General features: G+C 37.2%; 5 protein-coding genes across 8 annotated transcripts in view; 3 read left to right on the top strand and 2 right to left on the bottom strand.

Moving 5' to 3' along the window:
• Nucleotides 1-266,905: 266,905 nt before the first annotated feature.
• Nucleotides 266,906-272,659, bottom strand: RPS24 (ribosomal protein S24). 2 transcript variants are annotated; one of them, XM_082765355.1, is made up of 7 exons: nucleotides 272,581-272,659; nucleotides 271,832-271,897; nucleotides 271,270-271,479; nucleotides 270,670-270,780; nucleotides 269,781-269,798; nucleotides 267,866-267,901; nucleotides 266,906-266,996 (listed from the first exon to the last, which is right to left on the bottom strand). In XM_082765355.1, the coding sequence occupies exons 1-5, from the start codon at nucleotides 272,581-272,583 to the stop codon at nucleotides 269,793-269,795; spliced, it is 396 nt and encodes a 131-aa protein (XP_082621481.1). In that variant the 5' UTR covers nucleotides 272,584-272,659; the 3' UTR covers nucleotides 266,906-266,996; nucleotides 267,866-267,901; nucleotides 269,781-269,792. The 2 variants fall into 2 exon arrangements, with proteins under 2 accessions (XP_082621481.1, XP_082621482.1); XM_082765356.1 differs by lacking the exon at nucleotides 269,781-269,798.
• Nucleotides 272,660-272,798: 139 nt separating this feature from the next.
• On the top strand, nucleotides 272,799-310,020 carry POLR3A (RNA polymerase III subunit A). 2 transcript variants are annotated; one of them, XM_082765168.1, is made up of 32 exons: nucleotides 272,799-273,037; nucleotides 273,167-273,302; nucleotides 273,851-273,988; nucleotides 274,809-274,980; nucleotides 275,532-275,686; nucleotides 276,584-276,823; nucleotides 277,744-277,906; nucleotides 278,090-278,226; nucleotides 278,784-278,887; nucleotides 279,930-280,071; nucleotides 280,568-280,708; nucleotides 281,658-281,727; nucleotides 282,401-282,528; nucleotides 283,974-284,112; nucleotides 286,128-286,292; nucleotides 286,610-286,782; nucleotides 287,951-288,062; nucleotides 289,217-289,335; nucleotides 290,498-290,635; nucleotides 292,119-292,289; nucleotides 292,999-293,112; nucleotides 294,427-294,462; nucleotides 297,875-297,961; nucleotides 298,047-298,129; nucleotides 299,722-299,892; nucleotides 300,581-300,674; nucleotides 300,776-300,868; nucleotides 301,369-301,533; nucleotides 302,204-302,368; nucleotides 302,709-302,840; nucleotides 304,274-304,406; nucleotides 307,321-310,020. In XM_082765168.1, the coding sequence occupies exons 1-32, from the start codon at nucleotides 272,994-272,996 to the stop codon at nucleotides 307,467-307,469; spliced, it is 4,209 nt and encodes a 1,402-aa protein (XP_082621294.1). In that variant the 5' UTR covers nucleotides 272,799-272,993; the 3' UTR covers nucleotides 307,470-310,020. The 2 variants fall into 2 exon arrangements, with proteins under 2 accessions (XP_082621294.1, XP_082621295.1); XM_082765169.1 differs by lacking the exon at nucleotides 294,427-294,462.
• Nucleotides 310,021-322,020: 12,000 nt separating this feature from the next.
• On the top strand, nucleotides 322,021-430,827 carry DLG5 (discs large MAGUK scaffold protein 5). 2 transcript variants are annotated; one of them, XM_082765353.1, is made up of 33 exons: nucleotides 322,021-322,461; nucleotides 363,102-363,170; nucleotides 377,423-377,588; nucleotides 381,960-382,103; nucleotides 383,475-383,658; nucleotides 387,457-387,716; nucleotides 391,174-391,486; nucleotides 395,321-395,551; nucleotides 396,881-397,065; nucleotides 397,656-397,781; nucleotides 398,521-398,653; nucleotides 401,322-401,449; nucleotides 402,124-402,299; nucleotides 402,734-402,837; nucleotides 403,809-403,901; nucleotides 405,472-406,491; nucleotides 408,183-408,321; nucleotides 410,304-410,448; nucleotides 410,947-411,068; nucleotides 412,166-412,255; nucleotides 413,578-413,746; nucleotides 417,460-417,622; nucleotides 418,546-418,679; nucleotides 419,235-419,399; nucleotides 419,751-419,934; nucleotides 420,864-421,012; nucleotides 421,326-421,496; nucleotides 422,590-422,786; nucleotides 423,503-423,646; nucleotides 423,825-423,952; nucleotides 424,746-424,855; nucleotides 426,316-426,425; nucleotides 428,814-430,827. In XM_082765353.1, exons 1-33 carry the CDS (start codon nucleotides 322,158-322,160, stop codon nucleotides 428,915-428,917), a joined length of 6,060 nt encoding a protein of 2,019 aa, XP_082621479.1. In that variant the 5' UTR covers nucleotides 322,021-322,157; the 3' UTR covers nucleotides 428,918-430,827. The 2 variants fall into 2 exon arrangements, with proteins under 2 accessions (XP_082621479.1, XP_082621480.1); XM_082765354.1 differs by lacking the exons at nucleotides 420,864-421,012; nucleotides 422,590-422,786; nucleotides 423,503-423,646; ... (2 more) ...; nucleotides 426,316-426,425; nucleotides 428,814-430,827 and having other exon boundaries at nucleotides 421,326-421,478.
• Nucleotides 430,828-500,009: 69,182 nt separating this feature from the next.
• KCNMA1 (potassium calcium-activated channel subfamily M alpha 1) lies at nucleotides 500,010-964,330 on the top strand. The gene is made up of 27 exons (XM_082764953.1): nucleotides 500,010-500,359; nucleotides 627,536-627,700; nucleotides 715,262-715,323; nucleotides 781,511-781,604; nucleotides 784,308-784,419; nucleotides 807,378-807,453; nucleotides 811,795-811,870; nucleotides 818,164-818,334; nucleotides 820,012-820,103; nucleotides 832,728-832,838; nucleotides 834,868-834,973; nucleotides 836,415-836,497; nucleotides 839,261-839,330; nucleotides 840,191-840,346; nucleotides 853,934-854,043; nucleotides 856,219-856,287; nucleotides 868,704-868,790; nucleotides 872,308-872,384; nucleotides 908,732-908,825; nucleotides 920,181-920,304; nucleotides 923,270-923,494; nucleotides 926,699-926,891; nucleotides 948,369-948,482; nucleotides 951,775-951,905; nucleotides 959,636-959,830; nucleotides 960,932-961,050; nucleotides 961,925-964,330. Exons 1-27 carry the CDS (start codon nucleotides 500,045-500,047, stop codon nucleotides 962,172-962,174), a joined length of 3,477 nt encoding a protein of 1,158 aa, XP_082621079.1. The 5' UTR covers nucleotides 500,010-500,044; the 3' UTR covers nucleotides 962,175-964,330.
• Nucleotides 964,331-1,096,076: 131,746 nt separating this feature from the next.
• Nucleotides 1,096,077-1,153,433, bottom strand: part of LRMDA (leucine rich melanocyte differentiation associated) — a 684,247-nt gene continuing 626,890 nt past the window's right edge. Inside the window, 1 exon segment of the mRNA XM_082765457.1 lies at nucleotides 1,096,077-1,098,840. Coding sequence (XP_082621583.1) covers nucleotides 1,098,761-1,098,840 — 80 coding nt within the window. The 3' untranslated portion in view covers nucleotides 1,096,077-1,098,760.

Below are 1,153,433 nucleotides of genomic sequence, written 5' to 3'. Positions count from 1 at the left end.
TTATTGTCACTAGCAGAAAAACTATGCGTGAATTCAACAATTATCTCTGTTCCTTTTGGTCTGCAGACATGTGGGTGGCTGATGCCCAGCAAGTGGAGGACTGGGAGGACTTGAGGATATTGGTGAAGGTGGCTCTCTAGATGGAGTAAGATGAGAGGGGAGCCAAGCAGCCAAGGTGGGAGAAAGATAAAAAGCAAATACATTGGAAAGCATGCTTCAACAATGCCATTAAACTTCACCCAAACATCATTTTCATCATATGACTTCAGATTTTCGCGATAAACTATTTCTTGTCTCACTGATGTGCTTTTAGTTGGTGACAATTCTCTGTTTAGTCAGAGACAATACTCTCTCTCTCTTTTTAAACTTCATTTTCCATCAAAAATACCTTCAAACATTTGTAACACCCAAGAGACTATCTGTGATTTTTTTTTTCAAACTGTTGTTTCACCTTTTTGAAAAAAAAAAAAGTGTTTTGTTTTGTTTTGTTTTCTCTCCGGTACACAGTGCTTTTCATTAGAGAGAACGAAATGAAAGAATTGGCTGCCTCTGATGATTCATAATTGTACATTTTGTGGCTTCAATGACAGGATTTTTTTCTTTTGTAACAGGCATTAATTTATCAAGGCAACACAAGTCTGAAGCTGTCTTTCTATGCATGTATGGTACAGTTTATCTCAAGGTACAAATTTAATCATTTTCCATCTTATGTTTACATAAAGAGAACAGCAAGGCCCAAATGTAAGATGTTACATATTGTAAAATAATAATCACTCTAATAGGTGGGTGCTGAAGTTGATTACTGACTTGGAGCTTGTAGAATAAATGTACTAGGAGAAGGCTAGAAGCAAGGAAAGATACATAGAATACATCAAATTTAATCAGGCAAATGTATCCCTCCAGGCTACTTTGCCTGACCTAAGCTTTCCACTGGGAAACCTGAGTTCAGAATAGTATTTCTGCAATGTAATTTCAGGTGCAATGAAGTTACATTATAAAAGAAGCATGGAAGCTATTTCTCATGCTGTGATTTGCATGGCTAGGAAAGCAAAAAGCAGGCAAGCTGTCCACACTGAACCTGTAGTAAAATAACTTATCTTACAGTGCTCTAAAGCCTCTAATTCCATTTGCCCACAGCTGTACAGCATGCTCTCAAGAACCATCTTTAATTGAGTCATATCTCTGTCAGGGACAGGATCAGTCTGAAAAACTATGTTTTCTAGGATTCCCCCAAAAGCGTTTGACATACTTGAGGCAAACAACCACTTGACTTAAAGACAAATTTCTGTATTTCTAAAGCTGCTGATTTAAGCTAAAATGAAATAATCCCTCATCCTAAAAGGGAGGGATTCTGCAAGGCGACTACCTATGATTGCTACAAAGAAATAATGGGCCATTGCTACATACCTTGAATTGATTTTGCAACTAGCAATTACAGGTATAAAAAAAAGAGCATTAGAGTGTTGCTGCTTACCGATCAAGAAACGTTGCGGTCCCTCATACCCAAACATCGCTCAAACATACAACTTTAACTCTAAACTCACATTTCTGTAAGATCTCTTAAAACTCCTTCTATGTGGATAAAGTAATCATAGTAATCAGTGCCACAGCACCCTCCCAGCAGCCCTCCATTTAGCAAACCATATGTAAAACAGGCTTTTTGAGACTCTTTTTAATCTGCTTTGTTTTATCCCTCCCCTTGGCTCCCCTCCTCACAGTCAATTTGCAATAGAGCACACACAAAAAATCCTATTTGACTGGTCAAGGTTCTTCTCCCCCACCCCATATCTAGTTTTTATTACAGTGAACACATTGCTCATGCAACCTTGCATTCAGCTCTTGGCATAAATAATTTAACCACAAGATGACTTGGTTGGCTATGCTTACAGAATTGAAAACTGTTCCACATAGTTTATTAAGAATGGGACTCCAGAGAGGGGAGAGACAGAGCAGATTCAGTTTGCAGTGTGACTGCCCAGGAAGCTCCATCCTTAGCTTTCCTTACAGAGTCTCTGTGGGCTTAAAGCAGGAGTGGCAGCACCTCATCACTGCAATTTCCACTGCTTTCTGTTGGCACTCTGAGTGCAGCCGTCTCTGAGTTTCTGCCATCAAAGATCATTTCTTTCCCAGAGGATCAAAGCTCGAGAGGTTCTTCAAGACAAGTCTGAAATTCTTTGTTTGGACCTAATTTAGCATTCACATCAACATTAACTTCTTGCTGTGCGGTACCCTTAACAGTGCAATTGCTTCTGTTGCATTCCACCACCTTACTGTAGAGTTAGACATTTCTATAACAACTGTAACTGAGCCAGAACAGCTTCATGACAGACTAACTACTATTTTGTCTATAGAATCCTTGTACTAGGGAGGACAGAACTGAATGTTTTCCTTCTAAATATAAGTGTTGCACAGAACTGAATGGTTCTTTTTGCTGTTCAGCACATGTATTTGCTCCAATAACTAGATGATGTTTTTTATATTTCTGTATGGATACCCTGAGAAAGTAGTTGACTTCCATTCATACCAAATTTTTCCAGGATAAACCCATTTCACAGGGATCCCACTTCTCTAAGAAAACAACTAGGCAAAGGAACAAACTCTGAGCAATGTATCAAATTCAGTTAGTTATACAACATACACAACATGTATATATCACAGAATCACAGAATTTTCTAGGTTGGAAGAGACCTCAAGATCATCGAGTCCAATCTCTGACCTAACACTAACAAGTCCTCCACTAAACCATATCCCTAAGCTCTACATCTAAACATCTTTTAAAGACCTCCAGAGATGGTGACTCCACCACTTCCCTGGGCAGCCCGTTCCAATGTCTAACAACCCTCTCAGTAAAGAAGTTCTTCCTAATATCCAACCTAAAACACCCCTGGCTCAACTTTAGCCCATTCCCCCTCGTCCTGTCACCAGGCACGTAGGAGAAAAGACCAACCCCCACCTCTCTACAGCCTCCTTTAATGTAATTATAAAGAGCGATAAGGTCGCCCCTGAGCCTCCTCTTCTCCAGGCTGAACAAGCCCAGCTCCCTCAGCCGCTCCTCGTAGGACTTGTTCTCCAGGCCCCTCACCAGCTTCGTCGCCCTTCTCTGCACCCGCTCAAGCACCTCGATGTCCTTCTTGTAGCGAGGGGCCCAAAACTGAACACAGTACTCGAGGTGCGGCCTCACCAGAGCTGAGTACAGGGGGACGATCACCTCCCTAGCCCTGCTGGTCACACTGTTCCTGATACAAGCCAGGATGCCGTTGGCCTTCTTGGCCACCTGAGCACACTGCTGGCTCATATTCAGCTGACTATCCACCATCACTCCCAGGTCCCTCTCCGCCTGGCAGCTTTCCAACCATTCCTCTCCCAGCCTGTAGCTCTGCTTGGGGTTATTGTGTCCCAGGTGCAGGACCCGGCACTTGGCCTTGTTGAACTTCATGCAGTTGACCTCAGCCCATCGGTCCAGCCTATCCAGATCCTCCTGCAGAGCTTTCCTACCCTCAAGCAGATCAACACACGCACCTAACTTGGTGTCATCTGCGAATTTACTGAGGGTGCACTCAATGCCCTCATCCAGATCATCGATGAAGATATTAAAGAGGACCGGCCCCAGCACCGAGCCCTGGGGAACGCCACTAGTGACCGGCCTCCAACTGGATTTGACTCCATTCACCACGACTCTTTGGGCCCGGCTATCCAGCCAGTTTCTAACCCAACGAAGCGCACGCCAGTCCAAGCCAAGATCAGCCAGTTTCTTGAGGAGAATGCTGTGGGAGACGGTGTCAAAAGCCTTGCTGAAGTCAAGGTAGACCTTGACTAGGTAAACCTTGGCTTCAGCAAGGTCTGAATATGTTAATCTACAGATATTCATGTACACACACACCCCTCAATATACACATAGAATCACAGAATCATCTAGGTTGGAAAAGACCTTCAAGATCATCAAGTCCAATCATCAGCCTGACGATATATGTATACATATATATACACATATATATGGTGTATATATGTACATACATATACACAAAAAGATGTCCCAAAACATGTCTGAATAAACCCCTGCAAAAATCACTATGAATAATGGAGAGGCCAAATAACAAAAGACATCGAGAATCTGCAAACAGGATTTGGGAAAGGATGCCCACTGCAACAAAATGTTGGTACTCTAAGTTGGCACCTGTCATGAAATGCTTTCTACAGATGAAAACCACTGTGATATCATGCATGTCTATCAGACACAAACACTTTCCCAGTGCATATGACAAGTGTGGGTTCCTCCAATTAAAAGTGCTAAGCCCAACTCTTCTGAAGAAGTCCATCAATATTAGGCAATGTTAGGCTGTCAATTCTGGAGCCCACAGCAGTATGTTTTCTAGACTTGTCAAACTTCTAGCTTTGAATGAGAAGTGCATATTTCTGCTCTTGAAAACTTTGGACTGCAAAATATCAGGTCAAACTCTCCCTGCACTCAAGTTCTATTCCTACAAAACACACTCATAACACAGATGTTGACAAGATCAATTAACCTCGATGTTTGAGGCACCAGGTATTACAATGAAAGACTAAAACAAAACAAAACAAAACAAAACAACAGAACACACACCCCCCAAATCCCAAAGAAACAAAAAGACACAGTGGGTGAGTGGCAGGAACAACAGCTGCATGATGAGAAGATTCTGACAGTTCTTTTTCAGTGATGAAGATTTATCCAGAAGTCCAGGAATCTGTAAGTTCAGATGCTTGTCTTAATATCCTCATTTGTGAATAAATACAGGATTTCTATGGTCATGTCAAAGACAACAAAAAAGCTAGTAAGGGAACTTTGCTGAAGAGGAGAATCTAAGAGTATTTTGATATTCCACTATTTACTGAGTGAACCCAGCAAACAAAGAGGCTGACAGCCTGTAAAGCAAGCAGAATTTACCAAAGAAAAATAGCATTCCCTGTTAAGATCAGTGAAGACTAAATTCACTAGGATGTTTTGGTGAAAAATTAATTTAGCACATAGTTACTACCATCCATTCCAGATATTCCAAGTGGAATTAACTGTGGTACTAACAACCTACCACTAGCATGTCAAGGATTTGAAGCTGTAGAATTAGCCAGTATGGAAGATGACTTGTTTCCAAAAAAGGTGATTCATCCCAAAACACACTGTACTGTACCCAACAATTCTGCCCTTCAGAAAAACTTCAGCCAGGAACCAATTTAATACAGGATATGTTGATTAAATACAACAGTTTCAAAATTTCAGCTGAAAGTCTAATGCTATTGTTTTCCATTCTGCATTATAACAGTAAAATATTTTTTAAAGCAATGGACTAGAAGGAGAAGAAACAAGAAAAGTGTGTAAGAAACATACTCGACACAGTAAAGAAAAAAAAATATCTCAATTCTGAGCCCATTTTACTGTCATGTTCAAAGTTGTAATTTTTATTGAGGTTAATAAAAATTCAGTAAAGCAAAGTGCAGAATTTATCCCAGTGCTGCCTTCTTCAAAAAATGACTCAACACCTTGAACCACCATAAAAGCAGAAACTAACAGCATGTTAAGCATGCAGGCAGCCAGCAGCCCCTCAGCAGCACCGTGTTTCTAAGTAGACAAGTGCGGAGCATTGCTGACACATTTCGACAGCAGCGCAGTGTTCTCAACATGAGTCTTACATCTGGCCTGGTATCGCCTGAAGTGAGAAGATCTGGCCCAGGCCAGCCCTACCCAGCACAGCATGTACAGCATCTTCACTCCAGCAAGGGCTGGGTGTGACTGCTAGGGCTCTTCTCTGTCCCCCAGCACTTCGCAATGGTGTAATTCCCCATGCCACCCCCACTCATCTTCCCAGAAAAATAACAAATTGCTGTTACTTGTTCTGGATTCACACAGGGCCCAGCTCCTGGGGAGGTAACTTGAGGGAAAGCACTTTGGGTGCTGACTACTGCTGCCATGTGCACAGACAGCTGGCTGATTTGGAATAGGAAGGGCAATGAGGCTAGACCCTGAGAAAGAGCCCATGTGAGCATCCTTTCTCCCGGGGATTTCACTGCTCTCGCTCTAAAATGTGAAACAGCATTACAAGTGCCTCTATCATGCCTCTATCATGAAAGATTTAATGGGCGAAGCCTTATCGCCACCCTTACTGTCATCAACTTGCATCTAAGTTAGAGACATTCAACCTGCTTAAATATATAAAAGTCATCCAATTTAAAAAGAAGGACTTTTATAATTTCAGAAGACAAATTCGAGATTGCATCTGAGACTACTCTTTGGAGAAGGATATGGATTGGCTTAAGGCTTTGCAGATGACTGAGTTTTCAAAGAGTGGGTTGATTCAGTGCCTAGAAAAATAAAATGAACTCTAACCACTGAATTTGTGGACAGATTTCACACCCATGGTTGGGACTGCTTGTCAAGAAAAGTCTGATTTGAACCAGGCACACAAGTTAAACAGCTAGTTATTTTAAAGAGCTCTCTGCTCTATGAGAGATAACGGTATAATCCGTTTTTTGTTTATTTTATGGTAGCACTCAGTATTAAACTTCCTAGTTTCTGAAACACTCCATGGACTTACAGAGGAATACAATTACTCTGCCAACAAACAGTAGGTTAACTTCTCACCACCTACTTAATAACAATCTGAAGTTAACCTAACATGCCATAAACCTGACAGAAATAGTCACAGGACCATGTTGTAAGGGTGGTTTATAGATCACAAACATGAATAAAAACACTTCTGACTTCATTAAAAATGGGGGGAGGGGGAAGTGGAAATATTAAGGTGACAATACAGGGGAGGCAGTTCAAGAAATGCATTTACATTTTATCTTCCTACTAACTTTCTAATCCTACTAACTTTCAGGCATCTTCAGTTCTTTATTCATCTTCTTAGTACTTGACCCATTTCTGTATACAACACTTCTCCAGGGAGAAAGAATCATTTAATGTGTCACCACTAGCTAAAGTTTTTAGTACAAGACCTTTAAAAGTACATAACCAATGATAGGAATTTTAAGTCCAAGAAAATTTGTCTGCTGTATCTCATGTAATTTGAATCATGCCATGCACAGAATGTTGATTGACGTACTGGGTGTTTTTATTCTTCCAACTTAAGTGTGTCTTGACTGTCACAGGACTACTTTTGTCCTTTAATTTTTCTAAAAGGTCAAAATAGAGTTTGTAGATCAAATTCAGTAATTTGTTCAGTCATTTAGGACTTGGCTAATTTGCACTGCAAACATGCTGTCTCAATGGGAAGGTTACATAGCTGAGATTTATCGTAGAAGTTGAAGTTCCATTGTCATGTTTTTCTTCTTCATATACAAGCAGTTCTGTTTATTCCCAACTCAGCAGCCAAGGTATCGATTAAGTTGGCTTAGGTCAGACCAGCCAGCAATTCCAGACTCAATCTTTACATTGTTTTCCAATAGCTTTCTTTATTGACTTCAAGCTCTTGTTTCTGACTTTAGGATCTTGCTTTTAGCTTTAACTCTGTCCTGTGGTGGTTTTTTGTTTTTGTTTTTTTTTCTGAAGGTTTATTTTACTGCTGCCTCAAACTGTCCAAAGAAATTTCAGCTGAATGTGAAGATGTGTCTGCTAGGCTAAAAGGGAAGAAAATAAATGAAACCTCAGTAAAGAGGCACACAAGGTCTCTCACATGCTGGTCTCAGAATATATATTATTTTAGTCTAGGTATATATTACGCCATATCAAAAGCCATCTTCAGAACAACTTGCACCATATTCTCTACTGCTCTAAAACTCTGTAGAGAATAACTGATGATCTCTTCATATCTCATTTGGTGTCCTTTGCTATCTGTAATCCTGAAATGTTGTCTATTTATATGGGTGAATTAAGGTCTGTGTATCTTACTTTCTACCATCTCACGCTTAGTTTGTTGAATTACATTTGTGCTAACAATCTGTTAAATTTCATTATTCCTATAGGGTAACATTTTTACTCAGTTCTGTGGAGAATCAGGTACACAAATCACAATTGAGCTGATCCTGGGAGACCTCTGTCTTTGAACCTGAGGACAAAATTTGACTTCTACAGTAGGAACGGTTCCAATATATAAATTTGCATTTCCCCAAAACACAGTCGTGGTTACATTTGCAGTTCTATACTAGACTTAAGCAGCTGAATTTATTATTCTGTCAACGTACTTTGTTTACTCTATTTCTTTTACTGAAAAAGCATGAGAGATTTGTGTGTGAATAGTTCTAAATACATATATTTTCACTGAACTAAAATATTGTTTGGGTTGGTCAGTAAAAGCTTTCAAGAAAAGTATCCTTCTGGATGTGTTAATTTCAGCAAAAATAAATATTCTATTATCTGTGTAGTTGACAGTCAGCTTTGTTGTAGTTCCAGATAAAAAGGAGAGTATGTTGATTAGAGAAAATACAGCTACATTCCATCTTCCTCCCTTGCTTCAATAAGAGAAGAACATTTACATATTAATTCCAGGACTGAACAGCTGCATTCCCTAGAAAGCACCATTCATTGCAGCAGAGAGCCCATGAAAGCAGGCAAGAAAAAAAAAAAAAGGCTGGCATAAAACTTAAGGTGGTTAGGGACACTGATTTCACAATGATTCTGTATTCCAAAAGGAGTGTTCTTCATTATAAGGAGTGCATGTAGACACTTCCATACAGCCTACCAGAATGCTGCTTTACCTATCTGATGAGCAAAAGAAATAGTATTGTTTCCATTTCACAGTGAGGTAAATGCAGGCATAAAGGGATTATTTACTAGACTTAGGAAATTACTACCCTATAAATTTAAGTGTGTCCTCTGTTCAGAGTTAGGCAATTTGCCCAGGATTGCACAAAAGATCCATGGCACAGACAGAATAGTTGCCATCTCCAAGTTCCCATTTCCATGTTTTATCTTTTCTGATAAATATTCAGGTCTCATTCCTTTATGCTTTTGTCTTCTCTACTGTTTTGTTATATAACTTTAAAATACATCAAAAGCGGAGATATTGAGTTCTTTTGACAAGAACTGAAACAAAAGCTTAGGACTGTTTTATGCATCGATAGAAGTCTGCAAAGTCTACTTCTGTGAGGCACTAAGCATCAACAGTATGAAAACTTAGTATTTTTCAAGCACAGAATAGTATTAAGGATAAGACAAAAAATGATAAATTCTTGTCTTAGCTGGATTTGTCACTCATATTTCCAAAATACGTGAACAATCTCTGGCACTGATGATTTCCCCTGTGATCAAGAGATGTGAATTAAAATAGGTAACCTCCTACCACAGACTCAGAGGAAAAAACTGTACTCAGTGGAAAGCAGGATTCTTGTCATTCTCAGGACATTTCATACTTAACCTTGGCATCATAAAAGAACAAGATAAAGTGGGAAAGTTAGAATCAACCAGCAGAACATTTTCTGATGAGAACCTATCAAACAGTAGCACTTAACATAGGTACAGAAGGACACAACTGAAGGTTCAGTCCTGGAAAAACATCATTTTGCCCAACAAGTTTACTGGCATCAGTAGGACTAAGCAGATGAACAGGGACTACTTTTGCAACCAATGAGGTTGTAGAGATTCACAGTGTACTAATTTAATTTAAAAAGCTCTCCTTTCCGAAGTCACACCAGCACTTTGGTCACTGACTCCTGTTCCTACAGGTACAACTGTTTTGGGGCCATGTGGCAAATTCAATCAGTGCAATTACCCTGGTTAAAAATAACTCTCCAAAAGAGTGTTGTTTTTAATTCAGCCTGCCTGAATTCAATCATTGGTGTTCTGCTTAATATTCACTAGCACTGCAAGCAACAATAGCAAAACACTTCATGACAATGTTTTAAGTGAATGCCATTTATCAATGTTTTAGGGAGAAAAATCAGCATTACTGGTCTTATTAAACATAATTAGTACCTACTGACCTTGAAGTACAGGACTAGGGAGCCAGCTGTTGTCCACAACAAGTAACTGACAGTTTCTAGAAGGTTATACTGCCTCCTCCTCAGCAGGTTCAGAACCACCAAGCATATTTGCCTAGTTTCCCAGCCATGAAGAACTTTGCATGCCCCACTGCCTGCAATGCATGGTAGAATACCGTCTTTTCTACAACCCACAGAATCCTTTGCACAATACATGGTTATTTATGTTTGCTGCAAAAATGAACACTACATGCTAGCAGTACAAATTAGGAGCTTGCTCGGCTGCTTTCTGGAACTTCCAACAGTGTTTTTATATAGACTTCTGCTTATTCCACCTCCCCCGTATGTTTTTCTTCTTCTAAATTAGAACTTAATGGAACTTTTGAAAGATATGATCAGAAGTTAAATGCAAGGTAACATTTTAAAAGCTTATTCAGCTGTAGCTGTGAGATCACACAGTAAACTACCAGGAACTGAAGTCATGCAGAGGAGAAATGTCAACTCAACAGAAAATATGTTTGAAAAAATATCAGTAAAAAAGAAAAACAGGAAAAAGGGAACATAAAAAGGATTTTAGTATTTCCAGAAATGTTATCACCTTTACGTGAGCCTCCTGAAGGACTTGGATGAGATTCTGTCCCACAACACATTACATGAATTTAAAAGAAAAAATACCTTGTCTTTGCTTTTTTATTCTCCCTCTCCTTTTAAAAAAATAGGTCCTTCAAGGACCGCAATTAGCAACAATATTAACAGTATATCATACAGGTGGATGATGTGTTCAGGAAAACAAAAAGGAGAGAACACAGAGGAAAAAAAAAAAAAAACATACCTTCTGCTGAGTTCTTGTAAGAATGACTTTCATAATTGCTGTTCTTCATGATCCATCATCTGGAGCATTTTAAGTGAGGGAAGTTGTTGCATTTCTTCTACCCATGTTAGCCACTGTTAGGTCAGTGTGCTTAGAATTGATACAGTCAGTAGTCAGTCGTTCTGCCATTTCTACAGTAGTGTTCATCTTCGGTATTATGCCTGTAGGCTTAAAGAGGAATAATGATTGGAACAATCATATTTAAAAATCATGCTCTACATTTCTAAAAAAGTTCTTGCATGAAATTTCTGCATGAGATTCATTCAAATAACTTCAACAAGCAGAGCAACTATCACCAAAATGCCTTGAATTAGTAGTATATACCTAGCTTGGAGAACTTCAGCATCAATTATACACTTGATGCTACAGAATTTTCGTGTCTAGAGGAAGCTTGCATTTTCAACAAACATGGGGCTCAAGTGATGTTGGTCTGAGTGGTTCAAGTGTGTTTTTAACTGGAATACTGAAAACATGCTGCCAGAAATTTGGCTACAAATAGCCATGTACTACATTTAAATGAAAGATTCTTCTTGGCCGAAGTACCCTTTGTCATAGACATGACACTAGCCTGGGTTTAATTAATAGCATTATTTTACTAGTTAAAGAATATACTGTTTAGCTCTTTGAAAGCATTGGTTTCATTTTCTAAGAAAAATAGGTTGATTACTATTTTATATCTATTAGAATGACATAATCACTTTATCTTTTAAGTTTCTATGAAAATATCAACAAATTTCTCAAAAAGCCTGCATTTTAAAATCACAAAATATTTGTCATCAATCTCAATTTCTAAAAGTATTAATTTTACTTAGGAATTTAATATATTATGTACAATATTTCATGCATTTCTTCGATTATCTTTTTTTGTTGTTGTTGTTATTGTTATTAGGAAAAGAGTATGCCAACTGTATTATATCATAGGTTCCCCACAGTTTGCAGTTATATTCTATTCCTACAATGTAAGATCGAGATATTATGCTTTTGAACTTTTCATACAGTTGTACATTTATATATTTGTTTTCTTTTCTGGGTCATCCACATTTAGCCTGTCCTCCAAGAGGTCAAATAGTTACTGTATAGGTTGGCATGGACCTTCCGGACTTCTTTGACTTGCTCAAGACAAGTTCAAGCAAGTTATGTGCTATAAATGTTACTTGTACTGGTATATTGCCCCATTACAGACCAGAGCCTAGTGTGCTATATCAGGTTCTTTTGAAAAACAAACAAACAAACAAACAAACAACAACAACAAAAAAAAACTATTAAAAGACAGACACTTCCAGAAATTTACCAAATAGGAGATCAAAAAAAAACCGCAAAGAATGGGGAATGCATAAAGAAAGAGTGAGATAACACTACTTACAGAGGAAACCACTAGTTGTTATGCTTACTAACCAGTTACTCATGATTTTCTTGTTGGAGTTATATTAGAAGAGAATAAGTAATGTGTCTATATAAGGGTTTACCCTCAGAAAGTTTGCAGATGACACAAAATTGGAAAGAGGGGCTCAGAGGCTAGAGGGTCATGCTGTCATCCAGAGGGACCTCAACAGGCTGGAGAGAGGGGTGGACAAGAGCATCATGAAGCTCAAGAAAGGAACGCAAAGTCCTGCACTTGGAGAGGAACAACGCTAGGCACCAGTATGTGTTGTGGGCTCCCAGCTGGAAAGCAGCTTGGCAGAAAGGACTGGGGGGTCTTGGTGGACAAACTGAACATGAGCCAATGGTGTGCCCTTGCCGCTAAAGAGCCTCACAGTGTTGTTGGCTGCATTAGGCAAGGCGTTGCCAGCAGTCAAGAGAGGTTACCTCCACTCTATTCAAAAGCTGTTTGGACCTGGGAAGCCTGGGAAACTGGCTCTAGATGGCCCTATGTGAGCAGAAAAGGTGGACATCATGACATCCAGAGGTCTCTCCCAAGCTCAACCATTCTGTGCATTTGAAGAAAGACAAAGCAGCTTATGAATGTGTGTAGTGTAGACTGTTAACACATCTGGGAAAAGCACACAGCACAGCACACATCATATTTTTTTGAAGCAAGCCATAGTTCAGAACTCAACCTTCACATTCTCCCTCACAGACCTGCACTGATTTAATGGGGTTTCATTGCCTGAAAGTCTAAAACTTTTACCTCACAATGGGTGATTTAATGATCCTGAAGACCATCAGGCTGTTCTCCATATTACAGTAAGGGCTTATGCCTCTCTCTACATCATTCCACTTTCACAGTTTGCTGTAGTTTGAAGAGGCAAGGAGGACTAGTATATATCAGTATAAGAAGCATTTGGTAATGTCTTGCTTCTTTAATTAATGTAGAAGTTTAGGCAATGATAGTGACATAACGTAATGTCACATAGGACAGTTCTGATGGTGAAAGTGATCAAAATAAGTTGCCTCCAGAAACCAAATACTGACATGAAATGACAGAGCATACTGTGTTTTATTTTTTAGCTTGGCTGGCAGGTAGATTTAGATTGATTTCAGAAAAAGAGTATTTATCAGAGAATTGTCCTTATCAGCAAACTTATCTGAAAAATATCAGAGAAGAGCAACCATGTAAAGCAGGGCTAAATTCCTACCAGACTTTTGAATTGAGTCCATCGAGTTAATTGGCTTTATGCATGGAGAACTAACTGCAAATTAAACACCACTTTGGTTTTTGGAAAGCAGTAATTTACTGCTTTCCCTTGACTAATCCACATGTTGTATGTTTACCTGGACACCTGTTTTGGCAGAGTGAGGGAAGTGCTTGAAATATCATCTTTTTCTGTGCCCCCAGTTGCCTACTTTCATATATGGAACAGTGTCACAAAACAGTCCTCAAGCTAAGGGTATTTCTGGACAAATGAGTAAAACCACACATTCACAGCTTCCACATTAAGATAGCTGGCCATAAAACAACTTGGATCTGGAAACTGTACAACTGCTGGGAGGCAGACTGCATTAGCTCAATCTCAGTGCTGCTCTAATTCAGTTACCTGGCAGGGTAAACATCTATTTGCCTTTCAAAAAACTGCACAGACATACACTTTTTTTTTTTTTTTTAATTTATTTATTTATTTTTTTTCTATTTTGCAGGCCTGAATGTGAAAGGTTGTCTTCCTGGAACTCTGAGAGAAGGTATTAGAAAACAAACAAAAATAAACCAAAGAGCCAGGAGAATATCACATATAAAAACCAGACATACAAGGAGACATTAAGGCATGTAAAACCACAGTATGGTTTTAAATGTGATGAAAGTCAGAGTCAATACACTTTAGTTAAGTGTAAGGAGTTAAAAGGGCAGAGAGATGCAGAATCCCCAGCTTCCACAGAAGGATGCCAAATCTTTTCAAAACCAGTGGGTCAAAAATCTGCATAATTTCTCGATTTCCAGCATCAGACACAAAGGTATGGGCTTTACTAGTATTCAGAAAATCTTTTAAAATCAACTAAACAACAAAATGAAGGTATATTTATCATCTCTCTGCAAATAAATTTTTCTGGTCATCAACACCATTTTATTGATAAACACTGTATCCAAAACACAATAACCACACGTACAAGACCACAGGAATAAAGAACAGAATTACTTTCCCTCAGGTCCGTAACTTTTCTTATCAAGTGACTGTGCAATGGTATACAGGCAATGGAGTAAAAGAACAGTGGTGTTTGTCTGCATGTTCACCCATGTTCAATAGTGACAAAGATGAATGCACTTTGCATGAAGGTCAGCTGTAAATCTTAGAAGAAGATAGAATTAATTCTGATTCTGTCTTGGAGAAGGAGAGGAGAAAGACTTATCCTTGCATTTAATAGGACTGACTTGACCATTTTGCAGGCTCTTGTCCCACAGTTAGATAAAAATGCATAAGAAAGAGAAGAGAAGAGAAGAGAAGAGAAGAGAAGAGAAGAGAAGAGAAGAGAAGAGAAGAGAAGAGAAGAGAAGAGAAGAGAAGAGAAGAGAAGAGAAGAGAAGAGAAGAGAAGAGAAGAGAAGAGAAGAGAAGAGAAGAGAAGAGAAGAGAAGAGAAGAGAAGAGAAGAGAAGAGAAGAGAAGAGAAGAGAAGAGAAGAGAAGAACTCAGAACCATTCACAACATCAGGAACTAGGGAACCAAACAAAAGGGTTGTGTGACATACTGGAAGAATTGAGATAAACTATGCAAAACCATCACATGAAAAGGGAATTTTCTAGTGAATGCCCAGTTGATGCAAAATGACATTATTTTTCCTTTACTAAATTATCAGGGAATTAATATAGTCTCATGAAAAGGAAGATGGACAGTAAGTTAGCTGTTCAAAATCTGTAATTTTATTTCCTACCTCTTCAGACAGAACTTCATCTCCACAAAGGAATGGTGAATGGCCACCTCTAGCATACATTCTCATCACATGATTGCCACTTTATCCTCATTCTCTTTCCACTCACCATCCATATATTTTTCATCTTTCTTTTCTCCTCTCTCTCTAATCATGCTTCTTTGCATTCGCACCATCTGTAGTTTCCTTTCTCTTTACATTTTACTTATTTAATAGTTGTACATTTCACTGACTTTCCACCTTATTTTTTTCTGCCATCACAAGATATACTACCTTCAGTGAAGAGCTGAAACAATTGAGATATTTCGACAAGCTAAGCTGGTTGAAATAAAAGTTACTTTCAAAAATAAACCAATCAAATTTAAACATATTGCTTTTGTTTAAAATTTCAGTATTATTATGACTTCACTGAATCTGGAGGTTTTCAAGCAGCTGTTTTTACAAGTTGTTTATATGAACACAAGAACATGAGAAAATGTTTTGCATAGTTAGTTGGAAGTTTTTTCAAATTCCCTAAACCAGAAGATTGAATGCATAAAATAACTCCTTTTAAATATTTCCCCCTGTAGCAATCTCCCAGCTGCCAAATTCTCTTCCAGGTACAATTCCCCAATTTAGGGACTTGTTCCTACCTTATCTTAACTGCACTGTACTCTTTACTGAACCCTAATATTACTCAGCTTCATGACATCAAGGTACCTTCCCGGCACGCTTCAGTATGAAAAACCACAACTGCATCAAAGTGCACAGATTTATACCTGTTAGCACTAAAGCAAACATGAGTCTGACTTTCCTCCAGATGGCAAGCGGGCAGTCCTGTGTACTTGATCAAAGAATCCTTTCTTTCATCTTGAAGTATATGCATGTTATAGGTATTCACCAAATAAGTCGTGTATTTGCTTAAGCCACTTCTCTGAACAGTCAGGATTTACAGGGGTTAGTTTATCAGGTGCCTCAATTGTGTTTGCTTAAATAAGCTTCATGATACCCGATCTGTACCGTTTGGTAAGTGCCTGAGAAATAAGTGCCTGGGTTTGGGGGCAGACTGAACATGCCCCAGACTGACTTTACCCATCTCACATCTGAACTATTTGGTATGAGTTACCGTAGAGCAGAACTGATTTACTTGATACAAAATTAACAGCAAATAATGACATCTTGTCACAGTTTCCAGACCACGCAGAAATAACTACACTATTCAAACACATTGAATTTATTAGGAATAGTTGACAGTTCAGGTTTCCAGTAGGCTTGGATATTGTCTGGGACTGTTTGCCTGCAATTGTTACCACTACAACGGAAACAATTGCTCTTGCAAAATGTGACATGTCAATTACAGTGTGGCATTAGATTAACCACTCTTTTATTTTCTTTTCTTCTTTTCTGTTAAAAGTAATAGGTGGCATATACTCTTAAGCACTTAAACTCTTTAAGATCCCATACAATTTTAAAAGTAATTGAAAAAATATCACCATGAATCAGTACTATAATGAAATAATATTTTCCAGATAAATCAATTACCTGGCGGTATTTCTAATACACAGTAATGTTTCAATGTCTGAATAAACTATGTAAATGGAAATCATTGACATACAGAAAGCTGAGGGAAGACATGTATAAAGCAGACTATAGACAGTCAGATAAAGATTATTGTCATAGTAAGTCATATAAAGTTCATAAAATCATGATGCTAATAGATACATTTGTACCACCATCAGCAAATCCAGATTATGAAACCCAGAGAAGCTCAAACTCAGATGAAACATTAACTCAATGTGAAAATATACTGTAAACTCACACAGGTCTTGAGTCTCAATCCTGGTATGATGAACATGCCACATCTGAAGTGCCACAGAGATATAAAAGACATTATAATATAGACATATAAGAACTATATGCCCTGAGCAGAGAAGAGCACTCTGGATTGCCTGGATTAGAAGAAAGGTTAGATTACCCTTTATGTGAATAAGGTAATTAAGCTTTCTTAGTGCTTTAGAAGTAATCAGGTGCAGCAATAGAATTCTGACTTAAAGAAGTGACTTACCTTCTGACTAAGCAACAATGTGCAAGCCAGTTTGTACTCAGGGGCACTGTAGATAGATGTTTCTCAGTGATACTGAAATTGTAAACACTCTGCATGTTTGTTGGAAAACTGATGTATTTTGATCCCTTCCAACTGATTCATTAGCTCCTCAGGTCACTAAGGGTTAACACAAAAAAATCTATACCCCCTATCCTTGCAATTTGTTTTGTAGAAGTTTTCACAGGCCAACCCTACATGCCTATTTCAGAAAACCTCAAAAGCAACATGCTGTGTCTTCCTCACCACTACCATCACTCTCAAATTATCCCCATGTTATTATTTATTACAAATTGGTATTTACTGGAAATATCAAGTCTACTCAAACTTCAAATTAAGTCAATTGCCTGGCTTCTGTGTACAAGCAATAAAATTTCAAAATTACATCTACAGGTGAGTGAACATTCTTTCTTGTTATTCCATGAAAATGCATGTCACATGGATTTAACTTTATTTGAAACTTGCCATGTAATGAACATTTTGTTACTCAGTGAGTAGTAACCCTACTGCCCTGGCCAAAGCATGGTGAGACTTTTTAGATGTTATGTACGCTTTGCATCACTGGAAATTCCCAAAGATTTCTTAAACATATGAGAATATTTTCACTTTAAATTATAGTCTCATTTCAAATGAAAGGATGATAATACAAAACAAGGTGCACATACCCTATAAATTCATTATGATGTATCTTGTGACTCTCTCTTTCAGAAAAGTACAAAAAGTTCTCAGCCAGCTTCTTTGGAACTAGATGCTTCAAGAATGCATAACCTGTCTCTGTACTCAGACCCAGCTATTGAAATAAATTAAACCTTCCTACTGCTATTCTCTATCAGCCCCGTGCTGCTGCCCCTCCTCATTTCTCCTGACACATTTTTACCATTTCAGACAGGGAAAATCTAAAGGTAATCACTTCTTTTCACTGAAGTGAATCCTGAATGCTTTGCATCTGGAACACAAGAAAAGGATCAAGGAGAGAAGAAAAGGTGATAGCACAACAGCTTCCCAAGAAGAAAGAGGTAGGCAAACTTTGGGAGCCTAATAAAGGAAATGAAATAGAAATCAGATGTGGCAGTTTTTCAGGTATAGCACACTGTTCCTTCCTACTTCTGCCATGTAGTGCTGGCCTTAACACTTCACTCAAAGGTTAAAATCAGCATCTCTTTTTGTAAGAGACGAGCACAATATGTTTCGCTTTTATGGTTTTTTTTTAAAGACAATCAATATATGATAAACATTTTTATAACCATTTGATCCACTTTGACCCAGGATTGGTTGTTTTCCCATACAATAGGAGAATAAGACCCACAATATAAGAAACCTAAAAAAAAGAGTGATATATAGAAGACCCTAAAACATTTGAATGTCATTGCAAGTATACATCTGTATTCCTACACTAGGCAAGATTTAATTCTAAAATTATTCATCAGTTACATACAGTATAGAAAGTTTAATATATTAAACTGAAGGAATATTAGTACATTCTGAGAACTCAAATCCAGCCTGAAAGACAAGACAGATCTCTTCAAATTCGCTTAATTGTATCCATCCATATAAAGCAAGTAACTGTGATACAAAAAGTGGTAAACATGACTCCCTGTCTCTGAATTAACTTGCAGGAAGCAAATCTGAGGGTATCATAGTTGGCAGCAACAAGGCAGAGAGAAAGTGTGTAGGCCTGGTTGTACTTCTGCTGCTAACTAAAAAATATCAGCAGTTTTAAATGTGTGAAAAGCACTATGTATTTTAGTATTGTACATACTACTACCCTACAACAATTTTAAAATAGTCTTTCATCTTTATTTACTCTGCATATTCATTGTCACATGAAACTGTGTTGCTTAGGGTGTATATATAGTACACAGCGACCAACAGATGAACTTCCAGAGTAATCTACCCAGAAGTGTTTGATTTCACATTCCAGGGTACTTCTGAGAGTTGATTCAACGACAATAAAAAGCAATTTCGTTGTACTCAGTTCAAAGAATTCTGTAAAATAATTTAGAGATCCTCATGCGTTGGTAATATATTGAGCCAGATTCAGGTCAAATCTGCATCAACATAACTTATACCTTTTCCTTTGGTTCCCTTTAAAGTCCCTTAGACCCACCTGCAATGCCTCTCAACATATCTAGTCTAAATACTAGTACTTTTTCTGTCAGTGATCTTCTAGCCAACTCAGCTGACAGGATGATCTTTTAACAGCAACATGAAGCAACTGACTGTTTAAGAGATTCTATTCACTTTCTGTTAAAAAATAAACTAACAGATGCCTGACAGAGAGGTCATTGTGGTTTAAAGCTGCTTGTAGTGAGCATTTGTGTTTACATTCTGTAAGCTATGATGAAGAAAACAAACTAAATCACAAAGTGGAACATTTCTTTCTACAGGCCTAGGTATAATTTTTAAAGGCTAGCAGAGGTGTAAAATGTGCTACGCCACAACCACATACCCGAGCAACGCTTCCATGTAGACATTTTCCTTTTGCTCATCCCATTAGGAGTTATTTCGAAAGTGATATCTTGTGCATTGCCATCATGTGGCAAATAAAGACAACCTTCAGTGTTGCTGAAGGATTTAGATTCAAACTTAAGACACAGATGTTGCAGACAAGTCTTGGTGAGCTTCCTCATCATTTGCAATGCCTGCCGTTAGGCCTTTCCCCACCTCAGAGCACTTACCACAACTGGCGCATCAGGCTCTATGGCCTACCGCTCCCATCCCAGCATGCAGCAGGATTAATGACTCTTCCTGGATTCAGCTGAGATTTAGTTAGCAGATTTTAAATACAACATATTCAGGATGAAGTAATTCAGATTTCTGCTACAGGCTACATTAACCCTTTGCAGTCTGTTTTTAGTTTTCTGAATGAATGTGTGGGGCTAGCTAGGACTGTATGATCATCATCATCATCTGCCACTTTCCAGGAAAAGTTTTTCTTTTTCATTAATCCTTTATGTTCAAGGTTTTTGTGTACCTTATTCTTTTTTTGACAGTTCTGGTGAAAAGCAGAACTTGGAGTCATTTCTAACATTGCCCTGCATACCTGCTATGTGGTATGAGTTACCACTGATGGGACACAGATGATATGCAGGCCTGCCTGCATTTTTGTTGTTGTTGTTGTTTGGTTGCTTTTTAAAAAGCTACAAATTAAGTTAAAACAAACATCAAACAAACAAAAACCACATACCTACTGTTTATTGAAAATCCTTTACAAGAATATACAAACAATAAAAATCTGGAATACCCAAAGATGAAAAGGAAAGCCGTGCTACCACTGCCTCATAAGAAGAGATGAAGACAGATCTTTGGCAGTGGAGATCCACACAGGACTCCAGTGCTTTAAAAATGTTAAAATCATGTAGATTAGAAACTACAGTGAAAAAAACATATCAAGTGATTATCCTTTTGCCTTAAAACAGCAGAAAATATAGAGATGGGTCTCTTTCAGGGTTTAAAGAGAACAGTGCTTAAAAAAAATGTAGTTAACATCCAGCACACTCTACAGTTACAGGGAAGAAGAAACCTCCACTGATGGTGCTCCATTTATTTATGCATTATTGTTAATCCTTTCACCCACACATATTTTTTCACAGGTTTATTTATTTATTTATTTTCCCTCTATGTTTGTAAATAGCTGAAAAAAATTAGGCACCTGCTCCCTGGCTAGTAAACAGAATAAAATTCTGTCTTCTTTTCAAAAATGCTGAAGTAAACAGCCTAACTTAGGTATCTGGGACAATAATTCATTATTGTAAATTCAATGTTAGTCGTAACATGCGTATAATTAGTTTATTTTCTTAGGTGTATTTGTCCAATCGTCATAATATTACAGATTAGTCACCTGCAAAACCATGAGGAAAAAAATACGGAGAACTTCTGTACACTTCTCTTCAGGAAAAAGCAGTGCCTCTAAGAAACTGGTCCTTGCTCTTCCAAACCAGGAAGATAATTTCAGCTCACTAATGAGTGCATTATCTTAATTTGTTGCTCTGTGTTCAGGCGTCAGTAAAACTAGCTTTTCCATTTGACACCAGGTGAGAAACTAATTTTATGTACATTGCAACTGCAATATCTGTGATTTTCAACATGCATCATGCCAATAATTGAATAATAGCAAGGCCAGAGGCACATATAACCTCAATCCCACGAGATAAAATAGGTAAACATCAACTAGAAGCCAAAGTTTCTCCTTTGCCTTTCACTCATCTCTTATTTAGGCAATGGCAAATGACTATAAAATAGGATCATCCAACCAGAACAATAATTTATTATTTCTTTGTTAAATACAGATAAAAGCTCCTATAAATTTCATGGGACAACATGGAACATGTCAAACTCAAAATACAGCAGGACTGAATTAATCCTCTATTTTCATAATTTTGGTTTAACATGAAAGCAGATGTCCATGTCTTTGAGAGATTATTTCTTTTAATTTCTAATCTTTTTCAAAATTTTTCTTTACATTTATTTTTAAGTAAGTTTTTATTAGATATTATTATTTGAACCAAATAGGAACTCTGCTTCAAAAGGCCAGGTTCCTACCTAAAGGATAATCAGGAACTGTCAGAGGTAGTGACAGAAATCTGACGCTACATGTTTATCAAAGATTAATAATGGGAAAAAAAATAGAAGAGAAGAGAAGAGAAGAGAAGAGAAGAGAAGAGAAGAGAAGAGAAGAGAAGAGAAGAGAAGAGAAGAGAAGAGAAGAGAAGAGAAGAGAAGAGAAGAGAAGAGAAGAGAAGAGAAGAGAAGAGAAGAGAAGAGAAGAGAAGAGAAGAGAAGAGAAGAGAAGAGAAGAGAAGAGAAGAGAAGAAACAGTGATGCTGCAGTCAAACTGGATCTCTATTGTCTTAGTCAACAGAGATCTGAAACAGAGAATGGTCTCAGCAGGCTGTAAAATTCCATTGGTAAGATTAAAACAAACAAACAGTTAATTTCTACTTACCATCTGTTTTAAAATTTGCTGCAGTGTTTTCTCTCTCATATTATTTTAAGTGACCCACATATCTAATTGCTCACTGCTATAAAGGAAGGCTTCTATTCAAAGAACTACACATATAATCCACACTCAGATTATTTGGGACTGAGAACGTGAAGCAAGCATTTAGCTGACATGCAAGATACTGGCCTGGTATTACTTTATTTCTCCATAACATCCCTCCCTTTCCAGTTCCACTACCATTTTTATAACACTCACTGCTCTTTTCTACTATCCCTTGTAAAAGTGAGCAGTGAGTGTGAAGACTCCAAAACTGGACAGAAAGGGATAAAGGAAGGATTCTGCAGCAGAACAGCAGATGAGCAAGGAGAAGATCTTTGAATGGAAATCACCAGATGCAAAAAAGGAGGAAAGGTACAGCTCCAGAGAGCAGTGTGGAGGGAAACTTGCTCCAAAATTCTTTTTTTCCTTTTGAGCTGTTGATAGATCTGGCAGAGGCACCTACAAAACTAACTTCCCTTCTACCTGCACTTGCCTGAAACTTGCAGTGCAGCTCAGTAGCACCAACTTGAACATAAAACCCGTAAGTTATAGAAAAGAAAGATAACATTTTAGCACTTAATTAAAGGTTTTGTCATGGTGGTGGTAGAGGATGACAAAGCACTCCTGATTCTGACTACCTTTACTCTTCTTTTTCTAATGCTAACTAGAAAGTCATAAAATTCAAGAAATGCTTTGAAGTTGACCTCCTCCATCACATTAAACTTCAAATCCAAATGCCAGGGAGATGCTATAGACTAAATCAGAGGTTTAGATTTCCTCATTCAAGTGAATACAAAAATAATAACATTGCTGATTCTAAGCAATAACCAAGGTGAAAATTTAAACAATACCTGTCAATACCTGACAGAAATATAAAGCAGCTATAGGATCTCTGCAATGAGCAAAGAAAATAGAAAAAACAGATGTTACAGCAGACAGAATATCCCCATTTTAGGAAATGAGACACAGCAGGGATCACAACATTTAAATCAGTAACTACTGCTTTCCTAGTTATTTTGTTTAAATAATGCATTCTGATATTTGCAATCCCCTTCCCCTTGCCTTGCTGCACACACAGCCACATAAATTTTTTCCTTTTCTTAATTAGTAGCTGTAAATGAATTTATAGGGGAAGCTATACCTGCAACAACCCAGTTGCTAACACCAGAGTCCTCAAGAGCATTCAGGAGCCCAGCTCAGACTTGCTTATTTATTTTAGCCAGCAGGAGTCTTACACCAGAAGTTCACTTTATTCAAAAGTTTTCTTTTTCTCAAGTGAAAAAGCACATGTAGAGCAAAGAGACTGGAGAGAAGCACAGTCTGAGTGGATGACATGGAAGAAATGAGTTAGTAGAGACTAACCAAATGGTACAACTGTACATATTTCAGTGACTCTTTCTGAGTCAGTGTAGTCTTCTCTTCCCTTCTGATACAGCATTAAAGCAGATTCCTTATATTACTTTATTCTTTGCACACAGTGGGTACCTCCTGTAACAAGTTTAATAAAATATGACCTCTGAGTAACTATATCAATTTATTTTATGTCTGCTAATAGACATACATCATCTTATAGTGGTAGATATACAGCTATTATCAGTACACAGAAGCTGGAAACAAGCAGTAGACTGATGGAAAAAAGACCGCAGGGGAAAAAAAGCAAAACATCTTCAGAAAAAGAGCACAATTAGTGTTTTTGTTTTGTTTTGTTTTGTTTTGTTTTTTACCTCTTCTGATTAACCTAAGAAAAGGTACTCAAGAATAAGAAAAATAAACAAACTTACCATAGCACTTTTGTACAAAAGAAACATTTACGTCTGTCAACAACAACAACAACAACAAAAAAAAAAAAAAAAAAAAAAGAGAGACCAATTAGATTTGCACAAATAAATTTGAATTTCAATCCCTTTCAGAACAGCTGATTGTATGTGTTGGAGGCTCTTGTGACATATGAGAACTTTGCAACAAACTATCTTTCTTGACATGTAATTAAACTAATTGAAATGAATTAAAGGTTTTATATCTCAATAAAATAAAATAAATCCAAAACAAAACTATTTTTTGTGTTCCACTCTTTTTTTTTTTTTTTTTCCTATCATCATCTAAAGATTTTTCTCTTGTGAGCATCTGGGAGCCATCATGTCAAGCTCCGGATATTAAATGTACATGAAGTTCTCTGCAGGCCTAATGAGTTACAATGGAGGTCACATTCTCTACCACCCAAATGCAATTTAAACAATTTCTTGCAAGACAAATTGTGACCCACCTGTGTATAAACACTTCTAACAGTAAAAATTACCATAATTTCTGCAATTTCTCTTCTTTTATACAACAGAAAGATCCAGAAGGGTAATGTGGTGAGGTTTCCCTTATCATGGCCATTATTGGCCATGACATTTTCATATTTACTACTCTGATTAAATTTTTCTCGCCGAGTTTCATATAACTAGTAAAAACATATGATGCGATATGTGAAATATGTTCTGAGAGCTTGGAAAGAATCCAAATTGCTTCCAAGTTGCGCTCTTAAGACCTGAGATAACAATAGATTTCACAAAATCAACTATAAACAACACACTGCTTTTAAACTAACCTTTCTCTACTACAACAGTGAATTTAGGATCATTCGTCAGATTTCAGAGAAAAAGAAGAAAACATGCAAATATTGTTAGGGGAAATAAAACATTTCACATATGGATAAATGCTAGCTTGCTAGTATGGCAGGAAGACAAGCTGAACAGGATCATTTCTGCCAAAACCATTAGCAAATTGCCTTACAGTGATTGGCTTGGCTGCAAGTCTTAGGTTTTATGGTTTGGGTGGTTTTTTTTTTTTTTTTTTTTTTTTTTTTTTTTCCCCTTCCCCCTTCCTCTGCTGTCTGCTGTGTTTTGATCTGGGGTTTTTCTGAGAGGAGAACAGAGATATTAGACAGGGGGAGGAACAGGGAGTTGCATTAATCCACACATAGCTTGTATGTTAAGTCATTTCTTCTGGATATTTTGCTACTTAAGTACATCTGGCTTTGTTTAATGTCAGTATTTTAACTGAATTACATTTTTGTTGCAGTAATCTACAATACTCTAATGAAAAGCTTGAAGGAAGCAGAGGCTAAACACATTTCATCCATTTCTGCCTGCTCCATACAGTTGCCACAGTCACTGATTGTATAAACATATTATTGCCCCTTGCCACCTTCCTGGAAACTGGGAAGCCAGAAACATATATTATTAACCTGTGTGCACATGCATACACACACACATATCGTATTTTCACAACACCTCTGTCTCTGTTTTTCAGTAACCCCCTATTTTTTGCCGCTGAAGAATGTTTTTGCATTCTCCACTCCATGACATCATTTGCTATTATGTATATCCCCTGCTGGAAAGCAGCCAACACAGATTGTTCTGAACCCCCTTTCACCATCTCATGACCAACTCACAGTTTCAATCCCTTCCTTGAAACACTTAATCCTTCTGCTATTGTGAGATGAACATTAGGGAGGACTTGAAGCCATGACAACAGCTTACTTCCTGAAGCCTCTGCTCCTGGCTGCTCCAGAGACGTCCCCATTGCCCAGGCCCAACAGTTCAATGCGCTCAATAACTCAGCTTCGCATCTCTATGGGGCACTGGCTTTAATGTCATTCATTTAGCAAGGGAATCGCAAAGTATCTGAAATTTGGGTTTCACCTCAGCTAAATGCTTGGAAGTTTCTCTGAAGTTTGCCAAAGCGTCTAAAAGATTTGTCTGTTTTTCAGGTTTGGGCAAGAGAAATTGATACTCCTAGTGTTTTTAAATCCTGGGATATGAATATAGTGCACAAGTGTCTGTTCAGCAGCATTTCAATTCTTCTATTTTGTCAATTTGCAGACAGTTCAAATTCCAGTCAGATTTAAACATAATGCAGGTAAACAACAGCTTAAAAGCAAACCTGAAAAAATGACAAAAGCTTCAAAGTATGCAGTGTAACTAACAGCAGGTGCCAACTTCAGGTGAAACCCATTGTATTCTGACAGTAATACACCATACCACACGTTAACAGAAAACAGAAGATTTCTGAATACACAACAAAAATTCAGCCTCAGAATTTACCAACACATGGATTTACCAAGTCACTTGGTCTTTGTGAAATGATCATCTAAGTACAAAATCCAGGGTAGTGAGCAGGGGTGAAAAGACGCCAGAATACATGCATCATCATGAACAGAGTAGATTTATTTCTTATAAAAGCAGCTTTTGTTAAACCCACTGAATATTTAGGCTCGTAGTTGTTTGACTTCCCTTTATTTTCCCACTGGCTAAAGTGAAGTATTAGGTTGACAAGAGGTTGTTTTCTTGAGAACTTTCATGTTTTCAGACCAGTTTAACTCAGAATGTGGGCTTTCATTTAGAAACCGGTGGGCAACAACTAGAAGATCATGCACCTAAAGAAGGTAGTTGAGCTACAGAGCTAACAAGACAACATATAGAGCCCCTATGACTCAAACTAAACATTCCCTTTCAAAGCCATAGAAAACTAAACACTTTCAGCAGCAGAGACAGGAGAATGGCTTTGTATCCCAGGATGAGTGACTTGCCATTTAAAAACAAACACAAGTGGGAAAGCAGTTCACTTTTTCAGGACCTGACTGCTGGCATCAGGAGCATTAGGCGTGCACAGTCTGTTCTGCAAACTCCACAGCCTGATTGAATTGTTTGTTCTCTCTGCGTGAGCAGCACTGAAACGAACACACAGGAAACATAAGGTACAGGGAGTTGGTCAGGGAGAGAGTAAGATCAGGATATGTAAACAAACTAATGAGATCAGTGCAAATAGCAATAGCACACTGTGTTACAAGAAGCTGGTAACCCACTTGCTACATTCAGGCTGCCCTTATGACATCCCTGGCCTCCTCCACCTCACTGTGACTTCTGGCTCCCAAGCAGGAGGAGTAGATGAAATACTTGGGTTACTGAAAACTTCTCCATAAATCCCATATGCACAATTACAAAAAGTTCTCTGTCATACAATTGCAAGAGCATATTGCAAATTACTCAATGCTTAGAGCAAACAAATATTATGACATATTTTGGATGTGTGCATGCAAAAAAAAAATAAAAGCTGATGTTTCTTCACTTTCCTGCTCCTTTTCATCAAACTCAGAGGCATATGATCATGATTTTGGTTGATATCCCAGATCATATGAAAATTTCTGTTCATCCAAGTTGCCTCCTATGGAAGGCCACTGACAGGAAAGCAAGCCAGTGTTTCATCACATTCTCTATTGTCACCGCCCACAAAGATTTCATAGAATACTTCACAAAGGCCAGAAGACTGGAAAAAACTTGCTAATATTCAGCCTGACTATAGAAGGAATAGCATATCCCTCAGCAAAAAGTCATTTTTCTTATGAAAACAAAACAAAACAAAACCAAATAGTACAAAACAAAATGGTAGTTTTTCCATACAAAGTTCCCTTAACTATAAACTTGACTGGTGCCATTTTCATAGGGTTGCCCATCCAGAAGTAGCAAGATAGGCAACCCTAGTGTTTTACTTACTGTAAAACCGAGTAAATCTTTTTCTGTATATCTTGTCAGTGGGCCATATGACACAATGAAGTAATTGGTACAGCCTTTGAGACTAACAGCAGCCAGCTAAGGACTTCTGTTTTCCTTCCCTGAGTAAGGGACATGGCTGAGCACATCTCACTTTTCACGTCAACTTTTGTGGGGGTGACCAGGGCACAGAAATGAAAGGTGCAATGATGTACCACTTCCAGTTAAAAATTATTTTGTTTTCCTGAGAACAGGCACATCTACAGAGGCATAGGCTGGTAAAATTTCCATTATCTACGGAGAAACTGAGGTTTACTTAAATCCATTCCATGTGCTTAGTTATTAAAAGAAAAATATTTTCAAATTGCACATATGATATGCAATCATGCTTGCTCACGGAAAACTGTTTCCATTCAATGTCTTCTGCTAATTTTGAAGTTTAAACTAAATAAATCCCCACACACTTTTGCTCTTAAAACAACCTAACAAAAACAAAAACAAACAAACAAACAACAACAAAAAAAACCCACTACACAATCAGGTGTATCTACCTGTCAGAGTTTTACTAGAATACATGAATTAACTTTAAAACATAGCTGATGATTTACTGCCCATCCTCTCAGTTCTGGATGAAGTCATTTCTGCACAGGAAGATCTGTGCCTGCATTTCTGTCCTTTTTTTATTCCTAAAACACGTGGCTAAGTTGTCACATTTAAGCAATCTGAACTTATTTACATGCACACATCACAGAAGAGGGTGTTTATAATAGCTCAATACAGGCAGCCCCATGAAGCAAGCCAAGCATTCCTGCTGGTCTTACATATAATCAATGAGCCTGCAGTGCATTCACTGATGAATTGGACAATGAGACTGAGGGTCTGAGTCATATTCAATCAACTCCATTTCCAGCAGACTGTCAGGGATGAAGGGATGATGGCAGATCTGTTTTGCACTGCTGTACACATCAGCCCATTTGGGAGAGTGTATTTTATTTATTTATTTATTTATTTATATACACATAGGTGTGTGTTTGTAAATATGTCTCCCTATATAAATATATATATATATATTTTTTTTGAAGGGGTTTTCCAGGAGTACATTTTAATGCAGATCCTTGTTTGCCTTTTCTTAGCAACTGCAGTAATGACAGTACTGGCTATCCAGCTTCTTTTCCTAACCAGAGAATTAAAGTACAAAGAAGCATATTCATAAAGCTGTGGTCATTCAGACTGAAGAGAAAACATTACAAGGTGGTGGTAGATGCTCAGCTAAAGAGATCTGTCTCAGGGGCAGAGCTCTAAATGGTCTATTAGATAGGATGAGATAGTAAATCTAATTTGCCAAAATGCAGACATGCTCCTCAAGGTTTCATGCTGTCAATATTCTGTGCTAGCTTGCAGTCCTGATTGAGTTCACATAGTAATGAGCATGAAAACTTGGAAAGGATTTGGCTACTCAGTAGCTGGCTGCCCTTTGTCTCATTTGTGAATTAGTACTTGAGAAGATGCTACAAGCACTGTCTGAATAAATGGCCCTTCAGGTGACAGAGCTGCAGGCTGCAGTTACTGACCACTGATGGCAAAATGCAGGAACTGTTCCAAGAAATACATGTTTTCTCTATTCACTGTGCTGTGCTTAAAATAAATAAATAAATAAGGATGAGGCCAATCAAATGTAAGCCACTTTTTGTCTTTCTGAATTTCCAAGTAAGGTTTCATTGGGAATATGGACAGTGCCTTGGGAGCAGGTGGGCTGCTTGTAAGAAATAAGTATTCAAAGAAGTAATGCTGAGGTTTTCATTGCTTAAAATTAAACCTTCAAGTCCAGGCCTCTGATCATCCCTCAGTTCTGATTATCAGACTACTTTATCCTCATTTTGCACTGTTTTAAGGCAGCACCCATCTCAATGGAACAATTGGAGAAATATTTAGGATATTTAGAAATATTTAGAATGTTTAGTCACTTATAGCAGAACAAAAATACAAACATAATTGGATAAATAAACATACATGTAGAGAGTACACAGGATACAGGAGCAAGATATGCTAAACTCACTAGCATTACCTCTTATTTCTGAAGGACTCCTGAAGGACATTTGCTACCATCCCTTCAGGGAATGTGTGTAGTTTCATGGGACAAGATGAGTCAGCTTAACAAGACACCAATGCCAGAAGTGGGAGAAAAACTCTCCCAGGCACACATTCTCAGTGCTTTTATTTTACCTGCTCCAATGCACACGAGATTCATCTACAGATTTATATAATTTACTAATCTGGCAGTTAGCTAACCCGAGGGAAAAAAAAAAAAAAAAAGGGAAAAAAAAAAGGAAAAAAAAAAAAAAAAGTAGGTACCAAAGCTGATGGAGGAGCATAGCCAGGAAGAACATAGCCATAAACTCATAGTAACTCAGGTGTTGTTACAGCCTGCTGCCCATAAACCTGCTTCAACCTATTCCCTGACACATCTCTGAAGAAAGAGTGAGAATCTGGACAACATGAATGTAGCCTGCTACTTATCAGAAGAGGATTTATTTTATTTATTATTTGGCCCAGATACAAGTGATGGACATGGTCCTAAGTGAGTGATTTCTCTCTTTTCCCACAGGGAATATGGACCTTGACAAAAATCCCTTTAGACGACAAGAAGAAAAAAAGAAAAGCACATCAGCCTAGACAAATCCAAATACTGGCCGTTCTGATGGCAGAAAATCAGGGATGGAGCAATATTCAGGGTTCTGCACTCATCAAGGACAGGTCACACTATAGGTGATATGCAGCCGTCAGCATTTGCAGTGGCCAAATCAGGGTATTTCCAAAAGAAGCGCCATTCATCAAGGTTGGACGGAGAGTGGTGATTTTTTTTTTTTTCCCACCTTCTTCTTAACAGCAGGCTGTAACCTGCAGGCCCATTGCAGAAAAATGACTTGTAAATTTGTTGCCACTCAACAGAAATGAGGCTTGTAGCAGGGGTGGTCCAATAACTTCTGACAGCAAATGTCCAGTCCTCAATGGTAAAAGAGAGGGAAGCAGGGTAAGGGGCCCTAAGGCAAAACTAAGGACCAGAATGCTACAACATTATACAGTAATTGTCCAAACTTCTTCCAGAAGCTATCTGCAAATGACTGATATCAGAATACCATTTCAGGAAACTATAATATCATTTAAAATGCATAGCCCAGGGCAAATCTACATGTCATACTAGCCATTCTGAATGTGCTGAGTACCTGACATTACTTGACAATTATAAAATAAAATAAAATAAAATAAAATAAAATAAAATAAAATAAAATAAAATAAAATAAAATAAAAGGAGTCTGGTGTAGACAAACTCCTTGAGGCTTTGTACTCTTTATATTAAAGCATGACTTTTTTTAATAAAGATAGCAATCAGCTTTATCTAAAATCTAAGACAAAGAAAACAGAGGCAAATTTGCCAACCTGAGGTAGTTGTGGTGTGAAATGAAAATCACCTGTGCTTCACTGAAAGGAAGAATATTTTTTTTCCAGATACATCTGACACTTGTGCAGGATGGAGTCTGCAAAGAGACTGCACTAAACACGTAGGTCTGGAGAGTGCCTGGTATGCCTCAGCATCGTGCTGTGCTGAAAGACCAGAAAGTGACTGTTTCAGCTGTGACCTGCTTAACTCACTTTGAAACAAGCAGCTCCCTTATCTGTACTCTCCTAATTATATCTCATTCATCTAAATTTCACTTGAAATTATTTCTGAAGCTAACACAGATTTTTCAGATTCCACTGGAGTAGATTTACAGCTTATTACTGTTGCAGAAAAGCCAGGTTCTGCATGCTGAAGAGCAAGAGCAAGGTAGTATGTTATGAACAAAACAGGAGTTTTAAGCACTAATTCATAACCTTAAATACAAGAAAGTTTTTACTCACTTCTGTCTTACACTGAAATCAGCAGAAGTTTTAATGATCTTGAATTTCACTGGTATTACCAAAGGCAAAAGTATTTTATAAAAATAGCATATTTCTTAATGCCTACTTATATCCAAATATAGTACAGCATATTCTTCTGAGAGAGCTACAAAGGGGTCCTTGAACATAGAAACAATTACCACTCTTGCAGTTAGGGACAGCTCATCAACAAAGTGGACACAGAATTTCCTGAGACAGCAGAACCATGGGGAGAGCATGGACTGGACTGTTGATATTTCAAAGTAGCTAAACAACAAGCATGAGCCACAGAGATCAATTAAATAAGTAGGTAGCTAACAGACATTTCTGGCTGAGCCTCAAAAAGAGGAGAGTTGGGTCAGAAAAACTGTATAAAGGTGACAGCAAGGATCTGTTTAGAAATTACTCAATGCAGTGAATAAGGTTATGGATTTGAGCTTGAAAGGTTTATCTACAATCAAAACTTTAGGATATGTGCAATACGCATGAGATTCTAACATGGAAATCTATTCAAAGAGTGTTTGAAAACCTCTGATGTTCATATGTCAGTTGTCAGGAAGTCTCCGAAGCTTTGATCCTGCGCTTTCATCTTTACCTGTTCTTCATGGAGTTCCTAAGAGTGCTCATTTTGCTAGTACATACTTCCCTGCCTTCCTGCCTTCACTGGGTAGCTAACGCGTGCCTGTAGATTGAACCACTTTCTATTGTTGGCTGAACAGGTTGTGTTTTGTTTTGTTTTGTTTTGTTTTTGTTTTGTTTTGTTTTTGTCTCTTGTGCATGTTCACTGGTTTGCAGACTACCCAAGCCTCATATAGTTTTTTTGTTTGTTTGTTTTCCTCATTTTGGATTCTGTCACAGTTCAGCTAACACAGGTATTGCAGATTTGTTTCATAATTGTTAACAAATGCACAAAACCAAATTATCCCTGATGTATCAACACCAAAACCAATGTACAAATAAATGAAATTGTATATTGAATTCCCAGTGGTCCTAAATACTTGGGGCATTGTATATTCATTTCTTAATGCACATGTCTAATTATGTAATGTAGCCCCTATACCCACAGCTTGCTGGGTAATCACTAGTTGTATACCTAAACCAAAATTCTGCAACCATTTCCATTATATTTTGAATATTATATTCCATTTTTTACACTAAGTAACATGTCAGAACTAAACTCTGCTTTATGAATTTTCATTTCAAGGCATTTCCCTCTTCACCCTTTTCCACTCCCTCAGTACAGCTAAGAAAACAGGTATGTTGGACTAAAAGTTTTTAGAACTATTAGAAAATCAGAGCCAACTGAATGATTCAGTTTGGGATATGGAAGGGAGGGAGAAGTACTTAGAATTCTTTTGTATTCTTTATCATTTTATACATTTTTTGTTTGTATTTAAGCATTGAAATTTTTGTGATACTTAACATATCTGTAGTACTGCATGGCATCAAAATATGATTTTAAATAAAGAACAGAAGTTCTTGTTTCATGTTCCACCTATTTTCTAGTCATCTTCGGTTACCATTTTCATTGCCCAATCAGCAAAAGCAACCACAATGTCATAATACTATACAGCAGTAATTCACGATTTCCAAAGATTAAAATTTCTTCAGACCATTCAATCAATTACTATTAGCAGACCACGTGTGGCTTATTTAAGTCTAAAAACTGAAACTACCACCATTGCAAGACAAGCCTGGACTAATTTTAACAAGTCTGCTACAGACTTGATGCTAAGATGTTTGGATTGTTCAGTGCAAACTTTTCCAAAAGCACCGAAAGGGTTTACATCCATCTTTCTCAGTTCTTTCACCCAAGTGCAAGTAGTCATGCAGAAATCTTTACTTTTCACACATTCTTGGAGGCATCACAGTTTCTACTCTCCCTCCCATTTATGGCCTCATTTTATATACGTATATGTGTACATATATATATATTTAATGCCATATGATTCTGTTGGACGGATACAGGAAACACTCCATATTTACAAGCAGAGAAAGAAAAATAATTGCTATCATGATATGGTGGTAGAATGAGTTTGAATTTTTCAGAATCTACATGTATTAACATAACTAGGATTATAGGGCATCTTATGCTACCTCTGAAGACAGGAAAAACAGGAATGTTCATTTTGTTTTCTACTATAGGAGGCAAGACATGGGGACATTTTGTCTCTGTGAGAAGAATTATGGATGAAGTAACTAAAAAGCTGTGAGTAACTAAAAAGCTGTGGCATCATGATGACAAGCTGCAGGAAGAGAAAACCTGGGTGCTATAAAAGTTACTGCCCCAGAGCTGAGAGTCAGAGAAGTCAAGAGAAATAACATGGGTTTCACAGTTGTGTACCGGTAATACGTGGGCAGTCCCAGCTTCAGTAAGGGCAAACTTCCTGCCCATATCCTCCAATGGTTCTGTTGTTTATTTGTTTGTTTGTTTTAAAGAACTCGCCTATGGATATCGCATGGTACTGTGAAAGAACAGAGTCATCATGTGTTTCCTAATGACAAGGTAAAAATCTGTATAAAACCTACAATACCGTCCTGCCTTGATTAGCAGTCTGATGTTAGTGTCATGAATAGTTTAGTTCTACATTTTCTCAGTAGATGTTAACAAAAAATCCACCAGGCAGTGTGATATCCAAGCAGGAAAAAAATAAAAGGGGTTTGTTGACAGATATGTAGCTAATCATGTTTGCCACTACAGTGAATGCAGAAAGTCTTCACCAGTAACAGAATGACTTCACAATCATACTAGAAAGCATTCGAGGGTTTAATGGTGTCAAGAAGCTATGGAGACTGTCATACGAGAAACTGATCTGATAGTGAATCATAGACATTTGATTTAACTACTCCATCTACTGGCAAATAATTATGTCTAGTGTATACAGATTTGGTTGTTCCTAATATGAAGCTTTTTTTCTACAGAAAAGAGTCAAAAAGGCTTTTTATTTCATTTATCTATTTGAAAAAGTAGCAATCTCTTGTTCATTAGCTCCTCTCCTTTCCACAGTTTCCATACATTGTGGTTTATTGGTGGCATCACATCCATTTAAGCGGCACCGTTCCAAGCTGGGTTTTACATTAAAGGAGCAGAGGTGTTTTTGTTTTGTTTTGTGTTTTTGTTTGTTTTTTTTGTTGTTGTTTGTTTGTTTTTGTTTTTTTTTTTGTTTTTTGTTTTTTTGTTTGTTTGTTTTGTTTTGTTTTGTTTTTGTTTTTTTGTTTTTTGTTTTTTCTCCTGTATGACTTATAAACATGTGATCTTTATTTGACCTATATCATTATCTACTTCACTTTTATTCCTAGTCTATCCTATTGATTCTTACTTTGATCGCTTGGGAACACGTCAAGACTTATGGTTGATTACACAAGGCTCCACCTAAACATTTCATCATAGCCATGTAGTATCATGTTTAGCCACAATGGCTTTCAAAACACAAATTTTCTTTTAATCCCCTTTCTTAAAGGCAGTACAGGGTAGCAGAGCTCAGAGAATAGCAAAGACTTGATATCTACAAGATAGTCTGAATAAAATAAATGGAAACACAACTGCCTGCTTTCCTTCAAACCAGAGTCTCCTGATATTTCTCTCTCCAGAGGATGTGACTTAATCTTTGGCAATTTCATCTTTCCCACTCTGAACATCAGTGCATTTGTAATTTTGCATGTGTTACTTGCAAGCTGATAATCTTTCTGCTGCACTTCAGCATTTAAACACAGTGCCTACTATAATGCCAGTCTAAAACATCATATGAAAGTAATAAGATAACCTACTTAATCCTTTCTGCTCTAAATTTCTAAGAGTCCTCCATGATACTTTTTAAGTTTCCTAACATGCATTTAACACAATAAAAGGGGGCATCTCGTTCCCCCGTGACATGAAGGGGTAAAACTCAAGAACTGGACCAGTCTTTCATACCTCAGGCTAGATTCTCAGAACAATGGTCCCTTGCTGCATAAACTGCAAAAGATGCTACTGTGCTCTTCTCAGGATGTCAATAAAGGCATTTGTAGAGCTAAGGCAGATGGGGAAAGTGGCAGATGAACACTGTGGGCTATCTAGGTCACTGGTTGTGAAGTTATCCATAGCCAGACCTAAGAAGACTACTGAAAATGTGCAACAGCTGGTATAATGGGTTTCTTCCACTTCTGGGAGCATTTCAACCTTTGCAGAAGCATGGAATCCAAGTATGAACAAGAGCTATACAATTACTTTTTATCTGTTGTATCATCTCTGGAGACCTGGAGATGCAGTTTTGAATCAGTCCTTAAAATAGCGAAATATCCTTGTACATCCACACACCATCATCTACACCTTTTCTTGTAGGAATCAAAGTCCCTAGCCAAAACATTATTTTAAATACTGTAACCGTATCTAGTGTTGATTTTAAAAAAAAAAAAAAAAAAAAAAACTCATTCACTTTACATCATGAATTGCAATTTACCCTATTTCTACTTACTATGCATAAATACATCCTTGATAAGACTCACATTTTAGAACATGCTCTTGCCTCAAAAAAGTCAATGGTGAGAGATTAGAGCAAGAAACAGTAAGTCATTTATGTATTTTATTTCACACCCATCCTTCTCAAGACAGCTAAAAGACATTAGAATACAAGTTCCAGCCTGTACTATGGGCGGGATCTATCCAGCTGTTTCCCTAAATCTTTATAATTTAAGTAAAGCTAACTGTTTTCATGAGTGCTATTGGATAAAGAATAACTTTAAGAACAACCTCCTCCCATACTTCAGATAATCTTGTTACTCGTTCTGTAGTAATTGCCTGAGGTTCCAGGTTAACATCTTTTGCACAATCATTCTGGAGGACTTGAGTATGCAAGTACTCAAATACTTGAGTATGCACTTGCATACCTGAGTATGAAAGTGAAATCTCTCATCTTAGTTTACATGTGAAAGGTATAAAAGAAACTGAGATATATTTGGGTTGGATGGAAAGTACTGGTGAAAGTTTTCATCATAACAATCAGGATTTTTTTCAGGCAAAAATTTTACCCCAAAATTCCAAAGGTTCTCTGAAACTCAGCTGGGTATTGCTATAGGCTGTAGCAGCAGATTGTGTGTGTGAGAAAACTTTTCATTTTGACTTTTCTGTGTGGTTTTGAGATACAGACAGGGAAGTTTGTGAAGCTGCCCTCTCCTTCCTCCCCATGCAGGGCACTCCGCAAATTGCACGTTAGGTGGAAGCCTCAGCCCTGCACCTGGACTCAGCTTAAAGCATCACTCTCATGTGCTAAGCTCCATGTTTAAACAAAACGCTGATTTGTTCATTTAGCAAAACCTCTTCAACAGTATTTAAAAAAAAAAAAAAAAAAAAGATGTTGATGTTAAGTGAAGGTGGAAATTGTAGCATATGTTCTCACTGTTGACACTTTTGGACATTTTCACACTGGAATTTAGGCAGCCCAGATCCTGATTTCAGGAGCACTGGATCATCTGAGTCAGATAGGTACAGAGAAGAAAGACATCTGTCCATTTGCCATTTCAAAAAATATCATCAGTTCTTTTCATACTAGCATACATTGCAGATAACTGTTCCCTCTGACTTTTTGTTTGTCCTGGTGTTTTGTTTTCTTTTTTTTTCTTTTTTTTTTTTTTTTTTTCCTTCTAAAACCACTGGCAATATATCAACTTTCAAAGTGAAATTACAGAAATTGCTCTCTCAGAACATTGGCACTGAGAATTCATGGGTCTACATTTTTCCTAGATGTGTTCAAGAAAAATCTATAAACCCTGACTTCAAAGCCACATTTGCTTGACCATGATGTGGGTTCACCTGAATGAGCAATGCTTACTACCAAAACAGTTTCTCTGCAAGGTGCCAAGGGATGCTCCTGGTCTCTAGCTCTGGACATAAAGACACAAGTAACTCCTTCTGCAGCTCTCTATGAGATTTGAGATTTTTGGACTGATTCTTCTCTCAGATTCAACACCTTTTCAGTAGTCTTATTTTCCTGTGATGGCCTCTAAGAATAATACTGTTTAAAGCTATATCATTTAAGTTCACCAAATGCCTCCAGCCACTGGAAGCAATTTGTGACAAATATTGTTGTTAATTAGTTGGTAGAGGTAAGGGGAAGAGAAGAGGAAGAAGGGACTTGTTAAGATTTCTGTCAGACACAGGAGTCCATCTCCTTTTCAACTTCTGTTTTGTCATTGTATCAGCATTTAAAATGTACAACTATATAGCTTCCAGCTAGGAAAAAAACTCTTAAGGAGTAATGTTTCAATACAGCACCTTTAGCATTTTTTTTTTAAAAAAGTTTATCAGGAAATCCTGACAGATACCTGACAATCTATTTTTAATTAGCCTGTTGAATAGCACACAAAACTGTTTGGCCCAAGAAAGGACCTTTATAAAAGTCAATGCCAACTGTTAAATAAAAATTGTTTCATCCACATTGTGCATACCTATTCCATGATTATAAAATGAATTATTATTAACTGTTAACGCACAATTGTCAGCTGTTATCCTAATTACACTGCAAGAATAGCATACATGGGAGAAAGAAATTAATCTTCTTAAATGACTTCACAGAATACCGGATTGGTTTTACTGTGCCCTTATTCTTTTGCCATAGCACACTATATCCTCTACACCTTTCGTCCAATCTGCCTTTAAGTCAGTCAGGCCTGGGTTCCTGTCTGTGGCTGTGACAAAAAGACGAACAAAGACTGCAAGAAGGGGGAAGGAAAAAGCAGGTCTGCGTACATACACAGAGCATTACCTGCAGTTACATTGTCTGATGTGCAACTTCTTGTTAATAAGAGCCCATTTAATTGTTCAGAACAATGTAAAAATGCTTACTCATTTTCTCCTGAAATGCTTCATGCTATTTTACACATATTTAACTCCCACAAATTAGGTATAGATCAGCGGACAGAAAGCTGAGCTAGAATTTGGAAGACCTGGCTTCGAGCCCTTGTGCCAGTGCTGGCCTGCAGAAGGAGCTGAGATCCATCTCATCATTGCCATGCTGTGTTTCCCCATCCATGACAACAATGCTTTGCAAAGCACAGGCCATTTGAGCCATGTTCAAATGAAAAAAAAAAAAAAACAAAAAGGGAGTAGTTGGGGAGGAGGAACCCCTACAGATGTCATTTTTTCTTCCTACTACTCGGAAACAGACACTAAACACACCTTCCCCTTCTCTCAGATGATGGCTTTATCTATGCATTGCTTCACTCAAACATTGGGTTCTTTTTTATTTTCCTTTACTTTGGTATGTTCCAGCTTTCAAAGGGAATGTTTTTGTTTTAAGCTCAGCTGTATGCTACACTCTTTTTAGGTCAGATCACTTAGAACAGGGTGTGTGTGGAGAGAACAACAAACATTTTTTAACTGTCAGTTGAAACTGAAAGAAACAGTATGAAAAGAGGCAGCTTAGTTATTGGTTTTGAAGTGATGGCATTTGTCTATGAGTGCATAGCCTACGAAAGGCGACAGGTTCTAAAATAATGGTACCATAGCAGGCACTGAAATGTAAAACATATGTCACACTGTTCCCTGCTCACAGTAAGATTTAAAATATTTATAATGCTGCACCTTTCCCTGAAAGCTTTCTGCAGCTTTCCTGGGTTCACGCATAGGTGAATCCTCTCAGTAGAGCTGCAGTGCAATGCTTATGTGGATTCATGGCTCTGCATACAAGGAGGGTTGCAAACCTTGGGGTATAAAGGCATGGCTATGCAGCAGCCCCCAACAAGCTATTTTGTCCATATGCATTCATCCTGACACAGCGTTTACTTCCACTACTTCGTTTGCAACACAAGCTGAGGAATGGATGTTATTGCTTCCTTAAATGAGAAGAACAAGAAATCCTATGATCTGATGCTCCTATTTACACTGTTTAACTGATAGTAAATGAGACTGAGCTGGAAAACTGAATTTTCATTCCAAACAACTTTGGTCATGTGTTTGAACTCACAATGAGAAAACTTCTTGGCATCTTTACGTAAAGACTATGAAAAATAAAAAAGAAAAAAGGATTATCATACTCTGTACCATTTTGATTCATTTTCATCTGAATCATTAAACAGTCAGCCCTATCTAATCATATTATCTAATAAGATATAAATATATTTTTTCATATTAGAGAATTAAAAAAACACTTATTTTCCCTGTTTAGAAAAAGAATTATTACAGTTCACAGCCTGAGCTAGATTTCCAAGTTTCAGTAGAACTAAATCCACACAGGGAAAGTTTTGCATGAGTGTTACAACTAACTGTGTGTTAAGGTGTCAGTCCAATTCCAGTTTCATCATTTCCATTTTCATACACAATATTAATTGTAGATAAGGATCAATGCCTTCTCTGTACGAAAACAGGAGATTAATTTTAATAAACCTGAACTCAACTTCAAAAAACAAATCAGACTTCTTTCTATCTATAACTTGTGTAAGAAACCAACGCACAAGTTCAATCTGTACTAAGTGTATGCACTTACTAATGAGACATGTATTACAGATAGCTACAGGCATACAAGTTCTGCATTGACCAAATAATACTTTCTGAAAACTAAATCTTATTTTAATTGGCCATCTCAGTAGAATTCACCTATTCATTCCTTACTCCCTTGTCTGTCCATTTGCATTACTCAAACATGCAGAGTTGACTTTCAGCTAACTCATAGAAACTAAACTTTAGTGAGATACAAACTTTTGATTTGCACCTGTGATTTACACACATGCATCTCACAGAATGAAGCCTGAGACAATGTTTCAGTGCTTCCTAGTTTTGCTTTACTTCTTTAAGTAGCAGAGGAATCAGCGAAGACTGCACAGGCTGTTTTGCAGTGGCACTAAGCACCTGTAGATCCTAGTACATTTAGTTGGAATGGCAGTATTAAAAGTGCTATCAGATTTATGACTAATATTAAATGCCCAGTTAATTTAAAGGAAATCTTACAGGAGTAATTTGCATGACAACTTATGTGATTTTTCTGTCCTGTGAATGGCACAGTACTTTCCCACCAGCCTAGAGGACAATGCTGAGGTAGAGCTTTCTGCCACTGTAGTCCTCCAGGAGTAGACCTGGCCACATCACCCATTCTCACAAAGCAAGGTTCATTTCCTAGGCAGCAAGCCTGTGTCATGGGCAAGTTCATGGAATGGGTTGGGTTGGAAGGGACCTTGCCATGAGGGCAAGGGACACTGTCATGAGGGTTACTTCATCAGATTTCACGAGTAAATGTAGGATTTCATACATGTAAGGAAAACTGCACATAAAAATGTAATCATGTCCAAAAGCTAAAGCACAACAAAGCAGAAATTCATGACCTCAGTGTCTTGGTGTAGGCTTCCACGTATAACAAACAGGAAAAATTTAAGAATCTCCCTTTGGCAGAGCAAATTATATGCAGCAGGTAATTAGGTAAGTTTTAATTTCTTACCTGTTTGCAGGTTTCTGTAGTCTATAAGAAAAACTAATAGTTTTCCTTTAATTATTTTTTTTTTTTTTTTAATAAAAAAGGAAACAGTTATTGCTCCAGAACACAACAGGAAAGGGAAGGAAAAAGAAAGCTGCGTATTGCAAGTTTACAATACACTTTAAGCTTTTTCATTTTATCAACGTAATTTAATATTATTCTTGTCTTTAAATTTCCAGTGCTTAGAAGTTTGGGGCAATAAATTGAACTTGATGTATGGTTCCATGCAAAATTCTAACAGGTATGGAAACTTGAACATCAAGGATATATGAAAACACTTGACAGAATTTTAAAAAAGAAATAATCACTGAATTTTCTACTACTTCTCACATTGCAGTTCTACCTAAATTCTACCAGATTGGAATTCAGAAAAAGCATTCTAGTACAATTCTTAAGTCCTACTGAATCCAGTGTTAAGACTATTCCCAGCTTCTGTAAAAACCAATTCCCCATAATAATTCTGATTATTGAATTATAACACATTTTTATGCACCACTCTTTCTTGGACTTTGACATTAATGAATTTATTGAAATAAAACCAAAAAAAAAAAAAAAAAAAAAAAGAGTGTATTCAAAGATGACTTGGAATAAACTCAGTTGAGTATGCCTCACACTCAAGATTTTACTTGATTTTTAGCCCAGGTCAACTCACTCAAGTTTTTTATCAAACTTAGCCAGCTATCTTAAATTTTATGTATTAAAACCAAGCTCATGGAAATTTGCTCTCTTAAGCAAATTGCCTTCAGATTGTAATAGCTAACTCCATATTAAGACACCCAAACACTTTTTCCTATTTTCTCATCTCAACATGCTCTTTGCTTTTTTTTTTTATTTAAAAAAAAAAAAAAAAAAAAAAAAAAAAAGATGTTGCTGGTATGGATACAGATTTCCTCGTTTGCTTGTCATATTTTCCTTCAGATAAGGATCAAGTACCTGAAGATCTTTTTAAGTGTCTGATTCTCTAATAATGTTTACTAAACCATTTCCTTCTTCCTACAGCAAATTACTTCTGGTGCATGGCAGCAATTTGGACAGCAGGCTATGCAGACAAATTTTTGTAGATAATTAGTAGAGTGGATATTCAGCAGAAGTGGGTCATACTGCATACTGTACTTGTTCACAGATGGTTCAATATAATGGATTTCAGCACATGCACTTCTCTAAATGCATAATATTTTGAGAGTAAAGTAAAAAGATGACAAATATTTTTTAAGGTTTAGGAAAAGTTACAGAATATACATGCTGTTTTCATAGGTATGTAGTAGGCAGACAAAGCATTTCACACACACAGTGAATACACCACACTGTTTATCAGTAGACAAAAAGGCGTGTTTTTAGAGGGAATATACTCATCCAGCAGGAGACAGACTGCTGTTCACAGCAGTGTAACTGCTGCAGATATAGACTTAACACTGGTCTACAGTTGTCAATGAAGTATGGCCATAATTTTGCATCCACACACATGTAGAGTGTAGCTACAAGTGCTACATATTTCATGATGGCACCATGTTTTAGCATGCACCCGTGGGGCACAGGCTTGGCTCTGCAGCTTGGAAGGCAGCTCGTGCATACACCCAATGCCGTATTTGACTGCAGCAGGACTGCGTCGCCAACATGCCCACCACCAGCCCTACCCTCCCTCAAAACAGAGTCTCAACGGATTCATCGCTAACTCTGAAACAGCTCCTTGCAGTTTCCTAGGACAGCTCCATGGGTGCATAAAGCATGCTGCAGAGCCCAGCAACAAACAGCAGAAAGACTTTGGGAGACAAGATACAAATAACCAAGCTAATAAATCCTTCAAGAATTATAGCCAGTCTTCAGAAGAACCAATGGGAAGTCAAGGACTCTGCAACACTTTGGAGTCCAATCTCATTAGTAACTTGTTAAATTTCTTCACAGTTGTGATTAAGTCACTGGAATTAAAAGAATGGAGAAATCTTTCTGTAGCATTTGTTGTGGAAACACAGTAAACCTATTAGTTTTCTCCTGGGAACAAGCAGCTGACATAAATTTATCATACTCTGAACAAGATTTACTTCGAGACCATGACAGAGGCCCATAAACTTTAGCCTGGCTGTGCCCTCAGAGTAATACAATGGTCAGTGACCATTGTTCATTCAGCAGTTTTCCCATTTCAAAGCTCAGACAGTTTTGAAAACTGTTTGCACGGCAGATGCTATAGATAGAAATTAAGGACACTGAATTTTTCTATTAGTAATGCAAACCAAATCACACAACTGAACAAATTAGAAGTCACTATCATGAAGGGAATGCAATAAACAAGATGTTAATGTTTCAGACACACCTATAGCAAAAGGTTGTTAAGGGAAGGTTGGGACACTTCCTTACAGGATGGTTCTGTACACACTCCAATGCAACAGCATTCTCTTGCCTGGTGGCAGCTATTAAGGTTTTAATGTAATTATCACAAAAGTACTATAAATTAATAGCAATAATAATAATAAAAAAGCGTGGAGATGCAAAATTTTGAATAAAATTTCTTATACCATCACTTATCACACAAGTAGTGAACATGCTAATAGAGATTTGATTTTGTCCAATATGAATGAAAAAGGGGGTCCAACTATTGAAATCATTAAGCAAAAAATAATTTAATCAGAATCCATACTAAATGACAATGTCCTTTCTCATTATGTTCAGTTACTTGTTCACCACACCTTTCCTGGTTAAAGGGTGCTGTTACATGATAGCTATCCTTGCATCCTAGACAGAGTTTTAGCCCAGATTAACTCTTACCAGATGAACTTGCTGTTGTAAAACACTGCCTTGTTCTTAGGTACACACACAGAGTCAAAAATTATCATGTAAGCTGGAACTGAGCACCCCCCAGTCAGAACATATGAAGTTGCATCCTCATTGTTTAATGTTTCACTGTTCTTGGACATTGAAACCCAATCATAATTTTACTCTTTCTGACATAACTTTTAAAAGACAGAAGGTGGAAACACATAGGAGGGGAGAGGGGGAGAAATATGCCTTCCAGGTCATCAATTTCAATTCCAGGACAATAAGCCCGAGCCTTAGAGCTGCACAGAGACAGAGTGAAACATTTAAAAATCTATAAACCAGTGATTTAACAAACCACTAACTAAAAGGAGGCATCTGATTATATAAAATTGCCAAGCAGATGCCAAGAATGCTATTATGGTTTCCAATCATTTACTGCCTACACTTCACTCCAAAAGCCATTCTTTTCTGTTTTTATATTCTCCTAGAAGCTTCAAGGTCTAGCCAGCATGGAGCCTGGGAAAAAATGTAGAGAAGGAAAAGGAGGAGGGGGAGAAAAACAAAATAAAACAAAAAACACCCCACACCCAAACCACCATCCCATTCCAGTGTTCTCCATTTTTATAGTTCAAGACACAAGATATTTTAGCAGCTTAACGAGCCAGCACCTAAATGAAAAAGAATTGGTTCAAGAAAGCAGGAATCAATCAAACTTCATTTGTCAGTGAAGTTTAAAAGGGAAGACAGGGAATTAAAAGTAACAAGCTTACAATCCCTTTAAGGTTTTGACTATTGAACTTATTAATAATGTTTAAAATTCACCAGTCACTCATTCATACAAATGTTAGCAGAACATGAATGAGAATTTAAGGTTTAAATAAAACCAGCTTTTAGTGAAACGTCAATCCATAATCATATATAATTGTTTTAAATATTACTCTCTCTTTTTTTTTTTTTAGACATGGCTAAGATGCTATAAGGCTGACAGCTTGCAAAATGAATTATCAGCATAAAATATGCATGAAAGCAAGAGAAGTTCAAACATGCACTGTTGCATAATTCACCACATTTTTCTTCATCTTGTGTCCCAAAGTATATCCTGTAAGGAACTTTGCATAACGATACACATACTACAACATCATAAAGTTGCTATTGTGAATTTATATTGGTACACTGTTTATACGTACTTGATTAACAGATACACACATAGTAAGCCACAGTCACTACAGAGAAAAAAATCCTACACACTGTACTACACAAGCACTTGTGCATTATGTGTGAACATCCAGGCAACCCTCTGAAACTCAAGGGAAAATCCCAAACTCTGAGGTTCAGCCATGTTCAATGTGGAAGTGGGGAGCACAGCTCTTTATTTGCTGTCCTCCTCTTCTGAGCCTTCTGCTCTACAGTCCTTCTCCAGCTATTCGTCATTTTGTGCCATGAAGCAGTATCCTATTTCTGTAATTACAGTTCATTTGCATTTCAGGAACTTCTCAGCAGAGCAACAGTGGCATAATTTGCTCATGGTACATTTATTCAAAAATAGTACTTTCCTTCCCCAATTTCATCAAACCGTATTTCAAACAACCTGCTATCTGCAGTGGAACACAGTATGTTACACCTCATGGAGAAGCAACTGTCTGCAGTCATATTTTCATTCTCTCAGGAAAAATAAGTCCTTCATGGACTGTTCTTTCTTAAGTGGTCATTTGAGCTTAATTTTCAAAGGGTATTTACTGAAATTCTACATGAATTGGGCTATTCAACTCAGTGCGCATAAAACAAAATCGTAGGATGTTGCATATCTTGTTTTAGGAAACTTCTAGCTGATTCGTTCAACAATGTCCCCAGACAGTCATTCAGGCTTTAGTGAATGTATTTCATCCTACATCAAGTACATTAGAAATAAAGGAACATGCTATTTTCAGTTTAATCCTGACTCATCTCACTTCAAGTTCTATCTATTGCAGCCCTTCACACTTGATCTTGGCAGTTAAATAACAGGAAACAGATACAACCAGATGCAATGTGCCAACCACTATTCGTAAACACTATCTTATTTCCCAAAGATGAGGGCAGAGGAGCATCCTTCTTTCAGTTCTATTCCTTTATGCTCAAATGGAACATCTTATAAAGTTGAAAAGAACAAATAAAAAACCTCATGAAATGACTTCTGACTTGTATGATACACAAACTCACTATTTCTTACAAGTCATCAAGTCAAGCAGTAGAAACAAATTTTACATAAAAGTATGATATGGTCTTATAGACAGTAATGTCTGTTAGACATTGAAAAAAATCAGTCCAAGACAGCCAGACTCGATCTCTGCAGGTCCCTTCCAAGTGAACTATTCTACATTCTCTTCAGATCTCAGACACACAGGTCAAAAAGAATTTTCCTCTGTGTTCGTCAATGTTTTAAACTAGTGCAAGAATTATATGAGGGGAAGGAAAAGGAAGGAAGGGAGATTATCTCAGACAAGTAGGAGGGAACTGAAAATGTTCCAAAGGGTTTCTGTGAAAATATGCAAAAATATTCTACTTTTTCCTGGATAGCCTTCACTCCCCTGAGTCCATCTGCACAGAGCATGCAGGTTATAGGAAGCAGTTACACTCAGGGCACACAGGCTGCATGCTACTGTGGCTCTGTGATGATGCTATTCAGTGTGCACAATTGCATACGTACTCTCTTATTTAATGCTCACCTGTTCTTTCAATTCTGCTCCTGTGGTCCGTTGCTGAGTGATGTTGATCTTTGTATCTTGACTACCTGGTGTGAATTCCATTGCAAATAACCTATTCTCCTGTTGCTTAATGCAAAGCTGACAAAAACGCCAGCACTTGATTTCCCACTGTTCTCAGCTGCTGTTCTAGGGAGCAATATGAGTAAAGCAGCTCGCTTCCCAAAGGATAAGCACACCACTCACCAGATTTTTCTGAGGCTTTATAGATCCACTGAAGTAAAGAGAGATGGGGAAGGAGGGGGAGCAAAGGAAAAGGATGATAATGGAATAATATATGTTTTATAGTTTTATATCTTTTAAAAGCAGAACAAAGTATCATGTCTTGAACTGACCCACTGTATGACAGGGCATTATATTTCATCCAGTTATCCCAGTACTTGTTCAGCTCCGTTTTGTTAAAGTTTATCTTCCAATTTTGATACAAGAATCCATCAGTTCTCATGGCATTTTGTTCAAATGGCTAGTCACATTATCTGAATGATAGATAAGGCACGGATGCATCTCTATAGTCAACGCACACAAACCAGCTCTAACACAGCCCAGGTAGCACAGAACTCTGTCTGTATCAGCCACTATTTCTGCAGTGCCCTGAATAGGTTGCACAACCTGCAGAGAACAAGAGGCTGCCTCTGTGTTCTGCTTTGAACTGCCAGCTGCAGCACAGCCATGGCCACACACCTACCCAGAGACACAGAGGAAAAATCGCTAACTGCTGAACTACAGGAAATGACTACAGAAAGTTACCTGCCACCCACCACCTCTACTGAACTGCTGTGCAGTGATGGCAATCCATTTAGGGAATTTATTTTGGAAATGTCTCTCCCTAACACACATATATTAGCTACTTCAGGAATCATCTGTTACACAACACAAATTTGCTACACAAAGATGCTGAACACAAGTTTGTTTAAACTTAAGTAATTTATGGCTGCAATTCATTTTCAAGGTCTCAATTTACATACACAAAGTTACATACAAACTATTACAGTTAGATGACTTGGAAAGAAAAACCCACAACTTTAAGTCAATGAATACACCTACCTAAAGCTTGCCTTCACATGTAAAGATGACTCACACAAGATAGATCTACATTAATCCATTTATATAGATGTACAGTTACAGAACAAATTACATCATCTTGTTTGCCCAAGTCTGCAAACAGGATGCTTTTACTTCCAAGTAGCAGGGTTTCTGCAGCATTTACAAACTACACTGCTTCCACAGCCCATTTTCATACTGGAAGTAGACACTGGTGCTGCACAGCAGACACACTGCTTCGCATCTCCAGGCAGCCTTAAACCTGCTGGAGGTCTTGCTCTGCCCTCCCCGCCAGCCTTCCTGGTGTGCAGTCTAAGTATTTCAAGTTCAGTGCCTAACCCAGCACCTGTTGATTGCTTTGTTACATGGCACGGTAAGATACATGTACATGGCACATGTACCGGTTCATTAGAGCAAGGTCTTGGAAAGACAAAGGCTGCTGAGGATTATGCATTAATGGTTAAAAAACTAGAAACACTGCATATTATACTTCAATCCTACTCTAAGTCCCCAGCTGACTGATAGACTGAATTTATCTCAGCATAATATCAGGACATTACTTTATAACAGTGTAACTGAATTTAGGTTTCAAAAGAAAAAACAAACAAACAAACAACAACAACAAGAATGCAAAATGATTTTTTTTCACTGTTAAAAAAAAAACAGAAACAGGAAGTCCAAGAGACAGATTTGATTATAGCCAGTGAAAATGAAGAAAGGTTCCCTGAGTATTACATAAACAACTTTACAGGCTTTTGATGATTCTGAATTAACAACAGAAGTTTATATGGCTACAAACCTGAAGACACTGGTACATTAAAATGCATTAATATTAATCTGATTTTAGCTAAGTATGCAAGATATATTTTTGCTTCAAGAAAATATTTTGTGTGCAAAGAATGAACTTAATGAATATATACAAAATTAAATTTACCAGTGATTTTTTCCTTAAACAGTTTATATTGATGGTTTAAAACTCAAGCACAATCATTACACATTACGCACCTTTCATGAGCACTGTTTTTAAGAAATACAGAGTTCAAGCAGAAGAGTGAAGAGATTAAGGAAATTTCAATTTCCTTCAAAAACACTGGAAATGAATGAGAAAAACCTGGATACTGGCAAACTCCAGGAATTAAAGATGAAGTGATTAGGAATTATTACTCTACTGTGTAGGTGTGGAGGAGCTGCACAGAGCTACGGTGAAGCAATAAAGACCTTTGTTTAGAAAGCAATCTATGCCCAAAACAAGTTTGCGAACAGATTGCAACATCTGTTAGAACATCTCTTAGATTTATTCAAAGTAACTGCTCAAGTCTTTCCCCCATTATTCTTCCCGTATCCTCTGGATTACAAACATCCAGAGAAAAATGCACACATGCTCCCCTTTCATGCTCCACAGCAGGAGCATGAAAGGGGAGGAAATTCAGAGCTGTTTAGATTCACCTGCCAGGTAGCTGAACTTTGAAATACCAGGCAAAGTGTCTCTTGTTTCCTAAGCAGCTTCATGGTCTTTGAAGAGAAGTGGTTATTGCAACAGGGAGCTTAGTTTCACACATACTCAGGGTCCTAGAATGCATTTCTTGCCAACAGGGCGATGTGACTGTCTTCAGTAACACCACATGCTGCTGCCTCTATTGGCCAGACTCAAGAACCTGCAGTCCTGCATCTGATCTCTAAGTTTTCTGCCCTTCTAATCACATGTGGTGTGTATTCTGGATTTTTTATGTCCCACTCGCAAGTGGAAATTGGAAAATTGGCAAGAGGAATTTCAACTCTTCTGTTCACTGGAAAGTCAAACTTGTAGGAAAAAGCCAAAGCAGTTTTCAAATTCAAATGGGAAATATCTTGCCATCCTTCCTCCCCCCTGTATGCTCCTTTCCCCTCTAACCTTCAGCACATGGAAAAGTAATATGAGAATTTCATCTCCACTTGAATTTCAGACATTAGCAGGCTCCCATACACACTTTTTAAACATTAATAGAGGTAGAAATGCTGCAACATGTTGTGGGAAAAACAACATCAACAACAACAAACACAAATGCCTGCAAATATCTGTAAATGTGTATAAACATCTAGATAACTTATGCAGCTTTTCTTCTTTCCTTTACCTCTTCCAGTTTTCATCATCTCCATATAATTTGACTCATTTCAAGCCTGCTCACTGAGCCACAGCAGAAGCGTGGGTGACTAACAAGTTCACTAAATGCACATGCTCCTTAGGGCTTAGGGCAGGAGGTGTGGAAACACCAGTGGCAAGTCAGTCAGCATGCAAAACCCTCACACCTGCATTACGAGTTGTTTTCATAAAGGAGGAAATACACTGCCTGTTAGACAGCAAAAACAGCTTTAAATTGGTACTCACATTCAAAATGCTGTTCAGAAATTCAGAACAATGCTGAAGAGGCAGAGCTAAGAAGGTAAGCAGATATTCTCGTCACCTGGCGCTGCTTGTTAGCTACCATTTGCAGTGCACAGTACAATGTAAGTGCAGCCTGCAGGCTGGATGGCATCAAATGTGCATCTGCAACTGTGTCTCCCTTTTGCTGTTTGTGATGGTAAGGAATTCAGGATAACATTGCATGATACTACCTCAAATCTCCTTAGAACAGCCTGCAAATGCTTTGCCACAATTTCTTCTAAAGAACTGTTGTTAAATCTCAAGCACAGGAACAGCTACAGATGAACAGTGATTTGTTTCAATCATCTATTCTCTCATACACAGGCAGAGAACACAGATACAATCCTATACAAGAATCAAACCCAACCATCGCTAAACCCAGTCAGCAACTGCTCAAAAAGCACAGATGAAGTTTACCTTGGGCAAATTGCCCTATATGTCTTACACATCCTTAGGCTACAGCTGGAGCCAACTGAGGCTTGTATATAGAAATTAGTGAGAGTTTCTGTCAGATTCAGCCAGATGGCAGAAGATGGAAGGCCAGGATAATTTGGCTAGAAATGAAACCTCTGACATTCATTTTGGAATCACTTGTTTTTTTCTGTCTGACCTGACAAACTGAACAGCTAGCCCTGCAGCAGAGTGCAATGCACCCTGCAGATTTCCACTGCCTTCACAAGGAGCACACCTGCACTCACACAGCTGAAAGCTCAGGGTTGAAGGACATACAACCACCCCTAGAATACAAGAGAAGAAAGCACTGCTACTTTAAAGGATCATCACACCAAAGTTAAGAGGCGAACAACACGGCTTCCCAAGGGAAATCCAGGGATTCATTTTCTCAGAATTCATGTAATACACAGCATGCTGCCAGCCTCCAAGTGTTCAAAGACAACTCCAAAAAAACTACACAAGAGTTTGGTAGCACAGCATACTATATATCAAGAAGTTGGTCTTCAAAATCCCAGGAGAAAGAACATACATGAAAGGAGTCCAAGCGTTACAAATCAAAACCTTATTTTGATCTGTTACATCCATGCAGTAAGGTTTCCTTGAAATCTGTTACATGGTGCAACATGTATGAAATGTGTATTGCCCAAGATGCTTTCCCAAATATTTTAAGTTTTGCCTGAAAAGCTCTGTTCCTGCTGTAGTAACTAAGGTCTGTACATTCAAACAACCTACTTTTGGCATCACCTGAGTACAAACAAAGAGCCTACAAGACTTAGGACAATGGGTATTCCACAATGAGGGGCCTATTCAAATTGGTCAGTGACCACAGATGGTTTTAAGCATAAAGCATGAGCCCTGGAAAGCAATAAAACTGATCTGTGTGCAATACCAAGCAGAACCTATCCAGTGTCCTCCTAAGTCTGCACTGGCTAAGCTACAAGCTTTGGCTATGGATCCCAAGACAGGCAGGATAGATATTAACTATGAGTCTGAGCCACAAAACATCCTTATTCCCTGCTAATTCACTACACAGATGTGTTAGAACAAGGATAAATCCAATTTATTTACATGTAAACCAAATCATAATCAAAGCACTGTAAATTGTTCTTCCCACCTGACCCCTTTTTTTTGCACCATATGAACAGTTATAAATCTTCCTCTTCTGAGATTAGGAATTAAATCTTGTCCATGTTACTATGCAGCCTTTGATTTGCTTTGGTGGCTTATTTTTGTGAGAAAATTGTACAATTAGTTATAGACATATATTATTAAAATGATAAGTGAAGACAGGTGGTTATCCTCATTACAATGAACCTATGCTGATGCAGATGAACTGAGACTGACTCTATATATGTACACATACACATCAAACACACAATTTTGCTCAATCTACAATTTAATTCCCATTTTATTTCTTCTTTATGATTCTCTTTTTGGAAGTGCAATGTTGGCCAACACTTACAGTATTAAAAATCTACAGTGCTAAAGTGGTTTAGTATACTGAATGAAAAACAGCATTACTGTAAATCCATTTTGTAATTTAAACTTCACTATAAAAGTTACAAGACCACACACTCCTTTTCTTTGTCTTTTGGGAAATCACTCAAATAAAAAATATTACCTTACCTCATACTTGTGATCTTGGTTAAAAAAAGAGACAGACACCGCAAAGCATTAAATACAACAGCACACATTATTTTTTAATTCTCTTTGTAGGGATAACAGCTCAATCTTTCTTGACTGTTACTGTGCTTCTTGTGCCAAGCAACATTCCTGAGCTGAGAGAGACTTTCCAAATTGAAGAAAACAAAATATCCCTTACATGCCTGGAAGAATACGTAGTCCAGGGACAAGGAAGGGGAAGGGAAACCATCTACAATTTAGAACAAATTTATTTACCAGAGGGAAAAGAAAAGATAAAAGATCTGAGACTTTCTTCTCTAATCCACTTTGTATATCCAAAACCTATTTGAGGAGCGGCTGAGGGAGCTGGGCTTGTTCAGCCTGGAGAAGAGGAGGCTCAGGGGCGACCTTATCGCTCTTTTTAGGTACCTCAAGGGAGGCTGTAGCGAGGTGGGGGTTGGCCTGTTCTCCCACGTGCCTGGTGACAGGACGAGGGGGAATGGGCTTAAGTTGAGCCAGGGGAGTTTTAGGTTAGATGTTAGGAAGAACTTCTTCACCGAAAGGGTTGTGAGGCACTGGAACAGGCTGCCCAGGGAAGTGGTGGAGTCACCGTCCCTGGAAGTCTTGAAAAGACGTTTAGATGTAGAGCTTAGGGATATGGTTTAGTGGGGACTGTTAGCGTTAGGTCAGAGGTTGGACTCGATGACCTTGAGGTCTCTTCCAACCTAGAAAATTCTGTGATTCTGTGATTCTGTGAAACTAATACGGTATTAGCCCTAACGTGTTATTAGCCCACCCATTTTCCCCTCTGCCCTGCAGCCCATAGACCACTTGTGGCTCATTTCATGCAGCAATGGGTGGCATACTGCACGCTGTGCCAGCCTCCCCAGTCATTCGGTCCTGCCTGCAAACTGCTTCTGCTCGCAGACCGTACCCACAGCCCTCCCTCCGCTGCTTCTCACAAAATATACCTGGCCACTGTGCTGGATCAGCAAAATCAAGTCTTTTTCAGCAGGAAGTGATACTTCCTTTTATTTGTGGAAAATATTTTTCAACAGCATACTTTGCAAATGCAGCTCTGTTTTCCAATGACATGGCAACTTTTCCTGCAAGTTTAGGGATGAGGGGTGGGAGCACTCAGGATGCCTGGCTGGGAAAGGTGAAAAGAAACAACCACTATGTATGTAGAGTGCAAGCATGTGCACACACGCCCAGACACATGCACACGAAAGAATATTTTCTTTGGATACTTGCAACAACAGCCCTGCATGATCCTGCCTCATGTTGTTAATACCAAGCCTGGGAGAAGGCTCATGCTGGACTGCATTTCCATCATTTGCTTGTTTAGATGAGTTTTTTTGTGCCTTTCTGGAGATCACTAACATCTAAAAGAATTATAATCATGATGCAAAGTATCATGCACTTTACCTAAACAATGTGCACGTGTAGCTTTATTTATCTTCACCCTCCTGTTGTACATGCCCAATTAGTTACACCAGGCACTCCACTTCAACAGGAATGTTTCCTATGCAGTTTCGTTTGCTAAATACCTTTGTGACAGTTTCTTGGCAAGAACTGCAGCAGAGAGGTTAACATATGTTAAGAATACATACAGCAGGCATTCCTAGTTAGAGTGCAAGTAAATAGGAAACATCACAGCAGTAGCATTTCCTGTGCTCGCAAGCCAAGCAAGTTTGCCTCAGGAGTTTGAGTCAGCTTTCAGTAGCAGAGCTTACCACAATAGGCAAGGGGCTTTGTCCACAGCCTGGTACTCACAAGTTTGCTCCTTAGCCATTCCAATCCATAATCTAACACTTCCACCTCCTGTTTTGGAGGCACTGTTCTGAAAGGTAAAACTACAGATTTGAAGTGGTAAAAATAGAGTAGAGGACTAAAATTAAAAATCCTTTCTAATGTAAGATAGAGAACTGCACAAATGTCAACAACAAGCCATAAACGTTTTCAGTTCAAGATGAATAAAATCACATGCGGTTTCATTTAAAAAATTGCTTCTTTCTACCACCAGCAACAACAAGATCGAGGTTTTTGTCTTGTTCTTCCCATGCCCATGTCTTTTCCCTTTCCAGATCAGAAAATGTTGCTTGCCACAGGAGCAGCAGCTCACAGGTGTTGGAGATGGAAAAAGTCTACAAAAGGAAGAGTTGGAAGCTTCTGGACAGAAGAGTTTCTCCTAGGCAGCTGGCCAGAAGAAAGCAAACTAGGTGAAGGAGGTGAGGAAGGGAGCTCTCAGCCACATTGCAGTCTTCAAAACCATCAGCTAATAATTGATGACAACAGGGACATCCTCAGCCTCCTGAAGCTGCTGTAACCTTTGCCAATCTCATATAGGCAGACCCTGATGGCCCCTTCATAACCAGCATTGTGCAAACATCCTTAACTCCTCCTGTCACTGTGACTCCCTACCTGTCTCCCAGCAGCCTATTGACTTAATTCCTAACCCATGCATGCCTCTAACCCCAGTCAATGCTTTCTCTCTCCATCTATTACCCCTATAACAGAAAAGGGAATTTCACCAGACTTGGGGTCCCAGTGCCAGTCTCTTGAGACAGGGCTCTGCACATGAGGCCTATTACTGACAAAGATGACATCTCTAAGTGGGCATACTTAAGCCAAGATGAAAATAAAAATTAGAAATTATACATATTTTAAGTCTTCTCATCTGCATTCTTGGAATACCTGCAACAGATAATTTGTGACCCAAGTGAGCTAAATACTGTGTCTCAGAGAGTATCACTCATAAAAAGAATATTAAGTTGGCAATGAAGAAGAAAAAATTAATAGTGCCAGCATAACAGAGAGGTCTTCATGAGAATTTTATACACATAAGATAAAAAAAAAAAAAAAAAAAAAAAAAAAAAAAAAAAGCACATTTAAAGAAGTAATAAGAAGGTGGAATAAAAAAGTTGATGGTAGCCGTAAGCAAGTAACTGTACATACATGCTGTCACAGATGCAGAGTTTTCCTGGTGTGGAGGAATGGTTAAGTGAAATAGGACACGAGGATGTTGGGCAGTTAGGAGGCAATGGGCTAGTGAAGTACCGTACTCAACTCACATGAGTCTGGCACGTACGCAGCTGGCTGAGAGCCAATCAGGCTCAAGGACACGATGCCCTTGAGCAGTGGGGAAAGTCCCTAAGGCGGGATGGTGGCTAAAAGAAGGAGGAACTACCTGAAAAGAGCGGGAAGTGTTAGCCAATCCTGAGCTTAGTTTTTGCAATATGTATGAGTTGATTATGTTCAAACTAGATAAAAGGCGACTGAGCTATCCATTAAAGTTGAAGTTCATTGTTCACTCATATTGAGCGTCTGTGTCTTCCTTCCGTCGACAACATCCTGGACCAATAAAACATCTTGTGGCATGGGGCAAATGGATTTTTCTATGCACCTCCTTGTTTAAGTTGGAGCTTACATCCAGTTAACATATGCTTACTTGCTAATATCAATGACCACATAGACCTTTGAAGGCTGAAATGGAATTTGCATCTGAAAATATTCTGATTAGCATGCTACAACTTAATAATGATAAGTGCCATGTGTACAAAATATACACAGGATGTTACACACACACACACACACAAAAAAAAAAAAAAAAAAAAAGAGGGAGATAAAAATGTGAACAGTAAGACTATTTAAATGAATGTTCTTCCAACTTGACAGACTTCTCACTTATTCTAGATTTCATACTGAAAGTATAGTCTAGACAGGTCAATTTGATTTCTTGTTATTACCCATGAAAGAAAAAAAAAAAAAAAAAAAAAAAAAAGACCTCTTGAGAAACTTCTGGGCTTGCATTTTCCTGGACCATTCTCAAAAAAGTAGTGTCCTTTGCAAAAACATCAGGAAATGAGCAGAAAATGAATTACAACACAGACCTGCTCTTAATGTTTTCCAGAATTTTCAGATTTGTGATGGCATAACATTGGCATTCTGAGTGGAAATCAGCTATTTCTACAGCCTTTTTCCATGACTCTACTTCAGTCTAACTTCTTACACCAGAAAACAAATCCCTGACTAGATCTTCCAACAAATCCCATCAAGACAATCTTTCCTTCCAAATGGCTGTTTGTGGCCATAGACACAGTTATATTTTATGCTAGCATAAACTTGAACCCATTGCTATTAGGAACACGGTTACTCACCCCATCGCTCATCCCCATCCTTATGCTGCTGCAAGCATTTGTGCAGCCAACCAGTGCCCTGGGCTGAGCTAAATCTACATACACCTTGGGATGGGGGAGGGAAAGGACGTGGTTTCTCCACTGCTGTGACTCCCTGCGTAGCCTCACACCTAAATGTTTCAGTACAAGTTGGGTTTGGGGAAAGCATAGGGTGGGTAGGGGGTGGAAAGAAAGAGCGGAGCAAAGGAGCTTTCTACTCATTTACTATTTACTCATTTACTCAATGCATTTAGTCCAATTTTAGAGTTTTTTTGGGGATGTGGGTAGTAGAGCAGGGGCTGCATAAACCTCAGCACCAGCACAAGATCACAAGAATGAATACTAATGCTATTTCAGTAGAAACGTGACTAAGAGCTAGCTTAGTTACAGCTACAGATAACTTCTTGAGCCCCACTGTACCAGCATTACACACCAGGCCACCAGTTAATAGCTCCCAGACAGACCTTTCTCTATTTATTCAGTTTTGCTGAACCTCTCCTTGACCAGTTTTCTTCCATCCGTTTTTCTTATTACTGGTTTCCAGTCTTTCCCTCCAATTCTCTAGCAGAATTAGTCATTTCAGTTTTCCTCCTCTTTCTGAACCCTATATGTTTGTTGTTGTTCTTTCCCTGATACCTACTAATTTGCTTCACTGTCTATATAAGTCTTTCTGTTCTTATTTTACCTCCTTATTCCTGCATACTCCCCCATTCCTCTGCTCTAGCTCCTCTCTACAACCCTTTTTCTTGTTGCTTTTTTCACTAACAGCCACACAAACAAATAATCTGTGAACAGAATGTTCCTGTATTTTCCTGGAAGAATTATATCATCTATTCTCAATACTGAGGGCTGGTGCCAAAAATGAATAGTTCTACCAGACTGGACAAAATACATTTACTGATAAATACAGGCTTAGATCAGACCCACTGTTTGATGAGAAATATTCATTTGATATGCAGTATAGTCTCCTTGGGAGACACTTGATAGACATTATATTTCTTCTCCCTTCAATAATGACAAGATATGAAATACATCAGGACAAACAGAAGAACAACATCTTAATTTCAGGTCACTGAATGGTCTATTCACTGATAACCGTTTTCCTCTGGTAATAAATGGTATAAGCTCTTTAATTCTTAATTGATTCCGCTAACTGATGTTACAGTAAAATGTGTAAAAATATCATTAACTATGTTTCTTTGAAAGGTAATTAATAAATGTAGCGAGGGTGTTTTTGTACTTTAAAGTACACTAAGCAGACTGCTAACAGAATCACAGAATTTCTAGGTTGGAAGAGACCTCAAGATCATCGAGTCCAACCTCTGACCTAACGCTAGCAGTCCTCCACTAAACCATATCCCTAAGCTCTACATCTAAACGTCTTTTCAAGACTTCCAGGGATGGTGACTCCACCACTTCCCTGGGCAGCCTGTTCCAGTGCCTCACAACCCTTTCAGTGAAGAAGTTCTTCCTAACATCTAACCTAAAACTCCCCTGGCTCAACTTAAGCCCATTCCCCCTCGTCCTGTTACCAGGCACGTGGGAGAACAGGCCAACCCCCACCTTGCTACAGCCTCCTTTAAGGTATCTGTAAAGAGCGATAAGGTCACCCCTGAGCCTCCTTTTCTCCAGGAAAGGAGGCATGCACAACCAATGCACAACCATGCACAACCAATGCCACAGCAGAGCCCAGCAAGTTCTGTCTGCTTCCTAGCCTTCTATGCTGTCTTGAAGCTGTGTTAGTTAATGTGAGAGATCCATTAAGAAACACAAAAGTAGCAACAATCACCACAAGGTATGGGTGAACAAAGCACAACTACGCTGTTCCAGGTCCAGGTCTTCAGAAATATTCTGTAGTACAAAACAGGCAGAGGATGCTTTTCATCTACATGTAAGCTAAACAGCTTACCCACAAAGCTTTGTTTCAGGAATGCAGATTCCCATATGGCACTGGAACCTAGACAATTTAGAACAGAGTTCTTTTCTCAGGATATACAGAGCCACATTCCATGCAGTGAGATGTTTAAGTACTCCTCTAGAGCATCTGCAGTGCTACACCTATTATCCCATTTTCTAGCAATCAGCTCCCATCAGGGTGACTGAAGCTCAGATGACGAGGTTGGACAAACGTAGCATCACTGCAGTTCACATCATATACCTGATTTCCTTCCTTCACATTTGGGAATATGGAGGGATAATATTAGTATTCAAAAGCCAGTGTTTTCAAAGAATACAGAAGGATGGTTCATTACCAGAATATTTGTTGGAGTCCTGCACCTTAGTAATTAACTACTACAGCAATCTATATAAAACGTTTCTACTAAGCATAATAAATTACTTACGAGGTGAAACAACATTTATGTGTATAGCATTTGCTCAGTCGAAGTCTATTTCTGAAGGAATACATATTTTTATAATCAGTTATGAAACTATGCTTTCCCTTTGGGGTCACATGAAAAAGTGCTTTGGGGCTTGAACAGTCAGATCCCTTCAATCTACCTATGTAAATAAATGCAAGTTACACAGAGAACTGTTCTAGTTAGTAGCATGATGTGTGGATTTATCCTAAATTTTGACCCAAATACTGTCTGTTTTTTCTGACTTTCAAGAAACAGAAATCCTGATGAGTACCAAAAGCTTCCTCTCCCTGGAGTTTAACTGAAGAAAAAGAGCTGAACCTGTTCATTCAGACAGGGCAGCTGGCCTCATTACTTTAAACAAACTCAGAAGGAAGATGCAGCAGAGACAGAAGGGCCTCTCATGAGAGCCTCTGACTGCCTGCAAGCCAGCAATACTGAGCTTTGGGAAGCAAGAACTTGTACTGGGACAAAGTTTGATGTGGAGATTGTTAATACCATTAAATTTATCAGCAGATATACATGCACTGAGGATCTGGACTCCATTAAATTTGTTTTGAAATAGCATGTAAATAAAACTAGAATTCCAGAGGTTCTTTCAGTTGGACTCCTGGTGAATACTTCCATCAAGTTGCACTGACCTCAAGGTCTTTCACAGTCCTTTCTTAAAAAAGAAAATAAATTAAATTATTCTCCCAGATGGTGAGCCCAGCAACTCAGACACTAATCCCCCAAGCTCACATCAGCCTATTCACGACACATCAAAGCACAGATCTTTTTTCACTCCCTAGAAAACATTGAAGCAAGTGGAAGAGCTAATACACTTTTTTTCTTTTCTTTTGTCAATCAAAATGTAAAACATATTAAGAGAGACATTTGAAAAACAGTCTGCTCTTTACACAGCTAACAACTGAGGAGACAAAGATCCTGAAGCAACTGCAAACTACTGCTGTTGTTACAATATTGCTGAAATGTATACCACAAGTACGGGGATTCATGTGGAACTTCTCTACAGGCAGAGCTGTAAAACTCCAAAGAGCAAATATTTAACAAGCCATTTTCCCCCGTAACTTTCCTCAAGTGTCTGATGAGCAGTGACTAAAGGTTAACCAGGCCTGCAAGGAGGCTCAGGGCAGAAAGTACATTTGGCAGCTGACATGAGGACTAATAGTCAAACCATCAAGAAGATTGTTACAGCTAACTGGGTTTCATTTGAAGTGTGCCTTTTGCTTCCTTTCCTCCGCGTGCCCTTTAGCAAGTTTGAAGCCAGGCTGCTCTTTTTGCTGCTATGTATTAAAAAGAACACTTTTTAATACAAAAAGAGTTCACGTGAGCATACACAAGGTGAGGCTGCTGAATACTGTTATTGAGAAAGGAGATTTTTATCACACCGCAGATCTCTAAGTGGCTGTTAGAAAGAGACACGAAGGGTTTTATACGTAAGCAAATGCAACTCTTCAAGAACGAGTAACAGACTGCAGTTCTCAATGGCTTCAATCCAATATCGAGTTTCACTGCTCTTCTACTACAGAGCAATTCTCAGACAAAGAATTAAAAGCCACCTTACCAAATACCTTATTTCTCTACAGCAATTTGTCTTCATTTCGTAAGAAATGCACTAAGCACTGAAGTCAAAGTCATATTAAAAGAGAAGCATGCACCATGTATTTTCTGAGTACAACAAAGAAAAAGTGTTAAGGACAGTTAAATCCTGTTTGGGGCATTTTTTTTTTTCTTGTGCATAGAAAAATGATGACTATTAGACATTACTAATATAGAAAAACAAACAGATAAATGAAAAATAATGCAATATAAATTAACTACAACCATCACCTTGCAAAATTTCAAAGTTTAGCTGTTGACTGTATGTACCAGTTACATGCTAGACTTTAAAATAAAAATAAAATAAAATAAAATAAAATAAAATAAAATAAAATAAAATAAAATAAAATAAAATAAAAAAGTAAAATAAAATAAAATAAAATAAAATAAAATTAAATTAAATTAAAAAATCAAGGACTTCATGAGTAAACAGAATTTCAGCTTATGGACCATTTGGTCCTGTCTTGACAATACACCCCCGTTTGGAAATGTGAAATGGTTATAGACACATGTAAAAAGCCTTTATCGGTCACAGAACTGAAAAATAGCAGTTTCAGTAAGATATTCTCTTCCTGCTTTTGTTTTGAGAGTTAATACATAGACAAATCCTTTCCAAATATAAGAATGAAGATTTCAGAAGATATTTTAATGGGAATCAGAAGGAGGCGCTTTGCCAACACAGACAGCAAGTCTACAGGGCTTTTGAGTCTGCACAGTAGAAAGCAAAACTTGCTCATCTGGGACATTTTGTATTTTACAAACATTTAGCTACCAGCACAGAGGAATACAAACGGGGATGATGTACGGTGTGTGCAGAGCTTATGCTTTTGCTTCCCTCTTATTTAAATTGATACCTTTGGGTTTGTATCCATCAGTGAATAAATTTTACAATACTAATCTTTTGCTACTTCTTTTTCTATAAGCCTGTCTTTTTTTTTTTTTTTAACCAGAGCTTTGCTAAAGAGATGTGCTTTTTGTTTTGTTTTGTTTTTGAGTTAAAGTCAAGACAACAGTGAAGTCACTGCAGAAAAAGAAGAATTCAGTCAAGTTAACAATGACTAATAAACAAAGGCTTACAGATGAAGGATTTCACCTGCATAAAAACAAACATTCTGGTGTTGGGTAGTAATTTAACACCTACACTCTGAAACATCTACCAAAGTGAAAAACACAACAATAACATCAACAAAAGGAAAAATCAAAGTAGCGTAAAACCCCCAATATATTCTATGTTATTATTCTATCAGTGCTTAAGAAGATACCCATTCCAGCTGACACTGAGCATCTACAAGGAAATCCCACGTGTGGTAACAAGCTGGCAAGGACCTGACATGCACTCAGGACCCTTGATAGCAGAAGTTGGCTGTGGCATCCTGCAATTAAGTTTATGGACACAGGTACTTCTGTGCCAGAGCCACTTTAACCAGTTGGGTCACTCCCACCCATGCTGTTTGTTCATTTCTACCCAGAACAGTAGTTGCTCTGTCTATAAAACCACTAGTAGAGCCACCTTGTAAATGTGATAGACAGAATAACAGGCTAAAGAAACCATTGTCACTAAACCAAAAAAGCCTACAGCTGGATTGCTAGCTTATCCTTGCCTGCTCAGCTCTACCCCACTGAACAGGAGGGAACTCCTGCACTCAGAAAGAGATCCAGAAACCAGCAACTGAGAAGAACCATAATTCAGAAAACAACACTATTTCCACTAAAGGGGAAAAAAAAAAAAAAAAAAAAAAAAAAAAAAAAAAAAAAAAGAGAAATAGAAATCCAAAACACCTCAAAAAAAAAAAATCTATCTCAACAGACTTTCACCACTGCTGTTCATAGAAGAGGACTTTTCACACTTTTCACATGTTGTTTGGAAGACAGATAAAATAGGGAAAACAACAAAACAAACAAAAAAACACATCATGATGGAATTAGAGGGGGAAACACAACAGAGGAAATACAAAAGCATGGATTTAAGGAAGACAGGAAACTGGTTATATTTGGAGCAAAATATATAGTGGATTGTGTGGTTGAGTGTATAAGTTTTTTGAGGGATGGAAGGGGAAAGAACAGAAGTATATTTTACATTTTTTATCTTGTCCTTATTCCCTTAGTACAATTCAAAGAATAGCAAAATTTTAGCAGTGTGCATTGCTTGAAGGACAAACCAAGTTTGACCCATTCTGTCTGAATCGTTTCAGTTCACCTTAGTCCCATCAAGTGGTGACATACTCTGAATTTTTTATTTCATTCTCTTTTACTTTCTATTGTCTGTTAATGAATTTTTAAAGTTCTATTCAAAATAAAGAAAGAAGAAGGCAAACAAAAATGTACAGGGTAAGCCTGGAAAAGCATAACACATGCATGGCTTCTCAGAAAAAAAAAATAAAATCAACTGTTAAAAATACAAAAATCCACAATCTTTAAAACAAGAAAATAAAAAGTTCATACTCATACAGTTAACCAGTAACGTACAAAGTACTTGGAAGACTTAACTGATAGCATAACTGCTCATTCTGAGTACCGGTTAGATTCTGGTGGAGGTCAGCAAGCAGTACAAAGTATCACCAATGATAGTGGTTTGTACAATACACTACTGACATGTTGGTCTTAAGGGAGAAATGAAGAACAAAATAGAATGTGTACAGGAAGGAATTTCTTCTAATCCTCAGAACTGAGTCCTCCAGTGAATGGAGTGGGGTTGGCATTGATGGGACACTTTGACCAAGAATAATAGTAGTGGGATAAGGAAAGCTATAGGAAAAGGGGTAGTCTGATTATCTAAATTATCTAAAATAACAGGTAAAAGAGCAGAAAGACTCATCCCCACTTAGTGCAAGAGGATCTGCACAACTAAAGGGAATGCTTTACCTGCTTTATGCTTTACCTGCTCACTAACAAGGCATCGCAATAGTGAAATCATTCTGCAGTTATCCCCCAGAAGAGGAATATTTTCTCTCTGCCTGGGTTTTTTGAGTCATTATTGATTGTTTTAGTGTTGCCAAAGTTGGAGGTGAAAGTAAAAAGTGCCACAGGGGTGAAGCCTCGCAAATGGAAGAGCTCAGTTATTTAATAATCTCTTCATTGATCTGGCTCAAATTAGGCTGTGGCTCTGAAGCCATAGGGATTCTGTCAAGCCAGACTTAGGGGCAGGGCACAGCACATTATTGTTATAACTTAAAAAGATAAAAATTTCCATTTGCTATTTTTGCACATAGAGGGGAAAAATAAAAATAAAACTCAGCCAATGTGTCCCAGATAGCAGAAGTCAAACACAGAGCCAGGGCTGCTGAGGATTCCAGCTTCACAGGATCATTCCAGACAAAGGAAAAAAAACACAAGGGTTAGAAACAAAAACAAATCCATATGCTGCCTAAGGGAGGAGTACTAAGCAAACACACAGCAATACTTTTCCTCTCCTCACAGCCCAAAAATCACCTAACCAGGAAACGCTGTTGTGTTAACAAAGATCTAAACCATACTCCCGATTATTTTAAAATATAAAGGTTCTACAAAGCCTCTAAAAATTAAAAACTATTGCTTCAAAATTATTTTCTAAGACTTTAATGCTTTTGCTGTTTGCAAAAGAAAAAATCATTTTGTATCTCAGGGCTGCTGAGACAGCCCACAGTCTCAGGAGCACTAGGAGAGAGAAGCAGCCTTTCTCTCAAATGGCTTCTGAAGTTTGCATGCTCATACCAGACCAAAAGCCTGTATAAATGCTGCTCCCATGCAGGGTGCATTTCACCATTTGCTTACAGACAAAGCATAGTCCACAGATTATGTTTTGACTCTGCCATTCACTGCTATCTATAGAGAAGGGGGAACCTGCCCTCTAATATCAGTAAACAAATACATCTATCCTTTCCCAGCCTTGACTTATGTGGGCTGGTGCCTCCTGACCCCATTCCAGTACTCAGTATTTTTGCCTACCTTCATCCCCAGCTGACTCCTTTGCACCCCAGTGCAGTCACTCTAACGGAAATCCCTTGGGGCTGCCCAGTTACCACCAGTTCAGCTCCACCACACCTCGATTTATGTCAAAAATTGAGTTACTGTGGTGTGAGACTATGAATCCACTATGAAGATCAAATCAAAAAGGGTGTTCACAGATGCAAGGGTTCATTTATGTTGTCATTTCCTTGTTCTTTAGACTACTCCAGAGTACCAACAAACAGAAATACAGCTCTGATATACCTGAAGAGTAGCCAGTAGACTCTCACTAAGAAATAGGTCATTTAAATTCATAGGAAAGAAGCAGTAAAGAAGCCAGGAGCGTTAAGTCTCTGAAGAGAGACAAGACCACGGCACATCTGAGGCAGCAGAGCCAAGGGTCTGAGCTCAGCACAGCTCCCTGGGTCCACATGGATAGACCTGCAGCTCCACCTCAAGACTTAACAAACCCTTCTCTGAGGTATTGCATTGTATGTGCATTGACATTTGATGATTATCAAACCATGATTCAAGGCTGCATATATTCATTGTCTATGACTTGAGGCCCACAGCCATCATCCCCTAATCAGTCAGTACGTTAACTGCCCTTAGGTGTCATAAGAAATCAAATAAACGACTTGGCAAGACGTTTTCTGTACATATTCACCTCACCTTTAATGGGTGTCTTTACTGAGTGCATTTCTGTGAGTACCACTCAGCTGAGCACTGCTTCCACATGGAGCAGGACAGCGTGCTGAAGTCTGCTAGCATGTCTGTTCATCCTCCTCACTTCGAAAAAGGTATCAGAAATACTGGTTTCATGATTTTGCTCTTCAAGTAATTTGGGTTTGAAGGGAATTGTCTCCTGAATTACAGGGGGCAGGAAGCATGCAGCTAAACCTGCAGTCCACAACTGAGCAGTGCAATCGGTTTCTGCACTACTGATCTTTTACAGAAATCGCAGTTCCTTCATTTTTGTAGCTCTCCATCATTCAATGGAATAATTTTGATATGCACATGATTATGATTTCATAAAGCACAAAAGCTGATTAGGAGCCATGGTGTTTTGTAAACTACAGCATCCCACAAAAAGCAGTTGTAATATCCCGCTTACAAACTGAATTCTCTAACTTGTCTCTGAATTTCCTGAAGATATGCATAATTTACTATACTTACTATGCTGATTTCCCACATATATAACAAAATCCTGTAATGTATTGTACTGTACTTTCAGCATTGTTGGAATGAAATTTCATTTTCCTTTTAAAGAATAAGTCTACTCAAAAGAGAAATCATAATAGCAGCTTTCTACTCCAAAGGTATGCTCAAGTGCAATTTTAAGTGCAAAATGCTTATTTAATAGACAACAAGACATTTCCACCATGCTTTCCTACTTCGCATAGTGCAGAATAAGCATTCACAGGAACACAACCTGAATTAAACACATTGTTCTTGTGTTCCAGACATTTGCAAATGCCGGAGCATGGAAGGAACAGCTTTTCCAGGGCATTACTAGCATCACATCTGCCAAGGAAGTCTTGGTAGTTCCTCTACTCCCAGCACATCCATAGCTTAATAGAGAGGGAAATGACAAGGATTAACCAGAGTTTTCAGATTTTACATTCATGTCAGAGGATGGGCAATAAAATAAATATTGCTATTTTTTTAAAGCATATTTGTTAAACTAGTAGGGGACAGAAGTGAAAATCCAGCGTGTTATGTCACTCTTCTGAAGGAAAACTTTTAAAGATACTTCTAACACATTAAAACCTGTAGTTGTTTTTTAGGTTGGCTTCAATAAGTTAGTATCCAAAATCAGCAACTGGAGAAGAGAACACACCCGCTCCTAAAAAAATCCTTAGAGAGTTCAAGTTCTTTGAGTGTTCTTTAACAAGGAAAAAGGCCCCAAAACAGCAGGAATGGACAAGATGCAGCTAATAACCTTTCAATATTTTGCAAGTCTAGCCTTTATATAGCATTTTTTTCATAGCAGCCAGCAACCGTTTTCATTTCTTAAGATGCAAAGAAAGCTCTTCTTAGTGTTATGTAAACACCCATTCTCTTGCCCTGTGGCAACAGCTTCAAAACCAAAAATTTTAAAAGTGCCCCAAAGGTCATAAAAACTGGAACAGTACAAGCCAGTTTCTCTCAAGTTTCATTGCTTTGAACAAATATGCAGTATCAGATGTTATTTCAGAATGATCACATACCACGTCTAAGAGGAAAGATCTTAATGTGCTTTTTCTGCAAAAGAAATTACCCTGTTTAAGATGGTCTGACTGCCTTAACAGAAACATCAAATATGTGCCAAGTACATGAACAGATACACACAGGCACTTTCCACAGATGTATGCCACAGGAGGGAAGTGGCAGAACCAGACGACTTCAGGATCACTCAGCACACTGCACAGAATACTCCTCCAGAAGGATATGATTTTTTGACCAGAATTTAGGGCATGCCAGGCTAGAAATCTTTTATATACAAACATTTTTCCCAACTTCAAATACAATGTCCAGGTAAAAAGACCTATCTTATAAAACCCCAGATAGCATTTCTATGCCTGCTGTTATTTATGGCAATTCTTCCAAATCCTATGTCTTCGCCTCTGAAAAGAAAAACAAATAGAACCACTAATACAGGCAAGAATCAGACAGTTTTATGTCTCAGCTCCAAGCTAACTGTCCAATGAGAGGTATCTAATCTCTACTTAATACTGTACAGGTCAAAATTATAACATGATTTCCCCATAACAAAATATTTATTATAGATCAGTGATACAACACTGTAAGACGTTGCTTTCAAGTCTACTGGTGAATATGATGATATATCTTTCAATGTATTGTTTCTGAACAAAATGCAAATATTTGTGATTGCAGAACTAAATTCTAAACATAGTAGAAATAACTGAGCAGAAGGAAATATAAGGGAATTAGTCTAGCCACTAATTTCATGGTTATTTAATTAAGACTGGTTTGATTATTTTGGACAGGAAATACTCATCAGGAACTTTGGCCACTCATAACTAATAATACCTAGAACCCTGACCCTCTTACTATGTAGTAAATTTTACAAGATCATCCATAACCACACACCACATGTTTAAATTAAGTGATGTGTATAGAGTTTGAAGAACTGTGACCCTATTACAGAAGTGCAAAGGCTAGGGCATTTGAAGGGAAATATACCGAACAAAAGCACAGCTGGAAGAGGTCTGCTTTGTAGACAAAAGGATTGTATAACTACGTAAGGTGTTGAAGTGAATCTCTATACAGTTAATTTCTGCATGTGTTTTGTTTTAGTAGCTTTGGAAAACTAAAATAAAAATATCCCTCAGTTCCACTCCCAACTGATTGGCAATATATTAGTCTTATATGTGCTGCTGCTGAGTTTTTATATTAAGGTACAGTTGAGTGATTCTGTAGAGGTCTAATGATTTTTATGACAACATAAAAGTGCAATAACAATGCACAACGAGTTCTAATTAGTACTAATGAACTAAAAAGCACAACAAGTAAATGTTTTCATTCATAGTAAATTGAAGCTTAAAAGCTATTCAGACTTTTACACTCTTAAAGGACATTCTAAGCGGTATTGAAAAAAGCTGTATACAGGGGTCAACTCTGCAAAGCAATTAGTCTAAAGAGAAATGCATTTATAGAAGTGACTGTGTCTGAACATTTCAGAACATGGTTAACACTTGCCAGATCACCATGTTTATTAGAAAATGTTGACACAATTTCCAAGTTCATTTACAAGAAAGAAACTCTCTAGGGTCAGGATATGGCAAATCATAAATCCTGCACTACAGGAACAAAGAATAAAATGTCTTACCATTTTCCCATCTCTGAATAGGTACCAGATTCAAGCCAAACACTTTTCCTCTCTGAAAAAACAGTGAGAGTATTTTTTCTGGAGCTAGTGAGCCAATCAGCTGACACCCATATACTGCAGTGTTCGGATTGAAGGGGAAGCTGACATCTATATCTTATTAACAGAGAAGGAAGAAGCTATCTACTCAGATGACATGTGGGTATTTTGGCAGAAGCTGTACCTCAGTTCAAGCTTGTTTAGCCTCTGAACCTGAGCTCACATCTCCAGCCTGCAGCCATACTGCACATCTCAGGAGTATAAGAGCTAGAGGTGAGCAAGCCTCTCCAGAACATGTTACAGGTTGTCTACATAATTTTCCAGCCTCAGGAGGCACGTGGATAGCAGAAGACGGGGGGACTACCAGCGTAAATATACGGTATGGTTTGTCACTTAAAGAATCCCAAACAGTTGTTTATCAAATTTAATGTACTGGGCAACTTTGATATTTGTGCAGCTACTTTCCACTGACACTTTATTTCTGAGCATTTTTATTGATCTCACTGCTTTGCCATAAGGGTTCACACAGAAACTGTAGTAGAAAACTGAACGGCTATACCTTTATTTTTAAGCCATCAAGAACTCAAGCCACGGCGGCATTTCCAGCATGCACACAAATACACACCAGCATAACTAATTTAACAATATCAACAACAGAAATTAATTTTCTGTTCAATTCACATACACAAAAAATCCAAATAACCTGCAGACCAATCAGCAAGGTGAAAGCCTGCTTCATTCCTTCAACATTAATACATTTGCATAAAAATCTTGAAGTAGAGACCTGAGTACCCATTTAAAACAAGTTTATACTCAATTCGGGCAAAGATATTTGCCACCACCTTCCCAACAGGGTAAGACACTGAACTGCAAGTTGTTTCCCTTCACGGGCATGAATCAACCTTTAGGGAAACTTCCTAAAGTTTCTTTTCTTAGTTTCTTAGTTTTCTAAAGTTTCTTCCTTAAAGTTTCTTTTGGGAAACTTCCTAAAGCAGCATCCCTAGTAAAACTCCTGTTCAAGTAGCATCTACCATCAGAAACTAGGGCTTGTCCCCAATATATTCCACTCCATAATTTCCCCTCAAGAATATTCCTTCTCTTCATCCTTAGCACAAATATTTTCTCACCAACCAAAGCAGTGAGAAGACCTCTCTCCATTTCCCTTTATTTTCACATTGTTTTTTAGCCCAACTGCCTCATTCTTCTGCCTACAAGATCTCTTGCCTTCCTAGGGTCATGGATATACAACACATGAAAATTCATACATCTAATTCTATTGGAGATGTGTATTGTGTACTCTGAAAGTAAAAAGCAACAAGTACATTTTAGATACTGAAGTTGATGCATTTTTGAACTGTCATTCTTTTACACTTTTGTTGCTTAATGCATAGAAAATGGTACTAGAAAAAAAAAAGGTGACCTGTAATAATCTGACATTCTAACCCAGGAAAACAGTCTTTAAACAGATCCTGACTATGGTAAAAAGTGACTAAACCCTGCAAGTCTGGGAAAAGATGCAATGTATATAACCATTGCAATGTATATAAATTGCTATGGTTCATTAGGAAAATGCATCTCACTTTCACTCCACATCACAACCTGCACAAACCTGGCATCAACAGTAATCTATTGCAAGGACTTTCAAGAGAGGATAGGCAGTGCATGAAGAACTATTTCCTTTCTGCAGTGTGCTCTGGGCTTCCTCCCTATTTCAGCATTTTGTAAGAGGTCACAGTCTTTAATACTTTTCCTAAGTCCCCTAGAAAGTAGACCAGTACTATTACGCTTGTTACACCGATATTATATCAAAATACAGAAATACTTCAGCCACTTCTAAACAGTCAGACCCAGATGCACTTCCCAGCTGTGGAGCCAGCACCAGAATATACATTATCACCTCTTCTTTCTCATTGAAAGGAAATATAATTCACATGGGTCAGAGGGAAGACAATAGGTGCTCTGGCTAGTTCCCCTCCCTGGGCCATCAGTAGATCAGCTTTGTTCTGGAGCTCACCTGCTACGCAGTCCAAGTGAAATGCATAAAGTGTCTGCAACATACAAAAAATAATCAAATTTTGTGGAGCATCCTAATTATAGGACCCAATTTCTTACTTAATATTTAAAAAATCAGAATTAAGCATGTTGCAGAACTCAAGTGCCATAGAATCAGTGCTTTAAAACCAAGGGTTTAAGTAACAAAAGCACGTCACTGGTAATTCCTGAAAGGAAGGGGAACATTATTATTGTTAAAAATGGTGTCACGTGTCATGGAGCCAGCAACCAGAAAAATTTGAATTTAAATTTAGTTTAATTAAACTTAGTTTAATAATAAAATCAAATTTCCCAAGTTTCCCATTGAAAGCTTTATTCTTCATTGCTGCCTTGGGCCACTTGTGTATGGTCTTAGAAAATTGACACCCTTCCCTGAAGGGATGGTGCAAAGATGACAATGTCAGACTCTTTTCAGTGGTGTCCAGTGCCAGGACAAGAGGCAACGGGCACAAACTGGAACACAGGATGTTCCTTCTGACCATGAGGAAGCACGTCTGTTCTGTGTGGTTGACAGAGCACTGGCGCAGGTTGCCCACAGAGGATGTGGACTCTCCATCCTTGGAGATCTTTTTTAGCCAACAGGACATGGTCCTGGGCAAATGGCTCTACGTGTCCCTGCCTGAGCAGGGGGTGGGACTAGATGGCCTCCAGAGGTCTCTTCCAACCTCAGTCATTCTGTGGTTCTCTGACATAGGACATAAATTCAAGTCCCAATGTCACACAAATAACTTTCACAGCCCTTCTGCAACATCACTGTTCCCTGTTCTTGTAGAGTCCCCTGGTGCAGGGGGACAGTCTGTGCCCCCTGAACACTGGGGAAGTCCATTCAAGGAGACAGGATGCAATCTCTGAGCAACACTGTCCTGAGGCAACATGTTTGGCATTTGCAGATTAAATCAGGGGACACTGAGATGCCACAAATACTCTGCTTACATGTTAAAGACTCTCCTCTCCAACTCACAGAATTAAGACCCCTGAGTAGCCATTTAAGACATCTCTCTGTTTCTATCAGCACAGCATACATCTTCATTTAGTGCAGGAACTGACGTACAGCTCATCAGAATTTCTCTGTCTTCACCAGGGTACACTCCACCAGTAAAGTCATTTTCTTATTTAACTATGATATTTTCTCAACGATTTTGACATCTACACAAGAAGAGCATAGAAGAAGTTGAAAGCAATTTTCAATGGTCTTTCAAAAGCAGACTTTTAAAAGCCTGAACAATCATTAGATTTCATCCCCAAGTAGAAAAACAGGCATCTGGATGACAGGCATGTAGGCAGGAAAGGAGTGGTTATAAAATGCCATCTCTGAGCAGAGTTAGGAAAGTTTCTTGTATACCCAATGTGTAAAAGACCAATTGGTCCAAAACAATTACTCATCAAACCCTGAGTAAGGAACAAATCCCCCATTCCCTTTTAGTCATTTCTGCTAGTCATATTTCTCCATTTTGCTCAGTTACTGTTACTCATTGCTCCCCCTTCCCATACTAGTCATCTTTTGATGGACTTTTAAGAATGCTTTTCTATTTCTCTAACATTCACTCCCTGTCCCTCCTTGTATATATTTTCTAGAAATAACTCTTTGCCTCACGATGCTTTTACTTGTTAACTATTTTCTTTTTCAGCATTCTATCTTCTTTAATTGTATTTTAATTGTCTGTATAACATGGGAACTAACTCTCTAAAGTGCAGTCTTTGAAGAACACAATAGGAATCTGCGTAAACAGCACCACACAAAAACATACATTATCACCATTTACCTTTCAGTGAAGTCACCTCACATATACCCACCATCACCACACACGTCATCATCTTAGTGCTGATTCAGTTGACTAATGGCCCCACAGAATGCACTCCTGGGAAAGAGCATAGCGCAGGGCTGTATGACTAATACCCCCGACCACTTCAATCTCCTTGTCTTTGTCCCTGCTCCATCCTTGTTGCAGCCTGGTGGCATAACAGGTTGTTGACAGAAGAATCTGCTAACTAGGTTTGGCTGATACTGAGAGAGAAGAGTAGGCTGCAAAATACCTTGACTGTATGAATTTTCTTCCTTAAAAGTTAGAGTGCTCCTTTCCCAGAAAATGGCTGTGTGGAATTAAGTGATATTAAAGCCAATATTGGTTTGAGACTGTATATACACAAGTAAAGGGGATTAAAATGAAATAACTTCATTAACTACGTATACTTAGCAAAGGTAAAATCTTACATTATTTACAGGGAAAATGACAGCTTCTTTTACCTTTTTATCTTACTATTACTCAGTTTATAATAATTATCTACTGACTTTATACAATACAGGTGCCTTTCCAGACCATCCTGGCAGCTATCCAAGGGGGTCAGATTTCTTGCTCAAGCTCCCTAAGTTATGGAAAAAACCTTGAGTTATGGGAAGAAGTTCAGGCTTTCTGCCCCTTAAACATTTACTCAGTATCGTTCAGGTGCAAACAGAAACCATTAACACACAAGGAATTACATCCCTTGCATACATTTTCAGACTGTCAAAGTATTGAAGTAGTGCAAGAACAGCTATAAAGGTCAATACAAGAGGGCAAGAGATTGAAAGATTTTTTTGTTTGTTTTTCTTTAAGATATTTAGGATTTCAACAATCTTTCAGTCACACATAACGTAGACATTTTGATTATTCCTTTTTTTTTTTTTTTTTTTAAGTGATAGGATCATGAATCACATGTTAAGATGTACAAGTAGTAGAAAGCCTACAGGTCAGCTGACAAAGATCTCAGCAATTAATAATAATTTAATTTCAGAGATCAGACAAACTGTACAGACTTTTCTAGCTCAAGCAGTTTTACATTAAGAGGAACATGAAGAACATCTGGAAGAAACATAAGATAGTTAGTCTTTTACATCGTGAAGCACTACAAAACAGTATTTTTCTCCCAGTGACTGGCAAATGACTGATGTACCGAGAGGTTGCATCTCACACAGTGATGCCTTCATCTTCTTCCTAGCTGCTTTTACAGACATCGTCATGCTTTTACAGATATCCCCAAGCTAATCTCTTCATTGAAAAGCCAGGATAATTTTATAGTTAGCTGGAGATAAGGAGAAGCAGTCCCGAAACTGCTAATACAAGCAGAGCTGCCAATTGCCAACTATTTTACCAGAAAACAGCAGTGACAGAAAAGCACTTGCAGAGGAGAAAGTGGAAGCAATGAGTTTAGGAGACAACATAACATGAAAGTGTTAATGAATGAGCAGACAAAATATAAATGGAAAAGTTTTTCTGAGAAAGAAATCCCACCCTCCCTCCCTCCCCACCCCAATATTTAGTTTGCAAAACACAGTGCAACTGGAAGAACGACAGTGAGAATCTCTCTGCTCTGTTGCAATCTATGTTCCCAGGAGGCTGTGATTTCCATCTGGAAAGGCTGTGACACCTTTGTTTCTTTGGGTAAAACAGCTCAGAAAGAATATTCCAACATACACTCAAGACTGTTCTGGCTTGCTGCTTGAGGATGGCTGTTTTCCCACAGCTCTGAAGACTCCAGTATATATGTTTAAAATAAATGAAAACACAAAAACAAACAAACACAAATGGTTTGTTTTCTTTTCAGAGTTTTCTCTATTTCTACACCTGAATGCTCTCCTCCTGGAAGTGTAATGATGGAGCCAGGACAAAGTACCCTCATTTTCCTTCTGAAGTGTTCCTTTGCTACACTTTTAGGGCAAAACCATTTTAAAACAAATGTCAGCTATATTGATAATTTCTTGTTCTCCCCCTCTTTCACACACAAAAAACCTTTAAGGGTATTTAATCTATGAGAGATGACTGTTTTTAAAAACATCTGTATTTAAAATACTAAGCAGTAATAAGTATCATCCTTCTAATGCTTAGATTATTATGCATTTGTAGTGCATAAATCTTTTACTCAAATATTTCAAAATTTTTCTGGTTACTGACATAGTAAAGCCAAATGACAGAGCTGTTGGTAAAACTGAGGTACATGGATGACTCAGTTAACAGTCCATCAAAAATCACTGCAAAAACAAAGGGCAAAATCCAGGCATGTCAGTCCACTCCATAACACACTGTAGCAATTTGTATGAATAACATATAATACTATTTGATGTGTTTCAACAGAACAAATTAGCTCAGGGGATCAGAGATGTTAACTTCATCTTACCACTGTAGTACAGTTCATCTCAATTCTGTGCAGCAAGTACTGTGAGCTTGGACTGTTTCAATAACCTTTGTTAAAGGAATGTTGGGGAAAAATGTTTGAAGTGTTTGAAATATTAGCACATTTTAAAACATATTTCATTACCTATTGTTGAAGAGAATCTGCACAGGGCAAGATACTCCTCCTGTCTTCAAAAGGTGTCATTTGACTATCATTTGATAGAGTGGTACTGAAGATGATGAAAACTGCTTTCTTAGGAAACAGTAAGATGAAGTGGAACTGTTACAATTTAAGCTTACCTCATTTTAATCAGTTACACAAAGAAAAGAAAAAAAAAAAAAGATAAAATCATCAGATCTAGAATGCAGCTTTTGTCTCTGGTGCTGATGCCTGTTGCCCTATGCCAAAACACAGACATAGCCTGAAACTGCTTCTCAGATAGGACATTCGTAGTGGTGCAAAAAGCAAAGCTATGTATGCCAGATGAAAAAAAGAGGGGAGAAGAGGAGAAATAAGAGAGAGAAAAATAAGACAGAGTAGCATACTGGCATAAGGGAGAGGAGGCTCTATCTTTCTTTAGCTAAATTAATCCTCATTTCTGATATTCCCTTTTTGTTCCACTGCTTAAGGATTTTATTATTTTCCCATTTACCACTCACAAAACCAACATACCCTTGCACAATATCAATACACCTTTCAGTCTGGACTGAGGCAGCCAGTCTTTCATCCATCTATAATTTTTTCTGCTACCATTTACCATCGTATACAGCTATGATATTTTATGAAGTTTTGTGGTTTTCCAGCAGCTGAGTTTCTGACTGGGACAAGTCCCTACGAGACCCCATTTCATTGCAACACATATGGAAATGCCACATGAGAAAGTATTTTAAACACAGCATTCCTTCTTCTCTCTCTGCTCTGAACATCATTCTTAAGGCTGATTAACAAGAGATAGATTCATTGATTAATGTTCTGAGAACACTCAGGAGAAATTGAAGATTTGGATGGTATTCACACAAATAAAGATACCTTTGCAAGAGCTATTTTCTCTGTCCTAGACTTTTTTTCCAGAAGGACAAGGATTAGTTTATAAACTGTTTTTAAGCCACCATTAAGAGTAATAAATTTTTTTTTCAATATTGAGTTCCTAGTGTTAAGATGCATCTTAATTCTAAACACTGGATTATCTCAAAGGAGTTGCTGTTCTCCAAAGGACAGACCTCTGGACAAAGATGCAGGACATTATGACAGTAACTGTAACCACAGACAAGAAGTCTGTCTTGAGAGCTAAAAATAACTAAAACTAGAAATACTAATGTAAATAGTATTCCCAATAAACAAATATATAGAGAGATATTTATATATACATATGTATGTTCCAAGCTGGCTAGACTTCTGCATCAAGCAAAAGTAATCTTTATCAAAATATATCAGCTGGGGTTGTTTACATGTATATCCTGGATCTGGTACAACTTACACTGTCACAAAAGAAAAGTGATGGTATAGAGATGACTATGTAGACAAGTAATATCTGGTTATAAACATACTGGACGTTAGTGGTGAAATTCAAAATCATTGCGGACATCAAACACAGCATTCAAAAAGATAATAGTTCAGTGGCAGCAAGTACAAGCAGCACTGGTACCTCTCAGCTGATGAAACTCTTCTTATTTGACAGACACATTTTAGGAAATATGCGGACCATTTGGTAAAAGTATTGAGGAATCCAATGAAGAAAGGATAGCCTATATAAAAAGAATAAAATAAAAAATAAGGGGCATGAGGAGAGGAGATGTCTATTCACTGAAAAGAAGTCAAGGAGAAGCATATAAACATAGTCCAGGTAAAATCCTACCACAAAAATACATGATCTTTTTTCAACAATCATGTTGGCCAGGATAACAAGGAACAAGTCTGGGTTGCAAAAAGTAATAATCAATTTATAATATACTGGGCAAAATCTTCCTGATGGTAAGGAGTGTGAAGCACTGAAAGTGATTGCCAGGGAAGCATGGAGCCTCTAAGAACAGGGCTGAAGAGTATGGCTGCAGTTCATGCTGCCTGAAGCAGCTGGGAGTATAAGAAAGCTTCAGAGATCCTATTTTACATTGCTATGGTGTGAAAAGAGTGCACTGAAAAAGTGAAGTCGTTTTACTAGGTCTTCCTTCTTCCTTCCCCATTCTCTGATCCCTCTCCTACTTGTCCTTCCTATGTCTTGAGCATTAAGAGCATTACCAATCCACACGCTCAGAAATAAGTGGCCATAAAACAGTAAAAATACCTCAAAGTGGCAGAAAGAAGAGGAACCAGGTGCTGATGGCTTCACATACATCATATCCAGAGATCTGAGAAGAGGAAGGTGAGTGGGTGTCTGATTCCTGCTCCTAGCCTTTTGCAAAAGCTGGGAAATGCCAGCAGAAGGGGATGCTTACCTTCAGAGGCCTTTTCTGGATCACAGCCACCTTGGATGCTGTCTGCAGCTGTGAGGATTGCTTGGAAGTAAATTTAGACTCATATTCCTTACTTACACTAGTTATATATTCAAATATACAATTTATAGTCCAATAACCATTGACAAATCTTGAGCATTGTTCCAGGTATCACTGTCCCTCTCAGCAGCCGTGTTGGTCAGGGAAAAAGGATTGAAGTAGCAGATCTGTTGCACTTTCTATAATCTGTGAAGCTGTTTTTTGTTTAAAGTTATTCCTTTGTTTCCCTTCTTTGTCACACCAAAATCTCACCATGGACAAATGAATGTTACCCTCTCCCCCTGCTAATGTCACCATTCGTATATTGCTTTTACCACGAGAAAAGTTAGGCTGGTAGCAGGTGCTTTCCAAAAGCCTAGCTATAGAAAAGCCGAAAACTATCAACTACTAACAGATGTGGTATGGGGCATGTATCCAATATCTTACACCCATGAACTTAAACACTTTTTTCATTAATTTTCTGATTCAATAATTCATCTTCACAACTGCACACATATGTAAGTGGTTTGTGGTTGGCTTGGTGGCCCTTTGGAGTGGCCCAAGGACATCTGTAGGTCCTAACCTACCTCAATCTCAATGTGCTTGGGCTACACATTATACAGTATACTGGCTAATAGGGAAAGTTACCCTTCCCAGAGTCACTACGCTTCACAATTGGTCTCGCAGATGCTCCTTGGATCAAAATACTTCAGTTGCATGGCTGGACAGCAAGAACAGACACAGAGGCCATGCAGGACTTTGGAACAACAGGCCACCTTTTCAGGCTGTCAGGCTATTGCCCAGCCTGCTGTAACCAACTGCATGAAAAGGAGGAAGAGCAAAGAGGAGCCTCTTTGGTAGCTGGGAAGAGAATGGAAAAAGGTAGGTGAATCAGTGCTCCAGACTTTCACCTGAGTTCTGCCCGCTGGCATTGAGCCACAAGTTGAACTGTCTCACAGGGAAGTTTGGGGGCTCTTCTCCTTCTTCAGCCTTTAGGATCATTAAAGTTATAACAAAACTGCCACACATTAACCTCACAGACATACATTTATGAAGCCCTGCCTGGCTGAAAGACAGATCTACTGGACAATGCTGTGTACACTTAGAAGCCTATAGTGTTCACTCATATTTTATTGTCTGACTTGACTTTTGACCAAAATAATACTTTGCTTCCCAAACTCTTGTGTTGCACTGCAGAATCCATGTCCAGTTTATGAAGCAAAAACTAAGTTTTTTGTCCATTTGGCATATTTTGTTTTTATGGAGGTGTTTTCAAACAAAAAGGTCTGGCTCAATTTCTCTCTTCCCTTGTGCCTTGTCTCCAGGAGCAGTTTCCTCTAGGAAAGGAGGATCTGCAAACCTGCAGCCACAGTTGAGCTGTAAGATGACTGACAAACCTGAGACCTGCACATGCAGGCCCAAAATGACAAGCAAGTAGGACAAAACCCTATTTTTTCTAAGGGTTCTTTATGAAGTACTACTGAAAAGAGAACTAAATAATAATCATTCATGGAAAAAAAAATTTGCTCATAGCAAGCCAACAATAATCAGCTAACAATGTCAGGAGGCAGCTGTGAGATAAATAAATCAAGCTGCATCATAGTTACGGTTACAACTACATAATTCCTGCATGTAACCTGCAAAGTTACAATTTCAAGTACATAATTCCTGGATATATCCTGGAAAGTCATGGAGAGGCCTCAGCTTGGAGTGCTTATAAAGGGATCGGGGAAATTCAGATTGCTGGGTTCAGTGATGCATGCAGCTGAGGTTAAAATATTCAAAGTAGTTGCTAGTAGTATGAAGATGGCTAGAGTTTTGGATTCAGTTTTGTTTTGTTTTATTTTTTTTCTCTCACATAGAACTCATCTAAGAACTCAAAACTTACATACCCAGCACACAGAAGAGGTCATTTCTAAAAAATACAGCTTTGCACTGGTTTACCTCTTTTCCTAGAAAGCGTGTATGTTCATTCTTGGGTAAGGAGGACCCATTGACAACAGGGGAAAATGGATGTTCCCTTCTCATAACTTGGCGGAAAAAAATACAAGCAGAGTTTGTGGTACTGGTATTGGCACATAGCTGGGAGCTAAGAAGTCATTCAAACTGCCTATTCCTGGCTTCAGAGTACAAGACAGCAGGAGAGGGATATTGTTTTCACAGAGACATGCTGTTGTTGGCTGGTTGGTTTGCTGGGAATAGCATCCAATCAGCTGCTGCTGTCACTTCTGATATCCCTAAACAAGGAGATTTTTAGTACAAAATGGGTAACAACAGAAAAGCATACAGGAACCGAGAAACTCAATCTATTCCCATGAAATTTATTTTCTAGGCTAGTCCCTAGAGAACTGACAGAAAATCACATTTAGAAAACCTAACTGTACTTTGCTCCAATACATTTCAGACCCCACCAGCCATGCAGAAATATGGCAGTCACTGGGAGATGTGCGCCTTTATTTGCCCTAAGGCAGTTGCAGCTACTTTTCTTCAAACTCAAAGCTCTTCGTTACATGCCTCTGCCTTACTTGTCTTTCATTCAGCAAGGAAATGTCACTTCCCAACCTCTGTCCAGACAGTAGTGGCAGTGTATCTACTTATTTAATTTTCCAAAAGTCACCATCCCTCCCGTAATAGCCTGCACACATTTGTTTATAGCTTTCAACTCATCTCTTTCAAACATATCATCTAAAATTACCCATACGTAAAGTAAAAGCTAGGATGTAGGTCAGGTAAGAGAACTGCCAAAGAGGCTAGAAAATACTTTTTGTTGTATTGTCTTGCTTTCAAGTTACCTATTGTCTCTGGTCCCCAGGTTGGACTGTATGCTGTTTGGATAATTGAAGGGAAGTCCACTTTCAAAACTATATACCTTTTAAATGATTTTCCAGATATGACAGAAGTATTTTAGACTTCTTCGTGAAATTAGGAATTTTCTGAGCTGATGACAATGGGTCCCAGTTCAAACCCCACAGTTAGTTTTCTTAAAGGCCAGTTAATTTTACTTTGAAGAAGGAAAACTAATTGGTGAATATAATGGGAAAACACTGTAGAGCAACAGAAGATATCACTACACAGATATTCCCCACTTTACAAATGTAGCCAACTGTGAAGGAGGGATGGTAACAGCACAGAGGGGTTAGAGGAGTTTTAGTTTTACTGCTCATTTTCTCCAGCTCTACACTGCAATGGTTGTACTTGTTGTAGAAAAATGCTTGAGGATAATGGAAGTATTAGAACCCAGTTCTGGTCTAACTTTTCTTTACACATCTCTTCCTAGTGCAGTTTCTCTGTGATCCCTTACTTAAGAATTGCAGCGTAGGGTACAAGGAATGGTCATGTTAAGCCTTCGCCAAAGCTGCTGCAAGTAAGGAAATTCTTTTCTACAACTACTCTATCTGCAATAAGAAAGTAGTCTTAGACTTAATATTTGCTAAGCAGCAATCAAAAAGGAAAGAATTCTATGATTCTATGAATACTGGGTATGCTGAATTTTAGAGTAGCTCACAACTGCAGAAAAAGTACTGAGTGAACTAGTACAAATGAAAGGATGTAACCTGAGGTGCAAGTGAAACGATTATAACAGTAAACTGACAAACACCGCACCGCTACTACCTACTGAAGAAGTGTAACCATTTATCCTTCAATGCTTCCACACACACTAAAATCTCTAGTGACAAGACATAAAATGCAATCCAGACATACCTACAACTACAAACTAAGAGAAGATTTCACTTAAGTGTTCCTCATAACTGCAGTGAAGTTTAAATCCCATATTGATTTTCAAATTTAGAAGTTTTGTTAGTATAAAAATATAACTCTGAAGAGAATTTCAATGCTATCAGTGCTGCAAAAAGAATAATACATAATAAAGAAATTGCAATAACATTTGATTGTCACGGATTGAGTTATTTTATGGACATAATATTAAACTAGAAAAAGGAGCGACTTCTCTGCAGTAAACACAGCACTACTGCATACAAGCCTCTGAACACACTGTGACAATTGACACCAGCTTGTTTTCCTGACAGCAGCATGACATTACATTCATGACTGTGCATTATCTTTACCTAACTGCATCCTAAAAGCAATGGTTGAACAGTCAAACATAGGCTGTGCGGTACAGAGATACATAATTATATTCTGTAGTTGTAATACTTTCAGTGTTTTACCTGAGATGGCAACAGTCCCATTGGCTGTACCAGGATCTGTGTAGCTAAAATTCTTTGGCTGCCGCTTTGAAAAATGAAGTAATTTTTTCCAATATAAGTATTTTATAAATACCTACAGAAACGCAGCAGGGCTACATCCTTGGTAGATGCAAATAGGACCACCAAATTATGTTTGAGTAGTTAATTGCATCTTTTGGCAGAGGCTCTGATCTGCTGTTTTTTGTTTGTTTGTTTTTGTTGGTCATGGTGTTTTTTGCATGGCAAGCACTACTTAACAGATAAAATGTCTCATGGAAGACTTGACCTCCTGTTCACAAACGTGTAGGTCATTTTCCAATGGAGAGTAATACTATTCCTGATACAGCTATAGGAGCTGGTTTCACAGAAAGCAAGTATTTTTAGTATAGCTTGTGGAAATAAGGAGAAGGAGTGAAATATGGAGCAGAAGCCCCCAGTAAGCCAAGAGCCATCTAGCTCAAGCCACCAAAGAATCATCAATCAGAACTGCTGAAGAGTGGTCACACATGGTCTTACTGATTATTAGATGGGCGGACAATAGCTCTGCTTATGAGAGCTGGTTCTACCAGCCCAATGACGATGGAGATTTTGGATAAACGCATCTCCAAGAACTAACCACAGAAACACCACTTACTGTCTGAAACTCTTCACTGCCCCCCAGCTGCATACAGCTTCCTTATTTACACGGTGCATTAAAAACATTCCAGTAGCTGTGCAGAATGAACAAAGGTTCATCACTACAGGAAGGAAACACACCAGGTAGATGGCTGTCAGTTTGAAGGGTTTCTTCAGAACCCTAACATGGGGTACATGGGGTGGGATTTTGTTTCCTTTTTTATTATTTTTTTATTATTATTTTTTCTAATAAGATTAAGAACAGTATCAGCCATGTGCCACTTCCTTTATTTGTAAATCTAAAGCTGGAAGAAAACTAGCTAAGTAGAATCATAGAACACATTCTTCCTGTTAATGCACTAAGTTTCTACCTATGATAGTAACTGAGAAGACAGGTGCAGACAATGCACGCTACTATAGATTGCAGAGACTCTGATCATTACTGTGTTTCACATCACTGATTACTATCATTTCATTTATCTGCAGCTGCCATTAAAAGCTAGTGACTTTAGGATCGTTGCCTTAAAGAACATTTACTCTATGAATCTGGGCCAACAAGGGGCAGGACGGAAGCCAGTAATCCAGGTGCTGTTCTAAGGATGAAATTGTTCATTTGTTGATAAATACAGTTAGGGACCTGCAATACTAATTCCATTAGAAGCATCCATTGTGCAAAGGGATATTTTAGAAAATAAGACCGCATTAAGCCTCTTGCAGTGCAGTGCACTATGGTCTAGTGCTGATGGCACCAGAATCAGTTTTGCTCCTACTACTGTCTGCCTAAGGACCACTGGTGTACTGCTTCATCTTCCTGTGCTTTAATTTCCATAACTATGAAATGAAAAATACCAAAGGTTTGTTTCTTTATAGTGTAACAAGTCTGTAGGTGTTGATAATAGTGCTGCTGACACACAGAATCAGCAAACAAGAAAATCTTTAAAACCCTCATACAAGGCTCCTAAAACTCAACATTTTTTTCTATCAACTTCAATTGGCTTTGGAACAGATTATAAATTATCCAGCAGTTTAGCATAAGTTGCAGACATACAGCTGGGATGACACTCAGGAACATATGCCAAAATTTTTTGGAAACACAGAAACTTCAGAGTTACCGTATGAAGTAAGAATAATGTGTCACTGAAGGAATATAGTTCTTCAGCTGCAATGTAATTTCAAACGCATCTCCATTTCACAAAAAAATAGCATATTGTTTTCATCAGAGGAAAATAAGCATTCAATATTTGCCTTATGTTTTCTTCAAAATATTTGCATTACAAAGGCTTTCAGAGTTTTATATTGGGAATCATACAAATTATGGCACCTGTTTTTTCCCTGCAGATGAACAAACACACAGTAGGGATTTAAGTTGCACTGAGGCTCTAAGAGAAAAGGAAGCAATTCTTTTAAGCACTTCAGACTTCAACCAACTTTTTTTGCCTGTGTGAAGGAGAACTGGTGAAATGCAGGAAAGGCCACCAAATGCTTCCTTCATTTCTGTTTGCTTGGCCTCTGTTAGTTTTACCTGTCCTTACTTTTCTGACTTTCTTGAGACAAAGCATGACCATGTGTTAACATTGCAGCAACCCTGCTGGAAGCAAAAAGGACTCTAAGCATCATCATGCAGATGAATGGAGACTACAAGTGCAAGGAATTCATGTGGCTAGAAAAAGTGATCAATGAGGTACTGACCTATATAATTTGCTCCCCTTTTCCTCCCCTCATGCACCCATATTAACCTGTAGGGTTGTCACAGGGACTGGTTATTGCTCCCTTTCTGATTACAGATCCTGAGAAATGGCACGATGCTACTTACGGGCAACATAATAGCAGTGGTTTATACCAGAAATAGACCCGATCCTTTTATTTGGCATTTGCAGCACCATCTTCATCATGTGTGGGCAGTCTAGGGAAGCCATATTCACACTGTACGTAATTTTGTGCTTTTACTATCTTATTTGGAGTCTTTAAAGTCTCACATGGAAATGAAGACAAAAATAGGTGACAGATGTTACTTCAGGCATGGGCTCAAATTAATAATTAAAAATAAATATTGAAGACTAATTTCCATGTAAAAGCATTAAGGGAAAACAACAGTCATATAACTAAGTAGTGATAAAATTTGCTGTAAAATAAATGCAAGGGTTGTACAAGAGATAGTCTTAAAGTCCTAGGTATAAATCAGCACAGACTTTTGACTGCAGTGGAGTTACAATAAGCTAACTGGTTGTGAAAAACTAAGTTGTGTTTTTGCAGTAGAGAACTAATTTTCCATATTCCAAGGTAGTTGTGTAGTCATAATAAGGAGAAATGCTAAGTAGGTAAGTGGACGGTAGAAGGCCTCAAGGTTCCAAAATAAGGTAGAAGCTTGTCAGCACTATGGTGCTGCAAACCAAGGATCCATCAGCTCTACCACTCATTACTGAATCCCCATACAGAGTCCCAAAACCAGAATTTGACTTCCCCTGCATATTCTACTACCTTGTAGAAGCCAGTAACTCAGGGATTTTGTCATCTGGGTAATCATAGAATATCCTGAGTTGGAAGGGACCCTTAAGGATCACCAAGTCCAACTCTTGACACCGCACAGGTCTACCCAAAAGTTCAGACCATGTGACTAAGTGCACAGTCCAATCTCTTCTTAAATTCAGACAGGCTCGGTGCAGTGACCACTTCCCTGGGGAGCCTGTTCCAGTGTGCAACCACCCTCTCTGTGAAGAACCCCCTCCATGCAGACTTTCATATTTGAAGAACCTTGCTAAATTATTTAAGCGCCTGCATCATCATACATGCATTATTGAGTTACACAGTGTAATTCTTGGGCATAACATGGACAAAACACAACAGAATTTCAGTTTGGTCATGTTAAACCCAGGTCCCTTTAATTTTTATATTGAAAGAATTAGTGCATAATTGTTCTCTAATCATCTTCTCTATTCCTTCAAGGTTTTGCTAAACTCTTAAGTAGTCTCCATTCTGTCATTTCTTTTCACGCTAAAAGATCTCAGTCTCTTCTTACAGGAAACCTGTTCTGTAATTTTACATTGCTCTTTTTATCCTTCTCTAAGGTGTACTGTTCCTTCCTTTACTGTATTCATTCTCAGATGAAATGATCAAAACTGAATGAAGTACTCAGAAAGTGCACGCACCCTATGGTGACATAATGTGTTTGTTTGATTTTCCTCTAACAGTTAACTGTAAATGCCCTCAACTTTGTAATCATTCTATTGGCCCTTTGACAACTTCCAAGCAGTGACAGCTGATATTTTCACAAAACCCTCCATAAGAGGTGAATCTAAACCATGGCACCAAAAGGAACCCTTCCTAGTTTCCAGGTGCAAATCCTCACATCTCAACTGCACACACAGACAAGATCTGCTTTTTAAAGCAAGCACATGCTTGAGCAGGAAAGCAGAGACCCTGTGCTCCAGTAAGTCCTTTAGCCTGCACACTTGAAGAACCAGAGCTTTAGGCATACTTGGGCTCACAGTTACCAAATCCTGAAAATGAAGGTGGAGTTCTGCCATCACCTCCCTGGGCATGAATAACTAATTTAGAACCATGTTTTTTTATACATATAAATACAAACTGAAGGTTATTTCACCCCAATATATTTATTTGAACTTGTTAAAATTAATTTTATCCTTCATTTTATGACTTACTCACAGTATTATGACCTTTCCGATAATGATCCGGCCCCATACACATTGTCATCCTAACATACAATGTTATTCCAGCAAATGGATCTGCAGAATTAAAGGCAACAAACTCTGGACACAAAGATATACCTATGCTGATCTAATTTTAAGATCTGATATTAAAAATAGCCTCTTCGATTAACACAGTATATTGGTTTTTAGTATTATATATTCATTTGGTACATTTACCTATTTTCATCTAGATACTTTCAGATACTTTTATCTGAGAGTGGTGACATTGAGCGTAATTAAAATACATGTTAATTAGGAAACGTGAAGCAATTAGCCAAGAGAAGTGAGAGTTAGAGATCCTTCTCCCAAAACACTCACAACCTTTCACCTGGTGGGATGGCCATACACGGGCCATAGTTTCTGATCCAGTAAACTCTGCACTAAGCTCCCTGTTAAGTATAAAAACACATCCGATCTTGATCTAAAGATTCCAAACAACAGACAACCCACAACCTACACCAGCTGTAGGTACATTGTTCTGCTGATTAAATGCTCTCTCTTTTAGAAGCTCCCATCTATTCTTAGTCTTATTTATCTTGCTTCAACTTAAGGCCACTTGCATGCTTTTTTGTCCAGGATTAAATAACAAGTTAGGAGGAAAAGACAATACACAGATTCCAAGAACGCTGGCAGGATAAGTAAATAAATAGGCAGGTTATTTAGTTCACTTGCAGCTCTTACTTCAAGGCTTTCCTCAAATTATCATCTGCCACAAAATGCACTACCCACACTCAACTACCTCCACACAGGTTTCCTGTCTCAGGCCCAAAACCTACTTCTACATTTACGTTACTGTTTACGCCCAATATACTGCTTCCCAGCTCTTAAATGAGGAATTCAATGAAAAAGAAAAGTAGTTAAATTCTTTTAATAAAATCAAATACAAGGAAGTAATACAGAGGTACTATTCTGACCAACACCTGGCCCTCTGAGGTGGCTCCTGTCTGCTGTTGTCTTTTACTTGTTTGCCCAAGAAGTCCTTACTCAAGGCACAGCAAAGGACATGTCCTACGCAGCACACAGCTCATGCTATTTCATGTCCATCTGTATCTTCACTCCTGTGTTCTGACAACCCCGCATGGCTAACTTGCCACTATGCACAGTCTGATCAATAACACCAGAGTTGCAGTTAGAGAGATTTCAAAATCCCAAGCTAAAAAACAACCACAAATCTGCTAGCTTGTCAAAATAAAGTGTTACAGAGATAGTATAACATAGCCTGTGCCCACCTACAAATATGTCTTTTGCTATCTTTACTGCTTCAGAGATTCATGAATTATGGGAAGCTTGCTTGCATTACAGAGTTTGATTTGTTTTCTGCCTGCCACGTTTGGGGTGGCAGCTCCCATTTCCGAACCAAGCACTTCAGATCTGCACTAGCAAGGAAAATGACACAGCACTAGCTATTTTCACACAAGGAGGAGACTGAAGGAGACCACCTCAGTGACAGTTCAAAGCAGCAACCATGAAAGCACCACGGTGGAGGCTGCAGGAGATGGTGGGTCTCTCCTCCCTCCTGAACTAAGCAACATGTCCTTCCTAACTCCACCTGTGTTCTCTACAGGAAACAAGAAGAGGTACGGTGCCCAAGGCTCAGCAGGGCTTTCCAGGCAGACTTCTGTCCTTCCAGACACAAGAAGAAACATGCATCTGGATGAATTCGGTAAATGGTGCACAACTTAAATTTACATGATACAACATAATCTTAGTGATATAGCTTAGTGGTTTAGTGGAGGATTTTTTAGTGTTAGGTCAGAGGCTGGACTAGGTGATCTTGGAGGTGATCCAGGTTGGAGGTGATCTTCCAACCTGGATGATTCTGTGACAATATTGCAGCCTGTCTATAGCAATGAGATTTCAGGTGTCAGGATCTGTCTCTGTGCAGTGGCTCAGCCAGGTCAACTACACTGAATAGTGACGGAGCAAAACACCAAAAAAGCCATACCAGCACTCAAGGGCTCACTCAGGTATACTGACATAGCGTTACTTTGCAACAGAGCAATGTACCCATAGAGCCCACAGTAAAAACAAACAAACAGAAAAATAAATAAATAAATAATAATAATAAGACATAGAAAATAAACCATAATTCTGAAATACTAAAATACCAAAAGAAAATTCTTCACAGTGTCAGACCAAGGACCACAGAAGTAATTCTGTATGCACTGAACAGCACTGGCCTCATAAATACGTGCCTCAGTACATTTTCTGCAGGGAATGAATCACAATACAGCATTCCACTGCAGTAACCAAGCACACATCCTTTAAAAAAAAAATCATTAAGAAATATCTGAGGTATTAATAGTTTCCATAGCAGCTTCTGAATAAGCTACAAAAATTGCACGACCTGACTGCTTACCACTTCTGATTCTCCTTGGACTAGTGGCATTGGTGAGACCCAGAGTTCTCTCTTCATTCTCCAATTATTACAGTATCTATACCTGATCTCTTCCTCCTCTGACACAAAAAGAATAGTAGTGTTATACCTGTCATTCTCCAGACCACCACTGGAATATACTTTTTAAATGCATACCTCTATTCAGTGTGTGTGTGGATGTCTATATGTACATACTTACTAAATATATATATAGAAAGAGATAGGCATTTGGAGCATGTGATTAACATCCCTCACAAGTATCAAAAAGTAAGGAAATGACAGCACAGATACTAAGGATTGCCAACTTTTATAACTTGGTGAAAATTCAGATTTCGGTGGGTATATCAAAGGTATATCAAAACACCCTATACTAGGACAGAAATCTAAATGATCCATTGAATAATTAACCTACAAAAAATAATAGATACAGTCATTCTCAGAAAAGATAGTATGGTTTTGACTGAGATGTTCCAAAAGGATTATGTATAAGGCAGAGATCCTGAGTAGAAACATGGGTACAAACAGTTAATATTTGGTAAAAGCTGTATAGTGCTGAAGACAAAGGCCTATAATGGGAAGTGTCAGACACCTTAATAGGCAGCAATATAAGCACCATCTGTAATAAATGAGTGAGGGATTGAAAAAGAAAGAAAAAACAAATTAACCATAGCCTAGAAACCTCAAACAAGGTGTCTCACTTTGCTGAAAATAAGATTTTTCTTACTAACAAGTACAGGAGTTTTACATGACATACTGAGAGGTATATTTCTTTGAGATGCTGGTCTATCTCAGAGGTATCATAAGTATAGAACCATGTAATGTGGCTGTTACTATGGAAACAACTGCTTTTCTAAGGAAAATCAGAAGGTATAAGTCAAGTAAAATCCCAAATAATTTCTCATGACATAGGTTGGACATGTTGTTAAACTGCACCCTTAACTTATTGCATACCATTTCTGTCAGTTCTTCCTTAGTCTTACAAGTGTTTCATGTAAGAACAAGCAATGCTAATTTTTCCCACATTAATTGAAGCAATACATCCTGGGTATGGCAGCACAGATTTCTTCATCTCAGCAGTAAATGCAGAGCAGACTAAGATGGGATCTGAGGATCTCTCTGCTAGAAGACATACCTTCTTAACACAGGAATCCATCTAACCGGCTAAGACCTGGTAAGGTGGTGCACAGGTTGTGGAGGGCATAACTTCACAGCTTACATGCTAAGCAACAAAAGAAAACAGCATGCCAAGCACAAGGCAGTTTGTTTGTTTTCTATAAATAAAAACAATTCTGTGAAGACTGACAACTCACAATAATGTGTAAGAACACTCAAAAAACAGAGAAGAGATTTAGAGGAAGAATTGCTAAGGTTTGCTGTTACAAATTCCTCTCTTGCAAACGTTAAAGGATGTTACCTGCCAAATGACCCCTCAGCTCTTACTTTGCATCTCTAGGTCTCCAATGTCCACAAAGTATCTCCAAAGAAACCCCAATAATTAACTGTTTGCAAAAGATATAGTGTTTAACTTCTGTTTCAGCACTATTCCCTGAGCCTGGGCTACAGACTAGCAAATTATACTTCCCTTGAACAAGGGAAGCTGAGTGCAGGTCTGCTTCTTAATTTATGTGTTCAACTGAACAACAGGCTCAGGGGAGCTTGCCATCACGCTCCCTGCAAAGAATTTCAGTTTTACAAATTCCAATAATCTTCCTCTTTCTCACCAGCACAAACACATAAAGCCTTTGCACTACAAGAGATGAAGATTTTGTGTGAGATGACATATTGCTTGACACAACAACACAAAATACATTAAAAATAAAAATAATAATAATAAAAAAAAACCACTTTCCACTGTCCCAATATGGAAGTAATTAAAAGCAGCAGATAGGGGTCTGGTTGTACCATTTTCTAGTAGGTCTGTAAAGGCACAGGCAATTACTCTGTATGAATGTGACAGGAGAAATTTAAATCTGAACTCTACCCACAGCCAATAAATCTTGCATTAGCCTTTTACCTAACAAGAATGACACCTCATACAATGCCTCTGTGACCCAGAAAGGAAAAAAGATTAAAGAATTAGAGGGAATTTCAAACCAATTGCTGCTTCTCTCTATGAAAATCAAAGAGCGTTGCCTTCTTTTCCAAGTACTTCTCCTCAGTGTAAAGGTTATGTTCAGCCAGCTGGGAAACAAACTCTGCCACGTGGCTTTGGGGACCACAACTGCTGTGTCAAAAGTCTGGTACTGCTCAATACCAGGGAAGCTGCTTGCAGTAAATCAGCATGCTAATAAATAAATAAATAAATAAATGGTTGAGTAAATTTGAATAATACGTAAGTTGAAAGAAATTGTCATCTGCTAGAAAATTTTCACATAAACAGAGAAAGGGGCTTCAGTAATTCATCCAATAAGCTATTCACCATGAATTATTCACTTAGTTTTACTACTAAGGCTTCCATGTGCTTCAAGTCATGCAAATCTGAGAAGGAGATGTAAACCTGGGAATCAGGATTGTGAAGGCCCTGCCTGCTCTTATATTTTCTAAGAGAGGAAATGAAGTTAGAATAATTATATTTTTCTATTTTTATCTTGCCTATTAATCTCTTGGCTGGATTACTGAGGGATACTGTATCTCTGCTTTGCCCTTTCAATGGCCCGTTTCCTCTGGAAGTCACTAAGGTGAATTTTTCCTTTCAGCTGTACTCTTCCCCTTTGCAAATAGAGTCTCTAACGATCAGAGGAGAGTAGAAGTGAGTTAAGTGCCAGTGGATATGAAGACTTGTTTTCAGGACTTTATCCATATTCATGAAAGAAAGTAGTCCAAAGAGAAACAGCTTCAAGAGAAGTTTGATGATAATATAATAAGGAAGGGAGAAAAGAAGTAAGAAAAACAGTGAAAGCCACATAAGGAATAGAATAAAATAGTGATTAAGATGCAAGGAGCTTCAACGTAGATTCCCTGTCCTTGAGTTATCATTTCAAAAAGAAAGGGGCAGGAGTGTTTTTTTTGTTTGTTTGTTTGTTTGTTTGTTTGTTTAAAAAAAGACATCTTGATCATAGAGAAAACCTAAAAGCATGTTACCTAAGGGTATGAGACACTGGTATACCTCCCCAGGTTCACAGCAGCATCTCTGACAAAACCTGTCCCTACAGGTTTTCCTCCTGCAGGAGGAAGCAGAAGGCCTCCTTTTTCCATGCATTGACCTGCAGGTATCTTCAGTAACTGACAGCGGCACAGATGTTTAGCAAAGTATCATCTGCATTTGTTCGAACTCTGCAAAGAAAGTTGTGACACTGTGGGTGTTTCTGTAAGAGAGACAGGTGTAAAGACTGGGCCTGGTATCTGTGCCAGACTGTATCTGTACCTACTCCCTGGTGAGAATGAAGGGACCCCAGGCAAGAGGGGGGTTGACAACCTGTTTTACTGAATCTGTGCATATAGATGTACCAGTCACTCCTCTGGGAGAAGATAAACTGATCACTAAAACATTTTAGATGACATCTAACTCTCAGGACAGATGCTTTGGAGAAAAGACATGAACAATACTATCATTTTTCTATATCCTTTAACTTGTAGAATCACTGCTAGTGAACTGGAGGAGTGCTAGTTGGTCACATAATATGGACTGGATATAGATAACACATTGGTTTGAAAAGACTGATAAAGTGTCAGCTGAGTCTGTGACAATATAAAAGAGAAAGAGCCACATTACAGAAAGAAAAGTGTGTTTGTCTTCCAAAACAAAGCAAAACAGTCAAAGACTGAAAACATGGTATTTATGTTCTAGTGGTTTGATCACAGGTTTGGCAGCCTGAAGTAATCATGTAACATGTTTACATCTGCTGTTCCCAGCTACTTAAAAAAGGAAAAAAAAAAAAAAAAAAGAAAAGAAATTCTTAAAGCACTTAAAGCATGTGTCCTTCCTGAGACATGCTGTCCACTGCAGTCCCTGCAGTATGTTCCTTCTGCATGGGGAAGCATCCAGGGAACAATCAAGCTGTAGGTCTGCATACTCAGGATGGAAGTTCTGCCTGCTTTGGTGATTCAGGATGGAAGTTCTCCCTGCTTTGGTGAAACTTTTAGCAGGTGAAGCAATTTGGTAGAGTATGTCAGCAAAGTCGATGGATATTTGTACAAATTAATCTAATTTTCCATGCTGCATTCTATCTTGTTTTGTACTACTGCATGTTACAATATAATACTGAACTTATAAATATGCACAGAGGATTTTTGTTTCTTAATATTATAAGGTTAATAGTCATGGTTAATGACGATATTTAATATGTCAATGAGGCTGTGAAATACCAAGTTGAATAGCTTTAACATATAAGTTCTATTTGTGAAGCTACAAAAAGAACCTTGCCAGAAATGTATTCAAACCAAGATCAGTATTGATTTTGGTCCCTGGAACATGCACTGGACTGTGACAGTTTTAAATGATAAATGTCTAGAGAATTGTTTGCCAGGACAGAGGGAAAGAGAAAGAGATAAATCTGGTATCACATAATGCACCAACTGAACTAAGAGCAAATATAACAGCATCAGTATCTACAGATAACCTCTCCTTTGATACCCATACACTAATGAGCAAATGTATATACTAATGTATTAAAAGACCTCTGAATTCCATGTACTGTACTTACAACTCATAGAAGAAAGAGTGCTTCAATTAATTGCAGATGCACCAGGAGACCAGACTAGCAATTACTTAGTCCCATTTGTTTTTCCACCTGTTCTATTGACAGTATTATTTAGATTCATGGTTTGCAGACTATGCTTTTTTTTTTTTTTTTTTTTTTTTAATACAAGTTTTTTCCACTGATACCAAAACTTCAGATGTAATAGTGGAAGTACCATCACATCATTTTGTCCTGAGGTATCTATTTACATGTATACTGGAAGCAGGCAAGGACGGAGGAAGGAAAGAGCATAGCACAATCACCCATGTTGGACTGATTTAATACAATCACAGAACTGGACCATAACTGAAAAGAAAATAGCAGTGAACAAATATAAGTAAATGATACCAAATTTATTTTCAATTTGTACTTCAGCTATTTTTCTAAAACCTTTTTCTTGGTGATTAGCCCAAGCCCTGAAGCATGCTATTTTGTAACACCTTCCCACCAGCTGTGGAGTACTCTTTTCTAACAGGGACAATGCCCTTTGTTTCTCAGAAAGGCATACACAGACACTTAAGTAGATACTGTAAGTATGCACATGTACATTTAAGTCCTAATTAGAGAAAGGTATATAAATACATTAGCAAGTGATGTGTCTTCATTTATGAATAACAATTTTTATTTCTTCCATTTTAATTCTTCAAGAGAATGATAAGTGATGCCTACTTTGCTTATTAGACAATCTATAAAAGAAAGTCATTAAAACATGTAAGAACATTTACCTTGGGAGCATTAAATAAATTGTAAAGGCTTAATCAAAAGGCATGTGTTGTTTTTTTTTTTCTTTTTTACATTTAGAAATATTGACCAAGGTTTAAAGTGAACGGACTCTTTTAGACAACCAAGACTAAAAGTTTTGGCAGAATCCTAACGTGCTCAAAGGTGCATACCAAAGTCAATGTTCAACCCCCCTTAATTTGGCAGTTGACTAAGGACTGTTGATATTAATGGCTGTTACACCCTTCTTTGCCTCAATATATTTAGAAATCTCTCTCATGGCCTTCCTCGTTTTTAGTGTGCTTTATTCTTTCTCAGTCTGTACTCACTTATCTTCCAGAAGATTTGGCAGCTCTCAGTGACTGGGTGAAAATATAGAAAATATTTTCCTTTACCTGCTGGCCAAGTTGAAAAAAAAAAAAAAGTCCTAGGAAACATACACCATGGTATTTACTTTTTTTTTTTTTTTTTTCTCCCCCAGATAATATCAGTATTAGAAGGAATAGAAAATATTTTTGTTATCAGGCTTATAAAGACAATTTTGGCATTGCTTGACTGACAAGGGAAGGCTGTACAACATTGTCTGAAAGGATATTTAGAACTGGCCCAGGCAGCCAGATGCCATCCAAAATGAAGGTCACGAACTACAGCTTTTAATGGGATCTTTTCTAAGCTCTGCAATTCTTAGTGCCAGAGCCTGGCATACTTCCATGACCTTTTTCACCAGGAGTGTCCCAAGTCATAGGAGGTCTCACTGTTCTTAACAGTTTAGGTCACTGTGAAAATTATCAATCTAGAGCAAAGCTGCTTTGGAGTATTCAAAGGAATATTTTCCACCACTGCCTCTGTTACTTAGAGAAGTTAGAATGAAAATGTACCCCAGAGAAAAACCTAAAATAGCATTTGCATGCATACAACAAGAGGCTAACAGCTATGTGGTCTTGAGTGTGGTGGTGTGTGAAGGAGCGCAGTTTTGCTTTATGTCATGGAAAGACACGCAGTAATGTCCCTCCCATTTCTCCTCATAGCCACCATAAGTAAACCACAGCCTCCCTCAAGTGCCACAGCCCACCAGGAGAGAAACACTATGCCGCTTTTAGAAACAACTGCTGCCCACCAGATGGTGGGGACGGCGCTTCTGCTGCAGCCACCCTGTGGTGCTCGGGTCTGCTACTCAGTCCTGCCCGTGGCAGAAGATGCTGTCACCACTGTGACAGTCGGCATTTTGGCCACAGTTTTCATCATCAATCAACACTGTTAGAAAGTGGCAGGCATCTATCTAACAGGAACATAAGCGTTCCTTATATCCTTGCTATAATCCCTTTCATAAGGATTACATTTTACATACACATATATATACACATTTCTATACTTGTATTGAAAAACTTATACGTCCACAGAATTTAAAAACAAATGCTAGAGGGAGGGTAGCAAGCTGCCACTCACTCTCCAACTTCCTGCCATGCTGCCATGTCTGGCGTGTGGGGTTTGGGAAGGTTTGGCAGCGGATGCACTGACGGTCCATCTGCTCACAGCAATATCAACAATGCACCAGGTTTCTAACTGTATTCCTTAGCCATGCCACAGCATTTATCATTCAAGTAGATTGTTTTCCTACTACTTAATGCTGATTTGTAAGCTCTGTTTCTACTTAGCCCCCTTTTCCTGAAAATGAAAGGAAATACTATAAATGACTCTTACAGCACAGCCTTTCCTTCACCATACCACAGCCGGGGGGAGCACGGGGGAAGCCCATTGTGCTGGCTACATCTAGCCCTCTGAATAAGAGAGGGATCTACATCTAGATTTGAATATGTGAATAATCCAGTCAGCAATAGAAACGCATATCTCCCCGCAGTGTATTTAATTTCCACTTGCTACGCTCTCCCCCATGCTGCTTTGCATCTCTGTAAGTCTTCAATTATTATCGCTGAATCAGTCACACAGTGTACACCCTGCCTGTCACATGGATCTGCATCAAATTCACCACAATACACTCATGCCTATAGTTTAACTAGACTGTTTCTATGGTTATGACAGATATATTATTGCTTTTGCTTAATTATATACCTTGCTCTTGAAAACTCTTTGTGATCCAGTCCCTGGATAAGACTCTGCAACAGGGTCTGCTGACGTTAACGTGAAAAACTAAAATAGTCATTTTCTTCTGAGCTGAGGAACACTGGAGGCTTAAAAGAAATCATACAATACATGTCAATAGCCACTGATGGCTAACAAACACTGATTTAAAGAACAGCAGAACGGTATGAGCCCTAAACTATTCTGTACACAGTATCTGGGGAGATAAAAATGTTTTGATGAGTATGGTTCTGTTTTTAAGCCAGTTAATCACCATCCCAATCTCTCCATTGATTTTACTGCATTTCATATCTCACTGTACCATAATCACACCTAGCAGTAACCTTCTTCTCGGACACCTTGCTTTTCAAGGAAACTCTATTTGCTTATGGAAAATAAATAGATAAATAAATAAATAAATAAATAAATAAATATGTGCATATATATATTTGGTGGGCAGGGAGCAGAGGGGTGGATAAAAGCAGATTCTTTCTGATGTCCCAGAGGGTTATATTGCTCCAAACTTAACTAGCCTCATTATCTCATTGGCTCTGTCATGAATCATACAGATTATGTCAAATAATCAGCCAAACTCTTCTACAATAGGAAAGCTCTTCAGATTTCTCAGTATGTTCATCCCAGCACACAACATCAGCATTGAATTCATTCTGCATGTCATTTCAACACAATTATTTTACACTAGGAGCTATCAGCACCTATTCATTGTGGCACAGTACATTCTAGAAGACAGCTTCCCTTTAAGAAAAAAATTCAAAACTCAGGACAAGAGGTTTGCTTCCACACTATTTCATCTGCAATGACTTTCACTCAGCAGCAGCGCAGTCATCTTCCTTTCTGGGAGGCCAACACAGCAACAGAAGTGAGGATCCTGTTTCTGATCATCAGTGTACTTCTGCCACAGCCTCCAAAGCATTTGGGGAGCAGCTGGTTAATAACAACTTTTAATTGTTATCAAGAGATGCAGACCATTGCAGCATCCATTCCTACATCAAGACATATAATTCAGAACAGAATTGGAAAGAATGGGACTGTAAGTGACATGGATCCCTTTCTCTTTATTATGCACCACAGATGCTGCAGAGATCCAAGACATTTCAATTTCTCATACATCTTTTTGGGCTGTAGACACAGATCAGAAAACCAGATGGACCTATCTCAAGCCTACTGGAGGCTGATACAACTCTGCTAACAGCCCTGAGAGTCTGGTATGGCTGCTGAGGCATGTGCAGTAGGGCAAGGCATTACGCACATTGTTGTGAAATGAACGGTGCACGTATTTATATATGCAACACTCACCATGAGAACATGAACAAAAAGAACTTCACTAGAAATTGAAGATTTTAAAGCACAGAAGAGGGGCTAGAACAAGGGGGAAGTAAGGGAGAGAGAAGAAAAGGAAAATAAGGAAAAAAAGAGGGCTCAATACCTATGACATGAGAAGTGAGAGAAACACACTTTGGACAAAAGACCCAAAGTACTGCAAAAGGGTTCTGCAGGACAAATAGGTCATTAAACATGTGTAACAGTGAGAAGGAGTGAATAAGAACCCATACATCACTAAGAGTAAAGCATAAAGGATGGATGGCTGACATGGTAAAATAATGATAAACAGGATCTTAAATTTCCCTTTTGTCCCAAAACACATCAGAAATGAAAATGTGGCAGGAAAGCTTGAGGCTGAAGCACAGGAACTGCTTACCAATGCACACAATAGTGAAGGACAGGAAGAGAGGGACCATCATGATCAATTGAAAGGGTAAGAAGAATTTAGAAAGACAGAATGTAATTACTTAAACTGGAATCTGGCCAGGCTACTAGAGATATCAACCTTGCTATAAAGACCTTTAAGAGGTAAAATAGCAAGTACAAAATGAGATTGGCAAGATTATACGTTAAAGATCCAAGAGCACAAAAAGAGAAAATGCACTGCAGAGGAAGAAAGCAAAGCTACACAAGAGGTTAAGCTAAATAACAAGAAATTTTCAAGTGAATTAAGAACATGAGGTCAGCAAAGGAGACAGTATGACAGTCCTCTAAGAGGTAGGAACTATAATTTATTCATGAGAGGGGGAGAAAGGCAGTAATTCTAAGTGTGCTGGAGCCAAGAATCCAAGTGTAAAGTTCAAAAATGACACATTCTGTCAAAGGAGTTTGAAAGAAACATACTACGCCAGGTCAAAACATAAAAACGTAGGAAACGACTTGGAAAAATCCATCAGATCATAATTGTTTTTAACCAAAGCCTTAGCAGTACTGGGCAGATGTGAAGCCAGTGATGATAAGGATGAGACTGTAAATAAAGTCGTAAGTACCTAACATTGGAAAAAGGAAGAAGTCCAAAATAAACAATGTACAAATTAAGCATTACAATTGGAGGATAGAGGTCAACAGAAAGCATTTTCTTAGTAATGTAATGAAGTAGACTGAAAGAAGATAACATAAAAGAAGGTAACAAAGTACCAAATCTCCCTTCTTACAGACACGAGGCAAAATGATTTCTTCCACCTCCTACTACTGTGTTATACTAATACTGAGGAGATATATGCAATAGCATATTTAAAATAATAATTATCAGTGAAATGAGTGGAAACGACCAGAAAATCCCATCATGTTATCTTTCCAATATGCAGAAACTTAATATATTGACAAGCCCAGATTTTGTGCAGAAAAAGGAAAAAGATATGGAGATAAGAGTTCTGAACTAAGGTACCCATGGCTCAATCCCCACGGTATTAAAGCAAAGAAGAAAAATGGGAAAAAAAAAAAAAAAAAAAAAAAAAAAAAGGATAAAGGGCATAGGAAGTTTCAGACAATCTGGACAATCTAACTAAAGAAAAAGCCCGTTGGTGGGGAGAGGGGCCCAGAGCAGGAACCAGCTGTGATCATACTGGTGAAGGGAACTGTTCCAACTGCCAAAACAAATCGACAAACAAACAAACAAAAACACTTTTCCACCTACGTTATTACTTATGTTCGTGAGAAATAAAGACTATAAATAAAATGTGCATTTGTGCCTACAAATAGGACATAATTCTGGCTCTGGGATAAGCTAATTGCCATAACACCGTGAGCACTTGATCACTGAAGAATCCTTTTGCTTTTCTTCTCAGGACAACTCAAGTGTCTTTCAAGCAATAGAAAACAGATTTAAAAATAAAAAATAAAAAATCTAATTTTCCAGATAGCTGTATATTCACAGCTCAAAATTCCTGTTATTGAAAACCTTAACATATACATGCAGAATGACCCACCCATAAAGGAAGGCATCATCTTCCTGAATTAGAAGCCAACTGATTTTGCATAGGATATAATAAATAAGGACTTAGAAATAAAGATGGTGCATCATTCAATTAGTTTTAGCTTTGCACTGCAGCAGCTAAGGGAAATTCTAATCAATACAGTGAACATGCAGCTTGCTAAACATAAAGCACATTTCATACAAAGCTGAACATTTTTCTCCTTGTCACACAGAATTATCTTAATTATTGTTTCAAGGAACAGCTTTACATAGAATCATCTACTAGTCCAAAATGCTGCTCAGAAACTCATCACTGGAATAATTTATGATTTTTTCTTCCTAACATCTTGGGCTTGTTTGATATGCTTGCCATTTCTCGCTGACAGGGAGGTCGATTAAATCACATTTATATTGTAAACGTATGCATTGCTTTTTACCCTAGGCGGTGGATGAAGAGATACAGAGCCCCATGGGAAAAGCAAGCCAATCCACTTTCATATTGCAAATTTCTGCTGTTCGGAAGAAATGAATGGTTGCCAGGGAGAGCTGGGAATTACTCGAGGATGCAAAATGTTATTTTAGAATCCTTTTGAGAGAGGTTTTCTCTCCCCCACCTCACCATTTTCACATCTTCTGCTAATGCAGCTCACATCAGTTTCTATGAAAACACTGAAGGAATGCACTTCACCAGCATTCTTCAGAGGATCTGTATAAATCAGGCTTTTACTCTGCCTGCATAAAGCAGGCCATTTCTTTACTTTCAAAGGAAGAGGGGAGAAGGGATTTGTAATGTTTTCCAAAGCATTATGTCTCCCTAAGATCATTCAAGATGAGGAAGGTCACCACATGTTTTTGAACTAAAAGAAAGTGTTAAAAATGAGGAGGGTAAAGGTCATTGCTCAGGGCCATGGAAAAATGAGGCTGTGGTATCATTAACCCAACAGAACTAATTAAGAAACATTCAGCTTTTATAAATTATGCAAAGCACTCAATTTGCACTTTTTCAGATTTCTACCATAACAGAGACAATTAGGAAACATTTAGAGCAACAGCATAACCTAATAAAGCAACCCTTTCATACCAGGATGCCTTCCCACTAATGCTCTCATACTGACAATAGCGAGAAACGAGTATTAATACCTGAAAAAGCTTTATGGAAACTGATTCATCTGCGACCTAATGCAAACAAGACCATGGTGGTATTTCCCCTTCACTTAATGCAACAGCAAAAAGCCAGTCAGTCAACCAACAAGGTAAATGACTGTACGACTCTAAGAGCTTTTTGTTATTTTGTGGCAGATTCAGTTTATCTGATTTAACCTTAAGACTATGCAGCCTGTCACTCAAGGATTATGTAAACTGAGGTCGAACCTTACAACAGAGCCAAATCCCAACTAGAACCCCTGAAAAACTGGGGAGCTTGGTCTTTCAGTGTTTATTATATCAGCATAAAGTGAGGTATCAGCTTGGTTCTCTGCTTAATTTTAGCAGGCTTACATTGGCCAGATATATTAAAAAAAAAAAAAAAAAAAAAGTGCTCTAAACCAAAAAATCCCTAACTCAGGAAAATTCAGAGAATGGTATCTTTGCAGCATACAAAATATCCAAATTATTTAGCTCTGCACATTGTGCCTGCTTTTGAAATGGTCTGTAGAGCTAACCAGAACCTGTTCCTCCTCCCCGCGAAAGAAAGACTATATACAAGGTAAAGAAAAAAGAATGAGTGTTCAAATCAAGCCTGGGGGGAAGATGGCATGAAAGAGAAAAGTGTGAGGGGGAGGACAGAAGTTTCATAAAAAGCATAAAAATCCAACCACCTCTAGTATTTCAGGGGGTAAAGGAGATTTGCAAAAGCACTCCTGCCCTCAGATCTTCTATTTGTACTGCTTTAAGGAGTGAGTTACAGTGAGACTCAAACCCACTGAAGTCAGTGGAAAGATTTCCTCCACTGATCTTTAGATGTTCTGAAGGAACTAGATCCTGATCTGGCTGCAAGGCTTTTGATGGCAGTGCAAAGGACCTTACATGTAATTGTGAAGATTCAGCTTGTGAACTGCAGGTGATAGAGACAAAGAAGAAATTCCGGTTTAGTAAAGCTTTAGTAAAAACTGTGGAGTATAACTCAGCAAAGGTTTCTGGTATATCATCCATTATTTTTCCTCACATAAACTCTACAGCCAAAAATATGCACTGCTTGCTTGACAACAATCAAAGTCGATCTGTGTAAATTCCTGACGTTTTTCCTCTTCACCAAAAGTAAAACGTTCACAAAATATTTGCAAAACTCCTATATATTTCTGCTATTGCCATAACTCCTATACTTCTGCAACTCTAATGAAAATTCACTCACTGAACTTTTTCATGTTACCACCGTGTAAAGCTTCTACCATGAATCAGAATAAAATACATGCAGCTATTCTCCATCTCCCATATGTCTCTAGTTATTGACAGAGAAGGTCTAGCACTCCATGGTGCAGTTTCGAAGCACAGAATTAGCCCCACAACCACGCATACCAGATTCCCTGATGCATGAGGTGCTTTGCTTAAGTGGCATGTATAAAAACCAGCCAGCATTGAATGATGTGTGAAAAGTTTGCAAAATGAATAAACACTAGCATTTTCTTTACTAGGATTATTAGCTTCCTAGTATTCATTTTCCATATATTGGCTTATGCCTCCATGCAAAGTGCTCATTGTGTATGAATCTCTCGTGGTTCACATTACAGTTGAATGCATACTTTTACATGCACTACTACTTTTCCATAAATGATGAGAAAGCAAGAAAACACACCATGTTTTAAAAATTATTCAAGACAGAAACACTGAGGAAAAAACGTCTCCAAATGTAACTGTGTAGTCAGATACTTTTAGTGTAAATTCGCACAGATAGCGGAGATGACCAGGAAATCACAGAACACGTTATATTGCTGGTTCTGCCACTGACCAGCTACATGACCAGAGGAAATTATGATGGTTGTCTAATTCTATTTCTGCTTTCCTCATTGCTTTTTAGGTGTCTTTGGCCTAGGAACTGCTCACATGTAGCATTAGGTACTACTATGATCCAGGTAATGACACTAACAACAGTACAGGGCCTTCAAAAATATAAGTTTCATGCCATTGTTTCTACTTTTCTGTTTACCTGATTGAAAGTTGCTTACTAGAATGTCAGGTATGACCATCAGTCACTGCCTGGTAAATCATGAGATTATTACACAGAGCAGCAGATCTACTGGATGTCAGTTTTTGCAGTGATAGAGCTCTGATACATCACCCAAACTTACATTAACTATGGCTCAAAAGACATTCAAAAAATTGAAACAAAATAGAGAACACAGAAACAGATTAGAACATATTCCATTACTTCCATTCTCCATTCCCACCAAAGAAAAGACACCTTGCCTTGTAGTGAAATAACTTCCACTACATTCTACATGAAATTGTTGGACAGAACCTGGGTCTCCTGAACCTAAGTCCAGTATACTGATCAAAAACATGCCCATCAATTTTTTTTTTTGAAAACACTTCTAGTTTCCCAAGCTTTTTTCCACCTTAAAAAGTTTAAGACTCAAAACAGTCTTGGAGTGACCTGCAATCCCTTCTTTCTTGAATAATTGCCAGTTTGAGTATGAGCATATAATGAGAAACATTTGCTCATGTAAATAAAAGCTGCCTTGCCCTGTCCCTCATTAGTACAAATTCACCTGTCCTTTGTTTTCAGCTGCTGGCTGAGAGGAACAGATATAAGTTGTATTCATTACAGTCCTTATTATGACTCTTGCTACAAGAACAAGACATCCTAATTGTAAGACAGATGAGAAAGACAGTGGCATCCTGTAGTACTGTGACCTTTCCAACATTTCATATTTTGACTTGCTGACCGTTCCATCTGCTTGTTGCACGCTGCAGGGAAGAGAAATAGTCATGCATGACGGTAACTAGGAGGGAGGGTGGTACAAAATTAACCCATTAAAGCAAGCCTATGTGATCTCATTAAAAGTGTCAGTTCGGCCCTCTCTTGACTCCTGCTAAACTACTGGGGCTTAACCTGCTTTGATATTATTAGAACACTGTTAATAGTGGCAACAGGCATTTTTATGAAGAGAGTAATATCTTTGAGATCTCACTCAGTGATAAAAATTCTTTCATGAAAAAGCAATGATGGATTGCTATTCTGGGCAAAACTTTGCAACAAGTGACAAATCGTGTTTAATTCCTTGGATATTCATTATCATAACACTAATCCATCTGGCATTAAAGAAGGAATAATATGCAAGCCTGTATTCTTTCTCTTGCAATTTAGAACAAATCTTGAATAGCTTTTGAGATCTTTTAATCAGAGATCCACAGATACTTTCATATCACACAAAATACTATAATATTACAGTTTTGCTAATGTCTCAGAGCTTTTATAAATTATCTTGAAGTCTGAAGCATAAAGACGTGGCCTTTCTCTATCTTCCTACAGTATTTGTAACTTATAACATCATTACTTCATATTGGCTCTAGGTACTGGGCCAAAATTCCTTGGAGAACATAAATATTTGCAAAACTAGGGAAAAGAAAATAAAAACTGAAGTCACTGACAATCCAAGTCAGCAAGGATTTGAAAGACAGACTGATGTAGGAAGTTGCAATTTTAGATTACAACTTGTGACAAACCTACCACAGGCCTTTTATTTATTTAGCATTGACAAAAGCTGGGTTTGGAAGGTTTGCAGTTCTTATCCCATTAAAACATTTCACTGAAGCAATATAGTCCACATCTTGTAACACAGTGAAATTTCGCCCAATGGTTTAATTGTTCACCTTAGTCATCAGGTGCCAAGTTTCTATCTGCCCTGGGATAATATTTAACAGCCAGCACAGCCCTGCTTACAGACATGTTTATCACCTCACCTAATTTCACCTGTGTCCAGGAGTCTTCAGTTTCCCCCGAAAGTTTCTTTAACCTGTGGTATACACTGAATATATTTCTTTAAAATCAAAAACTGCAGTTTTCTATAGCTGCAGAAACAAAGAACGATGACAAAAAGGATTTTAGAACAATGTTATATGCTTCTCTGCTTCCCCTAAAGACTGACCAAGCCTTGGAAGCAAACTGAGAAGGGTAAGGCTCTGCGGACAGCCATGTCCAAGGGCTAAGAATAGAAAGGAGGTGGGTAAAGGAACAGTAGGAACAGTTGCATGGCAAAAGTTCAGAACAGAGTAAGAAAAAATTTGTATCAGGAAATCAGCTAGGAGTCAAATGTTTGAGAATCTAAAAGGAACAAATGGAGCTGAATCCTACAGAAAAATAAACAGGCAGTCAATGAAAGGCTGAAAGAATGAGCAGGAGAGGGTTACAGCAGCACAAAATTCTGAGCAACAGAAAGGGAAGCGGAGCTACAGGAAAGCAATTGAGTTTGAGATGTTGAATTTGAGATGATGGTGACCAAAAAGGAAATATTCAATATGTAGTTGAAACACAAAATTGCTAAAGTGCGACAAGGAGGTCAAGAGGTAGATATAAAAGGGGAGCATATGGAAGCTACAATACTAGCTTTGCAAGAATACATGTCACAGCGTACACATCCACAAGGGAAAACTGATGGAAATGTGACTGTCAAACAAAATAAAATTAAATTAAATTAAAAAGGCAGCAAGAGCACATTATTTTGGCTTCTTAAAGTTTTAGAAAACTAGACCTTTGTAATTGCTCTTTGCCTAACTATTCAGTATGTAAATAACTCCAGTCATAAGGAATTAATAATTCAGAAGCAATGAAGTTAAAATTAATTCTCCCGTGTCTAATTTTCTTCTTTAAAAAAAAATACATAATACACAGTGGAAATGAAAATGGCTCAAGCTGTTTTTACACTGGTTAAACGTATTCATGTTTTCTATAGCGTTCTCTCTTTCTTTGTATGAAAACTGTTAAGTCTTATTAATATTATTATTTAATAAGATTAGTAAAAATTAAATTCCACCATAAAAAAAAAGAAACATGTTTCCTTTTGTTTACAGGTAATTAGGTAATTTTAAAACAGAACAGAGAAAGAGATTAATTAACTGGGGGAGGGGGGAACAAATGCTAGAGAGGAACTGATTGGTATTGCATGAATAACTATTAAAAGGCACACTGCTTCTTCATACATCCCTGTTAAATACTAGTAGGTAAAGTACAGAGAATTTTAAATGTTCACAGTTTTGCAAGGCAGTAACTAACAAGCTTTGCTGTGAAGTATATCCTACAGGTCTTGATTCAAATGGGGAAATTTGTAAGAATTGATTGAGAAATTGTAAGAGATTTTATGATCTCTCTTGTAAGAGGTTGTAAGACATTCCCAAAGACATTTCAGGTGTGCTTATAAAAACACAATGCAATGAGTTTGATAAATCCAGGGCTGGGCAGGAATGCAGAAGCTCTCAGTACTGGTGCAACATGCATCTGCAATTATCTAAAGGACTAGCTCTTACGTGGCGCACTTTGTTTCTCTAAAAAGCTTTCGGTACGTCACCAGTGTTGGAGTATGTGACTTACTGATGCTTATCCTGTAAGAAATTAGGAGCGTATACAGCTGCTGAAGGCTTGTTCCTAGCTTCAGCTGAATCACAGAAGCAGAATTTAACACCAGACTTTTTATTCTTACCTTCTTTTTCTAAGACATTTAATTTTTACCTAAAGCTTACAAAAGGGGCATTCAAATTAAATAAATCAGCTACTCTGATACATGCTATGGAATAAAAACACTGACAACAGCAGGATGAACTGAAAGAACCAACTGCAAGCAAAATGCACTTACTCGGTAAGGATTACTGCAAACACAAAAAAATAAGTGCACAAATGACTGAGCTGAAAAAACTGAGTGAACAAAAACCTTTTATGCCATTCTGAGACTACCATTATTCATTAGTAAGAGAGCAGTCTGTTTACACTGAACCTGAGAAGACGGGATCAATTTCTGCAGGTCCTATACAGATTGCATATGGATTGCAGATGGACTAGGCTCCCTCAGCTCTTTCAACTCCACTTCTGCAAAGCACTTAACTACACATTTAACTGTAAGTGCACAATCGTGCCATTCTTATTCCTGACAAACTTAAACTTGATTTAGGCTTGAATACTCTGGTTTGCAGACTCTACAGCAAGCATAAGGGCGACCAGGTGTGTCCCTGCTCTCCATTGCCACTTCTTGTGACATTGTGGCTGGGGCAGGGAGAGCCTAACCTTCACTGGGGTGGCAGTGCAATTGGGTCTAGACCCTTCCCACTTCTCAGCTTATGTTTAATCTTGTTGAACTGTGCCTGAGTACTATCTGTCATTAACATGCTCTGTACCGAGAAATACATGTATTCTTGCTGTCCATCACTGAAGCCCTTTAAGGGAAATCCCCTTCCTTCACTGCAAGCTGCCTCAGGCTCTGAGGTAGAGCACATGCTTCATCCACAAGAACATGGGACAACTCTGAAAATCCTAGTAACTCTGCAGTGTAATGCAACCACTCCTGATCAGTTGAAACAAGGCAAATCCCAGCTCCTGATGTTTCAATCATCACACACTGTTTGGGTTAATTTTCTTTTGTTTTCTTGGTTGGTTTTATGTTGTTGGGTGGGTACAGCAAGAAAACCATAAGAAAAGAAAAAATATGCCAACACTCAAGTTTGACACTACTCTCTCTTAATATATAAAGTAATATATATAAATATATGTATGTATTATACATTATATATATAATTATATAACATATAAAATTAATATAAGATATAAATATTTTTTGTCAATGAACAAAAGCTGGTACCAACATATTTGAACATTGCCAGATACCAATATTTCCACTGAAAAATGTACTTAAAAATACATTGTGAGAAGGTGATAAGTTATGTGAAAGCGCTATGTCAAAGAGTGTTCAAGAACTTGCACATTATTAATTTCACATCCCTACTGAACACCCAGATGTGGTCAAATTAAAGATAAAACTAATGACAGTAACTCATTAGGTTGTCAGAGGAAGTCTGTGATAGTAATAGATTAGAATACAAAGCCATCTGAGTGCCCAAATGATAGGAAGACATCAGGGTGCAGAATATAAGCCATCTAACTTAATAATATTCATCATTGTTTCAGCCTCAGCTTAGTGAACTATATAGCTAGATGAAGCAAAAAAAAATCTGAATAAAATGGACCCACCTTATATCTTCATATGGCCTGTCATATAGAGCCTTTCATCTAACATTTTGCTATTTGCCATTATTAACATGCCATTTGTGCTGGATCTGTCTCAGCCAAGACAGTAAATGTCAGGTTTTGCCCAGAAGACCTACACATTCTTGCTATGAAATACCAGTCCATTGGTCACAGTGATTTCAAGAAATACAGGAATAATCACATTATCTTGAAAACTCATTTTTAATGTTACTGAATATTTGTCTATATATGCATTAATTACAGTTGTTGTTGTTGTTAATAACTTTGCTTTACAGAATTAGAAATGCTATTTTCAAAAACTAGTCAACACAAAATTGCACATCCACTTTCAGGTATTAGAGCAACACAGCAGATTTGCAGCATTTTCTCAAAACCATTTTGCTCTACCAGAAATATTTAGTTAGTCCTACTCAGTAGCTCCTCTAAGTAAAAATTCAAATCAGAAGCATCTACAATGCTGTATATAATTTTAAGATAGTGCTTGGTAGCTCCCTAATCTAGAAGACAGCTTTTGAAACTGTGATAAGAGATTTTAGCTTAGGCGTGACCACCCTTTTCTCTAAGGCAGCCAAGATAGTGCTTTCTTGCCTTTAACACCTTCGCTGCTGATAGACTGCTCACATATCTCCTGACACTGTAGTTCCCCAAAAGAGACTACCTGCAAATGAATCCGTGTCTGAGGGTTTTTACCGTGGCTGTATTTCCTAGGTGTACCTGGTGGAAGTCTATCAGCATTAGAGAACCTAATTAGTCAACTGAGAGCTGGAATCTCACCAGGCTAATTTTTGCTGTCAGGGATAATGATAGATTTTTCAAGCCTTCAACCAACAATTGGTGCAAAAGATCAACTCACTAATGATTGTCAATTAGTCGTGTGACTATTGACTTCATTTTTCTGCCTTTGAAAAACATGTCATACTCATTCAACAACAGCCCACGCCACCTGTATTTTGCAGCTGTGAAAATACAGATATTCCAAATAAATCCCCAGAGACAGCAGAGCTAAATGTTTTTTGGTAAATAGTAAATGCTTTATCATTTTAATGTTATTAACTGTGTTCATTTGCCTAGAAAAACAGAGTGGAACATTCATAACTGCAGAATAATCTAAACATTTTTGACAGTAAGCTCAAGTATTCATTGCAACAGCTTAGCTATCTTGAAACAAGAATTAAAAACAAGACTTCAGTTAGGAAACTGAAGGGTACCTTTGTATTAAATACACTTTATAAGTCATCTCCAATAAACATAACGATAGAGTTTGTATGTTCACAGGGGCACTCAAATCCAGGTCTCCTTCACATTGTTTTGTGCATATGCCGACATTGTTTGTGCTATGTCACTGTACAACCATTAGGATGTTGTTTTTTTGTGGTTTATTTCCTCAACATATTAGCACTGGAAGAAATCATTACTTTTTGTGTTGTGTGCGCGAAAAAGAGCTAATGCCAAAGCATAAGCCTGTTTACCAACAAGGATGACATAAAAACGTATAAATTCTTGGAAGTTTGTAAGGCAACAATGAAGAAAATAAAGACCCACATTTAATTCCTGAAAGGATTTCAGTGTGGCTAGCATTTCCATAGTTGTAACTCAAGACAAAATCGTTCTTGTACACTGCATATAGATGACGTTACCTGCATGACAGGGTTTGATAGTGCTTGGTAAATGCTGACAGATCAGGGACCCACCTTATACAGTACACATTATTGAGTATTTCCACTTCTCTTCAGTTTTTCTATAAATGAATACAGTTATTAGGGAGATTGGATATTCAGGTTCTCATTCAGCCTTAGAGCTGCTGTAATGTAGTAGAGGTATTGGAGAGCCTCCATAAAGGAGGACAATGCCCTTCAGAAAGCAAGAAACTAAAATCAAATACAGGAAATGGACCTTCATCTCAATTCAAAACAGCCTTTAGCTTAGCAAATGTTTTCTTTCAAAAGGAAGAACGCATTTCAGTGGAACACTTCAGATCATCACCAGACTACCTAGATAATCTCAGCAACACAACCCAGGAATGATACGAACTTTTCAAAGCGTTCTCAGTAAAAAAGCATATGCTCATCTAAATAAATATAAACTTCCATCCCCACAACCAATCCTCAAGATGGTACAAAGTTTCCCCTCACACTAAAACAGCAGGCCTCGAAATGAGCTGGAGAGGAAGAGCAGCGCTGCTTCTTCTCTGCCTTTGCCTCTCCCACCCTACCGGCAAAGAAACCAGTTAGTGCTAGCAACAGCAATGCCTTCAGCTACCAGAAATCTAATAAGAATCAAATTGTATTTTCACCCTTCCTTCAAGTTTAGTAGTGTAGGTCATTAGCAATATAGGTATGGAAGCAATACTGCAGCATATGACTGAAAATGCTGACCACCAAAAAGTGTTCTTTCCACTTGTGCCAGCACACACTATGGACCTAGGTTCATGTTGGGAACGACCCAAATACTTCTTGATTCCTAATACTTTGAGCCCATTTTCTGGTCATCCAACCAGACACCTTCAACAAAAACACTGAACTCAGAGTAGCTCAGCCCTCTTTAACAGCTTCTTAGCCTGTGATTTGTCCGTGATGGAGTTAATTTTCCATGTAGAACCTTGTATGGTGCCGTGTTTTGGATTTTTGACATAGGCAGTGGTGATAGCACACTGATGGTTGAGCTGTTCCAGTGCAGTGCCTACACAGAGCCCAGGGCTTTTCTGCTCCTCGTGCTGCCTGGCCAGTGAAGGGTAACACCAGGAACTAGTGCATCACGACCTGGGAGGGAACATGGCCCTGAGACATGACCTGGGCTGACCAAAGGGATACCCCCTGCTGTGTGGCGTCATGCTCAGCTGTAACAGCTGGGGAAGGAAGAGGAAGGGGGCCATTCAGGGTGATGGCATTTGTCTTCTCAGGGAATCCTTCCACAAGACGAGCCCCACGCTCCTGGCAGCGGCTGAACAACCACCGCTGATGGGAAGTAGTGAATGGATGCCTTGGTTTGGTTTGGTTTGCTTTGCTTGCATGTGCGGCTTGAGCTTTCCCCGGTGAACTGTCCTTATCCCAGCCTGTGGGTTCTGGCACTTGGACCTTGGCAATTCTCTCCCCCACCCCACCTGGGGAGGGTGGGAAAATGGCTGTGTGCTGCTCAGCTGCCTGCTGGGGTCAACCACAACAGGCTGGCATAGGAAGGGCTAGAATTTTGGGAAGAACCCAGTTTTTATATGTTCCTTTAAGTAAGTTCCTTGCAATTTCATTTAGAGAACAAAAATTCACAAAGCTTCTCACCATATTACAGATGAAAAAATACAGGCCTTGCTATGCTGAGCAACTGGGTTAAGTTCCCCAGATATATCCCTGATATAGAAAGTTACTCAGCTGTAATACTACTTCATCTTTTCTGTCATTAAAACCCTAGCAGCAGCTGACACACATGGAAAAGAGTTTCAGGGCCTAGTTTATTAGTTTTAATAAGAAAATGTTCATCACCGTTATTCCAGCCAACAACAACAATAAAACACCTTTGGAAGTCTGTAGGAAAGGGTACTTTCAGCTCATTTGAAAATCTTCAGATTTGTCATCTAACTCTGAGACGCTTATGATCACTACCTAAACAAATATCACACCATTAAAACCCAACAGTTTTCTGATGTCATCGTAAGTAAAAACTGAAATTCAGAAATAAAGAAAGAGGTAAGCAACACAGATAACCCGGCATGAGAAAAATTGCTCTGAAACACTGAATCCTATAGACACTACAGGCAGTGTGAAATAGCATCTAGGAAAAGGATGAGAATTTTAACTAAAAGTCTAACTCTTGGCTCTACCTACAAGCATGTGTTCATCATCCAACCTATATCAGAACCTAACCAGACAAAATTCCTAAGAATCTATCCATTCTCGATAAGATGTTCTGGAGCCCTGGACTGATGGCTCCTGAGCCTCACCAAATCACAAGCTGCACGTCTGAAAAAGTTGGGCATATTTACTTATTTAGCAACAGCAGCTGAATAGATGGTATAATTTCCTGATTCTGGCAGCTGGCACGTAAAGGAAACCACCAAAGACCATGACAGCTCTAATAAAAATCTCAAGAACTGATACAGCCTCTCTTACAAAATGCCTGAGAAAGCCAACCTTGCAAAGATGTTGGAAAGATACTGCTCAGTCAGAACTGGGGCTGGACCCCTCTGGTAATTCCCGAAGAGAGGAGGGGGAAAACAACAACCACCGCCATGATGACAATAACCATCCAACTCATTACAAATCATTACATGACAGTAATGACAGTATAGCAATTAATGCACTGTATTTCTATATGAAATCCCTCACAAGTGAAGTTAATCTTATATGTAATTTTTCATTAACATTTTCCTAATTTCCTATCTGAAAAATAAATAAATAAATAAAGGGATCTTAAAATTAATAGTACTAACATACAGGCAAGATTGTAGCTATTCCTTATTTCAGTTCCTGGCCTGAGAGCAGAGAATAATGGAGAATCTTTTACATGGTACTTTGTTCTCTTTGCCAGAGATCCCTCGTTGATTCCTTTCACCAACCTTTTTACTTAGAAAACACACTCCTTAGTATAGACATGGCCTTTTGTTCTATGTCTGCAGGCAAAAAAAAAACAAACTTCCATCCTAACCAGGGACTACAAACAAAAGAAATAAAACAACAAGATTAGGTAACCTTTGTTTTATACACATTTTTCAAGGCAGAAAAATACAGTAATCTGAGCATTAAATATAGTGTTGCTGGTGGCATCCTTTGATTGCTAATTTCCAGAAAACCATGTGTGTTTCAGTAACTGGACATGCTGTAATGGGGCCTTCCCCCCCCCCCCCCCCCCAAAGAATTCACATTAAACCCTGAGCTAGGCTAGATGGCACATCACATCTGAAGGGGGAAAAGAAAACTTCATGTCACTGGAATTCTGTCTCAGTGGAGGCTGAGAGCTTGGATGTGCTTTGGTTATTGCTATGCTGAGTGCTAAGATGGCTGTTAAATATTTTATCAGTGAAGACTTAAACCAGGAAATATGCTGAAAACAAGGCTTGAATGATCCCTGTTTTGAATCTCATGTGCAGATCCATAGAAGCAGCTTTTTATCGCCCCCCCCCCCCCTTATTTTTTCTTTTTTTCTAATATTTCCTCTTCTTTTATTTATGTTTCTCTCAAATATCTCCCCAAAAGCAGCTACGCTGAGGGTTTTTTTCCGCAGCAGTGGCTGTGGTACAGTGCACTTTATAAGGGCTGACAGTTAACTGAAGTAAACATAAGGACACAGCAGCATTAGGGACGTCAGTCTGCAAATAGAATTTCGTTGTAATTCTCTGCATGAGGTCTGGGAGCAGCCGATGGCTGAATTGAGAGCAGGGCTTCTGCAGATTTTATGAGGCTGATGCATGTGACTGTTCTCCCTCCCTCTGTCACACTAGAGGCTTGGCTGATGGAAAATCATGCGATTATCTCTGCATGCATGTGTGCACGCACAGCAGAATGCACTTCTCAGCTCCTCGCTTTGCCTTTCTGCCATCAGCTCTTCACAGCGGCTCGTTACCACCAGATGCCCTGCGTTACCCCTTGGGAAGGCCACGGGGGCCAAGCAGCTCCCTCCGAGCCCCTCCGCACCCCGCAGGACTCCCCCGGAATGCCCCCGGCCACGCTGGGCCACCGGGTGGTGCTGGGGCAGGCTCAGCCTGCCCGGGGCGGCCCCTCGAGGTGGCTGCACCCAGCACCGAGCGCTCAGGCACTGTCAGGGCCTCATCTGACAAGGAAAGTGGAGCGGAGCTTTTCCAAAGCTGGATAGGGGCTGTCTTTGTGCCCTATGGCGGGGCCGCTTTGCCCGCCGCCAGCCAGCCCAGCCAACAGCCCGCTGGGCAGAGGGGAGCGAAGGGGGGAAGGCCGGGCCCGCACATGCTGCTGGTGAAAGCTGTCCCCCGGCTGTGTGTGAGGATCAATCTCAGGGACACAAGCCATGCAGTCGACACAGCTGTAACCTGGGGGCTCAGCCGCTGCCGCCCTGCCTTCAAGCCCATTTTCTCCCTGCATTAAGGCGCCTTTACGGCCTGTCCAGCGCTGCACCACGACAGAGCACACAGTTACAAGATCATAGAATCACTAAGGCTGGAAAAGTCCTCCAAGACCATCTGGTCCAAACATCCACCTACCACCACCATCACCCGCTAAACCATGTCCCTAAGCACCAGGTCCAACCTTTCCTTACACGCCCCCCAGGGGCACTGACACCACCACTTCCCTGGGCAGTTCCCTGGGCACTTCCCTGGGCAACCTGTTACACTGCCTGACAACTCTTTCTGAGAAGAAATATCTCCCAATTTCCAACCTAAACCTCCCCTGGCGCAACTTGAGGCCATTCTCTCTATGCCTAACTTTAGTTAACTGCGAGAGGAGGTCAACCCCCAGCTCCCCACAACTTCCTCCTAGGTAGCTGTAGAGAGCAGTGAGGACTGTCCTGAGCCTTTCTCCAGACTAAACACCCCCAGTTCCCTCACCTGCTCCTCACAGGACTTGTGTTTGAGCTCCTTCACCAGCTTCGTATCCCTTCTCTGGACACGTTCCAGGGCCTCCATGTCCTTCTTGTAGTGAGGGGCCCAAAGCTGAACACAGCACTCAAGGTGCGGCCTCACCAGAGCAGAGTACAGGGGAACCATCACCTCCCTGATCCTGCTGGCTACGCTATTCCTGATACAAGCCAAGATGCCGTTGGCCTTCCTGGCCACCTGGGCACACTGCCAGCTCATATTCAGGCAGGGGTCAACCCAACAGCCCCAGATCCTTTTCCCTTGCACAGCTTTTGAGTCACTCTCTCCCAAGCCTGTAGTGCGGCAGGGGGTTGTTTTGGCCGAAGTGTGGGACCCAGCACTTAGCCATGTTGAACCTCATCCCACTGGCCTCTGTCCATCGACCCAACCTGTCCAGGTCCCTCTGGAGGGCCCTCCCACCCTCCAGCAGATCAACACTTCCCTCCAACTTGGTGTCAACTGCAAGCTTAACTGAAGGTGCACGCAATTCCCTCATCCAAGTCATCAATAAAGATATTAAAGAGGGTAGGCCTTAACACCGATCCTCTGGGGAATACCCCTGGTGACCAGTCGCCATCTGGATTTCACTCTGTTCACCACCACTCTGGGCCTGCCATGCAGCCAGTTTTTAACCAGCAAAGAGTGTACCTATCCAAGCCCTATCCAATTAAGCTTCTGCAGAAGAATACTGTGGGAGGCCATGTCAAAGGCCTTGCTCAAGTCTTGGTAGACTACGTCAACAGCCTTTCCCTCATCCACCCGATAGGTCACCTGGTCATAGACAGAGATGAGGTTGGTCAGGCAGAACTTGCCTCTCATGAACCTATGCTGACTGGACCTGATCCCCAGGTTGTTCAGCACACGCAGTGTGACTGCATTCAAGATGACCTGTTCCATCATTTTTCCTGGCACCAAGGTCAGGCTGACAGGCCTGAGGTTCACCAGGTCCTGCTTACAATCCTTCTAATAGATGGGTGTCACATTAGCAAGTCTCCAGTCATCTGGGACCTCTCCAGATGACCATGACTGCTGATGGATGATGGAAAGCAGCCCAGCAGGCATGTCTGCCAACTCCCTCAGCACCTGAATTCAGGTGGATAACGTTATTAGAACAAGTTGTTACTTGGTAAGTTAAGCCGGAATGAAAAGCCTATGGAGAAACATGCATGGAAACCAATTGTCCTATGAAAAATAACCTTAATAAAGCCCTGGTAAAAGCGGGGATGCATCCCTGTTGTTGCGAGAGGTAGTAGGTGCTACCATCAAAAACTTCACACATTTATTCACAGTACAACAGACAGTAGTGTAACACTTGAGTAACTATTCAACTATTTCTCATCTAAAAGTAAGTAGGAAAAAAAAAGACTTTGTAATTGTAGGTGTTTCTGGTTAAAATAAGCAGAAACAGAGCTGTATTATCAACTAAGATTCATACATGAGAAAATTCAGAGGAAAGGTATGAAAGTTAATGATTTTTCAAGCAAACTGACCATTTAAGTCAGGCTCTACAACATTATGTAAGGAACACTTTCAGAAACATCAAAGCATTTTGAGTTTCTATAAAGTATGCCTTGACACTCAAATAAGCCAAGTGGTTTTTATTTTTGTTTTAATAAATTTTCAAGCAAATTCTTTTATTCTGGTCTCCTTTCTTTTTATGCAATAAGTTTTTTTGTTTTGTTTTGTTTTGTTTTGTTTTCACGTTTAGTTCTAATTCTACAGAAGAGATATTTTGTCACTATCTTCAATGGGCTAGGACTCCACTGTCAGTCTTTTAATAAATATAAATATGTATATAGGGAGTTAAATCAAAGTCTGTTCTGTAGTAAAAGAAAATAGTTGTTTTTGTCTTGTTTTCAATAAATGTGTTTTAGTAATGCTATTTTTTGCAAGATATTCTTTCTTCAGAATGCTTTCTTGCTGTTTGATTGTCTGTGTGTATCTATATTAATAAATAGCTTAGCATCAATATCATAGAAATGGAGTGCTATGTTTAAGTTAATACATAAACTTAAACTCCCTCCTAACATGGAAAGGAGAGCATCCAGTCCATGCAGTTCAGAAGGTTAGTGATGTGCATGTTACCCCATACGAAAACAGCATTGTGGCATCAGTTTTGTCTGCTTAGTCTCAGGCTGTATTTTATAACATGTGAACAAGTATTATATTTTACTACTGTGTACACTATATTTTTTATTTTTTTTTTGTATACAGCTGAAAAAAAGCCTATATGCAGTATGTTAGAAAAATTAGGCTACTGTGGTCTTCAGTGGAATAACTGAAGTTACTGAAATATTCCTGAAAATTCACTTAGTATTTCTGAATTCAGGATTTGCATCTAAAACAGACACAAGTGTGTGTCAACACAACTCCTTAACCACCATGTACTTACCTACAGGGGTATGGCATGCAAAAAAGCAACGTGATTAATAGTATGTTAAATTCAAACATTATTAAATTCAAATGTGAAGTCCAAAGTGTTCAGAAAATACTTCAAAAAATGTTAACAACTGCCATTTACAAGACTCTTGAACCTGCAAGTGCTCCATGTAAAAAAGCAGTTATGCTTCTATTATCAACACACCTCAAGATTTAAACTAGGCATTTCAAAACACAGCATGCTGAAATATGACATTTTCATTTTATGCTTAAACATTATTGAACTGTGGGTAAATGTGGGGAAGGAACAAAAAATCTAGCAGGAAGGTCATTTTCAAAATTAAGAATCTGCATTGTTGATATCGCTGGTCAAAAGGTGCCCTAAACCATGTAAAATTGATTTTGTTTTTCAACACTTATGATCAAAGTCTGGGGCATTGGCTCATAATTAATGATTGGTTGGGTGGAGCTGAGTCCATTAACCTCAGGTGTTCATAAATCCCTAGGACTACCTTCTATCAAGGTCATTAGTGCTATTAAAAGCCAAATGTTTTACATACAGTTGTATTTTTTGTGCCTGATGGAAGACTTTCAGCAGAAATGCTTCAATTTCAGTTGTCTAGGTGCACTTGCCTAGGTTGCAGTGATGTTCTCTACAATGTGAAAGAACTCATCCCTGAAGAATCAACACATCTCCTTACATTGTTGTGATTAAAATTAATTTTAGGGATGGGGTTCCAAAATGCCCAAACATAGACAAAACACATATTTCCTACGCTCTGTATTACCTGCCATTGATGACCCCTCCCAGCTGAGACTGGAGCACAACTGCACAGAAGTTTTGTTTCCTTGACTTCTTTCAAAGAGGTGGCAAGCAGTGGTCTCCACTTGTAAGGAGCACCTTCAGGTCCCATCTCCCAGTAATAGATGTGGGCACTCATGGGGCTCATTTGAAAAGCAGTAAATAGGTGGTGATCAGAAGTAGTTTTCTTAACTCCTCGGTTGTGATGCATAACTCTGCTCCCACTGCCTGTTGTGGCTTTGTGCTAATATTAGAAGGGTCTGAAGACAGACTGAGCACCTCTGTAGCCTACCTGCAGAGGAGATCTATGTTTGAGCTTGAACCAGGCTGACCTTACAGTAAGCCCTGAAGAACAATATAAACATTTATTTATATGTTACAAACCCACCTACCCTGAACACTTATCCTGTCTCTATTACTAGACCAAGTGGCACATTTTTTATATCAGGTAAACTGAATCAATGTTAAAATAGAAGCATGAACTAGCTTTGATGGCATCTTATAAATTCACACAACTTGTATGTTTTTTTTGTTTCAGCTTTCTTGTTAGGTCTCATACACCAAAGCCTAACTGAATTATCCATTTGGGATAGCATAGCATTGATTTAGATATAAAAAGACACAGGCTAATGAGATAATTTTTAAGTATTACTTTCATGCCTAAAACCAGTCTGCTCTCTACCATACACCTCAAATCATTTACATTTTGCTCTATCTCCTATGAAAGGAACATTAGAAAAGGTTGGAGAAAACAGAATGGCAAGGTATCATTGTGCCTTTTAATTTTAATGTAACCCCTGCAAGATTACTAAATAATCTAAGTCATCTTTTCTTTCCCTCCACTCCATCCTTTGGTTTCCTACAGCTTGGATATACTCATTACTAAATTATCTTATTTGTGTTTTGGCCAAATTAAAATATATGGGCTTTGTCTTTACAGTTTCTCAATGAACAATCTGTTTAGTCCAAAGCAAAAGTTTTCTTCTTCTATGTCAAATTCTCTTCTATGTATTGAGCTTAGCAGTACTGAGATGTCAACAGTGTAATAGTGATACACATGATTGGTCATATCTAAATAGCTCTTGCAGTAACTATGTATGAAAGTACTGTAGAATGAATAATGTCATAATTTTCATATGGAGACCAGCTTATATTTATCTTCCCAGGAAAGAATATAGGGCACGTAAGAGGTGAACCCAAAATGGACCTTCTTATCCACTCATTCCAATCCCCTGCTATCAGCAATCCACTATCTAATATAACCTGCTTGGTCATTTCTTGCCCCTGCTACTCTAATTAAGGCTATGCCAAAGTCTGACTCTTCTAATGGCAAGGAACCTTCTTCTAATTTCCAACCTAAAATTTATTGATAACCAGTTTGTACCCATTTGTTCTTGTGCGTGTCCTTCAGAGATTAAGTAGCTCATCTCTTTCCACTGCATTTTGCCTACCACCGTATTCTGTGATGTATTCATAGACAGCACTCAGATCCCACTCAGATTCATTTTCCTAAGTTAAATGAGCAATCTCTTTTCTGTCTCTTTTCAGAAGACAGGCTTTTCATTAACCTCACAGCAGTTCTGTGTACCTGTTCCAGTTAAAGTCGATCATTCTTAAACATGGGTGAACAAACTTATACCCAGCATTTGTGATAAAGTCTGAACATTTTGTTGCACTACTGAATTTTCACTATTCCATGTCAAGTGGATATACTTCATTTGGCAAACTCTAGCACCGTTTGCTTAATTTTCCTTACAGCCCCCTTACTCCAAGCCAGCTGTGTTATGTGAATGACTTAACATACAAGTCTCTCTCTTCCTCAGCTATTTCCAGCTATTGGCCCCAGCTACAGAAAATAAAATCTCAATATTCTTTTTATTTTCTATTTGAAAAGAATAAAACCCATACAGAATCCCTCCCTTACTAGTCCTTCACTGTGTTCTCTCACAGAAACCACTAAGTCTTTAAAAAAAAAAGGCAAATTTAGTATAAACAGTGAAATCTTAGTGCATTCACTGCCCAAGCTTCACTGTTCCAGACAAACAATCGTGTATTAGTCCATACCCTTCATGTTTCCAGTATCATACTGCAAAGAGTCTAATACTTAGAACTTTTTTACTTTACAACCAACTCAGGTGCTTCAGTGTCACAGCCATAAAAAAAAAAAAAAAAAAAAAAAAAAAAAAAAAAAAAGTAAGCTGAAACTTCCTAATATAACCATCAACTAAATAATAAAAAGGACTTGCCCATATTGCTGCCTACAATGACACATAAGTCCCTCAGCTAATTTGGTCAGCTTCATACAGCACCTGATTTTCTGAAGGTTTGTCTCTGAAAGTTTTACAGGCTCTGAAAGAGAAAAACTAAGTTCCATGTGTATTTTACATCATTTCTGTAACCCATCTGCCTAAATGCAGCTAATAGGTTAGCAGCACCGACACACACTTTACATCGCAAGATAACCAACTGGTATTCATGCACCTCCCAGAGCATTTTTGTTTCTTGAACACATTGGGATACATCTGTTATCATTTGTAGTCCTGAGCCTGGCTACATGACCTGCAATCAGCTCAAGTGCCCCCCTAATTTCTGCACAGAGACTGTCTGCACCCCTTAAACTACCATCAGGAAAAGAAACCACCACTGAATTTTCACTCTTCTCCCTCTGAAAGTGCAGAGGGCACGGGCAGTTACAGGAAGGAAATAGCAGTTTGTTGGGTCCCTTGCAAGCTAAATCAAGCACCAGAACTGACACATAGAGAGAAGCAATTTTATCCGAGCAAAAGAACCAATGCAGGTTTCTTTCCTCACAGAGCAATGAATGAGACAAGCAGCAAATTGTGCCCACAACTAGAATCTGTCAGTCACCATTGATTTCCTGTACTCCTAGGGTAGCACTGCTGTGGCTAGTGTGAGATTGCATGGTAACAACCTGACCCCTTTCTGTCAAACAGGAAATTTAGCTGGTGGACTGCTCTAAAATCTCACCAACTGCTCAGTGCCTCTATACAGTCATACTGTTCATTTCTGGCTTACTCAGACATCTGTTTGTACACCCAAAGGAGATGGCTACGAGACAGCTATATAAGCCGCAATATGCAGTTGTAGAGACTCAGTAAAGATAAAGCAGTTATAATAAAGAATATTAAAGCTGTCTACATGTAAAAGGTGATTTAGTTAAAAATGAAATTTTAAAAAACTTTTCCTTTTGTTGGTGATTCACAGATCTATCCACAAGAAAACTGGTACGTTATTTAGTAATGATGTAATGGGGAAGTAATTGTTAATATTTCACAGATGCTGCAGAACATTCGGTCCTGCTTCTTCATAAACAAATTAAGGATGAGCAAACTGACTATAACAGGAATACAAACATTCGTTCTCATTAGGAATAGTAAATATGATCTGAGTATGAGGGTGATGTCTTTGCTATGAGAACTACTGTCTGGAATAAGTTAGCAAAAAAATCCTCTGACAGCTCTTCAAGAATAGATTATTTTCCTTTTTATAGTAACAGGGGTATCAGACAAAACACAGAAGTCAGCTAATAGAGTGCTGTCTTGGAAAAAAAATCTTCTAGTATCAACTTTATGTCACTGAAATATCAAAATATTCCCATCATTATTTCACAACTAAACTCATGTAAAGAAGGGGGAAAAATCACATTGCATTAGAACAAATGATTCTATCCACACAGAAACACCTAGCAATGGATATGTTTGTAGTCATCTCCCTTACAGGTGAACATCTACAAAATCCATTCATCATTACTGAAACAAGTATAGCCTGATTTTTTATATATTTATTTTTAATCCCGTGAAAAAGCCGCCTTCTGCCTTCAGTATATTTCTGGCTAGAGAGCATGCAAGCTACTTAGTGCGTAAGTTCAAGACAAGATGAAGAAACGTACACCAGTTTATTTAGCAAAGTCTAGTTCTGCAGTCAGTAATCTCACCAGTGAGCTGGTTTGATGCCATTCCATAGCATTTCACTCAATCACGTACCACACAAGCGTTATCTGATATTCATCAGCTATGAAGTATTACTGAAGTCTTCATGTTATTTCTTCATTCTCTTATAACAGCATATAGAGCTTAGAACTAGTCGTGTAGGATCTCACATACATGCATAAAAAACCATGCATCTTTAACTTACAATTTAACTGAGCTAGACACAGGGACGTCAGAAATCTCTTCAACAACAATAGGGCTATAGAAAAGACATTTCTTGCATATTTGCACCAGAACAAGTGAAGTTTTGAAACAAACTTATATTTTGCCAACATGAAGGTGAAGGCAAGGCAGTGCGAACAGAATATCTGGCAGAGAGCACAAGGTAACTGTATTCTTTCAAGTAACTCACCAGAAATAAGTGAATATAGGAATTTGAATCAACCTTCTTTCTTTGCCATGATAGCGTCTGTTATCTGTAGGGTTTCCACTGCAATTTTAGCAGCTGCCCCTGAAGGATCAACAAAGCCCAGCAGCTTTCAGGGGGAGCAACAACAGAGGGCAAGCAGGAAACAGATTTTTTACTCTAAATGCCCTGCTCCCCGAGGCACTCCTGAGAAGACAACATCTATATTTATGATACTATAGCCCTCCCTGAGCTCACCAGTTACATCCTATCCCCAGTGGAAATTTAATCACTGATTTTTATGAAATACAGGATCAGCCACAGAACATCACATCTCTACGTAATCTAAAAAGAAGCCCTGTAGACAGGTTTTCAACCGAAGAGCTTGTATGTTCTTGTCAGCAAGAGCCTTATCCTTCTAGTAACTGCTTAGTTCTATGCATCCCTCAAATGGAGTACAGAATTCAGGTAGCAGTGTGGTACAAGCAGTTTCATTCACTTATTGGAAAAGCTCTATTTCACAGAATAACAAACTGGTTGAGATTGGAGGGAACCTTTGAATATTGTCTGGTCCAACCACTCCCTGCTCAAGGCAGCAATACTTCCTTCCATTCAGTTCTCAGGAACCTCCCCAATTGCCACAACCTTTCAAAGATAATTGAATGGCTTTGCAGTGACATTGGCCACCTTCCTCAGCACATGTGGGTGTATCCTGTTAAGTCCCTTGAGCTGTGCAAGTCCTGTTGATTCTCAAGTTCCCTAACCTAACTGTCCTCCAATCAAGAAAGAGTATTCCTTGCTCTGAACTTTACCACAGCTTTCATGGACCTGGGTTTCCTGAATATTGCTCTTACCAGCAAAGACTGAGGCAGCCACTGAGTTCCTGTATTTTGTATTTCTTCCGTTATACCAAACATGCTGTGACCATAGGCTGTTTCTGGGGTCTTTCTCCTTAGAAATTTTCTTCAAAAGGAGTGTTTACTCTAGAAAATGCCATGAAGCCATTCAGTAAGGCCCGGAGGAATTTGTGCAGGACAATGGAGGCTGCATCCTTACTGTCACATGAAACTCACAACAGACTGCTTAGATGCTGCATTTCTTTCCTTTGTGACCTCTCTGCACAGTAAGTGCTCAGGTCTTTTCAGCTGCTTTATCCTGTCCCCTCTCAGTGGAGCAGTCTGTTGCACTTATCCTTGACCTGGCCTCTCACTAGTCCTACTGGCTCGCAGGATACTGTCAGTGACTAATGACTGTAGCAGTGCACCCAGAAAGCAACAGGGAGGCAAAATGTGATGAAACTACAAGTCCTATACCAGACAAAAGAAAGCAGTATTTAAAAATGGTGTAATTCTTCTGGTCCTTTTCCCTACAAAAAGCTGCACCTCTTCAGCATTAGGGACTCTACAATTTCCATTGCTCTGTATCTATCCAGGCAATTTCCCCACATTAATGTTTTATGTGTTTTTTATTTATTTATTAGTATTATTTTTCCTTTTGTGCATCTAAAGCAATGATCTGTGCCTGACTGACGGACCAAGAGTCTATGCTGTTACACCAAGGGGCATGGTTCAACAATAAGACTCGGTAGGTCAGGTTGATGGTTGGACTTGTTATCTTGAAGATCTTTTTCAACCTAAATAATTCTACACCATTCTGCATGGGCTCCTGTTTTTTTTTTCAGTATGCTTACCAGTAGCACCAGAAGAACTTGTGCTGGCATGGGGCAGCTTAGATTTACTTTTCCTCACTGAACTTATGATTTGCCAGCTGAACTTTGTCAAAAATAATAGCAAAAGCCTAACTGCATTCTAGAGGTTTTATTAAAGGGGACCTTGTCAAATTTAAGTCATACAGTGACCTTTTCACAAACAGAGCCTCCATTTGTAAAAACAAACATTATGAAGTAACAGACCTTTGCTTCCACCTATCTACAACATTCTTCCCAGAAATAAAGAAGAAAAATCAAATGGAAGGAGAAACAGGCTATTCACACTCCTTGAGTCAATTATACAGTTGGGTGAACAGAGTTTTCTGGTTTTTCAGTCAAATTAAATCAGCTGGTACTGTAAAAGAGTTAGGTCAGTTGAAGCCTTCAAATGTGTTATGGATTGATTGGAAATATTTTATTCATAAGTAGATGTTCTTTTTTTATCTGAAGTTCTGTCCTTTTATTTAACCCCTTATTCTTTTCATCTAAGTCTATTTTTAAGGAAAAAGAAAAACCCACAAAGTTGAGCAAAATAACAAGTTCAAATCATACTGACCAATACTCAGAAAACAGCTGCACAGTCATTCGCCTTAGCAGTCCAAGCAGCTTGGGCAAGCCCCAATGCGTTCCCACTTAAAGCTATTTCTTCCACTTCTCATGGCTTATTTGTCCTTTTGCTGAATATTTTGGCAGCATTTCTCAAAGATCAATCCATGCAACCAAGGCTTCAGCTCTGCCACAACACACCTTCTGTAAAAATGCACTGTTCTCTATAAAGATGTCCCGTCCTTTGCCTTTAATTTGCATTAATAGTATGTTATTGTAAGCAAAACTGCAATAACAGCTTTTATATCATCTCTTACCTTATTGTTCTTTACTCTCTGTCATTATCTACAGGATATGTTATATACAAAATAATTTCTGCATAACTTATCTGCACAGTACCTTTCATAAGTCCACATTCCTTGAGAAGGATTCCCTAGAGCATCTTTTTCAGAAATAGCAAAATACTAAACTCCTTCCAAACATCAAACAAAAGAACAGGGAAAAAATGCAAACAGTCCTTGGTCCCACAGATTTCACTTTTTCCAGATCATGCCAGACTTCTCTACCTCTTCTTCATGTGAAGCCTTTTGATACCCTGACACTCTGCTAAGTCAGCTTCCCCTAAGTCTTTCCTCCTGTCATTTATTTTCCACAAGGTTGTCCATGGATTAGCACAGGATACAGAAGACTATCAATTTTAGCCCCTTTTCTTACCAGCATTAATCTCAACAAGACCTCCGTGGTAATTAATCCTCCTTAATTACAGTGTCACAAGTGCAGGGGGAGAGAGCTGCAGATCACAACAGGCACAGAATCATCTACACTTTGAGGGTTGATCTTCATTTGTGTATTTATTCATTTTTGTACTTTCTAACAAAACAGTTCTAATCACAATTTTGAAGCTAAGCTTTTGTTTTCACTCCAAGCCAAGTCTGCTAGGCCTGTGATGTATTTTACATGACACAGTCCCATTCTTAACAATTTTCAGCTACTTCCATTTTAAAAATTTCAATAAGAATTTTACCAATTAAAAAAAAGGCAGTACAGATGAGCTTACTCATTGTCTGAGCTCCTATAAATCACTTCCAATAAATAATATTCCCTTATGGTTTAGAAATTTGCCTAATTTAATCAATTTCACAAATCAGACTGATTCACTTAATTAATCTTTTTCACTTCTAATACTTTGTGTCATCATCCTCTACTTTTCTTCTGTCCTTTCCTGCCATCTCATCTTACAACAAACCAGAAACATTTTTCCTTTACAAGCATAAAAAAGAAAGAAATAATAATTTTATTCTCTCTGCATTTAAAATTATCTCAAAAAATATATATATATATAGAAGAGCCAACCTTGAATAAAGCACATATTGACAGTGAAGTGCGGCTAAGCCATGTATTGCATGCTGCTAGCTTTCTATAAGGCATCAAACATTGAAGTTGAACTTTTGCCTGGATCCTGTCATTTGAGCTAATCTATTTCTGCTAGGAAACATGTTGGCAGTGGCAGGTGAGGGTCTTTATGGTCTAACTGAAATAACAATATCCCCAGCAAGGCTTTAGAGAAAAGCCAAGTATTGACCACAAGAAAAAGGAGAGAAATAGCAGATTGTAAGAGCTGACAGGAAACCCAATTTCCCCTACCACTTAGTTCGGTAGATGAAAAGGTCAGAACTGCACTGCAGGGTTGTTCCAAGCATTTTATACAAAAAAAAATAAATAAACAAACCAAAGCGCTCTTGGGTTTGGTTGTCACACACACACGCGCGCTTTGGAAACATTTGTACTCATTGTTGTGGGTAGATGAAAAATTTACTTCCATTTTTACTAGGAGACTGCTTCTGTTATACCTAAATGGTCTTTGACAGGGCCACCCATTATGGGGTAGCCTTCTGCAGCTGGCAACAAAAGGGGACACATACGAAGTAACTGGACCAAATCCTAATGTAACTTCTTTCCAAATAGTTTCTTTGTTCTGGCTCATTTAAGCATCACCCAAGCCTATAACAAAACAAGATGCACCTATGTTTTCCCCTGTGGTAGGGGGTTCTTTGCTCATTTTCAAGTAATGTTAGACTAGATAATGTTTGTTCCTGACTCTAAAAATACATAGAATTATTCATTTACATACTATGAATAAAATTCCATGTATTAACTAGATATTACTCTCTGCAGAAGAGCAATTTCCTCTGTTCACTCTAAGTTAGCTGTGGAACACCCAGCTCGAATATAATCAATTAAGATGAAATTCTGCTCATAAAAAGGGGGCAGATACTGCTCAACAGCCTGCAGTCTGTAAGCCAAGAAATTGTGCTCTTCTCAATAGGAGTTTAGAAAGGAGTCAAGAACTATCCAGAAGTGTCTTAGAAAACCCCAAACCATTTCTTTGGTCTATGTATCCCCTCTTTTTTGTTGTCATGGGATTGGGGGGCAGTTGTTTTGCTTTAAATGCAGTCTACCTCCCTTCTCATTTTTCCACATCTGATAAATTTTTGTTTTAATTTGTAAATAACAATCTACTCCAACAAATTAGATATGTATAAAATACATATAAAAAGCATATAAAAAATACATGTAAAAAGCATACAAAATACATATATTAAAGCAAACTTGGAGGTATTCGATTTGTAGCATAATTTCTTAGTTTCACGAAACAGAGGTAGCGAGATACCACTAATCACTATCCAGATTAAGAATAGCATATTCCAATGCCAGCCCATTAGCTATCGTTTCCTAATTTGGGGTCATGCTTATCAGAGCCTCTATGGTCCTCATATTTCTCCAGGCTTTTCAGAACCATGCTAGCTAAAAAGATATGTACTAGAAAAGCTGGCCTTCCTATATCACTGCTCCAGATCTCTCAGAGCTTGTTGAAATGAAGTGTAGCAGCTAAACCATTTCCTGACAGTACAGATTATTCATTCCACAAGTTACCCATACCTGTGCAAGAGATTCTTTAAGGACTCTACTCCATGCCTTTTTAAGAAACAACTTAATTACAACAACCTAGTGCAAATTGTTACCAACAGGATGAAAGAGTTTACTGCAACACATATACTAGTTTACTTAGTGGATTTCATTTGATGGCTACAAGCTCAGATTTTCACAAAAGCTTGTTTGAAGGTAGGGTGGCACATAGAAGACTGGAGGAAAAACTTGTCTTATATTAGTACCATTGAATTAAGCATCTTTTGTAGACAGAGACGTCATTTAATTTAAGCTTCAGCCACTATCCCTAGTCTGTGGTCAACTATGTAGTAAAGAATTAATAAAATAAAGCCTAACATCCCAAAGGAATTTAGGAAACCCGTATCACGCGTATTTTACACACAGTCTCTTTTTTTCAGCCTGATAATATTTTTTTTTCTATTTCAATTAAATTCATAAAACATTTCAAGAAACATTTCAGGTCCTGAAATGACATTATACATAGATATCTGTCTACATACTCTGTATATCTGTCTATACACTAAAGGTTTTGAGCTACTTGGAATTTATAAAGCTTCGTTAATTTAACCCACGTGTTAAAACTGGTGGAGTACAATCTAAATTTCAAAATCAATTTGTACTTCTCATCTGTTAAATTTCACACATGAAGCAGGTTTTCTACTGTGGGCACTGGGAATAAAACTCAAATTTACATAATTCATATCCAATAAGGAATAGTGTTCTAAAAAAACACGCACTGCAAAAATGAAGTCTACAGTCAGAGTATAGATTTTTAAATGTGGATCTTCCCCACAGCTGTGGTTTATATTTAGATTTTTTTTTTCTCTTTTTACAAAACTTCTCTTCAGACTTTCCCCTAGACAATTTCTTATTATGGCAGCTCAGTTTCAGCTGATCAAGCACATACATGTTTGGATAATTGAAGACTAAGCATACACTCTAATAACATCTTCAGTTTTTGGGAGCCAAATTCATACCTAAAAGACAAGACGCTCCTCCTATTATTCAGTGAAGGCTACCAGCACATACAAAAGGAAGCCATATTAAACAGAGCCATTTTTATTTTCCTTAACCTGCCAAGCAAGCAGTTGGACATAAATATTACATACCTGTTTCCCTGAGAAACCTTTTTCACCTACAAGCTTGCTTCAAAACTCTTACCATACTACCCAAATGTTGATCACATTTTTGCTTCCTTCTCTTATTTTGACCTACTTAGATGTGAAGTAGCTAACTAGAGGTTTCTTTCTCTACTCATTTTGTTGATTATGCTCTACATATCCCAAACTGCTTAAGCAAACATTAATTCATCGTTCTCTTGCTCTTTATAGAGGACAAAAAATGGCATTAATTTCCTCTGGAATCTCTCAATTACAATGTATTTGGGAATCCATCCTCTCCACACAGTATTTTGTGAAAATGTGTAATGTGTATGCCATCAAAAAGTTACTTAATCATAAATATTTGACTATTGGAAGTACTGCCCATTTTGCTGGCTTCGTGTATGCACTGACATGGTATTTGAAACTGTATCCCAGGGCTGCGTTAATTATGCATTGCAACAGCTGCCATAGATCCAGTAGTGCCAGCTCTTCTGAATAGGTTTTGCTATCTGAATCATGAATACAGGAACAACATCCTGACAGCACTGTGCCTACAGTCCAAGCTAAGTACAACCATTATTTTTTATTCCAGTGCTGCTGCAAAACACTCTTAAATCTGGACTGAATCATGTCTGCATTTCCTTCATGACAAGAGCTTTGCATTATGTTTCATCCCTGTTTTTACCAGAAAATTGTGACCTTCCTACTTCTAATTCTGAGAGTTTTCAGGTTTGCTACTCAAACAGAAAACACTACAAATTACCAACTCCCTGCTCCTGGAGCAGGGTAATGTGTCATGAGGAAATTTGAGAGCAAAGTAGTAAAGAGCTTCATGATGAAGGCACTTGCATGTAAGGCAGAAAAACAAAAGTGGATGGGAACAGTGAGAGCTAGCAGACCAACGGAACTGCCTAACAGAATACTACATCAGTGGAAGGCATTTTTGTTTTTTAACTCAAGTGATAAGTCCAAATAAGATAGAAGTAGAAAATGAACAATATATACACAGATTTGTAGGCATCCAAGTAGCTGTATTTAATTATTACATGTAGAATGTTTGACAGTCAGGTATATAAGGGAAGCAGAAAGAATATTTCCATCTTCCTGCAAGGTGCTGCGATCTACAACAAGGATTCTAGGTAGAAACCCTTGTATGTAGCAACCAGAAGATTTTGGAGTACAGAACTCTTGCAATCATTTTCCGGAGTTCCCAAGCACTTTCTTTTTGTATCCACGTTAAATTCTTAAGTCCTAAATACATTCCTAAAAAATGAAAGGTTTAAGAAGAAAAATATCAAATCATCACAAGAATAATAATTCTAAGAACAAAAACATGAATCTCAGGTTTGTCAGGCATCTAATCTCTGTAATCCACACAACAATGACAGCATCCTGTGCTCAACTACCACCTACCCCTTCTCAGCTTTCTTATTCAAGGGTCTCTTTCCAGAGTAGGACTCTTATCTTTCTCTCTGATAGCCCCACTCCCACAGTATTGATGTTAAGAGGATATTTTTTTTTCTTACATTTTACATTTCCAGGGTATAGTTTCCTAGAGGAGTTACTTCTCAGTAAATTCAAAGACCTTTCCTTGGGGAAATTTAAGAGAAAGGCTTGCTGTCTTAACTGTGGCAAGACATCAGAAAAATGAATTACTTTACAATGGTCAATCTACAATAATCTGTATTTACTTAAAATTTGTGTTCACATAGTTCATCCATGCTCCTCTGTCTGTGAAGTTACATAGCCTGTTCTCCCATAAGCATCATCTCATGGAGCTCATTTCTCCTCAGCCTCTCAGCTCTTTAGCATCGTGTATTTCTTGACTCAAGTCAGATGCGCTTAGGCAAGTGCAGAATGGCAAGACTGAGCTTCACAAATAGCTGGGTGCAGTGACCACCTCATTACTCAGATATTCAGGTTGCAACATTTGTTTTTATTAGTGTGTCTAAGAGCCAGGAGCTGAAAAACATTTTCTTGGAAAAGAACAAATATTTAGGCCCTAATCCAAAAAAGCACTTAAGGACATACATAATTTCTATTATATTGACTTTAATGGGATTACATGCAAATGTTTTGTTGGATTTGGGTGTCCATGAACTAAATTAATATAAGTCAGTATTTCAGAATTTATCTAATTACTGTGTTTATTAAAAATCTACTACCACAGGCATTTCAGCATTTAAGCACTCAGGTTTGGACTTGTCAGTATGATAATTTTTGCTGAACTGTTTAAAACAGACAATAATACAGCAACAGATTTTCTGATACTGCAGCTGAGCAGGCAACTGTTTACCATGCATTTAGAGTCCAAAATTTCCAACATTTTCTTGATTTTCTTATATTTAAGTGTAAAAATAAAATGAAATAAAATAAAAATAGATAAACTGAAGTTTCCAAACAAAAGCAATTATTTCATTTTGATGTACTGGACAGGATTCCTTTTTACAGCTTTCAATGATTTATAAATCCTATGTTCCTATGCTTAGGGAGAAGAGACCAGCGTTTAGCAATGAATTGATACACTTATGTGAAAATGTTTTGTCAGATGAACTGCTGTCTTCCTTCAGCCAATACCTTGAAATGAAGGATATACTTTTACATTACATCTAATGGTGAGCAGAAACAGAGTATGTATAGAAAGAATCTCCATTGTTTTCTTTTTGACTGCAACATGGAAATCAAGTGCTAGAGCTACAGTGCTAAAGCAGATGTCCTGGGAAGCAGTGGGTAGGTCCAGACAGCCCTAAATTGTGTACATGTTGTCATAGCCACTCACATCACTCCCTTATGGGGCTTGCTGGCTGTGCCTTCACTTTGCAACAGCAGGAGCAGACAGATGTCCTTCAGAACCCCTGTGGCATCCCCTCCTCCAATTCAATGTACCCTAAGTAGTGGGAGCTGTAGCATGGCCTGCCAGATCCCTTCCTTTATGGCATTGTTGTGAGATTGCATGTTGCACACCCCAAGGATCTCTGAAGGTCTATACATCATGGGACAGTGGTGAAGAACTGAAAGACTGACAGATCGAGCACTACTATATCAATACTGCTTAGAGTGATAGGCCCCTGGAGCCAACTATTCTGCAAGCCATCCAGGTTTCATACAACAGGTAGTAGCTGCCTTGTTCTGAGAGCAGGCCAAGGAATAAGGCACCTATGCACACAGCATGGATAAAGAAGGTTTAAGGACTTCATACTAAAGCAAGGAGATAAGTTATTTAGTAGCATAGGTATTTATGCTCTGAGGACAGCCAGAGATTTGAATGGAGACTATCTTCCTTTTTAATAAATGGGGTTACTTGCTGCTTCTGAACAGATCCTTTGATTAACACAAATAACTACCCAGTTCCTTTCAAATCAAAAGCTGTTCCCCCAGCAACAGATAAGGATCTCAGTAACACACCACTGATTGCATTTTCTCATCAGCTCTATGTAGACCTAGACCTTTTCCTGATACTCTTAACAAAAATGACACAGGTTTTGAAAGAATTTATACTTCCCCAACAAAGCACACATATGCACCAGTAGTTTAGAACAGGCTTTCAGTAATTTTACATACACAAGTTTTGAATGAGCTAATAATTAAAATTTCTAAAAAATAATACTGTGAGTACAAATTTAGAAACCAAAGGAAGCACCTAGGAAAAAAAAGGAAAAAAAAAAAGTCTTAAGTGCTTGTAACTTTTGCTTCTTGGAAGAGATTTTTGTGAAACAAGGCAGACTAATTAAAACTGTGAATCAATTCCTACAGACAAATGGATGTAAAGGAGAACAAAAATGTAGTCTCATTCTTTGTCTTTATTAGGTGGCTGAATATTTACAGCAGATATAATTTTACACTTCCAATTATAAGACCACACACGCAGCAGAAAAATCCCTGAAACCTTCAGCAGAACCACCCCAAAACTCGAAGCATTATATTGTGACAGTGCAGTGTTCTTCACAGCCTTCTGCCTTAGATGATCTGAGCAAACACCAACTGAAAATCCAGATTTATCTAGAGAAAAGAAATCGCTGCAAATATTCATGTATTCATGTATACTCTGAGAATTACTTCATTCAGATTGACTGTTTCTCATGCCTCGCTCACTAATCCTCTCAGTTTTTTGCTTGAAAACTGGTTATACTCTGCTCATTAATTTAAGGTCTGAATGAAATTTCCAAAGAGACATTGAAGAATTTTTTCCTTCTGTGTAGAGTCAGACAAGCTAGTTTCAAAAAGCCTGGTAGAGCTGTCTTTAGGGAAATCTGGTTAAGTAGCTACTGCGTACTCCACTTTTTTGCAGCAGTAATTCACTGAACTGTTCAGCAAAAACTAGACTGTATTTCAGTTCAGGCAAGTACACATTAATTAGGATTTAAAACCAACTGAAAATATTAGCAAAAGTTTTTTCCTCTGTATCCACATGTTTCTACAGTAGAGCCGTGTAATAACTCACCGTTCTTCTTGCCTGTGCAATTCAGTCAGTGCAAAAGGAAGATTTTTTCTACTGCTACCAAAAATATTTATGCGTAATGTAACCTCAGTTACTGTCACTGAAAGACATTTTCATTTGTTTCTATCTGTAAACTGAAGTTATTCTAAAATTTTGATTAAGAAGCTTAAGACTGAAAATTAGAAGTGATATAAGGTCCTCTCACATACCAGTTGGGAAGTAATTCAAGCTTAATGAAATACATAAATATATACATGCACACACACATTTAAGACAATGAATGTATCAACCACATCAGTAGAAGCAATTGTCTTAGTTAATATAACTTCTTTTTTTTTTTTTTTTCCAATCTGTTAGTTCTGACCAAAACTCCAATAATTGCATACAGTGAAAGTTAAAATCTTTTGTACTTACATCTCTGACCACAGCATGACAGATGCATTAACTGACACACGTGAAGGCTGACCCATTCCAATTTTTGGATTCTGAGGGTGGTTTCATCATCATTTTCCATGTGAATAAAATAAGCCAACACGTAATAATTCTTAAAAGCAAGTCTAGATTTACTCCTAGTAACAAATCATATATTTCTAAAAGCATAAATGCACATACCATGGTTTTTATTATTTACATATCAAAACCAGCCATGTGAGAAAGTGACTTGGCCTAGCCATTTTAGAACACTTAAACCACCACTGCACTTTGATTGCTGTTATAGACGCACACAAAATGACCTATTTTAATTGTGATTTTTTAGTACAGCTATTCAAAGAGCTGTGCAAGAACACTATTGCAGTTCCATCCTGGGACAGGCTCTGCCTCCCAAGCTGGGTGCCCACTTCATCGCATGCTGCTCTCTTCTGCCACTTCTACTGAATAGCAATGATTTCTGGCTCCGCCACCATGGGACACTCCATATTTCACAGGTCACTCTTTTTAGATTTATTATGGATATTTTGCTGTGCCTGTTTGCATGCATCACTTTAATAATAGAACACTTAAAATGCTCCCACTTACAACTCTTTCAAGTGTAATTATGTTGGAAGCGCTGTGCGCACTGTTCTGATGGCAAGGCAGGCAGAACAGACTAGTCAGGCTCACTTGATACAAGCTCATCTGAGGACTGCAGCTTTTCAGAAGTCCCAGTGTACTGACACCACTATGGACATATCAAGTCATGTAATTTTTCACACCTACTTTCAGAAGAGGCATTTGCACTACAAAGCTAATGTCCTGCAGGTACAAGGTTTAACTTCGGAAAGCTATTCAGGCACTAGAACTACCTTAAAAAACAAAACAAAACAAAACAAAAAAACTGCAGTACTTCCTTTAAGCTTCCTCAGTATTTTTAAAACAGACCCCGGTAATAAACCCAAACAGTAGCTTCCATGCCAACCTAAAGTGATACACAAGGTTCTCAGTTTCAAGCACAACTGAAAAAACACCGCACAGATCCCACTAAAATTAACACTAAATTCAACTATTTTGCAAGCCTTAGCTCTAATGTACATTTCACTTTTCTGAAAGCACAAGTGCTACAATGCCTCTGTTACGACGCTTGACTCATTTTAACCATTACAATTTCTTGAGAGCATCTTGGTAATTGCTTAAAGCTGTCCCTTTGCTGAAAAAGCAGGACCCCCCATTTAACCACAATGATCTATGCACTCAGCTTCTGTTTCAGAATTTCATCTCTTCCATAAGTAAAAGAAATAAATTATGTACACAGGGAAAGCCACACACACTCAGCATTTCCTTCTGTTACGCAGGGAGAGACTCCAAGCCTGGACTAGATATGTTATATCTGCAGTTTTCATACTGCTGACACCATTACAAAGTTATACAGACACAAGGAACATTCCATTTGTTGATTCTCCATTGCCAGGAGGCAGTATTATCTCACTTGAATATTCCAGCTTCCCTTTATTTTTAGATGTTTTTCAAGACATCGCAAAGCACAAACGCAGCACATGTAGGCAAACAAGTGAGCAGCACTGCTAAAATCAGCTGTTGGCAGCAGGGACTGGTTCATATCATCTGAATTGTCATCCCTTGTACAGTCACAGTGGAGTTCCTGCAGGGAAACTGTGAATAACCACTGCCAAATCTTGTATTTTTGGGATGTGAAGCATAGCAACAAGGGAGGGTGGTTCTTCTTCCCCTTACCCAAAGTCTCTGCAATTGCTTACTCCCTTTATACTCATAAGATGATCTCTCTTAAGGGCATAATTTATGAGCTACTAGCAGCATAAGGATTTTGGAACAACAGCCATTTGGTGGAGACTGGGTCAAAAGCTGTGCAGAGGAAAAGGATTGGGGGGTGCTGATTGATGCTCACCTGAACATGAGCTGACAAGTTGCCCAGGTGTCCAAGAAGGCCAATGGCATCCTGGCTTTTATCAGGAATAGTGTGGCTAGCAGGACCAGGGAGGTGATCATTCACCTGTACTCAGGTCTGGTGAGGCCACAGTGTGGCCTCAAGTACTGTGTTCAGTTTTGGGCCCTCACTTCAAGGAAGATATCGAGGCCCTGGAACATGTTCAGAGGGGCTACAAAGCTGCCGAAGGGCCTGGAACACAAGGCCTGTGAAGAGCAGCTGAGGGAACTGGGATGGTTTAGTTTGGAGAAGAGAAGGCTCAATGAGAAGGCAGGCCTCACTGCTCTCTACAGTTACCTGAGAGGAAGTGGTGGGGAGCTGGGTGTTGACTTCCTCTCACAGATAACTAGTGATAGGCCTAGAGGGAATGGCCTCAAGTTGCTCCAGGGGAGGTTTAAGTTGGAAATTGGGAGACATTTCTTCTCAGAAAGAGAGGTCATGCACTGGGAGGAGGTTGTGCAGGGAAGTGGTGGTATCACTGCCCCTGAGGGTGTTCAAACAAAGGTTGGAGCTGGTGCTTAAGGGCATGGTTTATGGTTTAGTGGGTGATATTTGTGGCAGGGGGATGTTTGGACCAGATGATCTTAGCTGTCTTTTCCAATCCTAATTATTCTATGATTCAATAACTGTGTGCCTTCGTTGTTGCGCAGTGCTGCATAGGCCATAAAGGCGCTATTAACGTGCACCTGCACAGCTTCTGTCCCTGCGGCCGATCCGCAAACACAGCCCACAGGCAACCCTCGTCCAGGGGGCATCGGGTGCAGGCCCAGCCTTCCCACTCCCTGCCTCAGGACATGGTTTAGTGGTGATATTGGTAGTAGGGTGATGGTTGGACCAGATGATCATGCAGGTCTTTTCCAACCTTCAAAATTCTATGACTAACTACCATTCAAAACCTTCGTTGATGTAATATTAAACTCACAGAATTACCATTCTCCAAGTGTTTAGTCATGAAACTCTATGTTCTTGCACCAACGTCAATTCAGCTTTAAGTTATCTAGTGTTTTTAATAAGTTTTTAGTGATATGAATAGTAGTATATTATATTAAATCAGATTTTAAAAGTAAATAAGATACTACATATTTTCTGAAAACCTCAGCCTTATTTTTATCTTTCATTAGGCTGTATGAAGTACTTACTTTCCCCTTAGTAATACCAAGGTGACTGCTTGGGCACTTATTTATATTAGACTTCCATAATTTATGAAAAAACTAGCATGATACCACCACTTTAAAAGATGAGAATGTAGCCATAGTTGTTGGCCATGGGTCTAAGACTACTGGTTTGACCTAACGAGTTCTTTCATATGGCTCTTGTAGCCTATGGAGCAAATACCACTCCATTCACCCATCTGCAGAGTTTCACTTGGCCTCTGTCTCTCCACATGTACCAGAAAGACGAACTTACGCTCAATGCAGAATCCCAGCCCTGGAGGAATGTGGGCATACGGTTGATACACTTCATATTCTCTGCTGGCAACACATTGCTTGCTACAGGTTGTATTAACATATATAATCTGGCTTTACACTAATTAGGTCATTTAAGTCTAACAGCAGTCAAAACAGCATAAAGCTGGAATATACAACATGAAAAGATAAGAAAATGGAAGTTAAATTTTATTTACAAGACACTTATAACAATACAAGCCTTCCTGTACACTGTATATCAACATTATTACAAATTCATTTTAGCCTATTTCAATAGAAAAATGGAATCAAAATATTTTATTTCTAATTATGAGCTTTCTAAACCATCAATGCCACACATGTCTTTTTATATTGTATCTCATAGAGATTAGCCTGCACCATGATGAAATGGTCTTGATCTCAGTTAAATGCATTCTTAAGGTACTTAAAATGTACTGCTTCATCACTGATATTTTTACAACACTGTCAAGAAGAAATAACATTTTTCATCCTGCTTTACTTCACGATAGTAATTAACAAGAGTCTTTAGATGCTGGCAAAACTGTCCCTTTTGAAGTTCCTACATAGCTGTCACCCTGGAGATAAAGGCAGATTATTCAATCTTGACATTATAATTGTGAATACAAGATAAAAGACTGGATTAGCAACTTCATAAGTTCATGCCTAAAAAAAAATGAGATCACCATGAAGTAATTCTACTTCTAGTTTTGAGGGTTTAAGGAGTTCCTTAAGGATGAAGAGGGAGAATATCACCTCTTGAAAGGGTATGAAATGAGTTATATATCTTTTTGAGCAGTCTTGCAGCTACACCTCTTCTCTTGCATACATTATTTTTATCTTCATTTCTCTGTATAAAAGTAAAAGGAAACATATACAGAAGACTGGTTGTTGCAACCTTTTGCCTCTAAGGCACTGCAGGTAATAAACTGAAGACCAAAAGTTGAATCCTAGTGGTATTAGGTGATTTGGTGAAGGACTTGATCTACCAAATGCATTGTGTCTTTCTCATAGCGAGCACACTTAATGAAAACTTTGTGGCTGAGAATCTGAGCCAAGGACTTAGCTTCTCATACTGTCCTGCCAGTGAGCAGGCTGGGGTTGCAGCAGGAGCTGGGACAGAACTAGGACATCTGACCTGAACTAGCCAAAAGGATATTCCGTATCATATGATGTTATGCTGAGCCATTAATGATCATGAGACTAATCTGGTATTTGGACTCAGCATTGCTGTCAACTCCATACTTCGGGAACTATATCTCAGAAACTACTAATAATTGCACCTTCTACCTTTTTTGTTCAGGTAGACCACCTATAGAAGGGACAGAGAGATGTTTTTCCCCCCTTTTCATTCTCCCTTTCTCCTTCTCCCCCCTGTTCTCTTGCAGGCTAGTTACGACAGCTCTTCAAAACTTCAAATATCCTTGGGATGTTCAAACCAGCGTGTTCTTATTATTACGTCTCCTGAATGCACTTCAAATTTTGTTTAAAGTTAACAAACTACTTCAGAATGCCATCTAGAGACCTGGCCTGAGGCAGGATAGTTATGAGTGGCAGGAGTGTGGGAGGATATGAGCAGGCATCTACAGCAGTCAGCACCGACAGCGCTTCGGAAATTCACCTCTGAACAAATGTAAAATCCAAAAAACTGTCAAAAAGCTTCAAAAAGGTGTGTCATCACCCTGACGATTCCAAAGAGACACGAAAGACAGCAACATGCTGGGGCTTGGCCTATGCTTACAGAGCCATTCAATCAATGCCATTGTAACCCCTGTGGCCTGGCCAAGCAAACAGGCTGTGCCCCTGTATCATGTACCATGTATATGTCAGTTGCCCCTGTATCCAAGGTGAAGAACTGGATGAGCAAGTCAGGTCATTTAGAAAGCAGAGGAAATCCTACTCAGACTGGGAAGGAAGAATAAGATGAGGCAGACTACTCTGAAGTGGCTGGGCCATCACAGGAACACAGAAGATGAAGAGGAAAATATAAGAGCATCAATAACTACTTTGGCAAAATATTTTTCTAATTGTTTTGTGCACACTAATTAAACAGCACAGGGTCAGATTTCTCTGCCCTTAGAATGCTATTGATCCATTTTGTGGAACACAGGAGAAACGTGGTCTTCAGACCTGTCACTGTACATAAGTAATTATCAACCTGTGGGCAAATGAATAAAGTAATATTCAACTAAACATACAGTTTTTTAACAAGTCAATATTAATGTTATATGTTATAAATTTAAAGCAATGACATTCATTGCCTTCAAAAGCTACATGATCATTTTATTGTACCCAGAGATGTAGGTGGAAAGAAAAAAAATATCACATTCTTTCCTGATAGCATTCATAGCCTGAGGAATCCCAAGTGGTTCTGATTATGTATAGACAAGGCAGCTGTTTGAGTTTTATTTTTATTTTTTTTTTAATTCTTGAAGCCAATGGGTATTTATCCTTGAATTTCAGCTGCTGAACCCCATTTCCAAGCTTTCAAGTATCGTTTAGAATCATTAGAGCTCAAGTTTTTCCTTAAGAATTATTTTGTTGTTGTTGTTTGCTTTCCCCTCCCCCCCCCCCCCCCCCCCCCCGGAAAGGAGTAAACCAATCACACCCACAATACTTAGCTAGATGATTTTCCTGTATATTCCACATACAAATAATGAAGACGTGGAAGTACAACTTATACAAAGATATTCTCTTTCTACAGAAAAAATAAAAGTAAAAAGAAAGAGTAAAAATATTGCACGTCAAATTTTGCTGGGCTGCAGACAGGAAGAGCTTATGATATCCTTTGTCAAAATCAGTGTACAGCAAAAGATGCCATGAAAAGATACCAAAAAACTCACAGAACAAAGCACTGTTTTTAAAAAAAAAAAAATACCCACGTTCTCAACTAATCTCTCTGTAAGCCACTGACATGGAAACGCTTTTTAACTTCATTATTTAGAATACAGGTGTTTGCATTATTTCGAAACGTCCTCTAATTTCATTATGTTACTGTTTTTAAATCACCTGTGATTTGATAGGAACACCAGAAACTTCATTCTGAACTGCTTATTTTCAGAACACAGATCAAAAACCTACTAAAATATTATCAAATGTTTTCAAGTATAAAGAAATTCCTCAATCAAGTATGATATGGCCCAGGTCTCAGTGCTTCATATGATCAGTGAAATATTTCCCATTTCCTATTATTTCTCATTTTATATTAATGAAATTTGTGTAATTCTAATGAGGAGCAGATTCATACTATTCTAATTGTACTGACATACACTGTTTTCCCTTAAGTTATGACTAAGTTACTGGAAAATTGGCACCTTTTTATTGATTGCAATTCCTTTTAAAATATTCCTTTAAAAACAATTCATTTAAAAAGCAATATGCAGGGGTTTTTTGTTTGTTTTTGTCTTGCTTTGTTTTTAGGGTACCTGTGAATGTTAATGACAACCTATTTATCATAAGATTAACTTACTTTTATAAATAACCTATGAAGACTTTTTCCTCCTTTTTTCAATATTTTCTTCCATTATATTTAATGGAAGAAAACATATATTTAATATAACATATCCAATTTTATCACATTGTTGAATATTGGCTCTGGATTTTTCCAAAATTGTTCAATGTGAACGAAGATTCCAGCTGTTTCTTAGTTTGTAGCCAAGTGTCTAATACTTCAAACTTCACATTTCTAATTATATATATATATATTATTATTTTTTATTACTATTATGGATGAGAGAATTTCACATATAAATCATTCTCACTTGGTTCATTCTCTCCCTGACAGAAACTCCTCTCTAACACACACAGCTGAGCAGTGCTTGAACTCTCTAGCTCTTGGTACATTTCTTCAAATGAAGTTTGATCATAGTCATAAAAAAACAAAAATTGCATATACACGCATTTCCAGAAAAACAATAAAATTGGTACACACTACTTATATACATGTGTTTTATGTATATATTTTAATATAGAGATAGAGAAGCTATCAAAAAGACTCCAAACTGCCTATAAATCTTTCTTCAAACACCTCATGTACATGAATACTGTTGGATCATCCATAGGAACACAAATCCTATCAGATAATCTGCAGGCCAGATGACAATCAGAACAGAAAGTTCTCAAAGATAAAGCAGGAAACTCAGGTTATTTATGGCAGTTCTGACCACTGAAAAGACCATCATGTATTAGAAATGTGATGTTTGAACTATTAGACACTTGGCCCATACTTTAGCCCTTACTTTTGCAGAAACCTGAAAGATCTCTCCAAAATTCAAGTGATTTTAAGGAGAACAGGGCAAACAAACCAATTCCCAGGACCAGCTGGTGCTCGCCCAAGAATTCTAACCTCTGGGAGAAAAGTGTGCAAGGTATGCTCAAAGCTTATGATGCTTCAAGACTATGCAGTAGTAACTAAGACTCCTAGACAAAAATATAGCCAATGAGATACAGTTCAGGGTAAAAATGTACAACGTAAGAGAAAGAAAACCAAAAATCTATTGAGGATTACTAAACATGCAGTGAATGGCCATAAAGCATATGGGAGGTACCACGTACACATGCCCAATTCTCATTCATACTAGGGCACCCACTTTGGCCCACTGTCAAAGGCAAGACACATTGGCTGAATACGCCATTAGTCAATACTCATAGGAGGCTCTAGAGTTTTAATGTAAATGTATCTGAGCAAAATGAAGTCCTCTTATCCAGGAATTTAACAAAGTACATAATAGATACCAGTCGGTGTGGACAGATAGGGATGCTGCTGTATTATTGACTAGATTCAATGAATGAGACACAGAGAATTTGATAAGCTTTTATATAGTTAAACTCCTGAACAACTACACAAAAATTTATGCTGGAGGAGAGAGACTGGTTGTGAAAAGTGATCATCTCCCCTATGTTTGTAAAATAAATAAATAAATAAATAAATAATGAAAAAACATTAATGCATCTTCAACATCTGATGTGGTCTCACAAACATACCATATATGCTATATCATTCTTAGCTTATTTCAGTAAATGCCTCAGAAATGAAAACCCAGATAGAGAGCACAGAGAAATCATCTCCTGGGAGTCTTTAACCATTTGTGTTAGAAGAAGCATTATACAGCCTCTGCTCACTTCATGCTTGGCACTGCTGGACACCAGAGTGTTTATTTCCAAGGATATGAGCAACATTCCCAGCACCCTGTTGCTATAACCTACTTATGGTTAAAGAATTTAGACAGGACTAAAAATAAAGGGAGGACCAGACTGGGACCTGACTGGTGTCATGTGGTAAACTGATTTAGTATCTCCTGTTGTCTGTCTTGAAGGGATCTTTGCATCACTATAACATGATTTAAAAGCCTCCATAACAAAGAAGTATTTACCAAAATGTATTTGAAAATATTCCACAAGAGTGATCTCATTCAACACAGGCAAGCAATTTATCCTTAAAAATTGATTAACCTTCTGGTGCAACACTGCACTTCTGGTTCATTACATAATCAAAACATTAGTCCTAACTCTGGATTATCTCACTGATTTTCAATAGATTGATTTGAATATGATCACTGTTTAGCTAAATCCGCATTTCATTTGATTTTTTATTAGGAAACATCCAAGTGATCTTCAAAATTACAAAACTCTGTGAAGTTGTATGCCATGTAAAACATATCTTAGACCAAGTGCTATAAAATGAAAGTCAGAAATCTGAAATTTACTCAAATAAGTGGGTATTTACCAACCTCTGATTATAAAGGACACTTCTGCCATAATAAGAAGAATAAACAATGTTTTGAAGATAAATATTTGGCAAGAAATTTGACCACATCTGTTATTGTCTTCTTCTCCTCCCAGTGAAGATCAAGAGTTTATACCAGTGACTTATACTCACTTAGAGAGATCTTTAGGATATTGCACGATTTAAGTTCATCGTCCCCCTTTAAAAAAGGAGTCTATTTTTTAAAGCAAGTCTTCATCTGAATAATAGAAATGTACTGTGCTCACCATTGTTTTTTTACTCTTGGCTTTTCCCACATACTGATTGCTGTGACAGTCAACAATGCAGATGTGCTTTCCACAGCAGTATTGGTGTATGCATGTCTAAGATGACCTGATTTTTATTTTTTTTATTAATATTTTAAATTTTATTTTAGCCTTGTATCCAGTCTGAGACAGTCTTACAGGTGTAGAATACATGTATTTGTATTTCATAAGTCTTACTTAGTTTTCTTTGAGTAAAAGACAGCATGAAATGTGGGGCTTGAGCAACTAGCAACTCAAACCCCTCATTTGGAGAACTGTGCTCGTTTCAAAGTTAAAAACAGCCACATCAGCTCTCAGCTTATTCAAATCAGCGCAGCCTCTAGGACCTCAGATACTAGCTTCTAGGTAAAAGAAAAAAAAAATATATATATATATATATCAAGGTGAATACCAATGTCATTGCTTTTGAAACTTCACCAAGGCAGAAGTATTTTCAAAACATTACCAAAAACAGGTACTTCCTCGAATTTTAGTTGAGGAATGTAAAAACAGTAAGAAAGTAAAACCACCATAATCAGATATCCCCTCACATTTCCATGCAGCTAATATATTGAATACAAAAGGATCTTATTTAAATATTAAGCAACACATCGTGGGGTTGGCAATTAGCTATGAGCAGTTTTGCCCAACTAATAAATAGCATCTAGTCTTGTGTATGTAACAATAATAAGATAAGAGTAAAATGGCAGTAAGACAAGCCACAGGGACTAGATACAGGTAAGGGGACTGAAAGGAATAATTACCAGATTGTACCAGAACTTGGTGTTAAAGTTGGAGCTTTGTGGCTCTGTCCATCCCCCTTTACAGTGAGCCTGGATCTGGCCCTTCCATTTAACAGCACTGTTCCTCTAAAACTAACTCTGCTTATTAAATTAAAGTTGCAAATGTCAAAATCAGGTCATTGAAACTGTAGTTCGGCTGGCTGGGGATTGAACAGTTTGAGAGTCTACCAAGTTCACAATACAGACTGAGAAATGTGGAAACGTTATGTTCCACAAGCTCCCTGATTTTTACACAGAATTTCAAACCAGACGTCATATTTAGCCTTTAGAAATGTGCCTATTTTTGGAGAGAAATAACCATGAAGGACTGGCACCATGTACCCAATTCTTGGTACTGTAGCAAAAATCACACTCACTCTGATCACCTGCCATTCATTGCCCTTTATTAGGAGTTCTATGGGTAACATGGGTAACTGCAGATTTGAAAGCACTCATACCTACATTACCACATGTGATGCATTGGAGCTGACAGCAAAACTCGGTTCATTTCAGAACACAGTTGTGCAGGTCTTATATTTGAATATATATTCCTTCTGCTGAAGTGTATTGTCACTGATTAACCATGATTTCTCACTAAGTTCAGTATTACATACCTCATAGTTCTTAAATCTCAGCAAGCAAAAGCCTGTCATACATGTAACTCACTACATACCATTACTTAGCTACAAAGGAACAGCAGTTAGATTCATGAGGAAATATGACAGATCTCAGACTAGTTTGTAGGCCTCTGCAGACTGCTGGTGTAGGATTTTGACTAAAGCAAGCATAATGCCCAAATGCCCTCCTGTCAACTCCTGTGAAAGCATGTTTTGGCCTTTACCTTCAACAAGGAGCCAAGAGCCTGAATGCTAGTGGAGGCTCAGTGAGCCTCTCCACCCACCAGGTCAGACCAGGGCATCTTTGCCAGGGGGTGAAATGAAAGTCCATAGCTCTGAGGTCTGTTTCATCTCTTCTATTATTCAGTGCTATTTTTTATTTCACATTGCTGTAAATTGTACACATTTCATCAACAGTAATTTCCTGTCTAAAACCCTGAAAAGGAAGTTCACCCTCATGGCAGGAAGATTAGCCACATTATAGCTTATGAGTTATTTTTACAGTGCCCTTAAAAGGAACAGGAAGGAAGGAATACTAGAGATCATGCACTGTTATGAAGTACGCATCCTCATTCTCTAGTATTCATTGATATAAAATGGTAATGGAATTACTGCAAGACAGCAGTTATCTGTTACTGTCACGTGATAGCATCCAACAGAAACGGATGCGATGGCTTAACACTGTTTTGAAATATCTTAAAAAGCAGGTGTTAAATTACAAAATCCATCAGAAAAAAAAAAAAAAAAAAAAAAAAAAAGTGTTTTCCCTGAAGATTTATTAATATAAAAGCAAACACTTGCAAGAATCTAATATGATTTTTTTTTTTTTTTTAAATTAAGATATTGTAGAAATGAAAAGATAAGTACTGCCATATTTGGAAGTACTTAGCATTTTAAAGTGCTGTACAGCATGTGAAGAACCTCTCATCTCTCTGAAGTGCACCATTCTTATCCACTAGGCTAACACAAGCTGCTGCTGCTACATTGGCAGTGGGTCTACAAATACCAAGGGAAGTACCACTTCTGTTCAGGATTCAAGCCTGGGTTTTTGCTGATAGCTCTATCAAAACTGGGATTGTTTTCTGCTTGCTTGTTCTTTAGGTATATGGGCAGTGTACATTGCAGCCTAGGATAACCATGCAGAGCCACAGTCTGAGTACTACACAGATGATTTGACAAGCAATTCTTCCTGGTGCAGTTTGCCCCTAAAGGCAAAAGTTTCCAATTATTTCAATGAGGTTCAACATTTAATTCTTACTCTTAACCTTAGCCTTGAAATGCATCTGAAAAGCAAATCCAATATGCTGGAAAGCACGACAGTTTATCTGACTTTCCCTCAAAATCAGATGAAAGACATGGGAGCCAAAAAAAAAGGTAAAGAGGACTCAGCACTATGACAATGGTATACATGTAGCTTTAATTCAGTTTGGTATTCCATTTCTAAAACAAGCAGGCAGGCAGGTTCATCAGCCAGTGAAACCCATTCAGTCCTTGTCCAATATTCAGAGTAGTCTGAAGCCTAAGAAAAAGGCTCATGTCAAGGCACCATCATCAAAACAGTCAACACAGTCTCCAAGAAATCTGCATAATTTCTCTGAGACATACAGACTAACCCATCAGGAAACAGAAAACACCTGTGGAAGGTGAAGGCACAAGTCAGAATCCCAGCTGAAAAAAGGACATATGCAAAGGAATGACCTATCAATCCTATACCCAACACAAGCTATGGCTGCGTAGCTGGAGACAAGAGGTTAGGGAACTAATGAAGACAGCCACATTTTATCTGTACCACTGGTAAATCTTACTTTCCAGTGGCTTTGGCTACGCTGCCACAACTTACTTCCCAAAAGAGCTGATTTCAGAAGTTATAACAACCCCTGTGGCTCCCCATAAAAACAACAGAAATAATTGGCAAAGCTAATTCCCTTTGGCCAGAAGAGGGTCTTTTTAAACACATTTTGGTGAGGAGGTATAGAGGTTTCCCATACTGTCAAAATTTTTTTACAATGCTTTTCCAAAATGAAATAACTCAATTTTACAGTTACCAACTGCTTATTCTGAGATGCAGAATTTGTCTTTTATGTTTCCAATGCTTCTTGAGCCACAAGTCTTGTCCACTGCCCGGTTTTGTCCTTCTGCAGCTTACAGGTTGACACTGGACTAATCCTGTTTGTTATGCCTTCCAGCAGCCCCTGTACCAGCCAGAAAACAGAAGCAAGCTCTGGCACTTCCACAACACTCACACATGCCCCCACACTGGAAAGAATTATCCAGAAAGATTGCCCTACAGATTATATGAGGGAGGTTTCTGTCAGGGGCATTGCGACCAGCAAAGAAACAAGAGCTTTTTAGATCCTTCAGGCTTGTAAAGGGACTGGAGCAAGGAGAGAAGTCTGGTCCCATGTCTTGTTACTGCTCTCTAAAATAATCTGTGTTTGACCCACGAATAACGACTCCAGCTGAAGTACCTGGTAAAGCCAAAAATGAATTAAATGCCTGTGTGGGCCTGATAATATACAGCTATAAATGCACTATGCCCAAATCTTTTGTGAAACAAATGGCAAATGTAAAATAAAATGGATAGTTTGGGATAGTTTGAACAATGATTTATACAGTGGACACGTTCCATAAAGATATTTTTTTCCTAGTTCCCAGTTTCACTTACACTGCTCCTTCTTTTCATCTGTTCCATCACACCAATGTACATTTTAATGAGCTATCCCAACACAGTTCCAGACTGTCACCAACAATATGCTCAAAAGGCCTCATGGACTCCCGGGAGTCATTTGTTAAGAGTTCTGCCACCAAACTTAAGGGGAGCACAGGTTTGTTAATTAGTATTGGCTAGGTCCTGACAATGTATTGGAAATGTTTTCCCTTCCTCCAGTGCAGCTCCAACATCTTATCAATAGTGCTAAGAAGCATCCCTGCCCAACATCTTTTCTGAGGCTTGTTATATTTTATCCAAGAAATAATTTCAGGGAGGTAGTGGACTGCCTTTCAACAACTGCTACCATCAAACAGAGGCTGTGCTGAAGATATTTCCCAAAGGGACTCCATCCTTCAGCTGGTAACTACATAAATTCAAGACCATGATACACTATCACTATAGTAAGTATGGATCTCAACAAGAAAAATCATTCAGTTTAAGTCCTTTGGATGAAACATGCTCAGGTTGTTCTTGTTTAATTGCACATGCTAAAGAAATGGAAAACTCACTTAAGTTCACCACTGATAATCATAGCAGTATAGTATAGCATTTATAGAAATACATGTCTAGATACTTTTTATCTCACCCATCTGATTTGTGGGTATATCTTTTCAATTTGTTCAAGCTCAAGACAGAAGTGTGTGATCATCCATTGTTCATGCTGGTGGCATATCCTTGATATGCTAATTCTTCAATGTTCAACTGCTTTTTGTTACTGGATAAGCTCAGTCATATCACCACTGGTTATTTTAATTTTCATGTATGTGTACTGTTTAAAGCATTACCAAGTGGACTGGATCCATTAGTACTGCCTCTATTCCTCCATCAACATGAACAATCTGCAGACATTTTTTTAATTTTATTTTTTAATCTTACGGGGCTTTAATACTTTATATACTTTATATTTTGAAGTACATGCAGTTTCTAATATGTTCAACTTACTTCATTTGTTATGTGCATACCATCAGCAAAAACTGCACAACCGCACATATTTCGGATGTGTCTCAAGTTCAAGTCCAACACAGACACTTGGATCTGGCAAGACTGTGAGCAACACAACCTTCTGAGGACTGTCCCAATGATGTGATTTATCTAGTACATGACAGTAAGATGCCATTAACAACAGTATCCCTGTAAAAGGCAAACATTCATCTTGGAGTCAGACAAGCAGTGTGTGACTTGTCCTACACAGCTGCTCAAGGGGAAGATTGAGCAGGAAGGCTTCCTCTTTCATCTCTCCCCAGCAGAGAAAGTCATCAGAACTGCCATCTTCACATTTCCCAGGGTAACTCACCATCAGATCTTGTACAAGAGCATGACAGAGAAAAACATTAATAAACTCCTTGCTTCTGGAATTAATACTGGAATTCATCAGTGCAACATGCTCTGGAAAGAGAGTCAAACTGTACTGCTATCTATGGACAGCTGGCAGCTAGATTAAGAAAAGTGAGAAAGCAGTTCCACTCCACAGAACAAAAATAATGAATTAGGGAAACCTGCCTGAACCCTCCATGTGCATGCACTGCCTCATGTGCCCTGAACGGCACATAAAGAAGCAATGCATAAATAAAGAAGCAAAACATCCCATAAAGAAGCAATTCTCCTCCCCCATAGTCTTAGAAGGCACCATGTTGCCCATATACTGGGGCTTAATTTGTTGTCCAAAGACTGCTTTAGGCTAGAACTTGCAAGGATGCAACTTCCCGCAGACACAAGGACTGGGACGCACACCACTACCTACTGCAGGCACAGCTTCAGCCCCAAAAAGCTGCTCTGAATCACCCCTCCTGGAGCACCTGGATCTCCATTGAGCCTCTGGAATGGGGCTACGTGACTACAGCTACAGCATAGCCCACAAGAGAGGTGTGAACTTAGCTACATCTCGGTGTTCCCAACTGAAACTCTTCCACACACAAGATTGGCTTAAATGCCATGAAAAACAAACAAACAAACAAACAAACAAACAAACAAAACCTGTTCTCCTTAAACCCCTGCAGGTTCTTTAATGTGTAAGCTCAAGTAATTAGTAACATCTGCTAATGAAGTGAGCAGGTACAAACATAACCTCTTCAACTAATGCAAGAGATTCTTAGACTGAACTAATATCTAAGGATAAGCTGTTCAGAAAAATAAGAAAAACACATTCAAAGGTCATTATTTTTGTTGCTGAGACCACATTATTTTCTCCAGCAGAAAGATCTATCTCTACCAAATGTAAAACATATGTATTGAAACCTTACAATTTTTGTTCAGTTTATGCAAGCTGAAAGCTTGCCATTACTTTCACAAAACTAATGCATCTTTTCTTAACAAATGAATGAGGCAAAATACAGAACATATACTGTAATCCAATGCTGAAACACTTAATTGTTGGTTGACTGTATAATTAAATATTCAGAAAAATTACAGCTTTTAGTATAAGTGGTTTGTAATACTTGATTTGAAAGAGAAAAACTCCTGTGTAACACCAGGACATAGTAAAAACAGAGCACAGTAGCCACTTCCATTGCATTCCACTCAGCCTCTTGGCTGAGAAGTTTTACTTGGATTTGCTTTAACACTGTTGCCATCTGAGTTTGTCATTAGAGAAAGTTTTTCCTCACATCTTGCATGTGCTGGCTGACAATTTTAAGTCCAAAGCCAATAAAAGAGTGAAGTTAGAATCACTTCTTACGTCATCCTAAAAATTGCATACATTTCTTTTTACTCAAATCTGGTCTGAAAGCATTGCTAACACAGCAGTTGTCTCAACACAATTGTTGAGACATTGTTATATTTTCTGTTTTGGTGAAAACCTGGAGTTTCTTGAGTATTTACTTTACAGATAATCACTGCACAAGTATGTTTATTGCTATCTTGAAATGCCCTTCCCCAGGGTTGAAGTTACATGATTCTTCTACTTGTTACACACTGCTACTTGTCTCCTAATTCCCAGGTTTCCAGTGGTAAATGAAAACTAAGTCAGATATTACCATTAATGTCATCAATAGATTTTCCAAACAAAAAGCTAAATTCTCCATTAAAAGATAAATATTCAAATGAATACTCAATACAAACTGTTTGCCTTCTAACTATATGCCATAACTGATACACTGAAGTACAGAACAAAACGTTCTTAAATATAAAATGATATGGGAAACTGCCTTTTATTGAAGATGTCATAAAAGAATGGATAGAGTAAATGAGAGAAGGCTAACGCATTCTCTCAAATGAAAGAATGTAATGCAGTTTCCTCCAAAATGTTTGTGTAACCCTATTTATCACCTGCTTTCTTCACACTATAGGTAGAGCTGTGAAAATGCCCTAGTTATACCTTAGAGACTCTTTTTAAACTCCAGTGGCGTGGTGGCAGGAAGGGAGAGGTGGCTCAAGACTAGAAGTTGTATATTTACACGTTGGACTGAAAATCCCCTTTTACTCTATCCCACATAATATTAGTTTTATGTTAGTAATCACTTATTATTTTTAGTTTTATGTTAGTAATCACTTATTATTTTAGGTAGTTCCAATTATAAAATCGTTACTGAGTTACTTAGGTAATTATGTCATAACTGAAGTCTAGGATTTCCCAGTGGAGGGAGTTTTTCTCTCACAGAGTATGTCTTTGGAATCCTGAAATACAGAAGGAAAACAAGCCAAAGAACTAAATCATCCACACTTAAAGATTGGCTGTGTTGAGGTGGCTTTAGGAAAAATGTGCAACTACAAAGAGCTTCACACTTGTAAAAAAAAAATAAATAAATAAATAAATAAATAAATTATAATAAAAAGCAGATGGCCTTTTTCATCTTGCTTTGGAAATAAGCTTTTATGTTTGGTCTCTGCACTGTGTTTATTTGTGTGCCTAGACGTTACACAAGTCCTTAAACTAAAACCTATAGAAGCCAACTGAAAAAAGACATTCATACGGCTGATTTTTAGATCATTACATTAATGCACATATTCATAACAGCAGTCTGGACATTAAAACAACAATATTTGCACATGTAGCCGAAGTATGCCAATATCGTCTTGCTTTATGCCAGCATATCTTATTCTTCTTCCATTACAGAACACAGTCCTTTCCGCCAAGCATTTTTTGTTTCTTTCTTAATCAAAGAATCTGTAGGCAGTGTGCATGTGTGTGTCCTCTTATCTATGAGGAAGCTTGTACGCATAAATAAACCTCAGACTAACTACTCAAGACTGCAGGCAGAATTATGTCCAATATGGTCATGTGAGATTGCACAGAACTCCTCGGAGTTTGGAGGACATGCTGTGCAGGAGCTGGCTGGTGGCAGGATAAGAGAATTGCTGGAATTTCTGGATGCCGTCAATGCAAACCAAGTGCACTGCCCCCATTCATTGCAAATTTCATTCCAGCTGATGTCTTCAGTGTTCAAAGACAGTTCTGATAGCAGGAATTCCAAATATAAAAAAGATGGTTGAAGTAAATTCACAAGTAACATTTGCAGAAAAGAATTATTTTTCAGCATGATGTTGGTCAGCAGGAAGTTCTGAATAGAACAGGAATTATTGTTCTAAAGCTCAGCTTTGTGCTGAAAACAGCGAATAATTTAGCTCATATAGCTCATACAACTTCTTGCAGTTTGCCAGGAGCTGAGCTCCTGCTCACTACAAAATATTTTGTAACTGATATAGTTTACATTCTTTGATTGTACTGAGACCTGAAATCCTATGTTTCTTCTGGCCTTTAGGATCAATCAGAGGAGTTTCAATAAGCCTGATCCCAGAAACTGACAGACATCTTCCAGCAAGCTTACCTGGCGTGATTTGGTGCTTTCACCCTCATCTGTCCACCCTCTCTCTCTGCAGGAGGGTACTGACCCCAGAGCAGAGCAGCACTTCTGAGTTCCCATGTTCTGCATCCAGTGGAATCCTTGCCAACACTGAAAGCCATTTTGTATTCATGGAAGGATCCAAAGCAAACAAGATCTTACCACACCCCAATGGACTTGGGGTTTCCTCACCTGCGAGCAAGGTCTCATCTGCATGTATATGCCTGACTGAAAATTGAAGTAGCTTAACACAGCTCATTTTGACAACTTTGCCTCTGGGCAGTAACTCTGGAAAGCAAGCAGATAGCTGAAACTGTAATGTCTGAAAGCACTCTGACTTAGGGGCTATAGTTCAGTTGGTATCTTTAGTCCACAAGCCAAGAGATGCAATAAAACCGTAAGTCAAGTGCCCACCTTCATTTCAGTGGTACAGTTTGGTGGTTCTTTACTCAAAAATCTGATACACCAGATTATGAGGAGAAGACATTTCATGTAAAGATACAAGTTCTTCTGTTAGCTTTTACACTAGTGTTTTCAGCAATATAAATTTTCACACAGCATCCTTTTTTTCTAGGTTATTACACTCAGGACAAGAAAAGCCACAGGCCATACTAGATACTAGGCAGACAGGATGAATATCTGGACTTGGGTTTACCTTTCCAAACTTAACAAAATGTGTAACTAGTATGAAGCACCACGACTGCTCATTAACACAGTTGGGAAGTAGGAATGCTTGAGAGATCATGTTTTTACAGATAACAAGAAAACAAAACAAACAACAGAAAAGCTCAGTTTATCCCCTGCAAGTCATACCTGAAAGCAACAACAGAAAAAATCTAAGTGGAATTTAGAAATAAAAAATTGTCAGTGCTCAGGAACAACACAAAGAAAAAAAAAAAATCATATTCCTTTTCACTGTGTTGCAGCCAAAATAACAAAACCGACTTCTGTTGTTAAGTAAAAAAGTACTAGTATGTATACATTTAACCTGAGTGGAATTGGAAAATAAGGACACAAAAAAAACCTTCTAGGGACTAATTGCTTCACTACAGGAAACTGATGCTTGTTAGTTTGCTCAGCAACTGGACTTGAAGTCAGCCCCTACTCACTAGTAATTAACACCGGTACACAGCAGCAATTGGTAACGCAACTGCCAGCTGGAAGGGAACATCTTCCAGTACAGATACCACGCTGCAATAGTGACTTCACTTAGGGAGGATTTGCTCAACACTAATTACCAACTTCAAAAAGCAAATAGCTAAAAGCAGAAGGCTAGATCACTGCACTGGAAGTCAAGAAAGAATCTGAATGCAACAACACAGCTCTAGAGACACTATCAAAATATTCTTTGTACACCTGCCCACACAGTTTTGCTTTCACCATGTGTGGTAAATTCTCTAGACTCGTCCAGTGTATTGACCAAGTGACTCTTCTTTCATAGGTATCACAGGTTCACTTCTGACCTAACTTTGCGTGTATACTGTACAGTAGAAAAAATCACAGAATCACAGAATTTCTAGGTTGGAAGAGACCTCAAGATCATCGAGTCCAACCTCTGACCTAACGCTAGCAGTCCCTACTAAATCATATCCCTAAGCTCTACATCTAAACGTCTTTTCAAGACTTCCAGGGATGGTGACTCCACCACTTCCCTGGGCAGCCTGTTCCAATGCCTCACAACCCTTTCGGTAAAGAAGTTCTTCCTAACATCTAACCTAAAACTCCCCTGGCTCAATTTAAGACCATTCCCCCTCGTCCTGTCACCAGGCACATGGGAGAATAGACCAACCCCCACCTCGCTACAGCCTCCCTTGAGGTACCTATAGAGAGCGATAAGGTCGCCCCTGAGCCTCCTCTTCTCCAGGCTGAACAAGCCCAGCTCCCTCAGCCGCTCCTTGTAGGACTTGTTCTCCAGGCCCCTCACCAGCTTTGTCGCCCTTCTCTGCACCCACTCAAGCACCTCGATGTCCTTCTTGTAGCGAGGGGCCCAAAACTGAACACAGTACTCGAGGTGCGGCCTCACCAGAGCTGAGTACAGGGGGACGATCACCTCCCTAGCCCTGCTGGTCACACTGTTTCTGATACAAGCCAGGATGCCGTTGTCCTTCTTGGCCACCTGAGCATACTGCTGGCTCATATTCAGCTGACTATCCACCATCACTCCCAGGTCCTTCTCTGCCTGGCAGCTCTCCAACCATTTCTCTCCCAGCCTGTAGCTCTGCTTGGGGTTATTGCGCCCCAGGTGCAGGACCCGGCACTTGGCCTTGTTGAACTTCATGCAGTTGACCTCAGCCCATCGGTCCAGCCTATCCAGATCCTCCTGCAGAGCCTTCCTACCCTCGAGCAGATCGACACACGCACCTAACTTGGTGTCATCTGCAAACTTACTGAGGGTGCACTCGATGCCCTCGTCCAGATCATCGATGAAGATATTAAAGAGGACCGGCCCCAGCACCGAGCCCTGGGGGACGCCACTAGTGACTGGCCTCCAACTGGACTTGGCTCCATTCACCACGACTCTTTGGGCCCGGCTATCCAGCCAGTTTCTAACCCAACGAAGCGTGCGCCAGTCCAAGCCAAGAGCAGAGAGTTTCTTGAGGAGAATGCTGTGGGAAACGGTGTCAAAAGCCTTGCTGAAGTCAAGGTAGACCACATCCACAGCCTTTCCCTCGTCCACCCAGCGCGTCACTTTGTCATAGAAGGAGATCAGGTTCGTCAAGCAGGATCTGCCTTTCATAAACCCATGCTGACTAGGCCTGATCACCTGCTTGCCCTGCAAGTGCTGCGTGATAACTCTCAGGAGGATCTGCTCCATGAGCTTCCCTGGCACTGAGGTCAAACTGACAGGCCTGTAGTTTCCCGGGTCTGCCCTCCGGCCCTTCTTGTAGATGGGCGTCACATTTGCTAGCCGCCAGTCAACTGGGACCTCCCCCGATCGCCAGGACTGCTGATAAATGATGGACAGTGGCTTGGCCAGCTCCTCTGCCAGTTCTCTCAGTACCCTTGGGTGGATCCCATCCGGCCCCATCGACTTGTGCACATCTAAGTGCCGTAGCAGGTCACCAACCAGTTCTTCATGGATAGTGAGGGCCACATCCTGCTCCCCATCCCCTTCCACCAGCTCAGGGCACTGAGTATCCAGAGAACAACCGGTATTGCCGCTAAAGACTGAGGCAAAGAAGGCATTGAGCACCTCCGCCTTTTCCTCATCTCTTGTAACTAAGTTTCCCCCCGCATCCAGTAAAGGATGGAGATTCTCCTTAGTCCTCCTTTTTGTGTTGATGTATTTATAGAAACGTTTTTTGTTATCTTTAACGGTAGTAGCCAGATTGAGCTCCAGATGAGCTTTGGCCTTCCTAATTTTGTCCCTGCACAGCCTCGCTACATCCTTAAAGTCCTCCCTAGTGGCCTGCCCACTTTTCCAAAGCTTATAAACCCTCTTTTTTCTCCTAAGATCAAGCCACAATTCTCTGTTGAGCCAGGCTGGACTTCTTCCCCGCCAGCTCGTCTTTGGGCACGTGGGGACAGACCGTTCCTGCGCCATTAAGATTTCCCTCTTGAAGAGCGCCCAGCCTTCCTGGACCCCTCTGCCCTTCAGAACCGCCTCCCAAGGGACTCCACCAACTAGTGTCCTGAGCAGCTCAAAGTCAGCCCTCCGAAAGTCCAATACAGCGGTTTTACTGGTCCCCTTCCTGGCCTCGCCAAGAATAGTGAACTCCACCATTTCGTGGTCACTCTGCCCAAGACAGCTCCCGACAATCACATCCTCCACCAGTCCTTCTCTGTTTGTGAAGAGAAGGTCTAGTGGGGCACCACCCCTGGTAGGTTCACTAACCAGCTGCGTCAGGAAGCTATCTTCCACGCTCTCCAGAAACCTCCTAGACTGCTTTCTCAGGGCTGTGTTGTGCTTCCAGGATATGTCAGGGAAGTTGAAGTCCCCACGAGTACAAGAGCTGACGATTTTGCAACTTCTGTCAGCTGCCTGTAGAACTCCTCATCCGTCTCCTCATCCTGGTTCGGCGGTCTATAGCAGACCCCGACCAGGACACTAGCCTTGTTGTCCCTGCCGATCCTAACCCAAAGGGACTCGACCTTGTCATTCCCAGCCTCGAGTTCTACAACCTCGAAAGGCTCTCTAATATAGAGAGCCACACCACCACCCCTTCTGTGCTGCCTGTCCCTTCTAAAGAGCTTATAGCCAGGCATTGCGGTACTCTAGTCATGATACTGGTCCCACCACGTCTCCGTGATGGCAACCAAGTCATAGCCTGCCTGCTGCACGATGGGTTCCAGCTCCTCCTGTTTGTTACTCATGCTGCGTGCATTGGTGTAGATGCACTTCAGCTGGGCCATTGCCTTATCCTCCGGCCTTGCCATTGTTCCCCCTGGCACAGCCCCAACAATCCTAGCTTCAGCCCCATCCCCCTTCCTACCTAGTTTAAAGCCCTCTCAATGAGCCCTGCCAGCTCCTGGCCCAGGATCCTTTTTCCCCTAAAAGATAGGGACCCGTCTGCGGCCATCAGGCCAGGTGCTGAGTAAAGTGCCCCATGATCAAAAAACCCAAGATTTCTGCGTTGGCACCATCCTCGGAGCCACATGTTTATCAGGTGGGCAAGACACAAGTCCTTTAATCAATTCCTGTTGTTCAGGTTTAGTCACAATGCCAAATATGCTGATAATTAATCAGTGTAAAGTTGAGTTACAATCAGAAGATGATCCTTTCCAATACAGTTTCTCTCCTGAGTTTGAGAAAATTCTCTGAACACTGACCCAGCTCCTGAACTTTTAGATCAACGAAGTTGAGCATGGAGTTTTATACTTCAACTAAGGACAAGCTTAATTGTTTTACACTCATGCCATACTCAAATGATCTGATCTAATGACTGCTAAATCAATTTATTTTCCTCTCCAACTCACAAGACCAGCCCTAATTTATTTTAGGCTCTAAGGTAAAATTCAGACATACAAATAAGAAACACACAAATAGTGCAAAAACTATTCAGGTAAGAAATGCCCATAGGATTCCTAGTTTTAGATGCACCCCCCCCCCCCTGCCCCCCGCCTTCACAAGGCTAAAAAAGATTTCTAAGTGCAAACTCCAAAAGCTGCATGGTGATGGCCCTTCTACATCTATAGAAACCGCAGTTACTCAACTTCACTAAAAATCATTTTGTTAGTGTTTCAAGTGAGGTATTTCAGTATACTCGTCTATGCCATAATTTTTTGGCCCTTTTCTACCTGTACATGGACTCCCTTGACAAGCACATTGGAAACAATCAAAAAATACTGAAAACTACTCATTTGTTGCTAGTCACTGTGTAAGCTGCACAGGAACATATCTGAAATGATGTGTTTTTCTCAAGCCACTGCAGTACCAGAGCACTCCTTCTGTGAGTATTCCTGCTTGATACCAACAGCTCATGTGACCCAGTCTCAAGTTAACTGGACAGTTAATAGAATTTGGCACCAAAATATATCAACCATAGAAAAGGTAAAGGTGGCAAAATCCCTTTAGGTTTCTCTTTATCAATGCATGCTGCATACATACATAAGCACAATCCATCTATTTATATATGTCTGTATGTATAATCCATAAATCAGTATATATATGCATTTGAAATAAATTATTGACACTGGCTTGTTTACTTTTAAATTTACTTCTGCACTGAGTTTGATGAGATAAGACGCAGGCACATTCAGAGCTTTAGCATAGAAGAACCCCAAAAGAATAATTTAAGCCTCTCTTGAGCAAGATCATTTAATGAATCTTCTAGATGTTAAAAGGTTTTATACGCTTTTAAAAAAAACATTTCCCAATTGCAATGCCATGATATTGCCTCTGAGAGCTAAGAGATAAAGTGATATACACATGCTGAACACATGGATATGAACGAAGTGGTTACCTTGGCAACAACAGCTATGCAAAAGCTTCCCTCTACTAAATTAGAAGAGCGAATATTGGGAAAAAAAAATATGTTGTTTCCACTTGGATCCTGAAAATAAGTTGTTATATTTAATTTGTAGATTTTTCAGAGCCTTTGACTTTCCACACTTAAACTACACTTACTTTAATCGCACGTGTGTCAAACTTCTAATACATAACACTTTTATAGTACTTCATTTCTATTTATGCCTTAATTCAGATACATTTTTTCTTACTCAACTAAAGGTGTAGACATATCCGAGTAGAGTAAGTTCGCCACCCTGGTCCGCAGTCACTGTATATACTGCAAACATAAGTAAAAAGAAACAATCTTTTACATGTCTTGACAAATACATCTCAGTGAAGGATTTCCAGGTTACCAAACCACTTAGCTCTTGCTTAAAGTCCTACATAGGACAGCATTAGAGAATATGCATCAGCTTTAGAGAACATACCCAGTCAAGTCTTCCCTCTGTTGCAAACAAGCATGCATCGTCCTGCCTAGAAGAGCCCCAGAAACTTTCTTTTTGCATGTGCCATGCACTGCAAGCCCCTCAGAGTACTTCCAAAAGCTAGAAAGTCAATGCTCTGCAGCAAAAGACTGAAAGCCACAGCCTGTGAGAGGAAGAGAGCAGGTGACCTCAAGACCAAGAGCAAATGAAGTCTCTGCCTATTCCATTTCCAATTCCATATGCAGCTGCTGTGTAGGAGTACCAGACAGGACTAGAAATCTCCTTAGCTTACAGAGGTACCGAGTGATTAGACCTAAAAATATAGGTGTCTGTAACTGTGTAAATAACATCCTTGAGTAATGCTCCATTCCCTTCCATGGGAGAGCAGCTCACTGCAGATAGCAGCGTAGGGTAAAGCCCACACTGCAAAACACACAGAGGCAGCACAGTCATAACACATCTTATTACAGAGAGGCACAAGGCAACTGGGTGAGGAACCTCCCTCCGGAAAAACTCATAGCAACTGTACTAACAGTATGACTGCATCACTACAGACATCATCCACCGCTGTCACTCCTGATTTCTCATTGGTACAATTAGGGACATTTAAGTAGGAATTAAGTGCCTAAATTCTTGAGAGAATCTGGCCTCAGAGCTCTACTAAAAGTTTCTTCATCCTCAGTGAAACTCTGCTGCCTGTGGTAAGAGAATTCCATTTTAAGGAGAGCACTTGAAAGAGGAGATCTGTGAGGACCTTCAGTGTAAGTACTTAGAAAAAAAAAAAAATCAGTTTAGAGTTGTTGTATCACTTGTTTTCAGTAAGCTTAGAACTTGCTTCCCCTCAAGTCATCTGTACTGCCCACTGATAGAGATGGATTGTTGTTAACAGAACGTATGTGTTAATTTAGGACTTGTTACTTGCATTTCCTGGTCATTTGTCAACTACTTATATATCTTGTTATGCTGGTACCATTTATTTGAACCAAAATGCCATTATAATATCATTTAGCCCTAACACCTCTCCCACAGAACTAACTGTGACCACACTAGTCAATGGCTGTAATTCCTTTCCAGCAGTAATCTGCTGCTTACAGACCACACAAAATGCAGCAACTTCTCTCCAGGTACACATCAACGTAGGAAAGATGTGCTAAGAAGGACAAGGTACAATAAGGTACAGAGACCATATGCTAGCAAATGAGATATACTAGGTATCCAAATGAGGAACAGACAGCTCCAATTATGATTTCAACTGCCTCAATGGGTGAAAATAAAATAAAATAAAATAAATTCTGCATGGTGCTAGAGGTTTCTTTAAATCATTAATGCGACCAGACTAGAACAAGGAGGGTTTCAGGGTTTCATACCACAGTACCATAAGCTCTGGCCTCCTGGTACAGTTATAAAAGCAAAGCTGCTGACCTATCCTCTGAGCCCTTCAGTGAACTGCTTCAGTTCCTCTTCTACCTAGTAACACTGAGACTTGTCTGCCCCCATTGCCATTAGACTGCAAAACTCAATTTTGCAAACTAAGCATTCAGTCTCACATAGAGCATGTGTATGGCTGATATTTAAACAAATTCTTCTCAATCTATATTATTCTGATAAGGAAATAGTCACAAAATATTAGAGTTAAATAAATAAATAATATTAAATACCTATATTCTGATCCAGAGTCAAATACTGGAGTCTGGTTCCAGACTCGAAATGCTTTTCTCACTGTTAATTAGTGGACTAAGTTCTATTCCCTTTTATATGCCATGAAAATGCCAGGGAAATGTGCCTTCACAAACACTGTTTATATAAGCTGAACCAAAATATTTCTACATTTTGCATTTCTGGAAAGTCCCATCATTTTTTTTTCTTTTTTCCATCCAAGCATGGTTTGAGTGCACAAATATAGAATTTCTTGCAAAATTACTTTCAGTTTCTGACCACATCACGTTGACTACATGTTTAACTTCATGGATGCAGAGACTACAACAGCAGCTGGTTATCTAAATACTCGGCATCATGAGTACATTAATTAGCAATTAAGTATTTAACCATAATAACCTATCCATGCCTCTTATCTTTAAGAATAGGCAGCAGTAGAATGAAAACATACAAGTAGGAAATAAAGGACTTTATCTGTAGTACGTTATCTTTAATAGTTATTACATCAGGCATTTACAGATTATTTAAGAGAATTTAAGGTAATTTAAATACTCAGACTTCTCACTGGAAGGATGGAAGAGAACAGGGGAAAAATACAGGAGTCAACTCTGCAAAGAACTCCATCAAGGAACGTTCAGGTCATTTGAAGGTTTATTTAAACCACATACACACAAGAAATTCCACCATTTCTGAATGGTTTCTCACACATGCTATTCCAAATCCTTGTATAAAAGGAGGCTAATAGCTTTTAGTGACTATTATAAACTTAGAAAAATCCTTTTTACAAATACAAGTTTATTCCTCATTTTATGCTTTTGTAGTAAAACTTTGAATATTACACATTCCTATCTTGTTTCATAAAATGGAATCATTCTAATCATTTTATAGATGGAAAAAAGAGTGTTAATCACACCCTGCCTGAATATCACCCAAAAGTCTGTACCAGAACTGAGAAACAATAAATTTCATGTCTGTTCTCTACACTTTGCTGATTTTTTTCCAACTTTACTGCCATTCCAGATATTCACGGCAAAGGGATAAAAAGCACTCCATAATTAGGAATATTCCTTAGAATTACACCTCTGCTGCTCTCTCAATTTAAAATTTGAGTGTTTTATCTTTGTATAAAGGAGATCTAAGAAATTCTGAATTGAGCAAAAGATCAGAGATGATCATTATAACAGTGGCAATATTGTAGACACACAAGACAACAGAACCACTAGCTGTAAATCTAAAACTGCTGGAAGAGCACACAACACCACAGCTGTCCATTTAGACATGTTGATAGCATGTATTTTGGGGGTATTGTTTCTGAGCAGAAAGATGCTCAAGAGTTAGTAGGGAGCAGGCACCATACGTGGTAATATGAGATTATGAGAATTGCCATACAAAATTGAACTGAAGGTCTTTCTTATCCTGCATAGCCACAATACCATATTTTGTGGAAAATGCTACTAGTAACAAGACAAAAACTAGACCATCTTCTGGATGCAGCCAACAATCTTTCAGCAACCAGCAACTAGAAGACTCAGGAAGGTAAAATACAGATCATTACTAGTCTGCAAACAGCCTCATCATGACAATGATGTGGGACGTTACTGAAATATTCAAGCTCAGGATTTCTTCCTAGGAGACCCCAACCCCTGTTTAGGGTAACAAACTGAAATAATTGTATATTTAGCATGTAGATTCAAATATAGCCTATTAATTACTGAAAAATAGTAGGGAACTAAACTTTTGATGATTGCAGAAGCAATTCATGCCCAACAGCAGGGTGAAAGTGCAAGTATTCTTCCAGTCTTTTTCCATTCTGGTCCTAAGTGTCTCAACTGACAAGCTAGGCAGCAGCGAGAAGGGAAACAAAGGTGCAGAGATTTGCTCCCACTCACATGCCAGATGGATGCCCAAAAGAGGTGGTTAGAACTAACGCCTTCCAAGTCCTCAATGTAATCCCTATACTGTAATTTATGCCCTGTACCTTACCTCTACATGCCTCACTGAAACTGTATAGTGCTCATGGAGATTACTAGGTCTAAGAGGTTATATTATTGTTATGTAAAGAACCTACAAGATAAAGCAATATATGAAGCAACTTAGTACAGGAGACTACCTGGATGTTGCTTTTTATGCTAATAAATAGATGTTTAAATTAATATGCTGCAGGAAAGAGAATAAGAAAGAGATAAGAGATAGTCATTTATATCACACTTAGGCAACTGCATGTAGCTTGTTACATGAGATGTGCTTTCCAACAGCAAATAATGAAATTATACTTTTTGTGCTGTTAATTATATGCAAATTAAAACTGGGTGCACATTAATGCGAAGGAGTTTAATATCCATTTAATCAGATCCTCCCTGCAGGGCCCAATGATAAAAATGACAGAAGACTTGCATTACTAATTCTGAACTTCTCAGATCTTGTACATACTTACCTTATAAACCAACTACTACTGTGACACCTGCCTGCTGGGCTAAAGGTTTATGTTGATTAGGTCTATAGGAGTGAGCTGTAATCCTCTTGAAGCAAAGGTTTGGTTCCCTGAGCTGAGAAGCCTAAAGAGTGAATCCCTATAGTAATGGCAATTTAGTGGTTGAAATCAATAACAAACCCTTAACATTCAAGATCATTAGAGAAGGACTTGGGCTGTAGCCTATTTTAATATTCTGCATGGTCAGGCCACAGATCAGTTTAAATCTTGTTCCCCTTTCTTATATCAGTTTGGAGACCCTTCTCTCACCTCGTATCTGATTACGTATATAATCTCCCTTAAGTTTTCTTTCTTGAAGAACCACTGAATATCTACTCTTTCCTCAGTCCCCATTTTTGTTCAGCTTTCATCTTCATTTCTAATTCTAGCATTGCAAGAAAATTCCCAAGGAATAGAAGGGCAAAAGCCTACTTGATGTAGATTCTCTCTATCAATATTAGTGACATGAAGGCCCTTAACCCTGTTTAATAGCTAAAAAGACAAGTGGCAGGGGAAGAAAACAGAAATTTATATCAATGAGGCCATATTCTATTATGCTGCCTCACATGGTGACAGCACAGGCTCATGAATTTTCATCTGACATAACAGTCAAGATCACTCCCAGGGTCTTACTGCGGAGAATGCAGATTTGCCTTTCTCCCTGCATCACAAGGCTGTTGAAATCAGCACCAGCTGGACTGGCCTCTCATGAAGCTGAAGAAAAATCAGTTTATTTCTTCCATTGCATTGCTACAGGAAAAACACTCCCTGTTGTGATGGTAAATCCCACTAACCTGATGAGAGATTCCTTACTGTCAAGCTGCACAGCTTTGCTCAAAAACCCCAGGCAGCCCTGTTCAGCAGTTAATACAGAGATAAGACTGAATTAGGATAATGTGAATTGTTTCAAATTTGTTTCAGCCAAAGACCACAGAGAAATAACCTGCTCATAAGATGGGAGATTGCTCCAGTGGGTGCATACACTACTGATGATGGCAGTAAGCCCTGATGCCAACTCTTCCTCCTGGGTACTGGCAGGAAGAACTTCTGGAGGGAATCACTGCACAGAAATTGCACAGCTCTTGTAGCATCCCCTTAGCACCACCTCAGTGCACACCTCCCTAGTAAATAGCGCATCCCCACTGTCTAGAAGGCACACAGTTCTTCCGCCATTATCAGCCCAACCTCTGTGTCAAACTATTTCTTCCATTGCCATCTAGAGATCATAGAAGGGAGCATTTCACCACAGGTATCTCAGCTCAACTTAGAACCTAATGCAGCACATATCCCCATAACAGATTCCGCCATTACTTTTCTTAAAATAAATCCTGACTTAAACACTAGTATAAGCTACAGTAAAACACGGTTTTAAATTATAACTATTCCCTTGCATTAGGGGGTTGCTAATCCAGCACTGACTATTAAATGAGCATATAGCATATTTTATCTTAAAATTTTCCAAAGTGATAGATATTTTGAAATCTCTAATTACAGATGAGATAAATACATAATTACAGACTTGGTAGAAAGTGCATTCTTTCCTCATTAAACTGTAATCACAATATTTTCCAGAGAACATTTATTTTAACCAGACTTTTTAGATGCAACTGCGTCAAAGCTTGCTAACAGGAGCCTTTAGTTCCTAGGTCATTGATCTAATATGGTGTAATGGATTCTTAGAAGCTTTTTCAGTACTGTTCAGCCACTGCCATGAAAGGCAGAGCTATATAGAACAGCTGCTTTGTTGAAAGAACATGGTTTTTCCTTGCTTTGTCCCTCTGAAAATGTTTTATTGGTGTGCCAAATTCTATTTTTCATTCACAAGGTTAAATATTTTTTAAATCATATTTAAACCACTTTTTTTTTTTTTTTTTAATTTAAGTGTAGATCTACTAAAAATGGTATTCATTGGAAAAAAAAAATCATTATTGAGAAATCCAATTTTAACTTGAAAGCAAAGAGATAATGTTCTACTCCTGTCTGGGGAGGGAGAGGGGAATGTAGATGCTGATAAAACGAGTCAATTCTAAAGTTTTCCAAAACATGGGAAAAGACACCGAAGGTTGTTCAAGACAACATCTAGACATGTATTTGAGTGCCCAGTTCCATTTTCCAAGTGGGCAGAAAATGCACAACTAAATTGAAATTGGGTTACTTCCAGATCTGAACACTTCTGAAAACTCAATGCATGCAGAATTTAAATTGACTATAGCTAATACCTCTTATAAGTGACTCCATGGAAAATGCAAACGAAATATTTTACAAATGTGCTTTTAAAGATTATGTACCCATCTCATTAAAGGAGATTCTCTTTAACTTAATGAATTGATTCATTTTCGTTTCATGAAACAAGACACACTTCTTCAAAAGAGTTCTAGGTAACTAAGTATCCTTATGGAGATAAATAGCATTTATCATTTTTATTATTATTATAAAATGTAAAAATTAGTATTATAAATACATGTATACTAAGTGACAATTACTTAAGTACATCTTTAACATACAATCCTTATTACCAAAATTATTACCAATTATTATCAAAAGAATCTATCTGGTTGCAAATCAGTATGTTTTAATTATTTATACCCAACAACAGAGCTGAAACTTTCTTTAGGAAAAGAATTAAAAGCAAATTAATATTCATTATTTAAATATAAGTTGCCTCTGCCTGCTGACTTAAATCATGATTAAAACTGGTGATTTCAATCAAGCCGTTCTGCTGCGAACCACCAAAAAAAGTTTTTGAATTGTAATCAAATAATATGCAGTATTCAGTATTAATTAGAGTGTTGTATGGTTAAGCCTGGTTTCTCAAAGGAGACATGCAAGGGTTTCCATGGTCTGAATTCTGAATTTGTCATTTCTCTTTTCATTCCATCTGCTACTTACAGAACTTTATTGCATAAGTGCAACCTGGTTCGTGCAGAAGACACTGTATGAGACTGCAATGTATTAAACTGCACAGTAAGAGAAAACATTTCTAAAAACTGATATATATAAAATGAATAGTCTGAAACAAATCTGAGAGACATACAGTCATAGTTTACTTGTCATCAACATATCTAGTGCACTTTAAAACCTCATTGATCTAACTGTTCAAGTCAATAGAAAACCTGTGAACAAATCTAGTCTCAGGTTAACTAGTTCTCTGGGTAGCAGGATAACTCATAATTACAATTATTATAGTAACTAAGTCACATGGATTCTATTCATCTCTAACTATTAAGAAAAACTGGCAATACCTATGCCTCTCTACCAAGAACATTTCTCCTTGTGCCCCAAAATTCTCAGCTTAGTTGATCAGGATGACAAGGTATTTTTTCATAATTAGTTTTGGTAACCTATTACTGGTGCCAGATGATATCTTTAAATAGCTTATAAACTACAAATATATATGGTAGGAAAAGTAGCACAGCAAGAAATGAACTACCATAGCCAATATAAGCAATATGCAGTTAATAGAAATTATACATGATTTATCATTTTATCAACGTAAAAGAAATGTTGCTTTGACCTCTAGATAGTACTGCATAGATAACATGGACAGTGTTGCTGGTAAAACATCAGTCAAGTTTCAGTTTAACCCAAGATATCCTTGCATGTCTTCCACTATTTCAAACTAGTGAAGTCCTAGGGAAGCAATTCATTTACATATCTGCCCCGTTCTTCTGGGACATCAGAACAGTGAACAACAGAAGTCTTCTGATGTTCCATTTTTCTCTCAAACTTTCCATTTAAAGCTATAGGAGATACTATAAACTAGCAAATGAACGTATACTTAAGGGTTTGAAATAAAGGCAGGGAGATCATGCACCAGTTAACATCATGGGCATAACAGACTTGACTTACAGGAAATTAATTTAATTGTTGCCTACTAAAAAGTGATCATCAGTGAGCAACAATGACAAAAAATAAAACACTTCCCCCCCTCATCCCCCCCATCCTACCTCCTTTTTTACTTGCTCCATTTCACTCCTGACTCTGTGTCCTCCCCTGAGCAGCACAGGGGGTGAGTGGGTACCTTATATGACATTGTTTCACCTTCATCTGTAATTATTTTGCCATTGCTCTGGAGGAGAAAAAGAGAAAAAAAAAAAAAAAGAAAAGAAAAGAAAAAAAAATTAAAAAACATACCTATAGTACAGTTCTTCAATTCCACTCACAATCATAGAGTGTGCTGGAGGCCAGCTGAGAGACTAATGTGATATTGGTGCATCTCTTTGAAGTTAATCAAGCCAATACCTACACCCCAGAAATCAGGGATCGGACTTCAAAAGATCGCAAGCAGAATCAAGAGGTCCTGAGGGGGAAGTATGATGGACGACTTAGGTAATTATGTAAACAGGCACGGAACTAAATCTGTGAAAATCTGAGACACTAAAGGGAGAGACACTCAGAGGAATGAATTAACATGATCTGAAATGAAAAAAAAAAAAAAAAAAAAGGAGAGAGAGAGAGAAAAGGAAAATCATAAAATTTCCATAGAGATCATGTCTTTCATAATTCAATCAAAAGCTTCCTTTCTGAACATAATAGCTTTTAAACCTTAGCCAGAACATCTGAGCTGGATTTACCATTAGTTTTTCTTATTTCTTCTCTGCTCACACACTAGATGAACACAGCTTAACATGGTGAAAAGACCAATGGTTTCACTATCACCGGGCATCTGCCAGAAACCTAGATAACTAGATAAAAGTGGTAAACAACTCCCCTGTAGAAAAATGAAAGGGTAACAAAGGAGGCGGAAAGGTGTAATGCATACAAATTTCTCCCCTGGTTTTCCAGGGTTAGGAAATCACATCACTCACCAGGGTTATGTATTCAGGGTCCTGAAGAAGATGAACAGTTTAGGACACAGCCTTCTAAGCATTTGTACTGGCTGGTGGCCAAGACAGACTTGGTGTCCACATGACATTCCTCTGCATTAGCCCTCATCCCTCTTTCCCTCTTTCTTTTCATCCCTCTTTCTTTTCTGCAGGGAAGTATTTAATTCTGCTTCAGATTTATTCTTTTCACTGCTTCCAGGGTAATAACACTTGTTTTATCCTTGCTAGTCACTACGCTTCATGCAATGAGCCTTCTCTAAAGATTTTTATTACACTGGCCATTATCACCCTTGCACCATCTTCTATTTTTCTTGCATTCACTTATCGTCTCAGTGTATCATCAAATGCCAGTTATTCTTCTATTAAAGATGGACAATGCCTTGCACAACTGGGCTGCAACACTTGCTCAGAAGTTCTAATTGGTTAGAAACCAAATAAAAACAATTGTTAGTACTATTAATTGTGTAGGCACTGAATGCTTCCTACGTACAGCTTGTCCCACAGTGCAAGAGAGCTGTTTGAGTTATAAGAAAGTGATGCTACACCTTGTTAGCAGCTCTCCCCAAAAGCCTCACACATGGAATCAAAAGCCTTGAAACTAAGCTAAGTTGTCAGAGCAGGGTCAGTTACAAGATAAATCACAACTCGGCCACCAATCTGTCCTTTCTGTGAGCTGTAAGACAGGAATAAAGATGAGCAGATTCTCAGGTTGGTCAAGGCACAAATGGTGTATTTCAGTTTGTCACCAGCTAATAGAAAAGAAAATATTAAAACACAAATGTGTCCTATTAATAAAAAATTAGATGCTTAATGTTCTTCATAATTAATATTAATGAATTTATTAAAAATGAATATTAGTCTACAAGCTTTCTTTTTAAAAATAAAGTAACCGACTGAAAATAATAGCAGTTCAGACACCGCCTTTATCACTGTGCCATTTGGCAAATTTTATCAAGCGTTTAAGGAAAGCATTAACAGAACTAGTTAGAAAAGGCACGATGCAGTAGCTCATCACCATCCCAGCACAACACTTCTCTTATAGGTATCAGGATCAAACCCGTGCTATCTCCCCCATCTAATTCTCCTGGATCTTGCCATCAGTAAGACCATACAGGCACGGATTTATCTCCCCTGCACTTCAAGGAATGTTGTATTCATTGATTCATTGAAGCTACTACAGACAAAAAAAAAAAACACCTACGTTCAGGACAGAGTAAAAGCAGTACATTACTGTCTTCTCTGCATATATGCCTAGCGTGCATTTGCCATATCTCCTTAATACTGGGAGGAAAGTCAATCGTGTCACTGCTTCCCAGGGTGCCTGTTACAGTCTTCAGTTTGACTGCCAGGTCCCTTCCCAATTTCCATCCTCTTCCCTTACACTGTTGCACCCTGCTTGAAGAACAGGAGGGCAGACTGTTTAATCCTACTGAAGACCAGGGCATATCCTTTCCTCTCACAGTCGCACTGCATGAAATGTTTTTTTCTTAAAAAATAAGAAAATACAAGAATACCTCTTCACTGAGCCTCAACTGAAAACATCAAGTAAAATTCTTTAGCCTTGACTTCAGACTAAGTAATATCAGACTTTTAAAGCCCTTACCCTGCCCCTTTACACTCATGTATTGAAAACTGAGTTACTTCACTGACAGCAGCTTAGGTGATTATTTTCTTGGTTATATGCTCAGGTCAGGAACATATCAAGTGTCCATCTTCCTGCCACACAGTTCAATATAGTTCACTAACTGATAACAGATAGTAAACCAAAGGTTTTTTTGTTTGTTTGTTTGTGTGTGTGTGTGTTTTGAAATGTCACTGATTTCAAGATCATCACTGGGAGTAGTATTTCAGGGTATTTGTGCACCCATCTAGTTTCACCATCTCATTGCAACAGAACCACTTCGAAAACCTCAGTATCTCTTGCACTCATGCCCACACTGTTGTCTTTACAATTTATACCTAAAGGCAACAGTGAGCTGCAGAGTTCTGTGAAGGCATACAAGCTTCCTAGATTCTGCAGGAAAAACATAAGCCTATAGGAAGAGGTTGTAAAATCTGGGATACTTTGGGATTTCACCATGCTTTTGCTTAGGGCTTTCCCCTATTAAGATCATTTTGTCTTTCACAGAATCACAGAATCACAGAATTTCTAGGTTGGAAGAGACCTCAAGATCATCGAGTCCAACCTCTGACCTAACGCTAACAGTCCCCACTAAACCATATCCCTAAGCTCTACATCTAAACGTCTTTTCAAGACCTCCAGGGATGGTGACTCCACCACTTCCCTGGGCAGCCTGTTCCAGTGCCTCACAACCCTTTCAGTGAAGAAGTTCTTCCTAACATCTAACCTAAAACTCCCCTGGCTCAACTTAAGCCCATTCCCCCTCGTCCTGTCACCAGGCACGTGGGAGAACAGACCAATCCCCACCTCGCTACAGCCTCCCTTGAGGTACCTATAGAGAGCGATAAGGTCGCCCCTGAGCCTCCTCTTCTTCAGGCTGAACAAGCCCAGCTCCCTTTCATAACTACATCTTCTGTCATGAACTCCAAGCAGAAGTTTCAACCCCAGATGAACTGCATTATGAAGGAACTGCCTTACCCAAATCTGTCCCCAGGGATCCTGCACTTGTTATGAGATTTCCTCTAAGAAACCTTTGCAGCTTCTTCTCATTGTTGCTTTTCACTGCTATTCAATACTCTAAGGCATTCTGCACTGTACTTCAGTTCCTAGCACTTGCTCCTTGGTTTGGGATTTTACTGGATAGAGCCTTACTAACCAATACTAACCACATAACTAGGTTAACGCATCACTACAAGCCGAATAGAACAAACTGAAAAGAAGTGTAACTATTAGAAAACAGGAGAGAAATATGCTCAGAAAGCAGAAAGTGAGTGAGGCACTGATTAAGAATACATCAATTCCAGAACTGCAATAACAAAAGAGGAAAGGGGACCAGCAATGGAGCAAAATACACAGACCCCGGGAGTCTGAAAATTCAAAATTATATAAAAAATATAAAAGAGGCCACTCTAATTTTAGTACATGAGAAAACAGCTGCTGAACACACAAGTCACAGAAGGATGTAGCTAGTCATGACCACTTTTTCTGCCATTTTTCTTTTCAGCTCAGGCAAGACCAATGTGTGGGTTTGGGTAACTGGGCCATCTTTTAAGTCTTACTCTGTGGTTTACAATGTAAACTGAAAAGGCAAAAAAAATATTCTGAAAGGTACAAAGAACTCTTTAAGAAGGAAGTGTTTTCCACCATTTTGTTTAGCGCTGCTGATAAACACTGACTACTGCCCTTGGTGACCTGGTGAATTTATAAGGCTTGGCAGCTTCGCTGTACTACCAAGGCTATCACATAACACATCCACAACAAAAATCAAAGATTTAATCAGGCAGTAAGCAACAGCACAACCAGCTTCCATTGCACATTTAGCAGTCCCACAGAGGAGAATAGTTTTATGCTGTGCCATTACATTTCTACAGTGCACAAAAAATGCTTGAAACTGTGTTTGCTGGTCCATGGAATTAAAAACAATTGCCATCACTGCCAGTGAAGCCAAATCACAACACGATACACCTCTAACCAGCTTAATAAAGTAACAGACACTAGATGCAAAGCAGAAAATATCCCTTCAGAAAGCTACATCAGGTAGCAAAGTAACAGCATGCACATTTATCTTCACAAGATTGTTAGGGTTGCATTAAAAGAAAAAAGCTTCAAGAATGAAGAAAAAAATGAACACGGCAACCCAAGACTTCCAAAGCACAAGTCTTACTGAAACTCAGTGGGAATTGGGTATCTAAACTCATTAGATGCCTTTTTAAAACCTCAGCCAAACTGCAATTATACAAATCTGATTTGAATTTTGGAATCAGCATTGCACCACAATACATCAAAGTGAAACATCCATTCCACAGACACATTTAAGCCTCCAAGTATCATTGTTTCCTCTTAAACTTAACTTTAACTGCTTGTCTCTGCTGATGTTCAGAGCTCTAACTCATTGAGACCTTCCAGCTTCATTTTGTTATTTTGAGAGGGTGATGAATTAGAAGTCAGTCAGTATAGTGATGCAAACGATAATGAGCTGAAGTATCTCCTATTTGTTTTGTTCGACAGAAGTCACATTTTTCAGTGCTTCTCTTGCTAAGTACTCTCATCTGAGTGTCACAGACTCTTTCCAACTCTACCAAGGATCACGTTTATTTTGAGGCCAGGAGTATAAATAAACCTCAGAATAAATTTTTTCAGAGCATTCATTGATGCTGTTCAGACTTTCGTGTGCTTTAGAACAGACAGATACTTACTGAGTTTTTAAAGCACCTACAGGTATGCAATTCTCAAAATCCTCTACAGCATCTATTTGTACTTAGGTTATCAGAAACCTCCAAAAGTCAGGTTTTAATGTGTTTTAATGTATCTAGATAAAACACAACACATCTCCATGAAAGTAGAATTTTGATCCAGTTTTTTGAACTACTAAGCAGCTTGCTGTTCTCAATTAGCAGACTTTTTCAGATCAAGTATGGCCATAGGAGTCTAAAAGTAAGATTTTTTTTTTTAATTTATTTATTTTTAAGAACTTGCCTAGCTCTAGTGGGAAGGTGAGGGTAACTATTTGGCTTCATAGTCCTGTGTAATGCTGGATGACCTGCCCATACATTGCAGAACAACTCCCATTTTGGAGCAGTTAGCCTGGCTAAGGCTACATTTTAAATGCTAAGTAGATTAAAGGTGCTGAGTGGATCTAGAAAGTAATGTGAGAGGTTTCACCAGTCTCTGAAGTGTTAATGGAGATAAAACAGCATGAGAAAGCCAGCATGGCCTAGGGCTTAGTCCCCCAAGCCACCACTGAAACCTGCGTGCATGTGTATGCCTACAAAGACACAAAACTGAAATAAGTTAGGAAGGAAGAACAAGCTTCAATTCAGTGAATATTTTACATCATCTCCCTGGCTGATTTTTTCAGCACACTTAATCCCATTCTCAGATGCTTTGCTTACACTTGGTATGCAAAGCAACACAGGGTTACTGCCAGCAGAGCAGCAAGAACTTCTCTGAAGGTTTGAGTAAATGCTCTGACACACAGAAGTGAACTGATTTCCCGAGAATGACTTGACATCTACTCCATCATGTAAAAATGAGACTTTACGAAGACCAACTTCAATTCATTTTAAAGACTCATTTGAAGATCCCATTCCAGACCCTCACACTGTAGATTTCACTTCCCCAACTGCTTAACATGCACATTGGAACCTCCAACACTGAGCCATATAGATTTGTCTTTGTCTTTTGTGTTAATTATTAGCTGCTGCAGAGCTGTCTCTGTGGGTGAACACACACAGAAACAAAGGCTGCAAGGTTGTAAAACCTTTTATCTCTATCAGGGCACATTATTTGATAAGGTGCTAAGCTAATAGCAACGCATGTCAAATTGTGTTTAGACAGATCAGTGTGCAGGGAATTGGAGGTTATATTTGTCTCTGGAAACCAGCACCTGCAGAAGTGAAGAGAAATTCATACCAATATTCGCAATACTATTTAAACTGTAAACCATCTGAAAGTAGTTATTTAACAAATGGCTCTAAGAAAATGAACCTCACATTTAATTTACGTTGTGTCTATTCTTTTGTATGTTCATCATGCTTATTGTAATGAAAAGTCAAAACAGGAAACATAGTATGGGACAGTGAGCAAGGCAGTTTCATGTCAAAATTACACAGCTCACACTTTTAAAAATACCTCTGACAACCCACCTCAAGATGGTAGCTTAGGGGGAAGTTCTAAATATTTCCCCATGAGATACAGGAAGATGCATCGAGAAGTTGACTAAAAGAACAACACTAGACCCGTACAAATATATGGTAAAACACATCCTGTATATTAGAACAAGACACTTGTTTTTTATCATTAAAAAAAAAAAAAAATCATTTATGACTTCCAAGGTTTGTTGTGTCCCATCTACCCCCTTCCTCACAGATGTTTCTCTTCTGTTTTCCAGCTGCTTACCTGTACTAATTGCAAGGCCGTGTCTAGACAGGACTACTTCATGGCAAGGCAATGAGAACATGACTTCTCTATGAATGTTTACAGCTGATAATGGCACACATTCAGCATACAAAATGTCCTGTGGTCCTTTCACCAGAAAACCTCACCTTTTCAGATAGCTTCGTCAAGTTGTGTATGTGAAACCAGAGTCTTGCCAATTGGTGCTACATATGCTCATTGACACTGTTTCTTTCAACACCTTAAACACTGCCTATGACAACGACCTCAAGATGTAATAAAGAATTATACCTAAATACTAGGTGTCTAATTTGCACAAAACTTACAACCTTAATCATCTGAGTATCATTGTATCAATGAACATATTTAGATAATCAGGACTTCAGGTCATCAAGGATGGTCCCAGTGCTGTTAAGAAGTGTATGTTTGTAAACCATGTTTGGGTAAGTGAGGATCAACTATTCAGAATGATGCTGTGCACAAAAATGAAGTTTAAATTGTTCCTTTCTCTACAGCCTGTGGTAATCCTCAAGTAAAAGACTAATGCCTGTAGCAGCTCTGTACTGAAGGATGTGCTTGCAAATACATAAGAGTTTATATGACTGTGAGACTTTGTACATGATAGAATAAATATGCATTTTAGTGCTTGCATCAGTGAATAAACAAGTCTCCAAAATGCCACACAAACTAAAAGCTAATAAAATAGATGTTTATTCCCAAGTTCTTTTGAAGGTTAAGAACTATTTATGAAACATCTTCAATGTGAGCAGTCGTTTCCAACACTTGCAATAAACTGACAAACAACTCAACATGTGCAAAAACAGGGTACACTTTTATCTCAACTGCCACAGTTTACCTCTAGTGTGATGACATCAGACACGAATACAGGGTTTACAGAAACGTTGCACACCTTGCATTTCCTATGTCCCTATTTCCTAGATTGAGCTTTTTCAGAGCTAAGAAGCAAAATGGTAACAGGCTTCATGGTAGAGTATACTGTAAATTTTGGAGTTCACATAATTGACAGACCTACTTGGGAATACCTGCACTCACCTATAAGGGCAAAAGGGCAGCCTAAGCATATACTTAAAATGGATAAACTTCATTATCTTTTTGCACATATGTGCACATACAGTGGCTTTTTTCTTCTTCTTTTTTTAATATCAATAGGGTAAAACATCTGTTTTCACCATACAGGAAAGCAAAGCTTAGTGTCACTTTTCTATTTGTGAACTTTCTCAAGGAAAAACCAAATTTAATTTTTGGATGCATTTCTTCATGTAAAGTTCCTTCCCCCTCTAAACTGAGCTAAGATTAAGATGGTATCATAACATTTTGTTTTTGTTGTTGCTGTTTTTTGCTTTTTTGTTTTTCAAAAAAAGAGATACCCTACCTATAATGTTTTTTTCTCTTTCCAATGAGCAGACTGACTACAACTCTCTCACTCCACCACCACCCTATTCCATCCACCCAAAAAGGGTAAGAGAGGAAGTGTGAAAGTGCAAATATGAAAAGGATCAAGGAAAAAATATCTTAGAAATCTACATTCTCTGCAACAGTTGTTTAGAAGGTATCTGAGGGTGATACAACAGGCCTGAAAACACTCAATAGTTCATCTTTGCGGTCAATTACATCAAGGTTATTGAGCTCATGCATCTTTAGTTTGAGCTCAAAGGAGGAAAAAAGATGAGGTAAAGTAATGATAGTGACCATAAGCTTGGACACAGACAGACTGACACTGTCTCACCTGAGTGAGGACCCCATTTTCTGCTGGTAGGACACCTGTAGAGCAGGCAGATGGGCACACAAGCTAGCTGGGTACAGATCAATAACTTGGCATGGTAAGGAAGCTCTTTGCAGGCAAGAATCAAGTTCTTCCTTCTGATTGAAAGGGGAGAGGAACTGCAGGCTGCTATACACATGCAGAAGAATTTTTCCTCTCAACTCTCTCCATCATGAGATTACCCCATCACCAATTACTTGTGCCCGAGCTCCTAATTTTGATCACCCTGAAGAGGAAAACACTTCAGCATGTAGCATGGGTTCTTCCCTTTGAGTAAGCAGTCCAGCAAACAGGCAGATGGCAGAAGCCAAACACATGAAAATTAATACACTGTTAGGACACGTTTTTCATCTGAACATGTTTAAGTGCTTGAACAAGAAATTGAGAATCACTATCCTCATTTCAAAGGCAAAGGTAAGCAAAACAAATGAAAAGACTTGTCCCAAGAGGCAAGTGGCAAAACTAAAAAGGTGGAAGAAAAAAAAAAAAAAGAGGTAGTCTCAAGTTCTCCTCCATTATCCTGTCTAGAAGGATACTGCTCATCGTTCAAAATAACCATGAAGCAGTTGTTTACTTCCTGCTCCTACAAAATAGGAAGTTATATTAAGACCATGTTAAATGCTTCCTTCTCACTCTAACTCTGCTGTTACTCTAAGGCTGATAAACAAAGTAGAAATATTGAATCAAAACATTAAAAATTATTTCTTACCAAAATTGATTGTAACAACAACACTAGTGTGTATGTTATATCATTTAAATACATTTTCCAGTCATGTAGTAATATTCTCAGATTGGGTTTCTAAGCCACAAAACACATCTGTAATTCAGAAGAGCGTGATATGCAGCAAGAGGATGCAAATGAGACCAGAACAACCCTGACAGAGAAACCTCATCCACCCACAAAGATGGGTTATGCATGTTGCATTTTCCAGTCTATTTCTCTTAAACATGTTTTGCACTTCCTACTGCTAAAAATAACTCTGTGCTACATTAGAAAAGAAGCAGTGGCAGAAACCAGTGTGTGCTCACAAGCTGCTTTCTCTCCCTGCATCATTCACCACTTCCTTCTGTTTGTTTGTTTGTTTGTTTTTGTTTTTTTCTTTTGAAGAGATGCAATTCATCTGTAGCATTTCAGATGTGTTTAGGTTCACTACATCTGTTGAACATTCATACTAAATACAAATTAAGTTGAGAGTAATATTTATATTTTTCTTGTTTAAGTGTTTACTGACACCCACATTAGCCTAGAGTGGCTCAAAGAAATCTGCCTGCTGCAAAAATGGTATGAGAATAGAATATGACTTAAGAGAACATAAACACATGCTTGCACATAGACACATTTATTCATCACAGTTTAACAGAGCATGCATTTAGTATTTAAGTGATTATGCTAAAAAAAAAAAAATATGCAAGGCAACAACAAGTCTCTCTCCCATCATGAATGAAGATATAATCAGCAACAGCAGGTTTTGCTTCGCCTTTTGTGGTACAGTGACAAAATTAAAGAGGCCATTAAAACAGACCTATGTATTTAGAAAGAATCTTTTTGGTAGAGACCTCTAAGCCACTTGAAAATATGTAACCCACACTATATAGCAGCTAAACACTATTACTCCACTCCTCCAGAATGTTCCACCTATTTCAAGCATTCCTCCAAAAATTATTAATATACATCTAATTTGTTATTAATAACAACACAGAACAGTCTAACAGATGTGTCTGATCTGCTTAGCAAAGTACACTGTAGTTATTACTCATTGGGAAGGAGGACACATATGTACATACCTCTTCAGACTGTGTACCTTAATGTTTCCATAAAGAGCCAGAAGAATAATGATCATGTATCAATATATTCATGTGCGCTGAAATAATAAACACTGTTTTAAGCAAAAGTCACCAAATAGTGCCACCTGCTGTACACTGCCTGATACTGTCTGTCTGACAGCCAGCATTGCCTGCTCTGAGTTACCTGAAATTCACAGGATATTACACAGTTCAACTCCTTCATTCAGATTAAAGACTGAAAGGCTATAACAGAGAAGAGAAGCACAAAGAAACAAACAAACATCATGCAACCCCGCGGGAGCCGGAGGGGTATAAATAGCACATTCATTGTGCCAGTGCCTGTCTGCTCTCACAGTGCCTCCAGGATCCTGGAACAGGAAATCTGCATAAGAAAATCATCAAGTGAACACTGATGCATGCTCTCCCCTGTAAATGCCTTTAGAAGTGCTATCTGTGACCAGCTCATTAACATGGGTGATATGTTACTACTCAGGCTATAGCAAGAACCTCTACAGGTTCCAGTTTAGAGCTTTTCTAGTTGAAGTAATGAACCAAGTTGTACGCCCACAAACCTTGCATCACAGAAATCTAGAGCTAGACTTCCAAGATGCTGCTATTGGACTCAGAAACTGTTAAGATAAGACCCCACCACAAATTTTAAAATAGGTAGGGCAGTAGGGACCCTTAGTTTCAGCATGCTCACTTTGTGGTGATGAAGACAATTAATTATTTGAAGCATTTTAAGATATTTACGCAGTGTGCCCAAAAGAAAACATCCTCATTTTTAACACAGCCAAAGCTCACAAGACAGCTGTGATGGGATGTTTTCAAAGCAGCTCAGATTTCCAGAGCAATTGCCTTGAACAAGTCTTCCTGATATTTCTTTGGATCCCAGCAACCAGCAAGACTGTTCATCCTCCACAAAACACCAGCTGAAATAATTTTTTCAGTCACACACTAGCTATAAGAGAAAATGAGGTTTCTTCAGTCCCATGCTGATACAATCCATTCCACTGTAATGACTTAACTGAGGTGAGCTGAATTGATGGAAATTTCAGAGTTATCTCCCACCTGGATAGAACTTGAATAGATTACTTAACTCCCACAAGCTGACCAAAGAGGTCGGGCTGAGGTATGGTCTGTTCACCACAGAGAGCTGTTGGATCCTTTCACTGGGGACAGAACCTTCACCTCCATGGAGCTTTGCAATGTGCTGCGAACCATTTGATCACCAGGAACATCTCAGAGGTGAATGTAGTTCGGCAGAAGCATGTCAACCTGGTAGCCAGCAGAATGACTTGTGAACGAAATGAGGGAAAACAAATGAAAATTGCTATAGAAACTTCAATTTCTGTTATAAACAGGACCGGGGATGTTTCTGTGCCACTTGAGTTGCTAACTGTTCACTCTTACTTCTACACAACTTTTAATTTTGTAAAAACATATTCATGAAATTAAGATTTAATTTTTTATATTTTTAATCACTATGAAACTACAGTTTCAAGGATCATGTCATGAATAAAATTATTAAAAACCATAGCAACAAGGACAGTAATGAACAAGTATCCATCTTAATTTCTTGTACACTTATCAAGTATTTTTTGTTGGCCTTTTTTTGTTTGTTTGTTTAAGTTTAAATGAAAACACTGCATATCTGACTTTACTCAAAATGATGTACAGGTGTAAGTACCTGAGGGCCATATTCTCATATATCCCTAACAATCCCTTGACATTGCCTAGTTATGTGACATTAGACATCAGCTAAGCACTGAACCAAAGGCTGCTGTCACAACAATCTCATGTTTGCACAAGCTTTTCCACCAACATTCATTGACTTCAGGAACTGATTCAAATTTCTCAAGCTAGCATTGCTAGGAACCCCCTTTTAGCGTTTGAACATTGTCTCAAACATAAACCAGAAACAACATATATAAATAGAAATAGCCAATGAGAAGAGCTCCTAAATTCTAGCTTTCATGGTACCTCTTAAGGGCAAATATCACAAGTTTTGTTTTTATTTTTGACTGCATCAGTGGCCTATGAATCACAGCTCTCCTGTAGCCAAAGAGGCCTCATTTGACAGTTATCACTGCCTGTCACACTCTATGAAATGCTAAAGGGAAATATAATGCAGTTAATGAAAATGCTCAAGATAGATCACTTGTTGTGTATGAGCATGCACATATACGCCTACATGCAAATCTTCATGTGTGTATAGAAAGCCAGCAGGACTTTCTGTAATCCTCCCACTTATGGGGTAAGCCAGCAGGGCTGACAAATCTGGAGGTGTCGAAACCCTGCCTCACCCCTCCACTAGGGAACCAACTCCGAAGCTAACTCCTGAAAACCTCTGCTCAGTTTCTCACCCCCTGGGATGCAAGTCTTCTGGTACCTCCATTTTGACACTAGGGTCACTGCCACCCACCCACTTAGAAAACAGCAAAAGCAAAACATGAATATTTACAGAAAACGCTTTCTTCAGTGCATAAAATGGAGTAAAATTGTATGGGTTTGTTAAACAGTGTTACTTAGACGGAAAAGCTAAGTGGACAGAACCAGCAGGCTGTACTGAAGCTAAGCATATTTTTACTGTTCTGGGCAATCGGATTTCAGAGAAGCATCTCCAAATGACAGGAAATGTTGCAACCTCCATTCAGACAAAAATGCTGTTAACTAAAGTGAATCAGCAGGGGTCTCTCCTGACTATTACATGCCCCCAGAATTGTTCTAGCTATAAACCCCTACAGGAAAAACAGACACTGACCCCATGCATGCCAAATACCTCCAGGAGTGATAACAGGACAAGCCTCTGCTGAAATTTCTGCATATTTTCTCTATGCCACCATCCATCATAGTATAAACCACGCTCTTTCAAACAGAGGCATAAAATAGATGCACCTGCACTTCACCCAGATTGCTGCTATCTCTGCAGCTATTCCAAGAAAATACATCTGTTTTCAACAAGTAAACATATAAGACTACTAGACGCTACCCAAGGAACACTTTAGGATTGATCCTGTCTTATGTAATTGCAATTTAAGAACAAAGTTGGCTCAGATAAGCAAGTGATACTGAGACTTCAGGCTCTATCAAATGAGCTATTTAGTTGACATAGGAAAGTGCTATTTTACACATTTTGAGTAAGACATCACTTAAAATACTATATATAGTTCTAGTCGTATGCAAGAACTAGGAATTTAAATGGGAATTAATTCATAGAGGACCTATTGCAGTGATTAGAAAAATTGAATGTCTGCAGTGATATTGAGAGGATGGCTTGTTTTGCTAGCAAAATAAATGCCAAGAGAGACTATCTGACTTCAGAAATATGTTTAGGAATAAATATCAAGGAGGGATAAAAACTGCTTAAGACAGATTAAGGATCAAAGGGCTATACTTTAGTCATGAATATTATTCAAACTAGTCCTGCAAGAGGATGTTTTCAGGGTAGCTGGTACAAGAAACCAAAGGTTGATTTGAGCTGGAGCTCAATCAATGTGTTAAATAGACTGAATGACACCACACAAGAATTTCAGAAGATAAATAAAGTGATCTTGATATTTGAATCTGTGTCTGATGTGATCTTCTAAGGAGAGAACCAAAAATCAAGCTAGATTGTGTTTTCCTTTCATTATGTTTGCACTCAGAAATCCTGTGCATCAGGACTTGTTTTATTGGCAACCTAAAGAAGCCTGGAAAAGGATCTATGCTTTCTTCGAAGCATAACTTCAGTTCTTGGGGGGGGGGGGCAGAAATCAGAAGAGGAAGAAAGCGTCTTCTTCCTGCGGGGGAAAAGCGAAAAAATAAAAAATAAAAAAAATAAAAAAATCTATGCAGCTAGGCAGTGAATTTGGGTACTAACACTTTCAATGACAGCAGCATTCTGCAGATGTATATTCCTCTTATGTTCACACTTCAACGCATCACCAGGTTTTTGGCCAAAATATTCTTCCTGCAAGTCAGATTTGCATTGACTGCTGCAGAGGAGGATTGTGAAGGGGGGTTGTGTGTTTGGCTTGTTTTTTACCTTCTCTGTTTTCATACCATCCAGAGAATCATTTAATAAGTTAAAAATTCCAGTTGCACTACAGGGTCATTGACCTATCCTATTCACTTTTTATGTCTTATATACAGAGATATGCACCGAACTCTTAGTAATGTTTTTTGTTATATGGAAACTATACACTTCATATACATTATACACGTGTATGCATGCATGAGATATTCTGTGGATTCGTCTCAACTGTCCACTGTACAATTGCTTGAAATTACTAGGCAGCTAGTAGTTGGCAATCATATAATTCCTCCCACTGCTACATTCTTACTCATGCAACAGTCTGCTTGAGAGTACACAACAGCCATTATGGAGCGTGCCTTCATTCTTATATTGCTCACTATTGCCAGGTGTCCAAAGTCTAGTAGGGAAATCACGCAGCAGGTAAATGCAACCAGCATTGCATTTCAATGGTTTCCAAAGTTTCAGAATCGCAGAAACCTTCAATTAGTCAGCTGCCTCCTGATTTCTCATGGCAGAAAATACAGCCTTTGTCCCTTGATCTGCCCATCTGATTTGTTTGTGGCTGAGCTTCTTTCTCTCAATGCCAAATTGCTATGTGGAAAACAAATTTGAAATCCTGTAAATTTACAGTCAGGTAATTGGCAGCAGAGGTGCACAATCAACTGCATTAAATTAACCGTTTAAGCCATAAATCACATTTATGATTTGCACTGTAAATGTAATTGTTAAGAATGTTCATCTTAACAGTAAATAGCAGTTCAAAGAAATCAATTTAATAATGATGGATTGTTTCCAGCTATAAATAATGTTAGAAGAGTTGATTGTAGTAGAAAACTCCAATTCAAATCCTACAGATGCATATCTCAGTATAGTCTTAAAACCACAAATGAACTATTTATTTTTACTGTTGTAACAGCAACACTTGTGAGTCATTTTGTATGAGTATATATGTCAAAGGAACTTACTCTAAATGGCATAATTAACCAGTTTGATTCCTGATGCTTTAGAAAGCAACTTGAGAAGACATCGTCTGAACAGCTGCTTTTCTGAAAGGCCTAAGTAGAAAGGACATAAATTAAGTATAAAGTCAGTTTATGAAAATATTTTTAGAAATATGAATGATGGTGAAGAGTTTGCGTGGCTCTATGCTTCTTAAACCAGTTGAGAACTGCTTAGGAGATAATTAACTGGAACAATAATTCGCTATCAAACATGAGTTTCCAAAATCTGTTTTTCTTGCTTAAACTGTTTTACCACTATTAACATGTAGATTCTAAGAAAAACTGCACATGGGGTGATCAGTTCCTGTACCAAAGAAACAGATGGCTATATATTTGCTACCATCTTTTACCTTGCTTATCTTCATCTACTAATACTAATAGAATTGTTAAACAAGTTTGAGGGTGGGTGTCCAATACCTGCAAGAAAAAAAAAAAAAAAAAAGTGTATTTGTTTGTTTGTTTGTTTGTTTGTTTTGACACTATGCTATCATGGCTGATTTGAGTACTAATCCATAAAACATCCAAACAAGTGTGGCTCAAGAGAAGGAGTATTAGAAATGATAATGGAATAGAACAAGGACTTGATTTAATCCTCATCTGTTTTCTACTTTTGGCTAAGTGGAGACAGATTTGGTTTCCCAGTTTCCAGATTGTGGCCAAAGCCCTCACAATCCTAAAAGAACAAAACAAAGGACTCACAAGTAATCAGCTAAAATGCCATCTCTGATTTTGATGTAGCCAAAGCTGCTCCACTGTTTAAATGCTCTAACTGAATACACACCACCATACATGCTCTCTGGGTCTGTGATGAGTGGTGCTGTACACAAACTCAAAATAAGGGCCTTGAAGATGTTCACAAAAAGAAAAAATATGAAAAATTCTAGCATATCGTTAAGCTCCAAGTGTACAGATAAGGATATTAGAAGTTACTGCTTTCAAGTAAGCAGTCTTTCATGACTTTCATAAAAAAAAAAAAAATTGCATTTAATGAAAATAATGAAGGAGGACATCCTTCAAACCTGTTGATTTTGAGCAATTTTACACTAGTTACTTCAATGAAGTTTGAGTGGAACCATGCCAATCAAATGAATTCTAGCAGAATGAGTGACACCTGAATCAAGTTCACAATTATTATCCCCAGAAAAATGCAAATATTAAGACTGTTCTATTTAAAGAGAAAAAAGAAATCTAAGATCTCAACTAAAAACTGTGAAACACTGTTTTCAGAAGACCCCAGACACAACACAACTGGAAATAAGTTGTACTGTAGCTATTCCACCATTTTGCATCCCTTATATCATTGTTGTCTTTCTCTTGTTGATGATATAACTGCGAGAAGAACATTTGGAAATGTCAGGCATGCCTTTCAGTACGTCTGTACATACATGCAAGCTATTGCATGTCTAGAGAAGTCTAAATTCATCATCGCAGCTGTTAGCATTGTACATGTATTTGGCTCAGGTAGCTTAAGGGGAGAAATTAGATTCTGTGGCCTTCAACGGCACTTGAAAGACCCGAGTCCAAGGAGTGAAAAGCAGGAGGGGTTGTTTCAAATTCACTGAACAGAGTCTTTAACTTGAACAGTAAAGGAAAGCAATGAGAGACATATTTTTTAAGTGTATTTTTTAAGGCAGGTATGCAACAGACCCACACAAAAGCATCAAAGTGAAACAGGTACTCTGACAGAGCCACATACAACAGACAAATGAGGCAGAAGAGTTTGGGTCTCACCATGCACTCTCCCAGAATTAAGTGATTTTTTGTCTACCCTCTCCCAACAACATTAAAAGGGACAGATCAATCCAGGGACTTCATTTTACTAGCACCAGGTTAGAGAACCAAGCAAGGATATAACAGTCCAGTAGTATTCTGTTGGTCTACGTATCCAAACTTACTTTTTCTGTTTCCAAAACTGACCACCCTAAAGCTCTACACCAGAGTGAGCAGAAAATAATCTTCCACCCTCATAGTGAGGCTGTTTTAGTAAAAAGCCCTAACTATTAAAGCTACTACATGTGGAAATACAGCTAATCAGCAACCATTATTCAAGACAGAGAGAGATGGTAAACCGAGATTTGCCTGCTGCAGTAGAGCTAGTGGTGGTTTTTTGTTTGACCTCCCTTCCTCAGAAAGTATTGGCAGCTGGCTATGGGTAGCTATTATCAGGGAAAACATGCTACATGGATAAACGTAAATTAACAAATGGGCAGGAAGTGTTTGGGGTTGTTTGGCTGTTTATCACTGAAGAGAAAAAGGATTTCACTTATTTATTTTGGTTTTTAATGTGCAGTAATATCTTAAGTAGTGCCCCAGAAATACACTTGCAGAAGTACACATTTTGCACTAAAATCCAGGGAGGTGCTTTTTTCTAAAGCTTTAAAAAATGCATGAATATTCAGAGAGCATGCACATCTTGATGCCATCTTTCACGTATTCAAGTCTGACACATTCCTGAAAGGAAGGCAGTGGATTCAGAGTATCACAAATTTGGCTACCATTTCCTGGCTTTGCTCTGTCTTCCTGCCTATTTTTTGACTGAGTCAGCCAACTGGATAATGCTAATGGCAAATGAAGTACACAGAGAAGTAAAGAGTTCCAGACATTAATTGAATTTTAGAAAGTAATTCAGTAGCAGTAAAAATAATGGTTATACAACATATAAACTACAGTTTGAAGAAAACATGGCTATCATGGGATTCCCACTAGAAACTTCAAAATGGGACAACACGAGCGTTTCCTCCTTTTCAAAAAGGCAGAGCAAGTATGTCAAGGCCCTTGGTGAGAGCATTACGCCTGCCCCATCTCCTCCAGTGTGCCAGGGAGGAGCTGGCACCAGAGGCAGCCTGCCATCTTGGGAAGTCACCCCTCAGCTAGGCCGCTCCATGGCCACTCACACAGCCTCCACTGCTATGCACCCAAAATGGATTCCTGTTAGACTACAGCACCCAAACAGCCAAAATTACCGTGAAGTTCAACCCCTTGTAAGGGAACATCTATAACACTGTTTTGTAATTCTTTTGTGATACAGCTACATCTTGATAGTGAAATCTTCACTTCCTATTGAATTGGCCCAGAGTAGTTTCAGGAGAACATTCTCACCAGCATCTTATACAATTAATATCAGGAGAAAGCGACAAAAGATTTTTGTTTTGTTTTGTTTTGTTTTTAAAACAAAGTAGCACAGTTTTATCCCCTGGAGCAACAGTTCAGACTACTTATTTGCCCATAGTATTTCGCCTTCCAGAAATCAAAGTCACAGCATCCAAGCATACTCCTTTCCCAGAGGGCATTTTTTAAGCTGATGTTTTATATAATACTGAACTCTTCTCATTCCATAAGGATATTCAAAGTGCTAGGTCTGATCTATAATGCTTAGGTATATTTTAGCACAGACTTCATTTTAATATTCTTCAGGGTCCCCTTTATTACAGTAATCCTAATTACTGTCAGTTTGAGGCATAGGAGGTTGACTAAAGAAGCGACACCTTTTGGCAAGAGTGCTGTGCACTGTAAATACGAAATTATATCTTCATTTATCTCATGTTTTCTTTGGTTTATAACATCCCCTCAGTTAAAAATGGAATGCTTTATCCTCTAGCAAAAAATTACAACCTCACTAATAACATTTTTTATTATTATTTTGTTGCATAAAATGAAAATACAAATAAAAACAGGATTCTAGAATAAGATCTGTATTTTCAGAAACACAGTTGATATAAACCAGCAGGGGAGTAAATTCTGGGAGGACAATATAGTGCCTTCATCACCTCCACATCAGCACAGAGCAAACTGAATTTTTGGATTATAGTATGATTGATATTAATTTATTATTATTATTATTACACTTATGCAAAGCATAGGTGAACAAAAAGGTTTCAGAAATACATCAACTTACTATTGGACTGTCTTCAGCTTATTTTTACATAAAGACATGAGTAAGCATGATAAAAAGGACTTGACTTACCACACAGTTGTGATGAATCAGTTGGCCACTGTATATACCTAGCTACCCCAAAGGCAGTCTGAGGGTCTCAGTTTAAGAGCCCAGACATTTGCTACCATCTTAGTTTTTTGGTGAATGCTTGTAAAACACACCCTGTAACAACAACAGGATGACTAAACCCAAGTGTCTGCTTGTTAGAATTGCACTACAGGCCTGATCAAAAATCCCTTAAAGTTCAAGCAAAAATACTGTTTGTGACATTATGGGTTTTTTGTCTTTTTTTTTTTTTTTTTTTAAAGAGAATTTCCTGATACCATCTGCTAAAAATGCTTATTAACCACAGACTTTTAGAAAGACTTTCACAGAGATTAAAAAAAAAAAATTGACTGATATTGTCTGTAGATGGACAGAATTTTTTCTTACCTACAGAAAAACTTTCAATTTCTCTCTAGTTCTCTGGTCTGTAGCAAGAGAGTGCAAGTATTTATCTGAGTAACGGGAAAGGATTACACATGTAGATGGATTTATGAAACATGAGTCCTGGCAGGCTTGTGAAATTAAAAGAGCCTAATGCATAGGGAGTGATATACCTTACAATAAGGGAGATGTCAAGCTGTGGAAAAACTATTCCAGAAAGTAGCTATGAGTTAAGTACAGAGTTCACTTCCCTTGTCACTTGATCCTCTCCTTAGAATTAAGAACTGAACTTACCATTTTGAAACATGTAGAGTAGCAGCTATAAAAATCCACCACAAGAACATTCATATTAGGAGATTTTTCTGCCTTTACGCAAGTTTAAGGGATTGTCAGAGGTCAGAGAGAATTGAACATCCCTGCTGAGTCACTTCTGTGAAAGGCTTGCTGTGGAATGGTGTAGGTGTACTTACTCTCGGTGGCTATTGAGACAGGACAAAAAAGAGGAATGGGCAGAAGAAAAAAAAAAAAAAAGAAAGAAAGAAAAAGACTTGCTCAATATTGACTCCTGTTAGGCCTCAATAACAGGGACCAAGATCAACTTTTCAACCTAGAAACGTGTTTTTTCTGCTTTTATAAGAAACACACCATATTCACAGATCTTTCCAGTAATATCCATAAGATTAATTACAGCATTTAGAATGAAGCAGATATGACAGGTTCCTCACTGTTCAGTTAACCTTGTCCTACTGAAAACAGGATTTTTTTCTGTGCATTAAACTGGGAATTTAGACACTTGCAGATCTCCAAATACTCTTTAATGAAAAATAGAACTAGCTCTTGGCAGCCACAGAATGACACATACACCACCCCCCTCCCCGGCTATTACTGCCTGGTCTCGGTAGGTGAGGGCTGCCTTCCCCAGGAAGCAGCCAATACACTGTTATTTCCTGGCAGGGGGCAGACTAATGACTCAGAGTAGGAGCATAGCTCGCATTTAAATGCGAGATTGGACTGAATTCCTTCCAGCATTCTGGAAATGCAGTGTTTTTGTTTAGGAGATTAACAGAAGTTACTCTAAACCAGCTTTTACATTCTACAACTTACTGCAAGCAAAATTATCTCACATTTGGAATACATTAAGCAAAGACCTATCAGTGTAACATCGACACCCTGGTGTAAAGCCCTATCTTGATTAACTGATTTTATTTTAAAAATACCCTCTTACCTCCCTGCAGTGCATTAGTATCAGGCTCAGTATTGGAAGCAAAAGGACTATTCAATTAAATTCAGATACGATTCCTTACTGCAGTCTCCTAGATTCTAAAGGCAGCTGCCCCCTGGTCTTCCCCTTAATACAAAGGTTGATATGTCACCATTGAAACTACACGCATGGTGACATACCACTCCCTTTGGATATTTAGAAAGCAAGAGTAAATGAGTAATTGGTTTCCTGAACACAGATGAACTGAAGCATAGAGTTATTCCTTTGAGTTATCCTTTGAGTTATCTAATCCTCAGCTCCCCACCACAGAGGGTACACAATTACCTATCACTTGCTTGTGCATTTTCTGCTGTGATTTTTACTTTCAGTATTTATTGGTCATAAAGCTTTGGACCATATAGCTCACTTTTCTCTTTTAAACAGAGTTCACAATGAACCATAATCACAGCTATACACAGGATTTACTGCAGACAGTTTACCCGTGTAGAGCTGCAAGAATATTCATGAAATGTTTTTCTGCAGATTTCCTATCAAAAATCACTTCTGTAAGTGCTAATTAAAAGCCTAATTAGTACTAAGTCAGGTAAAGAAATAAATACTTTTCCATGTTATTCCATGTTATATTATTACTGCTTACAACAACGAAGATTTCAGAGCCTTATAAAATAAAAATAGAAAGGTTTAATCCCCCATAGGGTGAAAACAGATTTCTTTTTGCCACTAGTCAAGGTTAATGACCACTGAAGGCTGGTAGATGAAGATGCACAGGGACTTTCCCCAAAACCAAAGCAAAGCTGGTAGCAAAGATCTTAATGCATCTGAATCAAGTCACCATGGAGGAGGGACTTGCATCAGCTAAGAGTAAAGCAGGATGAGTGGAGAATTCTGCTAGTGGGATATACAGCATTATTAACAATATTTAAAACACTACTAGGCTCTACAAATGTCTATTTCCAGGCAGCAGAAATCATAATTACCTGTAATAGCAAACAGCACTTTTATGTATTTTTTAAAAATATCATAATAATGCCATGTAATGCCTAGAAGAACCCTTTAAGACAATTAATCTGTAGAAAGCTGCATTTTCAATAAAGCTAAGAACCAGCATCCCTTCATTCAGGATGAAATCAGCCCATGAGTGAACTCTGACGTTGTGTTGCTTCTAAGTGGTTGCTGGAGCTTGCCGTTTCTCTACTCTCAGTGTAGAGGTCTGGGGCTCAAGTTCACTCTGAGGTAAACAGGTTTTTTCAGCCTGGCTGGAGATGGGTAATTACATAGGCTGCAAGCACATGCCTGCTATGACAATGGGTCACGTTTCATTTTTCTTCTGCTGCCCTGCACACCCATTGTATGGGTAGAACTCAGAATTCATGCTGTATGGATGCAAACACACGGGACAGGACTTTATTATTATTATTATTTTTTTTTTTTTTTTACTATACTTCCAACAAAGGAAAATGACAAACCACTAAGGTGATTCACCTGGTCCCTGCTCTGAGTGATCCCACAACAGTAACACAATCTGTAACCAGTTCATCAAATATTTAAACCCGGATCTGTAATTAAGTAACTGTAACTGCTGCCTGGAGAGGCTGTAGGTTTAAAAAAAAAAAAAAAAAAACAGACCCAAGATCCACGCTAAAGATGAAGTGCTTCTAGTAATTCTACCTTTGAGCAAGCTTTTAAAATTAAAATTAAATGAATTTACAACATGTCATTATTCCTAGACCTTATGGAGTGTATACTTTACTGCCTACAGAGACAGCTTCAATCATACTCGAGCATTAAGTTGAATTAGTGTCCCAGAGTGCCTACTCCCCTCCTCCTTTTAGCAGGTCTCTGTTTGGGCACAAGGTCACAAATGGGGATGAGCTGTATGCTGCCTGCAAGTCCCTCATCTGCCTGTTAAGGGTGGATCTTGAGTTTTATGACTGCAAGGCGTATGTCAGCCAAACCATCATTAATTTAATTTATTAGGGGGAACAGTGAATGATATGATTGAAATAATGTATAGTCAAGCTACTCTGACAATGCCCTATCTGCTTATTACAGGAAAACCTGTTCTAGTCAGTACCTCTGTACTGGAAGCCAATCTTTCCCTCTGGGATCACTTAAGAAATAGGAAGGGGGTGCGGGGGGGTTGTGGGGGGAGCTGGAAGCACAACCAGATCATATCTTCCCTGTGATCAAAACTTGCTATTCTCTTTTCCTAGCAAATCTCTGTCTGCCTTATATTCCAAGGCATCACCCCTCAACCCTTCCTTTTCTTTTTCTCTGTGCATCCTTGGGGGAATTTCCTACTTATCCAGGCCTTAGGAATTGATTTCATTTGCTTGTTAGAGATCTGGAAGGAAGTTTAGAACTTGAAATAGAAATAATATGAACCTAATGCAAGACTTGGAAATAGAGTGTCCTCTTTCCTACACTGGGGACCACAGTACTGCAACAGCTGCTTTTCTATCTGGATCAAACATCCCATTGTAAGAATTGTTACCAATACTCAATTTCTCTAAAAGACTATTTAAAAGACTATTTCTGGAGCTCTTTATGACAGTTTATCAAGCTGACAACACACTTCTTGTAGTATCCTTACCTTGCTGTTTTTTTTTTTTTTTAAATGTGTTTTTAACATAATTAAATTTAATCAGGGAATCAACAGTTCAGCCTACACATTAGAAATTAAATTTAGAAGTAACCAATGTAGTAGTTATACATTTACATTGTAAGGGAATCAGGAGAATAGACCCCTTCCAAACAACGTACATTAACACAGCAGCTATTTAACATTCACCACCTTTCCACCTGTCTTCATCACTGTTTCCCTTTAACTCTTGCTTGGAATGCAATTATTTTTGGCACTGGATTTATAAAGACACAAAGCTAACTGAAATATATTTGATAGAGATATTTATTCAACACTTAGTCGGAAGTATCAAAGTGCTAAACAGCAATAGAGATGAACCACTACCACTGTCACTTGCAAATATGGAAGATTTCATCACTTAGCTATAAAATGCTTCAAGCTTTTTTTCAGATGTTATACTGAGCTAATAGTTCAGTATTTTATACAACTTCTTTAGAGAGCTCTGGAATGCGATTTACTTTACTTAGCTCATAATCACTTTCTGATCTAGGTCCTGCTCTGTCATCTACAGTCCTTTATCATCAAGTTGCAATTAGCCCCGAAAATTGAGAATTGTTATTATTATTTATTTATTTATTTTTAACTGAATGATCATCTCAGTGCACAGATACCACCTACACACTCACTTCGATGGTTCTACAGAGCACAAGTTTCAGACAGTTGCTGAATTAAAATTGTTAGTCATTTCAGACAACCTCAAAGCTTTACTGGTATGTCTGACTTACGAAGTAGAATATGGCTGTAACTACACAAGGATTGGCTTGTTTAACATCCTGTATGCAACATCTCAATAATTTGAGGTAAATTTCCACCAGTGGTAAAGAACAAGTGGTTAACAACTCTGGTTTTTGAAACACTACTTCACCTAAGCAGCTAGAGCAAAGGACTGATGAGAATTAAACATCAAGAAGTCTTCAGCTTGCACAGACCTTGAGAAGTCCTCTAATATACTGTTTGCAAGTGCATGGATAACACATGGAGGATGTTTTGCATTTTGTCTAGATGTTTTTTTCCAGTTGACGTTTAAGTGTCTTTTATATTACTTAGGCTAGTATTAATCACATGAACAGTAACAAATTCCCCTGTGGGAAGAACTAAAAACCAACATTCCTCACTGTAACCTACATGAAAATACATATGAATTGCGTTTGTTGTTGTTGTTTGTTTTGTTTTTGTTTTTGCTTTTGTTTTTGTTTTTTTTTTTTTACTAGAAAAAAATCTGTGGCTGCATCAGCTTTAGGAATTGTCCATTTCTATCAATTAGGCAACATATGTTAGCAAACAATTCCAGTACCATGTTGAAACTTGAAGATAAAACTAAAAAAAAATGATAGTTTTTAAAAAATGCCAGCAGCTTATATGTTCAAGTTCTTATGTCCATCCCAGCATCAGCAGAACTACAGCACAGCTAGTACAGCTGAAACAGATACCCTTAACATTTTCAACACTGCACAGATCCCAAGGTATGAATTCTACTAATGTGTGCAGGAGTTTGTACTGGGTCTGGCTGGAATGTTAACTTTCCCGGCAGCAGCCCATACAGTGCCGTACTCTGTACTTGTAGCTGGAACAGCAGTGTTATCACACCAGTGTTGTGTCTACTGCTGAGCAGCAGTGGCACAGCATTGGGCCTTTCTCTAACCCTCCTAGGGGGTGGGCAAAAAGTGAGGAGAGAAACATCACTAGGGCAGCTGACCTAAACCAACCGAAGGGATATTCCATACCATGTGATGTCACACTCAGCAATAAAAGGTGGAAACAGGAAGAAGAGGGGAGGGGTGGGCTCTCGTTGGGAAAACGTCGGTCCTCCTCTCGAACACCGGCTGCGTGCGTTGAGGCCTTGCTTCAAGGACATGGTCAATCATCGCTCATTTGTGGGAAGTAGAGAGTAATTTCTTTCCTCTGCACTTCCATATAGCCTTCATTTATTTTGTTTGTTTGTTTTCCTCCCTTCTTTTTATTTTTCCCTTTCCCCCTCCCTTTTCCCCTTTCCCTTTTTATTTCCCCTTAGTTAAATTGTTTAGTTCATGGTAGTCTTTATTTAATTGTTATTATTATTTCCCTTTAATTAAATTATCCTTATCTCAACCCGTGAGTTGTTCTTTGCTTTACTTCTCCCCCTCCTCATCTAAAGGAGGGGGAGTGAGAGAGCGGTTGTGGGGTTTAGCTGCCCAGCACGGTAAAACCACCACAGAGTTAAAAAACACAACGCACATTCAAACTATATTCAGACATTAGCAAATCAAGTTAGATCCCTTCCATCATCCACTTATTTTGATAAAACACTCAAAGCCCGCATCTCATGTTGGTAAAGGAAAAAACAAACAAACAAACAAACAAAAAAAACCACTATACAGTACATAAACCAGCAATCTGGTATTGTTATAGTTCATTAATGATTTCTCACTGACCGAGTAAATTTTTCCTCACTGAGGATAATTTGACACCTTCATTTCTAAACACTGATTCTACTTCTATAAATTGCTAAAATAGTATTACTTACATTCCTGAAACGAGCCTAGGTGCACTGAAGATTTGTAGTTAAACACAGAATAGATGTCTTTTTATTGATGAGAAGACCTCGGTGTCATTTCTATCCATTTGTCATTAAAAATTATTCTCACCCTTAATCTTGAGCTTTTGTTCTTAGGAATAAATTGCAAGAGCATAAGTGTTGTAGTAATAATTTATTTTTTTGCACTACACTCTGCTTTTCAAATCTAAGAAGTCTTACTGTAAAATAAGACATGGGAGGTAAACGTTAAAAAAAAAAATGAATGAAAAAAAAAAAAAAAGAAACACTTTTTCCGCAATTATTAGTCTAAGACCATCACTGAAAGGCTTGATTTCATCTCCCACAGAAAACAACTGCTATGCTCACCCTCCTGTTAGAATTCCTCTCAAGGGCTGGGGAGCCACGATGTCAGTCAGGGTCTGCCATGGGGTTACACCAGCCAGGCTGTAGTGACTTAAGCTCTCCTGGGCTCTATTTTGAAGCAGCAATAGTATTATTATTGGAATCTGAGTGCATATGGTCGTAGCTTTCACTTAAGGGGTTCAATGTGATTCAATGTGACAACCTGGTTAACTAAGTTCTAATGCCAATATTTCATGCTTGTTTTACAATTATTCAGTACTAATTGGATTAAGGATATATAGGAAAACAAATACATCAGTAATAATGCAAAATACATAACTAAAACTAGAACAGTGGAAACCTACTTGCACAAGCAGCTGTCTTTCTGTTAGGCACCTATTCCAAAATCTTGTGTTAACTGAGAAAAAAATCTCACAGGAAGCATTTTATACTCTGCCCCTTATTGTTCTTGTTGCTCATTTCTTTTTTTGAAAGAAATTTTTTGACTGCTAGGACTTGGTGTACACCATGAGAGAGTCTCACATGATTTAGTGGTAGAAAGAGTGAAGCATGCTCAAAGCAAGGGCCTGTGAAATAGCACGGTAGTCTCTGTGCTATTTTAAGCAATGGAACCAAGGTAGTGTGCAATATCCAAGTTGTACAACACTGGCAAATAGCTAAAGACATACTATTTGTTATGTAGCTGTTTCCTGCTCACTAAGGGCTCATTCTGGACTGTTAGGTGTCAAAAAATCCCGTGTTGCTGTAAATACAGTTCCCAAAATAAGACTTCTGTGTTATACTTGATTCCCAAAGAACTAGAGCACTGTGAGCAAAGCACTCTATTCCTCTCTGCTGCACTCTCAAGTTATTAAAGCTGATAATTAACAAGAAACCCCCAGAAGTTAGTGGGGAAGTATAACCAGCCCCAATTCATTTGTCAGGTGTGACTGACGTGTGCTAGTGACCGGCATTGGCAGCAGCAGTGTCAGAGAAGGCTGGCTGCTATGCTCTGTGGAAACTGCCATGTGGATAAACAGAATTTTCTTTCCATGTTTCATGTCTCAGTCAAATTCAGTTTGAAGGAAAACACTAATATTTCAGTGTTAATGTCTTGCCTACTCTGAAAAGTTGCCCTGGCTTAAGCTGTTTAAATACTTTAAATAGGCAATCACTGGGGCATTAAACAAGCTTCAAGATGGGGAACCAATACAGAGCATGAGAGGCAGCAGCATTACCTGTATGCAATCAAACATCAGACTGGTACGTATCCATGGGCAGACCAAGGCCCAGTGTAGACACAAACTGAGGAATTCCTGCAGATTCCTCCGTGCCCCCCTTAACACAGATTTTTGTCCAAGTTACACTTTCATGTCCAGCAATACCTTGAGTTGTGATCTTCTGCTTCGTTATACCTATTAGCAAATGATTAAAAAGCATAAACAAAGTCTTTAAAGGAAGCCACAGCAAATCTACTAGGCTATGGCATACAAATTACGTCAACTGAACTGGGGAGGGGAGAATCAGTTTTGTTGGCAAATTGTCTTAGGCATTTATTTTGAGAATTAATACAAGTCCTTCAAACTGAAGACTGCTGCATTATCACAGGTTCATTATAATGTATGCATTATGTATCACTCTCAGCTTTACTTCCTAGTATTATCAGCCTAAAAAGCAAACACGTTTTTTAAAACCACTTTTTTTTATGGTGTGCCATGACAGCTGATTAATAACTGATTAATAAATTTTCAGCTCCAGGAGCTGAAAGCTTAGTAACCAAAGCTAGAAAATTCAATCTCTTCCTTATACAGAGAGGGAAAAACTGAACAGAACTATTAAAAAAAAAAAAAAAAAAAAAAGCACTGTTTTTTTTTTTTTTTCCCATCATTACAAGATTGCTTGCATATTTTAATTCTTCCATGGTTAATCTTTCCAAAAATTATTTTTGAATACAAAGACACTCTATAAGGTGGCTGTGATTCTCCAGCTGGTAGTGGCAGAAGGTGTTATTATACTCTTCAAGAGAACAATGAAAAAAAATATAATTCAAAAGTAAACAAGTGTGATGATTTTCAAAAGGTACACAGAGTATTGGAAATCAATAAGAGGACAACTTTTACACTTATTTTGCACTGCTGAAAACCTTTCTGAAACATTTTAATGCAAGGAAAGCATGTTTTGGAAAGAATTTTCTTCAGTAAATTTATGTGGAAAGAAATTTCTTCAGTAAACAAAGAAAACTGGATAGAAACCATTTGAAAGACAACAGCTCTATCCCAGATTTCATGAGAAAATAATGGCTATTGCTAACAGAAGAGTCAGAGATCTGAGTTAAGTTTCTATTTGGGTTAAGTTACTATTTTTCTCAACTTCATCTTTTTTTTTTTTTTTTTTTTTTTTTCTTTTTGGTTCCTGTATATCCTTTTTCTTTTTCTTTTTTTTTTTTCCAGCTTTGTACCATTCGTTAGGTGTAGTTTTTTTGCTTTGCAAATCATTTCCAAGTACTTCATTACCTATTAAAATTTTTGATTATTTGATCATCATTTTTGACTCATACGTCCATAAAAACAAAATTCCCATCATAACTCTTGTGACTAGTGTACACTGCATGTATCCCTGAGAAACACACCAGATCTATTCATGGACATCTAATGAAAACTAACAAAATAAACCAAAATGAAACATCACTGGCAGAGTGTCTTGCCAGACACAATAATTGCAAGGAAGCAATGCAGCAGATAATGATTAGGTCTAGAACATAAGGCATTCAGAATGTTTTTCTAGTTTTTCACAACCAGCTGCAATAATATAGGCTTACTCTGTGGATTCTGCACACACACATACATGTACAAAGAAGTGCCCTTCCTTAATAGGGCAAGAAAAATAAGAGTCAGATACATTGGCTTTGTGGCTAGATTCAAGTTACATGCTTCTGTCAACATTTTCCATTATTAAATATGTGTATTCCAGAGTCTAGCAAATAATATATTTTAAAATATTTTATCTATTTAAGCATACACAGATACATGGATATCTTTCCAAGTATGAAGAACACACAAGTTATGTCTCCAGTATACCTGCTCAGACTGTCCCTACCGAGCCTCAGGGTTCCAGCCAGGACTTGCCCTGGTTTCCCAACCATTTGTGAGTGCTCAGGCCAGTACTGGGACCAACACCATGCCCCTCCATCTGCTGGATTCTCCCCACTTGGAGAAATGCCTAAACCAGCATCATTTTGCTCAGCCATGTTTGAGACCTCCAGGAAACCCTCAGCTGGAGCCAAGACACTGCAGGAAGCACGAGGGCTGCCACAGACCATGCAGGACACCCTGTGAAAGCAGGCAGCAATGACTGAACCCCACACCTCTTCACCTCTATACTCAAGTGGCCGACAGACCTCTGGTCAGTGGCAGTCACACATAGGTGGCAAAAGTATGGAAGGCAGCACTGGGCACTCCTTGAAAATACATTGATAGCATCTCTGCACAGCTTGAAAGGCTACATCTTGTTCGTGACAGCATTGATGTTTGTTTGTGCTTGATTCCATTGGGATCAATTTGAATGGACAAGAAGTGGCAGTGTAAATAAATTCCTCTCTCATCTGTATTTGTGGTTTCTCCAAGTCAGATCCCATAACTCAATTCAGCTTCAGTTTTGAAGAGTCTCTCCAGATTCAGTGTAATTTCCATGCTGAGCACAAACTCCCAGAGAAAAATAGAGAAGCATGGAACAGAGCAGTCTGCATCAGGTGTAAACTCCAGTTTCTCTTAACTAATGATAAATTGTTCATAAAATAACAAGACAAGCCTGTATTTCTGAGGACAGTCTTGTAGAGGAATCCACCAAAAAGATGAGTAAGGGAGGCAAAAAGTGAAACAATCCTTTTAAGCATATGAGAAAAATCCTTGAAGTAACTGTGCATTCTTGCAAACGGCTAACAACACCCACAGCCTAGGGTAGCCACATCCTAGTTCACCGTGCAAGATGCAAAAAGCAGGCAGCTGCAGTCAAAGCATCCAAAACCAGCAATACACAAGAAATGGGAAATAGCATTCAGAAGAGATTGCTTTGTGCTGTCTCTATCTAGTTAAGCTACATAAATAGCCTTGTTATTACTGTTTACAGAAATTTCAAGGGGAAACAATTCTGCTAAAAGATCACTATAAGCTTATTCAGTTTTGCTAGAGTTGTTACAGCAGTATACTTAGACTCAGAAAACATAAAAATACGAAGAGATTATGTAGGTTTTGATTGTTTTAAAAGATAAACTGTGTATTCATCGTAAAATTAGAATTGAAAAAAATAAACCACAAAGTATTTCAATTGACCCAATAAGACACAATCTCCCCCTAAGACATTTTTAAAATTATTTTTCAAGTTCTGATTTGATACAGACAAATTTAACAAGCTCATTTCTTTATAAATCAGCATGTGCATACATGCTGTCACAAGCTAGCTATGCAGCTAGTAACCTAAAATCCCAAACCAAACATGAATGCTATATGCATGTAGAAAGACAAAATACTTCCCCTCAAATTACCTGACTGCTACAGAAATAAGACCTGCACAATTCAACAGAAAACAAGCCTGCACTCAGTAGAAACTGTTATCAAAAGCAAGTGATAGAAAGCATAAAACTTGAACTACTTTTTTATTTTATTTTTCTAAAGACAAGACTTAGAACCTGTTTTGCTAACAAAACACACATATTCTTATCTCCAGCTGTCAGCCAAAGGAACTGTGTAAAACACTGAATTATCTATGTTCAGTGCTGTGATAGGTACACCATGAAGGCACTGCAAAAGCACCTACATCTTTGCAGTGCAGCAGAAGGAACCTTTGTGATGTGACTGCAAACAATTCTGTCAGAATCCCTGCAAGAAGCAAGCCCCACCAGTCTCCTTGCTTCCCGTATACAAAAAGCACCCAAACTACCATACTGATCTCCTAAAGAAACTGTGAGCTTTTCTACCCTTTGCTTTCCCAAAGCCAACTGTGTGCATGACTGCCCTCTCAATTCTTTAAGCACACAGCATGATTATTCCCATTTTTAATTCTGCAGAACAGAGTCTTTTAGAAAGCACTTGATAGACTTCATTTGCTTTCCATTTCATCCTTGTTTGTATTCTTTGTGTATGCATCTCATTTCCTTTGGACAAGATTTGTTTTGCAAACTTTTCATGTCAGCAAATACTGGGAAACAAAGATAGTTTAGTATATTGTGCCTCATTTTTCCTTCCTCCTATTCCTAGGAGAGGGGACGTACACCACTGAAAATGACTTTGCAACTGAAAATGTATGTTTTAGTTACTTTGTGAATTCTTGCTGTTTGCTTGTCAACTAAAGAAGCAAAACAGATTATTGTTTTATTTTTTACTACTAAGGCTATGTAAGTAGCAACTTAACATTCTCCAGTTTTATCACTTATATTAGCTCTCATTTTTAACAAAACATAGGAAGGCAATGTAATAACTTATACACTTAAATTGTGCAATCAAGAGTACCACACTGCAACATGAGGATTACTATGCCTAAAAATGTCTGTCCAGCACTGATCAGGCACAGCATGCGTTCCTGAAAGAGTGGGGCTGACCAGGTAGTCAAAACTTTTTATTGTTTGTTTGTTTTTTTAAACTGTAGACAGAAATTACCCTTACATGCCATGTAACTATGGATGGCATTCTAAGTTCACATACACTGGCAAGTCAAAACTACCGACTACTCTTGATTTCTTATCAGCTGTCAGCACAATTGATCTACTGATAACAACTCATCCAATGTGACGCTGTTGACACCAAGGCACGCCAGAAAGACTCTTATCTCCTTCCTGAAGTCAGAAAATACTAACAGGGACTTAGACTTCACAGTGAATACATTTTGAGATCTATTACAAGAAATATCTTATGAAACCCGGAAAGGGAATATAGGGAATATAATTTATCTTCAATACAAAGCTGCCTGCTTTGGGTTCAGATGAGGAAGTTCTTTATCATGAGAGTGGTCATGTAGGAACAGCCTTCCTACTGCAACAGCCTTCCTAGAAAGTGGTTGTTTGCACCTGTCTGTTTGGTAGAAATTAGGACAATGCCCTCAGTAACACCCTTAACACCCTTTAACTTTTGTCTAGCCCTTACATGGTCAGGCGGCTGAACTTCATCTTTGATGGTCTTCTCCAACAAAATTATTCAATTACTATTTTGCACAAAACATATGTCAAAATAGCTCAACATTTTTGTTTATAAATGGCTAAAGTAAATGCAAGGAGACAAGTCTCTTACACTGAATTTCACTTCCTATGACTTTATGAAGTCATTCCTGTCTGATACATGTCAAATGAGATTGTCTCTCTTACTAAGGTATACCATTTTGATTTATATACTTAGTCTAAGTAATATATGATTTACTGTACCCATGAAAACCTGCTCTAATTATTTATATCCCATAGTTAAAAATTTACATCTAAACCATGGTTTAAATGCTGTGGGCATCTAATGTCTTACTACGAAGTACTTGTGCCTTTTTGCAACTTCGGCATCCCATCTTTTCTTGCAGTGCAGACGGTGTCATGAACTTGTTACTAGGCCTTCCTTCTACCATAGCCCTATCATTTCTGCTAGATTGTGTTTCCATACCTTCTTATTTCTTATCTAGAACACCTCCGAATTTTCAGTATTTTGCTTCTAGATCAACAAGCATTATTCCATTTGTATTGACACTGAACTTAACTAGCAATTAATTTCTTCTGCAATTCATTTCTAATACAACTTTTCTGAGGTTGGTTTGTTACTGCCATACATGAACAGAAGTACAGGGACTCTCAGAGGCTTTCATGTAATGTAGCATTCTTTACTAGTTGATTATAATAATCTATTTTGTCCTTGTTAGTCCCTGATTACCAGTTTTATAGAGATCCAAGGTCAACTCCATGCCTAAGCTTTGGACCACCTATTCCAGAAGTGCTACTGGCCTGGTCTTATTTTCACTTAGGTTTTTTGTTTGTTTGTTACTTAAAATGTTGGTCTATGAGACTAAAGGGAAACACTGGGGACAAAAATGAGCTTTGTCTGTCTAACTGCTCAAGTCCACTTTTGAGTAGGACATAGTCTACTGAAACACCTTCCTCATATTCAGAAACAAGATCATCCTGCAGACACAACAAGGTCGTGTGTAACACACAAATTTAAAATGTCTTCTTCTATCTGAATGTGATTTTCCCCCTCATAACCCTGACAGATATTCATTTCTCTTTTCCCTGCTGGACTGTAAATTATCATTTTACTCTGAAAGCTTCACTTTGTTTTATCCTGCACTTTCTTACTGAGAACATGATAGAAGAAGTCCTGGAGTTTCCAGTGTCTTATCTAAGGGGGATGAAATAAAGCTGAAATAAAGATATAAATAATTCAGCAAAGGATCAGAAAGCAGTTAACAAAGGGTAGTTCACAGAATGGATGACACTTGGAGCTCACTGCAATATGGTGCTTTTTTTTTTTTTTTATCAGCAGAAAAGGTGCAATAGTTCTACTTCTGTTCAAAAGAGCATAAAAACTTTACATTTTCTCTAAACTATTCAAAATACTGTATGAATAATTGGAAGAGTTCAAAAATATAGTCATCATGATCTTACACAATTGGAACTCAGAGGATGATCTGGAAACGAATGCCTCCAGTACTAAGTGGAATTCGGAACACAGCTTTTTGTTCACGCTTAAATTCATAGCCTATGCAATTCTGCACAACCTGCAACAAGTCCTAGAGGAAAGGTTCTTCTCTAAAGTGTCTGCATATGATCACTTCTGCTTCAGCTCTCAGACGTAAAAAAAAATCCAGTTGCATTTGAGAAAAAATATTGTGTCCTGGATTCAGCAGTCTGTTTCGATATGTCATACTGGCTAATTATAATAGCTCAACTCAAAATGGAACTTGTGGATATTGTGTGGAGTACACACATCCAAGAAAGCCAGGGCATGGACTGAATGTTTAACTCATCAAAATATATGTGGAAACCATGATACAGAAGCAGCTCATGACCTTCAAACTTGCAGGTTGTTAGCCACTGAGAGGCAAAGATCCTATTTATGTCAGTTCGTTCCTCCCCCAACCCCCACACTCTCATTTCACTATCTGCAACTACAAATAATCTTATTTACTACTTAAATAAGAACATCATTAAGGTATGATGGATGGCTAGCTGTATAGTTTACAGGCAGAAAACAGCTTATACATACCTCACTGTCCATATTGTTCAACAGTCTTGCAGATAATACTGTAATTTATATGTGCCAATTTACCTGGCTACTCTCACATTTCATGAAGTGGATCTGTCAACAAAAATGGAAGCACACACTACAGTGATATTTAAACTAGTGGTAAGGTTTCAGAGATTAGGAAATAAAGCAAGAATGGCCAGCCACTGGACAAATACTTATCAACAATCTTAACATGGTGACAACAAGCTTAACAATACTAACAAATGATAATATTCAATGTGAAGTTAGATTACATCCAGAAAATTGAAATAGTGATCAAAAGTTGTAGGAGATGGCAACCAAAACAAGTAGAAATATGGGTGTGGGGGTGAACAGCCTAACTTGGACACTGTGGACCAAACCAGTCACTTGTGTATCACAACAGGCTGCTCTGACCTTACTAAAAACACACCGCAAACAACATCCCATCACTGTTTTCTCCTTTTTCTGCTGTAACACAGGGAACACTGTCATCTTTTCATGTAGCAATTATGCCTCCATGATAATGTCAGAAAATAAAGTAGTTGAAGGTAAACCCAGGTCAATAGGGAAAGAACTTGTTCACAACAAAGAAATTTGTTACTGGCCCAACAAGGAACACTAGCAGCACAACTGTCATAACATCATAGTTCCACTCCAATCTTTCCATCTGGATACCGAATGGGTTTGCTTATTACCTTATGTTACTTGCAATATTTATTGCCTGTTAGACAACTGCCTAAAGTCCTTAAAAGCAAAGGATCCATGCTCGTAAGTGGCATGTTGTCATTATGAGCAATTATATTTCTCCTCGTCATCTTTAAGCTAGAAGGTGAGATGCTGCTCTTGGGCACACTGGCTGAGAGAGCACTTAATAAGAACAGAAAATGGAAAAGAACACAATAGAATAAAGATGATGGAAACTTAATTCTAATCAGTTTTGTGTTTCTCAAACTTCAGTTGTACTCAAAGTACACCAGAGAAATCACACAAAACACATCATATCATTATGGAAAATGCACGTCAGTAATTTACAGAGGTCTAAAGTAGTAAAATAGAATGAAAAAAAAAAAAAAAGTTATTTCCTTCTTCAAAATGACTTCATTGTTTCACATACTGAATATCTAATATTTCTTAAAAGTGTTCATACACGAAAAAATAAAAAAATAAAAAAAATAAAATACAAAGAGTAGTCACCATACCAAGTGAGTAGCTCACAAAATTTAAGTGATTCATAAACACAAGTTTTTTGGAACACCTTCCCCCTGCTCAGTAAGACCATTTTTTGTTCAAGCAGTTGACTAGAACACCCATTTTGAAGTCAAATAGCCTTCATTGACTATCTCCCCAAGACCAATAATTTAAGCACAGTACTCTATACTGGTGAGGATCTCAGTACTTCTGAGTTTCAGTCTTTCATTTGTTGCTGTATGCACCTAAAAAGCCTCATTTTTCTTTGTATTAACGGCATTATATATATATATATATTTTTTTTTTTTTCCATCTGTTTAGCATGTTAGTTTCTTTTTGTTATCAAGTTGTCTTCATTTCCTGAAGGACCATCAAGGGAAATAACTTTTATGTGGCCTTTTCTTCTGCTAAACCCTCACTGAAATTTCATTATCTGTATTATTATTTTATGCAATTTCTTTTTTTTGTTGTTGTTGTTGTTCAGAAAAGTCTTGTTTGAATAACACATTATAGAGTCTGCAACCAATACAAATCGTGAATTGTTCTGCTAAAGATGGTACAGTTCGATCATGGAGCTGTGAGATCAGTAAACAGTCAGGACACTGTGTTTCAACCACTTACCAGATCATATAGCAAGTCACCAGCATTATCTCCAAATTTTAGGAAGTGATGTAACTGCATTATCAAACAATAATAAAGGAAAAAAAAAATCATGTTGGAAACCAATACCTAGACCACTGTAACCTTGGAACCATGCAGATTTATATCTCAGGTTCCAAACTAACTTTGTCAGAAGAAAATATCTGAGGTTTCACAACAGAAGCTGTGTACCTTCTTTGTTATACACAGCCTAAACACGTTTGCCAAAGCATCTTCTGGACATGCAGGCAGCATGTCTAAAAGAACACAAAATCATAGCAATTGATTAGGATTTCACCAAACCCTTTCTTTGCATCCTTAAACAACTTCTCTATGGGGCTGGGTGGGCTTCTGTCCTCAGAGCTGACTGTCAGAGAGCAGCAGCATACTTATCTGTATGCTAGTCACATCCAGCCCTCCATCCATCCAGAGACTGCAATCAGGTACCTGATAATAATGCAAGTCACATCAGCTGGACTGCTGCCGCATTGAACTGATTCATGCTGGTGCCTTGATGCAAATAACAAGGACACCAGGGCCAGGAGATGTAGCGTCTTGTCTTTACAATGCAGATGCTCTTTCTGAGATGGAACATTCCAGTTTCTTGCTTCTCTTGCAGGTATGCAGAGCACCTACATTCCCTCTTCGCCTCTGGCTGAAACAACAGCATTGTGAAATACATGAAAAAAATATCAAATGCTGTGAAGCAGGCGTTGGGGAAATAAATATTATTTACTCAGTAAGCAGCTACTGTTTTTTCAGTGCTGTGACACTACTTCTTATTTTAAGTGATGCTTTCCCATCATCTTTGGCACTGGGTGAAAATTTATCTAATATCCTTGAAGCACAGAATGTAAGCAAAGGGTTAGTCAAACACTGTTGAACTGATTACCAATCAAAGTAGCAGCTTCTTATCATGTTGAGCAGACTATTTTTCCTCCTTATTTGTTTAACTACATAATCTTACGGAGATTTTGTGCATGTAACTTACAAGTACAAAGCTATGCCATGGCACTACTAATGACTAAGTTTATATGTATTTTTTTTCCCTCCAGTTATTGTCCTGTCACACCAATGGTTTTAGTGTCAAATCATCCTGTTAAACAATCCTTAAGTCATGTACACCTTTGATACAGACAGCAGAACAAATGATAAACTGAAGTAGCAGCAAACTAAGGTAAACTTACACTTCACTACAGATACTAGTGCAGGAGAAAACAAGGATTTAATTTCCCCTATCCCACCTTGCTTTTGCTCAGATTTCTCAGACAGTTTGGGATGAAATGCACATACTAGTATCTTACAGAAGGAGAATGACATTTTTTTCCCCTGGGAAATGACTCCTTTCTGTATCACGCTCATTTCTTTTCTTTCATTCAGGAAAAATGATATTTGAATTCAATATAAAGAATTATGAGGAGGGGAATGAAATAAGGAAAATAAAATTATTTAAAATTATTATTTTAATCTTTTTTTCAGTTGTGAAAATCATTCAGTACATGGCCAGATGAAGTCAACAACATCACGTCAAATCGTTTTTTAGCTAAAGACAATCCAGAACATGCTACTTAAAGGCAGAGTATTTTAACATCTCCCACTGTTGATTCCAGCCACTTTCAAATAAAAAGCATTTCACTTTTTAAAGGATGATGCATGAAGTATGAATAGAAAGATAAATATGAGCACAAGTCCATTCCAAGACCTAAAAACTATCAAAATATGAGAACCTGAAGAGCTTATACATGACCATATTTCAAGTGCACATAATGTTTAGGAAATAAAATTAATTCACTCTTGGATTATATCTGGAAATGAAATTCATGTCATTCCAAACCTATTACTCTGATTCAAACGTATGACAAACTACATTACTCTGATGATAACTGTACCCCAGGTACCTCCCATAACACAGAGTTGCTGTAGCATAAGCCCCACCACACATAAGTTACAATTGACTAAATAATTTCTCCAACAAACCAAGCATCCATCCTGGTCCTAAGCAAGGAGGAAAAAATATCAATACATGAATGGGAAACCAAACAGGAAGAACATCATGGATTAGCTTCAATTAGAAAAAAAAATATAAAAAAAAATCACTCTAGATAGAATATTTTGGGAGGAGGGGGAAGTGGGGCTACATTAAGCAAGGGTGAAAATGAGATACTGCTTTAATGCACACTATTTTGAAGTTAAGTTAAATTCAAACACAGACTAAGATTAAAAGAAAACACTTTCCCTGCTGCACATAGTAAAGTAATGTATTAAGAACATAAAAGCTGCTATTTAGGCAAATCAGTGCATTGGTCCAAAATCACCATCCCCTTCTCCTATTAGATGACCTCCACACCCAGATATAATTAAGATGTGCTATTTATTGAAGAGCCAATACACTGTTTTCCTTCTCAGCTAGCGAGATGAAGCCTTTTCTTCACTCAGCCCCACAAATACACACATAACCAGGCCAACCTGCAGGCACGAAGACAGTACATCCCCAAAAGCAGCCTCAACAACTCTGACACCACTGCTCCTGTACCCAACACCTCTGAATCTTAGGTCCTGTTACAAGATCCACTGCACGTGACAGCTGTGTGAGAGTAAAATACATCTTCTGAGGCAAGGACAGGAGACAGACCTTCTGTAGGAGTAAACAGTTGTCATCTCTTCAAGTTCCAAGTGGAAAGATTTTGATCACAAATACTTTGACTGAAACTGGAACTTTCAAGTTAAGCTCCATGTGGACCTTGCTAGGTTTCTTAGGTCACACTGCGATACTGACCCTGAAGGCTGCATAAGCAACACAGCCAAGCATACCTGAATGATGGCAGAGTACCTAGCACAGACACAGGTGGACAGACACTAATGTCAAGGGAGCTACTGCACCAACCTTCATGGCCAGGCAGTTGGCCCTAGCATCATCACACAAACAGGATCCACGAGTGCAGAGCATGCTGTTCTTCACCTCTAAAGGCTTCTCACTTCAGTGCACCAACCCACAAAAATAGTAGAAGGATGGTCATGGGGAGATTATCTATGGAGAACAGATTTGAAACCTATTCACTTTCATAACAGTAGAAGCCTGCTGGATGAAGTGCTGCTCCTTTGATCACAAAACATTTTTTTCAAGGACAGTGATGTTCGTTGTTATTTTTTAAGATTATTCTTATGTCAAAGACCCCACATTACTGTACATCTTCCACCACGGAAGTAAACAGAGGAAGATACTTCACTGGTTTCCATTTCTAACTTGATGTGCCACACAGACAGCTGAACTTCGAGAACAAGCACACACAACAGGCTCTGACAAAGGCTTTATGATCTTTTATGTTTCGAGCATGGGTCTAGGAGTTACAAGTCAGGGAAAACCTCCTCAAGGACTCAGTGAGGCAAGAGTGTGCTTAGAAACTTAAGACTACTTTGTGGTAATTCAGTTCCTATTACTCAAGATAATGAAAAGGTTAAATTATTTATTCAAATTTCTTTCAAGTTTAAGTCTACCCAGTTAAAAGACAACAGGAATTAAGTTACTAAATTGATGTTTACAAGTGAGAGGAAAGCCTCCAAATTACAGAAGACTTGAAACCGATAGGCTATGTGGTTCAGCTTGCTCATCTGTTAAGTAAATGATACAATTTTAGAGTCCTTTGCCACAGAGGTTTTAATGAACTTAATCACGTCATCATACATTATGTGAATCACAGAATCAAACAGAATTATCTAGGTTGGAAGAGACCTCAAGATCATCGAGTCCAACCTCTGACCTAACACTAACAAGTCCTCCACTAAACCACATCGCTAAGTTCAACATCTAAATGTCTTTTCAAGACCTCCAGGGATGGTGACTCCACCACTTCCCAGGGCAGCCCATTCCAATGCCTCACAACACTCTCATTAAAGTTCTTCCTAATATCCAACCTAAAGCACCCCTGGTGCAACGTTAGCCCCTTCCCCGTCATCCTGTCACCAGGCACATGGGAGAATAGACCAACCCCCACCTCTCTACAGCCTCCTTTAATGTACTTATAAAGAGCAATAAGGTCGCCCCTGAGCCTCCTCTTCTCCAGGCTGAACAAACCCAGCTCCCTCAGACGCTCCTCGTAGGACTTGTTCTCCAGGCCCCTCACCAGCTTTGTCACCCTTCTCTGGACTTGCTCGAGCACCTCCCTTGTAGTGAGGGGCCCAAAACTGAACACAGTATTCAAGGTGTGGCCTCACCAGAGCCGAGTACAGGGGGACAATCATTTCCCTAGACCTGCTGGTCACACTGCTTCTTATGCAAGCCAGGATGCTGTTGGCCTTCTTGGCCACCTGAGCACACTGCTGGCTCATATTCAGCCAACTATCCACCAGTACTCCCAGGTCCTTCGCCACCTGGCAGCTTTCCAACCACTCATCTCCCAGCCTGTAGCTCTGCTTGGGGTTATTGGGCCCCAGGTGCAGGACCCAGCACTTGGCCTTGTTAAACTTCATGCAGTTGACCTCAGCCCATCGGTCCAGCCTATCCAGATCCTCCTGCAGAGCCTTCCTACCCTCGAGCAGATCGACACATGCACCTAACTTGGTGTCATCTGCAAACTTACTGAGGGTGCACTCGATCCTCTCATCCAGATCATCGATAAAGATATTAAAGAGGACCGGCCCCAGTACCGAGCCCTAGGGAACGCAACTAGTAACCGGCCTCCAGATGGATTTGACTCCATTCACCACGACTCTTTGGGCCCGGCTATCCAGCCAGTTTTTACCCCAATGAATCATATGCCAGTCCAAGCCACGAGCAGAGAGTTTCTTGAGGAAAATGCTGTGGGAAACGGTGTCAAAAGCCTTGCTGAAGTCAAGGTAGACCACATTCACAGCCTTTCCCTCATCCACCAAGCACGTCACTTTGTCATAGAAGGAGATCAGGTTCGTCAAGCAGGACCTGCCTTTCATAAACCCATGCTGACTGGGCCTGATTGCCTGCTTGCTCTGTAAGTGCCACGTGATGACACTCAAGATAATCTGCTCCATGAGTTTCCCTGGCACTGAGGTCAAACTGACAGGCCTACAGTTTCCCGGGTCTGCCCTCCAGACCTTCTTGTAGATGGGCGTCATGTTTGCTAGTTGCCAGTTGACTGGGACCTCCCTCAATAGCCAGGACTGTTGATAAATGATGGTAAGCAGCTTGGCCAGCTCCTCCACCAGTTCTCAGTATCCTTGGGTGGATCCCATCCGGCCCCATCGACTTGCATACATCCAAGTGCTATAGCAGGTTGCCAACCATTTCTTCATGGATAGTGAGGGCCACATTCTGCTCCCCATCCCCTTCCACCAGTTCAGGGTACTGGGTATCCAGAGAGCAACTGGCCTTGCCACTAAAGACTGAGGCAAAGAAGGCATTAAGCACCTCCGCCTTTTCCTCATCTTTCGTAACTAAGTTCCCCCCTGCATCCAGTAAAGGATGGAGATTCTCCTTAGCCCTCCATTTTGCATTAATGTATTTGTAAAAACATTTTTTGTTGTCTTTGACGGCAGTCGCCAGATTGAGCTCCAGATGAGCTTTGGCCTTTCTAATTTTGTCCCTGCACTGCCTCACAACATCCTGATACTCCTCCCGTGCGACCCACCCTCTTTTCCAAAGATTGTAAACCCTCTTTTTCCTGCTAAACTCAAGCCACGATTCTCTGTTCAGGCAGGCCGGTCTTCTTCCCCGCCAGCTCGTCTTTCGGCATGTGGGGACAGACTGCTCCTGTGCCATTAAGATTTCCTTCTTGAAGAGCGCCCAGCCTTCCTGGACTCCTCTGCCCTTCAGAACCTCCTCCCAAGGGACTCTACCAACCAGTGTCCTGAACAGTTCAAAGTCAACCCTCCAGAAGTCCAATACAGCAGTTTTACTGGTCCCCTTCCTGGCTTCTCCGAGAATGGAGAACACTATCATTTCATGGTCACTCTGCCCAAGACAGTTTCCAACCACCACATCTCCCACCGGTCCTTCTCTGTTTGTGAAGAGAAGGTCTAGCGTGGCACCTCCCCTGGTAGGCTCACTAACCAGCTGCGTCAGGAAGCTATCTTCCACACTCTCCAGAAACCTCCTAGACTGCTTTCTCAGGGCTGTGTTGTGCTTCCAGGATATATTTGGGAAGTTGAAGTCCCCCAAGAGAACAAGCGCTGATGATTTTGCAACTTCTGTCAGCTGCCTGTAGAACTCCTCATCCGTCTCCTCATCCTGGTTCGGCAGTCTATAACAGACCCCCACCAGGATGCTTGTCTTGTTGGCCTTCCCACTGATCCTAACCCATAGGGACTCAACCTTATCATTCCCAGGGAAAGGGATGGATGACACCTGACACAGTGCTCCTGACTGACAGACTACTGAGGGCAGCCAAGTGCACTGTCTTGGTTTTAGTACTTAGAGACCCCGCACTTATTTTGGAGTTGCAGACTTCCTTAAATACTGGCAAACTTAACTGCTCTGCATTTTTTCACAATAATTTCTTGGGTATTCTGTCATTATATGAAGATACTACTGCCCAAATGATAGCAGCTGATGCACGTGATTTACCAATTTGACTTGCTTATTTGTCAAAAACTGAAGCTCATTAGTAGCTTTTTCCAGTACCACTATTTTTAGGTAGATAGTGAGCTTAAGAAACAATAAAGACCATGATCTTACAGTTCATCAAGATTATCAACTACTTAGATATACTACAGTCAAAAAGTACAGGGAAAAAGTTCCTTCGAAGCCTTCAGAACTCAAGCCTAGAAAAGCTTATCATCATATAGTTTTTCAGTGTTGGAATACAATTTTCCCCATGCATTAAAAAATCAGTTTTCCTATACCACGTGTCAAATACAACAGCACAAACTCATAAGCTTTTTTTTTTTTTTTTTTTAAAGAAACATCTCAAACTAAAACAAAAACTGCTGACAATCAGTTGCAACTTTAAGAGCCACGTAAAGCGATTTTCTTAAACTGAAGCTACACAGAAGACTACAACAACATGTTGAAACAGCGACTGATCCCCAGGAAATGAGTGACTGCAATATTTTTAGTACCTACAAGTTCAAAGCATGATAAATAGACATAACAACTCAGATTTGATTCAGAAGCATCTCTAAATGGAGAAAAAGAAAGAAAAACATCGTTTTGCGTACAGCAAACAAAATCTTTCTTTCAATGCTATACATAAGAAAACTCCAAATGCTAAGTTAATACATACTTCAGCAACCTAAATACCAAATTTTCTCTTAGAGAAATCTGTCTGTGAACTTCAGGTTCCTCACATATCACCAAGCCTACACAATCATTCTGTTTGGAGCTTTTCGTTATACAAGCAGGACTAGCAAGCAGGTACACATACAGACAACAAACCACTGAATCTCACTACTTCACGCCTGGATAACATATATACATGTATTTTGCCCAAACTTTTTCAAGGTCCCAGAGTCACTGTACCTCCTACTACTCCAGCTGGAGAGCCTTGATTACCCATCCCATCGAAGGATGGCTTGAGGACTTCAATGTAGTTCATGTCTGTGGAGCAATATCAGAGCCTGGCTAACCTGGGGCCAATGCAGTGCTTCCTTATGGGTGAACCTTGGTAAAATTTTACATTTCCCCTTCCTTAAAGTTGTGTTCAACAGATGTCTTAGATACACACCAAGTCAAGACCCCAGATGACTAAGCAACAGAAAGCTGAGACACAGAGAAGCCTTGAGCTTTCACACACAAAATCTGTTACAAAACTTCAGAGTGCTTGCCCTTCGTGGTCCTTCAGACTGACCCTGAGATCAAAGGGATCAATGCAGCCAGTTTCAGTAGGAAGAAGGTGAGGCCAGGCACAGCTGTGATGCTGGGAAGCCAAAACAGCCTTGCCACAGCCCCAGGCAGGCAGCAGCTAGCTCACTGCCTCCCTCTGGGGCAGGCACCATCATCACACTGAGGGCAGAAGCAGAAAGACCAGGGAAGGTATTCTTCTCTTTGGGAAGTGCAAACTAACCAGTATGTATTTTACACAGATCAATACAGTGAATGGCCTAAAGTAAAGTTGACTCAACATAATCCTAAAGCATCACGTAGGTTTTTGTTTGATTTGGGTATTTTTTTGTTGTTGTTAGAGTTTCTGTTGTTTCTGTTTTTAAAAACCATCCATGAACAACTTCCAAACTTCTGCAAATCACAAACACCATTTCCTGTAGCTGTTTTTCAACCAGCTTCAAAACTGATGTGTTCAAACAATGGGCAACTGGAATTTCACTCTTTTAGTTTGGGTCCCCAGAAAATATAAAAATAGCAGAACTTGTTTTATTATTATTTTTTAAGTGTAACACACAGTTTACAAGACAACCTTTTTAACGGTACAATTTCCCATTAGGAATTTGCTACAAGAAATAAATTGGAAATAAATTCAAATTAAGTCCAAAGTCTATTTCCAACTAAGCACAAAGATGAAAATCTATCTCCAAATTTTTATTTTGAAGCTCTAATGCACTTCCAGGCATTAATGGTGTGGTTTTCTTCAGGCATAAGATACCGTCCAGGTTGACTATTGTTATCAGATTGCTGGGTTTTTCTTGTTTAGTTTTGAAGACAGTTGTTTTTCCTCTTCTGCTAAATAAATGTCACTGTTGATCATTAGAACAGGGACTATACTTCAAATACCAACAATCAAGCCCCTGAAAGTAGCACTGGCAAAGAAAGTACCGCACACAAATGCAAATGGTTTATTGATTGCATGGTTCTGTAAAGTCAGAGTTAATAAATCCCTCTAAGGCCAGCTTGGTGAAGTGTTTTACAGAACTCGGTACCAAAGTGAGGACTTAAGGAAGGAGTCTTTAATAATGAGCAAGCGTTATCTACAGGTCGAATGATGAAAGCACACAGGAGGCTCCCAGTACTCCAACCAGACAGCGTGAGCGGAGCTCCCTGAAATGTGAAAAATTTGGCAAGGCCAACTCTCTTCGTAAAAGTATACTTGGGCTGCCAGGCCCCCTGCTGCCAGATAATTGTCTGCATTGCTGAGGATTTCTGATTATTTTTGTGTTACAAGAAGGACAGGAAAACACAAAGGAAAAGTAGCTTATTCACCAAAATGCAGAGAAAATGCTGATGGCTGACAGGCTCCTAGCTTATATTATTAACATCCCTTGAGAATATTCTGCTCACAGATGTGTTTCAAAAGCACAGCAGTAGGAGGTAAACAAACACCATACACCTTTCTCTAAGGAGCTTCAGTCTTCTCTTCCTGATCTTGATTTATCAAATATGCAACAATCCACCACTACAACATAGCTTCTTAGAATGCATTTTCAAAAATAAACTGATCAGACATATTAGAACTAAAAAATGTCATTACAGGGTAATATAATTTCCTACTTGAGATAACACTTGAAGTTTTAACCAATTACCTGCACGTTTAAACCCAAAACTTGTTTGATCAAATTATATTTTCTAGTCCTAACCTGGGGGAATTAAGGGAAACAGACTCCACAGTTACCTTGACATTTTGGTCTAACAGTTAATCAACTTAACCTACCAAAAATTTGCTTTTTATTTAACTTCAATTAGTCTGGCTTCAGCTTTCAGACAGACATGTTTATTATGTTTTTCTGTTAGAAGAAAAAGTTATTATAGAACTTCCTGCAAGTAAAGGTACCAATAACCAGCAAGATACTGGTTAATCCTGCTGACACACTAAACACACTGTGCTCCTAATATCCACCCCTGACAAACAGCCCTCAAATACATTGTGATTTTCCATACACACCTTTTTTTTGTTGTTGTTGTTGTTCTAGTGTTCCATTCAAAGTTTGGAACAAGCACAGAGCATTTTAGTTCTGGCCTGGAATTTTGTACCAAATTGTTTATACCAAGTTGTGCGCAACGACACAATTCCATCCCTAACAGCTATTCGTCTGTTCATCACCGCTGTTCACTTGGTCCTTTTCACAACTGCAGTGTGCTCTGAGTTGCACCAAGTTGCTAATCTGCTACAGTGACCAGGAGTCACTGCTGTCTAAGATGTAGTTGCCAATTCAACAACAACAGGTTTGTTAGCCCTAGATGTCTAACCTTGCTTTGGGCCTTGTAAAAATATTTATTCGGACAGACACAGGTCATTCAGTCATTTAAATCACTCTAAAGCCTTGTTTTCTTTCCTGTTTATCATGCTGCTTGGCCATCACTTACTTAAACGTGTATTTGGGGATTAGTGTAAACTACTGACTGCCTGGAGTACGGAAAACCTGAGCTTGCATTTAAAACACAGGCTACCAGTTCAGTTCCAGAAATGAGGTTGGTCTCAGCAGGTCAGCTGATACTCTGTGCTTCTATGCCTCGATTGCTTCTAACACCTGAGCTATCTCATTCAAAGCTGGCAGGTTACCTCTGCTCTTCTCTCTTCAGCCAGCAGCAATTGAATATAATGAGGCTAAGTCAAGTGCTTTCCTGCATAAGGAGTGCCACTGATATTGGCTTTAAGGAGTCCAGCGGAGTATTATAGCTGAAGGATATAACCCTCCTCTCCAGTCTCCCAGCCGCAACATCTTCCACTTGCCTGTGGGAAAATCCTGTCCACTTTCCCCACACTTCTGTGTACCTTAACCTCTTATAGATGTTTCAGGTGCTGCTTCAACTCCATTTTATTTGCTACCATATTGTTCCCTGTGAGTTCTGTAACAATATGCGAAGACATGACCATGTGTTTCCAAAAAATCTCAGTTACCAGAATAAAAGTTTATTGGAAAGAAAAAAAGAAAACCTAATTGAAGAGCCAATCAGTGAGCCAGGGATCCATGTGAACAGATGGCTAAATGCAACCACTAGGTAACTCCATTTTATCTCCTCAATTGTTTACTGAACAAAGTCAGAGAGGGACACACTTCCAGTTGGACAGATTAAGACAGCAAAAAAACACAAGTATGAAAACCTGCTGGAGGATATCTGGGCACTGACATTGTTAATTGAAATAATTACAGAAACTGAGATACTTTATATACTTATACACTAAACACAAAGCTGTATCTCACACACAGGAGTCAACCCCTATTGATAAAGAACACAGCAGCCCTACTGACCCAGTTAGCCTAACACTGCAGTAGGAGCTTGTTTTGTGTTAGCCACCAGGTTGTACAAGCTTAGAGGCTTTTGTTGCCAGTGTCACAAGTCCACCATCTTCTCATCCTGTTCTGCAGGTATTCTGCAAGACTTCCATGTCTTGATTAAGAAGTATTGTTATATTTCAAATGCAGCCTAAGCAGAAGAAAAGGAAAAATAAAAACTCCTTTTCAAGTCTACCAACTTCAATTCCACAACATCCTTGATTAAAGGTCATCATCACTGTAGATTCTGGTTCATCCCCACCCATACACCCCTTTTTCTTCTAAGGAACCAGCATTTATGCACAACCTAGGCTCTCACCCCTCTTCTGCTCTTATTTTCTTCAGTCAAAAATTCAAGTATTCCACGCACACACATACATGCAAAATACTGCAGCAAGAAAAGAGGTGGTGGTTATTATTTTTAATGAGATACACCAACAAGTAAACATGTCTAGTAATTATTCAGCATTCTCTCAAAGATCTTCGCCAACATTTGTCAACAGAGCTGCACAATGGGGAGCAAGGACCACTGCTCCGATGTTGTCAAATGCTGAAGCATCAAGACATGACAATAACTTCAATAACTTTTGGTAAACCCATATAAATACCAAGACTACTATCTCACTATGATCAGGGAAGCAGCTCAAGGTGCTTATGACCAATCTTCTGCCCCTTTACACTGTAGGTTGAGATCTATTTGCAGAACAGCAATATGGCAATGTGACCTAAACAAACAGGCTGTACTCCTGTAATATGCTTAAGTGAACATGCTCTTCTCAAAAGCCTCTACCATGTAGATGGCACTAGAAGGGTCATACAATTTGCTGCACATCAAAGAGAACATGCCAGGAAACATGCAAAGACTGAAGCCATAACCTAGATTCCTAACCCCCCTTTTTTTTTTCCTTCAGAACCAAAGGATCTCAGTCAACTGCCTTGAATTCCAACCATGTATTTCAGTAATTGCATGGAATTTGGAAGGATTTGACAGGTCTTTGAGTTCTCGCATAAGGAAGCTTTCCAGTGTGGAACCTGTTGGTCCCTCACCACCCCTCCCTGCCCACTGAGTTTAAACCATAAACTGTGGTTCAAAGATAATTAATAGAAACAACTTTGTTGGCATTCAGATGCCTGCTTTCTCATGTTAATTGCCCCAAATTTACTGCAACGTTATGAACATTACAAGGAGAATTAGGTGTGTGGAATTTTGAGCTCACAGCAATACAGAGCACGAAGAAAAATGCTCATTGAGGTACAAAATTATTTGCAAGCAGCCTAAAAAGCTTCTCCGTACAATAGATGTTCTGAGTAACATGTTAGAAAGTACTGTACAAGATTCAGTGAAAGATTCAAGAATGCAGTTTTTTTTCTCAGCTGTAAATTGGAGCTGCTCTATCCTAAACCATACAATAGATGGACCACAGGGTAGTTTGTCTCCTAGAAACCTCTTTTCTGCTCTTAAGTACACCCTATTGCATTCCTACAGCCAAACTCTGAGAAGAACAGTAGTAGGGTTACTGTGCCAACTAATAAATCCCTTCCCAAGCAAATTTTAAGTGAAATGTACAATACAAGGACTGAATTATTCAGCAATGCACTTGGCACTGGAAATGTAGAACTGTCAGTTGTCTTTAGCATCATCAAACCTGTGTGCCTGTAGACATGGTCTTTATAGTCAGACATTTCTCACCATACAGCACAGAGGTCACACAAACCAACTGGGTCACTTATGGCAACTTGATATTCTTCATGTTGGTCACCCCAGTCTTTTGGGTCACCTCAAGCCATTCACACTCCTGAGAAAACCTAGATCAGAGGCATTTACCTGTGTAATTCCTAACCTATATAACTGTCCACCTCAACACTATCATTGGACCAGAAGACACTAAAAACAAACTAGTTTACTCAGAGTTAACTCAACATCTTAGGCATCTCAGCTGTAACCAGGAAGTCCTACAAAGGCTTCTAATGCCTAGACCTAAGGAACCAGTTGAAAAACCCATCACAGAATTCATCTATATTAATATTACTGCCCACTGCACATTCCCAGACACACTTAAGCATTTATCTGAACACTTGATACATCTCAAGCTAAGAAAGAAGATGTGAGTACGACTGACCTGCTAGCTGGCCAACTGCCACTCAAGGTCTTCTCAGTTTGCACAATAGCTTCAATAGAGAAGTACAGAGGGAATATGTGTGCATGTGTATTTTGTGTGTATATGCACAATAACTATTTACATTATATAGTGCTTTGTAGAAAAAAATGCAAATCCTGTTCTTGGGTTTATGTACTGTTATTTCTTCACAAAGGTATTTTTTGCTTTCTAAACATAAACTCAATAGAGTGCCATTCATCTGTAAATACAACCATTTGGATTCAGTCAGATTTTAACATGATTCCTCTCAAGAGGTAAGAATCTATAATGTTAGCCCCAATATAGCAGACCAAGTCTCATTGGAAGAGCAATATGTATGACCGAGAAGAGAAGCTACGCGTCTCTATTACCACTGTTTATTTGAAAACATACTTCCTCTTAGACAGAGGCTTTAGAGACCTTTCAAAACAGTATTTCTTGTCATCCAAACAAAGATGACCACACCAGACTTATTGTAGATACTAGACAGACAGAGAATCTTTCTTCATGTCAGATTGCTATTTGTTTGGTTGAACTAAATGTTATGACCTTATCATGACTTAAATTTCCTTCTTTCTCCACAAGGAAATTTCCTGCATCTACATGAAGCTTTCCAAGAATGTCTGATTTTGAGATGCATAGGGAATTATGTGAAAACAATTTTATTTGATTGCAGATTAAAAAAATATATTTTGGCATGTAAAACATTTTAAGTTTTTTATTTTTTGAGATAAAGGATCAGCAGATCCCAAACAGCTTGTGATTTGGCACCTAGTTTGGTGCTTTCCACCAGCTACTGCAGCATCACAATTGTCCCAGCTGCACTGACCAAATTCATCTGGTTAACTCACCCTGACAGCCCAGCTGGAGTAGAGGAGCTTTGGAAAGGAAGCTTCCACCATCTGTGGTCCATCCCATTAAGGTGAGTTGTTGGCAGTGTAAGGCACAATTTCTCAGGACAAAGATTCTAACCAAGTGTGCACAGAATAAGCATGGGTAATACAATTACAAACAATTGCAATCAAACAGTAAGAATTGTAGTCAGGGGAAGACAAAGCAATTAATCCAAACACTAACATTTGCAAGCATGAAAAAGAATTACACTCTATTCATCACCAACAGCACACACACAACATATATATATATATAACTTTCTATTAGTTTCAGAATAAGAATAAGCAGCTGCTGTACAGATTGGACAGTCTTATTCAGTCAGAAATCCCACCACCACTCTCCCAGACCCCAATCTTTCCTACTTCTCCCCTGCTGTTTCATATCCCCAATTGCCAATGAACCTCATTAGCCTTCCTGCATGAAGCACCTGCTAATCCACCCATCCTTGTTAGCACATTGAAGAGCATCTGGTGGTCTAGAGACAGAGGAAGTTAAAGCCTTTAACTCTATCCCTACCACATGCATTCAGGTTATAACCTGACCAAATTAGGCAAACTTTTCAGAATACGCTCTCTCATTTATCACCACAGTTATACATACAAATGAACAGTGTCAAGTAGTATCTGAACCTAGAGTACTCTATAGCCAAACACCTGACCACCTTTCAGGGTCATCATGAGAGGAAAGCAATTGAGCAATTGCTCTGTCCTTATTTTAGAGCCACAAAAAGCAAAAGCAGGGAAACTACAGGCTTTCCCTACTCAGTAATGTTTGGATCTCAGAGCTGCATCAAAGCTGTTCTACATAAATATCTGTAGTTTTTTAAAAAAGAGTTATTATGTTATTTGCATATTCTTAAGAGAACTCTTGAACAAAAATGATCTGCTGACCAAGTTATTTCAGAGCCTTGAAGACAAGTAACATCTATGAAGGTAATTTTGCAACAGTTTACAACTGTTAGTGAATTTGGTGACTACCTTTAGATGGTTTAGGTGGTTTTTACAGTGCTTTCCATTCTGTCTCCCCCCCCACCCCCTTTTTTTTTTTTTTTTTTTAAGAAGGAAGTATTAAACTTGTCTGTTGTCCCTGTGTTGGGGGAAGAAGATACTACTGAGGGCTCTTCCCCACCACACACACAGAACAGTTTATTGGCTCTAAGACTGGACTCTCAGTTCTTTTGCATGTGAAAGGAATTCTTTTCATATACCCCACTGATGGGGCATTGCAGTTCTCATGATGAAAATTCAGTCCCATATGGAACTTCTCCCTGCTTGGGGTGCTAAACATGGTGCATTCGTTATGTAAAAGCAAATATACATGCTTCCCTTAACAAGGTTTGTTTTGTTCATTTATGAACAAAAAACAGTAATTTTTGGAATACCAAAAGACAAGGCAAATTAAGTAGTATTCTAATATTCTGAGCAAGAACTCTTTTAATGCGAGATGAGTCATTCTTAAATGTGAGTGAGCAAGTGATGTTGAGTGTTTTTTTTTGGTGGGGGTGTTTTGAATTTTTTTTTTTTTTTTTTTTTTTTTGAGGACACCAAAATACAAGCAAGAATTTCAGGATTATTGAAGCAATGCTTAAACTAATTTACTACCTGTATTTGGATTATAAAGCTTAAGGATTTCTACATCATCTTGAAATCCAGATTTTTGCTGGAAGGCTTGGGAAATTAGATTTTGGATTTGACGTTTTTTGAAATATTAAGAATTCAGATGGTGGTAAACCTAGGTCATTTTAAATGTTGTCAGTCCAGTGCTATTCATTTGATTTCCTTTCTATGCACTCTCATGGTTAAGTACAGTAAGTTTTGTACCCCTATTGTGGGAACTTTTTGTTTACATTTTGAACTTTTCTTACATCATTGTCTGATAACATCTTGCTATGTTATCTGCTATGTATAAAAACAATAATCTGAACTTCATTTTCTTGTAAATCAGATACAACCAACTCCTTATACCATTTCTTGTATAGCAAGCAGCAGCAACATTCACAGGGTAGGCCTTTTTTCTCTGAACTGCCCTCTTATTGGGTCTATCCAGAAAATATGGCTGGTTTCTTGAGGCACATCTTACGCAAAATAAGCATGCCTTGTGCTTTGAACTGCCTTTCTATCTTCAGAAAACAAGCATCCAACATCTGAAATTGTGGTAAAGAAAAAAGCACTGGTTTACATTGCCGTAGTAGGCCAAGACAGTCAGTGTAAGTATCAAAAAAGAATATAAAAAAATAGCAAGACTGGCCCCTTTATCAAAACATTTCATTCCTTAAACAATGATTTTAATGAATTAGAACACCACTGTTTTGGGGAAGAACATCTTATTTTGCATTCAGAAACCTAAAATTTATAGAGACTTAAAGGTAATTTGATATTATGTTGAAATAGCTTCAAAAACATTTGATAAAACTTCTTGACTTCAGGTGAAGAGTTGAGAATGTGCTCCTCTTTATGGTAGTAGTATTTTAATCTCATTACTATTTCATCTTATTTGTGTCACAACCTTTTCAGTAGGAAACGTAAGAGGGTAGTCTTTTTTTTTCTTACAAGTTAGATGTATAAGGATTAAGAGCACTGAGCTTTTAGTGCCTAGCTGCATCATAACCTTGATCACAATAACTTTCTGCATAGTTTTCCACTAATCTGCACACTAGCTTTGCACTATTAGTTTAGAAACCCAGCAAAGGATTCCTAGACATAGTCTGTTGTTGCTAAGCACAAGTGTTCTGTAGTTATCTTCCACCAAAGTCTCCAAAGACTAAGAAAATGAAGAACAACAACATTTGGGATAAGATTTGTCATCTCTGACAGATTCAACAACTAACTTGGTCTCTAAGATCATTTTCATCATCATGTTGACTTCTCCAAAATTCAAAAGCTTTCCACTCCTGCTATACAGACACATAAAAACACTACATAGGACATTTTAAGATGTAATTCTGTGGTATTTAGACAATTACTAAAAAACATGGGGTAAGGAGCCAAGTTAAACATTAAAGGATAAAATCATTTTTTCCTCTAATTACCCTCCAAATAAAGAAGCTGCTCAGATGCAGTGATGTTCATACCCTTTCGCTCTACCCCTATACATGCTTATGGAACTTAATTTCTGCCAGAAAAGAAAGTACCAGCACTGTCATCTGTGCCGATTAAGATCTAATTTCGTGCTTCGTTTTACTCGGAAGAATACAGCATTAATGTTACAGGTATGGCACTGTTGTACCATTGCAACAGCACTGTTACCCAAAGCTGACAGTGTAAGCAGAATTAAGATCATCTCTTGCTTTTCTTGTTTTGACCATTCACATATTGGTACCAGAGATCTTGTCCTTTTCCCAGTCTGAACTGGCCACGGTTTTGTCAAACTGACTGGAGACAGGCTCTGCTGACATACATTTAAGAGCTTTTCTTCACAGATCAACCGCGAGAGTTTGTTCCACTGCTTGTGAAGTTGCTCTCTCTGCCTTCTGGAGGGCTCTGCCTCCTCTTGAAGCACCTGGCATTAACCTCTCCCAGTTTCTGGTTTTAGCTGGATTAAACACATATGGCTGTTATGGAGATCATATCAAAAGACAAGATCAGCCAGAGAACAGCAGACCAGACTTGAAGAGAATCCACCATGCCCAAAACATGTTGTGTATGTTGCAGTAAGTCAGCCTATTTTATTCTAGGTCACAGGCAAGATGCAAATTCCTCCCAGCTTACTAGTTGTGGATCAGTTAAGCTAATCAAGTACAGCTGGCTCAGAGTCACAACTTAGATTGGTAACTCATTTGAGAAGGGAAACTCTACCCAGCTAGTACCTTCAGCATGTCCTGAGCTAAGGCTTGGGGCTCCCAATTAACATGTGAATACAAACCATAATTATTACTGCCTGATGGCCTGTCACAAAGCACTGATCCAGAGTGCTATGGGCTGCATCACTTCATGGTCTTTATACCGTTGTCACATTATATATTGGTCAGAAGTATACAGTTCAGGGAACTTACACTACAACACCTCAGTTGCCCCTCAGGAATGGCTTACTTCTTTTGAGCTTAAACACCTCAAGTTGCTTGAGTACATCAAACCTCATTCAAACAGGTAGAAACATCCAGGTTCACTTGTCTCCGTATAATTACTTTTCCTTTTACTTCCTGCAACTGCAAAACATTCATTGCCATTCAGTAAGAAATAGGTTCTTAACACTATAACATCAATCACTTTCTAATGAGTTCTTATGCAGTTTTGAAACCATAGCACTTCAAGAGTAGTGAAACACACTACTCTTTTATCAGGGAAATATTGAAAACATGCTTTTACATTAAAACAATGGTACACATGTATTGATGTTTTATTTCTGTGGGACAATTTCATTCCCTTTTTTGCCTCCATTTTTGTCCTATTATTTAAGCTTTTTCCTTGAACTGCTAGATGTTACATGGTGTTTGCATGCTTCCAATACTGTGTGCAGCACTTTGTCAAGAAACACGTGTTGAAAGTTGGTTTCTTGACTACCTGTGTATTTATACCTAGCAAATTGAAGTTTGTGGTATGTTGCAAATATGACTTTTAATCCACCATTCATTTCTCCAATGCTGGAATCTAATTTAACTAACAAAAATCCTAATTCACAATCAAGTTCACTCCCCATTTTCAACAGTTCCATAATATATATTTTATCTATAAATAACCCATATAAACTGGGGTTAAGTTACTCAACATAAATCATTTTTCACTTGCTTGCTCTTTTCTAAATTACATTTGAGGACCTTCTTAAACTCTTACTCACTATTAGCTCAATAAACCATCCAAGTATTTTAACCTGGTTGGAGGTCAAAGTCTACTTGTTTGAGTGAGTCAAAAATCCTTCTGTTTATTTATTTATTTATTGCTAAACACATTACACTGTTGAAACTACATTGTAGGATAAACTGAAATCCAGCAATAAATACATTTACCTTATCCTCTGGCTTTTGGTAAGCATCTGCCACTGGGGACATATGCAGAGATCAATAATCAATAAAAAAACAAATCAATTAAAAAAGAATCAGAAGCAAACCATGCCATCACTCCCTCCTTGCTTCACTTTCTGAATCACATTCAGAGACCGAAGCGTAAGAAACTTCATTAAGTTACAAGTAGAGAACGATTTACTCTGAAATCTGACAAGCTTCCCCCAGCTGCCACAAATCATACTGGCAGTAGTCACCTCTGTCAGAATGTACAGTCATTTTGGAGACAAGAGTCCATAATCAAAGATCTACTTTCCACCCAATCTCTTGACAGAAAGCACCCAAGTTGCTATAGTTTATAGTCATAATGGCAACTATTTAAACAATGCAGTTACACAAAGGTTTTTAACAACTACTTTCTTGCTGTCAATTATTCAAAGACAGCTCAAAATAATGTAGCATTACCATGAAACAGAAACTGAGTTCACCTTCATAAAAAAAAAAAAAAAAAGCCATCTTCCTTCTGCCTGCTTTCTCAATATTACGTATAGGAATACTAAAACAGAAGTTTAAGAATGTATCACAGGTTACACAGGAAGTATAAGAGAAGATAGAAATTATTTTCCTTAAACAAATCTGTCAATTGAAGTAAGACCTCTTCCATTAAAGTGGCAAAATTTTTTAGCCAAACATGGGTTACTACAGAGACCATAAGGGAGCAAAACGTGTCTCATTTCCACAGAGACATGAAATCTGGAAACCTAAGTTCTAAACTATGCCCATGTGTTTGTCTGCGATAGAGCAAAGGGAACTCTGGTTGTTTAAACTGCAGAAGTTTTGTACACTCTACTTCCAAACACATTTCCCTTTTGAAAAAGTACTCAAAAGTATTCAAAAAGTACTCAAAAGTATTTGAATTGAATGAGTACTCACTAAAAATTACTTGAATTTTCCTGGGATTCAAGATGTCTGCCAACTTTTTCTTTTTTTTCCCCTCATCTTTATTATATTTGCTTCCACTATTTACCAGCCTTAGTTGATGAAGCTGCCAAGCTTTATCAGCAAAATTCTTTTCTCTCTTAGCCTGTATCAGTAGTAACCTCAGCATAGTACAAGTACTTTGAAAAAAATTTAAATGTCATGTAAAATGATAACACTATGTATTTTTCCAGGAAATTCTCTGTTGAAGTATTGAGATTTTTTAACAGCTCTGAAGCTTCCCATTTAATAAATTCAGCCAAGCACTGCAGATTCCAGTGGCTTAGAACCTAAAATGTCAACATTTTGGATGTACAGTTGTAACAATAGAATGTAACAATGTGTAAGAGTTGAAATCTCTACTCAAGTGTGTACACAACGAAGTACCACCTCACTGTTAGGCTCCACAAAACATTATGCTGTTAATCACATCTATATTCATTTCAAAAATTTGCTCATAAATACATGTGAATCCGAAGTGGGATTTTGAGAAGCACTACTAAGAAAATCATAAGGAGGCTTACCATCTTAACTAGGAAAACTATTAATATAGTGGGAAAAATCATTAACAGCTTTTCTCCTTTGCAATGCCAGTTCTTCACAGATACATTCACTGACACCTAACAATGACTGAGTTGTATAGCAATTGGAATACTGAGATCTCGTTAACAGGAAACCATAAAATAACAAGATGACAAAAAGACCAAAGAACATATTTCTTGGTATTTGAGAGCTACCTGATTTTGACGAGTTTAGTGTTAAGTTTTAAGTAACTGAACCTCTTGGTAAAGATGTTTTCAATTCAATTTCATCAACTTTTTTTCTTTTTAAATCTTTGAAGTTCATTTTCTTCTGGCTTATTTGCCTTCAACACAAACAGGCATTTATTTTTGACTACGTCATACTCACTTTTCTGAAGACAAAAATAATGTGATAAGTATTTTTCCAAAATGGACTATGTTTATTTGGGTTGGCACAAATAGAGATTTTTTTTTTCCTGAGTCACATCCATGCCCTGCCACCTGTGGTAAGAAGCTTGTTTTGCAACAGAACAGCACTAAATTGTGGATGAGTGCTGGAAAATTTAATTAAAACTCGCTTCAAAACCAACACATCCTGTAACCATCTCAGGAAATCTATAGGTTCATCATTAAACTCATTAGCAAGTTTATGAAATCCAAAAACAAAAAATCTGTTCAAATATGCATGAACACACACAAAAAGCAACCACCCCCAGTAATGCAAATTCTCTTGGACCTCATGTATTGTGGCAAGGCCCCCGGAGTAAGGCAAACATGAACGACCATCTGTTATTTTTGTCTGCAAAGCAGCGACTTCCCCCCGATGAATCTTTGATAGCAGCCAAGCAATGGCAGCAACTGCTGTGGCAGGAACTGACAGCCAGCAGCCCCAGTCTCCATCTCTCTCCTCACTCATCCTGCATGTTAAATGGCTGCTTCAAACCCAGGAGTAGCTCTTTACATATTAAAACCAAATATGCCTTTTCTGCGCTTTCATTTAAATTACCACAAATGAAGGGAAGTGTCAGGGAGCAAGTGAAGGGAAAAAAGAAAGAGAAAGAGTCGGAGAACGAAGAACCCCTCAGGGAGCATTCATGGTGCCAAAGAGATACTCATTTTCAAGCACCATCTGTCAAGATCTACTTGAAGCTTTTTCTTTCAGTGTCTTTATACCCTCCCCCAGGTTTTACCATCCTACTTGCTATACCAAGTGGCAAAAACCTCCAGAGCTAACAGAAAAACTGCTTGGCCTTTGATTGCTTGAGAGGCAAAATGTTACCTCAAGACTGAGCTGTGGTGACAGTCAGCCTCAGGCTCCAATAGGCGTGGTTTGGATGCAGGAGATATTTTGCCTGTGATGATAGACTTGGAACTTCTTTCAGTGCTGCTACAGTACCAGTGTAAAGAAAGGTAACAAACCTGAGACTTGCCCTAATGGTCTGAGTGAGGCCGGCAGTTCAACTGCTGTCCCTGCCCAGTCCAGCTGTGTGACAGCAACAGAAGCCCAGCCTAAGTAACAATATGGTTGCAAAATGGAGGAAAAGGTATTCTCACATCAATTTTGACACCTTTTCCCATTTAGCTACAAATCATCTGACTTGTCAGTCACAGTAACTTGCAGAGATGTAGCAACCTCAACAGGAGGATGCTTCATTACTTACAAGGGAGAAAAAATACCTTCATAGCAGAAGTTTATAAAAAATAACATTTAAATTGGAGTGGAATTCAAATACTTAAATTTATAACTTCATAGGTTTTACCTGCCATTTGTGTCATCACTGAAAACAACGTGGAGGAAGTCATGATCATGAATGATCACAGGTTGTCAGCCCTAAGGAATAATGTATTTATTAGCAGTGATGGGACAGCAAGTCCAGCATGAGCCATGGAAACTAGTATTGCCAAAACAGCTGGCTGTGAAAACAAGTGATATCCTTTCTTTTTTCCCCTCCAGAAATTCTACGTCTTTCACTTCATTTGTTCAGTCTTGAGTCAAATCCAGAAGCTTTTGATGCTTTTACCCAAGTGGAACAGAAACAGGGATGGATGAAGCCATCTGTGGCTTGATAACCAGTAGACAAGTGACAAACAAGTTTTCCATCAGATGTAGTACCCATACCAATTTTGAAGTCCAATTCAAGTTCCTATTCTTCAATGCCAGGGCAGATATTAGCCAGAAGAGTCCAGTCTGACAGCTTTTTTATATACAAATTATTCAATTAACATAGTTGCTGTAAAAACAAGATCCTTGCTAAAGCTGGCAATGCTTTGATTCAAAGACGAAACAGAGGTTGACCCAGGGGAGTGACCTAAGCAAGCCTTTGTATGGAGAGGGGGTCAAGAGGAATTATTCACAGTTACTTTCTCACTGAGACTCTAGTTTAGGTTCTACTACAAAATATCTCCAACATTGCTTCAGACCTAACTCTTTTCCCTAAAAAGGTTCTGATGTTTTAAGTGAGCCACAAACATATGAGAAGGCTTCCCTGTCAGTTTTAATTAGAAGATCCTATAACTAAAAAAACAGTAAAGATCAAAATAAATATTTCTGCAACTAATTTTTGAAAATAATGACAAGTTCTATTTGCCAGCTTTTATTTCAAGTTCTAGGATTCACTTTTTGAGCTTTCATACTGAAGTATTAGTGTTAAAGCCTATGTCTACTTAAAAAAAAAAAAAATAGCATTTTTGATCAAGACCAAAAAATAAAATAAAATCTAGGCACAGATTTTATCATAAAAACAAAGCCAGGACAATTGGTAACAGTAAGCATCAAACCTGACCTTTCAGAAGCAAAACTGAACTTCAGCTACCAACTATTTTGTCATGTTTTATTTAACCAATTCATTTTCTCATGTATTACAGGCTAGTGGCCTTTTTGCAATGTTACTATCCTTTTCCTAAGGAATTTATTCCTCCCATATCAATATTACACACTACGACAACATCAAGATATGAGACAACTACCTACTTTGCCCCGCTATTCACCTTAGTTTCTTTGTTTGGTGAACCAGAACAACCCATGAGAATTTATCAGCAAGTCAGGTTAGCAGGATTCTGAACAGGGTAAGCAAATGGTCAGCATCTGAAGAGTGCATCGCTGACCACAATGAGACCATTCTGCTCTGTGGAGATGTGCATGCTCTATACTGGGGCCTACGCAAAATTCCCAAAACACTGCTGGATGCCAACAACTTTTCTCCCGAGCTAGTCATGAAGAGGGGAGAGTGACTGTTTCCTAAGCAAATATTTCCAAACAATTATGACTATAAAAAACATAGTAAGCTAGTAGGAAACAGAGAAAATCTTCGAGACATTTTAGCAATAGTCAGTTTACCTACCCAGGAGCTGGCTGCATTGCAGAAAATACTCAAAAAGTGGAACACCCGTGTCATAGCTTCCCAAGCAGAATGATGTGAGTAACTATTTTGGAAATGAAAGGCAGCATCCACAGTTTATATTTTTTCTCACTAGGTGGAAAATCTGGACTTTTAATTCAAGAAATTAACCCCATGTTTCTCATTATTCCCCCACACACACTTTCTTAAGTGGGTTTCCTTACTAGTAATGCATTGCCATTAATTCCTCTGCCTCAGCAGCTTTCTCCTCCTTCGATTGAAACAATTTTTGTGCATTTCCTGTAGCCTGTATCAACGTCTTTTGCTGTGTTTGTTTTTTTTTTTTTCTCTCCTCCACCCACCCAATTTCCTTGTTTTCACAAGCCAGCTTTGCCTTACTCTGTAGAAAACTTGACCCCATATTCATTCCCAATTCCCTTTAGCTTGACAGCATATTCTCCTACAAGTGTTGTGCCCAAAGCTATAACATTGCCAGCTCTGTTCTCCAGTCTCTAGGCTGCTACTTAAAACAACACAAAAAGAGACACAAGCAAACAAATCACATCTTAAAACTACCTGACAGACAAAGAATAGAAGCAACCCAGATCAGTGGGATTGCTGTTCAAGTAGAATCATCTGAGCAACAAACAGTAGGATAGAGTTTTTCTCCCACCCAAACACTGCTTTCACACAAAGGTGTTTACTTTAAAGCCTTCAGAATGACTCACAATTTGTTCTAGTTTAAAATGGTAATATCTACTCTAATATATTCCTCCCCCAAAGGGGAAGCCAAGGATCTAAATTGCCATTCATGTTGTGGAAGAGAGAAGCAATCTGGAGAAAGCTATATATGAACAGAATTCAAAGCGAGATTTGATCATTCCGTATGTTTTGTGTCCTGTATTTCTCAATTCTAACCCCACCCTTAGGCTATACATTTAGTAGGTTTCATCAAGGTTTTGCTGTTTTTAATATAAACAAACAGCTATTGACCATTGTTTACAGCTCAAATTCACATAAACATTCAGACATTTTGTATATCCATTTTCAATATACTTATATGTCTTTTATATGGAACAGTGATCTGTTCCATAAATAAGATACCATCCTATCACATGCTTTTACAGTGACTCATTTGTTTATAAATAGTGCCTCAGTTAGTAATTACATGATTACATTTCCCAGATACAAAACTAAGCTTTCTATTCAAGATTAAAACAAACAAACAAACAAAAAAAAGAACCACTGGTAAGTCAAAATTTCATCCCCACCACGACCACTAGACACTGGAACCTCATCTTTTGTAGTTCAATAAAGACTTGACACAATCTGTGCCTGCTTTTGTGTTTGGTAGAAACAAAACCAAGCTAGAAATAAGATTTGGAAACAAGTTGAAACTGTCTAATTATTTTGGAAGCAGACAGTCTAGAATCTGACATGTTAGGTGAAATTCATAATACAGTTCTTCATATGCAAGTATAAATTTTGGGCTTCTAGACAGCATTCACATACATTTTTACATGCATATCAATCACTTCCATGATTTCAGTGGGACTACTCGTATTATTAAGTTAAATATATTCATTGGTAGTTGCAGATTAGAGACAGACTGATATCATGTAGTCACCACAACAGATTCTTCTTCCAACATATTTTCCTCTTAAGTACAAAGGCCTAATTGTTAAGAGGTTATTAATTTTATCATCAGTGTGTCATCCTAAAACATATCTTACATCAAGATTATTTACAAAAGGCTCTCCATGTAGGACCTTGGTGACTTCACCTTAGTGCTGCAATCTGTATTATCTATATAATATATATATATTCTTATAATCCATAAGCAGGACATCTGTCTATCCATACGTGCCTTGTTAGCTGTTCCATCTTCCATTCTGCTTAGATCAAATTCATCTTCATGAGTTCACTGTTGTGTTGTTATAGCCAGTAGCCCAAGAATGTCATACAGTTTGTTAGGAAACCAAATACGTTATAAAATATACATTATTATAAACATAACAATTGCCCATTTGATAGCAAATTTCTGTAGTATTTAAAATACTCATGAAGAACATAATAAAATCATCATGAACAATCGTAATTCTATTACTTCACCTGGTAAGTGGACAAACAAAGGCCAAGGGTTCCATGGTCATCTGTAAAATCCACATACAGGTAGGATTGTTCCATTTACAACATATTATTTCAGACACATGGCAACTCAGAAAGGAATTAACAACATTTTATTTATTTATTTTTACATATGTATCAAGTTTAGCAAGCATTCTTAGATCATAGAGGTCTCAAACAGTATATATTATTATTTATCTGAACAATATATCACATGAACCAGGAGACAATGCAGCTTGTGGGGCTTTCAAAGTTTAAATTTGTTTATACCATGAACTCCATAAATGACAGCATTTGTTGAAGAAGTGGAATACAATTTGGTGCGCGTTACCTCTTCACTCATTCTATTAAATCATTTTTTCCCTCCCAAGATACACATGCTGTGGCATAAGGAGCAAACTGTTGACAGATGGCATTAAAGCACCACAGTACTGTAACTGAGTATTATATTCATACATCCCTGCCAGTTTGGAATCTAATTGCCAGCAAAACAATACTATGATATTACCACATCCAATACGATCATATTTTGCTGAAGTTACACTTGCATCCACTAGTAAATTCTGCTCTCCCAGAACAAAATATTTTCTCCATTCCATTTTGGAAACTGGGCTATAAATCAACGAACAGTAGTTCAGCTCTGAATGAAAACTTCCATCTCCTTCCCTAAGAACTCCCACAGACTTATTGCCAGTGCTGGTATGAAAATGCTAGAGATTTTTTGTTCATTTAGTTGAAGCATTTGTTTTAGACTTTTCTTATTAAAAAGCAAAATGGCACAACTAACACTGGAAGTGTTGTTTTTAAAAACCAACGGAACCAACAGTAAAATTAGCAAGCTTTCCCACAAATTGAGAAGACTTCACCAGTTAAAACACTCACTTCTGTTTCAACTGACAACATACATCATAAGCTGAAGTCAAGCAATTGGGACTCTAACATTCATTCTCCCTGTGACTGCTTTTAACTGGAGATATACATGCATAAAACGTAAAAACCTCACTCCACAGATAATGGAGGCTATGACCAGCTGTTACAGGTGGCATTGATTTCCATTTTTCAGCACAGTCATCCTAATTATCCTTAAGCATTTCCTGGAAATTCATGGACTGATGTTGTAAACCTTCATAAAAAAATTACTACCGTGAAATTTTACTCACATTAATTTCACTGATAAAGTAAACCATTAAGTGCTTACAGCAATAGACTCTCTTTAAGTTCATCTAAATGTGCCTGTATTTATATATGTTTTTATTACTGATCTGATCTCTTCTCTCTAGTGACAGCAATAGGACCTGAGGGAACAGCTTTAAGCTGCTCTGTCCTCCCGCTGGGTGACTGGGATGCAGATAGAAGGAGCAGAACAGGACAGGTAAATGACTGGCTGAGGGGGTGGTGTCTGGACCAGGGATTTGGGTATTTTGATCTTGGGCCGTCCTTTGAGAGGCCGGGTATGTGGGCTACAGACAGATACCAACTGAGCAAGTGGGGCACAAATGTTTTGGGGAGCAAGCTCTCTGGGCTGATTACCAGGGCTTTAAACTAGGTTTGAGGGGGGAAGGGAGGGAAGCTAAAGGTGACAGAGAAGGGCTGGGGGAAGTTGTCACTGCTGTCACTGTTGAAGACAGGGAAAAACTTCTGAGCTCTCCCATAGGATTGTCCGAGGGCTCCTCAGAGAAGGTAGTGTCCCCAGTTCCCCATCTAGTATCTTCTTCTTGCATCCCCCCAGGGGTAACTGCACCTGCTGCTTCCCTAAAGTGCCTGTACACCAACGCACGGAGCGTGGGAAATAAACAGGATGAGCTCAAGATCTGTGTTCGGTCGTGGGGCCACGATCTTGTTGCAATCACTGAGACGTGGTGGGACAGCTCACATGACTGGAATGCAGTCACGGAGGGCTATGTCTTCTTTAGGAAAGACAGGCTGGGGAAGTGGGGGGGTGGGGTTGCCCTTTACGTGAGGGAACAATTAGAGTGCACTGAGCTCCAGCTGGGGGAGGGTGAAGGACAAGTGGAGAGCTTGTGGGTAAGAATTAAGGGGTGGGCTGGTATGGGAGACATGGTGGTGGGGATCTACTACAGGTCTCCAGATCAGGAGGAGGAAGTCGATGAGGGCTTCTATGAGCAGCTGCTAGTAGCCTCAGAATCATGAGTGCTGGTCCTCATGGGGGATTTCAATTACCCAGACATCTGCGGGGTAAGCAACTCAGCCAGGCGCAAGCAGTCCAAACGGTTCCTACAATGTGTTGAGGATAGTTTTCTGATGCAGGTGGTGGAGGAGCCAATGAGGCAGGGAGTGCTCCTGGACCTCGTTCTTACCAACAGGGATGCTCTTGTTAGGGATGTGAAGGTTGGGGGCAGCTTGGGATGCAGCGACCATGAGATGGTGGAGTTACAAATGGAACTAGGCAAAGGAAGTAAGGCTAAAAGCAGGATTGCTACCCTGGACTTTCGAAGAGCCGACTTTGACCTCCTCCGGGACCTGCTTGGGAGTATCTCATGGGATAGGATGCTAGAAGGCAAGGGTGCTTGTGAGAGCTGGGCTACTTTTAAGCAGCACTTCTTCCATGCTCAGGATTGGTGCATTCCAAAGAATAGGAAATTGGGGAAGGGGGACAGGAAACCCACGTAGATGAGGAAGGAGCTCATCAATAAGATCAAAAGGAAGAGTAAGGTCTATGAAATGTGGAAAAAGGGCCTGTCCTCTTGGGAGGAGTATAGATGTGTTGTCAGGGCCTGCAGGGACGCGATGAGGAAGGCTAAAGCCCACCTAGAGATGAGGTTTGCAAAAGAGATAAAGGATAACAAGAAGGGTTTTTTCAAGTATGTAAACAGCAAGAGGAAGACTAGGGATAACGTGGGTCCCTTGCATGGTCACGGGAGATGCTGAGCAGACAGACATACTGAATGCTTTCTTTACTTCAGTCTTTGCTTCAAGGACACTTCCCTGGGACTCCTCGCCCCTGGCAATAGGACAAAGGGTCTGGGAAATGGAGGCCTCCCCCCTGGTGCATGTTGTTCGGGAGCATCTGAGTGGGCTCAACGCACACAAATCCATGGGTCCCAACGGGATGCATCCGCATGTGCTAAGGGAGTTGGCAGATGTGATCACCAAACTGCTCTCTATCATCTTTGAAAGGTCCTGGAGAATGGGTGAGGTGCCTGAAGACTGGAGGACAGCCAATATCACTCTGGTCTCCAAGAAGGGCAGGAAGGAGGATCTAGGAAACTACAGGCCAGTCAGTCTCACCTCCGTCCCTGGAAAGGTTTTGGAGCAGCCTGTTCTATATGCCATCTCCAAGCAATTGAAAGAGAAGAAGGTTATGAGGAGTAGTCAGCATGGATTCACCAAGGGAAAGTCATGCTCAATCAACCTCGTTGCCTTCTATGATGGCATCACCAGCTGGGTAGATGGGGGGAGAGCGGTGAATGTCATCTACCTTGACTTTAGCAAGGCTTTTGATACTGTCTCCCATGACATCCTGATAGCAAAGCTGAGAAAGTGTGGGATAGAGCAGTGGACAGTAAGGTGGGTTGAGAACTGGCTGACTGGCCGAGCTCAGAGGGTGGTGATCAGAGGAGCAAAGTCTGGCTGGAGGCCTCTGACTAGCGGTGTTCCCCAGGGGTCAGTGCTGGGTCCGGTCTTGTTCAACATCTTCATTGACGACCTTGATGAGGGAACAGTGTCTGCCCTCAGCAAGTACACCAATGACACAAAGCTGGGAGGAGTGGCTGACACACCAGAAGGCTGTGCTGCCATTCAGCGAGACCTGGACTGGCTGGAGATATGGGCAAGAAGAAACCAAATGAGATTTAATAAGAGCAAGTGTAGAGTCCTGCACCTGGGAAGGAACAGCCCGAAGTATCAGTATAGGCTGGGGGATGACCTGCTGGAGAGGAGCTCTGAGGAGAAGGACCTGGGGGTCCTGGTGGATGACAGGTTGACCATGAGCCAGCACTGTGCCCTGGTGGCCAAGAGGGCTAATGGGATCCTGGCATGCATTAAAAGGAGTGTGGCCAGCAGGTCAAGGGAGGTGATCCTCCCCCTCTACTCTGCCCTGGTCAGGCCTCACCTGGAGTACCATGCCCAGTTATGGGCTCCCCGGTACAAGAAAGACAGGGATCTCCTGGAAGGAGTCCAGCGGAGGGCCACAAAGATGATACGGGGCCTGGAGCATCTTCCTTATGAGGAAAGGCTGAGAGACCTTGGTCTGTTTAGCCTGGAGAAGAGAAGACTGAGAGGGGATCTCCTCAGAGTATATAAGTATCTGGGGGGTGGGGGACAGAAGGATGTAGCCAACCTCTTCTCAGTGGTTTGTGGGGATAGGACAAGGGGCAATGGCTGCAAGTTAGAGCACAGGAAGTTGCGCACTGACATGCGAAAGAACTTCTTCACGGTGAGGGTGACAGAGCATTGGAACAGGCTGCCTAGGGAGGTTGTGGCGTCTCTTTCTCTGGAGATATTCAAGGCTGTCTGGATGTCTGCCTGGGCAGCCTGCTCTGAGGAACCTGCTTGGGCAGGGGGGTTGGACCCGATGATCTTTTGAGGTCCCTTCCAACCCCTACAGTTCTGTGATTCTGCAACAGGGGAAGGTCAGGCTACATATCAGGAAAAACATTGTTCAAAAGGGTGGATGGACACTGGAACAGGCTCCCCAAGTGGTCATAGCACCAAGTCTGCCAGAGTTCAACAAACATTTGGACAACACCCTGAGGCACATAATATGATTTATTTATTTTTGAGGGTGGGGTGATCCTTTGGGGACCCTGGAGTTGGTCTTGATGATCCTTGTGGGTCCCTTTCAAGTCAGATATTCTACCATTCATTATCCAGGTGTCTGTATGTATACTAACATTCACATTCAAACCTACTACATATATTCTTTATGTATGCACACAAATACATAAACAAATATAGATGTAAAAAAAAAAAAAACTACTGCTCACCTTACTACTGAAATGCACTTGTTATTTTAAGGAAAACAGACAGTATTATCATTTAAGCCATATAGGTCAGAAAGCAGAGATAACAAAGGACAATTGCTGGAGAAATATTACAGTCTGTCATAGAAGTGGTCAAGTAATGGTGGACTATTATTGAACAAATCTACATACATTTTGATTTGCCAGCCTGTTCAAACACCTGCTAAGAACAAAGATTTACTGAATACTTTAGACCTGCATTAATAAGCAGGATCAACACAGCTTTTCCAGAATGAATAAGTTATGATTGACTGGATATTGTTTTTTATTTGAGGTCTCAAACAGATAATGTGAAAAGGACAATGTATTCTCTGGTTACAGACTGCTGGAAGTAATAGATTCCAGCTGGTCACTGAAGGAGTAATATGATATAGGTCTGACAAGAGTAAAAGATTAAGCCAGTACCAGTTTTATATAATCTTTAAGAAGATCAAAAATAGGACAAATATATTTGGACAAACACATTGGACGAGGTATGCAACAAACAAATCTGTGGAGGTATCTCCAAATCTTGGTGCCACCTCACAGCCTGCAATGTTGACTCAAAATGCGGATTCACTCACACCCTGGGTCTGCAATCTTGCAAAGGTGGGATCAGGACTTTGAGTGTTTGTTAGCTTCCTTGTTGTAGTTTAACCCCAGCAGAGCAGCTAAGCCGCAGGCAGTCCCACACTCCCTTAGAATCAGAAGGATATAAGTGAGAAAACTCGTGGGTGGTTATGAAGACGGTTCAATAGGTAAAGAAAAGCTGCATGTGCAAGCAAATCAAAATCAGGAATTCATTCAGCTCTTCCCACCAGCAGTCAGGTGTTCAGCTACTTCATTGAGACAGAGCTTCATCGCAATTCTAAGCACCTACCCCTTTTTCCCAGCTTTTATTGCTAAGCACAACACCACAACAACATGTGGGATAGAATATGCCTTTGGCCAGTTGGAAGTCACTTGTCTGGATGTGTCCCCTCCCAGCTTCTGGGCACTCTTCAGCTTCCTCAACGTTTGGGCACAGCAAGGGGCAAAAATAGAACTTGTCACTCTGCATACACTGTTCATTACCTGATGAAACACAGGCATGTTATCAACACTGTTTTAGTCACAAATCCAAAACACAGCAGCATATGAGCTCTTATGAGTAAGGTTAATGCTTTCCCCACCAAAACCAATAAACGTGTCATGTCATTTCTCCAGTCTTTTATACACTGTCTGTACATCAGATTCACTAAAATTCCTTTTTTTTTTTTTCTTGCCCAACTGATCAGAACTGCCTATAAACAAGACTGTCAGGAAAAAAGCCAAACACATGCTCCTTTCTAATCTCTCCTTTCAAGAACATAAGGAAGAGTGCAACTATCATATAACATCCAGCCATGGAGAGGAGTAAGTTGCAAGGCTAAGGGCAAGTAAGGTCTTACCCATCACCTAGATAAACTAGCCACTTGCCTGACCTTGCAGAACAAGACAGAAATCATAAACTAATGAAGTCCACAGCTAGAAAAGCAGAAGTTTAGAGTTATCAAGATCAGAACCATAAAAAAAAAAAAAGGAAAACAGAGTAACTTCACATAATCACCACCCAAAGTGGTAGCAATGCAAACCATTACTGATTTTCTCTTCTTCCTTCACATAATTTAGCAGGGTAGCTGCATTACTAACATGTAGTGCCATCCTGCTACCTTTATCTACCCCTCCACACTTTATAGCTACAAGGATTTCAGTCTTGTTGTGTATTCCATCATGTTGAACAAAATATTCTGAAAGCAGCATAGGAAATTTGACATTAGGGTTATAAAATGCTATTTGTACTAAAGTACATGTTTAAAGAGTGAACTCACCATACATCTGAAACTGTGGATTTCAGAAGCTTCAGCTCAACAATACACCTAAAGGTCTGTATTTTTCAAATGAAGGAGACACACAAAACAACACAGAGGATTAAGACTAACTACACACCTGACAAAAACTGCACTGATGAAACTAACAGCATCTGTGTAGGCACTGGCCTACAATTAAAAAACATTCTCTATAGAAAGTGGGTTGCCTAATCATTTCAGGAAAAAAAAAAAAGTTAAATCAGGGAGCCTTTCTAGAGGTTCTCGTTCCCATATGGGTTTTTGACAATTCAGTTCTTGCACTGACTACAGGCAAGTTTTAGGCGACTTCTTACTGCGCACAAATCTGCAACAGCTTAGTTTATAGCCCTTAGCATATGCAAGGAAATATAGTTAACTCATTGCATTTTGACCATTATAATTTAGAATTACAACAATCAGGCACCAATTTTCTGCCATACTTAGGTACAAATTCACATTAAATCAAAACCTCAGAAGACAAACTGTGTTCTAATTTGTGTTATCCCACTTTATGTGAAACAGTGTTCTTGATTTTAAATGTTTTTGTTCCCTAACCCATGCTAAAATAAACCATGATAATCCTTTAAAACATATCAAGTTATTCTGCTGGTAGTTCATTAATAAACTGGTTTTAAATTCTTGTGGTCCTGTCACCCCTTACATGTATCTTCTTGAACAGTTCATTACTGTGTCCTTCAGCAGATCACAGTGCTTAACTGAATCAGATTCACTTGAAGAGATAAAGTATTTAAAGACATCTCTTGAGCAGATACAACCATAACCAACCCAGATCTTGTCTCCTCCTAATACTAGCTAGTTCTGTCATCTTTCCTCAGACAGGGGTTAGGATACTTCATCTTGGTAATAAAATGTACCTTCTGTCTCTCAATTTCATTTGTTTCCAGCCTGAAGTAAGTTTATTTAAACATAAATAAAATGCTATTAACTACAGCTCTCTTATTATGAGAATAGAAAAAACAGATACTTGACTTGACTACTTAATTTTCATTATAATTTTCCTGTGTCTCAGATAAAGTGATGCAAAAACAAACCCATTTAACTTGGAAGATGACAGAACTGAAATGGTGAAGAGACCTGAAGGAAAAACTTCACATTAGTGAACATTGTAGTTTTGATTACTATTTTTTCTGGACTAGTACACAATTTTAATACGGACAAATGTCCCTTAAACATATACTATCATGCTACAGCAGAAGAAACTTCCACAACTTTCCACATCAAGAAAAGAAACTTCCCAAATGTTATATCACTTCTTTTAAGAGTAAAGTAGAACGCACATTCCACGGTCATCTAACTGGCAACAAAGATGTTTCAAGTTGAAAAAAAAGAAATCAGAACAACACATCTCCATAATAAAATACTGCCCTTTATTTCAGAAATTATTGCTTTGCAAAGCGACTGGAACTATTGTAATGAAACCACAGCCACATGCATAAAGCAACCCAGATTCATTTCACCACTGTTGAGACAACTGAGACACGAGGAAAAGAAAAACTGAACGTAAATTGTGGAGTCCAGCAAAATGCTGTTGTGGCATCAGGCAAAAACTATGGTACATATGAGAAATTTATTAGCTAAAGCACAAATGGAGAAGATCTTATTTTTCTTTCATTACTACAACTTCCCCTTAACTCATAGAATATCCTGAGTTGGGAGGGACCCACAAGGATCAGTGAGTCCCACTCCTGGCACCACACAGGTCTATCCAAAAATTCAGACCATGAATATGGTCTCAGGATATTCCAGCAACGTATCCAAATAGTTTATGTCCTATAGTTCCTTTAAGTTAAAGAACTGATAAAATGTACTGGACACCACCTAGTCAGGCCAGAAGACTTGAATTGAATCTTTTAACATCTTCAATGAAGGCGTCACTTACAGGATCTTCATTATAGACCCTTTGACTTGGCATCACCTTGCTATTATGTTATTGCTCAAATGTAATTAACTCAGTGCCAGCCCCCACTGAATGGATAAATATCGTAATACATTTTATAAGGAAAAAGCCAAGGAAAAAGAGTTGCTTCATGATTATAAGCTTAAAATTCTGGATATACCTCTCACACACAGAAGCAGATGTCATTTCTATTGTGACTTGTTAAAGGAAATGTAGTCTTTGGGCAGAACTATACATTTAATGTCTATCATATGGTTCTCTCCCTTTCCCTGCTCATAGGCATCCTTTTTTTAAAAGGCATCAGGCTGTATTTCTGCCACCTTGGCATAAACTCACCAGAAAGAAAAACTATAGATGAAGTTGGCTACCTCTGTGAATGAGTGCAGCTCCTCTTGGCATTATTTTTACCTGAATGCTCAAGAAGAGTGAATGGAGGCAAGTCATATTTTACACATGGACATCACAACACACTTCTAGTAGTGGATGATTTCACTCAAATACATTCAATACAAAACAGAAATTCCCTCTAAGAAATGCATGTGTAGAAGTGCGAGAAAGTGGGACCTTGAGTGCTAGCATATGCATTACTGAAGATTGGAAACATCAGAAATGTACCACTTAAGTCTGCACTTTTTTGCTGATTACTAAAATAAAGTTTTGAAACTGGCAGAGTCCTCTTACGCATTTAGCTATATGAGATGTCCCCACAAAGTTATGGGAAACTGGCAGCCTGGGAACAGATTTCAGGTGAATAAATTTCTGATCCTGTTTCTCCTCATGAAGTCAGTAGCAAGGCTTCCACTGACATTAGTGAAGCTGAATGAGATCCCAACTTTTCTGCACTGGTTTGTTATGGAGTTCACCATGGCCCTGGCTTTTACATCAAGTAACATCAATGAGTTTGGACATGACTGCACAAGTAGTTTATGTTGCATGTGACTGTCACAATGCTGTTCAGATATTACAACAAGCAATGCCTAGACACTGGTGTAACCATTTCACAGTATGTGGGAAGTATTGGAATCATCTCATTTTCAAGCAGGTTCATTCTTCATTAGCAAGTGCCTTCTTGTTAGAGGAAAGGCTGATACAACAAACAGCTAGGTCACCGTCAGTGAGTGTCACCAAACTCTGTAGCAGCAAGAAATGAATGCAGATGAAGAGAGATGAGCAAATAACACGAGAATCAGGTAGTCCTGCAGCCACTGCACAAGCTCTTACAGTTTTTATCTTCACATTAATTGTCATTCAATTCCCCACAGCATTCTAAAACCTAGATGATCAGGTAATAAGAGGTTGAGTGGTATGCATAACATCAAGCTGATTAAATTTGTTTACTGATAATTCTTTCAGGTTCCCTTGAATATCATGTAATTTTCAAGTTTTATTTCAAACAGATTTTATGTAATGTATTATTGACAACATCCTCATGGACCATTTCTACAATGTCATTCAGGATAATTATTTCACAACAGATTTTCAGAGTCCCTGATTCCTGTTGGGATTCACTTTTGCATAAATTACAGAGCAGAATATTTAATCAGTGTCCCCATTACAACCCTATGGCTTATTTTTAGGAATAAGCAATGAGAGAATGGATAGATTTCAAGAGGGGTGAGGGAAGGAACAGTGTATTTGTACAATTGCAGCATTAGGATTTTCCTCAGCTATATTTTCTAAAGCACAGCAGAGCAAGATAACTGTCCTGCAGCATCTTCGCTTTTTTTTTTTTTTGGAAGTAAACATAAGCATTAATCTTTTGACTGCATTAAATTAAATATTAATGTTAACAAACCACATAGTGTGGAGTTAAAAGCTATTAACATTTAAACCACATTCTCCCTATGTTTGTTCCCAAAAAAGGAGTTAGCCCCTCTTTAATAATGCCAAAGCAGTAATAAATCCAAGGATTATGACTATGGGAAGTGGTCGGGCTTTTTATATATACATATAGATGGAAACTGGACAATTCCTTATCTGGTAATGCTGAGAAATCCTTACGCTTCAAAATATTCATGTACATTTCTTGAAGTAACATGCTCTATAGCCTCAGAGTCAGAGCTGGGTACTGTGCTTACTGCTAATAAAAGATAATGAATCAGGCAAACCATTACAGTCCTGGGATCTGGCAATATATTAAGAGTAAACAACAACAACAACAAAAAAAACACCAAATTTTCATTTCTCTAATAGATTGCAAGTTGCCCACTAACAATATTTAAAAGAACATTAAAGCAGAAACTCAGCCTGATCAATTGGAATCTGTTTCCCTGAATAAGACTAAGTGATGTGTTCACCTTACTCTGTGTGTGAGAATCCACTTATTTCAGCAGTGGTTTTAGACCACCAGAACACACTAAGCAATAGAAAAAAGGCACTATGTGGCAGTAGCCAGTGCCACGGATGTATTTTAAGCCTCTGGCAGATGAGCAAAAAGGCATTGTTAATGACTCTGCAGGGGAGAGGGCCCTAAGTACAGAGAGGAACTCAAAAATCAAGTACCAGCTTGAAGAGGGGGTTGTGATTCTAACAAAACAGATTCAATCAAAGAAATCCTGGCTAGCACTGGGAAACACAACAGGCAGCACAGGCAAGGCTGCATCCCACTGTTCAAACTCACTTTGCACCCCAACTTCACCCGTAACTACAATTAGCAGGGAACAACTATTTTCTGCAGCTAAGGCTTAAACTTCCAAGAGCACTTAAGGAGTCAAGAGGAGCTGAATACTGGAGCATCTTGGTGACCTTTCTCTAGATAGTGTGACCTCTGGGGACTCCACGATACAATATTGTTGTGTGGCATGTCCAACTCCTTGAAAGGTCCCTTGTGATGTCCACTGAAGCAATTAAGCTGTGCATTTGCCAAATACATTATTTGTGAGGTGTGTGTCAAGAGCACAACGTCCACAGACAAAACAAACACTGCATCATTCTTACTTTTCCCAGCCAGTACAGCTAATCAATGTTCAACACTTTCCATAATACCAGTACTGCATAGTGAAGACTAAGACCTGACCAGCTACAATGATTGAGTCTGCTTGTGAATAGTCACACATATATACAAGTTGCTGACTGATAATGCATCATGATGCTGAAAACCACAAGGTCCAATCATCCCAGAGACTTCATTTCATGTGTTTATGGTCCTTCCACAGAAGACACTTCTCTTAGCTAACGTGATCTCTCCTGAGCCACCAGCACCATGAGGCTGACTCGGCGAATGCTCACCCTAGCATGCAGCCTACAACACAATTTGTGTTCTACGCTCTAGACCCCTATTGCACCTTTTACAGGGGAAGACAGATATAAACTAATAGCATCTGTATACTCAAGTTCCTACAGAAGAAAATATAGCATTCAAAAGCAGCCCTATCATTTGTAATTTGACTTTGTATGCAATACAGCAATATTCCAAGTCAGTGTAACCTCCCAGCACCTAACCCAAGACAGCAATTATTTTTTTAAAAGAGGCATTACACAGGGCCTTGTGGGAGAAGTTGGTACATACAAGTAAGGTTTTCTGTGTTTTGCTGTGGGATCACTTCAAGAGGCCCAATATAAAGCAATGTATTCATTTATTTACTGTATGCAGATCCATAAAATCAAATTCAAGCCATTGAAACATACAATTAAGTTGTCCTTTACCAAAAGAGTTCCAGAAGCTCGTTCTTTCTGATGCTCCTTTCTCTCTGCTTTATTTTTTACATTTATTTTTTTAAATAACAAATCACCTTGACAATTAGGGAAAACAGAGGCAACTAGACCTACGATCTAGCAAGGACCTTGGGAATATTGCCAATAGCAGCAGCCATGTGTCTATCTGGCATAGCAGCTCTTGACAGAGCTTACTGAATTAACCCACCCCTAAGCCTATGGATATGAACAGAAGCAGCTCCAGCTTGAGAAACAAGTGCTAATGAGGAAGTTCACCTCCCCTCTCGTCCACCACTAGTTTAGGACCAAAGCATATTGTTTTACACAATTAATTCGGTAAAGATCAAGGCCATTGCTTGACTAATTTAATATTAGAAAATCTCATTAAAAAGCCCTTAAAAATACATTTGATCAAGATAATGGTATGGATACTGCTTGGAAGAATCCAATCAAAAACTTCTCCCCACATGCCCCCACTTAAATTACTTGGATAGACGTGAAACACTGGAAACCATTGGCTACCACAACGCACACCAACAGCTCTATCATACCCTCTACCCATGCACTATGCAGAACATTGGAGAGAGCTGGGCAGCGCTGCCACAGGTTTCCCTCCCACATCTTGCACCAACCCTGCAAGGGAGAGCCAGGGGACAGAGAGCCTCAAGAGTCATCTAATGCAGCTCCTTCTCCCTCCCAGCACAGCAGAAGATGCAGCAGCAAAAGCAGCACAATAATACAGTACTGCAGCTCCAGGCATTGATACGCTCCCCCTCTGACACCTCAAGAACAGCCTACAGCTGAAAGACACCATAAAGGATGGGCCCGAGGCACAGTGAAGGGGTCCCACATATTATTGAACTCTGGCTCAACTCTGGTCAAAATCAAAATGTGTACTGAAGTTGTTGTTACATCCCCTATCACAACCCATCCAGGGCTTTTCATCTTGGGAGAGCAGCTGTGTGTACACTGCTACACCTCAGGAGGGCTGTGCTGCCATCACCATCAGGTTTGTCACATATCAATTTTTAGAAATATACTTTTTTTCCTTACATGAACTTGAACAGATTTAATGCTGGAGCATAAAAAGGAATTATCACTTTAAAACCACTGCCTGATCAGCCAGCTCTTTGACATGCAGAAGACCACACTGGGGTCTGTTAACATGTGGTAAAGCTCACAAGGAACAAAGGTCACGAACAAAATGAATACGAAGTAAACACCGATGGACAAAAAGCAGAGATTAATCTTCATCAGTTCTTCCCAAAGTGGTGAGGCTTGGTAAATCACGGTCGTGTGACAACTGGAACTGGCTTGTCTGTGTGTTTCCTATGTATCATTAGCAAGGATTAAAGCTCATTATTCCATGTTTTCCCCACCCCAGTGACTAGGGCAATGTTTGCCAAAAGCAATGCCAGACAGCTCATCCTGCATTTTAATCAGCAGAGAATAGCATCTCCCACTACAACATTTAGCAGGAGGAGAGAAAGATCAAATCAAAGACTTTCAGGAGACATAGACACCAGACTAGTTCAGGAAAGTACAGCTGCAGGTCGATGAGCTCTCCATGAAATGGCCGGGCACCTTGAGGCATGTGAAGTGGCTCAGCAGCAGAGAATACCAGCAGTACTGGGGTGGCAAAGATAGCACCGCTTCACAGTGGCCTCCAGGCTCATTTATAGAAGCTTTGAAAATATTGAATATTTCGATTACATTACAGGAATTTAAATCTAACAGTTTTATATGAATATATGCAGGTCACTGAAGGACCAAAGATGACCAAGCACATAATTTCGCAATTTTATCCCAAAAAGGACCACGATCTGATGTTGAGAAAACAAAGCATCACAATAATCCCAGAGGTCTAACCAATTTCTTTAAAACCTTATCTGTCTGAAATCTCATCACTCTTCCTGATATAGACATGGGTTTGAAATAAATCTGATCCTGCTTTATTCTCCCAGTGTTGTGAAAAAAAATTTACATCTACCCTCCCAGCTGAGCATATGCACTGTTCTAGGTGTTCTCTACAGCAAACAGGAGAAACATCTTGTCTGTGCAACATGCATTTTGTAGTCAATGGTATTAACCCCTTAAGCAATAACACTTAGCACCACTATGTTGTGTCATTATGTATTTAGGCACATCGGGTCAAGGCTTCAATTTCTGTATGCAACAAATTACTAACAACTACCTAAAGTGCTGATCCAAAGCTTAATTAAGCCCTTGGAGTTCTTCTATTGCAGTTAAAAGCTTCCTATTGTCTTTGTCCTTAACTCCTACCTGAGTTAAGTTACTCTGGGTACAGGCAATGAGAGGGTTCCCCATCCCCTGGCCCCAGCCAGGAGTAGCCCTGGCATCAGGCACCTCACTGGGGATGGGGACAGGCTCTCACCAGAAGCACATGGGTTGGACACAGCCACAGCTGCCATAGTGTTGGCAGCTGGGCAGCAAGGGTGAGAGACTCAGCTGCCAGATGCCCCCAAACCAAGGGGCAGGAAGCCCTCCCTGAGGTTTCCATGCACTATATCTGTGTGTATACACGTATATATGAAAACGTAAAAGTGACTCACATTGAGCCATAACAAAAAAAAAAAACAACACTAGATGATCAAGAACTGTGATGATGAATGACAGGCATTACTATTTATGAAGGAGAAGTTCATGGAAGGTAACTCTTACTAGACTGCCCCAGAAAATAACACCATGCAACAGCCTCTGCTTATCCAGTCTGTGTCCTGAAGGCCACTGTTTGAATAGAAGTAGACATAAAAAAAAAAAAACAACACTACATACAACAACAAAAATAACTATTTTTTCCCACATGCACACATCCATTAGATGTTTCTTAAACATGTTTTATGAATCTCCACCAAGTTCTGTTATTCTCTGTGGGGATATACCAGCAATATCTCATAGAAGATAATTAGAAGGCACTGCACACAAGAGAACAGTATGCAGGCTTCAATAACCAGACAGAGAAGGTGAAAGAAAGAATTAGTGTTAACATTTTAGAAATAATATGAGATGAAACAAGGTTGCATTCTCCCACAAGTTAGTTCATGATGTACCACACAAGGCTGTGGGTTTTTTCCTTTAGAGTACGTATCTGTGTAGCAACTTATATACTATACTATTTACAACCAGATAATGGATATAATTGAAATGGATATTTCTCTTTCTGTCAGATAGGCAAATCCAAAGGGCAATTTTGACTTTGATTCTTGGTACATTTAGGATGTATTATACATGTATAAGCAGCAGGTTCTCTGACATACCATTTTCAAAAGCACCTGTATGATACGTGACCCAATTCAAACCTTTCTTATATTAAGACTTGGACAACCTTAATAATGGCATTTTAACAGTTGCTTATGTGACCTAACACTAGCATGATTTCCAGTTAAATCCCAGCCCTTTATTCCAGGCTGTGCTCCAGTGTGGGTCACATGAAAGGGCCAGAGCCCAGCCAGCCCTCAGTCACTGGGGGGCTCTGCCCCACACCTAGTGGGGCATGGCTGGTGGCCAGCAGCCCTTGCAGCCCCCCCCCCCAGCAGCCTTAATGACCACAACCCACTGGGACTGAGGTTGGTCAATGGGCAGGCAGCTCCCCCAGGAGCCAACATTCGGGGTTCAGGAGGGACACACAGCCTAGGAGGCAGGGCAGGGCTTGCTGGGCAGGAGGAGAACTCGCTTTCTGCTGCCATGCCCTCAGCTGACATGGAGCTATTTGCTGAAGGCCATATTTACCTTTTTACACTCATTTCTGCTCCACATTGATTGACAAACAGAAGAATTAGGACTAGAGGATTGGACAGGGATAATTCACATGTCAGCCAGATAAAAGCAATTCAGCAGGTTTTGGCCTTTCAGTATCATCCCTGTCAGATGGAATACGATAGATAAATCCAATAATGTGAGATAACAGCAAGGAAGCTGGCTTTTCAACTCACAGCCAGCGACAACAGTGAAAAGCCAGCATGAACACCAGGCCGAGCCTCCTCTAGGCCAGGAAGCCTTACTGCAGGTCTTCATCCCCAAGCCTCAGTGCTCCCCAGATGCAAGTTCATATAACATATTTATTTATTCATTTGCTTGTCCTGACTGAGTTTTCCCACACAAAACCATGGTAATAATAAAAATATCTTGCCACTCTCCCCTGAGACCTGTTTTTCCACCAGCTTTTTGTATTTGCTTTTTTTTTTTTTTCTTTTAAACACACATGAATTCCAGTGAGTTTTGCATGAACAGGTCTACAGTTAATAACATAGGAAAAGGGAAGAAGCTGATGAAAAGGCCAGTCTTAAAGCAGGGAGAAAAGGATCTAAATTAAAATGTTGAATCAAGTACCAGCTGTTTCTGTGGCTCTCCACAAGCCACAACATCCTTCTGCCCCTGCTCCCTATCAGCGAGACCATTAGCTGAATAAATGATAGTTAAAAAACCATTAACAACAGTCAGATTTACTAGGCTTCATCAATTAGGTTCTCCTGGTGTTGCAGGATCCTAGCTCACAGCCTTAAGGATGAGGCTCCTTTTCTCGAACGTGCAAAGTCATTTATTATCATTGTCTTCCTTCTCAAATCTTTTCCCAATAGCTACTCTACTGGAGAAGTTTGGGGTTGACAGGGGGAATAGGTTATACTTTCTGATATTCAGAACAATGTTTGCTTTCCTTTTTAAAAAAATCAAGATTAATTTTATCTCGCTTTTCCTTTCTTTAACTCAGAGCAGGGAACAAAAAGCAAAATGGATCCTGCTAGCTGGGTTTCGTGCTGCTGACTGGGCTCTTTCTCCCAGGGTTCAGGCCAAGGCTGCGATGGTACTGCCGGCTGTAACTGTTCAAGCTCAACAGCCCAGTGGGACTAATTACTGCATTTACAGTAAAACATGCAAGGAAATGTATCTCCCTATCTCCATATAGCCAAGTTTACTGAAGGATAACCTACTACATTACACAGATTAATACTCCAGTGAGTAAATTAATCCTCAGAATTTCACTCACTACTTGTGGCTTATAAATTTTAATTGGCTCTGAACTGCCACATGAATTTATGTGAATGTATACTGATGAAGTAGAAGGGATCAGAAATTATTCTGTCAACACTCACAGCCCAGAGATAAGATAACAGGATATGTTGAGACCAATTTATAAACATTTATATATGTTTGCTAAGCAGGACTCCAGCTTGTTTTAGAGTTGCACCATCACAGATTACATACAACTCCACTGAGGAAGAAAGAAGGAGCATTAGATGAGATGGAAAAGCACTGTCAGAATGCAAAATACTCCTATTTTGCCAAAAGCCAGATCCAAAGCTGAAGCATAAGCACTGCTCTTGCTGGTTTTGACTGCACTGTTATTGATCACAGTCAATCAATATTACTGGTACAGCAATCAGAACAGCTTCCTGATATGCTGACACAGTAGTACTCCATGCAAGCTTTTATTTCCACAACCATTAACTATGGCACCAAGCTTTCACAGGTATTAAAGTGCCTAAAGATATAGGTAGAAGTTTCTGGCAAGTTATACACCTTTCTCTAGTTCTGTCATTGGTACAGAATTTTCTTCATCTAAAGCTGTTTACAAAGATCTGGTTCACTGGTTCAATCTTCCCCAGTGGGAATCAGAATAGAATCAGTTCCTTGAAATATTACAAAGATGGTCTGAGATATTTGTTTGTTAATACTGAAACAGAGTAGTGATTTGGATGTCAGTAACAGCAAGTGTTCTGCTGCCCATGACTATGGGGGCACCTGTGGCACATTATCCCTCTTCATCAAATACAGTAGCAATTAGCAAGGAGGAGAATCAGAAAACTGACACACCCTATGATAACTGTCAAGGCTTCTTAAACCTGGTAACACAAAGAGCCAAGTCCATCTCCTTTCTGCCACCCAAATATAAGTACCTTGCTGAAAGGCAGGAAGTAAAATTGCTGTTTAAGGAGCACCTCCCTTACTTGCCATCAAGCATTTCTTCATTTAAACATCTGTAGCATATTAAAATAATGCTGACGCCACATTAATTAAATAAGTTTGCTATCAATATAAACAATATGAACTAATGAGAGGTTGCTTTTTTCCCCATATTTATTTCCATAAAGCTTTTCATCCTACATCAACCTTAAGGTTTCCACAGAAATTTCTAAGATGCTTCACAATAGGTGTTTTAGGAATTCCATCCAGCAACATCAGCAGTAACGCTACTCTACAGAACAAATGGGACGCTAAGTTTAAGATAGCTCCTTGCCCTTTCCATTTTAGAGGAGGATCTCTAAATTGTCTCAAGAAGTACTTCTAGAGCAGAACATCTGAGCCATTGCATCTCAGAATGCCTTTCATAATGTGATTTCAAGCTCTGTGACCAGAGTCCTGTATTCATTATAGCATATAGCCATAACTTTAACCCCCATGACGATGATAGCCACCTGAAAGATAAAACCAACACCTATCTTTGGAAGCCTTTAATACCCAGTTACTTGATTAAAGGGGACTTAAAAGACAGCACAACTTTCCTTAGAGACCAACTTCTTATAATCACAAATACAAGTATCTTGTAGCAAACCTCAGGAATGCCTTGGAGTCTCCAGTACTCATAGAAGCACACTACGGATACACCCAATGATTTCACAATCACATATATAAAAGGTATGTTTGAGGTTTGCTATAGCAAACCTCAAAAGATCTACAGCCCTGTAAATCTTCTTTTTATGCTCTGCAGCCGTGCATGGTGTCACTAAGTTACAAAAAACATTTAAAAAAAATAAAAAAACAAATACCATAGAAGATACAACCTAAAAAATACAAAGCTACACTACTTCTTACTCATTGAATATATTATGTAGTTTCTAAGTACATAGGAAGAATTTCTGTTTCCATCTTCCAGTTTTAGTTTTAAGGGTAGCTTGAAATATTCATTATCAACTATAGAACACCTATGTTAAAAATGCACTTTTTGACTCAAAAGGTAAGGGTTCACTTCCCTAATAAGTGAAGGCCATCAAAAGAAACACCTTCTTTTTTGAGATATTTCTTCCTAATATGTTTTGTTCATCCATTCAACACGGTTTATTTTGCTCTTATATTCTCTCCCTGCTTTTTTTTTGGCATATGAAAAATTAAATTTAGAAGTAAATCAAACTTTTTTACTTTAAAAGCAATGAAAGTTTCAGTTCCAGTTAGACATTATTTCACTCACATATTTAAATTCTGTCTCTTCCTTCTACGAATCCCCAATTACTGAATAAAATTACTGAGGCTCTATCAGTTTTAAACAGAGAGTCCATAGTTTTCCTACCTTGATCTAAGTTCAATGAGTTTTTAATTTGTTCTCCCTGAATTCTAGGTGAAGCTGGCAATCCCTGGAAAATCCAGGCGTGCTTGAGTTAAACAGTCATTCTTCTACCTTCTCATCCAAAGAAAACAAACCTTTGAATGTTGAACTATTCCCTTCCACTCCTCTTTCGTTATGACTTCTTAAGTCTAAGCAACACAGCCCTCAGAGCAGAAATACTGGCAGTAGCCAAAAACAAAACAAAGCAAACCAAAAGCTCCCACTTGTGTTATGGGTAATTGTTATACCACAGACCTGCTGTCTGGTAAACAGAAAACGAGCATCAGCTGGGCTTTATACCATCAGTAGCTACAGGTGGGGTTAGACAGGAACCTCCATGATGTTAGGGCTAACAGCAATGTATCTGTAATACTGTTCAGCCTATTAGGAGTCTTTTACTAAATTGTCTTATTTATTTATTTATTTATTTTTAACAGAATAGGAGAAAAAAAGTATGATTTTTTTTTTTTTCTTCTTAGTAAAAGTTTGAGTTACTTCAGTTATACATAGAAGCATTAGCTCTAATTGCTTCAATTCATGCTGTATCTATATGTTTTGATATCAGCTCTTTATTGAAACATCTCAGCACTTTTTATTTGCTTAATAAGTAATATAACTAACATCTGTTATGCATTTGTTCTTCTATTCCCTGTGGGGAGAGAAAAGCATGTAGTAGAGCATTTTGTAATCCCTGGTATATTATATACTCTACTATGTTGTTTTCTGCTTTAGTGTTGTATGCTTGGTATCAACTGGAAATCAGCTGATGGCCCTTTATTTTACTTTTCTAATACTATCCACATTGTCCCAGACAAAAGGGGTTTAGACTTCTCTGGCTAGGAGTTTTGTAAGACAAGAACATAATTTTTCTAAGAAGCTTTAGTGCTTTGTCAATATTTAGGAAAGCATACACCGAAATTAGCCTGCTCTGTCTGCCTCAGAAAGCACTGGGCCAAAACATCAAAAAAATAAACCACAAAGTTCTTCAGAGTAGTCTTGGCTAGAGACATCACACAGTTTGACCTAGCGCATTATGTGTGGGCCAATGAACTAATTACATAGTAAATATTAGAAGACCTACTCGTTCATTAGACTAATTGAGCTAATGCTGTCCAGACAATAAAATATGAGGAGTGAAAGCTATGTGCAAACAAAACAGCTGTAATGACTTCCTGATAAATACTTCCAAGCTGAATAAAGCTAAAGGATATTACTCAAGGGTAGCAGAAAGATTTCCTCTGCACAGCAGCAATAATCTATATATCCGTCGAGAATTTAAATACCCGATTGAGATATGCAGCATACTATGTTTACTACAGATGCAGAGGAAATGTTGCAGCTAAGTTTCTATTATAAACCAGCATCCCTGAATTCACAAATAGAAGCTTATTGGTTTCAAAATCAGCAGGTTATGGCTGGTCTTCAGAATGACACTGTACCAGATTTCAAGGGAAACGGACAAAAGGTTGTGGAACTAAAGGGTTGGCACGAATGACAAAGTAACCATTAGAATTCAGAGTCTAATTGTTACCTTCCCAGCAAAGCAAGATCCAAATAAAAGGGAGAAAATTGAGCTTCTAGGTCTTATATGCTTCGGTCAATGTACTCCTGTTTTTAAAAGCTCAGATTTTAAACAGATATCAAATCAGTTTATTAGCTCTGAGCTGAGTTGTTTGTTGAAGACCAAATCTTGCTTTTTTTAGAACCCTTTTTGTCATTGAAAAATAGAGTGTTAAAGCTTCATTCACCCTGTCAGAAAGCCCCAGTGCTGACAGTCAGTCTTGACAATAGCTATAAATGAACAGGTTCTGAGTACAGCCTTGTTCCCTAAACTGATTTTGTTCTTCAGTGGGATAGCACAGCACAGAACAGAGGGGGAATGCCCACTTTATCTCCCTTTTTTCTGCTATAACTATGAGAGCTCAGGAATCATTTGACCTTTTCTTTGGCATTCAAACAGCAGGAACACAGGAGTGTGCTTTTGTGCATCTCTACGTGCATGAGCATATTACAATACAATGAGTACACAAACCAAAAGCCTGACAAAAGCCCTCTGGAAGAGTAAAGTAAGCTAGGAGGAGGGAATTTTATGCATAAAAATGAGAAAGGGTGAAGAAGAATACATAAAATAGGGTGGGAGGGGAGACAAAGGTCTAAGGACAAAGCAGCAATTCTGGAGCCAGTTTAGAGAAACAGTAAGGTTCACCAAAACAGAAACTCTTTGCTCCACCACCCCTCTTTATCCTATTCAAAGGAATGCAGTTTCCAACTTTTCAGTGTCATCCTAGTCCTGTACGTGGAGATTATGTGACTGCCATATTTTTTCAACTCCCTCAAATGAGTTTTAAGAACCCATGTTCTGCCTGGAATAACTCAAATGGAATCCATACATCACAGTACTTCTTCCTCTGCAGTTAGAGAAAATATTTATATCAAGGTCTTTAAGCATCTCAATGATTATTAAAAACTTTGGGCTGAAGAAAAACAATTCTGAGAATTATTTCCAAGGGGACTGTCCTAAAGTTGTGCCATTCTTACAGTGCTGGTTGCTTGTATTCTTCCACCCATGTGAGTTATGAGACATGCACCCAAGTGATAGAAATCCCATCACTTACCCTTATCTAAGAGATATCCTCTAATTTGATATGAAAGTGTAAAAACGTTTTGAGAAATAGATCTCGGCAGAATTTACTGCAGATGCCCTTCAAGCCTCTGCCAGTAGAATCATTTATCAAATATGTGAGAACATGTCAGAGTGAGGATTTCTGAGCCTTGTCCTAAATTGCATTTTATATATGGATTAATGAATGAAGTAATAAATCAAGAAAGACTGCTGTGCTCCGATTACTCTCAGTTCCTCATACACAACTTCTTTTAATGTCCTACCTGCAAGGCAATGGGGGGAAGCAAAAGTGAGGGCGTAGTACAGAAAAAGACAGGACTGGGGAAATCAGATTTCCTCTTTATAGTGATTCTATCCATTGCTGCTTGCTTCTTTTTTGATTGTAGTCCTGTTCTGCCTAAAAGCTGGGTTGAAAACAGAATTGTTCTCTTCTTAAAAACACCTGTGTGAGCTCTGGGAATGTGTTTCTTCATGCATAATGCAATAACCGGCCATCTTTTAGAAAGATGTGCATCTTATCTACAATGAAGTGCATCCCAATGAAATACATCCCAGACTTACACATTATTATACCTCATATTACTCCACAAGAGTCAACTACAGCCACTAACTTCAGAAGTTAGGTATCATCCTAAAGGTCTTTTCTATAAAGGACAAGAGCACTGATTTAACTGTCTAATTAACCTAAGACAACTGGTTAGAAGATGAACTGAAACCAGATGAGAACATCTACACAAAGAAATTACTTCAAATAATTTAATAAATATTTTAATGATGTGAATTTGCCATACATACAAAACCAGAATGCCATAAAAATGCATTAACTTTCACAGCCTACGCTAAGATAACTACTAGCAGGAAGCAAGCAAGCAGAGCCCATGAGTCTTTTCTACTTATAAAGCAAATCTTTCTTCTGTAGCTTGCAGAAGCTGTCTACGTTTATTTTTTTTTAGGCTTTATAATCTCTCTGGGAAGGAGTGTAAACGATGTAGAGACGTATCTGGCTCCCAGAGTGGAGAACTGTATGACCTGTAGTCACAAGTGCTCTGACAATGTTTGCTGTTGTGTTGCTGGAAAATCCCCCTGGCCCATCCCAGAGCTTTTATTTTTCCCTTATCCCTCATTTGCATTCTCTCTTTAATCCAAACAACAACATGAGTTCGGCATTTCAACAGGTTGTCATCAGTATTGCTTCTATCCTGAGGGCTAGGTCCAGGATGTACAATTGTTCTCCACAGCCTCTTTCATCTCTCCTATAGAGCATTCAGGAGGATGCAAAAATATTTCAATGTTTTAACATGCACATGACTGTAGAAAAGGAGGATAGCACATTTTAGCATTCAAAAGGGTGGATGCCAGATTAATACAACAAACCTGGAAGAAGCTGGATAGATAGCCAGAAAGAGATGACATACGGTGCAGGAGAATGGATTTTAAATTGGTGCTGAAACAAGCCATGTTAGCACTGATGTCATGAATTCATAGAGTGTTTGCAAACCACAACAATTGTTTGTTCTCTCCTCAGGGCAGTTTGTTATATCTGCCAAGAGGAAAGGTGAAGAAGAAAGCACTAGTATGTTTTAAAGCATGATAAACAAAAAGTGTTCTGTATTTATGTGTGTGGTTGGAGAAGAGTTTGCTCTCTGCGATTTAAACAGATTCTAACTGGGCAAGGGTGGGAGTCCTTCAAAAGGAGGGACAAAGGGAAACAGAACCGTAAGTATGGTCTGAAGTCTGAATGCTGAACTTAACTAGCAATTTGCCCATGTCCCATCACATAATGCATTACCTGGCATTTCCAACACACAAAAAAAAGAACTCAGGAAGTCTGTGGATTGTCCAGACTGTATTTATCCTATAGCTAAGAGGTCACGGTTATCTGCAAATACAGCACAAATACAGGTATTTGCTTGCAGTGCAGTTTGACTCCAAAAACATCCTGACGTTTTGTTTTTTCCTGTTACCCCTGTGCGCACATGTGGTTTAGAAACCTGTAGTTGATGGCAACCATGGAGGAGTCCCACCAATGATAAACAGCAAACGACAGTTCCTTTTCCCATTTTGTCTGGGATGGCTCCATAGAAATAATAAATTATAAAATCAGAAAGAATTGTTTCACTACAGTGAGCAGATAAACACACTGAATATACATGACAACACGCAGAGGATTGTGTAAGAAATAGATATAACAGAGCTCCACTTTAAATTTAGAATAACCTCACCAAGTCTTCCCCAATCATATATTTTTTTAAAGAAAAATAATTTTCTGATGTATTACAAGATTTATGAGATCAAAACTGAGTCGTAAAATAGAACCAGTACTTCAATGTAGAACGGCCTCTCACTGCTTACTGTACAGTAGCCAGAACATTTCCCACTGGCATACAAGAGGAAGTTCAAGTTTAGTTCATTCCAGAAGCTCACACTTCAGAAAGGTGCTGGTATTTTTTGTTTGTTTGTTTGTTTGTTTGTTTGTTTTGTTTGTTTGTTTGTTTGTTTAGTCTATGTAGATATTTCTTTTTCTTATTGGAGATATTGGAGGTGCGCTCCACCAGGCACGGTGCGCTCCACCAGGCACGGTGCGCTCTCCAGGAAGTCGGTACACACCCAGACCGACTACCCGTTAAAAAATGCCGCAGTTCAGGTCACCGGATGCAGGGAGTGTCTGAGCCTGTTGCTGCCATCGGCAGGAGGCAGAGAAACTGCGTGCGTGAGGTGCGAGCAGGTGGATGACCTGGTCCGCATGGTGGCGGAGCTCAAGGAGGAGGTGGAGAGGTTGAGGGCCATCAGGGAGTGTGAGCGAGAGATAGACTTCTGGAGTAACTCCCTGCAGGGCCTTAAGGAGAGGTACTGAGGTGAGACTCCTCAAATGGGGGTGGACCCCCTGCCCTGTCCCCGTTGGGCAGAGGGAGGGGATCTGGGAGCTCAGGAGGAATGGAAACAGGTCCCTGCTCGACATCGCAGGCGACGCCCTCCCCTTCCAGCCCCGCATTCCCGGGTGCCCTTACACAACACGTTTGAGGCCCTGGACCTCGACAGACCAGTAGCTGAGGAAGAGGTAGCAAGTGCTCCCAGGAGGATGCCTAGGGTGAGGAGGTTGACTCCACGCCTCAGGACTGCCTCCACCAAGAAAGACAGGAGGGTTATTGTTGGAGACTCTATTCTTAGGGGAACAGAGGGCCCTATTCGTCAGCCTGACCCTACCCGTAGGGAAGTCTGCTGCCTCCCTGGGGCCAGGGTCAGGGACGTTGCCAGGAAGCTTCCCAACCTGGTACGCCCCTCTGACTATTATCATCTTTTGATAGTCCAAGCGGGCAGTGACAACATTGAAGAGAGAAGCCTGAAGGCTATCAAAAGAGACTTTAGGGCGCTGGGTCGGTTAGTGGATGGAGCGGGAGTGCAGGTGGTGTTTTCATCCATCCCTACAGTGGCAGGGAGGGGTACAGAGAGGACACGGAAAGCCCACCTGTTAAACACGTGGCTCCGGGGCTGGTGCCAACGCAGAAATCTTGGGTTTTTTGATCATGGGGCACTTTACTCAGCACCTGGCCTGATGGCCACAGACGGGTCCCTATCTTTTAGGGGAAAAAGGATCCTGGGCCAGGAGCTGGCAGGGCTCATTGAGAGGGCTTTAAACTAGGTAGGAAGGGGGATGGGGCTGAAGCTAGGATTGTTGGGGCTGTGCCAGGGGGAACAATGGCAAGGCCAGAGGATAAGGCAATGGCCCAGCTGAAGTGCATCTACACCAATGCACACAGCATGGGTAACAAACAGGAGGAGCTGGAACCCATCGTGCAGCAGGCAGGCTATGACTTGGTTGCCATCACGGAGACGTGGTGGGACCAGTCTCATGACTGGAGTACCGCAATGCCTGGCTATAAGCTCTTTAGAAGGGACAGGCAGCACAGAAGGGGTGGTGGTGTGGCTCTCTATATTAGAGAGTCTTTCGAGGTTGTAGAACTCGAGGCTGGGAATGACAAGGTCGAGTCCCTTTGGGTTAGGATCGGCAGGGACAACAAGGCTAGTGTCCTGGTCGGGGTCTGCTATAGACCGCCGAACCAGGATGAGGAGACGGATGAGGAGTTCTACAGGCAGCTGACAGAAGTTGCAAAATCGTCAGCTCTTGTACTCGTGGGGACTTCAACTTCCCTGACATATCCTGGAAGCACAACACAGCCCTGAGAAAGCAGTCTAGGAGGTTTCTGGAGAGCGTGGAAGATAGCTTCCTGACGCAGCTGGTTAGTGAACCTACCAGGGGTGGTGCCCCACTAGACCTTCTCTTCACAAACAGAGAAGGACTGGTGGAGGATGTGATTGTCGGGAGCTGTCTTGGGCAGAGTGACCACGAAATGGTGGAGTTCACTATTCTTGGCGAGGCCAGGAAGGGGACCAGTAAAACCGCTGTATTGGACTTTCGGAGGGCTGACTTTGAGCTGCTCAGGACACTAGTTGGTGGAGTCCCTGTACTGGGTCTGGCTGACATCACCCACGTTGGGTGATGTTTCTCTCCTCACTTTTTTGCCCACCCCCTAGGAGGGTTAGAGAAAGGCCCAATGCTGTGCCACTGCTGCTCAGCAGTAGACACAACACTGGTGTGAGAACACTGCTGTTCCAGCTACAAGTACAGAGTACGGCACTGAATGGGCTGCTGCCGGGAACGTTAACTTTCCTGGCAGCAGCCCATTCAGTGCCGTACTCTGTACTTGTAGCTGGAACAGCAGTGTTCTCACACCAGTGTTGTGTCTACTGCTGAGCAGCAGTGGCACAGCATTGGGCCTTTCTCTAACCCTCCTAGGGGGTGGGCAAAAAAGTGAGGAGAGAAACATCACTAGGGCAGCTGACCTAAACCAACCGAAGGGATACTCCATACCATGTGGTGTCACACTCAGCAATAAAAGGTGGAAACAGGAAGAAGAGGGGAGGGGTGGGCTCTCGTTGGGAAAACGTCGGTCCTCCTCTCGAACACCGGCTGCGTGCATTGAGGCCTTGCTTCAAGGACGTGGTCAATCATCGCTCATTTGTGGGAAGTAGAGAGTAATTTCTTTCCTCTGCACTTCCATATAGCTTTCACTTATTTTGTTTGTTTGTTTTCCTCCCTTTTTCCCCTTTCCCTTTTATTTCCCCTTAGTTAAATTGTTTAGTTCATGGTAGTCTTTATTTAATTATTATAATTATTTCCCTTTAATTAAATTATCCTTATCTCAACCCGTGAGTTGTTCTTTGCTTTACTTCTCCCCCTCCTTATCTAAAGGAGGGGGAGTGAGAGAGCGGTTGTGGGGTTTAGCTGCCCAGCACGGTAAAACCACCACAGTCCCTTGGGAGGCGGTTCTGAAGGGCAGAGGGGTCCAGGAAGGCTGGGCGCTCTTCAAGAGGGAAATCTTAATGGCGCAGGAACGGTCTGTCCCCATGTGCCCAAAGACGAGCTGGCGGGGAAGAAGTCCAGCCTGGCTCAACAGAGAATTGTGGCTTGATCTTAGGAGAAAAAAGAGGGCTTATAAGCTTTGGAAAAGTGGGCAGGCCACTAGGGAGGACTTTAAGGATGTAGCGAGGCTGTGCAGGGACAAAATTAGGAAGGCCAAAGCTCATCTGGAGCTCAATCTGGCTACTGCCGTTAAAGATAACAAAAAACGTTTCTATAAATACATCAACACAAAAAGGAGGACTAAGGAGAATCTCCATCCTTTACTGGATGCGGGGGGAAACTTAGTTACAAGAGATGAGGAAAAGGCGGAGGTGCTCAATGCCTTCTTTGCCTCAGTCTTTAGCGGCAATACCGGTTGTTCTCTGGATACTCAGTACCCTGAGCTGGTGGAAGGGGATGGGGAGCAGGATGTGGCCCTCACTATCCATGAAGAACTGGTTGGTGACCTGCTACGGCACTTGGATGTGCACAAGTCGATGGGGCCGGATGGGATCCACCCAAGGGTACTGAGGGAACTGGCAGAGGAGCTGGCCAAGCCACTGTCCATCATTTATCAGCAGTCCTGGCGATCGGGGGAGGTCCCAGTTGACTGGCGGCTAGCAAATGTGACGCCCATCTACAAGAAGGTCTGGAGGGCAGACCAGGGAAACTACAGGCCTGTCAGTTTGACCTCAGTGCCAGGGAAGCTCATGGAGCAGATCCTCCTGAGAGTCATCACGTGGCACTTGCAGGGCAAGCAGGCGATCAGGCCTAGTCAGCATGGGTTTATGAAAGGCAGATCCTGCTTGACGAACCTGATCTCCTTCTATGACAAAGTGACGTGCTGGGTGGACGAGGGAAAGGCTGTGGATGTGGTCTACCTTGACTTCAGCAAGGCTTTTGACACCGTTTCCCACAGCATTCTCCTCAAGAAACTGGCTGCTCTTGGCTTGGACTGGCGCACGCTTCGTTGGGTTAGAAACTGGCTGGATAGCCGGGCCCAAAGAGTCGTGGTGAATGGAGCCAAGTCCAGTTGGAGGCCAGTCACTAGTGGCATCCCCCAGGGCTTGGTGCTGGGGCCGGTCCTCTTTAATATCTTCATCGATGATCTGGACGAGGGCATCGATTTCACCCTCAGTAAGTTTGCAGATGACACCAAGTTAGGTGCGTGTGTCGATCTGCTTGAGGGTAGGAAAGCTCTGCAGGAGGATCTGGATAGGCTGCACCGATGGGCTGAGGTCAACTGCATGAAGTTCAACAAGGCCAAGTGCTGGGTCCTGCACCTGGGGCCCAATAACCCCAAGCAGAGCTACAGGCTGGGAGAGGAATGGTTGGAGAGCTGCCAGGCAGAGAAGGACCTGGGAGTACTGGTGGATAGTTGTTGTGGTTTAACCTGGCTGGCAGCTAAACACCACGCAGCCGTTCGCTCACCCTCCCCCCTCCCTCTCTGGGACGGGGGAGAGAAATGGAAAGTGAAGCCCGTGAGTTGAGATAAAGACAGTTTAATAAGACAGGAAAATAATAATAATAATAATAATAATAATACAATGATGATAATAGTACTACTAATAATAATATGTACAAACAAGTGATGCACAATGCAATTGCTCACCACCCGCTGACCGATGCCCAGCTTAACCCCGAGCAGTCCGGCCCCCTCCCCCCGGCTAGCCACCCCTATATATTGTTTAGCATGACGTCAGATGGTATGGAATACCCCTTTGGCTAGTTCGGGTCACCTGTCCTGGGTCTGTCCCCTCCCAGCTCTTACTGCACCCCCAGCCTGCCTGTTGGCAGGACAGAGCGAAAGTCTGAGGTGTCCTTGGCTTGGTATAAGCACTGCTCTGCAACAATTAAAACATCGGGGTGTTATCAGCACTCTTCTCATCCTAAGCCAAAACACAGCATTCCACCAGCTACTAGGAAGAAAATTAATTCTGTTCTAACTGAAACCAGGACATCTATCCACCCCTTATTCCATACCATTTATGTCATGCTCAGGTTACACTCTTTTCCATACATTCTAATTAGTCACCTATAGTAGTCATGGTAGTGGTAACATACGGTATTATATAGCAATTAACATGGTACAATTCAGTTCATGGGCTATTCTCACCCAGTATTAAATCTCCTTGAGGTACACACCGGACCTCTCTGTTCTTTTGCATCACCCACCAAGTGTATCCAGGTCCCTGAGCGAAAACAATTCCACGAATGGGTTTGCCTTTTCCTGAGGCAGGAGTAGCCCAGACTGTTTTACCCAGCATATTTTTTACATGCACTACAGGAACTTTATCCCCATCTACAGTACGTAACAGGTTTGATTGGGCAGGTCCAGCTCCGGTTCCTGCAGCTGCTCCAGTTCCAGCTCCAGTTCCAGCTCCTGCAGCCGCTCCAGCTCCGGTTCCTGCAGCCGCTTCAGCTCCGGTTCCTGCAGCTGCTCCAGTTCAAACTCCTGCAGCCGCTCCAGTCCCAACTCCTGAAGCCGCTCCAGTCCCAGCTCCTGCAGCCGCTCCAGTCCCAGCTCCTGAAGCCGCCCCACGTTGGGCGCCAAAAAGACTGTCGTGGTTTAACCTGGCTGGCAGCTAAACACCACGCAGCCGTTCGCTCACCCTCCCCCCTCCCTCTCTGGGACGGGGGAGAGAAATGGAAAGTGAAGCCCGTGAGTTGAGATAAAGACAGTTTAATAAGACAGGAAAATAATAATAATAATAATAATAATAATACAATGATGATAATAGTACTACTAATAATAATATGTACAAACAAGTGATGCACAATGCAATTGCTCACCACCCGCTGACCGATGCCCAGCTTAACCCCGAGCAGTCCGGCCCCCTCCCCCCGGCTAGCCACCCCTATATATTGTTTAGCATGACGTCAGATGGTATGGAATACCCCTTTGGCTAGTTCGGGTCACCTGTCCTGGGTCTGTCCCCTCCCAGCTCTTACTGCACCCCCAGCCTGCCTGTTGGCAGGACAGAGCGAAAGTCTGAGGTGTCCTTGGCTTGGTATAAGCACTGCTCTGCAACAATTAAAACATCGGGGTGTTATCAGCACTCTTCTCATCCTAAGCCAAAACACAGCATTCCACCAGCTACTAGGAAGAAAATTAATTCTGTTCTAACTGAAACCAGGACAATAGTCGGCTGAATATGAGCCAGCAGTGTGCTCAGGTGGCCAAGAAAGCCAACGGCATCCTGGCTTGTATCAGGAACAGTGTGACCAGCCAGGCTAGGGAGGTGATCGTCCCCCTGTACTCGGCTCTGGTGAGGCCGCACCTCGAGTACTGTGTTCAGTTTTGGGCCCCTCGCTACAAGAAGGACATGGAGGTGCTCGAGCAAGTCCAGAGAAGGGCGACGAAGCTGGTGAGGGGCCTGGAGAACAAGTCCTACAAGGAGCGGCTGAGGGAGCTGGGCTTGTTCAGCCTGGAGAAGAGGAGGCTCAGGGGCGACCTTATCGCTCTCTATAAGTACCTCAAGGGAGGCTGTAGCGAGGTGGGGATTGGTCTATTCTCCCACGTGCCTGGTGACAGGACGAGGGGGAATGGGCTTAAGTTGAGCCAGGGGAGTTTTAGGTTAGATGTTAGGAAGAACTTCTTTACCGAAAGGGTTGTGAGGCATTGGAATGGGCTGCCCTGGGAAGTGGTGGAGTCACCATCCCTGGAAGTCTTCAAAAGACGTTTAGATGTAGAGCTTAGGGATATGGTTTAGTGGGGACTGCTAGCGTTAGGTCAGAGGTTGGACTCGATGATCTTGAGGTCTCTTCCAACCTAGAAATTCCGTGATTCTGTGATTCTGTGATACGTAACAAGTGTTCTAAACGAGACAGATAAATGGCAAATTTTTATGTCCACAGACATGCCCAGCACAGGTTAACCATCTTCAGGTGACACCTCATCAGGCAGGCAATTTCTTGTCCTGTTCTCGCACTAATGGGTGCTTAACAACCTAGCTAAGTAGAGACAGCGGAATTAGTTCGGTAAGGGAAGCTTCAGCAAAAACAGAATTTTAAAGAATTTGAGCGTTTGTATATTTGCTTTTCCCATGCAATAGTCTTGGCCTTCATTTACATTTACAGCATTAGGGAAATCTTCTAAGTATTTTATCCATGTATCAATTATTCTCTGAAGAGGGCTTCACTGTATATCTACAATATTGCACTTGTGCAGTAAAAACAAGCATCTGAAGAACCCTCATGAAAACAAGTAAAAGCCAATTATTGTGATTTGTGTTTACATTCCAGCTGTCTTCTAATGAGATTTTTTTTTTCCACGCCATTAAAAAAAAGCCGATGGTGCTGTCACTTCTGGACTTGGAGATTAAGCTTATGGAAGCATTTAAGTACATATTTCAGTTTTTGCCTTAGAGTTGAGAGGCTTTCCTGAAAAAATATAATTTAAACATACACTGGAGTGTTTTCATGAATTAAAGCTTGATGTAATAGACATAAGTAAATGTACAATGAGACTGAACTCAATCATCTGTCTGTATCAGCCTTCTTTCCCCAGCTCAGAGTAACCCCAGTGCTGTTACTTGTCTGTGATGATAAACGATAAATGTGCGATGCATTTCAAATTTGAATGGTCTGGACCCCTTTTGTAGGGACAGATCTTGCTTCCAGATAATTTCTTCCAGCCTACTACCATTTCTATGTGACTTCAAACTGGGGACCAATAACAAAATTATACCTTGTTGCTGGCAATACACAAGCCCCAACTTTTACAGAGTACTGCTGATCCTGTCTATATCAACACAGATCTAGAAGCTTCCTGTGGCCCCCCATAGGCGTAAGCGCCTCTCAATGTCCCTTTGCCAAAGCAGCCCAGCACAAGCATCTGGCCCACATGTACTGAAGAAACTGAATTACCTCCTACAGGAGAAGGGAAGCAGAGTGAATACACTCTAACATAACCCATCTGCAGCTGCTGCAATAGCACATTGAATGTTCCTGTTTCTTAAAGGGCACCATGCATATCAAACCCCTCTCAGTCTTAATTACAAAACAAAAAAATAATACGATCCTCTTAGTGTATATCTTTATTTACCCTCTCATCTGCTCTGGCATTTTAATATTGAAGTTTGTTAGAAACAGATGCCTCAGTTCTAGCACCTTCTTGAAATGGCTTAATACTCTAGGTAGGATCGAAGACAGAGGAAAAAGACACTACACTGAGCACAACTTTTGAGCAAATGGGCTTGAATATTCATTAAACAACATTTAATTTAAACAACCAAACTCTAAAAGCAGCAACATATGGGCCTGTTTTATTTTACATAAACTGAATAGGAGGTTGTGCCATTAGTTTCTGCAGACATAATGTTCATTACAAATGAAGTATGCTTTCCTTTAGGGAATGTGCCACCATTTCTGTGTCACTGCAGCACTGTGATTCCCCCACAAGGTTCAGTCGTCTGCACAAAGTACTCTTCTTGACAATGTGCTTCCAAATGTAAACAAAATTCCCATAGATCTTCATCAACAAAGGGAACCTGGGGCAAATTAAATTCTTTAATGAGAAACAAACAAAGAACTGAGCCCTCACTTTTCAGTATTTTACTGTGTTTTAGAGACTGTCTTATCTATGTAGATTTTCTCCTTATTCTTTGTGAATAAACATTTTTGCATCAATAGCTATGATGTGTGGTTCTACAGTCCTCTGCTGGCTAAATGATTCCTTTGCACAACCTCCTTGATAATCTAAGCTCTTCTCTGTCATGCACATTCCATGAAAAGCAGGATACTTTTGCTCTTGATGGTTGTGCTTATTGGAAATGCCCAGACTATTTTGATTATGCAAACTGCAGGAAAACTATTTTACACAGGATCCTGCGTTTCGCATTGCAAGATCGTTGTTCAAGTGATGAGACAAGTAAGAACAAAATCTTGGGTTAGTAAGTACTAGTAGAACTTAGCTGAAAAGCAGAAGAGGTGCTTCACAGCATCTGAGACTGGAGTATCTGTTTTCTGTGAGGTTGTTTTAACTGCCATTAAAGTTACTGAGGAACATTAACGGAAGAACAGACCTCACAGATAATTTGAGTATTTTGTGATAGGCCTCTGCTACAGTATTCTTCCATTCACTAATTCTAATAAAACAGCCACTGAGACAACAGCTTTTAAATTAATAAACCCTCCAGTGTTTGTTGGTTTGTTGTTGTTTTTTTTTTTATTTTATTTTTATTTATTTTTTTAAACTTCACTAAACAAAGTCTGTTAATTTAGGGTTAATGTAGGTTAATGTAGCTGTGAGACTACAAGGTACCAAATCATTTCAGTGCATCCTTACCACCAAAAGCTAATTCCCACATGAGCCATTGAAAATATTTGAGACAAATCTGTTTTCAAGACAGCTGACACACGGGAGCTTTTGTTTCAGCGAGAATGGTTAAAAATACCACGAACTAGGCTCCGCTCCATTCAGGACAGCTTTTAAAGGAAAAGTAACTGGGCTATCTCAGCCCAGCAGAAAGAATTTCCTGCTCCTAGGCAGCTGCATAGCAGCAGGCTGAAAACACTGGCTGGGACATGAAACAGGGACTAACAGCTGAGCTGAAGCCTGGACGTTGCACAGTTACTGACCCAAAGATTGCCATGTAGCACTTAACTCAGAGGCTCAGGGGAATTCAGTGCTTCATGGACACCGAAGCACTCACTGAGACCATTTCCACAGAAATCCTGCCTCTGGTCTGCTATAAAGGGAGCTGGTGCAGCAGATAGAGTATTACCTTGACACTGTTCAACTTCCCAGTGTAACGTTGGCTTGTTTTCTGACATACGGACAAGCCCCTGAAGGACATGTCTTATAGTAATAGGAAGTTAGTTTATTTGCACAGGGTCTTGTATTTTTGAAACATTTCAGTACTTAAAAAATGACGTGGTACTTACCCTTCTGTGCTTCATCTGTGAAGTGGAAATATGAGAACTTCCCAATCTCCCAGGAAGACTGTATGATAACATCCTGACAGAGACCCTGAGTGCTTGCACTTGCCTTGAATACTGGTCTAAGTTTTCCTAAGACAACACTCCCAGCTTTGGTCTGTGTTAAAGCTTCTGTAAAGTATCTTTGTCCTATAGTAAGTCTATCACATAAGCCACTGGTCATATACCATATAAATGAAATACTGCCAGTAGCCAAAAAATATTGCAAAACCTAAAAACATTTGAAAGCAACTACCTATGATACTAAAACTACATTTTTTCTAAAGCACAAGACACAAACAGGCAAGGCAACTAACAAGCATCCAAGCCCTTCAAGATTTTCCTATTTAATAAAAATGCCAAAAAAGTGATGGATATTCTGTTTTACTTCATGTTTAATGCTAGATGTTCACCTTTTAGTATTTCTTTGTATCTGGACAACTCACTTTCATCAGGTTTTCTGTGGTTTATGCCCCAGTACACTGCTTGAGTTTTTGTTTAAGGAAATGCTGTACAGTTCACTGCTAATCAAAATATACTCCTCTAAGTTTAATGAACACCTCAAAACGTCTTAAGTTTAATATTTGCATGGGAGCACAAACTTCTCCCAGTTCTATGTTCCTACATTTTAGTTAATTTTGCGCTGAAAGAAAAAAAGCCCCTTAAACCTTTCCTCCAAAACTAGAACTGATCAATTGAAGTAAACACTTAAAACTTGAGTTGTAACAGTTCCCTATTTTTGTAACAACCCTATGTTCACCTTTAAAAAAAGACTTCATTTAACTTACGCTTTGCACCAGGACCTGTCAAACTAAAAAGGTAACAGTAAAAATATGCAAAAAACATGATCACTATTTAGAAATCACCTTTTTGCTCTTTTTACTTTAACAATGCTAACCTACTTGCATTGTCATTTTAGTTTCTTGTTAAAAAAGACAAAGTATCAAAAAGAGAAACGTGTCAGACCCAATTTTCTACTTACAGCCAATACTGTGCAGAAGATACAGATCTGAGGTCATCTGCTGCAGAAGTTTTATTATCAGTGATTGAAACCTGTTATCAAAGCCACACAAATGATTTCTGGCTTAACAAACAGGCTAGCGAAAACTGACAGAAAATGATAGCAGGGTAGTAGCTCCAGTACAATCAAATCAGATCATCATGAAAGGCAGTGAAGCATGTTTCTCTTAACACAGGTCAGTTTAGAGTCTGGCCAGTTTATTAGATAACAAGCTGTATTCTAACCCAATGAACACAAGTAAAAACCATCATCATGTACAAGGCACATGACAAGACATTGCATTCACTTTTTTTTTTTTTACTGATTGTAAAGCATCTGCTATGTACAAAGTCAGAGACATTCTGAATGTACCTCTGCTTCATCTTACTACTTCACCTTACTTAGGAGCTCTGTGTATGAACAGCAGTAACTGGAAAGGAAGATGATTTTTTTTTTTTAATCATTATATATTTGAAGTGGTTATTGATGGCCAGCTCAGGCAAAAAGCCCCATAACTGTCTTCTAGTGCACATGATGTCTTTTAGTCACTTTCACAGCTGTTTCATTAACCACAGCCTTCACAGACTCAACTCTAAAACTAAAAGGAAGCTTATGCAAGTCCAGATGCAGATAAAATTCCACAGAGGGGGTTCTGTTGTTTTTTAGATACAGCTTCATAGACTTGATCAATGTTACCAACAGGCGATACATGATTAAGTTGCCATTTAATCTCTTTAAAGCAAAGGAAACCACTAACATTAACATACTTCTTTATGCCTAATCCTGACGTTGACATGTCAAAGCTTAAGCCTTCTCATTGTACCTGTAAGAAGCACTGCAACCAGTCTGTTTGTAGAAGTAACTTACTCTTACTGCTATTGCAGTAGATAGACAACAAACAAAAAATATTTACACCCATGATAGCAACTTCTGTTGTTCAGATCAAACTTCTGACCTCAAGACACTTAACTCTTCTCCTCCAGAGTCAGCTTCCCTCCATCTCTTCACATGCTGTAGTTTGTCTTTTACCTTCAAGATTACATTGTAACAACGGAAGCTGCATTACATATAAGACCATGCCTTACCTGTGTCCGTGAACCTAAAGGCGGAACCTCAATAAGAAATATGACTACTTGATCTAGCTTCAAGTCAACCTCTGAGGCTGCTGCAGTTTTTAACATATTTCACACACAGACTTGATTTAATCTCACTTGTCGAGCCGTATCATCAAGTCACTACTACTACTATAAAAAAAAAAACAACACATTTTCTGCAACTTTGATATACCTTCTTAAAAAAAAAAAATACACATAATTCAAACAAGTCCTACCCATTAAAATGTTAGTTGATGGAAGTCTTTTCATGTAGATCAATTTCACATTATTCATCAATTGTTAAGTTCCTTCTCCAAAAACCCTTTGTAACATAATTTAGGTTGCAGATGGCTCATTGAATAGATACAGTATTTAAAAGTTCTCTTTGAGACTTGTTTTTTTAAAACATGGATATTGTTACATGATGTCCAGGCTGAAGTCCAAAAGCAGCTAACAGCAACAAAAACTATCACCTATAGATGATGGGATGCGCTAAGATCAGCAGGAAATAAAAGGGTACCTTCAGCACACAGTAGGGAAAGAAGTGAAGATTCCTGTTCATCAGTGCTTTCCACTTAATTGTTTTACCTCCCACAGGAAAGGGGATTAACCTAGAGTCTCCTCACAGCATGATACGTGTATTAAACTTCTGTAATTCAGAACATCTGCTACACATAGCTTAAACTGCAGCATACGAAGGCTAAATGTTGGCAGAATAGAAACTTGCATGAAGAGCTGCTTCTCTCTCCAGACTGTGGAAGTAGAGGATTTCCAACTGCAGCTCTTCAGTTGCCTGCCGTTTTCCAAGTGGAATGACAGAAGAAAAGCATAACCGCATTAACACTGCTGCAAAATAGTTGAAAAAATCTGATTGGACTAATTACTTTCAATCACTTGAAATCATTTCCTCCCCTTCCCATTTTTTGTGCTTACTGCCTCCCACTTTCAGACAAAAACACAGCTTATCAATGTATGGTTATAAGCTAACCATGTAATAAAACATATCAATTGTTATGCTGAATCACTAGGTCAGTATTTTTCACTGTCAATCTTCAGTTACCATACAGCACCACCAAATACCAAAGCATGGTACCAGGCAATTAGACCACCGACTTCAAGCCATTTGCTTTGGACAGCTACTGTACTTCAGTGAACCTTTAATGATACATCACTGAAGATACTACAGTATTGCGGAGGGAACCTTCAATTCCAGAACTAAATTTTTCAAGATGAACATGTCCTTGGAAACAGTATTGTTTTTCTTACATTAAAACATGAGGACTGTGCAGAACAGACACCCATGTCAGGATTTATTTATAGATTGATTGCTTCTAACTACGGTAAGAGAAATTCTGAAAAGAACAACTTGAATTTGAGTGTCAGTACTCCAGAGCTTTAAAGCAGTCAGTATTTTGAATACGTGGTCTTTACTGAAAATCAACTTCCATTCAATTAAAAACAGAACAAATAAAATGACAGGAGTATCACACAAAGCCTCACATCCTCCACAACCATTTTCCATGCTTACTTTCAAATGAGTTGACATCTCTGACAGGACATTTCAGCTTCCTTCCAGCTTTATTTATTAGGAAAATAAGTATTTAAGTCTTGTATTTGTATTGTTGTGTTCACACCACCCCCTAGTGAGTATTCAGTTATATTTTATGTGAATTCTATCCTTGAGTTTTGAACATTAAATGGAAGTTTTTACTCCAGGTATTACCTTAAAAAGAGGTTTAGGTTTAACTCGATGCTTTATGTGAATAATAGTTGCTCCATATCCTTCAAATTCCTTTTGCTAGTCAGAAATTTGTCACTTACTGCAAGTGTTCCTACAGGGTCAAGAGTTCAGCAGACACACCAAGTAGCAGAACAAGTCTTATTTCTAATGCTCCTCTATCAACTCCTCAGATTTTAATTTGCATATTCTTTTGGAAGAACGTGTAACTAGCATCCATCTTTGAAGGTCTAAGATAAAAAACACCTTTACTTCCGTAAGACTTAAGAATCAAAACTACTTATTGTAGAAGAAATTACTCCCTGATTATACATCCCCTTAGCCTAATTTCATTACTTCACCTACATTTATAAGAAAAATTGCAACTACCCTTTCTTTAGGTCGGTTGCGTAACCCCAAATACTCAATGAAAACAGAAATACTATAGCATGAGGTACAGCAACTTTATCGCACAGCTGAGAGAGCGATGCTGCTGAACACTAAGAACAAACCCACTATTTCAAAAACCAACTGAAGGTACTAGGAAAGACAGGGTTTTATCTGTACTGTATTGAAGTTACTAGGGTAACAGTATCCCAATCACTTCAGCTGTGGCTCCAGGGTTGTTCCCACTCCTCCTGCCACCTCCAAACACTAAAGATGTCTTACCTGTATTACAATATCCTGCCTAAGTACACCTATAGTATAATTTAAAAGCACTGCACTTACCTAAGAATGAGGTCAGAACCTTCATCAGCATGCCCACTAGAGCTGTCTGGTCAGTTTCACTCCTATTTACTGTATAACTTCTGTTCTACCTGCTACTCAAGAGACCTGCACCAGAATGCTCTTAAGAGCATAAAGCATGCCTCATCCAACAAGTAATCCAATCTCAAATGACTCGTTTAACACCACCAGATAAAAAAATTAGAGATGCACTACACAATTCACAGAGCAAATGGAGACCCCGGAGCCTGTCTTAACGCAGGAACCAAAGACTAGTTATACTCCAGTCCTTCAGCAGCTAAAACCTCAACTGTAAAATATGCAGCTCTGAATCTCTCTGCTGATATGTTTTTCCACTCTCTTCAGCTGTACTCTGCAGGTCTATAAGAGCAGTCAAGCACACCATAAAAGGACTCTGCAAAATACAACCCGAACAATAGACGACAAAGCATGTCTACCTCCATTTAGTTAACACTGACTGCTTGGAATGTCTTTAAAACTACTATCTATAGAAAGCTTGAATTCATACTTTGGATCAATACTCAAAACAAGAGCTGTTTAATTATGAAAAGATTTTAATACAGTGCAAATAGTGCACCAATCTTGAATTTTTCAAGCTTTACAAAACAGTAGTTGTAAAATTAAAAACAAATGGCAAACCAGCAATTGACTGACATAGTTTATTTGATGTTACAACCAGACGAGCAGCTTCTCTCCAGAATAATTGTTCCTGCATTTCTTCACAAAATCATGTAGTCTGTAAAGGAAAAGAAATATTAGTTCCACAAGAATGAAACATTTTTGTAGCCACACCACTATACGGCCTGAACAACTGGTTACCAAAGAAGCCAAGGCCAGGTGAACAACAATGCCTTTCTTAGAAGAATGCAAAGTACAGTGAAGTCTTGAACCATCATGGCAATGAGAGCCTAGATTACAGCATTTCTCTAGACAATCTCAACAACCTACAATTGCTTTGACAGACACCTGCTTAAGACATTATACTCACTATCAGCTAATATCAACTCCCAGACAGTTACTTAAAAATAAGCCATTCAGAATCATTTGCAGTAAAACCAGACTTTGGTCTGTAACTGCTACGGCCCACAATATATCAAATTCACTAATGTTTCTGCAGCGAAGATAGAAAAATGTGGTCAGAAACTTATCCAAAATGGCATCAGGATTGTTTAGAAGGCATTTACTTGAGCTATGAGCAAGAAAACGAAGTTGGCACTTAAATACAAGTCATGCAACTTTGACCTATTTAAGACAATACAAACCTACCCTACCTTTAGCATACTGAGACTATTTAAAAACAGAAATGCTTCACAATAAGACCAACCAGTAAGATCTTTTAACAACAGTAAATCTGAGTTTAGTCTGAGCCATTACTTCAGTTTATCTACTTATCAGGTATCTCATGCAAGTTACAAATTATCAGCTCACTAGTAAGCACAACAGTGAATTTTAAATATGTAAGTCTCCCTTAGTCTTCAACTCTTGCACTACGTTCTGTATCAGTGCAAGTACCATGCTCTTTGCATAAATAAACATTGAACCTATATCATGGTCAGACTACAGGCCACTGAATGTGTACTCTTACAAAGCATTCCAAAGTCATACCTGTTGTCCATTTTCCATCTTAGGTATGTGCAGTTACTGAAAAGGAAAAAGCATTATTTGGTAAGAGAATAGTTTTAATCAAGGTCCTACCACTGTAGAAGAAACAGAAGAGAACACAAACAATATATTTTTTTCAATTGCTACAGAGCAACGTGTTAGGAAAACCTTGAAATCTAGACTACTGTGGAAGCTAAGGACTTAGATTTCATGCATTCCCTCAAACTTAAGATCAGATCTAACAATAGCTGTTTACAGCTCAACTAACTCTCATGATACAATTGCATGCTCAGTTATACCTCCAAGACAGAAGGCCTTTATTTGCCTATCTATTCACATTACTGTTTGATCATGCTTGAGAAATACCTGTTTGAAAGACTTGCATCTCAAAAGCTGTCGATAACAACATTTGTGCAGTAGCAACATGAAAAGACATGGGTTTTTACTCTCGTAACTACAGACTTTCCTGAAGAAATGTAATAATCAAGTCCCTGAACACTTCTGAGATAAACAATTGTCACAGATCATGTAGGTGGACAATAAAACCTATTTCAGGATTTCTTTCAGAACTGCTGATAGCTGTTAAAGCATGTTGAACCATGCCACACCGTTATGTTCAAACACATGTTTTTCAAGACAAAGCTTTAGGGCAGGAGTGTATTCTGCAAGCTTCTTTCTGTGATATAGCACAGAACTCTTCCCAGCCAGGTTTTCCAGAAATCATGCTGATTAGTCTTCAGTTTATGCTTAATGCAAAGACACAAAGGTTAACAAAACTGGTGAAGAAGATCTAAACTACGTAGTCATCAACTAAACTATCATTTTAGAGGACATTCAAAAAACTTCAACCAAAACACAATTGTCTTACTATTGAGAATGCATGCTACTTTGACAAGTACTTGAAAAACAAGTCAAGAGAACTAGACTCTAGGGAACCTGCTTTGACAGGGGGGTTGGACCCAATCATCTCTTGAGGTCCCTTCCATCCCCTATAATTCTGTTAAGTCACACGCTGTGTAATTATCTCAACACAACTGTGTCTTGATTTCTAAAATGCTTATAGACTTTAAGAAAATTTAGATGAAACAGACAGTTTTAATTGAAGTGACAGTTACTTAACCATTCTGTATTAACACTCAGTAACAGCCACATTCAAGTACCAAAATTCTTGAAGGGACCGAAGTCACTCACATTACTGTTACCAGTGCAACTCTGCACGACTCCCTTAACACTATGAAGATGGTGCTCTTTTACACTGTTATGCTGTAAATTAATCTACAACTTTGCTATTGAAACAGCACTGAAGCAGAAGTGGTAAAAGGTTCCAAATAGCTAGCCCTCACCCTGTTGTTAGCCACAACACTGATTTATCGTATCTAATGATATGTATCTACAAGAACTTCAATTACAGAGGAAGAATTTCTCAGAACAGCTGCTGTGATTTCTGTCTTAGCTTCCAATATCACAGGCTAATAGTTAGCAGTTTAATGCTGACAATTGTATAGTTTACAACCACTGTCTTACACACATTAAGCTGTGACATGACTTAAGTTTTCATAAAAATACACAACTACTTTTGTGTAAAGGTCAAGTTACACATGCAATTGCACTGTACTACTTTGAACCAGAACCTGTACTGTTTTGAACCAATGCCTCAAGTCAATACATCTGCTTTCTTCTCAATGGGAATTCCTTATTTCTGTGGTATTTTGCTATTTTTGAGCATCTCCTTTGCTATTAGCCAAATTTTACTTTTAAGTCACACAGAATAAAAATTATTATGCAGTCATCTGAACCTTTACAGGACAGACATTTCAAGTAAACACGTATGTATGCAAGGCAGTACAGTGCTTCCATTTCAGGAGATATCCAAGTGTTTCAGTGATTCAGTCACCACATCCATGCTCATTTCCAGTACCTGCTAGATACTTCATTTCTGATGAAGAGTCCCAAGAAAGTAGAAAAAAGCAAAAGTGAAGATTACTTAAGTTCAAGATGTTAAGCAACTTAGCAGCTACAAAGCTAAGCATCAAAACCCATCACCCTCTCCTCCCTCATTAAAATACTGTTGTAAAATCCACCTAGCTGCACAAGCCTACTCAGTATTTTCCCAAGTGCAGAACTCAGCAAAGGAAGGTGACAGGTCTTCACAGCCAGGCTACTACATAGCTTTGGTGGTTTTGGTTGTTTCATGATAAATAAATTCAGTCTCCCTCCAAGCTGCATACCTTTTAAGTTTGTATCAAGTTCCAGCCACAGCACAGGAAGCTCCCAGCAGGAAGAGAGCCCCCAGTTTTCCCAATCAGACCATCAGAACCAATTTAAAGCAGCCCTTCTACCTTGTTACTAATTACACAGAGTCTTTACCACCCACAACACTACATATGCTTAACAAAATTTCTAACAGAACACTACCTTGGCAGAGTAAGTATTAGATATTTATGCAGTCTGAGTAACAAGAGTTAAGAAGAACATCTAATTTGTATACTGAATGACTGAATTATGATATTAAAGCAACATGGTTACATTTAAGAAAGTTTAACTTCAGTCAAGTGATGTAGGAAACAGTAATCTAAGAAGCATGGTTTCTTGGTGTATCAGTTAAGCTGCAGCAGTGATGAGCAAAACTAAGCTACTGAGCTGGTAAGAAGCTCTATGTGACCACACAGATTACCTTCTATTATCCAGTAGAACAGGTAAAAAAAAAAAATAAATGGAAGAAAGACAAAGTTATTCTGTTGAAAACTTTCTACTTGACATTTCAGAAGTAACATACACAGTCCAGCTTACAGATCATCTCATCCTACCTTCTTGCCAGCACCGACGCTAGCCTTGGCTGTGCCTCTGACTTTCTTCATTCTGTTCTTACGTTCCTTCCGCTGCTTCCTGGAAGTCTTCTTCTTTTCATACAAACCATGCTATTAAAAAAAAGAGTTGTATTTTACATCTGTTCTCTGATACTAACTTCCAAAATGAAGTTTTCATGTTTTGAGCTAAACCAATTGTACTATTCCCGGAACTTTCAAATACTGTTTAAACCTGAAATACTAAATAGCTAGAAACTTCACTAGCTAGTGAATGACACAATAGAACAAGCACTAATATCTTATATGGATCAGTCCTCTTTCATGCCTCTTTAAGATCTTTAGTAGCAATTAGTTGACTTTTATTACCTTATCTCAGAAATAACACTGCTCAAGCCACCTATAATAGGTTTTAAGAAAAGCAACCTACTTTGCATTTGCAAAAGATAATCTATACAGTACTTTTAACATCATTTACAGAACACTGAATTCGTCATATATACCAGTACTTCCACAAACTGTAGTTTTTATACATGTAAATGAACCACTGAACACTTGAAAGACATTCCAATTGTTTTCTTTTTACTGGAAAACAAAACCTACCCTGGCAAGCCTGTGCTTTGGTTCATTTTTCTTTGCATAGTCCAGGGAATCATAGATCATGCCAAAACCTGTTGTCTTGCCACCACCAAAGTGAGTTCTGAAGCCAAATACAAAAATCACATCAGGGGTTGTCTTGTACATTTTTGCCAACTTTTCCCTGATTTCTGTTTTGGGGACGGTGGCCTTCCCAGGATGAAGAACATCAATCACCTAAAAAGAAATTAACAGGTTGTTATAAAAACAAAAACCAGTCAATATCCAGTACAACAGCCACATGCTACACTTCCGCAAGCTTAAAACTTGAGCTAATTCACCTTAGCAACACAGAGTATTATTAATTTAATGCAGAAATGTTCCTAGCAGCTTCCTGCTTATAATGACAGGCCAGCTCACTACTTTAGCATCAAGATTTACCTTCAATGCACATGAAAACATTTAAACGCATAAGCTCTTACACAGTGATAGCCAAAACAATTTCCAGGGCCCCTTACTTGTAACCATTAAAAGAATACCTGTACCCCAGAACCAACAAAAAAATAAAGACATTTTTTAGTATTTTTACCATCTGCTTGCGCTGAAGCAGTCTGTTTGTCATGAATTTCCTGGTTCTGATGGTCACCGTGTCATTCTGCAAAATGAAGTATAAAGAAGTGAAATAAAAGCCTAGTTTTATCCAAAATTACAAGCCTAACAAATATATAAATAATATACAGTGAAGAAACTGTGACTTGTCTGTCATAACTTCAAACTCACAAACGTGACTTCACCTGTGTGCCCTCACAAGCACACTGGTCCTAGGTTGTGGAAAACACCTCAGAGGAGTACAGTGAATTAACTCCAGTTTGCAACCAACACAGCAACATCCCTGCCCCCGCTATCCTAACACACTGAAATGGCTTTTAATGAAAGACGTGGATGGTGAGCCCAAGTGCTATAGTAACACACGGACAGCTACAGGAGGAGCTATAGGGTTTGCCTCACTAGGCTTCTCCGAACAGCCCCGAACCCACCTCAGGGTCCAGCAGCTGTGCGGCACTACCCCAGCAGCAGGACCTGCGGCCTCTCCGCCCCGGCAGAAGCCGGGCGACACAGCGGGGACACCCTCACACCGCAGGGACCCGGCTCCCTCCCGCCAGCTACCGCTGCCAGGCCGCAGCAGCCCCGCCGGCCGGCACAGCCGCTGCGCGCACCCCGTCCCCCCCATACCCGCCCGCCCCGCTCGGGCCGAGCCCCCCCGGCCGCGCCGTGCCCCCCGGAGCCCCCTCAGCGCGGGGATGGCGGCGCGGCGGGCGGATGGCGCGGGCCCCTCACCATGATGGCGACTGGCGGGCAGGCGGCGAGCACGAAGAGGAAGGGGCGGTGCGGCTCGGCCCGGCATAAGGCGGCGGGGCCTGGGCAAGGGGCGGAGCTGCACCGGGGGTGTTCGGCACAGCGCCGGAGCCGGGGGGAGGCGGCCGGGGCTGCGGGGGGGGCGCTTGGGCTCGGGGAGGGGTCGCGGTGCTTCGGGTCAGGTCCCGCAGCGGGTTCAGTCGCTGCCCGGCTGTGCCCGCTCGTCCCTCGGAGGGGGTTTGGGCACCGGCTCGCTACCGGCGTCCCGCGGGAGGCCGCACGGCCAGCCCGGCGTGGGGCGGTGCTCGGTGCTCCGTGCCCGGTGCCGGGCTCCGTGCTCTGTGCTCTGCTCCGTGCCTGCTGCCGGCCCGCGGGGCCGCGCCGCCACCGCCACCATGGTGAAGGAGCAGTTCCGAGAGAGCGACGTGGCCAAGAAGATGTGAGGGGGGCTGAGGGGGCTCGGCCGGGGCCGGGGGCGGGGGCGGTGGGGAGCGGGACGGGGGTGGAGGTAGAGGTGGAGGAGGAGGTGTCCCCCGGTTCGCACTCAGCCCCATGTCCCCCCTGCCAGAAGCCACATCTGCTTTGGGATGAAGTCCCCCGAGGAGATGCGGCAGCAAGCGCACATCCAGGTGGTCAGCAAGAACCTGTATAGCCAGGACAACCACCACGCCCCGCTGCAGTACGGCGTGCTCGACCACCGCATGGTGAGAGGCTTCTCCTTCTTCCTTAAAAAAACGCTTTCTTCGTAGAGTTGCTTAAAATTGTTAAAATAATGTGAGATAATGAAAGTAGACTTTTAATTCAAAATACATGCATATGTGTCTCCGATTGCACCAACTGTCAGTCGCTGTGCCGGCTGCTTTCTGTGTGGTTTGAGAAAGTTCCACAAAGCATCCTGAGGGGCAGGAGGTGAGTTTGTTCTGCCTGACTGTCGGAGGCCCAGAGATGGTCATCTGCAAAGCATCACGCTGGAGATCAGTGGGCTGTAGATTGCTGGCAATAGCTGGTTAAGCTAGTATCACTGTTATCAGGATGGCCAGTGTGTGAAAAACATTTTTACTTCTGAAGGGTTAGGCCAAATGTAGCACTACCGACAGGCTTCTAATGCTAGAAAAAAAAAAAAAAAACACCTAAGTGCTGAGGGTCTGCTGTCAGGATAGCTACTAGCTTAAAAACTGTTGCATCTTCTGTATGTTCAGCTCATTATAGCTATAAATTTCTATTATCAGCATGTATTTCTTTTCTTTCACAGGGAACCAGTGAAAAAGACCGCCCCTGTGAAACCTGTGGAAAAAACCTAGCTGATTGTTTGGGACATTATGGGTACATTGACTTAGAACTGCCCTGTTTTCATGTTGGATACTTCAAAGCTGTGATAGGCATCTTACAGGTAAACATAATTATGATTTGTTATCAATATCTAGGCTACAGAAATGAAATTATTAGAATCATGGAATAAGTTAGGTTGGAAAAGGCCCATAAGATCATCAAGTCCAACCATCACCTAACACTGCCAAGTCCGTGACTAAACCACATCCCTAAGCATCACATCCACATGTCTCTTAAATACCTCCACCACTTCCCTTGGCCAATGCCTAACCACTTTTTCCATGAAGAAATTATTCCTGACATCTAATCTAAACCTTCCCTGGTACAACTTGTGTCCTATTGCTTGTCACCTAAGAAAAGAGACCGATATCCTCCTCACTGCAACCTCCTCTCAGATTAGTAAAGATTACTTTAAAGGCGTTAGTTTAGAAGACAAGAATAAGGTTGTATTATACGTTTTTTTGGATCTGGTGTTTTTTAAAGTACCTGTGTTTAAGTATCACTCTTAGTAATATAAAGACATCAGTTTTATTTTGTGATCTCAGACTCATTAATCCATTATCTTTCTATAGTAGTTTGACCTAAGTGTAGGCAACGTAACTTAACTTTTAGAACATTCTAATAAAACTAAGCTCTGTTTACTTTTTATGGATTGTTCAGGTCCTGCAGAACTTACGTAAGAATTTACCTTATTGCCTGTATTATTTTCCTCTTGTCCTTTTTTTTTGTGTGTGTGTTACACTATGAGAATTTGTCTTTAAACCAAGACTGCTGTATTTCAATGAAAACGTGCATACTATTGAAGAACCTAGGTTCTAATAGCTGTTACAATTCTCCATGGCTGCATTAAACAACTGTGTTTATATGTGTTTATATTAAAGATGATCTGCAAAACCTGTTGCCGTATCATGTTGTCAGTGGAAGAAAAAAAACAGTTTTTGGATTACCTGAAGCGACCAGGCCTTACGTATCTTCAGAAGAGAGGGCTAAAGAAGAAAGTATCTGAAAAGTGCCGAAAGAAAAACACTTGTCCTTACTGTGGTGCCTTTAATGGTGAGTAGTTAGTGATAGTTATCTGCTGTGATGGTTTTTACCTTGGTGGCTGTGGTAGGCATCAAAATCTCAAATACTCATTCCATAGGTAATGGGTATTTTCTCTGGCCTTTCTTAAAAAACACGTAGTTGCATTCTTAATGCCAAGCACAGGCTTATTCACTTCTCATGTATGTAGATATGGACATTGGCCTAGTAACTTATTTTGTTTTATGTATCTCTTCATGGCAGTGAACAATATTTAACACTTGAATAATGGCAAAAAAGTCTCGATCAACCACATATTTATATATATACATATATATATATATATATATAAAAATATTGGAACCTTTAGTCAGCGATCAGTACCTTAACATGGAAGACTAAGTTTGATTGAACTTCATGTAGACTTTACTTTTGAACTTCATTTGTCATAATTCTGTGACATTATTCTTCATAAGATTAAATATGTTTGTCGTTCTCTGGGAGGGTAACTGATTTTGGAACAATTACAATTACAATTGTTTTAAGTTTTTAAAAATTAAAAAGCAACATTTATTTGCTTGCAGGAACTGTGAAGAAGTGTGGTTTGTTGAAAATAATACATGAAAAATATAAGACCAATAAGAAAGTGGTAGATCCTGTGGTATCCACTTTTCTCCAGTCCTTTGAAACTGCCATAGAACATAACAAAGAAGTAGAATCCTTATTGGGAAGAGCTCAGGTGAATTTTGTTACAACTTGAATTTTTTGCTAGTTTTTGTGTGTGAAATAAAACTCCTCAAAGGTTTTCAGTATAGCACCTTAAGGTGGTCCGGTAGTTCCGGATACCAAGACACATGAAGCATGTTTGCCATATTGTTAGCATTGTAATAACGTTAACTTGGCAATCAATGAACAGCTTTGTTTATTAGATATGTACTTTTCTATCTGTAAATAAGGGAGATGCTCTTGGTGTATGAAACTTAAAGAAGCAAGAAAAAGAAAAAGTGTAGGCCCGTAGAAATAGCACATTTACATGTGGATTTACTGTAACTCTGAGATGATTGCAATACACAGAGATATCTTCTTCAAAAGAACTTAGTATTGAGGAGGAAAGAGGAGGCTTAATAAGCTTTTTTGTTTCATCCAGCTTTGCATTGTGTGTGGTTGTGTTTCCTTCTTTTCTTAGCAAGATGGAAAGATTTCAGGGTAGATATATGAACAGAAAAAGGAATGAGCATTTTGAAGTTCTTATGCTGCATCAGTAGCTGTTCTAGAAGAGAAAAAATGTTTTTGTATTTATTTATTTAAAAAAAAAACACTAGAAAGTATTGTAATTCATGTAAGTTTCTACTAATGAAATGAGAGAAAATATATTTTAAGTTTGTTGTAATGTTTATTATGTTATTTTGACAAGGAGCTATGAAATACTGCTTCAAAAAAGTAGCATAAGTAGGTACAAGGCAAAACATATAAGTTAAAATGAGGGAAGATAGACACCGAGAAAACATACCAAGTATACGAGACAATCAAAAGTTGGAGTAAATAATCAGAATAATCAGTAAATGAGGGGAGGAAGGAAGGGTTGAAAGTTGTTACTTGATGGCTTAATCATGACATTTTCTGATGGATTTTGTAGGAAAATTTGAATCCTTTAGTAGTATTGAACCTCTTTAAAAGAATCCCAGCAGAAGATATCCCTCTGCTTCTAATGAACCCAGAAGCAGGTAAGCCTTCAGATTTAATCCTCACACGACTCTTAGTGCCACCACTGTGTATCAGACCCTCTGTTGTGAGCGACTTGAAGTCTGGCACCAACGAGGACGACTTGACAATGAAACTGACAGAGATCATTTTCCTCAATGATGTAATAAAAAAGGTGAGTCATTCTTCAAGCTCTCCGAGACTGTTGCCTTCAAAAATATTTGATTAGAATTTAGTAGAGGAAGTGGTTGTATTTATCTAGTTGTTCCCAGGCTTATCAAGCAGTCTGTACTGTACTGCTGTGCTGTTTGGAATTTTATTGAAAGAAATTAAGTTGCTCCAAATGGAGCTGGCTATCTGGCTGCTTGCATTGTAGGACTTGCTGAATATCTACAGGAGCCCATAGGAGAAGACTTTTTCATTTGAGTTCTTGTCTGTAAACTTCCCCCACCACCACCACAGTCTATCACTATAACATTTTTGAGAGTTTGCTTACAATGAAAACATTATACTATACCTAAAGAGTTATTTTCTTTTGCGCATGCCTTAATTTTCTTTACCACATTTTTATTCTTTCTTTATTCTGTCATTCTTGTTCTTAAGAAACCAGGTTCCGTTAATACAGTTATTGAACTGATAGAAAAGCATTTGACGATTTATTATTTGTTTAGAGAAACAGCTCTACCAGACTATTTTTTTCTTTTCAGGATTTTCAAAACTGGGCTTTTGCCAAGAAAACAAAATCAAATGAGCAGTAACTCCCATGACTGAAGAATGATTAAATTCTGGTGATTTTCCTGGCTGTGGAATAATATTAGCTTAACTTCACTTGCTTGGGAAAAAAATAGCAATTTAAACAAATGCATATTTTTGTGAGTGTTGATGCTAGTCATAAGCAATTAGGTTTTCTGTTGGGTTCTCTTGTGAACAGTGTTATGCTATAGTAATGTAAAGTAATTGTGCCTTTTTCATTTCTGTGACTATTAAGGGTTTTTAACATTATTTTCCAAAGTGTTCAATATCAGAAAAAAACACCTTGACTAGTTTAGTCTATTGCTATGCTTATTTTCTGAACTGGGTGACTATTTTGTTTAGCACAGGATATCAGGAGCCAAAACACAGATGATAATGGAAGACTGGGACTTCCTTCAGTTGCAGTGCGCCCTGTACATTAACAGTGAGCTCTCAGGAATTCCTCTGAACATGGCACCTAAAAAATGGACCAGAGGGTTTGTTCAAAGACTTAAGGGAAAGCAAGGTTTGTCTAGAAAGCTGTTTTTAATGAAGTCACAACTATTTGATATTCCAAAGCACGTCTTTGTTACTATTGTGTTGTGCTACTGTGATGCATATTGAAAGGTATTCTAATGTGTTCTCTTGGCAGACAGCATTTTGAAATCAACTTTCTCTAAAAGAGTTTTTCACTTGCTGTTTTTTTTAGGTCGTTTTAGAGGCAATCTGTCTGGAAAGCGAGTGGATTTCTCTGGCAGAACAGTCATTTCCCCAGATCCTAATTTAAGAATAGATGAAGTAGCAGTGCCTATTCATGTTGCTAAAATATTAACTTTTCCTGAAAAGGTGGGTAGTGTAGAACCAAAACTTCTGTACCCTTTTGTTTTTTAAACATATATCAGTTTTGTCCTTCTTCATGGTCTGTCTGTAAGAGGGAGTAAATGTGTGGTTTATATGTTCAGCATGTCATTCAATGATGTTTTGCCAGTTCTGTTGCTGCTGGTAAGTGAAGCTTGTAGTATCAGATATATACAAGTACTGTGAAAGCATATGGGGTAAGGAGTGACACACACATCAAGAGAGAATGGTTCAGCTTGCTGTTGTTTAAACTTTTATATAGCTTCATATGTTCATTGGTGTAACTGTCTAAGGAATCGTTTTGTGTTTTTTTCAATTTCTGAATTTACTTCCCAGATTTCTTAATGTAATTTCACTGTGCTGTTGTGCTCTAAAACAGGCTTAAACTTTCCTCCTCTATTTCCTCCTGCCTGTTCCTTTCAGCAGCTGAGGCTGTGAGGGGAATTTTCAGTTGAGCCTAAAATTTGAAAACACAGAACACCAGCAAAAACAAGAGGTCTTGAAACATGTTTTGCTTGTTCCTGATTGAAATCTTTATGCAACAGGTTAACAAAGCAAATATTAATTTTATGAGGAAACTTGTCCGGAATGGTCCTGATGTTCATCCTGGAGCCAACTTCATTCAGCAGAGACACACACAGATGAAAAGGTACCTGTCATTAATGATTCACTTTTCATCTCTCCTCACCAACTCATTCTTACTGTTGTATGAAACCTGTAATATCTACAAGGGTTAAAATGGATCTTCATTTTTAGCATTTTTCATAAAAGGCAGTAACAAAAATCATCACCTAAAAAGAACTCACACACTAAACCTTAGGAAATTATATGTTGGATTTAAATATCAAGTGCACATAATAAGGATAGTGAACTGCAATTAGGTTTCTTTATGACTGAGTGTCTTTTATTTAGAATAGACGCTAAGATGCTGTAGATAATATAGGAACTGGAATGAGACGTGCATTTTGGGTCATATTGACAGGTGACGAATGGAGGCAGACAATATTGGTCACTTTGTGCTGGCCTTTTTTATGGGAGGACTAATCTGCAGTCAATCTATGGATATTGACTTCTTGTGGACAGTGATGTTTTACATGGGCAGATAGTGATATGACAAAGGGGAACGGTTTTTAACTAAAAAAAAGGGTGTTGGGGGGGTTATATTCGATGTGAGGAGGAAAGTCTTCGCTATGAGGGTGGTGAGGCACTAGAACAGGTTGCACAGAGCAGCTGTTGATGCCCCATTCCTGGAATTGTTCATGACCAGGTTGGATGAGGGCCTAGGTAAACCGATGTAGTGGGAGGTGTGCCTGTCCACGGAAGGGGAATTGGAAGTAGATTAGCTTTAGAGTTGCTTCCAACCTAAGCCATACTATGATACACAACATAATTGTCTGTGACTGAAACGGCCTATTCTCCATGATGCAATTGAAACAAATACTTTGTATGGATTAGCTTTTTTCTTAGTTCCTGTAGTAATAACTATAGTTTTAAGTAACATTAAAAATCTGTTCGTTATTTAAAATAACAACAAGACTGATGTTTAATGATGCGATCAACACCAGTTTTGGCTTTTAGTCATTGTAGTACAAATGCTCCAATGTTCAATGGAGGAATTTGCCTTATAAAGAAGGGATTTATTTTCAGTTGTCTTTATGTCTTCTGACTCCATTGTCATGTGTTACTGTAAGATTTTTGAAATATGGAAACCGAGAGAAGATGGCCCAGGAGCTGAAGTTTGGTGATATCGTGGAGCGACATCTTATAGATGGTGATATAGTCCTGTTCAACCGACAACCTTCTCTTCATAAGCTGAGCATCATGGCTCACATTGTAAGTGCACACAGTCTAGCAGACAGGTAATGCATCATGTGAACATTAGGTGGCCTACCTTTGCTGCTGTTTGAAATAAACAGCTTCTTCTCTAACTGCAGGGACAAACATGAATGAGGTGCTGTTTGCATGGGAATTAATGTGTAACTGCGTAACTATGCAGCCTGGATGATTCTGTGAATAGCCATGAGTGAACAGACAGTATCTGTTCCTGTGTAAGGATTTAATTTTTGCAGAGTTGATGTGGTCTTTACAAAGCATATGGTGTTCTGTGCTTTGTATAAATATTTCTTTTAATGCAACTTAGGTACATTTGTGTAATATAATCCAAGTCTGGTTTCTGACTGAGTTGAATCCTATGATCAGAAATTTTCATTCATGTCTAATAAGAGAAAGTATAAAGCCTACAAGGAAGCATTCGGGCATGTTTTTTTCATCTGTTAGCATGCTTGATTGCATGTGCATCACTTTTTTTTTCCTCTTCTTCTGTTTACAGGCTAGAGTAAAACCTCATAGGACATTCAGATTTAATGAATGTGTCTGTACGCCATACAATGCAGACTTCGATGGAGATGAGATGAACCTTCACCTTCCTCAGACAGAAGAAGCAAAAGCAGAAGCACTTGTTTTAATGGGGGTATGCAGGTCAAGTTGGTGTTGAGTTAGGCCATGCCTTGTAGTACTTACGTTGCATGTGAAATCTGAAATAATCATTAAGATCCCTGGGTATGGATAGTATGTAGCTGTGAAGCTACCTGAAATCATGCAGAAGGGAATTCAGAATAACTAGGGCTGTTAGCCTTATAGGTAGTCTAATAGATACGTATTTAGCATTCCTAGAAAATCCAGAACTTTTAAGTAAGTACATGTCATCAGTATGGTTCTACTTGGCTACTGTTAACAACTGCTACCAAGATAGGGTGGCTGTTACTGAACAGGTGCGTGTTCTGGTCTGACAGCCTGCAGTTTCAGGATTATGGTTAAACTGGAAATGAGGCAGCAATAGTGTGCTTGTACTGGAAAAATGAAGTGCATGACATAGGTTTCTGTGGGCCTGCAAATAGTTCAGGCAAAGCTGTGGCAGCCATGTACTGCCCAGGTGGGGATCTGGGGATAAGTAACTGGAGCAGTAATTAGTATGACTGGGAACTCATACTAAATACCCTGATTTTATTAATCAATCTCTTTGCTGTAGATTGATGTCTGAGGAGAACAATTTTAGTTGATGAATGTGATCCATGTTAAAACATACTGGTTTTAATATTTAGTGCATGTAAGTGATATATTTTAAAAATATTCAGGAGTGAAGTGGCTACCTACTTTGACCTCAGTGTCAGATCTAATTCCTGATCCTGACAAAGCCTAGCAGTATTATGCAAGAGACTGAAAAGTGACTTTGCCTCTTGGTTCTTAGTTATGTCTCCAAAGAATTCAAATAGATGCAAGATCCTCAGTAGCTAGGCTTAGCTACAATCGGAAGAAGAAGGTTTTGTTACCATTGCTAACAAAACTGTCTTAAACAATAGGTTTACCGCTGAATAACAATTGTGTCTTCAAGTGTGTAATTTTTGTCTTATGTCTTACAGACTAAAGCAAACTTGGTAACACCAAGAAATGGAGAACCCCTCATTGCTGCTATTCAAGATTTCCTTACAGGTGTGTACGTAAACTTGATGTAGAGCTGTGTGATTTAACAGTTCTTTAAGAATCACTTCCCTCTTCTTTATAATTTTTTCTCTACTAATTTAAAAGTTTCTCCTTTCAGGAGTCAAATTGACAGTATGAGAGTAAGGCCATTGTCAGTCTGAAATGTAATGATGTTCTTCAAATTTCTTCTGATACTGTCAACCTTTGTAGGTGCAATTTTTAGTAGCTTTGCATATGTTCTGCAATCTTTTCTTTGATTTCAAAAGTAAATATTTTGTGTCTTCATGTGCAATATGTAATGTGAACTCCTTATAATTATGGGAGAGGATTTGAACTCATTATCCTAAAATGAGTTTTAACCAATAGTAAGTACTGTAAAGTTTATTTATCTATTTGAGAAAAGTCCAGTGAATATTGAGAAAGTGTAAAAAAAGGAATATGAAGGCTTTATTTTTTACCTATGGGATAGTGTGTGAAAGAGAACAGATTGTAGCAGTGCCCTGTCTTTGTGCATTTTTGGAAGTTTCATGGTATTTTGCAGAGTAAGTATCAGAATCAAATTAAGTTAGTAGTATCAGAATCAAATTATTAATAATGAATAGTATTAAACATAGCTTTTAAATATTTTAAATATTTTAATATTTATAATAGCTTTTGCATTTAATTGCTTTTTACATTCTAGGTGCCTATCTTCTTACACTAAAAGATACCTTTTTTGATCGAGCCAAAGCCTGTCAAATCATTGCTTCTATCCTGGTTGGCAAGGATGAAAAAATTAAAGTTCGTCTTCCACCTCCAGCAATTTTGAAGGTGTGTCAAACTATTTTTTAACATTACAAAGACTTACCATCTGTTCTCTTGACCCATGTTGATGTTCTCAGCCGAGAGACAGTCGTTGTGTCTTCTGGTGTTTGTTTTGTATTATATTTGATACTCTAAGGCATAAAGTGCAAAGATCAGAATTCAAGTTGTTTGATGGTTCCTTAGACTGAACAGAGTCAACCTTGCATAGTATGGTCCAGATACAGGATTCCATTGTGGTTCAAACAGTTTGGCTATTGTCTTGTTACTGCCTACTCCAAGACCACCTGCCTGTTGATGGTCATACAGCAGACAAACCTAGCATGGGGCTAGGTTGAGAAACTGTTGTTCCTAGGGTGTGCTGAAGTAGTGTTAAAATGCTCAGCAGTTCTAGGTTTCAATATCCCACCTGTAGGTGGTGTCAAATCTGAGTGATAGTATATTTTAACTGTTAACCTGTCACTGTGTTGAAGATTAAAGAGAATGAATTCTATGTGATTTTTGTTACATCATGTACACAAAAAGTATTGTTAAGGGCTGAATATCTGTGTATCAGTCAGAAACTTGGAAAAGACCTGTAGTATCATTTAATAGAATGGATTAGAGTCTATTAAGCCTTCCTCCAAATATATTTAAGGGAACCTCTATTTGATTAATCTTGTATATAAGGCAAATACTCATTTAGAGAGAATTTTGTACATTTTCTAACTTGTTAAATAGTCATTAAGTATTCATTCATATGTTCTTATAGTCCATAGATAGTTTTAAAACTGTTATATGTGTAATATTAAGGGAACTTCCTGAATTATTCAGAAAGAGAAACTAAAATTTGAATGAATAATAATAACAATAGTAATGTAAAGCAAGTTCAGAGCATTTAGCAATGATATTTAATGTAAACTTTATGAATTTATATGAACTTTTTGATAACAAGGAGTATTGGTTCTTTGACTGCTTCTGTCATTCCAAATGAGTAAATTTAGCACTAGATGTGACAGTTACTTCTGTTTAACTACATGTGAGTGAAGTACATAATTGTATGAATGTTGAGCCTCCTAAAAATTTAAATAGGAAGCATTATATAAAGAATTAAATATAAATGTGGCATCATACTTGGGGAATGAAATAAATGTGGCATTGTATTATTATTTTTTTTAATCTTCTAATCAGGAAGGGAAACGTGACAAAGGGAGAAATAGTATGTTTCAGTAAATTCATGCACATACCTTTACGTAAAGGAGAGCCATTTGTGAATCAGGTCTTACATATTTTCGAAAATGCATAGTACTCCCGTATTCATAATAATGCTATTATGGACTGCCACAAGTATAGTTCAGTATAGAAAGATTACATATTAAAAACAAAAATTTACAATTAAATTCCTGCTTGCTGGTTTTACTGCTGTTGTATCATAAACTCTGTAACTGTATTTCTTGTCCTTTTGTTTTCCTAAGCCTGTAACACTCTGGACAGGAAAGCAGGTTTTCAGCCTCATTCTCAAACCCAGTGATGACTGTCCTGTAAAAGCGAATCTGCGGACCAAGGGCAAACAGTATTGTGGCAAAGGGGAAGACCTGTGTTACAATGATTCTTGTGAGTGACACTTTTAAAGCTCTGTTTTAAAAGCCTTCAGCAAAACTGTAGACACTGTTTTGTTGAGTTCATTGTTGAGCTTACTGGAGGAATTAAAACACTGCCTTGCATTAGTATTCTTGAAATGGAAAAAAATGCATTATTTTTTTTCTCAAAAGTTGAAGTCATGCTGAACATCAAAGAAAAGACTTAAGTGGTTTTTTTTTGTAGTAAAATTTCTGTTATGAGATAGTAGGCTTATTATGATGCTGAAGTATTTAAAGGTAAGAAAGATAAGAAAAGCCAAGAAGCTTAGGAAGTGATTATGTGGATGGCAAATGGGAAAAAAATTAAATATCTCAAGTAGGGTAGTGATGCAATGATTATAAATCAAACAGTGAAAGGAGTTAGGAAATAAAGGACAGGAAGATAAGAATCTTTTGGAGGTCAGACCATCTGCCATTTGGGGAAGTCGGAGTGGCAAATGGCATGCACAGCATCAGGGTTGAAGAGGCTGTAGGAGAAGAGCAAGGCTTCTCCAATTAATCATTTAACATTATATAGTAACAGTTGAAAGAGAACTTGAGCAGGTGCGATTAGCTCGTCTCCTTGCTGATCATAAATTTGAGCTTAGGTACATAGGTGCGTAGGGAGGAAGCATCGGTTTATAGTAACTCAGGCATGCAATGGTGATGTGAGAAAGAATTCCCATTGAGGACTTGGATACACTCCACACCAGATTCTGACAGATTTCTTTGTTAGACAGGATCACTCTGTGGTTGTCAAGTTGGCTATAAACATGAAGATACTATTTTTTTCAGCCTGAGAGAATGTAGGGTGAAAGGCAACAAAACAATCCATCTTATTCTCTTGTGTGAACATACACCTTTGTCTTTCCTCTGCATCCTTTTTGTTCTAGAAGATATAGGTTGAATTCCGGTTTTCTGTGTTTAAAAGTAACACGTGCTGCAGAAAACCTTTGTATGGCTCTGTTTAGTTCTCTGAAAAAAATCGGTTCCTAAAGCTAATTAGCTAACACTAATTCTATTCAGAAAATTGTGCAAATTCTCTGAAGTTTCAAGAAATCCTATTACCGTTTTGTAGTAAGTGGTAGAGACCATGGACTTGCAGTTCAAGATGAGTATTTAAATTGGTATTGAAAATACTGAGCGTAGAGTATTATACACATACATTTAGAGTGTTCTGCAGAAAATGATTTAAATTGGATCTATCTTCATATATAAGTTCTTTGAAAGATGCATGATGAAGTTAAGAATTAACATATATTGTATGGTTTGCATACCAAATATGTCTAAATTTTATGTGCAGAAGATACTTTTCTAACTGCATAAAGGCTGAAAGTCACAAGGAAGATTCAGTGCCTGAAATGGAAGGTTGGTGATGAAGCAACAGGAGGTTGTCGAAAAGAGACATTATGTACAGGCCACAGGGCTAAAGTCAGGATGGATGTCTTTATAATATGCTTCCACTATGAGACATCTGCTTTCACTATGTCTTTTAAATTTAAACTGTGCTTCCAGAGGTGAAATGATTATCAGAATCTTTGAACAAAGAGAACTGTAGCTTGGTTTCTGAAGTTTTGTTGGTGTGATAAAAAATAAATCAATCAAGAACTGTCGTTTGCTATGCACAACAGAGGACTTTATTTCTGGACAGATAAGATTAAAACCTTGATTTTGATTAAGGAAGCTAAGTTTAGCATTTTATTATTTATTTTGTCTTTAATGAAAAAGATTATTCAGAAGTTTCTCAGAAGTCTTAAAATAGATACAGTTGCACTTCTAAGGAGGAAAAGTAATACATAAATGTTTGCTTTTCTGGGTAAAATTAGTTAGTAGATAGTCCCCTTAAACATTTCTACAGAAATGGTAAATAGCTAACTTTTTTTTTTTTTTTTTTGTCCTTCTTTTTTGGTCAGCAATGCATTTATTTACAAACCTGCTCCATAACTGATCACAAGAGTTTAGGTAACGTTTTAGAAAAAATATGAGTTGTTTTTCCTTTTCTACTTGTAGATGTCACAATTCAAAACAGTGAGTTAATGAGTGGCAGCATGGACAAAGGAACCTTAGGTTCTGGATCCAAGAACAATATCTTTTACATCTTGCTGAGAGACTGGGGACAGGTAGAAGCTGCAGATGCCATGTCACGACTAGCCAGGCTTGCTCCTGTCTATCTGTGTAAGTAACACTGAAGTAAGTTTCCTTCTGAAATAGTATCCTAAAGCAGATAAAAAAACAAAAAAAAAACAAAAAACAAAACAAAACAAAAACAAACAAAAAAAAAACAACAATAAAGCATGAATTTTGCTTCAAATACAATGTATCCCATTTAAAAATCAAGGAAACAAACAAACAAAAACACTACAAGCCAAGCAGCTGAAACTGACAAATGGTGAAACAGCTGATATTTACAAATTTTAACATTTCTTGATTTTCATTTCTACTTTATTTCTGTCAGATTGAGTTGATCCTATAATCCTTTTGTTTTATGACAGCTAATCGTGGCTTTTCAATTGGAATTGGTGATGTCACACCAGGTCAGGGCCTGCTAAAAGCTAAGTATGAACTCCTGAATGCTGGCTATAAGAAATGTGATGAGTATATTGAAGCTCTGAATACTGGAAAACTACAGCAGCAGCCTGGTTGTACTGCAGAAGAGACACTAGAGGTAAACATTTTAAATGGACTCACTGTGTATATATATATATATACAGTAGAAAGTTCATGAATATATGCACATAGTTTGTAAAGCTCAAAGGTGTCTACTGAAACTTCAAAATACGAGCAAGTAGGGCCCTTATATACACAACTTTAGTTGTCTGTATCTTCTCTTAGACGCATACAAGCATCTCTATGTTAAATGCTTGCTAAATAGTTAACAGCTGGGATCCTCCCACCCCACTGGAAGTACGGAAGTGACATAGAATAAAATTACACAGGTAATTGAAACAGAGTTAATTCCATGTACCCATGTGTAGTAAGTTAGTTAAGAACACTAACAGCAATGAATCTAGTTCAATAAAAAAAATACTCTTAGTTACAAATCTGTTTTTTGTGTTTTTTTTTTTCTTTTTACTAATGAGGGCAAAGGTTGAGTGTACTTTGGTTACTTTTTTTTTTTTTTTTGGTGGTTGGTTGGTTTTCTTTGAAAACTTTGATAAAGAGCAATGAATGTTGCCCAAAAACATATGGACAGGCTCTTAATGAAGTCAACTGAAAAATACCCTCTTCATTGCCTTTAGTGGTTTTAGATGTTTATTCTGTTGGCTATCAATGTCTGTTTTTTATCTTTTAAAAAGTAGAAAGGAAGTATAAAAGGGAAAGGGAGGGGCAGAAAATCCTATGCTGTGCTTTAACTGCCACAGGTGTCTAGTCTGAAGTTGTACTCTGCCTGAACAAAGTTTTGCCATGTTTTTCACTATTCTTCTGAGATGCATATGGTTTTTGATATAACTGTTTTCTTAAAAATTGAAGATACTGTCAATGTATAAGTTAAGTCCAAAATTACTTTTTTTTTGTGGCAATCTTTCACACTGAACAGTGAAAAGCTCAGTTCAACGTTTGGTTTAATTAGCTTAAGCTGGTGCTGCTAGCAAAAGAGGTTGTAATGTCCCCAGGTACCCATGTCTTAGCCCAACAAAGAATTATTGTACAGCAAAATAGAAAATTACATGAGTTAAGTTACAATTTATTTTACCCAAAGAAACATCTAATTTTCTCTTAATTCTGCTTTGAAGTTCCTATTGACTACTGACAGTATTGTGGGCAAGTGATAGCACATTGTTTGTGTATGGTATTTTTAACTAATATCACGTCTATGTTTTCTTGGATTTCAGGCTTTGATCCTTAAAGAACTCTCTGTTATCAGAGATCATGCTGGCAGTGCCTGTCTCAGAGAACTCGACAAGAGCAATAGTCCCCTTATTATGGCTCTCTGTGGTTCTAAAGGTATCCGAGCTTTGGAATTAGTTTGCTCATTCCATCTTTTTTCTCAGAGTTACTTGTTCTGTCTTTATAGCTTGTTTTATACAGACAGTTGTGCAAGTACTAAATTCACATTATATGAATTCGAAATGACTCCTCAACAAATAGAGTTTGGCTCTAGTTAACTGAAAGCAAGTTTTTCAGTTCTTTTTACTGTACTGTTAAAGTACCTTTTATTGCATCTTTAATGTATTGGTGCAAGTTGAAAAGCATCCTCTGAGAACTTTAAATGTTCTTAAAATATTGATCTTGAATTAATTTATCAGCATAGAGACATCAGTGGCACTTCCCATTTCAATTACCTGTATCATACACAAAAATCATCCAGAAATGTTTCCTTAAGAAATGGAAATCATTAAGCCATTTTCACTGCTTCCCTTCTAAAGAATATCCTATATAGTACATATTTGTTTTATACTCAAATTCTGATCTGAGCTTTCCTTTGTTCTTTGTAAGATTTTGAAGGAACTGCTTAACTCTGTCTCTGTCTAGAAATTATGGAAAGCCTCAGGGTGGCATGAGACTACTGCATTTTGAAGACATTCTTCAAAGTCTTACAGAGATATTGAAATCTAAAAAGAAGGCTATATCAAATGTATAATTTGGGAATGTGGGAGTCATCTTTTGCAAAAAACATTCAGCAAATAAGTCTTCTTAACTAGTGACTTAATTCTCTAAGGCTTAATTTGTTGTAGGAATCTTGGTAGACACTGAACCCTTGATTTTAAAAAAAATGATTTAAATATGCTTGTTGAAAAAATTGTGAAGCAAAACACAGAGGTTAAGATCATGGGATTTATAAACCACAACCCATAATAAAAATTAGGATAATAGAAGGCCCATCGTAAAATAGTGGTGGCATGAATGTCCGTGACTTAAAAACTAAAAAGGGGTTTTAGCTACATAGATAACTAATTTAGTTACTGCATAAATACTGATATGAACAGAACAACAAATAGAAAATCTTTTTTTTTTTTTTTTTTTTTTAACTGATGCAATTTTAAATGTATTTTTGAAGAATTACTAAACTAACAGATTTTCATAGAACTGAAGGCAATTGAGTCATCAGAGGAATGCTGATATTCCTCATCACTCAATTTTTTTTTCTTCCCCTTCAGGCTCCTTCATTAACATATCCCAGATGATTGCATGTGTAGGTCAACAGGCTATCAGTGGGTCCCGAGTTCCTGATGGATTTGAGAACAGGTCCTTGCCTCATTTTGAGAAGCATTCTAAGGTAATTGCATATGCTTACGGTCCACTGGAAAGAGAAGTGAGACAAGTTAAACTGTTTTGAGAAGGATGCATGATAGGATGTGGTGTCATGGCATGGTGCAGGAAAACAAAAACATGTGGTTAAACATATGTGTGCAACACACATAAAGGGTTAAACATAAAGAGTTCTGAATGTAATTTGGGAATTAACAGTAATGTTGTGAATTGCTGTGGGACATTTTGTTAGCTTGAGTATGGAGTCTGGATTGTTTTTTTTTTTCAACTAGAATATGTATCATGGGCTCCTTTATACATGGAACAATGGGGAGTTTCATGCACTTGTTAATCCAGATCCATGAGATTTCATTGTTTTGTTTTAACTGCTTGTCTGAATTTAACGATCAGTAGAGAAAGTTCTTTATACCAGTTGTCAGACTTGGTGTGTTATTTAGCTTGTGTGGGATGATAGCCATGACACTGCATGTGTCACTAAATGTCCAAATGTGATTTTCTGAATTCTGTAACATAAAATCTTTTATTTCCTGAAAAAAAAAAGAAGAAAACCTCCAGGTATTATATGGGGAGGAATGTTAAATTTAACTCCATCTTTTTTTACTGAATTAGAAACTACTGTCTATTAAATAGTGGCAAATGATTAAACTTTCTGTAGTCTATACATTGTTCCATGTGATCATGGAGACAGCATGGTATTGTTTGGCTCAGTGGGATACCTGCATCAAATTCATCGTCAAGAACTTCTCTGAGTTGTGATAGGAAACCATTCAAAAGAGTTAGCAATGTACATACCTCTATATTTTTTCTGGATTCCTTAATTTTCATCATGAATGTTCATATCATCCTTTCAATTCTTTTAGCAATAAGGGAAGCTGAATTGTTAGAAGTTGGTGTGGTGTTTGCAAATAAAGGCTAGAGGCATGGGAAGGTTTGTTGGCAGTGTAAAATCTAGTGTATTAGTTTTGCAAACGTAGATGAGGGTTTTGAAGCCTGAGTCAGACCTAAAATGCATTGAGTTTAAGAGCTAAATGTAACTGAGTCAATTGCTCCATGTTTATGTATCAGCTGACTATTTGTAGGAATTTAGACCACATTTAATATATGTTTTTCTGTTACATACCTAAAGAATAGACTTTGCATTTTAACTTTTTTTCTGCTCTTTCACGTAGCTTCCAGCAGCAAAAGGCTTTGTTGCTAACAGCTTCTATTCTGGGTTGACTCCCACTGAATTTTTTTTTCACACAATGGCTGGTCGAGAAGGTCTGGTTGATACAGCTGTAAAAACAGCTGAAACTGGATACATGCAGGTAACTGTCAGTGGGGTGGGGATTTTATCCAACATGCCAAAGGAGACTATTTCTTTTGTGCTTGTTATGGGGTTGTAAATACATCTTCCTTTTTGTTGTTTATTTTTGATTTAACAGAATTTGTACTGCAGAATAGACTTTGCTCTGTTCTCCAGTATACACATGAGGCTTGTGAAACAGACCTCAAGCAATGGCACAGTAATATGCTTGTATTAAGCTGTTTCGAGTTGGATGTGGGTGATAAAAGCCCTTATTCTAGGTAATTGTTGAGGACTGATTTCTTAGGTACTGTGTGTGCTTAAAATGCATCTGAGTGCTATTTGGTAAGGTGTGTCCAGGTATCAGTATCATAACATAGATTTGAGTAATTTTTCAGATACAGTATTATATGGCTAAAGCTCGCTTTCAGTATCTGTCATCTTCAAGTAGCAGGTCCCTGGGGCAGTAGGGACTTCAACTTAAAGTTCTGTAGGTTGCTAGTGTCTTTGGCTGTATCTCCTGTAAAAACAAATGACCCTCTGCCAAAGCTCCTTGCTCCTATGAACAGTCTGGAAACTTTAATGGAAATAGTTTAGAATTTTAGGTATAGGCATTTCTCCAAGGTAGTAGTCATTAGAAAAAACAAGATAATGTGGGGCTGAGATTGCATTCAGAAGTACACAAGCATCTTCACGAAGTTAATGAAATGAGTTCATGTTGGGGTGATAAGCTGGTGAGACCACTTGTCTCCCAAACTTCAAGAACAATTTTTGTATATACATATGTACGTAAATATAGTGTGCAACCTGCAAATATTTTTTGTTGTCAACTTTTACCCTATATAAATAGCACTTTGAATTTGGAACAAAACATCTCTTAGCTTCTATTTTATCTCAACTTATTATTCCTCATTGAAAAAAAAATACTGGTTTATATTCCTTAGTGAGCTAATTTACATTGATAGAATGATGAAATCCATCTTTCAAGTAAAAAGGTTCTTAAACACTGATGATTCATAGCATGCCTTCTTTATTGGGAGATGGAGGAGAGAAAATGGTAGCAAAGGGATTTCCCACTACAGTGAATCAATATAAGAGACAGTAGATAGTTAATACTGGTGGACAAATGGCAACTACAGGCTTTAAAGGATGAGCTCTCTGTTTTCTGTCAGTGAAAATAATTGTTTTGCTGCCATACAAAAAAATTGGTCTTGCTTGAGAAACAAGCCCGATTGGAAGAATACGAGACATGGAAAATTAAGTTTCTTTGTCATAAACGACTGTAAAAACTCTTTGGACTAAAATAGGTTATGGGAGTTTAGCATATAGAATTTCTGTAGTATAGGAAACAATGTGAGAACAAAATTTAAAACAAATTTTATTATTTCTGCTTTTAATACTTAGGGGAATGTACAGTGAAGCTGTAGGTGTATGTACAGAATCCCAACTAATAGATACTTTTAAAGAGATCCCATTTACCTCCCTTGTACCTTTTTTTCCCTTAGAGGCGGCTGGTAAAATCTCTTGAAGATCTTTGTTCGCAGTATGATTTGACAGTCAGAAGTTCTACTGGTGACATTATTCAGTTTATTTATGGAGGAGATGGCTTGGATCCTGCAGCTATGGAAGGGAAAGATGAACCACTTGAATTCAAGCGGGTTCTAGACAATATCAGAGTAAGTATTACTGAACTTTTTGTTGGAAGTGTGAAAAGACTGCAAAGCTTAAAGGAGTAAGTAAAAAATTATGCAGAGATTATGCAGAGACTTGTTTTAATTACATATATTTTTTTAAATCACCTTTATGGTGGTCCTGATCACAGCCTTCCAGCATGTGTATGCAAAGAGTTATAAATGTATTTTTACATCAGAACAGAGCAGCTGGAACTAAACTCAACAAGTGGTGAAAAGGAGAGTTTTCTTTAGTGCTAAGGTATATTTCTAGGGTTTAATACTAAACAGTAGCCAAGTTATTATTGTTTCAGTTGTGTACTAAGTAAGATTAAAATTACAGAGTAATTCATTAATAAATCAAGACATGCATGTTTTTTATGTTGGACTGCTTTTTAAGTCATTGACCTAGCACACTGATGAATAACTTTGTAAATGTTGTGATGTGTGAAAACAGGATAGTGTGTGTTTTGTTTTTTTTCCGTAATCTGAGTGGGATGATTTGAAACAATTAGGAATGTGCATGCATATCCCTTCAAGTTTCATTAGGAAGACACGTATATGGCCCTTCACAATAGTCAAAGATAGAATTCTTGTGTATTTTTTTAAATTAAACTGTTAATCAGTTATGTTTCTGTTTATCTCTGTTCAGTCTTTACAATAAAGTTTTGTATACTTTATGTGAAGTTGTGAAGTATTTTTTTTCCCTCTTAAGGCTGTATATCCATGCCGAAGTGAACCAGCCCTCAGTAAAAATGAATTGGTGTTAACATCTGAATCTATCATGAAGAAGAATGAATTTCTTTGCTGCCGAGACAGTTTTCTGCAGGTGAAGCCATTATGTCACTTTGCTATCACATTTATTAACTATACCTTATAAATCAAGGAAGTTATATAGAATGGTTTTATCAATCTGCAGGAGAAATGGCTGAATTTTATGGATTAATAGCAAGAATAGAAGTTTGCTTGTTAATATATTTCTCTGTGTTTTGGGGGTGGGGAGGTAGGACAAGTTGTTCTTGCTATAGGTGATGTTCGCAGTGACCACAGAAACAAGAAATTAGAGAAGAATCTAGTGATTTTTTTTTGTGTAGGAGTGAGCATTGATCTGATCTGAGATGCCTTGTTGGAATTTCTGTTTATAGCACGAAATGGTACAGTAATTAACATGCTTCATCTGGGATGTCAGAAATTAAATAATTTTCAATTACTATATATAGCAGACTATGAGCATCAAGTTTCATGATCCTCTTTATACATTGGTTTTGATATTATCAACCTTCTGAATAACTTCTTTAAGGCATTTGCTTGTTCTCCTTTAATATATGTTCTCCTTTAATATAAATTCTATACTTATACCTATGTATGTTGCTTTCCTTTGATACTAACCCAGCAAAAGTCTTCAGCCATGTGAAGTGTTTTGCTTGAAAGCGCTTTATCTTCTGGGAGATACCTGCATGTCTTCCAATGATGAGAGAACATTCACATGACTTTTCACTTTGAGTTGTGAAAAACTGTTCTTTCAAAAGAGTATTGAGTGTTTAAGTACTTAGTCTCAAGTATAGATACTTTCATATTTTAGGAGAAATTGATTAAAACCTGTAGAGTTAACCTGGGTGTGTATATGTGAAATGTGTATATGTGTATTTGCTTGACGAACTTTCTGATATCTGGCAATGACTACAATATGAATTTAGTAACCTGCTTTTGGAGGGGTTCTTTTGAGTAGATCAGAGCGCTTCAGAACTGTGAGGTGACAAAACCAGTAAGAAACTGGATTTGTAACTCCACTGCTGGAGTAGGGTAGAGAAATCGATTATATCTGTATTTGAAATACTCTCTATATCTTATGCACCTGTAAAGAAAAAATAAAATTATATATGGTATATATACCATGTGTATATATATATATATAAATATATATATATACACACAATGGAATCCAGCTTCAGAGATAACGCTGTTCTTTTTAAGGTGTGATTCTTTTTTTTATCATATCAGTAAAAATTATATCTGTCCTTCTGAAAAATGGTAATTTATTTACATCACAGTAATGGTTATGAGCTTCACTTCTGATTTTTAAGTTTCAGATACGGTTACATTTTCTTCTTTCCTTTTCTTTTTTTTCTGTTCGTCCTTGAAGACATTAACTGAAACAGGTTATGAAAAATATAATGAGGTAATTGTAGCATGTGTGTGCACTGTGTGAGCATTAATGTTAGTGCTTTTAGCTAAAGATGTGTGTATAGTGCTAAAGTAACTGATTAGCATATATACATTACTGCTTGTTAAATTCTAAGGTAGGTGTTCATCCCAATAATTTGACCGAGTCCTTTTTTTAGTGATGACAACCGTGAATCAATTAATTCCCAGAGTCAAATTGGAAGATTTTGAAGAATTTGAGAATTTGAGGAACCTTTCCTTTGGTACACAACATTCCATTCTAAAATGCATTCTTTGAATTTGCATGGATATTAACATGAGGTTTTTGATCTTTTCCTCTCCCTTCCTCTACCTTTCCCTTCCAGAACAGAGACATTTTTACTGCTGTTATTTTACAAGGAGGTTATTATAATGGCTTTATCCACTTCAGTCTAGAAAACAGGACGTCCAAATAGCCTGTTTCAAGCAGATTAGCATTCTTTCAGCCTGCGCTGTGTCTGCACTGGAGGGAAATAAACTGATGAAAAAGTATATTGTTGGCTGGAACAGCTCATCAGGGCTTAATGCTGTAATGCAAGCATACTTGAATATATAAAGATACAGCTAAAGGAAAATTTATATTTTTCTTCATATGGAAATTACAAAAAAAAAAATTAGAAACCTACAGAATCTAGAAATAAATAATCATAAATCTTTTTTTTTTTTTTTTTTTTTTTTTTTTGAGATGGTAGGAGACAAGCACTAGGAAGTGTGATGCAAATCTAAAAAAGGCTTAGACAGTGAGTGGCACATGGAGAACTTGCCTGGTGGGTCTGACTGGGCTTGAAAGGGTTCCTGCTTAATCACGTGGGATGTTCTGTACCACTTGGTAATTCAGTAGTAATTCAGTGGGCTTCTCAGCATTGGAATTGGCAGTGCTTCAGATATGTAAAAATGGTACAAGTACCTGAGTGAGGAGGCTTTATACCCTGGATGCATGCAAACTGCTATTTTCACTGAGTGTTGGCTGTGTAGATCACTGAGTCGGTTTGGTGCCTTTTTGGTAAAATTGTCCTGACAAAAAAACTTTGTAGGTTTGGACTGTGGGAAAAATGACTTCTTAAGCATGCTGTGGGAGCTGCATAGCTGTGCTGATGGAGCATTGCACTGAAGATGATAACTCAGACGGCTGACTCTTTGCTTAGCCTGTCTCTACGTTTTATTTTTAATGTCAATTAAGCCATAGTTTACATGAAGTGCCAAAATATAAATGAAAGTTGAGAGAAATAGTTAATTTTCTCTTTTGCTTGAGTAAAACGTTTTGTCAATGAAAAACATTCCTCTTCAGAGATGTATCATACATTTCTCACCGTTCTTTCTTTGCTCTAGTACAAGGAAATAATGTATCATTAGAGTACCCTACATTTACTCTGCAGGAAGATATGTAACAGAATGATTTAATTTGTTAGAAGTTTAAAAACAAACAAACAAATATATTTTAGTACTGGGGGACTGTCAAAGAGAAACAGTTGATGATAAAATAGGCCACAATGGTATTTACAGTCTGTGCAATGCTAATTTGGTGTTTTGTCTTTCCTATTGCAGACTTAGCCCATATGGCCACATGACGAATTTTTCCATCAGTATAACAAGGCTTTTGGGTTCCTGTGGTTGTTACTATTATTATTCCCCTGGTTTTGTATGAGTAGATGAAAACACAAAAGAGCTTAGTCTATGTTGTTCTGGAGGGAGAAGTTAGTGTCATGCTTTCTGTCTTCCCTTTCCCCTTTCTACCCCTCCACAAAAGAAGCATCTTTCCAAGTGGAGTGACTTTTAAAGGATCTCTCTGCTGTGTTTTCTCTCTAGATAAAGTGTTCTGAGTGATCTTCTCCAGTATTCACCAGTCCTATAGTATTCTTTTTTTTTTTTCTTTTTTTGTAATCCAACCAAATTAAAAATATTAATCTTGCCAATACCACATTATTGCTTAGAACTTATTTTAGGAAAAAAAAAACATTATCTTAAGATTTCAGTGTCAAAAAAAACCTTCCGAGTCACACAATATTTCATTTGTGAATTACAGTGACTTACTACAGGGCAAAAGGGGCAGAAATGTATGAATGCAACTTGTGTCATCCAACTGGGCAAAAACTTGAAGCATCCATTCCAGCAGCACATTTCTATTGTGAATTCTTTCATTTGAACTTTGTGCTAGTATTCACAGAACATAATGAACTGTCTGCAAATACTTGGAATACCATTAAGAGTGTTAGATTTTGAAAATCTGAGGATTCTGTTATGATATATTGTGTTTAGATAATTGTCTATGAATGGAGTCATAAAAAAGGGCAAAATGCTCAAATATTTACTCAATTTTGCAAGTAATTTTCAGTGCTCAGCTATTGCAGTAGTTGGAAAGAGTTCAGTACTGAGTGAAGAAGAGGGGATACTTGGTCTGTTTAGCAGGCCGGGCTGTCAGGGTATAAATGGACTCTCAAAATCTAACTTGTTGGTCCTCCACAGAGGCTTCCTTAAATCATTATTGAAGTAGATGGAAATGATTCCCTCTTGCTTTTTGTTCACGTTTTGGTTTTGGTAAGCCTCTTATGGTAACAGCTTGCACAGAGTCCACTTGCGTGAGCAAGCTTAATCATATTTCATGACTTCTAGTGTACATATCTATACCCAAAGCCCGAATGATGTTTCATAGAAACTTTGGATATATTTCCAACCGTCTTGTTTCATTTTCTGTTCCAGTGAAGACATACTTTGGCGTAATCATAATAAGAAAGTGACTGGCTCATGCATTAATATTACTTGTTGAATGCACTTTTTTGCAAGATCTCTCCACAGCATGGAGAAGTTGATATTTGAATTATACTAGGTAGACTGATACATTTATATCGGTTTTGAGTGTTTATTTATATTTTATTTATTTTTTGTTCCATATTCCCTGTTAAAGTACATCTTAAATCTCTGAAACCTATTCAGCAGGTATTCTTCACTCTTTATTTTATTGCTTCAGTCTTTTCACGTTGACTTATTTTGAATACTAAGAAATGAGAGAGAATGGTTTTTGTGTCAGTATTTTCAGAAAATAATGATTTTGAGGGTTTACTTAATATGACTTTTTTTGATGGGAGAACTTTGAAGTTTTGGTGAGTGGTGAGTAGGAAGGAAGGATTGTCAAGTCTTTTGTTTTCAGTGTGTGCTCAGGAAGGATGCTTTTATTCAGTGTCAACCATATTCCTCATGTGCTGCTACTAATTTGTGGTTACACAAGAGTGAATTTGGTGTGTGTGTTAAGTTTTGATGTTTCTCTCTTCATATTGTACAGATAATTTTTTATTCTAAACATTTCATTTGGATCTCTTATCAAATACCTTCATACTGAAGATCTCAATATGAAGAACGTAACTTTGCTTACTGTTGTTTTCATGTAATTTCAGGAAATTAAAAAATTCATCAAAGGTGTTTCTGAGAAAATAAAAAAAACAAGGGACAAGTATGGCATCAATGACAATGGCACAACAGAGGTAAATACTTTCAATGGGGTAATAATGTAGTTATTTTACGTCTTCATAAGCTATTCCTTCTCCAAGTGTTCCATTTCCTTTTCAGCCACGAGTTTTGTATCAGTTGGATAGGATTACACCAACACAACTGGAGAAGTTTCTAGAGACATGTAGGGACAAATACATGAGGTAAGTTTGGGGCTTGTTTTCTCTCTGCTTGTTTATTTTGCCAGCTTAGTATCTGTTGCTTTGTTTGCAATCTAGGAGTAACTCAAAACTGAGTCTTTGCTATTGTTACTCTGAAAATGTTGGTTTTAGTGTTGCTACAAAACAAATAAAGAACAAGAAACAGTTTTCCCCAGTGACATGAAATTTGCAAGACTAAGGTTAAATGCCAAAATGTCAAGCATTAACATCTACAGGTGGATCTGTTAAGGCAGTGGTGAGCCTTGTATGACAGTTCTTGAAGTTTGACACACCTGAAGTTTTCATCTTTCTGTCTTGAATCTTAATGAGATTCTTTTGTTAAAGATCCTCATGACTAACTTTTTTTGGTTTCCTGTAACATAGCAGATAAAATATTTTACATTTCTTTAATCTTCGTATCAGGAGACTTGAGTGTAGAAATCTATCTGCTTGCATTTGGGCACCTGTCTTCTGAAATAGTACTAGTCATATCTGCAAGCACAATCTTCTTCTGTATTTCCTTACCAGTTATATCCACAAATTGCATTTTGACAGCAGTTTCTGGTAAAAGCCAAAAGCAATGTGATTCGGAAGGAGAGAGGATATTGTTTAAATAGCAACATTTTTATACCTGCTGTTGGACATGTTCCCTTCCTCCTCCTCTTGCAGGAGATTTTTGCAAACCTCCAAAGAGACCATGAGCAGTTTTATTTATTTATTTATTTATTTTATCTATTTTATAAATATATTTATTTATGTATTTCATTTATGTATTTTTTTATTTATTTTATATTTATTTATTTAAACAGAAACTGACCTAAATAGGTCAGTTTCAAATCAATAACAATCTTTGTGGTATTGAGCTTTAAGTTCAGAGGTTGTGTTTGCTCTAGAAAAGCTAATCACATCAGACTCTTTGTGAGCCTTAAGAACGCTAACTTCAGGATCTGAAGAAAATTGTAGGGAAGAATTGTAAACCAGTTGGAGATCGCATGATATGGTGTAGCCATCTTCATTTTCTATCCTGTAATGACAACCAGTTATTAGAACAGAAATTTTAGAAAGAGGCAAATGTGGGAATGAGCCCATTACATGCATAACTTGAACGGGAAGTAAGTAATATAGCTTAAGAATTCGCTGGAAACAAGAAAGCAGTAATATTTGGATTTTGCTCTGATTAGAAGCAGCCTGCATAAAAATTTATTAAAGAATAAATAAATAATTAAATAAATAAGTAATGGTCTGTTCTGCTTCAAAATATAAAGGGGAATTTTGGAAATACTAATGTATGTGAGTTCCATGAATGGCAAACCCACAGTTTACTTCTTGATGGTTTTGAGGAGAAGGAGCCAAGCATTTTATCTTTTCTGTTAGGGATGTTATTGTGGGGCTGTGGAATGTGTATATAACAAGGCATGCTCTTGCCTTGAATGAGACCAGTGTCTTTGAGTATTGGTGACCTTTTAACCTCTCTAAAAAGTAATACGCTTCTCTTATATCTGCCAGAAGAGTTGCTGTCTTTACTTGTGTAGGATTGCAAGCCTTACTGAGTTCTGAATCTTCCTGTATTTTTTATGAAACCATTTCTTTCTCAGGGCACAGATGGAGCCTGGTTCTGCAGTAGGAGCCCTTTGTGCACAGAGTATTGGTGAGCCTGGCACACAGATGACACTGAAGACTTTCCATTTTGCAGGGGTTGCTTCAATGAACATTACTTTGGGTGTGCCAAGAATCAAAGAAATTATTAATGCTTCAAAGGCAATTAGGTACTAACATTGTGGGTTTGGTTTGGTTTTCATTTCTTAATCTTTTTTTTTTCTTTCCTCTTTGCTGAAGTGAAACCTGATGAATTTTTAACATTCTGATTTCTGGGATTTATAGTATAGCATTTCCCTGTTGTTGGTAACATGCTAGATGACATTGAATGCTAAATGACCCGAATGAGAAAAATCTAGCTTCAGTACAACTAAGTGATGGTTTAAAAACAGAAATTAGAAATGTTTGTTTGTTTTTGTTTGTTTGTTTCTTTTGGTAGTAGTGTATTTATTTATTTATTTATTTATTTGGAAATTAAATTAACTAAACTTGTTAATTAATTATAATATTGTGTTAGGCATCTCTCATATTACAAAGCTTACCATTGTTTAGTGGTAGCCAAAACTACCTGGGTATACTGGAGGTATTCTTAAGCAGTACTGGAATTCTGTAGGCCATCACAATAGTCCCTAATGTATTATTATAATCTCTTTTGTTTGTTTATTTTTGCCATCCTGCAGTACATAAATGATAACTTCCTTCAAAGTGACTGAGGAAGCTGAAGGTCTTCCTTTTTTTTTTAATATTAATCTAGATAATGTGATAAGCTTCATAAGGAAAGCTTTAATTCAAATTGCTATCTGTAATCTAGCATAGCAATATCCTAAATCTGTTTTCTTGCATGTTTATTGTTTGTAGCACACCTATTATAACAGCACAGTTGGACAAAGATGATGATCCTGATTTTGCTCGTCTGGTTAAAGGAAGAATTGAGAAAACATTATTAGGAGAGGTAGGAAATATTGTATTATTGGTAATGCCTTAAATGTAAATGTTAGCCAATATAGGGCATTTTAACCGTTTTCACATACTAACTGTTTTGTCCTTTTTAAGATATCAGAATATATTGAAGAAGTGTTTCTTCCAGATGATTGTTTCATCCTAGTGAAGCTGTCTCTAGAGCGCATTAGACTACTGAGATTAGAGGTAGGTTTTTGAGCTCGTAATCAGAATGTGCTTTGGGAAGGATCCAGGTCTTTTACTCCTTGCACGGAAACAAAAATCAGACCCATGAAACTGAAAATAGAAAGAAAACCAAGGATGTCCTGTGCCAATATTAAATCTGTTGTGTCTTTTTTTTTAATTAAAAAAACAAACAAACAAACAAACTTGTAAATCAGATAACTTTTTCCTCTATTTTCCTCTATTTGGAAATTAGAATGTGAATTAGTTTCTTAGTGTCATTTTCAATACAAGAATGATTTTATTTGTCTGTCTGTTAGGAACATACTAACCTGTATGTACCTTCAGTATAGGATGGTATGTCATGTAACTTGTAAGAGTAATTGGTTTTATGTTGTTTTTTTTTCTACATTCCACTTTTGATTTTCTGTTGAAAGAGCAGAAATATTGACTGCTGCATGTCTTTGAGCACATTGACATATTGAGAGATATTTAGATGTTTGCTGACTAACTCTTGCCTGCAGGTGAATGCAGAGACTGTGCGCTACTCAATTTGCATATCTAAACTCAGAGTGAAGCCTGGGGATGTTGCTGTCCATGGAGAAGCAGTTGTATGTGTGACCCCTCGTGAAAATAGCAAGAGTTCAATGTATTATGTATTGCAGTCCCTGAAAGAGGAATTACCAAAGGTAAAAATGTGGACTTTGTTTTAGGAGGTGTTTAGTAACAATAATCTGGGGTTTTATAGTGGGAAGATGAAGTATTTCTTATCAGTATTGACAAGATTGAAGGTAATTTGAGCACATTTATTACTGATGTGCAGTTGAAACTAAGACTCCACCACTAAATGTTATAAATAAAAAAAGAAGCCTTGGTACCTAGCCTTCGTTACAACACTTACTGAAGCATTCTGAGTGCAGCAGCTGTAAATGTATGAACTGATTATCTTCCTGTAGCTCCATCTAGAGTTGAACCACGTTGACAGTATCTGATGTTTTTGCAGCTTTGTGTGAGGATAACTGTCTACTTCTTGCTTTTAAAAATATTGATGAGTGAACCTAACAATTGGCAGGATGCACTTGCAATTGTGTGGACCTACTCTTCAGAGAGATAGGTTTGAATGTAAGGATATTTGGAATGAAATAGAAAATGTAGGTACTAAGTAAGGTTAATAGTACGGTGTGAACATTACGTTTGTACTGGCATATTTAAGAGTGAAATCTGATTTCATATCTATCTTAACTCACTATCTACACCAAAGAGTGAAGCTTCAAAATCAGTTGGAATACTGATTGGGGTCAGTCCTTTATATTGCATTACTCTATGCATCAAAGTTACTTGGGTTTTTGTTTTGTGAAGGTTGTAGTGCAAGGTATACCAGAGGTTTCCCGAGCTGTCATCCATATCGATGAACAAAGTGGTAAGGAAAAATACAAACTTCTAGTTGAAGGTGATAATCTGCGAGCTGTTATGGCTACTCATGGAGTGAAAGGCACAAAAACGTCTTCTAACAACACTTATGAGGTAATGTTTAAATGTGTATTGTGGTGGTTGTTGTTGTTGTTTTTTTGTGTTGTTTTCTTTTTTCCAGTAGAATCTTGATTACAAGTGCTTGTTTGTGCTCAGATGCCACAATTTATATCTAATCAAGTCTGATTTCACTAATAGTTGTCAGAATGCATTAACACAAGAGAATAATTTGTCTGGCAGCAGACTTCAAAGCTTTTTCTATAAATACTTTTAAAACAAAGAAATACAAAATGATAATAATGGAAATAGAGTGTTATCTGACATCAGATGGTATTTGTTCCAGGAACATATGTGCTCCAACGTTTTTATGAAGTCTATTTGATCTTTCTTGCAGGTAGAAAAAACACTAGGAATTGAAGCTGCTCGGACCACCATTATCAATGAGATTCAGTATACTATGGTGAACCATGGTATGAGCATTGACAGGAGACATGTTATGTTACTGTCTGATCTAATGACTTACAAGGTTTGTACAGTGCTTTTTTTCAATGTTACGTTGACCTGCTTATACAAATTAATTTTACTGTCTTTGAGAAGAACAGGTCTGAAGAACAGGAACTCCAGTTACAGATTTAAAGAATTGTAAGTGGTACAAACCAAATACTGTTGATTGTGTATCAAACAAAAATGTTTTATCTAGTTCTTGGAGGGCAGATGAAAATTCTATTTTGATAGAAGACAAGTTGATATAAGGAGTAGAGAATCATAGTTTCATATTCAAAATCTGAAGCTTAAAAATTGCAGGATGAAAATCAACTGTCTGAATAACCATCCATGCAATTTAAGGCTTGCTGTGCAGAAAACCACATGGGGTGTGGTTCATAGCAGCTGCACTGTGTAGATGAGCCTAAGAATACAGACATTAGATGGAATCAGATTACGTTTAGAGTACAAACAGGCTTCCAGAACTTGTTAATAAAAGCATCCTATCCATTCTTTATTAACTTTTTTTTTCTTCCTTTGCATCTGAAATGGTGGTGGTGTATTGTGTTGCTTTTTTTTTTCTTTTTTTGGAGGGGCGGGTGGGGTTGTTTGTTTTTTTATAAAGGTATATATAAGTACACTTAGTGAAGTCCAGTTTTTCCGCTGCTCTTTGCCAGAGGACAAGGGTTTAATTTGGGTAAAATGGATGGAGAAGTTGAGACTTCTCCCAAAACTGTAGGGCTTTGTACTGAGCTGCAACAGTCCCCAGGGTTGGCTGTGCACAGCTGCCACACAATGAGGAAAAAGGGCATTGGAGTGCACTGTTTTACACTTGTTGGACTCCTAGCATGCATGCATTCTTTTGTCTGTACTTCTGACTTGTGCTACAAAACTGCAGAGTCAGTTATAACTCGGATGTTTGTTAGAAAGAGGCAGAGATACACCAAGATAGTTTAAAAAGAAAAGCTTTTTTCTTTTTTTTTTTCTTTTTTTTTTTTTTCTGGAGAGTGAAAAAATAAAGATTTTACATGTTCTTTAATTTCCTGGAAGCTGAAATCAAATTTATCAGTAGACAATAGGCAGTAGCTTGAGTATAGTGCTTTCATAGCATTGCTGTGAGAGACTACAGAAGTTTGTGGCTCTGCAACCTAATTGATCTGTTTTTTCTCATGTCCATGTTTCTGTCAATCTTAGTAAGATACTTTCTGAAGAAAGAGTATTAATAACAGTTATAACTGTTTCTGTAGTATATGAGTGTTCTGTTCGGGTTTATTGAAATATCTTTTACTACAGAACCTTCTGGATGTCTAGCTGTGAAGCAGCCTATTACAAAACTGCTGTATTATAGACAGTACTTCATTTACTAGTTGTTCCATGTGCAAAACACATCTCTGTTGTTCACGATTTGCTTCTTTAACAAGTATAACTTGAGCCACTGTTATGAGAGTCTTTCTTTGGGTTTCTCTATCACTCAAGGGTGAAGTGCTGGGTATTACCAGGTTTGGATTGGCAAAAATGAAGGAAAGTGTGTTGATGCTGGCTTCTTTTGAAAAGACTGCAGACCATCTCTTTGATGCTGCCTACTTTGGACAGAAGGATTCTGTTTGTGGTAGGTATTGCAAATTTTGTTGCTGTTTGAGGTCCTCATTCAGCAGCTGTAAAGCTCATGAACACGTATTAGATTTTTTAGCCTTTCGGCTTAAGTGTCAAAGACTTCAGGTCTGAGGCTGATCCATGGTTCCTGATCCTAGAAATTTGGTGGATTTTTCTCTACTTGTCACCTCCGTCAGAGATTTTGAGAGCAGCTGGACATTTGTCTTACATTCCTTAAAGTAGACGTGGATTTATGTGGATTTTCTGACTCTCACTACTTAGATAAAGGAAATACCAGGACATTTGTCCCATTATCAGTAGTTATGCTTTTTCAATTGCAAAAGTTTGTGCATCTTCAACAGCTAGAGCTACCTAAGGAATCTAGTACCCCACTTAATATTTAAGTTTCCAGAGAAGTAGAAAGACATTTATTTTTCAGGTAATATAGGTGAATTTTGTCAGTACTCAGAACAGAGATGGTCCCTGTCCTGAGAAATTTATTTCTAAATATGTTTTTTTTTTTTTTAAGTTTTAGAGATAACATTAATGTCCAGTAAATTGTCTTTTCACTGAAGTAATGAAGGAATCTGACAAGAATTTGTTTCAACATTTGTCTCAGTTTTGCATTTCTGCTATGTATTATTTGGAATGGAAATATTTTTTAGTTTTGTTTTTCCTCTCCTTTAACAACATTCCTCCCAGATTTCATTCTCCTTTTGGAGTTATTTGTTAACAAGTCTCTATCTAGTAAGTTAAACTGGGAAAAGAAGTCAAATATCTTTCACCCTTTTTATCAAGTGTTTAAGGCCTACAGTCCAGGAGCTGTAACTACTCATTTAGAGTTTCTGGGTGCTACTGAAGTATAAATATGATTGTGTTAGGTTAAGGTTTGTTAGTTTGTGTGTATTTCTTGATGGTCTTAAAAAGGGCAGTCAGCTCTTTGTAGATGGAATGTTTTCTGAATCAGTGGAATCTGTTAGAAATGTTTGTATTACTAGTCTGCATTTTAAGTCACTGGAGGCTCTCCAGCCTCCCAAGTGGGTGGGATTTTATTAATTCTTTCTATCATTCTGCCCAGGGTTAAAGCAAAAATCCTATGGCAGAATGATTATGTCCTTACTGACCTAGTAAGATCCTGTTTTGAATGATATGGAAACCAAAGATACTTTTGTGTTGTCTTCTATATAAATGGTTTAGTTCAAGAAAGGAAACAGAGTGGACAAAACAGAAAATGGTTGTCTGTGTCCCAAAACAGAAGAGATTTACTGGATTGCTTATAAGAAAAATTGCTGTGCTGCTGCCTGACCTGGTCATCACTATTTATCTCTTTGAATTGCTATGAAAAGAGTATCTCACATTCTGCATCTGCAGAGCAGGAAAACATATAAACATGGCCAAGAAAAGTGGGCATGTGCCCACTATCAGCATAGGTGATTCTCCAGAATGTCTGGAAGTAGTTGTACACCTTTGAATTTCTCATATTTTAAGAGGCATTTTTTTTCCTTTGAGAAAAACGGGCAATGCTGATTCATGCCTTATGTACATGAAGATGATGTATTTTTTTTTCTGCAAGTTGCTGATGCCACCTTTCAGTGGGCAAAATGGATTCCTAGAATTCATTAAACTGAGAACATATATAACATCCTTGGTTATGTATGTTCTATATATGAGCAGCATGTTCTGTCCATACATCTCCTGCTCAATGTGACTACTGCTAGATGCTGCAAAAGGAAGTGGGAAGGAAGGGCTCCTGGTTATATAATTGCAAGCATTGGCAGGGGAGAAGGAATTCCAAAATCTAAATGCTGTTCACATGGTTCAGAGGCTGGCTCACCTTGAAATATTATTATGCAAAACTGGGAAAGCTTTACTTAGTTAAGTTTAAGAAAGGTGTTTCCTTTATGCATTGCAACATGTATGCTCTAAGGGTACATAAAGAGGTGGGACTAAATTTACAATAACGCCTAAGATTTCTATTACATATTCTTCTTTTTTTTATGTGCATAATGCTGTGTAGAAATGCAACACTGGACTAAGAGTGAAAATATCGAATCTTCACTTGCATAGGAAGAAATAATCAGATCTTGCCAGAACTTTAAGGAAATGAGTTTTCATCCTACGATGTGCATTCAGATGTACTGTTCCTTATGACTTACAGATGTATTTTTTAAATGCTTATATGAAGGACAGTATTCTCATGTTCCTGAGTATGTGTGAAATTTTGTGTTTGGATTGTAACTGTAGGCAGAAGTAAAAACACTGGTATCTAGCAGCTTACTTTTAATATAGAATATTCTTTAGAAGAATTGTATACATCAGTGTATTTGGAAGATATGTCAGGACATTGCTGTGAAATTTTGTAGCTATGAAAAATAATAGAGACAGTCTAAGTCTTTGAGTTCAAACCAAGCTCTTTTTGAATAATGAAAATGCAATAAATAAATCAAAAAAAAAATCCAAACTAAAGTAGTAAGTACACCTTTTTAACAGGAAATTGCAGGAGTTTCAAGGGAGCTTGGTCAGATTTGACTGAAGTCTTTGCACTGAGTTAGTAAAAAAAATTAATATGAAGTGACTTCGCTGTGGTACCTTCTTATGTTGGCACCAAATGGAACATGTCTTCTCTGAAAAAAAAAAAACAAAAAACAAACCTTCTGGAGCTCTGTCATTGCTAGAGGTCGTGTTTAGATTAGATTGAATTTTTCCCTGGGTATCTAGAATAGCAATAGCACCAACTAAGTAACATAATGATCTAACATTCTGATAACCGTAACATTTAAGTTCACATAGTGAGGAGTCTTGGCCTTCAGATGTGAGGTTCAAAGAGATGTTATAGGTAATGTGTTCAGAATGGGCAAATTAAAATATATAAGGGTCTTTACTATTTGGGTGTTCAATGTATTTTTGTTTTTGTTTTTTCCCCTCCCCAGGTGTTTCTGAATGCATCATCATGGGAATTCCAATGAATATTGGAACAGGACTTTTTAAACTTTTGCACAAAGCAGACAAAGAATCAACACCTTCTAGGAGGCCTCTGATATTTGATAATAATGAGTTTCATATTCCGATTGTTACGTAGCACTCGAGTATAATAACAGATAGAAAAACAAGAAATAGCAAGAAAACATAATTTAAGAAAGTGTTTTATCAGTGCTGCGTGTCTCAATAACTGAATTGGTAGGTGAAATACTAGCAGAAGAGTAGCCCAATTGTTTACCATCTGTTGTTTGTACGGACTCTGATACAAGAAGCTTCTCTGCACGTGAGAGTAGAAATACATTTAAGGTGGATTTCAGCTGATGGTTTTCTTCCTGTAGTAACATGCTTTGGAATGACCTGACACTGTCAGTACCTTATGAAAATGACTTCCCAGGCTAGTTGATGCTCGTTTGTAGAGGAGGAAGCAAGTTTGCTTCCTCACCACCACAAGTCAAGTTCTGAAATTTTGACAGGTACTTTATGCTGCCTTATGAAGAAAAAATAAAGTGTTCAGGATATAATATATGTTACAACATACATGTTTGTTTTTTTTTTTTTCTTTTGTTTTGTTTTTTAGTAAATTACCTATAGCTAGCTTACAACACATGATGAGAAATAATTCTCTTTCAGGTATTCTTGTGGCATGGGTGAAGGAAAATTGAAATGCATGTTAAAACATGGTGTTGTAGGAAAAGAAGTGCTGTACTTGGAAATTTGTGTGTTGTGTGGGTGGATATCAAGTGTCAAAGCTACTGTTGCCATGCATTGTGGTTCTGTAGGCAACTGGAGCTTCTTGTAGACAAACAGGATTGCTAAAGCTTCATAGTAAACCCACAAATGCTTGGGAAAATAATCCACAACACTTGCTCATTATTTCCTGGGAACTGGCGGTATGAATTTTGGAGGCTTAAGGAAATTCCGGGGAATTGATGACCATGAGAATTGTGTACTTAGTGAAGCTGTAATATTGGCTACAGGTGAAGGTGAAGAGGAGGCATTTGTAGTATAAACATATTTTTGTAAATTACAAGTAGTCGATAAAATATGTGCAGTATGACAGCTTGCTTTATTTTTTGTTATTTGCATTACTATTAATGTGTGCAAGTTCTTCTTAACTCAGTATTCGACCAATTCTGTATTCAGATTTGATAAAAACACCTGCCTGAGAGTTCCTAATGTACAGTGCAAGCTCACAGAAAAGGCATTTAAGCAGGCGCTGCAGAGGTTGTTCTACAGCTCCTAGGAATGAAGTGTACCTCAAGAAAAGTAGAACTTCGTTTCTGATTTCATTCATCCTATGCTAACTTCAGGAGTGTTGTTAAAAGTATATGAAGTATTTGCTCTTTGCTCACTTTTTAAAAATATTTTTCCCTTATCCAAAGTTACTATTCAGGAAATGGTTTCCCCCCCTCCCCCAGGATTCTGGTTTAGGACACACCTACAACAAGTGGCAGATTGTGAACTTCTTACTATGTTCTGTGAAGACTGTTAGAATAATGTTCCAATTCTGAAATAGTTTTTCATATTATAGCAGTTGTTTTACTGCTGGCCTCTGCAACTTAGAGCAGGCTTAGTTTGGGAAATTTCGTAAGTAAGCAGGGTTATTGGAACAACTTAATTCTGTTTTGATACGTGATGCAGGAATAAAAAGGAAGCTGTTTTCATGTGTGGACCTGAAATAATTTGATTCAAGTATTTTCATCTATTAGACAAGTTTTCAGAATGAATATACATTTTTAATTATTGTAGTGTAGCATGTTTAAATTTACTCTAGCGCTGCAGAGGGCAAATATCTTAGTTCTTTTTCTTGTCAGCAGTATTTGGATATTGAATGTGCTCATATGATGGGTCAAGGTTAGAGAGAAACAAAGACAAGAGAAGTGTTGCACTCACAAAGTAAAAGCTGGCTGTTGAATAATCTAGCATTTGAAAATCCATGAGTTTGTGCTGCAGTTTGTCTTCATGTGGCAACCAAAAGAAAAGTGTAAGGCTATATTAAGAGAATGTAAAACCTGTTGGTTGAAGTTGAGGGTGCCATTGTTCTTAGGGTTTTGTTTTGTTTTTAATTCTTCTTCTATGCAGTGAAGACACGGTGTGAAATTACGCATAGCTGTTCTCAGATGTTTTTATATTTTTTCTGTAGGATATACTAAGATATACCTCTGCCTAGATTTCTCCAGGGTAAAGGTTGGGCATTTGGTACCTGCTCTGAAAGCCATATATATTTTGCCATCTCTCTTGCAATAATTAAAGAATTCAGAATAAATTTAAATTTTCTTTGTAATCTCTGTGAGATTGCCAAGTAAGAGTTTGTCTTAATAGAAGTCTAGCTTTATTTGTCTTTAAAGATGGAAGTATATGACAGGTAGAGGCCAAATGGAGAGAGCCGGTAAAGCTTTGCTGTGGATAACTGCTTGGTTTTATCGTGGGAAGTTCTGATGAAAGAGCTTGGCGTTTTTATGAATAAAGATTCTTCTACAGTTGTAAACGGGTGAGGTTTGTGCTGACATGAGTATCCACCTAGTTTTCTTTTGTAAATGTAGAGAAATTAAGCTATTTAAATGGTGGGTTTACTCTTCTGTGTGTCTTAAGTATTTGGTGAATTACATCTGTTATCATTGCCTTTACTATGACAATAAAAAGAGGCAAAGATAAAAATGTAAACCTTGTGTTTGTTTACTGATGCATTATAATTTGTGCATAATTAATTTATGGGTGACCTGACCTGTCTCTCCCTCATCGACTTAGTTAAGACTGTTGACAATTAACGAGGTTTCCTGAAGTGAAGTTTCTAGTAGCTGCGAAGAGGCATTAATGATAGCTTCATGTACTACTGCTGTACTTTTGAAGTAAATGTCAGTTTGGGGTTTATGCCATGTCCTTATCAGAGGAAGGAAAAAAAATATGTTTGAAGTAGCCATTGCAATAGGCAGTCTTTGATTTGGTATTATTGGTATCACAGTCTTTGCAGATAGGAATGTCTTTAAAGCCCATAGCATACTGCATAAAGATTTTAGTAGTATCCATTTATGTGCCTAAATTCTTCTGTGAGTTTAACTCATGAATGTTTTATCTTCAAGATAGCTAGCTACAGCTGTGCATTGTGACCTAGAAAAGCTTGTCACTACTAAAAACAGAAAATTGTCCAACAGACTACTAAGAACAGAAAAATCGTAAGGAATAAAATTAGAAAATAAATTAATATTTTAATGCAAAAGTACAGGTCACTTTGATGTGGTTACAGCATTGATTGGCAGAGCAAACTTATCTCTAAGAAAGAATAAATACCCAAATCTCACAGGACAATCTGAAAGAATAAAATAAAATGAACCAGTGCTGCTACTTCAATGTAAGTGCTTGTAAAAATGAAGTCTTTCTGTAAATAATAAAATGAAAGCTTTGAAGCATTTTGTAAGGCATGACTAGAGACTAGATCATACGATAATCTTCCACTAGAGAGCAGTGTTCTTTTTTTTTTTTTTTTTTTTTTTTCCTTTAGGAAAAGATCTGCTTGGGCAGATTTAGCAATTCTCGTTTTTAGATTAAGATCAGTTTTTTGCAATGTTGGAGTTGAAACAGAACTACAAGAAGGCAGGTAAACTTGCAAAATTGTATACATGGGGAAGGAGGACAATAGAGTACGTTTCACTAAGGAAATAAGGAGAGAAGGAAGTCCACACGTGCTTTTTTCATGATCGAGTAAGGACTTCCATATCTCTTGCCCCATCTGTCTTTAAAAAAAATAAATACATGTGGCATTGAGATAGAGAGATGTAATCATTCCTAAAGGAACTGAAGTACTTAACTGTTCTTTACAAGTGGGAGAGCAGTATATGTACTATGAAAGTGGATAGTGTCTTCTGTTGCGGCACTTTCCATGCAGAAATGCTTGTTACAATCTGCACTTGGTCTCTGTAGTGTGTTTAAATACTCCATAGTGTGTTTGGTCTCTGTAAGTGTTAAAACTGTAGCTGCAAGAGCTTCTCTGAAGGATGAAGCCCTGGCAGCTTGCTGGGTAGGGTAGCATTCTGTATTCTGCAGATGCCACAGAGCTCCTGAGCAAGACTGAATTACTAATGCTTGAAGGTGATGTTGAGAGATATGAGACCAATGTCTAGGACTGAAAACAATATAAAACAGGTGGTCTTCTGTGTGTACTGACAATTTTAAACAGCGAAGTTATGAAAGATGACTTCCCCGTTACTGCCCGAAACCCACTGGGATGCTGTTGTTTTGTTAGTGCATTTCAGATGTGTAACTGAGTTCACGGGCTCTTCTGAATGAGAGCTTGTAACTCGTGCTGCTAGGCCACAGTATGGAAATGACATCAACTAAGTTTCTAGTTGTGGTACCATTCACACTAGCAGAGAGGATACAGTATGTATGAAGATCAGGTGAATAATTTGCTAAGGTTTGAATTTGCAAAGGTTTGGAAAACTATTCCACGTAAAATTAAATGTACATACATGTATATGTGTATATAGAGGTTTGCAGTGTATGTCTGCCACCATAGCGTTATGAGCTTGCTGATAGCCAAGCTGGCTCGTGTGGAGGAGTCCGAAGACATAAATAAAAGACTAGAGGATGTACAGGCACCGCTGTGGCTGGCTTTTGTTGTCTACTGAAAGCTGGTATACTTCACCGGACTTCATACCAGGTTCCTTTCACCTCTGTGGTGACTATGGTTCATCTGGTGGAGACACTGTCGACAAGAAATGAAGCTCTTGTGAAAGCAGCAGGTATCTGGATTATTTATTTCTCCTTCACGTTAAAGTGGGTGTTGATTGGTTAATATCCCCATACATAGAACTGTTTTATCTGCATGCACCCCTTTTTAAATATTACATGCAGATTTTAAAAACAAAATGAAGAGAATTGCCAAGAAATGCAAAAGCAATAGTGAGACTGCACTGTGGTAAACCGTCTCAGATGGTGCCAGAATTAGGCCTGTCAGACTTAAAAATTCTTAGGCTTGATTTGTTATTCAGTGTTTTGCTCACTTCTGAGAAGTATTGGTTAGCAGTGTGGTATGATTCATCCCTGCTTATAATCCTGTGATATTACTTTTTCTGTTACTTCGTTAAGGAGTTGCTTCCTGAAGTCCCCCCTTTTTTTTTTTTTTTTCCTAAGGAAGGAAATTCTTCAGCCTGAGCAATGTGCAGTCACAGGTAAGGCTTTCTCCGACTCAGTCTGATTCAGCGTTGCTGTTGTCAACTGCTTCTGGTCTTTGGAGTGGTGGGAATGGGCTTGGCTGTATCGCTGCAGTGGGGTGGTGAAGGGCAGGAGACCTTTTTTGTGCACACCCTAGGAGAGACACGCTTCACTGCTTGCTACTTGAGTCCTGCACTTTTCTAGTACAGTGATATTAAAATATTTCTTGTATATGTGTATAGGTAATTTGGAAAGCCCATGAGACTATTGATCACTTTCCCATAAGCCCGTCTTCCAGGTTTTCAGCTCATACAAGTATTTTGCAGTTCCATTAGAGACTTCCTCTACACTTAAGTTTTAAGAAGATATTTAATTCTTCTGACTTATGCCACTATTTTGCATTTTCTAATTTCCCTTTACATTTATTCTTTCTCTTCCTGTCCTTGTTTCTCACATAGATTCCTTCCTTCTGGGCCATGGTGACTGTCACTGCTGGTAACACCACTTCCCTGCAACAGTGCTTACCTCAACCATACTGTACCACTGGCTGGCTTCAGCTCAGCCATGCGAGGTTGCTATGAACCTTTGCCTGGAGGATAATGAAATCACTTGAGGAAAAAACACCTCCTCAGCACATCTGGATATGGAAATGTACTGCCATCAAAATTACAGTTACGGTCAAATAACTTTTGAACTGATGACCTTGTTATATAAGGAAATGTATTTGTGCTCTGAACTGAAAGGCAAGGCATCCCTGCTAGATGTGGCATTCTGTCACTACTAAAAACTCTTCAGCTGTTGAATTTTCCACTTACTTTTTCCTCTGTCTTATTTTTGTTCTTTGCTGTGTACCTGACCCAGAGGTTGTTTCACTTGTTCGTGTTTACATTTACTCTGTAGAGAAGAAAAAGAAGCAGTCGTGCTCCGTGCAGGAGTGTGGTAATGGGCATATGTGAAATCAGCTGTTCCTGCCACACACTAGCATGACCTTCGGAAATACTTAGCCTCTCTGCACTTTAATCTACTAAAGACTGCTAAATGATGATAGTCTTTCCTCAGCAACACGATTGTGAAAGGAAATGACAGGATCATCATGGTGAGTGAAGGATGTGTTTGAGCAAAGTATATGCCATGCAGAAGATTTGGTAAAGGGTATATCTTCTTGTCTTAATACGTTCTTATTGCCAGGATGTCTGGATTAAGAAATATGATTAGCAGTTGCTGTGTGTAGTTCTTTGTTCTTCTTATTCTTTCATCTTCCAAAGAAAGCAGAGAAAGGCCAGAAGTTGCTCTTCCTGAAGTGAGATGTAAGACAGACACCGACTGAAGTGGGAACAGGCAAGGACAAAGCAGTGAGCTGCTGTGCTGCTGCTAGCCTTGTGGGAGCGGGGGTGGCAGCTCTGAGGGTGAGTTAAGGAAAAAAAAAAAAAAATAACAGTACAAATAGCCCGTGGTAAAAAGGATAATATTTGGCTTGCCTTACTGATGAAGTGTATTTATCCTTTGTGGAATATCCCTAGCAGAGATGGAGAAAGACTTCTTAATTCAGTTTTCTTTTGCGTGGTAGTTTTATTACCAAGTTGGAGCTTAATCTGAGTCCCCTGGAAACCAATTAAAGAACTCTCTGTAACTCAGCAGAACTGGATGAGCTTTGATATATGTACTTTATATATTTATATCCATCAACTCCCTTCCAGTCAATGCATCTCTATAAATTTCAAACAGTTGCACAACATTTTTCTAAACAGCATCACTGCAGACTTGATTCAGGAAGAATCATTTTAACCTACATCCTTTTTAAAGCTTCACATGCTGCTCAGGACTATGTCTTAGATGTTTCTGAGTATTTAGGGATGCTGTCTATATATTCTGTTATTTTTAATTTGGTATGGAGGTGTGTGACTTCTCTCTCTCTCAATAGCATTTAACAACGAGCATTTTTTTTTCTGCATTTTTCTAGCTGCCCAATGACAAGTTTGCAGTGGCAGATCCTCTGACTGCCAGCTCAACGTATTTATTCTCCTCCAGAAAGAGGGGATTAGAGATAAAACATTGTTCAGTTCTGCCAGAACTAAGCATTTGCAATAATTGAAGTTCTAAATTACTTTTATGGCATTTGTCTTTGAAAAATATTAATGACCATGAACTGTTGAATTTTTAATTTTTACATTTGTTTTGTGAGATATAGAAAAATACAGTTGTGCTTAAGATTTGTAGCTCAGTTTAAACTGGATGACCAAACCTTGTGGAAGTTGGTAACGGAGCTGCCACTGTGCCAAGCTAAAACATTATTTCATTCTGGAAGTCTTTGAAAGTCCCTGGTGGCTTTCCCATCCCTGCCAAGGCATGTAGACTGGCTCAAAGTCTGTACTCCTTTTCCCTTAAAAAAATAGAGTGTGACTTGGGAGTGACTTGGTTTCATGTTAGTTAATGTTTTCAGAACTGGATTTAGGTAGGTCTAGTGTTTTTGTAATGCTGAGCACTCCTCCGTCTTTAGTTGAATCTTGGACGATAGCCTGCTTTGTCTGAGCAAGCTGACTGTAGGAAGTTGTACAAGGGTTTCTCTTTAGCTTCTCAACCCCACAAAGAATATCCTATAATGCTAAAATTAAAAGTTTATTTTCAAATTGCAAGCATATGAAAATTATGCAGTATTTACCTAGGTAAATCCTGTGGAAATTCTAGATTCTGCTGCACAGAATCTAGAGAATCCCAGACAACTGAAGTTGCATGCATATCTGTCTTCATTCCCTCAGGAGCCTCTTTCGGCTTGGACTAGAGACACCTGGAGCACCCTGGGTCTTTCGAGGATTATTAGCTTTTAATGAGCAGCCAGAGCCTTTTTTCTTGAAGTCTGTCTATGACCCCAGCCAACCCACAATGGAAGTGCTGCCCCATGTTCCCCATCTGCAAGTGTGCATCTTCATGCTTCTCAGGCCATGTTTCCGATGTGGCTCTGCAAGCATTCTGCCTGTAAGTCCTTCTAAATCTCTGCTTTGTCATTTCTGCCTGCTAGGCACCATGAGTTGGGTTTTGTTCTTTCTGTACCCATCGGACTAATGTCTGATGTGAATTGTATTCTATCCAAACAACTTCTCTTTATTTCTTGTGGAACTTTTAACATATATTTATGTTTTCTACTGGTAGAATAAAATGTGTATGCTTTTGTGGATAATGAACAAGACATGAACCGAAGCTTTTTAAAATGAATGGGAGGATCGCTTTATGAGATCCAAATGCAATTTGAAAACATTAATTGCTGTAACAGCCAAAAGACTTGACAGGAAAACAAAGAAGATCTTGAAACAGGACAAAGATGAACTCAGAAGTTTTTAACATGACAGCTGTTTACATTCAGCTGAAGTTTTCCTTAAGAATGATCAGCTTGTGCATGGCTTGTCCATAGATATTACCTAGGGATGTTGAGGGCACCTGTTTGCTTTTTATCTCCCTGTTGGCACAAAAAGAAATAAAAGCAAATGACTGGTGCAGCCTGTATTTACTTGAATTGAAAACTGTCCTAGGAACTAAACCAATAGCCAAGTACAAGCAACAACCTTAAAAACGGACTGTTTAAGATGTGCTGACTTGTAGATGGAGGTAAGCAAGTCACCAGTTAGATCAGCCTCCTGAAGAAAATCCAGTTGCCTTTAGTCCTGTTCTGGACAGACTGTTACTTGAGATGTGTGTGCTGGGTGTCTTCCCTAGGGAAGATGCAATTCTTGTAGCCCTGTAGCATTGCCAGGTGAACCTATAGCATTGCAGTTTTCCTTTTGCTGACAGTTTCTGGAAGCAGTTGTCTGAGAAATAGCAGCAACCATGTGTATGTGCATCCCAGGAACAGCTGGTGTACCTCCCCATGCCTTTTCCCTCCCATCCATCAACTACCAAGACCCCTCCTGGAAGGTATCCTGCCCCCAGAGGAAGGCCTTTTCTTCTTCAAGTAGGTAAATTTTTAGTTGCTTACATAAAAAAAAAATCATTTTGATTTGCTTTTCCTTTTTCAGCAGCTCCAGTAATGTTAAAAACCTTCAGCAGACAGGATGGTTTGTTTCTATGGAAGCTGACTGAAGAAACTGTCAGATCTTCTTCATTTTAATCTGAATTACCAGTTCAACACTTTACCCAGAGTAGAAATATATCCATATAACCACCATCTGAAAACTGCCCAGTGATGAAACTGCCCAGCAAGATGAAACAGATGATAGATTTTAAGGCTACAAAAAAAAAGCAATGTAAAGCTTTGGTTTGCTTTACTTCATGCAGTCTGCCTTAGGAACTTTCTGAAGAAGGTGTTAACCCATTTGCTGTAGCTCAAGGTCACACATTTTTAGGAAGACCAGTGACCTGTGTGTGTCTGTGAGCTGGAAAACAGCAGCTCCATCAGGCTGCAGCTCCAGCAGCAGAGCCAGGGGTCTGGGTGCTTCCAGGCAGAGCCCCTGCCTGCAGGTGCTGCTGCCAGCTGAAATACTTGGCCTGGGCAGGGCAGAGACACTATATACATACCTGTCTCTTTCCTTTTAATGGGTAAACGGGGCCTTTTGATCTGCTGGACCATTAAACCAGCACCTTCCTATCATCAAAGCACTAATTTATTGTCTTCCAGTTATATCAGTCTGGAACAATACACTCCCATTGAGAACTGCTTAACTGCTATTGTTCCATTTAATGCCTATTACAAAATCTTTGTTTACTTTGTATCCAGATGGCTCTAATCTCACCTCTGTAATCACTTCTATTTCTCCTACTGAGAGAATATATAATCTTCCTTCCCAGGCTCCACTCAGTGTTGTCAGCTTCCATTAACTTACTGTAACTCTCTCAATATTTTTCTCTAAACCCTGGGTTCCCTGAGTCACATGAGTATGTGAGAAGCTTAGCTTTCATTACCAAACTATGCTTCTAGCTTATGTGGCTGCCAGTGAAGCTTGAAGACCTGAATCCGAAGGGCTCTGAAGCTATAGAGGACATGAAATGTTTCCTGTGTATTCCTATATAAGAAAAAAAAAATCCTAGTCTTGAAGTAAATCCTCTCCTTTTGGGCATTAAACTTTCTGATAGCTTAGACTGATGATATTGAGGAGGAGATTTGCCAGTGTAATTATAGCAGCAAAGCTGCTGCTGGGACTCAGGCAGCAGTAGCAGGTAGATGGAGAAAAGGATGAAGTATTTGAGACTGAGTGACAGGTATTTTTGGCACTGAAAAACTATAGTAAGACCTATTAAAGTAAGTATAAGAAATCTGTTTCAAAGCCTGGATGTTTCCAAAGGGTGTCTTATCAGAAAAGCCCAAGCTAAAATAACACAATAGCGTCACTCAGTATGTGGATCACTAATATACAATATAAATGTCATTACCTAATGTCTTTGGGAAGTAAAGAATTTGCAATATAGAAGAGCAGTCACTGGGTACAGTCTGTGTGATTGCAGGTGCAATGTTTGGTATTGTGGCACAGAAATCCATCTTGAAAACAGGTAGGCTTCTCTTTTCTGTTGATCTTTTTCTTATCTTTCCTTTACTTTCTTGTCTTCCTCTGTACTTTCCTCTCATTTTTCCCTTTTCCATGCGATTGCCATGATGATCAGAACCACCTTAGTTTCAGTCTAAATTTGACTAATCTTTATGGAAGATATGCTTTTATAGTGAGAACTGTGCTAGGTTGCATTAACCTGAATCTTGTCTTAGTTTCTAATGTGAATGTATGACACACCATTGTATTTCAGGAAATGTGCTGAGGTTGCATACACAAGCGTGATAATGATTGCATAATAAAAAAGGTGTACTGACAGTTATGGGAACAAAAATGGTCTTGTACTACAGGTTGATTCCTGCTTCTGCTGTTCTTTATTCTTCATGTTTTCAAAGGCTTGCTTACTATGTGTGTGTATATATATATATATATGTTTAAATGTAACTCCACAGTTAATCTTGAGGAGTTTGCTGGGATTTTGTGTACCACACAGAGTTGCATGGACTAAAAATAAAAATAGTCTTCAGCTCCAAGACTCTGAATTGCTGAAACAATGCTTGTGTTTAGGATTATAGTATAATCCCAATTCTGCAAGAAAAGCGACTAAAAGCCCTTTTCTGCTCCCACTGTCAATCTAAAAAGGGAGGTTTCACAGACACATATTTACCAGAAAGGTACCCAACTTGATTTTTCAAACTCTGTATTTGGGTACTTCATTTCCGCAAGGCAACACAAGTGTTTCTGTACTTCTTTCTGTAAAGAAGATGCAGTATTGTATCAAAATATTAACCCCATTTCCACCTCTGTATACCTGTTCTGTCCCCTAAATCTTTCTTAAACGGTATAGGCAACCTAGGAATGACTAAAAACCTGGACATGTACATGTGGTTGGTATGACTAATTATTGGATTGCCTACTACAAGGCACTGTTGCCACACCCTAATTTTTTGCTGCTTAGCCTGAAATTCAAAAAAAAAAAAAAATTACTTCTGACTAAAGGTATTGCTGGTCGACTGTGCTCCCTGAAGGTCAGTGGCTTTTTCTTATACCCAAGGCATACATTCCCGGTAGCCTAATTTCCAAATCTCCAGCTTAGACAATCTAATGATCTTCTTTTTGTTAATTTGTCAGGTTGTCTTGAATCCAATTTTATACAAACACCCATGACATCCCCTGGTAGAGCTTTTAATTACAGAGCATATTTTAATTACATTTTAAAGAAATCCTTCCTTTTGTTAGTTTTAAGTAAGAAAAAAACCTTCCTGTCTTTGGGAACTGTGATAAATACAGGGTAAATCCTTGTATATTCTATGCAAGGCAGAGATGTGGATTTTCTGCCAAGCTTCTGCAAGAAAAAAGGCAAGGCAGGCATTGCAGGCTCAGAAGACTGATGTTCTATTTAGAAGAGAAAACAGAGGACCCTGCCACACGTTTGGGAAAAGCAGGCGTAAATCGTCTGAGTAAATGCTTGTGAAAATGTACCTCTCTCCGGACTTCTGAAAGGAACCAGAGTTGCCTGAGTTCCCCGTGCCTGAATGCTGTTCTCTGTTACTGCAGCCTCCAGCAACCAGCACTTATCTACCCTAGTGCTGAGTCAGGCAGAGGACAAAAACCTACAATCGGTCTTTACGTTAAAGAGTAGAGGACTGCTTCATCTAACGCGTGGCTCTGATCATAAGTGCCCTGTGATGGCATTTGGTGGTATGCTTCTTTGTCCTACAAGGAAACCTTAGAAGCACACGTGCAACACGGGACTGTTGTTGAGTTTATAAAATCTCACACTGAATAACTGTGAAATAGTCAAATAATTTGTGCAATCTTTATTCAATCTTCTGGTGTATGTACCTAATGAAAGACTCCAGTGCCATGATTCTCATCCTCAAGGGCACAAAAGGATACCTTCCACAGCAACTCTTACGACTGCTGTCTGTCTTGGCTGAGTGACTGCAGATGGGGCTCCCTTCTTACCACTGGTTTCACTCCCGTCTGCTTCTTTTTTCTGCATTGAAAAAAAACGGATGTAGACCACGATTAATTAGTATTTTTGTCATGTACCATTGCTTTACAGGCTAAAGTTTGTTGGAGAGAAATAGGCTTATTTTGAGATAAAATCAAAGGGTTTAGGAAGAACACAGTTTGCAGGTATTGCAACATCAGTTGTTAATCAACATAGTTAATCTCTGTATATGTTACTTAGTAAAAGTGTTCCTAAGACAAATAGCAATGCAAAATTAGAAGAAAGGAATCTACAAGAGCATAAGTAACAATGGATGAAACATGAAAAAACTTGTTTCAAAACCATGGCATATTGTCAAGTATCAAGAGGATTGTTTTGAATAATGACCTTCAAGGCAGAGAAAAATCCCCAAATCCCTTTACTCTATATCTGCCTCTTCTAAAAACAGCACTGGAATTCATATCATGATTATGCGCATAACCCAAGGCTGTTTTCACATCTGAGAGACACCATCTTCATCCGTTGAACTACATAATATAACTTGAAATACGATGCAGCACCTGAATTCTCTGAATCAGTGTGTTATTACAAAAAATAACAAACAGTTGCTTCCCATTGTACCTCACTGACTCCAGCTCGGTAGCATACAGGGATTTGGCCAGGAGTCTGACTTTTGGACCAGTTCAGTTGCTCCTGGATGCAGTCAGTGGGGATAACGCAATTACTGGTAACACCCTGCCAAGTCATTAGTGCCACCGTTATCTTTGCAGGACATCAGAAACATACCTACAAGGCAAGAGTGTCTTCTAGATAAAACGTCAGTTTCAGATTGTAAGTGGCTGTGGTCATTCTGCAGTCTGTTCCCTCACTGTTTGGAAATTGAAGTGCTATTGATTCGTAGCAGGCTGCTTACCTTCGGACACACGCTGTTACTCATTCTTTGCCAAACTTGCATCCCTCAGCTGCTGAGAATGGGATATTGGAAAATTACCTGGTCTCCAGTGATTTATGAAACAGATGAAATCACAGCTGGGGGAGATGAGCCATTTGTACTTACCTCATTGTACACATTTATAATGTCTACATCTATACACATAATATTTTCATCTATTGTTTGAAAACTCTCATTTTTGTACTTCCTCACGGACCAAGCTCCAACCGGGGCGGTACAATTTCGTGGCTTTTGGCCAAACCGGGCGCTTTTGGGGTACGTTTTACTGGGATCCCGGGCCTCCTCCCCGCTCACGACCCAGGCTGGGCACCGGGAGCGCTGAGGGCTGCAGCGCGGCGGCGGCCCCACGAGATGGCGGTGCGCGCCCCGCACCGACCGGGCCGCCGGGGCGGGGCCGCCGGCACCCCCCGGCCCGCAGCGGGGCCTTTGTCTCGCCGCCGCCGCCTCCCTCACGGCCTCGGGCCCGGTGCGGGGCGGCCCCCCCGGGCCTGCGGGCGCCCCGTGCTGCCCCCTCCGGGCGCAGAGCGCTGCCCGCCTCCTGCCGGAGCCCTCCCGGAGCGGCGGCTCGGGCCCTGCCCCGCCCGCGCTCCGCCTCCTCGCCCCCCTCCGCCCCCCCCCGGCGCCCGGCGGGGACCCCCCGAGCGGCGGGCGGTGCTCGGCCGGGGCCGGGGCCGGGGCGGCCGCGGCGCTTCGCTGGTGGCGGCGGGCGGCGAGGAGCGGGCGGGCGGCGCCATGCATTGCCGCAGCCCCGTCTGGGCGCAGGCGGCAGCCTTGTGCAACCAACATGGCTGCGGGCGGCCGCGAATGAAAGGAGGCGCTTGGAGCTGAGGCCGTCTCCCCCCTCCTCCTCCTCCTCCTCCGCCGCCACCACTCCTCCTCTTCCTCGCCCCGCGGCCCTGGGGCCGTGTGGCCTGCAGCGAGCGGGGCAGAGAAGTTGGCTGCGCCGCCCCGCAGCAGGCGGGGGTGCCGGCTGCCCGGGAGGCGGCGGCAGTAGCAGCGGCAGCGACCCCCTCCCGCGGCTCCCGCTGCCCCTTTCCCGGCGGGCAGCGGCAGGAGGAGGGGAAGAAAAAGGAGGAGAAGTTGTCTCGCCGCCCGGGGGGCGCCGGCTGCAGGAGGACGAGGAGCGGCCGCCCCCCGTGCGCCGCAGGGAGGCAGCGGCAGAGCCGCCCTCGGCCCGGCCCGGCGCCGCTTCCCCGGGACGAAGTTCGGCGGCGGCGCCTCCCCGGGGCCGGGGGGCGAAGTTTGGCGGCGGCCGCCATGGAGCCGAAGCACAAGGAGCTGCTCGCCCAGTGCCGCCAGAGCCTGGCGCAGGCCATGACCGAGGTGGACAAGGTGGTGGAGCTGCTGGAGGCCGCCGGCGCCCTCGGCCCCCGCGACCTGCGCGACCTGGAGGCGGCGGGCGGCGGCAAGGCCGAGCTGCTCATCGCCCTGCTGCTGGCCAAGGAGCGGGACCACTTCCAGGACCTGCGGGTGGCCCTGGAGAAGACGCAGCCCCACCTGCTCTCCATCCTCTACCTCAACGGCGCGCCCGGGACGGCGGCGGCGGCCGAGGAGACGGCGGGTGAGCGGGGCGGGGGGCGCGGGCACGGCCCGGGACCAGGAGGAGGAGGAGGAAGGAGGGCGAGCGGCTGCCCCCGCCCAGCCCCGCCGGGCAGAGCGGGCCCCTCGGGGCTGGAGGTGGGGACGAGCCCCGGGGTCCTGCTCCGCCGGGTGCTCAGGGCAGGGCGTGGGGCGCTCAGGCTGCGAACCCCTATTTGGGGCGCTGTGCTGCGGGGGGTCCCGCGGTTGCTGCGGGCTGTGCTGCTCGTGGGTGAGCTGGGAGGAGGAGAGCTGGGTGTAACTGCAAGCCCAGGTGAGAGGGGTTCAGCGGGAACCTTCCTCGGAAGCTGGGCTTTGGCCCAGGGGTCTTCCCTTTCCTCCTTTCTGCACACCACGGTCTGCTTTTCTTGAGATGGTATCAAGCTTCAGAAAAAAAAAAAAAACAAAACAACAACAACAAAAAAGAGGTGGTAATCCTCAAATCCAGCAGTGTTTCTAGATGAGAAATACTGAAATTGAACTAAATAATAAATCTGTGTTTAAATCCGTAGATAAGGAAATACGTGTTTGTCCAGGGGATGTGCAGGCATCCTCTTGTAGTGTGCGTACAAGCCGAGTGATTAAGAAGAGCGTTGTGGGTTTTTTTGCTGTTGTTACCAGACTTGGGAATTGCAGGTTGACTACCTGGTTACATAAGGAACTGCTCTGGGAGGGCTTCCTGACCCTTACAGGCTATAGGACTTGGCCAAAACAATATAACTCTTCAGAGCTGCTTCTGTCAGGAAAATAGTGCTTGTGTGCGCATTTGCACCGTGTCATCTGCCCCTATTTGAGTTATGCTGTTGATGGTAATAGTTTGCCAAATAGAAAAACACGTCAGGGTCTTCTGTTTTGTTTCATATCCATGTGTTAATAGTGTATGGCCTTGTCTAATGAATATATGGCAGGACCTCACAGGAGAGGGAAAACAGACTAAACAATGGACCTCAACACTTCTGGCATTATGTGGTCTGACATCAATGGGAGATGAGGGCACTGCTGCTTTTCAGAAATGGGACCCATGATGTTTTTGTATGATTAGATTAATGCTGGGGCTTGTCTTGTTGAGAACACATATTAATTGTACTGGGCTACCAGCATTCCCCAGCCTTATAAGCAGAGGTGTAAAATGTGAATGCCAGGAAAAAAAATGCAGTATATGTTGTACTTTGTAATACTTCTTATTTTTTATATGAAAGAATTGCAGAATGTCGTAACACTGAGCTCATAAGGAAAATGTAGTTTAATTAGCAAAACTAACCATATCCTTCTTGACTGAATGTGGTCCTGAGGATCATCTGAATTCTATTAACATCTGCATGGGGAAGGATGGTCCCCTGACAGGGTGGTTTTCATTACTACCGATAAATGAAAGCAAAAGAAGAGCTAACTTTGAGGGCTCTGTTTTATTTTGCTTTGCAATAAACATGTCTACAAATGAGTATGCAGAAAATAGCTACCAGTGAGTGAGCTTAGGGATAAGCTGTCACTCATGTATGAAGGTAGGGGACCCGAGCCTTCAAAGACTGTCCTATGTATTTCGGCATTACTTGTCTGAGGAGGTCTCATGGTAAGTAGTCATGAGACTGCTTGTGTGAGCACAGAATGCCTCTGAAGAATCACAGCTGCTGTGCAAATTCATCCTGAATATGTTATGTGAAGGGTTAATGTTTGAGGGTAAGTGCAGTAGAACGGTTCTTGTTTGAACCTGTATTCAGATGTAACCAGGTTTTATTGTAGTGTCTCCCTGTAGGAAGTCTGACCACCCGTCTTCTCTTGTCTTGCCACTTAGGATTTTTACTTCTTTTCACTGTGGATGCTGAAGGCGGATGAGTCAAGCTGCTTTTTGTTCTTTGGGTGTAGTAGCAAACTGTAAACATAGTAGTAAGAAATGCTGTTGGATTCTGGTTTTAAAATACTCAAGAGAAACAGTTCTCAGCATATATTACGTAAAGAGGGGAAAAAAATAACAACAAACACCTCCATCTTAAATACCCCTTTAGTTGAACTTGTCTGGCTGAATTAATTTTTAGGATTACCATTAGTATATGGAATATGACAGTTTGCAGTGGCATACTTGAGTAAAGGACACATCCTGAATGCCTGCTGTAGGTGAAAATGATTTACAACTGATACTGTATCAGTACTTGTTAATTCCTTTCTTCCATCCGATGTTGCTGTGAAAGAAAGGGGAAGGTAGTCAGCAACGTAATTTGGTTCAGAGATGGAGAATTCATACGTAGTCTGCTTATGACACAAGTGAGAGAGTTGTTCTCCTTACGCTTGCATGTATGTGGTTAGGCTTGCATTTTCCCTTTGTTTTTCGGTTGCAATCACTGTGTTTTCTTCTGTCTCATTTTTAATAATCTCCTTTCAGATTTGAAATGTGATGTGAACTGTGATGGAAATGTAGGCTGTTGTTTATATCAACAGCTCTTGTGGCTGGCTGGACAATGTATAGCTGACACTTTTATAAGTATCTACACAACAGGAAAGGAAGTCAACAGCTGTTCTGAGAGCTAAAGGGAAAGAATTGGGGTACTAGTATCTGTTGGAAGACCTCAAGTGTGGATAAGTGTAGTTAGGTTACAAGGAGCTTGCTTTCTTTGTAGAATTTTCCCCAGTCCCGTCTGTTTAAATATTTTTGTACTTTATAGTAGTTTCTACTTGCTTGTGTTAAATATAAAACTTTGTAGTGGTTTGATGACAGTTTTTACAATAAAATGTGTATTTTTAAGCTTGTTTATTTCTACTTTGAGAATACTGTGCTTTAACAGTGTCAGTCAACAGTGTGTAAAACCGAAAGGGCAACTACTTTTCATCAAAGCAAAAAATAAACAGAGTACTGTTAGCTGTGTTTTCCGTAGTCATGTTTATAGATGGCATTCAGTTCTTCCTTGAATAATACGTTTGGTTATTATGTTACAGTTCTGTGCAAGTGTTTTTGTGAGAAATGGGCTCTGTCCATTTCAAAGTGAATGCTTTGCTGATTTAAAATCTCCCAGTGCTTTTTGAACAGGGACCTACTCTTTCTTTTAAGTAGTGTGCTAGTTGCTTTTATTTCTCTATTTTGGTGACCCATGGGATTATTATTTGATACTTGATTGGGCAAATTACCTCTATTGTTCATATGAGAAATACTGTATTCCGATAGTCAAATATATCCTTCTAATGTAGACTTAAATCACTTCCAAGAAGTTGCTTCTGTTTCAGATACCTTCTAAACCAATGATCTTTCACATTAATGTAATACACATTTCTTTAACATAAAACTTTTCCAAGAATACAGCAGAAGATACGTATTTGTGACAAATGCTATTAAAGTGTTTTTCACTATTAATTTAATAAAATGGCCAGAACACATCCATTTAGGCAGCATAAAATAATATTGGGGCTTTGTAGTTAGATATTTATTTAATTATTGTTGTGATTTTTGGAAATAATAATAATAATAATAATAAAAAAAAAAGTAGGAGAGGCTGGGTTGCCATGCTTGAAATTTGTTTTTGATATGAACTTGTAGAGTGGAGGCAAAGGTGCTCCCAGCTCTGTATCCGCAAGCTGAGTGAATTGTTCAACTTAAAAAGCCTTGCTGATGGTTTCAGAACTATTAAACAGGTAGGTTCACAATCTCCTTTTTATATTAGCAATTGTTTTTCTTCATTTCTGTAACCATCTTGCTGCAGTAAGTGCATCTCGTCTCCGTAAGATTAGTAAGAACACAATGACTTCCTTTACCTGTAAGCGTAAAGCACCCTTTTGGATTTAAAAGCAGAGCATGTCAGTCTTCAGAGATGTTTTATTTATACAATTCTAGGTTACAGTTTTAGTTTCAAAATTTCAAAATTTAGAACTCTGATTGTATTTTTACACAAGTTCTTGAAAGGGGTCTGAAGGAAAGCAGGAAGATAGTTAAAAATTGACTAAATAGTTTCCTTCTGCTGTTTTATGACACTTATTTTTTTCTAGCTCTGTTTGTTCAAGGATAAAGTTAATTTCCAGTCCAGAAAGTAAATGTGGGCACTTAAGGGAGTAGAAATAAGTTAGAATTGAAACTTTTTTTTTTTAAGGATTATATGAATTTCCTTCCTTAGCTTTATTTAAAAAGAAAAAAGTATAGTGTTTCAGACAAAACTGATTTTAGGTCAGAGTTTACTTGTAAATATTGCTGTAGTCCTCATATACAGGCAGGCAGTGTGTCCTCTTATGTATGAAGTGTGGAGGTGGAAAGCTGTGACTCCCTCTGCTTGCTGGCAGCTCTGGGGCAAGGAGCAGAGAAGAAATGCACAAAGGGTCCCCAGGAGGCTGGAGCACAACAGCTCAAGGCTGGTTCTGGGGTCTCTGCCTTGTGCCCCCATCTGTAGAATGGTGCTCCACAATGGTAGAAGAGCCAGGGAGCTGGAGCGAGGAGCCGAGACCCTGAGCGGATAAGCTGTGAAATACGGAGACAGGCTGCAGCATCCTGCAGGAGGAAGTGGGAAGGCAGGGAGGCTTGGGAGGAGAGAGGGAGAAGATAAGAAATAACACTGGAAGCGTACGCTCCCCGGGGAAAGATGGAGAATGAAGAGAAATTGTAAAAGCATAATTTACTGATTCAAGGGCTGAACTGACAATTTTGCAATTAGGTTCAATTTATGCTCTATTCCACTGCTGAAAATTGAAGAGTGGGAGAAGTAGAGCAGTATGTCTGGGTTCTTTCAGACCTTTTATTAGTTTTCAGGGTAGCCTCTCAAGCCTCCTTAGAGGACTTCTTAAAAATGGTGCAGATTAAAAAGCAGGCAGCATTTAGGAGTCACTTACATTAGGGGAAATACAGGTCTCTGGCAGTGATGAGCAGTAATTAAAGTTGCGAAAATAGCCAGTGCTAGTTTTGTAGTACCTGTGCCTTCTGATGACCTCAAATACACGGTGTCTTTTGGAAATGTCAGGGGAAAAAAAATGCAGGAAGCTTCTGGCAGGTGTTAGAGGGGTATTCACAACTGAATAGGTAATAGTAAGTGGATGGAAGTCATCTCTCCATCCCGAAGAAATGATTGTTTTAGCAGTTCAGAACTCCCAAGCATGGTGGTTCTCAATTTCATTTTTGTTGTGCTCATATGGGAGGGAGCAAGGCAGCCAGAGTAAACTGTTCGGACCACTGTTTTTGGCAGTGTAAAATCACTAGTGATTTTTGTGGTATTAGCGCATACAGCTACTGAGCTGCTTTGGAGACATACAGGACTTGATGTCTTACAAAATGACAAACCAGAGCAGAGTATGATACGTTTCTGAAGGACTCCTTTAACTTGTCACTTTCATGAGTGTTCTGAAATAGGAGCAGTTCACTTTCAGACATGGTCAGTAACAAACCAACAGCTTTCCATAACTGGTGACTTACTTGTTCAAGCTAGAGAATGCCTATCTAAGCTTGTTTCAGATCTAATTGAACTATCATTCTTAATGTTATTGTTTTATTGCAGCTGTAATGGTGTTGTGAGCTGTTTAGACCTCTGCCCTAGATAGTGAAGACCTCAGCCACCACACGGCTAATGAATTTGTGCTTTCCAGTTCAGTTAACAGCCTGCAATTTGAGCTTTTTTTTTTTCCTTTGTTGTTTGCTTTTACCACTTTCTGACCCTCTTCTCCCCTTTTGTTTCATTCTATTTGCTTCTTAGCTTCCCTTGGTCCTGTTACTTCTCATGTTTTTGCCCTCAGTCCTACTTGCTATTTCCATTATTATTTTTTTTTAACAGCACAACAATTTTTTAATCAAAATCTGTATCAATAAACATATACCAGTAAGTCTTGGTAAATTTCTTCAGTTTTGCACTTTTTTATTTTTTGAAGACCTGTAGTTCTGTAAGATGTCAGCATCTTACTTTATCTTTCAGAGCTGTTCATTGTCCAGCATGGTTCAGGGTGTTCCTGTTTTTTATATATAAACAGTCTTGAAATGCTGAACATGCTATAAAACTAAAAATGATCTAGGTAGCAAAACATGTTGGTGCACGTAATTTTGTAGGAAAAGATTTATAATAATAAAGTTGGGGCTTTATTAACATAATCTATGCTTCTGTGATTTTCTAATTATATTGTTTAGTTGCTGCCAATACATTATTTATCACCCTCAAGATACAAGTCATTAGCTGTTATTTAGTAAATGGTGTTGATTTAGAACTGATTCATCCTGATGTAGGAGGTGGAAATGTTGCACTGACTGAGCTTTGACTTGAGGGTAACCAATGTTTTTCTAATGTAAGCCTCCAAGAATGGGCTGTCCCCGGAGGAGATGAGCACTCTAACTGTATCTTGAACATGTGAGTTCTCTTCTTCCAAGAGGGTCACGTTTGGGTGTTCTGGGTGTCACTCTGGGTTATTAGTTCTTGCCAATGCAAGGCAGAGTTACTAAAATATTCAAGGAAACCCACAGCACCATTGCTCAGAAATGAGTTAGAAATGCGTGCTGTACAGTGTTTGCTGTGTCATTGGTGTGTTTATGAACTCACCATAGGCTGTGTTGTAGCAACAGTTATTTTGATGGTGATAGGTGTTATACCAGCATCTGTTGTTTTTTCAACTAATAAGTAAGATCAAGTTTGGGAATGCCTTCAGTGAGCTGCTGTGCGAGAAGGATCTGATCTCTATAGGATGCTCTTTGCATTGTTAAGCACCTGGGGATAGAGCAGATACGGAGGACTGCTGCATTTTGAAGAAGCTGACAATCGCTTGGCCACTTGGGCTGAACAATTAAAGATCTTTTTCTTGATAATGTCTGTTTGTTGGGCCATACAGAATAACATAATTACTGGAGGGCCCTTTTTACCTAAACTCGTGTCAGAGGAAGTTAAGAGCAAGCTACTGCCTTCTCGCTCAGCTTCTGCAATCTCCAGTTTACCAATTCCTGGGCTGAGTTACTCAGCAGTTCGCTTGTTCACAGCATAAATTAGTGTGCTCTGGGTTTCTGCTCTTTGTGTTTTGGTAATTTTTTTTTTTTTTTTTTTTTTGAATTGTTGCATGATAAAGGAGTTGGATTCAAAACGGCACATTATGACCTGGTTCAGAAGCTTTCCAGGCATACAAATGGACCTCTAGCTGGAGAAAAAAGGCAAGAGGGAATGTAAAGCCAGTGAATGTTTCAGCTGGTGAGTTGGTGGGTTGAGGAAAAATTGGCAGACCAAGGGTTGTTTTTTGGCAAACATTTTACGTAAATGACAACTGTGTGTTCAGAAATGTACAGGAAAAAATTCCAATGATAAATCAAGAAACTTTTCTCATGACTGTTTACATGCACTGTGACAACTTTCTTGTGTCCTCTCTCCTTTCACCATAGCTTTTTATTGTACTTGGCCATAGTTGCTGATTCATGAGTATGGGTATTATTTGTGTGGTTTTTGACCGTGTGAAGTAATCCCCATTTATATGCATCAAGTTGGACACGTGCTTATGGTGGCAGGATCAAGGCCTTGTATATGAAACTCATTGGATTAACCAATGTCTTCATCTTCAGTAAGCTGCCATTTATATATTGGGCCTTGGTAAGTATGGCTGAGACCTGCCACACTTACTTTTTTTCCTTTCAGTAATACTTAAAAGGAGCTTGTACGGGAAATTTTGTCTTGAGGGTTGATCTATAATTTAGTTCAAACTTTCAAAGTGCTCTGTGCAGATGAGCTGCATCCTATTGATGCAAATGCACCAAAAGCCTTGCTTTTTGAGTGTATTCATTCTCTGAGACAGGCAGGCCAGCAGGTATGGATATGTATGATTTTCTTCAAAAGCATAAGAACTTTGGGACTAGGAAAAACTAAGCTGATGCAGTAAACATCCATATCAAAATTACTAAATATAGCTGCTAAATTGCTATGTAGATATTCATGCTATTTTAATAAGCATAAAATTATATGTACGTCCTTTACTGTTTCTGTGGATAGTGTTCTGTTGCGTGGTTACATGGAAAAATAAGTTTAGGAGGAAATAGATTTAATGATCTTGATCGAGCCATGTGATCTCGTACTTATCAAGCACTTAACATAATTTTAAGTGTTCCTCATGATCCTCTGGAAGAAAGAATTGTTGATTGTCTCTTCAACTGGAAGTCAGCAGGAGATGGATATGGTTTTAGTGACTTTACTCAGGAAAACTTCTTGCTATGTGTTTTTTGAAGTTCTCTTTTAATACCTCCTACACAGTCTTGTGAATGCTTGCAGGGATTTTCTGGAAGGTCTACTTCTCATTTAAAATGCGATTATCTGGCTTTCAAATAGTGTGCAAGTGAGTGTGGTGAAATCAGACTATCTAAAGGTTTTCTTTGAGGCTGTATGCATCACCACAATGACAACATCTGGGTATGAACTTAAGTTAATCTTGAAAATCATCATGAGTGTCCAGACATTAATACATCCTGCTCATGTAAATAAAAATACTTATTGGAGAAAAAGCATTGTATTGAAAATAAGTGAGAATTTGAAGACCTGTTCTCTCCTATTAGAACATTTCAGCTTATTGCTACATTATAGCTGCATTTAAGAGAGCAACAAAGAAAAAAATCCTCAAAATTTTAGGTTTTGTTGAGGTATGGTTGTATATATTACCATTATTGTATAAGACAAGAAACCACAGTAATTACTGAAACTTTTTTTTTAGTAGTGGGGTAAATAGATACAGATGAAATGAAAGGAAAATACTGCTAACATTTGGTATCTGTTAGCAGTAGCTAGACTGTTTTCCTTCATGCTAATAATGGAGGAAATTATCAGAGTATTTTTTTTTTCTTACAGGCAGCCAGAAATTATAGCTATTGTAGTGTTTTATATAGGCTAGTCAGTATAAAACAGCATACTTTCATTAAGAGAAAAAATAAATCATAAAGGTCTCCATTAGTCACTTAAATGAAGTATTCAGGTTGAAAGAATGGAATCCTAATGAATTTCTGCATTTTGCTGTTTTCTATATTTTTATTGTGCTTGTTCGAGTGCAAACTATATTTTCATTGCTATCCAAGTATTTTAAACATTAAAAAAATTTGTCTAACATTGGGAAAATGTGTGTGGAAGATGTGTTCTTGGGGTATGTATTGCTCATTGAAAAATTCTAGCAAAGCCTGATTAGTAAATAATTGCAGCATTAAGTAAAAATATTCTCCAAGTCTTGACTTGCATTAAATATTTGATCCCTTTTTTTACGTTAGAAATCTTTCATTAATAAGTTTTTCTCCATTCTCTTATTTTTTTTTTTTTTCCCCCGTGTATTTTTTTCTGCATGTTTCAATATACTGGCGAGTTACTGAGTATGAGTTTACACTGGAAGTTTCTTGATCCTATTGGGCTATTCAGGAAACTTACCTATTGAGGTAAGCAGTAAGACAAGTAGTTCTGATGTTGAACAATGCTATAAATTTGAACGAATGAGGCAAGTGAATGAAAAGCAACAGTTGATATGTTGCCATGTGCTTTCATCAGAGCATGCTACAATGTTGTGTAGCAATGCTTGTATTTTTTTTTTTTTGCATCCTTTTATTGTTAGACTTCTATTGTCAACCTTTGATATATGCAGATTGTTCTTAAAATGAAAAGGACTTGCAATTATTTGTGATTTTCTCATACCTCCTATCTATTCAGAAAAGCATCAATTTCTAGTATTACAAATATTAAATCACGATGCAGTTGTTGTACCTCTGTCTAACTTATTTTTTTTGGTAGCATTTCCACATAATACAGGTGAAAATGTTTTTTGTGCAGTCAGGCATAGGGGAAGTCTGGTAAAACTTAAGGATTTAAGATTTATTGACGATACAGCTTATGAACTCTTCAGACAAATGTTTTTTTTTCTCTTTGCATACTTAGTAGATTACTAAAGACTGCAGCAATAGGCAGCTGGTATTGGTTTTGTTCTGAGTGTTTTCGAAAAAGAAACAAACAAAAATGCAACCTACCTCACAGGACCTTTGAAATGTTTACATTATTATTTAATGGACAAATTTAAAAAAAAAAAAAAAAAAAAAAAAAAAACAAAACACCAATACAAGCTGTTGAACCTTCTGTTATTCATTTTAAGATTACTCATACCTTACCAGGAGTGGGTGAGTATTGAAGCAAAGACAAGTGGGAATGAATTCAAGATTAGGTAACTCTTTGATATCAGTACATTATGGGACAGGACCTCAAAAAGGAATTAAAACTGAGGACATTTTGTATTGGCCAAATACAAGAGAAACAGAATGATTTCATTATGTGTGCTGTGTGTATTCACTTACACAAGAACATATGCATGTTTGTTTTCATTGTTTCTTTTGCTGGCTTCTTTGTTTGTTCAGAACCAGAGATGATGGCATCAGTTTCTCAGTTTATGGTGATGTATTTCAGAAATGCTTGCATTCTTTTTAGTTGTGCATCTGGTAAAATAGTGTCATGTTCAACTGTGTTATTTTGATTATAGATGGCTAGTTAACAAAAAAAATAAATAAATAATGGAAGGAGAGAGTGGATGAAATATGTATTCCACATTGTGGTGAAATGATAGTTTGTGAGAGAAGAAATTTGCCATGGTTAGAGCAATTTTAGGAAATCGTTCCCTGTTAATGAGGCAAGTTGACTTTGGATCATAGGGTTTTTAAAATTTTGACCCTGTAGGTGAAACTGGGAGATTGTGGCCCTTGATGGTGACTAATATCAGATGTTGAATAGTATTTGCATTTAATGTAGAATCCTTAGTGTTAAAGAGATTTGCAACCTTTTTGATCTAGTACTGGGCATCCTTTTGTGGTGGTGGCGTTAATAGACCTGTACTACTGCATGCACAAAAACATAAACATCTTAAAAGCTGATCAAATGGAGTATTTTGAAGTTATTTATTTCTAATGTTAGATAATTTAAATATAAATGTACTTTATGTTGTTCTCCCCATCTCTTCCCTGGCAACATGATCTTATGTACTGTTTGTAGTGTTGGTAAGATACCGTGTGGCACTGTAAGTTAAAGAACCCAGGAAAAATTTTTTCAGTCCTGCTTGGGCTTTATATAAGATAAATATATCTATAAAAGAAAGCATTAATAATAAAATCATTATATATTCCCTTAAAGCATGTCCTTAAATTGATGACCAATGTTTGTTAGCTTCAGGGGAGATGTTCTGAAGTTACCGTGGATAACAACATCTTTCTGAGCATTTACAAAGGTATTGAATGTGCGGCGCGCTGGGAAGTTGTAACAAAGCATCTATGTCTTTGGCTGTTCCAAAGATAAGCCGGTAGTGAGACTTCTCTGGGAGTGTTTTTTTTTTTTTTTTAAAGGTTTTGAAGAAATTAACTTGTTCTCCAAGTTATTCTGTTATGTGTGACAGAAGTGATTTAGAAGTTAGTCTTTCTGCTGCAACAGTTTCTTTTCTGGTAAATAAGTGTATATCTGCAGCCTTCTGAATATAAAATTTGGGCATGTCAAAACATTTATTAGTATTACAGCTCTTGCTGAACTTAATATCTTTTTTTCTATTCTTTTAAACTCACTTCAAGGAAGTGCTTTATGTGTGGTCGTTCTTATTTTTTTTATTCTTCATTTCATATCATCCTGGAGAAATTTGCACAATTCTTGTTAAGAAGTAGTTACCTAAGACTAGTTTTCGTTAAGCACTGGTCAGTTAGAATAATGAAAATAATGAAATATATAAATTGGTGATACCTTTTCTCAGATCAAGTATAGGGTTTCAATAAAATAACGTTGAGTCCTGGACTGTTTCATTCTGTTTCCATCAGATACAGTGCGCGTCTGCATTTTTGGCGAGAAGTAGCATCAGAGGGAAAAATCTGTTACTCTGCATCATCTTCTAGACAGCTCTGTGCTCGTTAACAGTTTCATTAAGGATTGATCTGGTAGACTTTAAGCTAAGAACGTTCACTTGATAGTAATACAAAAAATGATTTCAGCTTCAAATAGTGCTTCTAAAAATAGCTTTTTAGAGAGAGACTTTCTTTGCCAACTTTTCATGTCCCTTTAGCCGTTCCATGAATGGCAGGAAAAAGAGGTGTAGTCTCATGGCAGCCAAAGCTTGCTGGTGCCTCTGGAAGGGCTGCACTCTGCCCATTCCTCAGCCACACGCAGCACCAGTCAACTGCTAAATTGATTTTTGGCACAAGGTGTCTTGTTAACTACTTCCTACAGACTGTTTTCGCCATACCATCCCGTCGTACATCTGAACTGAACATCCAGCCTTACTGATGCTAACCTTTCTAAATTCTTCTGTAATTTTTTTTACTAGCACTGCTAGTGTTAAAATGCTGCTTGAAAATGAAATGGAGGTATCTTCAAGTTTTAAATATGCAGTCTAATGCTGGTTTTCAAGCACTAAGCAGAACAAGCGTTCATGGTATTGCATGGGGAACATGTCGAATGAAATGTCACATCCCTCATTATTAAATATTCCTGCTCAAAGCTGAAGCTGTAAGGCAATGGACTATTATAAACATATAGTTAAAATTGCTATATTTTATTTAGTTTTAAGATTACAACTGTTCTCTGAGTATAAAGACGTCAGTTCACTTTCATGTAAGAAGTTATTTCTTTGGTGGAAATATTTCTTATTTGTGTCCTCAAAATTGGTGAAAATTACACATTTTTACAAATGTATACACTGTAAACTAATATCTAATTGAAGACTTTTGGAACAGGTTTCTGTCATTCTTAGGAAACTTTAATATGTGAATATTAATCTCTGTGGCAGACGAGAATCATGTCTTAAAAGACATAAATGACATGCCATATTGCATTGCATTTTTATTAGCATTTATGTTCCTAATTCCATTTTCAGCAGTTAATCTAAATTTACAGGTTCAGAATTGTGATAAAATGTGGTTTTGTAGTTGGGGAGGCAGTGAAGGGAGGAGGTCATCCCAAGAGACAGAAGCAGGCTAGTACTGGAAGACACTCTGCTCTAGTGCAGCCCGCAGAAATATGAATATAATTGCCATTTAAAAAAATTGCTTTCTTAAAGTACACGTTGTAAACTAAAACTAATATTTGAGTGCTGTGATGGTGTCACAGTAGCTGAATCTTCTTGGTACGTTTCCACAGAAACAGCCTACTTCCCAGTCCAAAGAAGAAATACAGGAAATACTGCAGCCTCTCCCAGTGGCTTACTGCTGATGGACTTTGTAATTACATCAGTCTAACTACATCTGCAGCCTGCTCTGCAAGAGGTTGGATTTAAGATTAATTGTATGACGAAGGATCCTGACTTACAACTATATCTTAATTAGAATTCAGAATCCACTTTACATAAAAAAAAAAAAAAATCTGAAAAGTCTTTTCTGAAAGAATACTGATTATAGGCCAAATGAAAACATTTTGATCTTTCTCTTCTCATAATTTGGGAATAGCTTAAGTATATATAAATATATTCCCATGCCATCTGGTTTATTTCTCTTTTCATCTTGCTCTCGGCTTCTGTCATCTTGCTTATTCCTCTTTGCATTTATAATTAGTAGGAAAAAGCAAGTAAAAGTGACTTTCATGCATTCACAGTAACATTTATAAAGTTTTTGAATGCCATGTAAAATCACGCTTTTCTTGGTTTTGAAATTTACTGCTGTTAAATATACCTCTGCCGTTGATGTGTATATACTGGGTCGCTTATAACCGAGTGCATAATATTTTAGCATTGGTAATCAATACTGTTCTGGAAAGTATCACATTTTTCATAAATAAGTAGTTCAGTTCTTGAACTACAATATGAAGGCTGAACTATTACTGTTCTTTTAAGGTCTGGTGGTGTCCTGGCAGACATTATTATGTTTCTGAAAGCTGTGGTTTGGAAGTATTTAGTTAAATGTGCAGGAATTAACATTGATTACGTTCTGCGAACTCTCAGGGTATAGTCTTTTTGAAGAACAGTAGAGAAATTCTCTCTCTTTCAATGATTGGTTGGCATGTGTGCCAAAGAAGTGTGGGCTGGGAATTGGTTCTGAAGTCCTTCCTTAAACAGCAACACATTAAAGGTTCAATTTGGTGTAACAAGATCTATAAGCGTATGCTGCTCTTAAGCAAGAGATGAGTTCTTCTCTTGGGTTTTATAATGATATTGCTGCTTGCCTGAGTTAGCATTAGTATCATACTTAATCATCCTGTCAAACTGGGGCCTGAGTTACTGATAAGATAATTTGCAAATAAAATTTGCTTTCGTATAGTGTCAGTTGTGTTCCAGTTTTTCTGGCAACGTTTGGAAGTTACCTGCCCTAAGTTGGTCTTTCCTTGCTTCTGCTCAAGATCTTTCAGAATACTCTTAATTTCTAAGCAAATGCTAAACTGAAGGAAAAGCATCAAAAATACTTAAGATTTTACTTAAAACTTTCGATTAATCATGGGATAATACACCATTTTAAGGTTCCCTTAAAAACTAGGAAAATTAAGTTGGTTCTTACCGTGACATAATCTGTTCTGAAAATATGCAACTTTGTGTACTGCTTGCAGATAATAACAACTGTCATCTACTTTTTTATGCCATTAATAAATAACAACAAGTTCTCATGCGTTTCCTCACTTGATGGCAATCTACATAAGGTCTGTTGCCTTCCACAGAAATAAAGTAAAGCCAAGTAATTCTGGTGTTCGTGGTATTTTACAGCTGGACAGAAATGGTCTCTGTGAACCCCCTATTACTGGATTGCGGGAAGGCCTGCCATAAAATGGTCTTGATTACGTGGCTGTTCAGAGTAGTTGATTTGAGCTAATCTCTGATTAATGAGTGATCTTTAGCTTTACTGGAGCCATGCTGAGTGTTAGTGAAGTAAGAAATCTGATTAGGGTTTTACTATGTTATCATCTAAGAACTAAAATCTGTGTTTTATTCTGTAGTTAGTTAAAAGACAGTTAAGGTATTGGGATGTCTTCATATCTTGTCCCTCTTTCTGTTTGCTTTGTGCCTGTCTTTAGCATGGCTTTGTAATTCGCTTTAGGCATAGGTGATGAAAAGGGGAAACAGTCTGTTGGAGCATTATTATTGAGAGAGGAAATAGTCCTCCTAGGACAGCACCACGAGGATTTGAGCTGATAAGAAGCCCTTTGCTGTGTGATGGGATGGATGCTGTTGACACTGGCAGCATTTTGGATGGAGAAGAAAGCTCAGGTGGCATTTGTTTTAAGGAGGTACAACTTGAATTGTTTTTGTCCTGCATGTACAGAACTGAAAAGCTTTACTTAACTTGTCATCACTTCTTTTTTCCGATCTGTGGAGAAGATTGTTCTGATTAAAGTTTGTGAAGGGAATTTTGTACTTCAATACTGCAGTTCTAGTGTCTTAGGATATGGGGTGCTTTTTTGTCTTTGCTAATTTCTCCACAGATGCTCACCCCTTTCCTCATCAGCTTCTTAATTAAGTTTAGTGGATATCAGGAACTTGAAGAGGAAGAACCATGGTATATGCCCTTTACCAACTAAAATCGTTATGTGAGAGCTACTTAGCTCATCTGTGCAGTTGCAGTGCAATATTGTAGCATTATACGGAAGAGCAGTGCTGTGGTTAGATTCCTAGATTTGGGCAAAATCCAAAAGCTAGTTTTGAAAGCAAACAAACGCCCCAGTTTCCCTCTTGAGAGGGGTTGTAGTGCAGTAGTAAAATCCATTTGTGAGTGACCTCCCAGAACTTTGTAACTCTACACCAGCACATAGTAATTGTCAGCTGAGGTGGCGGCTGGTCCCGCCATTAGCCGCACCGACCAGCACGGCACTGGGCCGACTGGTTGAGCTGTGGCCTGGCGCTGCCGAGAACAAGAGGCCTTTGTTGGGCAGCCCAGGCCTTGCTGCAGGTCGCTCGGCCTGGGGGCTGCCAAACCTGTCAGCCAGCGTCTGGGCGGCTTGTGCTAATAAATCACCCTGCCTCCCACAGCAGCACAAAGTCCAGAGGGTATCGGCAGCGCCTCGCTGGGTTTTGAGCGTGAGGAGCTGTGCCGTGACATTTTGTGCTTGCTGTTTGCACTACAGCACAGCTTGTGGTGCCCCAAGGGTGATGGTGTCCTGGGTGGGTTAGCAGATCATGGCAGCTTGGACTTCTCTATCCGTGTCCTCACAAGTACTCTGCTTATGTGTTATACCAATGAAGCGGCTTGTAAAAGCTTACAACCTTTTTTAGTTTTGTTTTGTAAACAGAAATTTTGTTTTTGTCTTTTAACTGCTTGTCTTTAGCAACTCTGGGATAGAGACCTATATTTGTTTGCTATGAAAACTTATTTTAGGTTGCCTTCTCCAGACCTGTGTGTATAAATGTCCTGATATCAGAATAAAATTTTAAGTAAGTAAGCGTTGATAAAAGCGAAATGTCTTAGGTTTCCAAGGATATGGAAACCCAGTGATCTGGCTTGTTTCAGAGACATTGCTTTATAAGAATACTGCCATGTCAGGAAGCATATGAAGTATTTTGAAACTGCATCTGAACTGATTTCCATGGAGGTCTTTTGGATCTGTGTCACATTTATTCAGGCATTGCTCCTAGGATTGTTCTGATTTTTTTTTTTTTTATCTTCTTGCTATTTTAATACAAATGCATTCTGCAGCTCAACTAATGGAGTACCAGTAATACTTGGTTGTTTGGTGTGCATAGCTATAATTTCTTCAGCTGTTTCCCTCCCCAGCATTAACTTATATTTTTAAATCACAGGGACTAAGCTGAATAGTGACTTCTGATACATACTCATAGAATATATGTTGCTCCATGTAGAGTACGGTGTGACTGCCTCTAATAATGCTTCCCTTATGCTTTTTTTCATAGTTGATACTGAACTTTTTTAAGCTTGCATTAACTCAAATAGAGTTCATTCTATTTTACTAACTCATGTTTTCTCATCTCACTCATCTTAAAAGCAGAGCTGAAGATTGCAACAAATACATTATTGCTATGATGTGATGAAAAAAATTAAAAAAAAAAATGTAATTTTACACAAAGCACCTGAAACTAGGTGATAATTACTATGGTCATTAAGCAACCTGTCTGCCTTTAATCAGGGACCTGTTTGCAGAACATGGGCTTGATGAGGAAGACAATAGCCAAATGATAATAACAAAGCTTTGCTAGGTTGGGAGGACGTGGGGAGGAGCATATATACTTCACCATCTGCATGATCAACCTGTAATCGTTGAGTTGAGGTGGAGGATGAGTTGGAAGAGAGCAGAAGCTGAAATGCGTTACTGTAGAGCTGCACTGAAAGGTATTGTCAAATTGAGTGGTTGCATCAGCGTGGTGTGGCTGTGTGGGCTCTGTGTTGGCTGTTCTTTTGCCTTTCTGCTTGGTTTTCGAAAGAGAATGGAAAAAGGACATGAAAAATCTTGAGTTACTGTTGCTATGTTGCTATGTGTTTTTTTTTTTTTTTTTTTTTTTTTTACTCTTATGCTTCCTTTATGGTACCTTTTTCTCTTTCTGGTGAATTTCATTATGTTGTTGATATGCATCTTGTACAGGGTATTCTGTGTTTTGGCTATTCTTTGCAGTAGTAAAGAAAGTTACTGTCCACAAGCAAAACTAATGGAAACGAATTGCCAGTATCCCTTTATGAAAGGAAGAACGCTTTCTGAAAATGTTTCAATAAGCCATTTTATCTATTGTTAAGTGAAGCATTCTGAGACTAGAATCAGGCTTTTCTTGTGGTTTGGTTATGATGGTGTCATAACCCACTTCCCTTTTACAGTGCTCAGTATTGTATGAGGTTCTTCAGTTTAAGTCTCAACCACCCTGGCTTCCTGTGGTTGCCTTGAGACTGATTAAAAACCACACATGGGGGAAGATGATTCTTTTTTTCCTTCAGATATAGAAATTTTTTTCTTCATATAGGATAGTATATATGATATGGCTACGTGCCATGGAGTAATTTCTTCATGAGCCATGTTAACCTTTTTAGCTTTGTAGAGAACCTGTAGCAGGCAATTCTGCACTGTAGCTTTTCATTATGTTTGTTCCTATATTGACAGTTTTTCTATAGATGTTAAATGATTTCTGGTAATAGTTTGGCAATAGATAAAATGGCTTATTGAAACATTTTCAGAAATGTTGGACCACCTCGTACTGGTCTGCATGTCCCTGATACTTTATAAATAGTGTAATAGGCAGGAAAGTATTCCTTCTAAGTGATGTTGAAGTTACGAACATGTGAATGTGATGTCTCCAGTTCATACCCCACAACTAACCTTCTTCCATTTCTAACCATGTATAGAGGAAACAGTCTCACTAGCAGTTGAAACTGTAAAATCAAGGCATTACAAACCTGGATTTTTACAGCCAGGACTTTCTACAAGTGGCTTCTTTGTAAATGGAAGTCTTGCTAGTCACTGTCCTCAAACATATGGTGTTTTCATTTCTGTACCCACCTCCCCAAATGTTTTTGTTTTTAAGGTCTCACTGAACAGAACTTGTCCTGGAAATTCTGTGGGAGGGTTTATATTAGCAGTGTTATTTGTAACGAAGCTTTGAATTTGCAGCTGTAGCAACCTTTTTATCCCAAACTGGGGATCAAATGGAAATTGTTGTGTTTTGGACGTGCCACAGCCTATATTTTGAATGGAGTGAGGGACATTAATGCATAGCTTTTCTGGGAGAAGTTGATTTACTCCAACAACGTTAGTTCTGCACGGTGTGTGTTGAATGGAGCGTGGCTGAAAGTATTTTTTTCTGAGGGTTGCCTGGCTATCGTGGAAGACCTCATTGATCAAAGGCATCAGTGGGGCTGCAGTGTGGAAATTTTTTTTTTTTTTAATAAAACGTTCATAGTTGAGCTTGTTTTAAAACCTGTTTAAAGAGAAAGATAATACATGTAGCTGATGTTTCTATAGATGATGTTAAAAAGAGCATTTTTGTATACACACATGGATTGCTAGGCACATCTGTGATGTATACCATCACAAGGCATTCACGCAAAGATGATTTTTAAGCATTTTGTACTGAAGACATGAAACCTAAGTAACAACTGTTCTCATTCCTTTTCCTTTGCAACAGTTAGTGTAATTTTTCAGTAGTGAGAATAGGTTTCAGAAGGAACGAGTTGCAATAAAATAGCTTTGTAAGTTTTCAAAGTTTTGTAGCATTTCATCCTAAACACCAGCTTCTCACTCCACAGAAAACAAAGAAGTGACTAAGGGTGAAAATGATTAAGAGTTACAGAGTCTGCAGGAATTGCATTTTGTGGGGGCTGTGCAGAGATACTTCTGTACCTCCTGCATGTCACAGAGATCTGCTGCCTGTTTTGTGGAAAAGTAAGCTGAATGGGGACCACAATCACCTTTTTGTGAAGCCTGATTTGAACAGTCAGTAGCTTCTTGTTCAGTCCACAGGCAAATACAGGGACAGACTCATGGGACACGGTGAATAGCATTTGTCTTCACTATCTGCTTTAGTGACGTGGCACTTAATTACATGAGATAAGTATCTCATGGGGGATGTAGACTTTGCTTTCGCTATGTTTTATATTACCACATGCATGGATTTTGTAAAAGATTAAATATTACAAGATAAATTCATCTTGTAGTCTAGTAAATTGCAATTGCCACCCCATCGAGTGTCACTGTCAGAGCAGCTGTAGGGATATTAAGGCTAAGTGACATTAGCTTCAGCTGTATCTCCAGTTTCTTCAAGTTCTCAATTTAATCTTTCTCCACCTGTCCAAAAGCTTTTCACCTTCTTTTAAAATTCTTGATCCATCCATTCATCCGTAGTATTTTTGTTCAGACAAATATGCCCACCCAATCTTTTAGCTATGCCTTCTTAACAAAGAAAATATCACTTTATAGGGGTTTGTCTTGACGGAAGTGTGGGTTTTGTCATTGCAGTTTTCTCAGCGTGCATATACAAATCATCCTGACAGCTTTCCTGCCAGTCACAGCTAGGCACAGAGGCAAGAGGATATTTTTAAAATGAAGTTACGACTTATTTTTTTAGGACTTTCTGGTTCATATGTCTTATTCCTCTTAAAATGTGCTGTTAGGGCTTCAGTACTGCTTGACTATAATTGTGGAAAGCATGTGCATGCTAAATTGCAATTGTAGTCTGTATTATGTAGGATTTATTTGCATTGAGGTTGCTCCAAGTTTTCTGATGGGGAAATAACCTGTGTAATAAGAGTAATTCTTGCTTTTCAAATGGGTGTTTTGCTATTTAAGTTTTTAAATTTAGTATGTGTTTGCTTGAATATCAAAATGCATGGAGAAAAGAGATACTCATGCCTAATGTGGCTGTGTGCTTCAAGTGTGCTCCATGATTCAGAGTGCAAGGTCAAGGCAAATGCCCATTTACCTTGCTACCCTCAATCCTTGTGGTAATTCCATGCCACTTGAAACTATCTGCTTCAACCTTGTAGTCACAGGGACACAAAAAGCACCTTAGGGTGCTCTGGAAGTTTGTTAGGAGGTTTGACACAGAGAGCAGGACACTAAGGCATGTGTTCCCCTTGAGATGGCCACTTGATAGGTGAGCATTGTATATCATAACTCAGGGTTTTCTCCTGTCCTCATCCTGTTGTTAGCAACTGCATTGCAAGTAGTCTGTTTCCTATTCTGTTTTATCAGCTTCTTCCATGCCTACATCACTCAAAATAAGGCTGTATTTTATGGATATTTCTGGTCTTTCAAAGCTTTACTATTGGAGAACAGACTTAAAACCACTCTGAGTGATACTAGTATGCTGGCAGCTTCCCAGAAAGCCGTCTGCTTCCCATTAACTTTGGAGAAGATGACCAGTAATTTAACAACTCTGAAGGTTGATTTCTCTTTTTTTTTTTTCATGCTGTATTCTACTGGCTGAAACTTATAGCTGCCTAAAAACATGAGTTATCTTTTCTCTTTGTTTTTGTTGTTTGTAGAAAGAACAATAGGAGTATAGTGCACCATGAATAGACTTACTGTGCTCTAAATGCAATTTTCATCTGAAGTTTCAAAAATAGTAATAATGCTTTCAGTCATAGCTAGACGCATTCATGTTCCCCTTGTAAATGTAGGCTACGGCGTTTGGCTTAAAATCTCATCAATCTTGCAACCATGGAGGTTTGGAATAGGGGAAAAATAGTTTGATGTCAGTTCACAGTTTTGGGAAGGTAAGTCCAGACACATCTTGCTTCCATATATCGGCAGTGATGCTTGGTGATTTTTTTTTTCTGCTTTTGAAGAAGCTAATCTAGCCACATTTACTGTCTTGTACTAAGACCTGCAACAGAAAAACAATGCCATTTGTTTCAAATGACGTCTGTTGATTTAATCCAAAACGCAAAATTTACTTTGATAAATGGAATCAAGTAAGCAACAAACTTGCCTCCTAATTGTGTTGTCACTTGATGTAATTATTTAAGACTTGTTTTTTCACGTTGTGCATTATATTTTCCAGCTATAGTTCTATGTAGTTCTATAGTTCTATATTAAAAAAGCACCAGCAAGGTGCTTTCCTAGAGAATTTACTGAAGTGGAAAACCACTGTTTGTTGAATAAAAAATATTTTATAACAGGTCAATTGTCTTGAAGTAGCTAGCAGGGACTCGAGTGAAACAATTTTTGTTCTTCATTTTCACGTGTTCCTAATCTAATTACTCCAGGACCTAATCATCTTTTTCCTGTCTCCCCTTCCTTATTTGTTGGTAAGTGGAAGATAAAGGCATGGTCTCTAGTTGGGAAAATAGACTATTAGTTTTCTGAGTAGTGGACAGGAGATACTTGATGTGGTGTTGCATGTTCTAAGAGGTTGTCATGTGTTGGTTTGGAGGGGGACTCCTGGCAGGGACTTCTTGCACTGTTGAAAATAGGGCTGTTTGCTCCCAGATGACAGCTTTTTTTTTTTTTTCTTCACTTCTCCCAAAATGCTAGTCATAATAGTGCCCCTTCCCCTGAGTAGTAAAGCTTGTATCTTTTTCTTCCTAAGAGCGACAAAATTAAATAGAAGTTAAAGTGAAGAAGCTGCCCACAGTAAGAAGATTAGCAATGCCTTAAAGCAGATAAAAGTTTGTGATAAAGAGCTAGGACTTATCTCTTTCTGTTGTGAGATGTAAGTAGGAGATAGGAGCCGCCTCCACTGAGGAGGGATGAGACTCAGAGCTGGAATTATGCAGGGCTGTCAGGTTTCTACTGGTGAGGAAAATGAAGGAGTGCAATTGCCAGTGTGGATTTCCTTACCCTGTTTCTACTAGTTCTACCAGTTGCTTCTCTACCCAATCTTACAGGAGGGGAATAGTTAGAAAGATCCTCAGTACTTCGGAAAACACAAAGCCAATTGTAATACCTCTGCATTCCAGTAGAGAGGAACACGATGGCCTGGTTGTCTGATCTGGACTCTCTCTGAATGTTAATCTTCAGCATTTCTATGAAATACTGTGCTTTTTGTCATGCTTAGCTGCAATAAACGCTGATACTTTTTTTTGTTGCATGTTGCTTTTATTTTTACCTACTGCTAATTACATTTAGGTGATCAATGTGCGTGGCGGGGGGAAAGAGAAATCATTCCAGGTCCTCAACTGCCCAATATGTTGTTTCTGGTGGGTTCCGGACCTCTCTAGCCAGGGAGATCATAACCTACCAGGCAGACAAGAATCAGTGGCTGAACAGCTAATCTATGCAAATATCCTCCATGCTTATGGTGAGCTGAGGAACTGCGGAGATAATTTTTAAAAAGCACTTAATACGTGACTGGAAGCATGTCATCTTGAGAATCAGGTCACCCATGCTGTATAATTGGTTCTGCAGGATTTACTAAAATACTGTTTGTGCGCTGTGTCCAGACATGAAGTGCTTTATAGTAGTGACTATTATTTGTTATTCCTAGAATGCTCACACAGGCTAATAGACATAGCAGGGGGAGATAAGTGTTGTAAACAGGCGAGGTGCTTCCTTTGACTTGTTAAATAAAACATATTTGCCTTGTATAGGTTTCCAGGATAGGGATGTTGCTTTCCTATCCAAAAGGCCACTGTAGGTCAGATACTCCCAAGTTTCCTTTCTCAAAGATTTTCTACCAGCTCCCCTTTCCATGTTGTAATTGCTTCTGTACATCATCACCAACAAAGCACTTGAGGCTGTGCTTTTTGGGCAGAGAATTCCTCCATGTTTTTTAAAATGAAACAGGTTCCAAATCTTCCTGGATGCAGCTTGGGCTTGCTTTTGAATTTTAAAGCTTCTATATGCCTCGGAGGATGCTTCTGCTCAGTTTATCTTAGTTCCAAAGACTGAACAATCAGCTCCTGTGTGTCATACATCTGGAGCTGAGGCCAACTCACCAGCTTAGCTTTCCTGTTGAGTGCTTGGGCAATGCAGAGAGTTTGAATAGGTGGCACAGGGACTTCAGCAAATCTCCCTCAGTTTACGCCCTTCTTTCACCTTTTTCTCATTTGAATTACATTTGTGCATTGAGTGCCTTTGTACTGATAATTTGCCTAGGGAATGGAGAAAAACATAGTTTATGAAACTGAAAAATAAGTATGACCAGCCTCCAAGCTCATATCTGTCAGAACGTATTACTGAATACATGCAGAGAATGTTCTAAAAAACAGGAACGCTCTGCAGATCAAGTCTCACTGCTTTATCCCATTATCCTCACGCAGAAGATAGCAGCATGAGGTTATCTGGCGTTGCTCTTGATCAGAAAATAAATATGAACAGATTGAAAGCCTATAATTATTTTTTTTTTATATAGTTAGAAACAAGCTATTTTTTCTTTTTCTTCCTTCAGGGATTTCTACAATAGTTTGGATTTCATTTCACTTTTTTCTTTTTCCATTTATCGCTATCCTGTGCATTTAACTGTCTTTCTTTAAAGAACCCACCACCATCAAAACAACAATACAAAACAAAACAAACAAAAAACAACCACTGATCTATTTCGTATTTCTGGATGGTTCTTTGCATTTCATTTAAAGTAAAATAGAATCATCATAAGCATTGCTAATTATACCTCAAATTAAGCTTTTCAAATGAGAAGTTGCAATATCTGTTTTCCCAACAGGGTAAGATGTGGAAGCAATGATAAAAAATGTGCATGCTATCAGTCTTTTCAGTGGAAGAATTTAAGTTGCTGCAAAATTTTCTCTGGTGTTCGGCTTTTTTTTTTTTTCTTTTGGAGGGGGGGAAAAAAGAAGGGTTAGTTATATGGTTTCACACATACTAAAAGACTTGGAAATTTGCATTATGGATATGGAGATGGGAACCACTTCATAATGGATCAAAGCTATTATTCACATTTAATTTATTTCTGACATATCTTCAAATGTACTCAAAACATCAATTTTTGGAAGGCATTATCCATGAAGAGAGAAAAACATTTCTCCTAAGGAACTTGTGGTTTACAGCACCATTGGGAAAATCAAACTATTGACCTGAGCTCAGATCCTGTATTTCTCTTTACGTACTTAACTTTATACAATAAAACATCTTATTTTTTCAGACATGTACTCTGTTGGAAGTGGAAAAAATGTAATCAAATGTAACCTGATTGTAAATTAAACATCTTGAGTGTTCCTTTTTTTTTTTTTTGTAATGGAAACATAGAATAAAACTGTGTGTTGTAACAATGGGAAATGATGCCATAATATGCAAGATTAGGTTAAAAACAAAACAAAAACATCTTGTAGAACAGAGCTGCTGTATCAAAAGTAGGAGTAAAACATGATAGGGTAGATTTTTGTTCTACACTTCCAAAACAGTGATACGTCTCATCCAGTGCTGTCTGTGTGTGTGTGTGTGTGTGTGTGTGTGTATATATATATATATATAGTACAGACTAGTTGAAGTCAGTCTTCACTGTAACCTGTTTGAAACACCTTCATGAGTATGGCTAAAGTAGCATGATAAGAAATGTTCATTTGTTTTATTTGGTGTGGGGAGAAGTATTTTCTTACTGCAGAGGAAGATGCATGGTTTTGGTTATAATCGGTGCTTAACTGTCCATTAGTGTTTCATACTGGAGGCACTATGTATGCGAGGAGAACAGTGAATGTAAGGGATATATATATATATATATATATATATATTTTTTTTAATGCTCTGGCATTTTCTTCATGTCGTTCCTGTTCCTCTGCATACTGTGCCTTGCTGCCATTCTATTGATATGGAGAAATGGGAAATAAAATTGAACTGAGCCTCCTGGCAGCTGCTTTTTGACACCATCTTCAGTAGAAGCATCCACAGTATAGTCACAGTCTGTTCGAAGAGGGAGATGTGAAGCAAGCTGTCCAGTGTGGTGGTTTTACGGTGCTGGGCAGCTAAACACTACAACCTCTCTCTCACTCCCCCTCCTTAGATGAAGAGGGGAAGAAGTAAAGCAAAGAACAACTCACGGGTTGAGATAAGGATAATTTAATTAAAGGGAAATAATATTAATAATAATATTTAAAGAAAGATTATTATGAACTATACAATTTAACTAAAGGGGGAAAAAAAAAGGGAAAGGGGAAAAGGGAAGGGGAAAGGGAAAAAAGGGAGGAAAACAAAACAAATGAAGGCTATGTGGAAGTGAAGAGGAAAGAAATTAAGCAGGGCCTCAATGCACGTAGCTAGTGTTCAGGAGGAAGACTGATGTTTTCACAACGAGAGCCCACCCCTCCCCTCTTCTTCCTGTTTCCACCTTTTATTGCTGAGTGTGCCATCACATGGTATGGAATATCCCTTTGGTTGGTTTAGGTCAGCTGCCCTGGTGATGTTTCTCTTCTTGCTTTTTGCCCACCCCTTAGGGGGGTTAGAGAGAGGCCCAATGCTGTGCCACTGCTGCTCAGCAGTAGACACAACACTGGTGTGGTAACACTGCTGTTCCAACTACAAGTGCAGAACGCAGCACTGTATGGGCTGCTGCCGGGAAAGTTAACATCCCAGCCAGACCCAGCACACTCACCAGAGGTTTGAAGTGAAGCAGAGATGTCACAGCCCAGATGAAGCCTGCCTGTGGAGGCGCAAGTTTTACTGCCTCTTCCTCTGTTGATATGGGAACTGTTAAAACACATGCATGTTTATACAGTTAAATGAAGAGGTTGCAAAATGTTACCTATTCTATTTGCTACTCCAGGCCACCCAACACGCTTGTTTAAGGTATATCTGTGCTGGCACCAGTAGTCCCAGTGCACTGTAAACCTGAACCTGAATGTTAGAGCTGTCCTCACTCAGCCTTCATGTTTGATAATTAGTGCTGCTGGTGAGGCAGCATCCTTCTCTGCTTTTTGCATATGAGACGCAGGCAGGAGGAGGTTGAGGTAGCTGCTCTTCCAAGCAGGGCAGCTCTTGGCTCATTTACTGGCTCAGCTATTTCTTTCAGGTGGGAGGCCACTCTTTCTGTCCTTGACAGCTCTGATGTGTGCTGTCAGTGTGCCACATTCCATTTCTCTGGTGTTGAAGTCTTTTTCTCTTTTGTCTTCTTGTGCATTGCTGTCTGAATGCTGGACTAAGGCATTACATTCACCTTTGGAATCACATTCTGGACACGAACTGCATTCAGCAAGTGCTCTTTTTCAGTCTGTGACTGTTCCGGAGAGGCCTGTTGCACTCCATTAGTCTTAGTGTGCACTGTCACGTAATGATGATGGCAATACCACTTGGTGTTAGGGGTGTAATTTCAGCCTGTTGTACATGTATCGCCTATCCAGTAAGCTTTAAAACTTTTTCCAGAAGGATGAAGTGAGCAGCATATGACTGCCAATAATGCTGGCATTTTTTTCTCCTCATCATTGATCTAATGGTGAATATTAGGCTCATAAAAATACTTGCATCACCAAGATATGCCTGGTTGTCATTGATAGCTCAAATTCTTAGTTATTCTTTGTATGCTCACGGCTGTTGCTTCTTACCCAGACCTATTGGCTTAAGAGGTCATTGTTTACAAGTCATGAGCTACTCCATGACTTGCTAGAGTTGGAGCAGTTATAGTCACATTCTCTCCAAAAAATCATCTCAAGAAACTAAAGACCCACCTAGCATGTCGATATCCTCGCTGTGTACAAAAAAAGCTCTCTTGACTCTAAAACTGTTTTAGTCTTCAAAGAGGGGTTTATCATTAAGGAACGACAAAAAAGAGGGAGCTGAAAGAGGGACCCCCTGGCAATACTTGTGTCAAATCAAGCACACTCTGGCCAGCCCTGTCAAGAACTGCCTGGACGGGTAGCACAGACTCCCATGGTTTTCCATGACCATGGAAGAAGGGTAAGTAGTCACACGGGTGCCCTATAGAGAAGAGGCCAAAAGTGGGACAGGGGTGCATGCTGTCACTGCTTCCAGATGAGTTTCCAGCATTCCCCACTCCCTGCCTCAGACAGGAGAGTGAGCATTGCTGTACTGGGGCATCCTGGAGAAAGAAGGCCCTGTCACGTTCAGCTCCCCACGTTGCCTTTCCCTTTTGGAAGCGTACAGCTGCCTGTGCCAGCTGAGGAGGTAGCAGGCCGCTGCCACTGGCGAGGGAGGGGAAGTGCAGGTGGGTGGTGCAGCTGCAACCAGAAGAGGCATGAAGCTCGCCCTGGGGATTTCTGCAACAAATTATTGCTGTAAATAGTTCATAGGTAATAGGCTTCTGTAATAATCACCCGGTACAGCAGAGCACTTAAGGACATGCTTAATTATGTTGTTTAAAAGAGAGCGTAGGCGTGGTTTCTTTTTTATACCTATGTGTTTGTCTTCTGAAAAAAATATATTCTATGTTTTAAATACGTTTTTAATTGATATCATTACCTTCTCCACTCCTTCTTCTGAGGTCATTCGTATCAGTACTTGGCATATTCATTTCTGGAAACTTGTTTGGTTAAGCTATTACCTTTGCGAGAACTTGTACGTGTCTGGAAAGGTCCTGTACAGACACACATAACACTTGCTCCAATTTGACCAATTTTAGCGAGGATTTTCAGTCACCTCACCATTTGTTGAACGTTTTTGTTCCTTGCAGCATGTGCTATGCTGTAGTGCCATTTGTACAGTTGCGAGGAGCTTCCTGTTACTGAATGCCTCTTCAGGAGGACTTACGCCTAAGTCTGTAGGTGACAGGGACTTGTACCCTGCTTGCTGACCAGAGCCTTGGACTGTGTGCCTACAGAATTGATATATTTAATACATAATGTATATGTTTAATATATATACATTAAATATATGTATATCTTTAATACGGAATTACTTCTGGCAGCAGGATTTCTGGCTTCTCCAGCACTAAGTGGGGGAGGGGAAAGGAAGGGGGGAAGCTCTATGTTTTGTTGGTTATTTTTCCTTTTATAAATGAAAGCAACCAGGTAGAGCGTTGAAAAATTGTAAAGGAAATGGGAAATCTTAGACTAAATAATGTAGCTTATCTATTTCTTTTCTGTTACCATTTCAAGTAACAATCGTGAAATGAAAGATGGAAGAAGCCTGGATGAGAGCCATCTTCTATATGGAAAAGCATGTAGTTTTTTCCATTGTAAGAACACAACAAAATTAAATGTAGAGCCTTGGCGGAGGTATCTGAATGAAACTATTCATCTCAGAGCATTTTTTTTTCCTGTTGTTGTTTTCTGAAGAGGGGAATACTGAGCAGCATATGAGTAGATATTGTATAACTGTAACTTCAATCAGTCGCTGTTTTAGTTCTGGAATAGTAACAAAGGCTGCTGTTTAAGAAGTGCATTCAAACTGTATGTTTCTTGTGAGATAAGTATTTTTTGTCAGTGTGCTAGAATTGTAGAAATCAGAAGTATTCAGAGTTGATAGCTTTGTAAGATGAAATTTTGTGTGGGCAAGTTGAGATGAAGTGTATAGTATTGGGGGGGGGATTCCTTGACTTTGATATATTCTCTTAGTATTACAAAGGATTGGCCTAAAGGCAACCCTCCCCCCCCCAAGTTGTAAACACCATCATCCCTTGGTATGGTTATGGCTTAAGTACTTTTTTCTTTTGTACTTAATTCTCTTCCGGTACTACTTTGACCGTACCATTATCATTAAAGCAGGTCAATTCTTACGTTTCGGCTACATTTATGAATGGGTGTAGATATGTGTGTGTTTGTGTGTTCCTGATGACTTGTTCTCAAAATGAAAAAAGTGAACTGTGGCTGTCATTTGTTCTGGGAGAAGTCTGAGCTGCTAGAAAAAAGCTCAAGTTAGGCACTTGGTAGATGTTGCTGTTGCCTGCAGTAGCAAGCATGCACCCGGCACATTCTGCCATGTAAAAACCCAAGTACAAGGCTGAGAGTTCGTGGAGTATTGGATGCAGTAAGAGGTTGTTCTCATTGAATCAGTGCTTGCTTTCCTTGTTACCTAGTAGATTTCTGGTCTTCTGAATGCCAGTGTCTGCAGTTTTAAATACCTACCTGTAGTTTCTTTTTTCTTCCACGTAGGTTTGGTTATGGCATGTTGTGTCTACAAACATAATTAAGTGGTTACTTTGATTTAATTCCAAAATGTAAAATAAATTTTAAATATAGCATTTAGTTCAGGGTTTAATTTTATTTTGCCATTCATATTACCTGATTGCACAATTATTTGGTGAAATAATATGCTGCAAAGCTCTGTGTATATCTATGCAAATTAAATGAAGTTTAAATTTCTTTTCACCATTGCAAATTTTGTAGACCTACTGTTACAGATAGCTAAGGTATTTGTAGGGATCTGGTATTTACCACCCTCATCCCACACCAATTTCTTCCTTCTGACTGTGTAAGTATGTGGGTATGTTTTGAAAATCGTTTCCTTTCACTTAAATCTTTTAGGGTCAGTTGGAAAGGGCAGACTGCATCATCCTTTAGAAATCTCAGCCATGTTACTTGCAAAGTGTCTGGGAAATAGCTTCATGTAGAAATAAAATTGTCTCTAGAGAGAGAACTATCCTTGCAAACTTGAGCTTTCCCTGAAGGGACTGTTGAATAACAAAATAGGCAGCCAACAAGTCTTTCATCAAACCTCGAGAATTGGTTAGTGTGCTAGGAAAAGTAGGTGTGAATATATTACTGTCGGAGGTTAAATGAAGCTAGCAAGGAGAATTGAAGGTAGTCAGAAATGTTACTTTTGCCACAGCTTAATGACAGGAAACAATATTCTAAGAGGTGTTTGTTCCCGGCCCAAATAATGACGTGTTAGGTAACTCAGTGCATCATCTGTCTGTCCTTTCTTCCCTCCAGAATAAAAAGGGATGTATAACCTCCATATTTTTAAGAATTGTTGCTAAGCTCTCAACTTGATGGTATTCTTAAAAAGCTGTACCACAGCATCAGAGGGGTTGGGACAGACTTCTCTGCGATGCAGGTTGGAAGGCGCTGAGGAACAGTGACCAGGTGTTTTCTCCATGTCTAGCTTTTCTGTTTGCCAAGTGAAGTTTAAGGGTGTATATATAAACTGTTATGCATTTGTTTTCCAGAGCATCAACTGCTGTGCACATTTAAAAATGCTTCATGGCACTGCACGGTAGGACAAACTGTGCTCACTGCTACTACAGTCATTTCCTTCTTTTGATTTATTACCTTTCCTTCCATATCACTTTTCACAGTTTTTGCTTTCGCTGTGTTTTTTTTTTTTCTTTGTAACAGCTCTAATTTCCTTATACAGCTTACTCTGCCTGTTTTCTCAACTCATTTGTTGATACACTGGGTATAAAATGCTTCAGGTTTTTGCAGGGTGTAAGGACTTCTCAGAACTGACTTAAGCTGCATTTGTTCCTAGGGTAGTGGAGTCCCACACTAGGTTGGTCCAGGGGTCCTGCTGATACTGGATATTTATAATAATCAGTTGATCATTGCATTTGGGCTTTATAGTTAACCTTGAACAAAATGGATGAGCCAAAATATTTACTTGCCAAAGCCCTTGAGTACAGATATGAAGAAAGAAACATTTCATCACTTCACATACGGGAAATGTGCTCTGACGCTGATAGCTGAAAAGATAATTTCATTTCATTTATATCAAGCTTCATATTCTAGTTGCAGGCTGGAGACATGCTGCTGCTTGTGTGCACAGGTGTGTTTTTTGTTTGTTTGTTTAAAGAAATTATACTGACCACAGTTCTGTTAAACCTTTTTTAGAAGTGGTATCACTTGCAGATTTATTGGCAATGCTGTATTTACACCACACTAAGTCCTCTGGCCATAAAAAGCCAATTAAACCTTTTTCCAAAAAATATGTTCATCTACCAGCAGAAAGCGGGAGGGGCATTTGGAATTTTTCTTTGACTGACACTGTGTAGGATGAAGATGAGGAAACTTCCCTGGCCTCCAGGACTAACTAGCATCATGTTACTGCTTTAAGGTATCCTCTAGATTAATCCTGCCAGATGACTTGTCTGATTTCCAAATTCACCTTCCTTCTGCAGTTGTAGTGAGCAATGCCATCCTCCAGGCATGGCCTAGGAGGAACCCAGATGGTGTCTGTGGCCTTTTGGTGCTGATGTCTGGAACTCCCCGGCCAGCTCTCCAGCTACCCTGTGTTCAGGTTCATCAGGCTTGAAGCATGAGGTCCTGCGAATAGAGACCATTGGCAGCAAGAGCAGCGTGCTTGAACAATTCCTTATCTTGCTTTTATCTATAGAGATGCCTCAGCTTCTTATTTGCCCTGTATGTGACAGTAAAACTCAGAAAATGGACCAGATGGATTACATAGTGGCCTTGGAAAAGACCTTTACTAAATGACTGATGAAAACCAGTCACTCTAGGTGTAGAGCAGATGAGAAACTTTTTAGAAATGGATGAGTCTGAAGTGCCCCGATCTATTAGGAGTGTGGTGAAAAAAAAGGGTTGGAGAACAAATGGGACCAGGCTAGGTGTAAAAGCAGAAAGAACTGGCATGCTCCTTGAGGAGTGCTGCAGGGACCAAAACAGGGAAATTTGTGGGTGCGCCCTGAGTGGAGTAGACATGCCATGTGCCACTGCTCTCCCGCTGGTGTGCAACTAGTCCCTGCTGGAGGTGGCATCACACAGGGAGAGCTGAGAGAAGTGCACTCAACATGATGTGGGTCCATAGGGCCTGCTGCTTTCTGGTGACTGCTGTCACTGCACTGCCCAGCCGAAGGAGCCTTGGGTCCTACCTCAGTGTCAGGAGTACCTAGTGAGAGGGCGGGATGCTGTTTGGCTGGACACGGTGCAGGTAGAGCCCTGGAAGAGCAGCGGTGTGCCAAGTGAATTTATGCTATAGGTTATCTGATTTCCTTCTCTAGATAGAAAGGGATTGGTGTATGTTCTCTGTTAGGTTTTAGTCATCTGTGAGGGTTACTGAAACATTACATCTCTCTTAATAAACATCTCACCTTAATAAACAAAATTAATTATATCCTGTTACATATAATTTACAGAGGAATCCAGATCAGAAAGATAACTTTCAGAGAAACATGAGGATGTGAAAATGAGATTGCAGGAAGCTTGCTAAAGTAAAATGCTACTAGGCATTTTTATATTTTTTTTTTTCCCCTTTGGCTTATCGTATAGAATCCACCAAGAAAATGTCAGCTTCCTGCTGGCTAGAAGCAAAAGAAGATCTAATGAATATGATTTACTCGTTACCAATGTAATGGAGGTGGCCTGTTCTGGGAAAAGCCAACTTGCAGTTTGACGAGTTTATATTAACCATGATTCTTGAAAATGACTTCTGTTTGATCACTTAGTAATATCTCATGAGACTTCTAGAACAGAAAACAGCACCAATGCTCTGGCAATAATGCAAGGACTAACTGTAATGCGCAAGAGCTGGAATATGTGACAAGTTGATTCAGCTGCCTGCATTGCAGTTTTACTAAGACTTGTCTTTAAATGCAGCTTTTTCCTGTCTGTACGAACTTCTGAGGTTAAAGAATCTGGAGATGTTTTTTTTTTCCCTTTTTGAGTGTGAACCTACAAAAATGAACATTTCTATTGTACGAAGGTTACCAGTGAAGGCAGTGTGTGCATTCTATAAATGGGAAGTTGTTCTTTTTGCCAGAATCTAAGTGTAATGTAAGTTAGCATTCTGGTATTTCCACAGTAGCGAGGTATGTTGCTGTTAGCCTTAAAATAACTGCTGAAAAACTATCGCCCGTCTCATGTCACTACCTAATGGGAATTCAGGGCTGTAAGAGGGGCATAGTTGTTGGCTGTGTGCTGTTGAAGCTGAGTGTTGGAGACAAATGACTTGTCAAGGCAAAATGCACTGACTAGAGCAGAGTTAAAAGCCATCCCAGTCAAAAAGCAGGAAGACAAAGGTTAAAGCTGTTGTTGCTGCTTCAGAACCTGTATTGCTGCAGGACTTTTTGAATAAGTAATAGCAGTAGTAATTATTGTTGCATCTTTGGTCCTGGTGCTCCAGCACATACATTTAATCGCTTCTCATGTAGTTTCACAGAGTGCAAGAAATTAAATAAGTTGTTTTGTAAATAGTGAAGAAATAAGTGAAAGAGTGGAAGGTAGCAAGGGTCATATTATTTCTAGCTGACCTGATGTACTTGGGCATCTTTTTTGTTAGCTTTTAAGCAGTCATAAGGTTTTATTACCTCTTTGCAGTCACCAGGTGGCAATAGATATATGTAAGCTGATATCCTGCTAATAAAACATCATGGTCATTTGGCTCTTAAAATTTGCTTTTGTTGCATCTCCGTAAGACATGATCAGAGCATTGTATCTATGGCAAAATAGCTGGTATGCTGTTTACTACAGCACTGTCATCGTGTGTATTTTTTTGAACCAAACTACGCAAATTTAGGTTTGTCAAGTGGTTTAATTTTCTCTGTCCATCCTTAAGTGAAAAGAGGATGATTTGACCCCAGGTTCACAATTCAGTAAACGAGAACAAATAATGTTAATAAAGTATGTGGATAGCAGCAAGTGTATCCTAATGATAAAATGAAAATGTATGAAAGTTAATAATCTTTCTTGTCCCTTTCCTTCTCTCCTTATCTTTCTGCTGTTCTTCTTTGTTTATTAAAAACATCAATTTCTATTTCTTTTGTAATTCATACTGCAGTAAGATGCACAGCAGTATTCTAGTGACTTACATTCTTTTTAAAGATACCTTATAAATTCTTCTTAGTACCTCACTGAATTCCTTGCTGACTATCAGAATAATTACCTATAGCAGTGAGCGTAGTCATTACTTAGCAGGGTATATTTAGGAATGCATGTTTAGAAATAGTAATGAGTGTCTTCGGTCTACTGCAAAGTGTTTTGAACATTTGTTCATGAAAACAGGAATTTTCCAGATATGGATATGTTGTTTTTAACACCTGAACATCAGATGTTGTACGTAATTACATGACTGATGGCTTGGAACTTGAGCATCTGAACTCAGGGCTGCTTACTGATGTCTCTGGCCTCAGGCAAGTTACTTAACTTTTCTGGATCTCAAGCTGCACAGAAACTGTCACATTACATTACAATCAGCCTGATCTGTTATTCTGTCACTGCCACTGATTTTTACGTGTGTGAACTGTTCTGTCCTTAATAAGAGTTTATTCTTTATCTTTTCTAGTTGAAAAATAGCCTAAACTCTAAAGTATGTCTTTTCCAAAACTATATTCTTGTTGTCTTAAATATGTTGTTGTAAAATACTGTCTCAGTTGTAAAAGGAGAATAAATACTTTGACCCTCACTGTCTATGCAAAATTATTATAGTTTGAGGTATTTGAGAAATCAAAATGATAATTTTTCATCTGCTTCATTCTTAAAAAAAAAAAAAAAAAAAAAAAGCCATTAAATGGCTTTTTTGTTGTTGTTGTTGTTTTCATACTGTCCTAAAAATAAGAGAGCATTTTATGCTTCAAGGTACAGTGTTTGTGAACTGTGGGTATGATGAATAAATGATAAAAGTGTGTTTAAAAGCAGATGGGAGAAGAGTGCAAGCTTTTGCTGATCTGACCTCTGCTACTGTTTTACCTTTACTGTGAAGTTGAGTGCCTTTTGGTTTTGGAGTTACTCTTATCCTTAAAGGTAAATGGCTACAAAGCATCAAAAGTGAAGGTGACACGGACAGAAGTGAAAATCCTGACCTCACACGACACCTTAAATAGGATATAAGGTCTGAATGTCACACAACTAGCAAGAGATGACTGCATTTTATGGTTTCTGACAAACCTGGCTGTGCAGGCTTCCAAGAGAGGAGTAGCCTCAGAGACAGACCGTGGCAGATCCATGTGGTCTTCAGCTCCTTGGGCAGTTTTGCTTGTTGTAACATGAAAAGCAATGAAAATGCTGTAATCTGGGTCATTTCCAGTTTTAATCAAAGTTTTTTGCTCCCCCACAGCAAGTAGGAGTCCTGCCAAAGTCAGTTGAGCTTGGTGTGCCGAGATGTGGATAAACAAATGTTTGTCCTGCTGCCCTCCATCCGGTGTGCTGGACCCCCGTCAGAAACAGCCCTTGCTGACAAGGAGCTGAATCAGCTGGCAGCCGCAGCACTGGGAAGGGAGGTGGGAGGAAGAGCAGAGTTAATTAACAGTGGAAACTGGCAGCAGGGGAACATGAGGAGTTGTTTAATGACATCCTAAAAGTAGAGGTGTAGTAAAAAACCTTGTGTGGGCAAAGCAGCCTTTCTGCCTTTCTAGGCTGAGTCCTGCAGCACTAAGTGTTCTAGTTGGGAAGGGTAATGAAGTTAGAATCAGCAGTACTGCAGATTGGGAATAGAATCCTTTAAAGATGGGTTACATGCCAGGGGCTGTGCAGCTCAAATCAGAGCACTCTACATCTTGAGGGATGAAGCACCCCATGTTCTGTGAGTTAGAGCCTGGTTCTTCATACTGAAGCTGCTTCAGTAGACCCACCTCTTTGGCTCTGTGCTTCAGGTGTATATCTGAGGGAGTAATTATTCTTATTCCTACACACTTACTCAGAATAGGAAACTTTAGAAAGTAAAATAGCCTTTAGACTTGACAAAAACTCTCTTTCAGTTGAATTTTATCTATTAACTTTGTAAGTATTGGAGAGTAAAACATACATTCTGGGGGGAAAAGTAAGTATTAATGACACATGAGATGAATTTAGAGAAAACTGAGTCCCCTGTATCTTTTTTTTTGCTGCTGTAATCAGTACAGTATTTGTTACAGGGCCGTGAGCAGAGCTGGTTTGTATGCTCTCTGGAAGAAGAGAAGGTCGTAGCAAAGCTAGCTTTCAGCTTATGTGTGACTTCCTCAGCTAAGCAAGTAGTTCTGTTAGTTCTTAGTTCTGTTCCTCAATTTCCAATTTTTTCAGTGGTCTTCCTCCCATCAAACTTCATAAGAAAAGCAAGAATTTGAAGACATTCAACGTGTTGTAATTGTATAAGGTAGAAGGAAATGGTATTCTTGAATGTTTTCTGTACGTAATGTAGCAGTTACTAAATTGCTCTGTTCTTTGAAAGCTGCTTATTGTAGCCAGGAACTAATAAGAAGCTCAATCTGGTTGAGCAAAATAGGAAAAAAACATAACAAACAAACAAACAAAAACACACACACACACAAAAAGCAAGTCTGCCATGCAAAGGCAAGCATGTTTGGGCTTTTCTTCTTTTTAGTATGAATGTGTATCTGTAAATGTCTGGTCACTTTTTTTAATGAAGTACGAGCAAAATGTACTGTGTTTATCTAATATCTTTCTACTTCAAGCTGCAATTTTGAACTTGAGTCAGTGAATTGACATCTGATATAACAAGTTTGTGTGCTGGGAGACTGTGGCACGTGTGATGAATACTATGGGAAACATATAAAAGGCAGATACTTGGACAAGTGTGGTGAAAGGCATGCAAACCCCCAGATGTGAAGCATTTTCAATATTAACTTAATGTACTCACTGGTTCTTGGTGTTTTTTTATTCCGATGTTACTCCTTGTGCAGCCTGACAAGATGGACAGCCAAAAAGTTCAAGAATTTCAAATAAAGAGGAGAACAGTTTGCTCAGTGAGGAGAGCTCATGAATAGATCATATAATGCTTTTTCGTTATAAAATCTTGCCTATGCCTTTTTTCTTGCCTTTTCTCTGTATTTTAATTTCTGTTGGAGTGATTAGGAGCATTTTCCTATGTCATGTGAGGAAGCAACCTACAGGGTGGGGAAATGCTCTTGAGGACTGTTTTCAAATACTTCTGATCATGTAAACTATGGTGCTAATTGAGCATGAATTTAATACATGGATATGTTTCAGTTCAGCAGCTAAAAGTTAATTTTAATATTATGAAAGCTATACTGAGTTTTCTAGTAATTGTTTCTGACATTTAATATTGCTGATAATGATGATGATGGCACATTAGAAATAATGAACTCATAACTTGTGTAGTTAGAAAATCCAGACATCCCCACAAACAGCTTGGAAACACGATCAACAGTGCTACTGGATTTTGGGGGGCTGGGGTGTTAGTAGTGAGGAATTATGAATGGGTCTGGTGATTCCTCCCGTTTTCACACTTCTCACGTTTTCTGTGATAATGTATCATGCATGCCGTATCTTGCATTTCGAAATCTGAACTGATGTTTTAAGAACATTACTGGAAACAGTCATATGTCCTGCTTTGATGAAGTCAGCTTGACAAAACTTTTCTATCTATTCCAGAGAGCAGAATTTGACTTGCTTTAAATTTTGTCTTTAGCTTTTAATTCAGGGAATGAGGACAGAAGGGATTAGTGCTCTTGAAGATAGATAAAGACAAGATCAGCTCAGATGATGAGAGTAGTTCAAGTATCTGTTTCAGATCAGCTTGTACAATCATTGATGTGCGATTTAAGCACTTTATGTTATGGACAATGGATCCAAGTTTTTCTGTTGCTTACATTACTGTTAAAATATGAGAAGTGCTGTAATCCTTGATTACATATCAAGGTGTTCTATCCAGTATTTTTTTTTAAAGGTACACGAAAAGCCCACTCATTTTCAGAATATATTTCTCTTTCCGCTACTACTTATGTGGATTTCCCCTCCTCCTTCCTCGTCAATTTGTGAATTAAAATAAACAAATGTAGGCAAGTGTAACTTAAGACATATCTGTTGAACAGTGGAAATCCGTTGAGCATCATTTGAAAGTATGCATGTGAAACAGAATGTTGACATAAAAATGTAAGGGGAAAATAAGATACTGTTCTGGAAAAATTGTCGTTGACCCAAGTTGTGTGGGAAATGTAGTTCATGGCTTTAGTAATAAAGTATAGTTATACATGTAAGACAGCTGTGGAATGTCACCTTGTTGATTTTTCTTACAGCCTCGGTGTTGATTAGTGTATGGCTTCTTTTGCTTTGTGGGTGCTATATAGGTGCTGTAGTTATCTTCTAATATCAAGTGCTTTTACAAGAGTTACTGTATTTTTCTGAAAGACAAACTGTACAGCTAATCATTATATGCAGATTTATAGTAGTAATTACTTTAAACTGGTGTTATCAATCAATGTCTAAACGTAATGTGATCCATTTTTAAAACTTGAGATGATAGATGCTAAGCACTAGAATATATCTTAAGTCTCTTAAAATTTTCATGTTGATTCTTAAATCTGACTGTAGAGAAAATCAGACTGAGGTGTCAGGTAGAAAAGCCTGTGCATAATTTTATTTTGCTTCAGCTTTGTACAGCACATGTAGCAAGCTATCTTCAGGGCTTTCCATCTTGATCAGTTTATCCTCAAATTAAATATTTAAAGGTGGGAAACTGAGATGTACCAAATACATGATTTATACGGATTGCACAGAAAAACTGAGAAAGAGCTATAGGCAAAATGCAGATCATGTAAGTTTGATCTACCATACTTAAAATAGTATTGCAGATACTTACTTGGGTACCTAGAGACATCCTGTCCATTCACAAAATAGTCAATGGATTATTTTGTAAATTTGGTTTTACAAAACTCCAATGCTTTCCATCCTTTTCATTATGGTTGTGGCAGTTGGTCTTTTTGCAAATATCCCGAAGGAAGAGGAGAGCACTTAATCACATTATCTGTCATGGAAACATTTTCTTTCTCCATGCCTAAAAAGAAGCAGCAGCAGCTAACAATCACTTGAACTGTGTTTCCATGCGGGATTCCTATGTAAGCTTTTAGAGGAAGTGAGTGATTTTAAGTTGCTGAGTGTAATCATGCCTCACTTCTTGGCACACGATTTCATTGTCTTTGAGTCCCATGCAGTTCTAATATGATCTCGACACACATTGTCTGTTGTAAATATGTGTTCCTTTGTTTAATACATCGATCTGCTTTCTTCAGCTTCCCCTTTGTCTCTAATCATTCCAGCTCAAACCACAAGAAATCTGAGTTTAGAACAGGCAGACGTTGATTTTAATTAATGACAAAATTATTTTGCTTTTAATAAGCACTAATTAATTAGAAACAGCTTAAATTGTTATCTGAAAATGGTTCAAATGGAAGCAGAAATACACAGCAGACTTCTTCCTGAAGCTGGTGTGTCAGTGTTGTGCTTGTAAGGTTTTATTTAAAAACCAGAGCAAGCCAAAGCAAAAATAAGCCCTTACATCCTGTATAATCAACTAAAATTATTTGTGACCAATGTATTTTAAATCATTATTTATAGGAATGTGTCAGGTGGAACAGTGTACTTCATGATCCATTTCTTTTTTTTGTACTTATTGGAGCAACGTCTGCTAGTAAAACCAAGGGATTTGTTTGGAAGGAGTTTAACTTGGCTTTTGCCTAGCCATTGTCCCTTTAATCAAATTGGGGAGCCTGATTCTTTGTTGAGATAGCAAACATTGAAACTGGGGGGTCCAACCAAATTTTACTGGCTGGGAATCTGGCCCTAAGTGTGTTTTTTCAGTTGATTTTGCTGTTATCGCTTGTGTTGTTGGTCAGCTTCTCTTCATCACTTCTTGTCTTTCCTTTATCTGATACTGTGATGATAGGTGTTAGTTTTTTCCTGAAGTAGCACAGGAGATGAGCTAAAGCTGTACTTTATTTAATTCATTTGAAAGGTAGATCCATGCGTTTCATGTGATGCTTCTCACCTTTCATGTCTTAATTTCAAAAAGATTGGAGGAAACAAATGATGAAACATAGAAAGGAGGACTATAGGAAAGACAGCTCCTGAATATATTGATTTCATTCTTGAGCTCATGTCCTAGTTGTGGCTGGAAATGGACCAGATTTCAAATCACTTAGCCACAAAATGATTCCCTTTCCTTTACTATGGGGTGCTCGTTTTGTTTGTGAGGGATGGTGGAGCTGTTTAGTTGTTAAGGTTTTGAACTAGGGCCTGTTTTTTCAGTTCTTCTGGGAAGTCAAACTTAGCATACTTTTAAATCAACTAAAATGAAAGACAACTCTGTTGATCAATTTATGTGTGGGGAAAAAAAAAAAAAAAGCTTTCATTATCATCAGTGACAAGTTGGCTCCAGTTGCTTTTGGGATCAGATACTTGAAGTTGCACGTGTATGCAAGCAAAACTTATTTACTAATTAAATTATATTTCAAAGTGAAGAAAGGAATACAAATCAGTAAGATGATCAAGTTGAAGTTGGCTCATTAAAAGACAAGTAATCAAAGTAGATTCTGATGATCATCAGACACTGCTCAATCTTAATGTTTCAGAGAAGAAACTTTGTATTTTCACTGTCAGAAATACTCATTGTTTTAGTTCATTTTTTTTTCTTCTGATTTCAGTTTTACTATTTCACCTGGAATAATTTCCTACTTGGTGTGTACTGTGATGTTTATTTACAAGTTATCCATTTCCTATTAGAGAGCACAAATGTTATTAATGCATAAAAATCTAATTCAGTGCCAAGAAAACAAATGGTTAGCTTGATTTGGGGAGAAGAAAAGAGAAGTAGTGGTAACACTGTCTTTTTCTCATTCTAGGATCTACTTACAGTGTGCTGTCCATAATGCCTTCTGATTCTGAAAGCAGCAGTTCTCTGAGTAGCATCGGTGAGTAAAGGATTAATTTAAGAACTTGATAAGCAAATCTTTTGGGAGCTGGGATAACATGGTTTTAACCAAGTTGTCTTTGTGAAGGGTGGAGGGCTTCAACTCATAGGATCAAAGAAGTTGAACTAAATGGTAGAGCTATGCATCTTGATGAGGGAAAAATATATCCATATTGTGTAGTGCAACTGAAGCATTTTTGTATCTGTATGCAGTTGTTGCCAATAAAATCTATGATATTTGGATACATCAAATTACATTACTATGCTCCAAGTTACTGAGTAAAATGATGTAGAAATGGCAGTGTTTTTACAAGTCTAGTGTGTGTATATATATACATACAATTACAGGCATTTATATATGTGGATGCATATGATTATATAAATGATAAAAAGCATCACAGAAATTAAAAGGCTACGATCTTGGCTAATAGTATTTGAACATTCTTGTAAGTGGCTGCAAGCTACCTTTTTTCTTTTATTTTCTTTTATTTCCTTTTTTTTTTTTTTTTTTTTTTTTTGACCTGAGTGTAATGAGTTGATTCATCTTTTGCATTTTTAAAGCTATTGGGAAAGAAAAAAGAAGACTGGAGGAAAAAGGAATGTGGACAAAAGCCCTCTAACAACAAGATCATCTCAGAGTAGACATATGGGCTGTTAATCTTCCTATTTACTTATAATTTTATAGTGAAATCCATGTAAAAGTCATTGGTCTTGGATAGGGAATGTATGGTTTTGCATATTTCAAGTTCCACCGTAGTGTCAGGCATCCATGGAGTTCTCTGACAGCACCAGGCAAGTCAGTTGTCTGTTTAAGGATGCGTGTAGACATCTGTTGCAGTCATTGGAGTGAACTTTTAACTCCAACATGAAGGAACAAGATTTTAGGGTTGATTGAACTATTTTCTGAATGTATGGGAAGCAGTGACATGTTGTTCTGATTTTTATCAAGGTCACACTTCTGTGCTACCTGAAAGAAGGGTATGATTTGAGTTATTTAAAAAAAAATAAATGGGGGGGGGGGGCTGGAGAAGGGGGTGGTCTGTAAGTAGGAAGAGAAGAAAGTTTCTAAGCTTTAGATTGTTTTTTCTTTTTGCAGAAAGAGCCTTCCAAAGGAAGTTCTTCAAAGGTGAAATACTATTAAGTCCGTGAAATAATTAGATGAAATAATGCTTGAAATATGAGAGGATGCAGGTGGTCCTTTTTAGTCCCATGTTCCCAACTTCAATAAAGGAAGGGAACGCCTAATCTTGTTATTTTTTTTTCGAGTTTTATAACTTCATGAACGCACATAGTTGATCCTTTGTACCTGATATTTTATAAATTTGGAAGTAAAGCTAGATAGATTAACAGCTAGTATTTGCTGTCATGGAGAGAACTTTTGCTTTAACTGCTACCATTTGCATGTTACATGTATATAGCCGCTGTTTTCCATTTTACTGATTTTCTGTACCTTATGCAAGTGCAGGACTATTGTTTTCCTGTTTCTGCACATGTATTTAGAATTTGGCATTTTACTTCTGAAACTTCCTTTATTCCCATATATGAATCAGAACTGAATTATTTTGAAACTGTTTTGTTCATGTCATATTTGAAAATATTGAAGTGCATACTAAATAACTGGCCTGTATATTGTACCTTCAGAGCTATCCTTGGAAGTGTTATCCTTGGAAGTGCACACACCTTTGGTGTGTGCAGTGGTACAAGTTATTTAGAACAAGAAAAAAGTGACCGTTCTTAAACAAAACTTGTCATTTCCATGCTTTTGTTGTTATCATATGATTAAATTAAATTGGGTATTTAATATTTAATACACTAACAGCCAGGGGATTTCCTTGTTTGAAGCTGGCATGTTTGTTTTATAGCCTGGTTATAGACTTGTTAGTCTTGAATATCATTCTTCTTTCCCAATCATTTTCTCTCCCTCATATCTTGTTCTACAAGAGATAATATTTTTAATGTGGTCTAATATCAATAGCAAATTTTCTCTGCTTAGTAGCCAACATGTCCTAATAGATGTTTGCAAGTCACTTCAAAGCTGTAGTCAGGTTATTTGGATACTGACTGATCCGTTGAGTGACAAGCCATCATAACTGAAAATGTTTGTGTGCCAGCTCCCTGAAGGCTCGTTAGGACTTCTTGGATGGAATCCCAACAGATAGTGAGTTGTTTCAGTGTTTCAGGAATGTTACATGCATCTGCCTTCCACCACTGCTCTCCACCATGTTGGGCAGTGGAAATAAGTTCTTTGCCCATGAAATGAATGCATTGGTATAAAAAGGTAAATAGCTCATAGTTTGGAGACAATACAAGGTTTGAAGTGTATCGTTGGACCATGGATAGGTATGTGCACACATGTAAATAAAAGAATATTTACATTTCTCTACTCACATATGTGTTCCTTGTATGGCAGAGAGGGGATCTGTTTTTTTTTTTTTTTTTTTTTCTGGATTCAAAACACATTATCGTATAGCATTTAACTAATTTTTGTTTCTGATGTGCCTAGTTACTGTTTGTCAAGCAAGTTGGAAATTTGACCTTTCAGAGAAAATTAGAACTGTATTATAGATGCTAATTTAGTCCAGGTAAAGAAGCAGAGAGTCTATCTTAGCATCTTCAACTAGGAGAGATGATCCAAACTTTTGTAGTCTTTGGTCTCTTGTTCATAAAACTAAATAGTGAAGAATTATGTCCTTATGCTTCATCTTTTATTTCCAGTCTTAATAATCCTAGCTATTGTTGTAGGCAGTTTCTGCTGCTAGCATTGTTAGTTAAATGATGTTTTTCTGAAATAGTTCCAAGTAAGACAGGATGTTGTGAAATTTAGATGATTCTATCAGTTTTACAGCTATGCTGGTTTTGAGTTAATTTATGGAGCTGATGTATATAGTAAGAAGCATATTTCAGGAAAAAAAAAAAAAAAAGACCTTGATCTAAGGACTAAAATAGTTCTAGGGCAGTTCTTAAAAGACAATTTGACGAAGGTGTGTGTTCAACCTCAGTCAAAGCAAACATGGTGTTAGAATTTGGAAAGGAAGAAGAGGAAAGATGGTTTTATCACTGTAAACCTGTGGTGTGCCTAAGTCTGGGGTTATTTGCACTTCTGAATCTTTGATTCTAAGAGAACAGGATAGCAAGCACAGAGCAGCAGCACAGCTGCACGGTTGTGGAGCAGCTGTGGGGAAGCTATGTGGGGAACAGCTGGATACTCTGGGTTTCTTTGGTCTGCAACGGACAATTGTAGACATGCTTGTTAAGTCATCAATGGCTTGAGGAAGGTGAATGGATAATACAAAACTGGATGGGCATCAGCTTAAGCTATCATGACAAATTCTTGTAACTTGTATTTGAATCAGAGAGCTTCATTCTAGAGGATACTCCAGGTGTTTGTATTTGATGTGGCCTTGACAAACAACTAGACAAGTTCATGAAGGCAAAACCTCTTGCTCAGGTGATTGTCCTGAGCTGACAATTACTAGAGAGAGTAAGAATTCTGGGCAACCTCTTTTTTTTTTTTTTTTTTTTTAATTATTCTTCAAGATGTTTCAGAAGCTGGTAGTTTGCTCTGTAAAATTGCAGTATCTATTTTCTCATTAGCATCAGTGCTGGAAGTGGTATAAATGCTCTCCACACACTGTCTGTGACAAGTTTCTACCTTCTTTGTGCATATTTTATGGCATGAATAGCTTGGAATCCTGATCTCCCGAAAGTGGGAATAGTAACACTAAATGGTGGTCATGTGGTATAAATGAACTGATGCTAATGATTGTTAATTCTGATACATGAATGCAGAAACAGAATTGATCAGCAGATTGTACTTGTTGTGGGACAGGCAAACCTGATAGTAGTGAAATAGACAAGGAAAATTACTTTTTGTAGATCAATCTATTAGGTCTTTGGCACCACAACAGACTGCAAAGCTTTCTCCTTCGTTTCATGAATGCAGGAGGAAATCCTTGCTGACTGACTTTTTTTTTCTAATGGTACTTGAAAAAAATGTAATAAATGGATAAGCACACGGTTTACCTAGCTTTGCTTTACATTGGCTTAATTCTTTCCATGTCAGATGCTTCATCGCTGAAGTATCACTCTTATTTCTTTGTGTAGTGTATTATATAAGTGTTTTCATAGGTACAATATTTATATGTTTTAATCCCTGAAAATGGTGAAAGGGAAGACCTAAGAAGTACACTAATAAAGCCACTGAGATACGATAGTTTTGTTTTTCCTTGTGTAATAGTGTTCATCTTTTAAAAATTCCATTCTTAGTGAGTTAACTGTTTATTTGTTAAGTTTAGTCAGAAAAAAGGCTGGTTACATCTCACAGTTTTGATATTACAGGGTACAGATTAATATGGGGAAGGCATTCATTGTGCAGTGCAGTGTATCAGTGCATGTCCCTCAAGGTTGTTTTCTCTTGCTTCAGTTTGTGTCTTGAACTCTTTCTCTGTCCTGCTGCATGCTCAGTGGCTGTGTCTGCAGGCTCTCAGCAGCTGGGCAGGCGCTTGGACCCTTCAGGGCAGGACAGGCTGGTGACGTTCATCAGAGAAGCAGCAGTTCCCACAGGAAGACAAGAAAATGACCTTGCCTGTCTCTTCGTATCCCAATGCAGAACTAATTGTGAAAGAGGAAAAATGTCTCATTTTGGGGCAAAGGTCTTTTGAGGGAGAAAATTAAGCTTTCTGACAGTTCGTTCCAAGATAAGAACAATATAGAACGAGAGGCATGAATTGTTAAGATAGAGCTGTATATGCACAAGGTGATTCTTCAAAGCATGTGGGAAGTCCATGCATCTTTGCTGTATGTTTTTCTAGGTTAGAGTCAGGATTTTTAAATTTATAAAGTCATTGTCTTCATTAACGAGCTTTTCTATTACCATAGTAGCCTTAATTATTGTTGTAAACATGGAATGTTGGTACAATAGGAAAGTAAGGGATTTTTGGTAGGTATCGAAGAAATTTTACTAAAAGGGTTTTGATGCGCCTAAGAATAGTTTCCTCACTACCTTCTTAGCTTTTTAAATAACCTGTGAACTTTTTTTTCCCTTTGTTTTTATGATAAGCAGGATGGCAATAAGTAGTCCCTTCACACTATTACTTCCTTACAATAAACTAAGGTACAGCATGACCTGTTTAATACTGCTATTGCTGGGGTTTTTGTTTGTTTGGAGTGGGGGGAAATAGGATTTTCTTGACAGTTACACCACGAAGTAGCAATGCGTTTCATGATTAGGTGTTAGGTAGGATTCTTGAAACAGAGCAAGGTTTTCTTTCAGTGACCACAGTAACTGTTTCAGTGTTTCATGCACTTTTCACTGTCCCAAAACAGGAAAGCACACAAATGGATGGGATTTGGAGCCAGATTGTGAAATTCCTCTCCCTCTCGTGTTGCTGCAGGTGTATATTCACAGGGAATTTTTTCATCTTTAGCCTTCAGTAGCTGTTCTAGTCCTGATTTGAGAAGAGAGCAAGGAGTGATGTAGCATGTATAATTACTGATATGACTCACAGAAGAGTGTAGGGCTACTCTGTAGCAAGCACTGTGCTGTTATCCCAGCTTTTTTCCCTTCCCCTGCTTAGAGGGGCTTGCAGGGCATGATGGATACAGCAGGAATGAAATCCCAGCCACGCATGGTAGAAGAAGTGGTTGAGTAGAAGCCAAGGTATCAGACCTGCAGAAAGAATTGGCTCTTCATAGACATAACTGCCTTTTTGTCTGTTTAGTCTGTACATAAATACAGTACAGAGTGACAGGCTGTTGTACTCTACAATTTTTTCTTGTATTTCTTCCTTATCATTCAAAATTTGTTTAGATAACAGTATTTTCTTTGTTCCCTTAGATTTCCTTCCTTTTCTTTCCACTGTATTAATAATGTTCATGCTGTGCATGGGAACTAGCATTGGTAGCACTGAGGGGGGTAAGGGGGGGCGTGTCACTATTAATTCCCAAGAGAGTTATGATATAAACTGCTGTAACCTCTGCATTCCACCATTGTGCTTTGGCCCCACCTTTTCCCCTGCAAAGGAATAAATCCTCATTAAATTGTCATGCTCTCTTTGTATTTCCTTTCTCTTTGCTCTCTGTTAGTCACAAAGATTTTTGTGTGTAAATAGAAGCATCCTTCATCTGCCCACTCCCCGTGCTCAGCAGACTCTCTGAATGGAGCTACAATCCTGCATCTCTGACATCAGAATAATTATTTATGGAGATGGAGTGCCTGGCGTGCCAGGAACGGAACAACAGTGTTACTTTAGGAATTGGATAGAGCCCAGTAACAGAGCTGTTGTATGTGACAGTCACTGGCCCATCTCCCACTTGACCAGTAATGGTAACGGAGAGGGAAAGAGCACAGAATAAAGAAACCTTTTGTTTGGTTGTTTTTTGTTTTATAATGTGCCAGTTTGTATAGTGCACTCAGACATTTGGCTTGTATAATTTTGAAGATAAATGTTCAGCAAGCATTGAACTGAACTTGTATGACACAGTCTTGGACAACCGGTGCCAGGCAGCCCTGCTTGAGCAGGGAGGTTGGACCAGATGTCCTCCTCCAGAGCTCCTTTCCAACCTCAGCTGTTCCGTGAACTATTCTAAGTTCGTGTGTCAGAGGTGATTTGTAGGGTATGCTGAACTCAGCTCTAGTGCCAGTGTGCCAGACTGGCACAAGGGACCATTCCTGTTGATGTTCAGGAGTAGATGACGTAGGCAAAATGGTGGAAGTATTCAGGAGATCTGCATTTTGGATTTCTGTTTGTTTTTTCCAAAGTGTAGTATAGTTTTAAGTTCCTAATGTCAGGTTAATCTCAGTCTCAGTTTCTCGCTGTACAGCATGTATTCTGTACAGTATCAGCTACCACACTGTATAGCATTGTCTGAAACGTCCATAAATGTAACATTACAGAGAAAGAGATGCTAATTACTGAGTCACTTAATTCCAGCTACTTAGGAGGAACCAAGTGATAGTTCCTCTGAGTATTAAGTTACTGGGAATTTATGTGAATACCATATGTACAATGTATCTTGAGTTCTTTACCTTACCTTGATATACTCAAACTGAATAAACAGTCCAGACTAGAAGTGTTGTATTTTTGAAGTATGCTCTTAAAATATGTGAAGTTATTTTTACTCTTGCTGTATTCCAGCAGAATTTTTTGGACCTGTAAGGAAGGTTGGAAGGCTTGTTCTGACTCATTTCCTGTAGATGATGTAACATCAGCCCAAGGCCACCCTGCTTATACTTCAGCATGAAATTGTCAAATTTGTTTGCTACAGGAAGTAGTAACACAATGTCTTAATAAATTTCTGTGACTATATGGATTATCTACGTGACTTCCCATCTTTTTTTTTTCTAGTTTTTTATTTTACTGGCTCCTTTGTCCCTTTTTGTAGTAGGCAAGTAAGCCATGGCTCTGACTCACGTTCTTTGAAAAAAAAAAAAAAGTCTCTATGAATTTATTTAGTCTATGCTACAAGAGTTTTGAAACCCAGTGTCCAATAATACGCTGTTGACCTAAGCAATGTTTTGCCGTGACAGGATTATAGTTTCTGGAATCAAGCCATTATTTAAATATCCCAGTAACGTAATATAACTTCGAAGTTTTCTTTTAATGCTTTCAAAAAAAAGTGATTCTTCGTCCCCGCCTTGCTGCACAGTGTTCTTTTTTAATCTTTATTTTTTCAGAAACATGTAAAGAAAAACAAGCAGTTACATTCGGGGGTCAGGCAATAGCTCTGAGGACATTCTGCTGCGTTATGCTTTTTTATGATGCATTTTGAATAGAATGGCATTACATTCTTTTTCAGTTTTCATAACTATACCAAGATATTAATGAGTGAATTTCCAGAATGGAATAAGCTCTCCATCTGCATTTCTATAATTTCCTCATTTCCATATCTAAATCTGAGTTGTTGTGATTGCAGCTGTCAATCTTGTATTCCCTGTACTCTTCATCATGTATTCAAGCCTCTGTCTTGCAGCTGAAACCATGCTATTATTCCAGCTGTTCAGTTCATTGCAACTGGTATCACTCTTTTAGTCCTAAGTGTTTTTTTCTTGCCCTTCCCTGTTAGTATCACTCTGCTGCCTTTTACTAGGTGAATTTCCATTCCCGTCTGTAACAAACGCTATCATCGGCACTATCGTTTTATGACTTTCTCTTGTAGTTATCAGGTTCCATATGTCTGTCCCCACTGATCTCTTCCAAATTTGACTTGAACCAACAGTGTTTCCTTGCTTAACACTTTGTTAGTTTATCAGCCTGACAGGCTATTTACAGGTAGTTTTTCACTAATTGCAATTCAAGTGCTTAATCTGAGGCCCTTAATTCTTACTCCAAAGCAAACATTACACCCCTCCCATCTGATAATAATTCCTTCCCAACAAAGCGTAGCCTTTCTTTCACCGCTTCACCTTGGCCATTTTGACAGCTGTCTCTTTATATTGATGTTGTTTCTATTTATTGCCTCACACTTTGTACAGCTGTGCATAACAAAGTAATTTTTTTCAGTATTCATAGAAAGTGTTCAATTACAGGTGTGGTTTATGATACTCCTTCAAAGATAAACTCTATTTCATTGCTGGAAAATGTCTTTTCCCTTCCCTTTGCTTCCCCTCCTTGGCAGTCAGCCTGTAAATCTCTTTTTTGTTGATGTTTTCAGGTTTTGTGCTAATGCAAACACAAACTTTACAATTGATAAAGACACCTGGACAGTTGTCACTTGTTCCTTTGTCAGCATGTGCTAATACGACACCTGCTGAAGAGTTACAAATGATGCAGAAAACTTAAGAATGCTTCCAGTACACCACATCAGGATCCTTTTGGGCATCCCAGACTTCAACCTGCTACCTCCATCCCAGTCGTTCTCTCTATTCAGAAGTCATTTTTTCTTGTGTGTAAAGTTTGACCTCAACAGTTGAGGCAAACCGCTTTTTATAGATTTAAATCCTATGTAATTTGCTTTTCCTTTGATCTGAGTAGTACATGTTGAGTTTACTGGAAGCATGGTTTATGAAATAACCACTCTCTTACACAAACTTAGAGTAGCTTCACTCTCCTTTGATTTTCCTCTGTTCGGTTCATAAATCATACAGGTTATCCTTAATCTCTTTGCCTGAGTTTCAATATGTTTACGAATAAGCACCTTCTCTTAACTACTAAGTTCTTTGAACAGCTTCATTGTATTCTTGCTGACTTATGGCATCCATTTCCTTGTAGCTATGGGTTAAAATGTAGTCATGCAGTGTTCTTTCAACTTCTGTCACTTCAGAAGTACTCAAGAATTGTTAAGTGGACGTGATGCACTTTTTTAAAACTAGTAACAACAAAAAAAAATGTTAACTTTGCTGATATATAGTCTTGGGAAAGGAAGGATTTATTTTTATTATTTTACATTGCCTGTAATAAATCAGTTTGAATTACTTCTTGGTCTCTTAAGGATTCTGCTTGAAAACCTGTAATTAGTATCTGACCACTTCATGCCGTTTCACTTGCTGCAGTATCTTCTTAATGCTTGGCAACTGACTGATGGAATTCCTGAAGATTCCATCTGTAATGATTTGAATGGGAATACAACATGTGTGAATACCCATCTCCTGCACTCCAGACAGCACGTCTGGAACACGGTGTCTTTACTACTCCCTGAGGCCCTTTATCAGTCTGTGCATTCAGGAAATCCTTTTGGTGTCAGCAATTTTCTTTCAGGACTGTAAAACAGTATGGTGGAACGATGCTCAGAACTCCCCTCAGGAAAAACCTCGAAGGGGTGAGTATTGGCAGGTCTCAACCTTTTGGTCGGGGTGCAGTAGTTGACCCTAGCAGTTGCCCTGCTCAGGTTTGCATGGGGTTCTTGAGCCCAAGTTATGCTTTTGCTGTGTGGTTGTAAGCCTTCCAAAGGGTTTGATCTTTCCCACAAGGGAGCTCTTAGCTGCTCTACTCCAGAAGCTTCAGCTGTATTTTCATGGTCATGGTACAGGTTTACAGATTTTATTCTCTGTTGTATTTTACTGAAGAAAAGTTCTGCAGGGAATTTTTGAACTGACATACCTGGTATTTTTTCTCCTTTCTTGTAATTACTGGGTATTAGATTGGGATTATCATTCATGTTGATCTTTCCAGAACCACTGCTCAGTGGTTCACTGCTTCAGATTCTTAAGTCTTAAGTTTATCTAAGCTGAAGTTTGTTTCATATTTTGGACAGTTGATTTAGCTTGTTATATTCTGTATTAAAGCAAATACTGAAGTGTTTTATGTTCTTGTTCTTGCACGTTACATGATCTTTGCTGCTTTCATAACCTGTTAAGTTTTCTGTCTGTCATATGAAACTCTTTCCACTGCTCAGTATTGTGCTTTTCAGTTTCCCTTCCTCCATGCATTGCTGCTTGTTTTCATTAAAGTTTTATTTCACTTGCAAGGCAGTTCTGATCCGTTATTTCAAGACCACTTCAAAAGATACACATGAGGAAATATATCTAAATGATAGCTTTTGTTATGTAATCCCATTCTAGTCCTCGTAAATTACTGAGAGCAAGTCAATATTTTAGCTGGTATTTTCCTACACCTGGCGTAGGTCTTCCTGAGCTTAGGGAGAAACCCTATTGGTCATACTTTGCAACACATCTTTTGTCTTGTTTTGCAAAATTCTTTTAGTTTTATTAACATGTTCTTTCATGATTTACAAGGCCATAGAGAAATGATATTCTGACTATCCATGTTGTTTTTTCTTGGAATGAAAGCAGTGAGAAAGGCTCAGGTGTATAATGACTAATCTGATTGCTTGCAAGCAAGAATTGGCACAAATTTGTAAGATGACACGAAAAAATCCAAGTAAAATTTGAAGCATTATGTTAGCTTATGATAGATTACCTTTTGAATTGGTTAACACTCATACAAGTGTATTCTCAGAGTAAATTAATGAGTTTATTATAACTTAAAATATATTCACAGTATTTCTTAAAAACAAAACAAACAAAAAAAAACAATAGTTTTTCATGCATTGGTACTCATTTTCCTACCTCAACATGCTCTTGTTTCAGTGTTACGCATCTTGGTCAGTTAAAAAAAAGCACAACAGTCACATTTCTCTTCATGTTGTGTGTTTCAAAGAGTGCACTGCCCCACACCAAAATAATGGGGGTGACATGAAAATGAAGTTAACAGTGCTGTGGTTTCTGTATGGTTGTATTATCTCTTCAATCATTGATGATTAGTAAAATCATCAATAATTTTATTTAGTATGTACAATGTTAATGGATCTTTGTGATTTCTGTGAAGTCAGGTGTTTGAACTACAGTTAGGGAAGATACCATTGCTTCAGATGGAAATTTATTTATGTATTTATTTATTTATTTTTTAATGCAGCATATGTTGGGAAATCTGCTTTAGATTAAGTTCATGTGTACTCAGGACTTATTGCATATACTGCATTGGAGTCAAAACTTATTTTGTCCGTAACGCACACCCAGCATAGGGCTGTTTCAGGTGTTAGTGGAGCACAGCTTACCTGGAGGCTGGCCAGCAAAGTGGCTTGCATACTATTGTGTTTTCAGTGCCAAAGTGGACCTAACATCAGAAATGAGTTTTGAGGCTTACTGAAGCAGATGAATGAGTTGTACTTGGCAAGACACACAGTAAATCCTTTTTAACAAATGCAGGTTATCTGAGAAAGCAGGTAAGTTACTGTAAGGTGGCATCATTTGGATAATGGAAATTTAGCCTGTAGGCTTGTACATTTTAAGACCAGTTTGTCTAGTTAAAGAGCAGAAAGGAAGTACTGTTGCGTAAAATATGCAGTCAGATGGAAAAAGAATACAAAGCTGGAAGCACAGGTCGCTTTCCTTACACTGCATCAGGATGTCAGATGCAATAAAGGGCTTTTAGCATCTAGCTATAAAAGCTCTTTTGAAGGAAATGAAGAGTATTGAGTTTTTCTGATGAAAGAGAAGCTTACTGAAGCTTTTTGGAGTGTCCGCAAATTTGATTTAACATTGTTAGATGTTTTGTACAACTATTGAAAATGTAAGGTTGTGATTAAATTGAGCAATGATATTCTTTTTGGACTTCTTCTAAGTTTAAGAAGGAGAATATATGAATTGCATTGATCTGAATTTTTATAGCACTTACGTGTAAATCTTGGCTTTTATTAAACATTGACAATATCATCATTGAGTTTGACATGCAGATATTTGTTGATGTGCATGTAAAAAGGGACGAGTCAATGAAAAAACAATTTCTGGTACTAAGATTAATGGTTTCACATTAGTCAAGAAAGCTTCTTTCCTAAGGCTAGCTAGCTTGTCTTTATGTAAAGCAGCCTTGCCTTGCTTGGCATAGCTTTGGGACTGAATTTGCCCAAGACCATGCAGCCTGTCAGTACTTGAATTAGAGTGTGTTTGTCTACCTTTTCACTTCTTTATGAAATGATCCTGCTCATGTCCAAACGGTTCCAAGTTAATATGCATTTTGACTTTTGCATTTGTTTTTTTCCCTATTTACTCCTTACATCATGAACATAGGATAGTGCATGTTTATTATTTTTAGTTTCTCTATAATCTTTCCTTAAAAACTTGTAGAATGATTTCTGTTTTAGAAAATCAAAATAGTAAAAAGAAAGGAGAACTGTGTTTCAAGTGTGAGATCCTTGGCCCTCACAGAAGAAGGGTCTCCTGGGTGGAGGAGGGGACTATAGAATAGTGAGAGAAAAACTCAAATGCAGCTTCCATTTAGAATTCTTTAGAGCAATGTAAATCTCTGTCTTTGTGTCTTTCTACAGAAGACAGGTTGTTCCTGCAGTTATTTCTTCATTTGCTATTAAAGTGTTTGCATGCACTGTTTTGCAATAGCTAAAATTAAAAATGAGTGTATGCTCCCAAATTGCCTTCACAGAATTATAGGAGCTGCTGAAGGGAGTAAGAACAAGGATCCTTATGCTGTATGTATGGTAGTCATAACCCTAAAGTTACTTTGGTGTGGAAACTTAAGCACAGGTAGATCTACTTAAAATTGGAGCGAGTTCTTGCATTCTGTAATACCTTCTTGAATTGCGTTTAGAGGAAGAAAATGAATAATAATAATAATTAAAAAGTCAATCCTTGTAACTCATTAGCACTTGATCAGATGAAGTAACTGAAAATCTTTATCTTTCAAAAGACAGATCAGTGATCATCATTTTACAAATGGATCTTTTGTTGTTTCATTAAAAAAAAAAAAAAAAAAAAGGCACTATCAGGGCACATCTTAGAAAGCTAATGCCAAGTAGTTCTAGAACTTCTTTTGGGTAGAATACAGTAAATTCTGGTATACATCAGGACTTTAATTTTCACATTTGTAACTTATATCTTTGCTGTCATGTGTGTATGATTAAAATGGGTAGAAATAAAATTAGAGTTGAATTAATGTCAGCATGTTGTGAAACATAATATATCAGACTGTCATCTGTTAGGTGGAAGACCTCTTTGTATTGATGTCTGAGGTATCTGAGAAGACAGTAAAATTCATTCATTGTACATCTCTGATATTTAGAAAACAGAAGAAGATCCCACCATACTCTTTAATGTATGACTGCCCCTTAGAGGAAATTTGATGTGCTGCCCAGTTGCAATTATTGTAATGTGTTCATTTTAACTGGTGTTAATATGAAGCCCATCTCTCATAATTTGCTGGCAAGTCAAATCTGTATGAACTGGACTAATAAGTTGTGACATATGAAAACATAAGTTGTCTTTAAAAAAAAAAAAAAAAGTGGTAGCACATAGAATAGTGTGTCTGTGAGGCTAAAGGAGCAGCTGCTAATGTGCTGTAGCAGTTTCTCAGTTGTTGGGCTATGTTGGTATATTTTTTTCTATGTGATTTTTTTTTTTTTTAAAGCATGGAACATGTCTCTTCTCTCTAAGTGACCTTGCATCTGTGAGTTCTTTGTCACTGTTGTAGTTTTTGAGGTCTTTGCAATTGTGACTGCTAGTTATTTGTCCTCTCTTTGGTAACTTGTAAGTATGGGGGGAGCAAGGGGCCTATTTGTGCAAAATTAACTTGTAACATGGATAGAGTTTTTCCAATAATGTAAAGTCTGACTGAATTGAGTTGTTCTTCTACCAACTTGCTGGTGAAAACTCCCACGACTTACTTTGGTTTTGAATGGGATTCTGCAACCAAAAGTATGTGATTTTTTTATTGTTGTTGTTGTTGTTAGCACTGACATCTTTGGTGAAGTTGTATTGTTCTTTTGAGGGGTTTTCTAACTGTCAGTTATTTGTCTTTTGGTCAGGTACAACTGGTAAAGCGTCATCTCCACCACCTGTAACAGACACAAGACAGATGAGTGAGAAGCTGGAGACAATACTATTTCAGCTCCGTCAGGTAACTCGAGAGAGGGATGAGCTGCGCAAGCGACTTGCACTTTCATCTCCTGGATCAACTTTTGATGACTGCAGGTAAAAATAAAAATAAAACAAATGTACATTTGAATTCGGTCTTCAGGAATATTTTCAAGTGTCTTGTCTCCTGCTTGCTTGAAAAGCAGCAATAATATTACAGTGCATTTATGTTGCATGTAAGGTACCTGCTTTGTGGTGATGTATATGTAGGTGACCATATCCAGGTTTCAGAGCTGCGTGTTGGATGCCTTCTCCTGCTTTTTACAGCAGTGTTACTGTGGGATTGAGGGGAATAGGGCTCAACTCCTTCTCGAGAAAAGCAAGCAAGTTGTTGAGGATTCCTAGGTTATGTTATGGAAAGAGGTGGAAGACTGTGTGTCTGAAGTGTTCGCAGTTTTGAAGTGGTGATTAATTGAACATTTCATCCATAGGAGATGAGGTCTTGAGGTTTGAACCAGTGAACTGATGTTGAGAGAATGTTTAATCATTCATTCCTTAGCTAACCATCTCAGGCTCCCCAAGCCGAGGTGGTTGCAAGAGATACTGTAGGGCTTGAGGACCTTTGTGTTCTGTCAGAGGGTCTCAAACGAGTTTCAGGGATGGGAGAGGAAAAGTTCAAATGTTAACATCTTCTGCTGAGCTTCGTGTTACTTTTAGCTCACACCAAGGACCTTATCTGAAGTCAGTAGAGCTTAGGCATTGAGGATTTTACAGCTTAGAATATTGTTCTCTATAATCCCAGCTACTATTAATAAAGTTCTGATGAGCTGTCCTCTAGACTGTCCCAGTTTTCTCTTTTTTGGTTGTCAAATCAATTTTCTGCCAATGTAGGGTTTGTATGTTGTGGAAAATATAAATGTTTACAGCTTAAACAAATCTCATGAAAATAAACATTGTGTTTGTGCAGTGCTTGGACAGTTTGTTAGATGGAGGATGCTACTTCCCCCCTAAAAATTAATTATCTGATGGGGTCGAAATGAATGAAGTTGATTAGATGACTTACTGTTTTCCTTTAGTAAAAAAGGAAATTACTGCTCTCATCTAAATACACATCTATGGTTTGTGAAAATGTGCTGGTATTTTTCACTTTGTTCCACATTCTTTCTTCATATAAAATTAATCGTCAACCTTCCAGGATTCAAAGCCCAGATATTGCCAGCTACCACCCTGAATTGTCAAGTCTGAAAGACCACTGTTTAGGTGGTCACTCTGACAAGCCAAAAGGCTTTGGCTTTCCTGTCTACATGTGCTCTTTGAAAAATCACTGAACCAAATGCAGGTAGTGTAGAGACAAATCCTGACACATCATGGTGGCGTGCTTAGAAACGGTTTCAGCTTGCAACATGTTCATAGGCTGGGCTGGGCTGGATGTGAAGGCTGACAGTTGCAAAGTTGAGATCTGTTTTCAAAAACTGGTGTTGACTAAGTCCAGAGCAATGGAAGAGGAGCTGCAGAAGTGGATTGTGATGAGCTGAATCTGATTAGCATGTGTCACTCTGCTGGACAGGAGTAGGATTGCTCATGCTGTGCTTGAGTCACTTGACAGTGATTATACGCATGCATGTGTTGTGGTGATTAAGCAAAAATTTAACTAAATTATTTAGTGTGATCAAGGTGAGCTTCATATACTTATATTTGATGTTAGTAATTGTAGTATTTCCCTTAGAGAACCGCAATACAGAGAAAACACCTAAAAACTGCTTTTGAGAAAGGACTGGTTTATGTGCAGTCTGCAGTTGTTGTTCATGGACCTGATATTGTAAATGAAAATGTTTTAAAGTTGTTGGTCAAGTATTGCGCGTAGGAAGGTTGGAACTGCTCTTGGCATTAGCTTTTACATCCTAATCAAATATATCTAAACGTCAGTCTTGATGTGGCCCTCATTTAGAATCGGGGTGATTCCCTTGGGATGCAGAGGATTTTTAGAATTGTTATGTGAATATCAGAACAACAGTTGGAACTCTGACAATAGCATTTTAATTTTTTTTGTATAATTTGTATCTTGTTTGAACTAATGCTTTCAAAGCAATAACTGATGCTTCTCCTTTATTGAAATCATAATATTTTGTATGTTCTGGTGCAATTTAGCATTATACTGTGGTGGTCTTATTTAAATGAGATTTGATCACTGTGTGGTTTTGAGTGGATTGCTTTATTTTAAGAGTTAGTTTTTTGACTTCTGACCAATGTTTAGTTCCATATCCATATTCTTGCTGATTAATAAGCCCTTGAAACAGTAGTGCAGGACATAACTGCCTTGGCAGTGCAGGTGTTCTGTTACATGTAGATGAGCTAGAGTGCGGGAGGTTACTGGTGGCATTGTTTGTTTCTCATTGTATAGGTAGGCTAACTTTTGTATTTACCATGTTATCTTTTTATCTAGGATTTCTGTTTAGAATTATGCTTCAGCAATATATGAAATACAGATGTGATTGATGTTAGATATGTTTAAGTTCTCACCATAGCTTTGAGGCTGACTTAAGTTACTTTTTAGAAAAAAAAATGCACAAATATTTTGCAGGAATGTGTGTTTATGATTACAAGCTTAATATGAGCAAGTGTTAATGGAACTCAAGCTTAAAGATTCAGCTGAACTAAACCATGCTTCAATTAATATTCTCATTGTAACGACTGGGGGACAGATGATGTCTACCTACAACGATTTCATCCTAGAGACTAATTTAAATCAATACTTGCGGTTTTAGTGATTTTGTCAAGGGTGTGAACATCTCAGGTAGTTTTACTTACACTAATTGGGGTTGTATTTTCAAAGAGAAACTAACACTGCAATAGTTATGGTAATATGTCTGTAAATCTGTATGAAGTATTTCCTTTTATACCCATAAACAGTGAAGTAAAAACAAACAGAAAAACATCCAAACAAACACTGAAAAGACATCCCTGCAGATCTGACTTTATATGTTACTTTATACAAATTTGACTTTTACTTCTTGTTACAGTATGTCAGTTGAGGAAGGGATTTTTTTTTTTCCTTTGCCTTTGTTTTCCCCGGGAACACTTGTTCAGGGAGTAGGGAGAAAAAGAGGAATTAAAATGAAAGACTGTACTACTCTGCAACCTAAACACAACTAGGTTGCAAAAATGCACCTTCAGATCTCGCACACATTCCCTGAGCATCTGTGAATCAGATGTGACTGCTATTTATTTTTCTGTTACTGTCAGCACTGCAGCCATGCAAAACCATTTCATTTCAATTCAGATGCCAGCTGAATTTCTGTTCCAGAATCCATGCTGCTGTTCTTATATGAAGCGAAGAGCATTGTGATTACTTCTTAGATAGAGCTTACAGTGAAGCTGTTTGGGGGAGAGAATGTTAGCAAGGAAAGGGAGAAAGGGTGATCTGTGCAGCAGTGGAGCAAATGTGATAGGAGAATAAGCAGTCAAATTAGCCATCAATTAATATCTTTCTTTTCTTGTTGTTTGTTAGAGGTATGAGACCTGGGAGATGCCATAGAGACAGCTGTTAGTAGTTTCATTTTGAAAGTAGAAAATTGATTGGTGAAAAAAATTTGAGACTGCAGAGGAAGAACATAGTTCAGTGTAGAGTGTCTTGAAGAGTTTAGTGCTCCAGAAGAAGGTGGTATAATTCTGGTAATTTAGTTTTCAAAAAGATTTATAATATTCTAATATAAATAGAGGTGTTACATACAGTGGATACACATTGTAGACGTAATCTATGTTGGTCAATTGCCAGACAAAATAGGTAATTTTGGAAAGCTTCTCGTCTCCCAGTCACCATGATATACTTAAATAAATAAAACAAAATATCATTTGATGGACTTTTGCTTTCATGTTGTTCAGCTTACTGTAAATGGTCTAACTAGTCTCATCAAACTTTGCTGGCACAGATGCATGTATTTGGTGTCCTGTTGAGATTCTATGTCTCAAAACTAACCCTAACTGTGGTTTTCCTAGGGAGCTGTAGATAAGGTCCTCCAGCTGTTTCCAGGATGATGAGTTTTCCCTAGTACAGGTTTCCATGCCACCCCCACTTGACTTTGCAAGCCTCTTTTCATCCCCACTCACACTGCAGCTCTGTGCTTTTTCTTTGGAAGTCTGGGCATAATAATGCAAGGAAGCGGTGTTTGTTCTGTGGCTGAGTTTTCAAGTGACAGTTCTGGTCTATGATAATACTGCTGCTCCAAAGAAAGGAATGTGGACTCACAGTACAGTTTTCATTTGATTTAGCATTGGACAACTGGCTCGTTATTAAATGGTATATCTCAGTACAACACTGGTACAGGTTTATCTTTGTTTGTGGTTGCATCTTGTTGTGAAGCTGTCACTATTTGATTTGAAGTACAATATGGCCTAAGTATAGTCTGTATATATCCGAAGCTGTGTGACAGTGTTTATTGGATTTTATTCTAAGCTGTTATTTGACTTAATATTCTTTTTCTGCGCTAGGCCTAGTCCAAAACCTAATCATGACTATGAAAGACTGAAGATTCAGTGCATGAAGGCCATGTCAGACCTTCAGTCTCTGCAGAATCAACATACCAAGACATTAAAAAGGTGTGAAGAAGCAGCAAAAGAGGCAGATTTTTATCAGTAAGTACTAGTAAAGCTATAAAAGGTGAGAGTTAACCGATCTTTGCTGTAAGGTATTAAAACATGGTAATCAAACCATTATTTATATTATTTTTCCACTTTAATTGCAAGATTAATGTTTGAATGCATCAGATAAAAATACTTTGGGACTATTTGAAATGAGACAGTTATGGACTGTGTCTTATTTTGAAGAATTTGAGGTGGCAATCCGTAATGACTTGGTGGGACACTGACAAGGAAAGCCTAGTTACTGATTTAGAATTACACTCCAGTCAGGCTGAAGAACAGAATATTATTTGAGAGAATGGAATTCATGATTTCTTAGATGATGTGATGGCTTTTTTTATGACTTACATAAGTTTTATCACAGGCCAAGACCAGTTGTAAGCATTCATGAAAATGCAGTAAAACAGGCAGCAGCTGTTGAATAATGCTAGTCTGTGTTTTAGTTTAAAAATCAGTCATTGATGCAAATAGGGAAGTTTTATTTACCTGGGAGGCAAATAAACTTGAGTTTTTGAGGATGGAGTATCTTCTCTAGTTTACTAGCTATTTTAAAATTGTAAAATGGTCCTATTCATTGCTTCTGTCTGTTTTTTATTTAATTATGGGCTTTCACACCTGCTGATCATCAGCTTAGACTTCAGTTTGTATCATTCTGTTTCAACAACAGAAGACAGTATCAAACTAGCAGTCTTTATTTAATATGCACTAGTATAATGTGTTCAAGTGAGTTTTGCTCTCATGCAGCAATGATTAGGTCTAATTTTGGGCTGTTACCTTGAATTATAATTTGAATGCTAGCCTTATCATGCTAGCATTCTATCTTAGTTATTTAGTTTCTAAGTGGGAATAAATCTCTCTCAACAATTATGGCTTACATAATGAAATGTGGAATACCTTTGGTGGCATTTTACCGACTTGAATGTAGTTGAAAGAGTACTTTCTGTTTGTTTTTTACGGTAGGAAACAAGATTTTTCTAGTTTTAATCTGTATGTTGATTAGCTGGAGAGGCCGAGGAGGAAGGGGACTTAATGAGTGAGATAATTACTGTTATCTCCAATATCATCTTTGGCTCACAAACAATTCCTGTTTGTCTATCTAGTTGCTTTTAAGTGGCATTGATGCGGTGGTATAGGTCCATCATCTCTCCTGATGCTGTGTTAAGAGTACTATATATTTAAACATTTTTTTATACTTAGAGGTTTGTTCTTCTCTGATTTATCTTGTTCTTGGAATATTCAAATTTGAAAATTTGAGTTAGTTTGATCTGTTTTCTTGGTAGAAAACTCATACATGAAACTAGTTAGTACAAGAATCTGTCTACGCAAATTTGCCTCAAAGAGTGTATTTTCTGTATGCCATGACAGCACGTTGCACAGTCGGCTGCTGAGTGACCAGTCACAGCTGAAGGAGGATATGGATACCTTGAAGAGGAAAAACACACAGTTGGTGCGAGAACATAATCATCTCCAGCAGTCATGTGAGGAAATGAAAAGACTTCATGACGAGGATCAGAAAGAGATAACAGATCTACGCAGCCAGCAGCAGCAGGTAAGCTACAGCTTGTAATGTAAATGCTAGAAGCAGTTCTAAGCTTTTCCTTTGGTAAATACGTTAATAAAACCAATTAACTGGATTTTGCTGAATTTTGTCTCACGTAGTCTAGAACCTATTTTTTCCCTCAGTGCTGTAAAATGTGAAGCATGAGATCTTGAATGCGATTTTTTTTTCTTCTGTGACTAGATGGAGAAAGAAGAAGGGATGTAGAATATTAAATAGCATGAAGAAATTTTGATGCAGAGAAGAACTAAGTTTACGTGATGAATATTGTAGGTGACAGTAAGTAGGTGGAGGAGGAATCAAAAACCTAGTTTGAAGTTGCTAAGAGATGAAAAATACTGTTTTCAAAGGGTATTTTATAGGACGGGGCTAGCTTTAAACTTGCATGCTGTTTCTGCTTTTTTTTTTTTTTTTTTTTTTTAATTCTAAGTGTCACAGAAATAAAGAGTGACCATTTTTCTTATTTTTGGTGACATCTTAAATGCAAGGCCAATGATTGAACTCAGGTTGCATATTTAGGATCACAGACACTTGAGTGTCTTAGAACAAAGCTACAGACTGATGAATGTTTTTGAACTTGTGACAAAAAAGGCAATCTCTTCAGGACTGGAAGAAGTGGGCATTTCAGTACTGTGTATAATAGGCTGTCTCATGAGCAAAGTTGCTTGCACATTCTGGAGAAACAAAGTCAAGAGGAATAGTCAGGAGTAACTGGCGCTATCAAGTCCATTGTTCACATCCAGAAGTCTGGTCATTAAGTTAACACAGCTACAGTAACATGAAATGGTTAAATAGAATATCTCATTTAACTGTGTGTAAGCTGATTCACAGGGCAAACTTGCAAATCAAACATGAGGCTTCAGAAGCAAAACCTATGCAAACAAAAATAATTATTTTCTAGAGTAGGAGGGGCAAAGGTCAAAGTAAGCTGTATTGCTGAGTGGCACTTTCAGAGGTGTTTTGGGGCTAGTGCAAAAAGGAATTAAATTAGTATTTGGTTGTGACCCCGTCCTCTAATAGTTGTGCTGTGAAGTGGTTTATTGACTTCGTTCAGAAGGTGGGTTGTGTTCTGTGTAGCAGAAATGGCTGTTTCATGTAAATGTTCTGTGTTAACCTGGATAAATGGCTTAATAGTTTTGTGCATCAGCTTCTCAGTCTGCAAAGCAGAGGTGTAAAACCTCCAAGAGAAGGTTGTTGTGTTTTTAGACTGTCTTGAAATCTGAAATTGTCTTGCAGCAAAGGAGGTTCAAGCATTGTTATAAGTATTTATTGAAAGAAATTCTCACATCAGTATTATGATAAGACCTTTACAGAAAAGTACCTATGTTATCCTCGATGAGAAAGTTGTGTAACTCTGTTTCTCAGCATGTCCAAGTGAATCATGTTTGTTGTCTTGAAGGGGCGCCAAGTTCTTTATCTTGTCTGTGCCACTTCTCATCTGAGTTAGTCTAATTCTGTTTATGTTGACCTCTGAAGTGTTGTTCCATTGTAAGGCTGTAGCAAAACAGCATCTTAGTGGCTTTGGAGAGTATAAACTGATTGAGTTACTCTTACCGTGGGCTTGTCATTGATTTGCTGTTTAGCAGCTGACCAGATTATGTTTCTGCAGCTCACAATGTTGCTTTTTGCCATAGCTGTCGTCTTTGGCCCATCTGGGACTACTTACTTTTCCTCATACTGGGATTTTGAATGGGAGACTTTCCTTATTCCCCTGCTTATTGTTTATGGTATTTCTTTGCTCCTTTGTGAAATCTGTTAGCAAATTGATGATAAAATTAATCAACTTTCTGGTATATTTTTCCTTCTTTAATTATTTAGCATTTTAAACAAAATAATATATATATATGCTTTAGGCAGTGAAAAGTTGCTTGTTTCTGTGTGGATTCTCAAATATTCCATTCTCAAACCTGTTTTAAATATGCTTTGGGAATTAGTTTTCAGGAAAAACAGCACTCAAGTACATATAAATCAACACAGTATCTAACTTCACATACACCTACAGTTTCTTACACAGAATGGTAGTATATTCTTGAATAAGAAGCAACATCAGCTTCTTCAGCTTCTCTAAATTGGTTCAGTGAAGCACGCTAGCTAATCATGGGCCCAGCTCTGTGCAGGTTATGCTTCTGAAGCTGCTGAGGACGTGAAAGTGTGTGCAATCAGCCATGCTGGTGAGACTCCCCAAAGTCCGGCCTCATTCCAGGACCCCTTTATGAGCGATTCATTGTTTTTATTTATGTACCTTGGTTAGCTAAAGGAGACCAGCATCAGGATGAAGAACTTCTCTTCTTTTGCCTCTGTACAGAAGCGTTTTTCTGACAGTAGCAATTTGTTACTTGCTGCTTGTGGGCAGTGAGCAGCGCACAAAGTGGGCAGTCTCTGCATGGTGTCAGCCATTTCTGGTACACAGGCATCCGTGCTCCGAGGAGCCAAAGAGTACCTGAAAGTGTCACTGAGGTGGTGTATGTGTGCACAGTAGGGAAAGTGTGTTCCAACTGAGTATTGAATCTGTGCTGTCACAACTCTGCAGCAGATGGCTAAAAGACAAGTCTGGTTGAGGTCTATTTGACTTCCATTTGTGGAGTGGTTGCTCTGTTTGTTAGCAACGTTTTATAAAGTGAAGCTTTTCTGTCTTTTTTTTCCATAGCTTTTTAAGACACACACACAGACGCACACCTCTTTCAGCTCGTTGGGGATGTAGGCTAATGTATTGTAGGCTAATGGTAAGCTTACATAAATTCCTGGCACCTCTGTCTTTAGCCTTCCTATTTCTTCCCACTACATGAAGTTCAAATTTTGATTTAAAATATAAAAAGAGAAGGGGAAAAAAAGCATGACATGACCAACAAAAAAAAATAAGTCCGTCTCACCAGTGCAAATTATTTTTTGTCTTTTGAGACAGAAGGAGTAGATTTGCTGACGTTCTTTATGGATTCTTGTTGTTGCTGGTTACTTAGAATGAACATTGCTACTTAACAGCGAGATTTTTATGTAAATTAATTTGAAACCAGGGTTCTGGTCAGATTTTATTGATGTTTAAATGGATTTTCTGTCCGTTGATATTTTATGAAAAGTTTTTGAAACTCGAACGTTTGTAGTTATTTTCAGTTGAAATACTGTATGAATATTAAAACACATGCCTGAGTGCATGTCTCTAGGATATAGGCAGTCTGTCATCAGTGCCACCTCGTGGTCGTTTCCTAAATTACAGCTATCAGCACGACCACCAAACGAGTTACTTCTTGCTCAAAGAACTTATTCGAAAACCATGTGAGTTTAATAAATATTGTTTGCAATTACCATTTGAGAGATGGATACATTTATGCACCCTAAGCTGTGATAAACCAGACTTGGTTCCAGTTAAAATTAAGTGGATGTAGTGATGTTTAGAGTAGCAGTAATGCTAAGGAGAAGCTCCATGATTTCTTAATCAATAAAAAGAGTGATCATTAAAATTGGTGTATTTTTGTTCTATTATTATGTTCTTATACATAGTCTTAATAAAAATATTGGACTGATTAAAAGCACCTTATCAATACAATTCCTGACTTAAGTTTTTATTAGTCTGAAGGGCAAGATTATTCCCTAGATATTTCATCACTGCATTGTCTGAATACTACTTAAATACAGATTTTTTTTCCCGAGGGGACAGGAGTTGTGAAAAACAAGTAAAAACAAATCATGTTCCCGTGATGAGAAGTGAAAAGATGTGTACTTAATTATCTCTTTATAGCTCAAATTTAATGACGTTTCTGTCTTTTGTTTTTGTTGTTGTTGTTGTTTTTTTAGGTTATGAAGCAAAATGGGTCATCAGAGATACTAAATAAGCTCTATGATACAGCAATGGACAAGCTAGAAGGTGTGAAGAAGGATTACGATGCCTTAAGGAAGCGGTACAATGAGAAGATAGCAAGTCACAATACAGATCTTAGCCGTCTGGAGCAGGCTGAGGAGGAGAACAGACGTCTTCAGAAGCAGATTGACATGTTAATGAAGCAAAGGGACACAGCAATTCATTTTCAACAGCAATATTCATCCTCTCTCAGAAGGTATAATCAGTTTTTGATATTAGAATACACTGTGAAGGCAGTAACTTTCCTAATACAGCATCAGACTTTTTCTGTGGTAAAATCTCTAATATTTTCCTGAAGTTTTTCTCTGGTATTAATTTTGTGTTGAGTAAGTGTGTGTTTCTGTATAAGATTTTTGTATAAGGATTCCCAGATCAGGGTTTTGGAATTGTATGAGGAATTTTAACCATTGTTTACCTCATGTGAAGAAGGGCTTTCTGCCCTTAAAGTTAAAAAAACAAACTAACAAAAGGCGAAATAAAACACAACCAAAGCTTTATCAGGTTTAGTGTTCCAAGTTAACTCAAAGAGTGATGAGTCCATTGGCATACGCATCTTTATAGAGATATTTAAAAAAATACTCAAGAAGTGCATATAATTTCCAATGATGATCAGCAAGTGACGATTTTATCAAGCTAACATTTATGACATAAGAATTGCTGACCATAGGGGACTCTTGAGACAGAGCCTCAGACTGGCAGCAGAGTTGACTGCAGCTACCTGGAGGTCTTGGTTCACCAGGAAGATGCTGTTGTGGTTATGAGCACCACAAATACCAAATCAGAAGGGCACAGTGTCACACCATACCTCTCTTTGGTCCTGGTTGATACTGAGTCTGCAGATAACTATATTGGGTAGGATGAATGCTAACATATAAAAGGAATCCAAAGAACATCTGTAGGCATTGAGAATATTTTTACTGCCATAGACCGAAGCCAAGAAAGTATTGTTTTCCACATTCATAGACTTGTAGTAATTTTAAAAGATGAAATTTAGCGTAGATAATATACTTGTGAATAGAATGTGCATATTTCTGATCTAACTAGTAAGTTAAAAGAGTATGTGTAAAAAGTTACAGAATCACAGAATCATCTAGGTTGGAAGAGACCTCCAAGATCACCTAGTCCAACCTCTGACCTATAACTTTAGAGTGCCATGGATTCCTGAAAGTGAGGAAAAGCCCAACGTATGTACTATTAACAGACACTGGAACCATACTAGTAATAATACATGGAGAAGCTCAATGTATTTGTATTATGGTCTTGTGATTTAGCTCCCTTTCTTGAGAAAAACGTGTAGCTTGATACTGAGCAAAGATCAGTTTTAAGAATGTCAGGATTGATCTCGTTATTCCTATGAAACAGTGAGCCAACTAAGTTACTGTGATTGGACTTCAGGAATTCATGCTATTTGGTTGACTTTGGATCTGGACTTCTCTGTACTGGTTACTAGTTACAGAAACTCAGTCTTTATCTTATGTTTTATACCCTTTCTGCATAACCAAGACTGTACTTGTTTAGGTGAACAGAAAGTTTTAATACATGTATCAAGTGGGTGTGCTTTTCAGAATACAAGACTCAATGGGTTTGCAGTTTAATGATGAATAAGTCATAAAATGCAGCACTGCATTTTCCTAGTAATACCAACTGGAAACCAGTTGCTTTTAAAGAGAGCAGGAAGAACAAGACTTAGTGTCCCAGCTCTCTTTTTTGAGTGAAAAAAGAAAGAAATATCTTAATTGTTCAGCCATTTTTCTTTTATCTACGAAGTTGTTGCAATAATACACAGTGTAGGAACTCTACCAAGATGACTGAGCTAGTGAATATATTGCATATGAAACAGGCTAATTCCTATGTGCCAAACGTTACTTTTGATGTGTCTCTCTTCATTTTGAATGTGGCTGTGGCACTCAGAAAGATCTGCCCATAGTCTGATTATATTGACGACAAAGCAGGTTGCCCTAGTTGCTACTTAAAAACTCTATTCTTATTGCTACTTAAAACCCGTTATTTAAAACATGCTACTTAAAACCTGTTGATGACAATTGTTGCAATTGGTCTTTCTCTGCAGAAGGCATCTGTAAAAATGTGATCCAGCCACCTGTATTTCCTCCTTAGGAGACAATGAAGTGTAAAATAGGACTGTGCTTTTTCAGATAGAACTTGAAGATTTCCTCGGTTATCACTATTTAATATATATATTAATATATTATAAAATTTCACATTAATATAGCATTGCCTTCTATGGCGGAGACTGTCCTTCCTCCCTATGGTTGCTTTCCTAAAGGCTGTTGTTTTTCCATATGTTGGGCTGCTTATCTTTTTTTTTTTTTTTTTTTTTTTCCTTTGCTGGTGACATCTCCTTGGTTTGGCAAACATTGCCTGAAATTGCCATTTTCCTTTTCTTTCTTCCCTATGTCCTCCCAGTGTTGTCCTGGTTTTGACTCCCAAATAGTTTGCAAATCTGTGGCTTTTTACATGGCAATGAGGTTGTTCAACATAGTTTGTCTTAAATTCGTTATATATCCTTGTATTTCTCTTACAGTGTATTCTTTTTATCTTCATGTTGACAGTTTAGAAAGCAGAAATAATATATAATTTGTAATGTTAGGAGTCCTGTACTGCCAGCCTTGATGGTCTGTTAGACTGAAGAATTTCCTGAAAGGAGGCAGGGAGGTGGTTTTGAAACTACTGGCAGATGCCTCAGTAATACTATGGCAATCCTTTGAATTCACTGAGGCTTTCAAGGGAATATTTGAAATTGGGTTTATTAGCTCTCCCTGGGGAAAGGTCAGGCAACGTGCTGGATTAGACATGCAGTTGCACTTTAACAGTGTGAGGTGAGGGGAGAGCAAGTTCTTTTTCAAGCCTAATTTGTGAACTTACATGTGGAATTTCATGTCCACTTGTAAAAAATGTTTTGTCAATATAAATTCAAAAATTACTACCTACAAAGAAATTAAACATTTTCTCTAATGTTCAAGTACATATGCTTTCCGTCTGTGTCAATCTTTTTTTATTTAAAAAAAAAAACACATCTTAAAAGATGTGTAGCATTTGAGTTTTATTGGATGACCTACTGATTAAAATGAATGGGTGTGTTTGAATTTTTTAGTTCCATTGTTTGGATTTTTATAATCAGCCCACTTTTTCTCCTCTAAGCTGTCTGATACCAATCTTGTGGCATATATCTGGGCATATGAACGTTGGGTCTTTTTCTGGTTTCTGCATTTGTTTCTCTTCTTGCCACATGCCTGGGAGTGTGTTTTGGGAAAGGAAATACCTTCTAAGATAATCAGAACTCAGCACATCAAATAAGGTTAAACTTGTGCTATTAAATAATGATATTTTTTTGCATTCCTTTTTTGAATAATGGAGTTTAATTTTATTTTTAATAATTAAAAGTAATTCTAACTTATAGGATTTTTTCAGTTCCTCAAACAGGTTCTGCCTTCCATGATAATATTACTAAAGCAATAATTAGCGTAACTTTTATTTTGTAGTACTCTACATTGTTTAAGAAGTTACAACTTCTTAAACACAACTGCAGTTGTGTTTTACCAATGGATACATTTGGTTATCCAGCTCAATCCTTAATTTATATAAAAGAGAAAGTGAGGAATTAGTATCTTACTGCCATTTCTGCTTGTTTCTAGATTTGAGTCAGTACAGCAGGAACTAAGCAACGCCACCACACAAAATAAAGAGTTGCAGAGAGAGATGGAGCGATTACAGTCAGAGGTGACAAGGTTCAAAACAATGCAGCTGAAAGCAGCAAAGGATGCAGAAAAATACAAGGAAGAAAGGGATTCAGTTTTCAATGAATACCGCCTCATAATGAGTGAGAGAGATCAGGTAATCAAAGAGGTAGATAAACTTCAAACAGAGCTGGAGCTTGCAGAGTCCAAACTGAAGAACACCTCTTCGGAGAAACGAGTGGCTAGTGAAGAGATGGAAGCTTTGAGACAGGTACTAAGCTATTGTTTTGGTGGGGAAGGGAAATGAGTATACATTATTGGTGCTAGAATTGGGAATGTATGACCAGTTGGTGGAAAATATGAATGCACTGCAAAGAGGAAATTCCATGCTCATGTTTTATTAAGTTTCCATGTTTAAATAGACTGCATGTTAGTTGAGATTTGCTGTTTGCTTGACTTAACTCTCTTTTGTGTATTACCAATTCATCCTTTTCCAAGTTAGTTTTGTAGGCTGTTTTCAAGGAATGCTGTCTCGACAGATTTAGGTCTAAACATCCATTATTTCTAACTTTTAACAACTACTAGAGGAACCATGGGATGCCATCTACCCTGACTTAAGATGTTACATGATAGATAAAATAGCACAGGGTTTGCATTAATACATTAATATTTTTGAGACTGATATGCATATTCTTACTCATTTGCTCTCCTTCTGCTTTGCTTTGAGTTAGAGGATATTTTGAAGATATATTTCTCTTGAACTGAGGCATGCCTTAAAGCGTGTGAAACCTGAACATCGTATCTTTCATCAGTATGTTCTTGAAATGTTTATAACACAACACTGTTACAAAGATGCTGTTACAACAATGCTGTTAAGATACCTAAAACATAGCTTGCTGCTTGGTTTCATTTCAGGAGAAATGCATTCACTTCACTGTTTGCTTTACAAATATTTCATTCGGCATGAAAACAATAAAAGCAAATGTATTCATTGCCTATAAATCTCATTTTACTTTTTTTTTTTTTTTCCACAGCTTTACAACTCAACAAAATGCCCTTTATGAAAATTCAAGGCATAGAGCTTTTTTAAAATTATACCCTTGTTGAGGGGCATAGTATAGATTATGACACATGGCATCAGAGTTTTTTAAAAATAACTATTTTCTGGTTTTAAAAATACAAAACTTTCAAAGCTGTATGTGTGCCAGCCAAGGAATTGAGCTTTTGCATTGAGTGAGGTTTTAATAAGTTTTGTACATGTTCTACTTGAATCTACACCAGTAAACCAATAGGAAATTATTGATTTCAGTGGAACTAGTGTAGCTATATAAGGAGTACTGGTGACAGTGAACATGAGTTCTTTCTTTGCACACCTGCTCCAATTTGTTATATATTTTGTCATGCCACTATGAGTAATTTTCCAAAGTGCTTTAATAGACAGGAGATGTCGAATTTTAAATGTGTGTTCTCTCCAGATGACTGTCTTGAACAGGTGGTTGATAGAGAACGAAAAAGGGCCTAGAACTGGTGAGTGAGATGCTGAGAGGGGGCAGACATGCATTTTTCTTTACCCCCTAGACAGGCTCATCAGAAAGCAGAAATAACTGTTTCTGTAATGTGCTAAATGGTGTAAAATATTGGTATTGAGTTGTTTTTTTTTTTTTTTTTTTTTTTTTTCTTCTGATTTTCTGTTCCTGTATCTATGAGACTTGTGGTTGTGAACAGCTATGTCCTGTGTCACGTTGTATTGGCTAGCAGCAGTTGCATTCAATGCAGAAGGGATTCTGTAGCTCTGGCAAGGCATATGTAAGAGAGGTTGAAAAAAATGATTTATCAAGTGATATGTTCACTTGAAATAGTATACTGCAAGATGCCTCTCCATAAGTGGGATTAACACCAGTGACAGGACCCGCGGGAACGGGGTTAAGCTGAGGCAGGGGAAATTTAGGCTTGACATCAAAGGAGGGGGTTCTTCACAGAGAAGGTGGTTGCACACTGGAACAGGCTCCCAAGGGAAGTGGTCACTGCACCGAGCCTGTCTGAATTTAAGAAAAGATTGGACTGTGCACTTAGTCACATGGTCTGAACTTTTGGGTAGACCTGTGCGGTGTCAAGAGTTGGACCTGATGATCCTTAAGGGTCCCTTCCAACTCAAGATATTCTATGATTCTATGATTTTCCTATTAGTGACTAGTCCGATGCTTGCTGAATTTTAATTCACTGTGCTGTGTTCTTGTTCTGATGTAGGGCAGCTTTACGTGCACTGTTACCTTGCATCCACTTACTTTTTGGGATTGCAAATTGAGGTTATTTTAAATGTAGTTTCTTCTGTGAAGCTTGTTTATATTAGTGTACCTTTTGTATACAGAAGAAATGTAAAAGCTGCTGAAATTGAGAAGGGGGTGATTTTTAAGCATTACATCTTGAGCAGTTACTATGAAGGACAGCAGTGAGTCTATTTCCTAGGTAGATATTTAAATTCCAAACTAGGCATCAGATGATATAGATTTCAATAGATGTTACAGATGTCAACACCACCACCCCCTTCCCACCAGTCATGTTCTTGGTTTGGCATAACTTTAAGCTCAGCAAATCCTTAAGAATATGGTGTTTTATCTCGTCGTTACTCAGCCTTCCCTTCTGTTTAATAGGCCTGTTGAGTTTTATCCTGTATGAGGTGATTGCACTGTCTTCAGATGTGAGAAGTTTATTCACACATGACTTTTTTTTTTTTTTTTTTTTTTTTACAAATTCAGACTTTTATTGAAACCAAAGCACTGTAATGTGTCAAAACAGTGTTTGTACTAACCGGTGCCAAATAACAGGTGGTCCTGTGCTGTAGCATTGTAATTTTGTGCAAACGTCATAGAAAAAGACAGAGGTGAAATTTTACTACTGACCACTGGAGGCAATGACTGCTCTTCTACACACAGATTATACCAAGCAATCTGGAATAAATTGTGGCAATACTTTTTAAAATTGTTTTAAAGTACTTCAAATTTTTGTTTAATGAAGGGATTTCTGACAACTTTCCCTCTGCTTTGATACTGTGGTGATTTTCATTTCTGCTACATGTTAGAAAAGACTTAATATTTTTCTTTAAGTTTAGCAGTTTAGCACATATACTTGAACACACATTTTGATACAGACTACAATTAAGCTGTGCAAAACATTGCTTACAGTACTGAAATTTGATTGCACTACCCTATGGTTTAGGAATTTTTTTCTTCAGTTAAAAAAAAAAATAAAAATCACAACCAAACTTGAGTGCTCTGTTAATTGGGATTTGCTGATACGTTTGAAGTTCACAAATTGAGTCATGATTTCTAGTAGTTGTCTTACTCTAGCACAAAGTTCTCCATTTTAATACATCACGGGTGTTTTAACAGCTTGAGTAGCCTTAATTAGTTGTCATAGCTCAAGAGCAACTATGTTTGTACTGCAAAATACAATGGTCTTCCATGCTTTAAATTCTCAGTTTTATTCACTGCAAATCATCCATGAAGGTAGAACAGAACTGTCACTTCATTGCATGGTGCCTTTCTCTCTTGAAGTATTTAGACCCTTTCTTTTCTCTGTCTTTCAGATACCAGCTGTTTTGAATCTTTTTGAGATCAAAATATCAATGATTTCCAGCTAGAAAGAGTGCCTGTATGTAGAAGGACTTTGGCCATTACTGAATGCTCCTAGAGAGCTGTACCATCTAAAAATGCAGCAGTCTGAAATTTAACTTTTTCAGTGCCTCATTCTTACGGAAACACCTTAAAATAAATATAATATTTCTAGTCCTGCATAGTTGCACCAAGTAACCATACTCTGAGTCAGTTGTGAGACACACATGCCACTTCATGCATATCTTCTTTGTTCTGTGGTATCATTTTGCTAGACATGTCGGTGATGTTGTGATAACTGTAACACCACACTTAATATTCTTTGCTAGTCATTACTTGTATGTAATATGAGCACAGTACTGTTCTGCTTCCATTTTTCAGAAAATTGGTGACAATCTCTGTAGGATTTTTAGGTTGTCAGCATATATCCATTTGCAAAGATGAACCATTTCCTTCTGTACTTAACCTACTGCAAACAATGGATCTTGTTTTAGGAGCTAAACTCAGCTCTGGTAGAAAGAGATCGAGCAATCTGTGAGAGGAATGAGTTGCTGGAAAAATATTGTCATGAAGTGAAGGACAAAGCAGAGGCCCAGAAGGAACTTGATCAAGCTTGCAAGGATATAGAGACGGTGAAGGAAGAAAGAGATGTTGCCAGAAAAGAGAGGACAGAAGCTATCATCCAGAGAGACCATCTACTAAGGGAATACTATCAAGCCCGTCAGGTATTGCAAGTTTTCAGTTTATTTTTTCTTATTAGAATCAAAGGGTCATTTTCATGAGACTTGATCAAGATCTGGCAACATAAGTTATTTTCCCCCTTTGCTTAGAGTCACACTGTAGTGCCTACATATGCATCTATCTTCTTTAAGAAGTAGTGACAGAGCTTTGTATTGGCAAGAAATACAGTCAGGCTTCATATTAAGTTTGTTTTTAAAAAGAGCAATAACAGGAAGCCAGTATAATGTTGTAACCCTGCAGGTTCCTAGGCAATTTATTACCTGCTGGTAGGCTTGTTGCCATCTATTACTGCGTGTTGTTCATGCCTGTGACCTGCTCAGGATGTTAGTTGTTTCTAATAATTTACAAAGGAAGTTAAATAAAATATGACTGTAAATGTTCAAATTTGTATGCATTCTTACTATAAAGACAATCTGTTTCTGTGTATGGATAGTATCATTCTTAAAATTGATGAGTTCTTACTGGTGCTCATCCTGTATGAGCTAGTAAAAGTCAATCCACATACAACTGTAAATGCTTTTATATAACTTAGTTTGAAAATGCATAGTACCATAACTTTTATGTTCATGAAATAACAAAGGGATATGAATTTGTTTAATATCAAAGCAGATTTTTTCATGAAATACGTATTCTCTTTTTACTGAATATTAACCAACCCTTTATCAGTACAAAAAGATTTAGTCTTAACTGTCAGGATTTGCCAACCCTGAATGAACATCTGTGGAAGTATTAAACCACATTTTCCATTGCAGTTTACTTCTGCTTATTGTGCTGCAAAATTCAGGTACTTTTTATGCATCTGTGTTACCATTGTCATCATCTCTCTTGTTCAAAATAGCGAATGGTAGAGGAACCAGTTAATATAAGAAGTAAGTAATTTTTATCTAAAACAAGAAACATTACAACTTTTTTGACCTTCTTCATCTACTTGTCCCTGAGTAGACACTCATGCAGGAAATCTGTATTATAACTGCTCATAATAGTATATCTAATTCCTGAATCTCCTTGAAGATTTTTGTCTGATAAGCAGAACAGGATAAAAGCACACAATGTTTTTTACATTATACAATATGAAATGTTCACTGGTATTAATTTCAAATAAGATTTCTTATTCATGTAGATTTTCTTCCTTTAATGTGTGTCAGTGAATGAAATTCATTACAACTGTTTTTGATTTTTAACCCAAAGTTGTTATTAAGGTAAGTAGATTTTTGTCATGAAAATGTGAGAATTAGCTACTTCAGGTAACATATAGTAAAGGTTCTTTGAGTGCATATTTAAAACTGTCCTTATCTATGTTTCTTAATTTCTAGATACAAGATTCTGCTACACTAGACATAGAAAGAGCAAACAAAGAAATTGAAATGCTTCGGAAACAATATGAGGCAATGTCACAAGAGCTAAAGGAAGCTGTCCAGGAAGCAGAAGTAGCCAAGTGTAGGAGAGATTGGGCTTTTCAAGAGCGGGATAAGATCGTTGCAGAAAGGGAAAGTATACGGTAAATAAATGTTAAATGGTGCATGAGCGATGTTTGTAACATCATGTGTGCTGTCAGTGCAATTCTAGGATATAATGGATTTTACTAGCACTTGTTTCAACTTCTTGGAACTCCTGCACTATCAGTTCTTTTGTTTGTTCTGTAAAGTTGAGGGTATATTACAAGACACTTTGCTTGGTCTGTACTTTAATCTTTATAATGTGTCTCCAGTAAATACCTAAGAGCCTAGCAGCACTGCTACAAAAGAATAACAAAGCATGTCTTCTTCTAGGCCTGGTTATACTACACTCTGTTATAGCTATAGTCTTGCAAATAATTCTTCACCTATGGGGACACTTCAGAAAAAGTACCTAACATATTTGTTACTGCACACGTAAAGAATAAGGAAAAATAATTTAATCGGATTTTTTTCTCCTAGAATACAGATCAGAAGAAAAAAAAGTTTTGTAATGGGTGAAGAAAGATACAGTAATTCTGATGAGTTCTTCCGTAAAAAGTAGCTTTTTTTTTTTTTTTGCCTTAAAACCTTTTCTTATTTATTATTTAGCAGCTTATTAGATATTTTGAAACTGCTTCCTTTACTTTTGAAGGACTTTGTGTGACAACTTAAGGAGAGAGAGAGACCGGGCTGTGAGTGACTTGGCTGAAGCTCTTCGCAATCTGGATGACATGAGAAAGCAGAAAAATGATGCTGTGCGTGAACTGAAGGAACTGAAGTATGTTACAGAAATAATTGAACTGCATGGAATCTTTGTGATTAAAACTTCACTTCATTAGCTCTGTCTCTGAATGAGCTGTTTGTTTTTATACCTGTTGGCAGCACGATCTTTTTATGTTGAAACACTGCTCATGTTTTTAGTTACTGTGGAAATTGTTGTGACTGACATGATTAAAACTCTTACAATTTCAACTTTTTTTATCTTACTGAGACAAAGATTTTAAAGATTGTACTGTGTAAATACACTTAAGCAATATGGGAATTTTTCACTGAAGTTGGATTAAGTGCAGTTTACTTCTTCCCTACTGTATTCTCACTGTCTTTCCAAAATAATGCAAAGAAAAACTTCATTATATGTCATTTCAATGGGTTATGTTAGAGGTTTTTCTTCTGGTGTTTATTATGCCCGATTTGTGATAAGCATACTGATGCAGCTCAGCTCAGGGTAAACTATATATGCATTGTCGGGAAGGCATGTTAGAAATAAAGCTGTGCACTGTAATCATTTAAAAGCAATGCAAAAAATGTAAGGAAGAGATAGCATGATATATAGAAAGTAAAAGTCTGTTTGATAGTAGCCAAAGGATATTGCAAAGATGGAAGCAGGAGACAAATATTTGGCACACCTTGGACTTCTGAGTTAGAAAATAAAATGCAAGTTATCTCATCATTATAATGTTGTGCATCAGTTTGTTTAAAAGATTTGTCTATGTGTATAAATATTTTTCTTTCCCTAGGGAGAAGATGGAGAATCAATTGGAAAAGGAGGCCAGATTCCGTCAACTGATGGCTCATAGTTCTCATGACTCAGCCATAGACACAGATTCTCTGGAATGGGAAACAGAAGTGGTAGAATTTGAAAAAGACAGAGTAAGTCAAAGATACTAACTGGATTGTCTTGAGTAGTTTTGAAGTCGACTGCAACATCTTGATAATATGTATGATGAAATATAGTATTTTAAAGTTTTCTATTGCGATAGGAACCATGCATTTGTGGTAGCCCATAGATGAAAACTTGACAAAAACAAGCTGTTAACATACAAACTATATCTTTGTCTTCATACCGTATATAAGTAAAAACAGTCCGTTATCTGAACTTGCAGGATACTCAGGTCCATATACTATCAAAAATGTGTTTTTAAGTTAAATGTTTTGTTCTTTAAATTGGTGATTTATAACAGAAATGGCAATGCTAAAGCAGGAGAAATTTAAGACGTGATAGAAACACTGATGTCTACTGTAATAGACAAAATCAATTACAACCTGTGTACAGGATAGATGAGCTCTTTCATGAATCTGTTTCACCTACTTTTGCTTAGATTTGGTGGTTAGTAAAGTTAAAATATGTTCATCATGACTACTTTTAATATTATAGTGCAACGTTGCTCTTCCACTTAAATAACTGCGATGAAGGGATGATAATCTCCCTCTCTGTAGAAAGAGTTATATGCCTTTTCAACTTTGGTATATTAATATATTTATTTTTTTATTTAGTGTTCTATATAAGAACATAAATATTTTTATATTTGGTGTTCTATACATCCTTTTCTTATCCTAGTAGTACTTTAGGCCATTTAATTTTATTTTTCCTCATTGCAGTCTAGAATTTAAATTTCACTGCTCTGCATGCTATTTGTACATGTATATGCTTTTCTATTTGAAATTTTTGTTTGATGTGTCACACTGTTTGCTAATAGTCATTTTTGACTTACAACACTTAGACGTAGTTTTCCATGTTCTGTTTCAACTAAAACAGCTTTTAATCATACTAGAATTTCTTGCTGAATCCTGAATGACCACATTAGCAATGGAAAGCTTTCAAATCACATCTCTTTTATTTTGCTGCAGTACCTGGGGTCATGCTTTTAACACCATTGCAATGGTTTTGTTCTGATGGTGCGTCCCAACGGAATCATTAATACATTCCTATTTTCACACTCAAAGTACTTAGTATTATTATATATTGAAAAAGAAGATATGAAGCAAGTACCAATGCTGGTTCATCAGGACTAGCACTTCTAGAATCTTTCCAGGACATCTCCTCTTCTTTCACCATGTTTTCTATCTCTTCGGGCCAGCTTCTTCATTGACTTATTTCATGCAATGCCATCTTATCTATTTTAACTGAAAACTAAAACTTTCATGTTTTAATTATCTGGAAAAATTAACTATCAAGTCCAATGTATGCTGTACCTTTGGTTAAAAAAAAAAAAAAAGAAAAAAAGAAAAAAAGAAAAAGTGGCCTGATGAATTTTCTATTCATGTACAACTATTTAGTTATTCTTTACTTTAAAGGTTTTTCTAAATGTTTGCAATACTGAGTTCAAGAGTGTAGCCTTTATCATTTGAATTTAACTTCCCCTTTTTTTTTTCTATTAACAAATTATAATAATGCTGTTGTGCAAACCTTGATTAGATATATGGGGAAATCTTGCTGATTTATCAGCATTTTATCAGCATTTGAATTTCTGGATTGAGATTATAGAGTCAAATAAATCTACATCGTTTTATTTTCGCTTCAACCTCACCTTATGCCTGAGTTCTGCGTAATTACTCAGCTCAAAACAGGGAAATAATAGTCTCTTCTCAACTCAAAATAGAGAGGAATAATGTTCACTTCACTCTGAGGCTGAGCAATTATACTATGATATCTCCGTTTTTATTTTCTAGAAGCCTCACTCTCTTCCCTGTGAATTTTCTTGTTACGTAGAACAGCTGGAAGAGTCACAAGGCTTTTAGTATAATTCTGGTCCAGTTGATTTCAAGTAGAGTTCTGTAATTTTTTTTTTTTTAAGAGTATCATTTAACATTGAAAATAACAATAACAAATCAGTTTATCGCTTTGACCAACTTTCTTTTTTTTTTTGTTGGCAGTGACCTTCCCATTTACCAAAATGAACACTGAATTAACACTTCCCACTTCAGTTCAATGACTAATTTGTTAAAGATGCTTATAATTTTTAACATTGAGAACTACCTGTTTTGTACAAAGGTTGGATGTTATCTCTAACATATATTTAGAATCACTCTCCTATAATGTTAAAACTTTTTTTTTTGCTTTTTACTTGTGGTCTCTGCCCATACTAAAGCATATGCTTTATGAATTCATCACTGAGATGCAATACTGTTGTCTTAGCTTTGTAATTTTTTTTATTTTTCTTCCTAAGTGATGCCCATTCTTGGAGAACATGCCCTTTTTCTCTCATGACACATCCAGAATCATGCCTAAAAACAGGTGCTTTCTGAAAGTGCTTTCTCCCATGCTCTTCTGCTTTCTCATCTCTCTTCTGTGAAATTCCCCTAGTACGTTGTTTCAGCCTTCATCTGAGAGAAAATCAATTTCCTAATGACACAGAATGTCTAATACCTCATGAAAAAGGGAGCTTGTGTTGCAGTACAAAATGCAGCAACTTGCTATAATGGATATACCCTGTAAATATAAGGGCATAGTACAAGCTTGCACTGATGCCTCTTACTAACAGACAGAGGCACGTGGGTTGGCAGTGCAGTTGAGTCACTTGTTAATAATATTTCTTAGGATGATATGGACTTGAAAGCACTTGGTTTTGATGTGGCAGAAGGTGTGAATGAACCATACCTCCCTGGAGACTGTGGGATCTTTGTTACCAAAGTAGACAAAGGAAGTATTGTGGATGGTCGATTAAGGTAAGGCTTTGCTTTAGAAGATACATCTTTGATTGATCATAAACTAAATATGAGCATATTGTGAAAAGTCTTCAGTATTAACTGTTTTTCAATTTCTTCTTTTGTCATTGTCATGTGTACCATATTAATGTTGGTTAGGAAATGACACTGACAAGACCAGTACCTAGAAGTATTAGAGAAATTAAAAACTTTTTGACTTGTCTCTTAAAACTCCCCAGGATTTGAAATGATGCTTCTGTCTTTGGTTTCACTGTCTCTCTCCTGTTCTGTTAATTTTCTCTTCAAACTTCAAATTGATTGTTTAAAGTTTGGGAAAGATGAAGGTGAGCTTTTGGTTAGGGGTCAAGGATAATTTGAAACCTGTTTCTGTTCTTAGCCTCAGTAGGAGGGTTTTAATCGCTTTGTTCCCTTTGAAGAGTTCCTTTTAAATAAGGAGTACTTAGCAGTGATTTGATGGTTTCACTTTGCTAGTGAAGAGCAGACTACAGTTAAGTTCCTGTTTTCACTTAGCTTCTTTTTAATGCTTTTTAAGGAATGGAGAACGCCAGAATACTAAGGATTAGCATATTGAGATATCGGCTATGTTGCACCCCTTTTCATGAATCTTATTTTTATACAATGTCCTGATAAGTATGCTTGGAATACTAACATCTGTATTTGAATTTTTCTGCCAGAGTGAATGACTGGTTGCTGAAGATAAATGATGTGGATCTTACTAATAAGGATAAAAAGCAAGTTATAAAAGCTGTTCTAAATGGAGGAGGTGTTATTAACATGGTGGTTCGAAGAAGGAAGTCCTTAGGTGGGCGAGTGATAACACCTCTTCACATCAATGTTTCTGGTCATAAAGGTAATGAATATAAAGGCTGGATGTACATGTTCATACAACCAAAATAAAGGTACATGTTTTGAGCCTCTGTTTAAATCCCATTTAAACCACTACTAGATAGGCATTTGAATCAATTTTATGTAGCAAACTAGGAATTGAGCATATTGATGATAGGATTCTTCCTTAAGTATCTTGATCTTTGTTTTCATACTTAGTTCTATTTGATTAAATCCATCAATCACCCCTGATTATGTTAAGTATTGGGATGCCCCAAATCCCCATTTTCACACAACGTTTTCTTATTTCTTTAAAAGGAATTTCAGTAATGGAGAAGCTCATTTGGTTTGGTAGTTACATTTCTTTCTCATGCAGGCAGGTCAGACATACATGTGCAGTTATTTGGGCAAGATAATTGAACTGCAGGAGTACATTGATGTTTGTTTTGTAAATTTCAGAAAGTGGGGTCAGCCTAGAAAATGGAGTATTTGTTGCTGCTGTTGTGCCTGGAAGCCCAGCTGCCAAAGAAGGTTCCCTTTCTGTGGGAGACAGAATAATTGCTGTAAGTCTAAATACATTGTAACTTTTTTTTTTTCCTTATGAACGTCTGTGAAACAGAAGGTAACTGTGAATGTATGAATGAGTAAGGGCTAATGTAATCAAACAGATGTTATCAAACATCATTATTAGTTGGCTGAATATGAGCCAGCAGTGTGCTCAGGTGGCCAAGAAGGCCAACGGCATCCTGGCTTGCATAAGAAACAGTGTGGCCAGCAGGGCTAGGGAGGTGATCGTCCCCCTGTACTCAGCTCTGGTGAGGCCGCACCTCGAGTACTGTGTTCAGTTTTGGGCCCCTCGCTACAAGAAGGACATCGAGGTGCTTGAGCGGGTGCAGAGAAGGGCGACGAAGCTGGTGAGGGGCCTGGAGAACAAGTCCTACGAGGAACGGCTGAGGGAGCTGGGCTTGTTCAGCCTGGAGAAGAGGAGGCTCAGGGGCGACCTTATCGCTCTTTATAGGTACCTCAAGGGAGGCTGTAGCGAGGTGGGGATTGGTCTATTCTCCCACGTGCCTGGTGACAGGACGAGGGGGAATGGGCTTAAGTTGAGCCAGGGGAGTTTTAGGTTAGATGTTAGGAAGAACTTCTTTACTGAAAGGGTTGTGAGGCACTGGAACAGGCTGCCCAGGGAAGTGGTGGAGTCACCATCCCTGGAAGTCTTCAAAAGACGTTTAGATGTAGAGCTTAGGGAAATGGTTTAGTGGGGACTGTTAGCGTTAGGTTAGAGGTTGGACTCGATGACCTTGAGGTCTCTTCCAACCTAGAAAATTCTGTGATTCTACTAGGAATAGTAAAATTTATTCAAAAGACCTAGCTTTTAGTGGAGAACAGGACAAGGTCAATCAGACTTAAGTTTTACATGCGTGTAGAACTAGTATTTTTCCTGTGTTAGAGATGGTACTTTAAGATGCTCCCCACCTGCCATTTTGGTTTTATCTATCTCTGTTGTGATTTTTTTTTTTTTTTTGGCATGTAGATCAATGGCATTGCACTAGATAATAAGTCACTTACTGAATGTGAAGCTTTGCTACGAAACTGCAGGGATTCTCTTACCCTGTCACTGATGAAGGTGAGTAAGAAAAGCTTAATTTGCAGAGTTTTCTTGAACTTTGACAGACTTGTCTTAGTTGTTAAGGGAAGTGTGTATTAAAAATAAATATATCACCATGGGAAAGTCTCTGCTATAAATAGGACCATCTGGATGTATTTCGCTGATAGTACACTTAATAGTTATTTCCAAACTAAGGCTGTTGTGGCATCTGGTAGGAAACAAAATTTATTTGTTGTTTTTCTTTCTCGTTTGTTTGCTGGTCACGTGGAATGACTTCTAGCACAGTTACTGCTATTTTATTGCTTTCTGCTGCAGAGCTGCACCAGTTCTGTGCATGAAAGATAAATTCTCTCCTGACTACAGAAGGGTTTACTCTTAGGAGGAAGTTGCACAGAAAATTGAACTCTGTCGTCAGGGATAAGTAGTAGGCTTTCTTTTTCAGGGTTAATGTTATAAAAAAAAAAAATATTCTTCTGCTTAGCTTGTTGGGGTTAGAATCCCATTATTTTGGGCCTGTCAGCGACAATTCCAGCTCCAGAGAGATTGAGTTTTTAAGAAACTGTGAAGATAAAATGTATGAAGTGCAATGGGCAATGGAAGATGATTGCAAGCACAACATAACAAAGGTAGAATTAGAATGGAGGTACTTGCTGTCAGTTTGATGCTTCCACTTAGATGTGGAGTTGCCCTTTTGGGGGTTGTTTTTAGAAGTATTTCAATTTTGGGGGGTCTTAATTTTATATGATGATCTGTGCTTTAAATCTGCATTTTTTTTTTTATTAAAATTTTCCCAACATTATCTGTACATATGTACATATATATTCAGGTTGAGGTAAATCAAGGAGGCTAGAATATGCCTCATACTGTACTGGGTCTGGCTGGAACGTTAACTTTCCCGGCAGCAGCCCATACAGTGCCGTACTCTGTACTTGTAGCTGGAACAGCAGTGTTATCACACCAGTGTTGTGTCTACTGCTGAGCAGCAGTGGCACAGCATTGGGCCTTTCTCTAACCCTCCTAGGGGGTGGGCAAAAAGTGAGGAGAGAAACATCACTAGGGCAGCTGACCTAAACCAACCAAAGGGATATTCCATACCATGTGGTGTCACACTCAGCAATAAAAGGTGGAAACAGGAAGAAGAGGGGAGGGGTGGGCTCTCGTTGAGAAGATGTCGGTCCTCCTCTCGAACACCGGCTGCGTGCGTTGAGGCCTTGCTTCAAGGATGTGGTCAATCATCGCTCATTTGTGGGAAGTAGAGAGTAATTTCTTTCCTCTGCACTTCCATATAGCTTTCATTTATTTTGTTTGTTTGTTTTCCTCCCTTTTTTCCCCTTTCCCTTTTATTTCCCCTTAGTTAAATTGTTTAGTTCACGGTAGTCTTTATTTAATTATTATAATTATTTCCCTTTAATTAAATTATCCTTATCTCAACCCGTGAGTTGTTCTTTGCTTTACTTCTCCCCCTCCTCATCTAAAGGAGGGGGAGTGAGAGAGCGGTTGTGGGGTTTAGCTGCCCAGCACGGTAAAACCACCACACATACTAAACAGAAATCAGCTGTAAAAATATGGTTCTGGTTTTTTGTTTTAGGTTTTTCCTCAGAGTTCATCTTGGAGTGGTCAAAATATATTTGAAAATCTGAAAGATTCTGAAAAAATATCAAATTGTAGGGTTCATGCATCAGAGATACAAGCCCAAAACAAAAGGAATCTGAAACTCAACAGCTCAACACAAACTGACATTTTCAATCCAGACATCATGGATGGCAAGAAGGACCAGAGTGATCAGAGCAGTCGTTCATTTTGTGATCACAAACCCTTCCCTAATAATACCTTACGAGTAGACTCTCACAGGAGCACAATGCACAGTTGCCACAGTAATTCAGAACACAGTCTCAGCTCCTTCAGCCCAGAGGCATATGGGGACCGAGGCTATGGAGTTGTTGATTTGGACAACAGGAGGCTGCCTTATGAACCTACAGGAACTGACTGTATGATGGTGGAGACCACATTTGACAAAGGACATGGTGTTAAGCATAGTGGTGGTACCTGGCCAAAAGTCATGGTTAATATCTCAGCAACAGAAACAGAGAAGTTCTCTGTTTATAAAAAGCCAAAACAAAGGAAATCTATTTTTGATCCTGATACTTTCAAAAGACCACCAACTCCTCCTAAGTTGGAGTACCTTTCTCCTAATCAGGTGACAGGACATTCGCCTCAGCCATCAAAAGCTGAAGTAGCTTCAACTCCTCCAACCCCTCCCAAGAGAAGTGACTCGATCAAATTTAAACATAAACAGCAGGCAAGCTCTGCATCTGAGTCTACAGTAACAACTGGATCACCACCCACCAGCCCAGCCACTGCCCAAGCTCCAGTTTCCTTGGCACTTAAGCAGGATTCAGCTACTCTCAAGGGTCGCAGCAGGAACGCTGGACACTATTATCGTGAGGAGGGAATTGACTGCACTCATCTGTCTTCAAGAAAATCCTGTGAAGATGATATTGGCTTTCAAAGAGTTGAAGAGCCAGAGATTAAAAGACCAAGGCCAAAATCAGCCCCTGCTCTGAGACATAAAATGACCCCTGTGCCCATTCCTAATCCTGCCCTTCAGGTAGAATTTTCATATGAAGGCTTCTGCCTTTTGTTTCAATATGGGTATTTTCAGAAATGTGGTTTTGGGTAGCCAGCTGCATACCTTTACAGGGGAAACATAGCCCATTGTCAAGGTCCAAGTCCCCTTAGAAGCTACCTCTGACTCACTTGTCACTTCACAGTATCATAAAATACAAAGTCACCTAACAGAATGATAGGTTTCTGCTTAGTGGCCACATCTTGACTTTTAATGCTGCTTCATGGAGGGAGGATCAGGGCTCTTCCTGGTATGTTTTTGACAACATAAAATAAATAAATAGAAAGAGGCAGTCTTAGAAAAGCTGAAATTAAGGATTCTGAAGTTTTACAAAAATTACATTGGCACACTGTACTGATTAGTGGAAAAGGATGTACAATTCAGTGGTGTTTTTTCTAAGTCTTTCTATATGTCTACGTATCTGTAAATGTAGTCTGAAATTGATAGAGCATTAGGCATGTCACATTGCAAAGATAGACCATTTATGAAAATATGATTTAACAACATTATTCAAAATGGGACTATTTGTTTGAGTAAATCTCATTCTGGAGACTGAGTGTCATGTCTTACCAGGTTAGGTGGAGAAAAAAAGTATGTGTGGTCTAGGAAGGCTAGTCTATTTAGCTATATGTGTTATACAAAGTGGTGTAATTAGTAATATAGTTTCAGATCCTTCATCTTGGATTCTTTCAGGTAGAAAAAATATTACCTGTATTTTTTTCCTGAAGGCTCAAGTTTCAGAGTTACTTTTCCTTGTATGTAATCAACATCAGAATGAGTTAAAATGTCATATAATAGCATGTGTATATGTTACTAAGTTTGTGTAGGTTGGTAAAATAGTAAGTTCAAGAAAATTTTGATCCCTGAGTGGGACGATTTTGATCCCTGGGTGGTACGATTACTAACACACCCATGGTATTATTCAAGTGTTGGTTCTAAGAAGGATTCTTTTCATTTTATAGTCTTCATACTGTCAGTAACTTTGTATAATTAAAATACCACTTTGATTTAAAAAAAAAAAATTGTAACTATTTTTCACTTAGTACATCCTTTTATGTAATGCTTTTGTGTTTTATGTTTAAATTACGTAAACTCTGCATGCTGAACCCTGAACTTGTATCTTTGTAGCATCATTGTCAATATCTGAGCTATTTTCATGTCTCCTAGCTCACCAGTGCCTATTTGTTATATAGAGAACAAATTGGCATGATTCCTCAACCTGAATTGCTATGTTAAGGTGAGGTTGGTTCACATATATCTGACAATGCAGGCTTAGAGGAAAACTTTCTGGCAGGATAGCCAGGTGTCCTTTGGCAACACTTGCAATAATGTCTAAAGGAACAGAATGAGATCTACAGTTGAAGTGTCTTGTGAAAACAGTAATAAAAAATGTAACTAAGGTGTACTGTTCTGAAGGAAAATATATCAGATAAGTTGCAAATACTGACCTAAAAAGAGGACAAAATAATAAATAACAGCAGTGTGGAAGAAGAAGAGTTGAGGTTAATAATATCAGTAGAAGATAAAAAGTCAGTTCTTGTTACACCTTTAAGTGATGGCTAGCACATTCTGGAATATGTATTAGGAAGTCTGAAGTTGTTTACTGCCTTTAGAGTATGGATATTTTCTTCTAAATCTCCAACTGCCTGTAATCACATCCTGTGTTTATGTAGGTGCAGAAGTATACTCCAGCCAGTGAGGAGCATCTGTCTCCAGAGCTACAGGAATGGGCACCATATTCACCAAAACGTTCTGCTAGGCACAGTGATGGCTTTGTGTCTTCCACCTTATACACTGGAAGTATGTCATCAGGTGCGTGACACTGATGTGGATGGCAAGATATAAAGTGTCAGTATGGTTCTTTATGTTTAAGTCACGGATATATCTAATGTGACCTGTCTGTGTTTCTGATATCCTGAATAATAACTGTAAAATTTCCCCCTTCTGAATTATTTTATTCCAGAAATACGCTTAGTTAAACTACTATATTCTAAATATCTACCCTGGGATTAGGTAAGAACTCAGATTACTTTCTAAGAATGCCCCAAGGAATCTGTCCCTATCAGTCAGGATAACTGAGGAGCAAACATGAATCCCAAAATATATTTTTGGGGTCTGTTGTAATCTCAGCATGGTGTGTTAGTTTTCTGGACTGTAAAGAAGTAAAATGTATTTAACCATGAAGGAAACTGAACAGCTTCTGGCTGAAGGATTTGTTTCATCTATTTCTGTGCAAAGGAGTTCTGAATGTGTTAGTGGTGAATGAGGTATAGCCTGTACGTTAGGGAGACAAATGAGATGTTCAAGGTTTTTGAAAGTGAACAGTAAGTGGAGGCATCCTGAGTGATGGACACTCAACTTCTGAAATATTTTAAAGCAAAAAAGAACTAATGTTCAGGAAGTATTATGTATCAAACTCTGCCTATTGGAAGTAAAATGCTTGGAATATCTCAAATAGAATGCCCAAATTGGTTATAATCTTATTCTGTCTTAATAAAAGATTAAGTCAGCGTGTTTGAGATACTGTTGAAGTGGGGAATCAGAAGTAGCTCACATGGAAATCAGTATAATCAGGTAAAACTGAAAACATTTAACATATTGTCTCTGTTCATCAGTTGTTAGTATTGAAGGTAGAACTGTTAGCCGGTTGACAGTTGGCATGGACTAAGCAGAGTGCCTCAGGAGGTAATGAGGCTATTGTATGCTGGTTGCTTTGAGCTGGTCAAGATGCATTTGATTAGACCTGGTAAACTCGTGGCCAGATGGATGGTTCAGTTTTCAGTGCTTCAGCAGTTTCATATGACACTTGACATTCAAACCAAGACAATATTGATTTTTATGAACATACTCTCAGTTTTTTGCCAAGTCCCAAGCTGCTACAGGTTCTAGAGCACTTCTTATTGGAGACCATGGAGAAGGTAATGACTAGTATGTGTAGAAGAATGGACAGCTTCGGACTGTCTCAGAATGTGAAGACATACTAAAGAGTATCTCATCTGAAAGAATCTTTTGCTATTTGGTTTCTGTTGTTCTTTTCTATCTGTCACTTTCCTTCTCATTGAGAGAAAGCAGAAAACTTATAAGTTTTTTCTTCCTAAAATAGTCATCTTGTCATGGTACCCTTGATTGCACAATAACCCAGTCAAGTCAAACCTACATTATATGGTATGATTCTGTCTTGAAACGAGAATAAGTTTTTGCTGCTGTATGCTATGCCTCCAACTCACTTAAGAGGGTATTGATCAAATAGATTTAGAATACTGAAGGATGAGTGTACTTGAATGAGCAGCTTGAGTAATAAGTCTTCTGAATAATAAAATAATGCAATACTACAAGCTAAAGCCATAGGACATGTCAAAAGTAGGAGTCTGAACAGAAACAAGATCATTTTAGCTGCATGTAGTTCAAGTACTGAATAAAATCTTGACTGTATGGAGAGAAAAACAGGCTTGTTGTTGTTGTATAAAGAAGCTTAATATTTGAAAATAGACGAAATCTTGTAGTTAGCAGTACGTTTGAGAAGGATGTCCAAAATTTTATTTGTTTTGTAATCCAAGGCACTTTATTATTGAGTCATTATGAAATTATAATCCAGATTTTAAGTATGTATGTACTACTTAAAAGGTGTTGAATGATACTGAGTATTCTTCTGCATGGTAGTGAACTTAGAGATACATGTACATGTATATGCAGAAATTAAATATTTATATAATTATGTATTATAAATATATTTATAATCTGTAATTTATATGCTATTAATTTTAGTAAGAATGTCTTTTTATTGTCTTAAACAGGTACTGTACCAAGAAGCTTAGCTCCATGCCCTGCAGTAACTGCGGTCATGAGAAATCCCATCTATACTGCATGGAGCCATAGAGTTCACACCAACAATTGCCCATCAGTTGCCAGCCAAATATGCCATCAACATCTGCATCCCAGGTATTTTGAGCTTGATATCACCTTCAGTACTTATTTACATTAGGATGAAATTGTTCCTGGTAGTTGGTTTATACAGTGCAGAGTGAAAGACTGCTATTGTCTGTTATGTTGACCCAGACTTCTCAATAACATTATTACATAGAGATGATGTGCCAGTTGCTTTCATCTTGCTTTCAGCAACTGATGGTTTGGGCTTCTGTCCTGTTCCATGGGCTAATATTGGCTAAGAAGTTACTTTTTTTAATGAACTAGTTCATATTTTTTTCTTTAACAAAACAAAGTAAGCTTTTCATTTGTTTTTTCCTTTTTTAAAGCAGTTTAGGCTCTTTTCTCTCACTTGTCTTAATTCATAAAGTAGTGAAGCCATTAGGAGGTGGGAAGGAGGGGAACATTTATTTTACTCAGGATAAGGATAATGAAAATTGTTTGGCCATTTACTATTTGATGAGATGCTTTGCGTGGTTCTGACTGTTGCCCTATTCTTTGCTTTTGATGTAGTGCTCAGCATCAAGGTCGCTTGAGTTTGGACCTAAGTCATAAACACTCCAATGATTACTCTGAAAATTCACGTACAAGAGCATCTCATGGCTCAAATTCCTTGCCATCCAGTGCAAGACTTGGTAACTTGCTTTTCTGATTTATTTCATGTGAGACTCCTGCCTTTTGGAAAGTAGTAATGAATGGAAAATTCCTTAAGGACATGCTTAATGGGATTGTTATAGCTAGCAAAGCCTAAAAGTTTTCCTGTTTGTCTGCATCATATTTCCAGTTTTATGATTAAAGGTGTTTCCTGGAAGTAGCCTTGTTTAATTCACTCTTTATAGGCTTTAAAATATTATTTTAAATTATTATTTTAAAGATGCAAACTTGCTCTTTAGATGCCTCTTATTATTTGAAAGTATTCTCGTGAAGGTGTGGGAGGCCTAGTGAAAGTATTTTTGAGGTTCAGTGAGGTGGAGAGGTAAAGAAAGAAGGAGAGAGCCTGCAGAACAAAGAAATTATGACAAATGGCCCAATGTAAATTGTATTGTTGGAAGATAAGTTACAATTATGTTTACTTGATTGATGTTTAAGATTGTTTATGCCTGTCCTAATAATACCAAAGAAAACATATGCTTTATAGCAGTAACATTTAATATTGTGGAATTTTTTTCATTTTAAATTATGTAATACTTTTTTTTTTGTACACGTATGTGTTCTTGTGTTCCACCTGTGACTGCGACTGCATTTGAATAGAGCCTGAAAGCTTTGTAGCCACAATGGAGCTACAGAAAAAATGGCACAATAGTATGGAAACAGTGTCAAGAAGTTGTGTGTTCATCTAAGCAGAATATAATCAGAATACTTTAAATACCTTTTGGAAAGTCTCATAGGTTCTTAGTAGTCTCAGGTATTAGTTTCTTGCTTAGACTTCAGGTTAAGTTGCATTTCTATTAAAAATGTTTTGAATATTTTTCAATCAAGAATGGAAGGTGTGTATATGTTGATATATATAGTATATACCGTGTATATACACACACAGTACAGGCTGCATTACGTTGTTTGTACTTGCTATGTAACCGAGACAATTAACAAAAAGTATGTTGTATACGATATATCAGTGTTTCTACAGAAATTTAGAGCACCTTTTAGTGTTCCCTGAAAAATTAATGTATTTTTTATTCAATGTCATTGCGTTTCAATTTGTAGAGTTTTAATTTTTCTCTTGTAAAAATAGGTTCTTCAAGTAACTTGCAATACAGAACAGAACGAATTAAGATCCCTTTAACACCAAGATATCCAAGGTCCATCGTGGGCTCTGACAGAGGTGAATTATTTCATAAGTAATTTTATTGTAATATTTTAATTATTGCTAATCCAAAGCCTTTGCAGTTGCTCTATCACGTTGCATGAAAATCTGACAATTTTATGAATATTACAAAACTTGTATTTTACAACAAAAAAAGGTAAAGAAAAGAACCTTTAAAATGAAAGGTGATTCTTCTGTTAGTTGATTCTAGAACACAGCAAGAAAATGTGCACCAAAAAGTAAGAGTAAGCATAGCTGCGTGTTTTATGGTTGTAATTTTCCTCAGGAATGATGTCTTAAATGTTTTGACAGTGAAATGACCTGCAGTAGTATATATTTTTTTCAATTCTTTATATTATTTTGTATGCTATTGTATTACAGATGATAAATCATATTTTGAAATCCAATGAAAAAAATTTAGTAGTTCACTATAAATATTCTCTCTTGAGCAATTTTTAATATATCATACATTAAAAATACCAGTTGGAGTGCTCAAGAGCTTTAGAATTCAAAATTTGATTACAGTAAATAGCAGCTGTTTGCTGCCATTATTGCTCAAATATTTTATAGCCTTAATTGATTGTATGCAGTTGTTTTCTCTAACCAAGTAAATATAATTATTGCAAATGGCTTTTGTTTGTAATTAGTAACTTGAGATTTATTTTCTGTCAGAAGAAGCAGATGACTGAATGTTCTTATTAGGGAACTTGTTTAGTAAATGTCTCAAGGAGGGTACAACAAGTGAAAATTAAAAAACAAACAAAAAAACAAACAAACAAACAAAAAAAACCAAACAAACAAACAAAAAAAAACAAGTCAGGCTTGTTAAAAATTGCAATACTTTCCTGTCTTTGTGTAAAACTCATGCTGGGGTTTTGTTGGTGTTTTCAGGTGTTTCATAATGCTTGTCATACACAAAGGAAAAGGCAGTAAATAAAGATTTTATTTGAAACTAAACCAACATATTAAATCTTAATTTTAACTTTCCTGTTTTCCATTATTTTTCCTTAACTCTTTCCTTAACTGCACTGTGAAGTGTTTTCGAACATGCCTGTGTCTGTACTCAGTTCTTTATGGTGAGAATGGAAATATTTCTATGCACACATATAAAAGACATACTTCATATATTAAGGAAAGAGAGTTTACACTGTCTAATGGTAGTTACCGAAGTTAGGAAGCTGGCTTCCTAAGCTCATTAGATGGTTAACAGTGTGGTCCTTATTTGTGTCTGGTGTGTATGGTGTCTTTCCCTATGTCTCTGTAGATCTTCTGAAGCATGACAAATGCAGGACACTGAAGCCTGACTTTGATTGTTGTTGTTTTGTTGTTTTCTTTTATAGGCTCCTTGTCACACTCTGAATGTAGCAGTCCCAGCTTGATAACTCCTCCACAGTCACCTCTTAACTTGGAAACATCTTCCTTTGCCAGCAGCCAATCCCAGAACTCCCTTTCTACTTTACCTAGAATTTCTATTAGCCCAGTATCTGTTGGAGAACGTAGAAAAGATAGGTAAGGTCCCCACATTATTTGCTTTTAATAGGAATGTGTCTGAAGAAATCTTGTACATTTATTGGACCAGAAGGAATATGAATAGTTAGTTTAAATGACAAATAAAGATAGAGAAAAGCATCTCAGGTCCTGTTACTTAATGTTTTTACTTTTTTAATGAAGTATATAAAAGATCTTTGTGGGTTTTTTTCTAAACCTAAGTCTTTGAGTTCAGAAAAGTAATGAATTTCATAAAGATTTTACTTCTTTATGGTAAATTAATGGCCACACCGAACACAAATAGTCTAAAATACTCCTTTAGCTGAGCTACCTCAGATGCTTATTAATGATAGGTTTCATCTGTACCCTGGAAAACTAAACAAAATACCTAGTAATATTTGATAGCTTAATATCAGCTGACTTAGTATAACAGAATATGCGTTCTAACCACTGTGCCTTGATTCAATTCAGCCAGATGAATAAAAAGAATAAAGTAACTGTGCAGGAATATATCTATATGTACAGACTCTATTTTACTACTGTGACTATGATTGCTTTGGTTTTACCTGGACCACTACTAGCAATAGCGTTAAGTATATGCATGGCTGTTTGCACAATTTGAACCTCATATGATAGTTTTCTTAAGATCATGAGCTTTGTGTTGTAATGACTTATTATCTCATGATGAGTATGTTCAAGATGCATTGTTTATGGTATCAGTCTTAGGCATTTTATTTCATTTTATTGTGATCTGGCTAGACTGAATATATGAAACATTTTGCATGAACTCAAAGCATTGAACAACAAGACACAAATCTGAATCAGGCTTTTATTTACACTGAGGCAGCTAAATGCCACTCAGGCAGTGTATGGCATACCGGGAACTATGGTGTGTTGGAGTATATTACATTTATGTGTACTTCAGGACCCCTTTGTATTGCGTGGCTTTTGTAAAATGACTGACCATAAGAATGTGAACAAAGTAATAAGGATATTTTGTATTCTAAGTTTGCTGGTAGTAATAAAAAGTTCTTCATAAAATGTTATATGAAACTTTTTTGTCTCGTTTAAAGAATCTTTAAATAAGTTATTGTAGTGACACTATAGATTGTGTGCACTGTTACTTTGAAACGGAATGTAAAGAGGTCTTTGTGGGTTTTCATTCTTTTTTACTTCAGTGTGACTTCTGTACTATGTTCGTTTTCTCATATAAATGTTTCTGTAATTGTCAATTGCAAATTCAAAGTCAGTATTTTCTTCACCTGACTAATTATGTTTAGTGTTTGGCAGCAAAGCTAGATTTTTGACATCCCTACAACTTTTGTAATGGTCAGGACATTCTAATGTCTAAAAATTAACTTCTATTAATGGTGATCAGAATATTGAAGTACAGTCAGGTGCCAGCCCATCAACTCTTGCTGTACTTGCATGTAAACAGTAGTATGAATGACTTTCACAGTCTAAAAAGGATATGATTTTGTTTAGAATAAGCAAAACAAACAAAAAAGACAAAACACAAAAATAGTTCCTAAAATAGCTACTTGGCTAAATGAAATATTTTAAGTAAATGTGCGATGATGCCATGTTAAATGGTTATTTACTCTTTCTATCCCTTCTCCTCCCCATAAAATATAAGCGATTTGCTTGGCATTTCCATAGAATATATAACACAGATGAAAAAAACAATCTATTGTGTTATGGGAGAACCAATTTAAATGAAAATGAAAAGAATCAGATTCATTACTTTTTTTTTTTTCTAAACAGCATTTAGTGATTGTAGCAGACAGTCTGAATATTGTAAAAGAGTGCATTTCACTTGATTTTAATTACGCTGCTAATCAAGTAAGATACCTTTTTAATGCTGTTTTATTTTATTATTGTATCCCTACTATATGCATTACTAGTTATCTTTCATTTTGAATTTACTAGAGTTCTAAGATATGATCCTGTGCAGTTTGTATGGGCTTGATTCTTAATCATTCCAATGCAAAACAAACAACAAAACTGAAAATGATTGTGGTAGATGGAAGCAGAAAAATACAATAGAGCAGAAAGGTGTAATTTTAGTTTCCAGTGAGGTGATAGACCTTCATAACTTTTGTTTGGGCCCATTAACATGTAATCATCTTGTGATATTAAGAGGTTTCATATGACATTGTAATTTACATATATTACTCAACTGCTTTATCTTCATTACATTGACAGACAAGCTCCAAGGGCATTACTGCTAGCAGTGACGTTGATGCTATAAGGTTCAGGTCCCAGAGTTGCATACTTATCAGATAGTTTGTATATTTTCTATATTAATAAGGTGACAAAATATTATGCCCTGCTGCAGAAGGCTACCAAATGCTTACCTTCAAAGCCTGTAACAACAAGCATAATTTATGAAGTAATGTCCTCTTCCCTCCTCTCACCCCCCATGCATCCCCCAAATCCTGGTCTTCCCAAAGATACCTTTCATCTGTCACATTAATAGCAGTGAGTGAAGTGCAGTTAATGCAGCAGGATTTAAATAAACAGTCTGCACAATTCAGAGAATCTCTAATTGATATAATGAAGTGTTCAGAAAGAAGACATTCCAATTAATGCATGCCAGAAGTAGTATAATGCTATTAAAGTTGTGTACTAGACGGGCTGCCAAGACCTTCTGTCTCCAGTAATGTGCTCTAGACACCCTCAGGTACGTCTGGTACCTCATCTGTTTCATTCTGAACTAGTTTAGCTGTTAGCACTTGGTGGTACCTTTTGGTATATAGACACCATTAAGATCATGGTAATATGAACCAGCACTTTTTAGGACACTTCCGTTTGTTTATACATACTGTGGAAGGGACTAGCCATGTTTGCATGGGTGGATACTTCCCAACTATGGGGGGCGGACAGGGGAATGCATCAGGGTTTTATTTCATATGATCTGTTCTCTTGTTATACTTACTGGTGTTGTATTACTGTATGTCTTTTTCTAAGTGTTCTTCTCTTCTCAAATCTTCTACGTCTTTCAGATATCTGTTCCGTAATAGGTCTTTTCTGAGAATCCCTGTGGCTCCTAGGCCTAGGTTCTCATCACTAAGGAGTTTGAGGTTGGCCTGATATAAGGTTGTCCTTCTCAAGCAGTATTGCGCACTTTGTGCTATTTTACGTTTGGATAATTGCCCTGAGGAGAATTTGCATGGTAATTTTAATACTACCATGCAAACTGCTGTCTTAATGGCTTGAGTTTGCAACTGCTTAATTTTCATTACTAATTTATGTTTCCCTGCATACAAATACAAAATCTGATATTGTGCATTGTTGTTCCTTGGTTTACTACCTCATCATTTTTGATGTTTATTTTTACGGTCAGTAAAGACTTTCAGCATTTATAAGTAACATACCCTTCTGGAATATCGCTTGTAAATTACATATTATATATAGTAGTTAAATTACTTTTATATAATATGGATCTGGAAGTTTCTTTTCCTACCAATTTCTCCACCATAATATTTGTAATTCATATTTACCATAATGCTTTAGACCAGTTGTGTACCTGGTATACGTTTAGTTCTGCCACCGTACATTGCATGGTGTTAAAGGAATGCATTTAAAACAGTTGACAATATTCTTTTTAAGTAACCAATTAAACTTATTTTATTATTGCAATTCAGACAGGCATAAAATATTGCATGTAAATCTCATTGTTATGGTTCAAGTGCAATTTTTTCCAAATCAGTTTTAACTATCTCCTCTAAAAGGCCCTACATGGAAGAGCCACGTCATGTAAAAGTGCAGAAGGGTTCTGAGCCACTAGGGATTTCCATTGTGAGCGGAGAAAATGGTGGAATATTTGTCTCTAAAGTAACAGGTGGGAGCATTGCACATCAAGCTGGCCTTGAATATGGTGATCAGTTACTAGAGGTAATTGTTTGCTTACTATTCCTTTGGTTTAATGATTACTTCAGTTCATATGAGTCCAGCAATAACTGCCCTTGTTAAAAGACTATCTTGTGAAAATTTGTCTGCTGTGAGAAATAGCAGAGGTTATTCTTTCTGTATTGGCGTAGTCCAGTAATTGTGACTGTTAGTGGCTTTCATCAGGCTTTATCATAAAATAATGTCTTTTGATGATAGGACTGCTTTGCATCTTATACAGATATTTTTCAAATTAAAGTTAACTAGCTAAGTTGCTTAAAACAAAATAGTCCTAAAGTCAAACTTCACTCAACTTATGAGTCTTCCTCATAAGTACTCAGCTTTTACTGAGTTTTGTGCTGCTGTTGTGCTGTACCTATACCTGAGACAGCTGGTTTAAGAAATACTGAGGTATGCTATTAGCTACAGTCACATTTTGGCATATGGCCAAAGAGTATGTAGAGGAACATTATATAATGTACGGAATCACTTTGTAAATGTATGTTAAAGCATAGGTATGTTAGACAGTGTGCAGGTGACATAAAATGGACCTGAACAGGATTATGGATCTGAATTTACCATTCAGTCCTGAATTTTTTCACATCAGTCATCTGAACCAACTTTCATTTAATCAATGATAGCAAATCATAACACAGTTCAGAATACTTATGTCTTTCAATAGTAAAAGGATTTTCAACTCATGGTTACATTACCAAATAATAAAATTAGTGATTCCTTCCAGAGAGTTTAAACCCTAGGAATCATTGCATGGCAGCTCTTCCATGCTTCTGGTTACTCCAGTTGGGGGGGGGGGTGGGGAGAGGGAAGATCAGCATTTAATTATTAGACTAATTAGGAGACTGAAAGAATGGTTTTGCTAGTTCCCATTTTAAAACTTTGCATCCTGTTTTCTGTGTTTTTTTTCATAGTTTAATGGAATAAATTTGAGAAATGCTACAGAGCAACAGGCTCGACTAATTATTGGACAGCAGTGTGACACCATTACTATTCTGGCTCAGTATAACCCACATATGTATCAGCTTGGCAATCATTCACGATCAAGGTAAGGATGGCAAGGCTTTTAAAGAACTACTCTAATCCATGCAGTTGTATAGATAATAGATAACTTCTGTATGAGTAATTTGTATGCAAATGTGTTGATAAGTAGTGTGATTGCATAGAAAAGTAATGTGTGAGTACATGCTTATCACAAGAAAAAAGTTTTATACACCTATACTTATTCTTACCTAAGACATAATCCGTAGATTCATTAAACCAAAACCGACGATTACCTCATACTAGTATTAAGAGATTCCAGTACTTCAAACCAATTTTGTATTCTTTCTATAGCTGAGGAGTTTCCTGAAACAAATTGGACAAGGCATATGACTTAATTATATAAACCATTTTCATGCATGATCACATATCAAGATTGACCTTTATCTTTGTCAAATTTGTGGGGAGCGTACGTTATTTGGCATGTTGTTTGGGGATATTTTTTCTTGCTTTACACTTGTTTTTGCGGTCAAATTAAAAACTGTGTGTCTACATGGAAAATACTCATCACTGGTGAAGTTCTAACCACTAGCCTTATATATATATTATTTTTTTCTATTAGTTCTCGCCTAGAACCTGTGAGTAATCATTCCACCCCTCAAGGCAGTGGAGCTGCAACACCTGACAATCATTCTATAATTGATACTGTGAGTGAACAAGATGAAGGAACAATGACACCCCCATCCAAGCAAACCACACCAACTACAAGTCCCCGGAGTTCCTTAAGGTAAAATTTTTTGTCTTTATAACAGAAAGCAAAAAGGTCAGAGTAGATGTGGCTGGTTCAAATGAGTAAGCAGACAAATTAAGTCGACCCAGGATAAAAGTACAGGATTTCAGTTTGGATTTGAAAGATGGGTTCTGCAAGGAGTGAAGTAAAGTCTAAGTTTTTTCTCAACTAAGATTTATTTGAGAAGATCAGTAAGTGATGTGAAGTTTTTCTCATGATTGTATCTGTAGGTGACCTGTTTTGAATAATAATTTTGCAAACATGTATTGTTCAGGAATATAGTTCATTGTATACTCTTAATACAAGTTTTTAAAGTGAATTACATTTGTGTTTTCTTCCTTTTGCAAGGGGCCCTGTGGACACAAATAAACGGACCCCTGAACCTAGAACTGTTGTTGTTAAAAAATCCCAGGTGGATCTTGGGATCCAGATATGTGGTGGAAACCTCTATGGAATATTTGTGTCAGATGTAGATGATGATAGCCCAGCAAAAGGGCCTGATGGACTAGTCTTGGGTGACATGATACTTGAGGTAAGTTAGGAAAACTGCAGCATACTGACAAAATGTCTAGGATGGTATAAAGAGGGAGTTGTACAAAGAATCTTGCTGTCTTGCAATGGGAGATGTTCTGTGAGCCTGCCAGAAAAACTTGGTGAGAATGGTGTGTAATCTTTGTTCTGACGGCAACCTGTGAAGAGCTGGATAATACACACCTGGAGAGTTACCACTGAGAATCTAAGTTGCACAGGCTTGAAGGACTAATATATGTCTAATGGAATTATGAAGAGCTGTTCTCTCATCTAAATGGAAAACCTTGAATCCAAATGCTGTATGTATGACAAAGATAGGAATAGGGATGACACTGTGAAACCTAGAAGAATGTTGAGTTTACCCCAATGAAATTATAATGAGGCTTCAGGGGAAAACATGTCATGTCTTTGACTATGCTTTCTCAATTTGACATGGGAATATTTCTCTTCTAGGCTGGTCTGTTAAGGTGATAAATGTGCATTTGTTTATGAGCTTTTCAGATAGAGCTGAGCTATACTTTCTGAGCATTGAGATTCTCCCATTGTGCTTCTAGTATCCAGATGCAGACTTGGCTTTGTAGTTGTGTTGGACTTTCCCTCAGACTACCTGTTTCCCCTAAAAATATTAACTTCTTTCCACTGTGAATTTTACAATTTTCAGCTTATGCTTTGAAAATTATTTAAAGAAGCATAAACTCTCTCTCATGGAGCATGTCTGCTGCATTCAGTTGGTATTTTGCTTTTCACCCCAACCCCTCAATTTCCTGTTAGACATCTTGAAGTGCAAACTGTAGTATAGTTAAGTGGTAAGATTCACTTGTATATTGAGTCTGTCAGTAGGAAAAAGACTAATTTTACATATTTTTCAAGCTCACCTGATTCTATTGCACGTTGAGATCTGTATCACACTTAGGGTTTTGTGTTTTGCAGTATGGGTCCATTGATATGCGCAATAAAACAGCTGAGGAAGCTTATCTCGAAATGTTGAAGCCTGGAGAAAACATCAAAATAAAGACTCAATACAGAATAGAAGAATTTAATAAGATAAAAGAGCTTCCTGGAGATGGATTCTATATTAGGTATTTGAGCGTGGCTGGTAATGAAAATATAAGGCAGCTTAGGGTAGCATGCTGACCGTTATATGAGAGAAAGAGTACAAATGTTGTACTACGTTTTATAAATTCCAAGTTATTGATTTATCCCAGCTAGTTTCTGACAGCAAGTATGCAACCTGTAACACTGGTTAAAAGATGCATGTTTCACTGTAAACTTCTGTACTCTCGAAATGTAAAATGTGACCCCAATCTATTATAGTTTTTCTCAAAATGCATCTGTTCTGCCCTTGAGTTGGTGGAGACCAGTTGAAGAGATTATTTATGTCTTTCTTTCCAGAGCACTTTATGACCGTCTTGCAGAAGTGGAACAGGATTTAAGTTTTAAGAAGGATGACATTTTGTATGTTGATGATACTCTACCACAAGGAAACTTTGGTTGCTGGATGGCCTGGCAGCTAGATGAGAATGCTCAAAAACTGGAAAGAGGACAGATTCCCAGTAAATATATGTGAGTGACAGCCATACAAGTTAGTTACTTTGGTCTTCAAAAGTGTCTGACTAATGAGATGTGATGTAAAATGTGTTTGCTTCTATCATTTCCGGGAGATGTTAATTCTCAGATGTCGTTTTCTGGGTGACATATTTTAATAACTTTAAATATATTGCTCTACCAAGTCATCTTTAATGCTACTGAGAAGTAAATTAGAAATGGAATGGATACAAAGCCTTATGGTGTGACAGGTAATTCAATAACTATAAGTGATATTAACCACAGCAAAAGGATCCTTTAACTCACTACTGCACTCATTCTTGCAAAGTACCAATGGTTTTAGTTATCTGTGGATATAAATTTTAATATAAGATTGTGTATTCACCTCAACTGCATAACATGGGTAGAAAAGTTCAGGAGCATGGAAGAACTCAAGTTTTTAAATACTTACCGAAATCACATGAGTTATTATATTTATTACAAGTGATAAAACACTTGTTCATTTCAATGTTCCTCTGCTTTCCTTTATATTTTTCTGATAGTCTTCTCTCCATGTTTTAACTCAAAACTCAACCTGATCATGGGATAAATGGTATTATGTAGAATGAGCACTATATACATACAGATGCATACACATTAGCTTATTACTAGAAGATGATTAGTAAAATTAACTACATTTCACGTGTTATGTGGCCAAAATATTTGTGCTTATCTAAAATAAAACTACATGTTGTTTTGGGCTGATAAGAGATGATTTTTAAGGATGTGTATAACATGCAGCTTCATATGAAGAATGGTATCTTCAGTTGTATGCGAAGGCTGGCTTTACTGGAGCTTTGGAAAATTTTGCCCTGGCTGTTAGAGTGGTCACCCTACATGCTTTGTTGCTATTTATAATATAAGAACCTGAAAAAATGGTGGTGGAGTGAGATTTGAAATGTTGTTTATTTGATTATTGTAAATGTTTGGTTTTGATTAATTTTCTGTCATGAAGTTGTTCCAGATACAGCAGTAGTATGGTTTGTCAAAAAAAAAAAATAGTAATATACATGTACATGTATATATGTGTGTGTGTGTTGGAATACCAACCACTTACTCTGTTTCATTGTAGGATGGATCAGGAATTCTATAGGAGACATAGTATGTCGGAGGCCAAAGATGACAACAGCTCGTCTAAGACATTGTCAGCAGCAGCACGAAGGTCATTCTTCAGAAGAAAGCATAAACACAAGCGAAGTGGTTCCAAAGATGGAAAGGATTTACTGGCTCTTGATACAATTAGTACAGACTCAATTCCGTTCTTGGATGGCAAGTACCTTTGTAATACTTGGGAGTGGCTAGCCTTTCTCTTTTGTTTTTAAATTGCTGCAGCAAGACCCTTTACAAATAAAATAGGTTTCCTTTTCATGTGCCTTTAAATGATGAGTGTACATTACTTTTAGTATCAACAAGAACAAAAAATAATGTATTAAATGGCAAGACAGATTATCTCAAATGTAGACTAGAGGTTTTGTTTTTCCTAGTTCATTCCTAAGTCTACTGACATTAATGTTTCATTTGCAGAGGGGGATGGCTTTTTGATGTGGGGTTTTGATCATTCCTTCAACTATTTAATTTTTATCCAGGTGACTTAATCTAGACATAAATCCTGAGTACACTCAAAAATATTCAGTTTGATTTGTTTAGTGCTGTACAGAAGTCATGCTGATTACACTTCGTGGAAGAAACCAGCAAACCAACTGATTATTGTGTCTTGTTCACACTGTTAGGAAATAACAGGAATGATTGCTTTTAAAAATTGGGGTGGGGCTGTAGTATGTGTGAAGGACGGAAGCAGGAGGTTCGTTGATGAAAATAGCTATTTTAAGCTGTGAAATGCTATAATGGCTAGTGATCATTTTTGTACTTCTCAAGGCCCTTATCTGCTGCAAGGTAGCTGTTTTCACAATTACTGTTATCTCATTATCTGAGGAATGCCAAGAGAATAATGTCTACTTCTATAAACAAGTCTTCTGTGTGTGTAGATTCTACAAGTCTGGCGTATCAGCGTGTACAGAAAGTGGACTGTACCTCTCCTAGGCCTGTGCTTATTCTAGGACCATTACTTGATGCTGTGAAAGATATGTTGGTCAAAGAATCCCCTGGAAAATTTTGCAGATGTCCTCTTGGTAAGTATGTGCATATAAATAATTTTTTCTCCCTTAGCTAATAACATCTGTATGTGAACTAAACGGTAGCACAAACATGGAAAAAGCAAAACCTTAATTTACAGGCTGTTCTGCTAGTTTTGTTCTATGCCTAAGGAATAGGAATGAACAATGGCTCTCTTGTGCTTCTGTGTAACAGAGGTTATGAAAGCTTCCCAACAAGCCATTGAACGGGGCGTGAAGGATTGTCTGTTTATAGATTATAAACGGAGGAGCGGACATTTTGATGTGACAACTGTAGCTTCAATAAAGGAGATAACAGAAAAGGTGAGCCACTTAATCCTGCAGTTCTTGGTAAAATTTGTAATATGTAATCATACTATTGGCAGGGGGAGGGCTAAAATTTATTAAAATGTTGTCGTCATTGAAGCCATTGAGAGGCTTGTTCCTAAGGTCACAAAGTGGTTACCTGTAACAGTTTAAAAATCATTTTCAGTAATCTCACCTTTGTAGAAAGTGGGATATTTTGCACTATTGCTAAGTACAGTTTGAAATTATTCTTCTTAGAATCCATAGGTTTCACCTCCCTGAAAAACTAGGATTTTTTAACTGTTTCATTTAATGTCATCCATAATGTAAACATAATGATCCTAAAGACAGGTTAATTAACAGACATAAATTAAAATCTGTTCATTGCTTGTAGTTTTCTGTCAAACCATAAAAAATCTAATTACTTAAACACTTTTGTTTACTTTTGATTTCTCAAAGATAAAATGAATATGTGCATTTAAATTGAAAAAAAAAAGCAACACCATATTGCATATATTTCAATCTCAGTTTTCATTTCATTAGTTTTTAAAATACTCTTATTTCTATCAGTGCATGCTTTTGGTACTGTGAATGGAATTTCTTGCAATTTTTCATTTTCTGTCTTTTTTAGTTTTTTATTTTTTTACTTGCAAGTTATTTGGGTACAAATTTATCAGTAGCCCTAAAATGCTAAACACGTAGTGAGATTATATTGAGTTGTTATGATGTAAGTGGGGGAGAAAAAGGGGGGTTGCATGTGTGCTTGTGCTCTTTAACTGAATGAGTGTTTTGCATTTACATTTGATCTTAGGATTGTCATTGTCTGCTTGACATCGCTCCTCATGCCATCGAACGGCTCCACAGTGTTCATATCTACCCTATTGTAATTTTTATTCGCTACAAAAATGCTAAACAGATCAAGTAAGTCTGTAAGGGGTATAGTTCAGGGACGTTTATTTTCGATTAAAATGAGTTTTGGTGCTGGTGTTATTTTTTTCATCCCAGTCATGTTGAATCTCTTTCAAATGCAGAAATTAACCACCATAAAAGTCACCTGTGAAGTAGATGGCCTTAATTTCTTTTAGGTTGCATGGCAATTAAATGAATCATTCACAGAAATTAAATAATGTTTTCCAAACTGAATGTACTCAAGGAGTCATTCAAATTCTTCTTGCTTAACTCTATTAAGCCATAAGATAGATATGGGCATGATCCATAATGACATTGAGGATTAAGTGGTAACTGTGACCTAGAGCTTCATCTCAGTGGGGCCAAGTATGATGATGCTTTGCCAGTTTCCTCTCCTACGCTGCAGCCAATTGGTTCTTGCCTTGGGCTTTCGCTCCTCTATTCTCCAGCCAGAGAAGTCACCTTTTGTCATGGAGTGTGTATACTGTGGTCTTGACAGGTAGTACTCTTTAAGTAATTGTGAATTTCCTACTTGAATTCCTGTCCAGAAACAGGATGCAGGAATTACAAACCACGTGATATTTTATTAAATAAAATATCCCTTGATGTTTTATTAAGCCTTTGCACCTTCTGACAGAGGTGCAAGAAGTGACATAATCTCCCTATATAAGTATTAAGAAACAGTTTTGTTTTACTTTAACTTCAAAAATGAAAATAGCAAAAGACTTAGATTCTTGATCTTTAGATAAATTTGATTCTTTTTAATAAAGAAGATGAGTATCACCACTTCCAAATTTAAGAAAGACATAAAGGTCTGTTTCAGCATGGATTGTATGTTCGTACATGGAATGATAAATGGAGTTGTCATGTCTTGAGCCCATTTGAAAATAATAGTAATGACCATTAAAGCTATTCTATTTGGTAAGTTATTGATAGAGACAGAAAGCAAGGATTTCTAATAGTTATAAAGTAAGATGCAGTGGCTTTTGCCTCTGTCTCCTCTGGGCACCAAAGGTTTCTCTTGAAGAACCTTTTTGGTTTGCCACAGATTCTATTGACATTCAGTATATATTTTTGTACACAGTACATTTGTGTACTCCCCATCCACACGCTGTGTAACATAAAAATCCTACATAGCAGTGATCACTAAAATTTCCGTAGTGACTTTTGTATTTATAAAATAAAATATTGCTTCTTTTTCTCACTGCTCTAAGAAACTATGCTTATATGCAAGACTGTCTTGCTCTGATAACTAACCAAAATTGTTAGCACACAAATGATCCTGATGACTTTAGTGAACCTGATGAACTACTGCTGAACCACAGTAGATGGCACTCTGTGCACAGCATTATGCCTGCAAATTAATTAGCTTCTCACATTCAGGTATCTAGAGGTAATTATATTGAGTCCATTTAAAATAAAATTACTGTTATGCAAGGTTTTTCTTTTTTTCCTTCTTTTTGTTTTTGCAGAGAACAAAAAGACCCAATCTTCCTGAGGGACAAAGTTACACAAAAACATTCCAAAGAACAGTTTGAGACAGCTCAAAAAATAGAACAGGAATATAGCAAGTACTTTACAGGTTAGTATTTAATCAGTGTATCACTAGGAATACTGTGGCAATTTCTTCCATTTACACTGTAATTCCAAAGAAATATGTTCCTTCATAGAGTTCTTTTATTCCTTCTCCTTCCTTATTGGGCAACCTCATGCTCTGGTGTTTCATTTTACAGGGAAAGGAAATCTGAAGATATAAGTACTATCCCTTGCTTTTTTGTGCTTTGTTTTTAGCATGTTACAAATCTTAAAACCGAAGGAGATTCTGAGAATGTTTTATTACAAGCCCAGGAGTATTAGAAATACAGTGAAGATAATTTGAGAATGACAGATGACACGGTGTTATCAGTTTTATACCATGTAAGGAATATTGTTTCATAATTGGGTAAAGACGAACAAAAAACCCACCTGTAACTGGTGTTCTAATTATTTGAGGTGTACTTCAAATCTTTCAAAAAAGGACAAATTTTGTCCACGATGTCTCAAGCGCATTGTAATTGGGAATAGTTCAAGTTTACAGACCTTTTTAACATCTTAAAGTGTGTTACCTGAACCTTGGATTAAAGTTAATAAGCTGCTCAGCAGAGAAATGTTGCTGTATTTGAAGGCTGCCTTGTCTTATTTCAGAGTAAATTTCCATGTGGTTCTACATTACATTCAAAAGAGTAAGGATGAAATTTTATCCATCTTGACTTGAATGGCAACAGAGCCTATAAAAAAAAAAAAAAAGCCCAAACCAGCCAGAACCCAACCCCTCACCCCCAAAACAATGGGTTCCTTACAGAAGTGTTTTGAAACACACCCAGAACCCAACTCCTCACCCCCAAAACAATGGGTTTCTTACTGAATTGTTTGTGAGACATACCTGCCGAGTGCAGGGGAGTGGATGCATTTAGCGCAAAGCTATCCATCCATGTATCCTGAGAGAAGTTGCACATCCTCAACCAAGCTGGTTCCCTGGTATGTAATAGCAAGGCAATTGTTCATTTAAATTATACTGAGTAAATGTTCACAGAACTTAATTTGCGCATGGCCATATTGTAGAACTATACGTTATCATCTGCTCCTTGTTAAATCATTTGTTACATTCCATTTGCACCCTGATAGTGGAAGTGGACTCCCTTGAACAAGGTGCTACCTGTACCTTCTTAGTTGCCTGCGGGAAGGGCCTCTCTCTGTTAGTGTCAAGTGTAATGAACTCAAGCTGTCATCAGCTTTTCCAGATGCTGTTAGTCAGGTTTCCTGTTGAAACTGCACTGACATGTAAGCTTACTGCAATTGTGATTTGGTGCATTAGACTAGCATGTTGGATACAGTAGCTTCCTCATGAAGTTAGTTGTATGGTATACTTTACAACCTGAGTTCCGCAACTACTTCATCAAGTACATTTTTTGACTCATTAAAGTGCCTTTGTTGTCTGCACCAAATTTTAAGCACAATTTGTTACCTGAGTCACTGCCTAACTGCTTTGTCACCTTTCGTAGACCTTACTGGTAGCACGTTCTGTAGCCAAAATCATGTGACATCCTTAATTATAGTATAAACTGCAGAATCAATTACTTCTTTACATAAGAATAAAATCTGTATTTTCAGAAATGGGAATTACGCCTTAAGTTTTATAAGGTTTGGCATAGTCTTCCAGCATTAGCGTTAGCTGTGGCCAGAGGCTTTGCTGACACATTTAAGTCCTGAAGTTCCTTACCTTTTATGTCTTAAAGCTCCTATATTCTCCCTTGCTGTCAGTGTTAGTATTTTACTTCTTGTGACTGTTATCTTTATCAAGGGTAGAATATAAGGTGTTCTTTGTTTAACTTTTAATTCATTTTCAGAGATTTGCTTCCAGTTGGCCTTCTATTCCTTGAATGTAGTTGTCGATAAGAGTTGGGGTAGCAACCGTGGCTGTTTTGTTTTACTTCAACTTTGTGAGCTGCTTCATAATTTGATTTTAATATTTGTAAATAGTGCCTAGTTGCTACAGCTATAGTCTCTATGTATATTATCACATAAATACAAAACTCTTAGCACCACATGCTGAACAGAGGTTTATTATAGTAGTTTCTGACCATCTTTAGACTTAAACTTCGCCACCTGATGTGTCTGAAAATAGCACATGGGAGGGCTCTAAAAAAACAATTGTCTTAGTTGATTATAGCCATCAGTTCTACTGCTTTCCAGAGCTGTTTTAACAGCTAGCAGAAGAGACTGTGTACTGAATGTTTGACCTCCTTGCTCTGTTTATTCTTCTCCCTGTCTCAATGGTCATGCATCTGGCAGATATTGAATTGGGCAAATTAATTCTGATATGTTGATAAACACTCAGCAGAAAAATGCTTAAGACTGGTCTTCATACTTAATCATAACTGTTTTTCAGCCTAATTTTTTTTTTTCTTTGGGGGGCTATCTTTTTCTCTAGGCATTGTCCAGGGAGGAGCCCTTTCAAGCATTTGCACTCAGATTATGACAACTGTTGATCAAGAACAAAACAAAGTCCTGTGGATCCCAGCTGGCCCACTGTAGATTTATTTTGCTGTGAAACTGCTTTGCAGGTGTAAATAACCAACTAACTTTCTATCCAATGGACTCTGTCCATTTCTGTCTTTATAAAGATATAAGTGATTTCTGTTTCATGAAGGGGAACAGTAACACTGAACACAAAAACAAAAAACAAAACACGAGGCACGTGGGAAGGGGTTCATCACTTCACCGAGCTTGTCTCATTGTACGCGTACATGTGACAGGTTGTCATGTGGTGTGCAACCTGTGTGTACTTCTCCGTAAATAATGGATTTAGCAATGCTGCAAAACCCTGTAGAATGACCAGTTTACAAAACCTTTTCTAAGTATTTGGATGTTGCTGTTTACTTGAATGTCCTATTTTTTTTTTTAAACTCTGTGTCCTTTCATGTAATGAGGTAACTCTCCACAACAGAGTGAAATTCTGAGTGAATGGTTTATGCGCAACGTGACTCTTACTTGCGATTTTTACTATTTCTAAGCACATTTACTTGACAACCAGATAATAATGTGGGATTTTATCGGTACGTCTTGGGAGTAAGCTCAGAAGGAAGTACACTCCTCTGCGGGGCAGACCACTGTTTGTATTATGTCAACACTTGTCTGTCAAAGATACTGTTTCTTGTTTAATGCATGAATCTAATATTTAAACGTCGTAATATATCTGAACAATCCAAGCTTAACATGTGTTGAGAAATAATGGTTTTTGGTTGTTGGGCCTGGTTTAAATACTGGTGGAGACCAGTCCTAAGCTAGGCCTAGCATGCTGTGCCCTGTCTCTTTTAGATACTGTAAATATGGAAAGCTTATGTTGGTGCAATTTTGCAGGGTAATTCTTATCTTTGTATTCCAGTGTGTAGCATTCACATGGATTTTTTTTTTTTTTTTATTTAAGACCAGCCGCAGGTTTAGGGTTTTGATTAAAAGCCTTTAGGAAGGTACTGAATTGTTAATGTTTTCACTGTAAAAAGTGATCATTTAGTTTTGGTTGCAATACTTATTTACCTGTTGTACCAAACTCCATTGTATCAGTTCCTTTTTTTTTTTTTTTTTTTTTTGCACTTCTGACTCTGTGTTCCTAACACAGGTTTTCTACCTGTCTCTTCTGTCTCTGTGCCATGTTTTTTGAGTACTGTATTTTAATTGTTTTTAAATATTATTTGAGTAGAACTGCTTCTCAATCTCTGTTCCTAACATTTCATTATGTAGAGGTTTCTAGTTTTACACTACAGCCTGCAGTTTTGTTTGTTTGCAGCTTGTTTAAGTAAATAAAAAGGGATTCTTCTTGTACAGGTCTTCAAAGAAAGATTTGGTCCAAAACATAAATTGTTTTACAGATGCTATTTTATAGTTCAAAATACTATATATAGTTATCTACTATATAGAGAGTATTTTTGAACTGTAATACATACAAAATATATGTATACAGTATTATTTTATATAGTATTAAACCATACTGTTATAATACTGTGTATATATATATAAATTAAGAAGGTGGCATGGATGAATTACTAATCAAAGTATGGTGAGGGATAGCAGTTTTTCTTTTATCTCCTTTTAGCTTGTTTTTTAAAGTTTGAGGTCAGAGTGGACTACGATGGTACAACTTAAACTGGTACTGTTCTGACATGGATTTTCTGTACTAAAATAACGTCACTTTGTATTAAAAAAAGGTTAAAGAAACTGATTATAAGCAAAATAAAGGTCAATTTCTGTAACTTGACTTGTGTGTAAAAGGTGTTTATACCTCATGGCCTGTTTGACTCTGTTTAGAGTCCAATACATAGTTTTATCTCTTGCCTAAAATTAATGTATATAGGTACAAGTGTCCACCTTGAAAGAAACAAATTTTGGTTTTGTCTTTTTGCCCCTGCCTTGTGCACAGGGCCATAAATACCAAATAAAATAGCTAAAAGCCATAAATACCAAAGACGTTAAAAACAGCAGGTTGCAAGAAAGGACATTTTGGTTTCTCTTTGCAGATTTTTAACGTTTTGTGTTCAAGTGGCACATAAGGATTTTAAGTAGATTTTTTTTTTTTATTTAAAAATGCAGGGTTTGATGGGAGAACAAATCTATTCCTGTTATTTTGAAGAGAGTGTCACTGAGAATTCCTGCCCTGTGTTCAGGTGAAACCCAGATTGCCAAAACATTTATTAATAGCCTTAAGGTACTCTGTACCTGTATTCTGTACCTCTGTTTTTACAGTTCAAATAAACCAACATGGTTTGTTCATTGAGTTATGTTAAACTTTAGAGAAGGTAATTATTTTGTATTATTTTTTCTTTTTATCAGTTGTTTTATTCTCAAATACTAAATGGTCAACTTGAGCATGAACCAGACTGGAAGAAAATCAGTCTTCCAGTAATCTGACTACAGAACTTGTACACCATCTTCAAATAGAGGACAAAGAGAATGAGAATACTCAGGCTTTGGAAGGTCAGTTAAAAAAAAAAAAAGCCATACCATGCATGCCTTCTGATCACAAGGAAGTAGAACTGAAGGCTTGGTTAAACACAGAATAAATTTCCTTCAGTTCAGATTAAGAGTTACCTGACACACCATTTTATTTTATAATACTACATGCTGGAGCTAGATTTGGCCATTGTTCCGAAAACAATAACTTTGTACAGGTCTTCAAATAAAGAATATAGCTCTGTGGTTATTTTGTAAATCCTTTAAAGGTAATGTAGTTATATGACAAAATCTGCAAATGTCACACTCCTGCTTTTAAACTGCCATGTGTGCTGTAGGTATGGAGTTAACTTTTTACTTTATTTCCCATAGCTAAACTGGCATAAAATGGCTGAAGATACTGTGTCCCATCTGTATGATCTGTTGTTGACAAGCATCTGTCTACGTACTTACAAACCTTTGCATTCTGTTCACGTTGACCTGAATTGCAGGGCAAGGGTTTGTTACATACAGAGTTACGGTCCAGCAGCTCCAACTCCTCTGCATCAGACAAGGGTCTTTTTTCAGAGTCTGATAAATTGTGAGGCCATATCATAATCCCTTTCAGTGAATGCCAATCATTGTGCTAAGCAGTCTTGAACAGCTTTCCTAGATGCATCTGAGATAGATGTATTCATGGTTGAAGTGTTATAATCTTTTCTAAAATTATGCTTAAGGCTGCATATAATTTCTAATATTTCTATTCCACAATGGGTGATTTCTTTTAAAATATGCTGACACTGGAGAAATGTGCACTCATTTGGAAATTGAAGAGACATCTGTGAAAAATACAAATATCCAACAATGCAGACTTCAGTGTTGTGCACTGATTCAGTAATGGTCCCAGAACTGCAGAAACTCAACAAAATAAAAAAAGGTGTTTGGATTCTTCCTTTAAATTCTGTTATATCTAAATATTGTTATATCTGCTGTGTCAATTGATGTGAAGTGTTTTTTTATTTATTTGGTTGCTTTTGAAGAAAGATGTTTTATTTTTTTCAGCCTTAATTCTCTGTCATTTTGCTTAGAAAATATCTCAGCGTTCTTCACGGAAGAAGTACATTTTTGATGATTGTTTGATAGCAAACAATTATTCCAGTTGCGTTCTTTTCCTTTTAGTATTCGAAGACTACTAAAGACTACTGCTTTTGCTGTCACAACCTAAATAGTGCAACCAAAAAACCAGGTGAATAGGGGATTTGTCACTGAAGTGCGAATGTACTAGCTTAATTTGGGATTGTTTAGCACTATTTTAACAAACAATTTTTTTCTCTTTGAGTAATTTTAGGCTAACTTTTTAACTTTAAATAAAAAAGCTGTCTAGATGGATTTTTTTTTCTTCAAGTAAATTGTGCTTAAAAGGATATTGTGAATAAAAAAACTCAAAATATTTTCAGTACTGTAAACCTACAAAACAACTTCCAGTACTGAAAATGTTTTCTTTTATGTATTATATTCATTTCATATAGTAATTTAGTTTAAAAACAGTGAGAAAGGAACTTTAAAGGTACTTCGATTGTAGTGTATCTTATCCAAGTATGAGCTTGCAATGAGTTTTCCTGTATAAGATTTGCCTCTCAATTTAATCCCGATACATGATGCACATCTGACAGATTACAGTGATTTCTGTAAGATTGGAACCTGGTCATTCAATGCTAGATGCTTTCAAATATCTGGTAATGTTTCACTTTGATTTGTAAAGGCCTTTTTAATTTTTTTTCTTTTGTTTTGTTTTCTCAGGGCAGGTGGGAATGCTTTTTTCATGTAATACTTCCTGTCCTCTAAAGGCAGGGGATCATTGGCTTTCTGGAAACAGTGACTTTGCTCTGCAGAGCAAGTGACCCTTTTCCCAGAACGTCTGCTTCTGGTTTTGGTACAGATCCAACTTATCTCATTAGAAATAATGGTAGTCATTTGAAATAATCATAACTTCCTAATGAGCCAGATCTGACTACTCTTCAAGTACTAAACTTTACTCAAATCCTCTAATTGGTTAACACAATTAAGACTATTTACAGCCAACCTGTGACAAACCTGAGTGTGTTTTGAATTTTTCTGATGTTTACATAGTGCAAGCAACAGAAGTCTGAAAATGCGTCATTCCATCCAAATATGGTGTCCTGGTTTCAGCTAGGTTAGAGTTAATTTTCATCATTGTGGCTGGTATGGTGCTGTGTTTTGGATTTAGGGTGAAAATAAGGATGATAACAGGCTGATGCCTGTTAATCGTTGCAGAGCAGTGCTAGAACACTAAGTCAAGGACTTGCTTCTCTTACTGCCCTGCCAGTGAGGAGGCTAGGGGTGCACAAGAAGCTGGGAGGGGATGCAACCAGGACAGCTGACCCGAACCGACCGAAGGGGTATTCCATACCATGTAATGTCATGCTGAACAATTAATATGGGGTGGCTGGCCGGGTGGGGGACCACTGCTCAGGGACGGGCTGGGCAGTGGTCAGCAGGTGGTGAGCAATTGCACTGTGCATCGCTTGCTTTGTACATATTATCATTACTATTTATTATTGTTGTTATTATTTCTCTCTCTTTTCTATCCTAGTAAAATGTCTTTATCTCAACCTACAAGCTTTTACTTTTTTTACCACAATTCTTTCCCCCGTCCCACTGGGGATGGGTGAGGGGTGAACGAACAGCTGTGTGGTGCTTAGCTGTCTTATGGGTTAAACCACAACATATGGGTAAGGGGTCTAAGTATGATTTTGTATCCTGTAGTTTTGTAGTTACAATTACTTAAAAATTTTTGATTTCAGTAAAATCAACCAAAAGGTCCTAAGGTATGTTATAGACTCACATATGAGAGAGAAACTTATTTTCTCCTGTGAAGATATGATTTGAAAATGCTAGCAATTGCTTTTATTATATTAGTATCAAATAGGTTTGTGATGCCAAGATAAATTAGTACAATTTCTGAAGAACACAGGTATATGGAGTGGAGTTCCAGGATGGTGATACAAGCTGCAAGTCCTCAGTAACCCTTAAGGTTGGTCCCATGGCTACAAATCATTGCAGCTTATATGTGGAGCTGGTTGAACTGTCTGACCTTGTGCAGCTTCTGGCTGCAAATGTTTTTCTAAAATTCAAATGTGAAGAGATTACTCAGACTTTTATACCCTGACTTGTTCTGTAGTGAAAAATGTGTGTTTAATAGCCACAATTATGGTGTGAGCTGTTGAGACCTGCTGTGACTGATTTGCAGTTCAATTATTTAGAATTCATTTTTCAGGGTGGCACCACGTAGTTGGTTCCAGAGTGACTATTTTACAGCCCCAGTCTAACCCAAATGAAGTTGTAAGAACAATTGCATATCCTTCCCTTCCCTATCCTTCGACCTTACATGGCAGAGTTTCCCTCAGAGACACATGATTTGAACTCCAGGAGACACTGAGTTCAGAAGTGTGGGGCTGCACTGGCTTCAATCCACAGCTGTTTTCTTCCATGTGATACTTCCGAACACTTCAGACCATCTTGACATGAATTAACCCTAGGAAGATGTTTCCAGTCCTGGCCCCAGTGTGCTCAGATGACTTAGAGGGCATGGTGGCAGTTCTGAGCCTTCCAGGGCTTCACACTGTGCCTTGGCTGTCTAAGTCCTCTGAGGTCACTTGGTGCTTCAAAAGAGCATACAGATGTTTTTTTCCTCAGGGGAAACCTTGTCCTTTTGATGAGACAGCTTTCCATTTTCTAGGATAGCACAGAAAATAGAGTAGAATGCTTCTAAAATGGGGTTTCTGACCAGCAATTGCTGCTGCATTTTTCATTTGTCATTTCCTGGCTGCTGTGTACATATATACACAGACACATTAACTTCAGTAAGTATTCCATGAAATTTTCCTTGGAATAGGTTTATCTAAGAACTTTGTTAAGGATACATCACAAGGTCCCTCTTTTACAATTAGATGCAGCTTTAATTAGATGCAGCTTTAGTTTCTCTTTCCTCTAGTCTTGCTACCTTTAGTATGTGAATCCTCTGTCAAGGTGTGTCTTTCAGTGCAGACTTAGTGTTAGCACCATTTCCTTTCTTCATGCATCACTTGCATCAGTGCTCCATTACTTCTTACCTAAACGCTGAGTTGTTCGTTTTTTTTACATTGCTGATGCAACCTAATCTCTCTCTTCCTCACCCTGTTATCTAATGTTAAAGTATTTTAGGATGTTATGTAAAGCCTGCTTTGTAAAGCATGCTGTGCAGTTGAGTATTAATTACTGATTTGATTCTAGACACTCGTTATACTCATTGTTGAGGATCTTGTGAGCAGTAGGAACTGACCTAATGTTTTAGCAAGGCTTCCAAGTCTGCAGTTTCTGAAGGAGATGCCTTGCTCTATTTCCAGTAGTGTCAGCACTACATTTGTAAAAGAACTGACTTGGTAAGCAACAGAAGACAACTTGAGGAAGTACACACACCTGCCTTAGGGTTTTGTGACCTCTGTTGGCTTTCAGAGGCTGCAGTTTTTGAATTGATTTTGATTTCTGTCTACACTGTTCTCATTCTGCAGTCACACTGCACTGGTAAGGTATGCAGAAGTATAGCTGAACGACTTGGTAAAATTATCGAGATCAAAAAATGGTGCTTCAGGAGAAATAAACCACTTTTGCTCTAATTTTGTTTGCTCTAATTTAGGATGCTACTGAAGTTACAAGAGGTCAGTTGATGAGTTCTGAAGTGCTGGAATTCACCTGAAGTAGCCATGTTTGTCTTGTTTCTTCCCCACCCTGCTTTTGCACTGAAGCCCAATTCTTACTCTAATTCCTATGTGTTATCACTCTTTAGTCTGCAATACACAGTGTGACAAACAACAACGGTTGTTGGATGTTACAGGTTAAGGTCCCTTAAGATCCGTTTTGGTTCTTTTACTGCGAGTTCTGTTCAGATATAGAAATGCTTTTGTTAAACAATTACGCCAGAGTTCTAAAGTAATTTTCTTTTTTGCTTTCAGTACTTTGATAATGACTTTCAAACTACCTTATTTTTAGAAATCATCTTGTGTCCAGACTGAATGCATCAGTGGCACCTTAATGCTTATTTGTTCTTGGTCTATTTTAACTTCACTGTCTCAGTATGTCTTTGATGATGCAGAGCACTTTCAGCTTTTGTTTTACTAAGATAAACAAACTTACCTGTTGTCTCTCATATAGTAGATTCTTCATTCCTGCAAGCTCTTCTCTGTGCCTTTTATAGGTTGAATGAAGGTACTTCGAATAACTAAGGTTTGCTACCACATGAGCAAATGGAAATGTGACTTTCAAGTCATTAAATGAAGTTAACATTTGCAAAAGAACAGAGTTGTTCTCTTCTATTGCAGAGCAATTACATTGATTGGAGCAATGAAGGTTCCATTTACAAAAAGTTTCTGGCTATGCTACAGTCTTACTGTGTGGTTTAAAACTGTCAGTTTTCCATTGAATTCTTAAAGGAGCTCTTTAATCCAGGGACACTTTTTCAAGTATACCAGATGCAAAATAATTTTTTTTTAATGTTATTTTTGTGTGTGTGAGTGTGTGTCTTTCTGTTGTCCCATGCTACTTGTCAGATCTGTTTGTTTAAGTAAGGGTTTGTTCCATCATTAAATTGGCCTGCTTGATAATATGAATTCACGGTTCTATAGTCCTTCCAAACTGATGTTCTGTTCCTCAGTGGAAAAATAAAAGGCCAGCTAACCTGTCCAGTGTGGGCTTCCCATCAGAATATATAAAAGGTATGGTGTTCCTTTTTTATTGTTGTTGTTTTTATATGTAATTCTGCAAATATAATACACAACAAGAATACTTCTTAGAAGTCAGTGGTACTACAGATAGGTAAGTGGCTGATTTAGGGTTTCTTAGTAAAAATGAAACAGAAAAACTATCAAATTGTTTAGAATGAAGCTGATAGATTATGTACATTAAGAAAAAAAAAAAGTGTTCTGTTTTTCACTTAGCCTTATTCAATTTTTACTATAACAATTTAAAAAACTGGTACGAGTCTGAAAGTTATATTTAGAAAATGTAAATGAAATTATATTTTCAATATACTGAAAATGAAGTATTTCATTTGGTAAGTGTTGAAATAGGACATTCAGTTTCAGCAGCAGGAGGGCTGTTGTTCTGCTTCATCCAATTTTATGGTATGCACTGTTTGCATGATTTTAATTTTTTATTTTTTTGCTTCTCCCAGAAAATATCTCATTTTCACTTTCCTTTGCCTGTTCTCAACACAAATGTTTTTCCCCCCATCTGAATCAAGGTATTGGCCAGTGATTTCAGGGCATCTTAACCCATGACATGTCAAAGGGGCTTGCAGCTTTTCAATCTTTACAGTAATAGAAGCTAGATATTTAATAATATTTGAAAGAGAAAGGACACTTGTAAATGTGTCTCAAGCCAGCTGTTGAAAAATTGAGTTATACTGGATAACCCATTAACCCATCACTAAGAGTTTTGTTTGGGGATATTTAGTGTACATAGTAGACAGAATGCAGTGATTAGAGGGAGAAACAATTCTGATGAGTGTGAGACTAAGCCTTGCTTTTCCCAGTATGTTAATATTGCTAGTACCAAAGCTACAAGATTTAAAAAAAAAAAAAAAAAAAAAAAAAAAGACCTTTAAAAGTTTTTGTTTTGTTTTTTAAAAAAGAATTAATAGTACTTGATAGATCATTGGCATTTATCAAATCTGATTTTCAAATTTGAAAAAAAAAAAAAATCCCTTTATGCCAATTGACTATTTATTTTAGTTACAACATTTCATCAACATTTCATTTATAGTCATTTGTTTTTCTTGGAAGACTGAGTAGAGTTTTAAACTGTCATCCTCAAGGTCACAAGCCTGACAGTTTTTTTGTATATTATGAAGTACTTCAATAACCAAGAGCTAAGCCAGATAGTTATGTTTAGAATAAAGAAAATAAAAGAATGCTTATTCCATGACAATTTCTTCTTTAAGACAAAGTGTTAGCAAGATCAATGGTGAGAATTTGCAATGTTAGTGATGACTCTACATCAACAGCTTTCACACATTACATGAAAGCACAAAGAGACTGAATCTTAAAATAGTGTAAGCAGTAGTCTACAACCCACAACTAATGAGAGTTCCAATAATGAGGGTTCTGAGGAGATTGAAAAAAACATGGCATATTTCTTATCTGTAAATCCAGTGTTACTAGTGTGTTAATTCAAAATGCCTAATATGGGCTATTTTATAACAATCACTCTAAATTGATGAAGGCATACTAAGCCTTGTATGGCCATAGACCTTTAGTTGAGACCAGACAATAGTAATCTAGTGTCTAAAGTATGCAAAAAGCATGAGAGAGCATCAAGCTGACTGGCTTGGTGTCAAGTCATACTTATAAAAGGTATGACTTAAAATGGAAAGCCTTTGTGACAGTTTATGCTGACTAGCTCAATGTGTATAGCCTATGCAGAGTTATTTTCCACCTATTCATAAATACACAAGCAAGGAAATTGGCTTTAAACACAGAGAGCTGCAGACAGTTCATTTGTTTAGTCAAATAAATATTTTCCGATGGGCATTTAACTGTTTGTAATTTATAGGCAGCAGATGGTTTTTGTTCTGTAGTAATTGTTTTTACAGAATATAACTGTAGCAGAACTTGTGAGGATTTGATGGCTCTTTTCTCATAGTTAAAGCACTTTCTTGAAACCACTTGAGTTTTTTAATTAAAAAGGAAAAAAAAAAAGTGACTTCCTGAACCGACCAATGCTAATTATTTTATTATATTCTGCAGTGGTGTGTGTTTGTTGTTTAAGAGGCAAAGAGTATTAAACATGTTATTGAACTCAGCCTGGGAAAAAAATATCCATAAGTGTTCAGACGATTAAAGCATAATATTAGTTTCCTAAAACTGTCTCTGCTTTCAGCTCAGGTAAAGCGCAATGGAATAAGACATAGGTTCTGAGAACTGTTCTTGAATCCATCTTTGTTTAAAATGAAGTGTCTACAATTTCCTGATAGTGGAACAAGTTGTGTTCTTCTTGTTCTGGGACTCATGAAGAAACAATTTTTTTTTTTTTTTTTTTACCCTCCATTCTTGTCCCCCTGAAATAGACACTTTACCCCTTGCTGTAGGCACAAGAACAGGAACTGAGGCCTCTCATTTTATAAATGCTCCTGCCAGAAGCATATTGTTAAGTTCTATTTTAATGCATATTAAGTGTTTTGAGTGATCAGAGCAATACCAGGAAGCTTTAACCTTAATAACCTATATGCTTGTTTGACAAGGCTTTCACAGCAGAAGTCACTGTTGTATAAGCCTTCACAGATTTAACACTTGTCTCGTTATGGAAACATATGTACAGCTGGAGTAGCACGTTCCTTTTAGGACTTACTCAAAGCTCTCTACAGTCCTCCAAGGTATATTCATACAAATAGAGAGAGAGAAAGCCCTTTAATACACAAGAGTTTGAAATACCAGTGTCCTGTTATGTTGACTTTGAGCTTTAAATTTTAAAGGTCCAGAATTCAATGGTAACAGCATTTTTCCCCTAACATGCACGTTTAGTGAGTACCAGTTTCTAGAATTATCTACTTATAGAAGTTCCTTTTAAACTGAAAAAAAAAATAAATACAGATTTGCATGCTTTTTGTTTTGCTTAGGTACCTATGTAAGTAATACAGTTATTAACTTGTCAACTAACTATTCTGCCATGTGTTGCTGTCTTGTACACAGCGTATGCAGATTATCCCGGTGCCAAACTAAAAGTTACTACGTCTTTCCTTCTGCACTCTATGCATTGGGCCATGACCTTTCACTTCTAAATTTCTTTATTCAAGTTACAGACGCCTCTGAGTACAGGTTTTGATGTGAACTGTGCCCTGTTTGTAGTGCTAACCCCTACCATCAAAGGGCACAAGAAACGGTCTTATTCTGGCACGAGGAGAAGCATGGCTGCAGTCCAGCACTGCCTGCTGTGTGTTTTCCCTGTACGTTTCGGGTTGCTGTTTTTTCAGGGACTGAGATGCTGGCTGGGTTTCTTGCTAATCGCTCCTTACCCTGCCAGAGGCCCCAGGATTCCCACTTGCTAATGTTCCCTTCCCCACCTCCCACCCCTTCCCCACCTCCATTTGCTCTGAGAACATGAAAGTACTTAAAAGCTGTTTTAATTACCTAGATTCTACAGGTGGCCTCCCTGGTTGTGTTTGGAGAAAATCTAGCAACATGGAAAAGGAATGGGACAACAGGGTCAGTGAATGGTTAGCTGCTGCAATTACCCAGAGTAAAATAATGAAAACAAGCCCTTGAATAGCGAAGTGGTCTGTGAGAGGCTGAGCAACACCAGATGTGATGGCAGGGGTGGCCCCATGTTGGTTGTCCAGTGCTGTTGCCTCTTGGCTCCTGTGTCATATCCCAGAAGATAAGTCCTTTTTACGCAGCTTTGCATCTTTGCCCTGGTTTATGGTAGTTCTCTAAGTAATGCCTTAAAGAGGAGAGGCATGTCAGTCCAGTTGTGTTGCTTAATAGGAGAAGTGTGGTGCACAATGGTGCATAAAGAGACAAACTACCTTAGGACTGCAGATTTCATTGCACTCAGTGAGGCAAATAATTACTCCAGGAAATAACATTTCAGTATCTCACAATCAGCATTTCTCTAGTTTACTTCTTGCATCATTCTGTTCCTATTTCTTTTGGCCTTTCAGAAAGGACTTCTCCCTCCAGTGCCGCTGAAGGCAGCTCAAAGGCAAAGCTTGTTGCTACCTTTTGTCATTGCTCAGACAGCTGAAAGATCAATTTGGTCCTGTTTTGAAGTAAAGCTGAGTTTATGCCAGTTGACACAATGGATATAGTAATGGACTATAGCCAAAGTTGGAGGAAGAGTTGGTCAGTTTTAACCTGATGAAGAGCAGAGATGGACATAAATTCCCCTTTCTAACAGTTGCTAACATTTTTCTTTTTGGCTGCTTGCGTTTTCCCTTTTGTAAACTTGTAGAACAAAGGAATTTGAAGGACAAAAGTCTTGATCACATTAGTGCTTCAGTTAGTGGAGTTTGCTCTAATTTACCAGTGTTTCCTACTAGAGGATTAGTCGTTGTTATGCAGCATCTCGGGTAGCCCTAGATTTTCAGGAGAGCTGGAATATGGTGAAGTTACAGTCTTGATTTCCAACAAGTACTAAATACCAATATTCTATTCTTTTCATTAATGACAAAAATGAGTTCTGAGCACCTCTGAAAAGTTGGCAGTAGGGACATTTGATGCAGTACAAAACTACAGCTTGGTGTTTGTTGTTCCCAGCTGCCATGAGTGCTGTGCTCTCTGAAAGACAGTGGTCTAGAATGGCTGCTATAGATGGACTTCCACTGAAGCTGACACTTTTACGCATAGTTTAAACTTAAGTTGCTAGAAGACAAAGACTAATAGTTTCCTATTTTGTTTTTAGTTTTTGTTTATCAAGGCTTGTATTTCATTTCCTACAAAGCATTTGCTTTTTTGGCAGTATGATAAGTCAATTAGAAGAGGCCACTCAGTTTTCATCTCATATTTTCCCAAATTTCACAGAATGCATTTTGGATAGTTTTCTTCCTTGCATTCTGTCCATTCCATTAGTCCATCTGCAGATCCTAATAGGAGGCATAAGGGCAAGCCTAATACATAGCAGTAGGTGGTAGCACCAGCTGCAAGCAAACTTGCACAGCTTTCTCAAAAACGTTGTCTTCTGCACACAGAGTATCAAGTATTGGGATGATACAGCTCTGTCATGTGAAAAAACCTGCAGGTGTATTTCTGAAGTGGGAAAAGGACGATGTATTCAGAAAAGGGTCAACTTTCCAGTGCCCTTTTCACTGCTTGAAGTGGTGTCTGCACCGAACTTCTGTGCACAACCTTTGCCTATAGGAAAGAGAGGTGCTGGCTGCCCAACTGCTGGTGTCTCTCAGCCTTAAACATGGACTTGACCTGCAGCACTTGTCAATACCAAGGATGTGAGAATACCTATATTTACTGACATTCCCTGCAAAGTTATTGCCCTCCTAAAACGTGGGTATCAATTACAGCTAGAGAGAAACGTGTCGACTGCAAGGTCAAGAGATGAGAGCATGTAATCTGGAGTTTCCATCACAAGTAATTATGCTTGTGCTTCAGCTATTATAAGTTACAAGGTTACATTTCTTTTGTGGATGTTTGCTTCTAATTAAAGAAAATGCGTGTGCGGTAAGAACGCTGCATAAATAGATGTGAATTTTTATCATTAACTCGGTTTCTTAATGCATTCCTTTTTCACACGAATCTTATCTTTTTTTTTTTTTTTCAAATGTGCTTTGTGTATATGTTGAATGAATTTAACAATGTTCTACTGCATTTATGCTTAACTTTTATCTTTAGAGGCAAGTGTTGCCTGCAGCACAACACAGAATGAGCTTTATAGTTTTGTCTTACTCTTTTCTTCATCTTTGGTGTATCTCTGTTCCCTATTCTCATTTAGTGCCTGCCTGTGTGGAGGAACTTCAGACAGTTAATCTAGTTGTGTGAATTTAATGTTGACTGCTGAAACCAAAATGGACAGTATGGATACACTCATTCAAGAACAGAGGCATTCTGAAGTGAGTTACACTGCAGAAACAAAAGTTCCTTGAATTCCGATGAGCACACTCACACCACAGTGTGAGATGTGCAAGTACTTCAGCTAAAAATAAAGTCAACTTACTTTTCGCAAGTGACTCTTTGCAAACAGCAAAACTCAGTTCCCATAACTCCAGCATCTTGATAAAAGAATGAGTCCGTGCATTTTACTTTTATCCCCAGCATTAATTTCTCTTGTAGCAGAACAGTTTCCCTTGAAGACAATGCTTTCCATTTTCTCCGGTAACCTTGCTTCTTTATGTGTGTTTCAATTATATCATTTGTACTCCCTGCTTGTCTTCCTTATTGTTCTTGTATTTATGTTTTCATTATTTACTATGGTTTGAGTATGCTGGTAGATGGAGTAATATTTTTTGACGCAAGTCTTTTATGATGTTTATTGATGAGACATTTGTGAGAACAGTCCCTTTGTACCCTGTTCAGTTATCATTTGTTTTGTGTTAATGTGCTGTTTTTCAGAAGCCTTTCTGTAAGATGCATAAAATGAGACTCCCAGCTGAGAGTAGTTCACAGAACATCTCCTTTTGGCATAGTAGCTGCCTTTGTATTTTAACTGAGAGTCGATGAGTGTTCTGAGGGTTGTATGAACAAGTACATCTGAAGCTACACTAGTTTAGGATAAATATAACATGGGATGTCAAGTGCATGCTTCCACAGAAATACTCACCTATGTTATGTGTGTGTAGCATATTTATATAATGGGAGATTCTCCTATCAACTGTGTGGTCTTGACAGTTAGTTTTCTGCCATCCCTTTTGAAACTCTTACTGTGTATGACAACTGTTAAAGGGAAGGCTAGTAGCGTATCTTGGTCAGTGGAGAAGAGACAGCTCTTTCCTCTCTATATAATTGATATATATCTCCTCAAAGCAGAGATTGCATTCAGTTAACAGTGGTGTTGAAAGATGCAGAAATAAGGAAGTGATTATAAAGCTGCTAGCTGGAGTCTGGAGAAAATTTGTCTCCCATTTCTGGGAAATACTTGTAGAATCTTATTTAAGTCAGTCTGGTTTGGCATTGGATATATACCATGAAAATCTTAGCAGACTTGATGAGAAGAGAGGAAGATACTATAGTCAACATTACACTGGCATAAATCTACCCAAATTTGAAGAAGAAGAAGAAAGTTGTTTATATTATTTTCATCTTCTTTCATGTACCCTTTTCCCAAATTATCTAGATTATGTAGATGCATCGTGAAATGGTTACCATTCTTTGTCTCAATTGCATGAAGAAGAATGCCATTTAATATTTTTTTTGCCAGTCTTGATGAAATCAGATTGTATCATTTGATATAGAATTGCTATAGCACCTTGTACAAAGAGGCTGTTCGTTCTGGCCCTTGTCCAGCCCAACAGGAAAATGTGTAGAACTGATGTATATGGAGAAATATCTGAATGTAATAACATTCAGATAGTGCAACTCACTGAGGAAGGGAGATGATCTGGAGCTGCTGAAATAGCAACTAACACAAAAAATAGGTGTTATTTGTTTGATCACAAAGCATTCAATGCTTTCAGTACCTCAGCTGAGTCCTAACAGCAAAGGGACATGAGAGAAGCAGCCCTTCCTGCTGTGCCCTGCCCTGCCCTGCCTTGCTGAGCTTGAGTTCTTCAGGAGTCTGTAAGAATGGTCAAATGCACTTTCATTTTTTCTGAAAATGCCTTAATATCCATCCGCACCCACCATCTGTCATGAAATTTCAGGGAAGAGAAATACTGCATTTGAAAAACAGCCTTCAAGAGCAGGGAGAAACAAAGGACAGAAATGCCACAATGCTATCTCCACTTTATAAGGAATATAAGTTTGTATTTTGCAGACCCTCATAATTTTCAAGCTGCAGAAAATGGGCTAATGGAATATATATAATGTATTAAAATAATATAAAGAGAGATTTATTGACTGCAGAGCAAATATGGGCCCTTTCAGTCTTTCACATTAAAGAAAACAGCTTTTTGTGACAAGAGAGGAAGTGGGAGTTGATGTTCAGAGTACCCAAAACAGAGAAGAGTGGTCATGTCTTCAGCCATAAGCTTTTCTGTCATCTTCTGTCAGCTGATTGCAGTGACAGCTGTAACACCAATGGAATACACATTTTGGCTGTTTCTGCCAGCGTCTTGACTTCTCACATAAAATGGTTTATATCTGCAGAAAATACAGGCATGTGCTGAAAACAGCCAAGGACTTTCACCTGTTGATACTGCTGTTGTGCTGGCACTTTGCAAAAGTATAGCAATCAGAGAGCTGTGGTGTTTAGGGAAGAAATCCAAGTGGTATAAAAGCAAGTATTACTGTTGATACTGAGTGAGGAAAAAATGCCAGTAAAGGAAGAAAATGAACAAGAACCCTTTAAGACAAATTAATACAATTACTTTGCATGCCTTGGACATCTTGCAGATGATTTTGGACAGTAAATAGTTTTCAGGGAATGCCTTGTTACAAGGAAATTCAAGATACTGCAGGAAGGAACACCACCAGCTCTGCAGACAGGTTGCTCCAGAGCTCAGGGTCTGGGTTGGCCATAGGTGCAGTGTCTCTGCAGAGCTCCTATTGCTTACTTATTTGTACTACTGGCAGCTGTTCTCTTCTGCAAGTATGATATGCTGGCCAAATTCTAACTATAATCCTTACAGCCTACTTAACTTAAAATAGCACATACATTAAAATATGTCATTTGTCTTCTAACTGAGGGTGGTGTTTTTAAACAATTTTCATTTTTCACCCCCAAATATGGCTCTTTCAGCTTTGAATATTTCTCTATTTCTAGCTTGTTCAAGTATTTGGAAGGCTTTATGCATTGCATGTATGAGAGAAGCTGTTATAAATATTTAGCTTGTTAAAGCATTAGTGATTTTTTAACTTCAAAGCTGAAGTAAATGGGTGTACTTGTAAAGACTCTAGCATGTTTTTGTTTGTTTTTTTTTAATTTTATTTTTATTTTTTTTAACAGAACGTTACCTTAGTAAATCTGTCACAATAGTTTGGGACTTTTCACAATGTGCCAAACTACATTTTACCTTAGTACCACTGGGATTCAGAAACTAGACAAAGCATCAGAGAGTAGAACAAAGAATATTCCATATCTGGAATATTCCTAAAAGACACTGCCTGGATCAGTTCTCTCTCCAAGTGCCACTCTGAATGCTCACTTGTCCATTCCTTTCCGCAGACCCTTCTCAGTTGTGATCCTACAGTCTTCCAGTGAAAGGAGGTGCAGCTTTGAACCATCCAACCCCTCCCACCAACACCACTCCTGGAAACGTTCAGGGTTGAGCCTTTACTGCTCAACGCACAGGGTGTCTGAACTCGCCTTTTGAAGCATCTGCATTTCTAGAGCACCATGCGGGTATCCAGGTTTTATTTTCTGCTCTGGCAACTATCACCTAGAGACATACAATATCTTTGCCTTATTATATCTTGCCATCAGATTTTGAGCATCAGGAGGGTGTTTCGGGCTCCATCTTTTGGTCCATTTAAGTGTTCATGTATATTGAATGTATTGAACATATAGCCTGTGTTTAAGTCTTGGCCATAGTTGAAAATACAGAGTGAAAATTTTACATAAGAATCTGTGTGTTTTATTTGCTTGAATTTTGATAATTTTTACTCAGAATTTTGGTCTGGATGGGCCCATTTTGTAGTTGAATTGTATGTTTCCTATTTGTCTGTGATGTTTGAAACATCACACCAGCCTATTGATAGTTTACCACTTGTACTCCAAATAGTTAATTTTCTGAGAGGAAAAAAAAAAAAAAAAAGGGTGTTGGGGGGTGAGTGGTATTAGTTGGCAAGGATTGGTGAGTAAAATAGTTTTCCTTCATGGGTGGTGATGGTGGGTATTCATAAGAAAAACAGTGGAGTCTGTGGTTGTGTTTTCCTTTCAGTTTGAAGCTCTGGGTCATCCTTAGAAGGTTGTGTAGCCTCTCCAGGCCTTGCCCTTGGTCTCTGTAATAGGAGCACCAGTATATCCTTTCCTCATAGAAACGTGCCCTGGATAAGATTGCAAGGTACTTAAAAGCAACAGGACTGGAGTCATTACTGGATAAACTGGATAAATGTTTCTTACTTTTTTGATTAATATTCTCTTAACACAGCTGGACAAGTAACTGGAAGTGCTTTTTGTCCATGTTATAATAAAAGGTAGAATTATTTTATCTACAAGCAGAACTTTTACCTTAGAGTATTTCAGCAAGTAGTTTTAAAGAAATCTGTGGTGAACAATGTTTATGAAACAGCTAATCTTAGATAAAAGTGTTTAAAGAAGGCAAATATTGAACTCTAAACCACTGCTATTTGCAAAAAAAAAAAAAAAAAAAAAAAAAAAGAGCCTGGTTTCAGTCAAAGTAATGGAAACAGCTCATGTGCTATCTGTGAAATGCTCTGCAAGGCTTGGATTTCAAAAAAAGAAGTCTACTTGCTCACAGACCATCTTTAGGCCAAAAATGCATTGCAAAAATTAGTGTACAGAGGGCACATGCAAATCAGAAAATGTTCAATGGTAATTCAAAAATGAAATAGTTTTACCAATATGTTTACTGTTTGGACAGTTAGTGCTATTTCTAATTTTTTTTTTCCTTGTAGTCACGCACAAAGCAAGGGAGAATGGAGCTCCAAAAAGGGAAGTGTTCAAGGTTGCCTTTATGTTATCAGTATGTAAATGTTTAAGTATAACATAATAAATGTTTAAGTATGTCTTCCCTGCTTTTCAGGCTAGGATTAGACCATCACCAACATGCCTAGGGTGAGTGTTGCTCAGTCTCAGAGCCACCCTTATCCATGTTGCCCTTGGTATTTAAGACACCACAGTCTGTTGGAGAAAACATAACACAACATTTTCATCGTGTGGTTTTGTTTTAATTGGATTGGGTTTCAGCTAGGTCTAGACAACCACTAATGAAACTGTGGCTTTCACATATTTTTCACTGAGACTGACCAGAACTGATAATTTATGGCTTGTAGAGCTGATGACTTTGCACTTTCCAAGTTAGATCTGGAGCCAAGTACTGCAGTAATTATTCTGCAGTCAGTTTTTAATGGATCTTTGAAAGCTCAGCTTGGGACTGAGTGAGGACCAGAGGCAGTGCAGTAGAGGCACTGACAAAATTGCAGTGGTCACTAGCAGTTTATGCAAACTCCAAATCTCACCATTGCCCTTTTCCAAAAGAAGCTTATGGCTTATGATCAAAGTGACTAAAGTTGCTCTGTTTTCTGCAGAAATTAGAGCAAAACTATCACACATACATATATATATATGACTGCTGAAAAGTTGTGCTAAAATCACTGTGAAGTAGTCTACCACATCTTGCTGCCCTTTCCAAAAACTGAAGATACTCAACAGCAAGAGGATCTCTAAATATGCTTTTTTTTTCTTTGAAGTGCCACTTCATAATTATTCTGTTAAGCTCAAATGGAAAACTAAGATGAAATGTATTTCAGAAAGAAACTGAGTTGAAATGCACAGGGAATCAAGATAATGCTCACTCAGGTTGTAGATGGAAGCTGCTTGATAAGCGTGATGTTTATCTCTTTCAAGATTTTCCTTGGATTTCTCTTGGGACATTTTCTGATTGGGAGAAGATACCAAGAGGGAGAGGCTGTTTTCAGCTGTATTGTACATAGCATGTAGTAGTTGCTTGCCTTTCCTCCTCTACCGTTTGCATTATATCCTACCATAGTTCAGCCCCATTTAATTTACTCCACCGGCCTCTTTAGTAATTGCATGGGAATGCCCCAACTTTTATAACATGACTGTTTTAAAATTAACAGTCAAACAAGCTTTTCTCTAGTTAGACAGAACATGAGCTACTACCTTCCCTCTTCTGTCTTCAGGTCACTTAGAAGTCAGCTCCCAAACTCAGTTAATGCCCCCCAACCTGTGTGCAGCTATCCCTGGTGCATATTATCATTTAGTATGAACAACTGTTTCACAGCACTGTGTATATACAGCTCAGCATGTCATTATGACTGATAGAGTTATTCAGGTATTCTTAAAAGCTCCAGTATTCGAGAGCTGCTTAAATCTCATGCAGATTACCTACCATAGAGCAATAGAAGGCCGCTGTGTGATGTCATTGGACCACAACTTGCAACAGCACCTACAAAAACATCCAAGATGCTCATCATCATCAAAAATGATACTGAGAGGCCTAGAGGAGCAGCTTCATGTACACTCTAAACCAGTGAAACAGCTTTATATATACACAGCAAGACTGAAATACTCTATCAAAAGAATGTTAAGAGATGGATCCTTGGTGTAAGGATCTATCCCCTGGGTCTTGAGCTGTGCGAAAAGCTTTTAGAAGCTAATGGTGCTTCTTATTTTTGAAAAGGGTCTTTCGCGATGTCAGGTAGAATTTCATGCATTTTATGGTAAACAGAGGCACTGCACATTAAACTGATTGAAAAAAAAAGCCTCCAACTGCTTCCTTCTGTGGAGCCCTGTATTGAAGTGGTCCAACTCAAAAAAACCAACAACAATAATAATAGTATTGGGGGCGGGGGGGAGAGAAGGGTATAAATTGGGTGACTTAAAAGCATCCTGGCATAGAATCTGTTCTGAACCAATGCAATTTGTCAGTCTCTGTTGGATTTCAAGGCTGTTTTTCATTATTATTTTTCCCAATTATTGTTTTTTTTTTTTTTTTTTTTTTTTTTTAATGGAGGTTTTATTTGTTTTCGGTGTGTTTATGTCCATCCCCTCCCACTTGAAGTGTTTGTTGCTGTTTCCAGTATTTTGAAAATCATGCTGTCTCTTTCTTCTGCTACAATTGACCCATATTCTATTCCTCCATGCCAAGCAGTAACTTTACCTATAAGTCGTCTTTTCTTGAGTTTTCTGAACTTGCCTTCTTTATCCTAGGCATTTGCTAATTTGTTAACCTTCGTTCCCATTCTTGTCTGAGCAGTTAAGTACAACAAAGGGATGATTTTCAGGCTGGGAGAATACTAAAGCATTTTGGTGGATATTGCAGCAACCAGTGACTATGTAGAAAGAGTATCTGCATCTCTTAACCCTTTTGATTTCAGAAGTTCTGATTCTCCTTGTGACAGAGGTCTCCCTATAACTTTAAAGTTCCTTTTTAGCTCCTTCTAGGCCACCACCTGCCATGTACACAGATCCCACATTTCCCTGTCCCTTGGTTAGCAAGGCTATCCCCAAGCTCTCTGCTGAGACTGTCCTTTATCAGTACAAAGCTGGGCTTTATCTTCTACAGGTGTTCTCTGACAAACATGGAAGTATGCTTGCACGTACTAGTGACCTACCCATTATAGCTCTTTATGCCCTTTATTATGGTGATTTAATGACATCCATCTATCAAAATATAGCTGAGAATTCCTGCTCTTCCCTATGTGCTTCAGGGTGACAGAAGGGGGAGTATCACATGCAGGCAAGGAGCCTGCATTGCTTAGTGAGCTGAATAATTAGTAATTTACGAATTCAGTAAACAGTAAACTTGCTCTTGACCTTCCACTTGCACCAGCTGCCCAATGAGGCACCCAGCTGACATGTCCAGCTGCCTGATGCCTCCACCCTGTGCAAAGCCTCCACCAAAGTTCCTGCTTGCTCTGTGCTGGTGTTTCAGAAGGCAGCATGGTACTGCCTACTCTGCATTGTGCTTTCTGATTCATGCTAATTCCTTCATCTTCCTATGGAACATTAAGCATAATCACGATATTGAAAACGGAGGCGTTGCAGATTTAAAAGTGGGATCTGCTCAACTAAAAATAGCACTAAAGCAAACCCTGTCCTTCTGTGCTGAAGGACTGGCGGACTGGCTGGTATTTACAGTGCTGTATAGTCATTAAATGCGAGCATAGGAGTAGGAAAGAATGCCAGCCAAGAGGGACCAGGAATTATAGCCTTGTCCCGGTTTATTCCAAGCTCCTCCTTGCTCTGTGACCTTGAGTTTGTCACATGGTGTACCCAAATCACCAATTATTTGTCTGTAAAGTAGGTATAATGCTGGTTTTGCAACTCCGGAGCGTAAATGAAGGAATTCATTTTTTGCAGAGTACTTCAAGATCCTTGGAGCGGTAGTAGAAATAAGCAGGAGACCACACATACATTTGGTACTCATTTCTCTGAATTTTAAAGGAAAAATAACTTTACAATAGATGAGTTCAAATAATTCCTTGGAAATATGTCTTGGCATACTAGACTAAGGCATCCATAATGCATCCTCCAATCTTTGGCCCTAGTTGCCATGATTTCTAGATTTACTTTGGTCAATACTGTGATTCGAAGTTAGCTTTTAAATTACATGTTCCAAGGCAACTATAACAAGAACAGTTTTATAGGAAGAGAAACCTAGTTTATTCTTATCTTATTCCTTCTTAACCTTCTGCTGTCCAGAATCTTGCTAGTTCCCTTTATACTTCAACATGATTCTGTCAGAGAAATACTGACTTGGAAAATGAAATCGTATTTGCAATAAGAAGGTTTTGGCTTTTAATAGTTAAATTGTGAAAATGCCATGCATACTGAACTTTTCCCTTACCTAAAGAATTCAATATTTTTATTAAATTGATGTGTAAAGTAGGAGAGATCATTACAAATTTAATGTTGAAATGACCTTGCCAAGAGCTAGAAATGTTTTAATATTAAATTAAATCAGACTCTCTTTAGTCCTTAATTCTAAGAGCTGAGGTTCTAAGGAAAACACCAACTGTCACAAGTCTTGCCAATCTGCTTATGCATTTCACTATATCAGTTTTCCTTCCCTTCACTCTTCCTATTCACTGCAGTTGACTCAGACTTTTTTTCTAGGTCTCAAAACCTATTTAAAACTCTACAGCTTGCCTCCCACACTCTCCTCTCTATAGTAACAAGCAGCTACAGTCTGCATTCAGATGTCCTGTGATCTTCTTAGGGCCGAGGTCTGCAAGCAGAGACTGGATATTGTACATATGTTTGGTATGGCAGTGTAACTTAAACATCCCAACCTTTTTTACTCAAATCCAGCGAGAGTGTATTGAGGAAACAAATGACTGCAGGCGCCCTTGCACTGCTGAGCTGGCTATAGTCCTGTTCCATTAGTTCTTTCTCCCGCTCCTTGTTTAACTAAGAGAGCTTAGGAAGGAGTAATGCTTTTCTTTTATCACAGCTATGCAGTCACATCAGTGATTTCAGGGCTTTCAGAGTGTTTAAGGTAACAGCTCAGTGGCTTACCTTAGGCAAGTCTCATGATCAATGGTATAATCTCAGGCCAACAGGGTAGGTAGCTCTTGCATGTTTCTCTCTCAGCTTCCGCAGCTTTCAACCAACACTTTAACCAGTGACATGTTAAAGCATTAGGATATTTCTGCCTTTTAGAAAAGCCCAGTGAACAGGATGCAACCTTGGGCAGTAAAAACAATATAGAATATGAGAATGTTTGTAGCTGTGTTGTCATGGACAGCCCTGCATTCTGAAGGAATAAACAAAAGCCATAGTTTTACCTTATGTAGAACCAAAAGTAGTTAAGGTCTAGGCTGTGATTTTTATTGTAACTTGCTGGCTATTATTTTTGGGATGGCTGCCCAAATCTCAGGAGGAATTATTATAAATAAGACCGTGCTTTTTCCTTCTTATTCTGGCTGTCCACTTTTAGACATGGAATGACTTGTGGTGAACATGTGAGTTTACTTTCTTTGTGTGTATGAAGCTGTCATTTGTAGTATGTTGCTATTGTGTTTTTGTTGTTGTAAAATGAAAATTTTTGAGAGGTCACACTTTTTTTTCCTCTGAGATTTATTCTAGCTTAGGTATTTTTTTAGGCATCAATCACTGTTGTTGTGGCTATAAAAGTGAGAAGGGTAAGCAGACTACAGAAGATGTTTTTCAGCTGCAGGGAATTAATATTTTTCCTTCTATCAGGCTGGATCTGCTCTCTTAGTATCACACCCATAGTAATAAATCTGGTTCTATATATAGTCATAGAAGACAGCTAACTAAATTGCATATAGACAGTACTGGGGATAGAATCCAGGATCCCATGTTTGAAAAGCTTGACCACTGATATTAAAGAGGAACAGCTCATGCTTGTTTACTGACTAGTAGTCCCTTCCCTGTGAAAAGGAGACTGTCACAGCCACATGGAGACGCACATGCTTTAACCGATCTGATGCCATCTAGCAGATATATACATAAGCAGACATTTACTTAACAGAAGGTGGTGGAACTCATATAAAGTTTGTTTTATCTCCAGTACAGTCAGGCATACTCCTGGGTGTTGCTAGCTGAAACTCAGAATTTTTGCTTCTAATTAAAAGAGCATCTGTTTTCAATATTCTACAAAAATGATTCCAGGCTAAAAAACATATTCAGAAAATAGCTGTTCCTCTAATTAGCACACTGAATTCTTATCTGTTCTTCTTCTTCCTGGTAATAAACAGTTTCATTGTATTTGGTGTTCATTTGTATCACAGGCTACCCAATAAATTAGACGAGATGTCAATCCGTATTACATTATGCCTTGTCTTAGTCTTTTTAATGAAATAAAATATTGTATAAAAATAAAATAATGCAGTATTACATGCCATATTATGACATTTTACATAAATGGCAGGATGATTGTAATGCATGATATGACATTCCATATTATATTGTGACTTGTTGAAGTGACATGTACTAGTTTAAGACCTAACTGCAGCAAAGATGCTCTGTAAAGAATAGCTTTTTTTTTTTTTTTTTAAAGAGAAAGCGTAAACCAAATCCACTGTATTAGCATTTTATGTTTTTAGTGACCTTCAAAAGCTACTATAACTTCACAGCAATGTAAAGGAAGTAAAATAAATAAGTCTGTCAATGTAGAAATTATTTCCAAGCAACTAGGAATAAGCCTAACCTTTTACTAGTTAAAGAGAAAACTATACTGGAGCATCCTGTTAAGAACATGAAAGCTAGTAACAAAATCTGGTTTTATCACGTCAGAACCTAAGAAGCCTTTCAGAGTATAGTTTTGGAGACGGCTGATGATTCAGAGATAAAAGAAGAAGTCAGGGAAATAAAAGTCATTGCTGAAAAGCTAAATTGATACATTGGTTGCATCAGTATTCAGGGAGAAGTTTATCAAGGAAGTTCGTTCAGCAGAACTTTTTCTTCTCTGTTCTTTTTTTTTTGATCTCACACTAATTTGAGAAATTGTCTTAATCTCAAGAGGTCATATGAGATTTTTTTTTAAGATAAAAATGTCTATCTCAGTTCTAAAAGGATCACTAATTATTTACCTTCATGCTCAAAAATACATTAAAAGTGGAATTTTTAGGCAATAATGTGGTATGTTAGTTGTTCCGCAGAATGTAACCAGGCACGGGACTGGGACATCAACAGCCTGGCTCCAGATATGACTGCAGCTTGACTGTAAGTTTGGCTTGCATACTAAGCAGATTAGTAGAAGCTGTAATATAGAATACAATTCATAGACACACAGCTATAATATACTAGAGAAAAGAAAACAGCCTGTTTGAAAGGAGATGTCAACACCTCACAAGTCTGCATTTGTGAATGCAGTAATTTAATTCTTTAAGTTTGTGTCAGGAACCAATGTCGATTTTTCTCACAAGCCACTTCTCAAAGGACCATATTTTTTGGAAAATTGACTTTGGAGTAAACTTCGGTTCTGGTCACAGAGTTTTATTCTATTAATTTTAATAGAACAAATTAAAAACTAATTTTAGTTAAACTAAAATTAAAACTATTAATTTTGTTCTCATACTCATTAGTATGTACTAACGTCATTACTGCCATACACATGGAACTGCTGAACTCTGCTAGTGAGCTTCCTGTATAATGCATCCTCAGAACTTTTTCTTTTCTTTTTGTCTCAAAGAGAACTCAGCATGGTCATTAGGTTTTCTAGGGTCTGTAGAAACATTTAATGGGATGAAAACAGGGCAGATAGATATGAATGTATACAAAGTATATCCCTTAATAAGAACAAAACACTATGAATCCAACCCTTTGCAAACAGAATCCAACAAGTTAACATGCTGCTCTGCATAGTTAATAATAATGATCATGAGAATTACACATGGGCATTGAAAGGAGAAGAATAGCTATCGTGTTGAAATATTGTGAGAGATTTAGCCATCAATGTGCTAAAATAATTGCCTGCCTGCTTTATGTCAGCAGCCTTGTCAATTTGATAATAGCTTCAAGTCTTTATTCAGTTGCAACATGAAAAGTCTTTGTATAATGTGCATTGTGATTACAGATTTTGTTGGTAAAGCTGTGCATGTCTTTGTTTTGATAATAGATTCTTTCTGAGGTAGCTCAAGTTTGTTGATATTGCTTGTTCTGGCTTGGCACACTGAACATATACTTTACTAAAAGAAATTAATTAATAGTAATGTATCTTTATGGTTGTTTTACATCTGTTAATCCCTCCTCCCCCCGACCCCTCCCTTTTTTTGGCTAATGGTGCCTTCAGCATTTCTGCAGCTGGCATCATTATAAATGATGACCCATCTCTGCAGATGGCATGGGCTGAAGGGCTGTACAGATTTCATCCTTTATCACTCCATTGTAAACATGAACTCATTGTCCTCTCAATCAACAGAGAAATAGAAGGAGCCAAAGTACAGGCAAAAGGCAAAACTTTTGGTTCTTTCACTGAGTAGAATCAAACAAGTACAGAAACTTTAGCACAGAAATGGAGAAAATAACATTGGTTTGATAGGATGAATTTGTCATAATCAGTGCCTTTGTGTGACAATACTAACTAAATGAAAAATACTGGTCTTCATGACCAAAATTTTGAAACTGATTGTCAGAGTCTGGAAAGTAATTAGCATTATAGGTATGATTTTCTTTGCGGCTTCCTGTGCCTGTAGACACTTCCTTGCACCTTCCTTTAGACCAGTTCATAGAGGCCATGATGTGAAGCAGAGTGTGTGTGCATCTGTGTCCATTAGATGGCAGTTTGGATGAAATCCTAAATGGCAGCTCCACCGTAAACATATGTAGGTCCTTATTGAATGTTTTTATGTAGAAGTTTAAGAGATTTTGAGTTCAGGAATACCTGAAGGGGGAGTGAGTTTTAAAATCATATAATTTTTTTTTTCTTCTCTGAGGTCTTTTAACATTAACTATACTGTGTATAGCTGCATTTGGTTACACAGACTGTCATGTTGTGGGTATCTTTGCTGAATGAAGAAAAAGGGAAAACTTAAACTTTTGGAAAGGAACTGATGCTGACAGGTAGGAGCTTTTTAAGTTCAGTATCTACACAAGAGCCAATCCCCAAAACCAAAATCCCATTCTTTATAGTCATAGAAAACAAAAATAATGGACAATAATTTATGCAGTTTTACTTAAAAATTAAAAAATAAATTATACCACAAATTTTGTTTGCAATTTATCTGCACATAGAAAAGAATTATCTGCTGTCCTTTGATATTCTTATGCTGTAGTGAATCAAGCTAACAGGAAGTATGATTAAAATCATTGTTTAGTTGAAATTGCTGACAAGATTGTTTGATATTTTGGTAATTAATCTTGATTTGGCTAATATAGGCTTGTCACTGGTCTTTATTAAGTTGATGTATTACCCCCAAAATAAGTATATACAGAGAGATTTACACCTAAATATTTATGTCATTTACATCTTTCATTTGAGTTTGTATAAATCTGTGCTGAGGTTAGTTACCAAATGGGAGGGAAAGGACAATTCACACAGCAGAAGGTGTATGTTTCAGATGTGACCTCATAGAGTGAGCCAGCTGGGGACATCGGCAGAGAACCATGCACTTGAAAAAAGTCTGAGCACTTGCTAGCAGCTGTTGATGTGGCAATGGAAAATACTATGGGTTCCAGAGATAACTGGGCTATAATTCGGCCTGCAGTAAAAGTAAGCAGAAACGCTCACTGAAGAGGGCTCCTGTTATAATCAATGAGGTTTTGCCATTAGCTTTAATGAGAAAAGCATTAATGCTAATGTGTTTTTATGTACATTGTTATTCCAACAGCAATTTAACATGAAGTTTCTCTGCATGGTAGCATATGTCTTTTTCAAGGCAGCTGATGAGAAAAAATTGCGATCATAAGCTACGGATATATTTCAGTTGTATTTAAAATGCATCAGAATATAGTGTATATTAGAACACAAGGGATAAATATTTTGTAGTTTATACTTAGAATATTTTAGAAATACTGGAATGCTGTTAAATATTAATATTCTATTTTAAATTTTATTTCACAGTCTAAGATGACATTGTTTTACAAAACATCATAAAACAAGAAAGTGTTATTCCCAGTCCATGTGATCCTGTATTCTAATGAAATCAAGACAAAGTCTTGTTAGGGCATCAGCAGAAGCCAGTATTGAAGGATCCAGTTCAGGTTTTTCAAATTTTCCTAATAACTCAAATATTAGACTAGAAGCTGTTTTCCAGGACTGCAGCGTGTATGAAAGTTAACTCCTGAAGCTAAATGGAGCACAACTAATTCTGATAGGGTATGGTGGTTTTTTTTTTGTTTGTTTTGGTGAGGCTAGACGAGCCTAACAGAAAAAGGAAATGTGATTGTAACAACAACAACAACAAAAAAGCTATATTATTATTAATGAACATCTTTGCAACTGAAACTACTGACTTGATTCAAACAGTACAATTATTAAAATTCATTCCTGTGCAAATGTGTTGCAGAGCCCTTATAGCATAACATATTTTGACAAAATATTTGACAGGATGCATGCATATCCCAGCTCAACATAGATTTACAGAGAAACACGGTTTCGTGGTAACCTTAATATGATATATTCTTGTTTTTACTAATTCTTTGTATTTTCTACAGGAGCCCATTCCTTTGTTCTTTGGCCATTTTGAGCAAAATTTCAGTGTGACTTCCATATGACTAGGAGTTGGCTAACGGTGCAGTTTTTCAGAGTGTGCTGTAGCCAGACAGGTTGGGGAATGCTGTTACCTCATGGCCATTCAGTGGGTCTTAGCATTTGTGTTGAAAGAGATAAACCAGCAGACCAGTCCAAAATCAGTTTATAATAGAAGTTATTAATTTCACAACGATTTCCCCAATAGATGTGTAGTAATGACAGATTATTTTTCACTTACACCATTTCCTGTACCATTACCTTGTTCTGAGGGCAAAGTAGCAGTGAGGCCACTTGATTCATGGCATTTTCTTTGGACTCATCCCTACTGTATCCTATCTATGTGTTATTAACTTGGTTTATCAATATCACTATGAGACCAAATGAATAGTATTGTTCACAATTTACAGATGCACACCGGAGGAACAAAGCTATTAGCCCTAAAACTGTTCCCTAGCTCTAACAATCTAGTTTTGTAGATTCAAGAGTAGAGCAGTGTAATTTTTTATCTATTTTTTTTTTTTCACAGCACTATGTTCTATAGCACTTTATGGGTTGACATAGCAGACAAATCAAATCTGAACTTTAGACTGCACCATGTTGAATTTTAGATGAAAATATCCTGTGCTTTTAGAGCAGTGATTTGGGGAGAAGATCAGTAAGTAGATGTAAAGGATTAAAAAAGTCTCATTAAATCTATGCTCTAAAATAACTATCAGTGAGATTTACAGAATCTCTAAAATGTAAAGAAACAACTTTGTAGAGAAAAATCAAAAAAATAAAGAATTAAGAAATCCCCTAAATACCTATTTGCCCAGCTGGTGTATAGCATCATGCTTTTAAATTTTATTTCCAGTGGATTATAGTTATCACGCTATACTATATTTTGTGAATGCCTTCAAGAATAAGTTGCACTTGGTAAAAGCACAAAACATTTGGAAAATACTATTTCAATCACAAAACAAATTTATTTTACTAACCTCAAATAGTAAATAATACAACCTTTATTCTGTTTTTGGTGATAAGAATGAGTGTTATAGAGAAGTGAACTTCCAGTCAGATTTTCTAGCTGTCAGACCTGAGCTTGTGTCATGTGTTATAGTGTGATGTTGAAAAGGGTCTTGAAAGAAAAAAATAAAATTAGCTGAGGTACAGTATTTGGAGAGAGATGGCAGGCAGCCAAAAAAGGAGAGGGTTTGTAACAACTGTGTTACGCCTCCTCTTTTCTCGTTGCTAGCTTATGCTCACTTCACAACCTTAATATCAGATAAGACCTGGTCTCATATACCTGCTGTTCTTTTGCTGCTTCAGAATGCATACACATTCTGCATGTTTCTTTTAACAGTCTGGAGGCCAGGAAACCAGTTTTGGAGTTATGAAAGTTCAAGTTCTTTTGATAGTTATACACTCCCGTGCATGGTAAATCCTCCAGCAAGAGCATTGGATTCCATTAATAAAATTAAAGTATCTCCTGACAATTAGAAGACTAGTGAACAACATCATATCTTAAATCTACCAGCTCTGAGTCTCCAGCCAGAGGCTCTGTACCAAAAATAATATGCTTTTTGCTGCAGTGGCATCACCAGCAAGCATCAAATGAAAAGAGATCAAGATAGAGAAGGAATACTTTTATTTCTCATTCTCTTCTGTGCTTGTCATCATGCTGCCATTCCAGATATTGAGATCATTCAACCTTGACATGAGCAAAACTTGTTTCTGAGGGCAATATGGCAAGTGAAAGAGCAGCTTTTAGACTGGAATCTTTTGAAAACACATTATTGCAAGCAATTGTGAAAATTCAGCATCTGTCTTCTCCAACTAAAAGCTAAACATTGTTTTCCTTCTTCTATCATGCAAGTATACACTCTTCTCCATTAGAAATGAGAAACAAAACAAAGCATTTCAGCCTGTATAAGAACATCTGCATGACCCAGCCACAAGTAACCAATTTGCTCTTCTTAATTTGGAGTCAAATAGGATCACTCCAGAGATGCACAGAATCACAGGGGAAAAGGCATTGAAACTAGTCAAATCACCTACTTCAAACACAGTCCAATTTGATTTAAGGTAATGAAACTCTGCTAGCACTGCAAATCTTCCCCATACAAATAAGGAGGGAGGTCAAGAAGCTATATCAAGAAGCTATAAGCATATCTTGGGTTTCATTTCCCCTGCTCTTTTACTGTTGCTATCAGGAGACACTCACAGACTGTAAATGGGTATAGCAAATAGGAAGGGGGAAAAAAGAGAGAGATAGAAAGCTTTTTATGCAGTCAGGTTGCACATGGCAGATTGAAAGTTAGAAGAATGGAGTTCTTTTCTTCACTCTGCCATTTTCCTATGAGATTCTAGGCACAACCGAAAATGCCTTTTGTCTCTCACCCATCAATAAAATGGGGAAAAACATATCTGTTTTTTTTTATTTGTTTGTTTTTGTTTTTGTTCTTTTCTTCCCACAGGCATCCTTTGAAGTTAAGTGCATGATACACTTTAAGTACCATAGATACTTTCGTAACCTAAGGGTCAGAAGAATCAGAGGTAGCAGCTACCTCAAGAAAGATAAAATTTAACACATTTAGCCAATGAAGTTTCTTACCCAATGAGTAGACAGCAGGCTTAAGTTTGCCTTTAATCTTTATAATCTTTAAGTATATCAATTTCCTGAAAAAATAATTTCAAGTTGGCATTGGAATCTGCCTTGCTGAGCTTCAGTAAGTGCCCTTTTGTCTTTGTGTCTCTGTACTTTGACTTTCTTCTTCTGAGTGGGTCATGCTTTGGAGCAATTTTTTCACAGCAGTACTGCGTGATACATACCATGGGTGAAAAATCAAAAACCCTTCCTGTGACTGGCGTTACTTGCCCTCGTTAGATCTGAAATGAAGACAAGAGCAAGCTTAAGATCACTGGTGTTCATTTTATGTCTGCCGTACTGTCATAAAGATGCTTTGTTACATCCAAGTTTAACAGAGGTGAAGGAGAAAGAACAGGAAGAGAAAGTGAGAACACCGTTTTCTCTTTAAAAGAAACACATTAAGAGTTTCCAAAGTTTTCAGAAGACTTTGATCTTCCAGATCTTTCATATTGTGTATATATATATATCTTTTTTTTTTTTTTTTTTTTTTTTTTTTTTTTTTAGAAAAGATATATTTCATTGGGACAGGAAGTGATTCCTATCCAGACCTGCTGCTTCTATATTGTTTCATCAACAGTTTTCTGAGTGATACTTTGAGAATATCAGCTATAATAAGATTAATTTTTGAGATTAGGAAAGGATGAAAGTTATGAAAAAAGTGTTAGCCCAATTTTTAAAATCCACATATCCATTTTAGATTATAAAGCCCAGTTTAAATATAGCAGCATCAGTAGGAGAGCATTTATCCAGTCTTAAGTGTTGCTGCTGCAAACTGCTTGAGATCTGGTTGGTGTGAGGTTGCTTTGAACTGCTTATTTTCTGTTTACATTCACTAGTGACTGCTGAGCAGTATATAAGACCTTCAGAGGACATCCCATGCTCTTACGAAAGTACAGACAAATCTTACTTGAAATCTGGATCCAGGCTGAAATTTACTTTGTATGTGTCACCCTTGGTAAGTGAATTTGGCTTTTGGCAAGTTTGATACTTTTTCATCCATCCCCAGATGAATTTAGGGTTACATGGTGGCTAGCCTGAAATGCTTCAAACACCTGCTTGGCTTTCACTAGATATTTTTCCTCTGTAGGATTGGGCCAAAGCTAGTAACAGCAGCAGAGGCAGTTCACAAAGGTGAAGAACTTTCCTCCAGGCTCATCATCTTGGCTCTCCCTTTGCAACTGCCACTAGACAAGCCTTTTAGGCTAGCAGGAGAAGAGAGGTTATTAGAATCTGGTCTCCAGTGTGAAGTCTGTGATTCTCAATAAATGTTAATATGAGGGCAGTGACAGCAGCAGCAACTGCTCTAAGCCAGGCTGTGTACCTGCTCAAGTGCTTCTGTGTCTGGGTTCATCTGTCCCACAGGTGGCAGCCCTGGAAGCACACAGCTGTGTGCTGGGTTCAGCCAGACTATAGGAGGAAGGGAGTGATGGTTTTCACAACAAAAAAGTCCAGCGGGATACAAGATATAACAATTTTACAAAACTTTGAAATTATTTAAAATGGTATGAGAACCAATGTTCAAAATCTCTCGTGTAGGTTGTACTTAAAAAAAACTACTAATGATAACTTTTCTAGGTAGGTTATTACATTGTTCAAATATATTCACTAATTAACAGCTTAAAAAAATGATTCAATTAAGCTGAATTTGTGTCTTTCCCTGCATTGCTTTTGAAGGCTGAGTTCCTGATGGCCATGTTGAAAATTAATCCTTATTCTCTTTATGCATTTTAACAGCATCAAGGTTTTGAAAAATCCTGATCATGTGTCCCTTTGGTCTTTTCTACTCTGAATTCCCCCTAATTTTGTCAAGTGTCCTGTTCTTCTAAGCATGATTTACGTATAAATGTGGGCACCATGCAGCCTTCTTGCACCTCCCTCTGTGTATGGCTCCTGGCTCTTATTTAGGGCTGAACTCCACCTCAAGTCTCAACAACACCAAGGGAGGTGGAATACTGTAATGTGCAATGGATCTGGTCATTTCACGTATTTAGCAGATACCAGATCGTGAAGTTTGGGTCATGTAGACCTCTTATTTTTATTCTCATTTGTTTCAGAGTTTATAAACAAAATCTTCTTAAGCTCTGATTTGTATTTCCCTGGTGCTTATGTTGCCAAGACAACTGTAATGAATGTTCTCTTCTGGAAAAAAACTCTTGTAGACATAAGAAGGTTTTCCAGATACACCATACAAGCTGAAATAATGGTAAAATACATAGTGAATTCACTAGCATTTTCCATAAACTGTCAATTTAATAGACATGGTGGGCTTACTCCCCACTCTGTTTCCAGTTCATGTTGCTCTTCATTGTTATTTGGATAGTATAAAAGAAATAAATGCAATACATTTATGCTGATCTTTATTACGTTAAAAAAGAGCAGGAAGTATTTCTGGATGAATATTTTAGAACCAGAAATGCACATTCTTTGTGTTGCTCTGACATTAATTATCAATATCTTCATGAGGAAAAAGCAGAGGAGGCTTCATTTCTGGCAGAAATATGTTAGCTATTAAAGCTACTAAACAAATTAACAAGATTACAGTTGGTTTTGTATTGATTTATGGATTTTTTTTATCATGATTTTATATTCCACTTTCTTGGCACTGTATAACGTAATGTCTCCAGGGGCAACAGTACTGACCCTGGTTCAATACTGTAAATTTTGAAGCCATAGAATAGAGACATATAAGCTGCTACCATAATTTTAACAACTATATCAATTAGATGTGTGCTTTAATTCATTAACGGTTATTAGTTGTTGGCCTTTATTGCATCTAAGAGTTTGTATTTGTTCATCAAAGTACTGAAATTATTGCACATGAATTAGGTTACATATCACAGCATCCATAGCAAATACTTTTGCCATACTGTGTTTCACTTGGCATTGGAAGTGAGGCATATGAAAAATGAGAATATATAGACAGAATTAATAAAAAACACAGAAAATGACATATGTAATATTTTCAGTGAAAGCTGCTGTATTTGTATCTTGGAATGGATCGGTGGTCTTTTTGTACAGCCTGTATTGCATAAATTAAATCTGTGGCTGTATACCGTAGTCACTTCTTAATACAGAGTCTTCTCCATTGCATGGACACATAGTTCAGTGAAGGATCCTAGCTCACAGGGGGCGGGGTTTGAAGAAGTTGAAGAATACAAGCTGTAGGTAGTATGAAATGCTAACACTTGGAAAGACATTCAAATGAATAATAGAAAATATTCCCTTTTCTTATTAAAATCAAAATAACCTGTGTAAAATCAGCATTCTAAAACAACAATAAAAAATCAATTGAACAAAACAAAACAAAGAAACTGTTTAACCAAACAGATAAAGTTTCCTTGGGGGGTGGAGGGGGGGGGGGTGTTCATTTGCAAAATTTCAGCTGTTCTCTGTTTTCAGTGAAGGTAGTGTCAAGAGACCTAAGAATGTGAGAAGTGAAAAATGAACAGAATATTTGTTTAAAAGGAGCTATCTAGATGAGTAATTTCGAAGATAGTATTTTGTGACTGGGTGAAGATGCAACTGATAAATGCACTCTTCTGTGCTTTTTTCACAAGTAGTTCATCAAGTTATAGAAGGGATTTTAGAAATAGAATGGGGAACTAAAGGGAGCACCCAGGAATGCATGTAATCCTTTCCTCCCACAAGCCCTCTAGAAGATACAGAGCACGGAGAAGATCATTTTAAAAAACTATCATTAACCATGTTTTTTCAAAAAGGAAAATGTCTTTACAACTATAGCTGTTCTTGTTGCAAACATGTTTCAGCCGTCTGATTTTGGGAGATAGAGATGTTTTTAAAAGCTGTAAAACATAATGGCCAGCTGAAGATTCTGCATCACCAAGAGCTTTTTTTTTTTTTTTTTTTTTTTTGGAAAAGCACATTCCAGTCCTTCATTTATGTCAAGTAACCATTTAAGAAAAGTAACAACAGGTTCTTGGCAACAGCAAATTCTTTGTGGAAGGACATATTGCTTTCTGTAGTGTTCCACCAATGTATTCACATTTCCTTCCAAGAATCTTATTTTCAGAATTAGCATATTTTTTTATAACTCCTTCTCAGATACACTGTGTCACTTGCTCTGCATAGTTCCCATTTATAACTGATATCACATGAGTTTCATTAAGACCCAGAGCAGTGCGTGAGCTGTGGTGATACAGAATACATATATGGACACAAGCTTTCTTTGGTAAATAGAGACTTTTATTTTTATTACAACTTTAAAGAAAGAGTATCTATGCTAAATACAACTGCACTTAAAACTGAAATAAACATGGGTCCTGAGGCTCCTCAAGGTTTTACTACCTTCCAGATCACCTTGGTGTAGAGAGTTATGGATGCAATTTCAACCCCTTCCCCCTAAAAAAATAAATATATAAAAAATAAAAGCTGAACCAAACCACATTTTCAACACAAGGAACTAGGAAGCTATACCCCAAACTCAATTTTTGTTGATGGTTACCTGTACCTTCATCTGTATTAAAGAACCTACTGTTTATTTCAAGTAACATTCTTCATTCAAGCTGGGGAGGGCCCAGGCCAGGCTAAAGTTTCACTGAAGGTTTCCAGCACTTCTCTGCACAATTGCTACCTGAAGTCATCTAGAGGTTTCATTTATTAACTTCTAGGAGCTGTTTCCCTTGTCTGCTGCTGCTCTCTTCACGAGGCACATTAGGATTGAGTCTGTTTTCTGCTATGGTATATTTATGGCACTATTCTGTGGCACGTGCTCTGTGTGTACAGTAGATGTGACTCTTTCTGAACTAGACAGATACCTACTGCATAGAAGCCTGAAACTGGGGGCCTTGACTTGGTCATGCACATGCTGTCCTGCAGTCCCTGTTTCTATGTTACATATGTTCCTGAGAATATTACCAGCACTGCTGTGACTTCATCTAATGCATAGATGAAGAAACTAGACTTGAAATAAATTAAATATTACTATCAACGTAGCTGTGGTGGACAGGAACTCACTGCAGGCTCACTACCTGAATATCGATTTAGCTTCATTGGTAAGTTTTCTAGGTGTGTCAGTCTGCAGTAGCCATATGGCTAGCAGCACCCGAACTTAGCAGGATGAATGCTTGCATTAACATAAGGGACAAGCTTTATGCTTGCAAATGAGCTGCAGGGAATATAGAACAGAAATGACTGGACAGCAGGGTGTTGAATGCTCTTGGGCAATCCTTCCTGTAAGGTGTTCTCTAGAAACATATTGTGCACATTATCTTTATGAGTTAAAAGCTGCAAGGAATAATTTTCAGCCCAATTTTCAGTGAAGGGACTAGAGCAGTATGATAGATGGCTGGAATGGGATAATTTTTTTGTTTACTCTGATGACTCCGGAGATCAGCAAATCTGTATTTCTGTCATGTAGAGGATAAGAGTCATAGTTTATATCCCCAACAAAACATTGAGAATGTGAATTATACTAAATACTGCAACTTCGGGCAAAGGAAGTAACTCCCAAAGCAGCTGTATTCTGGGAGAAGGGAAGAAAGAAGTATATAATTCCCTACTGCTATCACAAGTGATAAAATGTATTATCTCTAATGAAAAACAAAACAAAAAAAACAATAATAAAAGCACACACACACAAAAACAAACAAAAACAAACAGTGCATTCTAATAAAAAGGTTAAGGGATAAGCAAGAGAAATGTATGAATGTGGAACCTGTAGATGGGGGTAGACTCTATAAAGCTCACATGGTGCTAGCACCATGCTGGGTAGCTATATTACTACCATGTTCTGTCACAAATTACAGATGGCCTTTTTGGTTAGATGTCTAAACTCAGGCAAAGACCTGAGAACTAAATTTGATGCTTCCTTATTTATACAGTGTAAAGGCTTTGCTCACTGATGAAGCTAATGAGGTGTGTACACAGAGTGTGTAGTTTTCCAGCTTCATTCATTTCTGGAGGAATGAGACTTTCTTCTAAGCAAAATGAGAAATAATTAGATTCAACAGTAAGGGTGAAATATTGATAGGATACTAAAGATGATCTTTGTGGGTGTAGAAGGCAGAGGAGGAGATGTAGAAGTGCTGCTGGGTGAACATCCTTGTCCAGCTCACTGCAGAACTAGATGAATGCAGGTGCTGACAGCAGAATTGGTATGCACAGCTAGTGGGCAGGGGAGCTACTACTTCTGATGGCATTGAGCTGCTATGTGAGTCTCGTGTCTGTGCATGGCTTGTGTATCCTACTCAGGATCAGCAGAACTGTTGTTCTGTATCATTCTCTATTTTCCATTACATCCTATGTTTGGCAACAGTAAATCGCTGGGGCTTATATTAGTGCTGAGTTCAACTCAAACAGAATTTAAAAAACTTTTATGTAATTGTTTTTAAATCCAGTGTTATACTAAACTGCCTTTAATCTGAGTTTGTTGTGAGGCTGAATCCTGCAGGTTACCCATTACTCATGCTAAGGTGAAGACAGGTGGGAGCGAGGGAGCTCCTGTCCCTGCCTGGATGCCTTGTGCTTCCCTTGCCCATCTCTGCAGAATTAATCCATGCACAGGTGGCCAAAAAAAGCCCTTTGTGCTCCTTAGAGCAAACATTGTGTTCTTTCACAGCCCAAGTTGGGAACACCATGTTCTGGTTACTGCTAATCTGGCAAGTTACAGAATACCCATGTTTTAACGGAGTGGAGTATTGTTTCTTGTGCTCTATTGCATCACAAGTGCAAGAGTGGCCAGGTAGGGTGCCAAATCATCTGGTTGATCAGGAAGATCATTTCTGAAAAGCTGCAAGTTTTTAAGCAAATCAGTGAGAAAGACCTGACTCATGCAGCCACTTGAGTACCAATGCCAGCAGGAAGGGACAAAGCAGCAGCTCTTAGGGCAATACAGTTCTCTAACAGTTCAGTTGAAATCTTGCATTTTCTGCAGTGGTGCTCTCAGTTCTCATCTTCTCCAAACTTGGGTAAGTAAAAAGTTCATTCAGGACAAGAAAGAACATTGTGATGCTTTTTTTTTTTTTTTTTTTTGATATACCACACAATGTATACCAGTGTTAGGGATTATGAGGTCTTGTTGACACACGTCACTCTGACGTGTTACTGTCTTTCTGGAAATTTTCCTTCTAAATATTTCAATAGCAATTGTTTACAAAGTACAAGAGATTAGAATGATAAAATAAATAGTGTTAACTGATTCTGGAAATTCTCAGCTGCTTAATCTGTTGTGTCTGTTTCTCTGTGTCTGTGTGTGTGTATATATATATACATGCACACATATATCTCAACAAAAAGAATGTAAAAGGGAAACCAGAGAGATGAGCGTGATACAAACTGTACTACCAGTTCTGTAGCTGACTTCATATAGTAAACTGCTTTCATCTTTGATTTTTGGTATTTCATTTTAGTAATTTGCCATGGTGTTCTTCTTCCTCAATTAATATTTGCAAAGTGGTTTCAGTTCACATAAATCTGTTTTTATTTTTTTCTGTTTTCCCTCTAAGCAGTTTCTTTAAATGCTTTCATGCTCTGAATTCTCAGAGACTTAAGTAGAACACAAAATATTACCCAGAAAAGGTAAAACAGTACTGCCTATATAGGTGAGAAGTTAATGGATTCCAAAGGCTTCAGAGAGGTCTTATATTTGGACTGTAAGGCAAACTGAAAGATTTTGAACAGCATGTACATCTGGATGTTTTCCTGTCAACTCTACTCTGTGGAGACTTGAGAGCTTTGTCTGTTCAAGTAATGCCATAGAATGAAGTTGGTAGATGGTACAATGTGAATAGCTGCATTGTGGCCTCCTTTGTTGGCATGACAGTAGAATCTATCAGCAGGGAAATTCTTTAAACAGGTTTTCCCATAGTATTAAAATGTCAAGTTTTACTTTAGTCTGAATTAGTATTATTCTCTTAGTATAGAACTAGAGATGAACAGAAAGCGTTCTCTGGCAAAGAGCCATTTTCCAGGGTAAAGAAGCTAGAAACAAAATCATTCTACAGAAAAAATGCCATTTTCTTCATTAATCGCATCTTGGATTTTTTTTTTTTTTTTTTTTTCCTAGCCTGTATAGACCTTTGTGAAGCACTACAACACATCTCTGCCGTTTAGTTTCTTCTACTTAATTCTGTGGGTCTTAGGTTGCTCTCAAAACTAAATTCACCCATAGTTGCAGTGTGAAAGGGTAAGATTTGCAAAGCATCAGAGAGCCTTCAAAGGAAGAGTTCATGCATGCATTGTGCCTTAGGGAGAACTTTAGCTTTTCTTCATTTGATCTGGATAAACTGCTTGCAGTGCAGGCTGTCAGCAGGTCTCCAGCAGGTCTTCCACTTTGTAGAAACTGGAGCTAAGGCCCAAGCCAGGCTAACAACCATCAGGTAGGAAGTTGTGTGGGTTCTTTTGTCTGCCTTTGGATGAGCATTTAACTCAACATATATATTCAACATATTGATATAACTGGGAAGGAGTGGCAGAAGAAAGCTCATTGAACATTTACCTGATGTTTGACAGATCAGAGGCTTCAGGCAGTGATGAGGACTAATTATCCATCAGCCCCACATCAATTAAATGGATTTTCATTACTCAGGGCTAGACCTACACCATCAGGCAGCTCATTTCATATGTTAATGCATTTATTATCCTTCTGTCATGTTTCACATTCAAATTATTTGTTTATTTAGCAAATCAAACTTGAAAAGAAGAGGAAAAAAATGTTATAGAGGATCTCCTTACCCACAGAAGCATCCTGCACTGCAGAAAATGCCCATTTCTCTCTCTCTTTTTTTTTTTTTTTTTTTAATTTACTAATGGTGATGTGATGCAAGGGTCTCATCCCAGCTTACAATGAGAGTTTACAGAGAGTTTATTTTCAGCCCCCCTCCCTGTCCTATACAGTCATCCATTACAGGATGCTCTGTCCTTTAGTTGTTCTTTTGTTCTATGTGTGACGTCCCAGGAGTGGATTTCTTATTACCAAAGAATTATCCTAACATCTTAACTTTCAGCTTATGTCTGCCTTTAAAGTACAATATAGCTTTTCTTTTTGTTTATTTTTATTCATACTGATGCCTAGGTTTGGGCCTACCTGACAACAATTCTGGAATAAATCAACATTCATCCTTCTATCTGTAAGAAGGACAGAGGTTCCGTTGGGGGGGTGTGGGTAGAAAGAAGAAACAGCGTGTATAGCCTGAGTAATGTCTTACAAATGAAAACATGAAGAAGAGAACAAGAAAATACTGTTATTTCCCTAAGATGTACTTTCCAAACAGAAATCCCGAGAAATGTGTTCTGGCCCAACCCCAAACTACACACACACACACAAAAAAAAACCAAACTTTCAACTAAATCACACTTCAAAACAGGGAGAGGCTAAAGAATAAATAAGACATCTCTTATACCTTTGTTTACAATGATGCTTATGAAAAATGAAGTAGTAGAACGCAGAGAATATAAATTAAAATGTTTTATAGGAGTGTTGGAGAAAATTCACACAGACATTTTAAAAGACCAGTGCTGATTACTGTTATTCCTGGTTATTACTAAGTACAACCAGAGTATGACCACTGCTTGAATTATGGTTTTGAATTATTAATTTCAAGTAAAATAACTGCTTGTATAGTCTTTAAGCTTTTTAAGTTAATTCTTGCACTGAAACATGAAAAGACTTGAAAGTTCAGAGATGTAATTTTCTATTAAAAACCTTGCCTTCTTAAAAGAAAGTATGAAAGAGACAGCAAATAAAACACAAATCCTGAGGAACACCTCTTAACGTTAGCATCGTGATATTTTAGTCTAAATGGACAAGAAAGGTAAGAGATGAAGTGAAAAAGAAAACTCATGAAAAGAGCTATTTGTTTAAGATCTTGCCACAAGACAACAGCAAGGTCAGGAACAGAACACATCCTTGAGCCGATGCCCCTGGCAGTCTTACATGTGCATCCTGCATGCTTCTGCCTCCTGAATTGTTCCTGTCAAACAATGTAATCTACTCTTTTCTTTCAATTCAATTTCAAGTTGCTGTTAGGAAGATGGAGTGTCAGAATAATGTGACCTCCTTCATAAAATACTTCGTATGTATTTTGGAAAATATTTCACTAGCCATGAAACTTTTGTTGGGCATTTTTGTTTCAAAGTTCCACACAGAAGCAGATAGTGGTGGCTCATAGCCTTCTGGTTTGCAAAAAATGTACTATCATGCAACGTTCACCTATTATTTTTTTTTATATAGTCTGGTCTCCAAAAAAAAGAAGACTTTCTGTGCTGTCTGTTTCCTGCAATTACTATCTTTCTGAAATCCTTTTTAATGCAGCTGTTTTCATCCTCATTTGACAGAAGTGGAAAAAAAAAATAATCTGCAAGAGAATTTAATTTCTGTAGATCAAGGGAAAATACGTCAAAAAAGAGAGGGGAGACCCTACAAGTGATCTGACTGAAGGAGAGGCTGTGGGATAAATGCTGTTTGCTCATCCTACATGAGCAGTCACTCTAATTGCTATATATATAAAATTAAAAAAAAAAAAAAAAAAAAAAAAAAAAGTGTTGGGATGCAGAGGGGACTCATTTTTTCTCAAATCCTCTTTTTTTTTTTTTTTTTTCCCCATGAAACTGTTTTCAGCTATTTTGAACTTAAATATTTTTGGCAATTAGGTTTTTGAAGCTCTTCTTCCATGTTTCTTTTGTATAGGGAAAAAAGATTAAATAAATAGAAAAGGTGAAAGGAAACAGGAAGAAAAACCCTGAAGTCAATTACTTACTTTCTGTTATTTTGCTTGGAATGTTTCCAAATAAAATTAATGTTTCATTTGTATGTATAAGAATCTTTTCTCATATCATGGTTAACTTTGGGAGACCGGCTGGCCAACCTAGCTTCTTCAAGATTGTTATTAGGAAAGGTTACAATTTTTACTTTTCCCCTGAGACACATATATTGGCCAAGTCTTCAGCAGTCTATCTTGACTACATTGATTTGTGCTTCTAAATTGAGAACTGTTTTTGGTTCAAGTATCTGTTTTGTTTCAAATGCAATATATGGTATTGCATATATTAAAAAAATAAAAGCTGCTGCATTTTATTTTCTGCTCTATTGCTAATGATGAAGTGTCCCCAGCATCTGAAGTTTTTTCTAGCAAAAATGAAATCTAAATCTGCCAGCTAATCATAGCTCTCTCAGGGATTTAAGGCTTCTGAATCCATCTACACAGTCTTTTCTCATATTATTCTCTTGGCAGGTGTTCCAGGGCTGAGATTTCACTTTTAAGGTGCTGTGAATAGTGGCTGTAGGATCTGAATGACTATAGTTTGATCAGCTGAAAGGACCCAGGGCAGTGAGGCATCTTTCTGTGTTTAGAGGCTCTCTGTTTACTATGAGATGGTTTTTATTAAAAAAAAAAAAAAAAAAAAAAAAAAAAAAAAAGGACAAAAAATAAATAATAAAAAAGATGGATGAGATGTGACAGACCATCCATTAGTGTTATCCCTGTTTATCCTTCTTTATTGAATGAAAATGTCTAATGATGCTAGCTGCTGTTTAAGACAGAGGCCTAGAAATCAAATATTATATCTCAGACTATGCAAACAACCCTTTTCAAATGTATAAAATGACTAATCAAATATACCCCTGAAAAGAGAACCATTAACTTTTATTTCCTGAAGGAGGAATACACTCACATGTCCTTGTAAGGATTAAAGGAGAAACTTTTTTTTTTTTTTTTTTTTCATTTAGATCCATTACTTGAGGAACAGATGCCATAGAATTTAAAACTGCATTGTACAAAATGCAGGCCTCACACAGCCTGCCCAAGTGGCGACAGAATGCTCAAAATGACCCAGTTAGGCTTTTTTTTTCAGCTCTGTTTTTTATGACAGAAGAAACCCTGAGAGAGAAAGTCTTTGTTTTGCCTTAGGGAGAGTATGCATGCACAGGGGAGGCGACGGCTAATTGCAGATAACTTCGTAATGGCTCTTGCCAGAGAGCAGCTGGCTCCATGCAGTAACAGCATTAAAGCTTTCCCTTCTGGGAGAGCAGACAGGGCCCCAGCACCAAACCCTCCTCCTCATGCCACGTGGTCGAAATGCAGGACTGGGCAAGACCATGGCACACAGGTCTTGCAGCTGCAGGTTGACAAATGGCATTACTCTGTCATCATATTTGGCATGACCAATGAGGGTTTCCGAGCAGGCTGGGCATGCTGATGTTCAGGCCTCCCTAGCCTCTGGGGTGGGAGGAGAGGGAGGCTGGTGAGTGAGCAGGTTTTCTTTCTTTAGGAAGTGGGCCAGGACACCAGATTGCATGGCCAGTACAGAGGGATTTGGTGGTGGGATGTAGAAACTCACTCCAGATCTTTGCTTCCACACTGGACTAACCTCCCATTTCTGAAAAGCTGGCATCACTGACTCAGTAGCTAAGAGCCTGAGGTGCTCTCTGAGATGACATTGTGCTTAAAGTTTATTTTCTAATGAAAGCTTAAAAAATGAATCAGTTGCCTATCTCAAAAAAAGGCCTTGAGAGAAATAGTCTTAGAGAAATACCTCTTCTGCATGGCATGTCTCTCCAGGGCTACAAGCACTGCATCTTTGTAGTAGCTAAACAAAAGAGCTCCGTTACTACAGCTGACTAACAGCACATTGACATTTGTTGCAAGTTGCCTTTGAAATAAATTAATTTGGAATTTGTATTTCAGATGTTTTTCCCTATACTGCAGTAAAACTTCAAAGGAAAACATAAATTAAATTATTTGTGCCAATAATACTTCCAAACACTTTTAAAAAACAAGTAAAGAAACAAAAACTATGTGGCTGTACAACATGACGACTACAAAGGAAGGTTTGAAAACTTAAAAGTGAAATCACATCATGCTTGTAAGATTGGGGTTTTAGTAGGAAGTGGCTGTCAGCTTCTGTGCATTTTGCCTTTGTAACAACTGGTCCCTAATTAGTAGTAGGATGGAGTTAATTGTGATTCAGCTAAAATGATGTTAAATTTTATAATGTGGTATGTCAAGTCAGGGGAAGTACACAGGGCAGACATCAGTGTGTTGGTGAGATTTTTAGAATGTTAAACTGTTGAAATGTCTTTGAGCAGCGGAAGTATTTAAAAAGCAACACCTTTCTGCTTATCTTTTCTGTCTTCTAAATATTCTGTGAAATTACTAACTCAGAACACTTTCTTTACAATCAGTTGAGCAAATTAACCTAAGATATCATTTGTCCACTTCAGACCTTATTTCTAATACTGATGAAAGAAGCAACGGAGGTAAGGGAGGATTAATTCACAATTTCTGTGTAAGAAATAGGGAAATGTTTTATATTCACAGCAATGAAATACTCATTTAGTCAATGATTAAGATAGATGCTCTGATTTTGTGATATAGGCTGTCAAATAAAGTATTTGGGAGCATATTTTGAGTGATTGCTTTGAGCAGAGCTCTTTCTCATGAACTCTAGATGTGGCCTCTGGTTATTACAGCCTATGCTGTGAATAGAACACTGAGCCTTAACTTGAGACATAAATTTTCTGACTCGATCCTGTTTTGAAGGCAATGCTGTTGATATCTGTGAGAAAGCTATGCGGCTGAAAAGCAGTAATTGCCCTGGCTGGCCAAGAAATATTGCCTCCTCTTCAGTTGGAGGCATGCAGGATGGAGGAAGCAGGTGGCGGGAGCTGGAGAATGCTGGCAGAGATAAAGCAGATGGGGTCAAGACAGCTCAGGGCAATGCTGGCCAGCCAGAGCCTGACTGGGGCTGCTTTTCCTTCATCCTGCAGTTCAATTTATTTGATGGTCAAATGCTAGAGGTACCTTTTTTTTTTTCCCCCCTAAATGCAGCAGCTGAAGGAAGAACAAGCAATGGGCACGTGCAAGGAGTCTGCAGGCTCAGCTCAGCCTTTCTGGTGGGGCCAGCTGTGTGTGGGGTAATGGATCCCAAAGCCTGAGGGCCATCCCAGTTTTCTGTTGTGGACAGATCTGTCACCACAGCTCATGTCACCACAGCATACTAACAGCCCAGTTATCACCAGCTGCTTAACACAAGGTCTGTCAGATATTTAACCCCAAACCTGGATGTGTTTAATTTATATTGTGAACTTTTTTTTTTTTTTTTCTTGACAGGTTGAACAGAGAGGTCCCTTTTTAGCAAAGATCTTTAGACTAGCAACATTTAAAAGCCAGAGGAAGAATTCAAGATGAGATTTCCATTCCTATCAGCAGTGGGCCATGAAACTAATTGATGTTTAAATGAAATTAAATCAATGGAACGAGATCTGAAAACTCTCTAAAGTAAGTGAAGGCGTAAATTTCTGGGCAGGCTGGCAAGGCTACAGTGAGCACGAAGTCCAGCTTGTCAAGGGCTCTGACTTTTCCTCTGCATTCTGCAGATCTTGTTCAGCTTCTTATTTGGCACAGGCTGATTCTAGGCCAGTGAATGGTTCCCCAGGCAGATAGCTTTTAAATACAAACTATGTTTTACTTTTTTTTCTTTTCTTCAGTCTAAAGCAGTGCTAAAATGGTTATGAAGCTAACAGTTTGAGTTTTTTTTTTTTTTAAGTTTCAGTGAGTTTAGAGATAAAAGACATTCATATCAAAACTGAGTATTTAAAAAGAAATGGATATGTTTCCATGCTTCACTTGTAAGCATCACATATAGCTATGAGTGATGAAAAATATTACCTCTTCATGAAGAAGTCTTACTTGGAAAAGATATGGCAATTTTGCAGGGCCTAAAGAAACAAGAGTTTTAAAACAGCGTGTTAATGTATTTCTGTGTTATAATTACTTTTATTATTTTGTTTGCATTTGTGAGCAAAATATGCTAGAAGTTACAAGAGAAACAATCCCTCATCACAAGGTTTTAAGATCTTTATGTCACTATAAAAAACAAGCAAAACAAACAAACAAACACACAAAAAAATGAAAATTATAGATTCAATACAGAAGTTCATTTTTGCAATTTCAAAATACTATTGGTAGTTATGTGTTTATGCATTTGACTAATACTTGAGCTCAAGGTATCTTGATTATTAATTTATTTGGGGAAAATGTTTTAAAAATATGCTGCTTCTATAATTGGGACTAGACTTGTTTTCAGTGGAAGATTCTGGAGTGTGAGCTTGGCTGAAAATTTTGTTTTTGAATTAGAGATGGTTGCTGTGAGAAGGTGCATACTACTGTCCAGCTTGAATATCTGAGAAGTTGTAATGAAGACAGTTTACAGTCTGTTTTTCTTAAAGAAATCACAAGTGAATCACTAATCTCATAGTGCACTTGCAAAAGTAGCAATACTTGTTTTACTCAATAACCATTTTGTTTATTTAGAAGTTGGTTATCAAAGCTTAACTGTATTTGCTCTGAGGTCTTGAAGAATACTTTTTTTTTTTTTTTTTTTTTTTTTTTTTTTTTTTTTTGTAAGATTTGGAGCCAACTCTGGGAGGAGCAGGGGGTTCAAAGACAACCGTATATGAGTAATGACAGGTTTTAATGTTGTTTAAGGGCAGCAGGGGAGTAATATTGTTATATTTTTGATGCCATCTAGAAGATGGCATCAAAATAATTCTTTTTAGATATTTCCCATTAAGAGGTTCATATCCAGGCCAGGTATGACTCTTCTACTAGTTATAGAAAAACAGAAATCCAAGGAAAAATTAGCAGCGATATAACCATATTATATTATGTATTATATACAACATATGCATATAATATAATCATAACATAATATAGTATAAAGTTTTAATATAATATATTTAATATATGCTATATAATTAGCATATGCATAAATCTCATTAAAAACATTTAATAGCTTAGCAATAATAAACAGCTCTCATGTGGTAGCATATATTTTCCTTAACTACACAATTTCCTATTTTTCAGTACACAGACTACCATCTGTAATTTAATACTCTCACTTTCTTGGGAAAACCTTGTCATTTCAGAACCTTTTGTTGTTGCTATTCAGTCAGCTGAGACATATTACCATCTTTATGCCTATTATTACAAAATTTAATTCTGTATGTCCGAAGCAGACTATGGGTCTTGCCTGCAGGGAATATGTGTTGAGGGCCCAGAGCCTCAACTGGATATTCTTTCTAGTAGGAATGTGTTGGCTTCTCTTCACCTCAAGAGGAAAATTACAAATCAGTAAAGATCTGAGTGAAGGAATTTAAAAACAATCATTCGTGATTTTTATTTTGGGCATTTGGCATGAGACCCCTTGAGCTAATTTTGGAGGCTACATGCTGATTTACTGGAGAAGCAGACCTCTCTAATGGTGTCTCAGATTTGGCCTCTGAAGTAAAAACATCCAAAGTTGCTCTGGGAAACATTATGGTAATCTTAAAAGTTAAATCTGTGGAGTCTCAGATGGTGCATAAAGATAGGATGTTTACCTTCTTTAAGTCATATTGTTGGTGACAAAACTTATCCAACATTTATGTTTTTAATGAAGATATGTTGCACATTTAAGTAGCAGTGTCCTGCCAGCCACATCTCCTTAAATTGGTACACGTTACATGCCAAATGCAGACCTTGAAGTTTCATATCAACTCCACCTCCAGAGCCATGCTGTAATGTAAACCTCTTGGCAGTTCCACATATCGAAGCTATGCTTGTCTCAATTTGTTTTTGGATTTTGTCATTTGCTGTAACAGCTGTCTCTTAAGTAGCATAGAGTAAACTCTGCAGATAAATCTCACTGTGGGAATTCTCCTCCAAGGGAAATCTTGTATTGTGTGAATTAACAGCTCACATGTTCTGAGCAGTGCATTCCAAGCATGTCATGCTGGTGAGATGTTAGATGAGCTTTAGCATGGAAAGTTGACTAGTTTCAGTAAGGGGTGTAGAACAGCATGTGTGTACCTCTCATACATAGTAAGATATGCCAATGCAGCATGTAGAAAGACAGTCAAATCAAGTGTCAGGGAGTGTAAATGACAATTGGCATTCCTAAAGGCTTAGCTTGCACCTTGCTCTATCCTTTTGTGCAGGTTACCTAGCTGTCTCTCTCTCTCTCTTTTTTTTTTTTTTTTTTTTTTTTTTTTTTTTTTTTTTTCTCCCAGATGCACATGATATATAATTCTTCTCATACTTTTGTACAGATGTTGTGGGCCATGGTGAGGCTTGGGTTCACACAAGCTCAATTAGAGGCTTACTGAAAGCTCTAGTGTAGGTGGTCTAGTAGAGAGTTTCGGTGGAGGGTGCCCAATTTCAGAATGACCTTAATTCCTGTATCATAATTTACTGCTTACAAGCAAGTGGGATTTTTCTTGTTAACTCTATTCAGAAGCCATTGTCTTAGCAAATTCCCCTTGAGTCATCTTTGGGTTGTTGTTTTTCATCTTCAGGGATGTCTATGTTGCTGTTTTGATTTTGCCTGAAATATTAAATGAGGACTTCAAGACCTAACCTCCAACTATGTTGTCTTAGCTTTAGGAAATAAAAAAGACTACCTAACAAAGTATATTTGTGAAGATCACAGCCCTGCAAAATATATGATTAGCTGCTTCTACCATGATAGTGCCTCCAAAAAACATCACTTATAGAGCATCTGAAGTTAAATAACTGGGCACAATAGTCTTGTTAAGAAAGATGTTACGCTCAATGTAATAGAACAGGGATAGTAATTTTAAGTTTAGAATTTAATTTTCCAGGAAGAGGAATATAATTGAAATATAGCTATAATATATACAAATATGTGAAAATGTACAATACAAAAATCTAATAAAGGACAAAAAAAGTAGCGGCTTTAAAAATGGGAAAAACATGATCATGCTAGAACAGTTCTAAGTCTAGGGAGAGCTGAAAAAGCTTGCAAAACCAACCACTGCTACTGCAGCTGTTCCTGCAAAAGGCTCATTTGGCAGAAGTTAGCTTTAATACCAATTGGAAAAGAAGACGAAAATATTTTTGCTGTGATCAGACTAAATGAATTTCACACATCTCTGTAAAAGAACAGGCTGGCCCAGCAGCAGTCAAATCACACTTAATCCTTGTTTTGAGAGTTTAAGAGAAACATAAACCCTGCACTGGTTCTCTGCTCACAAATAAATGCAGGGCAAATTCTGTACCTTCCCTTCATCTATGACGGTGTGTTGCAATAAATAAGAGGTAGTCAAAGGAAATGAAAGGTACAGTAATTCACAGATCACCAAGGTTGACTCAGCAACAGCCCCCTCTGTGTCATGTGAAGTTGGAGCTGTCATTACTATGTGCTGTGTTCTTTCCTCCTCTGCTTGTGAGAAGGGGTGCTCAGGTTCTTGCTGCTCAGTGGGAGGTGGGGACTGGCTGCACCAAGAGTTCATGGAGCTCTCCAGTCCCTGGCTCGCTCACATCAGCTGGTCTTACAGGGAGGATTGGTGTGTCTGTTCAGGCTAATTGGTTTGACAGCTAATTAGAGCTAATGAGCCCAAAGCACAAGATGAAAATGTCAACTATGCTCTGGCATTTCTCTCATTTTGGTGAAGCCTATTTGTGTCACTTAGATTGAAATACCTTGTTGATCTTGTTACCTGTATGACTGCCCTGAGCACATGGTAATGCCTCTCCTAATGCCAGGAAGTGTGTGAATAAGGTGATGTAAGTCATTTTAATATTAACATGGACTGTCCATGAGCTCTCCTCTTTGATTGTCTATCAATTTACTCATAACTGAGCTGCACTTTTTCAGATCTAAAAAGGGTGCTTAAAAATGAGAAAACTAGCCTGAAGCATCCAAATCCTAGTTTGGTGCAAACCCACAGAAAATCCAGTGCATTCCTACAGTATGTATTTGTTAAGTGGAATTGAATTCCAGAAAGTTTTTAGGCATGTGTATTCCTGTCACCATCTTCCTGCTGCAGCTGATCTTCAGTCTCCAGACTCTGTTTGAAGAGGATTGAACAGGCATTGCAGTGCATGTGTGCTCATTTGTTCTGTTTCTGTTTTTAATTTTGACTTACGGTGAGGGTCCATTGGGCATATAATAACATTTCTCTGGCTGTATTCTTGGTCTATACAGTGCAGATGGTTATTTTTCTTAAATGAATTATTTAGGAGGCTAGATGAAGCAGAACCACCTTTTCAGGTGTAACTTTTGTTACCACAAGTGACAATAATGCTACCATATCAGGTACATTTTAGATTCACTGTCAGTATAGAAATGACTATAAATACTGTAGGCAAATTAGAGCCTGTACCTTAACTGTTTATGAAAGACTCAGATACAACAACAGACATTATAGAAAAGGTTACAGCTAAAAATTTTTATGTCTTTTTTCTACTTCCATCACGTCTATCAAGCATTATTTGCAAGGTATCTGCTTTACTAAGCAACCGTGTGAAAAGAAAAGGAAATGCAAAACAGAGCTTTTGGGATAGATGGCAATTACAGCATGCAGTTCAATCTTAGTGATTCTGATTAGGACAACCAAATTACATAATAACACATACAGATAATATGCCTAGGTATACTACCTATATAGGTATATTTAGTGCATTAATTCGATTAAGAAGCTATCCATGCCTATACCTTTGTGTATCAGAGATGCATGCATACAGAAAGAGGCCACAAGGGAAGTACTAACTGATTTTTTGGGGGGGGAAAAAATCTTATTTTAAAGGAAATTACTACAATTAAATATAAAACAGCACCTTCCATGACAACAAAACACATTTCAGGAGTTCACATGGCAAGAACAGTGTAAAGTTTGTTCTTAAAACTGCAGTTAGAAGAGTGCAGTGTTTAATCTGGAAAAAAAAATCAGCTATGTATAGATTGGATAAAGAATTGCTAAGGTTAACAGGAGCTTCAGAGGGGAAGGGAAGGGAAAACAAATAGGTGGCATTTCTTTGGTTAATTGTTCCATTTACAAAAACAGAGCTAAGAAGCACATATAAGAACCCTAGGGATGAAGGATGGGTTAACCATGATCCATAAAGCATTTTAAGTCTTCTATATGGGAATAGATTGCCCCAGTTTACCTTGAATTTGTAGCTGGGGGCTCCCATGAGCTTGTTTCATTTTACCACTGTAAGCAGGATAGGAGCTATTTGAAAGCTATTTTGTTCATATGGCATGGCTCTTCCTCTTGGTGTTGTTGCACGGGAGTTGCAATTTATATTGCTGTCATAGTATCAGAATAGAGACTATTTGCCACATATCTTTCATTACAGGACTGCATTGTTTCTGATGACATATCAGTTTTGATGTGTTCAACCAGTTTCTAAATAATTTTTTATTTAATATGTACTAAAATAAAAATACCATTTTATTTGATTAAATATGCAAACATTTAAGTATTTTTTTTTTTAGTGAATATTCTTTCTTTAAAGTAGAAGTTGCATTTTTCAGTGTTTCATGTGGCATGGTTAAATTATAGACTACTTTTCACTGTCTGCATGATTTTGCTTTTGCAGTTACATGTTAAAGGAAAATGGTCAAATGGTAGTAAAATGGTCGAACCTTTTATTAAGCTACTATGTCGCCAGTTGAGGGGGGTAAAAAGTATTTTGTATTATGGGAAAGAAGATTCCAGGGATCTATTTCAGGGCCTGATAACAAATTATATTGTTATTATTATTCAGTATTGTCCTCTAATGATTCTGCAGTATTCAGTTCATAAGCAAAAAGACTGACTTAGACAAGACTTCATGCCAGAGATATTAAAGGAACTAATCTTTACGCCTACCTCATTAGGAGGAATTGCTCAAGAACATCTTGTCCTTATATACAGATTGCCCCTGCAAGGCTGCCAATGACAGCAAGACCTTGGGTGCATCTGTCATGCTAGTGGCTGTAGATTCGAAACATTTTCTTGTGTGTATTTGTGCATGAGTGCAAAGAATTCTGTCACCTCTTTTTAGTTTGTTTCCTTTGTTTCTTCAATCATATAAGAACAAACGTCTGGAATCAGGCCAAACCACTTTTTTTTTTTTTTTTTTTTTTCTTAACAGGTTAGATAGTAAAGTCTTTTTTTTTTTTTTTTTCCTCCTATCTACAGGAAACTTTTCTGATAATTAAATTAATATGAAAATATAATTTTTTGTCTGGCCAAGATTTCATCTCTTTCATGGATTGGATAAATCAAAGGACATATTCCTTTAGATATGTTAGCCAAGCTAAAAATTATTTTGTAATTGTAAAAACAATAATTGTGCAGATAATCATGACCTATTGTTTTGCTATCTCAATATACAAATATCTTTCAGATATTTTGTTAGAAAGGTAAGGTTTCTTCAGGACATGAGTCCCTTGTGGTAGTGGTGGATGGTTGCATTGAATTTGTCACTGCTTTTCAAGGTTGTCAGTGACATCTTGCTTTTCCCTACTGCTCTGAATATCACTGCAGCAGCCTGAGATGCTTAATTTTATAGAAGTGTGATTCCACATTAGGAGTGTTTACTTTGTCCAACAGATCTTGTGATCCTTCCTTTAATGGTTGCTATTGTCTTTTGCCACCTCCTATTTGTTTGCAATCTGCTTAATGTATGCCTTATCCTGCAGTGTTCCCAAAGCTGATAGTTTATGAGACATCTTATTGTAGTAGGGCTACATGACTTGCATTAATCTACTAAAATGGTAGTCTATTGCATATTGCCTTCAAAATCTCATAAGCATTCAACTTGGTTCCGCAGCCAGCTGGCAGACCTTTGTGAAACCATTCTGATTTTATGGTAAAATACTGATGTGAATCAGTGATCACTGAAGATAACTGAATTGATATAACAAAAGGCAACTGAACTGAAGTTTAGTGGATAACTAAAGATAACTGAAATAACCACACTAGTGTAACTGAGATAACTAAAGAACCAAAGGCCAAAGCACAGGGTTATACAGAGTGACCCAGAAACTATGCAGAAAATTAGTGTCATGGAATCCATAAGGATGCCGCTTTGGGATCCCAGCATGTCCTGCTGCATTTGTGTGCATTCACCTCCATTCTGATCATATGCCAGGAAAGGCTTGAGTGTTGACCTTGTTTAATGTTAGCATTTAGGGTGATATCTGGGGTTTGCATGCAAGTGTTGATGTGGACAGGACCCTTTCAAAGTGGGACCAAAAGTAGACCTGCAAAACTTATATTGTAAAATTTGTGAAAGGTAGAAGTCTTGCTCTTGAAAGAGGGCAGACTGGTTGACCTAACAGATCTTTTGCAATCTAACTTCTGGACTTAATGAGAAAAAGACATATTATCTTTTCTAGTAAGTTTTCAAATAGACATGGCGTTGAAGGAAAGAACCAGACTTTATTTGAAAACAGAGAAGCTGAGAGTTTTGTGATCAACGATATCCAGTAGGAATACTAAGTCCTCCTTTTCCAAAAGGTAATGGAAAAAAGCATAATGATAAATGGAAGGAAATGCCATGCCTAGCTTTCAAATGTAAATTCCTCCAAACGTGGTATTTCGAAGGGGAGCCCTCAGGACAGCATGCTTGTGTGCATTTTAATTTGAACTAAATTACTCACAGAACTGGTCTTTGGATGTAAATGGCCTCATCTGTGTGTCCAGCTGCTGCTGCTGGGCACGGTGGGTATAACTTCTGAGTTTCAGTCACCAGATTGCTGGGCAGCCTAGATCACAGCCCCAGGCTACTGCCAGCACAGGCTTCTGTTAGGCTCAGTCGTGCAGTTTGCACAGAGCTGGTTCTGCTGCAGAGCAGTGTCATTTGTAATGGCAGTTTGCTGTGCTGAATAAGCAGAGGTGGAGAGAAGAAGGTACTCTGTTTTCAAATTTAAGAGTTTCTTACCCATTTTGTAAGTCATAAAAAAATAAATACAAACAACACACTAACTTCTGCAGATGGGTTACAGCCCATCTTTTTTCCTTTTACTACAAAAGGGAAGATGTAATTAACATCAAATAGTGAGGTGGCTTCTTGCTGTGTAATAAAAAGTTTATGTTGGAGTTGGCATTTGGTGAATGCATTCCAAGTTTATCAGACACTTAATCAAATTGAAGGCCTCTACTGGCACCATCTTTTAGGAGAGTGATATCAGTCTTGGGGAATAAAAGAGGGATTGAAAGGAGGAACATTCCAGCTTTGCCATTTTTTTGACAGTATTGATCAGTAAACTAACGCTGTCTATAGTTGGAAAAAGGGCAATGACATTATATTAAGTAGATAAAGGCTTCTAGTTACTTATGCTTTGTCACAAGATAACTTTTCTGAAAACTTGTGCTAGTGAGATACATTCAAGGAAAAGTTAACTTGTTTTCATGCACATAGAGAGGGAAAAAATAATATCCCTAGTAGGAAAGAGTCATCTATTGGAATAGGAAAGTGATGTAATTAATTTCTTAATCCTTCTCTGAGACTGAACTGCTAGACACCTGCACATTTTTGTGCATCCAGATATAGGCAGAGTCCACTGACTCTCAGACTTAGCAGTCTTCCTTTCCTTTTTTTTCCTGTCACTCCATCTGTTCATATAGCACCTGCATTTCTATGCCTCACTGGCTCTCCATCTGTTTCTATAATTTGTATCTTTCTCCTCTGCTCATGGCCCTTAAAATTTATAATAGAGGTGGGGAGACATTAGAAATGAGTTCCTCAACATGTTCATCCTACAAAGTCCTCACACTAATGCTTTCAGTTCCTGCCTGCTGCAGTCTCTCTCATGCCTGTTCCTGCTCCTCCAGGGCAGCTTTAGACTATTTCTAATAGCCCACCATCTGCTTCCAATAAGCAGTTAAATCTTCTTTTGCCCAGCTGTTGCTGCTGATGCAATTTGTACCTTTGCCCATGTATGTTCTCTGTTAGAGAATACTACCCAGCAGCAGGATCACTGTACTCCACTGTGACCTGGTTTCAAGCTGCCAGTGGCTGACTGACTAGCTTATGGCATACTGAGGATATAGATATCCTTCTCACCTCGATGTTACTAGGCCTGGAAAAACAGTATTCCCTTTTCTGTATTGATACTGGCCAGTTAGTAACTTTATTCTCACAGTGCATCTTTCTTTCACAAAAGCTGAATTAAAAAAAAAAACAAGCAAACAAAAAACAACCTGTCTTTCAGTGTGAAATATAATGCTGAAAATTAATTCTGTAAGATAGTAAAATTGCGGTGTGATAACACCAATAAATTAAATTAAAAAACAAACATACAAACAAACAAAACAAAACAAACAAACAACAACAACAACAACCAGAAAAACACAAGCATGTAAAATGGCCACAAAGATATGTTAAACATAATTGAGAGAACTGCCCTTTCCGGATTCTTTCATTTGCTATTGTTACCTAACTTGCACAAAAGACAGTATGACAAACTTGCATTGCATTTTTACTACATAAAAATACATAATCTAACTGGTATAGCTGTGCTTCTACTTGTTCCAGGGACAGAATGCTGTTTGTAATAGGAACTCTGCATATTGGCCAATGTTCTTTACAACCACTCTGCATGTTGGAATATGGCTGTAAAGAACAGAAAGGCCTTCCTTAATGCAAATGCAAGAAATGTAATGTGTAGCAAACTTTTGAAATTCCAGTAGAGCAGTGAAGCCTCACAAATAACTTCTCTATATGAAGAGTATATTTTAGGAAATCCTGCAACCATTTTTTTAATATGGTATTACATTGCATTCAGTAGTACTCAATGTAAATATATGATGATATAAAATCACATTCATGCCGTTCCTGCTTGATTGTCACCTACTGCCAACTATAGCATCAGATCTTTTCAAAGTCCACTAGCAAATCTAATGCCTTAGTTGTTCAATGAAGAGAGCACAACAAATTTATATGTATCTTGTACGTTGACTTTTTTCATTGGCCTGTAACATTTGTGTAACTTTTACTCAAAGGGTAAAAGCGAAGATTTAATTGCATTCATGTCTTTCATTTTAAAAACAACAGATAAAATATGTGCACAGATGTATTAGAAATGTATTATAAAGAGTGCAAATTTTCATGCTTAATAGTCCCTTACTAACACCTGTGCTATATCAGTTAGACATTGCTCAAATAAAATTATGCATTATCGACAAACAGTGCTTGCTTATCCCTGACTAGAAAAACCCTTGAGATTATACTTCACAAATGTTTTTGTTTATATAGGAAATTAGCCAAAAAAGTATAGAAGGGTAACCTGGCTTACAAACATGGCAGTTAGAAACTCAGTGAAGGTGGTTTGTTTGTTTGTTAGTTTGTTTGTTTTGTTGTTTTTAGCTTATCTTTTTTCAGAATGTATTGTCTTACATTTGTTTTCCTACTTCGATTTTTGCAGCTTTGCCTACTCTTGGGTGTTTTCTGCTCTCTCCTTGTTTCACCTTTACTAATACAGCATTACTCTCTGATGCATGTTTATGCCATGGCAATTAAAGTAACCCACAGACTCAAGTTCTGCATTAAGATACTTCAGGGAGAGATGGGACAAATTAATAGAAGGTACTAAGTAAGGTCTTTAGAATCTCAGAATTCCAACTATATTTTAACACACATGATGTTAAATCAAGTCATAGCAATAGTTAATTATAGGGTGGCACTGTAAGTGCCCTGGCCAGATGAAAGGTAGCTCGTGTTCCTCCATCACGTATGGTCTGGCATTATGAGTATGTGGTTACAGCTGCTGTTGTGCTACTGCTGGGAAAGTCAAGGATTAGATGATTTTTTAAATAGTGATCAGGGATTCACAGAGAAACACCAGAACTGCAGGTACACTCCACTGTAATGTTGAAACTATGTCAGATCACAAGGTGGCCTTTTTTTTTTTTTTTTTTTGAACTAAAAAGCACAGCCATTTTCTTATAGTAACTCCCTTGTCAATCAACTGATTATCAAAATGGAAAATCTTCAATAGTTATTATTCCAAAGGACTGAGTCTCTCTGCCATTTTTAGTTTATCATAATGCAATTCAATCTGTCACTGAATGTCACTTTGCTCATATACACTTTGCAACGCTTTCAGTGTAACAAAATATAGTCACTCCCACCATTTCTTAATCTTCCTCTGGCATTCAGGCCATTTTAAGAAGGTGACCTAGTATCATTCTCTCAGGCATTCAGTTAATCTGGTGCAAAAGAACTTTAAATAAGTAGCTGCTGTAGTCTTTCATATTGGAGAAGACCCTCAGCACTGTAGAAATACAAATTCCCATGCTGCATACCTGAGAAATGAACTAGAAATATATATATATTATTAATAAGTATTTTACGGTGAGTTATATCTGAAGCTCTAAAAGTGCTGCAGAAATATTAACCCCCCACAACAGCCTTTGCACATAAGTAAACATGCAATCCAGGGAGCATGTATGTCTTGCTCAAGGTCACAGAGCCAAGGTTGCATGGCTATGCTTTAGGGCTTCTGCTCTAATAAGTAAGCTTGAATCCCAGATTCTCAGAAAATCAACAAATAACACCTCCCCTTTCTTCCCCCCTGTGCCCCCAGTCACATTCAGTGGTCTGGTAGGAGTGGCTGGAAGTGAAGCATCAGTTCAGAAAAGATTATAAATCAACCTCATGCAGGTGTGTAAATTTGAAGCTCACTTTGACTTTGTATGGAATTATAACAGTAATGAAATGAGACTGAACTCAAATGAATAATGAGCTCTAAATTGAGAAATGGTGTGATGATGCTCTCAATAGTTCAATTAGTCAGCCATCTGTAGTACTTTCTAGTAATAGTTACGTTGCCTGGTTTAGATGAGATTTAAACGCCTCTGTCTTGTTTTCAAGAACATGTACGCATTGCACAAGAGACTCTGGGCATCAAGAGGAAAACACACGAGAAAGCGTGTGTGCACTGACCCACATCCAATGCAATGATAAGAAGATGATGTTTCTGCAGAAGTATAGAGCTAAGGTGGGAACCAAATAACGTGGAAGCTTTGGACAGGTTGGACCAAAATGAAGAAGGTAAAACAAATGTGATCTGGCCCAAACAAGAAATAGCTCAGTCTTTAGTATTTCCTGAAGACTGACAAGATGGAAGACATGACAGTTAATGTTTCAAAATGGCTAATACTGATTTTATTAGTCTCTGGGACACAGGAATTCTTCAGGAAAAAGGAAGGTAAGCCACTGGAAAAGGCTGGCTATATTTTTCTGTTGGTGTTAGAAAGTGGTTACTTTACCATCTGAGGAAAAGGGCCTGTCCCTCCTTTTTTTTTTTTTTTTTTTTTTAAACCATTTACTGCCAACAGCAAAAGCACATGATCCAGTAATAATGTCTAAGGAGAGATTATGCATTACATCTGAATTATCTACTGAAATACTTAACCATCATAAATTATTTCTAATTCCAGGTAGATCAGCAGAGTTTAGGTGTTCAAGCTCAAGTTTTCAAGAGTTGCAATACTTTAAACTTGCTGCTTTTATTTTCATCTCTTCCCAGGAGCTGTAATGTGCTACTACCCTAGGCAAGAACGTGTTTGGAGGCAGTGCAAAGAACAAGAGCTTTCCTCTACTGTCAGAAGTACTTACAATATCTTTAGTGTTCTATGTAGACAAACATTTATATTTAATAGTGTATATGGTATATATGTTAAAGAACATCATTCACCTGTCCCAGAAAGCTGAGTTGTGTCAGTGCTGAGGTTTGTAGCAGGAGAAAGGGGCTAAGTCTATGCACCTCAGTTTTATACCAGGCTCCTCATTCTGGTTTACGTGAAAGAAAAAGGCAGCTGGTGTGTATGTTCAAATGTGAATTCTGCATTTTCTGTCTGTTTCGTGACTACACTGTCACTATGCTGCAGTCACCACAGACAGTAATTACAGACTCGCTTTGGTACGCATTTGATATGCAGTCCCTCAGGGTCTGCACAAATGCAAGTGTTTTGGCATCAGTGGATTGGAGGAGCATAAATGACTTCTGACTATGTACCTCCCTGTAGCCATGCTATTGCTGCTGCCAGGGAAATGGGGGATTTTCCATGAAGTTCTGCTGGCCAAAGAAAAGACATTGTTTCAGGGTTTACAATCTAGACTGACTATTAGTTGGCACAGTTTTTGTATTTAAAATTTCATGGAAGAGACCACAGAGAATGAAGTGTGACATCTCCTGCTTGTCCATTTGACAGTGCCTGTGCAAAGATATATGTCCTTGTGCAATTTTTGGTACAAGGCTGGAAGAAGTTCACCCAATAGATAAACAGTGGTTATGTCCTAAGTGGATATTATATCTCAGACTGAACAATAATAAGTTTCTCTTATTCCTACACCATTTCAAATGTTTGTTTATTTCTTATTTTTGCAGAATAATGGCTAAAGGTGCTATACCTGAGCTTCCAGATACCAGAATAAAATATCACAAGAACTGGGTTTCAAAGGGAAGATTGTGGTCTAAAATGCAGGCAACAGCCAAAGGTTACAGACAAAAGTTCAAGGAACTGATAATAAAAGGTAGTTAAATCTTATGGATAACTACTTTTATCAGGGTACAGTTCCCAAACTTTAATTTCAAACGCATTTTAAATGCAGAAAATCCATACATGCTATAATAGCGGTGTGTATTTATACTTTTACAGTGTCACTCACTGTGGTATTTTAACAAAGTCTGTAGGATTTCTGTCTGAAATCGAATGACTTCAATGATTTGTAAAAAGCTAGAACAAAGGAATAAAAATGCTCAGCGGGCATTACTGTCTATTTCTACTCATAAAACTTGGTCCTGTTCAACATAATCTAGGTTCTGTTTTTCATTTTAATGATGCAGATAAAAAGAACTGGTTAAATCTATCAATGCAGTGCACACAGAAGTGTGTTGTATTGATACATCAATCAGGATTTTATCACACCCTAATTAGTTGACAGTGCCTGTCACTGAAAGGACACTAACCTGATGTACAATGAGCAGAGTGTATTGTCTAAATAGTGCCTGTTAAAACAGTATTGATTTATATTAATTTTAACCTGCCCTTGACAAACTTTCATTGGTCTATTGCTCTGTCACAGTTAGTAAATAATTTGCTAGTGATTACCTGTCACTAAACAGCTGAATCTTTCCACAAACAAAAGATAAAGTGTTTTATGATTATTTTTTTTAGATAAGGAAGGTGAGTTTCCTTCTAGGAAAGCAAGTTAGTAATAAACCTGTTCTGTCTATAGGTGTGAATCCCTGAAATTCTAATTTATTTATTTATTTATTTTTAATAGGAATGAATACCTCACCAATAGGGTTCCTCTGAGGCTACACTCAGACCACTGAAGGACTTATGATTCTATATTTCAGAATCTTACTGTAGCTAATAATAAAAGTATATAATACACTTTTGTATTAACGTATAAAAGTTTATAATACACTTTTAATGATAGACTTAATTTATGAGAAACAGGCCATATTCAAGCACTATAAAATTTGCAGAAATGCCTTATGTAAAAATTAACAATATTCTAACTACCAAAGTTGTCAATAGGCTCTACATAGTTGTTTCTAAAATACTGACGTTAGATAAGCAATAGTTTATTATCACGTGTATAGCAGCATACTTCCTCCTAGGAAAAGAGGCACTGGGAAGACCTGTTGTGTGAGGTAAGGCAATATATGTAATAATAAACAAGAATTTATTGTCAGAAGCTTTGAATGAGACTTGACTGAGATGGTGACTAGATGGAAGATTTGTGATTCATATCTCATGTTCAAATAAAATTTAATATCCCATTGCCTAAAAGCTGCATGTTAATTATTAATAATAATAATAATAATAATAATAATAATAATAATAATAATAATAATAATAATAATAAACACCTTCAGGATATTCACCTGCAAACATATATGAGAGTAAATTCTTTATTATGCTTTTCCCCAAAGGTATTGCCCCACTGATTCCACATTAGCCTGTGCCTAACTATTACTAGATATGCACATGCAAATTTTTATTAGATAACCACATGTATCTTTCATCAATACAGCCACAGGGTTGGATTAGAAGGCAAAACTGCACCTGTTGAATAAGACACAAACAATCTATGCCTCTTCCCAAATAATTTTTCCAAGTTCTGACTATAGGGTGAATTACAATTAGTTTATGTAAGGAAACAGAAATGAACATCTGCCTGCAGTTCAGATTAAATTAAAGCCATGTATGTGAGTATATGCAGCATATGAGGCTATTCAGTCAATAAAGCTTCATTCCATCATTATCGTGTTGCCTATAGGCTGGAGGTCTTAACTGGAGTTTCATTTTGTTGGTTGCCGTTATATGTCCACTGAATTAACGATCTACTGAATTAAGCACAGAAAATAAATAATAAAGCCCTATTGGAAAATATTGCCTTTTTAAGGCAGCCATTCATTATGGACTTGACTTCAGTTAATTTGAGTTCAGGCTGAGGGTATTTTGTTTATAGCTTGCTGCAGGCTTAGTACTGCATATAGGACTGCTGCATTAGCAGAGTTCTGTCATTTGACACATATCTGTGACTACGGGTATGTATCCGATCCTTAGCAGCACCATTGACTTGTGAGAGGACATATTAGGATCTATCAGTGAGGAAACTTATGTCTTTAGACTAGTATTCCAGAAGTTTGTCTGTTCTCAGGAATGAAACTCTAGTGTACAACTCTAGATCACCAATCTTTCCAAAATTGTGACTCCTAAATTGGGTATTATTATTCCATTATTTGCTAATTTAAGAACATATAGTCCCAAACAGGAAAGAGAATCCTAAGGTCATATTCATTCTGGAACTAAAGGTCACCTTTATAGTGCACACTAGAAAATACAACCTCAGTTAGATATGTGTTGATGAAGTCAGCAAGCAATTAAGGACATGACTCCTACACAACCTCTTCAGCTTACTAGTCACTTAATCATACAAGGTGCTGAGCCTTGTCACCCTGGCCCTAAAACAGATGCTTAATTTTAAACATGTGACTTGGTTACAGAATTCTGTGAGATTACTTGTGCATAAAATTAGACACCTGTTTAAATGCTTTGGTGGATCAAAGCAGGCATGGGCAGCATTTTGCTGGATTGCGCATTAACTGGATCTTATCTCTTCCTCATTTCAGACTCTTTGGTGGATATGAGTTTATGCAGTGGGATGAGAGTGTTCTCTGAGTATGCTGAGACTCAGCATTTCAAAACTTATTGTATTTGCTGGTGTTTGATAGTGAAAGCAATCCCATTTTTTTTTCTGTTCTAATTTATTTTCTGTTGCATATTTCCTGTTCTCGGTCATTCTGTTCCATACAAATGTGAGAGACAAGTAAGCTAAGCAAATCATCACAAACTCAGCTCTTCCTGAAATCATGTTGAGGCTATTCTCATAAATAAACACCAGCTTCCTTAATGTGAATATATCCTGGGGAGAACAAAGTGTAAGTGTGACAATAAGCTGCAAATAAATGGAGTAGCTGCTTGTAAACATATGGTGTCTCCTTTATGGTTTTAGTATGCCTGATGTCTGATTTGTCAGAGTTAAGCAGATTTACACCTGGTAGACATTCAATTACCTAGAGCTCAGAGCTGTTTTTCACAGTGGATATTTTCAGTACATATTCACTTTTTTTTTTTTTTTTTTTTTTCAAAATTAGCTGACTTTTATGAAAAGAAACAAAGTATTTCTGGTGAAAATTTCCGCTGGCCTAATCAGAGTAGAGCAACAGCACAGTGCTGCTGCTACCACTTTACTCCCCAAATAATTGTTTTAAATTGTACACCACAGACTTTTGAACCCTACAGTATGTGAAGGCTGGCAGCTGCTTTCAGGAATGATGGGCAGTGTTTCCATGGTAGGGACTCTGATTCTGCCAGCAGCGTCTCTCTGCAAGTGCCACGTGGCACAGTTGGCTTCTGGACATGACAAAGGGTTGTCCAGTACAAACAAATCATATGTTGAAATGAAATGTCTTTTTCCTTCCCTCCTTTTTAGAATTTTCTTTATTTTATTTTATTTTATTTTATTTTATTTTATTTTATTTTATTTTATTTTATTTTATTTTATTTTATTTTATTTTATTTTATTTTATTTTATTTTATTTATTTTATTTTTCCCTTAGAAAGGTAGGGAGTCCAAGTCTATGAGTCCAAGTACCTGATCTATGTGTGTTCAGTGTGCAAGATATCAAGTAAAATGAATAGAAAATATTAAAAATCGAGACAAAAGCCCTTTATCCCTGCAAATTAATTATATTTTTAAAAAGAAGTATTAGTCTTTGTGATTGCTATGGCAATAATTTATTCGTAGCTGGCAGTAACAGCACAGTGGGAAGCTGCCCAAAGGTATGGGAGATGCACACGCCCTACTTGGTGTTTTCATGATGGTAACACATAAGAGACCTACGTATTTGCTGTATTACTGTAATATTTGCTGTATTACTGTAATATTTGCTGTATTCCTCATGAGAATTTTTCTGGGCCTGGATGAAAGCACCAAAGAATGCAGATACTTGTACAAAGAACTGGACAGCTGCACCCACAAAACAAACCTGCAAAGGAACGCAGAATCAAGTTCTGGCATTGGGCTGATGCTGTTGCAGGGTGATGTTACCATCCTGATGTGATACGGCATGGTAAAAGCAACCCAAGGCAAAGTTAGAGAATTTTTGCCCCACTTATGTGGTGGTTCTTTGCACACCACTTCTTGTAACTCCTGTCTCTGCTCTTTTGTTACCTTCAGGGCAGCGTGAAGGGGTTGGCTTATTCTCTCTTTCAATTGTTTGGACAGACATCAGAGCCCACTCAGAAAAAGGGGAATTAGCGACATAAGAGGGACATTTTAAAAGTCTTTTTTTTTTTTTACGTTGATACATTTTGATGTATTATATTACTGCACTGTTCCTGTATCTCCTTTGATAGTGATTTAGCCTACTTGGGTTTTAACAGTGCTTGCTCCACTTCTGTCTTCAGGGTGTTCCATGTTTGTTGTAACAGGCATTGACACTGTACCTCTCCCTGCTCATATGGTATCTTAGCATATATGCAGCAGTAGTTTAGAGTTCTATTTGTCTGTATGCAATGCTTGCTCACCAAATTAGATTATTAATTTTGAAAAGGAAAGCTTTATAGGAACTTTTGAAGGGAAACATAAATAAATAAATAAATAAATAAATAAATAAATAAACCAGCCTGTTCCCCCTAGCTGTGGGAGTGAAAAAATGGTGAATTGCAGTCCTTCCTTTCTAGTTTCTGTTCACTCCATCTCTAATAATTGGTAGTGGTAGTTTTTCTTTTAGGTGCAGAAACTATGAAAAATCAAAGCAGAGCTGTATAGTAAATGATCTTTAATAAAGAATATTTCCTGATGTCTTTCCATTTTCTCTTGCCCTGTGGTAAAATCCCTGGCTAGAAGGAAGAATCTTAAGTACCAACAGTAATAAACAGGCTCTGATTCTGAGAAGTCAAGAGTCCTTTCACATAGGTGTATTGATATTTATTAAATGCACTTGCCAAGCTCAGAAGGTGTAATATAGCTGAAACCTTCTGCTATCACCTTTTTTTCAAATGCTAGCCATGTCTTCTTCATGTTTAATTAATGCATAAAGAACACTTGTTTTCCAGTAAGAAGGAGTCCTGTTGGCAACAAATATCACATGTACCAAATACTGCATGGCTCAGGTCATTTGGTAAGGGAAAGTTGAGGACAAGGAAGTATCTTAGGTCTTGATGTAGGACCCAGCTAATAAACAAAATATATTCAAGAACCCACTTATGAAAAAAAAAAAAAGGCAAGCCAAGTGAAAATATGTTTGCAATACTAATCTGTATTAAAATTCTATTCATACTGTGTGGATTAATATGAGTAGGGCACTTTCTTTAATATTTTATTTAGCTGGACTGAGTGCAAGGGTTCCAGTATTCTGGAGACGATCGCTCTGAATGATTGGGTGACCCATTAAAACATTCTGCTGAGGTATGTCTTTGTCCTGCCAGCTGGAGGATTTTGCCAGGGTTAAGTGCCAAAATAGATTTCAATACTGAAGTTTTAACTAATTCAAGGAAATTGTTATGTAATCTTGCTGCCAAGAATAGTGTTCGTGTATACTGTTACAGAGAGATGTGATGAAGCTCAATGTATTCGTATTTGCAAAGTGCTTCGATAAGAAGGTGTTAGAGAGTGCAAATTATGATAATGCTAAATATGTAGCTCAGTCTTTGAATGGGCATTGGATATATGCAGAATAAGCTAAGCAAGACTGTCAATTAGTACTCATGGAAATAGTTTGACTGAATTGTACTAAAAGAACAAATGGTAATCATTTGTCATATACGAATATAGAGCTATATGCAGTCATGCTAGTTTTGTAAGCACATTAGTATCACCTCCTGTAAATATTTCCACTTCAGAGTCTTTAAAACAAGGACAGCAGATGCATGCTTATGTGTGTTTTACATCAGCAGGAGATCCTCCTCAGCATTTCAGAGAGCAAACGTTTTGCATTAAATCACAAATACCTTAGAATTATCTCATGCTGTTTTTTTTCCTATACCTGTCTAATCACTAGAAATCTGTTATTTTTCACCCGTCTCAAGACAAACTAGGAATATTATTAAAGCAATGCTCAGATGCAGGACATCTGTGGCTATATGTCTGCAACATTGTGGTCAAAAACAAATGTCCCACTGAGCTCAATAATACAGATCTATCTCATTGAGAAGTAAACAATTTTTATTATTATTTTATTGTACTTCCTTGTGTAAGTTGTTCCTCTGCCACAACTACTCGAGTTATATAAAAGCCAACAGTATGTTCTGTTGTGACAACAAAAACATAAAGAAGGAGGTCACAAATAGTAATTATTTAGGCTGGTTAAACTATCACAGAAGGTATCAACAGTGCATCTTATAAGGGATTGTTCAGATAGCAACCCAAAGCCTGGTGTGGCAGAGAATAAATAAATACCTCTCTGTTGGAATTAGGAAGTTTTTACCCTGGAAAAGTAAAAAGTAAAAACCTTAAGTTGTTTTTACAACATTCATGCTGTACCTTTAATCAAATAGGAAGGTTTCAAATATGATCATTGAACAAATTGTGGTAAACAAGTTTATGGTATACTGGATTCTATCAGAAGCTTCTATCCTTTTTTTATATATTTATTTATTTATTTATTATTTGTTTATTTTATTTCCCTCAAGACAAAAACATGCTAATAACATGCAATTGCTTTCCATCATTTCTCCAGACTGAGCTAGACCAGATGCCTATCAGTGAAACGGGGGAATGTGTTCAGTCTGTGTGTTCAGTCTCTCACATCTAATTTCTTAACAATAACTATATATATATATATATATATATATATTATTTGTGTAATGTAGTCATAATTTAGGGAACCTATATATCTTACCTGGTTACTGCATTCATGTGATGTTTGAACCATCATGCCAAATTAAGCCCTGACGCAATATTGTATCAGCAGTAAAGCTGTGCCACTTAATTGTGTGGACTCTTAAGTTTTAATGAAAATTTTGTCATTCTAAGGAATTTCTCTGTCTTCAGTATTTAGTTCAGGGACCCTTGGAAATCCTTACTATTTTGCTGTTACTGTCTCCTTTCTTTACACAGCGTATGCTTTCCTTCTTTTTTAATCATAGGTTTCTTTATGTAAAGTGAAGAAGGTTTTCTCATATAAATGCAACTAACAAAGAAGCAAACAAAACTACTGTGATTTATGCTAGACTCATGCAGGTACAGTTATGCAACTTTTCTTTAGCTTTGTTGTGGTTATTGCAATGAATTAAATTGTTATTGATAATGAGTGATTTTGCAGCTTAATTATATCTGGATAAAATACAATAGTTTGTTTTTCCTTACCTGTCTGTGTAATTGCTAGCAAGAAGATTGTCCTGTATGTTGAGATCATCGCGGAGTGGAGGTCTTGTTTTTTAATTGCAAAGATAGAGGTTGAATGCATATTTTAAATGCTTTCTGTGAGATACTGTGCACAGAACATCCACAAGAGGGAACTGTTTTACATAAAGAGGAGCAATTTGCTTGCTGTTAAAATGCTCCTTTTCTGGAACCTAACCCTCCGGATTTATGTCAAGCTGTGTCCCAGACTATGGTGTGTGGTAGCAACAGAAAAATCACAGCTAAACACAGTGCTCATTAAGTTTGGTACATATTATTCAGGCAAACAAATTTTGAGATCTTGTGCTGAAATATTAAATAGAAAACTAATTTGTTTAAATTTTGTGTTTACTGAGGATAGGTTGTACCAGGAAACAGAGTTGGAAAACCTTGTTTGTTCTGAAGGCAATGTAAAAGGCAGGCATTACCACCATAAATGAAGCAGGCAGCTCCAGTGTGCGTTCTCAAACTGCACTTTATAAAAACTCCAGTAGAAAGTGGGGCTTTCCTTATTCATAACAGCGTGAACTCAACTGGCACCTGGTTGATACTCATTCAAGTGTCATTTCTCTACCTATGAATCAGTGAACAAAATACAAAGTTGCTTACTTTATATATGCTTTGTCTTTTGCAGACAACTCATATTAATCAAGCTCTTCAGAAACAGCGTGAGTCTCACCAGCTGACATCAATGAGTTTAACTTTGTGTGTGAGTTCCATTATAAATATTTGTAGGATTGAGAGCTGTTTATGTAAATAACAGGAGTTCGTTTATACAGGTAACAGGAAAGATTACTCCCTGGGTATGTAGTGTGACATTCATAAACTAGAAACCCAAACCACTGTTTGGTTATTTTACGAAGGTTTGAGTACCAGAACTTAAGTCAGCTTTTTATAAGTGTTCACAATACATCTTAAATGTTTACATGTTGTGTAAACATATTCAAAGCCAATTATTTTAGAGTACAGTCTATATAGTTCAGTATACTTGGTTTGCTTTGGTTTGAACTTTCATGTAGGACCATCCTTTGCATTCCTAAATAGTGTCCTATGGGGATGCAATTTTAGAAGTGCCTCGTGTTCTCATTTGTATCTGGAGTGCTCAGGAACCCAATGCATGAAGTGTTCAGCTGCAACGGTATCCAGGGTCAAATAGTTTTTTAGCACATATCTTCTGACTGTATAAAGTGTGCTTCTTGGGAAAAGTAACACTTTCAGGCTGCAGTCCTCTCTCATACCTGCTGGAGCCTCTCAACTACCAGCAAGAGAAGACATATGTATAACCTCTGCTTCAGAGGTCCAGCCCTTGCCTGCCACCAGTCGATGACACAGAAGGAACTCCTACATGCAAAAACCTTCCTGAGGATATGCTGTGCTTCTGTTGTTCACTGCCCAGGTCTTCCCGAGTGCAAAGGGCCTGGGGTTTCCACCAGCTGTAAGGGCACCTGTGAACACCTGGCACTTCTGAAGACCAGGCATCAAGTGGTTGTGTCCTAATGTCCCTGCCCTCATTCCGTGCCTATTAGCTGATGAACAAATGAACCTGCAGGTATGTGTAACAGGTGGGGAAGGGGCACTCCTTCAACTCCAGTCCAGAAACCCAGAGCCAATGTGTCAGGTTCTGGGCCCAGCCCTCCAGGTGTGCACCCTGCCACCATGACACTTGGTCACCTTGGTGGCTTTCCAGCTTTGGGTTGGGCTGGTAAGGACAGGCAGGGGAGGTGGCAGCTCCTTCAGGGGCTGCACGAGTTAGCTGCAACATGCCACTTCTTTCCAGCCACACTTGTTCTCTGCATTTAGAAATCCTCTACTTAATTTCTTCTTACAACAGTCCCCTGGGAGCAGGCTGCTTCAGGTGCACCATGTAACTGAGCATCTGACTTCCCCTGGGATACAGTAATGTAGTGTTTTCTCACTTGTATATACCTCCATATTACTGCCTAGTGCTTTCTCTATTCGGAGGCCTCTGTGAGTCCATGCTTGAAGAATGAAGCCCCCTCTTGAAGGAGGACACTGGAGCAATATACTATGCTAAACCTACAAAGTTTGTCAAATGGTGTTGCAATTACATCAAAAAGTGGAGGTGAGAGGTTTAGCTAGACCCATAAAAAGCCCTGAGAACTCATAAAATCTCATTATCAACACTTAACTAAAAAACAAAAACAAACAGACCTGTGGCAGATGCCAAAACGGACTACTGCTGGCAAAGGTTAACAGATGATTGCTTCATCATGGTGGCCCTGTGCACGAGCAGTGAGTGGATCAGGTGGGGAAACGCCTCAAATGCTGGCTTTTGCATTTCACCAGGGAAGGGTGAAAAGAGGATCTGCACCAGACTGGGTGCAGGCAACCGGTGATCAGACCATGTGCCAAGGGGAGATTTTATTTATAAATGATTAATCTCAAATTTTACAGTCGATACGTGAATATAAATGCAGGAGACAACTACCCAGATTTTCTTGCTGGATTCCTCCCCCTCTTAGATTTTCTCCCTGGATTCCCTCTCTCCCCCCCCCCCTCTCAAAGCGTGCCCCGGCAAATCGCTGCTTTAAACCCTAAGGGTTAATTTCAGGAACGTTCTGGCGATGTGCAGCAACTCGCGGCGCGATCGCCACGTTTCCCCGTGTCAATTCCAGAAATGAAACATAATAATAATAATAAAAATCCCCTATATCCATCTATTCGCTCCCCGCTTCCTCCAACGCCTGCCCGCAGCAGCATCCCCCCTCCCGTTCCCGCATCCCCGGGCACCTGCTGCTGCAACTCACCCGCCTCCCGCGCCCCCCCCCCCCCGCTGTCGCTCGCCCTCGTCCCCTCTCGCAGCCCCCGGCCCGGCCATGTCCAGCTCCGGGGGGAGCAGCTCGGGTGGGAGCTGGGCTCCGGGGTGTGTGTGTGTGTGTGGGGGGGGAGCAGCGCTGAGGGGAGCAGCGCCGGGCGTTCCCCGCGTCACGGCCCCCGCCCCTCCGCGGCTGCGGAGCCCGCCCGGGCCGGGGGGACGCCTCGGAGCGGCAGCATCTCGGGCACCGCCTCGCCGCCCCCCCCCCGCAGCAGCCCCGTTCCCCGGCCGCTGCCTCGGCGGCCCCGCGGGGGGCCGTGAGCCCCCCGAAGCCGGAGCCCCCCGGCCTCCATCGCCGCCTCCCCCCGGCAGGGAGGGGCGGGAGGCGGCGGCGCCTCTCTCCGCCCGTGGGGGGGTACCGGGGGGAGCGGCAGCCTGCGGCCCGGAGGGAGCTCCTGGAGGATGGGCGAGGAGGAGGAGGCGGCACACGCACGGCTGGGCCAGCGGAGGATGAATTAGGAGCCACAGGAGGCTGCCGCCGGCACCGAGGGGGGAAGACGAGAGGAAGGGGCTGGACTTGGAAGAGGAGGAGGAGGAGGAGGAGGAGGGTGCGCGGGGGGGGGACGACTGAGTATCGCTAATAACAAGTTAAAGACTAATAACAATAATAACAGACCACCTCCAGGAAGATCCGCGGCGGAGGCTGAGCGGTCCCCGCGGAGGCCAGTGGGGTTGCAGCGCTGGGTAGCTTGGAGAGACGCTCCGAGGCATCAGTCTGTGGTGGTGGTGGTGGCTGATTTTTTTTTTTTGGGGGGGGCGGGGGGGGGCCGTGTTTGCGGGAGAAGGAAGGGGTGGGAGTCGGAGGAGCGGACTACCTTTCCATTATTATTTTTAATTTGTTGATATTATTTTCGCCGTGCAAGGAGGACGCTCGGAATTCACCGGCCTGTCGGCTCTGAGAGGGACCCGGGGATTGTTGCGGTCGTTTTTCTTTATTATTTTTTTCCCTTTTTTTTTTTTTTTTTTTTTTTTTTTTTTCGGTCGGGTCGTTTGTTTTGATTTGGCTTTTTGTTGCCGTTATTCTCATTTTCCTTTTCCCGCTGAGCAGCGGCGGCGGCGGCAGCAATATGGCTGGTGATGGGTTTTTTGGGGGGCGCTGGCGGCGGGAGGAGCTCTCGGAAGCCCCTGCGCGCCCGGCTCGCTGTTAGCTATGGCAAATGGCAGCGGCGGCGGCTCCTACCCGGGCGGCAGCGGCGGCGGCGGCGGCCTTAGAATGAGTAACAATATCAACGCCAACAATCTCAACACAGACTCGTCCTCCTCCCCCGTCAATGTGCCCAAGATGGATGCGCTCATCATCCCGGTGACCATGGAGGTGCCCTGCGATAGCCGCGGACAGCGCATGTGGTGGGCTTTCCTCGCCTCATCCATGGTCACTTTCTTTGGGGGACTGTTTATCATCCTGCTGTGGAGGACCCTCAAGTACCTGTGGACTGTCTGCTGCCACTGCGGGGTCAAAAGCAAGGTAACTCCCCACTCCTTCCCTCCCCTTCCCTTCTTGCTGCTTTTGCTGGTCTGGTGCAGTGGTGGTAGTGAGGAGGGGGAGTAGGAGTCCAGCCTCGTATCCCAGGACACCTCAGCGAGGTGGCAGCGCAGGAGGTGCCACACGGCTGGTGTAGGCTGACAGCATGCTGCTCCAGTGGGGTCGCCTGGGGCAATGTGGGGAGCGTGGCTGGGGAGCAAGGCGCTGGATGCAGCACAGACAGGTGCCCCTCAGCCTCTTCTGTGCCTTACAGCCCTCACAGGGGTGCACACAGGTCTTGGTCTGGTGGCAGTGAGGGTGCGCCTGGGACCAGCTCAACCACTTGGCGATGTGCGCGCTGGCACGTTGGAACAGTGTGGTTCAGAAGTTGGTGTGCACCCCCTAGGATCGCGTAGGGTGGGAACGCATTCGTGCCAAGCTAAACTCTTGGTTCTCCTACAGTGTGAGAAACTTGGGGAAGATTAAGAAGGGAAATTTCTCACTCAAGTAAATCTTGTCAAAGCTAGTTCCATTCCCTGAGAATCTCTTACATACCTTTCTCATGAATTAAGTGTTGATATCCAGAGGTGTACCATGAATTCCCAGGAAAGACATTAGGTCAGTATTCCTCTAATCCAATTGCAAAATTTTTGCGGCAACCTCTCAACTATTTCAATTTTTGCATGTTACCAGCTGGAAGAAATTGTGGTACATGAAATAAGGTTGCCTTTTGGTTTGAAGGAGGCACTTCAAGCCGAGGCTAAGAATCCTCTCAGGTCCAGACTTCCATTTTTGTTTAAGACAAATGGGATAGAAAGCGTTAAGACTCTGTATTTGTGAAAGTGGATTTTGACAGACCCCAAAATAGACTAGCAGCTGGAGTTTCTCCCCTTCCCTTTTCACAGTTTTTGGATTACAAATGGAATAATATCTGCTTCAGTTATTCCTGGCACACAGACACCCACAAAAACACACACACCTTTTAATATATGGTTGCTAGGTTGCTGGCTTGCTTTGACGTACAGTGAGCTGTCTTCCCCTTTCTCCTGTCCCCTCCCCCTAAACAGGCTTGATACGGCGCATAACCCAGCTTCGCAAGGATCTGACACTTAGGGAAACCAGAAACAGAGTTAGAGTGTGAGAAGTTACCGTACTTTGTTGGTGCGTTTGTGTTGAGCTAGGTGAGTGTCCAGCTAGGATTGCCTGAAAGAACCCCTCTGTTGCGGCTTAAAGTAGGGCACTGGCAAGGAACTTGGCCTATCTACGGAAGAAGAGGTTGTTAGAGATACAGTATAAAATACAAAGCTTTTAACTCAACCTTAAGCTGCAGGAAACCTTCTAGGCAGTATCACTTCTCTATAGACATTTTTAATTTTACTCAAAACGAAGCCTGAACTTTTTCAGATGCATTAGCCAGGTATGATGACAAAGCTCAAATGAATTTGTAATAATAAATGTCTTGTAAAATACCAGTTCCTACAACTGTAAAAGACTTTTTTTTTTTTTTTTTTTGAGAATGGAGGAGTAGTTAAGACTCATCCTCTGTATATTACTATCCTTCATGTATATTTAGCATTTTCCTCACTGCATGATGGGACAAATCTGCAAGGGCTGTAAGGGATCTTGAAGAAAAAGAAAATCCTACAGGTTATCACCTACTGCTTCTTTCATTGAGCTAACTAGAAGTTAGGGCTGAGAGGCTTCTGCGCAGACTTCCTTTGCATAGCGTCTTGGTGAGTCTAAGTGGTGTGATAGCTGTTGAGACATGGTTAAAGAGATCATTTCTCTCTTAACCAATACAGAAAAACATATCTGAATTGTCCTTAAAGTTTCACAGGCTAAATGTATCCATTAGCTAAATAACAGATACTGCCAGCAGGTTCCAGCTCTTCCAGTCTGAATGATTTGACAGACGGCAGCTATGTGGGGTAGCAAGATTGGAGCTGATTCCATGCTCGAGACTTGAAGTAGCTAAATTTGTGAGTATCACGCCCTGGGGCAGGTGGATAGAGGGCTCTGCAGGTAGGGGGAGATAGACGTCTCTTTCTAGAGAGTGTCTGTTACACTTCTAAGGGTTTTCAAGCCTCTGTTGAATAAGAACTTTCAAGGGCTGATCCTACATTCCGTCCATGCTAAAATGGGGAATTGGAGGGAATTCTGTGTGTGTAAGGAGCCATGAGTTAGTGCAGAACACTTTCAAAATTATTTAGGGTATGAAGGCTAACTGAAGGAAAAACTAGAAATTCCTTACACCTGGCTGTTACCAAACACCCACTTTGTGCTGCATGGTAACTTGGGCAAGGATGCCCAGGTGAGAAATGCAAATGCACACTTATACTCCGTTGACTATATTGGACCTGCTAGCAAAAGCAGTTTTATGAGAAGTAGCTCCTCCTGCTGTGGAACTGAAGAATTTTTCTTCACGTTAGGACCTTTCCTTACCTGTGCTGCTTCTTCTGCTACTCTGTGGGTTGTAGCAAAGCTGGGGTGTCCACCATCCTCTCATCAAAAGAGTGGTCCCAGCAAGTGAGCTAAGAGAAGTCTTTTTCATATATCTTTTCTTTGGCTTCTTGCTGGATAGCTCATGTATATTAAAAGGAAGAGGGCACAGAGTTACTATCCTAACACCTATATCCATATATGTTATTGCAAGGAACTGCAAAAATTTCATTTCCTTCTTGCTATACTCTAGTCTCCACATTGCATTTCTCAGTTTTAGCAATCATGGCCAACTTTATTTAGTGGATGTAAGCCTTTTTAGTGGCTGCATAGAAGAATTTAGAATATTTTTTCCTCCTTAACTCACTGAATTTCAGGTTGGAATTCAAAAACGTGGCATAAATTGTTTAACACTTTGTTGTATGAAATTTTAGTAGTGTTGCTTTTTTTTTGGAGATAAAGCCAAGATACAGTAGGTTGAGAATACTAAAACTTCTGGTAATAGAATTCCATTAATAAAAATAAGCACTGTGCCTTGAAATTCCATTCCAATTTATATCGCTATATACTAACAGAACATTAATATTAATCATATAGTACCAATGATGGCTGAAGTTACAGAATTTTTATGCTCCATGCTTCCTTTGTGAGATTACATTTGTTAAAATAAGCTGAAAAGAAAAATGTAAATCTTTACCTATGTTATCAGTGTTTCATGTAATGTGAGTCATTACAGTTGAAGCCCTTCTTTTACTTTACTTAATGTGGTTTATAATTTTAAATGTAATTCTTGCAAAAATAACTACAGTGATTTTGTGGAGATTTAACAAAAGATTTTTTTTTTTCCTGTCAGTGTTTACATCTGCATTTTAAGAAACACTTAGATTTTGTTAAAGAACTTGTCTTCTGCTTGCTTTGTCCTTGTCCCTTGACCAACTCATTCCTGTTTGTATATTAAAAGTAGAACACGAGATTCAAATTCAATGGGCTTCATTCTGAGCAACTTAATTAGTTGTTCTTTTTTTTTTTTTTTTTTCTGGAAATAAAGTAATAATAAAAAAGCACAATAAAGTCTGCAGTTACACACAGTAGCTAAATAGTTATTGTACAATCTGTATTTCTTCTGATGTTATAGATCTGCTTCTGCATTTTTTGTGCTTCTGAAGGGCATTTTAATTTTCATAAACCTTAATGATGCTGTATATTGGCTTTGAACAATCTCTTAAACAAGAAGGTGCAGTGAAATGAGAAACAACAAGTTTGAGGCAGGAGAGCTCCTGAAGCTGAGGAGCTGAAGTCCAGCATAATGTGCACACTGTACCTGTCTGAAGACTGCCACACTGGACCCTATACCACTGCTCCTGGTCTCCCCAGGGTGGTACCTGTGTGCCCCTTATGTGTTCAAGGCAGGTGCTAGTCTAGGTGCTGTCTGCATCACTATGCCTGTCAACATCACTATGTTGGCATGATTTTAGTGTTGAAGAGCTTTTTCTCCACATAATCCAGGACTCATCTGTATATCAAATGAAGTCCCTTGGTTATAGATGGCAGTTACTGGCCTGAAATGACAAGCCACAATAGTATTCTTTGATATTAGTCTATGTATTTGGGAAGTTTAATAAACTACACGGTGCTAGATTGGGTCAGTAGAAACTGACCAGCATTGCTGTTTGTTGTCAATAGAAAAATTGAAGTTTTACTGGAAGAGCAATGTTTGCAGAAGACCTCTTTGGTAAGCTGAGCGTTTTCACCCAGGCTTGGGGAAGTTTGTAAATGGAAAAAATTCTGATTTCCCTAAAAGAATAAGTGTTTCGGCCACACTGTCTCTTTGATAGCTAGGTTTGTTGGTTCCCTAACAGTACTGAAGTAAATCTCCTCTCCAAATAAAAATAAAGAAACAATCTAAAAACAAGGCAGGCACCATATACTCAGAAAAGTAGGAGAGTACATTAGAAGGTGCTTGTGTGGGGATAGTGCTGGAAATACCTTCACGTAAATCTGTGTTTGGAAGCCTCACCTCGACTCTCTCGAAGATGGACTGAACAGAAGTGCATGAACAACTGGGAGGCTCAAGAGATTATCAGTGGGCTGCTAAGCATTTCACTCTTCAGTCACATGCTCAATCTGGCTCGAGAAATGGGAACATTACTATCTTATGGCTATCAGGTGGTCTGTGTGTAAGCGCCCTGTGAGCGTCCCACCGGACAGGTTGCCAGTTGAGACACGAGCACATTCGAGAGGTCAAGGACTGGGAGAAGAGGGGCTTGCAGCTCTTTGCAGATGGTGTTCCTACAAGTGAACGAGACAGCGATATGAAGAGGGGTGTGCGGCTGTTTGCCACACTGCTGGTCTCCTGTGAAATAGAAGGCTCCAGCTCTCTGGAGCTCGTAATGGATTTCACATTTTATAAAGACATGATAAAATTGGTTATGTATGCAGGAAAGAAAATGTATGGACAAGGATTTAATCTGTAAACCTAACAATCTTGACAGAAATGTTATTTTGATGCAGTGTAATACTTATTCTCAAGGCTTTGCAACGCATACATTTAAGGAGAAAAATCTGTGCTCAGAAAGAATTTGCAACTCTCACACATTTGTGAGTCTGTAGATGGTGGTTGGAAACCATTAGATTTTACATTTTTTTCCAGTTTAGCACAACAGAAGAAATGTCTGTAATAGGGAACAAAAAGCTTTTTAGTAACAATGATCTATGTACACAGTTTTGATGCTGTGGGATTTCTGGTACAGAATGAGGGCAGTTTACAGCCGTGGATACAGAAACACTGAAAATTTAGAGAACACTGGTCCTAAGTATAATCTCTGTAGGGACAAGATCTAACGATTATAATTAGAAAAGCAGTGATGTTCCATGTCTGTCCTGTACTGTTGCAAGAAGGTGGATTGCGAATCTTAGTCATTGAGTGTCCTTCCTGAGACAGATCTCAAGCAGCAGCAGTAATCTCTAGTCAGCAGGCAAAATGAAGAACAATGGTCACTGTTCCCCCCAGAGGGATTTGCAGAGATTGGCTCTGCTATTCTGTGGAATCTAGCTCACATTGATGAAAGTTTATGTGAATTTCAGGGTTGGCTGGTAATAATTCCTCTGCAAGATGAGGCTCTCATTCAGAAGCAGTGATGCATTCTAGCGTTAAAGGAAGGACAGAAGTTCCAGAGAAGTTAGTCAGATGGAAGAATAAAATTTGGAAGATGGGGTATTCGCTGGGTTCTATTAAGTACTTTATAGTAACCCTGCATATAATTATATATTTCACATATATGAAGATTATCAAATTGTCAGTGGGAAGTCTAAGAAGGACTGTGAATACAACTCAGGTGGAATTTTTCTAAGGGAAAGATTGCTGGAAAATTGCATGTGTGGATGTTAATAGTCAAAAAATATTTTTCTCTCCCACATAATTTCAGAGATAAAAATAAATGCACTACAACTGAAAAAGCTATCTCAATATGCTTTGTTTCTGTCCTGGATTCAGATGCTGCTACACAGTTGAGTGCTTATGGTGTAACTCTTGCGCCTGTACTGTGACAGGACAGTGCCAAACCCTATGAGATCATAAGGCTAGAGCAGAGTTTATACCAACTTTATGCAGGGCTAAGTACACCTTCCAGATTCAACCTCATGGTCTGTAAACGCAAGTACTCCTTGTGGCACATAGGTCTTCTTGGGCAACAAAAGAAGGTGGCAATGCAGTAGGAGTTGCTGTTAGCACTTTTGCCAATAATATAGCTGCATGAATAAATGAAAAAAGAAAGATACCTGTCTTCCATGCCTGTCAGAGATGCATTGGTCAGGAAAGGCCCATTTTGAATGCTGATGGTATTAATAGCCTGAGAATACATCAGGCTTGCATCTGTGAAAGGAACACTTTATTCCCATATATAGTATGCGTGGTTCTGTTTAAATGAATGTGCTGTCACTGACATGTGTTGAGTTCAGTTTGCTTTGAGATGATATATTGCATATATTTGTCAGCTTCAGAGCTACAGAAACTGAGAGCATTATCCAAAGCCTCTTGAAATAGAGGGAGACAATCCTAATAACTTCAGTGGTTTTGGACTCGGGCCTAGATGTTCACAGTGTTCTAGATGAATCTGATATATTTTTTTTTTTTCCAAACGATTCTTATGTTAACATTTTAAGCTTTTAAAAGCTTTTTTCTTTTATTGTAGAGACATATATTTACTTGGCTTGTGGCCATTATGTCTGGGATTTCCACATTAGAAACAATATTTAAAAATCACACAAGGTATGTTTCCATTCCAGTTAAGACTTGCACCTCCTTCCAGCCCCCCTGCTCTTGGAAATCAAAATTTGCATGCTTGAACTGTTGGCAATATCTCTTCATGGCATCTCTCCTGCAAGTTGATGTGCAAGGACAAGCATTGGGTATTTTTTAGGGACACAGTAAGTGCCCACTTGATGGAACTGGCAAAGGTCCCTTGCCCTGTGGCTCACCTGCAGGACAGAGATGCATTTGCAGTCCTGGAAATCCCTTTGCATGCCCTTATCACCACCTAATTTACATAGAAGCATAGATATCAGAACTGCTAACATAAAGTGGATAACAAAAGACAAGTCTCATTACCTAGCCGAAAGGCTGTTGAGACATGCTGTACCATAATAAACAATTGTAACATAACAAAACAACTGGGCTAGAATTTGAGAGGCTTGTCACAATAACTATTAGATGCAGCTTTTCTGTGCTGCACTTTTAATTACTTTTTATATACCTAATAATACAGTTACAATACAGATTTGTTCCCCTTTGTCCAAGCAAATGCTAACTAAATATTTGTCATTTTCTTTTTGATATCTTTCATCAATTTCACGATATCTTTTAGTTTCTTATGTAATGTGTTATCTCTTACTTGTTAAACTAAAAAGGTGACTCACTCTAAATGTGCTATTAATAATGAGAGCAACTGTAGCAGTATTGATGCTGGATTTATTTTCTACTTTAAGATTGGGAGAAACATTATAGATATGTCTTCAAAAAAAACCAATTTGCAAATGATGGCCTTTATATTACAAAAATAAAGTGAATAGTCATGTTGTATTTGATTATTTGTTTTAGCATCTTTATTTTCTTTTCTTTTTCTCCATATTATGAACTCTATTAAACTCATTTTAGTAGTGATTATACACTGGTATTCTGCTGGGCAGATTATTTGAAACAGGTTCCTAGCTTCTTTGACCTGTAACAACAGTCATAGTTAGTGTAGAGTATTTCAGGAGCTTTCAAATATCCTGGCAAATCCTTTGACCAGCAGTGACTGGCTGTCAGTTTTTTGATGGTGAGTTTGCCAGTCAACAGGTCAATGTTGTGTCATGTTTTTACATTTTCTAGGTTACCCTACTATAAATAGTGTTATATGAGGAAGCTGATATACTCTTTGTGGCTTTTAAGAACTGAAGAAAAAACAAACAAACAAACAACAGCAACAACAACAAACACAAAAACACTTTCCTTTTGCCATTTTCTTTTTATCACTTGGAATCAAAGCACAGTCTAGTTAGAAGAAAACTGCACGGTCTGTCTATGTGTGGTGCTAATGTTTCTCTGCACAAAGCAATTTTTTAATGCTCTGGTTATACACATCAGATAAATTGGTTGTACTACGTGGGAAGTTTTTACCAGCTTCTTGCGTTAGTTGTCTTCTGTTCCAGGTGCATTTATATCGAAGGCTTCTGATTCCATCAGCATTAGAAACAGTGAACAGCTGCTTCTATGTTCACATTATCTTCATATCATTTCAGGCTTTCAGCAATAATGTATACCTTGGGTCCTTTACCACAGTTTTATTTTTCTGCTGTCTGCAGGGTAGGGTTATTGTCTGTTATGTTTTTTTTTTTTTTTTTTTTTTTTTTTTTTTACAGAGATATGGATTATATGCTTAGGATTTTTTTTCCCTTTGGTTTAAGGCCATACAACATTTGATTTAAATGCTCCTTTTCATCCTCTGACACCTTCTTACACGTATAAGTTTTAATGTTGTCTTTTCATGAGTAATAAAAGCAGAATTCAAATTCCCTATCTGTTTTTCCTTAAAAAAATACCCCCCCCCTTTTTTCCTATTCACAAAAAATCATTTTACTTGCATCCTTGGAATGTGTCATAAGTATATAACAAAGTTTTTGTTTACTGAATGTGTCAAATGCCATCCAAAGTGTTCAGATTTGACTCTGCCTGAATGATTTAAATGATAAATTTTTCATATTAACATAAGGATATGTATTGTAGGAAAACCTTTACATATTTGAGTTGAATGATAAGATGCGATTCTAGGAGTGGAAGAAAAAAACATGTTGTTGTTTTGAGATCAAATCTTTTGATTTTCAATTGATGGCATTATGTTTGTTATTAAATTATGAATATTTTTTAAAGAAAACTCATACAGCAGCTATTTAGGTCAGCATGTGGAACATGAGTCAACACTTGCACAAAACACTTTATTACACACCAAAATTTATTTTATTTTTAAGGTCTGAATAAAAATTTTGATTTCAGAGGTTCTTTTATCATAGAATCATAGAATCATAGAATATCCTGAGTTGGAAGGGACCCTTAAGGATCATCAAGTCCAACTCTTGACACTGCACAGGTCTACCCAAAAGTTCAGACCATGTGCCTAAGTTCACAGTCCAATCTCTTCTTAAATTCAGACAGGCCTCTTATGTAAGAGGCTGATACACACCACTTAAACAAAAATACTTATTTCAAGCCAATTGCTTTTTTAAGAAATAACTTCACTAAAAATAGGTAAGAAGCAAATTTTTCATGCTCCCATATTAAAATTATGGGGAGTACTCAGAACAGGTTATTGTTTCTATGGCTACAGTGATTTTAATAAGACTGCACATAAACTTTACTGTACATGCAAAAGTACAGTCTGGGCTGGTGTTCATCAGGTGAGAAACGCTAATGGTTGGGTGAATAGATCTTAGTCCTAGTCCTGTGCCATCTGCATACAAAAGTAACGTGTCCTTACAACTGACTAGAAAGTTTATTCAGAAACCTTCCTTTTTTGTTAAGGAGTGGTTGAATGAGAGGATGTGTATTCATACTTTGTAGACATGTAAAATACTTAAACCTCTAGGGTGAAATGTTTACTTACTTTTCAAGCAACAAAATAAATTCAGTATTTTATGAGCTTCTGTGTTTGTTTTAAGTACATGGAAAAATAGAACTATAGGTTTTGAAATAGGTAGTATTTCAGTATAGAACAGCCCAAAGATACTTTGGCTTGCATTGCATACAGCAAAGAAAGAAAGCTTTTGGGTTACTAATTATCAAAATCCTTCACTAGTGATCAGATAGAGCATTGCTGTGTCCTGTCAACAGGTGGGCCAGATTATACTCTGTGTGGATTTGGGCTGGGTGGTGGGCTGGGTGGCAGGCTGGGTGGGGGGGGTGGAGGGGGGGGGAGGTGAGGGGAGGGGGAGGAGGGGAGGGGGGGGGGAGGGGAGGGGAGGGGGGGGGAGGGGGGGGAGGGGAGGGGAGGGGGGGGAGGGGGGGGAGGGGAGGGGAGGGGGGGGGAGGGGAGGGGGGGGGAGGGGGGGGGGAGGGGAGGGGGGAGGGGTGGGGGGGGGGAGGGGAGGGGGGAGGGGTGGGGGGGGGGTAGGGGAGGGGGGGGGGGTAGGGAGGTAAAGTGTGAAGTGGCTGGTCAGCATTTATATTTCACTTGTGCAGTCCTGAGATGGTGGGAGGGGGTGAATTTGGTTTAGAGTATGATTGATTAATTCTGTGAAGGTGTTTAAGCCATGTGATGTTATGTTTACATCAACTTTATGGCTTCATATGAAGTTAAAGTGATGTAGGCCATACATCATCTATTCTAATGTCTGTTTAAACAAAGTTAGATCATTTACTACTTTAAAAAAAAATCCTGCAGAGGAAGTTAAGTGTTTTCTGGCTGCAGTGCTTTTGATTATAAAACTTGCTTTATCATCCTGAGGTCATGGTTTGACACTGCTAATAAGTCCAAACTGTAAAGTGTGGAAGAAGACTCTGCAAGGTAGCAGACCTGTGTTGAGGACAGGCTGTGACTGCCAACCAACAATAACTCCCGATCCTTAACTGCATTTTTAGGTGCATTTGCTGAGCAGAAGGGATCTCATGGGTGAAATTCAAATACCAAAAAGTTTTAAAAGTGAGTTGGATTTCACTATTAGACATCACTGCAATAGACATTCTACTCTATTATATATAGAAGTATTAATTTAATTATGTCCTTCTGGTGAACGTAGCTTTGTTCATTTCAATGTTTTAGCCAGATAAGGAATGCACTTTTAAAAGTAAATTCCAGTTTTTCTAGAGCTGGTAAGAGGATTGCCTTCAGGTGAAACTATGTAGGGAGATGAGCTCCAGCATACCTAGTACACTCACTGCACCTGCTAACAAGTATTCAGTCCCCAGAACTAGCCTTGAGGGTATAAATACTGAAGCACAGATAGCGTGAAGCTCTTATGTTCTTTTAATATACCTTTTTTTGCAAATGTGCAGTTAATCTGTTTAGACAATGCTTTTAGGAGAAAAAAAACAAAACAAAAAAATAAAACAAAACAAAACACCACGTTAGTATTTTTGGCATGCTTCTGGCTTTATTTTCCTTTCTTTTTGATGTGGGATTTTTGTTTTTAAATCACTATAATATATGTACGGTTTCCTACAATTGCTCTTCCAAAGATCTCTTTTTATTCTGCTGTGCTGTAATGTTAATTTTGGAGTTCAGTTTTTTTCATGGGTTTCTTTCTGTGCCTTGGCTATTGTGACCCTGGCAGGCTACTGCAGATGGGAGAATGAACCAACAGGTTGGTGAAGATGATGGTAAGACCTATGACTTTGGATGACCTGATATTGCCTTAAAGTATCACAGGTGCTGGGCTGTGACAGAACTACTGGTCCATCTCAGTGTAAATATTCTAAAATAATCTTTTATTTATTGATTTTCTGAGGATTCTGAAGGGTGTATGAAGTTGGTATGGATGAAGATATTTTATATCCTGACTGAGGAGAAATTGAGTTGTTTTGGGACAGACTGTTTTTAAACAGGTGTTGCATGTTTAACCTAGAGAAAAAAAAAAAAAGCATTATCAACTGAGATAACAGGTGATAGAACTTAGTGTCCAAGCTGTTTTCAGAGGGCTTTTCATGTCACTGTAAACTTGAGCTCTGGGGTTTTTACTTCTAAAAACTTTTAAAGGAAGTGGAGAGAAAGGTCATGACAGTTTCAATTAAAGGTAAAAGTTCTAAAAAAAAAAAACAAAAAACAAAAAACAAAAACAAAAAAAAAAAAAAAAAACAAAAAAACTCTGGAAATGTAAACTGAATTGTAAAGGTTCCCCTGTGTGTATTTGTATTTCGTCAGGTCTGTTAAAATGTCGTTTTGTAAACAAGTAGAGGCATCATTTAAAGTGTGGGATTTTTACCAAGCTATTGTTCAACTCCTTAAGAAACAATGTTGAATCTGCGTCTGTCTTTTTAAATTGATGAACTTAACTGTGATAAGTAAATGGAAATCTGCTCTGTGACGGCAATTCATCCAAAAATTGTTTGTCTTAATATTATAGCAGTGCTTTAATCATTAATATCAGTTAAAGTAGAGGGTTCTTCATTTCCATAGTTACATTTGTATTGGTTCTTTGGTGTCTGTTTTTATTCGGTCAGGTTATTTTGGTATATTTGGGCTCATTTCTAATAGTTTAAAAAAACACTGAAGTCAACTTAAATTTTAGTTCCTTTTTATATTAAAATAATTAAAATTCTTGTTTTAATTCAGTACAGGTTCTTCTGTAGGCAATGCTTCATTCATGTTAAGTATTTGAAAGATCATTCAGTTGTTCAGAATTTAATTATAAGTTATTTTTATTTGTCTTCTTGCATCAGGTTTTTGATTAGTTCACATAGCCTTGAATCTGTAACCCATAAGCATATCACTAGAAGGTGAAAACCTGAAGTTCTTATATGATTCTGTGACATTAAGAGCAAAAAATTAATGTAAATGTTTTAACATAGTAGGGATGTACCATGCCCATTATGCAGACAGACTTTGGAGAGGTAGCAGCACTGTTTGTAAGTCAGTCTGTGTTTCTTATTGATATATTTGTAGCAAAACTCATTCCTGTGCTGTGTTGGCTTTTCTACACCATTTAACCTCCTTTTATAGGTCTGAAAGGCTTGTGGTATTTTTATAGTATTTTCTGCGAGTGGGAAAATTAATTGTTAGGGTTCCGGGATAGCGGTTTAAAATGTACCACTTGATACAAGGAGCATAGTATATTTCAAATTCAACCTAGCAATTTGAAAAGTCCATCTGAAACATCAAAATACCCAAGGGAGAATCTGAACGTTACTTCTGAAAAATATTGTAGTTCTGCAGGTGTAGTTACTATCCTATTGCTGGTTTTAACAAAGGGGCAATTCTCTGCATCGTGCATTCTCTGTGTAGATAATGAGAGATACAGGAGAGGTGGGGGGTTGTGAAGTACTGGTTTGCCCAAGTCCATGTAAAGCAACCTAGTAATCAAGATAAGATGACTTCATTAGTATCCACTTGCTCTACTTGTCTGAGTTGCAAAGGAAACACAGCTTGCAAGTCCCTTACAGCATTTCCTATTTTTTAAGGAACTGCAGGTGGTTAAAACTTTCAGAAAGAGATAGTGAAAGAATTAAAAAGTCTTTATTTTGGATGAAATGAAAATTTAATTGTAATGTGTTGTAGGATTTGGTTGAAAGAATTGACAAGTAACATGATAGAGGGAATGAAGACTGCCAAGAAGGGAATCTGTGTAGTTTGGTATGCAGTGTGTATGGCTTTCACTTTGTGTATAGACAGTGATGAATATGCTTGCTCCACTGCCATAATAAAATGGCTTTTGAGCCATTTGCACTGACTAAAGAATAATGTTACTCTTAGACTCTAGGAAGGTTCCCAGTTAAGCATATGCTTGTTGATTGGACTATTTTTAGCTGCTTTGAACCACACGTTCTCCTCAGATATTTATTTGTGAATGCTGTATTCTGTTCTTAAAAGGAAAATAGCTGCCTAGATTTTTTATTTTTTTTGTATCCAAGAAAGGAAATAACCAGGACTCTTGTCAGTGCTTTACTTCTTTGGAATCCCAGGAGACAGGGCAAATGAATTAAATTTAAAATGGACCCATCTGGTAGTGCTACCAGTGCCAGGGGAGAAGAACAGGTGAAAGAATCTGAGCCAGAATAAACATACAATGTGTTATATAACCTGTAATGTAATTTGTGGCACATCACAAATGAAGACTGATCTTTGTGTTAGGTTACTTACTGTTTGTTTAGAGCATGTTTTATAAGTCAAAGGGTTCATGTAATACTGTGTGGGAAACTCTTTTTTTCTGCTGTATTGCTAATAAGGTAGATTTTTTTTTGTGATTATTAAGTCACACGTATTTAATCTATTTCATAAATGATATAGAATTCCCTGTATGGATTGGTTTGAAAATAAATGTATTGAATTGTTTGAAATGAAAATGAAACTAGGTTACTATTTCAGAGTAATAGTGAAACTGTTTAACACTTGAAAAGCTATTATCCAACATGAAAATTGTCACAAGTATACAGCTAACTCAATTTCACTCTGAAATTTATATTTTTCTAAGAATGTCTATGCAGACATTCTTGTTGCCCAAATTACCTTGTTCTTGAAGTTCTCTGCAGTTCATTGCAACACTGGGAATAGGAATGGAAAAATGACTGTAAAAATTGAATTGTATTACCTGATTTGGAAGGCATGCAAAAGGTAAACAGCATAAATACTGGGAAGAAGTGAATTAGATTAGAAAAGAAAAGTCAATGAAGAGGTTCAAGATTGTGTCTGTAGTTTGGCAGGGTTCATTAATATACGTTGCACTTGGCATATATGGCACAAGTTAGGCAGGATTTCTATGTCATTGACTGTGTTACGGAGTGTATGTTTGATAATGCAGTTTTTGGGGACAAGTTTCATGAGGGCAGAGCAGGTGTTAGGCCTTTTGGCATGAGTTGAAAAGAAATGGGGGAAGTAGGGCATAGAGCTCTTGTGAACTCTAGGAGCTGAGTGAGTACACTTTATCTGGCTTATGGAAATCTCATTAGCTGCCTTTAAGTCAAATTTCATCCTCACCCACCAATTATTTTTCTGCCTACTGTGTAAGTTTCACCTTTTTGGGGAAAGAAAAGAACAAAGCGCGCACACAATTATGATAGTATTTCCTACAAAGAATAGAAGGAATTTCTTGTTTGTCTTTCCAAGTTTCCAATTGACATGTGAAAGATTCTAGGTTGCTTGGCAGAAAATTGGGTGTTTTCCCATAGTGGAGAGCACTAAAATTCACTTTTAATAAATAATAATATGCCAAAATTTGTATGTTTACAAAACTATCAGTTGAACAGGGTTTTATATACCCAGCAAAGGGAAAAGGTGGTGATACTAAGTCTTTTTTCATTTCTGACAGCAAGTAAATATTTGACTTTTTAAAAATATTTCATACTATGAGGCTAAGAATTGACACAAACTAAGCTTTCTTCAGATTCTTCTTTAAATAATTGTCTTAACAAGTTTTCATAATTGCAAGGAGCTCTTTCCAAGGTAGAAGCAAATCTGTCAATTTGTGAAAATCTATGCAATCCATCAGTTGGGTTATCTGCCTAGCTGTGTTCTATGAATGTTTCCATTCCTAGGATATAGTTATAAAATTCTGTCTATATATAATATACAAAAATATGCATTTTATGACTAAATCTTTTATTAACAACTACATCAAAGTTAGGTGTTTTCATGTTGTGTTGTTTTATAAGAATAAATGAGCTTTATGCTTGTTTTCATGTCTGCAGTAGGTTGTGGAAAGCACACAAGAATATGCAATTTGTGTTTCTCTTTTTGTGGATATAATTCCAACAACCCCCTTGAAATCAATTGGACAATAAGGAAGGATTTAGCTAAACAATTATAAAAGCTGTGGTCAACCATTTGATGTGTTGTGTTGGTTTTTAATAATTCTTCAGTTTTCATACCCTTGTTGATTTGTTAAGAACTTTTTTTTTTTTTTTTTGAAATTGGTATTATAGCAGAAACACAGAAATATGCTGTAAGAGGCAAACCTGCAGAATGATGAGCCCATTGGGAAATTTTAATGCAGCTTTTCAAGACTGGAATGAAAGTAAGAAGTTGCAAGATGAGAGCGATATACGTTGCAGACACAGCTGATCTGTGAAAAGAAAGTGTTGAATGTTAACTTTTTTTTTTTTTTCTTTCAAGTTGTTGGTGCATTCATACATTTCATTCCCACACTCTTTTGGTGTCTGTATAGTTCACTTAACTCTTCAGCACACTGTTTTTGGATTTAGCTCTCTAATGTGTTTTTTTTTTTTTTTCATACTATCTGAAGTTTCTTCTCTTAACATCGATTGAGGTATGCATGGCAATAAATTACATAGAGGCTATTGCTCCATGTTTGGAAATTGTTTTCTTTTTTCCAGAGGTGAACATCAGAACATGGAGACCCATTGCCTCTGGAGTATACTTTATATTTCCTGGTTTGTGGCAGGATTTTGGCAAGACTGATTACGAGAAGTCAGGGAGGTTTTAGTGATCTTTATATATGTTTACATGAGAAATAGGTTGATATCTCAGACTATTCCCTGTTGCAAAGAGAGGCCTGAAATAGTTATTTTCAATATATATGGGAGGGTAATGCTTCCTATGGAGGGTGATGCTTCCTATTCACCCACCCTCATATATTTACTTCTTCTTAAGCATCAAGAGTACTCCACTGGTCATCTTAGGCTGAGTTGAATTAGGCTGGAAATGTATTTAGGTCAGGAAGGATTGGAGCTGATTGATCAGTACAACAGAGATATGCAGTATCTTGCAGTTTAAAAGTGCTCTGAAATCTTGGGCTTCCAAACGTGCTGAAATTCTGCAGTCTGACTTCAACTTAACCTGTGAATGCTCAGTATTGGAGATGAATAGCACCTTAAGTCATTTTTTATTTATCTAGATTACTTTCTTATTACTTTGGTGCTGTACAATGCAATCCTTGTGTTCTGTTTGGAAGATAAACTCTTGCTACAGAACATGTTAGGAAGTAAACATTAATCTTGTAGATGCTTAAAATATAGCTTGGTCACCAGATAATGGATAAAACAGAAGCCTTCTACTTTATCCTTTCCTGACTAGATGTTTAAGAAAAAAAAAAAAAAAGGCTAACAAGATTACTATAGTTGTATATACTGATAGTTGCAGCAGAGAGAAAAAAAAGTTTGCTCTCTTAGAGTAGTTAGAGGTGGAATTTCATTTTAGAAGCTATCAAGAATAGTTTTTGGCCATTTCAAATAAAACAGCAATTTAAGGAAATTCTTAAAACTTCTAGATGTGGTTGCATGGCAGACAAGTAGTGTACTATGTTATCACAGCCCCTAATCATACTTCACAAGCAAGTGCTGTATAAGTATTTGTTGGAAACTGTAAAATTTCCCTCTGAATTTTTAGAAAAAACAGTACTTGCATAGAGGCCTCTGAAAAATTAACTTTTTACAGCATTACCTAGAGTGACTTATTGTCTTAATGCTTTTGAGGTCTCAGGATCTTCGTGTGTGTGGCATTTATGCAAATGCAGTTGGCAAACATGCAACTGAAACCATTCAGAAGACTAGATGAGTGCAGATTTAGTCTTTCTTTTCTACTGTGTTTTTATTCTTCATCTAAATTATAGTGCACTGAGAGATGCCTTAAAAGAAGTTGTGCTATATTACTTCATGACTTCCTAGCAGCTTTATTTTTCCATTTTATTGGCTAAACAGTTGTTATTTTTTTTCCTCTTTTGTCGAAGCCATTTTCCAGTGAAATAGTTCTGACATCACAGACGATCCCCACTGTTTGTTCAGCCAAATGTCACTTAGCTTACCCACCCTTATCCTGTCTTCACCTCCTGCCTGTGCTCCATTTCTTCTGTTAAGAGCCATTCTGTGGCTTGGTACAAATACCTGGTTCTACTATGTCATTTTTGGATTACTTTGAGTATCACATAGATCTGTTATTTTCTTCAAGAAATACATTACAATGTACTACTTAATGCCAGCACAAGACTGAGTGCTAGTCCATCTGTGGTTTTTCTAATGATATCATGACCCTGGGGGTGACTAGTTTGTGTTAATGCATGCATAGGAATTAGAATCAGATGGTGTGTCACTGTGATACTATAGTGTATGGTTATGGAGATCTTGTCTAGTCTTGGGTGCATTTTCCCTGTCAGCCTGTATATTACTTTGCCAAACGAGTTATCAAGTATTTTTTTTTTTTATAATTTGCCTCAGTTATGCCTCCTGACACGTTAGTGTGAAGTCTTACTATGATACTAATGTAAAATAAGTCTTCTGATTACAAGACGTTACATGACGGTTCTCAATCTGAAGTTCAGCTCTGTGTCACTTTCAGTCAGAGCATTCTGTCAGTGGCTGTCTTTGTTGGGCTGGCTGACTGGAGGTCTTTCCTGGGAGGTGGAGGTTAACAGAGATGACACAATCCCTGAACTGAAGTAACATGGTGTGTTCAAAAATGTTATCCCATCCTGTTTTTTAATGCATATAGCAAGTAGTCTTAGTGGAATCCAACTTGAACTTAAATTGCTTTGATCTTGTTGGAGCTGAAACACTTGTTCCATAATGTTCTGAGAACTCTCTGTTTGTATTGAAGTTGCTGGCAGTTGAGGTTCTTAAATCAGTATGAAATTCTTAACTGCATAATTTATTACTGTTATGGATAGAAATGGGCCAGTGCCAAAGGCTGATATCCAAATACAGGGATTTGGAATCCACTCCAAGAATTCAACCTAAACTCAGAAAATCCTGGGCCAGGACTGGTGGCTTTCTAGTACGAATACTCCAGGTCCAAAGCTGTTTATCATGAAAGTGAAATTCCAGCATTTGAAAAGGTCAGCTGTTTAATTCTTTTAGTATTGAAAATGTGGTGATAACAGTTCTAAGGGGGTTATTGAGTTTGAAAACATGAGAATGTGAGTGTCTTTGTGATTTCCTGAGTAGACTGCTTCCAGAGATGAAATCTCTTTAAATAGAGACTCTCAGACTAACTGAAATTTGCCACCGAGATGAATAATTAAAGAAGAAAAACAGAAGTACTAAAGCCTTACAGACACTGGTTTTCTATAGCACCTGAAATACTGTGACTTGGTGTTTTATTTTCAGCAGTGAAGATCCCAGAGTGTAATAGAGAGTTGTATGATGTGGGGAATCTTTTTATTTTTGAGAATTCATATTGAGATCTGATAATTTCATATTTTTCTTTATTTTCCTTAGAAGAACACTTAGTGAAACAAAAAGATGTCTCCCGTAAGTTTAGGAGAAGTGTCTAAAATTTTGTTTCTGTAGCTATAGTTGTTTGTTTGGGAGAGTCCCTATTAAGAAATACGTTAAGGAATTCCAACATCATTAAGATATAAAAATATAGACGCAAGACACGCAAATTGAATGCAACAGCAGTCGCTGAAATTTCAGTGTATTAGTTAGGTATAAGAAGCTAGTAAAACAGCTGGGCAACAGTAGATCTCCAGAAAAATATGTGTATAGGTGTGAAAATCATCAGTCAAGTGGAGTGTAGCAGCTGTGTAAGAGCACATGGAAGCACTCCAGGAAAGAAAGAGGAGTGAAGAATATTATAGTCAACATGAATTTGACTTTAGGTATGTGTAGGTATTTACTCAAAATGAATTCTCCCAAGAAGCTTCGAATTATAATAAACATGAATGTACATATATACACTGAAAGTTGTGAATGAACTTAGGAAACAAGCCAATTCTGGATTTTGATGGAAAGCTGAGCTTAAGAGTAAAAAGATTAGTTTTCTGACCATGTAAGAGCCTCCAAAACATTTTTGCTTCTGCACCCCTATATGTTTTGTGGTCCATGTGCCGTATACTCTAACCCTTCAGCTTCTGTGGAGGCTTCCTTTGTCTACGTGATGTGAGTAAGATCACATTTCCTCTTTCCTGTTCCTGGATCTGTTTTTCTGATTGCGTGGATTATGCTACTTTATTCAAGAGAAGAGAATAACATAAAATCTGCCTACAGAAAAATGAGTGCCAGGAAGTTAGGTTATGCTTTAAGAGAGTATAAAATCACCCAGGCAAAGAATGTGCATATTGCAGAAAATGGAGGATACAGCAGTTGTGTGGGAGGGTCGAGAATGCTCTAGCCTTGTAAAGGGAAGGCAGTGTACTGAATGGGCACAGCGAATGGCCTAAAAACATTCTCAGGCTTCAGTAAACCCAGCAGTAGTAGAAATTATATTGCAGTCATCAGCCTTATTAATAGAAAGAAAAACTGCACTATACAAAGGAATTTAGCAGCTCTTGGTCTTGCTACTGGTGCAAGGAGCAGATAAAAAACTGAGTAGAATGGGAGTGAAGAATGGCTACTATGAACCTTTGTGGTGTGGAATGGTAAATGAGTTTCGTCTTAAAAGATGAAGAGAAGGGAAAGGACAACCATGCCCCTAAAAATAATTTAAAAAAATAAAATAAAAAAACACAACCCAAAAACTAAACCCACCAACACACACCAAAAAAAAACCACCACTAAACAACAGTGGGTACCACATCATTCAGGATGACGAATTGCAATGATGGGTGGGAGACTTGGATAGCCTGCAGTAAACTACTCTACTCTACAAAATCTCGTTTTTACATTTGCTTGGCAAGTGTCCACTGGTCTCTTTTGATCCAATATAAATAGGAAAAGATTGAGGTACGTCATTATTGGTCTCAGTTTATCATCCAAACACTTCTTTCACTGACTTCAGTGGGAATTTTGTATTCTATCCAAAGTCAAAATATTTCTCCCTGGTGTTAGAAAAACAGTTCCTTAAATAGATTGCCAGTTTTGTTTCTTTAGATCATTTGAAGACTAGTGGACTGCTGTGCAAGTTCCACTTTTTAAGACAGGCCTGGGATACTAAACGAAACATCACATATGGTAAAATGAGGATAATTCATATTCACCAAAGGAATAAGAAATTTACTTTTTATAAATGGAAGGTGCAGTTATGTAGTCATTGTACATCTCCTGGAAATGCAGCTTTTTAAATGACACCTTTATAACCCTTGAGATTCTCCTCGTACTGCTGCCTTCCCTTTATTTATTTTTTTAATGAAAGAGCTATGTAAATATGAATGACATATGCCAATTCCAAAGCTCAGGCATGAAGAAAATTGCTTCATGGTGTTCAAGATTTAGAAATTAGGACTGTAGTAGTGTGATGTCATGGAATGAAGAGAAACCTGTTTGATGCCAAGGTACACTGATGCTCTTATTTGCTGGTACCTCAGCATTATGAGGTGACTGGAGTTTTAATTGAAGCAGATAAATGTGCCACAGCTGTGATCCCATGCTGAACTACAAGCATCAGTGTCTTTTTCCTCCACTAATCATAAATGTCAATACCTTATTTGCTTTTAATTTGAAGCAATGTAATTAGGAAGCCAGGTATGCCTATTGATTCAACAATCACATTTTATGGCAATTGGTAAATTGGAGAGTTATGTAATAGTCTTTACAGTATGGTATTTACATCTATTTCTGTGGATCTAATGCCAGTGCAGCTTAGACAAAGTAAGTGGAATGACTGAAAATATCGAATAAAGCCCTGACCCCCTACTTAGGTGCATGGTTCAAATCTTTAAAGCATTGTGGGCTAAGAGATGAAAGGTAAATTATATATATATATATGTATATATATATGTATTTCTGGTGATGTAGAGAAATCTTAAGTAAAAAAAGTGTCTGTTCAAAAACCTGCCTTGTGGAGTACTATTGTATGGAAATTCCTGGGTCACAATGTAGAGGCAAATGCTGCCTTTGTAGAAAATACATAGTGAGATTTACACCTCAGTATTCCTAAGCATTTTGTCTAAGTCAATAACAGAAATGGTCCCAAGTGCTTTTATGGCTCTGAGCATTGAAACTGAAGCTTCAATTGTGGATCCGCAAGTATTCTGAACCTCTAGAAACTGGCTCTTCAGCACAGTGCTAGAATGGCTGATGAATATCTCTTCTTCTACTTCCCATGGTGATGGTAGCATCTGCTGTTCTGCAGCAGAGACAGAGGTAAAATATTGATGCTTTTAACACTTGTAGCATGGCAAATTCTTTGCATGTACAGAAGTATGAACACATGAAACTGTTTATCTTTCTGGTGTACGTTTGCAAATGAACAGATTATTCAGCACTGGGCCTGTAAAACTGGACTGTAAAACTGGAGTTTCATTTTTTATGAATTATTAATTTCTGGGATATTAGCAGCCTTGGAATTTATAGTTATCTATAATAGTTCATTCATTGTGTCATGCAGAAATCATACCAAGCGTGAAACAGAATTAAGTTGTGGCATTCATGGTGTACTTCTGTTTCTGCCTAGAAACCATGAATGGGCTTTTCAGCTTCAGTCAGGCTGAGATGAGGCTGCAATGGAAAACTCAAACTGCTTAAGTGAGAGAGAGAAAATGTAGTCGTAATTGGAGGTGTTAGGACCATATGACTGAATCGGATCAAATTGAGAACTTGTCATGAGACACATAGCTGCTTTTTTCCCTTCTCCTCTGACTTAATGAGAGAACGAGAAGTGAATTTTTATAAGCGAAGCTATGAGACCACACACAATTATACTGAGAAAACAAGAAGTCTGAGGTCTGAGTACCCAGACTGATCTTTAATTGGTTCAAAACAAAATTACCGCAAATATTTATCTGGTTCAAGAAAGTAAGCACATTTTGACCACGTTCTGCTGGTGACCAACATTCGATGTTGCAGGAAATTTCCACTCCTGCAGGAGTATCCTAGCAATAAAGGAAGCCCAGAGGCACAGGTAGGATGTTCTGGTCGTCTCCACCCCTCTGTAAATATGGTGTGTTGGGCAACATGTTCTGCTGTGGCTGTGCCCAGCCCAGGGAGCTGTTCTGTAATGCTGCCCTGTGACAGCTGGCACTGCCTAAATGAAGCTTGCTGTTTACCAGAACAGTTACATGTGATTCAACATGGAGGAAAGGCAAATAATTCAGACCCATATTTTGGTTATGCTCCACTGCAAGATGTTAGTTCAAGGCCTGAGAACTGCAGGTTTTTTTTTTTTTTTTTTTTCCCTCTCCTCAGTAGTGTCTTTGAAGTTGGGGATCTCTTTATAAACTGTCCAATATATATTCACTTTGGAAAAATATTTACCCTGTAAGGGCATGTATCAGTGACACACATACTTTTCTTGTCATAGTCTACCTACTGGTTTATGGCTAACTTTACTTTGAAATCCTAATGTTTTAACCTGGGTAAGTGCAGTGTCCATACTGAAGACTTTCAGGGTACTGATTCAGGTATAATGCATAAATCCTGCATAATTGAGTTTATTGTGTACTAAGATGTCAGAGAATCCAAATCCTAACTGGAAAAATCTTATCTAATTGGGTCCATAATACATATTCTGAGATGATATTCAAAGATTTTATGGTTTAGAGATCCCATTTTTATTTTTTATTTTTAGTGGAATCTCAACAGTAATTCTGACATAGCAAGCATAATCTTTCTGAAGCAAGATCACAAAGAAAATGCGGTCTGTGGAGTCTTATCTTAGTAACATTATTCAGTATTACTTTTTGTATTTGTAAAAAGCATCTTAATCATTATTTTTACCAGCTTTATGTGGCAAGTTACTTGTTTGAGAGATAAATGTCCAGTGAATTAAATGTGGTGTTATTTCTGATATTTACATTTTTATGATGCCAGAAACCCACGCTTATGGCTTCCATGCAGGAACCTGGGAGGGCGTTTCTTAGCTTTGAACCACATGCATGTTCTGCACTTCCCTTAGCTAGTAATAAGGATGAAGTGCAGTGGGTGAACATGAAGACGGGTAGTGAAAAGCTGGCTTGCTTGCAATTGCCAGTTTGATATAATGACTTAAGCTGTGAGTTGTTTGTGTCAATGCCAATGTGAAAGGCTTGCAGCATACAGGCTCACAGGAGTACCTCTGCTTCCCGATCTTCTATGATCTTCTAGGTAGATAAATGGTATATGAATGCTAAACTTCTGTACTTTGTTTTGAATTTCAAGTATGAGTTGTTTAGAGTGAAATGAGAACTTTATAACTCTGCTTTACAAATTCAGTTGGATATATTTTTCCAGTCCTTAAAAGCTCCTCAGTGTTTAGTGCATTAGCCAGAACTGACCCACTATCAAGAGCAATCTTGTATTTGAACATGCGCAAAGCCACAACAGCACACCTTGAATGCGTAATTGACTGTGTTGCATAACCATCATTCTTCCTAAGTCCTTCATGGACTTATCTTCCTTCCATTAAAATTATATATAATATATATACATGTGTGTATATATATAGTGTTACTTGAGTAAATCAAAAGTGCATTTTTAGGGGAAAGTTTTAAGTTAATCAAAACTACGCAGGTCCAAGTACAACAGGTGGGCAAGCTTAGGATTGCAGTGTGTCTCTCTGATGACTGTAATATCATCATATATAATCTATTACTATGCTATCTTTTACAATCAGTGCTTATAAGCACAGACTCAATCTAAAAAACAGGTACAACAAAAAATTTGAAATATTCTCAAGAATTAATTATATATATAATTCTGTGGGTAAACTCAGGAAGTACAGATATTTGTGTTTTTGAGGAGAATTCTTAGTGTTTTTACTGTGCTTATAGTTTTGTTGGATGCATGTACAAGATCTACATTTTGAAGGCACCAAAGCATATAGGACCACCTTGAGAACTTAGAATGAAGTTCTGGTTTGTTGGAGTCTTATTTAAAGGGAAAATAAATCCTGACTTCTGCTTTTCGTTTGATTTCTTATTGCCCTGCTCCTGAGACAGCTGTTTAAACTGTGAGATAACACTGAGTCAGATTTGCACCGACTGGTTTGTCGATACAATTTCACATTCACTTTGCAGAAGTGTCAGCTAATACAGAATGGCATTTCCTGTTGGAGTGATCAGAAGAATGGCAGAATGCAGGATTTACAGAGCTGCCTAATGAATATTCTAAAACACTTTGAGATATCTTACAGTGTGGCTATGAAATTGCCTATTTACTTTTATTCAGTTGTGAAGAAACAAATTTAACTGCCTACAAAGCAGGCTAAATAATACTACAAGTTGAATTTACATGTTAGATTAGTACAGTGTGTTACTGTATTGGAGCCTGTGCTTAAAGGGATGGAGTAATTGTTGTGTACTTGAAGGTTGCCATCTTCTCTGTCCTTTCCCTTCATTACTGTTTTATACTCTAAAATCCTTTTCATTTTATCCTTCCAGCTTTTGAAATCCTTTAATTTCTTCGATTGCTAATTGCAAAATTAAGGACAGATAATACTACTAGGGAGGGGGTATATCTGATGCTATAGATGCTGTTGCCAGTTCCAGTGACTTTGACTTAACCCAATGCCTAAAGGCAATTGCATGAACAGAGAGACATGCATGAGAACAGTACGTTGGTGTACGATAAGCGGAGTGTGATCAACCCTAGAGAAGGAAGTTTTCAGGGACAATGGGTAGACTTGATGGTGAAGGAAAAGGCAGTGGCTGGAGCAGAAGTGCCACTGAGGATGCAGGCTGGTACTGGAAGTGACAGGTTGGTGTGAGCCTGATTCTGAGGGAGGCTGGAACAAACAAGTGCTAACACCCCAGCTAATACCAAAAGAAGGTTTGTTGGAGTTAGCCACTGTAGCAGGGCACATGTGAATGGATGTGTGCACAAGGCAAAGAAAGACATGAAGCTGAGAGAGGAGAGCTGAGTAATGGGGTGATTTTGCAGCTGTCATAACAACAGATTGTTTTCATAGCTTTAGCCAGCCAAAGTAATGGGTGATACATGTCTGCTTTTTTGTAGTGTCTTCATAGCCTGGTTCATCATGTACTAAATGTACAATTCCTGTATACTTTGTGGAGATTCTTGTGTAATTCAAGGTAAGGAGTTCTGGACAGCAACTTTGCTCTAAAAACAAAATGTGAAGAAATAACTAGATGGAAATGGAATGAAGTTCATTTTAAAACATGAACTCATTTTAAACACTCACCCCCTTGAATAAAATCCATGTATAAATGCATTTATTTTTCCTTGCAAAATTAATTGTACTAGCTTTTGTTATGTATTCAGGAAAAGAAGTCAAAACTGAGTAGAACTTTGATTTGCACACAACAAGTCACAGGTGGGACAACTTATGTGCATTTGAATATTACCAGAAAAGAAGTATTAATTTATTTGGCTGTGTTCTCGTGTCTCAGCTTGCTTTCACAATGTCATCTCAAATTGCAGAACTGATAATTAGAAACTTTTTTACATGTCAAGAAGAATTTAAGTTCATGAGATGATGGTGGAGGTTGATTAATTGGGTAGTAGGGGAAAAAGGAGAAAACAGGTGCTGAATGATCTTGGATTTACTGCTTTGGGTTATGCATGTGCTACGCTGTATAATAATGTCTGAGTTAAAGAAAAGATTATTTTAGTCTTTTTTAGTCTTTAGTTGTTGGCATTAGAACGTACACAGATGAAGCACAGCCTTTGTAGTACTGTCTGGAGACAAATTTGTAGTGCTCTGACGGTTTTCTCGTTTTTCTGTCATGCTCCTGAGGATTGAATTTGGTTTTATGCAGTGTTGCACATGTCTAGGGCTCTTTGTAATTTCTCGTGCTGATCAGGCTAAACATTAAGTGGTGTCTTTCAGATTATGGGTTGTCTTAATACATCTGAGGAAGTTCTGGAGGTGTTTAGTAGTCACCAGGGTACGCAGGAGTATGTAGGCTCAAATTTGCCCTTGGTGATCCAAGCTAAATGAAACATTTCAGTGATGTTCTCATGCTATGGCTGTTAGGCGGTTAGTAGGTTCCAGTGATAAGTTTGTTAGTGTTGATACTGGAAGAACAAAGCATTAATATAGTAGGGGAACTTACATGCTTGAATAAACACAAAAGTATTGGTGTTGGTGTGTTCATATGTCTAGTGTTACTGTTTCTGTAGAGATGTAAATTCTGTTGAAGATTACAGGATAGTAATGTGTCTGGCAGAGGTAATGGGAGGCTTTTGAGATACCCGTGCCTACTTAGTAGGAGTTGCTGGAAAAACACCCTAAAGCATTTGAGCCAGTGCTCGATTGCACCATTGGTTCTACTGCAGGGTTGTGAGTACTCAGTGCTGTGTTAGAAGGCCTCTATTTCTTTTCTTTGGTGTGACTGCTAGTTGCACAAGTCTCAGCAGGACCGAAGGTCAAGCCATGGTGTCTTCCATTCTGTCTGGATTCAGTTATCCAAAATGTTTTCTGTATGATTGCAGCCTCTGAAGTCTTACCATGGATATAAATGTAAATAAAGTATATCTGTATGGGGTAGATTAACAGCATTGATGCCTTACTCACACAACTGGAAAACATCCTCTCTGGCATGGGTTTTGGGAAGCTAAGGCATGCTATATGGGCTTGTGTTCTGTTAAGGTTTATGAGTAATAGACTATAAGCTCATAGCTTCCTTCTTACCCAAGAGGTGGGTACTTACATTCAGCCTTTTCCGTTACATTTCAGCTTGAGTCAGAGGGTGTGCACAGAAATATTGGCTGGGATCTTTTTTTGGAGAAGGAGTCAGCTGTGTGGGTTCTTGCTCTATATTTCTTATGGACTTTTTCTTGATGAGTATTTTTCCAATTGCACCCTATTACAGTTTTATTTTGGTTCTTTTTTTTTTTGTTTGTTTGTTTTTTTTGGTGTGTGAGCTGTAGTCATACATCTTTGTGGTCATGCTGCTGACAACTTCTACTGTCTGTACAGCCAAGTTGCTGATCCATTCAGCTTCCAATGTCTGGCTCTCCTGATCTGAAACAACAATTTGGATGCAGGGATGCTAATCTGTATATGGGGCTTAATGCTGTAGAAACCAGCATGATCATAACATACAAAGTATAAGAACACACAAAGTCCTTCCTTCCTATATGCCTACTCACTTTCCTGTATCATTGATAAGGTAATTTTCAGCATTACAGCTTTTTGCTATTGCTATGTCTTCTTCCTTTGTAGATCAGTAATTGTGAATATAGGTACAAACTTAAGAACAAAGTAACAGTAAATGTGAACTACTTCTAAATAAACTGTTTCTTAGATTGCACCAAGGGCCATCTTATTGTAAACTAAAACTGGAAGTTTTGGAGAGAAAGCTGTAGCATTTTAGACTAGCAAAGGTGATCTGTAGAGAGATATATACATACACACATAGGTAGAAGTAATTGCTAATCTAAGCTGTTACTGATTGGTAGAGAGGAGAAAAGAAACAGTATTTCCTTTTTTCACTGAAGGACATAAGGAGGACTGCAGCCAAGTCATATGACACTTTTTTGGGGGAGGGGGACTTTTATTCAATGGACAATAGACAACGTCTTCGGCAGTGACAGCAGCACAAAATGGGCTACAGGTTTACATGTATTTTTTCATTGAGTGGAGTTGCAATGAGAACACCTATGATTGACATGTTACCTCAACTACCGCAGCACATGGGAAATGTCAGACTTAATGTATAGCATCACTTACAGCTGTGATAAAACTAAGTTATGTCAGATCATATCAAAAGCAATTGATTTTGAAATATTTTAAAAATAAGTTAATTCATGTGTTCAAATTATGATTTACAAAGGCAATTTGGGAACAAACAGGACAGTGGGGAAGCTTGTAACAGGAAACTGAGGGTGAACTAAACTGCTATTCATTTTGAGTCCTAAGAATCTTCCCTGTTCACGTTAGAAACTGTAATAACAGGCCTATTTTTCTTTTCCATTCTGGAGTTTTTTGCAACTTCTGTATTTTCAGTTAATGGGCTAAAAGAACATAATCTCTAATAATAGTAGTTATAAACAGCATAATTATTGTTATATGCACATACCTATGGAGTAATATGCCATGGCTGCCTGCATATTCTGGATTAGAACATTTTTCAGGTGATCTGTATTGTTGCTGTGTGCTTCTACATCTTCAAAGTTAGTCCTATTTGATCTTTTCCTCCAGAACAGGCTTTTGAAGAACTTTATAGAAGTTGGTTTTACTGTGTGTGTGTATATATATATAATATATATATTTTTTAATCATAGTATTTCTTGGACTGTACCTTAAGATTCTTTCATATTGTTTTTTGATAGCTATTCCCTAGTAGACAAATAAGAATGATCTTCGCTAAGGATAAGTCCACAGCTTGTCAACACAGCTGTGTACTACTAGATTTCTGGTAGTAATCATTATTAACTTCATAATGTTGTAGCTAAGATATTCTCTATTCTTGGTGTAGGGATTCAACCCAATATGTAGTTCACTGAGCTGCCTGGAAGTTCTGTTGGTCTTCTGAAGTTTTCCTTTTCTTAGTTATCTATAGTTACCTGACTATATGGAAAATGAGATGGAATACCAAGGCAAAGTGTTCCAGTAGCTTCTAGAAATAATTGGGGCAAGGAAAAACGAGGAAGGACCAGGCTCATGGGAATGCTGGTAGATGAATTCTGCCTTCAGAATTCAGCTGCTAGAGATATGAACTGGTGTGGAAGAACACTTTTCATTTGCATAGCTAGCAGAAGTCACAGTGGAGTCATTTGGCAGACTTCTTGAGTTGAAGTGACTAGCCCTGCATTAATGAATCACCGAGGGGCTGTGATGATGGAGAAGAAAGTGCGTTGGAGGTGAGTCACTGGAGCCCCACCAACAAACACTTCTGAGTGGAAACTATGTATGTGGTGCTGTGAATCATCAAGAACTCCACCAAAAGTCTATGTGTGCCCATCTTCACATTTGTAGAATGAGCAGCATTGGTAATGAAAATCTCAGCTTGTGTAAATCAACACACCTCTATAGAATAGACAGTAAGGTTCTGGGCCAGTGTTTTGAGCATGACAATGTTATGCTGTCTAGTTACAAGAAAAGCTACTTGAAAGAGGCACAGAGTTTAGTTTTTTAATTCTTAAGACTTCATTTGAAGAGGTGTGCTATCAATTTTAAATACTGACCAGGTTCTTGCACGCAGAAGGTTTTTCTGCAAGATGGATGACATTTGAAGGTTTGAAAAATTCTGTTTTTTTGCCATGTGAGGTGCTGTAGAAATATAATAGGTGGAGTTACTGACCTTTTGAGGAAAAATAGACAAGTTCTATGTTTTATCCCGTTTAATGGAGTGTAAACCAAAAGTGATATTCTCACTTTTAGCTCTAAGAAATATTTAGTAGAAGATGGATCACTATATATCACTTCTATTAATGTAATAGATGATATAAATGTTGACAAAAAATGTATCAAGATGAATAACAAGATTTTTCTAAGTAATGATAAGGACATTCAGATAAGTATATGCCCCCAATCTGATCGGCTGTTCTTTCTGCTTCATAGGGCAGCAGCATTGCCTCCCTAATAGTGTTGCTTATCTCTTGTCCCATTTGGTGGTGATCTTCCACTCTCACAAGGGCTTGATTTGTATGGAGAGCACTTCCTGTCTCTGCAGCCGTTCTTTGTGCTCATTTCAAAACGCTTTAGTTGCTGAACTATCTGAAATCTGTAATGATAATCACTTGATATAGTGATTCAAATACTTGAATACTCTAGAAGAGTATTCAGAGTATACTGGACTTGCTTGTTAATGTGTGGCTACACCAATGCTTTTCTGTTTACAGGGGAGCTTTCCTATAATTCATTAAATGGGTTGCTGATGAAAAGTAGTGTCCTGAATAAAAGAAATTGATACAGTTGGAGGTTTTCCTTATGGTGAGACGGAAGGTCTTGGAGGTGATAAATATAAAATATGTCTAATAATTACTTATGGTTATATGATTGGAAATTGTTAGAAAATTTGTGGATGCTATACAGCATTTGTCACAGAGAGAAATTGGAAGTGTTCTTAAAAAGAGGAATGCTTTCTTTAACTATCAACTTTTCCAGCAAGAAATGAATTCCAAAAAATCTGTGCTTACATGCCTATATACTGTTTTGTTAATTAAAAGAAAAAGAACCAAGTAGAGGAACAGCTGCAGCTTCTGGGGTTGATAGCAAGGACCACAATGAAACTCAAGAATGACGTGCCCATTACTAAAGATTAGTTTTTTATGTTTTTGGCAAGTGTTCTTGCAGTATAGTGGAGTAAGCAAGAATGTCAGGCATATGTTGAAAACTAGGGAGGAAGGGTTTGAGTTTTCTTCAGAGTATGAAGAATGCTCTCCAACATGCATTTTAAGACCAGTGGTTCTGGTAGTAATGAGTTTGTTGCTACATGGAAGGGTTTGGGATAATCCTGGGGACTCCGTAGTATGGTGTTTGGGCAATTAAAATCTGTGTCCTGCCCTGTTCAAAGGGAGACGTTCAGTGTAATGGTCTCTTGGCTTTAATCTTTCTGTGGAGATTGTTAAGAGTGCAGGCTGTTGGATATTTAGCTGTAGGGAACTGAGAAGATTTGTTCATGATTCGTGCTACACCTTAGCCAGACATATGGCAAATGTTCTAGTAAAAGTGAGCTCAATACCTAGACGACAGTAATGGTGGTTCTCACATATGGGTGCAATGTGCCAAATAGGACTTTGCGTCACTTGGATGGAAGCCCCATTCTTCTTCAAAGTAACCTGTTTTGGAGGCAGCCAGGTAGTGCTTCTGCTCTTTCAGCACCTGTGACCTTGTGTCATCTGATTCTGGATGGAAATGTGTAGCCAAAATAATTAGGAGCTTTTGGCTCCTATGTCTGGCAAATAGATTATGTTTTAGAACACAATGACCTGTTCTCCCTGTTACAGTAAGTAACCATTTGTGGCAAAACAAGGGACTGAGAGACTTAAAGCATACCTACTGTACATTTTCTGAAGTCAATCCTTCAAATGGGTAACTTGTTGTTTTAATTGTTAATACTTAGGGATGCTTAAATGCTTTTACATATGGGTGATGATATGAGCATAGCATGTATCATAGCACGCACACATATGCATGTTCACTGTGTGGTCCTTTATACACTGACTTTATACATAATATGTTTATGACTAAGTTATGTTTTATTTACAGTAAAAAAATGACATATCTGGGATATTTTTTTTAAACAGGCAAGATATTCTTTATTTTTATTTTTTTTTTTTTTTTAATAGGCAAGAGCTAATCTTGTTAAACCCACACCACTTCTCCTGAAGTGGTGTTTTTTTGGCACCATACTTAAACATCTTCTGAATTTTTTTTTTTTGGGGGGGAGGCTGATGAAAAGAAAGATGGTTTATAATGGCTTTTTAAAATGTTGTACGGAATCAAGACAAGCAAACAACAAAGAAGTCGCAAGTGACTTTCCCTTTGATCCTTCTCAATGATTGCAGCTCAACTCTTTTGAAGCTTTAAAAGTGTTTTGTTTAAAATACCTACTGCTTTTTCAAGTCTGATTTGGAGCAGAATTTTGTCACAGTCCATCAGTATCAGAGTTAAAAGGACAGAATTGAATAGTTTAATTTAGCATTATTCAAAGTGCAATCTAAGTAATTACATCCTCCAAACCCTAGTTTAGAATGCCATAAATATTTACCACCAATGCAAATACCATCCCTGTCTTTTCACTCATTTTGTTCTTAAGAGTGCAGTGCAAAGGAGCTTCTCCACAGTCCCCATTATTTTTCCATTCCTCCAATTGACTAAGAATTGAAGAATATGAAGTTGGTAAAACGTTTGAATGAAAAAAAAAAAAAAAAAAACCACTAAGATTTTAAAGTAATTTCTTAAATGGTTTAGCCTATTCTCCCTGGACGAGCTGAACTAAAAGAGGAGTTGCTGTAATTAAAACAAACAAAAAAACACGAGCAGTACTACAGGCTGGGAGATGAGTGGTTGGAAAGCTGCCTGGCAGAGAAGGACCTGGGAGTATTGGTGGATAGTTGGCTGAATATGAGCCAGCAGTGTGCTCAGGTGGCCAAGAAGGCCAACGGCATCCTGGCTTGCATAAGAAACAGTGTGGCCAGCAGGTCTAGGGAAGTGATCGTCCCCCTGTACTCGGCTCTGGTGAAGCTGCACCTCGAGTAGTGTGTTCAGTTTTGGGCCCCTCGCTACAAGAAGGACATGGAGGTACTCGAGCAAGTCCAGAGAAGGGCGACGAAGCTGGTGAGGGGTCTGGAGAACAAGTCCTATGAGGAGCGTCTGAGGGAGCTGGGCTTGTTCAGCCTGGAGAAGAGGAGGCTCAGGGGCGACCTTATCACTCTTTATAATTACATTAAATGAGGCTGTAGAGAGGTGGGGGTTGGTCTATTCTCCCATGTGCCTGGCGACAGGACGAGGGGGAATGGGCTTAAGTTGCCCCGGGGAGATTTAGGTTGGAAATTAGGAAGAACTTCTTTACTGAGAGGGTTGTGAGGCATTGGAATGGGCTGCCCTGGGAAGTGGTGGAGTCACCATCTCTGGAGGTCTTTAAAAGACGTTTAGATGTAGAGCTTAGCGATATGGTTTAGTGGAGAACTGGTTAGTGTTAGGTCAGAGGTTGGACTCGATGATCTTAGAGGTCTCTTCCAACCTAGATGATTCTGTAATTTCATGGTGTTTAAATCGCTTTGAGCATCCACATATCAGATGAAACTAGTTGTCCTCTGCTGTCCTGAAGTGTCTTCTCTTCATCCTTAGACGCAATGCAAAAATAATTAGTAGAGCTCCCTTAAGAACGCTTTTGGAGATATTTAGGTAAACCAAGTCTTTGGTGTTGGTCCCATACTTAGTTATTACAGCTAGTATTTCAGCACAGGATATAATGAAAACAGTGGAACAAGAATGAAATAATGATTCAGAAAAAGTAAACTCCTTGCAAAAAAGGAAAAAATATAATCATGTCTGTATCCACAGTGGCAGTGTAACTTTCCCATGCATATGTCCTTTAAAGAGTTAAGAAAATTAATATATGTAAGAAGCTGGCTGGGTTACATGCATTTAACACAATATAAATAGCCTGATGCAACAGTCTATATCGCTGTTGTCAAGAGCGTGGCTTGTAGTAGGATTATAATATTTTAAAGTATCAAATTCACAGTTCTTACTTGTGGGATTCTGTCATGAGGATGTTTGTGGAGAGACAGGTGCAAATGTGATTTACCTACCAAAAGGAAAGGGAAGGATGCTTATAAAATTGAAATTTGATCAGGATTTAATCGGCTTAAAATGAGTCATCTAAATATTAATAAGAAAAGAGGTTACAATTTTGTTAGGGAAAATGAAGTGTAATGACTCTGCTGTCAAGGTACTTGGTCTTGAATGAAGGTAATGGTGTATGATTGCAGTACAGATCACTGTCAGCCTTTGAAGAGAGCAGTCTAAAAGGTGGTTAATTGGTTTAAACCATTGGTTCAGGTTTTGTTAATATTACCTGGCTGACTTTCTGCAGGTTACTTTGAAGCCAAGTGCAGAAATATAGATAGCTCCTTTTCCAAAATATTAAGGTAAAGTTTACATTTCACATCTTTCAGCCTTCAGGGTTTTCTCCTGAAAATCATAAAGATATTGAAATAATTTGAAATTTTCATGAAACCAGAGAATCTCATGTAATCATGGCTAAGGAAACTGAAGAAAATTCCTTAGGTGCTAATGTTACAGCAAGATGATACAGCAAGTCTAGGTGGTCTAGATCATTAAGCTGCTCTATATTGTAACATGCAAGTATGAAAAGCTACTGCAATGCCTGTCTCTGAACTTCTGACTCTTTCAAGTTACTGGAAAAAAGCATTAGATTCATTATCACTGAAGCGGATGTGCAAGGGAAATTACTCTGTGGTGGCCACTAAAGAATCCCTGTGTTGTACTGGTTGCCTTCAGTTCATTTGTTAGGGTATGTTTTCCCCCTCTGCCCATGATTGCTCTTGAAGTGAGTTATCTCTGATCAGCAAAAGTGTAGCTCTTAGGCATTTTCTTTCATAAAAAACTGAGCAGTTAACCTGAGAAGAATACTGGAATTTGCTCAATTATCATTGGGGGTTATTTGTAAAGCATTTAATTCAATTGAGAGTGGGAGGGATGCTGTCCTAAGTTGGTCTTCTCCATGTAACTTGGTAACAGACATAAATGTCAGTAGTTTTGGCCTAGCTCCTGGGTTTGGATTGATTAGAAGAGCAGGATTCCTATTGTCTGTCAAGCTCATGCTACTTCATTGTGTTCTGAGAGTTAAAGCGTCCATCATGGTAATTGGTAGTTGATCTAAGCTCAGTTCCCTGGTATAGATATCTGTCAGTCAAAAACTGCTTTGTCAGCCTTTCCTCTTTCCTGATCAGGCTCCACTGAGAAATTCAGCTATCATTATTGGTCCCATATATAATGCATGGATGGACAACAGCACCCAGATATTCTGAAGTGATATTTTTAGAAATGTACATCATCAAGAAACATTTGTTAAGTATTAGCATCCTATTTAAGCTTTATTTCAGCTAATATATTGTACTCTAGGAGTCCTTGAAATAACAAAGGTTGTTTTCTAAAAACCCAGCCAGCTTTAGTATAACCCAAGCATAGCAGCAGTGCCAGCCTTCTCAAGAGGTGACAACCACCAGCAACCAAAAAGTACAAGTACACTTAAACAAAAGCTAGTGCCTGAATATCAGCAGAATATTAATGAAGTTAAACATACTATTCTTGAGAGGATTGCTTCCAGGGACCTGTTCTTTGTACATCTTATGAATCATTACCACTTGAACTGAAAGTAAAAATTATGGAAAAATGGTAATGGTTCATCTGAATAGAGATAAAGGAAAGTACTCTGGAAAACTAAAACTGCTGCTATTAAGAAAATAGGGTTAAAAATATTTCTATTTATACTGCTTTGTTGCATTTAAGGAAACATAAGTATTTATATATAATCAAATAATAGCAGCATTTTTATGGGAGTTAGGAAGTCGTAGTCTAATCAGTGCATAAAAACTTATTACATATCTGTCTGCCCTGGGGGACTTAGAGACTATTTGGAATGGGCAGACAAAGCACAGAGGAAAAAATAACATGGAGAATGGAATTACAGGCAAGTGGCGAGTTACTGCCACTTTGTTTTGGAGTGGACTTCTTTAGGAAAGAATGAAGTAAGGGACAAGAAAAAGACGATGAAATTAAAAGGAAAGAGGTCTGTGAGACCATGTTGGAGAAAAGACCCAGTGACACCTGGCATTCTGGTGCTGTGATTCCAGGTTTTTGCTTGCCTTCTCAGGGAATCAAAGCTGGAGATGGGGCAGGGCTCAATGGCTTTCACTGGGGATGAGGAGAGGCTGGCAGTGTTTGCGCTGGCTCAAGAGCAGGTTTAATCATTAGCTCCTGTTTCTTGGCTGGTCTCATCATGATGCCCTCTCTACTTGGACCTTTCCATGCAGCAATGGATTGGAGTAGCAGCTGGGTTTAACAGAGTGCAGGTAAAGCAGTTACCCTGCTACACTGTGTTTGCTGTCCAGAGCAGTTTGTCTGCTCTGCCCATGGCCAGAATTGGCTCTGCTGGAGGAGGTGGTAGTCCAAATTGTTACACGCTACCAGAAACGGATAGATAGTGAAAGATGGACATACCTTTTGAAAGGGCATGGATCCTTCTCTGCTTGGAGCCATAAAATAATGAAAATGGGAAATTGTTTAGTTATTGGCAAAAGTTGATTAGAGTGCACAGTAGTTATCATATAGTTGTTGCTGTTGGAATTACAGCATGAAGTGCTGATGATAGTGTGACTAAAAAGACATGAGAGTTTTAGAAGTGTTTTAAAAGGATAAGAATTTGACTTCTAAGTGTGAATTTCTTGAACTTCAAGTAGAAAGGTTTTTAGAAAGTGGCTTAATATATAAGCAACCCTGTTTCTCTGATCTTATGCTGCTTTCAGACCATTGTGGGAATTATTGTATTTCTATGATGAGCTGGAAAATCCTGTTGTGGCAAAGCTATAAAAATCCAGGCGTGCTGAGCGTGAAGTAGTAATTTATTTTCTGCCATCTCAAGGCCTGTGCTGTGATATTGAGTGTGACATAGTGAACCTGAGCTGAGAACATGGTGACTGTACCTTATCTCACTTGAATTCATATGAGATTCTGGATAAAAGATTGTATTGCCTTTCCTACTCTGTTTACCAGCTGCATCATACTTTTACCTCTTGAGGAAGTGCCCTTGACTAATAATGTGAGTGCTTGTGTTGTACAGCAAACCCACTGCAGTGTTCTGTTGATACTTGTGCACATCCATCCCTAAATCTTTGGTGCCCTTATGCAAGTCACCTAAAACAGAAGCATTATCAGTCTGGCAGGAGACCAGCTGAAGCTATAAAATGCATCAGATTCTTACATAATGCTGCCACTACAATAGCGATTTTTTTTTTTTTTTTTAAATTTGACTTAGCTCCTTGCATGGCATACAGATGAATTTTGTCTGCAATGTGAGAAATTAAAAATAACAAATCCTGAAACAAAAAGTAGCTTATCAGCTCATGTTCTGAAGAGGCAAAAATAACTAACTATGTAAGTATTGGCTGTGTTTCAGTACTCTGTGCCACAAGACACGTAATACAAACCTGTACAGGGAAAATGAATAGGAGTTTGTATGTTTATTAAGGGTCTGAGGGAAGAGGCATGAGGGAAGAAGTGCAAGCTTCAGGGAGCATGCATCGACGCTAGTGCCACACGGCACCCTATTCAGTCTGTGCTTTGCTTTGTGCTGTCCTATTTTACACAGGTTTTGAACTTCATAATGATCAGAAGTCCAGTTTGCCATTTTCACAAGTAATTCCATCCTCGTGGTTTTTTTTTTTTTTTTTTTTTTTTTTTTTTTTTAAACATCCTTTCCCCCAGTAGTCATCTTCAGAGAGTATGGCCATTTGCTAGAAAGGAGCTTGCAGGCAGTATTTGGGGTTATGCACAGCTATTGTATCTAAGATAAAATTACTACTCTGTGAACTAGGAAGTTAATGCTTTCAGTAGTGTCCTAGCCCCTAACCTAACAGATTATTGCAGTGTTAAGGGTAGTGTTTCTGACAGCTACTAGTAGCTGTCTGTGTCTCTGTGGTTCATGCATTGCAATGGTACAGCAAGTGATGCCTCTGAACATGTGAATCCAATCCAGTGTTTATGCCATTGCATAATCGTTTGTGAAGTGCACGCTAATTTTTATTCTGAAGGTTCTGTGTAAATATAGGATGCTTTGAAATATCCTTAACACCTGCAGAAATGCTCTTTTTTTTTTTTTTTTTTTTTTCATCTAATAAGAACTTATTTCTTGAAGGCAAGTGGAATTAAACTATGGACCAGATCTTATTCTTCTTTAGTTCATTTTTAATTTGAGATTACAGGTGGGGCTACAGCATAGCAAATTCCATTGTAGAAGATAGGCAAGTAACTCAGGAATGAACTGCCTCACTCTATTTATGAGGAAAAAAATCTATCATGATTTTCATATATTCTGTAATTTTGTCATTCTTGAGCATCTTCTAAATAGTTAGGAAGTAATTTTGAGTGTAGGTCAGTCCTTTCCAATTTGACTATTGTATTTATGTTTTGGGAGTTGGAGTGAACCAATTTACTCCCCTGGATCTCATCATGCCAAACCACTTCTATTTATACTTGCACACCATCTTTAGAAATGCAGTAGGGCGTTTTTAGGAAATGCTTTCCTGCTTTGGTGGCAGGGTGGGGAGGAAAGGAGGAACTGAACTCTCTATTTCTGTAGACCCTGTGAAAATGACTCCTTAGTGGAGACCTGTGTGTTTTGAGTAATCAGACTGTGTGTCTCCAGGGCAGTCAAAGGTGGGACTGGAGCTTGTGGGAATAGATTGCTGCTAACTTTAAACTAGGTAGGTAGTTTGGGTAAAAACAATGGTGTAGCTATGGCAACACAAAGCTCTGCTTGGCCTTACCTCTTTTAGGCAAGATGTGAAGCCCGTGTTGAATTTCCAGGCTGTCATAGTTCTGCTCCTGTCAGTACTCAGAAGGGCCAGTTTTAGGCTAACTAGAAGGAGATCCATCCGAGGGGCATTTGGACCTTTGCCAACTGAAACTTGAGGGGGGAATGCAGGACTTCCATGACAAAAACAGCATGCGTCTATTTCTTTGTGTTTCTTAGAAAGTCCCTTCAGAATGAGTGTTACTTTTCATGCTAAAATATTTGGACCTATTGGAAAACTGTTTTCTATTAAATTCACAACAAAAAATCAGGAAGAAAAATATTCTCATAAGAAATGGGGAGTAGTTTCTCAACCATCATCTCTATTGCTCAAAACATGAAGAGTTAATACAGCTAAGTAGGTCATTCTAAGTTAAATTAGGACTAGAGAAGCTTAGATATTTTTGGTGATTGGTTTCGTCTACTTTACAATTCACTAAGTATATTTTCTAAATGGTCAGAATGGGCGTGGTGAGAAGATGGGTAGCTCATCTGTGCTGCTGGGATGGTCTGGGTCACATCAAACACCCCCTCAGAGAGAAGGGCAAGTGCTTTTTCCCTCAGAGCGAAGAGCTTGGTCAAGGAGGAGAAAGTTTCGGAAGATAGGGTGAGGAAGGGAGACAGCCAAAGAGGTAGGAATTAGGGGCACTGATAGCAGGAGGGCTGATCAGGAGAAACTGGTTGAGATTCTGTTCCCTGCTGACCATAAGGAACAGACCTGGAGACGATTAGAAGACACTTTACTGGTAATATAGTGGTTTTTTTTTCCAACTTCAGAAAAAAACAGAAACGGATCAGCTAGAAAACAATGTTGGCAAACAGGTCCTGTCCTTTTTGTTATCAGATGCAGAAGATGTCATGTTACCATTTTAAAGGTTTATCTTCTTCTGGCCTTTTTTTTTTTTTTTTAAGTTACATTAAAACATTACTTTGGTAGTTTAAATCTTCCAGCAAGTTCACTTCTGTAAATATAGTAATGCAGCAGCATACACGGAGGCAGCCAGAACCCAGCTCAGTTATATTTGGCTCAGCTGTGAAGAACTGTTAAAAGCAAGGAAGCAACTGCTTAAGATCAGTGTTGTGAAAGCTATTTGTGTTTTCTTGCGAGTTTGGGTTCCTCGGATAGTAACCCCAAATGCCTTCGCTCATTGTAAGGCAGGAATATGTCATTTCAGTCAGTCCTACATGGGTCTGACATGGCTTTCAAGAATAGGTGAAGACTTACTACCTCAAAGATTGGATCGATTCTGGACTTATAGTATTGGTTATTTAAAGATTTTTTTTTCCAGAGTTTTAGTTTTAAGTAAGGAACACAAAGATGCAACAATTCTTGAAATGTACCTTTTCACCGTACACGCCAAAATGGGAAGCCCTTAGCTTGTTTTCATTTCTTTGCATTGTCTTAAGGGGTACATACGTGTTCTGTTTTACTTTCCCAACCCAGCTGGGAAAAGAACAACCCATTACGCGTAAAATTAAATTAGTTTCTATAAATTAATCAAACACAATTGTGTTTATATGGGCCAAAAGTTCCTCAAGGGAACATTAAAAGGTGAGTGACTTTGAAATATATTTACTTAGAAATCAATGGTTTTGATTTCAAGCTCCCCATTGGGATGAGTGTGGATGGCTGTAGTGAAGCAGTTTGTCAGATTTATTACAAATGTTGCAACAAATCCAAGAAACATTTACTAATCTAGTTTAGCAAATAACAAACATGTTAGGCTTGATAAGCCACAATATTAACTTCTTTGCTTAAAGTGTTTAAGCAAATAAAAATATATTTGCATTTAGGAAAAAAAAAATATGTAGAAGTAGTTTTTGTCCTTTGAGGACACAGAGCATGCAATCCTAATTCAGAACACAGCCTGCACCACAGGAGTCCCAGCCCCATGCTTACACCTGTTTTATGTGGAAATTGCTGAAAGTATACTTGTCTTGTTAAATGTGTTCTGTTAAGTACGTATGCATTAAAAGGACTAAAGAACATTTGAGGGAGCCAAGTTCTGACATAGCAACAATACAAAAAAAAAATCTAGTTTCTTGTCCTTTCTTCAGAGGATTGAGTTGCATCTGGAATCTTTTATACTCCTCCCCCAAACACAGGGAAAAATTAACCTGCAAAATGGTTTGGGAGGGGTATTGATTTGATAGAGAAAGAAAGTTCCAAGCCAATACAAATTTGACTTGAAACTGCACTATAATCATGTTTCTTGCTTGAGCTGTCTTTTCTACAAGGTTTTTTTTTTTTTTTTTTTTTTTTTTTTTTTTTTTTTTTTTTTTTTTTTTCCCCTTTCCCTGCTGGGTTGCTGGCTCCCATGCGTGTCTGGGGCTCCCATGCACTTGTTAGGTTGGTCTTGCTGCATGTGAGTCTTGTTTGGGTATTTGTATTCCCTCCTTCCCTGTCATTTTTATTCTTCATCAATCATTCTCATTCTCCTTTGTGCTTTTGGTTGATGGGATGCTCCTCTAACAGACTCTTCTGTGTGATTAATAAAAACTTAATTCAGGTGAAGCTAAATGAATTGGTTTATATAATTTTCATTCTGTGGAATACATGCACATTTTAAATGATATCCATCATATAACAGAAAATATTAGTAACCTAATTTTTGATCTTGCTTTGTCTAAAACTTGTTTAGGTCATTTGTCTTTACCAGTGATACTAAAAATCTTTACATCAGGGAAGAGCTGTGTATTGGGAATTGTTTGGGGTGCTCTGTTTCTTTTACCTAAGCTTGCTGTTAATTTATCCCATTAAAAAATACAAGGCAATAATGGAGTGAAGCATTTGATTATTACCACTTCATTAGGCTTAAAATATGAATTAAAGTCAACTTCAGCTTTCTAGTGGACCAGTGTTCAGCAAGGGCTCTGACATGGTAGATTGTTATTTACAGCAGGTAAGTAAAATCATAGTGATGTTTCATTGATGCTTTGTTATGTAAAAGCTTTGTTTGCAATGAGAAAATGACCTACCAGTAAGTTTAAAAAAAAAAAAGAAAAAAAAAGTTAAAGCTCTGTATATGTGATAAAGGAATTTGAGGCATTTTTAAACCAGAAAAAGGAGGTCCAAATGTTTCCTTGGACTTGCCTTCCAAATATTCTTGGAGTTGCTGTGGTGTCTGGCTGTACCTCTGTCACATGTGTGGTCACTTGCCTCTGGCAAAAGCAATGCTCTCAGCAGCTGGCTTCTCCAGGAATGCCTCTTGGAACTGGAAAACTTCAAAACACATTTTTAGTTTTTTCGGCAAGAGGAAACACAAGGACCACTGGGCTGAGCAGAATGTCAGGTGGTGCAACTGCCCTTGCTGGTTTCAGAAGCAGCACCTGGCCTGCATGCAGTGTCTGAACCCTGCTGATGTTCTTCACTGCCTGCACATTCTGTAGCTGTAAACTACACAGGGCTGTGCCGACCCCCAGGGGAGAATACAAAAGTATCCACATTCATGAAGCATCTGGTGAGAGGCTAAATATTTTTTTTTCAGTCAAATTCTATTATTTAAAAGCTTCTTGCCTTCTGTGCACTGGATTTCAGCATCTTTTTTGAAGTACATATGGTAACAGGGAGAGCAATAGCGGTTCAGCTGGGAAACAAAAATGTATTTTGCTGTTGCATCATAGTCTGTTTAATGAGCAGGTTCCTGCTCTGAGGAACCTTCTTTGGCAGGGGGGTTGGACCCGATGACCTTTCGAGGTCCCTTCCAACCCCTACAGTTCTGTGATTCTGTGATTACTTTTGGAAAAAAAAAATGTTGATCAGTGAATAACACATTCTAAATTGTTGTTCTCTTTGGGTCAGCCTCAATTTGAAGTTTTTTTTCTCCTTTCTGGTAGGTATGCTTGTACCGAGTATATTTTGAGTAATCTTGAGATAATCTTGAGAAGCAGAGCAGTATTTCATCATACAGTACTGTGGCCATGTTATCCAAATAGGCACTGCATCATGCATAATTACACTCCAGATAATATTACTCTCCATGCAACCACTGCAGTAAAATTACATCATGATGTCACTGTGTAAATATAACAATCCACATTTGGTGGGATGGGTAGAAGCAAATAACTACTTCCAGCTCTTAGGCACATGATTGAGATATTTCTTCAAGTGCATGGTCTCCTCCTTGATACAATATAAAATCATTTAATGTTGAATGGCTTTAGTCTTCACTAAAGGATTTCATTAAAGGAATTTCATTTAAGGAATTTCTCCCATTGCTTGTGTAAGGAATTTCCCTCCACGCCTGTGTACTGGTTAGAACAATGCCCTAGAAATTAAAAATAGAAGTAGTGCCCCAAAGGCAGTGTCTGTCTGCCAGCAGTACGTATGACTGGTTGGGTGGCAATTGTGTTAAAATTACGTGAGCAAGAATTCTACTGGATCAGGAAAACCTGATCCCTTCTTCTATTTAATCTTCCAATTTCTTTTTTCCTGTTCCTTTATTGTGCTCCATGAATTTTAGTAGTTTAATTTTGCATCCTGTGACAAGTGCATATACTTAGCTTCCTACCTACAGTCAGGTTCCCTGCAGCTGTTTACACCACAGACTTGTACATCCTGCCATGTAGTAGTGTTACAATCCAAAACATCCCTTTTGGATGTTATCTGCAGTCCAGCTTGGAATATCATTAGGGTATCTTGGGAACTGAGACTAAAATAGGGGAGATGTCTAGTTCCTCTTACCACACCAGGATTTCAGTTAAAAATTGACACGCTCACAGAACAGCCTTGCGATACTGAAAAGGTGGCTTGCTTTTTGAAATGTTTATTTTTACCAGAAAATAACTACAAATCTGCTTCTTGTATGCAACTTATTTTAACTGAAAAATTTCCATTTTCTTTTTTGTTAAATGTAGATTTCTTCTAAAAAAAATAATCATTCCAGCTGGAATTACATTAAGTTTAATATATATATATATCCACATATAGAATTATAGAATCACTTATGATGGGGAAAATAAGTACTATCATCCAGTCCAACCATCATGTAAAGCTACCAAGTCCTCCACTAAGCTATATCCCTAAGCGTGCATATGCTTTCCTGTCATTCTGAGAACGTCTGACTTAATAGGGATGGAGAAGCAATATTGCTGCCCTCCAGATGTGTGACATTTTCTGTGCCCATCAGATGATTGGCTGGGTCCAAAGCTTTCTAGGAAGTGACAGTTATGGATAGGAAACAAAGCAAGGTGATATAATAATGAATGTCTGTGGTTTTTCTTCAGAACAACAGGCTTCAGGGCAACCTGTTTTTTTTTTTTTATTTTTTCTCCAGCCTGTTCTTTTTAGACTTCCATGCCTGTTTCTGTAATTTATTTGATTACAATTTAATTTTGAAGTTATGATTGTAATAATGACAGAAAAGCTAAAATTATAAGTTAAATGCTCAGAGGGAATTTAAAATGCTAAAGTGAATCTTATCTTTTTTCATATGTAATATTTAGTACAGCACAGAAGCTTGACAAAGTATTTAAATTCAAATGTAGTTGTTCTTTCACTGCAGCTGAAATGACACATTTTGAGATTAAAAATTAAAAACAAAGACTTGCAAGACTGCTTTTCACCCCACCCTCTGTTCTTTTCTTATTTCAGCATCAACCGACAAGATCAAGTATCAATTACAATTTGGGCTATCACTGGCTCACACATTGTGTACACACACAACACTTCCATCTCCCCAAGAAATCTTGTATTGAAGAGATTTTTTTTTTTGTAGGATATATAGATACAATCTTTCACTTTATGGTATTCTTATACTTCTAACAGTCTGTTACTACTTTTTTTTTTTTTTTTTTCTAGTTGAATCTATACTGAAAATACATACCAAGAAAGGACAAAAATCTGTCCTGGATATCTTTTTAGATCTATTGAAGATCTTGATTTTCAACTTCCTAGGTAAAAAAATAAAAAATAGAATTCCTGAGAGTTTAAAATAGTTGTGTGGCAACATGTGGTAACTCAAACAGCTGAGTGATTGTAATGCACCAAGGGAATAAACACAGAAATATTTAACTGATTTATGTAAAACCAAATATATACATGGTAATAGAAAACCTACCAGACCAATGGACGATACTCTGTTGTTCTTAGCATTGTCATTGTAGTACCATATTTTTTTCCCCCTAGATTTATTTAAAAATGAAATACTTCTTTTACATGCCTGTCTTTTATTTGTTTTAAATTCTGAGATCATTGGAAAAGCTTTCAGTAGACTGTATGGTTAATTCATGCTGAATGCAGTAGCTTCAGTGATACTAGGGTTTAAACATCAAGCATGCTGAAGTTGTGCTTCAAAATAAAACTTGTAAAACTTCTATACAGTGGTAGAAAAGGAAGGGCTTAAAAAAGCTGCTGAGATCTCGGCCTCAGCTGACTGGCAGAGAGCCTGCACATTCAACCCTGGTTTATGGATTATTGATTGGAGAGGAGATGAAGGGCAGCTCCTATTCTCAAGCCAAGCAGGCTGCCTTACACAGAGTGCAGCTTCACTTTCTTTCTTAATTAGTGTGGAATACATAATGTGTGTGGAAAAAAGGAGGTCTTGTTAACAGGCCAGAACAAGTTAGGTTAGACTTTATATTACCTGTCCCAATGATGGCTAAAAGTCATGAAAATGTACCTGTTTTTTTTCCTAATTGTCTTTGGACATTTTAGCTTACGTTCATGAACTGTGTATAAATTATAATGAGGCCTGTAAGTTTATATACATTAAATTTTAAATGATATAATGTATAACAAGTGTAACTTATATATAAATAGTTGTATTTACCACTCCACCAAATAAATTGTATATTTATATATATATATATATAGTGAGGTATGTGTCTGTGTGCGTATATATATGTGTGTGTGTGTATATATACGTATAGATCAGTCTACTTTGGCATCAGGTTTAAAAAAGGAGGGTTTTATCACAGAAGTCTAAATCCACCTCAACAGAGGTGATAAAGGCTTTGAAATATCCTAACCGGACCTGGTTGTTCAGGAAATAGACAATTTTAAACCTGTTTTAAAACCACCAAGGCAGAAAATATCTAAAAATGACCCATTTGAAGTTCATAAAAAATCATTCCAGTGACCATCTTGGTAAAATTTTGAAGTCATAATGGTTTAGGCAGTGTATGAACTGAATAGGTGTCATTAACAAAGGATAGCAGTACATCATCCCCCTTTTCTCAAGCCACATAAGTGTATTGGCCTTATGATTATCAGGCAAGTTCCTGTCTACTGATGCATTTAGTATGAAATATTTCATGTGGAATTTTTCTGTAGCAGCATATGGGCTTTCAAATCAGTTTACACTAAGTTTTCATGTCTAGTTGGCAAAGAATTTGGGGATAAATGAAATCAGAGTGCTCTACTGGCTTCAGCCTGTGTCTAGTGCAAGGGACTGGTAAAGGTAAGATTGGTCATGTCCCTGGCAATGCCAGACCTTGGCAGGGTTGCTTTGCATTTCTTCTGTGGTGCTGTGCAAGGGATATGTGTTTCATGCTTTCGGTAATCTTTAGCATGCTAAACAGGCCTGTTTGTTTACTGTCATTAAGATTTCGGAGCTCAGTAGGTATCAGCTCCTACAAATTACAAAAGTTTAATGCTGCTGTAGGAAAAGATTTTTAAGCATGGGAAATAACCTAAATAGATTGCTAGCTAAAGTGCCAGGTGGCAAAGCAATAGTATAGAACATCTTTCCTGATACTTCAGGTGAGGGTTTGCTTAGTGGAGGATGCGTATCCAAAGAAAATGGGAAATTTCATATGAAAAGTGAGGTTTTTTTCATGACGCTGCAACAGGAGGGGAAAGATGAGATCAATGCAGGAAATACAATGTAGTTGTCATAGGAAATATTCAAGCATATACAACTTCAAAATGCGTGTCCAGCATGGGAGTGCAGCAATTCTGCCATATGATTGCTTCTAATCAATGAAAACAAACTAATACCCTTCCTACACCTGCATTTTGATGTTAGTGTTGATTATTTTGTCCAGTTGACTTTTTTTTTTCCCCTCCAGAGAATATTTAACATTGTTTGTCCCAGGATAAAATCTTGGTTGACAAAAAGGAAGAAGTAATTGGTTCAAAAGGCGAGAAAAGATCAAGAAGTCAGAGAAGCTGCTAGAAAAGGTAGTGACTTCATATTGCAGCAGCATGTTTTTAAATTGATTGGTAACAATTTAAAAAGACTTGACATGTGCAGGCTAACACTCTGGAGAAATTTGTGGGAAGACTGTCAAGGAGGCTTATTTGGTGTCAAGTTGACAAGGGCAGATGCTAAGTTCTGCTATAAGCCTAATTGTAGTGTAAATTATGGAATAATTTTCCTGAAGTCTACTGGCCTACAGGAGTGTAGAAGTGTGATAGAGAATATCTAAATATGTATATTAATCCCCCAACCCCCAAACCCAAGAAGTAGTAATAATTCTTGTCCTTGTGAGTCCTGTGCCTCTCAGTCTGAGTCACCAAGGTGTCATGATGGAGTTGGTTAACTTTCCAGTGATTTATTCCATGAAGTGAATTACTTGGTGTGAAGCATAGTAAGTGTACTTGGTGGGAGGCTACAGTAACTTGCGCACAATGTGAGCCAATGAAGCACGGTCCCTCGTGAAAGTGTGGCAGTGGCTCCCGTATGAGTACTTGTGCCACCCACAGGGGGTTACTTGACCTTCTTGTAGTGCTTGCTGAGAGTAAACTGACGTGGCTGGTATTTTTGGACCCAAATGGGCAAGGTCGCGGTTCTGTGTGATTAATACGGCACTTGTTCTTTGATCTACATCTTACAGATACATGATCAGCCATGGGCAGGACTCCTCAGGAATGCTCCAATGAAATGTTCTTTTTGTCACAGTTAGTCAGAACGGAAGTCTGATTTGATGAGCTTCCCCTAGAACATGAGAAGATTTTTGGAAACTATCTTGTTCCTTGTCAGCTCAGGGTTGTCTGCAGCTGCTGCCTGGGGCTGAGGGCTGTGGTCCTGCCCATCTCCTTTATAACTCTGGGAAACGCTGTGACCTCATGGCATCTGTTTTCAGGTCTCCTTCAGTTGTTCATCATAAACATCTGTCCCATGATTGATGTGAAACAAAATCATATTTAAAGCAATAAATATGACTGAATTTTGTGTAGTTGAAATTCTGAGATTTGTTTACCTGGATCTAGTCTGTGGTCAGTGCATTGCATGGTGCTTATGGGCACTGTGCTGCACTCCCAAGCTGTCTGTTTTGAATGAGGTACACTTTAACCTGTACTGAGGAGTTGATATAAAACATTTGAAAGTTTTGATTTCAGAACCCCTTTAAACATACAGTGGTTTAATGTGACTTTAGTAGGTACAAAGACATTATGTAGACATGGAAAGAAAAGCAAGCTGAAACATTAATTCAGTACAGATGTTGTCTCTGGTTTGGGGCAGAGATGTTCTGTTAGGATCTTACGTATAAGAACATTTGGTATCTTTTTGTACTCGATCCGTGTATTAATAGAGGTTATTTTTTCTAAAGCACTGCTGTTTCTGCAGTGATTATATAGGCAGTACTTTATATAAACCTAAAGAAAACATGCTGATCCTTCTGTGACCATTTTGTAGTATAGCAGTATTGAGATGAGCTCTTGGATGCATTTCAGAATAAGAGGTCTTGCTGTACTGCGATGCGAAGAAGAAGTAGTTTCCACACCACATGTAATTTTTTTTAGAAGGTATTTAATGCAAGTGTACTCAGAAAGTTTACAGCTTAAGGTAACTTAGAGTAACTAAGGGTAGGTCCCAGAAGATCAATAACATGGGTAATGCTGTGTAAATGAGTCTGGAGTTGAGTGCTTTTAATGAGTGCTGGAGAATACTGTTGCTGAATTATCAGTGAATCTAATGCCATTTATAAGGTGTGATCCAGAGTTATTTGATTCTAGCTTCTGAGGGCGGTTTTATTCTGTCTTATTTTGGTCTTACCCTATTTTATCTATCTATAGTCACATACATATGTCTAAAATTACTGTCTCTGTATGATTAATGCTGTGATAGCAGAATACACTGTTATGAAATCCCTTTTGTAAGGTTCAACTATCTCTGATGAGGATTGACAGCTGCTGAGAATGCAATAATAAGGATTTTACTCTGACCATCTTTGTGAATTTGTCATTGAAGTTTATTTCACCGTTTACCTGTCGAAACGTTTGCCTCTGCTGTGCCCCTCATGACCTACTGCTGCTGTCCTTTCCTTTTCAGACAATGATGGGTTGTATCATTTCTATTAATATGAAGATACCCAGCTTGTGGATGAAGTGATGGCTATAAGACAGAAACATAAGAGAGGTTCTTCTTAAAAATAAGTGGCCTCTTGTTATCTGTTCTTCAGTAAGCTTTTTCCACATTTAGATAAGGCTTATGGATTATGTGCGAAGAATATTTGGTGTGTGCTGTGTACCAGTAGTTATTCACCATGTCACCAGTACCTGACTACTTTTCTTTCTCTTCACTCATACATTTATTGTGGGGAGGCATCAATAACTAGCACTGATGAACAGAAGAATCGTTCAAGTCTAAATTATTTGTCTGAGGCCTGTACAGATGAAGGGGAGGCAGGCCGGACGATGACAATCCTAATTGGACTAGTCAGTTTATGGAAATACTTTATTCAGTAGTCTTTTGCAGTTAAGAAGTGTTTCAGGATAACAAACCAAAAAATCCCCATCATTTTAGGTGCATCTTTTAGTGTGAATAAGGAGCGTTATTCTCACTAGGAAACGATTACAAGAAAAAGGTTAATCAGTGACAGGACTTCCGTTTATTCACAATACCTACCACAAGTATATGCAGTAGTTTCCTTTAAGTTTTCGTTAGTGCTACGTACAAAAATTCTATTTCATTTGCCAGGTACCTCTAAGTCATATCCAAAAAAAAAAACCTGGAAACTGTTTTGAGAAAAAAACAAGAAAAGATTAAATTATGTGTAAATGAAAGATTGACTTAGCAATACAGAAAAAATAAAATTGATCTTTGCTCTTTGTCTAGCTAACAAGAAAATTCAAAGTGTCATAGAAAGTTGTTGTTTTTTTTTGGGGGGGGGGGGTAAGAACTGAGTCAGGCATGAAGTTTGTCTGTATACTACACTGTTAGTATTTTTAATTAATTTGGGAAGCCATTTTATTTTTTGTCACATGCTATAACCACTACTAAGCATGTGAAACAGAGCTAAGAATATATGATCAAACTCAAACATAAACAGACTTATCAGAATGAAAAGATTCTTATTTTTGTGATTCTCTGAATCAGTTTGCAAGTAACAGGGCTTCTCAGCACTGTACATAATGTGCATAATGTGAACTTCCTGCTACGTTTTTCTAGGATGTGATTTACCAAAATGTTTCCTGTTATTATCTATTCAGTCATAGTTGATTCATTTTATGTAGATAACTGAAATACTTATGTTTTTAAATTAACTTGAAGAAATCTTAGAAATATTTTTTCCAAACTCATTAAGGACAGTAGTTTCTATACATTCTGTTTGAATCATAAACTTATTGATACATTAAATATGTATATCAACAGAACACCCTAAAATGTGATGGCAAAATTTAGGAAATATTATCAGACGCATGAAATCAAGTTACAAATGAAGAACATAGTTGTTATGGATGTCTTCTCTTTCCTTAAATGTCATGAAAAATTGCCACCCCCTTGCTCTGCTCTGACTACTGTTGTGCTTATCACAGAATCAGAATCACAGAATTTCTAGGTTGGAAGAGACCTCAAGATCATCGAGTCCAACCTCTGATCTAACGCTAACAGTCCCCACCAAACTATATCCCTAAGCTCTACATCTAAATGTCTTTTATGAAAAGCCAAGCTTCAGTCCAGTGAGGCTGCACAATAATTGGGGTCTGCAACTGTAATGTTTCTGATGGCATGCTCTGGTCTGGAGCTTTCAGTGCTTTGCTAGGCAGTATCCCAAATGCACGTTTTAACAGTATGAGTATGAATTCACTTGGTTTTCTCATGTATTTTATAAACTTTACGGAGCCTTCCAGAGTGGTATAAGCAAGGATATAAACAATAACTCTGAAAAGAGCATCTTGAAGGTCAGTGCTGGTTTTCTTGAGGTGGGAGGCTGTCATCCATGCATTTTCTCATTTCCTGGTTGTTACTGTTACTGTCATCCTGACTAAGCAACGATGTGTAAAGCTAAGTTTCCTTTTCACTTCCTGTGCTTTTTGGCTGATCATTTTAATGAGTAGCTTAATAAATAGGATACAACAGAGAAAATGGTTATTATTTTCCTTGAGTCATCTATCTTAACCTGAAGCTTTGGGTATTCTACTTATTATTATGAATATTATGCAGATATGAACACTTTTTTGTCTCTGTCCAGAATCCTACAGAGGATGTATGTGCCGTTGTGTAAGAATACATTCTGAGTATCAGAATTGTTTGATTGACATAATTAAGGAATGTAGAACAAAAACTAATAAAAAAAAAAAAAAAACATTCCTGGAAGAGAGGAGGTGAACACATTCATAGAGTAGCAAAGCTGTATTTAGTGGGTAGATTCTACCAGGTAAATGAATCATAAAAAGGAAAGAAAAATAGAAATTGAGGTGAAAGGAAATTGGTTCTGGAAAGAGATATGGGGTCATCCTGACTTTTGTCACTGACCTAGACTTGGTATTTGGACTTCTGTATTTTTTTTTTTTTTTTTGTCCTAAAGTACACTAGTATATACGCAGCAATCTTTTATTGTCTTAAAGTACACTAGTACATATGCAGCAAATGCATGTATGAGTTTTTCTGATTTTTAGTTTATCTTCCCACTGGTAGGAAACTCATTCACGTAATTTATCACTCCTTTGGTTTTCCAGTAGCGTGACAGCTTATCTTCAGTTATGTCAATTTAAGCAAGTTTAGGTTAATATATTTGTTATAAAGCATTCCAGTGCCTACTCAAAATCCTTTAAGACCTACCAGAATTGAGATGGCCTGATCTGGAACATGTTTAATAAACGCATGTGACTCATCACTGATACGACAGCTTCTTTTACATGAGTAGTGAATTGAGTGACGTTTTCTGTTAGACTAAATTGTGTGGTTCCGAGATGTTTGTAGTCATAAAAACAATCAGGTCTTTGCTTTTAGACCTGATTGGTGTTTGAGTACTAGACTGGAGTAGAGGTGCTGCAAGAGAAAATAATGCGAAATTCAGGTGAAGATATTTAATCCCACGTACTAAATACTAAAGCTTAACTGGGATCTTGAATACTGAATGTCAATTGAATTATGTTGGTTTTTTTTTGTTTTTGGTTTTTTTTTTTTTTTTTTGATAGTATAGAAACAATCCTTTAGAAAGCAAGCATGTTGTATCATCTCCATCTTAGACTCTGTAGTATCTTTATCGATGATCTGGATGAGGGGATCGAGTGCACCCTCAGTAAGTTCGCAGATGACACCAAGTTAGGTGCATGTGTCGATGCGCTTGAGGGTAGGAAGGCTCTGCAGGAGGATCTGGATAGGCTGGACCGATGGGCTGAGGTCAACTGCATGAAGTTCAACAAGGCCAAGTGCCGGGTCCTGCACCTGGGGCGCAATAACCCCAAGCAGAGCTCCAGGCTGGGAGATGAGTGGTTGGAAAGCTGCCAGGCAGAGAAGGACCTGGGAGTGATGGTGGATAGTCAGCTGAATATGAGCCAGCAGTGTGCTCAGGTGGCCAAGAAGGCCAACGGCATCCTGGCTTGCATAAGAAGCAGTGTGACCAGCAGGTCTAGGGAAGTGATCGTCCCCCTGTACTCGGCTCTGGTGAGGCCGCACCTCGAGTACTGTGTTCAGTTTTGGGCCCCTCGCTACAAGAAGGACATGGTGGTGCTTGAAAAAGTCCAGAGAAGGGCAACGAAGCTGGTGAGGGGCCTGGAGAACAAGTCCTACGAGGAGCGTCTGAGGGAGCTGGGCTTGTTCAGCCTGGAGAAGAGGAGGCTCAGGGGCGACCTTATCGCTCTTTATAAGTATATTAAAGGAGGCTGTAGAGAGGTGGGGGTTGGTCTATTCTCCCAAGTGCCTGGCGACAGGGCGAGGGGGAAGGGGCTAAAGTTGCGCCAGGGGTGTTTTAGGTTGGATATTAGGAAGAACTTCTTTACTGAGAGGGTTGTTAGGCATTGGAATGGGCTGCCCAGGGAAGTGGTGGAGTCACTATCCCTGGAGGTCTTTAAAAGATGTTTAGATGTAGAGCTTAGCGATATGGTTTAGTGGAGAACTGGTTAGTGTTAGGTCAGAGGTTGGACTCGATGATCTTAGAGGTTTCTTCCAACCTAGACGATTCTGTGGCGTATCTCAGTTCTATGAAGAACTGGCTCACAGTTCCTTCTGGGAGCCAAACCATAGTGTCTTCAGACATAGTGAAGAGCAAGGAAATGGTGTGCACACCTGTAAAATAACCAGATGGGATGCTAATACTCCTTGTATGTCTGATTCTCTGACTATTTCAGTGTAATATGTATCTGGGTTCTGCAGCCTGTGTAACTGTCTGCCTTATTTCTTCAGGTTTTCCTACCTGTTTGCAGAGCACTAGAAAACAATTTGTCAAGTCCACAGTGAAAAAAAGGAATGTGATTTAAGGCAGTGGAAGCTCCTTTTGCACTTCTGCTTAGCTCTGAGTGCTTGTCACTATTTTATTCTTGAAGCTTCATATCTATCTAATGAGTTACCTTACTGGAGCACTTGATTTCCTCTAGAAGAATAAAGCTATTTTCATGTGATTTACAAATGTAACATGCAGCATAAATAAGAATTAAAAGTTCTGTTTTCATACTTTGTTTCATTGAATGATATTTTAATGCTCATTAAACCCTTGTTAAGTCAAATTATATTAAATGAAACTGTTCGGGGAGTGAGATATTGCTTAGTATAGCCAAAGGTGGGATAATCCAGTCCAAGTGTCTGCTTCTAGGTTGTATGAGCTGAACAATAATAAAAATAGCTTAATTGCTACTTCTGGGATTTGCTGAAAATATGCTAGAGAGAGATGGATTGAATGGTGTTCAAAATACTAGCACAAATATCTGTGCTGTTAAATTTTACTTGGCTGTGGCTCGAGTTGAGGGGCTGCTGTTTTTTTCTTCCTTCCTCTTGCTGTATATGGGTTCCTCATATCTAAATAATACCAGTGGGAAGCATGTACTTTATCATGGTAAATACGGTTTAGTGTGACATGACATTTTTTCAGGGAGATAATGTACTCAGGAGTGTCTCCTTCCTGTCCCAATGACTCAGAAAGCTCTGAAAATAAGCCACAGGGAGGGAAAATTCACAAGGAGTTGTAGGAGTTGCTGGTGACAAATAATTCAGTGACAAAAGAGTGGGCATTGTGCATATTTGTCTACTTTTTGACTTATTAGAACTCAGCAGTATATTTTTTATGGACTTCATCAGTGTGATTTAGAATTGGTGCTACTCCTCTTATTATCTGCAATCTCAAAGCATAGTCCTGATATTTATCCAATATTCATTACAAAAAGAGAGATGGGTCTGAAGTTCATAGTGACAACAGCTGTTGTTTAGATCTAGTAGATAGGAAATACGATTTTTTTCTAATGCGCATTGACCATATTTATGTATGCCTATGCATGCACATGTAAACAAAACAAATTCTGGTCTGGATACCAGAAGTGAATTGACCTTGAGGCCTGCACATCTAAATAATGTACTTCCAAGCTTGTCCCTTCTGCCCACCCCCCCCCCAGCCCACCAGAAAAAAAACTTTCTCCTAGAAAATACTTTTTGAAATGGTACACTTCCTTCTGGAAACAAATTATGTGCATCTTCTGTCTAGTGTTGGAATTCATGAAAAAGTACTTATTTTTCAAAGATATTTTACTAGAGCAAATGAGATGGTTGGTTATACAAAAATGGAAGTTTAAAACAAAATAGTGATTGATTGGGGTAGGTTGGTAGAGTATATTGAACATCAGCAAGAGGACAAAGGATAATTTTTGGTTATTTGTATATATGGACAAGTGGGACCCTAAAGAATTAAAATCCCTCTCTAGGCTCCTCTATTTGAACAACACATCTCAATCCCAGGAAGCAGCAACATTTTCCATTGGAAACATTAATATGCAACTCTCCGTATGAAGTTTGGAAGCAAATACTAGGGAAAAATGTTAGAATTTGTGGCAATGTACTTCCTTACTAGATTCTGAAATGTATTGGTGAGTACTTCTTTGAGAACCACTTGGATCTGTTCTGTTTCATTGCATCTATTTGCAAAATGGAGATAAGGCCAACCTATTTCACAAACGGTCATATCCAGGTACACAAAGATCTCCAACTTGTCAAGGCGTGTGAAGGCTTAACATTTAAAAAGAAGTTGAATGGTTTCGAAGAGAGGGGAAAAATGAAAATCCAGTGCAATACACATTTATTGCAGAAATGTGTTACAATAAATTTACTGATATATACATCAGTAATTGAGGATTTGACCATTATATCCATATAAGCAGTCACACGTTTTTAAGACCTAGTGGCAGACATAGCGGCAACAGAAGGCCTTATAATTTGTAACCGCTATGAGAAAAACTGCCAAGTAGCTTTCATTTAAAATGCCAGGATTGGATTCCTAGAGTAACTAAAAATCACCATTCATCAGTATTGTCAAAAACCCAGGGAAACTCAGGAATTTGTTCAGTAAATGTTGATCTGACTTTGAAACCTCAGTTAAAAAGAAGTGAGGATTCAAGTTAAATTAAACTTGAAGGGTCATCAAGTTAAATTAAAGTGAAGTAAGAATTGTAGTGAAATACCATAGTTCTTGACACAATTCTGACAGGCAGAAAAATTTAGCAGACATAAAATGTTAATGGTGTATTATTTGCATTCAGTCCAGAAGTAGATTTACTTAGCAAAGTTAAAACATCTTAGATGCTGATTTACAGTACGTTAGTAGCTGTTTAATACCCAAATACTTATTTTTAGCAAAATGCTTGAAAAATCTTAAAAAATCAATTTTCTTTAAAATGAGAGAAGAAAAAAAAAAAACACTTTCAGAAGTTTTTCTGTATTAAAAGTGACATGAAAATCTGTTGGTATATTTATTTTCACACTTAGTAATGTACTTCCCTTTCAGTTGCTACTATTAGAACCTTCCTGGGAAACTTTCACATTTCTATTGCTACATGACCAAAAAAAAATAATCAACAACCTGAGTCATAAATGCCAGAGTACTAATATGACTGCAAACTCATGAGTATGTTCTGCTTCTTGGTGTCTTAGTGGGTGTGTATGGTTTTGAAGGGTGTATCTTTAGCTTGCTTCCAATTAATAAGCAAGCCATTATTCTGAAAACCTGTATGGCTATTGGTACAAAGAAATAAGTTAAAATTTCTGTCATTAAATGAATTTTAATCATAAAAGAAGACCTTTGTACTGTACACACCACTATCTAGAAATAGCATGTGATATTTCTGTACAGGATTTTATGACCTATTTCATCTTTGTAGTATACAGTTTGGGTTCCGTGAATCACATTAAATGCTAATAGATTTGTTTTATTCCTTTTAAAGTCATCTTATTATTTTGGCGATGAGTCAGTTTGGGAAATCTTGGGAGAACTGGCTCTCTAGGCCTGTCCAGTAATAATCTTCTTGCACTCATTTATGTCTTTATGCTCTTTGAAGTGCATATTTTAAGTTTCTGAACAATTTCCATGGTCACTTAACTCTGGGTTTCTCTACAGATGGCGTTAATAAAAACTTCCAACTGCGATTGCAGTTTCAGCACAATTTTGTTTATCTATTCAGAAGAAAGCTAATTTTGAACTGCTCTTCTGACCTGGTCTGGAATTGTACTGACCACTTTCAGGGAGCAGACCGTTTATCATTTCTAAATCCTTGAGATAGCTTTGTTCCTTAGTAGCCAGCATACCAGTTATTTTTATTTTATATTTTGTGTTTTGTATATCAGTTGCTATGGTATGGGACATCAATTTTCATTCTTGATGTAGTTTTCATCCATCTTACTTCAGCCTTTGCTTGAACTTCGTAGCTAACTAGAAAACTATGAAGAAAGATTTTATAGGCTTTCCTATATGAGGTATGTGAGGCAAACAGAAAACACAGCTATCTAGTAATGCCATCTGAGGAATAAAAAAGTGGGCAATAAAAAGCCTTAGTCCTTTCAAATATCCTGGAGACATAGCATGCCACTTGAGTAAATTGCAGGTCTGGCACAGAGGAATATACATTTTGCCAGTTTGGCACTGCTCTGTGAAGTCTCTGTATGGTAATAGATTACATTAGAATAAGTGTTGAGAGATGCATACAAGACGCTGAAAAATTAGGAAAAAAACAAACAAACAAACAAAACAAACACAACAAATTGTTGGAATTTTCAGTAACTGCACTGAACATGTGCAACAGTCTAGGTGCCAGAAAGAATCCTAAGTTGATCTCCTGCTAAGGCTATTTTATCTAAGACACACAGAAAAAAACACAATTCTTAAGACAATCAGATTGCACTGACTTTATATTTTTTCTGGCATCTTGGTTGACATACCCAGGTGGCAGAGACAGACCTATTTTTATATGCTACATGAACATAAACAATATTTGTTTCACATTATAGGTCATTCTAGCATGTGTCTGTGTTAACATGAAGTTGGAAAGCTCCAGTCAAATGGGTGATTTTTCAATTCTTTTAAATAAAACAGATTACTTCTTGGGTGCATAGGTTTCTAGACTAATTCTTGCAGAATCATTTTGGTTTCTGTTTTTGGTCTTCTGTTACGGGTTTTATTATCTGTTGTGTACTTGAAAGTATCTTGAAAATGTCTCCAAATGTTGTTTTATATTCTTTCTCTTTTCTTTGCCCATACAGCTTATAGGCCAGGTTTGAGTGGGAAGCTGTATAGCTCTAGACGTACTTGGCTTTAAGTTAGAAGCTTCAGTACAACTTAGCCCTAAATTAAAGTAAAATTGCTCATGTTGCAATAAATCATGCCAAAGAACACCAGAAATTAAATTACAATAGAGAAAGGTAGTTTTGTTGTCAGGAAGATGAGAGGGAGGGGGGGGGGAAGGGAAGAGATGAAAATACAGTTGCTGCAGTGGCCTTCCACAAGGTAAATTACTGGAAAGGGAAGACAGAAATTCTGCCAGAAATGGAAGAAAGAGAATATGGTACCACATGGGATGGAAGACAACTCTGGGCAGGCCAGAACAGAATGAAGTTAGAGGGATTTGTACAAAAAGGTCCCTTTTGCAATTGACTGAAATAACAGCAAATCGAGAGTTCTTTATCTGGCTTCCTACACACAGAAATAAAGCAACGTAAAAGCTGGGGAGGATTATTCCAGTGGAGTTTAATAACTTGAGCCCTCATTACTTCAGGTGTCTCTTACTCTGCACTGTATCGGGAATTTCTTGTTCTTCAGAGTTGTGAAGAACACAGTAAAGATAAGTCTATTAATATTAAAGCTGAAAAATTCTGTGTTTACCAAAATTGAATTATTGATTGAGAGAGGAAGTTTGATATAAGTTAATGTGTTGCTGACCTGTTTAGTAACCAGCAATGGAAACTAGGAAGTTTCTATTGCTAGACTTACTCACTTATGCTGGACGTGTGTGTGTGTTATATATATAACACTAAGACTTCACCTCACACAATTTACAATCTCCTGTCTCAGAGAGTTAGGTACCTCAGTTCTCAGTGCCTTGAAGGAAAAACAGGCTTCTTAATGGAGTAAGCATCTGATTAGTGTTTTTTTTGTTTGTTTGTTTGTTTGTTTGTTTGTTTTCCCTTGGTAAGAAGGAAATGTAATTAGAATTTATTCTGTCTGCACAGCTTTAGTAGGTGTTTGATATTTTTTCCCCCTCTTCTTCCTCTGGAAACAAGATATGGCTATGGGAGATAGCACTTATAAGATGTGATGCATGTTTAATATGTAACAGAAGTACTCTGCAAAACTCAAGGATATATAGCATATTAGTAGCTGGAAATTAAGTGTGACTTCATACAACTGGTTGTATTGTGATCAGGCATACAGATTAGCTCAAAATAAAAAAGAGAAAACACCATATTTCTTCCCCTACAATTTAAAATCTCTGCAGAGTATTTGGAGAAGGATGGAAAAAGGGCAGATTTTTAGAGGTGAGAAGAAAAATGATATAGTATGACAGAGCTATGCCTGCTTGTGGTGACAGAGGTGCTGCAGGGCTTTGGTCCTATGCTGGCACGGGTGCTGGGCTTGCAGCCTGGGGGCAAAAAAAAACAACAGCTTCTGGGATTGGCACTTGGCTTCCTGATCATTACTCTCTCCTTGCTCCTCCAATTAACTGCCTTCTGGGAGGGCAGAGCAGGGCTGAGTTAATCCTTGTGGATGGGGGAGAGTCTTTGCTGTTTGCTGTGAGATATATCCTAGATTACTAGAATGCTCTAATGCTTTTCTAGGCACAGGTTTCAAAGGAATAAATGGTAGCTTGAACAGTGATTCTCTGCCAAGACCATATTGCACCCGAAATCCATATGATTTTGGGTCTTATACTGATTTCAGAGGTGTATTCCCAAGGCCAGAGGCTGGCTTCTTTGCATGCTGTTTGGTTTACCAGGTATAATGATTTGCTGAAACATCCAGTGCCTTGTTAGTACTTACTTTTTTGTTACTGTTATTGAAAAATTATTTGCCGAGTTAGTCATTGACTAATCTCCTGTTCGTCACCTGGTTAATTCCACTGAATTTAACTGGAAAAGGAAACTTCATGCTAAAATGTTGCTAAGGCTAAAGCATGCTAAATGTTGCAAAGGCTAAGAGCAGCAAAGGCTAATTATATGCAGCATGCTGAACTGTGGATTGATTATTCACATAACCCAAGAAACTAGGCTGTAGTCTGTACAAAAATCTTTTTCCGGTTCATACTAAATTTAGAATATATTTTGCTCCATTAAGTGTAGTTTCTATTTTTTATTGTACAGCATAACGTAAGCCCCTTTGGGAAAAGTTGTAATCTCTTCCCCCTTTGGGCAAATTTGCCTTGCAATTAAAAATGTCAAATGCAATTTATTTTCACCTTGTCTACTTTTTTTTTTTTTTTCTTTCTCCTATGTAGTTAGTACCCAGTAATTGTAAAGAATCTGTAAACAGGCTTTTCAGACTAGTCTCTTCTGGCTTAGAGACGAAGCACATCAGATGCAACTACTGCTGTTGAGAATGCTGCTTACAGTTGGAAAAGGATTCCTGACAAGTGGGTTTTATCACACGTTTCATCCTTTACCTGGAGAGATCAACTTTTAGACTTAAACCTTTCCACAAAGTATTTCACACATCTGAATGAGCGATGTGGACTGTTGGTCTGAATAACTCTTATGTAGCCCACAGATGTGGATTCTACTCTCACTCTTTCCTTATTTGTTGGATCTTAGTTCTTCTTCACTAGTAGCTTGAAGACTCAAGCCTGTGTGAGCCTCTTCCTTTTAAATATCGTACCAGTTACAAATTGAGTGGACAATGGCTGACAATTTTTGGTGATTTAAAAAAGAAAAAAAGTACTGCTTGGAATGTGAAAGATCCAGGATGGAAGACCTAGATTTGATTTAAGGAGAGTAAAAAGTAATGTGTTTTGTTAAAGAAGGGATTTTGCTCTGGCTTCCTCTTTCAGACAGACAATAGTAATATCATATTTTTATTCCTTCCCTTACATTTAACTACATAGTAATAAAATGTAAAATACTCTAGAATTATTAGGTCTAGATTTCCTCCCTTAAAATACTCGTTAGTGGCTTTTCCAAGCGTTCTGGTAACTCAGAGAAGATCCACATGTAGACCTAGTGCACCAACACCTTAGCTGCTGACAGCATGTTTCTGCTTTCTGCTGGCTGTAGGGAGAGCAGTGCCAAAACATTTCTTATTCTCAAACTTGGCGTAGGTAATAGTGGAAGGAATAGTGTCCATGTCTAGTATTTTGATAGGCAGAAACATGCATGAACACATAGTAAAATATTTAGTAAAGGGAGACAAAAGAGTAGAAAGTTATAAGCAAAATTATCTCAAATTATGTAGGAAGATGTTAAGTGGTAAAAGTTTTTTGGTTGCTGACTTAATTTTAAATCTCTCAGACTAGGTTGGTATCTGCTCTGTGGCTGGGATTACCTGGAAACTGCAACTTGCCTACTAGCTCTGCAGACAGCAGTCATGGACAGTAGAATGTTGTGAGCCTGTCCTAGAAGGAAATATTGTTGTCTTGTTTTTATGGCACCCTAGTAGAGGGCTCTAGATGTCAACTAGTTGCTTTCCCTTTCTTTTATTTCTTTTCTTCCTCTATTTCTGTACCTGTTCTTGTGTTGCAGGACAAGCTTCTGAGGGTACAGGTAGTGAGATGCACATTGCTCAGCATAGGTAGTGCTGAGTAGAAAAGAGACTTAGTAGGTAGTAAAGAGACTTAGAAAATTTAAAGAGAAACAAAAGGTCATTTTTAGCTTGGTTTTAAATTTTAGGCTTCGTGATATGCATATGTAATCTTAAGCAATACGCATGATTAAAAAAAAAAAAGGTTGTGTTGCTCTAATTTAGGTGTTTTCTGTGTGAAAAGGGAAAAGGAACAAAAGTATTTATTTTTTCCAAGTTTATTTTGTTAGTGGTTTCTGGCTTTCAAGAAAAAGAAAAACTGTTATTGCAAAATGTTAGATCCATTTAGAATTAACTGGTTGATTTCCTAGTATAAATTCTAAGTAGACAGGGATTTGATTCTTTCCAGCAGAGATGTTAGATGTTGCACAATGAGACCTTCATACACCAACTTTGTACTTGGGGTTCATGGCTGCAATACAAGCTCTGTTTCCTGTTTGAATTTAATAATTGAATTTGTTCAGGATCACAAATTGTGCTGTATCATAAACAGAACTTTCAAGAGGATGGCTTTTTTATTTACTCCTAGTCTTCTATTAGAAATTCAGTAGAAAAAATGTTTTTGAAGGTAATTGTAAATGAAAATGTTTCTTGTTGAAAACATTGAATCTACATATTTGTTTTCAGTTATGTATATCACACTTGAACCATTATAAATTAGCTAAATTTTTTTTTTTTTTTTTTTTTGTGGGAAGAAAATGGGGTGTGAATTTAAATGTTTCTTTCAAATATTCTGTTGCACTGTAATACAGCAATGGGAGTGATAAACTTCTGTTTGACTGCAGGAGGCAACTGTAGTCTCTTACAAAACAGCAGTCAGCTGTGGTACTCATGTGGTACGCATTCCAGTCAATATTAGATTCACAGAACTTATAATTTGAGTACTGAAAATACTGAAATATTGCGATTCCTCATTTTGTTACTATCAGTAGTATATTTCTGCTGTAGGAGTGGTAAATGTGAGAGTCCCTGATTAAAAACCTCTTTTCAAAGAACCTTTCATGTGGACCCCTTTCTGAATGTAGCTCTGTAGATTTTTCTGTTGCTGTTTTAATATACCTTTGTTTTCAGCTAACAAAATACTGCTTGGTAAAAATGCTCAGTATTTTAGTACAGGCAGAAATATAAAGCTATTAAGGTTGAAAGCAAATAATAAGGAAGAACATCTCTGCCTCTCTCTAGTCTTCTTCAGAGAGTCAAACTCTTCAGAAAAGTGTAAATAGAAGGCCTGTTACACATTTTTGCAGTTGATTTATGAGTGTTTGTCTTTAACTTGGCAGTATTTTAGATTTGAGTTGTACAATTCTAGAATAGGAATTATTTAAAAACTGTTAGAATTATTGAAAGAATGAAAAACGACTAGAGTTTCTGCAGTTTCTAACAATAATACATTCCAAATAACCTTGGAGTACTGTTTCTAGTCATTGAGCAACTGTTAAGAGCAAATTATTTTTTTCTGCACCATATTTGTGTGTGCGTGCACATGCATAATACAAAAGTACATGTATGTTTTTCTCTCTCTATATTCTATCTATAAGCTCCAAACTCAGAGTCTTATAAAAAAGTCACAATGACTTCAGACATACAATTCAGCAAGCCGCTGCCATCGCTGCTGAAGATCACAGCCACATTAGTGGATAAGGAAATGGAACAGGTAAATGGTGGAAGGTGATTTGTCCCAATTTCAAAGGAAGGTGAGCAGAACTTATCAGTAAACACATTTTTTTCCCTAAGGGAACATATTGTTTCTCTGTTAAAGGCTAAATGCAGCTGAACTGGCTTTACATATGTGCTAAGTTTAGTTTGTTGAACAATCACTTTTATGTGATTCACACAAATGAAGGTAGGAGAAAGGAGGCATAGTCATAGCTTACTTATCACAGATTTTATCAGTCCACTAGCAAACTCAAACTCCCATGTATTGTTATTTTGACAATGCCTACGCTGTATGATTTCTGTATGTTATGTCATGTCTTCAGCAAAAATGCTTTAGTATTCTAGGATAGTGATATACTTTACTGGTAAAATGACAACAAAACCAATCCTGTAGTGCTGCACATGCTGCTTGTGCACTGCTGACAGGTTGTGCTGGAACAGCATGGTACTCAGCTTTTTTCACAAACAAGAGTTGATTGTAGCAGCCAGAGGTCTGTGGTGTAGACCTAGCCATTGTCTCAGCAAGGTGTCCCGGGCCACTTTTAAGATGAGTTACTTACATACTATGGAGTTTTTTCTCTGTTTCTTTCCCTTTTAGCCACAGTGTTAAGCTAGTGCTTGCCACTACTCCTAGTAATGGCAATTACTTTGTAATGTTTGTCTTAATTTCTGTCAGAGATACAAGTCTTACAAGGAGTGGCTGAGGGAGCTGGGATTGTTCAACCTGGAAAAGAAGAGGCTCAGGGGTGACCTTATCGCACTCTACGGTACCTTAAGATCTACGGTACCTTAAGAGAGTCTGTAGCAACGTGGGGGTTGGTCTATTCTCCCACGTGCCTGGCGACAGGGCGAGGGGGAAGGGGCTAAAGTTGCCCCGGGGAGGTTTAGGTTGGATGTTAGGAGGAACTTCTTTACTGAGAGGGTTGTGAGACATTGGAATGGGCTGCCCAGGGAAGTGGTTGAGTCATCATCCCTGGAGGTCTTGAAAAGACGTTTAGATGTTGAACTTAGCGATATGGTTTAGTGGAGGACTTGTTAGTGTTAGGTCAGAGGTTGGACTAGATGATATTGGAGGTCTCTTGGAGGTCTCTTCCAACCTAGATGATTCTGTGATTCTGTACTTGTAAGCTAATGTTTCTCACCAAAACTGCGCAGGAAGAGGTATCTTTGGATGTTCTATGAGAAAGAAAAACTTGTGACTTGGGAAATGTGGGGAGTAAATCATGAAAAAGTAGAAAGGGTGAAATGCAACATAATGGTGTCAGTCAAGAGACTAATATGTTTTACTTCTACATTGTAATACAGAATTCATTTTAAGCATCTGGGGGAAACTGAAGTTTTTAAATAGAGATGGAACTATATGCTAATTGCACCAAATCAGTATTTTTTGCTTCCTTATAGTCAGATTGTTTTGAAAATGTGAATGTTAGATATAATGAAATATTTCTTTCTGATACTTTTTAAAAATGGAACTTCTGATTCCATTTTGCTTACCGATTCCTGTGTTCTGGGAAGATAGCACCTACAGAAAAAGTCACATGGTAGAATGCAACTGAACAGGTTTGGAGCAACATCAGTGTTATCCTGTGCTCTTGATCTCTGACAGAGCTCACCTACGAGTAAGAACTGACCTTCAGACCAAGGCAGGGAATAAGTGGCTTAATGTATGGGTTTTAAAAAGTGCTGCGGTGTCAGGAATACACAAGGGATCTTGTGTGCAGAGAATGCGGAGTACATCTTTGGACCAAAGACGCAGGCACAAACAGATAATCTGAATGTATATAGCAGAGCTCTTGAGTTGTTGTTGAAGCTACCGGAGGTGGGTTCTGTGTAGCCGGTGTATTTCTGTGCCTGCAGAATGACTAAAGATGAGAATGGGGAGAACTCTGCTGGCTCCATCTGTGACTCAGCCATTTCATGGCATGCTTGTTGTAATGTGGGAGTATACTCAAGCTGGCAATTTAGTATGTAAAAGGGGCTGCAATATGAGGTCTAATGCAGGACTTTGAGTCAGTTCAGCTGCATAACAACAAATGGCATTCATAATCCTGGTTGTATCAGAAGATTATTCTTTATGTTCTGTTACATTATGCATCTTGAATGTTTTTTAGTTCGGTCTAGAACAGAATAAATTAATTCCAAACTTTTAATGGTTGAGAATATTGGGAAGGGATTTTTGTGTGACAGCATCTCTCTGGGTTTAACCCAGTTCCTTTCACACATTCGAAGAGAAGTATGCAAAATGTTTAGAGCTCTTGACAGTATGAGAGGCTTTAGGTGAGAAGCTCTTTCAAGTCTTGTAGAAGGCTCTACTGGTGATGGTCAACCTGAGTCTGTGCTGTCAATTACCATCTTCAATGTCCAGCGGTTTCCAAAATATTTAATCAGCAGATACGTGATGCTTTTTTGGAAAGCCCTCTTTCAACCTTAGTTGCAGATTTATCTTCACAGAATTTTTAATAATGCATTTATGTGTCACAAAAATGGGCCATCATCATTCAGAGTAAGAACATGCTTATGGTCTGCGTTTCATGTAGGCATGAAATGAACAAAGAGATGCAATACATGTGCAGAATGCCTAGAATTAGTCTATGTTTTTTAAACTTATTTATTTTGAGGGATGCTCATTCTCCTTGATTGTTTAATGCTGACCTCTCTTGCAAAAAAAAATCTCCCAGTGTGACTGTTGGATTATCTGGGAGATGCTTGGAACTATGAACTCGGCTCCACTGAGTCCTTGCCAGAGGTGCTCTGATTGCAGAAGCCAGCACTGTTTGACATCAAGCTTCTAACTTACTCTTGCATCTAGCCAGGAGGCAAATGGTGCCTCAATCTCATCAAACCTGATCTGGGTTGTTGGTGCCCCAAATAGCTGTACAACATCACACTTCAGCTCATTTCATTACCACTCAGGAGCATGGGTAATGTGGTTTGTATACTGCTTTCACCTAAATGACACTCAGACAGGCTTAAAGGTTAAAAACACTTTAGTCTTGAGAAAAGCAACAGATTTAGTTTGCAAAGATTTGTACACAGTATATGAACGTGAAACCAGGATTCCAGTAAAATACATCCTCATGCTATACTTCATCTCAAATGGATTTTGTTTTTGTTCATTAGGATTCTAGCAAACTGTGAGAATGACTGGACAGAAAAATGTTACTTCTGAGAATTAAATATTAAAATGACATAAGAAACAGGTTGTTACACCTTATTCTTTATGAAGTAATTTTTAAAGGTTGTTAGGATGGTTGAAGTTATTTATGCATCTTATGTGTGCCAATACGTGGTACTTTCTTGCTGTTCAACTTGCAGTTATTGCTTTGTCTCCAGTTCTTCAGAGGCCATGCATGCCTCATAACACATATTACTTTTAACTTGGCTTATTATTTACAGCATTTCATGCAAACTACTCCTAGCTTACTGGTGTTCAGCTTAATAGAATCATAGGTAGACAATGACTGTCATCTTCAACTGTCCAGCAAAAAAAAAATAAAAAAAAATCAGAAGCCCTCAGTAAGAAATCAGCTAAGGACTTCTGGGTTTCTGAGGCAAGCATAATGAACAAGTGGTCATTCAGTTATAGGAAAGTGAATGGTTTAAAACTTGGAGTAGTTCAGTACCTGGTAACACAAGCTACCCAGTTGTTTTAGGATGAGTACTTAGAATTTTAGAGACAAAAAACAACTGTGGTTTGTTTAAAATGAGTATGTAAGTATTGAATTGCTAAGCTGCAAAACATTTTTGGTCATTTTGTTCTGAATATGTAAGAATAATTTGTTCAGTGTATTTTAAAAAAAATAAAATAAAATAAATGAGAAAGTGATCAAGTTACAGAACCCACAACTAAGCAGTGATAATGGTCTTAACTGGGGGGCTGCTTACCTTACGTAAAAATTCAGAAAGTTTATTTTTGTCACAGCTAGCTGAATGGCACTGTAATTTTCAGTGAAATTATTTAATTCAAACAAGTCCATGTATACTGGAGAAGATAAGAAATGTATTTGTTTTTAACCAAGGTTGAATAAATGATGACAAATACAAGGAGAGAGGAATACTTCAGAAAATGCTAGATTTTATTGACAGTGTAATGAGTTGATGGATTTTGTTTTTCACTTAATGTAAGCACTAACTGCTATGTAAGTATGTAGTGTGTTTTCTTAAATTTTGTGAGAATTTGTAGTTAGATTTCTTTGAAAGTTTTATTGAAATACTTTGAAAATATTTTTCAGTGTCTTTCTCTTGCCTCTATTTTGCTAACAAACATTTAATTCTTTTATACATTCCATTTAATTGAAACTTGTTGCCTGCATGAAATATCTATTTTGAAAAATGAGATAGAATTTAATGAAAACACTGCTCATCTTTTTATTGTCTTTCCTATTATGCTTGCATCTCTCCTTCCTGAGTGTAGCATCAGTGCCGTTTATCTTAATTATCATCTTGTTTGGGGAAAATATTCTCCTGTGAAGTTAATGCTGGTCATTCTCTTGTGTGGTCTGCACTTTACAGAGTCAGGTCAGTTTTTATTTTCATCCAGCTTTCTGAACTTGTTAACTCATCTCTCCTTGATTTCCTTTAAATGGCATTGTTCTTTTCACAGCTACCCCAAGCAAGTTTGTGAATTCTTAACTGCATTTAACCTGTGCCCTCTATTCCACTCTGATCAGACAACACCTGGAGTGTTGTGCTCTGCTCTGGGGTCCCCAACGTAAAAAGGACATGGAGTTGGCAAGTTGAGAGGATGGCTATGAGGGTGATCAGAGTGCTGGAACACCTCTCCTACAAAGACAGGCTGAGACAGTTGGGGTTGTTCAGCCTGGAGAACAGAAGGCTTTGTGAAAAATTTACTGTGGTTTTCCAGTACCTAAACAGGGCCTACAGGAAAGCTGTAGAGGGGCTTCTTATCAGGGAGTGTAGTTACAGGGCAAGGGGTAATGGCTTTAAACGAAAAACGGTAGAATTATGTTAGATATAAGGAAGAAATTCTATAAGGTTGCTGAGGACCTGGACCAGGTTGCACAGAGAAACTGTAGATGCTCCATCCCTGGAAGTGTCCAAGGCTGGTAGTAGCCTAGTCTAATGGAAGGTGGTGGAATTACATGATGTTCAAGGTCTCTTCCAACCCAAACCGTTCTATGGTTCTAGTATATAGCAGCTCTTTGAGAAGTAAGCTTTATAAAGCTAAAGATTCTAAAACTTTGAGTAAAATGGAAGAGGTTTCAGATTTAAGAAAATAAATAAATCAGTGTAACTTCAGTGAGTGAAATTGAACTCTTAAGTAAGTAACTTAATTCACCAAATCCACATATAGGCATATATGTATAAATGTGATCTTTCAAGAGGATCACCTTCTTTGAAGCATGAGCATCTGTCATAATGCTGAACTATCATGATGGCAAAGGAGAGGATTTAGACCTGTTTTTACCTGGTGGTTTTTTTTTTTTTTTTTTTTTTTTTTTTTTTTTTTTTTTTTTTTTTTTTTTTTTGTGATTATCATTAAAGGCCTGGATATTGAGCAGAAAAGGGCAGGAGGAGAAAGGGAGAAGGAACTTGCTTATTAGGAACATTTTTTTTTTTTTTTTTTTTTTTAATTCTAGAGTTCTCCACCCAGGGGAGAATTCAGGAAGTTGGACTGACTTGAAAAACTTGAGTCCAGTATCTTTACGATAGCTACCCTTGCTATTACATGCACAGTTAAGAGGCCACTGTCATCAAATTCTTTCTTATTTTTCAGGCGTCTTTGTGAAGGCCAGCTGGAAAACATGTTTTAATGCTGTAGTGGTTGGTACCTGCATTTAAGTCTGGCACCAGTATTTATCTCATGTTTGAGTAACACAGAAGGATGCTTATGGTTTTCCTCTTTCTTTCTTTATTCCTTTGATGCTTATGTAGGCACATTATGTGCATAGTGAATTTTAAGCTGTGCCTGCATGTGAAAGATTTTTGGAATTGAAACAGTTAGGGACAGGAGTACACATTACTGTTCTGCAAGTGTTCTTGGTAAAGCTGTCAAGGACAAAGCACAGCTCCTTCTGGTGTCTGGCTTCTGTGGGGAAGATTTAATTTCAAGCATTCAAGAGCATGTTGCTTTAGTGAACGGTTCAGATTTTTACTGATGGCATTATCATTTGGAATGCATAAGTGGGATGTTTTAAGTGGGATCACTGCTAAGTTTCCTTGCTGGCTCATGACCGGTTGTTGCTAAGAGATGTTCACACGTATTTGCTGTGTGAGGGAGTTCATTTCTGTTATGTAGATTTTGATAGCACGATCCAGAAAATATGAATATGCTAATGGTTGAACTGTACAGAATAGGGGGGAAAACATGAAGCTAGAAGCTCTGTTTTATCTATTTACTTAATGTTGCAAATAGATTTTATTATTGTAATGGCAGCCATTTGCTTAAGTATTTATTTGGTCCTCTGAAGCACGGTTATCCAAACAATGGGAGAGATGGGAGCCAGAATAATGTGAAGATGGCATCCAGTATGCCTGTCATAGTGAATTGTTTCTGCTGTGAATTGGGCCATCACAACAAGTATGGATAATGCTTTTGGACATTCTGAGAATGGCTGATAAAGACAATATTGCTAAATAATAAACATTCAAGTAAATATGACTGCTTCACAAATGGTTAATATCCAAATGTTTTGATAAAAATTGTTGCATATTTGCATTCAACAGCTGTTTGTGTGTGTCTGTAGTTGAAATTGTGCAGACCTGCTAATCTGAGGAAATAGCATTTGGTTGCAGTGATCTATGTGTTGAAATTTCTGTAGACTTCCATAGTATTTCCATAATAACCCTCTTGCTATTTAAGCACCATCCCTTCTGTATCTAACCAAAGGTATATAAAGATTTAAGTCTGTCAAAAACCTACAAAACCTTTCAAAAATATTTCTGTTTTCTGGGGAGAGGTAGGGTTTCTCTTCCCTTAGATTAAGTGTTTATCCATTCCAAAATCCGTCTGAACCACTGCTACTTCAGATAGCATTACCTATTGATTTCTAGTATCAGTGGGATACCATTGTATGGTAGTAGTATCTAACCTAGAAAAATGAAAAATTACAGGGAAATAAAAACACAGCTTAAAATGTGATGGTACTTTAATGGTGTTTAAAATGGGAAGTGGATAAAAAAGATGGTGGTGTCTTGCTTTTCATGTTTTTCATGGGATGGATTCTTCTGAAGTACCATCAAGCCAGGATGGTATTTTAAAAGAAGAATATTTATTTACTTTTTTTTTTTTTTTTACTGCAGACCTATGCGGTGAATATGCTATTGGCATGAATTTCAATGGGAAATTCTGCACCTGTATAAACAGAACATGTTTTTCCATGTTCTCTAAATCAAATATAAGTTGAAATATTTTATTTGAATGGACATTATTCTTCCTGAAAAAAATGTTTCTTGAGGTAGTAATGATAATTCTTCATAGTAGTAGCTGTTAATATAATGAATAGTATCATTTCAGATTGCTTATAAAAGTAAATACTGGTTTCCAGATAGCTCAGAAGGACTCAGAAACCTGGACTCGTCTAATTTACACCTATCCTTTTTTTTCCTATTGCTCTTTTCCCATGTCATCAAAATACCTTTTCATTTTTTTCACTTAATAAAAACATCATTTCTAATGTGAATGCATTCAGTTCCATGAGTGTAGCAGAGGACTATATTTTGTCTGTTGGTTTCAGTTAGAAATTAAAACTTTTTCATTGAGGAAGCAGATTTCAGTTTCATGCTTGCAAGAACTCATCACAAACTGTACGTATATTTTTCTAATTAGGAAATATTATCTTGACTGTGTGTCCTTAATTATTCTCATAATACCAGGTAGATAATGACCAATTTAATACAGGCATAAAAATAGCTTTACTTTTCACTGGTTTGACTTTGAAATAATCCTGACGTACTTTGACTCTGGAAATGTTCCTTGACCTATAGTTGTAAGTAAAAAGGGTCACTGAGGTGCTATTCAATAGGCAATAACTGGAGAATTAACATGGAAAAAAACATGATTTACTCAGCTAGGAAAATATTCCAGTGTAACTGAAAAGATGAGCTATGTTTTAAGAAACAAATAATTAAGCTATTTTTATCTAGTTTAACTGTACTAGAATTCCAAGCAGTTTCAATTAGTCTTATTTTGTTGTGAAATTCTGTTAGAGTAAAATAGATGGATGGATAAATGGATGCTAAATAAATGGATGCTAAATAGACAGTAGACTCATCAGTCTTGTATCTTGTTGGTACTGTTTACTTATGGGAATTTTCCAGAAACCTTTTGACTTTGTTTAGTCTAACTGTAATAATGATACAGAGAAAAACATTTGAAGTGCTATTTATTTTTTTCCATCAAACTCACTGAGACTTAAATAACAGCTTAAGTTTTATTCTGTCAGAGGGCTGTCATCTGCAGCTCAGTTATGCTGGATAATGTACAGCTGCTGTGCTGTTATTCCTAGGCTGGTATAGAGCATTTGTAGTCTTTTAACAGTAAGTGTACTAGTCCTTGGGCAGAATTGGAGTAGGGGATGTGTGAATTTCAATCCTACAATTCCGTGCAAATAACCATGATACTCACTTGAGATGGTTATAAGGTAATTGTTCATTGAGAGGGAGTTTCATGTACTTCAGTTAATCATACTGTTTCTAATCTTGTGAAGGCTTTTTTAAAAAAATGCTTGCAATAGTTTTCATTTTAGTATTTTAAACTCTTTAAAAGCATAAATAGTCTCAACAGTTGCATTGTTTACCCTGGGATCTCAGGCTTTTTATTTTATTATTGTTGTTATTTTTTTATTTTTCCCTTGTGTTAGGTAATTTGTGTTCATAAGTGTCTACAATAACGTAGGTCTATCAGCTCTTTTGTCAGTTACAAACACCAGAAAATATGGATTTCTTCATATTCTATTCCCAAGAAGTGATGTGGTTTATATGATGAATCTCTAAGTAGCACAGAGGACTGGGATGTGTAGACTGTAGACTCCACAGTATTGTCAGTGAAGTTACATAAGTGATAGGTAGCAACAAGGTATTTAAGAGCAATTAAGGGTCCAACTTCAAAAACTGTCAATGGCTCTTCAATCTAGATCTCTAGAAGAAAATTCCTAGCATTCATTTTGGTGCATGAAATTATTTCTGGATGATCACCTGTATAGAACAGCCATGTCCAACTAGATAAGATTATATCATGCTTATATAGTAATGAAACTGTTCAGATCTACCAACATAACAAAACATACTTGTAAAATAAACATAATTTAAGCAGTTTAAAGAAAAAAAAAAAAGTCAATTTTATATAAGAAGGAGTAAGAGAAAAACCTCTTCTGCAAACCAATATCAATAGTTCCTATCCAGTGTTTTAATCTGTATTTCCCCCAGAAGGCTAGAAATCAAATGGGGGCTGTCAGTGCAGTTATGACATGCAGTGTATGTGACACTAGCTTCTCTCAAGTGCATTGCTGAAGCTGGTCTCCTTTAATGTTTACAAAAAGTAACTACAAGATGCATTCTTTCCTAATGATAAATTGCCTCTTACAGGCATTAATATTGTTTGGTGTTGCCAACCTTAACCAGATGATTACTAGAATCTAGATAAGAGAATAATAAACAGACTAGCCCAACTAAGAAAGTAAATGAAGACATTTAGTGTGATAATTCAGGGTAGAGCCTTTCCAAAGGTGGGTTCCTCCCCTTCCATTTGAGTTTTGTCTCTGTTTAATATGAAATTTTGAAGCTCAATATGGTAAAAACTTACAATAAAAATCATTTTGTTGTTATATAAAGGCCTAGTATTGGAAGTTCCATGATCCAGCCTTATTGTTATAGTTACTTGTTATATGGATGTTTTGGTATTTATGCCTTTGGCATTCTTGTGCTTGTGGTTATTCCCTTGCTCTATTTATTTGCCTTTTCTATCTCCCACCCTCCCCACCTTTTTAGCGACAGTACTAGTAATAATTATCCAAATGAGGCTGGGACTGTAACTATACATTATGAAGCGTGAATTATGCACTTGATTCCATCACCACCACCACCACTAGTATGTGCATCTTCCTAAAAGGTAATCTTAAGTTTTCACACCTTTGCTCTAAATGTTACGAATGTCCACCTCTAAAAATATATATAATTTCAATTATGATTACTGTTTTCCTTCACATTGTTTTTTTTTTTCTCCCCTTTCCTTCACATTGTTTTTTTCTTTTTTTTTTTCTTTCTTACTTTTTCTTCCCTGCTCTTTCTTTAAACAGATCGAAGGCATTAAAAGCAGCTTATGGCATTAGATCTTTTTAAGCTGCTTTAACGCCTTAGATAACTTCACATTTCTCTTACTTCCCTTGCCCCATAAAATAGAACATTCTCCTGACCTCAAAACCAAGAGTACAGTTTGGAGGGTTCGGGCTAATGGATAAAAATAAGATAAAACTTTTTTTTTGTGTTATCCTTTCCCTCAGGAACATGCACGTTGCTCTTATATTTAATTGGAAGTTTATTGACAACTTCAGATCTCCTGGAAAAACAGAGTACACTTACATTAACCATTAAGTGCTCTATTTAATTGATTTTAAGAAAAGGCTTAAAGCATCATAAAGCAAGATTCTTTGGCAAAATGTTGCTGTTAAAATGAAACAAAACAACAACAAAAAAACACCTATAATGGTAATTAGGTTAAGGAAACAAACAAGTATATACATTCTAAAGATGTTTTGTATTTTCTTGATATTGTTTTACATGTAATCTCTCCAGTTTGTAAAGTGGAGAAAAAAAGAAGAACTCGAGGGCAATTTCAGCTTTCAGACTAGGGGAATATTCTTAAACTCTATTGAATTATTGCCAATAGATTCAAGCATAAGTTTTCCACTAACAAACAGAACCATATTGGTTGGAAAGGATGGAGTAAAAGGAGGAAGGGCCTAAGGTGCTACTAAAATGATAGAAAAAGCAGAAATCTGATGTGATTTTTAGAAAAAAGGAATAAAGAGGGCTTTACTAGAGAATAAGATGTAAAATTTCAGAGTTTTCTAAGCTTTGCTGTATGAACAGACTTTACTGTGGGACTGTGCTTTTGCAAAGAGTGAGCAGTGACTCTTCAGCCAGGGCAATACAAACTTTCAGAGCCCTCTGTGTTAGTAGTTTGGCATGGCAGTTAAGAAATAGCAAGAACTATTTATAACTTTCTGAGATCTGGAGATAATATTTAGGTCCTGCTGAACTCAAGATACAAATCCTATTAGAGAAAATCATGGTAGCAATTATCTTTGTATTCTTGCATCTCTCTTGCTTCAGGAGGACGAGAATAAGTATGTGCAGGAGGGAGCAAAGTAGAAACAGTTAATTGCTTAATTCTCTTTCCATATCCTTGTTGCCCTCACAAAATAAAGAAGGTGGAATGTAAGTCATTGTGCATCGTGACTTTTAATACAGTTTTTGATCATGCGGACATACTTACAAAGAAAGATGCTTCCAAATTGTGTTAATATTTTCATTTGAGGACCTATTACTTATGAATTTCTGTTTTAAAAGCATTATATAAATATAGAATTTATGCTTACAAAGGATTTACTGTCTTTCAATTAAACTGATTAAATCTGTTTTTAAAAAAGCAAGTAAGCAAACGTTTTCTTGAATACTAAGACAAGTATTCTAAAGGACATGGTGGCAGACTGGAATGCAATTCAGAAATTCTTAACTTGTACTTGTACATTCTCTGTTCCACTTCAAATGAGGAAATGATGTCAAGGCATTTGTTTATATTTAATTTTCATTAATTTTTTTCTTCTTAACCAAAACTTAAAATGACTTGAACAGTCATTAGGATTTAGATCATATTCTTCCATCAGTGGCTGACGTTTGGATTAGAGATTGCAGAATTAAGGTGAATTGCACATAGATATTCCTTCTATTTCTTCCTAGTGATGGTTAAATCAAGAATTCTAAATGCTGAATAAGTGCATTTGTAAACTAGAGGCAAAAAATATAATTCTAATTTTGCCTGGAATGCGATTTGACACTTCTTAGCCTTTGGTCTGACTGCTTTGTTATATCTTCGGATACATGTAAGATTGTGAATGTGTTATATTGATAGAATATAGGCTGTCAACTTTAAATTTTCATGCTAATATAGACAAAAATACTTCTCTAGGATATTGAAAAAAATATATTTTCTAGGATACAGCTGCAAATCGGGAGTGTCCTTGACCTCTGGCGGAGAGGACTTTTAGCTCCAGTTCTATATTTGCTGAATTTTATAACCCTTTCAGTAAAAAAATGTTTTTCAATAACAGGAATTCCTCGCTCTCATGTCTTCCATAATGTGAGCAGTTTTGCTGTAGCTGAGTAACCCTGTTTTGGATTTTTACTATGAATGAATGCAAGACAATGAGTCAAAGATAACTGCTTGAAAATATTCTGAAGGAAGATTACTGTATAAAGCCCATAAGAATCAGGGCCAATAAGTGAATGGTGAAATTAGTCAATAAACTGTCAATAAATGGCTTCAATTTCCATTAATTAGTAGCGTATTTAGCAGACTGATGGCAACTCTAAGTGAAGGCTTAGTAAGCTGCTTTTCTCCGCCTTCCATTTTCCTCAGTGTTGGCAGTGGCAAGTTTTCTGACCCTTTGAGTTCCAGATATATAAAAACTCAGATCTGAAGTCCACGTTCTGTCATAGTCAAGTTACTGACAGTGATTCACAGAAAACTGGTATTGAGTTAGTTTTCTTTGGCTGATCAGAATCACAAGCAGCATGCTTGATTACAGCTTATATGCAAGTGTTTCCAAGTCAGTATTTGAGCATTCATATTCATATTGATAGTAAGTTTCAGAGCTCTCTAATATATCTGGATCTGAGTTAAATTTGGATCTTTGTCTTGTGTGTCTCTTCTCTATCTTCTCTACTGTGACTTAGTGTGCTGGATGCTTAGGCAAAACAACAGTAATAGCATCTACATGGTATCTTTTTAGCACTGGTGTCATAATGATTATCAGGCAACCAAGTACTGATGTTATGAAAGCTTGCCTTTTATTTCTAATTAGGACAAGAACAGAACTGCTGCCATAAATTATCAGATTCCTTGGCTGGTGGTTCACTTTGTCTTCTGTGGTCATTTTTGATCTGAGAACGTCTGCTGCAACATTTTCCATTTATGTGTTTTGGCACTTCCAAGGAGTACAGATGGATTTCTCTGGCACCTGTTGTTATACGTTCTGCTTCAGCAACATCTGAAAGGGCTGATGTAACCTACTTGGAAAAAAAATAATAAATAAATAAATAAATTGACTGTGTTTTTCATCACATCTTAGCTACCCTTTCACTGCAGCCCAAATATGATTAAGGCTGTGGTACCAGCATAACAGTGCTAGTGCAGGGAAGAGCTTATGTAGCAGAAGGATGAACTAGTGGGCTATTGGGCAAATGTACTCCTTACTATGTAATGGAAGTTTGCAAATTTCAGTTAATACCAGGCCCAGATGTTGATTCAGAGTAAGGGATCTTCTGTCTCAAGCTTGCAGGACCAGTTATTTTAGGCATTTCAGTAGAAAATCCATTATTTCATCTTCAGTGGTCTGGTGTTTTCACATCATTGGATCAATGAGATGGGGGCGATATTACTGTCTGACCACACCACTTCAGCACTCAATTTACTTCCTATTTTCAGAAATGCTGACACGTTACAGATGAATGTAATACTATATTATGGAGGAATTTTCAATTCTTTCAGTAGGTAGGACTATAATGGTAACTCATGTACTACTGTTTGAAAGATAGTTTCTCAGTTAGAGACTTTCCACTTTTTCTTTTTTCTTTTAGCACACTTTTTCCATAGCAATTACTACGTATTTGGTGCTAGAGAGACTGTATGGTGGTCCCTCTTGTCATCTTAACTGCAGCAGCAAAATCAATCACAGATTTTTGTCTGAAAGAGTTCCTTTAACTTGTTTCCATGTCCACTGGCTCAGTTTCAAGTAAGGTCCCACTTTCACTGTATTTCCAGTCTATTTGTTTCCTTTTTTTTTTTTTTTTTTTTTTGTGAGAGTGCAGTGATATACAATGGCTATTTATTTCTATGAAAACTGTCGTTGTGATTTCTGAGGTTATTAGAGGGTATTTGGGGTTGATCCTCACAGTAACACTGGGCATAAAAAACATCTTGGAGAATGAGCTTGTTGTCCTTCAGCTGCCTTTTAGTTCAGAGACATCTGTCACATGCAGGACATTAAAAATAACCTAGTGGTTAATAGCTGCCTCAAAATAACAGCCAGCAAAGTATATAGAAAAAAAGGAAATTAGAATTGAGATCGTATTTCTGAAAAGGGTCACTTAATTACTGATTTATTTTAAATTCTGGAATGATTTATGCTTGGCTGCTTAATTTTGCTATGTTTTAACCCATATCTGTTTTAGCTAGAGGCAGTATGTCAAAGACTGTACAGGGGATTTTATCTATCAGTTTGCAGTGAACCACAGCCCTGTAAAGTGTTGATGTCCAAGAGTGCCATCAAGCATAATATTCATGATATACCAAGTTTTTAAAGTGTGTTTAGGGTATTTTTATAGACTATTATTATCTTTTTTTGTAGCCATCACATTTCTGCAAATCATGGACAGCTTAAGTCTTTAGTATGACCAGGTGTAGTTCTACGTAACAAAAATTGTAAAATAGAAATTTGCTTGGAAATCCAGTCCCTAGAGTTTGAATGATGTTAAACTATAGCATGCTTTTCTTTAGAGTGTATTGTTGTTTGAAAATATCAATAGGAAGAACAAGATTTATAACTAATTAAGAAAGGTAATTTACCTGCATTTGAGCAATCTTTCAGGAGAAAACAAAGGTCTCTTCAAAGTACAGGTTTTTCTTAAAAGAAATGCCATAAAAAAGATAAATAAAATAATAATAAAAAAACAACTACGTAGTCAAATGTGTGAAAACTTTCCATCCAAGACTAGGTTTTACTGAAGTGGTATTCAAATAACGTTTGAGAACAGAAGGGAGTATGAGAAAAATACATTGATTTTGTCTGCCTGTGATAACAAGTCTGTGTGTGTGTACATATATATACATACTTTTTTATATATATAAGTATAAAGTATGTATATATATAAGTATGTAAGTATATATATAAGTGTGTGTATATATATATAAGATGCAAAGGATAATTTCAAATACTTGCTTAATCTTTGAGAATTTAAAGACTCCGGGGAAAAAAAAATAAAAATCTTACTTGCCCTGAATAGTGAAGGCAAGCATTCCTCTCTTTTCTCTGTACTGATAATATTCACTAGAGTTCTACTGAAGCTCCACTTGTAGCTTCCATTTGAGGAAAGAAAGAAAAAAAAAAAAGTACAGTGGGGCTTGCTTTTGTAATAGAAAAAATATAGAGGCATGCAGTCAGATTTGGTAGGTAGGAAAACATAAGAAATGACATGACTATTTTTATCTGTGTATTCATGTTTGTATAGGAGGCTAATAGGATATTAGTAGGATCCAAGCTTGGATCACTCACGTCTTTTGGATGGTTAGAAAAATCTACCTGGGAAAGTTCCTGGTCCTTCTGGGGGGGAAAAAAAAAAAAAAAAAAAAAAAGGAGATAATGCACCAGCACAGCAAAGTCAGCAAAATAAATGTAAAGGGGGAAAAGTGAAACAAACACTACTTTATAGCATTTTATATAGTCTGAATATTTGGGTAGACCTGTGTGGTGCCAGGAGTTGGACTTGATGATCCTTATGGGTCCTTTTCAACTCAGGATATACTATGATTCTATGATTTACTTTTGTCTTGGTTCTATATAAACTTTAAATATCTAGAATAAATTATGGCAGATGAATTTCAGTGAGAAGAAAAGCTATTTATCATCTGTGACTTTTGTTTATGTAGACCTAATGTAAATGATGCTGCTGGTACATGTTGGGGGAATGCACCATGTGTCAGTCACAGAGGAGGAACATGCTAAAGTGCTAAAAAGGAAAAAGTTGTTCTTTTCCTACTTTTCCTTCTTGTAGCTGAAGGGTTTTAAGTACTTATGGTCTGGTCATAAACATGCTTAAGTACTGGACTGGAATCTTAGGTAAATTTGTTACTTTTTGATTTAAGTCACGGAACAGTTATATCAATCATGCACAGAGATGAACATTTTTACATGTTTTGTGAAGAGGACTATGAAACTAATGAGGCAAAGGCAGGGAGATAGAAATGCCTCATGAATGCTTCCTCCTCCAGTAATCAAGAATGTCTTACAAGGCACATAGTAGTCACTGTTGTGTGCACTGTGAACTCTGGTAATGGATCCTTTTACAATATTGGTTGTGAGGGCTTAAGACTAAATCTTCTGGCAAAGAAAACAAAAAGCTAAAGTTTTCATCAGTTTGAGTGATAATATGATCCTTCTCCTACCTGGAACTTCAGTTGTGCTTCTTGTATGACATCACAGCTACTTGGACTGGTTAGGGGAAAACGTAGCTATTATTACTTGATGGTATCCATTACTTGGAGAGTACAGAGAAATCTAGCCTACCATGCTCTGTGTTATACCTTGCCTCTCAAACATTTAATAACTACACCATCAACTTTACTATTTTAAAGGTTGGAGTAAATCATCTTTTTATTTATTTATTTATTTTTAATCTGAATGACTCTATGATTCTATGATCAAAGGCCATTTATACCTGTTGGGTTGCTGTCTGCTTGGTAATGCCTTCAAAGAAATAGTTGTTAAATAGGGTTCCAGATGATATCTAGATTTGGTCATTTATTAAATAAAGGGGATGCATATTGTGCTACCTGGGGAGCAGGATGTGGCCCTCACTATCCACGAAGAAATGGTTGGCGACCTGCTACGGCACTTGGATGTGCACAAGTCGATGGGGCCGGATGGGATCCACCCAAGAGTACTGAGGGAACTGGCAGAGGAGCTGGCCAAGCCACTATCCATCATTTATCAGCAGTCCTGGCGATCGGGGGAGGTCCCAGTTGACTGGCGGCTAGTAAATGTGACGCCCATCTACAAGAAGGGCCGGAGGGCAGACCCGGGAAACTACAGGCCTGTCAGTTTGACCTCAGTGCCAGGGAAGCTCATGGAGCAGATCCTCCTGAGAGTCATCACGCAGCACTTGCAGGGCAAGCAGGCGATCAGGCCCAGTCAGCATGGGTTTATGAAAGGCAGGTCCTGCTTGACGAACCTGATCTCCTTCTATGACAAAGTGACGCGCTGGGTGGATGAGGGAAAGGCTGTGGATGTGGTCTACCTTGACTTCAGCAAGGCTTTTGACACCGTCTCCCACAGCATTCTCCTCAAGAAACTGGCTGCTCTTGGCTTGGACTGGCGCACGCTTCGTTGGGTTAGAAACTGGCTGGATAGCCGGGCCCAAAGAGTCGTGGTGAATGGAGCCAAGTCCAGTTGGAGGCCAGTCACTAGTGGCGTCCCCCAGGGCTCGGTGCTGGGGCCGGTCCTCTTTAATATCTTCATCGATGATCTGGACGAGGGCATCGAGTGCACTCTCAGTAAGTTTGCAGATGACACCAAGTTAGGTGCGTGTGTCGATCTGCTTGAGGGTAGGAAAGCTCTGCAGGAGGATCTGGATAGGCTGCACCGATGGGCTGAGGTCAACTGCATGAAGTTCAACAAGGCCAAGTGCCGGGTCCTGCACCTGGGGCGCAATAACCCCAAGCAGAGCTCCAGGCTGGGAGAGGAATGGTTGGAGAGCTGCCAGGCAGAGAAGGACCTGGGAGTGATGGTGGATAGTCGGCTGAATATGAGCCAGCAGTGTGCTCAGGTGGCCAAGAAGGCCAACGGCATCCTGGCTTGTATCAGGAACAGTGTGACCAGCAGGGCTAGGGAGGTGATCGTCCCCCTGTACTCAGCTCTGGTGAGGCCGCACCTCGAGTAACGTGTTCAGTATTGAGCCCCTCGCTACAAGAAGGACATCGAGGTGCTTGAGCGGGTGCAGAGAAGGGCGACGAAGCTGGTGAGGGGCCTGGAGAACAAGTCCTACAAGGAGCGTCTGAGGGAGCTGGGCTTGTTCAGCCTGGAGAAGAGGAGGCTCAGGGGCGACCTTATCGCTCTCTATGGGTACTTCAAGGGAGGCTGTAGCGAGGTGGGGATTGGCCTGTTCTCCCACGTGCCTGGTGACAGGACGAGGGGGAATGGGCTTAAGTTGAGCCAGGGGAGTTTTAGGTTAGATGTTAGGAAGAACTTCTTCACTGAAAGGGTTGTGAGGCACTGGAACAGGCTGCCCAGGGAAGTGGTGGAGTCACCATCCCTGGAAGTCTTCAAAAGACGTTTAGATGTAGAGCTTAGGGAAATGGTTTAGTGGGGACTGTTAGCGTTAGGTCAGAGGTTGGACTCGATGATCTTGAGGTCTCTTCCAACCTAGAAATTCTGTGATTCTGTGATTAATGCAGGGCTGTACTGTTAAAAATCATAATAAAATAAAACAGAAATAAACAGAAGAAAACGTGATCCCAGGGCAAAATTCCAGCAGCTGTACACAAGCTGGAGAGGGTGGAGAAGCCAGTGTCTAAACTGTCTTAATCACTTGTATGTGAACTAGAAATGTCTTGTTTGCAATAGAACTTGATCATGTTAACAGCAGTTTAGTGATTAAGGATACACTTTCAGGGAGAAAAATTTCTCTGGAACAGGAAGCCTTAGAAGGTCTGCACATGCATAGTGTCAAGGTTTTCTTATATTTTTCTCAGTTTCCTCAGATGTTCTTTGAAGAAGAACATGTGAGTAACATTCTTTGTGTGCCCCTATCAGAAAAAAATTCTGGACATGCATGCCCAATATATGTGCTTTTAGTTAAATATATGTACTACTGAAGTTCTAATATTTTCTTACTGCACCCCCAAAGTATTTTCTTGCAAAACACACTTTAGAGACCACTGTGGTGGAGGATTATCAGTATGTCTCTAACCTTTCCTTGTGTAATTTCCTAAAAGACAAATTTATCATCCTTCATGTGTGCATGACCAGAGAAACACAGAGTTGCTCTTAAGTTAGTTTGGGGGTAAGTTTTTCAGATGAATTTTCAAGATTTTGTATTTAACATTAGAGAAAATTCAGTTTCATTAGATTTTGATTTTATGCATTGAGATATCTGACAATGAATTGTTATGATCTGTAGGGATACAGAGAAATACCATAACCAGAGAGACAAAAGTAAAAGGGAGTGTAATAGGTTTTTTTTTTAAGCCTAATTTATTTGTGCTTGTGTATTTAAAATGATTTATATTAAGAATGATTTAATTAAGGGTAGTACAAATGATTGTAGTGTCACTGGATTACACACAGTTCTTTCTCTTAGCATTCCTGGAGATCAATCACTAATTTGTCTTGGCCCTTTACATTTTTAATAGCTTTTTATAATTGACATTGAAAGTTAACAGTTCAGGAAAAGGAGAGGAAAAAGAGTTCATTTAGGAAAAGGAGAGGGCAGAAACTTGAGCAGAATATGTTACAGACTAGGAATTTTTAGTATTGTTATACAGGGTAAGTCAAAGGGAAAAAAAAAAAAAAAAGGGTTATGGAACTGTATCTTTCCTTCGTTCTACTGGACTAGGGTCCTTGAAACTCTTTAAAGCTGATGTTGCAGAGACTCAATTGAAAATATGTATCAGAAACAGACATAGATTGTACATACAGTTCTTTCCCATAAATCTGTTACTTCTTCATAGGTCAAAACACACTAGCACTGCCAGCAACAGGATAGCATAGTATGGCCCATATTCACACAGCATTAATTCCACCTAAGTCTTTTTGTCTAACGTTTTCTACTGGCTACATGCCTTTGAAAGCTTGGAGACAACCAATAAAAACCACCAGGCATGGAGCCTATTGTGGAATTATATGGGATTAAAACTGCATAAATCAGAGCCATTGAGATGCTCTTTTTTTTTTTTTTTTTTTTTTTTTTTTTTCCCTGGGTGCACCAGTCTCAGCCGTATCTAAAATGGATATGCAGACTACAGACCATACAGCCCCAGTGAAAATGCTACTAAGTCTTATAGTGTCAGTTCAACCTCCTTTATAAGGCTAAACTGCTGTCAGATCCTGAGGATGTGTTTTTCTACTTCTCTACTTGAGTGTGGAAAAAGACTTGCTGGGATGCTTTCAATGGATGTAGGTAGTTGGTTAGATGTTTTTTCAACCTAGCTGTTGAAATATTACATGTAGAAACATTCTGTGTTTAGGAAATCGTGAGTTTATAAAATATCTTTACCTTACTCCTATGATTCTGCCTTGGGCGGGGGGGGAGAGTGGGGGGAATGCAAGGCAGCTCTTTATGCTTGGCTATAATGAAGTGTGGGAGTTGGCAGGAGTATCAAAATTGTGGGTTTTGGCTTTATCACTTTGTTTTTCTCACGTGTTCTTTTGGTTGTTCTATTTTTTTTGCTTTTTTTTTTTTTTTTTTTTTTTTACAATTTTTTAATCTTTGGCTTTTTTACTTTTTTTTTTTTATTTTATTGAAATGGCGTTAAGGGAAAAAAACAATCATGCTGTATTTTAAATTTAAGTACAGTATCTATCTTGTATCTATCTTTGTGCTTTGATCTTGTTCTGTGCTTAATCTGGAACGTAATTTTTGCAGTATTTCCCCTGTATGTGGGTCACCATTCTTTGTTGGTCTGAATGAATCCAAGCATCTGCAACTAAGTGTATGTTGCATCTGTCCTCTAGGTGTATGTTGACTGCTATTTAGTGATAAGATGTTTCTCAAGAATTCTCACTACTAAAAGCAAATCTCTCAACGACTAATTATTGTAAAAGGAATCTGTATTTATTTTATCTGATGTCTTAATATCCCTGATGACCATCACAGAGATTTGCCTGCTTCATAGATAATATTTCTAGTGGCTCCTCAATTATGATGATTACCACAAAGTAGTTCTCCCTTTTGAGTCCTAAGGAATGGCACCTGTTATCCCTTCATTTTTTGTTCACCTTCTCTTAACCCAATAAGGTGCATAGATTTAGTTCACCTAGGGCCTAAAGCTGTTAAATCCAACATTCTGACACTGTCCTGTAGCAATTCTTGTTCCTGTTGTCTTGAACATTCTTTCTTCATTATGGATAACTTAAAACAACAACAACAAAAGAACAGATTTCTATTGAATTAAATCCTAGTACCTATGCTCGAATTCACAAATTTGTGTAGAAGAGCTCTAACTACAGATCTAACTATAATCTTTTAATATGAACTTACCAATGGAAAAAACAATGCATGATATTTTACTTATATCCAAACACGGTGTTTTGTTTCACTTATATGGCTTTTTCCTCAGATTTTTAAAAACTTACTTTGTCTTTATTTTAGGTAGATCATCAACTTTATTGTTAACATCAATTTAAAATCTGTTTCCATTTTAAAACCTAGGCAAATCTCTCTCAAACTTTGTTCAACTTCAAAAAGCTGGCTGGCATGAGAAAGTCATAGTCCAACACTCAAACCCTGAATAAAGATAGGTTCCGCATCTGGATTTGCATGTTATGAATGACGTTTGCTGTTGCAAGTGTGTTGACTTCTGTAACATACATCAATTCTGACAGTATCAAATACTAGACTTTTCAAATGTGGTTCTGCTTTGCGTTTTTGAACTGTTGGGCTGGATTTAAAAATGATGGGCATGCTTGTCTGTTTTGAAAATTTATTAGAAAACCACAACCAACGGGAATTAATTCTGCTATATGAAACTATTACCGTTTTGAAAATTTGTGCACAAATGTTTAAATATGAAATGTTTGCATTGTACAAGGTAGACAGAGTCTCTGTGAGAGTCATAGCTTCACGTGAACTGTTTTGGTAGCAATACTGTGGAAATAGTGGCAATGTGGCTTATTAGTTTTCTATTGTAGTGTTTTTATGTCTATAGAACATAGTCTATGTTCACGCATAAATATTGCTCCAGAATTGCAGGCTTTATTTCTTGTAGACTTGTACGCTTTATCTTTATTGCACTGGGAAAACTGACATATTTGCCACCTTTCATAGCTTGACTCATAAAATTCTCTGGTTCTCTTTCTTTGGCCTTATTACAAATTAAAACTGAATATTTTAGTGAAAAGACTGTGAGGAATCTACACTTCAAGCACTGTTAACAGCTAAGCCATAGGAATACTGTTGTTTCTCCCTAGTAATTATCAAAATGAATCCACAAGTGTATGAACTGAAAAGTGAGTGGATCTTCTAATTGGCTTACTAATAAATTGAGACAGAATGAAAGAATGATTTAATTAGCTCGTCTACCTCATCAGGTAGTCAGCTGCGTATTCTACTGTATGTTCTGACAAGAATTTCTGGAGAAGTGGAGAAAGAGACCACCAACTGGGGTGGGGTGATGTTTGAAGATCTGACTAGACCTTGTGAAAAGCAACCTGATTTGAATTCAGTATAGAACACGTTTTGAGTAAAAGCTTGGACAGAGTGACCTCCAGAGGTCTCTGCCAGCCTGAATCTTTCACTGAAACTATGATTGTGAGGGAGATGGGATGATAGTTTAAAAGATTTTAGTTGGTGCCTCATTAAGTTCTCACTTTAAAAGAATATATATGTAAATACCTTCTCAACATTTATTTATTTTTTTTTTTAATTCAGTACTCCTTGAGTACTTGGCAAATTAATTAGATATATTCTGAATGAAGACTGGTGTAACTGGAAGCTCATCAGAAAATCAGACAACTCTGCTTCCTCTTCCTGCTGCTAAATTGGGAGTTTATTTTGGAAGTAGCTGCAACAACAGGAAGTAGCTACAACAACAAATACTGTTTTTAGGAAAATATTTTTTTGAGTTGGGAGCAGATTTACTTGATTGTTTTATTCATATATGTTCCATCAATAGACTTTCATTTTATGTAGCATTAAATAAATCAAAGAGCAAAATAAACAGTTCATACAAAAATGTCTGACCAACACTGTATAAAAGGGTTTTCTTGAATTTCTTGGACTGTCTTTGATAGGACTGTAGGTAAAAGAAAATCTATCTATATCTATGTGTCTATATGTATATTTGGTATTTGGAATCTATGAGAAAATTGGAAGGATAAATCCTCAAGTTAAATCTGGATATCCTGCAAAGAAAGCCTACCTCCTTGATTCCACTTTTTTTTTTTTTTTTTTTTTTTTTAATAAAAGTACAACATATGCCAAATTAACACCTTGTGCATACTCATGCTTGACCTGAAGTTCTGTGAGTATTCTGATACTGAGCATTTAAAGCAGCTGATATTTCTCTTCCGCTGTGTCTAGACCCTTCAGTCTGCCTGATGGCATAGAAATGGGAAAGGCAAAGGAGAAAAAAGGGAAAGGCTATTATACTGCAGATCGTTGTTATGAAAAATTTAAATATGGCTTATCAAAAATTTAATTTAGTCTGATGAATGAACTGTGCAAATCTAAAATGAATTCTTTGCTTTGATTAAATAAAATGGAGGGACTTAAGAATTCATTCGAATACTGTAGAATAAAGTGCTTTTGGACTGTCATAATAACCTCAGAGCTCTGTCTTCCTGATGTAAGTGTATGGAGGACATGCATCTTTCTCTCTGATCAGCTCTGTCTAAACTAGAGCTGTAAGACTGTCAGTGGAGGTCATTATTACTATTTTCGTTTTCAGCTTAATATTTAGACATCAATATGGAAAATATTTAAATTATTTTGGAGGGGGAGGGTTGTAGTATTAAATATTCTCATTTTAGAGTATCTGCTATTTATTCAATGATTTAAAAAATCAAGGAGTTAAGATTCAATTGTTTATTACATTGCTGAGTGTGCATTTACTGTTAGCTAGAACAGACCAATGATTTAAATGGAGTTGCTTTCATGAAAGTGGTGAACTAATAGCTGTATGAAGTGCATAGTGAAACCTTCAAAGCCTAATAGTGCCAGGGAAAGAAAAAGCTTATATGTACACTTGAAAAGGGTAATTGTTTTATAGTGAATGAAAGCAGTTAAATACCAATTTTTAAAAATGTCTTTTTAAATAATTTAATTATTGACTTCAGTTTAGCAGACATACATTCAATTAATATATTTCTTATCGTATGTGTTTGTGACTTGTATGGAATGATCTGGTGCTGTCCATTCTTAGTTCTTAGAATTTTCTTAGTAAGTGAACATCCATATTAAAGATAGCAGTACCACAACTGTCTGTACTCTTCTTTCTCCAGAAAAAGACAGTGAAGTTGGGATGAAATACTAAACAGTCACTTAACTAAGTCTATGCAGACTTAACCTGCATAGTAAAGGAATGCAAAAAGAAAATTTTAAGTATTGTGGTATGTATCAATTGATCCCCAATGAGTTCAGTACCATAGGATATTACATTTATTTGGGCTATTAGCTGAACTCTGTTATATGCTTTCCATGGTAGCAAACGAGCTTCCCACATTGCTACAGGGAACCCTAACATATTGAAGTAATCTCTGGATTATTAATACACCACTGTGCTTCGGGGACAAAACTAATTTCATCAGTAAATCATTGCAGATAACCATAATTATGGGGTAGATGAAAAATACACATCAGTGCTTGGAGAGGGATAACAATCAGGGCTTCCAGAGGAAAAGTTCACTCCTGAGAAATAGCAGTGTCTGGGGAATGAAACAGCATCACAAAAATGAATCCAATGGTCCTTAGTGGTCCTGAGGCAAGGGTTTAGGATTATGGAGCAGACAAGCATTGGAAATCTAATTAAAAAAACTCTGTGGGATGGAAAATGCTGGTGACAACAGCTTAATTAAAAAATGCTAGTCAAGTTACTTTTTACAGTATTATTAATGTACATTAAGAATACCACTGTACCAGTTGACTTGTGGTTATAATAATTGAAAACTTTTTCGTAATGACTTCTAGGGATTCCAGTAACTACAATATATAGGTATAATCTGTCAGGTTTGACTGACAAAGCAGCTATTTTTCTGAATGTTATGGGCGAAAAACTCTTGGTGTGTACCTGCAGTAGCTTTGTTAGTTGTAGTTTCAGGAGACCTTTCTGTACAAAACCATGTCAATTTATCCTTTAGTTGTACTCAAACTTATGAGTGACCTATATGGCAACAGAGATTTTCTACTAATGCTCTTTAGAAAGAGCAATATCAAACCACTAATTTCATGTGCTGTTGTAAACTACAGTTCTGCAATGTTTTTGCCATTTAAGTACTTGGGAAAAATCCTGGGTAATTTTCTTAGGATTTTTCCTTTCTCCCTGTAGAGAAGGGACATCACCTTCTCACCTCCTAAAACTCCATGCTATTTAGGTAGTTCAATGTGGAGGTTTCAGCCTTTCTTAATGTGCTTATTCTGGAAATTGTAAATACACATAGAATCACTGTAGATTTTTCATAGGTGAGAGACTTCATATGTCTTCAGCAACATTTAAACAATTCTAACAACTTAATAGGGTTTAGTATAAAGTGGACAAAACATTTTTATTAAAAATGATCAATCAAAGCCTATCATTATAAAATGAGATTTTGTATGAGAGCTTGTAACATAAACACTACAAATCAAATGATTCCCATTTGACAACTACATTAGTTTCTTGAATGTATCAGGCTTTCTAATCTACATGCGTACAACTACAGAAGTTACTTGAATTCTGATTTTAGCAGGGTAACTCCTCATATCCCTTGCCAGAGACAAATTAATCTAATGTGAAATGAGTTATTTTGCTTGCAAGCAGCTCACTTTCTCCCCATACCTAAAGACACAATTTGAGGCTTCTCATCTAAATTGAATCCTTAATAGCTTGTCACACTTACTATAAATATATCTCCTTAAAGGCCAGCTAATATAATTATTTTAATTAGGAAATAGTTTTAATATGATTGCACTCCTTTGTTCTATTAATTGCTCATCACTGGCAGAACTGACTCCACTTTTCCATTGTCCTTAATATCCCTTCTCTGCTTTAGTTTTCCCCTTCCATAGGGGGAGCACAGATATTGCATGTTTTGAGGCCAAGTGATAGTAATGGGTTTTCAGCTGCTTGTTTCTCTCTTACAAGCTTCTTACTCCTTGATTATTCCCCTCCTTGATCTCAATTCTGGTTATAGAATGGACTGGGAAAATAAACTTTCTCCCTTTTCCCCAAACCTCTAAGCTATTTCTTTTCAAGTGAGCCTGCCTCATGTGCTTTGCTCTTGTAATTGGTCATCCCAGGTGAGCAGTTTTTTCATCCCCCAAAACAGTCTAAAATAATGGCTTATTTTTATTTCCATGCATTCCCACTGTATGACTGCCTTCTGTACTGTTACACTATGTCCAAACAGAGTAAATCATCTAAATAGGTGGCATGTGGACTGGGACTTCTTTTGGCACTTCAGGAATGGAAGCAGCATAGTGGTTACAGACTTGTACTTGTACTTTTTCTTGTTCATAGAATAATATGCAATTCTGAACAAGGATTGTATCAAAATCTCTCTCTTTGTGGTGGGTCTTCCTCATGCAATACAAGGACGCTATCTAAAGATCACAGCATAGGCGATGGGTAGCAACACATAGAAGAAGGTGTCTTCTGAGGGCCAGATGGAATTACTAGCATGGATGTGTACATGAACTGTCACTATTCTGATGGGAGATTGGGGTGCAGAATGGATCAAAAGGGAATTCCCTGTGGAAGCTCAAAGATGGTTGATATTGTAGATTAGTCTAAGTTTATTAATAAAAACAACCTGTAGGAAAGCAGTGAGTATAGATAGTGGCATGAATTTTCTATCTGGAAAATTCATATGGGTTTCTGTTTGAATTTTTAGAAGAAAAGGTTTAGTTTCAGTCTCCTGCTCATTTCTTGATGGTTCTGTAGAAGGTTTCTAGAAGTGATCCTTCCTTCTATTTCATTCTGTATTGCTGTAATCCTTTTCTTCATGTGCTGCTTATTTGAATTTATTTTAAATTAAGGTAATTAATGCTAGTAAATTATGTATTTGGGGGATAAAGTGAAGGTGACCCACTTCTGGGAAGGAAGAATCTGAAAATACCCTTAAGGCTTTAAGAAGGAAAAGTTTAATCATTTTTTTTTTAATGAATGAACATTTGTGCCTCCTGCAATATTTCCCACAGGGCACTTAAAGTTCAGTGCTTGGAACTCTGCATCCTGTAAGGGGGTGATATGCTTGCTCTGTATTTTATTTAATGCTTATGAAAAATATTTCAATTTTGATGCATTTTGATGTGGAAACCTTTGGTGTCCATATATAAATATGAACACGTGAATGGAAGGAAGAAGAACAGAAAGCTGTTGGGTTCTGGTGTGTATTTGGAAGCAGTAGTTGTCGTTAATCCCTTTGTGCTGTGTAATATCTTGAGAGAAGCACCACATGAGCTCGTTGACCAAACTCTGACTCTGTGATCTGCAGCTTTTCCACTTTGAGTAGAACATTGAGCAAAACTAGTACAAGAGGACAAAAGCTTGCTCTTTTTATTTCTATTGTTTAAAAACAAACAAACAAAACCCACTGCATATAAATATCTTACAGGACAGAAGTAGGAGGCTTACATGTTTCACCTGCAGGAAAGTTCAAATTTTCAGAACATCTTTTTATTGGTTTAATAACTCAGGCTAGAGTCAATAATAAATCACACTATATTCAATATATGCTGAGCTAATTTCTACTGGTTCCAGAACTCCGCCCCCCTCCCCCTCCCCCACACCCAATTAATTAATAACCTTTGAGATTGTTAGGCAAAGGTATGAAAGTAGATGGTACTCTAGAACCAGGCAGTTGGCTCTTAGTAAGAAGCATTTTCCCTGAAAAATAGTGTTTTTAATAATGAATTATGCATATTACTTGTTTCAAACAAGTCTCTCCAGTTTGAGAGAGAATTACATTTGTTTAATTCCCTGTTTTTTAATATCTGTGGAACAAAAATTTATTCTTTCTCATATTATGTCCCATCCCTGGAAGTGTCTATGGCCAGGCACGATGGGGCTTAGAGCAACCTGGTCTAGTGGGAGGTGTCCCTGCCTTATGGCAGGGAGATTGGAATTGGATGGTCTTTAAGGTCCTTTCCAATCCAAACCCTTCTATGATTCTGTGTATCTCTGTTACACAGTTTATGTGGTTATTCTGCATGTAGTAGTATTTTATTTAATTTACTCTTGTTCAGCGCAAAACTTGTAAGAGGATAAAGTCTCAAGGATAGAGTACAGCCTTGGACATGGGAGACCTTAGTTAAAACCTATGTCATGTCATGGGCTGGTTGGTACTGGGGAAATATCTGCATCTATTGCTCTTGTTTAATTGATTGATACTGTGATCTTATTCAAGTTCTGGAAAGTAACAATTACAAAGAGTTATAATATTGTACAATAATGGAGGCCATCCTAATAACCCAAATAAATTGAATTTATCAGATGTTTGACTGGGTAATTGATAGCAGAAATACTGCTTCTGATTTGCTCTTGCAAGTAGTGATCTGATAACAGCTCCTTAGATTAAATCTATTTGCATATACTGTAGTTAACAAGTCCACATGAATGGCCTGTATGCTGGAGAATTTTTATATCTTTCATGTAAAACGCACACTTGAATAAAGCTCCTCACTAATTTGTAGCAATAGGCTTTCCTTTAGAAATCTTTTTTAGAATGATTTTAGAAAACTTAAAAGAAGATGTTAGCCATCACCACTAAACCTCCTGAGGTAACTTTATCTCCTTAGATTATTATTATTTTTATCTAAATCACTGATAAACCTTATCTGTTCTTCTGTAAAGTGGTGCTTTACGTTCCCATTCCCTCCTTGACAGGCAGATAAAGATAAGATTGTAAGACTGAGATAGCAGTCTTAGCCAGTTGGTAGGATTGCCCTGTTTGTCAGAAGCCAGAATTGACAAAGGATCTGAAGACTTGTGTATTTGTTCACCAATTTGCTGTGTCTAAATCTGGTCTTAGCTAAATTCAGGGGAAGGGAGGGGCTAAGGTGTGAGGGGTATTGGAAGGCAATATAAGGAATTTATATTCCTTATATTTTTTTAAGTTGATGCTCTAATTAAGCACCAACATCGTGGGTGTTTCCAAAATCTTCAAATGCAGATGTTTTTGAAAGCTAGATCCTTGCCAGGAATCTAATATATATTTTGTGGATTCTGCTGTCAACAAGTCCTTCTGGAGACAGTGCCAATATATTTTGACTTCTGTGCTCTTTTTCTTCTCTCTTTGTTTTATTTTCATTTTTATTTTTTATTTTTTTATTTTTATAGCTTCAGAGAAGGGGCAGAGCAAGAGCAAGTCAGCGGCATTTACAGTGTGCAAGATCTCCAAAGTTAAGTGGGGACAAAAAAAAAAAAGAGAGCATTTTCTAGTTTAGGAGGTCTGTGATTTACCACTGAATCAATATTAAAGGAATTGTTTGGTTTTGGTATTAGTGCAACTAAGTTTATAATATATACACACACTCACATACATGCATACGTATGTATGTATTAGACTTCCCTTCTGCTTAACAGTACATAGAACTTCCATGTGTGCAAAATAACTATTTGGAAACTGTAAAACACTGTATTTCAAATCAGCTTAATTTCCTTACTCTGATTCCTGTTCTGGATCAGGATGCAAAACTGAATAACAGCAGACATGTTAATTACATGCTTTCAAGATACATGTTACTACTGTCTCATGAAATACTGTGTCAAGCAAAAGGAAGAGCAATCCATTTTGTACAAAGCAGAAGCAGTAATTTGGTCACTTGTACATTCTTAAAATATCAAAAGTGAAGTGAAATAAAGACAATTTTTTTTTTTTTCTGATAGTTAAAGGAACTTAATTTTCAAAACAGTTGTACTGAAAAAAACAAACAAAAACACCAGATAAGAAGTAACTGGCAGAAAATCAGGTCTCTAGTTGATGTGCTAAACTCAAGTAATTTTGATTAGTGGTGACGTTAAGAGAACATGAAGGGTAATAACAAAATGTCTGTGAAAATAAGGCTAATTTTTAGAGAGGAAAAACCTTTCAACATTTAACTAAACTTATTTAATATAATTACTTATGTTAAATAACTATTTAGCGTTATGTTTAGCATAAACGCACATCATTACTGTCTTGGAACTTTGATTCTAATGGGGTCACTTCATGGACAGCATGGTAAAGATTGAAGAAATACAAAATGATTTATTAGCTACAGACATTTACTTTCAAAAGGTTTCAGAATTATGCTATAATCATTTCTGAAATTTATGAAAGATGCAGGTATTGTGCTTTTCTAAGCTCTTGATAAACCTTCCTGCCAGCCATATCTCCGGACAATCTACTGATTCCTGCATCAGTGCAGCAATGGTTTGGGTCTTTCTGGGCAAAAACAATAGATTATCTTTTCTTTTTCATATGCTCCATTGGGAAATTCCAAGTGCAATCTGTCTTTAATGCTCTCCCCTTCCCTGGACATCTTTTTCATATAAAAACAGTGTTTAATGGGATATGGTCAGGAAGTAAGATCAGATGAATTTGGTGGCTTAAGGTTCCCACTGTAACGGATTTGTGGTGTTTATCTTTCAGCACCTTGACATCTTTGATATGACTGAGTGTTTAGAACAAGACAATTTTCACATGCTTTTTAGTTCAGTAATGACATTGATTTCCAAACACTAAGGCTAACTTGGGTTCCATTTATTTTTATGATTGTCCTGTAAGTGAGAATTAGTATCTGAGTTTATTTGGAGATGCTGCACATTGTAAGTCTTTAAGTGCTATTGCTTGAAAATATTTACTGTTGCTAGAGAACACATTAGCCTTTTATTGGCCATGCATACCTCAGCATTAAGAGAAGATCTAAATGTATACATAAGTAAGGGGATTGTGCTTTCTCCAGGAAATTGTTTTGGAAATGAGCTATTACGAAGTTACATTGCATTTCAGTTTCTGCATGGAGCTGCCATAAAATATATCCATTTCCATGCGCTAAGCAACAGTACTGTATAAGTGACAAATATAAATGTAACAGTGGTTATTTACAGCACAATTAATTTCAAATATTGTTCCATTTAGAGAGACTCGGTAGGGAGCTCATCCAGTTCCTGTAGATACTTCATTCTGTCATTCTAGTTCTTCATTACTTCTTCCATACCCTATAAAATCTCTACTGTTGTCTGCTACCTTTGTGCTCACTGACTTGCACTGATTTTGAAAATTACTTTTTATTATTATTTTTTAATTAGATACAGCTAATCTATATAAGTAAATGGCGCATATAACGCTAATAGAGATAGGACATGATGTGAAAACCTGTTATTAAGCCTACCGTTCCACTGAGAGTTTAAAACCTGTTTTTACCTCTTCTAGTAGTAATAAATCAGCCCTATTATTAATTTGTTTCTAACTTAGTAAATTCTTATCAGTTCTATGTGAACTTTACTGTGAGATGAAGAAATCAAACCACTTATTCACGTGTATGTAATCAATGCGGTGATTCCAGTGTCAAACAAACAAACAAAAAATCCCACAAACCAAATAAAACGAAAACCTTTGTACTATACCATTCTATTTTACAGAACTGTTGCATGTTTTTGACTTCTGGAAAAGCAAAACAAATGTGTCAGACAAGGCTTTTATGATTCCAGAGGAAACCATGGCATAAATGTGCAATTTTACAATGTGTATGGATTTATTCTACTTATCTCCAACTATAAAAAATCAAAGAATGTTTCCCCACATTCTGTATTGATCTACATAGGTTGGCAAGGAAAGAAGTGCAAGGATAAGCTCATGCATGTGCCTTTTGAAGGTACAGAAAAGTTTGGTCATAATGGCTGTTTGGTCATCTGTTTAGCTGTAGCTGAAAAAATATATATATTTTAAACAAACTGAAAACCAGCCATTTATTCCGACAATTTCCATCATGTTTGATTTGGAAAAAAAAAAAATCCAAAGTATTCTAATAATTCTGCAGGGAGCTTGCTGCTTTAACTGAAGTTGAATGGACAAAATGCATGGACGTGAAGTCAGTGTATTCATCCAGATGTATTATTGGCTAACCCATTAACTTTTTAAAAAATGTATTGTACTAAATTTATGATTTGTGGGTGAAGCAACTTGCTAAGTAGGCAGTATACCGCAAAAATAGTCCATCTGTCTCTAAGATTTACCTACAAATAGAATACGTGTTGCTAGTGAACTAAGGAACAACAGCATATGTATATATGTAAAGTAAATATATATACATATAATCTGTGGACTCTCAGTGGTAGGGCAGTAGTCCACACTCTGTCTTGTTCCTGAAGGACAGGTACCTATGTTCATGAATTGTTTTGACTTGATGGCTGTGCAAAGCAGGGAGGGAGAGAAGAAAACATTGAGATTTTGAGTATTTTTCTTTTGAGTTGTTACTGCAGGATCTGAGTCTCTAAAAAGTTACATTTTCCTATCTTGCACCCTAATTTCTCTTGGCTGGATGTTTGTTGCTTTGGATTTGATTCTTTAGAGTTTGCTTGTCATGTCATCAGGTGCCTCTAATTGGATTAGATGGTTTCACTCTTAAACCTTTCCTGAGGAAGAGCTTTTCTGACTGGTATTTCAGAACATTATTTCTAACTATTTTTATATTTACCTGGGATGAAAGCTGTGAGATACCTGCAAAATGGTAGGGGCTTTGATCCTGTCTCCCTTGAAATATTTATATGAAAGAAAAATTGTTTTTAGTGCTTCTGAATCATAGAAGCCAAGATCTCAGTTGGAAGCCAATTAAATCGCTCCTGACTTGCTTTCCTGTTTGCCACTTGCAATGTTTATGTGGACAATACAGATACACATGCTGCTTGGTGAATAAGAGCTGTTATTTTATTTATTGTGGAACATATATAATTTATTCTGTAGTTGGAAGTATCAGAGACAAGTGACCAGAAATTAATTTAGACTATTTGTGATTTCATTGTTCAAGCTTGAATACATTCCTACTACTGTTAATAAGAATTTATTCCATGACTTTTGGTATGTGAAATTAACCTTCAATTTTAGGTTAATGACAATGCTTAGGAATTCAGCTGTGCATTTAATTTAGCATTTTGTAGGCTTACATATAATATTTCTTCAAGATTTTAGTAAGCTCAGTTACACCTATTTAACAGCTATAGTGCACATTTATTCTGCATAGCTATTGTAGACATTTGGAAAGAAGAATAAACTTTTCCATCTCTATCATCCTGCAAAAATGTAGGTACGTTTTTCTGTGTTTTAAAAGACTAACTTCTGCTCAATCCCTAAGAAAGATTTTTCATCACCATCACACTATCATCACGCAGTCAAAAAGTCTGTCGTGTTAGCTGGGATTCCTTGTCTTGTTTTCCCCTTTTATATCTGTTTCCATAAGCAGCGATCTTCAGATACTTCAGGCAAATACCTCAATCTTTCTTTGGTGATTAAGTGTACATACTGTCAGTCCTTTAATCTTGCTTTGTAAGGAATTCTTCCAACAAACAGGTGGTTTTTGAATATTTTTCTTCAAGGGTCATTCTCTTCTGCCCCTCTGTAGGGAAAAACCCAAGACAGGTGAAACATCTGCAACTTAAAGAAACTGAAAAGCAGACTCAAATATTAGCTGTTTTCCAAGGTGCCTGATTTTTTTTTTTTTTTTTTTTTTCCCCAGAATGCTTAGTTATTTCCAGTTGTGGAAAACTAGGCCACTTAAGGCATTAGAGTTTAATAACTTCAAAACCTCTAATGGTTTATATTTTTGTATTTCAAAAAAATCTTTTTTTTTTTTTTTTCTTTTGCATTGTAGTAGCTCTAATACCTATGAAGTCTATCATCTCTAAAATAATCTAAAGTTTGGTTCCTTTGTCTGCAAGATATATCTGCTAATTTAGTGATCTAAAGGATGTGAAGTTTTCCATTTCACAACAAAGCATTGATGATGCTGACTGTAATACATCTGAGTGTTTCCTCAAGCAGCAGATCTGAGCTGCTTATGGGTTATGGTCATGATTTATACTGCTTAATGAAATAGTTAGACATAGGAGATGAGTTTTCAAAGCTGTTCCAACAGAAACAGATGTGGAACACACCACATTGTGTGGTTTGTAGTGTTTTGTCCATAGCGGTACCATTTATTTAAAGATGCTATGGCATCTTGCAGGTCTATTAATTATTCCTTGTGAAATAAAAGATTTACATGTTGCACCTTTAAATTGAATGGTCATTTAAATCTCTCTGAAATATGACTGACAATCATGGAAGTTTTCACTATTGCTGTGTTCGGTACAGTAAGTTCTATGTTAGGGGATAAAGTGAAGGGGACATTTCATTTCCATGGGATATTGTTGCTTTTTTTTTCTATGGTCTTGAATTCTTACTAGTGACTGAAATGAGCTGTTAAAGATGATGTTGTGCTGTAACTGTCCAACTGAGTCTGTCTGGGATGGAGTCACCTTTCCCTGCAGCAGCCCACACAGTGCTGTGCTCTGCACTCGTAGCTGGAACAGCACAACTCCAGTGTTGTGTCTATTGCTCTATAGTGCTGGCACAGCATTAGGACTCCTTCCAAGCCCCCAAGAGCCAGCAGGCTGGGGGTGGGCAAGTGATGGGGAGGGGATATCGCCAGGGCAGCTGACCTAAAACAATCAAAGGTTCCATAATACCTGATGTCATGCTTAGCAATAAAAAGGGGGGCTCTCATGGGGGAGGGGGCTGTCCTCCTGAACAACCACTACGCATTTTGAGGCCCTGCTTCCCAGGACGTGACTGAACATTGCTCATTGATAGGAAGTAGAGAATACTATTTTTCCTTCTCTCTGTGCTTTCACGTGGCCTTATTGTTTCTTTTGTTTCTTTTTCTCCCCATTCCCTTTCCCTTTAATTAAACCTTTCTCATCTCAAACCTCAAGCTCTCTGTGTTGTATTTTCTCCCCCTTCCTCTTTGAGGAGAGAGGGAGTGCCCCCTTCCTCTTTGAGGATAGGGGGAGTGAGAGAGTGGTTGTGGTGTACCTTGGCTGCCCACCCAAGAAAAACCACAACATCATCACAAAAATGGTATTGTGTTGTGGTCTCCCCAACCCCCATCACATCAGGACGAAATTGCGATAACTTTAACTGATGGGTTTTAATCATTTTAAGTCCTCCAGAGTGTTCCTACTACAATAACGTGGTAATTTGTCCCTCTTGCTCTAATGTTAGCTGCAGTTGTGAACCAAGTACTCTTAGCATCCTTTATTTATTTTTTTTAATTCTTATTCCTGTTTTGCCTATGTTCCATCTTGCCTATGTTAAATCTACACTATAGCTGGATAAAGATTCTTAAGACAATCATAGAGTTAAAAAACAAAACAAAAAAAAAAAAACACACACAAAAAAATAAAAACAAAACAAAACAAAAACTCAGCAACTGCACAGTCCTGATTATTTATTGAAGTAATGTTTCCTTGAGTTGAAGCCACAGAAGAATGAAAACTGAATGGAAAGAGAAAAAGAGAATTACATGAATGAAATTACATGATCTGACCTAGTTTTCACAGACTGTAAGGACTTGAATGACTGAGGTAAAAATACATATAAAATGTATAGATTTTTTTGAATATTTTTTTTTAATTTTAAAATTATCAAACACTAGTCAAAAGATTGAGTTTTATTATATATTGTTTTTTCTTTTAAACATACCAGATATATATTAATTGGTTTCTTCATTGAAGAATGTTTTTGTATAGCCAACTTTGAGAATGATATACAGCTATATCTAATGGTCAACATTGTAGCCTTGATATTCCTAGTGAAGATCGAAGTGATTGTTTCACTGTCTGCCTAGATTGAGTGTTCCAAAGGAGAGAGAAAGCAAGGGAGGAGATTGACAAGGAACAAAAAATTCAAGCAATAAATGCAGTTACTTCTTGTTACTGATGTTATGCAACTAATTTTTAAAATAAAGACTTTTAAAGACAGAAGGTTTATAGGCCTGTTGGAATTTGTTTTGCCCAGTTGAACACTAAAGGCTGTATGTGCTTATTCTTTATATCCTCTGTGTTATGGTCATATTTACACTGCCTTTATCACACACATAACGATGTTATAGTAGTTCTAATGGTAAAAACCCAGGCTGAATAAGCTGAAAACTAGCATACAGCTTTGGTGATTAATTAGGTAGTTTGAGGATATCAAACAGCCTACAGTAACGTTGAATTAGAATGTCTAACTGCAAAAAAAAATCCGTATTAGGCTTCTAATCTTGGTTTTATTTGCTTTGTATGTGCAGGGTTCTCAGTGACACAGCCACTGTAGTGACACAGAATACCTATGTGACTTCCAAAGTAGAAAGGAAGATAGCATAGGGTTATATTTGTAAATATGGAATAAGGATGCATGGTCCCCTGGTGTTAGCCTCTTATTTGCACTGGAAGTCACTGAATGCAGCTGAGCTAAGTTAGGTTCAGACATTTTACATGTAGCTGTTTTCCTGTCCAACCACTTGATCACTGGTTATGGCCAGAGGGAAAAACAGAGGTTAAAAAAGGTGATGGTTTGTGCAGTGTTGTTTAGGTATGTGAAATGAATGTCAAAATGTTCTATTTGCTTGTGTTTTGGATTATAGGGTTGAAAGGAATAATAATAGCAATGAAAATAACACCCAAAATGCTGTGCCTGCAGGTGTGCTGCCTGAACTTCATCACTGCCATTAGTATTTATATTTGCCATACTTATATGTTTTATAAACCTACAGATATTCTTCCATAGACTTGCAGTTATATTCTATGCATTCTACATACAAGATGGAAAAATATTATGAATATTCATATCCACTTGTGCTTCCTTATGGAGATATATAGATGCCTTTAACTTTATGTACAGAAATGTGCATGAAGAGTACGGATTACAGATTAGCACATGTACCAACACTGCTTATATCTCTAGGTATTTCTTGTTACTATCTGCACTTAGAACTGTAGTGTACCAGTCTCATAAATGATCCAAGCCACTAGTGATACTGAGATTAATGTAATCATTTTTGGCACAATTTCTTGAATAACATATTAATAACCATAGGATGTTTCATGCATTTAAAAAGTGCTCTCCATGAACATTTCAAAAGCATCTCTTCTGTGAGGTGCTGCAATGTCAGCATCCTTTTTAAAATACAATTTGATACCTTACTTTTATTTGTTTTGATTGCTCATAGAATTCAGGGATAAGGTCTTCAGTATGACTTCTTTCCTACTTCTTTCCTCATACTTTATTTATACATATGATATATGCAGCTTGCACACGGATATATATTATCAATTGTGGTCCAATCACTTCATCAGACTGAACCTTAATATGATTTCGAAGTGTTCAGAATTTTTTCTAGGTTCACATGAGGCCAGAAATACTAATATTTAGACTGTACTTCAACTATGTAAATATCTTAAATTTTATTTATGGCACAGCTGATCACTACTGTTTAAAGATGGGTTACAATCAGTTTTGATTTCTAATGCACTAAAATCAGTATATGAATTCCAAAGCCTTCTCTGTCCTTCCTTTCCTAGCCTAAGTAACCAAGGTATTCGTTTAGTATTTGGCATCGCTACCTTCAGACATTTTTTATTGCCTCCAAACCTACAGAGGATTCTGAAAATAGGAAATATAAATGGTAACAGTAAAACATACCCATACATGGGACTGAAGGAGTGGTTTGCTGATGTGTCCTTTTTCTGTCACTCAATTTTTTTCAAAGTTGCAGTTTGTATGATGAAATATTCTGAACTTTTCTTCCGTGAAAGAGTGAATTATATTTTTCAAAAGTTCAGGTGTCAGAGTATTGAAGAGATGGGATTTAAGTGGTCTCCCCCTTTCCCCAATCTCAGTAAAGGCAGCTGAAATGTTGAATTATTACAGTTTGACATAAAAATAGCTCTTGTTGCTAGGCAGTGAAGATTTGTTCTATAGGAAACCAGATTTGTGTTGCCCAGGATCTAAAATTGCATGCATGTCATGTTTGAGTGTGTTTATTTTTATATAGGAATGCATGACTTTGTATATGTTTGTAAATTTGGTAAACAAGTATGAACTTGGAAGTTTGCTCATACTAATGCTTTTTTTTCACATCTTAGACTTCATATGTGAATATGAAGACTTATACTCATTATGTGTCCTCTCATTCTTGACCTGTCTGGAACACCCCGTCTTTCCAAAATTTTGTTTCATATTCCACCTCCTGTCTACTATCTATTGTCTGGTTTTGATCTTCTCCTTAATTACCCAAGTACCAAAAATAACTCAAAAAAAAAAAAAAAAAAAAAAAGTTGGGTTGGTATTCTTTGGCACACCTCTTCTGTTAGAACAGTTTTGTGTTCTTTCAGAGTTAAAGTGTAGCAGATGTTTCCAGGTGTATCAGCAGTGTAAGTTCATGTAATCTTACTGTAGTATATTAGGGGAAATGGATATTTGTATTTGAATTAGACCAGTAGGATTTGTCTACTTAAATTTAGTTTCCATTCTTTTTATTTTCATCCTGTTTATGCTTGATTTTATAATCATTCTTTTTTTTTTTTTTTCCTGTCATTTAATCATTTGATCCACTATTGCGTAAGTGTCATGAATTTGATAGATAGACATATTATTGGTGTTTTTTTTAACTTCTTTTAAAGGTAGTACTAGAAATGTTGCTTTCAAAGCAGTGTCCAGTAGTCCAGGAAGCAGCCAGAGCTTTAGGTTTTAGCAACCCACTTAGACTGCCAATGCACAGCTATTCTGTCAACTTAGTCCTTAAAGCTAGATCTAAATTAACTGAAGTAGCAATACTTGCTGTTCCCAAAAGGAATCAGAATCTCAGTTGGAACTGAGAGATTCAGTCGTGCATATGGAATTGTATGATTTCTTCAGTGTTTGTTTATCCATTTGCAGGGAAATGTTCTGCTTTTATTCTCTTGAAGTTTCTTAGAAGTGTACAGCAGTGTGTTGATTTGGTTTATGCCAAAAACAAATGAAAAATCGAGGAAAAAAAAACACAAAACCCACCTCAAACCCAAGTACTCTATCCAACTTTTAAGAGGATTTCTGTGAACATCAAAATGAGAATTCTTCCTTGCATATTGAATTATGTTAGAAGCATATATGTTTCCTGTAACAATGGCAGGAATAAGAGTTAAATTAGGGGGGGGATTTAGACTTCATAAAAGAGAGGCATAACAATGGGTGAGGAGTGTGTCAAACATATTGTGAAGGGGTGGAATACATATTTATCAGCCTATTTGAGCAGGGTAGTAGAGCTTCAGTTTCATCTGCTGCTATAAAGAAGCAGTATCAGAGCGTGAAATTAGCAGTCAAGTAATACATATGCCATAGCCAAAAGCAAAACAATTAGCTGCATGGATCTGCTGAGTTTATCTACTGATTCTATTGCGTTTTCAGTTCCAAATGTGATGGTTTTTCACTCAGTGAACAGCAAAGGCAGTAAACAAAATTCATTTGCTGAAAAAAGAGAGAAGTATTTTTCTAGCCTGCAGCAGCAACCCAGCCTTGTCACAGTAGTCGGCAATATGATGCATGTAGCATCTGTAGCAAATGGTAAACATGTGGTGTTTGTGTACTGCAGACTAAACCACATTAATTCATCTTAAATTCAGTTGGAACTTGGACTCCAACATGGATCTTCATTTGTGGTAGAGAAAATCATTCAGAAATTTGGTTCTGTATTTCAGACCAAAGCTTGTGAGCGCTGTCTTGTGGTCTACAGTTGTTTGGTGTGAACTGCATTTGGGTCAGGACAGATTTGCTGCCATTTAGATGCAAGAAAAGTATCGTTTATCATCATTTATATTGTGAAAAATATATTATTCTCATGCACTGTTGGATTTTATACAGTATCAAAATATCTTTAAAAACTCAGTTTAAGTGCATTTCCTCTTCTATGCCTCCTGTTAAATCAATAGAAAATGGCAGTGGTGGGTGAAGAAAATGCTTTCTTTTGATTAAAGAAATCATGTTAATGCAGTAATACCTACAAAATTTAAATAAATGATGGCCACTGACATAGGAATTGCATAAGAAATAATTATGTTGCTCAAGTGTTCTATATTAAGTAGGGAAATCTTAAGGCTTCTGGAGTCTTTCAGTCACAGTTGTTTTGGTATACCATAATAAGGCACGCGGCACATACCATATCTCAGTTAATAACCATTTATAGTTTAAAGATGTTCCCCATAGCCATATTTTTGTTCTGTTTGCTCTTGTGAGCAGTGATGGAGTAGCATCCCACTTCTGTGAGAGCAGGCACGTACGGAGGCTAAGTTGTAAGCTCAGGCCTTCAAATCCTTATGAATGACTCCTTAATTCTTGGATTTCAACTTATAATCAGGGGCAGAAACATATTCCAGTGGAAAAGATTTTTGTTTGATATATTATTGTCGCAGTAATAGCCAGCTGTGTCTCAATTACCACATGACATTTTTCAACCTTTCTAAACCAATAGTAATTTGAGTCTTTTTCACAATGCTTGTCTAAGGAAAACTTTAAGAGTGGACCTATGTGAAGAATGGCAAGTGAAAAAAACAAGCACATCAGATTCAATGCTCAGGTGTTCTGCATTTGGTGCTAAAGTAATCAAACCTAGGTACAGTATCTTTTTCTTCCCAGATAAAAACATCAATGCAAATGATAAGACAATGAGAAAAGCAAATACGTACAGACCAGTTTTTGCTTGTAGTCTTCAAGTTACCAGAATTTCTTTTCTTTCACACTTTTTGTTTCTACTGGTATGTTAGCGAACACATGGAATAGCTTATCAGAGGGAAAAGTAAGTAGGATCACTGCTACTGTTCAATCTATTTTATGGATTCCCAACAGTTTCATTTCTTCTTCTATTAAAGAAAAAAGCTAAGTTGTCAATATTTTCTATTTTTTATGATCTCCAGAACGTATTGTTGCCTTCATGGCAAATGAATATGAAGCATAATTCAAAAGTGCACTTGAAATTACTGAAAAACCATAATGCTAATCTTTGAGAGAATTCCTCATATATTGGAAATTTTCAGTGCCATTTTACTGGAAGAAATTCAGACAAATTCTTGTTTATTGTCACAAGAGATGTGATGAAATGTCTTTTCACTTCTGTGTTATATCTTTACTGATGATATTCACAGACCCTGGGATTTTTTTTATTTATTTTTTTTACAACAACGTGACTGTTATCAAGTGGAACACCAGTGCCAGCAGCAGAAGATAACAACAACAACAATGACAAAATGAAGTCCTTTTGTTCATTAACTTTCTAAATATTGAATGAGTATAGTTTGAGTTCAGTGAACCAACCATCAGCTTCTGTAATTCAATCTTATGTAGATGTATACAATTCTATTTGGATATATTAAAACAAATTTAAAACTAACAGTTCTAATTGGCACTATAAGAATTTAAGACACCTGTGACGTGCAGTTTTTAGAGCTATTCTCCAGGGTCTATTGATTTCAGAAAGGTGAACGTACTCAGTGGGAGAGCTTCAAAGAGCAGCCTTCTCTCTGTTTTATTCACATATCTTCCAAAAGTGTTGCTGTTGAATATTAGATTTATTGATACCAAAGAACTGTTTGGAAATCTCTATGTAGCCTTTTATTTGTTCCTGTTAGTAGCTGTTTGGTACTGTTTGAACACTAGAGTAATGCTTCAAAAATCCTCAGGTAGACTTACTGTTTCCATGCTTAAATATTGCTTCCTTTGTGTACATATCACCTGATGTCTGGTGGTTAATGTGCTTACCTGGTTACAGTGCTGGTTCAGCTGATAGAATGCTAGATACCAGCAAAGCTGAGACGTTAAACAAAATCTTAATATTCAGAAATCATAGCAGATGGCATCAGTTATTGGTCCTAATTAACTTCAGTCTAATGCTCACCTCTTACTCTCTAGGCAACCAAATGAATAAATAAATAAACTACAAATCACTACAGTTCTCAGTAAATTGCTTTCCTTAAAATAATAGAGGGTATCACTTCAGAGACACGGCAACCTCTAGAAAAAGTGTTGCAGTATGCCTTGTTTAATTTTAAATGATTAGCTCTGGCTTTCTAAACTTCCACATGTGAAAACAATTCCATGTTTAGAATGCATTTCTTTATTCTCTTGCTCCTGCAACTTACATCCATGGGACTGAATCTATTTTTCTCAAATTTTAGCTCTTTGGATAGAAAGAAAATAAAAGTATAGTCCTTGGCATGCCATGCAGAATTCCAGATGGATTTCCATCTCTGTACAAGTATAGGAGTTCTTAGATGTGAACCGAAATACTAAATATATATATTTTTTTAACCTGAAAACACTAGCAAGGACTAGTTTTGCTTAGGATTAGAAGGTCAAGGTTTAGAAGTAAGTGTTAGATGAAGCTACCTTTCTGAGCTGTCTTTCGGCTCTTATTGCATTCAAAGACTGAGTTGCTGGTAGCAGATGTAAATTGATTGAAGAATGAAATAGATAATCAGATATCTAAATAGAAATTTTACTGCAGCAATTCTTATGATAAGACGATGTCTTACAAAAACTCTACCACAACTTGGTTATTAGCTGGCTTTGATTGCGATGACTTTTTTTCTCTTTAAAGAAAGGAATGAATGAGGACACAGGCTAAATATATGGTCCTGAGAAGAACTGTGTTTTCTATCCCAATGGTATCTAATTAGAATATGAAATTGTCAAAGGACCTAGACTATAAGGAATACATTTTACCTATACACGAAGTAGCATAAGGTTATTTCAAAGAGATAATCTCAAAGACTTGCAACAGATTTCTGAAAAGTAGTTTAACTCAGCATATGGTTTATTGAGCAAGGCAAAGGATTCTGCTTATGTGCATCACATGAAAGAGGAAGGTTATTCCACTCATTAGTGCTTAAGCTTAAAACATGTAGCCTGAATTCATCTCCTTTGTTACAGGTTTTCTACATGCTTTTTTATTTCTGTCTACCTGAATTTTTCAGTTGGAAAAATCCAAAATAATCCCCCCCAAATTGTGCTTCACTGTTAAGGAACACAACTTGTCAGACCTCAGTCTCCATCCTTTCCCTCAGCCCTTTAGCTTTCTGTTCTTCAAACGTCTGTTTGTGGTAGGTGAGATTTAAAGTATCAAATTATTTCTGTGAATTGCTGCATGCAAAAAACAGTTCCAGTTCTATAGAACTGATGTTCTGAGAGAAGCAACTGGCTGAAAATAAATGATTTTTGTTGTTCAGTTGATACTAATATTAATATAGGTAATCTTTACAGGATTAATGTGGTGATTTCTGTTGGAAGTCAGAATAATATCATGTGTAGATGCTTGTGTTTATCCTTTGGCAGACAGTGTTCAAATTTGACTCTGAGTGAACCCTCATTAGCTTCAAGGTGTTGTGGTTAGGCATAAGAATGTGTCTACTTGGAATAGTTTGGATAATACACAATAACAAGAAAACTATACTTTAAAAAGTCTATTTTTTTTATACAGTACTGTATTTTTGCTTTGGCTTTGTTCAACGTGGACCAGGAAATTGACAGTTTGATTTCTTTTGGTGGTATGTTCATTGATGTCTTCTCTTGCTTTAGTGTTACGTTATACTTAAGAATTTGTGCGCGTGTCTAGAAGTTATTTGTACTACATTTTTATTCCTACAGAAGTGTAAGTTGGAAAAAATATATATAATTTATGTTTATTTACATAGAAAAGAAATTCAGGCTCCAAAGTACTTCTTTGTATGTGTGTGTTAAATTTTGGTTAAAATGTCCTTTATAGGGAAAAATCTAAACTGTATTTCTTCTGTGGAGGTATGTGACCTGTGCTGAATTAGAAAATTTTCCCTTGGTCATTTATATGATGAGCTGCCAGTTCTTGTCAGAGCTTCAATATAATTTTCCCTATACAATAAACTAACATTTAGTTGAAATTACTCTGCACATTGGTTAATACATATATTCTCTGGATCCCGAGCCTACTGTTCTCATTCTAGGTAATAAAATTACAGAATGCTGTTTTTCCTCATCCTTCTTGCACAAACGATCAGATGATATTATCAAGTAGATTTCAGTCTGCATTTTGGATTTGGATTTTTGGATTTTTTTAATTCTAAATTTTAAAATTAATTTGTAGTAAAATTAATTTGTAGGAAAAACGGATTTGTCTTTCTACAGTTCTTGCACATAAAGTTATGGATTATGTAGTAAAATTAATTTGTAGGAAAAACGGATTTGTCTTTCTACAGTTCTTGCACGTAAAGTTATGGATTATTTAAATGGATTATTTAACACTAATATTGCAAGGGAAAAATATTTAAGGTGCTGAAGTTTTACCGACAATACAGTAGGTCTGAAAAACTGTAAAATAACTTGTAGTTTAGGACTATTAATTTAGGCTGAGGGGAGACCTCATCGTGATCTACAGCTTCCTTGTAAGGGGAAGTGGAAGTGCAGGTGCTGACCTATTTTCCTTAATCACCAGTGATAGAACCCATGGGAATCAAGATGAGGCAGGAGAGGTTTAGGCTGGACAAGGTTCTTTACCTTGGGTGGTCGCACACTGGAACAGGATCCCTAGGAAACTAGTTACTGTACCAAGCCTTTCTGAATTTAAGAAGCATTGTTACTGTGCACTTAAGTCACATGGTCTAAAATTCTGGGTAGACCTGTGTGGTGCCAGGAGTTGGACTTGATGATCCTTATGGTCCCTTCCAACTTGGGATATTCTGTGATTCTATGACTACTGTATGTTTGCTCTTCAAAAACAAGATGACATTCACGCATGAAGTCTTAATTCAAAGTTGCTCTGAGCTGTATGTCATTAGGATCAAGTAAGTTTGTTAAAGCTATTCTGAGAATAAATCAAGAACTTATTCCACAAGGATGCTAATTCAAAATTTATTTTAAGTACTAAGAAGGAAGCTAAAATAAATTGGAAATTGTTGTAAACAGTAAATACCTTAGCTCTTAGTATTCCTTGGGAACACATTAATAGTGAAAATTACTTCTAGGCCCCTGTGTTCAGGTGCACAGAGAAAGTTTTGTATCATCCTTCCATACAGCAAGCTTAGACTGCAAGTAATCTATTAAGCAGCTTCAGCAAATATTAAGATCTCTCCTGCGGTGTTGCTTTCCTTCACATTTCTAGAGTTTGCATTAGGTCAAACAGGTTAATGTATATGGAAGAATTGTTCATCTGAGCACAATGCCTTTAAATGTTATTGAAGCTTGACACATGACACATTCATCTCAGCATCTTCTATTAGAATTCAAAGGTAGAATATAAGAAGACAAAAATAAATTGCTTACAATGATTCAAAAAATCCCTACCATTTTGCAAGTGAAGGCAAATGTGCTACCATGGTCAAATTCAAGTGCAGAAAATTTCATTTTACTTATTAAAAATCTGCTCAGCAATAATGGGAATACTCTATCGCTCAAGAGAATTTCCCCTTCCCCTATAGCTATTTTGTCTTAGAAATACAAAAGTAGTGGTGTCTTCGGTTGCAGGCTTTGACTCACTGTGGTTAATCTTTGGGGACATGGTCTTTCTCTACCAGATTTCACAAATGTATTGCACATCTGAATGTATTTAACAGAGAAGCATCTACTGCTCTGGGGAGAACGGAACATAATAACTATGATATAAATTGGAGATTTTTTCCTGATTTGAAATAGTGCAACCTTTCAAAAATATTTTAACACACATACTGTTCCTCTTCTCTTATTCACAACAAAATTATTTTAAGCTTCAGTACTAAACATGACATCAGTAATTTTCACTTTTATCAGTATGCTGTATTTGCTGCTGCTGTAAGTTAATATATGCACTAATATTTGATGATTCTCTTCCCTGGATTTCCCAGCACTAGTTCTTTCCTCCCCCCCTCCCCCCTTCCCCTTACTCAAGCTATAGTACCTTCTATTTATTATAGTCTAAGTATGAGAAGGTTTTATTTCATGGCATGCATTCTGGGTAAAAATGAACTGACAGAAGAATATCAACATAATTGTGTGTCAAAGAAAAGCAGAGTTAAGGTTGAGGTTTATTTTTTTTAATCTTGGATAAATCTTTTCCTTCATCATCTGCAGTTCCCGTAATTCCCCTTATGTCTGTGACTTATCTCCCACTCTCCAGCAGTCATAGAATCATAGAATATCCGGAGTTGGAAGGGACCTATAACAACCATTGAGTCCAACTCCTGGAACCACACAGGTCTACCCAAAATTTTAGACCACATGACTAAGTGCACAGTCACAGTGCTTCTTAAATTTTGAACTTAAACTAGTATGTCACAGATGCTACATGCTCTAAATAATTTGAAATTTGTAGAACAATGTTTCCAGTTTTACAATATATATATATATATATACATTCAAATAGCTGTTTTTAACTTTTTGAAGTTTTGTTTCATTAGTTAAAAGTGGTAATTAATGTTGGACTGCTATTAGCTTTGTTTGTCATCTTTGTAAAAGCCTTTTTTTAATTAACATTTTAAATCTTTTTAGCAAAATCTCTAACATTTCAGGGGAAAAAAACAAAAAAGAACAAACACAAAACCACACATATTCCCTCATAGTGTTAGCCTGAGTCATTTTTGTTTGCACTGATAGCAGTCTATCAGACATTGAACTGAGAAAAGGCCAAGCTGGCCAAGCATATATTTAATGGAAATCAGTGATGAGGCTCACTCTTACGTATATTTTTTTAGTAAATATATTATTTGAAATAATTTCAATACAAAGGTTCTGTGTTGTGTATAATGTGTACGTGTCTCAAACTTCAGTAATCCTTTTTCTGTTTTCTGAAACTGGTATCTTTCTTGATCATGTATAAAAGCCCACGAGATCTCACTTCCATTCATCTTGCACAAGTAACATGGGCTAGTGGTTGTTGCACAGCTGTGGTTGACAGAACTATAGGATTTTCTATACATATTTTTTGTAGTTGTTGGTAAATTTCTGTTCCTAGACTGAATCAATGGAACCAAGTGAGCTACTGACTGATTTGTGGCCATGAAACTGTGGGAACTTAATAATATGAATTATTTCAGGTCTGAAAGACACCAGAGAAATAATATGGCAATTCCTTTGTAAAAATACTAAAACTGAAAAATGCCAGCTTTCTATATGGTTGGATGACAGTTGCTTTTATTCAGTGAAAGGGGCTAAGTAGTCAGCAGAGTAAATAATTCATCTGAGTTACTTTTCACAGCATGGTGGAAGAGGTCATAATGCAACTGTGTGTAATGGTTTGTGGGCAAAGCAGCAAGTAAATAAGCATGTTAGTGATTTTCCCATGGCAGAGTTGGGGTGTATATTTTACCCTTGATATATCTGTAAATCCAGTGAACATTTTGGGATGAATCACATGAGATTGTACAATATCTTTCTGCTATTGAAGACTGACTACAGTTTTACTCATTTTGTATGTAATCCATTAAAAAATTATTCTCAGGTTATGCTTATATAGTGCTGTTAAGTATGAGGGAGTATGGTTCTGAAATACAATAAAATGTGTGGTAATAAAGATAACAAATGTTGGATCAAATACAGCATAGGTAAGGAAAAGGTAATTTACAAAGCCATATGGAAGTCTTATGGAGTCATTTATCAAGCCATATGTTTTGTTCTGTACTGGAGAAAATGTGTATTTATACTTGCTGGCCCAGGCTCTTAGTTCTTATAAATCAACATACTTTTACTCTAGGTCACTGGCTTGGAATTCCCCCCACCCACCACCTCTCCTTTTTTTCCCCTTAACACCACCACCACAAGAATTACACCTTTTTTTTTTTTTTTTTTTTTTTTTTTTTTTTTGTATTAATAAATGAATTAGAATGGAGTAGAACTCTGCATACCCAAATAATAGGGATTTTGTTGGAAGTTATCTGATGGCAATGCTCTCTGATCACATTTTAAAGAAAGTAGGTATTTTAAAAAGCTACATTTTGATTACAAAGAGACATAGGATCAAAATGAAGTATTGACTTTGTGCTCTAGAGATAGGTATGCATGTTTTCACAGAAATGAAAGGGTTAATTTCTTCAGGAACCCATATTTAGTTCTTCAGAGACCTGTGAAGATTTCAGAAGACTCAGTAAAAGATTCAGAGTTAACAGAAGTAATATTTTATGTCTGTATATATTTAGACAGAAATAGTGATAACCTGAACAAACTATTTTTCCCAGATATTTTTCTCTCAGCATTGTGATTGTGTGTACGTATGCCAACAGCTGGAGCATATCTGAAACAGTTTTAGGGTTTCTCAAGGAACTTGGTTTTAGAATCCAATAGGAGTATACTAGAATCTCTCTTCATCCTAGTGACTATACTGATATTCAGGGTGGAGGATGGAGCATAGAAAGGGGGAAGTTCTTTGATCGAAGTGCTCTTAGTAAGCCTTGTTCTGTAGGAATTCCTTCTCAAAATCACTCTGTTAGTGTTTCTTTAGTAATCAGTGTGTAGTTACCAATACAAAATGGTATTTTTACGAACTTTGGGCCTAATAGAAGTCCCAAGGCAAGTTTTATAGATTAGAAGTGTTTTAATGTTATTGATGCCTATAATACAAAGGGCAGCAGCATCAACTAGTTCATCTTTGGTCAGTATTGTGTGCTGTATTTGTGGTTAGCAGCAAAAGTGATCACGCTCCAGTGGATGAGGGTGTCATTAAAAATAGTTCATGTATCAGTATTTCCAAAATTACCTGTGTTTTAAAATACCTGAACAGCATGTGAGCATGTTCAGAGAGTTAATTTGGGAGAAAACAACAACAAAAAACCAACCCACAAACACAACAACAAGCTCCACTGAAGGAATGAGGGAGGGAACAATTATGGTTTTGTGACCTGGGAGTTGCACGCAAGTTGTCCGTAATTCTAACCTGTTTCTGTTAAGGGTTCCGTTTATTTTATACTTTTTTACTGTTTTGATCCTGCTATGTCATAAACAGCCTAACTACTAACAGTTTGAGTTGGGCTTCCAGCAGGGCTGGCATTATTATAATTGATACGCCTGTGTTGATGAAAAATTTCCCCCACTTGGATTCCAGCAGAACTTGCTGATTACAGTGAGTGCAGAGCACAGCAGAAAATCATACATTTTTAAAAATGTAATTTTTTGGTGACTGATGATCATTTTACTAAATCACTGTTGGTAGTTCTCTGAGTCATGAAATCATTCTTCTGAGCCTAGTGTCTGGAGCACAGCAAGCCAGCGATGCCACCATCACTGGGATGCTGGGTGTTCAAGATGCATCTCTGAGATGTCAGGAAGCTGACTCAAAGCTGTGTTCTCGTAACCTAGAACTAATAGGTAAAAGCTCCATAAACTTTTTTCAAGAAATTGGCCCCTTATCTTCATGTGAGTTAATTGTTGGTATGGCATTTATACTAATTTGGTAGCCAGAAATGAGGTTTGTGCTCACAAATCTGGTACTCCTCTTCCCACAAGGTGATGTGAGTCATGTAATCCACTTAGAAGTCTCGTGTGATGGGAAGCTTGCCCTAATTGTAATATAAATTGTGGGGATTTATTTATTCTATTTCTCTCCTTTCTCCTTGCCATATTTAAGCTTGTCTTACAGATTTTGTTAATTACCACTGAAAATGAAGGTTAGGCTGAACTGAGTAGAGTAGTTGGCCAGTACCAGATGAAAACTTTGTATGGCTTTGTTTTTGCTTTAAAAAGTAGACATGCTTCAGTTTGTTTTTAAAAATAGCATTACTTGTCTGTTAGAAACTCATTTGCATAGAAATCTTCATGGCCTCAAAAAATGTCCCAGTAAAATGTCATTATATTTTACAGTGAAAGATACTTTCTTCAACTTGTCCCTTAGTTCCATTAAGAAAATCAGTAGTATTTTTTTCTTTATAACTTAGAATAGTTGCTATATTAAATGTACATAAAGTTTGTGTTACATTTTTTCGGGATTGTCATTATTTCAAAACATTTGAAAAAAAGGTCAGTATTGGAATTTATTTTTTCAGAAAACTTAAGACAACTTGACTGCATGAAGTAAAGTGAACACACATCACACTACAAATGTGTGAGAAAGTCCTTACAGTTCCTTCTGTGATGGAATTTGAATTCTGGCCTCCATAAACTAGAGGATATCTTGCCTCTAGGATCTGAAAATGAGTTGTATGTTCAGATTTGAATTCTAAATCTAAACTAAGCAAAACTATTGTTTGCAGTGTTAATAATGAGGCATTCTCCAAGTAAATTCCATACTGATAAATCTAAATTTGAACTTATACAACTTTCCGAAACTCATTTTTTCCCTTATTTCTGTAAACTATATATCAGCAAACTGACTGTGGCTGCATATTTGTTTCCGGAATTCCTGTATGCTTACTTTTACAGTTAAACAGCGAAAACAATGCAACCTTCATCCTCCCTCTGGTGTCCTGTTACTGTATCTGGTAGCTTTTATTATTCCAGTGTCCCAGTTGCACTAGCCTTGCCAAGCACACTATTGAGTTTACACCCTAAAAAATGTTTTATTATTATTACAATTATATTTTTTTCTTCTTGCAAAAAGAAACTTTCCAGCAAGATGAAAGGCTGTGTAACCATTTTACTAATTTGACTTGTATCCTCCCATGTAAGTCTTCTTTAGTTAAACAGTTACCTCAATGCCCATTGGACCATGATATTTCTGTTGTCAGTCTTGCTTTTGGATTTTGGCTCCTTCCTTGTGTTGGTTTTGGCTTCTACAAGTCATGAAGAATAACCAAAGCATCTGCTGTCACCCTAGGAGGCTGGTAGGAGTTTCATCCAGAAGGATGTGTGCTGCAGTTTCTATCTTTTTATCTTTTCAGTACTTAGTGCCACCACAATCGATGGGAATAGCAGAAGATCATCGTGGCTATGAGCCAAAGTTGCAGACATCAAATAAAAATGTCATATCATTACTTAAACAAAAACAAACAAACAAACAAACAACAACAACAACAACAAAAAAACACAAACCGCAGACTAAACTTAAAACAAACAAAACAAACAACAAACAAAAAAACAACTCTTCCCCTCCCCCCCCTTCAAATCAAGAAAATAGCAAATGAGGATTTATCTTCTTAATTCCATATCTCCTGAATTAACTCTCTTAAATCATAAATCTTACCTTCTACCATTTTACTTTGTCACTAGTTGCCTTTCACTGAACTAGTTGGAAGGCTAAGAGGTTTTTTTCTCCATCTAATGATGTGTTAGGATAAACATTTTAACATGTTCAGAGGTTGTGGGTGTATAAAGAGGGAAGAATAAGAGAGTTTTAAGGAAAGTTAGGTTTAGAAAAAGGCAGGTTTAGAATGGAGGTGGGGAGATTAATCAAAAGAACAACCACCTTTATCTCTGTTTTGCATGGAGTCATGTCATTTTATACTTAATAGTATCCCGTCATACTTCACGGGAGCTGTTTACATAGACCTCTCTTTTTCTGGATTGTGATTCCTGCAGAAATAGTAGTACTCAGAGAGATGACTAGTATCAAAATGCAGGCTCCATCATTTTTTTTTTCTTTTCTTTTAGGATTGCTAATAAGAGAAGCTTTTAAAAAAGGTATTTAAAAAAAAAAAAAATTTATAGATGGTACTTGCATTCTTGGGAAGGTATGAGGTACTTATGAAGCACTAAAAATGGAGCAAGACTAAAGCTTCAAGCTGATGACTACTTCTGTAAAACACAGCTTGTGAATAGTATAAACTGGAAGAGTCTGCTTTGATGAGCTATTTGCTTAAAAAGCATCAGTTGATCTTTATGCTACTGCAAATTCTTTCACTAGAATAATTTATATAAAAGTAAAAAGGAAAACTCAAATTCTAGGCCATGTAATAATATCAGATTATCTCAAAACTGCACGGTGTAACCAAAGGGCACAGCTGATTTTTGCCTCTCTTCAAGAATGAAATCCCTGTGGTAGCATTAACCATTTTCAACTTCCTCTCCCACCTTGGTGGCTGAGCAAATTAAAACTGTGCTCCATGATGATTAAACAACTGCTATCCTTTACTTTCTTTCCTTCTATTATTTAATCTCAGAAGAATAGCTGAAAATTTAAATTGATCTATCTTCTCACTTCTGTTTGTTATCATTTCTGGTCAGTGGGCAATAGCTGCTAGCTGTGTCACACACAATTTAAAAACAGATTGAATATTCAGAGGTAATGTGTTCTTATGGCACATGCAATATTTGCTGGTTTGGTAAATCTTGAAGCCAAAAGCTGCAAAATAATAAGTCAGAACAATACCTGCCTTTCATGCACATTATCTGCCCTTTGCAACTGGGTCAGAGGCTGCTTCTCTGGGGCTATAATTCATGTCTCTGAGCAAACTCAGAGTTGTTGTCATTGAGAAAATAACCTGTCAGATTGGGAGCTTCATCTCCAAAGTTTGGTACAAGCAGATTTGAACCTGCTTAAGAAAAGACTTGAGAAAGAGGACAAATATAATTTGTCCTGCTATGAGAGCTGAAAATTGATGGTAGGTATCTTTATTTTCCAGTAGCTTTCTGCTTGCTTACAAAGGCTATGTTTAATGTCACAGTCATGCATCAATCTCCAGTACTGCATTATTGGTATGCTCACCAAAAAAAAAAAAAAGGAAAGAACAAATCTCTGCATCAGTTATATTCTAATTATTCCTGTTATTTAAAAGATACAGAAGAGTTGTAAAACATAGCATGGGACCTACTCTAATGGTTCGTTAGCATTGGTTGAAACATTATAAACAGAGACTGAAATGCTTGGTCTTACCATTCTTTTTACAAAATAACTTCAAAATAAACCAATTGAAGTGATGATAACTAGGATATGTAAAGCATCCAAAGACAGAAATTTCATTGCGAATCAACAAAGATCTTCAGCCAGTCTTCCATTAATGGACAAATACCTTGTTAAATTAAAATGTTTTAGGATCTTGACTTCCACATTGATTTTAATCTGTTACTTTACCCTTAATTACTTTGAAGCCCCAAATAAGTGTAATTTAGCTTGAAATACAATACAGCTCGAGCTCTCTGTGAAACTCCATTCTTGTTTTCCTGTTTCTGACATCTGATGTTTTTGATACACCTCATAATCTTGCTTGTATTTTTCTACAAGCCACAGCTCTTGGAGTCACTGGTTTTGCTGCATTACTCCTGCTCATAACAGTTGTAGAAATAAAAAACTGGAAAGACGGTCCCAAAAGCTTCAGATACTAGAAAGAACCATATGGAAATACCCCAGCCATCAATTGTCTTATGGTTTGAGTTTAACCCATTCTCCAGTGCATGTCCAAAGGGTGAAAATATTACCTTACCTGGAACCTGAATGTGTCACAATAGAGCAATAGTAAGTCAATTAATTTTGATTAACACTTGTACTGTGCAGTTATTTTTGGTATAAAAATGTCAGATGCAACAAGTGATGCGACACATACTAGTTGCAACTACTCCAGTGATTGTCGTTACTCCTGATCTCTGCTGCTAAGACACTTTTGCACAGCGATTTTAGTTGATGCTGCAGTCCTGTCTGTTCCTTGTCACTCTACACATCTGCCTACGTTTCCTCCATGCCTCCACCATTTAAAACAAACAAACAAAGCCAACATCTTCATGGAGAACTGCTAAATGATAGGTTATCCTGGGGCTATGCCATGCCCTTCTGGAAGTAGCTATTTAATATCAAATGCTTGGTTCTATCTCCATCTTTTTCTCCTTTTTTTTTTTTTTTTTTTTTTTTCAGTCCTTGGTATTGCTTTGCGTGTGATAGGTAGATTAGGTAGATTTAATTTTCCCTGTCATGCAGGTTTTAAGATGAGGTTAAGAAAGCCAAAGAGAATTCACTGGGTGCTTGTGCTTATTTTATGTGGCACGAATGAGAATCACAGAATTGTAGGGGTTGGAAGAGACCTTGAGAGATCATCGGGTCCAACCCCCCTGCCAAAGCAGGTTCCTTAGAGCAGGCTACCCAGGTAGGCATCCAGACAGGCCTTGAATATCTCCAGAGAAGGAGACTCTCCACAACCTCCCTGGGAGCCTGTTCCAGTGCTCCATCACTTTCACTGTGAAGAAGTTCTTTCACATGGTGCGGAACTTCCTGTGCTCTATTTTGTGGCCATCACCCCTTGTCCTATCCCCACAAACCACTGAGAAGAGGTTGGCTACATCCTTCTGTCCCCCACCCCTCAGATATTTATATACACTGAGGAGATCCCCTCTCAGCGTTCTTTTCTCCAAGCTGAACAGACCAAGGTCTCTCAGCCTTTCCTCATGAGGAAGATGCTCCAGGCCCCGTATCATCTTTGTGGCCCTCGCTGGATTCTTTCCAGGAGATCCCTGTCTTTTTTCTGCCAGGAAGCCCATAACTGGACATGGTACTCCAGCTGAGGCCTGACCAGGGCAGAATAGAGGATCACCTCCCTTTGCCTGCTGGCCATATTCCCTTCAATTCATAGAGCTACAGTATGCAAGTCAAAAAGGTTTAGCTTTCCCCTCCTCTGCCGTAGATTTTAGTAAATATTTATGAATTTGCAAAAGCTATGTATGTTTATTTGCATCATTTTTGCTGTTTTTGTAGTCTACAAGTACTGCTGTGGACAACTTCGAAGCAGATATTTTCAGTTCACTTTCCAGACAAAAAATAACGTATGTTACCTAAAAGAAATTTATCCACAAGGAATTGTTCTTCCTCTAAGTTTAAAAACTTGATCTATTTAGTTTTCTATACAAGGGAGCAATGAGTTTAAGAATACACATACACATTTGTTTCTATAGCTGTGGGTAATGAATGATGTCACAACTACATGATTAAATAATGGCTCCTGTCCATTTCTTAGTGTAAAACAGCTGGTTCACTGGGGAATGGTGGAGGGAAATGCTTATTTGAATATAATTATTTCAAAGTAATCATTAAAATTGTTGCTTTACTTCTAAATCTGTGTTTCCAACTTTTTTTGCAGCTGTGTATTATTTCTCCAGAGTCCTTCATATTTGTTTGTGTGCTCTGTCTCTAACTCTCATAAAGTTCTCCCAGTATGAGTATTGTATTTGACTATGTAATCTTTGAGGTGAAGAGTGTTGTGCGCTATTAAGTATTTTTAATTACTTATTGGATGACTTGCTGCTCTTTAAATATGCTACACCCTGGAACTTAATTTCTTTCCTATGTCAGCAAAAGCTAAAAAATAATAGCTTATATCCTACAGAGCTGCCTTTAATTCATAGCAACTTCCTTTGTAATTATAACATCATAGGCATAAATATTATATAGTAACCTTGAATCAGAAAAAGATTTTAGAGGTGACCGGGTTGTTCAATATGGAAGATAACCTAATAACTCCCTGGTATTCTTCAAAGTGGTGTTGATTTCTGTATTTAATGGTACAGCCAAACAGTTACATTATCAAGTCTCACAGTTACTTTCATCCTATTGCCTGTTTTTCATGTTTTGTCCTGTTACTTTTAAAACTTTGTGAAAAATATTAAATTCCTTTATAAAAACGTAAGTGCAAACAAAGGTAGGTTGTTTATACTCCCAAATGATATTAATAGTTTGCTATTTCATGAATAATAAAGACCACAAGTGTTTAAGTCCTTTTCCCCCATGTGTAAATATTGTATTTGAAAGAAATGAAGACCAAAGATACTTGTCACCAAGTTTTCTAGGGAGTTCAGCAATTTAAGGAAGTGAGGAGTTGATTCTGTTATGCCAGGACCAAGATACCAGTTTTAGAGTAGCATTGGTACCTTGTGCTTAGAGGCCATTTCTCAAGCTGTGTAATACCTTTTCTCATCCAGCCAGTCTCTGTGATTTTCTGGGCAACAGAAAGAGTTGACAGTGCGAAGTGCTCTAGTTTTCTGATCTTCTGTAGTATGCAGAATATGAGCTATTGGAAAATTATCCTTTTGGAAGAGATCATTAACTGCACTGTTTCTCATTCTGATTTTGGAGGCAGAGGAGATAAGTTGGGAAGAAGGGAAGAATTACTTTCCATGAACCAGTCTGGCATCTCTCTCTGATACCTCTTGTTCCACAAGCAAGATAATGTTACAAAATTGGTAGTATGAAAGAAACTGTACTGGTTGCTAATGGGTAAAAGCTTTGTCTTCTGTAATTGAGCAGGATGGAGAAAAGCATGTAGCTGTAAAGATATTGTGAAGTTTAATTTCATTGGGAAAGCAGTTTGACAATTTATTTTTTACATGGAATTTACATATATCTTTCAGTGAAATAAATAAAACTTTTACCACTGGAACCTTTTAATATGTATTCTCATAATGAATATTCATGGTAGAGAATAGTTTTCTTAGCGGTTTCTTTACTTCAGCTTTTACTACTGTGGTGGTTTTACTCAGGTGGGCAGCCGAGCTCCACCACAACCGCTCTCTCACTCCCCCTCTCCTCAAAGAGGAAGGGGGAGAAAATACAACACAGAGAACTCAAGGTTTGAGATAAGGAAGGTTTAATTAAAGGGAAAGGGAATGGGGAGGAAAAACAGAAACAAAAGAAACAATCAGTTCGCGCGGAAGCACAGAGAGAGAGAAAATTATTCTCTGCTTCCCATCAGCGAGCAGTGTTCGGCCACATCCTGGGAAGCAGGGCCTCAAACACGTAGTGGTTGTTCAGGAGGAACAGCCCCCTCCCCCACGAGAGCCCCCCCTTTTATTGCTGAGGGTGACATCAGGTGTTACAGAATATCCCTTTGGTTGGTTTAGGTCAGCAGCCCCGGCAATGTACCCTCCCCATTACTTACCCACCCCCAGCCTGCTGGCTCTTGGGGGCTTGGAAGGAGTCCTGATGCTGTGCCAGCACTACGCAGCAATAGACACAACACTGGAGTGATATCAGCGCTGTTCCAGCTACGAGTGCAGAGTACAGCACTGTGCGGGCTGCTGCAGGGAAAAGGTGACTCCAGCTCAGACAGACCCAACACAACTACCTAAGTTACTCTCATTAATTTCAATCACATATATCACAAAAGATTTACTGTTAATTCCTGTCTTAAAATTGGGCAAAATCAAGCAATTCATTTTTCCATTCATTTTTCGTATTTCATGTTTTTAGTACTTTAAAAAATAGTATGAAGAGATGATGATTGAAAAACTGTATATGTTTTTGGAGTTGGGTGTTAATTAATGTTAACAGCAACAACAAAATTACAAGGAATCAGCTGAAGTACTTCCTATAATTAACGTAAACAAGTTAGGTATTTTTTTGTCTTAAGACTTTCTTCTCATGTTCATGAGAAAAGCACTTCAAGACTTTTGCATTGCAGTAAACTTTCACAAAAATGAGCTGAGTTTGAAGACAGTGAAATTTCAAAATATTTCATTGCTTGTAGCAAACTTTTGATTAATTATTGATATTTAAAATATTTTAGCATCTATGACAGAAGTTGCTTCTGGATTAATCAGTCAGTGCTATGTGGGTATTTTGGCAGTGTTCATTTCATGATAATGCCCTGTATCATGTATTTTCAATTGTGTATTTATTTGGTTTGGCTACTCTTAGGAGGGAGGAAAGAAAATGGGAGGATATAACACGAAATGCATATGCCTTTCTGTCCTTCTCTGTGGTTTTCTATCAAGATTTCTTTCCATTTTTATAATTTTAATAAATCAGGCCCATCTGACATTACTTCACTTATGATAGAAACTAAATTTGTAAAAATGTTAAATGTCAGTAATCTAGCATGGTTACTCTAAAGTTCTTCCTAAAGAATGTGTTCTGAACAAATGGTCTCACTAAAATAGTTGAACCATGGAACAGACAGTTAACCTCTAATCCTCTATATTACATACTAAGTGTCTGATCTGCTTGATACGCCTATTTCTGATAATGATTTTCCTCCTTTGACTTAAGTTGTGTGATTTTTTTGTTGTTGTTGTTGTTTGATAAAATGAAATCCTTGTGTTGCTCTTTTCCCTTCTATTATATAATTGAACAGGGGCTTCAGGGAATATTTTTATGTGATAAATAGCTCAGTCTCCTTAAAGGAAATTAATAAGGAGTGACCTGGTGATTATAGAAAATGGAAATAACTTAATAGAAAATAAAGTTAATATGGGCCAGATGATACTTCGAGAATTTGTGAAATACTTTGAGTGAACACTCCCAACCTGTACATCACAGACTTGTCCTGTTTTGTTTGTTCATTGTGGACAGTAAATTGTTGTCTAAATTTATGACAAGTGTACTGTTTTTTTATTTCTATAAATGGTGGTCTGATATACAGTCTGAAATAACAAAATGAAAACTTATGGATTTTTTTTATGAATAAATAGAAAAGAAATTGTTCAAACAAACTTCTGAACTTGCATCCAATGTTTGCGTAACTATTGTCTTAAAACTGTGCTAATTTGAACAAAGCATCATAAATTCTTAAAAAATAAAAGAAAAACCATCCTGTTTGTCCGTTTGAATGCATGCAAGTTTGTAATGACTTTGCTTATATCGCAGACTTTAGTTGCAAGAATTGTGCTCTCCTCTCTATCTCTGTTTTTTTTTTTTTTTTTTTTTTTGTTGTTGTTGTTGTTGGAAATATTGCTCAATCCTTCTACATTTTTCCCCTTTTTCCTCTTCTATAACTTCAGTGGGCACTATTGTTATGACCTAGTTTTTTACTTTCCTGGTATCATTAAGATTTAAATTGCTTTTTCATCTCACCATAATGCCTGGAGCTCTTTGTTCCTTCCATTTTACACTTATGTATAATTGTCTTGTGTAACTAGTTTAACAATTTTTCCCAGTATGTTTTAGTGTGTCTTACTTTGTGATATACTATGCCTGCATTGTTTGCTACATGTGTAATATTGAAACACTTTAAATCCTAAATATCTTTATCTTGGTAAGATTTCTATACAACAGAAGCTACCATTACTCATATTCTACAGTTACAGAATGAAGAATAGACAACGTGGCTGAGGACTTCAAAATTTTGGTGGCCGAAAAGGGACTTCAGCCTGTCTCCGAATACCTAGACTGATGCGGAAATCACTCGGGCAGATTTCCAGTTACTCAGAAATATTGTTTTACATCATATTTTTCTTTGTGGCATTTTTTTTAATATGTTTAGCTTTTGATCACCAAGCGACTGTGACTTTATGACCTCATGTCTGAAAATTGTCCAAACAATTTACTTGTAAACTTATCTTCTATATTAAATTGCTATGCTATTTCAATACGTTGGACTTTCTCTCCAGATAGTCTGCCATCCAAATTTAAGCTCCCTTTGCCTACTTAAAAGTTTCTGAAAAGAAACAAAAGTAGTAAACTTAGGCTTTGAGATAAGTTTGGCTATAAACTATAATAGTAAGGAAGGGAAATATGAGCTAAAACTGATGGGCAAATTAATGTTCTGCTAGTCTCCCAAGCCTATGTCCATTAAAGGGTAAGTAATAAATAGAAGGCTCAAAAGCACATTAAGGACAAAGAAGCATAAGACTTGTAAGTTGTTTATACATCCTCTCTCTCTCCCCCCCTCCTTATATTTCATTATTTATTTATTTATTCATTATTTTGCCTTTTGTGTTAGGGACTTACAAACGTAACGCAGTGTTCTGCAATATTTGTGAAGTATCTTCTATTGCTGCAAGAACCATTATGTTATGTGATCTTCTGTCTAGATCTGAGACTGAGGGCACCATCTTAAAATAGAAAGCTGTATCTTTGAAAAAAATCTATCTAAAATACTTTAATCAAATCCTTAGATTTTTATGTGCTGAAAACTCAAAAATTTTATTTAACATCCAAGCTCTGCTCTCTGTGAAAACCAGCAAAGTCTTTGTCTGCTGATGTTTACTATGATGGTCTCCAAGTATTTTAGCTTTCTCTTATGTCAGATGGCAGAGGACAAGAGACTGTAACTCCTCCATTAACATGTATGAAGTTCTAGACTTTGAACTCAGTACTTCTTGTGCTTTCTTTCAGATAATGTAGGGCTCTGCTGTTTTTTATTCTCAAGTGAGAACTGGTTGGTGACCTGCTACGGCACTTGGATGTGCACAAGTCGATGGGGCTGGATGGGATCCACCCAAGGGTACTGAGAGAACTGGCAGAGGAGCTGGCCAAGCCACTGTCCATCATTTATCAGCAGTCCTGGCTATCGGGGGAGGTCCCAGTTGACTGGCGGCTAGCAAATGTGACGCCCATCTACAAGAAGGGCCGGAGGGCAGATCCGGGAAACTACAGGCCTGTCAGTTTGACCTCAGTGCCAGGGAAGCTCATGGAGCAGATCCTCCTGAGAGTCATCACGCGGCACTTGCAGGGCAAGCAGGCGATCAGGCCTAGTCAGCATGGGTTTATGAAAGGCAGGTCCTGCTTGACGAACCTGATCTCCTTCTATGACAAAGTGACGCGCTGGGTAGACGAGGGAAAGGCTGTGGATGTGGTCTGCCTTGACTTCAGCAAGGCTTTTGACACCGTCTCCCACAGCATTCTCCTCAAGAAACTGGCTGCTCTTGGCTCGGACTGGCGCACGCTTCATTAGGTTAGAAACTGGCTGGATAGCCGGGCCCAAAGAGTCGTGGTGAATGGAGCCAAGTCCAGTTGGAGGCCAGTCACTAGTGGCGTCCCCCAGGGCTCGGTGCTGGGGCCGGTCCTCTTTAATATCTTCATCGATGATCTGGACGAGGGCATCGAGCGCACCCTCAGTAAGTTTGCAGATGACACCAAGTTAGGTGCGTGTGTCGATCTGCTTGAGGGTAGGAAAGCTCTGCAGGAGGATCTGGATAGGCTGCACCGATGGGCTGAGGTCAGCTGTATGAAGTTCAACAAGGCCAAGTGCCGGGTCCTGCACCTGGGGCGCAATAACCCCAAGCAGAGCTACAGGCTGGGAGAGGAATGGTTGGAGAGCTGCCAGGCAGAGAAGGACCTGGGAGTGATGGTGGATAGTCGGCTGAATATGAGCCAGCAGTGTGCTCAGGTGGCCAAGAAGGCCAACGGCATCCTGGCTTGTATCAGGAACAGTGTGACCTAGAAATTCTGTGATTCTGTGAAATATTCAGTTGGTACCTGATGTTTTGATATACACGGTATGATGGCCAGCTTCTGAGAACTCAGCATAACACTTGGGCTTTGTTTAAGACCCCTGTTCAAAGTGGTGAGAGAATCTCAAAATGGTGAGAGAATCTATTTAAGGCCATTCAATTACTGTGTTTAAACATCCGCTTAAACTGAGCGTACTGGTTCAACTTGTGTTGAACTCCTCCTCATGCATTACATGTATGTTCCATTTTGTCAATAAGTTCAGGAAAGGTGTGTGTGTGTATATGGCAAAATATTTTTATTGCTTTATCTACTTGAATGTTCCTGTTATCAAGTAATTAAAATAATGAGCACTTTGTGAAACAACAGGTAAGCAGACTGGGTAAAGATAGTATTGTCTTACTTGTAGCTACTAAGCCTGTAAATAATTAAGCAATTACCATCACTGTCAGATTATTTTTAAGCACCTTTTTCAGGTTGCAGTGTTGGTTCGTTAATGCTTTGAGGTGAAGAAATAACAATAGGACAGGATCATACAGATAATAACAGCTCTGATTTGTATACAGTGTAAATGAAATCGGAGTTTAAATCTCCCTTAGTGATCTCTACACAACTGCATAATGATTTGGGAATAAACTTTTGTTAATACTTGACTGCCAATTAAGTAAGTTAATAAGTTATCCATGGAGATGAAAATATAAAAACATTCCAACTGAATATGAATATTACATAACAATGATTTACCTAAATAGTAGTTAGAGCTACAATGATAGCAGGGGTTAGGCTTGCTGTGTAGCTGATCAGGAGACTGTGCTCCAAAGGATACTTGGCAGGGGATGATTGTATTACTTACATGTTAATTAAGAAGTAGTACACATGCATAAATACAGCCATCCAAGGGTATTGCAGACTTGAGTACCTTCAGAGAATGAAATTCTGAATAAATCTGTCACATCTTATTGCTATATTCTGCTGGCAACCAAAAGTTGATCCAACTCCACAAAGAACTCCAGAGAAATGGAACCTATTGAAAATATCAAGGTTACCTTTTTCCTTCAACAAGTAACTCATCTGCTATTTTTATTGTATATCAGGAAATATTATTTTTATATTCTTATGAATAATCACATCTTGCAAAATGTTTGATATATTGACAATAAGGTTGGGGTAAGGAACATGTAAACAATAACATTATTTTAATAGTTTAATGTTTTAAAGTTCACTGCCACAAAATGGATTTTTCCATTCAGATCTTTTCATTTTATGACTTGTAGTTCTGTGACTTCTTATAACGATCCATAATTAGGAATGTTTTTTTAGCAGGGTATGCGTCCTTGTGATTTCAAATAGGAGTGCTGGGTGGAAAAATCAAAGAAGTCTGTGGTTTCATCTCAGCTCTGGTGAGGCCGCACCTCAAGTACTGTGTTCAGTTTTGGGCCCCTCACTCCAAGAAGGACATCGAGGCGCTGGAGTGTGTCCAGAGAGGGGCTACAAAGCTGGTGAAGGGCCTGGAATACAAGTCCTGTGAGCAGCAGCTGAGGGAACTGGGTTTGTTTAGTCTGGAGAAGAGGAGGCTCAGGGCAGGCCTCACTGCTCTCTTCCCTGAGAGGAAGTTGTGGGGAGCTGGGGGTTGGCCTTCTCTCACAGATAACTAGTGATAGGCTAGCAGCCAGGGCATGTCAGCCAGGACCTGTCTCACTGCCCCAGCCAGGAGATGCCCTGGAGAGGAGGGCAGGCTGAGGTGTCAGCCTGTGCGTAAAGGTCAGGATCAGGCACAGTGAGAGGAACCAGGGTCAGAGACAGCTGTTGAGCAGCCAACTTAGTGTGGCCCTGTTCGATGGTACCTGCAGCTGGGTAGGTCTAAAGGCTGTGGGCAGGGCTGACATGGAGTCCTGGGCCATGGGCAGGGTTGGAGGAGCCCTCAGAGGGGAGGGGTCAGGGCCTGTGAAGCCTATGAGTCTCCCAGAGCCATGGAGATACATCTAGTTTGACTAAACGTCAACATCCTATTGCATTACACTGACTGTAATACATACAACCACACCTACCACTTAAGGAAAAACAAAAAAAAAAGAAAGAAAGAAGAAAAGAGGTTTCTCATTTTCTCTCTCTTTCCTGATGTCCAGGCATTTCTTTAAGATCTGTATGGCTGGATGATGATAAGGGTCACAAATCATTCCTGGCTGAACATTACTGTCCTGGAAATGCCTTGTGCTGCATGCATCACATATTACTGTCCTAAGCAATGAGCTCATTTCTGTAGGTTGTGCTTTGTGCCTGTGCAATGCAGTATACTTCCTTCAATGCTGAGTGTAAAACATCTGATTCATTGTATCCATATTTATCAGGGAATGAGGTCCAGTTATGCAAATACAGAGTAGCTTTTATCTTTTGTCTCGTTATTTGCTTAGAAATATTGAATTTTGCTTTTGCTGAACTACTGTTGTAACTGTGAGTAATTTATTAACAATACAGCCACGTCATGCACATTGCTAGTAAGACATAGCCCACATTTTGGGTGGGAGAGTAGCAGATAGGAATCTGATTAGCTAATTAAGATGCAAAACTGAGATTCTACAAAAACAACTGTTGGTCCCCATATTACATTTTTCATGTTGTTCTACTGCTCTTTTTTGACAGATTCAGTGTAACTGCTTTATTAGTTCAGTGCTGCTCTCAGAAAATGCCATTTCATTTATGTCCACTTGTGTCCTCAAGGTCATCTCAGAACTGCGAGTTCTGACCTTGGTAGTGCAGTATTCCTGTAGCAGTAATAATTACTCAACTAGTGTCAAACATGTTTTTATAACAAAAATCCCAAAGAGGATTAATGAGAATTGATTTTCTGCTTAGTGGCTTGTAAGTGATTGATATACAAACAAGATCTTTCAAGCTGTTGGTCCATACTACATGCTTGAAGCACTAATGTAGATCTATGGGTGCAGTTCAAGTACTCAGTACTTACCTTAGTACTGAATTTTTGCTGCTTCCCTTACACTTTGCTTGTTTAGCGTAACTTGTCAAGTATTCAGGAAGTCATTAGTATTATGCTGTCACCAAAGGCATGCTTATGGCACAGTCTGATACTTTGCATATGATGTGTTTTAAATGCTGTACAATATAAGCTGGCTTTTCCTATTATAATTTCCCTTGATTTTTGTGCAGCATCCGTAGCAGATAGCAGCATCCGACTGCAGCAGATAGCAGGCAGTTACAGAGCAAGAGATCCCTGCTGAAGCATCCATGGGAGACTGATCTGAATTCCAATGCATGTGACTCATCAGTTAGCTTAGTGCAGATGAAGTTCCTCTTTAATTTCTAGCTGTCTGTTCTATGAGAACCACTTATTGACAGAAGAATTCCTGTGATGTATTAAACACTTTCATTGAAACACTGGTTGCTGATAGCATGGCAGCTCACTGCAGGTTCTCTGTGGAGTATTTTGTTCACCTCACACTTAATGATTATGGTTGTGTTATATCAGGCTTCTTAACAAGGGCTTGCACAGGTAATTAATATAATTAATTGTAGTGACAGTAAATTAAAATTGTGCATATTTTACATTTACCCTTCGCACACGTTTTAAACAAAAAAATCAAACAGACCTTTAGTGTATGTCTCAGACTTTTATATGTAGCTCTGTAATTGCATACATGGCTCTTGGCAATTATGCTGCATACAGGCAAGTAACATATAGCATATTTCATGATTTCTGATTTAATGTCAAGAAGAGTATTATTATCTAGCAGTTAGTCTGGTACTTTATAGAACAACTATTTCTAGAGAGACATGGCTAAGTAGGTGCATACTTTCATCTAGCAGGACGGTTTTGCTTATAGGATTGCTCATAGCATTTCTTAGTCATGACTGTATGCTGACTTTCACTGTCAAACTGTTAAACATTAACAAACACAAACCTTTCCTTTGCAGGAGGCCCAGAAAATCAATGGTGGTGGAGATACACAGGCAGATGGGGCCTGCAAACCAACGGATGAAAAAGAAGAGAACGTGGCAGCAGAAGTGGGATGGATGACCTCTGTAAAAGATTGGGCAGGAGTCATGATATCTGCCCAGACATTAACTGGCAGAGTACTTGTAAGTTTTTTTTTTTTTTTTTTTTTTTTTCCTATATATGTATTTTAAAGAGCATTTGTTACACAAGCATTGTGATCCAGCATTAGTGGAAGATTTAGAGTTGGTGTGTTGCATCAGCACGAAGTCAATCCCAGTTTTCTCTCTGTTGGAAGTTAAATAGTATACTAATTCTTACTACAAAGAGAAGCAGAGATGGCAATAAAGAAAAGCTGCTTTCTGCCATAGTTTCACCTTTGCCCTAGCCTGTTTCAGTATTCTGGCACCGGGATTCTGAGCTCTGAACACTAATACTAATAATTTCATGTTTGTATTATGTTGTAAAACTATAGGTCTATTTTATCTGGAAGAAAATTGTGCTAGTAAAAATAGAAGCCAACTAGGAAAATAAGCATTATATAATACGTGTATATAGTGGTCAGAACTGTAAAGCAGAGACAAATCTGAACAGAATATGTGATGATAGTTGTGCACAGACACTTCCAATAGATTAGGAATGATTTTATGTTCCCTTGATTTCTTCCTTTATGAAGATGTGAAATATTTTTATTATGAAGGAATTATATATCAAATAGAGCCACGAATCAGATCAGGATAATCTGCGATTTAAAGCTGTGGTAAAAAGCTTTACAGTTTTCACTTTGAATATAATTATTTTATAGCCTTGTGAAATCATACTTGATTACCAAAGGTTTCGTCTTGAATCCACTGCAGTTAAAGGTGTCTCGTGTGATTTTGATTAGTTCTCTGTCAGAAAGCAAATACTGACTAGCAGCCAAAGCAATTTAAGTCCTATTTAAAACTTGTATGATTCCAGTGAAATTCTTGAACTAGTTTCAATTAAAATTAAAACAGTTCTTGATAGTTTACTTCAGGTAAGAGATATGTTACGGTCAGTTCTTGTATGTAGAACTATTATTTGGCAGTGGGGATAGAAGGAAAAGAATGAATTTTCCCATCCTAATAAAGTCCTTTACAGTTAGAAGTTGAGGTGGCTTAGTTGCTACTGTCTTGTTTAATTCTGCATTAATATTATTTTGATTATTTTTTCCTAAACAAACAAAAAAACAACACTTCTGCTTATGTTAAATGCTGACTTATATCAATATGTTAAAAGTATGTTCTAGTGCCACACTTAGCATTACGTCTATTCAATGTCAAACTGACATAATGATCATCTTATAAGAAGCAGCATATTGATCTTTCACATGTTTTTCTGACATCTTCAGCATTAAAAGTGACAAATATTAGTCACGTTTCTTTTTCTAGTTTAAGCATCAAGGTTAGAAATCATGCAAAATAGTCTTTTGCTATTAGCTATGTAATCAGAAATAAGCCTATATTGTTTTTACTGAGGGGAATAGGAACAAAAGTAAACCAACAGTCTAGACCAAAACACAAACTATAAAACATATTTTATTTTGTGCTTTTCCTTCAAGATACTAGGAGAACTTATTGGATTCCATTTGATTTATTTATTTTTATTTTCGTGTGTGTGCTAAGTTTATTGTTGCATCTTACAAGGAACTGGTTTAATTTCAGAGTTTTATTTGTTGGCAGATGAACAGCATCACCGAGTCAGATTACTTCTGAGAATATTTGATGTTCTTCTCAAATAGGACAACAGCTACTGTATGCATCTGGGCACATCAATATGAGAAACAAATGGTTATATATGGGGCCTGTTAATTTTCGTTAGTTTAGAAAATGAGATACATTTGTTTTAATGTAGTACTCACCAGTTTCAGGATTTGAATTGATTTGAATACGATGTAATTTTTGGAGGACCATTTGCAGTGTCAACAGTAACTGTTCATTTAAAATTTACATTATGGTTATATTTGCTAAAGGTTAACTGCTTCAATGAACATTTGTGCTGAAGGGAATATTCACATTATTTGGAGATATAGGATATAGCTAAGTCGAGTCAATATTTTTATAAAGTAAATACTGTTTTAAAATATTATGACTTACTCATGAATTCCAACTAACTGAACAGTCTGTTTCTACTAGCTATTGTATTTCTGAATCAACATGTGTATTATTATTATTATTAAATTTTTTTTCCTTGGAGCTAGTGGCCTTACAGTGCTACAGAATCAAAACTGTATGAGATATCTGCGGAAATTATAGTACCTTTTTACACTGTGAGATTTTAAATTAAAATCACTCTTTGCACTAAGCACTGCTTACTGCTGTAGGAGCTTAAATTCCACATTGACATTTCAAAAGTGATTTGTGCATGAAGGAATATTCACACTACCCAGTTTTATCTGAAGGGCAGGTTTTGGAAGAAGGCATTTGTAGCAGATGATCCAGAATGTTTTCCAGTTAGAATCCCTTTTTGTCTCCTGAAGTGGTGCAGAACACTGAGTTAGTTAAGCACAATGATTACAGTTGTGTGGTCTGAATATCCTTTTCCTCATTTTTGAGGTTTTAAAAACATGCCTGGAACTTAATATTCTTGGTGGCACAACCTTTGAAAATGTGACTCATGCTCTTATATAATGTAGATAAGAATTTTACATACTGTTTAAAAATGTCTCTTTATTAAATTACATAAGCAAATGATTTAAGAACATGCAAACTGAACCCATGCAGTACTGTTTGCAGTTGATGTCATAGATCTAAATCACCAAAAATGGTGAAAGTTGCCTGAAGATCTGCTCATGGAAGTGCTGTTTAAGTGCAATATAATGTAGACGTAGATGATGGAAGTATCAAATAACAGTTCCTGAGTTGAGCTTCTCAGAAAAGAATCAGACACATTCATAATTAATCTGAACAATCAGGAAATTGAAGGTGTTTATGAGCTGATTTTGCTTCCTGAAATTATTTTTTTTATTCGTTCAAGTAAGAAGAAAAAGACTTCTGTAATTAGGTAATTAAAAGCACATCATGATATGTAAGAGAAAACTGTAAGTGTATTGTTGAAGTTACCACAGTTCAATCTAGGACACAGTTGAGTGTGGACTCTCCTGCAAACCAACCAAGAAAATCACTATTTCAATTGCAAATCTGAGAAATTAAATGGCAGAGCAAGTTGCTGTTTTCTTCTGTTTTAACACATGATCTGTGAATGCGTAGCAGAGATAGAAGCTTTACTTAGCTATCTAGTGCTGGGTGCCATGTGGTGGTTTTGCCTGCTGCCTTGACTCACAGTAACAGAAAGAGGTCAATTTGTATTATATTATAATATATAAAGCTTTTTTTTTTTTCTTTTCTTAATCACTGCATAAGGAAAATGTCTTTTAAATTGGCAATGTTGAAGGAAAGAGGAAAACAGAAGCCTTTTTTGGTGTGGGAGGTGGGGGTGGGCAGGGAAAGAGGAGTGATATAGACAAATAGTGACAGCAGTATATTAATGAAGTTTTTTCATTTTCAAGACTCCTAAGGTTGATTTCTTAATATTCTTAGTGCTTATTAACTCTATTTAAATATCTAAAGAAGAGGAAGAGCTTTGAGATAAATAGTAATAAAACTCGTGACTAGGTTTTGCCTGGCCTTCTGTAAGGTTTGAACATCGTAATTTCTGAGATACTGGTGCCAAAACTTTAAACGTCTGAATCAAAGCCCACCAAATCAATAGAGAATGTGATGAAGTTTTTCTATTGAAACACCCGGACACTTGAATGGAATTTTGAAGAACGGCTGAAAATGTTGTAAGGCCTAACTGCTCATTCTATAGAAGAGTGGCGTATTTTTATGACTGAAATTTTTCAACATTCAAGTTGTCTATTTTGTTTGTAACCATCACAGTTTAATTATAAATACATATGATGCTGAAATAAAAGTAAATTTGCTATATTATTGCTTACTCAAGAAATAATGTGTCAGTTATTTTTCCTTGGAGAACTTGTAGTTTTTGTCAATAAATACGATCCTAAATAAATAGGATCGTATCCTTTATTATAAAAAAGATAGCAAATAATAGTACTCCATTTGGGAGGAATAAAAAGCATAAGTGAAGCAATGGAATGAAAAATACTTTTTTTCTTATTGTTGTTTATAGTCAGAAGAATAGTTTGAGAGCTGGTAGAGTGTTTTGAAAAAAAAAAACAGAAAACAAAAAAACGAAACAGTGGATTTTTAAATATATGATAAATTATAGTAGATTTTGCTGGAAAAATACATAAATATGCTATGTCCTTTTTTTTGTTTGTTTGTTTTTTTAGGATATTTTTACAGTAGAAAGAGCTTTACTACATATTTATTTTTACAGTAGAAAGAGCTTTACTACATATTTATTTTTATTTTTCTGAAGGATTGGATTCAAATTCTTTTAACATTAAGGGGAAAAACAAAACAAAACAAAAAAAACAACACACACACGCAAAAACCCCCTTGCAATAATTTACAGTTGCCTAGCAGCCAAAGTAAAATTTAGCAGCATAGAAATTATTTGGATTTCTCGGTGCTTCCAAAGGCAATAAGAGTTCTTTCATGACTTTAATGAGGCAAGGTGCTTGAAGGATAAATTTGTAGCCCTGACAGATAAGAATTTGGAGAAGACAGGTACATTTGGTATACATACAATTTGTTCAGCGTTTTTGACAATATCAGCTATTTTACTACATTTCCAGAGCAGAAAGAGAAGCCTTGGGCAGTATACGATATCACGGAATTGAGAGTTGAGCATGATTTCTCGATGGTAAACAAAGTTTTGTAATTTTTTTTCTTTCTTTCCAGTGTGGGATCCTATCACCCAAGAGGAGATCTCTTGCAACTAATCTTTTTGTTGCCTTAACAGACCTTTTTTTTTTTCTGATCACCTGTGATGTTCTTATGGTGTAGTTAATTGGAATAAGACTTCATTTAGAATCAAATGTATTAATTGACGTGATGATACAAATAGAATTCATTCTTCTGTGTTTTAGTCTTTCATACTCATTATATCCCAAGCATTTTACAAATGTGAACCTGACATTATTTTTTCAGCAGTGACACACTTACATTCTTGGATAACAGGACTTGTTTTGCAGTTTATTGGTTAAGGCATGACAATTTTTCTTAGCTAGTTAAAGAAAGTTTTTTTGTGAAATCCTGCTAGTTAGGCAAAAATAACTAGAAATTCCCTTCCCATTTCAAGGGAAGTTCCACGTTTTCCCTTGTTGTGTGCTGTAATATTCTGAACTACAAGCAAGGAGGAAAGTATTTTGGCCTCCATGTCAGGAACACAGGCACGAACCATAGGATGCCCCCTGACCTCGGTGTTTTTTTTAAATGTTCATCAAACCAAGACCTATACCAACACTCATTTGAATAAACAAGTAAAATAGTTCATGAAAGTTACAAGAAAATGTGTTTCTCAGCATGTAGTTAAAAGTTTTTGAAAGATACCTTAAAGATTTAGTGCAAGGTTAACTGTCATTCTGTTTGAGGAGAAAGGACTTACTTTTTATCTGCTTGTAACTGAATCTGCTTCCGATTGCTAGCATGAAATTGTGATTTTACCTGACTATTTGGGACTCTTAAACATTTCAGGGACATTAAAATAAATGATCTAATTACATTAACCATTAATTTGCCTTTCTACACATCTCTGAGGATGCTAAATCAATGAGTAGATAGGTGATAAGTATACAACTATCTGTTAAGACTATCTCTTATTTTATGGATGAAGAAAGTAACGCATAAATAAAGAAGCTGTTGATGACCTCCAAGTGTAGAAATTAGTAGCATTTTCATAACCATAGTAACAATTGTATGGCAGATGAATTTCAGTGTGTGTAAGTATAGGGAAATGAATCAAGAGAAAAAAAGCCTTAAAAACACTTAAATGATTCTGAGACCAGAACTGATGGATTTTGCTGAGAAAAGATATTGGCATCATCGTGGATAGCTCTTTGAAGTAATTGACTGACCCTGCACTTGAGGTCATAGAAAGATAGAATTCTGAGCATTGTCAAGAACAAGACAGATTGGCATCTTTTGCAGTTTGCAGTTATACTTTCTAATCACTAGATCACAGGTGCACTTAACTATACATCTGTAGATTAATAGAATAGATGTGTCTAGGCAGAGGGAGTGAAGGAGAGGTATTTAACCTTTAACACACGGGCATTCTAATATTCGTGAATCTTGTTTGTTTAACAATATGCACATTCCTGAATGTGTCTGTAGCAGATCTTTTATTATTATTAGTAGTAGTAGTAATTAGGTCTTCTGAGATGAAAAAGTGTACGCATTTTAGCTTATACAGTATTACATCTGTATAGATGTTCCCCTTCTCTCACCCTGGTCAACAAATAAGAAAACATGTTGTAGAGACTAAAGAGCATAGCCTTATCAGGGTAGGAAATTTGCATTAAGACTGGATACAAAGCAGCTGAGAATGCGCCTATCAGTATGTTAGTGTAACTGCACAGATCTATTCATCACATTTGTTCACAGATTATATGCTGCTTGCAACTGTTCTCCACTAATTTACTGTTCATCGGGGATAGTTTGGATTCTGCTCCTCAATATTGAGAAATGAGTTTGTCTGTTTAGTTCTTTTTAATCTTCCTTAGTCCTTGGTGGCATGTAAATGAGTCCCAGAGATGTGTTCTAGATTACTTTAATTCCTTGTGAAAATTATGTAGGCTACTTCCTTGGTTTCCATGGGAAGAGGAACAATGCTTCTCCATTTGAGTTCATGAGATACTGAATGATAATGGAATAGAGTAGGAAGTGTTAAGGAAGTCTTGCTGGTTTCCTTGGTAACTGCAGCTAGCTTAAGTTATGCACTTTCTTTTTTTTTGAATATTTATTTATTATTGACAATACCAAGCATTGTTTTGCAGAGTTTCTGCTTTGGATTGAAGGATGTGCTTCTTCACACGATCCTGTGGGAAAGCAAGTTCTTCTAGTATACACATTTCTTTAGCATTGTACTATTCAATTTTGCAGAGATTTTGGGTTGTCAATATATCTTAGATATATTAGATATATCTAATATATCTAAGATATATCAATATATCTTAGATATATAGATAGCCATCTTGTTGCCTTTGTGTGAAATGGTTGTAGTTTCAGTGGATCTTGTCTTACTTGAAAAAAAAAAAAAAAAGAAGTCTAAAAGTATTGAATACTTGGGGAAAAAAAATAGGTGCAACTAAAATAATAAAAAACAGCAATGTGTTAATTTCTCACTATGGTCCAATATTTAGGATTAATAAGTTACTGTATTTTCAGCTGTGGCACTGTGTTAAAGGAAGTAGCTGATGTTCTTCCATCAGCTTTCTTTCATTGCTAAATTATGCCTTTCTTAAACTTTCTTTTCTGTTGCAGCTTCCATGAAGTGTATGGATAATCAAACATAAATAGTTTTTCCTCCTTGTTTTTAAATAGTTTTAAATACTATTTGTGGAGATGGGTTATGTGTGCACCAGGTGGATACACATGCTAAAATCAAGTTAGGAAAAGGATCAAGTGTGTGTTTATTGAATTCCTAGTTCAGAAAATGGAAGAGTAGAAACAGAAATTTAAGTGTATACATCAGATATAATTCATAAATATTTACCTTAAAATGACTAATTTTTTAATCACATCACAGTGTAGTCTAATCCAGACTCTTTGTGGCGTTACTGTCAGTTTATAGCTTCTACTAGGGGAGTTGACTGCTGTTAAGTTATTGTCAGAAATTTTGTGTTTTGTTGCAGAGATTTCTGTGACCTCTAGATAGATGGCCATGCCTATAGAATATAATATATATTCTATATATATTATAATATATTCTACGTATTATATAGAATATATAATATATTATATATAATATATATATATTATATTATATAATAGGCATGGCATGGCCATCTATCTAGAATCTCTATATAGAATCTATAAATAAATAATTATTATATATTATAATACAATGTAATGTGTACTATATGCACATAACAAAGCATGAAACTTTTCCTACAGTGGGAATAAAAATACTCTGCTAACACCTTTTGACCTACATTTTTTCCCCCTAAATTAAGGTACTAGTGGCATTTGTTACAATGAGGAATAGCAAACAGTTGCAAATCATGTTGTGTCAACTTTTGAATGTTTTCTCAAGAGAAAATAGATAATCATTTTGAGAAAGTCAAGAGCATCGTTAGCACTCAGATTTATAGCAATACTGTCTTAGGGAAACTACTGCTGAAGAAGGTGACTTCTGTTATACAAGTCTTTGTTGTTGAAAAATATTTGTAAGACTATCATTACATTAATGTCAAGCACAAGTTTGGAAAAGTCCTTGATAATTCTTTCCTGAGTACAGCTATAAGGAAAGTAAGTAAATACATGTGTTCCTAATGATAATGGTGTGTTGCATCCTCTTGATAAGACTGGTGCAGAGGAAATTTAGCTTCCACCCATGGGCCACTTAAAATACTCAAACATTTAACAAAAATATATGGACGCAACTGGTGCAAATGAAGCCTATTTGCAGAACTCACTAGAGAGACAGATAGCTTCCCCTGAAGGAACCTATTCAGTCTCATGCAAAGGGCTGCTATGATGATGCAGTTAATACTGTTTAATATTTTTCTCACTGCATTTAGAATATTTAATAAAATTGTGCTTGTAATCAGAAATGAAGCAGTGATGAGATAATGAATACTTTTGAAGATGTTTATGCATATGCTTTTGTGTAGCTTTGCCATCAGTGATATTTTTTTGAGGTGTGGAATCAACTGCTAAACTCATAGGTTAAAAAAAAAAAATCTACATTTCAGTGTTTAGCAAAAAAAAAAAAAAAAATAGTTTGTCCATGCAAAATACAGTATATTAAAATCTTTTTTTTTTTTGTGTCTTATATATTCATTTAGTGCTTTCTTCATAACGGTTGTTTGATAGTTACTTGAATTTGTGCAAGCTTCCTGACAAATGTTCTCAGTATATTCTAATTGATTTGAAAAGTTTTACACGGCTCCTTAAATGTGCATTACTTTGGCACAGGAGGATCCTCTCTGGTGTAATTAATGCTTAGTTTCAGCTTCAAATGCTGCAGCAAAGACAACTTGACAGCTTACCACTAAAGCTGCTGAAAGTCCCACTTTTCTTGTGAAGTCTAGTGTCTCTCCTGCTGCTGTAGGAATAGTATGCCACTCAGAACGAGTTAAAATGCTGGCTACTGATGTACAGGACTTGCAAGCTTAATTTGAAAGTGAGTAGCTGTAATGCATGACTGACATATTAGTACATTTATTCCCGCAACGTGCATTCTGAAGCTATTGAATGTACTTTGAGAAATTGTAGCTATGTATCTTGGTAACAAGCAGCAGTATATTATCCACACTATAGCATCAATTAAAAATGTTTGCAACTTCCTTCATTGCAACAAGGAAGGAAGTCTAGTCTTGTAACTTTGGCTGTCTTGTTTTTAATTTTTAAATCTATCCAACTCACAGCCTGTAAGGTAAAACCTTGTGCAGAAAATTTTGAACTGGAAGAATCTCTTACACTTTGGGAGTATCTTCTACTAAGGCTTTCAATATGACAATAGTTTTGCACATACTGCAAAAGGAAAACTGTATTAATTGGAGCGTATAAAAGGAAATATGTTTTTGGGACAGACATCATTTGAATTTACTCTCCAGTTTCACTTTACAGTTCAATACTTATTCCATGAGAGAAAGGATAAGAATGGTCAGAGAAGGGAGGCAGCATTCAGCTTCAGACTGCTCATTTTCATTAATATTTACCAGTAGGTAAATTATATGTGTTTTGAACGTCACTAGAGTATCTGGACAGTGCAGCTGCATGCTACCATTTTTACTCTGTGGTACAATTTAGTGACCAGGCGTATTTAAACAGAACCTGGCAGAATCAGTTCTGTTGGTTTAGCTAAATAATTCTACTTTTTGCTTTAAACAATATAAACAAAGATGAACTGTCACATTCTGCTAACCCTCAAAAGTATTATGTATGAAAACTCAGTCCAGGTACAAAAAGCTAAGTTCATAAGGATGTTTCTTGAACACGATAGCAGTTTGCTCTTGTTTAGTTTCGACAAAGGCCTTAGTAAATTGATGTTTAAATGTAAAAGTTTGTTTCCTTCAATATGACTAATCTCCACTTCATGAGATTTTAAAATGTTTCTACCCTTAAAGAATTGTTAAATATTATTGAAAATGGAGCTGTAAAGCTAGTCTTTAAATTGGAAGACTGCTTGAAAATAGTACCCTGAGAGATTTCAATTTGATAAAGTAAAGTATGTCTCTTCAACAAACTAACCTTCCATCCTTCTGAAGTATGTATGAATTGGAAATTCTTCCATATTATACAACAGTAACGTAACTCACCAAGTTGAACATAACGGGTTTGCATGTTACACTAGGAGATGTCTGAAAAACCTGTAGATACTTTTTATCAAACTCTAGAATTTTTGTTTGTTTGTTTGTTTTGTTTTGTTCTCCCCCTAAGGATTACTTTTTGGGTCAGTCTTTTTTCTCTCGTGCTAGGCATTGCAAAGTGTTGGGTGAATTGATCGTAAATTAACTTTTATTTATTTATTATTTTGACTCTACTAGTGCACATTTTCAGGTCTAAAACATATTTCTGGCCTATATAGTTGCATTTATGAAATATATATTTCTGCTCACTTTATAAAATTTTCGGTGTTTTTATATATACATATTATCTCCATATCTATTTCATTTTTTTATTTCCATATTTGCTAGTTGAAGATGGCATATCCATGTATCAAAATGCTTTTTCATCATAGAGACTCTTTTCCCTGGTGTTTTAGTTCTGCACTTCTGCTTTTTATCCTTTCTGTGCCTGATAGGTGCAGACAGATAAACAATATGAAATTTTCCTTGCCATTCAGTCCATTAGACTCATTATGTATTCCCTTCTGGAAAGAGCCTTGGGCATCAACACCAGTTGCTCATGGTCTCTTTAGAACTGATGGCTCTTGATATGAAAGACCTATTTTTTTTAATGATGCAGTTCTGTTACATATCCAACAGATATACAACTTTTATACTCCAAGAAATGAAAACCCACTTATGTGAGATGTTTTCTTTCCCTTAAGGGAATGTATCTTGCATTTATTTTTTTTAAAGTGAATTCTGTTTTTATAAAACTTTGTTTTATTAGTGGTTGAAAATTGATCAAGTTTAATTCACTGATAATGGAATTACAGCAAGAAGCAGAAGCTGAAGTTTGAATTTTTTCATTTGATTTGCCACAAAGTAAGCACCAGTTTGAGAGGCTTCAGCTTTATCCTACAAAGTATAGTGAAGAATATTGACATCAAATGTTTGCACTTACAAGGGAATTCTCCTATTTAACTTTCTGATTTTGGGGGGAGATAAAGAGGGGAGCAAAAGGAGGACAGAGTGGGACAGGCATGTATGATAGAGCCTGGAAAATAAATCCTCATTTTTGTTGTACTTCCAAAATGAACCTGGCAATCATATACAACTTTATTACCTGCACTTAGGTCTCATTTATGGGCACAAATATAAGTATGTAGGAATCCTCTTTTACATTTTATTATAGGGGAGTTTTAATATGTCTGTAACATCTGTTTTGGCATAGATATTGGCATGGAGATCATTGCCAAAAGAGTTGTAGTTAGGTTTTATTTAGGTGCTTTCGTCATTCTAAATACATATAAAAGTATTGTTTGAATAAATATACAGTAATTAGCAAACTGTCTTCATTGTAAATTAAGCATCACAACTTGATATAGTTTACAATGATATCAAGAGTAGCAAGCTTTTTTAAACAGGCAATGTCAGCCCCAACTATTTTGAATACACACTTCTGAAGAAGCATGCGCATTAAAACATTAAATGGAGTTATGTATAAGTAGTTCAGATAGTTTATCTCTTTACGTTACTACTGATATGCTCATATTCCTGTTGGGTAAACCCTTGTAACTTTCATAAAAATGAACAGGTAGTTAGGAAAATGATTCTAAAAAAACTAACAACTATGAAGTTCAATCGTGAACTGTATTTGGCCATTGAAAGGTTTAGATAACATTTGCATTTTTGTTTGCCTGCTGTGTAAGAACTTTTTAACCCATTAGCTTGTTACATATTTTGAAATCTCATTTGTGTAGATCCCTTTCTGTCTTCTGTGAAATGCCATAATCGTCAAGAAAGTCCATTGATTTAATCAGTAGCACAGAAAGCATAGAGGAAATTAAGACATTGCTGAAATCCATATGCAGATTTCTTTAACTGACAGAATTTAGGGAACATTGAGTGATTTAAAATGAGCAGTTCTCAACAATTTCCATACTGTAATGTAATACACTGGATATATTCATGCTCTCTTGCTTGCCCAAAAGAAAAGTTAAGAGAATGTGTTTTACAAATATATAGTATCATCACTTCCATGTGTTTTTTGTTTGTTTGTTTGTTTGTTTTACCGTTATTGAGTGATATATTTATAGTAAATTAATCATCACCATTTGATATTGTTGGATTCAGATTTCAAGATCCCCAAGCTTTCTTCAGCAGACAGTAACAGCCTGAATTCTATGAGGATTGACTATGTAATTGTCATTAAAGTAATTACAGAGACAATTTGGATTGGCATTCTCAAAGTCATGTGTTAACGAGGTTAAAGGTTATGTGTTAGGAGCTCTGGAGGTTGATACTGATGACACTGTATGTCTCTAGACTTTTACGTTATAATTAATGAATATTTCAACTTGTCCACTTGGTACTGAAGTAAGACTGCTTTTCTGTTCCTTCAGGCGTGATAGTCAGCACCTGATAGAAATTTGAATACAGTAAGATGAACTGACCAGTTCTCTGCTGGTTAGTTATATTAGGTATTGCAAATGGGAGACTTCATGTGTTTTGTTATTGATTCAAAAGCTTTATCCTTAAACTTTCAGAAGTCTCGGTTCTTCCTGTTCTCTGATTTTGACTAGATTTTATTTTTGTATTGAATGTATCAGGCAGTATCAGACTGGCAGGTTTCAGTGGTTAGTTGAAGGATTCTATTTTGGATGAGAAACCATGTCTCTGTCAGATTAAATATTTCACTTTCAATGTAAAATTGGTCTTTTAACTTCCCAAGCTTTTTTATCTTAATTATTTAATGGATAAGAGGAGTAAATAAGCTGCAGAGATTGGTTTAAAAGCTACTGCACAAAAGCATGATTTCTATAAACATTAGGCTACTTTCCAGCCTAGGAGAGGTGACTTGAGAGAGGAGATGGACTTGTCAATGAAACTTTTTGTAGGAGATCTAACCCAATAAAGAAGACAACCAGAGTCTTGTCCAACAGAAAGGCAATAAAAAGCAGAAACTGGATATTGTCTGCTTCACTGTTTCCAAGTCCTCAGTAGGAGTCGGGGATAGCCTGGCAAAAGAGTAAGTCTGCTGTCTTATGCTCTGGCAAGCTGTATCTAAGGTCAACAGAAGCTTACGCTTAAATATATACCTCATCTATGAGATCTGTTAGTTTGAAGTGATCTGTAGGCTCTTGTACCTGTGTTTACCATTAAATAGAAAGAGACAATAAAAAGTGCACTTTTGAGAAGCTGGGGCTTCTGTCACAGCTGTCTCACAGGTAAAAAAAAAAAAAAAAAAAAAAAAAAAAAAAAAAAAAAAAAGAAAGCAAAGCACCCTTACTCTCTTATGTCTACAGAAAGATACATACATGTCTTTTATTTCTGAAGCTACTGAATGTCCTACAATTTTATTGTTGTGGATGGTATCAAGCCCTTTGATTTCTTTAACAGAGTGCAAACTGATGTTAAAGAATTCTGGTGTAAACATTAAATAAAGTAATTATAAAGGGAGACACTAAGTGCCTCCTGACACTCTTTTATGGATCTTGGACGTTGGGTTAAGTTTCAGGTCTAGAAATGTGTAAAGATAAAAATATTGCATAAAAATGAACAGACTCAAAAAAAAAAAAAAAGTCTAAAATACGGATTTCACTTAGGAAACTTGGATTATATGTGAATGTATTACTAGTAATTCACAATTACATAATGAAACAATATTACATTCCCTCCTCTCCTTCTGCCCCCCCCCAAAAACAAACAAACAAACAAACAAAAAACCAAACTCTTGATATACGTTTATGATTTTATCAAATATTCATTAAGAAAGCCAGGGGAACTGGAGTTTTATCTTGGAGTAACAGCAGTTTGAAACAGTGTCAAACTGTGACACACTATGGTGTGTCATACCTTGTAATACTGATAACTAAGGACATATAAATACTTATGTGAATATCGTGAATAACTTTTTACTCTTCATATTACACCAATTAATGTTTTATCAACTATTTTCCTTGTGGCTTTGTTCTGTTGCATTATGGTAACTAAGTTGAGTTAGTTCTTTTGATAGAATGCTCTGGTACAAATAAAGCATAGGTTGTTCTCACCTTGATATAGCTTTTCAAGATCAGCTTCTCCTGAATTTTATCTCATCTACAAATATTAAGGTTAAAATTTCAGAGCCCTATCTGTACTAGCATTTTGCCAAGACAACTTTCTGTATGTCATGTCTCTTATCTCCCTCCCCTCAACCCTTTTATCAGTAAACCAAGGATGAAAAGACAAAGTTTTTCATAAAAAATTAATCAGTTATAGCCACACTGATAGTTAATAAGGTAATTTATGAAGATGAAAAATACTGCTTTTTATGGGTGATAATGTGTGAAATGTCTCCCTAAGAATCAAGAAGTATATTAAAAATTTCATTAATGTAAAACTAATTATGGTTTATTTCTTAAAGGAAGGTGAATAGGCTTTAGAATTTAAAAAAGTATAAATAAAAGTAATAAGTAGCTACTTTTAAGAAGTAATTAAAAGTATTTTAAAGTAAATAAAAATGTATTTTATATAAAATATGAATAATGCAATTTAAAAGCTAATAGAATGGAATAATTTAGGAAAGAAGTTGGAGGAGAATGTCTTGGTAACGTGATTGGGCCATTGTTCTGTAAAGGTGCTAATTGCATGTTTTCCATCGCTGTTTGCAGAAGGTCCAAGCAGGTAGATGATCAAAGAAACAACTTGAAAACACTACATGCTTATATGGCTTTTACTGTTCAGCTTTACTGATCTACAAAATAAAATACTAATTTGGGGGGGGGTGGCGGGGAGTGTTTAAAATACAAGAAAATATATTATGGCTGTATGATCAAACAGAGATAAAATTATTCGTCTTGCTGATGGAGAGTAGTAAGTATCAGAAGAGACATCGTGAATATCTGTGGTTATCTCTAACAAGTAGTATGAATGCTGTCATCACCCTATAAGTCATGGCCATAGAAAACCGTTGTGAGCTGTTAATAACTATATTTTCCCTGTTGCAGTAGGATGTTTACTGTAATATTGGTTCAACATGGGTTCATATTCAAGAATATAGTCAATATATAGTTGTAAGGTCAGTTCTCCAATGTAGTATTGTTTAAAAGGTATAGCATGTAACTACATTATGGACCTTATCATGCCCTCAGTGCTAGTTCACTGTTCCATATTAAACTCTCCGTGTAGAAAAAGGTGACTGGAATATGTTTGCTGTGATAAACAGTGTGTTCTAAGCACCAATAAAACACAGCTAAGTATTATAAAAAGAACTGTCATGTCTCTATTACTAGCAAAAATAAATAAACAAAAAATCCTAAAAAGTATAAATTTAACATAAATTTTATCACAAATGTGTTATCTGAATTACCTTTTCCTTTGATTTGGATTAAAAATATATTGTGTGGGGCATTGTGAAAATGTCTAAAAAAAGACCAAAAAAAAAATAAATATATATATATGCATATGTATATATTGAAGGAACTGTAAGACTGAAAGCATTTGAAAACACAAGTTTAAATTTGTTTCTATTTTCTGGGTGAGATTGTACTCTCATCTAAGTTGGTATAATTTAACTGAAGTTAGTGCAGTCAATCCGAATTTACACTGGTTTAATTGAGGACAGATGTAGCCTGCTATTTTCAAAGATGAAAATAACATATTTGGAAAAGCCTGTTCCTGCCAGAGAGCCAAACCAAACTTTATCAGAAGTAGAGAGACCTGCCACATTACAAGGAATGTGAAGGCAAATATATGTAAAAGCATGTAATTAATGTAAAACTAATTATGGTATATTTCTTAAAGGAAGAAGAACAGGATTTAGAATTAAAACAGAAAAACTTGCCTGCCATAATCCTCTAGGGAATTTTCTGGACTCAAGGTCATATGCTGTGTAATAGAAATGAGTTCTGTCAAAACTCCATGTGTCAACGCTTCCACTTGGTAGGACCAGATGTGTATATACAATTCTTATCTAATGTTAACAGCAGGTACAGGTTGAGCAAAACTTTAGTTGAAGCAATTTCTTATTTTGGAGAAGACATTATTGTTTTTATATGGTTCTCCATAGCACTTCCAGGTTTTCTTGGCATCCATCCAGATTTGTAATACCATGCAGACTGAGTCTGTATAACTGACTGCATGAGTCGCAAGACGGGTGACAAATGTTGGAAAATTCAGTAAAAATGATCAAATTTATTACTTACTTATTACTTACTAGGTAGTAATTTCTTAAAAGATAGGAAAGGAAATGTGAACTCATGCTTTTGTATGTCTTCCATTGATTTCAGCAGATGTGTTTACCCATAATATTAATTACTGAAATCCTACTTGCTTGTTTCCGCTATTGAGAGACACAAATGATCGTTTATTGTGAAGGATCTGATAACTTCATTTATTAACTTTATCTCTCTAAAATTAATTAGATCTGAGAATTATCCAGTGTTCTGTGAGAACTAAAAAAATAAAAATAAATTGCAAGTTTTGTATGAAATAATGCCTGCTTTCCTACTACTATATATATATAGTATATTTTCTATAGATAAGTGTATTTTTTTCTAGAAAATTCTTTTAGTGTTTAGCCATGCAAATACTTGATTTTATTTTTTTTTCTTTTCCTCAAAATATTTTCTTTTTTGTGATTGTACAAAATGTTTTGAATGTGACCATTGCTGCAATGAATTCTCCAGTCAGTATTTCACTAAACATCAGGTAGAACTAAAAAAAGACTTTATTGAATGGGAGGTATATTTCAGCTTTATTTGCTGAATAAAGCAAATTGGAAATTTGTGTTGGAAAAATTGTGTTGGAAATTGCACAGTCAAAATTGTTTTAACTTTTTGTCCTACTGTGCTAGAGTCCTCCATATTTAACCAGGTTAAGCTAGTCTTCTACAAGAGGTATTTCATTTTATAAGGAAAGCATTGTATTACTGTCAACGTTTTCCTTGAAAATCAATAGATATGGTAACACATAAATTAACATAGTAAATTGCAACATTTATTTTAAGAAGCATTTTGAAATAGTAGCATGAAAAGAGTATAAATCTATTGCTAATATTATGAAATATCTTGACAACATAATGGTTTCAATTAACTGTGATTGGAAATTTAACTTGCAGTCATGTAAAATGCCATAGAAGAGAAGTAGAGTAACTTACTGTTCTGACAGGTATGTAATACTGCTTCTTCTCAAGTTATGTCTGTGTAAGACAAAACCTGGAAAATTGCTTCTAGGTGGAGCCAGCAATATTTGACTTTTCAAAAAAAAATGTGGCAGTGTTCTATCTCTTAACCAGTAAATCCACTGTAGCTTGCTCAGCTGGATGATGACTACAGAGCACTGAGCCATCTCTTTGTACATTGATTTCATTATTCGTTTCCCCTCCAGTATAACAGTCAAGAGTATGTTAGGTAAAATGTCTGTACTTACATGTATGTCACCTATAGCAGGACATTTCGTCTATTGACAAAAACTCTTCCCAGAAGAGTTTATTTCTAACGTCAAAAACAGTTACCTAGTATTTCAAACTTTTTTTTTTTTTTTTTTTTTTTTTTTTTTTTTTTTTTTACTATCAAGATGTAGTTGTGAAGACTTCCACCTTTAATACAAACAAACCCTTTCCATTATTCAGTACTACCCTCTTTGCCACTTTTAAATTGTCAAACATTTTTAGTCTAGAATGAATCTGCAAAGTGTTGCTGTCTGGTCAGACCAGAAGCAGAACAAGTTCTGTCACGGATTTCAGTTTGGTTGAGACAGTCTCATAAGAATTCTGAGATTCTGGTGCTATCAAATGGTAGAAAGAAGACTGGAGATCTCAGCATGCCATCTGATCTCCCTGCCCCAAAGTAAGGTCAGTTCTATTTTGTTCCTGACGTTTACTTGTGTAATGTGTTCCTGAAGATACCTAACAAGGATTGCAAGGACTATTTAGCAGTCTGAGCACTGAGTCCTTTAAATTTTGAAGACTTTCCTAGTGTCTAGTCTGAATTATTCATGCTTTCATTTGAGCCTGTTAGTACTCTTCCTGTTCCTTTTATTTTGATTATGGCCTTGATTATGGCATGTAGATAGTTCCTTAGTTCCTTTTTTTTTTTTTTTTTTTTTTTTTGGCATCCGTTTGCATTTTAAAGACAATTGCCATGCATATCCTGAATCCCGAATTCTCGGTATTTTTGTTAGTTGTTTTTTCAGTTTTTTTTTTTTTCTGATTTCTGTTTCATCATTATCTTTCATTAAGTGGAGATTCCCACAGGTGAGTAGGATGAAAAGACAGTTTTCCAGTTCTGTAGTTTTTTGTTTGTTTTGTAATAGTTGAACATTACTAGTTGGTGGAATACTTTGTGATCTCATATCACCTTTCACATCATTTTCTACATTTTATGAAGAAAAGTGACCTAGTCTATTGTATTCTATTTTGGACTTATGTGTATGTCACATGTCCTCCCAGATACCTCAGGGACCAATTGTTTCTTTCAGTCCTTCTATGGGAGTAGAAATTGAACTCTTTGCTTCCTTAATTCTCAAGTCTTGATCCTCCCTTTCGCAATCTATTTCATAAAGAAAGGTAAAATAATTCATCCTCCTTCCCTCTGACTTTAAGCATTTCATTCATCTTCCATAAAATTTCAGACCCTCTGAGTATTTTCTGTAAACTAAGCCTTTCTGGCTTTTTATTTCTTTCTGAAAGCTAATTTGGGTGCTTAAGGCTGCATTACTGATTTCAACTGCTAGCCATGTAACTTACCCTTTAGGAAAGACAAAACAGAATTTCACAAATCTTAAACTTCCCTTGAATTTTCATTTCAGTTTCATCTAAGATCCAGTCCTCATTAATATCAGAGCATTACTTCCTTGAACCTTTACATCTACTGAAAATCAGCAGTTGTTCTAACTGTGCTTTCCTGAAAGCAGAACGTAATACCAGAATGTTTTTTTAAATACCTTCTGGATGTTAATACAGAATGAGTGATAAAGTTGTTTTGTATGTTTCCATTTTAATGCAAACACTTAGGTTAGGTTTTAGTTTGGAGAAGGGTAGTGTTAAACAAATTGAACACAATCTTTTCTCCTGAAATACAAACTGTGTCAGAATCATGATATACTGGCTGAAAGAAAGGAGAAAAAAAAAAAAAAAAAGGCAAGAATCAAGTTTCATAATAAAATCACTTCTTCTCCCATATGTATTTATTTTTCTGCTCTTAGAAAATGGAATCTTAATTTATTGTATACCTGCTCATACATTTGTCACATCAGTTTTATTTAACAAATGTTGGGTAGGCATGCTATTCAAATCTAACTGAAAGTTGGAGTTTCAAGCCCTTGTGTTTTACTGATGCCCTGAAGAAAAATAAGGTCATTGATACTAAGTTGAAAGAAACCTTGTCTAGGAAATGTATATAAACACTATTCTAAGATTTTCACAGAGTTAGGTTTTGCTATGTACTACGTACACAGAAGCACACAGTTATTTTCTGCAGAGCTTTCAGTTTGAATAAGCAGGACAAACAAAAGATGGAAAAAGTTGTCTTCTTTCAAAAAAAAAAAAAATGTCTTTGCATTTTCTCTCATTGTATATGTCTTTGTATATGACTCATTGTTAAAGATATCTATTTCTGCAGTCTAGTAATTAGCAGTGTAGCTTAATTCTGTTATTCTGATAAATAATTCTTCAGTTGTCCCTTGATGTGATATTTGACCTCATTCAGGTTTCCAGTCTGTTATGATTTGTTTTTGATCCAAGTGTGAGAATGTCTGTTGAAGAACTAAGTGACTTTTCTCATCATAGACATTTTAAATGTTTTTTGTTTATCTTGTACACTGAGTTGGAATGATACAAAAATTACACCAAAATTATTGCAGATCACAGGTAAAATAATATCACATAGGGAAAAAAAATCAAGAAAAACAACAAACCAAACACACAAAAACTGATAAGACGAAAATTATGTAGGTCTTTTTAACTCAGCAATCTGCCTCTTCTACATCTACAGATATAGTTATACAAATAGAATCAAAGAATCATTTAGGTTGGAAAAGACCTTCAAAATTATCGTCTGATCATCAGCCTGACCTACAAAGTCCCATCACTATACCATATCCCTTAGTGCCATGTTCACGTGTCTCTTAAATATGGGGATTAAATTCCATCTCTTCAGGGATGCAATTTAAAATTCCATCTCTTCAGGGATGGGAGCTCCAACTTCCCTGGGCAGCTGGCTCAAATGCTTGAACACTCTGACTGTGAAGAAACTCTTCCTGATATACAATCTAAACCTCCCTTGGTGCACCTTGAGAATAGTATCACTCTCTGCTGTCACGGCTGCTTTTATTCTTTCTACACTGATGAGATACTACTGGTCTAGTCTAATTCAAATATCATGTCCAAACATCTGCATTTCTCTAGGGAGATAATTCTGTAATTAAATAGGCTGGAACAGAGAGATGGGGCCATGATCTTCATTCTGAACTGTAGGCTATCTTTTCTTCTAGCTAAGAAATGTAAATGTTTTCTATACCTTCTTACCTTCTTAACTAGCAGATTTAGTTAAATTTTTAATCTTCACTTTTTTTTTTCCCCATCATGTGTTATTGGTATGAGGCTAAAGCATTGATTCCATAACAAATTACATGTGCAAAAACACTTAAAGTCTTTATCAAGACTTTTCTTTAGACTTTTTATGGAGATAAAAGTTGCTTTCATTTGTTTGAAAACTGAGGTCACCGACAGTTTGACCCAAGATTTTCTGCGTAGAATGTTTGCTTTGCTTACAACCTGACTTCAAAGTTTATCAACTGATGAAGAACGAAAACTTTAGAACCATTTTTAATACATAGTCTTGGTGCAATAGTTGTGTATGATTTATCTCCTGAACACAGGAAAATGTCAGAAAACTAATACATGATTTTGTAATCAGGTAGAATGTTCTACATTGCAAAAAGACAAGGATGTAAAAAAAAATAATGCAATAGAAAACATTATGGAACATTAGATTTATGCATTATTTTTTAGTTTTCACTGTGTTTCATGTTGAACTATTGTTCTGTTATCAACCTGTGTGGTAGATAATAGAGATTTCCAAAAATCTTGGTAGCTTTTTACTGTGTTTTGCAGCAGTCTAATATCATCTCTAATACATGTAGACATACAGTGTGCTCAGTCTGAAACATTGACACAATGGCTCGAAGAAATCTGATAGTTGTAAGAGCAGGGTCAGGGCAAGAATTTCTTTAATATCGATGTCTTCATCTGCAGCAGTGATTATGCTTCCCAGTCAATCTCTACCTAGGAATGGTTATACAAAGCAGTGGATTTTTGCTTAGAATTTGAATAAGGTTGTCTAATGTATTCTGATGCATCAAGAACAAAAACCACTCCAGCAAATTTCAGTAACTAAGAATTAAAATGAAAAATATTTTAAACACAATCTCATAAATCATAGAGTCATATAATTGTTTGTGTTGGAAGGGATCATAAAGACCATTTAGTTTCAAACCCCTCTGACATTGGCAGGGATGCCACCCACTAGACCAGGTTGCCCAAAGCCCAGTATGGCCTTGAACACCTGCAGGGGTGGGACATCCACAGCTTCTCTGGGCAACACGTTCCAGTGCCTTTCCACATTTATTGTGAAGAATATTTTCCTAATGTCTAATCTAAATCTATCTTCTTTTACTTTAAAGCCATTACCCCTTGTCCTATGCAAATGCTAAATGTCACATTGTCTTTAATAACAAGGCATTTGAAAGGATAAATTTTCCTATATTATATATGGTTTTAACCGTAATATATGATTAAATAATTATTGCAGTATATTTAGGACAACTAATCAGAAAGACCTGTCTGCCTATACTGTTATTTTTAATTGTCCAGAATGAATTGTGATTAATTATTTTTATAACTAAGCTTAGATGTTTTGTAACCTCTTATGTCCTTAGATCTTTTTCTTCAACATTTGACTTAGCAAGATTCGTACAGATGATGGAAATTGAAAATATATTAGCATTAGGCAAGAAAATTCATGCTGGTGGCACTATGACATGCTTATTTCTTTACCAAACCTTGAAGTACATTGTGGTATAAAACGAGTTATAGTTAGCATCTCTAGAAGCAAAATGATCAGAACTTTCACAGAAGCATTGCACTGCAGAAATATTGTGGATTCGTGCTCAAAACAGGTTCTGAGTCAAGTCCTGTTGCCTTGCATTATTACAAAGCTATCCTCTCTCTGTAACTGGCTTAACTTTCCATCAAATATTTAATGACAGTACTTCCCTGCCCATGTTTTCCAAGTGTCCCAGCATTTATTTTGCTGCAAGAGGTGTAATTCAAACATTTCACTTTTCATTTTCTATTTGTTCATATTTTTCACGTGACTTTTTACTGTCAGATTAGTCCCTATCTTGGTTCCAGGCTGTCATGTTATCATTTTATCTTCTTCTGTGTAACATCTTTGAGCTTTTTTTTTTTTTAAATATTTCTTTTAACACATTTTCATATCATTTTATGTCATGTTTTTAAAGTCTTTTTTCTTGTCTTTTAGAATACCATTTTACTTCTGTTGATTTTAATGTTTATAGAAGGTTTTGAATTGTGCTTTTTTTTTTTTTTATGCTGAACAAGAAGATTTACAGATGGTTGTACATTTGTAAATGTTGGAAACACTCCTTGTCTCAGGTGGATATGGAAAGGTGGTTTATTGGTTACTAGAGCAGCAATACTTGATGTCTTAGGAAAGACTAAAAGTTAGTGATTACAGGAGGAAAAGCCTAGGTGTATTTCTCCCAGGTTGTGCATGTGCACATTTGTTGCAGAGAGTAGAGGTTCTGCTGATCCATACTGCCGAGCCCCATAGATTCTGAGAGACCTTTGCAAAGCCCTGTGCCACCCCAGCTGCTCTGGTAGCTTGTGGACACCAAGGAAAGGCAGACTGTGATTTCAATAACTACATAGTAGTGGAACCATATAGAACCTAAGTATACTTTTTCCTCCTCAGACTAATTTGTAGAATCCTATACAATTTTTAGAATCTTATAGAAATTTTAGAATTTGCTGCTTAATTTCCTTTCTAGTCTGATTCCACATTTTCAGTGGAACTCATATATTGGCTATTTATTTTCCAGTTTCTGAACAGCTGGAGCATCATATCAGTTTCAGCTCCTGCATTATACTGTTTTTTTTTTTTTTTCTAGCTTGAAAAATTTGTAAATATTTTCAGCCTGTTTACTTGCCTCTCTTAATATTAGAAGAGGAAAACAGAATAGAAGTTGAACCATCAAAAAGATTCTTAAAATTAAGAATTAAAAAGCTTATGGTGTCACAGTACGTTTTTGATTTCTGATTAGCATTAAAATTTTATTACATTTCTGAGTTGGCAAAAAGTTTTCCCATTATGCTCAGTACATCCGGATCTTGCTTACTGCAAGATCTGCATCTCTGCTTACTGTGGTGAAATTAAATTGGGCTTGATTCTTTTGATTTTCAAAGCTGAGGTAACTGACTTAGATGCAAATAAAACTGTATTTAACCCCTTGATTAGGAAATGACATGAAGACAGGCTGTATTCATGGCTCACTGCGAGAGTATGTATGTGTGCATTCATATCTATGTGAAGAATATCTCTCTGTATATATAATGTATACATAGTATATGTATAATAATGTACATATGTTTACAAGTATATGTGTATATAATATCACAGAATCACAGAATTTCTAGGTTGGAAGAGACCTCAAGATCATCGAGTCCAACCTCTGACCTAACGCTAACAGTCCCCACTAAACCATTTCCCTAAGCTCTACATCTAAACGTCTTTTGAAGACTTCCAGGGATGGTGACTCCACCACTTCCCTGGGCAGCCTGTTCCAGTGCCTCACAACCCTTTCAGTAAAGAAGTTCTTCCTAAGATCCAACCTAAAACTCCCCTGGCTCAACTTAAGCCCATTCCCCCTCGTCCTGTCACCAGGCACGTGGGAGAACAGGCCAACCCCCACCTCGCTACAGCCTCCCTTGAGGTACCTAAAAAGAGCGATAAGGTCGCCCCTGAGCCTCCTCTTCTCCAGGCTGAACAAGCCCAGCTCCCTCAGCCGCTCCTCGTAGGACTTGTTCTCCAGGCCCCTCACCAGCTTTGTCGCCCTTCTCTGCACCCGCTCAAGCACCTCGATGCCCTTCTTGTAGCGAGGGGCCCAAAACTGAACACAGTACTCAAGGTGCGGCCTCACCAGAGCTGAGTACAGGGGGACGATCACCTCCCTAGCCCTGCTGGTCACACTGTTCCTGATACAAGCCAGGATGCCGTTGGCCTTCTTGGCCACCTGAGCACACTGCTGGCTCATATTCAGCCGACTATCCACCATCACTCCCAGGTCCTTCTCTGCCTGGCAGCTCTCCAACCATTCCTCTCCCAGCCTGGAGCTCTGCTTGGGGTTATTGCGCCCCAGGTGCAGGACCCGGCACTTGGCCTTGTTGAACTTCATGCAGTTGACCTCAGCCCATCAGTGCAGCCTATCCAGAACCTCCTGCAGAGGATATATAATATGTATTTATTATATAAAGAGTATCTCTTGTTTAAGGCTGAGAATAGGGACTGACTGCCACTTACATTCTATGCAACCTCTAACCCTAATATTGCTTGTCCTTAGTCCTCCATTTGTAAGTGGAAATTATTACTAGCTTACCATCTTCACATTTGTTTTCATGCCTGTGTAGGATGTAAAATGTTTACTGGGGAGGGATGATACAATGTAAGACCTAGAAAAGTATGGCCTCCACATGGCTAAATAATAGGACATATGTTAAGAAACTTATTCTACCCTAAAAATGTAGACACTAATGTATCTAATGTAGGCAGGTACCCACAGCTGTAAATAGAGGTGAATATTTCATCATAGTCTCTTCGTTAGAAAGCAGAACTTAGCTTGGATAAAAACAGAAACTAAATATCTCCCATGTTAAAGCATATATTTAATTGCAGATAGTCTATTTTACTTCAAAGCTCACTTTTAGCACATAGTGCCACATGAGAAATAGACATTTTCCTGTGCCCTCTTAATAAGTTCAGCTGAGAAGAAGAATTTATTAGTGTGGTTATGTGACTAAAAATAAACCTAAAATCTTAGAGGATGGTGTGCCTTGAAGTCTTGAATCATGGCAAAACTCATTTGCAACTTAGGTTATAATCATGTCTCAACATGCCCAAATATTCAGAAGAGTCTCGAGTTGTTGAAAGAATAGGTTACTTCAGGTTTATTTCTGTAAATCAGAAGGAACACCACTTACCTTATATTTTCTTGGAGTGAGATTAGACTTAACGATGAAAGAAGATAGACTTCAGTCTGTGATGTACATGGTAATATCTCTCATCTTTAGTCCTCAACACATCATTGCTCATGTAAAGCATCATTTATCAAGTTGGAGTGACTCCAATTGAAAGGTAGTTAAATTCAGTTTATTTAACTCTTTCAGAGGTAGCTGGCAAATAAACCAAATATAATAAAATATAATCAGTGAGTTATTCTGTACCTTGAAAATCCTAATTTTGTCTGATTTTTATGGAAAAAAAAAGTTACAAGGAAAAATTGCTATCCTTTGTCACACTTGTGAGACAAAACAAAGATGCATGGGAAGGTGTAACCACCCATACAAGCTGCACTGGGATTTATATTGGAGTCATATTGAATTGGTTTTGATTGTAGTCTGCTTAGGGAAGATGGCTGCACCTCATTTCTAATATGGGGAATAGGTGGGGACAGACAGTAAATGCAAGCTGTTCTTTAAGACTGTTCTGTTGACACAGAACAAAAGACACAAAAGTGATAGTCTATTTTTATATCTCTAGAGCTTAATTCACCCCTTTCCTTTCCATAAAGCATTATAAATGATATGAAGTAGAAATAAATCGTAATTGTGGGTATATAGTTGCTTCATTTTCTTGCTGTGAGAGTATGCGGCTACTTTTTTGTTTTGTTCATTCTCTTGATGCTAGTTTACCCGTGGTTCTTAGGGAAATCCCTGTTAAATAATTCTGCAATATTTTTTCCAGAAACAAGCGAAGTCTTACTTTTTTCTCTAAGGTCACAAAGGCCACTGAAATTGGCAGTAGCATAGCTGGAATTTGTTGGGTTTGCTTTGGAAATGCCTCCTTAAATTGTTATGGAATGAGGAGTCCTAGAAATAACATCCTGGAAAAACTAATAACGTAAATATGTATTTTTTATTGATATAGAAATGATTTATTTATTTTTTTTTGACTTGACTAAATCACACAGTTTTGAAGTTCCAGAGGGAAGCTACAGCACTGGACAGCATCCACATGTGGGTGGTATGATGTGAGAACAGAAAGCTGTAGCTAATGAAAAAGTTAATGCTGCATTAGTCTCCTGTGAGGAATTTGTACCTGTTTACCTCCTTAAGATGCTGTTAGCCTGCTGTAACTATTGTCACTCCTGTAATTTCTGTTGGGTTGCAATGTAGGAATAAAACCTTTCATCAACTGCAAGATGATTACATGGTATTCCAAGTTCACTCTTAAAGTTTACATATCTGTATCACAGAAGATATTTATCATATTAAGAAGGATGTTTTTAATTTCATGATCCTTGCAAGAGCTGAGGATCCACTTTTCCTCATATCTTGTGGCACTGTAAATCTAAGCTTTTGATTTTGGTGGAGTTTGAGCTGTGTAAAATAGAGTCAATATTAGAATGTGACTTTAATAAAATTACAAGATACATATATAGGTGAAAGTTCAATATATACAGCATGGCTGAACAAAGAGCCTGTGGCTTGAATTTAGATATAAGATTTAGAAAAGCAAGCATGTCTAGCAATTAGATTTGGATGAACCGAAGCTTCTTATTTTGCTGACCAGAATGTCATCTGTAGCTCATTTACTTTAGCCCTTTCTTGAATATATTGAATCAGGTTTGATTTAAGGGAGGCATCTCCTATGAGATTGTGATTTAGAGTCAAACCAAGAAGTTTGGCAGACTATGTGGTTATTTTTCATTTGGGGAGCCAAGACTGAATGCTTGTGCAGAATTGCCAGTGCTTTTTGTAATAACTGAGTAAGAAATTAAATCTTGAATTTTGGACCGGTTTGGAATTTTAGTCCTGATGATTGGATCATCTGTAACACAATCATGCATGGATATCATTGTATTATTTGTCAATTTTGTAGTCCTAAGATATGAACCTCTAATTGTACTTGCCTAGTAAATCAGGTGGTGGAAGAGGAAAAAAGAAAAAAGGGTAAACATTGTAAATTGGAGCAAGAGATGATTCGAGCAAATCAGGATTTTGTGTCCCAGAGACCTCTGCTATTTTGGGGGGTGTTTTTTATTTTTATTTTGTTATGTTTTTGTTTTATGTTTTTTATTTATTTATTTATTTATTTTATTGTTTTTATTCTGTAAAAGTAAGGATGCACTTGTTTGGCTATGGTTCGCCATGATCTTTGTAGGGAAATGGGGCAGTTTGTTTCAAATGCATTTCCAAAATATGAATTTGCATTTAATATCTCCCTTCCCCCAAAAGAATAAAACAAAACCTTGAACTCCTCCCCCTCATTTTACATTAACATTGTGCAGTGTTTGAAAAGAAAGAAAATCCTAGATTTTTCTGATTTCTTTCACTACAATCCTGCACTTACATGTATGCTCATATAGACCACATTCCAGATGAATGTGTGTGGGTATGTTGGTCACAGGATACAGATTTTTTCATTTTTTTGTGCTCCTGAAAAGTACCATATTCTGTCCATCTCTTGCAACTGGGATGTCAGGAAATTAAAATAATTTCATAACTTTTCTCTTGCTTTCAACTCTATTGAATAATATGTTTGGTTGTGGGGTTCTTTTTGTTTGTTTTGCTTTCTGACACGTTGATGTATCTTGGTTCACTTGCTATGTCAGGTAGCAAAAATGATTTTCATTAAGAGCTTTTCACAGTTTTTCCAAATGCATTTTATCACTGGCATAATGTGTTATCCCAGTAAATGTGTTTTTTCTTTTGTTTGTTTGTCCTATAAGACTGATACAGAAATCTTGAATTTTCCTACTGCTTCTTAAGGTTAGCATTTGTGCAGGTAAAAACAATAAATAAATTGATATTTATCTAGAAGACCCATCAATATGATTTGCTGTAATTTTTGATTCCCACCCCCCAGTGTTGAAAGATAACAGTTCTGAAGTTCTTAATATTATAAATTTTGGTTATCTTAAACTCTTATTATTTTAAGAATAACAGTTGATACAGCAAAGGGTATTTAGATGGAATACATGCAGTAAATACAGTTTTATTCTTACTAGTTCTTTTTAGTCCTGCATTAGTATAAGGAAGAAAGTGCATTGCCTGGGTATTAACTGTAAGTCTACAAAAGTATATTTGTATTTTACCCCAAACATGATTTTTTTTAGAACCCGTTGTTCTAGTAATGACTCATCATTTAGTTTGCATAGCTTTCTTTTTCATTTTCATATATTTTTCCAAAATTAAATGATATAATATCACTTACTTTAAGAAAAAAAAAAATCTATACTTCTGCTAAACACTCTTCAATTGTTCACAAAAGTTTCAAGAACTTCTTGGTAGTTTGCTTAGGAGATGCAAAATCCCTTGCTTCTATAAATACAGCCTCAAAGCAATCTTTCATCAGATGGAATGCCAGGTAATTCATGCAAATATGTAGTGTGGTGGATAACAAAGTATGAATATATGGCATAATTGAGACCTAAGAGCATTAAACTTCTGACTTATGTGCCTTTACCACTGTTTGCTAAAACTCACAGTATTTCATGATTTATACATCAGAAAAATGGTGCCAGTACTTAGTAAATCTCCAAGCTCAAAAATGTCTTAATATAAGTATAACTTTATGCCATTGACTTATACATGTAATCTTTGCAAGACTGTAATATAAATTTGAAGACACTTTGTAGAGAGAAAACCTGTATGACTAATTTTAACAAAGAAAATTTATTCCATTCTGTACAACAGGATCACTTGCTACTGAAAGGAATGTTTTTTACAATAGTTCCAGGCAGAATTGAATCATGTCATGCTTTTGCCCTGTCCAAAGATACACTCATACTAGCATGTCTACAGAATAGTAGGAATCAGAAGAATAGTCTCCTGATTTTTTTCGGAATTGCTACATATTCACACTTTGTATGTATATAAACTTGGAAGACAAAAAATCAGAGGAAGCAGATAAACTAAGCACCCTTCTGTAAAGCATTAGTTTCTCATAATGTAAATCAGGAGTCTCTCTCTCTCTCTCTCTCTCTCCTTCTTCTCTTTTGGTCTTTTAAAAATTCAATTTCCGTCCTACATCTGAATTATGTTTTATTTTTAATGTCTTTTATTTCAATAGCAGAAACTACAGAAACATTTCTCATATCTTAAATTAATGTTAATATGATGATGCTCTACTCATTTTCATCTATTACAAAGTTCTTAGTAAATTTAATGGCGACTTCTGCCTAAAATAGGACATTGACAACAAGTTTTGGCATTATATTTCTAGGAAGTAAAAACATTCTTGTAAGAGATAAGTAGAACTGTGGCTTATAACTATATTTCTGAACTTTGAATATGTTAAAGTAAGTTGAGGGACATACAAAACTCAACTGAAGACACTATTAATATTTCTTACCTATACCTCGCTCCTATTCTTAAAATGAAAACAGACTGAAATACTAAGGGGCTTTTGACAGCTCATTAATTCCACCCTTGGCCACCCCTTAAGAAAAAAAAAATAAATCAGTGCACAAAGTGCTTTCTGCCAAAGCTGCTTTACTTGTGGTGTGGGTGGGTTTCCGTAGTAAGCTGTAGTAGTACTCATAGTAAATTGTTATACTTTAGACTTGGCATGTCCAAGACTAGAAGAATCCATGACAATGTTCAACTGGGGAGGATATTTCCACAGATCCCTGATCTCAGATTTTGTTTATCTTCCTAATTAGTTTTTCATTAACAGAGAAAGTAAAGATGTTGATAGGCTTAAAAGGAGTTCACACCATATGCTTTAAACTGGAACTACCTGACCAGCTATCGTGAGGTGTCCCTTCCAGTAACTGTAAAACACCAAAGTATTAAATGAAAAATAAATAAAAATAAATAAATACAAAATAAAATAAAAGCAAGCAAAGAAAAAAAAGCTGGCCGATTAAAATTTAAAACCACTGGTGGTTAGCAACATAAATAAGTACTGTGTAGGGCTTCATATTTTTTGTGGCATGAAGGTTTATTCATGTTAAATATGTCTGGAGAGAGACAGAGCAGAAATAAAAGAGCATATGAAAGAAACCAGCAAAAAGCATTGTCAGGTTAGGAAGACTAATCCAGTTTACTTCTTGCCTGCAGATTATCTGAATATGTATGTATGGTTATTTCCTACTGCTTTTTACAGAGGCGTGGTTTTGATTAGTTGGCAGCACAGTTTACCACTAAGAAGAGGAACCTCTGGAAAAGAGAATCACAGAATGACAGAATGACAGAATTTTCTAGGTTGGAAGAGACCTCAAGATCATTGAGTCCAACCTCTGACCTAACACTAACGGTCCCCACTAAACCATATCCTTAAGCTCTACATCTAAACGTCTTTTAAAGACTTCCAGGGATGGTGACTCCACCACTTCCCTGGGCAGCCTGTTCCAATGTCTCACAACCCTTTCGGTTAAGAAGTTCTTCCTAAGATCTTTAAAGTGTTTTCCTTCTCCTGTTCAAAATTGTTCCATGTAAAACAGTTTCTGGGGACTGACCAATAGTGTTGCCAGCTCTGTGTGCTTTGCTATGTTTTGTAGTCTCTTTTTTTTTTTTAAGCAGGAAGCATCTAGTCCTAATGATGCAATGTGAAGAGGTTGTATCATGTACTTCAACAGAACATTAAAGTACATGCAAGTGTGGGAAATGTATTTCTCTGAAATGCATGTGCATTTCTCCTGGAAGTTAAGCTGTTCAGAATGTTACTCACTTTTCAAATGCTTGTTTTGTAATTGTGATTTTAAATACTTATTTTATTTAAACCCTGCACTGTGGCTGGGTTTAATAGCTGAGGGAGGAGTGTTACACTATTTCAATGCACTAGTATGCATGCTGAATTCGTCAGATATAGCAGTTAGCTTGGGGAATGCTAGGCAATGCTAGTGTTGCTATTCTTCCTGAAGAATTCAGGCAGGAGAAGAAAACAATTAATGGTTGTAAAGTTTATTTAGAAGCAGATGCCTGCTTTGCGACTATGCCAGAGAACACTGCACATGCTAGTAAGACAAGGTTTATCAAAACCTACAATACTAAATCAGGCTTCCTAACATATTCACGTGTACACTTCTATCTTTGTCATTAATTTAAAAAAAAAAGAAGAGTGCTCCTTGCTGAGAGCCAGATAAGCAAGTGTTTTTGGTAAGCTGCACATGAACACACATCTTAGTATTATGGAATATTATACAATATTATTACATAGCTGCAGTTCCTTACCCTCATCCTGTTGAAGAAGAGTTGGCAATTTTAGCTAATCCTCCTTAAGAGGCATATGAAAATATCAAAAAAATAAAATTATTAATAATGCATACAACTTAAAACCACACTTATTAAAGAGGTTTTGCATGTAAACAATGTTTCAGAAGCAGGGCAGAGTTTTGAATTGCTATCTCTGATTATATGAAGATTATTCAGTTGAGAGAGTAAACCTGTTCTAACTTGTATAAACTCTTTTGCACTGATTTCAATTTGGAAGGGATAAAGTAAGTTTAAAATTCAGAAATCCCATCAAGAACCCTTCAAAAATCCTTTTTCTGCATATAACCTAAATGAGAGTTTGTTCCAAAGTGTAGTTAAACCGTGCCATACTAGATAATATACATATTGATGCTGTGTTCTCAGTTACTATACTATGAACAGTTCTAATCACTTGAGCTAAAAAAAAAAAAAAAAAAAAAAAGGCAGAAATGTAAATTTTGTGGAGATAGAAAATAAACATGGAAAAAAATACCAGCTGTCAAAGGTTCAAAATATATGTGTTAGGTTTTCCTCTGTTAAAATTTCTCCTTAATTCTTTGATGTTGCCAGATGTAAAATAATGCTTGGGGATATATGAAACAGAACACTAAGATAATCTGATTCATGTCAGAGCTGCATCTTTATTTGATATATTTGTGATTTCACATGCTAGATAAACTACAATGGCTGTGTATGTGTCAAGCAAATGTGAAATTATTGTAGTTTAATAGTAATTGAAGTGTCAGCAAAGAGTTAAATGTGGTAATTCTGTATTGTAAATTCAAGTGAACAAAAAATTCAAGTGTGTAGGGAGACAGTCATTTTGACAAGAAGGTCATGATTCTATTAATAGGGAACTAAGAGGTTTTCCAAATGAATGGTCCTTATTTTCAATTTGAGGAAAGGTGAGAGTGCAAGGTGATGGATTTGAGGTTGAAAGGAGAGTTTAATCACATATCTAGAACCTCTGTCAGAGAAAAGATAATGAATAGATAAATTCATTTGCAAACTGTAATGAATCCCTAGTGAGAATTAATTATCTTGGGACTTACTTAAACTGAAAACATATTTGACCCTTGAAATCAATCTCTTTTTCCACCACAAACTAGATACAGCTGCCTATGTTGTATCTGCCATGATGGAATATGTTATGATTGCTTTTCTAAGTTTTTTCTATGATGGAATAAAAGCATGACTGTTCTTCTTAATAGTCCCTTTTTACTTTTAGTACACACATCTGAATTCTTATCGCAATTCTTCCTGACTATCCTTGAATGAACATTGCTACCTCTTAACTAAGTGAGTGTATGCGATGGCTAATACCTCGGAGAGATGAAAAACAGTTTTGAACCCTAGTGTGATTACGCATCTGGAGATGTGAAGAAAATGTAAAGATGCCAAGGATGCTCTCAAAAGTTAAGGTGAAAAACAGCACAGAAAGGATAAAATCCTCAGATATTGGCAGGAAGAGGAGGAAAGTCGTGTGAGAACCAGTATCTATCTTGAAGACAGAGAGACAGAATAATAGAGTAATTGCAAGGGAGATTGTATCACATATATGCATTTGATTTTAACAACATATGAAAGCAAGATCAACTGTTAGCCATAACACATATATATAGGCAGAGAACATTGATTCCTATGATTTTTACCTTTACCTTTCAGTCTTAATTCTACACTTTTGGTATATTCTTATGGTATAAGTCTGTTCTCTAGGAGATGAAATGTAAAAGAGTTTAAAAGAGTTATTGCTCTCTGAAAGATGATTTGCATGGAAACATTTCATTTATTGACATTGACAAGTTCATTTTTTACAGGGTATTTCACAGGTCCTATTATAGCAGTTGTTATTGTATAACAATGCCAACTGTTAGAGAAGACCGCAAGTTTCTTTTCATTACAGGTATCAAAGCAGCAATTTAACTGTTTTAGTGTCTGTTCAAAAGATTACAACCCCTCCCTCAAGTCACTACTGAGATGACAACACTGAGCGTTCAAATAGTTCAAATGAAATTAAGGAGTTTTTTATGTGAATTTTGATGTGAATAACTTGAGCTGTTGCAACAAATTATTATTATGAGGGAGGTGTTTAGTTTTAGTTTTGAGTTTCTTTCCTACTTGCCTTCCTCTTCTCTTTTGGGACAATGCTGTATTGAATGGAAATTATAATTGCAATTCCTGTGGGTCCTGAATAAACTGTTAAATGCTCTAAAATTGGTTGAACTTAAAAATGACAGCCTTCTGAAATTTAGTTTATTATGATTATTACTATTATTAAATTAGTATACTAAGTTATAATCTTGTGCATAGAATTTTTAATAACTTCAGCTTTCACTGTGAGTTGTGGGTTGTACTCAGAGTGATTAAATTTAAATATGTCAGGTGAGGCTGATTTTCAGTGTTGGTTGCAAACATTTTTCCTTACCAACTGTGAAGTGGAATATTCTTCAGTTCTTCAATTTTTTCCAAGAGTCTATAGAAAGTTGGAAGACAACTTGTCTGTTTATGAAAATTTGGCAGATTTTGCAGTTGGATAACTGTTGATTATGCAGTTATTTCAATTGGATTTTAAAGGTGTCATAATGCAGAAATTCTTAATTTATATTAATTTGTATGTGAGCATTCAAACTACAGAGCTCATCCAGAATGTTCTCTGAACAGATCATTCATGCATATCAACCAGTAAAAATGGTACCTAATCCTATCTTTGCTAAGTGCGTGAAATACTGTTGATTAATTTACAGAATGTGTAGTACGTTTAGGAGATACCGGTGTTCAGTTTTTAAGGCAAGAGTTGAATTGTGTGATTGAATAGTCACGCCACTTAACCTAGGAAACTCATGGTGGCAGTTCTTCACGTTCCATTTTTCATTTTTCTCCTCAGTCACCAACTCAGTAGTTGCCCTGATAATTTTCAAGTCCATAAGGAATAAACTTTCAATTTAGCCTCCAAGTATGAGCTCAAACTGCCATTGAAAACTGAAATGCAGAAATCCATGGTCTAGTTACTATGGCTGGTGTTTGAAGAAACATGAAGCATGCACTTCTGTTTTATTCCTCCTAGGAATGTCCAACTAAAATGTCCATTCACATATAAAGAGTTTTGATCTAACTAGAAAGACAAAGGAAGCAAAGCAATTGCTTGCCCAGTTTTGTGCCACAGGGTGCTGGTGACAATCTGTCCTCCTGTTAAATCTTTCTTGGTTCAAAATATTGCTTAACTGTTGCTATAAACAAACAAACAAAAAACAAACAAAAACAACAACTAAAAAGTTGTATGCTGAAGTTTATTCTGGAAGAAATAAAAGCCCAGAATGATAACTTATCTGGGGGGAGGAGGGAGTATTTAACCTATTAAGTAGGTATTTGCCATGTGTATATTGTGGTGAACAATCTACAATAAGTGGAAAAGGGTCTTGTTAAATTTTAATGTCTTTGGATTTTTTCAGTTATATCTAGTGCTAGAATGCAAGTCTGTGTAAATACAAAAAAAAGCATTTTACGTCTGAGATAACTGATGCCCAAATGATAAAACTGGATAAAATTTAGTATTTTTCTGTAAAGATGTAACTGTCTGCTTTGCAGGTTTATACCAGATTTTTTTTTTTTTTTCCTGACTGACATGCTGAAGTATAAGAGGCATGAGCCAATATTTCACCAGTGTGTGTCAGGGAGCATGACAGAACTGAAAGGAAAAATGTGGTAGCTTTTAATTTGCTTATAACATGGTGGTTGGAGCATTGGCTTAAGATGTGGAAGGCAAGGCTTAATTAGAATTGCAAAATGTCATTGGTGTTTTAAAAAGAAATGCAGTGTATACGGATGCTGCAGTTTGCTGCATGTAAACTGAAATTCATTTAAATCAGTGTTTTTCAAGCTTAAGATCGATCGCTTCTCAATAGGTTTTCTGCCTAACTTCCTATGAGCAACCGTGGACTTGTGGAACTTCTCCTACTTCTTCAGTTATATCTTCTTCAACTTCTCCTACTTCTTCTTCACTCATGGCTATCCATGATAATTCTAATAAGTATTAGATGGAAAGGTTTTCTTTTCATATTAGTCAATTTTACCAAGTAATTTAGCAGTTGGATTTGAGGAATAGCCTCCTGCTAAACTCTCTGTAGAATGTCAGAAGATTTTTCATAATGACTAAAACTTCTATAAAATATAGAAATGGATGATCTTGCAAGTGTTTCCTTTAGTAAGGTTTAGGTGACAAAAACATTTATCCGAACACAGAGGACTTATTTCAGTGCTCGTGTTCTGAAATCTGTCCAAAAGAACAAATAACATGCCTTCATGGTGTCTCTCTTTTACCTTTACAAATTGGTTCCATTAAAAGAAGGTTGTGGTGCTTAATTTTATTTTGTTTTATTTTTAATTTGATCCTATCAACAGTTTCACTTTACTTTTTGAAATACAATATTCCTTGTTTCTATACAGACCCTGTAGAATACTGTATGCTGACTTTTAATATTATCTACTGTCTGTACTGCCCACCTGTTTTCTAGTGCTACATTTGGGTTCTTGGTTTTGTAACTGTATTTCTGAACTCTTACAAAAGTGTACGGAGTATAGTTAATTGCAGTTCGCAGGTCAAAGAAAAAGAGAAGTTCCTCATTTAAGAGTGAAGTGCTTCTGTAGGGACATAACAAAAAGTAATGATGCAGTAATAACAAATGCCATCACTGTGTTCTAGTATGCAGAGAGTCAATTTCTTTTAAGTCAGTGGCTATAAAATATGTAAGGTAAATTCTAGGTGTTTTTTTTTTTTTTTTTTTTTTCTTTTGCGCTGGTTGTTGTTTTGATTGATTGTTTTTAGAAAAGTTTGCTGTAATTGCATGAATTGGGTGAGAGGCCAGACTTGGTGTATCAGGTGACTTGCATGAAGAAACTGTCACTGCACAGGAATTGTCATCATCTGTAGAATTGCATCTGACTATGCAAAAAGTCTAACTCCTGTCATTCAGCTTATTCATTTTCATGTAATGTTTACTCAACAACTATTTGAATGTACTGAATTTGAACTATTCTAAATTCAATACCAGTGATGATATCTATTTTGTTAAAACACAGTGGTGGCTTTTCCAATGTTTTTCCAATGCCATCATGTAAACAGATGTCCTATCTGTTTACGTAGGGCTGTTGTTAAGAGAAAAATACAATTTTGATTTGTACTGTAAGTTTATGAACAGGAAAGGAACAGGCAGAAAGCATGAACAGTGTGCAGGAATTCCAAGTAATATTTTAAGCATCTCAAAATTAATAAATTAATAGTTCTGTAGTCTTGCTTTATCTGTGATTGTATTTGTGTCTCTTATGTTTATATATCAAGAGAAAAAATATTTATCTCCCACCTCACATGCTCAGCTTTCCTTTTCCTGTAAGCAATGATAGTGAAAAAAGGAGACCAAATCTAAACCCAAGTTCCCAGTCTTTGTATTATACAAGTCTATTCAAGTCTATCTTCAACTATTAAAAGGTATGTCAGCATGTTCACTTCTTCACTTCCTTTTTTTTTTTTTTTTTGACATTCGTAGTTATCTGTTGTTATTTCAGTATTACTAGAATTTGCACATGTCAGACCAAAAAGGAAATTGCTTTAGATGGCAAGCAGATATTTGAAAGTGCCATGTCTTTTCTGATCTTTGCCTGTAAAATTTGTGGGACTTTTCAGTTGTGCAGTTTTCTGAGAATAGCGTTTTTATGGCATTTAACCAAGAAACACTAGAATGAGCTCCTATTTCAGAACTTCTATCTACACATAATATTAAAACCACCCCAACAAAAAATAAATAAATAAAACATTATTGAAAATGTAATCCATCAAACTAAGTATATGTAGGGCCATATTAGAGACAGTGGCATTGCTAGGAGTTGAATCTGTGAATTGTCTCACACTCTAACAGTAAGGACTGTGCTCTTTTTTTGTAAAGGTAATAATTTACCTTACTTGGAAGTTCCATTAGAAATAAAGCTAAATCTCTGCAGAGGACTAGAGCAGAAGCTGCACTGGGCAGGAACAGATCCTGGGTCTTCCTTGTGTGCAGTCTATTTACTTAACCTTGCTGTGTCCTTAGGTCTTGGCAGCTGTGAAATGTGCTTTTCCATCCCCGCTGCTAGTTGTGAAGCAGAGATCACTGATAATTGAAGAACAGAATAAACATGTCATCCCATCCACTACATCTCTGGAATTATTGTTTAATTTCAGTTAATTTGAATATATTTATAAGTCCTTGATAACTGACATGACAAAGCTAACACAAAGCATAGATGCTTAAGGTGATGTTCCTTCTAGTTGCCTTGGGGATCCTGCTTGTTATGATATCCAAACCATGCACTACTTCGTCTTCTGAAGTACTTTATCAATGGTCTGCCAAAGTCTGTTGCACAGTATTTTTAAAATTTGGTTTTGCCAGCGTAATAGAAAATTTCCATTGAGGGAAGGACAATCTGAAATCCAAGAGGATGAGCCAATGGAGCAGTAAATCCTGCTTTGTTTTGTGAAATTTAATAAATATCTCCAGCACAGAACACTTTATTAAAGCAACATCTGTTGCAAACACAGTATATGGGTTAGGGATGACAGCCATTTGTAGCAAATTGAACTCTTAAACATAGAATATATTTAGGTTTGACAAGGATTTTTTTTTTATTGGCTTGCTAAATTCTTATGTCTTACAGTAGCACCCTATGGATATTTTAAGTGGATGCTCTTTAATTGTAATGTAAGGGTGATTTAAGTTATCATTTTTCTTTGTTTACATTCTGAATTGGTTGGTCTTAAATATGTGTGTTCTCCACCATGAGAAATCATGAGGGTCAGGGTTATATTGGCAATACTTTTCTCGTTACGGAAGCACACAGTATCAGCTTGGAGGCAAGACGAAATCTGTTAAGACACTTCTACCAGATCTGTCCTTGGGACATTTTTATCTTGACACCACATCTTTATTCAAGCCTTACCAGGGATCACAGAATCGCAGAACTGCAGGGATCTGCTATTCCTGCCACAAGATTGGTAACTTTTGCTAACTTGGTAACCATTGCTAACTTTTATGATGGCTGGTTTGGTCATTTCCATATTTATTTCAAACTACTGCTCATTCAGATGATTTCAAGCTGGTAGGACATATCAGTTGACCTCAACAGCATCTGCCTATTGACTAAAGCAAACAAATTGTTTTGTGTTTCTGTGCGGAACCAGGAGTTGGACTCAGCGATCCTTTTGGGTCACTTACAACTCTATGATATTCCATGATTCTGTTCTGTGATACTAATTCTGGCTTATCTAATTGTTGCAAATAACTAGCTGTATCAATAAAACCACCCTAAACTGGTGACTGCACCTTAAAGTATCAAAATATATTTACACAAATTTAATAGTAATACTTGATAAAATGCTACAGACTGCCTTGTATTCTTTGTATTATTGGGAACTGTGGCTCTTCTAGGGAAAAGTGTTAAGGATCACTCTTACATAACACATAGATTTTGGCTACGAAAAGCTGATTAATAATACATGGTTTTATGAGCAATATAAATAAATGTTAATTCTGTCACAAACAAGTCCTAGGAACACTTGTCTTACCTGGAGAGAAGGAACATTTGCTGGATTTCTTTTGCCCTTGCAAAATGTGATGGCAATGCTAAGCTTACCGTAGTTTCTAAAATGTAGCTAAGAGTGCTTGATAGATCTCAAATGGAATTTTATTTTATTTATTTATTTTTTTTGATAAGAAGAGATGATAAGATTTTGATGAGAGACTTCTAATGTTTGCAATTTTGCCTCATTGGGTTCTTCAGTGATTGCCACTATTGAAAACCCTCAGGCATACTCTTGAAATGATGCTTCCATTGTTTAAAGATCTGTAAAGTTTTCAGTCCATACATAGTCCATAGTGTGGCTATGTTTTGTTCACAGTGCCTCCTCTAAATGTGTAACTATTCCTGGAACATAAGCAACCATAAATTTTATTTAGTAATAGCATAATTCTCATTCTCTAAAATCAATTTTAGTTGAAATATAGCAACTTTTATCCTGTGACCAACATATGAGTAGCAAACAAGAACTCCAAAATGGTTTTCAATGCACATCATTCTTGTAATCAGTGATAACTGGAAAAATTACAGAATGCATTGTTAGTCTCCTGTTGGCAAAGATATGAACTTTACACTATGTTTTATTATTATTCATTTTAATAAGCATAAGGGTTTTTTTTTAGTTTATAAATTACTTTGTGTTTCAAAGAGAAGTAAGACAGAGTTCTGAAATTGGCTTAGAATAGTCACAACAGAAGAAGGCCTCAATAAATACTGGGCAGAATATGTTCTTGAAAGAGTGAATAAAGCTGTCCTCCAGGCTACTTATCTTCGACCCTGTAATCTTCTCAAAGCTCAAGGGTAAACACTTTATGTGATCACACCAAACTCTTGACTGCCTAATCTGGCGTTGAAGTCTTAGTATGGATTCCAAGAAAAAACTTCTACAAGATACTTTTTCTGAATTAAGTCCATGATCAAGTACACTATGTCTGATTTTTACTTACAGTTTTGATTATTACTCAACTAGTGTCATTGGTGTAATGAGTATTTGGTAGGTAGGGAAAAAAAGGTAAAACAAGAAAAAAAAAAAAAAAAAACACAACAAAACCACATACTATTAGGCCCTCTGTTTTAGTCTGTAGTTTCCAATTTACACAAACCTACACAATAAGGCTTTTTTTCAGATCTCTGTAGTGAGCAAGTTTGTGTCTTGAACCCTTTCTGGATCCTGGACTATAGTTTCAAAACCCAAATTTTAATTTTTTTTTATGGTTAATATGTAGTTCCTGTGCAGTAGTAGAAGATTGCATACACAATAACAATAACATTATTACATACTCTTAGAAATTGATAAAAGAATTAACATCCACTTGTTTTTAATTATTTTGTTCCTCAGCTCTGAGATGGCTTCTCCCAGCAGTTTCTGGTAGTTCCCTATTGTATTAACATCTGACTGGGAGCCTGCAGAGGATGACTGAGCTGTGTGATTACCTCAGCACACTATTAAGACCTGGAAAAACGGCAGACAGCATTCTATGAATCTGTATTTTGAACTGGTTCCAGAAGACCTAATGATGCTGGGATGCTGACCTCCAGGTGCATGGTGAAAAAATTGTTTATAATGAACTTTAAATCTAATGATAAACAATCAAGTGAGCTTAAAAGTTCTAACAAGGACTGCGTTAAACTTTGTAGTCTGCATTCTTTCACCTCAGTTTGGACTACCTTATTTCTGACAAAGTAAAAATAATAATGGAGAAAGAAATTGAGAGCTGGGAAAATAAAGGCTAGGACATGAAGCCTGATACAGAGAAGAGTGTGACTTGTGGCATAGGAGGGAGTTGTACAGGGATGTCCTGGCTGAAAAAGGCTGGTTCAGGACATAATGATCAGGGGGATCTTTTGTGGTTGATTTTTTTCTCAGTGGTAGGTTAGCCACACCCATTCACTATCTTATCCATCTTTATAGCAAAATAATGGGCTGAATCATAATTTGATCTGAATTATTCTGAAGGGAAGCCGCAGAAAAGAATTTGGTTCAACACCTTCCAAAATTGACGTGGAACAGTATGGAATATATAGCTTATGCAACAATAAATCTTTTAATTATACACTCCTTTTGGCAGATGGATATGCTATTTTGGGACTGAATAACAACTGAACAGTCACTCTAGTAATGTGGTTCATGGAAAAAAAAGCTTTTTCAGTTATGGCAATCTGGACGAATATGCTGCAGTTTCAAGAAGCTAATGCAGCTGGTGGAGGCAGAGCTCACTGCGGGCTGGCAGCCTGCTGTGCTCCAAGCCCACACCTTTTTGTGTGACTCACTTTTTGTTCCTGCTTATGCTCAAAGCCCAAGGCAAAGTATTGATCTGATCATCCAGTAGGAGTGGACAGAGTACGTTTTTTTCTGTTTTATCTGCACATCTGAAATACCAGTCAAATGATCAAATATAAGAAAATCCACCCACATGTACATGTTGGCTGGAAAACCTACACATACTTCGGTTGTATGATATGCCTAGCTGGAATAACTTTATAAAGTTATTAAGGTTATATCTGTGTCCTCAGACTCACTCAGTTTTACTGGGAGGTAGGAAAACAATACACTTTTGAAGTTGTCTGCCAATTGGAATGAAATTTACACGCTGAAATATCCAATTAATTTTTGTCTAATCTAGACACAAATTTCATCACAGATATTTTTTTATTATTGTTTTCTATTTTTCTTATTAAAATTAAATCTAGATATCTTTGAATATGCTAAATTACAGTACCAGCTTCTGTTTTCTCTTGCATTGGGAAAGGAAGATATCCAATTCAAACAAGTTTTGTATTGTAAATTTAGTAAGATCATCATTTTTTGTGTGTGGTATTCATTTACATTTTCTAATATAGTTCTGTGGCACATGCTAGTTAAATGCAAGTTTGTTCTACAAGCAGCAATACAATAAAATCAAGATAATGTTGTACTAAGTTTCTTAAATGTTGATGCAGCCCCCATAAAACAAGTGAGAAAATTCACTAGACTGAAAGGTATTAGCTCACTTCCTACACTTCTGGTCTTGTTTCACACTAGACTAAGCAGTTATATAAAGGTGATCCTCAGATAAGCTCTGATGCTTCAGTTGGTTTAGAATTTTATACAACTTAGTGATTTCTAAACGATAACTAACCTAGCATGCTTGAACGACACCCTTGGAAAGTGACAGCCATGTTTGTTTAATCATTTCTGTATTGGGAGGGGGGGAAAGTCACCACTGCAAGTAAAATAGCTTTCAAGGTAGAATTTCCTTTCAAAGTTCTAATGTTTTCCTGAAAACTACCTTTCTTCTATGTTGACCTTTACAAAGGAAAAAGTTCTTCAAAAAAAAAAAAAAAAGTTCAAAAAGTTTTTCAAAGGAAAAGTTGTTCACAATAAGTGTATAACGTGAAGTTAACTGGGAAGCCATTACAAGACTGTAATTTGTATTGTTTTAATTTATTTATGTTCTAGAATAATCATTTTATACTAAAAACTGGTGTTTCAGTTTTAAGAATATTCTAACAGCTGCATGTACAAAGCAGCTCTCCCTTATTCTTCAGATTGTCGTTGATTTATACCCACCTCTGGCAGCTAGTAAGTTCAGAAAACAATATTAAGCCTCTGTCAGAGATGGAAGGGGAAGAATCTTGTTACTAGCACTGGAAGATTTACTTAAGAATTTAAGCAAACAATAGTGATTAAAAAAGAATCATTTAGGAGTGTTTTTGAAGAGCTACAAAACATAAGGACAAGAGCAGAGACATTACCCATATCTTATATGGTCTAGGCAATGAAAGAAATAACTGGGGGTGGGGGGGGAAAGAGAGGAAATAGTTAATTAGCCACAATTTACGTATTTTACAACTTACAAGACTGCATATATTACAGTAGTAAACTGTAAACTGAGAACAGTTTACAACTGTAAAAACAAAAACAATTGCTTAAATTCTTAATTAAGTCTGAGATATATTTCAGAATTTTTAAGATTTGTTAAGCTCTTTTTCCACCTCCATTTCAAAACTTTTTTATGGTAGTATATACAGCTTTTAGAATTAAAATCTCTTTGGCATCATTAATTGTTTTGCTAGCATTGCACAGTAAAGTTTTTAGATTGTACCTGTATCTTTTTTTAGTAACTTAATTCTTGCCAGACTTTTGGTGTGTAAGCATTCACACCCAAAGAAGTTGTTTATTTGCTTACTGCTTTATTTATGTAGAAAAGAAGAGTTAATCTACTGCGAAGCAGTAAAACTGCATAAAGAGAAAACACATTTCACCTTTCTGTTTATTGAATATTATATGAGAAGCTCTTTAGGTGTTTAATGCATTAAATTGCTTTGACAGTATCTTCTTGGATCTCCTTGTAGATGAATTTTCACAGTGTATATAACTGGCTCTGTAATTAGAGCAGTGGTCTCAAGCTTACTTCTTACTGAGATGATTTTTATTTCCTTGAGGAAGCCAAAACTGTTGTAGTTCATATAGTGTGCAGAGGGCACTTGGGTAAAGCTGTCAGAACCCCTTGATAGAATGTATCCTGTAGCTGATGTCCTGTTTGGAGAATAATAGCTTTAAATATGGAAGAAACTTGTGTGGAGGTGATTTTAGATTAATGGTTTATTAAAGTTGATGTCCTGGCAATTCTAGATTTAGTGCATTCCCATATTAAATGTACTGAAGATTTATCTAAATAGCCTATTCAGACCGTTTCAGTTTGCAGAACTTCACTCTCAAAATGGGAAGAATATTCTTACAGCCTTTCCAGGCAAGTAAAGCATCTTTATTTTCTGCAGTATGCTACCAGGTGATTTTCCAGGACTTGGGATTTTAAAATGCTTTTATGGTCACTTTTATTTCCCTAAACCTTTTAGCTCTTTTTTTTAGTGAAGCTTCTGGTCTACAGAGAACTAGTATCATTGTACTCTTTTTACTAATTTGTAAATACATAATTGGGTCTAGAAATGCACTTAGACACATAAAAAAGCTCCATCCAAAAATATTGATTAATGTGAATTTTCATCTATGAACCAACATTGCCTAAGAAATTAAGCATAACTAAACTGTCTCTTATGGGTATTTCTAGGGTTTCCAAATGAATACCTCCGTTGGAATTTGGCTGCGGGATGAGTATGTCTGTCTGTGTTTTTCAGCTTGAATGTTTGGCATCAGCATTCATTAAAATAAATCTCAGTTATTTTTATCTTGTTGCAATACTGCCAGGGAAGGCAACATTACAGTTGTCACCTGTCCATCAGTCAGACAATTTAGTGTTAAATTAGAAGTCGATTAAACAGAGATGTCATGAAATTCATCTCTACTTGGAAAGCTGGCTAGCTACAAATTTTATATTGCCTGGAATTATTATTTTTCAGCATTTCATGTTATTCTTATTAATGAAGCTTGATTAAATACCTTAAATCTTCTAACTTAAAAATTGGATGAGAAATGGAAAGTTGTTTTTTGATTTATTTTATTTTTTTTTTTTAAAGGAGATGAACTCCCAGTTGCTTTATAAGTAATGATGACTGGCTCCATTGAGAATGATTGACAAGCCTTAAGCGTGTCAGAGAAAAGCTATTTGACATAGGGACATGTTTGTGTTGGAAACATACCCCAAAAACCTTAATTGTGATTGCTTGGAAAGAGCTTTCAGTATCAAACAATGTGAAAAAAAAAATGCAATGAAGTTAACTAAAGCTTTATTTTTCTTGTGTATAAACCATTACAAAGACTAAAGTCATTCCTTTTCTATGGGTGATGATTCTGGGTACCCCACTTTTCTCATCACAATCTCAGTGGCCTGATTTTCCAAGGGCCCAAGTCTCCCATGTAACAAACCTCGTATTTTCTTGCTCTGAAGAAGTAGCCATCATGTATATACCGATATACATTAGATTTGCTTTTTGATTTTTTTTTTTAGATGTTAGTGAGGCAGAGCACTAACAGCAGCCCACTTATAAATCTATTTTCTTAATGCAAAAATGTCATTTGAACATTGGAATAATTTCTAAATCAATTGATGGGTATTTGTATTGTGATATATCTAGCAAATTTACATCCATTTCCATGTTTATATTGTAGTACAACTAATATCTAATAATAATAGTAATAATAATAATAATAATTAAAAAAAAAAAAGTACAAAACAAATACAAACAAACAAAAAAAAAAAAAAAAAAAGAAAAGAAAGATCAGGATACTAGAGACTAGATTCCAGGGATATTTATGCAGAATAGTCATTATCCTTCCTAACAAAACCAAGCTTGAAATTCACATTCAGAAAACAAACAATCTTCCTTTGGTTTCTCTAGTTTCTTAGTCTGTAAAAACTAATAAAAACCAGGATCCTAATGAATCATCCCTTGTACGACTGTAAAATATTCATTTATCCAAGAATCTCAAATGAACTGTTAGGATAGATTACTAAAAAATTGTATGGCATTCTTTTTTATGTATCAATAATTTGATGTTCAAAGGATATGATTCAAGTTATTCATTTACATTTGGATAACTTTTTGTATTTGATTCTTATGAATCTGAAGGGCAACCTAACTCTATTTCTGCTGTGCTCAGGTAAGAAGACTTAATGAATGGATGTAAATTATATGTCTGAATGCCAGCCTCACGGAAATATTAATTTCCATGTTAGCTTCTCTTTCTGTCTGGTGTACCTGAGCCAAATTAAATTGGCAAGTGGATTTTGCAAAGTCTAGAGATGTGCCACAAGCAGCATTATTTTTTTGGGGGGGTCAGAATAGCTTTGTTTGCTGTACTGAATATATAGCTTTCTTTGTATAATGCATTTTAATCTGATTTTCATGAAATCAGTAAGCTTCTGATAAGCAGAAGAACATACTAAGTATAAATGTGCAGCTATCTGTAGGGAGGATTGGTCAGTGGTTTTATTGATGTTAAGGAGGAAGAGACTACTCACTTTTGCTTGTCTCTTTTTCAGTAAGTAGGAATTACTTAGTCTGATAACACTAATTTTAACCTGAAAGCATAACATGGGGGTGATTGCATTGCTATTTAGCTTCTCTTGGATTTGGTGGAAAGGCATGAGGGTGGAGGGTGATTCAAATGACTGAAAAATTAAAGATGTGCATCTGAAACTGAAATAAGCACATGGAGACTCCAAGTATGAACAACATGGAGAAACATTTACTGTGGAAGATGCAAAACAAGTTGACAGGGCTCCTTTCACAGGGCAATTTTTGCTTCTTGGCTTGACAGCAGTGTCCCCGGGCTCCCACTGAGACAGCAAAAATTCCCAATATAGTAAGCTCTGTCAATTTAAATATGGCATCAGGATGTTTTGCATCCTTTTACCACATCCAGACATAGCAGCTGACATCATGCATTTCATTATATAGGTCTGATGTTCTGTGCAAGATGTGCTAAGAGACACTTGACATTCAAAATTCATGAATAAGCCTGGGCTCCTTGTTTTGTTCTGCACATGGATATTAGGGACATTTTATTTCAATTTGTGACAAAGAGAAAATATTCACAGATATGTACCTTGACTCACAGTGTTGTATTGACAAGGATCTTTAGTGATGTATGTAATTATGTACATATCTGATGTCAGGAAACTACGTGCAGACATCACTTTATTTTGCATCCTTTTTCTTCCTTGTTAAGTGAATGTAATCCTAGAAAAGAATATGAGATAGACAGCCAAGAAGACTGAAAGTCTTAAATCAGAATACAAATATAATAAGGACAATGGCAGAGTATGCTTCTCTGGAACTGCTCCCAGCCAGTTCTGACAAATTTTCATGATTTGTGAGGCCTGAGGAAGCTAGGGAAAAGGTTGACCACTAAAACTTTATCTGGGAGTAGATGCAGGTGGGCACTTTGTTCTACCAGAAAACTTTCTTATATCAGTCTTAAGAATTAAGTGAAAATTTCAAAGATGGAATATCAGATGTCAGTTCCCAGGTGTTTTTTTTTTTTTTTTTTTTTTTCCCAGCTTTGGAATTGGTGGTAGAGGCAAAGCTTCATTTACAGTATCAGCTTCATAAAGTTGTCCATATAATTTTGTTTTGTATGCCCCTTAGCGTTTCTAACTGCTCATTTGGAACAGCTAGTGTCTTTAAATATGGCTTTCTTGGATCAATTCACTTCTGTATTAACTGCATATTCCAAACCTTTGAGCATTTCTTGTTGAGGACTTCGGCTTCCTTCTTTCTTATTTTTGTTCTCTCTCTCTCTCTCTCTCTCTCTCTCACACACACACAGACACACACACCTGGTTGCTAGAGGCAATGAAGCGTTCTTCGGGCTTTTTATTGTGTGAGTGATTTTTAGGCTGTGCTAGACAAAAAGATTTCAGATAGCCTTGAGTCTTAAAAATCCTTCAGCTTGTAATAGTGGTGTTACCACCTTTTGCAAGGCCAGTTTACTCATAAGTATTAGAAGAAAAAACAATAACAACAAAAACCTACTAAGAGCTTTTAAGTATTTAAACATGAAACTGTAAATTAGGCAGTGCTTCTTTTCACCTGTATTTATTTATAGCCATCTTGTTGAAGTACTGAGATACTTTCTTCTCCAAGTATATGATTAGCATTTTCAGCTCTCCCTCAGTTTCTATTCAGATTCTGCTAATGTCATTTTCCAGACAGGAGCAATCAAGCACTTTCTGTAGAACTTCCAGTTCGGAAACCTGAACAACTATTGGCTTTTGACCTAGTCAGCTATTGACCAAACACAACTATGTGTTTGTCTCACATCCCATGTTGTTTGTGATTTATTTGAACTTCCAGAAATATTGAGTTGCTTTTATATATATACATATATATATATATATATGTATGTATATATAATGGAATAGTTGATAGATACTTTTTATACATGATCACTTCTGTTATTCAAAGGCATTACGTAATTTTTTTCTAAGATAAAATACATTTTAAAGGTATATTTTTCCCTGAGGTTCAGGGAGAGTGCAGTTTGCGTTCAGTGTTCCCAAATTCTCTCAAGTACTTTGTTGCTATTGCTTTGTTTTTGAGCACCCAGGTAAACTGGGTGTGATAGGCAAAAAATAAACAAAACACCAGAAAAACAACCAAACAACCAGAAAAAAAAATAAAAACAAAACAACCAAAAAAAACCAACAAAACAAAACACAAAAAGACATGAAGAACATAACTATAGAAGTAGTAAATGATTTAGAAGAAAGTAAATATAATTTCAAGAATTCACCCTTTTCTATGTCATACAATTTGCATACACATAGATATGTATATGTTATAGAACATGGTATTTATAAGCTAGGATTAAAGAGGTGTTTGAAATGGGTAACAAACATTGCAAGCTGTCTTGTTCTAGACTTGATATTCTCAATGGAGTTAAAAACTGTTAATGTTCAAATACTAAATTGCAGATGAGGAGCCAAAAATGATCTCACTGGTGCTAGTTGTCTAAGCCAAGATGTGGCACTAACTGTAATTTACTTAGAAATAAATATGTATATGCATGAATATTTCTATTGGCTCTCAGGAACTGCTAATATGACTATGGAAAAGTCAGTCCATTTTCTATGACAATTTATCTCGCATCACAGGACTAAGAGGGAGAGAGAAAACAAGGAAAAAGAAACCATTTTAAGAACTGTTGTCAGTTTAGGGCCTAATCCAAAACTAAATGACATCAGTGGAAAAATTTCTATTTAGTTCATTGGGCTCTAAGTCGAGTCTTTCATTCTGAAATGTAAACTGTGTGTAAGCCAATTCAGATATTGCATGGTACAGGGAGAAACTTTTGGGGAGGGAAGATAGTACTTTATCCAGATTGGATGAGGTTCTCGTCAGCCTGGTCTAGTGGGTGACACACCTGCCCATGGCAGGTAGGTTGGAACAAGATGAGCTTTAAGGTCCTTTCCAACCCAAACCATTCTGTGATTCTATGATACATTATGCTACATTTATTAGTTTTTTAAGCTTTTGCTGTGTTTTGAATATATTGTCTGACTTTGTCTTGGAAATCCCAGGGCAGATAAGAATACAATAATGGGTGGTACAGAGACTGCATTGATGAAGAAATTTTGGGAGGAAGTAGAAATTTCATGTAACAGTCTTTCAAAACAAAGTATGATAGGACATACGAGAACTCAAAAAAAAAAAAAAATACATGTTTCTGGCAACTACGTCATTGTCAATGGTGCAAGTCCTGGTTGTATAGCAAAGAAATATGAAAAGAGAAGGATTGTATGCCAGTCAGAATTTTACCTTGCTTTTTCCTCTCACAAATATACGCACATTTATGGTATGATACGATAGTGAAAATGATTGGCAATAGCTTCTAGACTACTAAAACCACTAAAAAGAGAGACAAATCAAAATAATGTGTTTAAAGTTGTATGTTTATCATAAGGGACCTTTATAATATGTATTTTAGATGAAGATGACACAACCTTTAATGGTTAAAATTTGTTCTGTTTGATTCTATAACAATACTGCGTATATGAAGTTTCTCTGTAATGGAGACTTATTAAATGACTGAAGTAACTATAACAAAAAGTAATACATTTAAAAAAAATCTAGGCATATTTGCCTACTTCCTATAGCTAATACATATATATAATACATGGATGTTCAGTTTATTGTAAGAAGTAGGCATTTGAAATAGAAATACAGGTCAGGAATACTCTTGCAAATGCTGAGTATTGTTAATTAAGGTGGATTTATTTATTTATTTATTTTCAATATTCATTCTTGTTTCACATTTTAAATAAAGTTTGAACTGTTAGTATTCATATGTGTATACAACATTTACCAGCAAGTTTCATTGAGTTAACTAAGATTTAAACAGCATTTAGTGCAAATTCCTTCCATCTGTGGCCCTAGTTAAGCTCAGGTTATTATTTTTTTAATGTGACAAAACATGTAAGTAATAACAGTAACTTAGTAGTCAGAATGAAATGCAGGAAGCCTGGACCCAACATATTTTTCTGAATCAAGCATATATACTGTTGGTTCACTGCTGTCCGTAGCTCCATAAGGGAATGCCACCAAACTACTAGTAATGTAGTAATCTGTCTTTCTTGCTCTCTTCCCTAACAGAAATTTAAATCGAAATGTAAATACACTAGACATAAAAATAATTGTTAAATAAATAATAATTAGCAGTGAAAAGGGTCCCAAACTCATCTTGGTTAGACTGGATAAAAGTTACCTTAAAAAATGCAAAGGAATTTTTAAAACACAATGTACAGCAACCAAAATATACTTTAATTTACCTCTGCCAGTTGGGCATATTCTAAAATTTTAACATAGATACAATATCAAAAGTTTCTGTTTAATAAGCAAACAAATCAAAAACAATCAAAAAATAAGTAAAAGCAGCAGTATTTTCTACTTCTATTTCACTTATAAAGATTTCCTTGGGAAGAAAATATTTAAATTCCTCCATTATGCTTTTACTTTTCTCCTAAAATTCTTGAATATCTCAGTTTTTCTTCAATAGATTTTTCCCAAAAGTGAAAATATATCCCTGTATGCTTGGAGAATCTCCAAATGTACGGAAATGCAACAGTGTAACATTTTAATTTAGTTTTTGAGTTATAGGGCTGGCATTTGAAAGCAGCAATAGCTATTATATTCAAAACCAAAAATAATGTACAAAAATGCTCTCTAAGTTAATTTATAATAGCAGGTGTGATTCAAAAGATGCCTGAGTCATATTAGGGCAACCTGTTCTTGTTTGCCTTGAGGAATCCCTGTGAAATGCAATGTTAGGCACAGTATCAAGACACATTTCTGCAGCTATCTCAATTTATTTTCTAAGTAGGATGCTAAACCAAAACGTCTACATCTGTGCTGTTCAATAACATTGGTACTAAAGAATAAAATAAAATGCTGAGCAATGGCACACTTGGTATGGAGATTACTGTTCTAGTTTACAAATTCAGGCATGACTTCCTGGTTAGCATTGCCTTTCAAGATCAGTTGTCTTTGTTGTAAATTAGTGTGAGCAATGACATATTAATTTGATTTTGATTAATTTGATGATTTGAATACCAATCAAATGGTATTGCGACCACCCCACAGTGGTCACTGATGGTTACTGATGTAATGAGTGCATCTAATTTTCTCTTTGTTCTCTTGACTCCAAAGGAAATGTAGTATCAAATAACACTCATATAATTCTATAGATTTACAGTTTAAGAATGCCAAAGATGAAGTTGTCTTTCTCTCTAATTTTCCCCACAAATTTTCATCTGGCATTGATGTTGCTCTGAATAGAACTCCCAGTTTCTTTCCTCTGTCTAATTAACTGAAAGCTGTGGGACCTCAATGTGCAACTGATCAGCTTTTCTACATACAGTCTGTGTGTTGGTTCCCTTTTGACCTAAAACTATACTTACCTTATGTCAGTGAAACTTTCCCAGCAGTTATCTCCTTCCATAGACTTAGTGCTATCCTATCTCATCCCTCTTTACCCCATGTCTTAAAATCCTTCTGAAATCTGTTTCATTCAGTTGTGTGACCTATCAGGAAGGCCACAGATGACAAATACTTTGGTTGTTTGAACTTAGGTGTGTGCTAATGTCCTGGTTAGTCACTGTCTCTTGCCCTATGGATAAAAGTGTATAAAGGCTCAGCTGTCTGCTCTTTACTCAGAAGGAGCACTAATAGGATTGCCACGCTCTCTTCAGATACTGGTTATCAAGAAAATCCAAGATGTTACTAATTTTAAGACCTTAATTGCTTTGTCAAAATTGGTTGGATATATAATAACTTTTCTTTCTTTTCTTTTTTTTTTTTTTCCCTGGTTCAAAACATTGAGTAGGGCCATCAACTTGAATATGTATCCTGTTTCCTCACAGTAGGAAATCCCCCATTAGTTTCCCTTGTTCAACTATATTCGCTGCTTCATGTTTTTTATTGATTTATTTTTTATTTTTTTTCTGGTCCCTTCTTTCTGTTGAAATTGAAAAGCCAAATTTTGCCAAGAACAAAATAAATAATCTGTGTAAACTTTGAGTGGGCAGAGGCAATAGATGGCAATATACTACTATTTTAGTAAATTTTGAAGTATGTGTGTAACTTTTTTTTTAATGTGGCTTTGACAGGATTTAGAACTATTTCACTGTTACTGTTTTAGATGGGTTCAAATATTTAAGTATTGTTGTGTTTCACACAGTTGTAATTCAAAGCAGCCTGAACAGGAAGATTCTTTATTTCCTGTTCTTTCTTGCTGCTACGTTAGCCACTAGAAAATTCTCATTACACTTCATTCTCTTCATTAATCAGGCTGGTGTCTGATACCTTGCAGTTGTTTCTTCTATGTAGTGGTGTCAGTGTTGACAAATCACCTTATGAATGCTATAGCAGATGTGCTGAATGGACTGTAATGAGCCTAGATTCACCAGGGAAAGGAAGCCTTAACAATGGGGGGGTGGTGTTAAGGTAGCATTTCATCACAAATATGTAGTGCAGTGAAAGATACCTTGACACAAATTCAAGCCCTGTGTAAGCTAGTAGCAGGAATGTTATAGGGAGTAATGCACTCCCCCCCCTCCCTCCCCCCTCCCACCCGTATACAGTAGTGGTTTATGCTTTGAACCTTTTGCAGAAGATACTGCATGAGTATACCATAAAAATCAGTCTGCAGAGCTTAGTATCTCTAATTGCAGTTACAAAGATTAGAAGAGTTAATAGGATACCATCAAAAAGAATCTTTTTTTTTTTTCCTTTCAATCTAGATATTGAGATTTCAGAAAATCCTATTGACATCTGTGAAGTGACTGAATAGCTTTCAAGTAAATAGAATGATCTACTTAAAAAATCTGTTTTCATCCACACTCCACAGCAATTAATTTTCTATCCACAAAACTAGTTATCTGTTACCTGTGCTTCACTTGGAATGGCTTTTTGTATAACTTTTTTAACATATTTGCAGCATTGGGAGTACCACGCTTTTGCTAACAGATTGCATTTTGTTTGGCTATAATTCTCTTACAAGCCATGTGCTTGACCTCTATGTATCTGTTAATCATCAACAGATAGAGTGAAAGAAAGTAAATTACACGATACAGCTGTGCTAATGAATTTAATATTTTTGTGCTGAAATAAAATAATATTACAAAATAAATAATATATTTTTTTAATACTCTAGTGTGGAATAGATTATATAAATGATGTCCTAAAGTTTTTGCTGACTGCTCGTAACACAACTAGAGATGATCACATTTTCTTAACTAATGTTAAAATAGCTCTGCATTTCTGTTTTCTCATTGCTTCCAAAAATTGAATGAGTCAGTTCATCTATCTTTATTGGTCTCTAATAATTTCTCTACAGTGCCTTACATGTCGGTCTTAAATCATCTTTTAGAGTAGAGAATTGTATTCACCTTTCAAGACCTGATCTTTCAGGGTATATGAAAGATGGATTGTTGTTTTCGTCTCAGAATGTTTTACTGAAGGCTTTACTTAAATACCTGTTCGTAGAAAAGCCATCCACAGAAGTGTTGCAAATATGACAACTTCGTCTTTTTTTTTTTTTTTTTTTTTTTTTGTGTGTGTGTGACTTTAAAAATACTTAAAGATTTGGGCAGAATCTCAGGGACAAGACTAAAAAATTTTTTAAAATAATTTCCAGAAGAAAATGACTACAAAGAACACTGAATTCAATTTTAAAAGGAAGTCATATTGTAAATGATGCCTGCCTGATGAGTTCTGTACATTCAGGAAGACTAACCTTAAAATATTTTTCCCCCATAATGCACATTTTTTAAATGAGTACATTTTGTAATGTTGACATATTACACGTGATTGTGTAATAAACTCATAGGCTAGCTCGTGGCATTTTGTGAATTATATATGCAACAATTCAAAGGTAAAAGGAGGTAGAAAACAAACAAAGAATATCTTTGCCTGAAGGGGCACAGGAGGTTCTGAAGAGGATGATTAATGGCTTTGTACTGTGCACAATTCAGGTATGTTTCTTTTAAGACTTATTTTTTAAAAAAAGCATTTTTGTTTCTCCTAACTACTTACTATGGTCAGTTTTACCCACTGAGTTCTCAGTTTATGGCTGCGAAGTAGCTATGTTATTTCTGTATTCACTCACATTAAAGAGAACAAGATAGGTTCAGAAGGCAAACCAAAATCTTCCCTGCACTCCATGTCAATGACAGATTGCTTGCCTGTACCAACATCCAGCAAGATGTAACGGATTGAAAGGTGTCTAAATAATGTTTTATGTATGCATGAGTTTCACTTGGTTTCACCGAGTCACTAAGCTCCTAGAAGTCCAGCTGCAATCAGTCGAGATTGTCAGTATGTTAGGCATAGTCTGTAGGCTGTTTCTTGTGGTTGTACTGGTCTTTTTACTGCTCTGTGGTTCTCTTGCAATGTCAGCCTGTCCTTGGGGACGCGAATAGGCAAAGCTTATTTAAAAAAAAAAAAAAAAAAAAAGGGGGGGGGTAAAAAAAGAATAATCTTTAGGCCCAAACATCATAACTATTTTAAAGGTTAGAACTGCACCTATTAATCAAATCAAGAACAGTCTTCAATGATATGTTGTATAGATAGGAAGGAACAAATACCTTCATACCCGTAATTTACCTGATCAAAGCAGTTGGAAACTACAGTTCTGATTCTCCAGAGTTTTTTGCTTTTAGAATTGGAGTTGGGCTGTGGATAATGAAGCTTATCTCAGTTATTTTAACTGTTTTCCACTTTTTACTTCTAACTTTGATTTCATCTGTTTCACCTCAGTTGCTGCTGTCAGGGGGCAAAATGGCAGCTGCTGTGTGGAGCACAGCTGGGAGCTGGCAGCCAAGGGTGGCATAGTGCAGTCACTGAGCAGTGCCCTAACAAGAATAGCGGAGTAGGTTCAACAGCTGTAATCAGGTCAACCAAGAGTTCGGATAGCCAGTCAAGCTATGAAGCAGGTCTGAGGTAAAGCCGGGAAAAGGCAAGCCTTCAGGTCAGGATCAGAGTTTGGATCCATGTGGTACAAAGCAACGTACAGGCTCAGCTGCAGCAGAGTTCACGCAAAGCTGGTACAATAACACCACAGCAGGGTATGTGTGTTCAATATGAAAAGAACCATAGGGAACGCAGTAAACATTTAACTAAAATTTTGCTGCCCTTAACCTAATAGGCCAATCTTGTCTTGTTACACTTAGAGTCTAACCCATGAGTAGAGATACTGGAGGTTACAATGAAATTAAGACTGATTTTTCCAGTGAAGAAATGAAGTTCACTCAACTAGAAAACAATGGTGCATCCCCTTGCTTAGGGAGAAAAAAAAAAAAAAAAAAAAAGGCAAATAAGCAAAGCCCCCAAATTAATTTCCTTAATTTGATGGAATCAGATTGTAAAAGTAGGCATTACTTCACGGTTTTCTTTTCCCTCAAGCCTATTAAAATAATTGGTGCTTTTTACTTAATGAATATGTTTCAAAGCAACCATCATTCTGAAATTAATGATATGAGTTTTCTGTTTCGCTGAAGACTAACTATGATTGTCTGAGCCTGCACAAAAATGGAGAGATGAAGGAGTTGTGTGTAATATTCAGCTGTTAATACAATATGGTGCCATGTTTTTTTCCATTCCCATTCCTGAAGGAGGGCTGAGAGTCATCTGCCATTTATAATGATTGGTTGAGACAACTCTCACACAAGATGTTTCTTTGTTTGCCTTTTATTTAAATGTCAAGTCTATAGATGATTTTTTTTTTTTTACCTGTTACAGAACTAAGCAAAATCTTAGATTATTAGAATCCATAAAATATTAAAAAAAAACAAAAAACAAAAACAAACCCACATTTATTATACAAACAAACAAACAAAAAAACACAAGATTTTTCCTACTAATATTTGAAATTCAGACAGTTTATAGCAGTATTGGCAGGAAGTCCATCTGACATACAAGGAAACAAACATGCTGACTGTGCCATGTGTATGTGCAATATACTGAGAACATTTTTTTTTATTATTTTGAACACCTTTATATTGTAGTATCCCTGGAGTCCCAGGAAGACAAATGATTAGTTGTAGAACTGCTTGCTATTTAAATGTTAGGATATGCTGGTAATTTATCAAAATGTAGTAAGAGCTTTTCTTTTTTGTAGTAAGAGATCCCTAAAGGTTTGGACTCTAAAGGCCCAAAGCACTACAGTGGAAGTAGGCAGAGCATAACTGGTGTTAATAGTGGTGCTTCTGCTAGTGTCAGTTCTGAATTTGGCACATAGACTCCCATTTAGATTAACCAGGACCATGGGACTGTTGTAAAAGCTTTTACAAGCCGAGAAAGTTTATCTTAATCATATAAAGGTGTGTGAAGTTAGACAGAACTTGAGTTAGAAAAGTCTGTTGGATGCTTATTCATTTTTCTTGTATGTATGAAAATATCATCTGAAATATTTCTATGATCTTTTCATATACAGATAGTAACTCTGACATTTAACAAGGTGAATTTGTTTAATTTCTATGTCTATTTATTCTAGCTTACTTTATTGTGATAGTGATCTTCTCCATGCTGTATAAATATAATAAACAATATACCCATGAGAGCAGTTACAAATTGTCTCAGCTCTGCTCACCACTCTGCCATTCCTTAGTTCTTGCTGTGATAGCCTTGATTTTTATATATAGAGGGGACAGAGAAGGGAAGGGAATTTACAGTCATGTTCTAGATCCCTGCATTCTGCATCTATGTGCTTAACAGTATATCCTAAGCAACTAAGTTTGTTTTAGACTATTTTTTTAGCTCCCACCACTGTTGCTCTGTCCTCCTTGCTCTGTATCCTCCAAGGACCAGTGTTGGAAATATGAACTAGAGTGTAATTGTTGGGAAGTTAGAACTGGGAGTGGAAAGAAATAGAAATTGTAGAAATTAAAAATAAAATGTTGATGCATTTGTCTTCAGCAAAATGTGAAATGTTGACTTCTAATACATATGTATTTATATATATATAATCCTATATTTATAAAGTAAGAGTTTACAAGCTCTGAGTTTTGTCCTCTTTTATTTTGCTAAGCTATTATTTCATATTGTCTGCAGTATGAGGCAAATAACACTGTGTTAATTCAGCTTTCCAGAGTAAATGACAGTGACAATTAAAAAAATCAAAGCTTAAATTTTGGATCACAGTTCTGCAACAAATGGTGATGCTGGGGAAGCCTGGAATGCTCCATACCCGATTATATTATAAATTTACAAGTATTTTCAATGCTATAACCTCTATAATATAAAGGAGAATGGCGGTCTAATGTTGATAAACAATAAAAGGTTTAATTTATTCTATGATTAAATTGTCATGTCCTCAGCAGGCTTGCTTAAAAAAATGATTTCCAAAATGATATTGGTGTGGTAGTAGCTTTTCTTTATGTAATACAATTTGAGAAACTGTAGCCTGGCTTAAAGCTTAATAATTTATTATAAACTATGTTTTCCCTTTCCTCCATATCTTATCAGTATTTTGCATTATAATTAATTTATACTAGTGCCCAATTTAACTCAGTACCTGTCCAAGGATTTATTTCTTTTCTGTACCTTTCCATGACAAATTAACTTGGTTTGAAACAGGGTGATTATGCTGCTTTTCTTCTGTGTGCATTTTCAGCAGAAGATTGATGCTGTAAAATGATGCAATTAATCCATGGGAAAAATACATGTGGTATTTTCCCCAATTAAAAAAAAAAAGGGGGGGGGGTGAGGGAGAGGAAGGAACAGAATGCAATCTTATTAGTTATATATTAATTTTGTATTTAAAATAATTTTCTGTTTTCTTTCGATCATTTTTATACTGGACATCCTCAAACCTCTAAATAAAACACAATGTTTCGAAACTGAACTAAATCTAATAATATGGAAATAAGGCAATTGCTTTGCTATGTGTGGTCTTCAGTGGTGCTGAATCCTGAAGCACAAGTCCTATAGCAATCACTATGTTGAATAGTTAGCGCTGTGACCAGTGAGTGTAACTAAGTTTCATCATCGATGATGAAGTTACGTATGCATTAAGGGGGAATACAGTCCTGAGTGTGTTTGTCTAACTTTCCACTCAGTGGAATGGAGCATTGCAGTTTCATACTACAGGTCTCTGTGGCACTTACTGAATGAAATCAAATATGTTGAGCCATATAGTTTGAAGAAACCTGAAAGGAGAGCTGTTTAACTTGTACAGGTACCTTTCCTAAGTGAATGTGACATTTGTATTAGGTGAAGGTCATAGTTTGGTATGAAATGTGACTACTTGACTAATCCTCTGCAGGTAATGCTTTTAACTGTAGCTGTTTAAGGACTTGCCTAATCTCAGGATATTTAGGTCAAGGTCTATTTATAAGAAATGCATCAAACACTTTAGGGCCTCTATTTGAAAAGACTGTTTTAAATTAAGGTAGGAGCTTTACATTTGTAGTTGTATGTAACTACATGATTTTAAGGGAACTTTACAATGAGAAGCAGCATCATACATTTTGTAAATATTGAATTTTCCAACATTAACTTGAAAGAGATACAATAAAATACTTAAAAACAAACAAAATAAAGTGACAATGGCAAAATAAACACTTCAGCCATTATAAGTTTGTTGTAATTTGCAGTTCATCTGTAAGGCAGTGAATTGAACTTGCTATATTTTTTTCCAGCTATTCTACTTGCATCTTACTTATAGTTCTCTTGGTCTGAAGATTCAAATTTATGTTGCATATTGTTTTCATTAACTTATTCATTTAAATAATTCTATTCTTTTAAATTTTTTTAGAATTCCTTTTTCTAGTCACATTGTCTAAAAATAAGAGCATTCTATTCTGCAGTTAAGTGACTATCTAAGTTGGTTATATTTATCATACCATATCTTTTTAATTTTGAGTTTATGTCAGCTGTGGTTTTATTTAACTGAGTCTTGAAAGCTTCCAAGGATGGATATTTCATAACCTCTGTGGGCAAACTGCTCCAGTGTAGCACTGTCCTCTTAAGGAAATTTTTTCTTAATGACTGTCAGTAGATATGTTAGGATGGTGAAATTGTTTGTAGCAGTTTCAGCTTATTACAAGTATACACAATACAGTAAGTGGCTAATCATTCATGTCATTATTCTTTTTATGCAATCTGATCCTCTTCATGTAAACGTCTTATCATAAAATCATGATTAGATGGGAATTCCAATACTGAATAATGCCTGTTGAACCCTTTGATGTTTACAAAATGAAATTATCAGCCTCAAAGAAAGCTAAGACACTTTACTATTCTTAAATATATATATATATTCTCATTTGTTTTACTACATTATGGTTGAATTAATTGTTTGAATTCACTTGAATGTTGTGAGTATGGAAATCTGACTCAGCGATTAATGGTTTAAAATTCTCTTGGCAGAAGTAGAAGTGTAGGTTGGAGGCAGAGAAAAAAAGAAGAAAGAAAAAGTGAAAAACAGGGTGAGTGGAAAAAAAGCCACAGGAGATATTGAAGAAAGAGCAGAGAAGGAAGGAGAGATGCCAATTAAAGTAAACCCGGAATAAACATTGTATTGTCTATAGAGACCTACTTTTCAAGAGAGAGATTTTAGTTTTTGTCTGCATATTTAGCTACTCAAAAGTTTTAGTAAAGGAGAATTTAGTATTTATGCTCTAAATAAATAATATTGATTCATTAAGGAAAACATTTTACTGTTATTGCTGAGCAACTCTTACATGCTAACTTGTTTATTATCAACTAAATTCAGCTTTGTCTTAGTGAAAGGTTGTAAATCTCTTTGTTAATCCCATTAGCTAGCTAATCTCTTAGTTAAGAACAACATGGTCTGATTCTGACTATGTCCTTTGTGCTATGGAGCATTAGGTAATATTAAAAAATAATAATAAAAAAAATAATTTTTGCTTCCTAAACTCAATGTAAATGTTACATGATGAATTTTCATGTCATTTCAGTGAGATGAATAGCTCAGAGAGAGAAACATTTCTAATGTTTTGGGGTGACAAAAATGTACAACTTTGCAGTGAACATCAATGTAGAATATTCATGTAGGTTGAGTAGTTTGTTTTTGTGGAGTGCATGCATGTGTGGATAGAAAAAAATACACATAAACACTTATCCATTCAAGTATTACACAGTAGCTTCAAATTAATTCTGTTCCGATAAGAAATTTGGTATGCTAAGTAGTATTTAAAAAGATGAAAGGTGGCAGTTGTCAGCAGTAGAGTGGTGCTCTTGCTTGCTTTTAATTTACCCTGTAAACTTGCTGTAAGACATTGCCGTTATTCAGTTTGGATAACACTGAAAAATGTTACATTACTGTTATACATCCATTTGAACAGAATAGATGCTGTTTTCATGGCAGGATGTATCAGAACTGTGCTTCAGAATATATCTGGTAGCACTGGGGTGCCAAAGTTAATTTTATGAAAACCAGATAGAGTACTTCCAGCAGTAGAGGGCAGATGGAATTTAAGATGTTTTAGATGCCTGACTATTTATTTAGTTTCTTGGGGAGTTTTTGTTTGTGCTGTGCACTATGCTGCAATGGGGCTGCTGCTAAACTATTTTAAGTAGAGCAGCTAGCTGAGTGAGATTGGCTTGGATATGGCCACATGGCAACAGAGGCATAGTTACAGGATTTAGGCTACTTATCCAGAAAACTGACACGTCCTCAGTTTTGTTAACTAGGATCTCATTTTACACATGCTGATATCAGAGCCCATATGAAATAAACTTCTGTTCACTATTAATTAACAATAACAAAAAGAGTTGTCTTTGCCAGTAATTTCAGACTAGTCAAAGAAACACTTGCCTGATTCAGAAAAGCAGTTGAAAATGGTGTGACACACAGATGATGCTAGAGTTTTTGTGTTCTCCAGTTGGCAGGTTGAAATATCAGGGAGCTTGGGGAGTTTTTCACAAGCTTCAAGGAGGTTATGTTGACAACCTCACTTACCTGGACTTATTAAAGCAGTTGGAGCTCTGTACTGAAACAGAAAAAACAGTTTGCATTTAGTGATGTTCTTATATACTGCCCACTGTAAAAGAAATTGAAATATTTCCTTACTGCCTTATAGTCATTTAAACCAGGTTTAAAAACAAGCAAAGAAGAAAAACAACAAAAAAACAAACAAAAAAACACCAGATGTTCAGGTAAAATTTTCATTATAGAAAATGTTATTTCCCATTACTCCTAAAACAATTTTTCCCTGCTCTAAATAGAGTATCACATCCTGTATCTGTCACCATGCCAATTTGCCATAGTTACATTTGCAGATTCAAAGGACATTGTTGCTGTCTGTCAAGAGACAATAGAGATCAAAATCTTTCAGAGCAGGATATCTACTTAAACTGGAAGGGAATGTCTCATTGATACCTAGTTGAAGTTTTGTTCATGCGAAAGCTAATCAATTAATTATTTTGTGTGAGGAACTTTTCGGACCTATTCTTGCAAGTACCCAGATATTATCATGTGCTACTTGCCAGGCTTTATTAACATTAAACTTCCCCCCAGGCTTTTGTGAAGACTGAGAGTCCTACACAAAATGATGTGTCTGTCCTTGAAGGAATAGAGCACGTGATGAAGTTTGGTTAAAATTCAAGAATATTGCTTTGTCTCCTAACTCTTTAGTTAATTTGGGCTTTAATACCTTTCAAAAACAAGAATTTGTCCATCAAAATCCACAACCTGTTTCTCCTTCTCTTCTTACCTCTGAAACCTTAATTTAAAGAGTTTGCTTTGTATCTTGACTATGTTCAATAACATAATTCTTCTCCTGGAGTATTTTGAATGACAATGGAATCCTATAGGTTCAGCCCTGCAGAGACTGAGGCTGAGTAGTACTTAGGTCATTTCTGTTTAGGATGAAGTAGAAGAGATGGTGCTGATATTGCTAGAAAGGCCTCTGTTGAATAGTCTGTCAACAGCTGACTTTTTGAGGAGGGGAATTTCTCTAACTGTTTTGAGATCAGGATATACTGATGGCAAACCAAATATTTTGAGGGTGTGTTGAAATAAATGTGTTCAAATCTTAAACTCTAATATGATGTCCTCCCTCTGATTAACTATGATGATTGCACTTTTCAGACCCAGTTATTACATTCCTTTTAGCTTGTTTGTTTCCTTGGGCTATTGCTTTTGTCACTAATTATGCCGACAATCTGCAGTGAAGTTTTATTGGGAAACATTACAGGAGAAGACAAGGTAGCAGTTCATCTGAGCAGGTCAGGTTTTGGGACAGCTAATGAGTGATTAAAAGAAGGAAATCTGGCAGCTCGGGCTGCCAAATTGCTGATCCGTGGCTCAGATAGGTATGTCTCAACAAATAATTACTGTGAATAAGAGTTCTTTCCTGTGTGGAAGCTCTTTTGTGAAAGGCAGGAAAAGCACATTTGCCACAAGTGGTTATGGTCAGTTATCAGTCAGTAAGGAAGCAAGGGGCCAGATAAGATTCCTACAGGCTGACAGTCAGATGTTGTCCGTAGTGTTAACTCAAGAGCCCAGGCACACACATTTAAAATAATCTGTGTATGTGGAACACAAACCTTACTGACTTCAAAGTCTGAGCTTCTTTCATGAAGAGAAGTATATGTTTGTGCCAAAAAGGTGGGAGAGTAGAAGGCAATAAAAGAAAGGTAAACAGAATCTGATAGGAAAAATAGTACTGGAAGTGCTGATAGATAATGGGCTGCCCCTTCTTTCCAGGTCATGGAATGTAATTTGAGATGATAAGACAGTTGCTAAAAGTAAATTATGTTGTTATGGGGTAAAATTCTGTGAATATTTTTACTCTTTAAAGTTTTATAAAGGCTTAGAAGATATTTGCTAATGTGTGCTTAAGTTGAATACTGCTTGTCAGAGACATGACATAAGAGTACAGATACTGTTGGCCGTTCAGTCTAAATTCAAGTTGAATCTCTCAGAGGAACTGAAACTTCACTGTCATTCCAAACATCACAAAAACAAACAAAATGAGTTTCTCTTTGCCCTTTTGCCAACTATGTGGAGTTCATAAAAAGGCATACACTGAAGCAGAATGTAGATGTGGTTTCATTCACATCATGGAAAGTGATCCTCTCCATGCATTATACATTAATTGCCTTGTTATGCTGTGACACCATATTGGAGCTGAGAACAATGAGCCAAACCTGATAATGTACTTTCTATTTTGTTACTTATTAATAAGATTCTTTGGAAGGTTTATTTATACACACAAACACACACCCTCATCCCACCACCCCTAACAACACTTTTCAGTGCTTGATTTGGGAACAAAGCAGTAAACACTTAAAAATGTGAATTTTAATGAGCACCTTTGCAGAGTGGAAACTCACTGAGGAAGTTAGTTGTTGCTAGTTAGTAAATCAGAAAGCCCTTGAGAGGAAGATGCATTTCCAGTTGGATAATACTTTAGCAGCAAAAAGCAGCTGCATTTCAAAACAAAGTAGCGGCTGTAAAAGAATAATTAGGCTGATGGAAATAGATAATGGGCCAGGTTTATTTATGTGACATCTAACAATGTGTTGCAATTAAAGTTGTATTTGATACTATTTTAAATTTTGCACAAAGCAATAAATAATTTAATTTTCTTATTAAATAACCTTTATCTGTTTGAATACAATCATTTCTGAATTGATTTTTGAGCATTTTTGAAATACACAAAATAATACTTTCCTACTCCAAATGCTACAGAAAAATACACACAAGTTTTCACAAATCGAAAAATGTGTGTTTTTGAGGAAAAAAGGGATGAATACAGTTTATGCAACTGATTAATGTCAAAGAATGGTATTTTGTGCTGTAAGATTTACCTTTAACCATGCTTTAAGTATGCTTTCTGAACTGGATGCCATTAAGTCTGTTTGTCTCTATTCTTAAGTGGGAAAAAGAACATAAATATTAAGTTCTCAAGTTCTGTAAATATTGAAATACTGTATTTTTTGCTGCCTACTTTTGTGCACCATTCATAGTATTTGTCAGTATTTGGGGGTTAATCTTTAAGAACTGAGCAAGTGTTCCATTTTGATACTGCTGAACATGAAAAAGCTCTATCATCTTCAGCATCCAAACATGCAAGTTTTTGTCTGTTATGCATTTACTGTTGTTGAATCTGTCAGCTTTACAGGCCTCTCCAAATTATTCTACTTCCAGGTAATCATACAAAACTGACAATGAAAGCGTACGATTTAGTTGAACCAAAAAAAGGAAAAAAAAAAAAAAAAGAAAAAAAAGTTTTAATTAACAAGTTCACTTTTGGTTGATTGGTAATGAATGAAAATTTGCTTCCTTATGGTGATGAAAAATACACATAGGTGTGCTATGTTGCAACTAAAGGAGCACAGTTTACACCTGCTGCACCTTTATTGCAATGACGTTAAAAAGCTGACTAATGTATGCTGCTATGCTGTTTATCATTAAAGCTAAAGAGCTTGAAGCTGTCATACCACTGAAATAGGATAATGAAGCTAGATGAGAAGGTTCAAACTGCAGTTTGTTTTGGTACAGGGAAAAAGATAATCCAGATTCTCTCAAATTCATTGTTATTTGAAGTGGAAATTGATGCTTGAAGTGAATTTTGGCTGAACATATAAGATGCAGAATGAATTCAAAATAAGTATAAAACTAATCTCTCTCTCTCTCTCTCTCTCTTTTTTTTTTTTTTAATGTTCCTATTTTTTAAAAAAATAACTTCAGTTCTCACACAGCTGAAGTGAATTGTGGTCTTCCAGCAGGAAGCTCAAATGTAATAAGTCACAGACTCAAGATGCATCTTGTTGCACAAAGACCAGCAGAGAACTACCTGGATCTTTAACAAAGTGCCAGAACTGTTTTTAAAGTACACTATTCATGCAAAAAGTTGTATGGCCTACTTTTCAACTATGTCAGCCCACATGGTGTGAAAGGAATAGTGTGAAGAAAATGTGCATGCTATAAACAGAAAAATTTAAGAGGTGTGGGATTTTGAAGCTAAATAGAAGCTAATGTGGCTGGGCAAATTCCACTTGCTCTTGTTTAGCTCTGTCTGTGCATTGCCTCTTGCCTTCGCCAGACACAGCCTACTTTATGTGCTGCAAAGAGGGTAGTGGATCTGAACTTGAGAGCAGTCTATGTCTTTCCAATAGGGCTACCTGACTATGCAATTATAACTTTAGCCTCAAAGCCATAGAATCGTGATACTGTGCCTCTAGAACCTAAAATATTTGAACAGAATTGTTATTTGTGAAGAACTCACAAATAGTGGTAGAGAGAGTTTTCTGCCTTGTGCTAGAGAGAGCCATCTGCTATTCAAATAAGTCTTAGAGAATTCTGAGATCTATATACTGGAAGATCATCATCTCACAGAAATGGAGGTAAATGTAAGGAAATGGAAACAGTTATCCAGGTTTACAGTAATATCAATCATGAACTGTCATCTCTAGTCAGAGCTTGGAAACCTGCGAAGTCCCATGAATTCTTTTCTGTTAGAGCCTCCTTTAAAGCAGTATTTCAAATTCTCCTTTGAATTCTGCATCACAGACAAGCAACTTGAGTTGCTTTAGTGGAAGAAAAGCGTTTTTGTCCATTACAATGTTTTCTATAATTGTAAAAAAGATGAAAGTCTGTGTTTTTTATCAGCCTGCTAGAGGCAGTGTTTTGAGGACATGAACAAATACAGAGTAAGCAAAACTACGATTATAAAATCCTGATACTTTCAGGTTGTCAACATGAGAAAGTACTATTCCTGTGCTGAAAACACTTTGTTTTGACATCACAGAGTAATAATGATTTATTTCTCTGTTATTATTATTATCATTAATTATTTTTACTATGAAAAAGGATAGCAATGCAATTTTTAAATGTACATCCTTCTTCTCTAGTTTGTGCTTGCATCAGGAGACTGTATTGATTTGACCCCAGTGTTTTAAAGCTTCTGGACAAAAGGGAAACTCTTAGAACTGAATGCTGAAGACTCCTAAAGACTGGATTTTCAGGAGTGCTTGGATACAAACACTGCCAAGTGTTTTTTAGTGTCAAGATTATTTGAAATGGGGGATGATTCACATGAAAATCTGCCCACCTTTATAAAAAGTGTAAATTGAATTAGTAACTAACCTTAAATATCTGGCCCGATAGCACTACAGAGAGTTTGGTCATTCTAATTTACCTTTTTATTCCTCCAGGACTGCTAACTGTTTTATATATATATATATATATGCTGTTCGTGTTTGTAGGGAGAAAGTTCGAGTGGCCAAAGCACAGCTAGAGTTGAAGCTGGCTGTGTCTGTGAGAGAAAATAAAAAGGGTTTTTTTAGATATGTAAATGGAAAAAGGAGAACTAAAGAATACATAGGGCCGCTCCTTGATAGGGAAGGTCTCCTCACAGACGATGACGAAGGCAAAGCAGAGACGCTTAACGCCTTCTTTGCCTCTGTCTTCAATGCCGATGATGGGCTTCGGGACCCAGGGTGCCCTGAGCTGGAGGACCGGGACGGTGGGGATGACAAACTCCCAACTGACCCTGAACGTGTGCGGGATTTGCTACTCCACCTGGATCCCTACAAGTCCATGGGTCCGGATGGGATTCATCCCCGGGTGCTGAAAGAGCTGGCGGATGTCATCGCGGAACCTCTATCAATTATTTTTCAACGATCCTGGGAATTTGGAGAGGTCCCGGTAGACTGGAAGCTGGCAAATGTTGTGCCAATTTTCAAGAAGGGTCAGAAAGAAGACCCTAGCAATTACAGGCCTGTCAGTCTCATGTCAGTGCCTGGTAAAATCATGGAGAAGTTGGTTCTCGGACTTATTGAGGCGCACCTGGGGGACAAAGCAGTCATTGGTCCCAGCCAGCATGGGTTTGTGAAGGGTAGGTCCTGCCTAACTAACCTGATTTCCTTTTATGATAAGATCACCCGTATGGTGGACCAAGGGAAACCAGCTGATGTGATTTTTTTGGACTTCAGCAAGGCTTTTGACACGGTTTCCCATAGGATCCTACTGGACAAAATGTCCACCATACAGCTAAATAAAAACATTAAACGATGGGTGAGCAATTGGCTAACAGGCAGGGCCCAAAGGGTTATGGTAAATGGGGCTGTGTCAGGCTGGCGGGCGGTCACCAGTGGGGTCCCTCAAGGCTCCATTTTAGGGCCGGTACTTTTCAATATTTTTATAAACGATCTGGATGTAGGAATAGAGGGTATTTTGAGCAAGTTTGCTGATGACACCAAACTTGGAGGAGTTGTGGACTCAAATGAGGGTGTAAAGGCCTTGCAGAGGGATCTGGATAGGTTGGAGAGCTGGGCGATCACCAACCGCATGAAGTTCAATAAGAGCAAGTGCCGGGTCCTGCACCTGGGACGGGGAAACCCTGGCTGCATGTACAGACTGGGCGATGAGACGCTGGAGAGCAGCCTAGAAGAGAGGGATCTGGGAGTCGTGATAGACAGCAAGTTGAATATGAGCCAGCAGTGTGCCCTGGCAGCCAGGAGGGCCAATCGTATCCTGGGGTGCATCAAGCACGGCATCGCTAGTAGGTCAAGGGAGGTGATTGTCCCGCTCTACTCTGCGCTGGTACGGCCTCACCTCGAGTACTGTGTGCAGTTCTGGGCACCACAGTATAAAAAGGACATGAAACTGTTGGAGAGTGTCCAGAGGAGGGCTACGAAGATGGTGAAAGGCCTTGAGGGGAAGACGTACGAGGAACGGCTGAGGTCACTGGGCCTGTTCAGCCTGGAGAAGAGGAGGCTGAGGGGGGACCTCATCACAGTCTACAACTTCCTCGCAAGGGGTTGTCAAGAGGCAGGAGACCTTTTCTCCATTAACACCAGTGACAGGACCCGCGGGAACGGGGTTAAGCTGAGGCAGGGGAAATTTAGGCTGGACGTCAGGAGGGGGTTCTTCACAGAGAGGGTGGTTGCACACTGGAACAGGCTCCCCAGGGAAGTGGTCACTGCACCGAGCCTGTCTGAATTTAAGAAAAGATTGGACTGTGAACTTAGGCACATGGTCTGAACTTTTGGGTAGACCTGTGCGGTGTCAAGAGTTGGACTTGATGATCCTTAAGGGTCCCTTCCAACTCAGGATATTCTATGATTCTATGATATATATATATATATATATATATATATATATATATATATATATATAAATACAGCTTATGCTTTATTAGGTGTACTTTCTAAATAAAAATATCCTTAATATTTTAAGGAATTAAACAAGAACAACCCCAAATATAATAAGTATGATTTCTATGTAAACTTTGGTATTTCTGGAGGATATGTGAATTATTGTACAGTATACCTTGAGTTTGTTTGGTCATCGAAGGAATAATTTTTCTAGTTAGATCTCAGTTGTGCTGTTGCTAGTGACATTGCTACTCCCACATGTTTGACTCTGTGATGCAACTTTCATGCATATTCAAGTATTAGGAGTGAAAGCTTTTGGATTACCTATACCACATATGCCTATACCTATATTTCAGATTGAAGTTGCTTTTGATGGGACTAGAAGTGCTATCTCAGATTGTGTGTGCAGATCATAGAACTCATTGTTTATCTGGCAGTCAGTCTCTATTGCCCTTTGTTTATCTTTATACCAAATTATTTACTTTATTTATAATGCCATTTGTAATGCCACTTATTTAGCACTAGGAAACTTCATGTGATTGCACTTGGAATAAAAAAAATGGAACAAATAGAATAGTAAAGCTTTTTATTATTTTCACTTTTTAACTAGTGGAAAATAATGAACATTTATACTGGTGTGTTGTGACTAGAATAACAAATTATTTAAAAAATCATTATCCTTGGTCTTAAGTTATTGTGTTATGAACTTGCACCTTTTTGTATAGAGTTATGAAGTTTCTCCAAATTTAATTAGAATAAATTCTAAATTTCTAAAAGAAATATCCTAAGATCCACTACATTTTTTTCTTCTATGTATTTTCAGAATTCATAGTTCTTCACTTTTGGAAAAATTAAAAATATAGTCACTGAAGAGGAAACATAATGAGTCAGATGAGATTCTGGTGTATTTGAAGTTTAGTTACTAATATTAATGAATACATATTAGCCTTGTGAGATAAAGCAAATTAATGTGATCTAGTGATGTAAGGCTTTATCATCATTCACCTCAGTTTCCTGGCTAGAAATTCATATTACTTGCTGTATTTTTATTTTTATTTTTTCCCATAAACTCTTTTGTAGTGTCAGAAAGGGAGGTTATTTGGTGGTGCAGGACCTATGTATGCTGTTGATATCCTATGCTGTTGAAGTATAATATAACTTCTTAAATGTCAGACTCCCAGAATTCTGTTTCAAGTGATTGGATTCACTTTATGCATCTTTTTCAGTGGAGGGGTTGTATCATAAAATTAACTGTGTAAAGAACCCCTCCAAATTCAAACCCCATAATCAGCCTAATACAGTTTTGTGCTGAAGGCAGTAGACTCTTTAATTTGTTCCATAGAAAGTGAAGCTGGGCTTTACCTGCCTGTCTTTTGAATAGTAAGGCTTTTTTTTTTTTTTTTTTTTTTTTTTTGGATGGTTTTGTTGTCATTTGTTCTGGTGAAATGGAGAGTCCTACATGAATTGTTAGCAACAGCAGAATGCCAGCGCTCATATTTTCTGTGGAAAAAAAAATAATAATTGCCAAAAGCAGATGAATGAGTAGCACTGACAACTATAAAATAAAATATCATTTCTTCCTGTCACCTTTTACATAGAGGCCACTATTTACCCCTTGCTGGTTACTTTCTAACTTGGTCAAAACATATGTGTTTGTATAAAGAGGTACACATTTGCAGAAGAGGAACTTATGTTCGCACTCACATAAATTACAAATACATGTTTAAACACATTTTCAGTGTTGGTTAAGAGTTACCAGAGAAGTAAAACATCATCTGCCATGGATTTGGACAGAGGTGTTTTGAGCTGCAGGACAGGTCTGAAAGTCAGAACACTCTTGGCTCAGTGTTAGCTCCCCTGACACAAAATCATCCTGGAATGCATTTTGAGTCCTTGAAGCAGGTATACTCAAATATACTTAGAAATTTTTGGCCAAAGATAAAAACAACTTGATAAATTTTGTGTCTTGTACAAGATTGCAAAATCCAGAAGTCACAGGAGTCTCAGATTTACACCTGAGTTATACAACATCATCTATCTAATAAAAGTGAGATAAATTACCATGAGGTACCATATGCACTGTCACTAGGGATATATCTTTCCATAGGTCATTTTCTGAGCAACTTTGAACAACTGAGCAACTCTGTCCAAGAAAAAAATTAACAGTCTGAATATTGTGCATTTAGTATTAATCAAAAAATAAATGTAGAAGGTAAGAATCTAGAATCTCATTTGTAAAGACTTGTCCAGTTATGGAAAAAAAATAAAAAATGCTTTGGGATAAAAGCATGTTACTTCAAAATCAGAAAGAAAGAAAAAGAGACTGAGAGGAGAGAAAGGAGTCTACCAACTCCTCTCAGGAGCAGTGTAATTATAGCACTTATCTAGGTTGTGGGAGATGTGCCATGTTCCTCTTCCATAACATATTTAATTATTTACACAAAGTAGAACATCTCAGACAAGAGGGATTAAGAGAGATGCAGCCAAAGCTTTCATGTTCAGAGTCTGAGATTTAACACCCAATTCAGATTTTTCTTAATCTCTTGCACTTTACCCTTCCTATTAACCATTGATTTCTCTGAAATGAATAGAATTCTTCCCATTTCTGATGAAATTCTCATCCTTATCTTTAAAGTATCCAGTGCTTTAAACACAAACCATTGTGTTCAGTAGATTTATTTTTCTTAAAATGTAATGTAAAAAATAAGCAAATATAAAACGTAAACATAAGCAAATCTGTTTTATCTGAAAATTTCCAGTTGGACATCAGTTGATTCCATCATCATATGTAATCATATGTATTAAAGCATTCTTTATTTCTTGCTATTTATGAGCAGAGAAGTTCATTTTTATTGTAACCTATGTTGGTGCTCCATCTTTTCTATTTTTTGATTTCCAGTCATCCACCTCTTTAATAAGAGAGAGGTAATTTGAAGCAATATATTTTGACAATTATTTTTCTCCCAGAAAACTTAACGTTACTGTTACATTTTAGATATTCTACATTTCTTTGTCTCTTACTGTTGTAGTTTATATTATTCTCGTTCAAGAATTGTCAGTATTTGCTAATAATTTACTGCTGTAGGAGGACTTAAGTTGTTGCTATAAATTTAGCACACACACGATAAACTTGGTGTTAAATTTTGAATCAGGTGATTCAAAATGATTTTCAGATGATTTCACTTAAGTTAAACTTGTGGATTTCAGCCATTAAAGTGGTTCACTGTGATTAAAGGTTACTACTTTTATAACTAGATGATGCTGATTTTGTGTGTGTGTGATTTTAAATGAAATTTGAAATACTCATATTATCACAGCTCAGGAAACAGGAACATAAAATGAAACGAGAGACCAAACTGATATATTTGTCAAGACACATTATGAACTTCAATAAGTTTTGGTTTATTGAACATAGTGTTTCTGTGTTGATCAAACCTGCTAATACAAACTTAGCTCAGATACTTCTTATTAGCTTTTAATCCTCTTTTTAAAAAGCATGTAAATATACTCCAAGATTTCTCTGTTTAAGAACAATCAATGACAAGGTAGTACCTTAGGCACATTCTTCTGCTTTTTTTTGCTAGAAGATCTCCTCCAGGCAACTTGGGGTCTTAATATAAATAAGTTATTGTATCAAGTTAATGGACTGAGAATTTTATGGTGTAAAATCATCTTTGAATTTTCATCACTCAGAACCTCTTGGATAGCAGAAACATAAAAATAATCATTTTTTTTCATTAAATCATGGGGGAAAAAGTCACCTCTTTTTCATCAATTAGATTTTTTTTTATTTTTTTTTTTTAGGGAGTGCATTCTGATACCCAGGAAACTCTGATTTCTAACACAGCCTCTGTTTTCTCAAAAAAAACAGCTTCTGTTTTCTCTGGCCTCTGTTTTCTCAAAGATACCTTTCAAATCATGAACTGAACATAAATGAATGTCGTAACTGCTTGTTGTTTGCACATGTGAGAAGAAGGTGAAATAATGACTGCTGTTTTTTAGCCAATAAGGGGACTCTGCTTAAATTTTGTTGAATCACAATCCAGAAATTTGTTCTGAGAAAATACATTAAGAGGTCAGAGTTAATACAATCAAAACAGGTGCTCTGTATGTTCAGTGCAGTGGTCATTTGTTTCTAGTCCAGCAAGGAACTGGAGCAAAGGCAAGACAGCTTGCTCAGTAAATGTGAAGCTTATACCTCTGCTGTCAGTGGCAGAACGCCTGTTCCATGGTTTCCTTGTCAGTAGAAGCAGTGCATATCACCCATTCTAACAAAGGCTTTGTTCATTCACAAAAGCTCATTCTCCTGGCTGTGTTTTACATTGTGGAATAGCCCTGCAGCACGTACTGGGTACTAGTGACATCCTACTATGGCTTTTGTATTTAAGAAAAAGCTGTAGCTTTAAAGTCAGATATATAAGCAGATATGGATGTGTTTGGTCTTTCTGGTGTTTTAATATACCTGGAACAATAAAAAGAAAATAAAGCATGACTTGAGAAACTGCTTAAACAAGAGACTTCCAAGGAATACATCAGTACTGCTGGCAGTCATGTTAATGAATCAGTAGGTGGACTTCCTTTCTGAGTCAGCAGCATTTAGCAGTCTTGGCACACTTTTACATAGGTCTTTGTCATAACATTGTTTTGATCAAAGAGGATTTCTGAGGTTTTAGGCAATCAACAAAAGGAATTTTAACTTAATTTAATGTTTGAAATTATGAACTTTGAAAGCTCTTTCTTCCATCTCTGTCTGGGAGTCATAGAGGAAGCATGTCAGTTAAGGTGTCAAGAAAAAATTATTGCTATTAGAACATGATAGCATTTGTGTGATAGCATTTGTTTTTGTGCCTTGTCATCAGCAGAATATAACTATTTCTCATATATTGTTTTGGTACAAGTTTTTTTTTTTTTTTTTTTTTAATTTCATTAGACTCTGACATTCTTTTTTCTTCACTTTTTGGTCTTGTGCATGGTGTATGGAGAGCAAGCTCGTTCAATGGAAGCAGGAGGTCATTGGCCCAGGAGTTGATGGGATTTTCAGTTGGTGCAAAACAAATAGACATCCACACTTTCTCTTTCAGCTGCTGCTTTTCTCTAAAAGGGAAGAGCAGCAGTGTCATTGCAGGGGAGGAACGATTTACACTGTTGTTGCACCTTAAAAGTCTGTGTTTAAAAGGTAATTTCCTTATCTCTGGCTTCCAAATTCCCTACCCTGTAGTAAATTCTAAAAAGGTGACCTATTTTAAAATCCAATATTATCGTTTGAACAAAGCAACATAGGACTGAATCAGAATAGATCAGCTTGGGGAAGGAGGGAAGTAAAGCACATGAAGGAAAAATGGAGAACAGAAAGAAGGTTTGAAGTTCAATGACATAGTTTACCTGGCCAGGATCACAGCTGGATTCTACAGTATTCATTCAGAGAAAAAAAAAAAAACAAAAACTCTACCTTAAACAAAACACACTATAGATTTTACATAGTTCATCTGGGATTTTTTTTTTTTCTTGAAATACTTTAAAAAAAAAAAAAAAAAAGAGTCCTTACAACCCAACGTATGCTTCCATCTTCTGCCCATTCTGTAATATTTTAAAATGTGGACTAAAGCCGCTCACCTATATAAAGACATGGAATTGCAGCAATACTTCTTAGAAATCTCTTTGGCCAGGATATATGCATCATTACCTGGTGGTTTATCTGATTTCAATTTTAAGCCATTCTCAAAATAAAGCCTCTTGTTCTTGTAGTTCAGAAAGAAAATATAGCCCAGCTGAAACAAGAAAAGGGTGAAAGTTAAGACACACTGACAGTTCCGAGAGAATATAAACTGAAGTTGTATGTTCTGCATTCCATACTCCATTTTTTTTTTTTATCTCTGTGGACAAGACCACTCCAGCATGAAAGTCAGTAGTCCTAAATTCTTAGATCTTTTCAAGGGACCATATAAAGCAACATGAAGACTGGCCCTTTTCTGGCTTACCTCAAGCCAGAGGCTGTAAGAATAAGACAAAGACTGTAAGTGTAAGAACACTGATGTGAGATAACCCTTGCTATCTTAAGCCAGGTAAAAATGAAAAGACTACAGTCACAGAGGAAGGAATGACTTTGAAAAATTATCTTTGAATTAAGCTCTTCATGTTGTATAAAAAGAACAAGAAAAGCCAAGGCACAGGAGGGTGAATGTTAATTTAAAGGACCTGATATACTTTCATTACTAAGGAGAAAATGTCTACTAAGGTAACAGTTGAGTCTCAGATTAAGTAGTTACAGTTGAGTTACAGATGTATGGTTTTGAAAGGTAAGGGTAATAAAACAAAGATATTGGAGAGAGTTAAACTGGAAGTTGTTTCTACAAGCCTTTTATCACCTGATTATTTGATCTTATTTTTCAATCACACTAAAAATGCTCATTAAAAAAGCTTTCAATTTTTGAATTATAGCTACAGAGCAACATTGAAACATTCACATGAAGAAAATAAGTTTGCTAAATGAATCAGTCTTTGTGTCCTTACAAAGCAACTGCTCTTCTTTCCCTCCTAGCCCTCAGAAAATAGAAAAAATATTCACCATAAGTAGACATTTGTTGTGGAAACATAACATTTTGCCTTTGCTGGCTACATGACTGCAATATTTATTTTTTGCATTAGATCTTCAGTGACAGTTTTAAAACACCAATTCTGTTTCATACCTTGTGTGGATTTCACAGCATTTGTCACATGATGTTGAATCATAATTCCAAATTATTCTGAAAACATATAATCAGCATTTCCTTGATGATTACAGCATGAAAATTACTGATGCATGTAATTAATGGTATCAAAAGCTTCCATGCCTTTCTCTGAAATGTGAAGAAACCTGCATGTAAGAATGCAGCCTTGCATCAAATTGTGAACCAAAGTTTCACCTGTAGTAGCATATAATTATACTTGTGCAGATTATACATAAAATAAAAGGAAAACTTTCAGTCATGTATTTTAAAGGAGTAAAAATCACTACATGAACATTTTTACAGTTTACTTCCAAAGCCTGTAAAAGTGACTTTCTTAACACAAGGGAATGCTTTGCCATAAACCAAGATCACCATGATCCTGAAAATTTGTTTGCTTTAGGTTTAGCTGCTCCAATGAAATTGTTAAATTTTATTGTGCAATTGCATAGAGATCTTAGAGATCTCTATCTAATTAATGAATGTGTCAAAGAATTTATTGGCAGGCTTTTCAGTTCAAATTTGTCTAAAAATAAAAGAGCTCACATTGTCTATACTGATGTTGCCATGGGAAAATGAGAGTTCTGGTTAGAGATATATTTTTAAATAACCACTTGAAAATTTAAATAACCGCTTGCTGTTTTCAGATAAGTTGAAATATAATGCTCTTGTATAGACTTATCAGACATCTTAAGTCTATACAATGACCAAAATTTAATAAATATACTGCTACAATTTGTAGTCAGTGCTCAGATTGTTGCTTTCTCCATTTTTGCTTTTATATGCTATTTAAAGACAGCTTTTTGTCTTTGCAAATTCTCATATAAGACTGGATAATTAAGTAGGTTGATCAAAAATCATCAAAAAAGTCAAATGTTCAGTCTTTAAAGCAAATTGGTATGAGAGATGCTTCCTTGTGTCTATCAGTCAAAGCTGTCAATTTCAACGGAACAGGTGAAGGACAAACGATATCAGGAAAAAAAAAGACAAGAGAAAAGAAAAGAACGAGCTAAAATAAAACAAATCACATATATAAATAAATACAAATAAACAATATATACATATATAATATGAGCAATACATATACATATACAATATACATTTACATATACAATATAAACAATATACAATAAATATAAATAAACAAATAAAACAAATAAAACAAAAAATGTAAAGGTGTCTTTCAGAACTACTGTGTTGTTCAACTGCCTCAACAGGTTTCCACCATCCTATTTAGCAGGGTTTCCTTGCATTGATTTTGGTCACTGGTGTCTGGTGTTTGGTATTTCATTTAATTGCCACAGGAAAGCTACTGAAGTAACTGACAGTAAGCAGTGTCTGATCAATGGCCAGACCATGTGAATCAAGATACATGTACAGTGAGCTCCTGGTCACACAAGTCTCTGAAGATACCATTGTCCCTATTAAGAAGTCATGTTGGTGTTGACTACCTCTCTTTAAAAGTCGGGAACAGCTACGGGTTTTCCTAGACTTAAAGTAGAACTTGACCAATGAATACAAGGCTTCATTCATTTGCAGATATTGGTACTTGTTATACTCTGTCTCATTCTGGAAACAGAAATGGAAATATTACAATTCTGGAAAATATCCTTATAATTACAGAAGATATTTAAATACATTAAGTAATGTTAAAGGAGAGATGAGAGATCTAATGGTGAGCAACAGCAGCAAACTGTTTTTGCAGTTCATCAGATATATTTAGCAGTGGTTCTTTTCCCTTCTGAGGACTGTCTTTAATATGTTTTAAAGTACATTTCTCGACTCAAGTGCTTTTTTTTTTTTTTTTTTTTTTTTTTTTTTTTTATATATATATATGTAATGAATGATTTGACCATTTCTTCTTCATTCAGTCTTCATGAATTAAATGTCACTGGGTTTTACTGAAATCAAGAAATTTCTGTTTCCACTCTAGCTAAGGGCTCAATATTGGCTCTCAGCTACAGTCATGCTGAGAACTCAGGAACTTATAAAAAGGAAAATTGAGAAGAACAGTTTATAGGTAACTGTAATCAACATATCTTATTTGCATAGTGTGATTGTAGAGTCACACTGGATCCACGTGCATCACTGAAAATCAGTGTGAGTTATGCTTGTGACTTTATATATATATATATATATATATATATGTTAATTTTATTTTTCTTGACATTAATGGATAATTTGGATGACTGATAGGTAATCAGGAGGAAGGGCCTTTTTTATTTTTTGGAGGAATTATATATATGGTGTATACATATATATACACATACATATATACATATATGTTATATATACATACATACATGTGATCCTGTAAATTTAGCATTTATCTCTAGAAAATGGCACAACGTAACAGAAAGTACTACTTTTTTTTTTTTTTTTTTTAAACTAATGAAATTAAATGCTAGATTTGGAAAAGTTGTATGCACTTTAATTGGTCATATTACCTGGCACTCTCCCAGCAAACCTAATTAGCTTCAAGCTACACAGCACCATTAACAGATGGGATTTTTTGTCTTGTATTTTTTCACTAATTAGAAAATCTCACTCTTTTCAAATTTATGGATTAAACAAAAATTTCCATTTTATTGTCAATATGTTGACAATAAAAGTTAAGGAAAAAGGTTAAGGAAAAAAAAAGTTAAGGAAAAGTTAAAAGTTGAGGAAAAAAATAACTTTGCATAATGAAAGGTGAAATAGAAACTTTGTTAGAAGCATGTACAGAACATGAAATGACAAAGATATTTCTTTTAAGATTCCTCTTAAAATGAGTATGTGTGCATAAAATAAAAGTGTATTAAGAAAGTATATTAACAAAGTCTCTTAATTTGGTTCATTTCCTGCTTTGATTTTTCATGTTTTTGGGTCTGATGACTGTAATGATTACTGTAATGATTCTTTAATTTTGATCCAACAGCATCCTTTTATAGTAGACTTAATTTCAAGCAGTCTGCTAAAAGTGTATATAAGTTGTATCTTTTGTTGGAGAGAGAACAAAATCCAGCTCATGGCAAACAGGCTGAATTTGCTTTTTTTTTTTTTTTTTTTTCCTTCTCCCCAAAGATGTTACCTACTTCATGACCTGTTATCTTAATTATTTACTACAGGTATGAATAGTTAAACAAGCTTGCAGTGATTCAGGCCTTTGCTGTGCATCTTACCTGCCCCATTCAAATAATATTTAATTTACTGTTCTGATGTACAAGTTCAATACATCTGAAATTATTTTTATTTAAACTTCTGTATCTGCTGTTTGTTTTCTCTCACAAGAGTTCTGTTTCTAAGTTTCTTATTTATTGCAACTACTACAAATGTCTCTAGAAACAGATTAATTAAATTTGAACTATATTTTAAAAGAGATTTTCAGTGTAATTTTAGTATCAGTAATAAGTTAAAATCCTACTACACTGTGTACTGGCTTAATGGAACTAAATTTTAATGCCAGAAAGTTAAACAAGAAGTTTAGCTTAGAAAGAGATGTTAAAGGCCTTCTATTTAAACAAAACCCTTGAATAAATGAAGTCCATTTGCTCTCTTACATAGCGCTAATAGTTTCAAATACTGTGTCCTAGTCAGGCCTTTTATTATTACTATAACTGCAATAGAGGTCTCAGCTGTGTTAGATTCATTGCAAACACCTGCAATGAAAGAAAGCAGTTGCATTCATTATCCATGCCAAACGAAAACAAGAGTGAGAATCGGGAGCCTGGAGAGGTAAAGTAACATGCTGTAATTCACACACCAAGTAAGAAGCCAAACTAGGGTTAATAACCAATTTTTCTGATTGCTTGTGATTGTCAGCCAGAGCTTATGGTGACCTGTTTATTGCTGTTTTAGTTATATTTTTAAAATAAAATCCTTGCTATTAATTTCCCTAGATAAATTCACAGTGACTTTGCCTGTTGGTTCATAAAGGTAGTTCCCTTCCACTTTTGGATAAACTTTGAGTTTTCTTGGTAAATAGAAAGCCTACTTGAACTTTGCTGAACAAGGGCAAAAATTATACAGCAGTTCTCATAAAGCTGATGAAACTTTTAGTACTCTTTTTACTGAATGTTGGTGACTAGTTTATTTACTGTAGAATTTCATAGCTAAGTAGCTCTGTAGTGAAATTTATAATAAAGCAGACAGTGTAATTGAAAGAAAAGAATTTGCATGCAAATATTTGCAAGTCTTTGGGTTTCTGAGAAGATTATAATGTGGCCGTCAACTTACAATGTTTGAATTTAGTGCTTTAATTGCATCAAACCAAAAACTACGGGCTGGTAGCTGCTGGCTCTGAAGACTGAGGTGCTTTTGAGTATTTTCTGACTTCCCTAAAAGGTGAGTTTGTTCCCTGTCTAGCTTGGAGGTGCCTAGTTCCTTCCAGAATTAGGTTCTAAATCCTATCTGACATTCAAAGTGTGGAAGAAATAGTAAAAATGTTTTGTTTAACTCTGTTGCCTGCCACTTCTGCATGCAAAAGGGTAGGATCGATAAGTCACCAAGGCAGATTTACTAGCTAGCACAACGTTCAGAGAACACATGCATTAAGATTCATAGTGGTTAACATGTATCTTGTCATCAGCAGCAGGTGCTGACTGTAGAATTTGCTCTTGGGCTGTACTCATGTATATATATCACTGCTGGTTCTTCATTCTGCTGTGTCCCAGCAAGCATGGCTCTTTTACAGGGAGTGTATTAGCTGCAAAATCTGTTCCCTATGCTTGTGAATAACAGGTAAATGACAAGAAACTTCCTAGTTTCTTAGAAGGCTTGTTTGAACTTCACATTTCTTATTTATTGGTGGGAGGAACAAGATGGAATCTTATTTTTCTCTCTTTATTGTTTTATCACTAGGTTTTTCATCTGATTCACCTGCTTCATGCTTCACTTGTTTGTGATTTGCTGTTGTAAGGTGGCTCATGATGGCTGACATGTGGTTAGATGTTTCTCTTTAAAGAGAAGCTGACATTGTATGCAGTTGTTCTGAAAGACATTAAGAGAGCATTTTGTCAATAAGAATATGACTTTGCGAACCTTGACTTGGTAGAATGACTTCCCAAGAGCCCCTAGGAATTCATATCCTCATAGAGTAGATGGTGGAAAGCAGTATTCCTAATATTTTATACTTTTGCCTTCCTCATCTCACTTATTTATGCATTGGCCTGGGAGGGACCAGGTAGAAAAGTGGAGGCAGAAAAGCTGGACACAGGCAATGTGTTTAAACCCAGAGAAAACTCAGTGTGCAGCTCTACCCAGAGCATGGTACTATGTCCTACTCATAGATCTCAGATATACTCACTCCTGTCTCTACTTTTGTTTGTCAGGGTATAGCTGAGAACATCTCTAACAGAAATTCTCTACTAATTGTTATAAAAATGCATATTACAATTTATTTGTCTTGACAAGTCATGAAGTTCTGAAGACCATTTTGTTGGATGAACTAACGTGAATTACAGACACTACTATAAACTGGGGACTGCCTTGCTGGAAAGCAGTGAGTTGGAGAGGGACCTGGGGGTCCTGGTGGACAACGAGATGACCATGAGCATTGTGTCCTTGGGGCCAAGAAGGCCAGTAGCATCCTGGGGTGTATCAGAAGGGCAGTGGTTAGTAGGTTGAGGGAGTTAGGTGTTCCTGCTCTGGCGGGGGGATTGGCCTACATGACCTTTCTTATGATCTTTCAAGGTCCCTTTCAGTACCTAACATTCTGTGATTCTGTGAATTGTATAAACTTAACATAATGCAGCTGCTTTAGTTCACTGTGATATATCCACAGGGAATAATAGCAATAAATCTTAATGAAGTGCTATCAAAAATGAGTGGAGAACACTGATTTTTGGAAAGACTTTCTTATTATAGTAAACAGCTCTTTCTTCATCTGTATTTATAGTAACCTCAGAGATACTAATTGCTCAGCTGTTGATATCAGCTGCAATGCATAATTTCTTACCACTTTGCCTACATGGAATGCTTTCTGGATTTTGTTGTTTACATATAGGGTATCAGTTAATGAGACTTAAATTGAAGCAGGGTGTTTTGGCTCTTTTGAGGTCTAGTCTTGCTCAAGTCTTACTTTTGTTGGACTACATTAATTGTAAATGTCCTGGTGCACATCCTAGAGTCTGCAAATTAACATTGGATTGCCAAACAAAGATTAAGTAATTCCTCCTTCTGAAATATAACTTGTAGTTGTGTATAGGTTTCCATTCCTAACAAATCCAAACAAATAAATTCTCTGTATATATAAAAGAAATACAATTGCTTTCCATTCTTCTGGTCAAAGGAAGTTTATTTTGATATTTCCAGTGTGTAATTTTTCTTTCAAAATAGGCCAAAACCTCAGACTATTAGAATGGTACTAATGAAAAGTTCAGAATTACAAAATTAGTGGATCCTTGAGTTAACCAGGATGTAGCTTTGAGGTCATATGTTATGGTTTGTATTCTCCTTAATGTTATAAATGGCTCAGGATTCAAATTAGGATTAAATAAAAAAAATAGGATTTATTGAAAGAATATAAAGGAATAGAGGTAAGCAAACAGCGCTGGGTGCACCGGGAGTCTCCGCTCCACCAGGACGCACACCAGTTACATCAAGCAGCTGATTTTTATGCTCCTAGACTAATACATATTCATTACTACTTCTAAAAAAAATAGATTATTAAAATTAGCTTCCGGGGTGCAGTCCCTCCTACTGGAGCATGCGCGGTCTCCTCTGGGGTCTCTTCTGGGGGTCTCTAGGGGTCTTCCATGCTGAAGGCTCGCAGTCTTCCTCTTCCCCTTTGTACTTACTGGGCACCATCCCAAGTTTACAGAACACCTTCTTCAAAACACCTTCTTCAAATCTTGTCTCCCAGCCGCTTTTCAGCTTCTTTCTCGGCCCCCCCATAACCAGATACCAAAGATCCACATAGTATCCCATAACAGTCAGTAGTTGTTATCAGTTGTTCTGAAACTCCCAGACACACGGGTAATTAAAACATTCTTCCCCAGCCATTCACAGACACATCTATAGCAGTGTTAGAAATAGAAGTCCGGAATAACAAAAGCAAACAGGTTCATAAATTTAAGAAGTGATAAATTGGCTAGAATGAGGAATGAGGGGGAGACTGGGACACACTGCAGCTGTGGTTCAAGCATTGAATTGCCAGTGCAGGGCCCAGAGGCAGACAGGATTCAAACATTTCAAACAGAATTGTTCTTTATGGACACGAATTGTTAAAACATTCCTCACATTAAGTAATCTGAAATATAAATGTTAATAGAACAATTTAATATATTATAAACAGTAAAGTTGGCCTAGTGGTCAAAAACTTCATCTTAGCATGGTAAGAGCTTCAGACACAGATTTCTGAAGAGCAATGCACAATAGATTGTCATAAGATAACAAAATAAGAACTTTTCCACGCTCTGCAAAGCATAAAATGTTTTATTTTTTTTCACAAATACCACCCCCTCTCTTCCCCAATAGAATAAGGACCATATATTCTCTAGGGCCTCTGTAAACCTAGTGTTAAATAAAAGGTATGGGATGTTACATGAGATATTTCCATTCATTAGCTCCAAGACAAATCCAATTCAGTCATCTTAGGGAAAAAAATAAAATTCAAAGAAGATGAAATACATGCTATCACACTACAAGTTTTCAACCCTGAAGACATGAAAGAGAAAAGGGTTGTATTTCAGGAGTCAGGGAAATAGTAAAAATGACTCTTTAGTGGCAGAGATTGACAAGTTTGCCCTCAGGCACGTGCCAAGTAGATGGTTGTATGACTTCTGCTGCCTGCCTACTGCATAGCATATATGGAAGATCTCATCCTGCCTCTGAGATATTGAAATTACCTATCTTGAAACAAATGCATAGCAAGAAGCACAAAATCTATGTCCTAAGTTCTTCAAAGACATTAAGTTCAACATATATGTTCCCCCCACACTCCCAGAAACCTCTGTGCCAGTACGTTTACCGTTGATATGCATTTACTTAAAAGATGTTCTTTTGATGTTCTCAATCTACAATGTCAATAGCGTAATGTATGATCTTGAGTTGGAAAGTAAGGGAAATATTTTCATCTACTTTATCTGTGTGTGTGTGTATGTAAATAAATATGTTTTAATTTAGTACTCAGAATACCAGAAAATTTATTCATAGAAATAGTTCATAGAAACCATTAGGAAGAAAAAGAACAGAGGAGTACAGAGTATTTGGAACATGAAAAAGAAGCCAATTTTAACTATTGTGTCATTTATTTTGTGTAAGTCTTTATCAGAGATATGTCTATCAGTAATGTTTAGACCTATAGCACATTTGCTATATATAGGAAGAATTGGCAGGAAATTGGCAGGAAGGAAAGGGAGAAGAGAACATTGTTGTTTGAAGTATTTTACCTGATTCCATATACAACCTGGAAGAAACATATGCAACTAATAATTGTAACTAATGAGGCTAGGATTTAGCTAGTGTAACAAATAGCCTGAAAACTGTTGATATTTCTGACTTATTTTTGATGTCAGATAGGTGTTTCTAAATTCTGTGCATGCAAATAACGCAAAAACTTCAAGATGAATTCATAACTTTAGTGGGAGTGGTATTGGACTGAAGTGCTACTTGTGGATATACGCATCAAAATGTAATTTAGGGAGAACATCTGGTATTAACACTTCATTAGTGATTTAAATGAACATAGACTGCTGTATAAGAGTGCATAAGAAGTTTGTGTTTGTGGTATGATGTTTTTGATGCACTCATTGCAGGGTTGACGTGGAAAAAATGTTTCTACACTGGAATCTTTACATTACTCATTACTGTGTATGTAATAATTATAACTTCTCCCTAATATGAACAGCCTTTCCATTTTTCCATGCTTCTTCAGTAATGCCAGGACATGAGTTCAATGCAGTTGTAGGAGAAACAGTGCCACCCCTTGGTTATTTGGTTATTATATTCATTATATTATTATATTGGTCATTATTATCCTTCTTTTACATAGGTCTGGCCCTGGAAGGTGCGCTGAGTCCCTTTGGTGTTATCATGGCTTCATCCTAATAGTATTTGCTCAATGTCTATACTACCCCTGCAGCTTTGCTGTGTTACTCTGTTTTTAAAAAATGTCAGCGCCCCCCCCCCCCCCCTTTTTTTTTCCCCTGTTATTTCCTGTGACTGTTCTTAGTGTAGATGCATGAAGTACCTCAAAAGAATGGTCAAAGGTCTTCTGGGGCATCTTACCAGTATTGGAGAAAGCAAAATGTTTTTGCAGTTTTCTTTAAGTGGATTTTTTTTTTCTAGAATTTCTCTGTGTTCTGCTTCAAAAAGGCAGTGTATACTTTTGTTGAACTCTGTCTGGATCTTCTTTAATTTTATTTTTAATGAAAAAAATAAGTATACGTAGCAACTATTCCATGTTTATTCTCTGTTTCTTTTTATCAGACTGATATTATTTTTAACTTAATGCTAAATGCTTAGTCAGAGTAGCTGCTAGCATATGATTTCACATTTCTCAATCTTAAACAAACAGTAATTTATTATAAATTAAAAGATTTTTTCCTTCCAGAGAGAAGCTATAATAGATGTGTAGCAATTGCAGTGCTGTGCCAAATGCATTGGAATAATAAACAGAGCAAGCAAGCTTCTCCCCATGGCCTAGTTAACATGGAAGTAATTCACATACATATATGCTATTTTACTCCCTTAGCTTCTAGTTTCTGTGGGTTTGGGGTATCAGTCTGTCTAGGTTTATACCTCTCTTCAAACATAATAAGTTCTCAAAAATAGATGTTGGCTCCCATGGAAAATCTTGCAAGGACTCATCTGAATTTAGACCTAAACTCAAAAACTGTCTCCCTGGATCTAAATAACCAGGTTACATTCAGTTTTTAGGTGGGAATACCTAAATGGTGGGAATACCCATATACCCAAATAAATACCTAAAAAAAATACCTAAATAAACCTTGCATTTGAGACTCTTATCAAATTGATTTATTTAGCATGGAAGGATATTAATTTTATTTTTATTTTAATATACCTTTAAAATGATTGATTCAGGCCCTTCTTTTTCCTCACACTTAGCATATTTGTGTTGAGCTTGATAACACTGTCACTTAAGCAAATGAAAAGTGTGTCTCTCTGCTGGCAGGATAATAATGGAGTATAAGATTCCATTTTCTTCTAATTCCCTTTCTGTGATTTTTGGGGACATTATGAATAGTAATACCAGGGATGTGTGTTGGGGTAGTAGAAGAGAAAACAGGACTTGATTTAAAGTCAGGTATATACTACAACAGGGGAATGGTGTAGTTTTGTCATATCTCACTGGAGTAGCATGGGAATCAAGCATCTTACAAAATTTAGATATTTGCATTTTAATGGAAGTTATATGAATTGTCATAGAACATTTAAATTCCTTAAGCATTTTGGAATATCTTACCTAGGATTTCTTTAACTTGATTTAAGCACCACAGTGATGATTATTAAGAGACTGGATATGATGAAAATGCAAGACTGGTATACAGTTATGCTGGTTTCATTACAGAGGTATCCTTTGGCTAGTAGGCAGTGACTGAATATTGTGACCTAAGACAAGTGAACGAGAAAATCAGTCCATCTTTACTTTTGTACTTTGCAGAACTTGAAAAAATGAAAAGAGTAAGTCAGTTTCTTTCCTATTATGACAGCTTCAGAAAAAGGTGTTTTAACTTATATTTATTAAGAATTTTTCTATTGTTGAACATGTCTTGCTCTTTCAAAAATATGTTATTTAAATCTTTTAATGTCTAAAATGAAAACAAAAATCCTTTTCTCTGGAATCCAGGTGAAAAATAATCTCAAAATATAGAATACTATGTTGTGATTACTTGGCAAAAAAAAGAAAGATCTGCACAGAAAGCAAGCAAAACTGTAGCTGATGTCCTTTAACTGGGAAAAAAAAAAAATGTTAGTTTAATCATTATAGTGAAATTTGTAGCTGGAAGAGAATTTCCTTCCAAATTCTTTCTAATATATGGAGAGGAGGAGTTAGTGAATCATGGCTGGTTCAAGGATCTAGTGAGACAGTCTTAGGGAACTAATTTCTGTGTTCATTAGCCAAAAGCAGTTCTAATAATTTCCAGTGCCAGCTTCTAGGTCTGAAGCCTATATTGGATGAACAAATTTTTGTTTCATTGTCCATCTGTTGCTTGAACAGTTGTGGTTGTCAAGAAAAGTAGCAATAATTGTGGTGGTACACATTAGTGGTGATATTCATACAGATGAATAAATCTGGTTAGTCAGAATTGGATTTATATTGCTAGTTTATTTCACAAATATGGTTGTTTAGATGATGTGGTTTTTAGCCATTTCTGACATAAGAAGTTGTATTTTAACTGTGAGGAGCATGTCCCCTTAGTAGTACTCTGGTCTATCTGGTCTTGAACTGCCAATGCTCTGGGTTTATTTTAAGGGATGTTACTTCTAAGCAGCTACTTGAGAAGTGCCTGTCAGAAGACAAGAACATTCTGTGTTGATTTTGTAGACCAGTAGATCAGATAAGAGTTGCAGGAGACATAATTTTTAATTTGTTTTGCATCTTCACTATAGCAGACAGTTTTTTTTTTTCTGATTTCTTCCAATAAAATCATATTCTATCATATAAAAAATAGCTTATTGGATCCATGTTTTAAAATTCCAAATTACCCAGGGGATGGCATTGTTCAAGAGAATAAGCCTATCATTACCATGTCAGACATCTACGTTACAATGGGTACGGAAACTATTGTGTAGATAATGATGTAGGTCACATTGTGTAGGTCACAGATGTGTCTCCAGTCCAGCTTCTGATGTACTAGGCAAAATAGCAATTCCTACACAGCTAATAAGGGCTAGATGCCATACCTAACAAAATACATTTGTTCAAAAAATTCAACAGATTTTGAGGAGGGAAAATTGCTCTGGGTGTGTATCCTTTGTATACAAGCTGCATCAAACTATTATTTTTTAATGTGTTTGGAAGTTAACTAGTGTTTTAGTGGACAAGAGTGAAACGTAAATACATATTTTTACACAGCCTTATACATGTACATAACCTGTGGATTTCAAAAGCATGTTTATAAATGGAAATTCAGTGTAATCTATCATTTCTCTTGGTTTACCTACCACTGAGCAGATACTTTTTACTGTAGTCCTGAAGGACAGTTCTTTTAAATGTATACTGAAACTTTAATGGCATGCAATGAGATTGCTGGCCATTTGAAATTAAAGAATCTAGGTTAGCAGAGGTTAGGATTTAAGATCTAACTGTCTACTGGATTGCCCTGATTTGATGTGTTTGTGGCTCTTTTTCACTGCAAGAAAGCATTCTGTGATAATATATACTGTTTGAAATTCAATGAGTAACAACCTTAATAAAGAAAATGACAGATGAAATAGAATACTATTTTATGATTTTTTTTTTTTTTTGGTGTGTGTGTAGAAGAAGAAATGTTTCACTTTAACACTGTTAATAACCACTCCTACTTTTCTTTTGTAGGTTGTCTTAGTCTTCGCTCTTAGTATTGGTGCTCTTGTAATATACTTCATAGATTCATCAAAGTGAGTATTCTAGAACATTTTCCTTTCTCTCCTTTCCTACTGCAGTTATACATCTTTGAATTGCTCCATTGATCTACTTCAATTCTGTGTTTGATTTCATTGCCTGAGTGTGAAGAACTTTATAATGGTGCATGGTCTACCAAATAACTCAAAGATGGGAAAAATATCCAATATTAACTGGATTGAGTGTGTTGCCATTGGAACTGTAGGAAGCATAGGCAGAAAAACAATACTTCTGTGTGTTGAGTTTATACATACTGTTGCAAAATTGTTTTTTATCTTTATAGGGTATATGTAAAATCTCAAATTCAAGATTGGGATAATAGGTATCCACCAAAGAGGAAGAATATCTGCCAAAAAATTAGTTTGCAGGAAGAAAAAAACAAACAAAAAAACATTTCAGGAGACTGACAGGAACACTTCTGAAAACAACAAAAAATTCTGAATGAGGTAGACAGCATGAGTATTATATTTCACATATCTATTCAGATTTCCAGCTCCTGTGTTTGATAGACATCTCCCAAGATAAAGTAGGCCATTAAAATCTGCAAAACATCTCATTATTTTTTAAATTATGTTGTCACACACCAACATTATCATAGAGTGCAGTGTTTTGGCCAGGCAACAGAAAGTTTAATCCTGACCTATTAAAGTGTGTGATGGTTTGGTACAGAACAACATAACTAGGAATATCCTTCCTTTAGTTCCATTCATATTCCACCTTTGTTTTTGTGTTAAGCTGGATGCTGACACTGGTGGAAAAAGCAAATCAGCAGCCCAACTCAGAAGAAGCCATAGTTAGTAAAATATTATTCTCTTAAATGTAATTGTTTTGGGAGTATGATATAATGAAATGTCAATACCATTTCAAAGCTTTTGAACTGTACATTTACATTTACAGTTTTTTGTTCTATTTTGTTTTGTTTTGTTTCTGAATGAGTTTTAAGGTTACCTTTACTCAAACAGTTAAGGTACTTTGCTGGAGTTGCTCATGTGAGCCTGCATAGCTGTCAGTAGTAACAGTGCAGCAATGTGATACAATTCCTACATGACCCAGAAAATCAGATGTTTCACTTCTGCTATTTGTACTTACTGATATCTAGGCAGGTGGTAGCACCAGAAAAAGGTGGTCTTGAATATATGAATGTCAGCAATATTTTGTGTGAGTCAAGTCATACCTTTGTAGTCTAGATGTGCCAAGTAAATTAAGGCAGAGATTTTCTTTGTGGAGATGAATGAAGTGGTAAGAAAGCTCAAATTCTATACTCCTTCCTTAAATAGAGTGCTCTCAATTTTAGCAACCTTTTTCTTTAATATGTTACCACTGAAACGCATAAGGTGGTGTTTTTCTGATCTTTTTCAAGCACAATTGTAAAATTTCTTGGTGCCCAACATATCCAAGTCAAAGGTGTGAAACAGAGTAAGATCTGCTTCCACTTACATTTCAATTTCAGACCAAAAACCAGATACTTATTTCTCAGAACAATTGTCTGTTGTGATAGTGATTGTTTATATAATGACTTTCAGGCACTGCATTCTAGAAACCTTTGTTTAGTTTTCTTCTTCAAGAACAGCAAAGCTGACAAAATAGAAGATGCTTCTGGGGTGCTTAAGCTTTCTGTGGCTACCTAAACTATGTACTGCTACTAGCTTATTAGCTGCTTTTTCAATGGGGATAGAAAAATATTTTAACTGTACGTTTCTGTAAGCCTTCAGCCAATGTTCAACTCCCATCTGCAGTTTAAATTCAGCGACCGGAAATTAATGTACATGTATTACACTTACAGACTTTTCCTGTTGTTTTTCCTCCTCTTCTCTTATCTTGCTTTCTTCCCACACACTTTTTTTTTTTTTTTCATTAGTTGTTTAAATCAGGTTAGAAGCTCCCCAGATATTTCCCTGAAGTGAAAAATCCTGCTTCGTTTTGTATTAACAGCTTAGCTGACTTCCACTGCAACAATGTAGAATGAAATGTGGTAGTTATGTATCGGTCTATTTAAGGTCCTAAGTGTATGATTAAGTAATTCCTTTTAGGATCTGGTCAAACAGGAGATGGTGAAGGGATGAAGGTGAGTTGAGAGGAAGACCATGATAAAACAGCTGGACAAGTGGAGACAAACAGGGTCTAGTTTGCACACTGGACACTGATATATACCATTGCGTGATTTTTCTTGACAGTGCATTCTATAGCTGTTGTATTCAACCTGTGCCAATGACACTTAGCTGTCATAACACCTAGATATAACACCTAGAGTGACAAAAATCATGTCTTCAATACAGAGTTGAAAAGTAAGCATTTGTCCAGAACAAAAAGCTGGATTTATTCATCCTAATCTACCAGTAGTTTTGTAGACACAATGGACAGCTATGTACTTGAAGGAATCCTACATGACTTCATACACAACAGGCCTCAAGAAAATGGGCACAGATTTTAACACCACTTTCTTGGTTGGTTAAAGAAGGGGAGAATGGAGAACACTTTTTGTCAGTCAAGGACTTGTTATGATTAATTCTAGTGAAATGCACTGAGGAATTCTGTAAGGCCAATATTGAAGATATTACCCATTGTTCCCTCTGCTACAGTCATGGTGTAGGGAAGGTGACTGCAGGTAAAACAAATGACGTCACAGCTGAAAGGAGTGTAAACTCAATGCCTTTACTTCTTACATGCTGACAGCTTCAGTCATTGTCTCTCAGTACCACAAGTTATATATAGGACATTTTTGCATGCTAGCCACTAATGGAAGATTTTAGCCATGAAAGTGGAAAATCATTTAGCGGAGAAATGACCATTTTAACATTCCTACCAATTAAATCCAGTCACATCCCAGTATGAAATGTTTCACCTCTTACTAAATACTAGCCTCTTTCATTCCTTTACTTATAGCAGGTAACTTCATAAAAAACTGCTTCCATGGATAATGGTATTTTGAAATACTGGGAATAGTTAAACATGAAAATTTTTCCAAAGAGATATTGTCAATATCATCCACAAAATTATTTTATTTTTGGAGTAACAAATTAGTTTGAATAAAATACCATTCAAAGAAAAAGTCATAAGCAGTTACTCAGGAGAGTTTTGGTTAAGAAAGTGATCTACTTGAGTACGTAGTAGCATCATATATCCTAATAATAATTCTTTCCCAGTTTATGTTTCCTTTAAAACTTTTCATCACACACACAAAACTTTTCAACATTTTCTCTTACTTGCAATGGCAGTAGTAAAGGAACTGTTTGTGATGTGAATTTCCTTTTCTCTGATTCTGTTTTCTCTTCTGGGATGCAAGACAATGTCATATGCAACCATAGATATGAGCTGTGCTTTTCAGGCACAGAAATTCAATACTTCTGCAATAAAGCTTCTAATGACAAGCTATTGCTACACTGTCTCTTGAAGTCTACCTCATTTATTGGAATTCCTTCCTGAAAAACTGGAATCCATGCAGAAGTAAAACTGAACAATGGCAAGGTGAAAACATAAGTCTCACAACTTGCTTTGTTCTACTCACCTGAGGTTTTTAGTTTATTATTTTTAGGATTTGTTTGTATTTTCAAAGGCATTAGTGTAGTCATTACTAAATAGCTGTCTTTTTCCAGTACTGTCCCACATATTATACTTAATTAGAATTGCACATAAAAGTACCATCTGGCAATGAGTGTGAAACAGCTGGATCTAAGAATAACAGTGCCATTGTGAATATGAAGATGTACACAAATGTCCACACAAGCATATAGGATCATGCTGAGCCCTGAGCTTGCTCTTAACTGCTGCTCCTCTTAATAAGACAACTTTATTTCTTTTTAAACATGGGAAAAAAATAACTCTAATTTTTCATTCTACTTTTCTTTGTATATCTTAGAAAGTTTTGGAAGTACTTGCTCCTTTTGCATATTGATTGTGTAAAATCCCATTTGTGTAGGTCAGATATCCAGGGAACCAAATGTAAAACTACCACACTTGTCTTAAGTACACTGTAAGGAAAATGCCCTCATCACAGCTTAATTTTAAAACAACTTTTTTTTTTAATATGAACTTTGTGCTTTCCACAAATGTGTCTATTCTAGACTTTCCTTAAAATTTACCGAGTTTCAAAACTATCAAAATATCTTACATATCTTCATCTCTGAACCTTTTTCATCAATTATTCAACATGAAAGAGAATGAAAATATGTACTTTTAGTCACCACAAGTTCAGGTTTGATTGATGCTGGTCAGTCTGTGCTCTGTGGGATTGAGTGAGCTTGACATACTTGGGACTGTATTGATTAAGAATTAATCCTTGAAGATTAATAATAATGTCATTTAAAACACAGTTTTAATTGACCAGATGAACTAGCTTTAGGGCTCAAGGAAGTGGTTTATTGAGGTAGTGTTCTTTGACAATGAGTCACAAAGTTTATTCCAAACATGAATCAAATAATTTTATAAGAAAAATGAAAACATTTATTTATATATATATATATATATATGCACATAAGTATATGCATATATATTTGGCTGTCTAAAAATGACACACCAGTTGTATTCTTGTGTTAGGTTCTATATGTAGATGATTTTTAGAAGGTGTTGTCATTCTATCCTTGAGCTTCAGTGTCTCCTGGGGTGTCTTGCAGTTATGTTTTTGACTACTTTTTATTATCTAGAGTGAAGCAAGTCTTTGTTACCTACTTCTGCTTAATAACAGAAGCTATCAGAGACGCTACTCTAGAAATCGCTTGCCAAAAACAATGCAAGATGAGAAGTCGGGTTTTCTAGGATTCACGTTGCAGCTTTTGCCATTGAATGGGAAAAGATTAGGAAGCATGCATTAGAAATAAATATTCTTAGGAATTTACTCAATGACTGCACAAAGAGAAATCATTAGCAAAGCAACTACATTTTCTTGGAGTGCTTTACTAGCAGAACTTATTTTGTTTTTCTATGCCATTTTTTTTTTTCCCAAGTCCTTATAAATTCATTTATGCTGTGGGAATATTTGAGGATAAATTGTGATTGTGTATGATGTTTGGCTTGCCATTGTTTGCTACTGTTGCCATTTTATCTCATGAAAACATTTAATTTAGTGCAATAGTGTCTTCTGTAGAAATAAGACAAGCCTGATGAAGAATATATCTATAATTTTAGTACGGATGCAGTTTGTCACTGCTCAGGAGGATTCAAATTTTTCTCATTTGTTTAGTCTGTATATATAGATCTATAAATAGGCATATATATAAACTTTATAAATACATCTGAGATATAAAGTTTAACTGAATAGGTAGTAAAACTGTTCAAATACCAAAAAAATATATTTTAAGATATCGGTCTTATACTTTCATTACAGATCAGCCAGCTTTTCCACATCATGTGGACTAATCAACAGAACATTTTGGTAACTTCTTCAGTTTCATGATACTTAGGAGAAAAAAATAAAATAAAATAAAATAAATAATTGAAATTTCAGTTGTAACTCAGAAAATGCAATAGTTACATCTGAATTTCAGGTGAATCCCAGTGGCCTGATTTATAATAATTAAAATGTCAAAGATTCCCAGAAAAGCAACTCTCACAGTAAATTCAATTTTTTGATCTTTGATCTTATTTAACAAAAAATAGACTAACACGTTATTATAAGCTTTTGGTTAGAGTTCGCATATTTTTTTTTTTCATGACACATGAATAGAGATGAACCTGACTTTAAATTCTGGGATCTGGTTCAAGAAGATGTTAGATGATATTTACCATTGTTCAAATTTCTAAAATTACCGTGGTCTGTGTCTTCACAAGTAGATTAAAACAGTATTATTCCCTCCATAATGATAATTCATTGTAAATAATAGTCTCATACAGACAGTCCAAATCCCCCTTGGTATCCTGCAGCCAGTCTCCTCCTCAGTTTTGATTTTTTGTTCATCTAAGTTTTGTTAATACTGCAGCAGCTTCCATGAGTTGCTTTGAGATGATAAATTTTGTCTAATGCTGAAGTAAATCAAAGTGAATTTCTTCTAACCACCTTTTCTCAAAAAACAAAAACAAAAAGGGGGGGGGGGGGGGGGGAATAAAGTGGGGTTAATTCTTAACGTGTTAGTTTTGTTTACTGCTCAGTAGTCAAACTGAGTGATCGGTTTTATTTTTGGAAATACAGAAAATCTAGGTTAAAAGTCTAAATGAAGCTCTCTTGGGTCATTACTTTCAAATCACTTTTTTTTTTTTTTTACTATTAAAAAAGAAAGATCATGTTAGCTGTTTTTACTGATGATTCTTGGCAAGTGATAATGTATGGTCTATAAGGATTCAACACCCTTTAAACTCATACATCATTGAATAAAGTTCTCAGTCATAAATGAAGGCAGACAAAGCTAGTTTTATCTTTGCAGTGTTTCTAGTAGACAACTGGGTGTACACCATTGTTTGTTTAATCAAAAGGGAATTTACAGAACAAATCTTTATTTGTTGCAGTGGATTTTAATTTTCCGTATTGTTCTATGGAGTTTCATGGGAAAGCATCAACAGATTCAGTGGTCATTGTTGTGTGGCATGCTAGAGTTGAAGGCAGGTAGGTGTGCAGTGCAGTGCATGGGCTCTGAAGACAATTGGATAGAAGAAAGATGCATAGCCTTTGCTAGGTACAGATGATCTTATCTAAGAGTGAAATCCAGCAACAAAAATGATGTGATTATTTTAATGCAAAAAGCAAAAATGCTGGGGGTTGGGGTGGGGGGGAGGGTTGGGAGGGGGTGCAGTGAAACAAATAGCTATTCTCCATCTTTTTCTTAGCTGCCTATGTCAAAGGTAGAATTGTGTTGCAATGAACACCGTATATAGGAAAAAAAAACTGAAATTTTGAGATTTCATAAATGGCAGCTTTTTAAGTCTTACATGAATTGGGATGTGAGGTAGTTGCAAAATTAACAGTGTTAACACAAATAATGCGTGACAAGATGTAAAATCTTATTTTACAGTGATTTTTTTTTTTTAAATATGATTAGGTATGATTGTATGTTCCCTAGGCTTATTGCTAGATGTTTGTCTCTTGTGATACTGCAACCAACCATTATAGGTGTTATCTTAAACTGTTCATTCACATGCTGAATATACTGAAACATACATATGGAATTTAGATGCATGTTTTCTATACTGTCCATCTCATAATTCTGTGTTTGCATTTGTTCTCTGACATACTCAGAGAACTTAAATTTGGTAAATTATATGCACTAAAATGTGCAAAACACTGCCTGAATAGCTCTTCCATTGTACTTAGGAGTTGAGGAAGATTCTAAAACTCCTTCAAAAAAAAAAAAATTGTTATGTTATCCAGCTAGGTTATTATCATAAATAGAGTTAATTCCTCTGTATTTGTTAATCATATTGGTGAATCAACATTGGATTAGAATGATTTTTATTAGCTGTAAATAATCACTAGTTAGGCAACATGTAACTATTCTGTTTTCTCAAGATAAAATAATGCAATGTGGCTGATGCTTGTAGACCTTTAATCATCTTTGTGGCCCTTCGCTGATTTCGCTCTTCTGTGTCATTTTCTCTTGTGTATGGAGAGCAGACCCAGGCCTCTGGATGTGACCTCACCAGTATTGAACAGAGGGGAAAGATAAATTCCCAAATTCCCTAATGTAGCCCGGGATGCTGCTAACCTTTATTGCAAGAGCACATTGCTAGCTCATGTTGATCTTGTCCATCAGGACCTTTTTTGGCAATGCTGCTTTACAGCTGGAGCCAGATACATGATAAGGAATCGCTGAAGTTCAAGATTTTTATTTTTATTTTGTTATTTTTATTTTATTATTCCAAAAATATGCCAGTAATTTTAAAAAGCAAAGGCTTATAAATGCAGTGATATTTAGTGAATTTATTTGTATGAAAATCTTGCCAGGTAGGCCTGTATATTAATGCATCACTTGAATTAATAGTGTTTATACCGAAAACAGCTAGCTTAAGAGTTTGATCTTCAAGAAGTTAGCTCATTATTTTTCATGAGCTAATATTTATACAGTTTGAATTCTCTTGGAATATTACTTAGAAAAATCAGAGCTTAATATTTCAAGAATCAGATCCTTTTTTTTTTTTCTTTGCACTTTGCCATTAGTGCTACCTTACCCAATTTGTGCTGAACAGTTGAAATGTGTTTTTGACATGGACGAAAATCTGTATCACTGGCACATTGGCAGGAGGGCATGGCATGTTGCTCCACATAGTTCATCTGTTTGAAGGATGAAGGAGGAACTTCTAAATGAAGTGTTGTCTAATTTAAATACTCTTTCACCTATATTTACATTATAAGGCTGTTTCAAGTGAGCATGATTTTACACAGAAACCATGTTTCGTATTTTTTTGTGAGGAGGAAATGAAAAGATTACAGCAGTGTAATTTTTAGACTATGGACAGTAGAGCATCCACAGACATGATAATTCTTCCAAGCATGTATATATATTTTTGCTACATCATTGTATCCGAAATAAGCAGAAAAACTGAAGAAAGATGTAGAAAAGGAGAATGATCAAAAGTTTAGTTATCCATCTTCTAGTGAGGGATAAGTTAAAAGAAAGAGGAGTGGTTTTTGTTCCATCGGGGACGAAAAATACCCTTCCGTGTTGTGTTGTAGGGAGAGCAGATATGACACCATTCCAATGTAAATGGAGGGGTAATCAAAGGTCTTCTCTGTGGTGTCTGAAAAAATTGTAAAATGTGTACAATTTACAACTGTGTAGGTTTAGTTTCGATATTAAAAAAAAAAAAAAAAAAAAAAAAAAAAAAGATAGTTATGAAGTATTGGAAAAGATAACCTAGAAAGGTTGTGGAATTTTCTGTAAAACAAGCTTTGAAGGAAAAACAAACAAACAAACAAACAAAAAAAACCTGGTAGTTTAGTTTTACGTACAGTTGGTCACTTGGTGATACTCCAAATGGTAGGATGTTGGGCTAATTTATTGACATGTCTTTATTTCATTGATTCTAGAATTCCAGCAAAGTTCAATGTTCAGAATGTGAAATTCCCATTTTCTCTACCTATTTTCCATTTTGATAAGTAGGTAACAGTTTGGACTATTAGACAAAATTAATCTCTTCCCACCTTTTTTTTTTTTTTTTTTTAATAGTTATGAGGGTTTGTGTGGTAGAGTCTGCTGGCAGTCAAGACACTTTCCTGATATCCTGCATTTTTATTTACCTTCCGTTCTAGAATTTCTTTGGATTTCAGTGTTTTATCTTCTCCTTAATCTTTCTAGATTTCAGTAATGAGATGTACAAATGTTTCTGTTTCATCTCTTACCTAAGCTTTTCAGCTTTTTTTCTTTTATTGCCTTCTATTTATTTATTTATTGACTATGGTGTGGTAGGTTTCCTGTTTAAAAAAGACGGGGAAAGGAAATAAAAAAGATTTTTTTTGACAATTTCAACACAAAAAATATATATATGTATTTAAAAAAAAAAAAAAAAAAAAAAAGGTCTTGATAATGTAGTTTGTAAAAAGATTGGAAATTAGAGAAATTAGAGAATTGGCACAGTTGGGCTTAAATGTGCTTTTACCATGAGATTATTTATGCTAGTGTGGAAAAATAAAAGAAGAAAGGGATATCTAGAAGCTCCTTAATGATGCTGCAGATATAGATGCTTCCCTGTGTAACATCTAACACAGAACTTTATGTTATCAGGTCCAGATCTTCGCTATTTGTGTTTTTGTTTTGTTTTTAGAAAATGGTGATTTGTAGAAATTTGATATTTTTAAATTCATTTGATTGGTGTTCGAACACAGTTATTCCAGTGCTATAGTGACATGAAACACTAATTTTTAATCTTGAACATATTTAAATATTGACTATTTTTATTAAAAAGCTACTTTTAAACAAAAGTATGTCTACACTCACTAAGGAAAATTGAAGATGTTAAATTAGCTTCAGTTTCACTGCTGAAGGTTCTGTTGTTTTGTTTCATGGGCTTTACCTTTTCTGAGGTTCAATGTTGATTTGGTGGATTCTGGCTTAGCTAGCTTCTCCAGCAACTCTGTAGTTATTAATTTTATAGTATTTCTATTCAACATGTTGCTTAAAATACTTTCCATATTATAAACACCCTTTACTATAGTGTTGCTTTTGGTCAGAATGTAGAAAGGAAAAGCCTGTGTTCTAATATATGAGCTTTCTTTCAAATAATTTTATTCTTTCACCAAAAGGGGGGAAGGAAAAAGCATCACACTCCATTACTCAATATCTAATTTAATGACAGCAGCATGTTTGTCTTGCCTAACATAAGCTTCATGCTTTTACACCAATACAAATAGTTCTGTTGACCTTTTTAGATCTTTTGGATCTTTTTGAACTTGTTTAGGTTGCTTGGGTCTGAGTAGCAACTTCTACATCTCTTTCTGTTTAGTTACTTTCAAATTTGCTCACTTTAAAAAGTCTATTGCTTTAAAATTCCTCTATGTTTAATGTTAAACCAAAATTTTTGTAGCCTTTAGGCACTATTCTGAGTGTTATCTTACTCACTTGATTTTTCTTTTATTAATATCCTATTCTTACAGTGTCACTGGCATGAGATGTTTTTGATTCCTTTTGTTTGTCCATTTCCATTCCTGTCCCTTCCTGTTGTTTGTCCATAGGTTTCTGCACTTTGCCTTTCATTTATCAAATAGCTTCCCTTAAACAAAATTTGAATATTGTCATGAATTCATAGAATCATAGAATGATTTGGGTTGGAAAGGATCGAGGCTGGGAATGACAAGGTCGAGTCCCTTTGGGTTAGGATCGGCAGGGACAACAAGGCTAGTGTTCTGGTCGGGGTCTGCTATAGACCGCCGAACCAGGATGAGGAGACGGATGAGGAATTCTACAGGCAGCTGACAGAAGTTGCAAAATCGTCAGCTCTTGTACTCGTGGGGACTTCAACTTCCCTGACATATCCTGGAAGCACAACACAGCCCTGAGAAAGCAGTCTAGGAGGTTTCTGGAGAGCGTGGAAGATAGCTTCCTGACGCAGCTGGTTAGTGAACCTACCAGGGGTGGTGCCCCACTAGACCTTCTCTTCACAAACAGAGAAGGACTGGTGGAGGATGTGATTGTCGGGAGCTGTCTTGGGCAGAGTGACCACGAAATGGTGGAGTTCACTATTCTTGGCGAGGCCAGGAAGGGGACCAGTAAAACCGCTGTATTGGACTTTCGGAGGGCTGACTTTGAGCTGCTCAGGACACTAGTTGGTGGAGTCCCTTGGGAGGCGGTTCTGAAGGGCAGAGGGGTCCAGGAAGGCTGGGCGCTCTTCAAGAGGGAAATCTTAATGGCGCAGGAACGGTCTGTCCCCACGTGCCCAAAGACGAGCTGGCGGGGAAGAAGACCAGCCTGGCTCAACAGAGAATTGTGGCTTGATCTTAGGAGAAAAAAGAGGGTTTATAATCTTTAGAAAAGTGGGCAGGCCACTAGGGAGGACTTTAAGGATGTAGCGAGGCTGTGCAGGGACAAAATTAGGAAGGCCAAAGCTCATCTGGAGCTCAATCTGGCTACTGCCGTTAAAGATAACAAAAAACGTTTCTATAAATACATCAACACAAAAAGGAGAACTAAGGAGAATCTCCATCCTTTACTGGATGCGGGGGGAAACTTAGTTACAAGAGATGAGGAAAAGGCGGAGGTGCTCAATGCCTTCTTTGCCTCAGTCTTTAGCGGCAATACCGGTTGTTCTCTGGATACTCAGTACCCTGAGCTGGTGGAAGGGGATGGAGAGCAGGATGTGGCCCTCACTATCCATGAAGAACTGGTTGGTGACCTGCTACGGCACTTGGATGTGCACAAGTCGATGGGGCCGGATGGGATCCACCCAAGGGTACTGAGAGAACTGGCAGAGGAGCTGGCCAAGCCACTGTCCATCATTTATCAGCAGTCCTGGCGATCGGGGGAGGTCCCAGTTGACTGGCGGCTAGCAAATGTGACGCCCATCTACAAGAAGGGCCGGAGGGCAGACCCGGGAAACTACAGGCCTGTCAGTTTGACCTCAGTGCCAGGGAAGCTCATGGAGCAGATCCTCCTGAGAGTCATCACGCAGCACTTGCAGGGCAAGCAGGCGATCAGGCCCAGTCAGCATGGGTTTATGAAAGGCAGGCCCTGCTTGACGAACCTGATCTCCTTCTATGACAAAGAGACGCTCTGGGTGGACGAGGGAAAGGCTGTGGATGTGGTCTACCTTGACTTCAGCAAGGCTTTTGACACCGTCTCCCACAGCATTCTCCTCAAGAAAGTGGCTGCTCTTGGCTTGGACTGGCGCACGCTTCGTTGTGTTAGAAACTGGCTGGATAGCCGGGCCCAAAGAGTCGTGGTGAATGGAGCCAAGTCCAGTTGGAGGCCAGTCACTAGTGGCATCCCCCAGGGCTCGGTGCTGGGGCCGGTCCTCTTTAATATCTTCATTGATGATCTGGACGAGGGCATCGAGTGCACTCTCAGTAAGTTTGCAGATGACACCAAGTTAGGTGCGTGTGTCGATCTGCTTGAGGGTAGGAAAGCTCTGCAGGAGGATCTGGATAGGCTGCACCGATGGGCTGAGGTCAACTGCATGAAGTTCAAAAAGGCCAAGTGCCGGGTCCTGCACCTGGGGCGCAATAACCCCAAGCAGAGCTACAGGCTGGGAGAGGAATGGTTGGAGAGCTGCCAGGCAGAGAAGGACCTGGGAGTGATGGTGGATAGTCAGCTGAATATGAGCCAGCAGTGTGCTCAGGTGGCCAAGAAGGCCAACAGCATCCTGGCTTGTATCAGGAACAGTGTGACCAGCAGGGCTAGGGAGGTGATCGTCCCCCTGTACTCAGCTCTGGTGAGGCCGCACCTCGAGTAGTGTGTTCAGTTTAGGCCCCTTGCTACAAGAAGGACATCGAGGTGCTTGAGCGTATGCAGAGAAGGGCGATGAAGCTGGTGAGGGGCCTGGAGAACAAGTCCTACGAGGAGCGTCTGAGGGAGCTGGGCTTGTTCAGCCTGGAGAAGAGGAGGCTCAGGGGCGACCTTATCGCTCTCTATAGGTACCTCAAGGGAGGCTGTAGCGAGGTGGGGGTTGGTTTGTTCTCCGACGTGCCTGGTGACAGGACGAGGGGGAATGGGCTTAAGTTGAGTTTTAGGTTAGATGTTAGGAAGAACTTCTTTACTGAAAGGGTTGTTAGGCATTGGAACAGGCTGCCCAGGGAAGTGGTGGAGTCACCATCCCTGGAAGTCTTCAAAAGACGTTTAGATGTAGAGCTTAGGGATATGGTTTAGTGGGGACTGCTAGCGTTAGGTCAGAGGTTGGACTCGATGATCTTAAGGTCTCTTCCAACCTAGAAATTCTGTGCCTGTGTAATTCCAACCCCCCTGCCGTGGGCATGGACACCTTCCACTAAACCAAGTAGAAGGAATTCCTCGGTTTTGTTCATGCAGTTTTCTTAGATGATGCCGGTGTCCATTATTGAGTACTCTGACCTGTGAAGACTGGTTTATTATAACCAAATACTCTGTTGCACTGTGCTGTGTATGTGCATAGGAGCTTCAGGTTTCCGAATTCAGTTTTCTGAGTAGGTCTTGCAATTATTCTAACTCATACTATTTGTCTGATTGCATTTCTTAATTTCTTTCAAAACAAAATTGGGCCTGATTCTGGTCGCTACTTGCCTGCCTTCTGAGAGATGCAGACTATCCTTTCCAGATCTAGCTTGCTCAGTTTATGCAATTAAATGCAACTGGCAGAATTTCAAGTGAAGTTTTTTGTTTGTTTGTTTATTTTTTGTAGTAGTGGAATAGAGCAGAGAAGTGAAATTCTGTACCATGTGTTACAGTAAACTATCAGCTAGATGAGTGAAAGGGAACTAAATGCAAGTAGATTCCAAATATATGTTGAATGAAGAACTAGATACATTTACTTTTTAGTTGTTTGATACAGTATGCACACATGTATGTAGCATGATCATCTCAGTACTAATTTGGTATATCCTGACTATAAAGATTGGCTTTAATGCTGTCCATTGCAGCATCTTTTTCATCTTGAGTCTTTAATAATGTGGTGATTAGTGAAAATGTGAACTGTAATAACATTGTACAGATTAATAAAACTGGCATTTTGAAATCTCCATATTTCCATAAATCTTTCCTCTGGAAAATTTGCTACTCTGAAAAATCTGTGTTGTACCATTATTTCTGAATGCTAAAAACTCCCTAAGAGACCTTGTAACATATTTAGAGAATTTTCAAGTCTTTATTTCAAGATTTTGTTTCCTCTTGTTTCAAGTCTATTTAACCCTGTGTTTTCTGGTTACAAGGAAACATGAACGATATCTAGACTGATGCAAGAACCTGTTTTATAGATAGAGGGTGAGACTGTTGCAACCTGAATGTTATTGGATCATGTACTGTGTAAGAAGTTTGCATCCTCTATTGGATTTGGTAGAATATTCTCCAGTTCTGTAGTTACAGCTCTACCATTGGCTCTGGTGAGAAGACAGTGCTCACAGCACATTCATATTCCTTTTTCACAGTCATATTCTTTCTGTGTCCTAATCAATCTGATATGTTTTTGGGTCACAGGACTGTGCTCAGCCTTGTAGAAGAGTATAACTGAGAATTCAGGTGATTCGTCTGTGATTTTTTTTCACCTTTTTCTGTTGAAAGTGACGAAAAAAGTAAGGAGTTTTTCCTCATTTTTCTGTAAAAATATCTTCTGTAATATAAAGGTGACTTGAACGTCCTGGAACACTGAAAGGAAATGGAGACCATGTTTTTACTTGAAGGATCTAAGCCTGTGGTGCAGCAAAGATATCTGTAGGATTTCAACCTAAAAAGTATTTTTTTTTTTATTTGCTAGAAAATAGTCTTGGAAAAAAAAAAAAAAAGTTAACTTTTAACATGCTCACCTTTTCTAGCACAGTTTATCATTTATGAGGATAAATTCAGAGAGTCTCAAAAGACTCTGAGATGGATCCAGGCACAAGGAAGATGTGTGACCCTTTCTGGCCTGTACAGACTCTCTTTTTCATAACCACTCTGTAGTTCACGGTAACACAGATACGAGTTTGTTTTTTAGTGTAGCCAAGGAATAGATTTTTATTTTTATTTTTTAAATCCAGCGGCTGTGTGTAGGTACCCAGGAAAGCTTCTGACAACTTGCAGAAAGATGCTAGCATGGTAGCTTATCAGAAAATGAATCTAACATGTATTTAGTACCAACACAGAAAATGTAAAACAAAATTCTTCTTTTGCTTGCTGTGTTGCAGATCAGTTCTTTGATCTCAACAGCAAAAGTCATTCAGTGCAAGAAAGTTTATATTGGTGACTCTGGAGCTGTTCTCGAGTAGATTTGGAAGCATGAAAAATCTATAGTCCCCCAGAAAAGCCATGCTTTTTAGGAGAACGGATAATTCATTTTTTTCTCCTCCAGGTTTTACTGTCTACCGTACTGTTTCTTCCTGCAGCTCTGCATGGGAATGTTAGCAAAGAGTAAGATGTAAATGAGATTAGAACTATTATAGCAATGAAAAACAAGAAACTGGTAATCCATCTTCTTTTAAGTTTCTCAGAGGTTTGCACTGCTGTGTGATAACCTGCATTTGAGAAGAGAATTCTTTTGTCCTAAGATTCTGTTGCATGTATTTATTTATTTATTTTGAATGCTGTTATGCTTTATGTGGGATATCTGAGTTCCATAAACAGGAAGGGAAAAAAAGAAAGAAAGAGAATAGCTTGACAAAGAATGTATACCAGAATGTTGACTCACTTGGCACAGAGCAAGCACTCATTGATGAAGGCAGTGAAACTGTCTAGTATTCAACATCCCTCTGTGCCAGATTACATTTTTCTTTCCCATTGAATTGTTTCTTCCTTTGCGCACTGAGAAAGCAAAAGGCATCAGGTTGATTCCTGACTCTTCATTGTTTACTCACTCTGTTTTGGGGAGATTGTCCCTATCTGCTTTAAATTTCATTAGTGTTTGTAGGGCAATATCTCAAAGCTTGATTTTTGCAAGAGCAAAAAAGGCTTGTGTGTTTCAATTCCCCTGAAGGCTCCAGGCAGATGCCTGACATAATCAGGCAACAGGAGAAAACCATATTTCTCAAAAACAAGTTTTTAAGTTCTGTAGTTTGTTGTCTGCTGCCCTGCTTTAATAAATCTTGTATTAGTTTTGATACAATACTTGTTTCATATCTTTGCAAGAACTGCAAGGAATTGGTCTGTGAGGACAGTGAAACCAAAGTGGTAAAAGTAACTTACAACCAATGTCCTTTGTTAATTTCCATCTGTTTTTTTTTTTTTTTTTTTTTTTTTTTTTTTTTTTTTTTTTTTTTTTTTTTTTTTTTTTCCTGAATCAGTGCAAAGACTGATGCTACTACTATTTTCCTTGTCTTCCCTAGGTAGCAATATAAAATGTTGCTTGGACGTTAGTCTGAAGAATATGCTCCAAGGAATAATTGTACAGTGTTTCCATGGTAAAATAAAATAAAATCAATAGATCGCAGTTTCTTACTCCTGTGGTTTGCTAGTCTTTTACATTTATGTTTATTTTAAAATTATATTTAATATGTTTTACAGCACAACGTGTTATGCAGCATTTGAAGAGCAAACTGTTAGTTGGCAGCTAGAGATACAATTCACTAATTGCGATTGTCTCTCTGAATAGTAATTTACTGTCTTTAAAATAGCAACAAAAGAATGAGTTTATTGACACCATGATACTCATATGCATGTTCTTCTGGTAATTAGTAACCTAAGAAACGTGGTTTAAGAAGTTTATGCTAGTATTTAATTGCAGCTTAGATTCACTGGGAACATATTCATAGATAATCCGTCCAATGTTTATTTTCCAACTCCTATTATATGTAATAATTTGGAGGTCAATTTGTGTTAATGAAACTATGTAGATCACATTTGTTGCTCTGTTTCACTTCCTCTGTTTTTACAAACTCATGCAGTGTTACTTTGTGTTTATAGTATTGCTGTGGGGACGTATTCTTAAATTACATATTACATTCTGTTCAAAACGATACCAGTATATTGTAATTCAAATACAGGTTAATACCTTTTGTTAGTTCACATACCTTTCCTCTTTTCAAATTAAACTCTGCATTTTTTGTTTCTTCCTGGAGTATCTGAGAATGCATCTACAAGTATTTCATCCAATGTTTTCTTCCCCTTCAGACAGATATGTTACGCACACTGAATTAACAGCATTCTTTCTTACTACTGGACAAATTTATAAATCCATCTAATATAGAAAAGGAGATAACTTGGACAATGTTTTTAAAAGAATAGATACTATTTTCAAAGAAGTATTTCACTACATTTCTGTTATCAAAGCATGTCTTGAATGGAGGATTGCCTTTTAGAGTTGAGTTTAACATACACACTCAGTGCCTTATCCCCTAATTTTCAAGTTACAAATACAAATAAAGATACGATCTCTTTTCCTTTTCTTCTTCCTTTTTTCTCCTGACAGCTTGACAAATTGTAGCTTTTGGGACACGCCAGTAGTTGATGAGTCATTTGTGCTTAAAAATAGAATTCCTTGCAGCAAGGACACCCATTCCACGTTTTTCCACTTTTGACGCATATGTTGTTTCTGACAGAGATGCAGGGCCAACTATGCCATGTTAATTAAGCACCTAAGGAAAAAGAAAACATCTTTCTTCAGTAAATACCAGACCTGGAACCCAACAACAATGAATACAGAAGTAGGAAATTCCGTATATGTAAATACTTGTTTTTTGTTTGTTTGTTTGTTTGTTTTTTATTCTCCTATATGTTAATGACTTTTTTTTTTTTTAACCTTTCTGAGGTAACTGGTGCAATTTAATGGACACCATTGTCCACGTTCTTTCTTTTTTTTTTTTTTTTTTAATAAAGCCCTCTGAGACCTGACAGAACACCACCTTCACAAAGAGAACCATAAGGTCTCAATGGTATGTACAGAAAAAAAAAAAGCACTAATGGAACATTATAATACTGTTATCTTGTTATTTGTGAAGTGCTTTAAATATGCAGAGACAGAGTGCTGCACAGAGAACTGTGAGAACTGTGATCAATTGATCAGCTTTATTCAGCACAAGGTGAAAGTGAGGGACTAACCTCTACTAGCCTAAAAAAGAGATTACTTGGTGTGATTATATGTTGCTTTGCGATCATGTTCACTTAATTGTTGTTTTTTTTTTGTTGTGTGTGTTTTTTTTTTTGTTTTTTTTTCCCCCTCTTATCAAACCTAGTGCAATTAGAGGGAGCAGGTCAAATTCTGTCCTTTAGCAAAATTGTTAGCTTGTGGTATATCTGTGAATCTGATAATGGTAGGAATATTTTGGCTTCAAAAATAAGGGCCAGCCACTTGTATGGAATGCTTTGCAAGCACATAAAAATGGATCAACACAAAGTTCTGGAGATTTGTAGACTTGTTTTTCTCACAGGATCTCCACTTTGGTAAGCATTAATAAATAGTGGGTTTCTATGTATGCTGCTTTGTTTTTGTCATCCATAAAATAATTCTTATAATTCATAAAATTGCAGGAGTTTGCAAGAGACAATGTGATACTTGTAAGATTCACTACATAAAGGATTTTGATGCCAATAGCCCTAAAAAGTATTGCACAGTGTTGTTCTTGTTATCCTTTTGAATTTAATATTTTCTTGAAAAAAGGGAGTTTTTTCCTCACATTCTTTGAACCTGTATGAGTTATACACCATGTCTTTTGAAAAAAAACCTTAACATTTTTAACAAAGATGGTTCAGTTTCTATGCCTATGTGAGAATATTATTATAAGAATAAGGTTCTATCTTGGTTTTATCAAGGTGTGTGTTATCTTGGCTTACCTTAATTAAAATTAATTTGCAAAGGCTGCCTGGGAAATTCTTTGAACCATGAACTCTGATTGGAGATTAGAGTTCAACATATTAGCTGAAATGGATTTTTTTTGTTGTTGATCTTGAAAAAGTCAGGAATAGAGCTGAGTTAAATTCATCTTGACTGCTGTTGCTGACTACTTATCCAATATGAAATAGTGGCATATTTCACGTTTTTAATTTGTGCTTAAATATATATAAAGGTATTGTGATATCTTAGGTAGAAGATTTCTTCAATACTTCTTTCCATTATTAGAGTTCTGTAGTAGGCTGAGGAAAATGCTGAGAGAAATTGTGAAATACCGTTGGTTATGAAATTTAAGGCCAAGGGCCTACTGTGATTTTTAGTCCACATTTGTTAATATAGTCATCCCTGTATTATTTATCTTCAAACAAGTATCTTCTGATCAGAAAGATATTCAGACTTTATTTTAAAGATATGATGTGATGTAAAGCCTTCAATTTATCCAAAAAAATACATGTATTAGTAACTGACCTTGCTGTTAAAAATGTGTTAACTTTCTATCTAAACATTGTGTTTCATCTTTTAATCTTCTCTTTCCCTTTCCCTTTCCCTTTTCCTCCCATAAAATTAACTTAAGATAGTAGAAAATTAGTTAAACTAAATAGTACAAATTTTTAGACTTTAGATTATTGGGGCAGCTTTTTTTTTTTTTTTTCATTCTTCTCCTGAATTTCAATTTTATTTCTACCAGTTCAGTTCAAGCATTTTGCAATCAAAATTGGATACTAGTGGAAATTCATATTCTGAGTACTTATTTTCAGTGAAAACTTTATATTTTCTTATTCTCTTCTGGTTATTTACAAAAGTCAGGAGGGTTATGAAGGTCAAAGTTAATGTAATGCTCAGTTTTCACTACTGAGTGTTTAGCCAAAACAAAAACAGTGTAATGTTGTTAGTAGTGAAGAAAACTTTTCCTTTAGCTCATGTTGTAGAAACTGTTTATTTTTTGAATGGAAGCCCAGAATTTGATTTCTTTTACAGTAGTGAAACCTGTATGACAGGTGTTTGCATCTTCACGTATTACATGTATATGTTAGCATATCATAATAACTTATGTGTGTGCATAGAAATTCCATTTCTGAAAATGTCCTCTCAAAGCTTTAATTCATTTAAATAACCTGCACACAGATTAGCAGAGTACCTTGCCTCAACTCCTTATACCCAACTACTCTTTCTTCTCCCAGTTTATCTCACTACTCCTATGATGTACAGAATACAAAGAAAAAGGTATGAAAACAGTAATTAATAGAATCAAAATTTTTTTTCAAATTTTCCTGGAAAGTTTTGCTGTTGTAGCATTAGTTTGGGACTATTTGAAAAAGCCTGTAGGAGACAAACATGTAGAATAGTAGGGCACACTCTGGAAACCATTATAATTAAGGCATTACTCTTCTCAGATATGGATTTTCTTTTTTAGAATAAATCATGGTCATATAATCATGTGAAATATGACCAATAAAATCAAGATGCTTTATGCTGCTTGATTTTACAATCTGTAAATAAATAATCTTTTTATTAAAACCAAGAAAGGTTGTTTCATACAAATAATCATTAAATATAATATAAGGTGATAGTAGGAGGTGTAGACCAGTGAATATATAAACAGTATGGTTTGGAATATGTGAGTTAGGTGTGAGGTTCCCCCCACACACACACGCCACCACCACTTCCTTTTCAAGTACTGTTGCTAAGCCACCAGACTGTGAACAGTGACAGGATATATTTTCCAGGACTTAAATGGAAACAAGTCTATATTTGACATAAACTACTGAATTCCTTTAGTAGGAGGGAGAGCATTTGTGTCTGTTTTCTGTCATCCTAATATTTCAAATAAAGATGAGTAGGATTAACTGGCTTTGAAACAAAGTTGAAAGGCTTTTTATGTAGTGATGATGTTTTTGGGTATGGTAGCACTGAAACAGACTGATAAAAGGCAGAAGGAATAAATATTTCTCAAAAGAGATTAGAAAGTGTGATTATTCAGAAAATTAGGTGTCATTTGCATTTCTTCAACCCTATTTCCCCTCCCCTTCCCCCCCCAAAAATGAGTAGATTCTCTGTCTGACCATACAGAAACAAAATGAGATGTGCAAATCAGTGTGGCCTTTCTTGCAGTCACCATTAACGCTAAATGTTTTACAGATGAGTTCTAAGTAAGATTTTGATGAGATATGCTGTCAGAGCATAGGTAGAATAACCCAATTTATTCTCCTACATGTATGTGCTGACCTTGTCCATGAAATAAACAGCACTCAGTGAGAACATGAATTGGAAGACATACTGAGGTAGAAAAGGTTCTTTTGTTGCATAACAGTTTTACTGTTAGTAATTTATTAGTGTGCTTTTATTTTTTTTTCTTTATCACATCGCAAATGATTTGTCCACAAAACAGATTTTTTTTTTTTTTTTTTGGCTTCCAGCTTTGAACAGGAGAAATTTGTAAAAGATTTTTATTATTTTTGTTTTTATAATCCCCCTGGCTTGTCATTGCACCTCTCTGTCCTTTATCAATTGATTCAGTAGCATCTGTATAAGGAAGACTAGGACTGTATCAAATACAAATCCCATTTCTTCAAAGAATCCTTACATCTTCTACTTCAAAGCCAGCAGTCTGTGCCAGATTCATCAGTGTGAAGGAGAACAGTACTGGATAAGCATCCTAGGGATCAGTAGGATTTTCTAGGTAGCAAGGAATTTAGGAAAAGTCTGTTTAATTCTTCTCTCATACCTGTGCAAGTTTGGAGCAAGTTTACCGAAGCCAAAAAAATTACATAGTGACTATCTGGACAAATGGCAACTGAATCAGTTTGTAATGACTGACATTTTAAATAATGCTAGTCCAAATAAGAAATCCCTTATCTTTAAATAAAATAATTAAAATTGCAAACATGAAAAGAAAATCTATGTCTAACTTAGAAATTACTTACTCCTAGTCAGTGAAGATTTTTCAGCAAGTGAGGGCTATTTGGTGTGTCCTGGCAGCACATCTTCCTATCCAGTTTTATCCAGAAGGAATCTATTTTGTGTGCTCTAATACTACTATGCAATAGAAACTAAAATTCCATAGATGGGCATGGTAAGGAGATTAACTTCAAAAACATGGTTTGGTTCCCAACTTAAAATGCTAGCAGATTCGCATATTCTGTAAGCTTCCAGACCCCTACTATTGTTAAGTTTAGCAGAAATTACTGAAGAAATGTCAAATATTGGCAGGATGAAAGGAAGAGTTTTAGAGTTTTCAAATTTATTTTTTTTTCCCCTAGCGTGCTGAAAAACAATGTGCTTTGTTGCAAACATTTTCCTCTTAAGTATCACAGAACTCAGAATTTCCACACATTTTTATCAACTCCCAGTTATGGCTTTGACAGTATCATGAGCAGTTATTCATCCCAGTTGTAGAATCATAGAATCATTAAGGTCCGAAAAGACCTCCAAGATCATCTAGTCCAACCACCACCATACTACCAGTATCACCCACTAAACCATGTCCCTAAGCACCACCTCCAATCTTTTCTTAAACACCCCCAGGGATGGCTTCACTCCACCACCTCCCCGGGCAACCCGTTCCATTGCCTAACAACTCTTTCTGAGAAGAAATGTCTCCTAATTTCCAACCTAAATCTCCCCTGGTGCAACTTGAGGCCATTCCCTCTAGTCCTATCACTAGTTATGTGTGAGAAGAGGCCAACCCCCAGTTCCTCCCAACTCCCTCTCAGGTAGTTGTAGAGAGCAGTGAGGCCTGACCTGAGCCTCCTCTTCTCCAGACTAAACAGCCCCCGTTCCCTCAAATGCAATAGCTTATCTTAATAAACATTCACAAAATGACTTTTTGTTTTAAGTCTATTCTGCTGTTATTTCATGTAGATTATAGCTACTGTTTTACTTTAAGACCATATGACATAGAAATTTCAATTTATTACTTGAATTTAAGGCCACCTTTGCTGCAATCATTTTTACTTCTTGGTTGACTGTACTTAGTGAAAATTACTTGTAGTATGATATTGATCTTATTTTGCTGTTTCCGGCCTTGTAGTCAATCATATAAAATCTAGATATCTGGACTGTATTTTAATTCTACCACAAACTTTAGTTATTGCCATATGCAAGCTGCTTACAGCCTGTTTTTTTCAGGGGTGCTAAATATTTGTAGCTTCCACTGAATTTATAGGGAATATTATACTCAGAAATCTAGCTTCTAGCCCTATTGTGTTATTGTTTATTTATTTATTTATTGGATAATTGATATAGACAAGATGTAATTGGGAGATACAGTAAATAGGATAAGATTGAGAGACTTTACTGTGGAACATCTGAATTCTGTACATCAGTTCTGAGGTGTGATCTGAGAGTTGAAGAAAACCTTACTTCTATGTGTTAGTTTCTGTAATGCACTGAGGTCTTACTCATTCCTGTAGTTTGGTGTTGCTGAATGGAAGGCACCACATGGAAAAAAGTTTGCAGTAATTAGGAAATTATAAATAGGAAGTGAATTAATAAATACAGAAATAGTTGTGCTTTGGCATTTTTGTAATGTATAGATTTAAAAAAAAAAAAAAAAAGGAACAAAATAAAAAAATTCTCTGGAACTTTCTCATCTTGATGTGAATCAGTGAAGCCAAAGTTAACTTTCCTTTGGTTACTCAGGGACTGATAATGTTGGGACTTTCCAAAGAACTAAAGGGAATATATTGCATACTTCATATCATGACTCAGGGTACATACCAGTGGCTGTTTCCTCTTCTGTTGTCACAGTGATATGATACTTCCTTGATTTAAGATCTTGGTGCAAGTGTTATGCGGTAGTATGGTACCAGCTGGAACTAGTTATAACTAGCGCTACTTTGTCATGCCAAATATTATATTACAAAAGAATAAGGGTAAGGCAGGAAGGGAGACATAAAAAGTTCTTTCTTATCTCTTTTGCAGTCTGACTCAAGAAAAATATCTGTGACTCAAATGTACATTCCTTCAAAAACTATAATGTTTATTGATCTGTGCCAGATGTTGCACTGTGTCTCTCTCTTCCCCTCTATTTCACCATGTGTTTACATTTTGTGTTTACTTCACAGAATTACGAGCATGGAATTTTATAGGATTTTTTTACACTTCTGATATCTCATTTTCCTAATACCTTGTTCAAGTTGTCCAAATGCTTAAAATGAAAATTGCTTAGATTTACTGTAGCTTTAGCTGCAGAATCATAGGACCAAAAGAGGCTTCAGTAGCTTGGATTCACTCCAAAGATGGGACAGATGCTATTTACACATCTGTCTTTCCCTGGAGGTTTCCCTGCAGAAAGTCAGATTCAAGTTTTAGTAAAGATGTCATAAAACTCCCTTGGTGCTGTTGGATAGGCACATATAACTTGTTAGCAATTTATCAAGCCTCTGCCTCCACACACTGCAGCGCACCTTCAGCTCCAGTAGCTGGTTACAGGTTTTGTGCCATATCAGGCATTGCATGATCTTTGCTACAATCTTGTTTCTGTGTAACTCAAGATCAAAAGGCATTATGCTTAACTTTGCCAGAACTGTAATGATTCTGGGGGATCAGTAGGATAGTCTTTGTGTTAGAAATAGGTGATTGCCTGTAGATGTGTAAAAAATCTTCATTTTTTTCAGTGCTTTGGTTTGAGTAGGCCAAGGAATACTGAAGGTCCAGCTGAAGGAAGTCTCTTTCAGACATCTGAATATAAACTTTAAGTTCCAGTAATAGGAATCCTTCTGTGGGTTTTAAAATGATTCAAGCTGTGCTGTTAGATATCCTGTGGTTAGTGTGCCAATCCTCATTGGACAGGTTTCCAGTTTTGATATTAGGTTCAGGAAAACTGATTGCAGCAGTATCTAGCCACCCTGGACTTATGTTTAATAAGAAATAATGTATATGAGTTAGAGAATTAAGAAAATTCAGATCCAGTTAATTTCTTTTATTGGCTTAGTGTGACTTTTTTTTTTTTCTGCTTGTCCTTTCTGTCTACAGTAGAAATTCTTGCTTGTACTGGCAAAGTGGCCCTTGATGGTACTCACACTCAGATGACTTATCTCATACTGTGATCTGTGATGAAGTTTATGATCACATCAAAGTTTATGTCTGGGAGAGAGTTGTATTATTTGATTAATTGTTGATCTAAACTCTGCGCTCCTGAAGTACGTAACTCAGATTTTTACTTTTATTTTTCTTGTAAACTTCAAAACTCAAAATTTCTTCTGTTATCACTGACTGATACACTGGTCTATACTAAAGAGGAAATAAGATGTTATTTAGCAAAGGCAAGCTTCCTAGGATGTGTAACAAGTTTAATTGGTAGGCCAATTATTGTACTTGAGTAGGTCCCAGAATTGTGGGCTCATTTTGGGCTCAGTTAACTAGCTACTAAACAGCATTTAGTTAGATCTTTATTGCATGAAATATTTTTCCAGGCAATTTAATTCTAACCTGTGGCAAACTGACACTACCCAGTCCAAAATATTTTGAAAGGGTCTGAACTCTTAGATGGTTCCATTTCTTTTTGAAGTGCTGTAAGTGTAACCAAATTTGCAAATATGGTAGATTTTTTGCCAATTTTTATATTTAATTAAAAATAGAAGCGTGTCTTCCTCCTTCACCTTTGCTGCTCATGCCCCTCGTGCCCTTGATTTTTCAAAAATCAGATGAATTGGCAGATGCGGTTTTAGGCCAAGGATTCAAAAGCTTTAGAAGGCTTAGTGACTGAAGGTTGCTGAGGCATTAATTGTTAAGATTAAACAGCATAACACAGTCACTTCTTGTGCTGTGGTGATTTCTATTGTTGAGGATATGTTATAGTTTGATTTATAAAAGATATATTTGCTTCTAAAATGAGTAACTCAATTTAATTAGCAAGAGATTATGTAAATGAACACAAGATATAAAGACAGAGTGCTCCTTCCCACTACATAATATTCATATCTGGTAGCTGGGTGTATTGCTGTACAAACTTCCTTCTCTTTTGGTAAAGTTATCTTGCCCAGTGTAAAATGCCTGATAAAATTTCAGGACATGTGGATGATTCTGGAAACGTTTGAAGCAAAGGTCATTTTGGAATGCAGAAGATGGTAGAGAGAGTAGTCATAAAGCTGTGGGATGTATATGGTAGATTGGGCTGTTTTTCAGTTTCTGTTTGTTATTTTGTTAGTTAGTTTGTTTTTGTTTTTCTTTTGGTTTGGTTTGGTTTGTTTTTTTTAGATTTAAGTGGTAACAAACCTCCTAGTATAGTTTATAAGCCCTATCATTTTACATATGTAAAGCTTTTTGAACATATTATTATCTCAATGGTGAATTTGTTTATGTCCTCTTAGTAGTAATATGAGTTTGCATCTATAGTCAAGAGACTAGGTATGCTTGGGAGAGACTGAGGAGTAATAAACTGGAGCCAGTAATGAGTCAGAATATACATTGAAATGGGGGATTGGTCTTCCTTTGTAAGCATATGATTTCTTGATCAGAAGTTAGCAGACGGAATATCTAATGTCAATATTACACTGGCCATATTTTTAGAAGGTTATATGTATCTCTTGTGATCTGTTTCCAAGTACAGATACTATTTAGACAAGTAGGTGAAGACCTAAATTTAGTGTCTTACTGGAAAAATGACATCAAGATCATTACTTGTCAAGGTACAAAGTAAGGTGTTTCCTTACTGGGGAAAAAAATAAAAGATGACTTTTTGAGTGATTCATTTTCTTAACTACTGATTATATACATGTATATATATATATAAATAAATATATAAATATTTATATATTTATAAAGCTCATTTATAAGCTTGTATTTTAAAAGGTAAAACAAGCTACTTCCTGAACTTTCAAAAACTTTGGTAGTGAGATATTAGGTTCAGATGCCTATTGTTTATTTTCTTTAAATTTTATGAACCTTTGATAAGCATATTACATTTCTTTTTCAAGTGTGCCTTGATTTTTATGTTATATTTATAGTTGACTGATAAACAAGTATATAGGATTCATGTTTCCAAGGATTATATCATTCTTTATTTACCACATACCATTTTATGAATCAAATGCTTGTTTTTCTCTGAATGTTGGAAATGAGCTTTATTTTCACTGATACTTCTATACAGTTTGTAGAAGGATTGAGGACAATTTGATTAAAGCCCTAGTAAATCATACAAGGTAAATCTGAGCTCACAGTGCTTCATTTTGCATAATCCGTATCAGAGCAGTTCCAATTTCCTGTTTTTCACCTTAAGATTAGAATAAAATATATGGAAAATGCGTTTAATTTTTCCTAGGTAGATATTAATTGTTGGATCTGATTCTTCAGTTTCTTGATGATAATTTCAATAGTTCTTTGAACAAGAGCTATTCATTACTCCCACTTACCATTTGATTCATAGAGGCCAAAATTTGTTAATATTCTGGTTCTTAATCTCCAAGTGTCTCTTTAGAAATACTTAATTCTATTAATATATATATATATATTCCTACCCAATCAAACGGTAAATTAACTGGACTAGAATATTTGCGTAAAATGAATGACCCCCAGTGGTCACGTTGTAGATTACCATCTGTCACATTCCACTTCTAACAATGATAGGAAAGCAATTATTTTAGATGGGGCATCCTTAATAAATGATTTGCATACCAAGAAACTACTTTCAATATGAAATTGCAACAAGTCTTTCCTGAGGTGTGCATTTTAACAGCTAAGGAGATTGCTACATATAGAACATATTGAGAAAATTCATATATATAAAAAAATCTACACTCTTTAAGTGTTTCACAAATATATTTTTTTCATTATGTTGTGAAGAGAGACTAACTAAAGATTCTTTGAAAGTACAATGAAGTGACACAAGGGTGATCTTGTAATAATAGACAAATAATTTTGATGATGTTTGCTCATCATAATGCATAAAATGTTGCTAATTTAATTAACAATATACATTAATTCACAGACAGAAAACAAAGCATTTTTTTCATCAAACACTCAAATAATACAAAAGGAATATTTTATAGTTCTGATTTTAGGAATCAGTAGGAGCTAAAGATTATTGGGATCTCAGTGGTTCAGATGCTATATACTGCATATAGCATTTTGCTAGGTCTTTGCTTAGTAACACTTTTTCCCACTCTACAACAAGTTCATTTAATAGATTTTTAATATCAATATATAAATCATGCTGCCTGAAGTATCAATGTCAAAAAATACAAAATATATATTTCAATTAAGGATTTATATTAAACTAAGCTTTTCAATTTATCATACATATGGATATTCTCTCGTATTTCTATTTTCTCTAGATGTTTGTGTGCATGTATGTACACATATAAACAAATACATACATATATGTATTTGTTTAAAATCTGAAGCATTCTGTAGATAACCATTGAATGTAAGTAAAGCAAAGATTCACAGACACTCTTAGCTTTAATCAGCTTCAGGACAATAAAGCTGAGGATTTTAGTATACATTTACACACTTTCACACACTTTAAAGACTTTCACTTTCAAACACTTTAAAGTGTAGCCTCAATCAAAAAAAAAAAAAAAAAAAAAAAAAAGGAAAAAGAAAAGGAACCATAAAACGATAAAACTCATTAAGGTGATAACTTGCTCTTCTTTTTCACATATTAGTGAGACATTTGTAATGAATTTAAATTCACTTCAGTGCTGGAAGTAGCAATAAGAAAGATTTTCAGGTTAGAAGTATAACTTTAAGCAGCAGATCAGTTTCTTTAACAAACCCAGGCTAAGTTTCTGATAAAAATGGAAACAGCAGTCATTCACTGCTGCATTTTGCACACTGTCCTTAGTCTGCTTACTCCCACTCGTGCCAGCTGCCAGATCTTTTCCAACCCCCACCTGGCATCTGATGTAGGTTTTCACATCTAATGTTGATAGAATTGAATGTAGTCTACATATAAGTTGATTTTTATATGATTCAGGAAATTGATATCTGTTAACATATAGAGAGACCACCTGAACTTGTGGTATTTGAAATAGATCCCATATAACATGAGGAAAGAATCATGATGTAATCACGATGTAACTCACAAGAGATTTTCTAACATAAATTCAAAGTCAGCTGAAAGGAACTAATGTAAAGACAGAAATAAATTATTTAAAACAATATGTCTGATGCAGCAGAAGCAAGATCAGCCCTGACACATTCTATGAGACATACAAAGCTATCAGAGGCCAACAGAAACAGAGGAAAAGGAGTTATCCAGACCACTGTATTAGATAAATACGTATATACATTATTTCACAAGAAAAACAGAGAGGAAAACCTCCCCTGTTGAGCCAGGGGAGTTTTAGGCTAGATGTTAGGAAGAACTTCTTCACTGAAAGGGTTGTGAGGCATTGGAACAGGCTGCCCAGGGAAGTGGTGGAGTCACCATCCTTGGAAGTCTTCAAAAGACGTTTAGATGTAGAGCTTAGGGATATGGTTTAGTGGAGGGCTGTTAGCGTTAGGTTGGAGGTTGGACTCGATGACCTTGAGGTCTCTTCCAACCTAGAAAATTCTGTGATTCTGTGATTCTGTGAAAATGTGCTTCAAAAGGGAATATCTATATGTAATATTAGTCCCACAGTTTAGAAGACTAAGTGTTGATCTATCGCTGATTGTATATTGCCTGTTAATTCATGTTGTCAGTAATGTGAGAAGGAGATCCTTTCACCTCTTTGCATTTGCCCAGAAGAGAATAAAAAGCTCTCTACTCTCGTTTTTAGTATTTCCACTACGCATAGTAGAGAGGTCAACCTATGACTTGAAACTCATTATTTCTAAGGAGGAAGTTAGTGCTGTTTGGCATGCTAATATATAAAGTGAATTCACTAGGTAGAAATTGGCATGCTAATATATAAAGTGCTTTTTCCTGAAGAATGTTCTCTGGTACAATTTTATTATTTGTTACAGTTACTGCAATTCTCTAGAGAGTCCATTGACTTCATGTCTCATAGACACTGTTGATGTTACACTGTAATATGCTCTGCATATTAAAGTACTAGAGGATTTTACTCAATCTAACCACCAAGTAGTTTTCTTAAAGTCTCTGACCAGTGAAAACGGAGGTTGTAAACAAAGCAAAATCAACATCAATGCTAGCTTTTGAAGAGGTTATAGCATATGGTTTACTTCAGTAGGGGAGTGGAGGGGTGGAAATCTTTTTTAGAGGATTTCCTTGAAGTTAGTGATGAAGGATGCGCTTTCAGTTCTTTCCTAGTCAGTTGGTCTCTGTATAAAGCCAACTTTTGTCCTGCTTATTTACCTAACCAGTGACTTTAGAGTTAAGAGCTGCTGTAAACAAACAAACAAAATATTTTTTTTTTATGTAAAAGTTTGCATAATGCATTATTTGCATCATTCAGTGTTATCCTAGCCAAAATGAATTTACAGTATAGCAAAACCAAATAAAACTCTGCTGTGTCAATAGCAGCATAAAAAGACAAAACAAACAGAACCAAAAACAAACAAACAAACAAAAATAAACAGCCAGATCTGCCATTCAAACGAGCTTTCATAAGTGAACTGTGGGTGATTTCCTTTACTGTACAAAGTCATTACTGTGTCACTTGGGACTACTTAGTGCACCACAGTGTGCTGCTGTTACAGAAATGCTCAGTACATCTTTTTAAAGGTGTAATAATACTTAATTTGCCTTTTTCCTAGATCTTAATCCATATGCTTTGGAGTATCCAGATTCAGAATTAGGATTTGGGCTCATCTTTAATTATTGGAGTGCTGTAGTCAAACTCATGGAACTTGACATCAGGGAGGATAGTATCAGTAGCTACCAAAAGGAAGGACATTGTGCTAGGAAGTCGTTATTCATAAGCTAAGGGTATTCAGACCCTAAAAGACTGTTAAATCTCCAAGCATTTTAGGGGAACATCCTGTTCCCCTAAAAAGAGCTGATTTTTATCAAGTGATATATAACATGATTCAAAAACAGAATGCAGGGCTTTTGCCCCTTATTGAGAAACTCAACCTGTGTACATGTAGGTTAGACATCTATTGGGCTCTCTAAAGTTGTTTGCTATAAACTGTTTTGATTAATGTTTTAATTAATAGGTTCCTTTGTTTTTCAGAAGATCTGAAAAACAGATCTTTTTGCACAGAATTTGTGGAAGTTCTTTTAGTGATTTGTAGTCTGCATTAGATATAAGGTTAGAACTTTTAAAATATGATGTGGCAAATGAATTAACTGATGGCTTATGAAGATAATGCAGAGTTTTTAAAGAGTTTATTTTGGTCTGGTTTTACATGAGGTTGAACCTATTTAATTTTCAGTTTCCTTTGAGACTATTATCAGAAAATAATTGAAGGTTTTTTTCCTAAGCTGTTAGACTGCTTTAAATATTTGTAGATTTTTGCCACTTCAAATTATGAAGTTGTGCTCCCATTTCAATATGCTTGACCTCTTTCTTACCTAAAGAAAATCCCCCTTTCTTTTTCCTTTGTTTCTCTTTTTAATGCGGTATGCCTTGTCACCTTCAAGATATTATACTAAATATTACATAATGTTTTCATTCTTCACTAAAACTATGGAAGATTTTCTATCAGGATGTAAGTGAGGGGGAAAAAGGGCTTTAGCAAAAATGCTCTTCTTTTCTTTCAGGTTTTTCAACTTTCAGTTATATCTTGTCTAGGGCTACATCTTTTCTAACAGGAAAAAGGAAAGGAAAAGGAGGGAAGAAAAAAAAAAAAAGTGGAGAAATCAGATAAAATCTTTGTCCTTGAACCCAAATGAGAGTATATGTCAGAAGCTGGTTGAAGTGCCTAGGCCTGAAGACAAATGGCCCAAAATGTCATTTGTCTCCTCCAAGTATTTTCCAGTCTATAGTTCACATTCCCAAACTGTCTTTCTGAGGCACTTCTCTGATCTTATGCCCTGACATTTCTTTTAGTTTTCCCACTACATCCCTCTGTCCCCAGCTGTCCTGGTTTCCTGATTCCTTCCTGAAGAAAGGTGATCAATTTTTGAATGTCCACTTTGAGTTCAAGCTGTCTGGAGCTTTGCAAAGAAAGGTATGAGGCAGCTGAAACGTGTTTAATTGGTGTTTAGACTATACACATACATTAGTAATCAAATTAGTTCTGTAAGGGTCATTTTAATATTGAAGAATATTGACTGTTTCTGGATTTAAAACACGTTTATAGATAAAAGTTTTGGAAAAAACAAACAACAAAACAAACAAACAAAATAAATAAATAATAAAAAAAACTAAAACCCGAGAACCTTAAATGGTATGGTGCTTTTACCGTGCTGGGCAGCTAAACCCCACAACCGCTCTCTCACTCCCCCTCCTTTAGGTGAGGAGGGGGAGAAGTAAAGCAAAGAACAACTCACGGGTTGAGATAAGGATAATTTAATTAAAGGGAAAAAATAATAACAATTAAATAAAGACTACCATGAACTAAACAATTTAACTAAGGGGAAATAAAAAGGGAAAGGGGAAAAAGGAGGGGAAAAGGGAAAAATAAAAAGAAGGGAGGAAAACAAACAAACAAAATAAATGAAGGCTATATGGAAGTGCAGAGGAAAGAAATTACTTTCTACTTCCCACAAATGAGCGGTGATTGACCATGTCCTTGAAGCAAGGCCTCAACGCATGCAAATGGACTCTGAAATGTGTGAGATTTTTTGATTCCTGCTCTAATGTAATTCAGTAAAAGCAAGTAATAACTTTGGCAGTTACAATTTAAGTAAAATTGTATTTAGCAAGAATAGAATAAAAATTCTTCAGATTTGTTACATTTTAAAGTTCACTGCAACACTTTTTTCTCTCCCTTCCTAATATAAGCAGTGTAACAATATAGTTGGGAGTCAAATCTGTAATACCAATGTAATTTTTACAGCAATTTTTAGAGAAGCTGTCAGCACAGGGAATTTATTCGCACATTATATATATGTGAATAAATATAAATATAACGTATGGGTAAATAAAAAATATGTACATAAAGAACAGATTCATACTGAAAACTTTGTAGTACTGCTCTGTTTGCTGGCTGAAGCAATTACATAGGTTCCTTTTATTTGTTACTTATTAATATTATTTCACAGGCTGTGTATTTTCAGATGTTATATTTATAACGTGTCTTTCTTGTTCTTTCTAGCATTGTAGCTGTCTGTGACTGAGGTAGATGTATGAATTTTTTCTTATTTCATTACACATGTATGAAATAAGAATTCACATGGGCAAGTAACTCCCGGCTTTACAGGGCTTTTTCTAAATATTTCAGTTTTCTCTATTTAATTGTTGAGAGGCTGAAGTATATCTCTGTATTTATCTACCCTGTTATTGTGCAATAATTGTAATACATGTAATTGAAATTATTGGTGTTTGTCTGCCACTTATGAAAAGTGCCAGGATGAATATAGCAGCTTATTATACATCCCAGGGTATATAGACATCTCCACCTGTTTATATTTCTACACCTGGTTCAGAGCAATCCCAGACAGGAGTACAGACTGGGAGAAGAACTGATTGAGAGAAGCCCTGTGGAGAAAGACTTCGGGATTCTGGTGGACGAAAGGCTTGACATGAGCCTGCAGTGCATGCTTGCAGTCCAGAAGGCCAACTGAGTCCTGGGCTGCATCAAAAGAGGTGTGATCAGCAGGTCAAGGGAGGTAATTATACCCCTTTATTCTGCCCTCGTGAGGCCCCATCTGGAGTACTACCTCCAGGTTTGGGACCCCCAGCACAAGAAAGATGTGGACCTGTTAGAGCAAGCCCAGATAAGGGCCACAAAGATGATCAGAGGGCTGGAGCACCTTTCCTACAAAGAAAGGTTGAGAGAGCTGGGGATGTTCAGCCTGATGAGAATGCTCTGGGAAGACCTCATTGCTGCCTTTCAGTATTTAATGGGGTCTTATAAAAAGGATGGAAAGGAATGCTTTACTCAGGTAGATAATGATAGGACAAGGGGGAATGATCTTAAACATAAAGAGGATATATTTAGATCAGACATTAAGAAGAAATTCTTCACTATTAGTAGTGAGGCACTGGAGCAGGTTGCCTAGAGAAGTTGTGGATGCTGCATCCCTGGAGGTGTTCAAATCCAGGTCGGGTGGGGCCTTGGCCAACCTGAGGCATCCCTGCCCATGGGAGGTGGGTTGGAACTAGATTTTTAAGGTCCCTTCCAACCTGAACCATTCTATGATTCTGTGATTCTATGATATGCATACCTGAATGGACTCTAATTAGTGTAAACTGCATCACAGTGACCCAGCCAGTCATTTATTTTATTTATGAAGATGAAAAGGGACTTCTACGCTTGCTGGCTTTGTTTTCCTCTGAGACAGTGGTATTTCTAGATTAGCTTCAAAGAGATCACCAAATGGCTTTCAAATGCTGACGTTATTTGGCCAAGTGCTGATCTGCTATATGCTCAGCCAAGCACATTCTCTTTTATTATTTTTCATTCACAGTTGCTTTCCGTATGGGTATTTGGACTCTCTTTGTAATACTACATTCTTTTATTTTCTGAAAAGAATGACATTTTATGCCTTGAAGTTCCTTACATGTTAATGGAACTGTAGTGTTCTACAATCTTATCAAATATGTCCAAAATCTGTATTTTCTTTGTTTTCTTTCTTGTTTCACTGCGTTGAACAACACTGGTGGAAAAATGAATCCCTTAAACCATTACTGAATACCAGTGAAAGGTTTAATGTGGTAATAATTTCCATAAGTCCTCTTATTTGAGTGTAGTGTAATGCTATTCTTTGTGTGTTGTGTGCATCATTTTAAATACGATCAACATCGACTGTTAAATAATAATAGTACTGATAGTCACGTCAAGACTGAAAACTCGTTTTGTGTAAGTGCTTGTTAAAGGGTTACCATTTTACACTAAGTACTATTCTTCAGTTTCTCAGAACTGTTTTTTTTTAGACAGCTTTTGAGAAATTACATGAGAGAACTGGCAACTGATTGTTTGGCTAGCATAGTACAGACTAGTCTAACTGTTATTTTGATTAATGTGGCCTCTAACTTTTTTTTTTTTTTTTTTTTTTTTTTTATTGGAGGGTGGAATCATTCTAAATTGGGGAATAGTGAGTAAGTCTGCCCTGGTGGGAGTGTCTTTCTTTTATTCTCTTTTATTGCACTAATATACAATATTAAAAGTTATGTGAATGCAGCTGACCAAACAGCTTTGTACATTCAAAATGTTGGTGAAGGTCTCTTACAATTTGTGATTAATATGAAGTATCATTTTCCTAACTCGAGATTCTCAGACTGTCATCACTTACTATAATATTTTGTTGATCACTTGTGGTCTGGCATATATGCAAATTTAGTACTATATACATTTATAAATTTAGGAAATTGATTATAAGTTACTGATTCAATTCAAAAGATGATTAAATGAACCCACTCATTTAAATGAAATGGATTTTCCATTCATTTGATCGGTATATGTGTAGGGCGCGCAGATGCTTCTAATCCACAAACACTCACTGTCTCTTGAAGTTCAGTTACTGTGGTCTGGAAACAATACTGGAACATTTTCTTATGCATGTGCAAGTGCTATAGTGTAGAACATAGTGGATTTCACAGTTTGCCCTGAGCTTTGGAGGTTAAATGTTAACATAAAGTTAAACCACTGAAGAGTCTATCCAGAAATAGGAGAGGTCATCATCTGTAAGTTGCCAAGGACATGTGATATACTCATTGGTAGGAAGAAACTATCAGTGGTTTGTTTAGGGACTTATTTATTTATTCCAATCAGTCCTCTTGCCAAAAGAAAGATGAAGCAGTTTGTATTTTAAAAGTGAACACAGAACTAGGCTTCCATTGTCAAAATGGCTATAATTTACCTATCTACTTAATACACATACTATATATCTTTGGAAGGAAATCTGTCAACTCTAGCACACATGGGTTGGCTCTTCTTGACACGTTACACATGATGACATCTGTTGACACTTAAAAGTATTGTTAACAACAGAGATCAGAAAGACATGGCATGCAGAAGCAGTTGTGGCTGCCAGCAACTCAGATTGTATTACATGGCAGACTTGGAAATCTCTGTTAGACTCTGTAGGGTGTCAAAATATAGGTAACTTGACAAGGCTGTATGAGCAGTTTGTGGGTTGAAAGCTGAAGAATTTTTTACTGCTGAATCAAGGCAGATGTTTAACAGTGAGAACTTCAAAGCTATGGACATAGCAAAACTGTCTACTGTAATAATGGTGATGTGTGTTCTTTCATTTTCAGGAAATCATACAGGCTTCCATTAGCTCACTGTCTGGCACTGAAAACATTATTGAGAACTAAGTTATTCCACAACTTCAATAAGTTGTTGCTGTGATAGTGTATCACTCTCTGTGCTTTCAGGAAATCCTAATATATAAAATGATAATAAGGGAAAAAGTTGCCAGAAAGGGAAAGAGGCACCATCCATCTTTGTAAATGATTGAATGATTAAATGATTAATCATTCAATCATGTAAATGATTAAAACATGTTATGATGTTTGACCGTAAAAGCAGGAGTATGCTTCTAAATATCGGTAGTGAGATGTTAGACTGCTTGGAGTGCTAAAAGCTGTAGGTGTTTCAGGAAGCATACGGCCAAGGAGTTGACTTCTATAGGTTTCATTTCAATGGCTGCCATGTAAAGGTTAAACATAAATAAGATTTGATCAAGACTGACAAATTTAGATGTTAAAAAAGCAAAAACAATAATAATATCTGTATAACCTCCTTAAAAGGCTCTATCAAACAGGCAATTGTGTTAATAATGGTGTTAAATTTTCATTTTAAGTATAAAAGTTTAACTCTAGTGTTTCAATCTATAGAGCCGGCATTGTTATGAAATGCCATTTTTTACCTTACATTAAACAGCCAATCTATGACCTTTAATCAGTTTTACCAAGCAAATGTGATTTCTGTAGGCTAGTCCTTTCCAGGACTTATATAAACAGAATCAGAATATTTTATTACTATAAAATTACTATATTCATGTTACTATTCTGTTATCTGAGCATAGCTTAGCTCTTTACCTTGACTTTCCTTTTTTACCATATTATTTGCCTATTAATATTGGAATATATTTTACTAAAATATTCAACAAATATCTATTGCAAAAATGCACTTATGTAAAATTTATTTAATTTTTCATGAATTTCCTCTGAAATGGAACAGGGTAACTTTGCTATAAAATGGATCAGGAAAATGCAATCCCTCTTTTCTATTAATTTCTATTCATGATCAAACTAAGCAGAATGTTTGGTGGTGCCCTCAGAAGGCATAGGATATATTTTAGGAATGGCATATTCTCAATGATGCACATTTGTGCAATTACTTTTTTTGCTTTAATGGAAAATACCACTAGTAGTGATTACCAAACCAAGTAATGCAGCTAAATGCTCATTCTTAGTTTGCTCCATCTCATTTATGTTCTCAGCATAGCAGCCAGAAGAATGTATTTTTTTTTTTTTCCTAGTACTTAAAGCCCTGTAAATTAATTTTTATTGCAGAAGTCAGTTTTGAGATCTCTTCCTGGGGAAGACAGATTAAGAAAGCAATCTCAAAAATAATACTTTGTAGCTTTTACTTAAAAGTAAAAGCAGCAATTTATAGTCTTGCAGTTCCCAGCCAGCCTCCTGTATGTAAGCCTGTGATGTTATTTCCTTCAAGAAAAATTTCTTTTGAAGTCAGCCACATGATGACAATCGTAAGAAAGTGATAATTGTAAGAAAGGTTTCTGATTGAAATACATAAGAAATATGATCTTTTATAATGTAATGATAATATAGCAGCACTGCTGCAAGATAATTTTTTTTCTGTTGGTGCTTGGAAAAACAATTTCTGGTGCAAAAGAAAGTGAATTTCAGTGTGCATGCAGCATGTTGGTCATTACAGCAACATTTTGTTGTGATTACAGAATGTATGTTACAGTTTTTAACATTATTAGAGTTAGTGATAAACCTGAGAACTGTGAATCTTAAGCTTTTAAAATATATGGGTGCACAGAACCTACAGAAAGACATGCAGAAAAGAGAAGGAAAAAATGTAAGAAAGAAATAAAAAGCTTGTCTTCACCACTTTCCTAAATGATGTGACCATTTATTCTGTGCAAAATAAAGATCTCTAGTCTTATTCATTTTAGGCAATGTGCCACACCTTCTTTTTGGATCTAGAGCTCTGGCTTAGCATGTGATGATTATTGTCTTACTTGCCAGATCTCTCAAAATATTTGGAACTCCCATGGATTTCTGCTGCTTTTTGGCAGCTGTTAACAATTGCTTGAGCAGCTGCTGTTAGCTCAGGAATTTCTGGCTTATTTTCTTATGCAGTTGCAGTTCCAGCTGGTAATTGTGGGTTTCAGGACTCACCTGCTACCAACAGATGCGTTTGTTCTCAGACTGTGTATTTCCTGAATAGCAGTTTGCTCAGTTTCCTTCTTTCTGTGGAGAATGGAAAGTCAAATTGGAAATGGGCAAAAGAACAATTAGGGTTATCATCAGAAGAGACCATCAAATAGTGGAGTAATATCTCTAGTCTTCTTCCCAGAAAGCTGAACAAGTATTTGCTGGTAGACTCGGTTCTTTCTTCTCTCTGCTCTGTTAATCTACTTCTGCCAATGGTGGAATGGAGAAGGACAGATGAACAAGGTAGATGATTACATACATGATTTTCATTGACAAAGGTGTGAGTGCAAGTTTTGGAATCAGGATTTTGAAAACAGACTAAAGAAAATCACCCTTTGATATTCAGGGAATCTCCAGGTGATGCTTTTGCTCTGCTTTTTCCTTTCTTTTAGTTGGCAAGGAAATTCTTCATACCTGATTGAAAATTCTCTTAGAATCGAAACAAATTCTTTGTGTTTGTAGTAGTATTTTGGATGTGTAAGGAAAAAAAAAAAAAATCTGATTTTCATTGGTCCTTATGAGCTTCAGAGTCTTGCTCTGTGCCACTGCTGCAGCAAAGTAAGCTATGTATGCCCTGTGAGTCCTGGGCAATGGTCAAACTAAAGCTATTAAAGCTGCAGCAGAGTCTTCCAACCTAAGCTGTAACCTTTAGCTGCCTTCATATTGATTTTTTGTTTGTCTCTAGTACTTGTTCCAGCAGTTAGTTTACAAGTAGTGGTCACAGGCAATTCTAAATTTGAAAACTGCCAGTTGGGCACATCAGTGACCATGTGATGGATGCATTCCAGGAGATCCCATTTTGGCAACAACAGGTAAAAAAAAAAAAAAAAATCATTTAATAGGGAATTGGCAAATACAATGGGAGTTAAATCATGTATCTGGAGAGACAGGATAGTTATGGTGTGTACTAGCCTGGTGTACATTCCTCTGTAGGCAGTTATTAGTAAAAACTCTCCCAGTCTTCAGTTCAGTTTTTAAGAGGTATTTTAAGAGGTATTTTTCCAAAGATCATCTGGAGCTCAATCTGGCTACTGCCGTTAAAGATAACAAAAAACGTTTCTATAAATACATCAACACAAAAAGGAGGACTAAGGAGAATCTCCATCCTTTACTGGATGCGGGGGGAAACTTAGTTACAAGAGATGAGGAAAAGGCAGAGGTGCTCAATGCCTTCTTTGCCTCAGTCTTTAGCGGCAATACCGGTTGTTCTCTGGATACTCAGTACCCTGAGCTGGTGGAAGGGGATGGGGAGCCTCACTATAGTGGGGATGTGGCCCTCACTATCCATGAAGAACTGGTTGGTGACCTGCTACGGCACTTGGATGTGCGCAAGTCGATGGGGCCGGATGGGATCCACCCAAGGGTACTGAGAGAACTGGCAGAGGAGCTGGCCAAGCCACTGTCCATCATTTATCAGCAGTCCTGGCGATCGGGGGAGGTCCCAGTTGACTGGCGGCTAGTAAATGTGACGCCCATCTACAAGAAGGGCCGGAGGGCAGACCCGGGAAACTACAGGCCTGTCAGTTTGACCTCAGTGCCAGGGAAGCTCATGGAGCAGATCCTCCTGAGGCCCTGCTTGACGAACCTGATCTCCTTCTATGACAAAGAGACGCGCTGGGTGGACGAGGGAAAGGCTGTGGATGTGGTCTACCTTGACTTCAGCAAGGCTTTTGACACCGTCTCCCACAGCATTCTCCTCAAGAAACTGGCTGCTCTTGGCTTGGACTGGCGCACGCTTCGTTGGGTTAGAAACTGGCTGGATAGCCGGGCCCAAAGAGTCGTGGTGAATGGAGCCAAGTCCAGTTGGAGGCCAGTCACTAGTGGCGTCCCCCAGGGCTCGGTGCTGGGGCCGGTCCTCTTTAATATCTTCATCGATGATCTGGACGAGGGCATCGAGTGCACTCTCAGTAAGTTTGCAGATGACACCAAGTTAGGTGCGTGTGTCGATCTGCTTGAGGGTAGGAAAGCTCTGCAGGAGGATCTGGATAGGCTGCACCGATGGGCTGAGGTCAACTGCATGAAGTTCAACAAGGCCAAGTGCCGGGTCCTGCACCTGGGGCGCAATAACCCCAAGCAGAGCTCCAGGCTGGGAGAGGAATGGTTGGAGAGCTGCCAGGCAGAGAAGGACCTGGGAGTGATGGTGGATAGTCGGCTGAATATGAGCCAGCAGTGTGCTCAGGTGGCCAAGAAGGCCAACAGCATTCTGGCTTGTATCAGGAACAGTGTGACCAGCAGGGCTAGGGAGGTGATCGTCCCCCTGTACTCAGCTCTGTTGAGGCCGCACCTCGAGTAGTGTGTTCAGTTTTGGGCCCCTCGCTACAAGAAGGACATCGAGGTGCTTGAGCGGGTGCAGAGAAGGGCGATGAAGCTGGTGAGGGGCCTGGAGAACAAGTCCTACGAGGAGCGTCTGAGGGAGCTGGGCTTGTTCAGCCTGGAGAAGAGGAGGCTCAGGGGCGACCTTATCGCTCTCTATAGGTACCTCAAGGGAGGCTGTAGCGAGGTGGGGGTTGGTTTGTTCTCCGACGTGCCTGGTGACAGAACGAGGGGGAATGGGCTTAAGTTGAGCCAGGGGAGTTTTAGGTTAGATGTTAGGAAGAACTTCTTTACTGAAAGGGTTGTTAGGCATTGGAACAGGCTGCCCTGGGAAGTGGTGGAGTCACCATCCCTGGAAGTCTTCAAAAGACGTTTAGATGTAGAGCTTAGGGATATGGTTTAGTGGGGACTGCTAGCGTTAGGTCAGAGGTTGGACTCGATGATCTTGAGGTCTCTTCCAACCTAGAAATTCTGTGATTTTAACACATGCTAGTTAATCGGTGGAAGATAAGGTTATCTGGGTTCATTTAAGTGCAATAATATGAAGACTGCCTATTTTTAGTCTATTTTCTGTGTATTCCTCAACACCAATTTTTTCTAAGATTTTGGATCTTGATAAGTGAAAGAGTCGGCAGAACCGAATGCCAGTATGACATTAGGAGTATTGCTTTTTCAGGAGTCTGTAACTTTTTGTCTACTATTAGGAGACAGTGCCTTTTTATCCGTGTACTAAGCCTTAGTACTTTGTGATTCAGCTTGTAGTTCATGCTTGCAATGAGAAACTTGGGAATTTTTTCTTATTGTTCACATACTGCATGTGAGAGAATTTACAAAGCCGTGACTAATAAGCATGCTGTTCTGGGAGCTGGAACAAGAGCCATGATTTTCTCTGACAACAGAGTACTGCCATAGTTTCTTAGTACCTGGTTAAAGCAATAATCTTTTAATATTTTGGAAGGAGAAGATGTCATGTTGTGAGATGGAAACATGAACTAATTTTGCAGTGGATTGGTAAACACGTTCCTCCACCACATAGACACGTTTCCTAGCTAAATCTGTAATTTGTGCCCCAGATAGTACTTAAACATGCTTATTTAAGGAAAATTACAATGTGCAACTTAACTGAGCCCCACCTAACTCTCAAATTCTAGACCTACCCTGTAAATATTATTGAGCTGCTGTTATATGAAAGAAGATTATTTAAACTAAAAATAATTTTGTGGTGTTTATAATGAATGTTAAATTGAGGTGTTCTGGTTACACTGGACATTGGACACATTTACCATTTCCTTCTCCCAGTTCATGAGGCTGAGTTTCAGAAGAACTTAAGAATCAGTAAATCTACATATCTATAAAAGGAGTGTATAGTAGCTAGAATTGATATATTCTCAAGGGTGCTTTCAGTACATGTTCCTTTTTTTTCTGCTTGTGCTTCAAAAAAATCTCTCAGAAGCAGTGAGGAAGGCTGAAAAAAATTATTAAAACCATTATCTCTCCCCTTTGAAACTTTAAGTATTTTATGGACTCTTTCTCTTCACTAATACATGCAGTTTTATAGATATATTTTTTACTGCCACTCACAACCAATCAAAGGTATTTTTGCAAATAACTTCTTGTTCAGAAGAAGATAATCTTTGCCTTCCCCCCCAAAAAAAAATTAATAAATAAAATAAAATAAAATTGGCTTTACCTATGTCATTTTCCAAATAGCATCAGTGGTAGTGGAATTGGTCTCTTTGGGTGAATTCCTGCTGTCATATTGGAAGTAAAGCAAAATTTCCTTTTAAAATTTGATTATTTTATAAAGTTGATTAAAGATCAATTATGTTTACCCATCTAGATACTATCTTTCTCAAATAGTTTTTGAAAAATCAGGAAAAAAATTGCAAATTGCAAAATACAAAGCAAAATCTGTCCCAGTTGCTAGGACATCATTTGTCTCATTGATGGTACCTGCTGATGGGGACAAGATGTTTCTAAAGAATTGGTGAGATGGTTGTTCTTATTAATTGTGCTTAGTTATCATTATTAATACAGCTGTCATGTACAAAACATTTTTGCCTTGTAGACAAAGTCTGTGCTTGTCAACTAAGCAATCTTAGTTGAAAAAATAGAAAATGTGTTGATGGGATAATGCCACTCAGGTTTACAAGAATGAACAGAATATGGATAACCTTCTGGAAGTTTTTCACCACAGCTCAATAATGTCTGATATGTGGGGGAATTTAATTAATACTCTGGAAATAAGTTTTCTCTCTTGGTTGCTACGTAGATAAAACTTGTATGGAGAAAGAGACTGTTTGCATGGGAGTGATTAACAGTAAAAAGTAAATCAGTGTTCTTTTGTATTGATTAGGATTGTCACTAACAGTTTCATGAGTCTGGGAGAGATGGGAATGAAACTGCCTGTGTAGATTAATCAGTGGAATAACCTCTCAGGCAAGAGATAAATGAAAATAAATGACTTGCCTGTATGAGAACAAACTCTGATGAGACTAGGCTAATATCATAAATGTCTCATTCAAAGGGCTAGTACCTGATGAACATTTGGACCTTGCCTTTTTTATGTATGCTGGAAAAAACAAAAACAAACAAAAACACCACCACGCAATGAGGATGTGTGCCTTCAGGATGAAGGAAGACAGGAAAAAGACAAGAAAGTTGTCTAAAATTCTAGTAAACAGGCAGACAAGTACAGGTTAGTGGTAAAGAAATACCACAAATACTAATATTTATAGTATATTTGGCAGACTGACAACATTTATTTAAAGACAGATTTTTCATTTTCTGTAAGCTTAAACATCATATTGAAGATTGCTTTTTCTCAACATTTTGAAAAGCAATCTTGAGACTTGTATTCTTTTTGACATTCATAGAGGACAGAAAATAGGTGATACAGTATGCAGACAAGTCTGTGTATTATATACAAGTGCACATACAGTACTTAGAAAAGCTTTTCCCTCAGGAACAGTTACTTGCATAGAAACAAAATAATCCAAGTAAACATTTCCATGCAAAAACTGTTAAAACACAGTGAAAATAGAATTTAGCATGACAGCAGACCTGTAACGCAAATTAATATTCTGAGTATCAACTTCACAGCATGTGGCTAGTAAAATTCCATGCAGGTGCATAGCTATTTATATAAATCCTTTTCAAGATCATAATGAATTCTTTAAAAGTTATTTTAGTAAAGGAGAAGAGAGATTCAATAGTGTTTTGGTAAAATAAATAAAACAAACTTTATTTTTTTATAGAATGGTTGTTTTCTTCTGCCCTGTGCTTCCTTTCACGTGCTGAACCATAACCTCCCTACTTTAATAGTTATAAATCTTTTTGTTTCCAAAATAAATTTAAGCCTGAACATTGAATAGTCATTTTTCTTCTAAGTAACTTGGGTTAAAATTCTGGCCCTACATGGTACCTATCTACAGTGTATTCACAGAGAAATCTTATCTATTTAGATTTTTAACTTTGCTACATTAAATAACTATTTTTAAAAATTATTATTTTTATTGGATTTTCTGTCAATAAATGACATTCTAATTTTTCAGTGCTGTCTCTAGCTCTCTGTGGAATTTATTGCAATTTAAATTGATCTTTCTGGGGCTGCTGACATCATGCATACCACATTTTATTCCAGATATATATGGTATACTACTGGGCATACCTTGTCTCATACAAACTTTTAAGGAATGAACTATAGAGAGGAGACACAAGAGAAGAAAACAGCAAATTGACTAAAAGGAAGAACCACATACTTTCTAAAAGGATTTTAGGATCCCTGTTGTCAAATCAAATGTTAACCAAATGTTAAACCCTTTCAGTTTAATTTATTGATTGAAGACAAGAAATTGGGTGCAACAATAAAGATTTTTCCATCTGTTGAGGAAAGAGGAAAACTAAATCTATTGAGGAAAGAGGAAAAAATATATTGCTTTCAGAGTTCAGGAAGTACAATATCAGACACACAAATTTCTTATTGAAAGACAAGTGATTAAGTGCCTTCGTATGTTTTGTGAGTCTTAATATCATACAGGTATTATTTGCCTATAAGCTTAGATTTAATTCTAAATGAAAACACTACAGTCAGGCTTTATAGGATCAAAGACCAAAATAGAATGAGTTCCATTCTGCTATTGAAGTACTAGTCACACTCCCACAAACTTTCTTACACTTCTAAAGGGACAAGAAATTGCCACCTGCATGTAAGGAATTATTACATGCAGTTTTTCACCCATGTTTTGGCTTAGAAAAAGTACAGTTGATCAGAACTTTAGGGGAAAAAAAAAAAAAAAAAAGAGGAAAAATAAGGCTTTTACCAAGGTCAAATAATGAAAGATGTAGTTAATTATATTATTAATAACATGAAAGGAAAAACTGCAAAGAACATTTTTGCCCCAAAGACTGATGTAGGTCCACTTGGAAAGCTGTCTAATTGTACGAGAGTTTTACTATGAACAATATTCTATCAAACATGACACAGTACATTTATATCAGATAATTAAATGTCTGCATTCCTTTTTTAAGCCTGTCAATGTTTTTTTAAGAAAATGAAAGGTTCAATGTGTGAAATTGGCAGTGTTTCAACTTCTGTAGGTATCCCGCAGCCTTTTTTAATGATTTGGGAGCATGTGATTTGAAATGTGTATCTGAAGATCTGCAACAGTTTTCTAATGCTTTCAGCTTCCAGAACCGTATGAAAATAACAGCTACACGCTGTCTAAATAATGCCATTGGTATCACCACTGATAACAGTGCCTTCCACTGGAAAAGTATAGTTTTACAGCCTTACATCTTTGGGGTATAATCTCCATATTGCAGATGCACTATATAAGTGAAGGGTGAAGGGCATAGGAAATTTGATTGCTGGAGAAAACAGCAATACGGTAGGAGATTTAAAGGACTTCATCTCTTTGAGTTATCAAGAAGAAAATTGATGTGTGATTTGGTTATAAAGTAATAAGTACCTCTATGGAGGAAAGTTAAGGGTTGTTTAATATAATAAAGTCTTGTCAAGTACCAATGTCTTGAAGCTAGTGTCTAATTCAAATGGAAAATAAGGCATAAAGCCTGATTGTGTGGACTACCCACTGAAATATTCCATCAAAAACCAAGAGGATTTGTCATCTCTGTGTTCATGTTGGGAATGGTTGTTTTTTCCTGAAAGATGCACTTTGTCAAAATATAAATTATACTTAAGTTAAAATGCCAATTACTTGACACCATTTGGAATTACATGCATGATGCTGTATGGCTTGTGATGTACAAGACATACAACAAAGTTCATTAAGAGGTTCTAGTATTGGTCCTATGAATGTTTATTTTGGGATCCAGCTATCTTTTCTTGATGTCATTGTGTAAAGCTGAAAAATAATGTCAGTTTGTGTGGCATGGGAACATCTATGTGGAACTGATAAATTTAAGACTACTTTTCTTCTCTAGAGTATCTAAAGGTAGGAATTGTATAGAAGTGAAGCTTGTACCTTCTTAAAATATATATATATGTGTGTATATATATATGTACATGTATATATTTAAACTATGCCAGTCAAAATTAAAGTAGGGACTCTTTCATTTCTAAACTGGCCTGCTCATTTCATATCTTTGGTAAATTAGTAAGTGTAGAGCTAGGATAAAAAAATTATGTTTTGTTTCAAGTGCATGTCATGCAAGGGTAGTGCATATAGGCAGCACTAAACAGGTAAGTATTCTAATGTAGCTCAAACTGATTTCAATAGGTATTTTAGATAAATGACACTTTTAAACATGTGTAAAAATTGTATTTGCATAAAGGACTTTAGATGCATAAAGTTTACTATTCATACACTTATATGTTTCCAAAGATACTAATATTAAGACCATATTTATGGTCTTAACGTGAAATTTCCATACAAGTGAATCTAGATGGAGTATGCTCATCAGTGAAAACTGCAACACACTATTTTGCCAACCACTATTTTTATCTGTCTCCTCAAAGAATAAAAGAAAAAGAAATTAGGAAAGCTGAGTTGCAATGTGATCGTTCAACTCAACAGACCTGAGAGTTGCCAAATGGATTGAAAAATTAGAGAAATCTCTCACTGAAAACACTGTCTATGGACACTTCTGAAATCATCTTGGTTACTAACTTCATTTAACGTAATATCGAGTGTGGTAGTCCATTTTGTGCAATTTCTTAAAGTAAATTGGAAGACAACAGAGGGTTTAGAGCACAGGTGATGGATATTTCTACACTTATTTCTGGGAACATGAACTTGAAATGTAGCTATATAAAAATAGTAGAAGCATATTTTCAGTAATTTAAATATCTCACATGCACTTTCATTTTTGTAACAATTTGATTATTTTTAAATCTTTCATTTGTTTCTCTTAAGACTAAGTTTATATCTGTCCATGCACGCTCACCATATGCAGTGAAAAATGACTAGGCAGAAGAGGATAAGATTTTTAAATATGCATAATCCTAAAGACAACCTTTTACTGTGAAAAATACAGTAACTTCTTTCTTAGGGAATGATGTGTTTAATCTTTGCTGTTCATCCAATATGAAAGTTGTGTAGCACATTTGTGTGAAAACAGAAATATTTTGATTCTGAATTACTTTACAATATTCACTTTAACATAATAAAATTGCTTGTGTTATCTGTAAAAGATAAAGGCATAAACAATTGTGGCATATGGCCAGTCTAAATCAAAGCCTAACCATTATGCCACTTTTGTAAATGAAAAAGTGTTTGTACTTTGCAGGTGCACAAAGATTAGCTGTGCGTGTATTTGAATATCTGTAACTCCTTCAATTATGCATTTCCACACATACAAATACAAGAAAAAAAAAAAGTTTTGCTTGAATAGAGGTACATTTCAAAGTACTTGAGGTTGCAAACCTTGATACTTATGGAAGCACAGAGTTTGTTCCACATGTATATGTTTATTTACTGTTATGTAACTGAAGAAATGTCACAATCAGTCAAGAACATTTTTAACTTCTAGTTTTTCCTCAGGCCATAATTCGCCATCAGATTTAGTGTGAGTGCAAAACCATGTCTGTGAGTGAAATTGTAATAATTCATAACCTCCAATATGTTACTGCTGTTGTGTATCATAAATATAACTCTCCTTAAGGCCTCAGGGGTGCATGTAGACTGCTAGAAGAGGTTGAATGAACTACAGAATAATGGTTCTGGTAGTTTGTGTTCCATCTAAACAAGCATCAAAAAGGGAGGGAATCCCCCTGTAGACTGTAGACAGTGATTTCTTTATTCAGATCGTGACAAGATTTACGTTACTGGTGATGATTATATGGTTAATGAGGCTTGGAGCTGATTTTCCCTGGTTAAAAAGTTAATTCTACTAGCTTCCCAGTTAATTCCCTAGCTTCTACAGTGGTAGAAGTAAAAAGGTTCCTCAATTTCTGTTATCCAGATTATAATCTGTGGCAATTTTCAGTGGTATTTTTTCAAAGTTTAGTATCCAAAAATAAACATCTGAGTTCGCTATAATAAATGGCTAAATTTACAGAAGTACTGAGTACTAAGAACTGCTGCTGAATTTAGCAGGACATGAAGGTTCAGCCCAAAGATCATATTGCTTTGGAGTCAAATACATAAATTTCACTAGATAGTATGAGAATTTTAGCCTTATTTTTCAGTAGATTTAGTAAAAAATAATTATAAATACTTCTAAACAGTTAAATTTTGTTTGAAGTTTTGTTGGCTTGTTGGTTTTAATAAAACCATTAGCAACACTTTTTTTGAAAATGTTCATCAAGTCTCTGAACTTCCTCTCCGGCTCTTATTGAACTCAGAATTTTAGGTCTGTCAGTCTGACACTTCATTTAAAAAAACAAACAAACAACAAAAAAACATCCTTTGGCATTTTCATCGTGAAAGTAGAAAACCCATACAAACTTTCACACTGGTGTTTTACTTATAGACCACTAGATTTAGGTTTCTGCAACGATCGGATAATGAGTGTGCTAACAAGCTAATCAATAATACTGTGTAAGAATGTTTAATACATGTTTCTTAACTTAAGCTCTTTGATCAAGTGCTTTACATTAGAAATAATACTTGAGGATCCAACTGGTCCAAAAAGCAAAATCCTGATAAGTCTTCCACTACACTAGTCCCTTTTAGTGGCTAATGATTATTTCAGTACATGGCTACTTTTTAGAAAAGCAGATATTGAATAGAAACATTTTTATTATAGCCATCATCAGAGAGAGATTAGTATCTATCTCTTAGGATGTTTTGGCCCTTACTACTTATCTACCACCTTATCTACTACTCCATTACTTAAACTTTTCCAAGCCTTCCTTATACACTGCTGTTCCTAGTTCCTACAATACATTTGACTTAATGTTTTCCTCTTTTTGTCTGGACAAGTACTTTTGTGACTGAAGGTGTTTTGAGTATTCTAGTAATAGTCTTTATGATATTCCCAGTCAGCAACTTAGAACCCTACTAATTTGTGTTATAATGAAAACTCTTGTTTCCATGAATAGGTTGTAGCTTACAGTTCTCATCTGTTCTGTTTCCTTAGCTTATTCTGCCCTAAGCCCTTGACTAGTCAAGAATTTGGAAACTCAGTCACTAGTGTCAGAAATCACTTGCTGCATCCTGCTTTTCTTCTTGTTATCTCTAAGCTTCCAGGTCATCTCTGTGCCCTATCTTACCAAGTGTGTTTATGTAGATATGCTCTTTTGGAAGAATGTAAAATGATTTTATTTATTTTTAAAATTCACTTTTGCACTGTTTACTTAAAATTATTCATCTCCTATGTCTTTCTGTTCTGTATTTCATAAATAAAATTGCAACACCTGCTCAGTGGTTGTGCATCTTATCCCAAATATGTTCTGCAGAACCAGAGGTTTCTGTCCTTGCTTTAACTTAACAGTCAGTAGTATTTGTACTGTTGATTAACTTGTATGGAAAACACTGATGCAAGTGTTTTAAATTGGTATTAGGTAGTTGTTTGGGTTTTTTTAATTGTTTTTTTTTTTTTCTTCTTTTTTAATTCAATTTCTAGTACAAGAGAAAATATAACATTGCTTTTCCCTCTAGTTTGAGTTGGCAAAGGGACCAAGAGTGTGGATAAACTAGTGAATGAAGGGAAGACAGAGGCGTCCCTGAACAGATAACACAGGTGAATAGATTTCCCTTTAATCATGGAAGCCAATGTTCTTGTCCAGGAGTAACACATTTCAGTTGACCAAGGGCAACTGTGGTTTCTTGGTCAGAAGGCAGCTAGATAGTGGCTTTGTCTACCTTTTCATTTTTCTTTTTTCTTTTTTTATTCTCTTTTTTCTTTTTTTATTCTCTTTTCTTTTTATTTTTCTTTTTCCTTTTTTTTTTTCTTTTTTTCTTTTGTTTATTTTTATTAGCCTACATGTCAATCCTTTAACTACCTACAGATCTGAGAAAAAGGTAGGCCCTTTTGGAAATAGTTATGGCCGCATATAAGAGCACATTATAGAGAAAATTCCTGGCAGACAGGGACAAACTAGCATGGTCCTTAAAGGGTCCTATAAGCCCTTAAGAATTTTTCAGGGATGGAGATGTGGTGTCAGTCTACCTTTGTATATGAAGGTATAACTACTAAGGACTGGTTTAATAGTCTTGTCTCGAGTCACTCTTTGCTTTGTATTCATTGGAAAGAGCTTTTTCCCTATTTCAGTATATAATCGTAACAGTAATTCCTCTGTCTCTAGTGTTAAATATTAGTTCTTATACTGTCAAAAGACAAATTATTTTCTGATTTTTATACTTTGCTTTATACAGGCTCAGAACTGGAATACAGATATAACATGTAGACAGACATCTATAATGTAGAATTTTATTCTGATATTACATAAATTGGATTTTTGTATCTTAGAAAAGGAACTGTTGAGTAAATCTTTTTATTCAAAATATGTAAATCATTATTTCATCTCTCTAGCTTTCCATTAAACAGTCAGTGTAGTGCGTTGTAGTTCGGTACAATAAATTCTAATTGATGAGTAAATATCTATTTCATATTATGGAACATAGAAATAACAAACAATAATCTCCTTTGTTGACTACTTATTTTCCAAAGCAAAAACTTCTGTGACAATTATGCTTTACAGTGATTTAATTTCTATTATACCATGTGATGTAATACAGTTGCAATAATATTGGTTGATGGATGTTTTTTGTGTTGAGAATACAGGTTGCTTATTGCACCATTGTTGCAAATCTTCATTTTAATCATCAGGCTTAAGTGCTTCCACCATAGGGAAAATAGATTATCCATAGCCTGCTATCTTGTATAATATAATTTTATGAGTAAGCTAATTTTCAGTTAGTGAATGTAGTGACATAGTGAAATATCAAGGTGAATCTCTCTCTCTCTCTCTCTTTTTTTTTTTTTTTCCTAGTCATTTATGTTTATTATTAAAGGAATAAGTGAAATTTTGTCAGGTTCCTTATTGAAGCGTTATGTACCACTTCACATAATAAATTTTTATCAGCCTCAGTAATATAAACCTTCAATTTTAAATGAGCTTTAATGTTCTGTCTTGGCTTCTTTTTATACTTAGGAAAATACAGGTGAATGTCTAATTAGGTTTTTATTGTACCTCTGTTGAATTGTGATTTCACTTTAACAGCACATCTGACTAAAAGCAAGGAAATTGTGAAATGTCAGTAGAGAAACAGTACATAGAGAAAAGCAATTACTAGAAAAATATTTATACATGTCCTAGAATATGGAATGTGTAACATAATAAACTGTATTTTTAGAAGTACCCAGAAGCTTTAATTATTAGGTTTCTTTAAAGTATCAATTTTTAGCTTTAGTAAATCTAAGCAAAAATAATGAAAGCAGCATGCTAAAACAGTATTTTTTTTAGATTCTGGAAGCTTACATGTATTGAAAGCAAGTAATGGCCAGGACATCAAGAGGTTAGAAAATTCCCTCTGAAATCAGAGGGAAAAATTCTTGTTGCTGTAAACATTTTCTTAAGTATAAACAAAAACAATTAAGAATAATAAAAATTAAAGCGTGTCATTAATTATTGAAGTTAATAATGATTGGACTGGATGTATTTCTGTTTTTAAGAGCTATGAAGCATTTAAACAAGCTATCTAGAGATCTCAAGTCTTTGTTTATGCAAGTGTTCAGAACAGATTAGTCAAAAAGGTTCTGAATGTACAAATGAATCTTCTTTAGTGAGTAGGAAGGACCAGTTTACTTTAAAATGTTCCTAGCAGTGCAGGATATTTTTAGTAATTTCAGTCACTATTTAGACAAGACAAATATGCTTACCTCTGTGTGAATAACCTAGGTGAAATCTATGGAGTCTGTAAGTAGAAATACTTATAACTGTAATTTAACTTGATCTTCAGAGATCCTCACATTTGTAGTTTTGATTATCTTCTATTGAATAAGTAGCAGATACTGAGGATTTGATTCTTCTAATTTTGTTTTCAAATTGATGTGCTCATATCCCAAATGACTAGATTGTAAAGCAAAGGCAAGTTCTGTGTTCCATCAGCGTTTTCATGACTATTTTTAGTCAATAGTATTTGGAGGTACAGGGCAACATTATGTTGTACATATATGTACATAACATATGTACAGCATACCTGTATACTCAAGAAAACGTTCACATCTTGAGTATACAACTAAGGAAACACCTTCCTATCCTTGTTAATAGCACATAAAGGTACCAGTCATGACTGTGGATTCTGTTTCTGTGAAAAGTGACTAAAATTGATACCAAAAGCTATTGTTCTGTAATTGGAACAATAGTTTCTATTGAAAAGATTGATCAGTAAATAATACTGATAATACTGTAGTTTTCTTGATGAAACTATTTTTGATGTTCCATGAATTACTACATCATTAGCTGTTATATGTGACAATTGCAATACAGATAGAGTGACTGCCTCTAATTAAATATAATTATGGAAAAGTGCCTGTTTAAAAATATGGAACAAATCTTTCTGTAATGGCACAAACATATGGTATCATACTTTTTTTTTCTCCCCCCCCATCACAGTGTAGGATCTATTGTATGAGTGTTACATTAAAATAAACTAATTGATCAAATGGTTCTTTCTGACCTTGAAATCTTTTGAAGTTGTGTGGTTTAGGTCCTGTATCCTGCATTGAAAATTTCACCTCTACATATCTACGTATTTATTATCTTCAGTTATTCATCAGTTACTGAACACTGTGGACCTGTATCTCGTTATGTAATCTGATATTTTATTTCAAAATACATTGAAAATTCAGGTTTTCTTTGAAAGCTCCAAATGAGATTATATCAAATGAAATAACATGCTTATTAAAAAGGACAGATTAGATTTCAGACTGATTACTGTACTTCCCCCTTCCCTTTTTTCTCCTAATCTCAAAATTTTTGTCCTTCAAAATCATTCCTCCCCCCCCCCCAAAAAAAAAAAAAAAAAAAGTTGTGCTGGTGCTATGTACAGTATTTTGTTTACAGTAGTGTAAATATTTCCAGTTTGTGACATAATTACTGAAATAACTCACCTCTTTCATATCAACTCTTACCTAGGAGCCGTACTGCAGACTCATTGATGTAGGTTTTTTTCTGCATGGCAGTCCAGGCCAAGCTGTGATTTCACTGCATGATGCAACTTCACCTTTTTTGGTTGTCTACGGGAGTAATTATAATCTATTCTTGTATTGCCTGTGCATGCCAATATGCTTATCCTAATGGTGTATACATTGAATGCAATCTAAGCATTAAGTGCATGATCTGGAATTAAAAGAACCCATAAAATTAGGAAGTTTGAGTAAATGTAAATTACACATATCGATATCTTTAGTTAAGCATAGAATGAATAGGACTTAATATGTACCAGGTCTATATATTTAAAAAGTCCAGCATATTAAAGTAGTTCATGGACTAGATAGACAATTGCAGTGTTATCAAGATGTGGGAAAATGGAGTGCACAAACTATCAGGTGTGACAAAGGCTGAATGATGCAAGTAGCATTCAGTACGATAAACCTTTCCCTGATATCAATTTTAGTAACAGGTGACAGTGACAAGAGGTAAGATTATACATAATTATTAAAGGTCAGAATCTGGGAAGAATTTTGAAATGCAACCTCTAAATTGAAAAAATAATTTAAAATGGATTTATTTACAAAACTCCACTAAAATGAAATTTCATACAAAGAATTGTAACATTGCTCTAAGATCCTTTTACTACAAATGACATTGTGACCATCCTAAGCAACCTGTTATTCGTATGTTCGTTCATCCTACATCAGCACAGTAGAAGATATTTTTTCCTGATATTGATATTGAATATATTGATATTGAAGATATTGTTTCCTGATAAAATGATGAAACAGCACTTCGGAAAGTGACTTGAAACGTTTTTTTAGTGCTGTTGATCAGTACAAACATTGAGGGTATGTGATGAGAGGTTATACTATGTGTTGTTGTTGTTGTTTTGGGGTGGGGGGTCAGCATTAATTTACAGATTGCACATTAATATTTGATTTGGTGAATGAAAATTACACTTAATTTTGAGGGCTAATAATAGTGGAATGTTATAATGTTTGAAAAATGATCATTGTGAACATATATATAAAGCTAAAATATGCTTTTGGTGTTTACTTTTAAGCAAGCTGATGAAAACATGTTCATGTTCAAATATTCAAAACAATAAACAAGAGAAATAGTTTCAAATTGACAACTGTTATATCACCATCATGTTATATCACCATATCACCAACAAAATATTGCTGCCCTAGCAATATTTTCTATTCAAGATTACCCATGATTTACTTATTTTTATTTTATTTCTAGATTCTACATAATTATTTCATGACTTCTTTTTTTCTTATAATGGAGAACAATTCTTTTAAGACTGTAAAATTGATCAGACGTATCTATAGGGCAGCATGATGCTTTTCCACCTGAAATCAGTGCAAAATGGACTATTATTACACCAGTCCTTTTGATTTTCCGGTAGCTCAGCGTCTAAACCTGACTGCACATCTACGTTCCCACACACAGCAGCCTGGATAAAAAGGTGTTGGACAATATAGTGCATGTTTGCAAGCCATGCTAAAGTGGTGCTAGAAAAAAAAAAAAAAAAAAAAAAAAAAAGTGCTGCTATGTATTCATTTTGTTATATCATTGTATTCCTCTTCTTACATTGACATAAAATGGTTTTACCCCAGGCTTGTGATAATTCATGTGAGCAATTGCTACAGGTGTTGGCAATACCTTATTCCATTTGTTAATGGAGGTGAAGGGACTGCTAAAAAAAGAATCATGTACTGTCATTAATCTAAAGGGCTTTGTCTTTGCCATTGAAAAAAGTCACTGTGATTGAGACTGTCAGTCAGGCTCCAGGCTAGTCTCCTTGTCTGATAAGTTGAATTAGGAAAGAGTTGAGTTATTTTTTAAATTGTTCATTTAAATTAATTATGCTCTTTTGCAAAGTAAATGATTTGTTGTTGTTGTTGTTGTTGTTTTATTATTTATTATTTTTTATTTTTAGCGAGTCTTTCATATCATCATTTTGTCTTAAGAATACGGTAATCTGCTCTTAAGACTACTGGTAAATAAATAGGTCCCACAGTTGGAACAGCTATGATATTAAAAGTTCCAAGCAGAAAAAATTACTAGGTTGTAGTTATATCCACCTGGAAAACAGGTGGTAGTGGAGGTCAGAAAAAACTGTGTATGTGTGCAGTACTTCCAAAATCATGTATGATAAAGAATTTCCAGGAGTTCAGGGAGGGGAAAAAAAAAAAAAAAAGTGATAGAAAGGGCAATCATAAATATTTATATATGTTGGGAGTAAATGTTACCTTAACTACTCTGGAGTTGGTTTAAAGGTGAAAAATTTAAACTTATGCATACTGTGATGTTCAGGATATAGTCAAAGATATCAGATGGTTACTCTTGGTAGCTAGAAGGTTTTTGCTTCAACTCACCTTTATGTTATTCCTAATAAAGTGGAGTAAGAATATGAATCCAGACTTCCCAATGATAATTTATACAAATATTGGCTGTATAATAATTTGGTTTGGGAGAAGCTGAGTCGCATGATCTTGTTTCATAAGAAAATTCTGGTGAGACTTGTGGCACCCAAAACGTATCTTAGGTACTAAGTTACTAAGGTGCTTTAAGGACTGTTGTGTTGACGGGGTGGATAAGGCTAACAAGTCCTTTTGAGGAATGAGAGAGAGGAAAATCTAAAATTATTAAATGCTTGTGAGTACAGTGTTTTCTAGCTTTATTTATTATTATTATTATTATTATTATTATTATTATTATATTTTATGTATTTATATATTATCTATTATATAATATATTATATTTTATATATTATATATTATATATTATATTATATTATATTATATATTATATTATATATTATATATTATATATTATATATATTATATATAATATATATATATATAATATATTATATATATTATATATATATTATATATTATATTATATTATAATATATAATATATTATAATATATTATAATATATATTATAAATTATATAATATAATATAATATATTTTATATATTATATATATATATAATATTATATATATATATTATATTACTATTATTATTATATTTATATTTTCATATATGCCTTTGAAATATGAGACAATATATCCTGCCTGGTGTAACTGCGTATTAGGGTATATAAAATTACAATTAAAAAAATATAGCTATAGTTGTACGGTAATAATAAACTTGGGTAACAGCTGTACGTGTACTAGAAAGCATGACTGAAAAAGCTGGCCCAGTAATGTCAGATTTGTCAGAAATGTCAGATTTCTACCACTTTGCAGTGCTTTTGGATTTCATTGCTCATTTATGTCATTCACTGACATTAAAATCAATAGTATACCTGAGGTTCAAGCTTATAACTAATAAGTAAAAATGAGAGAGTAGCCAGTTATTTTTATTAATTAAGGGAAACAGGAGGCAAATTCCAAAAACAACTGTCAGATGAATGAACTGAAAATGAATTTTAAGGCTTCACTTCATCTGGTACTCTTCTCATTTTTCAGATAGGATAGTTGAATCTTAGGCTGAAATTTTCTTAAGAAAATATTAGAGTTTTTTTTTTTGTTTTGTTTTGTTTTGTTTTGTTTTTTTATGTACAGTAATAGCAAGGAAGAAGAGTATGGAAACAATCCTCAAAATTATCTGGAGGAATCTAATGTTTGTTATGTATCAAGCAGAAAATCAAAACTCAGTTTTATGTTGATATACAAAAGCAAAATGATTAATAGTCTCCAAACTGGAGTAGGTCAAGTAGAAGTATGTTCTCATTTTTGAAGATTGTAACTGTTTCTTTGAAGAGTGCAGCCAGATGAGGAAGACTTAAAAGCTGCACAGCAGCATCAACAGAGTAGAAAGACATAAATCACTGAGATGGAGGAGTAGTTCAAGTTAGATACCAATGATGGTTGGATGTTGAAAGCTTCATGCTTAAGGAAAGTACGTGTGGTAGTTTCAAAAAGACAGCAGCTGCAAAACAGAGTCATATGAAATAGGGCAAGAAGAAAATCTCAGAAAGTCATATATTCCTCCTTCTGCTGGAATGTCAGGTGGCTATACATATATTTATTTCAACAGACTTAGCTAAGAGTTCAGTTGTTTGTAGGCCCTTTGCTTTCCTCTTCCTTTCTGTAGGAAATGTCAGAAATTTCACATATGTGGATCATTGTGTTGATATGTAAAAACTAGAAATCATTTATAAATATCCAAGGGACTGTAAGTAGCCCATAAATCCCTGTGTGAAAAGAATTATTATGATTCTAGAAGCGTAATATAAAATGTTTGCATTTTCATTTCACCAATTATTTTCTGTTTTCTGGAGTAAACAGCTACAACTTATTATTCCTTGCCAGACTTTGATAAAGAATATTAAATAGCATCTCTATATTAAATCATGTAATCACAACAGAAGTAATAAAAAAGGGTCTAATTACAGAGTAGAAACATGCAAGATGGCCAACTTCAGTAAATAGGGTATGCAATTTAACAGAATTACCATAGCAGAGAGAACTAAAGAGACTTAATAAATTTTGTCAAAAAGGTTAATAATAAAATGTTAGTTGAAACAGTATACTGGAAGTTTTCTCTTTAATATCCCAGTAATTTCACACAAAAACCTTTAATTAAAAATGTAATTGGGTTTTCATCAGTGAGATTGTTTTGTCAAGGTAATGTAAGACCATTTTCAATTGCCAGTGTTCTCAGCTTTTGGTAAACAATTAGTAAATCTAATGCAAAGTAAAATACAATCTATGTAGCTATGTGGTTCTCAGGCAAAGCTCTTCAGATGCAGATATCTTGAGCAGCGTTGAGAAATTATTGGAGTATTTTGCAAAAAAAGTGCATACACCTTAACGAACATTCAAGGTTATGGAGATTGACACTGGGCTTTTTACTTATGCTTATTTTAGCACTCGCTTTCTGAAGCTTTAGCTGTACTGAAGGAATCTTACTTTAGCTTTTGTTTTTGCAAGTCAGTAATTGGAGAAGACATATGCTGTGAGTAGTACTCAATGTACATTCTGTACATTATAAATATGCTGTTTTTAGAGTGAGAAATTTAATGTTCTGTAGTTCCCAGTAATTGAATATAAAAATGATAAGAAAAGTTTCCTGTAGTCATACTTCACAATTTTAGAGTAGGGGCTGAGGAAGGTAAGAGTTTGATTTTGCTTGAATTTTGTGGTAGGCTGCCTTATATTTTAAAAGGACAGCCAACAAAAATGTACTTAAAATTCATGGAAAACTTGAATAAGAAAGATGAAGCCTCGGAAGCAGTTATACTGGGAAGTAGTTTTTCAACCAGGAAAGACATGATATTGCAGAATATTGTCGTCATATTGAGAGAAGCACAATTATTAAATTATTTGCCTTATTCCTTATTTACATATTTTTCACAACACAGATAGCCCTACAAAAACACGACAATTACATCACCACTGATTTTACCAAGTTTTATTAGTTCACATAGATAAAGTAAGCAGTTGCAAAGTTACTTATTTCTGTCATTAGATAGATATGTTGTCAATCACAAATAAGTCCTTAAAAGTCAGAGTTATGCTAGGGAAGATCTGAAGCATCTGAGATGGGTTAGTATACTTTTGGTTCTGCAGTTGTACCAACTTCATTTCACTCGTCATGCATGGATGTGACAAAAATTAACATTAGTAGTCCCTGTATTTCCAACCAGAAGTCCTTCTTTGTCTCACTTTCTAAATTACTTTTCCATAAGAGACTCTCAGATTGCAGCCTCTGTTTTGTGATCTGTGCTTGTTTTCTTATGTGAAATTTATTTTTTAACAATTTATCCCGTGGAATTTGACTGAAGAAGAAATCTCCATGACTGGGTTCTCATTGCGAAGTTTCAACAACCTCTATTCAGTTGCATAGCCAATTGTTTTCTGCTAGTTGGAAGAAGGTTAATTTTCTCTATGGATGTGTCAGCAAGCATGCACTATGAAACTAATACTATTAAAAAAAAATCTGTCAAAATTATATTTTAATATAAATATATTCTTATACATAAAACAAATGAACATTTAGAGTAAAAAGTGCTCCTCCTTATCATGAGACAGAAAAGTAAGTGATTTATAAGGAAAAACAGTATGTCTCTAACAGTGGTTCTCAGAAAAAAAATTACTAAATGATTCTGTTGTACCAGTTGATACTGGTTGATCTGTTTTTGCTGTTGCTTATTACTTCTGATGGCGTATTTTTTGGAAAAAAGAATGAAAAAGAATTAAGAAACTTTTTAATTTTACCCCAAATTAGTCTAAAATTTGTCAAGGTTTCCCTGTGGGCTAGGGACATAATAGAGAAGTACTTAATTGTAGAAAGTATCTTTAGAGCAGAGGGGTCATGATGCACTTTTTAAATTAGATGAGAAATAGAAGGGTAATATTGTAGTGCCAGCTTATGATCTATCACATGTTAAAAAATAACAGAAAATGTTGTGATAGAAAGGTAAAGGTAAATAAGGACAGTTACTTGGATTGCTCCTGCTTTTGTGTGCACATGTGTGCATGCGTTTGTGAGAAAAGCAGTTCTCTTTACATGCTTGCAATTTTATAAACCAAGCAAATGTCTCAGAAATCTTGCGATATAGCTTTATTTCACATTATTTGGCATTTCATCTTTTATCTTGATCAAATTTATATTTTGAAAATTTATTTTAAAATTGATCAAAGAAGATGCTGAGTGTTGATGTAATTCTAAGATATGGTTTTGTAGTGTTTATGAGCCTAACATGAGTAATACATTTTGAAAAGGAATATGTAAGAGATGCATATGGAAGCAAAGTAAAGAGGCCACTTCACATACAGAAAAGGCAGGAATGGAGGTGAAAACAAAGAAAGGTGTGGATTAATTCAAAATAGTTTGATTGCATATTGAAATAGTGGAGTTTTTAAGACTGTGAATCATGGTTTAATTCATTATGCAGAGGTCAGTTGGAACAGAGAATGTGAAAAAGGCACTTGTTGAAGTCAAGTGTATAAGAAAGTCAAGCATGTAAGATACAGGTATATATACCTATATTTAAATATAAATATAAAGATACAGGTATATAAATATACAGGTATGTTTGTCTGAAGCTTTCTGAAGGAACAGGAGGAGAAAGTAATAGGCAATATGGAGTTTAAACACGAAGATGCTACAATAAATTGTTTGTCCTGTGAAGGACAGCCAAGCACAGTCAGTATCTTAGTTATGAGTACAAAAACAGAAGGTGCAAGATTTGACACTGAAATGGCTGGGAGCAGAAAGTTCTCTGCGTATGTGTGTGCATAGGAGAAACAGAGTTAACTTTAGAAGCAGGAGGTTAAGTGATCAAAAAGAATTGTAATATATTATTATAATTGACAAGAAGGTATAGGAAATTGTCACAGCATTATCCTTGACTTAGGAGATAACTGTCAATAACATTCAGTAAGAAAGGGATTGTTACTCCTTCACTTACTACCTTCAGGTATACAAAACTTAGAAAATACTGGTAACAAAGAATGTAATGGGCCTATGGACTTTATGGATCCCAAGTCTGTGACAGCAGATTACATTGCATTTCTGCTAGGGGTAAAGTTAGTTCTTGCCTTCACATTTTTCTGATTCAGCTGACTTCTCTTCTCTCTTGGGCGAGGGAAAGCTTAAGTTTTCTGAAAAAAAAAAAAAAAAAAATCAAGTTTTTTAAATTAGTGTCTTTCAGTACTAATTGAAAATGCCAGCAGCAAAACTTCCTTGGTAGATGACATCATGTCAAGTGAGAGTGAAGTAATTTAGAAGACATTTTCCATAAAAAAATAATGAGCTTATTGATGTTATAATTCAAAGAAAGGCCTTATAAACTGAATCGCTTATCAAGCTTTCTTATAATTAGAAGGTAACATGAATTGTAAGAAAATACTTTTTCTTCTTGTTACCCTAACATGGTTAATAAAGCCATTGAACTAAGAGAGGAAAAACTGTTATGCTCTTTGTCACTCTGTGAGATTTTAGACAAATTCAATTCTTAGCCTCACTGATGTACTATAATTATGATATTTATTTCACAGGGATGACGCTTGCTAGGCATCCATCTATCCTTAGAATTTTGCTATATGTTCATACCAGTTTCTGTAAATAATATTTTAACTTCTCATTCCCTTCTGAGTAGTACAACTAAACCAGAGTAAAAGGAATAGAAAGTATTCTGCACTGAATGAACATTGCTTATACTAAATGATACAACTGTCTTTTCCTATAGTTTAGTCTTAGCACTGTCACTGAAACAGTAAGTTAATCACAACACCCATAATTTTCCATTCCTTGTACTGTTAAAATATATATATTAAAGGGGTGCAAAGGAACACTGTTGTATCAAATTTGTGACTTTTTTTTTAAAATTATTTTTTTAAACTCTAAATCTTGTAGCATTGGGTTTTTTCTATAAATAAATTTGAAGGAATGTGGAATTATAGGGGAGCTTTCAGGGAAAATAATTGAGAAAAAAAGGTGATTTCAGACAAAATTATGAACAAATAATTTATATATCCAATTAATAAGTATTAATTGCATTCAATTTAAATTTGAAAATGGCAAGTGAGTGGAATGTCTTTAAAATATATGATACTAAAGAGATTCTAAATGTTGAGTGGTTTCTCTCATTTATTTGTTTGTGTTAGTTATATTTTAGCCATATCTACTGATATTTCCTCACAAAACCATCCCTTGATCTTAAAATTCACTGTCAATGGACATTCCTTCTGATAGAAAATTAACATTGTACCATATTTTCATATAATGGTCTACTGTGCAACTGAATTTGAAATTTATTTTTTCTTAGTATCAGATAATTTTATTTCTTTCTCTGGTATGCTGAGGTTGTAATGACTTTTTTTCTTTTAGTTCCAAATTTTTCAATTTTACATTTCATTTAATTAACATTATTCATTATATTTTAGCTTATCTAATTTCAATAATGGACTTAACTTTTCCTCCACCATTATTCAGAAGACAAATTTGATTCCAAAAATTAAGATCTTAAATTAGGACATTTTCTCTCAATTCTCTTAATTTCTAGATTTTCAATAACTTCTTAAAGTTCCAAATTTATAGAAGCCGTGGTGCAATATTAACATCAGTAATTTCCTAGTTACAGCACTTATTTTCCTTTATGGACTATGCGTCGTTGCAAAACACTTTTTTTTTCTTCAGAATGCTTGCTAATTTGTAACCAGAATAATCTGACCTAGAATTAACCTCTTTTATTTCAGTGTGTAACTACTTGCACCCAGATTAAAAACTGGCATTTATGCTAGGGTTGCAGGCCTTGTAAAAAAAAAAACACATTAGGAATAGATGGACATCATGTGTCAAAACCAGAATATTTTTTTCACCAAAAAAATACAGAGGTGGAAATTACATATTGAGTAGCTACTTCAAGTACTGAATTGGGTAGGCACAACGTTTTCCATTGCAGTGGAGAAATTTTCATGTAAAATCATCCAGGTAGATGTCACTATGGTGTCAAAACTGGTGTAAAGTCTGAATGAACATAGAATTCCTTCCCTTTGCTTCTGTCTTAATGGCATAGTGACAATGGTTGCAGTGTGACACGCGTTGATATGTCATGTCTTATTGATACACAGCCCATTTTTAACTGCAGCTCAAAGCCTCGTCATCTTTACTTCTTGTCAACATTTAGCTCCATCTGTGTAAAGTTAACTTTCTTACTCCTCAGTGAATGAATTTATGCTTATAATGCCTCTATAACTGGACTTTGTGAGTGCTACTGTTGCTGTAAAAATGCAGTAATAATAAACAGAACAAGTAAATAAAGGTAATGTGAAACTGAAATGAGTAGTGGTGTTGAAAGAGCATAAGAGGAAGGAAGAAAATTAACAGAGGATAACCCATATATATGACATATATATGACATATATATGACATATATATATGGCAAATAATTAAGGCTCTGTCTTTACTGCAGATTAGGCAAATTAAGCCCACTTTTATATCTCTATATGCAATTTATATTGAATGGTAGCATGGAGCATAGGGTTGCAGCAAATAATTTGATATAAACATTGAGATGAATAAAGCCTCAAATCAGGCATCCCTTGTGGGATATAGTTTATTACATACAGAGATGGCAGGGTAAAGGGATATCATAGTGCGTCATAGATTATCAACAGGATATCCTTATACTAAATGAAATAAAATCGGCACTATGACTTTGGAAAAGACAAGAAGTCGTCTCTTTCAAAGGCAATACCTTTGATGGCCTAAAAGGGTGAAATCCCATAGGAAAAGACATCTAATTTTAGTGCAGAATAGGAAACACATTCTTTGCCCTGGAGATCCTAGCAATATATTGCCTGTGAGCATAAGAATTATAGCACTTATGGTTTGAGAAAACTTGGTGCAAAGGGAAGTTTCAAAATGGCTTCCTTTCTGCAGCAGGCTGAATGCTGCAATGATAAAGCTTAGTGGTCTTTTTTTCTTTCATTCTTTTTTTTTTTTTTTTTTTGGTCTTTTTTCTTTTCTCTCAGTCCATATGCAAGCTACAGATGAAACTGAAAAATCCAAACTGAGTAATATCACCAAAATATAACTTGCAGTACAAAATCTTATATGTCCTGTGTATGAATAATCATTTATTTAGCCTTAGTGACATGCCTTTCTGACATAATCTTCATTTAAAATAAAGAGGACCACAGAATCATAGAATTTTTCAGGTTGGCAAAGACCTCTAAGATCATCTAGTCCAACCTTTAGCCTAGTACTGAAGTCCATCACTAAACCATGCTACTAAATTCTACATCTACAGATTTCTTAAAGACCTCCAGGGATGGCGGATCAAACACTTCTCTGGGCAGCCTGTTCCAATACTGCACAGCTCTTTCAGTAAATAAATTTCTCCTAATATCCAACCTAAATTAACCTAGGATAATTTAACCTAGTTTAGGTAATCTAACCTTGGTGCTAGATTTGTGTTTGTTTTGTAGATGGATAATTTAGAAATTGAAAAAGAGGGATCATATCTGAAATGAAGGATGTTTTACAGAGCGAGAACTAGCAGTAAGACTAGCTTACAAAGGGCTACTGATAAACAGCAGTCCCAAATCAGGATTATGATTTGCTGCTAAGTATTTTGCAAAGAAGACGACAGTGTATTAGATTATTTTTCAGATCTTGCAGTTTTTTGTTAAGGACAATAGCACAAAGGGAGAGCAGTTAGCTGCAACCTTAGCTGACCTTATCTAACTTTTACGACAAGTACCAAATCACTGTGGAGAGGAAGATAATGAAGCTATCTTTATCCCAGTTATATTTGTACAATTTTATCAGCTTCAGTGAATGCCTGCAGTTTTTACAGAAACTTAACCTGAAATCAGGGGTCTCAGCCTCTGGGTTGGTACAAGATTTTTCATTCTGGTTCTGTGGCATTTTCTGTGGTTTCTGTTGATAGGGTGCATAGGATGATAGTGACCTTATTTTAACAAAATGCTTTCCTCTCAGTAATGCCATACAGAAAATGAGGATGTTGGATTCTCAAATTATATTCACTCTTTTTGTAGCTAAACCTGTATTTTTGAAGTACAAAATGCTATTTTCTGTCCTATATGTTAACATTTGGCTTCTCTTAACTTCTGCCTGCTTTTCTAAATCAGTTTTATTTGATCTGTAACAGAAATGTCTCATAACTTCAATGTCTTTATAAATAACTTTTTCAACATTTTAATGTAATTTCCTGTATCACTGAAGTTTCTTAAAATATAAAGCTATTGTACATCAAGAAGAATTTTACTGTGTGCATTCATGCATCTAAAGACAAGAGAGGGCATGCTGTATTTAACTTGTTTTGATCTGTGATGTATACGAGGAATGGAAAATTTGGCTGCATGTGTAATGACCTGGTAGCCCGGGTAATTTCCTTTATGCCTTAAATTAGGTAACAGACATTCATAATGCATAGAATCTTGCTTGTTGAGCAGTCTAGCATTATATTTGAAGAGCTGCAGCTATATGAACTGGTATTACAGTCACATTCAGTGATCTATTTGACCTGGGAAGCCTGGAATTTCTTCTTTCCTGAAAGAATGTTTTCAAAGGTTCCAAATGATCTACATTTTAGTTTTATACTCTATTAGTCATTGTGAATACATGATCATTTGCAATATATGTGTATATATATGTATATATAGTGGGACATTGTATATACGTAGTATATACATCAGCATATATTGGGACATGACTTTCACTTCAGTCTGAATTCAACACTGTTCTGTGGCTTCACCAACCTGTTCTACAAAACTCACAAATAAATCACTAATCACACTCATGGAAGTTATCTCCTTCCTTAGATTAAAGTATGTTTATAAAGTACCAGTTTGTATAGAGTATGCTTTGGACTTGTCCCACTATTAAATAAAGCATAATATAGTAAGCTAGAATTTGCAATGGCTGCCTGACACACAGGAAGGTATTTAATTAACCTGCATGCAGAAATTAACCCTTAGAGTACTGCTTCAAATTTCTCTATTTATTTTGTTGTTTAATTTTACCAGTGGGCTATGCTGCTTTTCTACTCAGCTCATAGTACTGTCATCAAGTACATAAGTAGCAAAACAAACAAACAAAACAAAACAAACCCAAATCTTACTGTAAGCAAGGGATTCTACAAAAATAAGTGCCTCAGATTGCTAATGGGTAATGTATTTCTAAGCAACTTTTTTTTTTTTTTTAAGGTTTTAGGGTACAATAAAAATTAAATTAAAACATGTAATATTTCACTGTAGCTGTGTGCTTGTTATGTTTGTTCCTAAAGAGTACTGGGTATGTTCCTATAGAAAGAAGTCAGTTCTTTAAGGGTTAATGTGGGGTTAAGGAATCCTGGGTTATTTTCCTGCTTGTCTTTTATTAAATTTATCTGCATGTTAATTTTCAGATATTACCTGAACAGGTAAATATTAAGAAACTAACTGAATGAATGAAATAATTCATTTGAAATGCTTGCTTGTATCTTGTAAACAACTGGAAAAATTGAGATTTGATCAAGTTTTTAAATGAAATGCATAAAATTCTCACCAGATTAGAAACTCATATAACGACAATTTACTTTGATTTTTTTTTTTTTTTTTCAAATAGCCCAATAGAGTCCTGCCAGAATTTCTACAAAGATTTCACATTACAGATCGACATGGCTTTCAATGTGTTCTTCCTACTCTACTTCGGCTTGCGTGTAAGTAGTGTGTCTTTGATAATATGCATCAGAGAGGGAATATAAATATTAGGTAGGAAACTCTTTGAAAACAGACTGACTTTACAATGACTGAACAAAATTAAGCCAAGCTTTAAAATGTATGAGCAAAGCTTTTGGTTAAGAATATTTAAGAAGTAAGGATAAATGTATAGGATAACTAAGGAAACCAATAGCTTATAAGCTTAAACTGTTTCAGTATATTGTAGTATGACAGAAAGTGAAAAGTATTATAGGTTGGTGCTGGTCAGTAAAGTCAAAAGTAGTTTCAGTGTTCTCAGTGAGTGTGAATACTTGAATTATTCTTGTGCTGTATTCAATCTGTCTTTGGCATTTGGAGTTGAGATAACAGCTGATACAGCTGCTATAATCAGTTTTATGAACATCCATTTTCCCAAACTGCTAATGAATACTTTGCAGAATTGTAAAATACCAGTCAATGTGCTGAAAAATATATCATTAAAGTATCCTTTTCACTTTCTGAAAATCCACTAATGCGGTTTCAGCAATTCAAGTGTTTCCATGTTTCCTTTTTCCTTTCCTTCTTTCCTTCCTTCTATGGCTTCAGGACATGGAGATACTCTTTGAGGTTAACTGGTGGTTGATAACTGGAAAATAGGGAGAAACAAGGCATAAAACATAGCAGAACTATGATGGAAACTTTATAAGAGCAGAAAGCTTGCCTCATTGGCCTTTAAATTTCATACAGACATTGTCTCATGTTTTTCCTTTGCCCATTTTTCTTCCAAATCACAGGAGCTCATTTTTCTTTATCACAGTGGCAGTTTAGCTCCCCCTATTTCTCTTCAGACCAACTTAACCAACTTTTTCTGGTGCTTCAGTGAGTAAGTCTGTTGCACATCTAGGTTATTTCATTACCCAGACTAGGTGCAGTGTCTGTCCTTTAATTTAACAGATAAATTCCTTCAGTATTTAGACTACTATATATGTATTCTAAGCTGCATATAAACATATATAATAAACTGTAATTATTCAGTGTCTCAGGAGCTTTTGTACATGTCCACGAGACCTTCAGTATAGGTTGACTTTTTGACACAGTAGATTCAGTGCATGATACATATGAACTTCCATGAACCCTGTATTTAGAAGTATCCAGATAATTTTTAAAGTTTGTGTTGGTGATGTTCTTACTAAGATAGTTAAAATTACATATTGTAATAGCACAACAGAGCACAATAGGAGAGAATATACTGATGTTAATACTTGCACACTGTGAATGTGAGTGGCCTTTATGGAAAAGCGCTATGGAAAGATAAAATGCTGATCCAAATACATGTTGTGAATTAAGAAAATATCAATCTGAGATCTTGAAAAACTTTGAGTTCCAAATATTCTGACTACTTTTAAATTCAACAGAGGGGAAATCAAAGATTTTGATGAAACTGGATATTTTTTGCTCAGTTTTCATGCTGAAAGTTTGATTAACTGAATGTCATTACATTTTAATTTTTGACTTTTCTCCGAGACAAGTTCTGTTCTATTGTCTGTTTCCCTTCTAAGTATGACTTTAACATTATTGACATCAGCAGATCTAACAAAGTTGTTATGCACCATAAACATTTACTGTTAAAGTTTTAATGTAATTGCAGAAAAGGGGAAAGCTAATCAGATGGAATACCAGTACAGGCTTTGAAAGAAAGTGAACGGATGTTGTCTCTAACTCAGAAAATTGTTTTAAAATATGTAATATTTAAATATAAATATATATTTAAATATATATTATTAATTAATATTATGATTGTTGTGAATTATATATAATATTATTAATTAATATATCAATATATATTTATATATAAATATATATTTATGTATAAATATACATATGTAATATATAATTGTTTTAAAATTTAAAATATGTTAGATCGAGTTTTATGTTTTGTCTGAGTAATACTGCTCCATTAGATATCTCCATCATGTGCTAATATTTTGTATTTATATTTATATATAGTATTTATAAAAAGCTTGTTTTAATCATTACTTGAATGAATTAGTTGTTGAACCTTGTTTAAGCAAGCAAGCATAAATAAGCAAGTTCAAACTATGATGTCTGACATCTGAGTTTCCTAGATTCCTTAGACTGATTTCATAGTAAGCAGGGACAAAGGACCTCTTCCACAGCACAGTTCACAGGACTGAAGTCTGGTTGCTATCCTGAATTATTCCTTGTAGGGTTCAGCCTGGTAATTAGCTCTCTCTATAGGATGATTATTGGATCTTTGTAAGCTATCATATATTTGGAAATATGTGAACAGCAAATACATGATGGGACTACATGTTTGGAGTGCTAGAGCAAAGGTGATATAATTTCAAATGTTTTATACCTACCTACACTTTTCTTATATTACTGATACATTGTTAATAAATGTGGAGGAAACAGTTCTTTACCACAGATCTTGCATCCCATCAAATAAACGTTCTGCTTCTTTAGTTAGAAGAAGAAACTTCACTTTAATCTCAATGTAGTTATGAAGCAATGCACAATACAGACTTGCCAAAAAGTGACGCCATTTGTCTTGTCTGCGCTGACCTAAAAACATCAGTTACTTCTACACTAACTTCGGAATCTAATATTTTGGAATGGAAAATATTGCACCCATTTGCAATCACCATGAGTATAACCTGATTCTTCTCTCTCTTCCCCTCTTTTTTTTTTTTTTTTTTCAGTTCATAGCAGCCAATGACAAGCTATGGTTTTGGCTAGAAGTTAACTCAGTCGTAGATTTCTTCACGGTCCCTCCAGTGTTTGTGTCAGTATATTTAAACAGAAGTTGGCTTGGTGAGTAAAATAGTTTTTCCTTTTAATAGCTGTTATAAAAATAAAGCTGCTATAGAAACAGTTTGCCATATTTTGATAGATGATACATACCTTCATCTTGTGGCATCATGGAAGCAGAAGAACAGTACCAAAATTATTCTTGCAGTCAATTTGCTATTTCAGCAGACAGGGGGGTTATGTTAGAAAAAGCACTTATTAAGTTCATTTTTTTTCTCAAATGACTAATATAATCTCATACTGCAACTTGTGTTGAGGTCCAGCTTGAGAATACTTATATCAGGCTGTTTTTACAAAACAGGGGATTTTAGTGTAATTGTTACAGTTTACAATCTGATCCAGACCATTATTTACTTAGCTCTATTGTCATTAGTCATTTTCAACAATGAAATCAACAAGTTCTCTTCACATTTTACACCAATATAGCTAAATTTTAAATCAACTGAAGCAATACATTTGGGTAGACATTACCAATTTTAACCTTTGTATAGGAAAGACCACTACGAATTCATTAGAAAAAAATATGCCACACATAAAAAGGATTGCAAAAAGAAACAGAGAAGAAAAAAATCAATTAAAAAAGAACACACATAATTCACATGTTAAGTTTCTTGTACCAAGTCCATATTCCTTTCTAGTTATGGAAAATTAGGGTCAAAATTGGAAGTTTTTATTTGGGGACAACATAGGGAACCTTAACATTTTTCGGTTCAATTTTCTACAAATACAAGCACTCATTGTCCCTGAAAACCAAAGGGAGTGGTCAACTGGAATGTTTCACTCAGAAAGGAAAATAAAACAGACTACCTTTTATAGAAGTATAATATTTCCAATTTTATACAGAAATGTAAAGATAAAAAAAAAAGATCTATGATTCAATGTTTTATGAAAGGAGTGTAATAGATTTTATAACTATGTTTGGGTTCACACTATACATTAGTTTTTAATAATACACCAAAGAAGAAAGCAGTAATACAGCCAGGAAATATGATTACAAATCCTCATATAATTAGTGTCTTCATCATGTTCTTCTACTGTGTGTGTAAAACTAACGCTTTTTGAAGAAGAAAATGTGATACAGTTCCATATTATATGATAGAAAATAAAATTCAGAATAAGTTATGTTAATAACAAATGAAGTTACCCTTAAAAGAAAAATGCTGATTTCACTAGCTGTCACTCAATCCTAGATTGTTTGTGGTATGTGAATAGGATATGTTTTTGTACTTGAATCTGCCATATTGGTTTCCCAGAATTTTCAGATTTAAATAATTGGAGATGAAGGTGATCTAAGAGTAAAGACTAGAAATTAGAAATTAGAAAATGAATATGAAATGAGAAAATAGTGCATGCACAAAAAATGCACAAAAAAAAAAAAAAAAAAAAAAGGAAATGAGGCGAAGAGGTAATTATTTGAGATGAACAGCATTTGTGATTGCACAACTGACAGACTCATGGTTACATGACAATCTGACAGTACCAATAAAAATAATGAGAGACCTTGAACACTTTAAAAACTATCAAGGAGAAACTTTTCATGATCTATGTCATTTTACAGGCAGAGTTAAGTGTTGTACTTATATTTATTTGTAGGTTTGAAAGAATTTTGTTTTTTTCTTAATTGCACCAGTGTCACTTTTCCTGGATATCTTGTTTGTAGTCCCACTTCACCTGTTTTTTGACTCAATCCTTTTAAGACATTTATCACCTGCTGAGACATTATTATTATTATTATTATTATTATTTATTATTATTATTATTTATTATTATTATTATTATTATATGTAGCTGGATTAGGAGTGACATATTTACAGTGTTTGATCTTTGCACTTCCTCCTTTCACTGTGTCTATTCTATTCCAGAGCAGTTTTTGCTTAAGGGAAAATCATCCTTACTAAAATATTTTACTAGTTTAAAAAAAATGTGAATTATTGGGGTCTGTGACAAATGTAATTTAGACCAGAAAGTTATTATTTTGTGATGCTGTGATGAGTTTTTAATCAAATACACAGAAGTGTATTAAGTAAGACTGTCTGTTCTTTTACACTTTTTAAAGAGACAGCTAAATTTACCCTGCTGAAGCCAAATGCTTGGGACATTGGGACATACTCATGGAAATATGGAAGGACAGGAATTGTGGTTGAAAGGAAAAGAGGGTGTTTTGAGTGTAATACTTAGTTTCAGGTTAGGTGCCTGCTTTTCCTTTTTCTTTTATGTATTTTTGTAATTGAGGGAAAAATGCTTATCCAGAGAATGGTTCAAAACATGTAAGTTCAATTTTCTGCTCCAAGTATTGCCATGGGTATAGGAATTACAGGGAGTTTAGCCTTCTAGTGAGGCTAGTAAATACGGAGTGCTTAATGTTAGGCAACACAAAGACCATCTAACAGGTTCAAAATTCACTCTATCCCAGCAATTCTTTGCATATTTTAGGAATCAGTTACTTATGAAGCAGGGTTTCTTTCTATGCCCTACATTTCAAAATCATTCTGGAGCCCAAATATGATAAATTTATCTGGAATGTATAGCACACCAGGGTCTTTCCAGCTTATTTACTACTAATTCATTTTAGTCAGCTGTGATGAATTGTCTAAGTATTAAACAACTAAAGTTATCAGAATGTGTCTTGAATTCCTGATTTAACAAGAACCATTGGGGTTTAGCTAACTGATAATAAAGTAAATATGAACACATACTTTAATTTTTTTATATTTTTTTTTTTAGTGCGCTGTCCTAAGTCAAAATTAAACTTGGTCTTCAGAACACTAAATGCCCATAGAAAGACATGTAGTAGAGGATGTGTCATCTGAATAAATACTTTTTTAGTATATGGTAGTGGAAAGCCAGTTGGTTCTCTTCCTACTCCTATACTAGTTCAGAAATGCCACCATTAAACTCTTATTTAACTCAGTATGTGAAGCTTTCCCCTTTTCCTGATTCTCTCTGGGGTTCAGTTGTTCATGAAATGTATTTGTGTATCTCATTTTTTCAATTTTTCAATCAGTATTCATAAGGAATGATGTTTCAGACCTAATCCTCAAGCTAGATTCCAGTATGCAAACAAAATTCAGAATTTAAGAAGGATCAAATTATGCTTTACCATCAAACTGTTCCTGTGAATGGTAGGGTGTTTACTGTCTAATATAAAGCTGAAGGCACAACAGCACTTAAAACCGACAAAAATAACACATTTTTACATTTGATAAATCCTTTTAGAAAAGATTTCTAGTGTATCATTTTTCTTAGCTGTCCAAGGGTAGCACAAGCAAAGAGAACATATGAGCAGACTACAGCTGGCACATGGAATGGTCTGCATGCTATATTATTGAAAGAATAGGAGATAAGTAGATAAATGGAGGAAATAAATCTGTAAACAATTCAGTGGTATACTGCAATAGTCAGTGGAGTTAAATCCACTGTGCTGAGACTTAAAACTGTACAGTTAAAAACATCACTGTGTTTTCTGATGAAGTTCATTTGCATCTAGATCCCCTTGACGTTTTTCCAACTGTTTTGCAAACAGTAGCATTTGTGCAGATACTTACATGTAAACTAAAGTTATGCTTCATAAAATCATAAACACTTCTTGCACCACACAGTATAAGAAATATGTTGATAGTGATAAAAGGACAATTCTCTACTTCAAGCGCAGGCTTCTGTGGAGCAGAGAGAATCTTCCCAAGGGAAGAATGGTTATGCAAAGGATGGAGCTTCTGGCTCTAAAGATTTTACAAGTCACTTTCACAGTTACATTCAACCAAATTTCAGTGAATTACTATATGCTTTCTTTACAGTCTAAGTGAAGGTAGGCTAAAAATGCTGTTGGAGGAAAACAAAAAAATTTCCAATGGCAGAAATGATGCCATGGCAAAACTCATTTTTTAACACAACGTCATTATGATCTGAGTATTACAGTTAAGTTTTGGATCGGATCTTTTTTTCTTTGATAGCTTGCATTCTAGTAAGCTGGAGAGCCCTGCAACACGTGAATATCTTCCAGCCTTATTCAGCAATGATTTACAAACACTCTACACTCCACTTAAAACTCCATCTTCTGTGATAGCAAAGGCACTTCAGATGACTGAAATGCCTTTTTTCATGCACTTGCATGATTTTTAAAAATAAAGTATTAAAATTATGAGCAGATTGTAATAAGGAATAAGGCAAGGAACAAAGCAATGAATTGCCTTGACAGGGTGATATTGATAGAGGAAGATTAGGTATGTAAAATCATCTTGGCTTCATGTTTACAAGAACATGTGAATGAGGATCAATTGATTAGGTATGTAAAATCATCTTGGCTTCATGTTTACAAGAACATGTGAATGAGGATCAATTGACTGTGGAACTACAGTGATTTAAATAAAGCCTTCATAATAACATAGATATATGATAGTTTTCCATACTGAATCATTGAATCACACAAGAAAAAGATCCATTTCCTTTTCCTGACTATATGCTTTCAGTGCTTCATCTGTTCTGCTGTTAGATTCCAAATAGATTCTACTATCAAAAGGATTTTTTCATCATCTTTCTCTACTGATATCCCCCAGGCAGTCTAGTTTGCTGCTGAGGTGTGCTATTTTTTTTGGAATAATAGTCCAGATTTACAGTGGGAAAAAGAAGACAGACAGTAGACACAAGTGTATATATATCCACAGCATAGAGAATGAATCTCTCTGTGTGTATGGCAAGTGTACTTAGCAAAAGAGGGCTTCCCTCCCCTCCCAAGTCCTTGCTCAAATCCTGTCCAGGTACTCTTACAGAAGTCACAAGTAATTTTGTTCTGACTTGTTTTTCAGTATCAATTCCTGGTCTCAGAAGATTGTTTCCAATGTCTCTGGTAGACATTCAGCTATTTTTATGAGTCAGAGAATGGAATTAATTTCCCTCTGTGGTTAATGGAAAGAGATAAATGATGAGAAAAAACAAGAGATAAATGATGAGAAAAAAACCTCTTTTACAAGGTTTAAACAGTGCAAATGCCTCCTGGCTATCCAGCAAGTGTGCTTCAAGATGAAGCCTTAGTTAAAAGTCTACGTAGGGAAAACTGACCTGGAAAACAACATTTATTTTGGTACCCTGTAGTCTTTTTTTATGTAACCTCTACAGAACAGCTCAGTCTGAAATTGAATTCACAGAAGACTTAATGCCTTTTGGAAAATAGTATGGAACGTAGAGCAGTATATAGTTATATTGACACACTTAGTTATAGTGACACAAAGAAGTATTCTAATAACTGAATAGTGAGGTAGATGAATTATAAGGACCAAACATTGTAATAATTTCCTGTGTTTTAATGCACTTGCAGTTCTCAAAAGTATCCTTGTTTTAGCACATTTAATTTGCAGTCATTTTTTTCAGTGATTTTGTTTAAGTATTATGCATTTCTGCCATCTATTGGTAAGAACTTCAAATATGCATCCAAATTACAGAATATTTATGTCTTTCATAGCAGGTTTTTTTTTACAAAGCTAGTTAAAACCTATTATGCTGTTTTACTTGCATTAGAAGTTATACATAACAGAGGAAAAAATGTAGGAAAAAATGTATTTTTTGTTTATGTGCAAGTGCACTAGTTTTATGTGCAGTAACATATTTTGTTGACTTCAAAAGACTTCAAACAGCTGTAAGGATTTTTCATGACAGTCATCCTTAATATTCTACCTGTTTGGTCATTTGGCAATTGAAAAGACTGTCATTGAAAAGTCATTGAAAAGACTGTGTCACATATGTATTATATCGAAGACAACATTTTGCTTTCTTCTAATCAAAACTGAACTTGAATCAGTTCAGATTTCACAGAGTATGCGTGCTTTGTCAGGGTACCAGATAGAGTGATATTTCATAACAGACGTTGAGTTGGTAAATAAATATTAAAATGTAAACTTATGACAAATAGGTATTTGTGATGACATCCAGAACTAATTCTAATGAGTATTGTTGCAAGCAAACTGACAGAAACACTTCACCCTCTCTCTATTCCACTGATGAGAATTCAAAAAAAGTTAACCAAAAGACACAGAAGCTAAAACACTAAAGAAACACTAAATAGAAAATTGACCCTAAATTCATTCTGGTTTCTAGTCCACTCTGACTGGAGGGACCATACATAGGGGGAACTTCAGTTTTTCCAGTGTGAATAAGTGGCAGTTCCAAGCTGGTCTCACTCTGTGAGTGTTGAATAGCTGTCATAAGTTGATATGATAGCTGAAACCTAGTTTATTGCTTTAAAGTTTAGTGCTTCTAGTGTACCTGGTTGAAGGGATGGGCTACTTTGACCTTTAGCATCTCTTCTCCTGTCTCCTTCTCAAATGAAGAACTTGTTTGAGACAGAAAGTATCTTTAGTGGAGAAAAATTCAGTCATAAGTTTAGAGTTACCAATTAAAAACACATAGTTTGTTGCTTTAGATATGATACCAGGAGCTGCTTGTTCTTCACATTATCATCCTAGCTATTTACTAGCTTACTACATTATCATCCCCTAACATCATCTGTTAACTTTATTAGTATGGATTTTATTTTCCCTCCAGAATATTAATAGAAGTATAAAATAATTTAGAGTTAAGAACCCATCCCTGACAAGACCGTCATGGAAGGTATGCCAGATTCATTTAAAGACTTACTGGTTCTTGGTCTGTTTAATGGATGCTGTAGCAATGCTAAGTAAACCACATTAGGATTTATAATTTTACCTCTCAAATATGAAATTGGATGGAAAAGCTGCAGTAATAAGATCTTTTTTCTAAAATGCATACATAATTCTTTATTGTAACCTCCTAGTTACTTTTTAATAGATTTTTTTTTATGAGATTTGATTAACTGTGGTCTGTGGTTGCTTCTTTTCAATATGTGAAAATAATATTAACTTTCTTACATATTTCTGGAACTACAATAGACAATGCCACACTCACTGAAAACCAATGTTAAGTAGTACCCAGAGTGAAATTTTAAAATGACTGAATGTGAAGTATCCAAACATAATGACTTATATATGTTTTGCCTAACAGATGTATTTAGCATTCTCCACAGTTATTTTAGGAGGGCGAGTATTGCTGTAATTACATGATTGTTTTTTTTCTAAATAAATCATGTATGGTACAAACTTCTGCCTTGCTTATATTACTTTTGAAATGTCTACCAGCCCCCTACTAACATAATGCTGCAATAATATTTCTTTTATTAGCAATATGCAATAAAGTCTTTAACTCTTAGTTAACATAGCTTGTAAACACTTTTCTTTCTCCATCTGTACTACATATTAAAAATAAAATAATAATGAAAAAAAGAGCTAGACTTTATATTTTCTGATATACCTGAATTGTATATTGTCATTATCTGTTAATGTTCTGTCTCTGAACAGCCCTCCCCTCACCATGTTTTTATCAGCAAGGCCTGGTCAAAGTGGGAACAGTTCAGGAGACTGTTTTGGATTGTTTAGTTGTAATATATATGTGAATAAAAGAAAAGTCAAGGGAGGATTGGATTAAGATTTATTATATATCACTGTTATTATAAAGTACAAAAGGAGAAACTTAGCTGTGTATTTAGTTGCACAGTTTGACAGTTGCCTGATAGGCAAATATCCCATTGGGACAGGGAGAAATATTTGTTGACCTTCTCTGCTTCAGCAGAATTCTGACCTTCATGCTTTTGTAATGTTTCAGATTAACACTTGGATAGATTTGTAACAATGCTACATTCCTCTATCTGTTCCTTTTTTCACTATGCAATTTTTGTATCAGTACTGTGATGCCATAAAAAGTCAGGTCAAATGAAGAGAAGGAAGTTTTGGGATATAGTGATAAGTGTTCTTCTGGCTAAAGTATCTAAGGCATCTTCCGAGGATTTGAACTGCAGGATGTTATGTTATGTTATGTTATTTTAACATCTGGAAAAACTTCATACAATATTGAGCCAAGTCAAGAAAACAGTATCTTTCATGAGTTGCCGCTTGCTTCACATCAATTTTTGAACTCCTAACCTTCTCTAGTACTTCTTTATTTATAATGTCCATGCTTACATTATACAGGGCTTATTCTTGATTCACAGTCAATCCCCAGATATTCAGAATTCATTAACCTTGGTATCACCTTCAGCAGTGTTTTGTATCATGCTATCTCAAATTGTAAATAACAAAAATAAATACACATCAGAGGAAATGAAATCCATGAATGAAAGAACATTCCTCCACTTCGCAAAAGCATCAATGAAATTATTATCTTCTCTGTGACAGCTTGTACTGCAGTGGTGTACCTGATGGATTGCTTAAAAGTCATTACCAACAAAGCTAACACGGCTCAGAGGGCAGTGTTTGCTTGCTCTTTGTGTGCATGCTTTAGCATCTTTCTGTTTCCCATTTTTTTTCTGTTCAGAGGAGTTTTTAATTTAGAACAGTGTTAAATGAGCTATTACTAAACTTTTGAATACTTTTTTTTTTTTTTGCTTTTTCTTTCAGGCATTTAGTTTTTAATTCTTTTTGAACGAATCAGTATAGTGTGTTTGCAAATGTTACATAAGCTTTTGTTACACAGGAAACATTCTGCACTAAATCTATCTACCAATCTTTTCTGATTCCTTTATAAAGGAATACAAGGGCAAAGAATTCAAATTTTCTCAGTATTTATGTTCAAACTATCTAAGCTTGTCTTGCCTTCAAGATTACACAGACATTTGCCAGAGATAGGCTCTCATATGAAATCTTCCTTGCTGCTACTTCAGATCAGAAGCAGAAATATTGGAAAAACAGTCTATTTGATTTCATCAGCACTTTTAGTGTTGTAAGTAAAACTATGGCATATAAGGATCAAAACCAGAACAGCATCTATATTAATAAAATAAATAAAAAATAATAAAACCCACAAAAACAACCAATCAATAAAACATACAGAACTGCAACTCTTAAACTTGGGAAACTCTGCTTTTCTAGATATGTAAAATTTCCCATATGTAAACCTTTTTTTCCCCTAAACCCTAATTTCCCTAATATTTCTCTAATATTTCCCTTATATATATATATATATATATATTTTTTTTTTTTTTTAAATCAGGCTCTATACAGTAAGAGAGATGGTAGCATGCAGCACAGGATGAGATCTAGTACACAGCATTTTGCTCAGCATTGTCCTATAAGGAGTGCTGTTTTTATAAACAATAATAATATTGTAGAATCACTACAGAATTTAGCTGAAAAGAATTGTCCGTTCAGTGTTTTAAATGCCAAGATTGATAGCAAGATTTTTTTTTCAGGTTAGGATATCTGCAGATGATAGTCTACCTAAACAACAGGAAAATGTTGTAGTCTCTCAGAAGAAAAAATGACAGGGCAAAAATGGTTTAGTCTACTGCAGTATAAGGTTTTTGAAATATATCCAAACAACCAGTGGTTATTTGTCCATTATCACTTCAGTTACTCAGCTGCTCAGTGTAAATTTTCAATCCTAATTGCTGGTTATGTTTTCCTTTCTTCAACCCTTTACAATGTAGAACATTTTCCAACAAAACTGTATCTCTGAGTTTTTTTGTGGAGATACGTTTATGCTGCACTACCTTTCTAATCACGGTGCATCCAGCATTTAATGGCATTCTCATTTATCTACAGTGCTGCCTTTTGGTCATTCAACGTATCATGTACTTGAAGATGCATTATGATTTCAGGTGATGATAGACTTTGGGGATGGGGGATGCATACCTCCATAACCTAGCAGAAAGGGTTTTGTTGTTTGTTTTTATTTTTGTTCTGTTTTTTAACAGTTAGCCAGCTGTAATGTTACTGATGAAGTATGGCATTGACATTTTGTTGATATCAGAGTGAATGTTTTCACGTTATATCAGTTTGCTCATTTTTACTTAATTCTGTTCTGGGGTGCTTTTCTCTAAGGAACACCAAGTCAGTCAATAAAGCTAACGATGTAATGCTGTTTCAGCCTTGTGACACAAGAGGAAATAATCATAATGGGATTAATGCAGAATACTAATATGATTTGAGTAGGTATTCTCTCTTTCTTTTTTGCAACTTTCATATTTATTTTTTCCCTAATTGAACATTTGTGACCCTTTCCTATTTAACATACAACTTCCATAGCTATAATTGCAATTCTAAATCTAATAGGGATTCTCATCAATGTGATGTTACATAAAGGCTGCTGTAAGTAGTAGGTATATTATTTAAAAGTTCACTTTTTAATTAGGCACTTAAATGATTAATTATAGAAGAAATAAAACAAATTGAGATAATTTATTGTTCTTAATAAAATTTGCATAATATATATACATTTTGTATATTTTAATATATAATTTATGTACAATTAACTTGATATTATTTGAACTGTTAAAGCATAGTTAATGAAACATTTAGTAATAGCTGGATATAGGGTTAGGGCAATTCTAATTCAAGAAAAAAGTTTATAGTGGTTAGTTAGCAGGCAATATATATCATTATAATGTGTTAGTCAAAGAAAATCCGAGTCTCTACACAGAAGATATTACAAGTATAAGTTAAATGAGATGGGATAATTTGTAAGTAAAATACTGTGATTCCATATTTTATTTTCTATAAAATTTTATATTAACACTGAATTTGGATTCTTCTGCCTGGCTTCACTTTCCTTCCTGTTATGGGCAAAATGTCTTTACTGTACTGCACTGTAAAATGTACAAATGTACAGCACTGTAAAAACAGACACACCTAGGAAATAAAAATGAACCAAGATAGCTTTTAGAGTCACTCATACTCAAACTTACTGTAGAAATATATCTAAAGCAAATGGTATACAATTGCATGGAGGATGGATCTTGTAAGAAATATGTTACAATCAGTAGAAAAGATCAAATGTGTGTATTTGGAGGAAGGCTGTCTTCTAGGAAAAAATGAAAGACACACGCTTTTCTGTAAACTTTCTAATCTTCTCTGACAGAACATATACGTTTTCACTATCTGTTCTTAGTGTTGATAATTCTGCAGCATCAAGACTAATTGATGTTAGTCTTTTTAATTACTGAAAGAATTTTTGACAGGCATAAATATTTTATGAAGTGTTTGGCACACATCTGTCAGAAATTGAACTTTCTTTCCACACTTGCATCAAAATCACATACAATTTTGTGGAGTATCATTTTCATAACCTGTTTTTCATAATTAATACATATATATATGCTCAAGTCTATTCTTTAAATATTTCATTTATGTGCAATTCAAAGGTTAAATAATGTTTCATACAAATTGATTAGAACTGAGATATTTGAAACCTATTCAAGTCTTATTTCATAGTATGCTCATTGGTTCTTTGACAGTTATGGCCTTGTGACTCACAGGAGCAAAGACAGACAGAATTGCTTGTCTTTGTTAAAATAAATAAATAAATGAAAAGTCCTGCAGCATGAGTCAGGCTTTAGATCTGGCTTTTGTCCTTCCTTTGCATTTGTTCTTATCATTCTGTCCTGCCCCATGTTTACAGCCTCTCAGAATATAATATTGTTGATTTTAGTGCAATTTGTTCCTGATGTATGCCAGAGAAAATTAAACAAGATGCTAACTTGTAATTTCTTCAGGAAGTGAAATTACTTTATTCTGAGTTGTAATGGACACTTCAAAACACAACCCCAAAATTTCAAACCTTCAGTGCCACCTGTCTGCAAGTTCAGCTCACTGAAGTGTAACTTCTGATTTCAAGGGTCACGTTGATTTTAGTAGCATCATTATTTAAACTGTCCAATTAATATATTCTCCAAAATAAAAGAAGTAAAAAAGGCATCTATTACATCCTTTCTGAGTACAGACTTCATTATCTAGAAAGGATTATACAATTGTAAGGAAAAACAAACACAAATGTGCAATGAGATACTAATAACTTTTTAAATAAATTTTCTGCTGAAGGGTTTACAAAGAGTTGGCACAAACATTACAATTTTAGTTTCACTTGCCTTTGTTTTCTTTGAAGAATTTTTTAAAATAAAAGCAACAAAAATATGGCCTTATCTTCCTGCATGTTATTTTTCTTTTTTATTGTGAAAGTTTCATGACATTTGAGAACTGCCCTTTATCCTATTTATATTAGAGTTGGGAATCACATGATTTTATTTTTTTTTGAAATGGTCAGATATTGAAGAACCGTTTTTGTTTGTTTGTTTTAACCCTGTGCCATTTGGATGTAAAGATGAGGTCTAGATAACATATGTGGGGTCACTCTGAATACAAATTTAACAGCTAAGATTGACATTGAGAAAACTCTTCTATGCAGTCCTGAAGATTAATTTGTATTGCTGAAATGATGTTGCAAAATTGGTTCAGCGCTGAAACTGGTATCTTGTGACTGATCTGTACAGTAATCTTTAACACCTTACAATAAATTGCTTGCTGCTGAATCTGGAGAGAAAAAAGGCCACCTGACCTGCTGAATTCGTATTACAGTCACATCTACTGTTCTAAAAAATTGGTCAGGACAAAACTTCAGGTTTTGGTCAAACACTTACTGCCTGTTTACATTAGATGAAATCGATGGTAGAGAACCTTACTCTTACTGAAAACAATAAGCTATCTTGCATAATCAGATCAGATTGTAGAACAGAATGTTAAAACTGCCCTAGAAGAAGCCTCTGCACTGGACATGAAAGTAAAAAACATCACTGCATGGTAAATAGTAATTGAAACTTTGTGGAAATTAATAGAAACATCTGTCTATGACACTGATTAGTCCTCAGGACTAATGTTGTCATCCTCCTGCTGCTGAAGTCTAGATTAATATTTTTAACTTGTGAATCAGGTTTATTTCAGATGTATTTCCAGGTTTTATTTTATTTTTTATTTTTATATTTTGATATATGTAACAGATTTGGCAGTGCACTGAAACAAAAAGGGGGAAAATCAATAAAAATCTATCATCCCCTATGCCAGAGAGCTGAAAGAGTTAAAGAAATACTGTCAGATTGCTGAAGCCAAAATATAGGTTATGTAAACAAAAAGCTTGGCTATTCCAATTTATTACTGGAACACTGATTTGCTTTAGAGATATTCTGGGCTCACAAGACTAATGGATTCTACACCCAAAAAATTGCTGTACTAACTACAAAGTATACTAATGATAGCTTTAAAATTGAATAATAACAAGATTATAATTCAAGGTGAAATATAAAAAGAAAGAAAAGTAGTATGGCTTATGTAGTAAAAAGTAAGTAGGAAGTTCTTTCAATTTGAGCAGTACAGGATGTGATTAGTAACACAGATAAGTGCTACCTTGTTAAAATCTTTCCAATAATTCAAATACTCAAAGATATTTTTATATATGTCTGCATGCATTTGTACAGATGTACACTATATGTACAGATGTACACTGGACTCAGTGGAGCTTTTTTTTTTTTTTTTTTTTTTTTTTGTGACCAGTGGGAACCTGACCAGGCTGTTTGTAAGAACATAGTGTAAGCATTACAGTGTAAAGGAGTCACTGAAGTGATTTGCTTTTTATTCAGTCTCTGCATAATACTTGAAATTGGAAATTCATGTGTACTGTGCTTCCTGTTTCTCTATTTGGCATTGTCACACTTCAATAACATTTCTAAAATGCTTTGAGATCCTGTATATCCTTTTGAGATCCTATAAGCACATGGTGCAGTCTATTTTTGTGTCTGCATTTCATTGTAATACAGATGGCATTGATATATTTTTGGCATACACATCTTTGTGGCTCTTTTGTGGCAAAAGATAGGAATGATAAACATATTCCTTGAAATGAAGATAACTTTTCAAAATGAAATGTGCATGTTATGCTCAAAGTCAGGAAGTTGACTAGAAAAGCACATCATATACCACGGGAGGTATGATCTCACCTTTACATTTTATTTATTTATTTATTAATTTATATTTATTTTTTATTATTGAGATAGTACAAAAATCCTGAACAAAAATCCTATTTTGTGAATATTCACAGAACAAGTCTGCTTGAGAGACCTAATGTTCTTTGTGTTCTTGATGGCTAATTTTTATTATTTTTTTTAAGTAATATAGTTGGGATTAGATAAAGGGTGGTTGTATTGTATGTATTTCATCTGGGAAAAATCCTGTAAGAGTTGGCTGATAACATGATTTTTGCTTTCTACATAATAACTTTCACCAGAAGATACATGTTTAAAGTTGCCAAAGAAAACAACATACATGTATTATTTATGTACATGATCTACAACAATTATATTCTTTATGAGAGTACCTGTTCATTCCAAGTGAACAGCATCATATTTGTAGGTTTTGGATTGATGGGTGTGGCTCTCTGGTGTAGCTGAAAGAAGCTTATGTGGTAATATCCGGATAGAAGATGGGTTTTAAGCTCTAGTACATCACGGATCAGAGGAGCATCTGTACTGCCTGCCTGCCTGCTTCTCTGATTTGTTTTGTCCACCCTCTCGGTGATACTCTTGGTGTGTTTTGTGAGGCTGAGTTTTGTATTTGCATTAATTCTATTTGTTTCACGCTAACAGAAATAGGTTAGGTTATCCAGAATTGGCTTTCAATAACAACATGTAAAGGTAAACTTTGCATTATCCTCTGTCCAGTTAAATAAATCTGCTTTCAAAGAGAAGTTCTGTTAAGAAAGATCTTTGAGCTGTCTCTCTATTTTGATACTTAATTAGGAGAAAAGAAAAAAGAAAAAAAAAAAAGGATATAGATATAAAAATAACTTCATTATTAGTGGATGCTGTGACTGAAGACTGGACCACAATACTTCTTACGTGCAGCGCTTTTGAAGCAGAAGATACATAGTCATGATTCCCAGCAAGATTTTAGTCTACCACAACCCTTCTGGGGGCACACGTACAGAAACTTATAAAAGTACTAGAAGGCGTAAAAAGTCTCTTGGAGAATTGTTCCAGAATGGATATCGTGTTAAAGCTGGACATAATAGCCCTGAAAAGGAAGAACAACATACTTTTCGAAACTCCTTGGTGTCTTTTTATAGGGTCGGCTCCTACTGGGGTAAGGTCCAACTCCAACTTTAAACATTTTCTTCAGAACTGTAGTTTGTGATTCTGTCTTTGGTGTTAATGCTGTGATTTTTTTTGTTTTATTTTGTTTTGTTTGTTTCTTTGTTTGTTTCATATTTAAAACAACACTATAGGATTTCAGTTGCTTTTTAGGAAAAAATCCTTCCCAATCTCACATGATGCAATGTGCCCATATCTCCAACACCTCCTCAAAGGGGTTTGGTTTTCAGCTAGAATCAAATAATTCAGTCTTTACTGAAGGCTGGAAAGTAAAGTTCTGTGATGGTATGTTTATTGAGAAATTCTTGTTTTGTTTATTTGTTAGTTTTGTTTTTGCTTTTTTTTTTTTTTTTAAACAGCTGACATGTTAGTAAGTGGATATATAAGTTAAAGAAATGTGTAGCAGAGATATTTATTAATAGTTTTTTTTTTTTTTTTTGATGCAGCACTACTTTAAAGGAATTATACAACCTGTATAGATTCTTAACTTGCAGTTTCGCTGCCCTGGTTCATAGGTTATTGATTTTTTCATGCTGTGGCCTGTTTTCTCTGCTTGTACACTTGCATAACAGAAACAGGGATATGTATCAAAATATTGGGGCTCTGTTGCAGATTCTCTTACTCCTATGCTTTCTTATCTTTGAGTGGAATTTCAGGTTGTTCTGCTACACTGTGTGAAACCATTCAGAACAGGATTATTTTGCATCCTAAAAATTACCCCTCTGTTTTTATTTTTTTATTTTTTGTCTCAGAAAAGGTTTGAAGTGATTTCCTAAATAAGGATTTATTGTTTATTCAGTCTTCTGTAAAACATATGGTCTCAGTCATATACAGGGTAGCAGTAGCCATTCATAGGTTTGATGAGTAGTGAAATGATTCACTGAAGATAAGATTCTGATAAATGAGTGAATGGTTTGCAAATAATAGAAATGGTATGCAAAAGCTCTCTGGATTCTTATGCCAGTACATCTGGATATGCAACTGACAGAAAAAGCAATATATGACAATAAGAAAGGTATTATGTATTTCATTGATAAGAAATAATATATTACTTGATTCTGTTACACTAGATTGACCTCTTATGTTGAATGAGAAAATAATCAAGTTACTGTTTCTGTTTTGTACAATCTCATTAAGGACAAATAATAGTTCAGTTGTTTTCTCCTCTTCTTCATTACAGACTTACAGTTGTAAATTTCCTTTTGGGGTTTTATAACCTATAGCAATTTCTAATCACTGCTGTATTGTTATCCAACGGAAAGCATCAATTCAGTCAAGACTGCAGAACTGTCTGACTGACAGGAAAATACCATATTTGAGCAAGTTTTAAGACTATGAAGTCAAATAAAGTTTTAAGTCTTTTTTTTTTTCTTTGTAAACTTCATCAAGTAAATAATTATCTGCTCTCATTTTATTTCTACTGTCACTTAGTTTATTGTCATACCACTATTCTGATCTAAAGCATTCATCTTACTGAGCTTACTAAAGACACAGAAAACAATTGCTGCAGAATATTTGAACCTCACGGAAGTGAGCAAGTATGCAGAAACATGAATCAAAATATTCCTGTTGTATTCTGTATCTATCCCATTATTTCAACAGCATATGTTGTTTCCTCTTGCACAGCTCATTGGCTTTTGTAATATTTGAGGCTGATTTCATTTTTTTGGCGTGATACTCTTAGTCACCTTTCAAAATTGGTCCAGGAGATTTGGGTGTGTCACTTTCTCATATCCAAATTCAGTGCATAGGTTTTAAAGGAGGTAGGCATCTCTAGAAGTCAGGTTGGTATTGTGTTTTGTTTTGCTTGTTTTTGCATATCCCAAGTTGACAACTCTGAACTTGTAGATACTTCCAAAAACATAGGTTCGTACATGTTTCTCCCTTGTTACTAGAAATATCTAATTTTCTGTTAGCTTAATGTAATCATATAATTTACCAGTTAACTTTTGGTAGTCATCTGCTCTAATAAATATATGCATTGTGCAAATTAATTTTAATTCTGAAATATAATTGCTTCTTTTATTTCCAGTAACCTCCTATGTTAGCTAGAAAACTATGTGGTAAAAGGAATAAAATAAGTTACACACATTTTAATTTTTCAGTGTTCTTTGAAAATTGCTTGTTCATTGTTAGTAGTGACAAATGTAGCTAAACAGATATTTGCACAGTAAGAAAACAATCCTGTGGAACACTTGGATGCTTATTTGAGTCATTCATTATATCTACAACTGAAATTATTGGACTAGAGGCAGAAACTATTGACTGAAATACTTTGTGTTATATTAGAAGAATCTGGTTTGACAATCATAATAGTCTTTTCTGGTCTAAAAATCTATGCATCTCATAGCTTTATCTTAGGCATTGCAGCTCAGAGAAACTGCAGGTCAGAAGCATACCTTAGTATGCATTTAGAAGCTGAAGATATGTAAACAGAAGAGACCTTTGATTTTGTGTGTATTTTTCTTCTAGTTAGAGTGATTTTTTAGGTAAACTAAATCTTTTGAAACTTTTTTTTTCCTTTTATAAATTGCAGTGTGTAGGATTCTATCCTATTCCAATCAGATCCCATGAGAAAATTCCTATATAAAAAACTTTTCCCAAGTAAAAGGTGAGTGACATGATAGAGACAAAATGGCAATTACTTCTTGAGTGTTCTATTCAGCAGCTTGCTCAATTAACTTTACAAGTCAGGTTCCAATTAAATGTGCAAAGTTAGAATGGAATTTACTGTAATACATAAGAAATCTACCCTATTTAAATTACTATTAATATCATTTAAATGTAAAGCAGTTTTATAATTATTTCATTTTAAAAGAAATCTTTCCCACATACATAAAACCTTCCCAAATATTACTTAGGAAAGAGATATGTACACAATTGTATGAGTAGCTCACACAGCTTTTGAAAACAGGAATTTTTGTTAGTGTTTTTATTACAGAATTTTCGTTTGTAGTTTTGATTCATAAACAAATGTCATAAATTTCTGTTCCTGGTGAGTTGGTGAGCCTGAAAGAGATAATGTCATCTTAGTAGTAAATGAGTCAAATTTGGGGTAGAAACAGTGAGAGAGTATAGCATGGGTCATTGTGTTACTAGTTATTAGTTTTGTTATTAGCATGTTATTAGTTTTCAAAGCCAGGCTATTCTTTATGGACCTGTTGTTGATAAGTACTCTTGAGTGAGACTCATCAAAATCTCTTCTATTTAACTTTGCTTAATTTTCACAGAATCACAGAATTTTCTAGGTTGGAAGAGACCTCAAGATCATCGAGTCCAACCTCTGACCTAACGCTAGCAGTCCCCACTAAACCATATCTCTAAGCTCTACATCTAAACGTCTTTTGAAGACTTCCAGGGATGGTGACTCCACCACTTCCCTGGGCAGCCTGTTCCAGTGCCTCACAACCCTTTCAGTAAAGAAGTTCTTCCTAACATCTAACCTAAAACTCCCCTGGCGCAACTTAAGCCCATTCCCCCTCGTCCTGTCACCAGGCACGTGGGAGAACAGGCCAGCCCCCACCTCTCTACAGCCTCCTTTAATATACTTATAAAGAGCGATAAGGTCGCCCCTGAGCCTCCTCTTCTCCAGGCTGAACAAGCCCAGCTCCCTCAGCCGCTCCTCGTAGGACTTGTTCTCCAGGCCCCTCACCAGCTTTGTCGCCCTTCTCTGCACCCGCTCAAGCACCTCGATGTCCTTCTTGTAGCGAGGGGCCCAAAACTGAACACAGTACTCGAGGTGCGGCCTCACCAGAGCTGAGTACAGGGGGACGATCACCTCCCTAGCCCTGCTGGTCACACTGTTTCTGATACAAGCCAGGATGCCGTTGGCCTTCTTGGCCACCTGAGCACACTGCTGGCTCATATTCAGCTGACTATCCACCATCACTCCCAGGTCCTTCTCTGCCTGGCAGCTCTCCAACCATTCCTCTCCCAGCCTGTAGCTCTGCTTGGGGTTATTGCGCCCCAGGTGCAGGATCTAGTGTGGATTTTGATCTAGTGTGGATTCATAGTAAGATACTTATTGACTAATTCAGGCTATTTTCAGTCTGACAACAGTTTCACTGCAACAAGGTTATTGCTGTGAGGATTACTGTGTCATCAGCTTATGGATGCATACATGATTACAGGCGCACTTTGGCACGTCATTAATTCCAGTACCAGAATGAAGTGCTCTTTGGACTTTTCCTCTGGGAATTATTCAGTTGATTCATCATCCATTTGCTAAGTGCAGGGTGTCGTGAATAACGTATTTGGGGTAGACTTGTTTCATCAGTTTTAGGCTTACACTTTATCCCTAGACATCGGTTTTGTAGCTTATTTGAAGAGTAATCATGAAACTTCTGAATTACCTGCAGAGTTTCAAAATGCAGTTTGCTGCAGACGGTTGTGCAGTCCATGCTATTAAATATTTTAGAGTGTAAAACATTAACTCAAAGACAGCACCTCATCTCTTTCACAGCTTTAAAACTAATTATTCAAGACTGGGAATTCCCCTTTCTCCCTTCTTTCAGTTCAGCTAGTATTAGTGGATATTGCCAGTAACCCCCCAGTCTTCATGTGGTCTGAAGATACCCCACTGGGGAGATATGCACATTAGTATAATTTGCCTCTAATATGTAGAGTTGTTTTGGCTGACTGATTCTGTGTTAATGGTGTTATGGGGGATAAACACTGTAGGCATAATGGATTTCATTTACAAACAGGCAATGAACTGATACTTCCAAACTCAAAACTTGAGAGCAGGATACTATAAGCACCCAGAAATAAAGTTACTCCAACCTGCCAGCTGTACTCCTACCATTGTCCAGTGTTTTTGTCTGTTTAGCTCAGATCGCTTTTCAGAGCTCTTTTTTAGGCTGTTTTGGAATGTCCCATTGTTATGCATGTTCCTGATTTTTTCTACTTTAAATAGACTTCTTCCCCACTCAAGCCTTTGACAATAAGCCTTTCAGCCTTATTTGCAAACAGTCTGCCTTTGTCACAGTGGTTTATACAAAAAATGCTACTCCCAGCTGCTGCTTGTTTCTTTGTAAGCCTAGTTACAAAAATTAAATATTTCTAAAATGTTTGATCTCTGTACAAAAGATAATTATATATTATATGTGTTTTCTAGAAAATATGAAGTAGTATCATATAGTGTCATGGTAATTTGACTATTAAGTTTTCAATATCATCTAGAGGGTCCTCCTTTTTCTAATGCCTTTTCATGGGCTTTATGCCTTGTTATGGCTTGATACTATGAACATAGGAAGAGATTATTATTAAATACCGTATTCTTTCTAGTGTGTTGAAACTCATTATTTGCAAGACAGGAAGTACAAAAAATCATTTAAAATGATATGGGTGTAGGAATCTAATAATAGTATCATTTGGGTCTTGAAAAGAGTAGAATTTTGTGAAAGTATTCATATACTGTGATGGTAAGGAAAACTGTCATTTTCTCTTCGTTTTTACTCACAGGTGAGCCTCACAGAGTAGGTAATACCCTGAGGTTTCTGAGAATCAAAATTTGATCCATTCTGTGTAATAATTACTTCAGCTATAAAACACAACCTCAGTAGTAATGTCCTACAAAAGATATAAAGGTTACATGATGAATTTTTACAAGCCACTTCTATTTGTAGACCAAGTAAGCTGAGCTTTTAAGCCTCACCATGCGCGCACACACACACACACATTTCAAATTCTAAAGGGAATTCTTTAAAATAGTGCAGGCTGTAGCAAATGCAGAACTTAATTTGTAAAGATTTTCTTCTTCTTCAGCAAAGTATACACTGAAGCTACAGTTTTTTGTTCTATTATTCAATGTTGTAGCAAGTAAAATATATCTCAAACATTTGCTGGTAGCAAAGGTTTTACTGCTAAATTTGAGTCTTCATTTTGAAATGTTGCAATGGATAGCTCATTAACTTCTCTTAAGATGCGGTGCATTTGAAATGAGGGATTTTTCTCTGACCACGCAATTATTAAAAAGTTGCTAGGGAGTGGAGTGATGGACAGTTTCAAAATGCACATAATTTTGAATTGTACCATTTGTGGGAACTACTGCAAGTGCAGCAGAGGGATATGTCTCTCCCAATGTGAGAACTATGATCTAAAATGATTATTCTCTTCTTTCAAATGGATCTGTAACTTAGAATTATTAAGTATAATTTTATTGCTTTTTTTTTTTTTTTTGCTTAGATTCCCAAATCCACTTTTTAAGTTAAGATTAATCTTCATATTTCTACATAGCCATTAATTAAAAAGAAACTATATGTTTGTGATGCACAGATAAGAAATATTTTCTACACTCGTGGCTATTTATGAACCTTACTGATGGAGTGAAAACTCAATAACCAAAGTTATTAAGCAGGTATTCTTTATTACAGCACTGGCTGTAGGTGGGGGGGGATCACTCTGCCTAGGGTTACTGGGAGTATGTTTGTGTTTATATTAGTGTGACAAATACATATTCATTTCATCTCCCCCCCACCCCCAGCAGTAAGTCAAGCCTCCGAAGAATCATTAATGTAGGTTCCCGCACCTATTCACATGCATACTGGAGTCCTTGGGTGGTCATCTGGTGTACTCTGGTGGTCTTCTGATGAAGGCTACGAGTCTTCTAAATTCCTGACCCTTCCTTTGACAGACTTCAGCAGTCAAGCTAGTTCTTTCTGGTTCTTTGCATACAGTTTTTTACTCCCTTATCTTTGGGGTTGTTAACATACTAGCTAGCTAAGACCTACAGAATCAACATCCTTTATTTTGTTCCCTGTCTCGTTACCAAGAGTAAAAAATAAAATACATTTAGCAACTTTCGTAGAGTATTGTGGAGAGAAAGTCTTGATTTAACACACATCTTTGCTTTTGAGGGGAACCTCTATACATTGAGAAGAGGAAGGTTGTGCCCAAATTTATATGTTTGCCAGGATCACGCTTTCCTTAAATTTCTGGAAAGAAAAAAAGAGGTTTATAGCACTGGAAGTAGGTGAAATGTGTCAATAAAGAAGGATATATGAGATGAAGCAACCCTAAACACAACTGTAACATCCACAGTAGTATATTTCACAATTTTAATGTAACTCTTACCTGCACTGTCTACTACAAATTTTCCTCAAAGCCTTATTTTATTTTTTTTTTAAGCTGTGCTTGTGTAGACTATGCTATGTACCTTTATTCATATGCCAAAGATCTGCAGACAATTTACTACCGGTTTGTCTCTCTTACTAATTTAAGCCCTTAATCCTTTATACTATTTTCTCTTGCATACTTCCTTTCACTGGCTTTTCAGTTGCCTGAGAATTGCTTATTCAGGCAACCTGAATTCAACACAAAATGCTATTTCTTTGTAAAAAATGCTACTTTTAATAGAGTGTAATCTATTATTATGCAGAATTATATGGCAGATCTTAATTTTTAGGAAAGATTGTGTGCTCTGCCTGTTCTTCTGGTTGAATTTTTGGAAATTGGGGTGGAGATAGAGACCATTATTACAGTAAATGATTTTACGTCATTAAGATTTACCAATTTAATCAGGCATATCCACAGTCTAGCTTATCTGGGTTATCAGATCTCTTGCCCATAATCTCTTATTTTTCACTAAGCGATGTGGGAGGTTGGAGGAATGAGAAGTTTATGATGTGTTTGTGTCTTTGGCAGTCTGGAAGAGAAAGTCATGCGTACTGGAACTACAAGAAGTGTTTTTTTTTTTTTTTTTTCCCCTTAGTTTTCAGCCTATATAAGCCTCCCATGGCTTCCTACCTAAACTAAGGCTTTCTGGTAGGATACTTCAACAGTTAAAGAATTAAATTTAAAACAATTTGAAAAAGTCATGGTTAGGATCTTGGAACTGTTAAATATGGAAGAACACTTCAAAGGTATTTGACATTTTGTATGCTACCTCCGTTCATTTCACTGGTCACTGTCGTTGGAAGTGAAATGCTATTATAATATGGATTATTCTTTACTTTCTTTACTATAGTCTTTTTTTTTTTCTTTAATGCAGGTTTAAGATTTTTAAGAGCCCTTAGGCTGATACAGTTTTCAGAAATATTGCAGTTTTTGAATATCCTTAAAACAAGGTAAGACATTTCCTTATGTATTGTGTATTGATGGCTGAACAGAAATGGCTTTTGTCTGTGGTCCTAGTAATATATGATTTTCTTTTGTGGGGAATAAAAATAAATAAATAAATAAGACACCTACTCATTATCTGTTCTTCAAAGCTTTTATTTTGCTTATGAATGATTTACCAGTGTAAGCATCTTTTTCCATGTTATCTGTAGAAGGTTTTATTTGGAATATCTGAATGCAGATAAACTAAAAGTTGAATGAATTACAGATTTCTTCATTGATTAGATATTATTTCTTTTCACATTATCAGTTAGTATTCGACTGCCTTGCCAAAACAGAAATAACAGAAATCAAAATTCAAACAATGGAATACAGCTAAATTTTTTTTTTTTTTGAAAAATAATAAGTTTTTACACTCAGATGTCTTTATTTTGTGCTCATTGTCATTAGCATTCCTTTCAAATAATATGTTATATTTCCCCAATTAACTTCCTGTTTTTTGCTGATTCTTTGAACCATTAATACATGATATTCATGTAAAAAAAGCATAACTTTAAAAAAAAAAAAAAAAAAGATTTTGAGCAACAAAAAAGGAACCTTCCCATGCCTCACAGTAGTAGATACTTTGCCTTTCATCATTTCCTAAATTACTCCATCTGAAGTATTGAACCTAACTTCCAGCAAGTACTCAATTCCATTTTGAACTCCTATGCTCTCTCTATCAGTTGAGGTGCATGTGTGAGGATTTAATATACAAATAGCTGTCTACATGCTATGTTAATAATAGCAGAGCATGCTCTGCTAGTTGTGGGCAAAAAAACCTTTCAGATTTGTAGGCAATCATGGTACACAGCTATTTCTTCATTCCTTAACCTTAAAATTATTTTCTGTGCTCTGGAACTGCCAAACTCTTGTCTTCAGCTATGTGACTATAAGAAATCCAGCTGTTGTCAAGTAGAGAAAATAATAAACGTAAAAGATATAGCCCGGTAGCTTAGAATGTTACAGGTTTGGTAAAGAAAGGAAATAATTTGTCCAGGAGCACAGACTATCCAGTAAGTTTGCAACACACTGAACAACCTCAACAGAAGACATATCAATCAACGGAAAAGTCCCAGAAACTCAGCAAGTTTTGGATAAAGGCTAAAAGTCCCTTTCAAATGTGGTAGATTTGTAAACCTCCAGATTCATAAATGAAGGGATATTGAATTAATTAAGTTCAGTTTATTCAGAGCTCACTTATTCAAGATTGACCTGTTCATTCAAAAATAACTCTTAGATTAGTTATCATCTCTGTAATTATCTTATCGGAATGCCCAAATATCTGTAAAACCCAAATGCTGACTATTTTATAAAGTTTATAAGGCAGAGCTTTCTGATGTGACTGTTTCAGTTTACTCAGCTGATAAAACCCCCAGCAGTTCATCAACAGTCAGTGTCTCAAAATACTTTTATATGTCTCTCCCTGTTCCTAGTTCTTCAGTAGAAGAATACCTTATCTGCTCTTTTTTGTATCTTACTTAATAAGCCTGAAATGAATGTAATAACTGGGATTACTATTGATGTTCACAAAGCAGCATTTTGTAAAGTGGATGAGTCAAACTACAACAAATGGACAAAAATTCTATTTATTTTAGAATAGTTTTTAGTTACATCTGACATGTGAGTGCCTTCTTTTTTATTTATTTTACATGGATTTGACTTGCAGAAAGAAAAAAAAAGTTTGTTACTATGACTGCTAAATTCAAATGAGAAATATTTTTTTTTCAGCATATTCTAAACTACCACCATAAATAAAAGCTATTTAGCAGAGGTGATCTGAGATAAGTGAACATGCTGTTACAGTACAAGAATACTATTTTCTTGGCCTATTTCTATTTCCGCATTATTAATCTTTCAGGGAAGCAAAAAAGCACTTTTTGCAAATGGTCAATCAGTAGTTTTGCAAGAGATAGAGCATTTAATCTATTGCCCTCATTATTATTATTACTTTTTGCTTAAATAAAATTTACTTACCTAAAATTGAGCAGTTTCAATTACAGTAGCCATTAAATCTTATTGTTACCTTAAACTCTTATTTTGTATAGCATACTTTTGACCAGTTACTGCAACATTGTTTTGCTGAGTTAAAAAATAAATAAATAAAATTCTCAAATTATGCTCAGTTTTTTTGTTTTTTGTTTTAAAAAGGAAGAAAAATAATTTTCACCTTTTCTTGCAATCCATTTCTAATTTTCAATGAATTTTTCAACATCATAAATGATATTACAGGAAAAGAAATTGAACATGTATATAAAATTATGAAAAATAATAATAATTAAGATAGTTCTTTGTTTAAGGTGAGATGTATTCATATGAAAAATATGGAAAGGATTAATCTAAAGGTATTTTAGTGTGCTTGAAACTAATAAAAAATAACTGCTGACAGGACAAGAAACTCATAGGGTATGAAGGGCACTGCTATGTTTTTAATATTTGGTGCAATTAGAGAAGCAGCTCTGTCCTCCTTGTCCTATTTCCTTCATTAAATAAAAGATTTTACTTTAAATGCAAATTACTACTGGTTACTGATGGGGATATGAGGATTAAAGGAACACATCTCAGTCACTCAGTACACAAGAAAGGCCATGTGAAATACTAGAGTCCAAAGGAAGAAGTTAAACACTGCAAAAACAGAGGCAGTGAGAAGGCTAGCAAAATAGTGATAATTATGAGAATATATTAAAAATTATCAATTATATTTAAAAAGAATCTATATGAAAAAAGCAAAGCTTGACAGTGGCCTATTAAGAGACCACTCTGCCTATGATCTATTTGTTTCCCTAGTTTGAAATAAAGCGAATCTTACTCATATTTTTTTTTTTAGTTCCCATGTTTATGAAATATAATGAATTGTCTGTTGTTGAGTTGAAATTTTCTCTCCTCCACTTCACTGTTTTCTAATATTTTTCAACAAAACTACAGGGACTTAGGACTCACAGTTAAGGGATTTTGCACAGATGTTGGAAAGAGCTTAAAGAGCAGGAAAATGTTTGTGACTAATCCTTCATCTATATTTAGACTGTGGTAGAAACAGGAGTATTTCATAGAGGACAGAAAAGGTGCAATTTTTAATAAACTTGCAAAATTGTTACAGACAAATTATGTTAATAGTTATCTTCAATGACTGCTAGCATTTACTTGTATTACAGTAATATGTGGAGACCAGCTGACGCATTATTACATCAGGAGTTTCTCTATTTATGATTTTGTTTAATCTTAGAACATATGGGTTAGAGTCTTGTGTTATGATTGAATGCGATCATCAACAAAATATGAATGTTAATCAACCATACCTCCAGAAAGTGAAACAGGGAATGTTTTGATGTGCATGAACATCAATTAATTGCAAAACTGAAGTTATAGCATCAGAGTTTTGAGTACAATAATCATTATAGCAACTGTGCATCTTTCCTAGTCCCTACAGATGCCCATTTCATCAACTGTAATTCTTAAAAGAAATCTCCAGTGGAGCTAATGTCTGCCTTATTTCCCAGGTTCATTTCTCAACTTTGTTTAGAAATTAATGCATGGTAGTAATACACATTGATAGTGAGTTCTTCCCTATTTTTCTTCTTTTGGAACATATTGCTTTGGGGAAAATAGGGATTTTTCTGAGGCTTCGCTCTTTCTTAGATGTGTTTCCAAAACCAAAGGACAGCTGCTTTCAATACAATTTCATGAATGGTTAAGATCATTTAGACATAATAATACATGAACTTCAGTTCATTGAATATTTATTGAACATCCTTCCTAGCTTTTCAAATCATAGTGATTTTTGTAAAAACAGAGGGACCAAGCTTTACCTAAACCTCATCCAGAGGCTGTTAAGTATGGCATTTTCCTGCTGAACTCAGAGTGAGGTACTTGCTTCAAAATCAATTCTGACTACAGTAGGGCATATACTACTTAGTGAGACTAAAAAGAGTTTGTTTCATTTCTCTGGAAGGTTTCTTTTTTTATTTATCTTGTTAGGAGTCCAGATGTAGCTAAGGTTTCTGTTCATCCTTCTGCTCTCAGATCCATTTGAACTTTTGTAGTTTGTTTCCTTTTCAATCCATTTGTTAGCTCTTTCAAACCATCTAAATTACACAAATGCGATCGCTGCAAAGTCAAAAATAATACATGTTTCGCATAAGCCATTGATTAAGGTTTATTTAGGGAGCTTGGTTCTGTTCAGAAATCATCATGAGAATCTTTCAGTGTCTAGATTATACAGTTTTATGCAAGTACATAGTAAAAACGAATGATAAATATCAGTATACATTACTTTTTTTTTTTTTTTTTTTTTTTTTTTTTACCCTCCACAGTAATTCCATCAAGCTTGTGAATCTGTGCTCTATATTTATCAGCACATGGCTGACAGCAGCTGGGTTCATACATTTGGTAAGTATGTTTGAAAATATTTCTTCGGCTTTTTTCATGGATCACCTGCTATTTGAGTTACTCTATTACTTGAAATTTTCTTGCTCTGATTAACCCCTTGGTACATCTACTGAGTACAATTAAAAAACAAACAAACAAACAAAAAGACATCACAGTTTCCAATTGTTAAGACTTTTACTCAAAATTTGTTCTGAATAGTAAGTAATACGTCATTAACATTTTATTTGGGTTCAGCAGTAGTTAAGTATGAGGCTTGAACTGATGCAACTTCTTGAACGATTGCAATTTACCAGTAGGTGGCAATGTTTCCTAAGTAACTACCTGAAAGTGCTTCCTGGAAGGGATTGGTAGAGTCTGAATTGAGTGAGGTCCTGGTAAATCAATGGTTGTACCAGGAAAATTAAAATAAAATAAAATAAAATAATCTGTATTTCCACCAGAAGTAACAGGATTGCTAACATTCGGGATAGCATGCCTTCTGTTTTGATCTTAAATTTCATTTTTTTAGATGTATCCTTCACTAAATACAGATATTTTTTTTTTCATACATTTTTATCCTGCTCTTAAAAATGCCTGGAAAATGTAAGATACTTAGTATAGAATTATGTATGTTTTCATAAATTTTAATATTATTTTATATGAAAGATATATGTCAATTGTATTCATTTAAAACCATAAGCTTTTCCTAAATTATTAAATCAATATAATTAAATATGTTTAAGTATTTGAAGTATTTGTCCACTAAGGACAAAGGATGCGGACTAGAGGACTTGTCCTCTAAGACCAACTTAGAATCAGGAAAATTTTGAGGTGCTAGTAGTAATAAGTTATTCTGGAATGGTTTTGGAGTAATATTATAATTTGATGATAATCATGTTAATCTACAGTAATTTAATTGACTTTACTTGAATTACCTTGTGATATGTTGTGGTGGTTTTACCGTGCTGGGCAGCTAAACCCCACAACCGCTCTCTCACTCCCCCTCTTTTTAGATGAGGAGGGGGAGAAGTAAAGCAAAGAACAACTCATGGGTTGAGATAAGGATAATTTAATTAAATAAAATAAATTAATTGTTTAATAATTAAACAATTAATAATAATAATTAAATAAATAGTATTATGAACTAAACAATTTAACTAAAGAGAAATAAAAAGGGAAAGGGGAAAAGGGAAAATAAAAAAAAGGGGGGGAGGAAAACAAACAAATAAAACAAATGAAGGCTATGTGGAAGTGCGGAGGAAAGAAATTACTCTCTACTTCCCACAAATGAGCGATGATTGACCACGTCCTTGAAGAAGGGCCTCAACACATGTAGCCGGTGTTCGGGAGGAGGACCGACATTTTCACGAGAGCCCACCCCTCCCCTCTTCTTCCTGTTTCCACCTTTTATTGCTGAGTGTGACATCACATGGTATGGAATATCCCTTCGGTTGGTTTAGGTCAGCTGCCCTGGTGATGTTTCTCTTCTCACTTTTTGCCCACCCCCTAGGAGGGTTAGAGAGAGGCCCAATGCTGTGCCACTGCTGCTCAGCAGTAGACACAACACTGGTGTGATAACACTGTTGTTCCAGCTACAAGTGCAGAGTACTGCACTGTATGGGCTGCTGCCAGGAAAGTTAACATTCCAGCCAGACCCAGTACATATGTTCACCTATATAACGTGAAATTCAGTTGTTTATCTTCTAGTTATCCCAGAATTCATTTAGAATAGAATAAAATAGTTTAGTTGGAAGAGACTTTGAAACATCAAGTCAAGCTCCCTGGACACTTCAGAGCTAACCAAAAGTTAAAACATATTATTAAGGACATTATCTAAATGCCACTTGAACATTGACAGGCATGGGGCATCAACTGTCTTGCTAGGAAGCCTATGTTTGGGTGTGTTTGATCACCCTCATTGTAAATAAATTCTTCTAGTGTGTAGCCTGAAAATTCCCCTGGCACAGCTTTGTGCCATTCACAAATGTCCTGTCAATGGTTACCAGGGAGACATGTTTAGCATTTAATTTTCACTCTTAGGAAGTTTCAGATGTTTTGTTATGTGTTGTGTGTGTGTGTATATATATATATATATATATATATATATATATATTTAAACACCTCTGCTGTAGGAATTCTCAAACTCCAAGCATCCTACTGTGGAACAACTTTTAATAGAAATTATAGAGGGTATACTCCTTTCCCATTGATAAAGTTATAACTTAACTTACCTTTGTCACATACAATAGCTTTCCAATAATGATTAGTAAAAATGGTTGTGTAGTAGTGCATCATGAAACTCAGCATATCACTAATGCTATTAATAACTGCATGTTTCAAAACAAAAACATTAAGCAGTATGAATGCATTAGAAGTAACATAGACTGGAAAATATCTGAACAAACTGGTATGAAATGAACCCTATTGTTCTTTTTAAATAAATAATTTATACCTGTATTATTTAGTAGTGATTGGGAAAAAACATGTTGTCCCTAAACAGTATTAGTGACAAGACTACACATATTGACAGAAGAACTATAAGGCTATAATAAGGGCAGGCTTAGGTTCTCTGTTTCTTCAAAATAAATCACAGGAAAGCATTCAGAGTTTATATTACATGGCCACTTGCCGAGGCGATTGGCTCCAGGGCAGACGCGTTCTGCAGCGGAGCGGGGGATCGGACAGGCAGGGCTAATTTTGCTGGCACTCAAGGGAGCCGCCAGGACGTGGCAGCCCTTGCGAGGGAGGTGAACGAGGTGAGAAGGAGGCGTAGGCAGAGCCAGCAGCGCCCCCTCCCCGGCTGTTCGAAAGCTGCCCCTAGGGAGCGCGAGCGACCAGGAGCGTGGCAGTTAACAGGACAGGGAAACAGGGCATGGTGTGGCAGTTCGCGCAGGCAGGGCAAGCAGGAAAGGGAAGGGCAGTGCGTTCCCCCCCACCCATACGAACACCTCCTCTAACGGCGGTCTACCGCTAGCTCAGCTGCAATGGTGTACATCAGGCATAGTGCGCTCTCCAGGAAGCCTGTACACACCCAGACCGACTGCCCGCTCAAAACTGCAGCAGTTCAGGTCTCCGGGTGCAGGCAGTGCCTGAGCCTGTTGCTACCACCTGCGGGGGGCAAAGAGACTGTGTGCATGAGGTGCGAGCAGGTGGACGACCTGGTCCACCTCGTGGCAGAACTCAAGGAGGAGGTCGAGAGGTTGAGGGATATCAGGGAGTGTGAGCGGGAGATAGACTTGTGGAGCGACTCCCTGTGCGGCCTGAAGGACAGGTACCGGGGTGAGACACCCCAAATGGGGGTGGACCCCCTGCCCTGCTGCTGTTGGGCAGAGGGAGGGGACCTAGGAGTTGAGGAGGAATGGAAACAGGTCCCTGCTCAACATTGCAGGCGATGCCCTCCCCCACCAGCCCCATCTTCACAGATGCCCTTACGCAACACGTTTGAGGCCCTGGAGCTTGAGAGACTGGCAGCTGAGGAAGAGGTAGAAAGTCTACCCAGGAGGATGCCTAGGGCGAGGAAGTTGACTCCACGCCTCAGGACTGCCTCCACCAGGACAGAAAGAAGGGTGATTGTTGTGGGCGACTCCCTTCTCAGGGGAACAGAGGGATCTATTTGTCGGCCTGACCCTACCTGTAGGGAAGTCTGTTGCCTTCCTGGGGCCAGGGTCAGGGACATTGCCAGAAAGCTTCCCAACCTGCTTCACCCCTCTGACTATTACCCTCTTTTAACAGTCCAGGCTGGCAGTGATGACATGGAAGAGAGAAGCCTGCAGAACATCAAACAGGACTTTAGGGGACAGGGACGGTTAGTGGATGGAGCGGGAGTACAGGTGGTGTTTTCGTCCATCCCTACGGTGGCAGGGAGGGGTACAGAGAGGACACGGAAAGCCCACCTGATAAACACGTAGCTCAGAGGCTGGTGCCAACACAGAAATTTGACCTTCTCTTCACAAACAGAGAAGGACCGGTGGGAGATGTGATGGTTGGAAACTGTCTTGGGCAGAGTGACCATGAAATGGTAGAGTTCTCCATTCTCGGAGAAGCCAGGAAGGGGACCAGTAAAACTGCTGTATTGGACTTCTGGAGGGCCGACTTTGAACTGTTCAGGACACTGATAGGTAGAGTCCCTTGGGAGGAGGTTTTGAAGGGCAGAGGAGTCCAGGAAGGCTGGGCGCTCTTCAAGAAGGAAATCTTAATGGCACAGGAGCGGTCTGTCCCCACGTGCCCAAAGACGAGCCGGCGTGGAAGAAGACCGGCCTGGCTGAACAGAGAATTGTAGCTTGAGCTTAGCAGGAAAAAGAGGGTTTACAATCTTTGGAAAAGCGGGCAGGCCACTCGGGAGGACTATAAGGATGTTGCGAGGCAGTGCAGGGACAAAATTAGAAAGGCCAAAGCTCATCTGGAGCTCAATCTGGCGACTGTCATCAAAGACAACAAAAAAATGTTTTTACAAATACATGAATGCAAAATGGAGGACTAAGGAGAATCTCCATCCTTTACTGGATGCAGGGGGGAACTTAGTTACAAAAGATGAGGAAAAGGCGGAGGTGCTTAATGCCTTCTTTGCCTCAGTCTTTAGCGGCAATACCGGTTGCTCTCTGGATACCCAGTACCCTGAACTGGTGGAAGGGGATGGGGAGCAGAATGTGGCCCTCACTATCCATGAAGAAATGGTTGGTGACCTGCTACGGCACTTGGATGAATGCAAGTCGATGGGGCCGGATGGGATCCACCCGAGGATACTGAGAGAACTGGTGGAGGAGCTGGCCAAGCCGCTTACCATCATTTATCGGCAGTCCTGGCTATTGGGGGAGGTCCCAGTCGACTGGCGGCTAGCAAATGTGACGCCCATCTACAAGAAGGGCCGGAGGGCAGACCCAGGAAACTGTAGGCCTGTCAGTTTGACCTCAGTGCCAGGGAAGCTCATGGAGCAGATTATCTTGAGTATCATCACGCAGCACTTACAGGGCAAGCAGGCAATCAGGCCTAGTCAGCATGGGTTTACGAAAGGCAGGTCCTGCTTGACGAACCTGATCTCCTTCTATGACAAAGTGACGCGCTGGGTGGATGAGGAAAAGGCTGTGGATGTGGTCTACCTTGACTTCAGCAAGGCTTTTGACACCGTCTCCCACAGTATTCTCCTCAAGAAACTGGCTGCTTGTGGTTTGGACTGGCATACGCTTTGTTGGGTTAGAAACTGGCTGGACAGCCGGGCCCAAAGAGTCGTGGTGAATGGAGTCAAATCCAGCTGGAGGCCGGTCACTAGTGGTGTTCCCTAGGGCTCGGTACTGGGGCCGGTCCTCTTTAATATCTTTATCGATGATCTGGATGAGAGGATTGAGTGCACCCTCAGTAAGTTTGCAGATGACACCAAGTTAGGTGTGTGTGTCGATCTGCTCAAGGGTAGGAAGGCTCTGCAGGAGGATCTGGATAGGCTGGACCGATGGGCTGAGGTCAGCTGTATGAAGTTTAACAAGGCCAAGTGCCAGGTCCTGCACCTGGGGCGCAGTAACCCCAAGCAGAGCTACAGGCTGGGAGATGAGTGGTTGGAAAGCTGCCAGGCAGAGAAGGACCTGGGAGTGATGGTGGATAGTCAGCTGAATATGAGCCAGCAGTGTGCTCAGGTGGCCAAGAAGGCCAACGGCATCCTGGCTTGCATAAGAAACAGCGTGGCCAGCAGGTCTAGGGAGGTGATCGTCCCCCTGTACTCAGCTCTGGTGAGGCCGCACCTCGAGTACTGTGTTCAGTTTTGGGCCCCTCGCTACAAGAAGGACATGGTGGTGCTCAAGAGATCCAGAGAAGGGCGACGAAGCTGGTGAGAGGTCTGGAGAACAAGTCTTACAAGGAGCGTCTGAGGGAGCTGGGCTTGTTCAGCCTGGAGAAGAGGAGGCTCAAGGGCGACCTTATCGCTCTCTACAGGTACCTTAAAGGAGGCTGTAGAGAGGTGGGGGTTGGCCTGTTCTCCCACATGCCTGGTGACAGGATGAGGGGGAAGGGGCTAAATTGTGCCAGGGGTGTTTTAGGTTGGATCTTAGGAAGAACTTCTTTACTGAGAGGGTTGTGAATGGGCTGCCCAGGGAAGTGGTGGAGTCACCATCCCTGGAGGTCTTGAAAAGACATTTCGATGTAGAGCTTAGCAATATGGTTTAGTGGAGGACTTGTTAGTGTTAGGTCAGAGGTTGGACTCGATGATCTTGAGGTCTCTTCCAACCTAGATAATTCTGTGATGCTGATATATATATATATCTTTATCAGTAGAGTTGATTTTTGTTACTTCTTTAGTTATTAATAATATATTTTCTTGTACATTTTAGGTGGAGAACTCAGGGGATCCATGGGAAAATTTCCAAAATAATCAACAGCTAACATATTGGGAATGTGTTTATTTACTGATGGTTACAATGTCCACTGTTGGTTATGGAGATGTTTATGCAAAAACAACCCTTGGTCGCCTTTTCATGGTCTTCTTCATCCTTGGAGGATTGGTAAAATAATAATTTTATTACTTATTATTTATTCCTTCTACATTAAAACTTGACCTTTTATATCTCAGTGCTATAATTGAAGAAATAATAATATATGGCTTAGTAAATTAAAATTAATTATTGAACTCTTAAATAAGTTTGACGCACACCATATTTTATTTTGTAGATTAATATTTGGCAGAGCTTGTCAGGTAGTGGAGTCAGGATTGTTATTGTCCCACTTAAATGCATAATGCATGTGAATACATGAAGTGCTTTAGCCTTTCCACTTATAAACTTATTCCTAGTTTTTTACTTTCCAGTGACCGAGTGTAGGGCATTTTTTGAGGATGCTGTTGTTACTTAGAGACACTTTGCGGTTTCAGAAGTCTACCCACCCTTCTGTGTTCCTTCCCAGAATTCCAACAAACACTGTGGCTTTGGACTGCCTTAAAGAGCAGCTTGCCGGATCCTGGTGGCAAACCACATTCTCTTTAATTTCAAACATCCTTTCATGTCATGTAGTACAATTTTAACTCACAGTTTATCACACAAACCATGGCCATAACCAGAATCCTTTTATATCAGCAAATTCTGGTGTTCTTTGTCCTGTACATACATAGCAACAAAGTTGCTACTTGTCTTGTGTCAACTTTTCTATTATATATCAATATTAATAATATTATGGGGCCTGTTGCAATGTTTCTCTCTAAAACAGCAAGGTTTATTCACACAGTGCAAGGTAAGTTCTTTACAGATGACTAACAACATATGTTAATTGACATACATACACATGTATTGTTATTTTATTCTTATATATTGATTTCACATATACATACATCTTACAAAGGTGATATGTATATAACTGATGTTATGAATGCCATATATGTCAGACGCACACACACACGTATATATATATATATATATATATGTATTCCCATCTATGTTTATTGACATGAAGAGAGAGACCATGCTAACTGGCAGTAGCTCTTCGAAGTATCCAGCCACAAGGAAGATGTTTGTTGGACAAAACATGGCAGAATATTTTTTTTTTCTCCTTAAACCCTTTATTAATTATTATTTTTTTTTCCTATCACATGTTATTCCAATCCTTTTAAAAAACATAAACTTTTGTGTTTTTTTTCCCTTTTTTTTTTTTTTTTTTGGGGGTGGTGGTGGTGACTGTTTTGTTTCTCAGCAGGGGCATTGACCCTCACTACATCTTTTTGTGTTTGTTTAAATCCTAATCACAGGGGAACAAGTCTGTCTTTTAAAATAGAAATGCAACCATTATGGTACTACTTGGTTTTGGTTTTGGTTTTTGCAGTGGAGATGGATAGTTTTTTTCCCCTCCCCTTTACAGGAAGAATTAAACATAACTGTACTTTATGATTAATTACAGTTTGAATTCATTTTGTTCTTGTTTTGTTTTGTGAGCCCATTTTCCCTCTTTTTACCATTTTCTTAATTTATAAAGTATGCACCTTCTCCAAGACCAACTTTTACATTGAACCCTCATGTTTTGTTTGATAAGAACTTTTACTTTTTTAAAATTTTCTTTTTTAAACACCTTCCCAGATCTAATTCTTTCGCATTTTCAGATCTTAAAGATATATATATCTTCTGAAAATATTCATCATCCCCCTTTCTTTGGCCTCTCTTTTTAGTCTTTTCTTCTGTCTCCTATCTTCTTCTTAGGCCATGTTTGCCAGCTACGTCCCTGAAATCATAGAGTTAATAGGAAACCGCAAGAAATATGGTGGTTCCTATAGTGCGGTTAGTGGAAGAAAGTAAGTATCCCAAGAGGCTCTGCTGCCTCTGCTGCAGTAGAACACTCTCTGCATGCCATTTTCTTTTTCTTTTTTTTTTTTTTTTTGTTTCTTTTTTTTTTTGTTTGTTTGTTTTTTTTGTTTTTTTTGTTTCATGCATGTAGGCAATGTTTGCTCGCTACGTGCCAGAAATTGCTGCTCTCATCCTTAATCGGAAGAAATACGGCGGGACTTTTAACTCAACTCGAGGCAGAAAGTAAGTCAAAAAAAAACAGGTGTGGTTGTGTGACTTTGAACAGCCCCTGAAGGTGGTAATAGCTGACTTACAGCTTAAAAGGCTGTATTCTTTGATATCAGATGTTACCACTGGAGAATTGTCACACTACAGAGACCTGGGCTATGCTGTGGTACAAGTCACAACATTTTGGCCCTTCTTCAAGAAAACCTGGATACCACTCAGACTACAAAACTCCAGTTTGCTGTTGTAAAAAATAAGACATTTATGTTGATCAGGTTATTCCATAACTCTGTCAGGCAATTAATAGTGCTGTTTGAATAAGAAAAACCTTCAGTAGGAAATCTTTCAATATGAAAAATATTGAAACAGATTCAGATTTCATGCACCAACTATCAACTGTAAATGGATATTGCACAAAATCATAGTTTTAGGATCTATGACGAGGGGTTTTTAAAGTGATCTCTTCCACTAACCTTGTAAAGTCTATCTTAAGAAGAGAAAGTAGTAGCTTTAGGATCAGTGAAGTATGATAATAATTTTGTCTTCTAGCAACAGCTACCTTTATTAGACCACATTAGCTCATTTCATTTCTTTTGAAAGCCTGTTTCTTTACCAAGTTAAAACTAGCTTATTATGGCATTCCCAGCATCTAGACCTGATGGCGTATAGCCTTTAATGAACTAGATGTACTTATAGATATATTATTTTCTTCTTTATATCACCATTAACGTTGCCATCCTCTGTGTCATTACATATCATTATGAAATTCACTTTTCACTATAAAAAAATACATCTGCCCTGAACAACAAGTTATATGAAATTGCTTCCATAGAACAATAGGAAAGATCTCCAAGAAACATATCTAATTAATTGTCCCTCTCTGTACTTCAAGCAGAAGTTTCACCTTGTTCCTTTCAAATTATCACCCATGCATCATTTCATAGATGTGCATTATGGTAAATTCTTTCTCCTCTTTGTGGAGCAGAAAGACTGCAAATTCCCCATAGAACTAATTCAAGAGTACTGATTTACATCGCCAGGTAGATCGATCCTTTTTTTGTTGTTGTTGGTGTTAGTTATATCTTATAGTAATGTTTAACGAATAATAAGCATATAAATGACAACTTCAATAATTCTATTTTTAAGCTACCCTCAAATGTCTAAAGTGTTGTGTTTTGTTTTTTGTTTTGTTTTTTTGTTCTGTTTTGCTTTGTTTTTTCTTTTCTGGCCAACACTAATGTTGGAAACTTGCACTGTATTTCTGAAAGAAGTGTCATTAATTTCCCAGAATGTTTATTTGTAACAGAGGCCTACTCAGCTTCATACTTGTATTCATACCTGTTTTCTCAAGAGAGGTTTTCTAAATGGAGAATTGACGTTTTTGGTTTTGAAGCTACAAAAGAGTTATGGCAGATGTAAATGTGGCTTTAAAACTATTTTGCATACAGAGTTGTAGTCTCCCCCCTTCTACATTGTCACTAGTACCTAGCATTGCTCAGATGTCTCTGAACTTGGACTCGATCTTCAGTCAGAACCCCATATCCTGAAAACCTCAACTCTAGATCAAAGACTTCCTGATAGCTTTGGGGCATTCTTCATTTTAATTTCTCACCTTTTCTTTTTGTCTTTATATGCACTATCTGTTTGTTTTTAGCTCACTGTCATTAGTGCTTTCTCTGCTGACCTCTACTGCCCATATAACTTGCCGATTGGAACTCATCTCTGTCATCAACATACTAAATGTTCAATTTACTTTATGCATTGTTTTCTGGTTCAAATGTTAATTACTAAGTAGTTAAAAGAAGTCTTTTGCTCATGTGGGTCTTTCATCAGAGAATCTAAGCTTGGGAACTGCACAGTAAAAAGCTATTAACAATCCCTGTTTGATGTTGCTTTTGCAGTCAGTAGAACAAGATTGATGAAATGTTATGTTTGGCCAAAATTTAAGTTTTCATTTAGAATTCAGTGATGAGAGAATGGATTGTCAGAACCAATAAGTTTTCCTTTGCTTGGGATATGGACATGTGGTAGTAATTAGCAATATAAGGTCTTTAGTTGAACAACCAAGCATAGATTCTGGCAGCAAACATAATGAGAAACTACAGTTGTTCTATTTCTAGTGTCAGAAAATTTTCAGATAAAATTAAATGCATGTAGAAAATGAAAGCAGCTGAATTTTGTTGAAAGGGATCGTTTCAACTCTTAAAATAGCAAAAGTGTGCACTTTTAATTCTTTATCCAAAATAGATAAGTACATGGAATCTGTAGTATTTATATATATAATGTGTCCTCATGAATTATGTCTGTGGAATAACATGCTTCCATATGACTACTAAAAATCTAGATGGGTAGTTAAAATTAACATATGATTTCATATCTTTTAAGGATTGCACTATATGCTTTATTATTACAAGGACAGTCTTACTAAAGAATTGTAGCTGTTGAACTGGGAGATGGAATGTATGCATAAAAAGTTCTACAGGCTCCACTTCCTAAAGGGAGAAAAAAAAAAAAAAGAAAACACCAGCAATTTTAATCTCACATTTCATTTTATTTTTCAGCCAGTAAGGTCCCCAAAGGTCTCATAAACTAGGAATAATTTCCCACAATAAAGATACATACTTCTCTCTCTGTATGCAGTTATCACTGGTTAAATCTACTACTAGATAGCTTTGTTAGAAATTTCCACAGGGATTTTTTTTTATTTATTTTATTTTTAATATGATTTACAATCTGTGCTTAATAATATATTTCTGTAATGAGACTTCTAAGGTCTCACAGAATGTAAAGTAGGAATATTATTACAGCCTTTGACTGAAGTCTCATCTGTTAAAACAGCAACAGTACTTGCTGTTGCATATAAAGCAAAATGCACACCAGCATATCTATACAAAATGTGACTAAGATCAAACATACACATTTGATGACAGGTGTCATTTGATAATTAATTGTCACAATTGCAACCAAGTGGGGAAAAAAAAAAAAAAAGAAAAAAGGAAAGAAAACAAACAAACAAACAAAAGTTACCCAAAAGGATAATAATCCTTGTCTTGAATTTCAGATTTGTAAACAGTGAGATCTGATAGGTAATGAGATTTCTGTTAAACAGCTGCTTTGCTACTGTGCACAGATAAGTTCATCAGAACACTCTCTAAAGTTTTAGTCAGTAGATAAAAAAAAAAAGGGCTTTCTAAGTTTAGTTAGTTTAGTTTTACGCAAAACAATTTTTTCATGCTAGAATCACCACTAAATACAAATGACATGGAGAAGACCATTGATATTAAAATAAATATAAATCTAAGATATCTAAGATGTAACTGTAAAATAAAATTCAGACGTAAGAAGCAATCAGAACTTGAAAAATATTGTTTTTAAATGTTCATAAGAGGTATCTTATGATAACAATAGAGTAACCTCCTTAATTTTCTAGTTTTCTACGTAGTTTCTGTTATATCACGTGAGCCACTACTGCTCACATCAGTCAGTACTGCTGTTTCTACTTCCTGTCTTTCCATCCATTTCTGTGGATTAATTCTGTAGTATATGATTTTACATTTTGTGGAAATAATTTTTGCAAAGCAGATAATGCATATTATATTCTATATATATTATCCAATGTTTTACTGATATAATAAAATACTTTAAGTATTATAGAAAAATACTATTTATTGTAATAGACTGGTAACTACCTGACAGAATTTTTGTGAGACTTATGTGAGTCACGTTTATGCTTTCTGAAGATGATGAATGCTTTTGAAATACACAGTAGACAAAAATTTATAATGAAAGTTAAACTCTAATTAATTGTTTCATCACTAAGCATAATGTCATCACAGTGAAAAATATCTGCAATATTCTATAGGACATAGAATCTTATTAGCATAGACTTACATAAAATCTGCTTAATGCAGAAGGTGAGAAAATAAAGTAAATGTTCAGTAAATTAGTGAAAAACTATTATTATTAATAACTAGTGTTTTTAATAGACAAAATACTGGAGATAAAAGCTAGATTTAACAAGTTATGGGGTGGAGAAGGAAAAGATATGATCTATTTATTACAATATTATAAAAGTTCTACAAAGGTCTAGATTAGACATCAATTTAGAAAATAATATGTATCTATATATAAAAGCAGGAGAGGTTTTACAATTTTTCTTTTTGGTTGGTTGGTTTTGACATTTGTTTTTATCACTAACAAACCGAAATGATATACAGTTTGAATGTTTATGATATTAATATTTGCCATTCTTCTGAATAATTTTGAGACCATCAGCCAGTTCCGTACATGCTATCCACATTTAGCTCTTTTCTCTTTAAGACTTACAGGATGCCTTACTCTTTTCAGGATCTCAGGATCTTTGTTACATGCCTGTAGAGCTCATGAAATAGTATTGAAGGGGTCCTTTTTTAACTGAAGTATCATAGAGGGATGAAAAGGTCATGCTATTATGAATTTCATTGTGCTGGTAGACTATTATTTTTTAGACTAAGAGCAATAAGCTTACAGGTTAGCTCATGTTAACCTATATACATCTGGAAGGATGGAAGAGTGATCACTTTGGCTTTGGATGCTTTTCCAAAGTGCTCCATCTAACCTCTTAACTATAGAATTCAAGCTTTAAGTCATACATGAGTGACTTTTGAATTTTTGAGTGACTTACTGAATTTTTCTTCAATAAACTTTTGGTTTGGGGATCACTAAAATTTTGCTAATGTGCTTTTTCTGATGTTTGGAGCTTACACTTTCAGTCCTACCCGGAATAGGGCTTTAAAAATAGTCTGTTATTCCTATTAAGCCATACATATATAAACACATATTTTCTTATTTCTTGTTAACCTTCATATTATCCAGGTCTGGTCTGAGATTTGGTTGAAGATTCAGATATGTTTTACATCTGATAATTTGTAATTAACTTTTTATTCAGAATTTACTCATTTATTTGAGAATCAAGATTGTTCCTAGTAAGTTTTTTCATTTTTGTATTTATGCATTCATATATTCAGACTGGATTTTAATTCTGTGAAGTATTTTCCATTTGAAGGCATTATCTTTTTGTAAGTTAGCCTGCACAAAGCTCTAGAAAACAGATGGAAACAACACTGGTAAACTGATGAACTGAAAGAGGCTCTGGATAACTTAATGTGTTTTTTGTTGTTTGTTTGTTTCTTTCTTTTCCATTATTTCCTCTGCATTTAATTATTACTTTTTAATTTATTGGTCTAAAATGTTTTTTCTTTTGTATGCAATGTTCCTATCAGCTCCAATGAAAACTCTTTATGAGGCAACAACATGGCTTCACATGAATATAGACAGTGAAAGGGAATTTTATTATTTTTTGTTGCCCTGATAGTAAATAAACTAAATTTTGTTAAATTTTCAAAGGATGTTTTAAATGATCTTTACATATTACTCTAGTTAATGTTCAAGATTAAACATTGTATTTTAATGCCATCACAGTTCTTTACTGTATAAGCTATTCAAATACCCTGTTTCCTTTCTCTCATGATCTGCTCTACTTCCCAGAGATTTCTTCAGATTTCTGAAGTTTATAAGCCATAAATTAGCAAGTCATCAGTAAGTCAATGGGAAGAATCATCTGTTAGAGATTCCTTCCAGAAGGAAACATGGGATTCAATAACTAAACTTCACAGAGAAAAATAAAAACTGCAGACAGATAGATATGGTAAACAGAAAGACAAACAGATAATTTAAGTTGACAGACCATCTTGGATTCATTAGACATTTGAATTTGATTAAAAATTAGAACAATTTTTTTTTAAAGCTTATCCAAATACTTTGGCAAAGGTCCACTTGCAACAGTAATGAGACATAGCTCCAAAGAAAGTGACATTAGATTATATTAAATAATTTGATACAAGATGTAAGATACTATATTCCAGTGGGATGAGGCTGTAATAAGAGAATGTGACATGGATTGCATTATGATCCCCAGGGGTGTCTCTATTTTCCATCTGCTAGCCATTCTTCTAATCCCACTGTTTCAAATGAAGTCTCACTTAGTGATAAAGAAAATCTGATGAGTGTTAAATAGACTGACAGATAGAAGTAATAGGACAGACTTTTCCCCTCATTTTTGCATACTTATTAAGTATATCCATTCTTGTGAAAGCAAGAAGGGAAGTGTGGGAAGTGATATATAATAATATTATGACTTTTTTTTTAAAAGAGTCTTCTAGGTCTCAAATCACGTTCAGATCCTGAATAATTTTATACTTCTAGTTAAGTGTAAAAAAAAATAAATAACTTCTTTCATTCTCTCTGCCTAAACTTTTAAAAAGCTTTTTTGGGTTAGGCATCAAAGTAGTAGATGTTGCTGTCCAAATTTTGTCTCAAGAAAGACTGACTCTGTTCTATAAATTCCCTGATTTACCATGTTCCACAAAATATACAAGCCATGATTTTCAGTGTGGACATTCCAGGAAAGGGAACATGAGATGCCAGAAGTGGTGAATTAATCAGCAAGTTTTAAGGAATTATGACTTCTTTGTTTCCTCTCAGGTGCTCTTGCAGAAAATCAGTCATGACACTTTGGGGTGATTTCAATGGCAAGAAATGCACTGGCTGTATTCATGAATGAAATGTTCAGAAATTTTAAAGCTTTTGCTACTTTCTGCATTGTCTGTAAAGGCTTACTGAGCATTCAAAAAGCCCCTAAGGCAACTTTGAAGAGTAATAGTGGAAGCATAACAATTAACTCAGAAGAAAATATAAGGAATTTCATAAATAATAACAGGGCGTGTCTGGTGTCTGATAAGGAAGCCTAGGGTTTTGTGTGATTATAGCATCAGATTAAAGTTTGTTTGCAAGTGAGATGATGACAGTGGAGATACGGTTTACTCCTGTGTTGCACTACAAGCTTTCTAGTATGGACCTCTTGTATATGCAGTAACATTTAACAGTTTTAACTGCTTCTTTTTATACTAAATTATGCACTAATTTCTCATGGTGATGTAGCTGTGTTGTGTCTAATATTGTGGTATTTTTATGAAAGGAGAAGTATTGTAGATAGGGATTATAGTACCATCAAGACTGAATGAAAGAATAAGTCTTCGTCCTTTAAATTGGTGGAGGCCTCTCATCTAATCCAGACCCCAGCAGAAACAAATTACTGTGCTTTCTTCTTATGATTGCAGTTTCATAGGCATGCATCAAGCTAAGAATATTAACTTTTATTTCTTAAATTGCTTTATAGACAAGTGTTGCACAAGTTCTTAGATCATGATAATGTAAGGTAATTTCATTTAACTGTACCTGAGCAAGGAAGATGAAATAAAGAAGCTTACAGTGAATCACTTAGGACAACATGCTATTGCAAACAAACTGAGATGCACACTGTAATATGCAGTTTAAACAAGGGAGTGTGCCATTTATCCAGGAATAAAGTCACTGAAATGCACTCAGTAAGCCTCTTCTCTAGTACAAATCTCACTTTGGTGGGCATGAAATATCTGAGAACCTACATAACAGAATTTTTCTGTATTATTTCTATGTGGTTCAGAAAAACACTATCTAGCATTTAAGTGTTGCCAGTGACATACCACCAATATTCACTGAGCAAGACTGAAACCTGTATATATATATGTGCTTGCCACAGTTTTGTAGCTGTCATAATTCACAACTAATCAGGGTCTTGTATGTGGCTGTACATTTTTTGTGCCCATTAACAAGTTTGAGTTTAAGAAATTGAAATTATTTCTTCTTGGTTCTTAATATATATAATGATCACACATTAAATTCATGTCTGCATCAGAGGTAATGTTTAAATGAGTGCCATTAATGATTTTCCATTTATTTTAATCTGATATATATATTGATATATATATAAATTAATATATGATACATTAAAATAAGGCATGTGTTTAACTGAGTAATAGGGGGAGAGACACAAACACAAGTGTAGAATTGTCACTTAATTGAACTGAATTAATAGTATCTTAATATTGGGGTAAATCATAAAAGCACAAGCAGCTAGCAAGGTATTATACATCAGCGTTCTTTAAATATACTAATCTAACAGATAAACAAGAAGATCATATCTACAGAATCTGTTGACATTTATTGACTTCTGTTAGGAAGACAAAGTGGCTGAGACCTGTCCTTTGTTGATAAAAAAAAAAAACAACACAGACTTTAGAAGGACATTTTGATTTCAACCACAGCAGTCTGCTACTGGCATGCAAAAAAAAAAAAAAAAAAAAAGAATTGAGATGGTTGATAGTTAAAGGTATGATCAGAAAACTAAGCAGAAAGATGATAAAGATATCTGAGCACATGTATTTGATATAAATATTATAGTTTTATAGAGACATCTAGGTCAATATGTGCCATATATCATTCAGTTACTTGACAAGTGAACACTGTGTATTCAACTGAATGCTGAACAGAATTTTGTATTTATTATCTTTGATTTATTATGACAGACTAGTTAAAGTGAATTTTTTCAAGTTCTTTATACTTGTTCCAATAAAATGGATATAATTTCTTTCAAAATAAACAGGCAAAAGATTTGCATTTTGTATTGTGTCCTCTGAAGGAAGAACCATGTAAAAATCCTTTTTGAAGAATTGTGTTCACAGTGGATCTGTTTTCATTTACAGTGCTATTTACATGGATTAAGCATATGTTCTCAATTATCTCATGTAGGAATTCTATATGTTTTAGCTTTTGCTTGTTTCATTTTTTCTTCCTGAAACTATTTGTATTTGTGGTGGGTAGGGACCTTATATCAGCAATATTGTTTACTTTATAAGGAGCTGTTGCATTTTTAGATGATGTTTCATTGTCAGTACTTGAGAGGAAAAAAATAAGGTATTGTAGAGAATTTCAGCTGGGTAGAATAATTTTCTTATTTAAGTGTACTCTTCTGTATTTGGTAATTAATGACCATTAGGAAGATGGATATGGAAGAAGAATGGATTAGTCGGACACCATTGCTTGATGACATATATTCCCTGATAGGCTTTGTATTCTCTGTAAAAGATGATTTTTGCAACATTACAATTACGTAGTATGGATTTCCATTCTTATATTCACCAAATTTTGCCTCTGGTGCAGTTGCACTGACAACTGTTACTTTACAGAAGTAGTAGTCCTCCTGAATGCTTATCAGCAATGAAAATATCTAAAATCATGAAGTTTAGTTTTCAATATTATAGGGAAAATTCTAAATTTCTTTTTAGGTAACAAAAAGAAAATAATAATTTAGATGAATGCTGTATTACTTCTGAGGATTTTCATAAACAAAACCTAAATGCTGAGGTTAGATATTTCTGTTGAACCAAAATTATTAATACAGTATTTTCCTACCAAGCACCTCCAGCTGCAAGCAAAAGATATCCAATATATTGGCTTTACTTTACCTCATGGTGCATGTAAAAACTGGGTGGTGCATAGAAAAGGAGTGATTATTGGCACAAACAGAGGAAGCTATAAATCTTCAGATCATACACAAGACAGATTGGAACAATATAAGCTCTCTTAGTTTTCTAAGATAATGTACTGAATAACTCTCTCTGGGCAAATAGGAAATCTGTTTTCAATTTCTTCTACTTCTAAGCAAAAACATAATTTATGGTAAAAGGAGATTTCTTTGTGGGAGTTTCCAACCAAAAATTAATGTTAGTCTCTCATCAGAAAACATTGTTTGAAAACCAGGAGAGTTTTTTGTTACAGTCACTGCTCAGGATGCTGTCTTGTATCCTGAGAACAGCAAAGACAGGAAGAAAGGATAATGCCTAAATAACTCAAAATCAGAGTGCTAAAATGAACACATGGTGCAGATGCCTTCTGACACTTCCAAAATAATCAGTCCTGATGCTCAAATGCAAGTGTATTTGACAGCCAAATGTTTTATTTTCACTGAATCAGATTGGTATGAAACCGTACTGAATGAGAATCATAGCAAGAGTGAATTATTGTTCCAAATGCAGCTGCTTTTAGTGGGAGTTTTTTGGAGTAGAAGACCTCTGGAGGTCATTTCCAACCTCATGTATCCTGTAATCTTGCAATCCTGTGAAAATTTCTTCTGTAATAGATTAACTTGGGCTACAAACTCTATGTGTTCTGTAGTTTTTCTCCTTGGTTAGTCCATATTTTCAAAGCTATTGAACATCTTTACAGAATCTGAACTTTCTTGAAAAATTCTAGTTACATTGATGTATTGGATTCATTAATGCATGGACATTCATCCATTTGATAGTGCGGGAATCTTAGTGCTTGAAATCATATCTTCTCCTATATTAAAGGCTATTATCCTCTGATCAGACTGTATGCACAATAATACATGCACACGCAGTGCCAGCAGATCAGGTGATTTGATCGCTTAGGGAAACTGAGGAAAGGTGCTTCTCAGACTGGGAATTCAGGCATGGTTTTATGCAGCACAGAGGCTGCTGGAAACTTTGCCAAGCTCTAAAGATCCCAGAAGAAACCTCTGGGACTTTTTGCACCAAAAAGTTATGAACTAATATATTTTGTCTTGTTTTCTGATATTGTGCTTACTATGTCATAAAACAGTAAGGCTTGAAGTTAGGGATTTTGTGCTTACAGTCTGAGAAGCATACAGTGCTTTGTATACTTCTGCACCAAAATCTTACGTTAAGATTGAGCTAAATCTTGGTGAATCCAAAGCTGACAATCCAGATAGCTAGTTTAGCAATAAAAGTTCGTAGTATCGAATTCTGTGTTAAATATCTCATGTCAACATATATTTTTTCCCTGTCAAAAGGAATTAAAAGTATATTTTTTTTTATGGTTACTATGACTAAAATTATATCCAAGGCCTGGTGATGTCACTGAGAACTCATACAAGAGGAGTGTTTGAAATTATCATATTTCTAAATAAGCCTTTTAAACTGTCCTATGCTGTTTATAGAAGTGGTAGTAGTAGAACAATACCATAAAGTGTGCTGGACTGGTCTGATACTGTGTTTTGCTTTCCTAGTGACCACCTGAACCAATGCAAAAGTAACAGTACAGTGAAGGTGATATTATTTACACCATGATATATGCTGTTGATTTATTCTCTGCTCTGCATCATTATCCTTTTTCCAATGAGTTCTGTGCAATTTTCACACACATTTCATCAAGCACCAAATTACGAAGCAAGAATAGGCCCATTCCATTAGTAATCATTGCTGCCACCTGTTATTTGTTGTTTCCAGCCTATGGGCTTTCTGCATTACTGAATTGTCCACAGAATAATTGTGAAATAAGTGAGGGTTGGGCAGTCTATTTTTTCCCTTTGAAATACCATGCTTCAGATTTGGCAGCTCAAGTGGTTGTATATGTTTGTGAAATTATGTCTCTGTAAGCATTTGTGTGTAGACCATATGACTGTAACGAAGCTGGTTTTCTTAGTTCAGTAATTGTCTGTATCACCTTGTCCATCCTCCTGACTTCTGTAAGCAACGCGATGACTGGAAATATTAGCACTAGGCATATCAGAATCACCATCTGTCATAAAACAGTAATGGAGTAATGTCACAAAACAGAGTAATGGAATATGGGTTGAGTTTATTCCGTGAAGGAAACTGAGAGACAATGTAGGATATTCTAATCAAGAAAATTTTGGACTTTGCTTTACAATAATGAAGGAACAATGATCCATTAAGTCAGGAAGAGTGCAATTTCCTAGGCCTTTTCCTCAGCTTCTTGTATAATTCAAGAATGTATATGTTGGTATGTGCTTCCATTTTGCACAGTCAGATACATCTGTTCAGTATAAATGGAAAAATGTGGAGTACCTTTGTAACCTTAGTTCAAGCTTTGGTTCTTTAATCAATCTACTGCAATAGTGTGTTAATTAATGATTTCTTATTGTAATGTATTCTCCCTGTAGGATTTACAGCAGGATTTTTTTTTTTTAATTACTTATGGCCTATAATTGGCAAGCTTTGTGCTGCCTTCATTGGCCAAATTGTCAGCTTTTAACTGTGGAAAAAATAGAATAATTTTAGGGAGATTTGTTGTCTCATCATGTCATAAATAAATAAATAAATAAAATTTAATAGTATCTCTCGGTAAAGGAAGCAAAGATTTTTAAAACATATGTGTAAAATAGAGAAATATGACTGAAATGGGCCGGTTAATATAGCTAATAAATATGTATATAAATGATGCCACTTGCTCTTAAATGGGCAGTATGCTTGACCAAATGGTTTGTTGATAATAATCTTTGCAGGTGAAAATGTATATGTTTTATGAATTGAAAATCACCTTTTGGAATTGATGTTTTATTTTTTCTGACTTTGTGGAATTAGGTGTTAGAGAAATGTCAAGATGACTAATACTCTTTTGGCCAATAAATTACTGTTTTATTCTTTGCTTTCTTGCTTGCTTGTTTTACTTTCTTTGTGAAATTAACGGTGATTTTTCTGTAACAGGCACATAGTTGTCTGTGGTCACATAACACTTGAAAGTGTGTCCAACTTCCTGAAGGACTTCCTGCACAAGGATAGGGATGATGTCAACGTAGAAATCGTCTTTCTGCATAAGTGAGTATTTTCAATATAAGTCCTATCACATGTTACTAAAACTCATTGAATTAAGTAATATGTTGTGGGGGAAGATATAGGACCTTTCAAACTCCAAACAACTGTAAAATGAATATATGCTTTTTTTTTTTTTTTAAACAATACAAGAAAGAAGCTTGTAAACATTTTTTTTAATTATTTTAAAAAATATTTTAAACAATAAACAATAAACAATAAAATATTTTAAAAATTATTTTAAACAATACAAGAAAGAAATACAAGAAGCATTTTTAAGAAAAGTATTTTTGTGCAATTGTTTTATAATGCATTGCTAAGCCCACTTGTATGAGTATTTCAAGCAAACAGATTTTAGAGCCAGTCACGTCAACCGTGGTTTAGATATCTCAAATAGGAGTTTAATTATGAGAAAAAAATATATAGTGAAATACTAATAAATAGATGTGAGAGTTCTTTAGCATAAGATACTTATTTGAAACTAGCATAATTGGTAAAATCTGCAAAACTAGTGAAAAATGCTGTGTGTTGTATGAACTTATGCTCTCTGAAAATATTTTTTCACTTTTCATTTCACAAGGAAAAAGTGCATATTTTGTATTGAACAAGATTTATAAAAAGAAACATGTGGGCACAGAAATAGTTTTAGTGTGTATGTGGTAGTTTTAACTTGTAAAGTAATGTAATGCATTACTTTATAGTGAAGGTAGAAGAGAAATTCTTGTTACCATACTTGGTACTGTTCTTTTACCCTACATACCTACACATGCTGTCTCTTGCATTTTTTTCATGTGAGATTTGGAAGAATGCCTTAAGGTGGTTGATATTAGTTACAGGCTCTAACAAGTGATGTAACACGAAATAGGTGTACCTATGGAAGAACTTGTTAGAAATAGCCATGTGCTTGGGAGAGAGGCAGATTATTTTCTGATCTGGAGTAGCATCTGTTTTGAAGTCCTTTAAACTATGAATAAGTGATATTTCTGTATTTAGCAGCAAGTTCTGTACTTTTATTCCTGTTAAAGAAAATTATTAAAAGCTAATCATTTGTGATAATTCAACAAATGAAGCTGGAAAACTAAGAATCAGCACTTGTACAATTTTTCTTATCTATACCTTTTAAATTGAATTACAGATGATATCCTCAAGGTACTACTTTATTTGTTTTCTTGTTTGCCAGTTCTAAGGAAGTACAGGAATTGACTGCAAGAGGAAAGTGAATTTCCACAGTGATGGTGATAGGAATTGCAAAACTATATATGCTTATAAAGGGAGTTCAGCACCTGTCTACTTTTTTGTGCCTGCTTTTTTTATTATTTATTTTTATTCCTCCACCCACCCCCAAAAAATATTTGCATGTATCTGTTTTATTTGCTTATTAATTTAACATCTGGCATCAGAATGATCTCATGTACCTGTAACATAGCTATTTAAGAAAAGTATTTCCAAGGTTGTGCCCTTGAAAATATAATGTATTATAATATAATAGATGCTCTTCAATTTAGTCATGCATTTATGGCAGAATGAAATAAGACAAAGTCAGAGCAAAATCGTTTGTTTTAATTCTAGTTCTTACAGGCCACAAGGGTCCCGATGGGATTCCTTTCCTGGATTTTAGTGATTTTACATTGAGCTCTCTTATTTGATGCAATCAACCATTTTGAGAGTGGTAGGTACAGAGGATTGTTGCATTAGCAGATGATTTCTATGGAAAATGTTGTGAGAGGATGTTTTTAAACTTTTGCACCAGTTCTTCTGGATTCACATATGTGAAAAAGTGACAAATGATGAACATGCAGAGTGGCACAATTAAATGGGCCAGATGTGCCGTAGACAGAAGAGAGGAAGTGTAAGCAGTATAGTATTTGTCTTTTAAGTACTACATGCTGTTTCTACACCACAGAAAAAGCATCAGCAGAAGTCTGAGCACCTAATAAATAAATGGGTCAGTTTATAAATAAATGAAGTAAACTGGGACTGTTATGGAAACTAAATTCTTGTTTGCTCTTGTGTTTTCTTCCTCTTCTCGATGCAGTATCTCCCCTAACCTTGAGCTGGAGGCTCTCTTTAAACGACACTTCACTCAGGTGGAATTTTATCAGGGTTCAGTCCTTAATCCCCATGACCTGGCAAGAGTGAAGGTAATAGCTCTTTTGTTCTGTTCTCCTGCTACCTGACTTTTATTTAATTACTCATTGCATTATTTTAATAAAATAATATCTAAAAAGTGATATTTTTATTCAGATGCTCCCCCAAAAATGTTTTTTCCTTTTGTATTAGCTTGTCTAATGATTACAATATTACAGTATCAGTCCTTCTGTCCATAAACCTTGTTTCCTATATATCTTTAGATCTTCAAAGCTACAGTAATGCTGTTACTTAAGAAACATTGTATGCCATTCTATTGAACTCTTTATGAATTTTTCACTGGGGTTTAGTTCAAGTCTATTTAACATTAATGTTTGATATAATAGGACATTGTCTTACTGTAATTGTTTAAAATGCTCCTTCATCAGAACAATTAGAAAATGATTTTTCACCTGTCAAATCCTTTTTCTATTGTCTAGAATCCTGATAAAAATACAACTTAAGATACTTGGTAGTTAGAATCAGGTAGTTCATTGTCTAGAACTCTCTGTAGTAAAATATTATTATAGAGCACCACCTTGTTTTTTTTTTTTTTTTTTTTTTTTTAATTTCCCTCACATGGAATGTAAACCAACTACTTAAGCCAATAAGGTTTTAATGCAGCGTTAGCACTTTCTGGAGTAGTAATTGTGTCTTCTGCCCAATTTGGCTACAGAAATTGCTTAACCTTTTGTAGCCCAACGCATACTGTGTTTCAGTTCATCAGTGTTCTCATTATTACCATGAAGTTGTATACTGGTATTTTGTTCTCTGTTACACCATTTTTTGTGTTGATATTTGGTTGTATACAATGAAAAAATCTTTTGTCATCTGCTTTTAGTTAAATAGGGCTAAGGTTTGCATGAACATAGAGGTCCTGTGAACAGATAAGTTCTCTTGTCCTTGTGCTTCCTGAAAACTCATGCTCAGATCCTAAATCATAGGTTCAGCCATCTCTTCCTTTCTGTAATAAGAGGATACTTAAATTCCCAAACAAAACTGCAAGACTAGTGGGAGCACTGTAGTACTATAACAGGAACTTCCTATGGATTTAGGGGTCTAAATTTCAGTATCTGATTACAAAATATATTAAAATCATTATATTAAAAGATATAAAAAATAAAAATAAATAAAAAATAATAAAAATATATAGAATTATAATTATTAAATTAAAGGATATTAAAACTTACGTGCTTTAGCTTAATACAACATAGTAGTAATGAATGGAACTATCAACCTTATCTGAGCACCATTAACAAGCTTCAATAAATTGCTATGTGTATATGAAAGCTGTTGCCATCACCCACGTTGCTTATAAAATCTTGTAACACTTTTTCTTATTAGTATTATGACACACAATCAGGATGGCAGTGTTGGAATCCCTAATACTTTATCATGAACAAATAGCTGAAAACAGAGGTTGCTAATTATTTTTCTTTTTCTTTGGTGTCTCAGATAGAGTCAGCAGATGCGTGCCTAATTCTTGCCAATAAATACTGCGCTGACCCAGATGCTGAAGATGCCTCCAACATTATGAGGTAATGTCATTAATTTTTAATTCTTAAATTTGATTAGCCAACTGGTGTTCAAATAGGCCATATCCTCCACATACAGCTTTATTGCTGATCTGAAGGTCAATGCTGATAAATTACCCTGAAGACCATTTCACAGTTTTCTTAAGGGGGCAAATTTTAAGATGTCTCAGAATCTCAGAGATGAGGATACCCTTAAATTCCTGCCTAAACTGTTTTAGTTTAGCTTATAGCATGTCAGAAAAAAATCAGGAAAAACTGAACCAAAAGTGAAATCTGAAATCAGAGTATTTGTTTCGGACTTTGTACATGTATATTGGCCGTTTTTTCTCATTTACAATATCTTTGCATATTCAGATATTTGATTGCTCTTTTTCCAGCATAGCTCAACTGTAATTGTATAATTGTATAAACAACTAACAATTTATGTATTCCTCTCTGCTAAGTCAATGAAGGAATCACACAGATTTGAATTTCTCTCTTTTTTTTTTTTCTTTTTTTTTTTTTTCCTTTTTTTTTTTTTTCCAGAAATGGCCTGTAAATCTCTATTTTCATGGTGTAGGTAAAAATGCATCCTTTCAAAAGGGACATGAGAGCTTTATGTAGCGCCTTTTCTGTTTCTTTGTTATAACCACTTACAGGTCATGCTACAGTACTAGTTCTCAGAATGTTACAGTACTAGTGCATCCAGAATAGAATCAGCTGCAGTTATTTGGCTTGTGATTACTGTTGTACAGTAGAGTACAGCAGAGTAACTTACTAATGTTCTCCAAATCCACTGGCAAGCAACATCTCTCTTCTGGATCTTTATTGCTTGCTGTGTTTGTTACTTTAAAAACTCATTTTTTTCTAGATGTTATGGTGAGGGATGACATGGCCACATGGAGCATGAGCTTTGGTACTCTTTGTCATTTTGTAAACCTTAGAGTTTAAGTATTCATAACTATGCACAGGAACAACAAAAGTGAAAGGAAAGAAAAAGTCATTGTGCTGCTGCAACAATAAATTACATAAATGCATGCCCTGCAAGGGCTGGTGTTGACAATGGGACAGAAGGACCTTTGATCACCTCATACCTCATTGCTCCTCAGTAAATCTGATATCCCAAGTAATCACACTACTTGGGGAAAGTGAGGTATGAACTTCATGATAGCAATGATACAGTGGTCTCCAAGATCCATCCTCCTTTTTAACTCTGAAGACCAACATTGCTTAATGATAACAAGTCGCTTATTATATTAGGGGTCACCAAAGCTTGTCCTGCTTCCTCCCTGTATCCTCTGAAGGAAGAGGATTAAAGGATCAATTAGTGGATGGTAGCTAATGGATGTGGATGGTAGTTACAGTAAAACTAAGTCATTCAATTTTTTTGTGTTTTGTTCATAAAATCTTAGTTTTAATGAGACCAGTCTGACCTTTTAAAAATTAAAATGTCAAAGATCTGTTAAAAAATTCTCAAACAAAATTCTCAAACAAAATTGACCAGTGCATTGAACCAGTTTTATTTGTCTGTCAGATGTTTGCATTCTAGGATTTGAAGGAAATAGGAGAAATAAAAAGAAATTTAATAAAGCTACTTCTCCAGAAGAAGTTCATTATGCACAAGATACCTGGGTGTCTGTGGAAGGGGCAGGGTTTATATATGCCTAATGTTATTTTTCAGTCACGCTTTTGTGTTTTAATGTAAAAAATATATTTTCCATGTTAGTTGCATACATATATTAAAAGTATTTCAGCTGCAGATTAGTGCATTCTTAACACATTTAATACTTTTAATACATTAAATATAATAAAATGCAAAAGTGTAATTTCAAGACTGGAATTCTCTTGTGTCCTCTCACATTTAAATGAATTTAATTCAATTAAATTGAATATTTAATTGAATAATTCAGAAAGAAATGGAAAATTAATAGGAATAAATGTTTTGTCCTTTTAAAAGATGATGTAAATTGAAATAATGAATACCTTTTTTTTTTTCTCTTTCTTAAGTTTGATCATACAGAACATGGCTTGTTTCTTTCATTAATTTTACTGCATTTTTTTCATTCTCTCTTCCTAACACATTATCAATCTATTCAGTTCTACAGCATTTTTATTCCAGCCATATCCAATCTGTATACAGCTGGATATATGTTACCCTCATTAAATAACGAAGAATAGCTGCAATAGCTGCAGATTATGGAAGTAGACCTATCTGTTATAAATTCAGAGTTCAGATATCAATTTCAATATCGAGTTTAGGAATAATGCAGAAAAAAATGAAGATGAACTTGCACTTGGATTCAAGTCAAATAAAATCATCATTCAAGGTGTTTAAATATGATAGAAGTCTAACAACTATAAACAAATAATGGAAGGGGGGATGAAATGTCCTTTCAGACATTTATCATTGCAAAACTTGATTACATTGATTCAAAGAAACAAAGGTAATCACTAAAGATGAGAATAATTGCAAGTGTATTATTAGTTTATCACAAAGAATAGGATATCTGAACAAAGCTGCTAAAACAAGTATTTTTATTTTTTCTGCAAAATCTGTAAGGAAGCCATTAAACTGAGTAAGTCCTAAAGTTTGTTGTCTAGTATTACTTGACGGTTGTTAAATGAACTTGACTAGATGTAAATTTTGCATATGTTTAACTTCGATTATTATGCTTTACAGCCAAACACATGAGTACAGTTTTAACTGTGGGATTTGACAACACAGTGATGTGCTGGGATACAACGTCCAAATATGTTATTTTAATCATATATTTATTTTACTTTTAGAGTTATATCAATAAAGAATTACCATCCGAAGATAAGAATTATCACTCAGATGTTGCAGTATCATAATAAGGTAATGTGATAACCAGTAGTGTATCTCCCCACAGGTTTTAGTTGCTTTGTGTTTTGCTACCTTGCACTCATACACTATTTTTTCTAGCTTCACTAACAATAAGCATTTTTCTTTCCAAACACCCTAATAAGCCTTGTCACATAATCCAGTTACAAGGTAATTCACTTTTATTTATATATGCAAGTGACCTTATCAAAATTCTCTGACATTTATTAACTACCTAGGATATAATTCTCAAAGGTACAGTGTCCATACTTGCTATTGATTCCAGGTGAACTTTTAACCACTCAGAATCCGTAAATCTTGTCAAGCTTATTGCACTAGAGCTACCTGAAATGAACTGGTGGTTTCTAGTCAAGTCAGCTCTTGTGAAAAGTCAATTCTTTATGGATAGTTACAAAAAAACTCACATGGAATTATAGTCTTATTAACCATTTATAGTTAATTTATATTTCTTAAACGGCAATGTGGATCTGTAATTGTCGAACTGCAGGTTCAAAAAAAAAAATAAAAAATTAAGGTGAAAATTAAGGCTCACTCAGATGCGAGTATGGGCCTGCCAGAGTGTCACAGCCACATATATGTATCTAGAACACAGCTTGAGAAATGTGAATTTTTTTCTGTTAAAATAATATGTATAAAAGATTGGAGTGCTTCTTAGCATATAACTAATTTTTAAGTAGTTAAAGTAATTTTCCCTAGTCAGAAAAATAAACAAATAAATAAACCCAGTAACAAAGTCATTCACTTCTATCTCCTTCATTACTGTACTTTATTTACAGAAGTATTTCTGCCTCTTCACCTGTGGAGTTTATTTTTATTTTTATTTTATTTGTTTCATTTTATTTTATTTTCTTCAGGCCCATCTTTTAAATATCCCAAGCTGGAACTGGAAAGAAGGGGATGATGCAATCTGTCTTGCGGAGCTCAAGCTGGGTTTCATAGCCCAGAGCTGCCTGGCACCTGGCCTTTCAACAATGTTAGCCAACCTCTTCTCTATGAGATCATTCATAAAGGTAATGCCTTGTCTCATTAGAATGTTTTAGTCTGCAATTCCGTTTGTCAGAAAGTTGTATAGAGAACATGGCTCAAATATGCAACAGAGAGGAACACATTAAGAACTTCTGTTAAACAAACAAACAAACAAAAAAGCAAACAAACAAAGAAGAAAACACCACACACTTGCATGCAAAAGATCCCTGCTGCAAATTGGGAAAACTGTCAGGTTCTGTCAAAGTTATGTTTTTGTTTTTATTTGGAAAGTTTGGTGTTAAAAAATTGTTCAAACTATCATCCATTTCAAGGGGGATAATTCTGGTGTTTTGTGTTTTGCTCTGCTTTAAACAAACCATGTGTTTATCTGTGAGAAAAGTCCCTTCTGCTAAAACAAAAATGTGATTTATATATGTTCCATATGGAAAAAAAAAAAAAAAAAAAAGTGCCCAGAAGAAAGGACTGATCATTTTGTTCTTTGGACCTTTGACTGTGAGAGTAAATAAGAAATGTGTTGGAACCAAAGGCTAAACATCCTACAACTTCATTTGCGTTTCCTCTCAGTAAAAGAGGTTTTTCAAACTTAAATGGCAAAATTTTAATGCGGTTATTTTAGACATCTGTGGCAATTGGACTAAGGCCTTGACTGAAGCAGTCAGTGCTTCTCTCATGCTTCCTTCCCCTGTCTGGGACAGTAGTTCCAAATATCAAGGATGCACAGTTGTTATTAATAGGACAGGAAACACTGAAGTACAAGGAAGGCCATTTCAAGTCCATTGTGCTAGTTAGCAAGGGAAACAAACAAAAAACTACAGCAAACAAACAAAAACACAAACAAAGAAATACCAACATAATGCCTAATGTTATCAGGTGAGAAAGGCAGGACTGTTCCACAGAAGTGCGCATTTCATTGTAGAGTAGTGAGTCTTTATTCACTTCTCAAGAAATCCTGAAATTCTTATTAAGGTGTTCTTTGAATCCTGGTAATGGAGACCACAGATTCTTGTGACTACTACATACTGTCAAAAAATGCCCATTTGCAATATGGAAATAAATCTGGGCTTTGCAGTTTACTGTCTGCACTTAGGCTGCTTGCATCTTTATTTACATTCAAGTAAAAAAGCTGTTTTACTTCAGTAAAGCCAAACTTGAAAACTGTCCATGATTCATCATTAATTCTTTCTACTTATATCCTGAAGAAAAATCAATTTTTTGTGAAATTCATTCAGGTCATGCACTCTCAGGAGTCTCAAAAAATTGTAGTAGTCAAACTAATATATTCAAATTAGTGTGGCAAAGTTTTCTGTGAACTTGCTCTTGATGTCAGAAGTAGGTCAAAAACTTTTGTTCAGCTTCTGTCTTCCAAAATCTTTTATCTCCAAGAAAATCCAGTATCTTCAGCCCCAGCCTTAATGCAAGTTACTTTAATGATGAAATTCAACTTGCAGTGAGGAAAAAAAAATAAAGAAAGAAAGAAAGAAAAAAAGAGAAAGAGAGATTCAGAAAGTGTCTGGTTTTGGGGAACTGTGCCAGAGACACACACTTATGGTCTGGATTTGAACTTAAAATATTTATACAAGTCAAAAAATGCAAAGTTAAAGGTAACAACTTTCCAGAAAATGTCTCTGACCACTTACACCAGTATCTTACCATCTTCAACCCTATATTATTTTATAAGGTAATCTTATAATAATTTCCATGCATTGGGCTGTTTCACTGATGAACGGTTTTAAGCTGAATACTCAGTTTTGCAAATCACTTTGCCCCTTTGCTGAGGTAGAAACCATCCCAATCTTCTAATGGGATCTAAATGGGTTAAGACAGTCTGCATTTTATTGATTGTGATTGCTTCTATATGTACAGAATAAACATAAAAATAACAACAAATTTGATTTAGAGGAAGGTATCAATGTCAGTTTTGTTGTCGTATCTGTGATTATATGCAGCTATAAACAGAGTAGCATGCAGACATACCTTAAATTGTGTTACTTCAGGTGGCACTAACAGAATGCTGTCAAATACTGCATCGGTAGAATGCAAGACTCTGCTAGTGTTGGTTAAAAATTTTGCTATTTAATTAAGAATGAGTTATCCAGGTAAGTAAAATTGATGTAATCATTTTCAAAGAACTCTGAGTGTAAAAATCTAAAGTAAAATAAACATAGAACTGAGAATATACTTCTTTCTATTATAATTCAAATCAATTGGTGATAGCAAAAGGTTTCTTTCTTTATTTAACTGAAAGGATATTCTTTCTGCAAACTATCTCACTCCAAAAGCTGTGTTTGAAAGAGAAAGCTGTTACTAAGTGGTGGTTGTGCTTAAAGAGAGTATTGTAGTAGAACAGCTATGTTAATTGGAATTGTTAAGGAGGATTCTATTGAAAAGAAAGATGTAAGTTCCCTAAAAGGACTTCCAATCTTTTTCATTTACAGTACTGAATTTACATGCTGTCAGACCTTCATAAATTCCTTGAGCCATTAGTATAGTCTCACACAAGATAGGAGATTGCCAGGGAGATTTACTGAAATTTCTCTCTCTCTCAAAAAAAAAAAAAAAAAAAAAAAAAAAAAAAAAAAAGTTTGAAATGTGTGTTTGTTCCTCCTTCTTTTAATGTGATTCAAAAGTCATTTAATGTGCCATAAATGCTTGGGCAGTCAAACAAAAGCAAACATGATTGATGGTGACATTGCACACATTTAACTCATTATATGTTACTTTATAACAAAATGATTTGTGTAAACAGTCTGCCTAATATTAAAGGTAAAACAAACAAAGAAACCTCAAAATATTATATTTGTGTCTAATATTTTCTTTTTGGTTTTAGAAATGTAATCTCACATGGAATCTTTTATGCTTCTTTTGGCAACAAACTGGATAAAAAGAAAATCAGCTCAAAAAGATTATGTGATGCACAGTTGTAACAAAAAGGGTCTATAAACACTTAAAGGAGAAAAGACTGTTCAACAAGTCATGTTGAGGGGAGAAAAAAAGCCAAAAGCTTTACACGTATAAACTGTTTTTCAATAGTCTGTTCTTTGTATAGCAGAAAGTGCTATCGTTGTATTAATAAAGAAATCAGGACTTACTGCTTGCGTAGTCCTAGCAAAAGATTGAAATACTATACTGTAGTGCACTTTCAGTATTGTTTGGATTAGCAAATGCATACAAGAAGTCTAACTGTATGAAAAACATTGCAAAAAGTAAGTAAATAGAATAAGAGGCAGAGGTGGTCAAATTTTGTCCTTGTCTGCAATCATGGAATCCAACATGAGTTAGTATTGTTACATAAATTAATAAAGTATGGAATGTGGTCCTTGAGTGTAACACAAGTCCAAAAATGAATTAGTTTTGTCTTTGCTCTGTTGGTAAGACAGTAGGCATCATTCCAGAACTGAAAAATGATCTAGAGCAGTCTCAGTTCTCTTCTAAGCTATTTTGAGAGCAGGAATGTTCTGTGGGTTCTTTTGGCATCTGTTGCTCACACCCACATGTATGCAATGCCCGCTTCTCTCAATATATTCTATTCTAGTACAGGCTGAGAGATGGACATAATGAAGCCACGCAGATTTACATCAGACGGGTGCTTATACACACTGATGGAACACAGCAGCTGGCTTTCTATGTATTTTTGGCCACTTAGGCAGTCTTGGGCTGTTGAGAATATGAGAATGAGTATGAGTGAGTTCAGTGAGTTTCCTCTAATAAAGGAGAACTTGAAAATAGGTGAAAAATGCAGCTTCTCGTAGTGTGAGGAAAGGAGGCTGTGTAATAAACAGAGTACCTTGACTTAGGAAAACAACAGAATCAAATAAAGAGATAGTTGACACTTAATGATGCTTAAGGAAATTTGATTATAAGACTAAATCTGAGAAGTTTAAATCTTTGCTAGGAATTTATGAACAGCTTTGAGCCAATTATCTGACACTTACCAGTCAGATTTTGGTTTCTGTGTCTAAAGGTACAATGAAGCCAGACATTCACACAAGCAATTTGCATAGACTGAAAGGGCATTATGAATGGGGATGAGGAAATGTTAAAAATACATTGGAGATGTTATTTTTAGCTACCAGTCAAGAACATTATGTTTTCACTTCCTCTTTATTTCCATGTATGTAGCCAGAAAATAAAATGTGATGGAGAAGAGAATTAGAAAATTATCAGGAAGCCCTGGAAGCATTGTGAGCCTTGGTGCTAGCAGGAGTCCCTGTGTTAGATGTATATAAAAGAAAACAGCTTAGTTAGGGCTCAGATGAATTGCTCCAGTGAAGAGGTTATTCTCTAGGCAGTTCTGGTGAAACATTTCTCCACATGACCTTCTGGGCATCTTTGAAAAGCAAGTTTTATATGTATTTTAAAAAGGAAATAGTTGACAACTTTCACGTGGTTTCTACAGCACTTTTATTTTTTCTTTTTATCCAATAAAATAGGGTTGTTTATCAAATAAAACATATTTCAAAATATATAATGGACAGTGTTCTTCTAAACATCTGAAATTAGTCTTGAAGCATTTGTGCTGCCTTTTGCTCTTCCCTGAATGGTGATGAGCTGAGTTTATTCAATGCCAGGTAGCAGGCTTTACAGGTATTTTAATTATGCTATAAAGGAATTTTCATTTTGTCACTTCCTTAATATTTATAAAGACATTCCATCATCCTCTCCCTGCTTTTCCTTGATAAATGAAAAGTATAGTATAATATCCCAAGTCATACTGCAATTCTAGTCTTAGTTCTCTGTCTTGATAGTGAGACCTAAATTTTGACGGAAAAGATTATATAGCATTGTCAGCTTCAGATACACTCAATTTCTTACATGTAACTATGTCATTACACTGAAAAGCAAATGCTTTAGTAGATCAGTTGGGGCTACCGAACTGCTGATACTTATACTGACAGGGTGTAGGGCTGGGTGTGTTAAGGTGTCCTGACAATACTAGTGGTTGTGTTTGTGAGATGTACATCATTTTTTGATCTCTCTGTCTTGCTGGTAAATGATTGTTTTATGTAAATGTATTTGCAGATAACAACATTGTGCCTATATACAGATAGAGGAGAGCAGAGGAGTACTAGAGTAAAATGTGAGAGGTGTAGGTTCAAACCACTGTATGACACATTTTGTGTAAGATCCCACACAAAGAGATAAATGCTCTTTAGCTAGCTTTGTTTGTAATAACTTAAATTTTTGTCACTGATTGTTAGAATTTGCTCTTGAGTTTGTAAGGTCTCTGAAGAGAGAAATGAATTCTTACTATCTGAACCAGCATAGCATCCTGTGATAACGTTTTGCTATGATTCAACATAAAAATCAAAAGAATATAGTATACATGTATGCTATAGCGTGGCTGTCAGTCAATGATCATGAATGTTTCCTTGTTGTTGCATTATAAATCACTAATTGTACTATCTTGTTATCTTTATAGAATGTTACATTTACTGATGTTGCTGCAGTATCTGATTGAAGTATATTAGTTATTTAACTTCAGGAGTAAAAATAACAGAATGACCTGCTAAGCCTGCTACTTAGGATCATGCAGATGAATGTCTTCCAAACAGAAGAATGTTCCTTTTCTGTAAGGAAAGGAAAGGGATGTAGAAGTGTCTGTCTTTTGTCATTGCTTGGTAATATGCTTGAGATGTACAATATTTGCATGAGTAAAGTAGGGGGTCCATATTTAAATTAAAAAAAAAAAAAAAAGAGAGAGGGAATAGAATTGCTCTTGATCGATTTTGTCTTCATTCAGTTCCAGTTAGGAGTTGACAACAAACTTGTAATCTCTGTTGCAAATATTATTCTTCTACAGTTTAAATAGTTTCTTCTCAAGTGACAAAACTGCTAGTGATTTACAAACTGAAATTCTCTTAAAATGTCTGTTCCTGAAGAGTAAATGAAACAACACTTCTCCCTCCTTGTTCAGGTGGACTTTCCTTATGCGATTAGCTATCTAGTTCATGATGAATATGTTAAAGAAGTACATTATACTACTACTCATTAAAGAAGGTTGCCTGATTCTAGTTATGGAAATGTAAAGCTACATTTCAGAAAGATTTCTCTCCTATAGACCTCAAAGTTTGGTCTTTTAATGGTGCAATGAGGAACATAGACCATTGCAGCTTTTATAATCTGTCTGTCATCTGTGTCACTGCAGAAGTTTTCTCATTTCATCTAGTTACCAAGGAAAAATCATCTTTTTTCTTCAGTTAACCGATCTTTGACCATTGTTGCTTCTTCTAGCTGTGTTTTATTGTAGCTTCTTGACAGAAGAGACACTGCTGGTTCTTAGAAAGTCAGATTCATAAGAAATGAAGAAATGTAGTGGAGCCTGGTCCTCTGGTTCTCCCAGCCCAAAAAGAAGCCATAAATTTAAGATAGCTTGAGGTTAAGCAAATTTCCCATCCAGCTTCTTAACAAATCTTTGGAAAATATACATGGGGAGACTAGAGGACAAATTCCTTTAAAAAGCCCAAATCACCTCATCTGAAAATGCACGCACAATTGTATCCATTTGGCTAAAGCATATAACCTTTATAAAGAGTTAAAACTTAGTAGGTCTTAAGTCTAACTAAAGTTAAACTTAAAATAAATATTATTTTCCTTTTTTCTAGAAAATTGGTAAATAGGCTTAGGTGGACAAGAGAGTACAAATTCTAGAGCAAATAAGGAGGAAATTGAAAGAGAATTTATTTAGAACATAAAATTAATTTAGAACACAAAAGCTACAGTAGAGAGGTAGATTAAGTTGTCTCTGTAGAGTTTTGGCTACACAAAAATAATAGTGTCATCATTGAGATGGTGCATCAATGACATACTTCTGGAGAAGTGTTTCTGAAATGTGCTATGAGCAATATCCATGTCTGATTCAACTCAGACTGAGGATTTGGACAACAGTCCTTTACCTTACTCCATTCTGAGTAATTTACTGAGTGCCAGAGAGGAGCGGATCTTACCCCAAGAGTGTGATTATCCTCTGTAGAAACAGTGCAACACAAAGGAAAGCTTTTTATACGTGGCATGCAGTATGGTAGGCTTTAATTTTAAAATCCCCCTGAGAACATTCTTCTGTACTTTCAATATAGAGTAGACTGAAGAAAATTGCCTGAGATTTGTTGAACTCCAGAGATCTGAGATGTAAATGCACAAAGCATGTAGGAATGACTTGCGAAAACCAAAAGAGATATATTAAATAACTGAATTACCAACAATTAACAGTCGAGTTAAGTACCTGATTTATAAGAAGAAATTGTTATTATTAATCTGCAGAGGTAAGTGGCATCTGTGGTTATAGGAAGTGCCTATTACCTTTGTTTATAGTCAAAATCTAGGGAACATCAAGAGTTGTATATGAAACATGAATGGGCATTGTTAAAGCTTGTCTGACTTTTTTTTTCTGTCCTCATGTAGTTATAATATCATATGCTGGAGATTTGAAAACATTTAGGCTTTGGTGTTTTAGAAGTACTTTTTCAAAGCATACCTTTTTATTCTGTGATCAAATAAAAAAAAAAGTCTGTGTTTTTTTCTGAGCTAGAAGATTCTGCTTCTCTTCTCCTCCCCCACAAAATGTGGGACTAAAAGTGTTACCTTATATGAGATCTGTAGAGGCCTATCGTAATAAAATTAAATGAATAAAATAAAATGGAAATAACATGCAAGAAATTAAAAAAGAAAGAAGGGAAAATATTAAATGATAGTAGGGTGCAATAAGATCAGGGTGAAGTGGATTACCATAAAATTGAATGTTTTGTAATTTAAAATCAAGGTTGTTCTCTTCACTGGTGACATTTTCAGCTAGGCTAAATACAAGATATAATTTTAACTAACCATAGTAATTTTCATAGTTTTACCTAATGAGATTTACGGTAACCTTGATTAGTAGAATCTTGACCATATTCACCTCAAATTCAGCTCTTTTTGCTGAGTACAGCGAAACGTTTTATTATTCTCCATTGTTGTTAGCCAAATGACATGAAAAACATCTGTTTTGTAAGTGTATATGGGACAGATTTTTTCATCTGCACATTAATGGTTAAATTTTGACAAATTATTAATGAATAGATAAGTAAAATATGAGTGTCACTAAATCAAAAAAAAAAAATGAACGGATTACAATCATTCAAGTTATTTTTAAAATAAAATAAATGCACATTTTAAATAAACAAAATTATTTAAGGATACAGTATCTGAGGTTAATAGTTACTACAAAGTATCAGAAAGCCCTAAATTAGTCAAGAGTATAGTAACTCCTGATACTTCAGGAGTACTTTTTTGTCATTGTAAATGTTTTAGAATTAGTACCTTGCTGATATGGATTATGGGAGGAGAAACTGATTGTGTTTTCCTGTGGAGCCCTTACTTAAAATGCAGGGTGTCTGCATGACTCAAGGAATTAAGAAATTAAATATTGAATGCTGGAGGTTATTAATCATTGTTTCATTTCTAGCAGACCAGCAGGTACTGCCTTTCACAAAATACCAGGCAGGTGACCATCTATCTCTTTAAAGTTACAAGGAAAAAATCATAGGTCAGGTGAAGACAAACTGCAAAGATCATCTTCTCTCCATTATATTTTAATAATCTTTTATAACATCCCATATATCAGCAATTCTTAAAAGTCATTAATCAACATTTTGTAGTATCCTAACAGAACATATCTTCAACATTCCAATCACTACAGGAAGGTGAATTTATGAATCTTGATCACTACTATGTAAATAAGTTTGTTTTGTTTTTCAGTCCTGCAGCTCCTTCCTTCAAATCAAACCTAGTAGCTTAAAGAAATGAAAGCCAGGAAAGAAAGTAGAAAGGAGAAATGGAGTAGAAAACAACCTTACTCTGGTTTTCCTTATGCTATCTTTATGCTTATCTTTTTTCTCCTTGTATATTTTTTCCAACCCCAGGTGGTGTCAATCTAAGAAAAAGCAACAAAATAGAGCTTGTCACAAACATGTTCTTACTGTCGTTACTCCGTTTTTTATCCAGTCGGCACTTTATCTGTTTTCCATATATAAAGAACTTCTGATCAGCAACGTTTGCAAGCTTCACATAAATAAAAGGGTTATAAAAAATGTGATATGCCTTCTCTGTGTGTGGTGGAGAATAACACAATGCAAATCCCTTTTAGCATCACACATGGTCTCCGAATGGTGAAACAATTTCTGTGGAAGAAATTTCTTTTGATTGTTTGCAGCCCACTTGTCAGGGAGTATATGATTTAGATCATCTCCATATTGTAACTTACTCTTGTAGTTGTTTGTTTACTTTTCCAGAACTGAAGTAACTCATTACCTGGCAGCCTGTCAGCAGCAGAAGAAAATTTTTAAAAAATTATTGGTTTGTAACTGATATTTTACTGGGTTATTAAAAAGTTTGTAATTATTCTGTTCTTTAGAAAGTTCCTTTGAAAGTTTGCCTTTTGAATAGTTTAGCATTAGGAAAAGACTGGTGAATCCCAAGTTAGTACCAAGTCTGTAGGATAAAAGATACATAAAATACCGTACAAGTCCTGGTAAAATAGCTGTTTCAGTATAATATTTTTTTTTAATAGTGGAAAATTGTGCAACAGAGACTTATGTCACACTAAATTCTAATGAAAATTATAATCTAAAATAATACATAAAATAAGTGTAATAATATTTAATAATACAATATACCGATCTAATAAATTTCATTTAATTAAATAATATTATATATTAATATCTTAATTTTATTTCCCTCACCTGAATGACCATGTCAAACACACTGCAGTTTCCTTTTACTTTGTGCTGTTCGGACAATGATCCTAAGCATTTCAAATTCAGTAGAGATTAGTTCAAGTGGTTTAAATGAGCTGTAGATCAGGGAAGAGATGCTTTTAAGTTGTAAAATTTTAAAAAGCTCATCATAATTACAGCATTTCAGTACAAGCTGTGTGGACATGGTATGAAAATGGATCTTTAAGTTAGACAGCACAGCTGTAGGTCTTATTTATGTTGCTAGGACTCTATACTCCTGACATGTGCTTTTGCATCCCCAGAGGCTCAAATGTAATTCCTTTTCTGAATCCTTTCAATGGGACTGTTGCTTTATTTCCTGGTAATATCATCCTGATTTTAGTCAGTGAGCTTAGCATGAATGACTACTGTATCCCTCACACTTGTGGTACTGGATAGGCACAAAATGCTAGGACAATGAATCAGTCTTTAATGGCTTTTAGAGGTGATTTATTATTTTTTTTCTGACACGTTAAGCATTTTTTCACAGATTATACTGATATGTGGGAAAACAAGATTTGAATGGTCTAAGCATATAAAGACTGGGTTGAAGAAGGCAAAGAAAATACCCGCTTTATTAGCTTGAAAGATAGGCACAATGCTGTGTGCTGGTGTGGTTCAACACTGGCTAAAAGAAGAGTGCCAATGGGGTGGTAAAGTAAGAACTAGCCTCTGAGTTGGAGGCTATACCTCCAATGTCCATATTTCCTGACATTTCTTAAATGTCAGGAAAGCTGAGACTTCAGTTTGGATAAAGTAGTTAAGAGAGAAATAGAAAGAAGGATATATGGGACATTAGCCTAGAGTAACATTTCAGTTGGAATTGCTTGTGATGTCAGGTAATGAATGGTGGAGAATAGAAAGAGGCAAAGTCAAGTGCACACTTAGAGAACTCACAGGCAATGCGGGGAGTCAGGATGAAGGCAGCTTTCTGAAAGAGCAGCTAAAGAAAGCAGTAAGAAAAGGAACATCACTGTATTTTTATATATTTCTGATTTTTTTGGTTTTGTGAGTTTCATGATTTGGGACAAGAGTAAGAATATGGCAGTATACATGGCAGTATAGCTTAAAACTTTTAGAAAATTCAAATGTGTGTGTTGTGATTTAACCTGGTAGGCATCTGAGCACCTCACAGCCATTTGCTTACTCCCTTCCCCTCACACCAGGATGGACGAGAATTAGAGTGTTGGAGGTTGGTTATTAAAATTCATGGGTTGAGATAAGGACAGTTCAAGAAACAGAAGAGAGGAAAAACAAGAAAGAAAAGAATGCACAAAATAAATGATGTACACCCAGTTGCTCACCACCAGCTGACTGATGCTACAATGGCAGACCCCCATCCAACTCTTCCATTTTTATTTCTGAGCATGGTGTCACGTCCCTTTGACAAGTTTGGTCATCTGTCCTGGTTTTGTTCCCTCCCAGCTCCTTACGCACCCCCATCCTCCTTGCTGGTGGGAAAGCCCTTGGCTTAATGTAAGTACTTATCTGTAACAGCTAAAACATCGAGATGTTATCAATATTATTACCATCCTAAATTCAAAATGAAGTACCTAGGAAGCTACTAGGAAATTAACTCTGTCCTAGCCAAAACAAGGACAGTATACAAAGGAACAAGAAACATCTGTTTTTGGACTTTTAAGGAATTAATAGGTCTTGGTTACCATTTAAAGCTTTTGGTTTTAAAATGCAGATTACATTTACAGCTTGTGCTCATATAATTTTTTTTCCTATATTATACAAACTTTAAAAACAAAAATATTTTCCAGTTCCTAAATATTTAATTTAAAATTAAAAAATATTAGGTATTTACTTTATAAATTGTTACAGAGTTACCATTTTCCTTTGATTTTACCTTGGTTTAGAAACATAATTTAGATTAAGATAATAAGAAATAAAACTTCTTAAGCAACAGTATAAATAAGCTAGTTAAATGAAAAATAAAATTAATACGTGGAATAAAATAATCTTGAATAACATTTATGTAGGTGTGAGTTTGTTTTTCGATTTAAGAGCCAGAAAGCCAGTTACTGGATGCTACATATAATATGTTGTCGGTCATAGTTCTGAACTGGCTGGCAATCACAGTATGTGCTTTAATTTTTTCCACCTTAAATTTTTATCCTTTTTTGTATTTACGTGGAGATACTTCAGTTAAGCCCTGTATGTAATGCAAGAAATTCTTGCTTTAATGTTGTTTTAAAACAGCTGTAGTCTGACAGAGCAAAGATAAATTGTTGCTTAAAGATTCTTTTCTTGATTTGATTTATTGCTGAGTGGCTAAAAAATCCATTTGGATGCTGTTACCCAACTCACTCACATCGCATCTTAATTTCTTTCCTTGAATACTGACAGAGATGTACAATTATATTGATATTTGTAATATATATTTATAACAAAACCCAAACTTCTCCTAATATACTGTAATGGTTTTACCATAAAGAATATGCAAACCTATGGTTTGCTGCCCTAAGTCCTTCCATACCATAAAAATTGTTGGCTGAATATTATCCAAGGAATTTGACATGGTGAGCAGTAATGTAGCTGCACAAAATTTTGAAGCAGTAATAAGTTGTTTATCATATTGAAATGAATTATTTGATAAAGATTTCTGATGTGCTGAAAGTTCTCTATGTAGTGGGAAAAAAAAAAAAAAAAAGGGCTGTTTCAGCTGTTTGCGGTTACACTGACTCTGGGACTTCAGATAATCAAGCTAGGCAGTATAGCTTAAAGCACTTGAGCCTTACCTGCACTAATTGGGAAGGATGGATGTTCCTGAAGCATCTTTTTGCCACCTCATTTGGTCTGGCTACAGTTCTGTTTCCTGCAGGATTGGTTTGATATTGTTATCTGTTTGCACAGTGTGGACTGAGCTTGGGAAATGCTGCAGATGTTGGACAAAGACAATTTGTGAAATAATAGAGAGATTTATCAAAGTCCTTAGATCAGTTGGTATTTAGTATTTCAACCTTTGAGGTAGTTTTGCAAGTTCCTAACAAGAGTTAAAATAAATAAATAAATACTTTCTTCTCTAATGAATACTTTCTTACTATATTTTTTTTTTCTCTATATCTAAAATCAGTATCATCTCACTTTCTGCTCTGTAAGACAAAGACCATAATGGAGCTACCTAAGCAGTGGAACTAAATGTTTCCTCATGTTCATTGCAAAGAACGAACTACAGCTTTTAGACACAGAGTAAACAAATATTTTAATGATCTGTAAGATCACATACCTTATTTCAAAAATAGAAAATCTCTGATATCTCAACTTCTCTCATTAATTCCATTTCTAACTGCTCTTCTACATAAATACAGTCTTCAATTATATATTGAAACCATTTGAGTATATCTGCTTCTCATATTACCTTGTTAATGAACAATTATTTAGAATTTTAAATGATGCTTTTTGAGTGTTGACAAACTTCCAAAAAAAAGTGAAAACAAACATTAAGACTCAATAAAAATATAATGCAGCTATTTTGCTAGAGAGTTTTCAAAAACAGAAAATTGAGTAGCTTTTTCTCCTTAAGCTCTCCACCACCTTGTTTCATGTCATGCTTGAATGTACCTGCCAAGAATTGTGTTTTATTTTTACATAGGATTTACTGTCTTTATGAACTCTTTTTTTTTTTCTTGGCTGGTACAAAAAAAAAACAAAACAAACAAAAAAAACTAAATGCCATAGCATTTGAGTGGTCAGTTAATTTATTTGTTAAAAAAAAAAAGTATACATGTTTAAGTTTTTAATTAATTTTAAAGATTTTTTTTTCATTTACTCAGAACTCTACATCTGTGTTTCTCTCCCTCTCTCTCTCTCTCTCTCTCTCTTTGTTTTTTCTTTTTTTTTTTTTTCTATTTTTAGATTGAGGAGGATACGTGGCAGAAATACTATCTGGAAGGAGTTGCAAATGAAATGTATACAGAATATCTGTCTAGTGCCTTTGTGGGTTTGTCTTTCCCTGCAGTTTGTGAGTAAGTAGAAATACATATTAATAGACATAATTGTTTGCCTGCTCTCAAGTGAAACCAAAGGTTTCTGTAGGAGACCTCACTCTGCTACAGTCCTAATGTTGTTGCTACATCAGATGGAAGCCAATAAAATAAACATTAAAGAAATCACAGAATGGAAGTATTCCAAACATTATAATGCCCATTTTCAGAAGAGATTTGGAATTCAGTGATTCTAAATGAAAGCATAAATGTTTTCAGTGTTGAACAAATTAACTAGCAATCGATTTAAACTGAGTTATTTACTTGTCCTATTGTTTCTTCTAATTATTTCCATTCTTTGAATAGTGTTTGTCAGCATCACTGTCTTGGCTTATGTCCCATTCCAAGGAAACTATTCATTAACTGAAGCAGATGTACTGGAGTCGTGCAAGCAGCATGGCATCCAGAGCTTTATGGAACTGGTTGCAAACTGTATTAACCAAGAGAAATGTATGTCTGAAAAAAAATATTCTGTAAGGCAAAGGGAGTATTTTAAGCATACGGTGTATAACCATAGCATAAGGCATGCTACAACTTTAATTCTAGAGACTGAAAATCTTTAAATTTGTCCTAGAATCATTCTGTAGATGACAGCTTTATACGTGTAGGGTTGCAATGATACCTATTATGGCCACCAAAATATGACAGTTTAGCACAGTTTTATTTTCTCTTCCATTTCAAGAAAAGGCAAAATTGTAGAGATTTTATTTGCTCTTCATTTGTGCAGTGTATTGTTGCATGTTTTACAACCGTGGCATATATTCCCATGTTAGTCATGATATTTTTTGTATCTTTTTATAATAGGCCATGTTTGGGGAGCTAATAAGAGAAGTCATAGACTACATTTCCATGTCAAAGAACTAAGTTAGGCAAGTAGGCAACACTCACTATTTGTCTGCATTCTCTCACAGCTCCAGAACAGATTATTTCTCTTCTGGTTGTACTCATAGAAGTAGCAGTTTCTACTCTGAGAGTGACTCCAAATTAAGCCACTAACTATCACAGACATCCTGGACTGTCTGTCACTGTTAAGTTCTTGCTTCTATCTTGAGTCATTCTCTTTAACTTATCTCAGAGGGTGAGGCACCTCTTCTGTATTTGTGGACTGTTAAAATTTAATTATTTCACATATAATAATCCCATTTCAATTTTTGCCTCTCTGAAGCAGTGATGCTGGATCAGGACATAGCTGTTAAATGTTTTCCCAAACTCTGGATTTTATTCAGCATTGCAAACATGTCAAATTTTAGACACCACAAACCCGAGCTTAGTTCAGGTAATGGCCAAGCCAGCCTCTATGACTCTTAATAAACATGATTCTAAATAAAGCTTCCAGTTTTCTAACTGTGAGTAAAATCAGACTTATCTGACTCTGCCAATGAAATCTTTTTTTAACACTTCTCCAAGCTCTGTCATAACCTCTCCTCTGCACCCCCTCCCCTTCTCCCTCCCACCCCCCAAATAAAAAAGGCTGGCCAACCCCTTCACCCCAACCCAGCCAAGGAATACATGCTAAATAGTCTTAGACACACCTGTAAGACAGCAAGAGCCAGCACATGAAAGCAGAGGTTATAAGGTCCTACTGTGCTCTCTAATGTCACATTAGTTGTCTTTTCAGAAATGTGAAAAGTTTGCTTCAGTTAATAAATATATATTACAGTATCAGCGTGTATTTTCCCATATACTGGTCAGAAATAGATTCCAGTTATTCTTTTCTTCTGTGACAGGAACTAGCAAATATTGACTCATTGAATGTATGTGAATGTATGTTTCTACACACTTTCTAAGGAGTGTGCACTGCAATCAGCATATGACTAAATTCTAGCAAAGATTTGAAAAAAATTCCTAATGTATTTACAGCTATACTCAAATGCAATTTTATGTTTTGTATTATGACCGTTGTAATTATTGCTTAAGTAGACTGAGTAATATAGTGCTGCTGTTTATGCTAAGTTGTGCGACAACTCAAGAAAGTTGTTAGTTTATATTTTAAAGAAAAAAAAAAAACATGTTTATTATCTTCAAAAAAGAAACTCCTTAATACTTGATCTTTGTATATCTTAGTGAAGAATGGGTAAACATCTTAGCAAAACATCCCTGTAAAAATGATATTGGTTATGAAAAAGAACTGACTCTTGTTGTCTTGTCTTTCTGCAGACTGGTGTTTGCGAAACTAAAGCTCTTAATGATAGCCATAGAATACAAGTCAGAAAAACGGGAAAGCAGGTATGTCCTTGTCTACAAATTCAGAAGTTCTGGAATGCACTGTTAAGAATTTTGCCTGCTTATTTTTCAGAATTAATATAGATATCCCTATGCTTTTGAAACTTCTAGGAGTATAATTAACATGCCATCACATTACACCATTTCACATAGCACTGAAAGGCTTGTATTTCTGCCCTGTTTTTCCTTTGCCAAATCAAAGTCAAAACATTTAGTAGAAGGTGGGAGGGACAGTGTTGTGTCCCACCTCCAGAAGTGAATTTTTTTTTTTTTTAAATATACTTTATTAAATGTTGTTGTGTTGTTGTTGTTATTGTTCATACTCTATCAACTATAATCAGAAGTCCAATGTTCTACTGAAAATGGAAAAGTGGAAAACAGATGTGAAATCACAGTTCGTTATGGCTATTTGTATTTATCAAAATAATAATTTCATGTAAATAAGTTTGGAAATACCACTCTACATAGGATACAGGACAAATGGAAATATAGAATAAATATTTATATGGTGTCTATTCCGACAAAGACTGTATATATTAATACAATCAGGTAACTGGAAGATTAATTTAGCTGTGAAATTTCCAACTGACTGACATCTTTCTTCATCCAAAATGAAGAAATTTCATGATTATAATTAGTACAAATTCACAGACAGGAGGCATTTCTACCTTTTGTAAAACAAACCTTAAGAATTTGAGTGTACACTGGAGTCAAGTTCCTGTCAACTTGTCCATCAGTGCATTTACACAACATTCATTATCGTATAACAAAAATGTTATAAATGTGGTCTGCAACATGTAGAGGGGCATGTAATAGAAATCTGATTATTCTGACTCTGAGGTGAATTTTATTTTTTCTGTCAAAAGTTACATTCATAAGTGCTGCAGTAAATCTGGAATCATATATATTACACCATCTTGCAGGTAATTGGCCACCAAGTATCTAACCCTTTGAGGGCAGTTGTTTCTTCTTGAAGAAGAACCAGTTCTGTTATTTGAGTTCATACCACGATTTCTGAGGTTTTGATTTAATGCTTTTTATTATATGTGTCTTTTTATTTTTTTCTGTATTAATATCTGTAACACCCATGATAGTATCAGTAAAACATTTGACACAGAAATCTAATATTGCACCTGTTAATGACAGTATTTCCATGCCCTGTACTTGGTTTTACTTTATTCTTTTATATGTGGTAAGTGGTATGTGAAGTGGTGTATGTGATACTGGATATTACTTATGTCTGCACTATGCTGATTAAAAAAATCCTTTTTTGAAATATTTTTTGAAATATTTTTCATATTTTTTTAATGTTTCCAGCTCCCATGGGCTCATCTTAAAATAAATACTTTTCCATTCATTGACCTCATTCTGCATTACTTAATGTAAAGCAAATGAGTAATTATTCTTTTATCTCTGGGCATTTTAATCTAAATTTTCTAGCAAAAAAATAAACAACTGCAATATTAACAGCAATGGTACTGTTCACTATATTTTGCATTTAAAATATTTATAAAGTATTTGGTTTCCTTTGGGTCTCTCTGAGAACTATTAACCAACTTTAGGTTGTTGTTACTTCACTTGTCATTTAGTTTCTTAAGTGCTAATATTATAGTCTTTTTCAGTAATAACATATAATTCATGGCTTCCATATCATTCTTTGAACTAACTTCAGTGGGAGTTGGATTGAGTTCTTAATCATAAGGTGATGCAGAGGATCCCAGAAAAAGTAACACAATGTGATGTAATCATATATTCCTTCTTACTTAAGGCCACACGGGTAACAGCTCATAATGAAATAGGTTAGTAGATAAAAGAGCCTAAGAATTACAGGAAGCAGTACTAATGAAGGGATGTTAACAGATGGATTTTGCAAACACATATATAACAAGAGGAGAGTGGCTGTGATACTAGTATCATTTTATTAACCCTGATCCACAGTAGTAACTTTTAACTTCATAAAACAGTGACAATTTTATGGTCACTGTTTGGTAAATCACACTGCTACCTGCAGCATATCTTTACATTTCTACTTGTCCTTGTGTTCTTCAGCACAAATATGTTAAGTACATATTTCTGGTTTTCTGAGCTGGAGTCTGTTAGTCTAATCAGAAAGGTAATAGAACAAAACTTCCATTTCTTTCTTTTTAGGTATATTTGCATTTCCTTGTGTCTTCTTAAATTACAAGATGAGGAATTAAGATAAAAAGTAGAATAACATGGTTTACAAGTGCAAGCTGGCTGTGAACATGATAAACTTATCATTCACCAATTATTTTAATTGATGTTAACTTTGGAGATATTTTATCCTACTTCACATCTTCAATTTTTCATTGATAATTCATAAATGTGATAGGGAAACTGAATATTGACAACCCTCATTCTATCAGGAGAATGACTGATAGATACGTGCTGATGTATTTTATGTTTTTAGTTTAGGTACGTATTTTGTAAAAATATTGAGAAGTTTACATAGTTTATGATTTATAGCAACAATTATATCTATAAATACAAATTTAGAATGCTATCTAGTTGTCACCCTCATAGTATGAGACATGATTTGCTCCTATATTTGAAGTAGGTCTAGGACCAGAGAAAAGTTTCATATCATTTTCTGCTTAAGCAATGAGATCTTCCACCACTTTGATTTTTGTTACTAGTTTTAATATATATTAAAATATAGTATAAATTTAATATAGAAATATAATTATATATATGATTAGTTTTATATATCTTCATCACTTTGTAATCACTGCTAAAGCAACTACAAAGTGAATTAAGAAGTGCATGCAGCTCTCACAAATGGTAATTCGAGGGCATCCTAGACCTCCTAATCCCCTCTTTAAATGTTCACCTCAATAGTCAGAAAAAATCCTAGTACCACTTTAAGTCAGTGGCAGATTTTTCACTGAGTTTTTCGGTGTCTTCAGTAAATGTAGAAAAGCACTAGTACCCATTTACCTACAAACTTACGTGGTTTTTTTTTGTTGTTGTTTGTTTGTTTGTTTTTTCTATTAGAGTCTCCTGGGTGCTCCTTTCTAAAGCTTTCTGATTTACAACCAGATTCTGTTAGTTCTACCATAGGAAATTTGAGATCAATATTAATTTGAAATCATCAGAACTCTATTTCAGTCAATATTATCAGGTAGCAATAGCTGAGTTTCCTGCTCACATTTTTTTCACCTCTTTTCACAACTCTGAACATAAAGCACATAAAGCTGTACATAAAACTCTGTACATAAAGCAGTAAACAAAATCTGATAACAACTTTTGATAGTATTGATTGTTAATTATATATAAAAAAAAGATTTTAAATGCTTGTTTAAAAACAGAATTTTAAAGTGCTTTGAAATAAAATGAATTTTGCAAAGCCTGATGTAGGCAATATATTCTTAGATTTGATATGTATAAAATAATTTTCAAATAATAGGCAAAATACAGTATGTTTTTTATTTATATAACTGTTTCTCATCAGAATAGCTTAATGATTAGTGAAAATAGCTATGATTAGATATATTAATATTTATATATTTAATAATGTTTGAATTACTGTTCAATTAGCAGAGAAACCTCTTTGTTCAAAATGTGACTTAACTTAGTGGGTTTCTGACAATCTACTCAGATCTGCATTTTAGTAGTTCCAGGTCACAATATGAGTCAGCCATTCCTTCATCTCTATCTACCCAGGAATATTATAATCCTTGCTATTAATAGCAGTAAGCACTTAATAAGGTTGGTTTTTTTTTGTCCCTTGTGCAAGCCAAATACTTTAGATTTACAATATGTTCTTTCATAGTTCATTTGCAGGGAGCTTTTATTTCTGCTGTAGAAAAAATGCTAAAGGAATATGGAGAATATCAACCTGAAAGTGTTCTAGCAGAGCCTGATGAATAGATAGCAAAATTTCCAAAGTTCAAAATACAGTCGTTCAAACTCCTCATCTGAAATCCCTTTTACAAATATTTTTACTTCATTTTTCCCCATAAGTAAGAAAGAAGATTCTTCTCTCCTGCACCCTTTTTTTACTCCTCTTGTTAAATTTTCTCTTTGTCTATCCATATATTTGTCCTCATTCTCAGCAGAAAAACCTTTGAGCCTTGGAGACTTTTATATAAGGGTTTTTTTGCTTTTGCTTTGATGTCAGTTGATTTCTTATCAAAGTGTTTGATTTGCAATTTTTTTCTTGTCGTTCGCAGAAGCCGAAAGCGGTATGCCCTCTTCGTTACCTTTCCTTCCAACCTCAATCCTACCTCCACTCCTTCTAACTTCAGGACTAATTCCTTGTCAAGAACACAGGAAGATAACATCTTTGTCTATCTTTCTCTGTATATGCACACATATATATACATATATATATATTCATCTGTCTATGTGTGTATATATATATATATATATATATATATATGTGTGTGTATTTACATATGAGCCCCCAATCTCAAAAAGGAGACAGGATAGCATTTTGTCTCTCCGTTGGTTCTTTTGATTCATGCACTAACTTCTTTGCAGGAAAAACAAAATAAAAAAGTATACGTTTTAGGATTATTTTTTTTCCCCTTTATGCAGTCATTGGTGTATCAGACTGTTATATTTGAAAAACAGATGTTACTGTTAACATCTCCCCTCATCTTTTTTTTTTTTTTTTTTTATTTGTACTGCATTGTAACAGTGTATTTTTCGTCTTTACCAGCCCTTGCACTGCCATATTGTCTCCATATTCACACCTTCATTGATGTCCTTCTTTCCCCAGTCTGCCCTTCTTTTCCCCATTTAAAATACATCTGACAGTACAGTAGTTCATTTGCTCTTGTAGTCTTACCTTCCATTAACAACAGCCAAATGCCTGATTCTTTGCATTGCTGACCCTGTTTTGAGCCCAGTTATTCATAATACAGTAGTCATTGAAGTTATTGTACTGTTTCAGTGAAAGTGCCGTGGGTAGTTTGTACTATATGTTACATTCATTTTAATGACATTTATTAAGCTCATTTATGAAGATGTTACTGAATTTGTTTCTAAGCTCAATTTTTTCCTTTGGAATTGCATGTTTTGTATTTTCTTTTTCTACACCATGCTGAAAGCCCTTCTCTATGCTCTCTACATGCTATCTGCTGCTACTGATTTGTATGAAATCAAGAAGGCATGCTCTTCCATATTGTCCCATCTCTTCTCCTCCCTCTCATCTTCTTCCCTTACAGCCTTTTTTTTTTCTTCTTATTGCTCACAGCAGTCTGACTGTTGATGGTGCTTTTTGGAGACCCATTCTCATTGTCCAGACATTTTGATGTCCCTCTTTGTCATTCTCCCCAAATTTTACTTTCCATGTCTGTTCTGTTGCGTGTGCTGTATGTTAAATTTATTTTTTAGTCTTATTCTCCTGTGGTTTCTGAGTAGATGTGTGAAAAGAGAGGTGGCTTCCTGTCAGTTTGGCATTATTGATATGATCCAACTGCAGAGAAGTTACTGCAACACTTAGCATCTCCAAGGATCTGCAGTTGTTGCACCTCTACTTCGCTTCTTGCTTTTAAGTATATATTATCTTGTGGTTAAGGCATGTGAACGCTGGCATGATGGGCAATATGAAAAAGTGTTGTACTAAGTAAAGTTGCTTGCTCCCAGAATAAAATATATTGTGCTGCTTCATTGTATTGATAATCACTTCTGGAACCAGAAAGAATAATTTAGTTGCTTTAAAGTATATTGAATTCACCAACACCATTGAACTAGTTTGGATTATGCCCCAATAAAATGCCTCACATCCTGTAGTCCATAACTTATTTTTTGCTATTGTAAAGGACTTGAACTCCTGGGAGCAACCTTTTAATATGCTTGTAGTAATTAAGCCTTAATATACTGTAGCATGTAATGTGCCCTGTGTCTTTTGCCTTGTATTCTTTTTAGTGTTTTACTGGATTTTTCTGTGTAGAGCAATATGGGTCTGAATTAATGTCAATGACAGAGCCCAGAAGAAAAAAGCAATACTCACAAGTTACAGTCAGTGTGAAGCTGGTATGCACACAACTCCCATTTTGGGATTTATGCACCCTCACACTCCACTTAGAAAAATACCCTGAAATACATGTTGCCTCAAACTGATATTGTAATTTTAAGTCTGTAGTTGTGTGAATGACATAGAATATTCTAAGAAGCCATTATGCTAATAATGGTGCATTTCATCTGGGCATGGCATGAAACAGTCAAAAATACTAGATGTGTTTAACAATGTGGTAGCTTTAGTTAGTAATACCAAATAGTCTTGGTTTAGTTAATGTATTAATAACATTTAATACTATACCTTCCTGATTAATATATGATGTTACTATTTTAGTCGCATGGGGAATGGTACAGTACAGCTACCAAAAGGTTTAAAACAGAATTGTTACAGCTTTTGTCATTTGTTTAGTCCAAACTTTGCCATTTTTTATTTCATTTAATTCAACAAATTTCTCTCTCTCTCTCTTTTTCTTTTTTTTTTTTTTTTTTTTTTTTTTTTTTAGAGAAGGATGAAGGGATGAACTGTTCAATTGGTCGCTGTTTGATCTTCTTTTAGTTATTTAGACTTACATGCTTATAGGGGAAGACAGGGGCAGTTCTTGAAAGCAGCTTCCATTCTAAGATTGATGAGATAAATCTTATTTTTAGTGCTGTCTAAAATTCATCACTGAAATTAAGAACAAATTAGAATAGTACATAACAGAGGCTGATGACAAGGAAAAATCTTAAGACAACTCTTCTAGTCTACGTATCTGCTGACTGACCTCTTTATATATTCCAAGTCTTAGCCTGCATATAGTGCTTCTAAAATGTTGTTGCCCTTGCCTGATTTTTTTCTGTACTGTACTTGCTGGGTATTTTAGCATGCCTTTTTCAGCTTAGTTTTAAGACCTTTACTGCAGTTCCTCCATGCTAAAATTATGCCTCAATTTTTTTCTCAGAAAAGACTGACGGTTATACAAATCTAAGAATCTTCTACCATAGAAATGCTATGCCTAGATTAAGAGTACATTTTCATTAAGTTATGTTCATTTTCAACTTGCGCAGTAATGGAAGCCTGCTCAGTTTCAAGTTGAAAATTGCAGAGCCATGCCATTTCACAAGTTGCTTGCCAATAAATGCAGATAGTGTGTAAGTATGATTCAGACTCTAAAGCTGATTGGTTATTATTTTTTTCCCATATGCATCTCATATAATAGAGAGCTAAATATTGTAGAAAGCTCCAGGAAATAATTTTCATATACTACTAAATACTGAAAATTGATTAAAAGTAACATTTTATAAATCCTAATAAAATGCAAGTAGATCAGCCATCAAACTTTATAAGGGTGATTCAACACAAGAAACATAATTCTCTTCCAACTTGTATGACATCTGTAAGTAAGAGACAAATAGATATCACCCAGCAGCAGCAATTAGTAAAATACAATTAGTTGAAAGTAATTAGTTTTGTTAGTGTCAGTTCACAAACTCTCCTACAGTTCAAAACTATGTCAGGTTCTCCTTCAGATATTCTTCAGTAATTGAAGTTAAGCAAGCATCAAAGAGCTGCAACTAGTATAATCATAGTATATAATCTAGTAAGTGAGTAAATAAATCAGAATTAACACAGTTACTATTAGATACCTTTTCTCCACCAACATGTGGAAAAGCCATCATATCTTAAGTTTCCATTGAACTGTCTAAATAAAAAACGTCCCCAAGCATTCTTTTACTGTTTTTCTAACTATTTTTTTTCTTTTTTTTTTTTTTTAAATTTTACTTGTTAAATATGCACTAATTCCTATTTGTGATTCACATGCTTTCAGTCTGTCTGGAAACCCAGTTTCAACTGTATAGCTTTTATCATTCATGATTCCTGAGAGTACAATTAGATGATTTCCATATTTTTGATATATGACATTAACATTACTCTTAGATGCACAGTCTTGCATATAGTTACCAGGTGAATCTTCTTTAGCAAATGCACTAACCTTTGCTATATAACAGCTAAGTATAAAGCAGAGTTTTCTAAATGTCATTTTACACTCCACAAGGGGCTTACCAACAAATTTTAGTCTTATCATAAGCTAATGGAAATGACTTTTCCTAAGTTCATACTGATAAAGTAAATTAAATTACTGTTAATCACATTAAATCATATTTGATTTATAAATGTTCAACTTCTATGGCTTTAATTGCCATGTATTCTAAATTTTCATGTATGAAGGAGCAAGCAATGCAAAAGGTTATATATGTATATATGTATATATGGCAACATCATGTCAAACCTGTCATGAAAAGGTTTCTTTTAAGGATTGTATTTCTGGGACTAAAATTGTTAAGGAAATTATGAGTGAAAGTTTTTTGAGATTGCTATTGCTTTGATTAGTGTATGAGGTAACCTAAACTAGAAATGTTATAAAAGGGTAAAATGTAATTAAGATCTCAGATTTTAACTACTAGCTATTCCTTGCTTTTAGTGTGCTTTTTTCACAGACATGAAAATCAAATTGTTATATGATGAAAACATACATATTTGGAAAAATTGGGGATGTCATTTTAAATAACACTTTCCAATACATGGCACAGAATGAATATGGGTTATCCATATATCTTCCCATTAAACATAATGGATTTCTGTCATTTCTCCTTTTCCTGTGTTTTTCTATACCTGCAAAGCCCCACAGCCTTGGCAATATATAAATAGGAGAAGTTAGCTGAAGCTTTCCCTCTTAAAACACAAATTTCCTTTGTCATATACTTCTCATCTGGGAGGATATATGTATGCACATTCTCATGAACTGCTTCAACAAATACATGCATCTCTAAATAACTGATGGATGCATTCTTCTTGGTATACTCTTAAGTCTGTTATATTATTTCTTTTTTTGTCCTTTTTTTTCCTTTTACTTATGTCTTCAAATTCAAAACATTTCCCTTGCTGTACATATTAAAGTGAGTGCTTATCAAAGCATAGCTTTAGCTAATGACACTCCAGGTCTCATAAGAGAGATTGGTGTTTTAATAAGTAGCATATTTAATAAATCCGTATAGACTCGGTAGAAATTGTTCATGAATTTGCTCTGTTTAAATATCAGTGTGTCCCTATAAAACAAAAGCTTTATGAGTTTTTCCTGTAACTCATTGTCAATAGCAGTGATGGAGCAAATTATTTTTTATTCCCAGCAGACAATTTTGCTGCTGGGGTCATACTACATTAACTGTGATCATATCTATATTTTGTGGCTATAAATACACTGTATTTGTGAAGATAAGTATATGTGAATGAATTATGACAAAAATAAAGTCTATACACTGATTTCACTGAACTGATTTCATGTGTCTCAGAAAACATTGAGATACAAAATCATGCTCTCAGTATGTTTGCAACTTAAATGAAGCCAGTTCCTTCTGATTTGAGATTACATTCACTGCTTCTTAAAAGAGCTGCTCATTATGTTGTCAAGCTTTAAGTTCTGTGAGGGAAAAAAAAAAAAAAAAAAAGGAAGAAAAAAAGTTGTGTCTATGTTAAGAAATGTGTTCCTCTGTTTTCACTGAAAGGCTGTAATACTGCCACAATTAATGTCAAAGAATGAAATAGGGTCCAAAAAAAACCAAAAAACAAAAAACCAAAAAACAAAACAAAACAAAAAAGTGTTCTGACAATGCAGTACTCATTGGTACCCAAGAAAAATAGCCAAACCTAACTGTATTTTATATATATATATGTATATATATATATATATATATATATTGCATATTTTAGAAGGATCAGCTTGAAAGAAGCAAATGAGACTAGCATCTGTAGAAGATAGCTAAATTATGAGCAAAACTGCAGATTAAGGATAAGGAGGCAGGGAAGAGGAAGGGTTGAAGATGGAAGATGTACTTTAAAAGGACAAGATAGAATGTTTTGGTAGAAACAATTTGGAGATTTTTTATCAGAATGATTCCGTGATGGTTCTTGAGAAGTGTTTTACCTAGGCTCATAGGCTTTTGAGATTGGCCATTCCCATTTTTATTTCTATTTTTTTCTGTGAGTGTATTGGTGTATTAGACTGTATATGTCTTATCTGCCTTAATGATGGCCTGCTAAGCTGTCTCTGGAACAGCCAATAAGCATTCCGTTGACTCAAGTGACAAAAGTTTGTGCAAGGAATGTAAATTTTCCAAGCCTGTTTGTGACTTAAATGACTGATTTCCTATAAAGAAATCATTTTTTATTTTAAATTTTTGTTTGATTGATTGTTCTGTTTTCTGTCAGCTTTATTACATTTTAAAACTGCATTAAATATATGTTTTGGTTTGCAAGCCCAACCAGTAAGCCCAAAACACCGAGAAATGAAATACCAGATGTGAACTTCAGCTATGCAACCTTAATTCATTGCCATTTATCTGTGTGCATTATAGAACGTGTTTAAACCATCCCGTTTCATTTTTTTGCTATGGAGGTGAACCTGCTTTCTCTGGTGATACATTCCATTTTCTCTAGTTTTCCTCTCCTTTCAAAGTGTTGCAAAGATAGAAACTGTGAATGAAGGAAAGTGAAAGGTATCTTGGTAAACACTTACTTTGAAAACTAATTTCTATTTCTGCCTCTGCCGTACAAAATCTGTGTGAGAGTGAGCTAATAAATTAAATCAAAATTTTTATAAGTGATCTCTGATTAAGTGTTTGTTATTTTGGGAACCAGAGGCTAGGTTTTTGGAAATGCCAAGCATTTTTACTTGCAGCAAAAGTCCCTGGAAACTGCATAAGGAGATAAGCAATGCTAAATACTAACAAAAAAAAATAGGCTGTAGGCATCCCAAATTAATAGATGGTTTATCTCGTAGTGACTCTATTGAGTCATCAGTCTATTGAGTCATCTGTAAAATGGAATAGCATTATATCTTCATTTTTGTAGTAAAATAAATTACATATCTTTGAGTCTTCTGTATGCTGTTCTGATGAACACTGCAGTACATAAGGAAGATAAACTACACAAATCCACGTCTAGAGTAATGGCAGTAAGATGCTCCTGAATGTAGTCTCAGATTGTAACAAAAATGTAGCTTGTGAATATTAAATTAAAGATCTTATCATAATGACTGCATAATGGGGGCTAAATTATGTCTGTATGACCACCCTTTTAATTCTTAAGTGTTTTATTTTGCAGCCTGAATATTCTTTTTATACAGCCTTTTGTGCATGTGTAATCACACATAAGCATGTGAATATATAAAGCTTTCAGGTATATTATTTGTCACAAATATTTATTACTAATATATAGAAAATAAATACTATTTTGAATATGAGATCTTCTGAGATCCATTTTTCCTCTTACCAGTAACATCAAAGATTTGTGATCTTTTAATTTAAGTAATGTATGTCTATCCAGATATGTGCTTTATCTATTTTTCTATAGGTATCTTTATACTGGCATTTGAATTGCTAGTAGTCTTTATACACTTTGGATTGCATGTGTGCCATTACTATACTGACTAACAAAGACTGTTTTTTTTTTTTCTTAAAAAAAAAAAAAAAAAAAAAAAGTGGGAACTTTTGAAAAGTTTATTTAATTTTATCAAGTTAAAAAATTAGTCATATTACACAATAGTAATAGAAGATTATACTTATGTCTATCTCTATCTGCATATGCATATTTAGCTTGGTGTTTTGTGAATTTCCTTAAGTAATATCTACTGTTAAATCTTTATGAAAATACAATAATTCATAAAGAATTATAGGGTACCTCAGTTCTTTATAGCAGTTTATAATTTCCTTCATCATATTTAGCTAAGGATGTCAGTGTGGTTGGGTTATTTTTGTTCTTCCATGGCTGTATAGCAGTGTTTTAATTTTTTTTTAATTCATTTTATGTTTTTTCAGCTATCGTGACTGGTTGTCTTGTACCATTCCCCTTGAGTGTATGTGTATTTATTATTTTAAGCAATAATGTTGTATGTCCAGATAGGGGTCCCATTAACATTCTATTTCACTAGAAATTGGCAAAAATTTGCATAGAAGGGTTTAGCTTCATAAATGACTTTTTGTGTTGTTATCGAGTGGTGGTTGCTGGTTCTTTTCACAATATTTTGAATTTTTCACCACTTTTTATGGCAGAGCAAGAGAGCTGAAAAGCTCAGCTTCACACATCCTATTTCTGAGAGGCTTTGTTATATTGCACAGTATGCATTTCATGCAAAAACATATAAATAGAGATGTAAACACTTGAATGGTGTGATTTGGGGGAAAAGCATGTGGATGTCTCAAATTTATGTTTTTGTTAAAGCAATGGCATGTGGAAAATGTTATTTGATTGGAAATTTCAAGGAAGAATGGCTTAAAATTTCCTGGCAGCCTTTCCTATCTAGTGGGTCCCCTATAATAGAATAAAATAAAGATATTTTTGAATATTCAGTTAAAAGTAATTTTGTTGTTGTTGTTGTTTTTGTTTCATCGAACAGCATATTAATCAATCCTGGAAACCATGTCAAGATTCAAGAAGGTACCTTAGGATTCTTCATTGCAAGCGATGCCAAAGAAGTAAAAAGGTAATTCAAAAATTTTTGTTTTAAAATTTAATATACAGGTTTTTTTTGTTTGTTTGTTTTGTTTTTCTTATAAATACCTCAACTAATTTTCATTCTAACATGTTGGAAGATTCTCAGGGAAAATTGAACTGACACATTCATGAAACAATTTTTTTATTTTATTTTTTTTTTTTTTACTCTAGTGCTAAGTATCAAGAAGTGAAATAATTTTACAACAAATGTGAAAAAAAAAATAATTCAAAGTCCTACTGGAAAGTGTAAAATATTTTGATCTGGTTTCTCTGTAAGTTAATTTGTCTCAGTGGAGTTACTCTCAGACAGAACTGGGTTGACAGTTTTTTCCAAGTTTCAGGTTTAGAGTAGTTCTTATTTATATACAGACTATCAGATATTTGATGTGAGCAAGCTGTTGTATTTATTCGGTAATTGCATTAGCATAATAATATTTACGTTCTTGTCATTTTTCTTGGATGGAACTACATATTCTCTGTTCACATAATCATAAATCAAACTAGAACAGTATAATGTATTCAACCATTGTAGAGAATTTCGCTGGTTCAGTGTATTTGGATGTTTTAGATTTGTGTTAGATGAAAAAGAGTTTTATGGTATTGTGTTTAGGACAAAACATATGAACTCTGGTCTATTATGATTATAAGATGCTTTGAAGGAATAAAATAGCAATGTGAGAAAATAGTTTTTAAAATAAATAATTATTTGATGTCTATCCATAGGATTGAAAAAAGATAAAATACTAAATGATAATGTTTACTTAGTCCTAAACTTTGTATAATTAACATGAAATTAATATTTAAGTAATGCATATTTGTTATAAATATTTAAAGAAAGTCAAAACATCAAAATAGTGAAATCACTAAGAACTTGAATTATATTTTTGTTGGAAGAGTTAAGATGGTGTTTGTCTAGATGAAAAATACAAAAGAGCACAGCAAGGCCTCTGTCCTCTCACTTTTCAAGCACCATCTTTGCACCTAGTGTGGCCTCAGGCACACTGCCTTTCAGCGTTCTTTTCTTCACTTTCACTTTTTTACGTTTAAATATCAGTCTACATGCTCCTATATTGAGGTATTAGGTGTTTGTAAATTACCTGACATATCATTTTTATGGCCGGTTGACTGTTATTAATATGTTTAGGGAAAATTTGCACATCATTCATCAGGCATGTTTTATCTAATTGCAAGCTGAATAGGAATTCCCACTTCTGCATGGCTTTTAGCAGAAGGCTTTGTTTAGAAATATGCCACCTCCCTTCAGACATTCCTTAGCTGTTCTATGCAAAACAAATCATTATCAGATGTGCTTCAACTAAAAAAAAAAAAATTTTAATATGAAAATTGTTGATTTCAACCTTTGGAGCTATGAATCAAAGTCAGGAAAATGTTCGAGATTTATTTTTTTTTTTCTTCAGGAAGAATATTTATTTTTTCTTAAGGTCAATAAGATGAAAATAAACAAGTTATATACCTGAAATTCAAATTATTATGGGTTTGTGTTATATATTACTGGAGAAATTGCAGCTCCTTTAGGCTATTTTAAAATTACTAGTCATATATTCAAACAATGAAATATGCTATTATTCATCTTGCTAGAATTATTTTTGCATTTTAGAATAATAGATTCTTATTAGAAACAATTATAGATTCTTATTAGAAACAATTATACCTATTATAATAGATTCTTATTAGAAACAATTATACCAAGGCAAACAAGTTCGTGTAAAATCTTGAGTGTTTAAATATCATACAAAGAACATTATCCTTCTTTATCTGCTTACATTTTAGTTCTAACATCAGAACTACACTTAATTCAACCCAATTATATAGAGGAATGATTTTATTACAGCAGTTACTTCAGGCATTTGCTCTTTCCACATTGAAGTGGAAAAACTCCTTAGGACATTTGTTCCTTAGTGGACTTTATAAACATGCTGTAGAAATAACCTCAGTCCAAGCGAGGTCAGGAGACTGTATGAGGGAATATCTGTGATAGTTGATTCTTGTTTGGTACTGGGAACTACGTTTTAAGTGGAAAAAAAATAAAAATTATATATATAAAAAAAAAAAACATAGAATTTGTAGACAGTTTTCTTCTCTTTCCTTATGTCGTTGCTCACACACTCATGGTGTGAAAAATATTTAATTCTCATTTGCTTATAGGTAGTAATTGTCTATTTTGTGAAAGGTGAACATTTTGAAGGCCAGAACCTTACTGCAACAAAGTATGCACATGCTCAGAAAGGGTTCTTTCATTTTATGTTTTGAGTCTTGGAAAGACTAAGACAATTTAACAGCTAGGAAGAGTAAATTTTCTGGAAGTCTCAGAGAAACTAAGTCTGCTACATTGAAGACTTACGAAACATTAGAACATCACGAAACATCAGAACATTACGAAACATCAGAAACATTAATAGCATTTAATGAAGTCTTGTTGCAAATTTCAATTTGTATTTTTTGGTCAATACCTCATATACTGGACCTGCCATCTTTGTCCTGCACTAAATCTTCTGTAATTCAGAGATGTGAAATATCTTAGATAAATTTGTGACTATGTGAATTAGGTAACTAGTTGTGTTTGTGTTTACACAGAGACTGTGTATTTATTGTTTATTTTTATTTTTATGCTTTTGGCTGTAGATTTTTCTGTTTCAATGACCTCTCTAGTGTTGTAGCAATCCAACCATCCTAAGTCAATGAGCAGTAAAAAAAAAAAAAAAAAAGGTTATGTGGAGACCTGGACTGTTCACTTTAATAATTGCTTTTTTTTTTTTATTTTGACTTTCTATTTGACTTGCTTGACTTTTCAAAACTGGTATGATTCTGCTCTAATATCAAAGAAAAAAATCTAGTCTTAATCTAAACTAATGCTAGTTCTTTCATTTATTATTCCTTTAGAAATTAACTAATTTTGGGTGGATTTTCTTTCTTTTAATTTATTTTTTGTATTTCTTGCAAATGGTGTGTCTGTTGCTGTTGTCACATTGATCACATTACAATCTCTTATTTTATATAAAAGTATGTCCTACTTATGACTGGGCTGAAAAATTGGCCCAGGATACTAGATGGTCTTGAAAAAAAAAAAAAAGTATATCTTATAAGAACAGAGAATACATTAAATATTTTTCTCTCTATATATATGTTTACTGATACATATATACACACACACACTCTCACTCAGCAAAATTCAGTGGATGCTCTTCTCTAAGATGAAAGACAACTGCACTGATACACTGTGTCACAATTATCATCCCTTCTCCCAATTATTTTAAAAAATTACTTTAAAAAGTACATGAAAAGAAACACAAATTTGGAGTCTTATGTTTGAATGTAATGGTCTTGCAGCAAATATTTCCTACTTTAAATGTCTAAAACTTCAGAGATTAAAGGAAATTAGTGCTGGCATGTTTCATTAATTTGGCACTGCAACAAGAGGAAATGTGGGACTAATTTCATTTGTATGGATTAAGAAATGTGTCAGTTCTTCCATTCTGTCTCTCTAGGGCATTTTTTTACTGCAAGGCCTGTCATGATGACATCACAGATCCCAAAAGAATAAAAAAATGTGGCTGCAAACGGCGTAAGTAATATTTCTATCAATCCCTTCCTCTTCTTTCCTTGAACAGTTCAGCCTTGAAGAATATCTGTACATGCATTTACATGTTTTACACGGTGGTATAGAAAAGATAAAAAAATATATTTCACAACAAAATAATAAGTGCATTTGCATTTTGGAAATAATTTTATTAAATTTCACACCAGTCACACCTGTTTCCATATAAAAAAGTCCATTAGCATCCAAAACAGACAAAAGTTAAATTAAACCAAGATAGATCTAATTTGGAGGCTTCTGAATTAAGAATGAGCTAACAGTGAGGCTCTCATTCATACCATGCAGTAATCCAGTAATTTCAATAGTTTTCTGTAAAGAGCTTTTGTTTTCCTTGCTGAACACAATTCTGCAAAAGATTAATCTAGGGATTAATATTTCATATTGTAACAGTTGAAATAAACTATTATTGAAATAAATTATTGTTACTGTTGAAGTGAGGGATTATCTGAAAGAAATAAAATATTGGTGCCTTAAATATCTGCTCTCAATAGATTCCATAGCTCTAATGCTAACATTTGTTTTAGTAAGGTTCTTAAGTCTGCTGTTTAAATTCTTTGGAAAATTGTGTGTGAAGTAATAATTGAGCTTGGAAATTTAAATCAGACTTTGCATTTGTATATTTATAACTATGTAGACATTAGTATTTTATCTATACATACTTTTAAAAGATGTTTTGCAGAAATTGTCACAACGTAGTTTGGGACACAGTTGGGTTTGACCCATGCGTATTTGTACTATTGAAATCTAAAGGGTTTAGGGATCCTTTTCTCAATTGGTGTGTGAATATGTGCGTTCCATGATTTTCTGTTATGAAAAAGATCATAGACTACAAAAGCACTGATTAGTCAAAATGAAATATCTCAAAAGAGTTTGATCACAACTATTCTACCTGTACTTTTAGGAGGAGGAAAACAAAGAAACAAACAAAACTGTCTTATTTATTGATCCAGTCACCTCATCATCATTGCACTCTCTTGGAAAAACAAAAACAAAAACAAAACAAAACAAAACAAAAAACTAAAATGGACTTTATCTACCTTTAAGGGCCATTTGAAACTGATGAATTCTAAATAAACTCTTCTCCCAGAAAATAGGAGCATGGAACAAAGTAATATAATTGAGAGAAAACAGCTGAGGAACTGACAGAAAATGGGATTTTTATCCCAGTAGCCACAAGGAGAGTAAAGCACATGGAAAGCGTGCCTGATGTGAAAGGAATGTATGCATTGCCTAACATATTTCAAAAAAATAAAAAAATAAAAAAAAAATGCCAAACATATCGTTCAAGAACAGTTTATCCATGTGAGAACGTGACCTTGGAACTGCTGCCAAAGCCAGTGTGAGTGCTGAGCAAGTTCTGGTAAAGCAAGTTACAGATGCCTTAGAGTGCCTGTAACTCACAAAGCCAATCTTTTTTTCCAAATTACCCAATGCTTAAGAAGGAGAAATATGTTACCTGTTAAATTTTGTCCAATGCTGACCACACACACACACAAAAACAAACAAACAAAACAAAACAAAAAAAAAACCTGAAGATTGTCATTTTAATGGGAGATCTATATATTGGAAGAAGCTGGAAAACACAGTACAAACTACAGGAGTGTGAACATTCATGTAACCTTAGTGCTAGGAAATCAGCAAGGAAACAGAGGATCCTGTCCCCCAGCCAATGTTATGGCTCTATTTTCAATAGCAGGCCAAGGACAGGTGAGAGTGACAGCTTCTGTGTGCGACACTAGAAAATGTCCCAGAAGGAAGGGTCACATGTATCAGTGTATCAGTTCAATAAGTGAAGGGATGTTGCCAAGATGTAGAAGAAAAATGATGGGGTGATGGGGTTAGGCTGAGGCTGAGAAAGGAGGCTGTCAGAGCTGCTGCAGTGAGCACTGAGCACAAAGGAGGGTGAGAAAGGAGAAGAAGAAAAAAAAAAAAAAAAAAAAGACAGCAAAATCTTAAATTTCTCTTTTGCTGTCATTTCACCTTTATCCCCCATCTGCCCCATTGCCTTTCCCCTTCCCTCCCGCCTCCCCCCCCTCTCCCCCCCCACACCCAGGCATACAGTTGAGGACATCATGATATTTGGCAACTTTCAGCACAGCTTTCAGAATAGCTTCCACTTAGTGGAATGTTCACAACTATTAGGAATAATATCATTGTTTTGCTTTCAAATTACTGTTAATCAGAAAAAAAAAGAAAATCAACAGTAATTAGTGATTTTTGGTGATCTTGAGATCCCTTTCATGGGATTGGATTTATTTTTTTAAAGGTAAGTCTTTAGTGCAGTCTATTATTCAAGTAAGATGCCTTAGTTTTAGCTTTCAAATCACTATCACTTTTGAAAATCTTCACTATGTTATCCATCTATAAGCTATACAAATTGATGGTCTTAAAAATGCAGTCTAACCAAAACAAAGCATAAATTATGAAAACTCTTTCCCTACTGAATTAAGAAACTGTCAACTGCTCTGTCAACAGCTAATCTGTCAATGTGATTTTCAAAAGACATTGTGAATAATCACACATGCATATATATAGTCCTATATGATAAATATATATAAATTAGTGAACAACATAGCAATTAGAGACAGCTGAATGTGGAAAAATGTGTAAGATGAAAGGTTTTATGTAAAAATATTGGCACATTCAGGTGAATTATATGTGAAAGAATATCTTCTTTAAATGGAAATCCGAATTATTGTGGCTTTAATTAATGCAGCTTCCTGTGACACTTGAAAACCACATTCTTTAATAATGCATCTGAGGTTGCACATCAATTTAGATGCTGTCTGAATGTTAGCTTGTGGTATTGTTGGGGTCTAAACGTGAGTCTGACCTACATAGCCAGTTGTCCAAAACTGTTAGACCTAATATTAATAATTCAGGGCAGATCAGTACGTTTCCACAAGGCCAGGGATAATTAAAGTAACCTTGCTTTCCTTTTGCAGTTTCTTCCATCCCTCCTTCTCCTTACCCATCCCTGTCCCTGAATAACATATGAGTGCTGATGTCACGTTGTACAGAGCAATGCTTGTGTGGAAATTTTATTCACAGATTGTTAATATATTTTCAGAATGCTTTCAGTTTCTTTCCAATTCCATTTAACTGTAGTTTTTTCTCAAGGGGCCAAATACATGTATATATTTAGATAAAATGAAGCCATGTTGGGATGAAAACTCTAAAGTGGATGACCTACTCCTCCTGTTTGTTTCCTTCTGTGCAACAGCTGTGGTCTAATTCTGCATATATTTTTTCCAGTGACAGTGCTTGCTGTGAACCATGGGGGTTGAACCCCAGAGGGGACATATCATGTGTACATTGATGTGTTTGAAGAAATTTCTTGTAATCTATGACAATTGACAAACTTTTGATTTATTTTTCCTCTTGCTGCCTTGGAACACGGCCCCTACTATATTTTAACTGCACACTGATAGTGATCTATTGTGAGTAAAAATGGGTTCCCTGTAGCCCAGAGTGCGGTCCAACCTGTCTTTCTCTAGCAGAGAGTATTTTTGTTCAGTATTTTGGTTCTTTTCTTTATTTATGTTGCATGTAGCAGTGACGTCATACCCACAAGTTTCTCATCGTTTACACCCACGGAGATTAGGGTGACGTTGAAGAAAATACAGCAGTTTTCCCCTTTTCCACTTTTTTGTCCTTTTTTTCAGAACCTGCTCTTTTATCCCTATTTGAAAGTGAGATCTAGGCAGTGGCATTTCCTTGAAATGATTCTAGAGATCTCTCATGAATTTGCAGGGCTATCGGTTAGGCTGGGGTAATAGCACTATAGCACTGTTTGCCCATTTAAACTGAATTCGTTGTCAGATACGTTTTAGATATATATATTTTTTGTATTTTGTCTTTTCAATTGCATAGTTGACACAATGGACAACACAGCAGTCTTATACTGTCCTTATCTAACTCCCTTCTCCCCACTGACAAAAATCAGGGAGGTAGGAGGAAAGCCAGACAGTGAATTAATATGTTTAATATATAAACCCAAAACTATCCTCAACAACAAACAAGGTACAGTGATTATTTTCCCCAGCTATAACAGTTTTGCTTGCTGTGAAAATACATGAGTAGAGAGCCACATTGTTTTTTCAAGTTTTTACAACTGTAAAGTGTTATATTATTATTATTATTATTATATATAGGATATGAAATTTATAGACCACTTCATGTTAAACTAAGTCATACCACTTCAAAATATACAGAATCTATGGAGGCTCTTGTCAGTCACTTTTAGTGTGCAAGGTGCTAATAATTTAAATAGATAAAACATGGAAAGAATTAGTTCCCTAGGAATACAAACACTGCAAAAAATATATTGGTTATAGGTAGTGTTGGCTTGATTTTTCAAACAGCAAGAGGGATCAAATATTCATAGCTGCAATGAAACATTACTGTACCAGGTTGAGGGTGCTAATGATACTATACAACCACAGCTATTCTAAATAAGTGAGGCTACGAGATTTTTTCACCATTTCACCATATATTATGAATTTGTTTTTGATAACACTTAAGATTTTAATCCCGATTGTGATATTTTTCCCCTCTCAGCTGTACACACTGTAGGGTCTTGAAAAGAATACAGGAAAAGTTGATGCCCCTGGAGTTGCATGATAGAGCATTGGCCATCTTGTAATTATGATGGCCTTCATTATGATAATCATTAATCACTTTTTTTTAAACTGTGAATTGTGCTGCCATTACTACACTAAAGAATTAAGATCCCATTGTAATAGAAATTATTCATATATAGAACAGAAATTTCTCCAAGTATCTATTGCTAGCCAAGAGAATGATACAGCAGAAAGACAGGGAACTCAGAAAAGCAGATTGTCAGGACAGTATAGTAAGAATCAATAAACCAAAAAAGAAACAAATTGCTATGGATAAAATAATGCATCCAATTGACCTAGAGGCAAAACAGTGGTAGTAATTTGGATTTATTTACTGCAATGTATGTATTTTAAATTCATTTTAAAAAACTGCAATAAAATAATTCATTTAAAATAATTCATTTTAAAATAATTTTAAAATAATAAATTGAGGTCTTTCTGGACCACATAAACTCAGATAAACTAGTTTAAATAATAATAAATAATCAATCAAAAAAGTTCTTCATGCTAGAAGAGTATTAAAAAAAAAAAAAAAAAAAGTTCATGCATGTTTGGCTTTTCTTTACTTCTCCCAAATCCCCAATAGCTTCAGTTTGCCTAGAAATGCAACTAGCTTTGGGAGTACATTGGCTGAGAGTCTTTATGGCAATGAAGGAAAGTTCATGAAGATAATTGAATATTAAAATGAATTGGTCTATAAATACAGCATTACTTCTTTTAGCTACTAAAATGGGGCAGAATGTCCACTGTTTCTACAGTTTTGACAAAGAACAGTAATATGCTGTAATATGAATTACAGCAAACAACTAACCAATTGCCTTTAATTAGAAAAATTGTAAGATTAGTGAACAGCTGAGTAGGTGGTCTTGAAGTTATTCTGTAAAACTTAAATAGTGGAGAGAGAGCTTTGCCTGTTGTGGTAAGAGATAAATTATCACAAACAAATTAAGTTATGTTGCTGTATTTTTCAGAAAACAAATTTTTCTGGGCAAAGTCCATTCAATATTTTAGTCTCATGTTAACCAACATCCCTCAAAGCGATTAAATCAGTCTGGTCTTCCTTTAACGCTGTTGTTATTTTGCTTTTAGTGTGGGTTATGAGAACTTGATGAATTGAAATGACATTGCATGACATGCATTTCAATTCTTAAGTGTAGTGGGACCCTTTTTTAACCATTTGCTAGTCAAGCAAGCTACAGTTCAGATTCGTAACCAGCTGTTGTCTCATGGAGATCCACTAGATGTCCTCGTAGATCTACTTTTTGTTACCATTGAGGTCACAAGGAAAACTGCTGTAGTGATGGGTGGAATGCTAGGATTGGGTAGCCTGTAAAGTTCAAAACAAAACAGGAAAAAAAAAAAAAAAAAAAAAAAAGGCGCCAAGATAAAGGGATACTTTGTTCTAACTTTTTTTTTTTTTTTTTTTTTTTTTTTAAGGAGCTGTTCCATGACATTTTAGATAGAGAATAATCTGCAGCTTCCTTTGCTTATTTTTGCAGCTGGAAATATTTCCCATTACTGTTTGTGAGCACTAAGTAACATTTCAGATCCAGATAATCTAGAAATTTTGACTGGACTTTTTTGAGTTTTTGACATCAGAAAGCAAGGTATTGCTAGAAGTGTAGACATCAAAGGCACATTCCTTCCTCATTAGAATAGGAAGGCTATTGCCTTTTCAAAAAAACTGCAACAAAAAGTTTTTAAAGTATTTATTTGCTTTTATAAATAACTCAACAATTTTACTTTCCTTTTGCTCTTACAAAATCAGAAAATGTCTCTGGTTCATATATGCCTTGTTTTGTCAGTAAATTATTATATTAGTCTAATTTCTGTTTGCATGATTTCATCCCCTGATACTTTTACAAATGCTAGGGGATTGTTATCATACTAAATAGAAGGATCTCTTCCTTTTTATCCATTTATTGTTCAATTGGAAATAGGGAATTAATGTCCTTTATGTCTCAATTTAATTTTTTACTAACAAATAACAGTTTTATTGAACATCAATAACATTTCTATGAATAGAAATTAGATTATTCTTACGCGGGTACTACAGGTGTCAAATGAACTTAACACCCACCCATAAGCTGTTCTTAAGGTCCCCCTGTCTCTCTGATGATTCCCATTTTTTGTTAATGTTTATGGAAGTTTAATAGGAAATGGTATGTTTGTGGCTTGTACCATTTGAAATCATTTCTGTCTTGTCTTTGATCTTGTCACTAGCCATCCCTAATAATAACCCATGTTTTGTTTTATTTAAAAGAAAATAAATATTGTATTTGGTATGAATGTAACAATGACTGTTTAAAAGGAATGAAGAGTAACAGCATGTTTTTTTTATTACTTTTTTAATTTTACAAAATGTATTGCTCTGATATGCAGTTGCTTATATATTGATCAAAAGCCTTATAGCAAGTGGTATCTGCTACTTACATTTTCAGGTTCGAGCCTGTTTCCTGCATGTTAATGATGTGAAATATTAAAATGATGCATGATCTCCAGAACAACTGATAATACTAGTTAAAAACAGTCCCTGAAAGGGCATTACTTTTGAGAAGCACCATGGATTCCTTCCCCAATTGAACAGAAGTGCTTAAATTCCCAACTTCATTGGTTTAAGTCTTATGAAAATGGTACAAAAAGTTTTCCTTCCCAACCATGTTTGTCCTTAAGAATAATTTATTTTGATTTTAATAAATATGTCCTATCCTATTATTGACTGTTGACAAGTAATGGCTACAATGACAAGTAATGGCTACAAGTAAATGAAAACCAGGGACTGTTACTAACCAATGACATAGCAGTTGAGAATTTCTGCTCAGTGTTTTGCTTACAGCATTTGATTAGAAAAAGTCTTTCAAAACAGCTGTAATTAAAACAAAATGGGCCTTCTTTTTCCCTCACCTACTGTTAGTGTGTCTCACAAATGCTCTTTATTTTTTTTTTTTTCATTTCCTTGAAGTGAAAATAACAAAATAGGCATGATGGAAACACTTCCACATTTTTGGTAACTTTTTTTCTCTGCCCAACTTTTCAATTTTAAAGAATATGTTGGGAAAAGTTAGAGAGAGGGAAACTATGAGAAAACAAATGCTGTTTTGAATTTTCTATGTAGTTTGAATGTGTATGCATCAAAAGCTTCAGTGGAAACCTTCTAACTAAAAGCCAAGCTATGAGGAATGATGTACCATGCAATGAACAAGCCTGATGCTGCATGATGACTTTCTGAACAGCTCTAAGATAACTCTACTAGGATGCTGAAAGAACATGGCAGTAGTGATGTGAGCAAAGTTTTAGAGGAATGGAGTCGCTGCTGAAGAGATCACTCATCCATCTCCCTCAATGCCTGTTTTCCACAATCATAATGTTACCCTTGCTTGACAAATATACTGTATGGCAAGTCATCAAGGCCTTAGAACAGGACTTGACCCATTTGAGCAATTTCAATCCCTCTTCCCTGTTGACTGTAGCATTAAAAAACTGGAAAAAGAAAAGAGAGAAATCATTACAAATTTAATGTTACTGCTATAATACAAAAAAAAAAAAAAAAAAAAAAAAGGAAAAAAGACATCCTAAACTGAAGGTACAGGCTAGAGAAACATTACCTTTTTCTTGCATTTGCTTTTAAGGTTTTGTTTTTGCCTGTTGGTGTTCTGTTTTGTTTTTAGTATAATTGAGTCAGTTCAATCTAAACCATTACCAAAAGTGTTGGTTCAGTGCAACATGTGAAACAATTTAAGTGGCCTTTGCAGTTCTTGAGAATTAAACTTACTTGTGATTGAGGTAACATACAAAATTGAGTGATGGTAATTACATCTACATTTATAAAATAGCATTCTGTTATAAAATGGGATTCTAGAAATACATAACAATAAGACCGTCCTTCCCATGACTAAAGAACATAAATTTTCTATTCCAACCTGGCGATTCTTTTGGAATCAATGCCTAATTCTTCATCCAGTTATTTGGTTCTTGATGTGCCTTTCAATCCAGTTGCATTGTCCAGACTCAGTACTCCTCAGGGTAAAAAGCGTGCCAGTGATTGGTTCAGCATGTTTCAGTGGACCAATGCTCTGTGTGCTTTTGGTGATGCCTTATTTGTGAACTGATTTTAATGTCAAGCATATTTGCCATTATTAGTTGTGTCTGTTATATCGGCAAATTTTGGTATTCTGTCAAGAGTTAATTTGAATTCCTGAAGATATAATGTAAATGAAGTCAATTTTTCAGAAAATTTTATGCACATCTTGTAAGTCTCCAGTAATATGTAATTTATTGCAATAAAGGCGTTCCCTGGCACAGTTTAATACAAAACAATTATCAGCATATGTTTGAGGATAAATTTATTTATATACATGTGTGTATGTGTATACATGTATATGTGTGAGTGTGTGTATGTAAGAATATGTGTGTGTTTTTGTCTGTGTATACATGCATACATATATATATATACACACATATATATAAAAGTTTTCAACTTTTACAGGAAGCAGAATAGATCAAAAACATCTATTGGATCAGCAACTTTATATTTTCTTGTTGTTTTAGTCCTGCAGTATTAATTGTGCCAAGGGAAAAAAATATATTCTTAGGATTTTCTGTTTTTACCATGTTCTTTTTTGATCCAAACACTTGACTGTAATCAGTAATACTTCCCATATCTGCGGTCACCCTTTAAGACTGAAGAGAAATAAAGAACAATTTATCTTCTGCCCTACTTTTAATGTACAGCCAAAATGTTATCAATAATCTCATGCATTTTTTTTCCCTGGGTCAAGACTGTTAACATAAACTAAGGCCTGTATTAAATCCCTTAAATTACCTTCCAGCTGCCTTGTTATATATATAACCTTGCCATTAACCTGCTGCTCTTCCTCTCCTCCCATCCAACACATGGTTATAGCCAAGATGTCCATCTACAAGAGAATGAAACTGGCATGTTGTTTTGATTGCGGACGCTCTGAGCGTGACTGCTCTTGCATGTCAGGCAGTGTACATAGTAACATGGACACCCTTGAGAGAACCTTCCCACTTTCTTCTGTCTCTGTTAATGATTGCTCCACCAGTTTACGTGCCTGTAAGTTTTAACACCAACACATGCTGTTTCATGTCTGTGGTGTCTGTGGTATCATCCCCGTCTTGTGTCGTACATTGTAGTTCTGTGAGTTTTACTGGGCTGATGCTTTTTAAATTTCAAAACCAAATTTTAATACAACTCTGTATTTATATTTCTGTTTCTTATTTATTTTTAGTACCAAAAAAATGGAATTCATTATTTTGCTTTGTGTGCTCTTTATGAAGCATGCTCTTGCCATAGCATGCAGGACCCTAGTAGTGCAGTTTGGTGATATATTTTTAATTCATACTATATAAATTGTCATTAATTAACCAGTATATGCTTTACTGGAGGAACAGATATGTGTCTAAATCTGTGATGAGTGCTAAGTTTGCAACTGTAATAGGGTTAGCAATAGAGCAGTATATAATAGGCAGTGAGTAAACATAAAGGATACAACTTAGTTGCTGAACTGCTTCTAGCATTTTCTTATAGACTGGCATTCTATTTTAGACTGCCACCATTGTCTTTAGTTTTGTCTTTAGTCTTTAATGATTAATATGGCAGGACCTTCCATCTAATACTGAAAGTGCAGAAACCTTAATAAAATGGATGTACCTTTTGTAGTGCTTTTGTAGAAGGGCTAGACTGATGGAAACTGTGATGCAAACTGTTTGAAATTAGCTGTGGAATATGCCTTGCAGGATAGTACCATTCTGGAATACGCCCCCAAAGCTCTTTGAAAGATCAGAGTTTGAGAAGGAGAAGAAAGAGAAATTAGAACAGCTCTAAGTATCTATTAATTCTTTGGCTGAGTAGGGATTTTAAAACTTTCTAAAGCTTTCTTTATCAGTGTGAACTATTGAGGAAGACTGTTAATTAGTGATTTTTATTTTTTTTACATATCCTCTACAGACATCCATAATAGGCAAAACTGTATCTTGGGACAGGGATTCTTTTCCTTTCCCTATCCAAATAACAAAGAAGAATTGACAAATTATTCAGATATATCTAGAGGGAATATTAGGAGTTTTTATCAGGAAACATATCCGCTTTACATTACAAGTCATCATGAACAAAAATGTCTTCCAGTACTAAGAATACAATGTAGTTGGTAGATTACGCATCTGGTTGCCTTTTGATGCCATATGTGTATTGCAGTACGTAGTCCATGTGGTGAATGACTTTTTGCTAGCTGTTTTGACATTTGAAGTATTTTTCCAGATAAAATGTGGAGTATATACTATGTATACAATACTATGCTTTTTGTTAGTATTTTTATATATGAAGACTGTGTCAATTAAGTTGAATTTAATAGGATTTCTTAGAGATTTTGCCAGAAATCTTCTCTTTGTTTATGTGTATAAGCACCCAGAATATCATTTCTATCTGCTTTGTTGTAACTTGTACATCACCTCAGGGAAAAGACAGTTTTAGATTTTATTCTAAGCTACAGGAGTTTTTATTCTTCAGAGAGTCCTGTATTAGAGTAAAACACAACAAAATATTTTTGTTTGTTATGAACAGTGGCTGCAAAGCTTTCCTGGAAAGGAAAAGTTTTTTTTTCCAGTGTTACTTCTATGGCCTAACAGCCTCTGTAACACAACACAATGTCTGCTATTGTTTACATTAATATGGACTAGTACAGAGATTAACTGGTTAGGTCCCAGTATGGGTGCTAACAGCAAGCAGACAGGGCTAAATGATTATGTCCCTTACAAATGGGTGAGATTTCTGCCATTATCACTTGTTTGGCAAGGAAATAAACAACATAATTTGTAGGTTCATCATAGCTTTTGAGTTCACTTAGGACTATACAGAGGCAGAAAAAATAAACATTTTTGATTGTGTTGCCTGCTGAGCCAAAAATATCCACTGCATGGTTTTATTGCCACCAGAATCAGTATTATTGGGAAACAAATTAAATATATTTTTAAGGATAAGTGGTATTGACAGCTTTGAGGATTTTTAGCATCCTATCTTTCAAGAGGCTTTTCCCCCTTCATCACTCCATCAAATCAAAAGAGAACTCACTCTTCTCCTTGTGCAACTATTCACCCTTGACTGTTAATAATAACTATGAAAATCAATACCAATTCATGCTCTTTACAAACCAGCAGAAGCCTTTCTTTTCCAGTTAAATATGTATATATATATATATATATATATACACACATGCAAAATTTCACTGGCATGGCTTCAATAGAAATAACTGTGTTTTCTCTGCAGTGCACAGGGGTTGTATGATGCCCATCTTGACAGAGCTAGTTAACTCAAAGAATAGCGGTGAGAGTCAGCTTTTCATTAAATATGAGCAGATGTGAAATGTAGAGTGTTTGACAATTAGAAATGGCAGCAGCAGGGCCCCAGAATCAAAGTGAGGTCAGATTGGTGGATCAGATTACCTCTCTTACATTCTTTAGTTGTTCTGAAAATCATTTTAAATTAGTGTCAGTGGAGCCATGATGGGTTTTGCCCTTTGTCTTTTATGCTAGGACTGTATTGTTTCCCCAGACACTCATTAAAGGTCATTATACTATTACAGGGCTTGCTTTGGTCGTGGTGCCCCAGTTGGGTTGGTTTGCTTCTACAATTGCTTAATGCATTTCTTTCTTTCTTTCTCTCTCTCTCTCTCTCTCTTTTTTTTTTTTCCTTTTTCCTTTGGGTTACAAAAGCAGGCTTTTCTTTTTGTTTAAGGTAGATAAAATCACAAACCAAACTTCTTGAAAAAAGAAGGGTTTTTTTTGTTTGTTTGTTTTTTTTTTTTTTTTTTTTTGTAAGAATTGATGCTGTTGGTAAGAATCTAATGTCAAGTAGAAGATATCAATTTACGTATTTAATGATGTATGCAGGATTTAGTGTGTTAATTGTATAATATGTAGAGAAAGTAACACTTGCAGTAAATTTTCCACTGTGAATGATTTTCTCTGCTATAATATTGTCTGTACTTTCACTGGATGAAAAACCTATTATGGTTAAATATAATTGCATTAAAATAGCTTTTGAGTTCATAGGCAGCTGTTTGGAAAAAAAAAAAAAAAGAAAAAAAAGCACAAATAGAGATGATCTTTCTAAAAATAAGGAAATAGATTTGTGTGTGTCTACAGATATTTTCAGGTTTAGCTGCTTTTGGTAGATTGCTGCATGAACAGTGGTCGAACAGTCCAAGTAACTTCTTTTGTAATGTAGATTCGGCCAGGCAAGTGATCATCCCCTTGTACTCTGCTCTGGTGAGGCCGTACCTTGAGCACTGTGTTTAGTTTTGGGCCCCTCACTACAAGAAGGACATTGAGGCCCTGGAGCATGTCCAGAGAGGGATTATGAAGCTGGTGAAGGGTTTGTAACACAAGTCCTATGAGAAGCAGCTGAGGGAACTGCTTGGGTTTTTTAGTCTGGAGAAGAGGAGGCCCAGATCAGGCCTCACTGCTCTCTGCAGCTACATGAGAGGAAGTTGTGGGGAGCTGGGGGTCGGCCTCCTCTCACAGGTAACTAGTGATAGGCCTAGAGGGAATGGCCTCAAGTTGTACCAGGGGAGGTTTAGGTGGAAATTAGGAGACAATTCTTCTCAGAAAGGGCAGTCAGGCAGTGGAACAGGTTGCCAGGTAGCTGGTGGAATCACCATCCTTGGGGGTGTTTAAGCAAAGGTTGGACATAGTGCTTAGGGACGTGGTTTAATGAGTGACATTGGTAGTAGGGTGGTGGTTGCACCAGATGATCTTGGAGGTCTTTTCCGATCTTAATGATTCTATGATTCATGCAAATTAGAGTGAAGAGAAGCACACAGTAACTGGAGTCAAATCCAGTTGGAGGCCAGTCACTAGTGGCATTCCCCAGGGCTCGGTGCTGGGGCTGGTCCTCTTTAATATTTTCATTGATCATCTGGATGAGGGCATCGAGTGCACCCTCAGTAAGTTTGCAGATGACACCAAGCTATGCGCGTGTGTTGATCTGCTTGAGGGTAGGAAGGCTCTGCAGGAGGTTCTGGACTGATGGGCTGAGGTCAACTGTATGAAGTTCAACAAGGCCAAGTGCCGGGTCCTGCACCTGGGGCGCAGTAACCCCAAGCAGAGCTACAGGCTAGGAGAGGAATGGTTGGAGAGCTGCCAGGCAGAGAAGGACCTGGGAGTGATGGTGGATAGTCAGCTGAATATGAGCCAGCAGTGTGCTCAGGTGGCCAAGAAGGCCAACGGCATCCTGGCTTGCATAAGAAACAGCGTGGCCAGCAGGTCTAGGGAGGTGATCGTCCCCCTGTACTCAGCTCTGGTGAGGCCGCACCTCGAGTAGTGTGTTCAGTTTTGGGCCCCTCGCTACAAGAAGGACATCGAGGTGCTTGAGCGGGTGCAGAGAAGGGCAACGAAGCTGGTGAGGGGCCTGGAGAACAAGTCCTACGAGGAGCGGCTGAGGGAGCTGGGCTTGTTCAGCCTGGAGAAGAGGAGGCTCAGGGGCGACCTTATCGCTCTTTTTAGGTACCTTAAAGGAGGCTGTAGCGAGGTGGGGGTTGGTCTGTTCTCCCACGTGCCTGGTGACAGGATGAGGGGGAATGGGCTTAAGTTACGCCAGGGAAGTTTTAGGCTGGATGTTAGGAAGAACTTCTTTACCAAAAGGGTTTTTAGACATTGGAACAGGCTGCCCAGGGAAGTGGTGGAGTCACCATCCCTGGAGGTCTTTAAAAAACGTTTAGATGTAGAGCTTAGCAATATGGTTTAGTGGGGACTGTTAGTGTTAGGTCAGAGGTTGGACTCGATGATCTTGAGGTCTCTTCCAACCTAGAAATTCTGTGATTCTGTGATAGTCTATGTTGCTATTGGATAATGAACAAAACCAACTAATCTTCATTAGCCTTCTCAGAATGAACTACTCTCAAGAAAGCTGCTGTTAACAAAACTATGTAATGGTGTCCTGAAGCATATAAAACTAGGCAGTGGAACAATTGGAAAAGAAAATACCCAAGTGGGAGATTCCTGTGCTGTTCTATGGTGGTTCTTATGGTGTAGACACTGATGTGAAGTCAGTGCTTGTACATGCAAGAGGTTGGCCATATTTGCAGCCAGCTCTGTAGCCTGTGGTGTTGGCAAATCACAAGTCTTGTGTATTGCTTTATGTGTATGAATGTGCTGGAACTTTTATATTAACTTCTCAGACACTGGATAGAAGGTATTAATATATCAGGGGGAAAAAGTAGCGTGAAATAATGTATTTTAAGATAGGTGACTTCAAGTATGTAGGTAGGTCTAACAGTCAAAAAATTAATTCTTTTTATTGTTGTATATTTTAATAGAAACTGAGTGCTGCTAAATTATTTCTTTTTCTTTGGGATATAATACAAGCATATAGATTAATATAGAGATGTAGAAATGCAAGAGTAGGAAAAAAATACCCCCCCCAGCTGTTCCTTGTCAAGCAGTAGAATGGTAGAAATCAGACAATCTGACTTGTTACTCATGACCAGAAAATATAAATAATGAAACACACGGCTTTTCAGATGACTTTTTTGATATGGTATATACTGCTAGGCTGATAGGAGGGTGCTCTGCCCAATTTGTAATGTCTGTAACAAGGAGATGAAGTCTCATGTCACCGTGGAGGCCCTACTAAGTTTAGCAACAAATCTTTTGAAGAATTGGGAAGGTGAAGAAGGGAGAGATCAGGAAGTCTAGATTTAATTCCTTTAGGCCTTTATATTGAGTAGTGATTTTTACTAGGGTCACAGGGAAGAGACTACTGAGTGGCTCGCTTTGATTGGGACAAGCTAGAAAAAAATGCTGTCAGCATCCTGTGGAGTGAATTAAACAGCATGTCTTATGCAAGGTGACATGGAAATTATGTTTTCATTTTTAGTTCCTGAGTGTGGCTGGTTGTCATGAAACTCACCACGACAGTTTCTTACCACCAGGCAGCAGATTCTTCCTGTTACCTCCTTGGTGTGGGACAGATGCTAGTTGGTTAGCTCTCCATCTCTACTGTTTCTGAGCTATTTCAAGTGACAGATGCCAGAGCTGGCTCAGTTTCAGCTTGAGCATTTCTGTCATAGCCCTGCCTTGAGCCCAAATTCTGACCTTTACTATATGAAATAAAGTACTTATGAACAAACAGTGGCTTGATCCTGAGCAAGCTTGGAGCAAATGTCAAATGTCAAGTCAGTCTCCTGCCTCCTTATTCCACCTGCATTAGGAACCTAGATTAGACCGCACCAACTGCCTTAGGCTTTATGGGTCTGGAGAGACATAAGTTATTAACAAAGAGTTATTAAAATTTTATCAGTTTTATAACGCAATGTAAATGCCTTCTATGAATCTACATTGTATTCATTATCATTTAAAACGTTAATTAAGTCAAAGTTGCATTTAATTTAGTTTTAAATGTACCTTTGGGAGGAAGCTTTTAGAAACAGCTGCAGGATTGAGAAGCTCATTGATGCTGGGAAGATGTTAGTACCACTTTTCAGGATAGGTTCCCCATGCTGATTGCCATTTTGAGTCTGAGCTAATTTATGTTGATGTTATTGGGCAAGGTCTCAAATTAATATTGAACCAATAACAGTAGAAAGCTATCAGCTCATCCTAATCATAGATATACTTTAATGCATAATTTGTGTTCTTTTCAAATGGCTTCCAAACTAATATAGACAGTTGATCTGTAAAGCCTGTACTTCTCATACTCTCTTGTATTTATTACACACATATATATATCATTTGATGTCTTTATTGGTTGGATCCTTTTGTAATTCAGAGAAAAAAGTTGTTCCCTGACCTGGAATATTGTCAATCACGTTCATAGAAAAAGAAGTTCTCTCTGGCCTAGGTCTTCTATATTTAATTTGATCTAAAGTTATTGTAATGTACACAAGGAAGTACTTACTGAAATATACATCAGACTATGATATAATATTGATATCTAAAATGGAGTACAGCTTAATAGGAAAAAAAAAATAGGATAACTCCCCTGCAAACCAAGTTAAAACGTGCTTGCATTATATATCAGATTGTTAATCTATCTGATGACGTAAAAAGAAGAGGAAAAGAAAAAAAGTAATGTTTCCATCATCTGATAATTCAATATATTTTAGATATATTTTTTAATGAGGTTAATAGTCACATTAGCTGTAGTGTGTCCATTCATTCACGTACTATGTGATTCAGTACATGCTAGAATTGGAGCCAGAAGGAGCCAAACTAATGCTTTCCTTAGCTAGGAGAGTCCATTGAATTAAAACAAAAGATCTTTGGATCTTATCAAGTCCAGTGTAGGTTCAGCAGAGTTGTCCAGCTCTCACCCTGGGAGCCAGAGGCAACTTGCAAGACAATTTTTTTCTGGGTCATCATATTTTCTACTGAGCTCCTAGAACCTTTCCAGGTATTTGTGTAAGCCAATACACATAGGTCATGATTTTTGTCTGTGTGTCTCCTAAAAAGAGAAGGTTTTTGTCTTGTAATTTCATGTGTGGTTCTTGAAGTGCCCCAAAACCAGCACCCATACTATATGATCACTTTGTGAGAGGTTATGGTAGAGGGGAGGGAGTTGAACAGAAAAGGAAGAGTTTTAATTGATTTAACAACAACAAAAAACATAGATTTTGTATAGTATATAATTTCTTAAGTATGTTGACAATACTTTAGCTTAAATTTCAGTTGTACTTTTACTGTTTGTGAAACTATTTACCAGCTTCTGTTAGCTGACCTTTTTATAACACACTGATTTATAACACACTTTCATTGTGATATTTTATATATTATTTAATACTGTATTGTTGTGATTCACTTTTTATCAGTGACTTTAGGAAACATAATGTATGCTACTTCAGACATATATGCTTCACTGATCAGGTCTTGTTAGTACAGTACAATTCTGAAAAGGAAGGACGGAAAAAGCATTACTAAAGTGTAAGATGTGGCTAGTGACATCTAGTTAAAAATTCCTGCAGATATTTTGGTTTGAATAGAAATTTTAGCTAGGCAGAAGTGAAATAAATGGCACAAGACAGAGATACCTTGACTGAGCCACTGACTTATTACATGACTTTCGTTCCTTTTCCATATATTGTATTATATTTTGTGATGAGAAGTGCTCTGAGATCCTTATGTTTGAAGTACCGAATATAAGCTGAATAGGCATCATTTTGACCTAGTGATTCCCTACACAAGCCAATTTTCATGTATTCTGATCTTTGCTGAAGGAAGTCATAGATACACAGTGAGGAGGAGAGGAAAGTGAAAGGGGATACTAAGAGGGCATGAATAAATTCTGTTTATCTGCATCAATGGGGATGAATCTCTTTTTAGACTTCTGGAAGAAAAAAAAAATCATCTACAGTTTTTAGCAGCTTCTGAACTTTAATTGGAATGCAGACCTTATTCACTGTGAGGAACTGCTGATTGAAACAAAAAAAAAAAAAGGAAAAAAAAATCCACGTTATAGAATCTCTGGTCTTTGTCATGCAATTTTCTTCATTTGTTCTCGCATAAAAGGTTTTATTTGCACTGAACAACCCGCTACCGCTATTCTCATTTTCCTGATATTATCTTCACTCTCTAACTCTAATGGTACATGTTGTTGGACAGCATTATGTTATGGAGAGAGTGCTTTGGAGAGTATTATGGAGGATAGCTTTGCTATGGGGGAAGAGTGGCAACAAGAAATGGAGATGTTGTTCTTTTGCCTGAATGGACTAGCAGGTGTGACATCTAGAATTGTAGAAGGTTTATTTTTATAACTAGCCTCTTTTTTATAGTAGTTATTGATCCTATAGAAGACATATCGCTTGGATTTGCAGTAACAATAGCAGTTGTGATATAGGAACAGCAACTTAGAAGTCAGGATAAACATTTGGGTGATAAAGTTCCATCAGCTAATAAATCAAGATTCTTTTTAGCAAAGAGTAAAAGCAACTGCATTTGAGGCTAATGTAGAGATGATGCTTATTCTTGTTCCATAAGTAACATGAGGAATAATCCACAGTTGCACACTGATAATATGTTCCATTACCAATGCCATTTGCCAAGTATTTTTTTATTATTATTATTCATTATTTATCTCTATTGAATTATTTCTGATTTACCAAAACATGCTAGAGGACTTTCCAGCTCTCAGTGATCATAAGTTCATAAGATGGGTGACAGTGAAGAAGTGATACAATATTTATTTAGAATCATGAGTGTGAAAATGAATATAATTTAAAAAATGAGGCAGCAGAATGGTGAAAAGAAGTGAGATACACTGCTGAGTTGAACAGGGTGTACTATTTTGTCTTCCAAAATGTAGTGTCCTTTATAACACATACAAAACGTTCCTGAAATTTTCAGATGTCATACTAATATTTCTAACCAAGAATGGAATCAGAGTCATAGCCATTCTTGCACCTTGTCCTTTTTTAATTTTCTTCCTTTTTTTTTTTTTTTTTTTTTTTTTTTTTCTCTTTGTCATGATTTACTGCTTTTTTACTTGGTTGTGAGATAGGCCAATAAGCTTTGTAATGACAGGGCAAGCAACAAAATACCAAAATACACTTTGCTAATTCTTGGATACTAAGACCTGCTTTTGATATTCCAGAGAAAATATCTAGTCTATTGTGTAGGATTGCACAGTTTCTTAGTATTACCTGAATTTAATTTTAATTGTTGATAAATTGTATTTTGTTTAAAGTAGGCATGGAAATGTTGTTTTTGATGCATTTTGCACACAGAAAAATCTGTAGAAATTTAAATCGGTTTTCATTTGGTAAAGACCTAAGTTTTTCCAGACTGGAAAAACTGGATTTTAAAACTGATTTTTTTTTAGCTGGATTTTTCGCTAGTGTTCTACACAAAAAAAAAAAAAAAATGTCTAAGGGAAGATGAATATATTTATTGAAACATTTCATTGAATATATTTTGATTGTTACCAGTCAAGAGTCTCACTGTCCTGAGTAACAAGATGTACTTTATTGATTTCTTCATCCAGACATATAATATATGCCTTTGGAGGAAAGATGAGAGAGCAGTAGACTTGGGACAGATGTCAGATTCATCACAGGTTCTGTGGTGATAATCATAACATAAGGATTTGCAGAGAATGGAATCAGTAATGTAATCCTAGCTATTTGACAAGATCTTCCATAAAAGGAGTCCAACTTACAGGTATCTTTTACTTTGGAGAGTTATAGGACTCAGCAAAAGTCTTTGGTTATGTTTGAAAGAACCCACAATTTGCAGTGACAGTGAAGACTCAAACCAAGGCTCTGTGATCAGATAGTCTAGCTTTGATGTAACATCAGTCTGAAATCCTGCAAGAGTATTCTTTTACTTTGGCACCAAAGTCTTCTGCATGTTGATTTACATCATAAGAATCCTGTACTTTCTCTACAATACACCACTATTGTATACATGTAATTCTGCCATTCTTACAACACCCTATACTTAAATTTGTCTCTTTTTGAGCATGCAGTTATTTTAATTTTTGTATTAGATCTCCTCTGTGACCACCACATGTTTTATTACAACACGGTCTTTGGAACTTTTTTGTTCTGAATAATTCCTGAATATACTATCTCCTCCTTGAATGAAAATATATACTCTTATTTTTGACTCAAGTTTATGGTGTTATCATGTCTAGTATATGATCAAGCTCTAATGGTCTTTGCATTGGCTGATTGAATCTATGAATGCTTAAGCTTATTCATCCACAATTTTACTGGGACTTCCGCTAAACAGATAAGCTGCTGTTTTGCATCTCAAATTGTAGCTTGAGGAATGCAAGAATTGTATCTTTGGGCTGATATATTCAGCCTTAATACTCAAACTCTGTATACTCCTCAAGAAATATCCTGGAGTTGTCCTTCAGGTGCCACAGAATTCCTCGGCAGTATCCTGAAGTTTTGTCCATAAGGGAAACAAACAAACAAACAAACACAACAACAACAACAACAAAAAACTGTCAAAATATGCATTTGGTTTTAATCTTTCTTTAGCATATGAGTCTTTTGTCTGCCTTCTTCTTTCTCCACAAGCAGGAAAAAATAAACTCCTCAGAGGTAGAGCTGTAAGCAATTTGCCTTTGGAAGATGGCTTTCTTGATAGCTGTCATTGTCCCCTGAGCACTGGATTTCTGGATGCTTTTAGTATTTGACTCTTAAAACATCTGGCAGCAACACAATTTCTAAATATATTGACATCCTGTGGCATTTGTGGTTGATATAGTTACTTTCATGGTAGTAACTGACCCATAAATCTTATAATAGCTGGTATATTAATTCTTAGTTTGTGGAAGAGAGTTCCTCTTTCTCCAGGTGATTGTGGACTTTATCATGAAAATGGTGTGATAATCAAACAGAATTAATCATGGTGATTTTCTACAGAATTTGCTTTAAAGGGTTGCTCTTGTGTGTTTTTTGTTTGTTTGTTTGTTTTGTTTTGATGGTTTGTTTCTTATTAGTCTTCTTTCTTCTTCATCATGCTAGCTCCTTTGAAATGAGCATCCTCTGCCTTTTATTTTACACTCAGGGTATAAATGATTTCCTTGCTATAACCCTGAACATTCCAACTGTTTTGTGGGACATAGCTAAGCAACCTGTGCTGCTAATTCAATACTGTGATAATCTGTCAAAATTCTCCGTTACCTTCTTTCCTCTCCTCTTGCCACTGTGTACTAACAGTGAGGATGCTGTTGTTAGGCTACCTTCACTTCTCATATCGCGCATCATGGTTTGTAGCACAATGCATTTACCTTTGATGAAGCTTCCTTTCTAAAGCTGTTCCTCATCATGGATTATGATCTCTTTGTGCAATCTTCCTGATCCTTGTGAAATAAGCAAGCTTGACATCTCTGTGTATCTTTTGTTCTAAGAAAACAGCAAAGCAGATTTGTTACTATTTTAAATAGATTATCAATTTATTTTGCTGGTAAAGTCAGCGTTATTTTATTCATTCATATGTTGTTAGTCTGCATATTTTATGCCATTACAGCTAGTCTTACATGAAGTAAATATGAGATAGCATGCATTTCCCTCTTACAGTAATTCTAAATAGTTCAATCCTAACTTCTATATGTATTTCAGAATTACCAGTGTAGTATTTTTAAGTATTAGAGATTTAATCAGAGGGAATGTATAACAGTCTTATTTATTTATTTTGTATGGACATATTTTGATCCTGCTTAGGTTTTATCTGAAAAATATGATCCTTGTCAAGTACATTGATCCTTCTAAGTACTCCGTTAGAGATCAAACTGCTGTTGTAAGTAACATTGTTATTAGTTATCACCACTGGATTTGTTACCTTACGCTTTATTTTCAACTCTTATGAAATTGCCAGCCCTTGCTTACCCATAACAATCAATTTCAGCTTTGGCAGAGGTGTAAGTATTAATTCTTTTGAAGATACAGTCAGAGGCAGACATTGCATATCCATTTTTGTTGTTGTTGTTATTTTTAGCTATACTTCCCTAATTCTCAATAACAATGAATTATATTCCACCTCTGTTTTAGCCCTTGCTGTTTTTACTATTATTATGCAGATTATTTATTATTTATTTTTATGCATTATTTAATCTTAGTTATTTTTATCTTGGGTTTTTGTTATATTGATGTATTCACCAGATTATATTGTTGTTTTTTTTTTGTTGTTTTTTTTTTTTAGATACACTTGATCAGAGAAAAATAGAGCTTTACAACATTGAAGTACATCATAGAAATCACTGAAGTAGGGAGCACCTAAGGAAAAAATAAATACTGATTTATTACTGTCATGAACAGTGTTAAACTTTGTATCTCTAAGTGATAAAAACATCATAGGCTTTTAATACAAGAGGTTGAATATATTTGATTAATTTGGATGTGTACCCTGCAACTTACAGTACTTTGTGTATGAGAACTGGTTTGTCAGCTATTAGCATTCCCCATTTTTATGGAAGGCATACTTCCAGTAATATTGTTTAACTGCAACCAGTGTGATAAAAATCTGTCTTCTGACAATACAATTTCTATGTATAACAGCAGTAAGAAATCCTTTTCTAAACTTGTACGTAGGTTTGAAGATACAAAACCAGCAATGGTTCTTGAAACTCAATATAACCAGCAGATGGTGCTGCGAGCTTAGAAATAAGTATCCCAGAAAAGCCACCAAGAACTTTTTAATGTATTTCTTTTCTAAAGAAATAATACTATTTAAAATGAAAAAAAAAAAAAAATACTACTTTTTTGGTTCGTTTTAATTGTATACAGATGTTCTTGAATAGGTATATACTCTGTAAGCATGTGTATCTAAGACCAACATGTACATAAACAGCACTTTATGCTTAGTTAACATATGAAAATTATATTATGAGTTCACAGGTAACAGTAGTGTGAAGACCTTCATCCCTAAGGAATATTGCAGCTAAACCTGAAAGAGTCTTGGGGATCACTGAGCCTGATCCTATTAACATTTAATAAATGCAAGTTTTTCCACTGATGTAGATGAAAGCCAGATAAGGCCGATGATAAGAAAGCTAAAGTTAAATGTCAGGATTTCAGTTCTTCTTGTTCAGAGACACAGACAGTACTACACCCTTTTGTACAGGGTAAACAACTGCCAGGAGGGAAAAGAAATTCAATGGTAGCAAAGTTTATTAAAAAAAAAAAAAAAAAATTCTGGTGACACATTAACCTCATATATATATAAACACACACAAAATCGAATAAAAAATATAATAATATTTAAAACCAACCAAACAAACAAACAAAAACAAACACAACATAACAGCAATGTCCTCTAAGTTGTGTATTTCTAAGAACTAAGAGACTAAGACAACTGACCACGAAGCAGAGGAAGAATTCAAAATATCTTGCAAGTTAGGAATACAGTCCCATAGATTTATAAGAAGTTTATGCAAATCTCTTCATACTCAGCAATGTAATACTGGTAAGGAAATGTGCAAGGGTACCTCCTATGTCTTTTTCAGGAAATGTGTTGATAAAAACATCTTCATCACAAATCTGTTTTTAAACTTGTCATTAACAGGCTAGGGAAAAGTTTATTTTGGTTTAAAATTTCAGGATATGTAGGTTGGAATTGCAGTGGAAATATTTAAGATGTAGAGATAAATTGGCACTTTGAACTTGAAAACAAAGTAATAGTTCTCATTAGATATCTGCAGGGTGAAATCTAGACTTCCCAATGTTCTTAGGAAGGAAACAGTTGCAGCAAGACCTAGCTGAGATTGGTAGAGGCCTGCTCCAAATAAGTAAACTGTCCCTTTCCTATGCACTGAGTAACTCTCTCTTCCTGTGGAACATAATCTGTGCTGTAAATACAAGATTTCTAATCCTAAGGAGCAGAGCAATCACCAAGGTCTCCTGGGCTCCCTTTTTTTCCCTAAGTTATTTCAGTGCATTGTATATTTTCCCACTGAATTTAATGGAGCTGAGGGAAACTGTACAAGCAAGGCATGGTGATGAGTGGGCTTTGAAATTCCATCTTTTATTTTATAGGGGCTTATTTTTGTCCACATAAGCCACTGGTTTTAGCAGTGACTGATGAGTGACTGAGCGTATTCAGCCACAAAGGGGAAACTTCCCCTGCTTAGTAGCAACAGGTCAGATTCTTCCTGCGGTTACACAGAACTGAGTAACTACATCCTACTTCTACTCCTACTGCAACTTCTGCCCCCATGTCCTTTACCAATGGTATCAAAAATCTTCTCTGAGCCAGTAGGACTGAGGGCAATACACTTTGGGTTGCTATGTATTGAAACAAGAATAGTCTTTGACAATGCACTGAATTTACAATTGTGGGTGTGGAAAATTTTAACACTACAATTCGTTGTGTGATACTACTCTTAAATAATCCCTGCCAAAACATTCCTTGTGACTTTACATGCCATACCATGGGGAACTGCCAAAGGACCACTCATAAATAAATCAGTGTCCTTTCACTGTATTATTTCTCTTGTTTGTTTTTTCTCACACTGTATTATTTCTCTTGTTTGTTTTTGTGCATTGTTTTTTGTTGGTTGTTTTTTTAAGGAAAGAAAAGTAGATTAATCAAAATAGAAAATATGGTACAGAAAGTTGTTCTGATGTGAAAGAGATACACACCTTCATGTCCAATTTAAACTAACTAAACAAAACACTCTAGGACGAAGTTACTCATCACATGTGCACGTTGTATGTTTTTATGGGATATATTTTAAATGTACTTTCAAAACAGCAATAGAACCTCATCATGTTATACCTTGCAGACCTGTGAAAATGAATCATTATCAGCAATGTTTTTAGATAATTTGGCCACTTGAGTCATAGCAAGAGCTCTGAGTGAGGAACTCACTTCAGATGACATTGACTGTAAATGAGCAACCCACAGCTGTGTTAAAGATCAGTAGCAGAACGAAATTCCAAGTCAGGTCTTTGTAGGTCTTTTGTAGGTCTTTGTAGTCATGGTGCCATCAGATATTCTACTAAACAGTTAACATGTGGCTTTGAGCAATCCTATTGTACTTTGCCAGATGCAGGAACTGGAGCTCTAAAGTTGGATCTCCTCACTGATTGTGACAGGGTAGGACACACAGGTTCTGAACAGCTCTTGTTTGAGACACAGGGATAATGTTTTGCTGTTGCTCCTCCTCAGTGTTCAGACAGCAGAATAGAGTGTCAAAATAGAGTAACAAACTTTAAAATTTAACTGGGAGAATATTTATTCCCACCACACCTGATGAGAGACTTTGAGTTTCCTTATTCTACAAAGTGTACTCTCAAAAGACAAGTCAAGTGACCTGACTTTGATATTTTCATGAAATGCACACCCCCATGAACACAGACAAAGTTTTGTTTTAAGTCCTATAAATTAGATATCTTCCTTTCTTCACCCTTTCCCAAAGTAAACTTTACTGTACTCGAATAGTATTGTGTATGGGTGCAATGTGTGAAGAAGTCAATTGGATAATGAGATGGACAGGGCAAAAAAAAGGTTTTTTTTGTTTGTTTTTTTAGTTGTTGTAGCTTTTTATTTGACAGTTTGCCAATAGCAATGTAATGGCTTGCATAACAGAGCGAATCATAAAATGAGAAGACAATGAAGAATGGAGATTCTCAAAATCAAGAAAAATGTACGAGGAAATACTAAAATTAAAACCAGAAAATGTGTTCGAGGTTTGGTGGAACTATGACTTAATCATAGTTATATGAATAAATATAAATTAGGATTTAATTGGGAATTAAATATTTCTTTTTCCATTGTGCACACTTCTCAGGGGAAAGGGAAGATGGTTATTGCGTACGAGCAGTATCACATTTCATATATACTTCTACGCAGGAACAAGAAGTTAGGTCCTTGAAATTGGAAGCCTTTCTTCTCTAAAATACCGAAACCAATTGTGAAATACTCTCTCTCTCTCTCTCTCTCTCTCTTTCTCTCTCTCTCTTTATATATATATATATATATATATATATGAAAAATGCTTTCTTCCTGTCCTGTTTTATCAGCTTGCGCCCTGAAGCGTGATGCATGAAAAACTCCTGATCTAAAGTCCACTGATGTCCACTGTTTTCTCTGACTTCAATAGACTGTAGATTGGCCACAATTTGAATAGCCTTAAATGAAGTCTGAAGTCATAGTAATAGAGAAGTGATAACAACTGGCATCTCTGGAAAGCATTTTGAATATCTATGCTCTAGAGTTAAGCTGGAGGGAGCAAGGAAAAATCAAAATTATACAGTAACCTCAGAGGGTTGCTCTACCCTTAGAAATAAATTAAGAGCTGTAAGTGCCATAAAACAATAGCCTGAGCTTTTTTATCAAATGATGCAAGCTAAAAATTTGTTGGGTTTCCAAACACCTCTGCAGTTTGCCTTCATTCTATATATATATATATGTGTAACCCTAAAAGCTCATGAACTTTAACTTTATCATAGTTTAACAGAAGATCAGAGCAGCTATATAGAACATATAGCAACATCCAGACCAGCAGCAATCCACATCTTGTGTTAACTGTCTTTTAATAGCATTCAGAGAAAAGCAGAGGTGAGGAAGAAACCTGTAGCTTTGTTTCAATTGCTTTTGTGTGATGACAAGTAAGACAGAAAGATACTGTATAAAATTTAACCATTGAATGACCAAAAAAAAAAAAAAAAAAGGCAATTCATTTGACAGTCAATCAATTTCAGGTACCTTTAGCCAAAAGGGGCAAGCCTGGCACCAAAAAAATAAAATGTTTCTTCAGCTGTGCTGTTCAAAGAGAGTGTCTCATGTAATCACCATTCAGTATTTGTAAAATATTCTGAAATGATGCATTCTTGACATTCTCAGATCTTGATGTTTTATTATCTGCTTCAGAAGGCACAAACTGCAACTAAGAGTCAGTGAGCCTCACCTGCTCTTCTAATGGTGCTAGTATGTGTAGATATACAGCATATCTGTTTCTCTTTGCATGAAAAGAACAAAATAATAAAAAAACAGCAAACAATGAAATGCATTTTCCTGAGTTTCCAATGCACATAGAAACCAAAACAGCCATCCTCTTTCATTTGAATTACCATTTCAGACAAAAACCAAACACTGCTCTGCAGTTTCTAAAATTCTTGTGTCTTATCAAGCACCATCACACTGTAGTTTCTAGTCAATAATTTCATCATATGTTACTACAAAAAAAAATCAAGTAATAATTACAAATTTGTTTTAAAATATTTTATTGGTATAAAGTGACTTTTAAACAGATTCTATATATATATAACAATATTTTTTTTTTCTGCACAAATAACTGATGTTCTGAATAAACCATCTTTTGATACTCTGTTACATTCCAACCCAAACTGATTGGGCACTTTTTTTTTTTTTTTTTTTGAAACTACCTTTGATAAGAAATGCATTACAAACTCATCAGTTTTGCTTCCTGTTAACAAAGAGACAGCAGCCGTCTGGATTATTCTAGATCCGCAGTGAAACTGCCACACTATGTATGCTCAAACTAAAGCTGTGCGAGTTTGACAAGGGGCAGATGAATCCAGGAGTTATTGTGCAGGGGTTTAAGTCTATGCGGCAGCTGACGGTTGAAATAATCATCTATACATCGCTCTGAGCTAACTGGGGAAAGGTTGAAGCTGTATATTTTCAACATATCTAGCCTAATGGTTAATCTGTTGTCTTGTGCAGGGGGTGCTGGGTAGAATCACAGCAATAGCTGACAGTTTGGAGGAATTGCTGTGGGTATTTTCAGTTGCCTGATTCACAAAGTGGTAGGTAGCAAAGTATAAACAGGCTTGTCATTGAAAGAGGGAAGTCATGATCACTGTCGTTCCCATCAAAAGATCTCTGGTAGCCAAAAGCTCAATCAACATATTGATTATCTGCATTTAGTAATACTGAGCTGCAGTTCATCTTCACCAAGAATACGAAAGCTGAGCTTTTTGGAAGACAAGCCAGATTGCAAAGCAGTGATTGCTCCTTTGGAGGGCAGCTGGAAAGATGCTTAGGAGAAAGAGATAGGGGGTGGGGTATAGGGGGGAATAAAATATTGTTTCAAACAATGATAGTCTGACTGTTAAAAGCACTCTCTATGATTCTAGTGTTGGATCTGGCATATCAATACAGGGACATGACATTATTCACTGCAGAGATTAAGGGGGTGCAGTATGAATTAGACTGAAACAAAAATGAAGTATCTGCAAGTGACAGCTCTGGCTGATGGCTGACTAAGAAGGAAAACACTGTGTTAGTGTCTGGCGAAAAACGGTGCTGAAAGCCTAGCAGCTGATAGAGATGGGAGAGGAAAGGAGTGGTGGGCATTGGTGGTGGTTGTTTAGAATGTCTGGTTTTGGTCAGGATATTTTTTCCCCTTTAAAACACATTTTCATCTTCCCTTCCAGGCAAATCATGCTGAAGCCAGTTTCAGCCATTTTGTTGAAAGCACTGTACTGGTATTCTGCCTTGTTACATTTAAATTAAAGCTCAGCACAGTTTTAAGTTATGGCAAGTGTGTGCTTGCAAAGAATAAATAGAGATTGCCATAGGCATTATATTATCTACGTTGGTTGTTTTAAAAATGTTCAGGGAGTTGCAGATTGCATTTCAAATTATCTTCATTATAATAAATAAAATGTATAGAAATAGAAACAGGCATGATTCCTCAATGCAGTCTGTAGGCAAGTGTATAATCATTGAGCTTGAAAGAGAATTCTTGACGGTGGGGGAAAGAGGGTAGAAATGTATGCAGCTTCAAACTGTCTTTATCTAAATCCCATTAATATCTCACATTTTAAAGGTATTACAACTATGTAATGTTGACAGATTTTTTTTTGATCAAGTTCTGCACAGTATTTTCCTGTAATGCAATTAGGAAATATTACAGAAAACATGGAATTTCCTAAATTCCTACTCTTATCCACTTCCTATTGTTTGCCATTCTCAGTAAGCTATTCATTTGCTCTCAAAATGACTAATAAATGCTATGATTCTTAGTTAATGATAACGCCTTTGGGTACATGGTGAATGTCCTGAATAGTTCTAACAAACTGTGGCAAAATGTACAATGCAGGCAGCATGCTCATCCTGTGACCATTTTCATTGAAAATAATTGCTTATGTCATTTTAGATAAAGAAAACTAATTTAACTGTGACAAGGAAGTAGTTCTCCTTCAGTAGACTTGCTGGTGCTAAACTCTTCACATACTTAGAGGAGAACTCTTGTGGATGTGGAGGTTCTGGTTTAATATTGCACAGTGGTACAACAAATTACCCCGATCCAAGCAGTTTGGTTGCCAAACCTTGTGAGACAGTGACAGTCTGTAAGAATGTATTCAGTTCCATATAATTAAGAGCAATCTCTGTGTCACAAATATGTTTTCCATGGAAATGAATCCACATACTAGTGCAAACAACCAATCAGATTTTTAAGAAACTATTTATAAAAATTATCTGCTGAACAACAGGATACTTTAAAAGTGTTTTAAGTCCTGCACATAATGTTATGTACCTGCAGAAGTGACAGCATTGGCCTATATTTCTCTCCTAGTTATACAATACTCCTTAATCTAAGAACGCAGTTATATTTTTGTTCAAAATTGCATCTCTGTGCTTGCACATGTATTTCCATGTGTATCCTGATGTGTTGGTGGTACAGTTTATCTTGACGGGCTATTTAGAATAAAAGCAAACAATTTTACTCTCCTAGGGTAAAAAATACATAATTCTGTTAGAGGAATGGAGAAAGCACGCAATCCTTGTTTATGTCTGCATAGAATATACCATAAGATATACACTATGATGGAAGTTTAGTGCATAAGGATTACATCTTGTATCTGAAGTTATTACCTATTGAACTCCAGAAGAGACTGTGAAAAAGTGTTATTTCTTAAGTTGATTGGAGGGTGGATAAGCATTATTACCTTCTATAACATGTGAAGATGCTTTGATGCAGGCATGTAGATATACACAGATTATATCCAATGTTACTGTCTGTAGTTTAAAGGTTGAACTGGATAGATACATTTTAAATTGTACAAATACGTGCTTGACCAGTAGCTTGCGTAGGGAGATAGGGCTCTGCAGGTTTATTTTATCATCTGAAAATTGTTTCACTAGAGGAATACCAAAGATAGAAGTACAAGATTTGACCAAAAAGCAGTAATTCTGAGGTAAGATGGATAATTTTTTTAGTAATGTATCCAATATGATGCACAGCAATTCTTTTGTGGAAGTTTTGCTAATGAAAGATATACACTATCCTCTAGTGGTTTAAAAGTCATCTCAACTTTCCTGAGTATGCATTATTCTTACTACACATTAAATGTTACTATTATCTGAAAAAGAGCAAAATAACCCTGAGTTAGACTCCGGTTCTGTTCTGATTTTTTATTTTATTTTATTTATTATTATTTTTTTTTTAATCTATATCACTCAGAGTAGCAGCAAGCCTTTAACTCTGAGATCTTTGAATAGGAATGGAGACTTTGTCACCAAATGGTTGAACCTAGTGAACCTGGTTAAAGAGTACATTCAAAGTATTCTTGTTATCCATGTATAATCAGCTTTTTTGATAGAGACAGATCTAGTGCTTGAGCACAAATGGCAAGCATGTGGATGCTATTTATGTATCTGTCCATCTACAATATAATGATTCTAGCTAATAATAAACTAGACGAAAATACCAAAAAGCACACTGACCTCCTCAAATGATTTTGAGCTACTGTCTATTCAAAGTTCTCCATGGAAACTTTAAGGCAACTGAAACATATGGAAATAATGCTGCAAGATTATCAGTCCATAAACTACTCCCTACTCCCTTCTCACCTCATAACACATACCAGAATATAAGATCTTATTGGCTCAGTAGTATACCTTCTCTATAATATACCCATTCAGAATGAAACTAGTATTACTGTGTATTTTTACCAAAAATATTTGGTGAACATTGTATTATTGTCTTTTTCAGAGGGTGGCATTTGTTAGAGATATTAATATGTTCTTGTAGTTCAATTAGCTTTGATATATTAAAAAATGAAAAAGAAAAAACAAAAAGGATCACAGTTTCAAATCAAACCTGTTTCTAAGAAATTAAACTTATTAGTCTTATTTTCAGAGATGCTACATATATGACCTCCTGAAATTTACAGCACTCAGCACTTCTGAACACCCAACTACTATTATGTAGGTTCCTAATACTAGTTTAATTCCATAAATACGCTTGCACAATTTTAAAGTGTTGACCTTTCTTCTATTATTTCTTACGTATTTTAATAGCAGAATTGTTCTACCTCCCCTGTCATTTTCAGTAGAATATGGGGAATAAACATCTTCCACAGCTAGTAAATCTCAAAGCCTTTATCAACATATGGGAAATAAGTGTTTCCTCAGACACACTTACCCTAGGATGGGATTATTGCTTAAAGATAATAATATTGTGAAATAATCCTTTTATAAGTATTCTTTTATAAAAAGCCATTTTTGGGGAAAAAAAATAAAAGAAAAAAAAAAAAAGCTGCAGGTATAAACCTTTTTTTCAACTGTAGAAACTGATACTTTAAGCTTTAAAGTCTGTAATTCCACATGATATCAAAATTCATTCATGGTTTGAAATCATTTTCAATACAAAGACATTAATTTACATTTTTTCTTATTATTTAGAAGTAAAGAATGCAGCTAGACCAAGTTACCCCAAAAGTTCATATCAATTCAAGAATTCAACTACTAATGCACTGGTTGGTGCCAAGTCCACTGAAGGAGCCCTGGAACCTGTTTCACTTGTTAATAACCGTAAAGGGAGCCTCTTCCTACCCAACAATCCCTCGCTGCTGCACCTTAACTTATTGAGTTCTGTTGAACAAGGAAAATCTACCTACTGTAGATTGCAAAGGGCACTCAGCTTGCCTGTAAAATACCGCTACCACTCCCAAAAGCCTGGGTTGAACCAAGATCTCCGTAGGTAGCCCCGTAGTTGGATGCATAAGGCAATTCCAATTGGTTTGTGCATGGTTTTGCAATCTGTTTTCAATGTGACTATGACATTACTAATGCTCTGTTAAGTGCTTACAGATGTGGGTTTCTCCAGATGTGGTGATTAATAAGTTAATCAAGATAGCTAGTCAACTAATGTTTCTGGGTGGTTTGTGCTTTACCTTTCATATGGTTTATTTGCTCTGAAGCATTTACATTCTAGGCAAAAGAAGTTTACCAGGTATTCCGGTTTGTGTGTTGTTCAGTAACATAGATGCAGTTTCAGATTACAGCTCTTTTGGGGGCCTAAAAAAATGGAGTCTATAGACTGTGCTAGTAGTGACCTGAGGGAGACAGTGAAGGAGACATATTTATTTTAAAAAATGGTAACAAAATAACAAAGGAAGAAGTTATGAACTAGTCTACCGTTTCTGAAAGGCATTCCTTTTATTTTGCTTAAAAAATGAAATGAGGATGAAAGTCAAGTAATATGTTGTTACAGATGTTCAGCTCCACATTAAGGCTGTTAAAATTACCAGCACATCTTAAATCAATTCCTGGAACATTATCTGGAAGTTATGTCATTGAAATAATGAATCCTCTTTACTCAAGAATAAGCAAACATGTTAAAACATCAGTGTAACTTTAAATTAAACCCCAGTATAAACCAGAGTATCTGAAGCCTCATTAGATTTGCTTGACATTTTTCTAGCACTGAGTCTTCCTGAACTGCAAAACTGTTAGATTCTGTGCCTATTAGACAAGTGAGCACTGGGTTGTTACAACAGTACAGTAAGTGTTATACTTAGGGATGTGCAAAACAAGATCTTGATTTTTGTTAGAACTCAGAGACTGGATTGAATTCAGATTCTATAAAATTCTGTGTCCAATTCTTGAACTTATTTGCACTTTTCATGAAAGCTGGTAAGGAAAGTCTGCATAATATAATATGACTGCATTTTAATACAACTCCTGTAGCATAAAGACATCAAATATACTAAAAATGGGGGCATATTCTCATTAACAAATGCACTAAGTCATACATAGAACATCAGAGTTGAGTTGTCATATATCACAACCCATTATTCAAATATGGTTGTCTTTCAGAAGAACAAGTACATTTAAGACTCCCCTTTAAATTAATGCAGACACAGAAAACATGAAACTAAATTGATATTTTATGACTGCTATTTTTTTTTCTGGATCTGTTTCTTTAAATACACAGGAAATTGAGAATCATATGTAATGAAATATGTTTTATATCCTACTTATTACTAAGAAGTGATCATTGCAACACTTTTAGGAACCACACCATAGGTAATGGTCTCTATTCCATTCCATTCATATATTTCAGATACATAGATTCCCTTCCCTCATTCTTATGGAGCTGCATATCTAAACTGCAGATGCACTATAAACTCTGCACACAGATTTCATTGAAAAAAAAAATCTTGTTTGAATGTAATATGATTAAGACAGATTATCTTTCATTGCTACAATGAAAATGAATGGCTTCCTGGCTTAGCAAGGCATTGCTTTAGCAATGAATTGAGATCTCAGAAGGCTTTGCTAACAGGTATTAACTAGTGAGCCACATTAACCTTGGACTTTACAGCCAATCAGTGAAAGTAACAGTTTGAGTATGACAAGCACATATCAAAAGAGGGTGCTTATTTACTGTGTATGCAGAACAAAAAATAACTTCAGACTGCTAGAAATCTATAGGTGGTTATTCTGGATGATTAGTACCAAGACTTTGTATTACAATTGGGCAACAAAGTAGTACCAACTGGTAGCAGTGGAGAACATGAATGCTGGACCATACAGTACAAAAGATCCTTATTTGAAAGGATCAGACATGTCTTTTGAACTAGCTGAAAGCTTGGAAAATTACTCTTTTTTAGTATTGTTTTTTATTGCTCATAGAAATATAACTGCTATAATACAATCTACAGTTGTCTTGTATTCCTGTAAGTTTTTGTATATTGTATTGATGGGTATATAGCTTCCTTACACTATTAAAATCGTATATCAATATACTTACGGTGCAATACTGAATCTCTTTACTAATATTCTGTAACTCCATGGTAGTAGATGAAATTAAGTGAAACTTAGAATTTTTACTACCAGGAGAGTGAAACATATCAGTTGTAGCTTGTTTCTGTAAGGAACGTTTTGCATAGTTTTGTGTCAATTGATCTTTTAAATGTTAGAATCATTAGTTTAGAACTGAATATTTATATAATATAAAGAACAAGAAAGCACAGCGTATGTCTTGAAAGCAGCTTATTGTCTGTGTTGTGGGATAGCATGTGAATAACTTTTTGATAGATAAGTTTATAGCGAGACAATGCCATTTCCAAGAGGGGTATTCTGAAATGCACAAATGCTTGAACTTTGATATAATCAGGGGAAAAAAAAAAAAAAAAGAAAAAAAAAAAAAGGTTCCTTACTAACAAAATAATTCTGTAAATATACACTTCAGCTTACAAATAACTGAATAATGAAGTGATCTAGTTTAATACCAGAAAGAAAATTTCCGATTGCATATTGCTGATAATTTTCTATGGACATATTTCTATCTCAACCAAAGAATAGAACTAGACTATTCATCAATAAGCATCAGAAAAAAAAATAAAAAATGAAATGGCTTTGTCTTTGGGGATGCTGCCAGAGAACAGAGAGTTAAATTAGTGAAATAAATCATTATAAGACAGTCATTGCTCTGAAATAAGTATAACCTTTTACACAACTGTTTGGGGCATTTTTTTTTATTTGTTTGTTTGGTTGATTCATTTGCTTTTGTGTTCTTTTGCTAAGCTTTCTTTTGCTTTGATTGCCTGGATGTGTTACATGATGCCAGGTCATTTAAAAAGACAGCACATCTGTCTTTTCAGGGCCCAGTCCTTCGGTCTTGACCAAGGCAATATGAAGTTCCACGGCAGACTTTGGAAAACAGACAGACATGACAGGCTAGAACGCAGACTGTAATAAAGTAGTGTCAGAAGAGGGCTATAGCAGAAGGATATTGCTTAATTTGTTCCCAGATAAATCTAGGGCAGGTGACACATATCCAGGTTTGTGGTTTTGGTGTCGTTCTTATGTAGCTCATTGCAAATTGATTTTTTTTCCAGCCTTTGCTTGTGCACTGCTAATGTGTATTAAGCTCTTTTAATACAGATACTACTACTGCTACTAATCTCTTTCCTTTTAGCTCTAAAGTAACAGCCTTCTAGGCATCTGTTATATTGCTTTCTAGTTCATTTTCAAGTTAACAATAGGATGAAAAAAGTCTGTTTTTCCTTCTTTACATTAGAATAACTCAGCATTAGTGTGAATATGAGAAAGCAGGCATAATTCCCTTTGCTAGCAAATGTAAACCTTATGAATAGATTATTAAGTGCAATAACAGTCTTGAAACAGTAACGATGATGGATAATTCTTATAGATGAGCTATTAGGAAGCTGCACTTGTTTAAACAATAAACATTGTGACATAGGTTATCCAAGATTAGTTTATGATTGGCAAAATCATAACTGATTCTACATCTAGAAACTGATCTGTCATTGAAAGTGCACCTCATCCTCATTAAAAGACTGTGTAACACATGCATCCTCTGTTACACAGGTATTGTCTCCCCACTTCCATTCAACCTCATTCTGTTCTCTCCTGTTACAACTCCCTTTTGTGAGAAGGGTAGAGTGATGAGGTCTGACTTGTGCTGGAGATCTGTGCACAATGGCAGGCTGTGCTCACAGTCCCGACTAACTGAATCATTGAACATCAAGGCATTGAATATTTTACATCTCTTCACGAAGACTCTGTTGTTTGGCATGTGAGGAGCAAGAACCAACTGGTGTCTGGCTCATTAGCAAAAGCAGGCTGGCAGCTGTTATGTTGGTATTGCAAATAGTGCTTTATCTTTCTGGAAATATAGCAAAGCACTAATTTTACTTTTCTGTAGCTCAGATTAACTGAAAATAATGCTAAGAATAACCCGAATGTGGTTCCCCCACCCTTTGTTTTTGAAGTAAGAAAGCAATTTGAACGCCTGTGTTCAAAACCCTGGTACTCTTCCCTGCTTCTCCTTCAAACCAATTTCTTTGACTAACATGTATTTGATTTTTATTACTGTTGGGCCTATGTTAGCAATGAACTATCAGTGCGTGAATGGACATAGAGTGTGTGTTCTTTGCTACTTCACTTGTATTTCATTTTGTACTTAGAACAGTGCTTAATCTCATGAGTTCCTTATATTTCCAGTTGAAGATGAGCAGCCATCGACACTGTCACCCAAAAAAAAGCAACGAAATGGAGGCATGAGAAATTCACCCAACTCCTCACCCAAACTGATGAGGTAAGACTGTAAAAAACTCATGTCTTCATCCCCTTTCTTTCTTCCTCCCTTCCCCTTCTCCTCCCCCCACATCAAAAAATAAGGGGAGGGGGTGGAAAAAAAGATTGTTAGATGGTTTCTGAAAGGCTGAAGTATTTATTCTGTCAGCTTGTCAGCAGTTAATGATAGAGCTGAAAAAAATTCTGTCATGAAAAACAGTTTGAAAAGCTGTTTGAAAAATACATAGGCTTTAAAGTCTTAGCTGTCACCCTGTCCTGTCCGTGTGTAGTTCTTAAACAGCAGTGGCACTAATGATAGCACTATCCAATCAGAGGAACTCGTGTGGTTAGTTTGCCTCAGGCAATTCTCTTTTTGTTGGATTCCCTCTGAGTACTGTTTTCTGTACTTAAGGCCATATGTGAGATGTATCATCACAATCAAAAATGAACCTGAATATTACCTTCCTTTTATCCTGTCGATTGAAATCAAATTTCTGTTAATTGATTTAGACTGATAAAAAAGTCTAATAATCTATGTACTTGCCAAAGCAAAGTTCAAAACTAATGCAGTTGTACTCAGGTTAAAAGCATATTAATTATGAAACACAATGATTTTTTAAAAGGGTAGTATATACTCTAAAAGTGGGTGATGAAAACGTCATCTTGTTAGTGATATTTTTCCCCTGTTGCTATATGTACATTATTTTACACTTGTAACATCTTTGTATAACTATGTAGTTTCATTCCGTAGGACAGTTTTCCTCCAAGAGTGTTGTTAAAACTAGAACTACAACAGGAAATTGGAATCTATTAAAATAATATGGCATTTTCATTCTGTCTCACTTTCTTCACCCTTTGCCTGTTCAAGTCAGTCACAACAGGATCAAATAGTAGATGTGGAGTCCTCTGTAAGGAGGCAGTTCCTCCTCTGCTTTTGCATATCTAAAATAACCAGTCTAGAACCTTGGTCCATAATTGTATCCAGAACTAAATATCATAGCAGTGATTTTCTACTGCATACGTGTACAGAAAAAATGCAAACTTCCTTAGATAGAGCCACCTTCATGCAGTTTGGGGTTTGGGTATATGTATAATAGTAACGGTTCTGCAAACAGAAAGGTTAAGTGAAAAAAAAAGTATGAATGTATATTTATTTCCTATATAAATTCACTTGTGTTTGCTTTTATTGTTGACAATTATTGTGTTCCTTTAAGAATTTGGGTAACAGGTAGGTAAATAATATGTCTCTTTGCGTTTCAGACTGGGAATTTTTAAAAGAACATCCATGCTTGTTTATTGTTTCTGCATTGTAGGGCGTATTTAAGGACATAACTTTTGCAAGTCTTCATTTCTGTTTACACTATAGAACCAAAAGTGAGATTGATTCACAGAGGAAAATGCACACAGCTGTGTCCTCTTTTTTTTTTTTTTTTTTTTTGACTCTTGACCATCTATTTCTGTTAAATGTATCATTAAAAGTTCTCTGCCTTCCTGTTAGCTCAGTCTTGCCCATATGACACTGATTTACATGCTTGTTTACAGTTTATGAGGAAGAATAAAATGAGCATACTGGCAAGCTTCTCATTTTTATTATGCCAGTTGTCATCCTAGCATCATTTTCAATTTACTTACCTTTGGACAGTCTTCTTATCTGGTGCTAGTAGTTTTAACCATTTAAAGTTTTTAAAATGTGAGAGAGTGTCTTGCCACCAAATACTAATTTTGGGGAAGTAAAAATAAAAAGAAAAAGGAGAAGGGGGAGAGAGAAAGAGAGAGAGGAAAAAAAAAAAAAAAAGAAACATTTGGAGCTGAGTGCACTGTCCCTGTTTGCTATGTAAAGTATGCCTCATTTCTTTGATCTTGAGTAATAATAATTCTGTGGAGTTATACTGTTTTCATATGCTTCAAAGCTGTGTCAAAGTTTTGCTGCTTAAGGGTACTTCTTTATTCTATTGGCTCTTGGGTACTGAGATGACAGGTCCTCTGTACTAGGTGCAGGCTTTTTCAAGTCATAGCCTTCAGCAAAACATCAAATTACCAAATACAGGGTAACATACTTCTACACAAATGCCTTTCCTGTAGATATATTATACCATATATATTAAATACTTTAGTGTTACACGGTACATTTTATGTGCAATAGAAAGTGATGGTTTGAGGTAGCCTTAGGGGTACTTTTTTCCACAAGCAGAAAAAGCTAGTGTATACCGTATCAAGTATGGTTTTTACAGGACTTTCTGCCCGAAGGCCTTTGTAAATAAGTAATGATCAACAGATTGGCTGTGGGTTTTTGAAAAGCATGCCTGTGTCAGTTTGCATGATGGGGGAAGATTTTCAAAGTGGAGCCTGCCTTCATTGCCTGCTGAAGAGGGACTGAGGGAGAGTAGTCGTCCTGAGCCTGAGCTGTCTGCTCAGTAGCACATCAGAATTGCTAAATACGGGTCGAGCAGCAAGCAGAGAACTTGCCAGGCTTCCAGATCTAGACATTGTTTTCTTCTTCTCTCTTACTGCTAATTTATCCGCCAGCACCCTCAGCCTCTCCCCAGACCCAATGGTCTCTTTGTCTTATCCATTATCTACACTGACTGATCTTTGGTTCAAGGTGCTAAATAAGAGAAAGCTGATTAAATCAGAAGAAAACTCTGCATAGCTTTGTGTGCAATGTCCATCTTTCAGCTTTACAATAAATGAAGGTGGGCTGTATTATTTGCTAGTTTGTATACTTGCCGGTTACCTAAAGTGACAGGTACTTGCTTTGCTTTCCTGCCCAGAAATATTTAGTATAAGTCAGCTAAAAGTGCACAAAAATATAAGTCAGCTAAAACATTGTCATGTCTGCAGTTGATATATACCTTTGCAATATTCTTCCTAAATTTACATTAAAAGAGCCTTTTCAAATCCAGCTTCATCCCTGTCCCTCCCACAGAAACAGCTGGCAGAGTTTCCTCAGCTGCGGACCTAGGTCTAGAGGGGGCCTGAAGAACAAGACTGGAGCATGTAAAAGAGAAGTAGTATGTGGAAAGTTCATCTGTAAATTATAATAAGAGCTGTGACTCTAAAGTCACTTTATGAGCAGCCTTACAATTAAGAAAATGTTGAAAATGCTGCATAGATTTTAGATTTCTGCAGTGGCTGGGGCAAATCAGGGAAGATGGTATTATGCCATGAGATGAAACTATGCGACCTCTGCTGTCACTGAAATAGAACAGAGGACCAGATGCTGTATCACAGGTATCCCCTGGAAGTTGTGACAGGTGCTTATTTAGACCTGGTCAGAAGGTGGGCATTCCTGAGATTCACTCATACATAAATAGAAATCTATATTATCAAATCTGATGCTGATAGATGGACTGAAGACATCTTTTCAATGTCAATTTTTTCATTTTATTGTTTCTAGGTATCAATAAGTCACTAACCGAAATAAATAAATGATACGTATTCAAATGTTCTTTGTATATGTCATACATGGTTTACATTCACATTTACAAAGTCATTGTTCTAACTGACTCCTGTATCACATCCAATGACACTGGCAGAATCACACTGATGTAATGCCAGAAGAACCAGTGGTTAATCAGGTAAAAATAGTTCAGAATGCAACTGTAGCTATAAATGTGAATGAATTAGGAAAATACTGAGCCACTATGCATTGTCAGAATTACTTTTTATCTGTTTCACACCAGCAGAAGTCTCTCCCATTAAACCCACAAGAACATGGGTCTTCTTCAAATATACCTGAATTCCAAAAGGAAAAAGGAAGTATACTTCTCCTGTGGAGATGTAAACACAAGGGCATACTATTGCAATAAGAAGTAAAATTTAAATGGAAATTGAAAGGAAAAGGAAAGAAATTTGTGAATAATAATCACATATCAAGTTTCCTTTTTCGTGAGATGGTGAGGAAAGTGGGACTATTTGATGCTTCTGGTGTCAGGCAGTGACATAGTCACCTGTTCATTATCTGACAGTAATAAGTTTCGATGTATGCTATTGATGAACAGCCATAGTAAACAGGCTATGTCACCTGAGTATCAAATAGCAAAGCTAGTTTTAAAAAAGTGTCATTGTTGATTTAGAGTGACCAGTAAAAATGTGAAAAGCCCTGGGTTTAAATCAAAAAAGCCACTTAAAAGGATTGTTGTTGGGGCTCAAGTCTTCACTTACTGCTTTGGTAGCTGCTATTGCATGAGTGGAATACACTGAGTTAAAGGAAATGTCAGCCCAGCTGAGTCGAACTACCTCTTAATGCAAGAACAAATAGCATATGACAGGGCCCAAGGGGCCTGAAGAGCAAACAAATAGTTTGTCCCTGTCCACTCTGAAAGGAATGGTGTAGTTGACATAGGCCTCTAGACAAGTAGCATACTCAGCAAAGGGTCATTATCATTAGTGTCCCTGATCATATACGAATCAGCAACATCAGAGGATGCTGGATTTTCAGTGTGTTGCCAAGGAGAATTTCATAAGCCTGAGGATTTTTCTTGATCAAGGCCCCAAAATAATTCCCAGCTAAACCATAAAACTAGTTCAGAGACTGTCAAGAGACTGTTCAGCTAAGTGACGTGGAAAAAGTGAGCTTTTTGGCATACGTTTTTGGAAACCTTAATGAGATTTATCTGAAGTTGAGTGGGAAACCTCATTTCTGTTTTCCTGAAGCTGGCTATAATATTCTAAGTATATGAGCAATGGCTGTGCACATGTTATCTCCTCATCTGCCCATCCAGCTCCATGTCCTTGCATGTGCAAACACATTTCTTCTGGTGCCTCTCAGAGTGAATTTACATATGCCCTACCACTGTAGCACTGCCCTTCCACAAGCTGAAACTGTGATCTTTCATGCAGGAATAATAAAATAAAATAAAATAAAATAAAATAAAATAAAATAAAATAAAATAAAATAAAATAAAATAAATGAGGAGAGGTCAAAAGGATGAATATTTCTTTAACAAAAACTGGTATAATGAGTTTAATCTGATCATTTTTGGAGACTCCCCTAAACCAGATACGAAGGCAAGTTTTGAAGAGCTGAAAGCTCACAGTTTAATTGTAATAATGGTTTATATTTATGTCCTTCAGCATTGGATTTTCATAACATACTCTAAATTGACAGCTTTTGTTAAGGATTTACAAGGCTAACTTTATGCACTGATAATATGAAATTAAAAGTAAGCTGTGACTTTTTTAGGAACCTGTGACAGCAGGTTCCTAATAGCACAATTCTCTTCCTGGTTCTGTTTGACAAGTTCACTGCTGCAAATAAAAGCATCAGGTTCAGTAATCACCATGTTATTTTAGACCAGGTTTTACCAAGTTTATACATTTAAAAGGTTTGAATGGTAGGGAGTAGTATACGTTAGCCCGCTGATGATTGCTACCATTGGTAGTTGTGTTGTAAACTATGGAAATAAGAACAGTATCAGATTGTTTTTCAAAGTAATGTGAAATCTTGTGCAAATGTTTTTGAGATGAGAGAACAGAGTCAGGAAAGAAAAGGAGAAATTTCCATAAATAAATAAATAAATAAATAATCAACAAGCTCTTTTATAAAGTTCAGAGAAAGAGAAGACCCAGTCAGATCAAGGTAAAGGAAAGAAGACGTTCTTCAGCCATAAACCAGGTTTAAAGAACGTAGCTAATTTTTATAACATTGATTTGCAACAGAGGTAGCTTTTATCATAAGGTATAAAGGCTACAGTTCATTTAAGTGGAAAACATCACTCCTATATTTTATGATGCCATTGAACTGTGGGTTTATATTTTTCAAATGAAAAATTATTTTTTCAGGTACTTTCTCCTACCTTGCAATGATTGCTAGCTCTGCAGCTTGAGTACATATAAATGGGAAATTTTAAGAACAAAGGATGTGTGCCTGTCTCTCCCTTGTTAAGTTGCTTATATAAAACTCTGAAAGTTAACTATTTTGTTACTTTCCTGTGTAAAAGGATTCATACCTCAGAAGCATATTCTAAGAATGTCCTGAGGTAGCAAGATACTTTAATAAGCAAGATTCTGACAGTAAACAGCTCTATATCAGCATCCTCAGTAGTCTTGATAAATTAACATGAACTCATCACTAAGATTTCTGAGGTAAAAACAAACAAACAAACAAACAAACTGTAACAATATTTGAGTAGAGAGGAGAACAGGGGAGGAAGAATCATTAGTATTCTTAGCACAGTAGTTCAGCCTGTAAGCTAGCATAGGGTGCTGTGTACCAGCCACTGTATTAGTTACATTCCTCTTCGTATATCTATGGAAAATGTAAGACATTGTGGGATTGTATCTGTAGATTCTGAATATGGAAATAAAAGCATTTAACAGTAAAACACCAGGTTTTCTTTCTGTAGTTGCACTAGATGTTCTTCTGTAAAGCTCATTGCATCTGTGCACTAAATCTTTACAAAATTAATTGCTGATTAACCTGTGAAAGTAAAGATCAGTAGGAGCATCATTAGTGTAAAATACATAGGCAACAAATTCTCATTACAACTTAATATACACAGCCACATACACAGACTGCAGAGGGTCACGGGGAATGGCTAATGGTAGCCGACAAATGTTGGGTGTATTAGTCACAAAACATTTGCTGAATTCCATCAGAATGTCGTGACAACCTTCACAGCTAGTCCCAGTGAGCTGCAGGAGTCGATGGAGTTTGCCTGTGACAAGCCGTCAGTCTATCTTGGTTGAGCTTTATAGCACAAGTCAAAGCAGTCAGCGAAGATTGAAGTGACAGAGGCCCACGGAGTAAATAGTGAAACATGCAGCACATCATGAAATATTCAGTCAGGGTGTAAAAGCTCTAAATGCTTTTTCAATTATTAGCACCTGCACTGGCTGCATACATCTAACACTAACAGCATGTTAATTGCCACAATTTGTTAGGATAGTTGTAGGAGAAATTTCAAAGGCGTGAGACATTCTCTAGCGTGTCTTCAGTCCTTATCTTCAGCAAACCCTGTCCTTCTTCCTAAAATTATGTGTGTGCTTATGCTCGCAAACACACATCCACGGATAAAGTAAGGTAGGAAAACTCGAAGTTCCTGGCTCGTACACATGGTGACTTTCAAGACCCTGAGTCTATACTAGACTGCTTACGATCTCATTGTGTGGAAGAATCAGACACAGTGTATCTATGTGAGAAGGGCAAAATTGCAGACAGAAGTTCCAGACTCAAAATCTGCAAGTAAGTTTGGAGTGGTTATAAATGTCTGCAAGGAAAGCAGTGCTCTTTAAAATGTAATGTTGGCTTCTTCACAGTAGGGGTGCTGCAAATGGGATTTATGGTCTAGCTGTTGTCTTCCAGGCAGCCTTTTTGGAGTTGTTGCTGTAACATGGCATTTAATGTCATTTTCAAGTTTAATTGATCGTAAGTGGCACAATATGCTCTTGAAAACCTTGAAAAGAAGGCATTTTGCTCTTCATTTTAAGTCATGTGTATGCAATATCTGCCATAAGAGCCAGAGAAGCAAATTTTTAACTGGAGTTACGAATGAGGGAAATGTAGCTTTCACTCTTTTTTTTTCCATGCATGCTATTCATGCCTGTCTTTTCCGGCCTGGAATGACTAAATTCTATGGTCATTGCAAACCATAAAAGCCAACATCTCATCTAAAAAAAAAAAAAAAAAAAAAAAAGAGGATTTTATTTTTGTTTGTTTGTTTGTTTGTTTTGTTTTTTGTTTTTCCATAATGTGAATTTTTCAAGCATTTTTCAAGCAGATAGTATTATAGCCCTGGAGGATATCATAACTACAACACTAATACAAATACTTCCAGAGTAACTTGCCAATGTGACTCAAGCATAGCTTGACAGGGCCATTTTCAAGGGTGAGGCAGACAGAGATGCTCTAGAAACATTCAGTCCCTGATTTGGCTATAAGAACAAATATAATGCTATGTGTAGTATGAATGTTAATGGGAAGAGGGTGTCCAAACCCCTTAGGCAGATTTGACAGCCTTGGCCTCTCTTTGTCTGTCTTAATGAATTTTTACTATTTGCAAAACAAGTTTGGATCACCAGATTTATGAATGTGTATAGATCTAAAGTAGTAATACTGTGTTGTTAATATAGTACTTCAGAAAAACCACATGGGCTAAGAAACAACAACAGCAAAACAAGTATTATTTCTTTTCCCTAAGTATCCACTATTATCTGAGGACAAAGTTTGACCCTAGAAACAATAAGTTGTAAACAATTTTCAGCCTCTGCAGACATCTTCAGAGATTGCTTTATGGAGGATGGAAAATCATTGATTAAAGAGATGAAGATATTAGCCTATCTCAGAAGATTCATACGTTCAATATAATGGACACAATTGTAAAAAACACGGATTCTGAAACACAAAGCATGGCTAGTCTTATCACAGTTTCATTCTCAGACAATAATCTGTTATCTTACAACAAAAATAGTACAACAGGCTCTATTAGCATACTTCCTTGTTGTGTGCCCCTTCCAATTTGCTGCTTTTAAGACCACCACTTGCTGTACTCTAAACAGTGAAAGTAGAGGATCTAAATAGTTTATCATCCTACAAATAAGTGCACATATTTCTCTCTCTATATATGTATATATTATCTAAAACTTCAAAAGGAAACTTATATTTGATTATTCACACTCCTCATGCCATCTACAGCACTCCTGTGTTTAAACCTAATGTAACTGTAAAATAAAGTATTGAGGTAAAATTCTGATTTATCTTTGGCACAAGCTACTTTAAATTTTCCCCTTTAGGATGCAAAGCCCTTATCCAAGACAGGACTACAACTAGGCTTTAAGCACTCACGTACTAAAAATTGTCTCAGACCTCAAGGCAGTTGGCCATCATTTCAAGTCAGATATCTGTTCTTATATTTCAGTTTGTAACCTTTCTGTGAAAGGGATTACAGTATTGCTAAATATTAATTTGTGTGAAAGCTTCAACTGATCTATTTAGTTTCAAGTCTCAGAGCATTCAAGATACACTGATTAGAAAATTAAAATGGTGCATTTTTTAAAAATTGGTTTAAGGTAGTTTTTCTGATAAAGGGGAAAATTCCCTCCCATATGCATCTGCTTTCTCAGAGAAAAAGAATGAGAAGAGGAGATTTGATCAGTGAACTTTGCCTTTTTTTTTTCAGTGCTGTGCTAGGAAAGGTTCATGGAGAATTGTCTCATAAAGATTTGAGGAGAAAAATAAAAAAAAGGACAAATAAAAACATCTCTCCTGAAGATTCCTCACCTTTTGACAAAGTTTCTTATTAGGAAACATGTAGCTAACACATTCCATCAGAAAACAATAACCAGGATAAAGTCCCATTAAATGTCTGAACTCCAGTACTACCTTCAAATAGTATCGCATCCATGGCTGCAGACCTTACTGTACCACGTGCAAGTATGACAAGAAAAGAACACACTACGAACAGCATTAGAGTCAGATTTCAAGCTAAATTGCTATGGTTGCAGCTCACTCACCAATGGAGTAAAAAAGTATGCAGACTCTGGATATTTTTATAGAAATTAAAAACAAACAAAAAAACTTTGGTACAGGTCATCTCTGTCTCCCACAGAACAGGGAGCACAATTTTGCAAAAACTTTCATTACTAAACCTGGAGCAGGGTCAGACTGCATGCAGTCCCCTAGAGAGTGAAATGCATTGAACTCCATCTCTGTTGAGTGAATGTAAAAAAACTTTGAAAACAGTGTTTCTTCTTTCCAAATGTCCAATTTATGACTTAGCTGCCCACTGCACTGTTATTTCTTAAAGCATGAAGAGACTCTGGCTTAACTGGATCATTATATTAATAGTTTCTCAAGTTCTTCTAAGCTACCGTCTTTGGAGTTGACCCTGTTTGAATGAAATGAATGAGAATGTTCCACTGACTTCAATGGCTATATGATCAGCGACTATGAAATTACAAAAAGTAATCACCCTGAAGGAATTAGAGATTATACCTTTCTTAGTCGTGCAAGTGTAACTGTGTTAAACATGGTAATTTATCATCCTGTATTCAGTGTAAATTAACCTATGCCATGCACAACATTCAAAGTTTCCTTTAGTGGACAGTTGAAAAGAAAGAGTCTTACCACATTCTGCTGGCTCAAGTGCTTGAAAAGCAGGAAACTCCCGTTTCGAGAGTTCAGCCAATATGGGCATTTCCTTAAAAGTCTTCAAAATGGAAACTGCTTTAAAATTTGTCTGCCTGTCTCTGAATATTTGGCACGTTCTTACAGTAGAAGTATAGTCTTCTTTGAAAGGTTACAATTCTGTGTCAGTATATTTCTAGCAGTCATGACAGAAACCTAAAGTAAAGACTGTAGTTTTCCCAGAGAAAGATCAGTTCCTTGTTTACTTGTAATATTTCAAGGATCAGTTTACTGGTTCTCTGTGAAGAAGATCCTCCATCTAATGTTTTGTGCTGTGTAATGTAATCACTTAGGGGTCCTTACTGAGAGTGTGAGAGTGTTGAAGTTCTTAGCCTAATGTTTTTTTATTGTTGTTTTTGTTGTTGTTGTTCTGTTTTGTTTTTCAGTGTATAAATAAAGGACTGTGTATTGTATGAATCTGTGCTTAGGTGTAGCTGTACTGCTGTAAGGAAGTTTATGAAAACGTCTTTTTATTTGCTTCTCCTTTGAGAAGCCTTGTGTTTTCAAATCTTGCTAGAAAACACATACACACACAAAAGGAAAAAAATAACAACACCACACACTTAGGAGGTTATCACGGATACAGTTGTCAGAGAAAATGGACATTGTTCTTTGGTATTAAGATCATGTATTCCAGATGTGGGCATTTGTTAGTCAGTCCGCTCTAAAATGACATACCGCTGAATCTTTAAAGGGCTTCAGTTTGGAAAAGCAAAATATGATTGGGCAAATTGCTAAAATATTTAAAGTGCAGCCTGTTAAAGCTTTTACTGTGAAGAGCATCACGTCAGAAGTTATATGTGGTAAAAGCAAGTAATTGGCTTTCCATACTTATGCCAGTCAGTCAGCATGGGGCTCTATTCCTATCCTTTCTACTTCATTGCAGATGCTAATAGCAACTCTGATATTTATTTTGGAGGGGTGGGACTGGCAAAAAAACAAACAAACAAAAAAAAAAACAACAACAAACTTTTATATACATGATGGTGTCAGAAAGCCCTGTTTAAAACTAAATGGTTATTGGTGTGGAAAGAGCATGTAAAATCTTTCAAATTGCACCCAAAATTTAAAACTTAATATTTTTTTTTCTTTTTAGCCTTTGTTTTAAAGTGCCTGCACAGAAGTATGTTGAAGTGTAAATACATTTCATTTTTTACTTTTTTTCCCTCTGTACACAGCTCTTGGGATATTTTTCCATCCATAATTCATAATATTTTCCACTTACGTTGTCCTCAACTTGTTTTTCCCCAGGCATGACCCCTTGTTAATTCCTGGCAATGAACAGATTGACAATATGGATGCCAATGTGAAAAAATATGACTCTACTGGGATGTTTCATTGGTGTCCAGCCAAGGACATTGAAAAGGTCATTTTGGTAGGTACTGATGATAAGTTGTGTTTGAAAAGAGATTATTTGAACCAATAGCACTGATGTCTAACATATTGATAAATTAATCTCTACTATCCTTTAAACTAGCATATTGAAATCAGAAACACAATGTGCTAAAATTGAAGCGAGCATTTTGGTTAAGGAATTATTTTTATTATTATATAAATATGTATGCCAGAATCAATAATAAAAATCAGTCCAAAATATACTGGTTTTTTGTTGTTGTTGTTGTTGTTGTTGTTTTCTTTTTTCATAAACTGAAATTTGCATATCGAGTTTAAATCTTTAGAGAATCCATGCTGGAAATATTTAAATGTTTACGTACCCCATTTATGTCTTTACACAAGGTAGTAATGATTCTAATACAGGCAAGTGCTGCTTTGCATTATCTCTTATTTTTTTATATGAATTTTGCTCTCTTAAAACTTCTCTCTCAATTTCCAACATGACAAGATGCCCAAATAGGCCAGAGTAAGTAGTACTACTAGTCTGCTTTTCTAGCATGTTGCAGTGAGCCTAGTCTGTTTGCTTCATTTGTTTAACTGGGGAAGCATCAAACTGACTCAAGTCATTAAAAATAATTAGAAGGCCTATCACAGTCTATTTTGCTCAGTGAAGGTTTGTGCCACTTGTGTTCATGTACTCATACCTAAGAGTAACAAGTAACTAACTCCAGATTTCATTCTCAGAACTGATGATATCTGAAACGAACTCCCTTGTGGATCTTCACTTTGTTGCACATTATAAAGCTTTTCCTGAGCCTGCTATCTTAGATTTTCCTGCACTGTGGTATGGTGTAGCCAATGATGGTGACAGCACTAGTTTATTGTAATGATCAGGGGTAAAAACCTTGTTTCCACTTCTCCTTGGGTGTTTCTGTTTTAAATATGACATTGCTCGGAATTGCAGTATTGGTGTTTAGATAGTCGAGCAAGTCAATTCCAAATTCTAGAGACTGAACTGTGGGACAGAGCCTGGCTAAACAGCTTTAATTAGTATGCATTTATATGTATGTATTCAGCAGGCAAGGAGGAGCAACCCTGCTGCACAATATTTTGTAATAGACAGTGATAAAAATTTGCCTTCATGTTCAGAACACATTTTAGAAGATGACTTAGTATGACCTTTATATACTGTACCACTCTTCAGAGTGTTTCTCTGAAAATGTCACTGTGGAGTGCCTCACTTCTTATCTCTTGATGATGGCATGTCAGTTTTTACTCCTACTAGCCTGTGAATCTGTGAGTCTGGCCAGGTTCTTTTTGTTTTGTGCACTATCACCAATAAAGACATTGCCAACAAAATGCTTTCCTACACCATGTCAAGCTCATAGTTCACAATGTACGTCTATGTTCAGATCCATGAAAATTTAACACTGTCCTTAGAGATCACACAAATACAGTTTAGTACATAATTTAAAGATTTCCCAGGTTGTCCACTAACTGATACTTGACAATGTCTTGGTCAGGAAATAATTCATTTTCCTGCCCAGCATCTCTTTTGACTCTGCAACATTTGAGCAGTATCAGGTAGTAAGGACTCCCCTTTTTGATACAGTCAAATAGACATGACTACTTACAGATTAACAACTGTGCAGTACCTTTTATTATATATTTTTTTAAAGACTTGGTCTGCCTTCTAAAGTCTCAGTAGTCCATGCAGAACTATCTGTAGAGGCATGGGACAACTTGCATGCTTAACTTCATCATTTACTCTTGTATTCTTTCATATGAAGGGCCAAGACCAGTCTTATGGGAGAGTTGTACAAACGTCAGGTTAATTACCCAAGAGAAACCGGAAGCTTGTATTCTTTTTAACAGATTAGAGAACTTCTAATCAGAGTTCCCCTTATTATATAATGAACATCTCTGCTACATATTCTAGTCCATATTACACATTGTTATGCTTCCACAATTCAGAAACAGGACATATAGTATGGATAAGTGAGAGGAAAATTAATGCAGCTCACCATTGCCTTATTCATTGGCAAAACTTCTTGGCAATATGATATCAGTGGATTTTCAGTTACTTGATGGAGTGCAGTAATGATAAGATTGGCTCCAGAAATGAAGGTCATGGTTTCCTAACGACTTTATTTAATCATCGTGGTGTTTGAATTGCCTGCTCAACTGATATTACCACTGATGAGATTAATGCAAAAATGTAATTCTTGTCACTGAGACAAGAAGATAATTCTTAACATCAGTTAAATATACTTCATGAAATTTATTTCTGTCTGTCCAAATACTCAGGAAGTCTGATTGGCCTGAGAAGTTAGTATTAGTCATGATCTTACACACTAGATTTTTCTTTCTGAGAGAAGCTTGAAGTATGGTGGGCGTCTATGGTAAAGTGGAGCAGTGCAGAGGGTTTTTTGATTGCTTCTCAGGGTGGTAGCAGCTTGTTCTAAAATGAGAATGTTGACTCTAAGAGAATATGGTCCTCAACTTGCAAGATACCTGTGATGCCGCAAAAGCCTTATTAAGACCACTGAGCACTCACACATTGCTTTTCAGATTGGTTCTGAAAAAACACTAGTGATTTGTAAGCTAAAGCATGTTTGTTTTTGCATCTCTTTCCTATAACCCTTCTAATGGCTGAATGCACAGTAGGTCAAAATCTGTTCATAGCTAAATCCATAGTGCTTCTGTTGTAACCAGAGTATTAATCCACATGTGCAGCAACATATACAGGATCAGAATTTGGTCCACTACAATGTCTTTTTGAGTGCTGAAGGATTTGTGAACAAGAATGGAATTTTCTTCTGCTGAGCACATTTAACGAAGGATAAATAAGTGTAAAAATGAACAGCTATTATCAAACTGCTTCTTTGTGCATGAACAATATTGACAGTTGTATTTGTCCTGGTTTAAAACTCAATATCTGATTTAAGCTTCCCTTTGTTTCATTTCTCCCTTGTCTTTTTGTTTTGTTGTGTTTTGTTTTTTAGACTCGAAGTGAAGCAGCGATGACAGTTTTAAGTGGGCATGTAGTCGTTTGCATATTTGGGGATGTTAAATCTGCTTTGATTGGATTAAGAAATTTAGTGATGCCATTACGAGCCAGCAACTTTCACTACCATGAACTCAAGCACATTGTGTTTGTGGGTTCACTTGAATACCTGAGAAGGGAGTGGGAGACACTGCATAACTTCCCAAAGGTTTCAATCTTGCCTGTAAGTCCAAAGCCATATTATTGATACTTTGTGATTTAGGACACCAACTGGACAGATTCATACTGACTTTGATCTTAGGCTTTTTTTTTTTTTTTTTTTTTTTTACCTTTGTCTACTTATAGGCCTGAGGACTTAGCTTTTCCCTTACTGTGTCTATGAAAAGAGAGCCCTGTGAGACCTTATTAGAAGATATTTGCTGCAGTGTTCAGTGCCTCGTCATCCTCATCGGATGAATTTCAGCTGCTATCAAATGTATTAGCTGTGTTATATATTGAACATTCACTGTAGTGCACTGCATGTAGCCAGTTTTGATGTGACTTCCCTCACAGAATGATAGTGGTTATTTATGACATTATTGTTGCATTTATACCCGCAAAACCTTTGGAAACAAAAATCATTCTATCTACATAAGAAGTGTCTAAATTTATAAAAACTTACTGTAGGTTGGCCAACTTTATAGGAACATTGCTGTGGTATTTCAGTTCCTGCCATACCCATTCTAAAAGAGGAATTTCTAAAGTTGAGGAAGTATGGCAAAACCTTGACCCTTTTGAAATCAGTGAAAAGCTCCTATTGATTTTAGGAGGGACAGCCACTAAAACCACCATTCAGAGGTCCTATTTCTCCACTCTATGTATCAGTGTCATTCACTTGTGTGCACAAAATGTAGAAACATGAGCTCCAGTACAAACAAATGAAGATGCATATCAGATCACTAACATGATCATAGCTATAAATGACCCACAAAGGTACAGGCAGGAGGGAAATGATCTCATGGTAAAAGCACGAAAGCAATGCTCTAGATTTAACAGAGTAAAGTGAGGGTGGATGTTTTTATTAGAATGAAAAATTTGGAGTTTACCTGTTCTTAATAATTACATTTCAACGATTAAAAATAAGTAAATAATGGATGTAATTTGCAGTGAATAATCAGGAAAATAGCAATAGAATGGAAAGACTGCCCATACTTTATGATTAAGTCTGTATGTCCTTGTTACTGTAAATGCAGTTTTAGTGTTAGCCTGTAGCTTTTTTTCTGGAAACTGATCCAACACATGGTGTCACAAGATTCTCTGCTGTCACAGAAATGATGTTGGTATCAGATTTGGTCAGTTAGTTAATATTCTCCTCCTCCTGCCAATCGCTTTTAATTCCAGTCACTGTGAAGGATAAAGACTAAGGAATCAGTACCAAAATAATAATATTTGATCTGTGAGCAAAATGGAATCCAGCTGTATCCAGCACATTACATTACTGTAATGTGTGTTTGTAAAGTTTTGATTCTGAATTCTGATGAGGCATTAAGGAAATGTATACTACCTTTACTTTCCCCAATCAGTTTGCGGCCAGCTCTAGAATAGTTTCAGTCTAATTTCAGGTTAAACAGCCTAAATTGTTGGTTAGTATACCTTTAAAAATACAGAATAAGTAAAGGAATTCTTGTATCTTATGTATCAAGGGAGCTGAAGACTGCACAGACTTCAAGGCCTTTTTTTTTTTTTTTTCCCCTCAGCCTATCTGCTTCAAAATGGTGATATAAACTAAAGCTATCAGCATTATTCTGATAAAAGTCTAATAAAATTACTGAGGTCATGCTGGTAGAGATCATGTGTTAAATGGAAGCCACTCAAACTCATTTCTTTATTCACAGTGTTTTGGTTCACAAAGTAAGGTTGCTGCTTATATCTGATAGGGATGTGGTTACAGCTAGACATAGAAACAATTGTTAGTGTTTAAAAAAAATTACCTAAAAAATTCATACAAAGTTTGTACTAAAAGATGTGTTTAAGCTACTGAGTAAACTCATAAAAAGTAGGCAAATGCCAATTTTAAATATCCTCAGGCAGCCTTAATTCTGTCCCTTTGCATAAAATCAGTAGGAGTAAGTCTTCAATTAATTACATGATTACATATTATTTTTCCCCACAGGAATCCTGCTTCACTTGGTGCACAGTACAGACACAAAGAGCAGAATTAAGGTGGCAAGAATAATCATATCTTAAGCTCTGAGTATTTTATAATGAAAGCATATCCTTTCAATATATGCTGTTTTCCAGGGGTTTCTGGCCTAAAATTTTTGAAAGTAACTTGAAACAGTCAAGCTGATATCTGAAACTCGCTGGCCATCACTGCAGAAGAATTGAACCCTGCCTTCACTTGGCATATTTTAAAAGCACTTTTGCATTGAGTATTCTTGGTGGAGTGGTTCACCATGAGTGATCAGGAGATGGAAGAATAGGGTCTTGACTCTGTTTTGTGACATATGAAAAGGGGACAGCATAGTCTCCTTCTCATCATTAGGGTCTCTGGATGCCAAACCATGCAAGGCAGCAGAGCAGAATCTAGTTTCTATACTTTTTTTTTTTTTTTTTCTCCTGGAACTTGCAGCCTCTGTGACATAGGCACAATATGTTGTAACTAGAGATATGTTCTGTTGGATGTGAAAGGCAAGTGTTGTTAAACCAAACATAATGGATTGTGTCATGTCTTAGTTGTGTTAACTATGAAACCCATGATCTACTGCAATGTTTCATTTTCAATATTGCAATCTCTGATAGAGGATTGTGGTAACAGAGACTGGTGCATTAGTTGTGACCATTTAGTTAGTCTTGTTTCTGTTTCAAAGCATTTAATCACACGATTTTGAAGATCAGTATGTTTTCCTTCTAGAAGTACCAAAAACATGCAATGAAACGGATTAATTTTTTTGTGGATTGCTCCAGGTACAAAAACCACCTTTATCTTGATTGCATTTCAGATGTCTAGGACACACAATGCTTTCCAGTTTAAATTGTTATTCTTTTGCCCAAGACCGTTGCAATTTGGTAGCAGATAAATAGACTTTTAAAACATACCCCGTGTTATATTCAGAGCGCCAGAGGTTGCCACATGATAGCAACTTAAATCAAGACAATTTCAAGTCACCGATGAGATGCAGAATGCTGGCATTATTCCTATTTCTTGTTTGTTAGTAATAGCTTGACTGAGTATTGAGACTGAACCCAAAATGCTGCCATCAGCACCAACTACCCTTTAGATTAGCACACATCTCCTATTCCCTGGCACATAGTTAGACCAGCTTAATGTCAGAGCATAAAAAAGATACTTGTTAAATAATTTCCCAAAGCTCTTTCTCAATCTTTAATTTGTTTTTCTTTTTTTCCTTTCCTGCACCCCCCCCCTTTTTTTTTCTCTGTGCCGAAGGGTACGCCATTAAGTCGGGCTGATTTAAGGGCTGTCAACATCAACCTCTGCGACATGTGCGTTATCCTGTCAGCCAATCAGAATAATATTGATGATGCTTCGCTGCAGGACAAGGAATGCATCTTGGCGTCACTCAACATCAAATCTATGCAGTTTGATGACAGCATTGGGGTCTTGCAGGCTAATTCCCAAGGTAAGGACTGCCCTATAATACTTCTCTGCAGTGCCTACAGGGGACAGGACCTGGCAAGAAGAATATCCCTCACTCAGTAATTCAAAGAGCCCTACATCAGCTTGCCTGACAGTTAAACCTGCTGATTGGTATGATGGCTTTTAAAGGGACAGTCACGTAGTGTCTCTGCTACATCACAAAGCACATCTTGTAGAGGAAAAACGAATGAACATTAATCTTTTTTTTTTTTTTTTTTTTTCCCTCTTTCTCTTTTTTTTTTTTAAATTGTCCTAAAAAAATGTATGAAATCACTGCTTGCTCACCATGCCCTGCTCAGTGGTTTTCTTATCAGGGCAGTTGATGTTATAGAGTCAAAGCTAAGTCATAGTAACTTTGGAATACCTTAAGCCTTGGTATAAAAACATTTCTCTTTTATGTAAAGCACATTGCAGCCAGAGAGAAAAAGAGCTGAGTAGTACAAGGCACAAAGTTTACAAAAAAAAAAAAAAAGAGCAAAAATTTTAAATTAAATCTCTTTATACTTCGTATGCCTTCTTGCTCAAAAAGCCACTTAGAATTAACTCAAAGCTGATGTCTTCCCATGCTTTGACATGTACTCATCCCATTTAAGGATGTTGATCAAAATCTTTCAGTCTTTGCTGAGAGTAGGGGACTGATTCCTTGGTAGCTGAAGGCTATTTTACACCAACTGTGGCTGTGCAAAGCAGCTGAAAAGCAGTCATAAGCATCCTGGCAAAGACTATCAGTGTAAAATTAATCATCTTTCCATCCCTGAAGGGTCTTGCAGCTTATGCAGCTCAAGTCCTACCTATGATAAACCTAGGAAGTGTACAGTAAATACTCCCTCTGGATCCAGCCCTGCTTTAAATGTAGGTGTAGAAAGGGTAGTGTTTTGGTCTGCAATTTCCCCATGAGCCTGACCTAGAGATAGTTTTACCTCAAGAAGAGGGAGAACTAAGACTAAGCTCTTTGTCTTCACACTCTAATCAGGAATTTAGAATTATGAGTCAAGTATCAGAAGCTCAGAAATATATCTTCTTGAATAGAATACGGAAATGTCTCAAATATGGAAAATGCTCAGAATAAGAAAGAAAAAAAAAAAAAGGAATTTAATACCAGACCCTGCTTTGAGCAGGAAGTTGGACTAGACATCACCTGATGTCATTTCAAACCTGAACTGTTGTATGAATCTGTGACTGTAATACTCAGGTTGCTTCTACGGTACAGCCCCTATTGCTCAGGAAATGTAGACTAAGATCATGGTCTAAATCCCTTCAGACCTGTTCAGTGGTGTTGATGCAGAGAAGCAGGGGGACAATAGGCTAGTTCACAGGAATTCCTGGCCATTTCTTCAGACAAATATTATTCTGTGTGTAAAAAAGGTGACTCTTTCTGCAGATTTTCTTTGGAAACAAGACATAATATAAGGCAGATGACCAGGAGCCTATTTTAGTTTGGAGCACCGACTAGGAGGTGTTATTTCTAAAATTAGTTGCTTCATATGTATCTTCCCAGTAAATTCTCTGATTATGGTGTCCATAACTACTGAATTGGTTGCATTGCTTTCAGTGCTGTAAATTTTCTAGAAAGACCTTGAATGCAATGGTTAGTTTTTTGGAAGCAATTAGATCAATAGATAGCACAAACTTTAGCAGAAATTATATCCAATGCAACATTTTAGTTGACAAAATGAACTTTTAACATATAGTGGTCACAACTGTTCTGAAAATTATATAAACAACATGATTCAACTTTTGCTGGTCAAGAAGTGGCATCCTAGAACCACCTCACAGCTTATTACTGGCAAGTAAATACTTTTATTTACAGCATGAATGGGCACTGTACTTTTGCTTAAACATTTGTGTATTATGCAATGTACTTATTCTGGGTAAACAATCCAGTTCACATCAGCTTATACAAACTTTAAGTATTGACAGTCTAAGCTTTTTAGTTCTGGATACATGACTTTGAATTCTGACTTTCCTCACCACCACCATGTTTTGTGCTGCTCTTTTATGTGATGCCTATTACTGATCATAGGGAAAACTGACATTAGAAAATCTGGGTATGTGAAAGAATGTCAGCTGACCTTTGACAGGGTGTTGAAAAGAAAAGAAACAAAACAAAACATGTGAACAGCCTGAGAAACACATGGCCTACATTGCAAGATCTTTGGTGAGGGAATTAATGTGTAGTCTTACCCTTGCTATCCCAAGTAAAATGTTAGTATAAATCTGTAGTCACTTGAATCTCATATGCAAACCTGATACATAAATTATGTTTATTATTAGGGGGACCAGGGGGCTCTGGCAGCCATAGGCAGGTACCCGTGGGTGCCCACATCCATGAGCTTGGTGGGGTTTGTGGTCAGTGGCTGCAGCTCCCCACTACCGAACCAGGAGCATCTCTGCAGCCCTTCTCTGAGGGTGACCTGCCACCTTGGCTCACAGGGGCTCAGGATGCTCAGCTGCCAGGTGGAAATGCCTCTTTGCTCCCACTACACAATAAGTAAAATGAGGAGTAGTTTTGTTTGTTGTTGCTGTTGTTTTTTAGCTCTTTGAGTGATCTTCTGTCCAAAGATGAGAGGATTTTGACAGATTTCTGATTAGGGACAATTAAGAGAAGAAGAGAAAAAAAAAAAAAAGAGAGAAAACAAAAGAGGGAACAAAGAGGGAACTAATACAATCAGTTGTCTGAATGAGTGAGATAGCAAACAGTCCATCAACCTCAGGTATGTCTCTTGTTCACGCTTCAGCTCTTGCTTTCAGTCCTGTGTGTGCAGACACAGACAGTACTAGTGTACTTGGAAATACACTTCCAAGACACAGAAAATAAAATATATACTGGATCAGAGCTACAGCAGACACTGGACTACCCAGAGCAGATAAGACTAAACTATCTAAGATATCAGATCTACAGTCATCATCAGCTGTCTAGTTGACAGCTACACAGAACTGTGAAGCAACATGCATTAGAAGAAAAAGCATACTAACTGTTCTGGAGGTACTTGCTAATTTTCTTTTCATAAAATGTAGTATGTAATTGTGTTCAAAATTAACAAGAACCTTCTTCAAAGTGAACTTGTGTTGTTGAAGGCTCTCCTGCTGAAAGCAGTCTCAGGGCCTTTGAAGGTTTCAAGGCTGGCTTGGCAACTCCTTAGACCCACTAAATGTAAAGGGTACAGACTCTGATGTCCTGAAAATGAACTTTTTCGAATCATCAGGGCAGTTTGTTGCCTTTGGGAGATGTAGATTCTAAGGACACAAGGCCAAAGCATGTCCCATTGAAGCTGCAGCAAACCTTATCATTTTCCTTAAGATACCTCAGCTTCTGAAATATGAAATGCTGTAGAGTTGCCTATTCACAAAATGACTCATAATCTCAGTCAGATGTCTAATTTGTGATAAAAGAAGTCATGCTTATATCTTTCACTTCCTCTAGAACTGTTCATACAAAGGTACAGTTGTGGTGGTGGAAAAAAAAAAAAAAAAAAGAAAAAGCCACACTCAGGTACTGGAGATTTGTTTTAACTGTCCCTTGTTCTTTCCAATTCTCAATCTGTGCCCTCAACCAGGAAGTGAGATTATTTTATCAAGAGGTAGTTTGGAGAGAAGCCCAAAGAATATTAGATCCATGGTAAGCAATTGTGTACCGTCGCAATAACATTTCTCCAAAACACCCAGGAAGGAGTCTAGGATGGGCTCTGCCTTGGGCAGTATGTTGGGAGATCCCCAGTAATTCTCCTTTCCCTCCTTCTGTTGACCTTTCCATCCTTTCCTCCTCAAGTAGTACCTAGTAACTGTTTCCATATATTTTTTTCATATTTACTTTATTTTCTTTCAGTCTTACATTGTGGGAATTTTACTTGTTGGCTTAGCCACCAGATGAACGGGACCCAACGCAAAATATTTTTCTTCAGTTGTAACTAAAACTGCTATTTAGCTTTCTTCCCCCAAAAACAGAAAGACAATTATACCTAACTGTTCATAGATTTATAAATACTGTACCAGAGTAGCCTTTGAGTAGTAACTCCAGACACACAAGTCAATAATTTTCATTTATTGGACAGTGATTTAGATCTTATTTTGAGTCCCTTATAGTAAGAGCAGTACATTTCATTAAAAAAGCACTTACTAAAGAGTAGAAAAATAAAAGAAAAAAAAGCAGTCATGGCTTCAAGCAGGTTTAAGGGACAGAAAGGGGAGGCTGTATAATAACATTTTTTCAATGGACATTACAAGACAAATCACAGTACAGAAAGGTAGTTGTATTTCAGCACAGTAGCAATTGCAGGTCCTTTCTGAAGGGCTTCAACATATGAGAATTTTCCCTAGGAACTCTTTCAACATGAGAGATCTTCCTAAGGCTTCCATTTACAATTCTCATAAAAGATCCTCCAATGAAAAATAAGAAAGAATAAAAAATAAAGAGAGGATGAACTGCAGGGTAATACATCTCACATACATCATGGTAGGATTCTTTTGGGGAAAATCCTATAAAATCAAGTAAACATACACAGGATTTTATACATGGACTTTCACGTGTATCCAATTATATAAGCTAAATATCCTCGTACAAGTTTAGTTTCATTTGATCTAGTTCCTTTAAAAATCACTGGTGCTTTCATCATCATTTTTTTGCTGATGCAATCCTAAATTTTGTTTTACGAAGATGACAAGAGAAGATGTTGGTACTCATTAGCCACTGAGTGTCGTTAGATTCATTTCTCAACCTGTTGGTTGAGTCTTACATTACTGCAACTTTTGGTGGACTTTGTCCCCCAATCTGCTGCAAGAAAACTGCCATTAAAACCAATTTCAGATCTATATTCTGTTGTCTTTGCAGGTAATAATTTTTTTTTCACCTCTACGAATAAATTATTCCTGATTGTTTTATCTAAGATGTTAGCAAAAGAGAGAGAACAATAGTGTTATCAGGATTGGAAAAAAGGGAAAGTCTTAAATGAAGAGAAAGGATAAATACTGTCTGAAAACCTTTAGTTAGCAAAGGTGCTGTGTCATTTTCAGAGGTAACTGTATTGTAGTGTCGTTAGAAATGTTTAAAGTTCAAAAGGTAAAAAGTAAATTTCTGATATGAATAATCCCAAAAGGGTATTTTTTTTTAGTGAATATTTAATTTTTTCTCTGTCTTTACAGTCATAAGAAAGAGCTTTAAAGTGAAGAGTTCAAAATACAAGGTTTGAGGATCATAAATTCAGTTATCTTTTAGACTGTTACAGAATTCAATAATCTGTGGCAACCCCAGCACTGCTTCCTATGTTTTATTTGTTATATCATATGAAAAAGCAAAAATTAAAGTCCTTACTTTCAAATACATCAGGATGATCATTTTGTCAGGATTGGTAGGTTAGTGCAGGGATTACACTTGGTAAGGATAGTCTTACGTTTCGTGTTCCTGAGTTCTCGGTGTATTTTTGCTAGCATCAGTTTGTGTAAATATTCTTCTGTGTAGACAAACAAAATTCATAACCTGATTATTAAAAAAAAAATGTATTTAGTTGGTTGTTATTGTTTAACCAACTGATTTTTTGGAATGTTTGTTGTAGTTCTGTTTCATTATTAGCTTTCAAAACTTTATCCTAGGTAATGAAGTAAATAAGCGAAAAATGAGATAAGGGTTTCCTAACTTCCCACCACAGGTCCTACATCATAATTTGCGCACCAAAATAAATAAATAAATAAATAAAATAATTTATTTTTTTTTTTTTAAGATTAGGTCACTGTGATAAATAACTCAGTATTATCTTTTGGCATCATACACATGATTTCTTATCCTCCTGAACCAGATGAATCAACTGATATCTGTTATTTATTTGATGATAGCACACAGGGCTCTGGATGGGATTAAGAGCTTCTTGTCATAGTCCTGATATATACAAGAATAAAATATGGCCTTTGCCCTGGCAAGTTTACAGTCTGATGCTTTGTTGTTCAAAAATGTAAGTTATGTGACTAATGTTATACAGGTTAATAAATCTCTCTGACTTCAATGAAACTATCCACCTGTGTGAAGTTAGATTATGTGCAAGACTGTGACTTAAATAAACTAAAGAGGCTAGATGGGAGAGAGGCTGTTCACTTAACTTTGTTTCAGGGGCTACAGAAGCCATCAATGTTAGGAGTCATTTCCTTCTGTCACAGGATGCAGCCAGCATTCCAGCCCTCACAAGAAACCCTTGAGAGAAAAGTTCCCACACAGCAGCATTTGCATGTCTTGTATTTTCCTTGTAGCTGGATGCTAGCATTAGCTGCTGGAACCTGAACACATAGAGAAGGGTTTCCTGTCTCTTTCAGAGTTCTGCTAGGTGGAGAGAAAAACTGCTTTAAAATAAATAAATAAATAAATAAATAAATAAGTTTTTTATTCTAGTGCTTATGAACTAAAAATGTGTTGGTGAAAGGTTGGAGAGACGCATTTCTTTGATGCAATTTCCTTGTATTTGAGAAATGCTGCAAGGTCCTAGCTCAAATACCATCAAACTTTCACAATTGCTTGTTCCTCCTCTGCTTTCAAGATACCTTCTGCTTCAGCGAAAGAAAGATTAAACTGGGCAAAAGAGGTAGATAGCACAGTACATCAAGCACGTGATTTCACACTTATACTATAAATATATTTAACCATCCCAAGACTGATATAAATCCATGGTGACTCTATTTTATTTTTATTTGCTGTTCAACATCTTGAAAGCAAACCCCCTATTATGAAGGTGTACTGTTTTGTGCATTTCTGATGCTGAGGAATAAAAAAACCTGCTCTTTTTATGAGCATTAATTATACACCAGGCAAGGAAGCAATTGCCTCTATGTTATGAAATATTAAATCAAAATGCTTCCTGTTCCCAGATGTCCCAGAGATAAATACAGCAGTATTTTGAAGCCCCACTTGGAGCTGTTTTGCCTGCAAATTTATAGTTTTGTCTCCATTTTCAGAAAACCCTGTTTTATGTGAAGTATAGCACTCTTGGTAGTTTTTAAGGAGCAAACTCCTCTAGAGTTGCCTATGTAGGCAACAACTCTTATGTAGATTGCACACAAGGGATCTGAAGTTGAAAGGCTCCTTTAAGATGACAAATGGGTTGAAAGTGTTATTGTCTTTGATTGCATGCCTTACATCATCTGTATGTAGGAATAAGAGAGCTATACTTTATCTTTAGCCATTTTATAAATATTTAAGTCCTTATAGTTGCCTAAAGATATTAAAGCATATTTTACAGTAGTTGGAATATAAATATTATATATAGCACAAGATACCAAAGTAGTTTAATGAATTCATAATTTTCTGTTCACTTTTATTGGAATGTGTTTTATGTTCCAAAACTTCCATTTAAAGAATAAGAGACCATTCTGCTCCCTGATGAGATGTAAACCAATAGTGAATGTCATCAAGGTTGCTTTAAATGGAATGGAATTTTGGAATTACGGAATTTTAATTACTAGGAGGAAAGATAACATGGACATTTGGCTGTACTACTCCAATCTCTGCGTTTAATAGAAAAATGTGTTTTTGAAAAAAAAAATAAATTGTTTTTTAAGTCTTCAAGAAGCTGCAAGGTGTTTTGCTGCTCTGCCTCTTTGTTTTTTAAACAGTCTTAATAGCAGAAGGAGATACATATCCAGATCCAAGTATGCAAGAGTAAATTTTCGAAAAGTGAAAGGATGGTTTCTAAAATAACCAACCATAAAGTCTTGTGATAGTCAGAACATATTTATACCTCTGTATTTCTAGGGCTATTGAATACAAAGGTGTGTTGAGGTTATAATTGTTAATCTTTCAAATTCCCATCAAATATATGAAAAAATGTTTTTTAATATTTCAGAGGGTTTCACTAGATCTCAGTAGGAGTCTGTGCTGGCTAATGCTTGCTAATTACCCTCAACAGAAGTAGATACACAATGCTGGTAAATTACCTGACCCTTTGCATTTTAATGAGACAACAAGGATCTCGTGAAGTGATGTTGTTTCAGTGGTTAATGGTGTCAGCAATGTCGTAATTGTAGGCTGAGGCACATTAGCTGAACAACCACATGTAGGAAGGGCTTCTCTCAACAGGCCCTTTGGAGAATAGAACAGGATATTATCATTAAGCCTATGTCATTTGCATGCTGCTAATCACTTACTTTATTATCTTGTGTATCCATTGTCTTTCTTTAATTGCTCTTTAAATTAAAATTAAAAATAGTTCCAATGCCCATGATAGTTGTGATAGCATCCTGATTATGAAGATAACTTCAAGAAAATGGAACATATAGATAATATATTACAGGATTAGTAGATAGTTTGAAAGTTATGTACCATAACAGGCAGCCTCTTGAGCACTATTCCACTATCTTTCTTTTCTTTTGTATGTATTGTTTGTTTAATAGATGGTTATTTATATACATAAAGGTTGTATTTTTTTGTAAAAGGACACACATGACTTCAGAGATCAATGACACTGCTTTTGTCTTTAATGTGGAAGAACTGCAAAGCATCCATATCCAGCAGATTCCACTGGAGCTAGTAAGGCTCCAGGAGAAAGCAGGATTTTAGGTCTAGCCCATTAAATCCTGCTCTGTGATATCCATTATAGAAGTGTAGAAGTTAACACTCACTACTGAGTTGCAGAACTGCCAGTAAACTTTGATAGCATTAAGGTAAAACTAAATGAGTAGTTCTTTTATCAGAACATATTTAATCCTGAAGTCTGACATGAGTAAATTGGAGGCTGCCCACCCTTTCCAAAATAGGCACTCTCTAAAAGCTTGGTAGCTTCTGGTTACCTACAACATCCAAAGCTTTCAGCATCCTTAGAGTTGGTTATGCAGGCTGTGCTGAGGCACTCCCTTCACTTGGGTCTCAATACCTGCTGTGATCCTAATGCTGTATTTTTGCGGCTTTTCTTTTTACTATCCTAACAAACCAAACCCAGAAAATTAAAGCCATGAAATTTACAACGGGCATAGTAGGCTTTGTTATTGAAGGAAGAAGGGTAAGCTTTGGTCTTGTCTAGGTATTGTGACTTAATTTTATTCAACAGGACAAGATTAATAAAACAGAATTTCTGTGCTGACTTAATTGGATACAAGAGTAAGATAATATCTAGTTTAGGTAATGTCCTAAGAATACATGATCTTTTGCAAACATTCATTAGAGTTCTAATGTATATCCTATGAGAGTATCGTTGAGACTGAACTCTTCATATTGATTTGAGGACTGGCTGTTGTTCAACTTTAAATTTTGAATACTACAATACTAATACAGGAGTATGAGTACTGGTCAGTATTGGAAGATGAAGTATCTCAACATTGTGAATATATATTTTCTGTTCGACTTTACAGAGTTTTCCTAAAATACAGTGGCAGAACTATAACTCTGTAATTAGATGTCTTTATAGGACTTTTTATTTCTGGTAAATTTATGGCAGTTTTCTTGTTCCTTGACTAATTCTCCAAATGAGGGCAAAGATAGAATGTCATTTTTGAAAGAATGTATCCTCAAACAAAAAAAAAAAAAAAAGGGGGGGGGGGATGGGGAAGGAAAAAAAAAAGAGAGATTTCTCTGAAATCAGACAGTGTCATGTAGGTGCTGGAAAAAATATGGGGAATTGTTTCTTCCTTTTTTTGAGGACAGATGGATTAGATTGATAATGCTACAAGTATATGAGGTATTCTTACGAACAAACATTTCATTACTGACAAGAAGAAGCTTGCTCAAAAACAGTTTATGTTGTAAACAAAAATAAATAAAAAAGGTATGTGCACTGTTTTGTTTAGGATATTAAGCTGTATATTTAGAAATTATATCTGTTAAAATGCCACAATAATTTGCATTTTTTCCTGTTCTAACTGTTCCTGTATGAAGATATCTTTCTAGACTAAAGTAACTTAAAACTTTTCCAAAATAATTTCACATATATATATATAAATATATGTATATGTATATTTATATGTACACAACACTACTAAATTTATCTAATCTGTTTTAATTATTTAATTTATCTAAATGTATTTATCTAATCGGTGTTAAGGCTATTTTAAATAATGCTTTGGGGATCTCTTTCCTAGAAGACAAATATCAGAAAGATTTTCCAATGTAATTCCAATTTATGAACCTAGCTATTTTTAGTGTGTGCCTAAGAACTCACATGTTCAGACACTCTATTATAAACTACTTCACTTCCTTGTCTGCCCCTTGCTACCAATCTTCTTTAGAATTCATAAAACCAGTATTATGCTGGGAAGGGATTTGCCAGAGAATCATAGAAAAGGATTCCTGGAATTAAAACAGTCATTCAAACACAGACTTGAAGCCATATTTGCAACCTTTTGTTAGCCAGAAATGTGGCATGAGAGTACAGCCCAGGGAGGCAGGGGAGCAGCAGAGCCTTCCCAAGGCTACCCATTTCTCCCCATTTCCTCCAGGAGAACTTCTGTCAGTTCTCAGTTCCTTAGGACTCTCCTCATATGAGTTGAAGCACGAGATATCCTTTGCTAACTAGTGGAAAGTTTGTCAGGATAGATAAGGAAAGGCAGTCCTTAAGCAAGGTATCTTGTAATACACATTTCAAGATAGTTTCCTTGCAAGAGAGGAAAGTGATTCCACGTTATTAAGCTTACTTTATGGTCATGTACTTTGTGATCACATGTAAACAGGTAATTCAATTTTCTGTTATAATGCAGTTTAGAGGAAGACCTTAATATGTATCTGCAGGTTTAAATTTCAGACTGGTCCCACCACAAACCACAGACACCAACTTTTTGAATTCTCTCTCACTTCTGTGTGATGAAAAATCACATCAATGTGAATATTTATTAGAAGAAAATAACAAGAAATAAATGTTCAAAAGTGTTCAAAACCCCTACTGGAAAGGATGGCTGTTTCTACTGATATTTGTAGTAATGAAAGTCCAATATGAAAGCAAAGAATTTTTATTGATCTGTCTAGCTTTACAGTAAATAATATTGTGTAGGAAAGTTTAAGTGATTATAGAGTGCTTAAGTGCTTATAGAGATTATGCCATTTGTAAGTGGCATAAACAGTAATATGTAGATGAGTGAGTGACAATAAACAGTCAATATAAGGCTGAAAACTAAAAAACAGCCTAATGTAAGTATTCAGTGTAATTTTACTGTATACTGGATAGCATGCCATACATGTAATGGTTGCCACTTGATTTTTCAGTACCTAAAGAACACCACATAACATTTTACTGCTGCCTTTGTCTTGATCATCCAAGTTTCTAGTAAAAATGGGATCCCATATAAATAATATAGAAGCAGAGCTGGTGTAGAGAAACTTCCGCTGGTGGGTTTTTTTTTGTTTGTTTGTTTTTTTAAATGGACAAAGATATTTGAACCAAGTGAGACAAGTCTTAAGGTTTTTAACAAAAACTCTAATAAAATAATGCGAGTATGTGTGTAACTCTGTCATGATAATAAATTACTTTTCTTTCTAAGATTAATATTCAGAGAAAAGGGGAAAAAACTGTGAGCCAAAACAGTGCAAAGGTAGCAACTGAAACTTCATTTTTTACCTAAGAGTAGACGGTATCTCAATGGTTTTCTGTAGACTTTTGTTTTCTACGTATATGTGTATATATTAGCAAATTATTTGTTTATTTAAACTGGTGACTATGTGCTTTGGACATTCTTGCCTCCACAATGGCCATAAGAGGTGTAGGTTGCATCTGGCTTTTTGATTCTGGAGCCTGTACTGACCAAAGCAGAGATTCAGACTGGGTACCACCAGTAGTATCAATGTTATATGTCAGGCAGGTGTGTCGACATAACTTTAGGAAATATATGTATCTAATATGGTGGTGCTAATACACCCTTCAAGAATATACAATTAGATAATGATTAGTTAATATTTATTTATAATTATAATTATAAATAATTATAATTAAATAAACCTCAAATTGTTCCTGAATCCATATCTCTGCAATTTCTATTTAATTTTTTTTCTTTTTGGTATGTGAGGAGAAAAAAAAAAGAGAGAGAGAGAAGTAGAGAGAAATGGAGATCTTTATTGTCTGTATATTCCTGGACAGAGTCAAAATAGAATGTGGTATTCTGTACACATGACATACAAAACAGGGATAATTTCTTGAGCTGATCAGAGTATAAGGCTGGGTTGATATGTTAGCCATTCTTGTGAATTTCAGTATCAGAGGGTTGATATTTGTTTTAATGGAAATACTTTCTGGAGGTATTTTATTACTTTATTGTACGTGACAGGGTTGGTCCTCATACAGGCCAGTTAGACTGATAATTATACAGAACAAATAATTGTGTTGTTGGAATGATGTGTTTTGAAAATATTCTACAATCCTTAAAATGCTATTTCCTTATTCCCATGTCAAATTGGGCACCATGTGTTATTTTCAGGGTTGAGACTAAACTGTAGTAGGGATGTAGTATGCTCCCTTTATGATCAAGAGGGTTCTATTTAAAGTATACAAATGCTCCTTGGGCAATTATCATTCTCCACAATGTTTATTGAACCCTGGGGAGAGTGACATTTCTCTGGAAAAGTTGGTTGAGGTAGTGTTATGCAGATTTGATATTTATTTTCTTATATGACAAGTCTTTAAAAGAGATGTTACTTTGAAGTTTTATGCATTATAGAAGGCAAAACTGGAGCGACAAAGGGTTGAATGATTTTTTTTCCAGCATTGAAGGAGTCCAGTGTGGAGTTCTGGTAAAAATTTTGGCTTGTGGAGAATCTTTATATTAGTATGCTAAAAAGTCAGAAAGGAAATTATCTGCTAAAATATGTAAAATCTATGCCTATATTTTGCTGTTAACATATAATTTTCTAATAATATAATAAATATATATTAATGCATGCTAATAGTTATGTTAATATATTTGAAAATATATTCATACCAAAACACAAAACTCTTGTTCCTTTATTCCAAGCATTCAATCAAACCCTACAAATTTAATCTGTTGGAATCACCTGCATACTGTCACTTGACTGTGTGCTTTTATGAGATCCAGGCCACTAAAGAGCTAAAGAGTGGTGGCAGGATATGGTGAAATGTTGCAGGACTGGACCCGGGCACAAAATGCTCCCTAGTTGGCAGTCTTTGCCTAGAGCTGCTTTTTTACAAAATGGAGTAAAACTGGAGAACTTTCAGATACTTGTAAAGAAATTAATCTACAGGAAATGTGCAGTAGGCCTGTGGAGCATACGTGCCGTATAAATTAGAGGTGGTCTTGATCTGAATCCAGCCTGTCTCAGCTCTGGGAATCCAGTTCAGATTTTTTCAATAAAATGAGGCCTTAGCCTTTACAGTTAAATCTTTTCCCCAAGACAGCCTTGAATGTGGGATTTTAGTTTTGACCCAGCCTATAGAGAACCTAATGACATTTTACCAAAGGTTTCCAGCTCAGTTCCAGCTTGAGTAATTTACAAGTCTGCTGGCACAGTCTAGCCCACACAGACCATGAAGTCAACTGTAAGTAAATCCAAGTTGATGTAAAAACAATATTGCTAGAATAGTGACAGATGCTGATTATCAAAAAAATGTCTGTTTAAGCATTTTGTATGGATCCATTTCCTCAATGCATACACTTGAAAATTTTGTAGAAGTTACTAAGTAATTGTACTTAAAGATGTGGAATTTTCTTAACCTCATCTGCTAAAGAAATTGTAGGAATACATACTGCAAAAAATGACTGCTGTGGTTATTACTGTGGCAGCTCAGGGGAGCTATTCAGATGCCTCATTTATTGGAGCTTAATAGATTAAAAGTCCAAATTGAGTCTCATGATATAAACCTAATCACATTCTAATCTGCATAATTTTCCCATAAGCAGCAATGGGAAATTTATTTAATTTATGTTTCAGCAATTGCCAATCATGCAGTGGACAGCATTGTTATTTTTATTTATTAAAATATTTTTATTGATTTCTGTCTGTAACATCCAGCTTTGCTCTTCCTTATTTGACTTGGAAAAATTTACTTTACTTAATATAATGACATAATGTAGAGTTTTACCTAAAATGCCTGTATGTAATTGTTAATGTTAAACTTTCAATTTTCTTTGCATTTACTGAATACCTGTCTCTGTGAACTAGATAATATAGCTTAATTTATTTGATAAGTTTTATTCAACATATTTATCTATGTTTGCCTGAGATCTAGATATGCATAGGTGATTAATGAATAAACAGAGAAGGATTTGGCTTTGTTATATAGCAAAATCTTCTAGCTGCAAACCTGTGCTGTACTTTGATGCTACCAACTTTATACTGTAGAATTATGCGGCATAGAAACCTATTAAATGGCAAATGGAGAACAATGTAAGAACAATTCAAAAAATGTACACCTTGCACACTGAAGTTATAAGTAAAGTAGTTAAAAAAGCCAGAATTATATTTTCTGATGATGTTATGAATTTAAGGATGTTCCATAGTAAGTGAAACATTTTGGATAGCTGCTGATCCAAAAATCCTGAAAGAACAATTGTTACTCTTTCTTCTTCCTCTTGACAAATACGTCTTTATTTCTATTGATTCTTCCAGAACAGAATTTGAAAAAGCACAGAGTATAAAAAGAGAATATCACAGCTATGCTTTGCAAAGCAGTGGTAAAGAAAGACCGTTTGTTTTGGTAATTTTGAGTTGTGTAAGTTTGTGATGAAACTGGGCAGAGGTATGGTCTGGGTAATTACTATGTGAGATTTTTTGTAAAAATACATTAGTCTCAAAAGGCCTTCATCAGAGTTTTTGCGCGTGTTCCCTAGTGAAATTCAAAATGAGACTCATACTGGGAAAAGACTCATGTATGGCTGTGAATGAAAGGCTCAAAGTTATACAGGATTCTGTGCTATGATTAAAATACAGCTCTAATTCTAACATGTTATGCAGTTCACAATAGAAAAGAGAAGCAATGTGGTATCATTCAGTCCTAGACCTCAAAATGATGAAAATCCAAGCCTTCTCCTAGTCTTTGATTTTACAGCTGAATTCTGCTTCAAAAGAGCAGTGCTAGAACCTGTAAATTCTTTACAGTTTTATGTGGGACCACTTACACACCCTGGGAGAACCAAGACCAGTGTTACCCCATGCTTTCCTAAGAACTTTAATTGGGACATTTTCACTATGAGTATTCTGTAATTTAACAGTACAGGAAAGAACAGATATCAGAGAAGAGCACTTTCCTGGGAGGAAGATGAACAGCTTTTTCTCTATAACGGTGTTTCTCAGCATTCAGTGCCTCAGGGGTTGTTCCAGTCCCAGATCATTGGAAGCTTGTTACAATTGAAACAGGTATCCTTCTTCACCCTCCACTGGCTGTAGCATGGCCTGTGTTTGGGCCCAGGCAGGTAAGAGAGCATCTCTGAAGATGTTGCAGACTGTAAGAAAGCTGGGAGCATACAGAGTCACATCTGCTCTCCCATGTTCCTCCTCTCTTCAAGAGCTTTAGAGATAACCTCCAAGAGGTTTTTATATCTTCAGGCACAAATGACAGTAAAAGTCAGAACTGAAATCAGAATTTAGGATATTCAGGCTCTAAGGCCAAACTACAACTCTCTGACAGATCGCATGGGATACTGAAGCTAGAATTGTTTCTAAATTGAATGGTGGTAACAGATTCCCATGAATGTCAGCAGCTCTTTAGCTGCATGACTGCTGCTGAACTTTCCAGGTGTACCCCAGTGGCTGTACTTTGGAGAATAACAGGTATAGTCTATCATTACTTTGAATGCAATGGAATATTAATGGAAATTGTCAGCAAATGGTAGCAAAGGGATATAGCTGTGAGGTCCTTTTGTAAGTGAATTGTTTCGTTTTGTCTGGCTCTGCCTAATGAAAATCCTTGTCTCATATTCCTGTGCAATAACTTGGCAGGGATGTGTTTGGTAGTTCACCACCTGTGTGCTACTCAAAATATGAATGGCACTTCATCATTTTCAGATGAGCCAGAGCTAGTTCATAGCATGTATGCTTTATAAATTATATTTTTGAGGACAGTAGTGCTTACTGTACCCAATGAATCACATGGCACCTTTTCCTAGAATAGCATTAATTGAAATGCATTATCAATTTAAATGGCACTTTAATGACAGGATCACAAACTTTAGATTCACCAGGCGGGTTTTCAGTTTGGTAAACTGCATTCTGGTTACACAGAGTTCCAGTTTAGGAAAACATGCATGTTTGGAAAGGGATGGGAGGCAAAGGGGGAAGGGGCAAGAGGCTGTAAAGGATCTTCTGTGACCCTCTCAGATGGAAGATTTTTTTTAGAATTTAAAGTAAAAATTTGGTTTGGGAATATGCCCATCTGGGTGTCAGTGAAGCCAGTGGAACGCATGTGGTGTACATCCATCCAAGAGCCAAAATTGTCTTGACCTCAAAACCCCAGCAAGCCTTTACTGGTATATCAGCCAAGTAAAAGGATATATCTACTGCTACATAGAGCAGGCCTTTCTGCCGTTCTCAGGACTTTACTTAGTCAAGTGAACTGCACAGAAACAAAGGAAAATCAAAACCAGCAAAATCAGCAGATCACATGGCCATCGGGCCACTCGCTCCAAACAAGACATAAGCAGAGCAAACATTATTGTCAGTGCTTTCAGTGGGCAGAAGTCACTGTTCAGCCATGCCAGCGTTTCATAATTTCAGATTTAATCACTGTGCCCCTGTGGCTCCCAGAGTACCTGTATGTTGCTGCTAAGCCAGTATTATAGCTCCCCTGAGAGTGCCAGGGCCTGGCTCATCAGGCACAGGTCTCACAGAAGCCCTGTACTGCTCATCTTTTTGAAGGTGGAATTAACGGAGACAAGGAGGGGTCAGGGCTGACTGGCCCTGCTGAGCTCCAAGCACGGCAGCACGTGGATCCTCAGCAGCTCTTGGAAACAGGAGATTATCTCACTGAGAGGAGGTTTCCCAGGGGTTCTCCTTCTGCAAAACAAAGAATGTCTTAAAAGAGACACAGTGTTGTCTCTAATGCAACTGTTTGGTTAGTCCACCCATTTTAGCAGTAGTATTCCAGAGGGAGCTGAGAAATATTTCTTTGCACAGAACCAAGGTGTGAAACCAGCTGCTTTCTGCAGAGGCTGCAGGAGCCTCAGACTGCTTCAGTGTAGGTAAAGGATCTGGGGCACAGAAGTCCCAGCCTCTCAACATGTAAGGCCGCTGCTGAGAAAGAAGCAGGAACTGCTGGTCCTCACTGACATTGAGGATGTCAGGAGCCTGGGTTCTGTATTCTTCTCAGAGATGTGATATAGTTAATCCACTGTTTGGCAGCATTTTCTTTCAGAGAAAGGCAGGGACTTGCTACATCCTGCTGAAGTCCAAGCTGTTTCCTCCTTTGGAGGTTATGGCTATTAGGACTATCGCCAGCTGTGGTGGCATGACCCCAGTTGTCCTTCCTCATAAGCCCCTCACTGCCATTGTATTTCCTTAGTGTGCTCAGGCTTTATGAGGCCACACAAATTTTACTCTAGAGGTTGATCCTATTGAGCAATTGTAGCTGCAACTCCCTCGGTTGTTTGTGAGCAAGGAGGCACTGTGGTTATAAGAAGATCACAACTATCAGCCCTGTTTTACCATTTTTATGAGAGTTAATGGAACAAGGTTTGGGGACTGAAGGAGAAAATGGAATATGAAAAGGAAAATGAAAAGAGGCTGTGAGGAAAGCATGTCATTTCTAAATGAATGCTCTCTGCAGAGGAATTGAATCTTTTCACAGCTGAAAATGGATCTTAAATCTGATGCCTTAGCTTGTTTCAGCTTCTGTAATGAAATAGAGTTTTCCTAATACCCTGTGACCTGAATTTCTCCCTGCTTTATGGGTGCTATTCCTTGACGTACAAACCTGTATTTTCTCAAGTCAGCATTTGATGATGGATGTCAAAATACAGGTCATGTATTATGCATATAGCATTACCGATTTAAGGTGTTTACTTGTCAAGTTGAAGAAATTCAAAAATGTCACATTCACTGAATCTGCACAGCTGTCACTTGTAGTTTTTCATGCTTTTAAATAAAAGTTGTGATAAAGCAGGTTAGTTTTCCTTCACTTTTTTTTTTTCTGCTAAAGGAAAAAAAAAAAAAAAAAAAGAAAGGCTATCTATGGAATTTACATTTTATCTTGGGAGCAAGAGTGTGGCCTGAAAGTGGACGATGCCTTTTGCCTCCTAGCTCTTAGGCACACCAAATCTCCAAGAATTCCAATTATCCTTTTTCTCCAAATATTCCAATATTTTTATATTATTCAAAAGCAGATTTTTAGAGGTGTCTTCATGAGGCAGGGAAATTAAAATAAAATAGCAGACATTTCTTACATCTCCCCAGACCATAGAATGAAAAATACTAAGGTGTGAGTCTGTGTTTCATTCAAGGAGAAAACAAAATCCCTTTAACATGCTTCCTGCATTTCAGACTGAATGCACTGTGTATGCAGTGTGCAATTATAGAGCTCCTGTCAGCCTGTGTCTAACAGAAATGACACTTTTACCTCAATCTTCTAACACCATCATAGGAAGACAAATATTTGAAGGGTTAGAGAGAGGTGTCTGCAAATAGCCACCTATGAAGAGTATATGTGTGTGTGCACGCAGTCATGTGCACCTGTGTGGACGTTGCAGTAGTGGCAGGGCAAGAAACGTTTATGCATTTAGGGGTAAGTGTGCCAACTTTCCTCAATTTGCTTTTAGCTGATAGGGGAAATGCTTATGTGCTTATTCCATCTGAAGAGCCTGCTTTACTGAAAGTTGTTTTAGGGAGAGAGAGATGGGAAGAGCCCTCGGGAAAAGGAGGTTTCTAGGGATGCTCCCAGCAGTACAACCCTAGGTTGCTTGGAAGCAATAATAGTTTTCTCTCATATAAGTGAGTACCAAAAGTCTTGCCATTGCCATTTTGACTTGTAATTCTCCGCACAACCTGGTTAGGCGTGCCACTGTAACAGTTCAAGTAGTCCACAGCTACTTGAACTTTTTTAATGTAGTGTCACAAAGGCCTTGTTGTGCTGTTCCTGTAGTGCAATGGAACACAAGACTTAGACATAGGAGCCTGCTGCAGGAGGAGGTCTCACATTATCTACCTGTCCTCAGATAGCATTCCCTTTTTTGGGGGCCCCACTTTCATTTTGTTCTGCTGTTCTGAGAGTGTCACAGTTACCTCTGACCTGTGAATTGGCTCATGGAAAATTTCCATTAGACTCACTTTGTGAGTGTGAGCCTAGAGTCCTAGGCTCTGTCATACAGCAGTATGGAATCCAAGAGTCAAAATGGCTATCAGTTCTGGTGCCAGACACAAGGAAATGTCTGCAAAATGATATCAGTTGGAAATGCAAACCGCTGTTACCATGCTGGTCTCAACGAAATAGTTTCAGTGGAATAACTAGTATTAAATGACCAACTGTTCATGCAGCCAACATTTCTGATTGTCTCTAAGAAATCTGCAGTCAAAAGATTTTCTGTGCACTGATAATATGATATAGAAGTGCTTTGCTGTCTTAGGTTTGCCTGTGGCAATGCTTTTATCTTGCAAGTCTGCTGAAGATACCACATTCACCTCTTTTCTCTTAAAGAACAACTTTACAGACTTTTAACTCCCTTATCCTAATGTGTATAGCTTCTCATGATAGAAGGAAATTCGTACTGGCACCTTTTGGAGGGCTGAGTAAGTCTCTCTTATCAGTGATTCTAGTTTTATTAGTTATCTATTCTATATTTGATATAGAAAAAAAATAGGGAGAAGTGAAATGAATGACAAATAAGAATTAAAATCCCATTACATCAAGAAGTCCAGGTTGAGTGGTCAAAATTTTTGGAACAGTTTGGCAGCAAAGGTAATCATCACTGGAAAAGAACAAAAATTCCTCACAATGACAATACAGAACCAGTACCACATGTTAAAATCTACAGTGTAGTTCAGATTTCCTACTTCGTAAATTACTTTTATAGCTGAAGAAAGTAAAGTAGATAACATCACGTCATCTTGTTCCGAATTTAGTAGCAGATGAATGCACCAATGAGTTTAACTCAATAAAATGATTTCCACACTGCAAGAAGATAACAAAGTTATATCAGGAACGAATTTGGCTGTGATTAATTTAGAACTGGCATATAAAGAAATCAAAAATATTTCAGATCAGTAATGAGAGGCAGTCAGAAATCTGGTCCTGGATGTCCAGCGTGAGGTTAAAGAACTCAATGCAGGAAAATGCAGGCCCAATGCAGGGGAAAAAAAAAAAAAAAAAAAAAGTTTTCTCATAAATGGGTATTTTGAAGGGAGCTTGGGTCAGTCGTGTTCCAAATGACAAATATTTCCTTTAAAATATCACCTTGATTTAGTGGTCTTAAATGAAATCCTAAAGTCAAACGCTGGCTTCACCATCACTTCTGCAGTGATGTTATTAAATGAACATTCCCATGCTTTCTACAACTGCAATGAACAAGGAAGATGGAATGCATGCGAGGCTAACTGTTACATGAGTTTTTGTATAACTACCTATCTTCCACCAACAACAATCAAACTCCAAAAAGCTTTGCCTGGTTATTCTTTAAATTATAAAAGAAAAAAGAAAATAAAAGAAAAAATGCTCATTGTCAAGGGATTCATTTCCAACCATGCAGAGAATCAGGCTGAAAACACAGTCTGTGTTAGAGGTGAACCTTGCTGCTCTCCACGTCTTTTCTTTCTCTGCGTGCCAGCTGACGCGTTTCCTCTTCCACCTTTGTTTCCCATATATCCTCAAAGATGTAAGTCTTTTTCTAGTTTCTTTTCATGTGTCCTTGTTAAACGTTCTTTGAAAATCTTTGTCCTTCTTTACTCTTGGTTTGTTTTTCTGTAAGAATGGGCCCTTTCATCCCAGTATTCCTATAACTGGGGTTCCCCATAAAAATGCAGGGTATGCAAGGTGTGTCTGAAAAGCAAAAAAAAAACTTTGTGTTGTACTGCTCCTGGAAAATGACAAACCCTAAATCCTGCATGTTGATCAAATATCAGACTAACAAATGGAAGCTTACAACAGGATAATGGAAGTTCCTTGTGGTTGTACTACTGTGTACAAACAGTACTCTTTGTAATGGTAATTGAGGTTTAAGGAAAGACACCTGTTATTTGAAACACTAAAATAAACTTACCTAAAATCAAAGTCCTTTTGTATATTTATTGTTTTTATTCCTACACAAGCACAACATTTAGCTACCAAATAACCTGCTTTCTAAATGACTTGTATATTTCTGAAAGATTATGCTTTTAAGAAATAATTTGTGAAAATCAAGTCAATTTAAAAAAATAAAATAAAATAAAAAGAAAGGCAGATGTTTTTACAGTACCTTCCCTCCCTGCCAAAAAAAAAAAAAAAGGTTATGAAATTCCCTGCTGATGGTCTCTTTTTTCCTTTTTTTTTTTTTTAATTTCTATCAGTATATCTTTCTACAGCCTAAATAAACTTTTTACATACAGAATCTCCTATTCTTCATGTTATTTTGCTTTATTTATTTATTTATTCAGGCTTTACACCCCCTGGGATGGATAGGTCATCTCCAGACAACAGTCCGGTCCACGGCCTGTTACGTCAACCTTCCATTACAACAGGAGCCAACATCCCTATTATAACAGAGCTAGGTAAGACAAGCTAACATTTATCCGTTCGTGTGCTATTCCATTCATGTACTCTTCCCTGTCTGTTTTCCCACCTCCCTTCTTATGTGACCACATAAGAAAATTACCTAAATTGTATCTTATACTGCCATGTTTTCTCCTCTGATAACTATTGTGAATTACTCCTTCTAAAGAAAGATTAGTAACCGTTGTTTCAGTTTATGCATAAAGTTGAATTATGTTTCTCTCTTTCCTTTGGGTTTTCTCAATTTTCCTAAATAAACACCATCAGACAAGATGCTTTTTACATAGTGTAACAAATAAACAGGGTTCTTTGGGATAAGGTTAGGAAAAGAAACAAATAAAAATAAAATAAAAAGAAGCACAGTAAGTATGAGCAGACATTTCCTGTGCACTTAATCAATAGTAAGAGGACATTTGTTTATTTCTTCATGGTCCAGAACTGTTTAATCATGTGTAACCAAACTGTATAATAGTATGAGAAATTTTACCCCTGAGAATATGATGATGGTAGGTAACCAGGCTCTGATTTCCACTCTGGCTGTGGGTATTTATGTCGTCAAGTGGTGTGATGTGAAGTGCAGAAGCTGGTCTGTTTTTTTCACGGCAAATACAAACCTGATTTGTGGTCCTTTGTCCTTTTATTTTCTTTTTCAGTTTTATTTTTTAGAGCCTTACCTGTCTTTTTCCCTTACTTTATTCTCTTTCTGTACTTTCTTTCCCCCTTAAATACTTTACCTATTAGCTAAGCCTGGCAAACTTCTGCCTTTGGTTTCAATCAGTCAGGAAAAAAACAGTGGAACCCACATTCTAATGATAACTGAACTGGGTAAGAAGTGCCTTTTTCCTTCACATCACTGTCTTATTTTCCACTGTTGTTCTTACTGTCATCAGCTTTTTCTTTATTTATCTGGCTGTATCAGAGGGGCTACCCTCATGGCACTGCTTTGAATGTGTTTTATTTGTGGTTCTGGTTGAAATTGACTGTCTTGTTCTGGCCTTTCTTAATGATTTTTTTTTTCACGCAGCATCAGTAAACCTTTGATCACACTCGTCTGACCTGCCGGCTGTTTTCATAGCACCTTCTCACCAATTCATTTTCTCTGGCCTGGATTCCCACCTCCCGGGCCCTCCCCCACCAAGTTTTCTCTCCTTTTCTCTTTCTCCTTCTTTTTTTCCGTTTGTTATTTCAGCCTATTGTCAATTTGGTGGACATGCCCTAGCAGTTCTCACAGGAAGTCAAAGAAGAAGTAAAGAAAACAGGAAAGAAACCCCAGTATCACACTTTCCCTCCAGCTATTTGTTTATTTGGGGGAGCAGGCCATCTCTCAGAAGCTCAGATTTTGAAGCTGCAAAAAAGCATCCAAGCTTCTGTGTTTTTCCCTATCAGTAAAGAGAGATCTCAGAAGCTTTTGTGAGCAGTGTTTGATTAGCATTTCCTATGGTGCAGCACCACACGTTCAAGCCTACCTCACGTAGCCTGGAGACCTTTCATAGAAATCATAGCAGCTAACTTGCATCAGGCAGATAAAGATATCGAGGATGAAGCTCCACTCACAGGATTCACATTAGATTTGTAGTACTGTGGAAACTGACACCACGCACGGCTAGCAAGTGCGTGTCAAAGTCAGGTATTAGTCTGCCAGATGTAAGTGGAAAAAGAATGCTACTGTCAATAGCGCCTGCTCTCAGCTAGCAAATTAAACTAAGGCATGAGCTCTTCAAAAAGTACATTTTGAAATGATACGTCAGGCTTTCAAATACTATTTTGTTCAAGATCCCAGAGGATAAATTGATAGCCATTGTACAAAGAAAGGAGTAGCGTAGGTATCGGTGTTTTCTAGGATGAAAATCATCCAACTCACAGAGCAGAACACTTCTCCATTTAAAACGCTGAGGTGTTATGCTCACATGGTTACGTCTTGGAGTGGGAAGGCAGGGTTTTTAAATCCTACCTCAGCTCTGGTTCTGACTTGGTGTACGATCATGGCCAAGCACTATCTCAGCAGTGGTCTAGAAGGAGTATAGAAATGCTCACCTCTTTCTGAAAGACATAGCGAGGTTTTCTCCATAATTATTTGTGTTCTGTAAGCTAAGCACAGCAAGTGTAATAGTATACACAGGTTGGAAAAGGATTGGGTGGAAAATGAAACTATACAGGAAGGAAGTTCAGAATGGCGGGCAGAATGGCTAAAACTAAAGAGTTCAGAGCCAGAATCTGCTAACATTAACGGCAACTCTCATGTTGATTTCCAAGCTCCCCTGTGTTGGAGACGTCAGCAGACAGGCTCACGCAAGGAATAAGGATGTAGTCAAAGAGTGCAATAGCAAATGCCAAAAAAAAAGTTTGTAATTTCCTTTCCTTGCAAGGGAATTTGAATCAGTTTGTTATTTACTAAGGTAAATAGTATTGCAATAACATTGCTAAGCAATCAGTGCTTTCATGCTAGAGGAGGACTAATATGGAAATGAAATATACAATGAAATATGAATCACTCAATAAACTGATCTCAGGGAAACAACTATTTTTAGTGGCATGAGGTGGAAGCAGAGAACCTAACTGTGACAATGAAATGCCAAAGAAAGACTGAATGACAAATGTGACTTTGTTTGGCCTTTTCTTTAAAGCAGCCTGATATAGATCCTTTTTCACACTGGCTAAGACAGATTTTGTGGAAGCGAGGTTAGGGAGACAAATACATGAGAAAAAGGTGATGCTGCAGTAGAACAGCTGGAGTATTGCTCACGCATTCAGACAGATGCCCGTTGAAGGGACAGTGTATCCTCTTTTGAGCTGTAAGTGCATTAACACCACTCCAGCAAGAATCACAGCAGCACATCTAACGGATGCCTGTGGGCTAGATTAGAGTTTTATGGGCAGCCTCGATTTTACAAAGGGGTTCGGACTTGCTGTCTTTTGATAACATTTCACTACACATGCATACAACCCTAGCCACAGTACCCGACTAACACCAAGATTGTTTCAATATATAAAAGAGCCCTGTAGATCTCATGTGGAGTGCAGGCAGGTGATGCCAAGAAACTACTTCTACGGCTAAGGGATAGTCACCTATGAAGAGCAAGAGAGTCACCTCTTATGAGCAGGATTCTGACCCAAAGGTTTTTAAATGCACATTTTCACATCCATCCTGATTTTAATTTCAGTGATGTCAAAGACACAAGTCTGTGTTTCCAGACATATGCCGTTTCTTTTTCTTTCTGACTGTGTAAAATGTGAGGTCACATGCTGAAGATGCAGAAGCACCTTATGATTTTATTATTATTATGTTTTCAGTAAATGATTCAAACGTTCAGTTCTTGGACCAAGATGATGATGACGATCCAGACACAGAACTGTATCTCACGCAGCCCTTTGCATGTGGAACCGCATTTGCTGTCAGTGTGCTGGACTCTCTCATGAGCGCAGTAAGCAAACCAAACCTTTTTTAATTCTCCTCCATCAGACTTATTGTGAAAGAGTATGAAGGTGTAATCTCTGTTCCGCCAGTAGTTAAGAAATGATACTTTTTTCCTAGATAGCAAGAGAATTCCAGAGCATAGGCAAGGGTTTTTTCTCAGTTGGATCCAGAGACCCATCCTGTCTGAATTTAAGAAGAGATTAAGAAGAGATTGGACTGTGCACTTAGGCACATGGTCTGAACTTTTGGGTAGACCTGTGCGGTGTCAAGAGTTGGACTTGATGATCCTTAAGGGTCCCTTCCAACTCAGGATATTCTATGATTCTATGATTCTATGACCCTTAAGCAGCTGAGATATCCAGGACCACCATGATTTTTAAAAGCAATGAGTGTCATGTGCAGCCTGAAGGATAATAGTGTCCAAAAAATATTGTATCTCCCTTCTAAAACCCAGACCCAAATTCAGTGTTAGCCTCTGCTCACTGTTCATGTCCGACAGCGTCAACCATGTTTTAAGCTTGTAATTAGGAACAATTCTGTGAGTGCTGAGGAGCACCAAGAGAACCATATGAAAGCCAATGTACACACCAAGTGAACTGTACTTGTGTGAAGAGAGGTCATACTCTTTTTTCACGAGCAGCCTGGTGAATCCAACCATAAATGCGTTTCAGAAACTACAGATGGTGGCCTTTGGTTATGTCTACAGTAGGGTTTTGGTTTGTAGCCATAGTACAGTTTCAAATCAAGTGTCTCAGTCATGTTGCTGTTCACCCTCCCCTGCTTCATATTGGCTACGTTTTCAGAACAGTTTTGCTCCGTGCAAGCTGCACTTCTTTCAGAAGAACCCTAAGCTCTGCTAAGCATAGCAAGGTTGTAGCCTTTTGAAAATTTGAGCGTAAGCTTTCAGAGTTCCCCCTGGAATATAGTTCCATGGTGCTGGAAATCAGCTGTTGTAAACCCCACATAATATTAGTAAAGAGCAAGCGGGTTTCTTTTAAGGAGCCAAGTCTGACCATCACCTAAAATCAGAATGAAGCTTTCTGCCTGTAAGGAAAAACCGCATTGATCTTTATTATTTGATATTTTATTCACATTTAATATTTATGTACCTATACTTCAAATTTTTATTCTCTGCTCTATTCCTCCTATGATCCATCCACAGCTGAGTAGTATCAGTCAACAGTGACAACATTTTATTCTAAAGCAGCATAGAAATTTGCAATAAGCTCAGAAAATACCTTGTTGAAAAGTTATTGGCTATGTTTTGCAGACTTGACAAATTCAGAAAGCCTAAGCAAACCCACCTAAACGCTATACCTTCTCTAATTAAAATCTCTAGCAATATTTAGCATTTTCACATTGTAAATGGCAGTAATTTAATTGGAAGGTTCCAAGTTTTATACTGAGAACTGTTCATCTACTCATATTATTTGAAGCAATGTCCCCGAATGAATCTCTCTGCAGGCCACTTCCAGAGTCCTGGAAGAAGTTGGGTTAATTTTTCCAATCACCGCTGATATTTCCACAAAAAGAGAGCAAAATGTTGTGTACACCATTGCTTTCTTGTGCAAACGTACATAATGTAGATAATAGAGAGTCAGTAAGGAACATATAGAACAATACTCTGTAGAAATTTCTACCTGGAACTCATCACATAATCCTCACAAGATTTTTAGTTATTGTCATCTTTCATTCACGTTTAGATTTTGACAACACATCCCTCCATTTCTGTAATTCCTTTCTTCAACAGAGACCTTTTTCAAACAATGGCACAGCTAAGTGGCATGTTATATGTAGTGTGAAGCCAGAGAGGTGTGATAACAGGAATTGAAAATTCCAACCAAGAAAGAAAAAAAAAAATCAAGAAAACAAGCTAAGGATCGGTCACTTAGAATTGGTCACTGTTCCATCTTTTCTCTCACCACTTTGCTGATTTGTGGCAGTGTTATTTTCTCTTTCATTCCTCAAAGGCCTAGTAAAAACTTGGAAATGTAATAGCTTCCTAACCCTCCAGAAAGTGTAAGATATGTGAGATGGTTTCTCTTTACTGTCCTTATTTTCCTGGGAAGGATGTACGCTTCTTTCAGCAGTTCTCGAAGGAAAGGAGCATTTCTCACACAAACTAATTTACTTGCACTGTATTATCCCTGGTTTTCTAGAGTGCGCTCAGCTTTGGGGTCCATCATCTATATACCGTGCCTAACTTCAACCAAACCCCAACCAAACCCCAAATCCTATAAACTGTGAGATGTGCAGTTGTACATTCATCCTATTAGTTGCAGTCTGCAGTGCAACTAGGTGGAATTCTGTCAGAAGGAAATAAATCACATTCTGCAGGCCTTTGCCAGTTCATTTTGGGACAAGAAAATAGTTTACTATACAGTGACTGAGTTTTATTGTTTCCTAATTTTTATAGCAAAGTTCCAATTTATGATCTCTGTCGATATCTCAGGAATGGCAATTCCTCGTATGTGCTAAAATACAAATGCACATTGCGTGAACTGCTTCATTAAGAATTAATCGCTTCTTACAGCAGTGGAGTGTGCCAAACAGGTGCCAAAGAGTAGAAAATAGAATAAGAGTAGACAGTGGCATAATACCCATTCACACAGTAGTCTTTCCAACGTCCAGGCAATTTGAAACTTGAAGGAAGTTTATATGTAGAAAAAGAGGGAAAAAATATGTATTGCACAGTAATCCTTTTCTATGAAGTGTCTATGCAGAGTCGTATCCTCAAATCACATTGCCAAGTATAATGCGTTAGTTAAAGTATTCAGTTACAGAATACCAATTCAACAGTATTAATCAGTGTTGAAATAGTATTGTAGTATATGTAACTTTATTAATATAGGAATAGTGGTTTAAACCCGGTTTGCAAATCCCAGAAAACCTGTGGTCACTTGCTGAATCAAATCTGAATGCTGGAAGTCTTTACTTTTGTGTTATTGTTATTTCCTGTACATGATAGTATTAGACATTTGAAATTTGAAATTGTCTGATATTTTCCTAAATCAAAGGTAAAACACGTAATTAAGTGTACTTCTCAAAAGGCCGCCTACAGGCTATCTACAGTTTGTCCTCTGCAGCAAAGGCACATTATCGCAAAGCATATGATTCACACTGTGGTAGTTCGAAGATCGCTGCTCAGAAAAGAGTAATGAGCTCAGAAACTGCACTGCCTTCTGATGGCTTGGTAAGAGTCATCTCTCCAGGCTTAAGCTGAAGTGCCTGATTGTACTCTGTGTGAAGACCGCACGTGTGGTTCAAGTTTTAATGTGGCAGTGGCTATTGTTAAAGCACACCAGCCAGTCGTTATGTCTGTGAAGAGACATCTGCAGTCATCAGAGACTTGAGTGATATAGTAATATTGGTTTTGTCATAACAATGCAAAAACAGGGAAGGAATATTTGTAGTCACACTCAAGGTGGGTCCAGTCCTGGAAAGCAAAGTGTATTTTCTTCACCAAAATAATAACCAGGGGATTAGAAGCATCTTTTAGACAATGTGGAAGTTGTTGTAAAGATATCATCTTCATCTAAACAAAACTTACGGAACATAAGAGAAGCAAGGTGTTTGGTTTTCTGCAGTACTTTCAAAGTCTTGAAAATCTGGCCTGAGAGCCAAAGCTTGCCTGTGTCTGCCTTTGGTGCCTAAGCTACGAAAACCAGAGAAGCTCTGGCAGGTTGGCATTCCTGCCATACATACTGCTGGCATTAGACCAGATAGCATCTGCGTTTCTCCCTTCTGATCTCCGGAACCAGACAGTAAAATTTAACAGCTGATATCCTAGAATGTATGCCCTTGTGCTAGAACTTCAGGTGTAGGTTTTTCTTTTATAACACAAAATCCTATTTCTCCATATAAGCAAAAGCAGCAGAGTGGAAGAAAGTGAAACAGGTAAGAGCTACTTTTCAGTACATCCTGTATTCAATAGTTCTTCCCCCTTCAGAGTTCCTACAGTCTCATGTAGAAAGAAAATAAACTGGTTTAATCTATTATATGGGTATTGTGAAACACAAGACTCTTTTTGTGCGAGTCTGTTCAGGTGGTTAGCAAACAGCATCATTTACCACAAAGTGCTCCAAACTTCTTTATCTTTTGGACACTATTTTGAGCAGCAGTACACTGTCAAACACTGTAAAACCCTGTTGTTTTTTTCTGCTCTTTATCCTGTCCTAAAGAACTGTTTAGTAACTATTTAGTAACTGTTTAGTAACTAGTAAGTTACTGGCGTTAGCTCAGTCATTCCCCATGTTTGGATATACATTATCCATTCAACAGAATTCCTCCAACTGGAAAAGAAAATGAAGTTAAAACAATTGCATGAAAGAGATGGTAAAAAACAGCACACAGTAGAGGAGGGCCTTCCTAGAAGAAATCCATATTAAAAAACACCCTAGAAAACATTAAAAAAAATGGTGATATGACTTGGAAAATGACAATTTTAGAGTAATTATAAATGAAAAGCAAAGTGCTATTAAAGTTAAAGCAATGTTATTAAAAGATGTGCTAATTTTCAGTTAAATTTTCTGTAAAAGACCAATTAGTTTAAGAGGCTTGACAGCATTAACTGCAAAACATAAGTGCTCTGGTAATTATACTTTAAAAAATGATTGAACAAACAGGAAAGTGTCCCTGAAACATCAGAAAGAGCCACACAACAATTCGGGCACATAGGCTAGGTGGCAGTGCTACCTCAGATATCTATGCCAGGATTTCCTTGCTGTTTACCCTGCTTTAATGTCTATCATGCATTACATTTTTTATTTTATCAAGCTGGTACCTATGTCATATTCGCATTGCAGACACTGATTATAATGATGCTATACAGGTGTTCATTGTGGGGTACAGATAATGGCAGCCGCAAACAAGTCTGTCTTCAGCTCTGATTTTACAGCCAAGAAAAGGAAATCACTGCCATTACTGGAGAGTGCAGTGTTACTTTAAGCACAGCAGCACCTTTCCAAAGTCATTCTGTGGATTGCTTCCTTACAAGTACTGGCATATCCAGGCCATGTACCCTCCCACAGAGCAAGTACAAGATCACTCTCAAATTAATTTCAGTGTATTATTATTCCAAAGGAAATGGATATCAGCTAGTTCAGCTTTTCAGTGTTCCCCAGCTCCAAACTGGCAAGAGGCAGTGAAAAGAGTCTGATTGTTGTCACAACTGAAAGCAGTGGTGGATGGGGTTTTCCTGAGGAGTGGTAAATATTAGTACAGGAGGAAGCAACCCTATTTAGGAAAAGATGCCAAGAAACTACTTCCTCCTCACCCATCCTTTCTTGGTAATGTCTGGGCATTTTCTGGTCAGTTGCAATGCCAACACAGTCCATCCTGAAAGCTGTAATCTTTTCACTCATTGATAGCAAACGAACAAAACCATCATTTGGCAGCACTCATCCATCTGATTAAATGGTGACATCCACATCAGTCATGGCACGAAACCCAAAGGAAGCCATCGTTCCAAGAGAAATGGTGGTTCCTTTGCTAATAAGTGTTGCAGCTTTGCCTCAACATTTGTCTAGCAGTGGGAGGCCCTTCTCAGGTGACAGCATTCAGTTGCATTGACAGTAGACCTGATTCATTTCTCATTTGCATCAGTTTCATAGTAGTGTATGGCTACCAGAGTTACTCCTGGTTGGCTCATTCTGACATAAGTCAGAATTGGACCTATTTTTGTCCTAGTGGGTTGCGATGGGGCGGGGAGGTGGGGGGGGGGGGGGAGAGTGGGGAAGGGTGGTGTTCAATTTTATTTTATGTTGTTTTAGTTTATTTTATTGGTGTCAGTAAGTTTGTGACTGGTGCCTGACCTGGTAAGTTGTTGTACCGCTGCTTTCAGTTATGAGTTTAGTATGAGATCCATAGTAAACTGAGTAATACGGCCCCAGTATAATGTGGAGTGGAAAGTGTTGCCAAAAAGGGCACCTGTGAATCGCACCTCAGTGACATCGAGGAACAAGTCATTAATTGAAGAATAAACAGTCACGCCAGGTTGTCTGGTCTCTCACCTATTAAACGTCATATAATTACTCCAGACTTACAGTCTCACAAGGGGTCACAATGATTTTTCCATATGTTTAGAAAGGTTTGAATTACACTTGAATGGTTACACAGCCCATCCACGTATGTAAGAGCTGTATAGAGAATAGCTGTTGTTCTAGACCAATTCCTCCTGAACCCCAGGTAATGTCACAATACTCTTCACAGTACACTTCGTATTTGAAAATACATACTGCCTTATCCAGGGCAATTTAAACGTTTAGAGCTAGTGGGATGCAAATATTTGCTGTAGGACTTGCATCACAGTAACAGTATTTTTCTCTCATTCTAATGTTGTCAAGAGGGGAATGGCATATATGGCTATGGAAATAAGCAGAGGTGCCCAAAGTTCTGAAACTTCAACGTAATGGTGAAAACCGTTGCCATGTAGAATTCATGTTCTCTGGTTTTATCTGTCATATCAAGGAAACAATGAAACTGAAGTTCCGTTATGCAAAGAGAGTATCAAAGTAACATGGATAGGGAGTGTGGTCTGCATTTTTATCTCAGGGTAAAACATTTTAGTCTGTACCTCAGTTTACCCATATATTGAAGGCAATTTCACTATATGGATAGAGCAATGAATGTCACTGGAAAAGGTATTTGGGTAAAGGTATATTGAGGTATTTGGATAACAAGCGCTCTTTGAGAATGCAGTATCCTTTTTCACATGGTGTCGGAGTAGATTTGTTCCAAGTTCTAAGTTCAACAAAAGTCATAAGAGTAGTAATGTGAATCCTGTGTACTCTACAGCTACCTCATTTTCTTCTCACACGTCCTCCACACTCACAAAGCTTCTGAAAACCCAGACATTGGTGTCAGTGTAAGCGATGGTGTCTCCTTTTTCTGTTGATCATTATTTTTTTGCCCAGTATGTTACACTGCAGATACCTAACTGTGTATCTCTGAACTATACCAGTATACTTTCAAGTGAACTTGAAAGTCATTCATTCAGCATTAAATTAATATTTAAAATGCCCATTGTTTGCCTGACAGACCAGCAATGGTACAGATGCTGGCAAAATGTCAGTGTGGAGTAAATCTTTCCTAATAAACCACTCTTACCCTATACCCTAGAGTTTTTTAAAAGGACCACCAGGATCCCAAACTCATCATACATTTATCTGGAATGAACTCAAGATGTTTAATTGATACACGCTTATGTCTGAACACTGTCAAGTCTCGTAATAAGATGTTTAGTACAATACCTCGGTTAGACTGCTAGAGTCCAGCCGCAGTAATAAGCAATGACATTTGCAGCACAAAGGCAGCTCCCCAACGAATTGGTGACAAGAGTAAAAAGGCAATCTAGCCTGCGTAAGCTGTAAATGTGGTCTGAATTTTACAATTACATGTCCTAAAGCCCATTATTAGACATGAAGGCAATGAGAAGGAAAGCAGTCATCGCATCACTACTAACACCAATTATAGGAAACATAAATCATTCAAATTTTTGTACTTTAACAAAAATCAGCCCGAATTGGTGTTTAAAAGGAAGGATTTAGTATAGGAGCCTAATGGGATAGAAGCAAATAGAGTAATTGGAGGCTGCTGTCTTTTCACTTTCTATATAAAATTATTTGAAGAGACAGCCGAGAACTTTAAACAGCAGAAACCCAGAAAAGTTGTAATTTGGATGTCTTCCGTTGTGACTTTAATGGTATTTGCCTAAAGAGCTTTCTTTTATCTTGGCAGACATACTTCAATGACAATATCCTCACACTGATACGGACATTGGTAACAGGAGGAGCCACACCGGAGCTGGAAGCACTGATTGCTGAGGAAAATGCATTGAGAGGAGGTTACAGCACACCACAGACACTTGCAAACAGGGACAGGTGTCGAGTAGCTCAGTTGGCTTTGTATGATGGTCCATTTGCAGACCTAGGGGTAAGATCACAACAGAGAGGTAGGACCAAAGCCGGTCTTGTGGTCTAGGTGTTGTGTCTGAGACCAAATCAAAAATCTATCCTAATTATTGCATCATTTTGATTATTCGGTTAAAATGTTTTGGATGGTTTGACACTTTACTACGCAGGTGCCAGGTTTGCTCTTATGCTTTTTAAGAAGCTACATTACCTCCTAGCATACTTTCCTGAGTATTTCAAGCAGAGTCAAAAGAAGAAAAGCTTGTCTCTTCCTAGATGTCATCTAAAGAGATGGATGAGCCAATTTGGAGGAAAGAACCCTCCTAATCATAAGGCGCTGTAAACATGAGCAATATGTACACCCTCATCAGGTTTTGATAAGTTTATTTAGTTTTTGCATGGAGCTTTCAGTTCTCAGTTAAAATATATGTATTAGCCTGGAAACTAAGCTGTAATGTTTGTTTTCTTCTGTGTCCAGATGAACTATACTGAAAGCCTAATTTTCTGACATTCTCACTTCACTATCCTAAGAGAAAAGCTAAAAAGTAATTAGTTAAAAACTAACATGTTTTGCTAGTGAAAGCAATTATTTGATATCATTTATGAAATATGGCATACATATCAGCATATTTTTTTTTAAGTGGGAGAGGTTTTAGTATCCTTTTAACTCCTCAGATCCCATATTTCAGTTGTCTTTGTCAGCGATTTTATTTGTCAAGATGACATTACGGCTACTGCCAAAAAGGGTGAAAACTACGAATAATGGTAGGACAACAGATAATGTAATGTATAGAATTATGCCTTGTTTGATACCCAAATTGCATTTCCATCCAAAAGCAAGTAATTCTCTCTTACCACTATGGTAACTTTTCAGGACCAAGGCTGTCAAAAATAATGATCATTTTATATATTTGTTTTTATGTGAAATGAAATGTGTAGTTTATTCATTGTCTTGGGTAAGGAAATTCATATTAAAAACAGGCTGTTTATACATTGTTGGTTTTGTAGAAGATCCTACTGAAAATCCACTGCACTGTCATGGTTTTAAATGAGAAAAGAGCAAAAATGTGCTGTTCTTTTGTTTCTCTTTACCTCTTTTTTTTTTTTTTTTTTTCTATCTTAGGATGGAGGTTGCTACGGAGATCTATTTTGTAAAGCACTGAAAACATACAATATGCTTTGCTTTGGAATTTACCGATTAAGGGATGCACATCTAAGCACTCCCAGCCAATGCACTAAACGGTAAGTCCAGTCCACCAAAGCAGTTGCGTCCGTAAGGATTTGGACAAAGTGGGTAGAAGTAGGAATCAGTGTAGGTTGACACTGTACTTGCTATACATGGGATTAGTAGTCGGAATAACAAGAGACTTCCATCCCTGAGGCAGCCAAGCTCTTTCCAGCACCAAATGCATTTTAAAACAAACCAACAAATGAAAATAGTGGTGGAATCTTGAAACTGAGAAATGCGTATATGAGGCCTGTGATGTATATTAGCAATGTTGGATCCTTGTACATGTGGATTTATCTTTATGAACGCTTGGTTGACATCACAAATCCACAAGTGGAAAGGAAAAAATAAAAAAGTGAAAATAAATTAACCTCACTGCCACCTTCCTGATATACTTGTGTTAGGTACAGTCATAAGCCAGACAAATAACTGTATTCTTTGCTCAGATGACAGTATTTAAATATTTAATAAATATATAGTAAATATATATTTGAACCTGCTTGAAAATGCCATCTCAGGTAGGTCTGTTTTTGCTTTTTATCAATATAGGAATCTGTTTGCTAGAGTCACTACATTCCAATTCAGCTAGAGATAGGAGGGTGAACTGTATGCTGTATTCTCTGAAAAATCATGATGCAGTTCCCTTGGAGAACATCCTACTCTGTATGTCTGTCCCACTCAACAAACATCCAGAGAGCAATATCTGACATAAGATGGCACCAAATAATTGGCACTATGTCAGCTAAAATCAGGTATATATTGAAGAAACAGAAAGACAGAAATCTGAATAAGTATTCATGAGGTAACATCTCTAGAATAATTTTTTAGGTGAAATCTAAACCCGCTTTTTCTTTCTTTATTTATTTATTTCCTTTTCTGTCTTTCCAGTTATGTTATCACAAACCCACCGTACGAGTTTGAGCTTGTGCCGACAGACTTGATCTTCTGTTTGATGCAATTTGACCACAACGCCGGCCAGTCCCGAGCCAGTCTTTCTCATTCCTCCCATTCCTCCTATTCTTCCAGCAAGAAAAGCTCATCTGTTCACTCCATCCCATCCACAGCAAACCGACCCAACCGCACCAAGACCAGGGATTCTCGGGAAAAACAGAAGTATGTGCAGGAAGATAGACTTTGATGTGTGTACCTGCTCCCACTGTGTGTGAAACTTGCATTCACCACCCATTCTCCCCAGTTAATGTGTCCAACAGTAACGTTCCCCGTTTTGCCATGGAGCTCTCCCTTTTTGTACACATTTTTTGCATATGTATGACAGTGTGCATGAGATTGTCATTTTTATTTCACCACCATAAAACCCTTAAGCACAACAGCAACAAAGCAGACGGACCAAAAAGTTATTTATGATGCTAGGGGAGATAAAAATTCTAAAACCCATAGGCACACTGAAAACTTAAATAACTCACTGCAGTTACTCTACGTATCAGAAAACAGAGTGTATTTAACGTGAACACTTGCTTTTGATGTTAGAGTTACACAAAGGAAGTCATTAGCACAGAAGCGTTGATGTATGTTGCAGTAGGTTTTTATAATCATATTTACAGGAGTTGCCACATGTAGTTGAAGCTTACAAAACTAACCAGCTGTAAAACAACAACAACAGCAAAAACACTAATTTTTCACTCTCAAAGCTTATATTGTATAGGGCTTACACTCTTTGTATAGATTATTGCTACGCACCTGCTTTATACCAAAGCGATATCAGGGACAAAGATGATCATTTTAGGTTATTCTCTGAAATACGAGCCTTTTGAGATAGCATTTGTTTTTTCCCTTTAATCCTGAAATTGTCTGGGAATGGAGTTGTCAAACTCCAATGGTTTAATTTCAATTTAGAAAGAGTCTAATTGCATATTAAATTATTATTCTGTCTATTTATACGGCCACAGAAATAGCTATATTTACTTTCACTTTTGACATTTGGGATAAAAAGCCATATGTATCATAAATATCGGACGTAAGTCAATAAAAAATGCCTTGCTGGGACTTTTACATCTTTAAAAGGTGAATTAGTCACCTTATGTATAGAATAAATAATGTTCAGAAAAGAGCAAGCATTTTTCTATGCTTAAGTATTAGTTCTCGGGGGACTTTATTCCTTTCCCCAGATGGTAGTTTAGTGTTTCCGAGTTAGAGCGATGGTATAAATTTTCCAATGAGAGTCCCAATACGCAAGGACCCTCTGGAAATCCCAGGCAATGTTCCAGCTGTTTTTTTACAACAGGTTTGTGCCAGTACACATTAAGCAGGAATATGAGGGAAGACAACAGAGCACCTTTGAGATCTGAGAGGTTCCTCTCCCAATTGGAAAGAAAAGGTGCTGTACCCTAGATGGCTAACGAGCAGAACAAGAGGGCCGAGGTGAAGACATCCGCTGTGCTGAGGCGTCATGTTCTAGGCACATGCCAGGGTCTGATTGTTGCATATTCTCAGGAATTACTCATTCAGCCAGAGATTGTGTCAAGGAGGTAAATGAAGTAGTGGAAAGGAATCTATCCTAGACAGCCACAAAAAGGATACTTGAGGCCTAGTGTTTAATGTCAAATGCCAACGTTCCAAAATATATAGAAATAGTTCTAGGCAATGTGAAGAAGTGCTCAGGGTAACGGGTAGGAAGGCTAGGAGAAACACGCCACATCGCTACCCAGCAAGAAAGCATGCAGGGAGAAAATAAGTACTTTGATGCGGGAGCGATGAGTGTTGTAACGGCCAATCCAGACAAGGTGCTTTTATGGTTAGTGTCGTTTTCTACCTTCCCCTTCCCCGAGCATGATGAGTTTGAAGAATTGCTTGCTGTGTGATTTGACAAAGAAGCCAAGCACTTTTACTGACAAAACCTGGAACCATCTAAGCGGGCTACGGAGAGTGCCACCGTGCAGTGTTAAGCACGATTGGAATGCAGTATATATGTATGTGTGCATTCAAATGCATCTGTAACTCCTGTCAGTGAAATATGCGGCAAATTTTGGTCGCTCCCCCCCAAACGAGTACATTGCAGTCGCACTTGATCATAAAGACACATTCGTGTGTTTCTTCTTTCAAAGAAAGTTATCGTGTTTTGCCCTGAGAATATTTATGACTACAAGGATGTGCCAGTTAAAGTGCTCAACAGGAAATATGACAGTTTAAAAGCATTGTAAAACTTACATAGCTTACTTCTTTTTCTAAAGTGCAACAAGGATGAATAGAATGGGCCAAGGTATGATAATTAATGGTTCTGCATGACCTAGCAACTGCTGTGGGTTTCCTTCTATAACTTTGTCCTTGTGAAAACTTGTGAGATTAAAAAAAAAAAAAAAAAAAAAAAATAGTAGTTACAAACTTTATGCAGTTATTGGCTTGTATGTTTGGGTGTTTGTTTGTTGTTTTTTTTTGCCTTTTTTTCCCTCCAAACCAGAAGTAAAACTGGCTGCTGCTGCTGCTGTTGCTCAATCCTGTTTTATTTTTGATCCTCTCATCTGCTTGCCTTTCTAATTGCACGTGTCCTCTCGTAAACACCCAGCTCAACGAAGACGCCTACCCTGGTACAGACATTACTGTAATTTCCCATTCCTCATTCTAGCCCCGTTCCTCCCTTCCCTGCTATCCTGTCCCTCGTGTATGCACATGAGCATCTTTTTATGTTGGCGATATTGACGGAAGATACTGGAGAGCAGTTATGCATTTTGGAAGAATGCTAATGGCTTTGACACCAAAATGCTTTTCCATTAATGTTTTATCTGTATTCCATTTAGTAGAGGAAGAAAGAGTGTTAATATGTAGCTACTTGTCACATACTAAATAATAATGATTTTACCAAAAAATGGTGTTTGTATAACAGCGCAGCTCAAATAAGGAAGAACATAAACAGTCTGCATTAGAGAAACAACTTGTCTATTTTGTGTGCAACGGAAGAGAAATACCTGATGTCTGAAGTCCTCAGATCATATTGAAGTTAATTTTCCTCTGTCCTCTGACATTAAGTCTGCAGGACAAAAGCTGTGACTTTCAGTTATGCCTTGAACAATTTTCACCATTAAGTGACCTGATAGTTTCTTTCAGTGATAATGTTCCGATATGGAAATACTAAGGACTTTGGAAGGTCGGTCATGAAACGTAGAGGAACATTCAAAGTTTTATACTGGAAAATACCAAGAAATCTCCTGTTTGTTCAGGCATCTATCCCAAATCAAACTTATCAAACTCATAGTATCAAACTAGAGTATCAAACTCATAGCTACCCTCGATAGTTATGAAAATGGAAAAACTGCACTATTACCGATATCAACAGATAACAAATGAGAGCCTTAAATGGAGGTTCTGCAACTTGTCTCAGTCCAAGCACAGTTTCTACAATGGAAACTAGGACTGTAAGTGACTTTGTGGATCTGTATGTCGACACAAAATAATACCTTGGACACCCGCAGGCTCTTGGCACAGGTTCCAACCGGCCTAAACCATCAGAGTCAGGCATTTTCCAGTAAAATCCCATTGTCAAAGTAGGGAGTTTGCCACTTGAAAAAAACAGGGAAGAACAAAACAAAACAAAAACAAAACAAAACAAAACAAAAAGAGGAAGTCCAGTATAGCATTTCTATCCCAAATCTTTAACTATCTTGGAGCAAAATAAAGGCATGCCCAGAAGGTAAGAATAGTTTCCCTTTTTTTTTTCTCTATCCCTGCAAATTACTTCCTGCCTACCTCAAATGAGATATGCATCTGCCAAACCAAGAATCACTGAGAGCAGAAGAACTTTCATTTTATTATTCTCAGATGGGAAGAAATAGCAGAGGAGAGTTTTCAGCCTAGTTTTAAACACACTACCCATTTGGGGACAGGGGCTACCCAAACACATGGCCACGCACACAGTTGAGATGGATGTGTCAGAAAAAGAAAAAAATAATTAAAAAAAAAATGGAAATCCTTGTTTAAAGGATTGTAAACTAACCTGGAATTGTGGTGAGAATACAGATTTAATAAAACTTTGCAGCATGTTTAGCCGGTATTTTCTGTGCCTCTGCTCAGATGAGAGGGTGTTTCACACTGACACTTATTCAAAAATGATTGCTCAGGCCAGAATTTTTAAAGCACCAGAGCAATAAATTTGTTCAGGAAAAGTGTGAGAGTCCAACGGAAGTTGATGAAATGTCAATTTTGATCATTGTACGATTAATCAATTATATATGTTGATGCCATGGGGAAATCCTACACAGGATAGTAGTACCTATTTATTTGTGATACAAGTATGAAGCCCTGTAGACCTCCACGGATGCATTCAGGCACTGATAGCCCATTACAAACATGAGCGCACATTTGAGAGGAAGTAAATGTTTTCCGCTTCGTGATATTTGAAGGTACCTAGCTGTTCCAAGTGATGTTGTCAAAAACAAACCTGTCAAATAGAGTAAGATCAGTCCCTGATCTTCTTTAAGAGGACTTCAAGAGCGCTCTTGAAGTGCTCTGTTTAAAAAATAGGAAAAAAGGCTCTTTCTCTCTGTAACACAGAAATGTATATGGTAAGGATCAATATCCACGTGCCAGAAAGGAGAGAAACAGACAGAACATGATAGAGACCCACCACTATTTTGGAGGAGAAACCAGTATGTGAAGACCCGGAAATTTTTTGTCTGGACAGATTTAAAGGAAGAAGGTTGTGGTTTTGTTGGTGTAATTGTTTGTGGTTAGTAAGAGACCTAAAGCTCTGCACCTAGACTTTGGAAGACTGAAAATATAGTAAGGAAAATACGGAAAAGCGTGTGAGGGATAGAAGAAGGAAGACCATTTACTAACTGCAAGCAAAACACACCAGTGGCCACAAGTGAAGATGGGGAGTATCATTCACCTCCCATTTCAAAGTGTAGCAGGCAATGGACAGAATGGGCGATTTGAACAGCAAAAAAAGAGATGAGACAGGTGTAAAACCAGGTCCAAGTGTAGATGCTGGAGATGATAATGCACGGATCAAGGTCTCACCTAAAAACAAAATGTAACCAACCAATGAAAGGAGAATCTACAGGTTTCTGCACTTACTAATTATCGTCCGTATTAATTACTTTCCAAGCGAAGGCAGAAAGAGACTGTGGTGTCAATTTCTGAAGATCATCTCTCTGACATGAGTTTTATTGTAAAGAGTAAAACGTAAAGAAGTGGCTTGTGGTATACATTCCAGGGAAAGCAGGGGCAACGGAATCACTATTTGCTCACCACAGTTCATCCCAGATCTGTAGTACTAGCATCGTTCTTCCCTTTCTCGCTATAGAGATCACAATAACTTGCAGCAAGTTCTGTTGGCAAGGAAAGTTTGTGCACCGTATGGTAAAAAATATTCTGGAGATAAAAGTTCACGGCACTTAACTTGCCTCAAAATCATTTTAAACACAACCCATTAGAAAACTGTTAGTTTGAAATTGTTTATATGATCTCTCAAGGCTTTTAAAATATGATAACCATCACACTTTACACCTCTCTGAAAGGTTAGTTTAATCGTAGATCACATAAAATTGGTTTCCACAAATGCATAATGGTTCATGTGTCACGCTCAAACTAAATGGTTTTTTAAATGGAGCTGAAATTATTTTGATGTGTACACATTCCCAGATTTTTTTTTTCCTACAACCTTTCCTAAACCAGCCCCCATCAGGAGCTGTTCCCTTAAAGTCTCATTAATAATTCAGATGTTCTGATGACTTTAAAAGATCTATGGAATCAAGGCCTGCCCCTACCTCCCCTCCTCCCCCTTCCCCCCCCCCCCCCCCTTTTTTTTAGCTGCCTGACAAAAAGATAAATGAATGTAGAAAGAAGCAGTAGGAGTCTGGCAAGCTGTAGATCATCTCTGAACAGATTGTAACTTTATCATTGTGTCAGGAAGAATAATTTAAAGCACTTAATCAGTTAGCTTCAGTGTGCAGGATGTAACATTATGAATTCCTATCGTCCAATCTGTTCAAATCAAAGGGAACTTAATTATAACAGGTAAGAGAGAGAGATGGGAGAAGAAACAACATCCAGACTCAGGCAACTGTAAGTGGGCAGGAAAACACGTACCCTAATCTGAAGTGAGCATGACAGTGTACATGTAGAAAGAAGAAAAATCTAGTTTTGAATATAGGAATAGCAATGCAGAAAATCTGCCTACCCTCAATAAACAACCCCTAATAACTGATATAACTTCTTTCTCTAAATTCTTTTTTCTTTTTTTTTTTCTTTTTTTTTTACTTTTATTTTATGTTGTTATAATTGCATAAGCACAGGTGACAAATGTATCGGTAAAAGAGAGGGATTAAGCCCTCACGAGTTTGGGGTTTGGTGCTTGTGTTGCAAGTAGACGCCTTAAATACATAGGAGGTTTCATTGCCTAAATTTCATATTCACCAGCGTGACTGAGAAGGACAGTAAGTTGGTAAATCCATGCAGCTCTTCAGAGCCCCTACCTTTGAAGCTAGTCACTTATTTTTAATCCATCTGCGCTCAGATGGTTGTCCCTCACTCTTCCCAGTCTTTCTATTTCTGTTCTTGGCCTCACCTCCCAAGCTTTTGTGCTTAGTCTGAGGTGGATTTAGGTGTGCGCGTGTGTTGTTGCATTCAGTTTGGTTGTCGTCGTTCTGTGTTTTGTTTGTAAATTAGCACCCCATCCACTCCTGCCCCAGTTCCAGCCAGGATACAGCAGCATTTCAGGGTTAAGCAGAAGTGCTAGTTTGTATTGTATGGTGAGAAAACAAGGCCTCCAAAGCTATTTGGGTTCCCCATTGTGATGAGAAGCAGTCTATAAATGTAAGTGCAGCAGCTCTGCGGCAGCTCACGTTAAACATGGCATGCAGCAATGGAAACGTCACCGCTGCAGAATCGCATCTGCAGAACCACGTGAGCTCATTGCTCTGCACACCCACCTCTGGAAATGAGGGACAGAGAGAGGTGGAGGAGCGGAGATCCTCCTCACAAATCCGTGTTAAAGCACAAGCATGCAAGGACCATAAGCCACAGAAAGATGAGCCATTGCATGGAAAGATGAGTCCTTGCATGGAGCCAAGTTGCTTATCTGTCAGTTAGAAATTATACCAGTACTTGCTCTCTGGAGCACGTAAGAAAATTGTGGCGATTTTTTTTTTTTTCTCGCTGTGAAATTTGAGAAGTTTTTGTCCACACCTGCTTATGAGCAATGCAGGATGGCAACTGCAAGCCTAAGAGGTGAGGGTGTAGCTGCAGTATTACAGCCTCTCAGCAGCCACCCTCCTTCCCACATTGCTCCCAGCCCACTCCAAATCAGTATCATAAAATTCCTCCTATGATCAGGCTCTGCTGAAAGATATGGAAGGAGCAGGGTCCCCTCTGATAAGGACATCCTCGCTTCCTTTGCCTTGCTGTCATGCATCACTACCAATCCATTCAGGCCTGACACCCCACTACAGTCTCCTGCATCATCAGGTAGGTCACACACCTTCCCAGACCTGAGGGACTGGCAGCCAGGCAGCTGAGTCACAGCCATCCCCTGCAGGATCGTGTTCCTCTGGCCACAAGAGCTGTGGGACACGCTGTGAGTCTTCGTTGTACATGAGAGCGAGCACCCACAGCTGAAACAGTTCAGAGACGTCTTTGACTTCTGGGGTACTTCTCTGTATAGAACTCACATGCTCTTTCCTACATCATCCTTACTCCATCCTCTGGCTTCTTACACTGGCTTCTCAGTGTAACCTTTTATTTTTAGCATTAGTTCAAAAAAGGGATCAAATGACATTGAAATGGCATGAAAAAAATAAGTACAGAAGCTCTCACGTCCAACAAGCAAACTGCCAGTTTTCTTTAACTTCTATCAAATATGCCAACACGTCATGTTCCGTCTATAAAGAGTATTTTCAGAGGCATTAATCTAATGCACTGTACTGCTAGTAATTAGTCAAAGTCACCTTCTATTGATTGCCCTTTCTCTATAGACTTTACTGACTGCTACCCCCTCCCCTTGTTCTGGTGTCTGTGTGTCTGTGTGCTTCACTAATGAGAAATTCTCATTTTCCCTCCTTATTCTGTCTCTACCCACTTTGCTCCCTAGCAGAAAAGAAATGGTTTACAGATGAGCCGGATAATGCCTATCCCAGAAACATTCAAATCAAGCCCATGAGCACTCACATGGCCAATCAGATCAATCAATACAAATCGACAAGCAGCTTGATACCACCGATCAGAGAAGTTGAAGATGAATGTTGACTCCTTCAAGGCCAGAACTAATTTTTTAAAGCCCGACAAACTTCATGAACGGTGACGTGACATTTATTCCTCTTACATGCCTAACCACTGATGGAGAACTTTTGAAGGGCAAGCGTAATGGGGAAACAAAGTAGACAGATCTTTGTTTGTCTGCCTTTAATATTGCTTCCATGTATTTTGGAAACTTTCAGTTTTAAATGAACATAATCAGAACTAGTCATGTATAGCCTCTAGCAGTTTAAATTATTTTTCTTTATTAGGAAAAATATATATTTTTTCTTTTTTTTCTTCATTGTCAAGTATTTTCCCTTTCAAAAACTGCAGATGTGGCCGGACTCCTAAGACAGGAAATAATAACCAAAAACACCACACCCCAGTCTTTGGCCTAAAGGAGGATGATGGTCACAGTTATAAGGATATATAATCCAGGGAGACAAAAGAGATATTTACAAAAAGGAAATAAGTGAAGGCCCAGCTTGTATTGTAGTAACCCCCCCCCCCAAAAAAAAAAAAAAAAAAAAAAAGGAAGGAAAAAGAAAAGAAAAGAAAAGAAAAGAAAAGAAAAGAAAAGAAAAGAAAAGAAAAGAAAAGAAAAGAAAAGAAAAGAAAAGAAAAGAAAAGAAAAGAAAAGAAAAGAAAAGAAAAGAAAAGAAAAGAAAAGAAAAGAAAAGAAAAGAAAAGAAAAGAAAGAAAAGAAAGAACAGTCCAAAACATGTTTCTTTACGGAAGGATGTGTATTTTGTTCAGCATTGACACCAGCTCTTAATAAACTGAACCTATTTATTTTCAAATGCGAAAGTCATATTTTTGTACATGTAACACGAGACATTATTGGTTTTATTACAGTATACAGCTCACCCTCATTGCCAGTGACATGCAAGTCCAACCACCCCATGCACTGTAATGCCCCTGCAGAAGCCCCACATCCTGTATAGCCCTCTGCGCTGTCAAGTGTGCTGCGGAACATCATCACCCCAAGCCGAGGGACATGTAGGCAGGGCACTCACAGGCAGCACTTGTTATAAATGGCAACCCTGGCATCAGCAGAGGCTTATTCCAGACAATTTCTTCTTTGCCACATGTTACAGCACTGTGAGCTGGAGTACCTAAACAGTGTGTGAACTCATAAGCCATAAGCTTTCTCATCTACCATATTCTGTTGGTTTCTTACCTCTGAAGTGCTGATGGGTCCGCATCAGTCTTGTGTATCCGACTCAAATTCTTCCTGATCCACAGCAAGCTTTAGCCCCAGACCTGTGGTGATAACACATGACTCCGTGAAGGGCATTGAATTGCCTTTGCTGAGCACTGATCAGGATAAAACCTGTGGCTTTGCCTCAGCTTGACAACGACAATGCACTGTTGTCAGTGATGTGCTGTACCAAGCAACGTCACAGTTTGGCAGTGTCTTTTTTTCCCCGTTATGTATCTATTTCAGTTTGCTTTGCGGGGACACCATGCTTAAAGGTAAGGCAATAACCAAATCAAAGTAAAAATAATGAATGTATATATCCTACCTTACAAAAGGCCTTCAACAGGTGCCTTTTGTGTCAGCAGTTTCACAAAGTTGCCAACAAGCTTTCTAGCCAGCAGAGAGAAAAGTGCTCTCATATCTGTGCTGCAGTATCTATTCACACCAAGCATTTGGTGGTCTAAATGATTCAGTAAACCTGTCTATCTATCTCAAAGTAGCAACATCAGATACAACTGTGTGAAGAAAAAAATAAATAAAATTAAAAGGCTGTGATATTAAGGAATAAAACAACAACATAGGACACAGTAAGTAGGAAAGGCAGCTTTTCATGGTGCAAGATAACCGTAGGCTCTGTAATTCCGCAGAATAGTGAAATACCGCAATAAAACATACCGTGGTACTTTTATCATTAGAGAAATATCCGTGAATCAATCTGATACAAAGCAGATTAATATGTTGTCAAAACAATGATGTCCACTATGTAATCCAACATTTAAGCTAAGCTCTCTCGGCCTTGATGTTTGTCCACTGGCTGCGGTACAAATGTAACCATACTACCACTTTATAGGCTTTATGCTGGAGTGACTTCTTGGACTGCAACTACTTTGTTGCTACATTTTGTAGAATAGGTATTTAAAGAAAATAACAGGAATTGTTATGCAGTATATGTAGAATTGGATCTTTTAAAATATTTCAATATCTCCTGCAAAGAAACAAAACAGTTTAAGCAGTTTCTCATTACTATTTAGACCATGTTTCTCTCATTTCACAGTCCCAGAACAGAAGATGATTTGGGCGAGTTCTTCCAATCTGTGCCACTCAAGCTAACGACATGTTATAATCTGCATCCAGTTTCTGCAGTGGGTCAAGTTAGGCCTTTTCTTTGAAGTCAGCACTCCTTTTTCATTTATGAACTGCTTTCATGGTAACCTCAGCGGAAAAAGCCAGTCCCACTTACAAGAGAAATCTTGAAAATGGTGTCGGACCTCACCAAGTGTGCATTAATTGTCTTTTTCAAAGACCAGTGTGTAAACTATGGGCATAGAAAATTACACCTGTGCACACTGTGCCAGTTCTTAGTGTCCTTCTTCAGAATAGAGTACTCAAAGTACAAAACACAGTAACGAATCAAAAAAAACAGTCCTACATCATTAAGGTTTGTGTGTCTGTCCCAGGTAACCGTCATACAGCAAAATGCCAAGCTGCCAACTGTACACAGGTAAAGGACAAGCTCTGATCACTCTTGCAGATAGGTGTGTATATAAGGGTAGGAAGACAGATCAATACAAGAGACAAGCAGGCATAATTGTGCTGTTTGGACTTCCCAGTTATAGAAAACCTAAGAGAAATCAAAAATATTTTCTTGCTCTTCTTCTCAGCGATCAAAAGCTCAGGACTAGCTTCTAGCAATTAGATGGAGGAGCACGTAGCAAGCCTCTTGGAGATCTTTAACCCTCAACCATTAAACACCACAGTAAAGTCAGCACTAAGTATTAGTGGCATCACAGCAAGGGGCTGGGAAAGTGGCCTAAGGACAGCTGACTGGCAATATGAGGAGTGAAGGAGAAATGAAATTTTGAGGTTCCTGAAGAAATCCTAGCCCTCTCTCAAAAGAGAAGGAAAAATGTGTGCTTTCTCAGGAGTTGCATGCACGATCAATCAAGGCTAAACAGGCTTTGGTGTTTGTTAATCAGGTGGTGGATACCATGTATGTGTTTTCACGTGTGAATGCACACACACACATATGTGTGGATACAGACACATGTATTTGGGGTGTTTGTAAGATTGGGTACAGGTCAGAGCCACCACCAAAGGATGACAGTTTTGTCTTTTAGGGGAGGGGGAGGACAGCAGAGATGAGGTGAAGATGTACACAAAGAGAAAGGGCATACATCACCCAAGGGCTAACACATGGAGGAAATGTATCTACTGGTCTCGCATGGTCTGAACACGGAGAAGCCACTCTAGGTGGCTAGCTGCATGCCAGCCATATGCTTACAGCGTGCTGCCAGCACTATGTCCCATATGCACTTGCTGGAATGCTAGCACAGTGCCTGCAAGCCAACTGGTCTCTGTCTAGTGGGCAGTATTTTAACAATGCAGCCTCTGAATCACACCAGCACCAGAGTGAAAGGACAGAATTGCCCGCTGCCCTGGCATTTGAGAGGGTGCTGCTCAGGCAGAGCACTGTGCACAGCCCCCTGACAGCCACACATAGCACAAGTTAATGCATAAAGAGGATAGTCTGAGCCTAAATGCAATGGTTAAAGCATCAATGGGACTGTTTTAGTGGTGTGTGTAAGGCAATGGGCATGCAATGTATTGTTTGGTAGGGATAAAATTAGAAAACAAAAAGGCAACCACAGTTTCTTGAAAACTGCAAAGACTGTCTAAAAATGCCATCCGTGTTGACAACTCTTGCATGTCGAACTCAGCATCTGTGGTTAAAGAGCAGGCACATGTGGCTCAAAGTACAAGCCTCTTGGTTGGGGACATGGTCACTTAAGCAGCACTACAGGTTCATGAACAATGTTATTATTCCACCTATGGCACGCAGAGACCCTAGCAGCCCCAAAGACAGGCCTGTGAGGACAGGCAACAAGCAAGAGCACAGCAGGGACATCCAGGTCCTCATACAAATGTCAGTGTGCAACTATTTCCCATGTGTGTATGAAGGGAAACTCAGCAATACTTATACAAGGTGAAGACAGTAAAAATGACTGTAATGAGGACCCTATGCAGCCTTATTGAGCCACACAGATGTCTAGTCGCTGGGTCTTCAGAAGCCTATAGGCTGTTATAACAGCTGTGGATGTACAGGAAGCCACAATTAGATGCAGTAAATATTTTTTTTTTACTATTTTTCACTTGTAAAGGAAAAGCATCCCAATGAGTCAGATTGCATGCATAGGGAATTATCCCCAGCCAAAACCAGAAAAATGGGAAAAGGGGTTGACACTGAATATGCAACAGGACACTAGAACAATGGTGTCTAAACGTTTTTTTTTGCAGGTCGACAGGTAGCAAGAAGAGACACCGATGGCATTTGTTTGTTGTGTGGTCTGGTTTTGATTTTAGTTTTGCCAATGAAAGGAGTATTTGCACATACTGAAGTCTTTATAGAGTAGGAGAAGGAAAGGAAAGTGTATTCAATTGCAGAGAATTGCTTCTGGCAGTTCTGTTTGGGTGCAAGCTAAGTCTAGAAGTAATCGGATGCATAAACGGATGCATGATGGAAGCAGTAATGTAAAAATCCTACATGTTTGTCCTCACTGCCCGGTCACTCACCATTTAATCCATAAACCTGTTAACAACTTCCCCGGGACATGGGGACACTCATACGGAATCAGAAAAAAACAGAGCAGGCATTCACAGATTCTCATTGCAAAGCATGTTCCTAAAGGCTACTGCAGAGCAATGTATTTGAAATGAGAGCATACCGTGGGTGGGGCAGGGGGGGAGAAAATTCATGGGGAAAGCTGTTATCATTGTGAATTTCCTCAGCATCAAAAGAATCATGCATTCCACCTTTCATTTCTAGTTTAAAATCTGCCTAAAACAAGCCAACAAGCATGCAAAAGGGGAAAAGCAGGACAAAGCGAAGACAGAAATGCTTTCCTTGTGTTGTGAGGGCCTGGGAACATCTGTCACAGTCAATGGTAGATGTAGAAGAAAAAAAAAAAAAAAGGAGGAAAGAAAAAAAAGGAAGAATAAACAAACAAACAAACAAAAACAAAAACAAAAAAAAAAAAAAAAAAAAAAAAAAAAAAAAAACAGGTGAAAGGTGAAAGAAAAGGTCTGTGTATTCCCTCATTTGTTGTCCTCTCCCTGCCACCCGAACCACCACTGACCACAACATTTGAACATGAATTTTATTTCATGTAGAGTCCAAGGGTGCTTTACCAATCTCATGCCTGGCAGACTGTTTTGATTTTAATTTTATTATATATGTAGATGTCATTTATAGATCTGGTAATCTTCAGTTAGCAGGCATACTATCTGTAGTGTTTTTGTAGTGAGTAATATTAGTAGCTGTCAGTACAGCCCCCATCTGAAACAAAGAATGGAATCGAGAAGCTGCTCAGCTGTCGCCACTGTTCGTGACGGTACTGCGGCCTACAGTCTGCCCCAGCACTTATCAAAGCTATATTTATGAAACCAATGTAGCTATCCTGCACAGACAGACATTCTCTGCTATAGAACACGCAGCCATAGTGAAACTAAGTAGTCTTTAATGTTCAGTAGTCTATAGAACCAAGTAAATTCTACTGAAATCAATAGATTTCTATGCTGCCTGTATAACATCTCTGTGGAGGAAAGAAAATTTAAGAAGTACTTGTGTATCAGTTTGGGTCTAAATAACAGCAATAGCTAACTTCTTATGAATCTAAAAGACGGGAATGCTGCATTCAATTAGAATCTCAGTGAGGTTAAGGGAAAGCTTCTTTCTGCCTCAGTCAATGCAATTTAAAGGAGAGCTTTATAACCTAAAAACAACAGCAATGATATATAGACAGTTGAGTATGTGTAATAGGAAAAGAGATTTTTTTTCAGAAATCAAAAATGGGGCATACAAGCATTGTGTTGACTAGAAAATTACAAAAAGGAGCCTTGCGAAAAGGTCAGCAGAAGTTACACCAAGTAGCTGTTCAAAAGTGCCGCTACTGTGACAGTGTATCTCGGGACACACATGCCTAGCCAATGCAAAGAATGTCATGTCAATTTATTTAAAAAAAAAAAAAGTCAGTGATAGAATGTGAACTTTTGCATTTCTGGAGAGGGCATGGCTATTTTTTCTTTCCTTTCCTCAGAAAAAATAAGTAAACAATTTAAAAATAAAATAATAAATAAAATGAATAAAATGAGGCCAAGAAAACACACACAAAATCATGTATACAGCATATTCTGATGCTACACCTGTCTATGTAGTTGTAGGTTGGGGGTGGGCTTGGGGAAAGTACACTGAGAAACAACTATCAACTTACAAGGAGGTTCATGGAGAAAAAGGAGTATGACTTCATCATTTTACATTTTAACGTGAAGGATTGGCAAGAGAAAAAATGGTGGTGCTCAGAAATGATCTACCTGACTTTGTCATATGTAATAATCATGGAAAAATATATTGTCCTGTAAAAAGGGTTTGTACATAACTTGTACATGGTTTCATTTTGTATTTTTCTCAGATTAAAATTTATGTATTTGTGTTCTAAAACAAGGAGAGATTTCTCTGTTTGTGTGTCGCATCTTCTTTGAGACAGGCCGTGTCCTGAAACATTGTGTAACTTGTAGCACTGAGTCACTAATAAGACTGTAGTTGTGAAACCAGTGCTATTAATACGTTGAACTAAGAGGAATGCAGGCACCTAATGCCCTCATGTGTTTTCCTGGACCAGCCATTGTCTAATAATAATTCATATCAGCCAATGCAGAAGGTCCCATGACAGCTGTAAGCAAGTAAGTCTGCTGTAACAACTAATGTCACCCTAGCACCAGTTACGTAGTTCTAGTCACAACTGTCATAATTCTAGCACAATTCAGCTACTTTCAGTGGCTGAACACAGCATCTCCTGACAACCTCGGCTCCGATTGCTCAGGTTAAAATGGATCCAAAACTTTGCTGGAGGATTCTGATTCCGTATCATAAATGTACGTAAAATCCAATGGCAAAATTTGGATTATGCTTTCTCTATTGCAGACAAGGAACCAGGTATAGTCCTATGTCCAGATATGTGCAAGTGACTTTTATTAAGAAGACCAAGAATCCCTTTGGAGTCTGTAAGGTTACCTACATGTGTTTGTGATTCTGCTAATTAAAATAACCGTGTCATCAAAGCTGACATCAGTAGTTTTCAGTACCGGGCCATCATAATGGTAAGGAACCGCAGTATGATAGACCTTCTCTGCTATGAACCTATGAAGAGGAAAGATGGAGGGTAGAGCACTGCAAGCAGTTAGTTTGCTTCCGACCAGGAGATGCACAATATGAAGAAGCTGGGACCGAACGTTGGCACTGGCTTCAGATGCAATCCAGGCAAATAATAGAGTGCCCCAGGGAAAAAGCAATGCTCAATAGTACCTGTGCAGAACTCTGGGGAACTGTGCAACAATGTGGCTTGGTACCACCCTCAGCATAGCTAACCAGTTCCAGCTTCCCTGAGTGCACCTCAAAGCCATCCTTAAGTACTCTCACTGGGGAACGGAGGCCACACTGTGCCATATAAACAAAGATTTCTGTATGTAAAACAGTGTGATGGACGAGTGCCTAAATGTTATTAAATCTGCATAGAGACATATACTGAGATGATCGATACTGTAGCTGGTCATACCAGACCTCATACCCTGTCATGGTCAGGCACTATCTAGTAAGGCCGACTGTTAAAAGTACTGAAGGAGAATGAAAAAAAAAGGGAGTGAGGCACCAGCTCAATAAGTGTCAATGTAGGTGTAATGTGGCACCTGGTCCCTGCACAAGCATCTGGCATAAAGGAGATATTTGTCCAGGCGTAGCTGTCTGTGAATATGTGTAGATGCATGTGTATATGTACATATGTGCAGTCTAAAGGTAGAGGATGTTCAGGCCTGCTTCTAAGTACTGAGGACATAGCAATTAAAGACCCTAATTAAAAAGCGAGTCCAGAGCCAATGAACAGCTGTAGTGCCTCACAGCAGTCCCAGCTTTTAACTGCGTAAGCCTGCTGTTTGTGACAGTGGCAGTGAAACAGTGCTCAGGTAGCGACAGAAGTACTGATAAAGATCTAGTGAAAGTATGCACTGGTCCCCTGAGATTACCAACAGTATTGCTTGCTAGACCAAGTGTGCTGTCTTCCCAACATTCGACCCTCTGTGTTGGGTCTGTCTGAGCTGGAGTCACCTTTTCCCTGCAGCAGCCCACACAGTGCTGTACTCTGCACTCGTAGCTGGAACAGCCCTGATATCACTCCAGTGTTGTGTCTATTGCTGCGTAGTGCTGGCACAGCATCAGGACTCCTTCCAAGCTCCCAAGAGCCGGCGGACAGGGGTGGGCAAGTGATGGGGAGGGGACATCGCTGGGGCAGCTGACCTAAACCAACCAAAGGGATATTCTGTAACACCTGATGTCACCCTCAGCAATAAAAGAGGGGGCTCTTGTGGGGGAGGGGGCTGTTCCTCCTGAACAACCACTACGCGTTTGAGGCCCTGCTTCCCAGGATGTGGCCGAACACCGCTCATTGATGGGAAGTAGAGAATAATTTTTTTCCCTCTCTCTGTGCTTCCATGCGGACTGATTGTTTCTTTTGTTTCTTTTTTCCTCCCCATTCCCTTTCCCTTTAATTAAACCTTTCTCATCTCAAACCTCGAGTTCTCTGTGTTGTATTTTCTCCCCCTTCCTCTTTGAGGAGAGGGGGAGTGAGAGAGTGGTTGTGGTGGAGCTCGGCTGCCCACCTGAGTAAAACCACCACACCCTCTCTCTCCCTGAACACTGATAATCAATTAGGCATAGTCAGGAAGTCAGGTAAAAATGAGAAATGGGGTTCCTGTCACCAGACCGTGACTGTGGAACATGCGTGGGCAAGGTACGTGCAGGTTGATCTCCTTTAACCTCCCCTTTAGTTACGCGTGGTCTTGTGGGGAGTAGTGCTGTCAGGTCATGCCATCACAGTACTGCCTGCTGTACAGCACTGAAACAGAGCACATCACAGAGCGATAGCACCTGGTGTCCTGTATGGTACACAGTAAGAGTGGCAGAAATTGCAAGGCCGGATAGATGTATATAGGATCAGGTCATCCTTCCACTTTCGTGAGCACCAGGAGAATGAACTGTAACATGGCATGATAAATGTGCATATTTTTATATATATGTACCTGTATACATATATACACGCGTATATATACGTATATACGTATACACGCAGACAGACATGGAGGGCACAGCCTTTATTTCGGCACCGAGGCCCCTTGAGGCAGTCGTGGGAGCGGCCGGGCCCTGGCAGGCCTCGCAGGGGCGGCTGACGAGGTGGGGCCGGCTGCGTGCACAAAGGCGGCCCCTATGGGGTGCGGCAACCATGGCCGGCAAAGAGGGACCATGCGCGACTCTGAGAGCGCGGGCAGGGTCACCTCTCAGCGAAAGGCTGCGGCCTCCAGGGGCGTCTCCAGGGGCGTCTCCCAGGGACTGGTGGTCTCAGCCCATGACCTGGACAGAGGAGCTGCGACCCCCCACCAGGGCAGATGCCTATGTGCAGACAGAGCCCTTGAGGACCAAAAAAGCTTCCCGGGCCCTGAGTTGCGGGGAACTTCACATTCCTGAGGGGCCCAGGGCCGAACTGGGCATTGTGGGTGCAAGTATGTCCAGGTGAACACAGTTTTTGAGCAAGTGGCCACCTGGCGAGAGGAGCTCTACAGGCTGTAAGGCACCTGGTGATCCAAATGAGAGATTGACACATGGTATCAAGCACTGGCACCAGCTGAGCTGCAGTCCTGCCTTATATCCTCTCAGGAGACTGGTGAGGGAGCCTCCAACCCTGCATTGGCATGATCAATGGACTCTCAAGACAAGGGAGGCTGCGCCCTTATCTTTGCTGAGAGCTGACAGGGGAACATCCCCCTGGCTCCTGAGTTACCCCTACATGCTAAACATGATGCTCTGGGACTCATAGAAGTCAGGGATAATAATAAAACAAATAGGGGCTTCCTGGTGTTGTTCCTCCACACAACTACCACCCATTCTTATTCTTTCATTTATAGACAACTGAGGTCACTACAAGGAAACTACACGGCATCAAAAGGGACTCTGAGTCCCCCGGAAAGATGTTGAATGGACTGGGCACCCAGGTATGGTTCTCCTCAATCCTCCCTGTCAGAGACTGGCACCCAGGGAAGAGGCAACGTACAGATGAGGTGAAAGATCAGCTATGCAGCTAGTGCCATTCTTGGGGCTTCGGGTGCTACAATCTCTGACACTTTCCTGAGAGGCTGGGAATGCTGACACCAGATGAGCCTGTCAAAGTGGTGTGAGAGCCTGCATGTCTGCTTGGAAAGCTACACGGCAGACAGTAAGCACTCCGGGAGACTCTTGGAATGCACTTGGAACAACACCTACTTCCTCATCCAGGCATTAGCCAAGCCAAGCAGAGGAGAGGCTTTTCTGGACCCGGTTCTCACCACTGTGGATGACCTTGAGATACACATTAGGATTGGAGGCGGTCTGCGTTGCAGGGACCTTGCCCTGGTTGGCTTTGTGATCTCAGGGGACGTGAGCCTGTCAAAGATCAAGGTCAGGACCCTCACCTTTAGAGGAACACACTCCCAGTTAGTTATTCTCCCCATTAGTGGAAGAGCGCCCATGGGATGCACTGTCCTTGGGGACAGAGGATCTGGTCAGAGCTGACAAATCCTTGGGAATGCTTTTCTGAGAGCAAGCACCAGACCTCTCCATTCCCATATCCAATAAATCAGACAGGGAGGGCAAGAAACTGACACAGCTGGGCAATACCCTCCCAGTCAACCTTAGGCAAAAGAAAGAAGAACCTGCACAGACAGTGGAAACAGGGCTGTGTGCCCAGGTACGAGTATAAAACCACTGTCATGACATGCACAGATGGGATCAGTAGAGCCAAGGCATACCTAACATACCTAACTGTGGTGAAGGATGCAAAAAAACAAACCAAACAAAAAAAAAGGGGGGGGGATTCTATAGGTACATTGGCCAGAAAAATAAAAGACTACAGAGAGGAGTGTACTGCCTCTAACAGATGTTGTTGGAGGGCTGGTAATGACAGGACTAGAGAAAGCTGAGGTACTTCACGACTACTTCTTTGCCACAGTCTTCACTGGCATTCAGGCTGCCCACATCTCTCCTGTTCCCAAACCTCTAGGCACAGTCTGAGGGAGCAGAGTCCCTCCCAATGTAGGCAAAGAGCAGTTCAGGACCACCCAGTGCAACTGAACAGCTATAAGTAAGTCTATAGGGCCTGGTGACATACATATTGGGGTTCTGAGGGAACTCGCTGATGTAGCAGCCACACCGCTCTCTATCAGTAATTCATCATATTTTTTTTAAAGAAAGAAAGAAGTCCCAACAGTCAGGCAAAGTCCCTGGTAACTAGAAAACAGCACACATCACTCCCATTTCTCAAAAGGGTAGAAAGGAGGACCCGGAGAACTACAGACCAGGGAGCTACACCTCTGTGCCTGGCAAGATTATGGACCCGATCCTGTTGGAAGGCTTTTTACGGTACTTGCAAGACCAGGAGGTGATCCAAGATATAGCTGGCATGGCTTCACCAAGGGCAAATCATGCCTGACCTACCTGCTGGCCGTTTGTGATGGAGTGACCACATATAAGTAAGCAAGTAAAAGCAAGTAAGCAAGCAAGCAAGTTGACTTAGGAAGACCAACTGATGTCATCTACCTGGACTTTTGTACAGCTTCTGACACAGTCCCACATGACATCCTGATTTCCACCTTGGAGAGATGATTGATAGATAGATATGGATTTGAAGGGTGGACCATTCTGTGGATAAGGAATTGGCTTGATGGACACACCCAGAGAGTAGTAGTCAATGGCTCCACATCTGGGTGGAGGTCGGTGACAGCTGGTGACCCTCAGGGACCTGTCTTGGCACTGGTGTTTTCAATATCTTTGTCTGCAATATAGATGATGGGATTGGGTAAGTAAGTGAGTGCACCACCAGCAAGTTTGCAGATTTTCCTTATGATAGACTTTCTGAGGTGTGCCATAAAATTCATTTCCAATCCCCCACCACATGTGATTAGCTATCTCTGTTCTGTCTTTTCATAACACACTAACTTCATTGCTTGTTCTGCGATGTTACGGTCCATACAATACATTCACATCCTTCATTCATCCTCCATATAAGCGTACATGGAAAGGAGAAATAGAAAACTGCAAAAGACGGGACTGTAGAGAACACAAAGTCAACAGGCTTGGCTGCCGTGTAGTCTCACGCTCTGTTGAACGTCTCTCTGAGAAACAGAATTTGACCAATTCTATTCTAATTATTAAATGACTCCTGGACTGAACTAGGGAACCTGCAATGAGTCAAAGAATTGATACTTAGGTGTGGAGACAATTATAGCTAGGAAGATTTAATACAGGATGGGATTTGGAGCCATGTAGATTTTGGTAGTGGGGGTAACTCAGTTGTTTGTATGGACGGTGCGCGTAACAAAGAAACCCCTTTAAAAATCACTACTGATTGATTCAGCATTCCTCCTTTCCCTATTGTGCTGGATCAGCTTCTGTGAGGATACATTGCTTTGTAACTTTAGGTTCTGTGGATGCTTTCTCATGCTTGGACTCAGTCCAAAGATTTTGCAGGGAAGATCATAGTTCCGAGCGATGATGCTTCCTACAGTCATTTGAATCAATTTGCTGTAGCTGGACTTTCAAGAAACAGTTCTGTTAATGCAGCCTTGAATGACTGTGGACAGTTTTGTAGGGAAAGCAGCAGGCAGGGCTTTGTAACGCTTCTTTGATATCTCAAATCTCAGTGAAAAGTGAGTGCTCTGCCCAGATTGAAACCCACTGCCTACTGCGTGCAGAAGCTCTAAGGATTATTGTCCTTTCTCATTTACATCCTTTCTTTGAGTCATTTCTCATTCTCATGTCCTTTGCTTGCAAGAGACAAGTCAAAACTGTCTATAACACAGATGTGAAAATCTATACTTGTTATAAACTATGCTTTACATTAATCTTTATTAGGAAATTCCAAGATACACCTAGAGGTCCCTTTCAGAAGGCAGAGTTGTTGTATGCCATGTCTACCTATGGCGTGCTTTTCTAATGCAAATAATGCCACATTCTAGTAACTAAACATTCTTGGTTTTGTCCCCTAAAATACTTAATAGTACATTGTATGTCAAGCTGTTTATTACTTGTATTACTTTCAACTCCTAAAATACTCTTGAGGAATACAGATTAGAGAAACCCTCTACAGACAAGGGTCTTTTACGCTTCAAGCTACAGTGGATATGAGTCCTGGAAGGCATGGATATAAACTTTATTCCCATTGTCCCTCTAAAACGTTGTGGTGCACCACACCGTGACCACCAGAGAGTTTATATATGGCCCAAGCTGCGGTGCAGTTTCCTCCCCCCATCTGAAAAAAGCCTGCAAACCGTAAAAGTGCTTGCACTCACAATGACAGCTGTATCCACGGTACAATTTGTATAGTTATCAGCTGATTATTTTTTTTCAGTTCTTTAGGGTCTCTCCTAATCAGGTTCATGCTGTTGGAGGTTGTGGGATCCGCTTATCATACTCCTGTGATTCTCTCATTGCTAGACCTCTGACCTATGGGCCTATTCGTACTGGGACTGAGCCTCTCCTGCCAGTTAAATCTCCTGTCCCTTGATGATAAATGTTGCAAAGACATAATTATAAGGACTAGACTGAGGCCATTAATTTAGAGCAAAAATACTACTGTCTGTTAGGCTTTGATTATTTTAATCCCCCAGACTGAGTAGCACAATCCCAGTAAAACTCACGTTGCTGGAAACTGACCCATTGCTTTCTCCAAATCTCGCAGAGCATGCTCCAAAGCTGTTTGCTTTCCATGATCTCTATGGTTTTCTCCTTTCATATTATCTCATTTTTGTAATATCTGTCAACGTATTTGTTCTATTGCTCTATGATCACCATCCTCATTATTTCATTTGTTTTTTGTTTGTTTGCTTAATGAGAAAAGAAACATCTGATGGTTAATTATGGACCTTTTGTCCCTAATTATGGGCTTTTTGTCCCTTTCACCCTAAATGCTTAGGCGTGTAACTTTGTTTACCTTTTTCTTGATCACACAGTTGACATAAGGGATTCCTGTGCTTTCTCCTGTCCCCTTTTCCCCATCGGAGAGCCATCAGCATCCAAGGAAAGGAGTCAATATAAACACATTCCAGATGGAATTTATCTTCTCTACATGCTTCCCCTTATTTGAAGCTTTCGCTTTTGGGTGGAGGCCCATGGTATCACTCTAGGCATAGCTCTCAACCTGTGGAGCTTGGCTGAAATGACGAATCGGTATCGCATGTTTAACCTAAAAGTAACAATTAAATTTCATTGCCTGTGACTTGCTGCTATTAATATGTATAAGGTAGATCTCATATGTTTGACAGATTAAAATAAAAAGGTTGGGAAAAATACAAACACAACCTCATTAGACCAACAGAAAAATAAACATGGCACCGTTAAGGGTGAGGTGAGGTACGGAGGAGACAGAAAATAGTGACACGTTAACATATACAAGCAAAAGTGCCATCTCAGACAAGGAAGCTAACAGGAAAACACAGGGCAGAGGGGGAAAAGGAGGGAGGACCGTTGTAAAAGAGTTCAAGATCAGCGCGGAATGAGCGGGCCAAAACTAACAAGCTTTTTGTCAGGCTCTAAAAATCAACAGATCTGCCATGTGCTTCAGCAAACTGCAGTTTCTTTCCTTAGCGAGGCGGATGACTTTTTATCAGAAGTGTCGCTCGGTGAAATAATTGCCAGCGATAATGGTGCGATAGCAGCATACTCAGAGCACCATTTATCTATGACTATTCTATCTTTCACCTTCAAAGCTTCTACTGCCTCACAGATCACATCAAAATGACACCTCTGTCGTTAATGACAGTGGTCTAATGCGATATGGAGCAGTCAAATCATTTCTCCGGATAGGCAGAATGCTCGCGTACAAAAACTAGGCACGTGCACGGGTCCTGACATTTGTATTCAGATTTGTATTTGTGGGGGAAGAGGGTGGTTTAACATACAGATTTATTCATATTTGAAACTGCCTGATTTTAGAAAGCAGAAAAAAAATAAAAATAAAAAAAGCTTCTAATCCCAGCAAATTTTACTGGGATTAGAAGGCTGGGGGGGGGGAGGGGGGGGAGGGGTGGTGGTGGGAGGAGGTAGCACGCAGGCATTTAATTACTGCATCACAAATGCCTGGATTTAGGAAATTTCTGTTGCTGCGGCCTTGGCACTGGTTAGACCGTGTCAGAGGTCAGAGATGTGAGAAGTCTTTAAAGAAACAAACAACTAAACAAGACAAATAACAATAAACATACCTTAAAATGCCCTTGTAGGCAAAAACAAGTATTTTCTGGCTCTGGTAACAGGCCATACTGCTGCGAAGCTCTTCTCAGTGGTTGTTAGTCACAAAGAAGAAAGCTGGCAAACTGCGGTTCTTAAAAAGAAAGAATTGTCTGTTTATATTCCAGTCCTGGTTCTCACTTACCACAGGACAATAAATCTCTAGGCATGAACAGTATTTCTTTTGCTTTTGCGGTATACATAAACACACATGCAACTAACACAGTGGTGGGGACGCCATTTGTTTAAGTTCCATTAGGATGTGTAGTTAAAAGCCTTACTAAAAGGTTCAATTTCTCACTTCAGTGATTAACTTTATTGCCTAAAGGTTAAGTAAAGCTTCAAAGGGAAAAATGAGTTTTAAGAGTATTGTCGTAGTTTACCAACTTTTTCAAAGGAAACATTTCCTGAAAAGGCTGCGTGGGTGGAAGGTTACGGCTTGATCATAGTGTGCATTTCTGTAGTGTTTTATCTAAAAAATAGGTGATTTCACAAATTAGTCAGCTTGCTTCAAATGGTGCTAACAACCACCACAAAAATGCTGCTTTGGAGACAAAGAAAGATCAATTATTTCAACTTTTTTTCTTTTCCCCCAAACAATTTTTTTCCCCTTAAATACTACTAATAATCCAAGAAAAAAAAAAAAAAATCCTAACTTCTTTCTCAGTTTAGGTGTTTGACTTGCAAACCTGAAACTTTTGTCCATAGCCGTTAGCTGTATATCTTAATTTAAACAGCATATAATGACAATTACTGACTATATGCCAATGTACTTTGTTTTATGTGCTTCTGGCCTTGATGATCATTGATTGTAGGCATATCTGAGCAGCTTACCTTAAAAAAAAAAAAAAAAAACAGTGCAGCAATTACATGAACCGGATTTTGATCCTAGAATGGGATTACGGGCTGGGGGGCCATAATGCTTCTGTGAAGGTAGGTCACAGGATGCTGTGTTTTGCAGAGGTAAAGAAATGGCTCCCAGCTGTGCTCAAAAAGGTGGGTAGACCATTTCTGCAAAGTTCTCATGATTATTACTTCACTGTCAGCCAGACAGCAAGATTTTCTTGGGTATTTTTTTTTTTCCTTTACCTGACCTACAATTATGACGTATAGAGACTGCCTTGCCTTGCCTTTTATTTTTCCCTTTCCCTTTAACTTAGTTCACTTTAGCTTTGTTTAGTTTGTGTTATTGTTTTGAATTGCCCTGCCTTCTCTTTTAATTTCTTCATACCCGCTTCCTTGGGAATAAGTACCGACTTGGGAAGTTGGAGCTGCTGTTCAGACTGGGTATGTCCAGAAACCATAGAGTGCTGTGCAATACAGTGCTCTGTATTTTTTTCCTGGCCTGGACTGCAATATCATGCAAGTCCTTCCTTCTTCCCAGTATCTGTCATCCTATTGCTGAGGACTAAAAGATACCCAAACAGATATTTTGGGAACCACCCCTAAAAAGCACTGTCTCTACAGAGGCAAAACATTCCTTGGATTTCTCTGTAAAGACCTGACCTCCGGCATTTCTTGCTCAAGCTCATTGCTGCCGGGCAGACTGAGCATGAAACAAGATGCTGCATATAAACATTACATAAAGCTCTTAAATTGCTTTACCTTCAGTTTAATTTATTTGGGGAGCCCTGATAGCCTAAAACCTCTATTTTCTCACAGGTCGGGAGTGGCGCAGAAGAAATTATCGTAGAGTTTCTCCCACCAGTCCTGCTGGAATGGCATGCCTTTTACCTGCAGTTGTGTTGTCTAAGGCCAAAGAAATAATTAGCCTTTGTTGCTGTTTTTTATCAGAGTTTCTATTTTAACCTTGGTATGCTATCCACACTGACATGGTATTACTAGAACATTCGATACCGACTAGATTGTGCTGGCCAAAACATTTTGCTATCAGCCATCATGCCATTTGTGAAACACGGATGCTTTTCCATCCATTCTTAGCACCTTGTGCAAATGCTGAACAGTAAATTTAAAGGGAAAAATCCCTGTCTTCCCATGCCCATGCCTCGTACCTATCCTAAAATGATTTGTCCATTTCTTTACACATATAAATATTTTATATGCATTTGCATTTTTATTTATTTATTTATTTATTTTTAATTATAGACAGGCTTTTACTTACATCGACAATGCCAGTATCCAATTCCAGGTTTTCTACAAATTTTCGGCATGAGGTTCTCCAGATAATGATTATCTTAAAATGCCCTACCATTTTAATGTACAAAAATTGCTTTCCAAATAAGAGGTATAATCAATGGGACTGTCGGTTTTTCCTCATTAAAATTCATAACATTCCGACTAAACCTGTACAGCAAATACAACATCTCTTGTCTTGAGAGACACTGTAACAACACGTAAAAGCATTCTGCATTTTGTACACAAAAAATCCCTGCATTTGGTACGCTTGATTCCTCCCCTCAAGTTCCCTCAAAAATGGGAAGTGAGAAACAAGGCCCTGGTCTGAACCTTCATGGGGGTCGGGTAATGTTCATCTGCCCTTGGGCAGAATTCATGCCGTTGCTGGACTCCATACACAGTCTCTGTTTTTTCATTTGACTGGACTTCAATGGCTGCTTTGCTATTTCATTCTATTATTTACGTTTATGCATGCCACAAATGGTCTCTTTGTACAAATACATAGTGGCTTTATATAGATAACTGCTCTGTAAAATAACATGGACCTGTCATGCTTTTGACTCTGCGTTTGCTTTCTTTGTAGGCTGGGAATTTCTGTACAAACTGTGCCTCAGAGGTGGCTTATATGAATCTCTCTCTGCGGTGTTCACCCGTATTTATGCTTACCATTATCTGCTTTTTCCAGTGTTACATGTTGAGCTTTGTTCTAAGGCGTGACCATCGGTAGTTGCTGAACAGAGTGTGTGTTTATATTTTATCTCTTTCAGGCTCCAGATTACACTTTACCTAAAAGATCACTGTGCAAAGAAACCACTAGATGTAAGTGAGCAGTTTTTTCTCTTTAGAGTAGTAAGTATAGAAACATTTCTCTCCCGATGATGACTTTGTAGGAAGAAATACTTCCAAAACCTCTGCCCTATAATCTTCCCAGAATTCTAACTAAAAAGTGCTTTTGGAGAATGCAAACGTATACTAGTCCCAGAATGAACCTGCCCTATGGTTGCATTTAGTGCTGTACAGACATTTGGGAGCTTATCCTTGAAGATGCATTAGTCTTGATTTAAGGTCTTTTGACACATTATTACAGCACGCCACCATTGGCTCACACCTGCCATTCTGTCAGTCAGAGGAGAGGGAGGGGAAACAATTTTGATGTCAATCAGCAAATCCTTCGGGAGGTGTAACCTGTTAAGACATATTACCCTTTGCCCAACGCGATTTACAGACTTTGAATTTAAAGGACATGTGCCAGAAATAATTAGAGACTAATCTTTTTGTACTCGCTTATGAATGAAGGCATTTAGTACTGCCAGCACATTTATATTGTCCAGAAGAAGAAAGAAACAGAGGAGCTGAGCATAGAACTACTACCATTTCATTTTCTATTACTTGATCGTGCTGGCTAAATGTTAACCTCTTCTGTCCTCATGGAAGAAATACTTACAACTGTAGTTGTAACTTACGCCTAGATTAAATGTCCTGGCATGGGACAGATGATGCTGGCGGGATGCGCGATCCCTACCCTTGTTTATCAATCAAGACGTTGTTTTTAAATTAAAACATATGTATACATACATGAACTTATCAAAATATTAAAATCTTGCAAAATTAAAAAAAAAAAATCTGGCTCTTACACTTAGTGACTTCAAAAAACAGTCTCAACGTAGAGAATTACAACTTGCATGGGCATAGCTTGTTTCGCCTTGCAACTCTTCTACTGTAATTACTGACAGACATCAAAAGGATAACATCAACCTCAAAATCTTAATTTAGGACCTAAATCCTGAGCTGAAGGAGACTTTCCCCCTCCCCCTCATTCTGGGGTTTTGAAATAACGCAAAAGAAATGAGGCATTTACACGCAACTCGCTTGTTACTGCTCGCAACTCCTCTCTGGAAGGAACATCTTGTCCTTAGACTGACCTTAGAGATGCAAGCTAAAGAAAATAGCTACAAAACGAGAATAACTATGGAGTAAATAAAAGAACAGTCAGGTCAGGTACTGTATATGTTATTCTAGGGAGAACTGGAATAACACAAAATAATTATATTGTAATTTTTTTTACTCTTTTGCAGTGTATTACTATACATACAGCTTGTTTGGGCTATGACTGGGATGGAGCTGTGGAAGGTCTGACATGCAGCTGCCACCGTGTATTATCACATCACTATTGCAGAGAATGGTTTTGGTAGCTGACCTGCAAAAACTTCAGGCACGTTGTTCAGTAGGCAAACCCTGTGACATTCCGTCATTATTACAGCCTTAGAACAAGGGATATTCCTTTCCTCCCAGGAAACTGTGGGAAGAAGATTGGGAGGGACTGTGGGTGGAGCAAAGGGTCACGGGGATCCAGAGCAGTCACGCGTATGGGTATAAGAAGCTATGCTACACAGCAATAAATTGGCACTTGAGCTAGACACGGTGTGTCTGTCTCTGGTGTCCCTGCTCGGGGAGCAGACGTCCAAGCAGCCAATAGATGTTGTCTCTTGGGCTGGGGTAGCATGGAGAGAGGCAACAGAAACACACTCTTCTACATCTTTCTGCCCTCCCTCATTTTTTACACACATGCACGCACGCACGCGCTGGAACAGAGAATGTAGAGTTAAGGAGAAGAAAGCGATTGCTCTCACCTGTGCCACAGACAATAGGGACTAATACATCGCCTTTCTAGAGAAGCCAATATACCATGGCATGCTCTACTGATAGATAGCGTGGGTATCAAAATCGCACGCAATTACAAGCCACGTAGTATCTGTATTCACTATTTGTATTCTCCATTTGTACTCACCGATTATTTTCATTGGATAGATATCAACTAACACATGGACACATGCATCAGGCACATATTTGTTTACTACTATGATCTGAAGGAATGGAAGAGCTGATATATTTTTACTGGATGATAGCAACACAAGTGTGCACTTGTAGCTGATATCTTTCCTTTGTGTCAAGTCAAATTAAATGAATCATTTTACAGTGTGAAAGACTACACCTTCTCACTTCTCATAGTTTAAATGTGTACCCTTTTTCCATGTAATTATGGTACCTGAGCACCTCTGGATATATCCCCACACACACACCCCCAATCCTTTTCTCTCTCTGGAAGCAACTCAGACATGACCATGTCAGCTAGTCCTTTAGCCTCTCTGATTTAGCTTGCTGTGGCATTCATTTACTTAATATATATCACTGGCAACTGTCCCTTGTCCTTAGGATACGGTGAACATGAAAAATAGTACACCAGTTTTAACACTACAAGCTAAGACTTTCTAGGATGGACCGGAACTGCTGTTTCAGGAAACATTGGCACTCACAGCTACATGTAAGTCAGACACCAAAAACCTATACCTAATACAAGAGTTAAACACTATGAGCAGCATCGTGTCTCATATTTTGTGGTAATGCTAATATAAAGAAGCTGTATGTTTCCTGATGGCAGCCAACTGCTGATTCCGCTTTTATTTTAATAGCCATAAAGCCATTTTGGACTTTTCACAGGCAACGGAGGTGGTGGTAATGGGATTTGAATCAGACTCCTGCTTTGAACATGGCCAGCAGAGAATCTCGTCAGTCTGGAAGGCTGTCGAATATGCTGTGACATTTAATCAACTGTTTGACTACAGGCTCACCTTTAGTGTCTGTGGTGAAGCGAACACGATTCCTCTCACCTTGCTTCACATCACACATCACTTTTTGTTGCACTGCCTTAGAGAGCTGTGTTATAGCCTTTTTTTTTTTTTTTTTTTTTTTTTCCCTGAGAGGGACAGAGTAACAGAGGTCAGCTACAGTCATGAATTTTATGAAAGGTTTGCTGGGAAACCACATTAAATGGCAACATCGGTCCATACGTCAGCTCTGCAGCACTCTTATTCTGAGACTCTGCAGCCGAGTGATTTGCAGTGTACTCACATTTCATGGCCGTCATTTTCAAGCAATGTCATTTGCCTTGGTATCAGACATTTCAGCTGTGCCAGAGTCCACCCGGATGCTTGTGATAAAGTTCTTTCAGAAACAATCTTCACCAGAAATATGCTCCTAGGATCCTCAAACCTCCGATCTTACGAAACATGGGATATAAAGCCTTGCATTTACACTTCAAAATACAAGAAAAGCTGAGGAGGAAAAGCCGAGAGGAAAATTGTTATTCCCAGGATTCAGAAGTTTGACAACTTTAGATTCAGAAATGAAACAGTACAATTTCATTCTACAAACTGTCTAGCAAACCTTTTCTCCATTTAGAGTGGCCTAGCAAAATCACACTAAACAAACATTTGTATCTCTGAATACTGATAGTCCCTAAGCCAGAGAAACACATATCTTAGGCAAACAAGCAAAAACTACCTAGTATTACTATTTGCAGTGCATTCGCTTCTAGATCAGAGGCCCCTTATATTAGCCTCCGCACAGATTAAGATAGGAATAAGAGAAGGATAGCTCTAGCAGACTTGACGCCATGTTCAACTGTTGCTGTAATCACTGCGGTCCTGATTTTGCCATTTATGACAGAAAGGCATTCAGTTACTATCAGTGAGGTCCACAGAATGCTATTTGCATGTAAGATGAGGTCTATACTACCGATATGGCAAATACAATGTTTTGTAAATTTCTGGATAGAAAATCAATGCTTGTGATGTTTTTTCCTGAGAGTATTTTTTCCAGAAATAATATCACCCCAGTTCCCCACAATACCATGTTTTCTTTTGTGTTTCATCGTATTACTGGATATCAGTAGAAGTCTTATTGTAAAATATTCAGTTGCAGAGGTAATGTCATGTCAACCACCTTACGGAACCGCCAAACTTGTCTCTATACAAACACTGAAACACGCCTCTTGGTCCCTTATGAGAAAGAAGCCGCTCTAAAAATAGCAATACTTACTCAAAATTGTAAGGAATTGCAGGACCGCTTCCACATCATGGAAAGGATCTCTATTAAAACTGGTAAACATTATGAAAAACTGATAGGAGTAGTAGTCCTACTGTTGTGTCAAAGATAAATGTCTCAAAGTGCTGAACATTGGGGCGTGATCTTTATGGAGATCTTTCTTGCATCTGGGAAAATGTTTACTGGCATATTCAGGAGGGTTTTCATGAAACTTGCCACATACCTTACAGACGGACTCGTTATTGTAACTGCAGACCGTAATACATCTAATGGCTGAGTTAATTTTAGTACTATCACTCCTGCTGCTGCAATGTGACAGGCATCAAATTGTCTTTCATCTGTTCAGAAAACCAGTTTTCACTCCAAACCTTACATTTACTTTGTATAGACTAAATGCGTCTGTCTCCCCAGGACAGTCCAGAACTTCAGCTGAGATCTTGGTCGTTAAAAATACATCTTTGGAGGACAGAAACGTGAGCTTCCTATAATACGTTATGGAAGAGTCCCGTGTGATGAAGTGCCCACATGCTGAAGGAGACACATTAGCTGGTCATTGCCATCCTGAACTAGTGGGACATGCACAGAAGACCAACAGATTGACCCATGAAGCCCTCAAGGCACAAAGGATGATTGCCATGTGTGAATCCAAAGTCTCAAAAAGGGAAGGAGTTAGGTTTCTTGAGTTGCAAGAAGAGTTGTATATATAAAGCCACTTTAGAGATATGTATATATATCTATACACGCACACACACACACTTATATATATATATATATAATGGACGTACAGCCCTCCTAATTTCACTTACGGATCCTTAGGCCTGAGGTCTGTCTCCACAACTGGAAGAAAACAGAGCCCAAAGTTGCTGCTGTGATAGCAGCATGGTATCTAGCCCGGTCTTTTGGAAGATGAACTCTTACTTATTCGAGCAGGAAAGAGGAGAGAGGCTCCCAGTAGCTATGTACACCCTTAAATGTCGGAAGAAGGATCTGTAAATGCTTTCCTCAGTTTTCTTGCTTCTTCATATTTAGTGCGGGTTTTCCAATAATCACTGTAAGTACCTGTGACATCACGTCTACTCCTCTGAAACAAAGCTGCTTTACCAGAAGGACTTAAGTGGTCCGTTATCTCCACCTGGTTAGGTAGGCACTCTGTATCTGTGATGGGGAAAAACCGCACCGCTGAACTCAACTCCTATTAACATTTTGATGGCTATGAAACCCTACTTCTAGTAGCCCATTTGCACCTAGGGTTTACCGTCTCGCCTTGCTCTTTTTCCTCAGTCTCCAGATGTAGTAGTTGAAAACATAGCAAAGCTTCATTGTTTTGATAAACTTTTGTTTGTTTGTTTGTTTGTTTTTTAACCCAACATATCTAAATTGTTGAAAAAGCCCAGCTCATCGCAGGAGTTCAAAATTACAGCCAAAGACACCGAGTCAGTTAAATGAAGGCAACAGTACGGTCGAAGTGAAAAAATCATGGTAAGTCTCCTTCCTTATACACCTTAAGAAACTTTATATAAAGAGATACTTCGACCACCTCAAATCTTTTTTGTATCCTACTCAGGAATTGGGAAATATCAATAAAGTACTGGCTGACACATAAACCTCTTTACGCGTTGGGTAAAGGTTAGGAACAAGTGTTTATATGGTAAGATCAAATCTGTGTTATTTGAGCTATACCCAAGAAAATCGTATAGGAAATTTCAGCATGGTATAGCATTTCTCAGATGTTACACTGTAAGTTGGACTCTCCTCCAGTAAAACCAAGTAATTCTGCGATGATGTCTCACAGACACTCAAAAAATGAGTCCTTGGTGTCAGTTTAATGCTTAATGTAGAGAACATCTCATTAGAAAATGGCCACCAGAGTAAATCCTTCCTGTGATACTTGCCACTAGTTGTTACCACAGAGGAAGAAAAAGCCCATAAAACATGACTGGGAAGAAGGCCAGAATTCTCTTTTCACTCATTGCGGGCTCTCTACTTGACAAAGAGGGCAAACTGATGGGGCAGCTGCAGAAAGAAACCTGCCTTCCTTCTCTTTACATTATAGCTGTTATACAAAGCTGGAGAAGTGCAGTCTCCAGCACTGACGTTCTGATGCTCTTTGCAAAAAGAAGAAATAAACGTGCGCCTCTGTAAATTTCAGCGGTAGAAAAAGTTTAAGAGGGTGCTGTCACCTGCTTCATGGTATATATAGCTTGGTAAATAAGGAAGAGAGAATGGGCTCCTGGCAAAACCCTTGGGCGTTCTACGCTTAGCCTCCCCTCTCAAAATAAAATATAATGCTAAGTTTTTCATGCTGTTTTTTTTTTTTATGTATGGTTCTCTTCTACCTCATCATTCTAGTACAATTCAACAAACATTAGAGAGAAATTCTTCCGTTTAAATCCTTTACTGCAACAGAAGTAAATATCTTACTTCTAGAAAACGCATTTCTTAAAGATAAAATACAATTCTACAATACTCTTTCAGATAGATTTGCCATAAGTCAGATACTCTAGTTCAAATAATAGACTATGAACCTAATTTATCTTGTGCCTTCAGGAAGTACAGAACTTGCTCTTATTAAGGTGCTCCATTATGAGAGTCTGACTGATACGATTAATTGTTTTTCAGCTGTGCTGTAGTTGTCATTGTAAGCCTTCTCATTGAAGGAAAAGGCAATTAGGGATGAAAGTATTTAACAAGAGACCAAAATGAAATTATACAGTTTTAAGGGTAGATCGCAGTTATGATGACATTTACATTGTCATTCAACTAAAATAATGACATAGAGCTGCATGGTACTCTGGTAAGGGTGACGGGAACAAACCTATTAACTTAGGAGGAAAAAATGCATCACTGCCTGATGCGCTGTAATAATACTTTTGTATTGAGATGGCCTGTTTTTCCCCTTCCCTTATGCTCCTTCCTAACTTACAGATGCAAATAGAAACAAATTCCTATTTCAGATGACCTGATTGGATCTATTGCTGGATGACTGGGATAACTAGATGTAATTTTCTTACCTTTTGTTTTCCAAAGACAAGCTTTCTTCTAAATTCCAGGGTTTTGAATATGCAACATTTATATTAGGGGCAAACCTAATTTTCGGTGCATAATAAATCCAGAAAAACTAGCTGCCTTCTTCTGTCACTTAGAGGATATAACTCTGTCATATGTGAGGAAGCAGTCCTTGTTCTATGCATAAATATAAACGACTGTACCAGTTGGTACTCTACAGCATAAAAGAGGTATGTGTAGGGAAATAAAAGCAAAGCTGTGGAAGACATTAATAATACCTGTTCCCGTTAGAGCTAGACTATGCATTCCATACAGTTTGTGTCTTCAGAGGTGTAGATATCCAAGATTTCCTGTAGGTTTTGCCCAAAGTATTATGAAGTTATACCTAACCATTGTTCTTCAACATATTGTTTCACCAAAGGACTTGCTCACAAGAACTGATGTTTCCAGTACTTCCTTGTAGGACTGATTCTGGGTCTTCCTCTATTTGCTTGTTGACTTTTATTTGACATTTAAGTTTTGTTTGCTTATTTCTTTTTATTTTAGTGTCAAAATTTGTACTAAACCAGGTTTGAGAAACTCAAAAACTGTGATCATTCAAATATTATGTCCAAGTGCAACTTGACTTCATCTCTGTATTAGTTCGTGTTGCCGTTAATCGCACTGCTTGATATCTTTTTCCAGAGCCTTCCCGAAGGGCTTTATGGAAGAGACAGCAAAATCTGAGCTTCTAATTTTTGGTTTTAATTGTGCTGAAAGGATTAAATACTAAGTCAATAGAGTTGTGTCTGAAACTTTCCATCCTTCCCCTAACACTGGTATCGCTATGAAAGCCAGCTATGCTTCACTTATTAACTTCCCTTTTTCTTCCAAAACAATAATAAAAATGGTAGCAAATGAATGAATCTTACCAGCTGCCCTTACAGGACTTACCTTTCATGAACTACTTTTCTAGAATTTAACGTAGTGGGGCCCAGCTCTGACCTCTTTTTTTAATACTGAGTCATACTTCACTCTCCTCTTGCCCTTTCTACCCATCCTTTCCCCAAAGTCCTACTCAAGTTGTGAAGTTAGGCGATTGTTCACATTGAGTAGGGGTCATGTAACACATTTCTAAATGACCAATACCTTTCAAGTTTATCAAAACATGTACTTTGGTTTTAAAAAAACACACATCTTCCAACAAAGTTTAACTTGTACCGCTACTGACAAGCCTTTTACTCCATATATTCTTAACTTGAATCACTACAGAGCAAGCAAAAGGGAAATTAGTAGTGACTGCAAAAACACCATGGGACCAATTCACATCTGACATGAATCGACTTCCACTGTGAGCGTAAGAGTATCTCTATGAATTCTGGAGATGTTATTTCATAGGGAATAAAAACGCCTTTTAAAATTATTTTCCTACACCAGATAAATCATTTACAAGTTGGGGGGTTAGTATGAAAAGGAACCACGTAGCTGTATACAGACATTTTTTTTTTAAATGAAACTAAAGATCAAAGAGTTGAGGGACAGGCTGAAATTTTATGTACCCTGATTAACAAAAGAATACATTTTAAATGAGCTTTCTAATTATGTAGGGATATAACACACTGATGTAGTGGTTGTTAAATCGCACAAATTAAAAGGCAAAAGCTGAACTGCAACCCAGAGTTTTCAGAGCAACATCAGAGCTTGAAGAATTCATAAACCAAGTAAACCTTCTGACATAACTATAAAATGTGGTATAAACCCTAGGAAAAAATAGCCATCTTGAAAGGGTAACAGCACTTTTATGAGAATTTCAACTGCACCATGGCAACATCAACCCGTCAAAGCAAATGAAGGGCAGTAAAAGTAAAATTAAAAATGATGAAGGGGACACCAGCTTGCTAACAGCTTTCCAAGCTGTAAAGCTTTCAAATGTTATCTCTTCATTGGTTTGTTCTATCACACATGCCGGTTACCAAGCTTTATCATATGTATCTTTCCTGTTGCTGCAGGTTGCCAGGTTTTGATGGACCTGTGCATAAAAATAAATAAATAATATATTCCTTCTTGATGCACACCCCTCTTCCTTTCTACTACCTTCTTTTCTCTTACTGGTTCTTCTATACTGGTGACGCCTCCTATTAGCTAGGGTAATAGAAATGATGAGAGTAAGTTCAAAGGTTTCTTGGCTACCTTCTCTTCCCATTCCTCTCTCCCCCTTGCTCCACCTACATATCCTGTAATCTGTCACCACAGATTTCAAAACCCTAGTTAGGGGAGGCTGCTCTCACAGGTGTGCGTGCTCTCACAGGTGTGCCTGTATCATGGCATCTACTGCTTAGATATCCTCTCTTTAAATGTTCTGTCAACCATTCAATCAAATGGCTAGAAAAATCTTTGGACTCTTTCATATTTAGTCTATCATTAACGAAGCAGACTTGTGATTAGGCCATCGCATGTACTGTGTAACACACGCTCTATTTCAGGTTGAAAACAAGAAGGGCTCTGACAATGTTAACGCTACATATGAACAATATTAGGTCTGTTCATTTTTTTCATTTCAGGAGAGACGCTTTTTGATGTTTCGCCAGTCAATGACTACCATGCCAGGAGGTCTTGTCTGAGACTACCTTGTCTGATGTCACAATGATTACTATTTTACAATATACTTTGAGTAAAAAATATAAAATTAATAATAATAATAATGATATGTTTATTTAAAAACATTAGTAGCTTGCAGATTAAACTTTCCTGATGAGTAAAGAAAAATGTTTAGTTGAGACCTTTAGCAATCCATATTTGCTCTTATGCAAGTGCCACCATTTAACACCTACAGAAGTGAAATGCATTTTCAAATTTGAAGCAATCAAACCTACTTTTATGCTTTTCTATATGTTTGCTTTATATTGCTGAACAAGGGGGTTTAACTTCAGATCTGTTTCATCCCCAAGAAACATTTAGAAGGATTGCACTCCTAGCCCAAGTCAACAGCTTTCTTTTTTTTTTTTTTTTTCCCTAGACTTCTCCTAGACTGCCACCTGGCATAAGCACAGTTTGCCTAGATTATCATTTGTCTTCTGTTTCTACAGAACAGTTTCTAGGTTCAAACTATGCAGCTCATGTAGAATGCACAAAACATAGAGTTAACGCAACCTAGACTTACTTGCATGCTGAAATTCATCGACAGTGTTGACTTTACAGATAGCCTTATTCATGTGGCATCTTTTCATTTCATACAAACAAAAATGACAAAAGGTAACATTTTCCAAGCAAACATGGAAATAATATCAATGACAGCTGAACCTGAGGAAAAGGATATAGATGGGGAGCTCTTCTGGATTTCTTCATTGCACCTGATGGTTAACATAAACGTCCCTCTGAGCATGAGAATGGGGGGTGCCATTTTTTGTTAGGGAACTGGCAGAACACCCTCAGCTCATTTGTTGGTCCCTTCAGGATCGAGACAGACACCTGAACCATTTGAAAGGTTAGAGTGGCCATATAGAAAATCATCAACTTGTACTACATCTGAGGGATAGACACAGACACAAAAAGCTTTATTTTTGCTGCAAGAAAGCTTGCAGCAATTGGATAGTTTGCAGGCTTCTCCAGTTGCAATGATGTTACAGACGAGATGTAAAGCAACATCGGCTGACCTTCAGGTTCAGGAGATATTGGATTCAGTTCTGGTTTGACTGATTTTGTGTGACCAGGACCTGTAAAATCTAGTACGTGGCCCATGGCAGTCTCTGAATGCAGCCTGCTGCCAATTCGGTGTGGCCTGTTCCTTGCACTTCATGCTTCTGCAGTTTGTGAAGCCATGCACAGGCCTTCAGTCAAGAAGGCTTTGATTTCTACTTCATCAGTTCCTACCTATCAGCAGATAGGTATTGCATTTTGTTGCACGAAAGGAAAATGGGAATTATTTGGGGTCATTGCAACACTCCATACACTCTTCCTGTAAAATCTAAGGACTTGAATGATTTCAGCTGCCAGTACCTGTTTTCTTACTGGTCTCAATTTGATATTACAGGAAGCTCCATAATGGGTCATACTGTCACTCAGGAGATCCTTCTCGGAGCTTCACTCTAGCTTTTCTTTACATTGTAACTATTTTATTGTTCTGAGCCACAGATAGAGAACATAGTTGGAGTCCGTGCTGTGTCAGCTCCTGGGGAGACAGTGTCTATGCTGTCTCGATAAGTGAATGAGACTGAGACTTAGATATCCAGAAACTGGTTTTAGTCTACAGGCAGACATTAGGCATTACTGGCTATCAAATACACACTTAAATTTAGAAATACCACCAATTTTTGGTTCTAACACACTTTTCAGAACCTTACAGCCCAAGTATTTCCCTGTCAGTGGAACCAGTGCAAAGAATTACATGCTTACAAATGTGGAAAAAAAATAAAACATGAGCATATTCTGTATTCAGTGAGGATTCATTATTCATGCCTTCACACTCCAAATAATAAAATAATTATGATGAATTCCATTTAAGGAATTCTTTCTCCCAACAGACATTGGCATATAGTTTATTGCAATTACAATAAGGAGCACTGAGGAGTCCTCCAGTAGCAATAATACCTCAGAGCACTACTGGTGATAGATTGATACCTGTTAGTTTATTCACATAAACTTTCACCTTTAAGATCAAAACAAATGGAAAATTAATGATTAAAAAAAAATGCAGTTATTATCCTTACTATGTCACATTATTATCCTTACTATGTCATTATCCTAATTATTTTTAACTCATTGGAGGGGGGCGGGGATCTTAAATGTAAATAAACAGTTGGCATTTATGAGTAGCTGTGTTGCCCCATGGAACTGCATCATTGTAAATTATAAGACATATCAATGACTATAATAGACTTTCTTTCCTCCACACCCACACACTGTTCAGCAGAATGAGGTACTAGTGATGGGTGTTATATATTATATATATGTTATTATATATTATATATGTTATATATTATATATATATATTATATGTTATATATTTTAATATATAACTCTCTTTACCTAGTATATCTGCCAAGATGAAAACTGATACTGTGTCTACTCTTGCATTTGAAGAATGGACAAAAAGGTTTGAACTTGGGATTACAGCCATAATCAAGCTTAATACAGCTGGATGCAGGACAGGAATCACAGTATAAACTGAAGGGAACATGGGACTAGGAGAGCAGGAAACAAGGAGAGAAATTTCTGTGGCTTGTTTCAACATTAATATATTAGACCTGCCTCTGTGACTCTGAGGCAGAGATGGAAGGCGGCAAAGGAGAAAAGGAAAGAAAATAGCTAAAGGATCAGGCCTGATGTAAGTTCTTGCACTATTGCTCAAATTTAGAGCAGACAGTACTCCCAGAAATATTTTTCTAAAATATTTCTATAATAATGAAAAGCCCTTTGGACTAGAAGGTGGTAACAGTGCTCTCTAAATCAGTTTTAATCTACTGTTTCAGCCACCCAATCCCATGTAGTGCCAGAACAAATCTAGAATGAGCAAGAAAAGAAATAGTCTCTGGGTTATTATTTTTAGGCCTCCAAAGCTTTCTAAGTTTTAAGCCAAACCTCAGAGATGAAGGGATTTTTTTCATTGTACTTTTAGGAATAAGGATCAATGATTTCCCTTCAATCAAGCCTGTGGCTCTGTTTGATTTCATTTTCTTATGTTTTTACTGTGTGGTGCCTTGAGATGTTTGTTTGACAAAGTGCTCCATAAATGGGAATTTTTATCGTTATAGTCATTGCACTTCTTAGATCCCAAACTATACATTGTTGTCATACTAGCGTTTTAGACTGTCTGATTTTTTCATTGCTGAGGAGGATTGATCAGTCCTGTTACACTTGCTACTGGGACCAATGTATTTTGTAATTAATAGTCTTCTGTAGAGCACTATGTAGGACTGGATGCCTGGGCAGAGAGTTATTCTTCTTTACACACAGCTCTGCATTTAGTCTCATAATAATATCATGTCAGTAAATAACAGGATTCTGAGAGTGGTTGTTTCTTTGCTTTTTAATTCAGGCAGCAGTCTGTCCCACCCAAAAATACTACTGGCTGAGACCTGAAAACACCAACATTTCTCAAAACAACCATTTAAGTGCCTCAATGAAATTCTCCATCAGAAATAAATATTACATTTGGGTTTCTAATATGAGCAAAGGATATGACAGAATAGCTTCTAAAGATGCCATTTGCTGTCTTTTCAAAAATACACAGATTTCACAGTCTTTTTATACTATTCCTCTCATTTAATGCTTGCTGTCCTACAGCCGTTAGTCCAAACTCTGTTAAACTGCACAATGCCACTGGAGTACAGCACAAACTGGAGATTGAATGGGCTCCCTTGAAGTCGAGCTTTGTAAAACAGTCTGGAATAATTGGCTACATATGCTACAGTGATCTGGGTAAAATGCATAAGGGTGTGAATATGAAGTACAATTGTTGGAATATATTTCAGAGTGATCAGGAATATATTCCAAACAAACAAGTAGTGTGATTTAGACCATCATTCACATCAATGCTGAGTTTTACTTCATAGACTCAAATGTGATCGTAATTATGCTAGCAGAAATCCACAGAAATTCAGTTTAAATCAACAGAATAATAGAAGACTGAAATCAAAGTAATAGAACAGAATTTGCTTATCTTTTCTTGCACGTGCATCCTAAATTAGATCTGCTCACTTGACTGATATATTTTATCACTTTTTATTATTGTGGTGCAACTGGCTCTGAAATGTTACAGCAACTGGAGCATAATTCTTTTCAGATCACACATAATCCATGCTATTTTGAAACAGGTACTCTATTTAGACTTCAGACCAGAGAATTGTTTCAGCCGAGCTATGGAAGTTTCTGCCAATTCTCAACTTTTATTGCTAGGGTCAAAATACAATTCCAAAAAGAAACTATTATTCCCCGTTCCAAAGTTAAATTTGCAAAATTGGCATTTAAATGTAAATATAGTTTGTCTTGGTTGCAAAGTGAGCACAACTAATATTGCATAACAATAAATACAAAGCCCCAAATGACATAAAAGAGCCACTTTCAGTGCTGTACTACACATGCAGCTTAGAGGGTGGGTGAGCTACAACAGAAAGTGTTCTAACCACTGACAGACTGAGAAAAAAATATGGATAAATCTGGATTAAAATTATGGCAGTTTTTACCTGTCTTGCTACAGTGCTTTTTTTCTATTTCATAACTAATGGAACATACACTTTACATACTAAAGACAGTAAGTAACTTGTGAATTTCTACCTTGGTTCCTTTTGGTAAGAACAGATGGAGCTGTTCTCATTTGTCAGCCCTTTAATCCTTCACGCACAAGCTGTCATCATACTAATAACTATCTCCATACCTGCAATTCACCTCCTTGCACATTGGTTAACTCAGGTCTTCTGGAATCTGGCAACTGTTGCAATGCCAGGAGTGCCCAGGCCTTTACACTTCATTATGGGAGTCAACACCTAGCGCCAGAGAGCTCTGAAGTCTCAGGATAGATCTGCACAGTCTCACAGACAACCAGTGTGCATATCCTCCTGCAGGATCTTGCACAAAAGGGTCCCAAAGAAAACACAACTTGTTATACTCATTAAAACCACATTGTCCCATCATATTATTCTGACTTAGCTAGTCACCTCCTTACTTGGTTCCCGAGCAAAGGCATGGAAAAAAAAATCCGTAATGCATCACCTACTTGACTGGAAGGGAAGATAGATGACCCTGCATACTGCTAGACCATGTTCGGTTGTCCCATTTCACCCTGAAATGCAGCCAGTAAGACGGACACCAGGGTCTGAGACTATAGTCTTAGTAGAGATTTGACAAATTACATTTTCAGAACTAGCTACTACAATCTAGATGCCTCCAGATATCATCTCCCTCAATAAGCTAATGACATCTCTATTAAAATATTTTTTCACCACATAGTGTACTGGGTCTGGCTGGAATGTTAACTTTCCCGGCAGCAGCCCATACAGTGCCGTACTCTGTACTTGTAGCTAGAACAGCAGTGTTATCACACCAGTGTTGTGTCTACTGCTGAGCAGCAGTGGCACAGCATTGGGCCTTTCTCTAACCCTCCTAGGGGGTGGGCAAAAAGTGAGGAGAGAAACATCACTAGGGCAGCTGACCTAAACCAATCAAAGGGATATTCCATACCATGTGATGTCACACTCAGCAATAAAAGGTGGAAACAGGAAGAAGAGGGGAGGGGTGGGCTCTCGTTGGGAAAACGTCGGTCCTCCTCTCGAACACCGGCTGCGTGCGTTGAGGCCTTGCTTCAAGGACATGGTCAATCATTGCTCATTTGTGGGAAGTAGAGAGTAAATTCTTTCCTCTGGACTTCCATATAGCCTTCATTTATTTTGTTTGTTTTCCTCCCTTCTTTTTATTTTTCCCTTTCCCTCTCCCTTTTCCCCTTCCCCTTTTATTTCCCTTTAGTTAAATTGTTTAGTTCATAATAATCTTTATTTAATTATTATTATTATTTCCCTTTAATTAAATTATCCTTATCTCAACCCGTGAGTTGTTCTTTGCTTTACTTCTCCCCCTCCTCATCTAAAAGAGGGGGAGTGAGAGAGCGGCTGTGGGGTTTAGCTGCCCAGCACGGTAAAACCACCACAATAGTAGTGGTGAGAAAGTACATGGTATCTCTTTAACACGTGCATTTTAACTGTAGTTTATGATAACTCACCATCCTGTAATAACAGGATGAAATAATATGGAAGTAATTATGTTTGCACTTTTCCTCTTCATCTTTCAGTTTAAAGATCGTAGATATTGTCAACATTAACAAAAAACAGTATTTCTACCCTTTTGTTGTGCCCCCTGAGCATTTGGTCCAATAATATCAATGCATAACATTCACGATAACTAGCAGCAAGACAGTAGTAAAAATATACTAACAGTTACAAAGCAGCGATAAGTGCTCAACACCAAGAAATAAAGAACACAGCGGAAAGGAGTCCAAATTGCCAAAAATTACTGCTCAGGAAAGAGACACTAAACTGCAGTGTTCATTTAGGTATTCACCTTAATGTATAGAGCACAAATAGAAAGAAGATACTTCTAGGAACCCGGCTGTCACTGCATAACTCATGCAACATGACAAAGGTAATTTGCAGAACTACCAATAAGAACACATTAATACATACTCATCTTGTAAGAAGACCAGTAGCATACCAAACCAGATGGACTGGTTTGTATCAGTGTTCCTGCTAGCTTATACCATCCCCTACTTAATCCATTGCTTATGTACATAGCATTACCTTTCCTGACTTGAACAGTACTTTCGAAATCAGAATCCTACTGCTTAAAATTGCTTTGCATACCTCTACCGTACTGAGTTTGAGCTCCAGATTTGTTCCAGACTACCATTTTTCCTGTTTATTTCCTTCATCCAGAACTTGCTACAAGCAGACAATTCCTCACTTTATAATATCATCTTTCCTATGTCTCTGAAACAAGCTTTCATGATAATCTTCAAACACCTATGGTGAGGTATTTAATATAGAGGATCCCATGAGTACACACTATAAAATCATCAGATTTGTCATATTAAAATAGCAGTAATAAACTAAATTGGTAATTAAAGCTATGTTCTCCTCCACAGAAAAGACAAAACTCAGCATCAGACAGCAGGCAACTGCACCAGAGAGAAAGCACACTTGCTGGCTCATGGGAATTCTATTCTATTGGTGAATTTTACCAGTTTCAGCAGCCATGGGAGGATTAGGTAGAAGTAAAGATCCACATCCTGATGGTGGCCTACAGAACTGGGTTAAGGGCATGCAGTCTAATTCTATGAAGGGGGCAGACAGACAGTAAATAATATACATATAGAAAATGATTATTTTCCCATCTAGCTCTAAGATTTCCACCACCACCACCACCACCTTTGGATTGAAATCATTCCCTTTTCAGGAAACTATAGTCATCATGCAGGTCATAATCATCAGGTACTCCTGCTCAGCTCAAAACCTGCCATTAAAAATATCATGCTGACAAATGGGAATGGAGTTTTTGCTGATGAATGGGTAGTACCAAATTAATTAAGTAGACATCATGACCAACACTGGCATGAATATTACTTGCGTGAAAGCATGAGTTGACTGAAGACACCAAGAGAATGATCATCTTTATCACATAGGCTTTTTGCACTAGAAGAAGTAATTTAGTGCACCCAGTCAGCAGATCCAGCAAGCAGCTGGTCCAGCCCTACCTGAAAACAGCTGAGGAACTCTCATTTAAAATAACCCGGCCCACAAAGACACATGAAGTTCCTTTGAAGAAAGCCCTAACAGAAAAGTCTTGTGGGAACTTTCCATAGAGAAAAGAGGACCTCCTCCTGCAAAGCTTGTCCTCCTTCAGCCCAGAAACAGCTTGCTGACCTGAAAAAGGAGTTTCTCTTGTTCAGTGGCTCAGATTAGAAATCAATAGGCTCTGGCACTGCTTCCAATTTAGGTAATAACAATCCTGCCTCTTATTCAGAGTGTCTGGAATATGATACCTAAGGATGTGATTACTGTATTTTCTGGTTCCTGAAGGCAGCTGCAAAGATTTTCACACATCTCCCCTCTTGAACAGATTACTGAAGGGGATTTATGCAACGGAGAATGAAGAGGCTTCCCAAGCTCCATGAGACTAATGGGCAAGGAGGGGAAGAATTTGTACACAGGAAAAGGGAGGGAGGGAGCATTGCCACATTCTTCAGCTTTTATCTAGAGGAATACTGTCAATCAGATGTTACTGAGGGGACCCATAAATGGATGTTGGTAAAGTATACATAAGAGGCATCACCCAAATTCCTGTCATCCTATATTTTAATAGTAATGTGGTCCTTTTTTTTTTTTTTGACTGTACCATGCAGTCATACAGACTGATCATACAGTAAGAAAGTCAAAAGGTACAGTGAATTACCAGCTGACATTGTCTTGTTTATATCTACCGCTTCTTAACTTCTTAAAATAAGTAGGGCTGGTTAGAGAGGCTAACTGCAGAAGTCACTTGCTTGGGCTGGAAGACCGCAACAACTATAGCTGTATTAAATGTCTGAAACCCGCCCACAATCCAATGCTATGAGAGGGAGACACTAGAGCTCCAAATTTACTGTGAATACCCTACACTATTTCTAAAAGGTATCTCAGCAAACTATCCTACAATAAATAAGAGGATTTAAGCTGAGGTTAATCACAGATAGATCAGGCCCAACAGCATCTGTGAGTACAACTACCTTCCATGCTATCACATGAGGTTTCACCAAACTTTTGATTTTATTTTCAGGAGTGGGACACTTGTATAGCACACAAGTCTCTGAGGGGCTTTGCGTTAAAGCTAGTAACTAAGCAATTACCTTGTAATCAGACACAGTGTTGACAAGGCAATCATGTGGCAACATGTAATTACACAGCATAACATTGCACATAGTATTTTGCGCTGCACCTTGAAAACATAGTGCTGCCATATTTTTTTCCTCAAGCTGAATAAGACTCCAGAGATTCTAAACAATGCACTCAACCTGAAAACATGATTCTCACAGCTTTTTTTGTTGACATAAGTGAAATGCCCAGACAGACCAATAAAAGGAGAAAAAAAAATAGAATATACCTTCTTCACTCTCTTTTATTTAGGGTAGTATGAAGTGTCTTAAAGGAAGAGTTTGGAGACCAAACCATATATCTGTATCTTCCCCCTGGGGCACCTTCTCCAACCACTGCCAGCTGGAAGACCCACTCTCTGCACAAGCAAAATTTAGCAATTCATCATGTCAAAGAATAAGGAGAACTTCTCTGACTCTAGGGATCGATCTTAACACCCAAGGGGCACAAGGGCAGGATATAAAGTCTCTGAGTTACTGTTAATGCTGCCTTCTAGTAATAAAGGCCATCCATTCCATCCATTGTTGTTAAAATTCCGAACATATTGTTTTCTCCTAGGAGAAAGCACATGCGCTTTTGGGATGTCTGAAAGGTAACCCAATGCATATGAATTAAAAGAAAAAAAAATTACCACAAACACCAAATACTTACAGATTGTGGTTTAAAGAAATGGCTTCTCCATAATTTTAGAATAAATGTTTGTTGCGCTTCTAATTTCTTGAGTGCTCCAGACAGACAGTTTAAATTGATGGCTTGTTAGTGAGGACTGGCCCCTTTGTGAGATGTTTTCAGAATGATTGATTTACAATAAAGTGGCTCCTGGTGGGTGCACGCAGGTGGAACTGATTCAGATCGATTCCACAGAAGCTGACTAATCAGCTGTTTAAACTGGCAGAGTGCTCAATGACAGAAACAGCGCAGCTATCATTTTCTATCTAAGATTACAAATTAACTTGTTCTGTTTATCCTGTATGCCATCAATATGGAGAGAAGCAGCTGAGACGGAAGTGGGATTCCAGACTGATGGTCTACAGCCTTCCCTACAGATGCACTTTTAAACATTGACAACGAAGGCGCAAGGGGAAACCTCATTACATATTAACAAAACCAGCATCAAGCACCACCAAAAGAAGAGGACTTCTTAAACTAATTAACTGGAACGGAAAGTCAACACTATTTTTAAAACATGACCACAAAAGGACAGATCAATCCCCAAATGGCCAAAAGTAAATATGTACTGGCACTTCCTCCCCTATCCCATACAGTAACATGTACCATCAGTCTGTCCCTCTCTATGTACATTATATGCACACCAGAAAAGTAGCATCTTTAGAGACTGGTATTTCCAGAAATGATTAATGCTGGTAATCAACATTTCAGCCTCTACAGTCATATCCCTGAAAGTGTCATTTTTACAACAAGATGAACACCTCCACGGGGTACACAATGTATATAGGTAAGTGAAAGGTGTCAGAGAAAATGTGGGTAAGTAAAAGGAGAATAGATTCTTCCTGTTTCAGAGCTGATAACAAGAGCAGGGGCGTGAGGGGGGAGAGGGCTTAGAAAAATAATTTTAACCATCTCTCATCCATAATGTTTCCTTCATATAACATCTCTAGCATTTGAAAAAACATCTTTGATTTTTTCTTTTTTTGTATACTTCCTCCCCCATTTGTCAGACATACCCCTTATTTTAATTACATTTAAAGCTGCAGGAAAACACCAAGCATGCCTTAGTGTGAGCAGCAGTTCTCATCTTGTTTACAGCAGGGGGTACAGATGTTTCTGCTAGCAAATGAGTTTTGGCCAAACTACCAGACAAGTTCTGCTTCGGCAGCCTTTTAGGGCTACATGCAAAAAGCGGGGAGACAGAAACAAAGGTTTAGCCTCCCTGAACCTGTTCAGTCAGGAGTCTCTCTACTGGCAGAAAATTCCGATATCTGTTTTTTTGATCCCTTTATGTTCTGAGAACAACTAATGGCACATTCAATACCTATAATTAAAACAAAACAAACAAACAAAAACCTACCTGACAAGAGTTAATAGCTACCACACTGATTCAAATTAAAAGTAGTTATTGAAAAGTGCTGCACTAATGCCATTACCTTAAGGAACAACAACATAAATACATAGATCCCACTCCTTGCTCACAGACATCTAGGGACCCCAAGATGTGTCCCAAATCTAAACTGTTATTTCATTTTAACTTGTGAGTTGCATAACATACTACCACGCTGTCATCTGCTTCTTTCAGGTTTTGATATCAGAACTAAAAATTGTAAGCAGACACTGACTTGAAATTTGGTGGCCTAAGAGGTAAATATTTTGACAGATGTACTGCTAAAACTACTTTTTATTACTACAGAAAGGAAAGTACAACCTGATTGTCATTAATAAAGAAAAACTATGTATTATCTGCATTGTTACATGCATACTATATGTCAAAAATTGTTGAACATATCTTCATCATGAAATAAGCTTGTGAAGGGCAATACGTTTGTTTCTATGAAGGAAAATCAAAACAAAAGTCTTTTAGGCTGATCAACCATACGTCTCAATGCTCATAGAATAGATGGTACTATTTGCTGAGTAACACAAAGACCCTCATTTCAGAGAAAGCAAATAATATATATAATAATCAGGAAGCCACATGTGATCTGTGTATGAATCTCATTAGTTTCTCTGATTATCTGTGCCTGAGATTAGCCTCTTAACCTTATTTAGCTTAAAACTAAAGCATATCTTAAAAACACTTAAAAGCATTGGATGCCCAGCATACTGAGGTAAAATGTAGCTGCCTCTCTGTTGGCTTCCTGTTGAGACTTCAGCCCTGACCTGAAGGGATCTTTTCTGACTCTCAGACTTCTCCAGAGAGAAGAAATAATTCAGTGGTCCTGAAGGTGTAGACCTAGCTCTCTCCTGAGCAAACTGCCAAAGCCAGCTGATTTATGTGCACTAGTATTGCGATGTGGGCTGCTCACAGAAAATTGATCTGATAGCACTGAAGTCATTTCACTCCAGACCTCAGGTTGATATGCAGCCTCAGAGGTGAGATAAGCTACCAGGTTCAGAACTTAACAAGACATGTTTCTTCAAGATAAGATTGGCAATTCAAAAACAGCTGCTGGTTGGACAACCAAGTGCAGACATTGACCATGATCTATCACACAGAATTTGGTTCACATACATGTAGTATAGACACAGAGAAACAGAAAATCATGCAGAAGAAGTATGAATGAAGTATCTGAGGTTATCAACATATGAATGTATTGTATACAAAATCTAGTTGAAAAGACAAGAAATGACTTATCAACTATTCAAGCAATATGAGGTGGTAAGAAGGGAAGAAGAAACCCAAGGCACAGACTCATTCCGTATTTAGAGGAGAGCAATAGCAATTCCAAACTGAGCTAGTGCATACATGTAGTGCCAGCTACAGTTTTCTGACACCTTTACATCTTCTGGATGCAAGTGATGTCAACTGATTCCCACAGTGACTGAAAGACAGGAAATACCAATATGCACTCATAATGTGGCCTGTTCTCTAAGACTGCTCTAAGTTTATTTTTGACTAAATTAGGACTGTTTGAATATATTCTGTGGATATCTATGCACTCAAAGAATAACCCTGAGAGTGCTATACATGCTGCAAAAACACAAATGTGCAACTCTGGGCAAACGCCATTGACCTGCATGTGAGTGCACTGTTCTGCTCAAGAAAGGGCAGAGTCCCCCAAAATGGTTTCTCTGTATGCAAATTTGGGATGAAACCTCCAGTCCTTTTATTGTTGACCCACTCCAGCAGTGTCTGAGCTGTATCAAACTGACACCAGGAAAGTCTTATTTTAATTAAATTCAAATATATGCACAGATAGTCACAGAAAGCCTCTTCATGAAAAGTCATGTATTTTTGCTTTTAGTTTCATGCATTGCCTTTTAAGTACATAGAAATTCCCGTGTACTTATGTATAACGGTCTATTCCCCATAAGATATTAGCAGTCATTTCCCTTGTTTCAAAATGTAATTGTTAGGATTTCCAGGGGAATATTAATTGTTCTGTAGTTATCTATTTGCTAAGGAAAAGAATGTTATAAGGTTGGGGAAGTGAACAAAAGCACATAAGCACTGTAATCAATGATCTGATTCTTTATGTCTTTACAGGGGACCAGGCCACATTACACCTAGCAGAATCAATCTTGCTAAAACACTTCCTATGTCAACAAACCTCTGGATCTGTGGGTAAATGGTAATTTTACAAAAGTAAAAATATCAAGAAGACACAGTCCAGTAAATCTATGTGTTTAGAGAACAAGTTTTACCCTCATATTTTCTTGCTGCGATCTAGAGAGACATTGAGAGAGAGTCCTTCCCTGTCTGTCCTGCATTTTGACTTCACAACCTCATTCAAATTGAAAATCAACTTTTAAAGTGAGAGATGTGGTCACATCTCACCAGCCTCTTATAAAATCTCCCTAGATCAATTGTAAAAATGGACACTAACAAATTACACTAGGAAGTTTTCATATACTAACTGCAAGCTAATGGGGAAAAGTATTAAATAAAGTACATTTCCTGGATGCCAATTCAGAATAAACAGCACAACCAGCCTAAACCTTTAGGGTAAAGCCCTGTTCTTACAGACCTGTTTGTTGCTGCTTTCCTCCCCCCACTCCCCGCCCCCCCCGCCAATGACGCACTTTCCTGTGGTACATATGTGTCTTTCAAGGCCCCACATTAGCTAGGATTCATGACCATGCACTGTGAGATTCATCCGCATGAGCAAAAACTGGTAGAAAATATATTGGCCTTGAGGATTTCAGTGAAAGTAAAAATGTGTTTTAAATACAAATGATCACAGCATCCCTCAAATGCAAGGATCAGGGTGGAAAGGAGACCTTAAGCAAAATTAATGGGGGAAACTTAAAGCTAGAGGTAAGACTTACATAAAAGAGCGCAAATAGTGGTAACTGATGTAAACTCTGTTACTCAAACATTTGGGGAAAGACCTGGAAAAGCCAGCAATGATTAGTCTGATGTTGACTGTCAAGAGACTAAAAGAACTGTCCTTATGATAAATCAGACATTTAATATTTTAGGTACAAGACTGTAAGTCCTCAATGAACAGTTATCTAAAATAATTTCTTACTAAAGAAGAGTTTATAGTTTTGAGGATGAGAAGTTCTCCTCGAGGTACAAATAGGTGATGCTAACCTTTGAAACAACTAAAGAAAACTTCTTGTCAAAGATGTCTCTTCTGATGTGTATAAACTGTTGAGCAGTCAATCATGAGTGGGTTTTTGGTGCTGCTTTTGATCTTGAAATTGCATGTGTACAGCTTAATTGCCCATGGGCAAGAGCTGAGGGAGTAAGTTGTGTTTTTGTTTTATATATATATACATATATAAAACAAATATATATACATATATATTTATCTGTTCAAAGGAAAAACAGCTGTCTTCTGTATTCAAAATCTGTTGGTCAAACCAAACCTTTCATTTAATGTTTCTCACTGTGGTGTGTGTACAAAAGACAGAAGCAAAGAGAGAGCAAGTATGGAATTTTTATTAAAGATTTGCACTGCAGGGAACCAGCTTTAGATCTAAATCTAGTCAAGAATGCAATAGGGGTTTCTTCCCAGGTGGGGATAAGATAATTAACATAATTCAGGGAAGAAAATTAATTGTGATAGATTAGAATATTTTATATCAAATGCAAATTTCCCATTGATTTTTGTACTTGAATTCTAACAGCTATAATGTATCGAAGATAGGGAAGTATAATAATAATGATGACATTAATAGCACTCTAGTGTAAAGAATTATTAAGACTTAAATGTGATACTTTTCAATAATGGTAGATGAACTGATTTTGAGGCATATTCAATGAGAGCTTCATGCATTGATTTAATTTAGTTTTATACTCAGTAAATTGGACTGATGTCATGTCACATAACTATCCTTAATCTTGAAAAGTAAGAAAATTGAAGGATATATATATATTTTTTCCCCCTCTCATCCAGAGCCCGTTAATAGTTATATTGTTTCTGGGTTTCTGGGCAGTAATTTATGTTTGGTACCACGTTCACTATAAACAAGAGAATAAGAGAACAGTTAAGGTCTATAGCTTTGGCACTAAGGCGAATATGCTTGTTTTCTCAGAACTACTCGGAACATAACATGAACTGGGTCTGCAAATGGGGATCCTGGGGTCTGGGTACAGCTATCCACATCCAACATGTATAAGAGCTACATAAATTATCTATTTGTATTAACCTAATGGGCCAACCTAACTGGGAAGGCCCATTTGTGTTTTGTCCCTGAGCACAGCGGAAGAGCGGGCCAAGCCACTTTCCATCTTTTATCAGCAGTCCTGGCTATCAGTGGAGGTCCCAGTTGACTGGCAGCTAGCTAATATGATGCCCATTTACAAGAAGGGCTGGAAGGTAGACCTGTGAAACTATAGGCCTGTCAGTTTGACCTCAGTGCCAGGGAAGCTCATGGAGCAGATTATTTTGGGTGTCATCACGCAGCACTTGCAGGGCAAGCAGGCGATCAGGCCCAGTCAGCATGGGTTTATGAAACCATAAACCTGCTTGACGAAACTGACCTCCTTCTATGACAAAGTGATGTGCCTGGTAGATGAGAGAAAGGCTGTGGTCTACCTTGACTTCAGTAAGGCTTTTGACACCATTTCCCACAGCATTCTCCTTGAGAAACTGTCTGCTTGTGGCTTGGACTGCTGTACGCTTCATTGGTTAAAAACTGGAGGGGTACCAGGCCCAAAGAGTCATGGTGAATGGATTTAAATCCAGTTGGAGGCCGGTCACTACTGGAGTCCCCCAAAGCTCAGTACTAGTACTAGTACTCAGTACTAATTCTCTTTAATATCTTTATCGATAATCTGGATGAGGGGATCGAGTGCACCCTTAGTAAATTTGCAGATGACACCAAGTTAGGTGTGTGTGTCGATCTGCTCAAGGGTAGGAAGGCTCTGCAGGAGGATCTGCATAGGCTGGACTGATGGGCTGAGGTCAACTGTATGAGGCTCTACAAGGCCAAATGCTGGGTCCTGCACCTGGGGCACAACATCCCCAAGCAGAGCTACAGACTGGGAGAGGAATGGTTAGAAAGCTGCCAGGCAGAGAAGGACCTGGGAGTATTGGTGGATAGTCGGCTGAATATGAGCTGGCAGTGTGCTCAGGTGGCCAAGAAGGCCAACGGCATCCTGGCTTGCATAAGAAGCAGTGTGACCAGCAGGGCTAGGGAGGTGATCGTCCCCCTGTACTCGGCTCTGGTGAGGCCGCGCCTCGAGTAGTGTGTTCAGTTTCGGGCCCCTCGCTACAAGAAGGACATCGAGGTGCTCGAGCGAGTCCAGAGAAGGGCGACGAAGCTGGTGAGGGGCCTGGAGAACAAGTCCTACGAGGAGCGGCTGAGGGAGCTGGGTTTGTTCAGCCTGGAGAAGAGGAGGCTCAGGGGCGACCTTATCGCTCTCTATAGGTACCTCAAGGGAGGCTGTAGAGAGGTGGGGGTTGGTCTATTCTTTCATGTGCCTGGTGACAGGACAAGGGAGAATGAGATAAAGTTGCACCAGGGATGTTTTAGGTTGGATGTTGGGAAGAACTTCTTTACTGAGAGGGTTGTGAGGCATTGGAATGGGCTGCCCAGGGAAGTGGTTGAGTCACCGTCCCTGGAGGTCTTTAAAAGATGTTTAGATGTTGAACTTAGTGATACGGTTTAGTGGAGGACTTGTTAGTATTTGGTCAGAGGTTGGACTCGGTGATCTTGGAGATTTCTTCCAACCTAGATGATTCTGTGATTACAAAAACTATGTATGGCATAGTATGTTACAGCTCTCTACAAGAAAACATTTTTATATGAAAAGACAAAAATAATAGAATGTGTGCACTTATCATGTTTGTTGCTTTTATTTTTTTAAAACACATTTCTGCATGAGATAAGAGGAAGAGTCTCTTCCTGGGATGAGAAGCAAAAGGAGGAAAAGTTTAGAAGTGAGGCCTGGGTAGGCCATCAAGTCCTGAAAAAGGCAAACAGAGATTCTTCTTTGGCACAAGAATAGGAAATGACATCTACAAATTACAATTTTTTATAGCATTTGAGTAGTACCATGGGAGTTGTATGAGAAACAAATAAATGCAAACAGATCTTAAGACTGGTACAAAACAAAGATGAAGACTGTCTTTTCTGATGTGGGTCAACAAGAGAAAGAGACTTCAGGGGAAACCCGCTGAATTTCAAATGAAAAGCGAACACATACAGATGTGTAACAGATGCAATTGCACCTGAACATAGACCTGAAAAGCTGCAGTTTAACAGAGGTGAACAGAAGACCTACATTCTTAAAATGCAGCAAGTATTTCGTACCAGGGACTACTCTGCATCCAGGCTATCAGTTCTGATCTTGTTGGGAGTGCAATACCCTGCAAAAATTTCCTACCCCAAGCAGAAGCTTACCAGAGTCTGTGTTTACCAGAAGGTGTTTTTGACTTGGGGCTTGGTTACTCAGCAGGCCTGCCAGCAGGAGAAATCTTTAATTTGTGGATGGAGTCTTTATGCTCCCGGGCTGTGGGGTCACACTCAGGCATTAAAAGAGGTTGATTTGACCTTGAAATAGAGGTCAGAAAATCATTTCAGATGCAGGATCAGTTCTTCAATTTCAGCTTTGAGGTTATACAATTTCTGCAATTTTACAGTTTCCCATTTTAAAAAAGAGGTAGAGATGCAGATGGAGGACTACTATATTCTAACTTAACTGGTGGTGAATAGGAATCCATGGTTTTGAAAATGCATTTAGATATCAGTCTTATCTAGTACTCTGGTTAGCAGCTTCCTGGAAAAGTATTGACCGGTGTTTGAAAATTCTGATTTAATAAAGCAGAGGAGGTAGAGAAATTGTCCAACTTTTTTTTTAAATATAAATGAATATATGCAGTTTTGAAAGAGAAAGTTTGCAATATTTCCTCTTAGTAGGTGTAGAAAAGAAGGCCAATAGTTCATTTCACAGTATAAGCATGTGGCTATATGACATTTCTATGTGAATAGCATCCCTTTGAAATACTGTAAAAAGTATTAACCAATGCTCATATAGAATACTGAATTATGACTCCATTCCAAACCTAACTAAATTGCTAAACATATTCAAAAATATATTCATATAATTAATGGGTGTACTGATTCGTGGCAGCTGTCCAGAGAAGTAAGGCAAGTGGTTTTTTAAAGCTATTAAGCTATTTTATCAACATTAAATAATAATAAAAAAAAAAAAAATCCCAGCTCTTGTTTCTTACAGGTAAAACCAGAACTCAGCTAAACAAAAACACATCATCCACATAATAAATGGCATAAAAGTGGCATGCACTTATTTCATAATACCAAACAGGTATCGTTAAAATTTCATTTTAAACCCCCTTGATGTCCAAATTTGTTTGCAACACTTCATGAGACAAAGGATATGACCCATAAGGCATGAAAACAAAATTCACCTTTATTCTGCATTGCTAGAAATAGCTCAATTTTGCTCTAATTTGAAACTGCAAATACAACATGTCACAGCATGCTCTCTTTACAAAGCAATATTAAGGTAATTCCTGGGATAACTGCTTAAGTTACCTCCAAATACTTCTTTGGAATGTTTTTGTACTTCATTTGTATCTTGGTATGGACTTTTGTGTCAGTTGCATATGTTGTAGTATGTTTTTTTTTTTTATAAGAAAAATTTTAGAACACTATTTCTAGAATTGACCAGGGCGTTCTCTGCCAGGTTGTTATAATTATTAGGAAAAAGTGTACTAAAATAATTCCCATTAAATGTAATTTTACATTTAAATATGCCATTTTAAATGAAAACTTAGGCAAGAATTTATGATCTAAAATGAAAAAAAAAAAATCCACTTGAAATTTACAGTAGAATCATTGAATTTGGCTCTAATGGGTCTAAGTCCATTTGATTGAAGTCTTGCAGCCCGTGAAACTGAGCCAAAATACTTTGAGTCACAAGACACATACTGCATATGCCCTCCCAGAAATACTCCTCTCTGAAATAACAAATAGAGCATACTGATGTCTGAGAGCTATTTCAAAAGAAAATGAGGTCTTTTACGTCCACCTTTCTTTAAAAGATATATAGCCTGAACCAATCACATGAGGCTAGAGTCCTTCCTTTTAAATTTTATTGAAAAAAAATAAAAATAAAAATTGCTCATTTATGCAAGAGGAGTACTGCATGGTCCTGGGGATGCTGAAAGCCTCGTGACAAAAATAACATGAAAAAAAATTGATAGACCAGTTCTCAATGTGCTTCACCTAGACAGAGAAACAAACGTGTACATTAACTGAACTTAAAAAAAATTGACACAGATCCAAACTATGGGCTACATTTTGTAAAAGGCATTCACTATCACAGATCTCTCACTCTTCCATCTCCTAACTATGGTCAAACTCCATTGTGAAAAACACCACTGTTCTTTGTGACAATTACTTTACCTTGTAAAATTCATTCTGTTTACAACTGCTAGTATATAATAATGAAGTTTTAATTTAGAGACTCAGTCTGAGAGTCAGATTTGTGACTTCTGTGCTGAACATCTGTGTAAGTAGAATATTACTAGGATGCCCCAAGGAATTATTTTTAAAAAGCTTTTTTGATTCAAAGGCTTTATGGATTTCAAATACCTTGCAAATAAATAATCATCAATAATACAAACTGTAATGAATTTTGAATATACAGGAAAAATAAAGAGTATTATTCATTTGGAATTTGAAAGTTTAGCAAATGTGTTGAATTAGCAGCACATTTAAATATCAGATTCCTTGGTAAATTCTCAGAAAAGTCACTCACAATGAGCAAAGGAGATAACTTCATCAATATTAATAGAACATAGTCTTTAATAAGTAGAGTGCCTGAAGAACATGTTAGTAGGATGATCCAGCTTTAGCAGGGAATAGCAAAAATGCTTCCATAATTCATAATCCTTTCTAAAGCACATTTTTCAAATATAGAATATATTTTCTCTCATGTAATTTCATCTCATAGGATGTTTTAGATATTTGACTCTCATAGGTTAAAAGAAATCTCCCGCAGATTTTTATTTCCTTTCCGAGAAGGCTCACTTTCATTCTTAGTGTGGATTCCATTGCCTAAATTTGCTACAGTATTGTCAAAATGATTCAGTACTCCATTTAATGTCTATTTCAGAATCTCTTTGACAAACACTTTAATTTTATCTCTCTTGTGTAAATCCATAAAACAGCATGATCTAAAAATTCCTAACAAACTTATTAATGAAAATTTAAATATCCATGTGTTACTTATGCAGTTTTCAGTTAATTATATAGCAATAGTCTCATATATACCCTAATTAAATTAATTATTGGTTAGTGCACTTTACCCTGATATTTCATTAACACACAATAACCGTCTCATTATATCTGGATGAAGTTTTAATTAATTAAAAGTGTGGCTGGAAGTACAAAGTTAAGGAAACAAATGCAACAGCAGATTAGTTTAAAATCAAAGAACCGAGTAAGAATAAACATGTTAATTACATTAAAAAAGAAGAATTAGTGAATAAAGTACTTTGGCAGCTTAAAGAAATTGATTCAATAAAGACAGTGTGTGATAATTTCTAAAGGATTAGAGTTTTAGCAGTAAGAAGTGTAAATCCATCTACGAGGCAAAGCAGGAGAATTCTTAAAATATTATTGTAACACTTGTAGGATTTTGTCCTTTGGTTATTTCTGACAGACTCTCTTACATTTTAAGCAGCATCCTCAATATCTAAATATGTAATTATGACTGTTTATTTTCACACTCATCAGTTATGAGCTATTTCAATAGGGTGATGCTGTAATTCTCACAAGATCTGGCAAATGATTCACGGCACTTTTATGTTGTCATTAACTGTCACATTTCTTGAGTTAAATATGAGCCCTGTCACTTGAAAGTCAGAAAGCCGCTTCTAAATTTCTCAATTTCATTAGCAATTGATTCAAATCACTTCCATAAAAGAGCCTGGATTGACATATGAATTGCAGTGGTTCCACAGCTTAGTGATTAATTAAGCAAGCTATCAGGCTCACGTTCAGCTATTTATTAACCTGAAAATTCTTGCTTCATTATACAAGGTTTTCTAATTATTACATGTAATTACTGTATTTATCTTTTCTGGGTTTTGAAAAAAGTTAATTGGTGGAAGATAATAACAAACCATCTGATCGGCAAAGCTTTACCAGCAATAACAAAAATATATACGCAGACCTGAAGCAATGTTAAAGTTCCTTGATGCAATGGACTGTGAAATGTATTGTCAACATAAAAGTACATATTTCCTTTAAAATTGGAAAAAGGTGTCAGCATGTGATATTCAAGGCATACACAGTGCAACGGTGCAATTGATACAGTAAAGTGCATGCTTTGTGCTGGGCTATACATCCTTCATGGTATGATTTGAATGTAAACAAACATACATACATAAACACCCGTCTGTTATCCTTGACAGTAAAGAGAATTGAGGGAAAAAATTGACTCATGTTTAACCACACACACGCCATAAAAAGGAGATGAGATACCACAGAGTAGCTGGAAGATGATAGCAGCCCATTGATTTGAAAATAAAAAGTTAATTTCTAAATCCTTCAATATTACAGTCTCTGTTGTTTTTGAATAAGGAATTAATAAATGTAGCTATTCTGCATCTAAACCCTTTCCACTTTCTTTTCCTTAAAATAATGTGAGTGACACAGTGACTCATCTAAGTGCTGAGAGATTAGCTTGCTTTTTATTCTTCTTCTGAGTATCTACAGAAAGAGAGATTCCAGAATACCCTTTGCTAAAGTTAGGTTAGGCTTCTTCTAACAATGTCACTTATGTTGCTAGCTCATCCCCTATAAATTTATCCAGACATAAATCTTGTAAGATTTCCAACTTGTGCGCTTTCCAACATCAAGGAAAGCTTAATCAGAAACTGTAATTTAAAATGAGGCTCAAACATTTAATCCTGTCTGAATGCTACTGTTTACAGAATTGCATTTAATTTACGGCTGGATGCTCATGTTGATCATTTGTAGACCACAGAAAATGCAAGTCATGACAGAAACAATGGTTTTTCAGCTCATGCCCCAAGGTAATTACTCATTACTATGAACAATACACCTGCAAATCCAAAACGCATTTTAGATTACCCAGACAATCGCAGATTTTGGGTAGTAATCAACACTATTTCCTTGGGTGCTGTGCAAATATGACGAAGGGAGAACCCTTCCACTGAAGGTTTTGGTATTTAAAATGCTCAGGGAGATTGGTTTAAAGAAACATGCAAACAAGTGTCTCAATACGTCTCTACCTTAAGATTAAATACTTTTTCTGAGCACAAAGGGAAGCTATTGGGGTTGTGGTTTTTTTTGCAGCATGTTTGGACTAAAAATCAGCATAGGCCTATATCGTACTGTCATCTGTCATATTATAATTACTTTCTGTCAATAACCTTGGAGCCAAACGCAAGCTAGTGACCTGGAGATGAAATACTCTATATCCTATTGCACTCTGCTGTGTACACTGTTGCATTAAAACTCAAATGAAATTTGTTTTCTTATAGGACTGTGAATCCCTGTAACATTCTTATTACATTAATGAGACTCAAAGCACAAGTGTTAAGATAATAAAAGTTGTTAGCTGCAATTAAAATAACCCAATAAAAGAAAGTAAGTCTTCATATTCTTAGAGCAGTTTTCAGTAAGTCTTCATATTCTTAGAACATCTTGACCTCACAAAGAAAGGTAATCATTCTTTGCATTGTAGCTTTATTCAGAGGCCACAATCAAAACCCGAGTCCATCATAAACATATTCTAGGACATAGTCTTCACTTAATGAAGCCATGCAATCCAAGGATGATCTCGACAAAAGAAAGACCCTGAGAGTTATGAGCATTTAAATGCACATTGGAAGTCCTGAGGTCATTGAAAATGCTTTCCTATAGAGAATGGCCAATAAGGTTTGCACAGAGAACTGAAACAGCAGATCCATGACAGCAGGTAAAAGCTGAATAAACAGAATTTAAGTACCAGTACAGAGTCCTATCTGCTGAAACTGGATTTTTTAATCAGGTGCCAGAGGCGTGTAAGAGCATAAATCTCACAGACCTTCACAGTCAGTTACACTCCTAAACCACTTTTGAAAACCCCACCCTGGACTATTCTGTCCACTGGCTGTTATTGAACTGCTTTTGATGTTTTTTTATAACTAGAAGCAAGATTATTTTCAACTCTGCACCTCAAGATGCCTTCTCAAGAAAACAAATTGATTTTATGGATTATTGGTTTTAAACTCAAAGAGCATAGCTGTAGGTTCCTAACAGCTTGGGGATCTGAATACCTGAGAAAGCCAACACTGAGCAGACTTATCTGCTCAGAACCGGAAGTCCCACGGCAGCAAAGATATCTTTCTGTACTGTTGTTTGGAGAAGAGCTGGAAAGACTGCAGTGTTTTAGAACTTGTGCTCACTTTACCCTTCCAGCTATATGGCTGACGCAGCTTTACACAGCTCTAAAATTTCTGAGTCAGTGATGTAGTCATGTTCACAGAGAAATAGACTTTCCCCATTCACCATGACTGCAGCAACATAGGTAAAACATTCTGAGAGTATATTGTTTTGAACAACATAGCTTTCACAGGAACAGAGATAGCAAATCAACATGTCTTCTCACAGACAGACAGATTCAGTTGGACTCTTACTTCTACCTCCTAAGTGAATCCAACATTAGTCAGGCCCACTATACTTTTCAGGAGGTTGGCAGTGTAAGTTATTTTTACAACGTCACAGAACATAAAGAAATAAATCCAGGGGCTCATACTTTAAAATTACAATGATCGTATTTACTTGACAACAAAAGGTACAAATTCAAAAGACTCAAAATGTTTTAAGAAGCTTCATGTGGTTAGATTTGGGTGTCAAAACACAGTGCCACTGCCTACAAGATCATAGTTGCCACCATATACCTCCTGTAAGAACTAAAATAGCAGTTTTATTTAATTTGGTGTATATACATATATATATATATATATATGTTTATTTATTTATTTAAACAAAATAAGGCATTACTGTGGCAAACACTTGGAAATAGCATAAAATCTATCTAACCGTGCAGAAACATTTTTAAGTTGATCAAAAATAAAATTGAAACAAAGCTTAGATAAGAGGCTAATTATTGGTGCTTATGTATCAAAAGAATACCAAGAATTCTGTTTGACTGAATATTTTTTTAAATTAATGACTATTAGTTTTTTAAAAGTAATGACTGCTTTCAAAAAAAAAAAAAAAAAAAAAAAAAGAAAAGAAAGAAATCACATTCATTAACTGTTACTCCAACTACTAAAAAATAAATGCTGTATTCCTCTTGATTAAAATACACTAAAATATTGATGGCAAGTTTGTCTAAAAGGCTGTAAAATACTGTATGATTTTACAACTTTCATGGATATGCGATCTATCTGGGAAAATGCAAGATTACCGCACACCTGTATGTCTTATTCAAAGATGTTTTAAATGAGTCTGCAACTTCCACACAGTGATCAAACACAAGTAAGAATTGGAAACCACGTTGGTTGAACTGATTGTCATCTAAATGAGAGCTGGATTTATAAGAATGCATTAATAATGAAATGTCTTCCATATTCCAATATAAACATATATTTAGATCACTGATGGTAATCATAACTCTTACAGTCAATAGAGTGAATAATGCTGTCTATAAACAGGGTTCATAGACAATGTGGAATTTGTAATTGTTAGTGTTTAATAAAAAGTCAAAGAAGTCTTGAATGTCCAAAAACTAGGAAATAAGAATAACTAATATTTCATCTCTGTATTAATTCATGTTTATATAATGACATAGAAAAACATTTGGTTGGTTTTAATGGAGAAGGAGGATAAGAAAAAGTGATTTGAAGTCAGTCTCATAACCAAGCTCTATGAGATAAACATTCTCATCAGTGATGTAAAACAACCTTAGCTGTATTTACTATCACGACCACCACAAAACAAAACATATTCAATGATGCAATGCAATGAACCTCAAAATACAGTATGAGCAAAGGCTTTTTTTCTTTCCATGCTGACAGACTTGCCACTCATTGCTGTGTGGTAGAAAACAAACAAACAAAAAAAAAAAACAGGCTGTAGTAAAGCTGCTAATAACTCATCTTAGCAAGTTTACCTTCAGAAAGAGACTTTGAAAGAGAGCAGAAATCACCATACTCCTTTGCTCAAAACTCTACGGACTTATGAAGACCAGGTAATGCTATAGCATATGCAACAGCAGACAAAATGGAAAAGTTGCAACTGAAACAGATCAAAGCAGCAATGAGACATTTGAATGAATAAATCAAATAGTATTGCTTAGACATGCTAACTTAACAAAACTAAGCTTAGCAAAAAACAAACACGAACAAACAAAAAAACAACACCCACAGCCTTTACCATATGTAGAGTATGCTTTAGGAACATTAGAAGTTTTCTTAGAAATGAATGGAATAAGAAAACATGAAAAATTTTGCAATTTCTCAAAAGTACTATAGCAAAGGTAGCAACCCAAATACAGATTGAAATAATCCAGACTCGATCTCACCCACTCCAATGAGCTTGATGAACCTTTCACTGTTCACACACTGGCACAAGAGAGAGGAAAATCAAGCCAGGAATACTGTCGCAGCAATTATATAAATTCATCATTAAAAGCAGTTTCAGCAGACTCTTAGCAAAATGGAAGTTATTCTATAAAGAATACTTCCAAGCATCCCGCTTTGAGGAAGCAAAGGTACCTATACAGGAGATTAAGGTGAGGAAGGCCATGTGCTTCCCTTCTGTGTAGCCACAACTGTGGGCATTCGGCTAATCCCCAAATACCATGTCACCTGCACCTGTCAACCAGGGCCCTGTGCTATATCACATCAACCTGAGAAGATGTATGCTGGCAGCTACCACAGCACAACTGCTGTCTCATGAGTGCACTCCTGCTTACTTTCCAGCAGACTGCTGGAGTAGTTATAGCTTGAGATTTAAATAAGCAAATGCAGGAAAAAAATGAAGAGTAGATGATGTGTCCTGCTGAAAGAAAGACAAAAATATTTTCTTCGTAATATTTTCTCCAAAATTTACCTTGAGGAGTGTCAAGAATGTATGAGCTGGACTGAGGTCCAGATTATGAGTACAAGGTTGGACTTAAGCTTTTTCAATTAAATTCTGTTCTTTGGTTCTGTTTTTCTGCTGTCCTTTTTACAGGAGGAAAAATGGAACAAGGATAAAAAAAAAAAAAAAGTTAGTAAAAGGGTATTAAAGAAACTCAAACACTTGGAGAACCAAAAAGAACATCCTTTTGAATTACAAAAATAAAGCTTTGTATAGTAAAAATCATCAATTGCTGCACTCTGCTAAAAGACACGGGGAGACCTAGGTCTTTTCCCTATGGCAGCATAAAATAACTTCTCATTGCAACATGGCAGGTCTGCTAAACAATAAATTATTTATATCCTCTCCTTAAAAAACAACCAAACAAAAACCACTGTCCAACTCCCCTTAGCTAAACAAATGCTTCAAGTGTGCCAGAAATGTTACGTTTTCAATTAAATATTCAGAGCAATAATTGCTCATATTCTTACTCTCCAGGAGCTCCACCTAACTGCCAACAGATTATACTTTCCCAATTGACTTCAACAGAAATATCTTTGGGAAATTCTTATTTTCCATTACTACTAAATGAAGTGCATTTCATATACAATAATAATAATAAAAACCTAAGCAAATTATTTGGAAGAGCTGGGGCTTCTTTGTGCTGCACAATAGGATGCCCTCATATGAAGTATTGTATGTTTTTGCCTCACCAGAAGTACAATAGAGTGGAATTGAAAAGATCCACAAAAGGGAAATAAAGCTTTTGAGAAGCATGGTGGAACATAAATCTATTAAAAACTGGCAGAATTCATAGTTATTCAACTTCGAAAAGTTGGATAGCTACAGGATTCTTGATTGCAAACAGCGACATGAAAACCAATCAGACTTCAGTTTTGAGAATATTTGGTACCCTGCTATGAGAAACAAGAGTTATGATGTTATTATAAACATCATAAACGAAAATCTAAAACCAATTAAAGTAGATACTTTGTGTGCAACATATACCTGGAACAATCTGTCTATATCATCTCTTGTGAAATATTTCTTAAAACTTTAATCCTGGTAAAGAACCTTTTAATGCTACCAGATTGGCAATTGGAACTTCTGCTTGAAAATGTGAAAATACTGGTTTCAGCAAACAAATGCATTCTCTCCTGGAGAAAATGGAAGTCTCATTGATATCTCATATGAAAAAAGTTGTTATAGCAGTTGGCCAGCAACAAGCAGCTGTTCAGACTGGGACAAATCATTACAGCTAATGCAAATTCTGGCATAAAACAGGAGGGATTTATTTTAGAAAACCTCTGTTGTCTTTTCTGTGGCTTCATGTTGAATATTCTGGGCCTATGAAATTACAAGTTACAGACAAAAGCAATCATCTCAAATGTCCACTGAAATTACAACAAGTAGACCACTGTCCTGCCAGTAAAAACTTATTCATCACTCTATATTTACAAGTTCTTTGTCCAATCTGTTTTTAATTGTATAAACTTAATCTCTAACAGTCTGGCTGCAGATAAGGTCTAACATACCCCAGGACGAACAGAAATCCCTTAGTGGTGGCCTATTTTCCATTCTCAATGGTTTTAAAGTGGCACAAAAACTGATGCATCATATGACTGATCATGATTTAAAAGCACTAGCTTTAAAAGCTCCATGAATACTTACTTGGCTTAACAACACTCTTCTAAGACTGCTAGGCATACAGAACACCTTTATGACTGCTGAGACATGCCAAATGAAGTACACAATCAATACAAGAGCTGATCTGTGCCTCAGAAACAACCATTGACTTTTGTTTTGTTGTCGTTGCTGTTTTTTGTTTGTTTTTGTTTTTCCCTTTGTTTTTAAACACACTAACTCTTTCTATGCATTTGGGGTTAAAACAAACAAACAAACAAAAAAAAAAACATTTACAATTCATGCTTAGTTGAGACAAATTCACAACACACATATAGGAAGAATCATCTTTCTCATCTTCCAAACTCATTCAGATGCAAGGCAGCAGCTGCTCTAGTTGCATTTTGTGGTACTTTGTGTGCACTATCAAGTTACTTCTTTGTCAAGCAACCCTTAAAGTTCACATTTCGTACCTAACATAATATCAAATGCTCCACCAGTGTTTTTTTGATTATTATTTTTAACTGCAGTAACAGCAAGATTGTATAAAATGCAGAAATACCACAACTGAATAAGAAAGCTTAATAGATAACTTTGTCTTGATGTTTTCCCAGACCTTACATCTCAGCAGACCCATCTTGAAGTGTCAGTTCTTAGCTCTTGGAGATAATTTGTGAAGTATGAAGTCTTGAAACATTACTGCTTAGCTGTCATGACCAAGTCTTTCCACACAACACTAGTTATAGAACTGGCTTTAAAATTGTAGCAGAAATCTGGTCCTAGTGGTCTAAATACATGTATTATAAGTCTCCAAAAAGGATATTAAACAAGTATTTATTTGTTAGTTGGTTAAACTGGTTTCAGATTGAGTGTCCTTTAAAGAAGCATGAGCAGAACTATGTCACCTCAAAGCAGTCCCAGGGCCATACAACCCTACTGTCTGGTTTAAATGGGAAAGATAGCCCCTTTCTTATAAAAGCCCTTTCCTATCAAGCTCTTTCCTAACCCTTTTTCCCCTTTCCTATCAAGCTCTAACAAGGATCCTACTTTAAGCCTACCAGGAGAGGACTGAAGCAGTCTCTAAAAATGTATAATGCATTTTATTGGTATTCAAATTTGGATTTTGAAAATAAAATAAAATACAAACATAAAATAAAAAACAAATAAAATAAAATAAAGCTAGGTCCACTTTTAATTTCAATGTCTTAAGGTGTTATTTCAGCTGCACACAGTGTCCCTTTTGGCTAAATGAACATTCTAGTGCCATGTAAGTATTCTGCAATTATGCTGAGTTATCAATTTCAAATGTTTGAATTTAAAGTGACACATAATCATGTATTCACTCACACTTTAATTTGAATCATTGGTACTAGTATATTGTTACAGCAGACAACATACTGTCGATTAGCAGGTTTACAGTGAATCCCTTCTGGAGTCCATCATTTCAATATTTACTTAAACAAACTCCATATGATCTACTTTACTATAGTACATATTCTGGTCTTTTCCTGTCTGACATAGCTGTATAGAAGTACATTTTATTTTGAGCTGTGTATACATCTTGCACATAAACACATTAATAAATGCAAAAGATTAATCCCTAGAGAATTTAAAAATATGAAATGGTATTAATTACATTTGTATATGCTTGATTATTTAAGGTTGACAACCTGAGGCTGTATTTTTAATAAGCAAATAACTGTGCATGGCATAAATTAGCTTCGATTTGCATCAGGGAAGGAAGAATTCCTGAGTTCTATTTCCTGTTGCACATAACAAGCAGATGCCTGTACATTGGACAGAAAATAAAACAATCATTTCTTGTCCCAGTCAAATAATTTCTTCTGCCTAATGGAACCAAGCACACTTTTGCACGTGTAGAAGTCAAGCAATGAATACAGTGTTCCTTAGTATCTCAGATCCTGCCTAGTTCCACAGCTTACTCAGTGCAAGATATACTTGCTTATGTAATGCTGGGCTACTGCAATCTATGATTTTCATTGTTGCAACAGAGGACTAGGAAGTTCCAAGCAAACAAAAGCTCAGAATGTGAACCTGACAAATATTTTCCAAACCAGAAGTCATTTTATAAATTTACTTTGGCTCAAGTGAGCCCTAAAACAAAGGATTTCCTTAGCACAAAAAGACATATTTCCCACATTGAGAACAAACCCAGAGGCCACTGAGAAATAGGCCTAAATGCAAATACAGGAACTGTATTCTGTCTGTATTTTAATTCTGTTATTCAAGAATAGCTCTTCTCAGAAGATTTCAGGCCATTCTATACTTGTGAAGGATTTATTCCTCTCCACAAAAAAAAAGGAAACATAATCATAACCATATTTGACATTAGTACATCGTTTGAAATAGCTGATCAATGAAAAAACCTTTAGATATTTGCGTCTGCAGTTCCAGACATTACTGTAAAAAAAAAAACTTCCTAGCTTGGCTAATAAACCTTCAAAAATTGTGATTTTTGCACATTTTTCTCAAAGGAGAATGCCACGAAGAACATTTGGTACACTATACCATGCAGTAAAGTGCCAAGGAACTGTATGACAGTATCTCACCAAGAACATTTAGAATCAAAGCAGATGGATTAATGAATATGTGATCAGATGAAAACCAATGACACAGTTACTCAGTACTTTCTCAAATATGGTGAAAGACATCTCATTATTCATTAGGTTAAACACGGAAGTCAATAAGACGCATCTGTCAATAACCCAAACTACTACTGATAACTGGATAGTTGTACATTGGATTGAATGAAGAGAAATGGTGAGTGTTACTACAGCTAGGCACTGATTTCACCATTTAATTCAGTTAGACATCTTAAGACATAACAGATCCTAAGCCTAGGTATCCTTGCAACATGTGAAATGAAGAATGGAGAATAAAACTGAAATAAATCTTAATCTTCAAATAAACCCCCCTTTTCCTAAAGTGCTACTTCTATAGCATCATTCTTTCATTCACAGCTTATGGTCACTGGCTAAGAGCTCATCTACTATTGACATGTTTTCCAACAATATTTCCTAGTTACTAAGCCATGTATGAAAGATGATTCTTCATGTAAAAAACGTTGGGGGTTTTCTTCTCATCAAAAATCAATGAACAGGAAATTGCTCAAATTTGTCAGAACAACCACTTCTGTTGCTGCTTAATCATTAGATCTAGCCTGCAAGGGAGCCTGCTATACTGTCTTTTCCAAGAAATCAGCTATCACATCTTACAGACTAACCTGTTAGGACTGTTTGCTTCCTATCAGTGGCTCTTTCACTCTTTTTTGTCAAAATCACTGGTGAGACCACGCTTGTTTCAGACTGTTGCCAAACGTGGTGTACTAAGAAACTAATTTCTAGAGACAGCAAGATCAGACTACCACACATTCATATAACAAATGCCAGAAGGAAATGGCTGAGGAAAACTATGCTTGTTCTGGAAAAGGGAGAATATAAGGTTATAACATGTCTTATGTTGCTATTATATTAAAGGTACAAGGAAATAGGGGAATAAACAGTACATTAGTTATAGACTGCTACACTTCCAACATGATCCAGAAAGTGTCCTGTACACCAAATAACTTCCTCCTTCCCCACCCACCCTGGGAAAGAGGAAAAAAAAATAATAATAATAAAAATCTTTTCTTTGATGGTTATTCATGTACTCATGTTTTGTATGTGAGGAGTATTTTCTTCTCCTACTGTTTTTTGTTTTGTTTTGTTTTCTCTTCCTTCAAATACAAAATATCCTAAATTTCTGGCAAACTATCTATGTCAGAAAAACAAACAAACAAACAAAAAAAAAAAAAAAAAAAAAAAAAAAAAAAAAAAAAAAAACAACCACATAACAGAAAACAAACAAACAAGCAGTGGCACTTTCTTCCTTTAAAGTTAAGGAGCTACCTGGGCCTCACAAAATAGCCAGACAAAATGGGTCAGTACCCTAAATCACGATGGCCTTTTAACTCCTGTTGGCCAAGCTGTGCAGAATTAGCTGCAAATTTTGTAAGCCTGATGAATGGTCAGTGATCAGTATTATTGAAGTGGATTGTGCTTCATTGAAATATTCAGCTTCTCATATCTGTGTCACACACCACAGCATTAATGGGATCAAGATGCAACAATAATAGTTTCCATGACAATGCAGTACATGCACTCAGCAGCACCTCCCTGGGTAAACAGTAATCCTTCAGAAAAACAAGAAGGTCATTACAGCAACTTGTCAAATCAATGCAGAGAGTGTCTGAGCCGATTAAGGCATCTTCTCTCAGCTCTGACATGGTGTCAATAGTACTGGGCCACTAGTGCTCAGTCAGATGACTGAAGTGAAATACCCATCAGTCAGGGAGCTGAGGTGGACTAATGATTCCCTGTGCTGCCTATTAGAACTACATGACAACTCAATCCTGTTTGTTTAAAAAAAAAAAAAAAAAAAAAAGGAAAAAAGTGACCTTGTTGCTTTGTTTGAGGCTGAATTAAATTGACAACAGCAGCTAATCTTTACCTAGGGCGATTAACAGAATTAAAGTACAACAACAAAGGCACACAATGTTTTATGGCTGATATTCTTATTATGATCATGCTTGCAATCTACTTGGGGCCTTATAATCAAGTACATCAGTATAAATATATATTAAATATACATTCCAAGCCAAGTTATATTTGAATGGACCTGAATTAATTTCTTTGTAACAGGAGTTACAAATTGTGAATAAATGTGCAGAGACAAAGTGTAGTCTAAATACAGTAATGATCAGCTAGTGGTTTAATAACAACAACAAAAGTGACTTTGATGTTTGAAGGAAAAAAACCACGATTCTATATTTGCTAATCTACACATACGGGTCCTACTCCAGGTAAGTAAATATTCTATACAAACATTATTTCAAAGATGCTTTAGATCTGTAACTTCGTAACTAGCGTAACCATACAGTATCACAACATGTCCCAAGTATACATGTGCACATTATGTACCTTATTTTATAGCTATCATGACAATGTTTAACAAATACTCAATATCAAACAAAGCTGTGTAAGCATGTAGGCATAGATAGTTTCAGCAGAGGCCATTCTAAAGTAATGAGGACGATGAAAGTCTTCACGTCCACGTCTTTTTTCTCTGTGGTTTATCAGTTTACATTACTGGCCTACTCAATCAAGAGGAAGACAGAAGTTACAAGGAGGAAAGAAGAATCCCAGGCAGCATGCTTTGTGTGTCTTAATGAGAAAATCTGATCTATTAGTAGAACTGAGAGATTATTTTTACCACTTGTGCACACATTGCTTTAAAGATATACTTTAACTGACAAAATTGGCAATACATTTGAATTCAACGTAACTAGTTAGGCTTCTGAGACACGCACTGCAATGCTGAGCTTGAGCTGTGGATTGCACTGAGGAAAAGGAAGAATACACAGCTGCACAAATTCCTTTCATTGCAGATTCAAAGCCCAGCAAAGCTGGAGCTAATTGACATCAGTGGACTTTGAAGCAAGTTCTCATACCAATAGCACTTTTGTTTTTTTCCTTCGGATGATGTGAATGAGAACAGACTAGGGTTCAAACCAACAGAAAATCATACAGATATGATACAAAGCCTGTACAAAAGCTGCTGCAGAGTAACAAGCACTATGAGGACAAAGGGGATTTATGTTTACCAAGAAATAAGTCATTGGGAGGACTAAATGGCTCAAGGGACTGGTACTGAGTCTGAAAGCTTTTCACCTCTTAGTATCAAACTCAGATCTAGCCCCAAGCTGTAGCTATTGAAGGTCATTATCATCTAGTGGCTGTTCAATATTGTGAAAACAGCCCACTTCTCACTGGACGGGGAGTCACATTTCAAAGACAGCAGCATTTCTGAGGTTCATTAGAACCCATAATTTTGGTTTCAGCATAGAGCACTTTATCAGCTGCTGAGCGTCATGCCCTCCAGAGGTTGACAGATCAGACGGGGAAGTTTGCAGCGCTGCCACAATGCTGGCCAGGCTGTATATGACAGAAGACCTTTGTTTCTATGTCTTAAATCTATCAGACTTTGAACTGTAACAGGACAAGCTAAAAAATACAGAATTCATTTAAATACCTCAGTGCTTGATTAAGGTTTTATTCAACAGGCAGTAAAAAATTTAAACAGATGGCTACTCCCACAATCCCAAATAGGAAATAGGAAAGGATAACATTTTAATAGTGGATTCCTAATCACATTTGCCTTGAGAGCAAATGTAATGTAAATGTAGTAATGACATACAGTACTATGTGCAGCATTTACTGTAATTCTTCAACATTAAGTTTTATGATGTATGTTTCTCTTCACCAATTGACAGTTGTATTCTTATCTTGATTAGTTTATGTTGCACAAAAGGTTCACATTAGTGCTAGTTACTTTGCATAATTCGGTAGAGCACATACACATCAGTAAACCTGTGCAATTTGCTTTCAGGCAAACTGAAAATTTATCATTTGAGTACAAACTTACCATTGTAGCATGAAATTTCCATTGATATAATCACATTATTATTTTGATATATTTTACTTAAATGTTTCTCATAAAAGATTCTCTAGATAGAATCATGGGCAGATATATGGTGTTCCATGGTGTTCCAGGATGCTCTGCTGGAGTTTGATAAAGTACAGCTAACACTATTCTCTACATTCATGGTGGCAGTATGTGTTATAGGTTCTAGATCTGTACAGCCCAATAGCAAGAATTTAGAAGCATTAAGGTCTTTCACTAGGAAATCATTTAATTGTTGCCTGTTAATCAACCTGACCATGTTTCTCTAATCTTGAATTACTTTATAATCTGACAGTACATGCACGTATGAAAAAGAACACTGGGAAAAGACGGGTTTTTATATATTAATTCTGAAACATGACTAAGAGCTCTCATTATATGATGATTGAAACTCCACCTCAAGTTAGCCAAAAAAAAAAAAGAGGTAAAATGATCTATTTCTAAATGCAAATTAAAGCTGACAAGACAGCACACCATTCTAAAGGGGGGAAAAAAAAAAGCAAATTCCAATAACTTAAAAACAAACAAACAAACAACAAAGCTAGTCTTCTTAAAATTAAGCAGCATATTTTTCATTAATCATTAGCTCTGAGAAGACATAAACTTGCATTTGTGATATCACACAGATCATAGAAGACAGTATATGAGGTATTCCTTTCAGGTTTGTAATAGGCATAGATAACATTAAAATTGAGTCATTTCCTGATTGCTAGGCAGGAATTCCTCTGGGTAGTTCATAATTATCAGTGATGACAATTACTGTCTCTATCAAGAGACAGTATTTTAATTTTCATTTGAATGGTGCCCTCAACAATAAGAAGAATTAGTGTGAAAAGAAACATAAGTTTCCTGACAGTTGTATATAAATAAAAATTAAATTCTCGCTACAATAAAACTTAGATCAAAAACTAAAACACAAAGGAAGATTTGAATAATGCATATTGGAGAAAAATCTTTTCAATAATGAGTCTTTTGGTGTGATGCTTTATGTATGTTTACTTAAAGTTCTTGTTCAAATAGTTCTGCTATTTCAAGAGGTTTTGTTTGTTTGATTCCACCCCCCCCCCCCCCGCCCCGTAGTTCATAATTTCTCCAAAGCTACAAATGATATTTCATCATCTTGTCAAAAACAAAGGTTACGGAGACAAACAAACTCATATTTCTGTTTCCTAAATCTTGTTCCATCTAAGGCACAATCTAGACTTGTATTCCAGATGATTTTGTACCTTAAAGTGACAGAACAAGCCCTCAGAACACTATTTTTTATTTTATAGACATGTATAAATGCATATTTGTGTGTAAACATTTATTAATCCCTTTCAGCAGAGTCATCTATAATGAAACCAAATAGATATTAGCAATAGGCATATTTTTTTTAATGTAATTTATACGGGTTTGATTGTAGGATATCCTTTTAGTTGTTTAGTTTTTTTTTTTTTTTTTTTTCAAAAAGAGAAAATTAACAAGAAAAATAACCTAATATTATTAGCATAAAAATCCGCTTGTGTTGGGATAAAGCTAGGACCAAGCATCTGTTACCTGCCAAACCAAAGTGATCCTGAAGCACTGCCATAGATTCAGGAGCATTCAGGAACTGACGTTAAATGACATGCAGGACTACCAAGAGATACAAAGATGGCTAATCAAAAAACTAAGAATAAAGGCCCTAACTTTTCAGTGTTTACATAGAATAAACGCCTGCTTATCTTGTTATCTTGCCAGGCAATTCAGGCTCTGTTAGGTGTAATCACTAAGCATATCCCCAGGGCAGATTTCTCCTGTGGCCTGAGTCCCTCAAGAATACTGTTTGAATGTTTTGGTCCCATAAATGAAATTTCAGAAGCCTCACAAATAATTTATGTTCTCACAAGCTCTGTGAAACTTGTGACTTAAAAAGAACCAAAGGTTTGACTGAGAAAAAAGCTGGTTTTAAAATTAAAGTTGTCCTTTAGAACTATACCTTTGCTTAAACTTCTTTTAAGTTCCACAGGAAGATGTCAAGAGCTTTATTTGCTTATTTTTTTGAAGTTATCTTTCTGCCTCCAATCAGAGCTCTCTGCTACTGCAGCATAGTAGCAGAATAGTCTGGCAATTCCTGGAGTAACCACATAGAGGTAACGTGAAAAATAAAAAAGAATGTGAGAGTACACATATCTCCACTGATTGACATGCATCTTCATGCTTCATATCTTCTGACTTTGCTTTAGTAAATTTCGCATCAGCTACTGAAAGTTTGGAGAGATGTGTGGTACTTTCTATCTCATAGATGAATTCAGGTTCTGTTTTCATGACCACTGGTTGTACTTTTAAGACCACTAGTACCCTTCAGTTACTACTCACACAAGAGTAAGAAAAGATATACTTCAATAATTAACTTCTGTTACAATAATGTTATAAGCTACACAGCCTGACTGTTATACAAAGCAGGACTTGGTCAGCTTCAGAAGAACAATGTTGAAATTTCATGTGGTATCAAGCTTCTTTCTGAAAGCTTGAAAGTATGGCTAATGCTGCTGAAAACTTCCAACAGGATCAAACACTAAAAAAAATAGAGGGGAAAAAAATGTACAGAAGTAATTATTTGGTTAATGATATTTCACAGAAAACCCGAAGGTCCCATGAGTTTTGTAAAACCCAAACTCCTCCAAAAGAATTTATCCAAGACTCTAGTTTCATGACTTCCTTGGAACACAACTTCAAATACAAGGATAATGTCTTCTGTGGAAACAGAAGAAAAGCTACATTATATGTGGACAGTGAGTGAAGAGATTGCTGAAAATGAAGATTAACCTATAAGGTTATGAAAAGCAATGACAAGAGGAACACTTGACACTTATAGTCTTCTACTGTAGGCACTGAAGAAAGAAAATATTTTTAAATGGAGACTGAATCTTCAACAGTCAAAAAAAAAAGTAGAGTAATTATAGACCAGTATTGACAGAAGTTTATTGTATCTGTTACGTGTATATGCTGGGGGTATATCTTTTATATTAAAAAGAACTAAAAAGGAAGTCATTAAGGTCATAAGACATTTCTGAATATGTCAGTTTAAGATGCTGTCATACAAATTTTTCTCTGTATAATAAATCCTCATACGTTCCCATAGGACATGATGTAACAGACAATAGCATTCATGTCCATGAAATCATGTAAACCCAATGGGAATCATAACAGAGAACTTGTTAAGCATTGTCAAGGTTTTGAATGACTGTAATTAAGTAACCTACTTCTCCCCTTGTTCCACCATGACAGCTGAGGTCAGCTGCAACACTTGAGTCCCTAAATATAAATGTCAGGGGATGTTGACAGGAATTTCTCAGCAAAGGCCCTTCAACTCTGGAACTCACTTCTCTTATTATACCTTTGAAAGAGCCCAGGTCAGTTGACAATCAAGAAGTAGGGCAAGGACTATTTCATAATATAGTTCTGTTAGGAAGTAAAGGCGTCTTTTATAATATGCTACTGCAGCTGATTAGTTACTTAAGCACGCTGAATTCTAAATTAAATAACAAGCCATATTCTGATTTCCCTGTATTTTATACTTAACATACATAGCAAGAAATTGGGTCTCTCTTTTTTTCTAATCCATTAAAAATTACTGAGAGAAGCTGTATATTACAGAGTTGAATGAAAGACTGACTGAAAACACAACAGACACACGATGTTTATATCTGTAATGAGAAAAGCAGAGAAAATGTACAGTAATGAGGGGTAATTTGGAGAATAATCAAAGTAATATTGTAATGACTACAACCAGTATATCATGCCTGAAGGGAAATATCCTGAAGGGATATCTTGCCTAAAGGGATATGGTCTATACCACAAAAGCTTGGAGCCATTGAAACCCCCAGAGAAAGATGATAATGGCTGTACATAAAGTATAATTTATTTACAATTTGAGGAATGCTTCCATCAAGTCCCTAATGACAGGCTTACAAGTTACATTAAAAGCTGTGCTGATTCAGATAAAGGCGTGAAGTCAATAAAATACGGAAAAAGGATCTGCAATACAAGGAGAAAATGGATGCTGCTTACTACTAAAGAAAAAAAATAGAAGTTTGGGTAGCAACACAGACTTTTAAAAAATTTGTGCATTAAAAGAATTCTCAAAGCTCTGCTACTTACAGGGGAGAAAATAGGTATGTAAATAAGGCTACTTAAAGAAAGCGAAAACAATCCTTTTTCCTCATACATGATCTCACAGCAGCAGACAGATTGTACTGACTACTTATCAGCAAGCACGATCTGATGTGGACCATTATCTTGGAACTATTGAGACCATTACAGAGATCCATCTGTATATTTCTCTCAACGTTTTATTCTTACTCATTCTTTGCTAGTGCTTTAACTGTTACTTGTGGGAAAGGGAAAGTGAAGGAATAAAAGTCTTTCAGCTATTCTCACACTTTCTGAACAAATGAAACAGCTGTCAGTAAACACACAGGTAAGGATAAAAATGGAGAAATTAAAAGATTACTGAAAAAGACAGTATACTACATGAAGTGACAACAAGAAAGCAAAATCTATTGAGTAAAATTTATTTTGTATACGAAAGTTTTTTGTCCTTCAGTAATGTAAATCATAACATACTCTACTGAAACCAATCTGCTTGCAATGGTGCAAAATTGGTGAATTAATAAAGAATACCATGTAAACCAGACTTGTAAAAGGGTGCTGCAATACTGAAAGAGAAAAAAAAAAATGCTATCTTCACAAAGAAAACTAGTAGAGAACTTACTAACTTGTGCTTATATTCTGTCACATTACTGCATCAATTCAGACCTTCAAATCTTACCAGTCTTTCCTATCCTACAATCAATTCTGCATTGCACTCAAAACTCATTCTGAATAAGTAAATAAGCATTGATATTTTAAAATCTTGCCTTACTCTGCTCTCAGAGGGATCTTAATTTTATGTCATTACTTTTTTTTTTTTATTTTAATCTTTGTTTAAAGATCATGGGATGTTAACCAAGGTTGCTGGGAAGGAGAGAAAAAAGGACAAAACTTCAAATATGGTGCAAGTATCTTGTCTTCAGTCTGAAGTGATTTTACAGTGCATGGAGAGTAATGCCAAAGTACTACCAATACAGCTACAGCCAATTCATTTAACCTCATGGAATATTTAAGATGTAAATTCTAAAAGCTGGATTGCTGTGATGTGTTTTATAGATCACACCTACAAAAGGGCAACTCCTTCGGGAAGAAATGCATTTTTCACAGTCATAGATTGTGTCACAGTTTTTTGATTTATGGAATTAAGTAGTTAAATGAATTAATTAGAAGAAAACCGTCAAGACTTTCCTGTATATGTCAGGTGTTGTCTCCCCTCCCTGCTCCCCCCAACCCCCAACTTTTCGTAACAATCAGCTGAGACAAATGTCTTCACCTACCTCCTGTAAAGGATAGTCCTTGAGCAGAGTCTGGGACTGAAACCTGACACCTTCTCCCACTTGCAACCAGAGTTTCTGAGCTCATGTTCTGAGATCGTGTTCTCCTAGTCCACCCATGAATCTCTAACTATTTTATGCAAAATATATGTCATCACAGCCAGGAGTGTGCACACTATAAAACCCTATGCAGGACTAAATATTTACTCCTAGAGGGCTCTGGCAAAGAAACAGTGAGCTCTGTGGAGGTGGAAAGAATGGGTTTGAAATTCTATCTCTATATCCATTATGGAGACATATATTTCCACATAAGTCAGGCACCCCCCTCTCCTGAATTTTTGACAGCATTTTTATCCCCACTGAGGATAGTATATGCTGTAGGTGCTGTTTTGAGATTCCTAACCCTGCCCATGTGTTGAATACATAATTTGGGGATCTCACTTAACTCTGTCAGTATCTGCCTAGAAAGGAAGGACCTTAATAAGTATCTGTGGTACACAGCCTATACCTGTTTCTGATTTTTAGTCTAGTCCCTCAAATACATATGCAAGACCTGAAAACTAAAAAAGTATTTAAATGTGTACATTTATATATATATATATATATATATATATATATATATATATATATATATATATATAATTTTTTTCCTTTGAGGAGTCAGTAAATCGTAGGTAGAGAAATACCAAAGAAATAGGATGGGCTAAAGAATAGAAAATGGCATGTGGCAGGCACTAGAGCAATTAGTCTCTATGAGCAAAGTGTCATCAAGATGTTACTTTTTCCAATAAGGAATTAGTCAGGTGCAGAAGAATTAAATGTGTGTTATAAGAAGGACTGAAACTTTCAATGGAAAAAGCAGTAACACAAGGAGGAGGAGTTGGTTCATGGATAAATAAGCAAGCTGAAAAAAAAATCCACCCTGATTCTAAAATTCAGAAAAAAAGAAGAGACAGGCAGGAAGAAGATTGGATTTCAGAGGAAAGAGATGTACATGATATATTGACTTCCCATGATAGTAGAAAAAGGCATAACAGAAACAGTCCAGCAAACCTGTGAGCTGTGAACATAAGGAGTTCTTCACTCGTGTGAATGCGATTCTGGGTCCAGTAAGGCAGAAAGAAACAAGGGAGACATTTATTTGAAACTGTAAAAAGTGAAAATAAGAAATACTGTAATCTGGAACATCCACCAGACCATAATTGTGGTTTTCCATTTAGTGGTGGAGTACAACTTTCCAAGGGCTGCTGGAAGGATCACCATTTCACAAGGGCAGCTCTGATGAAAAGCAATGGTCCTAGCGTCTTAGTAAGAAGCTTTAGTATCTTTCTTTTCCCTCCTTGCCTTCTTCCCTTGCTCTGCCATGCTGCCAGTTATAAAAGCTTTGTCTAATCCCCAGAGTTTAAAAAGAAAGTACATTAGACTTAAGGAGGGCAAGGCAGACATCGGTTTTGGCAGTTTGTGTGAACTGATGAAAAGTAGCAGCAACAAACTCCCTTGATGGACCAAGAGAAATGCATTCCCCTTTCAAATTGCTACACAGACAGTACAAGAACAACCAACATGAGTTACAAGTTCAATATGTCTGTCTGTAAAAAATATAAATTACCATAAGTGGGTAATATATAGTTCCACTAGGAAAGAAGTAGTATATTATTTCAATTTTAGTTTACATTAAGTCTTTACATATCCCTACAACTCCCCCACCCAAATATTAGCTTTTAAAAACGAGTCTAATCAAATGAAAGTGTAATCTATTTTTTTTTTCTAGCTATATGATGATACTGTATTCAAATTGGGATGCAGTGAATTCAGGTATTTTTGATTCTGACTTCCATATTCTTCTAGAATGGAACTCTCATAATGAAAGGAACAAACAATTAAAACAATGCTGTTCAGGATTAGACCATCCACATTATGTCAAATTATACAAAGCAAAAATTCTCAGTCTAGATTAGCAACATTTTGTTTTCAGAAGGTATAAGAGGAAAGGTCATACAAAAAATATGGTGCAAGTTAGCACACTGAGTTTGCTCTAAAAAAAAAAGAACAAAACTCAACTAGTTTTAGACAGTAAAATATTGCTCCAAGACCCCACAAATAAAGATTTACTTGAAAATTTCCCATCCTTCTAGCAGCACAGCCTCCTCTTACAACACTGTATTGAAATCCTCTATTTTCTCATGAATCTAAGCCATGACGCATCTAAAATCTAGTAAGACCTACAATAGAGTTTTTGTTAGATTCAGTATAGCTTGATGTCAAGTGGTGAAATCCACTTAAATCTTTTCTACTGGTAGCTTTTTGGGCATTCCCTCTGTCAAGCTACATTATATAGTAGAGCTAGTGGATCTGTAGGATGTTCAGACGTCTTCAGTAAGTCATTATAGATACTAGAAACAAAGAACTCATTAAAAGAAAGACAAAATTGTATGTATATGTAGTGTATAACAGAAAATATAATCTAACATTATTATATAGTATATTTAAATATATTCTATATATTATTCTATGTTTTTAAAAAATAAAATATGAATAAGTTTATATATACATATATAAAAATGTATTTTAAATCCTTCTCAGTAAGAGGAGTTTGAACCAAAAGAAATTAGCCCATTTGTTAATGATAGTAATTAACCAGTACTGACAATGATGCTATTTAGTTACAAAATAAATGTTTCACTGAGCTATGGAAACAGCCTAGCAACACAATTTTAAAAATTATATATACCAATTAGTCCCACACCATTCTTCTATGCATAAGAAAGTTTCTTGAATTTGAGCCTTAGTACCTGTATTATCGTACCCTGTTTTATTTAATATTATTTATATATATATGTATATATATATTATATATATAAATAACATATATATATGTATATATATAAATAAATAAAATTTCTTTTCTTGGATCCTTCATCACAATACTATAGAGTTTACTTTGTAATGAAGGACTGTAATAGGTTTCATCTGTAAAACAACTGTCCTGATAGACACTGATCATGGACTGTACAAACATATACAGAAGTGCTTACCCTGAAGTCCTCATATATCTTTAAAGCAAGTCTCAAAAAGACAGCAAGTCATGTACTTGCTTCATCAGTTCTACCTGAATAGAAGCATGGACACTCATCAGCTTTATAAAGCCATAAGACAGACAAGAATTCTTAGTGTGTAAGCAGTTGCTTGTTAATATGTTTGAATGTTTTAAAATGCCTACAGAATTGACTACCTTTGATCTTAAATCAGTCTTAAATTTATTCTAGTATGACAAAACTCAGCTTTTCCTGAAGAGTGACTCAGACTGATCATAGAAATGTTAGCTGGAAAAGATCTCTGGAGGTTATCCAGACCAGCCTCGCATTCAGTGGCAGCTCTAATGCTTTTCATCTGTTGGAAATCTGTCAAAAATGTTACAGTATGTTTAACACTTGTTGTGCAAGTGCGCTGCACACTTTTGTGTTTGCATGTACTTCCACAAGTGCACAGACGCTTATAGCAGTTTTAAATGATTAGTATCATACCGGCTATTAGAGTATGGGTTATTCTATACCAAGATTAGAATATTGATTTGCTATGTGTCTGAAAGCAGGAAGAAAATAAAACACACCATTTTGTAAAAGATGTTGCAATGTCCCTTTTCTGCATGCCCCTTTTCATACTCAGCCCTTGTTGCCAAATGCAAACCTGCACACAAATCCTCCAGTGGGCTACCATGCAGACACAATTCATGAGTACTCTGCAACCCAGAGTAACTGCAGTAATAATTATTTTTGTAACTCATTGCAGATATATCAAATACTGCCGGGTCCTGCACCTGGGACGGGGCAACCCTGGCAATACGTACAGACTGGCCGATGAGATGCTGGGGAGCAGCCCTGCAGAGAGGGATCTGGGGGTTGTGGTTGACAGCAAGTTGAATGTGAGCCAGCAGTGTGCCCTGGCAGCCGGGAGGGCCAACTGTATCCTGGGGTGCATCAAGCATGGCATTGCTAATTGGTTGAAGGAGGTGATTGCCCTACTCTACTCTGCACTGGTGCAGCCTCACTTCAAGTACTGTGTGCAGTTCTGGGCACCACAGTACAAAAAGGACAATGAACTGTTGGAGAGTGCCCAGAGGAGGGCAACAAAGGTGGTGAAGGGCCTAGAGGGGAAGATGTATGAGAAGCGCATGAGGTCACCAGGCCTGTTCAGCATGGAGAAGAGGAGGCTGAGGGGGGACCTCATCGCAGTCTACAACATCCTCGTGAGGGGGAGTGGAGAGGCAGGTGACCTATTCTCCATTAACACCAGTGATAGGACCCATGGGAACAGTGTTAAGCTGAGGCAGGGGAGGTTTAGACTTGACATCAGGAAAAGGTTCTTCACTTAGAGGGTGGTTGCACACTGGAACAGGCTCCCAAGTGAAGTAGGCACTGCACCAAGCCTGTCCAAATTTAAAAAGTGATTGGACTGGGCACTTAGTCACATGGTCTAAACTTTTGGGTAGACCTGTGCGGTGCCAGGAGCTGGACTTGATGATCCTTATGGGTCCTTTACAGCTCGGGATATGCTATGATTTTATGAAATACATTGTACAACATAGCTAAACATCTGTAGTACTAATCTGCCACAACAGCCAAGAAAGATGTGAGGTCTCCAGTGTTTTTTGTTTTTTTTTTTTTGCTGGTGGACCCCATCGCTTCCGTGGTAGAGAGCTGCCCCTGCTTCCTCACAAGAGACTACTGACAACAGTAAATCGGGTCAACTGCATTGTCTAGGCAAGTTCTATGAGCCTTCAAGCAAATTGCCCAGACTCTCTGGATCACCTATTCTATTGCTGCACTACACTACTGGTAAAGACATTTTTCCTAACAACAAAACAACCTGTGAAGCTACAAAATATGGCAACTTATGGCTTTGTAATTACTGACCCCTGGCTGACTGCATTCTGCATTATAACCTCACCATGCTTATGGGCCGGCTAACAAGTGCTTGCAGTGACCAAAATTAGAGAATAAATGTAGTTGGGGGTAGAATTTCATTGTCTCATCCTGATTAATGTACAGCTGATGGGAACTTAAAGTGTTACACTTGCATTCATCTGTTCCCACACTAACAGTTGTATTCTTACCACTGATCTGTGGACTGAAGCATTGATTACCTTGAGAAATAAGGCAGCTCCAGACAAGAGTTGTGAAGCAAGCTAGACTCTTCTTCTCCACCACACCATACCTCATACCTGGTGGTGCAGAGCAATATGCCAAAGGAGGTTTTCAGTTGCATTGCCACCGTTTCATGACATCTAAATCCAGACTTAACTTTTGTTTTTGCTGCTTGATTACCTAGAGGAAAAATAAAATGCAGCATAAGAAATACAAACAAGTATTTGTCTTCAAAGCATGTGATAGTGGCTTTCCACATGGGAAAGCAGTAGGAGTCTTACCACATATTTATTAATATAAAACCATACTCCAATTGTCTGCACCACATAACAGACAGTGACTGACAGAGTGAACATTTTAAACTACAGAGAGCACTTAAGAAGGCAGAGTGGACAGATGAGGACAAGGAAACTACATCTTCTCCACTAGCACCACTCCAGCATGGCAGCACACAATTGCTTAACACTCCAAATTTGTTTCCCCCTGCTTCCCAATATGCAAAAATGCCATACTGCAGAAGACTAAGGTGTGGATACAATCTCCCATTTAAGTAATTATGTCCTAACCACACAGAAATCTTATTTAGATGGAAATCAAATATGTTCAAATGATATTTAGCAACTACACAGGTTTATATCAAAAATACAGTATGCCATGGGTTAAACAGAAATCTTGCTGAATCTGATGGCAAAGCTAAGTACTGCTTCACTTCCTTAGTGAAGCACTTAAAACTGTTGCCACCACTACGCTTCTGAGCGCTCCTTCCTCTTAAACTCCTTGGAGCTCTAATGGGGCACCACTATCATTACCTCATTTGCCTCAATTATATCTGTAGCTTAAAAGAACGCAAATAGCAATATTATCTGTAGTATTCTGATGCAGCACAACAGTTCTATTAAGTTTTTTTTTTTCTCCCCTCCCTATTCTTGTTAAAGAAATAGCAACAGAATCTTGAAAAGGGCATCCTGATAAGAACACCCAAGTTTACTGAATATCCCATGAAACTAAACGATCTCTTCTGAATAACAAATGAAATTCATACTCCTTGCACTCCAACCCTAATATAGATTCTGTAAGATTTTTATGAAGTTTTCACCAATACACTGCAAGAACTGATATTTCAGATTCACAAACAGCATTATTTCAATTGACTATCAAAAACATCAAACTTGAAAAGCCACGGGCAAAATAGAAGAATAAAGAGATGCACAAGGAATGATTTCACTGCACATACAAGCAATCGAGGAAAAAGTGATAAAAATAATTCACTAACATTTAGAGAATATAAAAAGAGAATATTTGGCATAGATGAATTCCATGGCCATGAATGGGAAACTGAGGAGCACACATATATAAGAGCCTAAGCAAGCTCTTGGATAGTGGAAATGTTAGAGTTCTCCCTGAAGAGAGAGTTTCCGTTTGATTTATCTAAGTTACAGAGATCTATCCCCAGTTTAAAATAGCTGCAGCGGTTGTGAAAGCACTTATATACAACACCTAAATGCACCATGATGTACCATGTGGTATGAAAGTAGGTGGCTGGTATTTACAGCAGAGAGTTGATCAAAAATAAGACAGCAGGAGACATAAGTGAGCAGTATTTACGAGGGGTGTACGATTACATTCACCTCAGGAACCAAACGGTTGGTGTCAGCCAGTGACATTCATCTTGAGATGGCTGTAATAAGTGATAATGATGAATGTAATCTGCACAGCCAACAGCTTTACTAGCAAGGTAAATCACGTTTAGTATTCTCCACTTTTGAAGGATGTGCCCTAAATATTAATTTACAGCCTCACATTGCTCTTATCTTATAGGCGAATATTATTCATGAACTAATTTTTATTCTTTATATTATCGTATTATTCTTCTGGATACTTTTAAGCAGCCCTGAGACTACTCAAGCTTCTTTTAGATACTGCCAGACATTTTCTGTGCAATGACTTCATACAGCGAGTAAACCAGACTTGAGACTTGGACAACAAAACATTTCTCAAAGAGCAACTTAACTAGTTGAACTAAAAGATATAGCTCTCTCTTAAAATGGGAAAACGAAGCGAAAGGACTTCATTACAAACACTCTTACGCAGGATATGAACTTTCTCTCTTAGATAACAGAGGAAGAGGGACCCAGATGCATGATAAAGTAACTTCCATCTACTACCAATTCTCACAAAATAATTTTAAACCAAAAAGTTTTCCATTACGTTCATCAAGCCTCAAGCAAATCCCTGAGCTGGAGGTGTCATCCATGGACTTCAGAATATTTGATTTGGTAAGAATTACTCATACTCACACACGGAAAAAAATAAAAAGTTATTTTTATTTATTTATTAATAATTCTTCTCTCCACACACCTTTCCAGTTCTCTCATTCCAGATTAAGAAATCTCACTAAATTTAGTTTGAATTTAGGATTTCATACAAAATTCTTTCCGTACCTTAGAACATTCTTGTTGACTGTATTTTTATGAAATTTGTTCAATTCTACTTTTTTTTTCCTCTTAAGTTGGAAAGATCAGTGCTGAAGTGTTAAATATGCATGAACACCATGAGTTTATAGAGCAGCATTATTTCCTGTTTTGCTTTCTAATCTTTCTAGAATTCAATGTAATTTTTTTTTATTTTATTTTATTTTTAGCTTTTTCTTTTTTAAGACCATTACAGAGAATGGAAATGTCATTTTCATTTAACTACCATAAACCCAAAGCCTTGATTTTTAAGTTAAGTAATTAGTGTTTTTCCTGAATATAATTTTTATAGAATTATCAAGCTAATAGCCTAACTTATCAAAAAAGTCACCTGTTTCCTTGCTTAGAAATGCATTTTGCTATTCTGTCCCCATTTACAGTTTGCCTTGCTATTTAGTTCAAAATATATTTTGAACACGGTACTTATTGATTCATTGTTTGGAATTTTTTTTTTTTTTATTATTTTTTTTTACATAGCCATCTCTCTATATAACAGACAACTGGTACTAATGAAGATGTAAATAAGAGTTCACAATTTGTTCACTATCCTCTTTGAAACACAGCTAGTACAAACTGCACTATTTAAAGGTGCCACATTATAATTGGTGAATGTCTCTTTTTGCCAGACAGCTACATGGTTTAAGTCATAAACAAAGCAATCAACTTTTAAAAATAAAGGGAAAAAAAGCCTAAAGAGAACAGCTTGCCCTACCTCTCCCCTGTTGTGCTCTCTTTAAGGATTTGTTGCTATTGTGTGGACTAATTTCTTTATTGGGATTTTAACGGACATCTCTTATAACAATGATGATATAATTTTTCATTGGCTTATTTCACATAGCTTCCAAAATTGTGCTCTAAACTTAATGAGACATCTTCCTTAATCCCTTTTCTTCAGAACCTGGGGCTTAATCCTCTCTCTTCTTACTATTTTGACAAAATACTAGAAATGTCCTATTTCCTTAGAAAAAACATTCCAACAATTCCTTCAGCCAAGTTCTGCTTCCTGAAATAACACAGGATCACCAAGTATTCATTCCATTTAGGCCACTAAATTTTTAATAAACAGCAACTCTTTTTGGTCACAACGTCACAACCTATCTGGACAGCAACTGAAAGTAAAAGAAAAAAAAAATACATTTCATCACCAGGTCTTCCAACAGTTCTGTTCAAACAGGAGGCATAAATAAACATTTGTAATAATCTGAATAGCTACACAGCAGCAATAACTATTATGACACGAAGATCTGCAAGACTCGGTATTTATCCCATTACTGCAACTACACCTATCTTAAACATAGGAATTGCAACAGGACATTACTGAGGATTAAATGAGTTCTTAACGCAATGACTATACATCAGCATCATAGCAAAAAAACAGTTGTGCATCTATGGAAGGAGACAAAATAACATAGTTATTTAATCTTATGTCCGATAAGAGTGTGATTCAGTGTAAGATAATGTATCAAATAGTGTGTCCTACTCCTTTTGGACATTAATCCTGACAGAAAAATCTTTAGCTTTGTATGGATTAGTCAATGCAAATTCATTAACTACTTGTCATGCTTCTAATACAATCTGCCCTGACCCTAAAGACTTGACAGTGTAGCGTTAATCAAATCTACACAAGATCCCATACAAACAAAGCAATCTGTTCTGGGTTATACAGTGTTTTTTCCCTAAAAATAAAAGGGGGCAATAGAGTACACAGGATGAATATTGAGAAGTATAATAGTAGTTTAAGATCATTTAAAAAAAAAAAGAAACCTTTAATGAAATTTTTATGTTGTAAGAAAAAAAAGGAAAAAATTTGGTTATTTTAAGAGCTGCACCTAGAAAACCACTACTTCTTTAAATCATTAAATCAGAGTTTTTTAAGTTAAAAAGAGTAAAATAAAAATATATCTAAATTCCAATGAATGTGTTTTTCCTTCAAAGAAAGTATTTTTGGGAAATATCTGAGGACTTCGTATGATTTCAACTACCACATCATTTCAGTATTGCTTTGAACTTAAAAAAATCTTGCCTTCTGAAGGAATCACATAACAAGTGCACATATTTGACTGCCTTGAATTCCTAAACTGAAGAGATTAGAAATTCATTTACTTCTGAAGTAACTAACAACATCAACATGCCTTAGCTGAAGAACGGCTCTCAGACTTGCAATCCAAAGTAGACCATCTTATCTTTTCCACTTCCACGTTTCATAACAAAATAACGTTAGAAGTCTTTAACAAATGCAGTTTACAGCCACATACTGTAGACCTTTTAAAAATTGTTAAGCAAATCATCAACAGTATTTGCCTAATCAATTTTCTCAGACATACCCAAAAAGAAAAGTAAATAATGGCTTAATTATCAAAATAATTCCACTTAATAAAAAGCAAGCACATACAATAGCTTTTCTTTCAGACTTTCATGTCTACCTTTTGATGCCAGGAATTTTGTCTTACCTATTTGACCATGACTTGACACACAAAAGCTGTCAGTCTTTAGTTCATCCCCTAAGTCTCTTACTGAAGAAGTTAGATACTTCAGACTTGCTAAAAACAGCTGTATGTACTCAGTTTCATCAAGTCCTCTACTCCAGATGCAGCCAATTAACAAGGAAGTGTGTCATCAGTTCCAACACTCAAAATTTAGTGTTTTATTCCATTACAGCAACAACAGTTTAGACAATTAAACTGGGTATTATAAAGTATAAATCTGAGCCTGCTTCAATGTATAGCCAACAAAAGTCTACATGCAACATGTACAAATAATATAAATAATTTCTCATCTTGTTACTATTACTATAAATTTGCTCTGTTACTTCTGAGATATCAATGAGGAGAGAACAAAATAAGTAATATTTTCCTTATTTTTCCTAGAAGTTATAGGAACATGAGAACACAGTCCAGAATTATTTTTGTTGTCTTTGGCATTTTCACAGGCACATATTAGGTAGATGACATTTTTTGGCAATATTTGATGTGAAATCAAGCACTCAAAACCAACAATGTGAATATCCTAATTTTCACGAAAAGCATTATGCAGTCAGTAATGGTATCAATAACGGTAATTGTGTATTGATATGAGTGCTTATCTCTCCTGGTATTGTCAGACCATTTGACTAGATATGACTGATAAGATCAAATTGTCAACTATTAAAATGAACCAATAAATAGGGAGATAAACAAATTATTGGTTCCTAAACCAAGTATAACGCCTAGGAGATAACACTACAATGAACAACTGAAAATAGCATGTATTTTAGTTGCAGATGGTTATATTCATTCTATAACCTAATGCAGTAACACCCTAGGGAAACCCATTTGCAGAAACAAATATAATTTAGAAGTTTATGAATGACACAGATTTAGATAGGCCTGCATCCCCATTTAGCAATCATCCTTGCATGTGACAATACTGAACCACCATTTTGCTGAACCACTGCTTCGTCCATCTTTGTGAGCACAGAAGGCAACACCAACACTTTCAGGCTTTATATTTCAAATACATACAGGGGAAACTCTTCTATAGCCCTACATCACATACGGAAAAACAATCTGTAAGAAGAGAATAACATGCCATGGGCAATCAGTCTATGGTATCACAGCTGTGATGAAATTTGAGTACTTGAAAACAGTGTAGCTTAGCAGAAAGCATGACATTTTAGGATGGAGTAGGGAGATTTCTTGCTAGAGGAAAGATATTGAAAGAGTGGCACATGAGTTGTAAAGAAGCAGAACATAGAACAAGTTCATCCTGAAATGTCAGTCAGGCTAAGCTAGTAGGAAGCGCTTATCTAAACAATGAATAGCTCCTATTCCCCTTGAAAAATAAATAAATAAATAAATAATCATAGCATTTTTTTTCATGATGTGCAGATCCAGGAGTCATCTTGTCCAAGTGCTAAGCTCTTCCATGGAGTCAGATAACTTGACAATATCAAAAGAGTGTCACAAGCCTTTGAAACAACAGTTTAAGAGAAACAGTTAACCAGACAAATCAAAATTCTGCTTAAAAAAGGGTAAAAGATTGAAGGAGCTGCTTACAGAAAAACTGCCAATAACAGAGGAACGAATGCAATAAAGCATTGGTTTTATACCTGCCAAACTAGTTCTAATTTTAACAATTTCTTTTCAGTCTGTCTTTTGATGCCTTTGGCCACAGATGGAATTCATCTCACTCTTAGGATTTTCATCTGTTTATTCGCTTTCCCCATTTTTATTCCCATTACAAAATCTTTAAGTAGCTCCTTGTCCATAAGGCTGTTTATGGATTTATCTTTGTAGCTGAAGGTGGTATTTCTAAAGCAATTTTGTTAGTTTCTGACGCATTTATTCATTGTTCTCCCTCACCCTCCCCTTTTCCTACTTCCTTAATCAGACTTTATTATTGTTATATTATATATATATATATATATATATATATATATATATATATATACACACACACAAGAAAATACTCTGCTGGTTATATTTGCTATCTTAAGACAGGTTCTTCTGACTGTAATTCATCTACAATTTTGCTTAGAAGGGTTTATATATATACATCCCAGTATTGTTACTGTATCTTATTTCATGGTTTGCTTTGTCTTCAAAAAGAAACATCTTTAACCCTGTGAAAGTAATTCCTTGCACAGTCATTAGGTCTGGTCTTAATTGCATTCATGGTTTTAGAGCTTCTGTAACAGTCTGGCATCAGAATTGTCTTTTAACACTGAAGAAAACGTGAAGTCAGTGAACATTCCAGTTGTTAAGGAAAGGAATGAAAGGCCAACACCAGACAAGATTGTCAAACTGCTACATGTAACGAAACCTCACACCTTAATACACTAAGGATTGGTATTTTTAAAGTGATAAAAAACGTAACATTTTTTGAAGTAATTAGCTTATCCAGGAGTATTTTGTGTTCAGCCACTTAGCATAAAGGTTTTGCAGAGCTTTCACTATATAATTCAGGAAAAGGTTTAAGTAATCATGAGTAAAGCAAATGAGACAATTCACAGATTCCCTTTCTCATTTACCCAGACACCCACTCTGAACTCTCATGCAGAAAATATGAAATATGAAGTGCAAGGAAATTCCTGTTTGCTGTCACCACTTTGCGACACTAGTTATTGCTATGCACTTATTCTCAACCACAGACCAGAGGTTCAGACCTGTATATTGAGAAAAGCTTTTTTGTCATTATGTATAGACACTCAGTAAATTGATACTAATAAAACACTACTTCTAATTCAGGGAGTGATTTCTTTGTGACAAATTGGTTTGCTCCTCTAGAAAATCATTACCTGCCATTTCTTTTTTTTTTTTTTTTGTTAACTTTGTTGCAGTACATATCTGAATCTTATCTTTTCCTTTGTTTTCCTGTGATAATATTATTGTCTGAAGGAAAGTATTTGTTCAATTCAAATTTATTCAAAAGTATTTATTCAAGTGAAACCTTAAGTATATATTCTGCACGTGAACATCCACCATGAGACAAATGTCACCCTCTACTCCCCAAAAGAAACAAGTTGTGGCTGAAACTAGGTTTTTATTTTATTTTTTCCTTTTTACAATAGCAGCTTTTGATAATAAAATGTCTATAAACATTAGAGACATTTCTGTTTTCAATTGCATGGGGAAAACAAAACGCATCTCGCTCTCCCACTCTGCTTAAATATATTAAGCAGAGACTTTTAGATATGTATTCAAACTTATTAGAATAGGTTGCCCAGGTAGGTGGTGGAGTCACTGTCCCTGGAGATGTTTGGACGTGATAATCAGGGATATGTTTTAGTGGGTGATAGTGGTGGTTGGACCAGATGTTCTAGTTTGAAACCTCAATGACACTGTAGACTAGCGTTAAGAAGTCAAGGGACTTTCATTAAATGCCCACTTCTTCAAAAGTTTAGAATTCATCAATTTTGTCAAGTATACAGATTATGCAATCCCTTCATGATAGCTGAATATCTCAGACTTACATTCTGCTTGCTTTCTTCTCAGCTAAACCTCTATCTACATTCCATTGGATAATTACAATTTTCAAAAGATTGTTAAACAAGTCTCAAATTAAAGTGTTCAAGTGTTAGATTTCAAAATTGCATATTAATAACTGGAAGTATTTAAGCTATATTCCCTATATTCCAAGTAACAGTATGAATCTCTCTGTGGGGTTGGGTGAAAGAGATTTAATTCTTCAGCACAGCTGTCCCTCCAGTGGAAATATTTTCCAGAAGAAATTAGGAGAAAATGTTCTGAGAATGTTTGCAGGATGGATTTTTTTTTTTTTTTTAAAGAAAAATGCAGTGGTTTAAAATAGCAAAGCCTTTTATTTTGCACCAATTCAACTGATTGCATCACAAGATTAGGTAACTCACAGGTAGCTAGCATTTGTTCTCTCTCTATGGGCTTTGTAACTACCTTCTTACAGAAGGTTCTGTATTCTTAGTGAAATGTTTTAACAGAAATTCTAACCAGTTCTTTCTATTTACCAGGAGGATGCCACTTGCGATAATGTGATTTGGACTGATACTAAGAAAACTTCAAAGTACCTACATGAACAGACTTTCTTTTAGAGTTTATAGGACTTCCTCTGGACATAATGACAGAGATCCTCCAGCAGTCCACATGAAATAGGTTGGTTGCATCTATCCATTTTAATTTAAGAAGATATGCTAGCCACATCAAATGTCCTGTGGGCAACAACAGAAATCTTGATTACATAGCATTCCCTCTCTGCTTCAGCAAAGGTGAGATCTAAGAACAGCTCAGAGTTGTTATCATATGCCTTACAAGATATCATTGTATGTAGATTACTCTTCTCCACTACTTAAAAAAAAAAAAAAAAAAAAAAATCAACAGAAGGGTTGTCAATACACTTTTTTGCCCTGAAGATTTCATGACGCTCCTCCTATTCATCCATCTTGCCACACTTTTCTTATTTTTTTCTCTGAAAAAAAAAAAAAAAATTCTTCCTTTTGGATTTAATAGCCAGAAGTCTAAAGTCTATTCTGTAGCTATAGCAAAGCTAGGGGAAAACTTCCAAGTCAGGCTCGCTACACCTTAGACATCTTTTTTTTTTTTTTTTTTTTTTTTTTTTTTTTTTTAAAAAAAAAAGAGACCAGAGCTGTAGACATATCGCTATGCCCACATCTTCTCCAAAACCAATAGCATTCATTCCTGAGTGGTGCTTTCATTCTGACAGCAGGATGGCCATTAGCAAAGGAGGTAAAAGTTTAATCCAGCTCAGACATTGGCCTGTTATATTTAATGAAGTTGTCAAATGCAGCATTAATTCACTGCTACATGACAATGAGACTAGCCCAGACACATGTAAACTGAGGTTTTGAACAGATATATCAATTATGGGGTTATTTAATGGTTAATAAGAGATGTCTAGTTAAAAAAAAAAAAAAAAAAAAAAAAAAAATCAGAGGAAAGAGTTTATTCAATCATTAAGAGAAGACTAGATAATGGTTGTGAGGTGGAATATAATGAAGTAGGCATAGCTACTGAATAATTTCCAAGGGAATTAACTAATAATTAACTCAGAGGAGAAATGAATTTACATAGGTTACCTTAACATTAGTTAAAGCGTAAATCTGGTTATGAGTGGTTAATAGGCAATGAATTAACAATTAAGTAAAGTCAGAGGATGAAAAATTCATGATTGATGTACAAATACTAATTAACCCAGATTGTTAATTAGTGACTTATTAACTAGTGAAAACAGTGAAGTAACTGCAGCTTCTTTACTGAACTACATATACATACTAATATTATCAGAGCTTGAATGACTCAGATTTACACTAGTTTTGCCAATTTTAAGTAAACTTCTTAACTTTTGGAATACTGAGAGAGACTTTATTTATACACATCACAGTTCATTGTTCACTCTTGGGAATGTGTATTTGATAAACAAAAGCAAAATTATTTTGAAATACATGTTGCTCTTCTCCCCAACCAAATCAGAAACTTCCTGCCCTTATGTTCAGCAAACACAGAGGGATGTTCATTTTTAAAGATTTCATCTTGCAAATGTGCAACTTGTCAGCTATTTTATGAATATTTACATATTAATGAGCCTGAAATCTGTCATAATTGCAGATTAATTATTTTGGTTTTAATCAGATATTTATTATACTGCTGTCCCCAACATTAAGGGGGCATTCATCAGAGAAAATATGTGTATAAACATGAATTTGTTCTCTTCTCCTTACAGTATTCCCCTATTGGTAATCTGTAAAGGTTTGCTGCTGGTTTTTAGCAGAAAAAAAAAAAAAAGGTGTTTGTTAGAATTTGATCCAGTGCTTGTTAAGAGGCATCTGAAAGACTCCCACTTACTTCAGTGAGCTTCGGCTCAGGCCTTTAGTCAATGTAGCAAACCATTTCTGAAACAGTGGAATTGCAAAAATCAATGGGCTTTTTGATTTTGAATCAATGGGGAATTACAATTTTAGTATATAAATTATACAGGAAGAGAAGGTTCGGTTACAGAGGTAGGTGAGTAACTCACATTGGATCCTAAAGATGTACTGATTCCTCAGTACAGATTCTAAACGGAGCTGGTAAGCTGCAATTTAACTAAAGATGAACGCATTAAAAATGTTTAGGTTCTAAACTTCCCTGAAATCAAGACTTCAACTTCATTAAACTGTTCGCTGCCTCACAGATGGTACATCGGCATTTTATGCAGTGTCAGAAAACCAGGTCAAGCAACAGACAAAAACAATCCTGCCCAGAGAGGTTGTGGATGCCTCACCCCTGGAAGTGTTCAAGACCAGCTTGGACAAGGCCCTGGGTGGCATCCCTGCCGATAGTGGGGGAGTGGAGCCAGATGGTCTTTAAGGTTCCTTCTAACCCAAGCGATGCCTTGATTCTATGAATCCACTACTAACTCAAAAAGCCTGAGCATGATGCTTGTGTGATGCAAGGCAGCTGGGTTACCCATTTCAAATTGTATATCCACTTTTCACTGGCAGGGCAAGCAGGAGAAGAAGGAAACAACATCACAGGTGATCCCCCACAAGTAAGCCAGGTCAGATGAGGCCAGAGAAAGAAAGAACATCGCTGCAGATTCAGAGTAATGAGTGTTCAACTATTTGCTAGATATGGTAATGTCTGAGGCCTCAAGCTCTCAGGTTTTCACCAAAAGAAGTGCACTTCATAGCAAATTGCTCTTATAACCATAAAGCTAAGTGAACTTTGAAATGTTAGAAAACCAGATGTGCAAGTTACCGCTTATCTGCATTCACAAAACTACATTAAAGTCAGGAATGGCAAAAGCCTCAGATGATGGTCTGCCTTTACCTCATGGCTGTACGACTACAGTATATTTCACTTTACATTTCATTGATACAGTCACTTCCAGTAACTTGTATTTTATCTTGGAGCAAGCCTCTCCTAGCAGAATCTAACATTCATTTGGATTGGCACCAATGTTACTTCAAACGCTGCCAGGCCCACTAGTCATACCATTTGTAACTCTCACATCATTTCTCATTCACAGTTTAGACCTTGAGCAGAAAAGGATCTGCATGGCAGCCCGCCAAAAGGAGTGTTTATTGTTTATAAATTATGAACAACTTGTGTATTTCTGCAATTGGCAATTCTATCTTAAAGCTTTATTTATATATATATATATATATATATATATATATAAATAAATAAAAAAAGAGAGAGAGAGAAAACATCTTGTTTTGTCCTGTGTTATGGCAGATAGTCTTAGATGACATAAAACACGTACGCATAGGCCACATATAAAACAGCTTCAGTTTGTCCAGACCCAAAGGATATGTTCCAGTTCTTACATTATTAATAGCCATTACTGCTAATAGGGATACAGAAGTCAAGCAAACAGGTTCAGGACAAAGGTTCATAATATTTCAAACATACCCAGTAGGAAGCTCAATACTTTTCATGACATATACAGTTTTCCTCATTATGCCTCGCTGTTTGCGATATCACCTGACTTCAGTACAAATCCACAAATGGAATTTGATAAAGATACTTCCAATATTTCAGTAATCACAATTAGTATCACTGAAATAACTGAACAAATCACTGAACAAACCCAGCTCCCTCAGCCGCTCCTCGTAGGACTTGTTCTCCAGGCCCCTCACCAGCTTCGTCGCCCTTCTCTGGACTAGCTCGAGCACCTCGATGTCCTCCTTGTAGTGAGGGGCCCAAAACTGAACACACTACTCGAGGTGCGGCCTCACCAGAGCCGAGTACAGGGGGACGATCACCTCCCTAGCCCTGCTGGCCCCACTGCTTCTTATGCAAGCCAGGATGCCGTTGGCCTTCTTGGCCACCTGAGCACACTGCTGGCTCATATTCAGCTGACTATCCACCATCACTCCCAGGTCCTTCTCTGCCTGGCAGCTTTTCAACCACTCATCTCCCAGCCTGTAGCTCTGCTTGGGGTTATTGCGCCCCAGGTGCAGGACCCGGCACTTGGCCTTTTTGAACTTCATGCAGCCCATCTGTCCAGCCTATCCAGATCCTCCTGCAGAGCCTTCCTACCCTTGAGCAGATCGACACACGCACCTAACTTGGTGTCATCTGCGAACTTACTGAGGGTGCACTCGATCCCCTCGTCCAGATCATCGATGAAGATATTAAAGAGGACCAGCCCCAGCACCAAGCCCTGGGGAACGCCACTAGTGACTGGCCTCCAACTGGACTTGGCTCCATTTACCACGACTCTTTGGGCCTGGCTATCCAGCCAGTTTTTAACCAATGAAGCATACACCAGTCCAAGCCATGAGCAGCCAGTTTCTTGAGGAGAATGCTGTGCGAGACGGTGTCAAAAGCCTTGCTGAAGTCAAGGTAGACCACATCCACAGCCTTTCCCTTGTCCACCCAGCGCGTCACTTTGTCATAGAAGGAGATCAGGTTCGTCAAGCAGGACCTGCCTTTCATAAACCCATGCTGACTGGGCCTGATCGCCTGCTTGCCCTGCAAGTGCCGCGTGATGACACTCAAGATAATCTGCTCCATGAGTTTCCCTGGCACTGAGGTCAAACTGACAGGCCTATAGATGGGCGTCACGTTTGCTAGCTGCCAGTCAACTGGGACCTCCCCCGATAGCCAGGACTGCTGATAAATGATGGAAAGAGGCTTGGCCAGCTCCTCTGTCAGTTCTCTCAGTATCCTCGGGTGGATCCCATCTGGCCCCATCGACTTGCGTACATCCAAGTGCCGTAGCAGGTCACCAACCATTTCCTCATGGACAGTGAGAGCCACATTCTGCTCCCTATTCCCTTCCACCAGTTCAGGGTACTGGGTATCCAGAGAGCAACTGGTTTTGCCGCTAAAGACTGAGGCAAAGAAAATTAAAAAAAAATAAAAATAAAAATATTAAGCACCTCCGCCTTTTCCTCGTCTTTCACAACCAAGTTCCCCCCTGCATCCAGTAAAGGGTGGAGATTCTCCTTAGTCCCCCATTTTGCATTAATGTATTTGTAAAAACATTTTTTATTGTCTTTGACGGCAGTCGCCAGATTGAGCTCCAGATGAGCTTTGGCCTTTCTAATTTTGTCCCTGCACTGCCTCGCAACATCCTTATAGTCCTCCCGAGGGGCCCACCCTATTTTCCAAAGATTGTAAACCCTCTTTTTCCTGCTAAGCTCAAGCCACAATTCTCTGTTGAACCAGGCCGGTCTTCTTCCCCACTGGCTCGTCTTTGGGCACGTGGGGACAGACTGCTCCTGCACCATTAAGATTTCCTTCTTGAAGAGCGCCCAGCCTTCCTGGACTCCTCTGCCCTTCAGAACCACCTCCCAAGGGACTCTACCTATCAGTGTCCTGAACAGTTCAGTCAGCCCTCTGAAAGTCCAATACAGCAGTTTTACTGGTCCCCTTCCTGGCTTCTCCGAGAATGGAGAACTCTACCATTTCATGATCACTCTGCCCAAGACAGTTTCCAACCACCACATCTCCCACCGGTCCTTCTCTGTTTGTGAAGAGAAGGTCTAGCGGGGCACCTCCCCTGGTAGGCTCACTAACCAGCTGCGTCAGGAAGCTATCTTCCACGCTCTCCAGAAACCTCCTAGACTGCTTTCTCTGGGCTGTGTTGTGCTTCCAGGATATATCTGGGAAGTTGAAGTCCCCCACAAGAACAAGCGCTGACAATTTCACAACTTTTGTCAGCTGCCTCCTGTAGAACTCCCCATCAGCCTCCTCATCCTGGTTCGGCGGTCTATAACAGACCCCCACCAGGATGCTTCCCTTGTTGGCCTTCCCGCTGATCCTAACCCATAGGGACTCAACCTTATCATTCCCAGCCTCAAGTTTCACGACATTAAAACTCTCTCTGCTGTAGAGAGCCACACCACCGCCCCTTCCAGCCCCTTCCATGCTGCCTGTCCCTTCTGAAGAGCCTATAGCCAGTCATTGCAGCACTCCAGTCATGACAGTGGTCCCACCACGTTTCTGTGATGGCAACCAAGTCGTAGCCTGCCTGCCGCATGATGGCTTCCAGCTCCTCCTGTTTGTTACCCATGTTGTGTGCATTAGTGTAGATGCACTTCAGTTGGGCCACTGCCTTCTTTCCCAGCCTTGCCATTGTTCCCCCTGGCACAGCTCTAACAAGCCTTGTTTCAGCCCCTTCCCCCTCCTTACCTAGTTTAAAGCCCTCTCAACGAGCCCCGTCAGGTCCTGGCCCAGGATCTATTTTCCCCTTAGAGATCAGGAGCCGTCTGCGGCCATCAGGCCGGGTGCTGAGTAAAGCGCCCCATGATCAAAAAAAAAAAACAAAATTTCTGTGTTGGCACCAGCCTCTGAGCCACGTGTTTATCAGGTGGGCTTTCCGTGTCCTCTCTGTACCCCTCCCTGCCACCATAGGGATGGACGAAAGCACCACCTGTACTCCTGCTCCATCCACTAACCGTCCCAGTCCCCTAAAGTCCTGTTTGATGGTCTTCAGGTTTCTCTCTTCAATGTCATTACTGCCAGCCTGGACTATTAAAAAGAGGATAATAGTCAGAGGGGCAAACCAGGTTGGGAAGCTTCTGGCAATGTCCCTGACCCTGGCCCTAGGGAGGCAGCAGACTTCCCTACAGGTAGGGTCAGGCTGACAAATAGGTCCCTCTGTTCCCCTGAGAAGGGAGTCACCCACAACAATCACCCTTCTTTCTGTCCTGGTGGAGGCAGTCCTGAGGCGTGGAGTCAACTTCCTCACCCTAGGCATCCTCCTGGGTAGACTTTCTATGTCTTCCTCAGCTGCTGGTCTCTCAAGCTCCAGGGCCTCAAACGTGTTGCGTAAGGGCACCTGGGAAGGTGGGGACAGTGGGAGAGGGCATCACCTGCAATGTCGAGTGGGGACCTGTTTCCATTCCTCCTCAACTCCTAGGTCCCCTCCCTCTGCCTGACCAACAGCAGGGCAGGGGGTCCACCCCCATTTGGGGTGTCTCACCCCAGTGCCTGTCCTTCAGGCTGTGCAGGGAGTCGCTCCACAAGTCTATCTCCCACTCACACTCCCTGATATCCCCCAACCTCTCAACCTCCTCCTTGAGTTCTGCCACGAGGTGGACCAGGTCATCCACCTGCTCGCACCTCATGCACACAGTCTCTTTGCCCCCCACAGGTGGTAGCAACAGGCTCAGGCACTGCCTGCACCCGGAGACCTGAACTGCTGCAGTTTTGAGCGGGCAGTCGGTCTGGGTGTGTACAGGCTTCCTGGAGAGCGCACTGTGCCTGGTGTACACCATTGCAGCTGAGCTAGCAGTAGACCGCCGTTAGAGGAGGTGTTCGTATGGGCGGGGGGGAACGCACTGCCCTTCCCTTTCCTGCTTGCCCTGCCTGTGCCAACTGCCGCGCCACTCCCTTCTGCCGCACCATGCCCTGTTTGCCCATCCTTGTCTCTCGTGCTCCCTAGGGGCAGCTTTTGAACGGCCAGGGAGGGGGCGCTGCTGGCTCCACCTACACCTCCTTCTCACCTCCTTCACCTCCCTTGTGAGGGCTGCCGGGTCGTGGCGGCTCCCTTGAGTGGGCTTGGTGCCGGAAGAGTTAGCCCTGCCTGTCTGATCCCCGCTCCACTGCAGAACGCGTCTGCTCCAGAGCTCATCGCCTCAGCAAGGGGAGTAGCTTTGAAGCATTCATTTCCAAATAAAAGCTTGAAACAGCAATTTCAGTCCCTAGGAGTAGAATCCATCAATATAAGAATGTAACGAGAAACAATAACTTTCTGCCTTGATAAATATCTTGGAAATATTGCCACAAACCATTATGGCTTTTTAAGAACTGGCACAATATGCTTTATTTTGAAAGGCTAACTTATATTTAAAGTTTATCTTGACCACATTACTTGAGTTCAATACAGTCACAAAAAGGAACAGCGGGAAACAAACGAGAGATAGAAAGGGAGGAAAGTATAAAAAAAAAAAGAGACAGAAAGAAGTGTTTTGGGAATTTGACACTCTGAAGCAGCAAGAATAGGAGTTCTCAAACAGTTTTGTGGTGAGACTGCTGGGATTTGCAGACAAGAGCATTCCCCTTCACACTAGTAGGAAGCATAGACACACGTTGCCATGCACCTAGATTGCATGCTTCTCCTTCGTTACAGTATTACTAGCATCCAAAGCTGTCCACACAGAAAAAAAGCAGTGATCGTTTTACTTATACTTTTTTTTTCTCTTTTATTCTGGAATCAAGAATGAGACTATGAGGCTGATGCTGAGTGTGGCAAGCACCTACATTAGAGCATGAAGGTAATTCCGCTCAGTTTCAGAGTTTAAAGACACCCAGCTGGAGATGTTAATGCGTTGCCAGCCCAGCCAGAGTACAGTTCTGGGGCATGAAAAGCAGCCTGTCCCTTGTATTAAATAAATAAATAAATCCAGGTATAATATCTGTTCTCAACATTAAAATGAAAGCCATTAATGTTGTAATTTTCACCTCCATCCCTCTAGAAAGCAAACTCACAAAACAGCTGTTCCAACACCTTCTTCTAGAAATCACTAACAATTAGGAGAAAAGGAGCTGCCCTCTCTTGAAAGGCTAGACAATCTCAGCGGTGAGAAGGCCAATAACTCATTCTTATTTAAACAAGAATAAGGAGATGTTATTGTTGTATTAATAAATTTAAAGAGATATGTTTAAATAAGTAATATGTTAAATAAGTCATTTACATATTTTTCTAGAAAGATGCCAGCATAATACAGACATATTGTCAGCTGAATATGAGCCAGCAGTGTGCTCAGGTGGCCAAGAAGGCCAACGGCATCCTGGCTTGTATTAGGAACAGCGTGACCAGCAGGGCTAGGGAGGTGATCGTCCCCCTGTACTCAGCTCTGGTGAGGCCGCACCTCGAGTACTGTGTTCAGTTTTGGGCCCCTCGCTACAAGAAGGACATCGAGGTGCTTGAGCGGGTGCAGAGAAGGGCGACGAAGCTGGTGAGGGGCCTGGAGAACAAGTCCTACGAGGAGCGGCTGAGGGAGCTGGGCTTGTTCAGCCTGGAGAAGAGGAGGCTCAGGGGTGACCTTATCGCTCTTTTTAGGTACCTCAAGGGAGGCTGTAGCGAGGTGGGGGTTGGCCTGTTCTCCCACGTGCCTGGTGACAGGACGAGGGGGAATGGGTTTAAGTTGAGCCAGGGGAGTTTTAGGTTAGATGTTAGGAAGAACTTCTTCACTGAAAGGGTTGTGAGGCACTGGAACAGGCTGCCCAGGGAAGTGGTGGAGTCACCATCCCTGGAAGTCTTCAAAAGACGTTTAGATGTAGAGCTTAGGGATATGGTTTAGTGGAGGGCTGTTAGCGTTAGGTTGGAGGTTGGACTCGATGACCTTGAGGTCTCTTCCAACCTAGAAAATTCTGTGATTCTGTGATATTTTGCAGCAGAGTTTCTGCCCCTAATCTGGGACAAAGACATTTTTAAGCAACTTAAAGACCAAGTTTTATTGTCTTAATTTCTATATATAACAGCTGTGCACACCTAACTTGGAAATTTTGTTTAACTGAGTGTACAAGTAACTCACAAGAAAGTATACTGCACTGAGTTATTGACATGCTCTGCCTGTTAGCGTGACTAGGACGAGAACATAACTAGAAGTTAAAGAAATACTGTGCCATGGCCTTCCTAGATGCCTCACAACATTTAAATATCCCTGTTAGAGGTTTCGAAGTGGCAGCCATTTTAACTCAGACAGCTCATTTACAGCCCTTATAATCTCTATACTCCCATATGACTTGTTCTCCAGAGAGGTAACTTCTGAACACATGTAGACTTTTGTCCTATTTGGGCCCTCTTCGATTCATTCAATCTCTCAGTACCCAGTAATTATAGCTATATGTATAACCTTTAGCTTTCCAGTGATATGTATAGTTACACCTCTCCACTCTTCTGTAAAATCATTTTGCTGAGTGTTCTAAATTCATTTCTCTTTCGGGGATAATGCATGTCTCACTGTTTCTGCAAGGGTACAGATCAGGGGCTATGGTGCTAATTTAGCATCAGCATCACTACCAGGGAAACAGTTATACCCTGTATTGACTAATTTTTCTCCTGTGACTGTATTGAACCTGCTCTTCAACCTTTTCTTCACAGAATGCCATCACCATCTAAGTAATACATCATCAGTGCAGTTCACTCTGATGATGTATTATACTAACATATCATTAGTGCAACAGCAGAGCAAGGCGCTTTGATGATGTATTAATGCAATACATCATCGGAATGAGTCACTCTGATGATGTATAACTCAAAAGATGGTACTATCCTGGGAAACATGGACATTCAATAAATCAGGAACAACATTAAAGAATAAAATGTAGGACACCTTCCAAGGAAAAACAAAACCTTGGAAACCTTTGAATGAATATAGCATGAGGCATTTCTTTAAAACATAAAAAAATAAAATGCACCTTGTAAACTTAGAAGGAATGTAGATTTCTATTCAGTACAATTACCACAATAATCAAATTTGAAATCCCTCCTACAATGACACTAGATATGTGCAGGACATTTTAAGATAGCATGATATACAACTGGTAATGCAACCAGCTAAGATTTATCTTATCCTACCTGGAAGCTGAGAAAAATTCAAACAACTGTTAAAAAAAAAAAAATCCACCCCCCCCCCCCGCCCTGCCTTTTTTTTTTAAAAAAAAAAAAAAAAAAAAAAAAAAGCTTTTTCTCAGACTGCTGAAAAGACCAGTTAAAGTTCAGTGTTAAGATTTACTACATGCTCTTCACTAATCTAACAAATCATTCTATTGACACTAGTGTAAGCAAAAGTGACAAACTTTAAATAAGTACTGAACTAAGGATTAAAAGGCCATAAATATTAATATCAATATGCTAGTTCTGGTAGATATACTTGCTAGAGTGAGAAAAAAAAAATATTACTTGTACGTTCATTTACATACCAGATTTCAACCTATCAAAAGTTCAAAACCCAACTACAGTAACTGCTCATAAGAAATCTACTAAATGCAATTCTGAGTTACTTGCAAAATTCCATGGGAAATTTTATTATGAAGTTAAATCAAACAAATAATAAATATATATCTATATATACACAATTTCAACATTCTAAACAAACCTACTATAAAGCAAAAGGGTTTTTACTGGTCAGAAAAATTACTTATTTTAGAGAGTTTACAAGAAAAAAAAAATGCTCTTTTTTCTCAGCCTTCAGGTTTTATGGCAGGGCCAGATCATAACCGCTATAAGATCATATAACACCCTGATTAAACAACGAAAAGCTCCTCTGCTGTAACATGTTTAGTTCTAGAATTCCTAATCAAACAAATACCCAGCCTTTACTCACACATACTTGCACATACAGACATCCTCCTACTTGCTGTATACCTTAATTTTCTTGCACAAGCATGCCTTTTATACCATTAGAGCTATTGTTCTGAGAACAGCTCTGCAAATCCCCTTTTTCCCCTGCCATGAGAACAGGCAGATTTTTTTTGTTGTTGTTTTGTTTTAAATTGGCCTCAGCTGCATTTGATTGCTCCAAGCTTGTGGAGATTCTCCAGCTGAGGCCCTGCAATCCCCGCTAGGATTTAACTCCTCAGTCTCACTTTCCCCAGCTCTCCAAATCCCAGCTCTGCTGATAAGAATAATGAATGTGCTCATACGTGTGCTCATGGCAGACAGAGGTAAAATCTCAGTGTTTAAGTTGTAACCCGAAGCACTCACATTCAGGGTGATGTCAGGCACTCCCTGATGGCGGCACACTGTGGGGATTATCGCACCCTCACCAAGCTGTGAGCTAGACCCTGGTAGACGTTGCTGCCTGTCCCCTCACAGAGTGAAACTCTGATGTCTCAAGAAATCCCAGACACATTATCAGAATAAAGCACTTTGCTTCAAGCTTTTCAATTAGTAACAGCCTGTAGAAAGAAAATATATTTAAAACACATTTAAAATACCCCTGAAGAAGGAATGGAGGCCTGTAAATAGTGAGGAAGTGGAGCCACTTGGCACAGGTTCATTTCTGAACACCAGCATACTCAGCTAACTTCACCTGCATTGTCAGGATCATGGACCCAAACATGCTGACCCTCCATGGATGAAATCAAAGGTGTAGGTGCTTGGTGACTGGAGAACATCAGTGAGCAGCCCTGGTCAGCTGGCATCCATTACGGAGTCAGCGCCTGCTTCAGGGGCACAGCACCCCCCCCTCCTTGCCGCTGAAAGAAAAAAGGGTTTTTCCCTCCTGTGACCCCTCTCTAGCTGGTGATAATAATGTGAGTAAAAGTCAAAGTCTGCAGCAAGCTGCAGCACTGCTGTTTGTGTTTAGAGCTGGGCATGCTGATTCAGAGCTCCAGGCCAGGCTGATCTCCATTGCACAGTGTATGCTAGGGTTAGGGAAAAGTCCACACCATCAATAAAACATAGGCACCCTGAGGGGTATAAGAAGCATACAGGGTTCTTAACTGCCTCAGCAGTGGTTAAGAGAAAAAGAATCTTTTATTGTCCTTAAATACAGAGTCTTCATACACTGCTTTAGACTGAACCAAACATATATCCTGCCAGTACTCCTAGGGATTTGAAGTTGTTTATAAGCATTTGAAATGCCTTTCTAAAACTCATCAGTTTTCTGTGTGCTTTTTGTTGGCTGAAAACCATAGTTTTACGTCTTCTTTTATGTCCTTATGCTTTCATACCACCATATGAACAAACAATAGGTATTTTTGTTTAAAAATCAAAGAAGCTTTGAAGAAACCAGCTAATGTCACCATGTTTTAACCAATGGTGCCAGACCATGAACTGCTGTGCAACAGTGATGAGGCAGTTGTGTCAATAGAGACCAAAACATGTAGGAATAGCTCTCTGTTCTACTGCACCTTACGCTAATACCTTTTCTATGATGGAAGACAAACAGAAAAAAAGCAGACTGACCTCACGATTCAGTACCAAATATGAAGTAGTGAAAAATTTCTATCAAGGAAAAATATTCTTCTACTCCCGCTTATTTCGCAGAAGCTGTTCATTATTTACTTTAGAACATTGTTCTTGTTGCAGAATTAAGAATGGAAACAGAGCATCTTCCGTTTGGCTTAGCTCTTGATTTGGACCATTCTGCACAAGGGGAAGGAAACAAAGACGCTGCAGACAGTAGTCACAAAACACAGGTGACAAACTTAATATCAAACTTCATATCAAAATCAAATTCAAGTAAATTGGGAGTTTCAATTACATCATGTGTGAGTCAAGTCCTTGTGGTTCCAGCCAGAGGTAAGACAACGCTATTAACAAGACTGTGGTGCTATCAGTAAGAAGTATTTAGACAAGGGAAAAACCTCTACTGGCGACCTCAGGTGGCGCGCTGAGGCCTCTCGCTCATTCTCCGGGAGAGGCAGCCTCAGGCAGATAATGGCCGCTGGGGGCTTAGCCTCAGAGGCTGCTCTTCAAAGTACTACTCCTCAAGGGCTGCGCCTCAGGGGGCTGGCTGCTCCTGCACTTCATGGGGCTGCAACTCAAAGGGCTGGTCCTCAGGGGGACTGCACCACAGAGGGCTGCTCCTCACAGGGCTGTGCCTCACAGGGCTCCCATGAACATGAATGCAGGGTTCCTGAACATGAGCTGGCAGTGTGCCCAGGTGGCCAGTGGTGTCCTGGTTTGTATCAGGAGTACTGTAGCTAGCAGGACTAGGAGGGTGATTGTCCCCCAGTACTCAGGTCTGGTGAGGCCACACCTCAATTATTGTGTTCAGTTTTGGTCCCTACACTACAAGAAAGGCCTGGAATGTGTCTAGAGAAGGGCCACAAAGCTGGTGAAGGGCCTGGAGCACAAGTCCCGTGCGGGGTGGCTGAGGGAACTGGGGTTGTTAAGGCTGAAGAAGAGGAGGCTCAGGGCAGGCCTTACTGCTCTCTACAGCTACCTGAGAGGAAGTTGTGGGGAACTGGGGGATCAGCCTCTTCTCACAGTCCTAGCTAGCGATAGGACTAGAGGGAATGGCCTCAAGTTGCACCAGGGGAGGTTTTAGGTTGGAAATTAGGAAACATTTCTTCTCAGAAAGAGTAGTCAGGCACTGGAACGGGTTGCCTAGGGAGCTGGTGGAGTCACCATTCCTGGGAGTATTTAAGGAAAGGTTTGAATTGGTGCTTAGGGACATTGTTTAGTGGGTGACGTTGGTAGTAGGGCAATGGTTAGACCAGACAATCTTAGAGGTCTTTTCTAGCTTGTATAATCCTATGAATGATCTGCAGGCAGGGACAACTGAAAATAGGGATATTTCAAGCAATTGCTCGCTCTTGATCCCTTAATGCTGCCAACCAAGGTTAACCTATTGCACCTTCTAACTAATAAGAATAGGACACAATTTTAACTTCTATACCCTGTTTTTTTATCCAGTCAAGAATCCTGAAATCACAGGAAAGGACAAACCCAAACAGCAATCAAGTAGTGCATAGACATGATTCTAATCATGCAATTTCTACATCATACTAGTTTCTTGAACATTGTACTCTTGGTTTTGATGAATAAAGCCCTACAGAGGGCTTTATTTATTTTTTTTTTCTTGCAGTTAAAATGTTTGGAATTTGATGTTAGAAACTTGCCATTCTATTGAGACCTTTGGTCCTAATACCTTTCTGAGGTATGGAAAGGAGCATTTAGAGAACATTCTTCTGCTCATTCAACAGTATTATGCTTCCAATACTGTAGACTCTGTAGGTGGAAAGAAGTTACTTGACTTCAAGGAACAGAATACTGAATGTTTAATTTCAAACTATCCTAGAGATAAAACAACAGATTAAATTCTTGTTTGTTTGTTTGTTTGGTTTTGTTTTTTAATTTATACATCAAAGTTGGGGAAGAAAGTATTCAGTCATTTTGGTACTACTGTAGAAGCTATGTCAATCAGAAACATGTCTCTTGAGGTCAAATCTTCTCAGGGAACTTGTACTTAGATGTTCAAACAGTTTTGTTTTGTTTTGAGGTTTTTGGTTGGTTTGGTCTGGTTTGATTTTACATCTAAGCAGAAAATACCTGGGACCATACCCACCAAAGCTGATTTTAATCTTCACAGAGCTCTTGATGCTATGGTAAATATTTACACATCTCATGAAATTATGCTACTGTGACACAATACTTTATTACTATTTTTCATATGTATCATGGCATCTTCTGGGATCCTGCAACAAGAATGACTTGCCACTGTACCAGCATCTACACTGGACCATAAAATAACTCAGCTTTGAAAATTTTGCTTCCTAAAATAGGAGGTGGTACTTGATCCAATAAACAAATAGAAACTCAAAGTTAAGAAGAATAGGAAGATCTTCTAATTCCACTAAATTTGAATTTCATTCTAAGAGATGTCATTATTTAGTGAAATAAAGTAAAGAATTATTTAAATGGATTAGCATTTACCTGATAAAGTTCTGATATTACTAAGCATTAAATACGCTTGAAGTGGCTCTCTAGGAAAGTCAACTTGTTCAAAAAGTTTCCAATTCTTGTAGTAATAGGTAAACAATAAGTTTATAAGTTTTTGAGACTGGATTTTTGTAATAAAGTTACTAGGCAATATGCATATCTAATCACATTAAAATTTTTGAATGCCATTTAAAATTCAGCTGCAATAAATAAAAACCTCCCTATATTATTTTTTTTTCCAGCAGTGTGTATAGTTTTACAAGATGAAAGTGTACGTACTAATAAAATATATGGTTTAATTAACTAAACTTATGCTGTGGTGTACTTTAGAAGTGGATGATTTACAGAGTGCTATCCTCTTCAGGACAGAATAATGCAAATAGAATAATTAAAAGTTGATGAGAAGTATATTTATTGAGCATACAGGAAGAATAGACACTTAGATTTATGATTCACAAAGTGTACCTTTCATTTGCAATATTAACATTTTAAAGCCCAAAGTGTCAGCATAATGCACCCAAACCTTTCTATGAAGCATCCATATAACCTAGCCTTGTTAATCCTAGCACTGCTGATAGTAAATTACATGACCTGAACATATACTGGTGTAACATGATCTATTGTGATATCATGATTATGTTCATTGAGATGTCTGTAGAGGCCATATATTGCATTTGCTTCTCTGTAAGGCAAATAGTTGAAGGGCCAATCACTTATTTGTGAAATGGATTTCAGTGCTTTAAGCTATAGACCCATCAATGCAAAAGAAGAAGCTGCTGTTGAATTTGAATGCAAGTACTTCTAGAAAATTCCAGCTTACATTTATGTTGATAAGGGCCTATTTAGGCTTGGGTATTTGACATCTTGATTGTTCAGAGAGCACACAGAAGTTCTAGAAGTTAAAATGGATATTTCTACCCTGAGAATTTTAAAACCTGTAAGCTAGGTAGAACACAACATCATAAGGCATGTATTCTGTTATCTGTAGATATTATACTCAATCCGTGATTCTCATACTTGGAAAAATCCAGTTTTTGGGTGCACATACCGTGCACAACAATTATTGTCTAAACACTACTGAATTATTCAAAGAGAGAGATGCACATATATCATCTACAAGATTTTTTTTTTCTGTATCTAAATCATGAGGTCGATGTACTGTCAGCCAGTTGTAAACCTGTTATGAAACAAATATTTGCCTCCCTTCTACATGTATTGTATTTTGAACAGTACAATGCACGAGGAAACATTTATAATGAAACCTTAAAGATCCATGTTAAAAACAAAACAAAACAAAACATAACGGCTATCAACGGCTATTATAATAAAACCAAATTTCAAAGGAGGGGGGAATTTTCAAAGATGAAAGACCTCCTTTATATAGAACCTTCTTCACATGTGCATTCTTTACAGACAATATATTCTTGAAAAGCTTAAAATAGAGGAAAAAAAATCAAGTTCAATTCTTTCTGAAAACTTCAATTTTTTCACTCTTTTCACAACTCAAAATGCATTTCCAGCAAAATATTCAGGCTATGAATTCATCTTCAGTAAGAACAGGTCTGCTTAGATAGATGAAAATAAATGGTTAGTTATTAGAAGGTTTTCCATCTCTAACATGATTTTCATGAGAAGATGTAAGATGCTGTGCTCTACTTTAATTATTGTATTCTTTTTCATTACATACGTTTACACACACTAGGACAAACTTCCTGGGAAAATGGATGGCCAGAAGGCTAGATATAAAGGACCAGTTTTTGCCTTTCTCATTAGCAATGCTTAATAAAACTTAGGTCCCCAATTATGCAATACCAAATCACAGGTACTTCCATTGTTGTCATATTTCTAAATGCATGCTTAACTGCAAATGCATCAGTCTCTCACCCTAGCCTTGTAATGTACCTGCTTACAGTTAAGTAATATTTTAAAGCTTTATATTAAGATTTTGGCAAAGGTGGGAGTCTAATCATAACACGTGCCCCAAAACTCTGCTCAGCACACTGTCCTTCCTCTCATAGAATCATAGAATGACTTGGATTGGAAGGGACTTTCAAGACCATCAAGTTACACAACCACCACCCTGCCATAGACAGGGATGTCACCCACTAGATCAGGTTGCCCAGGGCCCCATCTGACCTGGCCTTGAACACCTCCAGGGATGGGACATCCACAACTTCTCTGGACAACTTGTTCTGTACCTCACTAGCTGCTAAGAATTTCCTCCTAATATCCAATCTAAATCTCCCCTCTTTTAGTTTAAAACCATTCCCCTGTCTTATCACTATCTGCCCATGTAAAAAGTCACTCCACATATTTTTTATAAGCCACCTTTACTTACTGAAAGGCCACAGTGAGGTCTTCCCAGAGCCTTCTCTTCTCCATGCTGAACCGCATCCCTCTCAACCTCTTTTCATAGGAGAGGTGCTCCAGCCCTCTGATCATGTTTGTGGCCCACTTCTGGACCCGTTTTAACAGATTCACGTCTTTCTTGTGCATGGGGCCCCAGACCTGGAGGCAGTACTCCAGATGGGGCCTCACTAGGGCAGAGCAGAGGGGGACGTTCACCTCTCTTGACCTACTGACCACTCCTCTGTTGATGAGGCCAGGATGCAGTTGGTCACCTAGTTTGCTAGTGCACACTGCTGCCTCATGTCGAGATTTTAATCCACCAGAACCCCCAATTCCTTCTCTGCAGGGCTTATCTCAATGAATCTTCCAGTCTGCGCTCATGTTTGGGATCGTCTTTGAAATACTTAGAAACCTCAATGGCTAAAATTACACATCCGATCTTAACTACAGACTTTCATTTTTTATTTGATAGAGTCTCATTATAAAGTGGTTAATAAGTACTAATTACTAATGATTTTTTCCCTTGTCTGCCTATGGATGGATAGGGCCAATTTCATCAAAAGTTTAAAAAGATGGTCAGGGTACTCATTTGCTCATGATAATTTCAACTTGGATTCATCATGTAGGTTTGTTTGTTTGTTTTCTTCACCATTGTGTATATGTGTGTGTAAATGCATAGGACTGACAACAGGGTCAGAAATAAAATTGATCCACTAAGTACTCTCCAGATGAGAAACCTGGGATTCCCCTGTAACAATAAATTCATTCTTCATTGTAGTTTGCAGCTAATAGAAAGAATAATTCATGGTTCTGGTATGGATTTTCTGTGAAACTTTGGGAAAATCACTTGAACTCTTTTTAGTTTCTTAGTCTGTAAAAATAATAATAATAATAATAAAAGATTTATATTTCTTTGAACCACTTGAACAAATAGGCAACAAATCTCTAAAGATTTTTGGTATTAAGGCTAATATAAATCTATTCATTGGTGATGATATGCTAATTGAATTATTTTCAGCCATAGTTGTTTGAGGGTTATTTTCAACCCTAAAAGTTGTGAGCAACCTCAGAAACATGGCATAAGATAGCTAAATTAAGTACAAAGAAAATAGCATAACCTCTTATTAAAAAAAAAAAAAAAAAAAAAAAAAAAAAAACATTGAGGATCAAGATGCAAAGATCTACATTACCAATCCAGATACAGAATGGTACAGCTTGAAAACTAATTTGTCAGTCTTTTCTTGGGAATGATCAATGTCAGATACATAATATATACAAGCTGGGCTTACTTTTGCTTAATGGACAATGCCTTCTCAAGGGCAGGTCGTGATATAGCAGTAGACTGAATAAAATATATTTATGATGGTCCCTTTGGGATGAGGCTAATTTTTCCTCAAGAAGTCTGCAAAATGTGTGTGTAATAATGCAGCAGCCAACTGTACCTAATTTCTGAGGATAAGTTTTCTCTTTGGAAGTAGTGTCCACACATCCATTTTAGTGAAATAATCTGCTGATGTCTTTTTCTGAGGTTTTGACATTTTTCATGAAACAGATCTTTAATAAAATAAATACTTTAGCCAAACTTAAGGAACATACTATTAGTCATTATACTTGTTTTGAATTTGATACAAGGAGGCTGGTTTATGGCATTCTTTGTCACTTACTTTTTCTTATGTTGAGGACATTTTCCAAATTGGTTTTAAACACATAATACTTTGGCAATGAAAGAAATACTGGATTTTCCATACTTCCTGTTGTATTCCATAGCATGTGAGTCACAAGAATCAAGTAAGGGTTTAGGTATGGAAATGGAGATAAACTGACTAACGTGCTTTGTTACACATAGCCAATATGACACCTACAGCACCTGCTTCAAAGCCAGGTTCACTTCAGTTACACAAAGGTTGTTTTTAAAGTTGCATGTTTTTAAAGTTTTCACCTGCAGCACACTCAGTACCTGATGCAGCTCTGTGTTTAGATGGAGCTGTGTAGCATACATTCTGATCTATAAAATGGTTTACCCTTTCCATCATGCAAGGATAATTGTTATAGTCACTACTACTGATGTCCATCCTTGTTGGTGAATATACTGTCATTTAGTGTGTGAATGCTTGCCTTTGCTGCAACCTTTTCTGGCTACCATCCATAAGGTGAAGTGGTAGTAGTGTCTTTTGCCATATCTCAGTAGTACAACATTAAATTTAATGTGTACATCAAATAAATATTTTAGGGGCCTGATATAACAGTTCACCACTCAACATGAAGAAAATTTTACAGCATTATCGGCAAGAAAGCAAATGCAGAATTGCACAGTACCTACACTATACCAGGAAAGACAGATAAGAAGTTCTACTGACTCGGTAAAAAAAAAAGGCTTGTGATCATCTGACAGAGTGAAAATGCTAGATTCCCCTTAGACTGAAAGATAGTTTTGGGACAGTAGAACACTTTCTGATTATACCATTACAATATCTCATATCTTCTATGAATTTTGATTTGATGATATTTAGTCCTAGATATTGATAGAGTAGTTCAACCTTCCTCCTTTCATTTGTTAACAATTCCCATACACAAAGTCAATAGTTCATGCATTTCTGTAAACATCGGACCTCAAAGGAGAACTGGCTGGTATCTAAAGAGGGGAATCTGAAATCCACAAAGAACTCAATCTTATACTTACTGCTTGTCAAGAATCACTCAGGTATGTGAGTACTTTTATGTACATTTAATTTATTCAAAGAATCATTCATAAGTGTATTTAAGAATGCAATGTGTATAGCAGAAATTAATTTGGACTTGAGTGATTTCTTGCGTAAGGATTGTTATGAGCATTACTGATTTATTATTTATTTGTTTTTGAGTAGGGATCCTTCTTGGGGGCCAGATGCAGGGAACAGATTCATACAATTACATATGGAGGAAAAAAGTTCCCAAATTAATAGAAGCTGCATCCAAGATATAATTTTACCTATACATACAAAATAATTTTAGAGTTGTGTAGAATTACTCTTTGTTTGTTTGTTTCTAATGTCACAAGGTAACCTCACTGTACATGATATTATCACGTTACTGTAAACCAATTGGGAATATAATTTAAACTCAAACCTTTGAAGTAGCATACATCCAGATGGTAAAGAATACATTTACTAGTATTTTGGTTGAAAGAGAGAAATAGTCAAAAAGAACACTAGGTTCAAGGACCTGGAATTTTTCTGACAAAGACTGGTCTGGAATCTGAACTCAGATACAAACCTGAACTTTATGGCTGGCACTTGACTGCATTTTGGACTGCAGTCCAATGAAGGAAAAGAATGCTTTTAAACTTTGAAAAGTTCAAAGTCTGCTCTACACTACACTCATTTCTGAGTAAAAGTGAATTACAAATAGTAACTGAAGTACCTAACTCTGATTATCTTCTCCCAGGAGATAGTCCTTACTCTTCCTCAGGTTAGATATGGTTGGTTTGGTTTTTGTGATCCCAGCAGACTAAAGCATAATAACAAAATGAGCCTTGGAACAACTGTTAGTTTTTTTCTGTCAACCCATAAATGGTCCTGAGGTATATGACCTGCTGTGATCCCACACACAGCAACCATCATTCTATGTTCCTGGTCTCTATCTTCATTCCCATCCAAGAGTCACAGCACACCCTTCTGCAAAGGGACAAGGCTAGAGAGTCCAGTATGTTTTTTGGCAGCAGCATCCTCATAAGATGCTTACTGCATTCCCTTCTTGCAGCAGGGGTGCAATGTATGCTCAAGATCTCCAACCTGAAAATTCCTTACAAACACATTCCCAGCTAAGGCACTGAACTCAACACAAGCGGTTTGTACCACTGATTCTTCAAAACTTATTTTCTATCAAAAATAGATCAAAATAGTAATAAAAAAATATCTAAGCACATTTGGAAAGGGCAAAAAATATTTTAAACACAGTTGCTGGGAAAATCCTTCATAAATCTTTCTTTGTAATGAACTCTGTAATAAATTAATATTCAGACTTGCATTGTCTAAACTTAGATTGGTTAAAATCCAAAGGTTACAAGAAACAGAGCACTTCTGAATGAAGCTGAAGGATTTGCAGGTGTCAGAGGTAGGAGCTATGTGTAGCTAACCGTATTTCAATTCTTCATGGACATTTTTAAGGCAATTTTGTGCATATGGTGACCCTAACCATTAGCAAAACAATGGAAAAAGAAAAACAGAAGAACAAAACAAGCTGCTCCTCAACCCCGGTAAATTGCTGTAGGTCTGCTATTATCACCAGACAGCTGTTGATGGTCAGACAGTGGGAAAGAACAAGAGAAGAGTTCATCCATTTCAAGGCTTGCCAAACAATCTTACCAGCTTGTGTAACTGTGCACATCTTACTCCGACTCCCTGCAGTTTGTGTACATTCAGCTTTTCCCTTTCAAGTGTTTCCTTCACCAGTCCTTCTGAAAAGCCATTCTACCCTCAACTTTTGAGTCCAGAGAACAGTCGTGGGAAGGAGAAGGGGAGAGCACATTTCCCTTTTTTGTAGGTTTTTTCCTACAGACTCATCCGGCTTAGCAGATGGAGTGCACCAGACCCTTTTTTTTCTTTTTCCTCTTTTTTTTTTTTTTTCCTGTGATGCTAAACATGATTTACAGGCCTGAGTTATTATTTATCATTATTCATTTTCTGTCACCAGTGCATTGAAGGTTAATAGAAATGCCAGCATGCTCACTGATTTACTTAGTAAAATATTTGTTCCAAGGTTTAGGTCAGATGATTGGTGTCTGAGCGAGCTTCAGGTTTATGCATTATGAAAAGCAAGCTGACTTGACCTTGAGCCACTAGCGCTAGCACTATATATTACTTTAGTGGAGTGACCTTCAGAGACCCAAGACACACTAGATGTATTCAACACATGTTTTCTTCTCCCATACCACTGACATTGTATACATTCCAGCTGAACCTATGTAATGTAAGATGATACTCACTTTTCATCTAATGAATTTGAGTAGGATGACACATTCAACTAAAACCCTCTACCTTGGAGGTAACAAACTACCTTGAAATCCCAGGTGGACTGGGGCTCAGCAAGTACTTCAGATTAATTGACACACTTTGTCACACAGAGCATCCTGTTCACCAGCCCACTCAGGAGAAAGAATGCCTAATCTGATACTCACTACGGTGGTGTAATTCCAGTGATATCCACCGAATTAAGTGAGAGAAATATAAAGCCCATGGGCAAGAATTTACAAACTGGCAGGATTTATGCCTGTATTATGGTACTACTTAATACTTGAGTTAAAGTGGCATGATCTAGCCCTGTATGCCTCCTCTTTCTTTTCTGTCTACAATGACACTTAAGTGTGCAGTGGTGTTACAAGACAAGAATACACATACGCAACCAATGGTTACAGAAATCATTTTCTTACCCTTGATTTTCACATTGACCCAGTTTTTCTATTCTTACTCGTTCAGCAGTATATAAGTATCTTCAGATGATTTCTTTTTGTTCCATTTGTTCAAACAAACAATAGCCACTATAAGCAAAATGAAAAAATCTTAACAACACTGAGATTTAACCATTACTTAATTTGAAAGGCTCTCAGTCTGCTGTCAGCTACACTGGGATAAAGCCAGACTAATTCCAGAGTCTGTAGTGGATCTACTCCAGATTTACATCAGCAAAAATAAGACCAGAATTTGGCACTATATATATATTTGTATTTTTCCAGCCCTGCTTTAGTTCTTCCCAGGTATCAAGCAGAGAAATAGCATCTCTAAAAAGAATTAAAAGCAGAACCTTTTGCCTCCATACCATATTAGGATAGAAACACCTTCTTAATTTTTCACTTCCCCCATACACAACATTTTGAGATAGCTGAGATTTATATAGGCAGATTTGGCAGCTGTTTCATATTTACTTACACTCAGAGATAAATCAAATCCAGGGCATTCTCTCCAAGAATAAGTTATTTGTTATCTGACTAAGTATGTGTTAGTGGATCAGACATAGGAAAGGTATTTCTATTATAACTGTGTTGCTTGGCTATGATTTACTGTGGTAGATGATACTATTTTTCATTCTTGATTACACAGTGTATTCTCTTATTGTCTTATGTATTTCAACAAAGTTAGTTACTGGGGAGCAGAAGGGGTGGTAAGGGGAGAAGGAGGCATTTGACACATTAACCAAAAGAAAGAAACTGAACCCTCCTCAGCAGGAGGAGAGGCCAAGAAAACTTAATCCTGCTAAGGTTGAATCAAGAGCAATTAACCTCACCTGCTGTCTGCCAAGAAAAAAAAAAAAAAAAAAAAAAGGCACCTCAGGAAGAAGCATGGGTGAAATTCAAATTTATAACTGGATATCAGCTTTAATCCTGCAACAGTCCCTGAAAGGAAAATGCTTAAATAATCTGGGTAGTAACTTAATACCCTTCTACCCTCCACTCTGAAGACAAACTGGAGGAGGTAATATCATTATGTTCTCAGGATGTCCTAATTCTTTTAGTGACTTTACTATTTGTCCATTTAAAGGAACAGCATAAAAGTTTTACATCTTCTGAGAGAAAGGTAGTCAACGCTATATTAACAACAGATTATTTTTTTAATGAGAAAAGACAGTCTCAACATCACTCTCTTGCACTTCTTTGTATATCTTTTGACTGTGCTAACTGTCTTTATTCATTTCTGGAAGGTATGAGCTCTTTGAGTCCCAGTGTAGCTTCACATTTGGGTCTTACCTCAGGGTAGCAGTTTCCTCTTCCATAAGCAGACTTAAGACTTGTCTAAAACAACATCTGGCATTATTTCTCATCCAAAGAAAAGCAGGACTTCTGATTCCTAGAATTCAAGTGGTGATGAGTTCCTCATCAAAATCAAAACATTAAAAATACATTAATTTTTGTAGGAGCATTAGAAGGCAGTGTTATGGAGGGGCACAAGACTTTTAAGCTCGCTTTCAATAATCAAGAAAATTAAAGCCATTACAAACTTAAAATGAAATCAGAGTTTTGGTGAGAATCAGTAATATCATAAGACTAACCTAAATGTCCTTCCTTTTCATTCAAGAAATAATTACTCACAAGATATACCATATCAACATCAACAGAAGTGATAGCATCATCATCCATAACTTCCTTGACACAAAGTCTGTTGGCTCAGTAGACAACAGTCTGTATATACTGTAGTAGATAGCACTCTATATTCCTGCCCCTCTTTTCTTCCTTTTCCTCAGCAAGATTTATTTCCGCGCTCTTTTTGGCCAAAGATAGATTCATAGACCTGCTCACATTACAGTGCATGGTTTTACTATTATTAGTAACTAGCATGCTCTCCATTAACCTGTTCTGTGTTCTTTTTTTTTTTTTTCCCTTGTTCTGTTTCCAGCAATTTCAAGAACTGATCTAGAAAGATTCAGAAAAATAAAAAAAAATACATTCCAAGAACAAAAACATTTTTAAGTGCATCTATCTACCAAAGCCATAAAATATGATAGATGCTTTAAAACTAAATGTATGTTAGTCTGGCTGCTGGAGAAACCACAGAAGATAAAACACTTCTTTCAATAACAAAACTGCTAGGAAGAAACTCATATCCTGTGCACTCATGCTGTATTATTTACTGTTTCTATTAAAGTCATTCAGAAAACCCCTTCTGAAACAGTGCTGTAGGAGCTCACGTGCAAAGTCAGTGCCCTCAGAGCTCACGGTCCAAAGACAACAATATTAAAGTTCCTAGATTCCCATTTAGGTACCTAATGAAGGTCAGCTTTTCAAACCCCTGGAAGAAGTCTGTGATATGTACAGCCACATTTCAAAGATCTAAGTATGCTGAACTAGTATGACATTTTTCATTTTTTTCTCCCTCCTTTCCCCTTCATTCTCTGCCCACTATCAACCTGGCTTCTTAATTGTTTGCATGATAGAGAACTGAGCTTCAGAAAAATCTGTCACTGTTTGGACATGCTGGGCCTTCTGACAAGCCAGATCTGAGCAAGCAATGCAAACTGTGATGCAGCAAAAGAGGGTTTGCAGTAAAAGGCAGAAGAAACCCAACTCTGAAGTAAATGGCAGCTAATTAGACCTAAAGGAAAAAGGAGGGGTATGTTTAAAAATTTACATGATTATGTAAATCAGTCAGTCATCAAGAAAAAAAAAATCACATCAATTATATTGATGTATGTGAGCCTCTTTCTACAAGAGAAAGAGAGATACTGAAGCTGAATTCTTGCCCCTTCCTCTTTCTGCTTCTGCATGCTTTGTTACTGCCCTAACACTGCTGCTCCTACTTTTGTGTTTTAGTAGGGTGCTTTATTTTGGAGTACCCTAAGGTTACTCCAGAAGGATACTTATGAGAATTTATGATGAAAATCTAGTCATTATTGCATTAATAGCACAAATTCACAAAATTATAACTGGTATGTATGATTTCAGTGATCTCAGTCATAAATAGCCATACAAGGTTGGAATTTTGCTGTGCACCTTCAAGCAACAGAAAAAAGAAAAAAAAAAAAAAAAAAACACATAACACCCTAACATACACAGAATAAAACCAGATAATATCACCCATCTTGAGCTAAACCAACATGTTAAAGTCTTTATATTTTGCACTTCACCTCTACAAAGAGCTATTTTCAGGCCTTTAGAGGACAGAGGATCAGCAATCTCTAAGACATGCCATTAATTTATTCTGTATTTGCCTTTTCAGGACTACGACATATCTCATAGGATATATCTTTACGAGTCATTAAAATATGACTAACAATATAGAGTATTTAAAACCATTTAAGAATAAAATAAAAGCTCATTCCATATTTGTTGTTAGAAGTACAAGTAATGATACTAGAAGCCTTAGCTAATATTGATTGCTCTGTGACAACTCACCTTCCTGACCAACAGGAAACGTGTTACTTGTTTTAAGCTTAGGCTCATTTAACCATAAATTTCCTAGTGTCATCAAGGATATTGTCAGTTTTACCAGAAAAGCTGTACTATTAGGGAAAGGTAGCATCACAGGTGGTGGTGGCTAAATTAGGCTCATATAATCTGCCATTTTACTCTAAGTTGCTTGGCCTGTTTATGAACTGCAGTTGACCATGGAACAGAACTTCCCCAGCATGGAGATCAACAGGAGTTGCACAGACGAAACAGTGATGTTTCGTCTAGACCACTGCTAGACCACTCTTGTCAGACTAGAGCCAACTGATTTTACCTTGGTGCTTGAAATCATTTTTATGAATACAAGGAGAGTATCAAAACTTCCTTTGAAGAGAAATGGTACACTGGATGATCTGGGGCCTGAGGATAGTGAAGTACAGTCCCTAAAAATACAGAAACAGCAAAAAAAAACGTTGACAGCGAGACCCCTGAAAGGCTACAGAGCCTGTCCCTCAGAGATTCTGCCCAAACCTTACTGCTATATTTTGTAGTAACTCCTGTGAGCTGCAGGTTGAGGTGGGTCATTTGGACTAAAACTGAGTTTAATTTACATACACCATAGTTTAACTGAGGCAGTATTATTTAAACACAGCTCCTTGTTTTCAGGCCTTAGTGGGCTGCAGGGTAGAAACAGGATATAGTAATTAATGAGATGTGAAACAGATGGTCTTTCCTCAATAATACTGAATTCCCATGCCCTTCCTATAGAGGATCTCCAACTGCTTAAAAAAGCCTTACCTGCATTAATATGCACACCACCTTTCTGGGGTGAGCGTTCTCTGTGCTTCTTGCACAGGGAAGTTGCGATGACAGGCGCCCTGACCTCCCTGCAGTCACTCAGCAGCATCTCTCTAGCAGGGCTTGGAAGGGACGCCAGCTCTGAGCCGCTGCATGCCCGGGCTTTGCACACCAGAGAGTTCTCACTCTTTCTCCCATTCTTCCTCCTAAAACAGTGAGCTGTATACTCCAAACCTGAAAGCCTTTGTTCCTTAAAAGCTTGATTAAACTAGTTATGCTTCTTTTGTCGCGGTCTGAAAAAATGCACAGCAGACGCATTTCTCATTTTAGATATGGTAAATGTCAGTGTTTATGCTTTTGTGAGCTAGCCTAATTATTGTGTGTCCTCTAAAACTCTCTGTTGTAATTACCACTCACCATACTGACACCTACTGCTAAGGAGAGGGCTGATCAGCTGCAGGATTTCTTTAGTCCTGGACCCAGCCAACAAACTGCATGTGACACCAACAGATGTTTCTGGTTTTAAAACAGTGGGAATTTCATGAACTGTTTTCCCCAACCTCCCAGGAGTAAATGCCACCATAGTTGAAAAGTTGGAAACGTTTGTCAGGCTCTGAACAAAGCTGTGAACGAATGCTACAGTAATTTACTTCTACTCCCCCCTCTTTTTTTTTTTTTTTTAAACAGCAGATGAGGCTACAGAAAAGACCATTAGCAAAAGCAGTACTGTGTGGGGTTTTGCTAGTACAGTCATTGTGTTATCTACATATGTATTACAGAACATGGGGAAACAGCTAAGGAGAATATCACTCAAGAGGGTGTTTGTAACTCAGTGTCTTTAGTAAGGGAAGCCCATTAACTTACAGGGCTGTTCTGAATTCTGTTCACAGCATAAAGGGAATAGCTTGGCTTGGATTCCATAGTTGTAACAGCACAGGAAGAGGGGTGGAAAAAAATCAATAAGTTCAGTGTAAGCAAAGTCAGAGCAACCTTTAAAATAATAAGACAAATCAATTTATTTCACAAATGTCTTTATTTCCAAATGCCATTGTTTGGTGCTTTCTGCTGTCATTGCCCATGACATTTGAGAAAACTTGGCTCTTAGTCATTTAGGTGCAGCAGAAATTATCATGTAACAACCATGTGAAAAGATTATACATTCACCTCAGTGAAGATCTACTGTAACAACCTTGTCCTGTGGGGTAAAGAAGGTTTAGGAGGAGGAGGAAGGCAAGAAAGACAAGTTTTAAATATGGACAGAGAAGCCCTACTTTATTGCTATATACAATGAAAAGTAATTACAGAGAAAAATGAAAGCTGCTTCTTGCTGTTAGCAGGAAGAATAAGGGAATTCTGTTCCTTTTTAAAGCTTGGAGTCCATTTTGATATAATTGGTTCCAGAATTATTTATGACATTAATTGCCGCATTATCGACTGCCTGTCAGCTCTTCTGGCAGTTAGTCCATCTTTCTTACCACAGAAAGCTAGCTCAGCCCAAACTAGACTGACAAGCTAATTATACCCATCTTCCCCTTCAATGACAAATGCTGCTCATCGGAAACCTTTCTAGAAATAAGCTTTCATTCTTTCCCCTTTTTCCTGAGCCAGACACAACCGATATCTCAAGGTACAGATCACAGCTGAAACTCTGCTCACAGGGCTATTAGCTCTGAACATCTCACTTGAGCCAAAAAACCTAAGCATCTTATGTTATCAAACTGTATGTCATTCCCTGATGCTAGTTTTCAGTGGATGTGCACTGGGCCATACCTGTCACTCAAAGCTGTGGCAGACAGAGCAAACCTGACTGCATTAGCTGGGCCCTGCTTAACAGCTGAGGCAGCCCTCTGAAAGCAATTCCAAGGCTCAGAAGGAAGACTTTGCATTTTCCTCATGTAAACTTCCAGAATCAATATTTTACAGCTTTTATTTTCCTTTATTCCACAAATGAAGTGTGACATTGCTCAGAAAAAAAGTGTTCATTTGGAGCAGAGGAGAGATCGGAAGTAATGCTGTGAAGGGGAAAATGAGAGGAAATGCCAGAGGAAAAAAAAAAAAAAAGAGGGCCTGGTCAGCATGACATTCTCCTCACACCCATCAGAGATCAGGATCGAGTTTTTTTTTGTTTGTTTGGTTCTTTTTTTGGTTGGTTTGTGGGTTTGGTCTTTTTTTTTTTTTTTTTTTTTTTTTTTTTCTAAAGATTAGACCTTGAAATACCTAAAATGTGACAAAATCTGTCAATTCTTAACAAATTTGGGTCCTATTTGCATAGAGGGCATAGTAATAAGAATAATGATGATCATAACACTGACTTAGGTCTGCACTTCTCATTATCTATGGTTTTGCCCTCCAGTTAACTTCCTTGTCTGTCTAAGAATTCAATCAAAATGGATGTGGTTGCTGGTAAGAGAACAAGGAGTCAACATTTCTTCCAGATGGAAACAACCATATACATACCACATATTTATTAGATACATACAGCTCATATAGAGTGAATTTCAGTCCAGTTTTTACAGAACAGGGTTCAGCATTACAACTGTTACTACCCCCCCCCCCCCCCCCCCCCCCAAGATAGTCTCCAAATAAAAAACAAATAGCGAATTACAGTTTTGCCTAGATGATGCCCTTTCAGACCAGAGACAAAGGATGGTGGCAGAACAATGCAAGATGGCTAATCTTACCAGTACCTAAACCTGCTATCCAATGCACTCAATCTGACAGCAATCAGCATCATTAAGTTTACTGAAACTCCACTGTAAATTTCCACGAAATAAAATTCTGGTCAATATTTCAGCAGGCCTATATTCAAAAAAGACCATGGATGTTTTCATGGCTGTTGCTGTGGGAACTTCTCATTTTATTTAACTCCACAGTAAGAAGTTGCATGAACCTGCAGAAATGGTAAGAATGCCTATTAAAATAACCACAGTGCTGCCTTGATTTACATCAAGTCCTTTTCAGAGCATATTTGAAGTTCTTATTTCAGAAAACACTTGCTGTTCCTCACTTGGGCTGAAGAGGCTCCCAGTCTTTTGGGGGGAATACCGAGTTGCCAAGCAAAATGGGGATAGTAGTTGACTAGAAGTCTTGTGCATTTTACACTTTGTCTAGGTAAACTCCACCAGAAAAACAGCACATAAATTGAGTCTGAAGCTTTACAAATTGGCTATTTAAACCACTCCACACCTATAAATTGTACAGAGCTGGAGGCCATCCTTCTTTAGAAACTATTCTTTCACGACAACAAGATCTAGAGGAGAGACTTGGATAAGCAGATTAACTATATGCTAAAATATTGTGGAGAAAGTAAGAAGAAAAGGAAGTCACATAAACCATCTGCTCAGTAAGTGATGCAGCAAAGCTTGTGTCAGTGCTGTGTGTTTTTCTGTTATACTGTACACACTGTTATGAGCAGAAAGCTACTGCATTTACGGGATTCCCAAGATTTTTAAAATATATGAAATGTGTCTTTTGTATTTTTATAGCATTTTTAGAATCAAACCAGTTGTGATAACAAGAATCTGTTCTAATGCTATGAAATGCAAATGCGGTAATTTCACTTTGATTTGCAACCCAATGCGCAATATAGTATATTTCTGTATATTTGTAAGGTAATTTTAGTTCTAGATCATGCTCATATTTAAGACCAAAACAAACAAACAAACAAACAAAAAAAAACTATAGTAAAAACAAAAGACTACTCACTGGATTGAGGTAAACTCTGTAAAGTGTAAATTGTCTATAAATGCACAAGATTCCTTATTTATTTATTTATTATTATTATTTAATTTAAATTCCTTGCTGATGACATTCTGAGAGCATGTAAACCTCCAGGAAGTCATAATTAATGTGGTATATTATAATCTACAGGTTTTGTTATTGCTGACTAAACCTAAGCTTTTTTTTTTTTTTTCTTTTTGTCCCCCTAACTATCACTTTTTTCCATCATCTTACTGATCATAATTCAGGTAGCAGATACAAAGTTGTGTACTTTTCTTTGTTTCACTATTGGAATGTGTTTTTTGTTTTTTTAAAGCTTCTTCACAGTAAGGATCAAGTACCTCTACAGAAGAACACCAAATACTTCAAAAGAGGATTTTTTTTTTCATGTAAAACCGTCAGCAAATATAGAAAATAATAGTCAATCAGCATGTCCGAATTTCTGCCCAAAAGTATAATGAGGTGATAAGTTACTTCAAGAGCACTAGGAATAGTAGCCCACTGGATTTTCCTTTTTTGAGGTTAAATGAATAGTGTTATACTCTAAAAGAGTGCTTTCCAACCACCAAAATCGGTGTATGCTTTAAGGACTCACTGACAGCTGAAATAAAGTCAATGGGGCTTGTATACTGCTGACCTTGATAGCTTTTCAGTTTAAAACATTTTAAAGGTACATGTACAACAACATTAGTGAGGGAGGAAAAAAAAAAAAAAAAAAAGAAAGAAAGCAAATGCCAGAAGATCTAATAGAAGCAAGATGCATTTGTTTTTGACTTCTAATTAATCAAGATAACATCTCTTTCAGCCATTAGACAGTAAAATCAATAACCTGGGCAGTCTGACTGCCAGTTAGACTTATACACCAACACCTATTATTGGCAAAACTGTGATGTATTTAACCATTTCATCCTTTATTATATTAAAAAAGGTAACCAATCTCTGTGAGAGAGTACAGGAAAAAGTCCAGCAGCACAGCAAGTTGCTTACACATCTGTGGGCAAATTTCCCACCAGTGTCCCTCCAATCCTGCGCCATACTAAAACCTTTCATATCTGTAACTTTGCTTTACTGGAGTGACCATTATAAAAATAAACCAAAATAAAGCACCCCAAGCGTCACTACTAGCTCTTAAAGGAAACTGGAAATATGCTGCTTCTGGGAATCAGTGGCACCCTGAGTTAAGCAGAAAACACCCAGAATAATGTTGCAACAAGCACTAGGACTAATGCTGCAGAAAAAGAGATGGCATCTGACCATAGTAACAGGCAGATCTTAGAAAGGCTAATCTTTACAGTGGTTTCATTTCAGAGGCAAGTTAAATGGATTCTTTTCAATAAACTGCCTATGGTGAAGTCCTGCAACCTCTTCCCTTGGTCAATAATCCCGTTAAAAATCCATGACATTCCTACCAAAGTGTCAAATCCTGAAATCTTTTTTCCTTAATTAGTTCATTTCCCAAGCAATCTCACTGAGTTTAGACTCTTTAATCAATGCAGACAAAAATGGCCAATTCCCAAAAGAAGAAAAGATCCAGGCCATTTCATCTAGTGTTAGGAAGGCTTTCAGGCTTGGGCTTACCTTCATTTATGAGTCTTTTTCTAAGACTGCTATTTGAAAGGCCATACAGACTTTGGAACTCCACTTCTTTTCTCGAGCCAGGCAATCAGTGCTGGGACCAAGAGTCCTCAACAGACCAGGAAAACTAGTAACTCCACTCCGGACCTGCAGTTAAGAATACTCGATTTACCTAAAGATTCTGGTCCATGACATTATGACTTACTGCTGCACAGCACAACGTTCTCTTCCTCTTCCCTAGCAAAGTCTGTTTTCCCACTTAATCTCTGTAGGACTAGGTTTACCACTGCAAGACTTGAGTCCACAGATTAAATGCATAAATTTGCTTAAAATATTCTTAGAAAGTACAAGTCTAGGAAATGACATTATAGAGTGGCTCCAGCACACTTCATGGGGCTGTTTGTTTTCATTCCTTTGCACAGGTTGCCATTAAAAGAACATCTGAAGCCAAAAATGTTCGTAGAAAAGACTGAATCTTTGTAATCAGAGTAGGATAAGCAAAAAGCAACATAGCTCAACACATTCAATCAAATTACTTTGCATTTGCATATTTACAAAGAACAATACAAATGGACCAGTAATTATGATATTAAAGTGTTTTTATGCTATATTTGTCTTTTTCTATTATGCACAGTGATCAGATGCACAGTTAATTACAGTTAATAATGATAATGATGGCTTTATTTTACAATGCAGCAAATTAACTTTATCAGGCATTTCATAATGCATAGAATGCTATGGAAGTTATTATAACAGAAGAGAAATATTTAAAATCAACATTGCTCTCTAGGGGTCTTTTGACTTATCTTCCTTTGCTCTGCCAATGATCTATTGTACCATGTGGGGTAACTCCCATTAAGGCAAATAGGAAATCCCTAGCTTACATAAATCCTCTGGAATTATCTGGCAGGGAAAAAAAATACAACTGAGTTTCCGTTACAGAGAGAAATAATGAACTTCTATTGCTGTCAATTATGCAAACAGGTTCTGTAGTGAGACAAAATAAGTAGATGAAATCCAATACAATAATTTGAATGAACACATTCTTTCCCGCACTTTTGTCTCATTTCTTTGAACTGATAGTTCATATATGATAAACGGAAAAAGTAACCACACCCTATTTGCAGTAGTAGATGATGCACAATGAAGAAGAAAACTTAGGAGTGGCTTTTTGCCACAACCTTAACTCTGCCCTGTGGAACACAGTCACTACGAGAGATCAGTAAACATTTCTACATGATATATGAAGATTGCCAACTACAGCCACAAATATTAGAAAAACAGTTTTAAAAATATTTTTCCACCCACTCTCTTTCCCACTGTTCATTGTCATTACTGTAAAAGAATGATTAATTGTCAATCCCTTTTCCCCTCTACAACTTTCTTCTTATTAATTCATTTTTGTTGTTACTTTCTAATTTCACTGTGTGTAGGACCATAAACATGCAAAAACGTTGTTGGAAAAAGCAGATGTGCAGCCACAACATTTCCAGAGTCCAAGAAGCTTAACAAGAGGACATGATCCAAAAGAGAAGAGAACCCACAATCTCAGCTTGCACCATGTTCTCTTATTCCAAGTCTTTTGTGCATCAATCACCAATACACAGAAATGGTGCACAGCCTCAGCAAAACAATTTCAAATGTTATTCTCTGCCAACAATGAAACCACCTTGCACTACTAATTTACATTTATGCTGACAGTCAAAACCAGCTGAAAGTTGACCAAGGCTTATTTTCTCTGTGATATGCCATAAAGAAAAATATATTATTACCTTGGTTTTGCTCTGCTATCCCTGTAGGTCTTGATTACATATCTTTGAAGAGAAGAATTTTGCAGGTGAACCTAGCCTCCCATGGGAGCTTCAATTTACCTGTCCTGTGCAGAAAGGACCGAGTTTAAAGCTAGTATGTTTTCCCCTGCACTGGTACTGAGGCGAACAATGTGCTGTACAAAGGGAATCTCTATGGGCAGGTCAGCACCTACCTGCTCTGTCCCTCAGCAATACTGGTGCCTGCTGCAACCTCCCCACTGAACTATGTGCCTCACCAGTCTCTTAATTTAGACACAGGAAGAGTTCACCAGGCAATACCTCATGAACATACCCTTCAAGGCATAAGAAATCATGTAATGGAGGAGTCCATCTGAGCATCCTTTTCTTCCAGAGGGCAACCAAGTCAACCAAGTTTGAATGTCAGTATAACCGGTATTAAGGTTGTCAAAGGGAGAACCTCAAAGCATTCGGAGTTCAGGTCTAAGTTAGCATGCTAACTTGACTTCTCCTAAAGCTATATTTTATACAAGGATAAAAAAGCGGTCTTTTGGGATATATTGTTTTCATATTTCTGACCCAGGATAGAAATACGTGGGGTTTTGGTTTTTGGTTTTGCTGTTGTTGTTTCAATGTTTTCAACTTTTAGCTTTAGTTTTGGATGCAAAGAGAAAAACGTTTAAAAATATTTTAGAACCTCAGACAACAAAACTATACAACATTCTTCTCCAGTAATGTGATGGATGGATTTAAGGTAACAAATTTATTTGTCAATCCTTTCATAAAGCTGCATAAAAAGTGTGTGTTTTAAACACATTCCTTCACTGAGCCTTCTTTTCCTCCATCCTAACATCTATAATGTCTGTTTTAACATACAGAAGGAAATACTGTTAAATCCGTGCTTGATTTATCACTATGCCTAGGTAGCCAAAAGATTTAACTAGAAACCACTCCAATAGCCTGTAGGTACCACTGACTTTCTAATACAAAAGATTTTTTTTTCCAACTTCAGCTTGCCAGGGGATTCACATTATCAGAGTTTGATTGTATTTGGAAAATGCTAAAATTGAATCCTCTGTATTCACCTCCCAGGCTGTTAAAGAGAAAGGTATCTCCTATGTTAAACTAGAAGTTAGATGAGGAGCAGGCACTCATCCACTGCAATCAATGACAAGCTAATGGGTTGCTGACCATAAATTCTCTGGAAACCTCGACATAAAGCTCTTGATTCAAGTGATCTGTGCTGCAGTCCCTGAGCCATTACAATCACTTTTATTTGCACAAACTTTTGGGGCCGGCATTAAAAGATGCACTACTTCAAAGAAAATATCAACATGATAGCTTAAAAAGAATGTTATTTTAAGTTGTCTGCAACTCAGATTTAAAAGGATATAATCAGAAATGCAAGCTGTAAGATATCCAGAGATAGTACAATTAATAAATCAATAAATTCAACTCTTTGGTACAATAATCATCATTATTGGCTGGATCCTCAGCTAGTATAAATAAATAGCATGAGGGCACACATGACAAGTTGCTTCATCAGCGACTGAAGCCTTGTTGTCTTTATACGTTTTGATTATTAAGGAGTTTCTTTGGCAAGTCAGTGCTATTTCTGAGTACACAGTTCATGTATTTGGGTCACCCTTACAGAAAGCTTGAAAGATTTATCCTTCTGACTTGGGGGAAAATTTCCGGAAAAAAGGGTTCTGACCTCCTGTCTGCCTACTTGGTGGCTGGTAAATGTTAGCACAGCTTGATAATATCAATTAGACTGAGAAGCTTTATTTTAAGTTTTTTGAACTATCACTACTGCCTGTGTCCATTTGTCTTTTTTATCCCCTAGATGTGCCATGACAAGGATTAAATGCGACACACACCAAACTTTGAATGTCCCGCAGCCAGTTCCAATGGCTTGGATGCTGTCATTTCGAGCTACATCAGGAACAGTGGCTCAATGGCTGCATCTGTGACACATGTCAGAAACTTTTAAATGTCTGCTCTTTTTTTCATCAGGATGCTTCTGTATCCTAGCTAGGGAAGAGATGACATTTTGTGTTTGGGTGGAACTTGTTGTAGCTCCCTCTTCCTGCCTCCTCTAACTGTCAGCCTGAGTTTCCCCTAAACATATCAAAATACAGGCAAATAAACCTTGTCATTTAGAAATATATTCAGTAGTAACCATGCTTGAAAACAATGTTTTAGGAGGAACTTGGGCACATTTTCTCATAGAATAATGCGCTACACAAAACACAGCGCTAGGCTATTTCTGACCTTTGTTATGTGCCGCCTTAGAAGATTGATGTGCACAACTCAGATACACATGAATTCCTTAACGTTTCTGTTCTTTTTCCACTAAAGTAGAATAATTTGGCATACAAAATACACAGTATAACAGGGTGCCTTTTTCAAGGCTTGGAAGAATTAACATTTTGATAAGAATACATAGGTTAAGGGTACAAAATGGATCATCTAATGGACACTAAGAGGTCTCAGGGCAGGACTCCAAGAGCTGAAAACACAGTTCAGAAGAAGAGAGCAGTCTTATATCATTATCATCTATGTAAAATAAATGCACATCCTTTTTAAGCTCAAATTGGGATTTCTTTGTCTTTTAATATTAAGATAAAAACAAAAATAACAAACAAACAAAACAAAACAAAATAATAGAACTGGACATCTTGATTATGACATTTTCCCTTTGGGTTTAATTGATACAATACATAGTCATTTTTCTTCGCTTTCCCTGGGCAGTCTGAGTTCTTCAGATTCTCCTGGAGTTATTTGTGACTGTGTATGGGCAGCCAGACATGTTTCACACAGTTAAACACTGTGTAATTTTACTCTGGGGCTCTCTTTACCCATTTCAACTGGCCATGTTTCAGCCAGATTTGACTGGCTGTTGGACTTAGAAAATTTAGCTTGTTAAAATAATTATTTGGGCTCCTAGTTAGATTTCTTATTTTTTAAAAAATAGCTTCAAGATCAAAAATGCAATGGTGGCACATGGGGCTGCACATATGAGAAAACATGCAATTCAATCATGTTTTTTGAAAATACATCATATAGGCCCATATCCCTGCTAGTACTAGAGGAATCCCCTAGAGGGATCCTAACAATAGCGATTGCTTTTTAGGAGAACCATTCTGCCTATTTACATCTGACAGTGAAGAAAGCTGGACTTAGATGTGAGATGCTCATTTAGCAGGGGGTAACCTGAGACATGATTCTGTTGTAGAGGGCATTCCCAAACCTTCAAGTAAAATGCATCCATTCCTGCTCTGGATAGATGAGCAATCCAGTCCTCAGTGCTGCACCCTACCTTTGCTGTGTATGCACCTCATTGTACATTCAATCCTGGCATCCAGGGACACTACAATTTTTTGTTTTATTTTTCCTCGGAGGCACTGTTTCACCATTAATTTCATTGCTAGATGAAAGACCATAACTGGAAGCAAAAATTCATTAACTTCTATTAAACTCTATATAAGTTACTTTAAAAGTCAATGCTTAAAGAAGGCTGCACTGAAGACTAAATGAAAAAGTTAATACCAAACAAGTAACCAGAATTATCACTGCACACAGTCAAGAATTTACTGTGTTCAGACTAATTGGAAAATCAGTGAGTGAAAGGCAGGCAAAAAGGTGGAAAGGGCAAGAATACATTTATTATCCTCAATAATACAGTGATTATTAGCTAAGGATAAACAAGATTTCCAAATCTCTTATGATGTTACTTTTCTTCTCTGCAGGGATAAGGAAAGGAGGACTGCCAGCATGATATGAGACTTCTGATAAAGACAGTATTCTGCATTAGCCAGGAGCTACTGCGATGCATGATACAGACCTGATTAAACAAGAAAACACAACCAAAGCTTTTTGTAGTATTTACACGTTTTCAAACACATGAACATGATAGATGGATGAAAATAATATTTAGAAAATACAGCCTCAAATTCAAACTGCTCTGAAAAGTAAACTGTTATCACCACTACTTTGGGTAGAATGCCCTAAAGGATAAATTTTAACAATGGCATTAACAATGACATTTATTTGGGATTTACTTTTGTGTGTATATACATATATATATATATATATATATACGTTAAAATGTGGCATTTTGTAAAAAAAACAAACAACAAAAAAAAAAAACAACAACAACACAGAGTGAGAATACAATTCTTGTCATATGTTATTGCAACAGAGCTGGGAAAGTTTCAATTAACTAAGTCTCAGAATCCTAACAGGTAAGAAGAGCAAACTACCATCTATATTTTTCCAGTATGGAAACAGGGACATACATTTTTATAAGCCTCAAAACCCAAATGACAAATGTAGCAGAATGTCTTATAGATCAAATCATTTATGTTGTGATTTGAGAAAAAAAAAAAAAAAAAAAAACACAAGTCAAAACCATCAGACCTGACTAAATGGTTAAAATAATTATATCTGGAATAGACTAAACCTCTGTAAAATAACAGTAATTTCCATTCTGATAGATAACAAACTGTTTCCACTGTCAAAACCTCCAGAAACTTATTAGCCAGCTTCTGCTTCAGAACTAACAATTCTCGGCTTCCTTCTTACCACAGGTGATAGATGCTCATGATTTTATATTGCATATCTTGGTACTTCATGTCAAAGAGCCTGCTTTTACATGTATTTTGATGTCTCATAAGAAAATGCAAACCATTCCAGCATTAAGCTGAAACCTGTGCTTGCCACTGAGTGCATCCTGATGAGAGAATGAATGTGCACATGGAGCAAAACATTTAAGTGTACAGTGTCCTGTTCCTGGCTTTGTTTGTTCAAAGCAAACCTCTATATTTTCCCTTTAAAATGGGTGTGTATTCCTATGTTTTGTGATATGTGCTCCTACTGCCATTGATGTTGAAAGCTTTGCCACTGACGTGAAAGGGAAGAAGATAAGACTCAGAATGTGCTTATACTATAAACTTGTGATTAACATTAACAGCTGGTAGGTTTTTTTGTTGTTGTTGTTGTTGTTGTTGTTTTCTCTTAAGCCTCATAAATACAGCTGAAAAAGCATTTATCTGAAAGTGGAAAATGAGGGCTTAGCTAGAGCTGTGCAAACCTTTCATAATGAAACCCAGAGCTAGCCTGATTTGGGAGAGTTGCTGGAGGTTTGACATTCAGGCCAGGTTTGCTAACCCCTCAGTGAATGTAGCTGATTTACAGTTTCAGATGAAAACCACATACAGCTCTGTAGTGGTTTTGGCTGAATGATGCTTTCAGCCTTTGCTCAATCCTGAAACTTATTGGGTGTGAACCCACAATAACCAAAACTTATTAAAAAAAAAAAAAAAAAAGAAGACTGGCATGAGCATCACATGAACAGAAACCACCCCAAGCCTCTCAGAAACCCAAGCACAGCAAGCAGTAGCTGGGAGGAAAGGTATGTGGTATGTTTAGCATTACAGATGTTGAGACCTTGCAGCTCCACCCTCATCTGAAGTAATAGCCAAAGAGGTGTGCAATTAGTGGGGCTCAAGCTAACCATATTAGGCACCAGTTGATAACTGCAGTTTGTCCATATTTCCCAGCTCACTGACATTTCCATTGCCTTTTATAATATGCACATTGTATAGTAGGTGGTGATTTGGTGGTTTGGGAAGTAGCCAAGGAAGGAGACTCCAAGTATAGTGAACTTTTTTCCAAAATTGATGTTGAAATTTGGCTACCTGAAACACATTACAAGTCATGGTTAAATCAGTAGGGTATTAAAAAGGAAATGATCTTGAGCAGAGAAGTTTTTCTTTTCCCCTCTCTTGCATTGTAATCCTCTGACCAGCCCTAAATCGACTACTAAGCTAAAGGAAATTAAAGAAAAGATGAATAAAAAAATCTCAAGCTGGGCCAAATTCATCCCCAGTGTAGCTTAGTTCAAGTAGAGTTAAATCAATGGAGTTCCACCAGGGATGCATTTGGCTTACTGTCAAAAGGAAATGAAGCAACTGTGCCCTCATTTACAGCTATCAACTTAAACAGAAATTTCATTATATGGGAATTTCTGAAAACAATTTCTAGGTAAAAAGAAGATTGCTAAGGTTGAACAGCACGTGTGTTTGAAAATTCCCTGAAGTCCACAACTGTCTGCTTACTCGATAGATACACTGAATGCCAGATAATTGAGTGCACACATTGTTTCAAAGGTCTTATAAAATCAGAGAAGCCTATAAAATGAATAAGCAGATTGTCTTCAGAAATCTTAACCTTTCTTTGTTTTTACTCTATTGAATCTTAAATACTGAATTGCAAAAAATAGCATTAACATAAAAGCAACAGTGCAATCTGAGATAAAAGTTATGCCAGCGATATCAATTTCAGTTACCTTCGTATTCTATTTATTTGCTTCACGCAAATGTAAAATTGATGTAGAAATTTTTAAGTTGCACTCTTCTGCCACTGATGTTCTCAAGTGTTTGACTGTGATCTGAAGGGATTCTGTGAAACTCCTCTTTACTTCCAAGTATAATAAACTAAAACATAACATTAATAAAGACTTTTCCAAACATATTATATTCTACAAACTTTATTATAAAGGTATAATACTATAAGGATGTATTTATATTCTAAGAGGATTGGTGGAACTGGATGAAGGGTGAGATAGTCAATTAAAAACTTTCTAGATTAAGATTAAGTAAGATTAAAAATAAATCTAGATTAAGTAAATTTACTAGATTAAGTAAGTTTAAAAATAAATAAATAAATAAATAAATAAATAAATTTGACCTTACATAGTTTTGTTTTTAAATTGGCAGCAAAACATTCAACCAGAATGCAAAATATTTCTAAGAAATTTTAAACTTGTGCTGGGAAGTGGTTTTGAACATATTTAGTGATGGCTCTCACAGCCATCATATTACATGCAATGTTAGAAGATAGAATAGACTTTTACATTACAACTTCCAAATGCAACTAACTTTGAACTAAATATATTTTCCAAGATGTTGTTACATTAAAATGCTAAGGATGCTGAGATGATGATGATATTTTGTGAATGTGCCATGACCACGACTTAGTTTGTCCTTAAAAATATCTGCTCCTTGAAGGCTTGTGAAAATCCTGATCTGAAACCTTAATCTAATTGTCAGCAACTCTAAGACAGGGTCAGCTTCAGGTTGACAACACCACCAGAGGCAAGTCCATCAGAGTCACCTAACCTAAAAGGTAACTTTAAGAAAGATTCAGCTCTTTTAGTACCACATACAGAAAACATATTAATTCAAACAGATTTGATGAAATAGGAGTGCTGGCTGTATCCTGCACATTCTCACATAACAAATGCCAAAGAAAATACTCTTAATACTCCTTAAGAACAAGTTATAAATTACTGGAAGAAGCCACTTTTCTTGGGTTGAACTCTCAGATAATCTGAGATCTCTGTAGGCTTTTCTGGTCATATTACAAGTAAAATGAGCATTAGCTGTAGAAAGGACAACACTCTTTAACCATTTAATACTGACAGAGTGGCATAAGGAAATCAAAGGCTATATCAGTTACTCACAGTCACAGGTTAACTTCAAGTAAGTTCAAAACAAGAAGGCATAAACCAGCTTGGTCCTTCAAGACCTTCAGACTTGCTTGTATATATAATAACGCCCAACTGTTGGGCATTATTTGGAATTGTTAGTGTAGCCATGGTCCCACAGTAGATGGTTGTCTTCTCACAATCATATCTTGTTTTCTTTTATTCCCATTACTAAAGTAGAAACGAATACAGAAAACAAATTTTAACTAAACAGCAGAAGTAGACTAGGCAGTGAGATGTAATGGTTACCAGGTGTTTATATAAAAACGCTGAAAAAGCAAACTATGCATTTCAATTCTTATACCACAAGCAGTGAAGCAGAAATTTCACTTTAAAAAGAAAATGGGAGCACTTACCTATTTCACGCCATCACTTGCTTGCAGAGCAATGACATGGCAATTGAGGCAGACACAGCTGGAGATCTTCAGGAATAGAGGACAACAGCTGGCAAGGCATGTAAGACCTGACTTGATATCACCTGATTCACTGTCAAATTCCCCAGACTAATCCGGCAAATGACTACTTAGAACGTGCCAAACATCCAGCCACAATCTTGCCTATACAGCTACACCTCTGAAAAACTGAAATTCACCTCTTTTTTTCACATATGCCAACCATTTAACAAAGCAGACAGACAGACGGACGTACACAGAGTAATAGGAAAACAAAACAACAACAACAAAAAAAAAAGGAAACGCAAGCAGAGGCTCCTGTGACAGCTATCACACCACTTAAAGTAGAAATATACGGTAAGGCTCAGTCTGAGTCAGTACAAAATGGGCTGATTCAGAACCTCCCCATATAGGCTACACCTAGCAAAGCTCTGCTGATGGTAAACATTTCCCAACATGCTCGTATAGTTGACAGGAAAAAAAAATATTAATACACCCACTGGCAGCAAGCGAACCCTGTAATTTAAAGAAAGAAATTTCAAAAGCACAGGCAGGTTTGTTTCTTTCTTCTGACTTAAATGGGAACAACATAAGACCAATATCCAGTGATTTAGAAAATTCTCAGTGTTAGCTTCCCTTATTCTGACCCATCAGCCTTGATTATGCACCTTTTATTCAAATAAAAACAAATACTGGGATTTTGGCAGGAGGCTTATCTAAAATAAGATGGTAGAGCTGGGCCTACACTATTTGTTTAGCAGAGCTACTCAAGCATGAGCTAAGATTTTTATTTCAATCCAGTAAGACCACTTAGGTATCTGGGGACCTGCTAGCTGCAAAGGCCATGAGGCCATGGCAATACCATGCGGTCACAACTAAGGGGCTTCAGGGTTGGTTTGTGCAGCACATATTCTTCCGCAGAAGACTTAGAAATGCCATCCCCTCACCTCGAAGCAGAAGAAGGAGAGAACTGTCTTCATTTTGCCTCTCAGCTTGTCAAGTCTTAACAGCTTTAAAGCTTACATAGTACATACAACTGGCCATAAATGAAGACGCAGGCTGGACGAGCAGCCTGTCCCTTTCTTGGGGACAGGAGTTGACACTGTGCCCCCAGCACTGCTGGGGATATCCCTTGACATATCCTCATGTACATGCTCTCACCTGCACAGAACTTCAGTCTCACACAAGAAACAACAGATGGGAACTGACCAGCAGAAAAAGCTCAGAAAGAGGAAACAACACCCTCCCAGCATGGAAGCTGTAGTCACAGGAAACTATTGTGAAGTTATTTGTAGGTATTATGGACAAAAACAGTTTTAAGAAAAATTTGGAAAAGGATAACAAGAGCAGCTGTTTTTTTTAAGGAGCCTTTCCATTACAAAAGAGGGTGCAGAGGTTGCTCATCTGATACTCTAACAGAAGGACAACACAGGGTAGTTGCTGACAGGACACCTGTACATGTTGCTGTCCTTCATGCAAGTGTGTCCTCCTTAAACATAAGCACTCCTAGGGGCCAGGTAACATGGAGAAATTGGATGGAAAGCCTCCCTGTCCAGATTAGAAGAGGTGCACCTCAGACTGAGATAAACAGCAGACTGTAACAGTAACTTTGCAACGTTCAACAACTTCAGTGCATTTGGATGAAATTCAGTGACTTTTCAAAATAAGCAATTGTACTAAACAGAGGAGCACTAGTACAACTTCATATGCACAGTTTGCACTATAAATATTTATTAGTATGCTGCCAAATGAACTGGTATTTCTCCTGAATTATCTTAACAGCAATTGTACTTACAAAGGATCAGAAAACTTGAAAGCTTGTACAATGTCCAGCATAAAGATCCAGCAGATTACTGAAGATAATTTTCCATAACAATGGACAATATTTTGTTTCTTTTTATTATTTTATTTTGGTGTGTGTTCGTGATTTGCTGGTTGTGTGGCTTTTAAGAAATGACTTTTGCTCAAGCTTTCTTTATAGTCCATACAGAATAAATCTATCTTCTGACACTGTACAATGTGAGGAAAAAAAAAAAAAAGTGAAGAGCTTTACAAATGTTAAATGCATATATGGCAAGGCACATTTTTATATATTTATATTTTGTATCTGTTATGAATTTCCACTGCAGCATTGAGGCATTCAAGAGGCAGGTGTTCAAATATGTCTTCAACTCTTCTTTATGCCCACTTCTCTTTAGCTAAACCCACTTAGGCTAACCAGTGGATTACAACACCAAAAGAAGCAAAGATACTTGAAAATGCTCCACATGCTAAAAAAGAATGTTGTTTGTATAAACAGCAATAAACATCCACGCACACACTAGTTTTTAAACAATACCCTAACACTTGTTAGCAATATAAAATAATTATTCATATATTATCCTTTTGCTTTTCCAGAATCAGTGACTTTTAATTTCAATTCCCTTTGAGCATCTTGTAATTAGGGCTTTATCATATTTAACTATAGGTATATAATCCTCCAAGTGAAAAAAGAAACCAAAATGGACAAGACTGTGATCACATCTCTCATTCCAAAAACATTTTTTGCCTCCAAAGCCTTGCATCGAACAAAACACTCCTAAAAATGATACAAATGGTTTTGACATTAGGAAAAGTAAACAAGCAAAATAAAGATGGAAAAATCGTATGGTCAGTTTGCAAGTGCTGTTTATTGTTTGAGGCAGGGTTAAAGCCTTTCATAAAGACAAGAACATACATGCAACCAGACTGAAAGTGACATGAGGTTATTCTCAACACCCAGCAGAACCCTGCTGCCTATAATATGCCACAGCCAAAGCATGTGGAGGCTTCAAAACAGACAAAATATTATGAACAAACTAGAATTGTTGTTATTCTGGTAACCAAGAGAGAAGACAAGTGCCCTACATACTTCTAATAATTATTTTTGTGGAGAGAAAAACAAAAAAAAAAGCATTTTTTTTTCCTTTATTTAATATCTCCCAGGATTTCTAAGATGAATTGGCATTTCTTGGTAACCATCTATGACGTTAGTAGAGGTATTACAAGTGGCTTCCATGTTCCACTTCTGCATGCAACATCAGCCATGACAATGGCCAAAAACATTAGGCAACTTCTAAATTAGGAGCATCAAATAATTTCAAACAAACCAAGAACAGCCAGAGAGCGATGACTCTCAACTAGGACCAATATGGATAGGTTTGGAACAGAGGGCAGAATTTTTGCATATTCCTAGGTCACTCACATTGTAACTAGCAGTGTTTAACATGATGTATTTATTAGGCATTGTGAGCTTTCTTTCACAGTAAGAAGTTCATGCATGTCCAACGTGTTTCATAAACAAGCAAGAAATATGCTACGCGTTCATGTTTTTTCACTGAAAACCTGACAGTAGTCCTTCTTAGGTAGAATTCAAAAGGTATTAATCAGAACTTTTCTCTAGAATATACTAGTAAAGCTGTTAATTATGTTAATTCCACCAGTTACTTTTATTGTCTTTTTTCCCATCTGAGTAATCATACCCATCTGGTGGCAATTTTATTTTATATCCCTCTTTTTAAGCTCTTTTCTCATTCCAAATTTAAGCATTTCATTCAAAATGTACTCTCTACACAAGTTAAAACTACCTTGTGCAATAAACCAGGAATAATGCACACTGTTAATATCATAATTGAGGGCTTTTTCCAAGTAGACAGACAACCTTGTGCAACTACTACAGTGTTAAAAATGACCCATTTTCTGAAGGTCAGAGTAAGCAAATGTTGAGATGTAATTTAATAATGAGCAAATTTTGTCTGCGAAATTGTTTAAACCCTTTTCCTTTGCATATAATCAAAAATACACATTGATAGTACTTTGCATAGCTGAAATATATTTTCAGGATTTTTTTTTTCCTGTTGAAAGAAACAATAATCCATATTGTGGAAAAACCAAACGTGCTCTATGAAGAGGATTTGTGTGAGCATGTAGGAGATGATAGAAACACAAGCACTTAATTCACAGGGAAAAAACTTAGAACAGATAAGGGGCTTTTTCATCTGAAATTATAGCCTCTCTCTATTATAAACACTTTGATATCGCCAGCCACTCTCGCTCAACAGGCAAGCAGGAGATAAACGTGCTGCTTTTGCTAAGGCGCCAACTGATGGAGCATGCTCACTGAAGCCCCAGGTGTGACCCCTGCTCTTCTGCAAGCAGCAATTGGACCAGGCAATCCATCACGGTGCTCCTCCTGTCAGGCCGGGTGCTCGGCTGCAGCTGTCTGTCACACTGGTGGATGGGACCTGCTTAAAGGCAATCATGTCAATCTCTATGTGGCTACTCAGACTAAGATAGAAGGATGATCTTGACAGGCTTGGCAAAGTCAGCAGAAGGCACTAGAGGACTTTAGTTACATGCTTAAAATTTAGATGCAATTTGTGCTTCTCATGTGGAGGGACTGAAGAGGCACGAAAGAGCGTTGTGTTCTACAGCTGGTCATCTCTGATGAATCTGTTGCCTTCGGAATGCTTTCCATAGTAAATGTAGCGACATTTTCCCAAAATGCCTACAGGAAACAGGAAATTAATTACAATTAGGAAAGCAGTGGCACAACATTCAGAGGCACACAAACAAGGAAATTTGAAGGAGGGGGACGAGGACGAACAGTTCTCTTGTCATACTGCAAAAGAAAGTTAGTACGTTGGAAATATTCAGTATTACCATTTCAACCATCAGCTTTTAATCCACTAGGAAAACTTATGTTCATATAGCTGCATGAGCTATCTTGTTAAACAAATACCTGTAAATGTCTTCAAAAATGGAATGACATCACACTAGAACATCATAGGCTGTATTTTAAATCACAGTAACACTTGACCATTTTTTAAAAACAGAGAGTCTGGATGGGACTTACAGTTTGTACTGTCTGCAATCTCCCTACTATGTGTTTACATGGTATTCCTGATGACTAAAAACAATTCAAGTGTTAATTATGCTAAATATTGTTACATATAGAGGATGACTTCAAAAATTACCAAGAACGCTGCTTTTGGGAGAAAAGGCACATTATTCTCAGTGTGTACAGGAGGCAAGATGCCTGACAAAGCCTTTACTGCTGTGGGTGAGACGTATATACCTGCAGATCTCACTACGTTATTCAAAAGCATCCCCTCTGGTGGTACTAAGTGGTATGTGAAAGCGTAAGTTCACAGTCACATCCCACCTGTGAACATCCTCAAAGATGCTAAATTTTACTAGCAGAGCTGTTCTTTGTGCCCCCAGGCACATATAGTCAAATTAAAGTCATTTCCCATGCACAGAAGAAACGTGAAAAAGTCTCTCCTATCCTGGGAGCGTCTGACACAGCTGTCGCTGAAGTACGTAGTTCACCCCCATAAGGGCACATATAACCTAGAAAGGAGACAATCATTGCCTTACATAAAGGGTAAAGATTAGGAAGGAGCATGATCCTCAATTCGTTTCAGTTCTGGCTTGCCAGGACTCACACAGCAGGAAATGTACTCACTTGCAGTATGAATCAGATATACAAGCTTTTATATTGTGCATCTATGTTTCCAGTGCCATGTGTGCCAGCTAAGCAACTAAAGCCTTGGAAGGCATGGGATGTGGAAGATTAATGTCAAACCATTCTCTTCTTTCTTTCTAAAGCATCATGGTAACCCATTCCTATGGAAAACAAAACAAAACAACAACAAAAAAAGATACTCCCATCATTCACTGTGAAAAACATATTCCTCTTCAGGAGAGGAAAAAATGGGGACAAGTGCAGTGTTTGGTGCCACTCCCTTTCTCCACAAAGCTTTATTCAATAATTTCAATTTCCATAATTTCTGTAGTGGAGCAGTTTCCACATTCAAAGGGTGATGTTATCGTCCCTGAGCAAGCATCTAACGAAAAGCCAGCTTTTACCCCAAACAGATGATATTCCAAGTCAAACTGCAGCAGGCATTAGATTGGAAACAAGACCATTTAGAGTTCTAAATGTAAAGGATACAAACAGTTTATTAACGGCATTCTTCAGAGTCCTTTTTCACTGGCATTGATAAAAGTCTTGTTTGAGGTCTGCCGCATTTCTTGAGGACTGGAAGCGAGACTGTTTATAGAGATGCTGGTGAGAGAGTGCTGTTTGATGAATGCTGGAGACTGTAGCTAGGTGTCAGCGCTTAGAAAATGAGGCAAGGACATGAGGTATTAATATTGTCAATGATCTCTTGACAGGAAAACAGATACTGCATTCACCGTCAGATTTAAATAGACATCAAGTGCATTAACGACAAAAGGGCAGACTTCAAACAAAGGGGGCTGTATGGTGTTGCGCTGAGCGAGTCTCCGAGTTGGCAATAACCTGATCTGAAAAGACACTGTCAGGACTACAGACAGGCCCCGAATTGTGTGCAGTGACAGAAAACAGAGATGCTGACAGAGATACCGGTGCCATATTATGCCAAGTATATTCCAGCGCTGTCTCCAGCCCTAACTAAATCTGACATCATTTCCTATCGCTTATAGTATTCTCCACTGCTCCGGCAGAATATTTCTCCCCAGACATCATTACAAACTCCACTGTAGTTTTAAAGTTACTGGCAGGCCTGTTCTGTCACGGAGGTTGGGTCTACAGGCCTAAGGATAACCTCAGTCAATCTAAATTTGGAGTTTGCTGGAGAAGTGCTCTCATTTTCACTGATATCTCAGCTACTTGAGGTGATCTGAACGCTGAAGTGTGAGGAGCTGTCACCTTGAATAAAATCCTTAAAGTAAAGACGCTCGGTTCCTGGGATGTTCAGCAAAGATGTCGGACAGTCTGGCAGCAGGAAATGAAATCCAGCTGCTGCTGCTCGCCTGGGGATAAAGGTGCTTGGGCTAGTGACAGTTAAAGTCAGCTGAAATTTTTGAACTCCTGCAGCCTACAATTGTTTAAATTAAGGAAGTGTTGTCTCCACAGAGATTCCCTACCAAGGCACACAGCTGTGATTCGATTGCCAGGCATATTACACACACTGCTCAGAGAGTCTTGATAAAAGTGCAGTTGAAAATGTTGCCATGAGACTTTATTTATCATGAAGGTTATTTGTAAAACAATAATCTGGCTCATAAATTAAATGCGGTGACTGGTTGGGTTTTGTTTTGTTTTTCCTCTCCATTTCCCACTCCCTTTGGCAACTGCAGAAAACCAAGAAAAGGCTTATGTGCTGCAATAAGGGTTTTGATGCTAAGATATGTTGTATGTGAATTTAGGAAACCTACAGCTTGCCTCCTGCCCATCTGCAATTGTACTTGTCCTTGCAGTTCAGGAACATGGATATGGTTTTGCACGCAGACAAGGGGAGGAATTGGGGGAAACAATACATCTGTGACTTTTGTGGTGTTTTTTAATTAAAATATCCAGCTTGGCTATAATAACCTAAGTACACAGCCTATGCATCAAAACAACACACAGCATCCTGAATGAGGTTGCTGCTTGCGGTTCTTGAGGAATGACAACACAAGGTCTTTTGAGGGATCATCTTCCCTGAATGAGGCTTCTAATTTTTCTTAAGTAGCTGCTTCTACCATCACCACAAGCTGTTAGAACTATAATTATGAAAAAAATGCATTGGGAAAAATCATTTTTAAATTCACCCTTTATCTTTTAAATGTTTTCCCCCTTCGGAATGGATGTTCTAATTATGCTGGGTAAGTAATGACCTTGCAGTTGCTTGCATGTGTTGTGGTATCAGTCTTTTTTCACAAACACATTGTAATGTCAGCAACACCAGCTTTTCCCTAGCTGAGGGAAAACCCAATTATCCAAATAAATAAATAAATACATACATGCATACTAAAGCATATGAAAAATTGTTCAAGTCATGTTTGCTCCTTTTAAATTGGGCATGTGTTGCAGAGAGCTATTGTGCAGTTGGAACTCCATACACTTTCCTAGAGTAGAAAAAGTTTGTAGATGTTCATGTATTACAGGGAAAATGATAAAAAAGCTGTAATGGGATGTGCTAAACTTTCAGATCATACAGCCTCAGCCATAGGTCCAAATTCAGATGAAGCCAACAGAAACATATGGGAATTGTTATCTGGTAGCATCTCATTGTCTATCGTGGTTCACACTTTTTCCTAGTAAATAACTGCTCTGCACCTATTAAAAAGCACCTCTCAGCCATCACAGCTGGGGCAGCTGCTAGCAGCACAGCCTTCTCCAGTAGCATTCAGTTTTCTTTAAAAGTAATTACTAAAACTAAGTAGTCAAGCCAAAACTTTTGCCATCCCCCCCTCAAAACTATTGCCACATCTGCCCAAGATCCCCCTAAGGCACCCATTTTGACATCAAATGTTTTTAATAAACCCCTCTGCAACTGCAAACAGCAAAGTATTCACAATTAAAATTGTCTGTCAAACACATTGGTTTACAGTACACAGCAGGGATTACATTTCAGCATACAGTCCTCTGCCTGTTTTTCACATGGGCTAACCACAGGTCCTCATACTAGGCACTGTGGTCAGATAAAGTGCAGTACTTCACACACAGACTTGATATTCTAGCAGGATTCCACTTTGCCTAAGTTTAATTTGAGTATGGTACCTAAATCCTCCACTGCCAATTTGTATTTGATCCATATTCATCTCTTTCTCCACACCCTGCTGTTGTATAGTTTTGCTATGGGCTATTAAACAGCTGCCATGTTCCACTAAGAAGCTGCGTGCATTTCAGTGTGGTTATACTACCAGTCTGTAAATTGTTTTGAGACCCTTCAGGATGAAATATCAATACCATTATCATTTTTTTCATAGGCACTTGGGCATTTCCTACAATTAATGAACAGAAGTTGCAAAATTCCCTGAAATATTAATACGAACTTCCTTTACTGGAAATAATTCCCTACCTACAACATTCAGAGGAGAATAAATACCTATCTACAAACAGTTTCATATATACAATGCTACTGATTTAGGCAAAACACATCCATCAGCTGCTACAATTTAAAACTAAAACTTCTTTCTCTAAGGGTATAAGTGAAGCTAGTTTGAAACAAAAATCCTTTTGCACAGGAGTTTAATTTTTTTTTCATTTTATGTTTATCTTCATGTAAATAACAACTTTTTGTACTTGACAATTTCTTATCTTCAATTTCACTTTGATTTTTTTTATCAGAAATGAAGCACTAGGGTTTTTCAATAAATTAGTAGCCTGATCCTACAGACCCTCAATAGCACATAGGTTCTCTCATTTTCATCAAATCATCATTAAAAACATTAAAGCATCTGAATGCTGTAAAAAGCATCAAAATATTTTCAAACATACTCCTTCAAAATATTCACTTTTTAAACCTCAGTAAATCATTTCTGGCACAACTTAATTGAAATGGACCATCTAGTTATTTAAAAGCAAGCAAATAAAACTAAAAACAAAATAAAAAAATAAAAAAAAAATCAGGTAAATCAGCCTTCAGGGAGCATAAAGCTGTGCAAAGCTTCACAGCACACAAGGGTGGGAACCTGAGGAGGGTGCTAGAGGGAGAAGAAATGCTAAATCTCTCACAGGGAAGAAGAAAAAAAAAGAAAAGAAAAAAAAGAATAAACAAAAAGTTGACTTAGGCCCAAGTAGTTAGCTTTTAGTTCTACTGAGTCTTGTGGCTGTAATAGCAGGGAGATACTTTACAAATGCAAAAAAAAAAAAAAAAAAAAAAAAAAAAGAACCTCCCCTTCCCCAAATGTTGAGTGCTTGTCCAAGTCACTCACTCTTCAAAGGTTAATTCACCTGCTTTAACTTCCACACACTTATGCATTTGTAGTTGGTCTTTTTAGTTGTTTCTGTAAAAATGTAGAAAATGCATTTTTATAAAGAACAATAGTCTGAGCAATTTAGGAACAAGAAATCATTTACCTTTAGAGATCTATTAGAGCCAAAAGCAGAAAAGAACTCTTTTTTAGTTATGTTTTTGACCCATAATCTGTAAAATGGACCAATTAATTACAAATTTGAAATAATAAACTTATTGTAGGGCAAGAATGGAGGGAACTATAGACAGGCTTTTTGTTCTTCACGATTACTTTTGGTGGAACAAAACAAGTTTCTATTGAATATGCTCCAGCCCATGAACTTTCTGACACAAGAACATGAAAAGATCAACTGTAATGTAATAAAAAGTGTAAGGGACCACCTGGGTCGGTCCCTAAGTCCTCCTCAGAGAAGCCAGGTACATAACACAGAGAGTCTATGCAAGCTTTCAACCTGCCCTGTCAAGATAAAACACAGTGCCACACAGCAAACAAACCACTGTCAGTATGGAGGAGCTCAAGCTCAAAAACTGCAACGTGACATGGAAAAAGAACAGAAGAGCTACCATTGTCAATGCCAATGTGAAGGAATCCCTGACTACTACAGTTCAACCCATCTGTTGTGACCACAGTTTCCAAATGCCCCACTACAGGTTGGAGTCAAGACACAAGAATAAAGTAGGCATCTGTTACAGTCTGCATCAATATCCTGTATCCATTTCTTTTGTCTTGCCTATTTTGACCTATAAGCTTGTGAGGACCTAATGGGAAGACTCAGTACCTTTCAATATGTCCTTTTGATAGCAGAAACAACTGTCCTAATCACAGCCCTCCCTTTGTGGGTTGCAATGCTAAAATAAGGTAGCCTTCATGCTCAGGGGAGATGAATTACCTCTTCGTTCTTCTCCCTGCACAGGGATTCCAAAAAATGATAATATTTTCCTCTGGACACCCTACAGCATGGGGCATGAAGTGCTCTCCTTCATACTGAAAGAAATTACTGAATGGCACAAAATGAAATCCATATCCATTCTGTGGCAATGGTGTTGGAATTACACACCTAAGCTAGAGCTGAGAGGAATCAGGGCAGGCAAAACTAAGACCCAGAATTATTGCAAGCATCCTGCACAGACAAGTACTGCGACATGTCAAGTCTCACTGGCCTGTTTGTAGGAAGGGGGGAAAAAGGGGGAAGTGAGAGTAGGGGAGGGGAAGGAAAGCAGTCAACAGGGAGATGTTGGAAAAATTTGCAATGAAGGTGATAGGAATATAAAGATGTGAAGTTTGCATCCCAGGCCAAGGGAGCTGCATAAATGTTCAGTGTAAACTAGCAGTCAAGCTGATGTGTGATAAAGTGCAGCCTGCTGTAAATACACTTCAGGGCTCCCAATGCAGCTGGGGATGAAACTTGTAATTTGGAAGGGGGGAGGGAGAGGGAAGTAAGAGAAAAAAGAGTAAAGGAAAAAAAAATGCACTGCAAGCTTTTTCTCACATAATCTGTTACTGGAAAATTGAGAAGCTTGTCCAAGTCCGTGGGAATAAGCTGATGAGCTGATACTTAATAATAAACCATATTGTGTCATGGTGCGGAGTCATCTAGATCCATTCAGGCCACAAACTATATTACTTTATACAGCCCTGGCTGACATACATTTAAAGCCCTCTACACATTAAGGAGCCATTAGGCTGACAGATTAAAAGTTATCTTGGAGCTAATGTTTCCATTATGCGTATCCTGGCAGTGGAACAATCAACACACTGTTCCTCAGATGTCATACTTTGTTTAAAAAAAGGGTAGGGGGAAGAAAAGGGAGAAAGGAGGGTATCTCTCCCTCCTTGAATGACATTGACATGATCAGCTTTGATCTAGGCATGTGCTGTCTACAGATTCTTTACTGTTGGCTAAAATAGGAGCATTTAGGGCATAATACTTTAAATCATTAACCAGTACTGTACTCCTCTGGGTATCGTTGTTACAATTTAAGGTCCCACACTTGGGATTTCTTTGGAATCTTTCCATGCTTATTGTAACCATCATCAGAGAAATATGTTGGGGGGTGTGTGCATCTGTCTCTCTAATGAAAATAAAGTAAAAATTACCAAACAAAAAATCCAAATGCTTTTGTCTCTTTACTGTGTCTTTACAGTTTTTACACTCAGGTAGTGTCATGGATTGAATTAATCCAGACTTTACAACAAAATATTTCTTGTTGAATATGCTGACATTTTTAAGCAGATATTTTTAAATAGTTAGGCACATAAATTGTATATTCAGTGAGGTACTGCAATCAAAGAAACCCAAATACACAGAAAATATCAGCACACCAGATACTACAGATTAAATTATACTTAAATTCATATATATAGAATACCACTCTTGAGGGGGATGGAGGAAAAGTATGGGTTCATAGTTCTTCTAGTCTTTTGAACACTTTTGCATATACCTCATTCTCTCGTACTGATCTAAATAAAAGCAGTAGGCTAAAAGCAGAATAAATTACTGTAAGGATCCAGTGCCAATCAGGCTGCATCTGTTAAGCATCCTCCATCTCTCAACCAGTGTCACAAAAGCTGCAGTGCTTTCTTTTGATGGCCAAGCACCCAAACTGGACCAGCACTTTCAGCCACCAGCCACTCCCTGCCAGCAGCTCCACGCCGAGAGCAGCAGCACTAGAGGGCAGCATGCATTTGTCTAAAAAACGGACCACACCAGCAAGCGAAATACGCCGCGCTGACAATTAAAGCAATACTGTTTGTTAGTTTTGCAGCCAATTTCTTGTTCTGTCATGATCAAAGCCTATATTCATACAGTCTTTGCTTTCAGCTTTTCGCCCAGGAGCCTGACTGCTGGCTGGAGTAACCTCAGTGAGCATCAGTCTGTGTATACAGATAGCTGCAGAAGGATGTCACCGGGCAATGGTCTGAACAAAAGGCTCAAAATGTTGTTCGGGGGGAGGTGATGGCCGTGCACACTACCAGCTCCAAGGGCAGGTGGGGTGGCACTTTGTAGTCCCTCACAACATAAATGTTAGTGCTGTTTTCAACAGTCTTTCTATTACTTTTGATAATGCGCCAGTGTGATCACTGAAGTGACGTTAAGACATTAAGAGACACTTTTAATACCTTTGCTATAGTGGGCAAGGAGGTTGTAAAAATCCCATCCTCACTGTATATTAAAGTTCAGCTGTTGAGCATACACTCACCATATTAACGTCCAAGATTTTCAGTTAATTTGGCTAACATATGTAAAAATGGCATTTCTATAGGCTGCTCTAGACTTTGGGCAACATTCTACTAATAATATGTACATTAATCAGCAATGGAATTAAACCATAAAGAATGAAAGGATCATTAAGAAAACAGAAAGTGAATATAATTATATTTTACTTTACAAACTTTAACCATGCGCAGATTGCATTACAAGTAAATGTAAGGGGGAAAAAAAGAGGGAAGTAAGCTCTTTTAGTAGCTGTGATAGAATTAAACAAATGTACTGTGATTTATGTAGCAGAAAGCAAACTTTTGGAATAATTGTTCGGAAAGTCTACAAGCATTCCAATAAAATTACAAATTCTTATATGAAAAAAATTGAGCAGCAGAGCCCTTCTGGAGAGTTTAGACATAAATTTGGCTCATCTCATGAGTAAAACTTGCTTTTGGATCTCAAATGTGTTCCTGCTGGAGGAGTTCACATCAGGAAAAAAAAAAAAGCCATACAAAACTCAGTCTGGCTCAAATGGTTTGAAATTTCTCAAGAGAGTCATCTGAAATAAAGACAAGTTACTTTTTATTTTTAAAGCTGGGAAAGAAAGTCTCTCAAATAAAATTAAAGAGCATAATGAAATAGTGCTGCTGTCACATTATGATACAGTTAAGGGAACCTTCTTTGCATGTTATTACTTGCTCCCTTCCATAAGCCCTTCCTCAGAAACAAAGGAAACATTTAACTAATTGCTAATGATAGAATTGCTATGATTCTTGCTAATACAAAAACAAGCATTCTTAAGCAGCTGACACTGCAAAGCCCTGGGTTCCCTTGATTTCCAGTGGAAGCTAAAGGCATTTAGCACTCTGTAAGACACATCCGGACCCCACATAACTGGTGAAATGCCTTCCCTCTTGTAGCTATTACTGTATAGCACCAAATGAAATCAAAAATGCATCTGGATCCAAGCACCCTAAACGTTCACTAAAAGCCTAGTTCTCTGGACTAAGCCTGGGCTTGTCTCTTAGCATAATTTAGTTCTATGCTATATCACATCTACACCACCATAGCCTATTGCCAAATCCTTACTGGCCATAGTCTAATTCCCAAACACTGCCTGCCTCCAATACTGAATGCCAAAATACTGTCATGGTTTCCTATCTTCAACTCTCTTCCCATTCCTCAGCCTCCTTTTACAAATACGCTAATGAGAGAGGGGCTGAAGGTTAAATCATAGTGGACAGCAGAATGCAGTTTACAAGCACACTTGTAGCCTCTATAGAATCTTTTGCTAAAGATAGGAGGCTAAGGAATAGCTGAAGAGAGGCACATTAAAACCCTTCCATTAGGGTCAGAGTTATTAAAGTTTAGTCAAAGCACGAAAGACTTTCTAACAAGTATTATGCTTAGTAAACGTTTTCCACTGGAGCAAGGATATTGGTGAGAGCTTTTGGAGTGTGTCAGTTAATCAGTATTCACCCGCTTTGACAGCTTGAAATATTACTCACTTATTTGGCTGGTTCAAATTTGTCAGACTTGACTATGTCGTAAGTTAACATGTCCCCATATTAAAAAGGAGCCAACTGGCAAATGTGCACGTTGGACCTAATAAAACACATCTGGCCAAACAATCAAGCAACACTGATCACTGTATCACTCACAAGCACAAATTAACAGCGACTGTCTGTGAGACTACCAAGCTAAACAGGAAGCAATAACCTACTGCCTTACCAAATAGCCATTAAACGGTTAACTGAAGGATAAAGCCTCCACAGCATTCTGTTTCCAAGACAGTCAATTGCTTGGTTAAAGCCACATAAACGTTTTAGATGGCTTGGGTCATTTGCTGATACAAGTGGAAGAATTGCTTAGGACAGAAGCTGTCCCCCTACCCAGAGATTGTTTTCTGCCAAGGAAGCCGCATCTGCCACAGGAAGGCCATTTAGGCAATGGCTCTCACAGGTAACACTCCTCACCTCTGCTCTCATAGTGGGTGACACTGAGACACAGAACGAGAAAGCGCTATGGAGCTAGCAGCTATTCTGGAATTAACCATCATGTGAATTTGACTGGAGAGCTGGTCACATACATTCACTGTTCTGTTAAACATATCAAGGAGCAGGGTACATGACTGCTGCTGTTAAAACCTGGGCTTTGTCCTGCAGGAGTAAGTGCTAGGAGCAGTGTTATTAGGCACACCAACTTCCACGGCATCCTTTGTGCTCTCTGACAGCAGCAATACACAATACAACTGCCCTGCTGAAGACCTCAAAGATCTCAAAAGCAATAACAGAAAAAAAAAATATTCAAGGAAGATCTTTTTCAGGGATGAGGAAAGTTTAACCACTTACATGTGTGCAGTGAACCCTCTGGTCCTTTCAGAGAGGCTCCTGGGAAGCAGCTATACGCTACTGAAGTATTTCAGTCTTTGGGCAAAACAAGCTTGACATCCCTGTTGGCATCTCTGCTGAGAACAGACACAGGCCTTACCCAGAAAACATCAAACGTGGCTTTCTGCTAGCTGTGGCTGGAATTAAGCTGAATACTGAAGGCAGGGGGAGGAGAGGTCGCTGAGGAAGCAGTAGTTAACGGGGTAAAGTGAGTGTCATAATCCCCAAATTGCAGTTGGACTGAATGTTTTCAGACAATTTGCCTGTCTAAACCAAGACAGTATCATTTTTCTTTCTTCTAGGAGAGGGTTAAGAATAATCTGAAGCTTGGAAAATGGCTGCTGTTGATACTAGTGAGGCCTTCTCTTTAACTAGATCCTTCAGGAAAAAACAAATTAATCAACAGCCAGCTGAAGTGGGTTTAATGATTGCATTCTGCATACAATCAGCTTTTCCCTTTTCAAGGGCCATCAATATGTCAAGGGAAGACATATCTGAAGGATATAGCTCTTAACATCAAGGTTATCTATTCTCCACAAGGCTCCCACTCCTTACTGGGCTGATACTTTACACTGCCTGTGTCTAACATTTTCATCAACTCTGCAATCAATCAAGGTAATAATGTTGTGCAAAAAATCAATTAACAACGCAATTAAACTTTCCTTATTATCTCAAAGGGCTGAAATAATACCTAAAGGGAAGATAGACTCACTGAATGCAGACATCCATAACCCAATGTGAAAGTGAATTATGAGGTTAGACAGATGCAGGCATGTACTGGCGCTGTTATTTTCAAAGGGATATATCTCATCTAGGCAGTGTATCAGTCACCACCAATCCCATACCCTAAAATTCCAAATTACTTTTAAGAAATATACGATGTGCAATATCCATTTCATATTCTCTTTTAGAGATAAACCCCCCAAAATCTGAACAGGAGTATTATTCAAAGACAAAATGATCTTTCAGAGAGAACATAAAATATAAAAGCTATAATAACATTTACATCTGTATACCACCCATGTCTGTAAATGCAGGTCATCAATTATACATAATCTGTAGTGAATAAGGAACAGAAGAAGTGGCACAACATTTAAAGCCCAAAGGCTCAGATTTGCAAATACCTTGCATCAAGTATGCTGAAGGAAGAGCCCCAAAATAAACACACGCAGCAACAACAGCGAGGACTGAAGTATCATTCACTGAAAATAAGACAGAGTACCTATATTATTGTGTAATTACATTCAAGCCTCATGGAAACATCATTCCCAAGAGCTAAGAGTTTTAAAGTGCATTGAAAGAAGACAATTAACCCTTTGCTGCTGGGAGAATTTGGGTTTTAGCATAGAGATGTTAAGGATCAGGGGCACTCACTACACTGACACAATGGAGTTAATATAATTAGAAGCCCAGGTGCAGTAGTCTTGTGTCAGAGCTGCATGGATGAGGATTTGCAGGAGGGAGAAGAAAGAAGAGTAAAGAACACATCTAAAAATTAATTACCATATGAGTGATCTTACTAATCCCCAGGGACAAACAAAAAATACTGCTGTACAAAGAAAATGACCGCAACCAAGCTAGGTGTTTTTTATTATTCTTGTTTTTTTTGACACCTATAATTTTCTATCACACAACATGAACAACCCTCCTCGGCCACTCCCACCCCCCTTCTCAACATACACACTGCCTTTAGCCGCTGTTGTTTTGATTCAACATAGACAAAAAGATAATGAAAAAAAAAAAAATAGGAAAGGGAAATTTATGGCAGAGTAACAAGCTAGGATCACATCCTGCAATAAGCTCAGGAAAATTCAGAAAAGGAATTGGAAGGAACACTGCACTTTGAATCCCTCTATTAAAGGGCTCTCCGTGTCTATGTTCGCAAAGGTGTTCTACAAAGCAGTTCTCCCAGCAGGGTTTGCTTAAGCACATAACAGCTGCAGTTTAGAAATGGTCTATTCTTACAATTAGCTCATGTAGTGCAAGTGGCTTGTTTGGACCAATAACATCTTTTTTTGTTGTTGTTGTTGATAATTCTCTCTGGTTTTGTCTTTGTCTTGCACTTCCTGCTCTTGCTGCTACCCCCCATGTTGTGGAGTCAGTCATGGGTGAGACACGAACACGTGAATTCAAAACAAAATCTTCCACAATTTGAAGCCTTACATACTTTTCCTGCATGGGTTTTGGGCATTAATATTATTCCAGGATTAGAGAATTCAACCATTACTATCTTAACCTTAAGGAACATAATTAATATGTTTTCATTTTCAATGACTTCATTGTGTGTCTATCAACTGGAACCGTTCCTGCTGTGTATTTGATTCCACTGACGATGGGGTGTGTTGGATTTTAAATGATGTGCTAGCACTTCTGTTCCCTATATACTTTAGTTTATGTGTTATTCATGACTTGCATTTGGAGACACGGATGATACACAGATGTAAATGTTATTAAAGCTTTTGTGTTTCAGATTCATTGTGAAAGACTTCTTTGTTTTCGAATAATTCTTTTAACCATCACAAATAACCAGCAATACATGACATTGTCTTGAGACTTTTTTCTTACCCGTTGAGCTTTTGATGAAGAGATTTTTCCCCCCTCCCTAATGCTTTCTCTTCATCAAAATAAAATACAGGATAAACTGACAGACAGCAGAGTTACACCTGCAGGATAATGTAGAAGTAAACCCCTTTTTATATACACTCATTATACAAAACTAGAACCAAAAGTTACTTCATTTTTGAATAGCTGTCAGGGCTGCGGGTCCCAGTTCGAGAAGGCTGTGACTGGAATCTTCCTTAAGCACCACATTCATATTTCTCAGAAATTCAGGAAGAACACAGTAAAGAAGAAGGTACTACATCAAATCATGTCTCCCTAGCTTCTTTTTCATTTAGATTCAAATAATTTTAGAATAATAGTTTTATATTATTATTAATATTTTAACTATAGGACTGGCATTTTTGCATCAATTTTGCACTGGTGTTATGTAGGAAGGAAGTGAAACACAAAAACATACATAAATACACAGTATGTATCAGCCTTGCAAAACATTAGCCAGCCAGTAGTCTTGGGCATTTTTTTTTTTGATGGACAGATAAAATGCCATTAAATTTTTCATTCTCACTTATTAAGGCCAAGCAGATAAATTTGTGTGTCTGGGCTGGTAAATCTTCAAGACAGCTGTGTGAGGCTGCTGCACTTAAGTGCATATATACACCCACGTAACTTTGAACTGAAAGAAACATGCCATCACAAAGCCATGTTTAATCACTAATAATTTTTTTCATTTGACAATATTTTTTCATACATGCTTAGATAGTTTCTTGAAGTTGAACCTCTTTTTAAATGTGAAGTTCTATTCTCCATTTGTTGCTTTTTGCATTAAAAAAAAATCTTTTTACATTTTTTTCCTCTATTTTATCCATTAAGCCTATAGTACACAGCAGCAGCCTCTCTGTAGAAATTAAATACACAGAAACCACAGTAAAAAGACTATTTTTGGTTATTCTTTGACTGAAATTCAAACTTCTTCTTGAGAAATTCTAACTTGGAGTAATTTACTCCATAGTATGATGGGTTGACCAAGAAAATAACTTATGTTTGCTGCTGTGGGAGTAGTGTGCTGGATAGTGGCATACCAGCACTCCCCAACAGCCTCTTTTACAAAAGGTTTCATATTTTATTGTGTATAGTTACTGAAAAGGGAGTGTTCTGTCTGATGAGACTCAAACTAATGTTACCCAATCTTTAGCTCTGATTTTATGCTAGCACCGCCTCTGTTCGGTGCAATCTTGTTAATTCTTTGCTATAGATACCTGCTGTTTTACTTTACTACTAAAGGTTACCAGAAAAACTGTTTTTGAGCTTTATGAAACAGAAGATTTTTGAAACTGAACCAAATTTTAACTTAATTTAGAAACACACTGCAACCCTGCTTCTGTGTGTTTGATGCTTCATTACAACAATGATAAGGCTGCAAACCAGTCACGCTGAAGTCAGCTCGGAGCTGTGCAGTAGACCATATCTCATGGCCATGGAATAGTATGCCATGGCTCAGTTGTCCCCCGTATGCATTCCAGGTAAATCCTAATCATTGTGTGATGTGATCATACAATGGAAGGAGAAACCCACTGCCTACCACAGGATATAAGATTATGAGAAAGATCAGGAGAAACATCTGGAAGTATCATCAGATAAGGCCATACTGGGTCACTGAGGCTAGAAAGCTACTTTGTTTAGGACAAGTGACACAGGGACATGGGGGTGGAGGTGGGGTGGAGTGGGCTGGGGACCAGAGAAGACAACTTTTACACTATTTCAATCTTGTGCTGCACTAAGTTCTTTGGCCTTCACAAACTGTCTGGCCAGTGTCTAGTCTTTTGCTTTCCATGGTGTAAACATATTTATTTATGGACTTGCTTAAAATTGCAAATAGTTCATCATCCAGGAAGTAGACAAGATTAATATTTCCAGATGCTTCTTCAACAATTATTCTGTTACCAGGAAGCGGTCTGTAACATCTTATAAACACGATACTATCACTCTACATTACTTAGCCAGATCTGGCTTTATTCACAGTGTCAGTAGTCACCTTATGGGAAGTAGAACCTAATGCCACATACCAAGCTGATTCTGAGACTAATATTGCTGTTACAATGAAGTTGCTTACCTGCTGAACAGAAGTGAGATACATCAGGTGCCTTTGAAGAAGTATGAAAATTCTGCCAATACATCTGTCTGCCTTAAACAGTCATTGGTGAAGCCAACAAAGTACGTTTGAAGATGTATCATGGAGTGGGACGTTAGGCATCAAACCTCTAACACATGATTCACTGAACTAGTAAAAGCAATGATTTAAGTGAATGGCATATTTAAAAGAGATGATAAAGTCAAGAGAGGACCAGTTCAGCTACTCACGAAAGAAACAAACCTTGAGACCATTCTCCCTTTCTTCTATAGTACACATTACCAGAAGTTTCATGAGACCACTCTAGACCCTCAAGTGTCCATTCAGATAAGATCAGTCAAGAAAGAGGGCACTCAAAGAAATTAAAGAAAGATGCTAGAGCATGATCTTCCTTTTTCTTCCATTTATTAGAGTTTTTGTTTAACACGGAAGAAGTCTGTCTTCTAATAAGACCAAATAATATGACAACGATTATATATATATATTTAATAACTACAGAAAAATTCTACATAGCCAAGTGACTGTGCAGGCCTGGTGAACCTGGCAGTCTTGGATAACTTCCTTACCCATTTATAGCAATGATGGGTAAGTCCTGGACACACACGGCTCTAAAATTTATTGACTTCAATTGCAATTAATATCCAAGCCTCTGGGAAGCTTATATGAAGCTATTACTCTGTTCAAAGGAGGGAGGGAGGGAAGGAGGGAAAAAAAAAAAAAAAAAAAAAAAAAAAAAAAAAGGAAAAAAAGACTATCAAATAATTGTTCTGAAAGTTATTTTTTTCGGTTTTTCTTTGTCTCAAAAAGAAGGGTGGGGGGGAACCACTCCGTAATTATAAATCTTCTGAAATTCTAACTCAGGAAAAGACTTTTCAAATAAAATGCTTCCCAGAAAAGAATATTTGGCAGAGGTTGGCTCTTGTTTTCCCTAATAACCATTAAAAGTCTGCCCTAGTAAACCATTTTACTGCAACGTTTGAAATGGTAGAGTTTACATTTTATTTAATGAATAGTTGCAGAGCATTAAAGCAACATCTCGTCGGCAAAACAGCTCCTTATCCTCGCTTTGTCTCAATTGTTTTTTTTACATTTCATTTTCAATGACATGTCAGCCGTCTCTCACCAACCTCAAAGGAAAGTTGAATGCGGGGCTTACAAAGTTAAGCTGACATTTGCTCTCTTCCAATAAAAAATATTTAGTCCATTAAACATAAATACCTGTCATTATGATACATGGACTGGGTACAAGCCTCCCGTTTCCCTCTGATGTTTATTACATCCAAACAACTGCAGTGCCTGCATGTTTTCAACTTTAGTGTATTGATTAAACTTTTAAATGGCTGCCATATAACCCAGGGACATCAGGAAGATTAATTTGCGTCAATGTTCATCTGTAATTCATTAGCCATTTATTCTTTACAACCACATGGGCTATCAAGAAAATGCAGGCCATTTTTCACTCTGCACAGGCTTGGGAACAGATCCTGAAATTTGTGCTGCATACAAATAAGCTCCCCAGGCCCGGCCACTTAAACTGCTTGGTTTTTCAGAAGTTAAAGTTGGGAACAACAGCAGAAAAAAAGGAACATAAAAAAACAGAAATGGACAAAATATACGTCCTCAGGGTACAAGGGATTTAACTGAGTTTGTCCACTGTCTTTTCATCCATGGATTATGGTTTCTTATTTCAGTCAGATTAAAATAACTGAAACTTGTTTCTGTGCAAAGGCCATAAATAAAATGAGTTGCAACCCCCCCCCCCCCTCCCTAATATCTCCTAAGATGCAGTTACTTGGAGAAAGCTGGAAAGTGGCAGTGAAGTATGAAAAGCTCATGCCTTAAGGAGGTTGTAGCTGTGAATCTAAGAAAAGGATACAGCTTTAACCAACTCTCACATTTATTGTGGATTCCAGTCCTGCCTTTATTTGGTAGAATGCCCAGCTAAATATTGGTATGTTTCCTTAGGGTAGAGGTAAGCCATCTGGCTCCTTGATTTGCCCTACTGACCCCTTGGCACAGTATGAAGTGCATATTAAATAAGGAAAAGGAAAGAGAACAGCTATAAAGCAAACAAAAATGCACATGAATGTTACATTTACAACATGAAAAGATCAATGAAATGCATCCTGGTTTCTTTCCTCTTTGCTACCTATAAATAAAAGAGTGTCACAGTGTGAGCTAAACTCATTGTGGTACAGCATTAGACTCATTGTGCCTAATGGCAGTAATTTAGATCCCAAAACCAAAGATCTGATATAAGACAAAGCTGACAGCTTCCCTGTTCCACCCTGTATCAGAGAAATCTCCAGGTGGGCTTAATACATCATCTAGGATTTAATGATCTCCACCTACAGCAACAATCCCTATGCTGCCATCTTATAAACATGGATTTATGCATATATTTTGAGAGCAAGGAAGTATGAGATAATTTGCTTCTAGTACCAGCAATGGACTTACTGTTAAATATCAACCCAGGTGAAGAGAACCCTGAAGAGAGCACCTGAATACAGCACAAACCTAGCCATGGCATAGGTGCAAAAGAGCCATTCAATATGAGCTACACAAGTATGTAGCTTCAGAAAGTTTGGGGTCGAGGACAGTCAAAACTACAGCCCTGGAGCTCTGGGAGACCCAGGGCAAAGGAAAGATTTTCTACAAAGATTTGGAAAAGGTGCACACTACACATGTGAATGACAAAACATCTGCCATGAAGGTGTACTGCTTCTTGCAGGCCTCACCACGGAAAGGCTGATGCCATGCTGAGCCTGCTTGTGCAGTCTTGCCTGGGCTTCTCACATCCTTGTGAGCCATGATCCCATCACAGGATGCTCTCTACTAAGGCACAACGGGGAAAAAAATTCTAACCAAGTCCAAGGAGGGCAGAAGAGGTGACACTGGATCCAAACAGCCTCCCGCCTCTGTGAAGCAGCATGAGATTTTGGCCTATATCTTCAAGCAGTGCGAGGAAATAAATGCTGCCCTGCCATTATATAACCAGCCAAAAAACTGCCATTTGGTGCATGCCACGGCAATTTGTATGCCACTATGTATATAGGCAGTCTGCAGGTGGCACTGCTAAGGAGCATTTCTGTCAGTTGACTGCCTTGTAAGTGCTGCCAAATAAGTGACCTTAAAATAAATTACCAGATATGTTGGGATGTAGTCAAAGTGAATCTTGGATACGCTTTTGTATTTTATAACATGCTTGAAATTTAGACTGAGTTCATCGAAAGATTCATTATGGTTCATCAATCTCACAAGCAAGCCTGAGCTGATTTGTGGTTTCATTTTGCACAAATACTTACTTCTAATAGGCAGGAGAAAATTAAATGAGTTTTGGTCAGATATTTGGATTCCTTTGAATCTGAAAGTCAAGTCAAAAAGAACGTTGGGAAATAAGCCAGTTACAAAGCCATATGGACAAGGAAAAAAGTCAATTTATACAAAGCTGGATAGTTTTATGCTGTACACATAACTTGAGTCACTCTGGTCTGCATCTTGCCCCACCGCACAAGGAAAAGAGGAATTTCAATTTCATGGGTTTTATTTTGTTTTGGTTTTATCAGCTTTAGTTAGACCTTTAAAATAATATAAATATAATTTGTTTGTAGTGAACTAATTTCCTGCTATGACAGGAGACATACCGGGAGATTCAGCAAGGAAAATACCCTGATAACAAGTGGGATGGGAATATTGCAAAATTTACCTAGCTTAAGTAGAAAAAATATGCAATGGCAAAACCACAACTTAGAATAAGAAAAGCAAAGCAAATTGTAGCACAACCATGGAATTTCTATCACATCACAAAAGAAAAAAAGCCCAATAGTATGCAAAACATTTGCAGGTGTCCCAGAACAGAGCTATTATATAGCCTGTGGAAGAGTTTTCAACTTACTTGGGCAGGTTAGCAAAAGCTACCTCATGGTACTACCAAAGATAGTGTTTCCTTAAAAACTTTCACCTTTATTTTTCAATTTGCTAGCATTAACTTACAGTATGACACAGTTAAGATGCAGCAAGAGTTTGGGATCCAGCTCTTTAACACAGCCAGTGTACCTCACAGGCTGTGTGGCACGGCCCTGTGGCACAGGAGCTGGGTACAACAGCTCACCATCACATGGGAACTCTCTCACGCTGCAGAATCTCTAAACGGGAAGAGTAGGTGGCTTTGAACTCATGCTTGCACCAGGGGGGCTAAAGCAGTGGAGCTCAGGACTCAGCCATTTGTTTTCATTTTCATATAATGATGTGTCTAGCTCTCATGGTTGCACAGAAAACTGTATCAACTCGAACCATATGTTAACTGAGGCAGCAATATGTTCTTAAATTGGCAGACAGCTCAAAATGACAGTTCAGCAAGATGTGAACTATTTTCAATCATCTCAATAGGGTGTTAACTCTGAAACCTAAACATTGCCTGTATATATATTTTGTTAACCGTTTCACTGCTAAATACTTTGAACAAGATCAATTATCTTTTCCTCCATACTTCTCCAAGACCCAAATATCCCAACTTCTCATCTGAAAGCATCTCTCTCTATAAACATTGGCCTAGTTACATACTCAGCTCAATCATTTTGAACAGATCACAATTAATGTATTTATCCTTACACAATCATGAGGCAGTGAAGTGCTGTCATCTCCTTTTTAGAGATGGAGAAAAAAATGCAAGAACGTGATACAAAGGAAACAGAAGACAGATCAGCTGTGCTTAAGCCTTTTGTCTGAACCAGTAGATTATCCTTTCCTTTTACATAGAAGTTTTGTGGAGACAGTGAAAAATCCACTGAATTAAAGTAAGTAACCGAGGCTGAATATTTAAGAGAGTAGTATTATCCATATCTGTAGTAGATGTATTTTTTAAAAGGTTGTGTGTAGTTCAGTTTAAGTTAATTCACCTCTTCCACTGAATGCCATAGGATTTCCATGGATTTGCTCAAATTTAAGGCCAGCTTACCACAGAACACCAAATCTTGTGCCCTTACCTCTAGTTGGTTTATTAATACAATGTCTTAGCTTTAGGCTATAGCACACAATAAAATAAATGTAAGACAAATGCAAATTTTAAAACCAACAGAACTTGGTCAAACAAACACAGGATCTGGATCAGTAACACTTTTTAAAATCACACTCTCCTAAAACAATTCACAAGATAACAAGACTTAAAAAATACATTTGCTTCGGTCTGAAGTTCCTTTCTTCTACCTTTTTGTTTTGCTTTGTTTTTGTTTTTCTCCTCAGTTTTATGGCCAGTCAGACAAACAGGGTGGCAGTCAGTATAATTGAAATTGTTTTCCTACCCAACAAGTACTTCAGTTTTTGAGCCAGAGTAGTAAATGCTCTGAGCCAGGAATGGAAGATAGCTATTTATTACTCAGGTGTCAATATAAGTTACAAGAAAGTAGATAGCATGATAAAGCTTCAGCCTGGCCAGACTGCATGGGCAAAGGCGACTGCATGTCCTGATGCCAGCATCACTCGCTTTCAAACAGCTGAAACTGAGTGACTGAAAAACCTCTATCTAGTTTGTGAAGTATTTTGTGATGAAAGGCACTCTACACATGTAAAATATTATTACTACATTTGCAAAATGAAATTTCTAAGAGAAAAAGCACAGAACATGCCAACAACAATAAAGCAATCAATTGCAATAGGATGCAATAACTTGCAATAAATTGCTTTGTAGACAAGGATTAAATTGTTTCAGCACCAGCCACCCAATCCAACTTAACTAACAAAGGGAGAAAAGAAATGAGAAACATTTGCTTAAAAAGCTCATAACTGTCAGTGTTTTCAGAACACCAGCATGTCCTGCTACACCTAATACCTTTGTCAAGGTGGCCTATCTGGAACTACTCTTTCCCATTCCCTGCAGAATTCAGTTGCAAAGTTTCCCCACAGACTCTCACTGTATTTGCCAGCACTGGATCTCTGCTTGGGGTCTGAGTTTGAGACAATCCAGATCCGCACATGCAGCCCCCCTCACACTGCCCCCTTTCAGTATCACTCATCACAGCTTAAGCTTGTCTGGTTTGCACTGGCAGTGACCTGGATGTTGCACATGCTACAATGCAATAAGAGAACAATACCAGCAATGAGACTGTGCAATGTTGGTTTTTCATAAAGATGTGCTTAACCTTCTTCTAACATTATTGTTATAGTATTTTTTGTGCACTGATTCTACAAATCAGCATCACATTATACTGAAAAATAATTGCATTTGGTCTTAAATCCTTGTATTAAACATTCCCTTTGAACAAAGGCTTCAAGAGCTTTATAGCTTGCTATTCCACAAGATTTTTTAATAAATCAGCATCTCAGTTCCTAATAGTTTTTTCTATTAGCATGTGAGAATTGTAGCTTTAACTTCTCCACATAGGTACATGTTGTTTTAAGTAACATCAAGATTGATCCTAAAATGGCACAGAGTTAGAAATTTGAAAGAAGGCTCGTAGTCCATTTGTGCCATGGCTGACGCCTTGCAGCACATGTTCTATGCAAGGCTGGAAAATAACTAGCACTAACATTCAGTAGCAGACTGGAGTGTTACCATTCATCTTCATTTCCAGGGGACAGGTCAGTTATAGCCTTAGTTGTCCTGCATCCTAATACACAAAGCACCCAAAAAATACTTTTGCTTGTTAAGTAACAATGTGGCATTGCAATAGAAAGAGGTGACTGAACTAGTTCATGATGGTGATCATAGGAAGGAAGTCTCTACACTGAAGCAGGATTGGATACATTTAGATGGTTGATTGCTCTTATGTAAAGGGATTTACTAGAGTGACTGCATATTATACCATAAGCAACAACAACAAAAAAATTACAATGCTCATACATGATGAAATTTTCCAATGAATTTAAGGTATTTAAGGATTAAATTTACAGGAGTCCCTAAATCCTATTCTTAACTAATTTAGGTGGTTGAAAAAAAATTCTTACGAAGACCTAAACCCACAAAAACGTTAATCTGGCAACAAAGAGAACCATTATGCCTTTCTGAGTTTCCAGCTAGCAACTAAGATCCCTACAATGTGATTATGAAGAAAGATAGATTTTCAAAGACTGAATCTGTGTTCTGCAAACTGCAAATATTGTACCCAAGCACATCTCTGTACAGGGAAGATACAAGGCTCTGCTCTGTTTCCCTGACTATCTTAGGTAAGAAGCTGCTGCACAGGTTCTGGTGGGTCAAACTCAAGCTCCATAGTGCACCATGGGGAACACAAACCCCAGCTGGGATGTCGCCTGGGTGCACTTGGCAAAACTGGGACAACAGGACACACCACCAAGCACTGTGACCAAGCACAAGGTAGAGTTAATAAAGAGGATTCTCCTCAGAGGTCACCTTGTGAGAGAGGAAGATGAAAATAAATTGTCAGATGGCCCTGGAGAGGTGGAAAAAAACATGTTCCTCTCCCAGACTTTCACAATAGCCCCAACCCTGACTAGTGTTTTGTTACTCTTCTGCCTGGTATTTCAGAGTGAATGTACCTGTGACTGCTGTGACCAGCGCTGGAGTGCATGGTGCCCACTCAGACATACCCTGTTACTCCCAAAGGGTTTAGGATTTTCACATCACAAGAGACCAGGAAAGGACTCAGCCATCAAAGCCACAGCATGGCCAAAATGGCAGCCTCTGCTGACATGAGCAGCAGCAGAGTATTACACAGTTAGGCAACTTTACTAACTAAAGCACAGACAGATGGAGACTTTCAGACACTTAGGCACCTCATCACCATTTTGTACATTGTTTTCTTGCTCTTAAAAGCTTGAACCACATCAATCTTGCCTCAGAGACTAGTTCTTAGCTACTTTAAACTCCCAGGGCAGGCGTTTTCAGATATGTATTGATAGAAACAAACCCAGCACACTTAGCTGTTTCTACCGCCTTCAGGGGAGGTTTGGTGCTGAGCACTGGAAAAGGAGTCCACTTCATTAGTTGCTTAAGTTGGGATTTATAACTGGAGTTTTCAAAAGAACGTAGCACTACAACTGTGTCTGGATATTCAGAAGAGCTTAACTCCCATTAGGCAATGAAAAGAAGCAGCCAGCACCTCAGAATGCCGTGTGTCCAGCAGCTTACAGTGGCCTTCATTGACTAAAGAAACCAGAAAACTGGATCCAATAAAATTGCCAAATTTACCTTAATTAGTATGTTTCCTTAACGCTCCATTACTCAAATTCAAAACCATTTGAAGTTTACTGCCTGTTCGTGGCACCCTGAAGAGGGGTTTCATTAGTTGAGCATTCAGCAGCTTACAGTGTTCTCAGTAAGAGCTACTATATTAATTACTTTTTAAAAATACAATTGTGCAAGATTCATTTTAGGCTCATGTTTTGAAAATCTTGACCTATGACGCAGGTCACAAATGTAATACATGAAGGGAACACTACTACAACAGAATAGATTACATCTTAAAACCCAGTCAGACTCTCCTCCATCCTCCTTCCCCAGGTAGTGTAGACGACAAACAGACTGCCAGGGCTCTGCAGAGACCCATACTTAGACAGCATTTTGCACACTTGAAGACTATCTATAAAAAGGCCATGCTGCAGTACAGATTCACAAATTACAAAGAGGTGTTGTGACAATTTGTGCCCTCTGAAAGTAGATCTAGAATGTCACTACTTATATTCTACGGATTTTTGTTCTAACAGTCCTTTTGAAAGTGGTTGAATAACTTCAAAAATCACTTTTTCCAACTTGAACACCTGTGTTTTTTGTTTTGCTTTTTTATTATTATTAGTAGTAGTAGTAGTAGTTAGTTTGGCAAGGAAAAGGATCCTTATCTTTATTGTAAAACAATGTCTTTAAAAATTGAATTTCAAAACAGAACACAACCCAGGAAAAACCCCACTCCACATTACAATAATTACCTGTATTCCTAGAGGATGATGAATGTGTTTTTTGAAGTATTGAATAAACTGGAATTTGGTTAAATAAATTCTTTGTCATCAAAATTTTAATTAAAATGCACCCTTTGAAACAGGATAAATATTTTTTTCTAATTGTGAATAAGAAGGACCATTTTAACAATACAGAAATAGTTGGGAATTGGCAGCAGAATCTTTTATTAATGAATTTACCTGCTTAAATAGTAGTTCTGCTCTGTAGTACTGTAAAAATAAATACATTTAAACCCAATGGTACTCCAGCAGCTTCTGATAGGACTTTGCAATGTTGGTATGGTTTCTATGAGGAAAGTATTCAGTTTTGCAGACACATTAACAGCCAATGGTATCAACTCCCACAACTGGACAGAAATTACTGGACATGGAGCTTTGCCCATCAGAGACTGTCCTTGCCATTAGTGTTGGCATTTAGATCTGTGTACACTGTCACTAATTATATGGTACCTCATCAGGGTTAAAATTCATTTTAAGGCAGTCATGTGCGTCTTTTTATATTAATACAATAGTCTCATGAAAAAGTTAAATGCTAGAAGAGGTGTCAAAAAGGTTTTTAAAAAAAGCTGAAAAAACAGTCCTACTAGGAAGACTTTTTCTTCTGAAGAGTCCTGTCCACGGTGTATGTGATCAGTGACTGGTAGTTGTGTCCATGCATTACATCTTTAACAAAGGACGTTATCTACATTGCAGACCACACATTTGAATGGCTAAGACCACAAAAGCTCACAAGACCTGTCAGTTTCTTTATAGATAAAGTTACTTTGCTGATAGGTTAACTCTATACAATTCTTAAATCAGGTTATCACAAAATACGTTGGCCTACATAGCACCATTTTGAGACCCATTGATTTATTTAAAGCTCAAAAACTGTCTTCATTTTTTTTCTTGACTTTTTTTTCCTCTCTCTTTTTTTTTTTTTTTTTTTTTTCCTCCTTCAAACCTACAAAAAACAGTCTCAATTTAGGCTGAATGTTGAACCATAAATTCTAAGAGTCTGACAAACTATACACCTCAACTGAGAAATAAAAGGCCAGATAGGCTTCTGCTTCCATGAAACTTATTTTTCATTTCAAAACAATATATAAAGGTGAAGACAGAACTCTACTTTTATATTACTTTACTTACAAATGTCAGCTGAGATCAAACACGTTTCTAATCTAAGCAAAGACATATAATTGATGTTGTGTAGGATAAACAAGAATTTCCTTTGGACGCATGCTATCATTATTCATAAGAATTCAAATAGCAAATGTCATATAATATTTAAGCATTTATTTGAAAAAATAAATTCATTTGGATAACTTTCTCAGGAAACATTTTTCTTGATGTTCATCTGAATTTCAAGGTTCAGAATCAACTTTGCAATCAACAGCAGCTGTAAGAGTAAATATCAGAATTCTTGCAAGAAAGTCTATTCCAGCCCAGCTTTGAGAAAAACTGCAGAAAATATATCAAGTTTGGCTGTGGTCTAAAGCATCCATACCCTACCATCCCACTCTTATGCTGACATAGCCTACCAAGTATTTCAAAAACTTCGTTTTAGACGTCCCACTATCACCAGCTGAAAACTGTTCAATGGCATGAAGAAGCAAGAGAAAGAAAAGCAACACAGGCCACACCATAGCAGAAAGAAGGTATTTGCAGTGCTGAAAATTTAAAGCATCCAAAATGCATCTTAAAAACTGAGCATTCCTGTGGTATCAGAGACATGCTGGTGTTTAGAAAGTAGGGGGAGAACAGAGTGGTGAGCCAAGGAGAAAAACTGATCTTTGAATCCACATTCTTAACTAATTTGTTTCAAATTCTGCCACAGCCTTACATGTGAGAAATGACATTAAGGGCAAAGGGTGACGGAGCAGAGATAAAGCTACAAGAAGGTATTTAAAATACTTGCCAAGAAAAAAGCACTCATCTGATAAAAATTTAGACAGGAAGGATGCCAAAAACCAGGAGAGACACAACGGAGAGATTTGATGAGGTGATTGCTGCTGCAGTTGTCAGGCTTGTCAGTAGAAAGGGGATGCCAGATTTTAACTCAAAAATAGTGTCAGCTTAAAAGTTGCCTCTTTTTCACCACATGTTTCTAATTAAGATGACATTAGGAACTTACTTCTGGCAACTATAAATAAAACAGTTCGGGATTTAGTGTAAAAGATTAGGTACCAGGGTTTTCCAATATCTTAAAATAGGGAAAGAAAAATAAACCTGTTATGAAGAGCAAACCCCCAACAAGTTGTGCAACTGCCACAATCCAACAATAATCTAAAGATGGTTTTGAATTTGAATTATGGAACATTAAGGAAAAAAAAGACACTCATTAACCAGAACCTGCCAACTTTAATTTCAAAAATATTTCTATGATTCTGTTTTACCCCTTGAGCCACTTTTATGAGACACTCTACAGATTAACTGCAGTCCTTTAGAAAACTTCAAAAATGAAGCTTTCTTACCACTCAAAAATAAATAAAGAAAGAAAGAAACTGAAACCTAAACTCATTTGGCATTCACAGTTTTTGCAATCCCAACTTTCACCACTTCTTCATATTATTTGTGAACACCCTTCCTCTAATTCTTTGAGGAAATTTACCACATTACTTCTTATATACCTGTCCGCAGAAGTTTTAGGTGCATTGAGAGATTACTGCATTAACCAGGAGAAGCCACAAAAAACAAGTTACTGAAATGACTTTTGATGTTGGTATGGGGATGTTTCTAACACAAGGGCAAGAATTTAGGATTGAGAGAGGATTGAGGAGGCAAATGGAAAGGGCAGTCTTTCAGTTTACAGCCTGGATCTTCAGTCGGGACTAGTTACAAGACTTTGATGATTTACAACAGGCAAGAATCTGAAGCCATGTTTTCACATGGCTTCAATGAGGTCACAATTCAAATAAATAAATAAATACTTTAAAATTTAACAGACGTTTTCAGTGCTAACAAGAATGAAGCCCCTGGTTATTAATGTAATCGATGTTTATAAATCAAAGTTTTATAATACATACACAGTAAATTTCTTCTATGTAAGAACTGAAAAGACACCTTCGTATTATCTAAGCCTCTTCAAATACCGCAGCCAGCCAGTATTGTGTTTAATTACCGTGTCCAGTGCAAATACACACATACCCTACCCACCCCAAGTCTGTTAAACTTCTATTAAAAATTCTGTAAGCCAAATAAAACCTTTCACCACTGCAATAAAGAGATATCTGTTGTCAAATGCTTTCTTATTTTTCATGCCGTAGATATCCACATTTTCACTGAGCTACATGGTCTTGCTCTGGTCAAAACTACAGGTGGGCTGAAACCACACTGGAGGATGCTAAGAGCTGGGGAAGCATTTATGCGAGGTATAGAGGCTTACAATGAGTAACTGCACAGTTCTATTCTGATTCCTCTTGGTATTATTCAAAAGCAAGAGAAGCTGTTTTATTAGCACATACAGGGGATGGCTGGTGCACAAAGAAGCTTTCCCTTTATTGCTTGCTAGGGTGGGCAGACATCACATCTTTCTGATTTTCAGGTTACACATTACTGCTCTGCTGGAAATAATGAGCAAAGAAGGAAGCAAAGACTTTGCCCATAGCCTATATGTATTTTCACCTACATGAAATGGAAGGAAAGGAATGTACCATGAATATCATGTTTCATCTGGAAATGAGATATGTGAAAGCAGTTTGAGGGAGCGAGGAATCACCTGCAAACCAAGCCCAAGTATAGCCCTGAATATTGTTGGGGTCAGAAGGAAATACGTTTTGATGAATGGTGCAAATGTAGATCCAAAACAAAAGTTACTGTGTCCCTTTTCACATTTCCTTTTTCCTTGAGCAGCCATAAGCACCATTTCAAAGGAATCAAAACAAAACAACAACAACAAAATAGGTAAGAAAACCAATGGAATAAGTGAATATAAAGCATATCTACATCTTGCAACAGACTGTAAGGGAAGATCCAGGTCGTTACACTATCAGAGATACAGCAGCAGTTCTGACATGAACCTAAGGTAGCCAGCCTGTCAGTAAATAAAAACTTCTGCCTCTGGTGCTGTTCCATACAAATGTAGCTAAACTACATTCAGAATATGAGAAGATCCCAATATGCTTAAAACAGCACTGTGCATAAAGGAAATGGACTTGGAATATCCAGATTTGAAATAGCTGGTATTACTGAATGTAAGTGGCTCAATTGGTACATCCCCTTTCTTCCAATATTTCAGATTTTTCCTATTGTTAAAAATAAATACTCATAGCCACCCCCTACACATGTGGCAAGGGTAAGAAATATTGCAAAGTCAGACCATTTGACAATCTTCCATGCTTAGGACAATATTGAATTTTACAATATAGTGTTGTTGCTGAATCTATCAATCCTGTAAGCCATGACAAATTGTCACTAGAGAAATGCTTGTGCCTGTTTAGGATGCTAATCTCTATTTCAGTTTCTAACTGCTTTTGACATCCTTTGCTGAGGGTCACTATCATTACATCTGAGCTAGTGGAATGGTGTGTGCAAGACCCATCATCTGCTCTGCTGCAAAGTCAGCTGACTGAATTTGCAAAAGCTTCAATGGTGAGCTAGGCTAACCTCTTCCAGCTTAGCTCTGACCCAGTTTAACCTTCTGACTTTGCCAGTAATTTGTAACGTTACAAACAAGTGCAGATGTTTCTGCAGTGACCACCCCACCACAGAATTAGCTCGTATTTTTCAAGATGCTCTGCCTAGATCTAAAAAAAAAATAAAAAATCTGTTGTCATAAGCTGTCTCTTCACTAGAAGAATATCCTGATATATCCATGTTTGCATAGCCGTATCACTATAAAAAATAATGTAGGAGAGATGTAGGAGAGGCTTGCATTACAGACTTGCCACGGAAAGGTCAAGAACTCAAATAGAACATAACTCAGTGAGATATGAAATAACCCCCACCTGAAACTAAGAAAGCATCTCAGCACAGTATAACACTTCCTCAGCTGTGGGGTGGAAAAATAGCATATTTGCAGTAAAAAGTCAGTTATCACTATTTGCTGCAACATGTGTAGTACATAACATTATGCAATGCAACATTTACTCTAGAGTACTTGGGTTTGGTCCTGTTTATTTAGTTCAAACACATATTTTATTCCTTTAGCACAGTGCGATTGATTTTGTTCTTTTCACCCCTAAACTGAATAAATCCCATTCATTTGTTGCATGTCTTAAACAACATTCATATAGCAGACCAAGGAGAAATGTACTTATATGATCACAGCAGCATGGACTCTATATATGTTATTTTAATCAAAAGCCCAGGTTTCCATAGGGAAGAAAGAAATGTTTTAGTTTCTTCTCTGTGCATCCTCCTCCACCTACAAATATTCCCTGGCATGTAGCTCAAAATATTGAGCAGCACCTGTGCCATCATACTACAAACCTGTGTTCACTCCTTATCTCTTGTGGAACTCCATACCGATCCTTGAAGACTCTAATGATGAAAAATTAGGGGTCTTACAGAATGAAAAAGAGAGCTGACCTTTGCCAGTGTGAACTGCCCATGCTTGGATGGAGTTCTGTGCACATTCAGCAAAACTTTTCAAGCTTGTACAGCTTTGGTAGATGGCCAATATTATCCTAGCATTGCTTTTCAGAATAAAATTGACAATCTTTAATCCTAATTTGAGTTCACTGCACAGCAAAGACATTTGGGATTGTGCCATTATTCTGCAGTAAATTGTACTCCTGCTAACTGAAAAGATGAGCAAAAGAAATACACTTGAATTTTTCAGGCCAAAACAAAACAATATTTTTCCTTTATGTATTTAATCTAGCCTGTATAAAGATCAACAGTGAGAAAAAAAAAAAAAAGGCAACTCAAAGGAAAGACTAAAAACGAACAAAAGAGAGATGACTAATGTAATAAGGATTACTTACAGTCACTGTAAAAGCTATTCTTAGAAATGATGCCACATAACTCAATCCAGAACGTTTCCTAGGTTAGAAATATGAACTTAAATTTTACCAAAATGTTTTTTTGACTGGATGTGACTATAACTAAACCCAGATACAATTAGAATTTGGAAGAAAACATTTAGCATTGCCCAAATTAGTATGATTATTTACAACCATGAGAGCACAGTAAACACTTCCTAACAAATCAAAATGCTAAGCTAAACCAGGAATATATTTTGGAAAATTATTCTTTGGAGTATGTTTTAGAACACATAAGAAACATGCTACTAGTTATCATGAACCATTTTCAAAACCTTACTATTACCTTGTCTCTCAGGAGTAAATTAGAGTCAGAAATTCAACCTGATGTTTCATCCTCAAACTTCATTTTTGTAGCCTTTCTAGGTTCCCACTTCAACACAGATTTCTGCTGTTTCATAAATGGTTATACTGCCTCCTTCCACTTCTATTAAGTGAAAACAAAGCAAATAAATTATTTAAAAAGTCAAAAATAAAACAAAATCCTCCAAGGAAACATTAAAATAATACCTCCAAGGGGGGCATTTACAAAGGTAGAAACCTCTTGTCTTTTTCAGAAAGGTATTTGTTGTCATATGTTTCTTTTAACATAAATTAAGAGGAAGAAGGACTTGACGGCAAATAGTAACTAACAAGAGAACCCTCCTTTCTGCCTCACAATACCAGAAATTGCAGAGACTGATTCAGATCACCTGCCTGTTCTGGAGACGGTACTCTGAAACCACAGTCCTCTTAATCTAAATACAGTCTGGAATAGAACCAGCAGAAAACTAAAGATGATTTTTTTTTCTTCCTTTTTTTTTTTTTTCCTCTCATTTGTACATACAAGATTACACTACAGAAAAATTGTTCAATTTTAAGTTTTTCAAAATACCAGCCCTACACGTGTTCAGCTTTGCTTAACAATTAACATGCAGAAATCCTGTCATACCAGGTTTAGACTTGGAACTACTAAAGGCCTACAAAATCAGATATGATTTGGAAAAGATTAGGACAGATTAAGCTTCAACTGTCTTCTCCAGTTCAAGATCTGGAGTTCATCAAAAGAAAGTAGGAAATAGGTTCAAAATAAACAGAAAGATGTGACTCTACATGACAAATGTAAGATTGAAATTCCTTGCTGTAGTGGGTTTACGTGGCAAGGTTTTGGTAGCAGGGGGCCATAGGGGTGGTTTCTGTGAGAAGGATCTAGAAGCTGCCCCATGTTTGGTAAGGGCCCCACTGCTGACCCGAGCCGAGCCAATAAGTGATGTTGTTTTGCACCTCTGTGAGAGCATATTTAAGACAGGGAAAAAAACGCTGTGCCACACAGCAGCTGGGAGAGTGAGAGGAGAGAGGAACAGCCTTGCAGGCACCAAGGTCAGTGAAGAAGGAGGGGGAGAGGTGCTCCAGGCGCCAGAGCAGAAGTCCCCTGTGGCCATGGTGAAGCAGGATGTCCCCCTGCAGTCCGTGGAGGAGACCACGGTGGAGCAGGTGGACCTGCATTGACAGAGGCTGCCGCCTGTGGAAGACCCCTGCCGGAGCAGATTCCGGGCTGGACCTGTAGCCCGTGGAGAGGAGCCCACACAGGAGCAGGTGACCTGGCAGGAGCTGCTGCCTGTAGGGGAGCCAGGTTGGAGCAGTTTGCTTCTGAGGGATGGACCCCGTGGTACGGACCCATATCTGGAGCAGCTCTGGAAGAGCTGCTGTCTGTGGGAAGCCCACACCGAATCAGTTCATCAAGGACTGCATCCCGTGGGTGGGACCCCACAGCACAGGGGACAAGAGTGACCGAGAAGGAGCGGCAGAGAAGAACTGTAGACTGACCATAACCCCCATTCCCCCGTTCCCCTGTGCCGCTCAGGGGGAGGAGGTGGAAGAGGGTGGATGGGGGGGAAGGTGCTTTTGGTTTCTTTCCTTTGTTTCTCACTTCTCTAGCTTGTTAGTAATAAGCAATAAATCTTACTATCTCCCTATGCTGAGTCTGTTTTGCCTGTTACAATAATTACTGCGTGATCTGCTTGTCCTTATCTCAAACTTTGAGCCCTTTTCATCTTATTTTCTCCCCGTTCCTCTTTGAGGGGGGGACTGATAGAACGGCTGTGGTGGAGCTCAGCTGCCCACTTGAGCGGAACCACGACACTTGCCAAAAGCTTTTGGGCATAGAAGACACTTACGTGAATGCCAGAGGAGACCAAAGAGCCACTGCAGGTCAGTAAACTAAGAAAGTACTACGGCGAAGAATTATATACACTTGCTCAGTTCATCTCCAGACATCTGCTTCTAGCAACAATTAACAAGAGAATATCAGGCAAGGTGGGCAGTGCAAGCACTCTGCACGTTCTTATTCCATGTTCTATTTTTTTCTATTTTTACTTATTTTGGCTAGTGAGTAGTCTTTCATGAAAGAATTTAAAGCTCAATTCCTCAGAATATCATTCAGCTGGCAAGGTGACCTTCCATTTATCTAACCTGACTGGTATATGCTTTCTTTTTCAGAAGTGATGAGGTAGCAAGAGTTACCATATCCTGGTACAGGTTCTTATGACTTTCCTCTTCTCTGAGGCCATATTTCAGTCATGTTCCAGATACATATCATGATACAGATACAGTGCCACAATACAGAAAAATATCAACATCTCAAATAAAAGTGGAGCTGACAGCTCTGCTAAACACAAAAGCAATGTTTTCCTATACACAGATTCCCTTCACAGTCAGAATAGTGACAGACACTTCTGACTTTCCACCCACTGCAGTAATCTAGTAGTGACTTTCTACTCCTATACAAGTCTGTAGTATGCCACAAAGAAATGCCTGATTACAACTACTACAGCTGTTCAAAGTTGATAGAACATTAAATAGATTATTAATGTGTATGCTCTGTTTAATTTTCTGCCCTGCTGGCACTAATATTTAATCAGATTTTGGATACACTCTTCTTTACTAATTGAGTTTACAAAACCTTGACAAGCATGTGCAGCTGACAGAAGAAATCACTTTTTTTTTTTTTTTCCTAGTCATTCCTGTTCTTTATGTTATAGATTCTTAAAGAGAAACAAAATTCCAAAAGGAAATCATAAGCACTTAATATATTTTACTATTCCAGCCAATATACTCCCTCTAGATTTCAATAATTTCAAATAGATTTTATTTATGAGCTTTAAATAGATATTTTTTTCTTTTTACCTATTACTCCATTCTTTTCATAATACCAGCTGAGTGATAATTTCAAAAAAGAGGTTGTCACTTCAGGTTTATCTTTTGAATCCTCCTCTTTATTTTATTTTATTTTTAGGAGAACTGATATAACTTTACAAGAAGTTTTGGACTGAGGTCATTAAAATCAAAAGAAAGGGAAATGTAATAGAAAGCAGTTTGCCAATAGGTGCATATTTAATGCCTTTTAAATATTAATTTAATTGGAAATATTTTAAAGTATGCCAGCAATTCAGTTAGAGATTGGTGTCACTGTACTGTACAACAATGCCAATTCTCCATGCCTTTGTTTCAAGGCAGCATTTCTTCCAGCTGTACAGCTATTCCTTACATGAAGTATGTTTTCCTTCACTTGTATGTGTCCTAAAACTAGTAAGTGCAACTAAATGAAACAACCTAGTTACAAAATTCCCTCAAATCATTCATCACATGGAAAATCTTGTATTCACATGTTCAAGCACTACCTTTCCTTACAAGCAGGACTTTCCCCCCTTTTCATCTTTTATTGCCTAGAATTTAGCCAGGATGATCTAGGAAGAACCAGTCTAATGTAGTCTAATACAGCAACTTAAAAAACTCTATCCTGCAGGAGTCAGCAATTATTAGTAATGGGTAAATTTCAAAATTAGCCACAGAATGATTTAGAAGGCATTTGTTCCTGAATGTTCTTCCTCCTCTTTCTCAAAGAAAATAGATTAAGAAGGAAATTAAATTCTTCAAGAAATAAATTTTGACTGAAGTGAGAAATCACACTAAGAAGCTAATTTAAGAAAGATGAAATTAATTTTGGTGACATTTATTCTATTTAGCAAAAATGGCGACAAAACATATAGTAGCTCTGTTACCATGAGATAAGAGGCTAGTAATTTAAGGCTGGGCATAGCTACAGTCTACAACGATTTAATCCTTCTGGTACAACATCCCTTGTGACCTATAATTAAAGGTTTAAAGTAAAACTGACAATTATTATTAGCTGGTAATTGGATTTTGGAGATTCAGAATAAAGTTAGGATAATTTAACTGACTGTTGACATTGGAAAGATTATGTAAACGCTCTGAATCTGCTGTATTTATCAATTTATTTAGTTGGATAAAAAAACTAGCTTGTCACTATTGTCTGAAACAGAACGCAAGTGCAAGATTACTGCAGTATTCTTCAGATTAATAAACAGAAAACAGTGAATCTATCAAAATGCTTAACTCCTAACCTCAATTAGGATAGGTGAAAAGCAATTTTCATAAATACGTTTTTCTTAAAACAGATATTACTGAATTTATCAAAAATACATAGTATGCCTAGAGAAAATTGAAAAGAGTATGGTGTATTATTTTATTACATGGACTTTTAATTATCTGTCCTAAGTTTTAGGAACTAAAAGTGAAACAATGAAACTGAAAACACAGCAATCTTCACCAATTTATAGGACATTAAAAACATTTTTCCATATGGCTTCAACATTCTGGTTTCTACAACAGTGTCATATACGTGCACTTCCCAATCTTGCCTATAACTGTATATTGGAAAGGACTGTGTTTTTTTTGCAGGGCAACACACATTTTCTGTGCTTGGTTCAAAAACCTCGTAGCATCTAATGTTTGCTTTCATGCATCAACACACACTATCTCAAGCCAAAAGCATGAAGCAACACCAATGTGGGATTATCCATCATTCTTTAATAACTACTCTCTTAAATAGACAGGCATCATTTTGAAAATGTTCTTACTAATGTCTGACACTGAAATAATAAACTCCAGCCTCAGAACCTGAAAGTTTCTCCTTTTCTGCTATTTCCCTCCCCAGTATTTTTTTTTTCTTCTGTTACCATTACCAATGCCCCTTATTCCCTACATAGAAGTTACAATAGACCAAAATCTCTGGGAGCCATAAATCATATCTGTCCTCCAAGCAGCAAGCACATCATCGAAGAAATATACTCAGCATAAAACTTCAAAGATCTTAGGATCCAAGGTCCATTTCAGAACATCACAGAACACAAGTCAAACATACAAACTCACTGGACGAAACCCAGAACTTTACTGGGTATAAAAGAGCAACATTGGAGTTGCACTGTTTTTTATGAAACAGGGCTGATTGCATAGATTAGTGATCTCTGTTAAGAAGCCAACATTCACACGGAGTTATCACATAATGCTGTATAACACATTGCATAATCACTTCCTATTACAGCTGCAGCAGAAACAATGATTTTGCAGATGCTGCTTTGAGGTAAGTGCTGTCAAACACTGCAACTAGTCACCACATTGATTTTGCTGAAGTGTCCAGCTCTGTTATTCCTGATTACACAAACTCTGCTTGCATTCTGGCCAGGTATTCATTTATATTTTTATTCTCTTTTAGTCAACAGAGTCTGAAGACCTACATGTATGTCAACATTACAAAACTGACTACTTAAAATTAAGCTACTAAAGCCTAGGTTTTGTTCAGCAGCTTTCAACAACTTAGCTAAACTGATTGAATGCTGCTGGGTATCTTACGTTTGAAAATCAGTCTTTTTGTTAAGGAATCTAAAAGGAAAAATTAAAAAAAAAAAAAAAAAAAAAAAAGCGGGAGTTGCTAATAGAAGATAAGTGTTGCTGAAGGAAGCATTTAGAACACAGAAACCATGTTACTCATCCTACAAAACCCAGAATAACTTCCACTGTTCTTGAACACCATGGCACTAACATCTTACTATGTATAGGACAAAAAATCTGTTTTAGGAAGGATTTAAAAATCCTAGATCTGTGTTCAGTCCATCTGAGAACATAACAAAGTATGTCTTCCATGAGAGAGAATTCCAAAATAAGTCTATTTGTATTTGACTAGGTTGTCTTCTCTAAATTTCATCTTTCTTAATTTCGCATTGTAATCCAGTTCAAGAAGTCAAAACCAAAGCTTCACTTAAAAAAAAAAAAAAAAAAAAAAAAAAAGCTTCCAAACCATGCCAGAATGGGAGATTTCAACATATTGCTCTGCAACTAAACCTAGATGAAACAATTTCACACAGCGTGGTGACTTTGGAAAAACTTAATTATCTGGTAAAATTACTTATCAAGATTTTTTAATATGCAACACTCCTTTAAAATAAGCATAACTGTAATCACCTTTATCTATAAATGCTGTTGCTTCACCTTTTAGGTCCTGATTTAGTGAGAATCTATGGCAAACTATGGGCTTGGTTTTAATGAGCTATCACAACCTACAACACATATACATCTGGTTATGTAGCTTGAGGACAAGCATTCCTGAATATACATGATCCAAGTTAATTAATTAGTCAGATTTCATTATGCAGAATGGAAAGAGCTCAGTAGATCAGTGAGGTTGTGCTATTCACTCCTTTGTGGAATGAAGATGTTCTTCCCTGACTGAACTGTACGTTGACTGGGGACTTGGCTAAGTCTGAGAGGAGAGGGAGCATACTGATTTTCCTAGTGTAAAGAGTTGTTTAATTAGCTAAGGACATATGGAGCATCAGATTCCTTCAGCTCTTACTTACTATACAAATTCCAGTGAATCTTAAAGGTACCTTCACTGCCAGGGATCTGAGACTCTCCTGCCTTTTTTTTTTTAATTCTCTTGTGAGTTTGTTTCTGCATGCTCAATTCAATACCACCAATGTTTATCTTCCAGTGGGTTTTTATTCCAGACCTTACATTTTAGGAACTAATAATGACTGTAAAGTCTTTATAGATAATTCAACCTCTGACTCTCCAAATATAAGATGCTTTTTTTTTTTTTCCTTAGGCAGATGATGTACAGGTTTAGAGATACAAACACCTGGATATCACTACCAATTCAAGATTTATGGCCTTTACTTGTTTCATAAATTCCAATTAGCAAACATCAAATCACTGTGGTTTTCAGTTACAGTCAAGAACAACCTGAGACTAAATGCAAACTAGCCCATATCAGTCACTCAGTTTAGACATTTAATATGATGTAGGATAGTTATGAGTGTTTTCTGAACTCACTAACAGAAAGGACCTGCTCCAGATTAAGGGAGAGAGGCAGGTAGATGTGCATTTCTCTTCCAAGTAGTGTTGTTATCAGTCATGGGTAAACCTATTCAGTTGTGAAATCAGAAATTTGCCAATCTATCCTTAAAAATGAACTTTAATATTTAGAACATGGTTAGCAACAGCAAGATAATTCATCTACATCAATTGCGTAAAAAGATAAGTGCTTGTTGGGATGAAATTATTATGAATACAGAACTGTCACCACACCTTTTTTATGCTCTCACCTACTTCGCAGTGCAACCTAGGAGTGAGCAGTAGTTTGGCACTCAGTGGGGAAGGTTTGAAAGAAATGCATCTGTAAAATTTAGAGGCAGAAAAATACCCTTGCAGCTTATCTGTCCTGCCTTTTCATTTATCTTATTTTACCTGATTTTTAAATGTGTTCCACCCACACTGAAATCTTATTTTGCTTATGTGGGATTTCCCTCCTCCAACTTTCTATGGATTCTTCATAGTCCTAAAATGTTAACATCATCTCTCCTTCCTCTTCTTTCTCTCCTGTATAGAAAAGTTTAAATGCCTCAAGAAACTCAGAATTGGTACCAACTTCCTTCCCTCCTGGTATGAATCTATAACATTCAGATGTTTTACCAATAGCACTCTCTTCAGAGAAAATTGAGGATACTTCGATATGGTGACCAATATCAAGCATGTGAGTATTTTTTACTTTCTCCTTAGAATAGGATATGTGACCTGTAATCCCCCTTCCAAACCTCTGTTGGCTTAAGAACATCAGCAGTTCAGGAGTAGAACTGAAGTCTTCATAAATCATTGGCAATCTTAAAATTCATTTTGACCCACCTGAAGTGTGCTAAACATAATTGCAGCAACTAAGAAACACACACTGAAACATTAGTAAATCAATCTTAAGAGACCCATTAAGACATCTTGAACTAATGCCTCATGTTTTATATACTCTTGCTCTGTTTGTAACCTCCACTGGGCATAAGAAATTAGACATTTTTAGGGTTATTAAGCATAACATTTTCACAGTAGATCAGCATGAAGTTATTTGGCTGGGGCACAGGTGTTTCTTTAATTATATAACATTTGGAAAATTCACTGCACTTGGTGACCTTCAGATCGCATTGCTACTTGTGTGGTTTTGCAGGCTTACATGAAGTAACTACATAAAGACACTGGTTGTCTCTGAACTTGATTAAGCGTTTTCTTATGTTGCCTTTTATTACACTTTCAGTGTTTCTGGAAGCAGCTAGCTCTTTCGATGCTCTTGAAACAACATATAAGGAGTTTGAGACTCCAAGGTGGGATCTAAGACTGTGTTGCAAGACTTAGAGGTATTTTATGCTGATTAGCGGAACTACAAGATACAGAATAAGGCTGCCTGAACAAATTTATGTTGCACCAGCAACTGAGAGCATAATGATGGAACAGTTCCCACAGTGTTTTGATCTTGAAGTGCTATGGCACAGCTTTAGCAGATTTCCTGATAAATATTGAGCTGGCAAGTACCATTCTCAAATACTCACTGAGTAGATGTTATGCAATGATAGTTATATATCACTAGGTCCTGATCTAGGTCCTCAGTCTACAGTAGACTAAGGGTAACCAAAGCTCTGTGATTGATGCAGAGCTTTGTCACTGATGCTCTCTACATCAGTTCACACTATCACAAGCCTAGATAAAACACAAGTTATGAAGAATAATTCAGCACAATTTCCAAGTCTTAGAAATGTTTAGCAAAACATGTTAGATGAGAATAATGTGTAACATTTCACATAAAACTTTTAATAAATACTTTAAACCTCACATCCCTTAAAAACAACTAAAGAAACTGAGCTAAACCCAAAGATGAGCCTACAATCCCCCCCACCAATAAAAATAAAAATAAATATAATCAAATGGATACCTTGCCAACAGGCAAACAACATATTAGTTGGATACAGTGAGTTATTCCTTAATTAGTTGCTTAGATAATTTTATAGGTTCATGTACAACAAGGCAAGATTGGGCAGAATTCAAGAAGCCTTTCTACCCTTCCCTAAGGTGATATTTTTCTCCTTTTAAACTTCAGCATATATAGTCTAGAAGGTCTGCACTTCAGACACTTTAGGCCAGACAAGGCCAGCTAAGGGATGAAATCAGAAACAAAACGTCACCATTATGGCTGTGTAGACCTGACAGTAATGGTGACCCTTGGGAAGAAATCTCACATTTTAATGAGAACTCAAAAGAATGAAAAGGTTCAGGCTACAGATGTCACAAAGTAAACTCTTTCTTCTTAGTTACTAGTGAAAGATCAGCACCAAAAAAGAATTAGTGAACCCCAGGTCACCACAGCCTGATATATGCTGATGCTAAGAGCTGTCCCCCACAATTTGAAATGAGTAGTGAAGATATGCATTAAGAGTCTATTTCAATACCATTACGCAATAACACCAAAACAAATAGAGCATAACAATGAGAGGAAAGATTTGATGAGCAAAAAAGTTACTGAGCCTTCCTGAGGCAGATACAATGTAAAACTGCACCTTAATTGTGAAAGAGGCAGCAGAAACATGCACTAGGAACGTTCCCTCTAATGTTTTGCAATAGACAAAAACACGTAATGCCTTTATTAAACAGCATGAAATCTATTTAACGCTTCTTTGGACGCACTAATTAGGTTTTGTATTGTGGGACAGAGTGATACAGTACTAAGGGCAAAATGCTCCACTTAGTTAAGCTCCATGCTACTCTTGCTTAGACGATACAAGTTCTTCTATAAGAGAAGTCAGTACATCTGCAAGAGACAGTAATGAGGTTTTTACCACTATTTTGGTCCTAATATTAAAATGCATATACTCTTTTTAATATTAGGAACAAAATATTGACTTGCAGGAATTTAACAGTGGAACCTCTCTTCTCCAGTGTTTTACTTTTACAAGGTAACAAAGGACAAACACTACTTCAGCACACAATTTAGCCTTAATTCCGAAAACTGAGAAGTACATGCTCAATTTTGTATCTCCTTGAACTCATTGCATTTCATGAAGGCAGACAAGTTAACTCATGCACCTGATGTTAAAAACTTCCATAATGCTTTGAAGCTTGCAACTCTACTGTCTTCTCCATCTTTTTAGACAACAACACAAGGGAATTCAAAGTGCATTTAGGTGTTTTAATATAAAAAGGGAGGTTCAGAAATGCTTAATCATAACATCAGGAATTGTTAAATGCATAAATAAAGTATCCTAACGCACTGTAATAAAACAATGGACCACTGTGCTGATTTTGGTAAAAAGCCAGTTATGTCCTCTATTTAATATACAAAAAATTAAATGCAAAATTAACATGTTTTAAAATGGAGTGTTGAGGTAAAGATGAAACAAAGTTGAGAAGCTGCAACTTTCATCTATTTCGTGAGGCTGAAGCAGCTACCTTGAAGTGGGGCAACACTTACTACAAGCTGCTAAAGAAAGGGGATGGCAGAACTTGCCCCAAATCCCACAGATGTTAAAATTCTGCACAGGCATGTGAGCCTGCCTACAGAAAAAAAAAAAAAAAAAAAAAATAAAATAAAAAAAATATATATATATATATATATATGTAAAAATAAATAAATAAAATAAAAAATCAAGATGAGTTTGCTTTAAGCTTGCAGTCCCTAAGGAGATTAAATGATCCTTCAAATATAAACAATTAAATTGTAAAGCCATCATTGCAGCCTATAGTAATGGTACAAACCTTGTAATACAGATTCCTGGTAGGAATACAACTAGCAGAGATTGTGGCTTTATATTCAGAACCAACTATACCGGTTTACAACTGCTATATGTTCTTATTAACTTTAAGTACATGTTTCTACACATAGCTGTACTATGCAGAAAAAAAAAACATCTTCACCTTCCACAGGTTTTGGTGGTGGCGGTGTGTTTGTTTTTGTATGTTTGGTTGGTTGGTTGGGTGTTGTTTGTTTTTTTTTTTTTTCTCCTCAATGTAGGGGTTTCTTTGTTGAACACCAATGAATGGAGCAATTAGCAAATTAATATTATGAAGTCTGAGAAAAGTATCAATAAATCATTCCATGTAGAGACAATCAATAAGCCCTTTAATGTTCATCTAAATGTTTACATGTAAGTAAAATCTCAAGACTGTATTGGAAATACAAACCATACTAAATATTAGATACTATGACTTTGACTCTTGAGATTTATTTTAGCAGTCAGAACCTTAACCTGGAACTCAATAAAATCCATATTAGCTTCTTACAACCTTTTCCTGACATTCAGGCTTCAAACACGTTCTGAATATGGTATAGGTGTTGGACATGGACAATAATCCTTTCTAGAAGCAACACAGTAAGCTAAAAAAGGGTGAGCAGTTTTGATTGTGCAAATCAAAATTCTCCTTCATTCTGTTTATTTTATTTATTTATTTATTTTAAATAGGAATTACCAATTTTTCTTCTGCTTTTGCTCTAAGCTCATGCACCTTATTTCAACTGTATTTCACTGCTTTCCTGCAGAAAAGGGAGAAAAGGCAGGACACACACAGTACATGCAAAAATCAGCCAAAGCCTAGTTTAGATACATGTAGATATTCATAATGAGACAAGAACACTGGGTTAGGAATAAGATGCATAAGTCTGGCTTAGAAAGCAAATTAAACTGTTGTGAAGACAGCTTGTAAGACTCATCCTGGCACCAGTGGCAGTACAGGTAACAAGCCGGAGCAATAACAGCTTCTGATTCTTGGCCAGGCCTTACTCGAAGTTACATGCTGTCACCCCCATTTCCCAGCCTCTTGGTGTGTACTACTCAAAACAGGATCCTGGCACACCCGTGCTCTGCTAGTACACCCCCAACAGTTAATATTCTTACCTTTCCCAGTCCTTCAATTGCCACAAAAATCATCATGCCCACTCCTCCATTCTTGCACCTCTCACCTATTAGGTACTCTGAAAACTGTATCTCAGACTTCCACTTAGTTTGTCCCAAACCTTTCCTACAACCCATCCACAAAATAGGACACTGATCTCCCATGTTGCCTATAGCATGCAGCTCTCAGCAGCTCCTTAACCCTCGATACTCTGCCATAAGCTGGAAGCAGGGATCCCAGCACAAGCACCCTGGTCTCTCATTGCAGATGATCCAGGGCATGGCACAACAGGTTGGAGAGGGGGAAGAACAAGTTGGACTCCATAACCTCTCTAAAGAACAAGCCCTTATCAGTGCTTCCCTCACGGTACAGATGAGTGCCAACAAAGAGGATATTACTAACCCAGCCATCCCCATCTCTGTCTGGAACAAGCACCTCTACTTTTGCAAGTCTACGATTAATATGGTGCTAACTGTTTTTACAGATAAGGTCTTCTACACATGCAATTAAGTCACCATTGTCATAATCCTGAGCTGTCAGACTCCCAGTCCAGCATGTGATTAAACACTTTCAAACACACACAAAACACAGTCTGGAGACTTCTGCCTGGCCCATTCTACTCCAGCACATTTACCAGAGGCTCATGGAAGGAAAAATTAGAACAAGAAGCTAAGCGAAGCAGCACTGAAATAACACACAAATCCTTGTCATCATTCCATTCCCTCGTACATACAAGCCATGTAGGAAAGTTAGGCTTACACAAGAGAGAAGAGTAAACTGTTCCCATCACAAAACTACCACAGGAGTAGTAAGAATGAAGAAAGGCTGAAATGAGACAAAAAGGCACCTTCCACTGTGTCAAATTCTACCATCCCATGGGGCTCTGAGCAAATATCTTCAGTGGAACATCTCAACCTCAAGAACTGATCCAGGGAGAGAGAAAAAGGTCAGCAGTCACAATAGCAGAAGATCTTGAAAGGCAAATACAACCCAACATTCATGACAAGAAGTATTACAGGAAAGACTCACTCATCTGTGTGTACGTTTCTTTTACTAAATCTCAAATCATCTCTCACCATGCATCTGCAACTGTAACATAAACCTCAAAGCCATTCCATTAATAAAGGTCTTTTTTGAATCAGGGTTATTTTCATCAATATTTCTGTTTTTTATAAATACAAACAATAATAATATTTAAAAAACAAAACAAAACAAAACAAAAAAAAAAACAAACAGCTAAAACACAAACATTGATTACCACTTCAACAATTTTCATTATAACATTATTACTGGAATTTTATTTTCTGTACTCTTACCAGTTTATCCAAATTGGCCTCAATGAGATTGGATCTTTCTCCTCCTTATATTAACACTGCTCTATAATCATTTTAGCAGTTAGACTTTAAGAGCTTAAGGTATCACCTCCGCTATTTCAATGCATTATGATTCAAAACCTTGATCAGTTGGACTTGGATTTTCATGAAAAAAGTTTACCAAGACTAGTTGAATTTTTGCCTAGAGAAAAGCAACACAATGCCTTTTTTTTTTTTTTTTTGGCAACAGTTAAAAAATTATTTGAGGGTTAAAAAAAAAAAAAAAAAAAAAAAAGTACTTCATTGAAAAAAAGAGTAACAACTAAAATACTTGGATTTGTCCATCTAATTCAATATTCAAAAATGGGTAAAAGTCCTTGCTGTCTGCCATAACACAGCCTCTGTCCTTTGTCCTCTCGGAAGTGACCAGTTTTCATATTGTCAATTCTCTTTCAGTCTAGTACTCCTCATTAAACCTGTAATTCTTTGATCATTGGGTAGCAAGGAATTACTTGCTTTCAAAATAAATTTTTTAGTATGACAGTTTTTCAGACTGTGAACTCAAAAGTTCAAAACCTAGTAACCAAGTGCACTAGTTTTAACTTTCAGGATTTTAAAGCCACTATTTTCAAGAGTGCAGCTAAAATGTTTGGAAGATCACTGCTAATGAACTCTTGTGTTAACCTTGATATAAATTACAAAAACATGTATTTCAGTATTGTCAAAATAGTAAGTACAAAACAGTAATAAAATAATTCTAAATAAAACATTAAATACGTGGTGTACACAATTAAAGGAAAAGACTAGAATTTTCCTTAGATTATTTCTTAGATTCTATTCTGTTCACTTTTATCTTTATTCCCAAGCAATAAATATGCAGAAATATTTTTAAAAAACAGTATAAAACACAGATATTTCATATCACAGAATTTCTAGGTTGGAAGAGACCTCAAGATCATCGAGTCCAACCTCTGACCTAACGCTAGCAGTCCCCACTAAACCATATCCCTAAGCTCTACATCTAAACGTCTTTTGAAGACTTCCAGGGATGGTGACTCCACCACTTCCCTGGGCAGCCTGTTCCAATGCCTCACAACCCTTTCGGTAAAGAAGTTCTTCCTAACATCTAACCTAAAACTCCCCTGGCTCAATTTAAGACCATTCCCCCTTGTCCTGTCACCAGGCACATGGGAGAATAGACCAACCCCCACCTCTCTACAGCCTCCCTTGAGGTACCTATAGAGAGCGATAAGGTCGCCCCTGAGCCTCCTCTTCTCCAGGCTGAACAAGCCCAGCTCCCTCAGCCGCTCCTCGTAGGACTTGTTCTCCAGGCCCCTCACCAGCTTCGTCGCCCTTCTCTGCACCCGCTCAAGCACCTCGATGTCCTTCTTGTAGCGAGGGGCCCAAAACTGAACACACTACTCGAGGTGCGGCCTCACCAGAGCTGAGTACAGGGGGACGATCACCTCCCTAGCCCTGCTGGTCACACTGTTAATGTTCATCTTTATGAACACTTTACAGTAATTACTGCGTATTATCTAGACCGATATAATTTAGGCACTTGTTTATGTCTAATCAGCAGCTTTTAAGAAAGAATTTCCCAACAGCTGGCTTAATTCTCCACGCAACTGAGCTGGGCTACTGCACAGGAAAGATGCAGCACCGAGTTTTTATTCTGCTCCTGAAGAAGCTGTCTGAACTTAAGTATTTTCTACACTATTTCTCTAGCACGTGTTCCTCCAGGAACCTTAAATCAATTGTGAACTGACAGAGCAGAGTAAAATTCTACCTTACCCCCTTACATGCTGCTATTAGAAAGCTGTGGTGGAGCAGGGAAAGATTCCACCACCCTTAACACTGACCCCAGCCACTTTACATCAACAAGTGCTCCCATAAAAGGAACTCTCCACTGGCCTTTTCCAGCAAGTATTCATCTTCTTTTAACAGCTGGAGCTGTGGGGGAAAGAAGGAAAGAAACCTCTCCAACCCTCTTTATCTTGTTCTTTTTTTTTTTTTTTTTTTTTAACCTATTAAAAAAGTAACATCAGAATACAGTTATCCAGTATCTCCCACTACCAATTTTCCATTCAAAAACCCCTTTCTCATCTCTTATATGTGCATATAAATAATTTAATTTGCCTTTTTCACTTTAGCTGACCTCAGAGAGACTACAAAAGACCAATGTATTTTTAGGACACTGGAGGACAAGATGAAGAAATCCGCACTCAGTTTACAACGTTATAATAGATTACAGTGAATATTGCAGATTACAATATTGCACTAGATTTTGCCAGTCTGTTTTGCAGATGAATTGACTGAGGAGATTAACTTTGAAAAGTGGTGAGGGAGGCAAAAAATAAAGTAAAAGAAAAAGTAAATTAAAAAAAAAAAAAGCCTTGAAGCCACAACTGTAACAATAAAGATACCCCTAAAACCCCAAAACAAAGGGAAAGAAGAAAGATTCAGAAAGAATGACTCCTGCAAAACAGAGAAACTCAATTAACTAATACATAATATAGACGCACTTGTCCAATTGAAATATAAGGTGTTCCACCCGCAGCTCAACAGGTAAATCAGTGGCTAAGATTAAGGGTATGCATACATGGTTAGGAGATTTCACTCAATCCCAAATTTATCCCAGCATTCATGCCAACACACCAGATTTGTGCTAACATTTCACATCTTAATATGCACCACGTCACCCACACAAAGGCATATGCAACACATCAAAGGTGAGAGAGGCAGTACCTAACCACTGAGAGGGAGCAGTCCATTTAAACCCCCTCACAGCTGAGTGGATGAAGCTACCAGTCAAGCACTGAACTTGATGCCCACATTTCATGAATCCTGAAGTTAGTATTAGGTCTGAAGTCCCAATCTATTTGCCCCATCAGAATCTTTTGTGCATGGTGGACTGTAGGCTGCATATCCACCAAGAGGCTTACAAATTCTTACAAGGTATTTTAAGACTTCAGTGAATTGCTTTAGTAAGGTATCTTCAAATACTGAGCCCAGGAGTACTGACTCCAAGAAACACCAAAAAGTGCTGTAGGAACAACAGTCCCAAAGCAGCTGTATAGGCAGGCTACCAAGTATAAAATCAGCCCATAAACTGTCAGTAGAAGACATATTTTTCTGTTGCAGAACCAAAAGACCCCATTAGTTTCACACCTACAACCCAACGCAGACCTAACTTTTAAACTATAATAATACAATGACTATTGAACAGATGGACGCAACTCATAAACGTTTGCACAAACTAGTGTCCTGTTCAAACCTGGGCATCTCCACATTACCTTGAACACAAAAATGTTTGTGCATCCACCCACTCCCTTGAATCCAAAATATTTTGTTGTTGACACAAAGGATTTATGACAGTCAGTAATACAACTAGGCATGAGGGCTTACAAGATGTGTTTTCCAGGCTACACATGCAAAATTAACCCTATCCACATTATGCCACAGCACAGATGCATGACAGAACATTATTTCTCAAATAAAAAAAAAATGTTTTGTTTTGCCTGAGCTCAGGCTAATTTTTTCATTTTTTGTAGCTATCATCCTATATTCTCATACACATTAACAACAGTGGGCATGGTTTGGCTTAGAAGAATTTCTGGTATCCATGAGCTTAATACTGGCCTAGAAATGCAACAGGCTGCTTCTTTATTTAAAACATAAATTTTTTCAGTGTCTACAGGAAAAATCACAAATACATAAATTTATGCTTTAAACGAAGTATAAAATACACTATGGTGGTTACCAGTGCTATCCATCCGGCATGATTTATTCATAAACAATGTAAGACCAGATAATCCATAACACTGCAAACAAATGTGGTCTGGTTTCATTCACATCTTCCATGCAAAGAGATGCTTATCATATTTTACTCAAAATAAAACAGATGTTCCACTGTTGAAATCCCTGGGATACAGGTTAAAAAAAAAATTGCACAATTTACAGTAGGCAATAGTTTGAATATTATGTGAAACACTGTTCTTTATCAAAAACAATACTGTAAAATTAATCACTGTGATCACCCATCAGTTATGTTTTATTCTTGGCCTGAATCCCCACAAGTGTAATCATTATTTTAATGACAATTGTGAATGACTGTGAAAATATTAGGACATATCAAAACACACTATCAAAAAATAAAGACTTAAGATTTACGTTTAACTGTTAAACAGGAAGGTTTTAGAGCAATGACTCAAAGCAGTAAAGAAAAACTTAGTTTTGCAGTTTTTATAAAGGTGGCCAAATCATTAAACAAACAATTAGTGCTTGCAGCTCTTTTAAGCTCTCTCAGGGACATGAACTTGAATACGGTTCAGAAGAAGTGACTGAAAATCATTCCTCACTTTTACGGTAGCCTTTGCAAACCCCATTTAATAAAATCACATCATTCCAGTTTTGTTCTGAGCAAGCACTTTGTACTAATTTACTAGTCTGGGCTGGATAAAGGCCTTGAAATAAAGAGAAAAGAAGTAATTGTCCTTTGAGACAGCAAAGGCTTTCTAACATGACCACAGTAGATGAAGATGACCTGACAGAGAAAGGGGAAAAAAGCACTTCCTTGATTCAGCTTTCCATAACTCTAAAGGAGAGCAAGGGGAAAAGCAAGTGCTGTTGCAGCAGTAAGCCTTCAAGAACAGACACAAAAGACGAGTATATAACTAAAGGAACTAGTCCTTTTTTCTCATCCCATGCACACTAGATACAAAGCTAATTAACACAGGATTAGTTCTATTGGTTCTAACACAGCTACGAAACACATGAAATGTTACACTTTTCAAATCAGGGGGACTCATGTATTTACCAGTAAATAATGTCAGAAACGGTAAATACCAAAATCCCAGGTTTGGTTTGTGTGCCTCACAGAAAAGGAGTCTGGAGCTGAGGAGTACAGTCATAGGCAAGTATCTATGGGGACTTTATATTAAAACACTTCCCCAAGCAACACCCGCTCTCTTCTCAGGTCCCCCAGTCCAATGGCAAAAACTACTGTGTCGTTGTTCGGGCTATTAATGGCCATAGCACAAATGGTCCCACCTATTCTGAGGAGAGAATGCGTGGGTTAGATCTTCCTAATCCCTCAGTACAAAAACCACCTCTACCAGTCAGAAACATGCTACCTAACTGAAAGAAAGAATGAAAAATGCTACAGCACCATAATAGATAGTATCAGAAGTAAGGTATAGACACTGCAATATGGAAATGTAGCAGATTAATTATCACAGTCCATATTGTCCCTTACTTGCATGAATATGGCTTTCAGTTTTCAGTGAGCACATCAAAATGAATTTTGTTTGCATTTGCAGCTCTGCTTCACTGGAAGTGTAGGAGTTGTGCCATAGTACTTACACTATTCTAATTGTGTAAGTTGCAGTTAGTTTTCAAGATCCAAGCCTACATACACTCTTTAAACTCAAAATTCAAAACTCAAAACTGTATAAAAAGAGGCAGCTAAAACACACATAAAAATATCAAAATAGAAGTATTCAACACAGATTTTCAAAAACACATTCTGGGTGCTGTGGAACTCTGACCAGTTTGAGATACTCAGCAGTGAACAAGGAGCAAATGTGGTAGAACTGGCAGGGAGAGTAGAACCACCAGCACAGCTAATTAAGAAGATGCGAAGGACTTATTGGAATAAGCAGAAATAACACTTCTGACTCAGTTCTGCAATGAACAGACAGGCAGAAAATTGATATCAAAGGTGATATAAAGTGTTCAGTATTCTTAGCATTTCTGAATAGCTGACACAGCAAAATCCTGAAGGCAACATTCTTAACTGAAAGCTTCTCTAATGTATACTAGGAATTATAACATTAAAATCATTTTGAAAATAATCAAAGCAAGTGTTCAAAAAACTGCATGAGTACTATATAAAGTTACGTCACAACCTTGGCATGGCTATGCAAACAATCAGAAATCTCATTATTTAAAGCAAGACACCTTTATAAAAAAAAAAAAAAAAAAAAAAAAAAAAAAAAAAAAGGATTGAAGGAAAGAGAATTAAAGCTAGCTGTGATGAGACAGCTTTCTGTGAACATGAAACATGAGCAGAATCTTTATACTGTAAGTATACAAAAAACTTGCTTAAACAGACAAAATGTTAATTTGATCTTAGCTCTTTTATGCCCTAACTACATGTATTATTGATATGGGAAAACAAGCATACAGTTAGAGACAGAGGTACTCATATTTAATGTATTCACTAGTAAGTTGGACAATATATATCAGAAATGTAACCACCATTAGAACTTTTAGATGCTTAACATCACTTTGAGATGTATAAACTTTAAGATATTTAAATTAGCTCAGCACATGAACATCTGTGGCCCCTATTTTCTTATTAACAGCTGCTTAATCCAAGTTGTATACTCATAACCAGTAACTGCACACCTAAAAGTCTTAAAAACACCAAGAAACTATATAGTATTAACAGTTTTGCATGAAGATAATGTAATTTTGTCTCTTTCTGTCTAAAAATTACAAAGCTGTTGGGACATGAATAAAACTGAAATCAATTCCAAATGAGGGTTCTAGGTTTCAAAGTGTGGATAGTTTGCAGACAGTAAATGCACAGGAAATATTAAAATAGAAAAAGCATAAAGTAAAGGTATATATCCATATCAATACGACCCCCTGAAATCTTATCACTGACCTGTGTGCTGAAGTCAACTGCTTCCATATATTTTGGTCGAACGATTCCTTAGTCTCTCTCTGATAATACTCTACATCAATACTAAGTTAATTTTCAGCTACTTTACATAAATTTTAATTAATGTATAAATAGTAATTAATTAGTATCTAAATATTTAAATATGTATATATTGGTATTTACGTAAGTATTAAATAGCATGCAACAATAATACCAAAAAGCTAATATTTGTTAGTTTTAATTTAATAGAATCATGGTACCATAGAATCATCTTGATTGGAAAAGACCTTCAAGACCATCAGGTCCAACCATAAGCCTGACCTACAGAGTCTCATCATTAAACCATGTCCCTTAGTGTCACATCCTATCACTTCCCTGGGCAACCTGTTCCAATGCTTAAATGAACTATTTAGTATTTAATGTCTTGCTCTAATTACTACTTCATATATTTTTCTTTACTGAAAAGTAACAGTGACTTCTTCACACACTGTATATAGAAAAATGTGATCAAATACACATTTAAAGCAACATACATCTATACATACATCTATATTTGATAAAATCAAATTAAAAAAATGATAAAATTGATGATAAAATATCCTTACTACTCAGCTACTTAAATTAAGCTATAGTCTGTTTTCTTTAGAATTAAGAAAGAAAGAAAGAAAGAAAGAGAGAAAGAGAGAAAGAGAGAAAGAAAGAGAGAAAGAGAAAAAGAGAAAGAGAGAAAGAGAGAAAGAAAGAGAGAAAGAGAGAAAGAGACAAAAAATATTAGCCTGTGTCAGAAAAGGATCTCTGTGCAGGATAACATATAAACCTGTACTTCAAGCTGAGAAGACTTAGACATGGGTGTAATTTAAGTGAAAGGACTTAACTGTAATTTTCGCAATGCTTTCCAAATTATTTAGTAAATTACTTCCAAACTATTGTACAATATTCTAAGATCTTCCATGTCTATGTGAAAAGGTACCGGGCAATTTTCACTTTAAAAAAACCTATAATTAAGTATACTCAAATGCAGAAAGCAGAAAATGAAGTATAAATATTCTTGACATAGTTCTTACTTGCACAAATTAAATGATAGTGCCTTTTTTTCACAAAAAGTGAAACATCAATATCTTTAAGATATTTCTGATAAGGAACTTCTTATTCTATTTTCAAAAACAAAAACAAACAAACAAAAAATAACAACCCACAACAAAAATTGCACACAGTAAGATTTTGAAGCTTTACTGCTTCATAAGGAAAGCTCACTTTGCAACACCACACTTGGGAAATATTTGTCTAACACTAAGAGGAATGCCTTGTCCAGCCCTTCAGATTAGATAGAATACAGACATTTAGCGTGTGGCAGTGAGGACTGTTCTTGCCTCAACTTACAATATCTCTTGGATAATTTTCACTAGGTAGTTAAATATACACTTACACATTCCTATTTTAAGTTTTGATTTGTTTTGTTTTGTTTTTTGGTGGTGGTGTTTTTTTGTTTTTGTTTTTTAAAGTATTTCTGAAAAATGCAACTGAAACATATATAGCTGATTACTGCAAAGCCTATTTTTTATAACCTGAAACAATACATGAGAATTGAGTGGTTACTGCATACCTCTTCTCCTTATACCTCAAATTATTTACATCTCCATGCACTGAACTTTAATTTTTCTTTTTAAAAATGTTCATCTTTGGTGAAAATATAACTAAAAAAAAAATCTCCCGGGCTTACAAATATCGTAGTTATGAGTAGCTGAAAATCCACATTTTTTGGAATCTGAACTAATTACTGTAACCACTTTGTGCTATGCAAATATCAAAATAAGTTTTCTTATTCAGCTAAATATTGGCACAAGTCTGATCATGGTGCTGTAACTGTAAAACATGGAATTTAAGTATATTTTAGTAATCGTTTTAGTAATTTTTTAATTTCAGATAAAGTAACTAACATCTAAGTTTTAGATGAACAAGCACATTTCACGTTGCTGTAAAGATTAAACCAGTCAATTATGGCTTTTACAGATTGAAAGCTGCAAATAATGCACACTTGCCTAGCGATAGAGATTAAATATTTGACATATTTTCCTACACATACATAGTTAAAAACAGACACTGAAGGGCACAGACAGGTAAGAAACAAAGTTGGCATCTTTAAATTGCAATAACAATAGCACTATTTAGTAGAATTTAAAAGTTTAATTACCCTCTTATGAGCAGTTATTTATCAAACCATTTCTTGTAGCACCTCTCAAAGATCAAATGCAATAAATCACCTTTAAGCTATAACACAAACAAGCAAGTTCAGACACATTTCCAAGCTACAACGGTCAAATAAAAGCTCAGACTTCACAGTAACAGTGTACACAGCACTCTCCAGGAATAATCAATCACTTACTACCCAGCTTAATACACTACAAGAGATACTAAAAAAAAAAAAAAAAAAAAAAAAAAAAAAAAAAAAAAAAAAAAAAAAAGAAGAAGGATATATATATATACACACATGGACCAAATCTTGATCACTATTGCAGGACTACACTGAGGAGGTTGAGAGAAGAAAGTTAGAAGAAGCAACTTCTCTTCCAGTATCCTCTGCACTTGACATCAACTACAGAAGCCTTATCTTTCAAACAGTACAATATGGCCATTCCTCAAAACAAATTTATTGGGAGCTGTTTAAATTGCATACAAGAAATTCACTTTCACTCTTTGTCAAGTGACACTGAAAAGATGCACAAATAACGTGGTTCCCCATCGGTACATTTCATCTCCACTTTAGCAAGTTTCTATGGTGTTTTTTTTGTTTGTTTGTTTGTTTGTTTTGTTTTGTTTTGTTTTGTTTTAAGAGATAAAATGTAGGTAATAAGAGGGTTTTTTGTTGTTGTTTTAGTTTGTTTGTTTGTTTTTGCCATACAGTAGAATATTTTCTTTTGTGTGTTCTTAGTTTCCTTACATACTGGTGAAGTCCAGACACTTCTCAAAAACTTTGGCCAATTGGAATCTGCTGGAACACCACTGAAATATTAAAGATCCTTTTCCTTCCCTCTGGCTTCTTCAACGTATCTGTGCTTCCTATAAATTCCAACCATAATTTTAAGAATGATAAAAGTGCTTCATTTTTTAACATGTTCAGATATATATTAAAACCTCTAAGATAAAAAAACAAGCCATGACATTAGTATCTGCATATACACTTTTCAAAGTTCTGGAGTAGGCATCATCACATCCAGCTCAAAATAAAGATTGGAAGTATTTGTAAAACTGAGTTCTTTTTCTAAATACTGGGGAAAAAAAATATGGCATCTGAGTCAATCTTCACTTTAACACTTGAAATGCTTTTTGTCACTTCAATTCCTCTGTTCTTTACGAGATTAGCATCCATGGAGACAAAACATGAGAAAGCTAGAGAAAGCACTGGACAAGTTTTCTATTACGTACTGATAGTATGTCCTGCTGACACTGCACTTCACAAGATGGGTAAGCCCCATTTTATCTGACAATATCCTACAATTTTTATATACAATATCTTGAAGAAATAAATTTATGCAATTTATTTGCTTAATTAAAAGTAACATTAATTCCCGTATAATGCCAATTTAAATTGATGATTTTGTAAGGAATATACAGAAACTTTTTCCAATATATTTTGCTTAACAGTTGCTGATACTGAGGTGGATAATGAATTAGTGAACATGAAAGTGAAGTAATGAAAGATTCTTTGGCAGCACATACATATAATACACTTAGCTTTTGTTATAAAACTGATCTCAAAATAAACATTTTATCCAAATTTTGATTGAGGTACAACCTTTCCAAAAAATGTTCAAAGCCCACGTGGCTGCTGTATTTCTGATATGATTCTTTTGAAGATATGTACAGGCAAAGGACTCTTAAAGAATCTGATTCCATCCTAACATTAATTCCCAGTTTAAGATTTGTGTAATAGCCTGAGGAATCGCTTTCTTAACTGCAGTAATAAAGAATCAAGAAACTGATATTTTTTTCAATTTCTTTCCATTACATTTTATGTCCACATTTAGATGTATCTGGCAAAATCTGAAAACTGACACCAATGTGAGAATCCCCAGGGATTCACAAATATAATTTCCATGCCACTCTGAAAACCGAGAAAAAATGGAAAATGTGAGCTGTTATAAATTTGAGCTAATCTCCTCCTGCCATAACCTAAAATGATCGTCAGCAGCC

This window comes from Aythya marila (genome assembly GCF_965140915.1).
Source record: "Aythya marila genome assembly, chromosome: 7".
Taxonomy (NCBI): Eukaryota; Metazoa; Chordata; class Aves; order Anseriformes; family Anatidae; genus Aythya; species Aythya marila.
Note: the sequence above shows the minus strand (reverse complement) of the source record. Positions and strands in the feature narration are given on the sequence as shown.

Coding starts and splice junctions, on each gene's coding strand:
- KCNMA1 (XM_082764953.1), top strand. CDS start 500,045: ATGGCAAATGGCAGCGGCGGCGGCTCCTACCCGGGCGGCAGCGGCGGC. Junction 627,701..715,261: donor CATTAACTGGCAGAGTACTT/GTAAGTTTTTTT, acceptor TTTCTTTTGTAG/GTTGTCTTAGTCTTCGCTCT. Junction 818,335..820,011: donor TCTTCATCCTTGGAGGATTG/GTAAAATAATAA, acceptor TCTTCTTCTTAG/GCCATGTTTGCCAGCTACGT.
- RPS24 (XM_082765355.1), bottom strand. Junction 271,480..271,831: donor TGCTTCAGCGCAAGCAGATG/GTAAAAATACTA, acceptor ATTTCTTTTTAG/GTGATTGATGTTCTTCATCC. Junction 270,781..271,269: donor CAAAGCACAGGCTTGCCAGG/GTAGGTTTTGTT, acceptor TTTTTTTAATAG/CATGGTTTGTATGAAAAGAA.
- DLG5 (XM_082765353.1), top strand. CDS start 322,158: ATGGAGCCGAAGCACAAGGAGCTGCTCGCCCAGTGCCGCCAGAGCCTG. Junction 411,069..412,165: donor GCCATCCAGTGCAAGACTTG/GTAACTTGCTTT, acceptor TTGTAAAAATAG/GTTCTTCAAGTAACTTGCAA. Junction 421,013..421,325: donor GGAGATGGATTCTATATTAG/GTATTTGAGCGT, acceptor CTTTCTTTCCAG/AGCACTTTATGACCGTCTTG.
- POLR3A (XM_082765168.1), top strand. CDS start 272,994: ATGGTGAAGGAGCAGTTCCGAGAGAGCGACGTGGCCAAGAAGAT. Junction 274,981..275,531: donor TTACTGTGGTGCCTTTAATG/GTGAGTAGTTAG, acceptor ATTTGCTTGCAG/GAACTGTGAAGAAGTGTGGT. Junction 275,687..276,583: donor CCTTATTGGGAAGAGCTCAG/GTGAATTTTGTT, acceptor TGGATTTTGTAG/GAAAATTTGAATCCTTTAGT.